Source organism: Aethina tumida, chromosome 3 (genome assembly GCF_024364675.1).
Source record: "Aethina tumida isolate Nest 87 chromosome 3, icAetTumi1.1, whole genome shotgun sequence".
Taxonomy (NCBI): domain Eukaryota; kingdom Metazoa; phylum Arthropoda; class Insecta; order Coleoptera; family Nitidulidae; genus Aethina; species Aethina tumida.
In genome coordinates, this window is record NC_065437.1 from 1,773,437 (window position 1) to 2,671,412 (window position 897,976).

At 30.6% G+C, this 897,976-nt stretch overlaps 79 protein-coding genes, 6 long non-coding RNA genes and 1 other non-coding gene across 149 annotated transcripts; 47 read left to right on the forward strand and 39 right to left on the reverse strand.

Moving 5' to 3' along the window:
* Positions 1 to 20,555: 20,555 nt before the first annotated feature.
* On the reverse strand, positions 20,556 to 24,800 carry LOC126265007 (uncharacterized). Its single transcript, XM_049965066.1, has 2 exons — positions 24,679 to 24,800; positions 20,556 to 21,173 (listed from the first exon to the last, which is right to left on the reverse strand). The coding sequence occupies exons 1-2, from the start codon at positions 24,733 to 24,735 to the stop codon at positions 20,607 to 20,609; spliced, it is 624 nt and encodes a 207-aa protein (XP_049821023.1). The 5' UTR covers positions 24,736 to 24,800; the 3' UTR covers positions 20,556 to 20,606.
* A 168-nt stretch (positions 24,801 to 24,968) lies between these two features.
* On the reverse strand, positions 24,969 to 25,779 carry LOC109599816 (uncharacterized). The gene is made up of 2 exons (XM_020015862.2): positions 25,727 to 25,779; positions 24,969 to 25,676 (listed from the first exon to the last, which is right to left on the reverse strand). The coding sequence occupies exons 1-2, from the start codon at positions 25,772 to 25,774 to the stop codon at positions 24,993 to 24,995; spliced, it is 732 nt and encodes a 243-aa protein (XP_019871421.1). The 5' UTR covers positions 25,775 to 25,779; the 3' UTR covers positions 24,969 to 24,992.
* Positions 25,780 to 30,400: 4,621 nt separating this feature from the next.
* On the forward strand, positions 30,401 to 31,616 carry LOC109599814 (uncharacterized). Its single transcript, XM_020015858.2, has 2 exons — positions 30,401 to 30,489; positions 30,927 to 31,616. Exons 1-2 carry the CDS (start codon positions 30,442 to 30,444, stop codon positions 31,518 to 31,520), a joined length of 642 nt encoding a protein of 213 aa, XP_019871417.2. The 5' UTR covers positions 30,401 to 30,441; the 3' UTR covers positions 31,521 to 31,616.
* A 24-nt stretch (positions 31,617 to 31,640) lies between these two features.
* Positions 31,641 to 34,073, forward strand: LOC126265006 (uncharacterized). Of its 2 annotated transcripts, none has more exons than XM_049965064.1 (2): positions 31,641 to 31,939; positions 33,343 to 34,073. In XM_049965064.1, exons 1-2 carry the CDS (start codon positions 31,898 to 31,900, stop codon positions 33,937 to 33,939), a joined length of 639 nt encoding a protein of 212 aa, XP_049821021.1. In that variant the 5' UTR covers positions 31,641 to 31,897; the 3' UTR covers positions 33,940 to 34,073. The 2 variants fall into 2 exon arrangements, with proteins under 2 accessions (XP_049821021.1, XP_049821022.1); XM_049965065.1 differs by lacking the exon at positions 31,641 to 31,939 and adding an exon at positions 32,451 to 33,206.
* A 206-nt stretch (positions 34,074 to 34,279) lies between these two features.
* Trnar-acg (transfer RNA arginine (anticodon ACG)) lies at positions 34,280 to 34,352 on the reverse strand. Its single transcript has one exon. It is a non-coding gene; the product is annotated as a tRNA-Arg (tRNA).
* A 2,707-nt stretch (positions 34,353 to 37,059) lies between these two features.
* Positions 37,060 to 38,022, forward strand: LOC109599817 (general transcription factor IIF subunit 2-like). Its single transcript, XM_020015864.2, has 2 exons — positions 37,060 to 37,146; positions 37,213 to 38,022. The coding sequence occupies exon 2, from the start codon at positions 37,246 to 37,248 to the stop codon at positions 38,020 to 38,022; it is 777 nt and encodes a 258-aa protein (XP_019871423.1). The 5' UTR covers positions 37,060 to 37,146; positions 37,213 to 37,245.
* Positions 38,023 to 52,799: 14,777 nt separating this feature from the next.
* On the forward strand, positions 52,800 to 70,900 carry LOC109606711 (paired mesoderm homeobox protein 2-like). Its single transcript, XM_049965063.1, has 4 exons — positions 52,800 to 53,000; positions 53,065 to 53,324; positions 70,135 to 70,304; positions 70,362 to 70,900. Exons 2-4 carry the CDS (start codon positions 53,147 to 53,149, stop codon positions 70,734 to 70,736), a joined length of 723 nt encoding a protein of 240 aa, XP_049821020.1. The 5' UTR covers positions 52,800 to 53,000; positions 53,065 to 53,146; the 3' UTR covers positions 70,737 to 70,900.
* LOC109606713 (prolyl endopeptidase-like) lies at positions 65,584 to 68,140 on the reverse strand. Its single transcript, XM_020023248.2, has 7 exons — positions 67,851 to 68,140; positions 67,454 to 67,789; positions 67,177 to 67,398; positions 66,827 to 67,128; positions 66,586 to 66,774; positions 66,076 to 66,532; positions 65,584 to 66,022 (listed from the first exon to the last, which is right to left on the reverse strand). The coding sequence occupies exons 1-7, from the start codon at positions 68,104 to 68,106 to the stop codon at positions 65,664 to 65,666; spliced, it is 2,121 nt and encodes a 706-aa protein (XP_019878807.2). The 5' UTR covers positions 68,107 to 68,140; the 3' UTR covers positions 65,584 to 65,663.
* Positions 70,901 to 74,055: 3,155 nt separating the features above from the next.
* Positions 74,056 to 82,614, reverse strand: LOC109606712 (protein wings apart-like). 5 transcript variants are annotated; one of them, XM_049965051.1, is made up of 14 exons: positions 82,046 to 82,614; positions 81,410 to 81,739; positions 80,908 to 81,212; positions 80,546 to 80,851; positions 78,159 to 78,431; positions 77,811 to 78,107; positions 77,546 to 77,764; positions 76,002 to 76,295; positions 75,690 to 75,946; positions 75,448 to 75,629; positions 75,168 to 75,383; positions 74,946 to 75,113; positions 74,699 to 74,889; positions 74,056 to 74,641 (listed from the first exon to the last, which is right to left on the reverse strand). In XM_049965051.1, exons 1-14 carry the CDS (start codon positions 82,209 to 82,211, stop codon positions 74,483 to 74,485), a joined length of 3,363 nt encoding a protein of 1,120 aa, XP_049821008.1. In that variant the 5' UTR covers positions 82,212 to 82,614; the 3' UTR covers positions 74,056 to 74,482. The 5 variants fall into 5 exon arrangements, with proteins under 5 accessions (XP_049821008.1, XP_049821011.1, XP_049821009.1 ...); XM_049965054.1 differs by having other exon boundaries at positions 80,908 to 81,197; positions 82,046 to 82,613; XM_049965052.1 differs by having other exon boundaries at positions 78,162 to 78,431; positions 82,046 to 82,612.
* A 718-nt stretch (positions 82,615 to 83,332) lies between these two features.
* Positions 83,333 to 85,183, forward strand: LOC109599808 (alpha-2-macroglobulin receptor-associated protein). Its single transcript, XM_020015845.2, has 5 exons — positions 83,333 to 83,586; positions 83,842 to 84,105; positions 84,160 to 84,322; positions 84,375 to 84,628; positions 84,680 to 85,183. Exons 1-5 carry the CDS (start codon positions 83,395 to 83,397, stop codon positions 84,896 to 84,898), a joined length of 1,092 nt encoding a protein of 363 aa, XP_019871404.1. The 5' UTR covers positions 83,333 to 83,394; the 3' UTR covers positions 84,899 to 85,183.
* Positions 85,184 to 85,242: 59 nt separating this feature from the next.
* Positions 85,243 to 87,108, reverse strand: LOC109599823 (uncharacterized). The gene is made up of 3 exons (XM_020015874.2): positions 86,885 to 87,108; positions 86,656 to 86,823; positions 85,243 to 86,605 (listed from the first exon to the last, which is right to left on the reverse strand). The coding sequence occupies exons 1-3, from the start codon at positions 86,926 to 86,928 to the stop codon at positions 85,315 to 85,317; spliced, it is 1,503 nt and encodes a 500-aa protein (XP_019871433.2). The 5' UTR covers positions 86,929 to 87,108; the 3' UTR covers positions 85,243 to 85,314.
* An 82-nt stretch (positions 87,109 to 87,190) lies between these two features.
* LOC109607730 (PH and SEC7 domain-containing protein-like) lies at positions 87,191 to 102,870 on the forward strand. 6 transcript variants are annotated; one of them, XM_049965059.1, is made up of 16 exons: positions 87,191 to 87,450; positions 88,838 to 88,904; positions 89,507 to 89,560; positions 90,627 to 90,873; positions 93,738 to 93,903; positions 94,042 to 94,260; positions 97,013 to 97,391; positions 97,486 to 97,838; positions 97,898 to 98,172; positions 98,235 to 98,413; positions 100,304 to 100,496; positions 100,562 to 100,728; positions 100,866 to 101,115; positions 101,233 to 101,377; positions 101,433 to 101,576; positions 101,634 to 102,870. In XM_049965059.1, the coding sequence occupies exons 1-16, from the start codon at positions 87,310 to 87,312 to the stop codon at positions 101,910 to 101,912; spliced, it is 3,258 nt and encodes a 1,085-aa protein (XP_049821016.1). In that variant the 5' UTR covers positions 87,191 to 87,309; the 3' UTR covers positions 101,913 to 102,870. The 6 variants fall into 6 exon arrangements, with proteins under 6 accessions (XP_049821016.1, XP_049821014.1, XP_049821013.1 ...); XM_049965057.1 differs by having other exon boundaries at positions 87,192 to 87,450; positions 97,016 to 97,391; positions 97,477 to 97,838; XM_049965056.1 differs by having other exon boundaries at positions 87,193 to 87,450; positions 97,477 to 97,838.
* A 6,547-nt stretch (positions 102,871 to 109,417) lies between these two features.
* Positions 109,418 to 138,978, forward strand: LOC109599820 (ankyrin repeat domain-containing protein 17). 4 transcript variants are annotated; one of them, XM_049965044.1, is made up of 23 exons: positions 109,418 to 109,815; positions 116,766 to 116,904; positions 119,947 to 120,344; positions 122,064 to 122,445; positions 122,568 to 122,831; positions 122,889 to 123,179; positions 123,460 to 123,626; positions 124,773 to 125,066; positions 126,309 to 126,629; positions 126,687 to 126,893; positions 127,138 to 127,572; positions 127,740 to 128,156; positions 128,646 to 128,762; positions 128,887 to 129,139; positions 129,225 to 129,752; positions 131,807 to 132,630; positions 133,429 to 134,468; positions 134,583 to 135,132; positions 135,217 to 135,726; positions 135,836 to 136,108; positions 136,171 to 137,307; positions 137,599 to 137,727; positions 137,789 to 138,978. In XM_049965044.1, the coding sequence occupies exons 1-23, from the start codon at positions 109,612 to 109,614 to the stop codon at positions 137,810 to 137,812; spliced, it is 8,904 nt and encodes a 2,967-aa protein (XP_049821001.1). In that variant the 5' UTR covers positions 109,418 to 109,611; the 3' UTR covers positions 137,813 to 138,978. The 4 variants fall into 4 exon arrangements, with proteins under 4 accessions (XP_049821001.1, XP_049821002.1, XP_049821004.1 ...); XM_049965045.1 differs by having other exon boundaries at positions 116,790 to 116,904; XM_049965047.1 differs by lacking the exon at positions 129,225 to 129,752.
* Positions 138,979 to 139,636: 658 nt separating this feature from the next.
* On the forward strand, positions 139,637 to 143,806 carry LOC109599799 (intraflagellar transport protein 122 homolog). Its single transcript, XM_020015835.2, has 9 exons — positions 139,637 to 140,343; positions 140,401 to 140,618; positions 140,671 to 140,851; positions 140,903 to 141,373; positions 141,431 to 141,902; positions 141,953 to 142,253; positions 142,308 to 142,894; positions 142,947 to 143,325; positions 143,382 to 143,806. Exons 1-9 carry the CDS (start codon positions 139,756 to 139,758, stop codon positions 143,773 to 143,775), a joined length of 3,591 nt encoding a protein of 1,196 aa, XP_019871394.2. The 5' UTR covers positions 139,637 to 139,755; the 3' UTR covers positions 143,776 to 143,806.
* Positions 143,807 to 143,949: 143 nt separating this feature from the next.
* LOC109599800 (phenylalanine--tRNA ligase beta subunit) lies at positions 143,950 to 146,472 on the reverse strand. The gene is made up of 9 exons (XM_020015836.2): positions 146,285 to 146,472; positions 146,154 to 146,209; positions 145,871 to 146,031; positions 145,300 to 145,816; positions 145,079 to 145,236; positions 144,721 to 145,027; positions 144,456 to 144,669; positions 144,237 to 144,398; positions 143,950 to 144,183 (listed from the first exon to the last, which is right to left on the reverse strand). Exons 1-9 carry the CDS (start codon positions 146,340 to 146,342, stop codon positions 144,032 to 144,034), a joined length of 1,785 nt encoding a protein of 594 aa, XP_019871395.2. The 5' UTR covers positions 146,343 to 146,472; the 3' UTR covers positions 143,950 to 144,031.
* A 73-nt stretch (positions 146,473 to 146,545) lies between these two features.
* Positions 146,546 to 147,780, forward strand: LOC109599811 (mediator of RNA polymerase II transcription subunit 4). Of its 2 annotated transcripts, none has more exons than XM_020015852.2 (3): positions 146,546 to 146,562; positions 146,743 to 146,822; positions 146,880 to 147,780. In XM_020015852.2, the coding sequence occupies exons 2-3, from the start codon at positions 146,755 to 146,757 to the stop codon at positions 147,619 to 147,621; spliced, it is 810 nt and encodes a 269-aa protein (XP_019871411.1). In that variant the 5' UTR covers positions 146,546 to 146,562; positions 146,743 to 146,754; the 3' UTR covers positions 147,622 to 147,780. The 2 variants fall into 2 exon arrangements, with proteins under 2 accessions (XP_019871411.1, XP_019871412.1); XM_020015853.2 differs by lacking the exon at positions 146,546 to 146,562 and having other exon boundaries at positions 146,585 to 146,822; positions 146,880 to 147,397; positions 147,449 to 147,780.
* A 32-nt stretch (positions 147,781 to 147,812) lies between these two features.
* Positions 147,813 to 151,000, reverse strand: LOC109599824 (engulfment and cell motility protein 2). Its single transcript, XM_020015875.2, has 12 exons — positions 150,802 to 151,000; positions 150,276 to 150,507; positions 149,933 to 150,219; positions 149,619 to 149,872; positions 149,416 to 149,571; positions 149,245 to 149,360; positions 149,104 to 149,194; positions 148,861 to 149,053; positions 148,522 to 148,809; positions 148,303 to 148,466; positions 148,130 to 148,254; positions 147,813 to 148,080 (listed from the first exon to the last, which is right to left on the reverse strand). The coding sequence occupies exons 1-12, from the start codon at positions 150,925 to 150,927 to the stop codon at positions 147,926 to 147,928; spliced, it is 2,187 nt and encodes a 728-aa protein (XP_019871434.2). The 5' UTR covers positions 150,928 to 151,000; the 3' UTR covers positions 147,813 to 147,925.
* Positions 151,001 to 151,233: 233 nt separating this feature from the next.
* LOC109599826 (testis-specific serine/threonine-protein kinase 3) lies at positions 151,234 to 153,219 on the forward strand. Its single transcript, XM_020015878.2, has 2 exons — positions 151,234 to 151,648; positions 152,510 to 153,219. The coding sequence occupies exons 1-2, from the start codon at positions 151,356 to 151,358 to the stop codon at positions 153,153 to 153,155; spliced, it is 939 nt and encodes a 312-aa protein (XP_019871437.1). The 5' UTR covers positions 151,234 to 151,355; the 3' UTR covers positions 153,156 to 153,219.
* Positions 153,220 to 153,263: 44 nt separating this feature from the next.
* Positions 153,264 to 155,568, reverse strand: LOC109599825 (zinc finger protein 558). Its single transcript, XM_020015877.2, has 9 exons — positions 155,292 to 155,568; positions 154,957 to 155,239; positions 154,728 to 154,901; positions 154,559 to 154,677; positions 154,383 to 154,507; positions 153,984 to 154,333; positions 153,750 to 153,934; positions 153,495 to 153,692; positions 153,264 to 153,363 (listed from the first exon to the last, which is right to left on the reverse strand). Exons 1-8 carry the CDS (start codon positions 155,397 to 155,399, stop codon positions 153,537 to 153,539), a joined length of 1,500 nt encoding a protein of 499 aa, XP_019871436.2. The 5' UTR covers positions 155,400 to 155,568; the 3' UTR covers positions 153,264 to 153,363; positions 153,495 to 153,536.
* A 170-nt stretch (positions 155,569 to 155,738) lies between these two features.
* Positions 155,739 to 159,573, forward strand: LOC109599804 (myotubularin-related protein 2). The gene is made up of 11 exons (XM_020015838.2): positions 155,739 to 155,904; positions 155,959 to 156,051; positions 156,107 to 156,307; positions 156,361 to 156,621; positions 156,672 to 156,887; positions 156,945 to 157,081; positions 158,190 to 158,397; positions 158,454 to 158,624; positions 158,683 to 158,890; positions 158,948 to 159,198; positions 159,258 to 159,573. The coding sequence occupies exons 1-11, from the start codon at positions 155,818 to 155,820 to the stop codon at positions 159,318 to 159,320; spliced, it is 1,896 nt and encodes a 631-aa protein (XP_019871397.1). The 5' UTR covers positions 155,739 to 155,817; the 3' UTR covers positions 159,321 to 159,573.
* A 669-nt stretch (positions 159,574 to 160,242) lies between these two features.
* Positions 160,243 to 163,042, reverse strand: LOC109599806 (vacuolar protein sorting-associated protein 33A). Its single transcript, XM_020015843.2, has 8 exons — positions 162,814 to 163,042; positions 162,564 to 162,763; positions 162,310 to 162,501; positions 161,748 to 162,259; positions 161,206 to 161,418; positions 161,052 to 161,150; positions 160,734 to 161,000; positions 160,243 to 160,675 (listed from the first exon to the last, which is right to left on the reverse strand). The coding sequence occupies exons 1-8, from the start codon at positions 163,011 to 163,013 to the stop codon at positions 160,562 to 160,564; spliced, it is 1,797 nt and encodes a 598-aa protein (XP_019871402.2). The 5' UTR covers positions 163,014 to 163,042; the 3' UTR covers positions 160,243 to 160,561.
* A 2,146-nt stretch (positions 163,043 to 165,188) lies between these two features.
* LOC109599818 (U-scoloptoxin(05)-Sm1a) lies at positions 165,189 to 170,651 on the forward strand. 2 transcript variants are annotated; one of them, XM_049964743.1, is made up of 4 exons: positions 165,189 to 165,332; positions 165,431 to 165,716; positions 169,810 to 169,953; positions 170,325 to 170,651. In XM_049964743.1, exons 2-4 carry the CDS (start codon positions 165,668 to 165,670, stop codon positions 170,525 to 170,527), a joined length of 396 nt encoding a protein of 131 aa, XP_049820700.1. In that variant the 5' UTR covers positions 165,189 to 165,332; positions 165,431 to 165,667; the 3' UTR covers positions 170,528 to 170,651. The 2 variants fall into 2 exon arrangements, with proteins under 2 accessions (XP_049820700.1, XP_019871424.1); XM_020015865.2 differs by having other exon boundaries at positions 165,189 to 165,716.
* A 276-nt stretch (positions 170,652 to 170,927) lies between these two features.
* On the forward strand, positions 170,928 to 172,554 carry LOC109607543 (uncharacterized). Of its 2 annotated transcripts, XM_020024018.2 has the most exons (11): positions 170,928 to 171,051; positions 171,115 to 171,616; positions 171,676 to 171,711; positions 171,780 to 171,815; positions 171,881 to 171,916; positions 171,982 to 172,017; positions 172,075 to 172,110; positions 172,194 to 172,229; positions 172,284 to 172,331; positions 172,389 to 172,421; positions 172,479 to 172,554. In XM_020024018.2, the coding sequence occupies exons 2-11, from the start codon at positions 171,115 to 171,117 to the stop codon at positions 172,526 to 172,528; spliced, it is 849 nt and encodes a 282-aa protein (XP_019879577.2). In that variant the 5' UTR covers positions 170,928 to 171,051; the 3' UTR covers positions 172,529 to 172,554. The 2 variants fall into 2 exon arrangements, with proteins under 2 accessions (XP_019879577.2, XP_019879578.2); XM_020024019.2 differs by lacking the exon at positions 171,881 to 171,916.
* Positions 172,555 to 173,146: 592 nt separating this feature from the next.
* LOC109599794 (nematocyst expressed protein 4) lies at positions 173,147 to 175,354 on the forward strand. Of its 8 annotated transcripts, XM_020015825.2 has the most exons (15): positions 173,148 to 173,289; positions 173,340 to 173,970; positions 174,028 to 174,057; positions 174,110 to 174,145; positions 174,203 to 174,238; positions 174,316 to 174,351; positions 174,410 to 174,445; positions 174,513 to 174,548; positions 174,615 to 174,650; positions 174,719 to 174,754; positions 174,820 to 174,855; positions 174,915 to 174,947; positions 175,005 to 175,052; positions 175,110 to 175,142; positions 175,199 to 175,354. In XM_020015825.2, the coding sequence occupies exons 2-15, from the start codon at positions 173,340 to 173,342 to the stop codon at positions 175,246 to 175,248; spliced, it is 1,113 nt and encodes a 370-aa protein (XP_019871384.2). In that variant the 5' UTR covers positions 173,148 to 173,289; the 3' UTR covers positions 175,249 to 175,354. The 8 variants fall into 8 exon arrangements, with proteins under 8 accessions (XP_049820851.1, XP_049820853.1, XP_049820854.1 ...); XM_049964894.1 differs by lacking the exon at positions 174,513 to 174,548 and having other exon boundaries at positions 173,147 to 173,289; XM_049964893.1 differs by lacking the exon at positions 174,719 to 174,754.
* A 610-nt stretch (positions 175,355 to 175,964) lies between these two features.
* LOC126264985 (keratin-associated protein 9-1-like) lies at positions 175,965 to 177,963 on the forward strand. 5 transcript variants are annotated; one of them, XM_049964900.1, is made up of 13 exons: positions 175,965 to 176,054; positions 176,113 to 176,725; positions 176,788 to 176,817; positions 176,881 to 176,916; positions 176,981 to 177,016; positions 177,082 to 177,117; positions 177,183 to 177,218; positions 177,284 to 177,310; positions 177,398 to 177,433; positions 177,501 to 177,533; positions 177,597 to 177,644; positions 177,713 to 177,745; positions 177,799 to 177,963. In XM_049964900.1, the coding sequence occupies exons 2-13, from the start codon at positions 176,113 to 176,115 to the stop codon at positions 177,846 to 177,848; spliced, it is 1,014 nt and encodes a 337-aa protein (XP_049820857.1). In that variant the 5' UTR covers positions 175,965 to 176,054; the 3' UTR covers positions 177,849 to 177,963. The 5 variants fall into 5 exon arrangements, with proteins under 5 accessions (XP_049820857.1, XP_049820860.1, XP_049820861.1 ...); XM_049964903.1 differs by lacking the exons at positions 175,965 to 176,054; positions 176,981 to 177,016 and having other exon boundaries at positions 176,077 to 176,725; XM_049964902.1 differs by lacking the exons at positions 175,965 to 176,054; positions 177,183 to 177,218 and having other exon boundaries at positions 176,078 to 176,725.
* Positions 177,964 to 179,740: 1,777 nt separating this feature from the next.
* Positions 179,741 to 205,640, reverse strand: LOC109599797 (coronin-2B). 4 transcript variants are annotated; one of them, XM_020015829.2, is made up of 9 exons: positions 205,319 to 205,639; positions 192,125 to 192,210; positions 187,743 to 187,940; positions 187,507 to 187,623; positions 187,300 to 187,449; positions 181,944 to 182,108; positions 181,572 to 181,883; positions 180,169 to 180,696; positions 179,741 to 180,093 (listed from the first exon to the last, which is right to left on the reverse strand). In XM_020015829.2, exons 2-9 carry the CDS (start codon positions 192,161 to 192,163, stop codon positions 179,965 to 179,967), a joined length of 1,638 nt encoding a protein of 545 aa, XP_019871388.2. In that variant the 5' UTR covers positions 192,164 to 192,210; positions 205,319 to 205,639; the 3' UTR covers positions 179,741 to 179,964. The 4 variants fall into 4 exon arrangements, with proteins under 4 accessions (XP_019871388.2, XP_019871389.2, XP_019871390.2 ...); XM_020015830.2 differs by lacking the exon at positions 205,319 to 205,639 and adding an exon at positions 192,272 to 192,403; XM_020015831.2 differs by lacking the exon at positions 192,125 to 192,210 and having other exon boundaries at positions 205,319 to 205,640.
* LOC109599798 (uncharacterized) lies at positions 184,241 to 185,316 on the forward strand. The gene is made up of 6 exons (XM_020015833.2): positions 184,241 to 184,635; positions 184,704 to 184,733; positions 184,791 to 184,853; positions 184,905 to 184,937; positions 184,988 to 185,020; positions 185,077 to 185,316. The coding sequence occupies exons 1-6, from the start codon at positions 184,260 to 184,262 to the stop codon at positions 185,121 to 185,123; spliced, it is 582 nt and encodes a 193-aa protein (XP_019871392.1). The 5' UTR covers positions 184,241 to 184,259; the 3' UTR covers positions 185,124 to 185,316.
* A 773-nt stretch (positions 205,641 to 206,413) lies between the features above and the next one.
* LOC109599807 (nedd8-activating enzyme E1 catalytic subunit) lies at positions 206,414 to 207,957 on the forward strand. Its single transcript, XM_020015844.2, has 3 exons — positions 206,414 to 207,024; positions 207,079 to 207,449; positions 207,504 to 207,957. The coding sequence occupies exons 1-3, from the start codon at positions 206,499 to 206,501 to the stop codon at positions 207,936 to 207,938; spliced, it is 1,332 nt and encodes a 443-aa protein (XP_019871403.1). The 5' UTR covers positions 206,414 to 206,498; the 3' UTR covers positions 207,939 to 207,957.
* Positions 207,958 to 208,946: 989 nt separating this feature from the next.
* Positions 208,947 to 211,422, reverse strand: LOC109599801 (proliferation-associated protein 2G4). The gene is made up of 5 exons (XM_020015837.2): positions 211,269 to 211,422; positions 210,783 to 211,017; positions 210,218 to 210,597; positions 209,767 to 209,997; positions 208,947 to 209,576 (listed from the first exon to the last, which is right to left on the reverse strand). Exons 1-5 carry the CDS (start codon positions 211,354 to 211,356, stop codon positions 209,347 to 209,349), a joined length of 1,164 nt encoding a protein of 387 aa, XP_019871396.1. The 5' UTR covers positions 211,357 to 211,422; the 3' UTR covers positions 208,947 to 209,346.
* Positions 211,423 to 213,111: 1,689 nt separating this feature from the next.
* LOC109599796 (peptidyl-prolyl cis-trans isomerase G) lies at positions 213,112 to 216,679 on the forward strand. The gene is made up of 10 exons (XM_020015827.2): positions 213,112 to 213,313; positions 213,377 to 213,482; positions 213,545 to 213,632; positions 213,907 to 213,936; positions 213,992 to 214,131; positions 214,186 to 214,318; positions 214,376 to 214,542; positions 214,606 to 214,724; positions 215,062 to 216,165; positions 216,221 to 216,679. Exons 1-10 carry the CDS (start codon positions 213,128 to 213,130, stop codon positions 216,506 to 216,508), a joined length of 2,361 nt encoding a protein of 786 aa, XP_019871386.2. The 5' UTR covers positions 213,112 to 213,127; the 3' UTR covers positions 216,509 to 216,679.
* A 1,431-nt stretch (positions 216,680 to 218,110) lies between these two features.
* LOC109599821 (immunoglobulin superfamily DCC subclass member 4-like) lies at positions 218,111 to 262,918 on the forward strand. 2 transcript variants are annotated; one of them, XM_049964178.1, is made up of 13 exons: positions 218,111 to 218,257; positions 252,187 to 252,588; positions 253,988 to 254,132; positions 255,124 to 255,192; positions 255,249 to 255,457; positions 255,512 to 256,177; positions 256,771 to 257,263; positions 257,317 to 257,444; positions 257,561 to 257,938; positions 257,988 to 258,274; positions 258,327 to 258,431; positions 259,652 to 259,982; positions 260,046 to 262,918. In XM_049964178.1, exons 1-12 carry the CDS (start codon positions 218,191 to 218,193, stop codon positions 259,976 to 259,978), a joined length of 3,276 nt encoding a protein of 1,091 aa, XP_049820135.1. In that variant the 5' UTR covers positions 218,111 to 218,190; the 3' UTR covers positions 259,979 to 259,982; positions 260,046 to 262,918. The 2 variants fall into 2 exon arrangements, with proteins under 2 accessions (XP_049820135.1, XP_049820134.1); XM_049964177.1 differs by having other exon boundaries at positions 259,652 to 262,918.
* On the reverse strand, positions 262,912 to 264,050 carry LOC126264808 (uncharacterized). The gene is made up of 2 exons (XR_007547437.1): positions 263,936 to 264,050; positions 262,912 to 263,762 (listed from the first exon to the last, which is right to left on the reverse strand). It is a non-coding gene; the product is annotated as an uncharacterized LOC126264808 (long non-coding RNA).
* Positions 264,051 to 264,116: 66 nt separating this feature from the next.
* On the forward strand, positions 264,117 to 264,736 carry LOC109599812 (U6 snRNA-associated Sm-like protein LSm1). The gene is made up of 3 exons (XM_020015855.2): positions 264,117 to 264,232; positions 264,284 to 264,468; positions 264,525 to 264,736. The coding sequence occupies exons 1-3, from the start codon at positions 264,178 to 264,180 to the stop codon at positions 264,696 to 264,698; spliced, it is 414 nt and encodes a 137-aa protein (XP_019871414.1). The 5' UTR covers positions 264,117 to 264,177; the 3' UTR covers positions 264,699 to 264,736.
* Positions 264,737 to 265,486: 750 nt separating this feature from the next.
* Positions 265,487 to 269,309, reverse strand: LOC109607611 (rho GTPase-activating protein 19-like). Of its 4 annotated transcripts, none has more exons than XM_020024086.2 (6): positions 268,131 to 269,309; positions 267,931 to 268,076; positions 267,666 to 267,875; positions 266,900 to 267,606; positions 266,223 to 266,615; positions 265,487 to 266,068 (listed from the first exon to the last, which is right to left on the reverse strand). In XM_020024086.2, exons 1-6 carry the CDS (start codon positions 268,250 to 268,252, stop codon positions 265,595 to 265,597), a joined length of 2,052 nt encoding a protein of 683 aa, XP_019879645.1. In that variant the 5' UTR covers positions 268,253 to 269,309; the 3' UTR covers positions 265,487 to 265,594. The 4 variants fall into 4 exon arrangements, with proteins under 4 accessions (XP_019879645.1, XP_019879644.1, XP_019879646.1 ...); XM_020024085.2 differs by having other exon boundaries at positions 267,931 to 268,079; XM_020024087.2 differs by having other exon boundaries at positions 266,286 to 266,615; positions 267,931 to 268,079; positions 268,131 to 269,307.
* A 737-nt stretch (positions 269,310 to 270,046) lies between these two features.
* On the reverse strand, positions 270,047 to 270,856 carry LOC126264828 (uncharacterized). Its single transcript, XR_007547451.1, has 2 exons — positions 270,722 to 270,856; positions 270,047 to 270,249 (listed from the first exon to the last, which is right to left on the reverse strand). It is a non-coding gene; the product is annotated as an uncharacterized LOC126264828 (long non-coding RNA).
* Positions 270,246 to 271,899, forward strand: LOC109606101 (leucine-rich melanocyte differentiation-associated protein). Of its 5 annotated transcripts, none has more exons than XM_020022672.2 (7): positions 270,246 to 270,597; positions 270,659 to 270,757; positions 270,820 to 270,953; positions 271,006 to 271,150; positions 271,205 to 271,331; positions 271,380 to 271,513; positions 271,565 to 271,899. In XM_020022672.2, exons 2-7 carry the CDS (start codon positions 270,732 to 270,734, stop codon positions 271,794 to 271,796), a joined length of 798 nt encoding a protein of 265 aa, XP_019878231.2. In that variant the 5' UTR covers positions 270,246 to 270,597; positions 270,659 to 270,731; the 3' UTR covers positions 271,797 to 271,899. The 5 variants fall into 5 exon arrangements, with proteins under 5 accessions (XP_019878231.2, XP_019878234.2, XP_019878235.2 ...); XM_020022675.2 differs by having other exon boundaries at positions 271,380 to 271,507; XM_020022676.2 differs by having other exon boundaries at positions 270,820 to 270,935.
* Positions 271,900 to 272,358: 459 nt separating this feature from the next.
* LOC109599819 (odorant receptor 49b-like) lies at positions 272,359 to 273,892 on the reverse strand. Its single transcript, XM_020015866.1, has 5 exons — positions 273,729 to 273,892; positions 273,039 to 273,147; positions 272,883 to 272,984; positions 272,674 to 272,832; positions 272,359 to 272,619 (listed from the first exon to the last, which is right to left on the reverse strand). The coding sequence occupies exons 1-5, from the start codon at positions 273,881 to 273,883 to the stop codon at positions 272,572 to 272,574; spliced, it is 573 nt and encodes a 190-aa protein (XP_019871425.1). The 5' UTR covers positions 273,884 to 273,892; the 3' UTR covers positions 272,359 to 272,571.
* A 1,608-nt stretch (positions 273,893 to 275,500) lies between these two features.
* LOC109599813 (odorant receptor 63a-like) lies at positions 275,501 to 277,933 on the reverse strand. Its single transcript, XM_020015856.2, has 5 exons — positions 277,191 to 277,933; positions 276,190 to 276,298; positions 276,040 to 276,141; positions 275,830 to 275,988; positions 275,501 to 275,774 (listed from the first exon to the last, which is right to left on the reverse strand). Exons 1-5 carry the CDS (start codon positions 277,931 to 277,933, stop codon positions 275,724 to 275,726), a joined length of 1,164 nt encoding a protein of 387 aa, XP_019871415.2. The 3' UTR covers positions 275,501 to 275,723.
* A 773-nt stretch (positions 277,934 to 278,706) lies between these two features.
* Positions 278,707 to 288,798, reverse strand: LOC109606100 (uncharacterized). Of its 2 annotated transcripts, none has more exons than XM_049964560.1 (2): positions 287,764 to 288,798; positions 278,707 to 279,090 (listed from the first exon to the last, which is right to left on the reverse strand). In XM_049964560.1, exons 1-2 carry the CDS (start codon positions 288,694 to 288,696, stop codon positions 278,803 to 278,805), a joined length of 1,221 nt encoding a protein of 406 aa, XP_049820517.1. In that variant the 5' UTR covers positions 288,697 to 288,798; the 3' UTR covers positions 278,707 to 278,802. The 2 variants fall into 2 exon arrangements, with proteins under 2 accessions (XP_049820517.1, XP_019878230.2); XM_020022671.2 differs by lacking the exon at positions 287,764 to 288,798 and adding an exon at positions 283,799 to 284,537.
* Positions 288,799 to 291,204: 2,406 nt separating this feature from the next.
* LOC126264964 (uncharacterized) lies at positions 291,205 to 292,078 on the reverse strand. Its single transcript, XR_007547529.1, has 2 exons — positions 291,633 to 292,078; positions 291,205 to 291,342 (listed from the first exon to the last, which is right to left on the reverse strand). It is a non-coding gene; the product is annotated as an uncharacterized LOC126264964 (long non-coding RNA).
* A 38,722-nt stretch (positions 292,079 to 330,800) lies between these two features.
* On the reverse strand, positions 330,801 to 336,622 carry LOC126265092 (mucin-3A-like). The gene is made up of 3 exons (XM_049965689.1): positions 333,615 to 336,622; positions 331,005 to 331,061; positions 330,801 to 330,912 (listed from the first exon to the last, which is right to left on the reverse strand). Exons 1-3 carry the CDS (start codon positions 336,620 to 336,622, stop codon positions 330,801 to 330,803), a joined length of 3,177 nt encoding a protein of 1,058 aa, XP_049821646.1.
* Positions 336,623 to 340,175: 3,553 nt separating this feature from the next.
* On the reverse strand, positions 340,176 to 348,857 carry LOC126265093 (mucin-17-like). Its single transcript, XM_049965695.1, has one exon. It carries the CDS (start codon positions 348,855 to 348,857, stop codon positions 340,176 to 340,178), a length of 8,682 nt encoding a protein of 2,893 aa, XP_049821652.1.
* A 20,754-nt stretch (positions 348,858 to 369,611) lies between these two features.
* On the forward strand, positions 369,612 to 375,219 carry LOC109605970 (aldehyde dehydrogenase, mitochondrial). The gene is made up of 5 exons (XM_020022565.2): positions 369,612 to 369,818; positions 370,028 to 370,273; positions 373,694 to 374,092; positions 374,276 to 374,761; positions 374,824 to 375,219. The coding sequence occupies exons 1-5, from the start codon at positions 369,714 to 369,716 to the stop codon at positions 375,127 to 375,129; spliced, it is 1,542 nt and encodes a 513-aa protein (XP_019878124.2). The 5' UTR covers positions 369,612 to 369,713; the 3' UTR covers positions 375,130 to 375,219.
* Positions 375,220 to 375,531: 312 nt separating this feature from the next.
* On the reverse strand, positions 375,532 to 377,562 carry LOC109605975 (dolichol kinase). Its single transcript, XM_049965662.1, has 8 exons — positions 377,423 to 377,562; positions 377,117 to 377,367; positions 376,831 to 377,051; positions 376,595 to 376,780; positions 376,335 to 376,544; positions 376,005 to 376,281; positions 375,870 to 375,947; positions 375,532 to 375,807 (listed from the first exon to the last, which is right to left on the reverse strand). The coding sequence occupies exons 1-8, from the start codon at positions 377,467 to 377,469 to the stop codon at positions 375,671 to 375,673; spliced, it is 1,407 nt and encodes a 468-aa protein (XP_049821619.1). The 5' UTR covers positions 377,470 to 377,562; the 3' UTR covers positions 375,532 to 375,670.
* LOC109605978 (myotubularin-related protein 10-A) lies at positions 377,331 to 381,803 on the forward strand. Of its 3 annotated transcripts, none has more exons than XM_049965660.1 (9): positions 377,331 to 377,448; positions 377,710 to 377,838; positions 378,252 to 378,294; positions 378,349 to 378,635; positions 378,690 to 378,814; positions 378,873 to 379,110; positions 379,383 to 379,743; positions 380,233 to 380,573; positions 380,629 to 381,803. In XM_049965660.1, the coding sequence occupies exons 2-9, from the start codon at positions 377,782 to 377,784 to the stop codon at positions 381,079 to 381,081; spliced, it is 1,905 nt and encodes a 634-aa protein (XP_049821617.1). In that variant the 5' UTR covers positions 377,331 to 377,448; positions 377,710 to 377,781; the 3' UTR covers positions 381,082 to 381,803. The 3 variants fall into 3 exon arrangements, with proteins under 3 accessions (XP_049821617.1, XP_049821618.1, XP_019878133.1); XM_049965661.1 differs by having other exon boundaries at positions 377,343 to 377,384; XM_020022574.2 differs by lacking the exon at positions 377,331 to 377,448 and adding an exon at positions 377,523 to 377,649.
* A 31-nt stretch (positions 381,804 to 381,834) lies between these two features.
* LOC109605976 (mitochondrial protein C2orf69 homolog) lies at positions 381,835 to 389,650 on the reverse strand. 4 transcript variants are annotated; one of them, XM_049965663.1, is made up of 6 exons: positions 389,491 to 389,650; positions 382,999 to 383,177; positions 382,814 to 382,941; positions 382,553 to 382,760; positions 382,133 to 382,469; positions 381,835 to 382,081 (listed from the first exon to the last, which is right to left on the reverse strand). In XM_049965663.1, exons 2-6 carry the CDS (start codon positions 383,152 to 383,154, stop codon positions 381,888 to 381,890), a joined length of 1,023 nt encoding a protein of 340 aa, XP_049821620.1. In that variant the 5' UTR covers positions 383,155 to 383,177; positions 389,491 to 389,650; the 3' UTR covers positions 381,835 to 381,887. The 4 variants fall into 4 exon arrangements, with proteins under 4 accessions (XP_049821620.1, XP_049821622.1, XP_049821621.1 ...); XM_049965665.1 differs by lacking the exon at positions 389,491 to 389,650 and adding an exon at positions 388,781 to 388,865; XM_049965664.1 differs by lacking the exon at positions 389,491 to 389,650 and adding an exon at positions 385,250 to 385,387.
* On the forward strand, positions 388,931 to 389,445 carry LOC109605977 (thioredoxin domain-containing protein 17-like). The gene has a single exon (XM_020022573.2). The coding sequence runs from the start codon at positions 388,986 to 388,988 to the stop codon at positions 389,364 to 389,366; it is 381 nt and encodes a 126-aa protein (XP_019878132.1). The 5' UTR covers positions 388,931 to 388,985; the 3' UTR covers positions 389,367 to 389,445.
* Positions 389,651 to 389,996: 346 nt separating the features above from the next.
* On the forward strand, positions 389,997 to 391,722 carry LOC109605973 (pre-mRNA-splicing factor 38B). Its single transcript, XM_020022567.2, has 5 exons — positions 389,997 to 390,145; positions 390,198 to 390,317; positions 390,371 to 390,708; positions 390,919 to 391,062; positions 391,121 to 391,722. Exons 1-5 carry the CDS (start codon positions 390,112 to 390,114, stop codon positions 391,463 to 391,465), a joined length of 981 nt encoding a protein of 326 aa, XP_019878126.2. The 5' UTR covers positions 389,997 to 390,111; the 3' UTR covers positions 391,466 to 391,722.
* Positions 391,723 to 391,837: 115 nt separating this feature from the next.
* Positions 391,838 to 395,219, reverse strand: LOC109605971 (inner centromere protein). The gene is made up of 7 exons (XM_020022566.2): positions 394,909 to 395,219; positions 394,409 to 394,523; positions 394,055 to 394,347; positions 393,807 to 394,002; positions 392,837 to 393,511; positions 392,578 to 392,779; positions 391,838 to 392,525 (listed from the first exon to the last, which is right to left on the reverse strand). Exons 1-7 carry the CDS (start codon positions 394,999 to 395,001, stop codon positions 391,994 to 391,996), a joined length of 2,106 nt encoding a protein of 701 aa, XP_019878125.2. The 5' UTR covers positions 395,002 to 395,219; the 3' UTR covers positions 391,838 to 391,993.
* Positions 395,220 to 400,330: 5,111 nt separating this feature from the next.
* Positions 400,331 to 416,797, forward strand: LOC109603683 (probable E3 ubiquitin-protein ligase HERC1). Its single transcript, XM_049965402.1, has 21 exons — positions 400,331 to 401,646; positions 401,702 to 402,029; positions 403,686 to 404,032; positions 404,089 to 404,362; positions 404,503 to 404,809; positions 405,134 to 405,443; positions 405,499 to 405,970; positions 406,026 to 406,793; positions 406,843 to 408,605; positions 408,669 to 408,945; positions 408,998 to 409,195; positions 409,252 to 410,109; positions 410,179 to 410,528; positions 410,585 to 412,508; positions 412,561 to 413,124; positions 413,186 to 415,228; positions 415,290 to 415,589; positions 415,643 to 415,881; positions 415,942 to 416,183; positions 416,241 to 416,394; positions 416,448 to 416,797. Exons 1-21 carry the CDS (start codon positions 400,489 to 400,491, stop codon positions 416,649 to 416,651), a joined length of 13,080 nt encoding a protein of 4,359 aa, XP_049821359.1. The 5' UTR covers positions 400,331 to 400,488; the 3' UTR covers positions 416,652 to 416,797.
* Positions 416,784 to 419,569, reverse strand: LOC109603692 (alpha-tocopherol transfer protein-like). Its single transcript, XM_049965403.1, has 6 exons — positions 419,554 to 419,569; positions 417,850 to 418,048; positions 417,640 to 417,799; positions 417,329 to 417,584; positions 417,164 to 417,274; positions 416,784 to 417,110 (listed from the first exon to the last, which is right to left on the reverse strand). The coding sequence occupies exons 2-6, from the start codon at positions 417,932 to 417,934 to the stop codon at positions 416,850 to 416,852; spliced, it is 873 nt and encodes a 290-aa protein (XP_049821360.1). The 5' UTR covers positions 417,935 to 418,048; positions 419,554 to 419,569; the 3' UTR covers positions 416,784 to 416,849.
* LOC109603691 (methylmalonic aciduria and homocystinuria type D homolog, mitochondrial-like) lies at positions 418,229 to 419,321 on the forward strand. Its single transcript, XM_020020181.2, has 5 exons — positions 418,229 to 418,391; positions 418,447 to 418,613; positions 418,667 to 418,861; positions 418,913 to 419,132; positions 419,190 to 419,321. Exons 1-5 carry the CDS (start codon positions 418,250 to 418,252, stop codon positions 419,264 to 419,266), a joined length of 801 nt encoding a protein of 266 aa, XP_019875740.2. The 5' UTR covers positions 418,229 to 418,249; the 3' UTR covers positions 419,267 to 419,321.
* A 232-nt stretch (positions 419,570 to 419,801) lies between the features above and the next one.
* On the forward strand, positions 419,802 to 437,050 carry LOC109603693 (protein polybromo-1). Of its 7 annotated transcripts, none has more exons than XM_049964206.1 (21): positions 419,803 to 419,988; positions 420,110 to 420,314; positions 420,370 to 420,680; positions 420,911 to 421,544; positions 421,690 to 421,974; positions 422,031 to 422,126; positions 422,348 to 422,521; positions 423,744 to 424,051; positions 424,108 to 424,620; positions 425,479 to 425,884; positions 425,942 to 426,439; positions 426,931 to 427,097; positions 427,154 to 427,326; positions 427,390 to 427,562; positions 433,192 to 433,335; positions 433,495 to 433,764; positions 433,829 to 434,106; positions 435,652 to 435,722; positions 436,306 to 436,362; positions 436,504 to 436,612; positions 436,679 to 437,050. In XM_049964206.1, the coding sequence occupies exons 2-21, from the start codon at positions 420,189 to 420,191 to the stop codon at positions 436,899 to 436,901; spliced, it is 5,016 nt and encodes a 1,671-aa protein (XP_049820163.1). In that variant the 5' UTR covers positions 419,803 to 419,988; positions 420,110 to 420,188; the 3' UTR covers positions 436,902 to 437,050. The 7 variants fall into 7 exon arrangements, with proteins under 7 accessions (XP_049820166.1, XP_049820168.1, XP_049820163.1 ...); XM_049964207.1 differs by having other exon boundaries at positions 420,116 to 420,314; XM_020020183.2 differs by having other exon boundaries at positions 419,803 to 420,314; positions 422,031 to 422,093.
* A 727-nt stretch (positions 437,051 to 437,777) lies between these two features.
* On the forward strand, positions 437,778 to 439,243 carry LOC109603690 (uncharacterized). Of its 2 annotated transcripts, XM_020020180.2 has the most exons (3): positions 437,778 to 438,309; positions 438,364 to 438,401; positions 439,027 to 439,243. In XM_020020180.2, exons 1-3 carry the CDS (start codon positions 437,948 to 437,950, stop codon positions 439,047 to 439,049), a joined length of 423 nt encoding a protein of 140 aa, XP_019875739.1. In that variant the 5' UTR covers positions 437,778 to 437,947; the 3' UTR covers positions 439,050 to 439,243. The 2 variants fall into 2 exon arrangements, with proteins under 2 accessions (XP_019875739.1, XP_019875738.1); XM_020020179.2 differs by having other exon boundaries at positions 437,781 to 438,309; positions 438,364 to 439,243.
* A 288-nt stretch (positions 439,244 to 439,531) lies between these two features.
* On the forward strand, positions 439,532 to 443,252 carry LOC109603688 (integrator complex subunit 7). Its single transcript, XM_049965305.1, has 12 exons — positions 439,532 to 439,711; positions 439,766 to 440,180; positions 440,241 to 440,487; positions 440,540 to 440,720; positions 440,775 to 440,931; positions 440,991 to 441,199; positions 441,250 to 441,734; positions 441,785 to 442,083; positions 442,133 to 442,334; positions 442,388 to 442,681; positions 442,739 to 442,986; positions 443,044 to 443,252. Exons 1-12 carry the CDS (start codon positions 439,621 to 439,623, stop codon positions 443,093 to 443,095), a joined length of 2,880 nt encoding a protein of 959 aa, XP_049821262.1. The 5' UTR covers positions 439,532 to 439,620; the 3' UTR covers positions 443,096 to 443,252.
* Positions 443,253 to 443,344: 92 nt separating this feature from the next.
* On the reverse strand, positions 443,345 to 446,249 carry LOC109603687 (molybdenum cofactor biosynthesis protein 1). Of its 2 annotated transcripts, XM_049965308.1 has the most exons (8): positions 446,044 to 446,249; positions 445,886 to 445,985; positions 445,660 to 445,827; positions 445,311 to 445,559; positions 445,054 to 445,256; positions 444,657 to 444,888; positions 444,425 to 444,503; positions 444,137 to 444,275 (listed from the first exon to the last, which is right to left on the reverse strand). In XM_049965308.1, exons 1-7 carry the CDS (start codon positions 446,119 to 446,121, stop codon positions 444,448 to 444,450), a joined length of 1,086 nt encoding a protein of 361 aa, XP_049821265.1. In that variant the 5' UTR covers positions 446,122 to 446,249; the 3' UTR covers positions 444,137 to 444,275; positions 444,425 to 444,447. The 2 variants fall into 2 exon arrangements, with proteins under 2 accessions (XP_019875734.2, XP_049821265.1); XM_020020175.2 differs by lacking the exon at positions 444,425 to 444,503 and having other exon boundaries at positions 443,345 to 444,275; positions 446,044 to 446,247.
* Positions 446,250 to 446,386: 137 nt separating this feature from the next.
* Positions 446,387 to 449,894, forward strand: LOC109603689 (nuclear exosome regulator NRDE2). The gene is made up of 3 exons (XM_020020177.2): positions 446,387 to 449,070; positions 449,125 to 449,321; positions 449,374 to 449,894. The coding sequence occupies exons 1-3, from the start codon at positions 446,553 to 446,555 to the stop codon at positions 449,494 to 449,496; spliced, it is 2,838 nt and encodes a 945-aa protein (XP_019875736.1). The 5' UTR covers positions 446,387 to 446,552; the 3' UTR covers positions 449,497 to 449,894.
* LOC109603684 (RING finger protein 17) lies at positions 449,816 to 538,798 on the reverse strand. 2 transcript variants are annotated; one of them, XM_049965304.1, is made up of 17 exons: positions 538,528 to 538,798; positions 538,148 to 538,471; positions 537,805 to 538,094; positions 537,669 to 537,749; positions 458,351 to 458,673; positions 454,705 to 454,853; positions 454,571 to 454,648; positions 454,369 to 454,518; positions 454,167 to 454,317; positions 453,987 to 454,112; positions 453,751 to 453,928; positions 453,595 to 453,702; positions 453,450 to 453,543; positions 452,392 to 452,576; positions 452,108 to 452,337; positions 451,443 to 452,054; positions 449,816 to 451,390 (listed from the first exon to the last, which is right to left on the reverse strand). In XM_049965304.1, the coding sequence occupies exons 1-17, from the start codon at positions 538,712 to 538,714 to the stop codon at positions 449,965 to 449,967; spliced, it is 4,692 nt and encodes a 1,563-aa protein (XP_049821261.1). In that variant the 5' UTR covers positions 538,715 to 538,798; the 3' UTR covers positions 449,816 to 449,964. The 2 variants fall into 2 exon arrangements, with proteins under 2 accessions (XP_049821261.1, XP_049821260.1); XM_049965303.1 differs by having other exon boundaries at positions 453,595 to 453,708.
* On the forward strand, positions 458,974 to 472,320 carry LOC109603685 (uncharacterized). Its single transcript, XM_049965309.1, has 4 exons — positions 458,974 to 459,120; positions 466,175 to 466,351; positions 471,273 to 471,507; positions 471,871 to 472,320. Exons 1-4 carry the CDS (start codon positions 459,057 to 459,059, stop codon positions 471,983 to 471,985), a joined length of 591 nt encoding a protein of 196 aa, XP_049821266.1. The 5' UTR covers positions 458,974 to 459,056; the 3' UTR covers positions 471,986 to 472,320.
* Positions 496,924 to 536,027, forward strand: LOC109601166 (adhesive plaque matrix protein). Its single transcript, XM_049965306.1, has 4 exons — positions 496,924 to 496,969; positions 533,783 to 535,254; positions 535,309 to 535,523; positions 535,579 to 536,027. The coding sequence occupies exons 1-4, from the start codon at positions 496,924 to 496,926 to the stop codon at positions 535,787 to 535,789; spliced, it is 1,944 nt and encodes a 647-aa protein (XP_049821263.1). The 3' UTR covers positions 535,790 to 536,027.
* A 5,731-nt stretch (positions 538,799 to 544,529) lies between the features above and the next one.
* On the forward strand, positions 544,530 to 568,814 carry LOC109601173 (sex determination protein fruitless). 6 transcript variants are annotated; one of them, XM_020017395.2, is made up of 5 exons: positions 544,536 to 544,937; positions 545,734 to 546,233; positions 549,443 to 549,634; positions 557,745 to 557,865; positions 560,289 to 560,587. In XM_020017395.2, the coding sequence occupies exons 2-5, from the start codon at positions 545,748 to 545,750 to the stop codon at positions 560,528 to 560,530; spliced, it is 1,041 nt and encodes a 346-aa protein (XP_019872954.1). In that variant the 5' UTR covers positions 544,536 to 544,937; positions 545,734 to 545,747; the 3' UTR covers positions 560,531 to 560,587. The 6 variants fall into 6 exon arrangements, with proteins under 6 accessions (XP_019872951.2, XP_019872954.1, XP_049821319.1 ...); XM_049965362.1 differs by lacking the exon at positions 560,289 to 560,587 and adding an exon at positions 568,576 to 568,814 and having other exon boundaries at positions 544,538 to 544,937; XM_020017394.2 differs by lacking the exon at positions 560,289 to 560,587 and adding an exon at positions 563,820 to 566,525 and having other exon boundaries at positions 544,541 to 544,937.
* Positions 568,815 to 569,370: 556 nt separating this feature from the next.
* Positions 569,371 to 570,170, reverse strand: LOC109601174 (E3 ubiquitin-protein ligase RNF181). Its single transcript, XM_020017398.2, has 3 exons — positions 569,859 to 570,170; positions 569,701 to 569,810; positions 569,371 to 569,646 (listed from the first exon to the last, which is right to left on the reverse strand). Exons 1-3 carry the CDS (start codon positions 570,046 to 570,048, stop codon positions 569,512 to 569,514), a joined length of 435 nt encoding a protein of 144 aa, XP_019872957.1. The 5' UTR covers positions 570,049 to 570,170; the 3' UTR covers positions 569,371 to 569,511.
* A 131-nt stretch (positions 570,171 to 570,301) lies between these two features.
* LOC109601175 (trans-Golgi network integral membrane protein TGN38) lies at positions 570,302 to 572,036 on the forward strand. Its single transcript, XM_020017399.2, has 5 exons — positions 570,302 to 570,449; positions 570,500 to 571,482; positions 571,543 to 571,566; positions 571,617 to 571,759; positions 571,815 to 572,036. The coding sequence occupies exons 2-5, from the start codon at positions 570,546 to 570,548 to the stop codon at positions 571,962 to 571,964; spliced, it is 1,254 nt and encodes a 417-aa protein (XP_019872958.2). The 5' UTR covers positions 570,302 to 570,449; positions 570,500 to 570,545; the 3' UTR covers positions 571,965 to 572,036.
* A 142-nt stretch (positions 572,037 to 572,178) lies between these two features.
* LOC109601177 (proclotting enzyme-like) lies at positions 572,179 to 573,659 on the reverse strand. Its single transcript, XM_049965363.1, has 7 exons — positions 573,564 to 573,659; positions 573,312 to 573,510; positions 573,051 to 573,259; positions 572,793 to 573,001; positions 572,681 to 572,738; positions 572,482 to 572,631; positions 572,179 to 572,429 (listed from the first exon to the last, which is right to left on the reverse strand). Exons 1-7 carry the CDS (start codon positions 573,631 to 573,633, stop codon positions 572,305 to 572,307), a joined length of 1,020 nt encoding a protein of 339 aa, XP_049821320.1. The 5' UTR covers positions 573,634 to 573,659; the 3' UTR covers positions 572,179 to 572,304.
* A 324-nt stretch (positions 573,660 to 573,983) lies between these two features.
* Positions 573,984 to 575,788, reverse strand: LOC109601164 (proclotting enzyme). Its single transcript, XM_020017386.2, has 6 exons — positions 575,177 to 575,788; positions 574,920 to 575,124; positions 574,661 to 574,869; positions 574,386 to 574,597; positions 574,272 to 574,329; positions 573,984 to 574,219 (listed from the first exon to the last, which is right to left on the reverse strand). The coding sequence occupies exons 1-6, from the start codon at positions 575,226 to 575,228 to the stop codon at positions 574,032 to 574,034; spliced, it is 924 nt and encodes a 307-aa protein (XP_019872945.1). The 5' UTR covers positions 575,229 to 575,788; the 3' UTR covers positions 573,984 to 574,031.
* On the forward strand, positions 575,286 to 576,643 carry LOC126265024 (putative gustatory receptor 28b). The gene is made up of 3 exons (XM_049965224.1): positions 575,286 to 575,320; positions 575,690 to 576,326; positions 576,375 to 576,643. The coding sequence occupies exons 2-3, from the start codon at positions 575,721 to 575,723 to the stop codon at positions 576,639 to 576,641; spliced, it is 873 nt and encodes a 290-aa protein (XP_049821181.1). The 5' UTR covers positions 575,286 to 575,320; positions 575,690 to 575,720; the 3' UTR covers positions 576,642 to 576,643.
* A 286-nt stretch (positions 576,644 to 576,929) lies between these two features.
* On the forward strand, positions 576,930 to 578,140 carry LOC109601163 (uncharacterized). The gene is made up of 2 exons (XM_020017384.2): positions 576,930 to 577,730; positions 577,786 to 578,140. The coding sequence occupies exons 1-2, from the start codon at positions 576,930 to 576,932 to the stop codon at positions 578,056 to 578,058; spliced, it is 1,074 nt and encodes a 357-aa protein (XP_019872943.2). The 3' UTR covers positions 578,059 to 578,140.
* Positions 578,141 to 578,748: 608 nt separating this feature from the next.
* LOC126264902 (uncharacterized) lies at positions 578,749 to 579,921 on the forward strand. Its single transcript, XM_049964593.1, has 2 exons — positions 578,749 to 579,594; positions 579,649 to 579,921. The coding sequence occupies exons 1-2, from the start codon at positions 578,794 to 578,796 to the stop codon at positions 579,919 to 579,921; spliced, it is 1,074 nt and encodes a 357-aa protein (XP_049820550.1). The 5' UTR covers positions 578,749 to 578,793.
* A 38-nt stretch (positions 579,922 to 579,959) lies between these two features.
* On the forward strand, positions 579,960 to 581,445 carry LOC109601162 (putative gustatory receptor 28a). The gene is made up of 2 exons (XM_020017383.2): positions 579,960 to 580,907; positions 580,959 to 581,445. The coding sequence occupies exons 1-2, from the start codon at positions 580,110 to 580,112 to the stop codon at positions 581,223 to 581,225; spliced, it is 1,065 nt and encodes a 354-aa protein (XP_019872942.2). The 5' UTR covers positions 579,960 to 580,109; the 3' UTR covers positions 581,226 to 581,445.
* A 3,597-nt stretch (positions 581,446 to 585,042) lies between these two features.
* Positions 585,043 to 585,805, forward strand: LOC126264971 (uncharacterized). Its single transcript, XM_049964854.1, has 3 exons — positions 585,043 to 585,254; positions 585,311 to 585,496; positions 585,736 to 585,805. Exons 1-3 carry the CDS (start codon positions 585,066 to 585,068, stop codon positions 585,745 to 585,747), a joined length of 387 nt encoding a protein of 128 aa, XP_049820811.1. The 5' UTR covers positions 585,043 to 585,065; the 3' UTR covers positions 585,748 to 585,805.
* Positions 585,806 to 589,351: 3,546 nt separating this feature from the next.
* LOC109601167 (acyl-CoA Delta-9 desaturase) lies at positions 589,352 to 594,671 on the forward strand. The gene is made up of 5 exons (XM_020017389.2): positions 589,352 to 589,393; positions 589,789 to 590,008; positions 593,340 to 593,470; positions 593,741 to 593,946; positions 594,000 to 594,671. Exons 2-5 carry the CDS (start codon positions 589,792 to 589,794, stop codon positions 594,505 to 594,507), a joined length of 1,062 nt encoding a protein of 353 aa, XP_019872948.2. The 5' UTR covers positions 589,352 to 589,393; positions 589,789 to 589,791; the 3' UTR covers positions 594,508 to 594,671.
* A 3,396-nt stretch (positions 594,672 to 598,067) lies between these two features.
* LOC109601171 (L-rhamnose-binding lectin CSL3-like) lies at positions 598,068 to 599,201 on the reverse strand. Its single transcript, XM_049964782.1, has 6 exons — positions 599,111 to 599,201; positions 598,883 to 599,054; positions 598,721 to 598,827; positions 598,639 to 598,659; positions 598,293 to 598,467; positions 598,068 to 598,236 (listed from the first exon to the last, which is right to left on the reverse strand). The coding sequence occupies exons 1-6, from the start codon at positions 599,169 to 599,171 to the stop codon at positions 598,107 to 598,109; spliced, it is 666 nt and encodes a 221-aa protein (XP_049820739.1). The 5' UTR covers positions 599,172 to 599,201; the 3' UTR covers positions 598,068 to 598,106.
* A 4,082-nt stretch (positions 599,202 to 603,283) lies between these two features.
* Positions 603,284 to 604,654, reverse strand: LOC126265019 (uncharacterized). The gene is made up of 2 exons (XR_007547575.1): positions 604,365 to 604,654; positions 603,284 to 604,041 (listed from the first exon to the last, which is right to left on the reverse strand). It is a non-coding gene; the product is annotated as an uncharacterized LOC126265019 (long non-coding RNA).
* Positions 604,655 to 604,748: 94 nt separating this feature from the next.
* LOC109601170 (L-rhamnose-binding lectin CSL3-like) lies at positions 604,749 to 606,855 on the reverse strand. Its single transcript, XM_049965179.1, has 8 exons — positions 606,720 to 606,855; positions 606,643 to 606,663; positions 606,026 to 606,173; positions 605,662 to 605,768; positions 605,576 to 605,596; positions 605,152 to 605,338; positions 604,969 to 605,096; positions 604,749 to 604,909 (listed from the first exon to the last, which is right to left on the reverse strand). The coding sequence occupies exons 1-7, from the start codon at positions 606,754 to 606,756 to the stop codon at positions 604,985 to 604,987; spliced, it is 633 nt and encodes a 210-aa protein (XP_049821136.1). The 5' UTR covers positions 606,757 to 606,855; the 3' UTR covers positions 604,749 to 604,909; positions 604,969 to 604,984.
* A 1,534-nt stretch (positions 606,856 to 608,389) lies between these two features.
* Positions 608,390 to 612,028, reverse strand: LOC109601161 (rhamnose-binding lectin). Of its 2 annotated transcripts, none has more exons than XM_049964571.1 (6): positions 611,922 to 612,028; positions 611,689 to 611,863; positions 609,046 to 609,152; positions 608,965 to 608,985; positions 608,714 to 608,912; positions 608,390 to 608,657 (listed from the first exon to the last, which is right to left on the reverse strand). In XM_049964571.1, the coding sequence occupies exons 1-6, from the start codon at positions 611,980 to 611,982 to the stop codon at positions 608,534 to 608,536; spliced, it is 687 nt and encodes a 228-aa protein (XP_049820528.1). In that variant the 5' UTR covers positions 611,983 to 612,028; the 3' UTR covers positions 608,390 to 608,533. The 2 variants fall into 2 exon arrangements, with proteins under 2 accessions (XP_049820528.1, XP_019872941.1); XM_020017382.2 differs by lacking the exons at positions 611,689 to 611,863; positions 611,922 to 612,028 and adding exons at positions 609,325 to 609,499; positions 609,557 to 609,673.
* LOC126264891 (L-rhamnose-binding lectin SML-like) lies at positions 610,826 to 611,259 on the reverse strand. Its single transcript, XM_049964572.1, has 2 exons — positions 611,065 to 611,259; positions 610,826 to 611,009 (listed from the first exon to the last, which is right to left on the reverse strand). Exons 1-2 carry the CDS (start codon positions 611,232 to 611,234, stop codon positions 610,883 to 610,885), a joined length of 297 nt encoding a protein of 98 aa, XP_049820529.1. The 5' UTR covers positions 611,235 to 611,259; the 3' UTR covers positions 610,826 to 610,882.
* Positions 612,029 to 616,074: 4,046 nt separating the features above from the next.
* Positions 616,075 to 616,778, forward strand: LOC126264987 (uncharacterized). Its single transcript, XM_049964941.1, has 2 exons — positions 616,075 to 616,273; positions 616,343 to 616,778. The coding sequence occupies exons 1-2, from the start codon at positions 616,217 to 616,219 to the stop codon at positions 616,625 to 616,627; spliced, it is 342 nt and encodes a 113-aa protein (XP_049820898.1). The 5' UTR covers positions 616,075 to 616,216; the 3' UTR covers positions 616,628 to 616,778.
* Positions 616,779 to 624,098: 7,320 nt separating this feature from the next.
* LOC126265001 (uncharacterized) lies at positions 624,099 to 624,575 on the forward strand. The gene is made up of 3 exons (XR_007547554.1): positions 624,099 to 624,205; positions 624,277 to 624,416; positions 624,471 to 624,575. It is a non-coding gene; the product is annotated as an uncharacterized LOC126265001 (long non-coding RNA).
* Positions 624,576 to 633,738: 9,163 nt separating this feature from the next.
* LOC109601179 (organic cation transporter protein-like) lies at positions 633,739 to 663,775 on the forward strand. Of its 2 annotated transcripts, none has more exons than XM_049964784.1 (7): positions 633,739 to 634,050; positions 657,946 to 658,302; positions 660,964 to 661,140; positions 661,307 to 661,574; positions 661,626 to 661,935; positions 662,457 to 662,786; positions 662,846 to 663,775. In XM_049964784.1, the coding sequence occupies exons 2-7, from the start codon at positions 657,948 to 657,950 to the stop codon at positions 663,032 to 663,034; spliced, it is 1,629 nt and encodes a 542-aa protein (XP_049820741.1). In that variant the 5' UTR covers positions 633,739 to 634,050; positions 657,946 to 657,947; the 3' UTR covers positions 663,035 to 663,775. The 2 variants fall into 2 exon arrangements, with proteins under 2 accessions (XP_049820741.1, XP_049820740.1); XM_049964783.1 differs by lacking the exon at positions 633,739 to 634,050 and adding an exon at positions 648,389 to 648,573.
* A 2,414-nt stretch (positions 663,776 to 666,189) lies between these two features.
* LOC109601159 (intermembrane lipid transfer protein VPS13C-like) lies at positions 666,190 to 678,117 on the forward strand. Its single transcript, XM_020017381.2, has 31 exons — positions 666,190 to 666,237; positions 666,291 to 666,431; positions 666,869 to 667,269; positions 667,320 to 667,516; positions 667,567 to 668,015; positions 668,064 to 668,184; positions 668,238 to 668,566; positions 668,621 to 668,808; positions 668,868 to 669,149; positions 669,205 to 669,276; positions 669,528 to 669,660; positions 669,711 to 669,950; positions 670,011 to 670,153; positions 670,205 to 670,508; positions 670,557 to 670,730; positions 670,782 to 670,971; positions 671,026 to 671,153; positions 671,206 to 671,720; positions 671,769 to 673,081; positions 673,134 to 673,864; positions 673,919 to 674,121; positions 674,175 to 675,017; positions 675,066 to 675,246; positions 675,299 to 675,573; positions 675,626 to 676,517; positions 676,571 to 676,755; positions 676,809 to 676,968; positions 677,026 to 677,296; positions 677,354 to 677,544; positions 677,601 to 677,743; positions 677,799 to 678,117. The coding sequence occupies exons 2-31, from the start codon at positions 666,291 to 666,293 to the stop codon at positions 678,055 to 678,057; spliced, it is 9,654 nt and encodes a 3,217-aa protein (XP_019872940.2). The 5' UTR covers positions 666,190 to 666,237; the 3' UTR covers positions 678,058 to 678,117.
* A 34-nt stretch (positions 678,118 to 678,151) lies between these two features.
* Positions 678,152 to 679,814, reverse strand: LOC109601168 (transmembrane protein 39A-A). Its single transcript, XM_020017390.2, has 6 exons — positions 679,488 to 679,814; positions 679,292 to 679,431; positions 679,137 to 679,235; positions 678,850 to 679,081; positions 678,489 to 678,794; positions 678,152 to 678,435 (listed from the first exon to the last, which is right to left on the reverse strand). The coding sequence occupies exons 1-6, from the start codon at positions 679,812 to 679,814 to the stop codon at positions 678,199 to 678,201; spliced, it is 1,341 nt and encodes a 446-aa protein (XP_019872949.1). The 3' UTR covers positions 678,152 to 678,198.
* Positions 679,815 to 679,938: 124 nt separating this feature from the next.
* Positions 679,939 to 681,278, forward strand: LOC109601169 (coiled-coil domain-containing protein 130 homolog). The gene is made up of 3 exons (XM_020017391.2): positions 679,939 to 680,345; positions 680,397 to 680,657; positions 680,716 to 681,278. Exons 1-3 carry the CDS (start codon positions 680,034 to 680,036, stop codon positions 681,088 to 681,090), a joined length of 948 nt encoding a protein of 315 aa, XP_019872950.2. The 5' UTR covers positions 679,939 to 680,033; the 3' UTR covers positions 681,091 to 681,278.
* Positions 681,279 to 682,762: 1,484 nt separating this feature from the next.
* On the reverse strand, positions 682,763 to 684,128 carry LOC109601158 (odorant receptor 4). The gene is made up of 6 exons (XM_020017380.2): positions 683,928 to 684,128; positions 683,781 to 683,878; positions 683,301 to 683,702; positions 683,146 to 683,248; positions 682,937 to 683,095; positions 682,763 to 682,890 (listed from the first exon to the last, which is right to left on the reverse strand). The coding sequence occupies exons 1-6, from the start codon at positions 684,126 to 684,128 to the stop codon at positions 682,837 to 682,839; spliced, it is 1,017 nt and encodes a 338-aa protein (XP_019872939.2). The 3' UTR covers positions 682,763 to 682,836.
* Positions 684,129 to 684,746: 618 nt separating this feature from the next.
* LOC109603017 (protein sickie) lies at positions 684,747 to 896,206 on the reverse strand. Of its 4 annotated transcripts, XM_049964721.1 has the most exons (23): positions 895,972 to 896,206; positions 895,501 to 895,731; positions 895,115 to 895,378; positions 894,862 to 895,052; positions 823,313 to 823,430; positions 819,129 to 819,181; positions 777,449 to 777,639; positions 753,756 to 754,862; positions 751,511 to 751,852; positions 733,869 to 734,299; positions 733,280 to 733,423; positions 732,985 to 733,222; positions 732,785 to 732,928; positions 731,577 to 731,603; positions 731,024 to 731,229; positions 730,818 to 730,969; positions 687,638 to 687,721; positions 687,169 to 687,585; positions 686,884 to 687,110; positions 686,647 to 686,822; positions 686,263 to 686,584; positions 685,761 to 686,206; positions 684,747 to 685,699 (listed from the first exon to the last, which is right to left on the reverse strand). In XM_049964721.1, exons 1-23 carry the CDS (start codon positions 896,189 to 896,191, stop codon positions 685,308 to 685,310), a joined length of 6,123 nt encoding a protein of 2,040 aa, XP_049820678.1. In that variant the 5' UTR covers positions 896,192 to 896,206; the 3' UTR covers positions 684,747 to 685,307. The 4 variants fall into 4 exon arrangements, with proteins under 4 accessions (XP_049820678.1, XP_049820679.1, XP_049820680.1 ...); XM_049964722.1 differs by lacking the exon at positions 731,577 to 731,603; XM_049964723.1 differs by lacking the exons at positions 894,862 to 895,052; positions 895,115 to 895,378; positions 895,501 to 895,731; positions 895,972 to 896,206 and adding an exon at positions 847,311 to 847,403.
* On the reverse strand, positions 742,307 to 742,819 carry LOC126264940 (uncharacterized). The gene is made up of 2 exons (XR_007547519.1): positions 742,750 to 742,819; positions 742,307 to 742,692 (listed from the first exon to the last, which is right to left on the reverse strand). It is a non-coding gene; the product is annotated as an uncharacterized LOC126264940 (long non-coding RNA).
* LOC109603018 (leucine-rich repeat-containing protein 15-like) lies at positions 843,744 to 844,953 on the forward strand. Its single transcript, XM_020019471.2, has one exon. It carries the CDS (start codon positions 843,774 to 843,776, stop codon positions 844,923 to 844,925), a length of 1,152 nt encoding a protein of 383 aa, XP_019875030.2. The 5' UTR covers positions 843,744 to 843,773; the 3' UTR covers positions 844,926 to 844,953.
* Positions 896,207 to 897,976: the final 1,770 nt, after the last annotated feature.

Below are 897,976 nucleotides of genomic sequence, written 5' to 3' on the forward strand. Positions count from 1 at the left end.
TTTTTTAATACTTTACATTTCTTAAATTGAAAAATTTTTCCAGATTTACATTTTTTTAGATTTTTAAAGACTCTGTCAGGTTTTTTAAATTGTTTAAGCTCTTTAAACTCTTAAACTTGTTTAGATTCTTTAAATTTTATACATTCTTTACATTATCTGGAATATTTATAAAGGTTATATTAATACTTCAGATGGTACAAATTGAAACATTGTCTCTGATTTACATGTTTTTAGATTTTTAAAGTCTCTGTCAAGTTCTTTAAATTGTTTAAGCTCTTTAAATTCTTAAACTTGTTTATATTCTTTAAATTTTATACATTCTTTACATTATCTGGAATATTTTTAAAGGTTATTTTAATACTTCAGATGGTTCAAATTGAAACATTGTCCCTGATTTACATGTTTTTAGATTTTTAAAGTCTCTGTCAAGTTTTCTAAATTGTTTAGGCTCTTTAAACTCTTTAAATTTTATACATTCTTTACATTATCTGAAATAATTTTAAAGGTTTTTAATACTTTACATTCTTTAAATTGAAAATTTTACCATATTTACATTTTTTTTAACTTTTTATACTCTCTTTCAGGTTCTTTAAATTGTTTAAGGTCTTTAATTTCTTTAACTTGTTTAAATTCTTAAAATTTTATACATTCTTTACATGTTCTGGAATATATTTAAATGTTTTTTTAATACTTTACATTCATTAAATTGATTATTTTTTCCTGATTTACATTTTTTTCAGTTTTTTAAACTCTCCTTCAGGTTCTTTAAATTATTTAAGTTCTTTAAATTCTTTAGATTTTTTAAATTTTATATATTCTCTGTAATACTTTTAAATATTTAGTTACTGTAAATAAATTCTAAAGTAATTCAATATTTTTGAACACCCTAAATCAAATCAGGAATGCACCCCTTAATATTTTAATTAAAGGGTTGTTATGAAAATTTTCGCTCTTAACTATTTAAAATGTATTTTATTATATTGTACATATTTTTATTCATATTTTTTTATACAATATTCTTATTAGACTAATCAAAAATATTTTATATGTTGGTAAACTCTTTACATATATTCTTTAAATTCTAAATATCCTCAGAACCTCCTTAAATTCTTTAAATTAAGTTTTTCAGATTGTTTCGATTTTTTTTAAATTTAATTCATATTTTTTAGATTTTGAACTTTTAGAATTTTTTCAAATTATAGTTTTAGGATTAATTAATAATAAATTTTTTTAAATTTTTCATACTCCTTAAATTTTCTTTAAATTTTTTACTTTTTTTAAATTTTCTTAGATTCTTTAAACCAATTAAATATTTTATGTTTGTTTGTTATCTTTAAATTCTTTAGACTCTCAATTCTTCTTAAACTCTTTAAATAGATTCTTTGAATTCTAAATATTTCTAAAATTCTTTGGGATATCTTTAAATTATTTAGATAGTTATTTTAAACTAAGTATCTGTTATATTCTTTGGAATCTCTTTAAATTCATTATATTATTCAAATTCATAAGTTTTTTCAAATTGTTTTAGGAAGTAATATTAAATCCTTAAATTATTTATATTTTTTATAATCTTTAAATCTTATAATTTGTTTAGATTTAGAGATCTTTACTCATATTTTTAGATTTAAATCTTTATTTTTTAGAATTTTTTTAAATTATATTCTTGTGATTAATTAGTTTCTTTAAATTCTTCATAATCTCTAAATTTTCTTTAAATATTTTAGTTCTTTTAAGTTCCTTAGATTCTTTAGACTCTTTAAATATTTTATATATGATATCTTTAAATTCCTTAGACTCTCAATTCTCTTTAAATTTTTTAAATAGATTCTTTGAATTCTAAATATCTCTTAAATTCTTTGGGATATCTTTAAATTATTTAGATAGATTCATTAAACTAAGATTTTTCAGATTGTTTTAATGTTTTAATTCATTTTATTTAACACCATTGGATTCTAAAAAACTTAAATCTAACCTAAATAGCTTAAAGAATAACGAATTAGTGAATTTGTGCCTCAAAAGTAAAAAAGTAAAAGTAGTTTAACAGTGTCAGAAAATGGGACAGTGGAATTAAATGAGTTGTTACATTTGTTTGTGGTCACAGTAATCTCTTGATCCTCCTTAATATTCGTACAATATTCTATGGTTTCGTACGTGAAAAATCGTTGGACTCCAGTCAAGACCTGTTTTGTGATGGCACTAACAAAAAGTAACAACCGTCCTATGTGTGTGTGTGTGTGTGTGTGTGTGTTTTTTTAGGGGAGGTCTGGTTAAAAAGAAACGCACATTGTACACAGTATCTTACCAACCCCAATACTTAAAAAATCAAAAGATAAAGTTCTAAACCACTGTGTACATATCTCTGCCCCAGTTTTTATATATATATTCGTGCGTACATAATGAATAAGGGCCGCGTTTATTATAATTCCTACTCCCGTTCCTATTGATATCATTTTACACTTGAATAGTTTTACTAGGATCGTGATTAGATTTATCGGATTTTAAAAGATGAGCACGAAAACGTTGATGTTTTTATTGTGTTTTGTGACCATAAATTCCGCGATGTGATTTCCGACTATGGGGTTAAACCGTATATGAAATTTCTTTTAAATTCAACCGACGATGATTATGCATTATCGTATTATATGTTGTTTACCTACTTTTATGGTAGAAGTGCTGAAAGATGACTATTAATCATATTAAGAATTCTAAAATTCGATCTGGAAACGTCGTTATTTTTATTCAAATTGAGGGAAACAACAACAACTGGTGCAAAGAATACAAAACCTAAGAGTCCTGATGACTTCAAAAATTAATGATACCATAGAAAATCTATTAATAATCTTAAGAATAACATCTAAAGAATTGAATTAAAATAAATTATCTAAATAATATAAAGAATCAAAAGGTTCTAAAGAATTTTAAGTGAATATCTAAAGAGTTGGATGATATCTGAATAGACCTAAAAAACATAGAAATACAAAATATTTCAAGAAAACTTAAAAAGGCGAATTTAATATCTTTAAATTTTTAAATATATTTGGTTTTTATATTTTTTAAACTCTCTAAATTGTCTGGATTATCTGCCCTCTTTAAATTTCTAGAAGATTTCTAGAGAATTTTTCTTGAGACTTCTTGATTTTTATAATTTTAAATATCATACATTTTTTAGTAGTTTAGATTGTTTGGTTCTCTAAGGTACTTTAATTTTTTTAAAATATACACACTAAATTATCTATCCTCTTCTTTCTAAGAGTTTCCAGATTGAATAAATTCTTTTTTGTCTTTTTAATTTTATAAACTTATTTCATATTGTTTTATACGTCAGATTTATTGGTTTTTATATTTTTAATCATTTTGGATTATTTAGTTCTTTTAGATACTTCAAATTTTTATGTATATCTTTATATATTTTAGGTTTTTTGTATTCTTTAAAGCCTTCAAATTCGTTAGATTATTTACCCTCTTTAAATTTCCAGTTTGATTTTTTAATTGTCAGATTATTTGGCTTTCATATTTTTAAATTCCACAGATTTTTTAATTTTTTAGATTATACAATTATTTTAGGTTTTTTATCTTTATCTTTAAATATTTTAGGTTCTTTAAATTTAATTTAATTATCTTTAACTATTTTACGTTCTTTATATTATTTAAACCATTTAAATTCATTAGATTATCTACCCTCTTTAAATTTCTAAGAATTTCTAATTTGAATTCATTCTTACTTGACTTAAATTCTTTAAACTTTTTCCAGGTTACCACAGTTTTTTAATTTTTTAGATTATTTAGTTCTCTTAAGTTTTTTAAATTTAATTTAGTTATCTTTAAATATTTTAGCTTCTTTAAATTTAATTTGCATATCTTTAAATATCTTAGGTTCTTTATATTATTTAAATCCTTTAAATACATTAGATTATCTACCCTCTTTAAATTTCTAAGTGTTTCCAGATTGAATTCATTATGAGTTGACTATTTAATCCTATCAACTTTTTCCAGATAATTTTTATATATCAGATATACTGGTTTAATTTTTTTAGATACCACAGATTGTTTAGATTATTTAGTTATCTTAGGTTCTTCAAATTTAATTTATTTATCTTTTAGTATTTTAGGTTTTTTGAATTTAATTTAAATATCTTAGATTCTTTTTATTATTAAAACCATTTAAATTTATTAGATTATCTTTATCACATCTTTAAATTCATAAAAGTCTCCAGATTGAATTAATTCTTAATTGACTTTTTAATTATATAAACTTTTTATAGATAATATTTATATATCAGATATATTGGTTTTTTAAATTTTTTAGATTATTTAGTTCTTTTAGGTTCTTTAAATTTAATTGAGATATCTTTAAATATCTTAGGTTCTTTATATTATTTAAATCTTTTAAATTTATTGGATTTTCTTCCCTCTTCAAATTTCTAAGAGCTTCCATATTGAATTCATTCTTAATTGACTTTTTAATTCTGTAAACTTATACCAGATTATTTTTATTTACCAGATTTTTTGCTTTTTATGTTTATAGATAATTTTTTAGAGTATTCAGTTCTTTTAAGTTCTTTAAATTTAATTTAGTTATCTTTAAATATCTTAGGTTCTTTATATTACATAAACCCTTTAAATTTATTAAAATATCTATACTCTTTCAATTTCTAAAAGTTTCCAGATTGAATTCATTCTTAATTGACTTTTTAATTCAATAAACTTTTTCCAGATTGTTTTATATATCAGATTTTTATTTTTTTAAACACTACATCTTTTAAAAGTTTTAGGTTATTTAGTTCTTTAAGGTTCTTTAAATTTAATTTAGATATATTTAAATATTTCAGGTTGTTAGATTTTCTTCTTTCTTTTGATGTTCTTTATTTTTTAGATTTCTTTATGTAATTTTTTAAATACTTTAAACATTTTTCAGATTAGATTTTTTGGTTTTTATATTTTTAAATATCTTAAATTTATTTTGTTGTTTAAATTATATTGATTTCTTAGGTGTATTAAATTTTTTAGGTTCTTTAAAATATTTAGACTCTTTAAATTAAACATAGATTTTTAAATTTTTTAGATTACTTAGTTTTCTTAGGTTCTTTAAATTTAATTAAGTTATCTTTAAATATTTTAGGTTCTTTAAATTTAATTTAGATATCTTTAAATATCTTAGGCTCTTTATATTACTTAAACCCTTCAAATTTATTAGATTATCTACCCTCTTTAAATTTCTAAGAGTTTCCAGATTGAATTCATTCTTAATTGACTGTTTAATTCTACAAACTTTTTCCAAATTGTTTTATATATCAGATATTTTATTTTTTATATTTTTAAACAGCACAGACTTTTTTAGATCGTTTAGTTCTTTTAGGTTCTTTAAAATTAATTTAGATATCTTTAAATATTTTAGGTTCTTAGATTTTCTTATTTCTTTATTATTTTTTTTAGATCTCTTTATGTAATTTTGATTCTTTATAATCTTTATATTCTTTAAATTCTTTATATATCTCTTTTAAATTACAAGTAGTTTTCAGATTGAATTTATTTTTGTTTTTTTTTTACTTTTTAATTCTTTAAACTCTTTTCATATTAGATTTTGAGGTTTTTATATTTTTAATTATCTTAGATTTATTTTGTTTTTTAGATTATTTAAATTTCTTAGGATTTTTAAATTTTGTAGGTTCTTTAAAATATTTGAGAATCTTTAAATTAATCACAGTTTTTTAATTTTTTTAGATTAGGTTAATTTTATTATCTTTAAATTTAATTTACATACCTTTAAATATCTTAGGTTCTTTATATTACCCTCATTAAATTTCTAATAGTTTCCAGATTGAAATCATTCTTAATTGACTTTTTAATTCTTTAAAATTTTTCCAGATTGTTTTATATATCAAAATTTTTGGTTTTGTTGTTTAAATTATATATATTTCTTAGGTGTATTAAAATTTTTAGGTTCTTTAAAATATTTAGACTCTTTAAATTAAACATAGATTTCTAAATTTTTTAGATTACTTAGTTTTCTTAGGTTCTTTAAATTTAATTAAGTTATCTTTAAATAACTTTTTTATATTACTTAAATCCTTTAAATTTAATAGATTATCTACACTCTTTAAATTTCTAAGAGTTTCCAGATTAAATTCATTCTTAATTAATTTTTTAATTCTATAAACTATTTCTAGATAATTTTTATATATCAGATATATTGTTTTTTTATTTTTTTAGATACCACAGATTTTTAAATTTTTTAGATTATTTAGTTTTCTTAGGTTCTTTAAATTTAATTAATTAATCTTAATGTTTACTTATCAAAATTGAGAAATTGTCAAATATTTTTGTACTAAACTAATTAAATATTTGAGAAAATTGTGCTGAGATATAATTTTTATAGATCAATAAATAATCAAATTTAAAACATATCAACATCAAAATTTTGTTGGAAAATTCATTTTCCATTATTTTATTGAAAGTATTAGTAATTTTTCTTTAATTATTCTTGATGGATATTAAAATATTTTGCTAAACAAAAAAAACGTTACAAACCCAATTAACATGTTTGCTTACTTAAAATTAAACTGTAAAATAAACAACCGTACAAACATAAAAGAAATAAAAGGTGCATATTGAAAACCGTTAGACAGTTTGTATGACTTTTAAATGTGCATAAATTCCTTCCTATTACCAAATCACCCAATACCCAAAACCTTCCGGATTTGCATTTCAAATTCCGCCCTGTCACGATGCAGTGCACACCCCATGTGGTAACTGGAGTATCGTACAGTTTTTTTTTTCTTACTTGACTCCGAATCCATATTCCACGTCCATTCATTCGCTGATGAGAAACTAATTCTCGGTGCAGGTATTGGGTTGGATGTATTTGAATATGTTTGGCGTTAGGGTTGCATTCATCTTCGTCAACGTCGACGGCGAGTTGGCACTTGTGGACCAGTCTCACCACTTCCTCAGTTGCCTCCCTTAATTCACCAAAAGAAACAGAGGAAATTGAGTTTCTAGGCTGAAGCTTCAGCAATAATGGATGATTAAATACAAAAATCAGCATTGGGCACACTTTTAATCCAACATATGTCTTGTAAGGCTCCACGTGAATGCCTTATGTGACGCTCACTTAACCCGACGAGTCAGTTCCGCCATCTGAATTACAGAAGTTGTTGCAAGGAACCACCCTTCGACCACCAACGCAAGATTCGTAAGTAATTGTCCGTAAAAGGACAACCCTAATTTAGTACACTCAAAACCTTATCAACATATGCTGATCAAAACTAACCGAACAACAATAATTGTTCCAAAAACACCCAAGGAATGAATTGTGGACTAGAAACCGTGATTCATTCCCATGACCACCCAATTTTATTAACCGCAAATCTATTTAACTGGCCCCGCCACGTCATAAACTTCGTCCAACCCTTCAAGACGTCTAATTAAACCTACGTTAGAACACAATGATCCAAATTAGCGTTGTTTGGTAAAAAGTACACAGTAAATAGTGGCCGAATGCGTCTTGAGGTGAATCCCCTGCGGTGGTCATCAATTACGCTTATTACTCCCGATTGTGGTGGCACCTCATGCGGTCCAAGACACCCCGCGTCTCGTCTAGGATCTTAAATGCAAACTAGTTTAGGCCGGCCAAGATTTATGGATGCAATAAAGTGGTGTATGTGAATTAAATCAAACGAGGTTCCTATGTATAAAACGGATCTAGTAAGTCATGCGAAGAACTGGTTAACTTAATTCATTACTGATATATAATTAACCAGTTGTATTATCCTCAAGAACCTAAAGAATCTGAGTATTTAAAGGATTTTAAGGACATTTAAGGAATATTAGAAATATAAGGTTGGTAAAGGATGAGAAATACAAAGAAAAAAGGTTAAAAAGATGAAATCTGGAAAATAATAGAATTAATAAATTTTAATTTAAAGAGTCTAAATATTTTAAAGACCCTAAAAGATTTAAAAAAAACCTACGAAATCTATATAATATACACAACAAAATAAATCTATGATGTTTTAAAATATAAAAACCAAAAATTTTGATATATAAAACAATCTGGAAAAAAATTAAAGAATTAAAAAGTCAATTAAGAATGAATTCAATCTGGAAACTTTTAGAAATGTAAAGGGGGTAATATAAAGAACTTTAGATATTTAAAGATATGTAAATTAAATTTAAAGATAATAAAATTAACCTAATCTAAAAAAATTAAAAAACTGTGATTAATTTAAAAATTCTCAAATATTTTAAAGAACCTACAAAATTTAAAAATTTAAATAATCTAAAAAACAAAATAAATCTAAGATATTTAAAAATATAAAAACCTCAAAATCTAATATGAAAAGAGTTTAAAGAATTAAAAAGTAAAAAAAACAAAAATAAATTCAATCTGAAAACTATTTGTAATTTAAAAGAGATATATAAAGAATTTAAAGAATATAAAGATTATAAAGAATCAAAATTACATAAAGAAATCTAAAAAAAAATAATAAAGAAATAAGAAAATCTAAGAACCTAAAATATTTAAAGATATCTAAATTAATTTTAAAGAACCTAAAAGAACTAAACGATCTAAAAAAATCTGTGCTGTTTAAAAATATAAAAAATAAAATATCTGATATATGAAACAATTTGGAAAAAATTTGTAGAATTAAACAGTCAATTAAGAATGAATTCAATCTGGAAACTCTTAGAAATTTAAAGAGGGTAGATAATCTCATAAATTTGAAGGGTTTAAGTAATATAAAGAGCCTAAGATATTTAAAGATATCTAAATTAAATTTAAAGAACCTAAAATATTTAAAGATATCTTAATTAAATTTAAAGAACCTAAGAAAATTAAATAATCTAAAAAATTTAAAAATCTGTGGTTAATTTAAAGATCCTAAATATTTTAAAGAACCTATAAGATTTAAAAAAAAAACTAAGAAATTTAAATAATCTAAACAACAAAATAAATTTGAGATATTTAAAAATATAAAAACCTCAAAATCTTATCTGAAAAGAGTTTAAAGAATTAAAAAGTCAAAAAAATTAAATAAATTTCATCTGAAAATTATTATGAATTTAAAGAAAATAGATAATATGAAGAATTTAAAAAATTACATAAAGAAATCTAAAAAATAAAGAACATAAAAAGAAAGAAGAAAATCACATCATCAACAACCTAAAATATTTAAAGATATCTAAATTAAATTTAAAGAACCTTAAAGAACTAAATAATCTAAAAAATTTAAAATCTATGGTGTTATTATTATATTAATATAAAAACCAAAAAATCTGGAAAAAGTTCATAGAATTAAAATATCAATTAAGAATGAATTCAATCTGGAAATTCTTAGAAATTGAAAGAGTTTAGATATTCTAATAAATTTAAAGGATTTATGTAATATAAAGAACCTAAGATATTTAAAGATATCTAAATTAAATTTAAAGAAACTAAAATATTTAAATATAACTAAATTAAATTTAAAGAACCTTAAAGAACTAAATAATCTAAAGAATTAAAAAATCTGTGATATCTAAAAATATAAAAACCAAAAAATCTGATACAAAAACAATCTTATTGAATTAAAGAGTCAAAAAGAACGAATTCAATCTGGAAATTTATGGAGGGTTTAAAGAACCTAAAATATGTTAAGATATATAAAAAATTAAAAAATCTAAGAAAACTAAATAATCCAAAAATATAAAAAAGAATTTTGAAATTTAAAAAGGGCAGATATTCGAGTCAATTTAAAGGGTTTAAAGAATATAAAGAACAAAAAATATTTAAAAAATAAAATGATAATAAATTGGACATTTTAAGTCCAATAAATGTGATAAAAGTTTATAGAATTAAAAAGACAAGAAAGAATTTATTAAATCTGGAAACTCTTAAATTTAAAGTCATATTATAAAATTTATTATATTCAATAAATTCTAGAAAGATTTTTTTTGGAAAGTATTTAATTTGTATTTTAATATCAATGAATGGACTCTTCAGTTTAACCCCACAGAAGTACCATTATATCATTATGGTTTAATATGTCAGGAATAATAAAAGTCAGCAGACCTTGAATTCATTAAAGATGTCATATTTGATGAAACCAATAATAATATCCAGAACTGAACTCCTTAATGACCTTAAAGGGAACATTGTATCAGATAATCATAAGACTGTGACTAATTAACACTTACATTTAATGCTTCAATTAATAAAAATACTTTTTATTATGATTATTCAATTACAAAATCGTCAAAGCCGTTTCCAACGCGAGTGAAGCTCAGCTGCCCCGCTCGCACGTATAGACATGTCCGTTGCGCATTTCCGAAGACAAATTTCGCATAAAAAAATTTCACGGCAGTCCAAGTGCCGAAGAAATACAGCGGTCAGTCGGTTTACAATGGCAGCAATAAGCAATACATTTATGGACAGATGACTCGTAAATATTCGCAAACCCACTTATATGTGAAAAAGAAAGGCGGCACATCCCATATAAATCAGAAGGTAAAACAGCACCTTCATTGACTTGGCCCGATTCCGTTCTTTTATCCGGATGAAACGGGAGCAGCTTGCTGCCACCCGAAAATGCCCCCTTCGGTGATGTAGGTTACCGGTTTTGTTGTTTTTGCGGAAACCACCACTCCGTGTAGTACTGGGAATAATGTATTTCGTCGGTACTAACAAGACAAGTAAGTAGTGCTGGGAGTACTGTTTTCTGGATTGTCACTCATCTTGAATTGGACTAGTCGTTCGACTAAATGATTTTGAAAGGCCCTTAAAACAGGATTAGTTCGTCAAGAACACCATGAAACCCAAAAGGGTTTACTTGACCTTTTGAACTGGACAACCCATGTCAATCAAAACTATCAGGTATTGTTTTACAGAAGCGTCAACCGTACACAATACAAACTGCCTAAATGTTTCTTTATCGTATGATCTACACCTTTGCCTTACTACTTTCAGTACCATCAAGGTACCACCGTGAGCAACGTTTATTCAAATTATTAAATTCGATACTTTTTTGACTCACCCAAAGTAAAAACATGAGGTAATGGATATTTGGACATAAATTTCAAAGAAATAGGTGGGTTACAATGGAAGTCGTTCGATCAACATGTCCCGGAAGCATCTTTTTGTTGTTAAACGTTGGGGATGCTGTGCCCCATTGTTGGAAGTATCTTTATATGACATTTATCGGTCCCCGACTATTGCCAATATCGAATTAATTTCAAATTTATTGCATCCAACGAATAAACTATCTTGGCTGGCTTATTGATTTTTCAATGGAACTGTAATTTTTGAATTTATGACGTTAACGTTTTCTCACGTAATGCATAAATTTACAAATTTTATATAAATTTTAAAGAAACAGAGACATAAAACATCAAATATTAATAAAATGTGAGGTTATATTCATTAAACATGTTTTTAGGTTAGGTTGATTAAAAGTTTCAACTCAATTTCAATTCAAATCTTTTACATTAAATAAAAAAACAGGAAAACATCAAATATCAATATAAAATATACAAAATTTTGAAAAAATATTATAAAATTTTATATTATTAAAGTGATAATGTGGAAGTAGATATATAGAATGATTAAAAATGGATGAAAAATATTGTTGGACATTTACATGGAGATAATCTCGAATGGTAAAAAGTCGTTAATCACACGGAAATGCAAGGGCGCGTGCCCCTGATTTACCTACCAGTCTGGCTCAACGTCTGTAGTCCGCTTTTATTGTCCTTTTACGTTCAAAGGAACTGGTTCCAAGTGCACACAAGACTATTTCTTTACAATCACGTATAATACTAATTAGATATAAGAAAACTGGTTCAAAAACATTATTTATTAATATTTTTAAATAAATTTATAATAAATATTATTTATTTTACCCACAAACAAATAATATTTATCATATTTTTCTTTTGATAATTAAGATTACTATTATTATCTCAGATATACATAAATTTTTGAGACTCTCACTATCAGTATATTTGAACTGAAAAGACTTCTACAATTATTATCTTCAAAATATGTAAATTTTTGTATAATTAAAATGTAAGTAACAATTTATTGAACAAATATGGAGTCTTATCATCAGTATTTTTGAACTGAGAAGACTTTTATAATTATTATCTTTGAAATATGTAAATTTTTGAGATAATTAAACTGTAAGTAACAATATATTGAACAAATATCGACTCTTACCTTCAGTATCTTTGCACTGAGAAAACTTTTACAATTATTATCTTCGAAATATGTAAATTTTTGAGATAATTAAACTGTAAGTAACAATCTATTGAACAAATAGATACTCTTACCATCAGTATCTTTGAACTGAGAAGGCTTTTACAATTATTATCTTGGAAATATGTAAATTTTTGAGATAATTAAACTGTAAGTAACAATATATTGAACAAATATCGACTCTTACCTTCAGTATCTTTGCACTGAGAAGACTTTTACAATTATTATCTTCGAAATATGTAAATTTTTGAGATAATTAAACTGTAAGTAACAATATATTGAACAAATATCGACTCTTACCATCAGTATCTTTGCACAGAAAAGACTTTTACAATTATTATCTTTGAAATATGTAAATTTTTGAGATAATTAAACTATAAGTAACAATCTATTGAACAAGTATGGACTCTTACCATCAGTATCTTTGAACTGAGAAGGCTTTTACAATTATTATCTTCGAAATATGTAAATTTTTGAGATAATTAAACTGTAAGTAACAATCTATTGAACAAGTATGGACTCTTACCATCAGTATCTTTGAACTGAGAAGGCTTTTACAATTATTATCTTCGAAATATGTAAATTTTTGAGATAACTAAACTGTAAGTAACAATCTATTGAACAAATATGGACTCTTATCATCAGCATCTTTGAACTAAGAAGACTTTTACAATTATTATCTTCGAAATATGTAAATTTTTGAGATAATTAAACTGTAAGTAACAATCTATTGAACAAGTATGGACTCTTACCATCAGTATCTTTAAACTGAGAAGACTTTTACAATTATTTTCTTCGAAATATGTAAATTTTTGAGATATTTATACTGTAAATAACAATCTATTGAACAAATATGGACTCTTGTCATCAGTATCTTTGAACTGAAAAGACTTTTATTATTATTATCTTTGAAACATGTAAATTTTTGAAACATTAGACTGTAAGTAATAATCTATTGAGCAAATATGGACTCTTATCATCAGTATCTTTGAACTGAGAAGACTTTTATAATTATTATCTTCGAAACATGTAAATTTTTGAGATAATCAAACTGTAAGTAACAATCCGTTGAACAAATATGGACTCTTATCATCAGTATCTTTGAACTAAGAAGACTTTTATAATTATTATCTTCGAAATATGTAAATTTTTGAGATAATTAAACTGTAAGTAACAATCTTTTGAACAAATATGGACTCTTACCATCTGTATCTTTGAACTAAGAAGACTTTTACAATTATTATCTTGGAAATATGTAAATTTTTGAGGTAATTAAACTGTAAGTAATAATCTATTGAGCAAATATAGACTCTTACCATCAGTATCTTTGAACTGAGAGGACTTTTACAATTATTATCTTCGAAATATATAAATTTTTGAAATAATTATACTGTAAGTAACAATCTATTGAACAAATATGGATTCTTACCATCAGTGTTTTTGCACTGAATAGACTTTACAATTATTATCTTCGAAATATGTAAATTTCTGAGGTAATTAAACTGTAAGTAACAATCTATTGAACAAATATGGACTCTTATCATCAGTATCTTTGAACTGAGAAGACGTTTACAATTATTACCTTCGAAATATGTAAATTTTTGTAATAATTAAACTGTAAGTAATAATATATTGAACAAATATCGACTCTTTCCATCAGTATCTTTGAACCGAGAAGACTTTTACAATTAATATCTTGGAAATATGTAAGTTTTTGAGATAATTAAAGTGTAAGTAACAATCTATTGAACAAATATAGACTCTTACCATCAGTATCTTTGAACTGAGAAGACTTTTACAATTATTATCTTAGAAATGTGTATTTTTTTGAGATATTAGACAGTCTAATCATCAGTATCTTTGAAATGAGAAAACTTATTATTATTGTCTTTGAAATATGTAAATTTTTGAAACATTAGACTCTCAATAAGTATCTATTGAACAAATATATACTCTAGACATCACTATCTTTGAACTGAGAAGGCTTTTATTATTGTTATCTTTGAAATATGAGACATTAGACTGTAAGTAACAATCTATTGAGCAAATATGGACTTTTGTCATCAGTATCTTTGAGCTGAGAAGACTTATATTATTATTATTTTTTAAATATATTGATATTAGACTGTAAGTAACAATCTGTTGAACAAATATGGACTCTTACCATCAGTATCTTTGAACTGAGAAGACTTTTACAATTATTATCTTTGAAATATGTAAATTTTTAAGATATTAGACTGTAAGTAACAATCTATTGAGCAAATATGGACTCTTACTATCAGTGTTTTTGAACTGAGAAGACTTGTACTATTATTATCTTTGAAATATGTAAATTTTTCAGATATTAGACTGTAAGTAACAATCTATTGAGCAAATATAGGCTCTTGTCACCAATATCTTTGAACTGAGAAGACTTTTATTACTATTATCTTTGAAATATGTAAATTTTTGAGACATTAGACTGTACGTAATAATCTATTGAGCAAATATGGACTCTTGTCATCAGTATTTTTGAACTGAGAAGACTTTTATTACTATTATTATCTTTGAAATATGTAAATTTTTGAAATATTAGACTCTAAGTAAGTGTCTATTGAACAAATATGATCTTTTACCATTACTACTTTCTAAACTAAACCTATAATTGTAATAATTGTATTTTAATTCAATTTGTCATAGTACCGAACTACAACAGTATCAAAAATGTTCCTCTATATTCCCCCAATTAAGTATTGGATAATATAAACAAGTATTATTAATAATAAATTTCTTTATTTAATTATTTTTCATCTTTAGTTTATGAGTATGTGTATTTTATATAAATTGGTACTAATTATTCAAGAAATGAATGAATTAAGACATTGATTTCTTTGACCTAATTGTTTTTATCTTATCCTTTATCAATTTTACCTTGTAACAATTATCTTTTAAAGCAATTTTACCATTTTTATCATTCACAAGATCACAAATATTGATTGTGTAAGTACCGGCGGTGCAAATCACGAGCCATTCGGTAGGCAAACACGCAAAAAGGGCCCCAAGTCCCAGGCCAGGTGGTGGTTTCTTGTGCCGGCAGAACGCGACGCACACACAATGCAGATAAAGAAATTTAGAGCACAACAACCCCGTACGTCGTATCTATTTTGCAGTTCCGTATCGTGGAAACGACAGTTGAACCAACCACCCTATTCATCTCGATTTATATTAAATTTTTCCATGGTTCGTAAGAGATTTTGGGTCAGTTTTTGTGCAAGCTGTTCCACGGTCTTTTTTCTGAGGGATACTCATCCAATTGTGTCCAGTCCATTATGGACTGATTTATATTTTACCTTTTTCGTGTTATTTAAGTAAATTTGATATGCTAATTTGGTCAGCTTCCTTCTGAGTTTACTCCCTCTTCCTCCTTCTGAGCAACACCGAAACAAGACGGGAAAAGATTAGAACGAGGAAAGGAATTGTTTCAGCCATCACTGTACTCATTAAAGACCTTTTTATGAACGGATTTTATTCGCGGCATGTGCCTCAATATGAGGATCCGCCTTTTTACCATTGTGAGTCAAGAACTCATTGTTGCCGCTCTATAATTTCCCCGACATTTAAATCACGTGTTCCGGCTTATGGATTAGCTGTTATGTCTTGAGGAAACAACAGGAAAACAACACTCACAATGAACCTCAAGGTGTGCAGCTGTCAAATGAGCTGACATAATTAGCACTGATTTTTTCTTTGCCCACAAATAATCTGCAACTGTTTTAATTAGGGCTACATTGATAATTAATAGGAAAATCCAATAAAGCTTCCGTTAAATCCTTAAACCGTTGCACCATCCAAGAAACCCCTCATTAACTTCCACACAATACAAAAAAAAAACATGGATGGTACCTACAAATAAAAGACTGACATCCCCGATTAGATTGGGCATGGTCGTAAAATTTTTTGATCGCAGCTTCCGATTTTGGTGGTCGCCAAAAGTTTTACGGCCGTTTGGATTTATGGTCGCAAAACCGCAATCGTAAAACCACAATAAAAATGCGTTTAGAGGATTTTTACGACGCAGTTTAAGATCTTAAGTGAGGGCCATAAAATGTCAATAGATTAACGATAAGCCAACGCCGTAAATGTTCACCACGGATTTACATAAGTCAGAGGTGTTTGCTCATTGTTCCCAAATAAGTTTTGGCTTTGGCAAAGATTTTTTTATTTACTTATTGTTTCCCAAATATGTTTCTGGTTCTTCAAAAGAGTTATCCATATAAATAAACACTTCCTCCCTCTACAAGTTGATATGGAAGTGTTTAAATTAACAACTAATATTATCAAAGACTATTTTATTTACTTATAGTTTCTCAAATAAATAAATAAAAAAGTCTTTGCCGTCACTAATCTTCAATTTAGACTTGACATAATCAATATCCAGAGAGAGGGAGTGTTTATTTCTAAAGAATGTTAAGCCAACCCATATTTAAGAAACAATATGTAAATAAAACAGTCTTTGATAACATTAATTATCAATTTAAACCCTTTTAAATCAACTGATAGAGGGAGGAAATGTTTATTTATATCAACAATTGTTTTGCCAAACCCATATTTTAGAAACAATATGTAAATAAAAAAGTCTTTGCCGTCACTAATTATCAATTTAAGCTTGACCTTATCAATTTCCAGAGAGAGGGAGTGTTTATTTCTAAAGAATGTTAAGCCAAACCATATTTGAGGAACAATATGTAAATAAAACAGTCTTTGATAACATTAATTATCAATTTAAACCCTTTTAAATCAACTGACAGAGGGAGGAAATATTCATTTATATCGATTGTTTTGCTAAATCCATATTTAAGAAACAATATGTAAATAAAAAAGTCTTTGCCGTCACTAATCCTCAATTTAAGCTTGGCCTTATCAATTTCCAGAGAGAGGGAGTGTTTATTTCTAAAGAATGTTAAGCCAAACCGTATTTGAGAAACAATATGTAAATAAAACAGTCTTTGATAACATTAATTATTAACTTAAACCCTTTTAAATCAACTGATAGAGGGAGGAAATGTTTATTTATAGCAACGATTGTTTTGTCAAACCCATATTTAAGAAACAATATGTAAATAAAAGAGTCTTTGCTGTCACTAATCTTCAATTTAAGCTTGACCTAATCAATTTCCAGAGAGAGGGAGTGTTATTTCTAAAGAATGTTAAGCCAAACCATATTTGAGAAACAATATGTAAATAAAACAGTCTTTGATAACATTAATTATCAATTTAAACCCTTTTAAATCAACTTGTAAAGTGAGGAAATGTTTATTTATATCAACGATTGTTTTGCCAAACCCATATTTAAGAAACAATATGTAAATAAAAAAAGTCTTTGCCGTCACTAATCATCAATTTAAGCTTGACCTAATCAATTTCCAGAGAGAGGGAGTGTTTATTTCTACAGAATGTTAAGCCAAACCATATTTGAGGAACAATATGTAAATAAAACAGTCTTTGATAACATTAATTATCAATTTAAACCCTTTTAAATCAACTTATAGAGGGAGGAAATGTTTATTTATATCAACGATTGTTTTGCCAAACCCATATTTAAGAAACAATATGTAAATAAAAAAAAGTCTTTGCCGTCACTAATCATCAATTTAAGCTTGACCTAATCAATTTCCAGAGAGAGGGAGTGTTTATTTCTACAGAATGTTAAGCCAAACCATATTTGAGGAACAATATGTAAATAAAACAGTCTTTGATAACATTAATTATCAATTTAAACCCTTTTAAATCAACTTATAGAGGGAGGAAATGTTTATTTATATCAACGATTGTTTTGCCAAACCCATATTTAAGAAACAATATGTAAATAAAAAAAGTCTTTGCCGTCACTAATCATCAATTTAAGCTTGACCTAATCAATTTCCAGAGAGAGGGAGTGTTTATTTCTAAAGAATGTTAAACCAAACCATATTTGAGAAACAATATGTAAATAAAACAGTCTTTGATAACATTAATTATCAACTTAAACCCTTTTAAATCAACTGATAGAGGGAGGAAATATTCATTTATATCGATTGTTTTGCTAAATCCATATTTAAGAAACAATATGTAAATAAAAAAGTCTTTGCTGTCACTAATCATCAATTTAAGCTTGACCTAATCAATTTCCAGAGAGAGGGAGTGTTATTTCTAAAGAATGTTAAGCCAAACCATATTTGAGAAACAATATGTAAATAAAACAGTCTTTGATAACATTAATTATCAATTTAAACCCTTTTAAATCAACTTATAGAGGGAGGAAATGTTTATTTATATCAACGATTGTTTTGCCAAACCCATATTTAAGAAACAATATGTAAATAAAAAAAGTCTTTGCCGTCACTAATCATCAATTTAAGCTTGACCTAATCAATTTCCAGAGAGAGGGAGTGTTTATTTCTACAGAATGTTAAGCCAAACCATATTTGAGGAACAATATGTAAATAAAACAGTCTTTGATAACATTAATTATCAATTTAAACCCTTTTAAATCAACTGATAGAGGGAGGAAATGTTTATTTATATCAACGATTGTTTTGCCAAACCCATATTTAAGAAACAATATGTAAATAAAAAAAGTCTTTGCCGTCACTAATCATCAATTTAAGCTTGACCTAATCAATTTCCAGAGAGAGGGAGTGTTTATTTCTACAGAATGTTAAGCCAAACCATATTTGAGGAACAATATGTAAATAAAACAGTCTTTGATAACATTAATTATCAATTTAAACCCTTTTAAATCAACTGATAGAGGGAGGAAATGTTTATTTATATCAACGATTGTTTTGCCAAACCCATATTTAAGAAACAATATGTAAATAAAAAAAGTCTTTGCCGTCACTAATCATCATTTTAAGCTTGACCTAATTAATATCCAGAGAGAGGGAGTGTTATTTCTAAAGAATGTTAAGCCAAACCATATTTGAGAAACAATAAGTAAATAAAACAGTCTTTGATAACATTAATTATCAATTGAAACCATTCTAAATCAACTTGTAAAGTGAGGAAATGTTTATTTATATCAACGATTGTTTTGCCAAGCCAATATTTAAGAAACAATATGTAAATAAAAAAGTCTTTGCCGACAATAATCCTCAATTTAAGCTTGACCTAATCAATTTCCAGTAAGAGGGAGTGTTATTCTTCCTCAAAGGAAGCTGGCTTAACATCCTTTAGAAATAAAACTTCCTCTTTCTGGAAATTGAGGCTTAATGATGTCAAAGACTTTTTTATTTATTTATTGTTTCCCAAATTTCCCTCCTCCTGAGGCAGGTTTAAATTGAGAATTAATATTATCAAAGACTCTTTTATATATTCATTACTTTTCAAATATGGTTTGGCTTAACATTCATTATAAAATAAACACTTCCTCTCCCAAGAAACTGATTTAATCTAATTTAAATTGAGGCTTAAATAAATTCCATCATCAATCACGACAGTCACAACATCGCATCTTAACAAATGAACGATTTTTATGCAAAACAAATCCATCGCAGCGGTTAATCCAAATAATAAACCCCATCCGGCGTGTAATCGAATTTCCTTTCGCCACCCTCCATTAAACATCGAAAATCCGAAGACATGCTTCGTCGCACAGTTGAAGGAAGGGGTTGTACATCTCGCCGTGGGGAAAGAACGATCCGAAAAGTACGATTGAAAATTTCCAATACAAAAGGTGCAGATTTCACATCTTTCAATGGTTTGGCCCTCAAATCAAAATTTATGAATCGGTTAACTTGCCCCCGTATCACCTTTCGGTTTGTAAAGAAATGGAGAGGCTTGTGTAAAAATAAATGGGTCGATGCTCAACTAAATTGGTCCTGTTGGGTGTGTGAATGTGGATTAATCAATTATTATCTTGATGAATATTAAATTAGCCACTGTAAACTGTCAAGAAGGTGCATCAAAGACTTTAGAACAAAAGTGTGAGTTGTAAAAAGGGTCACCGAATCATTTACAATGAAAATCTATAAAAGTCTGTGCTGTGATGTGGATTAAATCATTGGAAACCAGTAACTAAAAAGTTGAATTCTTTAGATTTTACCCCAAAATGCAATCTGCAGATCTTCCCCTATAATAATGTGACCTTTTCCCTTTTCACAACAAAAAATCCTTTCTCTTATCTTCTCACATAACAATAGACCGGTACTATTCCGAGTTATTTATTGGGATAAAAGTCTAATAAATATTTGATTCCCATCAAAAAGTCGTTACTGTATTATTCTGTTGATTGTACAAAAACACATTTCATTGACAATTAATAAATCACTCTTTCAACAGGGAAGTTAATTAAATAAGTCACAAGTTAACTACATTTTGGACTCTATTTAAGTACTACCAGCTCTTAAACTCAAGACTAATTAACACAAGACTTCATCACTTCTTCGATGCCATCATCCAACTCCTGAGTGGGGTCGCAGAACCTCAACTTCTTGTGGATGCCGCCCTCCAGAAACTTCAGCCGTTCCACAACGATGGCGTCGACACGTTCCGGAATTAACTCGAGGTCTTCGTCCAGCTGGTGGTTCAGCTGTTCGTAGCACTTCGTCTCCGAGCACTGCTCCAACCGTTCCTCGTCCTTCAGCACTTCGTCCGTCAGCCCCCACATCAGCAGGTCCAAGTCGTTGAAGTAACCGTCCGCTTCGGAGGTGACTTTGGCCAGACACTTCTGGAAGTCGCCCTCTATTTCTTCACTTAAGTTAGCAATTTTGTCTTCTAATTTGCAACGTTTTACTTGCGAAGCTACTTTTTCCATGCCCGTTTTTAGCTTGTTGTGGACGTCGTCTTCGTAGTTTTTAATGATGTCGTGCGACTTGGTGAGCCACACGTTGAGGTTGCTGTAGACTTGGTACTCGTTGTTGCTGAGCAACTTTTTTAGCTCGTTTAATTTGGTGTAGGTCTCATCTGGAACATCGCAGGTGACCTAAAAGGAAAAATTTTATTTTGATCATTATCTATTAATAAATTAAAATTGTTTTTATCTAAAAGTGCTTAAATATTTAAAATATTATCTTTTGTGTTATCACGAAATTATTGAGATGATATTAATGTAATTAGATTAATACATACTTAAATTAAATTAATTAGTATAATTGAAATTTCTTATTATTTTATGTCCATATTTCTAATTAAGTTATTGAGTATTTGAGAATATAACATATATAACAAAATAAGCTTTTTATATGAATATGAATATGTATAAATTTTACTCCAATTAAAACTCAACTTAGTAACTCACCTATAACATATTTCAGAATTTTGGTTATAAAAATATATAACATAAACTAAAAATTAAAAGTTCTTTGTAGATTCAATAATATAATTACTTATTGATTATTAAAGTATATAACATAAATTAAAAATTGTAAGCTAAAACATGAACAACAATTAAAATTTTGTTATATATACTAACTTATTTTTAATGTATTATTAAAGTATTGATTGTAAAGTATATGACATAAATTAAATATTAAATTTCTTGTATAAATTTTAATCTAATTAAAACTCAAGTTAGTAACTTACTTAACATATTTCAGAACTTCTGTTATAAAAATATATAACATAAACTAAAAATTAAAAGTTTCTTGTACATTCAATGGTCTAATTAAAACTCTTCTAACTTTAATATATTATTATCTATTAATTATTAAAGTATATAACATAAATTAAATATTATAAGCTTCTTGTATAAATATTAATTCAATAAAAACTCAATTTAGTAACTTACTTATAACATATTTCAGAAATTTGACCATAAAAGTATATAACATAAACTAAAAATTACAAGTTTCTTGTAATTTTTAGTTTATGTATTAATACATATTTATTATTAAAGTATATAACATAAATTAAATATTATAAGCTTCTTGTATAAATTTTAATCCAAAAAAAATTCGACTTAGTAACTTACTTATAACATATTTAAGAACTTTGACTATAAAAGTATATAACATAATCTAAAAATTAAAAGTTTCTCGAATATTTAATAATCTAATTAAAATTCGATATATTAATTTACTTTTAATATATTATTACATATTTATTATTAAAGTATATAACATAAATTAAATATTATAAGCTTCTTGTATAAATTTTAATTCATTAAAAACTCAACTTAGTAACTTACTTATAACATATTTAAGAACTTTGACTATAAAAGTATATAACATAAACTAAAAATTAAAAGTTTCTCGAATATTTAATAATCTAATTAAAATTCGATATATTAACTTACTTTTAATATATTATTACATATTTATTATTAAAGTATATAACATAAATTAAATATTATAAACTTCTTCTATAAATTTTAATCAAATAAAAATTCACCTTAGTAACTTACTTATAACGTATTTCAGAACTTTGACTATAAAAGTACTAAAGAATATAACATAAACTAAAAATTACAAGTTTCTTGAATATTTAATAATTTAATAGAAATTCGATATATTAATTTACTTTTAATATATAATTTCATTATTATTATTAAAGTATATAACATAAATTAAAAATTATAAGTTTCTTTTGTAAATTTTAATCTAATAAAAATTCAACTTAGCAACTTACTTATAATATATTTAAGAACTTTAAGAAGTATATAACATAAACTAAAAATTACAAGTTTCTTGAATATTTAATAATTTAATAGAAATTCGATATATTAACTTACTTTTAATATATAATTTCATTATTATTATTAAAGTATATAACATAAATTAAAAATTATAAGCTTCTTGTGTAAATTTTAATCTAATAAAAATTCAACTTAGTAACTTACTTATAACGTATTTCAGATCTTTGTCTATAAAAGTACCTATATAACATAAACTAAAAATTACAAGTTTCTGAATATTTAATAATTTAATAAAAATTCGATATATTAACTTACTTTTAATATATAATTTCATTATTATTATTAAAGCATATAACATAAATTAAAAATTATAAACTTCTTGTGTAAATTTTAATCTAATAAAAATTCAACTTAGTAACTTACTCATAACATATTTAAGAACTTTGGCTATGAAAGTATATAACATAAACTAAAAATTACAAGTTTCTTGAATATTTAATAATTTAATAGAAATTCGATATATTAACTTACTTTTAATATATAATTTCATTATTATTATTAAAGTATATAACATAAATTAAAAATTATAAGCTTCTTGTGTAAATTTTAATCTATTAAAAATTCAACTTAGTAACTTACTTATAACATATTTAAGAACTTTGGCTATGAAAGTATATAACATAAACTAAAAATTACAAGTTTCTTGAATATTTAATAATTTAATAAAAATTCGATATATTAACTTACTTTTAATATATAATTTCATTATTATTATTAAAGCATATAACATAAATTAAAAATTATAAGCTTCTTGTGTAAATTTTAATCTAATAAAAATTAAACTTAGTAACTTACTTATAACATATTTAAGAACTTTGACTATAAAAGTATATAACATAAACTAAAAATTAAAAGTTTCTCGTATATTTAATAATCTAGTTAAAATTCGATATATTAACTTATTTTTAATATATTATTACATATTTATTATTAAAGTATATAACATAAATTAAATATTATAAGCTTCTTGTATAAATTTTAATCCAATAAAAATTCGACTTAGTAACTTACTTATAACATATTTAAGAACTTTGACTATAAAAGTATATAACATAAACTAAAAATTAAAAATTTCTCGTAAATTTAATAATCTAATTAAAATTCGATATATTAATTTACTTTTAATATATTATTATATATTTATTATTAAAGTATATAACATAAATTAAATATTATAAGCTTCTTGTATAAATTTTAATCCAATAAAAATTCGACTTAGTAACTTACTTATAACATATTTAAGAACTTTGACTATAAAAGTATATAACATAAACTAAAAATTATATTAATATTATTACATATTTATAATATAAATTAAATATTCTAAGATTCTGGTATATATTAACTTACTTTTAATATATTATCACATATTGATATATTGAAATTATATAACATAAATTAAATATTAAAACTATTTTTTATAAATTTTAATATAATATGACTTAAGTATATAACTGTAAAAGTATAAATTTAAAATAGTAAGCTTTTTATATAAATAACAGTCTAATTAATTCATGTTATATTTATTTATTATTAATATATTATTAAAGTATATAATATAATAGATGTTTCTTATATAAAATATAATTGTAGTATTTCCAAAGTACACTATTTGTATAGAATTTCTTTTGTAACAAATAAGAGTCAAAAATTAAGACATTGAAAAAATTTGATATTATGTTGTATAACATAAATTAAAATACCACAATTTTATTTTAAATTACCAATTCATTAATGTTATTTATAACAATATTACTAAATTTTGAAATTAAAATTATTTTAATTAAAAAATTACCTGAGTCACTATGAGGGTTAAAACAACACCAACAAAAATATTCACCATGTTGAACATAGCAAAATACAATTGTAACAAAAAGTCTGATTTAAAATTGTCTTGACTAAACAATTAGATTTGAGAACTCACGTACAGATAACAAATGAGATTAAGTGTTCTCGAAAAATATTGATTAGCAACATTTTAACTAACAACTTTGTTATTAATTTTATGAACAAAATGTTGTTTTTGTTCAAATAAAATTTAAAATATTTTAAAGGGGAAGTAATTAAAATTACTTTAAACTTTGCTGTGATATATTTTCACTTTACAGATTAAAAATCAACATCATCTTCTTCATATTCATACAATATAATGTTTGATTGTGTTTGAATGCACTCTTTGACTTGTTCAAACAAAGCCTCAGTCTCCGTCCTCAACTGTGCGCATCCACTGCAATACTGCAACCTGAATCCGGAAGATTCAGCAATGTAGGCTTCGGCCTCCGGAATTTTCTTCAGTATCGCCTCCGGAATTTCAGCGAAGGCGTTCTGCAGTACCGGAATCAACTCCTCCAAACAACCCTCGTCTTTGCCACACGCGTTGAACCGTTGCTGATAGTCGAGGATCTTTTGGCTCAGCATGTAGATTTGGTTGTTCAACTCGGCCAAGTAACGGACGACGGCGTTGCCGACCATCATCACGCAGGCCTGGTACTGACCAGCGTAGTTGCGGACGGTGTCCAGGTCCTGGTCCAAAGTGGCGACGCACCCTTCCGCCGATTCGGCTTTGGCCTCAGCTTTCAACTCTTCAGCCACCACCAGGATTGCGTTGTAGGTTTCGGTGAGGCGATTCTCTTCGTCCACGATGTACCTGTTGGCAGCTTCGTCGTACGAGGCCAACCAACCGGAGGACTTTGACGTCACTTCGTATTCGTTCAGGTTTGTGTCGACTTTCAGCTTTCTTAATAGAGTGTAAGCCTTTTGGTACACGTCATCTTTTAGGGGTTCACAGTTTCCCTTTAAGTGTAAATATTTTTTATGGAGTCCAACAAAGGATTACGACTTACCTGGACAATTAAGTTAATGAGAGCAAACAAGGAAAGTATTTTAAACATGATCATCAGTGATTGTCTGTACAACTACATATAGTAATTATAATCTTATTTATTTTATATTTATAGTAAATGATAATTGAGATAATAAAAATCCTTTCCAAGAATAATGAGGTTAATAATATTATTCACTGACTCACTAATTTTTTTTTGCTATTAGTATAATAGTTAATAAATATTTTAAATAGATAAAAATATTTTTAATTGATTTGTTGACTCCTTTGTAAATTGCTAAGAACAAAATGATATAATGAATATGCGGCTTTTTGAAACTGAAGGAAGATCAACCTCTGTTGTGAACTCCGCCTGTTGAAGCTTTCTTTCAGTCTCTAAGACACTATGTGATCTTGTGTTGCCATGAAGAAGCAGAACACCTTTATCCTTGACTTATTGAAGCTTGTCTTTCAAAGAATAGACAGTAATATTGATGATTTACCCTTTTGATAGGTAATCAGCACACCACATCTCAGTTATGACATCTTATACACTATTAAATGTCTCATTGGTGGATGAAGAAGAACTGATTTAGTATTTTGGAGCTTTCTTTCAGTCTCTAACACAATATGTAATCTTGTCTTGACATGACGAAGCAAAACACCTTTATTCTTGACTTATTGAAGCTTGTCTTTGAGTTTTTTATGAAACAATAGACAGTAACATTGATGCTTTGGCCCCTTGGTAGGTTATCAACACATCACATCTCAATTATGACTTCTTCTGCTCTATTAAACAGCTCATTGGTGAATAAAATAGAACTCATTTAGTATTTTGGAGCTTTCTTTCAGTCTCTAAGACAATATGTGATCTTGTCTTGCCATGAAGAAGCAAAACACCTTTGTCCTTGACTTATTGAAGCTTGTCTTTGAGTTTTTTATGAATCAATAGACAGTAACATTGATGCTTTGGCCCCTTGGTAGGTTATCAACACATCACATCTCAATTATGACTTCTTCTGCTCTATTAAACAGCTCATTGGTGAATAAAATAGAACTCATTTAGTATTTTGGAGCTTTCTTTCAGTCTCTAAGACAATATGTGATCTTGTGCTGCCATGAAGAAGCAAAACACCTTTGTCCTTGACTTATTGAAGCTTGTCTTTGAGTTTTTTATGAATCAATAGACAGTAACATTGATGCTTTGGCCCCTTGGTAGATCATCAACACATCACATCTCAATTACGACTTCTTCTGCTCTATTAAACAGCTCATTGGTGAATGAAATAGAACTCATTTAGTATTTTGGAGCTTTCTTTCAGTCTCTAAGACAATATGTGATCTTGTCTTGCCATGAAGAAGCAAAACACCTTTGTCCTTGACTTATTGAAGCTTGTCTTTGAGTTTTTTATGAATCAATATACAGTAACATTGATGCTTTGGCCCCTTGGTAGATCATCAACACATCACATCTCAATTACGACTTCTTCTGCTCTATTAAACAGCTCATTGGTGAATGAAATAGAACTCATTTAGTATTTTGGAGCTTTCTTTCAGTCTCTAAGACAATATGTGATCTTGTCTTGCCATGACGAAGCAAAACACCTTTGTCCTTGACTTATTGAAGCTTGTCTTTCAAAGAATAGACAGTAATATTGATGCTTTGCTCTTTTGATAGGTCATCAGCACACCAAATCTCAGTTATCACATCTTCTACACTATTAAACGACTCATTGGTGGATGAAGAAGAACTCATTTAGTATTTTGTAGCTTTCTTTCAGTCTCTAAGACAATATGTGATCTTGTGTTGCCATGAAGAAGCACAGCACACCACATCTCAGTTATGACTTCTTCTGCACTATTAAACAGCTCATTGGTGAATAAAATAAACCTCATTTAGTATTTTGGAGCTTTCTTTCAGTCTCTAAGACAATATGCTTTATGATTTATTGAAACATTAGGAAATTATTAGAAATGCTAACAGTACTGGTGTGCACCAACCCTTTGTTAAATAAAATAGTACCAATAACAAGAAAGGTAGAGAAGGGTGCACGATCCATGACGATGATTATCAAAATAAACTAATTTCCTATTGAACCATAGTGCATGTTAATGATGAAGTTATGGTTTAAGTTGACATGTTAAATTAATAACATATGCATTGTCAATTAGACACGATCATAGATACAGTATTTATGCATGAACACCCTAATTAATACGAATTTTAGTATCCATATGCGTTAATTGAATAGAAACATGTGCTGGTTTATGGTGGCACGAGTTACAACAATAAATAGTATTGTGTAAACTCTATCAAAAAGTTTAATTTACACATTATAATTTATGGGGGGGATTTAAAACTGAAAATAAAACATTTTATAAATTATCAAATTTATTTAACATTAATAAAGTAATAATTTGCAGTGGAAATAAATTTAATTAAAAACGATTAATAATAAATAAATAAATCAAAAACAAATACTATTTTATAAAATTTTATCATATATACTTTAAAATAAAAAATAATTAATTAACATATTAAACTTAAAATTAATTTATTCCTTAATAATTAACATATTTATTAATTAATTATTTTTTTTAGAAAAATAATTATCAATAAAAAAGTTAAATATAAAAATACTTATTACTCGTACTATAAAATTTTATATTTAGATGATAAAAGAAAATATGTATATATTTAATTTAATCTAAATATTGTAAAAAATAAAAAAATATATTTATTTTTGTACTAAAATTAAACAAATTACATTAATGAAATTACAAAATTATTTAATTTGTACCAATAATTGATAATAAATTATTCCAATATGTCAAAATGAATAAATTTATTTAAAAATTTAAAAAATTATTACCTATTCTATAAAATAAAATATTTAAAATTATTTACTTTTGACAATTGTTTAAACAATGATAAAAGAAAATATGTATATATTTAATTTAATCTAGATATTCTGAAAAATAAAAAAATATATTTATTTTAATTCAACAAATTACATTAATGAAATTACAAAATTATTTAATTTGTACCAATAATTGTTAATAAATTATTCCAATATGTCAGAATGAATAAATACAGACAACTAAGTATAATATTAATTGTTATTAAGTAAATGCTTTATTTAAAAATTTAAAAAATTATTACATATTCTATAAAATAAAATATTTAAAATTATTTACTTTTGACAATTGTTTAAACAATGATAAAAGAAAATATGTATATATTTAATTTAATCTAGATATTCTGAAAAATAAAAAAATATATTTATTTTAATTCAACAAATTACATTAATGAAATTACAAAATTATTTAATTTGTACCAATAATTGTTAATAAATTATTCCAATATGTCAGAATGAATAAATACAGACAACTAAGTATAATATTAATTGTTATTAAGTAAATGCTTTATTTAAAAATTTAAAAAATTATTACATATTCTATAAAATAAAATATTTAAAATTATTTACTTTTGACAATTGTTTAAACAATGATAAATGAAAATATGTATATATTTAATTTAATCTAAATATTCTGAAAAATATAAAAATATATTTATTTATGTACTAAAATTCAACAAATTACATTAATGAAAGTACAAAATCGATTAATTTGTACCAATAATTGTTAATAAATTATTCTAATATGTCAAAATGAATAAATACAGACAACTAAGTATAATATTAATGGTTATTAAGTAAATGCTTTATTTAAAAATTTAAAAAATTATTACATATTCTATAAAATAAAATATTTAAAATTATTTACTTTTGACAATTGTTTAAACAATGATAAAAGAAAATATGTATATATTTAATTTAATCTAAATATTCTGAAAAATAAAAAAATATATTTATTTATGTACTAAAATTCAACAAATTACATTAATGAAATTACAAAATCATTTAATTTGAACCAATAATTGTTAATAAATTATTCCAATATGTCAAAATGAATAAATACAGACAACTATAATAATATTAATTATTATTAAGTAAAAAAAATAAAATTATTAAATATTTTATAAAATAAAATATTTAAAATTATTTGCTTGTGACAATTGTTTAATTAATGAAAAAAGAAATTATGTATAAATAAATAAAGATTATTTAGATTATAAAGATTATTTAGATTAGATTAATTTAATCTAAATATTGCCCAAAATAAAAAAATATGTATATTTGTACTAAAATTCAATAAATTATATTAATGAACATAGAAAATCAATTAATTTTTTTCAATACATCAAAATTAATTCCAACAATTTTAATATTTGTTATATCTGTAAAACTCTGAACAAGATATAATGTAAAACAAAAAACAAAAAATCTTAAAGTTGAAACTTTCTTTATTAATTTTAAAACATTATTCATTAAATGATTCATTTAAAAATTTTAAAAATTATTTAATATTTTATTTAAAAAAAATGTTTAATTGTAACAATTTTTCAATAATTTGATTTAAATAAAGTAATTATTAAGTAAATGAAGTCCAACTTCAATAAATGCATACTTTAATATACTGCTTTGTACTGTCACTAATTTTAGACTTTATTTATAGAATAATAGTTAAAAATATTAATAACTTAGTTGAAATTATAGGCAAATCCCCTGAGGTGATCCACACTTATTATATTAATGACGTAGCAAAATTTCCACTATATTTAAACTTCCTTAATGCTGTTCTAATCAGTTTGAAGACTTCTAACGAATCCTCACAATGCCTCGTTTCTTGTTAATCGTTGTGGTTCTTGTAATTTGTAGCCAAGTAAGTATTTAATTATTTTAATTGTTCTGCATAAGTATAAAATCAAATATTAGAGTATTATTAACAGATACTATCCACTTCTACTTTAATTTTATCAACTATTAATTCAGTAATTACATTCAAACTTTTAAATTAATCAAATTTAAAACAATTAGAGGGTCTTGATTGATTGAAAAATGAAATATATATGTGAATCAAAGGGGAAATTCAATATTTTATATTAGTATTAATTTTCTACTACTAATTTAGTCCCCTAATCAGCAAAATTTAATATTAAACTCTATAAATAAATATGTCGAAGTGTATGAATTTGAATTGCCATTAATGCCAAAGCAAACAACGTAAAATCAAACATTAGGCAATCATATTAATTATATATTCATTGTGTGATATGTACACAATCATCACCAAATTCGTTAAAGGTCAATAACTTTTAGATAAAAGCAGACAACCCGAAACGCAAGACGACCCACGAGCTGAACGAACTGAAGGAGAAAGTCGACGATAAGTACGACAACTTAGAAAAACGACTGAAAAAGGCCGAAGAAGAAATCACCAAAGAGGCCCAAAAACTGATCGACGAAAACAACCAGGATGTCGACAAGGAGTACAAAAATCTAAAGAAAGACCTCGATGAAGTGGCCAGGAAGAACGAAACGTGTGTGGAACCACTAAAGGAACAACTGGAAATGGAGTACATGGAAGCCAAGGAGGCCTCCAACTGCACCGAGCCCATCGTTGAGGACACCAAGATGGAGCTGGAGAAACTAAATAAGACAGCCATGGATGTGAAAAAGGAAGTGGACGGGCTGGAGAAGCAAGTTAAGGACTGTGGAAACAAAGAGGATTGTTTGAAAGGAGCCCTTGATGACATCAAGGAGAGTCGTGCCTCCAAAGACCTCAGCAAAATTAAAAAGAAAGTCAAGGACCTGGTTGAGGACAAGCAGGACCAGCTGAAGAAGTGCAAGACCGTCAGGAGGTTCAAGAACAAAGCCAGACGTGTGTTGGACGAAGCCAAAGACTGTGAATGAAACTAATGACAACCATCAACTTGGAACAAAAACATTTTAATTGTATTAACAAATTCCAATCAAAATAAACTAATAAATATGCACTTAGTAAGAGTATTTCAGGTAGATATTCCGATGCTAATTTGTGCAAATTTACATAAAACCCAGTTTACAGACATTTATTACAAATGGACCAATTGTTTGTTGGGGCCTTACATTAATAACTTCTCGACTTGTTGTTGTGAGAATTATTTAGGGCCGTTGTTATTAATTTCAAGGAAAGCCACTACGTTTATTTAGGTGACACGGTCTCATTCGACAATATAAATTCGTACGTTTATTCAACCTGTTCTTCACTTAAAGAGTAAATCTCGAAAATATTGGTCAGTTGAATCAAAATGATGCGGTTATTTGTGTTGGTTTTATGTTGTTTTGTTGTGGTAAGTAAATTGTAACTTAATTCTCCAAATATTACATGTGTAAATTATTGTTTATTACTAATCTAATACCTATAATTCAAAAGAACCCAACCTAACCTCAAAATTTGCGTTTCCTTCTGCTTCAGTAACTAATTGGACTTAATTTTCTAAGTACTTCATGTGTAAATGATTGTTTTTTACAAATTTATTAAGGATTAGTTGCCTGAATGACTATTCTATGTCCATCAATTCAAAAGAAACAAAAGCTAACCTCAAAATTTGCGTTTCTTCTGTTATGTTAAGTAAACTACAACTAATCAAACTTAATTTTCCAAATATTACATGTGTAAATTATTGTTTATTTCAAATCTAATACCTCTAATTCAAAAGAACCCAACCTAACCTCAAAATTTGCGTTTCCTTATGCTTCAGTAAGTAATTGGACTTAATTTTCTAAGTACTTCATGTGTAAATGATTGTTTTTTACTAATTTCTTAAGGATTAGTTACCTGAATGACTATTCTATGTCCATCAATTCAAAAGAAACAAAAGCTAACCTCAAAATTTGCGTTTCTTCTGTTATGTTAAGTAAACTACAACTAATCAAACTTAATTTTCCAAATATTACATGTGTAAATTATTGTTTATTACTAATCTAATACCTATCATTCAAAAGAACCCAACCTAACCTCAAAATTTGCGTTTTCTTATGCTTTAGTAACTAACGGGACTTAATTTTCTAAGTACTTCGTGTGTAAATGATTATTTTTTACTAATTTCTTAAGGATTAGTTGCCTGAATGACTATTCTATGTCCATCAATTCAAAAGAAACAAAAGCTAACCTCAAAATTTGCGTTTCTTCTGTTATGTTAAGTAAACAACAACTAATCAAACTTAATTTTCCAAATATTACATGTGTAAATTATTGTTTATTACTAATCTAATACCTATCATTCAAAAGAACCCAACCTAACCTCAAAATTTGCGTTTTCTTATGCTTTAGTAACTAACGGGACTTAATTTTCTAAGTACTTCGTGTGTAAATGATTATTTTTTACTAATTTCTTAAGGATTAGTTGCCTGAATGACTATTCTATGTCCATCAATTCAAAAGAAACAAAAGCTAACCTCAAAATTTGCGTTTCTTCTGTTATGTTAAGTAAACAACAACTAATCAAACTTAATTTTCCAAGTATTTCATGTGTAAATTATTGTTTATCACTAATCTAATACCTCTAATTCAAAAGAACCCAACCTAACCTCAAAATTTGCTTTTCTCCTGTTATGGTAAGTCAACTACAACTAATCAAACTCAATTTTTAACTTGTAAATAGTTGTTTATTGCTAATTTTTTGAAGACGAGTTCCCTAAACGACCATTCTAAGCAAAAACAAATAGGGTTAACCTCAAAATTTGTCTCTAGGTTCGTGGCAACACCTTACAAGAGGCGAACAAACAATACAACGACCTAAAAACGAAGGTGAAACAGAAACTGGAGCTGCTGGACATTGCCAGATCTAAATGGGAGAACGACGTGGGCGACGCCATCAAGAAGTTCGACCGCGAGACACCAATAGCCATCGACGAACAGAAACGCAAATTCGACGACATCTTGAAGTCACTGTCGGCGAAAAACTCTAAGTGCGTACAAGATAAACAGAAATCCTTCGCCGACATTTTGCAGTACGCCAAAAACTACGTGACGTGCAGCGGTCCAATCGGCGCCTCCGCCAGCAAGGGGTACGGCCAACTGGCTGGCTATTCCTACGGTGTGCTAGGTCGTGTGGAGGCGTTGGAGGAACAAATTAAGAAGTGCAACGGAGCTGATGGTTGTTTGAAGCTGGTCATAGCCGACATCAAGAAGTCCAGTGCCCTTAAATCGTTGGATGAGTACACACAAGATGCTAAGAAGCTGGCGGAGGACAAGAAGAAGGATTTGAAGACGAACTGCAAAGTGGTGGAGAAGTACAAGACAGACGGGGATAATTTGATCAAACAGATCAAAGCTTGTATTGGTTAGATTTAATGATTATTGTAACTGTTTTTTATAAATATTAATTTTTTGTGCTTGCCTTGGTATTTTGGCGAGTGACAAGAGATCTCACATATTCCAACGTATTAATAAAGTTTAATAAACAAAAACTATTAATTTAATGCCTGTTGCCCTTATAATGAATAATAACGAAAAGTATTTGGCACTAAAACAATTACAATATATAAATTAATATAAAGAAAGGATATAAAAATATTTATAACTATGGAAAAAAATATTTTATTAATTTTTTTTTTTTTCTATTATATTAATTTTTATTTTGAAGAAACAACAAGAAAAAATTTAAAAAAAAAGGCAAAAAACTATGCGATCCTGCCAGGATTCGAACCTGGAATCTTCTGATCCGTAGTCAGACGCGTTATCCGTTGCGCCACAGGACCCGTTGAACAATATTGGTTTCTTACTACATTACAACTGTATCATTTTAACACGTTAATGTAGATTGAATAAAATAAAAAATAAATCAACTTATAATAGACATGAAATTTATATTAAATTATTAAAATATAATAGATAAACATACTATAAATATAAAAAATACACATATTTAAATATAATATACAAATATACTTATATATTTTAAGTAAATAAAAAAAAACATTATAAAAATTGAAAAATTAAAAAATATATCATAAACAAGAGATAAAAAGTATAAAAAAACTATCAAATAAATAATAAAAGAAAGAAGAATATAAATAACTAAACATATTGGATACGTGAAAAATGCATATAAAAAGTAAAATAACTTTGATATCTACAAAAATTAAAAATTTAAATAAATAAAAAATTAAACATTAATATTAAATAATGATTAATATTAAAATATTATTAAAATTATAAATAATTAAATAATATAATTGGAAAATATATCAAAATAAATTAATAATATTAATAAACTAATTAATTATATTATTAACAACTAATAAAGTTTAATTTAAAAAAAAGGTGAAAAATAATTATAAATTTTAAAAATACTTATTAAATTAAAAATATAAAAAAGAAATAAATAAGATAAACAAAAAAAAATTATAAAATAAAAATAAAAATGATAAAAATATAAATTAAAAACAAATACAAAAATATATAAGAAAATAAATGAAGAATTAAATAAAGATATATATATAAACAAACAATTATAAAGTAATATATTTAATAAATAATTAAAAAAATAAAAATAAATAAAATTGAAAACATAAAATGGTAAAAAAATAAGTAAAAATAATAAAATTACATATTAAAATAAAAAATAAGATTAATGCATTAATTAATTACATTATTAATAATTAATTATAGTTAAAATAAAAAAAAATATATAAAATAAAATAAAAAAATGTTAAAAATATAAAATAAAAATCGAAACAAAAAATGGTAAAAAATAAATAAAAATATTAAAATAAAAAATAAAATTAATAAATTAATTATTAATAACTAATAACAGTTAAAATTTAAAAAAAAAATGATAAAATAAAATTAAAAATATAAATTAATATCCAAAACAAAAATAAAAAAAGAATTATATGACGACTTATATAAACAAATAATTACAAATTGTTATATTTAAATAAATCATAAATAACTAAAAAAATAAATAATAAAATTGAAAAAATAAAATGGTAAGAAATAAATGAAAATATTATAATTACATATTAAAATAAACAATAAGATTAATTATTTATTAATAATATAGTTAATTCATTAATTATTCTTATTTTTTAATTTAATATGTAATTGGTATAATAATAAAAAGTGATAAAATTTGAAATGTTAAAAATATATATTAAAAATCAAAACAGAATTAGATAGAAAAAATAACAAAATAATATGTTTAAAAAAAACACAAATAAGTAAAAAAATATAAATAAAAATATTAAAATTACATATTAAAATAAAAATAAGATTAATACATTATTTATTATTAAAATATTATTAATAATTAACTATAGTTAAAATAAAAAAATACAAAATTTTAATTAATTTATTATTCTTATTTTTTATTTTAATATGTAATTGGTAATAATAATAAAATGTGATAAAATTTGAAATGTTAATTATATAAATTAAAAATCAAAACAAAATTAGATATAGAAAATTACGAAGCAATATGTTTAAAAGTCATATCAGTCAAAAAATATAAATAAAAATATTAAAATTAAAAAAATATAATCAAAAATGTTAAAAATCAAAACAAAAAATGATAAAAAAATTAAAACTACATATTATATATACATATATATATATATAAAACAAAAGTATATAACAATGTAATTAAAAAAAAATTACTAAAAAATAAAATAATATAAAGTATTAAAATTTAGATTAACTATTTTTCATATAAATAATGTGTGAATTTGTATTAATTTAGAGGATGTAACAATTAGATGTATTTCCCACAACTACGATGACGACGACAGCAACAAGAAATATTCGATTGTTACACGATTGTAACAAAACAATAATCGCACGTCGTTGTGGGAATTTCGGCAATAACCATTTCGGACTTATCGCAGATAATTGGACGGGACACCTTGAACCAGATTAACTCTTGAATACTTTTCGGCACAACCAATACCTACGCGCACTCATTATTTACGGATTATCTGTCTGGCCGTTAGCAGACTTCTTGTAAACAACGGAACAACACAATATTCGTGCATATGTTCCAGTTTGTACGACTTCTTTTTCTTTTTTCAATACAATGCCTTTCTTATCTGAAAGAAAAAATTGTCTTGTTCATCTGCCATTATTTGACAATACGTTATTTCGGTTGTCCTCCAAACCTGTTCCTCTTTCTGCAAATACTTACTTGAATTTAAGCCTCTGGTCTGTTTTAAAAAATCATGTGTCATGTGTGGCCCAAAATATGTCCCATATGTCACCAGAAAATTTTAATAAACCCATATTGCCTTAAGAGTATGATTATTAGTGGGCAGTGATGAGGAAAAAATTGTCCCATAATAGCCAATTATTCAGATGTGGTCAACGAATTAATATTGAACTTTGTTGTTGTGGTTACTGATGTAAATAATAACCAAATTCATAGAAAACAATCCCCCCAAAGAAAAATTAAGTTAAAATTATTGTTATTAAGTTAGGTCATTAATAAATCCTTTTAACAATGTGGGAGGATTAGTGTATCAATATAAGTAAATCTTCACCTGCCTCTAAACCAATCAGGTATAACATTTTGGTTTAAATTTATGCCCAAACACTCCCTAAACCACAGCACCACCTTTCATCTAGCAAGCAACCATCATCACATCAAACTACATTAAAATGTCTAAAGGAGTACACAAGGATCATGTTCTGGACTTGGCCAATGGAAAACGAGGCGTCTGGCTGGTCAAAGTACCAAAGTACGTGGCCAGCAGATGGGAAAAGGCACCAGGCAACATAGAAGTAGGAAAACTAAGAATCGTAAAGCCCCAAGGTCAAAAAGCACAAGTATCATTAACCCTCTCCGACAACATAATGAAGATGAACGAAGCTGGAGAGGAGAGCATCCCCAGAGATCACACCCTGAATGTCTCCACAGTCACCCAACAAACCTTGGGGGTGTTCTCACACTCAACAGCTAGCTCGGACCTTCCACAATCTTCAACTGAGAAGTTGTACATGGAAGGTAAGATAGTACAGAAACTGGAGTGCAGACCACACGCCGACAACACTTACATGGCGTTGAAGAAGCAGTGCATTAAAGAAGCTTCAATACCAACAAGGCAAGTGGTGCAGCTGGACCGCATTGTCCAGACCTACAAACCAGTGTCTAACCACAAGAACAACATCGAGTACATGGAGAGGAAGAAGGCCGAGGGCAAGAAGTCACGTGAGGATAAGGATGCTGTCATGGAACGGTTGTTTGCTGCATTCGAAAAGCATCAGTACTACAACATTAAGGATCTGGTCAAGCTTACCAACCAACCGGTTACGTATCTGAAGCAGATTCTTAAGGAGGTCTGCAACTACAACATGACCAATCCGCACAAGAACATGTGGGAGTTGAAGCCTGAGTTTAGGCATTATAAAAAGGAAGAGGAAGAGGATGATGAATAGTTTGCTAATAAAAATGGGACAAAAGACATATGTTTTTTATTGTTTACATTATTCTCATGAACTAGAAAATGTGACCATTAACCTCTATAAATTTAAATTTATATATTTAAGTTACCAGAAAGTGTGATCTTAACCTCACAAAATAATAATATATATATTTAATACATATAATAAGTTTAATAAATTTATTGGCAATTAATAAGGAGACCAAAAACATTAAATTTGCTCTTAATAAATACATGTTCGTATATAAAATGTGGCACATAACCTCAAAAAAATAAATATATAAATTAATATGGGCAATAAAGCTGCAGCTGCCTATAATAATTGCAAATGGTATGCAAAACCAGCATGCAAACATCAAATTCGTTAGAAAATTAATAGTTACGCGTGCCATTTGAGTCGCACACGTCCAATAAACAGAAATTTACGATTCTGATTGAAACGGCTGATATGCGGGCTCCACGTTGTGTTGTATGCATCATTAGCGCCGCATCGGAATAAACAAAGTAACGGAATACGTAAATGAAAGTGCACCGGTGCAAGTTCGGGCTTGTGCGGGGCCGGCTGTCGGTGCGGTGGGCCCACACAATAATGATAATAATTGTGTTTGTCGCCGGGCGATTTGGCGGGGGTGCTTTGGCGTCCTGCCATAATGGCAATTAGATGTGGTCCGTTCTGCTGATAGCAATCGAATTGATCACCTATTTGTTTGGGCCGCAATTCTATTTACTCATTATTCAGAGTTTGAAATGTTAGGTTAGATTAGGTATTGGAGGAATTAATTTACTTCTTTGACATTTAACTTTAAAGTATATAATTCTTTAAAGTTTAGTTAATATTTAATAAATATTTTTAAACAGATAAACATATTCTGCATTTATTTATTGACTCCTAAGTAAGTCAATTACTAAAAATACTAAATTTACAACGTTTAACATCTATTGAACAAAATTATCACCATTATAATCAATTTTTGTTAAGGTTTTACAAGTAAAATCATGGCACCAACAAAGGGCTTCTTGGAACTGAAGAAAATGACACAAATAAGTAATAATCACTTAAGGAAATATCTCATTTGACATCAAAATGCTTTTTTTGAGTCTCCAAAACGATTTGGGGTTCTTCTGTGTCCAGGAAGAAGTACCACAACTCCTTCCTTGCCTTAAGAATCTTCTCTTTGAGTCTTTTATGAAACAACAGACAATTGCATTGACTTTTTGACCTCTTAGTAGGTCATCAACACCTTATTTAACTTAAGACTTCTTTTTTATTTTATGAAATTCATTGGATAAAATCTTTTTTAATAGATTTTCTAAACATGTTTCCCAAGAATGTCCCAGATTTTGTTTAATTTCTTCGTTGGTACATGTTTCTGGATGACCTTGACGTTATTCTTCATTATATTACTGACATTTCACAGAAGAAATTTAAGCAAATGTGTTGTCTAATGAGTCTTATTGTCTAGAAAGCCTTCTTTGAGTTTCTATGTGGACATGTGGTCTTAAATCTCCATGAAGAAGCACCACACCTTCTTCTTTGCCTTAAGAAGCTTCTCTTTAAGTTTTTTATGAAACAACAGACAATTGCATTGACTTTTTGACCTCTTAGTAGGTCATCAACACCTTATTTAACTTAAAACTTCTTTTTTATTTTATGAAATTCATTAGATAAAATCTTTTTTAATAGATTTTCTAAACATGTTTCCCAAGAATGTCTCAGATTTTGTTTAATTTCTTCGTTGGTACATGTTTCAGGATGACCTTGACGTTATTCTTCATTATATTACTGACATTTCACAGAAGAAATTTAAGCAAGTGTGTTGTCTAATGAGTCTTATTGTCTAGAAAGCCTTCTTTGAGTTTCTATGTGGACATGTGGTCTTAAATCTCCATGAAGAAGCACCACACCTTCTTCTTTGCCTTAAGAAGCTTCTCTTTAAGTTTTTTATGAAACAACAGACAATTGCATTGACTTTTTGACCTCTTAGTAGGTCATCAACACCTTATTTAACTTAAAACTTCTTTTTTATTTTATGAAATTCATTAGATAAAATCTTTTTTAATAGATTTTCTAAACATGTTTCCCAAGAATGTCTCAGATTTTGTTTAATTTCTTCGTTGGTACATGTTTCAGGATGACCTTGACGTTATTCTTCATTATATTACTGACGTTTCGCAGAAGAAATTTAAGCAAATGTGTTGTCCAATGAGTCTTGAAAGTCTTCTTTGAGTTTCTATGTCGACATGGGGTCTTATGTCTCAATGAAAAAGCCTCACACCGTCTTCTTTGTCTTAAGAAACTTCTCTTGCCAGTTTTAAATGGACTTCATCACTTACAGGATCTTTTTAGGAAGAGTACAGAAAAGTTTTCAACTTATATGTACTGTTTAAATCAAAAACATCATGAGCTGGTGCTTACTAGTTAGTTTTTTCATGACCAACAACCAACCCACATTTTTTCTAGCCTCCAACCAGCTACGAAATGAAAAAAAAAACCTGAAAAACCGTTTTTCGATTGTGATGCAAATATAACAGCCCCATCCTCGCACAGTAAGATAATTTCTGCCTGCCCTGAAAATCTTTTTTGCATTGTTTGTGTGTTTGGGTGAACAAAAGGAAGTAATAGGTAGGACGGAACGTTATTTAAGATCGGGGTTGGCAGGTAAAATGTGTTCCTTAAGTGACGGCACATGAGAAAACACTAATTAGATGAGTGTTTTGCATAATGTGCGTGCATGTAACCTTTTTCCTACTCGTTCCACTTTAACTCGATGTCTTCTTGCTTGTTTTGTATTTACATAGGCAACGATTGTTATGTTAACATAAGGGATTACATTTTTAATTTAGTTGGATTAGTCTATTTGGCAACTAATGAGAAAAGGAAACAGAAATTTATTAACAGAAGCCTTGACATTTAAAAAAAATTATAAACTTTTAGGTTAAGTTAGGTTACCTATGAGTTAATTAATGTAAATTTAAACATTTGGGAAATGCATAAAACATCATCATGCATCAAATTATATACTGTCTATAGAAACTCTTCAATAAATACGACAAATTATTTTTTAATCAAAGAATTTCTCCAGTCCATTTTGACAAGCTTCTCCTTCAGGAGGCAATTTGAATACTTTTAGCATTTATAAGGTCTTCCAAGTTTAGACATTGTCTTTAAAATTTGATAAATGTAGTTCTTTTGTTCTTAATTGATATATTCACAAATAATTAATAAAAACCTAACCTAACTTCATTATATTTTGAAACTTGCTTTGTTTTAAATAATTATGTGCAAAAATGTCTTTTTTGCATGAACTTTTTGTTCAGCAATTTCAACAAGTCATTTAATTTATTGAAGAACATGTCTCTTCATGTTTGGAATTAAAATCAACCATGTCAACCATCTTGTATTTTAAATAATTGAATTTTTATTTTTTTATCAATATTCTGCAATTATCAAAGCCTAATCTAACCTTAGAATTTTGGTTTTAGCATTATGTTTAGTAAGTTCTTCGGTTTGAGACAAATTTTGAAACTCTTTATTGAGGTACTTTGATAATTTGTCTGTGGAAATTCTTTGACAAATGATTTGACAGTGAAAAATGTACTAATTACTTTCGAACATAAGTGCAATTAATAACGCCGTTACTGTTGCTGCCCAATTTAACTAACAGGGAGCTCCGTCGTGACGGAAACTCGCTTCATTTAACGCATCTTATTAAGAGGAACGAGAGGGAGATGACTTTATTTAAGCAGTTCTATCGCACTATGATCTTACTTAAGACTTCCATAGGATTTGCCTTGTAACACAAATCTGATGTGATAAACTAACAAAAGCGTGTCAATGTTGGGGTTAATTATTGAGGTTATGTTGTTTATTCAGTTAATCAATTACCAATTTGTAGGTTAGGTTAGGTTGCTTCGGTGTAAGAGTGGTCTAAAAACAATCGACATAAATCACCGGGTTGGTGACGGGGTGAAAAACGAGGCGAGTCGACCAGACCGACCAATTTGCGCCAATCAGCCCGTCGCTTTGTCTTCCCAACGTCACACATCCATCTTGCCACTTGCCTCCTTCCATCCGTGTAGCCGGATTAATTTTAGTACCGTCATTTTAAAAACTAGGTACTGCGATTAATTAAAAACCATCCGTGGATCTTAATTCGACATGTGCTGGTACGAATCGGATGAAGCCGATAATTAACATGTAAACAGATACTGGAACTAATCCCGCATTTAAACACATCATAAACGTCAATTATGGACCCGTTAAAAGAACCATAATTTAGCAGACCGCAGTCGATTACAGGCGCCCTGTCGTCAACTATGTCGTCTGTGAGCCGTTTCGCTCATGTGGAAACGCTCTTGACAGATGGTGCATCCGAGTTATTATTCTCATCCTGTTTAATCCACGCCAAACTACCCAATATTATTAAATAACGTCGCCGTACATCTACAGTCTCGAATTAACAACAATAAAATAAAAAGTTGTCTATTTTAGGCCTCTTAATTAGTCGTAGTTGTTTTTGAAGTGGTGTGGAGTTTCTTCAGTATAAGAATAATGATTGACGCCTTCGGAGCAGGTGGATTTGTTCACCTGTAGTGAACGCCCGCACGCAACAACGATTACGTGCCCTGGCACGTGTCAAGAAATTATTAAAGACCAATAAAGTATTTAAATTCTTGTAAAATAACCATTAACGGGCCGGTGCAATATTAAATTTATATTGCCGACCTGAAAACAACTGCCTTCAGGTAAAAAGTTATAAATTTCAAGTTGGTTTTTCTAATTTGGCAACATAAGTTAGGTTAGGTTAGATTAGGCTAAGGTTTTTATTAATTTTGTTTGGATGCATCAATTAAAAATAACAGAACTACACTTATCAGATTTCAAAGGCAATGTCTAAACTTGGAAGAAGACCTTGTAAGTGCTAAAATAAAAGTAACATTCGAATTGCCTTCTGAAAGAGAAGGTTGCCAAATAAATTGAAGAAATTCTTTGATAGAAAAACAATGTCAGTTGCTTTTGTTGTGTTCATTGAACAGTTTCTACAGACAGTATATAATTTAATGGTTGTAAAAAGTAAAATAAGTAAGCTAAAGCAAGATAGATGAGAAAATAAGAAACACAAACTAAGTTACACAAGGTAAATAGAAAACATTATCAATCAAGGATTGTCAAGAATTTATTAATAAAGCTTCCAGATCCACTACAATCTGACAAAACTTACAATAAATGAAAGGATTCATCTGTTCAATAACGGAAACAAGACAACTTTAAAAACTCCTCCAAAACTTATAATAAGTAAGGTTAGGTTAGGCTAAAGTTTTTATTAGTTTTGTTCGGATGCATCAATTAAGGTTAAAAGAACTACACTTATCAGATTTTAAAGAATATGTTTAATCTTAGAAGAAGACCTTAAAAATGCTGAAATAAAAGGCATTCGAATTGCCTTCTAAAAGAGAAGCTTGTCAGAATGAATTGAAGAAAGGCTTTGATAGAAAAATAATGTCAGTAGCTTTTGTCGTGTTCACTGAAGAGTTTCTACAGACAGTATATAATTTGATGCCTGTAAAAAGTAAAATAAGTAAACTAAAGGAAGTTAGATTGGATAACAAAAAGAGGAAGAATGTCTTGACAACTTTATACACCACATCAAAAAGTAAAAAACACAAAAAAACTTAAGAAGCCTATAAAGAATACAAACTAAGTTACACAGGGTAAATAGGAAACATTATCAAGAAGGATTGTCAAGAATTTATTATTATTAAGCTTCCAGGTCCACTACAATCTGACAAAACTTACAATAATCAATTCAGTACCAGGAACAAGACAACTTTGAAGACCCCTTATCAAGGACACTCAACAGTCTGTAGACTTTTGGGGTACCAAGGTTAGGTTAGGCATCAATTAAGAATAAAGGAACTACATTTATCAGATTTCAAAGACAATATCTAATCTTGGAAGAAGATTTTATAAATACTAAAACAAAAGAATCATTCGAATTATTTTCTGAAAGAGAAGGTTGTCAAAATAGATTGGAGAAACTCTTTTATAGAAAAATAATGTCAGTAGCTTTTGTTATATTCATTGAAAAGTTTCTACAGACAGTATATTGAAGGGATTCATCAGTTCAATACCAGAAACAAGGCAACTTTAAAGACTCCTTACAATATCAAGGACACTCAGCCATCTGTGGACTTTTGGGGTACCAAAACTTATAATAAGTTAGGTTAGGTTAGGTTAAAGTTTTAATTAATTAAAAATATAAGAACTACGTTTATCAGATCATAAAGACAATGTCTTAAAAAAAGACATTTTAAATACTAAAACAATAGAAGCACTGTAAGTACCTCCTGAAAGAAGAGGTTGCCAAATTGGTTAGGTGGTACTTATTTACCTCATTCAAAACGATTGTTTTAATGTGTCATTTTAGTGTATTTTAAGTGTTTGATGACAATAAATTACCATCACCATTACCAAGAAAGTGAATAAAACTGATCCAGTTTCCCAGAATCTTGATTTTTTTATGTTTGACACGTGTCCTCAGGTAGCGGGCACCGAAATAGACGCGCGAGCGAGGGTGTACCACCTGTCCCATTCCCATCAGCGTCCCAATACAAACAATGCGAAGTCAACAAGATCGGAACCCGCGTCCATTCAAGTTCCAAAGATGTGCTTGTGTGTATGTGGAGCAACAGCTGCCCGGAGGGAGGTCAGCGTCTAAATGCGCTCCTTTGATCGATTGAATCCGTCTTGGGCAAACAAAAAAACCGTTGAAAGGTGAAACTGACGGATGGACGAGATGATCAAACTTTGGGGGCACCTTTCCGAATTGACTCTTTTCTCGTGCTGAAGTGCGGGAACAAAAAAAAATTGAGTGTTTCTAAGATCGATGTGATTTCATTAAAGAGGGCGTACTTTACTCATCTGCTTTTATTAAATCGGGAATGGATTTAAGTACATAAGTTTATTAAGTGTGGTTAAGTGGCGTGAAACGATTTAATAAGTAAATTTGCTTTTCTACAGGTGGTTCTGTAGTGTGCACATTGATTTGTTATCAGCAAACCACCCGCGGAGTTTTGTCAGAGGAATTCGTGTTTATCTTGGTAAACAGCTGCTTCAATTCATTCGGTGATATATTATGGAGAATTAACGTCATTTTAATTAATTATGGTAATATATCTCAAAATATACAAAATTTATTTATTTATTAATGTTTATTAACACTTTAAACATTTAATAATTTTGTAAACCTTTCTAATCTTACATTTTATGAAATAAAACACAGAATAATTATGTTTTTTTATTAGTTCCTTGCTATAATCCCAATTTACTCAAAATTTCTACTTTCTGTACTAAAATCATATAATAAAAAAGTTAATTACTGTAAGTTTGAATGTTTAATAAGTTCCTATTGCTATTGATGTCATAATTTATCAACTAAAACACAGAATAATTAATTAGTAAAATTTATTTTGTGCTAAAATCACAAAGTACACAAAAATTCTTTATTTTATGCTAAAAAAATATATAATAAAGAAGTTTATTAACAGTTTAAACGTTTTTAAACATTTTATGAAATAAAATACAGAATAATTATATGTCTTTTTATTAGTTTCTTGCTAAAATCCCAATTTACCCAAAAATTCTACATTCTGTGCTAAAATCATAGAATAAAAAAGTTAATTAGTGTAAGTTTAAACGTTTAAGAATTTTCTATTATAATTAATATTATAATTTATCAAATAAAACACCGAATAATCAAGCAGTTAAATTTATTTTGTGCTATAATCACAAAATACACAAAGTTTTCTTATATAGTGACAAAAATTATATAATAAAAAAGTTTATTAACAGCTTAAACTTTTTAGAAGTTTTTAAAATTTTCTAGTACAACATTTTATGTAATAAAATACAGAATAATTATATGTTTTCTTATTAGTATCTTGCTAAAATCCTAATTTACCTAAAAATCTTATATTCTGTGCTAAAATCATAGAATAAAAAAGTTAATTAGTGTAAGTTTAAACGTTTAAGAATTTTCTATTACAATTAATATTATAATTTATCAAATAAAACACAGAATAATCATGTAGTTAAATTTATTTTGTGCTAAAATCACAAAGTACATAAAAATTCTTTATTTTGTGCTAAAAAATATATAATAAAGAAGTTTGTAAAACTTTCTAGAACAACATTTTATGTAATAAAATGTAGAATAATTATATGTTTTTTATCAGTTTTTTATTAGCTTGTGCTAAAGTCCCAATTTACCAAAAAATTCTACATTTTGTGCTAAAATCATAGAATAAAAAAGTTAATTTGTACAAGTTTAAACGTTTTAGAATTTTCTATTACAATTAATTTTATAATTTATCAAATAAAACACAGAATAGTCAAGTAGTTAAATTTATTTTGTGCTAAAATCACAAAGTACACACAAATTCTTTATTTTGTGCTAAAAAATATATAATAAAGAAGTTTATTAACAGTTTAAAAGTTTTAGAAGTTTTAAAACTTTCTAGTACAACATTTTATGAAGTAAAATACAAAATATTTATATGTTTTTTATTAGTTTCTTGCTAAAATCCCAATTTACCCAAAAATTCTAAATTCTGTGCTAAAATCATAAAATAAAAAAGTTAATTAGTATAAGTTTAAACATTTATGAATTTTCTATTATAATTAATATTATAATTTATAAAATAAAACACAGAATAGTCAAGTGATTAAATTTATTTTGTGCTAAAATCACAAAGTATACAAAAATTCTTTATTTTATGCTAAAAAATATGTAATAAAGAAGTTTATTAATTATTTATTCTAATACATTTTATGAAATAAAATATAATCTAATTATGTGTTTGTTTATTAGTTTCTTGTTAAAGTTTACCCAAAAATTCAACATTCTGTGATAAAATCATAGAATAAAATACTAAACTACCTAAATCTAATAATTATTATTATTTTGTTATTTTGTGGTCTCCAATTCGAGTTCGTAGAACTAACCGAAGATGTTTTGCCATTAAACAGTTCTAATTTAAGCAGGAAAAATCCATTTACGAACGATACGTGCGATTGAAAATGTCTCTGCCGTAAATCACGGGGGTGGAAATCCAAGTCTGCGGCGTCGGCGACGTGTCGGACGGTCCGGAACGCCTGTTGCGTCCGAGCACTGCCCACTTAACCAGGCCCGCCCGTCCACTTCAAACGGACCTCTACGTTAACCGACGGACGGTGCTCACTTGAAAACATTAATAAACATTAATAAACAAAGTTTTGTTCATTATTTGTTAGTTTTTTTGGTTTAACTTTAAAAAATGACTTAATTAGGGCACATGTAAAGTGACGGAAGGCTTCCTATACAGGGAGGGCGAGATAAATGGCTAATAAACCAACCAAGACGTCTTCCTCAGCACAAGATGTCAACACTATTATTCCCAATTACCGATCCCATAACTCTGCTAATTGATTGCAGACGCCCCCACATTCTCCCTCACTTAAGGTTGTCACTGAAATATGTCACCACCTCAGGGTGGCCTCTAAATTAATGTAATAACATTTACTTTAATTATAGTCATTGTTTTTTAAATGTTTTTAGTTACTTTACTTATTTTTGAACAATTAAATAGTTAGCACCCTTGTTAGCCCTTATTAATTCTTCTGTAGTACCAGAAATCTGATGAATTGACAATAACCATTTGATTTAGAAGATTAATTATGGACACCACCTCAGGGTGACCCTTAAATTAAGTGAATAACATTTACTTTAGTTATAGTAATTAATTTTTAAATGTTTTTAGTTAATATACTTAATTTTGAACGATTAAATACTTAGCACCCTTCCAAGCCTTTCTTCATTCTCTTGTAGTACCCAAAATCTGATGAATTGACAATATTCATTTGATTTAGAAGATTAATTATAGACTTTATGCAAGAATTGCATTCAAATTTAGACCAACACCGTGGTGTATCTGCCCTGAAGAGTATCCACCACATCCTGTCACTGAAATATGTCACCACCTCTGGGTGGCCTCTAAATTAATGTAATAACATTTACTTTAATTATAGTCATTGTTTTTTAAATGTTTTTAGTTACTTTACTTATTTTTGAACAATTAAATAGTTAGCACCCTTGTTAGCCCTTATTAATTCTTCTGTAGTACCAGAAATCTGATGAATTGACAATAACCATTTGATTTAGAAGATTAATTATGGACACCACCTCAGGGTGACCCTTAAATTAAGTGAATAACATTTACTTTAGTTATAGTAATTAATTTTTAAATGTTTTTAGTTAATATACTTAATTTTGAACGATTAAATACTTAGCACCCTTCCAAGCCTTTCTTCATTCTCTTGTAGTACCCAAAATCTGATGAATTGACAATATTCATTTGATTTAGAAGATTAATTATAGACTTTATGCAAGAATTGCATTCAAATTTAGACCAACACCGTGGTGTATCTGCCCTGAAGAGTATCCACCACATCCTGTCACTGAAATATGTCACCACCTCAGGGTGGCCTTTAAATTAAGAGAATAACATTTACTTTAATTATAGTAATTGTTTTTTGAATGTTTTTAGTTAATATACTTAATTTTGAACGATTAAATACTTAGCACCCTTCCAAGCCCTTCTCCATTCTCTTGTAGTACCTCTTGACCATCTTAGGGTGGCCTCTGAATTAATATAATAATATTTACTTGAATTATAGTAATTATTTTTTAAAAGTTTTTAGTTAATATACTTAATTTTGCACGATTAAATATTTAGCACTCTTCCAAGCTCACTTGTAGCACCAGAAATCTGATGAATTGGCAATAACCATTTGATTTAGAAGATTAATTATAGATATTATGCAAGAAATGGATTCAAATTTAGACCAACGTCGTGGCGTGTCCGCCTTGAAGGGTATCCATTTCTTGTGTAGCCGAACTGGCACACATGTTCACAGCCAGTGTAGCATGAAAACAGACACATCCTACGTCTCAGAAATCAGTGGTGCACACACATTCCCCATCCCCGTCGCCATTCGATAATTACAAACGACCAAACTGCAAAAATAAATATTTGCGCATTGATGGCACATCAAAATTGAACGTTGCGGTGGTTATTTCTGCCCCTTGAGTCCGGTTTCGTTACAATTAAAAAGAATTAAACGTTCCCCATAGGAAACCAATGAAAAAAACTTCTTGGCACAATTGCAATCCGAAAATTGTTCCTTTGATCCGTAGTGAAGCTGTCGCGAAACTGAACAGCGCTTTGTGGTCGCAAAAAATATGTCAAATTCAATATTGCAGGCTGCGACCATTGTGAGACACGTCTAAGATGATTGACGTGTGGAATTATGTTCACACGCGGGGCCTTAAGTTATTGTTGTCCTTTGCTTTTGGATAAAACGATTTTTAAATTCTATTTTGATTCGTTTTTAAGCGGTTTTTGATGCTTACAAAAACTGATTCTATTCTACAGTAGTAAATAATTGCCTTTTTTTCTTCTTATTTATTATATTTTACCCATTTTTTGTATTTTTACCACAAAATAAGAAGTGTAACTGTTACTTTTTTATTAGATTTTTAGAAAAATATTAAATATGTGATATAATCACTTCTGTTACTTAATTAACTTCTTTATTCTAAGATTTTAGTTCATAATAAAAAATTTTTGGGATTTTAGCATGAAAATAGACAAAACTATTTGATTATTCTGAGTTTTGTTTTGTAAATTATATTATTATAATATTTCAGGAAACTTTAGCACAGAATGAAGAATTTTTGTGTAAATTGGTATTTTAACAATAAAATAAATAAAATCATATAATTATTCTGGATTTTTTTCATTATATGTAATACTAAAATGTTTTACAAACTTCGAAAACGATTAAACTGTTAATAAACTTTTTTATTATATAATTTTTAGAACAAAATAAAGAATTTTAGTGTATTTTACCACAAAATAAATTTAACTACTTGATTATTATTTGATAAATTATAATATTAACTGTTATAGAAAATTCTTAAACATTTAAACTTGTTCTAATTTAGTTTTTTATTCTATTATTTTAGCACAGAATATAGAATTTTTGGATAAATTGGGATTTTAGCAAGAAACTAAGAAAAAAACATGTTTTAAATACTACTTTTAAAATTAATTATATATATTGTATTGAAATTTAATTTTTTAAATGTAAATATAAAAGAAAATGAAATAAAATTTAAAATAAATACAAAAAGACAAAATAAATAAAATAGTTATTTCATTGAATAATATAACTTTTATTATAATTATATATATATATATATATATATATATATATATATATATATATATATATATATATATATATATATATATAATTGATAATATGTAGTAGAATAAATAAAATCCCGACATTTTTTTATTCTGTGTTAAAATCATAGAATTAAGAATTTAATTAACAGAAGTGATTGACTAAATATTTGTAATATTTTAGAAATATTGATAAAAATTTTGCAATTGCTTTTCTTATTTTATGCAAAAAAAAAAAAAAATTAGTAAAATGTCAAAAGAAAAAGAAGCAATTATTTATTATTTAAATCATCTACAATAAAATAAAATAAATAATAAAGATTGTATTCAACAATTTTATTTACTTCATTGAATAATATAATTTTTATTATAACCATTTATATTATAAATTATATGTAATAGAATAAATAAAATCATAGAACATTCAATAAAAAAAGATAAAGTAGAATAAATAAAATGAAACACACAATATTAAAACATACAAAAATTTTATTTAAGTTTCTTCATTTTATTCTGTTTTATTCAATTTCAATTCAATCAATTATAAAAAGTACATAATAAAATAAAAAATAATATAAAATACATACATATACTACTAATATTTACTGATTTTTATTCTATATATAAAATAAATAAAATAACTAAATAAAATAGATTAAATAGAATAAAAAGAATAAATAAAATAAATATAGAATAAATGGAATAAATAGAATAAATATAGACAAAATAGAAAAAATATAGAATAAATAAAAAATATATAAAATTTGTATGGAATAAATAAAATAAACAGAAAACAGAATAAACAGAATAAACATAAAAAGAATAAATAGAATAAATAAAATAAATGTAGAATAATTAAAATAATTAGAATAAATATAATAAAATAATAAGAGGGAAATAAATAAAATAAATAAATGAAATAAATAAAATTTCTCTAAATAGAAAAATGAAATAAATATAAATGAATTTATGAAGTAAATTAAATAAAACAATAAAATAAAATAAATATTTACATAAATAGTATAGTAAAATATTTTTTTTATATTTAAATAAATATTTTTTTATTCTTAAATGAAATAAAAAACAATAAGATAAAGTATAATATATGAATATTGAATAAAATACAATATAAATCTATGTAAATACTCAAAACAAAATATTATTAAAAATGACATCAATTTTATAATGTTTAATACATTTTGTTATATTTTTTTAAATACAATTAAACCAATAATTAAAATATAATAAATATTATTTTAAAACAAAATAGAAACAAAAGTAAAATATAATAAAATATTGTAAAATATACCAGAATATTAATTTTTATTATATTTACCACATTTTAAATAAAATAAACTAAAAAACATCCAAAATATATAATTTAAACAAACATATTCAATTTTAATATATTTATTAGATTTTGTTCTTAAATCAAATCGAAACAAAATAAGAAATTTATTTTAAAATATTCTAGAATATTAAATTATATTTTATTTACTACATTAATAAAAAAATAGGATAATAAACAATAATCTTTTTAAATAAAATGAAAACATACACAAGAATTTTTATTTTTTATTTGACTTTTATTATATTTTCAATTTAATTGGAGTAATAAATATGAAAATATACAATAAAATAAAGTAAATTCAAGGATATATATTATAGAACAAATTGAGTGCATAGAGTAAAATATAATAAAAAAAATAATTTTCAATTTTATTATGATTTTATTTTTTGAATATTATTTCATATATTGTGTAGTGTGAAAATAAAATGAAATAGAATAAATTATTGTATATAATACTTGAATGTATATTTTTTATTACAAAAAATAAAATAAATAAAACAATGTACAAAAATATAGTTGAATAAAGTGTTTTAAAATATTTTTATTATTTGCAATAAAACAACATAAAAATAAATGGAAAAAATATAGAAAACTATAATATAATAAATAAATTTAAATTAAAATAAAATAAAGTATATAAAAACATATCGCAATTATGTTTTAAATTGAGCCACATTTGTTGGCAACGAGTATTTTCTAAACAATTAAATTTCGTAGTTAATGTTTATATCATTACAACAAATTAATTAGCGACCATAAAAACGTCATCAAAAACACGAATCGGACGAATGTAGATGTAATGGATGCACTCCGCGTCGCCGTTATCCCATAATTTATGCTAACAATAATTTAATTTACGATCCGGAGAATATCAAAGCGTGACTTTTCCAATGCGGTAATTAGACAGCCGAGTGACACGCGAAAAACGCGGCCGACGGAAAAATAAAAGGGCCCCGTCCCCGGTGTCGTGTGCGCCGCACTGAATCAGCTTCGCCGGTCCGGCGAGGCGCCGCCCCCTTTCCCAGCTTAAGCCGACTTACGCCAAGCGCGAGCGGGTGGGGGTAAACAGGAGCAGTGATTTCAGGCGGCCGAAACGATTGCCGGCTTTCAGTTTTGTTCGGAGGTCGCTTATTAAATTAGTTGGGAAAAACGAAAACAACGCATTAATTTCAATTTTCGGTCGTGCGACCACAATAACCGACACCCCGGTTGATTTAATTGAGACGATTCGACGGACAAATTGAGCGGACACTCGGTTTGTTGTTAAATTTATGAGGCGGCCGTGGTCTTTATGCTTTTGTTATTGGGTTAATTGATTACTTTTTGGACGCAAGGTAAGGACTTCGTGTCTTAAAATTGGACTTAACAACTAATTTTCTTTGTATTTTTTCTTTCCAGGATCTCCTTACTGTGATTTATTTGTTCGTGGATGATGATCTAGTCGTTTAAACTAATTTAAATTAGTTTCCAAAAGAACAAGATGTTTGGATTCGAAAGTCAGACAACGAACGATTTTGGAATTTCGTCCAATAACGACTACAACTTGGTGACAGGGAACAGATCACAACATTGTACCACAAATTCCAGACATTTCTCTGTCAGCAATTTGTTAAAACTTGGTACAAAGCGGCGGCTTTCTGATGTTGACTCAAATGAAGGTAAATTAATACCCCATTATTATATAATAACACTAAAACTAAAGGAAAAATTAACTCACAAAATGGAGGACATTAATTAAAATTAGTAAATTTTGTAAAAGTCCGACGGATCAGCCTCATTTTCTAATTCACTTAATGTTTTTCAAAATAGTGTGCTGAATATATTTTAATAGTCAATAAAACATAAAATTATTAAAAGTTATTTAACTAAATACTCCTTACAATTAAACTTCTTTTAAACATAAGTAATTCGTTAAACTAGATTAATTTTAATGAATATTCTTGAAAAACTTACAATTTATCATTAATTTCAATATTTTTTGTAAAGGTGCTAAAAATTATTTTATGAAGTTCAGTTAAGTTTCTTACAATTAATCTTTACTTTTGAAGTAAGTAAGTTAGTTAGATATTAAGTAAGTAAGTTAAATATCTTGTAAATAACGAAGAGTGGCTCAAATACTTCTTTAAACTGGAATAACTTTAATGAATATTGCTTGAACAACTTACAAATCATCATTACTTACAGTATATTTTATAAATTTAGTGAAAAGTAGTTTTTGTAATGAATTTACTAAACAATTAATTGGGTTTAAGTATTTATTTTAATAGAGATAATTCTAATAAGGTTTCTTACAATTTATCTTTACTTTTGAAATTAATTAAAGAAATTAATATCTTGTAAATAACGAAGTGTGGCTCAAATACTTCTTTAAACTAAAATAACTTTAATGAATATTGCTTGAACAACTTACAATTCATTATTACTTACAGTATATTTTATAAAAATAATAAAAGGTGGTTTTTGTAATGATTTTACTAAACATCTAATGAAGTTTAAGTATTTATTTTAAGAAAGATAATTCTAATAAAGTTTCTTACAATTTATCTTTACTTTTGTAATTAATTAAAGAAAGTTTTCTCATTTAATATCTTGTAAATAATGAAGTGTGACTCAAATACTTCTTCAAACTAGAATAACTTTAATGAATATTGCTTGAACAACTTACAATTCATCATTACTTACAGTATATTTTATAAAAATGGTAAAAGGTAGTTTTGTAATGATTTCACTAAACAGTTAATAAAGTTTAAGTATTTATTTTAAGAAAGATAATTCTAATAAAGTTTCTTACAATTTATCTTTACTTTTGTAATTAATTAAAGAAAGTTTTCTCATTTATTATCTTGTAAGTAACGAAGTGTAGCTCAAATACTTCTTTAAACTAGAATAACTTTAATGAATATTGCATAAAAAACTTACATTTCATCATTACTTACAGTATATTTTATAAAAATGGTAAAAGGTAGTTTTGTAATGATTTTACTAAACAGTTAATGAAGTTTAAGTATTTATTTTAAGAAAGATAATTCTAATAAAGTTTCTTACAACTTATCTTTACTTTTGAAATTAATTAAAGAAAGTTTTCTCATTTATTATCTCGTAAGTAACGAAGTGTAGCTCAAATACTTCTTTAAACTAGAAAAACTTTAATGAATATTGCATAAACAACTTACAATTCATCATTACTTACAGTATATTTTATAAAAATGGTAAAAGGTAGTTTTGTAATGATTTTACTAAACAGATAATGAAGTTTAAGTATTTATTTTAAGAAAGATAATTCTAATAAAGTTTCTTACAATTTATCTTTACTTTTGAAATTAATTAAAGAAAGTTTTCTCATTTAATATCTTGTAAATAACGAAATGTGGCTCAAATACTTCTTTAAACTAGATTAACTTTAATGAATATTGCCTGAACAACTTACAATTCATCATTACTTACAGTATATTTTATAAAAATGGTAAAAGGTAGTTTTGTAATGATTTCACTAAACAGTTAATGAAGTTTAAGTGTTTATTTTAAGAAAGATAATTCTAATAAAGTTTCTTACAATTAATCTTTACTTTTGAAGTAAGTAAGTTAGTTAGAGAAAGTTTTCTCATTAAATATCTTGTAAATAACGAAGAGTGGCTCAAATACTTCTTTAAACTGGAATAACTTTAATGAATATTGCTTGAACAACTTACAAATCATCATTACTTACAGTATATTTTATAAATTTAGTGAAAAGTAGTTTTTGTAATGAATTTACTAAACAATTAATTGGGTTTAAGTATTTATTTTAATAGAGATAATTCTAATAAGGTTTCTTACAATTTATCTTTACTTTTGAAATTAATTAAAGAAATTAATATCTTGTAAATAACGAAGTGTGGCTCAAATACTTCTTTAAACTAAAATAACTTTAATGAATATTGCTTGAACAACTTACAATTCATTATTACTTACAGTATATTTTATAAAAATAATAAAAGGTGGTTTTTGTAATGATTTTACTAAACATCTAATGAAGTTTAAGTATTTATTTTAAGAAAGATAATTCTAATAAAGTTTCTTACAATTTATCTTTACTTTTGTAATTAATTAAAGAAAGTTTTCTCATTTAATATCTTGTAAATAATGAAGTGTGACTCAAATACTTCTTCAAACTAGAATAACTTTAATGAATATTGCTTGAACAACTTACAATTCATCATTACTTACAGTATATTTTATAAAAATGGTAAAAGGTAGTTTTGTAATGATTTCACTAAACAGTTAATGAAGTTTAAGTATTTATTTTAAGAAAGATAATTCTAATAAAGTTTCTTACAATTTATCTTTACTTTTGTAATTAATTAAAGAAAGTTTTCTCATTTATTATCTTGTAAGTAACGAAGTGTAGCTCAAATACTTCTTTAAACTAGAATAACTTTAATGAATATTGCATAAAAAACTTACATTTCATCATTACTTACAGTATATTTTATAAAAATGGTAAAAGGTAGTTTTGTAATGATTTTACTAAACAGTTAATGAAGTTTAAGTATTTATTTTAAGAAAGATAATTCTAATAAAGTTTCTTACAACTTATCTTTACTTTTGAAATTAATTAAAGAAAGTTTTCTCATTTATTATCTCGTAAGTAACGAAGTGTAGCTCAAATACTTCTTTAAACTAGAAAAACTTTAATGAATATTGCATAAACAACTTACAATTCATCATTACTTACAGTATATTTTATAAAAATGGTAAAAGGTAGTTTTGTAATGATTTTACTAAACAGATAATGAAGTTTAAGTATTTATTTTAAGAAAGATAATTCTAATAGAGTTTCTTACAATTTATCTTTACTTTTGAAATTAATTAAAGAAAGTTTTCTCATTTAATATCTTGTAAATAACGAAATGTGGCTCAAATACTTCTTTAAACTAGATTAACTTTAATGAATATTGCCTGAACAACTTACAATTCATCATTACTTACAGTATATTTTATAAAAATGGTAAAAGGTAGTTTTGTAATGATTTCACTAAACAGTTAATGAAGTTTAAGTGTTTATTTTAAAAAAGATAATTCTAATAAAGTTTCTTACAATTTATCTTTACTTTTGAAATTAATTAAAGAAAGTTTTCTCATTAAATATCTTGTAAATAATGAATTGTGGCTCAAATACTTCTTTAAACTAAAATAACTTTAATGAATATTGCCTGAACAACTTACAATTCATCATTACTTACAGTATATTTTATAAAAATAATAAAAGGTGGTTTTTGTAATGATTTTACTAAACAGTTAATGAAGTTTAAGTGTTTATTTTAAGAAATATAATTCTAATAAAGTTTCTTACAATTTATCTTTACTTTTGAAATTAATTAAAGAAAGTTTTCTCATTTAATATCTTGTAAATAATGAAGTGTGGCTCAAATACTTCTTTAAACTAGAATAACTTTAATGAATACTGCTTGAACAACTTACAATTCATCATTACTTACAGTATATTTTATAAAAATGATAAAAGGTAGTTTTGTAATGATTTTACTAAACATCTAATGAAGTTTAAGTATTTATTTTAAGAAAGATAATTCTAATAAAGTTTCTTACAATTTATCTTTACTTTTGAAATTAATTAAAGAAAGTTTTCTCATTAAATATCTTGTAAATAACGAAGTGTAGCTCAAATACTTCTTTAAACTAGAATAACTTTAATGAATATTGCTTGAACAACTTACAATTCATCATTACTTACAGTATATTTTATAAAAATGGTAAAAGGTAGTTTTGTAATGATTTCACTAAACAGTTAATGAAGTTTAAGTGTTTATTTTAAGAAAGATAATTCTAATAAAGTTTCTTACAATTTATCTTTACTTTTGAAATTAATTAAAGAAAGTTTTCTCATTTAATATCTTGCAAATAACGAAGTGTGGCTCAAATACTTCTTCAAACTAGAATAACTTTAATGAATATTGCTTGAACAACTTACAATTCATCATTACTTACAGTATATTTTATAAAAATAATAAGAGGTGGTTTTTGTAATGATTTTACAAAACAGTTAATGAAGTTTAAGTATTTATTTTAAGAAAGATAATTCTAATACAGTTTTAAACTAGAATAAAAAATATTTCTTAAACAACTTACAATTTATCATTACATATAGTATATTTTAGGTACTAAAAGCAAGTTTTTGTAACACTATTAAACAACAGTTAAAGTACTTCAAAATAATAAAAAATGATATACTTCAAATAAATTCATTAGTGTGTTAGAACAGGAATATTTCAAAGTGATTAAAGTATTCCTGTAAGCATGATGAAGATCGGAATTGCATAAAATATTTGGCAATAAGTCCGAAGCAAACGTTGCTTTTGATTTCGTAACAGCCCACATTATTTAAACGGCAAGCTAAGCGACAGGCTTAATCACGCACACGAATAAACATCTCCAGCCACTGTTTCTTACCGTATTTTATTTTTTTTTTTTTTTTGGTCGCTTCGGCGAATGACAAATTCTGTTTTTACCACGGGACGTTTCATGTGTCGAGCGAGACGCCGCTGACAAACGACAGTCAACAAATTACTCGATCACGTCAACTCTTTCTCGTTGGGTTTGTTTGAAAGGTGCGCTTCCGATGTTTCGACCAAAAAATCGGAGACGCGTCGGACCGGCGTGAGACGTCGCGCAAATGCGTCGGAATTTCGGACGGATGGTTTTGATGTTTTTAACTGGGTGCGTCCTGATACAGGCGTCGAGATTAGGTTGCGACTAGGTTTGTGATCAACTAAATGTGGTTTTTAACGTGCATCACTTCAAAACAAAATGTGCTACTTAAAACAACATTAATAAGGCACGTCAAATGAGATTTGTCACCACAATTCAAATGTCACACAGACACAATAAGTTCCTTACAAAAAAAAAACAAGCTTAACTATTTATAAAGAAGTTTTTTTGGATAAATGTTTCTTACATTTTGTCTTTGATGTTATTAAAAGCAAATTTTATCATTAAATATAGAAATGAAGCTCAATACTTCTTTAAAGTAGAACAGTTTTAATGAATACTTCTCGAAAAAAGATACTCTTTAAGTAGTTAAAGTATTGAGTTTCTTAATAGTTAACAAAGCTTTAGTATTTCTATAAAAAAAGGTAGTTGTAATAAATGTTTCTTACAACCTATTCTTACATTTTATATTAGTTAAAAAAGCTTTTCGTTAAATTTCTTATAATTTTAGAAATGAAGCTCAATACTTGTTTAAAGTAGGACAATTTTAATGAATATTTCTCGAAATACTTACAATTTATCTGTCCTTACAAGTTTGTAATATGTTTATAAAGATACTCTTTAAGGAGTTACAGTATTGAGTTTCTTAATAGTTAACAAGGCTTTAGTATCTCCATGAAAAAAGGTAGTTGTAATAAATGTTTCTTACAACCTATTCTTACATTTTATATTAGTTAAAGGAAGCCTTTTCATTAAATTTCTTATAAATATAGAAATGAAGCTCATTACTTATTTAAAGTAGGACAATTTTAATGAATTTTTCTCGAAATACTTACAATTTATCTGTCCTTACAAGTTTGTAACATTTTTATAAAGATACCCTTTAAATAGTTACAGTATAGAGTTTCTTAATAGTTAACAAAGCTTTAGTATCTCCATAAAAAAGGGTAGTTGTAATAAATGTTTCTTACAATCTATTCTTACATTATATATTAGTTAAAGGAAGCTTTTTCGTTAAATTTCTTATAAATACAGAAATGAAGCTCAATACTTTTTTAAAGGAGGACAATTTTAATGAATATTTCTCGAAAAACTTACAATTTATCTGTCCTTACAAGTTTGTAATATGTTTATAAAGATACTCTTTAAGGAGTTACAGTAATGAGTTTCTTAATAGTTAAGAAAGCATTAGTATCTCCATAAAAATGGGTAGTTGTAATAAATGTTTCTTACAACCTATTCTTACATTTTATATTAGTTAAAGGAAGCTTTTTCGTTAAATTTCTTATAAATATATAAATGAAGCTCAATACTTGTTTAAAGTAGGACAATTTTAATGAATATTTCTCGAAATACTTACAATTTATCTGTCCTTACAAGTTTGTAATATGTTTATAAAGATACTCTTTAAGGAGTTACAGTATTGAGTTTCTTAATAGTTAACAAAGCTTTAGTATGTTCATAAAAAAGAATAGTTGTAATAAATGTTTCTTACAACCTATTCTTACATTTTATATTAGTTAAAAAAAGCTATTTAGTTAAATTTCTTATAAATATATAAATGAAGCTCAATAATTGTTTAAAGTAGGACAATTTTAATGAATATTTCTCGAAATACTTACAATTTATCTGTCCTTACAAGTTTGTAATATGTTTATAAAGATACTCTTTAAGGAGTTACAGTATTGAGTTTCTTAATAGTTAACAAGGCTTTAGTATCTCCATGAAAAAAGGTAGTTGTAATAAATGTTTCTTACAACCTATTCTTACATTTTATATTAGTTAAAGGAAGCCTTTTCATTAAATTTCTTATAAATATAGAAATGAAGCTCATTACTTATTTAAAGTAGGACAATTTTAATGAATTTTTCTCGAAATACTTACAATTTATCTGTCCTTACAAGTTTGTAACATTTTTATAAAGATACCCTTTAAATAGTTACAGTATAGAGTTTCTTAATAGTTAACAAAGCTTTAGTATCTCCATAAAAAAGGGTAGTTGTAATAAATGTTTCTTACAATCTATTCTTACATTATATATTAGTTAAAGGAAGCTTTTTCGTTAAATTTCTTATAAATACAGAAATGAAGCTCAATACTTTTTTAAAGGAGGACAATTTTAATGAATATTTCTCGAAAAACTTACAATTTATCTGTCCTTACAAGTTTGTAATATGTTTATAAAGATACTCTTTAAGGAGTTACAGTAATGAGTTTCTTAATAGTTAAGAAAGCATTAGTATCTCCATAAAAATGGGTAGTTGTAATAAATGTTTCTTACAACCTATTCTTACATTTTATATTAGTTAAAGGAAGCCTTTTCGTTAAATTTCTTATAAATATAGAAATGAAGCTCAATACTTGTTTAAAGTAGGACAATTTTAATGAATATTTCTCGAAAAACTTACAATTTATCTGTCCTTACAAGTTTGTAATATTTTTATAAAGATACTCTTTAAGTAGTTACAGTATAGAGTTTCTTAATAGTTAGTAAAGCTTTAGTATTTCTTTAAAAACAGGTAGTTGTAATAAATGTTTCTTACAACCTATTCTTACATTTTATATTAGTTAAAGGAAGCTTTTTCGTTAAATTTCTTATAAATATAGAAATGAAGCTCAATACTTCTTTAAAGTAGGACAATTTTAATGAATATTTCTCGAAATACTTACAATTTATCTGTCCTTACAAGTTTGTAATATTTTTATAAAGATACTCTTTAAGGAGTTACAGTATTGAGTTTCTTAATAGTTAACAAATCTTTAGTATTTCCATAAAACAGAATAGTTGTAATAAATGTTTCTTACAACCTATTCTTACATTTTATATCAGTTAAAGGAAGCTTTTTCATTAAATTTCTTATAAATATAAAAATGAAGCTCAATACTGCTTTAAAGAAGAACAATTTTAATGAATATTTCTCGAAAAACTTACAATTTATCTGTCCTTACAAGTTTGTAATATTTTTATAAAGATACTCTTTAAGTAGTTACAGTATAGAGTTTCTTAATAGTTAGTAAAGCTTTAGTATTTCTTTAAAAACAGGTAGTTGTAATAAATGTTTCTTACAACCTATTCTTACATTTTATATTAGTTAAAGGAAGCTTTTTCGTTAAATTTCTTATAAATATAGAAATGAAGCTCAATACTTTTTTAAAGTAGAACAATTTTAATGTATATTTCTCAAAATACTTAAAATTTATTTGTCCTTACAAGTCTGTAATATTTTTATAAAAATACTCTTTAAGAAGTTACAGTATTGAGTTTCTTAATGGTTAACAAAGCTTTAGTATTTCCATAAAACAGAGTAGTTGTAATAAATGTTTCTTACAACCTATTCTTACATTTTATATTAGTTAAAGGAAGCTTTTTCGTTAAATTTCTTATAAATATAGAAATGAAGCTCAATACTTCTTTAAAGAAGAACAGTTTTAATGAATATTTCTCGAAAAACTTACAGTTTATCTGTCCTTACAAGTTTATAATATGTTTATAAAGATACTCTTTACTCTTACTCTTTTATATATTTTTTTAAATATAAAAATGAGGCTCAAATACTTACAAATATAACTTACAATTTAACTTTCCTTACGAGATTGTATTAATATGTGTTTTTTAGAATAATTCAATAAATTATGCTACTTTATCGAAATATTTAATTTTCATTTGAAATATGCGTTGGTTCACATGGTCGGATATAAATTTTACTTGTTCCCTTTTGTTGTTGCGTTCGAACGTTTATTGCACTACTCAGAAATGCCAAGATCCACGAAAATATTTAAAGTGCCACCATTTCTCAGTTTCCATTTGCCAGATTTGAATTATGTAAATGGCCGTACAAATAAATATATAAATTTGAAGATTTTCGTTTCGGCTCCCTCGTGACAGAAACGGTCGCACCATTGTTCTGAGTGTCGTTTGTCCTGTGACAGCTTCTCAAGGGATTTCTAATTAAAAATGCGCTGCCGCTTGCACCGAACCGTCTTTTGTTGTTACAATTATGTGAAAGACTAGTTTTATGTAGCCCACACAAATGAGTGCCAGTGTTCGAATACCGGAACAGGAATTGTTGGGCCTGTGTGACGTTTCAATTGGGGTGACAAATCTTATTTGATATGTCTTATTAAGGTTGTTTTATTTAGCACATTTTGTTTTGAATTAGGCACGTTAAAAATACACGTTTTGTTCATTACAAAGCTTTTTAAATCAAAACATCAAACTTTTAAATGAAAACAAATGAACAAACTTCCTAAAATATCTCTACCTTGTAAATTTCTAGAAATGTTCATTAAATTTGGTCTATTCTAAAGAAGTATTTGAGGTTCTTATATATATTTAAATGAAAATTAATGAAAAAACTTACTTTAAGTAATTTTAAATGTAAGAAACGATTTAAGGAATATTTATTATAATTATTTATCATTAATTTGTAGCACTTTCTAGAAAGTTGACAAAGTCAAAAATTCTTATTGAATCTCTGTTGTAATAATTAATAAAGCTGAAATATTGACATTAATAATAGTAATTTTAATCACCCTTTCTAAAACAACTTACACACATTTTCTAGAAAGTTGACAAAGTCAAAGTTTCTTATTGAATTTGTAATAAATTTTAAATTTTGCCTTTAATAAGTATAATTTTAATCATTTTTTTAAACAACTTACAATTTATCTTTACTTACAAATTAGCGTTTCTATAAAGTTGTGAAAACCTAAATTTCGGATTGAATTTCTTTTGTAATAATTTATAAAAACTTAAATTTTGCCTTAAATAAGAGCAATTTTCTGAAACAACTTACAGTTTATTTTTACTTACAAATTAGCATTATTTTCTAGAAAGCTAATAAAATCTAAATTTCTTATTAAATCTCTTTTGTAATAATTAACAAAGCTAAATTATACCTTAAATAAAAGTAATTTTAATCACTGTTTCTAAAATAACTTACAATTAACTACTTTTTCTGGAAAGTTAACAAAGTTAAAGTTTCTTATTAAATTTGTAATAATTGATATAAGTTTAAATTTTGCCTTTAATAAGAGTAATTTTAATCATTTTTTTTAAAACAACTTACAATTTATCTTTACTTACAAATTAACAACATTTTCTATAATATTATCAGAGTCAAAATTTCGTGTTAAATTTCTTTTGTAATAATTGATAAAAGTTTAAATTTTACTTTAAATTAGAGTAATTTTAATCGTTATTTCCAAAACCACTTACAATTTATCTTTACTTACAAATTAGCATCATTTTCTATAAAGTTGTGAAAGCCTAAATTTCGGATTGAATTTCTTTTGTAATAATTTATAAAAACTTAAATTTTGCCTTAAATGAGAGCAATTTTCTGAAACAACTTACAGTTTATTTTTACTTACAAATTAGCATTATTTTCTAGAAAGCTAATAAAATCTAAATTTCTTATTAAATCTCTTTTGTAATAATTAACAAAGCTAAATTATACCTTAAATAAAAGTAATTTTAATCACTGTTTCTAAAATAACTTACAATTAACTACTTTTTTTGGAAAGTTAACAAAGTTAAAGTTTCTTATTAAATTTGTAATAATTGATATAAGTTTAAATTTTGTCTTTAATAAGAATAATTTTAATCATTTTTTTTAAAACAACTTACAGTTAATCTTTACTTACAAATTAACAACATTTTCTATAATATAATCAGAGTCAAAATTTCGTGTTCAATTTCTTTTGTAATAATTGACAAAAGTTTAAATTTTACTTTAAATTAGAGTAATTTTAATCGTTATTTCTAAAACCACTTACAATTTATCTTTACTTACAAATTAGCATCATTTTCTATAAAGTTGTGAAAACCTAAATTTCGGATTGAATTTCTTTTGTAATAATTTATAAAAACTTAAATTTTGCCTTAAATAAGAGCAATTTTCTGAAACAACTTACAGTTTATTTTTACTTACAAATTAGCAATATTTTCTAGAAAGCTAATAAAATCTAAATTTCTTATTAAATCTCTTTTGTAATAATTAACAAAGCTAAATTATACCTTAAATAAAAGTAATTTTAATCACTGTTTCTAAAATAACTTACAATTAACTACATATTCTGGAAAGTTGACAAAGTTAAAGTTTCTTATTGAATCCCTTTTGTAATAATAAAAGTTTAAACGTTGCCTTGAATAAGGATAATTTTAATCACTCTTTCTAAAAGAACTTACAATTTATCTTATCAAAATTTCTTATTCATTTTCTTTTGGAATAATTAATTAAAACTTAAATTTTGCCTTAAATTAGAGTAATTTTAATTACTCTTTCTAAAATAACTTACAGTTTAATTTTACTTACAAATTAGCAATATTTTCTAGAAAGTTAATAAAGTCTTATTGGATCTTTTTTGTAATAGTATGCCTTAAATAAAAGTCTCTCTTTCTGAAACAACTTTCAACTTATCTTTATATACAAATTAGCAATATTTTCTAGAAAGTTGACAAGTCAAAATTTCTTATTGACTTTATTTTGTAATAATTAATTTAGCTGAAGTATTTCCTTAAATAAGAGTACTTTTAATCACTCTTTCTAGAACAACTTACAGTTTATTTTTACTTATAAATTAGTAATATTTTCTAGAAAATTCATTAAATCAAAATATCTTACTGAATTTCATTTATAATAATTAATAAAGCTGAAGTACATTTATGTCTCTTTTACAAAAAAAGATACTTACAGTCTATCTTTTCTTACAAATTAATATTAATTTCTAGAAAGACGATAAATATAAGTTTTATTATTTTAATAATTAAGAAAGTTCAAACACTTTTTTATTACTTTAATTTAATATCTCATTATATTTTAATTTAAAATTTGACTTGTAACAGTGTATATAAACAAGTATTTTATTTCTAAACTATGGCAAAACAAAAAATAAAATAACTCGGCAATTAATCTTTTGAAGAGGAGTTGTTAAAAAGTCGAAACACGTGTGCGATGGTTACAAACAAACCGTCAAGTGGAGGTGACATGATGGGCAAGTGCAAATGCGAAGTGGCTATAATAATAAAATTGATGCTACACCTAAAATATACGTTCACTTTTAGGCATTTTATTAGCGTTTATTTCACCGAGTTTAACGACTCACCTTCCGAGAAATATCGTTTGCTTAGAAAACCATTAATTTCAATCACTTACGTTTTTCTTTTTTTGGTCTTCGCTCCGCATTGCCCGATTCAAAAGCTAAATCTCTCCGGCTGATTTGAGGATGTTTACAAGGCAGTAAAAAAAATAATTTGTGTCACATACGTTTACGTTTATTTGTGCGTGTGGTTATTCGAAAAACGCCAGATTCAAACTGTTGGCCAGGAAACAGAATATGTCGGTCAACTCTTCGATCTTCTTCGTCGTCGGTTTACCTCCTCCGTGTCCGGCGCTGGTCTCCACCTTGATCAGCAACGGGTTCCTCTGGTTGGGCAAGGCGCCGATCTTGTGCTGCAACTCAGCGATGAACTTCAAGGAGTGCAAGGGCACCACTCGATCGTCGTGGTCTGCTGTGAGCAACAAAGTCGATGGGTACTGAACTCCAAGATCCAAGGGCTTGTTGACGTTGTGCAGGGGTGAATATTTGTAGATGTGAGGGAACATGACTGGGTCTTCTGCTGAGCCATACTCCGTCTTCCAGGCGTAGCCTTCAAAAGAATTAGTCAATTTATTGGGTTCTGGAAGGAAACAACTGATTTACCGATGGTAAACTTGTGGAAACGCAGCATATCCATGACCCCTACGTGAGCCACAGCTGCCCCAAAGAGTTCAGGGGCTTGGTTGATGCAGGCACCCACCAACAACCCTCCATTTGACACTCCTTCAATCGCCAGCTTCGAGGGACAAGTGTAATTGGTGCCAATCAAGTACCTGGCTGCGTACTGGAAGTCGTCGAAGCAGTTTTGCTTGCTCTCAAACCTCCCAGCTCGATGCCACTTATCCCCATACTCCCCTCCACCCCTAATGTTAGCAATAGCAACAACCCCCCGGAAGTTGCGAGCCCACAACAGCCTCGCCAAAGAGAAATTAGACGTTATGCTTATGTTAAAGCCTCCGTACCCGTACAGGAGGCAAGGGTTCTTGCCGTTCAGCTCCAGGGTCTTTTTGTGGATCAAAAACATGGGGATGGTGGTGGCATCCTTGCTCTTGTAAAACACCTACCCAACAACAACAAGTTAATAATCAGTTACAAGCGTTGTGAGTACCGTACTTGTCGGACGGTTATGTCGTCGAAACATTCGTTCCCCAGTTTGGCCTCCTGCACTACTTCATCCTTTATTTGGTCCGACTCGAAGCTGATTCGGTGCACCACTTTGGGCGTGGTGAAGGAGGTGAAGCTGTAGAACATTTGGCTGTCGCTCTTCCTGCCAGTGGCCTTTTCTATCGTGCCCACTTCGTTCTACAAACCATTGTAGTGAGACAAGCTTAATTAGAACTAAATATTATATAACCTCAAACTCGTGCAGCTTTGCACCGGTGTTTAGGTCGTTCAGCTGCAGCACGTGTTTGACGTCCTTCATGTAGCACAACACTAATTTGTCGTTGTGAATGGGTTTGGCCCACACCAACACGTTATCAGTCTCAGGAATTAGGTCCTTCCACTTGGTTTCCTTCGGGTTATTCATGTCGATGGATATTATTTTCTTGTTTGGGGCGTTCTTGTCGGTCAATATAAGTAAGTTAGTACCAACGTTGGTGACGTAGTGGAAGTCAGCAGTGAATTCAGTCACCAGTGGTATTAAATTGAGCATTCCTGAAGTGATTATTCAATAGTTTGTTGATGGAGTACTGAAGGACTTACCGTTTATGTCTTTGGGCAACTGGACATAGTACAACAAGTTCGTTTTACACCCCCTACAGGGCTCAACTATCAAATAATTACCACAGTGAGAAACTTTAGCCCCAATGACGTACTCTGGGTTGTCGAATACGACGACAGCAACGTCTTCAGACTGGCTGGTGTTCAGTTTGTGGTAGTACAACTTCTGGTTGGTCACTTGAGTGGTTTCAGAGCCTTCAGTGCCTAAATTAAAGACTTACCTTAAGTAGTGGTGACATATTGGAGTTAATAAACGCACCGTTATGGTTCAAGTATCCACTGTAGAAGAACCCCACGTTGTCGTGCATCCAGGTCATGGCGGAGAACTTGATTTTGGTAAGGACTTCAGGATAGTCTCGCCCGGTGGTCACATCCTTAAACCTGATCTCAGTCCAGTCCGACCCTTTGGAGGTGCAGCTGTAGGCGCAGGTTTTGTTGTCTTCAGAAATGACCACGTCAGACAAAGCGACGGTACCGTCCTCCGACATGTCGTTAGGGTTGATCAGCAGCGTGCCCTCGCTATTGAGGTCGTCGCTGACGTACAAAGACCCCTGATTCTCCAACCCGGAGTTCCTTACTTGAAAGTACTTTTGTCCTGAAACAATTTGTGGCCTAGTACTACTACTGCTGGTAAATTTTGTGGTCTACGTCCCAACCTCTGAGCAACGGAGTCGAAAATTTGGGGTAGTCCCACAGGTCGATCAGTCTGGAGCGGATTTTGTCCCTGTAAGGGCATTCTTCGAAGTACGGCTCACTGATGGCGTTCTGCTCTTGGATGAACTGCTGGGTGTCCTCGCTTTCCGGATTTTCTAACCATCGGTACGGGTCAAACACTTTGATACCGAAGAAGTCGTCCGTTACTTTTTCTTCTCTCACTGCTTTTGGATATGTAAACGTTTTTGCTTCGGCCATACTGATTTTCCTGGTGTGTTTGACTAGAAATTTTACAAACTGAAACATTTTTCATACATAATACATTCGACTTACTTATGTGAAGTATGACAAGCTCTTAATGTCACAGGCATGTTTTGGTGTCACAAACAAAAGAAAATGTACAAATAAAATAGTTCAATTACTTCAAAATATATTAAATTATGTAAAATATTTTTAGCAACTGGCTTAAGTAATTCTTGTAAATTATTATGTATAATTTAAGTATTTTTATATGAGTTATTCCCATTAAATAGTCTAGTTTCTAGTATTTCTAGAACAAAATAAATTTAAGTATTTTTATATGAGTTATTCTCATTAATTACTCTAGTTTCTAATATAAAACAAATAGACCAATCAATTAGAAAGTATTTCTGGTACAAAATAAATTTAAGAATTTTTATACGAGTTATTCTCATTAATTAGTCCAGTTTCTAATATAAAACAAATAGACCAATCAGTTAGAAACACAATACAAAGCGATTTAAGTATTTTTATATGAGTTATTCTCATTAAATAGTCTAGTTTTTAGTATTTCTAGAACAAAACAAATTTAAGTATTTTTATATGAGTTATTCTCATTAATTAGTCCAGTTTCTAATATAAAACAAATAGACCAATCAGTTAGAAACACAATACAAAGCAATTTAAGTGTTTTTATATGAGTTATTCTCATTAAATAGTCTAGTTTCTAGTATTTCTAAAACAAAATAAATTTAAGTATTTTTATATGAGTTATTCTCATTAATTAGACCAGTTTCTAATATAAAACAAATAGACCAATCAATTAGAAACACAATACAAAGCAATTTAAGTATTTTTATATGAGTTATTCTCATTAAATAGTCTAGTTTTTAGTATTTCTAGAACAAAACAAATTTAAGTATTTTTATACGAGGTATTTTCATTAATTAGTCCAGTTTCTAATATAAAACAAATAGACCAATCACTTAGAAACACAATACAAAGCAATTTAAGTATTTTTATATGAGTTATTCTCATTAAATAACCTAGTTTCTAGTATTTCTATATCAAAATAAATTTAAGTATTTTTCTCATTAATTAGTCCAGTTTCTAATATAAAACAAATAGACCAATCATTATAAACACAATACAAAGTAATTTAAGTATTTTTATATGAGTTATTCTCATTAAATGGTCTAGTTTCTAGTATTTCTAGAACAAAATAAATTTAAGTATTTTTCTCATTAATTAGTCCAGTTTCTAATTTAAAACAAATAGACCAATCATTTAGAAACATAATACAAAGTAATTTAAATATTTTTATATGAGTTATTCTCATTAAATAGTCTAGTTTCTAGTGTTTCAAGTGCAAAATAAATATAACTGTCATTTGAAAGTGTACTGATGAATATTTTTAACTAAATTAGTAACCCAAATATATATTTTTTAAATAGAAAATATTTTAACATTCAGTTTGACATTTACATACATATTAAAATAAAATAGTTCAATTACTTTAATGAAATAAAATAAATTAGGTAAAATATGTTTAATTAATTTTAAAAAATCCATATAAGAAATTAAAAAAAAAATCCAATACATATATACATTGAAACTCTTTTTATCTAAAATATGTGAATAAAACTAATTTGCTAAACATATTTTGTATTTTTGATGACTATACACATTAAAACATTAAATTATTATCGTTCGGGAACAAAGTAAAAGTAGCAGCAGGACTAATTCGCAAAGAATTCATTTAAAACCCGAATAAAAAAACAATGCCAGTATCCGCCAAGTGTCGGATTTCGGCTGTAACAAGTGGTCCATTCATCGACGTCAACGTTTCAATCGTAGGCGCACTTTGAAGTGGTCCGGAGATCAAAGCGCGTCGCTTTTATTTTATTTGAGTGGATGTCGTCTTCGGCGGGCCGCAGCCCCGAAACGGTCGCCGCCTAATTACGTGATGGATGATGTTTAAATCGTCGCCGCCGTCTACAAATAACATCTTAAATAAAACTAATTTATTCGTTGTTATTGTTCAAGACGTTTGTAATGAAGACAAGCACAGCAAGAAGCCGAGGAGGAACCGCACCACCTTCACCACAGCCCAACTGTCAGCCTTGGAGAAGGTGTTCGAGAAGACCCACTACCCCGATGCCTTCGTCAGAGAAGACCTGGCCTCCAAAGTGAGTCTCAGCGAGGCCCGGGTGCAAGTAAGTCTTCACGATACCTCCCCCCAGGTCAATGTGTGACCCCCCGAGTTGTTCCAGGTGTGGTTCCAGAACAGACGTGCCAAGTTCAGGCGTAACGAGCGCAGCAGCACCGTACAGCAACCCAAACTGCCGTGCAAGAGCCCCACGGTGAACCCCATCAACCTGAAAACCGATTGTGCGGACAAACAAATGTTCCCGTACCACAGTCCGCCCGACGTGCAATACATGATGCCCTGGAAGTGCTCCTACACGCAGTACAACCACCACGACCTTTACAGCAATAATTTCAACGGGGGTGGAGGACAGGGGGCGTGCACGTTCCTCTCGTCCAACCCTTTTAATTATTGTCCACCCAATTTGGCCACCAGTGCCGTCTGTTCTAGGTTAGATATGACCTCGTTGAGGTACAGGTCGCAGGATTTTAGTTTATAAGTGATGTTGTAGCTTTAATTAATAAATTATATTTAATTAATGAGTTACAAGTTTCTTAGTGATAGTCCAAAACACTGAGGGCAAGGTCCTCTTCCCCAAGTATTCTCTCAATGCGATTCTGGGCTCTAGCATCTGAGGAATGTTCTGATAACTGTAATATTATAATTGTGTAACCAACTACAGATGCGAATATCTACAATTACACAGAGTTAAGTCTAATTAAAGTGACTTATGCTTACTCACGGTTGACAAGAAAGATGTATCCAGTGGAAAAACATCAAACAGACTAAATTTTAAAGTTAAATTTTGTAAATGAAGGGACTGTGCAATCTAAAAAGGCATAATAATGAAACTTAATCTATTTTAACTTTAGTTGAGGATAAGAAATAGCTTGAAAACCTAACCTTACTTAAGTTATCCTAAACTAACCTAACTTAAGCTAACTTAACCTTATCTAACATTAACCTAACCTAACCTTATAATTATAGTTAAGTTTTGTAAATAAAGGGACTGTGCAATCTAAAAAGGCATAATAATGAAACATAATCTATTTTAACTTTAGTTGAGGATATGAATTAGTTTAAATACCTAACCTTACTTAAGTTATCCCAATCTAACTCAAGCTAACTTAACCTTATCTAACATTAACCTAACCTAACCTTACAATTATAGTTAAGTTTTGTAAATAAAGGGACTGTGCAATCTAAAAAGGAATAATGATTTAAAAACTTAATCTATTTTAACTTTAGTATTAGTTTGAAAACCTAACGTTACTTAAGCTATCCTAATCTGACATAACCTAGTCTAACCTAACTTAACCTAACATAATATAATCTAACCTAACCTAACCTTACCATTTCCCAATTAATTATAGTTGTCGAGAATCCACCATTAAAAAACAATAAATTTTTCATTGCTTTGAGACTCTGTAATCAATTAAACACACTTGATTTATTTATAATCCCAAAATTTTGAATTCTTACCTCACGCTCTGTAAAATAAAATGGCAACACACAAATTAAAATGACCACAACATTGAAACAAACTTTGTTCCAAATGATATAATGATCCAACGATATGTTGGTCACTTTAAATTCGATGTACATTTCGTTTATTAGTTTGGTAAAGTGTATCGAAACTGTGAGCAATATTGGTAATCGAAAACATGTTAACATGTTTTGTGAAGTTGTAACATAATCATGGAACAGGTTTATGTATTTTGAATAGAGTGTGGGCTCTAAGATTAAATTACTGAACGTTTGGTGTCGTTGGTAGAAAACAATCATGGTAATCACACAATTAATTAATTGAACCAAGTTTATTAGTAGGGGTACAAATAGTAAAATCCATGACAACAACTGAGGGTCTAAAGAAAAATAGTTTTGTAAAGTAAAGTCTGACACCGTGTAATACAGAATTATAACCAATATAGTCACAAGTATAATAGTATTATTTTTGTAAGCAATTTGTACTCCCATTGCTTTCAAATTCTGATCCAACTCTAACAATTTATTTATTAGTTTATTATATTTTTTGGTATAGACCAAAGAATTAATTAAGTTTGCATAAAACAAACCTATAGTTAAGTACTCAATTAAACTCACAACGAATCTGTTATTGCTGTAATTTTTATTAAACAGCTCAGATATAGCAAGGCCGCAAGTATAACACAAAGTTAACACGAACATGTACGTTAATAAGATTTTATCACACGTTTGTTTCTGAATGTTTGCAATGGGATTCAGACCCACCAATTTTAAAATTATCGTCGTTCGTTTTATCGCCTTTACCACACACATTTTGACTGAACTTTGTTAATGGATATTTTATTACTTAATGTGTTAAATGAATGAATAAAGTTTCGTGACTGTGGTCATTTTAAATTTTAAATGGAATACGGCGGTCAATTAGCTTTTTTACGTAACTTCCAATAATCTATAAAGTCTGTAAAAAATTAAATTCATTATGGGAGTTATTACAAGTTTTATTGAATATTTCTTAAAACATTTACAATATATCTTCATTTACAAATCAGTAATAAGCTAAGCTCATATATTTCCTAAAATAAGGGTAATAAAAGCTGTGTTTGATTATTTGATTTTTTCTATTAATTAATAAAGAACATTTTAATTTATTATTTATTAAAACACTTACAATATACCTCCATTTTCATATCAGTAATATTTTTTATAAAAATGATAAAAGCAGGTTTGATTATTTAATTCTCTTATTAATTACTGAAGCTTAACTATTTATTGATGGAATTGGTTCATTTTTAAAATGCTTACAATCATCTCCACTTACAAATCAGTTATACTTCTTATCAAAATCAAAGTTTAAATATTTATTGCATGAAGAATGTTATAATTTATTAATTATTAAAATACTTACAGTTTATCTTCACTTACAAATTATTATTGGATTTTTATTAATTAATAAAGTTTACATATCAGAATATTTTATTATTTTTTAAAATACTTACAATTTATATTCACTCACAAACCAATATTTTTTATAAAATCAGTAAGTATGTTTAGGGTATTTTTTTTATTAATTATGAAGTTTGAATATTTAAAGAAGGAAGAATATTATAATTGATTAATTTTTAAAATACTTACAATTTATCATCAATTACAAATATGTATTTTGTATAAAATTGATTAAAACAGGTTTGATTATTGGATTTTCTTATTAATTGATATGATTGAGTTTAAATATTTGTTGAAAGAAAAATATATTGATTTACTAGTTTTAAAATACTTACAATTCATTTTCACTTACAAATCAGTAATATTTCTTATGAAATTATAAAAACAAGTTTAATTAATGTATTTTATTTATGAAGTTTACATAATTATTGAATAAGAATATTATAATATATTATTTTCTTAAATACTTACAATTTATCTTCACTTACAAATCAGTAATACTTCTCATAAAATTAGTAAATGCAGGTTTGATTACTGAATTTCTTGTTAATTAATAGAGTTTAAATATTTATAAAAAGAATTTTATTAATTTTTAAAATACTTACAATTTATCTTCACTTACAAATCAGTAAAATTTCTTATAAAATTGATATTTTTAAATATTTTTTAAAAGAATATTTTAATCGATTATTTTTTAAAATTCTTACAATTTAACTTCACTTACAAATCAATATAATTTTTATAAAATTGATAAAAACAAATAAAAATAACTTTATTCAATATTTCAAAAGAATTTATCTGTAGAAATTTTAGTTTTGAATATTTTAAATGAATAAAAATTATTGAAAAAAACATAAAATTATGTTGGGGGGAAAATGATAAGTCAGATAAAAATGTAATCAGTTTATTTACAGATTTAAACAGTCCAAAGAACAATAAAATATCTTGAACTAAAAATGGAAATAATAAATAAAGCACAAATGTACAATAAACAATGGAGAAAAGTTCTTAAATTACATATTATGTACATAAATAACTCTGAAAAATATGCACTATATATAAAATTAATAATAAAACGTGTCTTAACGAAAGAATGTATCCAACTGACAATGTTCTCCGTTGAGGTTCCATCATTCAAAATTCCCACGAAATAATACTTAACATAGTTACAAAATAAAATTAATCGGAACCACGTAAGAAATCCATTCGATCCGTCCCATAAATTCCATTAAACGATAAGTACCCAAAAATTCGCATCAGTGATCACATTACACCAGTCACTCGTTTACGAGCATCAGTCAGTTTATTGGTGGCGTGCTACTGCGAGTGGGCCATCTTGTAGCTCAGATCCATGCACTCGGCGGACGGGGTGAAGCCCTCCGAGTGCGTCTCGCCTTGTTGCGAACCGTCGCAGTCTTCCAGGTACTTGATCACCTTCTGGGTGGCTTTGATGGCGCACACGCTCGACGCCTCCGTCTGAAATTCAACGAATTAATCAATACAAAACCCTCAATGGTACCACCAAAGACGTACCGAGGACGTAAGATTCATAAAGTTGTAGAACTTCTTAAGCAACTCGACCATGTCGCAGAAGTTGTTGCCCTTGAGGTGCGACCGTACCACCTGTTGGTACTCCGGGTTGTCCATTATTAGGAAGCCCATCAGCATCCCGATGTACGACGCCAGGAATGTGTACTCCATGTGGGTGCCAGCCTTTTGTAGCACTGAAACATTAAGAGGTGTTTTTGGGTTGTTTTACGACATAAATTGGGTTAATTACATTTAGCAACCGTCTCCTCAATGAACTCCTCGTTAGACTTAGCCTGGACTGGGTTGTCGCCGTCCTTTTCCCCGTCCAAAATGGCGTTGGTTTTCTTTTCGGCGATTTTCGCACAGCCCTCCCAGTGGTAGAACTGCACTATTAAGGCTTCGACGGCGCTTTCCTCCCCTATAACAACCACATTTAATTAACCCATAAATATTAACCCAAGTGGGCAAGTACTTGAATAAATGCTTTCCAGTTTGGAGGGTGCTTTGGCTTCCATCAACAATTTTTTATTGTTATTTTGATCCTGTATGAGATTAATGAGTAACATCAACACTAAGACCCCCAACTCGAACTTCTTCTGTTCCGGAATGTAATGGGGCACCTGCAGCAGCAGGTGTAAACTGGTGTCCACGATTCCAGGTCGCGATCCAATGAGGGCGCCTCCTTGAGCTAAAAAAAGTAACCAAAAATATTGATTCGTTGATTTAATTGTGCTTTAGAAGTAAGTACTTACATTGTTTGTTGAAATGGTGGGTGAGATTGATGAGTACCTTAAGTGTTACAAGCAAAGCTTCCCTGATTATGGTCCCCGTGGAGGATTTGTCCTTGATATCGGTCACCGGATACAACGGAATCTCGCCGTCGCATAATTTGTACAAATTCACTAATGTGTCTAGAATAGCTCCATTCTCGTACCTGAAACAAATTTGATTCAATTAGAAACCATTATTTAATAATAATATTGTAGTAATATACCTGAGTATATATTGTTGGTTCTCCTCGTTATTGTGCGTGACGTTCTCGAGGACCCTCAAGCAACGGTCGACCTTGCGCAGCTTGTCCAACAGGACGTCCGTCCACTCGACGACGTAGTCCGACACCTGGCGGCAGCACTCGCTAATCGTCTTCATTATGTGCTCGAGACCGCCCAGTTCCCGTAACTCCTCCTTAAACCACTCCCCCGCCCTCTTCGACGTCAGCGACAGCAACGTTTCCATCGCCAGTTGGCCAACCTAACAACCACAATAAATTAAAATCAAAGGTAAAATTAAAAGTAAATACACATACAGTGATCGCGTCCAGATTGAGATGCATCGCGTGTCCCTGGCTCTGGATTTCAGCGCAGAGTTCCCGCACCTTCTGCTTGTTCTTCTCCAGCTGCTGCGAACTGAGACCGCACACGTCCAACGCCTGCTGATAGCTGACGTCCGACTCCAACAGGTTGAGCATCAGCTCCAGACAGTCGCGGTCCAGGTCCATGTTGAGACGGTCCTGGCTCAGGACGAACATCACCGTGGCCGTGCACAGGCCCAGGCTTTGGTCGCGCGTGGCGTCGTGCAAGGCTTTGAAGAATTTCGCAACCTGGAAATAGATTGCAGATAAAATTTAAAATTAAATTATACGTGAACAAAATTTTAAATTAAAGTTGATATTAAAGTGACATTAAAGGTAAATTTAAAGGTCAAATTAGAGGTAAAATTAAATATTAATTTAAAAGTTAGAGATAAAATTGACATTGAAATTAAAGATAAAACAATGTAAAATCAAGGTAAGTAAAATTAAAGGTGAATTTAAAGATCAAATTAGAGGTAAAATTGACAGTGAAATTAAAGGTGAAATAAAGGTGAAAATAAGTAATTTAAAGATTAAATTAGAGGTAAAATTGAGAGTTTAAAGATTATATGTAAATTTCAAGTATTTTAATTTCAATAATTGGAGAGAAAAGTGAAATTAAAGTGAAATGTTAAATTAAAGATATTAAAAGTGACATTAAGGGAGAATTTAAAGGTCAAGTTAGAGGTAAAATTGACAGTGAAATTAAAGATAAAACAAAAAGTAAAACCCAGATGAAACTAAAAGTGAAATTAAAGGTGAAATATAGGTGATAATAAGTAATTTAAAGATTAAATTAGAGGTAAAATTGATAGTTTAAAGATTATATGTAAATTTCAATTATTTTAGTTTCAATAATTGAAAAAAAATGAAATTAAAATGAAATGTTAAATTAAAGATATTAAAAGTGACATTAAAGGTCAAGTTAGAGGTAAAATTAAGTATTAATTTAAAAGTTAAATTAGATTTAGAAGTTAAGTTAGAGATAAAATTGAGAATAAAATTAAAAATTAAGTTTAAATTTCAATAATTTTAGTTTCTATAATTGATGAAAAATGACATTAAAGTAAAAGAAAACTGAAATTAAAGTGAAATAAAGGTGAAATTAAAAGTAAAATTAAAAATTAAATTGGAGCTAAAATTTAAAGTTAAATTAAATGAAAATTGAAATTAAACATAAGTTTAAAAAAAATCCTGTTAAAAATAATATTATATGTTGGTGATATAAAGGTGAAAATAAGTATTTTAAAAATTAAATTAGGGGAAAAATTGAGACTTTAAAGATTTTCATGTAAATTTCAATTATTTCAGTTTCAATAATTGGTGAAAAATGAAATTAAAGTGAAATAAAGGTGAAACAAAGGGGAAATAAAGGTGAATTAAGTGTGAAATAGAGGTGAATTAAGTGTGAAACAAAGGTGAAATTAAAAAAAGTTCTTTGTTTCTGAGTTGAGTTGAGTAAACTAGTAAAATGTAAAATGTAAACGTCAAATACTTACAGTGCCGTGCGCCCTTACGTGCATCCGGAAGGCGGGAGCCATGCACTTGGACGCGAGCGTGATGGCGGACAGACATCGCGTGCTAATGGGATTGTTATCCTGCAACGCGTCCAAGATATACTCGACGTCGTCGTTGAACTCCTGAAACTCGCCTATCTCCTGTATCTGATGGGCCTTCTTGACGTTCCTCACAACCGTATAGAACTGCGAATCAGATTTCTTTATGCAAAGCCATGAGACTCAAGATACGCCAGACAATATTTACCCCCTTGTCCGAGCGGCTGCACCGCACGCTCGTCACCGACTCGCCGTCGTCGTCGTCGGCCGGCCGCGACACCCGTTCCAGCGGCTCGTCCGAGAAGTCGTAGTCGTTGCCGGCGGAACCGCGATCGGCCAGTCGGACGCCGTCGCCGCCCACTCCGCCCTCGGTGGCGGGCTGCGTGTCCACCCACTTGTGCCGGTAGAGCGCCCGCCGGTTTTTGGTGGCCGTGCCGTCCGCCGCCACCGCCCTGCTCTTGAAAATGCTCCCCTTTTTCTTCGATATCACCAGCTTAACTGGCGCCTAGAATTAAATTAAACATTAAATGTTTAACCTAAGCGATTTTTGTTTAACTACCTGAGGCTGTTGTTGCGTGTCGTGCTCCGGCGACGGCTTCTTGCTCTCGAGTATCTTGTCGAGGATCTGGTCCTTGTGGTCGTCGATCGTGTGCGGTCGGGCGGTCTCGGGTGGCGGCGGTGCGTCCGCCTGAGTGTCGGCGCTGTTGCTGTCGCCGTCGGTCGACCACTCGTGTTCGACGCTCGTGGGCGCTGCGGCGGCGGCCTTGGCTTTCTCCGGTTCGTGCGGCACGGGCGGGGTCTCGGGTACTACCGGTGCCGCATTCATAATCTATAAAAAATTGTAGGTTTCAATTAGATATACACTTAGAAACCAGTTAATTAACTTAAAAACAAAGTTACACAAATCAATTTTTTAAATATTCATTATTCTAACAATTAACTATTAACAATTAATATTAATTTTTAATATAATTTCAGTAAATTCAATTATTTAATTGTAATAGTTTGTATTTATTATTTTAAGTTTATTATCCTATTTTTGTAGATTTTTTATAAATTTTTAACAATATATAAGCTTCTAAAATTGATTATTTTATATTTAATTAATAAATACAGCATAAAATTTTCTTGTTTTTAATAAATTTAATATTAATATGTATAATTTTAAATAAATTTTACTTAAAATTCAAAATTCCATTAAATAAAAATACCAATTCATATGTTTTCAATATAATTTCAGTAAATTTGGTGATTTAATTTAATTTTAATAATTTATATTATTATTTTAAGTTTATTATTCTATTTACATAGTTTTTTCTCAATTTTTAGTCTTTAAACTTCTAAAATTGATTATTTTATATTTAATTAATAAATAAGTCATAAAATTTCTTTGAGTTTAATAAATTTAATATTAATTTGTATAATTTTAAATAAATTTTACTTAAAATTTAAAATTTTATTTAATAAAAATGCCAATTAAAATGTTTTCAATATAATTTCAGTAAGTTTAGTATTTTATTTTAATTTTAATGGTTTATTTTTAATTATTTTAAGTTTATTCTTCTATTTATATAGTTTTTTGTCAATTTTTAAAGTCTGTAAACATTTAAAATTTATTATTTTATATTTCATTAATAAATAAGTTATAAAATTTTCTTGTGTTTAATAAATTTAATATTAATATGTATAATTTTAAATAAATTTTACTTAAAAATTAAAATTTTATTAAAAAAATATACCCATTAAAATGTTCAATATAATTTCAGTAAATTTAGTGATTTAATTTAATTTTAATGATTTATATTTAATTATTTTAAGTTTATTATTCTATTTACGTAGTTTTTTGTCAATTTTTAAAGTCTATAAACTTCTAAAACTGATTATTTTATATTTAATTAATAAATAAGTCACAAAATTTCTTTCAGTGTAATATATTTTAATATTAAATTGTATAATTTTAAAAATATTTTACTTAAAATTTAAAATTTTATTAAATAAAAATGCCAATTAAAATGTTTTCAATATAATTTCAGTGAGTTTAGTGTTTTAATTTAATTTTAATGGTTTATTTTAATTATTTTAAGATTATTCTTCTATTTATATAGTTTTTTGTCAATGTTTAAAGTCTATAAACTTTTAAAGTTGATTATTTTATATTTAATTTATAAATAAGTCTTAAATTTCTTCGTGTTTAATAAATTTAATATTAATTTGTATAATTTTATATAAATTTTACTTAAAATTTTAAATTTTATTAAATAAAAATATCAATTAATAATTTTTCAATATGATTTCAATAAATTTAGTGGTTTAATTTAATTTTAATGGTTTAAATTTATTTATTTTAAGTTTATTATTCTATTTACATAGTTTTTTGTCAATTTTTAAAGCCTATAAACTTCTAAAATTGATTATTTTATATTTAATTAATAAATAAGTCATAAAATTTCCTTGTATTTCAAAAATTGTATATTTTATATTTAATTGATAGTAGTTACTAGTTAAATTTTACTCAAAACAAAGTAATACAAATTATAATAAACCAAAATAATATCATAAAAATGTAATTCCAGAAAAAACTAGACAAATCACTAAAAAAAGACTTATAAATATTGTTTTTTGTTTAATGTTTGTATTTGATATAAATAAATATAAATAAACAACAAAAGCAATATTTTTGTAAATTAAAAACAACATACCATATTTAAATTTAAAATAAATTTAAAAAGCAGCTATATTTTAACAAAAGCTTACTGAAACCATGTGTGTATTGACTTCGATTCATGTCTAAGATAAACCGTTTTATCATTTCTGGTTCGCTGCCTCGATTATGAAATAGATAAGATAATACATCCGTGTGTGACTAAATAAAATAAACAAAAATAAACACACAAACACATTTATGTAAAAGTTTGGTAACACGCTATTAAAATTGTATAATACCTGAGAATGGATCTCCGCCTCGATATTCTCTATGGTCTCCTCCACCTCCATCTCGCTGCCTGCGTCGTCGTTCTCGTGCGACGTGTCTTGCACCGACGGTTCCTCCGGCACACTATCCTCGTCCTCTTCCTGCTTGTCATCAAGAGCGGAGGCTGTTTCACTCGGCGCCTCCTCCACCGGCTTACGGTCATTATCTTTGGTCTCGCCGAAGTCCAGGCTGTCGGTGGCCGACATGTCCTCGTTCTGCGTCGCCGAGGGCGTTGCTGAGGGTGGCACCGGCCCGCCTAACAGTGTCTCATACATTGCCTAACAATTAATAATACGTTAATACGTGTAAATTATAGTTTTATTGTTTTGTATACCTTCCGCTCGAGCTCGTACTTCTCGGCCGGAATGTACTGCGGCGACAGGTCGCTGTCCTGCTCCGGCGACATGAACAGCGACGGGAATTCGGAGGGCGTGTCCGCAGTGGCCGGCGAACTGCTCGGGTCCTGCTGCATGCTGCGCCTCGCGCTCCTGGTGATGCGACAGTTGGCCGGACGCGGCGTCTCCGACGACGCTCTTCGGCCGGGCGACGTCGACGTGGACGGCGTGCTGCTCGGCGTCGGCGTGCTCTCGGACTCGTCCGAGTCGTTCAGCAGCTGCGACTTGCCTGCAAGAGACGGACCTGGTTGTATTACGTGAATGAGGTGGTTCTGAAGAGGGTACGGTCAAGACGCAGTAACTGACGTTACTGTGTCTTGTAAACAGTTGAACTAGTACATGCTTGGCAAAATTGTGTAAAAATTAATTTAGAAAAACTCAAAACTCTAAACAATAGTTGCCAATTATCCACTATTCCTTTAAAATAAAACAAGTAATCACCTCTGCAAATCCTCAATACTATCGGCGGTTTGACCTCCTGCTTCTGCTTTGACGTGTTGACGTTTTGGGTGAGGACGGTGCTCTTGTCAGGTGGTGAGTTGGCCTTGTGTGAGAAGAACTTACGTGGAGACCCACGCGTCGGTTTCTCGTCGTAGGTGATTTTGGCTCTCTTTGAAGCCCTACCGCCCGTTGGAGGCGCCGCCTCCAGGTCGGGGGGCTCCGTGTTGCGACTCTTGAAGAACTTCTTCGGCTTGGGGGTGTTGTCTACTTCAGGTGTCGTCGGTGACGTAGACGCCGTCGACGAGCGTTCGTTCTCTGAACGGGACATACCTGAAACATACCCCGACATGTATCACACCAATATTAATAACAAAAATAAGCAATTAAATTTAAAAACATTATTTGGTGTCAGGTGTAAAAAATTTGGTTAGAAAATTAAGTTTTCCTATGCAACCCAAATTACAAATTTTAAAGTAGGCTGTGGATTTTTGAAGTAATGTTATCAGTCTTATTGAACCGTTAACAGTTTTGGTTTGTATTTTTGGCCTACAAAGGTACGGTACCATGTACTGAAGCATTTATTGTGTAATACTGAGGACAATTTGCGAATTAAGGGGCTGAATTGGCGAGTTTTACCATTCATAGTACGTATGGAGGTGAATGAGGTTATGCCCCATTTCCCGACCGTGGCCGCGGACCTGGCGGCCGAGGGCCTGTTGCTGTTCTCCTTGAACAGATTATCGAACAGAAAGCTCGAATGGGAACTGCCCCCCCGACGATATTTTCCATAGCCCCTCGACATGATCGGCTGCGACGGTTTCAATTAGTTAACATGTCGTTCACCAGCACTGGCCCTTATATTGTTCGCACACACAAACGCACAGTTATAACGCACACATAGTGTCCCGGAATTTCGGTTTTTTAATCAGAATTGATTCGGTCTCGCCATTTTCACCAGCGTATGCACCATCAACGCGTCCAATGGTTTTTGTGGTTGGGCGGACGCATTTTCACACCGTTATTCGGACCGATTGTGTGTGAAGTGTTGCTTTTTTGAGCTGAAATTTGTTGTTTTTTCCTCTTGTCAAATTGTGAGATTTTCACGTTATAAACACGCTAGTAAATAACGCCTACGGAAACGTCTACGACGCTACGAACGGGCCGAAAATTGACAGATGTCGGAATTTTGACGGACACAAACAAGAATTCGATAACCTACAAGTCGGTGTGGACATTCGGCAAATCAACTTCCTGTGGAGTGACTATTTCCGTTAGACACGTTCGGCACCCAAGGCTCGACACTGTTCGGTTTCTGAATCGGAACGGGGCTGACGTGGACGCAGATGTTTATATTAGACACGAACCAAATAAGAGTTTTGTCTATTTGTTTCTATTAATCAGACCTAATTTTAGAGTCTGATCGAATTGTTTGAATTGTTGTTAATAAAAATTATGTCTTAGAACTAATATCCATAAACTTTCATTAATGTGTATGTTAATAATTATATATTTTAAATAAAAATAAAATAAAACACAATGGTACCATTACGTTACCTTAATATATGGATTACATAATTTTTAATTTAAAATTAATTATTTATAGATAAATTTAGTACATATATACAATTTCCAAACCATTTTTGTTACGCCAAATATGACCAAAAGAATCCTTTAAAAACATTGGGAGCTAAATCATGGCTATTCGGCGGATTTTATTATTATTTTAATATCAAAAAAGAGTTCAAATGATGAAGCAGTGGTTCGTATAAAATAAAATTGTTATAATGCAAAGGTCATGAAACAATGCCGACCGCAAATCTTATTTAATGCGCCCCACGACAATCGCGTGCCGATTCGGAAACCGATGGGTGCCGAACGTAGTAAACAAAAACATGCACTTCGAAACTGTCTTAGACCCTTGAAAGTCGGTTTGCCAAATGGTCACAGTGTCTACAAGTCAGCAATAAAGTTCCAATAAAGGCACCATGCCCAAATTGTTTTTATTAGTGCTAGTGTTAAACGCGGCAATTATAATAAATGCCGACCACAATAAATACACCAAAGAATCCAACTTAAGACCCGGTGAGGCCTACGATTTTAGGCCGACAAATTTAAAGCACCTCGACAGGCCGTTTAGGATGGCCAAATTGAATTTATTGTGGAATAAAGCCATCGTAGTACGTAACTAAACAATAAATCGCATTTAAATAACTATTAATTAATTGTTTTAACATTGTATAGTCAAGCCAGCTAACAATGAGCCCAATTTATAATTATCATTTTTGTTTATATTAAGCAATAAAACAGTGTAATTAATTTTCTGATGTGCCACATCACTGAACAAATGAACACATTTAAAAATAGTCTCTATATCCAACATATAACCATTAATTTATACAATAATTTAGTTGATTTATTGATATATTTTTTAGCGTTTGACTGAACCCAAACTAAAATCGTTGTTTGGTGAACTAAAAATACACGACAAAGAGGAATTGACCTGGAAACATTTACGTGCCGAAGGCAAAGACAAGGATGGGCTCAAGGAGGCCGAACTACGTAAAAAGCTCTCCACAATAATGTCCGATTATGGCCTCATGGACACCTTTGATGACGTCCACGATGACAACAAGAACCAAGCACATAAACCCCTAAACGAAGCCACCTATGAGAAACACAGCAAACCAATATTTAAAGTATGTTTTAGGTTGTTATTGTTGCTTATTTATTAAAACGTTAATTAATTGAAGGATAAGAAATTGAACAAGTTGTGGCAAAAGGCGGAGATGGCGGGTTTCACTGCTGAGGAGCTGAGTGCACTGAAAGAGGAGTTCAGCCACCACCAAGACAAGGTCGATCAGTACTTCCAACTCCTCGCCGACGTCAGAACGAACGAAGTAAACCACGACGAAAGTAAACCACCTCAAAAAACCTCCCACGGGAGTTATAAAATGAGTTTTTTTAGATTCAGTCGACGATAAGCTAGACAAATTCAATGAGATCGAGTTCAGGGAGGAGGGCGAGCCCAAGAAGGACTACCTGGATAAAATAAACTTGCTGCGCGACAACCACAGGGAGATCAAGGAGCACTTCGACCACCTGTCACTGTTAGCCGAAAGTGGCCCTGCCAGCAGGGAGTTTGTGGAGCCCCGAGTGAACAGGCTGTGGAGGATCGCGCTGGAGTCTAATTTCTCCAGTAGCGAGCTCGAATCCTTAAAGGTAAAAGCTAATTAAACATCTCTGAGGTACTAATGAGTCGAGTTTGTGCAGGTTGAGCTGAGACACTACGAAAACCGGTTGCTCAAATTCAGACACGTACAGGCGGAGCACGCCCTCAATGAGGAGGAACGCAAGAAGAAGATCCCCCCAGGTGAAAAACATTTTGTTTATTCTACAGTGGAGGAGTCCCTCAAGAAGCAGGCGAGGAAAATTGATAAAATTCATCTAGAATTGGAGTCTAGGATTATGCAAAAACATCAGGAGTTGTAAAATGTTGTAGTGAAGTAGGAAACCAAAGGAGACGCATTTATGTTCTCGTATTGTGTGGATGTGGCATTTATGTTTCGTGTATTGTGTGTCTGTAGCATTTATATCAGTTTTAGTGCCAAAAAATTGTAATTATACTTAAATACGTATTTCAACAACGGTGATGAATCTCTACCTCTACATTGATATTAAATACATGTTCAAATTTTATTAATAATTGGATTTAATTGTCAAATTAATCAAACTTGATCGTAACTAATAAACAGTGTTTGCCAAGGTTTTTGGTAATGGTTGTTTTATTTTTATAATTACCTTTAGATAGACATAACAATTTTAGAGACAGAAAATAAACAGTAGCTAAAACTTTATTAATTTAATTAACAAATACATAACCTAAAATTAAACAGATTATAAAATTATCACAGAAGAGAGTCTTGGGAAGAATTCAAACAGGCGGGCAAAGCTTGCAGTATTTCCAACGTGCCCTTTTTGATGCCCCTTCCAACGATTTTCTGTACGTCTCCTGTCTCAAAGCTCTGATTGGACTGGAATGAACTCATGATACTTTCAAAGGTCTCATTCATGTGTTTTTTTATCAACAAGCCTATATTTTTTTCAGTCACAGGGCTTAGTGACTTAGTTAATTGTAATTTAATAATTTGTTCATTTAATTTATCAATACTGGCAGTGTACTGTTGCTTTTCTGCATCAAATGTGTCACATTTGTGTTGTAAACTCTCCAGTTTTGCTTGGAGATCTTTTATTATTGCTTCTTGACCCGCACAGTGTGATTTTAGTTCAATTTCCTTTTGTACCTTGGCTTCTAATTCAGTTTTTGCCTCTTCAATTAATTTATTTTGGCTGCTAATTGTGTTTTCATGTTTGTTTACTTCTTCTTTTAGTTGGTCCTTTAACAATTTGTTTTCTAGCTGTAATTGTTCACATCTTTTATTAACAACTTGGAAGTCTGACTGTAAATTTTCCAGTTTTAGCTCCATAACTTTTAATTTGGACTGTGAGTTTCCACTGTTTCCAGATTCCGAAGAAATTCCATCAACTTTCGCACTTAATTGAGTTAATGCATATTTCATTTCAATATTTTGGGTCAACAACAGTGTTAGTGGGTCCGAGGAATGTGTTATTATTGCTGGTGTTTGATAATTATTAACTGGCAGTTGATAATTACTGACTGGTGTTAAATTGTTGCTAAGTGCTAAGCTTCTTTCTGTTTCCTTCTGTTCTATTTTTGGTTCAAAATCAGTTACATTATTTACAGTTTGTTTTTCAACAGGTTTAGGCAATAATTGGGTGCCCATTTTAGTTATTCGTTGCAAAATTTCTGCTTTGCTTTGTTCTGTGTCGGACTCAACATCAGGCTTTTGTTTATTCTCTATTGTCTCTGCCTCATCTTTTTTTGTCACATTAATATTTTCATGTTGACTAAAGTGGACATTAAAGTCTGAACACTTTGAACAAAAATCCTTTTTTTCAGCCTCATCCTGGAACTTTATTAACCAAGCCTGACTACTAAAGTCATAGAACATAAAAAAGTGTTCATCCTGAATTGTAATGTTTAAGGGTTTGGACAAATTTATTCGTAGTAGTATATTGTTACGCTCCTTGTAAATAATCATTTCATACTTCCTTAACTCAACTGACCCTATAAAAGCTAAGCCATGTTTTCCTAGGTTGTTATATTTGCCATTTTCTCTAAAAATATGTTTTTTAGTTTATTTATAAATGTGATTAAATGCACCTACGATTTCCATAAATTTACAACTTTGGCTAGTAACACAGATGTTTGTGCTTTGCCGGAGTCTTCGTTGATTTTGCTGGTTGTTTTGGGCGGTTTTTGGGCCGTGTACGTTAAACTCTCATTGGAATCTTGTGAAATTGTGGAAGTTTCAAAGAGGGCGGAAAGTTTTGAACTAAAATCATACACCAATCAATGTACGTGATAGTGCTATATTACAACCAGTGAGTAATTACTTCTGAATGGGGGCGAAGTCGTAGTCGTCCGACTGATCGAGCATTTTAACACAAACAAAACATACAAAACAATGAACACCGGAGGAAAATAATAAGTTTTACCATTCGTAAACATTGATGAGGTGTGTCCTTAGGCAACCCGGATTGCGTGAATAGACAAATTGGGGGAAACGTGTGGTTTTGCCTTTAATCCTCGGCAATATTTCGGTGGGAAACCGTAAAAAATCGCAGGAGGGGTGTACAAATTGCACGCGAAGCCCCAAGGGGGCTTATATTTAACTGCAAAAAGGTTTCCTAGGTCGACGAGGGGGCTGGCGCCACCTGGCGGCGCGACCGTTCCGCTAATGAGCTATGCAGGTTATGTCGTAAAAGGTTGTTAATGTCGTTTATGTGTTGTTTCTTAATAAAATCAATTGTCGCCGAACATGGCTGATGAGTTATCGGTAGTGCTGAACCGTAACGAGAACTCGGGCTCCGGATTCGGTTTCTCGCTGCTGCGTAAGCCCGGGGTGCCGCCAATAATCTACGATATATCGCACGACTCTCCGGCCGCCGCAAGTGGAAAGGTGAGCAAATGTTTTTTTTTGTGCGGCCCACTCGGGGCCGACGGTGTCGGGAAATCCGCTTAGCTGTGTGCAACGATTGTTTGTGGTTAATTGGGGCGCGTTGTGTGACACATCGCCCCGGTTACACCCCTCTGTAATAGCGGTCACTGGTTGTTACTCTTGTTTTTCGGGGCCCCGATTGTTCGTTACGTCAAAAGTGGTGGATTTTTATTTGGTTTTAACGCTGCCGCTGCTGCGTTTTATTTAACGATGATTCAATTTTTTTCGTAACGTAAACAGGACTGTTTAATTATTCATGTTTAATCAGAACCTCACTGGATACATGTTTATAAAGGTCAATGTTATTGTGTCAGTATTTGTTGAAACATGTAGCGTATCTGTTACTAAAATTGTCGGCTTAATCTTTAAAATTATGGGACCGAAATACCCCGTATCGTATTTTTGTTTTATTTTACAAGATGGAAATAGACACACCACTGTCAAATTGATTTTATTATTTACTAGTGTTTACTTATTAACTCACTACTCATATAAATAAGGCACACACAAAGCATAAAAAACATAGTTGTTGTTGTTGTTGTTGTTATTATTATTTGTTGGCACAACATTAAAAACATTGATCAGCTGTGACAGTTGACTTTAATAACAACTAAATAAAACCAGCACGAATAACTAATAGAATAAATGAAATAAACTTGAATTACCTCCAAGCTTACTGGCTTGTTTTAAGGTTCAGTTCAGCCACAAGAGTACATTGGGAAAAAGACTTAGGTTCAGAATTGATTCAAGTTCATGTTTATTGTTTTATTAGGGTTCGGCCATGGATTGGACTCAAGAAACTGCCCCAGAATAATCGGAGATTCGAGCTTTTAAACAATTAAGTGAAAGTAACAAAGGAGAAAAGGATTAAAAACAGTATATTTAAAATAATTTCCGTTCGTAACTAACGTAAGTGGAAAGGAAACGTTGAAGGTAAAATGTGATCGATATCAAAAAACTGGAAACTGAATTTCTAGGAGACAAATAATCTAATTTGTGTAATAAACAATTTGTACTAATTTTGTTCAAATTATATAAAGATATTTTATAGCAATTTAACTGTGGTTTTTATCTGAATTAACTGATTAAAAAAAAATCCCCCAAATTCCACAAATAATCTAATTAATATAGTTCAATTTTTAAGCATAATCGGAGAAAATGGTTGGACAGGTTTAATGAAACAGGTTCACAAAAAAAGTTTTTATTGAAACAAACCGGAAATAAATGGTCACAATGGTTTTGTGGGTATACCCCAAGTTGTGTGATTAATATCTTAATCAACATTCCCTGTTTGTTGTTGATTAGAGAGCCTTACTAATCTGTCCACTTTTACCTTTTTATGTTTTAGGTGGAAGTCGGCGATATAATTTTAAAAGTAAACGAAATCGACGTCAACTTGTTTAACACGAAAGAAGGTAAGATTTTGGGTGGAACTTCGGGTTATGGCACTACATGCTTTTTAATTCATTTTTCTGTAGTTTTTTCATTTTATTAATAGAAACTGTAACTTAGATTAGGTGAGTAATTAATAAAGCCCGAAATTTCAAAGGGAAACAATTGAGCTAGAACAAGGAGTTTCTAAAATTTACCAGCAGGTAGAACAAGTCCATATCTTCTTCATTATTGGACGTGCCCTACCTGCCCTGAAACCAGCTTTGGAAATATTATTTCTACTGTTAAAAGAGAAAATTTTACCTACTTTCATTAGACGCAGACAATTTCAGTCAATACGAAGCACAGTGTTGATGTTTTAAGTATTTAAAAAAGGCTGCCCCAGTGGAATTTCTGTTGTTAACAACGTTGTGTGCTAGATCATGTGCATGCCACTTATTTTGCTTTGTTTTTCATTCATGTGCTGTGAATACTGCTTCATTAACCCAACCTGAAACCTCGAACTGTACTTGTTGTTGTTCTCCGATTTGTTTTACATCCACCACAACCCGTACACTGGTGAATCCTTCCTCTCTGAAGTGTCCGAAACTAATTTTTTTATTAACGAAATATTTTGCTTTTTCAGTTTTAAAATGCCTTCGATTATCGTCGGATCCTGTTACGTTAAAAATAAAGCGCGGTAAGGTTTTTAAACATTAGATCCATGTAGTGTCGTCGGCGAATTTTTAATTTTATTTATTTAATTGTGCAGTGCGAACGTTAATTAACTCCATAAATTCAACCAATAAAAAGACATTGAGTATTTGCGTTCGCATTGTATTATAAATGAGGTTTTAATTGTGTATATTTTTCATGGTGTAGATACAAAATTAAATCGACGTGATTAACATAAATAAACAAATTGCCTTCGCTTGCATGATTCCGGCTCAAAATTTCAGACACGCTCTTTAATAACAATGAAGATAGCGCATTTTTTACTGTAAATTCATCGGTTTTATTCGACTACAATAAAAACAATTAACAAACTCATATTTTTATCATCCTTTTTATAATGCTGATAATTGGACTTTAAATAATGAGATAAGAATTTTATGAATTCAATTCAGAATATGATTAAACTTGAATACAAAAACTATTTAACAGCAAAATTAATTAAACAACTTGTTAAATATTTATTAATTAAATAATTAAAATTAATTTATGGTGTTAATTATTCTATTTATATATTTTTTGAGTAGATAACAAGTTTCTGTCTTGCTTATTATTATTATTAATGTATAAAACAATATATTATTTTTATTATTAATCTTAATTATTAATTTTTTTGAGGAGAAGAAAAGGTTTAAGATAAAAAAGAATAAAACACAATTAATTTTCTTTATTTAAATATTCTTTTTTAGTAAATTATAAAATTTTGTGACTATTGGACTAAATTAATTGAATATTTGTTTTTTTGTACTAAGAAAAAACACAACTAATGACTTCATAATATTACTATTTGTTAATTATTCATAAAATATAAACAAAAGATTCAAAAAGCTTAATTTTTGATAAACTTGAAGGTGAACAAAATATAAAAAATGATAAAAAAAAAATAAAATTGGGACAGCAAATTCAACATTTATGTAAAACAGTAAAAAAGTAATGAGACAGTTTAGCTTTACCGTTAATTATGATTAATGTTATGCCACATAATTGTCACCATTAATTTACTATTGATTCACCCGCTGTAATTGATTCACCAGATCCGAAAAACAAAGAGACAGTGCAACGCCACCTGCTGTCGGCGACGGGTGTGGACGCGCCGGGTGCGAATTGCGGGAACGCCGCCCCCCTGGCGGCCGTGCACGGCACGAAGAGCAATCGGGAGCCGGAAAGCGCTTCGGACGATTCCGGCGACAAGGTCAACGCGAACCGCAGACATGCCGCGCAGGCGAACGGCTCATGCGCAGAACGGGAGCCGCTTCTTGCCGACGACCAAAACGACTTTCAGTAAGTTTATTAGTTTAATACGTAAAATGCGTTATATTAAATAAATATTAAATAAATTAGTTATAATTTATTTAATATAGTAAGCTCTTTAATCAGAAAAACAAATCCAAACTTTCAGCCCTTCAAATTGAATGGAATTAAATTTAAATTATTGAACAATTAATCATTAATTTTTATCGAAACTGTGAATTTACATAGAAAGTTCTCCAATTATAAAAATAAATACAAAGTTTCAGCCCTCCAAAATCGAAAATTATTGAAAGAAATTATGATAAATGACAGTAGAAACAGAAAAAATTAAATTATTGTACAATTAAACATTAATTTTTATCACAACTGTGAATTTACATAGAAAGTTCTCTAATCACAAAAACAAATACGAAGTTCCAGCCCTCCAAATTCGAAAATTATTGAAATAAATTATAATAAATGGCAGAAGAAACTATAAAATTAAATTATTGTACAATTAAACATTAATTTTTATCACAACTGTGAATTTACATAAAAAGTTCTCTAATCAGAAAAACAAAAACTAAGATCCAGTCCTCAAAATTCGAAAATTATTGAAAGAAATTATAATAAATGACAGAAGAAACTATAAAATTAAATTATTGAACAATTAAACATTAATTTTTATCGCAACTGTGAATTTACATAGAAAGTTCTCTTATCAGAAAAACAAATGCAAAGTTCCAACCCTCCAAATTCGAAAATTATTGAAAGAAATTATGATAAATGACAGTAGAAACTATAAAATTAAATTATTGAACAAATAAACATTAATTTTTATAGCAACTGTGAATTTGCATAGAAGGTTCTCTAATCAGAAAAACAAATACAAAGTTCCAACCCTCTAAATTCGAAAATTATTGAATGGAATTATGATAACTGACAGAAAAAAATATAAAATTAAATTATTAAACAATTGAACATTAATTTTTATCGTAATTGTGAATTTACAGAGAAAGTTCTCTAATCAGAAAAACAAATACAAAGTTCCAGCCCTCCAAATTCGAAAATTATTGAAAGAAATTATAATAAATGACAGTAGAAACAATAAAATTAAATTATTGTACAATTAAACATTAATTTTTATCACAACTGTGAATTTACATAGAAAGTTCTCTAATCAGAAAAACAAAAACAAAGTTCCAGCCCTCCAAATTCGAAAATTATTAAAATAAATTATAATAAATGGCAAAAGAAACTATAAAATTAAATTATTGAACAATTAATCATTAATTATTATCGCAACTGTGAATTTACATAGAAAGTTCTCTAATCAAAAAAACAAATACAAAATTCCAGCCCTCCAAATTGGAAAATTATTCAAAGAAATTATAATAAATGACAGTAGAAACAATAAAATTAAATTATTGTACAATTAAACATTAATTTTCATTACAACTGTGAATTTACATAGAAAGTTCTTTAATCAGAAAAACAAATACAAAGTTCTAACCCTCCAAATTCGAAAATTATTGAAAGAAATTATAATAAAGGACAGTAGAAATTATAAAATTAAATTATTGGACAATTAAACATTAATTATCATGGCAACTGTGAATTTACATAGAAAGTTTTCTAATCAGAAAAAGAAATACAAAGTTCTAGCCTTCCAAATTCGAAAATTATTGATAGAAATTATAATAAATGACAGAAAAAACTATAAAATTAAATTATTGTACAATTAAACATTAATTTTTATCACAATTGTGAATTTACATAGAAAGTTCTCTAATCAAAAAAACAAATACAAAATTCCAGCCCTCCAAATTCGAAAATTATTCAAAGAAATTATAATAAATGACAGTAGAAACAATAAAATTAAATTATTGTACAATTAAACATTAATTTTTATCACAACTGTGAATTTACATAGAAAGTTCTCTAATCAGAAAAACAAATACAAAGTTCCAGCCCTCCAAATTCGGAAATTATTGAAAGAAATTATAATAAATGACAGTAGAAACAATAAAATTAAATTATTGTACAATTAAACATTAATTTTTAACACAACTGTGAATTTACATAAAAAGTTCTCTAATCACAAAAACAAATACGAAGTTCCAGCCCTCCAAATTCGAAAATTATTGAAATAAATTATAATAAATGGCAGAAGAAACTATAAAGTTAAATTATTGTACAATTAAACATTAATTATCATCGCAACTGTGAATTTACATAGAAAGTTCTCTAATCAGAAAAAGAAATACAAAGTTCTAGCCCTCCAAATTCGAAAATTATTGAAAGAAATTATAATAAATGACAAAAAAACTATAAAATTAAATTATTGTACAATTAAACATTAATTTTTATCACAACTGTGAAATTATATAGAAAGTTCTCTAATCAGAAAAACAAAAACAAAGTTCCAGCCCTCCAAATTCGAAAATTATTGAAATAAATTATAATAAATGGCAGAAGAAACTATAAAATTAAATTATTGAACAATTAAACATTAATTATTATCGCAACTGTGAATTTACATAAAAAGTTCTCTAAGCAAAAAAACTAATACAAAATTCCAGCTCTCCAAATTCGAAAATTATTCAAAGAAATTATAATAAATGACAGTAGAAACAATAAAATTAAATTATTGTACAATTAAACATTAATTTTTATCACAACTGTGAAATTATATAGAAAGTTTTCTAATCAGAAAAATAAATACAAAGAAAGATATTAGTTGGTATTAATAAATGATACGTAAACAAATACCAATAATATTATTTAATTAGTTTATTAGTGTATATTATTATTGTTATCAGTACAAAAACAAATAATTTTGTTGGTCTATGTTATTATCATTTATATCGTATATTTTTTGGTTTATGGAATGGAGGTATCAATTTTTGTTTAAGGACGAAAGCAGAGAACGAAAGACTACAGTGGCAGCCGCTGGGTTCTGACGTGGGGGACAAGAGCAACCAGCCGAAGTGCGAGGCGTACATGATGACCGGCGAGCACATACTTAAAATATCGAACACGACGCAAACACAGAAGATCATACCGAAAAAACAGAAAAAGGTAATAAACCTCGTGCATCCCCTTATCTAATCGCACAATCGGCTCGTTAGATTTAGATTAATCGACGCCGGGAGCGATCCGATTAGATCAAACACCAGTCGGATCAGTCAGTAAGGTTCGATCGGGATGGTGTTTCAGGTGGAGAACTTGCGGTACCACAACAGCCACACGCACCATCTACGACATCAACCGCAGGTGACGCAGTACAACAGCAACTCGGTGCCCAACAGTCCGAACGAGATGGAGCTGGGACATCACAGGTCGGCCAGCGCCACCGCCGCAACCGGCAACCACTGCGCCAGCGCCGCCAGTTCGGCGGCCAGTTCGCCCGTCAACGCGAACCGAAAGGACTACTCGGTAATTTTCGACTTTGACATTTGTCACATCGTCTCGTTGGTTTTGCTTTTTATTAATTTTTTCGAGTGCATACGAAAATCGTAAACAATTTTTCTCGTTTGGGCCATTCACTTGGACTTAATGAATGAATGGTAAATAAATTAAAGAGGAAACTTTCAGTTCAATGCAATTTTTACGATTTTCAGCAATATTCGTCATTTGAACAACAAATAAGTTATAAATATCAAAATTCTCTTTTTAATAAGTGATTTATTTATTCAATTATGAAAATTTCACGTATTGTTGATGAAATTCATAAAATTATAGTAACTTTCAGATATATTCGTCATTAGAATAATTTATTTTCTAATCACAAATAATGTCCTAATGACTGTGCACCAGTTTATTTAATCAATTACAAATATTTCAGGTTTTGTTATGAAATAGAATTTCAGGAAATTTTTCACAATTTTCAGAAATATTCGTCTATAGAATAATTTTTCCAATAAAGAATAGTTCCTAATAGCCAAATTTCTTTTGTTTAATAATTAGTTTATTCAGTCAATTAAACAAATTTCCAGTCCTGTAAAGAAATTACAATTTCATGACATTTTTCATAATTTTCAGAAATATTCGTCCTTTGAATAATTTATTTTCCAATAACAAATGATAAGATTCTATAGTTTCAACATTAGTCTATTCGTTCAGTTTCCCAAATTTCAACTCTAGTTAAGAAATTATAATTTCAGGAAATTATCCTGATTTTCAGAAATATTCGTTGTTTGAATAATTTATTTTCCAATAACAAATAGTTCCTAAATAATAAGATTCTATTGTTTAAACATTAGTTTATTCATTCAGTTACCTAAATTTCAGGTCTAGTTAAGAAAATACAATTTCAGGAAATTTGTGCTGATTTTCAGAAATACTCGTCGTTTGAATAATTTATTTTCCAATAACAAATAGTTCCTAAATAGCAAGATTCTGTTATTTAAACATTAGTTTATTCATTCAGTTATCCAAATTTCAAGTCTAGTTAAGTAATTACGATTTCAGGAAATTTGTGCTGATTTTCAGAAATATTCGTTGTTTGAATAATTTATTTTCCATTAACAAATAGTTCCTAAATAACAAGATTCTGTTGTATAAACATTAGTTTATTCATTCAGTTACCCAAATTTCAAGTCTAGTTAATAAATTACGATTTCAGGAAATTTGTGCTGATTTTCAGAAATATTCGTCGTTTAAATAATTTATTTTCCAGTAACAAATAGTTCCTAAATAACAAGATTCTATTGTTTAAACATTAGTTTATTCATTCAGTTACCCAAATTTCAAGTCTAGTTAAGAAATTACGATTTCAGGAAATTGTGCTGATTTTCAGAAATATTCGTCGTTTAAATAATTTATTTTCCAGTAACAAATAGTTCCTAAATAACAAGATTCTATTGTTTAAACATTAGTTTATTCATTCAGTTACCCAAATTTCAAGTCTAGTTAAGAAATTATGATTTCAGGAAATTGTGCTGATTTTCAGAAATATTCGTCGTTTAAATAATTTATTTTCCAGTAACAAATAGTTCCTAAATAGCAAGATTCTATTGTTTAAACATTAGTTTATTCATTCAGTTACCCAAATTTCAAGTCTAGTTAATAAATTACGATATCAGGAAATTGTGCTGATTTTCAGAAATATTCGTCGTTTAAATAATTTATTTTCCAGTAACAAATAGTTCTTAAATAACAAGATTCTATTGTTTAAACATTAGTTTATTCATTCAGTTACCCAAATTTCTAGTCTAGTTAAGAAATTACGATTTCAGGAAATTGTGCTGATTTTCAGAAATATTCGTCATTTAAATAATTTATTTTCCAGTAACAAATAGTTCCTAAATAACAAGATTCTATTGTTTAAACATTAGTTTATTCATTCAGTTACCCAAATTTCAAGTCTAATTAAGAAATTACGATTTCAGGAAATTGTGCTGATTTTCAGAAATATTCGTCGTTTAAATAATTTATTTTCCAGTAACAAATAGTTCCTAAATAACAAGATTCTATTGTTTAAACATTAGTTTATTCATTCAGTTACCCAAATTTCAAGTCTAGTTAAGATATTAAGATTTCAGGAAATTTGTGCTGATTTTCAGAAATATTCGTCGTTTAAATAATTTATTTTCCAGTAACAAATAGTTCCTAAATAACAAGATTCTATTGTTTAAACATTAGTTTATTCATTCAGTTACCCAAATTTCTAGTCTAGTTAAGAAATTACGATTTCAGGAAATTGTGCTGATTTTCAGAAATATTCGTCATTTAAATAATTTATTTTCCAGTAACAAATAGTTCCTAAATAACAAGATTCTATTGTTTAAACATTAGTTTATTCATTCAGTTACCCAAATTTGAAGTCTAGTTAAGATATTAAGATTTCAGGAAATTTGTGCTGATTTTCAGAAATATTCGTCGTTTAAATAATTTATTTTCCAATAACAAATAGTTCCTAAATAACAACATTCTATTGTTTAAACATTAGTTTATTTATTCAGTTACCCAAATTCCAAGTGTAGTTAAGAAATTACAATTTCAGGAAATTTTTCATGATTTACAGAAATATTCGTCGATTGAGTAATTTATTTTCTAATTAAAAATAGTTTCTAAACGACAAAATATGTTGTATTTAAATACTGGTTTATTTATTTACAAAGAATAATTTAATATTTATATTTCTGCTAAAACTTCACTTCACTAAACTGTGTCTTCACAATTCCAGCAGCAGCAACAGCAACAACAACAGCAACAGCACACGCCGACGGACCTGTACACGCACGGCGGCTACGTGCGCAACAGCCGCAGCGAGGACCAGCTCCAGGCCACCATCGACCAGGACCGGTGCCTGCCGGGCGGCGCCGTCCACACGGTGGCCGACTGCGACGAGGACGTGGCCAGCTCGTTGAACACGCTGCTCGACACACGGCCCGAGTCGGCCGGCTCGGGCAGTAGCGGCGCCAAAGATCCGAACGGCGACCGGATCGTGTGGACGTACAACGCGCCTCTCGCCGACCAGCACCGCTTCCAGCACGCCCTGTCGAACGGGTCGAGCTCGTCGCACAGCAACACGTCGCCCACGTCGTCTAGTCCCCTGCACTCCGGTGGGTATTCACTCTTGTTTCGTTGCTTATTTAATAAACAAACACAAAACATTTATTAATTGTTAACCCTGACTTTTGGGGGTAGGTTCTCCAGCATCACCGACGTCCGTGTCTTCCTCCGTAATGTCGAGCCAGTCGGGCTCGCGCAGGCTGCCGCTGCCGCTGTCGAACGGTCCGCACAGCAGCGGCAACGCCCACCACGACTACTCGGAGGCGATCTCGAACATCTCGAGTCCCGATTACCACGAGGAGGACAGCAGCGTGGGCATACGCGACTGCGTGATGGAGATAAGCGACCACAGCGACAGCGACAGCACCCTGCTGGTCAGCGAGCCAAGGCAGAGGCCGCAGCAGCAGCAGCAGCAGCAGGGCAACGACCACCGAATCGTCATACAGGTTAAGGGGCCGGAGAAGGACCGGGGACGGGCTGACGTCTACGGATATCAGGTGCGTGGCTTCAACATTTAATAACACCACTCATTACTAACAAATAACTGTCCTGAAAGGTGTCCGAAATCCACCACTACGTGGACAGCTACGGAGGGGAGTGCGACCAGGGTGAGCTGGGGGACGTGTCGGGTTATCGGCAGGAGAGGACGTCGTCGTCGCCTCAGTCGTCGGAAGACGAGAGCGACGTGGACAGCCTGCACAGCTTCCAATACTCGCCGAAGGCGGTGGACATACCGTCCGCCATCCGGCTGGCCAAACGCCTTTACAGTCTCGACGGTTTCAAGAAGTCGGACGTGTCGCGGCACCTCAGCAAGAACAACGACTTCAGCAGGTCCTTACTCTCCACTAACTGCACATAATTTACTATAACTTATAATGCGATGGTTGTTACAGGGCTGTGGCGGAGGAATATGTAAAGTATTTCGAGTTTCAAGACGACACAGTTGACATAGCTTTAAGAAAGTTCCTCAAGCAGTTTTCTCTTACCGGCGAAACGCAAGAGAGGGAAAGGGTTCTGATTCACTTTTCCAAGAGATATTTAGACTGCAATCCAGGTTCTTTCAATTCCCAAGGTACGTTCCTAATTATATCTTTTGAATTTGGTTGATTGGCTCGCGAGTCTTAGTAAAGTTGTGTCTGTTGATCAATTCTAGATCACATAATAATCAGAACATTGTAGTGGAGAAGTGGGCACACACAAATGACAATTGTAAGAAGTTAACGATATTTAGGTAACCGTTAATAACTATAAATCACTATTAACCACAGAACAAAGGTTTTTCAAATTAAAATCATTTTAATTACCTAACTTTGCACATAATAAAATTAAACAATAAACAACTGAAACACTTACATCATACTTATGTAATTTTTATTAAAGTTATTTCCAGCGTAAAAATATAAATGTATAGGTTTTATTTACATTTTTTAATCGCAATAATGCTTCTGCACATTATTATTTAGCCTGCATTAAGTTACATCACGGTTAAAGTATGTATTACAATAAAATACACATTTTTACAAATTATGAACAAAATAAAAATAAACCTGTATCACATTATTGTGCTTTAAATGAATCTTATGGTAAATAAATAAAATTACATACAGTACTTTTTTCAGGCGTTTAATGTTAATAAAACAATTTTTTAGATCATGTTCATGTAAAGTGGTTGAAAAGTTCAAGTTTCCATTGTTGTTTTAATAAAAATTAAGTAAGTCTGTATTAATTTCTCATTAAAATTATACTTTTTGAACGAAATTTATCCTAAAAATCTTCTAGTGTCTTGAATATTCCAAGTTTATTGACATTTGATATAAGAAACTGAGAAATCTTGGCTGAATCTGAACATTTGATGGAAGAATTGAGAAATATTGGCTAAATCTTTTCTTAAAAATGTCATTTTTTTGTAGGAATTTATCTTGAAATTGTCTAATTAAAGGGAAATTTCAAGTTTACGTTATTTTTTAATAAAAATTAAGTAAGTCTGAATTAATTTCTCATTAAAATTATACTTTTTGGACGAAATTTATCCTAAAAATCTTCTAATGTCTCGAATTTTCCAAGTTTATTGACATTTGATAGAAGAAACTGAGAAATATTGGCTGAATCTGAACATTTGAAGGAAGAAACTGAGAAATATTGACTGAATCTTTTCTTAAAAATGTCAGTTTTTGTAGGAATTTATTTTGAAATTGTCTAATTAAAGGGAAATTTCAAGTTTACGTTATTTTTTAATAAAAATTAAGTAAGTCTGTATTAATTTCTCATTAAAATTATACTTTTTAGACGAAATTTATCCTAAAAATCTTCTAGTGTCTTGAATATTCCAAGTTTATTGACATTTGATATAAGAAACAGAAATTTTGGTTGAATCTGAACATTTGATGGAAGAAACTGAGAAATATTGGCTGAATCTTTTCTTAAAAATGTCAGTTTTTGTAGGAATTTATCTTGAAATTGCCTAATTAAAGGAAAATTTCAAGTTTACGTTATTTTTTAATAAAAATGAAGTAAATCTGTATTAATTTCTCATTAAAATTATACTTTTTGGACGAAATTTATCCTAAAAATCTTCTAGTTTCTCGAATTTTTCAAGTTTATTGACATTTGATAGAAGAAACTGAGAAATCTTGGCTGAATCTGAACATTTGATGGAAGAAACTGAAGAATCTTGGCTGAATCTTTCCTTAAAAATGTCAGATTTAGTAGCAAATTATCTTGAAATTGTCTAATTCAATGAAATTTTCAGGTTTTTGCTATTTTTTAATAAAAATTAAGAAAGTCTGGATTAATTCTTCATTAAAATTATATATTTTGGAAAAAAATTACCATAAAATGGTTGTTAAACGCTTGAAAAAACAAAAAAAACTAATTATTCAATTTGCTAGTTGGTTTTCTTTGATCCTGCAACCCTAAACTACTTAAATTAATTGTGATGAATCAACGATTTTAATTTTTACAGATGCTGTGCATACATTAACATGTGCAATTATGCTGCTTAACACCGACCTGCACGGTCAGAACATAAGCAGAAAAATGACAATATCCGAGTTCATTGACAATTTAGTGGGCCTTAACGAAGGTGAGAACTTCCCCAGGGACGTACTGAAAGCCTTGTACCAAGCCATCAAGAATTACCCCCTCGAATGGGCTCTGTGAGTATTCGAAACTTAAGTGGTTAGTTAAGTGGGTTATTTATTGCTGTTGAAATTTTTTGTAGGGACGAGGAGACGGACGACGGTCGTCTACAGTCAGAAATGACCAACTACGAAACAGTTAACATAGGCGGCAACCCATTCTTAAACATTCCAATGCAGGCGAACGCCATCGACTACAAAAAGGGCTACGTGATGAGGAAGTGCTGTTACGAAGCGAACGCCAAGAGAAGTGAGTTATTGTACAGTTATCACTTATTTAATAGAGCTTCGTTAGTATTAACATGTCTTAAGTGACGTTAATTGATTAAGACATGTTGAGAACGTGAGCGATAAAGCATGTTTACAAACCAAATAGCTGTTTCGAAGGCCTCTGCTGCATTTTTCTAGCACCGTTTCACAAGCGAAGCTGGAAGATGTTCTATTGCACGCTGCGCGATCTTGTTCTGTACCTGCACAAGGACGAGAACGGCTTCCGCAAAAACCAGATGGGCGACAGTCTGCACAACGCGATACGGATACACCACGCCCTCGCCACCAAAGCGAACGACTACACGAAGAAGCAGTACGTGTTCAGGGTCCAGACCGCCGATCAGGCCGAGTACCTATTTCAGACAAGGTAATTCGATTGTGGCGAAGGCTTAAGCACATATTTAAGTCAAATATTTAAATAAAAAAGACTTCTTTCTAATAAATTACTAAAACAACCCCGTAATTGAGTTTAATTTGTTTGTAGCGACTCGAAGGAGCTACAGTCGTGGATAGACAACATCAACTTCGTGTGTGCGAGCTACTCAGCACCGCCGTTGGAGGCGGCAGTCGGATCTCAAAAGAAATTCCAAAGGCCACTCTTGCCTTGTAGTCACACTAAGTTAAATCTCGTAAGTTGCTTCTAAATTTTAACGTCTTTGTACTAATGTGGTGATCATTTGGCAGAGAGAACAACTTGCCGATCATGAGGAGAGAGTATGCAGACTGGAAGCGACATTGGAAGAGCACCGTAAATCGCCGCCGGAGAAGGGTACGAAATCTTTGATTGTGCAGAACTACAAAGAAAAGGAAGCGTATTTAACTTATGAGGTAATTTTTATTTAGTTGTTGTGAGTGAATGGTTGATTCAATTAATGTAATTTTCAGATAAAACGCTACAAAACGTACTCGTACATGCTAAGATCAAAAATCTCGCAGCTGCCCGAGTTCGGCGTGAGCCTGGCGGAGAACAGCATCGGCGAGGCGGAGGAGCAGTCCTTGGGTGCGTCCTCCGTGACGCTGATCGAGGGCCCGGCGTCGGGCGGCATCGTGCCGCCGCCGATACCCGACCGCCAGACCCCGCCTACCAACCGGTACAGCTACAGGCAGGCCATCTACAGTCGCAACGCGGCGGCGGAGGGCGGGGCGGACGCGGACATTGGCTGACGCATGATGGGCGTGTTCTATGCGTGCGTGCTATGATGTTTGTGGGGGGGGGCGACGCCTGGTGGCGAGAGTCCGTTTTTCCGTTATTCAAATTGGTTCATATTGTTGGGCGTGGGAGTTGTGGATGGTTTTTATCGATTTGTTTTCCTTTTTTGATTATTATTTTTTGACTACGGTTTTATTCCACACAGTTCCGTTTCGCATTTCAAAATACAGTCTTTCGTATCGAAAGTGAAAGTTTTCGTATGTGCATATCTTTGATCATTTATGTGTTCAGTCTGGATCTAGTCAACTATTTTTATTTTTATTAATATTTATGGAGGTACACAAGAATGTGAATGTGAGTCAAAAATATGCAACATATTCCATTTTAGATGCTATATGAAATTTATAGGTACATATTCTAAATTATTTTGTGGTGCACTTACTAGCTTTTAGTATTTAGATTTGTCTTAACGAATGTGCAAATACATTTCTTTTAGATGTAGTCGTCGTACAATTAATCGATATTATCAAATCATGTTAGAAATGTGAATTAAATATGTTATGTAGGTTTATTAGCGACCACACAGTTGGATTACCTGTTGGAGAAATCGATTTGTACGTTCGTTATTAAGATTAAATTCGAACCCACGCTCAAATCTGAATCGGATTAGTACATAACTACCGAACCGACTCAGCTGGTCTTTTAGGCTATATTTAGAAATTGACTTATTTTTTTCGCGACTGTTATTGAAACCATATTGATGAAAAAATACCCACATATTGTTTATTAATATTTCATTAAACATATGTACATAAACACATGTTATTGTTTTGAGATTATTTTCAATTAGACTTTATAATATTTATTTTTTTTTGTTTTACACAATTTTAAATTACATGTATTATATTAATTAAGAATATACAATTTCTTATATTATTTTAAAGTTTATTTAAATAAATTTAATTAAACAAGTATTGATTGTTTTATTTACCTACCCTTCCTTCTTCAGAACTTTATTTATTAACATATTTAAAAAAAATTAAAGATTTTAACCAAATTAAGTTAAAATGTTGGACAAATTTGTAACTTTTGGTGATAATTTATCTTGAATTCTTAAATTCTTATTAAAGTTTAATTTAAGAAACTATGAAGACTCAACAATATATTTTTTATTAAAATCGTCCAGTTTAGAGGAAAGTCATTCATAAATTATTTGCCTAATTTAAAACAAAAGAAACCTACCCTGAAGACCAGTATTCCATATCGAATAACTAGGGCACCACCGAATTAAATTGAGGTGGAGACGGGGCACCAACAATCTATTTAATTTGTTTAAATAAGTATTTATATTATAAATTAATAAGTATTTATATTATAAAAATTTAAACAACGTATTTATTTTATGTTCAAATGTATGTATTTCCTCATTTTTTCACATACTTGTTAAAATTCTAACGTTTTTTCAAAAGATATTTAAAATTAATCATAATTATTAATCGTTAAAACAATAATTTATTATGTTATGTGATAATTAATATTGATAAAATCGGTGTATTTTAATGTCCCTCACTGTATACCACAGAAGTTTTTAGAAAAAACCAAGTGTTGACCAATCACAGGGCTGAATTCGAATGGGGTGATTCGCCATTGAGCCGCGTCACATAATCAAGTCAGTCTGATATCGACCCGCGTATCGATCGGTCGCGCTGGCAGGTGGTGGTGAGCGTTCGCCACCCCCCTTGTTAATTCGGTGGTGCGGTTCGGTTTAGTGACTCTTGCGGTTGATTAGTGTTGTGATTAGTGCCCTTTTTATTGGATATGGATTATTGCACATCAAGGTAGATTTTTTTAATTATAAATCAATTGTTTATGGAATTTTTAAATTATTTAATTGAATTAAAGTTTATTTTTTATGTTTAAATTATTATTAAATTAAGTATAAAATTAATACATAAATCTTTAAATGTTATTTTTAAATGTTTTTATTTAAATTTATAATAATTATTAAAACATTTTATTAATTATTTATCCTTATTTTTATTTAAATTTTTTCAATTTTTTATATTTTATTTATTAAAGCAGTTATACAATATTATTCAAATATATTAATTATTACAAATTAATTTAAAGTACAACTTTAATATTTAAATATTATTTTTAAATGTTTTTATTTGAATTTAAATTAATTATTAAAACATTTTATTAATTATTTATCATTATTTTTATTTTTTTTTTCAATTTTCTATATTTTATTTATTAAAGCAGTTATATAATATCATTCAATTACATTAATTATTACAAATTAATTTAAAGTACAACTTTAATATTTAAATATTATTTTTAAATGTTTTTATTTGAATTTAAATTAATTAATTAACGTTTCCACTTTTATTAATCACAACTGAATTACTATATTTTTGGTAAATTTTTATATTAAAATTACTCATTATTAATTTAAAAAAATAATTTAATAATTCCATTTTGTTTCTTAGTAATTGTACTCAGTTAAATTTGAGTACAATAATATTTTTATATATTATATATTTATTATTAAATTAAATATTAATTTTGTTTTTACTTTTGGTATTTAAATAACAAATTTGTTTCTACCTTTATCTTCCTGGATATCTAGTTTAGGTTGTGTCTTATTATTACAGGACGTGTCATTCGGACTATAAATAAATAATCATCTCTAAATGTTTTAACCATTGAACGATCATTTTTTTTCAATCAAATGCGTTATTTTGTGAATGAAACAAAAACGATGTTTGGTCTCCAATTCTCAATTTAAGATTTATTACTTTATTTGGATAAGTGGAGAAACGGTGGGTTAATAACAAATAACCATAAAAATTCTAAGGTCAACTTTACTTGGATAAGTAGAGTTAAAAGCAAAGTATTTCATCCTTTACTTGGATAAGTAAAGTCGAGAGTATTTTACAGTAAAAGTATAAAAAAACAATGTTAAAGTAAATTCTCTAAAGTATTTATTACTTTACTTGGATAAGTGGAGTAACGGTGGGTTAATAACAAATAACTATAAAAATTCTAATGATAAGTCAACTTTACTTGGATAAGTAGAGTTAAAAGCAAAGTATTTCATCCTTTACTTGGATAAGTAAAGTAGAGAGTATTTTACAGTAAAAGTATAAAAGAAACAATGTTAAAGTAAATTCTCTAAAGTGTTTATTACTTTACTTGGATAAGTGGAGTAACGGTGGGTTAATAACAAATAACTATAAAAATTCTAAGGATAAGTCAACTTTACTTGGATAAGTAGAGTTAAAAGCAAAGTATTTCATCCTTTACTTGGATAAGTAAAGTCGAGAGTATTTTACAGTAAAAGTATAAAAAAACAATGTTAAAGTAAATTCTCTAAAGTATTTATTACTTTACTTGGATAAGTGGAGTAACGGTGGGTTAATAACAAATAACTATAAAAGTTCCAAGGATAAGTAAACTTTACTTAGATAAGTAGAGTTTAAAGCAAAGTATTTGATTCTTTACTTGGATAAGTAAAGTCGAGAGTATTTTACAGTAATAAATATAAAAGAAACAATGCCAAAGTAAATTCTCTAAAGTATGTCATAATTTACACAAACTTAATAAAAATATTTCAATTTAAATCATCGAGAGTATTTAATACTTTACTTGGATAAGTAAAGTCGGGAGGAGGCGATTTGGGGGAGTCTTGGTCATAGAACCATTAAGCTCTAACAGGCAGGTATTGAGACCTGACGTTGAAGGAGTGATCTGAAACTATTTTACTTTACTTGGATAAGTGAAGTCGCGAGTCGAAAACGTGTGGGTCGGTGTTGAGTTTCGGAAACTGAGTTAGATGCTCATCAAAATTTGCGTTGTTGAACAGTTCTTTCAAGTGTTCCTTCTTTGGTTAAAACATTTGGAGGTGATTTTTTGCTTATTATTTCGTGGATTGAAAGATGGAAAGGAAAGAGAAGAGCAAGGAGTTTTCGTCAAGACCTTGGACACATCTGGACCAACCATTGGAAAGACGATAAGGCAACAGGGAAAGGGCATTAAAGGTAATACATAATAATCGTATTAATGAACTAAACAGTGATATTAATTGAAGGATTTTGGATGATTTCAGGTAGGTCCAGAACGAGACTAGTTAACTGGGCAACTGGCAACGCAAAGTAAGTTTTTGAATATATTATTCGGGTTCTTTTTTTATTGAATTTTTATGATCTCATCACTTGATTGTCTTTTGCTCAGGATGGAACAGAATACTGTTTGTTCCATTAAATTTTATTATGGATACAATTAATTGCATTCTCAGGAAAATTTACCTTAAGCTTCTTGTAGAAAACTTTGTTCGTTTTATTTTTAACCATCATATTTATTCCTTTCCAAGTTTATTACAGTATTATTTTTATGTAGGCAACTACTAGCTATTTAGTTAACGCCTTGTGTGCCCTAATATGTTCATTTGTGATATATTTAAAATGTTTATCACTGTATTATATTTTTAGGGATGTTTAAATTAAGTGAACCCATCAAAACTTATTCCAACTAGTTTGCCATAGTATTGACTAACTAGTTATATATATTTGCTCATCATTTTATTGATCAGCAAACTTCCCTTTTGTTCGTCAAATTATTGACCAACAAAACTCCTTTTTGTTCGTCATATTATTGATCAACAAAAGTCTTTTATTGTTCGTCATATTAATGGCCAACACGTTCTCTTTTTATTCGTCTTAGAAGAGCTCGGAGTGGTGGTTGGGTGGAGAGCTCAACGACTTGGAAGCTCTTGTTATAGTGATTGTTGGCTAGCAAGTCATCACTTTGTTGGCCATATTATTGTCTAATAAACCTCCTTTTTGTTCGTCATATTATTGTCTATTAAACCTCCTTTTTGTTCGTCATATTATTGACCAACATAACTCCATTTCAGTTCGTCATAATAATGACTAACAAACTGCTTTCCTGTTTGTCATATTAATGGCCAACAAGTTCCCTTTTTATTCATCTTAGTTTTGACGATTATAAAAGCTCGGTGTGGTGGTTGGGTGGAGAGCTCAGCGATATTAAAGCTGTTTTACCCCTGATGCTTTTGTTATTATTGACTAACAGACCCCATTTTTTGTTTGTCATATTTATGACCAACAAACTGCTTTCCTGATTGTCATATTAGTTAGTTTTGACGATTAGAAGAGCTCGGTGTGGTGGTTGGGTGTAGAGCTCAGCGATATTAAAGCTGTTTTACCCCTGATGCTATTGTTACTATTGACTAACAAACCCCATTTTTTGTTTGCCATATTAATGACCAACAAACTGCTTTCCTGATTGTCATATTAGTTAGTTTTGACGTTAAAAAGAGCTCGGTGTGGTGGTTGGGTGGAGAGCTCAGTGTCATTAAGACAAATTCACAAACAGTACTTTAAATTAATTAATTAATTATAATAATTTTCGTAGTAAATGAAATATAACATTTTTTGAGATCCTATTTGCAACAAATTAATTTAAAATTTTTGGTGATTATTAATTATAAGTATTTATTAATAAACATAAATTCCAAAAACTTAAGATATATATATATATTTTTTAATTAAAAATATTTTATGAATTATTTAATAGTATTTATTTTAATTTGAATTAAAAATTGTTATAATATTTTATTTATTAATATTATTAAATTATACCTAACCTAACCTTAAATATAAAGTTTAATTTATAATCAAATTAGTTACTAATTATATTATATTCTAATACGAAAAGGGGATTTTTATAAAAAACAAATGTAAGATATAAAATAATAATTTCAAATATGTTTACCATTTTAAAGATTGTTACATTTAGTAAATTTGAAAAAAAAACTAATAACTATTATTACAACTAAAAATCAGTGAAGGTGGAAAAACAAATTCATATTATGATCCATAGTTATTAAATAATTTGTTCATTAATCAATTAATTTTAATTAAATATTCCTGCTCATAATCCACAACTATTTAATAATCTGTCGATTACTCAATGGATGAACTTTATTTAATCAATATGTCAAATACAAATTTAACGAATTGATTTAAATAAAATATATATTTTTTAATAACATATTTGACTATTTTGATATGTGCGTACATTAAAACGTAGTAAAAATTCAAAGAAGAACATCTTTATTATTATCAATCAAGAGAATGTAAATTTAAACAAAATGTATATAGGGAAATCTGTATTGGTTGCTGATTTATGGCTACTCTCTGAGAGATGGCAGTATAAATGCGTCCACGATCACACATTAAACAATGTAATGTTGATAAATTCAGCAACTATATATAATTTATAAATATTAGTGATTAAATTTATTTTAATATATATTATATATTTAAATTTTACACGTCTCTTTTTTTTCATATTTATTTTTTAAATATATAAAATTATACAATTTATTCATTTTTAAATTAAACTAATATTTTTTTATTATTCATATTCTTTAAAATAAAAATTTAATATTTAACTTATTTTTAATTATTTGTTGCTTTATTATATAGTCTAACAGTAAAATTAAATAAATTGTTATTTTTTATATTGAATTGTTAAAAATTTATTATTTATTAATATTTAATTATAATATATAAAGTTTTTTCATACTATTTTGATAAATTCAGCAACTTAATAAATATAGTTAATTGATAATTTGAAATAATTTCTTTGTTTTTATTTATTTTTTAAATATACAAAATTATATATTTTATTCATTTTTAAATTAAACTGATATTTCTTATTATTCATAAAGTTTGTTTAAAAAAAATCTAATATTTATAAATTTTCTAATAATTATTTGTTGTTTTAATATATAGTCTAACAATAAAATTAAATAAATTATTTTTTATATTGAATTGTTAAAAATTTATGTTTTCTAATAATTATTGTGTATATATATATATTATATTATTTATTTAACTAAAATAATATAATTGTTTAAAATATAAATTTAATATTAATTTACTATTATATATTCCATCATTAAAATTAAATAAATTATTATTTAAAATATTGAGCTGTATAAAATTTATAAATTATCTATTAATTATTAATATTTAATTATAATATATTAAGTTTTTTCATACTATTTTTAGTAAAATTTTATTTATTAAATATAATTTGTTAATTTTTAATTTTAACAGATAATCTCAAAATAGTTTATTAAAAATTAAAAAGTAATGAATAAAATTTTTAATAATTATTATTAAATAATATATTTATTTATTTTTTTCATGAAATTTTTAGTAAAATTCCATTAATAATTATTATATTTTATGTTTTATTAATTTTTAATTTTAACTGACATTTATTCTCAAAATAATTTCGTAAATCAACATTAATATTAACAAATTTTGTAATAACTATTGTATAATATAAAAAATATATTAATAAGATTAATTTGTTGCTTTATTATAGAATTTAACAATAAAATATATTATTTATTTAATTATTTGTGATAAAATAAAAACTACCCTTATGAATATTTATTTGTAACATCCCGATCATAGATGGCGGTGCCCGCGGCCGTTCCGAATACCACCGAGAGAGGCCGCCGTTTCCCATGTAGAACACGGAACTCGCCATAGTTAAAATGGCGACGTTGTGATTTTAATGTAGCGAATGTACTTTGAATAGTGCGCGTAGTGAGGTTTAATTCATTATCCATAACTGTTGTATCGTAACGCGTTCGAATGAAATGCCAACATGCAGAATGTATCGAAGGAGTGTGCCGCAGATAATCCGAAAATAGATAAAGTGAACGTTCAGCAGCACGATATAGGGAATTTGCCGTCGACTCCCCAATCAACCTCTAACTCGAGCCCAGCAAAGTCCGAGACGGAGACGTATTCGGAGCATCGCCAGTACATTTCCGATTCGGGGGAGAGTGAGGAGGACAGTGTTTCGGAGGTAGGATTGTGGTTTTTTGTACGTTTTTGAGTTGCGTCCGCCAGTCCCTTGTTTTCCGTGCGATTTCGCCTCGAGGCTCAAGTATCAATGAACTTAATGAGAAGAGACATCTTGTGGCAGTCGGCCGTCCGACCGTTTCGGACACCGCAATTCGGTCCGTTCGCCCTTTTTTCGAACGTGTTCACTTTTCGGGGTTTTCGAGTGAGTGTGTGTGTGTCGCTGTTAAATTATATAAGCCGCCGAAATTTCCATGGCCGGCCGCGTACACGTCGCACCGTCGTTCTTTTGTTTCTTCGGTCGGGGGGCCCCCGCCGAAACTGATTTATTTAGTCGTCGGGGACGACGGTTTTTCGCATTTGCATTTGTAATTGTCAGATGTCATAGTTCGTGCTCCGTGCCCGGAATTCGTACTCGGATGTTGTTGTTGTTGTGCCAGTCGCTTTCCACACTTTACCAGAACGGAACCGTGGGAAAAATCTGGCTGACCAGACCGCCCGGTCTTTAATTCCATTTAATTTTTTTTTTTTTAATTCTAACGTGCACCGTCCTCTTGATAGTTTTCTGTGTGTATCTTCGTCTGTAACGTCGGTGATTTTTTTCCCTTTATTTTCTCGTCTAATCGTTACGTCTTCAATAAGGTTCTTTCATAACGACGATGACTTTCTCCATTGTTCGCGTTAAAACGTCGCTTGCAAAATTATTCGATTTCGTTCAGGTAAAACGTTGAATGTTATACGGGGTGGTTTATTTTGGGTTTTTGTTTTCACTTTCCTGGAAGTTATTAGCACGATTTTATGACCCAGGACGAAGGAATTAGCCAAGTGAATTGTTCTTGTCTTCTTTCAGTAACCTTGTAAACAGTGGGTAGTAACATACAACAATTATCTTGGATTGGTATTATAAAATGTAATAAAATACATTGTTTTGCTTAAGTTTCTCTAATATCTTCGACTTAATACGTCTTTTACGGGGTGAAACACCCCATTATTTTTACAAATCTCAGACAAGCACATTTTAATGTATGTTTAGGACAAGAAATTTGTTACTTGTTAGTGATATTTCACATTATTGACATTAACAATAAATGAAATTGTTGAATATATATTATTGTTTACAAAAACATTAAAGTTACGTTATAAATTTCATATCAAATGTTATTTGAACACAATAAATTCCTCTGTCGTTTATGTTATGATGACTACATTAAATATTTTAAACACTGGATCCTTTAAATATTTAAAGGTAACTGACAATCCCCAAAAAATATCAAAGAAAAATAATATTTATAAAACTGGATCTTTTAAATATCTAAAAAATATTATAAAGATTAATTTTCTTTGAAAATTTCAAGTAAAAATGAGTAATAATCAAATAATTTCAATTGTTAATTAGTATTTTAACAAATCCTCTTGTACTTTACGTTTTGACATTTATTTTAAACATATTAAACAAGTTTTTTTCCAATATTAATTTTGTGTTTAAATAAAAACACTTTGAATTCAATTAAGAGACTGAAGACCTTCAAAAATAGTGCTTTAAAAACAATGTTTTTATACTTTTAATTAATAAGTGTGTACTTATTTTAATAAATTTTAGGTAAAAACTCAAAATTTCACTTGCTAAGTGACATTTTAATAAATTTTCTTGTATTATGTGGTTTGACAGTTATATTAAATACATTAAACATTAGATTTATTCAAATATTAATTTTATATTTAAAAAATAACTTTGAATTAAATAAAGTGACTGGAAATCCCTGAAGAATATTATAAGTATGATTTTCTTTATAAATTTCAAGTAAAAATGACAAATTTATTTTAAATTTTAACAAATTCTCTTATACTTTATGTTTTGACAGTTATTTTAAATATATTAAACAGTAGATTTGTTCAAATATAAATTTTGTATTTAAATAAACACTTTGAATCATATAGAGTGATTGAAGACCTCCAAATATAGTTAAAACTACTTTAAAAACTATGTTTTTATACTTTAATTAATGAATATGTATTTGTTTTAATAAATTTTAGGTAAAAACTCAAAATCTATTAAAAATTTCACTTGTTAAGTGACATTTTAATAAATTTTCTTATACTCTATGTTTTGACAGATGTATTAAATACATTAAACATTAGAATTGTTCAAATATTAATTTTATATTGAAAAAATCAGTTTGAATTAAATAAAATGACTGAAAATCCCTGAAAAATATTATAAATACTATTTATCTTTATTTTTATTATTTTCTTTGTAAATTTCAAGTAAAAATGAAAAATCTACTTTAAATTTCAGTTGTTAAATGGTATTTTAAAAAATTCTCTTATACTTTATGATTTGACAGTTATTTTAAACATATTAAACATTAGATTATTTCAAATGTTAATTTTGTATATAAATAAACACTTTGAATTCAATTAAGTGTAAATTTTAAGTAAAAATGAAAAAAATACTTTAAATTTTAATTGTTAAATGGTGTTTAAACAAATTGTCTTGTACTTTATGTTTTGACAGTTATTTTAAACATATTAATCATTAGATTATATCAAATATTAATTTATTACTTTTAAATAAACACTTTGAATTCAATTAAGTCACTGAAGGCCTCTAAAATCCCTAAAAATTAGTTTAAACTTCATTAAAAACAATGATTTCATACTTTAATCAATTAATATTCATTTGTTTTAGTTTATGTAAAACCTGAAAATGTATTATAAATTTTCAGTAGTTAAATGTTTTTAATAATTTCTGTTAGAAATTAATTTTGTATTAAAAAAACATTTCAAATTAAATGAAGCAAATAAGAATATCAAAAAATTAGTTTTAACTATATTTAAAACAAAGTTTTTATTCTTCAATTAATCAATATCATTTGTTTTAATAAATTCTATTATATTTTGTGTTTTAACAGATTTATTAAATATATTGGACATTATATTCTCTAAAAATTAATTTTGTATTTAAATAAATGTTTTAATAAATTTTAGGTAAAAAATCTATTATAAATATTATTTTAATAATTTCAGTTGTACTTTGTAGTCATTTTACATATATTGAACCTCAAAATTTTTTTATATGTATAATTTCTTAAATATTTGTTAATTTTATGCAATTTTCTTTTTTTTTTCAAGAATACAGTTAAAATTTAATCATCATTCAATAAGGATATGGTATTAATTATTTGTTTAATTCATTTGCTACAAACTACTTATAAATGTTTGTTAAATAATAATAAATATGTAATTCTCCTTATAAATTACAATTATAAATAATGTAATCACCAAAAGACGTCAGTTTTTTAGTTCTCTTTAATTTATTTAGTTTTTTTTTTGTTAATAATTATTTTGTTATGTACAAAAAATGTATGAATTAATTTAATAAACCATTCAATAACTATTTATGATTAATTATATGCTCATTTGATTAGGAATTTTTAATTTACATACATAAATTTAATAAATATTTGTGTTGTGATGATAAAAATTAAGTTTATCATTTGTTTTGTGACATAAATTTTTCTATCTGATAAAGCACTATTAAACTAAAGCTAAATTAAACTTTAAATAAACATGACTTAATAGCAATTAAAATATATATTTTTAACTAATTGTGAATTAAATGCTGAAACAAAAAATTAGAAACTTGAATCATAAAAATACAATTTGAGTTAGTTTGTGAACAAATTTAAATAAAACTGTTTATTACATTCAAATAAATAAATGTTTAAAATTCAGTAGAATGAAATTAAGCATTTATGACATTGTTCAGGTTTTAAAAATAATTACATCATTTTAAACTTAAATAATGGTTTCAGACCATTCCCTGATAAGCAAATTAACATTCAACATTTATTAATCTGGGTAAAAAATAAAAACCTGAACTTTTCGTCAATAACCAATTCTATTTGTGTACATATTTACTTCATTTTCTAAAAGCTTCAGTAAAACTTCCCTGGACTAGATTTTAAGTTTTAAAAATAATGGACTACTTAAATTTTATTACTAGAAACACCCAATTTAATAAAATTAATTAAAACTTTTCGACAGACAGCAAAATAGAATTATGTATGTTAATAGTTTTATTTTTGGCCCTGTTAATAAATAAGTCACCCTGTATAATATTCTTGGCACCTTTCCTCGTATTTTATTAAATATTAATTAAATGGACGACAGATATTATTTATTTACCACAATAAGTGATAATATAAATTTTTGTTCGTCATAATTTTCGAGAAAACATTAACGTTTTTTGGAAAAGTTAATTACGTCGATTTCAGATAGCTTTCGCATGATTCACACAACCAACCGGGTTGGATCGAGTGATTCACTCGAAAATGATTCGAAACTCGACTGCACTTTTATCGTCTTATGCACAATATATTTTATTCGAGAAGAAAAATAAATGGTGGTGACGTAACAGGAGGCGAAAGACCAAACGGAAAATGTACCAGATTGAAACGTTTCCTGGCACCGTGAATGGGGGACGTATCGCCGCATTTCGTGTTGTTTATCAGTCCGACATTATTATAAACAATAAACGCGAATAATAAATATAATAATTCATCACCCACAGCTCTCGATTCGCTTCGTATCGACTTTCCATTGCTAGAAGAAATCTGCTGATTCGGATTAATGTTGTTAATAAATGTGTCATACTGGGAAAAAGTGGCTTTTGTTTTTAATAACCCGGTTTGTCAAAATGGTCGGAACATATCGTGATATTTGTTTAAACTTTTCACTATTTGTTTATGTTATAATTTTGTTGCAACACGAATTATAGTCTATTGATTGTGTAAATTTAATATCTAACTCTTAATAGCTGCTTAAATTTTAAACTGAACTGTTTGAGTTTAATAACTGCCTAAATATTCTAGTCTAAATTTTGTTCACAACTCTTAAGAAGTCTATTGAGGAGTTTAATAACTGTCCAAATATTAAACTGAGCAGTTTAGAGAGTTTAAAATCTATTTATTTTTCTTTAAGAAACTTGTTAACTGTCTAAATTTTGTTCACAACTCTTAAGAAGTCTATTAAGGAGTTTAATAACTGTCCAAATATTAAACTGAGCAGTTTAGAGAGTTTAAAATCTATTTATTTTTCTTTAAGAAACTTGTTAATTGTCTAAATTTTGTTCACAACTCTTAAGAAGTCTATTAAGGAGTTTAATAACTGTCCAAATATTAAACTGAGCAGTTTAGAGAATTTAAAAACTATTAATTTTTCTTTAAGAAACTTGATAACTGTCTAAATTTGGTTCAGAACTCTTAAGAAGTCTATTAAGGAGTTTAATAACTGTCCAAATATTAAACTGAGCAGTTTAGAGGCTTTAAACACTATTTATTTTTCCACATGAGTCTTTAAGAAATTTATAACTGTATAAATTTTGTTTTCAATTCTCAAAAAGTTTATTTAAGAGTTTAATAACTGCTTAAATTTTAAACTAGACTATTTAGGGAGTTTAAAAACTATTTATTTTTCCACATAACTCTTTAAGAAGTTTGATAACTGTCTAAATTTTGTGTACAACTCTCAAGAAGTCTATTTAAGAGTTTAATTTCTGCTTAAATTTTGAACTAGACTGTTTAGGGAGTTGAAAACTATTTATTTTTTCACATAACTGTTTAAGAAGTTTGATAACTGTCTAAATTTTGTGTACAACTCTCAAGAAGTCTATTTAAGAGTTCAATAACTGTTTAAATTTTAAACTAGACTGTTTAGGGAGTTTAAAAACTATTTATTTTTCCACATAACTCTTTAAGAAGCTTAAAAAGTGTCTAAATATTAAACTGAACAGTTTAGAGAGTTTAAAAACTATATATTTTTCTACATAACTCTTTAAGAAGTTTGATAACTATTTAAATTTTGTTTACAACTCTCAAGAAGTCTTTTTAAGAGTTTAATAACTACTTAAATTTTAAACTAGACTGTTTAGAGAGTTTATAAACTATTTATTTTTCCACTGTCTAAATATTGTACTGAAAATTATCCATTTTTCTACAGAGCTCTTTAAGAAGTTTAATAGCTATCTAAATTTTATTCATAACCTTTAATAAGGTTAGAACTGTCTGAATTTTTTATAGAAACCTTAGGAAGTTTAATAACCGTTAAAATTTTACAAATTATTGTTTAAAGTAGTTCACAGCTATCTATTTTTCTGCAGAACTCTTTTAAGAAGTTTAATAGCTATCTAAATTTTACAAACAACTCTTAAGAAGTCTAATTAATATACTGAATGGTTTAAGAGAGTTAAACAACTCTATATTTTATAAATATCCATTTAAGAAGTTTCACAACCATTTTTTTTAATAAAGAAGTGTCTAAATTTCGTGCAGAATTAATTAGAAAGTTTATAGCAGTCAATTTTAATACAAAATTGAATAGAAAGTTTTGCAATTGTCTATTTAAGAGTTTTCTAAGACTGTCTAATTTTAACTTGTAACACTGAGTGGTTCAGCAGTATTTTTGATACAATTTAAGCAGATTTATTAATATTTAAACCTTAAAAATTTATAAAATTAATAATAATATATATAGTATTAATATTTAAATCCAATCTACAGAATTTAACAAATCTTATACGTGGCTATTTGAAATATTTTTATAGCCCACAACTGGTATGACAAAGAACAAATAAATGTTCCCTATCTGGGTGAGGTACAAATTAAAATGTGAGGAAAAGTGGGAGGTGCATTGACCTCCATCATTTGGACCGTCTTGTTAACATAATATTTCCTCTCGGTGCGCGACCGTAATTTTTATTGTCGGCTGTTCTAATTTTCAAGAAGATATACACACACACTTTACTCGCACACACATACGCACAAATTTATCATTAATTAAGCAATTTTTTTTGTGTTAAATTGGATGGTAATGATAAAAATAAATAAATATATTATGAATGAATCGCTGGATGAGTGTGAGAGTCGTTTGGAAAAAAAGGAACCGATGATTTAGGTGGAGTCATTTATGATTGACCAGGAGTTCGAGGAGGATCCACAAGTGGAGGCCGCGAAGTATCTGCTCAATCCGGAGGAGGACAGGGCCGTCGATCCGGAAACTCAAGCCAGACTAGAGGCACTTTTGCAAGCAGCTGGTAAGTTCCAACTCCCTCAGTTCAATCCCAGATCTTTGCCAGAGTATAAATAAACAAAAAAAAAAGAAAAGTTTTGCGGGAATGTATTTATTTTTTGGTTTCAACATTTATGTTGATGGCTATGGACTTCTATCAAACGTACTAGAATTGATCAGTTATTTTATTTTTTGTTTTATCTGTAGGTTTACAGACCGGAAAACATCTTGACAATTGAAATACATGTAGTAAAATTAATGAAATTTTTTTTGGTTGGACGATTAGAAAATTTGCTTATTTATTATAATGCTCATGACAGCAATAAAAATATGTTTGTTTATTTCTCAACAAAAAAAAAGCTTTATTACATTTGAAATAACAATATTTTTTAAACATTAATCATAAATTCAAGTGATATTTGATCACTTTTGTTTGCATTAAATGCATTTATTTGTTCCAATTACACCCTTAGTCAAGTACAAATAATATTTTTTTCATTATTTTGATTGTTCACAGTAAAAAATAATAATAGAAAATTCAATTAAATTTGTTATTTCTCTTGTGTAAGCCAAAACAATTTGCATTATCCAACAATTTTTATACATATTTACGTATATTTGCTCTCAGAGTAGTTGATAAAGGCTAATGGGTATGTACTGCATGTATTTTTAAGCTGGTCTTATATATTACTACATGTTGCATGCTGTTTCTGAAAATTTATCATTTTCTTTATATAAAGAAATTAATTCTTCAGTTAATTTATGGTTTTTTCCTAATTAAATTTCAAGGTTTATTTTTGGGTTTCTTTTACAATTTAAAATATCCACTGTTTTAGTTATTAAATGGCTTAACAAGTTTTATACAGAATTCTATTGAAAACTGTCTAAATTTTATACAGAATTATTTAAAAGGTTCAAAACTGTCTTAGTTTTATGCACAATTGTTTCAGAAGTATCAGAACTATCTAAATTTTATAACAATTGTTTCAGAAGTTTCAGAACTGTCTAAATTTTATATAGAATTATTTAAAATTTCAAAACTGTCTTAGTTTTATGCAAAATTGTTTCAGAAGTTTCAGAACTGTCTAAATTTTATATAGAATTATTTAAAAGTTTCAAAACTGTCTTAATTTTATGCAAAATTGTTTCAGAAGTTTCAGAACTATCTAAATTTTATAACAATTGTTTTAGAAGTTTCAGAACTGCCTAAATTTTATATAGAATTATTTAAAAGTTTCAAAACTGTCTTAATTTTATGCAAAATTGTTTCAAAAGTTTCAGAACTATCTAAATTTTATAACAATTGTTTCAGAAGTTTCAGTACTGCCTAAATTTTATACAGAATTATTTAAATGTTTCAGAACTGACTTAATTTTATTCAAAATTGTTTCAGGATTTTCAGCACTATCAAAATTTTACAACAATTGTTTCAGAAGTTTCAGTACTGTCTAAATTTTATACAGAATTATTTAAATGTTTCAGAACTGACTTAATTTTATTCAAAATTGTTTCAGGATTTTCAACACTATCAAAATTTTACAACAATTGTTTCAGAAGTTTCAGTGCTGTCTAAATTTTATACAGAATTATTTAAATGTTTCAGAACTGACTTAATTTTATTCAAAATTGTTTCAGGATTTTCAACACTATCAAAATTTTACAACAATTGTTTCAGAAATTTCAGTACTTTCTAAATTTTATACAGAATTATTTGAAAGTTTCAGAACGGTCTTAATTTTATTCAAAATTGCTTCAGGATTTTCAGAAGTATATAAATTTTATAACAATTGTTTCAGAAATTTCAATACTATCTACATTTTATACAAAATTATTTGAAAGCTTCAGAACTGTCTTAATTATATGCAAAATTGTTTCACAATTTTCAGAACTATATAAATTTTATGACATTTGGTTTCAGAATTATCATAGCTATCTAAAATTTTATAGGGAATTATTGAAAAGTTTCTTAAACTATCTAAATTTTATAACTATTGTTTCAGAAGTTTCAGTATTGTGTAAATTTTATACAGCTATATTTAAAAGTTTCAGAACTGTCTTAATTTTATTCAAAATTGCTTCAGGATTTTCAGAACTATCTAAATTTTATAACAATTGTTTCAGAATTTTTATAACTGTCTAAATTTAATACACAATTCTTTAAGTAGTTTCAGAACTGTCTTAATTGTATTCAAAATTGTTTCAGAAGTTTCAGTATTGTCCAAATTTTAGACAGAAGTATTTACAAGTAACAGAACTGTATATAACATTTGTTTCAGAATTTTCAGAACTATCTAAATTTTATAAAAATTGTTTCAGATGTTTCAGTATTATCTAAATTTTAGACAGAACTATTTGTTTCAGAACTGTCTAAATTTTATACACAGTTCTTTCAGAAGTTTAAGAACTGTCTAAATTTTACACACATTTGTTAAAAAAGGTTTCTACAGAATTACCTAAATTTTAGACAGAAAGGAAAGAAGTCTCCCAACTGACTTATATTTTGTACAGAATTGTAAATATTTCCCATTTAAAATCATTTCAATTTTATAAACATTAACTTTAAGAAATCTCAGAACTTTGTAAATGTTATACTTAATTGTTTTAGAAGTTTTTTTTAATCGTTTAAGTTGTATACAGAAGTATTCAGTAAGTTTATGATGTTGTTTTAATTGGATTTTAGTATATAAAAATACAAATTTTATCTTGTTAATTTTAGTTTTGTTTCACATTATTTGAAATATATGTAAATGCACTTAAAAATAAGTCGATGTACTTTTGTAAATGTAAATTTTTCCTTATTAATTTATAGTATTTTGATTTTGATACTGTTTTATTATTATCTTCTCTTTTTTGCATTGTGCATAACTAAAGTAAATTAACAATAAACCTTGATACTATTTCTTGATTTTTTATTAATTCAAATCAATAATCGAATGTTGATGTTACCTCTTTGATTGTTCGTATACAGTGGAATAAATAAAAAAGGAAGATTAATTAATTCTTATATTGTTAAAATTAGTTGTAAGTGCACGTATGTCAGCATATTAAATGCGAGGTATTTTTATAGGGATCAGTCAGCTGGCGGCCAAGGATGGCAAACACCTGGGGGATCCCGAGGTGCTGAGACGGCTAACGTCGAGCGTCTCGTGCGCCCTGGACGAGGCGGCGGCCGCGCTCACCCGGATGCGTTCCGACAATCCGCGTGCGGCCGGCGGTGGCGGCGGCGGCACCACGTCGTCGTCGTCGTCGTCGACGGGCGGCGGCGGCGGCGTGGGCGGCGCGTCGTGCCAGCCGCAGCCCGGCCAGCCGGTCGAGAAGACGTCGCTGGTGGAGGCGTGCACGGACGGCGACGTCGGCACCGTGCGCAAGCTGCTCACCGAGGGACGGTCGGTGCACGAGACGTCCGAGGAAGGCGAGAGCCTGCTCTCACTGGCCTGCAGCGCCGGATACTTCGAACTGGCACAGGTGCGAGCGGTACCCTCACTCTCCCTCTCTGTGGTTGAATGCTGGATGTGGATATGATTGAATTGCTTAATTATTATTAATTATTGCAGTACTTTAACTCTTGTTAAGCTAGCCAAGGACATTCTTGAAAGAGCCTATAAAAATTGAGTTGAACTAGATTGGTTCAAAGAGAAGAGAACTCTTTGATTGTCTACGACTTTTCTAAACTAAAACTTATGTTTTAGGAATATTTTTTGTTGAATAGTTTACCACCGTTGGTTCTAATAAGACCCATTAGTTGTGATATTTGTATTTGTTGCTATTTGTATTAATTTTTAAGTGGTTTATTATTTTTTTCTAATATAAACCATACAGGAAGAATATTTATTTTATAAAAATAGTAATTTCAATAAGCTTTAAAAAATTAATTAATATAAGTTTAAGCACTTCTTTTTGCTATCCATAACCCTAAAAAGAATTCATTTATATTAATTTTAAAGTGGTTTATTATAAATTTAAGATTTTCCTAATCTAAACCAAACTTTGTTTAATTACAGGAAGAATTTTTATTTTATTAAAATAGTAATTTGAATAAGTTTTAGGACTCTTCGTTTGGTACACAAAATTCTAAAAAAATAATCCATTTATATTGATTTTTAAATGAGTTACTGCAGATTTTAAGATTTTTCCAATCTAGCTCTTAGCTTATCTAATAACAGGAAGAATAATTTGTTTTATTAAAGAAATAATTAGCATATGTTTTAGTAACTTCTTTTTGCTGTCCATAATCCTAAAAAGAATTCATTTATATTAATTTTAAAGTGGTTTATTATAAATTAAGATTTTTCTAATCTAAACCATATTAAAATAGTAATTTGAATAAGTTTTAGGACTCTTCATTTGGTACACAAAATTCTAAAAAATAATCCATTTATATTGATTTTTAAATGATTTTACGCAGATTTAAAGATTTTTCCAATCTAACCCTTAACTTTTCTAATAACAGGAAGAATAATTTGTTTTATTAAAAAAACAATTAATTTTAGTACTTCTTTTTGGTATCCATAATCCCAAAAAGAATTCATTTATATTAATTAATATAATATATTTAATCTAATCTAAACCATACTTTGTTTAATTACAGGAAGTATGTTTATTTTATAAAAATAGTTATTGGAATAAGTTTTAGGACTCTTTGTTTAGTACCCAGATTCTTAAAAAGAATCCAAGTTAATGTTCAAATTTTCCCAATCCAACCCTTAATTTTTCTAATAAAAGAAAAATATATCATAAAAAATATAATTAAAATAACTTTAAGATTTTTCTAATCTATATAACACTTTTTCTAATTACAGGAAAAATATTTATATAATTAGTATGGAAACTTGTTGTTATTGTTGATTTATTGAATATTTTTCAAATATTAGGAGAAGGATTTGTTTTGCCAAAAAGGTGATTAGAATTCTTCTTTTATTATTTGGAACTTGGTTCAGAAATAATTTTCCTTTTTAGTATTAATAAAAGTTGATTTTATTATTAACAGTGTTCTTTAGCAGTAAAATTTATAATCTAAATCAAAACTATTCAAGTACTGGGCTTGTAACTCCAGAGAACTCTTTCTTTGCTATTCAGAACTCAAATTTTATTAACTTTTTCAACAATTTTCTTTCACCAAACTTAACCAAAATGTATTGTTTCTTGAAATTTACGTAATATATTTATTTTTCGTGATCCACGTAGGTGCTATTAGCGATGCATGCTAACGTGGAGGACCGAGGCATCAAAGGCGAGTGCACACCGTTGATGGAGGCCGCGTCGGCCGGCCACCTGGACATCGTCCGGCTGCTGGTCGCCCACGGGGCCGACGTCAACGCCCAGTCCACATCGGGTAACACGCCGCTGATGTACGGCTGTGCCGGCGGCCACACCGAGGTCGTTAAATACTTGCTGGAGCACAACGCCAACGTGGAGGACCACAACGAGAACGGTCACACGCCGCTGATGGAGGCGGCTAGCGCGGGACACGTGGGCCTCGCCAAGATATTGCTCATGCACGGCGCCGGCATCAACACACACTCAAACGAATTCAAGGAGTCCGCTTTGACGCTCGCCTGTTATAAGGGTACGTTCCCATCGTTCAATATTCAATTTAACTCGATCCAATTAAAGATTAATTAAGCTATAAAGAGTTAAATCCAAATCTTGTAAATTGTTGTAGTTAACATAAAAATTATGTTGCTCCAGGTCACTTGGATATGGTACGGTTTTTGTTGGAGGCCGGCGCCGACCAGGAACACAAGACCGACGAAATGCACACCGCATTGATGGAGGCATCGATGGACGGGCACGTGGAGGTGGCACGATTGCTGCTAGACAGCGGCGCCCAAGTAAACATGCCGACCGACAGTTTCGAGTCGCCGCTCACGTTGGCCGCGTGCGGCGGCCACGTAGATCTGGCCATGCTGCTCATCGAGCGTGGCGCCAACATCGAGGAAGTGAACGACGAAGGTACACGCCACCTTAAACACTCCCGATGAAGACTCTAATTGTGTCTGTTGTTGTTAGGGTATACACCGTTGATGGAGGCGGCGAGGGAAGGACACGAGGAGATGGTACACCTATTGCTGGGTCAGGGCGCCAACATCAACGCCCAGACGGACGAGACGCAGGAGACGGCGCTGACGTTGGCTTGCTGCGGCGGCTTCACGGAAGTGGCCGACATCCTGTTGAAGGGCGGCGCCGACATAGAGCTTGGCGCGTCGACGCCGCTCATGGAGGCGGCCCAGGAGGGCCACCTCGACCTCGTCAAGTTCCTGCTGGAAAACGGTTCCAACGTCCATGCACAGACACAAACAGGTACAATAAACGGACCTTTTGCAGCGTCACGACTTCACAGACAATCAATATAAATGATCAAAGTTACATTAATTGTCTAGATTTGATTATTAAGTCGACGTAAAGACGTAAAGATATCGAATTTTACCGTTTTAATTTCGCTTTTCAAATTTTATAGTTTGCAAATTTAGTAAACGTAAGTATTTACTCCATTCCTTCGACAGTTTTTCTAGTTGTTTCATGGTTTTGTGTCTTGTTGCTTGTTTTATCTGGTCAATACCTGGTGTTGTGTTTCTTCTAGGCGACACAGCATTAACTTATGCCTGCGAGAACGGGCACACCGACGTGGCGGATCTGTTACTGCAGTACGGCGCCGATTTGGAACACGAGTCGGAGGGTGGGCGCACGCCCCTCATGAAGGCTTGCCGGGCCGGTCACCAATGCACCGTGCAATTTCTCATCTCTAAGGTAAGTCCATTTTCTTAATCTTAAAAATAAAGGAACGTCTTTATCAGTAGCAATCAGTTTTGATAAGCAACTGTTTGTTCAATTTTTGACATATGTTGTTGTCAATTAGTATTGACAGTAATTGTGACAGTATTACTTACTGGTTGAATATTGTATTCACCTGTTTATTGTGGTCAATATGTGTGACTCTTTGAAAAAGGTGAGAATCCTTTACTATATTTGGTTTATTATAAACTAAAATACTTCATATATTAATCGAGTTAAATCTGGGATCAATTTTAGTTAAATTATTTAATTCAAATTTAGTTATACACATATTTTATTCATTTCTCAAAAGAATTAAGTTAATATCAGAGAATTTGTCTGATAAATTTAGAAGGATCGTAGAAAATTGTCCATGAGTTTTAATTAGAAATTTTTATTTTCATTATTTTAGAAACAAGTAAACTAATCTGGTAGCGAGTATTTAAGTTAAACATTACTTTAATTTGTGCTAATTTGGTTAATTGAATCCTAATTTTATAATTATTAATAGTTCAATCATTTTTTGGTAAAATTACTGTTATTTACCTCCATGTAATGTTTTTGGTGGATTCAAAAGTTGGTGAGAAACTGAACAAACACAAATAATTGTTTTTTTGTTTATTTAATTATTCAAAACACTGAATAAACTTAATAATAATAATAATAGAAATTTTAAAATAATGACGTCCGTCATCTGTCAAAACATTAAATTTACTGGTTTAAAACAATACTACCAACTTTCAAATATAAAAGCACTAACATTTGTCTCAAGTGATTTGGACTCCTAATGCAATATTACCAACTTCTATAATTAAAAGTAGTTAATGTTTGTTTCTAGTATGGTAATTTGTGGCTGTGATTTTTTGTTTATTTATTAATATAAACGTTAATAAAACTATTGATATTATTGTTTATTCAATGACTTGTATTAGTTGCTCGAATTAGAGCAATAATTTATACGTTAAAAGACAAATTAGGGAGGGAAATCTTTGAAAATCTTTTGGAATTGGGTGGTTCAAACAAAATGGCTGTGGCTTAAAAATGCCTCGTCACAGACGTAAAGAGGTGAAGCACATAAATTGTTATAAGTTATATATTTTATTTATTTATTTTTTTGTTCAGGGTGCAAACGTGCGCAGACAAACGACGAACAATGACCACACGCCGTTGTCGCTGGCCTGCGCCGGCGGCCACCTCTCCGTCGTCGAGCTGCTGCTGAGCCACAATGCCGACCCCAACCACAAGCTGAAGGACAACTCGACGATGCTGATCGAGGCGGCGAAGGGCGGCCACACCAACGTCGTGCAGCTGCTGCTGGACTATCCGCACTCCATGCAGCCCATACTGATGAACCAGCAGCACCAGCAGGCGGCCGCGGCCACCCAGGCCACCAACCTATCCATGCTACCTGGACAGGTAATTAATTATTTCCATTCTTTAATAAAATTTATTTATTAACATAAGGACGAGGGCATAGAATTCTTAAAATATATAATAAATCAGTTGATAAAAAACAAACTTATCTACAATTATTGAGCTTAAAAGTAAATGTATGGAAGTAACAAAGGGAATAACTTGTTTTTTGGACTTGGAAAGGGCACAAAATTCTTAAAATATATAAAAAATAATTGAAATCTGTTGATAAATAAAAAATTTGTCTACAACTATTGAGTTTAAAAGTAAATGTATGGAAGTAACAAAGGAAATAACTTGTTTTTTGGACTTTCAAACGAAAGAACAAGAAAGAAAGGGTACAAAATTCTTAAAATATATAAGAAATAATTGAAATTAGTTTATAAATAACAAATCTATCTACAACTATTGAGTTTAAAAGTAAATGTATGGAAGTAACAAAGGAAATAACTTGTTTTTTGGACTTTCAAACGAAAGAACAAGAAAGAAAGGGTACAAAATTCTTAAAATATATAAGAAATAATTGAAATTAGTGGATAAATAACAAATTTATCTACAACTATTGAGTTTAAAAGTAAATGTATGGAAGTAACAAAGGAAATTACTTGTTTTTTGGACTTTCAAACGAAAGAACAAGAGGGAAAGGGCACAAAATTCTTAAAATACATAAAAAATAATTGAAATCAGTTGATAAATAACAAATTTATCGACAACTATTGAGTTTAAAAGTAAATATATGGAAGGAACAAAGGAAATAACTTGTTTTTTTGGACTTTTAAACAAAAGAACAAGAGGGGAGAGGCACAAAATTCTTAAAATACATAAAAAATAATTGAAATCAGTTGATAAATAACAAATTTATCTACATCTATTGAGTTTAAAAGTAAATGTATGGAAGTAACAAAGAAAATAACTTGTTTTTTTAGTCTTTCAAACTAAAGAACAGGAGGGAAAGGGCACAAAATTCTTAAAATACATAAAAATTAACTGAAATCAGATGATAAATAACAAATTTCTCTACAACTATTGAGTTTAAAAGTAAATGTATGGAAGTAACGAAGGAAATAATTTGATTTTTAGACTTCCAATCGAAAGAACAAGAAGGAAACAGCACAAAAAATACCTAAAATTAATAAAAAATCATTGAAATCTGTTAATAAATAAGTAAAATTCGTAAAAACTCATTGAAATCGAGTAAAATAATAAGAGGGGAATGAAATTACAAAGAAATTTGCTTGTATATAGGTTAGCAGCCGGGAGTCGCCGCTCCCGCCGAACTTGCCGCCCCAGTCGGTCAACTTTTTCCAGCCGCCATCGGCGCCGGTTCTGCAGCAGGTGCCCGAGGCGGTGCGCATCATGCAGCACGAGGACCTGAACATCGCGGCGGGCGGCGGACCGACGATAGAGATAGGTGGCGCCAAACAGCAACAGGCCACCACCAACGGGGCCGCCCGACAGGCGACGGCCGGTGCCGGCGGACGAAAGGCGGCCGGCAACTCGCTGCCCAAGAGCCGGTCCACCGGCGCCGTCTTCGACGGGAATCTCACCTCCGCGGAGGCCCAACAAGTAATTATTCAATTTGTTTCTCCTGGGGGATTTACTAATGTCTTTGCCTCGCAACAGGTACGCAGCCAGCCCCTCGCCGAACTGGCCGACGAGGACGTGTTCTCGCAACTAACCAACGCGAAAGAGTTCTTGAGTAGCGGCGGCAAGGAGGATCCCAACACCCTCATAGATTTTATTAAGAACCGCAAGAAACAGTTCATCGTCTCCGCCGGCGCGTCCGACGAAGGCACCACCCAAAAACAACAAATCCTCGAAGAATTACACGTAGGTTATTTTTTAAAATATTACTCAGGATGTTTCACAATTCTTAAATAACTTCAACCACATCCTTTCTTTTGTTTTCTGGTCTGTTCTCTGTTTCCTAATCTCTATCCTCTGTTCTGTCGTATTCTCCGTTCTGTATTCTTTGACTACATGCTACAGTTGGCCCATTAAGTAGTTCACATTAAGTTTAAGGATTTATCATATTATAATATGTTATAATCATTATAATTTCTATGTTTTGCAGAGAGTGGAACGCGAGCTCCACGGCAAGCAGCAACAGCAACAGCAGCAGCAGCAGGTGCACAATCCCGTGTTCCAGTACCCGATCCCCCAGGACCAGTGTCCCTCGTCGACCGCGTCGTCCAGCCTCTCGCCCATGCTTAACATCGACATCGCCCTCCAGCAGGCGAAACAGGGCCTGGGCCCGGGCAGCGTGTTCCCGGGCGGGCCGCTCCAGGTGCAGAACGCCTTCTATTCGGGCGGGAGCGGGGCGGCGGGCGGCACGGTCGCGCCGCAGCTCCCGCAACAACAGCAACAACAGCCGGCGTTCTTCTTCGCGCCGCTGCAGACCACCAGCAGCGTAGCCGTCTCCACACTGTCCACTGCCACATCAAGTGCCGCCGCCTCCACGCAACCCATCAAGTTCCAAAGCATCGCCTCCCACTCGGAAGTTAGTCAGGTAAATAAACGTCACTTATTTTGATTTCTTGTCAAATCATACAGAGACTACTTCAATTCAAATAAACAATACATTCGTAATTAATTTTATTTTTTGCCCCATGTTCCGTAAATATATAATTTAATGTCGGAATTTTTAAAATTATAAAATGCCCTTTTAACATCCAGAATACCGCTATAAGTGACCGACCGAAAGCCAAACCCGTCTCGAAGAAGGAGGGCAAGTTGATCCGCAAGCAGCAGCAACAACAGCAACAACAGCAGCAGCAGCAACAGCCGTCGCAGCAACAGCAACAAACCACGGCAGGCCAACTGGCGGCGCAGCAACAGTATCCGGCGTACGGGACGCCGCAGCTCATCCAGACGCACGGTCCGATCGCCCAGCAACTGTTCCAGCATCAGTCGAGCATCGCGGAGAAGGTGCTGCACCTGGGCGGTTCCGTGCACACGCTCGACATCGACTCGCTGGACGACAATCCGCAGCTGAAGGATGAAGTGGTCGCGGCCGCCAGCCAGGACCCGATGCTCACCGCCTCGATACTGCAGCAGATCCACAATCCGTCGACCATCAAGACTTTCATGCCAGTGAGTGGTTTTCTTATTTATTTTTAATGTGACTGGTACCAACGATGTTGCTTTCGATGCCTAAGGTGGGGACCGTGCAGGGTGGGCGGAGCTTGGCTGCGACGCTTGCGCACCCGGTGGCAAATTTGGGAGTAGTTCCATTATCAGTTTGAAAACGTAACTCTGGGGAAAATGGGGTGACAATCTATGCAAAAACTTTCATATACTGGAAATCTAAAGTTCCAATTGTAACTTTATCAGAAAATTGTAAGTTACTGAAAGATTTTGTATAAATTTAATCAGTTGTATATTATTTTCCTTTAAAATTTTATGAAATTGGGGTCTTTTGGTGGATAATGGGTTGGTTACTATATATAATTTTTGTTTTTTTATTGTTAGCTCTATTTTTTTAACTATTGATGGAAGCCAAATCAGATATTTATAATATTTTGATTTAATTTTCGCTTTATTATTGATCTATCTATCTGTAACTCTATAATGTTGTTACAGTTCAAACAATTGCGAATGGATAAAGATTTTTCGAGCGTTGAAGATGTGGTTCACACATTAGAATCTTTCAACACCTCAGATATTAGTGACCAAACATTGTCTCAACACAATTTACAGGTGAGTTGAGCACATCACACACAACTCACACTCTCATCACAACTTCATCAATAGTTAAAAAAATACACAAAACACAAAAACAAAGTTTAAGGTATAAATATTCAATGTTTGTTGTGTATTTTAGGTGCAGCCCTATCCAAGTGCTTTAGACGAATCGGTGATAGCGTCGTTGGCGGCCGCCCAACAGGAACTGCCGACGGCGGGCACGACGGCTGAACTGTCACGTGTCGAGTACTTCGCGGTGCCGACACAGGCCGGGCCCGCCGCCGCCGCAGCCACCCAACTGCCCGTCTATCCTCCGTACCAACACTACAAGGAGCAAGTGTACCAAGCCGGCTTCCAGGCCGGCTACAATCTGCTCCAGCAACAGCTCGGAGGTGAGTACCTACCCGTAGTATGTGTGTGTGTGTGTGTGTTCGTTTGAGTTTTTACCATGGACCAAAACCCTAACATTACTTACAGCATGTCCGAGTGCGAGCACTAGCGATACCCTAACGACCACCACTGTGGTGCCAACCACGGTCGGCTCGATGCCGGCCGTGGCTGGCGCCTCCACCCAGCAACAACAGCAACAGCAACCGCCCCAACAACAACAACAACAACAGCAGCAGCAGCAACAGCAGCAGCAGTTCATAAGCGTGGCGGCGGCCGCCCAGCAACAGGCCACCCTCCAGGCCCAGTTGCACTGTCAGCCGTGCGCCCAACACCAGCAGCCGCCGCAACAGGCGCAGCAGGGCGGCGTGCAGCAGACGGGCGGCGGCGCGCAGCAGGTGCAGGCGGCCACCCAGACGCCGCAGACGTGTCCGGGAGCGGCCGCGGCCGCCGCCGCCGCCGCCTCTTCGGCCATCGTCCAGCAGCAGGACGGGAAGAAGTCGAAGATCGCGGGCGACGGCGGCAAGTTCAAGAAGGGACGCGTGATGCGTCACCAGAACCAGCAGCAGCAGATCGCGTTCCCGCAGACGCAGAACTACCTGATCGATCATAATTCAGGTGAGGGAGCCGGTGGCACGTTTAATTGTATGCGAATAACATCTATTAACATGTTTTCCAGGCTTGTAATAATTTTATTTTTTTATTTCAACATTTTTTTATATCTTTTTGTACGTTGTGAAGAGTTCTTTATATAAAGTGATGATATAGTTTAAATTTTAGGGTATTAGCAATCAAATTTTTACGTTTTTAGGATAAATTTATGTAAATAATACTAAATGGTACTATTAAAATTTTTATAATTTAAATTCATTATGTTTAAACAGATCTACTTTCCATACTTTTTTGTATTCTTTAAAAATATTCCCTGTATTAGTTTTCCAGAAATTAATAATATTTCCTTTAAATTTTTTATGTTTCTAAATTTTTTTCAGGAAAAAAGTATAAATCTCTGTTTAAAACATCTTTACTTTCCATTTTTGAGTCTGAAATTCCTTTTTTATGCCTTTGTGTATTTTTTACAAATATTCCCTGTATTAATTCCAAATTGAATAATAGTTCCTTTAAATTTTTTATGTTTCTAAATATATTTCAGAAAAAAAGTATAAATCTCTGTTTAAAACATATTTACTTTCCATTTATGAGTCTGAAATTCCTTTTTTATACCTTTTTGTATTCCTTAAAAATATTCCCTGTATTAGTTTTCCAAAAATTATTTATAAATAGGCCCCAATACTCCAATACAGGTCTAACAATTAGGTTTTTACCATCAATTTATATGTTTTTTTAGTGCCAAATTAAATAATATTTCCTTTGTATTTTTATGTGTCTACATATATATCAGGAAAAAAGTATAAAACTCTGTTTAAAACATCTTTACTTTCCATTTTTGAGTCTGAAATTCCTTTTATGCCTTTTTGTATACTTCAAAAATATTCCCTGCATTGGTTTTCCAAAAATTATTTATAAATTGGCTCCAATACTTCCAATACAGGTCTAATAATTAGGTTTTTACCATAAATTTGTTTTAGTATCAAATTAAATAATATATCCTTTAATTTCTTTATTTTTTTAAATATATTTCAGGAAAAAAAGTATAAAAATCTGTTTAAAACATCTTTACTTTCCATTTTTAAGTCTGAAATTCCTTTTTATGCCTTTTTGTGAAGTTTAAAAATATTCCCTGTATTAGTTTCTAAATATATTTCAGGAAAAAAGGACAAATCTCTGTTTAAAACATCTTTACTTTCCATTTTTGATTCTGAAATTCATTTTTATGCCTTTCTGTAACCTTTAGGAACATTCCTGGTATTAGTTCACCAAAAATTATTTATAAATTGCACCCAAAATATTAAATATGTATTTAATATTCAGATTTTTAGCATAAATTTTAGTTATAAGTAATATTTCCTTTGAAATTTTTGTGTTTTCAGGAAAAAAGTATAAAAATCTAGGTTTTCACAATTGCTTATTTGATTTTTTCATATTTTATACACACCAGCAAATATCATGTCAGAATTTTAAAGAAATTTACTCTTAAACTTTTAAGGTTTGGAGCACCCTGTCATCCAGAATGTCTTAAACATATTATAGTAAACAGTGAATATACATGCTTTATTATTACCTAGCGACGGTTCCACAAATTCGTTTGGTGCTTTCAAAATTTTAAATTTAAATGTCAGTTATATAACTATTAAAATTTCTCCATGTATTGGAAAACATACATTTCTCACCTAGTTACTCTAGCTTCCCAATTATTTATTAAAATACTCAATTACACAACCGTTGATGTGTGCCTGACGTTTTCTCCATTATTCCGCATTTTCAGACGTATTTTTTTCTATGTGTTTTTTAAAATTAATTCGATTAGTATAGACGACAAATCGCATCGAATAATTGTCAGTAAGATGTCAAATTTCCAAAGGAGAAGGAAAAAGAACCGGATCTGTTCGAATTTCATCAGATTGTATGAGACGTTGTCGTGTTTGAACTGTCGTAAATCTCAGTGCAATAGTTGTAAGTAACTGTCAAAATGTGACAACTGGTTTTAATATTGTTGTTGCTGGTGTTGTTGTTGTGTTTTTGGTGGTTAATTGATTATTGTTTGTTTGCAGCTATAACCCAGTACAGCGGAGCAGCCGCCCAGCAGGCCCAGCAACAGCAACTGGTCCCGAACCCTCAGCAGCAGCAGCAACAACAACAGCAACAGCAGCAGCAGCAGCAGCAGCAACAACAGCAGCAGCAGCAGCAACAGCAGCAATGTCCGGCGACGGCGGCCGCGGCCTCATCGGTGATCGCGCCGTGCATGGACGTCGACTCGGAGACGGAGAGCAACCACGACACCGCGCTGACGCTGGCCTGCGCCGGCGGCCACGAGGAGCTGGTCGAGCTGTTGCTCAGTCGCGGCGCCGACATCGAGCACCGCGACAAGAAAGGTTTCACGCCGCTGATCCTGGCCGCCACCGCCGGACACGAGAAGGTGGTCGAGATACTGCTGAACCGCAACGCCGACATCGAGGCGCAGTCGGAACGGACGAAGGACACGCCGCTGAGTTTGGCGTGCTCCGGCGGCCGCTACGAGGTGGTCGAGCTGCTGCTGAACCGCAACGCCAACAAGGAACACCGGAACGTGTCCGACTACACGCCGCTCAGTCTGGCTGCCTCCGGCGGCTACGTGAACATCATCAAGCTGCTGCTCAGCCACGGCGCCGAGATCAACTCGCGCACCGGCAGCAAGCTGGGCATATCGCCGCTGATGCTGGCCGCCATGAACGGGCACACGGCCGCTGTTAAGTTGTTGCTGGACATGGGCAGCGACATCAACGCCCAGATCGAGACTAATCGGAATACCGCCCTCACACTAGCCTGTTTTCAAGGACGTCACGAAGTGGTCAGTCTTTTGTTGGACAGAAAGGCCAACGTGGAACATCGAGCTAAGGTATGGTATTAATTAAACAAACAAATTATATTCTTTTTTATTTTAATTTAAATTCTACAAATTATTGATTATAAAAAATCAGAAATAAATGAATTCATAATTTCCTGTTTGTTTATCCATTTTATAATAAAACTTTGTTTCGTCACAAAATATATAAATATTTCATAAATTATCTCGTTTTAAAACAAAATAAATTAATATAAATTTAATTAAATACAATTTTTAACTAGTGTAACTCAATTTTATAAATAATTTTACGAGTTTTTAACAAAAAATAAATTAATTGAGTATAAAACTATCGAAAAATATTAATTTCTTGAAAATTTTGTTTATTTTTTATTTCCTTTCATTTATTTTAAATTTATTAATTATATAAAATCAACAATAAATGAATTTTAGTTAGTTTGTTTTTTCACAGTATATATACATATTTCACAAATTATCTTGTTTTAAAACAAAATAAATGACTATAAATTGAATTAAATACAATTTTTAACTAATATAACTCAATTTTATAAATAATTTTATGAGTTATGAATTTTTTTAACAAAAAATAAATTAATTGAATATAAAACTATCAAAAAATATTAATTTCTTGAATATTATATACCATTTTATAACAAAACTGTGTTTTGATATATATAAATATTTTGTAAATTATCTTGTTTTCAAATAAAATAACTAAATATACGCCTACATGAGCCGCCATATTCTTTAACAATAAATAAATAAAACAACAATTTAACATAGTTTAAAATTATTGCAACATTTGGAGATAATACTTGATGTATTTTGCAGACTGGACTGACACCACTTATGGAGGCCGCTTCCGGCGGCTACGTGGACGTGGGTCGCGTGCTGCTCGACAAGGGAGCGGACGTGAACGCCACGCCCGTGCCGTCGTCGCGCGATACAGCCCTCACCATCGCCGCCGACAAAGGTCACGTACGTTTCGTCGAGCTTCTGCTGTGCCGCGGCGCACAGGTCGAAGTCAAAAACAAGAAGGGCAACTCACCTCTCTGGCTGGCCGCCAACGGTGGCCACCTGCCCGTCGTCGAGCTCCTCTACAACCTGAACGCTGACATCGACTCGCAGGACAACCGCAAGGTGTCCTGTCTGATGGCCGCCTTCCGCAAGGGACACGTCAAAGTGGTCAAATGGATGGTGCACCACGTGACGCAGTTCCCCAGCGACCAGGAGATGATGCGGTACATAGCGACGGTCAGCGACAAGGAGCTGCTGGACAAATGCCAGGACTGCATCAAGATAATACGGGCGGCCAAGGAGACGCAGGCGGCCAAGGCGAACAAGAACGCCTCCATCCTGCTCGAGGAGCTGGACATGGAGAAGACCAGGGAGGAGTCGAAACGTTTGGCGGCGGCCCGGCGACGCGAGCGCAAGAAAAAGAAGAAGCTGGAGAAGAAGGAGGAGCGACGCAAGCTGCTCGAAGAGAATAAAAAGAACGAGACGTACGATGACAAAGATCCGACTGGGAAGAAGTCGATCGACGACGAAAAAGACGATGATACTGATAATGTTCCTGAAGTAAATCCCTCAATTCGCAACGGCGACAACGCAGACAAGGAAGAAGGGGACAGCGGCATCGATGCCAACAGCCAAGGCAGCTGTTCCAGCAACGACATCAAGTCCAAAGACAAGCGCAAAGACAAGAAGAAGAAAAAATCGAACAGTTCTAACAACAACGGTAGTACGAAGAACGGCGACTCCCGCATCAACGGCACGCCCACCAAACCGGGGTCGAGCAAGAGCGGCGACTCACACAATCAGGACGTCGCCGACAAGTCCGAAAAGCATGACAGCAAAAACTCAAACATTCGGTAAGAACAATCTGTTCTCTTATGTAGTTTCTATTTTTAGATAATTCTTTAGTTTAGTTGAATATTTATAGTATTTTAAGGCACAATTTACTTAGAAAGCTTTTGTATTTTCAGAAGTCCTCCAAATAGGAAGGCAATGGTATTCGAAGCAAGCAAAAATCCGGCGGAACGCGAAGACTTCGAGGCGACCGGCAACGAAAGCTACGTGTCGACAAGCAAGTCGAAGAAAGCCCACAACACGGAATCAGACTACCACCCGCCACCAAAGACCAACACCACCAGCCCCAAGCAGAGCACGAAACGCGACGAAGGTTGGAAGGAAGTCGTGAGAAAATCGTCGGTACAGACCGTCTCGACGAACGAGTCCGGCGTCAAGAAGGTGTCCGTGCCGCACAACGCGATCTCGAGGGTGATCGGCAGGGGTGGCAGTAATATTAATGCTATTCGAGGCGCCACCGGCGCCCACATCGAAGTGGAGAAGCAGAACAAGGGTCAAGGCGAGCGAGTCATCACGATCAAGGGATCGGCCGACGCCACCAAGCAGGCGTACAATCTGATCGCCACCCTGATCAAGGATCCGGACGTGGACATACTGCAGATGCTGCCCAAGGCCAACAAGGCCGCGCCCACCACCACTACGCTGTGGGACAAGACGCAAATTGGGGTAAGTTGTTATTTATTTTATTTACAATCTCCTGAGACCTCATTATATTATTATATGATTTATTAATAACTGTGCTCGTTACAGACGAAGAAGAACGCAGTGAAGGTGTTGATATTGAACCCGACGGTGACGCCGCCGACCAGCGCCCACCCGAAAACGGTCCAGGCGCCCATCACGTCGACGACGACGGCGGCCAGTCGCGCGACCACCGCCACGCTCTCTAAGCCGCGGGCCACCGCACCGGTGGTCAGCACCCGCAGCACCGCCCCCCGTTTAGTCGCGCAGGCCGAGAAGAACGCCGCCGCCGCAGCGGCCCAAACTGGCGCCTCTTCGGCGGCAGTGCGCATGCCCATTCAAAACACGAGCGGCACGTCCACCAGGGCGCCGGTCTCGAAGCCCATCGGCGTGTCCACGGCGAACCAGACGTTCGCCGCCAAGCTGACGGAGATCACGTCCATCAACGGGCTGCCGTCCGGCTTGAGTCAGGTCCATCAGGCGGCTGCGAAGCCGAGGAATGCGCCTGCGTCCGGTTCTATGCAGCCGGCCAGTGTAGCCTCGTCGCAGCCTCCGTCGCACACCGCCAATATGCATACGGTAAGTTATTAATACATGTTAGTATACTCATTTTATAGACTATAAGTATGGCAATAATTGTTATAGTCTCCTATACGTTTAAATGTGATTCGTTTGTTTTCGGTTACAGTCGTCACCCACGAAGACCAGCAGACCTACCCCGACTACGTCGGCGCCACCGCAAATGCAACACTTCGCTAGTCCCGGCAAAGTGCCGCCCGCCTTCGGCGACAACAACAACACGAACACGTCGACCGCCCCGCAGAGTGCCGTTTCCGATGTGACGCCCGTGTCGATGGGCAGGAGCTGCACACCGAACGCGGCCCTTCAGCAACACCAAATCGCCGCGGCGCCCATTGTTGAGGAGCAAGCAACCAGCCACTCTGCCACTAGTATTCCACAGGTAATTAATTGTCCACTAAACAAAATCAATAAGTAATAAATTAATAATTTTTTTAATTACAGGTTTATTCGCTGTTCAACTCGACGGATAAGCCTATGTGGCAACGCGAGCACGAATCTCAGAAGCCGATCAACTTCGCGGCGGTAACCGGAGGTTCGAACGCGCAGTCGCAGGTGGCGCAGAACATGTTCAGCAACGAGCCCCCACCGCAGGTGGACGCGTCCAAGGCGCCGGGCTACAGGGGCGGCGCCGTCTGTTCGCCGGTCTCCTCGAAAACGAGCAGTAATAGTACCACACCGCCGAACATCTCCTCCGCGATTTCCTATCAAACGTTCCCCGACCAGCCGGTCAAGACGCAAAACCTGGCGCCCATCGGCAGTCTGCCGCACGGCAGGCCGCAGGTGTCGTCGCAGAGTGGCGCCAACGACATGCACGACTTCTTCGCCAAGAACAACGGCCCCATCGGCAACGTGCCGCTGCTGAACTCGTCCGGCGGCAACGCCGACCACTTCCAGGCCTACATGCCCCCAATGAACTTCTCGCAGCCGCAGCAACAGTCCAACCTCCAGTCGGTGACCGTTTCGAGGTTGAACCCGAAGGCACCGGACTTCTCTGCCAGCTACAACAGCTCGTTGCCGCCCAACAAGCCCAACAGCAGCCAGCACCTTTTCAACGGCTTCCCCATGAACCAGAGCCAGAACAACAACATGTACCAAATGTCGAAGATATCGCAGGACCAGTACAGCGGTCGCAGTCTGCGTCTGATGCAGCAGGTCCAACAGTCGAACTTCTACCTGCCACCGCCGCCGCCCGACATCATAAGCGGCATGGCCGGCATGACCATCCAGAACTTGGCCCGTGTGGCCGGCAGCGAGATACACATCGAGAACGGCGGCGACATAGGCATGGTGTCGCCCATCATGTCGCCCGGTCTCAACCATCCGACCGTGCTGATGAACGAACCGTCGTTCGTGGAGGATCGCAAGCCGCCGCAGCCCATCGGCACCGAGAGGGCGAGGAAGTCGGCGTACGGTGGGGGCGGCGGCGGCACGGGCGGTGGCATACAGCCGCCTAACTTGGACCATCAGTGGTCGGCTGGAGGTATGCTGAGCGGCGACAACAAGCGGTGGATGCACGACCAGCAGTTCATCAGGCAGGGCATCACTTTCGACGACATGTCGTCCGTTATGGACTTTTCGGTAAGTTGAGGCGTTTGGATGTTAGTTTTAATCCAGCTGGACAGCCTCAATTGGGTATTTATACCTGGGTAGTGTTAATTTCTTGATAAGTGCTGTTTTAATATATGTTAAATTGTATCGTTTAAAGAAATTCACCATCAACATTATTGTTTTCCTTCCGTTTAATGTTTATTTTCGATTATTATTTGTATTAACCTCTGATTTTGTAAATTAACACTTGCAATATCAGGGGTTATTATCAAAATGTACGACTCAAACGATATTTTAAAGTGTCCTTTTTGTGTTCCACAGACCATGAATCAAACTTTCCACACAACTCCATATTATAATCAGCAGCAACCACCGCACATGGGAATGCGTCAGGAGTTTCCTGACTTAAATTGGGACGCATCCAGGCCCAACTTAGACCATCAAGACAAGGTAAAATGTTGATCACTTCAAATACAAACAAGTTAATTAAACATCGATTGTTTTGTTTCAGTCCTGGAACAGTAAATGGCAGTAAAACTAAACTACAAGAAAACTCAGACGCGGGCAGATAAATAGAAGGGTGCAGGGAGACTATAAGCGCAATTTTCTGAATCATCTCCCAATATATGAACGGCGAATTGTAGCTTCAATGTTTGCAATCAACGGACAAAAACTATCTCTTGCATTAGAGAGTCGTCAAAAATAAATAATAGTACATAGTTGTTTAATAAAAAAAAATCAATTGCCACCAGAAAAATAACGGAACAGCGACCGATTTGTTACGGTGTCGCGTTTAAATAGTACTGTTTGTTGTATTCACGCCCCGCATTCGATGATCGTTGTACATAATTATTATTATATTATTATTAAAGACAAAATGATCCTTATCGAATTATTCTACTTGTAGTAAGTTAATTGCATGTCTCATTTGTTTTATAACCGCTTATAGTTTACAATGGAAGACAGAAAAAAAAAATTTAAAGGAAGAACCGTTGTTACTTTTTTCAGTAGCTGACACACTAACACGCATGCGGACAAAATGCCATCCGCTGCGGCCACACCCCCGACCAAGTCTTCTCCCGTCAGAGCGTCCCCCTATTATAATAAATGTATGTGCTTTACGATGATTATTTTGTATGTTTTATAAATTTCCCCTCTCGTCGGGCCGATGGCGTCTTGGCCGGGGGCCAGTCCGAGAGAGAGGGTGCGAGTTTAGCGACTTCGCCCCCCGGGCACCCCGCAGTCGCGGGGTCGACGGTAGGCATTTTCGGATGTGCTGTTTGTAAATAATTAAAATAAAAAGAGATTTTTTGAAAGTGAGGACGGCTTCACATGAAGTTTAGACATAATATTATATCTAAATATACTACTAAAAAAACCATATAATGTATAATGTAGTTGCGCAGTGGTATTGAGGGATTGGCGATAGGAACACAAGTGTATACTTGTCATTTTATTTGTTCTCTATTCGAATATTATATATTTTTGTTTCCTACATATTAATTGCAGCAGGCAGGCGGGTAGGTGACGCGTTCAGTGGGTCTAGACAGCCGAATCGGACGCTGGAGGGTTGCGGTCCGGTTCGTGTCGCTCACCGTCACACACACTCCACTAAACAAACGTGTAGGATTGATTATAATAAACGGAATATTATGTAATATTGCTTGTACATGAAGACTTAATATATCTTTATGCACTGTATCTATATTGTTTATTACCTTTTTCCCTTCTTATCCTTTCATAATATCATAATATGTAACTTTGTAGTTACAAAACATCAGTACTCTTTAGTGGTACGACTCATTATTATTATTTTTAACCATTTTAGTAAAGTTTTACAGTTATTTAGTATTTACTTTTAATTAATTATATGTTAATTTTAACTAAATAATTAATTTATTCCATTTAAAGAATTTTCTTTCAACTCCATCATTGTTTTTAGTCATTTTAACAAAGTTTTATTCAATATTTCTAATTAATTATTTGTTAATTCAAACTGAATATAATTTAATTAACTAAATAGTATCTAATAATTCATCTTGTTTAAATATTTATCAGCTCCATCAATATTTTTTAGCCATTTTAACAAAGTTTTACTCTTATTCAATAGTTATTTATAATTATTTTATTAATAATTCTAACTGATTATAATTTAATTAACTAAATAATATTAATATTATTTCAATTAATAAAGTTTTGCTTTGTTTTACTCCCGTTCCTTAAATTATAAAATTTCCTGAGTCCGACCCTGGCCTGTTCGAAAGTCACGTCTGGTGTCTTTGTTTTACTGCTGTTCCTTAAATTATAAAATTTACCGAGTCCGACCCTGACCAGTTCGAAAGTGACGTCTGGTGTCAGTCACCTAGGCAACCGCTTGCTCCATGTAAACAAACTTCAAATCAAATCAACCAAAAAATGTCTCCTACATCCCGAAACTGACTTACGTTGTTCAATTATAGTTCACGGTTGTGTTAAAAAATGCGTACCCTCCCGAAATGGGTGGACAAACTGCAGGACGGCGACAAAGTGAGCCAGAGCATCTACGACCTGTGCTTCAGCCCGGACGGCACGCAACTGGTGGCCGCCGGCGGTTACAGGGTGCTGATCTACGACACCAACGACGGCCGTCTCGTGCAGGCCCTCAAGGGCCACAAGGACAAGGTGCACTGTGTCAGTTACGCCAGGAACGGCGAGAAATTTGCCAGCGGAAGTGCGGATAAAACCGTCATTATATGGTCCAACAAGCTTGAGGGGCTCTTGAAGTATAGCCATGGGGATTCGGTGCAGTGCATCGCCTTCAATCCGCTGTCGCATCAGTTGGCTTCATGTGCCGTCACTGACTTCGCCTTTTGGAGCACCGAACAGAAAGCGGTGCAGAAGCACAAGATTTCGGGTAGGATTAACTCCTGTTCGTGGACCAATGATGGGCAGTACATAGCTCTGGCTTTGAACAATGGGGTCATATCGATCAGGAACAAAATGGGGGAGGAAAAGAGCCGGATAGAGAGACCCAATGGGATTTCTATTTGGGCTATCGCCTGGAGCACCCTCAAAGACGCCGAACAGGTAACTCAATTTTAATTATTTAATTTAAACCAACTATCAAATTGATAATAATTGCAGACGGACATGTTGTGTGTGGCTGACTGGAATAAAACCTTGTCCTTTTATACCTTGGGTGGTAAATTATCTGGGAAGGAAAGATTTATTGGCTACGAAGCATTACGTATGCGTTATTTCTCCAATGGAGAATATATCCTTGTTAGTGGCATCAATAAAATGAGCACCATGTACACAAGGGACGGCATTAAATTGGGTACCGTTGGTGAGCCACAAAAAGGGTAATAGTAACTAACATTAACATGAAAACTCATTAACATACAACATTTAAAGGTGGGTCTGGTGCTGTGAGCCTCACCCAAGTGGCAATTATGTGGCAATGGGCTCTGAGGATGGCACCATCTCTTACTACCAACTAATATTCAACACAGTCCATGGGCTCTACAAGGAACGTTACGCCTTTAGGGAAAACATGACTGATGTTATCATACAGCATCTAATAACTGAACAAAAGGTAACTTAAGTTAACTTAATTATTGTGGACAATTCTTATATTTTATTTAAGGTACGAATAAAATGCCGGGACTTGATTAAAAAGATAGCAATATACAAAAACAGGCTTGCAGTACAACTGCCGGAACGCGTGGTCATCTACGAGTTGTACTCCAACGACGCCAACGACATGCACTACAGAGCCAAGGAGAAGATCACCCAAAAAATCGACTGTAGCTTGCTGGTGGTTTGCACTGAACACTTGGTGATCTGTCAGGAGAAGACGTTGCAGAGCATGTTCTTCAACGGGGAAAAGGAAAAGACCTGGGACTTTGAAAGCCCCATTCGTTACATTAAAATAATCGGAGGGCCACCCGGCAAGGAGGGGTTAATACTGGGATTGAAAAATGGGCAGGTGTGGGAGGTATACCTCAACAACATACACCCGTTGTTGAAGGTAACTGTGTCGGATGGAATTAGGTGTCTGGACGTCAGCCAGAGGAAGGAAAAGTTGGCGGTGGTGGACGAATCCGGACTCTTACAAGTACGGTACCACTTCCACACTTAATAAATTAATAACATTTATTGTTTATTGTGGCAGGTCTTCGACTCCAAAACAGCCGACTTGTACTTCCAAGAGCCGGCCACCAACAGCGTCGCCTTCAACACCCTGTACGAAGACATGCTGGCCTTTAGCGGCAACAGCAGCCTCTCCATCAAGATCGTGGACTTCCCCGCCTATAGGCAAAAGTTCTCGGGCTTCGTGGTCGGCCTGTCCGGCTCCAAGGTGTTCTGCCTCAACGGCGCGTCCATGAACTCCGTGGAGTTGCCCCTGAGCGCCCCCATGTACCAGTACATCGAAAAGAAGATGTTCGACGAGGCCTACAAGGTGGCCTGTCTGGGCGTCACCGACGGGGACTGGGAGAACCTGGCGCACGCCGCCCTAGAGTCCCTAGACCTGACGGTGGCACGCCTCGCCTTCGTCAAGCTTCAAGACTTCACCTTCCTCGAGCTCATCCAGGACCTTCAAGACCAGCAGAAAAAGGGGGACGTCAACAAAGAGCTACTACTAGGTAAAAACACAACAATTAATCATTAATTTTTGTTAATTAATGTTTTTAAGGCGACATCTACGCCCACAAGGGTAAACTGAAGGAGGCGGCCAAGATGTACTCGAAGTCGGGCCAGGAACACAGAGCCCTGACGATGTACACCGACCTGCGCATGTTCGACGAGGCGCAGGAGTATGCCGGGGCGGCCGGCGACAACAACGTCCTCGTGCGACAGAAGGCGGAGTGGGCGAGAAACATCAACGAGCATCGGGCGGCCGCCGACATGTACCTGTCCATCGGGGACACCCGATCAGCCATCGACATCTACGTGGAACGGGGGTGGTCTGATCAGATGCTGGATTTGGGGAGAAAGTACGTAATATTACAGTAGTGTGTGTGTGTGACACCATGAATGTTGCTTCTTAGGTTGGACCGCACAGAGAGGGCGTCGCTTCTGCAAATTGCGCAGTCGCTGAAACGCCTCGGGAAGTCGGACGGGGCGGCAGAGATGTACAGGAAGCTGGGGGACAGCGAGGCGGTACTACTACTGCACGTGGAAGCTATGGATTGGGCTCAGGCGTTCGCCCTGCTTCAAAACTTGCCTCAATACAAGGCTTTGGTGTACGTACCGTACGCCCACTGGTTGGCGGAAAGTGACCGTTTCGTCGAGGCCCAAAAGGCGTTCCACGCCGCCGGACATCCGGAGGAGGCGTTCAAGGTTTTGCGCCAGCTAACCGACAATGCTGTGTCGGAGCACCGTTTCGAAGACGCCGGGTACTACTACTGGATATTGTCCAGGCAGTGCCTCGACTTGATGAAGGATAAGGAGTATGAAGGGAAGCATGAGGAGTTATTTAAGGACTTTGTGGAGAATGAAAGGCTGGCCGGCATTTACTACGCATACCACGCGTTGTACCGGTACTTGGAGGAGCCGTTCACCTCATTCATGCCTGAAGCCCTGTTTAACATCGCCAGGTTCCTACTAGCTGAAACCCACCAGAACAAACCCAAAGGTACCAATTTACATCACCAACTTGTTCCCTATTAATCTTTTGTTAATTTCAGGTGTGTCCCAGTTCGCCATAATGTATAGTCTGGCTAAACAGGCCAGAAAACTGGGCGCCAACAAGTTGGCCAAGCAGCTGTTCGACAAAATCCAACAGCTGCAGATACCGCAGAAGTTCCAGGAGCAAATCGAGATTGCCAGCATCGCCAGCCGTGCCAGGACCTTCAGTGACCCGGAGGAGCTGTTGCCCATGTGCTACCGTTGCTCCACCTACAACTCGTTGATGGGGGTGGGCAACGAGTGCACCAACTGCGGCCAACGGTTCGTCCATTCGTACGTTAGCTTCGAAATCTTGCCTTTGGTTGAGTTTGTCTTAGACGAGGGCATTTCTGATAATGAAGCTGTGCAGCTAATAGAAACGCCTGTGGCTGAAGCAAAGTAATTAATAATAAATAACTGCATAAAATCTATATATTTAATGTATTCAATTGTAGCAAGGAAGGCTCGTCCTGGAAACAAAACATCTACGACGAAGACCACCAAACCCTCCAACTCGTTGTTAATGAAGAACCAGACTCGGACCCATTCACATCAAGGTTGGGGGCGTTTAAGGATGATGAAGGCAAATTTGCCCCCGTTACTTTGGACAGAACTCACCTGCTGGCTCTGGATGGCACTTCTGTGATGATCTGCAAATATGAGCAGCCACTTAAGTTTAAATACTACAGGAACTTGCTGCCTGATTTGCCTATTACTATGTGCAATTTTTGTTTCAAGGCTTTTCACATGGACGACTTCGAGTTGCACACTTTGCAAAAGGGCTATTGCCCTTTTTGTCGTACCCCACTTGATGGAAACCCCACCAACAATGAAGCTTTTGTTATGTAACCATGTTATATAAACTTACGTCTTGTATTTATTTTATTATTATTTAATTGTTTGGAGATACAAAGTAACTTAGTAATAAACATTAAATCGTTTCTTTTTGTATTAGGATCTAAATTAATTTTATTAATTAGTTATTTGGTGCTGAAAAGTGAGGTTATACTTATGTAAACAAAATTTCGACATTTGCTTTTATTGTGTTTAATTGTTCCGGTGAACATAAAGCAATAATAATTTAATAATAAACATTAAATGCTGTTTAAACAAAAGGTTCAATGGTGATCTCAAGAGCAGAACAAGGATTGTTGAGCTCAAACTTGGACAATGTGTTTGGATGTAACACCCCAATCTTCCCAATAACTTGATTGTTGCACACAACTTCAGCCATTCGTCCAGGGAAGTAAGCTGGGTCTGAAATGAAAACGTATGATTAAATTATTTCAGTAATTGTTGACTTAAGTCACCTTGTCCGGCTCTCAGGTAGTAACCAACATTGGTCCTCTTGGGGGACCACTGAACTTCCAAAAGGAGCATGATTTTGTCCAAAAGGCCGTGCACAACTTCAAAACCGGCGTTCCTGTTGCAGTTTACGGCGCAAATTCGTCGCTCATTCCTGGCCCCAACTTCTGTAATACACAACAAGTACTAAAGGTTATTTTGTGCCTTTATTAATTTGTACCAACCTGAGTTTGAGTCTTTTAGAACAACGTCGGAAATTTCGAAGATTTTAAGAGGTAAAGGCATCTTTTTGTTGGCAGCAATCGTCTTCAGAATGCCTGGTAGTAAAGTTGTACGACATACTTGGAATTCCAAAGTTTTGGGGTTGGAAATGTGCACAGCTGGCACCTCTTCAATGCCTCCAAGGCCTAGCTTAGTAGAAATGTCGTCCCTGGAACACTGAAGGCTACAATAACAACAACAATAAAGTTCTAACAATTTAATACACACCAAAGTGAATGTTAAAGCTTCAGTGAAGCCAGCTTGGGCAATTGGCCCTCTTAACAAATCAGAGAGTTTGTTAACAGGCAACTGGCTGGCAATTGTGTTTGTGTCTGGCACAGTACGCTTAATGTTGTTGTAACCGTAGGCAATGGCCACGTCCTCGTAAATGTCGCAGTCATGCATGATGTCGTGGCGTGTGGGTGGCACATGCACCTTTATGTTGTCCCCATCTGAAGTTAAACTCGGTGACAGCCCCATCTTGTTCAGCAAAGCCTCAATGGTCTCACCATCTGAGTCAATGCCAATCTTTGACCTTTAAATCCCTGTATTAACACCACTAAAGCATTATTATGTGTTTAGTTACCTTATTTTGTCGACGGACACAGTCCGACTGGTGTACTGGAGCTCAGGTGTGGCAAATCTTAAGCCATCGGGGTACACAACTTCACAAATTTCCACTTCAAACTTGTTACTGCAGTATTGACTGAACATCGCCACAATTGTATCCAAGACAACTTTGGCCTTAAATTATACATTAGTTTACAATACACACAACTTTAGTAGTAGTAGTAGTAAGTGAAGTACCTTAGTGACGTCTGTGGCCGTACACTCAATAAATACGTCCTTGGTGTTGAGGGTAATCTTTGAATGGTCCCCATTAATAATCGGTGGCAAAGACAAAACGACCCCGTTGCTGTCCGTTATAACAGGATAAACGGGGCTGTCTTTAATTATGTGCAAATACTGCTTGAGTTGGGCGTGGGTCGAATAAAAAGTCATCAGCTCCTCAGCTGTGTACTCCTTGGTCTGGTTCAAAGGTACGAACTTAATGTCGGTGGGTTTCTTGGCGTCGTAGAAGAATGGGGGCTTTAATGTGCTTAGGTCGTGGGTGCCTATGGCCACGAGGGAACGTTTCCGGCAAATGTTCTGGTGCAGCTTGTCCTGCAGGTCGATGAAGCTGTTGTAGGTGTCTGTGGTGAAGCGGAGGTTCCTCAGCACTGCTGCCACTGCGAAGGGTCTTATTTTGGCGGTGTCCGGCTTAATTATTAGTTTTATTTTGTCGTCCCCTTTGTCGATAGCTTTGAATTGTGGTGGGGACATTCTGTAACATGTCATGGATAATAATTGGTTTTAATAAGTTTTAGTGGGTACTTACTTTCCTTGGAACACCAGTAATCCTGTGACAAGTCCCTCGAGACATAATAAGTCATATCTGTTAGCAGGAATGTCTATACGGTAAATTACATCCTCAGAAGCACCTTGGGATAATTGTGAGTCTTCACCTTGTTCCTTTGATATCATTTGCTTCTCTGTTGTCTGTACAAAAGTATTTAATTGTAAATTATATGTATTTAATGGTAAATTCTCTAATAAAATGATTCAATGTGTTAATCAATTGGATTTTTATTACATGTTCAATTTTTATAGATAATACGTACTACTTCGTCCAATTCCAGCCCAAATTCGAAGCACAACTTTTGAAACTCATCATCAGCTAAAACAATTATTAATTAATTACAATTTTCATTAATTAATTCCAACACATATGTTTAATTATTTATATACTTACTGTACTTTTTTCCCAAAGCTTCAAATAAAAGGTCCCGTTTTACACCGATTGTTGGCATTTTTTAAGTTTGTTTAATAAATTAAATTAAATAATATAGAAAATTAATTTTGTTTAACAATTTGCCGAAGTGTTGCCTCAGCCTGACGTTTCACATAACCTTATTTAACCTAACATAATTATCACACCTTGAATCTTTATTCAAGATAACATTTTATATATATTATTAATTAAACATTTAGCGAATAGTAACGTAATAAATCTTCAAATTTAACCGTATAGTTAGTTAAATAACATTTAATATTAAATTTTTATTATGTAGATAGCTATAATGTACCTTTTATGTAGTTAATTTGTATTGTTTGTGTAGTTGTAATGTACCCTTTGCCATATTTGTTGTTCTATGCGTTTGACAGCTTTTGAATTTTACCCTCAAATTGTTATTAATTCCTATTTTACAGTTGTGAGACAAAATGAGCTCCCAAATAAGTACAAAAGAAAGGCTTTTGTACATAATAGATGATATGGAATTAATATCCAAGTAAGCTTCTGTAATAATTTCTGAGTTAAATGTTATTATTTACTTGTTATTCCTTAGGGAAATCATAGAAAACGCCATAGCACCAAAAACGAACAAGTTATCAGGCCCCGAATACGCCCAACTAACAGACTTACTTGTGGCCAAAGACAATGAGCTCAAAGAAACATTAAAACTGGCAGCCGAACAAGCCCTGATAAACCAGAAAATGGACCTACTTAAAGCTGAGGTTGAAAGGCAAGATCAAGACATAAACCAGCTACAAAAACAGCTCAAAGAGGCGGAACAAATTCTATCGACTGCCATTTACCAGGCCAATCAAAAGTTACAGTCAATAGCCAGGGCAAACAAGAAGCCGGTCTCGTCAGAGGAGCTGATCAAGTTTGCGCACAGGATTAGCGCCTCGAACGCCATTTGCGCCCCGCTGACGTGGCAGCAAGGCGACCCGAGGAGGCCTTACCCCACAGACATTGAAATGAGGCTGGGGCTGTTGGGGCGTCTGGCAGACCCCACTAACGGCCATCTGTTACAGCAACAAAGCAGTATGTCGGACTTGCACCGACCCGGGCACACTGGAGGTATACATTTACTATTAGTTAAACAACCAATTTATATAATGTGTTTTACAGAAATACCAGCTTCGCAACAAAACCAGTTTGCCTGGCATCCCTCAGGTGAAATGCACATAACAATGGGGCAGGGGACAGTGCCAATCGACACCAGGAATCACAAACAGGAAAACGAAGACGTTGAGGTCATGTCGACAGATTCAAGCAGTTCGTCCTCAAGTGATTCTCAATAGTATCACTATGAGTTAATTAAGTTATTGCTTTGTTCGATTTTAATTAAAACATGTAGTTGTTCTACTGATAATTTATTTGTGAGGTACCAATTTAACATATAAATTGTGTAATAATTTTGATTATTAAATTATGTTAAATAAAAACACCTGAATGTGTGATTTGTTTATTTTATAAATTGTACTATTTCTAATAATAATAATAATAATTTTGTTCATGAATATAAAATCACATCTTTAAAAATAATTTGTCAATGTTTTTATGAGTAATTAAATAATTTAAGCCTAACATTAAGGGAACAATGACTCATCCCATTACTGGGAGAAGATCTGGAGGCAAAGGAACCTTTGGTGCCTTTTTGGGAACCATCACGTTCTGTAAATCCATTAAACTCAACTTCAAATCCATTTCCACCAAAGTATCCAAGTCGTTTTGGTAGTAATTACTTTTTATTTCTTCAACTAAAATAATAAACCATTAAAATTAGTTTATACAAAAACAGTACCGTACTATTTTTTAGTAGTGATAGCCCGTCGATCCAGTAACAAGCATCCTTTTCGTTCCCAGCTAGTAGACTGATTCTTTGAGTCTTTTCGACTATTATGCTGAAAGCCCTGAATGGATCAGTTGGAACTCTAAAAGAAGACGTTAAAAAAATACTTTGATGTGTTAGTTATCCATACTCTGAGGCGTGGGGGCAGTTTTTTCCATGAGCCAAATTTGTTATGGACTGGACATCACACGTTATGTCGTCCCCTTTGCTTTTCTTCCCTATTTGTTCCCCCCTAATGTAGATTACTTGTTCATTTTCCGAAAGGAATACGTTAACTGGTATTAAATAAGGCTTCTGCAATAAATAAATAACTAATTAGTTGACGTCTCAGTTTATTTTATTACCCAACCTTTCTCTCGTCTGACTCGACAGCCCTTTTCATTTTAACCGGTGTCCTCATGAAATTTAGGCGTTGCCTCAGTATTTCCTTTTTGTTCTCCTTGGCGAAACGCCTTCTTAGCACGTTGACGCACGGGTGCTCTTTTAAGAGGTACTCCTCTTCTTTTTGGCGTCTCTCCTCCCAAATTTTGGCCACCGTCTCGTAGTTAATCCTCCCCATTTCGTTGGTTAATTGGGCGAAACTGTCCAGCTTCTTTTCTAGTATTATTTTTACTTGCTCATACACCACACGTAGTACCTAAAACAATTATTTAGCTATAAATGTAGTGTTAAAGTATTAGATTTGTACTTTTTCGTAGTCTGACTCATTGAAGCCCTTCATTTCAGTCCTGGTTTTGGACAACAGCCACATGGTTCTTGAAAACAGCTCCAACAGGAATGGTTCCTTCATGTTACAAGAAAATACCAGTGGTTGATAGGTGGTACTGGTTTTGTCGGGAGTTTTACCAATGTGTAGAAGCCTACATAACATCTTAACCACCCTGTAAGGGCCAAAGTGTTAATTATAAACCTTTGATGGGTTCAGTTTTACCTTTCACTTGAAGATATGATTCCTGGCTTGTACGTCTTTTCTTCAATCTGCGACTGGTGGTAAAGTTTTGCGTGTCTTTTACGAAAGTAGGCTGAAAAACAACAGTAACTAAAGAATGCTTATAACGTATAAAATGTTTACAAATGCACTCCGCCGTTAAAATGCTGATGTTGCCCTCCTCAACGTCCAACGTGCAATTGATTGAGCTCCCATAAGAGTTTCTTGAACTCTCAGACAAGATAGATGCCATGGAAAACCTGAAGCACACCCAAAAATGTATGTTTATAATAAATTTTAAATGTTTGGTGGTACCTAGATTTGCTTTTGTCTAAGTTTTCCATCGGGATCTCCTCGTCACTGCACACCGATATTATGCTTCTTCTGTGCATGTCATCAAGCTCCCCCTTTTCGCTCTCTTCTTGAAAGTCTTTGCAGTTTTGAAAGGTGTTCATGGCGTCCGCATACAAGCTGAAACCTTATGGTGAAATAGTGTCCCTCCACAGTGCTTTAGTTACCTTAACAAGAAGGTCTGACACACGTAAAGTTCGTGCTCAATGGAGGCGTCCAACTTCCCCTTTCCGATTACATACTTCAATATTATTTCTTTGTTTTTCTTTTGGTTCAACTCTCTAATCAAGGACGTCCTTTTCTCACCCTTGCACCTCCTTAGAATCATGTTGATCAGCGACAAGGCGCTTGCCCCCACCAACTCGTACTTGGGCTCGTATAAGTAGTACATTAATTGGGTAAAGGGGAGCTCCCGTATTATCTACAACCAATCACAACATTAGTAGTACTAGTGTAACATCTTAAACTGGATGTGGTGTACCGTCTGTTGCCAGTCATAGAAGAACTCACACCTGCTGACCAAAATGTTGCGTAGCACCATGAGGGCACTGCTCACCGCGTCGCCAGCAAACTCGTCGTCCTCCACCAAAACACTTTTGTCGTTCTTAACGATCTGCAGCGTCTTCGTCAGGATGTTCGGGGTCGTGCCCCGTATGCCGTCGATCTTCAACAGGTGGGCGAAGTTGAGGCAGCAAGCCAATATCTCGTTGTTCCTCATTTGGTGCGTCTCGAAGTACTTCATCAGCTTTAGGTGGTTGTTGGTCCTGGCTGTCACACGTGTGTTAACGTTATTAAATTGAGGCCTAAGGAGGGTGGTTCCTTACCTAGTTCCGCCACAAACTCGTCCACCACGCTCAGCTCCCGCAGGTCGTCGAAGACTTTGTCCCTGGCGTCAGTCTCCATGTACTGGAATATGACGTCCATCTGGTAGTCGATGGTGTAAACGATTTTGAGCCTGTCGGCATTTTCGATTGAGCTCACGTCTTTGATGTAGAACTGTTTGCCTGTGTAGTTTTTCCTTTCCTCCAATTTTAAGGTGTACACTCTGGAGTTTGGCTGCAATGATAGTTATTTGTTTAATCTTTGAACCACAATGATATGGGGAGGGGGGCTTCCGTCGTTGACATCACGGAAGTTCCATCGTGGTTTTTTACAGTAAACAATACGTAACATACGAGGTGTTGCTAAAATAAGTAGTTAAAATTCATTGGCTTAAAACACCTCTTTTAATAACTCTTGGTTACTGCTCAACTTCAACAACAACACATTTTTGTGAATTCACAAGGAAACTTTGGGACTTAAGTAAAAAGCAACAGAAATGTTTTGTTTCACCAATAAATTTGAGCTTACCACGCCAATAGTTTTCAGGAGGTCTATCATAATATCATCAAGAGTCATTCTTTTGTCTAAGTCATACAGTACAGCTTCCTGGGAGCCATACTTGACAATAACCACTTTGGCTATATGCTCACACATTTTTTTCAACAATACAATTATGCTACTCTATAAAAATGACTGATTTCCGTCATGGTTGACTAACTGGGAAACGTTCAATATCAACTCCTACTCTTATCACTGATAACACACGCTGGTTTATTTAATTTAGATATTGTTATCATTCGCACAAACAACGTTTATGTGAGGTGCTTTAAAACAGCTTAGACACAATAATAAATAAATAAATAATTGATTGGCCATGTTTTTATTTTCCACCTATATATATATATATATATATATTTAAATTGATTGATATTTATTTACATATATTTGACGTTGCGTCACGTTACTTTCATAAAATTTATAACTTAGTAATTTTTTGTATGAATTTGACCGAAAAAATCCTGCGTATCAGAAGGGAACGATCCAGCCCTGAATGGCTTGTGGCCCAATAGTGCGTATAAAGGATGGCGACTCTGAGTCCCAGAAATACATTGTCGGCATTGCAAGAGCGCGGTTATCACATCGGCAGGATAATCGGTCAGGGTTCTTACGCGACCGTCCACGTGACTGATTATTTCGATGGTTTGAAGAGAGCGCGACTGGCGTGCAAGATATTCGACAAGGAGAAGGCGCCCAAGGAGTTTCTGGAGAAGTTTTATCCCAGGGAGTTGGACATATTGACGCACATTGAGAATCCGCACATAATACAGGTGCACAGCATCCTGCAACGGGGGCACAAGGTGTTCATATTCATGAGGTACGTGGGGTGGCTGGACTGAACCTTCGGTCGAAACTAAGCGTCTTCCCATTAAGTGGTTTAATTAACGCACCAAAAACTATTTATTCATTAATGGGAGAAAAAATATTCTTCTATCTAAGAATAAAAGACAACAGCAATAGGAGAAACAAAACTCTTATTAAAACATTTTTTTTTTATTTTTTATGAATTCTATTTTTTTATTTTATTAGTTTTAGGGTAAAAATGTAATTTTTATTCACAAATTCCAATGACAAAATTTTCTTCTATACTTATTCTTAAGCAAATTACATCAGCACTACGTATTTAGGTTAGATTAGGTTACTGTTTGATAGTTAGGTTAGGTAAGGTTGTTGTTAACATCGTTGCTAATTTGTTTAGGTTAGGTTAGGTAGTTGTTAACATTACACTAAAAGAGTGAGGTGAAATGTGGAAATGTCTGATTTTGAATGAACCCTCCTCATTCATCAAACAGCAAAAGGTTCAAAATATGTAATGATATAAGAAATCTGATGAAATTAATACTAAAAGAATAATTTTAAGGGTAGAAACCTTAAAAACTAAATGGATATGTCTGATTTTGTGTAAACACAAGTTGAATTTGTCTGGTTTTGTAAAGAATAATGATATTATAGTATGATTTTTTTTGTTATTTGATGTCGACACTATAAAAAATACAGTTTTAGTGTAAAAAGGTAATTTTTATCTACAAATTCCCACGATAAAATATTCTTCTACATAAAAATAATGTTGTTGTTAATGTGGAACAACAAGAATATACAATTAAAAATCCTATTAAAACAGTAAAAGAGTCATTCTTCTATCCATTACCAAACAATTAATCCCCCAATAATCAAACAGATACGCTGAAAAGGGTGACCTGTTGGACTACATAAAGGAGAACGGCGCCGTGCCGGAAGGCCAGGCGAAAATCTGGTTCAAACAAATGATCAGCGGGCTGCAGTACCTGCACGGCCTGAACATCGCCCACCGCGACCTCAAGTGCGAGAACATGCTGCTGACGCGCAAGTACAACATCAAAATAGCCGACTTCGGCTTCGCCCGCTACTGCGTCGACTCCAACAACCGGCGCCTGCTCAGCTCGACGTACTGCGGCTCGGCCGCCTACGCCGCCCCCGAAGTCATCCAGGGATCGCCGTACAACCCGAAACTGTCCGACATGTGGTCGCTGGGAATAATAGTGTTCATGATGCTGAACGCCGCCATGCCCTTCGACGACTCGAACGTGTCGAAGCTGTTGCGCGACCAGCTGACCAAGAACTGGGTGTTCAGGACGAAGATCAGGAACAAGATCTCGTTGCCGTCTAAGTCATTGATCCGTTCCCTGTTGGAGCCCGACCTGACGCTCAGACTGAACTTGGACCGGGTCACGCAGCACGAGTGGATACAGGAGAGGCATGCGCAGACGAAGAAGCGGCTCGTACGCTCCGCCCCCTACACACGGCACGTCACCGCGGTACAGGGGAAAATCCACAACGAAATTTGAGTGATATATTCTATGTAATTGTAATCTGTATATTGTATAAATAAAATGGGGTAATTTAAACTGACCACCTGCTTTCAAATTTAATTTAGACATTCATAGTTTTATTGTGTTTATGACATATTTTATACATTTCTATTGTTTTACTCCTTATGAATTTGCGGGCTCCTCAAGGCCCACATTGCTCTTAAAATGGGGTACAAAGTCTTTCCTTCAAGTATTAACATATATATATATATATATATATATATATATATATATATATATATATATATATATATATATATATATATATATATATATATATATATATATATTAGTCTTGTTAACAAATGTACCAACCTGTTGAATATTTCCATAAGACGTGGACGTATAAAAGGAGATTTATAAGTGGTTTAATAAATGACAAGACTCGAACTGGCTGCTTGCACATAAATTACAGTTGCAGTTTGGAGGATGCACCTCATGACCCACTTGGTGCTTATTCAAATCCATTTTTGACTGGTTCTTTTCTTCCATCGTGTGTGACTTCGTGTGTGTCTGTAACAAAACAGTCACCAGATAGTTGTTAAAGGCAAATTCCAACCGTAAACCTACCCGTAAGTGACTTGCTGCAATATACTTTTTGGGGCAGATCGTACAGGCGTAGGGCCGTTGCCCAGTGTGGTACCGTACGTGGGTATCCCTAGTCTCCTTCCTGCTGAACGACTTCCCACAATGCCAACAGGAGTACGGCCTCTCCCCAGTGTGCTTCATACTGTGCTTCTTCAACTCAGTCGCACCTACACACGAAACAGTAAATAAAGGTCAATTAAAGTGTTGAAAACTTACTGGCAAAGCACCTATCGCAGGACTGACACATGTAGGGTTTGATGCCTGTGTGACTGCGCATGTGCACATCCAAGCTGCTGCTGGTGGCGAACCGTTTCTCGCACACTGCGCAGACGTGCCTCTTATCACCGGTATGCGTTTTCATGTGCCCGTTCAGATTGGAGGACTGGCGGAACTTTTTACCACAAACCGGGCACTGGTGACGCTTGTCGTCCATGTGGACGAGCCGGTGCTTGTGCCACGAACTAGCCAGGGCGAAGGTGGCGTCGCACAACGTGCACCGGTAGGGGCGTGCTCCTGCGCCGTGGCTACTGCGCAAGTGCACCGACAGGTTCTTGTTATGTTTGTATCTGAAATCGAATAAATTAATTGTACGTTAATAATTTACTTGTAACTTACTTTCTGCCACAAATGTTGCACGAAAACTTCTTCTCCACATCGTTGACGACTTGGTCTATTATGAAGTGGACTTCCCTCATGTGTTTTTTAAGGTTTTTGTTGTCCATGAAGATGCGGTCGCAGATCTGCAACGTGTATTAATTAAATTATAATCAATTAGTTGAGCTATTACGTACGTTACATAAAAAAGGCTTGTCAAACAACTTGGACGAATCGTCTGGAAAAGGTTTATCCAAGGTGTGGCCCAATAAATCAGTGCTGTGGCTTTTAACATGCTCATCTAAGCTCCAGTTATCTAAAATTATCCAGTTAGGAAATACAACGTGTTAATTAAGTGTACTGTACCCTTAAATGAGTCTCCACAATAGTCACATTTGTACAAGTCAAAATGGAAGGTGTTTTGTGCTGTTGGCATGGAGTTACTGCAGCTGGCAATTTGATCCCCGTCCCAGGACTCAGGGAGGCATTGCTCTGCAATGATCTGCAAGCTTTGTACGGTCTCGGCCAAATCTGAGACCACTAGAATTAATTGCATCATTTTATTAACTCAAGACAAGTCATTAAAGTGTTTTACCTGTGCTGTTGTTTTGTGTGGCAAAATTGTCCACAATTGAGTGGGTTGTATCGTTGAATATGTCTTGAAAAATGGAGGTCTGTTGTAGGTCGTCGCTGGTGTTGAAGAACTGTTCTGTGGTGTTTATTAAGCCTTCAGGGGGTAGTGAGATGTTGCGTATTTGTAAATATTCCCTTAAAGTCATGTCGGACTTCTCACACAGTTGTTTGAAGGTGTAAGCTTTGTTTACGCTTTGCAGGCACTGCGTGCAAATTTGATTGGGCAAGCCATCGTTGATCATTACCTTCAAACAACGAATTTAATCCTGGGTTTCAGTTAATGGCTAAATAATTCACCTGGATTGAGGCGCAAGACATGAGCATGTTTGGCACACATGCCTCGAAGATTGGTTTCAAATTCGCCTTTTCCCGCAAGCAGGTTCGGCATATTTGATCCAGTTTCATGACTTAATAATTAATTATTAATTATTTGGGTATTTTCCTCGCCCTCTTTTAAACGGACGTAATTTAACTTTTAAATTTAAACCTTTGGAAAATTATGAACAACCACACTAATGTTATTATATAATTTAATATTAAGAGCACCAATTTCAACAACATTTGTATAGAAATAAATAAATTATTAAAAATATCAACACCAAGTCCACTTCCAACTACCCGTTTCGTGACTTCTTGACCTACGAAGTAGTTCAAATGTTATAAAATCCTTCAATTTGCATGTCAAAAAACTAAAATCCCCCAAAATTTTTATTATTAAACGTCAAAATTGTCATTAGTTAATGACAACTTATGTGCACTTATAAAATAAGTATACAAATATATGTACTGCATTCGTTGTATAAACTAGTAAACAATTAGAAAAATGATAGAAATGGACGAGAACCACTTCAGCAAGCCGAATTTAAGTTTCGCCGACTCTAAATCGAATACGCTGGGCAAACAAGACAATGTAAGTTACAATGTTTTTAATAACAACGAGCTAATTTAAGTAATATGCCGGCAGGGAACTTGGGGTAAGACTTCACCCAGTAAAAGTTACGGATCTTCAAGTTCCACATCAACTGAAAATGTTGTATCTACATTGGAGAGAAAAAATGTAGTTTTATAATTCATTTACTGTAAAACTGGGCGTCTAATAAGAGTTGTTTTAGGCTTCTTCCAAAGAAGTTAATTGTACTGATGACCCCCCTTTGTTGCCTGGGGAAAAAGTCGTTGGACAATCCAGAGATGTAACCTATTTGTGCCCCTATGATGGGCCCTCACAAGGCATATTAACAGTCACAAATTATAAGCTGTATTTCAGCCCCAAAAACAAGGAAACCCCCAACGTCATCGACGTCCCTCTGGGTGTTGTAAGTCGTGCTTTAACTGCTCACTATAGTATTTTTAATTAATTCGTGCTCAGGTTTCACGTATTGAAAAGGTGGGCGGCGCCTCGTCGCGTGGCGAAAACGCTTACGGCATCGAAATCTTCTGCAAGGATATGCGCAACCTGCGCTTCGCCCACAAGCAAGAGAACCACTCGCGTAGGGACGTCTTCGTCAACTTGCAGCAGTACGCCTTTCCTTTGTCCCATAAACTGAAGCTTTTCGCCTTTGATTACACCGAAACCTTCCCGGAAAACGGGTGGACCGTCTACGAGCCAATAGCTGAACTAAAACGAATGGTAATTGTTTAATTAATTTGTTGCTGTAACCCACATTTTGTTGTGTTTAGGGCGTGAACAACGACATGTGGAAAATATCCAAAATAAACGACACGTATGAGATTTGTGACAGCTATCCGGCGATTTGGGCGGTGCCCGCCCAGGCTAACGACGACGATTTGAGGGCGGTGGCCGGCTTTCGTAGCAGAGGCAGGGTGCCAGTTTTGAGTTGGATACATCCCGAGTCCCAGGCGACGATTACTAGATGTTCTCAACCTCTTGTCGGCGTAATAATGTCTAGTAAAGGCTCTCCAATTTGATTGATAACTTTGTTAATTGTGCAGGTCAGTGGAAAGCGGTGCAGGGAGGATGAAAGGTACATACAGTTGATTATGGACGCCAACGCTCAGTCCCACAAGATGTTCATAATGGATGCGAGGCCAAGTGCGAATGCTATTGCTAACAAGGCAAAAGGTGGAGGGTGAGTGCAACATTTCAAGACTCAAATGTTAAAATATTCATTATTGAACTATTTATGGGGTAAAAATTGTGTGAAAATTATTTATTTTGTATGAAACTCTCTGGATATGATTCAGAACTGCTTAAAAAGGTTAAGTTAGGTCTCAATTTTGTACAAAACTACTCACAACTGTCTTAGTTTTATTCTAGACTGCTTAGGAAGTTTCATAACTCTCTAATTTTATACAGAACTTTCATAAGTCCCTTAATTTCACATAGAATTGATGAGGAAGGTTTACTTCTGTCTTAATGTTATCCAGAACTGCTTAAGAAGGTTAAGTTGGGTCTCAATTTTGTACAAAACTATTTGCTACTGTCAGTTTTATATTGAACTGCTTAGGAAGTTTCACAACTGTCTTTATTTTAGACATAATAGCAGAGGGAATCTTAAAACTATTCAAAAGTAATTAGAAGTCTCCCAACTGACTTAATTATATACAGAATTGCTGAGGAAGTTTTAAAACTGTCTTAATTGTATGAAGGACTGCTTAGGAAGTCTCACAACTGTCTTAATTTTATACAGAACTGCTTATAAAGTCTCACAACTGTCTTAATTTTGTTCAGAACTACTTAGAAAGTCTTCCAACTATCTTAATTATATACAGATTTGCTGAGGAAGTTTTTAAACTGTCTTAATTGCATTCAGGACTGCTTAAGAAGTCTCACAAGTGTCTTCATTTTATACATAATGGCAGAGGAAATCTTAAAACTAGTTAAAACTAATTAGAAGTCTCCCAACTGTCTTAATTATATACAGAATTGCTGAGGAAGTTTTAAAATCATATTTTTATGCAAAATATACTCTTAATTCTATGTAGAATTGCTTAGTAAGTATCATAACTTTCTAATTTTATGCAGAACTTTCACAAGTCTCTTAATTTCATATAGAATTGCTGAGGACTTCTGTCTTAATGTTAACCAGAACTGCTTAAGAAGATCTCAATTTTGTATAAAACTACTCACAACTGTCTTAGTCTTATTAAGAACTGTCACCGTCTTACAGTGGACTCCTTAGGAAGCTGTATCTGATATAATTTAATAGAGTCTACATAATTAAATCTTTGACCTAGGTACGAATCCGAAGACGCGTACCAGAATGCAGAGCTAGTGTTTCTGGACATCCACAACATACACGTCATGCGTGAGTCTTTGAGAAAGTTGAAGGAACTCTGCTATCCCATCATCGACGAAACCAAATGGCTATCCGGAGTGGAGTCGACGTATTGGCTCAAACACATTAAATGTATTTTAACTGGTGCTGTTAGGATAGTTGATAGAGTAAGCCTTGTTGCCTTCTTACTTAAGTTACTGTTATTAAATGTCGGGTTTTATAGGTTGAAAACCACAAAACATCAGTATTAGTTCACTGTTCTGATGGTTGGGACAGAACTGCTCAGTTAACCGCCTTGTCCATGCTAATGTTGGACCCTTATTACAGAACAATTAAAGGTTTCGAAGTATTAATTGAGAAGGAGTGGTTGTCGTTCGGGCACAAGTTCCAACACGTAACTAAGCCGACAAAAACTAAGCTCATTAATCTTACTGATAATTGAATGTTTGCAGAGAATCGGCCACGGAGACGACCACCATTCAGATGCGGATCGTTCACCAGTCTTCCTTCAGTTCATGGACTGCGTGTGGCAAATTACCCAACAGTTCCCCAACGCGTTCGAATTTAATGACTATTTCTTGATAACAATACTGGACCACTTGTATTCCTGTCGTTTCGGCACGTTCCTCTGCAACACCGACAGGGAACGGCTCCAAGAAAGTAAATCAGCAAATTAGTAACCTTAATGTTAATGTGTTAATTAACGTGCCGTTGCAGAAGTGAAGGAGTCAACGGTGTCCTTATGGTCGTACACGAACAGCCAACTGGAGGCCTACAAGAACCCCTTGTATTGGGACGAGTGTGAGAATGGAGGTCGACAAAGAGTTCTGGTACCAGTCGCCAGCATTCGCCACATTAAACTGTGGAAGGCGTATTATTGCCGGTGGAATCTCAGCATGAGGACCCAAGATCCAGTTCATCACAGGATCCGCGAGATGCTGAGGCTTAAACAGCAACTTGAACAAAAAGTAAACTCATCAATTCTTCCCCTACACATCTTATTGATGTTAACAATTGAATATTTCAGGTGGAGAATTCCATTAAGGAGCAACAGTCGAGGATTACCCGCAACAACGTGTCGCCGTCGTGATAGGAACGTTCACTCGAAACAGTTTTTTAATTAATCCAGTGCAGCAGCAAAACTCCATACCTCATCATGCTGGAAGAAAAACATTTTCCGTTAATTTTTTTGTCATGCTTAATTTCCCTCTCATAAAAAATATTATTGGTACACGTGTACAAATACCAAATGCTTTAAAAAAAAGTTATTTTTTATTTATTTTTAGAATTAAAAGTCTTATTTTGTTATATGTAATAAGATTAAAATAAATTTATACCAAAGATTTCACATCTTTTATATCACAAATACACAAATTATATGTTCTAAAATATTATGTATGTTATATATATATAAATAAATTATTTTGGTTGTATTATTATAAAATATCTATAAAAAATAAGTAGGTATTTCTTGATGTTAAACAAAATTCTTCAACAACACTCACTAGATAAATATATTAGAAAGTTCTATTATAATTTATTTAATTTTACACAGAATTGAAGAAGTTTTCAACTCTATTAATGGTTAAAAAGACTCACAACTTCCTTAATTTTATTCAAAACTACTTCAGAAGTCTCTTAACTATTAATTTTATACGCAGATGAAGGTTTTATACTCTTAATTTTAGGTAGAACTGCAACTGTCTTAATTTTATTCACAATTGCTGGGGAAGTCTCAGAACTAGTCGAAACTAATTAGAAGTCTCCCAACTGACTTAATTATATACAGAATTGCTGAGGAAGTTTTAAAACTGTCTTAATTGTATGAAGGACTGTTTAGGAAGTTCCACAACTGTCTTAATTATATACAGAGCTGCTTGGGAAGTCTCACAACTGTCTTAATTTTATACAGAGTTGCTTAGGAAGTCTCACAACTGTCTTTCTTTTATACATAATAGCAGAGGGAATCTTAAAACTAGAAGAAAGAACTAATTAGAAGTCTCACAACAGAATTGCTGAGGAAGTGTTAAAACTTTTTATTCAAAATATCGTAGGAAGTCTCACAACTGCTTTAATTTTATACATATCTTAGGAAGTTTCATCCACCATCAACCATCAAAATTTAATTTAAAACATCTTAGGAAATGGCACTGGTACCTTTATTTATACAATTGTTTTATTTATTTTTAAAATCAGAATTAAATTATAATAAATTTATGCATACATTTCAATCTTAAATATCACAAATACATAAATTACATATTCTGAGATGTTAAATGGAAATTATAACAATTTTATAACAATCAATTAATACAATAATTAAATATAAAACTATTTTTCAATGATAGTGTTCAAAAATGTGTCCCCGTTTATAAGTTTTGTTGTTGCCACCACAAACTCAACGTTGGAGTCTTCTTGCTGCGATAGAAAACGTAACGCCGAAATCTGGAACAATTCCAATCATTTATTATAAAAAAATTGATTTTTTTTTTAAATAATTTACCTCAGCAAAAGTGCACCCGCCAATAAAGAACACAAGAACAACAGAAGGTGAGTCAGACGTGCCATTGGAAGGGTTGACGGGCAATGTTTCGTCCACCGTTGGTCCGGGCAGTAGTCCGAGGACGTCTTGAAGATGGGCACGTCCTCCAGCCCCGGTTCCGGCTGCACGTTCACATATCCGGACGCTCAGGGGGGCGTACACGCTATGCACGTAGCTGATGTCCTTTGGATTTAGCTCTGAGGTGTCTTCCACTGTCAATCGCAAGGCCTAGAACTTACTAAATTAATAAATTGACTTTAGAAGTTTAATGGTACTTGCTTTTCTTAAAACTGTGTACTGCCTGGTGCCTGATTGTAGCTTTAACAAGCCGACTTTTTCTAGTTTAGATATTGCCAGTAAAGCTTCCAAACCATACACCTGTAAGGAAACGAATTACTTTATACAGCCATTAAGTATTGTTGGTCAGTTTTACCTGGACCAAATCTTTCTTGTAACCCTCCAGAACTTTAGGCTTAAGACCAGAACTTGCCACTGATTGCAAACACATCAATCGCAAGACTTTTACCAGTGGCTGCATTTGGGCAATCATGTCTTCTATGTGGCCACAAGGCTTGTCCACTTCTATACAGTTCAAAAACTCTTGCTCCGTTTGTAAAGTCTCCAGAAATTCGTAACTGTCAGTCACCTGTAGTCAATAAATTCTATTCATAGTTTATAAATATTGAATATAAAAGTAGAAATATTAAAATTACAGACTGGTCTTCTGCGCAACCATCTGGGGCAACCTCTGCGCATACAGTAAATTATTATTCAATAAGTAAAAATATAAAAATTACAATTATTTTAATACTGTTTTTTAGCTTTACAAAGAAGAGAACAAGAAGAAAAGGGATGGAGACATAAAATCACTGAATTATAATCAATAAATTAAAAAATTATTTGTAAAAATGATTTTAACATATTTTCTTGATTTAGTCTTAATACCCCCAATAAAAATAATAAAACTCAGTTTACTTCTTTAATGCACTCGGCAATTGCGGTGTGATGTGCCAGGCTGGTCTTCTGCGCAAGCATCTGGGGCAGCCTCTGCACATACAGCTTCATCTCGTGCACCGACTTGTCGTGCGCCATACGTTCCATCTGCGAACTAATAGCTTTCGCCTGCTTCGACAGGTGGCCACCCACCGCATTGAAATTCTTATCCCTCAAGTCGGCAAACAAACGATCGGCGGAGTTCAAAATCAACTGTTTCTTGTCCTCGTTCAGGGACTCGCTGGTGCGCTCTTCGGCGCTCAGGAAGTTTTCTATTGGGAAGTTGGCTGTGGAGTTGTTGATGCCGAATATTTCGTCTATGAGGCCCTCGTATGTTAGCTGGGTGGCCAAAGGAGTGATCAAATCGATGCTTCTGTCTATTAATAGAATTTGGTCTATGCAGCTGGTTATGTTTGTTTTGTTGTCTTCACTCTTCTTGTCGTCCTCTCTTTGTAGTCTGTTGACGAGGTTCCACACCTGTTTGGCTGCTACACCTGAGTAACGAAGGTAAATAATGGGGTAAATTTTTGTGTGGTGCCTTTACCTTTGCCCCAAACTTTTGGAATTGGTCCGTATATCTTTTGCAAAAATATTATAGCTTGGGCAATTTGATATAAATAAGTAGGGTCATTCTCCAATGTGTATTCTCTGAACACTTCGGGAATCTCCATGGACATTACATCACAATCAAAGGGGAATAACTGACAACGAAACTCTTCAATAAGTATCAAATTACCTACAAAATTAATTAATTAATTGTTTTATATAACTCATTAAAATATTAGTAGTGAGTCTCACCAAGGACTCGGTTGTGTTTTAACCGTTCAATACACAAAAGGCTCTTTTTGGGTACAAAAAACAAATGATAAGACTTTTTAGACCCAGACCTCGTCTTACAATCCGCATACACGTTCTGCGATATATAATCCATAAGCTGCAACTTAGGCCTGGATATAAATATGACATGGTCGACATCGGACTCAGGCAGGGGTGTGTCCCTAAAACCTCACAAGCTTAAACCAAGCAAAGACTTAAACATAAGCTTTACCTTAGAGGGTACATTTTAGTAACTGAATGTTCCCTGAGTATTCGATATTGAGCTACCAGTCCAACTGGGCCAGCCAAAGAATTGTCCCATACAATAGCCTTCTTGCCTGGACATTTTTCCAGGAGATTCAACAAGTTTTTCCTGGCGAAAGTCTGTATGAGAGAAACGTCCACTTTTCCGCCTTGCAAGTGGGCGGACATTGTTGCTGTTTTTGATAATTACTTGTTGTGTTTTGGTGTTTATGTCATAACATAACCTTCAACTTTGACAGACAAGGGGATTTACATAAATATATCCAATATTCAAAAGTAATAAATAAAATTGAATTTATAAATTATTATATTGTGTTAATTATTTGAATTTTTTTATTAATAGATACACATATTGGGGGAAAATATATGATAAAATAAACAATTTAAATTTATTAAACACATATTTATTATTGTAATTTATTTTTTATTAAAAGTGTGTAACAATAAATAATTATAATTAATAATTTAATTAATTAATACTATAAAGTTCATATCTTTATTATTATTTATTATAATTTATTTTCTTCAAAAATGTGTGAGAATAAATAATTAATTTGATTAATTAATAATACAAAGTTCATATATTTATTATTATAATTAATTTTTTATTAAAAATCTGTTACAATAAATAATAAATTTAATTAATTAATACTAAAAGTTTATATATTTTTTATTATAATTTATTTTTTATTAAAAATGTGTAACAATAAATAATTAATTTAATTAATTAATACTATAAAATTGATTTGTAATATACTCATTATTTTATGCTAAATAAATAATATTTTTAAAAATATTTGCACACACATTAATGATAAACATATAAAACAATTTAAATGTAAAATAAAAATATGGAATACATATAATAACAATTAACATATTCAGAATAAATTCAGTCATTAAGAAATACAGGAAAATAATTCAGAATATAAAATTGAACAAAATAAAACAGTTTAACAATAATAATTAATATTTTTTTATTTCTCATAAAATTTGGAATTTATTTATTAATACAAATTAGAAGAAAATGTAATTTTAAATCAATAATTAATTGATTAATATTGTAAATTTGATAATTTGTTACATTTATTTATTAATAGTAAACACACATTTTATCCATAAAATAAAATTTAATAATAATTAACATATTAACACTTAATCTGTTTCTTAAGAGACAAATTTAATTAAAACAATTAATAATCATAATTAATAATATAATTAAAATTAATTAAATTATGTGATAAAATTGAAATTGAATTTTAATTTAATAGATTATTATTGGTAAACAAATATTTAAATAAAACAACAGTAATTAATGATGTTTATTTTGTTATAACTTTTAATAATTAAGTAAATTAACATTTTATTTCATGAAAATTGTTTTAATAAGATATTTTAAATAATTATGATCATTTAAAGGTGACAATTGGCAAACACAGACAAATCTTAAAATAATAGGTTAGTAATTATGATCATTTGAAGAATTGGTGACAATTGGCAAATACAGACAAATCTTAAAATGATTTGTAAGTATCTATTATCATTTTAAGAAGATAATTGTTTTCTGTGTGATTTTAGAAGTAATAAATGTATTATAAGTTGGTAATGTTCATGTTTGGCAAATACAGACAAATCTTAACAAAATATTTTGAATAATTATGATCATTTAAAGGTGATAATTTGCAAATACAGACAAATCTTAAAATAATATGTACGTGATTATGATCATTTAAAGGAGATAATTGTTTTCTGTGTGATTTTGGAAGTAATAAATGTGTCAACAGTTGATAATGTCCATGTTAGGCAAATACAGACAAATCTTAATAAGATATTTTAGTAATTATGATCATTTAAAGATCACAATTGACAAATACAGACAAATCTTAAAATAATATGTAAGTAATTATGATCAGTTGAAGAAGATAATTGTTTTCTGTATGATTTCAGAAGTAATAAATGTATTAATAGTTGGTAATGCTCATGTTTGGTAAATACAGACAAATCTTAACAAAATATTTTAAGTAATTATGATCATTTAAAGGTGACAATTGGCAAATACAGACAAATCTTAAAATGATATGTAAGTAATTATGATCATTTGAAGGAGATAATTGTTTTCTGTGTGATTTTAGAAGTAATAAATGTATTATAAGTTGGTAATGTTCGTGTTTGGCAAATACAGACAAAAGTTAACAAAATATTTTAAGTAATTATGATCACTTAAAGGTGACAGTTGGCAAATACAGACAAATTTTAAAATAATATGTAAGTAATTATGATCATTTGAAGGAGATAATTGTTTTCTGTGTGATTTTAGAAGTAATAAATGTATTATAAGTTGATAATGTTCATGTTTAGCCAATACAGATAAATCTTAATAAAATATGTAAATAATTATGATCATTTAAAGGAGACATATTGGACAACAATGATTAATTATTCTTATTATTAAGAAACACTTTAATTCAACTGCCATTTAATAATCAAGTAAGTTAGTGGTTTATTTCATGAAAATTTGATTGAAACAACCCTAAACGCGTCGAAAACATTGTTTAAAATTAAAAATCAATCAACAACCGAAATAGTATTTACAGTTGCTGTAACCAAGGGAACGCCAGTGGTGTAGAATAGGGGCGCGTGCCCCGGAAACATCGCCACCGTCTAGTTTGTGCGGTGTCCGAGCGCGACTCACATGCAGGTGACACCGAATTAGAGCCGCCGCCGACGCGTCCGTGAACGGAAGAGGTTCAACATGTTGTCCGGTGGCACCCCATTTTTTTAACAACATTCGCCCGGTGTGGTTCGGTGAATCAGCGGATACCATGGCCTATTTACTGGTCGTCGCCGGCTTTGTAGCACTTTTTTCAGTCTGTAAGTGTTTTTCAAAAGTGTTTAAGTCATTTTTATAAATTTATTTCTTGGGTCACATTAATAGGCACACATTTTAATAAAATATGTAAGTAATTATGATCATTTTAAGGAGATAATTGGAAAATACAGACAAATCTTAACAAAACATGTAAGTAAATATGATCATTTTAAGGAGATCCTTGTTTTCTGTGTAATTTTATAAATAATAAAAGTGTGATAAAATGGAAACATTAGACAAATACAGACAAATCTTAATAAAATATTTTATGTAATTATGATCATTTAATGGAAATAATTGGCAAATACAGACAATTTTTAATAAAATATGTATGTAATTTATGATCATTTAAAGGATATATTTGTTTTCTGTGTGATTTAAGAAATAATAAATGTGTGATAAATGGGAAATGTCCAAGTTAGACAAATACAGACAAATCTTAATAAACATTTTAAGTAATTATGATCATTTAATAGAAATTATTGGTAAATACAGACAATTTTTAATAAAATATGTAAGTAATTATGATCATTTGAAGGATATAATTGTTTTCTGTGTGATTTTAGAAATAATAAATGTGTGATAAACTGGAAATGTCCAAGTTAGACAAATACAGATAAATCTTAATAAAAATTTTAAATAATTATGATCATTTAATGGAAATAATTGGCAAATACAGACAATTTTTAATAAAATATGTAAGTAATTATGATCATTTGAAGGATATAATTGTTTTCTGTGTGATTTTAGAAATAATAAATGTGTGATAAATTGGAAATGTCGAAGTTAGACAAATACAGACAAATCTTAATAAAAATTTTAAGTAATTATGAATATTTAATAGAAATTATTGGTAAATACAGACAATTTTTAATAAAATATGTAAGTAATTATGATCATTTGAAGAATATAATTGTTTTCTGTGTGATATTAGAAACAATAAATGTGGGATAAATTGAAAATGTCCAAGTTGGACAAATACAGATAAATCTTAATAAAATTTTAAGTAATTATGATCATTTAATGGAAATAATTGGTAAATACTGACAATTTTTAATAAAATATGTAAGTAATTATGATCATTTGAAGGATATAATTGTTTTCTGTGTGATTTTATAAATAATAAATGTGTGATAAAATGGAATTGTCCAAGTTAGACAAATACAGACTAATCTTAATAAAATATTTTAAATAATTATCATCATCTAAGGGAGTTAATTGGCAAATACAGTCAAATCTTAATAAAATATGTAAATTATAATGATCATTTGAAGGAGACAATTATTTTCTATGAGATTTTATAAATAATAAATGTATGATAAATTGTTAATGATCATGTTTGTCAAATACAGACAAATTTAATAAAATATATTAAGTAATTATGATCATTTAAAGGAGATAATAATAAAATATGTAAGTAATTATGATCATTTGAATGAGATAATTGATTTCTGTGTGATTTCAGAAGTAATAAACGTTCATGTTTGATAAATACAAACAATTTAACCCCACTTCATTTCACATGGTTCAGTAAAATTTGATAATAGCCTTGTACATCAAATTGGGCAAATTATCTCGTGTTTAAAAATGTTGCATGACATTCAATTTTAATGGACATCCTATGGACGGTTTTCTTTCTCAACATTAATCATTCCCATGATTTATATAAACTTGTCAGCAAGAAAGATATAAATGAACTTATTTAATAATAAATGTATGTTGTTACAAACTTTTTAGAGGTTCAAAGGGGAATGAAGGCAAAGAAGCCCGGATATAAATTGCTGTGGTGGCAATATTTAATTGCAATATTGATTGAGCACGTCTTAATAAGAGTATTGAGAAGTTAATAAGTCTAATTGTTATGCAAATAAAATCGATAAAATCGCGTAGGGAACTGGCACGTTCGTGAACTGGCGAATCTGAAATACAGAACAGCCCATTGACATTGAATGGGAGGCTCGTCTGTTCGCTAAATTTGAAAGGACAAAATTATTCAAGAGTCCATTAGGCAGTCCGTATCATTTCAAGTGAGAATAGATAACTTTCAGGGCGCTAAAACCATTGTGTCAGACTTTATTCAAAACATTACAATCGCTGACTAACTAATTTTTAACATCTACTTTGATCAATTATTGATGTTGGATCAATTTGATGGGTCTATATATAAACATAGTGGTGTCTGTAACTGGGGCACGGTTTATTTAACTAGAGGTTGGAAGCTGAAGCACTATTTAAGCTTCATTACAAAATTTAATCATTTGTAGAAGATATTTGTTATAATATATATAATTATAATCATTTAAAGAAGATACAGACAAATCTTAATGAAATACTTTAAGTAACATTTAAAGCTGACAATATGTAAATAATTACAAATAATAATAATAATATATATATTATAAGTTGGTAATATTCATGTTTAGTAAATACAGACAAATTTTAACAAAATATTTTAAGTAATTATGATCATTTAAAGGAGATTATGTTTTCTGTGTGATTTTAGAAGTAATAAATGTATAATAAGTTGGTAATGTTCATGTTTGGGAAATACAGACAAATCTTAACAAAAAATTTTGAATAATTATGATCATTTAAAGGTGATAATTTGCAAATACAGACAAATCTTAAAATAATATGTAGGTAATTATGATCATTTGAAGGAGATAATTATTTTCTGTGTGATTTTATAAATAATAAATGTACTCTAAGTTGGTAATGTTCATGTTTGGCAAATACAGACAAATTTTAAAATAATATGTAAGTAATTATGATCAGTTGATGGAGATAATTGTTTTCTGTATGAATTTAGAAATAATAAATGTATTATAAGTTGGTAATGTGCATGTTTGGCAAATACAGACAAATCTTAACAAAATATTTTGAATAATTATGATCATTTAATGATGATAATTTGCAAATACAGACAAATCTTAAAATAATATATAAGTAATTATGATCATTTGAAGAAGATAATTGTTTTCTGTGTGATTTTAGAAATAATGAATGTTTTAAAAGTTGATAATGTTCATGTTTGACAAATACAGACAAATCTTAACAAAATATTTTAAGTAATTATGATCATTTAAAGGTGACAATTGGTAAATACAGACAAATTTTAAAATAATAGGTAAGTAATTATGATCATTTGAAGAAGATAATTGTTTCTGTGTGACATTAGAAATAATAAATGTATTATAAGTTGGTAATGTTCATGTTTAACAAATAAAGACAAATCTTAACAAAATATTTTGAGTAATTATGATCATTTAAAGGTGACAATTTGCAAATACAGACAAATCTTAAAATAATATGTGAGTAATTATGATCATTAGAAGGAGATAATTGTTTTCTGTGTGATTTTAGAAGTAATAAATAAGTTATAAGTTGGTAATGTCCATACAGACAAATCTTAATAAAATATTTTAAGTAATTATGATCATTTAGAAGAGATAATTGGCAATTACTAATAAATCTTATTCAAACATGTAATTAATTATCATCATTTAAAGAAGATAATTTGACAAATACAGATAAATCTTAATAAAACATATAAGTATCATAGTTAATGTTCATGTTTGGCAAATATAGACAAATTCTGAATAAAACAAATAAGTTATTATGATCATTTGAAATCTATAACTGGGACACGGTTTATTTAATTAAAGGTTTAAAAGCTGAAGCATATTTTGAACCTCAAGGGAACAGAATATTTCCATTTCCAGCTTTGTCACACTAATTGATCGATTGGTTGGCTGATCATGCAGCATCACTGCTGTGGATAATTTAAATCTGTATGTGTGTGTGGCATAATTTCAAAAAACTTGCCCATTTATATTTATCACAACTCATGAATTCGTAACATATTCATGAACTAATTCCTCATATTTAAATTAGGGCATTAATATGCATTTTAAAATTGCCTTCATGTACATTTCAGTTTCAATCATGTGTATTTAGTTCCTTTTCCATTCCATTTTTAATTAACTAGAGATTGCTTTTAAAATAAATGTTTAATAATATTTTGTGTATTATCAGTGATAAAATGACGAAATGTCGTCGATTGGCCAACGAACTAACGTTTGTTATTGTTTTCAGCATCCGCAATAGAATGTTATCAATGTTCAGCTGGAAAGTCCATCGATTGTTCCGACGTGATGGTCCACATGGGCGCTCTGGAGCCGCAAAGCTGCGATAACGTCTTCGAGGCCCAATACTGCGTCAAATCCACCAGCCTCGATGGTAAAGAAAGGGAATTTCGTCCCCGCAGCTTTATCGCCTCGAACGGCTCACTGATTTGGAAATAAAAATCGACGAGATAAAAATATTTGTATTGACGTTCCATTGATGGCCACAATATCAGACATTTAAATTCCTCATATTCCTCTAACCTTTGAACCGGTCGTGCTTAAATTTGGCGACCCGAAATTCAATGAACTTTTTCTCTAACGGTGCAGTGGCGTAGGAGCTGGGGGGCTCCCCTTACCTAACCTGACCTAACCTAACCTAACTTAACCTAGCCTAACCTCACATAACCTTACCTAACCTAACTTTTACATATAGTTCTTGATTAAGTTGAACAATTAGTGATTAATAGTTTAATATTGTTACAGAAGGAATTGGCCCCAAACGATTTTGTTCGTCCGTCGACCTGGGTAACTATTGTAACTACGTGCGACAACCTGGAGACATTTTGACGTACAGGAGCTGCGTCTATACATGTTCCACGGATGGCTGCAACTCCTCCTCACCTTTAGTTGCTTGTAGTGTCCTCCATTTTATTATTTTTATGGCTGCTGTGGCCATTTGTAGATAAATTAATCGTAGGAAATGTTTAATTTTTATAATTTCAGGTGATTTATGTATTTATTTATGGGCAATGTGCCAAAGTTTTTGATAATTTTATTGTACTTTAGGTCAGCAATGTAAATATAATTGTAATAAAGAAAATGATTTGTTTTCCTTTGTTTATACCCATTGTATTAATAATAAATATAAATAAATGTCACATTTAAATTTATTCCGTTATTGTTATCGTGAATTTTATTAAAAAAACACACTTTGACCTATTTCATACCCATTTTTAGATACTTGTATGTGTCCTTGATGTGATAACCCTCAAGATTAAATTCTATGAATGTACCAAACATTTTTTAAATTATTTATTAAAAATTGCCACAATTCTATAATTTTGGAGGATTAGTAAAAAATTATCACCAAAATTTGTATCATTAGGTCACCATCGGTGACCTCACATATATAAATACATAAATCAGATATAAGCCCTTAGTAGTATCAATAATAGTTTCCTGGTGTATTGATCTCTTGATTGAGTTTAAGGTAAGTCACCCCAATAGTTTAATAATAATAATAATAATAGTAATGTTTCTGAGTAAATTTCAGATGAGGTGTGGTTTTATTGTTTTGCTGGTGTTGTGCCTTTATTTGGGCATGCAAGTTGAGGCAAACTGCTGTAGGTCTTGTGGCAGCTGCAGATCTAGCTCGTGTGGAAACTGCGGACAATCTTGTGCCACCTGTGAGACATCAGAATGCAGAAGCAGCTGCAGACAATCTTGTGGAGGTGACTGCACCGAAGACATTGATTGTAACGGTGACTGTGACAAAGAATCAGTAGTACCAGTTCCAATTTATAATGAGGGTGAAGGTGTACAAAACACCAACCAACAAAACAACAGTGTTGACTTCACTGCCGACCTGACCATAACTAACACTGTGAACAATGAGAACATCATCCACACTCCAGTGCATGTTAATGCCTCCATGGTGAACAACATTGAAATTAAAGGGGGCAACTCCTCAAGGGCTGCACCTTCTATTATTCCATTCCCATTCCCATTTCCGATGTACATGCCAAGTAGTCAGCCATGTTCAACCCCAGACAGACGTAAGTTTATTAAAATCCTGACGTACCTCAACTTATTGAACGGTTTTGTATGTGTTTAGCCTGTGTTGCACCCAACCCACCTTGCCCTGGACCTGGTGAGTTTAATGAACTGAGTTTAAGACCTGACTGTTCAATAATAAATGGTTTTTTCTTGTTTATTTAGCTTGCCCCACACCACAAACACCCTGCCAAGGACCTGGTGAGTTTTAACACAGCTTAAGACATAATTATAAAGTAGTGAATGATTGTTTTGTGTTCATTTAGTGTGCTCCACACCACAAACACCCTGCCAAGGACCTGGTGAGTTTCAACGCAGCTTAAGACATAATTATAAAGTAGTGAATGATTGTTTTTTGTTCATTTAGTGTGCTCCACACCACAAACTCCCTGCCAAGGACCTAGTAAGTTAAAAATGAAGTTTAAAACCTAATTATCCTATAACAAATGTGTTTATTTAGCTTGCCCTACACAGCAACAACCCTGCTCAGGAGGTGGTGAGTTTAAGACCTTGTTCAATAACAAAAGGTTGTTCGTGTATGTTCAATGACCAATTAACTTGTTTAATGTTTAATTATAGCTTGCCAAACTGCAACCCAAACTTGTACTGGATGGGGTAAGTCTTTGGGACAACAAAAAACATAAATAAATACAACTTTTGGTGTTCTAGGATGCATAAGCCCTTGGATTAACTACAACCAACGTTGTTCTGGAGGTGGTGAGTTATACAAAGTATAAACTCATAGATGAAACTGATGGTTGATTATTTTTTCAGGATGTTATGCTGTAAACCAGTGCCAAAATGGAGGTAACTCTTCTTGGACTTTTTTTACATAAAATGGGGTAATAATGGACCATTTTTCAGGTTGCTACCCTTGGCAGATGCAGTACTCAGGAGGCTATGGAAGAAAATAATAAAAATAAATTAAATTTGACATTAATATTGTGTTGTTATTAGTCATCACACATAGCTGATTATAAATAAAAGTATTTAAACAGATGTGAAATAAAATTAAGTATTTAATATGTATTTGTTTATTTTGTAGTTTAATAGTAGAATCAATTGAGCAACAAAACATTTCTAAATATTTACTTATTATTATTTTATAATGATGTTGGTGTCTTTTACAATTATCTGAGTAATTGGAGCCAACAGAAACTTAAAACAAATAAATTAAAAACTTATATATAAAAACAATAACAAAGCAACGTTTATTAAAGCTGTCAATTAATTAATTACTCATATTTATTAAACTAAGCAACATTAATGTTAATGTACTATAAAAAGATGAATAGTAAATCACACAAGTGCGTTTTTAGATACATGCATGTGTCCTTGATTTGATAACCCTGCAGATTAAATTATTAAAGATGGTGGTACCAATAAAAAAAAAAATTGGCCACATTAAAAATATCCCACTGGATTTAATCAGTAATTCAATCTATTTTGACTCAGACATTATTTTAATTTTGTGACCTAGAAGGATTAGAAAAAAAAATGGTCACCAAAACTTTTATCATGAGGTCACCATTGGTGTGTATAAATGTACGAATATGATAATGCGATGCGATGATGAAATACAAAAATAAGTGCATGTATAAATACATAAACCAAATATTAGCATTAGTAGTATCAAAAACTTTTGGTGTTGAATTAGTCTAGGGTCATCCACAAGGTAAGCCACATCAGCCATCTAAGGCAACGACTAATTTATTTGTCTTTCAGATGAAGTACAGCTTTATAATCTTGTTAGTGTCGTGCCTCTATTTGGCTGCGCAAGTCGAGGCAAGGTGCTGCAGCTCTTGCGCCAGCTGCACTGGTGCCGCGTGCAAGGAGAATTGCACGCAGTCTTGCGCAACCTGCAAGGCCACTTGTCTAGAGACTTGCAGGCCACCTTGTGCCACCTGTGCGACCAACGAGTGCAGAGCAACCTGCAAGGAAACCTGTGAGACCTGTGAAACCACCGAGTGCATAGAAGCTTGCGCCCACTCCTGTGACATTTGCACAGCCAGCACGTGCAAGGAAGTTTGCACTGAAAGTACCACCAGTGAATGTACTGAAAAGTGCGACTGTAATGAAAACTGTGTTGATGATGTTGATGACACGATTATACCTGTACCCATTTATACTGAGACGGGGGGTGAAGAAAGTACCAACGAACAGAACCACGGTACTGATTTTAAGGCTGATTTGAACATAACCAACACTGTGAACAACGAGAACATTATCCACAATCCAGTGAGTGTCAACGCTTCGATGGTGAACAATATTGAAATTAAAGGAGGCTCTGGGGGTTCGTCAGGGGGTGGTTTCGCTGTTATTCCATTCCCTTTCCCATTTCCAATGTATTTTCCACGTAATATAAATTTAACACACTAAAGTGTTCCATAATTTAATGTTTTTTGTATTTCAGCTGGTCACACATGTGAAACTCCAGATAAACGTAAGTTGTCTCTATTTTTTTAAATTAAATCTTAATGTTTTTATTTATTTAGCTTGTCCTACTCCTCCACCAAGACCACCTTGCCCTGGTGAGTTTAAATAGAGTTTAAACATTCAATAATTAATTGTTCTTTGATGTTATTTAGAGTGTCCCACTCAAAAACCACCTTGCACTGGAACTGGTGAGTTTAAAACTTAAATATAACTGTATAACATGTATATATAGAAACAAAATAATTTATTTAATGCTTGATTATAGTGTGTCCTCCACCTCCTCAACCCTGTATAGGAACTGGTGAGTTTTAACCTATATAAATATACAACAAATTAATACTTTTTGTTGTTTATTATAGTGTGCCCTCCACCCCCACAAGTTTGCACGCAAACTGGTGAGTCTCACGCTATTAAAACTTATAAAAACATGATAAATTAATATATTTTTATTGTTTTTTAAAGTGTGTCCTCCACCCCCACAAATTTGCACGCAAACTGGTGAGTTACTGGTGATTAAAACATGTAAAAATATGCTAAATTAATTGTTTTTATTGATTTTTAAAGTGTGCCCTCCACCCCCACAAATTTGCACGCAAACTGGTGAGTTTCAAGGGATTAAAACCTAAATATAAGGACAAATTAATATTTTTTTTTGTTGTTTGTTGTAGTGTGCCCCCAAACCCAACAAGTTTGCACGCAAACTGGTGAGTTTCAAGGAATTATAACCTAATTATAAGACTAATTAATATTTTTTTGTTGTTTGTTGTAGTGTGCCCTCAAACCCAACAAGTTTGCACTGGAACTGGTGAGTTTTTTTGAGACATTACAACCTGGCTAACCATTTATTTTTGATGTTCATTACAGCCTGCCAATCAACTCAGTCATGTTCTGGATGGGGTGAGTCTTTAAGACAATAAAAACCTGACTAAATGTGACTGACTTTTGGTGTTTCAGGATGTATACACCCTTCCTTTAACTACAACCAACGTTGTGTAGGAGGAGGTGAGTTATACAAGGTATAAACTCATAAATGAGACTGGTGGTTGATTATTTTTTCAGGATGCTATGCTGTAAATCAGTGCCAAAATGGAGGTAACTTTTCTTTGACCTTTTCACGTAAAATTTGCTGAAAATGTGCCATTTTTCAGGTTGCTACCCTTGGCAGATGCAGTACTCAGGAGGATATGGGAGAAAATAATAAGAATAAATTAAATTTTACATTAATATTGTGTTATTATTAGTTATCACATAAAGCTGATTATATTATTTAAATAGATGTGAAATAAAACTAAATATTTACTATATGTAGATTTATTTATTTTGTAGTTAAATAGTAAAATCAATTGAGTAACAAAACTTTTTTTTAAATATTTACTGATTCTAATTTTATAATTCTGTTAGAGGAACAATTAAGTCACCAAAAACTTATAACAAACAAAAGTAGCTCAACTTAAGTAACTAAACTTAAATAGCTTAATTTAAGTAGCTTAACTTAAGTATCTAAAGTTTTAACTAATGAATTTATGTTAAGAACAGTACAAAGCAACATTTATTAAACCTATTAAGTAGTTACTCATATTTTTTAAACTAAAGTACCATAAAATTATGAATAGTAAAACAGGCAAGTGCGTTTTTAGATAAATGCATGTGTCCTTGACGTGATAACCCTGCAGATTAAATTCTTGAAGACATATTAAAAAAAAAAAATAGGGTACATGAATATTGAATATAAAAATCTTCTGGAATTAATCAGTAAATCAATATAAATAAAAGTATTTTGGTTCACACTCAAAAATATTAAATTATTTCAGTTTTAAGTCCTGCAAGAATTACAAGAAAATGGTCACCAAAGCTTTTATCATGAGGTCACCATTGGTGTGTATAATTGTATAAATATGATAATGGTGTGATGATGAAATACAAAAATAAGTGCATGTATAAATACATAAATCAAATATTAGCACTAGTAGTATCAAAAAATTTTTATGCTGAGTTAGTCACAAGGTAAGCCAGAGCAGTTACAAAAACAATTCTGTGTCTGAACAAGTTATTTCTATTTCAGATGAGGTGCAGCTTAATTATTTTGCTGGTGATGTGCCTTTACTTGGCCACAGAAGTTGAGGCAAGGTGCTGCAGCTCTTGTGGCAGCTGCAGGACAGCTGCGTGCAGACAAAACTGCATACGAACTTGCTCCCCCTGTAAAACCACTGCGTGCACTGCGTCATGCAGGCAACCCTGCGCCACCTGTACAACTAATCAGTGTATGGCAACTTGCAGGGAGACTTGCGACAACTGTGCAACCACTCTATGTAGGCAAACCTGCGCAAGATCTTGTGAGACTTGCACGCAATGCAGCTCATGTAAAACCAGTGAGTGCAGACAGAAGTGCAATTGTAAAAAAGACTGTGATAAGAAAAAGATAATAGAAGTACCAAATTTTGGTGGGAAGAAGGGTGGAGCAAGTACTAACTCACAGAACCAGACTACTAATTTTAACGCCGACTTGAAGATAACTAATACTATGGACAATGAGAACATTATCCACAGTCCTGTGAGTGTTAATGCTTCCATGGTGAACAACATTAAAATTACAGGAGGTTCGAACGGTTCATCAGGGGGTGGAGTCTCTGTTATTCCATTTACTTTCCCATTTAGTTTTCCAACCCCTACTCCAAGTAATATATATTGTCATTTATACAGTGAAGTATCCTATAATTTTATGTTTTCTGTATTTCAGTGAGTCTACCATCTCCAACCCCAGAAAAACGTAAGTTTTTTTAATAAAATCCAGACATACAACAACATACGAATTGTTTCTTTATTTATTTAGCTTGTCCTACAACTACACCCAGTCCACCTTGCCCTGGTGAGTTTGAGTGAGTTTAAAACCTAATCATTCAATATTAAATGGTGATTTCGTGTTTATTTAGAGTGCACCACACCTAAGCCACCCTGCCCCGGACCTGGTGAGTCTAAATAGAGTTTAAAACCTAAATACACAATAACCAAAGGTTTTTTCGTGTTTATTTAGAGTGCACCACACCTAAGCCACCCTGTCCTGGACCTGGTGAGTCTAAATAGAGTTTAAAACCTAAATACACAATAACCAAAGGTTTTTTTGTGTTAATTTAGAGTGCACCACACCTAAGCCACCATGCTCTGGACCTGGTGAGTTGTAATAGAGTGTAAAACCTAAATATGTAATAATAAATGTGTTTTTCCTGGTTGTTTAGTGTGTCCTACACCTTGCACTGGAACTGGTGAGTTATTAAAGAGTTTAAACCCCAAATATACTACAAGTAATGGTCCTTTGACATATATATAATAACAAATTAATTTATTTACAGTGTGTCCTTCACCCCCACCAACTTGTACAGGAACTGGTGAGTTTTAAGACAATAAAACCTGGATATTGGTTGAGGAATTATTTATTTTTGATGTTTATTGCAGCATGCCAATCAAACCAAACATGTTCTGGATGGGGTGAGTCTTTATCAAGACAATAAAAACATGAATAAAGGTGTAACTACTTGTTTTATGTTTCAGGATGCATAAATCCTTGGTTTAAATACAACCAAGGTTGTGCTGGAGGAGGTGAGTTATAAAATTCCCGTGTTATACAATGTATAAACTCATAAATAAAACTGGTGATTATTTTTTAGGATGCTATAATGTAAATCAGTGCCAAAATGGAGGTAATTGTCTTTCACTTTCTTACTTTAAATATGGTAAAATTACGTTTTTTCAGGTTGCTACCCCTGGCAAATGCAATACTCGGGATTTTACGGGAGAAAATAAAAAGAATTAACTAAATTACACATAAATATTGTGTTGTTCTTATTAATTATCACACATAACTGATTATAAATTAATATATTTTAAACAGAGGTGAAATAAAACAAGATATTTACTATATATGTATTTATTTAAAACCTACATATACTATAATTAATGATTTTTTACATAAAAAATGGTAAAAATATTCATTTTTTCAGGTTGCTACTCCTGGCAAATGTAATACTCAGGATTTTACAGAAGAAAATAATAAAATTACTGATCATTAAATATATAAATATTTTGTTCAATTTTTACTTGTTATTATAAAATATTTGAAATTTTCAATTATTTACTTCTCAATTTTGGCTAAAAAATGAAAAATTTACAAACAAAATCTCAAATTTAATTCAAAAAATGTTTAATTTAGCCTTTTTTCTTATAATTTCATTAAAATTTAGTTAATATTTTATTCTAACTTGTATATTTTTTTCAATTTTTGCTTGTCATTATAAAATATTTGACATTTTCAATTATTTTCTTCCCAATTTTGGTTAAAAAATGAGAAATTTACATACAACATCTCAAATTTAATTCAAAAAATATTTAATTTTGCCTTTTTTCTTATAATATCACTAAAATTTAATGAATATTTTATTATAACTTGTATATTTTTTTTCAATTTTTGCTTGTCATTATAAAATATTTGACATTTTTAATAATTTTCTTCTCAATTTTGGCTAAAAAATGAGAAATTTACATACAAAATCTTAAATTTAATTCAAAAAATGTTTAATTTTGCCTATTTTCTTATAAGATCACTAAAATTTAGTGAATATTTTATTTTAACTTGCATATTTATTTCAATTTTTGCTTATCATTATAAAATATTTGAAATTTTCAATTATTTTCTTCCCAATTTTGGCTAAAAAATTGAGAAATTTAGATACAAAATCTCAAATTTAATTCAAAAAATGTTTAATTTTGCCTTTTTTCTTATAAAATCATTAAAATTTAGTGAATATTTTATTTTAACTTGTATAATTTTTTCAATTTTTACTTGTTATTATAAAATATTTGTAATTTTCAATTACTTACTTTCCAGTTTTGGTTAAAAAATGAGAAATTTACATACAGAATTTTAAATTTAATTAAAAAATACTTAATTTATCTTGTTGGTATCCCACCAATGATTTTATAGAAGAAAGTAATAAGAATAAATTAAATCACTTAAAATTATTGCGTTTTTGTTATCCTTTATCCCACTTAGCTAATGATAAAATAATAATATTTAAATAGGGGTGAAATAAAACAAAATTTACTATATATTTATTTATTTATTTTGTAGTTGAATAGTAAAAGCAATTGAATTACAAAAGCATATAAACAACATATAAAAGGTACAACAACATACGTAAATATTTACTTAATTCTAATTTTATAATACTGTTTGTGCCTTTTAAAAAGAAACAATTATAAGAATAACTGGGAATCACTAGAAACTTATAAACAAATAAATTAGTGACTTAACAAATTAACAAATTAAAGTTTTAACATATGAATTTATGTTAAGAACAATACAAAAAAAAACAAAGCTACATTTACTAAACCTGTCAATTAATTATATTATTGAAACTGAGCAACATTAATTTTGTACCATAAAATGATTTTTTTTGAATGTACTTAAAATTAATTGAGAACACGCACTTAAAGAGTTGTAAAATTAGAATATACATGCATGTGCGTTACATTCAAAAGGCTTGATCTAGATATAGCAAAATATATTTCTTATAAAAGCTAACACCAATATCCAAAAATACTAAATCTGCTGCAAAAATATACTTGAGTAGCAAAAACTCTTTTATATATAATCAATTCGAACAAATTAAACCTAAATTAAAACTAAACACTATAAATAAAACTAATTTAAATGTATTATCACATGAAAAATAAAACTGTAAATGTTACATTTACGTAAATTAACACTAATTAATAAAATGTACAGTGAAGAATTCAATTCAATAAGTGTCCGTTCCGATAAAACAAACAAATTTAACATGACAAACATATAAATACAAATACAGATAAATTAACAAGGAACGGGAATAGGTGACATATTAAAGCACTAGTTGAGGGGGGGTTACTTTCCCAGCATTAGGGTGAGCTTGCGCACCTGCTCCTCCAGCTCCTTAACCCGCTTCTCACTGTTGGCCAGCTGTTTCTTGAGTTTCCTGATTTCGTCCGATTGTAGCTCGTTGGTGAGTCTCAGCTGTAACCAACCGGGGAATCAATTAATAGACAATTAATACGTTTAATTAATTAATTAATTGATTAATTAACTTACGTCACTCTCCGTTAGGTTATTGTCGGTGATATGGTCCTTGATTAAGGGGCTGGACTCCTTGTTGTTGGCCTCGAACTGACTGAAGCGTTGCTGCAGCTGCTGGAACTTTGTACTTTGATTGGTGGACGTCTTCTGGCTCTTCTCGTTGATCATGTCCTTCGGCCTGTAGTCCGGTATGGTCTCCGTCGACAGGAACTGGAACTTCCGCTTGTTGTTGTCGATGGACGGCTGCTCAGCCGGCTTGAAGTTGCGCTGCTTCAGCAGCGGGATGTTGAGCTTGTTCTCGCCGGTTCGCATCGACACCATGACGGGCATGGCGTTGGCGCCTTTGATCCACTCCTGGGCGGACAGGGCGGGCCGGGCGGCCGCCGTGTCCGGGTACAGGTCCTCGTGGAACTGGTCGCTCTTGCGGGGCACGATCATGCTGATGGGTTCGCATATGCCTTTGATGGCGTGCAGCTTGTAGAAGCGGAATATCTCGCACTGCGACGTGTTGAGGCCGCGTTTCGGCATCCAACCCAGTCCCCTCTTAAACACAAAATAATTGTAATGTGTCTATATGTAATATGAATAAAATTGTATTAATTCGATAATGGTTGTTTATCTGAGCTAGTCCCCAACCCCCAATAAGTTACAGATGTGACAATATTTTATTTTAATTTGTGTAATTTATATTATTTTTACGTGTCATTATAAATTATTTGACATTTTCAATTATTTACTTCCCAATTTTGGCAAAAACATGAGAAATTTACTTACAATATATCAAATTTAATTAAAAAAATACTTAATTTAGCTTTTTTACTGATAATATCATTAAAATTTAGTGAATATTTTATTTTAACTTGTATATTTTTTCAATTTTTGCTTGTCATTATAAAATATTTGATATTTTCAATTATATTCTTCCCAATTTTGGCTAAAAAATGAGAAATTTACATACAAAATCTCAAATTTAATTCAAAAAATGTTTAAATTTGCCTTTTTTCTTATAAAATCATTAAAATTTAGTGAATATTTTATTTTAACTCGTATATTTCTTTCAATTTTTGCTTGTCATTATAAAATATTTGACATTTTCATTTATTTTCTTCCAAATTTTGGCTAAAAAATGAGAAATTTACATACAAAATCTTAAATTTAATTCAAAAAATGTTTAATCATTGAAATTTAGTGAATATTTTATTCTAACTTATATTTTTTTTTCAATTTTTACTCGGCATTATAAAATATTTGAATTTTTCAAATATTTTCAGTTTTAACTTTGTCTAAAATATTAGAAATTATCATAAATTACTTTAAATATTATTTAAAACATGGTCAATTTAATTTTTACTTGAAATCATTAAAAAGTTAGTGAATATTTTATTGAAAAAATCAGCCTTCGATGTAAGTTATTTTACCTGGGGATTCCCGGACAGGAACTGGTTGAGGAAGTGTATGTAGGGCGCCTCGTCCGTGATCTCGTAGTACCGGATGTTGCCGTCGCCTTTGCCAGCCAAGAAAACGATGTTCGTGTCCGGATCGTAGAACGGGAACACAATGCCGGACGAGCTGTCGATCGTGTCGGTGAACAAAGCTTTCGACAGATCGTTTTGGTCCCACACCGAGTACTGGCGGTCGGAGTGCCTCGAGAAACCGGTGGTCAACAGCTTGCCGGTGGATCCCAGGAACACCACCTTGCTGGCTTTCGAGCCGGAGTGACATATTCCCTCCTAAAAGATTATTAATTAAAATTAGGTCGATGATTAAGTGATTAATGATTGTTGTCTTACAGATTTGACGATTCCGGTTCTTGGTTCGATAACCCTCAGCTTCTTATCTTTGCATGTGGTGGCAATTAGGCTTCCGTCTCTGTTCAACGACATGGAATGGATGGCGTCTCTGTGACAGTCGATCACGTTCAGTGCCTCACCTTTTTCGATGTCCCAAACGATAACCTACAATCAAAATCATACCATTAAAAAATTTGTCTTTGAACGACCCATTAGTTTCTACAGAATTATATTTTCACTAAAACACGCTTAATTTATATATTTTTTTCTTACAACAACCTTTTAATTTGTTGAAAAATTGCTTGATTTAGTTTTTTACTTAATTTTGTTAAAATTCAGTGAATACTTTATTGAAATTTTTAAGGTTTTATCAAGTTTTCAGTCTTTTACATCCCAATTTTGACTGAAAAATTAAAAATTTGCTTTCAGATTTTGGATGAATAATGAAAAAACTTACAGAATATTAAATTTACTTTAAAACACGCTTAATTTAGTTTTTTTACTTAAAATCATTAAAATTTAAAGAATATTTTATTGAAATTTTTAAGATTTAATCAATTTTTCAGTCTTTTACATTTCAATTTTGACTGAAAAATTAAGAATTAGCTTTCAGACTTTGGTTAAATAATGAAAAATCTTACAGATTATTAAATTTATTTTAAAACACGCTTAATTTAGTTTTTTACTTAAAATCATTAAAATTTAAAGAATATTTTACTGGAATTTTTAAGGTTTAATCAATTTTTCAGTCTTTTACTTCCCAATTTTGACTGAAAAATTAAAAATTAGCTTTCAGACTTTGGCTAAATAATGAAAAATCTTACAGATTATTAAATTTATTTTAAAACACGCTTAATTTAATTTTTTACTTAATATCATTAAAATTTAAAGAATATTTTATTGAAATTTTTAAGATTTAATCAATTTTTCAGTCTTTTACATTTCAATTTTGACTGAAAAATTAAGAATTAGCTTTCAGACTTTGGTTAAATAATGAAAAATCTTACAGATTATTAAATTTATTTTAAAACACGCTTAATTTAGTTTTTTACTTAAAATCATTAAAATTTAAAGAATATTTTACTGAAATTTTTAAGATTTAATCAATTTTTTAGTCTTTTACATTCCAATTTTGACTGAAAAATTAAGAATTAGCTTTCAGACTTTGGTTAAATAATGAAAAATCTTACAGATTATTAAATTTATTTTAAAACACGCTTAATTTAGTTTTTTACTTAAAATCATTAAAATTTAAAGAATATTTTACTGAAATTTTTAAGGTTTAATCAATTTTTCAGTCTTTTACATTCCAATTTTTGACTGAAAAATTAAGAATTAGCTTACAGACTTTGGCTGAATAACGAAAAATCTTACAGAATATTAAATTTATTTTAAAACACGCTTAATTTAATTTTTTTACTTAATATTAAAATTTAAAGATTATTTTATTGAAATTTTTAAGGTTTAATCAATTTTTCAGTCTTTTACGTTCCAATTTTGACAGGAAAATTAAGAATTAGCTTTCAAACTTTGGCTGAATAACGAAAAATCTTACAGAATATTAAATTTATTTTAAAACACGCTTAATTTATTTTTTTTTACTTAATATCATTAAAATTTAAAGATTATTTTATTGAAATTTTTAAGGATTAATCAATTTTTCAGTCTTTCACATTCCAATTTTTGACTGAAAAATTAAAAATTAGATTTCAAATTTTGACTGAATAATGAAAAATCTTATATAATATTAAATTTATTTTAAAACATGCTTAATTTAGTGTTTTTATTCAATATATTTAAACTTTAGTGAATATAGTATTAAAATTTATATATTACTTTTCTTACAAAATTTTATACATATTTAAAACTTGATATACCCATTCTTTTTAAATAATTAAGTATTATTAATCACCGAAAATCAATAAAAATCACCAAAATAAACCAAATAAGACGATTAAGAAATTTATATTTGGATGACCCAATAATCCAAATTGATGGTTTGGTAATACTTTATCGTGGGTCAATGAAAATTACATATAAAAACAAATTTAGGGAAAACCTGACGTTGTAATAATTTGTCAGTTGAAGTGTGTGTTACTAACATTTACTGTAAGTCAATAAAAATGAAACTGTATTTAAAAACAACAGTAAAAGTTAAGAAAGAAGAACAAAAGATGTATATAAAAAATTTAAATACTCAATTTTAACATTTTTAAACTAATTTTGTTAAAAATAGGTCAAGTATAAGTAAACTTTCTTAACTTATGTCTTCATTTTGAGATTCAGTTCAGTTTAATGACATTAATTTTGTTCCAGATGACCCGAATTTTAATACTAATAACAATTTATTGTTATTTGAACGTACACATACAAGCCAGGTGCTTTAATAATTGTAACAGCCCTTGTAAATCTTGTTCAAGGTGCGAAGACAATTGTTGTGACTGTCAGGAAGAACCAGTTAGTGTGGTTCAAAGTGAACCTGTAGTTGTGGAAAATAGCAAGAGTGCTAACTTGGATTTTAATGCTAATTTAACCATAACTAATACTATAAACAATGAGAACATTATCCACAATCCTGTCAGTGTTAATACGTCGTTAATTAACAATATTCAAATAATTCCAGTACATAGAAACAGCAGTTCTGTTACTCCTTATTATCCCATACCTTATACGTATCCAGTTCATGTTCCAGGTAATTTATTGTTGTTATTTATATATATTTTTTGGGGGTTTAAGTGAGTAAAATGATCTTGTTTTTAGAGCAACAGCCTTACCCACAAATTCCAATAGGTAAATTACATAAATAACCAAATAAAACTGATTTAATTACTTATTTTTTTATATCAGTTTATGCACCACCTCCACCACCACCACCACCACCAGTACAACCACCACCATGTCAAACTGGAGGTAAATTTTTATTACTTTTAATAAATTTTGATGTAATAACTTAATCTTCAGGTTGTGGGGTTCAAACTGGCTGCCAATTTCGAGGTAAATACCCTTTTATAGTTAAATAAATTAATTAATGTTGACAATTTTAGGTTGTGGTGCCCAACCAATTTGCCAGTCGGGAGGTAATAGTATGATAAGTATCTAAATTTAGAACGTAATGCGATTTAAAATGTTTTAGGATGTAACGCATGGTATAATCTTTTCTCGGGACAATACGTTGGATAGTTTGGCAATGTTTTATGTAAAGACGAATATGAATAGTAAAATTTTATGAAACCGTAACGAGTTTTGTTGGATTTCCTCTAGAGATGTTGATTTACAGTTACATTTAATAATATATGCTAAATATTTATTGGGTATAATTTATCTTATTAAATTGTAACTATTTGAATTTTTATTGACAAAATATCATTTTCAATATCAATATAGGATAATTTTAATTAATTTTAATGCCATTAATTTTCAAAATATATAAAATTTTTAAAAAGGTGGACAAAATTTTTCATAAAAATAGAAAATTTTGATGATTTTTGTTTGTTAGATGTTTAAATTTTTATTTTAAATTATAATTCGAACAGTTTTCTTATAAAAAAGTTCATTTTAATTTCTTTTAATGTGTTTAAATTTCAAAATGTATAAAATTCTTAAAAAGGTGGACACAATTTTTCATAAAAATAGAAAATTTTGTCAATTTTTGTTTGTTAGAAGTTTAAATTTTTATTTTTAACTATCTTATTTGTTTTAATTTCCTTAATTTTGAAAATATTTCAAATTTTCAATATGGTGGACAAAATTTTTTATGTGTTTTTGTTGTTAGAAGTACACATTTTTATTTTTACCAACAATTTGAACAATTTTCTCATAAAAAGGATAATTTCATTTATTTTAATTCTTTTAATTTTCAAAATATTTGAAATTTTCAAAATGGGGGACAAAATTTTTCATGTGTTTTTATTGTTAGAAGTATAGATTTTTATTTTTACCAACTATTTGGACAATTTTCTCATAAAAAAGATAATTTTATTTACTTTAATTCCCTTAACTTTCAAATTATTTAAAATTTTCAAAATGGTGGACAAAATTTTTCATGTTTTTTGTTGTTAGAAGTACAGATTTTTATTTTTACCAACGATTTGAACAATTTTCTTATAAAAAAATTAATTTTATTCATTTTAATTCTTTTAATTTTCAAAATATTTGAAATTTTCAAAATGGTGGACAAAATTTTTTATGTGTTTTTGTTGTTAGAAGTACATATTTTTATTTTTACCAACGATTTGAACAATTTTCTCATAAAAAGGATAATTTCATTTATTTTAATTCTTTTAATTTTCAAAATATTTGAAATTTTCAAAATGGTGGACAAAATTTTTCATGTGTTTTTATTGTTAGAAGTATAGATTTTTATTTTTACCAACTATTTGGACAATTTTCTCATAAAAAAGATAATTTTATTTACTTTAATTCCCTTAACTTTCAAATTATTTGAAATTTTCAAAATGGTGGACAAAATTTTTCATGTTTTTTGTTGTTAGAAGTACAGATTTTTATTTTTACCAACGATTTGAACAATTTTCTTATAAAAAAATTAATTTTATTCATTTTAATTCTTTTAATTTTCAAAATATTTGAAATTTTCAAAATGGTGGACAAAATTTTTTATGTGTTTTTGTTGTTAGAAGTATACATTTTTATTTTTACCAACGATTTGAACAATTTTCTCATAAAAAGGATAATTTCATTCATTTTAATTCCCTTAATTTTCAAATTATTTGAAATTTTCAAAATGGTGGACAAAATTTTTCATGTGATTTTGTTGTTAGAAGTACAGATTTTTATTTTACCGACGATTTGAACAATTTTCTCATAAAAAAGATAATTTTATTTATTTTAAATCCCTTAATTTTCAAAATATTTGAAATTTTCAAAATGGTGGACTAAATTTTTCATGTGTTTTTGTTGTTAGAAGTATAGAGTTTTATTTTTACCAACGATTTGAACAATTTTCTCATAAAAAAGATAATTTTATTTATTTTAATTCCCTTAATTTTCAAAATATTTGAAATTTTCAAAATGGTGGACAATTTTTTTTTAATTAAATCCCTAAATTTTGATGATTTTTGATGAAAATTTATATTTATTGTACTTGTAATATCAAGGAAAAAATTCAAAAACTCGTAAAAACATGTTAACTTCGACTTGAAATTATAATAAATAAATTTATCTTGAATAATAATAAAAAATGTGTGGTATTTTATTACTGACTAATCTGCAGATTTCTTCTTAAATTGAATAATTTCTAAGCAGATCTTCCAGTAATTTCCAGTTTCTCTTGAAAGTAAGTACTTAAACAAGACTCAAACATGAGTGACCTACTTAACATCTTCGATTTCAATCTTACCAAATGATCAAACCCGGCACTGAACAAAATATTCTCGGCGGTGGGATGCCACTCGATGTAAGCGACCCTCCTCTTGTGTCCCTGCAACTCGACCAACCAATCGGTCAGATGCATCGACAGACCCTCGTCCGGAATGTGCCACAGCTTTATCTGTAAACAGTTTGCGTGAGTCAAACAAAACAAGATAAGATAAGGAGCCACTCTTACGGTGCAATCGTCGGAACAGGAAGCGATAACGTTGTCGTTGAACGGGTTCCACTTGATGTCCAGTATGGGTCCGGTGTGGCCGGTCACCCTGTTGGCGTTGAAGTCCAGCCTTCCGGTCTGCAAAACGCAAATCCGTCCGTTAATTACGTGCAAAGTAACAACCATCATAATTGGATAATTAGCACTTTCTTTTAGCTTTAGAGCTACACTTTCTCGTCGTCGACGATCGTACTTACACAATGGATGGGGATGACGACGAAGGCGCCGCCGCCCGCCACCTCCGTGACGATGGCCACGAACTTCGGGTTGACGGCGCAGAACTGGGAGTCGTGCGCGTTCTTCGTGATCTGCAGGTTGTCGTAGCACTTCTCGCGGCGGGCCGGGTCGCCATAGACGTGCCGGAACTTCGAACTTCTCACGCCACGGAACCATAACTGAAATCAACAATTTTTGGTTAATAAAACAAGTGACAACTGTTTTATCAGTTATTGTTAGTAAAGTCCGTATATCTTTTAAAACTAAGGGGGATATAAAATTCAAAAATTGAAAATTGATGTTCAATTATTCGAATATCCAAATATTTATTCGAATATTCGTATAAATAACTTTTAAAACCATGTTAATACTTGAATAACTGTATAAAATTCATAAATCAAATTATTTAAATATTCAATTATTCGAATATCTGAATAATTATTCGAATATTCATCAATGATTAACTTTTAAAATTATATTGTCACATGAGTAAGAGAATAACTTTCAAAAATTGAATTATTTATACATTTAATTATTTGAATATTTATTCGAATATTCATAAAAATAACCTTTTGAACTATTAACACTTGAATATCAGTATAAAATTCGAAATTCATTCGAATATTCATATGAATAGCTTTTGAAACTATATTAATACATGAATAAAAGAATAAAATTCAAAAAGTGATATATTTATAAATTCAATTATTTGAATATTTATTCGAATATGAATAAAAATAACTTTTGAGACATTAATACTTAAATAACAGTATAAAATTCATAAATTAAATTATTTAAATATTCAATTGTTCAGATATCTGAAAAATTATTCGAATATTCATATGAATAAATCTTGTAATATTCATATTTGATCACAAATAAATTGAGTAATTGAATAAAAATTGAAATATTTTCGTATTCTATTATTCGAATATTTGAAATTATTCAGAATATTCACATAAATAACTCTTGTAATATTCATATTTGATCACTAAAAAATTGAATAAACTTTTCGGTGAATAAAAATTTTTGAAAATTGAAATATTTTCGTATTCTATTATTCGAATATTTGAAATTATTTAGAATATTCATATAAATAACTCTTGTAATATTCATATATGATCACTAAAAATTGAATAAACTTTTCAGTGAATGAAAATTTTTAAAAAATGAAATATTTTCCTATTTTATTATTCGAATATTTGAAATTTATTGGGACTTTCACATAAATAACCCTTTAAATATTCATATTTTGGATAATTCGAATAAATTAATTAATGAATTATTCAAATAAACTCTTCGGTGAATAAAAAATTTTAAAAAATTGAAATTATTTAGAATATTCACACAAAATATCTTTTGTAATATTCATATTTGATCATTAAAAAATTGAATAGTCTCTTCAGTAAAATAAAAATTTTTAAAAATTGAAATATTTTTGTATTTTATTATTCGAATATTTGAAATTTATTAGAATATTCACATAAATAATCCTTTTAATAACCATATTATTATTAATTCGAATTATAAGAACACTGAACTATTCGTATATATTTTTTAAAAAAATAAAAAATCAAAAATTTAAATATATTAAGTATTTCCTTAATTTTTTTAGTTTTGTATTATGAATATGTGAATAATTCAAATTATTAGAACACTAAAATATTCGAATATGTCCTTTAAATGAATAAAAAATCAAAAATTTAAATATATTAAGTGCTTCCTTAATTTTTTTAGTTTTGTATTATGAATACTTGAATAATTCGAATAATTAGAACACTAAAATATTCGAATGTCTTTTAAATGAATAAAAAATCAAAAATTTAAATATATTAATTGTCTACTTAATTTTTTTTAGTTTTGTATTATGAATATTTGAATAATTCGAATTATTAGAACACTAAAATATTCGAATATGTCTTTTAAATGAATAAAAAATCAAAAATATAAATATATTAAGTGTTTCCTTATTTTTTTTTAGTTTTGTATTATGAATATTTGAATAAGTCGAATTATTAGAACCCTAATATATTCGAATATGTCTTTTAAGTGAATAAAATATCAAAAATATAAATAAATTAAGTGCTTCCTTAATTTTTTTAGTTTTATTAGAACACTAAAATATTCGAATACGTCTTTTAAATGAATAAAAAATCAAAAATTTAAATATATTAAGTGTTTCCTTAATTTTTTTTAGTTTTGTATTATGAATATTTGAATAATTCGAATTATTAGAACACTAAAATATTCGAATATGTCTTTTAAATGAATAAAAAATAAACAATTTAAATACATTAAGTGCTTCCTTAATTTTTTTAGTTTTGTATTATGAATATTTGAATAATTCGAATTATTAGAACACTAAAATATTCGAATATGTCTTTTAAATGAATAAAAAATCAAAAATTTAAATACATTAAGTGCTTCCTTAATTTTTTTAGTTTTGTATTATGAATATTTGAATAATTCGAATTATTAGAACACTAAAATATTCGAATATGTCTTTTAAATGATTAAAAAATCAAAAATATAAATATATTAAGTGTTTCCTTATTTTTTTTAGTTTTGTATTATGAATATATGAATAATTCGAATTATTAGAACACTAATATATTCGAATATGTCTTTTAAGTGAATAAAATATCAAAAATATAAATATATTAAGTGCTTCCTTAATTTTTTTAATTTTATTAGAACACTAAAATATTCGAAAATGTCTTTTAAATGAATAAAAAATCAAAAATTTAAATATATTAATTGTTTACTTAATTTTTTTAGTTTTGTATTATGAATATTTGAATAATTTGAATTATTAGAACACTAAAATATTCGAATATGTCTTTTAAATGAATAAAAAATCAAAAATTTAAATATATTAATTGTCTACTTAATTTTTTTAGTTATGTATTATGAATATTTGAATAATTTGAATTATTAGAACACTAAAATATTCGAATATGTCTTTTAAATGAATAAAAAAATCAAAAATTTAAATATATTAATTGTCTACTTAATTTTATTAGTTTTGTATTATGAATATTTGAATAATCCGAATAATTAGAACACTAAAATATTCGAATATGTCTTTTAAATGAATAAAAAATTAAAAATTTAAATATATTAACGGTCTACTTAATTTTTTTAGTTTTGTATTATAAATATTCGAATAATTCGAATTACTAACAAACTAAAATATTCGAATATATTTTTAGTTGAATAAAATAAATTAAATATTTAGAAACAATGGTCACGAAAGCCTCAACCTTTAAAATATTCAGATTGTCAGTTAATAATAAGTTTATTATAAATATTTGAATAATTATTAAATGGATGAAAAATTAAATATTTAAATCAGCATATCATTGAATTTATTTATAACACCATAAACATGAATATTCGAAGCAAATTATGGAAAAGAATGGGATTTTAATTGTTATTTACATTAATATTAAACTAAACTTTACTTAGGTGGCATTTTAAATTCACAACAGTAAAAACACTCAAAAGTTACATAATGCCTCATTAGTATATCTATCTAAACGACACTAATTTAAATAAAGTAAACATCCACATTTAACAACATTCAACTCCAATTACAATTAAATAGAAATTAACTTGTAAACAAAAACGACGTTTTAACCACACCGATGTGCAGGAAAGAAAGTGAGAAGAACCGACCTGATTGTGTGAAAGAAAGAGTCTTAACTTAAACGACGTGAATTAAATAAATGATTTGTAGAAACTTTTTATGGCGAATTTAATAATAATATTAATAATAATAATAATCGTTTTGCCTGGGTGCGAATTAAATTAGATGACATCACTGCCATTATGAGGCACCAAAAATCAACAAATCAAGCTTTGTTTAACAACAACAGCAGCAAAGGTGTCGACGTTACCTTCGTCCCAGACATTGCTTCACACTTCACACCGACACATCACTTCACAAGTTCAGGTGCAGCACTATTTTGTTTTTTTTTTAGTTTTTATCTTATCTTAGCTGAACGGTTGCCTAATTCGCCTCAACTTGAGTGGTACCACAGCTAAGTTGTTAAAAGGACGTGTGGGGGGATTTTCACACATGCACGACGTACTCTGACTCACAATTCACAGTTTCAGGGACGTTATGTTAATCGTTAAATTGTTTACCTTAAGCCACCCGAGGCTGCGGAGCCGCAGCGACGATTAAAACCGACTAAATTGAGGCAATTACATTACAACCGAAGCGATGTGGGCAAAGCTAACGGATGTTTTCGCGAGTCTCGAGGAGGAAAATGGGTCCGAGTTGGTTAATTGAACCCCGAGGTTCAACGATCCCGACAAACTGGGCTGGAAATAGTCCTATTTCGCCGGCAAGTCTTACCTGGTTGTTGGTCATGGCGTTGAACTTGTTGTAGACCATTTGTGCCTGAGTGTGGAAACAATAACTTCATGCAACAGACATCAATTCTGCAACGAAACCAAAATAAATAAAGCTAATACTAAAACTAAGTGATGAACTAAAACTAACATAAAAAGCAACTGAAGTATCCAAAAAGGTTCACTCTAAAGCTGGACCGTGGCACACGCGATCTAAGTATGGATAGAAACGTAAAAGTATCCCCCCGATTAACTGAGACGCATCCCTTTCTCTCTCAGCTTTCGAATAGAAATTGTTTGTGTTAGGCGTACGGTACTGGCGGACCGCATGGGCAGATGGTGACTAGAGTGAGCTAGACGTGAGGTGCAATTAGGGAACAGGTCGTTTCCCGATTTTGCCACCGCCGAGGCCCGACGTCGGGTGGTGGTGGTGGTGGCATGTTCGGGGGGGCGACCGTTCGTTAACGGGGGAGTTCATGCGAATTGCTGATGTCTCAGGTATTTTTTTAATGTACAGGGGATGAATTAAAATTAAATAGAGTAAGAAATTGAGTCAATGGTAAAGTGAAAAACAAAGTAAAATGTAAAAAAGTAGAGTAAATTAAAGTAAAAAATTAAATAAAAAGTAAAATAAAAAGAGAGAAAAAGTAATAGACAAAAGTAAAATAAACGTATAGAAAAAAATTAAGTAAAAGTATAAAATAGAATAAAAAATAAAGAAAAGGTAACGTAAAAAATAGATTAAAATGTAACATAAATAAAGTCAAAAAGTAAAGTAAAAAGTGAAATTAAAAGTCATGTAATAGAAATAAATATTAATATAAAATATTTTTACTTCCACATTTTCAAATTAATTTTGATAAACAATCTATTATTTTATTTGTAACAAATCAGACTAATTCATAGATTAAGTTCAATTTTTTATATTATGCTACAAATAAAATATTTTAAACGTTTATAACTTCTACATTTTTCAACTGATTTTCATCATCATCAATCAATTATTTTAGGCATTAATACCCAGTTAATAAATTCAGCAGAAAAAATGTTTTTCCTACTTTAATTTATAGTTTTAGTTCAATTTTTGATTATATTTTGCTGTAAATAGAGTATTTTTATTTAAACGTTTGTAACTTTTACATTTTTAAACTGATTTTAATCAACAATCAATTATTTTATTTGTAATTAACCTGACATCAATACCCAGTTAATAAATTCAGTAGAAAAAATGTTTTTCCTAGTTTAATTTTTAGTTTTAGTTCAGTTTTTGATTATATTTTGCTGTAAATAAAGTATTTTTACTTAATCGTTTACAACTTCAACATTTTCAACTGATTTTCATCAACAATCAATTATTTTATTTGTAATTAATCAGGCATCAATACCCAGTTAATAAATTCAGTAGAAAAAATGTTTTTCCTAGTTTAATTTTTAGTTTTAGTTCAGTTTTTGATTATATTTTGCTGTAAATAAAGTATTTTTACTTAAATGTTTATAACTTCTACATTTTTAAACTGATTTTCTTCAACAATCAATTATTTTATTTGTAATTAACCAGGCATCAATACCCAGTTAATAAATTCAACAGAAAAAATGTTTTTCCTAGTTTAATTTATAGTTTTAATTCAATTTTTGATTATATTTTGCTGTAAATAAAGTATTTTTACTTAATCGTTTACAACTTCAACATTTTTAAACTGATTTTCATTAACAATCAATTATTTTATTTCTAATTAACCCGACATCAATATCCAGTTAATAAATTAAGTAGAAAAAAGTTTTTCCTAGTTTAATTTATAGATTTAGCTCAATTTTTGATTATATTTTTCTGTAAATAAAATATTTTACTTAAACGTTCATAACTTCAACATTTTTAAACTGATTTTCATCAACAATCTATTATTTTATTTGTAATTAATCAGGCATCAATACCCAGTTAATAAATTCAGTAGAAAAAATGTTTTTCCTATTTTAATTTATAGTTTTAGTTCAATTTTTGATTTTTATATTTTGCTGTAAATAAAATATTTTTTACTTAAACGTTTATAACTTCTATATTTTAAACTAATTTTAACCAACAGTCATTTATTTTATTTGTAATAAATCAGGCATCAATACCTGATTAGAAATTTCAATAGAAAACTTGTTTTTCTTCGTTTAATTTATTTTTATTGTTCAATTTTTATAAATACATCAACATTTTTGGATTATTATTATTTATAAAAATATAAATTCAACAGCTTAAAAACTAAATATTTTTGAAACGCTAGAAATTTATTATTATCACATTTTTTCAAGAATGGAAACATCATGTAATTTTGTTGTGAATAATAAACAAAAACATATTAATTTACTCTTTCTTATAAATAATTAATAAGACAAATTATAATAATAACATATGTCAAGCGTTGAAACCTTTTTTTTGTCGTTTGCATCCAATAAAAACTGAGCTGGGAATTTTTTCCAAAGGATTTAAAAAACAATTTATTAATGAAAATGTGATTTTATTGTGCGGTGTTGTAGAAATCGCATTAGAATGTTAATGATACATGTTAATATTAAAATGAAAAAAAAAAATATATATATAATGTACCAGTATAAAAATGAATAATGGAAAAGAAAGTGAAATTACATCAACACATAGAAGTTTAAGAAGTCAATTACCCCGCATGTTTCTATTACGCCAAACAACAATAAATTTTAATATTTGACGGCTTCACTAAACCATGTCGGTCGGTGGGTTCCATTCATAATTGTTGCTAATAAATGCAAATGTTGCGTGTGTGTCTGTGTGTACTCATGTGGTTTTCTATTGTCGCCAAGTGAATCGGAAAATGGTTGACTGAAACTAAAAATGCTATGTGTGGTTACAAGAAAGTTTTTCGACTTTTTGTTCAAACAAAACAAGATTTATTTTATATTATTTAAATGACTGTTTATCAAAATAAGCTTAAAAATGTATAAGTTATAAACATTTAAGTAAAAATACTTTATTTACAGCAAAATATCAGAAAAAGTTGAACTAAAACTGTAAATTAAACTAGGAAAAACATGATTTCTAGTGATTTTTTTATTTGTATACTGATGTCTGATTTATTACAAATAAAATAAATTACTGTTTATCAAAATGAGCTTAAAAATGTACAAAATATAAACATTTAAGTAAAAATACTTTATTTACAGCAAAATATCAGAAAAAGTTGAACTAAAACTGTAAATTAAATTAGGAAAAACATGTTTTCTACTGATTTTTTTATTTGGATATTGATGTCTGATTTATTACAAATAAAATAAATTACTGTTTATCAAAATGAGCTTAAAAATGTACAAGTTATAAACATTTAAATAAAAATACTTTATTTAGAGCAAAATATCATAAAAAGTTGAACTAAAACTGTAAATTAAACTGGAAAACATGTTTTCTACTGAATTTTTAATTTGGATACTGATGTCTGATTTATTACAAATAAAATAAATTACTGTTTATCAAAATGAGCTTAAAAATGTACAAGTTATAAACATTTAAGTAAAAATACTTTATTTACAGCAAAATATCAGAAAAAGTTGAACTAAAACTGTAAATTAAATTAGGAAAAACATGTTTTCTACTGATTTTTTTATTTGGATATTGATGTCTGATTTATTACAAATAAAATAAATTACTGTTTATCAAAATGAGCTTAAAAATGTACAAAATATAAACATTTAAGTAAAAATACTTTATTTACAGCAAAATATCAGAAAAAGTTGAACTAAAACTGTAAATTAAACTAGGAAAAACATGTTCTCTACTGAATTTTTTATTTAGATATTGATGTCTGATTTATTACAAATAAAATAAATTACTGTTTATCAAAATGAGCTTAAAAATGTACAAGTTATAAACATTTAAGTAAAAATACTTTATTTAGAGCAAAATATCATAAAAAGTTGAACTAAAACTGTAAATTAAACTAGGAAAAACATGTTTTCTACTGAATTTTTTATTTAGATATTGATGTCTGATTTATTACAAATAAAATAAATTACTGTTTATCAAAATGAGCTTAAAAATGTACAAGTTATAAACATTTAAGAAACAATACTTTATTTAGAGCAAAATATCATAAAAAGTTGAACGAAAACTGTAAATTAAACTAGGAAAAACATGTTTTCTACTGAATTTTTTATTTAGATATTGATGTCTGATTTATTACAAATAAAATAAATTACTGTTTATCAAAATGAGCTTAAAAATGTACAAGTTATAAACATTTAAATAAAAATACTTTATTTAGAGCAAAATATCATAAAAAGTTGAACTAAAACTGTAAATTAAACTGGAAAACATGTTTTCTACTGAATTTTTAATTTGGATACTGATGTCTGATTTATTACAAATAAAATAAATTACTGTTTATCAAAATGAGCTTAAAAATGTACAAGTTATAAACATTTAAGTAAAAATACTTTAATTAAAGCAAAATATCATAAAAAATTGAACGAAAACTGTAAATTAAATTAGGAAAAACATGTTTTCTACTGATTTTTTTATTTGGATATTGATGTCTGATTTATTACAAATAAAATAAATTACTGTTTATCAAAATGAGCTTAAAAATGTACAAATTATAAACATTTAAGTAAAAATACTTTATTTACAGCAAAATATCAGAAAAAGTTGAACTAAAACTGTAAATTAAACTAGGAAAAACATGTTCTCTACTGAATTTTTTATTTAGATATTGATGTCTGATTTATTACAAATAAAATAAATTACTGTTTATCAAAATGAGCTTAAAAATGTACAAGTTATAAACATTTAAGTAAAAATACTTTATTTAGAGCAAAATATCATAAAAAGTTGAACTAAAACTGTAAATTAAACTAGGAAAAACATGTTTTCTACTGAATTTTTTATTTAGATATTGATGTCTGATTTATTACAAATAAAATAAATTACTGTTTATCAAAATGAGCTTAAAAATGTACAAGTTATAAACATTTAAGAAACAATACTTTATTTAGAGCAAAATATCATAAAAAGTTGAACTAAAACTGTAAATTAAACTAGGAAAAACATGTTTTCTACTGAATTTTTTATTTAGATATTGATGTCTGATTTATTACAAATAAAATAAATTACTGTTTATCAAAATGAGCTTAAAAATGTACAAGTTATAAACATTTAAATAAAAATACTTTATTTAGAGCAAAATATCATAAAAAGTTGAACTAAAACTGTAAATTAAACTGGAATACATGTTTTCTACTGAATTTTTAATTTGGATACTGATGTCTGATTTATTACAAATAAAATAAATTACTGTTTATCAAAATGAGCTTAAAAATGTACAAGTTATAAACATTTAAGTAAAAATACTTTAATTAAAGCAAAATATCATAAAAAATTGAACGAAAACTGTAAATTAAATTAGGAAAAACATGTTTTCTACTGATTTTTTTATTTGGATATTGATGTCTGATTTATTACAAATAAAATAAATTACTGTTTATCAAAATGAGCTTAAAAATGTACAAATTATAAACATTTAAGTAAAAATACTTTATTTACAGCAAAATATCAGAAAAAGTTGAACTAAAACTGTAAATTAAACTAGGAAAAACATGTTTTCTACTGAATTTTTTATTTAGATATTGATGTCTGATTTATTACAAATAAAATAAATTACTGTTTATCAAAATGAGCTTAAAAATGTACAAGTTATAAACATTTAAGTAAAAATACTTTAATTAAAGCAAAATATCATAAAAAGTTGAACGAAAACTGTAAATTAAATTAGGAAAAACATGTTTTCTACTGATTTTTTTATTTGGATATTGATGTCTGATTTATTACAAATAAAATAAATTACTGTTTATCAAAATGAGCTTAAAAATGTACAAGTTATAAACATTTAAGTAAAAATACTTTAATTAAAGCAAAATATCATAAAAAGTTGAACGAAAACTGTAAATTAAATTAGGAAAAACATGTTTTCTACTGATTTTTTTATTTGGATATTGATGTCTGATTTATTACAAATAAAATAAATTACTGTTTATCAAAATGAGCTTAAAAATCTACAAGTTATAAACATTTAAGTAAAAATACTTTATTTAGAGCAAAATATCATAAAAAGTTGAACTAAAACTGTAAATTAAACTAGGAAAAACATGTTTTCTACTGAATTTTTTATTTGGATATTGATGTCTGATTTATTACAAATAAAATAAATTACTGATTATCAAAATGAGCTTAAAAATGTACAAGTTATAAACATTTAAGTAAAAATACTTTAATTAAAGCAAAATATCATAAAAAGTTGAACGAAAACTGTAAATTAAATTAGGAAAAACATGTTTTCTACTGATTTTTTTATTTGGATATTGATGTCTGATTTATTACAAATAAAATAAATTACTGTTTATCAAAATGAGCTTAAAAATCTACAAGTTATAAACATTTAAGTAAAAATACTTTATTTAGAGCAAAATATCATAAAAAGTTGAACTAAAACTGTAAATTAAACTAGGAAAAACATGTTTTCTACTGAATTTTTTATTTAGATATTGATGTCTGATTTATTACAAATAAAATAAATTACTGTTTATCAAAATGAGCTTAAAAATGTACAAGTTATAAACATTTAAATAAAAATACTTTATTTAGAGCAAAATATCATAAAAAGTTGAACTAAAACTGTAAATTAAACTGGAAAACATGTTTTCTACTGAATTTTTAATTTGGATACTGATGTCTGATTTATTACAAATAAAATAAATTACTGTTTATCAAAATGAGCTTAAAAATGTACAAGTTATAAACATTTAAGTAAAAATACTTTATTTACAGCAAAATATCAGAAAAAGTTGAACTAAAACTGTAAATTAAATTAGGAAAAACATGTTTTCTACTGATTTTTTTATTTGGATATTGATGTCTGATTTATTACAAATAAAATAAATTACTGTTTATCAAAATGAGCTTAAAAATGTACAAAATATAAACATTTAAGTAAAAATACTTTATTTACAGCAAAATATCAGAAAAAGTTGAACTAAAACTGTAAATTAAACTAGGAAAAACATGTTCTCTACTGAATTTTTTATTTAGATATTGATGTCTGATTTATTACAAATAAAATAAATTACTGTTTATCAAAATGAGCTTAAAAATGTACAAGTTATAAACATTTAAGTAAAAATACTTTATTTAGAGCAAAATATCATAAAAAGTTGAACTAAAACTGTAAATTAAACTAGGAAAAACATGTTTTCTACTGAATTTTTTATTTAGATATTGATGTCTGATTTATTACAAATAAAATAAATTACTGTTTATCAAAATGAGCTTAAAAATGTACAAGTTATAAACATTTAAGAAACAATACTTTATTTAGAGCAAAATATCATAAAAGGTTGAACGAAAACTGTAAATTAAACTAGGAAAAACATGTTTTCTACTGAATTTTTTATTTAGATATTGATGTCTGATTTATTACAAATAAAATAAATTACTGTTTATCAAAATGAGCTTAAAAATGTACAAGTTATAAACATTTAAATAAAAATACTTTATTTAGAGCAAAATATCATAAAAAGTTGAACTAAAACTGTAAATTAAACTGGAAAACATGTTTTCTACTGAATTTTTAATTTGGATACTGATGTCTGATTTATTACAAATAAAATAAATTACTGTTTATCAAAATGAGCTTAAAAATGTACAAGTTATAAACATTTAAGTAAAAATACTTTAATTAAAGCAAAATATCATAAAAAATTGAACGAAAACTGTAAATTAAATTAGGAAAAACATGTTTTCTACTGATTTTTTTATTTGGATATTGATGTCTGATTTATTACAAATAAAATAAATTACTGTTTATCAAAATGAGCTTAAAAATGTACAAATTATAAACATTTAAGTAAAAATACTTTATTTACAGCAAAATATCAGAAAAAGTTGAACTAAAACTGTAAATTAAACTAGGAAAAACATGTTCTCTACTGAATTTTTTATTTAGATATTGATGTCTGATTTATTACAAATAAAATAAATTACTGTTTATCAAAATGAGCTTAAAAATGTACAAGTTATAAACATTTAAGTAAAAATACTTTATTTAGAGCAAAATATCATAAAAAGTTGAACTAAAACTGTAAATTAAACTAGGAAAAACATGTTTTCTACTGAATTTTTTATTTAGATATTGATGTCTGATTTATTACAAATAAAATAAATTACTGTTTATCAAAATGAGCTTAAAAATGTACAAGTTATAAACATTTAAGAAACAATACTTTATTTAGAGCAAAATATCATAAAAAGTTGAACTAAAACTGTAAATTAAACTAGGAAAAACATGTTTTCTACTGAATTTTTTATTTAGATATTGATGTCTGATTTATTACAAATAAAATAAATTACTGTTTATCAAAATGAGCTTAAAAATGTACAAGTTATAAACATTTAAATAAAAATACTTTATTTAGAGCAAAATATCATAAAAAGTTGAACTAAAACTGTAAATTAAACTGGAAAACATGTTTTCTACTGAATTTTTAATTTGGATACTGATGTCTGATTTATTACAAATAAAATAAATTACTGTTTATCAAAATGAGCTTAAAAATGTACAAGTTATAAACATTTAAGTAAAAATACTTTAATTAAAGCAAAATATCATAAAAAATTGAACGAAAACTGTAAATTAAATTAGGAAAAACATGTTTTCTACTGATTTTTTTATTTGGATATTGATGTCTGATTTATTACAAATAAAATAAATTACTGTTTATCAAAATGAGCTTAAAAATGTACAAATTATAAACATTTAAGTAAAAATACTTTATTTACAGCAAAATATCAGAAAAAGTTGAACTAAAACTGTAAATTAAACTAGGAAAAACATGTTTTCTACTGAATTTTTTATTTAGATATTGATGTCTGATTTATTACAAATAAAATAAATTACTGTTTATCAAAATGAGCTTAAAAATGTACAAGTTATAAACATTTAAGTAAAAATACTTTAATTAAAGCAAAATATCATAAAAAGTTGAACGAAAACTGTAAATTAAATTAGGAAAAACATGTTTTCTACTGATTTTTTTATTTGGATATTGATGTCTGATTTATTACAAATAAAATAAATTACTGTTTATCAAAATGAGCTTAAAAATGTACAAGTTATAAACATTTAAGTAAAAATACTTTAATTAAAGCAAAATATCATAAAAAGTTGAACGAAAACTGTAAATTAAATTAGGAAAAACATGTTTTCTACTGATTTTTTTATTTGGATATTGATGTCTGATTTATTACAAATAAAATAAATTACTGTTTATCAAAATGAGCTTAAAAATCTACAAGTTATAAACATTTAAGTAAAAATACTTTATTTAGAGCAAAATATCATAAAAAGTTGAACTAAAACTGTAAATTAAACTAGGAAAAACATGTTTTCTACTGAATTTTTTATTTGGATATTGATGTCTGATTTATTACAAATAAAATAAATTACTGATTATCAAAATGAGCTTAAAAATGTACAAGTTATAAACATTTAAGTAAAAATACTTTAATTAAAGCAAAATATCATAAAAAGTTGAACGAAAACTGTAAATTAAATTAGGAAAAACATGTTTTCTACTGATTTTTTTATTTGGATATTGATGTCTGATTTATTACAAATAAAATAAATTACTGTTTATCAAAATGAGCTTAAAAATCTACAAGTTATAAACATTTAAGTAAAAATACTTTATTTAGAGCAAAATATCATAAAAAGTTGAACTAAAACTGTAAATTAAACTAGGAAAAACATGTTTTCTACTGAATTTTTTATTTAGATATTGATGTCTGATTTATTACAAATAAAATAAATTACTGTTTATCAAAATGAGCTTAAAAATGTACAATTTATAAACATTTAAGTAAAAATAGTTTAATTAGAACAAAATATCATAAAATGTTGAACTAAAACTGTAAATTAAACTAAGACAAATATGTTTTCTACTGAATATCTTATTTGGATATTGATGTCTGATTTATTACAAATAAAATAAATTACTGTTCAATCAAAGTAAGCATAAAAAGTTGAACTAAAAATATATATTAAATGAGAACAAATATTTTTCTCATGAATTTATTGAATATAGTTACATGTTTAAACATGTAAACATTAAAGTAAAATACACTTCAGCAAAATATAATAAAAAAACTTAAATTACATTAACAAAACATTTTTTGTATATTTAAATATTGTTTTAGACTTTTTCCTTTAACTTTCAGTATTAAGAAGGTCACAATTTTTTATAGTTTTCGACCTTTTTCACATACTCAATTTATAAGCGTTCACATAAAAGCAAACAGAAAAGGAAAAATCTGAAAATTCGTCATAAAATTGAAATATTTAATAGTTCACAAAGGAGTCTAGTCTAAAGTTGAACCGCCTGTTGTTAAATAATAAAGTTTTAATTACCTGGTCGTCTTAAATCGATTGGTTTGGTTCATAAACATGCACGATTTTAAAGAGTGTAATTTGTTTAACAATGAACCGATTCAGCTAAAAGACCAACACAATATAACAGGTAGATTTGATTTTTATTCTACCAAGAACTCATAAAGTTTTACACCTTATTATTAACCAAAATAGATCCCATTAGAAATAAATTATATAATACAACAGCAAGTTGATTTATTTTGGTGCCATTACAAAGTAATAAAATTATCATTTTCGTTATCACGAAACGTTAGACATGTAATACGAGTGTTGTGCCATTACAGAGCATCTGGCTTTGGTAATTAAAACGTAAGAGCGTCACGGTTAACGGACAATTTCATAGACGGTGGGTGCTTCGCACCGCTCCACCCAATTTGCATTCGTCCGATCATTTTTCTACTTTCGTTTTACGTAATTTTCACCATCCCGAAACGAATTTCGGGGCGTCTGAAGTTCAACGGACAATGATGAGATAATCGAATTGTTTCGCACGGTGAAACTTTTTGAAAATTAATCCTTTGTCACATCAGTGTGTATAAATAACAGTTTTGTACACTTTATGAATAGAAATTGACGCGAGACGTACGTTAAAGTCCAGTTTGACTAAAAACAAACAGCCAACATTGTTAATTGCGTCCTTATAAAGATAGTCTGTCTAGTTTTTCTGAACAACAGGCGAGAGTTGAAAATGAAAACGTTGACTAATCAACGGTAGCAATGATGACATATCATTAACCTTAATAAACATGATTAGATATATTTATAAAAGCTATTTGCATTTTTTTAATTCCAACATGTGGTACATGAAAGTTTTTTTAATTACGTTACTCATTCGATGCGACTAATGGATGATTCGCCAAATTTTACTTCTACACACACACATATGGATGTTGGTAATCAATTTGCAAATGCTTCATCAAAATGCTTGAATAATAATGAGAAACTAAACAAGATAATCAAATCCTTTAGTTTTCTAAATTATGTTTAAATAAAGTAATTTAGTAAAAAATGTATTGGGAGAGTTTTTCAATTGATATATCAATACAAAATTTAATTATGCTAAAACATACATGGTGTTCCTTTGAAAAGTTACTGATGTTTTAAGATGAACAAAATTAAACGTAAATAATAAACACCCTGTATATAATTTGGGGATTCTAATAATGGCTTCTTATAGAACAATTTTTGGTTAACGTATATGTTGAAAATGAACTATCCAGGATCAAAATTGGTCGTTTTAGAGACATCACTAACTGTCAGAATTTTTGGAAAAAATTAATAACTCAAAAACCAGTGGATTTAAGTATAGGACATGTTATATCCAGTTTATTCACAATTACGTGTAGAATTTAAAAATCCAAAAATATATAGGGTTTTTAATAGAAATTAACAAATATACTGATGAAATTTAAAGGTAAATATGAACACCCTGTATAAAATTTGGGAATACTAATAATGGCTCCTTATAGGACGATCCTTGTTTAACGTGTATCTAAGAAATGAACTTTCCAGGATCATAATTAGCGGCTTTAAAGACATTTTAATTAGACCACTGATCTGTCAGAATTTTTGAAAAAAAATTAATAACTCAAAAACTATTGAATTTAAGTATAGGACATGATATATCCACTTTATTGGCAATTACATCTAGAATTTAAAAATTCAAAAAATATGGAGGATATTACGTTTAAAATAACAAAGTTATTGATAATTAATTAGATATACCAATTATAATAATAAATATATAAAAAATACAAATATATATATTTTTTTAATTCAAAATCATTCAATTTGAATGAACGAATCAATCATCATATCAATTAATTTTTACTTTGTAGTATTTCGTGTAATAATTCCAAATTTGGCATATTCTTTAATTAATTTTAAACCAAATATATCATTATTGCCAAATATTTGTACTCATAGCTGTGTTTGACGTAAGTATATAAAATATACTTCTTTTCACACCAATTTTGGTTATTTATTTAGTTAAATTGAGCAATTTTATCTCTACAGACCTCAAATGTATAATATTCTAAAAATATAAATATAATTATTTAAAAATAACGTAATAAAAACGTTTTAAAAAGTATATCCTTGATTTTTATTATTAAAATATATTAAATAAATACATTAAACAATTTTTTTAAACCAGTAAAATTAATATCTAATTATTAAACAGTAATTTAGTTATAAATATGTAGCTAATTGGATAAAAATGTTGGTTTATGAAAAATGAATATAAAGACAAATGGGACAACATCAATACACTTTATTTTAATTAATTCAAACTCAAAGTCATTTAATTTAAATGGCCAATCAATTAAATGTTTTATACTGTATGCAAATAGTACATTTAAAAAACATTCATACCCTGTGACAATCTGTTGTTATGGTATACAATTTTAATATTTATACCGGGTGTTAATGTAAATATTGATAACCTATGTACATAATTAAATTAATTAATTTCCAGATAACAATTATTAATAACAGCTACTTGAAGCTGGGTGGTTGAAAAAGGCTTGAATCGTTAATTAAATGTAAATTTTAAGTGATAACATTAAAGTCTAATTAGAAACATATACGCACAATAAATGTGCAAGGCAAAAACATGATTAAATTACAGAAAATAACGCACGTAAACAATTTTATCAACTCAACAAGAAACGATAAACAAAAAGGGTCAAATCTATGGTAAACCTTACCCGGGTGTTGGGCTTGGTGCAGGACCTGTTGTCGATCGAAACGACCACTTTTTCGTTAATCTTGAAGGGCGATAAGTTCTCCTTGTTGTGCTCTTTTTCAATATTCATAGTAAACGTACGCGGCGGTTTTGTTGTTGTTACCGAGTATTTCGACCTCACCAGCAACAAATGTCAATCTTCTTGTCCGGCTCACAGTTCTGCGCTTCTGTGATCCGGTTCGATATACCGAATGGTGGCTGTGATGACGTCACTAATTTTATTCAAAATTCCCGTCTTCGGTTTGTTTGACGCATTTTAACCGCGATTAATCAACGTAAATTGACCACAACTAGTACAACCCCAATTTTTAATTTAAATTAAAATAGATGGCACCAGTGTGGACGTTCGGTTAATCAACTTTCTGTGTAATGATTATGTTCTTAGACACGTTCGGCACCTTTCGGCTCGTCACGGTTCGGTTCCAGACTTTCAGTCGGAACGGGGCTGCCATTCCACATGTTTATATTATCCACGAAGCGTTTTGTTTTTTCTTATAGTAGTACGAAAAATTGAATACAAATTTGTAATGTAATCTCTCTGTTAATCAATTCTTCTTAATACAAATTGTCTTTTAAGACTAACTAATATCCTTATCGTTAATTTATATACATATTAATTTTATAATATTTGCATAGTAATTTGTTATTAAGAATATTAAATAAAAGTAATATAAAACACAATAGTACCTTAATACTAAAAGTACTACTTTTAAAGAAGTTAATTAATCAGTAAATTATACCTAACAATAATTTAGAATTTAGAGAACAATTTTTACATTGAACATAATTATATAATTTATTTTAAATAAACATTTATTATTTATTATATTATCATCATTGTTTATTTTATAATTGTAGTTGTATTAATAATACATACATCATATAATTATATTGAAACAATAATTTTCTATATTTACACAGATTCAGTGTTAGTCGCGTATCGATTCGGAAACCGATTCGTGCCGAACGTGGTAAGCGGGAACGACCAGAGACGAAATTGTCTCAGACCTCTAAAATTTGGTTTACCAAATGCCCACACTGGATGGCACTAGTGTCGCGTTCTTCTTCTTCGTCCAAGTGACAGTTTTAAATGTAAACAAGGTTATGTCCGCAACTGTCACCGGTCACAATAAAACACAATAATGTCCGACAGTCAGGAAAACAATCAGAAACGATGGGGCCACTTGAGGAAAGTGCTAGAACGGCCCGGGCCCTTTTGCCATCCGGAATTCGAGCCGTCACCCGAAATTTTGGACTTCGTCATGGGGTCGTGCAAGATTTTAGTAATAGGCGCCGGCGGTTTGGGGTGCGAGCTCCTAAAAGACCTGGCTTTGATGGGTTTCAAGCAGATACACATAATAGACATGGACACTATCGATCTGTCCAACTTAAATCGTCAGTTTTTGTTCCGGCACAAAGACATCGGTCTGTCCAAAGCTGAGGTGGCAGCCAAGTTCATAAATAATAAAGTGGCGGGTTGTCAGGTTACGCCGCACTTTTGCAAAATACAAGACTACGACGAGGAGTTTTACAGGCAGTTCCACATCGTTGTGTGTGGCTTAGACTCTATAATAGCCCGGAGGTGGATCAATGGCATGCTTGTCTCTTTATTAAATTACGAGGACGGAGTGCTGGACCAAAGCACCATCATCCCCATGGTGGACGGAGGCAAACACATTGCCCCAAATTAAATGTAACCCAGCTAAATTGTTGTTGTTTTAGGTACGGAAGGCTTTAAGGGTAATGCCCGCGTAGTGCTCCCCGGTATGAGTGCCTGCATCGAGTGCGTACTCGACCTGTACCCCCCGCAGATAACCTACCCCCTGTGCACAATAGCCAACACCCCCCGACTGCCCGAGCACTGCATAGAATACATCAAAGTGATATCATGGCCCAAGGAAAACCCCTTCGGCGTCCCCCTGGACGGCGACGACCCCCAGCACATCGGCTGGATTTACGAAAAGTCCATGGAACGGGCCCTCCAGTTCAACATCACCGGTGTGACCTACAGGCTAGTACAAGGGGTGGTCAAGAACATCATCCCCGCCGTGGCGTCCACCAACGCCATAATCGCCGGCATTTGCGCCACCGAGGTCCTAAACACTTAAACCTTAACCGACATAACTTCTATCCGATTGGTGTTTTAGGTGTTCAAAATCGCCACAAGTTGTTGCGTCTCCATGAACAACTACATGGTGTTCAACGACGTGGACGGCATCTACACGTACACCTACGAGGCGGAAAAGAAGGACGACTGTCTAGTTTGTTCGCAAATACCCCAAGAGTTGCCGATCAAGGACCCCAATTCAATGAAACTGAAAGACATCATTTCGTTGCTCTGTGAGAGCGTGTCGTATCAGATGAAGAGTCCCGGCATCACCACCGTTATAGACGGCAAAAATAAAACTTTGTACATGTCCACCATTAAGAGTATAGAGGAGAAGACGAAAGGGAATCTTAATAAAACTTTAGTAGAATTAGGCTTAAAAGATGGATCGGATATACTGGTGGCGGATGTTACTTCGCCAAGCACGTTAGTTATTAAACTCAAGTATTTAAGTGTTGATGTTGATATGAATTAATATATATTTTTATAAATTATACGATGCATTTTTACTTAGGAGCTAATTTGACATTATTGTGCTTTGGAGCTAAGTAGTTTTACCTTGGTTTGAACAAAAGTGCCTCTTGATTGATTATTTGTTATCTAAATCAAATATTATCCGACGAAATGTTGAAGTGATTTATAATATAAATAAATTAAAATAATTTTTACAATTATTACATTAATAAATAAATGAATTTCATTTAAATAAATAATTTTGTGGTGCTGCTTAATGACGTAAATGTTAGGTTATGACAGAAGTTGGACTTAAATAATTCCCGGGTAAAACTGTACAAATGCGTCCTTGATTTAGGTTGGTAACTCTGGAACTCAAATTTTCAGGGATAAGAAAATTGGATGCAACGTTGCCGATGTGAATATTTTGTCACTTGTTCTTTGCTTTATATTACCAGGTTTTATATGATAATTGTCTTTAGTTTGAAATAATGAAGAAATCTAAGATTAGGATAGTTTATAAACTATCCAAGACTATCCAAGCTAATGTAATAACTATAAAATTTATTATAAAATAACTGTTACTATTTTATAAATTATAATTTTTTGTTAATTTGATTACAGATTATTAAAATATTTATTTTTTATTTCTATTAACATAAGATAAAATACTACAATACAGATTTGTATGGAAAAATAAATGTTTTTAATAATACTTTTTTATTTCTAACAGCTCATGTCTCTGTAAAAAGAATGTAAAATAAACTACACGTTAATTAATAACGGCAACGTTGAATGAGATTTTGTGAACAGTGCTCATGTGCAAAGGGAACTAGGGGTACCAAGATAATTTTAAGCAACATTGCCTTAAATTGTTAGGTTAGGTCAGTACTTGGACTTCTTATTAGACTTAATTTAATTTTAGTTATTTAAAAAAGACTGAGCAATAATCTAAAGGTAAAACTTAATAACTTTTCATCCTTGTAATTTGTTTATGTGTAGTACAGAAGGTGTAAATTAAAACAAACAATTAGACTCAAAATACCAAATATTTTATTTGTCATTTGCTTTTTACAGCAATCTAAAATTTTGTTACAATGTTATTTAGATAAACATTTGAACTATCTATAAAAAATATTTTACAAAAAGAACTGACTTAAGAAACAAAATAATTAAGTTCTGAAAAGTAACTGGATTAATTTAAGCAACATTAAGTGTGGTGTATATGGATAAAGAGTGTCAAATAAAAAATATATATAAAAAACTTGTACTCCTAGATGTAGCACACATTTTCTAATTGCCAATACTCCGATTAATCAATTTAAAATACGTTTCCAGATTTCCCTATGGTTTGATATTTGCGTTCCGGTTTTATCGATCAGAATTGGACAAAGTGGTGTTGAACGTGCGGTTCGGCGTGTCTCCAACGTTTACGCGGCGGCCTCCACTTCCGCCGGCTGTTCGGCGGCACCCTCCGCCTTCTTTTTCTTCTTCTTGGCGGACTTGGGGTTCGCCGAGCTGTTCAGCACCGACTTCAGGTCGGCGTCGGTGATCGAGTACTCGGACGAGTACAGTTCCGGCTCGAAGGGCAGCCCGGTGATTTTGTGGGGGCCGTTCGGCATCAGCAGCACCGTGAACTTGTAGTGGGCCACGAATTCACCTTAAAAAAAAAACCACGTACATCAATCCAACAGGTCTAAATTACCCCTAAAATAGTTTATAGGGGCACCAACTCAGATTAAGTGGTGTCTGATCATTAATATTGTCAGCTGGATCAATTGGAGTTGTGTGCTAAATCATCATTCGAACAATACAACACTAAGTATTGACTAAAATGTAATTGGCCGTACCTTGTTTTTCATACATTACTTGGAAGGGCTCGACCAGCTTATTCTTGACACATTCACCCACTCCCATCTTGGCTTTTGTGGCGTCCTCGAAGGTGCGTAAGTTAAACGGCATATTTCCATGCTTCGTCCTCACTTCAGTGTAAAAGGCTCGTGATGCCTTCAGTTTTAACTGGTAGGTTTCGTCGGTTTTCTTGTACACGGACACCCTGGTATCCGTCTCCTTACCAATACCTTAAAATTAACAATTAAATTATTGTCAACCAACCAACATTAATTACTAGAGAATTTGTTGCAAGTGAATGAGAAGAAATAATAACTGAACGTATTAAACTTCACTCTAGCTTGCCTTACTTTAGCACCGATTCTTATACAGGAATCAAACCAATCTAATTGAAACCTGCTTAGATCACTCGATGCACACCACACACTAAATTTAATTTAATTAAGGTACCTTCTCCAGTACTGATGAGCACATCCATGGCATAAACTTCGTGGGTCTCCAACTCAAACTTCTCGTGCTCCTTCTTCTGGGAGTCGTTGGGGTTCTGGATGATGGTCTTCTCGCCGTCGATCTTGAACTGCTTCAGCTGGTGACTGAGCATGCCCTCGACTGGCTTGCACTTGTAGGACTCGGCCACCTTTTGGATGGCATCGGTGATGGTGTAGGTCTCGTTGCCCGGTTTTAGGAGGCGGAGGGCGACCTGGGAGGCGTAGTGGGCGGCCAGGATGGCGTCCGCACGGCGGCCGGTCACCTTGTTGTCGCTGGACGCTCCCACCACCACCGTGTGGGCCACCACTGCTATGAAACCGTCTATGTGTGCTCCCAAATCCCTGAAAACACCGTTAATTACTTAGTTGTTTGACTTGTGGGGCCCGTAATTGTTGTGTGCTGGCACAAAAGTCAGTTCCCTAGGTTCTCCGATCACAGCTTTCAGTGGGATCAATTGGAATTATTAATAACATCATGTTAATGTTGATAAAGGCCAGTTTTGTGTGTGAAGGGGTCTTAGACTTACACTTTGACGACGTCCTCGTCCTTCAACGTGTAGTCAGGCTCACTGGGAATGGGTGAGAAGTGGCAGATGCAGTTGTTGACGGACACACATGTGGGGAAGGCGATGCCCTTCTTCAGCTCCTTCTCCTTCTTGAACACCTTGCTGGTCTCGTCGGTCAACAGTTTGTCCCCAAACTCGCATATTTCCCTGACCGAGGCGCCGGCCACGCACTTATCAATCACTTGCTTGAGGACCCCTAAAAAGCAATGCACCTTAATAGTTTAAAGTAAACAAAGTGGCGGTTTTTAATAGTAAGTAATGTCTGTACCTTCCCCAATAGAACACAGGAAGGAAAACAATAAAGACCGAACCACATGGTTGGTCGTGCCGGGAGACACGCTCCATATGGCCCGTAACTTCTAGGTCATTTTTTTAAGTTTTAACAAGTCGTACGCCGACAAATTTTACGCGTACGCAAAGTGCGTTCATTAGACTACGAAAACTCACTGTTAACGATCTCCCCAGCCATTTTATACTTGGTGACAACGATGTCTTCGGCGATCGTTTTTTCGGTAACATCTTTGTCGTCCGCCATTTCTTCTTCGACTGTGTGTCACGTGACGGAGACGCGACGGAGGCCGCGGAGGCGCCAAATTTGATTGGGAATCAGTGTGGCCGTTCGGGAAACCAACTTTATGCGGACTGTTTGTTTCCGATAGACAGGTTCGGCACCTTTGGCTCGGCACGGTTCGGCTTCTGTATCGGAACGAGGCTGCAGTGAATTAGCCACGAAGTAAACAAGTTGTTTTAAATAATATTTGTAATGTTGTTATTTATTCCATTATACATATTTATTCTAAATTATTTTCACATAAAATTATAATTTAATAAAGTAAATGTGTCGTGCAGAACATTACACTCCAGAGTTAATATCCTCTTTAGTGACGAAACAGAAATAAATATTTAAATGATATATTTAATTTTAATTATTTATTACATTTATTTATTTATTATATTTAATTTTATATAAATTCATTCGTTTGTTAATTTTTAACATTTACTTCTATAATTGTAAAATTATTTCTAATAATCAAATGAACACAGTAGGTCTAGTTTAAGTTTAAAATTTGCTGTTTAATCTCTATTTTTGTATATTTTATATTTTTAAAATAAATATTTCACATTTTTATTTGACAGTTTATTCATTTACAAACATTTCATGTCATAACAGGTCACGTTTGGATTAAATTTAAAAAAGTTCTAATAGAAAAAAGAAAGACTATCAATAAAATTGCTGCTGAATCTCTATTTTTATATAGTTTATACTTTTATTTGATAGTTTATTTAATTACAGATATTTTGAAGTCACAGCAGGTCAAGTTTGGATTAAATTTAAAAAAGTTTTAATAGGAAAAAGAAAGAATATCATTGAAATTTGCTGTTGAATCTCTATTTTTATATATTTTGTATATTTCACTTTTTTATTTGATACTTTATTCAATTACAAGTATTTCAAGCCAAAATAGGTCAAATTTGGATTAAATTTAAAAGTTTTAACAGAAAAAAGAAAGACTATCAATAAAATTTGCTGTTAATCTCTATTTTAATATATTTTATACGTTTAAAACAAACCTACAAATACATTGGTTTGTTAATTTTTAACCTTTACTAAATTATGTCTAATAATTAAATTAAATATATAATGTAGTTGAAATATGTTGAACATCCACTACATGCGGATCCACGGCAGTCGTGTCTCGATTCGGAAACCGATAGGCACCGAACGTGGTAAACGAAAACTAGCCCTCCAATTCGCCTTAATGTCAGAAAGTCGGTTTGTCAAATGGCCAAACTGCCGGTAATTTTGAAAACTACTTTTATTAAACAAAACGTGTTGACGTAAGAAATGTTGAATTCGTTAATGAGTGGCCGCAACTTGGGCAACAATAAAATGTTGGTGTTTAAGCCGAAATGAGACCAAAAGGCGCATTTTCAAACAACTCAGCCGCAGTAGCTCCAACTGAAAACCTCCAAATTTACATTTTTAAGCCTGTGGTGTATGTTTAAGGTTTTCTAGGCATAAAATTGTCAAAAAAGAACCAAGAGGACAATTTCAATCGAGTAACGAAGGGCCCAATTTGCTAAAAGGTACAAAAATTAATAACCGTTACACAATTTTAACCTGCAAACCTCAGTTGGCAGCATTGTGCCATTAATTCTAGAGCGTCCGTGTCCCTTCGTGTACGCCTCTCCAGGTATTCCAGAACAATTCCCACCAATTTGTGTACATATTATTGTTGTCGTTGGCAAACAAACGATAACAAAGCCAAACACGGCCGTAACTGTGGGAACGGCGCCCCGTAACGATGGAGGAACAACCGGTTGAAAGATATAGATGTTTCTTTGACGTTTCCATCGGCAGTTTGCATTCGGGACGGATTGTCTTTGAATTATTCAACGACGTCGTGCCCAAGACGTGCGAGAACTTCCGCAGTCTGTGCACGGGCGAAAAGGGAATCGGGGAGACCACTAAAAAGTTGCTACACTATAAGGTATTCGATCTACATTATTATCTGAGACAGCCACTTACAAAATTGTGTACGTGTTTTGATCAGGGGGTGATATTCCATAGAGTCGTCAAAGACTTTATCATTCAAGGAGGGGACTTTTCAAATGGGAATGGCACAGGTGGAGAGAGCATCTATGGAGGAACTTTCGAAGGTGCTTTGCCTTAAATTAAACCACATACAAGTACAGTGTTTTACATCAAAATGTGATTTCAGACGAAAACTTCCATTTTAAACACGATAAGCCACTTCTGCTGTCCATGGCCAACAGAGGAAAGGACACAAACGGTTCCCAATTCTTTATGTGAGTTGCACAACATTTACAGGAAAATGTGTTTTAGCTACTACTTATTTCTAATTTATTTTCAGCACAAAATTATTGTCATAATGTAGTAGTTAAATTTCTTAAATTCTTTAGTCATTATTTTTTAAGTATTTAGTCACTTTTACTGACAATTTTGGTCGGTGTTTGATTTTAAACATGTTACAGAACAGTAAAGTGTTGTTCTGTAGCGGTCCATCTGAACCAACTATCCTGGCTCCTCGCTGATCATATCTTGTCATGTTTTGTTTTATAGTACCACACAACCGGCCCCTCATCTTGACAAGTAAGTTATAACACCGTTGTTTTGTATTGGCCTTTATTAAATTCATGGTTTACAGTGTTCATGTGGTCTTTGGACGAGTTGTCGGTGGCGTGGATGTTGTCCGACAAGTGGAAAATTTACCAGTGGATGCCAATAGTAGGCCGCTCCAGGATGCCAAGATTACCAAGTGTGGGGAACTTGTGAAGCAAGTTAAAGGTAACATATTTATGCTGTAACAAAATCTTAATACTAATGACATAATTGTTGTAGCCAAAAAGGAAAAGAAAAGGAAGAAAGATGAACAGGAGTCAGAGGAATCTGATGACTCGGATGCTGAAAGAAAGTCCAAAAAGAAGCACAAAAAAGACAAGAAAAAGGAGAAGAAAGACAAAAAACGCAGGGAGTACGTTTCAATATAAACTTACTTACTTAATTACTAAATATAAGTATATGTTAACAGTAGTGAGCATGATGTAAGTGAAGAAGAAGGTGAGCTGAAGGACCCACATCCTTTGGTCACACTTTCTGACATTAAACCCGAAGACATACCCGACATTCCTACCAATAAGTTCTTAATGAGAGGTGCCCCCAATAAAGAAAACGACGGTAAACATTCTAAAAGGAAAGGTATGGATTTGAAGCCCAATTGGGTATCATTTTGTCAAGTATTTCATTGATTTTTTGTTGCAGACAATGATCGCAGTTATCGGGACAAGGGTAAAAAAGAATGGGACAATAGGGGGTCGTACAGACGTGGACGACCGATGACCACCAAAAGTGGTCGTGTTATCAAAGGACGAGGAAAATTCGTAAGTCGAAAACAATCCCATTGATTTATAAACTGTATATTTTAAAAATATAAACCTTCTTTTATTTATTCTCAAATAATTTGATGAAATTTGATTAAAAATTAATGTTTTAATGAAAAAAGGAAAGAATGTAATTAAAATTTTCTGTTGAATCTCTATTTTTATATATTTTATACATCTAAAATAAATTTAACACATTTATATTGATAAATTATTCAGTTACAAACGTTTTAAACCCTAGAAAGACTAGATTGAATAAGAAAAAAAGGAAATTTTGGCATTTTGTAGTTGTTTTATGTTTACCCCGTAACCAGTGTTAAGAAACGCCCCTTTACAGAGATACAGGACGCCGTCGCGCAGCCGGTCGCGCAGCGCCACGCCTATCCACTGGAAGAAGGAGGAGTCGCGAGTCATAAAACTGTCCGAGTTCGAACGAGCCGAGTCGGATCGAAAGAAACGAGAGGAGAAACGCGAACGCATGCGCCGCGACTCGTTCGTGGAGCGCAACATATCGTCGGACCGCAAGTCGTACACGCCCGAGCCGGCGCACAAGGAGGTCGACTACAACGCCTTGGACTACGAGGACAATCAGAGCGAGGAAGACAGCGAGATACCCAAGAAGCAGGTGCCCAGCTTGGTGCAGTATCCGCTGTTGACGACCTTCAATGCGGACAAACCAAAAGACAAGGTGCCCGGCAAGGAAGCCGAGGCTCCGGAGGAGGAGATGGTGCAGAACAGCAGGTCGGAGGTGTTGGCGCTGGCGTTGGGGGTGCAGATCAAGACGGGCGAGGACCCTCCGCAGCCGGAGCCGGCGGTGCACGATAAGAAAGTTAAACGGCCCGAGGTGAACAGCCAGTTGAACGCCAAGTTGTACAAGCTGGCCGGCCAGGAGAACCCGAAGTTCGAGCCGCAAACTAACGAGAAACAGGAGGATCGTGGTGGGAGGAATAAGTTCGAGAGGGAGAAGCCGGAGGCTGGGTATGAGAAGCGTGTCAGTCGTAACGGGAGGAGCTTCGCTCCGGAGCGTAGGCGTGGGAGGTACGATAGTCGCAGGCCTCCTGCGAGGTCGTCGTTCAGTCGGCGGGATTATAGGAGTGACCGTAGGGACCGGGACAGGGACAGGGATAGGGAACGAAGGAGGCGTTCACCCAGAAGGTCCAGGTCTAGGGATCGGCGCCGTTCTAGGTCCAGGAAATCCCACTCGAACACTGAAAGTAAAAGGAGGACGAGGACCATAAGCAAAGATAAGGTGCGGGACAGGTCCAGGAGCAAAGACAAGGTCAGAAACAGGTCTAAGTCATTGGAGAAGGCCAAGAAGACTGTGGAAGAGAGAGTCCGGGAGTTTGACAAGGCTGAAGCCGAAGAGAAGTACACCAAACTATTAATTCTACGCAAGCAAATGGAACTGCTAGAACTGAAAAAGAAACAAGAAATCGACGAGGTAAGCACCATTACATAAATTCCAACAAACCCATTAAATAATTTATGCATTACAGAGGGAGGAAAAGAAAAAGAAGGCCCGGGAAGAAGCGGAGATGCTGGAAAAGGCTAAGAAGGCCGACAAACTGGCATTGGAAAAGCAGAAGCTTTTACAAACTTACAAAGTCCTTCAAGAGCTCGACAAGAAAGATTTATCTAAGTTTAAACGTGTCCGAAGGTCATCCAGTCGGTCTAAAGATAAGAAGAGGGGTCGCAGTGCGAGGAGTACCAGTTCCAGTTCCACTTCTAGTAGCAGTGATTCCTCCCGGTCTCCCAGCAGGACTCCAGTTAAAAAACGTAGATGAAGTCCTTGTTTTTAGTTGAATGGCTCAAAACGTTTTGTCCATGTAATTATAAAAAATGGATTATGTAATGTAATTACCTGTTTTAATAAATAAATAAATAATGTATAGTATAGGGAAATATTTGACTTGAATTATATTATTGGCCAATATAATATAGAAGATATTACTTAATTTATAGTAAATTAATTTGCTGCACCACAATCATTTATTTGGATTTACTTCATTAATTGATGTTTTTTTCAATTAGAAACGTGTTAAGGCCCAATAAGTCAAAATTGGATACAAATTAAAAGAGTTATAGTGGAATAAAGAAAGATAATCATTGAAATTTGCTGTTAAATTTCTATTTTAATATATTTTTTACATTTAAAATAAATCTAACATTTTTAATTGATTATTTATACAATAATAATGGATAATAATTTGAAGAGTTATAATGGAAGAAGGAAAGTCCATCATTGAAATTTGCTACTAAATCTCTATTTTTGTATATTTTTTAACATTTAAAATAAATCTATCACATTTTTAATTGATGGTTTAATCAATTAGAAATGTGTCAAGCCCCAGTAGATCAAGATTGGATACTAAATAAAAGAGTTTCAGTGGTATAAAGAAAGACAATCATTGAAATTTGCTGTTAAATCTCTATTTTAATATATTTTTTTCAATTTAATATAATTCTGTAACATTTTTAATTGATAATTTATTTAATTACGTATGTGTCAAGTCGTAGTAGGTCAATAATGGATAATAATGGAAGAAGGAAAGTCCATCATTGAAATTTGCTTCTAGATCTCATATTTTATATATTTTTTACATTTAAAATGAATCACAAATAAACACTTCAACATAACTAAAATGTACTGCTAAGTAATAGAGATAAATTGTATATTTTTTACATTTAAACATTTTATCTTTTATATTTTTAATTCAAAGTTTAATCAATTAGAAACAATTCAAGGCTACTAATAGAAAATAGCATGGGGAATTATTTAACTTTTCTACATTATTGAATTTTGATTACTTATTTTAAAAACACCCCGTATATAGGAAACAAGGTGTAAAGGTAGGCAACCCAGATAACACCTTAATTAAGTCGGGTTGCATAACTTAAATAGAATTAAAACTGTTCATTTGAGTAAAATAACAACAATTTAAATGTTTATTGACTAAGATAAGTAACCGCAACGCAATAGAAATACGACACCAAAAGGAAGCGTCGCATAAACAACCCGCGTTATCACGTCCCGATAAACAAACAAGTTGCATCATTGCCATAACTGCACGTTACCTCCTTACTTAACATAGATAATAGACTTGACCTTTCCCACAAGAATTTAACGCGGACAATCCGCGGCGCGTTGATAAGACGAAGATGCGTCCCCGGGCCCGTTATCGCCTCCCATTCACAACTCGCCCGTCCGTCCGTTTTTCGTCCATCCTGCACGATCCTCGTCACCTGCGGGACCCGGCAGGAACGCATCGCCGGACCGTCCATGGATGGGGCGCGCGGTGCGCGTGCGCGCGACGTACACGCCGACCGCTGAATGGTCGCCGAATCCGTCCGCATCGGAAGCCCGGTCGTGCAGTTGTGCGAGCGCGTTCGCAACGAGTCGTGCGTGCGTGTGGTGGTGGTGTCCGAATACGTGTTTGTACAGTGTCCAAATGATCATTCATTATTTATGGCGCTACGACTGCTACAGTTCGGCATTGTGTTCGTCATAGGGTATCGCTTCGGACACGCTCAACGTAAGTTACGGCACGTGTGTGTCGCTTAGAAAAAATCGAAAACATTACTTTCGTTTTGCACGTCAATATGGCGGTGTGTTTTGGTTAGGCCTGGCGGACGGCGAGGTCGGTTTTTCGACCGTTAGGGCGCCGCGTTTGGGTCGTGGACGATTGTTTGACGTTCGGCGTGTGTGCCCCGAACGTTTTCCGGCAGTTTCACGTGCCGCCACGGTGCTGGGTCGGCTGTCAAATTGAAAACATGTCTTATAAGAAATGAGACGTTTTTGTTGTTTCTGGAGGCCAGTTTTTGTCGTCGTTCCCGGTTGGTTGTGAACGGCGACGTTCCTACGTAATGTAATTTCGCTTCCTTAATTGGTTCCTTCTTCTTTATTGACAATAATAGACGTTACGAAATGTGTCCTTATTTTCAGTCATATTGGACTTAATTTATTCCGGGCATAAATCAACGCAGTTTCTAAACAACAAACGTTTGTCAATAATTAATGAAAATTAAACTTGAAAAGCCTACAAATGATGCAACACACACACATACACTTATGTGTGTGTGTTTGTGTGTGCTGCGACAAAACTGAGCCACTGAATTATTGATAAAATTTAAATATTTATTACAAAATATTCCCATCAGTGTTCCAGGGCACAAATCGGTCGTACCTTCCCAATTTACCAGTGTCAAAAACACAATAATAAATCAGAGACCCAAAACAAAAAATTGAACCTAAATTTATAACTAACTAACTAACTAACATAACTAACTAACTAAGATAATGTAAATATTTTCTTTGGGTTTATTGAACCGTTCTTGATGGCGTGTAATTACTTTGATCAAGGATTTTCGATTTACGTCAGTTCGATTCCGTTCAATTATTAGATATTTGTTTATTTCGGCCTCGGCGTTTAAATTCTAAGGTTTGGAAGGTTTCATTTTTTTTGATTTAACGTTTTTAAAATGCTCTCAAATGCTTCAGGAATGTTGTTTTAAAAAATACGTTTTGTTTTTGTTTTTGTACATAAATTTGGGGACCTACTGTGTTATTTTTTTCAGGAAATAATGTTGGAAAATGAAATTATTATTGTATATAAGTTAAATAATTAGTTTTAAAGAGAGGTCATTATAACAAAACAAGATATTAAAATTAATTGTATGAAAAGTTAAATTGAATTTAATTTGAAAAAAAAAAATACATAATCACAAAATTATTAAAGAAAAACTTAAAATTATTAAAAATTAATTTAATAAAATAAAATTTAATTATTTAAAAAAGAATGGTTAAAAATTATTAAATCTAATAAAATTAGAAATAGAAAACAAAATTATTGGAATTTAAATTTATTAAAAAATAAAATTTTAATTAATAAAATTATTAGAAAAAAAACTTGGTAATTTTAACAATAAATATATTAAAATTATTTTAAAAAACTTATTATTAAAAATATATTTTATTAAAAAAAATAATATACTTTTTAAATTAATAAAATTAGAAATAAAAAACAAAATTATCATAATTGAAATTTCTTATTAGATAATAAAAATTATTAAACTAAATTTTGATTAAAAAAACTACATAATTAAAAAAATTAACATAAAATTAATAAAATTAGAAATTACAAAACAAAATTATCATAATTGAAAATAATTATCTAATAATTAAAATTATTAAAAGAAATTTATATAAAAAATAATATAAAATTAGAAATAAAAAACAAAATTATCATAATTAAAATTTATTATTAGATAATACAAATTATTAAAATAAATTATACTTAAAAATAATTATAATAAAAATATTTACAAATTTTAAATTTGCCCATTTTAATAATGATAATGTAAAATTTTAATTAATGTTTTTTATTAAATAAATTAAATAAAAAGTAAAATTTTATTTATTTTTAATTAGAATTAGAAATTAAAATTATTAGAGCAGAAATTTAATAATTATTGTTATTATTTATTAAAATAAAACAATTGGTAAAATTATATATTTTTTTATATAGTAAAAGTTTAAATAATAAATTAAGATTATTAATAGTAAAATTATTATAATTAACAAATTTATAATTAGAAATTAAAATCATTATATCTAAAATTTAGTAAATTATTGTTTTATTAATTTTTATTTATTATTAAGTTTATTTATACTAAAATTAACAAAATTATAATTATAAATTAAAATTATTGTATCAAAAATTTAATAAATTATTGCTTTTATTAATTATAAAATATAAGTAATTAATAAAATTGAAATTTCTGATAAATATTAAAAAAATATGAATAATTAAAATTAAGTTTATTAACACTAAAATTAATAAAATTACCAAAATTAGAATCAGAAATTAAAATTATTACATCTAAAATTTAAAATATTATTGCTTTTATTAATTATTAGAATAAAAGTAGTTAATAAAATTAAAATAAAAGTAATTATTACAATAATTAAAATAAAATTTAAAGAATTATAATTATAAATTAAAATTATTTAGTAAATTATTGTTTTTATTAATTATTAAAATATAAGTAATTAATAAAATTGAAATTTTTGAGTAGTAAAAAAATGAATTCAAATTAGGTTTATTAACAGCAAAATTATTAAAATTAACAAAAATTATAATTAGAAATTTTTACATGTAAAATTTAATAAATTATTATTTTATTAATTATTAAAGTAATCAATAAAATTGAAATATATGACAAATAGTAAAAAAATGAATGAATAAATTTAAGTTCATTAACAGTAATATTATTAAAATAATAAAATTATAATTAAAAATTACAATTATTATATCTAAAATTTAGTAAATTATTGTCTTTATTAGTTATTAAAATTAAGTTTATTGACAAATTATAATTAATAAACTTAATAAAATTATAATTAGAAACCAAAATTATTATTATTAACTAAAATTTAAAAAATTATACTTTTTATCGATTATTAAAATAAAACCAATCAATAAAATTGAAATTTTTTATATATAGTAACAAAATTTAGTAAATTATTGTTTTTATTAAAATAAAAGTAGTAAATAATTAATAAATTATAATAAGAAATATGTAATAATAATAAAATTAATAATGAGAAACTAAAATTATTAGATCTAAAATTGAATAAATTATTCTTTATTTATTGATTATTTTAAAGAAATTAATATAATAAAAAGTAAATTATTAAAATTATTTGAATAAAATTTAAAAATTGATTGAAAATAATAATTAATATAATAAAAAATTGCTAAATAAATAGAAATTAACACCATGTAATTAATTTTTTAATTATTCTTATTTTATTAAAATATAAATAAAATGTTTAGAAATTTTATTTATTAATTAGGAATTAGAATCAAATTATATAAATTTAATAAATCTGAATTTAATTTATGGTAGATTATATTGAGTTTTTGTTTTTAATTTTATAAAACTTTTGAAAGGGAGATAAATTATAAATTTATCTTAGTAACACTTTATGAATGGTTTTGAAAAAATATATAGATAGATGTTGGGCAAAGAAAGTACGGATAGAAAAAGTGAGGATTAAACACTAAAAGTTTTCAAACTGTCATATTTGGCGTTTGTGTCCCATTAATAAAGTAAAATCGATTTCGGTATAATCCTTAATTATGAAACATAAATTTCCTCACCTAATGCTAAATGTCAGAGGCTTTAAAGCCCGGTTATTTGCATAACTGCTCCAGTAAATACGCTTCCATTCGTCCTTAATCGTTTTACTTTTGTCTCTGACCTGAAGCATTGTTCAGCCTCACCGTTTTTTCCCCCTAACTTCCACGAGATGAATTACGATCCGCGATATTATTAATCATCGTTAAATTGTAAATAATAGGTCGACGTTGGAAAATATTGAGACGCCGTACGCGTTTAAAACACCAGATACCCATTAATCTTACTTTAATACTTCCCCGTGCGACCACCGCCACCTTGTTGCCGCCGAACGTATCACGCGTTAGTTTTTATCGAAAACTGCAAACTGCAATCCGCAAACAATAAACGCACAGTGCCGTCCAAGAGTGTTGGTCCACAGTCTAAATCCCCTTTTATCGGCCCGTTGCATAACGCCCCCCCGCGCCAAATCGATGGCGCAACGTGCCAGGTTGAGGCACTTGTGCCGTCGCGTCGCCGTTTGTGCGAAATTGGGGGGTTCGCCCGAGGAAATTGTGCGGCGACGACGACGACGACGGTTAGGTGTGTTAGCGGGTCAGTGAGCTGCGGCGCGGCCGGAAGCCCGGGGTCAAGGACAGGTGGATCGGCAACCCCCCCGGTTCGCCCCTCCACGGTTATACCTGTCGCCCCCGGACGGCGTGGACGCGGTGCACCGGCCTTCCTCCTTTTCGCCGGACCCGAGTGCGGCCAAAACAGATGCGTGCAGCTGGACCCGGCCGTGTTAATGCGGAGATGGAGATTCCATGTGCTAGTCACTTCAGTAAAGAACTACTTGTTGACGTGGAATTTTTATCAATGGCAATACATGAAAACCTAAAAATATTTTACAATAATTTATTTATTTGTTAATAAAATTATTTTATTTCAGTTTTATAATAATAAAAGAATAGTTAAAAAAACTACTGGTGGTTTTATTTTAAATTGAATCAATAATTAATATTGATTTTAACAATTTTAAATATAAAAAATTTTATATATATTATATATTTTTTAATAATCAATTTTAATAAATTATGTTATTATTTATTTTAATTTTAATTATTTTAGATTTTATCAGTTATATTTTAATTTATTTATATATATATATATATATATATATATATATATATATATATATATATATATATATTATATATTTTTTTAATAATCAATTTTAATAAATTATGTTATTATTTATTTTAATTTTAATTATTTTAGATTTTATTAGTTATATTTTAATTTAAGTTATTTAATTATATAAATAATGAAAAAAAAAAAATTATCAACTTAATAATTTAATTTTTATAATATAAACTGTAATACAATTTGTATTCTTTTAATTTTTATAAATACATTATTAATTTATTTTGATTTTTACTATTTAATTTAATAAATAATAAAAAAATATCAATTTTAATAATTTATTTTTTATAATATAAACTGTAACAAAACAAATTTTATATTTTAAATATATTATAAATATATAATTTATTTTAATTTTAAAAGTAAATTTCAACTATTTAATAAAGTAATAAAAAAATAAATAATTAATAAAATTTTATTAATTTAATTTTTAATATTTAATCAATGATTAATTATTAAAAATCATTTAATTTTTATATATAATATAAATTATATATAATATAAAGCATAACACAAGTACATTGTAAATTGATTTTAATTTTTATAATATATTATTATTAATTAATTGATAATTAATTTTATTAATTTATTTTTTGTAATATAATTTTTTTTTTTTTAATTATTTTAATATACCATGTATTTATTCTAATTTTTATTATTTAATTTATAATTTTTTAATAGCCAATTTTAATAAATTATGTTATTATTTATTTTAATTTTATTTATTTTAAATTTTATCAGTTATATTTTATTTATTTTAATTTCAGTTATTTAATTAAATAAATAATTAAAAAGAAAAATTGTCAACTTTAATCATTTAATTTTTATAATATAAACTGTAATACAAATTGTATTTTTTTATTTTTATAATACATTATTAATTCATTTTAATTTTTATTATTTAATTTAATAAATAATAAAAAAAATATCAATTTTAATAATTTATTTTTATAATATAAACTGTAACAAAGCAAATTTTATATTTTAAAATTTTTTAAATATATTATTGATTTATTTTAATTTTGAAAGTAAATTTCAACTATTTAATAAAGTAATAAAAATAAATAATTTATAACATTTTATTAAATTAATTTTTATTATTTAATCAATGATTAATTATTAAAAATTTTATAAATTTTAATCATTTAATTTTTATATATATTATAAATTTTAACACATTATTTTTTAAAAGTACATTGTAAATTTATTTTAATTTTTATAATTTAATTTAATAAATATTTAATAAAAATTTTATTAAATATTAAATTTTTAAATTTTAAGTACATTATAAATTTATTTTATTTATTAATTTAATTAATAAAAATTTTATGTTTTAATCATTTATTTTTTATAACATAAATTATAATACAATTTTGATTTTCCAAATACTTTTTTTTATTCAAAATAAAAAATAAATTTATTTTAATTTTATAAATTCAATTTCATTTATTTAATAAAATAATTTTATTAATATATTTTTATTAAATAAATAATTCGTTTTTTTTATTTTAATGTATTTAATTTTAATAATTTATTCATTATTATTATTATTAAAAAAATAAAAATTATAATATAAATTGTATTTTTTTAATTAATTTAATACACTATACTTATTTTATAAATTTTATTATTTATTTTAAATGTAATATTTTTTTATAATATAAATTGTTTTTTTATTATTTAATTCTTTATTTTATTTTATTTGATTTTAATTTCAATTATTTAATCACATTTTTATATTTTACATATATTACATATTTTACGAATCTTATATACTTTACATAGTTTACATAGTTTACATATTTTACATATTTTACTTATCTTATATACTTTACATAGTTTACATATTTTACATATTTTATATACTTTATTTTATATTATTTATTTTATTTTATTTGATTTTAATTTCAATTATTTAATAACATTTTTATATTTTACATATATTACATATTTTACGTATCTTATATACTTTACATAGTTTACATATTTTATATACTTTACATAGTTTACATATTTTACATATTTTACGTATCTTATATACTTTACATACTTTACATATTTTACATATTTTACATATTTTACATAGCTTACACAGTTTATATATTTTACATATTGTACATATTTTACAAATTTTACGTATGTTACATATTTTAAATAGTTTACATATATTGCATATTTTACATAATTAACATAATTTACATATTTATATATTATATATTTTTTACTTTATATATTATATATGATATTAGGACCGAATTCTATTAAACCGTAGAATGATACAACCACTTTACTGAAACATTGTCGTGTAACTGAGGCTTAAACAAATAAAAACCATTAAAAATTTATGTTGGAAATAAAATTTTCCAAAATCTCTGTGCGTAATCAATTTTCGCCGAACATTAAGGGGTCGAAACGCTGCCACGAACCACCCATTTTGATATTCCGCAATGCATAACATAAAAGTGGAGTTAATTGTTTCCATCCGTTTGACGAAATAAAAAAAAAATAAAAAACGGTCCATTGACAAAGGCAGAGGAGGGATGGATATTGTGTGCTGATCCGGCGTGAATCTCGCATAACGTTCGTGAATACACATCAAAATAAAATGGAATAATCAATGTCGCATTGTTTTCAAACTTGTACTCCGTTTCGCTTCTACGGTAAACATCAAGAGGAAATAAACAAAACGGGATGGCGTTTCGTACGTTTTTTTTTTTTATTGTATTTTATTTTACAAATGCTGGGAGAATGAATTTCGGATTTTACAAAAGCTGCGTTCGTTTTACGTTGGGTAAAATTAGATTTTCCTTTAAGTCGAGTAACACAAATATTTCTGGATTCCGACTTTTTAAATTGGTACGTGCTCTTTCAAAAGAAATCCTTTTGGAAATATTTTTTAATAAGCAAATTACAGTATGCTGCTTAATCAAAATATTTTATATTAACTGTGAATTAATTTAAAAAATTCAAATAATTTTAAAAGCTTTAAACAAATTAAATATAATAATCACTAATCATATACAATATATACAACATACGTACAGTATATATACAATATATACAATATATACAATATATACAACATATACAATATACACAATATATGCAATATCCGCAATATACGCAATATACACAATATACACAATATACACAATATACACAATGTACACAATATACGCAATATACACAATATACACAATATATATACAATATATACAATATACACAATATACACAATATATACAATATACACAATGTACACAATGTACACAATATACGCAATATACACAATATACACAATATATACAATATACACAATATACACAATATACACAATATCCGCAATATACGCAATATACACAATATACACAATATACACAATATACACAATATGCACAATATGCACAATATACACAGTATACACAATATACACAATATGCACAATATGCACAATATGCACAATATACACAATATACACAATGTACACAATATACGCAATATACACAATATACACAATATATACAATATACACAATATACACTATATACGCAATATACACAATACACACAATATGTACAATATACACAATATACACAATATACGCAATATACACAATATACACAATATACACAATATACACAATATACACAATATACACAATATATATAATATACAATACATACAATATATACACAATATGACACAATATATACAACGTAAACATTAAATTCTATAAACCACATAAAAATTTAACAACATAAAAATAAGCAGTATTACGGTAAATATATAAGTTATATACAATATATAAACTATAGAAATAAATTAAATACATAAAAATATACAGTATTAAAAATATTATAAAAATATACAACACAATAAAATATATACAAGGTGTAAAGAATAAAAACTATAGAAAAATACATACAAATATACAGTATATATATTTCAAAAATATTCAACATAAAAATCTCAAAATATATACAATATACTTAGTTATAAATTATATGAAAAATAGATACATTAGAAATGTAAAGTATTAAAGAAATTAAAAGAATATTCCACATAAAAAATATAAGATATATACAATATCTAAAATATATGAACCATATATAAAAAAAATAAATTTATAATGTAAATAAAATATGTACAACATAAATAAATATATAAATTGTATATAATAACCATATAAATAAAATTAAATACATGAAAAATATACAATATTAAAAATATTATAAAAATATACAATAAATAAAATTATACAAGGTGTAAAGAAAAAAACTATACAAAAATACATAAAAAATAAACAGTATGTATATTTCAAAAATATGCAACATAAAAAAACAAAATATACACAATATACGAAGTATATAATTTAGATACATAAAAATATAGAATATTAAAAATATTAAAAGAATATTCAACGTAACAAAGTATAATATATATACAATATAAAGTAGCTATATATAAAAAAATAAATGTATAATGTAAATAATATCTATACAAATACAAAATAAAATGAAATTCATGGAATATATAATATAATTTACTGTATAAATAAATTAAATTTATGCATATAAAATATATACAGTATATACAATATATCTTATATATAATGTATAATGAAAAAATAATTTTTGTTTTTTTTTACAGGTAAGTAGTCACCAAACCTCATCGCCAAGAACAGTGAGTACAAGTAATTATTTTTAACCAATTAATTCCGGAATGTGTGCCGCCTGAATTGGGAACGAATCCCCGTTCGTCGTTACGAAAGTGGCGTTACGCAACGAAACGGATTTTAATTCGATGATCTTATCAAAACGGCGACCGAACGTGGCGGAAAGTGAATTTAATTCGGGCCCCACGGATTCACCTATTTCGCCCAGATTATCGAGATTCTTTCGCGTTTTGGCTTTGTCACTGTTAATTAGTGTTTGGTTGTGACTGGCAATGAGTAATTGGGGCATTAACGAAGGCGATAAACGTCAAAAAAAGGCTGCCAATATCGAAAATCCATTAAGGAAATGGAGTTGTTTAATTAATTAATTAATTAATCCGCATTAGAATGAAAATAGAGGAAATATAACATAGTTTTAGTGTCGTCCTAATAATTTAAATTATTCATTTAACTGTACTAAATTCAAAGTCGGAGTCAAATTCAGGTTAAACATGTCCATAACTTGTTCTTCCTTCTGTTGTCGTTTGAAATTTTAGTTTAATAGTGATCTTATCAGGTTTTTTTCAGTAAAAAAGTCAAAATTAACAATTTATATCAATATATTTAATTTATTTTTAGTTAAAATGATTTGAAAAAATTGATTAATAAATAATAGACCTAAGTCAACACTTTTTAAAATGATATTTATGTAACATAATGGGGTTGTTTCAGGCATAAAAAATGCCCATTTGAATACAAGAAGGCAGTAAAGCCAGATCGATCGTGGTGGTTAGTGAAAACCCTCGAAAACATAATCCCCACAGTCAATTGTAAAAGCAGAAGGCGACCCTCAAAACAGCACGGCACAGCCTAAAACCTATTTATTCCATAATGCTAATTACACGCTAGAGTTATCGCTTGTTAAATTAACAATCGTGTACAGGTTTTATTTATGGATCCTCCTTTGGGAAAGTGAAGCTTGATTGGGATAGTTTCTGTGACAGTTTTCCGGTTTGGCCGCAGGTGACGGGCTTCTACTGAATACTTTAGACTTTACCTCTGAAATAAACAAGAAAGTGTTTATTTATATCTTTGCATTGACTGATTGAATATATAAAATACCTCAAATACAAATATTTTTTATAGAAAATTAATAGTGATGTGTTAAAACATTATTTATTATTAAATAGCAGATTCTCTGTTGAAATTATCAACTGAAAACCAAAGATGATCTTTAAATTGTAACAAGTTTTATACCTCAAAAGTATATTTTTTATAGAAAATTAATAGTATCATATTAGAATCTTATTTATTATTAAATAGAAGTTTCATTATTGAAATTATCAACTGAAAAACTAAGATTATCTTTAAATTGTAACAAGTTTTATACCTCTAAAGTATATTTTTTTTATAGAAAATTAATAGTAACATATTAGAATCTTATTTATTATTAAATAGAAGTTTCATTATTGAAATTATCAACTGAAAAACAAAGATAATCTTTAAATTGTAACAAGTTTTATACCTCAAAGTATATTTTTTATAGAAAATTAATAGTAACATATTAGAATCTTATTTATTATTAAATAGAAGTTTCATTATTGAAATTATCAACTGAAAAACTGAGATTATCTTTAAACTGTAACAAGTTTTATACCTCAAAAGTATATTTTTTTACAGAAAATTAATAGTAACATATTAGAATCTTATTTATTATTAAATAGAAGTTTCATTATTGAAATTAATTATCAACTGAAAAACTAAGATTATCTTTAAATTGTAACAAGTTTTATACCTCAAAAGTATATTTTTTTATAGAAAATTAATAGTAACATATTATAATCTTATTTATTATTAAATAGAAGTTTCATTATTGAAATTATCAACTAAAAACAAAGATTATCTTTAAATTGTAACATGTTTTATACCTCAAAAGTATATTTTTATAGAAAATTAATAGTAACATATTAGAATCTTATTTATTATTAAATAGAAGTTTCATTATTGAAATTATCAACTGAAAAACAAAGATTATCTTTAAATTGTAACAAGATTTATACCTCAAAAGTATATTTTCCATAGGACATTAATAGTAACATATTAGAATCTTATTTATTATTAAATAGAAGTTTCATTATTGAAATTATCAACTGAAAAACTAAAATTATCTTTAAACTGTAACAAGTTTTATACCTCAAAAGTATATTTTTTATAGAAAATTAATAGTAACATATTAGAATCTTATTTATTATTAAATAGAAGTTTCATATTGAAATTATCAACTGAAAAACTAAAATTATCTTTAAATTGTAACAAGTTTTATACCTCAAAAGTATATTTTTTATAGGACATTAATAGTAATATATTAGAATTTTATTTATTATTAAATAGAAGTTTCATTATTGAAATTATCAACTGAAAAACAAAGATTATCTTTAAATTGTAACAAGTTTTATACCTCAAAAGCATATTTTTTTTATAGGAAATTAATAGTAACATATTAGAATCTTATTTATTATTAAATAGAAGTTTCATTATTGAAATTATCAACTGAAAAACTGAGATTATCTTTAAACTGTAACAAGTTTTATACCTCAAAAGTATATTTTTTTACAGAAAATTAATAGTAACATATTAGAATCTTATTTATTATTAAATAGAAGTTTCATTATTGAAATTATCAACTGAAAAACTAAGATTATCTTTAAATTGTAACAAGTTTTATACCTCAAAAGTATATTTTTTTATAGAAAATTAATAGTAACATATTATAATCTTATTTATTATTAAATAGAAGTTTCATTATTGAAATTATCAACTAAAAACAAAGATTATCTTTAAATTGTAACATGTTTTATACCTCAAAAGTATATTTTTATAGAAAATTAATAGTAACATATTAGAATCTTATTTATTATTAAATAGAAGTTTCTTTATTGAAATTATCAACTGAAAAACAAAGATTATCTTTAAATTGTAACAAGATTTATACCTCAAAAGTATATTTTCCATAGGACATTAATAGTAACATATTAGAATCTTATTTATTATTAAATAGAAGTTTCATTATTGAAATTATCAACTGAAAAACTAAAATTATCTTTAAACTGTAACAAGTTTTATACCTCAAAAGTATATTTTTTATAGAAAATTAATAGTAACATATTAGAATCTTATTTATTATTAAATAGAAGTTTCATATTGAAATTATCAACTGAAAAACTAAAATTATCTTTAAATTGTAACAAGTTTTATACCTCAAAAGTATATTTTTTATAGGACATTAATAGTAATATATTAGAATTTTATTTATTATTAAATAGAAGTTTCATTATTGAAATTATCAACTGAAAAACAAAGATTATCTTTAAATTGTAACAAGTTTTATACCTCAAAAGCATATTTTTTTTATAGGAAATTAATAGTAACATATTAGAATCTTATTTATTATTAAATAGAAGTTTCTTTATTGAAATTATCAACTGAAAAACAAAAATTATCTTTAAACTGTAACAAGTTTTATACCTCAAAAGTATATTTTTTATAGAAAATTAATAGTAACATATTAGAATTTTATTTATTATTAAATAGAAGTTTCATTATTGAAATTATCAACTGAAAAACAAAGATTATCTTTAAATTGTAACAAGTTTTATACCTCAAAAGCATATTTTTTTTATAGGAAATTAATAGTAACATATTAGAATCTTATTTATTATTAAATAGAAGTTTCATTATTGAAATTATCAACTGAAAAACTAAGATTATCTTTAAATTGAAACAAGTTTTATATGTCAGAAATATATATTTTTACAGAAAGTCAGTATTACATATTATAATCTTATTTATTATTATATAGTAGTTTCATTATTGAAATTATCAACTGAAAAACTACGATTATCTTTAAATTGAAACAAGTTTTATGTGTCAAATATATATTTTTTTACAGTAAATCATTTCTAATATATTATAATCTTATTTATTTTAATGTCAGAGTGGCAGAATTCTTCATTTGTCATCATAAATAACATTAATTAAACTTTTTTAATAAACCAAGCCCTTAAAAAAGTATCAGGAACTGTAGAAACTGATTTTTGTTTATTAAATATAGTCAAAACTATAGTTTTTTGAGTCATAACGGTGAGTAAAAACACAATAATCGGCCTAAACCATTAAAACATCAAGCTGGGAATCCCAAAACACTTCGTTTTGTTTCCAGAACACCAAATTTCATTCATTTTTTTTTATTGCAACAAGTTCAAGAGCCTCCGTCACAGACACGTTAGATCGCAAACAAGCCGGACGACGTGTCCGGGACAATGGCAACGTATCCGTGCACCGGTTTTGGCAAAAGCGAATTCGCACACGTTCCGGCGATCGGTTTGTTTACCGGCCGCGCCGGGACCCGACCCCCCGAAATCCGAACGGCAGTGTCTGGGTCAGTGACGGAACGCATGCACACACACACACACCAACAACAAACGGAACGCTGAGAGCCGGGCCGGTTATTGCGGGTCGCGCCCAACAGCACTTCTCTCTCTGTATAGTTTATTTTCTGCGCCATTATTGTCGGTGGGTTTCTTGTTTAGGTGCAACTTGATGCTGCTGCTGGCTACACGTTGCGGCCCTCGGTTGGTGGTGGGTCCGTCCCTTTGGGGGCATTTCTATGTATCTTTTGTTAATACATATGCAGCGAAACAAATATAAATTGTAAATAACTGATTAAAATAAAGATATAGGTTATATTTTTAGAGTTTTTGATTAGGAAATTTGAATAAATGCAATTTTGATGTAATGCAAACTACTGTCACCGCTAACATAACCTTAGTTAACCTAACTTAATTATGCACTTGTTATCTGATTTGAGAAATTTTATTTCTGAAGTTTTTATTACTTTTTACATTATAATGAGGACAACATTTACTTGTACAAATATTTACAATTCCCAAGATGAAATTATTGCGTGCTTTGTACCAAAAAAAACTCCAGAGAAAACCAAGTAAATAATAAAAATTATTTTTAAGACAACGTAAGTTAGTTTAAATAATTAAAATTATGCCAACTAGTTCGTCCCCATCTATTTTCAATCTAACACGTTTAATTAATTAAACAACTCCATTTCCTTAATGGATTTTCAATCTTGTACAGGAACTTGTACCATTGAATTAAAGAATGGTTTAATTAAAGGCGAATAAATTTGAAACATTTGCATTAGTCATCTGCTTAATTACCTACTTGTTGTGACCAAATTGATTAATATACAGTGGTGCCCGGTTGAGTAGTACAAAATTTAAAATTAAACGTTTTATATAATGAGTTTTGTTATACAAAACTCTCATTTTATTGTCTTTCCAAGGGTGTCCCCGTTGGCTTAACAACAAGAGTCCCCGTACACGATGTATCAAGTCCGTGACGGACGCTGGCAAAACGGAGAACGGTATCCAGCCAGGCGGACATGTCTTTGGGCCAACTGATAACGTTCAGACGATTTCTTGGCGCTCCGACAGACTGTCAGTTTATTACAGATACTCGCTACATTGCTTTTTGTGCGGATCTATACGAAAATGTGTTCGGGAAGGCTCAGCTCTTGTGACTTACACACACTGGAATCCTTTGAAAACGGGTTTCCACATCAAAGAAGTTGTTTCCGTTCGTGGGCTTTGAATGCAGTTTATACAATTTCCTGAGAATCGCCTATGATAGGCATGAAATCAATGTGGTCAGAAACAAATCGTCTTATTTAGTGATTATATGCATTTTTTATCGTCTAAATTTATCTACCAAAGATCAGCAGAATAAATAATTAAAACTGTAAGAATAAAAGCCTCATTAAAGGCTAATTAGGTGTTCCATTGAGAAATTAAGGGTCCTTATAGATTAAGGCAAAAATCCCAACTAAAAAATTGCTATGTAAATACGAATTTCGACGAAATATTCTGAGGAATTAATTTAAATAATTAAATGCTAATTAGATTCTACGTAATAAATTCTCAAAACTCACTGTATCATTGAAGTTATTGTTAAAAATGGTAATAAATGTTTAATTTATAAAGAAATAATATAAATTTGAGTTTTTCATTACTTTAATTTTATACAACACTATTTCAGAAGGTTCACAACTGCCTTAATTCCCGAAGATCCTTTAATTTTATAGAGGATTGCTGATGAAGAGTTACAATTGTACAGATTCCTGTATAATTGTTCTTAACTGTCTTACTTTTGTACAGACTGAGAAACTGTTATAATTGCCTTAATTTTATATAGAACTGCTGAGAAAGTATTACAGTTATCTTAATTTTGTACAGACTGCTGAATAATTGTTCTTAACTGTCTTACTTTTATATAGACTGAGAAAGTGTTACAATTGTCTTAATTTTATATAGAACTGCTGAGGAAGTTTTAGAATTGTCCTAATTTTATACAGAACTACTTAAGGAGGTTCTCACCTACCTTAATTTAATACAGAATTGCTGAAATAGTTTTACAGTTATCTTAATTTTGTACAGACTGCTGAATAATTGTTCTTAACTGTCTTACTTTTATACAGACTCAGAAAGTGTTATAATTATCTTAATTTTATATAGAACTGCTGGGGAAGTTTTAGAATTGTATCAACTTTGTATAAAACTGCTTAAGAAAGTCCACAACTGTCCTAATTTTATTAGAATCAGTGAGGAAATAAATTGATTTTCGTAGTAGTACATGAATAATCACCTATCAAACTACCCAAACAATAATATTACCCTGTCATTTGTTAAAAAAAATGTCAGTGGTAAAGTTGAATGTTTCGTTGAACAATACCAAAACTAAGTTGGTTAATTAAAACAGTAGCCCGAAAGTGGAAAACAATATTCGGAAACTATCCGAGGGCTTACAAAGCGTTCCATGGCCGCGCCGAACTTTGTCTTAAATTTCAAACCATTGAAACCTCCGCCACCTTCGCGCCGCCCTTCCTCGTTCCATTTCCTCCGTCGACAAATAACTTTGACGCCGTTTGTTCTCTAGGTGCCCATTATCAACTGTTCCAAATCCACCAAATAATTGCGCATTTAATAATTGATGGTGGGCCGCAGCAACGTTTCCACTGATACGAAAATAAAAACTACGACATTATTGTTCTGATTTAATTGGCCTTGGTGAGATAGTGCGTAAAAACTGGCATGGTCCGCGTAACTGCGAAACGAGGCGAAGCCCCCATTGATTTTAATGTTATTAAAGTGTTTTCGGAGGAAGTAAAAACGGTCTGACTAATTTTAAAAGCTAACATCAGTGTAACCACTATCAGTTTACTCAGGTTATCGACCTGTGATATAAATTAACTCTGCAATTTTTCGCAGAATCGTACGTAATTTTGTGAGATAATACGCATAACACTCGAAGCGTCGTTAACTTTTATGTTTATTCATTTAATTCCGGGCAATTTCGTGTTTCATACAAAAATTATATGCTGTTGTGCTCATTGATTTAAATAAATATTACTAAAAACACCGGTTTATGCGTGAACCTGAACTTTTATACTGTAAAATTTTCCACAGAATTCGTAAATATACATGAATGTATAATTTTAGTCTTTATAAATAGTATTTTTATAGGATTTTGCTCTTAACTTGTAGAAAAAAAGGTACACAAGTGTTTTAAAACCTTCTATGACTTTCTTCCTTTGAATTTTTGTCTTATTTTTCATATTTTCTATCTTTCGAGTATTAAAATTTATTTAAAGTAGAGTAAAAATGTTTCTTTTGTACAGAACAGGCTTAATTTTGTAAAAATTACTTAGAGAGTTTCATGCAGGATTGTTTAAAAAGTTTACAAACGTCTTAATTTAAAAACAAATGCTGAGGAACTATTAAAAATATATTAATTTTGTACAGAACTGCTTAATTCTTAATTCTATACAAAATGACTGAGGAAGTTTTAAAACTGTCTTAATTCTATACAAAATGACTGAGGAACTTTTAAAACACTTTCAGTTTTATACTGGACTGTTTAAAAAGATTAAAAGTGACTTAATTTTATAAAGAACTGCTGAGGAACTACTAGAAATATCTTAATTTTGTACAGAACTGCTTAGAAAGTTTTAAAACTGTCTTAATTGTGTACAGAATGACTGAGGAAGTTTAAAACACCTCCAATTATATGCTGGACTGTTTAAAAAGATTAAAAGTGACTTAATTTTATAAAGAACTGCTGAGGAACTACTAGAAATATCTTAATTTTGTACAGAACTGCTTAGAAAGTTTTAAAACTGTCTTAATTGTGTACAGAATGACTGAGGAAGTTTAAAACACCTCCAATTATATGCTGGACTGTTTAAAAAGATTAAAAGTGACTTAATTTTATAAAGAACTGCTGAGGAACTACTAGAAATATCTTAATTTTGTACAGAACTGCTTAGAAAGTTTTAAAACTGTCTTAATTGTGTACAGAATGACTGAGGAAGTTTAAAACACCTCCAATTATATGCTGGACTGTTTAAAAAGATTAAAAGTGACTTAATTTTATAAAGAACTGCTGAGGAACTACTAGAAATATCTTAATTTTGTACAGAACTGCTTAGAAAGTTTTAAAACTGTCTTAATTGTGTACAGAATGACTGAGGAAGTTTAAAACACTTCCAATTTTATGCTGGACTGTTTAAAAGGGTTAAAAGTGACTTAATTTTATAAAGAACTGCTGGAGAACTCTCAGAAATATCTTATTTTTGTGCATAACTGCTTAGAAAGTTTTAAAACTGTTTTAATTCTATAGAGAATGATTGAGGAGTTTATAACACTTTCCATTTTATGTTGAGCTGTTTAAAAGGTTTACGAGTGTCTTAATTTTATAGAGAACTGTTGAAGAACAATCAGAAATTTGTACCAACATGACATTTTGATATGTATTTCAAAGGCGAAAGCTAATTTTACGTTACAGTTAGAAAATATATTTTTCTTACGTTGTATAGTTTAAGTATGTAAACTAGTGAATACAATTTATGTAATACATGTTGCGTAAATGTCTTTAAGTCGATAACACACGTATCTAAATAAATATTGTTAAAAATGGGGTTGTTTACTGTACGAGATAACCAAACTTGGCGAATCTGAATAACAAGGCACCGATATCTATTTATTTTGCATTTTAATAAGGCACGACTAATTTAAATATTCGCGTTTGCCATTGCGAAAAACGCCTTTTTATCACATTCACAAAATTCATTAATATTGTTTATCTTCTCCTTTTTACGCACACCTAATTTACGAACTAAGTAATAAAAAGCTTGACCGTGGCACAGAAATTGTGCAAATTAAAATTCCGCAGAGGTTTCCTCCTCCCAATTTCCATTATATCGAAATAAAATTTCGTCCGTTTTATTTTAAATTTAAGAATAACAAACACCCCCATCCCCGTTCGAATCAACTCGGAGGCTGGGTAAATATTAATTCTGCCCCCGCAATAAAAGAAAAATTAATTGTGGCATAAATCCCGGTTTTTAAAAGTTTATTTTTATATGATACTCGCAATGAAATATACAGTTAACGTTTTAAATTTGACTAACCTCGAATTGTGGAAAAAACAAGTTTCATTACGGTAATAAATCCATAATTAATCTATTTTTGTCCCACGCATTTTACGAAAGAAAATTGATGTGATTAATCTTTCATGGCGATGAATGAATCTGGTTTATTTTTATACATTACTGTTTTTGGAAAATTTCACAATTGTCTTTGTTTTATAAATAACTGCTTAGGAAATTTCATAGTCTTCCTAATTTTATATAGAAGAATTGCCTTATTTTTCTATAAATCTGTTTAGGAATTTTTAGAACTGTCTTACTTTTATATAGAAGCTGTCTGGGAAGTTTTATAACTGTCTTAATTTTATACAGAATTACTGAGAAAGTTTGACAACTGTTTTAATTGTAAACATAACTGCTAAAGAAGTTTTATAACTGTCTTATTTTTATATAAATCTGCTTAGGAAGTTGTAGAACTGTCTTAATTTTATATAGAATCTGCCTGGGAGTTTTATAACTGTCTTAACTTCACACAGAATTACTGAGAAAGTTTCACAACTGTTTTAATTGTGAACAGAACTGCTGAAGAAGTTTTATAACTGTCTTATTTTTATATAAATCTGCTTAGGAAGTTTTAGAACTGTCTTAATTTTTTAAAGAAACTGCCTGGGAAGTTTTATAACTGCCTTAATTTTATATAGAATTACTGAGAAAGTTTGACAACTGTTTTAATTGTGAACAAAACTGCTGAAGAAGTTTTATAACTATCTTATTTTTATATAAATCTGCTTAGGAAGTTTTAGAACTGTCTTAATTTTTTAAAGAAACTGCCTGGGAAGTTTTATAACTGCCTTAATTTTATATAGAATTACTGAGAAAGTTTGACAACTGTTTTAATTGTGAACAAAACTGCTGAAGAAGTTTTATAACTATCTTATTTTTATATAAATCTGCTTAGGAAGTTGTAGAACTGTCTTAATTTTATATAGAATCGGCCTGGGAAGTTTTATAACTGTCTTAACTTCATACAGAATTACTGAGAAAGTTTCACAACTGTTTTAATTGTGAACAGAACTGCTGAAGAAGTTTTATAACTGTCTTATTTTTACATAAATCTGCTTAGGAAGTTTTAGAACTGTCTTAATTTTATATAGAAACTGCCTGGGAAGTTTTATAACTGTCTTAATTTTATACAGAATTACTAAGAAAGTTTGACAACTGTTTTAATTGTGAACAGAACTGCTGAAGAAGTTTTATAACTGTCTTATTGTTATAAAAATTTGCTTAGGAAGTTTTAGAACTGTCTTAATTTTATAAAGAAACTGCCTGGGAAGTTTTATAACTGCCTTAATTTATACAGAATTACTGAGAAAGTTTCACAACTGTTTTAATTGTGAACAGAATGTTGAAGAAGTTTTATAACAGTCTTATTTTTATATAAATCTGCTTAGGAAGTTTTAGAACTGTCTTAATTTTATATAGAAACGGCCTGGGAAGTTTTATAACTGTCTTAATTCCATACAGAATTATTGAGAAAGTTTCACGACTGTTTTAATTGTGAACAGAACTGCTGAAGAAGTTTTATAACTGTCTTATTTTTATATAAATCTGCTTAGGAAGTTTTAGAACTGTCTTAATTTTATATAGAAACTGCCTGGGAAGTTTTATAACTGTCTTAATTTCATACAGAATTATTGAGAAAGTTTCACGACTGTTTTAATTGTGAACAGAACTGCTGAAGAAGTATTATAACTGTCTTATTTTTATATAAATCTGCTTAGGAAGTTTTAGAACTGTCTTAATTTTATAAAGAAACTGTCTGGGATGTTTTATAACTGTCTTAATTTTATACAGAATTACTAAAAAAGTTTGACAACTGTTTTAATTGTGAACAGAACTGCTGAAGAAGTTTTATAACTGTCTTATTGTTATAAAAATTTGCTTAGGAAGTTTTAGAACTGTCTTAATTTTATAAAGAAACTGCCTGGGAAGTTTTATAACTGCCTTAATTTATACAGAATTACTGAGAAAGTTTCACAACTGTTTTAATTGTGAACAGAATGTTGAAGAAGTTTTATAACAGTCTTATTTTTATATAAATCTGCTTAGGAAGTTTTAGAACTGTTTTAATTTTATATAGAAACTGCCTGGGAAGTTTTATAACTGTCTTAATTTCATACAGAATTATTGAGAAAGTTTCACGACTGTTTTAATTGTGAACAGAACTGCTGAAGAAGTTTTATAACTGTCTTATTTTTATATAAATCTGCTTAGGAAGTTTTAGAACTGTCTTAATTTTATAAAGAAACTGTCTGGGAAGTTTTATAACTGTCTTAATTTTATACAGAATTACTAAGAAAGTTTGACAACTGTTTTAATTGTGAACAGAACTGCTGAAGAAGTTTTATAACTGTCTTATTGTTATAAAAATTTGCTTAGGAAGTTTTAGAACTGTCTTAATTTTATAAAGAAACTGCCTGGGAAGTTTTATAACTGCCTTAATTTATACAGAATTACTGAGAAAGTTTCACAACTGTTTTAATTGTGAACAGAATGTTGAAGAAGTTTTATAACAGTCTTATTTTTATATAAATCTGCTTAGGAAGTTTTAGAACTGTTTTAATTTTATATAGAAACTGCCTGGGAAGTTTTATAACTGTCTTAATTTCATACAGAATTATTGAGAAAGTTTCACGACTGTTTTAATTGTGAACAGAACTGCTGAAGAAGTTTTATAACTGTCTTATTTTTATATAAATCTGCTTAGGAAGTTTTAGAACTGTCTTAATTTTATAAAGAAACTGTCTGGGAAGTTTTATAACTGTCTTAATTTTATACAGAATTACTAAGAAAGTTTGACAACTGTTTTAATTGTGAACAGAACTGCTGAAGAAGTTTTATAACTGTCTTATTGTTATAAAAATTTGCTTAGGAAGTTTTAGAACTGTCTTAATTTTATAAAGAAACTGCCTGGGAAGTTTTATAACTGCCTTAATTTATACAGAATTACTGAGAAAGTTTCACAACTGTTTTAATTGTGAACAGAATGTTGAAGAAGTTTTATAACAGTCTTATTTTTATATAAATCTGCTTAGGAAGTTTTAGAACTGTTTTAATTTTATATAGAAACTGCCTGGGAAGTTTTATAACTGTCTTAATTTCATACAGAATTATTGAGAAAGTTTCACGACTGTTTTAATTGTGAACAGAACTGCTGAAGAAGTTTTATAACTGTCTTATTTTTATATAAATCTGCTTAGGAAGTTTTAGAACTGTCTTAATTTTATAAAGAAACTGTCTGGGAAGTTTTATAACTGTCTTAATTTTATACAGAATTACTAAGAAAGTTTGACAACTGTTTTAATTGTGAACAGAACTGCTGAAGAAGTTTTATAACTGTCTTATTGTTATAAAAATTTGCTTAGGAAGTTTTAGAACTGTCTTAATTTTATAAAGAAACTGCCTGGGAAGTTTTATAACTGCCTTAATTTATACAGAATTACTGAGAAAGTTTCACAACTGTTTTAATTGTGAACAGAATGTTGAAGAAGTTTTATAACAGTCTTATTTTTATATAAATCTGCTTAGGAAGTTTTAGAACTGTCTTAATTTTATATAGAAACGGCCTGGGAAGTTTTATAACTGTCTTAATTCCATACAGAATTATTGAGAAAGTTTCACGACTGTTTTAATTGTGAACAGAACTGCTGAAGAAGTTTTATAACTGTCTTATTTTTATAAAGAAACTGCCTGGGAAGTTTTATAACTGCCTTAATTTTATACAGAATTACTGAGAAAGTTTGACAACTGTTTTAATTGTGAACAGAACTGCTGAAGAAGTTTTATAACTGTCTTATTTTTATATAAATCTGCTTAGGAAGTTGTAGAACTGTTTTAATTTTATATAGAATCTGCCTGGGAAGTTTTATAACTGTCTTAACTTCATACAGAATTACTGAGAAAGTTTCACAACTGTTTTAATTGTGAACAGAACTGCTGAAGAAGTTTTATAACTGTCTTATTTTTATATAAATCTGCTTAGGAAGTTTTAAAACTGTCTTAATTTTATAGAGAAACTTTTATAGGGGTACTGCCTAAGAATTTGCTTTATAAAAAAGGTAATTAAAATTAAAGAACTCTTTCATTGTTACCCAGAACTCCGAAAAGAATTCATTTATATTAATATGTAAGTTACAAGTTTAAAATTAAGTAATTAAAAAAGAACTCTGAACTCTATTACCTTGTTACCTGATCAAGAGTAATTAATTTACATAATTTTTATCAGATTCGTGTCTAAACAGTCCGAAAATTACGCGCTGCGGTTTTGGTCTGAATAATCTGGTTATATCATCACCTCCAGGACACTTTGTCTGTGTCCGAAAATCATGCTAAACGGCCCCGTTATTACGATTCAAGGGCGAGGAATTTCAATCGGCAGATGACGACATTGAAATTTATCTCGTCCGAAAATAAACCGCACACCAGGTTTATTTTCCCGCGATTGTTGTTTAAACTGAACGGCCATAGAAAACACTTAAATGTTAATTAATTAGAGTATCCTTAATTTGAATTTAATTTGTATTTTTTCGTATGGATTAAATCTGGATACTGGTGTAATAAATTATGTGTTAAAACGCAATAAATTAAAACGCCGGATTAATATTTGATGGCTTTGTAGCTCCTACAACTGGAACATTTTAATTTGATTAATCAAACAAATTACATAAACAAGACTTTGCGAAATTATAACGAAAACATTTCATTCATTGCTGTGAAACATTTATTGGATCAACTTTTTTTTTTTGTAAAATAGAAGGCAGCTGAAAAACTGCATCAAATCAAATTTTCTGAACAGTTTTGTTTATAGTAAGTTAAAGTAAAACTTCTTCTGTAATTCAGAATCAAATTTAGGTACTTTCTATATTGAAAACTTGCTAAACAGATTTGCATAAAAATAAGACAGTTGTAAAACCTTTTCAGTATTTCTCCTTAATTAATACTGTTGTAAAACTTCTTTAGGAGTTTCTGTACAAAATAAAAACAGTTCTAGAACTTCCTATTAAGCCAATTAAGGATTTAGATTAGCAAAATCGTACATTAATTAATAAATTAATATAAGTAAGTTCTTTTTAGAGTTTTCTATAACAATAAAAGAGAGTTCCATAACTTTATTTTAACTACTTCTTTTATAAAACAAATGATTTTCCTTCTGATAAGACAATTAAGGTTCTAGATTAGAAAAATATTAAATTTTATAATAAATTCGTTAGGAATTAATTTAATGAGTTCTTTTTAGAGTTTTCTGTGACAATGAATAAGTTCCATAACTTTATTTTAATTACTTCTTTTATAAAACAAATGATTTTCCTTTTAATAAGACAATTAAGGTTCTAAGATTAGAAAAATCTTAAATTTTACAATAAATTCGATAAGAATTAATATAAATGAGTTCTTTTTAGAGTTTTCTGTAACAATGAAAGAGTTCCATAACTTTATTTTAATTACTTCTTTTATAAAACGAATGATTTTTCTTTTATTAAGAAAATTAAGGTTCTAGATTAGAAAAATCTTAAATTTTATGATAAATTCATTAAGAATTAATATAAGTGAGTTCTTTTTAGAGTTTTCTGTAACAATGAAAGAGTTCCATAACTTTTTTTTAATTACTTCTTTTATAAAACAAATGATTTTCCTTTTAATAAGACAAATAAGGTTCTATATTAGAAAAATCTTAAATTTTACAATAAATTCGTTAAGAATTAATATAAATGAATTCTTTTTGGAGTTTTCTGTAACAATGAAAGAGTTCCATAACTTTATTTTAATTACGTCTTTTATAAAACAAATGATTTTCGTTTTAATAAGACAATTAAGGTTCTAGATTAGAAAAATCTTAAATTTTATAATAAATTCGTTAAGAATTAATATAAGTGAGTTCTTTTTAGAGTTTTCTGTAACAATGAAAGAGTTCCATAACTTTATTTTAATTACTTATTTTATAAAACAAATGATTTTCCTTTTATTAAGACGATTAAGGTTCTAAATTAGAAAAATCTTAAATTTTACAATAAATTCGATAAGAATTAATATAAATGAGTTCTTTGTAGAGTTTTCTGTAACAATGAAAGAGTTCCATAACTTTATTTTTACTACTTCTTTTATAAACGAATGATTTTCTTTTTATTAAGACAATTAAGGTTCTAAATTAGAATAATCTTAAATTTTACAATAAATTCGTTAAGAATTAATATAAATGAGTTCTTTTTAGAGTTTTCTGTAACAGTGAAAAAGTTCCATAACTGTATTTTAATTAATTCCTTTACAAAACAACGGAGTTTCTTTTTATTAAGACAATTCAGGTTTTAGATTAAAAAATCTTAAATTTTACAATAAATTAGTTAGGAAAGTTAAATTTAAATAGGTTGTTTTAAGAGTTTTGTGTAAAAGTGAAAGAGTTCTCTATCTTTATTTCAATTACTTTAGTTTTAAAACAAATTAATTCCATTCAATTTATCATACATTTTTAGTTTCTTGTAATTTACTATTGGAAAATTTGATTATTTCTGTGTTTTGAATCTTAATCTTGGTTTATAACTACAAATTTAACTAATAAATTTAAATTTATGTTCACTTTTTCAAAAATTACATTCATAATCCGACAAGTTTCGAAGGTTCCCATTTTAACAGTCATTTATAGCCACCGTACCCAAACAATTGATACATATTATGGTTTATTTTCGTTATTTTGCCAACTTCCAAACGGTGTTTTGAACTCGTCTGTTTGTTTATGTTACCAGTGATGATGAAATTTTATTTTTACAAATCCACTTCGCCAGCTTCCTGCTCCCGCTAATTTTAAACACGCATAACAAAAAAATAAAACAATAATAAAACACACATAATTATTTTACCCCCCGAAGACAAACTGTTTAACAACTTGCCATTTACGGGTAACAGTTTTGCAGGAAATTAGAAACGACAATCGTGCAATTTACCGTGCATACAAATATCTCATTTGAGCATGTAGAAAATAATCAATGGTCGAACGTAATCGGTAATACCGTTTTTTTTTTTATTTATGCACCTCCGACCAGTTTCGAAAGTGATTCATTCAGGAATCAAATGAAGTAATTCAATGGGATTCGTTTCGTTTTGTCTTTAACTTTCGACAAAGTGTCCCGGGTGGTTCCCCCGAGTTATAAAACTGTTGCACATTCTAGCAAGTATAGTTTTAGTTAGGCGAGAGCCAGTTTTTTCCACTTGGACTAATGTAAGTATTATGAACGGCTGTTAAGTGTGTTATTTACCGTTTTGCCGCACTGATTGTGCCAAATGCAGCGCCGTTTATTACCTATTTTATTTGAAATTCGCACGTTATTACCAGACTGTGAGACATGCAATTATCGAACGACAATATTTTACAATATTTACATTATTAAACCGGTAATTTACGATTTCAATCACATTTAATAGTGCAGTGATTTTTAATTAAATACGTACGTTTCAAATGTTAAACGTAAACAAACTCTTGTGGCCATTATACGGGGTGATTCACCTGACTGATTCATTATTACAGGTTTTATTGGAGACTATGTTATCAATTTTTCTGAAATGTTTTCAATGCTCCGTCACTTCCGGTGGCATTAGCTTTGTTTTTTCAGATATTAATGCATTTTTGAATTGTACGTAAAAATTCGGGATCTAATGTGTTTTGAATTGTTTGTCTATCTACATTTATTTGATTAAAATATCAACAATTGTTATGTTGGGAAACAAATTAACATGCTCGTTAGAAACAAATTACTAAACTATAATTTACAATGGTTAAATTGAATATAAACAATATACTTTTACTTTTCTTTTTTCACCACTACAAATGCCAATAACTTTCTTATTTCAAAGGGAACCATCATAAAATTTTTATACCAATCGACGCAGAATTTATTGTCTTTTGATACATGTAGTTAAAATGAATATTTACAGAGATACAAAGGTGTTTGTATTTCCTTTTACTTTTTTACTACTATAAATGCCAATAACTTTCTTATTTCAAAGGGAACCACCGTAAAATTTTTATGCCAATCTACGCAGTATTTATTCTCTTTTGACACATTGTAGCATACTCTGTAGTTAAAATGAACATTTACAGAGATACAAAGGGTGTTTGGTATTTCCTTTTACTTTTTTACTACTATAAATGCCAATAACTTTCTTATTTTAAATGGAACCACCATAAAATTGTTATACCAATCGACGCAGGATTTATTCTCTTTTGATACATTGTAGCATACTCTGTAGTTAAAATGAACATTTACAGAGATACAAAGGGTGTTTGATATTTCCTTTTACTTTTTACTGCTATAAATGCCAATAACTTTCTTATTTCAAATGGAACCACCATAAAATTGTTATACCAATCGACGCAGGATTTATTCTCTTTTGATACATTGTAGCACACTCTGTAGTTAAAATGAACATTTACAGAGATACAAAGGGTGTTTGGTATTTCCTTTTACTTTTTACTGCTATAAATGCCAATAACTTTCTTATTTCAAATGGAACCACCATAAAATTTTTATACCAATCGACGCAGGATTTATTCTCTTTTGATACATTGTAGCATACTATGTAGTTAAAATGAATATTTACAGAGATACAAAGGGTGATTGGTATTTCCTTTTACTTTTTTACTACTATAAATGCCAATAACTTTCTTATTTCAAATGGAACCACCATAAAATTTTTATACCAATCGACGCAATATTTATTCTCTTTTGATACATTGTAGCATACTCTGTAGTTAAAATGAACATTTACAGAGATACAAAGGGTGTTTGGTATTTCCTTTTACTTTTTTACTACTATAAATGCCAATAACTTTTTTATTTTAAATGGAACCACCATAATATTTTTAAAATTCGTAAATTCATCACACCTTAAACTATAACTTTTTCCAAATTCAATCCAACCTTATTGTTTTTCGTTACAGAAACATTGTTAAACAATAAATGCGTGCAAATGAAATGGAAAACGTTTGAAAACGAATCGTAAATATGATCCCCGCACCGTTTTGGTAATTTATTTCTGGAAAAGTGATGAATAGCATTTGCCCGGATGATAAAAGACGTCTGCCTACAATACAACTTTTTTAAATGGGTTTCTCTTTATTTTCTTGTATAATATCAAAATAAAGAATTGTCGTGGCTCGCGTGTTGTGCGCCGAGAGGCCCCCGAAAACGAATCCAATAACAATTCATCGAACGAAATCGATTTCGGTTTTTGCGACGCCCATTTTAATTGTAAAAATTTATATTGCCGCTTATAACGGAACAGAACTAGAACATTATTATGTCACAGCTTTCACGTTTCGTATAAGATAAACCGTCCAGTTTTTCCAAGCATTAAAATTAAAACGTTTCACGGTTCGGAATTTATTTCATCTTGATACACATATCGAGGCCCCGATGTGGTGTGGGCGTGTTGTGTTCAAGTTAAGTTTAAAATCCTCATTATTGGGCCGGCCTGACTCGAAAGTGTTTGATCGAAACAGAAATCGCGTTGGGAAATCAGTGTGTTGGTTAATAAACATTAGTGTAAATTAAGCGTTTGATCGTAAAATAAAATGCGAGAGAAATGCTCGGATGGAACAGGTGTTCTGTTAACGTTAAAAGGAGACAAGTGTCGATAAATCCAAAAGTTAAATTTGCATTATGTACAATTATCCCTGACATTTCCGATAACTAATTAGAAAAGAAACTGTTATTTAACATTAATTGATAGCTATACTTAACTTATTTATCGTATAAAATAAAGTATAGAATATATGAAACATAAATTTTGAATTGTGGAATACAAACTATAAAATATTCATACAAAGTTTGAATTATAAAACATACAGTATAAAATTATAAATATAAAATGTGAAAGAGTATGTTACAATGTATCAAAAGAGAATAAATACTGCGTCGATTGGTATAAAAATTTTATGGTGGTTCCTTTTGAAATAAGAAAGTTATTGGCATTTATAGTAGTAAAAAAGTAAAAGGAAATACCAAACACCCTTTGTATCTCTGTAAACGTTCATTTTAACTACAGAGTATGCTACAATGTATCAAAAGAGAATAAATACTGCGTCGATTGGTATAAAAATTTTATGGTGGTTCCATTTGAAATAAGAAAGTTATTGGCATTTATAGTAGTAAAAAAGTAAAAAGAAATACCAAACACCCTTTGTGTCTCTGTAAATATTCATTTTAACTACAGATTATGCTACAATGTATCAAAAGAGAATAAATCCTGCGTAGATTGGTATGAAAATTTTATGGTGGTTCCATTTGAAATAAGAAAGTTATTGGCATTTATTGTACTAGACGAGTAAAAGGAAATACCAAACATACTTTATATCTCTGTAAATATTCATTTTAGCATTAGAGTATGCTACAATGTACCAAAAGAAATTCCCATTTGAAATAATAAAATTATTAACATTTATAGTAGTAAATAATAATAATAAATTTGATGAAATATGAAATGTGAAGTGTAACATGAAATACAAAATGTCGGCACAACCACCAAGCATTAATAAATTAATACAAACAATAAACGAAACAGGATCGATAACAGTTTTGTTATACGACTTGACTTTCGACCGAGAGTTTAAACTTCACGAATTTGCTAACTTAGTTTAATAGGGTAAATTGCTGTCATCGGGAACATGAAGGTTAGACAGATAGAAAGTCTGTTGTTAGCAGTGTAACACCTTCGCTAATTGGAATTTCTGCCGTAGCCACGTTAATTTTTTGATAAACAAAACGACAAGTTACTTAAGCTGTTTATAAACATTCATAAACGTAATTTATTAAACAAGTTTTTCCTATTAAATGTTGATAATAAGTCAAAAAAACCAATTCAAGATAAAAAATATCAATTAAATTTAGACATTTAGTTTTTAACAGAGAATAAATAAGACTTCACGTTTTTAATCAATTAATAATAGAAACAGGACATTATTATTAAGAAAAATGTTGTTGCCACTGTAACTACAATAAAATCCTTTTAACGAAATGGAGGAAAGGCAAAGGCAAATTTCCCCACAACAAAAAACAAACCCATCGAAACAAAAATATTGGGTATTAGCATAAAACTTTGGACCGTCCCTATTAAAATTGATGGATCGTTTCTATTGCTACTTTGATTAATGACGGACGAATACAAATAAAACTCATCGATGAGCACACATCCTTTGCGTAACAGAATGCACCATCTTGAAGCTAAAAAAAAATTAATTATAAATTACACGTGCAATAAATCATTTGGACTTTAAAAGAGAAGTTGTTGTCTCAAAATATTTACATTATCATTTACTATTCGCACATCTGTTGTCGGTTATCGAGGTCAGTGTCTATTATAGATTTTGTGCGTAGATTCGCGTGAATTCATATTCATATATTGTAATCGGTGACGCCTGTGTATCCAGTGGATTATGTTTTGGGAATTTACCCACCATTTTACGCAGCATTTTGTTCTTATTCCTTATCACTTAGGTTAGGTTAGGTTGGGTTAGATAAACAACATCGAACTTTTTGACTTTACCCTTTATTATGAGTCTCAAATTACTTTTTTACAAGTTATTTTTTGATTTAAACAAAACGAATGTTTTGGACGTTGAACCTAACCTAACATAATCAGAAGTCAAAAAGTAAATAGTCTTAAATTTTGTTAATTATAACTACTGCATTGCGTTTTAGTTATTATGCGTCTCAAATTAGTTCTTTACATATTATTTTTTAGTTCAAATAACGAATGTTTTGGACGTGAATTTAACCTCAAAATGTCGCAACTGTCTAAACAGTTACATTTAAACATAAACAATAAGATTTTGTTTTAATATACAATAATTATTAAGACCATTTTGGCACAAATTACTGGGTTAAATAATTTTGTATCCATAACGAACGGATAACGATCCTAAAATGGTTTTGTAGGAGGTATAAAATTGGGTAGAAACATAGAAAACCGTTTGGCAAAGCCGATTCGCCATACAATCGTCGGTGTGTCGGATTAGCCGGACAGGAAACCCATTGCATTCCACGCATTGCGTGCCATTCTCTTCGCAGGTTGGCGAAACGGCGCTCCGCAGGGTTCGTGCACCTCTACGTTCGATTCTTTCACCTCCAGTCTCCCAAAAACTAACCCGACTAAATGTTTTTATTGTATGGATTTTCGTATGGCGGTCGGACGGACAGTGGAGCAGTGTGTGTGCGGAAAGGGTTCCGGGGGTGGCGGAAGGAACGGGGATGTATCGACCGCAATTTCAACTGGGACACGCTGCATCAAGTTCAATGCACCTTTGAATGCATGTAGAACGCCACGAACCATTGGCGTCGTTTCCAACTAGGGGGTGGAAATATTCGCAGGCTTTTTGCTGACTGGGTTTTTATTTATTGAATTTTATTTTTTAAGCCTGAAAGTAGGACTGTTTCCGACATATTCCTAGTATTTTGTCTTATGGACTTGGATTTATTCAGTGGCAAATATCTGGAGTTCTAGTTAGCCAATTCCAAAGTGTTTTTACTCAAATTAAAGCTAATTGATTTCCTATTTACTTTGTCTAGAATATTTTTAGATTAGAGTGTCAGTATGGGAGTTTTTCAAGAATATATCGACAATTTTCTTTTATATTTAGCTGAACTTAAAAAAAATATTGGATATCATTGTAAATTATACCAAAGAAAAAGATTTATTGTCCTGTTCTTTTGTGGGATATTGAAACCTATTCTATTACAAAGAAAATGAATGGTTGTTTATGAGAATATGTTTAAAAATACAAAAGATATGTCCATTTAGACAAAATTTCACTAATTCAACTTCTTACTGCATTATTAATATTAGGCAGTAAGGACAAGATAATAAACTTGAACAGTTTTAATCTAATTTTGATTAGGAGTCATTAATTTCTGTTGCTTAAAATGAAACAAAAAATTCACAAAATGGAACGGTTTTTGAGTTATTTCTGGATTTACCCATTGTGAACTTGGGAAATCGAAGGGTTTACTCAATTGCCAATATTTCAAGTTCTAGTTAGCCAATTCCAAAGATTTTTTACTCAAATTACAACTAATTGATTTCCTATTTAATTTATCTAGAACATTTTTAGAAAGGAGTGTCAGTTTGGGAATTTTTTATTAATATATCGACAATTTTGTTTTGTATTTAGCTAAAAAAAAATATTGGATATCATTGTAAATTATACCAAGGAAAAATGAAAGAAGTTATAGAACTGTTTTAATATTGTACAGTATTGGAAAGGAAGATGTACAATTGTCTTAATTTTATGTAGAATTACTTAGAAAGCTTCACAATTGTCTTAATTTTATACAGAACTGCTGAAAAAGTTGTACAATTGTCTTAATTTTATTCAGAATTATTTAAAAAGTTTCACAACTGTCTTAATTTTTTACAGAACTGCTGAAAAAGTTATAGAACTGTCTTAATATTGAACAGAACTGCTGAGGAAGTTGTACAATTGTCTTAATGTTATACAAAATTACTTAGAAAGTTTCACAACTGTCTTAATTTTATACAGAACTGCTGAGGAAGTTGTATAATTGTCTTAATTTTATGCAGAATTACTTAGAAAGTTTCACAACTGTCTTAATTTTATACAGAACTGCTGAAGAAGTTATAGAACTGTCTTAATATTGTACAGAACTGTTGAGGAAGTTGTACAACTGTCTTAATTTTATGCAGAAATACATAGAAAGTTTCACAACTGCCTTAATTTTATACAGAACTGCTTAATATTGTACAGAAGATTGTAAATTATATCAAGGAAAATTATTCATTGTCCTGTTTTTTATGATTAAAGCTAATTGATTTACTATTTATTTTATCTATAGAAAATTTAGAGATTAGATTTAGGTTTGTAAGCTGAACTTAAAGATATATTTGATTTATATATAAATTATATCAATGAAAAAATATTTATTGACTAGTTATTGAAGATATTACAAACAAAATAAATAATTATTTATGAAAATCTGTTTGAAAATACTACTATTCTAATTGAAAATATAAACATTTACATAAAACTTTAGACATTCAGCATTTTACTACGTTTTTATTATTACACAATAAGAACAAGATAATAAAAAGATAAAAAAATATTATATAAATATAAATATGTATAATTTATACAGTTTTAAACCAATTTTGATAAGCAGTCATTCATTTCTTGTCCTGGAAATGTTATTATTGATAAATTATGTGTTTATAAACTTTAATATCTTATATAATATATTGGGGAATACAAAATAAACATTCATTTATCTTTATATACAACGTTCAATAAAGAAATTGATTCATCAACATTTATTTTTTCTTTTAATTCACAGATAAATCCAATTTGTGTCTATAATTTATTAAAAATAATACATAAATTTCAATGTATTTATTAAGAACATCTAAAGTATTTCTTTTCAAAGATCTTAATAAGATATTTTAGTGATTTATTATTAGGTGATTTAATAAAACATTGAACTGTACATTTTATACTATTAAATTATGAGTTTAAATTGCAAAATACGAAAATCTAGTAATATCTAGATAACTGTTCCACTTTCTTAACTCCTATCTTTAATTTCTGATTCATCGTGTAATTTAACATAAGGATCGAACGTAAAATGTCGTAGGTTGAAATCGTTGTAAACTAGTTCATTGTAAAGTGATATAAAAGTTGTTTATTGTTCGAATTACCGGAAAAATGTGAATGAACCAAAGTGGTTCGATAACAGAGGACGATGTTCTGTTTTGGTTTACCAAAGGGGCCCCGTGACCTTGCCTCAAACACTCGCACCAGTCGAAATTAGTAATGCGTAATTTCTTACCATAACACCGCAGAAAGTACAACATTAGCAACTTGAAAAAAAAAAAAACAAACTGTTTATTGTAGCCATTAGTACGTTTAATAATTAAATTAATTGTCGTTGCAGCCCCGAGAAGACTCGAGAGCCGGGACGCCGGACTGGCGTTGGAGCTGGGCGTGCAGGATGTGACCAGACCGGAACCGCAGAACCCGGCCAGGCTCGAGGTGCCCAACATCGTGCTCTCGATCCGGCTGAGGGACCCGGACGACGTGACCGTGCCCAAGGGCCAGCCGGCCACCCTAAAATGCGCCGCCGAGTCGGCCCACAAGCCGGTGCGGTACGCGTGGCTGAGGAACGGCGTGCCGCTGCCGGCGAACGACACCAGGACGGCGGTGCGGGCCGATGGGTCGCTGCACGTGCCCAAGGTGGTCGGCGGCAAGAAGGCCAACGTCACCGGCGACTACCAGTGCTTGGTGTCCAATCCGGCCGGCGCGGTGCTTTCCAACGTGGCGAAGCTGAGGGTGGCCTGTAAGTAACACCAGACTAACGAGAAAACATAAATAACCGTCAAAGAGTTATACTGATTCGAATTTGGGCACATAAAGGCACATATTAGTCTGTCAGAACAAGATTTTTGTTGGAAATTTGTGACTTTTTAATGCGAATTAAGTTATTTTGTGGCTTTCAAACTTCAAGAAGTACTGAAAATTCTTAATTTTATGGAGAATTACTTTAAAAATTTTGTAACTAACTGAATTTTATAGGGAACTGCTAAAGAATTTATAAAACTATCTAAATTTTATACAGAACTGCTGAAGAAGTTATAGAACTGTCTTAATATTGTGCAGAACTGCTGAGGAAGTTGTACAACTGTCTTAATTTTATACAGAACTACTCAAGAAGTTATGGAACTGTCTTAATATTGTACAGAACTGTTGAGGAAGTTGTACAACTGTCTTAATTTTATACAGAACTACTCAAGAAGTTATGGAACTGTCTTAATATTGTACAGAACTGTTGAGGAAGTTGTACAATTGTCTTAATTTTATGCAGAATTACTTAGAAAGTTTCATAACTGTCTTAATTTTATACAGAACTGCTGAAGAAGTTGTAGAACTATCTTAATATTGTACAGAACTGCTGAGGAAGTTGTACAATTGTCTTAATTTTATACAGAACTGATGAAGAAGTTATACAACTGTTTAAATTTTATTCAGAACTGCTAAGGAAGTTGTACAACTCTCTTAATTTTATACAGAAATGCTGTAGGTTTTTTTTGTCTGTTTTCTGTGATTCTTAATATATGAAAGTTAGAGAATATTGAAAAAAATTGTTCTTTCTATTGTTTCTATTACAATTAAAAAAAGAGCAAGTTCCCATCTATTTTAGTGGTTGATATGTTTCTCCCACAGTGTGCCTAAAATATGTCAAAAGCTGTAGTGAAATAAAACTCAATTTCTTTATTTATTTTGTACAATAAGCCCAAATAAATATATTTTTAATGGGAGTTAGGTGATAGAGGACTAAGCCTTTATTTTATTTACAATAAATATTGAGACGGGCTTATTTTCGGCCCCTAATGCTTATAGACGACGACGGAAAATCGCTTCGAGCTTTCATTTTTATACGTCTCGCACATACTAATTCGCATCCTTTTATAAATCACATGGAACTGTCCCTTTTTTTGTTGTTCACATTACGTCCGACATAATAAAACTCTTTTAAAAAATGAAACGAGTTTCGCCTTAAAATTAATGTTATTACCAGTGTAACGTCCATCACGTTAAAAAGGGACGTGTTAAAAAAAGTAATTGCGGTCGTTTGTACCCTCTGTTTGTCAAAAAATTCTGATTAAAAAAATTAAATGTTCCATCAGAATCCCAGATTAGAATGCACAAAATCGAATTATTTCGTTTTCGTTTTGCAGCGTTCGGCAAGGAATTCACGCTGGAGCCAAATAGTCTGAATGTAACTGAACAGGAAACCGTAGTCCTCCACTGCAAAATACACTCCGTTCCCGCTGCTGAAATTCACTGGGAAGTCGATGATTCATCTCTACCTCACAACACAAGGTATTACATAATATGTGTTTTATGTTTTTCAGCAATCTATAAAAGTGTAAAGGTTGATATAAACGTGATCTGACAATCTATGAATGTTAATATACAGAACTACTGAGGATGCTTCATAACTGTCTCAATTTCATCCAGAACTACTGAAGAAGTGTCACAACTGTCTTAATTTTATACAGAACTGCTTAAAAAGTTGTACAATTGTCTTAATTTTATACAGAACTGCTGAAGAAGTTATACAACTGACTTAATTTTTGCAGAACTGCTGAAGAAGTGTCACAACTGTCTTAATTTCATACAGAATTGCTGAAGAAGTGTCACAACTGTCTTACTTTTATTCAGAACTGCTGAAGAAGTATCACAACTGTCTTAATTTTATACATAACTGCTGAAGAAGTTTCGCAACTGACTTAATTTTATACAAAACTGATGAAGAAACTTCACAACTGTCTTAATTTTATGCAGAACTGTTGAAGAACTGTCTTAATTTTATACAGAAATGCTGAAGAAGTTATACAACTGTCTTAATTTTATACAGAACTGCTGAGGAAGTGTCACAACTGTCTTAATTTTATACAGAACTGCTGGAGAAGTTATACAACAGTCTTAATTTTATACAGAACTGCTGAAGAAGTTTCGCAACTGTTTTAATTTTATACAAAACTGATGAAGCTTCACAACTGTTTTAATTTCATACAGAACTGCTGAGGAAGTTATACAACTGTCTTAGTTTTATACAGAATTGCTGAAGAAATGTCACAACTGTCTTACTTTTATACAAAACTGCTTAAGAAGTGTCACAACTGTCTTAATTTCATACAGAACTGCTGATGAAGTTTGACAATTGCCAAACATGTGTCTTAGTTTTATGTTGGATTACTTGGAAAAGATAAAAAGAGTATCCAAAACTCAATTTTCTTATTATTTATTATCTTATTATAAATAGACAGTTCATAGTCCAGAAAATGAGTGTTGTTATTCTTTGTTTCAGATATGTTCCTCTCTCCTCAGGAGCTCTATTAATAAAAAATATCCAAGTATCTGATTCAGGGTCCTATAGGTTTGTTACAATCAATTTAAAGGTAGTTTTCAGTAATTTATATTGATTTATTTTAGATGTAGAGCCTCAAATGTAATACTTAAAGAGGTTAAATACAGCAACATCGCCAATTTGACAGTTACAGTACCAGAAAGGCGGCAGCCTAAAACTCCAACAATTTTGCCCCTGGACATGAGCCCGAATGTAACTGTCACGTTGGGTGAACCTGTACAACTACACTGTGCCATTTCCGGTTGGCCTATTCCTACTTTTCAATGGCGACATGGTTAGTAGCAATGGTTTTCCTTGACTTGTTATTACTTATTTTGCGTTATTTTAGATGATAAAGTCGTCGGAAACTCGAGCGTGTTGCAGCTGGCGGAGGCGGAAGCGAAGGACGCCGGCAACTACACGTGCACCGGCACCAACGCCGAAGGCCAAGCCACAAGAAGGTACTCGCTGTTGGTGCACCAGAAGCCCTACTTCAAGAGCACACCCATGTCAAAGTCCTACCCCTCTGCCATAGTGATGCGATTGAATTGCACGGCCGACGGTGTGCCGAAGCCGCACATCCACTGGCTCAAGAACGGCAAGCCGCTGGTGATGGAGTCGAGAATGTCGAACGCCTCCGACCAGCTGATATTCAGCCAGACCTTCAAGTACGACTCCGGCATTTATCAGTGTGTGGCGTCCAACGAGGCGGGCCGCTCGTGGAAGGCGGCCGAAATTTTGATCAACGTGCCGGAACTGAGTCCGCCCGAGAACGTGCAATGTCGTCCCTACAACGAAAGCAGCGTCTGCATCACCTGGCAACTGCCCAGCAACGTCAGCGCGAAGGCCTACACGATCGACTCGATCAATCCGGGCCTTAATCACCCCGGTGAACTGACCAACAACACGTTTTTGTTGTGGCAGGGCTTGAATACCAGCACCACGTACAAATTTTATGTGCGGTTGTATTCGAATGTGGCCAGCGATAAGTCTGACATCGTCTCTTGTCAAACAGGTAATTAAATAGCGTCTACAACAAACACGAATGTCTTAATTTCATACAAAACTGCTGTAGAAGTTGTACAACTGTCTTAATTTTATACAGAACTGCTGAAGAAGTTATATAACTGTCTTAATTTTATACAGAACTGCTGAAGAAGTGTCATAACTGTCTTAATTTTATGCAGAACTTCCGAAAAAGTTGTATAACTGTCTCAATTCTAGACAGAATTTGTGAAGAAGTTATACAACCATCTTAATTTTATACAGAACTGCTGAAGAAGTTATACAACTGTCTTAATTTTGTACAGAACTGCTGGAGAACTGTTTAACAACTTAAATCTAATCTTGTTGATACGTCTTCTGAAAGACTATAAATAAAATGATTTGTGTGACATGTAACCTATCCTAACATAACTTTATATATTGAATCTATACACCTCATAATATTTTTGTCTAAAAATGATTCTACGTTCTTCAAATCGTACCAAAATTCACTGTAGATGCAGGAGGAAATTACTACTTAAATCTAATCTCGTTTATTTATCTTAAGAAATCATGTAAATATTAAGGATTAATATAATAATACTCATTGTCTGACGTTCACAGCAAAAGTACCGAGCCGTCAAGTGCAAATCCAGATGCACAACACCAACAACTCCGTGGTCGTGCTCTGGGAGCCACTCATCACGGACACCCCGTGCGGCGGCCAACGAGGCCTCTACAAGGTCCAGTGGCGGCGGGTGGGATCGCCCACCACCAACACCAACAAGACGGAAAAGACCAAGCACATCGTCAAGAACCTGATACCTGGCGCCTCGTACGAGTTCAAAGTCACGTCGTTGCAGTACCCCAACGACAAAGGCCACTGGACGCCGTTCACCTTACCCAACCCAGACGGCGTGCCGGTACCGATGCCGGACGTGTCGGAGAACGCGACGCACGTGACCCAAACGCCTAAGGACTTCGACGCCACTCCCCTGAGTGCCACCTCCCTTAAGCTGACCTGGTCGCTCGACAAGGAGTACTTCAAGTACTACATGGTGTGTTACGTGCCTGTTAACGAGCAGAAGGACTGCAAGGACGGCAAGCTTGTTAAAACGTAAATGTCGTCCCGTTTAGTTGAGAAACCTTTGATTGTCGATTAATTTCCAGTTCGTCTAACACTTTGATGGTGAACAAGTTGAAGCCCAACACCCGATACGAATTCAAAATAAGGCCGCACAACTTGGAGGGCGAGCCAGGCCCCTTTTCTCAAGCTTTGGAGGTTCTCATGCCGGATGGTGAGTCAAAATTGTATCAAATTAAGCCACCAAAGTACCAAAACAAAGTGGTTTAAGCTAACCTAGGTTTTTGCTTCCAGAGTTAGACCTATAACTTAGTTACCCAATAATTTCAGTGCCATCGCCAGTCGTCAACCTAAAGTACAAAATAATAAACGAAACGACTGCCTGCGTGTATTGGCAAGCCCCCGTCAACAAGAACGGCCTGCTCCAGAACTACGTGATCTCCTACACCCCAGACCGCAACTGGCGTCTGGAGGAGTGGATCAACGTGACGGTGCCGTCGAGGCAAAGGAAATCGGCCGCCTGTTGGACCGGATCGGAGGACACGGCCTCCCTGTACCTGCGCAACCTCGATCCGGACAAACACTACACGGTTCTGGTGCGGGCCGAGTCGAACGTGGGCATCGGCAAGCCCACCGTGCCCATCGTGGTCTCCACCAAGTTCGTGCAGCCCGACAAGCAGAACGAGAGCAAAGGCAACGGCACCATAGGTAATAGTCCTCGTAAACCGTGTGTGTTGTTACAACTTGTCGTTCACAGGTGTTTTAGTGGGGATCGTGGTGAGTCTGTTCTGCGTGATATGCTGCGTCTCGATGGTGCTGGTCAGGAGGGGTTGCGTGAAGAGACGGGCCGCGAACAGGGCGCGGCACGCCGCCTCCGGCAACTACTACCCCGCTGCCCGTTACGCCTCACAGAGCAGTTCGGTGCAGGTGCGGTGGGAGGATCCCTGCGTGGCGGAGGCGGACGCCCACGAGGTCGTGCACCTCGTGCGCGAGGAGCACCCGTCCAATATTCCACCCATGATGCCTTCACACCTCGACACGAAGGTGCGTACCAATAAACTGCGTTTGTTTTTGTTTTATTAACGTTTTGTTGTAGGGTCCTGATGAGTTCCCCAATGGGCAAGCCAATGGATGTGTCAAACCGCACATGAACGGTCACCTGTCTGACAACTACATGTGTCACATTACTGAAAATCCTCAGGTAATCACCCTGTATATTAAAATAAATAAGTTTAAACATCATTTTATCGTCTGTCATAAAATCACCTCTTAATATTTTTGTCTATGTTTCACAACTGTCTTAATTTTATATAGAACAGCTGGAGAAGTTGTCAACTGTCTTAATTTTATACAGAACAGCTGGAGAAGTTGTCAACTGTCTCAATTTTATACAGAACTGCTGAAGAAGTTACACAACTGTCTTAATTTTATACAGAACTGCTGAAGAAGTTATAAAACTGTCAATTCATTACAAAATTCACCTTAAATCTGATCTAGTCTTTTGAAAGACTACAAATAAAATCATTTGTTTGACATCTGACATATCCTAACATAACTTTAACCGTTGAATTTATGCACCTCTTAATATTTTTGTTTAAAAATGATTCTACGTTCTTCAAATTGTTCTAAAATTCACCGAAGTGCATTCTAGACGAAAAATACTATTTAAATCTAATCTCGCAGATTTATCTTGTAAAATAAATGCTTAATCAAAAGTTTATCAATTATAATAATCTATTTGTTTATACAATAATTTATAATATATATTCATATTTTTTTCAATTTTCATTTAATTTATAATTATTTTATTATTTATTTTAATTTCAACTGTTCAATTAAATAAATAAATAATAAAAGTTTTAATAATTTATTTTTTATAATTTATTGTATTTATATTATAAAAAATAAATTATTTCAATTTCAACTATTTAATAAATATTAATATTAATTAATTAATACTTTTTTATTTTTATTATTTAATTTATAATTATTTTATTATTTATTTTAATTTCAACTGTTCAATTAAATAAATAATTGATAAAAATTATTATATTATTTATTATCTTATTTAATTATTTTATCAATTTTAAAATGCTTTTTTTATAATATAAATTTCATTTTTAAAATTTTTTAACATATAAATTTATATTAATATTTAATTTAAATTTAATCAATTATATTTTAATTATTTTAATTTTTATTATTTAATTTATAATTATTTTATTATTTATTTTAATTTCAACTATTGAATAAATAATAATTAAATAATTAATGAAAGTTTTTATAAATTCAACATCAAATTATTTAATAAAATAATTTTATTATAATATTTTAATTTTTATTGTTTAATTTATAATTAATTTATTATTTTAACTTTAAATATTGAAGTTGTAGCCTCTTAATATCATTGTCTATTTTCAGTACTACGCATACGAATGCAACCTGCATAACAAACCCGACTCCCGGGACATGGAGGGCGACAGGAACTCGAACGTGCCCACCTCAAAGTTCTACGACCTGTACGCCCTGTTCGAGAACGCCAAAAGGTCAAAAGTGACGTCGACGAAGGAGTGCAGCCCGCACTTCGAGTACAACGTAAGCCGTAACAAGGAGGAGTCGAGCAGCGACCTGAACTCCACAATCGACAACGACGACGCATCGTTGAATGCGACCCAGCTCACCTGTTTAGACTACCCCATCGCGAACAACCACAGGAGAGTGTCCCCGATATTGGGGCCGAACGGTTGACAAAGTATGTCCTTAGTCTAAAATTTAATTAAGCTAATTGTATAAATGTTTCATGACCAAAACGTAGATGCAAACTAACTACATACGTGTAACCAATTTGAGCTGTGTTTTGATGCTGAATGACACCTAAGGAGCGAGTACTTAAAACAATTATTACACGCAGCCGTTCAGTTTCAAAACTGTCCCAGTCCATTTACTGCCCTCGTTCCAAAATTTACAACAAGAGCTTTACAATAACACACATAGAGAACTGATTTTATTTTTATGTAAAAAGGCAATATTATTTTCTACAAATATACAACTAAATAAACCATTATCTTACCCCCCCCTTTATCAGTTAGCTCTCTTACGTACGTACGTGACAACTACATTAATTGATTGATTGATTAATTAGTGAAGTGCAATTCACCAACAAAACCTATTTATTATTAGTGGTTTATCTGTTGTAACTGATTTTAGGCATCTAAAACTGCGTTTATGTATATATCACAATTGCTCAACAAGAAACAATGTTGTTTTGTGTTAAAAAGTCCGACGTTAAAATCAAAACTATTTGAGATTAAATTGGATTTGAAGCAACAGCAGGATTATTTGCAGGAAAGACTTCAGCTACTGCCCCAGTTACAGTTCATCAAATCCAGCTAGTCAAGAGTTGATACTTTAGCTTTAACTGATTTTATTTTAAAAACCTGTTTTTTTTCCTTGGGGGTAAAGGGGTTGTAACTGGGGGGCGTTTTCTGAAAATAACAACATACTAATTATAATAATACTTTTAATTTATTACTGTAGTATAAATGGTACCTGATTCGATTACATATAGTTAAATATAAATAACAAACTAATGTACAGTATATTATTGTGTGTGAATGTGGATGTGTATTATATATGTATAGTTGTTATGATGTTTATATGTTATTAATGGCTACAATGTTAATTGTTCTATATTAACGTTACCTCAGAATATATTTATTATTTTATAATACCCAAAGAATTATTCTGTTGTTTGAATAACGTACAAAATTTATTATGAAATGTTACTCTCTTCAGTCACAGCTACATGTTGTGTGTGTGTGCCTTTATATTGTACAAAAGTAACAACGATTTTTGCCCTTTTTTCAAATACAATTGATTGGATTATCCTGCTTTCCACAAGCAGACTCCTTTTCCGTTATTATTGGTAACTCGTGGACTAAATTACGAGATTGTAACGTTTACTTTCGCCTAGATATTTATTATTGTAACCTTTTAGCATACTAGTTAGTATTTACCTCAACTTGAATATGGTGTCTTTAATGAAAATTAACTGTTATTACTGTTGAAATATGTATGTGAATTACCTCAGTGAATCTGGATATTTTTAGTATGCTTTTCGTTCAATTTGGGCACGGTTCAGGGTGTCTTAAGCGTATACCTCATTCGTTACATTCCTCAGCATTTCGAGTATTAAGGCTCCTGCCAGTTACCTATTCTTTGTTAACCACTTTTTATTATTCTTACAACATTCCAATAGAACTTTAAATGTACAAATATTTTTAAAGCAATATATTATTATATATATTATATATCGACCACACGACCTTTCCATTATTACTTTCCTAACTTATTTCTCTCACCAATTGCAATAGTAGTAGTATTATTATTATTATTAAATAATGTGACAGCTGTTAATAAGTAATTAGTTCGTTGCGTTGATGCAATTAATTAATTAGTATTACTCGCAACAGTTAACTAAAAAAGTCCGTCAGTGCAATTTATTAGCCCCCAGCCCCCCCTAGTTAATGTACAATTCGACACACTTAAATTATTTGCGAGTAATGGTGGCTTTATTTAAATAATTTATTAATATAGTTACCTAAAGTTACAAGTGAAGCATTGTAGTAATAATTTAATAAACCATTTTGGCACTCAGACGTTGAGTTGGTGCACAATTCTCCCTATGCAAGTGAGTGGTTGTGCCCCATCCACAACGTGGGTGCACCTGTTCAAATACTTAGCTGTTGATACAGTATAAATCTACCTCATTAATGTTGTATTGTTCTAATGTTTTGTAATTATTTTTATTTGTGTCTCAGGGCATCGTTTAGGTTTTAGTTAATTAATTAATCGCTTTATTACTCGACGATTGGTGTATCGCACCCCAATTTCCTTCCATCAAGAATACTAATTTAATTTTATTTTACCTAAAAGTCTGATTTGAGAGGCTGCTAGTTGTATGTTGTAGCCAGCAGACTGGTTTATTTGTTATCACATTATAATCTTAAATTTATGAACTCAGAATCTCATCATCTAGGTACTCCTTTTTGGTTTTAATTAATTAATTTTTCGTGCAACGTAGGGCTACTAATTAATTAAGATAATGAATGCACCGGTTATAAATTTAATGTTATATTGTGTTTGTATTATATGAATGAGTTGTTTTACTATTATAAAGTGCGTGAAGAAAATTATTTATGGGATTAACTAGTTTTCTATAAACGTTAGAAATTGTCGGGCTATCAAATGCCATATGTTGCAAATAAAGACTACTTTTTTCAAATAATAATTAGCTGACGAAATAGACTGAAGTAATAATTTATAGACTTACAAGTTTGACAATTTCTAAGTTCCTAGACAAAAAATACAGTGAATATTTTCATAGCTCCTCTTTGTGATGCTCTTACTTAAGTGTGTCATGTTTTAATGTTCCACAGTATACAACACAACATCAAAAATTAAATATATATTTCAGTGTGAAGAATTATATATTTAATCTTTGATGGTACAATAGATCCAGGTTCCATAAATAAATTCTTTAAACTGTTTTTTGCAGTTGAAAATTTGTAAGGTATAATATGTATATTTAATGAGAAGGTGAACACATGTTAATATATTTTTGTACGCTTGAATGAATGAGATATTAAACTGTATTTTAAAAAATAAATAAATTTCCAATGTCAACAACATGTGGTTTTATTTCACTTCGATAATATAGATTATAAATTGAATAGTCTGAGTCCTAATATAGTATTTAAATCACAAGATAAGATTGCCAAAACATACAATAAAAATTAATAAAAGACAACACATATCTTTAAGTGGTTTAGTAAATAAATATGTATGTGAATCACCTCAGATTTTGTGGGTGAATTGTAGATGTTTTTACAGTTCAGGGTGCCTTAAGCCTCATATTACATCCCTCAGCATTCAAGTATTACTGAAAGGCTCCTGTATTTTAAAAAATAAATAAAATATGTGATTTTATTTTAGATTATATAAGAAAAATCTAGATCACAGATTGATTGTATCACCCACATCCCACCATTATATTTAAATCACGAGATAAGATTGGGAAAATATAAAATAAAAATTAAAAAACTAAAACATATATCTTAAGTGACTTAGTAAGTGTGAGTAAGTAAATTTGGAGCATTTTTATCTCTATTATCATACAAAAAAGGTGTTTTAAATTAATTATAACATATTGTTTCTAGATTCCATAAAAATGCTTCTAAAAACTTTATTTGTATTTGTATTTTGCGTACTTTTCGTCGCCTTTTCTAATGCTGATAATGCTTCAACTACAGAGGCTAACCCAGCTGATTTAACAGTATGTTAAGCACAAATGTACAATTTGAAGTTATTAATTAGGTAATTTGCAGTACAAAATTACCAACTACAGTGTTCCTAATGTAGGCTACGTTGCTGACGCCTTGGATATCCTAAAGGAGTCCTATCAAATGGGTGGAAACATCCAAACGAAGGCTACATACTTCCAACAGCTCTACACATTGAAACATAGTGGAAGCTGGAATGTTATTGTAAATTATGAAGTTATAGTCTTGGCTAGTACTCAAAAATATTTTGTTGAGATCGAAGTCTCCGATCAGAGGACCTGGAGAATTTACAGTTAATGACTGATTAAATTGTCATTCAATTAATAAATTTTGTTGTTACATTGATTTTTATTTATGTGATTACCTTAAGTCGATTTTATACTTGTCCACTTATAAAAGTTTAATAAAAGTAAAGATAATTAAACAAAACTTGGTTATTATTTTAAACAACAGTAGAGCACATGTGCGTTAACAGTTACTTAAGAACTACTGTTGGGGCACTTTAGAACTAACCGGAAGAACATTAACCTAAGTTGACAGCTTAACAACAAACTGTCAACTTGTTTCCATGGTTTTCATAAACAAAGACGCATTAATACGCCAACAATGAACAAACTGACAGAACTAGAAGGCACGGCACACTTGCTCGATGAACTGGATAGTAAGTTACACGTTATACCCGTTGAATCTAAATACTAAAACTTTATTTTAGAGAAATTAATGGTGTTACTCCGGGACGGGAGGACTTTAATCGGTTACTTGAGGAGTGTTGATCAATTCGCCAATTTGGTGCTGCACAGAACCATTGAACGGATACACGTGGGCCAGGAATATGGCGACATTCCTAGGGGTGTGTTTATTGTCAGGGGGGAAAATGTGGTGCTTCTTGGTGAAATTGTAATTTGTACATATTAAACAACCTTTCAATAATTGTTTAATAAATTCAATTGTAGGATGCAGAAAAGGAAGCCGAGCTGCCACTGACTGAAGTCTCTGTTGATTACATTCTGGATGCACAAAGAAAGGAGCAGGAATCGAAGCAGGAACAACAGAAATTGGTCTCGAAAGCTTTAAAGGAAAGAGGTTTGCACATGATGGCTGATTTAACACATGATGATTTGTTTTAATTGAGCTGTGAAATTAATTGTAAATATTTTAAAGTTTATTACTAGTGCATTTATTTATTTATTGAATGTTTAAGTGCTGAATATCAATGAAAAACGAACTGCTGTGTTTTTGACTGATTTATTACTTTTTATTTTTATGAAAAATCATTATTAATATTTGTTATAAGAGATGATTTGTCGATTATTAAATGTACATTTTCAAGCTTGCATTATTAACAAACTTTAAAATGTAACTTTATTGTTAATTATAAGTAATTTACTTATAAATTGTAGTTGTTTTATTGTGTCATTGAACAATTACTACAAATAGCTTTTTTAATATATAAACATAGGAGTATTAATTATATCCTTACTTGTATATAAAATTTTGTTTATAATTACATAATTCTAGTAATTATAAATACTTTTGTATCAAGGAAAGTCCCAAAAATTTAAATAAAACATCAGAGAAACAATTACTGAAGATTCTATGGACTACTTACTTCGATGCACAAAGAAAATAGAAATAATAGAAATTGCTCTCTCAACTTTGAATTAAAGAGATTTGCATGTAGCTTTGAAATTGTTGGTAATTGTTTTAAAACTTTTTATTATCCTATTTATTTGTTTATTAACTGTATGGATACAAACGTCATTCAAAAATTTAATAATTTGTTTTTCAATGATATTAGTTATATTATAATTAAATACTTTATACAAATTGTTTTATAGTTATTGTAATTTCTTCAAACTTGTATTATTAATAAACTTTTATTTACTATAAATAATTTATAGGACCGTTTGGGTAATTAAAATTCAATTTGTTGATTTATTGAACAGTTATTACAATAATTTCCTTAATACAAACTAGTATATTAATTTTTTTTATAAATATACAACATAAATCTAGTAGTATATCAAAAAGAGGTCTCAAAAACTATAGGTTTACCATTTTGATCATACTGTTTAGGTTTGAGCACCAATTCTTTCTCGCCCTCCTCATAGTTGTCTTTGGTCTCCGCATCACCGTCTGGTTCGTTACCATTTAAACAAAACAACAGAGAATCAGTCAGCTTACTATCGTTAAGACTTTTAAAATCAGTCGAATTAAAATCGTCAGTTCTGCTTGAAAAACTTTCATCAGCCGCTGGCGACGAAGTTAAAATATCCCTGCTGCTCAAGTACTCCTTAAAAGTGGCAGACAAGGCGTTAGACACAGGAGAGGTGGACTCAGTGTCTTTGCATGGGGCCTCATTTTGAGTCTCGTAGCTTCTTTCCTCCGAAAGTTGGTCCATTTGACACTCGTGCTTGTCAATCTTTGGTAATGCATTGATGTTCGTCCCGGATAACAGGAGAACGGGCTTGCGGCTTCTGGGCGTCATCATCGTTTCCTAAAACAACGTTATTTAGCCACCCAGTTTAACTTGAGGTCAGCAAACAGATTTTAAGTTTAGTATGTTTATTCAAGCACAAAATCTAGACATGCACAAGCCACACAGAAAACATACTGAACCCTGAAACCACCGTGTGTATTATGTGTAATACCTTTTTAGCTATGGCAACAACACCCCGAACACCCAAACAATATATCGTAATGGTCTTGAATACCTGCATCGCCCTAGTCATTCGCTGCGTCGACCTGGTAATGGGCGACATGGACTTACGATCCTGATCCTCCGGCGTGAATATCAAGTCGGGACATGCTCGCAATGGCACACATGCAGGCGTGCTAGTTAGATAATTGTTGCATGCCGTCGCACTCACGCTCAACTCGGGCCCGGACTTGCTCCGGGGCGAGTCGTCCACGTCCAGCAGTTTCTCCGTGCTGGTCGAAGCTTTCAGCTTCTTCGCCGAGGCCTCGTCGTTGCTTAGGTCGGTGCTGGAGTCGCAGTTGCCGCAAAACAGGCGGGCGCGAGCCAGAACTGTTTGCTGGGGACTCTGGGGGGGCAACAGGGTAACAGAAAAACAAAGCATAAGCACTTGTAGTTACTTAATTAATATGTTAAGTTGAAGAAACTTGGCTTTAGTCACAATTAAACATTTTATTTATAGAAATATGTATAGAAAAGATAAGATTAGTGTTAAATGTGTATAGTTTAGTAAACATTTAAGAGTGAGCCGTTACCAATTCCTCCACATTCCCTGTACAATATCAAACAAGTTACTCTTCGACTGAAAAAGAGTAAACTAAAGTACAGTACAAACCCAAATAAGTGCCTTACGTTCAACATTTCTTCACTGGAGGACCGCAGGTTGGTAAAGCCAGCCTTCTTGGCGTTCTTGACCAACCCCTTGTGGAAAATGTGCTTTTTAATGGAATCACCGAAGCTCTTCTTCGTCATGTTGCTCCTGATCACCTGCAACGGGGTCCCGTGCCCGTTCTCCTTGTTAAACTTACTAACCAGCTTCCTCTTCTTCGACGACTCAGGCAAGCTTTGTATGTGGGCGTAGAGCTGCGCCAGGGCCGTTTCGGTGGGGTTCGACTCGTTCTCCTTGGCCGTCCTTTCATGATCCACGAATGTGAACACGGTGTTCGCCGTGTCGGTCACCGATTCGTTCAGGGCTTTGTCTGCACACAGTTTTTTCCTTTCGTATCGAGCCTGAAAGTCCACCTTCAATTTTGGGGGGATCTTGAACAGTTCGTCCGATTTCTTGATCATGAACGATATGAGGCCGAAGTATTTTTGGGTGGCGGTCAGGAGGTCGCTGGGTGTCAATTTCCTGGGGCACAGAAAGTGGGGCGTAAACATTTTGCCCAGGTTGTCTGGTGACATTTTATTGTTTTCCTCGAACGAAGCTGTCAGGTGTAACAGCTCCAGAAGGTCCTTTAACAGTGCCTGATTTTCCACTGGCAGCAGAAGCAATATCAAGTTTAATGCTTCCAGCAGTTTGCCTTCTTGAGTCGGCTGCTCCACAATGCCATACAACTCTGGAATTTACAACAAACAATTTTACCTCCATCATGCACCTTATAAAGCACTAACTTACCTGAGATTTGGCAACATGCTGGGAAATAAGCTTCAGTTAATAGAGGTTCAGGAAGGTCCGACAGAAATCCTTTAAGCACGGAGGCGCAGTCGTGTACAGTGTATTGGCCACCCTCCAAGTCAATGGTGACACCTTGCACCAACAAGTTCCTGAGTTCCTGTTGCCTCTCCAAGGAGCCAGTCCTTCTAAACACACCCTCCACCGTTATATCTGAAATTGTTTAATTGTAAATAGTGGCAACTAGTAATTAATTTATTGTTGGTACTTTCGTCCTTTTTTATGAACTCAATTAACTGATAAACTTGACAAATTCCTTCCTGAGTGAGAGGTGGCCCTTCAGTTAGGTTTTTAGTCTTCCTACTTCTACTGAATGGCCATTTCTTTTGTTTGTTCTTGTCAGTTGGATAATCACTGCTAAAACAACCCCAATAAATACAAGTAGCTTTAGTTGTGACCTAAACATACTCATCTGTGTTTAAGTCGAGCAAAAAGGACAAATGCATCCGTGCCAGTATGAGAAATTGTTCGGTGTTCTCACGCCGAAACTGTTCGACCAGACACTCATCGCTTAAAGTTTGGACACTCATGTTAATGTCACGTTCTTATTTTGTTCGTTTATCGCTAACGACGCCCACTTGTTTTTCGTACGCGGAACGTAACATGTTGCATTTTTTACATGTGCATTACTTAACGAAATGTTAACTTTTATTTACAAGGCACTTGTTCGTTATCATTTGAATTTGATTTTCTTTCATTTTCACTGGATCGAATTTTTGTCGTATAAACATGTCATTGTCACAAAAACGGAGAAAAAGCGGAATATTTGAAATGTTTTCTTTTTGTTAACCTAAACTTTTATATAATTAATTGTTGTCACACGCTTTATTTATTTATTTATTTATAAACTTTTAGCACTTGTGACAAACAATACATATAAACACACGGTTTTAGTGTTCAGTATGTTTTTGGTGGACTGATCATACTTAGATACTGTGCTTGAATAAATATATTGAACTTAGCTGACCTCAAGTTAAACTGGATGGTTAAAATACGTTGTTTTAGGAAACGATAACACCCAGAAGCCGTAAGCCCGTTCTTCTGTTATCTGGGACGAACATCAATACTTTACCACAGATAAAGAAGCATGAATATCAAATGGCTCAACTTTCAGAGGAAAGAAGCTATGAAAATTCAAAATGAGGCCTAAGTAAAGACACTGAGGCCACTTCTCCGGTGTCCTACGCTTTGTCTGCCACATTTAAGGAGTACTTGAGCAGCAGGGATATTTTATGTTTGTGGCCTGCGGCTGATGAAAGTTTTTCAAGCAGAACTGACGATTTTAATTCGACTGATTTTAAAAGTCTTAACAATAGTAAGCTGACTGATTCTCTGTTGTTTTGTTTAAATGGTAACGAACGAGACGGTGATGCTGAGACCAAAGACAACTATGAGGAGGGCGAGAAAGAATTGGTGCTCAAACCTAAACAGTATGATCAAAATGGAAAACCTATAGTTTTTGAGACCTTTTTTTGATATTCTAATAGATTTATGTTGTATATTTATAAAAAAAATTAATATACTAGTTTGTATTAAGGTAATTATTGTAATAACTCTTCAATAAATCAACAAATTGAATTTTAATTACCCAAACGGCCCTATAAATTATTTATAGCACATAAAAGTTTATTAATAATACAGGTTTGAAGAAATTACAATAATTATAAAACAATTTGTATAAAGTATTTAATTATAATATAATTAATATCATTGAAAAACAAATTATTAAATTTTTGAATGACGTTTGTATCCATATAGTTAATAAACAAATAAATAGGATAATAAAAAGTCTTTAAACAATGACCAATAATTTCAAAGCTAAATACAAATCTCTTTAATTCAAAGTTAAGAGAGCAATTTCTATTATTCCTATTTTCTTTGTGCATCTAAGTAAGTAGTCCACAGAATCTTCAGTAATTGTTTCTCTGATGTTTTATTTAAATTTTTAGGACTTCCCTTGATACAAAAGTATTTTTAATTGCTAGAATTATGTAATTATAAACAATATTTAATATTCAAGTATAGATATAATTAATACTCCTATGTTTATGTATTAAAAAAGGTATTTGTAGTAATTGTTCAGTGACATAATAAAACTACAATTTATAAGTAAATCACTTATATTTAATAATAAAGTTACATCTTAAAGTTTGTTAATAATGCAAGCTTGAAAATGTACTTTTAATAATTCACAAATCATCTCTCATAACAAATATTAATGATTTTTTATAAAAACAAATAGTAATATATCAGACAAAAAACACAGCAGTTCGTTTTTCTTTGATATTCAGCTCTTAAAAATAAATAAATAAATGCACTAGTAATAAACTTTAAAATATTTACAATTAATTTCACAGCTCAATAAAAACAAATCATCATGTGTTAAATCAGCCATCATGTGCAAACTTAAAGCTTTTGAGACCAATTTCTGTTGTTCCTGCTTTGATTCCTGCTCCTGTTTTCTTGTATCAAAAATGTAGTCGATAGAAACTTCAGTCAGTGGCAGCTCTGTTCCTTGTTCTGCATACTAAAATAAATTACAATTTACCAATAAATAAATAAATAAATGCACTAGATAGATAAATAATAATTTCCTTTGTTTCTACTTTAATTCACATAAATCAAGGAACGTAAGCCCTTTTCTTTGTACAGCACAATATCACTGAGTAAACAATTTATTTTAGCGACTTAAAACATTAATAAATGTTACAGACTTTTCGGTTGTTAACGTTATTTTTCTATTGTTGTCTGTTGACATAACCTCATTAAAACTTAAAAGGTAAATAAATAAAGCCGATTAGACACCACCTTAGATAAATCACTTAATCTATTAGAAAAAAACATGTACGTGCATTTGGTGATTGGCTGAAAAATGGTAAGTAAATCCTTTACCCCATGTGTTCTTTTTACGTAAATTCACAAAATACCATCAATAGGTTAAAAGTTTATCAGATAGGTTATTATCACCATTCACTTGAGATTAATTGTAAATAATATACCTTAATCAAAATGGAGACTGATGACTGTAATGAAGTGTAAGTCAAACACAATAATCCAACAATATTTGCGGTTATTAAAGTGACAATTTCGGTTTTAGGTTTGAGGGTGACGATGGCGTCCTGGAGATATTTGACATAAACAGGCTGCCACTGATGATTTCCAGTTATGAAGCTGTGGATGAGGAAATAGACATTTACACTATGACTTCTTTAGGTACCATTATGCTCCTGGGTATTAAACAAATCAACAATTAAGGGACACTATAAAAAAGATATTATTTTAGAGGACTCAAGACCAGGCAAAACGAAAGACGACAACTTAAACCGACTCTCCTTGGCCTATGAGGGGCTAAACCGAATGCCCAAACTATTAATCGAAGAACTAGCTGAGAACATTGAAATCTTGGACATAAGTCACAATGAATTTGAGTAAGTTCAGTCTACTTAAGTTGTAACTTTTGTTGAACTGTCTTCTATCTTCAGCAATTTAGATTTCTTAAGCGAATTTAAGCAGGTCACCACATTAATCTGTGACCACAACAAAATAAGTGCCAAAACTACCCTACCTTACATGCCAAAACTCGAGTTGTTGTGGATGAATCACTGCAAGGTACTTAAGAGTTAATCTTACTAGTTTTGTTTGTTAAATTGTTCATAGATTTCAGAATTGTATCCATGGGCAAAGAGACTGCAACAGTCCTGCCCCAATTTAAAATACCTTTCACTAATGGGCAACTCAGTGTCACCATCACATCTAAATGGAGGGACTATTTATGAATATTTACAGTACAGGTAACTTAACCACACTAACCGACATCAGTAAAACACAGTATAAACTTTAAGGTTGTTCCTAATTTCGCTGTTCCCTCAACTGAAGCACCTGGACGATAGGACTGTAACAGCTGACCAAAGGGCTGAGGCTGAGAAGATGTACAAACGACCCTTGCTGGAGAGATTTGTCCACAACAGCCAAAGGAAGTTGCCCAGTTACTTGCAGGCAGTCACATCCAAAGTGTCGAATCTGGTGTGTAGCTCGTCGCCATTCATCGAAAACGAGAAAAATTTTATTGTGTAAGACGTCAATATGTTATTTTGTGATTGTAAACCGAACAAACTATTTTATTTTAACTTTGTAAGATAATTGTTATATATATTTTAATAAACAAATTATTACTTAATTTTGTTTATTTGTCTTATTTAATAATTAATAATCCTATAGTGTTTGGTTATTACAATTGTTGAATACTTAATAAAAAATAAATTAGGGGATTTTCGAGTTTGTTTTATGTACTAGCGACATCTATCAGTAAATAGTTTTAATTCCTTTGTTCAATTTATAGAATTCTATATTTACATTTATTGATTAAGCACAATAATTTAATAAGTTAATTTAATTTTTCTACAAGGTGTTTCTAAAATAGGTGGTCAAAATGAGAGCAAATTAAACACAAAATATATCCTCTTTTTTTCTTTTCTTTTTTTTCTTTTGTTTCAAGTTTCTCTTCATTCTCTTTGAGGGGTTCCCCTCTTTTTCCCGCCATTTTTTGCGCCATTGAATATTTCTTAAAACTATTAAACTTTTCAGTTATATGTAAGTATGCTTAGTTAAGTTCAAGGTAATTATAATTTTGATTGCTTTCAACTTTATTGAGTGTTATTTAAATATTCCAGTGATTCCAGATTTCCAGAAAATTTGTTGCTACAGTGATATATTGTGCTTACAGTGTTACTACAATATTAATAATGATGGAAATACTATTCAAACTATTAGAATACTTTTATAATAACAATTATTGTGCATTTATTAATCGTAAACCTTTTTATTGAAATGCCAGTATTTTAGTATATTATTAAAATGATCTCATAAACGTGAAATACGAAAAAGTAGCCTTACAAATCTGAAACATAAAATGAGTAGATAAATACATACATTTAATATGTAATATTGGTACCTGAACAAAAGCTTCTAATCCAACAATAGCAAATGGTCCAATTTTTAAAGACAAGTCTTTTTGACTTCTTAACATTAATAGTAACAGAGCATCCTTTGATTTTTTATCATAGTCGTACCATGCTGTTTCCGTATATGCTATTATGGAAATATTTCTGCCCTATAAAAACAATATATGTGTTTTCAAATTTTAATTTTAATATTTTATACCTCGTATGTCAATTCACTTCCATAATAATACAATAACCACATGGTTCTGTTTATAATTATTACAATACATAGTGCAGTCACTTTGTCCCAGATAGTTTCATCCTGAAAATGTTACAGATACTCAATTATTTAGTACTTTACTCGTGGAATACTCACTTCAAAACCAGGATATATTTTTAATAAAGTGGCCCCCAATTGTAAAGACGAAAGGAGGAAGTCCAACAGGATAAATGTGCTGCAGCCATCTTTTACGTTAATAATTAAACTAAAAACAATTTAAATTAATAAATAATCTACAAATTTTTTGTGCAAAAGAGAGTTATGGTATGGCACAAAAACTGTAATTAGTTCAGAAGACTTTGAGAAGCTGTTTCGGTACGACAACCCAATCTAACCTAAAAATCGCCATAGAAGACCTATTAAACAACAATTAAAAACCTTTCTAGTGTTATTTCTAGCCAAAATAAGTCACAATACGAATTTTTATAGGGTGCCTCATACAGTTTAAAAAGACAGAAGACTTTGAGAAGCTGTTTTACTACGTAAGACTCGAAAGAAAACGAAGCAATCAAAATTTCTGTTCAAATTTCAAAATCTTTTAATGTAATTTCCAACATTTTCATTTTAATTAGGCTGATGTAATGCTCCGTTCAATCGTTATTGTCAATTCAGTTAGCATTTATGGTATTGCTTAAGAAAAAGATACGACAACCCAATCTAACCTAAAAGTCGTCATAGAAGACTAATTATAAAACAATTAAAAGGCTTTATAATGATATTTCTAGCCAAAATAAGTCACAAAACGAATTTTTATACAGTTTAAAAATATATATAATTATTACTTACTCTATTACTAAACTGTGTTCCTTAATAATACTTTTTATCACACAATATCTGGCATCATCCAATGATATTTTATATTTTTCTTTAAGAACGTTGGATAATTTTTCACTATTTCTTAAAAAGTATTGAATAGACTTCAAACGAAACAAGATATACATAAGTAATGTAGTAACTGATACTTTGGAGAATACAAAATAAATGTCGCAAATTGCCAAGAATATTGACTGCGTTATATATTCTATAATCATAAATCGTTCAGTATCAATTGGATAATACTGATAGTACACTGGTTTATCCGAAAGAAACCGCCTGCTAATCACATAATACAAACAAAAAACAGCCACAATCCAAAAAATTGACCTAGTAAATTGGTTATTTAAGTTGGCATAGTATTTTAATATCTTCAGCACGTCCGAATTGGCGTTCTTCAAAAAAACCAGTTCCTCTTTCTCCATGTTCACAAAAATTCTTGTGACCCTTGAAGACCTCACTTGACTGTTGATCACATATACGATCCAGTAAAGTAGCACGTAACTGGTCGTTTCCGAAAGTATTTGCGTGTTGTCTACGTACTTGCACAAAGCCAAGATCAACATTAACCAATTGAGGGCGAAAAACCCATCAATCCAGTACTTGAACAAAATATACAATATTTGATAACATTTGTTAGTAAGCTTGTCATATTGGTAACATCCAGCTAAAAATATAATGTACTTGATGTAACTTAAATGAATTGCTTCGACCACCATCCTGTTTTAGGACTAAAACAATAAATCATGGTGGAGTCAAACAGTCGCATTTATACCTGGTTGAGCAAGGGTAAGCATATTAAATAACGTCGTCTGGCAAAGAAATGGATATAATTTTGACCTGAATATTTCATTATGTGAATTATTTTCCACACAACTCGTGTCTTGTAGTTTTTAAATTCAATTATAAAATTTAGTTGCAAAATTAATTATTACAATAAATTATATGGGGTAGGTAAGACATGCAATTATTCTTCAGTTATAATATTGATTAAGTTCCACAATAAGATTGAGCTTTATTTATGCTGTATGAAATTTTAAAAAAGGTCATTGTATTGTTTTAATTGTTTTACAGAGAAATAATATCAATATATGCGTAAATTATGACAAAATTAAAAAGTTGCTCACTTTCTTTTATATAAATATGATATTTTTATGTAATTTGTTCACAGTCACTTAGACTTTCTCAAATTTACAACTATAAAATTGTTAACTGACCCAACCTAACCTAACCTAACTCTAGAATTATCAATATTTAAGGATGTAAGTAACTTCTGCCATGGTCTTAATGTAGATCCATGGAGGAAACAATAGGACAAGATGAAAAAAACATACTAATTTATAATTAAGTGTGATTATTTTTATTGGTTAATACTAGGATTCAAAATTTACAGAAAACTGTAAAAGATAATTGTAGTTTTCTGCATGTTTCAATTACTTTTTGTTTTTTATAAATAATAAATTTAAAATATGGGAGATACAAAGAAAATTTAAAAAAATAATATGTTAAAAGTAGAATCAGAACACCGCTAAAAGATTCAGTAAATGTTAATGAAAAAATGTCAAAAATAGTATATTAAATTTCTGATTAATTAACGAACTATGATTAATTTTTCAATTAACAAAACTCCAGCAACTATAAAAGGGTTAACTGACCCAACCCAACCTAACTTAACCATAGATTTGTCAATGTTTAAGGATGCATTTCATTGCAAACTGGGTAAAGGAAGATTGTGGATACAACTCTCAGTTTTGCATTAAAGTTTATTAAGTGTTATTAAGTTATACCAATGTTTGTGCTTCAGTAATATTTTGTGTTAACCTAACCTAACCTAAACATTGATAGTGTTAGTATTAACAATGCTAAAAATTCTATTAAAACCAATACAACAATTTTATAATAACAATTATCATATATTATTAGTTTGCTAGTCCGTTTTGATTAAATGTCAATATTTTACTAATTATATTAGTAAAATGATCTCATAAAAGTGAAGTATGAAAGTGTGGCCTTACAAAGCTAAAATACAAAATGAGAAGGAATATACAATACACTAATTATATAATATTATTACTTGAAGAAAGGCTTCTAATCCAACAATACCAAATGGCCCAATTTTCAAAGACAAATCTTTTTGGCTTCTTAACATTAGGAGCAACAGTGCATCTTTTGATTTTTTGTCATAATCATACCACAATATTTCCATGTATGCCACCATTGAAATATCCCCGCTCTATAAAAATAACATGTGTGTTTTCAAATTTTAATCTCTAATGTTTTATACCTCTTGTATCAATTGGGATCCATAGAAGTAAAATACCCACATGGGTCTGTTAACAATGAAGGCAAAAAATACTGCTACCAATTTGTCCCACAAAGTTTCTTCCTGTAAATGTATAAAGTAACCAGTTATTTAGTATAAAACAATACTTACTTCAAAACCAGGATATATTTTCAATAAAATGGCCCCTAATTGTAACGACGAAAGAAGAAAGTCCAACAGTATAAATGTACTGCAGCAGTCTCTTACGTTAATGATTAAACTAAAAAGAATGATTACTACTTTAGTTGATCAGTGAGACTATTTTTGTGCAAACAGGACAACAACTGAGGTTCATTCATCTTCAACCTAACCTAACCCAATAGAATTATGAATATTTAATATTTTAATCTTATAAATTTTTATTCAGTTTCTGATTTTTTGTACTGTCAAATTTTTACTATATATTATATATTTATTTAATTTATTTAAAATTGCAGTAAATAAAACCATTTTATATTAAATTATTATGTCAAAAGGAATATTTAATATTTGTCTAAAAATATTATTTGGATATCTTTAGTTTTAAATACGGCCCTGTCGACAATCATGTGTACTGGAGACATCTAGCGATGAACCGTTTAAATCTTTTCTGAAATTTATAGAATTCTGTAACTGTTGCATCTATTGGCAAACGACAACTACCATCAGTTTGTTATTGCTATTGATTTCATTTAATTTCATTTTAAATTGTGACTATTATTGCTGTTGCATCAAATCAAATGAAATGAGAAATATAATAATTATCAATTTATACTTCACTTTTTGATTCAATTCTCATCACTGCTGTTATTAGTGAGGTGTACCCAACAAATATTAATAAAAAATGAATAAAAACGAGAATTAAAAGCATTTCTAGTCTTATTTCTACTTGAAACATATAAATAATGACTCAAAAAGGATATTTATAGGGTGCATCATACCCCATATTGGGAATGATTGGTTTAAGGAGAGTCGAAGTAGGTTGATAAAATGATCTGATAAAATCGTCAGACGTTGATCCAGTTTGGCGTTTATGGTGGTGCTTAAGAAGAAGATATGATAACCTAACCTAACACAAAAGTCGCCACAAAAGAACAGGTGGTAATTTAATAAAAGAATGAAAAGGTACTTACTCTATTACCAAACAATGTTCCTTAATAATACTCTTTATAACATGATATCTGGCATCATCCGTTGACATTTTAAATTTTTCTTGGACATGATTAGCAAAATGTTCAATGTTCTTTAAAAAGTACTGAATGGTCTTCAAACGAAACAACATAAACATAAGCATCATAATTAACGACGCCTTTGAAAACACAAAATAAATGTCACAAACTGCTAAAAATACCGACTGCGTTATAAATTCTAGAATAATAAATCGTTCCGTATCAAGAGGATAGTACTGATAGTAGACTGGTTTGTTCGAAAGAAATCGTCTACTGACCACATAGTACGAGCAAAACACTGTGACAATCCAAAAAATTGACTTAGTAACTTGGTTGTTTAAGGTCGCATAGTGAGTTAACATCTTCAACACATCCGAATTGGCAGCCTTTAACAAATCCACTTCTTGCTTTTCCATGTCCAGAAAAACGTTGGTGACTTTCGCAGATCTTACTTGTCTGTTGATGACGTATATGATGCAGTAAAGAAGGGAATAACTGGTCGTTTCTGACAGGATGGGTGTGTTGTCTATGTACTTGTACAGGCCAAAAAACAGTAGGATGCAATTAAAAACGAAAAATCCATCAATGAAGTGTTTGTAGAAAATGTACATGCGTCGATGGCATATGTTAGGGAATTTGTGAATTTGGTAGCAGCCAGCTAAAAACACTAAATGCCTGGAAAAACTCAAATGAATTGCTTCGACCATCTTGTTTTAGGTCTAACACAACAAACTGTGTTAGAAGAAAGCTTTTGCTTTTATACCCTCCTCAGGGAGACATTCCACTTCATGTCTCTCCCAACTCTAGTTTGGAAAGTTGATTTTAGTAGGAGAACAGCAATGGTTTGGTGAAGTGGAATAGCCCAGTTGATCAAGGGTAGGCATGGTAAATTAATGTCCTCTAGGAAAGAAATTATTATAATTTTGATATGAATATTTCATTGTGTGAATTATTTGCTACAAAACTCGTGTCATGCATTTTTTTAAATTCAATTATAAAATTTGTATAATATTGATCAGGTTTCGGAATAAAATATTTTATTTTATTTGTACTGCATTAAATTTTTATATTATTTCCCATTTTACTATAAAGTATAAAGCAATTAAATAAATTTTCACAAATTGGCAATCACTAATTGGCAAATAATTAGTAATTTATCATTACTATTTATTTAAAATTACAGTAATGCCAATTATAATCATTTTTATGTTAAATTATTGAGTCCAAAAGAATATTTATTAACAATTTCTCTAAATGTATTAATTGGATAACTTTAGTTTTAAATACGGCCCTCTCGACAATCACGTGTACTGAGACATCTAGCGGTGAACCATTTAAACATTTTAGGAAATTTATAGAAATCTGTAACTGTTGCATCTGTTATTGTCATCGACGATTACCATCAATTTATTATTGTTATTGATTTGTTTGAAACTTATTAAATTATTACACATTAAGATCAAATTGTAAACAAAAAAGACACTCTGTATATATTTATTATCTAAATAATACAAATTGAAGCTATATTTTTGGGTTAAACACGTGCGTAAACTACTTCTACAACAATAAAACATCACTAATTTTGACCTACAAACTGAATAGTGACAATAATGTAAGAAGTGACACTGGCCAATATGAACCCAAGTATTGAATTGTTGACCACGAAGAAACCAGCAGCTGAAATGCATGGACTTCTGCACGTGGCTTGTTGTGCTATCAAAAGAAGCTCCTCCTTCAGAATTTTATCCTTGTCAGTTTTGGGTATTGTTGGGATGTCGTTCAGGAGGGAGTAGCAGATTTCCGGCGTTCTTTTGGCCTCTCTGGCCACTCCGTCGCAGGCGTACGCCAACATGATGATTTGCACCTGTAAATAAACAATTACTTGTTACTCTGCTCCCAGTTTTGTCTTCTAAAGGCAGCCTCAGTTCTCCATATCCATAAAAAGCATTAATTATGAAAATTGTATTATATTTTCTTGATTCAGTAACCTAACCTATCTTAGAACCCAGAGGTTATTGCAACCTAACCTAACCTATCATTCAGATCAGATGAAAATATAAAATATAAGAAGAAATGTACATGTATATCAAGTCTTTATTTGGTTTAGTGCCAGTTACAGCTTAAAATGACAATAATTTTAACATGTTTTATTTTCAATTCATAGAATAATGTTAGTTTCCTAATCTACCCTAACCTAACTTATCTTTTAGGTCAGTAGTTATCATATGATAATAAAAAATATAAGAACATGGTGATTTTGTTGTTATATTTTGGTACTTACAAGGGAGGAAACTGACCAAAACAGACTAAGAATCAGCAGTCTACCATCAAAGGAGACTGACCCCAATTTTTTCTGTGTAATTGCATAAACGAACAAAAACATTATGTACCTCAGCAACGTTGTTATTGTAACAACAATCACGCAGACTATAATGTACCCAAAAATGTTATTAATTTTAATAATGGCATCACTTAGTACATCGTACATCTTACGAATGTGCTTGACACGACTTTGCACATGAAAAATGTATTTGTCTGTTGTTCTGACATACTCATCCATGGTCTCCAATACATACTCATTTAGGCGTGAGAACTTTAAGTACACGGAAGTTGCCAGACAACTCAGTAAGTATAGAGTGAGGCTGAAGTGAAGGTACTGAAATTCACCAGGTAAATAGTACCGGTAGACGTACCAACTCACTGAGCTGGGCCACACGTAGGCCCCAAAAACTAACGGCCCACCAATTAACAACACATAGACGTAGGTCACCAATGTTGCGTGCTTGGTGATGAAGGAGTGTCTAAGCCTCAAGACTTCTTCGGTGTCTTTCAAAGTGATCAATAGTGTTGTGAACGTGTCGTTGTGCCAAAATGTTGTCATTGTAATTGTTACAACGTTCATTAGGAGCAAAGAAAAGTAATTTACCATGGTGGTGAGCACCACAGGCAACACCAGGTTGGGGTAAACAACCAGGAATCTTTTATATTCGCAATAAATGTACAGAAGTGTGAACGTAGCAATTAAACTTAAAGCGTAATAGTTGTAAAACTTTAATTTACTTTTGTCTTTGTAGTTTTCAAATGGGTTTAATGGAGAAATTGCAGCTGCATTGCACACTTTTAAAAGTGGCTTTAGCAATATTATGCCTTTAGTGTAAGCCATTTTTTTAGCTACAATCTGTACAATTTAATTATGTGTCATTATCGATTCAAATCAGTTTATTAACAATTGTGTTTAATATGGTTAATGGCATTAATGGATTGGTATGATTTTATCAAAAAATTATAGGTTATTGTAATTGAAATTTGCTATTTATTACACTAATGGTTTAGTAAATCATTTAAAAAGCAAATTGTTTATGTTATTTTTAATTATATTCATCAAATCAATAAATGTGGGATTAATGGAACAAATTGTAACCCTGTTTAATATCCTAACCTAACCTAACCTAACCTAATTCTAATCTTTGCTTCAATACTTACAAGGCTGGATGTAATCCACAACAAACTTAAAGTTAAAAGTCCATCGTTATAAGGGCTGTCACTTATGTTATTCTTGTAAACTGTATAAACTATCAGTACCATCATATATCTTAGCAAGTTTGAAATAGTAACTATAACAGTGGAAACAATCACAAAACCAAATATTTTATTTACTTTATTCACTGTGTCGTTCAAAACGTTGTAAAGCATTCGAACGTGTTTCAATTTAAAATACAAAAACTCAACATTTACATCACCACTTTTGGTGAAGCCGTTCGTTGTGATCACCAGGTAGTCATTTACTTGTGAATACTTGTTAAAAATTGAGAACGCCAAACCACACATTAAGAACATGACCAAATTGAAATGTACGTACTCAATTTCACTTGGCAAGAAGCAGAAATAGGTGAAAACTGTCATAGTTTGTAACCAAACGTAAGCTCCGAAGAACATTGGCGAGTTTAATAGTAAAATGCCCACAAAGCAGATGATTGGCAAAGAGCCAACTGTATAGTTTAGCCTTAAATTAAGTCTTAAGTCGTTTTCTATCTTTTGTAAGTTGGTGAACAAAGCCACAAAGGATTTTTTGTGTACAATTGTCACCATTAAAATGGAAACTACAGTCATTACTATTAGAGAGAAATAGTTAACCATGACGGTTATTGCCAGTGGTAGGATTATTCGTGGGTAAACATAAATAATCTTTGCATATTCACTAAATATGTAGCCAGCAATAAATATGATTATAATACAATAGGTGTAAATCTTGTGATAGTTATTTTGTTTCACCTTTAAATCAAACACATTTGATGGTGAAAGACCGAAAAACTTAAATATTTTAATGAAAGGCTTCAAAAATGTTATAGAATATTTTTGAGACATTTTTAACTAAAAAGTGACTTCGATTATTGACATAATGAGTTAGTGTATTGATAACTCATTATGCAGTCACGTGGGAGTTAATTCCATTACAAGAATTAAAAAATATTTTATTTTATTATCGATATGAACTATAAATAAACCTAATTAGGTTAAAGAGACGTTTTTGGTGTTACATTTAGAATATGAATAAAAATATATTTTACTTTCACCCATTCATTCATTTTCTAACAAGCATGAAGCTATTTAAGCTACACAACATATATGCACAACATTATGTCACCAAATAAAAGATTGAAATAAATCTAATTATTTAAAAAAATATATAAGTAAAAAAATCCCTTTCACCAATTCATTTCTTACCAAGAATGAAACCATTCATGTCTAACTCAGTATTTACAGCTTCAGGAAAGTATACTGCAGCTGTGTCACAATATCCTGATAATTAATTATTAAAAATATTACCAAAATTAGAAACTTGAATAAGATAAAAACCGTCTCCAATACATTCACAATATTATGTCACCAAATAAAAGATTTATGTTATATTTTAATAGCTACAGGAAAAATATAAATAAACCCACTTTCACCAATCCATTTCTTGTCAAGGATGAAACTGTCCATGTCCAACTGAGTTTGTATCAGCTTCAGAGAAGTATACTGCAGCTGACTCAGAATATCCTGATAATTAATTATCAAAAATATTACCAAAATTAGAAACTTTAATAAGGTAACGACTGTCACCAAAGATATACACAATATTATGTCACCAAATAAAATATTTAAATATATTATAGATAAATCTAATTGTCTGAAAGATGTTTCAATACTTATGTTACATTTTAATAGCTACAGGAAAAATATAAGTATATAAATCCTTTTCACCAATTCATTTCTTGTCAAGGATGAAACTGTCCATGTCCAACTAAGTGTGTATTAGGTTCAGAGAAGTATACTGCAGCTAACTCAGAATATCCTGATAATTAATTATGAAAAATATTTCCAAAATTAGAGGCTTTAACAAGATAACAATAGTCTCCAAAGATATATACACTATATTATGTCACCAAATAAAATATTGAAATAGATTATAGACAAATCTAAGTGTCTGAAAGATGTTATATTTTCATAGCTTCAGGAAAAGTATAAATGAAAAAATTCTTTCACCAATTCATTTCTTACCAGGTATGAAGCTGTCCACGTTAAACTCAGTATGCTCAGCTTCGGAACAGCATACTGCAGCTGCACGACAATATCTTGATTATCAATTGCCAAAACTATTATCAGAACTAGAAACTTTAACAAGGCAATAATCGTCACCAAAGATATACACAATATTATGCCACCAAATAAATTATTGAATAAATCTATAATATCATACAACATTGAAAATAACCTCCCAAATTGTTTAAGCTCGAGTAATTCGTATTGGTTATTGTTTAAATATTCATGGTTTTTTATGTTCAAATCTATTAAAAGAATACGTTCAACTTCCCTCCGCCTACCGTCTTTAGCAACCCTTTTCATCAGTTGGTTTAGACGAATTATCCTAACTGTAATCAGCCGACTGACACAAAATATGTAATACAAAGTGGCATTAAAGCAGGCACTGTTGAATTCACCCGGAATGTAATACTCATAAAGCTTCCATTTGGATATTTGGGCCCAGATTATCCCGTCAAGTACTATGGGGGTGTGGGTGATGAATATTGTTAAAGTTAGCAGGGCTGTAAAATGTCGTGAGTCAAACGTTTTTCTAAGAGTAACATAGTCTTCAAACTTCAAAAGTTGTATTAGTAACTCATGGAACTTGTCCATTTTGATGAAAATCCAGTAAATTGTGGTGAACACGTTCAAAATCAAGTGGGAGCCATAATGTAAGAAATTCGTTATGATGATAGCTACGTTAAATTTTACATAAATAAGTTTATATTTAATTAATTCGCAGTAAACGCACAAGATCATCATCGCCGTCCACAAAGTACCGGCGTACACTTTGAAGGGTACTCCAGCCTTTTCAGTGGGGTGCTGAAACCTGAAATAAGGTGCCAAACCGAAGAAGTTCACCACTTTTATTGCTGGCTCAATTACTTGCACAACTTTTTTCTCAGACATGGCTTTTGAAGTGAACAAATCAATTTTTATTGAGGCTCTTTCAATTCATTAGCTTTTATTGATTTAGTATTAACAAATTTTAATCTTTGACTCACCATCGATGTAAGCGTCCACGATATTCCCAAATAAATCATTTCGTATCCAAATCCCATGCCATCAATGTTGTTCTGGATTAAATAATAAATCAGGAATATGACTAAGTTGTTGAGTATTATCAAAATGGCTTCCAAAGTGGCGCCCAACAAAATATAACCGAAGGAGCTGTTGATGAGGTCAATGAGCACGTATAAGTTGCCATACCAAATGTACAGGGACTTCAAGTTGCCCTCCTCATTAATATCTGTAAGGCTTGACTGGAAAATCAGCCTCCTGGTTTTGGACAAGGTTTTGTTCAAGTCTCGACAGATTCTTTCAGCGTATTGTAGATAGCAGAACAACATGAAGGCAGCTGCACTGAAGTGGATGTAAAGCATGTCATCACCCAGGTAATACTGGAACAAAACCCAATTGGTGGAGGTGAGCCATACGAAGCAGTCATAGGCGATTGTGTGCACCACCACTAAGAAAAAACCGACGAAGGTGACGTTGAAAACAATTGTGGTCTTCGTCGTTGTTATGTTGAGGCTGCTCTTGGCTTTCAATATGATGTGGATCATGGTCTTGATGTCTTCCTCGCACGAGTATGACCCCATATAGATGGCTATGGTCAAAGGTATGACGACTGAAAAGTAGGCGAGCTGGCTGAAGAGTATCACTGGATACTCCAGCGATTGGTGGACGTAAACGCACTTCCCGTAGAGCCCGAACAGGAACGTGAACAGCACCAGCATTAAAATGCACACTGCGTATATTTTGTGCACCTTGTAGTCACCTGTGGAGTACCTTTTGAGCGAAGAGAAGGGCGGTGCTAGGGCCAATGTTGAAAAGAAATTAAATATTGAGTCTTCTAAAGCCATTTTTATTGGATGACTTCTGGTTATTGTATGTTATGAATGGTGACGTGGATCAATAGTAGAAAAGTGTGCAATTAAAATGATTAGTTATTTGTACAAATTAATTATGCATATTTCTCCGGGATCACGGAATAATTAAAAAGTACACGTACACCTGTTTGCATCTTATAATTTATTAACGCTGCTTAAAAATAAATGATTGTTTCCACTGCATTTTAAATACTAATTGTTTCTAAACTGTTCTAAATCAATAAGTAGGTGTGAATTATTTAATGCAGCAATTTTTCTTTATACAGAGTATATTATATAAAAAAATAAGATATTATTAAGTAAATAGCTTAAAAATTCTACAAACATAACCTCAAAATCTAGGTTTAATGGTTTTGAAAGATAATTGGCACCAAAAAGGGTTGTTGGTCTTTTTAACTGGAAGTAAGAGCCATTATAAATAATAATACCAAATTAATATGATAAATTTAACCTCAAACAAAAATTAAAACAACAAATATAACCTCAAAAACTGGATCTCTATCAATAATTAGTTGTAAATTACTAAAGGCAGCAATTTTTCTTTATACAGAGTGTAACAAATATAAAAATAAGATATTATAAAGCAAATAGCCAAAAAATTCTACAAACATAACCTCAAAAACTAGGTTTGATGGCCTTGAAACACAGTTGGCACCAAAAAAGGGCTGTTGTTCTTTTTAACTGGAAGTAAGAGCCATTATAAATAGTAATACAAAATTAAAATGATAAATTTAACCTCAAACAAAGATTAAAACAACAAATATAACCTCAAAAACTGCATCTGAATCAATAAGTAGTTGTAAATTATTAAATACAGCAATTTTTCTTTATACAGAGTGTAATAAATATAAAAAGAAGATATACATAGATAGATACATAACCTCAAAAACTAAGTTTGATGGCTTTGAAAGATAGTTGGTACCAAAAAAGGGCTGTTGTTCTTTTTAATTGGAAGTAAGAGCCATTATAAATAGTAATACAAAATTAAAATGATAAATTTAAACTCAAACAAAGATTAAAACAACAAATATAACCTCAAAATCTGGATCTGAATCAATAAGAAGTTGCAAATTATTAAATATAGCAATTTTTCTTTATTCAGAGTGTAATAAATATAAAAATAAGATATTATAAAGCAAATAGCTCAAAAATTCTATAAATATAACCTCAAAAACTAGGTTTGATGGCCTTGAAACATAGTTGGCATCAAAAAAGGGCTGTTGTTCCTTTTAACTGGAAGTAAGAGCCATTATAAATATAATACAAAATTAAAATGATAAATTTATCCTCAAACACAAATTAAAACGACAAATATTACCTCAAAAACTGGATCTGAATCAATAAGTAATTGTAAATTATTAAATACAGCAATTTTTCTTTATACAGAGTGTAATAAATATAAGAATAAGATATTATAAAGCAAAGAACTCAAAAATTCTAAAAACATAACCTCAAAAACTAGGTTTGATGGCTTTGAAAGATAGTTGGCACCAAAACAGGGCTGTTGTTATTTTTAACTGGAAGTAAGAGCCATTATACTACAAATATAACCTCAAAAAGTGGATCTGATCATCAAAATGACCGTTTGTAGTAAACTAGTGTTTAGAAATTTGAAAGAAGATCAATAAGTACTTACTACTGAAGTAGTTATCCAAGATGCCCCCATGTATAGTATCATTTTATATCCAAAATGGATGTGTTCCAATTCTTGGGGAGTTATGAAGTAAATCATGAAAATAACCACGTAATTCAACACCAGTATAATGGTTTCCAACGTTGCACACAACAGGACAGTACCGAACGACTTATTGATTAAATCTATTAATCTATAGATGTCTCGGTACCACTTTGATACTATGTTTATCTTATGGGCATTTATGTTGTCATATTTGGTTACCTCTTCAATCTTCAAGTTGCTTTCCTTTACTGTTTTAACTAGAAGCTCATTCAATGAGGCGAATCTTGTAGTGGCACTCTGGGAGAACACAAAGACAATGTAGAGGCAAAGACTAAAATGTACGTACAAGACGTCATTGCCTAAATAATACTTAAACATGTCCCAGTGAGTACCAAACTGCCACACCCAAACATCCAGAGCAACTGTGTGGCAAGTAACAACAACAAACACAACAAAAGTTACATAAAGTGTGGTCCAGCTTTTGTTCCTGCTGATGCTAAAGTTCTTCTGCGTTTCATACAGGATGTCGTACATTTTTACGACGTCGTTTCCATGCGAGAACACTCCGGAGTAAATGGCTATCAGTAATGTTATGAACACGAAATGAGCTGACAGTTGTGTGAACAGTACCATGAGCCCTGGTAGCTGCGAGTGGGCGTAGGCAAACTTTCCGTACTGACCGTGGATGTAAATACCTAAGATAACCAGTACCACACCTCCAGAGTAGAGTTTGTGCATCTTGTAGTTGGTTTTGGTCAATTGGGTTTTGAGTGAATATGGAGGAGCTATGGCAAAAATGGCGAAGATGCCGAGGAAAATGTTGTCGGCCCTGAATGACATTATTACTGGTGGCTTCAGAATTGTCAACATATATATTATATTTCACTGTCTAAAGCTCTGGAGACACAATTAATGTTTTAATTATTAAACCTTTGTAAGCAGTGTTGATAACATCTATGTTGGTGCCAATAATTTTTATTCCTAGGTGATTTTTAGATGCAGAATTCAATAAGGTTATAGATTTGATCTAATAAAGCTACATTGAATGTTATTTCAACAGATTCCTTTGAAATGTTAAGGTTCTTTGAAATATAACACTGAGGAATTGTTAAATCTGGTTGAAAGTCACTGCAGTTTCCTTCTTCCACCTTCCAGCAACTCTGGAAAGCTACTGAAGGATGAAATGGGTACTTCTTGAGTGGATCCATTCTTTCTGTTAATGTTTTTGATATTTACAAGACAAAATTAGCTATAATTGTGATGATTACGTGGTACCATCCAAATTAATGAGCAGGAATTAAGAACAATGAGTTGATACATGAGCAGTACCACATGTATCTGGCTCATTGGGCTTCAAAGTTAGACGATAAAATACAAAATTTAGATTAAATCTACTTACCATTGACATAAATGTCCACATTAAGCACAATATTAACAAATTTATTCCAAATCCGGTACCACCCATATCATTTCCACTCATAATCGAATAATTTATTGCCAAAATAGCATTGTTTAATAAAATTGCTATGGTACACAAGGCAACCGACACGATAATACTCCCGAAAACTTTATTGAATGTGTCCACCATTTCACACAATAGTACATAACACTTCCCAATGTTTTTTAGATCTTGGTACTGGAAGTCTTTGCTGTCGGCGTCGATCAAGGCGGCAAATCCGTATTCCTTCTTGAATCCCGGATTCTGAAGACTATAAACCACTATGGGCAACAACGTGTTCAATGCTGAAAACCTTTTTTCAATGACACGTGCCAAGGTGAACATCAGGAAGTTAATGATACAAAAATGGACGTACTGTATGTCACGTAGAATGTAGCAACGAAAGTTGACCCAGCCCAAGGAGTGCATCCAGATGAAGCCATCCACGAGCATCAGGAATAATACGGCCAAGACGTAAGGTACGAACAGCTTCAAGAACGACCTCCTGGACAACATCCTCATCTTCACGTCGCACTCGACCTTCAACGTCTTCTCGAAGAAGCTGCGGAACTCCTCGTAGTTGAAAAACACCGACTGGACACTGGTTAAGGTGTTGGTTAGAGTCAGCGTGGCGTAGGCGACGTGGTCCACGATTTGTATGGGTATGGCCAACATGGAGAACACCACCATTTGCCTCCCGTACACCGACAGCCCGTACAAACTTAAATAAATCACCAGAACGAAGGCGGTGTACACCTTGTAGGTCTTCGAGCATCTCTTCTTCTTGCTGAACTTGACCAAGTTGAAGGGAGGTATTATGGCCAGGAAGTTCGAGAGCTTCAGCAACGGCTGGATTATACATATGGACGTGCCGTGTGTGTTTGGTGATGTCATATCGATTTACTTTTGTGCCTGGAGTTAATATGTTAATGCACCGCAATACAACAACAACAACTCAACATTGGACACAAGCAAGTGACATGTAACTAATTGATATCTACATAACCATCCAGAGAATTACCTATTAAATTACAACGTATGAGATAAAAATCAAATTACTGTTCGTGCCTCCAAACTAATTGGAATGTAAAAGCAAGTGAACGCAATAAGTAGACATGACTGTAATTAGTATTTAATGTGGAGTTGGATGAAACAAAACACTTAATTTATTTACGAACTTCATTGTTATAACCTTTTAAAGCTCTTTTATATTCGGTGTTGATGTCCTTTGAGTTCTTTGTTAATTAATATTCAGTCTAATTAGAGAAAGAGGTTAGATTAAATACCTTCTTCGTCAAATAAAATTAAGTTTAAATGAAGCTGAAATATAGTTTTAACAAGCAGTAAATAATATTGAAAATAACAAAAATAAATGGTGAATAATCAACTTTTTACTTTCAATTGAATATAAATATGAAGTTATTATTCTTCACCAATTAAAATTAAGTTTAAATGAAGCTGAAATGTAGTTTTTACAACCTTGTTAATACTTTTTATGATTATCTTAAGGAAAGTGATTGAATAAATAATTTCTTTTGACGTTTTCAGTAAATTTTATTGAAATTAGTAAAAGTTAATGGTAAATAATCAACTTCTTACTTTGAATTGAACATAAATCCAAAGTTATTATTCTTCATCAACTAAAATTAAGTTTAAACGAAGCTGAAATGTAGTTTTTACAACCTTGTTAATACTTTTTATGATTATCTTAAGGAAAAGTGATTGAATAAATAATTTCTTTTGTCGATTTCAGTAAATTTTATTAAAAATAACAAAAGTAAATAATAAATAATCAACTTCTTACTTTGAATTGAAGATAAATCTAAAGTTATTATTCTTCATCAATTAAAATTAAAGTTTAAATGAAGCTGAAATGTAGTTTTACAACCTTGTTAATACTTTTTATGATTATCTTAAAGAAAAGTGATTGAATAAATGATTTCTTTTGACGATTTCAGTAAATTTTATTAAAAATAACAAAAGTAAATAATAAATAATCAAAATCTTACTTTGAATAGGAGATAAATCCAAAGTTATCAATTCATCAATTAAAATTAAATTCAAATGAAGCTGAAATGCAGTTTTTACAACCTTGTTAATACTTTTTATGATTATCTTGAGGAAAAGTGATTGAATAAATAATTTCTTTTGACGATTTCAGTAAATTTTATTAAAAATAACAAAAGTAAATAATAAATAATCAACTTCTTACTTTGAATTGAAGATAAATCTAAAGTTATTATTCTTCATCAATTAAAATTAAAGTTTAAATGAAACTGAAATGTAGTTTTACAACCTTGTTAATACTTTTTATGATTATCTTAAGGAAAAGTGATTGAATAAATGATTTCTTTTGACGATTTCAGAAAATTTTATTAAAAATAACAAAAGTAAATAATAAATAATCAAAATCTTACTTTGAATAGGAGATAAATCCAAAGTTATCAATTCATCAATTAAAATTAAATTCAAATGAAGCTGAAATGCAGTTTTTACAACCTTGTTAATACTTTTTATGATTATCTTGAGGAAAAGTGATTGAATAAATAATTTCTTTTGACGATTTCAGTAAATTTTATTAAAAATAACAAAAGTAAATAATAAATAATCAACTTCTTACTTTGAATTGGAGATAAATCCAAAGTTATTATTCTTTATCAATTAAAATTAAAGTTTAAATGAAGCTGAAATGTAGTTTTACAACCTTGTTAATACTTTTTATGATTATCTTAAGGAAAAGTGATTGAATAAATAATTTCTTTTGACGATTTCAGTAAATTTTATTAAAAATAAAAAAATAAATAATAAATAATCAATTTCTTACTTTGAATTGGAGATAAATCTAAAGTTATTATTCTTCACCAATTAAAATTAAGTTTAAATGAAGATTTCAGTAAATTTTATTAAAAATAACAAAAGTAAATAATAAATAATCAACTTCTTACTTTGAATTGGAGATAAATCCAAAGTTATTATTCTTCATCAATTAAAATTAAGTTTAAATGAAGCTTTCAGTAAATTTTATTAAAAATAACAAAAGTAAATAATAAATAATCAACTTCTTACTTTGAATTGGAAATAAATTCAAAGTTATTATTCTTCACCAATTAAAATTAAGTTCACAAAGAATAGTTCAAATGAAGCTGAAATTTAATTTTTACAACCTTGTTAATACTTTTTATGATTATCTTAAGGAAAAGTGATTGAATAAATGATTTCTTTTGACGAATTCAGTAAATTTTATTGAATATAGCAAAAGTAATTACTAAGTAATAATCAATTTCTTACTTTGAATTGGAGATAAATGCAAAGTTATTATGCTTCATTAACTAAAAGCTGAAGCTGAAATGAAAAGCTGAACTTTTTTATGATTATCTTAATGAAAAGTGATTAAATAAATAATTATTTTAGACAACTCAACAAAATTTTATTGATAATAATTAAAATAAATAATAAATAATTAACACATAAATACTTATATTAATTGTCACACTCAGTCACTTAATTTGTACTCCTTGTTTGATTTACAACCTTCCGTTTCTGAAATGAGAAAAGAAATAATATTAATACAGAAAATCCGGCTAAAAATAAATTTGAATAAATTAGCACCAACAAAAATCTCGTTCACCTTCATGGGCAAAATCCAGAAGATCACATATTTTAGGTTTAAGGATAATCTTGAACAACTCATTAATACATTTAAAGTAATAAATCAATAAATAAAATTAAATAAAAAATTAATTAATATTTAACTAACTGTACAATGGTCTAAAAACATCCTTGGCAAAACTTCTTTAAATTAAGTATTGAGGTAATTTGATAAAACTTACATAGATGTTCATGATTCTAATCCAAATGTGTTGTCACTGATTTGAAGTTTTCCTCTTCCAACCGCCAAAACTCTCCTGACTTTTACTCTGCACACTCGAAGTGCTGAACTTTCTCCCATTGTCCTTGTGACCTTTGCCAAAATCCTTGTTGAACAAGTTGTCAATGACATGGCGAATTGTTGAATGCGTCCTCGAGAACGGATTCGTGTACATCTCGCGACGAACGTTTCACTGTCGATGCAGATTTATCAATGGGACTGAAATCCGCAGGTCAGTATTTATAAGAAAGGCAATAAACCGGCTCGTTGTGCTGCAGATCGATTCAATGCCAATGTCGCGTTGCGTACTTTCCGGAGCCTTTGGCCAAACGTAACTCTATATTTAGCACTGCGACGAATATTTTTTTATTTACTAATTTACACATATTTCACGACGATCAGTTTTGTTTTGACTGTTAAGTTAGACGAAATTTCCGGAACGTTTATTCACGGTCAGTTCATGACCCTTAACTTAACTAATTCATACTGTGGGATGTAGTAACTAAAAGATTTTAGTTGTCTCTGTTGCATCTGGACCATATTTCAACTTGGCTTGAATTACAGATGAGACATTGACCAACCAATCATATCTACCAGCCCAGATGTTAACATAATTATAGCTTTTTCTACTTTTTGAATCAGTAAGTTGGCCTTTACCACTATTGGAGCCACATGTCACAAATGAGTACAAGATTAACAGCCAGCAATTATAAATTACATTAATTTTTCTATAAAATTTACTGAAATTGTCAAAAAAAGTTGTAGAAAATACATTTCAGCTTCATTTAAATTTAATTTTAATTGTTAAAGAAAAATAGCTTTGGATTTGTGTCCAATTTCAATGAATTTGCTTCAGTTATTTTCAATGAAATTTACTGAAATCGTCAAAAGAAATTATTTATTCAATCACTTTTCCTTAAGATAATCATAAAAAGTATTAACAAGGTTGTAAAAACTACATTTCAGCATCATTTGAACTTAATTTTAATTGATGAAGAATAATAACTTTGTATTTATGTCCAATTCAAAGTAAGAAGTTGATTATTTATTATTTACTTTTGTTATTTTTAATAAAATTTACTGAAATCGTCAAAGGAAATTATTTATTCAATCACTTTTCCTTAAGATAATCATAAAAAGTATTAACAAGGTTGTAAAAACTACATTTCAGCATCATTTGAACTTAATTTTAATTGATGAAAAATAATAACTTTGGATTTATGTCCAATTCAAAGTAAGAAGTTGATTATTTATTATTTACTTTTGTTATTTTTAATAAAATTTACTGAAATCGTCAAAGGAAATTATTTATTCAATCACTTTTCCTTAAGATAATCATAAAAAGTATTAACAAAATTGTAAAAACTACATTTCAGCTTCTTGTGAACTTAATTTTAATTGATGAAGAATAATATCTTTGTATATAAGTCCAATTCAAAGTAAGAAGTTGATCATTTATTATTTACTTTTGTTATTTTTAACAAAATTTATTGAAATCGTCAAAGGAAATTATTTATTCAATCACTTTTCCTTAAGATAATCATAAAAAGTATTAACAAGGTTGTAAAAACTACATTTCAGCTTCATTTGAACTTAATTTTAATTGATGAAGAATAATAACTTTGGATTTATCTTCAATTCAAAGTAAGAAATTGATTATTTCTTATTTACTTTAGTTATTTTTAATAAAATTCACTGAAATTATCAAAAGATTTTATTTATTCAATCACTCTTCCTTAATATAACTGATTATTTATTGATTTTTTATTTATTATCAGAAAAAATTGTTTATTTAGACTAATTATTCAATTGTATTAACAAAGTTGTAGAACATACATCTAAGTTTCATTTAAACTTAATTTTAATTAATTAATTTATCTATCATATCAATTATGACATTAATAACTTCTTTAAGAAGGACTTACATTGGGCCATCCTACTCGGTACTATTTTTAGTCCTAAAATATACCTTTTTAATAAACATACATTAATTATAATTAAGCATCTACGTAATAGTTAAAGAAACAATAGTTTATTACTAAGAGAGGAAGTAATTTAGTGACGAAACAGGATTTTGTACATTAAAAATAAACCTGTGAAATTTCCATTAGAAAAACAAGTTGAAATATTATTAAGAGTGTATTTATTATAAATATAATAATAATAGAAAATTTCTTATAATGACAAAGAATAAATATATTTTATATTAATAACAATTTAAACGATTAAATAAAGAAATTTAAATATGGTGATGACCCATTCCCTTAACTGTAATAGCTTCGATGCCCTTCACCAATGGTTGTTAACCTGAACTGTTATGAAAAAGGAGTTAATATCGGAAATTGGGATAGTATTAATAAACTTACCAATTGTTAATTGTGAAATGGATGCAAAGAATCAAGCTTACCAGTTGATGGTGTTTCTACCTAAAACAACTGTTGATTCTTTTCAGTGCAGCTTTCAACTTGTAATATAACGTATAAAACAAATGTAACCTGATATCTTGATTGTTATAAAATAAATATATTTATTGTAATATATTATTACCATGTTACCCCTGGATAAATAAAATAATTGTATAGATTAGATACTTAGTTAATAAAGTTATTAAATATTACTGATACAGCTTTATCCAATAGATATGGGTAATGTTGTATCAGTAATATAATAATATTTGTTAGTTCTGATAGAATTGTAATCTATTTCAGATTTGAAATTGTAGTGTTAAAAGTGTACTAAGATCCGTTGTTATGGATACTGTTGTACCAGTTACTCGTGTTGGACCTGTCCTTATAGTGGACATAGTGGATGTGATGGGAGTGGTCACCAACTTCGTGCTTGAAGGTGAAGATGAAGATGAAACCTCTTCCAATTTTGAAGTTGTAGAGAGTGTTGAAGATGTTAATCCATCGTCAGTTGTTGAAGACGAAACTAGAGTTGTTTCTGATGGTGTACTAAGATCCGTTGTTATGGATACTGTTGTACCAGTTACTCGTGTTGGACTTGTGCTTATAGTGGACACAGTGGATGTGATGGAAGTGGTCACCAACATCGTGCTTGAAGGTAAAGATGAAGATGAAACCTCTTCCAATTCTGTGGTTGTAGAGAGTGTTGAAGATGTTAATCCATCGTCAGTTGTTGAAGTCGAAATTAGAGTTGTTTCTGATGGTGTACTAAGATCCGTTGTTATGGATACTGTTGAATCAGTTACTCGTGTTGGACCTGTGCTTATAGTGTACATAGTGGATGTGATGGAAGTGGTCACCAACTTCGTGCTTGAAGGTGAAGATGAAGATGAAACCTCTTCCAATTCTGAAGTTGTAGAGAGTGTTGAAAATGTTAATCCATCGTCAGTTGTTGAAGACGAAACTAGAGTTGTTTCTGATGGTGTACTAAGATCCGTTGTTATGGATACTGTTGTACCAGTTACTCGTGTTGGACTTGTGCTTATAGTGGACACAGTGGATGTGATGGAAGTGGTCACCAACATCGTGCTTGAAGGTAAAGATGAAGATGAAACCTCTTCCAATTCTGTAGTTGTAGAGAGTGTTGAAGATGTTAGTCCATCGTCAGTTGTTGAAGTTGAAACTAGAGTTGTTTCTGATGGTGTACTAAGATCCGTTGTTATGGATACTGTTGTATCAGTTACTCGTGTTGTACCTGAGATTATAGTGGACATAGTGGATGTGATGGAAGTGGTCACCAACTTCGTGCTTGAAGGTGAATATGAAGATGAAACCTCTTCCAATTCTGAAGTTGTAGAGAGTGTTGAAGATGTTAATCCATCGTCAGTTGTTGAAGACGAAACTAGAGTTGTTTCTGATGGTGTACTAAGATCCGTTGTTATGGATACTGTTGTACCAGTTACTCGTGTTGGACTTGTGCTTATAGTGGACACAGTAAATGTGATGGAAGTGGTCACCAACTTCGTGTTTGAAGGTGAAAATGAAGATGAAACCTCTTCCAGTTTTGAAGTTATAGGGAGTGTTGGAGGGGTTAATCCATCGTTAGCTGTTGATGTCGAAACTGGGGTTCTTTCTGATTGTACACTAAGATCCGTTGTTATGGATACTGTTAAGCCAGTTACTCGTGTTGGATCTGTGCTTATAGTAGACACAGTGGATCTTATGGACGTGGACACCAACATAGTGTTTGATGATGAAGCTGGAGTTGAAATATCTTCCAGTTCTGAACTTGTAGGAAGTGTTGAAGGTGTTAATCCATAGTCAGATGATGAAGTCGAACCTAGTGTTTCTGATGGAATACTATTATCCGTTGTTATGGATACTATTGTGCCAGTTACTTGTGTTGGATTTGTGTTTATAGTGGACACAGTGGATCTTAAGGAAGTGGTAAACAAGATCGTGCTTGAAGATGAAGATAGAGTCAAAATCCCTTCTAGTTCTAAAGTTGTAGATATTTTTGGAGATGTTAATTCTTCGCCACTAGTTGCAGCAAATATTAGAGTTGTTTCTTTTGGAGTACTATGTTCAGTTGTTATGAATAATGGTGTGCCAGTTACTCTTGGAGTAGGCACAGTCAATCTGATGGAAGTAGGAACCAACAAAGTGCTTGAAGATGAAGTTGAAATATCTTCAAGTTGTGAAGTTGTAGGGAGAACTGGAGGTGTTAATTCTTCGACTGTGGTTACAGCCGATGTCAGAGTTGGTTCTTTTGGATTACTATGTTCCGTTGATATGGATAATGGGGTGTCTGTTACTTTTGGAGTGGTCACAGTCAATATGATGGAAGTGGGAACCAACGAAGTGCTCGAAAATGATGATTCAGTTGAAATCTCATGGAATTCTGAAGATGTAGAGAGAACTGGAGGCGTTAATTCTTCATCTGTGGCTGCAGCCGATGTTAGAGTGGGTTCTTTTGAAGTACAGTGATCCGTTGTTCTGGATAATGGTATGCCAGTTACTTTTGGAGTAGACACAGTCAATCTGATGGAAGTGGGAACCAACGAAGTGCTCGAAAATGATGATTCAGTTGAAATCTCATGGAATTCTGAAGATGTAGAGAGAACTGGAGGCGTTAATTCTTCATCTGTGGCTGCAGCCGATGTTAGAGTGGGTTCTTTTAAAGTACAGTGATCCGTTGTTCTGGATAATGGTATGCCAGTTACTTTTGGAGTAGACACAGTCAATCTGATGGAAGTGGGAACCAACGAAGTGCTTGAAGATGAAGATTCAGTTGAAATCTCTTCAAGTTCCGAAGTTGTTGGGAGAATTGGAGGTGTTAATTCTTCATCTGTAGTTTCAGTCGATTTTAGAGTTGGTTCTTTTGAAGTACTGTGTTCCGTTGTTGTGGATAATGGTATGCCAGTTACTTTTGGAGTAGACACAGTCAATCTGATGGAAGTGGGAACCAACGAAGTGCTCGAAAATGATGATTCAGTTGAAATCTCATGGAATTCTGAAGATGTAGAGAGAACTGGAGGCGTTAATTCTTCATCTGTGGCTGCAGCCGATGTTAGAGTGGGTTCTTTTGAAGTACAGTGATCCGTTGTTCTGGATAATGGTGTGCCAGTTACTATTGGAGTAGACATAGTCAATCTGATGAAAGTGGGAACCAAAGAAGTGCTTGAAGATGAAGATTCAGTTGAAATCTTTTCAAGTTCTGAAGTTGTAGGGTGAACTGGAAGTGTTAATTCTTCATCTGTGGTCGCAGCCGAAATTAGAGTTGGTTCTTTTGGAGTACTATGTTCCGTTGTTACGGATAATGGTGTGCCTGTTATTCTTGGAGTGGACACAGTTGAACTCATGAAAGAGGAAGTCAAGATAGTGATTGAAGATGAAAATTCAGTTGATATCTCTTCAAGTTCTGAAGTTAGAGGGAGAACTAGAGGTGTTAATTCATCGTCTGTAGATGCAGCCGATATTAGAGTTGGTCCTTTTGGAGTACTATGTTCCGTTGTTATGGATAATGGTGTGCCAGTTGCTTTTGGAATGGACACAGTCAATCTGATAGAAGTGAGAACCAATAAAGTGCTTGAAGATGAAGATTCAGTTGAAATCTTTTCAAGTTCTGAAGTTGTAGGGTGAACTGGAGGTGTTAATTCTTCGTCTGTGGTCGCAGTCGAAATTAGAGTTAGTTCTTTTGGAGTACTAAATTCCGTAGTTATGGATAATGGTGTGCCTGTTACTCTTGGAGTGGACACAGTCGACCAAATGAAAGTGGTCAAGATAGTGCTTGATGATGAAGATTCAGTTGTAATCTCTTCATGTTCTGAAGTTGTAGGGAGAACTGGAGGTTTTAATCCTTCTCCTGTAGCCGATGTTAGAGTTGGTTCTTTAGGAGAACTATGTTCAGTTGTTATGAATAATGGTGTGCCAGTTACTCTTGGAGTAGACACAGTCAATCTGAAGGAAGTGGGAACCAAAGAAGTGCTTGATGATGAAGATTCAGTTGTAATCTCTTCAAATTCTGAAGTTGTTGGAAGAACCGGAGAAGTTAATTCTTCGTCTCTGATTGCAGCCGATGTTAGAGTTGGCTCTTTTGGAGTACTATATTCCGTTGATATGGATAATGGTGTGTCTGTTACTTTTGGAGTTGTCACAGTCAATATGATGGAAGTGGGAACCAACAAAGTGCTTGAAGATGAAGATTCAGTTGAAATCTCTTCAAGTTCTGAAGTTGTTGGGAGAATTGGAGGTGTTAATTCTTCATCTGTGGTCGCAGTCGAAATTAGAGTTGGTTCTTTTGGAGTACTATGTTCCGTAGTTATGGACAATGCTGTGCCTGTTACTCTTGGATTGGACACAGTCGACCTACTGAAAGTGGTCAAGATAGTGCTTGATGATGAAGATTCAGTTGTAATCTCTTCAAATTCTGAAGTTGTTGGAAGAACTGGAGAAGTTAATTCTTCGTCTCTGATTGCAGCCGATGTTAGAGTTGGTTCTTTTGGAGTACTATATTCCGTAGTTATGGATAATGGTGTGCCTGTTACTCTTGGAGTGGACACAGTCGACCTAATGAAAGTGGTCAAGATAGTGCTTGATGATGAAGATTCAGTTGTAATCTCTTCATGTTCTGAAGTTGTAGGGAGAACTGGAGGTGTTAATTCTTCGGCTGTGGTTGCAGCCGATGTTAGAACTGGTTCTTTTGGAGTACTATGTTCAGTTGTAATGAATAATGGTGTGCCAGTTACTCTTGGAGTAGACACAGTCAATCTGATGGAAGTAAGAACCAACAAAGTGCTTGAAGATGAAGACTCAGTTGAAATATCTTCAAGTTGTGAAGTTGTAGGGAGAACTGGAGGTGTTAATTCTTCGACTGTGGTTGCAGCCGATGTTAGAGTTGGTTCTTTTGAAGCATTGTGTTCCGTTGTTGTGGATAATGGTATGCCAGTTACTTTTGGAGTAGACACAGTCAATCTGATAGAAGTGGGAACCAACGAAGTGCTCGAAAATGATGATTTAGTTGAAATCTCATGGAGTTCTGAAGATGTAGAGAGAACTGGAGGCGTTAATTCTTCATCTGTGGCTGCAGCCGATGTTAGAGTTGGTTCTTTTGAAGTACTGTGTTCCGTTGTTCTGGATAATGGAATGCCAGTTACTTTTGGAGTAGACACAGTCAGTCTGATGGAAGTGGGAATCAACAGAGTGCTTGAAGATGAAGACTCAGTTGAAATATCTTCAAGTCGTGAAGTTGTAGGGAGAACTGGAGGTGTTAATTCTTCGATTGTGGTTGCAGCCGACGTCAGAGTTGGTTCTTTTGAAGTACTGTGTTCCGTTGTTGTGGATAATGGTATGCCAGTTAGTTTTGGAGTAGACACAGTCAATCTGATTGAAGTAGGAACAAACAAAGTGGTTGAAGATGTAATCTCTTCAAATTCTGAAGTTGTAGGGAGAACTGGAGACGATAATTCCTCGTCTGTAGTTTCAGCCGATATTAGAGTTGGTTCTTTTGGAGTACTAAATTCCGTTGTTATGGATAATAGTGTGCCTGTTATTCTTGGAGTAGACATAGTCAATCTGATGGAAGTGACAACCAACAAAGTGCTTGAAGATGAAGATTCAGTTGAAATCTCTTCAAGTTCTGAAGTTGTAGGGAGAATTGGAGGTGTTAATTCTTCATCTGTAGTTTCAGTCGATATTAGAGTTGGTTCTTTTGAAGCACTATGTTCCGTTGTTATGGATAATGGTGAGCCAGTTACTTTTGGCGTAGACACAGTAAATCTGATTGAAGTAGGAACAAACAAAGTGGTTGAAGATAAAGACTCAGTTGTAATCTCTACAAATTCTGAAGTTGTAGGGAGAACAGTAGACGATAATTCCTCGTCTGTAGTTTCAGCCGATATTAGAGTTGGTTCTTTTGGAGTACTAAATTCGGTTGTTATGGATAATAGTGTGCCTCTTATTCTTGGAGTAGACATAGTCAATCTGATGGAAGTGACAAACAACAAAGTGCTTGAAGATGAAGATTCAGATGAAATCTCTTCAAGTTCTGAAGTTGTAGGGAGAACTGGAGGTGTTAATTCTTCGACTGTGGTTGCAGCCGATGTCAGAGTTGGTTCTTTTGGAGTACTATGTTCCGTTGATATAGATAATGGTGTGTCTGTTACTTTTGGAGTGGTCACAGTCAATATGATGGAAGTGGGAACCAACAAAGTGCTTGAAGATGAAGATTCAGTTGAAATCTCTTCAAGTTCTGAAGTTGTAGGGAGAACTGGAGGTGTTAATTCTTCGACTGTGGTTGCAGCCGATGTCAGAGTTGGTTCTTTTGGAGTACTATGTTCCGTTGATATGGATAATGGTGTGTCTGTTACTTTTGGAGTGGTCACAGTCAATTTGATGGAAGTGGGAACCAACGAAGTGCTCGAAAATGATAATTCAGTTGAAATCTCATGGAATTCTGAAGATGTAGAGAGAACTGGAGGCGTTAATTCTTCATCTGTGGCTGCAGCCGATGTTAGAGTTGGTTCTTTTGAAGTACTGTGATCCGTTGTTCTGGATAATGGTGTGCCAGTTACTATTGGAGTAGACGCAGTCAATCTGATGGAAGTGAGAACCAATAAAGTGCTTGAAGATGAAGATTCAGTTGAAATCTTTTCAAGTTCTGAAGTTGTAGGGTGAACTGGAGGTGTTAATTCTTCGTCTGTGGTCGCAGTCGAAATTAGAGTTGGTTCTTTTGAAGTACTATGTTCCGTAGTTATGGACAATGCTGTGCCTGTTACTCTTGGATTGGACACAGTCGACCCACTGAAAGTGGTCAAGATAGTGCTTGATGATGAAGATTCAGTTGTAATCTCTTCAAATTCTGAAGTTGTTGGAAGAACTGGAGAAGTTAATTCTTCGTCTCTGATTGCAGCCGATGTTAGAGTTGGTTCTTTTGGAGTACTATATTCCGTAGTTATGGATAATGGTGTGCCTGTTACTCTTGGAGTGGACACAGTCGACCTAATGAAAGTGGTCAAGATAGAGCTTGATGATGAAGATTCAGTTGTAATCTCTTCATGTTCTGAAGTTGTAGGGAGAACTGGAGGTGTTAATTCTTCGGCTGTGGTTGCAGCCGATGTTAGAACTGGTTTTTTTGGAGTACTATGTTCAGTTGTAATGAATAATGGTGTGCCAGTTACTCTTGGAGTAGACACAGTCAATCTGATGGAAGTAAGAACCAACAAAGTGCTTGAAGATGAAGACTCAGTTGAAATATCTTCAAGTTGTGAAGTTGTAGGGAGAACTGGAGGTGTTAATTCTTCGACTGTGGTTGCAGCCGATGTTAGAGTTGGTTCTTTTGAAGCATTGTGTTCCGTTGTTGTGGATAATGGTATGCCAGTTACTTTTGGAGTAGACACAGTCAACCTGATGGAAGTGGGAACCAACGAAGTGCTCGAAAATGATGATTTAGTTGAAATCTCATGGAGTTCTGAAGACGTAGAGAGAACTGGAGGCGTTAATTCTTCATCTGTGGCAGCAGCCGATGTTAGAGTTGGTTCTTTTGAAGTACTGTGTTCCGTTGTTCTGGATAATGGAATGCCAGTTACTTTTGGAGTAGACACAGTCAGTCTGATGGAAGTGGGAATCAACAGAGTGCTTGAAGATGAAGATTCAGTTGAAATCTCTTCAAGTTCTGAAGTTGTAGGGAGAATTGGAGGTGTTAATTCTTCATCTGTAGTTTCAGTCGATATTAGAGTTGGTTCTTTTGAAGCACTATGTTCCGTTGTTATGGATAATGGTGAGCCAGTTACTTTTGGGGTAGACACAGTAAATCTGATTGAAGTAGGAACAAACAAAGTGGTTGAAGATAAAGACTCAGTTGTAATCTCTACAAATTCTGAAGTTGTAGGGAGAACAGGAGACGATAATTCCTCGTCTGTAGTTTCAGCCGATATTAGAGTTGGTTCTTTTGGAGTACTAAATTCCGTTGTTATGGATAATAGTGTGCCTCTTATTCTTGGAGTAGACATAGTCAATCTGATGGAAGTGACAAACAACAAAGTGCTTGAAGATGAAGATTCAGTTGAAATCTCTTCAAGTTCTGAAGTTGTAGGGAGAACTGGAGGTGTTAATTCTTCGACTGTGGTTGCAGCCGATGTCAGAGTTGGTTCTTTTGGAGTACTATGTTCCGTTGATATGGATAATGGTGTGTCTGTTACTTTTGGAGTGGTCACAGTCAATATGATGGAAGTGGGAACAAACGAAGTGCTCGAAAATGATAATTCAGTTGAAATCTCATGGAATTCTGAAGATGTAGAGAGAACTGGAGGCGTTAATTCTTCATCTGTGGCTGCAGCCGATGTTAGAATTGGTTCTTTTGAAGTACTGTGATCCGTTGTTCTGGATAATGGTGTGCCAGTTACTATTGGAGTAGACGCAGTCAATCTGATGGAAGTGAGAACCAATAAAGTGCTTGAAGATGAAGATTCAGTTGAAATCTTTTCAAGTTCTGAAGTTGTAGGGTGAACTGGAGGTGTTAATTCTTCGTCTGTGGTCGCAGTCGAAATTAGAGTTGGTTCTTTTGAAGTACTATGTTCCGTAGTTATGGACAATGCTGTGCCTGTTACTCTTGGATTGGACACAGTCGACCCACTGAAAGTGGTCAAGATAGTGCTTGATGATGAAGATTCAGTTGTAATCTCTTTAAATTCTGAAGTTGTTGGAAGAACTGGAGAAGTTAATTCTTCGTCTCTGATTGCAGCCGATGTTAGAGTTGGTTCTTTTGGAGTACTATATTCCGTAGTTATGGATAATGGTGTGCCTGTTACTCTTGGAGTGGACACAGTCGACCTAATGAAAGTGGTCAAGATAGAGCTTGATGATGAAGATTCAGTTGTAATCTCTTCATGTTCTGAAGTTGTAGGGAGAACTGGAGGTGTTAATTCTTCGGCTGTGGTTGCAGCCGATGTTAGAACTGGTTCTTTTGGAGTACTATGTTCAGTTGTAATGAATAATGGTGTGCCAGTTACTCTTGGAGTTGACACAGTCAATCTGATGGAAGTAAGAACCAACAAAGTGCTTGAAGATGAAGACTCAGTTGAAATATCTTCAAGTTGTGAAGTTGTAGGGAGAACTGGAGGTGTTAATTCTTCGACTGTGGTTGCAGCCGATGTTAGAGTTGGTTCTTTTGAAGCATTGTGTTCCGTTGTTGTGGATAATGGTATGCCAGTTACTTTTGGAGTAGACACAGTCAACCTGATGGAAGTGGGAACCAACGAAGTGCTCGAAAATGATGATTTAGTTGAAATCTCATGGAGTTCTGAAGATGTAGAGAGAACTGGAGGCGTTAATTCTTCATCTGTGGCTGCAGCCGATGTTAGAGTTGGTTCTTTTGAAGTACTGTGTTCCGTTGTTCTGGATAATGGAATGCCAGTTACTTTTGGAGTAGACACAGTCAGTCTGATGGAAGTGGGAATCAACAGAGTGCTTGAAGATGAAGATTCAGTTGAAATCTCTTCAAGTTCTGAAGTTGTAGGGAGAATTGGAGGTGTTAATTCTTCATCTGTAGTTTCAGTCGATATTAGAGTTGGTTCTTTTGAAGCACTATGTTCCGTTGTTATGGATAATGGTGAGCCAGTTACTTTTGGCGTAGACACAGTAAATCTGATTGAAGTAGGAACAAACAAAGTGGTTGAAGATAAAGACTCAGTTGTAATCTCTACAAATTCTGAAGTTGTAGGGAGAACAGGAGACGATAATTCCTCGTCTGTAGTTTCAGCCGATATTAGAGTTGGTTCTTTTGGAGTACTAAATTCCGTTGTTATGGATAATAGTGTGCCTCTTATTCTTGGAGTAGACATAGTCAATCTGATGGAAGTGACAAACAACAAAGTGCTTGAAGATGAAGATTCAGTTGAAATCTCTTCAAGTTCTGAAGTTGTGGGGAGAACTGGAGGTGTTAATTCTTCGACTGTGGTTGCAGCCGATGTCAGAGTTCGTTCTTTTGGAGTACTATGTTCCGTTGATATGGATAATGGTGTGTCTGTTACTTTTGGAGTGGTCACAGTCAATATGATGGAAGTGGGAACAAACGAAGTGCTCGAAAATGATAATTCAGTTGAAATCTCATGGAATTCTGAAGATGTAGAGAGAACTGGAGGCGTTAATTCTTCATCTGTGGCTGCAGCCGATGTTAGAGTTGGTTCTTTTGAAGTACTGTGATCCGTTGTTCTGGATAATGGTGTGCCAGTTACTATTGGAGTAGACGCAGTCAATCTGATGGAAGTGAGAACCAATAAAGTGCTTGAAGATGAAGATTCAGTTGAAATCTTTTCAAGTTCTGAAGTTGTAGGGTGAACTGGAGGTGTTAATTCTTCGTCTGTGGTCGCAGTCGAAATTAGAGTTGGTTCTTTTGGAGTACTATGTTCCGTAGTTATGGACAATGCTGTGCCTGTTACTCTTGGATTGGACACAGTCGACCTACTGAAAGTGGTCAAGATAGTGCTTGATGATGAAGATTCAGTTGTAATCTCTTCAAATTCTGAAGTTGTTGGAAGAACTGGAGAAGTTAATTCTTCGTCTCTGATTGCAGCCGATGTTAGAGTTGGTTCTTTTGGAGTACTATATTCCGTAGTTATGGATAATGGTGTGCCTGTTACTCTTGGAGTGGACACAGTCGACCTAATGAAAGTGGTCAAGATAGTGCTTGATGATGAAGATTCAGTTGTAATCTCTTCATGTTCTGAAGTTGTAGGGAGAACTGGAGGTGTTAATTCTTCGGCTGTGGTTGCAGCCGATGTTAGAACTGGTTCTTTTGGAGTACTATGTTCAGTTGTAATGAATAATGGTGTGCCAGTTACTCTTGGAGTAGACACAGTCAATCTGATGGAAGTAAGAACCAACAAAGTGCTTGAAGATGAAGACTCAGTTGAAATATCTTCAAGTTGTGAAGTTGTAGGGAGAACTGGAGGTGTTAATTCTTCGACTGTGGTTGCAGCCGATGTTAGAGTTGGTTCTTTTGAAGCATTGTGTTCCGTTGTTGTGGATAATGGTATGCCAGTTACTTTTGGAGTAGACACAGTCAATCTGATGGAAGTGGGAACCAACGAAGTGCTCGAAAATGATGATTTAGTTGAAATCTCATGGAGTTCTGAAGATGTAGAGAGAACTGGAGGCGTTAATTCTTCATCTGTGGCTGCAGCCGATGTTAGAGTTGGTTCTTTTGAAGTACTGTGTTCCGTTGTTCTGGATAATGGAATGCCAGTTACTTTTGGAGTAGACACAGTCAGTCTGATGGAAGTGGGAATCAACAGAGTGCTTGAAGATGAAGACTCAGTTGAAATATCTTCAAGTCGTGAAGTTGTAGGGAGAACTGGAGGTGTTAATTCTTCGACTGTGGTTGCAGCCGACGTCAGAGTTGGTTCTTTTGAAGTACTGTGTTCCGTTGTTGTGGATAATGGTATGCCAGTTACTTTTGGAGTAGACACAGTCAATCTGATTGAAGTAGGAACAAACAAAGTGGTTGAAGATGAGGACTCAGTTGTAATCTCTTCAAATTCTGAAGTTGTAGGGAGAACTGGAGACGATAATTCCTCGTCTGTAGTTTCAGCCGATATTAGAGTTGATTCTTTTGGAGTACTAAATTCCGTTGTTATGGATAATAGTGTGCCTGTTATTCTTGGAGTAGACATAGTCAATCTGATGGAAGTGACAACCAACAAAGTGCTTGAAGATGAAGATTCAGTTGAAATCTCTTCAAGTTCTGAAGTTGTAGGGAGAATTGGAGGTGTTAATTCTTCATCTGTAGTTTCAGTCGATATTAGAGTTGGTTCTTTTGAAGCACTATGTTCCGTTGTTATGGATAATGGTGAGCCAGTTACTTTTGGCGTAGACACAGTAAATCTGATTGAAGTAGGAACAAACAAAGTGGTTGAAGATAAAGACTCAGTTGTAATCTCTACAAATTCTGAAGTTGTAGGGAGAACAGGAGACGATAATTCCTCGTCTGTAGTTTCAGCCGATATTAGAGTTGGTTCTTTTGGAGTACTAAATTCCGTTGTTATGGATAATAGTGTGCCTCTTATTCTTGGAGTAGACATAGTCAATCTGATGGAAGTGACAAACAACAAAGTGCTTGAAGATGAAGATTCAGTTGAAATCTCTTCAAGTTCTGAAGTTGTAGGGAGAATTGGAGGTGTTAATTCTTCATCTGTAGTTTCAGTCGATATTAGAGTTGGTTCTTTTGAAGCACTATGTTCCGTTGTTATGGATAATGGTGAGCCAGTTACTTTTGGAGTAGACACAGTCAATCTGATTGAAGTTGGAACAAACAAAGTGGTTGAAGATGAAGATTTAGTTAAAATCTCTTCAAGTTCTGAAGTTGTAGGGAGAACTGGTGGTGTTAATTCTTCGACTGTAGTTGCAGCCGATGGCAGTGTTGGTTCTTTTGGAGTACTATGTTCCGTTGATATGGATAATGGTGTGTCTGTTACTTTTGGAGTGGTCACAGGCAATATGATGGAAGTGGGAACCAACAAAGTGCTTGGAGATGAAGATTCAATTGAAATCTCTTCAAGTTCTGAAGTTGTAGGGACAACCGGAGGTGTTAATTCTTCGTCTTTAGTTGCAGCCGATATTAGAGTTGGTTCTTTTGTAGTACTATGTACCGTTGTTATGGATAAAGGAGCGCCAGTTGCTTTTGGAGTAGACACAGTCAGTCTGATGGAACTGGGAACCAACAAAATGCTTGAAGATGAAGATTCAGTTGATATCTCTTCAAATTCTGAAGTTGTAGGGAGAACTGGAATTATTAATGCTTCATCTGTCGCTGCAGCGAATGTTAGAGTTGGTTCTTTTGGAGTACTATATTCCGTTGTTATTGATGATGGTGTGCCAGTTGCTTTTGGAGTAGACACAGTCAGTCTGATGGAAGTGGGAACCAACAAAATGCTTGAAGATGTAGATTCAGTTGAGATGTCTTCTAAATCTGAAGTTGTAGGGAGAATTGGAGGTGTTAATTCTTCGTCTGTAGTTGCAGTCGACATTAGAGTTGGTTCTTTCGGAGTACTATGTTCCGTTGTTATGGAAAATGGTGCGCCAGTTGCTTTTGAAGTAGACACAGTCAATCTGATTGAAGTGACAACCAACAAAGTGCTTGAAGATGAAGATTCAGTTGAAATCTCTTCAAGTTCTGAAGTTGTACGGAGAACTGGAGGTGTTAATTCTTCGGCTGTGGTTGCAGCCGATGTTAGAGCTGGTTCTTTTGGAGTACTATGTTCAGTTGTTATGAATAATGGTGTGCCAGTTACTCTTAGAGTAGACACAGTCAATCTGATGGAAGTGGGAACCAACAAAATGCTTGAAGATGAAGATTCAATTGAAATCTCTTCAAAATCTGGAGTTGTAGGGAGAACTGGAGATATTAATGCTTCATCTGTGGCTGCAGCCAATGTTAGAGTTGGTTCTTTTGTAGTCCTATATACCCTTGTTATGGATAATGGTGTGCCAGTTGCTTTTGGAGTAGACACAGTCAATCTGATGGAAGTGGGAACCAACCAAATGCTTGAAGATGAAGATTCAGTTGAAATCTCTTCAAGTTCTGAAGTTGTAGGGAGAACTGAAAGTGTTAATACTTCGTCTGTGGCTGCAGCCAATGTTACAGTTGGTTCTTTTGGAGTACTATGTTCCGTTGTTATGTACAATATTGCGCCAGTTGTTCTTGATGTAGACACAGTAAATCTCATGGAGGTGGGAACCAACAAAATGCTTGAAGATGAAGATTCAGTTGAAATATCTTCAAGTTCTGAAGTTGTAGGGAGAACTGGTGGTGTTAATTCTTCGACTGTAGTTGCAGCCGATGGCAGTGTTGGTTCTTTTGGAGTACCATGTTCCGTTGATATGGATAATGGTGTGTCTGTTACTTTTGGAGTGGTCACAGTCAATATGATGGAAGTGGGAACCAACAAAGTGATTGAAAATGAAGATTCAGTTGAAATCTCTTCAAGTTCTGAAGTTGTAGGGTGAACTGGTGGCGTTAATTCTTCATCTGTGGCTGCAGCCGATATTATAGTTGTTTCTCTTGAAGTACTATGTTCCGTTTCTATGGATAATGGTGAGCCAGTTACTTTTGGAGTAGACACAGTCAATCTGATTGAAGTAGGAACAAACAAAGTGGTTGAAGGTGAAGATTTAGTTAAAATCTCTTCAAGTTCTGAAGTTGTAGGGAGAACTGGAGGTGTTAATTCTTCGACTGTAGTTGCAGCCGATGGCAGTGTTGGTTCTTTTGGAGTACTATGTTCCGTTGATATGGATAATGGTGTGTCTGTCACTTTTGGAATGGTCACAGTCAATATGATGGAAGTGGGATCCAACAAAGTGCTTGAAGATGAAGATTCAATTGATATCTCTTCAAGTTCTGAAGTTGTGGGTGCAACCGGAGGTGTTAATTCTTCGTCTCTAGTTGCAGCCGATATTAGAGTTGGTTCTTTTGTAGTACTATGTACCGTTGTTATGGATAATGGTGCGCCAGTTGCTTGTGGAGTAGACACAGTCAGTCTGATGGAACTGGGAACCAACAGAATGCTTGAAGATGAAGATTCAGTTGATATCTCTTCAAATTCTGAAGTAGTAAAGAGAACTGGAGTTATTAATGCTTCATCTGTGGCTGCAGCCAATGTTAGAGTTGGTTCTTTTGGAGTACTATATTCCGTTGTTATGGATAATGGTGCGCCAGTTGCTTTTGGATTAGACACAGTCAGTCTGATGGAAGTGGGAACCAACAAAATGCTTGAAGATGAAGTTTTAATTGATATCTCTTCAAATTCTGAAGTTATAGGGAGAACTGGAGTTATTAAAGCTTCATCTGTGGCTGTAGCCAATGTTAGAGTTGGTTCTTTTGGTGTACTATCTTCCGTTGTTATGGATAATGGTGTGCCAGTTGCTTTTGGAGTAGATACAGTCAATCTGATGGAAGTGACAGCCAACAAAGTGCTTGAAGATGTAGATTTAGTTAAAATCTCTTCAAGTTCTGAAGTTGTAGGGGGATCTGAAAGTGTTAATACTTCATCTGTGGCTGCAGCCGATGTTAGAGTTGGTTCTTTTGGAGTACTATATTCCGTTGTTATGGATAATGGTGAGCCAGTTACTTTTGGCGTAGACACAGTCAATCTGATTGAAGTAGGAACAAACAAAGTGGTTGAAGATGAGGACTCAGTTGTAATCTCTACAAATTCTGAAGTTGTAGGGAGAACAGGAGGTGTTAATTCTTCGACTGTGGTTGCAGCCGATGTCAGAGTTGGTTCTTTTGGAGTACTATGTTCCGTTGATATGTATAATGGTGTGTCTGTTACTCTTGGAGTGATCACAGTCAATTTGATGGAAGTGGGAACCAACAAAGTGCTTGAAGATGAAGATTCAGTTGATATCTCTTCAAGTTCAGAAGTTGTTGGGAGAACTGGAGGTGTTAATTCTTCATCTGTAGTTTCAGTCGATATTAGAGTTGGTTCTTTTGAAGTACTGTGTTCCGTTCTTGTGGATAATGGTATGCCAGTTACTTTTGGAGTGGACTCAGTCAATCTGATGGAAGTGGGAACCAACGAGGTGCTCGAAAATGATGATTCAGTTGAAATCTCATGGAATTCTGAAGATGTAGAGAGAACTGGAGGCGTTAATTCTTCATCTGTGGCTGCAGCCGATGTTAGAGTTGGTTCTTTTGAAGTACTGTGATCCGTTGTTCTGGAAAATGGTGTGCCAGTTACTATTGGAGTAGACACAGTCAATCTGATGGAAGTGAGAACCAATAAAGTGCTTGAAGATGAAGATTCAGTTGAAATCTTTTCAAATTCTGAAGTTGTAGGGTGAACTGGAGGTTTTAATTCTTCGTCTGTGGTCGCAGTCGAAATTAGAGTTGGTTCTTTTGGAGTACTATGTTCCGTAGTTATGGACAATGGTGTGCCTGTTACTCTTGGAGTGGACACAGTCGACCTAATGAAAGTGGTCAAGATAGTGCTTGATGATGAAGATTCAGTTGTAATCTCTTCAAATTCTGAAGTTGGTGGAAGAACTGGAGAAGTTAATTCTTCGTCTCTGATTGTAGCCGATGTTAGAGTTGGTTCTTTTCGAGTACTATGTTCCGTAGTTATGGAAAATGGTTTGCCTGTTACTCTTGGAGTGGACACAGTCGACCTAATGAAAGTGGTCAAGATAGTGCTTGATGATGAAGATTCAGTTGTAATCTCTTCATGTTCTGAAGTTGTAGGGAGAACTGGAGGTTTTAATCCTTCTCCTGTAGCCGATGTTAGAGTTGGTCCTTTAGGAGTACTATGTTCCGTTGTTATGGAAAATGGTGTGCCAGTTGCTTTTGAAGTAGACACAGTCAATCTGATTGAAGTGACAACCAACAAAGTGCTTGAAGATGAAGATTCAGTTGAAACCTCTTCAAGTTCTGAAGTTGTACGGAGAACTGGAGGTGTTAATTCTTCGGCTGTGGTTGCAGCCGATGTTAGAGCTGGTTCTTTTGGAGTACTATGTTCAGTTGTTATGAATAATGGTGTGCCAGTTACTCTTGGAGTAGACACAGTCAATCTGATGGAAGTGGGAACAAACCAAATGCTTGAAGATGAAGATTCAGTTGAAATATCTTCAAGTTCTGAAGTTGTAGGGAGAACTGGTGGTGTTAATTCTTCGACTGTAGTTGCAGCCGATGGCAGTGTTGGTTCTTTTGGAGTACCATGTTCCGTTGATATGGATAATGGTGTGTCTGTTACTTTTGGAGTGGTCACAGTCAATATGATGGAAGTGGGAACCAACAAAGTGATTGAAAATGAAGATTCAGTTGAAATCTCTTCAAGTTCTGAAGTTGTAGGGTGAACTGGTGGCGTTAATTCTTCATCTGTGGCTGCAGCCGATATTATAGTTGTTTCTCTTGAAGTACTATGTTCCGTTTCTATGGATAATGGTGAGCCAGTTACTTTTGGAGTAGACACAGTCAATCTGATTGAAGTAGGAACAAACAAAGTGGTTGAAGGTGAAGATTTAGTTAAAATCTCTTCAAGTTCTGAAGTTGTAGGGAGAACTGGAGGTGTTAATTCTTCGACTGTAGTTGCAGCCGATGGCAGTGTTGGTTCTTTTGGAGTACTATGTTCCGTTGATATGGATAATGGTGTGTCTGTCACTTTTGGAATGGTCACAGTCAATATGATGGAAGTGGGATCCAACAAAGTGCTTGAAGATGAAGATTCAATTGATATCTCTTCAAGTTCTGAAGTTGTGGGTGCAACCGGAGGTGTTAATTCTTCGTCTCTAGTTGCAGCCGATATTAGAGTTGGTTCTTTTGTAGTACTATGTACCGTTGTTATGGATAATGGTGCGCCAGTTGCTTGTGGAGTAGACACAGTCAGTCTGATGGAACTGGGAACCAACAGAATGCTTGAAGATGAAGATTCAGTTGATATCTCTTCAAATTCTGAAGTGGTAAAGAGAACTGGAGTTATTAATGCTTCATCTGTGGCTGCAGCCAATGTTAGAGTTGGTTCTTTTGGAGTACTATATTCCGTTGTTATGGATAATGGTGCGCCAGTTGCTTTTGGATTAGACACAGTCAGTCTGATGGAAGTGGGAACCAACAAAATGCTTGAAGATGAAGTTTTAATTGATATCTCTTCAAATTCTGAAGTTATAGGGAGAACTGGAGTTATTAAAGCTTCATCTGTGGCTGTAGCCAATGTTAGAGTTGGTTCATTTGGTGTACTATCTTCCGTTGTTATGGATAATGGTGTGCCAGTTGCTTTTGGAGTAGATACAGTCAATCTGATGGAAGTGACAGCCAACAAAGTGCTTGAAGATGTAGATTCAGTTGAGATGTCTTCAAAATCTGAAGTTGTAGGGAGAACTGGAGGTGTTAGTTCTCCGTCTGTAGTTGCAGCCGATGTTAGAGTTGGTTCTTTTGGAGTACTATATTCCCTTGTTATGGATAATGGTGTGCCAGTTGCTTCTGGGGTAGACACAGTCTGTCTGATGGAAGTGGCAACCAACAAAATGCTTGAAGATGAAGATTCAATTGAAATCTCTTCAAAATCTGAAGTTGTAGGGAGAACTGGAGATATTAATGCTTCATCTGTGGCTGCAGCCAATGTTAGAGTTGGTTCTTTTGGAGTACTATGTTCCGTTGTTGTGGATAGTGGTGTGCCAGTTACTTTTGGAGTGGACACTGTCAATCTGATGGAAGTGGGAACCAATAAAATGCTTGAAGGTAAAGATTCAGTTGAAACCTCTTCAAGTTCAGAAGTTGTAGAGAGAACTGGTGGTGTTAATTCTTCGTCTGTAGTTGCAGCCGATATTAGAGTTGGGTCTTTAGGAGTACTATGTTCCGTTGTTATGGATAATGGTGTGCCAGTTGCTTTTGGAGTAGACACAGTCAATCTTATTGAAGTGGGAACCAATAAAGTGTTTGAAGATGGAGATTCAATTGAAATCTCTTCATGTTCTGAAGTTGTATGGAGAACAGGAGGTTTTAATCCTTCTTTTGTAGTTGCAGTCGATGTTAGAGTTGGTTCTTTTGGAGTACTATGTTCCGTTGTTATGGATAATAGTGTGCCAGTTACTCTTGGAGTGGTCATAGTCAATCTGATGGAAGTGGGAACTAACAAAGTGCTTGAAGATGGAGATTCAATTGAAATTTCTTCAAGTTCTGAAGTTGTATGGAAAACTGGAGGTGTTAATTCTTCGTCTGTAGTTGCAGCCGATGTTAGAGTTGGTTCTTTTGGAGTACTACGATCCGTTGTTATGGAAAATGGTGTGCCTGTTACTCTTGGAGTGGTCACAGTCAATATGATGGAAGTGGGAACCAATAAAGTGCTTAAAGATGAAGATTCAATTGAAATCTCCTCAAGTTCAGAAGTTGTAGGGAGAACTGGAGATGATAATTCCTCGTCTGTAGTTTCAGCCGATATTAGAGTTGGTTCTTTTGGAGTACTAAATTCCGTTGTTATGGATAATAGTGTGCCTGTTATTCTTAGAGTAGACATAGTCAATCTGATGGAAGTGACAACCAACAGAGTGCTTGAAGATGAAAATTCAATTGAAATCTCTTCAAGTTTTGGAGTTGTAGGTAGAAATGGAGATTTTAATCCTTCTTCTGTAGTTGCAGCCGATGTCAGAGTTGGTTCTTTTGGAGTACTATGTTCCGTTGTTATGGATAATGGTGTGCCAGTTGCTTTTGGAGTAGATACAGTCAATCTGATGGAGGTGACAACCAACAAAGTGCTTGAAGATGAAGATTCAGTTGAAATCTCTTCAAGTTCTGAAGTTGTAGCGGGAACTGGAGGTGTTAATTCTTCGTCTGTAGTTGCAGCCGATATTAGAGTTGGCTCTTTTGGAGTACTATATTCCGTTGTTATGTATAATATTGTGCCAGTGACCCTTGAAGTGGACACAGTAAATCTGATGGAAGTGGGAACCAATAAAATGCTTGAAGATGAAGTTTCAGTTGAAACCTCTTCAAGTTCAGAAGTTGTAGAGAGAACTGGTGGTGTTAATTCTTCGTCTGTAGTTGCAGCCGATATTAGAGTTGGTTCTTTAGGAGTACTATGTTCCGTTGTTATGGATAATGGTGTGCCAGTTGCTTTTGGAGTAGACACAGTCAATCTGATTGAAGTGGGAACTAATAAAGTGCTTGAAGATGGAGATTCAATTGAAATCTCTTCATGTTCTGAAGTTGTATGGAGAACAGGAGGTTTTAATCCTTCTTCTGTAGTTGCAGTCGATGTTAGAGTTGGTTCTTTTGGAGTACTATGTTCCGTTGTTATGGATAATAGTGTGCCAGTTACTCTTGGAGTGGTCATAGTCAATCTGATGGAAGTGGGAACTAACGAAGTGCTTGAAGATGGAGGTTCAATTGAAATTTCTTCAAGTTCTGAAGTTGTAGGGAGAACTGGAGGTGTTAATTCTTCGTCTGTAGATGCAGCCGATATTAGAGTTGGTTCTTTTGGAGTACTATATTCCCTTGTTATGGATAATGGTGTGCCAGTTGCTTTTGGAGTAGATACAGTCAATCTAATGGAAGTGACAACCAACAAAGTGCTTGAAGATGTAGATTCAGTTGAGATGTCTTCAAAATCTGAAGTTGTAGGGAGAACTGGAGGTGTTAATTCTTCGTCTGTAGTTTCAGTCGATATTAGAGTTGTTTCTTTTGGAGTACTGTGTTCCATTGTTATGGATAATGGTGTGCCAGTTACTCTTGGAGTAGACACAGTCAATGAGATGGAAGTGTGAATCAACAAAGTGCCTGAAGATGAAGATTTAGTTGTAATCTCTTCAAGTTCTGAAGTTGTAGGGAGAACTGGAGGTGTTAATTCTTCGTCTGTAGTTGTAGCCGATGCTAGGGTTGGTTTTTTTGGAGTACCATGTTCTGTTGTTATGGATATTGGTGTGCCAATTACTCTTGTAGTAGACACAGTCGATCCAAACAACGTGGAAACCAACACAGTTCTTGATAATGAAGGTACAGTTGAAACCTCTTCCAATTGTGAATGTGTAGAGAGCACAGGAGGTGTTAATTCTTCGTCTGTAGTTGCAGCCGGTATTAGAGTTGGGTCCTTTGGACTACTGTGTTCCGTTGTTATGTATAATGAGCCAGTTACTCTTGGAATAGACACAGTCAGTGTGATGGACGTGGGAATAAACTTTGAAATCTCTTCCAGTTCTGCAGTTGTAGAAATCATTGGAGGAGTTAATCTGTCGTAGGTAGTTGCAGCTGAGATTAGGATTGTTTCTTTTGGTGTAATTATCTCCGATTTTAAAGATGATGGCATGCTAATTACTCTTGGAGTGGACGCAGTCCATGTGATGGTTCTGGGATCATATATAATACTTGTGGAAGAGTATAATGCTGAAATCTCTTCCAGTTCTGAAGTGGTAAAATGTGTTAATACAATGGTTGCAGCAATAATTAGGGATGTGTCCGTGGGTGTTCTACAATCTGTTTTTATGGATGGTGGTGTGCCAGTTACTCTTGGTGTGGACATAGAGGATCTAATGGACACAGGTAAGAACATGGTAATTGAAGATGGTGACAGAGCCGAATCCTCTTCCACATCTGTTGTTGTAGAGAGTTCTGTTGGTGTTAATCCATCTTCAGTTGTAGCAGCGAAAATGGTTAATATATCTGTAATTCTTGTTAATACAATTAAGAATATTACAATTGGTGATTGTGGTAATATACTTACCGGTTGACGTTGAAGACAGAGTTGTTAAGTACTGCAAATCTGTAGTTGTCATTCCATCATCTGAGCTTTCGGTGGAAGTTACAGTTATTTCTGTCGATGTACTAGGAGACCCTGATGTGGATAATATTGTATCAGCTATTGTTAACCCTGTGCTTGAAAAGAAAACAGTGGTTGAAGATGAAGATAGAGTTGTAATATCTTCCAGTTCTGAAGTTGTACTGATTGTTGTTTTTCCTGTTGATGTGCTAGATTCCGTTGTTGTGGATAATGATGTGTCAGTTACCGAAATAAGGGTTGTCTCGGTTGATGTGCTTAATTCCGTTGATGTGGTTAATGGCATATCTGTAATACTTGTTAGCTCAATGTCTGGAATGGCAACAGTAGAACTGATGAATATGCTAAATTACTTACCGGTTGACGTCGAAGACAGAGTTGTTAGATCTGAAGTTGTTGAAAATATTGTAAATGCTATTATTACATCGTCTGTGGTCTCAGTGGAGGTTAGAGTTATTTCAGTTGACGTACTAGGTGTACTTGATGTATCTTCTCTTGTTGACTCTGTGCTTGGAATGGAAACGGTGGATGTGAAGGACGTGGTAACAAACGTAACAGTTGAAGATGAAGATAGAGTTGAAATATCTTCCAATTCTAATGTTGTAGAGAGGGTTGAAAGTGTTAAATCATAGTCAGTAAATGATGCCGAAATTAGGGTGGTCTCGCTAAATTCTGTTGATGTGGGTAATGGGGTATCTTCTCTTGTTGACTCTGTGGTTGGAATGGAAATGGTGGATGTGGTGGAAGTGGCAACAAACGTACTGGAACTTGGAGTCGAAATATCTTTTAGCTCTAAAGTTGTAGAGAGAGTCGAAGGGGTTAAATCATCATCAGTAGTTGCTGCAGAAATTAAGGTTGTGTCTGTAAGTGTGATAAATTCCGTTGGTAAGGCTAAAGGTGTATCTGTAATACAAAATGCATGGAATGGAAACTACGTAACTAATGGATGATCTAAATAACATACCAGTTGACGTTGAAGACAGAGTTGTTTTCTCCTTCTGATCTGAAGTTGTTGAAAATGTTGTAAATGTTATCTTTTCATCTGTGCTCTCAGTAGAGGTTACAGTTATCTCAACTGATGTACTAGGAGTCATTGATGAGTATCTTAGTGTATCTTCTTTTGTTAATTCTGTGCTTGAAATGAAAACGGTGAATCTAATGGACGTGGTAACCGTCATACTGCTTGAAGACGAAGATAGAAGTGAAACCTCTTCCAATTCTGAAGTTGTGGAGAATGTTGGCAGTATTAATTTATCGTCAGTAGGTGCGGCAGAAATTAGGGTTGTTTTTGTTGATGAACTATGTTCCATTGTAATGGATAGAGGAGTGTCCGTTTCTCTTGGAGTAGATACTGTTGGTATAATGGTCATGGATACCGATACAATACTCGAAGTAAAGGATAGAGATGAAACCTCTTCCGGTTCTGAAGTTGTAGAGATTGTTAGACGAGTCAATTCTTCGTCAGTAGTTGAAGCCGAAATTAGTGATGGTTCTTTTGGTGTACTATGTTCCGTTGGTATAACAAAGCTTGGAGATAAAGAGAAAGTTGGAATCTCTCTCAAATGTGAAGTTGTAGAGATTGTTGAAGGTGATAATTCTTCGTCAGTAATTCCAGCCGATATCAGCGTTGGATCTTTTGGTGTACTGTGCTCCATTGTTATAGATAATGGTGTGCCTGTTACTCTTGGAGTGGATACAGCCGATATGATAGTCGTGGAAATAAACACAGTGCGTGAAGCTGAAGTTAGAATTGAAATCTCTTCTAATTCTGCAGTTGTAGGGAGCATTGGAGGTGTTAATTCTTCCTCAGCAGTAGCAGTCAAAATTTGGGTAATTCCTGTAGGTGTACCATGTTCCGTTTTTAAGGATAATGGTGTGTCAGTTACTCTTAGGGTGAACACTGTCGATCTGATAGACGTGGGAACCAACATAATTCTTGAAGATGAAAACTGAGTTGAAATCTCTTTCAGTTGTGTTGTCGAGGTTGGTGGAGGTGTTAGTTCTTCGTCAGTAGATCTGGCTGAAATTAGGGTCAACATAAAGCTTGAAGATAAAGGTGAGGTCGAGAGTTTTTCCAGTTCTGAAGTTGTAGAGACTGATGGAGTTGTTAATTCTTCGTCAGTGGCTGCAGCTGAAATTATCGTTGGTTCTTTAGATGTACCATGTTCCATTGTTACTGACACTGATGTGTCTGTTACTCTCAGGGTGGTCCTAGTTGATCCGATGGACGTAGCAACCAACATAATGTTTGAAGTTGAAGGTTGGGTCGAGAGTTTTCCCAGTTCTGAAGTTGTAGGGATTGATGGAGATGTTAATTCTTCGTCAGTGGTTGCAGCCGAAATTATCGTTGGTTCTTTAGGTGGACTATGTACAATTGTTCTTGACACAGGTGTGTCTGTAACCCTCAGGGTGGACCTAGTTGATCTGATGGGCGTAGGAACCAACATAATGCTTGAAGTTGAAGATATAGTCGAAAGTCCTTCCAGTTCTGACGTTGTAGGGATTGATGGAGATGTTAATTCTTCGTCAGTGGTTGTAACCGAAATTATCGTTGGTTCTTTAGGTGTACTATGTTCCACTGTTCTTGACACTGGTGAGTCTGTTACCCTCAGGGTGGACCCAGTTGATCTGATGGACGTAGGAACCAACATAATGCTTGAAGTTGAAGATAGAGTCGAAAGTTCTTCCAGTTCTGAAGTTGTAGGGATTGATGGAGATGTTAATCCTTCGTCAGTGGTTGCAGCCGAAATTATCGTTGGTTCTTTAGGTGTACTATGTTCAATTGTTCTTGACACTGGTGTGTCTGTAACCCTCAGGGTGGACCTAGTTGATCTTATGGGCGTAGGAACCAACATAATGCTTGAAGTTGAAGATAGAGTCGAAAGTCCTTCCAGTTCTGAAGTTGTAGGGATTGATGGAGATGTTAATTCTTCGTCAGTGGTTGCAACCGAAATTATCGTTGGTTCTTTAGGTGTACTATGTTCCACTGTTCTTGACACTGGTGAGTCTGTTACCCTCAGGGTGGACCCAGTTGATCTGATAGACGTAGGAACAAACATAATGCTTGAAGTTGAAGATAGAGTCGAAAGTTCTTCCAGTTCTGAAGTTGTAGGGATTGATGGAGATGTTAATTCTTCGTCAGTGGTTGCAGCCGAAATTATCGTTGGTTCTTTAGGTGTACTATGTTCAATTGTTCTTGACACTGGTGTGTCTGTAACCCTCAGGGTGGACCTAGTTGATCTTATGGGCGTAGGAACCAACATAATGCTTGAAGTTGAAGATAGAGTCGAAAGTCCTTCCAGTTCTGAAGTTGTAGGGATTGATGGAGATGTTAATTCTTCGTCAGTGGTTGCAACCGAAATTATCGTTGGTTCTTTAGGTGTACTATGTTCCACTGTTCTTGACACTGGTGAGTCTGTTACCCTCAGGGTGGACCCAGTTGATCTGATAGACGTAGGAACCAACATAATGCTTGAAGTTGAAGATAGAGTCGAAAGTTCTTCCAGTTCTGAAGTTGTAGGGATTGATGGAGATGTTAATTCTTCGTCAGTGGTTGCAGCCGAAATTATCGTTGGTTCTTTAGGTGTACTATGTTCAATTGTTCTTGACACTGGTGTGTCTGTAACCCTCAGGGTGGACCTAGTTGATCTTATGGGCGTAGGAACCAACATAATGCTTGAAGTTGAAGATAGAGTCGAAAGTCCTTCCAGTTCTGAAGTTGTAGGGATTGATGGAGATGTTAATTCTTCGTCAGTGGTTGCAACCGAAATTATCGTTGGTTCTTTAGGTGTACTATGTTCCACTGTTCTTGACACTGGTGAGTCTGTTACCCTCAGGGTGGACCCAGTTGATCTGATAGACGTAGGAACCAACATAATGCTTGAAGTTGAAGATAGAGTCGAAAGTTCTTCCAGTTCTGAAGTTGTAGGGATTGATGGAGATGTTAATTCTTCGTCAGTGGTTGCAGCCGAAATTATCGTTGGTTCTTTAGGTGTACTATGTTCAATTGTTCTTGACACTGGTGTGTCTGTAACCCTCAGGGTGGACCTAGTTGATCTTATGGGCGTAGGAACCAACATAATGCTTGAAGTTGAAGATAGAGTCGAAAGTCCTTCCAGTTCTGAAGTTGTAGGGATTGATGGAGATGTTAATTCTTCGTCAGTGGTTGCAACCGAAATTATCGTTGGTTCTTTAGGTGTACTATGTTCCACTGTTCTTGACACTGGTGAGTCTGTTACCCTCAGGGTGGACCCAGTTGATCTGATGGACGTAGGAACCAACATAATGCTTGAAGTTGAAGATAGAGTCGAAAGTTCTTCCAGTTCTGAAGTTGTAGGGATTGATGGAGATGTTAATCCTTCGTCAGTGGTTGCAGCCGAAATTATCGTTGGTTCTTTAGGTGTACTATGTTCAATTGTTCTTGACACTGGTGTGTCTGTAACCCTCAGGGTGGACCTAGTTGATCTTATGGGCGTAGGAACCAACATAATGCTTGAAGTTGAAGATAGAGTCGAAAGTCCTTCTAGTTCTGAAGTTGTAGGGATTGATGGAGATGTTAATTCTTCGTCAGTGGTTGCAACCGAAATTATCGTTGGTTCTTTAGGTGTACTATGTTCCACTGTTCTTGACACTGGTGAGTCTGTTACCCTCAGGGTGGACCCAGTTGATCTGATAGACGTAGGAACCAACATAATGCTTGAAGTTGAAGATAGAGTCGAAAGTTCTTCCAGTTCTGAAGTTGTAGGGATTGATGGAGATGTTAATTCTTCGTCAGTGGTTGCAGCCGAAATTATCGTTGGTTCTTTAGGTGTACTATGTTCAATTGTTCTTGACACTGGTGTGTCTGTAACCCTCAGGGTGGACCTAGTTGATCTTATGGGCGTAGGAACCAACATAATGCTTGAAGTTGAAGATAGAGTCGAAAGTCCTTCCAGTTCTGAAGTTGTAGGGATTGATGGAGATGTTAATTCTTCGTCAGTGGTTGCAACCGAAATTATCGTTGGTTCTTTAGGTGTACTATGTTCCACTGTTCTTGACACTGGTGAGTCTGTTACCCTCAGGGTGGACCCAGTTGATCTGATGGACGTAGGAACCAACATAATGCTTGAAGTTGAAGATAGAGTCGAAAGTTCTTCCAGTTCTGAAGTTGTAGGGATTGATGGAGATGTTAATTCTTCGTCAGTGGTTGCAGCCGAAATTATCGTTGGTTCTTTAGGTGTACTATGTTCAATTGTTCTTGACACTGGTGTGTCTGTAACCCTCAGGGTGGACCTAGTTGATCTTATGGGCGTAGGAACCAACATAATGCTTGAAGTTGAAGATAGAGTCGAAAGTCCTTCTAGTTCTGAAGTTGTAGGGATTGATGGAGATGTTAATTCTTCGTCAGTGGTTGCAACCGAAATTATCGTTGGTTCTTTAGGTGTACTATGTTCCACTGTTCTTGACACTGGTGAGTCTGTTACCCTCAGGGTGGACCCAGTTGATCTGATAGACGTAGGAACCAACATAATGCTTGAAGTTGAAGATAGAGTCGAAAGTTCTTCCAGTTCTGAAGTTGTAGGGATTGATGGAGATGTTAATTCTTCGTCAGTGGTTGCAGCCGAAATTATCGTTGGTTCTTTAGGTGTACTATGTTCAATTGTTCTTGACACTGGTGTGTCTGTAACCCTCAGGGTGGACCTAGTTGATCTTATGGGCGTAGGAACCAACATAATGCTTGAAGTTGAAGATAGAGTCGAAAGTCCTTCCAGTTCTGAAGTTGTAGGGATTGATGGAGATGTTAATTCTTCGTCAGTGGTTGCAACCGAAATTATCGTTGGTTCTTTAGGTGTACTATGTTCCACTGTTCTTGACACTGGTGAGTCTGTTACCCTCAGGGTTGACCCAGTTGATCTGATAGACGTAGGAACCAACATAATGCTTGAAGTTGAAGATAGAGTCGAAAGTTCTTCCAGTTCTGAAGTTGTAGGGATTGATGGAGATGTTAATTCTTCGTCAGTGGTTGCAGCCGAAATTATCGTTGGTTCTTTAGGTGTACTACGTTCAATTGTTCTTGACACTGGTGTGTCTGTAACCCTCAGGGTGGACCTAGTTGATCTTATGGGCGTAGGAACCAACATAATGCTTGAAGTTGAAGATAGAGTCGAAAGTCCTTCCAGTTCTGAAGTTGTAGGGATTGATGGAGATGTTAATTCTTCGTCAGTGGTTGCAACCGAAATTATCGTTGGTTCTTTAGGTGTACTATGTTCCACTGTTCTTGACACTGGTGAGTCTGTTACCCTCAGGGTGGACCCAGTTGATCTGATAGACGTGGGAACCAACATAATGCTTGAAGTTGAAGATAGAGTCAAAAGTTCTTCCAGTTCTGAAGTTGTAGGGATTGATGGAGATGTTAATTCTTCGTCAGTGGTTGCAGCCGAAATTATCGTTGGTTCTTTAGGTGTACTATGTTCAATTGTTCTTGACACTGGTGTGTCTGTAACCCTCAGGGTGGACCTAGTTGATCTTATGGGCGTAGGAACCAACATAATGCTTGAAGTTGAAGATAGAGTCGAAAGTCCTTCCAGTTCTGAAGTTGTAGGGATTGATGGAGATGTTAATTCTTCGTCAGTGGTTGCAACCGAAATTATTGTTGGTTCTTTAGGTGTACTATGTTCCACTGTTCTTGACACTGGTGAGTCTGTTACCCTCAGGGTGGACCCAGTTGATCTGATAGACGTCGGAACCAACATAATGCTTGAAGTTGAAGATAGAGTCGAAAGTTCTTCCAGTTCTGAAGTTGTAGGGATTGATGGAGATGTTAATTCTTCGTCAGTGGTTGCAGCCGAAATTATCGTTGGTTCTTTAGGTGTACTATGTTCAATTGTTCTTGACACTGGTGTGTCTGTAACCCTCAGGGTGGACCTAGTTGATCTTATGGGCGTAGGAACCAACATAATGCTTGAAGTTGAAGATAGAGTCGAAAGTCCTTCCAGTTCTGAAGTTGTAGGGATTGATGGAGATGTTAATTCTTCGTCAGTGGTTGCAACCGAAATTATCGTTGGTTCTTTAGGTGTACTATGTTCCACTGTTCTTGACACTGGTGAGTCTGTTACCCTCAGGGTGGACCCAGTTGATCTGATAGACGTAGGAACCAACATAATGCTTGAAGTTGAAGATAGAGTCGAAAGTTCTTCCAGTTCTGAAGTTGTAGGGATTGATGGAGATGTTAATTCTTCGTCAGTGGTTGCAGCCGAAATTATCGTTGGTTCTTTAGGTGTACTATGTTCAATTGTTCTTGACACTGGTGTGTCTGTAACCCTCAGGGTGGACCTAGTTGATCTTATGGGCGTAGGAACCAACATAATGCTTGAAGTTGAAGATAGAGTCGAAAGTCCTTCCAGTTCTGAAGTTGTAGGGATTGATGGAGATGTTAATTCTTCGTCAGTGGTTGCAACCGAAATTATCGTTGGTTCTTTAGGTGTACTATGTTCCACTGTTCTTGACACTGGTGAGTCTGTTACCCTCAGGGTGGACCCAGTTGATCTGATAGACGTAGGAACCAACATAATGCTTGAAGTTGAAGATAGAGTCGAAAGTTCTTCCAGTTCTGAAGTTGTAGGGATTGATGGAGATGTTAATTCTTCGTCAGTGGTTGCAGCCGAAATTATCGTTGGTTCTTTAGGTGGACTATGTACAATTGTTCTTGACACAGGTGTGTCTGTAACCCTCAGGGTGGACCTAGTTAATCTGATGGACGTAGGAACCAACATAATGCTTGAAGTTGAAGGTTGGGTCGAGAGTTTCTTCAGTTCTGAAGTTGTAGTGATTGATGGAGATGTTAATTCTTCGTCAGTGGTTGCAACCGAAATTATCGTTGGTTCTTTAGGTGTACTATGTCCCACTGTTCTTGACACTGGTGAGTCTGTTACCCTCAGGGTGGACCTAGTTGATCTGATGGACGTAGGAACCAACATAATGCTTGAAGTTGAAGATAGAGTCGAAAGTTCTTCCAGTTCTGAAGTTGTAGGGATTGATGGAGGTGTTAATTCTTCGTCAGTGGTTGCAGCCGAAATTATCGTTGGTTCTGTAGGTGTACTATGTTCAATTGTTCTTGACACTGGTGAGTCTGTTACCCTCAGGGTGGACCTAGTTGATCTGATGGACGTAGGAACCAACATAATGCTTGAAGTTGAAGATAGAGTCGAAAGTTCTTCCAGTTCTGAAGTTGTAGGGATTGATGGAGATGTTAATTCTTCGTCAGTGGTTGCAGCCGAAATTATCGTTGGTTCTTTAGGTGTACTATGTTCAATTGTTCTTGACACTGGTGTGTCTGTAACCCTCAGGGTGGACCTAGTTGATCTGATGGACGTAGGAACCAACATAATGCTTGAAGTTGAAGGTTGCGTCGAGAGTTTCTTCAGTTCTGAAGTTGTAGGGATTGATGGAGATGTTAATTCTTCGTCAGTGGTTGCAACCGAAATTATCGTTGGTTCTTTAGGTGTACTATGTTCCACTGTTCTTGACACTGGTGAGTCTGTTACCCTCAGGGTGGACCTAGTTGATCTGATGGACGTAGGAACCAACATAATGCTTGAAGTTGAAGATAGAGTCGAAAATTCTTCCAGTTCTGAAGTTGTAGGGATTGATGGAGGTGTTAATTCTTCGTCAGTGGTTGCAGCCGAAATTATCGTTGGTTCTGTAGGTGTACTATGTTCAATTGGTCTTGACACTGGTGAGTCTGTTACCCTCAGGGTGGACCTAGTTGATCTGATGGACATAGGAACCAACATAATGCTTGAAGTTGAAGATAGAGTCGAAAGTTCTTCCAGTTCTGAAGTTGTAGGGATTGATGGAGATGTTAATTCTTCGTCAGTGGTTGCAGCCGAAATTATCGTTGGTTCTTTAGGTGTACTATGTTCAATTGTTCTTGACACTGGTGTGTCTGTAACCCTCAGGGTGGACCTAGTTGATCTGATGGACGTTGGAACCAACATAATGCTTGAAGTTGAAGGTTGGGTCGAGAGTTTCTTCAGTTCTGAAGTTGTAGGGATTGATGGAGATGGTAATTCTTCGTCAGTGGTTGCAACCGAAATTATCGTTGGTCCTTTAGGTGTACTATGTTCCACTGTTCTTGACACTGGTGAGTCTGTTACCCTCAGGGTGGACCTAGTTGATCTGATGGACGTAAGAACCAACATAATGCTTGAAGTTGAAGGTTGGGTCGAGAGTTTCTCCAGTTCTGAAGTTGTAGGGATTGATGGAGATGTTAATTCTTCGTCAGTGGTTGCAGCCGAAATTATCGTTGGTTCTGTAGGTGTACTATGTTCCATTGTTTTTGACACTGGTGAGTCTGTTACCCTCAGGGTGGACCTAGTTGATCTGATGGACGTTGGAACCAACATAATGCTTGAAGATGAAGATAGAGTCGAAAGTTCTTCCAGTTCTGAAGTTGTAGGGATTGATGGAGATGTTAATTCTTCGTCAGTGGTTGCAGCCGAAATTATCGTTGGTTCTGTAGGTGTACTATGTTCAATTGTTCTTGACACTGGTGTGTCTGTAACCCTCAGGGTGGACCTAGTTGATCTGATGGACGTAGGAACCAACATAATGCTTGAAGTTGAAGGTTGGGTCGAGGGTTTCTCCAGTTCTGAAGTTGTAGGGATTGATGGAGATGGTAATTCTTCGTCAGTGGTTGCAACCGAAATTATCGTTGGTTCTTTAGGTGTACTATGTTCCACTGTTCTTGACACTGGTGAATCTGTTACCCTCAGGGTGGACCTAGTTGATCTGATGGACGTAGGAACCAACATAATGCTTGAAGTTGAAGATAGAGTCGAAAGTTCTTCCAGTTCTGAAGTTGTAGGGATTGATGGAGATGGTAATTCTTCGTCAGTGGTTGCAACCGAAATTATCGTTGGTTCTTTAGGTGTACTATGTTCCACTGTTCTTGACACTGGTGAGTCTGTTACCCTCAGGGTGGACCTAGTTGATCTGATGGACGTAGGAACCAACATAATGCTTGAAGTTGAAGATAGAGTCGAAAGTTCTTCCAGTTCTGAAGTTGTAGGGATTGATGGAGATGTTAATTCTTCGTCAGTGGTTGCAGCCGAAATTATCGTTGGTTCTGTAGGTGTACTATGTTCCATTGTTTTTGACACTGGTGAGTCTGTTACCCTCAGGGTGGACCTAGTTGATCTGATGGACGTTGGAACCAACATAATGCTTGAAGATGAAGAGACAGTCGAAAGCTCTTCCAGTTCTGAAGTTGTAGGGATTGATGGAGATGTTAATTCTTCGTCAGTGGTTGCAACCGAAATTATCGTTGGTTCTTTAGGTGTACTATGTTCCACTGTTCTTGACACTGGTGAATCTGTTACCCTCAGGGTGGACCTAGTTGATCTGATGGACGTTGGAACCAACATAATGCTTGAAGTTGAAGGTTGGGTCGAGAGTTTCTTCAGTTCTGAAGTTGTAGGGATTGATGGAGATGGTAATTCTTCGTCAGTGGTTGCAACCGAAATTATCGTTGGTTCTTTAGGTGTACTATGTTCCACTGTTCTTGACACTGGTGAGTCTGTTACCCTCAGGGTGGACCTAGTTGATCTGATGGACGTAGGAACCAACATAATGCTTGAAGTTGAAGATAGAGTCGAAAGTTCTTCCAGTTCTGAAGTTGTAGGGATTGATGGAGGTGTTAATTCTTCGTCAGTGATTGCAGCCGAAATTATCGTTGGTTCTTTAGGTGTACTATGTTCCACTGTTCTTGACACTGGTGAATCTGTTACCCTCAGGGTGGACCTAGTTGATCTGATGGACGTATGAACCAACATAATGCTTGAAGTTGAAGATAGAGTCGAAAGTTCTTCCAGTTCTGAAGTTGTAGGGATTGATGGAGGTGTTAATTCTTCGTCAGTGATTGCAGCCGAAATTATCGTTGGTTCTTTAGGTGTACTATGTTCAATTGTTCTTGACACTGGTGTGTCTGTAACCCTCAGGGTGGACCTAGTTGATCTGATGGACGTAGGAACCAACATAATGCTTGAAGTTGAAGGTTGGGTCGAGAGTTTCTCCAGTTCTGAAGTTGTAGGGATTGATGGAGATGGTAATTCTTCGTCAGTGGTTGCAACCGAAATTATCGTTGGTTCTTTAGGTGTACTATGTTCCACTGTTCTTGACACTGGTGAGTCTGTTACCCTCAGGGTGGACCTAGTTGGTCTGATGGACGTAGGAACCAACATAATGCTTGAAGTTAAAGAGAGAGTCGAAAGTTCTTCCAGTTCTGAAGTTGTAGGGATTGATGGAGGTGCTAATTCTTCGTCAGTGGTTGCAACCGAAATTATCGTTGGTTCTGTAGGTGTACTATGTTCCATTGTTCTTGACACTGGTGAGTCTGTTACCCTCAGGGTGGACCTAGTTGATCTGATGGACGTTGGAACCAACATAATGCTTGAAGATGAAGATAGAGTCGAAAGTTCTTCCAGTTCTGAAGTTATAGGGATTGATGGAGATGGTAATTCTTCGTCAGTGGTTGCAACCGAAATTATCGTTGGTTCTTTAGGTGTACTATGTACAATTGTTCTTGACACAGGTGTGTCTGTAACCCTCAGGGTGGACCTAGTTAATCTGATGGACGTAGGAACCAACATAATGCTTGAAGTTGAAGGTTGGGTCGAGAGTTTCTTCAGTTCTGAAGTTGTAGTGATTGATGGAGATGTTAATTCTTCGTCAGTGGTTGCAACCGAAATTATCGTTGGTTCTTTAGGTGTACTATGTTCCACTGTTCTTGACACTGGTGAGTCTGTTACCCTCAGGGTGGACCTAGTTGATCTGATGGACGTAGGAACCAACATAATGCTTGAAGTTGAAGACAGAGTCGAAAGTTCTTCCAGTTCTGAAGTTGTAGGGATTGATGGAGGTGTTAATTCTTCGTCAGTGGTTGCAGCCGAAATTATCGTTGGTTCTGTAGGTGTACTATGTTCAATTGTTCTTGACACTGGTGAGTCTGTTACCCTCAGGGTGGACCTAGTTGATCTGATGGACGTAGGAACCAACATAATGCTTGAAGTTGAAGATAGAGTCGAAAGTTCTTCCAGTTCTGAAGTTGTAGGGATTGATGGAGATGTTAATTCTTCGTCAGTGGTTGCAGCCGAAATTATCGTTGGTTCTTTAGGTGTACTATGTTCAATTGTTCTTGACACTGGTGTGTCTGTAACCCTCAGGGTGGACCTAGTTGATCTGATGGACGTTGGAACCAACATAATGCTTGAAGTTGAAGGTTGGGTCGAGAGTTTCTTCAGTTCTGAAGTTGTAGGGATTGATGGAGATGGTAATTCTTCGTCAGTGGTTGCAACCGAAATTATCGTTGGTTCTTTAGGTGTACTATGTTCCACTGTTCTTGACACTGGTGAGTCTGTTACCCTCAGGGTGGACCTAGTTGATCTGATGGACGTTGGAACCAACATAATGCTTGAAGATGAAGATAGAGACGAAAGTTCTTCCAGTTCTGAAGTTGTAGGGATTGATGGAGATGTTAATTCTTCGTCAGTGGTTGCAGCCGAAATTATCGTTGGTTCTGTAGATGTACTATGTTCAATTGTTCTTGACACTGGTGTGTCTGTAACCCTCAGGGTGGACCTAGTTGATCTGATGGACGTAGGAACCAACATAATGCTTGAAGTTGAAGATAGAGTCGAAAGTTCTTCCAGTTCTGAAGTTGTAGGGATTGATGGAGATGTTAATTCTTCGTCAGTGGTTGCAGCCGAAATTATCGTTGGTTCTGTAGGTGTACTATGTTCCATTGTTCTTGACACTGGTGAGTCTGTTACCCTCAGGGTGGACCTAGTTGATCTGATGGACGTTGGAACCAACATAATGCTTGAAGATGAAGATAGAGTCGAAAGTTCTTCCAGTTCTGAAGTTATAGGGATTGATGGAGATGGTAATTCTTCGTCAGTGGTTGCAACCGAAATTATCGTTGGTTCTTTAGGTGTACTATGTACAATTGTTCTTGACACAGGTGTGTCTGTAACCCTCAGGGTGAACCTAGTTAATCTGATGGACGTAGGAACCAACATAATGCTTGAAGTTGAAGGTTGGGTCGAGAGTTTCTTCAGTTCTGAAGTTGTAGTGATTGATGGAGATGTTAATTCTTCGTCAGTGGTTGCAACCGAAATTATCGTTGGTTCTTTAGGTGTACTATGTTCCACTGTTCTTGACACTGGTGAGTCTGTTACCCTCAGGGTGGACCTAGTTGATCTGATGGACGTAGGAACCAACATAATGCTTGAAGTTGAAGACAGAGTCGAAAATTCTTCCAGTTCTGAAGTTGTAGGGATTGATGGAGGTGTTAATTCTTCGTCAGTGGTTGCAGCCGAAATTATCGTTGGTTCTGTAGGTGTACTATGTTCAATTGTTCTTGACACTGGTGAGTCTGTTACCCTCAGGGTGGACCTAGTTGATCTGATGGACGTAGGAACCAACATAATGCTTGAAGTTGAAGATAGAGTCGAAAGTTCTTCCAGTTCTGAAGTTGTAGGGATTGATGGAGATGTTAATTCTTCGTCAGTGGTTGCAGCCGAAATTATCGTTGGTTCTTTAGGTGTACTATGTTCAATTGTTCTTGACACTGGTGTGTCTGTAACCCTCAGGGTGGACCTAGTTGATCTGATGGACGTTGGAACCAACATAATGCTTGAAGTTGAAGGTTGGGTCGAGAGTTTCTTCAGTTCTGAAGTTGTAGGGATTGATGGAGATGGTAATTCTTCGTCAGTGGTTGCAACCGAAATTATCGTTGGTTCTTTAGGTGTACTATGTTCCACTGTTCTTGACACTGGTGAGTCTGTTACCCTCAGGGTGGACCTAGTTGATCTGATGGACGTTGGAACCAACATAATGCTTGAAGATGAAGATAGAGACGAAAGTTCTTCCAGTTCTGAAGTTGTAGGGATTGATGGAGATGTTAATTCTTCGTCAGTGGTTGCAGCCGAAATTATCGTTGGTTCTGTAGATGTACTATGTTCAATTGTTCTTGACACTGGTGTGTCTGTAACCCTCAGGGTGGACCTAGTTGATCTGATGGACGTAGGAACCAACATAATGCTTGAAGTTGAAGATAGAGTCGAAAGTTCTTCCAGTTCTGAAGTTGTAGGGATTGATGGAGATGTTAATTCTTCGTCAGTGGTTGCAGCCGAAATTATCGTTGGTTCTGTAGGTGTACTATGTTCCATTGTTTTTGACACTGGTGAGTCTGTTGCACTCAGGGTGGACCTAGTTGATCTGATGGACGTAGGAACCAACATAATGCTTGAAGTTGAAGATAGAGTCGAAAGTTCTTCCAGTTCTGAAGTTGTAGGGATTGATGGAGATGTTAATTCTTCGTCAGTGGTTGCAGCCGAAATTATCGTTGGTTCTTTAGGTGTACCATGTTCAATTGTTCTTGACACTGGTGTGTCTGTAACCCTCAGGGTGGACCTAGTTGATCTGATGGACGTAGGAACCAACATAATGCTTGAAGTTGAAGGTTGGGTCGAGAGTTTTTCCAGTTCTGAAGTTGTAGGGATTGATGGAGATGGTAATTCTTCGTCAGTGGTTGCAACCGAAATTATCGTTGGTTCTTTAGGTGTACTATGTTCCACTGTTCTTGACACTGGTGAGTCTGTTACCCTCAGGGTGGACCTAGTTGGTTTGATGGACGTAGGAACCAACATAATGCTTGAAGTTGAAGATAGAGTCGAAAGTTCTTCCAGTTCTGAAGTTGTTGGGATTGATGGAGGTGTTAATTCTTCGTCAGTGGTTGCAGCCGAAATTATCATTGGTTCTGTAGGTGTACTATGTTCCATTGTTCTTGACACTGGTGAGTCTGTTACCCTCAGGGTGGACCTAGTTGATCTGATGGACGTTGGAACCAACATAATGCTTGAAGATGAAGATAGAGTCGAAAGTCCTTCCAGTTCTGAAGTTGTAGGGATTGATGGAGATGTTAATTCTTCGTCAGTGGTTGCAACCGAAATTATCGTTGGTTCTGTAGGTATACTATGTTCAATTGTTCTTGACAATGGTGTGTCTGTAACCCTCAGGGTGGACCTAGTTGATCTGATGGACGTAGGAACCAACATAATGCTTGAAGATGAAGATAGAGTCGAAAGTTCTTCCAGTTCTGAAGTTGTAGGGATTGATGGAGATGTTAATTCTTCGTCAGTGATTGCAGCCGAAATTATCGTTTGTTCTTTAGATGTACTAGGTTCAATTGTTCTTGACACTGGTGTGTCTGTAACCCTCAGGGTGGACCTAGTTGATCCGATGGACGTAGGAACCAACATAATGCTTGAAGTTGAAGATGGAGTCGAAATTTCTTCCAGTTGTGAAGTTATAGAGATTGATGGAGATGTTAATTCTTTGTCTGTAGTTCCAGGGGAAATTATCGTTGGTTCTTTATGTGTACTATGTTCCATTGTTATTGACACTGGTGTCTCTGTTAATCTCAGGGTGGGCCTAGTTGATCCGATGGACGTAGGAACCAACATAATGCTTGAAGTTGAAGATGGAGTCGAAATTTCTTCCAGTTGTGAAGTTATAGAGATTGATGGAGTTGTTAATTCTTCGTCTGTAGTTGCAGCGGAAATTATCGTTGGTTCCTTAGGTGTTCTATGTTCCATTGTTATGGGCACTGGTGTATCTGTTATTCTCAGGGTTGACCTAGTTGATCTGAAGGACGTGGGGACCAACATAATGCTTGAAGGTGAAAGTGGGGTCGTGAGTTCTTTCATTTCCGAAGTTGTAGGGAATGATGGAGTTGTCAATTCTTCGTCAGTGGTTGCAGGCGAAATTATCGTTGGTTCTTTATGTGTACCATGTTCCATTGTTATGGAAAGTGGTGTGTATGTTACTCTTAGGGTGGACCTAGTTGATCCGATGTACGTAGGAACCAAAATAATGCTTGAAGATGAAGATTTGGTTGAAATCTCTTCCAATTCTGATGTTGTGGAGAGTGTTGGTGCTGTCAAACCATCGTCTACAGTTGTAGCCACTGTCAGAGTTAATCCTGATGGTGTACTAACTTCCGTTGTTATGAATAATGGTGCACCTGATGCTCTTGTTAGATCTATGCTTACAGTGGACACAGTCGATTTGATGGACACAGTAAAAATCATAGTATCTGCAGAAGAAGATACAGTTGATATCATTTCCATTTCTGAAGTGGTTGAGAGCAATGGAGGTGTTAATCCATCTTCAGTAGTCGCAGTCAAGATTAATGTTGTTTCTGTTGGGGAACTAAATTCTGTTTTTATAGATAGTGTTGTGTCAGTTACTCTTGGAATGGTCTCGATTGATATGATGGACGTGGGAACAATCATAATGCTTGAAGATGAAGATGGAGTTGAAATCTCTTCCAGTTCTGAAGTGGTTAAGAGCAATGGTGGTATTAATTCATCGTCAGCTGTTACAGTCAAAGTCAGAGTTGTCCCTGATGGTGTACTAAGTTCCCTTGTTATGGATAATGGTACATCTGTTGCTCTTGTTAGATCTGTGCTTAGAGTGGACATAGTGGCTTTGATGGACATGGTAAATAACATAGTGTGTGAAGGTGAAGATAGAGTTAAAATCTTTCCCAGTTCTGAAGTGGTAGAGAGCAATGGAGGTGTTAATCCATCTTTAGCAGTTACAGCCAAAGTCAGACTTGTTCCTAATGGTGTACTAAGTTCCGTTGTTATAGATAATGGTGCACCTGTTATTCTTGTTAGATCTGTGCTTAGAGAGGACATAGTGGATTTGATAGACATGGTAAATAACATGGTGCCTGAAGATGAAGATAGAGTTGAAATCTTTTCCAGTTCTGAAGTGGATGAGGGCATTGGAAGTATTAATCCATCGTCAGTAGTTGCAGCCGAAATTAGTGTTGTTTCTGTTAGTGTACTAAGTTCTATTTTTATGGATAGTGATGTGTCAGTTTCTTCTGGAATGGATTCGGTGGACTTGATGGACGTAGGAACCAACATTGTGCTTGAAGCTGAAGATAGAGTTGATATTTCTTCCAATTCTGATGTTTTAAAGATTGTTGGTAGTGTCAAACCATCGTCTACAGCTGCAGCCAATGTCAGAGTTGTTCCTGATGGTGTACTAAGTTCCGTTGTTATAGATAATGGTGCACCTGTTACTCTTGTTATATCTGTGCTTAGAGAGGACACACTGGATTTGATGGACATGGTAAATAACATAGTGCCTGAAGATGAAGATAGAGTTGAAATCTTTTTTAGTTCTGAAGTGGTTGAGAGCAATGGAGATGTTAATCCATCGTCAGAAGTAGGAGCCGATATTAATGTTGTTTCTGTTGGTGTACTAAGTTCTGTTTTTATGGATAGTGATGTGTCAGTGACTTCTGGAATGGATTCAGTGGACTTGATGAACGTGGGAACAAACGTTGTGCTTGAAGCTGAAGATAGAGTTGATATTTCTTCCAATTCTGATGTTTTTGAGACTGTTGGTGGTGTCACACTATCGTCTAGAGTTGCAGCCAATGTCAGAGTTGTTCCTGATGGTGTACTAAATTCCACTGTTATGGATAATAGTACAATTGTTGGTCTTGTTAAATCTGTGTTTTGAGAGGACACAGTGGATTTGATCGACGTGGTAAATAACATAGTGTCTGAAGATGAAGATAGAGTTGAAATCTTTTCTAGTTCTGAAGTGGTTGAGAGCAATGGAGATGTTAATCCATCGTCAGAAGTAGGAGCCGAAATTAATGTTGTTTCTGTTGATGTCCAAAGTTCTGTTTTTATGGATAGTGATGTGTCAGTTACTTCTGGAATGGATTCGGTGGACTTGATGGACGTGGGAACCAACATTGTGCTTGAAGCTGAAGATAGAGTTGATATTTCTTCCAATTCTGATGTTTTAGAGATTCTTGGTGGCGTCAAGCCATCGTCTACAGTTGCAGCCGATGTCAGAGTTTTTCCTGATGGTGTACTAAGTTCAGTTGTTATGTATAATGGTGCACCTGTTGCCCTTGTTAGTTCTGTGCTTACAGTGGGCACAATAGATTTGATGGACACAGTAAGTAATAAAGTACCAGAAGAAGAAGTTTGAGTTAATATCATTTCCAGTTCTGAAGTGGTTGAAAGCATTGGAGGTGTTAATCCGTCGTCAGTAGTTGCAGCCGAAATTAGTGTTGTTTCTGTTAGTGTACTAAGTTCTATTTTTATGGATAGTGATGTGTCAGTTTCTTCTGGAATGGATTCGGTGGATTTGAGGGACGTGGGAACCAACATAATTCTTGAAGATGAAGATAGAGTTGAAATCTTTTCCAGTTCTGAAGTGGATGAGGGCATTGGAGTTGTTAATCCATCGTCAGTAGTTGCAGTCGAAATTAGTGTTGTTTCTGTTGGTGTACTAAGTTCTGTTTTTATGGATATTGATATGTCAGTTACTTCTGGAATGGATTCGGTGGACTTGATGGACGTGGGAACCAACATTGTGGTTGAAGCTGAAGATAGAGTTGATATTTCTTCCAATTCTGATGTTTTATAGATTGTTGGTGGTGTCAAACCAGCCAGTTGCAGAGTTGTTCCTGATGGTGTACTAAGTTCCGTTGTTATGGATAATGGTGCACCTGTTGCCCTTGTTAATTCTGTGCTTACAGTGGGCACAATAGATTTGATGGACACAGTAAGTAATAAAGTACCAGAAGAAGAAGTTTGAGTTAATATCATTTCCAGTTCTGAAGTGGTTGAAAGCATTGGAGGTGTTAATCCGTCGTCAGTAGTTGCAGCCGAAATTAGTGTTGTTTCTGTTAGTCGACTAAGTTCTGTTTTTATGGATAATAACGTGTCAGTTACTTCTGGAATGGACTCGGTGGACATGATAGACGTGGGAACCAACATTGTGCTTGAAGCTGAAGATAGAGTTGATATTTCTTCCAATTCTGATGTTTTAGAGACTGTTGGTGGTGTCAAACTATCGTCTAGAGTTGCAGCCAGTGTCAGAGTTGTTCCTGATGGTGTACTAAATTCCACTGTTATGGATAATGGTACAATTGTTGGTCTTGTTAAATCTGTGCTTAGAGAGGACACAGTGGATTTGATCGACGTGGTAAATAACATAGTGTCTGAAAATGAAGATAGAGTTGAAATTTTTTTTATTTCTGAAGTGGTTGAGAGCAATGGAGATGTTAATCCATCGTCAGAAGTAGGAGCCGAAATTAATGTTGTTTCTGTTGGTGTACTAAGTTCTGTTTTTATGGATAGTGATGTGTCAGTGACTTCTGGAATGGATTCAGTGGACTTGATGGACGTGGGAACAAACGTTGTGCTTGAAGCTGAAGATAGAGTTGATATTTCTTCCAATTCTGATGTTTTAGAGACTGTTGGTGGTGTCACACTATCGTCTAGAGTTGCAGCCAATGTCAGAGTTGTTCCTGATGGTGTACTAAATTCCACTGTTATGGATAATGGTACAATTGTTGGTCTTGTTAAATCTGTGCTTAGAGAGGACACAGTGGATTTGATCGACGTGGTAAATAACATAGTGTCTGAAAATGAAGATAGAATTGAAATTTTTTTTATTTCTGAAGTGGTTGAGAGCAATGGAGATGTTAATCCATCGTCAGAAGTAGGAGCCGAAATTAATGTTGTTTCTGTTGGTGTACTAAGTTCTGTTTTTATGGATAGTGATGTGTCAGTGACTTCTGGAATGGATTCAGTGGACTTGATGGACGTGGGAACAAACGTTGTGCTTGAAGCTGAAGATAGAGTTGATATTTCTTCCAATTCTGATGTTTTAGAGACTGTTGGTGGTGTCACACTATCGTCTAGAGTTGCAGCCAATGTCAGAGTTGTTCCTGATGGTGTACTAAATTCCACTGTTATGGATAATGGTACAATTGTTGGTCTTGTTAAATCTGTGCTTAGAGAGGACACAGTGGATTTGATCGACGTGGTAAGTAACATAGTATCTGAAGATGAAGATAGAGTTGAAATCTTTTCTAGTTCTGAATTGGTTGAGAGCAATGGAGATGTTAATCCATCGTCAGAAGTAGGAGCCGAAATTAATGTTGTTTCTGTTGATGTCCAAAGTTCTGTTTTTATGGATAGTGATGTGTCAGTTACTTCTGGAATGGATTCGGTGGACTTGATGGACGTGGGAACCAACATTGTGCTTGAAGCTGAAGATAGAGTTGATATTTCTTCCAATTCTGATGTTTTAGAGATTCTTGGTGGCGTCAAGCCATCGTCTACAGTTGCAGCCGATGTCAGAGTTTTTCCTGATTGTGTACTAAGTTCAGTTGTTATGTATAATGGTGCACCTGTTGCCCTTGTTGGTTCTGTGCTTACAGTGGGCTCAGTGGATTTGATGGACACAGTAAATATTAAAATACCGGAAGAAGAAGTTTGAGTTGATATCATTTCCAGTTCTGAAGTGGTTGAAAGCATTGAAAGTGTTAATCCGTCGTCAGTAGTTGCAGCCGAAATTAGTTTTGTTTCTGTTAGTGTACTAAGTTCTATTTTTATGGATAGTGATGTGTCAGTTTCTTCTGGAATGGATTCGGTGGATTTGAGGGACGTGGGAACCAACATAATTCTTGAAGATGAAGATAGAGTTGAAATCTTTTCTAGTTCTGAAGTGGTTGAGGGCATTGGAGTTGTTAATCCATCGTCAGTAGTTGCAGTCGAAATTAGTGTTGTTTCTGTTGGTGTACTAAGTTCTGTTTTTATGGATATTGATGTGTCAGTTACTTCTGGAATGGATTCGGTGGACTTGATGGACGTGGGAACCAACATTGTGGTTGAAGCTGAAGATAGAGTTGATATTTCTTCCAATTCTGATGTTTTATAGATTGTTGGTGGTGTCAACCCAGCCAGTTGCAGAGTTGTTCCTGATGGTGTACTAAGTTCCGTTGTTATGGATAATGGTGCACCTGTTGCCCTTGTTAGTTCTGTGCTTACAGTAGGCACAGTGGATTTGATGGACACAGTATATAATAAAGTACCGGAAGAAGAAGTTTGAGTTGATATCATTTCCAGTTCTGAAGTGGTTGAGGGCATTGGAGGTGTTAATCCATCGTCAGTAGTTGCAGCCGAAATTAGTGTTGTTTTTGTTGGTGTACTAAGTTCTGTTTTTATGGATAGTGATGTGTCAGTTACTTCTGGAATAGACTCGGTGGACTTGATGGACGTGGGAACCAACATTGTGCTTGAAGCTGAAGATAGAGTTGATATTTCTTCCAATTCTGATGTTTTAGAGATTGTTGGTGGTGTCAAACCATCGTCTAGAGTTGCAGCCAATGTCAGAGTTGTTCCTGATGATGTACTCGTTTCCATTGTTATGGATAATGGTGCACCTGTTGCCCTTGTTAGTTCTGTGCTTACAGTGGGCACAGTGGATTTGATGGACACAGTACATAACACAGTACCTGAAGAAGAAAATAGAGTTGATGTCATTTCCAGTTTTGAAGTGGTTGAGAGCATTGCAGATGTTAATCCATCTTTAGTAACAGCAGTCGAAATTAGTGTTGTTTCTGTTTGAGTAGTAAGTTCTGTTTCTATGGATGGTGATGTGTCAGTTACACCTGGAATGAACTCGGTGGATATGATGGACGTGGGAACCAACATAATACTTGAAGATGAAGATGGAGTTGAAATCTTTTCCAATTCTGAAGTGGTTGAGAGCAATGGAAGTGTTAATCCAGCTTCAGAAGTTACAGCCAAAGTCAGAGTTGTTCCTAGTGGTGTACAAAGTTCCGTTGTTATAGATAATGGTGCACCTGTTACTCTTGTTAGATCTGTGCTTAGAGAGGACACAGTGGATTTCATGGACATGGTAAATAACATAGTGCCCGAAGATGAAGATAGAGTTAAAATCTCTTCCAGTTCTGAAGTGGTTGAGGGCATTGGAGGTGTTAATCCATCGTCAGTAGTTGCAGCCGAAATTAGTGTTGTTTTTGTTGGTGTACTAAGTTCTGTTTTTATGGATAGTGATGTGTCAGTTACTTCTGGAATGGACTCGGTGGACTTGATGAACGTGGGAACCAACGTTGTGCTTGAAGCTGAAGATAGAGTTGATATTTCTTCCAATTCTAAAGTTTTAGAGATTGTTGGTTGTGTCAAACCATCGTCTACAGTTGCAACCAATGTCGGAGTTGTTCTTGATGGTGTAATGAGTTCCGTTGTTATGGATAATGGTGCACCTGTTTCCCTTGTTAGTTCTGTGCTTACAGTGGTCAAAGTGGATTTGATGGACACAGTAAATAACATAGTACCTGAAGAAGATGATAGAGTTGATATCATTTCCAGTTCTGAAGTGGTTGAGAGCATTGGAGATGTTAATCCATCGTCAGTAGTTGTAGCCGAAAATAGTGTTGTTTCTGTTGGTGTACTAAGTTCTGTTTTTATGGATAGTGATGTAACAGTTTCTTCTGGAATGGACTCGGTAGATTTGAGAGATGTGGGAACCAACATAATTCTTGAAGATGAAGATGGGGTTGAAATCTTCTCTATTTTTGAAGAGGTTGAAAGCATTGGAGGTGTTAATCCATCTTCAGCAGTTACAGCCAAAGTCAGAGTTGTTCCTAATGGTGTACTAAGTTCCGTTGTTATAGATAATGGTGCACCTGTTACTCTTGTTAGATCTGTGCTTAGAGAGAACACAGTGAATTTGATGGACATAGTAAATAACATAGTGCCTGAAGATGAAAATAGAGTTGAAATCTCTTCCAGTTCTGAAGTGGTTGAGGGCATTGGAGGTGTTAATCTATCGTCAGTAGTTGCAGCCGAAATTGGTGTTGTTTTTGTTGGTGTACTAAGTTCTGTTTTTATGGATAGTGATGTGTCAGTTACTTCTGGAATGGACTCGGTGGACTTGATGGACGTGGGAACCAACATTGTGCTTGAAGCTGAAGATAGAGTTGATATTTCTTCCAATTCTGAAGTTTTAGAGATTGTTGGTGGTGTCAAACCATCGTCTACAGTTGCAGCCAAAGTCGGAGTTATTCCTGATGGTGTAATGAGTTCCGTTTTTATGGATAATGGTGCACCTGTTGCCCATGTTAGTTCTGTGCTTACAGTGAGCACAGTAGATTTGATGGACACGGTACCTGAAGAAGAAGATATAGTTGATATCATTTCCAGTTCTGAAGTGGTTGAGAGCATTGGAGATGTTAATCCATCTTCAGCTGTTACAGCTAATGTCAGAGTTGTTCCTGATGGGGTACTAAGTTCCGTTGTTATGGATAATGGTGCACCTGTTACTCTTGGTAGATCTGTGCTTAGAGAGGACACAGTGGATTTGATAGACATGGTAAATAACGTAGTGGCTGAAGATGAAGATAGAGTTGAAATCTTTTCTAGTTCTGAAGTGGTTGAGGCCATTGGTGGTGTTAATCCATCGTCAGTAGTTTCAGCCGAAATTAGTGTTGTTTCTGTTGGTGTACTAAGTTCTGTTTTTATGGAGAGTGAAGTGTCAGTTACTTCTGGAAAGGACTCGGTGGACTTGATGGACGTGGGAACCAACATAATGCCTGAAGATGAAGATAGAGTTGATATTTCTTCCAATTCTGAAGTAGTTGAGAGTGTTGGATGTTTTAATCCATGATCAGTAGTTGAATGCGAATCTAGGATAGTTTCTGTTGGTGTCCTATATTCCACTTTTGTTATGTCTGTGCTTGAGATGGATACAGTGGGTCTGATGGACGTGGTGATCTTCATAATGCCTGAAGATAAATTAAGAGCTGAAATCTCTTCCAGTTCTGAAGTTGTGAAAATTGTTGGAAGTGTTGATCCATCGTCAGTGGTTGCAGACGAAATTAGGGTTGATTCTAATAGTGTACTAAGTTTTGTTGTTATGGATAGTGGGATGCCAGTCACTCTTGTTATATCTATGCTTGGACTGGACACAGTGGAACTGATTGACGTGGTAACCAACATAATGCTTGAAGATGGGGAAAGAGTTTTAACCTCCTCCAAATCTGAAGATGTTGAAATTATTGTAAATGTTAAGCCTTCATCCGTAGTTTCAGTTGAAGTTAGAATTGGTCCAGTTGGTGCACTAGAAGCCTTTTTGGTGGGAAACGATGAAGACTGAGTTGTAATCTCTGTCACATGTGAAGTTGTTAATATTACCATAGATGTTGAACCATCATCTGCAGTTTTAGACGAAGTTATAATTACACCAGTTGTTGTAGTAGATTCCCTTGTAGTACCTATTGATGAATCACTTGTAACTATTAGTTCTGTGCTTCTGATGGACATGGTAACCAATTTTATTGTTGAGGAAGAAGATGGAGTTGTAATCACTTTATAGTCCGAAGTTGTGGGGATTGTTAAACTATCTTCTTTTGTTGTAAACGAAATGTCTTTTATACTAGTTAGTTGCTTCATTGTTGTGGAAACGGTGGTTCTGATGGTTGTTGATAATTCAATTGAAGTTGTTGTTTCTGCAATTTGAGACCTGGTGGAAATGTGTTGTATTATTCAGTTGTGGTACAAGAGATCTGCCAAAAATTTGAATCATCGGTAACAATTATGTTGGAATTTATTATACTGTTAAGTTGAATGTTTAAATATTAATATTATTTATATTAAATATTATATATTTAAAATAAACGATTTACAAAATAAAATTATTATAATTTTCAAGCCTAATTCTTAATTAAAAAATTCTGAATTTCATTTAATAAAACATATATATTTTTTCAACCACTTTTTTCTATACTTAATTTATTATAATATGTAAATTGGGATAATACCTAAAACTATGTATACTTATAAATTAAAATAATCGAGATAATTAACTGTATAACATATTCTCAATCTGTCAAAATAGATAATTAAAATATTTGGCAGAACACTTGTAACTTAAAGTTATTGTATTTTTATTTTACTCAGTGATTAGTGTACGATTATCTGGTGAATCCGATGTTAGGTGTGTCCCTTTTGCAGTTGATGGAAGCTTCAATGGAGTGACATACATTTGACTCGTTGAAGGCCCAGTTGGTCCAAGTTCGTCCATCACACTTAACACTGTTGCATCCAAAGTGGTTGCTGGAAGGTCCTTTGTAAACTCTATAGTTTTGTCACTTGCCACACCTTCAATGCTTGTTGTGTCAGTTACTTTCTTAGTCTCTTCAGATGTTAGAATCACTTTAAGGGTTGTTGGTGAAACTTCTTCAGATATAGATGTGTCACTAACGACTTCTGTGTGAATGATCTCTTCAGATGTAGGTATCACTTCAGCGGATGTTGGTGTAACTTCTTTAGAACTACTCATGAATGTGAGTTCCGGAATTATTAGAGTTGCTTCTTCTGTAGTTTCTAGTCTTGTGACCTCTGTTATATCCAAAGGTACTGTGCTGGTGGAAATCTCTTCGACGATGGTGGTATGAAATTCTTCAGATTTACTTACTGAAATGATATCCAGAATACTTGCTGTAGTCAACTTCGTAATTTCGATGCCTATTGTATCAGTTACTTCTTCAGTGTGAATGATGTCGCCAGATGTAGAAATCACTTCAGCAGATGTTGGAGTAACTTCTTTAGAAATGGTCACGTATGTGATTTCCGGAGTTATTAGTGTTACTTCTACTCTTGTGGTGTCAGTTACCGTTGTTATATCAATTGGTACTGCGCTTGTGGAAGTCTCTTCGACGATGGTAGTGTAAAGTTCTACAGATTCACCTGCTGAAGTAATTTCCGGAACAATTGCTGTTGTCAACTTCGTAATTTCAACCATTGTCATGTTAGTTACATCTCCAGTGTGAATGGTCCCTTCAGATGTAGGAATCACTTCAGCGGATGTTGATGTAACTTCTTTAGAACTAGTCATGGATGTGATTTCCGGAATTATTAGAGTGGCCTCTTCTGTTGTTTCTAGTCTTGTGATCTCAGTTAACACTGTTATACCCATTGGTACTGAGCTTGTGGAAGTCTTTTCGACGATGGTAGTGTGAAGATCTTCAGATTTACTTACTGAAGTGATTTTTTCAGTGTGAATGATCTCTTCAGATGTAGATATCACTTCCACGGATGTTGGTGTAACTTTTTTAGAACTAGTCATGGATGTGATTTCCGGAATTATTAGTGTTGCTTCTTCTGTTGTTTCTATTTTTGTGGTTTCAGTGACCATTGTAATATCAGTTGGTACTGTGCTTATGTGAAGTTCCTCAGTTATACTTACAGAAGTGATTTCCGGAATAATTTTCGATGTCAACTTCGAAATTTCAACTACTGTAATGTTAGTTACATCTCCAGTGTGAATGATCTCTTCAGATGTAAGAATCACTTCAGCGGATGTTGGTGTAACTTCTTTAGAACTAGTCATGGATGTGACTTCCGGAATTATTAGAGTTGCCTCTTCTGTTGTTTCTAGTCTTGTGATCTCAGTTAACACTGTTATATCAATTGGTACTGAGCTTGTGGAAGTCTCTTCGACGATGGTAGTGTGAAGATCTTCAGATTTACTTACTGAAGTGATTTTTTCAGTGTGAATGGTCTCTTCAGATGTAGATATCACTTCAACGGATGTTGATGTAACTTTTTTAGAACTAGTCATGGATATGATTTCCGGAATTATTAGTGTTGCTTCTTCTGTTGTTTCTACTCTTGTGGTTTCAGTGACCATTGTAATATCAGTTGGTACTGCGCTTATGTGAAGTTCCTCAGTTATACTTACAGAAGTGATTTCCGGAATAATTTCCGATGTCAACTTCGAAATTTCAACTACTGTTATGTTAGTTACATCCCCAGTGTGAATGGTCTCTTCAGACGTAAGAATCACTTCAGCGGATGTTGGTGTAACTTCTTTAGAACTAGTCATGGAAGTGCCTTCCGGAACTATTAGAGTTACCTCTTCTGTTGTTTCTAGTCTTGTGATCTCAGTTAACAATGTCATACCAATTGGTACTGAGCTTGTGGAAGTCTCTTCGACGATGGTAGTGTGAAGATCTTCAGATTTACTTACTGAAGTGATTTTTTCAGTGTGAATGGTCTCTTCAGATGTAGATATCACTTCAACGGATGTTGGTGTAACTTTTTTAGAACTAGTCATGGATGTGATTTCTGGAATTATTAGTGTTGCTTCTTCTGTTGTTTCTACTCTTGAGGTTTCAGTGACCATTGTAATATCAGTTGGTACTGCGCTTATGTGAAGTTCCTCAGTTTTAGTTGCTGAAGTGATTTCCGGAATAATTTCCGATGTCAACTTCGAAATTTCAACGACTGTTATGTTAGTTACATCCCCAGTGTGAATGGTCTCTTCAGACGTAAGAATCACTTCAGAGGATGTTGGTGTAACTTCTTTAGAACTAGTCATGGAAGTGCTTTCCGGAACTATTAGAGTTACCTCTTCTATTGTTTCTAGTCTTGTGATCTCAGTTAACAATGTCATACCAATTGGTACTGAGCTTGTGGAAGTCTCTTCGACGATGGTAGTGCGAAGATCTTTAGATTTACTTACTGAAGTGACTTTTTCAGTGTGTATGGTCTCTTCAGATGTAGATATCACTTCCACGGATGTTGATGTAACTTTTTTAGAACTAGTCATGGATGTGATTTCCGGAATTATTAGTGTTGCTTCTTCTGTTGTTTCTACTTTTGTGGTTTGAGTGACCATTGTAATATCAGTTGGCACTGCGCTTATGTGAAGTTCCTCAGTTATACTTACAGAAGTGATTTCCGGAATAATTTCCGATGTCAACTTCGAAATTTCAACTACCGTAATGTTAGTTACATCCCCAGTGTGAATGGTCTCTTCAGATGTAAGAATCACTTCAGCGGATGTTGCCGTAACTTCTTTAGAACTAGTCATGGAAGTGATTTCCGGAATTATTAGAGTGGCCTCTTCTGTTGTTTCTAGTCTTGTGATCTCAGTTAACACCGTTATACCCATTGGTACTGAGCTTGTGGAAGTCTCTTCGACGATGGTAGTGTGAAGATCTTCAGATTTACTTACTGAAGTGATTTTTTCAGTGTGAATGGTCTCTTCAGATGTAGATATCACTTCAACGGATGTTGAAGTAACTTTTTTAGAACTAGTCATGGATGTGATTTCCGGAATTATTAGTGTTGCTTCTTCTGTTGTTTCTACTTTTGCGGTTTCAGTGACCATTGTAATATCAGTTGGTACTGCACTTATGTGAAGTTCCTCAGTTATACTTACAGAAGTGATTTCCGGAATAATTTCCGATGTCAACTTCGAAATTTCAACTACTGTCATGTTAGTTACATCTTCAGTGTGAATGGTCTCTTCAGATGTAGATATCACTTCAACGGATGTTGATGTAACTTTTTTAGAACTAGTCATGGATGTGATTTCCGAAATTATTAGTGTTGCTTCTTCTGTTGTTTCTACTCTTGTGGTGTCAGTTACCGTTGTTATATCAATTGGTACTACGCTTGTGGAAGTCTCTTCTACGATGGTAGTGTAAAGTTCTTCAGATTTACTTGCTGAAGTGATTTCCGGAATAATTGCCGTTGTCAACTTCGTAATTTCAACCATTGTCATGTTAGTTACATCTTCAGTGTGAATGGTCTCTTCAGATGTAAGAATCACTTCAGCGGATGTTGGTGTAACTTCTTTAGAACTAGTCATGGATGTGACTTCCGGAATTATTAGAGTTGCCTCTTCTGTTGTTTCTAGTCTTGTGATCTCAGTTAACACTGTTATACCAATTGGTACTGAGCTTGTGGAAGTCTCTTCGACGATGGTAGTGTGAAGATCTTCAGATTTACTTACTGAAGTAATTTCCGGAATAATTCTTGTTGTCAACTTCGTAATAACGACACTTACTTCTTCAGTGTGAATGGTTTTTTCAGATGTAAGAATTACTTTAACGGTTGTTGGCGTAACTTCTTTAGAACTACTAAGGGATGTGATTTTCGGAGCTAATTCAGACGTAAATTCTGTATCTTCAACACTTGAGGTGTCATTAAAGACTTCAGTATGAATAATATCTTCAGTTGTATGAATCATTGCAATGCTTGTTGGTGCAGCTTCTTCAGAACTACTTAGGGATGTGATTTCCGGAATTATTAGTGTTGTTTCTACTCTTGTGGTCTCAATTTCCGTTGTTATATCAATTGATACTGTGCATATGGATATCTCTTCAACGATGGTAGTGTGAAGTTCTTCAGATTTACTTACTGGAGTGATTTCTGGAATAATTGCCGTTGTCAACTTCGTAATTTCGACGATTGTTGTATCAGTTACTTCTTCAGTGTGAATGGTAGTGGAAATAGTCCTGATAGTGGATGTATCTATTTCCCCAATTTCAGTAATGGGTGTGAGAACAGTAACTATTGTTGAAATACGATCTGTAAGTTCCATAACAGTAGTATCAGTAATTATGGGTGTATGGACAGAATCTTCACTAGTGGAAATTGTTAAAGTAGTAGATGTTTCAATTTCCTCAATTTCAGTGATGGGTGTGACGTCTGTAATTATTGCTGTAACATTTTCTGTAACTTCAACAGCAGTTGTCTCAATCACAATAGATGTGATAACGGGCTCCTTGATGGTGGAAATAGTCCTGATAGTTGAAGTTTCGATTTCCTCAATTTCAGTGATGGGTGTGACCTCAGTAACTATTGTTGAAATAATATCTGTAACTTCCACGACACTAGTATCAGTAATTATGGGTGTATGGACAGGCTCTACACTAGAGGAAATTGTTAAAGTAATAGATGTTACAATTTCCTCAATTTCAGTGATGGGTGTAACGTCTGTAATTATTGCTGTAATATTTTCTGTAACTTCAACAGCAATTGTGTCAGTCACAACAGATGTGATAACGGGCTCCTCGATGGTGGGAATAGTCCCGATAGTAGAAGTTTCGATTTCCTCAGTTTCAGTGATGGGTGTGAGGTCAGTAACTATTGTTGAAATAATATCTGTAACTTCCACTACACTAGTATGAGTAATTATGGGTGTATGGACAAGCTCTTCACTAGTGGAAATTGTTAAAGTAGTAGATATTTCAATTTCCTCAATTTCAGTGATGGGTGTGACGTCTGTAATTATTGCTGTAACATTTTCTGTAACTTCAACAGCAGTTGTGTCAGTCACAATTGATGTGATAACGGGCTCCTCGAAGGTGAAAATAGTCCTGATAGTAGAAGTTTCGATTTCCTCAATTTCAGTGATGGGTGTGAGGTCAGTAACTATTGTTGAAATCATATGTGTAACTTTCACTACACTAGTATCAGTAATTATGGGTGTATGGACAGGCTCTTCACTAGTGTAAATTGTTAAAGTAGTAGATATTTCAATTCCCTCAATTTCAGTGATGGGTGTGACGTCTGTAATTATTGCTGTAACATTTTCTGTAACTTCAACAGCAGTTGTGTCAGTCACAATAGATGTGATAGCGGGCTCCTCGAAGGTGAAAATAGTCCTGATAGTGGAAGTTTCGATTTCCTCAATTTCAATGGTGAGTGTGAGGTCAGTAACTATTGTTGAAATAATATGAGTAACTTTGACTAAACTAGTGTCAGTAATTATGGGTGTATGGACAGGCTCTTCACTAGAGGAAATTGTTAAGGTAGTAGATGTTTCAGTTTCCTCAATTTCAGTGATGGGTGTGACGTCTGTAATTATTACTGTAACATTTTTTGTAAATTCAACAGCAAAAGTCTCAGTCACAATAGACGTAATAACGGGCTCCTTGATGGTGGAAATAGTCCTGATAGTAGAAGTTTCGATTTCCTCAATTTCAGTGATGGGTGTGACCTCAGTAACTATTGTTGAAATAATATCTGTAACTTCCACGACACTAGTATCAGTAATTATGGGTGTATGGACAGGCTCTACACTAGTGTAAATTGTTAAAGTAGTAGATGTTTCAATTTCCTCAATTTCAGTGATGGGTGTGACGTCTGTAATTATTGCTGTAACATTTTCTGTAACTTCAACAGCAATTGTGTCAGTCACAATAGATGTGATAACGGGCTCCTCGAAGGTGAAAATAGTCCTGATAGTAGAAGTTTTGATTTCCTCAATTTCAGTGATGGGTGTGAGGTCAGTAACTATTGTTGAAATAATATGTGTAACTTTCACTACACTAGTATCAGTAATTATGGGTGTATGGACAGGCTCTTCACTAGTGGAAATTGTTAAAGTAGTAGATGTTTCAATTTTCTCAATTTCAGTAATGGGTGTGACGTCTGTAATTATTGCTGTAATGTTTTCTGTAACTTCAACAGCAATTGTGTCAGTCGCAATAGATGTGATAACGGGCACCTCGATGGTGGAAATAGTCCTGATAGTAGAAGTTTCGATTTCCTCAGTTTCAGTGATGGATGTGAGGTCAGTAACTATTGTTGAAATAATATCTGTAACTTCCACTACACTAGTATGAGTAATTATGGGTGTATGGACAAGCTCTTCACTAGTGGAAATTGTTAAAGTAGTAGATATTTCAATTTCCTCAATTTCAGTGATGGGTGTGACGTCTGTAATTATTGCTGTAACATTTTCTGTAACTTCAACAGCAGTTGTGTCAGTCACAATTGATGTGATAACGGGCTCCTCGAAGGTGAAAATAGTCCTGATAGTAGAAGTTTCGATTTCCTCAATTTCAGTGATGGGTGTGTGGTCAGTAACTATTGTTGAAATCATATGTGTAACTTTCACTACACTAGTATCAGTAATTATGGGTGTATGGACAGGCTCTTCACTAGTGTAAATTGTTAAAGTAGTAGATATTTCAATTCCCTCAATTTCAGTGATGGGTGTGACGTCTGTAATTATTGCTGTAACATTTTCTGTAACTTCAACAGCAGTTGTGTCAGTCACAATAGATGTGATAGCGGGCTCCTCGAAGGTGAAAATAGTCCTGATAGTAGAAGTTTCGATTTCCTCAATTTCAATGGTGAGTGTGAGGTCAGTAACTATTGTTGAAATAATATGAGTAACTTTGACTAAACTAGTGTCAATAATTATGGGTGTATGGACAGGCTCTTCACTAGAGGAAATTGTTAAGGTAGTAGATGTTTCAGTTTCCTCAATTTCAGTGATGGGTGTGACGTCTGTAATTATTACTGTAACATTTTTTGTAAATTCAACAGCAAAAGTCTCAGTCACAATAGACGTAATAACGGGCTCCTTGATGGTGGAAATAGTCCTGATAGTAGAAGTTTCGATTTCCTCAATTTCAGTGATGGGTGTGACCTCAGTAACTATTGTTGAAATAATATCTGTAACTTCCACGACACTAGTATCAGTAATTATGGGTGTATGGACAGGCTCTACACTAGTGTAAATTGTTAAAGTAGTAGATGTTTCAATTTCCTCAATTTCAGTGATGGGTGTGACGTCTGTAATTATTGCTGTAACATTTTCTGTAACTTCAACAGCAATTGTGTCAGTCACAATAGATGTGATAACGGGCTCCTCGAAGGTGAAAATAGTCCTGATAGTAGAAGTTTTGATTTCCTCAATTTCAGTGATGGGTGTGAGGTCAGTAACTATTGTTGAAATAATATGTGTAACTTTCACTACACTAGTATCAGTAATTATGGGTGTATGGACAGGCTCCTCACTAGTGGAAATTGTTAAAGTAGTAGATGTTTCAGTTTCCTCAATTTCAGTGATGGGTGTGACGCCTGTAATTATTGCTGTAATGTTTTCTGTAACTTCAACAGCAATTGTGTCAGTCACAATAGATGTGATAACGGGCTGCTTGATGGTGGAAATAGTCCTGATAGTAGAAGTTTCGATTTCCTCAATTTCAGTGATGGGAGTGAGGTCAGTAACTATTGTTGAAATAATATCTGTAACTTCCACGACACTAGTATCAGTAATTATGGGTATATAGACAGGCTCTTCACTAGTGGAAATTGTTAAAGTAGTAGATGTTTCAATTTTCTCAATTTCAGTAATGGGTGTGACGTCTGTAATTATTGCTGTAATGTTTTCTGTAACTTCAACAGCAATTGTGTCAGTCGCAATAGATGTGATAACGGGCACCTCGATGGTGGAAATAGTCATGATAGTAGCAGTTTCGATTTCCTCAATTTCAGTGATGGGTGTGAGGTCAGTAACTATTGTTGAAATAATATGTGTAACTTCCACTACACTAGTGTCAGTAATTATGGGTATATAGACAGGCTCTTCACTAGTGGAAATTGTTAAGATAGTAGATGTTTCAACCTCCTCAATTTCAGTGATGGGTGTGACGTCCGTAATTATTGCTGTAACATTTTCTGTAATTTCAACAGTAGTTGTCTCAATCACAATAGATGTAATAACGGGCTCCTTGATGGTGGAAATAGTCCTGATAGTAGAAGTTTCGATTTCCTCAATTTCAGTGATGGGTGTGACCTCAGTAACTATTGTTGAAATAATATGTGTAACTTCCACGGCACTAGTATCAGTAATTATGGGTGTATGGGCAGGCTCTACACTAGTGGAAATTGTTAAAGTAATAGAAGTTTCAGTTTCCTCAATTTCAGTAATGGGTGTGACGCCTGTAATTATTGCTGTAACATTTTCTGTAACTTCAACAGCAATTGTGTCAGTCACAATAGATGTGATAACGGGCTCCTTGATGGTGGAAATAGTCCTCATAGTAGAAGTTTCGATTTCCTCAATTTCAGTGATGGGTGTGACCTCAGTAACTATTGTTGAAATAATATGTGTAACTTCCACGACACTAGTATCAGTAATTATGGGTGTATGGACAGGCTCTACACTAGTGTAAATTGTTAAAGTAGTAGATGTTTCAATTTCCTCAATTTCAGTGATGGGTGTGACGTCAGTAATTATTGCTGTAACATTTTCTGTAACTTCAACAGCAATTGTGTCAGTCACAACAGATGTGATAACGGGCTCCTCGATGGTGGGAATAGTCCTGAAGGTAGAAGTTTCGATTTCCTCAATTTCAGTGATGGGTGTGAGGTCAGTAACTATTGTTGAAATAATATGTGTAACTTTCACCACACTAGTGTCAGTAATTATGGGTGTGTGGACAGGCTCTTCACTAGTGGAAATTGTTAAGGTAGTAGATGTTTCAATTTCCTCAATTTCAGTGATGGATGTGACGTCTGTAATTATTGCTGTAACATTTTCTGTAACTTCAACAGCAATTGTGTCAGTCACAATAGATGTGATAACGGGCTCCTTGATGGTGGAAATAGTCCTGATAGTAGAAGTTTCGATTTCCTCAATTTCAGTGATGGGTGTGACCTCAGTAACTATTGTTGAAATAATATCTGTAACTTCCACGACACTAGTATCAGTAATTATGGGTGTATGGACAGGCTCTACACTAGTGGAAATTGTTAAAGTAATAGATGTTTCAATTTCCTCAATTTCAGTGATGGGTGTAACGTCTGTAATTATTGCTGTAATATTTTCTGTAACTTCAACAGCAATTGTGTCAGTCACAACAGATGTGATAACGGGCTCCTCGATGGTGGGAATTGTCCTGAAGGTAGAAGTTTCGATTTCCTCAATTTTAGTGATAGGTGTGACATCAGTAATTATTGTTGAAATAATATCTGTAACTTCCACTACACTAGTATCAGTAATTATGGATGTATGGACAGGCTCCTCACTAGTGGAAATTGTTAAAGTAGTAGATGTTTCAGTTTCCTCAATTTCAGTGATGGGTGTGACGTCTGTAATTATTGCTGTAATATTTTCTGTAATTTCAATAGTAATTGAGTCAGTCACAACAGATGTGATAACGGGCTCCTCGATGGTGGGAATAGTCCTGAAGGTAGAAGTTTCGATTTCCTCAATTTCAGTGATGGGTGTGAGGTCAGTAACTATTGTTGAAATAATATGAGTAACTTTCACCACACTAGTGTCAGTAATTATGGGTGTGTGGACAGGCTCTTCACTAGTGGAAATTGTTAAAGTAGTAGATGTTTCAGTTTCCCCAATTTCAGTGATGGGTGTGACGTCTGTAATTATTGCTGTAATATTTTCTGTAATTTCAATAGTAATTGAGTCAGTCACAACAGATGTGATAACGGGCTCCTCGATGGTGGGAATAGTCCTGAAGGTAGAAGTTTCGATTTCCTCAATTTCAGTGATGGGTGTGAGGTCAGTAACTATTGTTGAAATAATATGAGTAACTTTCACCACACTAGTGTCAGTAATTATGGGTGTGTGGACAGGCTCTTCACTAGTGGAAATTGTTAAAATAGTAGATGTTTCAGTTTCCCCAATTTCAGTGATGGGTGTGACGTCTGTAATTATTGCTGTAATATTTTCTGTTACTTCAATAGTAATTGTGTCAGTCGCAATAGATGTGATAACGGGCTCCTCGATGGTGGACATAGTCCTGATAGTAGAAGTTTCGATTTCCTCAATTTCAGTGATGGGTGTGAGGTCAGTAACTATTGTTGAAATAATATCTGTAACCTCCACGACACTAGTATCAGTAATTACGGGTGAATGGACAGGTTCTTCACTAGTGGAAATTGTTAAAGTAGTAGATGTTTCAGTTTCCTCAATTTCAGTGATGGGTGTGACGTCTGTAATTATTGCTGTAATATTTTCTGTAACTTCAATAGTAATTGTGTCAGTCGCAATAGATGTGATAACGGGCTCCTCGATGGTGGACATAGTCCTGATAGTAGAAGTTTCGATTTCCTCAATTTCAGTGATGGGTGTGAGGTCAGTAACTATTGTTGAAATAATATCTGTAACCTCCACGACACTAGTATCAGTAATTATGGGTGTATGGACAGGCTCTTCACTAGTGGAAATTGTTATAGTTGTAGATGTTTCAGTTTCCTCAATTTCAGTGATGGGTGTGACGTCTGTAATTATTGCTGTAATATTTTCTGTAACTTCAATAGTAATTGTGTCAGTCGCAATAGATGTGATAACGGGCTCCTCGATGGTAGAAATAGTCCTGATAGTAGAAGTTTCGATTTCCTCAATTTCAGTCATGAGTGTGAAGTGTGTAATTGCTGTTGAAATAATTTCTGTGACTTCCACTACACTGATATCAGTCATTGATGTCTGAACAGGCTCTTCACTAGTGGATATGGTTGAAATAGTAGATGTTTCAATTTCATCAATTACAGTGATAGGTGTGACGTCAGTAAACATCGCTGTAACATTTTCTGTAGTTTCAACAGCAATGGTGTCAGTTACTATCGATGTGACAACAGGTTCCTCTGTAGTGGAAATTGTTGGAATGATGATTGTTTCAATTTCTGTAATAGGTGTGGTGTCCAAAACCAGGGTTGTTATAATTATTGCTGTCGTATTTTCTATAACAATGGTGTCTGTTACTGCGGTTGTAACAACGTGTTCCTCGATAATGGAACTGGTTGTATCAGTAGATATTTCAGTTGTCACATCTGTAATTATCTTAGTAGTGCGTCCTGTAGTCTCAGTTACCGTAAAGGTTTCGGTGTGTACTTTGCTAGTGGAAATAGTTGCGCTGGTAGATATTTCAATTTCCTCAATTGTGATGGATACTACGTCCGTAATTATCTTTGTAATATTTTCTGTAATTTCAGAGACGGAGACATCAGTAATTGTGGAAGTGTCAATAATTGTTTCTTCGATGGTGGATTTAGTGGAGAGAGTTTCAGAGATAGTTGTGATATCTGTAATAACCTTGGTAATAGTTTCAGTAATTTCAGCTGCAGTGATGTCAGTTATTTTGGGGGTGGTAATAGGTGGTTCTTCGCTGGTGGTAATAATGACTATTGTGGAAACTTCTGTTTCCTCAATTTCTGTGACAGGTGTAATATCCGTAATAATCTTTGTAACATTTTCAGTAATTTCAGAGACGGTGACACCAGATATTGTGGAAGTGTCAATAATTGTTTCTTCGCTGGTGGATATAGTGGGGATAATAGATAATACAGTTTCTTCAGTTACAGAGATGGGTGTGATTTCTGTAATAAACTTGGTAATAGTTTCGGTAATTTCAGTTACAGTGATGTCAGTTATTTTGGAGGTGGGAATAGGTGGTTCTTCGCTGGTGGTAATAATAACTATTGTAGAAACTTCTATTTCATCAATTTCTGTGATAAGTGTAATATCAGTAATAATCTTTGTAATATTTTCAGTAATTTCAGAGACGGTGACATCAGTTATTGTGGAGGTGCAAATAATTGGTTCTGCGCTGGTGGAAGTAGTGGGGATAATGGATAATTCAGTTTCCTCAATTTCGGTGATGGGTGTAATATCTGTAATTATCTTTGTAACATTTTCAGTAATTTCAGAGACGGTGACACCAGTTATTGTGGAAGTATCAATAATTGTTTCTTCGCTGGTGGATATAGTGGGGATAATAGATAATACAGTTTCTTCAGTTACAGAAATGGGTGTGATATCTGTAACAGCCTTGGTAATAGTTTCAGTAATTTCAGCTACGGTGATGTCAGTTATTTTGGGGGTGGTAATAGGTGGTTCTTCGCTGGTGGTAATAATGACTATTGTAGAAACTTCTGTTTCCTCAATTTCTGTGACAGGTGTAATATCCGTAATAATCTTGGTAACATTTTTAGTAATTTCAGAGACGGTGACACCAGTTATTGTGGAAGTGTCAATAATTGTTTCTTCGCTGGTGGATATAGTGGGGATAATAGATAATACAGTTTCTTCAGTTACAGAAATGGGTGTGATATCTGTAATAAACTTGGTAATAGTTTCAGTAATTTCAGTTACAGTCATGGCAGTTATTTTGTAGGTGGGAATGGGTGGTTCTTCGCTGGTGGTAATAATAACTATTGTAGAAACTTCTATTTCATCAATTTCTGTGATAGGTGTAATATCCGTAATAATCTTTGTAATATTTTCAGTAATTTCAGAGACGGTGGCATCAGTTATTGTGGAGGTGTAAATAATTGGTTCTGCGCTGGTGGAAGTAGTGGGGATAATGGATAATTCAGTTTCCTCAATTTCGGTGATTGGTGTAATATCCGTAATTATCTTTGTAATATTTTCAGTAATTTCAGAGGCGGTGACATCAGTAATTGTGGAAGTGTCAATAATTGTTTCCATACTGGTGGATATAGTGGCGATAATAGATAATACAGTTTCTTCAGTTTCAGAGATGGGCGTGATATCTGTAATAACCTTGGTAATAGTTTCAGTAACTTCAGCAAGAGTGATGTCAGTTAATTTGGAGGTGCCAATAGGTGGTTCTTCGCTGGTGGTAATAATAACTATTGTAGAAACTTCAGTTTCCTCTATTTCTGTGACAGGTGTAATATCTGTAATAATCTTTGTAACATTTTCAGTAATTTCAGAGACGGTGACACCAGTTATTGTGGAAGTGTCAATAATTGTTTCTTCGCTGGTGGATATAGTGGGGATAATAGATAATACAGTTTCTTCAGTTACAGAAATGGGTGTGATATCTGTAATAAACTTGGTAATTGTTTCAGTAATTTCAGTTACAGTCATGTCAGTTATTTTGTAGGTGGGAATGGGTGGCTCTTCGCTGGTGGTAATAATAACTATTGTAGAAACTTCTATTTCATCAATTTCTGTGATAGGTGTAATATCCGTAATAATCTTTGTAACATTTTCAGTAATTTCAGAGACGGTGACATCAGTTATTGTGGAAGTGTCAATAATTGGTTCTCCGCTGGTGGAAGTAGTGGGGATAATGGATGATTCAGTTTTCTCAATTTCAGTGATAGGTGTAATATCCGTAATTATCTTTGTGATATTTTCAGTAAATTCAGAGACGATGATATCAGTTATTGTGGAAGTGTCAATGATTGGTTCTTCGCTGGTGGAACTAGTGCCGAAAATAGAAATTACAGTTTCCTCAGTTTCAGTAATCACTGTGATTTCTGTAATAACCTTGGTAATAGTTTCAGTAATTTCAGCGACAGTGACATCAGTTATTTTAGAAGTGAGAATGTGTGGTTTTTCACTGGTGGAAATAATAACTATTGTAGAAACTTTTGTTTCGGTGATGGGTGTAATTTCCGTGATAATCTTTGTAATATTTTCAGTAATTTCAGAGGCAGTGACATCAGTTAATGTGGTAGAGTCAATGATTGGTTCTTCGCTGGTGGAAGTAGTGGCGATAATAGATAATTCAGTTTCCTCAATTTCAGTGATTGGTGTGATTTCTGTAATAACTTTGGTGACAGTTTCAGTAACTTCAGCGACAGTGATGTCAGTCATTACAGAAGTGACAATGGGTGGTTCTTCGCTTGTGGAAATAATAATTATTGTAGATACTTCAGTTTCCACAATTTCAGTGATGGGTGTAATATCCGTAATTATCTTTGTGATATTTTCAGTTATATCAGAGACGGTGATATCAATTATTGTGGAGGTGTCAATCGGTTGTTCTTCGGTGGTGGAAATAATGGCGATAATAGATGTATCGGTTTCCTCAGTTTCACTAATCGGTGTAATATCCGTTATAATCTTTGTAATATTTTCAGTAATTTCAGAGACAGTAATATCAGTTATTGTAGATGTGTCAATAGATGGTTCTTCGCTGGTGGATATTGAGACGACAATAGATATTTCAGTTTCTTCAATTTCAGTGATTGTTGTTATATCCGTAATAACCTTGGTAATAGTTTCAGTAACTTCAGCGACAGTAATGTCTGTTATTATGGAGGTAACAATAGGTGGTTCTTCACTAGAGGAAATAATAACTATTGTAGATATGTCCGTTTCCACAATTTCAGTGATGGGTGTCATACCCGTAATTATCTTTGTGATATTTTCAGTTATTTCAGAAACGGTGATATCAGTTAATGTGGAGGTGTCAATAAGTGGTTCTTTGCTGGTGGAAATAGTTGCGATAATAGATAATTCAGTTTCCCCAATTTCAGTGATGGGTGTAATATCCGTAATAACTTTCGTAATAGTTTCAGTAACTTCAGCGACAGTGATGTCTGTTATTATGGCGGTAACAATGGATGGTTCTTCGCTGGTGGAAATAATAACTATTGTAGATGCTTCAGTTTCCACAATTTCAGTGATGGGTGTAACATCCGTAACAATTTTTGTAACATTTTCAGTAGTTTCAGAGACGGTGACATCAGTTATTGTGGAGGTGTCAATAATTGGTTCTGCGCTGGTGGAAGTAGTGGGGATAATGGATAATTTAGTTTCCTCAATTTCAGTGATGGGTGTAATATCCGTAATTATCTTTGTAATATTTTCAGTAATTTCAGAGACACTAATATCAGTTATTGTAGATGTGTCAATAGATGGTTCTTCGCTGGTGGATATTGAGACGACAATAGATATTTCAGTTTCTTCAATTTCAGTGATTGTTGTTATATCCGTAATAACCTTGGTAATAGTTTCAGTAACTTCAGCGACAGTAATGTCTGTTATTATGGAGGTAACAATAGGTGGTTCTTCACTAGAGGAAATAATAACTATTGTAGATATGTCCGTTTCCTCAATTTCAGTGATGGGTGTCATACCCGTAATTTTCTTTGTGATATTTTCAGTTATTTCAGAAACGGTGATATCAGTTAATGTGGAGGTGTCAATAAGTGGTTCTTTGCTGGTGGAAATAGTTGCGATAATAGATAATTCAGTTTCCCCAATTTCAGTGATGGGTGTAATATCCGTAATAACTTTCGTAATAGTTTCAGTAACTTCAGCGACAGTGATGTCTGTTATTATGGCGGTAACAATGGCTGGTTCTTCGCTGGTGGAAATAATATCTATTGTAGATGCTTCAGTTTCCACAATTTCAGTGATGGGTGTAACATCCGTAACAATTTTTGTAACATTTTCAGTAGTTTCAGAGACGGTGACATCAGTTATTGTGGAGGTGTCAATAATTGGTTCTGCGCTGGTGGAAGTAGTGGGGATAATGGATAATTTAGTTTCCTCAATTTCAGTGATGGGTGTAATATCCGTAATTATCTTTGTAATATTTTCAGTAATTTCAGAGACAGTGACGTCAGTTAACGTAGAGGTGTCAATAAGTGGTTCTTCACTGGTGGAAATTGTTGCAATAATGGATATTTCAGTTTCCTCAATTTCAGTGATGGGTGTAATATCCGTAATAACCTTCGTAATAGTTTCAGTAACTTCAGCGACAGTGATGTCTGTTATTATGGAGGTAACAATAGGTGGTTCTTCGCTGGTGGAAATAATAACTATTGTAGATACTTCAGTTTCCACAATTTCAGTGACGGGTGTAATATCCGTAATTATCTTTGTAATATTTTCAGTAGTTTCAGAGACAGTGATGTCAGTTAATGTGGAGGTGTCAATAAGTGGTTCTTTGCTGGTGGAAATAGTTGCGATAATAGATAATTCAGTTTCCTCAATTTCAGTGATGGGTGTTATATCCGTAATAACTTTCGTAATAGTTTCAGTAACTTCAGCGTCAGTGATGTCTGTTATTATGGCGGTAACAATAGGTGGTTCTTCGCTGGTGGAAATAATAACTATTGTAGATACTTCAGTTTCCACAATTTCAGTGATGGGTGTAATATCCGTAATTATCTTTGTAATATTTTCAGTAATTTCAGAGACAGTGACATCAGTTATTGTGGAGGAGTCAATAATTGGTTCTGGGCTGGTGGAAGTAGTGGGGATAATGGATAATTTAGTTTCCTCAATTTCAGTGATGGGTGTAATATCCGTAATTATCTTTGTAATATTTTCAGTAATTTCAGAGACAGTGACGTCAGTTAACGTAGAGGTGTCAATAGGTGGTTCTTCACTGGTGGAAATTGTTGCGATAATAGATATTTCAGTTTCCTCAATTTCAGTGATGGGTGTAATATCCGTAATAACCTTCGTAATAGTTTCAGTAACTTCAGCGACAGTGATGTCTGTTATTATGGAGGTAACAATAGGTGGTTCTTCGCTGGTGGAAATAATAACTATTGTAGATACTTCAGTTTCCACAATTTCAGTGACGGGTGTAATATCCGTAATTATCTTTGTAATATTTTCAGTAATTTCAGAGACAGTGACGTCAGTTAACGTAGAGGTGTCAATAAGTGGTTCTTCACTGGTGGAAATTGTTGCAATAATGGATATTTCAGTTTCCTCAATTTCAGTGATGGGTGTAATATCCGTAATAACCTTCGTAATAGTTTCAGTAACTTCAGCGACAGTGATGTCTGTTATTATGGAGGTAACAATAGGTGGTTCTTCGCTGGTGGAAATAATAACTATTGTAGATACTTCAGTTTCCACAATTTCAGTGACGGGTGTAATATCCGTAATTATCTTTGTAATATTTTCAGTAGTTTCAGAGACAGTGATGTCAGTTAATGTGGAGGTGTCAATAAGTGGTTCTTTGCTGGTGGAAATAGTTGCGATAATAGATAATTCAGTTTCCTCAATTTCAGTGATGGGTGTTATATCCGTAATAACTTTCGTAATAGTTTCAGTAACTTCAGCGTCAGTGATGTCTGTTATTATGGCGGTAACAATAGGTGGTTCTTCGCTGGTGGAAATAATAACTATTGTAGATACTTCAGTTTCCACAATTTCAGTGATGGGTGTAATATCCGTAATTATCTTTGTAATATTTTCAGTAATTTCAGAGACAGTGACATCAGTTATTGTGGAGGAGTCAATAATTGGTTCTGGGCTGGTGGAAGTAGTGGGGATAATGGATAATTTAGTTTCCTCAATTTCAGTGATGGGTGTAATATCCGTAATTATCTTTGTAATATTTTCAGTAATTTCAGAGACAGTGACGTCAGTTAACGTAGAGGTGTCAATAGGTGGTTCTTCACTGGTGGAAATTGTTGCGATAATAGATATTTCAGTTTCCTCAATTTCAGTGATGGGTGTAATATCCGTAATAACCTTCGTAATAGTTTCAGTAACTTCAGCGACAGTGATGTCTGTTATTATGGCGGTAACAATAGGTGGTTCTTCGCTGGTGGAAATAATAACTATTGTAGATACTTCAGTTTCCACAATTTCAGTGACGGGTGTAATATCCGTAATTATCTTTGTAATATTTTCAGTAATTTCAGAGACAGTGATGTCAGTTAATGTGGAGGTGTCAATAAGTGGTTCTTTGCTGGTGGAAATAGTTGCGATAATAGATAATTCAGTTTCCTCAATTTCAGTGATGGGTGTTATATCCGTAATAACTTTCGTAATAGTTTCAGTAACTTCAGCGACAGTGATGTCTGTTATTATGGCGGTAACAATAGGTGGTTCTTCGCTGGTGGAAATAATAACTATTGTTGATACTTCAGTTTCCACAATTTCAGTGACGGGTGTAATATCCGTAATTATCTTTGTAATATTTTCAGTAATTTCAGAGACAGTGACATCAGTTATTGTGGAGGAGTCAATAATTGGTTCTGGGCTGGTGGAAGTAGTGGGGATAATGGATAATTTAGTTTCCTCAATTTCAGTGATGGGTGTAATATCTGAAATAACCTTGGTAATAGTTTCAGTTCCTTCAGCGACAGTGATGTCTGTTATTATGGAGGAAACAATAGGTGGTTCTAGACTGGTGGAAATAATAACTATTGTTGATACTTCTGTTTCCTCAATTTTAGTGATGGGTGTAATATCCGTAATTATCTTTGTAATATTTTCAGTAATTTCAGAGACAGTGACGTCAGTTAACGTAGAGGTGTCAATAAGTGGTTCTTCGCTGGTGGAAACAGTTGCGATAATAGTTAATTCAGTTTCCTCAATTTCAGTGATGGGTGTAATATCCGTAATAACCTTCGTAATAGTTTCAGTAACTTCAGCAACAGTAATGTCTGTTATTATTGCGGTAACAATAGGTGGTTCTTCGCTGGTGGAAGTAATAACTATTGTTGATACTTCTGTTTCCTCAATTTCAGTGATGGGTGTAATATCCGTAATTATCTTTGTAATATTTTCAGTAATTTCAGAGACAGTGACCTCAGTTAACATAGAGGTGTCAATAAGTGGTTCTTCGCTGGTGGAAACAGTTGCGATAATAGATAATTCAGTTTCCTCAAGTTCAATGGTGGGTGTAATATCCGTAATAACCTTGGTAATAGTTTCAGTAACTTCAGCGACAGTGATGTCTGTTATTATGGAGGTAACAATAGGTGGTTCTTCGCTGGTGGAAATAATAACTATTGTAGATACTTCAGTTTCCACAATTTCAGTGACGGGTGTAATATCCGTAATTATCTTTGTAATATTTTCAGTAGTTTCAGAGACAGTGATGTCAGTTAATGTGGAGGTGTCAATAAGTGGTTCTTTGCTGGTGGAAATGGTTGCGATAATAGATAATTCAGTTTCCTCAAGTTCAATGGTGGGTGTAATATCCGTAATAACCTTGGTAATAGTTTCAGTAACTTCAGCGACAGTGATGTCTGTTATTATGGAGGTAACAATAGGTGGTTCTTTGCTGGTGGAAGTAATAACTATTGTAGATACTTCAGTTTCCACAATTTCAGTGATGGGTGTAATATCCGTAATAATCTTCGTAATATTTTCAGTAATTTTAGAGACAGAGATGTCAGTTAATGTGGAGGTGTCAATAAGTGGTTCTTCACTGGTGGAAATAGTTGCGATAATAGATAATTCAGTTTCCTCGATTTCAGTGATGGGTGTAATATCCGTAATAACCTTTGTAATAGTTTCAGTAACTTCAGCGACAGTGATGTCTGTTATTATGGAGGTAACAATAGGTGGTTCTTCACTGGTGGAAATAATAACTGTTGTAGATACTTCAGTTTCCACAATTTCAGTGACGTGTGTAATATCCGTAATTATCTTTGTAATATTTTCAGTAATTTCAGAGACAATGACGTCAGTTAACGTAGAGGTGTCAATAAGTGGTTCTTCGCTGGTGGAAATAGTTGCGATAATAGATAATTCAGTTTCCTCAATTTCAGTGATGGGTGTAATGTCCGTAATTATCTTTGTAATTGTGTCAGTAACTTCAGCAACAGTGATGTCCGTAATTATCTTCGTAATTGTGTCAGTAACTTCAGCAACAGTGATGTCAGGTAATGTGGAGGTGCCAATCAGTGGTGCTTCGCTCGATGTAAAAATGACTATTGTAGATATTTCAGTTTCCTCAATTTCAGTGATAGCTGTAATATCCGTAATTATCTTTGTAATATTTTCAGTAATTTCAATGACACTAGTTGTTGTGGAGTCAACATGTGTTTTTTCGCTGGTGGAAATGGTGACTATAGTAGACAATTCAGTCTCCTCAACTTCTGTGATGGGTGTAACGTCCGGAATTATCTTTGTTGTAGCAATAATTGCGGAGGTTGTTGAATCTATTTTTTCAATTTCAATAGTCGTTGGAATGAATGTAATTTTTGTTGTTGGTTCTATTGTTTCAGCTTCAGTAGTCGGTGGAGGGACCGGAACTTTTACTGTTGGTTCTATTTTCTCAGCTTCAGTAGTCGCTGGAGGGACCGGAATTTTTATTGTTGGTTCTACTTTCTCAGCTTCAGTAGTCGGTGGAAGGACCGGAACTTTTATTGTTGGTTCTATTTCCTCAACTTCAGTAGTCGGTGGAGGGACCGGAACTTTTATTGTTGGTTCTATTTTCTCAGCTTCAATAGTCGGTGGAATCACCGGAACTTTAATTGTCGATTCTATTTTCTCAGCTTCAGTGGTCGGAGGAATCACCGGAACTTTAGTTGTTGGTTCTACTTTCTCTGCCTCATCTGTCGGAGGGAGGACTGAAATTTTTGTTGTAGGTTCTATTTTCTCAGCTTCAGTAGTCGGTGGAATCACCGGAACTTTAGTTGTTGGTTCTATTTTCTCAGCTTCAGTAGTCGGAGGAATCACCGGAACTTTAGTTGTTGGTTCTACTTTCTCAGCCTCATCTGTCGGAGGGAGGACCGGAATTTTTGTTGTAGGTTCTATTTTCGCAGCTTCCGTAGTCGGTGGGGGGACGGGAACTATTATTGTTGGTTCTATTTTCTCAGCTTCAGTAGTCGGTGGAATCACCGGTACTTTAGTTGTTATTTCTACTTTCTCAGCCTCATCTGTCGGAGGGAGGACCGGAACTTTAGTTGTTGGTTCTACTTTCTCAGTCTCATCTGTCGGAGGGAGGACCGGAATTTTTGTCGTAGGTTCTATTTTTTCAGCTTCAGTAGTCGGTGGGGGTACGGGAACTTTTATTGTTGGTTCTATTTTCTCAGCTTCAGTAGTCGGAGGAATCACTGGAACTTTAGTTGTTGGTTCTATTTTCTCAGCTTCAGTAGTCGGTGGAATCACCGGAACCTTAGTTGTTGGTTCAACTTTCTCAGCCTCATCTGTCGGAGGGAGGACCGGAATTTTTGTTGTAGGTTCTATTTTTTCAGCTTCAGTAGTCGGAGGAATCACTGGAACTTTAGTTGTTGGTTCTATTTTCTCAGCTTTAGTAGTCGGAGGAATCACTGGAACTTTAGTTGTTGGTTCTATTTTCTCAGCTTCAGTAGTCGGTGGAATAACCGGAACCTTGGTTGTTGGTTCAACTTTCTCAGCCTCATCTGTCAGAGGGAGGACCGGAATTTTTGTTGTAGGTTCTATTTTTTCAGCTTCAGTTGTCGGAGGAATAACTGGAACTTTAGTTGTTGGTTCTATTTTCTCAGCTTCAGTAGTCGGTGGAATCACCGGAACTTTAGTTGTTGGTTCTACTTTCTCAGCTTCAGTAGTCGGTGGAATCACCGGAACCTTAGTTGTTGGTTCTATTTTCTCAGCTTCAGTAGTCGGAGGAATCACTGGAACTTTAGTTGTTGGTTCTACTTTCTCAGCTTCAGTAGTCGGAGGAATCACCGGAACTTTAGTTGTTGGTTCTACTTTCTCAGCCTCATCTGTCGGAGGTAGGACCGGAATTTTTGTTGTAGGTTCTATTTTCTCAGCCTCAGTAGTCGGAGGAATCACTGGAACTTTAGTTGTTGGTTCTATTTTCTCAGCTTCAGTAGTCGGAGGAATCACTGGAACTTTAGTTGTTGGTTCTATTTTCTCAGCTTCAGTAGTCGGTGGAATAACCGGAACCTTAGTTGTTGGTTCAACTTTCTCAGCCTCATCTGTCGGAGGGAGGACCGGAATTTTTGTTGTAGGTTCTATTTTTTCAGCTTCAGTAGTCGGAGGAATCACTGGAACTTTAGTTGATGGTTCTACTTTGTCTGCCTCATCTGTCGGAGGGAGGACTGGTATTTTTGTTGTAGGTTCTATTTTCTCAGCTTCAGTAGTCGGTGGAATCACCGGAACTTTAGTTGTTGGTTCTACTTTCTCAGCTTCAGTAGTCGGAGGAATCACCGGAACTTTAGTTGATGGTTCTACTTTGTCTGCCTCATCTGTCGGAGGGAGGACTGGTATTTTTGTTGTAGGTTCTATTTTCTCAGCCTCAGTAGTCGGAGGAATCACTGGAACTTTAGTTGTTGGTTCTATTTTCTCAGCTTCAGTAGTCGGAGGAATCACTGGAACTTTAGTTGTTGGTTCTATTTTCTCAGCTTCAGTAGTCGGTGGAATCACCGGAACCTTAGTTGTTGGTTCAACTTTCTCAGCCTCTTCTGTCGGAGGGAGGACCGGAATTTTTGTTGTAGGTTCTATTTTTTCAGCTTCAGCAGTCGGAGGAATCACTGGAACTTTAGTTGTTGGTTCTATTTTCTCAGCTTCAGCAGTCGGTGGAATCACCGGAACTTTAGTTGTTGGTTCAACTTTCTCAGCTTCAGTAGTCGGAGGAATCACCGGAACTTTAGTTGATGGTTCTACTTTCTCTGCCTCATCTGTCGGAGGGAGGACTGGTATTTTTGTTGTAGGTTCTATTTTCTCAGCCTCAGTAGTCGGAGGAATCACTGGAACTTTAGTTGTTGGTTCTATTTTCGCAGCTTCAGTAGTCGGAGGAATCACTGGAACTTTAGTTGTTGGTTCTATTTTCTCAGCTTCAGTAGTCGGTGGAATCACCGGAACTTTAGTTGTTGGTTCAACTTTCTCAGCTTCAGTAGTCGGAGGAATCACCGGAACTTTAGTTGATGGTTCTACTTTCTCTGCCTCATCTGTCGGAGGGAGGACTGGTATTTTTGTTGTAGGTTCTATTTTCTCAGCCTCAGTAGTCGGTGGAATCACTGGAACTTTAGTTGTTGGTTCTATTTTCTCAGCTTCAGTAGTCGGTGGAATCACCGGAACCTTAGTTGTTGGTTCTATTTTCTCAGCTTCAGTAGTCGGAGGAATCACTGGAACTTTAGTTGTTGGTTCTATTTTCTCAGCTTCAGTAGTCGGTGGAATCACCGGAACCTTAGTTGTTGGTTCAACTTTCTCAGCCTCTTCTGTCGGAGGGAGGACCGGAATTTTTGTTGTAGGTTCTATTTTTTCAGCTTCAGCAGTCGGAGGAATCACTGGAACTTTAGTTGTTGGTTCTATTTTCTCAGCTTCAGCAGTCGGTGGAATCACCGGAACTTTAGTTGTTGGTTCTACTTTCTCAGCTTCAGTAGTCGGAGGAATCACCGGAACTTTAGTTGATGGTTCTACTTTCTCTGCCTCATCTGTCGGAGGGAGGACTGGTATTTTTGTTGTAGGTTCTATTTTCTCAGCCTCAGTAGTCGGAGGAATCACTGGAACTTTAGTTGTTGGTTCTATTTTCGCAGCTTCAGTAGTCGGAGGAATCACTGGAACTTTAGTTGTTGGTTCTATTTTCTCAGCTTCAGTAGTCGGTGGAATCACCGGAACTTTAGTTGTTGGTTCAACTTTCTCAGCTTCAGTAGTCGGAGGAATCACCGGAACTTTAGTTGATGGTTCTACTTTCTCTGCCTCATCTGTCGGAGGGAGGACTGGTATTTTTGTTGTAGGTTCTATTTTCTCAGCCTCAGTAGTCGGTGGAATCACTGGAACTTTAGTTGTTGGTTCTATTTTCTCAGCTTCAGTAGTCGGTGGAATCACCGGAACCTTAGTTGTTGGTTCTATTTTCTCAGCTTCAGTAGTCGGAGGAATCACTGGAACTTTAGTTGTTGGTTCTACTTTCTCAGCTTCAGTAGTCGGAGGAATCACCGGAACTTTAGTTGTTGGTTCTACTTTCTCAGCCTCATCTGTCGGAGGTAGGACCGGAATTTTTGTTGTAGGTTCTATTTTTTCAGCTTCAGTAGTCGGAGGAATCACTGGAACTTTAGTTGTTGGTTCTATTTTCTCAGGTTCAGTAGTCGGAGGAATCACCGGAACCTTCGTTGTTGGTTCTATTTTCTCAGCTTCAGTAGTCGGTGGAATCACCGGAACTTTAGTTGATGGTTCTACTTTGTCTGCCTCATCTGTCGGAGGGAGGACTGGTATTTTTGTTGTAGGTTCTATTTTTTCAGCTTCAGTAGTCGGTGGGGGTACGGGAACTTTTATTGTTGGTTCTATTTTCTCAGCTTCAGTAGTCGGTGGAATCACCGGAACTTTAGTTGTTGGTTCTACTTTCTCAGCCTCATCTGTCGGAGGGAGGACCGGAATTTTTGTTGTAGGTTCTATTTTCGCAGCTTCCGTAGTCGGTGGGGGGACGGGAACTATTATTGTTGGTTCTATTTTCTCAGCTTCAGTAGTCGGTGGAATCACCGGAACCTTGGTTGTTGGTTCTACTTTCTCAGCCTCATCTGTCGGAGGGAGGACTGGAATTTTTGTTGTAGGTTCTATTTTCTCAGCTTCAGTAGTTGGTGGAATTACCGGAACTTTAGTTGTTGGTTCTAGTTTTTCAGCTTCAGTAATCGGTGGAATCACTGGAACTTTAGTTGTTGTTTCTACTTTCTCAGCTTCAATTGTCGTTGGGATGACCGGAATTTTTGTCATTATTTCTTCTGAAACCGTAGCTTTTGTTGGTATCATTGGTAAGTCATCAGGCTTTTTAGTTGTGGAAATAATTGCCAAGGTAATTTTTTCAATATCAGTTACTGTTGGCATAAAAGTCAATTTAGTAAATTTAGTTACTGTATCTTCTGTTGCACTACCAGATATAGTCATGACAAAAAACCCATTTTTATTTAAGTATAATGTAAAATCTCCAGCCTGATCTTTAAGATTTATGGTAATATTACACAGGGGTACTCTTCGGATCGAAGATTTACATTTACGTTTTATAAAAGTGTCCCAGCGAAGGGCTCTGCTATTATACAGCCATTCGATTAAAGCTATGCAATCGATACGTTTCCGATCATTAAGGCACGTGGCATTATTTTGATCAAATATTACACTTAACGTAGGCACTATTAAACTTGATGACTGAGGAGGATTACTTTCCTTCTGAGCATAGACTATAAACCCATCCTGATTTGTGTACAGCACTTCACCCAAGTTTAATGAATCCAAATTTGCTGCTAAGGTGACGTTGCACGAATATATTTTCCTGGAGGTGCGTATTATTCGGCACTTTTTGTCCTTCCCGAAGGTTCCTTGCAGGCACAGCCATTCGGCTAATAAAGTACAATTGACGCTTCTCCTTCCGTTTAAGACGTATGGTGGATTGTTCAACATGGGGTTGGACCATTTAAGCTTCCGATGGGCGGACTTCTTTAGCTTGGGTATGCGCATCCTCCAACTGTTGTCTCGGCGCACTCTTAGATTGAGTTGGTTCTCTTCGTAAATCACTTGAGTACCCGAATATTTATGGCGGAATAGTTTTTGTTCTTCATTTATCAGTTTACCTTACGAAACAATAGAAATGCTTACTACAAATATGTACAGAGTTAATTAAGCAACTTTATAAATTAATGTTAAGAATAAGAAAGAGTTAATAACTTACGTTTGCCGAAGGGGAAAGCGTTGTAGCACCACATAAGAATCACAAACACAAATGAGCACAACACCACTTTGGGTCGGATCATGGTATGGAATTTACTTCAGAAATGGACCAAAAACTTTAGGTCAACCCAGTTTCATGTACAAAACAGGACAATGTCCATTGTCCTGATACCATTATTTCTAACAACAACATTGTTAGTTCTATGTAACATTTAAAATTATAGCACCATTATGATTATAGTTATTACTTTAACAATAATCCTAAAACAACCATCTTCAGACCATGAAGTTGATGACACCACAAGGAAGAAACTCCTTAGCTTGTAGGAGCTTGGTGAAACCAACTAGAATATATTTAAATGTCCACAGTAATCCTTAATTTGATTTTTTATGGTTATTATAAACACCATTAATAAAAATCACCATTTGTAAGTTTGGTAACAATATGTAATAATCAGTACAACAATTGTACATTGGCACAGTTCCTTGAAATCAACCATGATTTGAAAATTAATAATTTATTCAATGGTTATATACTAATTAATTTTACAATCAAACATTGTTATAAATTCTTGAAGCCAATTGAGAAATTTAGCAATTCAATTATTCGTTCATGTTATTTAAACTTTGCCCAGTAATAAAGTTAATGTTGAGATGTTAAGATGTTTCTTAACCTCAAATATTACCTCTAAAACAGAGATGGTTCTTAACCTCAAATATTGACATTGAATGTTTAAATTTCAATTTTCAATGTTGTTTCAAATTTATTCATCGTTTTTAATGTGTTTTTTATTATCATATTTAGTTTCAGATAAGTTCTCAAGTAAGTCATTGTTGTGTGAAACTTTATTCCTGATAAATACTAGTTGATTGTACCACCAGCTAAGAAAGCTGATTAAATTAACAATGGCGAAGGTCAATTATTCTGAGAAATTCTGTCAGATAAAAATTGTGTACATTACATTAGTTTTAGAATGAATCAACCAAAATTTAACAAAAATTAAATTAAATGAAAATCACTTTTGATATAATTTTTTTAATAACTTAGTTATAAACTGATAAAACTGATTAATTTATGAGTTATATAAGAAATAGGAATTTTTTGCATTTTAAATACTGTTGATAAGTCATATAAATACAAATATATGACTTGGCAAGAATTTATCAACAGGAGAACGGATTTGTATTTATTTATATGAATGAAATTAAGTGAAAAACATTATTTTTATAATGTAAATTTATTATCACAATTTAAACAAAATTAAATCATAATTATTGAGCCCAAGACTTAATAAAATTCTTACCAGTTATCTAAAAAATTTTCATTTAAAAGTGTGACTAATTTAATAGTTTTAGTACTTTTGATAACGATGATAATTAGCCATGTTAATACAAATATATATGACTTGGCAACAATTTATCAATACAAGAAGAAATTATATATTTTTAAAATAAATAATTCAATAATAGAAAAAATAATATTCTCCTAAAGTGTGCCTATAACAATTTAGTTTAATTTAACTTAAAGTAATCAATTCGTAATCCATTTAATTACCTGTTATTCACTATTTTTAGCTCCAACTTTAAAATCCTTGAGGGCTATCTCATTGTAAAATGACATGCATAACTAAATTGGTTCAAATGTCAATGTTTAATAATTGTAAAATATGTCTAGATTTGTAGTTTATGCATTTTGATAACGATTTAAAAACAGGAATAATTTATTATAGTAAAGTTAATTCAAGAGTAATTTATTTATCTTAAATAATGTTACTGACTATTTACTTAAGCCCAAAAGGCAGTCAATTATTTTAAATGGCTAAACTGGCATAAATATCAATATTTCCAGAACAAAAAATAGAAATATAAATGATTTAATCTAATTTTGTTTAAGCTAACCAATTAAATAGTTATTTATATACTTAAAATAATCTTATTGACTATTTACTTAAGCATAAAATCTAGTCACTTGTTCAGAATTGTCAATATTTATTTATTTATATTTCTAGTTTTATAGATTTTATACTTTTGTTTTTGATTTTATTGATAGGCCAAAACAAAATATAAAAATATTAATGATTTAACATTAAATTAATGTAATTAATTCAAAACTTAAGTATTGTTTTGCTCTTAAATTTAATGAAGACAATTAATTTTGTAGTTATTTGTGTTCTCTCCCAAAATTCTTAAGCTTTACTTAAACATAACATTTAACATTTTTGTCAGATTTTGACATAAGTGACTAAACTAATATAAATGTCAAAATTAATAATATAATTAATGTTATAATGTTAATAATTATATTGTCTCTATATTATTTGTGTTTCATATATTTAAATACACATAAATAATCATTGGTTAATAATGACAATTAGTTTTTTAGTTATCTCTCCTAAATTTCAATCCTTAAATAATGACTTCTTCTTCTTAAGCTTCTCTTAAGCCCAACTTATAACATTTTTGTCAGCTTTTTACAATGACATCAGTGACTAAACTAACATAAATGTCAAAATTAATAAATCAATTAATGTAATAATGTTCAGAATCATAGTGCCTATGTATTATTTGATCAATGGTTAATAATGACAACTAGTTTTGTAGTTATTTGAGTCGTTCAAAATTAAAATTCAATCCTTAAATAATGCTACTGACTTCTTCTTCTTCTTAAGCTTCTATTAAGCCCAACTTTTAACATTTTTGTCAGCTTTTTACAACGTCATTAGTGACTAAACTACCATAAATGTCAAAATTAATATAATAATTAATGTAATAATGTTAGGAATTATATTATCTATATGTTATTTGTGTGTCAAATATTTAAATTGACATAAATGATCCTTAGTTAACAATGACAATTAGTTTTGTAGTTATTTGAGTCGTTCTGTTCTAAAATTCAATATTTAAATAATGCTAGTAACTTCTCTTAAGCTCAACTTTTAACATTTTTGTCAGCTTTTTAAAATTACATCAGTGTCTAAACTAACATAAATGTCAAAATTAATAAATTAATTAATGTAATAATGTGGACAATCATATTTAAGTGTATCAGATATTTAAAATGACATAAATGATCATTGCTTAATAATGACATTAGTTTTGTTATTATTTTCTCCTAAAATTCAATCCTCAAATAATGCCACTAACTTTTTCTTCTTAAGCTTCTCTTAAGTCCTACTTTTAATATTTTTGTCAGCTTTTGACAATGACATCAGTGACTAAACTAATATAAATGTCAAAATTAATAAATTAATTAGGGTAATAATGTGGACAATCATATTGTCTATATATTATTTAAGTGTGTCAGATATTTAAAATGACATAAATGATCATTGCTTAATAATGACATTAGTTTTGTAGTTATTTTCTCCTAAAATTCAATCCTTAAATAATTCTACTGACTTCTTCTTCTTAAGCTACTCTTAAGTCCAACTTTTAACATTCTTGTCAGCTTTTTAAAATGACATAAATGACTAAACTAATAAATTAATTAGTATATTAATACTAAGGAAGATATTATTTAAGTGGCAGATTTTTAAAATGACATAAATAATCATTGTTCAATAATGACAATTAGTTTTGTAGTTTTTTTCGTGGTTCTTCTCCAAAACCGAGTTGTTCTAAACCCTTAAATATCCCCAAGTACGCATCTGTGAACTGTTATCATTCGATTTCACCGCTCAGAGACATTTATAAATATCCCCGCTCGCAATTTTAGAGGACACGCGTGTCTCTTCGCATTTAGTATCGTGCGATCCACCGAAGCCGGCCAGTGATCCACGAACGAGCGTCGTCAGCAGTTGGAACGCAGCAAGGGAGCACCGCACAATGTTGAAGCTGGTCAGATCGGCCGTAACCAAGGCCCAAAGGTGCGGCTACGCCTCACAGCCTTTGCCCACACCTAAGCCTAATCCTGAAGTCCTCTACACCGGGGTAAGTACCTGGACTTATCCGTGTTTATATGTTTTATTTAATTTTGTAGTGCACGTGTACGGTTCCAGATCATTCTCTGCTTCATTGAATTAACTTAATTCACGCTAGCAGCTTAAGTTACTTAACTTAAGTAACTTAAATATGATACTCATTTACGAAACGCACCGTTTAGATCCAATTCAAGTGGTAACCTTGGTGTTTTTTTGCAGCTGTTCATCAACAATGAATGGCGCAAATCGTCGGAGGGTCAGACTTTCAAGACAATCAACCCGGCGACCGGTGAGGTGATCGCCGACGTTCAGAGGGGCACCAAGCAGGACATCGACTTGGCCGTGGATGCTGCCGCCAAAGCGTTCAAGTGGGGATCCCCCTGGAGGACAATGGACGCCTCGGAAAGGGGACGTCTCATTTACAAACTGGCCGATTTGATTGAGAGGGACGCCGAGTACATTGCTGTAAGTGACCGATGATTGTTTTGTTCGTATCTGGGTTTGTGCAATGGCAAATTCCATACAAGGATCATTATGTTATGGTTATTCAATGTTATACAATTTTATTGGAACAACAAACCGGTTGCTAAAAATAGAATTAATCGTTAAATGAAACCGTGAAAGGAAAATATATCTTTAACGATTCAAAATTAGATCAAATGGAATCGATAATTTTCAATAAAAACACATTTATTTATCCAGTTAATCGCCAATTTACTTAGACCATATGTTTCAATAATCTCCTTTTTCATTTTTTATTTAATTATTCCATAAGTCGATAAAATGTTCACCTATGTAAATATTAGTTTCAGGGTCTTTTCCATAATGTTTAATAATTAGGTTTTTTCGTAGAGTGATTTGAATTTAAATTATATTAGATATACACATTAATAATTAACTGATTTCTATATTTCACTTACTTTTAGGTATTTGTATTAAAATTTTTATATATTTTTTTTTAATTAACTTTCTTAAAACACTAAACATTTTATTGTTACCCAATAATTATGTTGAAATTTTCTATTATAACTCTATTGATTATTACCTAGTCATGGTAAAATCATTGAAATTCTTTTATTTAATACAGTTTGTTAATTTTTATGGTTTTTGTTTATCTACTTAATGTTTTTAATGATATTTCTAATCAAAATTGTTCAATGTAATGCTTAATTGACATTACCCAGTCATTTCAAGGACAAGAATCTTCACACAAACATGTTTAAATAATAGAAATATTTATTATTATATATTATTTCTAATTAAATTTTTATAACTCTGTATTGATATTACCCAATCATTATAAAAAAATCTTAAAAAAAGGAATTTTATTGAATTGAAATTGTTGATATTTATAATTCCCATACTCCCATATTCTTCTTGTTTCTTTAGGTGTCTCTTTATTTTTTCTGGTGAAAATTGTCAAATATGACACTTTGTTAACATTACCCAATCATTATAAGTATTAAAGTCTTTAATCATTTGTGTTTAAACAATAGAATTGGTTAAATTCGTTTAATATTAATAAATATGTATATTATTAGTGGTATATTTAATCAGAATTTTCTAATTTCACCCTTTATTTATATTACCCAATCATTTTAAAAAATAAATATCTTAAAAATATGAATTTTTATTGAATAGAAACTGTTTATATTTATGATTCTCATATTTTTTTCTTGTTTCTTTATTTTTAATGTTATTTCTATTCAAAATTGATCAATATGACACTTTGTTGACATTACCCAATCATTTTAAGTATAAAAATCTTTAATCAAATGCGTTTAAACAATAGAATTGGTTAAATTTATTTAATATTATTAAATATGTATATTATTAGTGGTATATTTAATCAGAATTTTCTAATTTCACCCTTTACTTATATTACCTAATCGTTTTAAAAATATGAATTTTTATTGTTTATATTTATATTTCTCATACTTTTTTCTTGTTTCTTTATGTGTCTCTTTATTTTTAATGTTATTTCTAATCAAAATTGTCCAATATGACCCTTTGTTAACATTACCCAATCATTTTAAATATAAAAGTCTTTAATCAAATGTGTTTTAACAATAGAATTGGTTAAATTTGTTTAATATTATTAAATATGTATGTTATTAGTATTATTTCTAATAAAAATTTTCTAATATTACCCTTTACTTATATTACCCAATCATTTTAAGTATGAATATCTTAAAACAATGAATTTTTATTGAATGGAAACTGTTTATACTTATAATCTTCATACTTTTTTCTTGTTTCTTTCTGGTTCTCTTTATTTTTAATGTTATTTCTATTCAAAATTGTCCAATATGACACTTTTTTGATATTACCTAATCATTTTAAGGATAAAAATCTTGAATCAAACGTTTTTAAATAATAAAATTGATTAAGTATTATTAAATATGTATATTATTAGTATTATTTCTAATATAAAATTTTTAATATTATCCTTTACTTACATTACCCAATCATTTTAAGTATGAATATATTAAAAAATGAATTTTTATTAAGTAGAAGCTGTTTATATTTATAATTCTCACACTTTTTTCTTGTTTCTTTATGTTTCTTTATTTTTAATGTCATTTCTAATCAACATTATTTTGTATGACACATTAATGATATTACCCAATCATTTTAAGGGTAAGAGTCACATATTTTTAAATAATAGAATTTGTTAAATTCGTTTAATATCTATATTATTAGTATTACTTCTAATTAAAATTTTCTAATATCACTTACCACATCACCATTATTTATATTACCCAATCATTGTAAGTATTAATATCTTTAAAAAAATTTATTGAATAGAAATTGTTTATATGTATAATTCTCAAATTTATTTTTGTTCTTCTTTTATCTGTCTTTTTATTTTTTGTTATATCCCATCAAAATTGTCAACATGAGACTATTGATATTACCCAATCATTTTAAAGATAAGCATCTTCAAACAAACAATTTTAATATCACCGGGCATTTGTGTATCTACGTTTTTATTAATTAAAATACGAAAACATGTTATTAATAAACATTTCTAATATAACACAATAACAAATAATTAATGTTACCAATTATTATGAGGATAAAAATCTTTAAACAAACACCAATAAAATTTTTGTGAGTGTGTGTATTGAATTTAAATTGCATTTTAATAATAAACGCCATAATCTAATTATCATTCTGATCCCATCTCAATTAAAATAGTGATACGTCGACGGAAAATTAAATCATTATCAGCACGACAATTTCCAATTCAACACAGTCATTCTATAAAATGATTCGTTATGTAATTTCATAATTACATATTTTAAATTTAATGATTTTATATTATTACAACGTATCGGTGAATGATTAGCACAAATTCATATTCATGATAAAATTCCACCCATAAACAAACACTAAATTAATTCAGAGTAATCACTCCATGAGTTATCTTAACAACAAAGTATTTGTACTGAATTTTTTTATTAGTATATCTTAGAAGCAACGATAAATGTTCCCTCATCTTATTTAGATATTATAAACACTGTTATCGTCATTGAATACACATGTAGGTCAGTGAACACTTGAAAGTGCAACAGCCTGAATTCTAACAAACAGTTTTTGTTTTATTTTGTCTTTTATTATGTTAAACTGTAGGTTTTATTTTTGGCAGGCTTCTACGTGTATTTACGTTACAACCATTTATTTTTGTTTTGGCTCAATCATGTGGTAATTAATGAGTTCCTGTTGACGTAGAAATTGTATTTATGATACATTAATTCGTTCATTTATTAAATAAACCCCCGATGATTAAAGTTTTAATGCCTTATAATAATTATTAAAATTAAAAAGCACATTAACAACACATATAATAGCCACTAAACTAACAGATATTTTTATGAACAGTCCCTGGAAACATTGGACAATGGCAAACCCTTCAACCTGTCCTACCCCATCGACGTAGCCGGCTCCATCAAGGCCCTGCGCTACATGGCCGGCTGGGCCGACAAGGTGCACGGCAAGACCATCCCCCTCGACGGCAAATTCCTCTGCCAAACACGTCTCGAACCGGTCGGCGTGTGCGGCCAGATCATCCCCTGGAACTTCCCCCTGCTCATGTTCGCCTGGAAAATTGGACCAGCCCTCGCCATGGGTAACACCATCGTCATGAAGCCGGCCGAACAGACCCCCTTAACTGCCCTGTACGTCTCACAGCTGGCCAAGGAGGCCGGATTCCCCGAGGGTGTCCTCAACGTGGTGCCCGGCTTCGGCGACGCCGGAGCGGCCCTAGTAGCCAACCCCAAGGTAACCGACTAACAATTTAAGTACAATTGTTTACATTATTCGTACGATAAGACTCCATAAACGTGCACAATAGCCGAAAGTTATCAAAAGGTTGTTTCGTAACGGTGATAAACATATTTTCGTTACATAACAATTGATAACCGACTCAGGATCAAGGTTATTTATGTGCGTTAATACGTTTAGGTGGAAAAAATCGCCTTCACCGGCTCCACAGAGGTCGGACTGAAGATCCAGCAGGCGTCCGGCGCCACCAACTTGAAGCGCACCACTCTGGAGCTCGGTGGCAAGAGCCCCAACATCATCCTCGCCGACGTGGACATCGAGCATGCCGTCGAGTCCGCTCACTTCGGTCTGTTCTTCAACCAAGGGCAGGTGTGCTGCGCCGGCTCCAGGACTTTCGTCCAAGACAAGATCTACGATGAATTCGTCGAGAGGTCCGTCGAACGTGCCAAGAAACGTAAGACCGGAGACCCCTTCCACCCAGAGACCGAACACGGCCCACAAGTCGACGAGGCTCAAATGAAGAAGATCCTGGGACTCATCAAAGAGGGTGTCAAGGATGGAGCCAAGCTCCTGGTTGGAGGTGAACGCCACGGCGACAAGGGCTACTTCGTGCAACCCACCGTCTTCAGCCACGTCGAGGACCACCACACCATCGCCAAGGAAGAAGTAATAACTAACCCCCAATTGATCCACACCTCAGATATTTAATGTAACTTTCATTTTTAAAGATTTTCGGACCCGTACAACAACTGATGAAGTTCAGCGACTTGGAGGAGATCATCGAACGTGCCAACAACACCAACTACGGCTTGGCCGCCGCCGTCTTCTCCAAGGATTTGGACAAAGTTAACTACTTGACCCAGGGACTCAGGGCTGGTACCGTTTGGGTCAACACCTACAACATTTTGGGTGCCCAGTCGCCGTTCGGTGGCTTCAAAGATTCCGGACACGGCAGAGAAATGGGAGAGTACGGTCTTCAGCAATATTCCGAAGTTAAAAGTATTATCACCGCTGTGCCCGTCAAGAGCTCTTAAGTTTAAGGCAACTTCTCTATGTTCATGTTTTTTGTTATTTGTTTATCTGTATTTTTACTATTATTTCTAATAAAAATAATCTAAGATAGGTCTCCGCCTTTAATATTACCCCTTATTAAAATTTACTCTTAATTGATGGTACCCAATGATAGTAATAAGGAAAAACTTTAAATAAAAAGCATTTTTAATTAGTAAAAAATGTTTAATTTGTTTACACTTACTGAATATTTATATTTTCATTAATTGGAGCCCCAATTTTTAAACAAAAGGCATTTTTAATTAGAAAAATATGTTTAAATTTGCTGAATATTTATATTCAATTATTTAGATATCCAAAAATATATTTCATATTAATATTTTACCTATATAAAAGCTGAGACAAAGGGTGGGTGATAAATAAAATTATTTGTTCAACATTTATTGATAATCTAACATGTATAAAAGTATTAACATAAATAAAATAACTCCCTTAATCACATTAAAGCAGGGCAAAATTAATAGTCATGTATTTGATACACGAAAATTGGTACAGCCTGAAAATTTAAATTAAAATTGTGTACATAACAAGTGGCAGCACTAAATTGTCAACTTGCGTCGTCTTAGCTTCTATTATTGAAGTAGCAACAATAGCCACAGCAATTTTCACATGCTGAACCACTGTAAGGCTCTTAAGCCAACCTAAAACAACAAACCAATTAAATATTATACAACAGGTTACATACATCATTGAACTGTAGTACCAAAGTAAACTAAAATGATCACAAACAAGGCCTGACTGAGGACACAGGCAACAGTTCCTTCAATACTCTTTGGGGAATCTAAAATGCGACTTTAATAGAGCCTGATCAATTCAAATATTAAATCAGGGGGCAGACCTTTCCACTTGTGCTTTCCATAGTTGGAACCAACAACACTGGCGGCCGTATCACCCACCCCAATGGTCAAAAGTCCGCTCAATAGAGGTAACAAGCAGAACATGGCTGAATCGGTCACATCACAAGGGGCAGGGTGCAGCCACATAGGCAACGAGCACCCAGCTAGGAGGTATAGGGGTGTGAACGCCACCACACCTACGTCTTTCTCATCCACGAACACCGCAAAGCCGTTCTCCAGGAACTTATCCAGGGGGGGCATTTTAAGTATACGAATCAGCTAAAACCTAAGGTGAACTAGTTGTACAACTAATTGTAAAACATTGGAGGTACCTCTAGGGCGAAGAATATGCCCAACACTACACCACTTGACAGGTACAGGAAGGAGCACTTAAACAACAGCCCTGGCACAAACACAGACACAGCAAGTAGGTGGAAGACCTTCCTTTGACTTGTTGAGGCTTTTTTGGCATAATAAATCTGATTACTTATTGCCAACACGGCTGTGCCACTGCAGAAGCTCCAGTAGAGCACCAATTTGATCTAAAATGTCTTCATTAGTGCCTTATTTAGGTGTTTATTGTGAGTCTCACCGAAGACATGTCATAGAACATTGTCTGGATGATCCACAAAAGTGGGCTCCTGTTTAACAAAACATGTAATGGCAAGAATATCACCCCACAAACTATTAGTGAAGCCATTGTGTAGAAGGCAACTGGACTCCTTGGCTTCATTAAGTAACAACATCCGGCTATTGTTCCAATTCCAAGTAACCCAACCTAATAAGACACGTTTAAGACACAAAAATCTCCCACAATGTGACCATTACCTGTATAATTAAAGTGGATATTTGCATGTTACTTGTATACATCTTTCCAACAAAATAGAACAAGTTCAGACCCGTGGCATAAAGCAGGATAACTAAGGCCTGAGTAATTAGGGATGCCTCTCCTATTGTGAAGGACTGGGGGAACTTCTTTAACATGAATATTAAGGCACGTCGATAGATTAGGGTGCATGTTAATGTGCTTAAGATGGAGACAATCAGGGCTACAACAAATTTGTTTGATATTACTGTTGTTGTTGTTGTTTTACTAATTACCTGAGTAATTCACCTGTTTTAATATATAAGTGGAAGATGGCGGTTACTGTAAGAATAATGGGTAAATCCCATATGACAGTTTTGCCCAGTTTTTGCCCCCTCAAACACGAATGGATGAAAACAATTGATGAACAAATTAATCCCAAACATGACACCGACACTAATTTGTATGTAGGTGTCAAAACAATTGGGTGGTTAAATGCTGATGTAATTACAGCAGCTGGCAACAAAAACATTAGCCACAGCCCGTCATTAGCGTTCGGCCTAAAAATAACATACACGTAAGCTAATTTATTCCAAAAAACCTGTGTTTATTTACCGTGCGACAATTCCTGCGTTACGAAAGTAAGTCTGTAGGTTACTCATGGTTGGTTTTTCGATTGTGCAGTGTCAAAACCGACTCACGCAGATACAAAAATCCACTTTTATCAGTTTCATAACGAATAATTTGATTATCTTCGAATTAACCTTAACCTCAAACGTCAGGTTGACGTCGCCGAAAGTCAGTGCGTCCAACACAACCCCGCGAAATAACCACCCAACTACGTAAACATAACCTTAAAATGGGCAAGTTTTTAGGTATTTTTTACCAGTTGTAATTTTTAGATAAAACGCAGCATGGGATAAATTAAATTAACGGACGTGCGGTTCCTATGAGGCGATTTGATTTTGATCGAAATGAACGACCACAGGGAATCCGGGTTCAAGAGCTATCTTGATGAAAGTTGCTTGGAAGTAAGTGCCCCTTTTAGCATCAACATTAGTCGAAATTTCACTCTGTTAATACACTTTGTGTGTTCTAGTAACACCCCGGTGTGAGCTAATCGTTTAGTTATTTGGGTGCTCGAATACTGATATGTACCGAGCCCATTTTCGAATATTAATTTTGGTCTTACTAAAATTTATAATCAATTATTATCAATAAAAAATTGGCCTAATAAAAGTTGAATGTGTACATAAACTTATTGTCCACGTCTCAAGGTATTTTTTAAGTAAATACAGCACAAAATAATCAATCAATTGTTGATAAGGGACATAATATATATTGTTAAAACATTTCAACTGATAAAAACACATTTATTTACATTTATTTAATACAATAATACATTTGTTTACTTTCATTGAGTCTAATATGATTAATTTTACAGACAATTAAACTGAATGACGCCCAACAAACCAAACTTCTGGATGGTAAACCAACTAAATCTTCACCTAGAGCAACTTATGACTTATAAAATGTTACAGGAGAGACGACGGTTTACACGGCCACCAACGTGCTGTTGTTCACACCGATCAGTGACAGAAAGAAAGGCATCTACGGCCACCTGACGATCACAACGTTCAAATTGTCGTTCGCTAGCGCCACCGACGAGAACGAAAAGTACCACCAGCACAACCTGCTGTTGGGCAGGAACGAAGTGTGCTTGCAGGCCATAGCTAATGTTTATCAGGTCGGTGAGAGGACCAAAAAGAAACTAATACCAGGGCAAAATGTTACTGGTAAAATTAAGGAACTGTTGATCACATGCAAGGTTTGTTTCTATTAACTTGTTGTTGTTGGGGTTGTTGTGATGTAATTGTTTTAGAACATGAGGAGTTTTGAGTTCAGCTTCAAAGACAGTGAGAAGGACAGTGGTAAGAACATTGCCAATGCTTTGTTACATCATGCCTACCCCAAGCGACACTCACTGTTGTTTGCCTACGAAAACAGGTAAGAATTAAGTAAATTACATTATACAAACCCGTATTAATTGTTTGTGTTAACGTAGGGAGCCATATGTGATGTCACCTCAGGTTACCAAAGAGGTAACCTTTTACAGAACTAAAGCGGACTGGGAGAGGGAGCTGAAACGAAGCAGGTGCAAAAACTGGCGATTGTCAGACGCCAATTTGAACTACGAGTTTTCTCAGTATCTAAACCAAACTATCATAGTGCCTTCATCGGTGGAGGACGTCCTGATTAAGAGGGCAGCTGAACACTTCAACAACAGCTTCTGTCCAGTCTGGGTAATGAGTTTCAACAACCACACACACGATTTGGGGTCTTAAAAGGCCTTTTCCTTGTGTTTTTTTATTTAATTTTGAAGTCTATATGTCTAACCTCATTACTACAGAGGTGCCAATCACCTAGATAAATTATTTCATTCATAAGTTCCCTACAACTATTTTACCTTGTAAATGTTAGTTTTAATTTAATAACGAAAATGGGCTTAAAACTAATAATCCGGGGAAATACCTATTGAGCTACATCTGATCGTTGAATTTTGTTAAAAACATAGGTGTGGGGCACGGCCAGAGGCGCAGCGCTGGTCAGGATGGCCGACCTGATGCCGACAATAACCGAAAGCAGCCACGAGAACCAGCTGCTCGAGCACATCCGCCGGTCGCATCCGGAACTGAGGGCGCCCTCCATCATCAACCTGAACTCCCCCTCGGCCAAGGAGCTGCAGTCGGGGTACGCGAAGCTGCGCGACCTTTGCATTCCCGATAACTCGCGCACCTTTCGCAACCAAGATAGGAAGTTTTATGCGTTGCTGGACAACTCCAAGTGGCTCGCGCACGTTTCGACGTACCTGAGCAAGGCCGAGGAGGCGGCCAGGTTGATTTATAACAACAACACCACGGTGGTTCTGCAGGAAGGTACTTTATTCTTTATCATTGCCATCAGGAATTATTCAGTAATTTTTGTATTATTCAAGATTTTCATATTTTCTCTATATTATACAAAATTATAGTACCTCCAGTACTACTCAAAAAAATTGAGGAATTTTATCAGTTTATCATTCAAGATTTTTATATTTTCTCAATATTCTCTGTAATATATAAAGTTATAGTACCTCCAGTACTACTCAAAAAAATGGAGGGATTTTATCAGTTTATTATTCAAAAATTTCGTATTTTCTCTCTGTTCTCTATATTATATAAAATTATAGTACAGTACTACTAAAGAAAATGGTGCAATTTAATTAGGATTTATTTAAAAAACTGGATAATGGTATACATTTTTTTGTTTCTCCAAGTACTTTTCAGAAAATTGACTTTTTTATCAGAAATCTGGATAATTGTTGGTCTAAATTAATTAATTACACTTGACAACTTGTGTACGAATTATGATGTAATGGATTTTAGGTAACGGCCAGGACGCCAACTGCGTCGTCTCCAGCCTGACCCAGATAATACTGGAGCCGCACTTCCGGCGAAGGCAGGGCTTCCAATCGCTGATCCAGAAGGAGTGGGTGGCGCTGGGACACCCGTTCTCGCACCGCCTGGGCCTGGTCGCCAACAAGGAGGTGGAGCCGGCCCCCTACTTCCTCGTCTTCTTGGACTGCGTGTGGCAGCTGCAGCAACAGCATCCGGCCGCGTTCGACTTCAGCGAGACCTACCTGACGACTCTGTGGGACTCCTGTCACGTCTCTATTTTTGACACGTTCCTCTTCAACAACGAGCACGAGCGCATGATGGCGGAGAGCGTGAGTATTACCTTCTGCACACCTAACTATTGTTACCTCGAACTGTTTTACTTAGGGTACCAACACGGGGGCGTCCAAGCTGGTGTTGCGCAGCACCTGGGACTGGAGGGAGCAATTCCAGGAGCAGGATCTGATGCTGTTTCACAACCCGTTGTACGACGACAGTTACAGACAGGTGTTGAGTATTAAAACGGGACTTTCGGCCTTAGAAATATGGAATCAGTGCTATTTTCGGTGGCTTCCGGAACTGGAGATACGAAACGGGGGCAAACCTGTTGTTGACATGTTCAATAGAGTTTTGGTGTCTAATATATGCATATTACAACAGGGCGAAAAGGATGTGTTTGTTAAAAACAGGGACAATAATTTAGAATTGCTGTCGCAAGTCAACAGCTTCTTTCCGTTTAGCAATAATTTAGAATCGTTGCCAATATCTACTAATAACATATTTTTCACTAACGACGGTTTAGAATCGCAGTCGGTTTATAATATGAATACAACCGAATAATTAGGTAAAAAAATGATTAAATCAAAAGGTATTATCTACTGACTAGCAAAAATATATACTGCTTCCAAGGAAAAATAATTTACATACATAGAAATACATAATCAATCAATTTTTACGTTGATTTCTTTGTTTTTTATATTTTATATTCAACTAGTCTTTTTAGTTCATACTTTGGTACCACTAGAAGTTATTTCGAAAATTAGATTTTATTTAATTTGGCATTGTTCAAGATTTACTAAAAATGTTCATCACAATTTATGAACTTAAGTTTTATTTTTTAACCAAATATTAAGAATATTATTTTTTGATTTAGCCAGTTAAAGTACGTGTTTAATATTTAATTACCAGTGTGATGAGTACCTAGATAAAATTTTAATAATGCCATTTTTTAAAGTAAACAACAATTAAAGAAATGTATCCAGTTAATATTAAGTTTTAAATTTGTACATAGAAGCTATGGAAATGTCTTTTGTTTTGTATGTATCTGTGAGATTAGCATAAGTTAAAACAATTTTGTACTGGTAGCTTTAACACCTAGGAAACTATTTAAATTATAAATTTTGCCCCCTACTAATACAAATTCAGTTATAATTATATTTTTTAATAGGTTTGTGAGTTTCAGTATTTCGAATGTATTTTATTTTATCTACAGTTGTATTATTTTAACAAGCCAAAAAATTAATATTTATTTAAACTTAATAATATATGATCCATGTAAAGTTTAGTGCAGTTTTATTTATGCCAATAACACGCTTTAATAACAAGAAATGCTTTTTATTAACAAAAATACATTTAACTTAATTTCATCACTGTCTGAATAGAGATATCACCTCAAAATGAATATTTATGTTTGGTACGACATTAGGAAAGTGAACGTGTCTGTCTATGCTGGCGCCTTGCCTCTTCAGAATATCATGGAAGGTCTTCTCTTCCTTCTTAATCCAAGGCCTTCGTTCGTCTTCTATTTGATAAGGAGTCACGTGCACGTGGATTTTCACCCCTACAACAATAACTATGGAGGTTAACACTTCGGTAACATGTCCGGCAGTACCTAGCCCAGTAAGAGTTTCAAGCAAGGGCCTGGAGGTGATCCAGGTGTTCTTGCCACCGGAATGTCCTCCGTCCAACCAGTAAATCTCCTTAATCTTGGAAATTATCCTCAACAAATTCGAGTCTTCGGGCGTCAACGTTTTGAAATAGTGAAACTCGTACAGGAATTGATTTAGCACCACGCAACCTTTACTAAAACCTACTAAAATAATGTCATAGTTTTCTAAATATATATTATCACGGTCCCATTTCGCTTCGACAACTTTTACAGGCTCCTTATCGTCGGACTGTTTATCCGTAATTTTGTTGAATGTGGCGTTGTCTGATGATGAATCGCTCTGAAATAATTTTATTTATGGTAGCAACTTAAATATTTACATTTAGCTGGTATTAACTAGGAAAATAATTGATTAATTATTACCAGTATGTCGATTTGTACCAAATCAGGCTTAACTACTGGGGTAGCATCATAAATATCACAATCTTTCATGGTACGTAAACTCTCTGAAATGTTAACCAGCAACTTCTCCAAGTGTTCCAATGCGTTGTGCATTGGGGTGTGCTCCGGGGCACCGCATTTGCTGCTAGGAACGAAGTTTTCGAAACAACTAAACGTCTTGTACTCCATTCTGAAACACACTTTACTTTCAGTACCAAATTAGGATTAATTAAGTTAAGTCACCTTGATGGACGTATGACTACGATGTGATTCTCAGGAAATCCAGTCTGTAGTGTTTTGGCAGTGTCTTCTAAGTTCCATTGGATGTAGTTCTTGTTGTCCCTGTGCACCTGCATGTTTTCGGTGAAGTCCTAGGAAAGGTACTCGGGTTAACCAACAGGATAACATCGCAGAGGAGTGTTTATTACCTGTACGTCTCCTCCGAAGAATACGACGACGGTGTGACTCGGGGACTTGACGGCGGGGTGACAGTACACGACGTCGTTGTGACGGTCATTGTAGCCGTTCACGCGACAAAGCCGGACCGGACGTGGGGGAACGGCGCTGTCTTTGTTAGTTTGCATCCCACGATATGCACGACGCACATCTGAAATTATACATTGTTTTATATAATTGTTGTTTTACAAACTAATAATCATTGTATTTTACCCCTCATTTTCTATTCTCAATTTAAAAAAAAATATATATTTCAGTTAATTAAACAATTTTACAGTGAACTATTAAAAATAATTAATAATAATAATAATAATAAACAATTTATTAGCATAACAATTTTAACCATAAGTATCTGGAAAATATCCAAACATTTCAAAATAAAAAGAGTATAAATTACTAACTTAGTTCAATATCTAAGGTAAAATTTGATATTGTTTTTGATTTATTATTGAATAATTGAAATTTTACCATAATATAAAAATTTAAATAATTAAATCTTATAAAAATAAAATTGATATTTAAATAAATTTCTAGAAAATATGCAAAAATTTCAAAATAAAAAAATATATTTAACTTATTCCAATATTTAAAATATAAGAATAGGGGAAAATATTAAAAAAAAAAAAATAGCAAAAGTTTTTAAATAATTATAAATATCTGAAAAAATTTAAATTTATATCTATTTTAATTAAAAAATAACATTTAAATTAAAAAAAAAAAAACAATAAAATATTTACATTTAATTTAAGATAAAAAACAATAAAATACTTAATTTATATTGATTTTAATTTAGAATTAGAAAAACAACAAAATATTTAATTTAAATTCAATTTAAATCAACATTTAAATAAAAAATAAAAATAAAAAGAACAATAAATGTTTAATTTAAATTGATTTAAAAAGTACAGTAAAATATTTAATTTAAAATGTATTAAATTAAAAAATAAAATATATAATTTAAAATTAAAAAAATAATACAGTGAAAGATTTAATTTAAAATTATTTAAATTAAAAAATAAAATATGTAATTTAAAATTAAAAAAATCAATAAAATATATCATTTATACTTATTTAAATTAAAAAATTTAAACTGATTTAAATTAAAAAAATACAGTAAAATATTTAATTAAAAATGACTAAAATTAAAAAAATATATTTAATTTAAGATTAATAAAAAAACAATAAAATATTTAATTTAAATTGATTGAAATTAAAAAATACAGTAAAATATTTAAATAAATAATTTATATTATATAAAATAAAATATTTAATTTATACTCATTTAATTTAAAAAAAAAACAATAAAATATTTATTTTAAATTGATTTAAATTAGAAAAATACAGTAAAATATTTAATTAAAAATGATTTAAATTAAAAAATAAATTATGTAATTTAAAATTAAAAAAAAAAATAAAATATTTAATTTAAAATATAAAAAAAATCAATAAAATATGTAATTTAAGTTTATATAAATAAAAAAATTATATATTTAATTCAAAATCCATAAAAACAACAAAAATATTTAATTTAAGTTGATTTAATTAAAAAAAAATAATATGTTTAATTTAAAATTAAATAAATAAATAAATAAATAAATAAATAAATAAATAAATAAATAAATAAATAAATTAAATTTAAAAAACTAAAAAAATAATATATTTAATCCAAAATTAAATTAAATATTTAATTTAAAATTAATAAATAAAAATTAATAAAACAATAAATTAATTTAATAAATAAAACTTAAAGAATAATAATAATAATAGTAATAAAAATATTTTGTTATAAATTAAAAATAAGAATAAATATCAAAATTTTAGAAAGTTTATTTAAATTGAATGTTAATAGTAATAATAATAAATTAGTAATATCATAAATTAAAATATGAGAAAACATCACAATAATAATAATAATATTATTTATAAAACTATAGAAATTTCACCAATTCTTATGAAATATACACGAAAAATACAAAAATTCAGACAGTTAAAGATTTTATTTGTCCTTAATTCATAAATTCAATTTAAAAAATAGTATTTTTTAAAATAATAATAATATATAGAGTTTATTAGAATAAACTAAAATTATATTATTTTTTTTTTAAATTAAACTCATCAATATTAAAATTGATTTCAATATTCATGTAATGGGCAAAACATGATATTTCTAAATTCAGACTACGTTTTAAATTAAACAGTCTAAATTTAAAACAAATATCTTACCGAATTAAATATAAACGCTGCATTTTAAACCGGATTACAATTCCGAAGTAACAAAACAAATACAAAATACTAAAACTAATTGTAAGAATGTATTTATATCACAGTTTAATAAGAGTACTCCTCATCGACACGCCGACGACGATAACACTTAATAAACTTAAGTCTGGTGTCTTCCAAACATTGGCTGAAGTCCTCGCGCATCTCCTGCATCTTGACCTTAATATCCTCCCTCATCAAGTTGTAGCACATGGCCACCAGACCCAAACCCAGCAGCATGTAACAGAAGGTAATCAACAGCTTCGTCTGATTACCCTCGAAGGAGTTAATATCGGTGCCTGGCACCAAATCACCCAAGCCCAACTTGCACAAGCTGGTGACGCAGAAATAGGTGCTGTCCAAGTAACTCCACTTCTCCCAGGCGGTGAACATGATGGCCCCGGTGAGCACATAAGCTCCAATCACCCAAAGACAGGCGGTGGAGGGTACGATTATCCTTTTAGGTGGCTCAGTGGGATCGGTTTCGGTGCTACACTTGTACAACCAGCGATAGCCCCACCGGAAGCACCCGGCCATCACCTCCCCCATGTTCAGGAAGTAAAGCACGTACAAGGGTATGCCGAAGATGGCGTAGATCATGGTGGCCACCTTGCCCGACACCGTCTTGGGCACCATGTTCCCGTACCCAATCATCGTTATGATACTCAGCGAGAACATCAAAGAAGCGGGGAAGGTCCACATGTCCTCCGGTTTAAGGTCGTAGCCGTGCCGGAAGATCTCCACCAGCTGCCCCTGGTAACGTCTCAGCTCCTCGTCCGACTGCTGGAAGAACCTGTCCCGCTCCAGGATGTTATTGTTGTAGGCTACTTCGAAGAGGTTGTGCAGGGCCACCGTTCTGAGGCCTCGCACCACCTCCACCTCATCCGTTTCCCCCTTGGCCGTGCCTTCTATGTGCATGAAGCTGACGGCGCCGATGAACGCGTAGCACACCAGCATCGCCCCCACGCCCACCTGCGTGCACATGAACGCCACGAACTTCCTGAGGCAGTCCTTGATGCGTTCGCGGGTGTCGCGCTCGTAGCTGTAGGTGGAGGAGCCGCGGCTACGCGACGAGCCGCGGTTGGACCGGGGACGCACCGAACCGGCCATGGTGCACGACGGAGACTGGAGCGTTGGGTTGTTAACATCGGGACCATGTGGATGGGGTTATTTTGGGAAATGCGATCGGTAATTTGGCAACGGGCCAGACGCGATCCTTCACGACGGGAATGTATTTTAATTGTGCTGTCAGAAGTGGAATGAAACGTTTTCACATTTATCAAAACAACTATCGAGAGATGAGGCGTATTTTTAAATATTTGAAGGCTCATGTGGTACGTGTTTAACGATCGAATCAAAGGCAAACTATAAATTTAGAACTGTGGGATACAATAAATATTATTGTCTTCAAGTCAAATCTTTTGGTAAAGTTTATAAAAGTGTATTTTAATACATTTTCTAATATTTATGTTTCAACAAACCATTTTTGTCAAAACCATAATTATTATATACATTTTAATTAAAAAAATAATATATTTAATTGAAAATGAAAAAAAAAAATCAATAAAATATTTATTTAAACTTGATTTAAATAAAAAAATAATATATTTAATTTAAAATTAATAAAAAAACAATAAAATACTTAATTTAAATTGATTTAAATTAAAAAATAATAATTTTAATTTAAAATATGTAATTTAAAGTTAACTTGATTTAAATAAAAAATATATTTAATTTAAAATTAATAAAGAAAACAACAAAATAGTTAATTTAATTTTATTTAAATTATAAAAGAATAAAATATGTAATTTAAGTTGATTTAAATAAAAAAATATACATATTTAATTTAAATTAAAAAAATAATAATAAAATATAATATGATATATAATAATATTAATTAATTATATTCACTTAAATTCTTTAAAAATATTAATATAATTATTAATAAACTAAAAAAACAATAAAATATTTAATTTAAGTTGATTTAGATAAATAAAAATAATATATTTAATTTAAATATACCAAAAAATATTTAATTTAAATTGATTTAAATTAAAAAAAAAATACAATAAAATATTTAAATTAAGTTGTTAACTTGATTTAAATAAAAGATTAATATATTTAACTTAAAATTAATTTAATAATTAATTTAAATTAAAAAAATAATAAAATATTTAATTTATATTCACTTAAATTCTTTAAAAAATTAATATATTTATTTGGAAATTAAAAAAAAGACAATAAAATATTTAATTTAAGTTGATTTCGATAAAAAAATAATATATTTAATTCAAAATTAAAAAATATAAGTCAAATCTTTTGGAAAAGTTTATAAAAGTGTATTTTAATACATTTTCTAATATTTGTTTTATTAAACCAATTTTGTTGAAACTATAAATATTGAACCAAATTAAATGTTAAATTTATAAGAAAATGTTATTATATGTTATTTTTTCCACAAACTTTAGTAATTTTTAATATTTTTTCATAAACAGTTTTGTAAGATTTATTTTGAAATTACATCTACTGTCAATTAGTTTAAAATCTTAAAAAATGTACAATTTTTTAAGATTTAAAAAAATTGAGATTAATTAAAAATAAATATTATTTAAGTTATTATTAAACAAAATACACTATATAGAAATAATTTTGAAACATAGAGAAACAAAATAAATTTTACAATCCTCCACTTCCTTTCAAAATTAATAAAAATGTTTAATATTAAAATTAGGTTTTAATTAATTTTTAAGCTTGATCCATTTGTGAGATATTAACAACAATAACATTTTTTCAATTCTTAAATACTTAGAAAGTTCAATTATTCTTAATGGGAACCAATTTTTGTTGCTGCATATTTTATAAAAATATGTTACAATTTCACTCCAAATCATCAATCAATATTTGAAGAAATTGAGATTAATTCCAATTAAATATCATTAATTAAAGTAAACCATTCATAAAAATAATTTTAGAACATATAAAAAGATAATTCTACAATCAAAACGTAGATAAATTAAAAGATACTCTATTTTTTTTCTTTCGAAATTAAAAAAATATTTAAAATTAGAAATATAGATTTGAAGTTTTTTACATTTTTTTATTTTTATGTTATACATAAATATTTATTTTTGGTATATACATTAACCAAGGATTATCCTATAAAAAGACAATATTAGTACTCCCAAATTTTATACAGGGTGTTCGTTATGTACACTTAACATTGTGCATCTTGAAACATCATTAACTTGGTTATTTTCAATGGAACATCATGAAAGTTTTGGTATATTTAAATTGAAAATTAACTTTTCGTTGCCCTATACATAAAATGAATATTAACAGAAATTTTACCAAAAATATAATATAATAAATATGAGTATAGAAATAAAATATTTTAAAACATGTACAAAAATTTCTCCTGAAACTAATTTCCGTTATTGAGTAAATAAAACACGATTTTATGGCAGAATTTAGCAAAAGCAGTTTTTGAAAACTTACAAGTTGACCAATTTGGAGTGGAATGCCCCCATGTTACAAGTGATGAAATGGAATACCTCACTTACATTAAATTTAGATGAATTTATAATTGCAAAACTGCGGTAACTAAGAAACAAATAACAGTGACATTTATTTCTACATTAATCTAAATAATTTGGCAATATGACAACTCAAATTTTAAAACAGTAAACCATTATAATCCATCATGGTCATTAAATTTGACATAGTTGGTTATCAAGCATTCGATGAGTTTATATCGAATTTCAACAGCAACCAGAAATTGGTGCACATCTACTTCATTGGTTCGAAATTCCCGAATGGGGAGAGTTGGTGTGATGACTGCAACAAAGCGACAAGCATCATCCATGAACTGGAGGAGCTATGTGACCCCGAATCTTTTTTGATTATCGTCCAAGTGGGCGACCATCTGACGTGGAACGATATGGACAATCCTTTCAGGAAAGATCCTAGAACACAGCTGATTGTTTTGCCCACAATCATCCGATGGAAGTTGAAGAAGAAACTCGAAGGGGATGTCTGTTTGGATAGTGAGGCTTTGAAAATGCTACTAACTGGCCAAGAATAAACTACTCATTGTTTTACCCAATTTGTTATTAAATACAAGTCAAACACAATATTATAATAAACTTGTTGGATTAGTACATGTTTGTCATTCGTTGAAGTTATATGAATAAAGAACCGTTACTCACCAAGAAATAATCGGGCTAATTGTCGTGTTCTCTAAAATAATAAGGTTTCGTTATTTTACTTCGATTTTGCAAGGTTATTTACAAGAATCATCCTCGACTTGGCTGTCAACTGCCTTTTAAATATTGATGTTTCGTTTGCCGAGAATCGGTCATATTGATCAATGTTTCTACTGCTGTAGGTCTATTGTCCCACAACAAAATTCATAATTTTTTTAATTTTTTGTTCATTTTAATTGGTTTTTATAACAAAATTCATCGTTATTTTGTTACACCAACGTTGTTTGGCATTTATTACGACTTGCCTCAAGTACAACCCACTTTGTGTGGACTGATTATTTCTGTTAGGCACGTTCAATCAAATTAGTTTATAAATAATATCAATCATAATACACAAAAATTGTTGTAAATATTTAAGTTTTAACTAAATTCATTTTTTATAACCCTTTTTTTAATTTTTTAATTATAATTAATAAATATAAATTGTATATTTTAATTATGGCGCCATTTTATTTATTACCAACCTTTAAAAATAACTCAAAAAAAGCCATGGAGTATGATTGACAGTAAAAATTTATTAAACCATTGTTTTTGTTCAATCATTGGGGCGAATACAACAATATTATGATGGATTCGAAAAACGCAAACAGTGACGATGGTAAATATTAATAGTTAACGTCTTAGTTTCGCTACTGTGTCCATTATTTCAGAATGTGGGAATTCAAAAACATCCAAGCAAAGCAACATTCTGCCACTGGCTGGAAATGAGCGTACCATGAATTTGAACCCCCTCATTTTAACGAACATCCAGAGCTCACACTACTTCAAAGGTAACCCAGTGTTTAAATTTGTAATACAAGGTGACCCATTAACTTACTCGTAGTGAACCTGTACGAACTCAAAACCTACCACGAAGTCGTGGACGAAATCTACTACAAAGTGGCCCACTTAGAACCATGGGAGAAAGGCTCCAGAAGAACGTCAGGCCAGACCGGCATGTGTGGTGGCGTCCGTGGTGTGGGAGCCGGTGGCATAGTGTCAACGGCTTACTGTCTATTGTACAAGCTCTTCACCCTGAAACTCACAAGGAAACAGCTGAACGGCCTGATAACGCATTGCGACTCGCCGTACATCAGGGCGCTGGGATTCATGTACATTCGATATACCCTGCCTCCGGCACTGCTCCTTGAATGGTATGAATCCTACCTTGAAGATGAGGAGGTGCGTACTCAAAGGTAGAGTGACATCTATCTAAAATTAATGGGTTTTCTTACAGAACGTCGTTGTTGTGTGGTGACTTAGGGCTAGTTTTATGCCAAAAACCATTCATTATCATACATTAGGCATAATACAAGCCCCCCTAATATTAATTATGCAACAAATTGTTTGTTTTTAGTAAAAAATAAATAAATGTGAACAAAAATGTTATAGGAATTAGATGTAAAGGCTGGTGGGGGACAAATAATGACAATCGGTGCAATGTTACGGCAATGGTTGGTTAAACTAGAATGGTTTTCCACATTATTTCCTAGGATTCCGGTCAATATACAGCAAAAAATCCAAAAACATTTAAACGTACGTACTAATTCTCAAACAACAACAACAACAGTTGGTTAATAACAAGGTTTTATAGACACACTTCCCGCCCACCGCAGTGATAGTGGCCAATGAAAGGGCGAGGGAGGAGCGACGAGATAGGCAACCGGTGCGTGAGGACCTGCGCAGAGACTTTCTGCGCGACGACGAGCGTGACCGCGGCCGTGACAGGCGGGACAGGGACCGGCACAGGGACGACCGGGAAGACAGAGACGCCAGGAGGGATCGGGACAGGAAGCACAGGGAACGCAGCCCGTACAAGGAACAGAGGACGAGGGACCGAAGCCCGTACAGGGAACGCAGCCCCTACAGGGAACGTAAACGGGACAGGCACGGAAGCAGGGAGCGAGACCATCGACACAAACGGGACAGATATCATTGACGGGATGGAATTTTAATAAATTAACTTGTATATTTTTTAATCAGGAAAAGACTAAGATTTAACCCGTTTGGTTCTAATTAATTTGGAGTTTGTGTAGCGTAATTTTTTGATTAGTTTTTCATACTATTGTTGTTAAGCTTTTAAGAATTTTTTGTAAGAATTATATTTCTTTAAATATACGTACCTCAATATGTTGAATTTGATGTATTTATCTACATATTTATTAGGGATTTGTTTCCAATACATTTTACACAAATTATTGGTGTTTTATTAAATACATTTAACGTCAGGATTGACATAAAAACAAAGAAAAAATATTAATAACCAACTAAAAGTATTTTAATTAGTATATTAATAAAATCTCTAAAAAAATAAATTATATCCACATTTATTGAGAATTAAGTTTTTAGCTTCTTTCCATAATAATAATTGATACAAATAATACGCATACATAGTATAAACAATAAATTAAATCAATAAAATATAAAACTTAAAAAAGTACATTTGTAAAATAATATATATTTCATTTTAATCTTCCTCATCTTGATCATCTTCTTCATCCTCGACGAACGACGGCTGATCAACAGCGGGCATGAGCGTGTAACGTGGAGGCTTGCGCCAGTGGGCGCTGGACGTCCTCTTCAGCTTCCTCACGTCTATAGACTCGAAAATGTCCCGCAAATCGGGCGTCATCGCCTGCCTACAGTAGAACGTGTTCTTGAGCTTCTCACCGGCCATAATCTGCATCAGCTCCTGCTCCTTAAGATTGGAGTCTGAGCACCAGCTAGGCGGACGGAATCGCCGTCCGTCGGCACGTTCGTCGTCCGAGTCGTAACAGTCGTCGGTCGGCAGCAGGGGCGGCTCCGTGGACATGTAGATCGGCACCTTGGGGGCCTGTTGGTTCTGTTTCTCACGCAGCTTGATCTCCTCCTCCTTCAGTTGCTTGACGGCGGCGGCCTTCTCCTTCGCCTGCAGTCTCTTGCGTTCCATTTCTTCGCGGAGTTTCGCCTGCTTTTCCTCCTTTTCCGCCATTAATTGCTTCGTTCTCTCCTCCTTAGCTCTGAAAATTAGTTTAGTTAAATTAAAGAATGGTTTAGTAACAGTGGGTTTACTTTTGTTGTTCCACGATTCGGGCCCTCTCCTTTTCGATTTGCTCACGCTGTTGCTGGGCTTTGGTCTGCCTTTCCTCGCGCTTCTTCCTCTTCTCTTCAGCTTGTGCTTTAAGCAGTGCCTCACGTTTCTTCAACGCCTCCTCCCTTTGACGTCGCTCCCTTTCCCTGTATTGTTCCTGTGACGCCTTCAAAGCTGACTTGCCTGCAACACTCGTAGATTAATACACGTTAATTTATTAACTAATTGAGCAATTTGTACCTAAGACGGACGACTCAGTGCCCAACCCACTGATAGTCCTTTGAAGCTTGCTGGTGCTGCACACTTTGGGCAAAATCTTTGACGCAGCAGTCGGAGTGTACACCTTAGACTTCTCCTTGACGGTCCCCGCTTCCACGTCCTGCTTGGCAGCCGGTTTAATGGTGCGTGTGGGCAGGGCGGCGCTCTTACCCAACTTTTCGAAGGCCTGCACCTTCTTCTTGACCGGACTGACCTCGAACGGGTTGAACAGCTGCTTCGTCTTGCCGTTCTTCGGCAAGATCTCGTCCTCGGACTCGTCGTCGGTCATCAACGGGTCGTTCTGCGCGACCTTCGGCTTGTGCACCACCATGGTGGCGTTGGCGTTGTCCTGCTGCGGCTGCGTGACGTAGGTGGCGTTGCCGTCCTTGTTGGGCTGCGTAACGTAAGTGACGTTGCCGCCCTTGGGCGACGTGACGAAGGTGGCGTTGTTGGGCGAGACGAGAGTCGAGACTGCGTCCTCGTATTCGGAATTTTTAGTTTCATTCACGTCGTTGCCACGCTTCAGTGGGGAGTGGGAACGGGACTTTTTCATGTCCCGATCGTGGGTGTCCTCGTTGGCGTCTCGGATGCGTTTGCTGGCGTTCTGTTGCGCCTTTGCCTTGGTCTTGGTTCTGGTGCTTCTTGTAACTGTTGTTTCTACGATTAATTAAGATAAATTTACATTATTTACTGTGTCCTTTAAATTTCAGATATAATAAAACAAAATTTGGACTAAAAACTACAGAGTAAATTAGAAATAAATAAATAATTGACCATAAATAAATGTGTAGTGCCTCAAATTTATTTAAGAACACATCCAAACATTAAACTTAAGGAGTTTAGATAACTTTGAACAGAGAGAATTTCATGTTAGTATAAACAGTGTGACAATAAGTTCCTCAATAAGGCAAAATTTTGTCTAAAAACTATAGAATAAATTAATAATACATACCTGCCGCAGAGTTAGACTCGGTGTCACTCTTTTCATCAGCTTGTTTAGCCTTGCGAGTTTTGGTGCGAGTGGACCTGCCCTCTGCCTCCTTTTGTACAGGTTTAGAAGCCACCTCCTCATCAGAACTGTTAAGCAAATCGACGACTGGTATCACAGGATTCTGTATCACTATGTCAGAGTCACGTTTCTGTTCCTCCTAGTACAAAACACCGTTAATAACAAAACTTAACAATTTAGTAAACGCTTACTTTTGTTGTGGCGTTCATCCTGGTCTTTGTACGGGTGGTTCTTGTGGTTGACATCATCGAGTCGTCCTTGGGTTCGGCCTTAATACGTTTACGAGGGGCCGGCTTGGTGGGCGCCGGCATCTGCGTCTTCTCCACGTCTTCGGGGACGGCCGCCAACGATATTTTTTCTTTTTTGACGTTGAACAAATCCACACTGGCTGTTACATCGGCCAGGGGCTTAACAGTTGGTGGCCTGCCCCTCCTTGAACGCTGGGGCGGCTGCTCCGGCGTATCGTTCTCGCTCTCTTCCGGTTCTGATTACACAAAACGTATTACAATCAAGTCATTCACAGAGGAAGGGACTTTTGTACTCACCGTTTCCATTTTGATCTAATGTTTTGAAGGAGGTGTACTTTCCGGTTTTGTTGTATCGGTCCAGTTGGGCTTTCAGAAACACGCATTTTTTTGTAAATTCCTCTATTGAGCACGCCTAAATTAAACAAAAAACAGACAACTAATGACAGTGACCATTTTAGTAAATAAACATAACCCCCAAAAAATAAATGGCGGGAAATACTTATATAATATTCATTCAGTTACAATTACTTGCCTAAATTAACCCTTTTTTTTTTTGTTTAAAATACACTTTTAATAAGTGATATTAATGAAAGAATTCCGTATATTTATAATTTAAAAAGGAAATTCGACCATGACGTTTGACACTTTTTGTTTATGTAAAAAATTAAATGCTTAATATGAAAATGAAACCAAATTTAACAATCTAGAACAGTTTAGGGAAACTATACAAAGAATCGAAACAAAATTGTAACTAATAAGATCTGTTATTTGACTGTGCATTTATGTAGAACCCTCACCTGACTTTCCTTAGGTCTTTTCTTGAGGTCTTCAGTTAACGTGCGTTGTGTTCTATCAGCTAAATCCTCCAGAAACGAAGTTAAATTGATCATTCTCGTCGCCGTTGATTGCACTGACTTATACGCAAATCAAAACTTGACTAAACCAAGACATATAAACTAAACAAAACGTGTTCTATAGTGACCTATTCTAAAACAAAAACGGCATCAAAAATATGCCAAACTGGACCCAACTGATGTTGTTTAAGAGGCTTCGTATAAAACCGTTGTGGATTTAAACTTGTAGATTGCGCATGCGCTTAGCGTCGGAACTAGCGTGGTCAGTGGGCAAACTAATATTCTGTCGATTGATTGTTTTCGTTAGACACGTTCGGCACCTTTGGACTCGGCTCGGTTCGGTTTCTGAATCGGAACGAGGCTGCCGTGAAAAAAATATATATATAAAAAAAATGTGTTTTCATATATATAAGATTTCTTAGAGAAGAATTATTTTGAATTTGAAAGTTGACTTTGGCTACTTTTGCTTGAAATTTTTATTTATTATTTTTTGTTTCTTTATCAAAAAGTTCATCAAAAATAGCACATATAATATCAAAAAAAAAAAAAAAATTGTCCATAACGTAATTTTTCAAGTTTTAAAATATTTTATTGTATTGTAATACCCAAAATTATATTCGCCTTTATGATAAATCAAAGGAAATAGAAATTAAATATATTCTATTACCGCTTGTTTCTGCATTTCGTGCGTCATCAGATAGGACATAATTCAAAATTGTATCTCTGCAGTAGAAGTACAATTTTGAAAATCCTATGACAAGCCTTACAATTTAAAAATACAATTTTGGGTTAGTAGTAATTTTTAGGTGAGCTTGTCGCTGCATTTACGGCGAAAATTATTCAATTCAATTCGCTGAGTAAATGCAGCCCTACACTAAGTTACAATTTACTAAAATCTAAATACTCTATTATCTGTAAATAATTTAAAATTATTAATTATTATGAATTCCTGCAAATAAAAAAATAATAATTAAAAAATGAACAAAAAAGGAAATTTGTTGGCCAATAATTTGACGAACAAAAAGGAAATTTGTTGGCCAATACTTTGGCGAACAAAAGGGAATTTGTTGGTCAATAATATGACGAACAAAGAGGGAATTTGTTGGTCAATAATATGACGAACAAAAAGGAAATTTGTTGGTCAATAATATGACGAACAAAAAGGGAATTTGTTGGTCAATAATATGACGAACAAAGAGGGAATTTGTTGGTCAATAATATGACGAACAAAAAGGAAATTTGTTGGTCAATAATATGACGAACAAAAAGGGAATTTGTTGGTCAATAATATGACGAACAAAAAGGGAATTTGTTGGTCAATAATATGACGAACAAAGAGGGAATTTGTTCAATAAATGTGACGAAAATAAAACAAACTAAATTTTCTTTTATTTATTTAAGCTGAAAGAGAGGGCTTTATTAATATTATTTAAAAGACATATAAATGAATACAATATTCCTGAAAATCATACCAAACAAATATTTTAAAAAACTGTATCATTAATTTATTTGAGCTGAAAAGAATTTCTAATTAGATTGGACAAAGAAAATTAAAATAAATAATTACTGAAAATCATAAAAGATATCTTTCTTACATTTTTCAAAAACATATTTATATATAAATCAAAACTTGAAGATGCAAGAAGATGTGGAATTAAAATGAATATGTTCAAAAACTTACTTTGCGTTGCCAGTTGCCAGGTTAACTAGTCTCGTTCTGGACCTACCTGAAATTAATCAAAAACTTTCAATTAATATCATTGTTTCATTGATAATTAAAATTATCATTTAATACCTTTAATGCCCTTTCCCTGTTGCCTTATCGTCTTTCCAATGGCTGGTTTGATCATCGTGGTCCAGATGTGAGCAGGTCATGACGATCAACGAAGAAATTAACAAAAAATCTTTTCTCAATGTTTTAACCATAGAAAAAACTATTTTAAAATCTAAATATTGATGATACCATGCATTTATTCTTATTAAGTAATGATGCTATGATGCTATACTTGTCCATGCAAAGTTTTATGCATGCATTCATTCTTAACTGATGGATACTTTACTTAATCCAAGTAAAGTTGATTTGTTCTCATTATCTTATCATTTAAAGCATGCATTTATTCTTATAAACTAATCCATGCAAAGTTTTGTGCACGCATTCATTCTTAACTGATGGATACTTTACTTAATCCAAGTAAAGTTGATTTGTTCTCATTATCTTATCATTTAAAGAATGAATTTATTCTTATGAACTAATCCATGCAATGTTTTATGTATGCATTCATTCTTAAATGACGGATACTTTACTTAATCCAAGTAAAGTTGATTTGTTCTCATTATCTTATCATTTAAAACATGCATTTATTCTTATAAACTAATCCATGCAAAGTTTTATTCATGCATTCATGCTTAACTGATGGATACTTTACTTAATCCAAGTAAAGTTGATTTGTTCTCATTATCTTATCATTTAAAGAATGAATTTATTCTTATGAACTAATCCATGCAATGTTTTATGTATGCATTCATTCTTAAATGACGGATACTTTACTTAATCCAAGTAAAGTTGATTTGTTCTCATTATCTTATCATTTAAAACATGCATTTATTCTTATAAACTAATCCATGCAAAGTTTTATTCATGCATTCATGCTTAACTGATGGATACTTTACTTAATCCAAGTAAAGTTGATTTGCTCTCATTATCTTATCATTTAAAGCATGCATTTATTCTTATAAACTAATCCATGCAAAGTTTTATTCATGCATTCATTCTTAACTGATGGATACTTTACTTAATCCAAGTAAAGTTGATTTGTTCTCATTATCTTATCATTTAAAGCATGCATTTATTCTTATGAACTAATCCATGCAAAGTTTTATTCATGCATTCATTCTTAACTCATGGATACTTTACTTAATCCAAGTAAAGTTGATTTGTTCTCATTATCTTATCATTTAAAACATGCATTTATTCTTATAAACTAATCCATGCAAAGTTTTATTCATGCATTCATTCTTAACTGATGGATACTTTACTTAATCCAAGTAAAGTTGATTTGTTCTCATTATCTTATCATTTAAAGAATGCATTTATTCTTATGAACTAATCCATGCAAAGTTTTATTCATGCATTCATTCTTAACTGATGGATACTTTACTTAATCCAAGTAAAGTTGATTTGTTCTCATTATCTTATCATTTAAAACATGCATTTATTCTTATAAACTAATCCATGCAAAGTTTTATGCATGCATTCATTCTTAACTGATGGATACTTTACTTAATCCAAGTAAAGTTGATTTGTTCTCATTATCTTATCATTTAAAACATGCATTTATTCTAATAAACTAATCCATGCAAAGTTTTATTCATGCATTCATTCTTAACTGATGGATACTTTACTTAATCCAAGTAAAGTTGATTTGTTCTCATTATCTTATCATTTAAAACATGCATTTATTCTTATAAACTAATCCATGCAAAGTTTTATTCATGCATTCATTCTTAACTGATGGATACTTTACTTAATCCAAGTAAAGTTGATTTGTTCTCATTATCTTATCATTTAAAACATGCATTTATTCTTATAAACTAATCCATGCAATGTTTTATGTATGCATTCATTCTTAACTGATGGATACTTTACTTAATCCAAGTAAAGTTGATTTGTTCTCATTATCTTATCATTTAAAACATGCATTTATTCTTATAAACTAATCCATGCAATGTTTTATGTATGCATTCATTCTTAACTGATGGATACTTTACTTAATCCAAGTAAAGTTAATTTGTTCTCATTATCTTATCATTTAAAGAATGAATTTATTCTTATGAACTAATCCATGCAAAGTTTTGTGCACGCATTCATTCTTAACTGATGGATACTTTACTTAATCCAAGTAAAGTTGATTTGTTCTCATTATCTTATCATTTAAAGCATGCATTTATTCTTATAAACTAATCCAAGCAAAGATTTATGAATGCGCCTGTTATTTTAATTGTTATTAAAGATTCAATTGTTTTTTCAATAGTTAAAACATTGAGAATTGATTATTTATTTATATTGTTAGAGAATTCTGTAATTATAAAAACATACCATTAATTAGTTACTCTGTATCTTATTCTTAATTATGGTGTGGGTCTGTTTGAATTATTTTCTTAATTGGTAAGCGTTTATTTCCCAATAATTTTAATTAAATTACTTATATAACCGGCATTATAAAGAATATTTATATTGGTTATTGTACTTAAGTTTCAGTAGAATTAACTAAATTTATATTGCTAGTTAGGAATTGGTATAGAATAATTTCTAAATATAATTGTAATAAAAGAACAACATTCATCTGCCGTTCAAATAAAATAATTGAACAATCCCGTAAACAATTGATTTGTAACAAAAAGGCACCTACCTTGTAATCCAGTTGGTTGTATGCAGTATATCCAATAGGGCACCAATCACAACACTAATCGAACACACGAGTCACTACACTAAACCGAACTGCACCACCGAATTAACTTGGAGGGTATGGCGGCGCGGACCACCACCCCACCCCACGCGACCGATCGATACGACGGTCGATAACAGACTGACCGCTCTGACTGACGCGGCGTCGAATGGCGGCAATAATGGCGGCTAATGGCGGCGACTCATCCCTTGCGTCGGATTGGTCGACGTCGAATTTTTTTTATTGCGTGCGTATCGAGAACATTCTCAACCGAATTGAAATTTTTCCTATACTATATTTGAATTCTAAACAAATATCACCTATTGTTTTATAATAAGTAATTGTTTATATGTTATTATAATCATTATAATTAATATAACATATTGTTAAAGTTAAGTTAATTTTATAATTGATCATTTCAAACGAAAGTAAATGGATATTAGTCACTTAAAACAAATTTTTTATTAACAACAATTGAAATAATTCATTCAGAGTTTGAAAATAGGTAAATTTCAAGTTATATATTAACAACAATGTTGGGGATTCTCTGAGAGTTTATTATTTCCAACTTCATGTGGCAGTTGCGTTCCGATTCAGAAACCGAATCGTGCCGAGTCCAAAGGTGTCGAACGTGTCTAAGGAAAATAACCAGTTCACAGAAAGTCGGATTGTCAAAAGGACACTCTGGTGCTTACTGTAGGTAAACAACAACTAGAATTTTTATTTCTGACTCAGATTATTTGTTATTTTTGACAATTATTTAAAGCTTGTTGAAGCGTTTGGCAGATGTTTATGAATATAATTAAATTACTATTTATCCTAAGCAAATTATGAACAATCACTCATGAGATAAATGGACTAACGCTCAACATCCATAATAATCTAATTGGACTAGATCCATAATAACATTACATTTTTGACAAATCTGTTACAACAAAAGCAAAATTTCAGTGCATCAGAAAATTTTCCATGTTAGTCGGGCGTTCATATCATTAAGCTGCAACCTGACGCGGGATTCGTAAATTGTCAGTCTCCAGGCGCTGGTACTATGACGAAATAAGTATTCGTTAATAATATAATGGAAAGTTCTTGCACAAACATCGAATTAGAATGGGTTGAACACACTAATTCAACATGGGCCATGAAAGACTGTGACGGCATAGCGAGCCGTGACCTGGTGCAGTCCATGTATGATATTTTAATTCAAAACAAAGAGGTAAGGTTAATCCCAACTGGCCCGACTTCACACAACGATGCACACATTTTACCCTGCTTCAAATACGAATGTCCTTCCCACAGTGAGCTAAATCATTATATCACAACATTGCTGACATCCCAGTATGACTTGGCTAAAGAGGTGTGCTCTTCTTTGCAATTTCCCATCATTTCGAAACAGAGGCTGTTGATTTTAAAGCGAATGTACCATGCCTTGTTGAGTAAGTACCACGACAAGGAAAAGCAGGAGCCGCCCGAGCCTCCCTTGGCCCCCACTGCTTCAGTTGTGCCAAGGGAGACCCTGTCTGGCTCACAGGCCCTGCTAGAAATCGGTGTCAAAACTGGCCTAAGCCTCCTGTTCTCGCTCCTACAACAAAACTGGCAAGTCAGCGGCATTTTAGGCATATCGTCCCTTTGCAATTCAGTGCTGGAGTCCACCGTCGATTTAATACAAAAGTTGCCACCTCTGTGCTTGTCGAATGACTCCCAACTAACACCGTTGGGCACCAGCAGCTTGGAGCAGGTCTCCAACTTTTTAAAGGATGCGATACTGCACGAGTCCGCCGCCGACTCGCGGGGCAAGCTGCTCTCCTCCGAAATATTGTTGGGTCTGGCCCTGCAGAGGGGCTCACTCAGGTATCTGTTGGAGTGGATCGAGCTGGCGCTTGAGGGGTCGTGCAAGGAGCAGGACACGATTAAAAGCCAGCTGTTCCGTAAGGCGATAACGCAGCTGGAGGGGGGCAAACATAAAATCAGGCCGGAACTGCTTAAGAATGAGGGGGACGAGATTAGCTTGTACAAGGCGGCAATTTGTTTGATGGAGGTGTTGGCGTCGATGGCCATCGACTACGGTGGTGCCTGTTCGGCCGTGGAGTCGTCCACGTCCGACTCTGAGTTGGGGGTGTTCGAGAAGAGTGACGTTTACGTTTGGGGTAGCAACTCCTCGCACCAACTGGCTGAGGGCAGCCACGAAAAAATACTGTTGCCAATCAAGTCGAAAATCTTCAGTCAGGTGCAGCAGGTAACGTTACACCTCACAAACTCGCTAAGAGACGATTTAATGGACGAAATTTCAGATTGAAGCTGGCCAATACTGCACCTTCGCCATCCACTGGGATGGCTACGTGAGCGCCTGCGGGAAGGGCAGCTACGGCAGGCTGGGACTGGGCGAGTCGTCGAACCAGAGCCTCCCCAAGCGTGTGCTGCTCGACAGCGTCGTTAAGAAACTGTCGAGCTCCAAGGGGAGCGACGGTCACACTTTGGCGTTGACGGAAAGTGGCCTCGTCTATAGTTGGGGAGACGGTGATTATGGCAAGCTGGGACACGGGAACTGCGCCACCCACAAACAACCCGAGAGAATTGCCGGCCCTTTCCTGGGCAAGACCATCAAGTTCATCAATGCAGGTTGCCTATGCCTACACTTGAATTAGGCCCATTACTTTTCACATTGGTTGGTCAATTGTGGTCATGGTTTTATATTTTGATGGAACTAAAATATGTTGTTCCATCAACTGAATCACAAATTATAGAATCTCTCGTTTTCAACTCCATAATTTGGAAAATTTGAACTAATTTACAGCTAAAAACTAATTTGCCACATTTTTTAACACAAATTAGTTGTAAAAAGAAAAAATTTGTCTCTGAATATATTTTTTAAATATATTTTTTCATAATTTATATTAATTTGTACTTTTAAAAATATCTAGAACCAAAAACAAATTAATTTATTAATATTTTACTGTATATTAGCTGTGGAAACTAAACATTTGTTCCTTTTCATATATTTTTTTAATGTATTTTCTCATAATTTGTATTATTTTGGAAAACTAAAATTATCCAGAGCCAAAAACTAATTAATTTATTGCTATTTTACCGTTTATTAGCTATGGAAACCAAAGATTTGTCCCTCTTCTTATATTTTTTAAATATATTTTCTCATAATTTATATTATTTTGGAAAACTAAAATTATCCAGAGCCAAAAACTAATTAATTTCTTGCTATTTTTACGCATATTAACTGTGGAAACTATAGATTTGTACCTCTTCATATATTTTTTAAATGTATTTTCTCATAATTTATATTATTTTGGACAACTAAAATTATCCAGAGCCAAAAACTAATTAATTTTACCGTTTATTAGCTGTGGAAACCAAAGATTTGTCCCTCTTCTTATATTTTTTAAATGTATTTTGTCATAATTTATATTATTTTAGAAAACTAAAATTATCCAGAGCCAAAAACTAATTAATTTCTTACTATTTTACCGCATATTAGCTGTGGAAACCAAAGATTTGTCCCTCTTCATATATGTTTTAAATATATTTATATATATAATTTATATTATTTTAGAAAACTAAAATTATCCAGAGGCAAAAACTAATTAATTTATTGATATTTTACCGTTTATTAGCTGTGGAAACCAAAGATTTGTCTCTCTTCTTATATCTTTTAAATATATTTTTTCATAATTTATATTATTTTGGAAAACTAAAATTATCCAGAGGCAAAAACTAATTAATTTATTGCTATTTTACCGCATATTAGCTGTGGAAACTAAAGACCTTTACCTCTTCATATATTTTTTAAATGTATTTTCTTATAATTTATATTATTTTGGAAAACTAAAATTATCCTGAGGCAAAAACTAATTAATTTATTGCTATTTCACCTTATATTGGCTGTGGAAACCAAAGATTTGTCCCTCTGCATATATTTTTTAAATGTATTTTCTCAGAATTTATATTATTTGGGAAAACTAAAATTATCCAGAGCCAAAAACTAATTAATTTCTTGCTATTTTACCACATATTAGCTGTGGAAAACAAAGATTTGTCTTTTGCTATATATATTTCCTAATAATTTATATTATTTTGGAGATTAAGAAGTAACATCTAATTATATATTACCAAATATTAGCTGTGGAAACAAATAATATTTTAAATCCTTTTCTATATATATTAATTAATCAAATAACTACAAATTTCAGTTCTTCTCCATCATGACCAGAATGGACTGATCAATATAAAACTGTATTACTAAATCAATCCTTGTTTTCAAAGGTTACCGCCACAGCGCAGCGATAACGGACGACGGCAAGCTGTACACGTGGGGCGAAGGCGACCACGGCCGCCTCGGGCACGGCGACAACAGCGGCCGTCACCTGCCCACGCTGGTGGCCGACCTGTCCGACGTCGGTTCGGTGGCGTGCGGCAGCTCGCACACGTTGGCCGTGTCGCGCGATGGTAAAACGGTCTGGTCCTTCGGGTCCGGGGAGCACGGCAAGCTGGGACACGGCGAGATCGCCAAGGTGTACAAGCCGAAGGTGATCGAGTACCTGCAGGGGCTGGTGGTGCAGAAGGTGTGTGCCGGCACCACCTTCTCCATGGCTCTCACCTCCATGGGTCAAGTAAATTGTTCACGTGTAACTTAGACTTATAGTTTTAATGAATATTAACGGTTTAGGTGTATACTTGGGGTAGTGGTCCGATTCTTGGTTTGGGTTCTGCTGATGCCATCTGCCTGCAGCCGTTGCTGGTGGAAGATTTAACGCCGTACAGGATTGTGGATATATCGGCTGGTGATACACATTGTCTGGCTTTGACTGATGAACACGTGGTGTTCGCCTGGGGCACAAACAGCATGGGGCAGTGTGGACAAGGGCACATCACCACCCCAGTCTGCAGACCACTGAAAGTTGTCGGACTTAGTGGCGTTAACATACGCCAAATCAGTGCTGGTACTTATATTTATTATTATTATATTTATTATTATTAAAATAAGTATCAATCATTATTACCTTTGCTAAGTCAAGATAAAAGAAAAATTAAACTTATAGAATAATTAAATAAACTTAATTAATGTTATTATAATTTTCAGGTACCTCACACTCAATCGCCTGGACGTCAATACCGATAGAAAACCAGCACGTAACCAAACACAAACCGTTCTGTCTCGATTTACATGAAAAAACCTTCGATTACTTGAAAATCTTCCTGGAAAAGTACACGGTGTCGTTCACGTACGACAAACCACCACCACCTTTCAAAACCCCAGAAGAACATCAACGTTTTGTTCTCTTAAGTTTGAAGTTGCTTTGCACCCATCTTAATTTGTGCATTGGGGGTAATTTGAATAATTCGTTCCTCAGCAAGCACGCCAAGTCGTTGAGGACTGTTTTGTTCAGGTGAGAACTTAACTGTGATGTAATTCTTTCAATTTTCTGTCTGTGTGTGTCTGCAACGTTTAATAATTTAATTAAAACTGTCTTTAATTGTTAAATGAAGATATTAAATTAAATATTTGAAAACATTTTATGTGGCGCCATCTAATAGTGGGTAGCAGTTACTATTACTTTATGGAAGAAGTAGATAACATTTTTTAAATCGTCCATGGTTCATTTGTATGAATCCCTTGATTTTTAGTTATATATTTTCAAATGTTGTTATATATAAAGTATTTTCTCTTTTTATGTTCAAATTTAATGATTATTTCGTTTAAAATGTCACAGATTGGTGGACATAAACGCACCATCCGAAATCCACTCGACGTCCTGCGAGCTGTTGAACATCGGAGCCCCGCTGTTGCTGCCGCAGCTGCACGAGAGGGTGGAGTTTCTGCACGCCCACCTCTCGAGCGGCGCCCAACTGTCCCAAGGTCAACAGATGTTACTCGGCATAATCCTGAACAGCCTCGAAGATCCTGTCCACATAGCCGCACTGCTGGGCTACAGCAGCGTGCCGGAGAAGCTGAGCGCCGACGACTTACAACTGACCGGTACTCTAATGGACACTTTGTTGCAGTCTTTTTGTACCTACACTGTAAGTTGTGTTGTTCTTGTCTGAATTTTAGTTAGTAAATTGGTGATGGCTTCAGATGGAGACGCTGGAGAGCATGGCCGCCTTCATGGAGAGCAAAACTAAGTCCAAGTGGCAAAAGATACAAAACCCGAGGATAGCCAACTTACAGAAACTCCTGTCGTCGCTCCAAAACCACTTGCTGGCACATTTCAGCGTGGCAGACCAAAGCGAGGTCGAAAAATCGACGCTGGACAGTGACATCCTCAACAACCACCTGAAACAACTGTTCACATTGGGAGCTAACATTTTTACCAAGGCGGCGGAGATTGTGGAGACGCACCCCAGCAGTTTGGAGCTTTTGTACAACGTCTTGTTGGATTCCGTGGCCGGCTCCATGTTGTTCAAGATACTGAGCTCGCTGCTTTTAATACCCAGCAGCTTCGCCAAGAACCTCCTCAATTTACTTTTGGAGATGCTGGACCCTTTGGACAGATTCACGCAGCTTCTCCCCATAGAAATATTAATCGATAACGATAAGGATTCATCCAGTAGGTCCACAATCAGTCACAAAATATTGCTGGGATTAAATTAAATCGTTTTCAGGGTCTGAAACGCCTACCCTTGCCCAACTGGCGGAGCAGTCCTGGATTTGGATCATAGACATGCAACGCACCTGTTCTCTACTGATAGGCCAGTGCTTGGGCGGCATGTTGATTGGGGAGCCACCTACGAGGGACGAACTGTACTGTCGCAATTGGTTGACCAACGAGCTGTTCTCGTGCGGCATCGAGAACGATAACATCGAGTTCTTCTCCATGTTCGAGATCTCGTACTTCGTCCTGGCGCCCAAGGGGCTCGACTACATATTCCTGGAGAACCTGCCCGGGCACATACAGACCTACATTAAGTTGGCCTTCAATTTGCCCTTCCAGTACGACGAGGCATGCGCAGTGACTGGCGAAGAGGCAGACGAGAAGAATGACTTCTATAAATCACTCATAGACAACTCCAACATAGAGACGTGGGACTTCGACGACGACGAGGGGAAGCTGCTCGACGTGGTCGTTAGATGCTTCCTTATAACGGCGTTGAAACAAACAGGGTTAATACAAAAAACCCCCGACCATCCGGCCGTCAAGGAGGTCTTCAAATACGTCCTGACGTTGAGACAGAAATTAATCAGCCTGATGTGCAACTCCAAGTACAACGAGGACGAGGAGAAGCCGGAAGTGGAGAAGGAGTACGACCAGTCGAGTGTCATTAGTGATGGCAAGAACTCCAACGGGGCAGCTTCGCCCGAGGAAGAGACGTTCGAGAAGTTGTGCCAAAAGATGCTGCAACGTTGTTTGTTCCTGATTATTTATATTAAAGGTTAGTTACTTAGCTAATTAATTATTTTATTATTAACTATTGTTTTTAGGAATAAACGTGGAAATCCTGCCGGGCAACAGCAGCAACTCAGACGAAGACATTGAAGCCGAAAAAGCCTACGTGGACTTCTATAACAGCGGCAGGGAGTCCTCAAGTTTTGCCAACCTCAGGAGGATTTGCAACTACTGCATAAATTTCGTGCTGAATGAGCCCACCGAAAAACTTCCACTGACCACGACGGGGGACAAGAAGTACGGCTGGAGTACTGATCCTCTGGTGCTCCTCAGGGCCTTCATAGCCCAGAAGCAGCGTGCCAACAGTCGCTACACCAGCTTGGATAAGCTGTTGTTCCTGCTTGTGTCCAAGGATCCCACACCCACAGTCCTAAACTGCATACAACAGCAACTGTTGTCTGGAGTCTTCGGCTTTTGTAACGTCAAAACGGACGACACCAACCAATTGCCCCGCCACTACCTGGACGGCATCCAGGCTTCGCCCTCCGAAATCCAGGACAAGATTTCCAAAGTGGTCCACAACATCTACGAGTTCCTGACCACCTCTTTGAAAGAGCAGATAGCCGCCAAAAGTGACAATAAGCAACTGCTCTTGGTGACCGTCTTTGCTCTCAGCACCCGTTACCAACCCCAGGACTTGGGGCTGATTATCAACAACAACCTGCTGGTGCTCCTAACCCAAATTACTAGCGTCCACTCCGATTACTGCGGCCTGCTAACCAAAAACGACGTCCTAAACATAGCCGCCAACAGGCTCATACACATTATTTCGCTGTCCTGTTGCATCTACTCCAAGAAGCTGGAGTTGCCCATCGTGGAGAACGTGGTTAACATATTGTACGAGCAGTTCCTGAAGACCATGGAGGTGTTCAATGAGAGCTGCAACGCCAGCGCCAGCAACAGCATTTTCAACGAGCAAAACAGCGAACGCCTGCTGGGAGACTTCTTGATCTTCCTCAGGATAATATCCTCCAGTCGTATAATACAAAAAATCCTGGCCAGCAAGAATTGGATAGACGCCCTGCTGGCCATCCTGGACATGTCCAACATGAACGTCACGTACTCCGCCCAACTGAAGGTGTTGAGGCCGAAGCTGTTCATTTTGCAGCTCCTGCAACTGATTTTACCGGGGCTGAAGGCCAATCACATTGACGAAGAGTTGCGGGAGCACATAATCGGCAAGTTGTTCAGTCAAATGGGCAAGGAGGCGTGGAGCATCCCCAAGACACTGCAAGAGCAAACGCAGGAGTCTGAAATCGGCAGCTGTTGCAAAATTAGGGACCTGTACAACAAGGAGTCGGAGGGCAACGTCCCGGTGCACGACATGGGCTTCGACATAGAGAAGTGCTACAACTGCAGCATAGAGAGCAACCTAACTTTAGTGCACGGCTCCGGGGGTAGAGGCTACGGCCTGGGGCTGCAAGCCATCAGGTCGGGCTGTTACCAGTGGAAGATACTGATCGTCAAGGAAAACCGGGGTAACGAGGGCACCTGCATCGGGGTGTCCAAGTATCCGGTCAAGGACTACAGCCACCGCTCCACCAACGACATGTGGCTGTACAGGGCGTACAGCGGCAGCCTGTACCACAACGGCGAGCGCGACATGAGCTTCCAGAGTTACACGCAGGGCGACTACATCACGGTCATCCTGGACATGGACGCCAAGACTCTCAGCTTCGGCAAGAACGGCGAGGAGCCGAGGATTGCCTTTGAGAACATCGACGCCCCCGAGCTGTATCCCTGCGTCATGTTCTACAGCACCAGTCCGGGGGAGAAGGTCAAAATCACCGACATGAAAGTAACCTATTATACTATATTCCAGTTTGAGTTGAGTTAACTAATGCTTTGATTGTTGTTGTAGGTGCACGGCACTCAAAGGGACTTGTTGCCTGGTGAGCCCAATTTGGCGCCCCTAACTGCCGTATTGTTGGAGGCCTACGTGGGACTGGTGAGGAAGCTGCACAGCTCCACCATCTGGACGAAGATTGTGAACAAAACGTTGCTGGCAAAGTTGAACAAAATCACGGAGTTGTTCCCGCAAGGTGGCGCCCACAATGAACTAGCTGAGGCGGAAGAACCGGCCATACAATCCGCCCAACTGTGTGCCGAAGTTTGGCCGGCTTTAATTGTGATTGGAGGTACTGCTCAACGTTTAGTTAATGTCTTGTTACTCATGAATTTATTTGTTAGGTTTGGATCGTGGCTTAAGAATGGGTGGTTATTGTAAACACAAGTCCACCGGCAAGAAGGCCATAGTTTTAGGTATTCTTAAACGTGGTACCACCACAGTGAACGTACAATGGGAAGGAGAGGGTGGAGTTTCAGATATTTCACTCTCCAATTTGGAATATATTGAGCCTAGTCCGTTCGTCATTGCCAAATTTACAGGTAAAACCTCCTTCAACTCATTAATTAATTAAATTATTAATCCATCTTTGTTTTAGGTATAACTCCAGCAATATTGTATCAAATAACCCGTTTAAGCGGCATAACAGATGAAATAACTCTCCCCCGTTACAACCTGTCCCGGGACGAAGAGAATCTCATTAACCCCGACAAAAACACCTGGTGCACCGACAACTTGAGGTCGAACTCCGACTCGTTCTTCAACATGAACAACTCAGACAAGAAAAGCCCGCCACGCACCATGGAATCTCTGACCAACGAAATGGTGTCCAACATCATGGGCGAAGTCAAACGTCTGAGCAAGGAGAAGCTGACCGGAAGCCAAAGCGAGTGCGCCATCAAAGAGAACGTGGACATGGTCAACAGGAGGAGCCCGGACAATTTGGAGGCCAAACTGTTGGAAAAGAAGCTGCTTGACATGGAGGAGAAGTGCCTCCATCTGTCGTTCCTGCAGTTCGCATCTTTGAAAGTACTCGGTCTGTTCCTGACCTACAGCTCGTTCACCAAGTTGTTCCTGATAAACGGCAACCCGGACGACAAGAAGAACATCAAGGAAATCATGACGTGTCTGGTCGACAAAAGCGTGGCCCAGTGCAAGCTGAAGAACATTGTCTCCATTGCTGACATGGAACGAGTGCTCTCAGTCCTGCACCTAAGCTACACCAAAGCTAGGAGTTACGAGGACACAATTGAGGCTGACGTCAGAGACAACGCCGCCTCAGTGGGTTACGAAATATTTCAAAACGCCTCCTCCACGTCGTGGAACAGCGAGGCGAGTTGCAGCTCAAGAAGCTCAGACTTGAACACCCCGAAGGTCACCAAGCCTCGTCTACCTTCGTCTTTGACCATACAAAATCCGTTTCCCTCAGCTGGAAGCATCTATTACAGTTCTTTAGGTATACATTTGTAAATATCTGATTTTAGTCAGGAACAAGTTGTGAAATGTGAATGAAATATATTTCCAGGTAACAGCCCCAACATGCCATCCAGCACCAGGTCACGAAACTTGTTTTCATCAGACTCGGAGGACAACTTGTGGAGGCTGAGGCGCCGGTCCAATTCGCCGCCCCCACCGCCCATTGCGGCACCCCTCCTCGAAATGGGCTTCAACCTGCGACACATACTTAAGGCCGTCACCGAAACAAAGTGCAGCGGCGACGTGAACGCCCAAAACGTCAACGTACTGGCCACCTGGATGTTGGAGAATCCGTTCGTGGAGGGCGCCGAGGAGGATCCGGGCAACCACAACCCCTCCGGCGCCTCCAACATGTTCCGCACCGTTATGGAACGGTCCCAAGAGCTGATACGCCAACAAGTAAGTTAAATTACTGATTTACAAGTTCTTGCCTCAGGATTCATGTAATATTCCAGAGTCTGGACAGCGCCGAAATGGAGGGAGCCCAACGCCGCGGCGGTTTGGGTTCCCGGCGCAGGGGCTGCACGGACCTAACCAACGTCATCGAACGAGTGCGGGAAAGGCAACACGTCCGGGGCGAAGCCCATCCTCTCCTCGTCCATCCAGGGTGCTACGAGTCGCCGATGAACGACGCCTACATAGACGGCGCCACCAACGACGCAGCCGAGTACGTGAACGTCATGAGCCCCAGCGGGCTTTGTCCTTACTGCGACCAGCACGCTCCGTATCTGGTCAAGCATCTGATGCTGCACCACTCCGGATGTAGTGTACCTCTGGGACGCGGCTTTTGTGGCAACCCCATTGATGATCACTACGGCTTGTGCGCCAAGTGTAAGAGTAAAAGCGGCAATAGGAACGTCAGGGAGAACGCCCTGCAGGCTGTGGCACCGGATATAATATTCGATGAGGACGACATGACTGAGGTCGACATTCAACTACTGAAAACTGTGCCGGAAATTGAAGAAACAGAAAAACTTAGGTTGTATTTGGGTTCTACTGACAAAGATTTCAGAGTTGAGACCATAAAATGTGATAAACTAGATGCACTAGGTACTTGTGCCGTACCTAAGGTCACCCAGGAGCAAGAGAAGCAAAATGAAGTGCAGGTTAAGTTCATTGGTAATCAAGCTATGGGTTTAACTTCAGCCATGGATAGAATGGTGGCGTTGCAGCATCTTATACAATCAATTCACATTTTGGTGTCCAGGTCCATTGTGTTAAATATATTGTCACTTCTATCCATCAGTACCAACTATGTTACACTTGTGGACTGCTTAGAAATGATTGGTTTGTCAGACATAACAAAAGTAGTCAGGCTGATGCGTTTGACAGCCATGAATCGTTGCGAAATAAGTAACATACAGAACAACCAGGAGTTCCCCATTTTACAAGTACCTAAAGACTTCTCCCAGTTGGTTACCCACTTGTCCACATCAGCAAATAGTTGCCTGAACTACTTAAGCATCAGCATCGCCGCCCTAGCCCAGAACAAAGTCAAATCATCCAATTTGGTGGTAAAAATGTGCACTAAAGATCTCTTAACTTCCGCCTTCGGCGTCGTAGTACAGAAGTCAAGCTTCGCCGTCACTCAAGCCCTGGTTAATATCCTATCAACCCACGGAGGCTGCTCACTCATGGACCTGCCCAAGGAAGAGGTAACTGCCAGCCCAGTCACCAATCCCAACAACGTCAAACCTCTGGCCCTGGTGAACGCTTTGTCCGCCTACATATTGTCCAAAAGAATGTCCACCGTGGCCGAGAACAAAGAGTGGGCCGCCCAGCAGCTGTACAAGTCGGTGGCGACCAAAATACAAATGCTGTCCGGCGCCTACGAGCAGCTAAACTACGCGGACCTGTCCAACTTCATGCCCCAACAAAACGTCAACTATCTCCGAGGGCACGACAATAGAGTGTCCACTCTGGCCTACCACGACAAAAGCCAACTGTTGGCTACCGCCGGCTGTGACGGCACAGTCCGACTCTGGTCCATGGATAAAAGCCAGCAGAACGTCCAGATAACACCCCTGGTGTTCCACGTGTCCACAGACGTGTTCGGCAACGAGCTACAAGGCAGGCTGATTGGACACCTGACTTGGTCGCCTAACGGCGACTTCATAGCCGCCGCCATGGACAACGTGCTCAACATTTGGACGATAAAGAAGAACGAACAAACCGTCGTGTTCAAAAACATGTTCATCGAAGACCAACGAGACTTCATCACGGCGATGACCTGGCCCAAGTACAAAAACGAGGAGAACGAGGACAAGAACTACCTCCTGGTTGGGAAAATTGACGGGTCGGTGTCTTTGATCACCTTCCACAACGAGGAGAAGCATCTGCAACACCTGGACGTGGTGAAGAACTTCAGTTTGACTCAAGGTAAATGTACTGAACTACAAGAAGGGATAATTTTAAAGTAATTTATTTTTAGCCGTCGTCCACATCGACTGGCACCACGAGGACAAGGCGTTCGCCATCGGCTATCTGGGCGGCATCCTGAAGTTGGGCTGGAAGGAGGCGAACAGCATCACGCTGCGTGCGCACGACTTCACCATCACCGGTCTGCGCTGGGACCCGCGGGGCGCCCTGCTGGCCACCATCTCCACCGACCTGTCCTGCAAGATATGGCGGGAGGAGGAAGGCAAGCTGGTCACGGTGCACACTCTAATGCAACCTTACGAGCCCGTTTCCCTTGCCTGGTCGCCCCTGGTGGGCGAGGGGAAGAGTCCGTTGTTGATTGCGGTGGGCACCAACTTCGGCACGGTGTGCGTGTGGACGTTGCCCGACAAGGAGGGCGAGGACAACGTGCCGCAGATGGTGATGAACTGTCAGGGACATTCGTACAATCCGGTCGTCAGTTTGTCCATAGACGGAAGCGGCACCATGTTGGCCAGTGGCTGTTTGAAGGGTCCGACTGGGGTGGTCAATATTTGGTCCCTGCACGACGGCAGTTTGGTGTACACCCAAACTGGAAGCGGCGGCGTCGACAGTAATGGTATGTCCTTTCATCAGACATACTGAATCATTTTAATGATATTTATTGTTTATCCTCACAGGCATGACTTGGGTGACCGACAACAACGCCTTAGTGATAGCGTTCTCCCGTTCTAAAGACATTTCCATCGTGGACTACAGCCTGGAGGATTTGACCAAAAATCTACCCCTAGCAGCAGCAAGACGTGCCCTAATGCGTAAAGGCATCTGGGGATTCAAGGAGGCTCCATTCTTCAAAACACTCGTATCAATTCTTCCTACCATATTGCTGGACCAATACAACTCGGAGAAGCTGGCGGTTTTGATCGGCAGCAACTTGATGCATTCCATGTACTTGAAAAGCTTGACTTCGTTGTCCTTACTGTTAGACTTAGACAAAGTTATCTGTTACAAACTGAAGCCGTTCAACAACAAGCACGAGTCGGACACCTTGCCCGACTATCACTGGTTGCATACGTTCAGCCTTGCCACGCAAATAGCCGACGGACTGATAAAGCGCACGAACCTCCCCGACGACGTGGTCAACCTCAGCCAAGTGCTCAACGAAGACATCCAACCTTCAGCGGTGCAAAACGTCTACTGGTCCGTAAAGCAGGACGAACAGATCATCCAGTGGGTGACCCAACGCCCCCAGGACTGGCAAATCGGCGGCAAATGCAAGGCGTTCATGTGGGGCTCCGACCGTCACGGCCAACTCGCCGAGCTGGGTTACAGCGCCTCGGTGCCCGCCGCCGTCGAATCCTTCTCGATAGCCAGGAAGATTATCTGCGGCCAGAACTGCACGTTCGTCATCCAGGCGAACGGCACCGTGCTGGCGTGCGGCGAGGGCAGCTACGGACGGCTCGGTCAGGGCAACTCGGACGACCTGCACTCGCTTAGCGTCATATCCAGCCTGCAGGGCTTCGTGATAACCGACCTGGCCACTTCGGTGGGTTCGGACGGGCACAGTCTGGCGTTGGCGGAGAGCGGCGAGGTGTTCTCGTGGGGTGACGGCGACTACGGGAAGCTTGGGCACGGGAACAACGACCGGCAACGCAGGCCGAGGCAAATCGAGGCGCTGCAACACGAGGAGGTGATACAGGTGGCGTGTGGGTTCAAGCACAGCGCCGTCGTCACCAGTGACGGTAAGCTGTACACCTTCGGCAATGGGGACTACGGCAGGCTAGGTCTGGGCTCCACCTCCAACAAAAAGTTGCCTGAACGCGTCACCTACTTGGAGTGTCATAAGATTGGGCAAGTAGCCTGTGGGTTAAATCACACCGCCTGCGTTTCTGCCGACGGTATGACCGTATGGACTTTTGGAGACGGAGACTATGGCAAGCTAGGTCTGGGCCACACCACCACCAAGTCGATACCCCAAAAGGTGGAAAGTATGTGCAATATTGGTATTAAGAAGGTCGGCTGTGCAATACACCTAACTGTCTTCCTGACGAAAACCGGCAAGGTCTTCGTATGTGGAATCGATAGGTTACCTTGGAAGACCCACGCACGTGAAATGTCGGACTACAAACCTCATCAACTGATGTCACTGTCCGAGTACTTCGTTGAGGACTTCGCCATCGGTACTGAACACGTCTTATTCCTGACTTCCTGCAGCAAAGTCTTCGGCTGGGGCATGAACAGCGAGTCCCAACTAGGCCTGCCACACGTGTCCTTGGTCAGGGAGCCTGAAATCATCACAGAACTATCAAACAAAGGCATCAAACAAATATCAACTGGTCGTAGTCACAGTGCAGCCTGGACGGCACTACCTCTTCCTCCGAGGACACCTGGAGTCACCAGGCCTCTTACTTTCGGCATTCCCACTCAAATTCCCACTCAATACGATCACCTCAAGGGACTGTCGATTAAAAGCATTCAAAGCCGCCTTAAGTTCCTTTATAACTTTTCGGATAAGCTGTACTCCTGCTGGACGTTGATGCCTTTGTGCTCACAGCAGAATGACATGCAAATCCCACCGTTGGAAGGCTTAATATCAACGAAACTGAGGACTTTGCTTGCACCTCGTGTCTACACCTTGCCTTTTGTGAGGTGCATTGGTAAAACGATGGTGCAAGGCAAGAATTATGGGCCTCAGATCATAGTCAGACGAATTTCCCAGGAAGGTAAGCCCATTATCTTATCACAGGCTTCGTAAATCATTTATATATAATGTTTTCTTCGTAGGCCGCAAATGCAAGCCAATCTTCATACAAATAGCCAAGCAAGTGGTGGAGATGAAGCCCCAAGACCTACGTCTACCCTCCAGGGCTTGGAAGGTGAAGCTGGTGGGCGAAGGAGCCGACGATGCTGGAGGAGTGTTCGACGACACGATAACCGAAATGTGCCAAGAAATCACCACGGGAGTGGTACCTCTGCTCATTCCAACGCCCAACGCCTTAAACGACGAAGGATTCAACCGCGACAAGTACCTGCTCAATCCCCAGTTGACTTCGTCGCAGCACATACAGTGGTTTAAATTTTTGGGTATCAATTAACAACCAAAACAATTCACCAGTATATTTATTGGATTGTTTCAGGGATACTTTTCGGCGTGGCGATAAGGACGAGGAAGCCTCTGGCGTTGCCGCTGGCGCCGATTATATGGAAACTGGTCATCGGTGAACCGGTCACCATAGAAGACTTGGAAGACGTCGATTGTATGTACGTACAAAGTTTGCGCAGCATAAGGGACATACACCTTTCCGGAGTTACCGCCGAGTGCTTCCATGACGTCATTCCAATTGAGCACTTCGAAGGTACCAGTTGTACCGGCAAGGTACTCTACAGTAAAGTATAGATAATTATTAGAGTTTCAAGTCTGTTTTTTTGGTTACAGATTATGCCTTTAGGACATGGATGTCAGAGCGTCGCCCTAACTTTTGAAAACAGGAGCCAATACTTTGAGCAAGCACTAAAGTTCAGACTGCAGGAGTTCGACCTACAAGTGGCGGCGATTAGGGAAGGCATGGCGGGCATTATACCGGTACCACTGCTGTCTTTGGTGGCTTCCGACCACATGGAACAGTTGGTGTGCGGCATGTCCCACATTTCCATCCCAGTTTTAAAGAAAGTTGTCAGGTTAGTCACTAAGCAAACCTAGTCTAGTTTTTGCCCATTATTTAGTTATAATTTCAGATACCGGGAACTAGACGAAAACCACCAGTTGGTGCAATGGTTGTGGAACATATTGGAGAACTTTTCGGACGCCGAAAGGGTGCTGTTCATGAGATTCGTTTCGGGACGTTCTAGGTTGCCAGCAAACTTAGCCGACTTATCTCAGCGTTTTCAGGTACTCAACGTCCCATGAATTACACAAAACATATCCACAAACGATTGTTGTAGGTGATGAAAGTGGATAAAGCCATGGACGGCTTGCCGACAGCTCAGACCTGCTTCTTCCAGCTACGTTTGCCTCCTTACAGCAGCGAAGAAATAATGGCAGAGAAGCTGCGGTACTCAATCAACAACTGCCGCTCCATCGACATGGATAATTACATGCTGGCTAGGAACACCGAACATGGCGTTGGTTCTGATGATGAGTACTAACCGTTACAACACAAGGCTGATCCGTTTATTGAATTTATTTATAAATTATTGTTTTATTAAATATTTTTATGCATATTATTGAATTGAAGAGTGTGATCTTTGGATAGCAAATAAATTTATTAAATAAATTGATTTTTAATCATGGATTACAATATTGTTTTATTTCCCTCCCCTAATTATCACAATAAAAAAATTAAACTAATCAATGCTGAGGCTCCTAAAGGAGCCCTGAATTCCAAACAGTTGCTTCCCATGGTTGTTATTGTTCGTCGGCCTTTTGTACTCGTCGACCTTCCAGCGACTGGGGTCCATCAAATAGTCCCTGTGGTCCAGCATGTTTTGCTCCCACTGCTTCTTCAAGTCGGCTATTTTACCGACGGTGCCTCCGTACTCCTCCGGCAACAGCTCTTTGGGTATGTAGTCGAAGAGGGTCTCTGAGTTGGGGGCGTGGAAATGGATCTGTAATCATATAAATTAATAACTGTATAAAGTGGTGGCCTAAACTAATTAACCATCTGTAGCACGTCGTGTTTTATGAAAGGTTTAAACAGAGACATTATTTTGTCGTAGTACGATGGAGCGTTCACCACGTGGATTTCCCTTAGCTTAACTGGGTGGGCCTCCTGCAACATTAAATCAATTAATTAATTGTATAAACAACTTAAATACCCACTCACTTGTGTGTACATCATGTACTTTTTAACAATGGGTAATTGGACTTTGGTCATGTGTTTTAGGGTGGTATTACTCATGTCGAATATAGGGACTTCCCCTTCGGGTAGTTCGGGATCTTTGGCCATTCTGGCGTCTGCCATCATGAAGAAGCACTTCACAGCGTTTTGGAAGTTATATTTATCTATGTCGCCGTCAGTCAGGCGATATACAAAGACCTTATATCTTTTGGAAGTTAGTTTGGGCAAAGGAATCATGTCACTAAAAAGAAAACACTCGTTTACATACCCAATTCATTGGAATTAAATAAAATTACGTTATTTTTAACACGTCTTGAATGCCTTTATCGGTTGGATCACGGTCATCGAATATTTCTGGGGCTTGGGACCGAATGGTAAAGAATATGTCTATTAAGGACTTTGCTTGTTCCAAACTGTTGTTGCATGTGTGTAAAAATCTGCGCAATAACGTGTCATCTAAAACTTGTAATAAGAAATTGTGTCAATTAACACAAATAAAGGCTTACCAATGTTTTGTGGCAAGTGAGGATTCTTTTCCAGCCATACTTTGAGCACCTTGATGTCTTCAACATTGTTTTCTGACAGCTCCATTTCGAGGAATTCAACACGTCGCACTTGTAGCTTATAAATAATAATGCGTTTGTGTTATGTGCTGAATTTCTTGGCCACAAAAAGGAGAGATCATCGCCGGACTTTCACTGCTTTCTAAAATATCCACTAAGTATAACCGATTATTCTTGGGTGTATTATTAGGATTAAATATTGTTCTCAAGTGGAGCATCATATTATTTAATTACTAGTTATTATTTTATAAACAATAATTGTTGTTATAAGTGATTAATTTCAAAATTGGCGCCACCTTGTCAAAAATGTTTACGTCAAATCCAATGTCAATATAATAATAACATGTCAATCCGATGTTTGTGTTTCATAACAAAATTACCAAAAACAAATATTAACAAAATCAATGCGTGCAGAAGCTATTCGAAAAAAGTGCAGAATGCTGACAAATCATTCAAACCAGTGAAAAGCAGAAGGCCACAACAAGGTACGATAACCTAAAGATTAAAAAATGATGTAACATCCCAATTGGATTGTTTTAGATGGTAGCAACTTGGTTTGGAGGGACCCCAACTATGAAATCCTAGCCTCCAACGGTTTCCCGTTGTTTTTACCCGGTCACGTTGGATTGGCATGGTATGACACCCAAACAACGATCAAAACCCACCATGAGCTTATCATGGAGCAAATCGATGAAACAAAGCTGGGAGTAAGGACTTACAACCAAACTTAATTAGCTAGTACAGCTCCCTTTTGTTTAAGTCTGGTGAAATCGATGGAGACATAATATGTCGGGTCCAAGCTTGTCCTCAGCTGCTTAGGAAGACCGTCTGTGATTTATTCCCCTACAAGTCTCTAGATGATTCTGAGTTGTCAGTCATTACCATCACACTCAAGCCGGACTTGGTTTTAATGCGCAAGAACAAGGAACAGGAGACTGAACGAATGGCCCAAGCAGTACGTACCACAACTACAACAATTAACTTATTGTTAAAACATGTGTTTCAGTTTTTAATAGCCGCCAAAAATGTCTGTGACAAACTGAAATCTTCGGGTTACTGGGCCGACTTCATAAACCCGTTCTCGGGCCGCCCCTACTTAGTTCCAACAGCAGCCAATGAGCTGTACGAAGCAGACGAGAAGTTCAGGTGTCTGGACTTCCAAATATTTCAAATCAAAAACTGCAAAATAATATCCAACGAGGACACGACCAAAAAGCGGTTTACTGGTTTGTATAAAAAGTTCTTTGGTCGTTCTCAGGACTTAACTGTGTATTGTGTTTTAGGGAGCCTCTTCACTAATGCCCCATGTAAAAAGAATTATTTAAATAATATTTTTACGAAGAAAATATTTACCAGGTAGACGACTTTCAAACTTTGTTCATGTTGTATTTGTTGTATTGTTATGTTGAAATCTTCTTGATAAATATAATTTTGGATTTATAACTTTGTTTTATTGTTGGGGTTAAAACATATTTTCCCGCCAAAATTCACTTTTGAAAATATTAGAGGGCGTATTAATTATTGTAACATTAGGGTCGATATTTAATGTATGTTATTTAATTATTATTATTATTAATTGGGCAACAATTTATCTATTAAATAAAACCAACTTAACGCACCATTAAAAATAACAACAAACAAAATTACCTTCAAGACCTTTCAGATAAATAAAGGTGAAAGAGCTTTTAATAACAATTAGTAAGGCAAAATTAATAAACAATAATTGGATTAAGTTTGGTGTCGTATAAATTTGTAACGTATTTTCTATTCGATGGCAATTCGGTTGGGCGGCAAAAATTTTCAAAATGGTGGTCGGAATTACAAAATGTAGTGTTGCCGTCTCGCTCCGTAACGCGCGCGGCGCATAGCGGCGTCCCTCTCTAAACATCATTAGCCGCCATTGTACATCGAATATTGAGTGGATGAGTCGCTTGTCGCGCCTAATTTACATAATTTGTGTTTTTTTGGAAATGATTAAAACAATATGTTGAATGTGATCTATTCTATGTACGTTACCACGTAGCCGTGTTGGAAAAGTATAGTTCGTTGCGCATTACTAAGCCCATTCTAGATGTATAAAAGGTAACCTCTATAAGCCCAGCCAGTGCTAAGCTTTCAGGTGTTCAGGCGGATTGTTGTTCGTGTTGTTTGTGTTACCCACGTGCACTGAAACATGAGGGAACGTTGACTGAGTGCGTTTAAGTTTTAGTTTCGGCCGAACACGCGGTTTCATGCACAACACCAGCCAGTTAACAATTATGGTTTTGTAAGGTCTGAATAAGATGAGTAAACGCAGAAGGACTAGTTCTATCGCAAGTAGGAACCACGAGGATGATTCATTGGACAGTGTTGAGGCGTCTACTAGCAGTGGACCTACCATGCGGAAGAGGAGGAAACTTCAGGACCCAGTAAGACATTTTACCACCACAAGTTGATGTAACCTTATAACTGTTTGTGTTTTAGGCTGAACTGTGTCATCAGTTGTATGACACAATCAGGAACCACAAGAAAAACGACGGTACTTTACTATGTGATCTGTTTATAAGGGTACCCAAGCGCAGACAAGAACCAGGATATTACGATGTAGTTAGCAATCCCATGGATTTACTCAAGGTTCAGCAGAAATTAAAGACAGATGAATACATTGACTTAGATGACTTACAAAGTGATATAGAGCTTATTGTGAATAACACTAAGGCATTTTACAAACGGAACACACAAGAGTACAAGGATGCCGTCGAGCTTTGGGACCTTTTTATCACGTCAAAATCAAGGTAAATTATACTTGTACCACCTCACATTAAAGGGGGCTTCGTAGAAATCAATTAAAACGTTAAAAGTTAAAGTTAATCCCACTTTAACACCAAAACAGTCCATGAATTAGTTGAGTAAGAGGCCTTTTGTCCAAGTTTCAAGCTTTAAGAATTACAGAACAATAAAATGAAGGCTCCACCTGATTGTACGGAGGGTACAAACTAGATTTTGAACTGTAAATTTGTCGTAGACTACTCAACGGCAAAGACGAGGAGGAAACAAGGTCCACACGCACCCCGAACAACAGGAACAGGCAGCCCAAACGGACGCCGGTGCGCGAGAACCACAGGAACGACGTGAACGATCACAACGACAATTCCCGCGTAAACGACGTCGAACAGGACGAGTTCGAGCAGCTGTACAGGGCGGTCACCACGGCCGTGGACAGCGACAAGAAGCCCCTGCACACGTTCTTTCAAGTGCTGCCGTCGAAGAAACGTTACCCGGACTACTACGAGGTGGTCGAGACGCCCATCGACCTGCGGATGGTGGCCGACAAGATGCACCACAAGAAGTACAATCTGCTGGTCGAGATGGAACGGGACCTGCTGCTGATGACCAAGAACGCCTGCCTGTACAACGAGCCCGGCTCGCAGATTTTCAAGCACGCGAAGGCGCTGAGGAAGGTGATACAGATGAAGAGGATCGAAATTGAGGATCAGCCGAAGGCCACGCCGGCCAAAATGACGGGCAGGCGTTCGGTGAACAGTAACAACGTGACGCCCAAGCTGACACGGTCCAGGGGCAGTACGCCGGTCATCAAGAACGACGACAAGAAGAACGACATTGATCACGACGACCTCGACGATACCATTGACGATGATGTACGTGTTTATTTACATTAACTTCTCCAAGCATGCGCAGTCGTGTCCTAACCCTACTTTTTAACAACAACTAATTTGTTTCAACCACTAATTAAATAGACGTAAACGTTGATAGTAGTTACTTTAAGGTAATGTTAATTTTCAGGGGACGGCGATAGACTCGAGCAACCCCCTGTGGCAACTGTTCGACTCAGTGAAGTCAGTGACAAGCAGCAATGGTGTGCCATTGAGTGAGCCGTTCTGGCGTCTGCCGTCGCGACGCTTTTACCCGGACTACTATCGCGAAATCAAGAACCCGGTGTCGCTCACGCAGATCAAACGAAAACTTGTGAAAAGTGCTTACGGTAACTTGAGTGAGGTGGCCGGTGATCTGACTATTATGTTCGAGAATGCCAAAAAGTACAACATACCCACGTCCAAACTTTATAAGGTACATTTAAACACCCTCCAATTGAGGCACAGTTTAATGGTTTTTGTCTTTTTAAGGATGCTGTTAAATTGCAGAAGATAATGCAATGCAAAGTTCAAGAACTACTTGATATAGATCAGGTAACGCAAAGAAACACTAACAAAAACCGGAAGGTATGCTACTGCACTGCTTTTTACTCTTTATTTTTTCCTATTAACCGTACTCGGAACGTTTTCATGTTCGCCTTTTGTTAGTTTTGGTTGCTTTCGCCCCAGTTTCAATCATTTTTATCTGTACATAACATTCACATTAATTATGGGAAATCATACTAATTTGCTTGGCTATAATTAACTTTAATGTGGCGCAGGATATTGATCACTGAATTTTATTGCAGGGCTCTGATAGTGACCTAGAGGATAAAATAATAGTGCCGGTACGGAAAAAACCGGGACCAAAACCAAAAAATTCGTTCAATCCCAACTCCCCAGGCAGAGGACGTCCGCCCAAGGATTCAATCCCATTGAAAAAGAGGCTACACGCTTTAGGAAAATATATGTTAGAATTTACTGTGAGTTTTTACCATTAATATTAATCATTTAGAACGATTTTTTCCCTTTAATTTATCATTATACATTGATTTTTTCAGTTAAATAGCTTAGTTATGATTTTATATACAAATACTGAATTAAAAGCATTTTTTCAATAAGAAAAATCCAAAAATTTGCCCTTAGTTTGAAAACTGAGCCATTTTCTCAACTTATAACTTCAATTGTGACTTAACAAAAGAATTATTTTGGGTGTAAATCACGTAAACAACACAATAAATAAATTTCCAGTGTGGACAGGGTCAAAAACTGATGTAAAGTACCGAATATTCGGCATAAATGTCAATATTCATCAATAAAACGATTTTTCATCCTTAATTTTTCATTATAAATTAATGTTTTCAGTTAAATAGATTTATTAATAAGATTAGATTTGATTTTATATCCAAATACTGAATTAAAAACCTTTTTTCAATAAGAAAAATCCAAAAATTTTCCCTTTAGTTTGAAAACTGAGCCATTTTCTCAACTTATAACTTCAATTGTGACTTAACAAAAGAATTATTTTGGGTGTAAATTACGTAAACAACGCAATAAATAAATTTACAGTGTGGACAGGGTCGAAAACTGATGTTAAGTACTGAATATTCGGCATAAATGTCAATATTCATCAATAAAACGATTTTCATCCTTAATTTCTCATTATAAATTGATGTTTTTCACTTAAATAGCTTTATTAATAAGATTAGATTTGATTTTATATCCAAATACTGAATTAAAAACCTTTTTTCAATAAGAAAAGTCCAAATATTTGCCTTTAGTTTGAAAACTGAGCCATTTTCTCAACTTATAACTTCAATTGTATCTTAACAAAAGAATTATTTTGGGTGTAAATTACGTAAACAACGCAATAAATAAATTTCCAGTGTGGACAGGGTTGAAAACTGATGTAAAGTGCCGAATATTCGGCATAAATGTCAATATTCATCAATAAAACGATTTTTCATCCTTAATTTCTCATTATAAATTGATGTTTTTCACTTAAATAGATTTATTATTAAGATTAGATTTGATTTTATATCCAAATACTGAATTAGAAACCGTTTTTGAATAAGAAAAATCCAAAAATTTGCCCTTAGTTTGACCACTGAGCCATTTTTTCAACTTATAACTGCAATTGTGACTTAACAAAACAATTATTTTGTGTGTAAATCATGTAAATAATACTGTTAAATAAATTTCTAGTGTGAGGACGGTCGTAAACCGATGTTGGCCTTCATGCAGAAACCGTCGAAGAAGCTGTACTCCGATTACTACGACGTAATCGCCGAACCCATAGACTTTTTAGAAATCGAATCGAAAATCAGGGCGGACCAGTACAGCTGCGAATTGGACCTAGTTAAAGATTTCAAACTGATGTTTTCGAATTGTCGACAATATAACGAGGAGAACTCGACCATCTACGATGACTCTCTGATGCTGGAGAAACATTTAATGGACAAAGTCGGACATTTGTTCACGACGCCGGAAAAGGACCGCAAAGACCGCAGGGTGTAAGTTGATTAACTGATTAACTGTAAGTGGGGGATTAATTTGTGGGTTTGCGCAGGTACAAAGCCCGAACGAAACACCAGATCTCACCGTTGGAGAGGAACATGAAGACTCTGTACGAGTCGATCAGGGATTACAAGGAGCCGAAGAGCAGCCGACAGCTCTCGCAGATATTCATGAAGCTGCCGTCGAAAATCGAATACCCCGACTACTACGAGGTGATCCAGAAGCCCATCGACATGGACCGGATATCCCACAAAATGAAGACGAACCAGTACGAGACGCTCGAGGATCTCGTGGCCGATTTCGTGCTGATGTTCGACAACGCGTGCAAGTACAACGAGCCGGACTCGCAGATCTACAAGGACGCGCTGATGTTGCAGCGTGTCTGCATGCAGACCAAGCTGCTGCTCAAGGAGGAGGATAACACGGTGCCGGACGTGGCCAGCGCCATACAGGACATACTTCTGACGTTGTTCACCACCGTGTACAATCACCAGGACGAGGAGGGACGGTGCTACTCCGACTCGATGGCCGAGCTCCCCGAACACGACGAAATCGAGAACAAGAAGTAAGGATTTTCGATTAATTACCACTTATCTAATTAAAATAAATTTAATTCTTTTTTACTCCTATTTAAAAAATATTTAATCGACTTAATTTACATTATAAATATTACTTTTATTGCTGAATAGTTCTTTATATCAAAAAAGGCCTTTTGATTAAATAATAATTAATTTTTTTATATTATAGAATTTCTCTTTTTTCATTATTTGATTTAACTTTTTATCTGATTTTGATATTTTTATTAATAGAGTTTTTCCTAGAAAATTTAAATATTTAAACACTTTGTTTAAATTAAATGACAATAAATAATGAATTAAATAATCAAAATTAAAAAATCAATTAATATTTTTAATTATTGTTAATTCATGATTTTTAGTTAAATTTTATTAATATTATTTAATATAAACTTTTCAAATTTAAAGGTATCAATTTTTAAGGCATTTAATGTTAATAAAATTATAATTTTTTTATAATATTTTACCCTGTATATTATTTTGTTTCATTTTTTGAATTATAAATTATTATTTTTAGTATTAAATACATATTGAATCATTATATTTTTGAAGCAGGAAGAAAATTGTTGAATTTAAGTGATTATACAGATTCATAAATTATTTATCAATGCATTTTTTACTTAGATTTGAAAAATTAGTTTGTTTAAACGGATTAGTTATATTATAAGGAATTAATTGAACTTATAAATTAGAATTTGGATTTAATTCTTTGAAAAAATCAATTGATTCTCTTCAATTATTGAAAATACATAATTTTTAATTAATAAGAATCTTTTTATTATCTTAACCAATATATCTACAGTAATTAAAATAAAAGAAAAAAAATAAATAATTAACCATGATTTCAGGGTACGCGCCTTGTCTCTGGACCTCCTCAAACGTCGCCTGGACAAGGGTGTCTACCGGCGACTGGACACGTTCCAGGAGGACTTCTTCGCCTGCATGGAACGGGCGCGGCGCCTCTCCCGCACCGACTCCCAGATATTCGAGGACTCGGTCGAGCTGCAAAAGTACTTCATCCACCAGCGCAACGAGATCTGCAAGGGCGGCGAGCTGCTGCTGTCGTCGGCGCTCAGCTACACGCTGAACGACGCCACTGCGGCCATCGAGACCTTGCGCCACAGCAAGCATCTGCAGGAATCGGTGGAGGACGAGACCGAGACGCGTAGCTCGGACGACTCCATCATCAAGGACGGGAACGCCGACGCGTCGGGGCCCAACTCCAGCATGACGTGCAACCAACAGACCTACAAGGTACCCCCAGTACTCCCTCGGGAGGTCGTCCAAAGCTTAAACGTATTAATTTCTTAGGTCGGCGAGTTCGTCTACGTTGATTCGAAGGAGAAGGGCTGCGACCCCCACATCCTGATGATCGAAAGGCTGTGGGAGAATAAGGGGCAACAGATGTTGTACGGCAACTACTACCTGCGACCCGCCGAAACCTACCACGTCACCACCAGGAAGTTCCTCGAGCGCGAGGTGTTCAAGTCCGACTCTCACGTGGCGGTGCCCCTGGAGGAGGTCAAGGACCGGTGCTGTGTGATGAACGTGAAGCACTACTTCACGATGCGGCCCGAGGGCTACGACGAGAAGGACGTGTACGTGTGCGAGTCGAGGTATAGCACGCGGACGCGCAGCTTCAAGAAGATCAAAATCTATCCGGAGAATGCGACGGTGAAGCTGGTGCCGCGTGAGGAGCCGCTGGAGCCGAAGCGGGTGGTTTCGGTGTTCAGGGAACGGGTGGAGAAGCATATGGACGAGCTGGCCGAGCTCGAGGAGCAGGAGCAACTGGTGGAGAAGGAGAAACCGGTACGTACATATATAAAATAAAAATATATATTAATTTACTTAAAAAAACTTAAGTTCTTGAGCCAGATTTATTTATTATACTCCTGAATGTTACAACTAACATAACCATCTAAAAAGTCTTTTTACTGTTGAATAAACTTCCAGTTTATGTACATTCTACAGGAACATTGAAGCTGGTGACAACTCTGAAAAAACATCAGTAATATGCTGTGATTTATGCAGAGATTAATTAGCTAAGATATGTTACCTGAAGACATGACTCTACTTGATTTTAAACGTTCACTGCTTGGGCCAATTTTATTCATTATATTCCTGAACGTTACAACTAACATGACCATCTAAAAAGTCTTTCAATTTTTAATGGAAAAGATTGTTTTTTAATGAATATTTAGTGCAAACTGTGAAGCCTTTTACTGTGTAATAAACTTTCAGTTTATGTATATTGTATAAGAACTTTGGGACTGTATATTAAATATATTTTTTAATTACAGAACGTCGTTGCCTATACCCACATGGAAATCGACGACGGCAACACCTACTACGAACAGTTCAACACGATATGCAGCGGGGTGGTGAAGACCGGTGATTTCGTTTACGTCGCCGCCGACGGCGGTAAACAATTAATAGCGCAAATAGACAGTATTTGGGACACAAAAGAGTAAGTACCCTCCTTTCCTACGCCCCATAAATGTTAACAAACTAATATTGTTACAGTGGGAAAAGTTACTTCCGCGGACCATGGTTTGTGCCCCCTTCGGAACTTCCCCAGTCACAAAACAAGTTGTTTTACAAGCAGGAGATGTTCCTATCGTCACTCGAAGATACCAATCCTGTCGTCAGCATCATGGGTCGATGTGCAGTTTTGGATTATAACGACTACATCTCATGTAGGTTCTATTTAGCACCACAACCAGAAATTTTATTATTTATGTTATTATTTTTATGTACAGGCCGTCCGACGGAGATTGCCGAAGCTGACACGTTTATCTGCACGTCCATGTACGACGAGGTGAACAGGCAGATCAGGAAGTTGCCGAACGACAGCCTGAGAAAGTACTCTCACAGTGGGGAAGTGACGGAAGACGAGATCTACTTCTTCCCCAAGCTGATCAATCCTCCAAAGGTAAGGGCTTTAAACTTAACGCTTAGAATTAATGTTAACAGGTGGATCTAGGTGATTTTACAATCATGGAATAATTTTTATATTTGTTTTGACTTTGGCAGGCATGTCTTGATGTATCTATACATTATTCAGTTGATTTTATTAATCATTGATACTGATAATGTATTTTTACAATCATTCTAAATGAATGAAAACAGTACAAAATATTAAAATTCTGTTGTGAGTAAATGTTTCAATCACATCTTATTTGTAATTGGTTCACTCAGTTGAATTAATTATGCATGATGCTAATTAAAAAAGGTATTTGATGATGCATGAGATTATGAGTGCATGATATTTAGTAGGTAGTTTGTTTGTCTTGAAAGTATAAGTTACACTTATAGGTAAGTTTAATTTGGGATCTGGTTTTAATCGCTAGACGAGTAACGATAAATTATAGTTAAATATTTCTTAATAAATAAAGGAACTAGTAAAATATTTCAAATTTAAAATAAAACAGGGATATCTACTGCCTTAATTAAGTTAAGAAAATGATATTAAGTTATTATTATTAAGTAATTATTAATTTTTACCTGTTTAAAGTATTAAACATTATAAAGTTATAACAATTTTCTTCTGAATATTCCTCAATAAATAGAGGAACTAGGAAAATATGTTAAATAAAAAATAAAATAGCCACATTTCCTATTTTAACTAATAATTTTCTTCTAAATATTCTTTAATAAATAGAAGAACTAGTAAAATATTATAAATATAAAATAAAATAGCTAAATTTACTATTTTAACTGAGTTTTAAAAATGATAATTCGTCATTATTATTAATTAATCATTGATTTTTGTCAGTTTAAAATATTAAACGATAAAATTATAACAATTTTCTTCTAAATATTCTTAAACAAATAGAAGAACCAATAAAATATTATAAATATAAAATAAAATAGCTTAATTTACTATTTTAACTGAGTTTTATAATTGGTAATAGGTCGTTATTATTAATTAATCGTTGATTTTTATCAGTTTAAAATATTAAACCTTAAAGTTACAACAATTTTCTTCTAAATATTCTTTAATAAATAGAAGAACAAGTAAAATATTTTAAATATGAAATAAAATGCCACATTTATTATTTTAACTAACAATTTTCTTCTAAATATTCTTAAACAAAGAGAAGAACCAATAAAATATTATAAATATAAAATAAAATAGCTAAATTTACTATTTTAACGGGGTTTTAAAAATGGTAATAGGTCATTTTTATTAATTAATCGTTGATTTTTATTAGTTTAAAATATTAAATCTTAAAGTTACAATAATTTTCTTCTAAATATTCTTTAATAAATAGAAGTACCAGCAAAATATTTTAAATATAAAATAAAATGCCACATTTATAATTTTAACTAACAATTTTCTTCTAAATGCTCTTTAATAAACAGAAGAAACAATAAAATATTATAAATATAAAATAAAATAGCTAAATTTACTATTTTAACTGGGTTTTAAAATGGTAATGGGTCATTTTTATTAATTGTTGGTTTTTATCAGTTTAAAATATTAAACCTTAAAGTTACAACAATTTTCTTCTAAATATTCTTTAATAAATAGAACAAGCAAAATATTTTAAATATAAAATAAAATAGCCACATTTACTATTTTAACTAACAATTTTCTTCTAAATATTCTTTAATAAATAGAAGAACAAGCAAAATATTTTAAATATAAAATAAAATGACACATTTATTATTTTAACTAACAATTTTCTTCTAAATATTCTTTAATAAATAGAAGAACCAATAAAATATTATAAATATAAAATAAAATAGCTTAATTTACTATTTTAACTGAGTTTTATAAATGGTAATAGGTCATTTTTATTAATTAATCGTTGATTTTTATCAGTTTAAAATATTAAACCTTAAAGTTACAACAATTTTCTTCTAAATATTCTTTAATAAATAGAAGAACAAGCAAAATATTTTAAACATAAAATAAAATGCCCCATTTATTATTTTAACTAACAATTTCCTTCTAAATATTCTTTAATAATTAGAAGAACCAGTAAAATATTATAAATATAAAATAAAATAGCTAAATTTACTTCCAATAGCTTAAAATCTTAATCTTATTGACTTATAATTATCAATTAAGATTTAAATAATAATTAGTCATTTTGCTCGCATTTTTCGACAATTTAATTTGAATTACAAGCACAAGTAATTGTTTATTATCACAAGCAGTGACGCAGTTCAACATATTCGAGTAATTTACTTACCCAGAACGGCTTTGTCTACGTGACAGACGCCCCGATTTGAAAATGGCGCCGTCCGCCATTCGAAACCCGATACGTAAGAGACTAACCTCAACATCTGTCAAAAATCTTTGACTGGTCCGTGATAAAGTGAACGAGTGCTTTTCCCATGGCATTTTGTTGATAATCGCGTCCGTAAGTGCCGTTTACGTGTAAAATGTGAATAAACGAACTGCGGAGATCGAATCAGCGACCATGGAAAACATGATGGATAGTTCTCCGTACCCTGGAAATGTAAACGATTATTTTTACGTCCCCGTATCGCTATCGAAACGACCTAAAATAGAACCCGTAATTTTATTCCCCAACATCCGAATCGTTGCACGCGTAGCAAATGCTCCTAAAACACCTCAGATAGGCTCAAAGTTGGGGTCGTTGTGTGGTTGTGTGCGTGTTGTGGGGCTTCTCCCCCCTTTATGGTGTGTGTGTTTATTTGTTTCGTCCCCGGGCTGGAAAGGCGGTGCCCATTTTAGTTCGTTCCCGTTTGTTTTAATCGACTGGTTTTGGAGCACGTCTACCAATTGCGTTTAATGTGATTTTATGACCGCATAATTATGTTGGCAAAAGCACCTTTTGTACCGCAATTAGGCGACTTTTTGCGTCCACAACTAAAAAAAACGGGCGTCCTAATTAATTGGTGATATGCAAATGAGCCCCCTTAATAAGCGCAATTAAATCCTGATGGCTGGGACGCCATTTTGTTAATAAAAATGTGGAGTCTAATGATTTTTCAAGATCATTAACACCGGTGGGGTACAGTTAGGTTAACAGTTGATTGTTTACCACTTTGTTCGTGCAACATGTTAATTGTTTGTGCATTTGCTACTGCTGTTCATCGATCACCACACTAATGAAATGGAAATCATTGTTTTGTAGACAAAACATAATTACCAAAAATGTGTTCGATTCTTTAATTTGTTTTGTTTTGTTATCATAATGCATTCGGTGACATCATGTTATTATAATTTTTGTCTCTGGAATCGACATAAAAGTTTTGAATAAGTGAGTTGTTTTATTTATTTGTTTATTTATATTGTTGACCCATTAACTGATCAAGTTTCAGTTTGTTACATAAACAATTTTATAACCAAACGTTCTTTTACATTTAGAGGTTAATTAAATAAAAATAACACACCAAGAAATCTGTTTATTAATCAATTACAACTTTAAAATATTTGTTTATGTAATTTTAAAGAGAATGTGTCGAATTTTGGTCTGGTAATTATGTAATTTCGATGAAGATTTCCATTTGTGTAGTTGGGTGACACTTTAAATACATGGAGGTAAATTTTCACCAGTTTATTAGATTTGTTTATTTGAGTAACACTGTTATTTTAACAATTGTTTGATTATTGACAACCTAGACATTGCCACATAATGTTGTTGAATACTAATGACTATAAAATAATTAAAATTATTTTTAAATATTATCTGTCTATCCTATAATTATATTTTTGACGTAAAACTTTCGGTATTTATTAGTTTATCATTAGTATTAAGTAATACATTATGTTAACAATATTGATAATAAGATTTTTGGAATATTCTTAAAGTTCTACTTTAAATGTTATGAATTCTGTTATTTCTAAATATTAAGTAACTTAATAAAATATAATGATTTTTATTTTTTGAGCCTTTTAGAATTTTTTTATGTTAAATTAATGTTAAGTTTTTGAAAATTAGGAAAAAAATATCATTTTTTGTTGATTTATGACATTAAACTTTAATTTTGTTAATAATTAGATTTAATTTTAGTTGTTTAATTATTCTTTAAAATTTTTAAAATATATTTTGCTTTAAATTTCTGTTCAATTTTGGAAAATATGATAAGAATTTTTAATTTTTTTTAATAATTAAACCATATTTCATTTGTGGGATATTTTTTTTATTATAAAAAACACTATTATTATTTATCTTTATATTTCTGAATATTTTTTTCCTTAAATTTCTGTCTAATATTTGAAAATTTGATAAAACAGTCTCTTCTATTAATTCTTATCGTTTAATTTTTGATTTTATCAGTAATTAAAATATATTTCTGTTATTAAATATTCTTTTAAATATTAAAAAACTGATATAGTATAATTATTTATGCTTTTTTTGAGCATTTTGGAATTTTTTTAAATTTCTGTTCAGTTTTTGAAAATTTGGTGAAAATAACAATATTTTATAATTTATGACATTTGAACTTTAATTTTATTAATAATTGGAATTAATTTTTGTTGTTAAATATTCTTTTAATTTTTTAAAATATATTTAGCTTTACATTTCTGTTCAATTTTAGAAAATATGAAAAAAAGACATACTAATTTTTAATTTTCTTTAATAATTAAACCTAATTTCATTTGCGGAATATTTTTTTATTATAAAAAACACTTTTTCCTTAAATTTCAGTCCAATATTTGAAAATTTGATAAAATAGTCTCTTCTATTAATTCTTATCGTTTAATTTTTGATTTTATCAGTAATTAAAATATATTTCTGTTATTAAATATTCTTTTAAAAATTAAAAAAAACTTATAGTTTTTTTGAGCATTTTGGAATTTTTTTATATTAAATTTCTGTTCAGTTTTTGAAAATTTGGAGAAAATAACAATATTTGTTAATTTATGACATTCAAACTTTAATTTTGTTAATAATTAGAATTAGATTTTTGTTGTTAAATATTCTTTAAATTTTTTAAAATATATTTTACTTCAAATTTCTGTTCAATTTTGGAAAATATGATAAAAAGACATACTAATTTTTATTTTTTTTTATAATTAAACCAAATTTCATTTGTGAAATATTTTTTTATTACAAAAAACACTATTTATTATGTATCTTTATATTTTTGAATATTTTTTCTTTAAATTTTTGTCTAATATTTGAAAATTTGATAAAATAGTCTCTTCTATTAATTTTAAAAATGAAAAAACTGTTATAGTATAAATATTTATCTTTTTTTTGAGCATTTTGGAATTTTTTTATATTAAATTTCTGTTCAGTTTTTGAAAATTTGGAGAAAATAACATTTTTTGTTAATTTATGACATTTAAATTTTAATTTTATTAATAATTGGAATTGATTTTTGTTGTTAAATATTTTTTAATTATTTTGAATATATTTTGTTTTAAATTTTTATTCAATTTTGAAAATTCTGAGCCATGGACGAGTCAAATTGATACTATATAATGTCCTATTTTACTATCCTCCATGTACAATTTTTTTCTTTAAGCATAACTAGTTCCTAAACAATATCGTTAAAAATAAATAATTAGGTCGTCCGCGAGATAAAGAAAACCACCCAAATAATGTGCACAAAATGACCGGTATGGTTTTTAGGAGAGTACACACTTGACCAAGATGAACGACATGGACATAATAATGGAAGACTCGATGGACGGGGGTCCCCCGTCGGTCGGTTCGGGTGAAATACCGACGACGGTGATTAGTAATACACCAGTAACACCGGCTGCTTCAAAAAAGGTACGGTGATAGTGGTTTCCGGGCATGATTTTTGTGTTATTTTATTCACCTTATTATACCTTATAAAAATTATTCCATGGGTGTGCCAAATTCTTCCAAATTCCACCTTAATACTACCAGTTTTAATTTGTTTAATTATATGTGGTTGTGTCCCGACAGAAACCCAACAAGAACAAAATCGTCACGGGGTACATACTGTACTCGAGGGAGGTGCGCAAACAGGTCGTTCAGAACAATCCGGAGTCGACGTTCGGCGACATCAGCCGCATAGTGGGCAGCGAATGGAAGTCGTTGCCGGCTAGCGAGAAACAGAGCTGGGAGGAGCGTGCGTCCAAAATCAACGAGGAAACCAAGGCCCAAATGTTGGACGAGCAATGTTCGAGTCCGGCACCGACACCCACATCCCTTGGATCGGGCATGGTCGACCAGGTTTGTACTAAAATAAATCACTAAAAACATGAACAAGAAAATTAATTCGCTGGTGCCTACGTAGATCTTCGAATGCTGCTGGGACAACTGCGATTATCAATTCGAGGAGTGCTCCGACCTGATCGAGCACTGCGTCAAAGACAAGGACACGCAGGGCCACGTGCAGGCGTACTTCCAGGAGAACCCGGGCGCCGACCTGCACTGCCAGTGGCGCAACTGTCTGCGCAACAACAAGAAGGACGTGAAGCCGTTCCCCAACATTGCGAGGCTCATACGACACGTCCGCGACATGCACATCAACAAGGGCAACGGACGGTCGGTGGCGCCGGAGAATAGGAGCAAGTATGTTTGTTTTTTTTATCTTATAAATATGGAAATTAATTAAAACACACAATTGTAGTATAATATACATATACTTTAATATTTATTATCATTAATATTCCATTTTTTGTGATTTTTTAAATATTCTGTGCCTAAATTCTTACTTTTATTAATTTAAATTTAAATATTGTTGAAAATTAAAACTAATTTCTGTAGTTAAATGCCAATTTAATTATTAAAAATACTATTATATAATTATCTATATAAAATATTTTGATTTTTTGAATATTTTCTGCCTGAAATTTCTTCACAGGTCCTAAAAATTGAAAAATTTGCCTTTTCTGTTAATTTTTATCCTTTAAATATTAATTTAGTTTAAAATTAAAACCATTTTTTCTTATTAAATACTTATTTAATTAAAGAAAATAACGTAAAATAATTATATTATTATTAATATTCTATTTTTATCATTTTTTGAGTATTTTCTGTCTTAAATTTCTGTTCAATTTTCGAAATGTTGAAAGAAACACCTCTTTTTAATTTTTATTATCTAAACATAAATACTGATGAAGATTGAAACCAATTTCTGTTGTTAAACACTAATTTAAATATTAAAAATCCTATTATATAATTATTTATATAAAGTATTTTGATTTTCATGAATATTCTCTGCCTGAAATTTCTTCACAGAATCTGAAAATTGAAAAATTCGCCTTTTCTGTTAATTTTTATCCTTTAAATATTAATTTAGTTAAAAATTAAAACCAATTTTTCTTATTAAATACTTATTTAATTAAAGAAAATAACGTAAAATAATTATATTATTATTAATATTCTATTTTTATCATTTTTTGAGTATTTTCTGTCTTAAATTTCTGTTCAATTTTCGAAATGTTGAAAGAAACACCTCTTTTTAATTTTTATTATCTAAACATAAATACTGATGAAGATTGAAACCAATTTCTGTTGTTAAATACTAATTTAACTATTAAAAATTCAATTATATAATTATTTATATAAAATATTTTGATTTTCTTGAATATTTTCTGCCTGAAATATCTTCACAGGTCTTAAAAATTGAAAAATTCAATTTTTCTTATTAAATACTTATTAATTAAAGAAATTAACGTAAAATAAATTATTATTAATATTCGTTTTTATGATTTTTTGAATATTTTGCCTTAAATTTCTGTTCAATTTTCGAAATGTTGAAAGAAACACCTCTTTTCTTAATTTTAATTATTTAAATATAAATATTGATGAAGATTAAAACCAATTTCTGTTGTTAAATACTAATTTAGATATTAATTTCTGCCTGAAATTTGTTCACAAGTCGTGATAATTGAAAAATTCTCCTTCTCCTGTTAAATTTTTATCCTTGAAATTTAAATTTAATTAAAAATTTAAAACCAATGTTTTCTATTAAATACTTATTTAATTATGGAATACATTAAATACTTTATTAAAATTGAAAAAAAAATACATTATTTAATTATTGAAACTATTGGTAATAGTTTCCACCATTGTCCACCAAGAGTGCCGTTATTTAACAAATTATTTATTTAGGAACTACGTAGGAAACAGAGTGATGCCGGTGCTGCAGCCCTGCGTGTCGACCACATCCGAAATACTGAGCGGTTTGTCATCATTATATTTTATTGTTGAGACTTGCATGCGCCTGATTTTTTATAGACTTGTTGTGGACCTCCCTATTTAGGTAGACCGGGCAGCTGGACTTAAATTTTTTGCATCTGTGTTTGATAATTTCATCGTCACCACTCAATACTCACTCACTCACCCAATAAGTTTATATTAAAAACAAATAACAGAGTGTTCAATGGTGTCGATGAAAAGTAAATGTAGTGAATGCGATATTTTATTGTTGATATTATGGTAGGAACTTCAAGCATTCCAGTAAGCCTGGTGCCGTAGCTCGTCCGAGTTCCTCTGCAACCCCTAACCCCCGTGAGTTTTATTTATTTTTAAGTTATCGCTAGTAGATTAATCATTTCATTCATTAACCCTGGCAATGCTTGTTTGTTGTTGTATTAATTTCAGTAGACTTACTATTAATTAGTTGTTGCTTTTGGTGTTGCATGGTAGTTGTGTTTGTTCCCCCTAATACCCGAAGGGAAGTTACTTTACTCCCCTTCATTTTATAAATACGTTGAATGAATGTTCATTAATTTTCATTCGTTTGTTTTTCATTTTTTGGAATAGCTGCTACTAGCACATTTAATACCACTGCTGGAACCTATTCCACCACTACTAATACAGGTAATTTGCTTTTTCGCTTTTTTGTGTTCATTAATACAAGTTGCCTTGCAATAATCCAATCAAATCGATTCAGTTATTCATTAAATTAATGCCGCAAACCTTGAATAATATCGTGTATACTGATACTAGCGACGATTGCAGCTTCTGGAGCAGCTCAGAGTAACCAGACACAGCAACAGAATCAAGAGCCGATGTTCATAACGGTTCCCCCCAGGCCGCAACGTGTTCTGCATTCGGAAGCGTACATCAAGTAAGAACAAATCAATTTTAAACAATCACAAACAAAATTCTAAACGTTTTTTTTTTTAATTTTCAGATACATTGAGGGACTACAGGCTGAAAACAAGTACATAACACAATGGGAGAGGACTTTGAATGCGACCCAGGAAAACAGTCCAGCTCCGGATTTGGAGAAGTTGAACAACGTCACCACGTGGCTGGGGCGCAAGGCCGACCAACACGACAATGTTGTTGCGGCCATTTGGGCATTACGAAATCAGTTGTTACGAGATACGTTAGGTTTACATAAGACTTTGTAATTTAATTTTGAACTAAATTATTTAATTATATAAATATGTTTTGTGTGAAGTACTTTATATAAAGTATTATGATCTGTTTAGAATTAGTGTGTTTATTGATTATTTTATAATTTTATAGATCCAAAATATAAATTTACAATTTATAACAATTTGTTTTATTACAACCTGAGCCAGTATATCTTTCAAATTTAAAAAATAATGGTGCATTTGACACTTTTTATATCTTAAAACTACAAACAATAGTCATTCATTTAATACCACACTGAAACATCAAAGGGATTAATATCTGGTGACATAGGAGGCCAATTTATAACCATTGACAAGATACATTTCTCTAATCTCATTCTATTATTGGTATTGTTAATATGAAATTAGGTGTTTTAAGGGAAGTATAAAGCAGGACAAGTCAAATTCATTAGAAATATAAATAAATAATCAACCTTCATTGTTTTAACTAATGGAATAACAATATTTAACAATATATCAACGAACTAAATGATATAATTGCTTGTTAAGTACTTGAGGCCTTAGTTAATAACGTCCAGTATAAAAAATCCCATCAGTTTGAGGTGCTGCAGACCATCTCCAGCAATCACATCAAGTTACGTGAGGAATGTTGTCGTCCTTTCCTCCAGGAAGTAGAAAATAAAATTTAGTAAATTTAGTCATTTAACATGATTTTTGTATGCTTTGATTTTCTTGTGGATTTTGTTTGAATTTATTGAAAATTGGCCATTTTCGTATTAAATAAAACACCAAAGATTTGTTTAAATCTGTATTTCGACGATGTCCTTGGTATTAAAATTGCTCTACTTCTTTTTAAAGGAACAAAAACTGCCGTTTTTTAGTAGTTCACGTTTAAGAAATTTCACAAAACGTTGGTCAGTATAGATTTGGCCTTTAGGTGTTCCGCGTGTTTCTTTGCAGTTGTATTAACGTTTTCAAAAAGTACATTAAATAAAGCAGCCAACATGCCACGAATTATAATTAACGGAGGTGTTTAGAGGGACACCACAGAAGAGATCCTTCGAAGTGGTCGAAATGGGATGCCGCACAAACTGATGGTCGTAGATTGTCTTTTTATTACACACAAGGTCGACCCGACAATGCAAGGCTTGACGTGGCTCGAACGGTCCGATGCCAACGTTAAAAAGACCGAACGGTGCAGAGAACGGGACGAGAAACTGTTGGTGTGTGGTCAAGCCCAACTCCCGGCCCTCCAGCAGTGCCGCCAGCCCTCATACGGTCTCCAGTTGCATTTCACGGGCTCTCTGTGTCGTCCCTTTCCCGAAGAAAAGAACGACGAACACTCCTTTGGGCCAACTACAGCTGTAAGTCATCAAAAAAGCAAAACGGATAATCCCAGAATGATAAAACATCCCAAACCCGAAACAAAACCGGCTGTAGGGTAAGTAATTTTTATCCCAAGTCGCCACGTCATTAATTTTCCACAAAATTCCAGAGTTCCAGCCAGGACGAAGGAAAAAGACGAGACGGAAGGTGCGTGGAATGCAGTTGGAGACTGCAAGAAGGCAGAGGGCGATGTGCAAGTGCCGGAGGTCGAGTCCGATCAAATGCACCAGTTTTTCGTCCCCTACTTTGGACCATTTTGTCTTTCCAATTTCGGGATCCGGCCGTTCGATCCGCCGAGCTTTGCATTCTTTGGTCGACTGTCTGCGTAACAAGGAGGCGATCAGCGACCATTTACTTCTCCTGCGTTTCATTACTACCGTCCGGAGGGTTTCGTCCTGGTGTTTCCTCTAAACACCTTCTTTAGTAATTCGTGGCATGTTGCTACTTGATTTAATATACTTTTTGCAAACGTTAACACAACGATAAAGAAACCCACGGAACACCTAAAGACCAAACTTATACTGCAACTCGGGTCTGAACAAGAGGAATGTGAAAGACAAACTAAAATTTCCTCAGCAGGAAGTTTTAGTTTTTCCCTGTAGTTTTTTCTTTCGTATTCCTCTTGTTCAGACCCGAGATGCACTTCAAGTTATTGCTGTAACGTTTAAGATGGAAGCAACGATCTCGTTCGACTCCCGGAACTTCTGCAACGTCGTTAGCCTTCTTGCCTCCTCCAACTGCTTCTACGCATTTGTTTTGTTCTTATTTCAAGACAACGTTCCTCACTTAACCTGATGTAATCGCCGGAGATGGTCTGCAGCACCTCAAACTGATGTGATAATCCACTAAATTGAAAAGTGATGGTAGCAATTCATCTTCATACATCTTTGAAGGTGGTGGATATTGGACGTTATTAACTATTTTGTATAATTTGTTATTTTATTGTTTCAATAGTTAAAACAATAAAGTTTGATTATTTATTTATAGTACCAATGACTTTGACTTGTCCTGTTTTGCATTTCCTTTACAACACTTAATTTCACATTAACAAACCTAATAATTCAGTGTTTCTTCATATTTGGACGTGTTCTCTAAATTATAACCACTTATTTTAGTAATACCATGTATTTTTATTTTTAAATTTAATGTGCACCCTCGTAACCCAATATCAAATGTCCCTCGTATTGTAGATAAAAAAGAGATACGAAATATTTGACCTCAAAAGAAGTATGGATTTTAATCATCGGTGTTTGACAACCAACATAACCAAACTTTAATGTTTATTGTTTATAAAACAAAATATAAGAATTAATTGTTACACTTTATGTTATATTCTTAGTTTTAAGAACAAATTTTTGACTACATCATGTTAAGTACAAGAGTTTCATCGTTTTCCGAAAACGGCTTTGGAGAGCCTGATCAGGATGCAAATTCAGCCCTAACAGAACTGGATAAAGGTTTAAAATTATATTAATATATTTATTTAAATAATACACGAAAACATTTTTAAGGACTAAGATCGGGTAAATCCGGAGAACAATGCGAAGCCATAGTTAAGTTCCCTAAGCTGTTCGAGAAGTACCCATTCCCCATTCTAATTAACGCCTCATTGTTGAAACTGGCTGAAATATTCCGTACCGGCACCAACTTTTTACGATTGTGTGTGCTGAGGGTGTGCCAACAGAGTGAAAGGCACCTGGACAAAATTTCAAATGTGGACGAATTTGTGAGGCGAATATACAGTGTCCTCCACAGCAATGACCCCGTGGCCAGGGCCATTACTTTAAGAACGTTTGGAGCTGTGGCTGCCCTTATTCCTGAAAGAAAAGAAGTCCATCACGGAATCAGGCAGAGTTTAGATTCACATGACAATGTTGAAGTTGAGGCTGCCATCTATGCTGCCATTCAGTTTGCAGCTCAATCAAAGTATGTATTAATATAATTTCATAACTAATAAATAATTAAAGAATGTTTTTTTAATTAAAGGACATTCGCAGTCAGTATGTGTAACAAAGTGTCTGATATGATCCAAGGGCAGTCAACACCAGCCAATATGAAGCTGCAACTGATTCCAATTTTACAGTACATGCACCACGACACTAACACAGCAGCAATGGTCAGGTCTCTTTGTATTGACCTGTTGCCCAGTTATCCAGCACAAGATTTTGTTCTGGTTACTTTGAACACCCTCACCAAATTGGCTGCTGCTACTTTGGTTGACATACCTAGTCAGGTAACACTATAAAACAGTGTACAAACAATTTCCCAACAAATATTTTATTTAGGTGAACTTGCTGCTACACTATTTAAGTAAAGATCCAAGGTGGGAGGTGAAACTGAAGTCACTGCACCACTTGTATGAATTAGCCAGGCCTGGGGCACATTTGTGGCCTCCAGGAGCTGTTGACAACCTAATTGACTTTGTATTAAACACCAAACACGTCCAAATATTAACGCCAGCTTTAAGTAAGTTATCAAGGCTGGTTTCAACACGTTATATTTATATAATTTGTGTTTTAGGGGTGATTAATGTGCTGGTGGAGTCACCTGTGATGTGCCATGAACACAGATCACCAAAATCAAAGTTGAAGGAACTGTGTTCGAAGCACTATTATTCACATCTTTCCGGAGTTGCCGTCCAGGCAATTCAAATATCGACTAAAATTTTATGTTACTGGTAATTATATACCGTTTGATTTGTACAATTACTTTGTTATCCTTCAATAAATATTTTAGTTACAACGAGAACGTAGAAACTGACGATGCCAACGAAGTGATTTACGCTTTGGAGGCGTTAATTCTGTCGTTGACGTTCGACTACGAGAAAAAGCATTCAGAACACTTAAAACTGGCGTTAAAATGCGTAATAAAACTGTGTGGAGCCAAACAAGAGCACTGCGAAACCTTCGTCGACTTATTAGGAACAAGATTAGACAACGTGGAAAGTAAGTTTGTTACAACCGAGTAGCCCAAATTGTACCCAAGACATTTTCAGACAACTACACGAACATTATCTGCGAAACATTGGGGGCTATTGGTGGTTTGAAGCCCAACACGTTGTTGCCCCTCTTAGACACGATACGAGGTCTGTTGGCCACCTTGGGGGAGATTGAGCGACCTACGCCGTCACAAACGAGGATGAAAATCATGCTTTGCACCCTAATATTCCAGACAATGTGCGGGTACTTCTGGAACGACGAGACGCAAAACGCCATCTTCAACGTGGTCAACAACAACAACCTGTGGGCCAACTATTGCATAGCCAGGGCTGCCGTCAGATACGGCCACCACCAAATAGCCAACTACATTTTTTCCATGCTCACAGAGCACGTCAGCTCGGAGCATTACCACTTCTGGCTGGTTTGCCTGAAGGAGATGACGGAGGCGGAGGCCCAACTGTACGGCGATGACGTCAGTACACTTGTAAACAGGTTGGACAACGGGATTAAACACTACAACAAAGCCATAGCTGCCCTAAAGGTGCTCAAACTATAACCAAATAGGCAACATGACTTTTACAGTTGTTTTAGGCCGCCAGCACCCCCTCCAACAACCTCCAGTTCCAAGCCGAGTACATGCGAATCAGGTGCGAGTTCCTGCAGTGTCTGGTGCAGCTGATCTACACCTGCAACATCCTGTGCATAGTCCCGCCCCCCGCCATTGCGTCCACGATTGCGCAGAACACCAGGGACGAGTACCAGAAGCACGGCTACATCACCAACCAGCTGAGGAAGTGCGTTAAAGACTTCAAAAACTGCGGGGAGCTCCACTGGAAGCTGTATCAGACCGCTTTTGACGCCGACCCCACCACTTTGGAAAACATGCAAATGTACCTCTGGTGTCTCGAGTCAAATTTGTTCCTAATAATCTTGTTTTAGACTTCAGCAAATGTGCGTACTGGTGGAGCAATGCATTGAGACGATGTGCGTGAGCGGAGCCAAAATTCGGGAAGAACCCATAGGATTCACCTGTAAAAACATGGTGCTCGAGTCCCAACAGCTGGTGAAAGCCTGCGAGAACACCGTGATGATTACCAGGAGTATCGCCGAAGACTTGCACGTCTCAACTTTGTCCCACAAGGTAACCTGAGCTTAAAACTGACTTATTTTATACCTAATTGTTGTTGTTTTTAGCAAATTGAGCTGCTGAAGAAAATAGTGGAAGTCTTAACCAACGCCTCGTTGCCCATTCCGAGGTACTTCTTCCAAGTACTGCAGTCCACCAGCGTGAAACTGGCCATTTCACCCCAGCCTCGAGTGCTGGGCGAGTTTATTAGCGTGCAGGCCGGCTCACAACTTGCCGTTAAAGTCGAAGGCGTCATACAACACGGCATGGAACCAGGTTTGTTCAGGCGCATTGAAGAGGTTGTCATCACCGTCACGTCACAACTCCAAACCAACACCAAAAACAAAGACGTGGAACCGAAGGTTCGACTCCCAAAATTTAAGCATGAATTAACTAACTAATCAAGGTTATTTTATTAGAATTTGGAGACCAGCTCAGTTCTGACGCAGACAGTGTCGCCCCACAAGGACTTTTTCATCGCTCAATTCCTGCTGGCGTTCCCTAAAGGTGGACAATACTTACTGGTGGTTGAGGCTTCAGTGGTTGATGAGCAGAGCAACACCTGGAAAACCGGCCCGAGGTCCACCTTGACCGTTAAAGTTCCCGAGGAAGCGAAGGCGGTCCCTATTGTCATACCTGGAATGGAAATGGCTAATAATCTAAACTTGTAAACTATTCCCCCCTTTAGTTTTGTTTCTGGGCACTCATTTAAGTATTTTTTTAGGATCCAAATGCGGGAAGACAGTCTATTTGCTAGGCCCCATCAGAAGAAATAAAAGACGACGTATTTTATTAAGTTTACACACTTTTAACATTAATTATGTTTGTTATTTTTGTACAAATGTGTCTAGTTTTATAGATTAAGGTCTCAAGTTGTAGTATGCAGTTTTTACAATAAATAGTACCAAAATTGGGTACTTTATTTTTCCCTAATCTAGAGTATCACTTATTACACAAAAATACAATGAAATAGTTTACAATTTTCAGCCTTATAATGACTCCCTCCATTAAATATAAACAGGATATAAGTATGTTACATCTTTATTTAAAAATATTTATAAAAATAGACAATGTACAAATTTCAGTATAATAGAATATAAAAACATTAAACAGGCCAAACAAATAAGCTTCTATAACAATACAATTAGTGAATCTTAAGTATAAATCTGCCACCATCTAAATTACAACAGAATGGTTCCTCAAATCACATTTAAAATTAAACCTCGTCGATTGCACTCATTAAAATATAATAAAAACATTGAGTATTTGTGTAAGAATGCAAGAAAGAAAATTAGACTCCCCCAACAAACACAGAGGGTTGGACAATGGGCTCTTTCTCGTACTCCCTCACGTTGATCTCCGGTCTGGTGTAGTTCCCGGAGGAACCGCCGCTCTTGCTGATCAGGTGAATGTCGCTGATCTGTATGTTCTTACTGACCGCCTTGCACATGTCGTAGACGGTTAGGGCGGCAACGGTGACGGCGGTCAGAGCCTCCATCTCCACGCCAGTCCTGCCTTCGCATTCAATGCTGGATTGTATCATCACTTCCTTGGACACGTTGTCTAGTTGTACGTTGACTTTTATGCTGGTTAGTGGGATGTTATGGCACAAGGGTATGATGTCAGAGGTCTTCTTGGCACCTATTATGCCGGCTATTTGGGCCACACTCAGGACGTCACCCTTTTTCACACTGTTTTCTTTTATGAGCTTAGCTATTTCGTAGCCCACTTTTACTCTAGCCATTGCTGTGGCTTTGCGTACGGTTGTGGACTTCCCAGTTACGTTCACCATTGATACCTTTCCCCGTTCATCCACGTGCGTTAACACCTTGTCGGACTTCGTTGAGTAGTACCTAAGTTGCGTGTTGTACCTTGAAGCTGCCAATAAGTGGGTTGGTGCTGATTTTAGGTCTAGGTGCAGAGGCCAAAGCTTATTTGTTTGAGACGGTGCCTTATCTGTAAATTAAAACGTGTTAACTCAGTTTTAGCACCCTCTATCTTGGTACATGCAGCTTCACTATAAACAAATTTAAGATTATGAGTCAGTACGCAATCATTCAGTTAATTGGAACTACAGCTACAAGAATACTTTTTAAACCAATTACCTGGAAACAAGACTACATAGAAATTAACCCCCTATTAGAATCATGGGGCGGTTTTCCATTTGTGATAGATTCAACATGCCTGTAACAATTGTTAATGGAGCAAACGTATTTTGTGATAAAATACGTTTATTTAACACTCTAAGCAATCTATAATCAACTGTTCGGACACCCACATCTTTCACAAAGCTAGAAAGTAGAAAGAAACAGCTACAACACACTAACTAGCACGTACCTGCGTGTTGCCTCTTCTTCCTCCTAACTGCAGCTTGCACAAGGGCCACCAAATCATCACGGGAACAGTTGTTTCTCAGTGCATCTCTTAGTGACACCTCTGTGTTGCCAAAAAGACAGACTTTTAGATTACCATCGGCGGTGATTCTTAGACGGTTGCAGGTGCCACAGAAGTGTTCACTCATGGACGTAATGAAGCCCACTTGGCCCTCATAATTGGGCACCTTCCAGGCCTGAAAGACACGTTTGTGGCTCAAATAAAATAAAATTTAGCAGTACTACTACTTTAATCTTCCAATATCTTTCATTTTTTATCTGTATAACAGCTTCAAGCCGTCAATTAATGTGGAAGCTTCTAAGTTTCACCTGGAATCAGTGTTCTCAGAGTAACTTTTTACCTTTGACGTGTCGTTGGGGTGGTTCTTAAGGGGGTGGAAGCCAGGCCACTTATCTTTGATGCTCTTAACCATGTCACCATAAGACACCATCTTGTTCACCTCCCATTTGTTGCCACTGAATGGCATGTACTCAATAAATCTGACGTCCACGTTTTTGTCTTTGGTCATTTCTACGAAGTTTACGACTTCATCCTCATTGAAGCCTATAAATAATTACCTCCTAAGTGTTTTAATCTTTTAATTTGTGTTGTATGTACCCTTCATTACGACGCAGTTAATTTTGACGGGGTTGTAGCCAAGTTGGAGGGCCAAGTCGATGCCCATTAACACCTTCTCAAAGCCCCTCCTGCGGGTTATTTTTTCGTAACGGTCTTTTTTGAGGGTGTCCAGACTTATGTTCAGAATGTCCAGGCCGGCTCTTTGTAATGGTACCAGCTGTCTGGTCAGTACCAGACCGTTGGTGGTCATCGCTACTGTTTCTAGTCCCTTGAGTTGTTTCAATTGTGCTGCAACATCATAGAAAACATAAATAACATATAATTATTGACCTGGGTAACCTTGATAATTTTACAAACAGTTGGAGTAACTTTGTTAGTAGTTACTTACTAATTATGTCGACAAGGTCTTTCCTCACGGTGGGTTCACCCCCAGTTAGACGTATTTTTGTAACCCCCTCACTGACAAACAGGTCTGCTATTTTAATTATTTCATCCGTGGTGAGTATTTTGGACTTTTCAGACAGTTTGACCCCCTCCTCAGGCATACAATATTGGCCTACAATTTATAATCAACGAATTACACGTTATTTAATTACTTAAGTTTTAGTTTTTACATCTTAAATTGCACCTTTCGGTTAATGAAATTCTGAGGTAAGTGTGGTGTCTGCCAAAAGTATCAGTTAGAGGACTAGATGCAACATTGTGATTTGTTTTCTAAAAGTAAGGACGTGTTAACAACAACAACTGCTAAAAAATATTAATTTTACTGTACCTGAACTTGATAAGAGACTGCGGACGTGCTCAGTTGTTTTTTAAAGTGGCGATAAGTTTTGGAATAAACTTTAAACATTTTGTCCTGGTGAATTATGTTCAACCTTGTAACACATACAACGGATAAAAATTTAATTAAAACGTACCCACTGGTACCTATCGCAAAAAAACAACACAACAAGTGGCGATTTATTTAATTAGTAACGCAACTTGATATTTAAAATCTGATTTATTAAGGGGGGATGTGACGTAATGAACCACAAAATTACAAAAACACTAATATAGGGACTTAATATTTATTAATGATAGATTATACGTGTTTTTTCTGTAGTAATTAACATCAATATTCCATTTAAACACATCACCCGGAACGATTAATTAAAATTTTAAAGCCTGTGAAATTTTGAAGTCAGCTTCCATGACTGCCTTCATCTCTGATATCCGAGGTTAAGTTATTGTAGGTTATGTTGAACGTCACAAAACAAAAACATTGGATTTTAGCTCAGTAAAATGTCTTTATTTCCTGCTTACTCCAGTGAAACCCAACAAAATGAGCCGCCAAAGCAACACGACGAATGGTTGAACAACTCCAGCTTCCAAGTCGACCCCCAAATTCTCCACAAACTGGTCAACAAGTCCCCGGATGACACCAAAAGTAGCTCCGACTCAGAAACTGGCCAACCTAAGGCTAAAAAGCGCAAGAAAAAGGATCGTAAGCACACGAAAGACATAGATAAACCAGTAGAACAACAAGAGCCACAAAATGTAGATTTTGTCATTGACTCAAAGCCCACCAAAGAGTTCCTAACAGTCCAAACCATTTCCAGGCCTTCAGCCCCTAAATATCGCGTTGCACATTACCTAACGTTAGGTTTTAAGGTCAAAAAGCGCAAACTCAGAAGGTACTACAAGCTAGACTTCGATAAAACCAATTCGGATGAGCAGAAGGTAACCAAATTGGGTGACTCCAATGTTTTACAAGAGGAGGAGAACTTGTCCAAGACCACAGCCAGTTACAACAAATCCCTGGGGGATAACCCTAACGACATCAAAATGTGGATGGAATACATCAAGTTCCAAGACACTTTGTACCAGTTCGAGAAGGTGTACAAAAAGGGGTCAATGGCAAAAGCTCAGAGAGTGCTAGCTGAGCGTAAACTCTCAATAATAGACAAGGCTTTAACCCACAACCCAAACTGCGAGGTATTCCTTAGGGAAAGACTGAATGTGGCTGCCAGTTGTTACCCGGCAGACGAACTGCAGGTGCAACTAAAGAACTTAATCGAAAAGGACCAAGGCAACATAATATTTTGGCAAGGCTACATAGAGGCAACGCAATGTTCCATGTCACACTGCAACACACCAGCCGTACTAAACCTGTACAGCAAATGCCTGGCCGTGCTGCACAAGCTGAGACGCAGCACCAGTGTAGCCAAACCAGTGCTCGAGGAGAGCATATTAAGGATGTTGTACCAGTGTGGGTTGTTCCTGAAGCAAGCCGGACTGTTCGAGCAACTGTGGACGCTACTAAGAATGTACCTGGAACTAAACCTATCACCGGCCAACAAAAACAAGTTCAACATAGCATCCACCTTCAACGAACGCCAACTGGTCGACTTGGAGGAGCTGGTTCTGAGCTCCGAGTTGCCTTTGCACGAGCTGTGGCTCCGCACTGAGAAGCTGAGGGAGTCCTGCCACTGGTTGCCGTACACCGAACAGGCTGAGTGTGAGGACCCACAACGAATAGTGTTCATGGAGGATGTCAATGAGTTGATACATCCTATTACCATGCCGGAGAACACCTTTAAGATGATAGCCACCATTCTGACGCTGTTAAAAATACCCTTGCTGCCCTGCAGCCACATCACAATGCAGGAGCTTGGCCTGGACTACGTACCCTGGGCTTTGGACTCCATTGAGTCACTTTTGCCTTTGTACATGCCCGTGCACAACGTCGCAATTTTCCAGACGGGCTTCCTGAGCGACCACAGGCTCGCCAACGGGCCTCAGTACTTAAAGGTGTTGCCTGGGCAAGAAGATTACCTCGAGTTCATCTTAAGCACCATGAAAAACTGCTTCGAATGCCTACAAGGTGTTGACAAAATTGCTGTCACAGTCTGGTGGATAAGGTTCCAAAGATTATTGGTTATTTTAAACAACATTAACTTGTTCAAGATGACATCGAACTTAAGGAAAAAAATTAAGGGCAACCTTAAGAGCTTGCTCAAAGAGGAGGAGAACAGGACCAACAAAGTATATTTCTGCGAATACGCCTTGCTGGAAGGCGACTTGGAGAGTAAAGCTAAGTCAATTAGTGTCCTCGAGTCAATAAGGGGTGGCAAAGTTGAGTTCAACTTGGATAACCCCCCTACAGATGAAATATTCATACTGCGTAACCTGGTGGAACTGTCAATGAGGGACGACAAGCAGAAAGCTTTGAGTGTTTTGTGCAGTTTTGTGCTTCAAAGGCAGTTAGACGAAGTCAATGAGGCCATAATTCAGGAAGCAAAAACTAAATTTAAGTTGGTCACCTTGCAGCTCATTAACAGGGAGCATAATGTTAAGGAACCAGTACAACACTTCCTTCCCAACTTCTTTATTAACTGGATAATTTGCCAAGGGTGGCTTTGGTACTTAACCGGAGGCATCGTTGAAACTGGCACGTTTCTGGAAGACGTCCTGGAGAAACTCGAGGAAAAGGATGAAAGTCCGTCTTGGTACAAGGAAACTATTTATGAATTCTATGTAGCTACTCTCTACATACATTATTTAGATAATAAAGGGTCTATCACTTGTAAATTACTGGATGACGTTTTAATTAGGGCCTTAGAAAGGTACCCCAATAATCTGAGCATGTTGGGTGTCTTAGCTAAACAGCAAATAACCGCCAACACCTTGGGTTACAAGTGGTGGAAGATTGAGAGCATGCTTCTGAAGACTGGCAGGTCGTTCCCCACGTTGATTGCCATTTTGGTACCTTTACAAATTTACACAGTACTTCAGAACAACATTATCGACACAATAACTGGTAAATAACTCAATAATTTGCAGCTATTTTAATGAACAGTTGGTTTTTCTGTAGGTGAACATGTTGACAACAGCTTCAACTTCAAAAACAGGATGTTGTCCCTGTTCAGGAAGGTCACGAAGTCCGACATGTGCTCAAGAAGGTGTGGATTAGTTTGGAGATTATATTTACAATTTGTACATACATATTTAGACCCCAAATTATGTCGAAATGTCTATTACTGTGCTGTCGAAGAGTGTCCATGGTTAAAGGTAACTTATCTAATATGACCAACTTATAAAAAGTTAATTGGATTATTTTTAGGCCTTGTATATTGATGCGGCAATTTATATCCCCGCAGAGTTACCCCAAATTCAAGATTTGATCATTGAGAAACAACTGCGATTGCACGTTACCCCTGAAGAATTAGATGTGCTAAGAACTTAAATTATGTTTTATAAGTTGTATATATTAATTAAGGATTATTTATTATAAAAGTTGAAAATAAAAACTAAATTGTTAAACATAACCTCTTTAATTCCAAAGACTTCTTTTTAATTTGTGAGGTTAGGTTAGGTATATATATTTTATAAATTGTTTTTTTTAATTAGGGTATAAATAAATTGTATTGTTATGGAAAAACAATTTATTATAACTTGAAAATAAAAATTAAATTATTAAATAACAAATCTTATTTAATCCCAGAAGACTTTTCAATTTGTGAGGTTAGGTTAGGTATATATAAATTAATTAATTAGGGAATAAATAAATTGTAATGCTAGGAAAATTTATTATAAAATAAAAATGGAATTCTTAAAAGTAAACAAGGCAATAATTTTATGAAATTGCGATTCTTAATTATTACAGTCTTACAATTTTAATCACCTGTTCAGACCCATTAAGTTCTTTAAACTCTTATTTAATATTGGCAATAACATTATGGAATATTGAATCACCATTTGAATCAAGTATTTTAATTGTAAGTGGATCCTTTTCTAAAATTTGAATATCCTGCACTGTCATAATCATCTTCTTCAATTTCTGTCCCAAAAGCTTCCTTCGTGCAGGATTTGACACCTCCACATCCAGTTTAGCCTTGCAATTGAAAACGGGTTCTTTCAACCACGCATCGGGGATTTCCCTAACATCATTTACTAAAACACCTTCGGAGTTCCCAAAGTCAACGAAGTAGACTTCGACCATACCAAACTCCAAATTGGTCACGTCCTCAATTCTGCATCTGTAATACAAATTATCTTCGGAAAAGGGACAGACGCAAGGTTTGCCCTTTTGAATGTCGTTCATTACGGGGCAGTCACCCCCGTTCTGCTGTATGAGCTCAATTAGGCCATCGTTCATGAAGTAGTCATCTCCCGAGTAAGTCAAAATGATGGTGTCACAGCTCAAAACGTTTAAGACAGTCATTGGGGTGACTTTAGTATAAACATTCTTCGGCAGCTCAGCTACTACAAAGTCTTTTAGTTCATTAACTTGGTTGGCTGCTTCACATTCCTCATCCGTTGATTGTGTAACAACTTGTTCGTCTTCAACGACAATAAGGCCGTCTGCACCTTCGTCAACACTCACGTTTTTTGCGTAAAGGTTGGAGCTCAGACGTACCAGTTGCTTATTTAATAGTACCCCGCTTGGGTACAAGTATACGTCAGCTTGTGGCACCTCAGTGGAGCCATCCCTGATTACAATTTTGGCCTTGGTTTTGATGATTTCCATCAAGGTGTCGTGGTCGGAGGGCAGCCAGCTGCCGGACTTGGAGTGGACGTTGTAGAGCTCAATTTTATTCGCCATGGCCTGGATGTTTGGATACAATATCTCCACGTAAATGTCGTCCGGGGTCAGGATGTGGGTGCTTCCGAAGTCTATCATTTTAGCTGTGACCGTGGTGGCGTCCTCCACGCTCACTATCTTGCCCCTGTACCAGTAGTCTTGGTAAGCTATGGTGCATATCTGATTGGGTAGCCAGACTTCGGTTTTCCTGCTGGGTTTGTCCTTGTCGAAGTACTCCTTCATTTCTTTTTCCAACGTCTCGTACGCCTCCTGTAGGTCGTCGTCTCTGATGTATAGTAAGCCGGTTATGTCTTCGGCGCAGGTGATCTGTGCATCGAACGAAGACTTGTCAATTGGAAAAGGGGGCAGCCAATCCGCCATTGGGAGCTCCTGTTTGTGGTACGGCGACTCTTTGTTGGTTTCCGGTTTTATTTCTTTCTTACTGCCTTCAGTTACTGTTTTTTTCGCCAGACCTAACTTGACCAATATGTTGCTGACGGACACGTACTTGACGTGCACCGGATCCAAGGGGCCGCTTTCCTTGTAGTGTTTGTACCTTTAAACAATTAAATTGAGGAGTCATTGGGGTTTATAAGGTACTCACTTACCACATATCAACTGGGAATACGTCGTTGATGCCCTCTCCGTTCTTGGTGGCGTACAGCTGGCTGTGACGTTCCACGATCTTTTCTAAAGTTTCTATGGCGGTGCTCGACCATTTGTCCGCCCCGCCTGCAGGGCGGATTCCGGTCAGGCACATTTTATATACGGTATCCAGGTATTTCTTGAAATAGTCGTGGTGGACGTAGATATGGTCCGCCCCCAAGACGTGTTCAGTCACGTAATCCATCACATACACTTTATATCTGTTGTCTGGGAGCACCTCCGTGATTTTACCTCTGCAATACACGGAATTATCCGGGTTACGAACCACGCACCACTCCCCGACGTCCCATTTATGTTTGGTGACCCTGTCGTTCGAGTAGTGGATTTGCAGTTCCTTGTGTAAGGCGTGGGAACTGTCTTGACGTGCGGGGAAACTGACGTATATTAAATCCGGGTCGATCACTTTGACCACTTTGATGAGTTGCGACGTCCCCTTTACTTCCTCCTCCTCATCGTCGTCGTCAACCTTAAGACTATCCAGTAAATTACCGATAAAACTCGAGTCCTTCTGTTCGGGACTCTCCGACGCCTGAGGCCACTTCGAAACCGTCGACCTGTAATTATTAAATTCACAAACTATTCCTTTTTTTACAGAGTAACTACTTACAAATTCCCGGTGGAAGAAGCTATTTTGAGATCGACCAGTTGGGCATTAATGCAGCAGTCGTACGCCCCCATCTTCTCGAACAGCACCACTTCCAACGGATGCTCCTTGCAGATCGTCATTTTCAAAACATTCTTATGTGAAACGTAGTTGTTTAAATATTCGATGGCGTTGCTCTCCCACATTTTACAGCTGCCAACCGGTGCGATGTGGGCCAGTTTCACCTGAATCGCCTGTAAGACAGTCCACTGTGGTAAAAGTACAACAGTTTTTCATGAGGAGGTTACCTGTATTTCTAATTTGGTGAACTGTTCCGCCAGTACTGCAATGGCGGACGTCGGTACGTTAACCGTTTTGCCCCAGTCCACTAAAATAACGTTGACGATGTCGTTGTGGAAGTCGACTGTTTTGATTAGACCTCGGTGGTACCTGTATCTAACATTATCTTGGTATTTGACCACCACGTAAGAACCTGAAGACATTTTTATGTTCATACCTAATTACACGTAAATTATAAACAAAAAAACAAAAAATTATAAATCACTGGAAGTGAATTCAATTTTAATACAAATTGATGATAATTTTATCATAAATAATAATTAAATGCTCAAAGCACATTAAAATTTGAAAACTGAGAGATTTCAACCCAATTACAGGAAAAAATCAACACAAAAATCCAAAAATTAGTCAATTAATATTAATAAAATAAACAATTAATTCAATTCTTATACTCACAGATAACAATAAATTGTAATTTATCATAAAAAGTATTTAAATTCTTAGAATATTCATTAAAATCTTAAAATTCAGAGGTTTACACCTAATTACACGTAAATTATAAGCAAAAATACAAAAAATAATGGAAGTGAAATAATTAATTCACTCAATTTTTATATAAATTGATGATAATTTTACCATAAATAATAATTAAATGCTCAAAGTACATTAAAATTTGAAAACTGAGAGGTTTCAACCCAATTACAGGAAAAAATCAACACAAAAATCCAAAAATTAGTCAATTAATATTAATAAAATAAACAATTAATTCAATTTTTATACTCACAGATAACAATAAATTGTAAATTATCATAAAAAGTATTTAAATTCTTAGAATATTCATTAAAATCTTAAAATTCAGAGGTTTACACCTAATTACACGTAAATTATAAGCAAAAATACAAAAAATAATAGAAGTAAAATAATTAATTAACTTAATTTTTATGCATATTGATGATAATTTTATTATAAATATTAATTAAATTTGCTCAAAGTACATTAAAATTTAAAAACTTGGGAATAATCAACACAAATCCAAAAAATAATATTAATAAAATAAATAATATACCTTCAATAGGAGCACACTCCTTCACCTTCTTATTATTCCCATAGTACCTCTGTAAATCCTCTCTCAGAGTCTGGATGACCCTCTGATTTCTAGCCTGGAATGATCAAAATGTCAACAACTAATTGTGCAACCCAAACTCAATTACCTCTTGCACGAAAACCCGATGAGGATTGGACACAAAAGATAAAACAACAGAAATAGAAAGTTCCTTAGTAAGTCTCACACTGTTAGGATACAGTTTGACATCACAAATCTGAAACTAACCATAATCAGCAAAGATTTAATTAATTACAACGCTCACCTTCAGCCTTTTCCTGGACATTAAGGCGTAACTTTCGTCGGCGCTGCTTAGGACGTTTGAGTAAGTGTTGAGCAGTAGCTCCACGACTGACGTCTGGTTGCCCAGGGTTGTTGAAATCAGCAGGTCAACCTCGTGCATCTGGCCGTGCGTATTTTTGATCAACATGTTAAGTGTCTTACTGAAAAGGACAACGTTTATTTATGCCCATAAGTAAAAGCAACAAAGATAGGTCGTACTTTTCAATAAGTTTGATAAAATACTCATTAGATTCTAGGCTCCAGTTACTGGAGGTTGGGTTGTGCAGCTGACATTGGATAACAAACGGTTTTATTTGAATTATGTGGGACGTAGCTTCAATTAGTCTAAAACAATTAATTAATCAACAATAACTGTGCTGGTACAACCAATCTACTTACGTGTTATCAGGTACTACAACAGTTGACCCACGATCCACTAAAAACAGTTCATAACTAACTTCTTCATCATTGTTCTTCTGAATATCAACCAGTCTGCCCCTCAACCATTTACTATATTTGCCCTTCTTTTCTTCAAAGAGATAAATCTTATCTGCAATCAATATTATTATTATTGTTATTAATGTTAGGAGCTGAGACATACTTATTTCCGGGTTTTGAACAAACTCAAGACTGTTATGGACGTGCTGCTTTATAATTCGCTCCATTTGATTGTACAATCTGGTCAACTTGTTTTGCAAGGCATAAAAGCAGTCCACTGATTCCACATGGGTCACCTGTATGGTTTGGTAATCTACAACAACCAACTAAAACCACCAACAGCAACAACAAATTGATTAACATACGAGGTTTGTTGGTGGATGGATGGACTGACTCAACATCGCTGGACCCACTTGCCGGGTTCAATATGATACCGGCAGCCTCTGTAAACAATTATTTTTGTTGGGGCTTGTTAATTAGTTTGGTTCGTCGTTCTCACCGCTGATTTGGCTTGTCGTATCGCTGTGGACGTCGTCCACGTAATCGGGAGGCAAGTCATCCTCGGTGACCAGCTTGTAGGACATGTCCTCGGGTTTGATGACTTTGAATTTATCGCGGATGTTGTCCATTGAGGGGTCCACGTATAAACTATTCGACATTTTGCTTTGTTATAATAATATAAACCACATACAACTGTTTCAAATTTACATAGAACTACTGATGAAGTTCACAACTGTCATTCACATAGACAGAACTGATGAAGACATTTATAATTGACTTGATTTTATGAACAGAACAGCTTAAGAAGTCTCACAACTCTCTTAGTATTATATAAAACTCTTAAGGGGATTTTTAAACTGTCTTAATTTTATATAGAAGTGTTTAGGAAGTTTCAAAACTGTCATAATTTTAAATAGAACTGCTGAGGAGGTTTATAATTGTCTAAAATTTGTATACAACTTCTTTAGAAGTAATATAATAGTCTTAAGTTTATAGAAAACTTTCAAGGAAGTTTTAGAACCGGTTTCTTTTTATGCAGAACAGCTTCAGAAGTCTCACAACTTTCTTAATATTATATAAAACAGCTGATGGGGTTTTAAAACTGTTTTAGTTTTATATAGAACTGTCTAGGAAGTTTCAAAACTGTTAAAATTTTATATAGAACCGTTGAGGAGACTTATAATTATCTAAAATTAGTCTCACAACTCCCTTAGTATTATATAAAACTCCTAAGGGGATTTTTAAACTGTCTTAATTTTATATAGAACTGATTAGGAAGTTTCAAAAGTGTCATAATTTTAAATAGAACTGCTGAGGAGGTTTATAATGGTCTAAAATTTGTATACAACTTCTTTAAAAGTAATATAATAGTCTTAAGTTTATAGAAAACTGTCAAGGAAGTTTTAGAACCGGTTTCTTTTTATGCAGAACAGCTTCAGAAGTCTCACAACTTTCTTAATATTATATAAAACAGCTGATGGGGTTTTAAAACTGTTTTAATTTTATATAGAACTGTTTAGGAAGTTTCAAAACTGTTAAAATTTTATATAGAACTGTTGAGGAGACTTATAATTATATAAAATTTGCATAGAACTTCTTTAGAAGTAGTAGAACTGCATTAAGTTTATAGAAAACTGCCGAAGAAGTTTTAGAGTCGGTTTCATTTTATGCAGAACAGATTAAGAAGTCTCACAACTTCCTTAGAATTATATAAAACTGATGAGGGGGTTTTAAAGCAGATTAGGAAGTTTCAAAACTGTCATAATTTTATATAGAACTGCTAAGGATATTTATAATTGTCTTAAATTTGTATAGAACTTCTTTAGAAGTAGTATAACTGTCTCAAGTTTATAGAAAACTGACGGTTTCATTTTATGCAGAACAGCTTAAGAAGTCTCACAAGTTCCTTAGTATTATAAAAAATTGCTGAGGGAGTTTTAAAACTGTCATAATTTTATATAGAACTGTTTAGGAAGTTTCAAATCTGTCATAAATTTATATTGAACTGCTGATGAGGTTTACAATTGTCTAAAATTTGCATAGAATTTCTTTAGAAGTACTATAACTGTCTTAAGTTTATAGAAAACTGTCGAGGAAGTTTTGGAACCGGTTTCATTTTAGGCAGAACAGCTTAAGAAGTTTCACAACTTCCTTAGTAGTATATAAAACTCCTGAGGGGGTTTTAAAACTGTCTTAATTTTATGTAGAACTGTTTAGAAAGTTTCAAAACTGTCATAATTTTATATAGAATCGCTGAGGAGGTTTATAAATGTCTAAAATTTGCAAAGAACTTCTTTAGAAGTTGTATAACTGTCTTAAGTTTATAGAAAACTGCCGAGGAAGCTTTAGAACCGGTTTCATTTTATGCAGAACATCTTATGAAGTCACACAACCTCCTTAATATTATATAAAATTGCTGAGGGGGTTTTAAAACTGTCTTAATTTTATATAGAACTGATTAGGAAGTTTCAAAAGTGTCATAATTTTAAATAGAACTGCTGAGGAGGTTTATAATGGTCTAAAATTTGTATACAACTTCTTTAAAAGTAATATAATAGTCTTAAGTTTATAGAAAACTGTCAAGGAAGTTTTAGAACCGGTTTCTTTTTATGCAGAACAGCTTCAGAAGTCTCACAACTTTCTTAATATTATATAAAACAGCTGATGGGGTTTTAAAACTGTTTTAATTTTATATAGAACTGTTTAGGAAGTTTCAAAACTGTTAAAATTTTATATAGAACTGTTGAGGAGACTTATAATTATCTAAAATTTGTATAGAACTTCTTTAGAAGTAGTAGAACTGCATTAAGTTTATAGAAAACTGCCGAAGAAGTTTTAGAGTCGGTTTAATTTTATGCAGAATAGATTAAGAAGTCTCACAACTTCCTTAGAATTATATAAAACTGCTGAGGGGGTTTTAAAGCAGTTTAGGAAGTTTCAAAACTGTCATAATTTTATATAGAACTGCTAAGGAGATTTATAATTGTCTAAAATTTGCATAGAATTTCTTTAGAAGTACAATAACTGTCTTAAGTTTATAGAAAACTGCCGAAGAAGTTTTAGAACCGGTTTCATTTTATGCAGAACAGCTTAAGAAGTCTCACAAGTTCCTTAGTATTATAAAAAATTGCTGAGGGAGTTTTAAAACTGTCATAATTTTATGTAGAACTGTTTAGGAAGTTTCAAATCTGTCATAAATTTATATTAAACTGCTGATGAGGTTTACAATTGTTTAAAATTTGCATAGAATTTCTTTAGAAGTACTGTAACTGTCGAGGAAGTTTTGGAACCGGTTTCATTTTATGCAGAACAGCTTAAGAAGTTTCACAACTTCCTTAGTAGTACATAAAACTCCTGAGGGGGTTTTAAAACTGTCTTAATTTTATGTAGAACTGTTTAGAAAGTTTCAAAACTGTCATAATTTTGTGTAGAATCGCTGAGGAGGTTTATAAATGTCTAAAATTTGCATAGAACTTCTTTAGAAGTAGTATAACTGTCTTAAGTTTATAGAAAACTGCCGAGGAAGCTTTAGAACCGGTTTCATTTTATGCAGAACATCTTATGAAGTCACACAACCTCCTTAATATTATATAAAATTGCTGAGGGGGTTTTAAAACTGTCTTAATTTTATATAGAACTGTTTAGGAAGTTTCAAAACTGTTATAATTTTATATAGAACTGCTGAGGAGGTTTATAATTGTCTAAAATTTGTATAGAAATTGTAAGAAGTCTCACAACTTCCTTAGTATTATATAAAACTACTGAGGGAGTTTTAAAACTGAAAACATTTTTTTTTCTGCTTGAGAAGTTTTAATTTTATACAGAATTATTGCTGGGAAAGTTTGACATTTTGTTTTAATTTCATACAGATTGAGGAAGTTTTTTTAAATTTCCACTCTATTGATTTTTAAATAAAAAAATTGTGAACAATTTCCGATTAATTATAGTTATTTAGTTTTTAATGAAAACGATTTATAATTTTTAAAAACAGAAATGATCTCAATTCTCCGGAAAAAATTCCACGTCTAATGAAATCATTCACGGAACAACGTATCTTGATGAATGATCACAATGAACCTGTACATTTGATGCGGTCATAAAAATAAATTAATTTCTTTTGTCCAGCAACAAATTACTATAATTACCCGAAACTATCCGGAGCGTTGCCCGACACCAAAAACGTAGGCGTGCCCTCCAAGCCCTCCAGACACTTCACCAGCTCCTTGAAGTTGACGTTCTTCGCGTCGGTCTTGCGGGCGGCCGCCACCATGCGTTCCACGTTGCTTACCGACAAGTCGACGACACGCGACAAACTCTCCAGCCCCTTACCGTCCGCCCTCAACAGCCCCGCATCCTCCAGCAGCGCCTTCTCGACGTCGTGCAGGCGGGCGTGCAGGTCGCCGAAGTAGCTCCGGATCTTCAGCTCCACCGACTCCGTCGCGTCGCCGTTGCTCAGCTTTTTAATTTTCTGCAACGAAACGGGACGTGGGTAAACAGCCGTAAAGCGGGATCGTCGCAATTAAAACAGTTTTAATTGATATTATCCCCCAGGGCTAAATGGGGCCGTAAATCAAGTTAAACTAACATTTGAATGTTTGCCGATGCGATGTTTAAACTTTGCCAGTTTACAAATGTAATTTTTGGATTATAATTGCTGCGTTTGAATGATAAATCTAATGGTTGGGAGTGCGGGGAACCCGCTGGTGTTGTTGCCGGTACGAAGGTGGAGTGGTTCGTGGTTTTAGAACCCGGAGAGCAGCGGCAGTTGAACGCGAGATGCCGACACACTAATACGTTGCTGCGTGCGTCTAAGTAACATAAAAGATCACTCTCGAAACTTTCTAATCAAATATGAATTGTACGTTTTACGTTGTGCAAACTGTGATATTTATTTTAGGATACTTAATAATCACCGGTAAGTGCCCCTTAAGACGTCCACCGTGGTTTCCTTGTGGGTTTCCACGGTTTCCAACCTTTCAACACGCTCCTCCGCATTATGTAATTCACACGAGACATCCGCAGCATCTTTAAACGTGCTCACATAACAAACAACATACAAATTTAATAATTTACATTTGTGAAAGTGACTCTAAAACTAAAAATAAACATCTTACTACAACACTCCAAGATGGAAAATAAGTCGGACTTAATTCCCATTTAAAATGAAGAAACACCCCAACAATTAACCCACTGTAGAAATAATAATTGCCTTAATTGTGATTAATTATAAAATTATCTCAAGGTGGTTCATTGAAGAGATTGAGATCGATTTGCATGTTAGGGGGGAACTCGTTCCGTGTGACGAATTTTTATTATTTTTTTTTATTATTGTTCGCATTGCGGAAGGTTGAATTGTTTAATAAATGCGAGAGAACACACAATACCGATAATTAATTTTATCGAGCTCAAGTTGTGCGAATATAGGGTAAGGACGACAACATTATTTTTAGTAAATTTAAATTCCTGCTTGAGGTTTTACGTTGCGAGAATGATCACAAGGAAATTTCAATTGACAGTTGAGTTTAATAACAATGCTCATTGGATAACATTGGTTTACATACATCACATGAAAACTTTTCTAGAGTATAATTTTTCGCAATTGTTTTTTAATGTCTATCAAAATGCTGTTATGTTAATGCTGAAGTAAATTAGAGGAAGAAATTCTGAAGAAATTTTACAAAATACTCGAATTTTAGTTTTTAATTATATGCAGAATTGCTGTAGAACTCTCTTAATTTAATACAGAACTGTTTAGGAAGTCTTAATTTTTTAAAGAAGTGTTGAAGTCTCACAAATGCCTAAATTTTATACAAAACTGCCGATGAAGTTTCAATACTGTCTTAATTTTATAGACAAGCCGCTGAGGAAGTTTTAGAATTGTCTTAATTTTATATAGAACTGCTTAGGAAGTCTTATAACTGCCTTAACTTTATACTGAACTGGTGAAGAAGCTTCACAACTGTCTTAATTCTATACGAAACTAGTTAGGATATTTCTTAGCTGTCTTAATTTTATATAGAACTGCTTAGGGAGTCTTACAACTGTCTTAATTTTATACAAAACTGGTGAAGAAGTTTCACAACTGTCTTAATTCTATATGAAACTAGTTAGAATATATCTCAGTTCTCTTAATTTTGTAGACAAAGTGATGAGGGAGTTTTAGAATTGTCTTAATATTATATAGAACTGCTTAGGAAGTCTTATAACTGTCTTAATTTTTTACAGAACTGGTGAAGAAGGTTCACAACTGTCTTAATTCTATACGAAACTAGTTAGGATATATCTTAGTTCTCTTAATTTTGTAGACAAACTGCTGAGGAAGTTTTAGAATGTCTTAATTTTATATAGAACTGCTTAGGAAGTCCTATAACTGCCTTAACTTTACACTGAATTGGTGAAGAAGTTTCACAACTGTCTTAATTCTATACGAAACTAGATAGGATATATCTCAGATGTCTTAATTTTGTAGAAAAACTGCTGAGGAAGTTTTAAAATTGTCTTAAATTTATATAGAACTGCTTAGGAAGTCTTATAATTATCTTAACTTTATACTGAACTGGTGAAGAAGTTTCACAAGTGTCTTAATTCTATACGAAACTAGTTAGGATATATTTTAGTTGTCTTAATTTTATATAGAAATGCTTAGGGAGTCTTATAACTGTCTTAACTTTATACAGAACTGGTGAAGAATTTTCACAACTGTCTTAATTCTAAACGAAACTAGTCAGGATATATCTCAGCTGTCTTAATTTTGTAGATAAACTGCTGAGGAAGTTTTAGAATTGTCTTAATTTTATATAGAACTGCTTAGGAAGTCTTATAACTGCCTTAACTTTATACTGAACTGGTGAAGAAGCTTCACAACTGTCTTAATTCTATACGAAACTAGTTAGGATATTTCTTAGCTGTCTTAATTTTATATAGAACTGCTTAGGGAGTCTTACAACTGTCTTAATTTTATACAAAACTGGTGAAGAAGTTTCACAACTGTCTTAATTCTATATGAAACTAGTTAGAATATATCTCAGTTCTCTTAATTTTGTAGACAAAGTGATGAGGGAGTTTTAGAATTGTCTTAATATTATATAGAACTGCTTAGGAAGTCTTATAACTGTCTTAATTTTTTACAGAACTGGTGAAGAAGATTCACAACTGTCTTAATTCTATACGAAACTAGTTAGGATATATCTTAGTTCTCTTAATTTTGTAGACAAACTGCTGAGGAAGTTTTAGAATGTCTTAATTTTATATAGAACTGCTTAGGAAGTCTTATAACTGCCTTAACTTTACACTGAATTGGTGAAGAAGTTTCACAACTGTCTTAATTCTATACGAAACTAGATAGGATATATCTCAGATGTCTTAATTTTGTAGAAAAACTGCTGAGGAAGTTTTAAAATTGTCTTAAATTTATATAGAACTGCTTAGGAAGTCTTATAATTATCTTAACTTTATACTGAACTGGTGAAGAAGTTTCACAAGTGTCTTAATTCTATACGAAACTAGTTAGGATATATTTTAGTTGTCTTAATTTTATATAGAAATGCTTAGGGAGTCTTATAACTGTCTTAACTTTATACAGAACTGGTGAAGAATTTTCACAACTGTCTTAATTCTAAACGAAACTAGTCAGGATATATCTCAGCTGTCTTAATTTTGTAGATAAACTGCTGAGGAAGTTTTAGAATTGTCTTAATTTCATATAGAACTGCTTATGGAGTCTTACCATGTCTTAATTTTATACACAACTGGTGTAGAAGTTTCACAACAGTCTTAATTCTATACGAAACTAGTTAAGTGTATCTCAGATAACTTAATTTTATAGACATATTGCTGAGGAAGTTTTAGAATTGTCTTAATTTTATAAAGAACTGGTTTAATTCTATTCAAAACCGGTTAGTTTATTTCATAGCAGTCTTAATTTTATGAAGTACTACAGAGAAAGTTCTCCAAGACGCTTGTAATATTATGACCTATCCATTGACGAATTTAAAAAAAATAGGGGCTAACTTAGAAAGTTCTTTAGAATTCCCAAATTCTACAGAAAACTTTGCATTTGATACCTGTGTTATTGACAAAATCAACTTGTGTAATTCAATATCGGCGTTAACTTTGACAAACCCGAACAAGATTAGTTAGCTAAACAAGTTAGCGACGGCATTCCTGAAACGGCTGAAGTTTAGACGCGCGTGCTCACTTTATTGTGGCGTTTGTGCCAGTTTCACCTTTTCGGAAGAATTTATTGTTCATTTGCAATCGTCTTTAAAGCGTGTCGACCGCCATATAGGGTCGTTATTAGTCGGCGTCTTCGTTGTTTTCAAAATGAAATGACACAAACCGTACATTAATTATTTATTTGCGCCGTTACGGGCACGATATTAATTCATGGCGGGCGTATACAATTACGACGACAAACATATACATATTCGCTGTGCATTAAGCAATCAATTTGTTAGTTCGGAGCGGGCCGGCTAAATTATTCGGGGCACGGATCAACGTTGACAAAATGATAAATTTTAAATCTGAATATTGACGGGTATTCGCATTGGTTCATTAATTTACATTCGGCGGCTGATATAAATATGTTTTTACCGTGTGCAACACAAATAATCCGGTGTCGGTTTCCTACTGGAACAATGCGGACGCGTATCGGTCGCATTCACTGTTTTTTTAAACAAATTGCTGAATTATTTAACTCACCTAACAGGCAATCAAAAATTCTCACCGACAATTGACTTAAGTGCTTTGTAATAAGTAAAACAATTAGTTTTTTCATTTTGAGTAATAATTGGTTGATTTTTCTTGTATATTAACATCATAATTATAATTTAATTACAAATTTAATTACAACAATTTTTGAGGTTAAAGTAAACAAAACACTTTTACAAGGTGCACCAACTTAATTTAAATTTTAGAGTTTATTTATAAACAAAACCGACTGTTAACTGTATATTGTTGGCATAAATATAATTTAATTGCGTGTTAAAAAGTTATGATTATAATCACCATAAATAATTAACTTCTGAGAAAAAACAAACTATTAAATAAAACATTTTGGATTTTTAGGTTGGCACACCTTGAAAAAGTGTGTTTACAAAATACGGGTTTGTTTACTTTAACCTCAAAAATTTTGACAATAATTGTATTTAAATTGTTATTTTGTTGCTTACAGAGAAAACTAATAAACTATACACAAACTGAAAAAGAAATAAGTGTTTCACAGGTTGTAAAATATTTAAAAATATAAATGAGATTTGTTAGATGGTCAGCCCAACATTGGACTGTTAACAGCTACTTTAGATGAATAAATAAATTAAAAAATGGTAAATATTCATGTTTAAACGTACACTAGTGGCCAGAGAAATAGCAATATTTTGTTGGGTACCCTTTGTTAATTGTAATCATATGCAAAAGGTGAGGCAAAGTTTCAATGAAATATCGGCAATGATGGTTTCCATGATTCTTCAATTAATAACCATAATTCACCTAAATTTGAGGCTTTCTGTTGTTTTAATTGAGACTACATGTTCACTCAATTGTATTTAGATCTTAACTTTATGATGATTATTCGAGAATTTTAAGATTTTTGTCTTTTAATCAACTTTGAACTAGTTTGGATGCATAAAAATCCATGTAAAAGGTAAATTATCTTCCATTCCAACTCTCCTGATGACTGGACAAAGTTTGAATTAAATCCTTCAATGAAATATCTTACAAAATGTTTGATTTTCTCTGACCACCGCTGCATATCCGGTTAGTTTTTTTAATACTAAACAAATGATTTCATTAATAAACGGTTAGTTTGATATTGACCGGTTGAATGCAATCATGTATGGAAATTTGCGTTTGCACAAGATCGTAAAATTAATAGGCCGCACTCGTCACGTGCGGACATCTAATCATTTGCCAACATCAACACCTGAATATGCAATAATTACAATCGTTCATTAGAGCCACGGAATACATAACTATTTACAGCCAATTAATGACGTATTTTTGTGCTACTGTAACTTAAAATACGTTTGGATTATTTTGCGTTACGTGGTACGTTCCCACCGATTAATATTGTTCACTTTGATACCTACATACATTGCACACAATCAACCTACATTAAATATAGTAATTAACGTTGTTAAGAATTATATCTTGTCGTTGCTGCGCAACGATTTTCTCCCATTGTTTCGCACTTTTAAGGGATCATTATTAAACGCAATGATATGGGTAATTCATCAGTTTTAATTTGCTATTTTTTAATTAAACTTGAGCTGCCGCATCCAAAATTAATTGACTCATTTATTTAACAATATGATTAAATGATAGTTTTATATTTCCTGCACAATTTAATATTAAAAATAAAATACCAACATATTTCCCATAATTAATAATTGTGTTTAATCGCATTTAACAATCGTGTACTTTCTATAAAATAACGGAGAATGTCAAAAGGAAAGCCTGTAATTTTTTTAAATGAAACAATACAACCAACTGAAACTAATAGTTTTCGTGACGCCTGCGAAAGATAAATCCTTGTGTTTAATATAAAAATGTGTAAAAAATTATGGTGTTGTTTATAAAATTAGCATTATATAACGAAATACACATTACCGATTTAAACATCCTTGAACTTTTTAGCCAAAAAACTGTAATTTACTATTTAAGAAATGTAATGATCAATTTTTTTTTTTATTTAAACGTATTTATCATTTAAAATTTTTCACTTCACATTTTAAAAAAATCATTATATTTTTACATATTTTTAGTTAAATTAATTATTTAATCACTTTACATAATTTAATAAAATTCATTATTTCATAACTATAAAACTTTACATGTTTTTATTAAAATGTATTATTTAAAATTGTGTTCATCACTTCACATTTAAAAAAAATCATTATTTCATACTGTAGTGATACTTTTCATGTTTTTAGTTAAATTTATTATTTAAAATTGTGTTGAGCACTTCACATAATTTAATGAAATTCATTATTTCATATCTGTATTAATAACTTTACATGTTTTTATTAAAATGTATTATTTAAAATTGTGTTCTTCACTTCACATTTATAAAAAATCATTATTTTATACTGTAGTGATACATTTCATGTTTTTAGTTAAATTTATTATTTAAAATTGTGTTGAGCACATCACATAATTTAATGAAATTCATTATTTCATATCTGTATTAATAACTTTACATGTTTTTATTAAAATGTATTATTTAAAATGTGTTCATCACTTCACATTTAAAAAAAATATTTCATATTGTAGTGACACTTCTCAAGTTTTTAGTTAAATTTACTATTTAAAAAATGTGTAGATCAGTGTCGTATTTTTAATATTCATTTATTTTAATTTTATTAAGTCGATTACTTAATTTGCATATTTTAGACCATCTTTTATTTTGTAATATTATTTAACCTTCCGCCAACAAGTATTAATAACAAAACAACAAAAACAAACAAACACAAGTCGGAACGGTACGTAACGAAACTCGACTTCTCATCCACCGTTCAAGTCTCTTGCTTCGAACAACAAACAAATCAAGAGACGCAATTAATTTTACAACAATCGGACATGCGATTGTTTCTATTTAATAAACCTTGAGCGCTCAAACGAAATGACGAAAGACACATTAACTTATCGGAATGGCAATCTTTTTTAAATTTGTTTAATTTATTTTTATCGCCAGATTAATTATTTTGTAGTAAATTAGTCACACGCCCATTTGAGCCGTAATTTTTACCCGGATTTGTCTTGTGCAACCTTAACAGTCATGTCAATATTAAGGGTATAACTTTCACTGCTCGTAAAATAGATAACAATTATTGTGTTACACATAAAATGGCTTTGTTACTTTATAATGTGCCACGAAAATTCTTATCCACGTATCCACATCACTCTCAATCTCGGTCTCGTTCACCTTGAACCCGGCGTCAAACAATACCGTTTACAAATCAAATTTATTACAGAGGGACTGGAACAAAAGTCGAGGACGAAGAGACCGCGGGCGCCGCCGCCCGAACCGGAGAACGACGTCGAGACGGACTTCGACGAGCGCAACAACCCCCTGAGCACCAGCTACGTGCCGCCCGGCTTCCTGAGCCCCTCGGTCATCGAGTACCTCGAATTGGGAAAGTCCATACCTGGTGAGTAAGTATGTGGAATAGTCCGTGGATTTATTATCAGTCGCAAGAACGCTAGAAAGTCAATTGCAACACGGCCAAAGCGTAATAAATATGAAAATATAAATTAGTATTTGCAAAACCGCAGCGAAATGATGCACGACGTGCGCTGAAATTAAATGGGTCAATGTAAAAAGTCGGCTTTGGTGACCCACAGGGAATTACAAAGGCCAACAAAATGAATTTTTCTGGAGGCTGAAAAACAAGCTAATTTAAATATTTGCAATGTGTTGTTTCCAAAAATGTCATCGGATTTTGTCTGAAATAGAGACTGATTTAATTCAGTTCAGATTTGAGGCCAAAATACAACATAACATCTAAAATTCAAAGGTGCCTGAAATATCTAGAAGTGCCTTACTGGACTCAGTATGTTATTGATGGAATAGATAATGTGAAATAATAAGTAAGAAAGACAATTATTAAGTAATAAATTTAATAAAACGTGAAATTATTAAGATAATATGAAATAATAAACTTCATTAAGAAATGTGAAGTGATCAAGACAATTATTAAATAACAAAGTTAAGTGAAACATGTGAAATTATCTAGTTAATGTGAAATAATAAATTTTACTAAACATATGTGAAATAATCAAGACAATTATTTAGTAATAAATTTAATAACACATGCGAAATTATTAAGGTAATATGAAATAATAAACTTCATTAAGAAATATGAAGTGATCGAGACAATTATTAAATAACAAAATTAAGTAAAACAAAATTATCTAGATGATGTGAAATAATAAATTTTATTAAACACATATGAAGTAATCAAGACAATTGTTAAGTAATAAATTTAATACATCATGTGAAATTATTAAGCTAATATGAAATAATGAACTTCATTAAGAAATGTGAAGTGATCAAGACAATTATTAAATAACAAAGTTAAGTGAAACATGTGAAATTATCTAGTTAATGTGAAATAATACATTTTATTAAACATATGTGAAATAATCAAGACAATTATTTAGTAATAAATTTAATAAAACATGTGAAATTATTAAGATAATATGAAATAATAAACTTTATTAAGAAATGTGAAGTGATCGAGACAATTATTAAATAATAAAGTTAAGTAAAACATATGAAATTATCTAGATAATGTGAAATAATAAATTTTATTAAACACATGTGAAGTAATCAAGACAATTATTAACTAATAAATTTAATAAATCCTGTGAAATTATCAAGATAATATGGAATAATAAACTTCACTAAGAAATGTGAAGTGATCAAGACAATTATTAAATAACAAAGTTAAGTAAAACATATGAAATTATCTAGATAATGTGAAATAATAAATTTTATTAAACATATGTGAAGTAATCAAGACAATTATTAACTAATAAATTTAATAAATCTTGTGAAATTATCAAGATAATATGGAATAATAAACTTCATTAAGAAATGTGAAGTGATCAAGACAATTATTAAATAACAAAGTTTAGTAAAACATGTGAAATTATGTAGATAATGTGAAATAATAAATTTTATTAAACACATGTGAAATAATCAAGACAATTATTTAGTAATAAATTTAATAAAACGTGTGAAATTATTAAGGTAAAATGAAATAATCAACTGCATTAAGAAATGTGAAGTGATCAAGACAATTATCAAATAACAAAGTTTTGTAAAACATGTGAAATTATGTAGATAATGTGAAATAATAAATTTTATTAAACATATGTGAAATAATCAAGACAATTATTTAGTAATAAATTTAATAAAACATGTGAAATTATTAAGATAATATGAAATAATAAACTTTATTAAGAAATGTGAAGTGATCGAGACAATTATTAAATAACAAAGTTTAGTAAAACATGTGAAATTATCTAGATAATGTGAAATAATAAATTTTATTAAACACATGTGAAGTAATCACGACAATTATTAACTAATAAATTTAATAAATCATGTGAAATTATTAAGGTAAAATGAAATAATAAACTTCATTAAGAAATGTGAAGTGATCAAGACAATTATTAAATAACAAAGTTAAGTGAAACATGCGAAATTATCTAGTTAATGTGAAATAATAAATTTTATTAAACACATGTGAAATAATCAAGACAATTATTTAGTAATAAATTTAATAAAACATGTGAAATTATTAAGGTAAAATGAAATTATAAACTGCATTAAGAAATGTGAAGTAATCACGACAATTATTAACTAATAAATTTAATAAATCATGTGAAATTATTAAGGTAAAATGAAATAATAAACTTCATTAAGAAATGTGAAGTGATCAAGACAATTATTAAATAACAAAGTTTAGTAAAACATGTGAAATTATGTAGATAATGTGAAATAATAAATCTTATTAAATACATGTGAAGTAATCAAGACAGTTATTAAGTAATAAATTTAATAAATCATGTAAAAATTATTAAGATAATATTGAAATGTGAAGTGATCAAGACAATTACTAAATAAAATATTTAATAAAACAATGTGAAATTATCAAGGCAACTTGAAGTAATAAATATTATTATAACATGTGAAATTATTAAGATTGTTTGAAGTGATAAAATGTATTAAATCATTTTTTTTTTCACAAAAAATTACCCAGAAACAGTTGACACTAAAATGTCCGTTGGCCTGGGCCCCGAATCTAACGTGTAACAATTATTGTTAGCCAACACAATTGTGACATTTTCTATTAATTGTAACAAAACCGAAAACCCGATTCTTCGCCACGACGGTGTCAAGTTTAATTAGGATTGCGACACGCAAGTTGCGAGAGAACGCAACAATTGAATACGCCCATAAATTATTAATCTTATTGGTCATTGTTTGTGCCGCACATAATCGGGCGATCCGACAAATTAACAATTACCAACAGTGCCGTCATAGTGTATAATCGACGTAACTTTTTTAACGTGAAGAAATTTTATTAATAAGTCACGGGTAATTAGTTTATAACAATTTATTAAAAATGAAATCTGTTTTTTCTCCAAATTCTTATCTGTTAATTTACTGATTTTGTGTTTTAAATGGACTTTCAATGTTTTTATACCGGTTTTCACTGTGAATTAGTAAATTAACAAATTTATGCATTTTATGTATAATTTATATATTGTCTTATAGATTTCAATTCATATTCAATTGATAAACTTATATTAATTAAATATTTTAGTTTAATTAAAAATGTAAATAGGGAAGTCAAAAATACTAAAACTTAAGACAAATATTAAAAAACATATTCCTTATAAATGTTGGATAAAGTATAAAAAATATTAAATCAAGTTAAATATATCAATCATGGAGAAGGAAAAGAACAATTAAAAAAAAATTATTAATTATAATATATAAATAAAACAAAAATCTCCAAGATTTACATAATTTATTAATAAATTTAATTTATTGATTATTTGTATAATTATTTATATCAAAAATAAATATAAACTAATTAAAAAATTGTTTTTTATAAATAAATATATATAATGAATAAGAAAATTAATTAAAAATTATTTAAAAATTATGAATATAAAAAGACAAAATTGAAGATTTTTAATATAATGATTATATATAAATATTAATCTTTATAAAAAAATTGTTTATTGTTGTTTAAATATTATTACAAATTATTATAAATTAAGTTAATAATTACGTAATATATAATAATGAACGAGTAAAAATGAAAAATTAAAAATATTATTACTTATTTAAAATTTAATCAATTAAATATTTCTAAAATTCAAATCAAAAATTTTATTTTTATATTTTTAATTTAAACAATTTATAATTTTTTAATATAAATCAAATATTTTATTAATTTTAATTAAATATTTTAATAATTTATCAAATTTAAACTAATATTAGATACATTTTTTTAAACAAATATTATACGTATTTTTTAATTTAAGTATTTTATTATTTATTTAATTTTATTATCATTAATTTTAAATTAAATAATTATTTTTTTTTAAATTATTTTTAAAATTTAAATTAAGTATTTTATAATTTTTTTAAATTTAAATTATATATTTCATTTCTTTTTAAATTAAAAAGTTTGTTTTTTTTTAAATTAATTTAAATATATTTAATTTTTTAATACACTAAAATATTTTATTATTTTTAAAATTTAAATTAAAAATTTTATTAATTTTAATTAAATATTTTAATAATTTATAAAATTTAAACTAATATTATTTATATAAGTTTTTACTCTTTTTTAAATTTAAAATTTAAATTTAATATTTTCTTACTTTTTTAAAATGTAAATTAAATTCTAATTTAAACATCATATTTTTTAAAAATTTTAATTATTTTTAAAATTTAAATTAAATAATTTATATTTTTTTAAAATTAATGTAAATATTTTATAATTTTTGAACGTAAATAAAATATTTTAATAATTTCTAAAATAAATAAACTAATAATTAAACAATATACATTTTCTCTAAATTAATTTAAATATTTTATAGATTTTTTTAACATAAATTAAATAAATTATATTTTATTTATTAATTTTAAAAATTTAAATATACTTTTTATTTTTTTCTAATTTTAATTTAAAGATTATAAGTTTTTAAATTAAATAAGTTATTATTAGCTTTTAAATTTAAATTAAATAGTTTAGGTGATGTTTAAAATTAAATGATAACAATAAAAAATGTTTAAAAAAACATAAAACATTTATAAAATTTAATACAATATTGTTTATAATAATTATACATTATTTAGAAATTGCTAATATTTTTTTTTGTAATATTTGATTTTTTTGTTTTAAAATTTTTATTATTTATTACGTCCAAAATTCTGAAAACAGAATTTTGTTGGATAAAATTAACAATAACATTATAATAATATTAAAAAATCATGAATAAAACTGTAACATATTTTTATTTATTTTTTTTTTATTTTTCCAGGTAGGCCCGGAACCGATTACCCGGTGCTGGGCACGGTGCCCTACACGAACTTCTACTGCGACGAGCAACCGTACCCCGGCTTCTACGCCGACCCGGAAACGCGATGCCAGAGCTGGCACTATTGCGACATAGACGGCAGACAGACGACGTTCCTGTGCCCGAACGGCACGCAATTCAGCCAGGCCGTGTTCGTGTGCGACTGGTGGTTCAACGTGCGTTGCGACCTCAGCGAAAAGTAAGCTGAACAACTTTGATAAACCACCGGAACAACCAACTAATTAAGTCTAACCTCGGAAAGTCAATGACGAAAAAATACACGTCCCTAGTTATTGTAATTACTATTATTGTAGATAGGTAAATAGTAAAATATTCATTCAATATGTCAAAAAGGTAATGGAGTTTATAATTAATGTATGTACAAGAGTTTAACGGTCCAAGGAGCAATTCGTCGGGACATGTTTACCCAAAGCTCTTCCTTCCTTCATTAAATTTGTGTCACAAGTTTACCCCCAATGCATTCGTGAAAGGTATCAAGTTTAAGGCAAAGCTTGTTGTGTAAACTTTGACGTAAACGATTCTAATTATTAATATTTTACAGGTTGTACGTAATCAACAGTAGACTCTACGGAAGACCCAAAGTTGACCCCACAAGACCCCATCGAACAATAACCAAACAGTTGTTGGAGGACATTTTTAACGATGAAAGAAAATAATAGTAATATTTTGTGAGAACCTGTACAAAAAATATTAATGTATTTCTAAGGATAGTTTTATTTTAATAATAATAATAATAATAATAAAAATGATACAAGTATTTTTGTAAATACAGCTTAGTTAGTTCAGTTATTATGCCCTCATTTATAATATAAAACAAGGGTGGTAAAGTATTGTTTTAACTAATTTTAATCTTTGATTATGTATAATTTATTTCTTTTTCTTTATTTTATAATAAAATATGTTAATTATTGAGCAAATGCTCATTTTTACAACCATTAATTAATGTAAAAACAATGTTATGAATAAAGACGTTATTTATTTTTATTGCCAATAGTTTTTTATTGTTATTAGTACTTAAATAATTTTAAATCGTTTTTATTTTATATTCCACATTATGAAAGACAAAATTGCATTGAGAAACAAGATTTTAAAAATTAACATAAATATATGTATTTTCAAATATTTAGGTTAAACATTTAGAAAAATATTTAAATTAATTAACAATTCCCAACACTGATATAAAAATTTTGAAAAATTAAGGAAAATATCCTGAAAAATTTAATATTAATACACGATGATGAAAAATAATAAGAATAAAATATAAAAATGAGTAAATGTGTTTGTTATAAATAAATTCAATTAATTACAATATTTAGTTAAAATACTGAAATTAAAAAAAAAAACTAAAAACATGTTTAATAATTGTTAAAAAGATTGAGCATATAAATATAGAAATTTTATAAACAAAATTTGTATTAAAAATGGTTTTTTGATAGACAGAAATTTCAAAAATAGTGTACATGGTCTAAAAAAATACGATAAAGGTTCATATATTAAAAAATACATTTTAGAAATAAAAAAAAATGTTGAATTTTCTTAAAAATATTGAAAAATGAAGGAAAATATTCTGAAAAATTTGATATTAATTTACAATATCGAAAAATAATAAAAAACATAATAAAAAAGACTAAAATAATGAGTAAATGAATCTGATATAAATGCTTATTTAATTACAATATTTAACTAAAATACTATATTTTAAATTTAATTAAACATTTTAATTATTTTTTAAAATTTAAATTAAATAATATATTATTTTTTAATCAAAATTAATAAAATATTTAATTTATTTTTTAAATTTTAAATTAGATATATATTTTTTAAATAATTCAAATATTTATTAATTTTAATTAAATGTATTTGTACTAAATGTTTAATTTATTAAAATATTTTAATAAAACACTAAAATTAAAAAAAATAATCTTATTATTTTAAAATTTAAATTAAATATTTCATTTTTTTAATTAAAATTAAATATTTTATTTATTTTTTAAATTTTAAATTAAATATCTGATACTAAACGTTTAATTTATTAAAATATTTTAATAAAACACTAAAATTAAAAAAAAAAATGTACTATTTGTTAAAAGGAATAAATAAATAATTATGAATAGAAATTTTATAATTAAAACATATTCGAAATTTAAAAAAAACAAATAAATATGTTTTATAAACAAATTATGTATTAAAAACTGTTTTCTTGATAGATAATCTTTAATAAATAATGTAAATATACAAAAACAAAAATTAATACAAAAGAGATGTTTTAAAAAAAAATAAAATATGTTTGTTAAAACAGTTAAATATAAAAAATCAAATATCTAATATAAAAAAGTGATAATAATAAATAAAATTCTGTAATTAACAGTCGATAATGAACAAAAATAATCTAATAAGATGACATTTCTAACAAAAAGGAACATATTGGAAAACTCTTACGTTTATTATTTACCATAAATGTTTATTATAATATATAAATAAAACATTAAATTACAAAAACAAATAAAAAAGAGTACTAAAACATGTTTAACATTTGTTATAAAACAAATATACATTTCATAAATAAAAACAGTATTAAAATGTTAAACAGATATAAAAAAATTCTTCTAACGATTTAAATTAATGAAAGTTTAGATAATTATACGCAAAAAACTTGTTTGTTGTTTGTTTTTGTATGTTTAAAAACAAAGGATGAAATAATGAAGAGACGTAGTTTCTAATAATTAATTTAATATTTATAAACAACCAAAAAACTACCTAAATTCATTGTTTATAACGTATAATAAAAATATATTTTCTGTTAAAAATATTAAAAAAAATGTGAGAAATTTGTAAAATAAACAATTATATATTGGGAAATATTGTTATAATTTGCTAAAAGAACTAAGAGAGCTAATTGTATTTTCGATTTTAGGCAACCCAGAATACATAAGTAACATATAAATGACTTAAGTAGTATATAAATTAATAAAGTAACTTAATTGTTACTTATGTATTCTGGGTTGCCTAACATGGAGAATACAACTAGAATTAATAAATAAATCATCTGGAATTAATTTGTTCATCAGATTTTATTTTATATAATTAATAAAAATGTTTTCAAAAAAATGTGACAAAAAAAATGAGTCTAGAGATTTAATAAAATTGTTTTCATTAAAACACAACAACTAATTATTGAATAATGTTACTTGTTTAATAATAAATTATCCAAATAAATCAATTTTTTATGTGCACATTTAATTTGTTTAATTAATCACATTCAAAAATAACCTTTCAATCCATTATTATTAATACAAATTAGATAAACCTAAACAAGCCGACTAAAATTTCCTTGTAATTATAAATTAGACGAGCCATAATTTATCTTACGTCGTACCAACAACATTTCGTACCATCGTACTCCGTCATGCGTGAAAAATCCATTCCATTTGTGAACTGCAACTGACCCTCTTACGGACCCGCAGGTTGTGCAATTTTCTCAGGAAAAACTTTCATGTCGAACGAATGCATGGTAATTTTATGGGGAGTTCGAAAAAACGACGACATGATAACAAAACACCGTACCGTTGCTCAATGCAACAACAATAAAAACTAACATAGTTACATGCTAACGAACATGGTGTGCGTAAAGCAAAGTGAACAATCCAATTCTTTTCGGTCTGTGCGGCCAATCGGGTTATTTTCGACTCGATTAAAAAGCGGATGAGTGTAAAACTCTCATCCAACTCCAATACGCCGTTTGGAATTTCACACGCAAATTGTCAAGGGTAAAAAGGCAATTTTTTAAAGTTTTAATATAGGCAAATAATTAAACAATTACGGTTTGCTTTTTTACATTAAAACTGATTTTACTTAACATGGGAAGCATTTATTACAGTTTCCTGTATTTAATACTCTTAATTAAATAGTGTAGACCCGTAACACATTATTAATGTATAATAATAGATTAATTATGGAGAAATGTGATTGATTTTGATATAATTGTCCATTGATAATATTTAGTACAAACTATAAATGAGAATTATCAAAGGATGACCTCTTGTTACTAAGACATGGAAAGCAATCATTACAGTTTCCTGTAAACAATACCCTTAATTATTGAGGGACGTACTAAATTATTAAGTCTTACATTCAAATAAAAATATTTCTTAAATTAAATTTTATTATTTTTTTAATAATTTATTAACTATTGTAATATTAAATTATATTAACTTGTATATTTTTAAGATAAATGAAAATAATTTTCCCTTATACGTTTGTAATTAATTATTAGGAGTATTTAATAAAAATAATAAAAAAAGACATCAAAATCATATTTTATAGACTAATTTTGGAGGAATATAAAAATTCTTGAGGGATTTTGATATAAATGTTAACTAACAATTTTCAATTACAACTATAAATGATATTTTAATTAGTTTTTTAATAATATTATAAAAAATAATTTTCTATTACACTTGTGTTAATTGATAAATAAATTGAATGACCACCGGATATAAAGATATGGGAAGCGTTCGTTACAGTTTCCTGTAATGAAAACCCCCAATCGAATTATGCAAACACGTACCACAAAAGGAAAAACCGCGGCCGTGAGGTTGATTAAATAAGAAGCGTGGGGGCGGAAGTCGCGGTTCGAGAGATCCACCCGTTCGGAAAATAACCCGGGGCGCACGCTTGTCATCAGATTTTAACCGCATCGGGGCGCGCCGCATAATTCCAAAACAATAATCTGATTTCTAATGCAAAACCTGTGTGACATTAAACTTGATGACCCCGGGGAAATTACCGGGCGAGAAAATCTCGATTCGAATTTGTCGCCGGACGGGGGGTGGTTCCCCGCGCCCGCATCACGGACATGCATATTATTGTCGCGATGATGTGGTGATGTCGCACGCGCCGCCGAAACGTATCCGCGTCCCCCGTTCGTACGTCGCGACGCTTTTACGTGTCGTTGCCTCGACGGCGTCCGACGGTGCATAATTTTTATTGTCTAGTTCCCAGGCCGGTATCGATTCTGATTTCGTAATGTATGCACAACTATTCTTCTAAAAATACGATTGTTTGCTCTGGCTACTTCAACTTGTTGTCTTGCACGAATTGATTACATTAGGTTACATAAAAAGTAACACGTGGAAAAGTACATTTCTTTTCTAAAATATTATCTAGAATTATAAAATGTTTCTGGACTTCTTTAGTTATTGTCAAAACTTGATATTTTTTCAAAATAAGTGTATTTTATAGTTGTAGAGAAAACTGAATAATTTAAACCATCAAAAAATATTATAACAATGATACCATAGTTTACAGGAAACTGTAATGAAAGCGTCCCGTGTCTTAACGATATAGAAAATTTACAAATTAATAATATTTTTATTATTTTTATTGAAGAATCTTAATAATTACTTATCAAACGTATAAGTGAAAATTATTTTCAATTATCTTAAAAATATACAAGTCAATATAATTTAATATTATAATACTTGATAAATTATTAAAAAAATAATAAAATTTAATTTAAGAAATTTTTTTATTTGAATGTAAAACTTAATAATTTAGTACGTCTCTGAATAATTCGGTTAAGAATATTGTTTACAGGAAACTGTAATGATTGCTTCCCATGTTTTAGTAACCAGAGGTCGCCTTTTGATAATTATCATTTATAGATGTCACTGAAAATTGTCAGTTAACATTTATATCAAAATCCCTCAAGAATTTTTTTATTCCTCCAAAATTAGTCTATAAAAACTGATTTTGATGTCTTTTTTTATTATTTTTATTAAATACTCTTAATAATTAATTACAAACGTATAAGGAAAAATTATTTTCAATTATCTTAAAAATATACAAGTTAATATAATTTAGTATTATAATACTTACTAAATTATTAAAAAAATAATAAAATTTAATTCAAGAAATATTTTTATTTGAATGTAAAACTTATTAATTTAGTACGTTCCCGAATAATTCGATTAAGAGTATGGTTTACAGGAAACTGTAATGATTGCTTCCCATGTCTTAGTAACCAGAGGTCGTTCTTTGATAATTATCATTTATAGTTGTGACTGAAAATTGTCAATTAACAATTATATCGAAATCCCTCAAGAATTTTTATATTCTTCCAAAAATTAGTCTATAATAACTGATTTTGATATCTTCTTTTATTATTAAAATTATTTTCAATTAACTTAAAAATATACAAGTTAATATAATTTAATAATGTAATACTTAATTGTTTAAGATAATTTTATTATTTTCTTAATATTTTGGAGCAACAGTTTTATTTATTACGCGACATTTTATTTGATTTGCATTTGATGAGCTTGTTGATCGTGGTTCACATAATTTTTATTTACAGGAAACTGTAATAAATGCTTCCCGTGTCTTAGGCGTTATTTATGCCATCAGCAACTTTAGTGCGGTTTTCAAACAAACTTTATCAACATTTTCGACTATTAATTAACTAATTTAAGTTCCCGATGCGAATAAACCGCAAACTGCAAATATAATAACGATAACAATATTATTATATGTCAAACGCAAGACTCAAGCTTAATTATTAGATGCGGTAAATCTTGACAATCCAGTTGGGAACTATTGTTCACATTAACAATATAAGCTTATAAAATGTGAATTTTCGACAGAGTGTAAAAGAAAATTAAATTATCGTGGTGTAATATTTGAAAAAAACGTTATTATACAAACAACCGCATTTGTTTACAAACGTGACAAAAGTCTTGCACAAACATTTTTAATGAAATAATCCAATTTACATCGCGCCAGTCGCAAAATCCATGCTAATGATAAATTTCAATTTCGGTCGCATAATATTTATTAATGGACACGCTGAATGTTATGTGAAGCGAATGTTAATTAAAACTTAATAAAATCACTTGTTTTAGTTAAATTACGGCTAATGAAATATCGGGAGTGCACACTACACTTGTGTTCATTAGCGATTTTGATGGCAAAAATAAATAATTACTTTAGCACACGTGACTTTAAAAAAAATAAATGTGGGGAGATAAATACATCACAAGCTGGAAGATTAATGGTCTGAAAATGTATAAAATAATAAATCCCTCCAGGTGTTATATAAATAAATTCAGTTTCAGAGAATTATTCTTCGTTGAACTTGATTTATTTTCAGGGAGTATCTAAAAGAGTAATAACTATTAAGGATACTATTTACAGGAAACTATAATAAATGCGTCCCATGCTTTGTAAACTTATTTCGCTGATAAATATCATTGGTAATTGACATTAATCATTATTCTGATAATTATACAAAATAAATTGAGTTTAAGCAAAATATTTCTTGCAGGAGTTGATTTATTTTCAGGTCGTGACAAAAAGATCAATACTGAGTAATAACTGTAAAGAATATTGGTTACAGGAAACTGTAATAAATGCTTCCCAGGCCTTGTAAGTATGCTTTACTAAAAATTATCATTGATAATTGACATTGATCATTATTCTGATAATTATATAAAATAAATTCAGTTTCAGCAAAATATTTCTTGCAGGAGTTGATTTATTTTCAGGTCGTGACAAAAGAAGCAACACTGAGTAATAACTGTAAAGAATAATGGTTACAGGAAACTGCAATAAATGCTTCCCAGGACTTGTAAGTATGCTCTGCCAAAAATTATCATTGATAATTGACATTAATCATTATTTTGATAATTATATAAAATAAATTCAGTTTCAGCAAAATATTTCTTGCAGGAGTTGATTTATTTTCAGGTTGTGACAAAAGGAGCAACACTGGGTAATAACTGTAAAGAATATTGGTTACAGGAAACTGCAATAAATGCTTCCCAGGCCTTGTAAGTATACTCTGATGAAAATTATCATTGACAATAGACATTAACCATTATTCTGATAATTATATAAAATAAATTCAGTTTCAGCAAAATATTTCTTGCAGGAGTTGATTTATTTTCAGGTCATGACAAAAGAAGCAACACTGAGTAATAACTGTAAAGAATAATGGTTACAGGAAACTGCAATAAATGCTTCCCAGGACTTGTAAGTATGCTCTGCCAAAAATTATCATTGATAATTGACATTAATCATTATTTTGATAATTATATAAAATAAATTCAGTTTCAGCAAAATATTTCTTACAGGAGTTGATTTATTTTCAGGTTGTGACAAAAGGAGCAACACTGGGTAATAACTGTAAAGAATATTGGTTACAGGAAACTGCAATAAATGCTTCCCAGGCCTTGTAAGTATACTCTGATGAAAATTATCATTGACAATAGACATTAACCATTATTCTGATAATTATATAAAATAAATTCAGTTTCAGCAAAATATTTCTTGCAGGAGTTGATTTATTTTCAGGTCGTGACAAAAGAAGCAACACTGAGTAATAACTGTAAAGAATAATGGTTACAGGAAACTGCAATAAATGCTTCCCAGGACTTGTAAGTATGCTCTGCCAAAAATTATCATTGATAATTGACATTAATCATTATTTTGATAATTATATAAAATAAATTCAGTTTCAGCAAAATATTTCTTGCAGGAGTTGATTTATTTTCAGGTTGTGACAAAAGGAGCAACACTGGGTAATAACTGTAAAGAATATTGGTTACAGGAAACTGCAATAAATGCTTCCCAGGCCTTGTAAATATACTCTGATGAAAATTATCATTGACAATAGACATTAACCATTATTCTGATAATTATATAAAATAAATTCAGTTTCAGCAAAATATTTCTTGCAGGAGTTGATTTATTTTCAGGTCGTGACAAAAGGAGCAACACTGAGTAATAACTGTAAAGGATATTGGTTACAGGAAACTGCAATAAATGCATCCCAGGCCTTGTAAGTATACTCCGCTGAAAATCATCATTGATAATTGTCATTAATCATTATTCTGATAATTGTATAAAATAAATTCAGTATCAGCAAAATATTTCTTGCAGGAGTTGATTTATTTTCAGGTCGTGACAAAAGGAGCAACACTGAGTAATAACTGTAAAGAATATTGGTTACAGGAAACTGCAATAAATGCTTCCCAGGCCTTGTAAGTATGCTCTGCCGAAAATTATCATTGATAATTGACATTAATCATTATTCTGATAATTATATAAAATAAATTCAGTTTCAGCAAAATATTTCTTGCAGGAGTTGATTTATTTTCAGGTTGTGACAAAAGGAGCAACACTGGGTAATAACTGTAAAGAATATTGGTTACAGGAAACTGCAATAAATGGTTCCCAGGCCTTGTAAGTATACTTTGATGAAAATTATCATTGACAATAGACATTAACCATTATTCTGATAATTATATAAAATAAATTCAGTTTCAGCAAAATATTTCTTGCAGGAGTTGATTTATTTTCAGGTCGTGACAAAAGGAGCAACACTGAGTAATAACTGTAAAGGATATTGGTTACAGGAAACTGCAATAAATGCATCCCAGGCCTTGTAAGTATACTCCGCTGAAAATCATCATTGATAATTGTCATTAATCATTATTCTGATAATTGTATAAAATAAGTTCAGTATCAGCAAAATATTTCTTGCAGGAGTTGATTTATTTTCAGGTCGTGACAAAAGGAGCAACACTGAGTAATAACTGTAAAGAATATTGGTTACAGGAAACTGCAATAAATGCTTCCCAGGCCTTGTAAGTATGCTCTGCCGAAAATTATCATTGATAATTGACATTAATCATTATTCTGATAATTATATAAAATAAATTCAGTTTCAGCAAAATATTTCTTGCAGGAGTTGATTTATTTTCAGGTTGTGACAAAAGGAGCAACACTGAGTAATAACTGTAAAGAATATTGGTTACAGGAAACTGCAATAAATGCTTCCCAGGCCTTGTAAGTATGCTCTGCCGAAAATTATCATTGATAATTGACATTAATCATTATTCTGATAATTATATAAAATAAATTCAGTTTCAGCAAAATATTTCTTGCAGGAGTTGATTTATTTTCAGGTCGTGACAAAAGGAGCAACACTGAGTAATAACTGTAAAGAATATTGGTTACAGGAAACTGTAATAAATGCTTCTCAGGCCTTGTAAGTATGCTCTGCTGAAAATTATCATTGACAATAGACATTAATCATTATTCTGATAATTATATAAAATAAATTTAGTTTCAGCAAAATATTTCTTGCAGGAGTTGATTTATTTTCAGGTCGTGACAAAAGGAGCAACACTGAGTAATAACTGTAAAGAATATTGGTTACAGGAAACTGTAATAAATGCTTCCCAGGCTTTGTAAGTATGCCCTGCTGAAAATTATCATTGATAATTGACATTAATCATTATTCTGATAATTATACAAAATAAATTCAGTTTAAGCAAAATATTTCTTGAAGGAGTTGATTTATTTTCAGGTCGTGACAAAAAGAGCAACACTGAGTAATAACTGTAAAGAATATTGGTTACAGGAAACTGTAATAAATGCTTCCCAGGTCTTGTAAGTAGGCTTCGCTGAAAATTATCATTTCAGCAAAATATTTGTTGTAAGGATTGATTTATATTAAGGCCGCAACAAAAAGAAGGCAACAGTAAATATTATTATAAAATAAAGTTAGTGCCCGAAGGATTAAGCGGCGCAAACACGCGGACCAAAGTAATTTACGGACAGATATTGTATTTCAGCCTCGCCGTGCCGAAACTCGACTGAACGGGAACTGTGTTGTTGACCGTTAATTACTAAATACAAACGGATCGAGTTAGGAAGCCGAAACGAATTTATCTCATTACCAACGTAAATTAGTTCTACGGACCACAAATCGAAGAGATGCGGTTTTATTTGTACGGTTTGTTTTTATACTGTGGTACGGTTTCAGGTGTGTGTGTGTGTGGAGGGGTTTTGAGGAATTGTGCTTTAACAAATTTATAACTGACAAAATTAACAAATTTATAACAAAAAATTAATATGAAAATAAAATATTATATTAAAAACTAAAAAATTAAAATTATTGTCAACATGATACAAAATATTAACAATAAAATTAATTACTTACAATAATGTTTGATATAAAAATTAATATTTTATTGTTTTATAGAAGTTTATAGCAATAAATACAAAATTTAATTTATATATTTTTATTTGAATGTAAGACTTAATAATTTAGTACGTCCCTGAATAATTCGATTAAGAGTATTGTTTACAGGAAACTGTAATGATTGCTTCCAATGTCTTAGTAAACTGAGGTTGTCCTTTGATAATTGTATCAAAATCAATCAAGAATTTGTCTTTCTTTAAAGTTAGTCTCTAAAAACTTGTGGTATTAATATAAAAATTAATATTTTATTGTTTTATAGAAATTTAAAGCAATAAATACAAAATTTAATTTATATAAATATATATAAAACATGTCTTTAAATGTCTTAAATCTTAAAAATAAAAAAAAATTAAAAATTTTTATTAAAACGAATATTTTCAAAATAATTTTTTAAAAACTATATTAAAATGTAAATGAAAAAATAAAAAATTAGTAAAATTACTATTGAAAAAATTTAATAAAAGTGTTAAAATTTTAAAATAAAATAAAATTCCAAATTCTTTAAGTAGATAAAAAAGGTTGTTAGAATTAATTGTTTTTAAAAATATTAAATTCTTATTTAATATTTATTAAGAACGAAGATAAATATCGATTAAATTAAATATTTTAAAAATATATTAAATTATATTAAATAATTATATTAAATAGTGGCTGAAAAAATGGTGAAATGTTGAAAAAAATTCATAAAAATGTTTAAATTTAAAAAGATAAATACAATTGGAGAAATTCCAAAATATTTAAATAAATTATTTTAAATAATAATAATATTAATAGTTTTAAAAATAAGTTAAATTTTATTAAATAGTAACTAAAAAAATAAAATAGTAATTGAAAAAATATTATAAAAAAATAATGGACAAATAAATAAAAATATTAAAATTTAAAGATAAATACAAAAATGGCAAAAGTTCCAAAATGTTTAATTAAAAATTCCAAAACGTTTAAAATAAATAAAAAAATTGTCAAAAATTCTCCAAATTAATTGTTTTAAAAATATTATAACTATCTTAAATTATTTATTATTTAAGATAGTTAATATATATATATATATATATATATATATATATATATATATATATAAATTATTCTATTTAAGATAGTTAATATATTTTTAAAACAATTAATTTGGAGAATTTTTGACAAATTTTAATTAATTAAAAAAAGATAAAGTGATAAAAATATTAAAAAACATAGTTTAAATATAAATTTCAAAAAATGGAGAAATATGTATTGAAAAAATTTGCTAAAATTGATAAAATTTAGAATGATAAACAAGAAGAATTCCAAAGAATCCAAAATATTTAAATCAAACTAATTAATTATTTATTACTTAAACATATATTTAACTATTTTATATATAATGAATAAATTCAAAAAAGATAAAGCGATAAATAACTTTTAAAAAAATATTAAAAAAAACTTAATGGAAAAAATGTCAAAAATTTCAAAATGTTTAAATCAGTATTAAAAAATTAGAATTAAACAAAAAACATTCAAAATAAATAAAAAAGAGGTCAGAAATAATTGTTTTTAATAATATTAAAAACTGGTTAATTATTTATTAAGAAAGGACATGTTTAATTAAAAATTCCAAAATTTTCAAAATAAGTAAAAAAAAATTGTCAAAAGAAATTCGTCAAGAAAGAAAATAAATATTCTCCCAACTAATTGTTTTAATCATATATTTAATTATTTTAAATATAATAAATAAATTTCAAAATAATATAAAGAAAGAAATAACTTTTAAATAAATATTAAAAACTTAGTATTAATATAAATTTTAAGAAATGTAGAAATATATGTTGAAAAAATTTGATTAAATGCCAAAAATTCTAAAATGTAATTAAATAAAAAACATTCAAAATAAATATAAAAATTGTCAAAAGTAGTTTTAATTATTATTAAATTTTTCAATTATATTTAACAATATATATATATATATATATATATATATATATATATATTAAAAAAATGAAAAATATATTATGTATTGAAAAAGAATTGTTAAAATTTAAAAACATAAATACAAGAACATTAAAAATTTCAAAATCTTTAAATAAATATTAAAAACTATATAATATATTTTTCTCATATATTATAAAAATTAATAAAAATTCTTTTATACAATAACATTTTTTAAAAATAAATATTAAAAAGTTTAATAATATTTTAATATAATATTTTATTAATTTCTTATAAAAATTAATAAAAATTATTTTTTTAAAAATATATGAATTTAAATGTTGAAAAAAAAAAACAGTTAAGTAACAAGTTAATAAATTTTATTTATTATATTAATTAAATTAAAATTAAAAAATATAATAATTGTTAATTAACTATAATTATAGTCGAAAATAAATTAATTCTATACAAAACAGGTCTATTGTTAATAAAATTTTCATTATTTATAAATAAATATCACTGAGAATTAAATGTTATAAACTTAAGAAACTTAAGTTACTTCATTATATTTTTCTAATAAATAAATATTTAGAAATTAAAAATGTGATTAGAAATACTAAAGACAACTTAATTATGTGGGTGTCAAGTAAAAACTAAAATTTAAGGTTAATAAATATTATTTCCTCACAGAAATTTTTCGTAAATTACCTCATAAATGTACTTTTTAATAAAATATTTCAGTGCAAAACGAAGAACAGCTCTGAGAATCAAACGAACGAGCCACATTTCAACCACCAACTAAAACCCCCAACTAACCTTGGTCTAGAAACAAAATAAAACGTTAATTTTTAAGCAACTCGTCGCATGTAATATTTAAAACAATTACAAGATTATGATGGAATTTTATAACAGACATGAACGAACGTAAGTTAATTGATTTAAAAATCACCATCGTTATATTTTATAGTGGATCAGATCAGAAAATCTATTGCTGTAACAGCCGTAAATTCAGCGACAATTATCTAATTAACTCAGTAAGAGCACTTTCTAATAATAAATGAATATAATGGCCCAATTAAAATTACAGATGAACTGTTATTAAATTTGTAGTTTTCAAGGAAAGTTAGATAATAACACTTTTAATGTTACATTTCTGGTTACTGATAAAAGTATGGTGTAAAGGTAAAACGTTGAATAACTTAATGTGCCATAAAAAATTATTTAAATAATCCACCACCGAATTTCACATTGCATTCATTCAAGACTGCAATAACTAAAAAAATAAAAATGTATCTGTGTCAAATGGTAAGAGGCACCACTTTCTTACGAATCTCACGTTTTCGCCTCGTTTTATATCTTCGAACGTTTCGGGTGTTTTGTAATGCAAATCGTGAAAAAAGGCGCAACAATCGACATGGGACTTTTTATCTAATTAGACGCTATCTTAATTCGATCTTAGGGATTAATTAAACGGAGAAATTTCGGACCGACGAAGAAACAATGTGCGGGACAAAACGTGTGATTAAACATATTTTTACGAAACCGGTGCTGCGCAAATTAATTGGGATTAAAATTTAGCTTCGCACACAATTGTTTCCGACACGTGGAGATTTCCCTCAGGAAACGGCCGAATTATGTTTTAATCGAACGTCCGATATATAATAAAACGATAAATGCAACAATTGTTTGTGTTTTTGTTGGAGTTTCTATTGAAAAATTGATTTTCTTGTTGGCTGATTAAACAATCATTTCATTTCCTTTTTTAATTCTAAACCGACCTCAAGGCAATCGATTTGTTTTCACACTCTAATAAAACTGATTTATTCCAACTTATAAAAAGTGAAATCACAATAAAGTTGAAGTAATGTGCACGAAGGTTGGAATTAATTCATGTCACTTCTGATTTTTATCTACATTTTATTCAAGTAATTTTATTTTCCATTTTTATTTGTTCATCCTTTTTAACAAAAATTAAGAAAGTTTTTATTTATTTATTTATTTATTTTATTTTAAATTTTTAACTTAATTTTGTTTTTTACTGTATTTTTTATTTATTTATTCACTATTTAATTTGACATATACATAACAAAAAATGTTTGGACCATTTATATATACAGTCACAGTCATAAAAAACAGGAATTAAAATTTGCATTGTTATAAAATACCCAAGAAAAAATTTTCATAATTTACAAAAGAATATTTAAAAAAAAAATGTCTGGTGAAAATGTTAAATAAAAATAAAAATTGTAATAAAATACTAAAATAATATTAAAAATAAGATAAAAATTTAAAAATCAACAGAAATTAGAAAATATATTTAAAAAATTTTCATTGAAAATTAATCAAAATTCCTAAAAATTAGTTAAAATAATAATATTAAAAATAAATAAATATTGAAATTAAATATTTTAAAATTTAATTTAAAAATATGCAGAATTATAAATCATCAATCAATTAAAATGTTAATTAAAAAATAATAATTCATGTTAAATATAGAAATACCAAAATATTAAATAAAAAATAAATATTGTAATAAAATATTGTGAAATTAATCAAAAATATTTTTAAAAAATGTTAAATAAAAAAAAAACAAAATTTAATTTAAAAATAGACAGAATTATAAAAATCAATCAATATTAATTAAACAAATAATATTAAATATAAAAATATTAAATAAGAAATAAATATATTATACCAAATATTAAATAAAAAATAAATAAATGTTGTAATAAAATATTCTTAAATTTACAAAAATCTGTTGAAAAAATATTAATTAAAAATTCTAAATAATTAATATTAAGAATAGAAATATCAAAATATTAAATAAAAGTAAATAAAAAAATATTGTAATAAAATATTCTGAAATTTTCCAAAAATTTGTTAAAAAAATACTTATTAATAATTTCTAAATAAAAAAAAATGAAAATAGGACAAATTTTAATTTAAAATAAGCAGAATTATAAAAAACAGTAAAAATATTAATTAAAAAATAAATATTGTAATTAATTATTTTGAACTAATAATATGCTTAAAAAACTGTTTATTCAAAATTTTAAATAAAAAAAATAATAAAAAATAGGCAAAATATTAATAATAAAATATAATTAATATGAAAAATAGAAATAACAAAATATTACATAAAAAAATAAATATTGTAAAAATATATTCAGAAATTTCCAAAAATTGGTTGAAAAAATAACGAAAATAAGACAAATTTTAATTTAAAATAAGCAGAATTATTAAAATCAGTTGAAATATTAAATAAAAAATGTAATTAATTATTAATTTACAAAAAATATGTTTAAAAAAATGTTTATTCAAGATGCTAAATAAAAAAATATAATTAATATTAAAAATTGACAAATCAAAATATTACACAAAAAATAAATAAATATTGTAAAAACATATTCTGAAATTTTCAAAAAATTTGTTTAAAAAATGTTTATTAAAAATTTCTAATTAAAAAAAAATAATAAAAATAAAACAAAATGTTAATAACAAAAAAATAATTAATTTTAAAAATAGAAATATCAAAATATTAAATAAAAAATAAATATTGTAATAAAATATTTTAAAATTTTCCAAAAATTTGTTTAAAAAATGTTTATTAAAAATTCCTAAATAAAAAGAAATAATAAACAGACAAATTTTAATTTAAAAATAAGCAGAATTGTTTAAATCAGTCAAAATATTATTTACGTAGTCAATAATTAATATTAAATATAAAATTATCAAAATATTCTGAAATTTACCAAAATATTTATAAAAAATGTTTATAGAAAATATTAAATAAAATAATAAGCAGAATTATGAAAATCAGTCAAAATATTAATTAAAAAAATAAAATAATCTGAAATTAACCAAAAATATGTTTAAAAAATGACAGTTAAATAAAAAATAACAAAAATATTAAAATAAACAAAAGTTAAAATAAGAAATAGAAATAAAAATTTAATTTAAAAATAGGAATATTATGAAAATTAATCAAAAATGAATATTAAAAAATATAATAAATACTTTCATAATTCTGCAAATTTTTAATTTAAATTTTGCCCAATTTTTATTAATTTTTCATGGAATATCTACAATATGTTTTTATTTTACATTTTAATTTACAACTTCGACTATTTTCAGAACGTTAATCTTCGTGTGCCTTTCAGAAACACATATTTCAGTAATTTGAATGTGTACATAATAATAATTATGTTCAATTAATATGCTAATGAACTACGATTATATATGTACGAGTTGTTTCTTGACTAATGCGCCAGTTTTTTTGACCAACCAACCAACCAACCAAACGTACCAATCGAAAGTAAATGGCTGTTGTAACTTCTGTGTAAACATTCCATAAACCAACAGATGCGATTCCTCAAACCGTTAACTCGCATGTACTTATGTGTGGCACTCACCGAACCGTGCACCAATTCATTACGACATGTGTTATTCACTTTTTATTTCGATTTAATTATTCATTTTACTCATTCCGACCGAGCCAATCAATTAATTGGTGCGGAGTATTCTTTAACGTTGATTTCCCCGAAGACGGATTTAGAGTGCATTTCCAGTCGGAAAGTGGCGACGGAACCGTTTAGAATTGGCAGCAGGACATGTCCGAGTTCCTGCTGAAGCAATCAAGATGAGTGCTTCGTATTTTGTGCATAAATTAGGTTTTATGGGCTTTTACAAAATTATAAATGAATTTTTTTAAAGTTTAAACCACGATTAAAGATTTTACAGGTTAACACCCTGAATGAAAGAATTTAATTTATAAATGAGAAAAATTCAGAGAAATCAGTAATAATAATAATAATAAAAAATAATTAATATGAAAAGTAGACATATTAATTAACATTAAAAATAAAAATATTGGGAAATATCAAAAATATATTTAAAAATTGTTTATTGAAAATGTAAGATAAAAAAATTAGAAAAATTCAGAAAGTCCGTAATATATAGAAATAAATCAAAATTTAATTTAACAATTAGAAAAAAAGTTGAAAATTTTAAAAATATTAATAAAAAATTAAAAATATTTAGAAATGTCAAAAATATATTTAAGCCATGTTTAAAGAGAATGTTAAATAAAAAAAAATATATAAAAATAAGATAAAATATAATTTAATAATAAAAATGATAATTAGTAAAAATATTATAAATTACTATTGAAAACAAATATGATAAAAAAATATCTAAGAAAAAATTTAAAAACGTCAAAAATTTATCTAAAAAAATGTTTATTGGAAAATACAAAATAAAAAAAGAAAAAATTTAATTTAAAAATTAGAAAAATTCAGAAAATTATAAAAACAACATATAATTTAAAAATTCTGATAATTAGTAAAAATATTAATTACCATTAAAAACAAATATGGTAAGAAAATAAAAAAATCAAAAACTTTAAAAATTTATTTAAAAAAAAAAATGTTTATTGGAAAATATAAAATAAAAAAAAATATAAAATTAAGACAAAATTTAATTTAAAAATTAGAAAAATTCAGAAAATCTGTAAAAATAATAATAATAATAAAAAATTAATATGAAAAGATATATACTAAAATATTAATTAAAAAGGGCAGTAAATATTGTAAGAAAATAAAAAATAAAATAAAAAAATCAGGAGTGTAAAAAACATATTTAAAATATATTTATTTATTTATATTTATTTATAAAATGTAAAATAAAAAAATATATAGAAATAAAATAAAATTTTATTTAAGTATTAGGAAAAATCTGAAAAATTAAAAATATATAAAAATAAGACAAAATTTAATTTAAAAATTAGAAAAATTCTGAAAATCAGTAAAAATATTAATTAAAACAATTCAAAAATGTCAAAAATATATTTAAAAAATGCCTATTTGAAAATTAAAAAATTATAAAAATAAAAAAAAATTTAATTTAAAAATTAGAAGTCAGTAAAAATAGTAATTAAAAAAATAAAAATATTAAGGAAATATCCAATAACAAATTCAGAAGTGTCAAAACTATATTTAAAAAAATGTTAATTGAAAATGTAAGATAAAAAAATTAAAAACACGACTAAATTTAATTTAGAAACATTCTGAAAGTATTAATAATGAAAAATAATTAATATGAAAAGCTAAATAGGTATTAAAATAATAATAATAATAATAAAAAAATAAATATAATATATTATAATAATAATTATGAAAATTAGTAATAATAATAATAAATAATTAATATGAAAAGCAGATATATTAAGAAAATAAAATAATTACTACAAAAAATAAAAATAAATATAGTAAATTTTGTTAATTATTAAAAAATTATATAAAACATTGAATGACAAAATTTTATTATAATAAAACAATGATGAAATAATTAAAATTAATACATACTTTTTAATTTATTTACATTTTATTTTAGTTATTCAACCTTATGGATATTTTTTATTGTTTATTAACATCGTTGTAAAATTGTTAATACAATAGAATATTAGAAATATTATAATATTATAAATAAATGGCACAGATTCTAAAAACATCAAGATTAAATAGAATTTTTTAAATAAAATATTAAAAATAAAATTTATGGTTATTGTTAATGGATTCTTAAAACAATTAGAAATTGTTAATTTAAATTTGTATTTTAAGTTAAAATTCCAATAATATTATATAACAAATAATATAAATATAAATATAAATATTATTATAAATAAATAAATACAACAAACCAATATTGAAGTAAAAAATGGTAATTAAAATGAACAATATAATATAAACAAAAATATTTCAAATATTTATTGTCAAATAAATATATTGTATAGAATTTTTCAAAAATACAATTTTTCTCTGTTAGTTAATGTTGATAATGTAAATATTTAAAGTAATTGAAAAAATTACATAAACCCATTATTATTGGTTAAAAGCATATCTTATTATTTAAAACTACACACACATACATTACATAAATAAAATTGTTAAAAGAATAAGAGCGGAACTGGAGTCTATTGAAGCCAAACTGTGCACACGATCCAACAATGTATTTTCTCTTAAAACGTGTTACATAAATAAAAATCTGCCAAACACAGTGAAAATTAAAATTTAACTGTGTAAAATGTGAAATTGTTACGTAAAATTTAAAAAAGCAGCACATTTTGAACTAATTTTTCACTGTTTAAAATTAAGCCTATAAAAGTGGGCAACATTAACCGAAATACAAATAATAAATTTCGTTATTAAATTAATTATGCGATGCATTATGTTAATTTATTGTAATCGTGTTATAAATTTCAGGTGGAATTAGAACTTTACATATATTATCATTTTAAACAGGTGCACGAAAATTACAACAAAAAAAATCAATTACAGATTCACTCATTAATTATTATTATCGAAATAATATAAATTTAAATAATTTCATGCTTGAAATGTGTAAAAAAGTCTCTATTACACCAACAGTCATCAATAATTGAGAATTTAATTTTTTTTTGTTTGTATTCATTCTTAATAGTAATATTATTAAAATATTTGGGTCTAATCTGTGATTTAGAAGTCTTGGGATAACACTTAAATAAGACTTTTTTGGTCAAATTCGGTTTAAGTCGCATAGAAATGTTAATTTAACTATTTAAACAATAATAATTTGATTAAAATATAAAGAAACAATTTATAACAATCTTGGGATACCATTTAAAAAAGTCTTCATTGGTCAAATTTAGTTTCATTTGCACACAAATGTTTATTTAACTACTCAAACAATACAAATAATATTATTAAAATATAAATAATTAATTTTGTGGCCTTAATTTGTGACGTAGTAATCTTGGGATAACATTTAAAAAATATTTTGTTGGTTAAATTTTATTTCACTTGCATACTATTTAAACTATAACAATTTTATTAAAAAATAAATAAACAATTTTGACCCTTAATTTATAACGTAATAATCTTGGGACAACATTTAAATAAGTATTCCTCGGTGGAATTTAGGTTCATTTACAAAGAAATGCTTATTTAACTATCTAAACATTACTAATAATAATAATAAAATATTTTCTGACCCTAATTTGTGATGTAGCTATCTTGGGATAATATTTGAAAAAGATTTTCTTGGTTAAATTTCGTTTCATTGACACAGAAATGTTAAATTAACTATTTAAGCAATAACAATTTAATAAAATATAACTTTTTTGACCCTTAATTTATAATATAATAATCTTGGGATAACACTTAAATAAGTTTTTCTTGGTCAAATTTAGTCTTATTTCACGCAGAATGTTTATTTAACTATTTAAACAATACTAATAATATTAATAAAAGATGAATAAATAATTTTGTGGCCCTAATTTGGTACTTAGTAATCTTGGGATAACATTTAAAAAGTACTTCCTTGTTTAAATTTAGTTTCACATGCACGTAAATGTTAACTTAACTATTTAAATAATAATAATAATAATAATAATAATAAAGTCACTAAAGTTTAAAACAATTGAGAGGTTTGTATCAAACAATGGCCGACACAAAATTATAGTCCGGTGCAGTAATCGCAATAAATTTTTTGTGCACTTAATTTGAATACACTTTCTGATTGTATTTGTATCGTAATTGTCGATAATTATAGAGTTGGAACGTAGCAATTGATTTTAAGTTAGTTCGCAATTAGGTAATGTAAATTGAATAAGATGAAAGTACCGGATCAATTGATTGGTCGTAATTTAACTGATCGATTGTCGTCTAGAAGTTTTGGGAAGTGTGGCTAAAGATCAATGCGATCAGGAACAGCAAGTGTCTTTTATAATTGTTGGAAATGCGGTTATATAATGTAGATGTAACGTTTATTGTTGAAAAATTCACGTTGAAATGAAATTTCTCCTTTAGTTTGTTTATTAATAGAGAATATTCGTCTTTTATTATTATCTAATATTAAAAATTATTTAAATATGATTAATTAAATTTTAGATTTTAATATTAACATATTAATAATTTATCAAATTCATTTAATTACTTTAAATAAAGAAACATTAATTTAATTTAGTAACATTAAAATATTTTCATATTTTTAATAAGTAAAATACCATAAAATCATTTATAAATTTACTGTACAACTTATGGTAAATATGTAGGTATAAATATTATTGAATTTATGAATTTTAATGTAACCTTTAATACAAATCTATCAATCTGAATAATTTGCAATAACAACAAAAGAAAATTATCTTTATTATAGATTTTATAAATAGGATATAAAATAATCTAATTGTATATTTACTTATTTGGTTTTGTAATCTTAGTATAAAACTTAATTTATTTAACATTAAAATAATATTAATTGAGAAACAAAATTGAAACTGAAGTGAAACAAAATTTAAGAAAGAAATACTTATTTAAATGATATCCCAAGATTACTATGTCACTCACTAGGGACCAAAAAATTAATTATTCTTATTTTAATAGTAAATGAAATAGTCAAATAGAGATTTCTGTTCAAATTTAACCAAGAAACTCTTTTTTAAATGTTATCCCAATATTAGTACTGCAAAAATTAAGGTCACAGCATTATTTATTCATATTTTATTATTATTATTAAATAATTAAATAAAAGTTTCTGTGCAAATGAAACTAAATTTGACTAAGGAAGACTTATTTAAAGGTTATCCCAAGATTATTACGTTATAAATTAAGAGAAAAAATTGTTTAATTCAAAATTAAATATCTGTATTTAAATAGTATTATTTATAGATAAACAATTCTGTGCACGTGAAACGAAATTTTACTAAGGAAAACTAATTTAACTATCTATGTATAAATGAAATTAAATTTGAATTTCAAAATTTAAATGTTGTCCCAAGATTTTTGCGTCCAAAATTAATCCGATAAAACTAATTATTTATATTTTTTAATTATATTATTATAGTAAAAATAGTTAAATCAATATTTCTGAGTCAGTGAAACAAATTATGACCAAGGAAATCTTATTTAAATGTTGTCCCAAGATTATTACCTCACAAATTAAGACAATAAAATTATTTATTGATATTTTTTAATTATATTATTATAGTTTAATCAGTTAAATCAATATTTCTGAGTCAGTGAAACGAATTTTGACTAAGGAAATCTTATTTAAACGTTGTCCCAAGATTATTAACTCACAAATTAAGGCAATAAAATTATTTATTGATATTTTTTAAATATATTATTATAGTTTAAACAGTTAAATCAATATTTCTGAGTCAGTGAAACAAATTTTGACCAAGGAAATCTTATTTAAACGTTGTCCCAAGATTATTACCTCACAAATTAAGACAATAAAATTATTTATTGATATTTTTTAATTATATTATTATAGTTTAAACAGTTAAATCAATATTTCTGAATCCGTGAAACGAATTTTAACGAAGGAAATCTTATTTAAACGTTGTCCCAAGATTATTAACTCACAAATTAAGGCAATAAAATTATTTATTGATATTTATTAAATATATTATTATAGTTTAAACAGTTAAATCAATATTTCTGAGCCAGTGTAACGAATTTTCATTAAAGAAATCTTATTTAAACGTTGTCCCAAGATTATTATTATTACCTCACAAATTAAGACAATAAAATTATTTATTGATATTTTTTAATTATATTATTATTGGTTAAACAGTTAAATCAATATTTCTGAGTCAGTGAAACGAATTTTGACTAAGGAAATTTTATTTTAACGTTGTCCCAAGATTATTAACTCACAAATTAAGACAATAAAATTTTTTATTGATATTTTTTAAATATATTATTATAGTTTAAACAGTTAAATCAATATTTCTGAGTCAGTGAAACAAATTTTGACCAAGAAAATCTTATTTAAACGTTGTCCCAAGATTATTACCTCACAAATTAAGACAATAAAATTATTTATTGATATTTTTTAATTATATTATTATAGTTTAAACAGTTAAATCAATATTTCTGAGTCAATGAAACGAATTTTGACTAAGGAAATCTTATTTAAACGTTGTCCCAAGATTATTAACTCACAAATTAAGACGACAAAATTATTTATTGATATTTTTTAATTACATTATTATTGGTTAAACAGTCAAATGCACATTTTTGTGTCAGTGAAACAAATTTTGACCAAGGAAATCTTATTTAAACGTTGTCCCAAGATTATTATTATTACCTCACAAATTAAGACAATAAAATTATTTATTGATATTTTTAATTATATTATTATAGTTTAAACAGTTAAATCAATATGTCTGAGTCAGTGAAACGAATTTTGACTAAGGAAATCTTATTTAAACGTTGTCCCAAGATTATTAACTCACAAATTAAGATGATAAAATTATTTATTGATATTTTTTGACTATATTATTATTGGTTAAACAGTTAAATGCACATTTCTGTGTCAGTGAAATAAATTTCAACCATCGAAATCTTATTTAAACGTTGTCCCAAGATTATTACTTCACAAGTTAAGAGGATTAAATTATTTATTGATATTTTTCAATTACACTATTATTGGTTAAATAGTTAAATCCACATTCTTGTGGCAGTGAAATAAATTTTGACCAAGAAAACCTTATTTATATGTTGTCCCAAGATTAATACGTTTACAAATTAAGTCGATAAAATTATTTATTGATATTTTTTATTTATATTATTATTGTTTAAATGGTTAAATCAACATTTTGTATCAGTGAAACGAATTTTAAGCAAGGAAATCGTATTTAAACGTTGTCCCAAGATTAGTGCTTCACAAATTAAGAAGATAAAATTATTTATTGATATTTTTCAATTACACTATTATTGGTTAAATAGTTAAATCCACATTTTTGTGGCAGTGAAATAAATTTTGACAAAGAAAACCTTATTTATATGTTGTCCCAAGATTAATACGTTTACTGATATTTTTTAATTATATTATTACTGTTTAAATAGTTAAACCAACATTTCTAAATCAGTGAAACGAATTCTGACCAAGGAAATCATATTTAAATGCTGTCCCAAGATTATTTTATGGGCAATTAAGCAATCTTACAGTATGCAAATTGTAATAACGCATTTAAATTACGTTCGCGTGACAATTAAACGAGTACCGAACAAGTCACGAACACCCGGAATATCTCCGCACCATTCATCACATCTAAAAGACATCAGAAAACGGTTGAGTCATACCACACATTGTGCCGCATAACACAAATACTTTTATGTACCGTGCGTCGTACCGGAGGTCGATTAATATCCGCCGTCGCCCATTGTGCCGTCTCCGGTTTCGCGAAAGGATATTTCGCCAGAGCGGTACCATTACCGTTTGCCTTGGGAAGGACGTACCGACCGTCTGCGATTGCGACACCGCGTTATTGCCAAACGAGAGCTTCGGTAAAAATTCGCTCTTGCACCGTTAGTACCTTGAACACGGACCGATACAGTTTTCGGTGGATCGAGAACGAGGAAGGGAAGACTTTCCATCGGCGAAGAAAACGGTCGGCGGCAGCTTCTGCGGCCAGTAGTGTTAGTCGTACGGTACTGAGCGCGTGTCCACTCTAAGTCGAAGCCAGGACGAGTTAAGGACTTTCATTTCGTACCCGTTTTGTGCTACAATTAATAATATTCATCTCGCTTTGGACATGGTAACGGTACCACCGGTGTTTTTGTAGAGCGTAGTAATTTTTTGTAGTAGAAAAGTGAAACCATGACTTCAGCAGGATTAATTACAGGACTTTCAGTACTGATTATAGGTAAGACGAAAGAAATTTAAAATTTCATATTCTATAGAATAAATTAAAAAAAAAACAAAATAAATAAATTTAAATTAATATTAAACATGTTTTCTTGTAAATGAAATTAATTTTTCGTTATCCTTTTGCTCAGGACTCTTAAGCAAGTAGTTTTTTAATTTTTCATTAAATACAAAGCAGCATTTAATTAAAATGGTCTGTTTACATTATGAAATTAATTACAAATTTCTTTATAATATCAAATCCTGCGACGTAAAGTTCGTAAGCTTTGTGATTTATTTTTACACACAAAAATAAGGAATGTTGATTTGAGAAAATACATGTTTAGAACATTGAACCAATCCTCAAAATAGATAAATAAATAAATTTGATTTGATTTTAATTTTTTAATCATATATTTGAATTTTTATAACAATATAATAGAAATAAAATTAAAAAATTTAGTGAAAATTTTATTAAAAGTAAATTTATTTGAATTATTAATTATTAAATTAGTAACAGAAAAATATTTTCTAAAAATTTGGTGTATATTTAAATAAAAGACAATATTTAATTAAATAATGACTCATTTTTATAAATATATAAAATCAAAAATTAATGAAAATTAATAATTAATTATGAAAGTTATAATACTTAAATTCGATTGTAAATATTTTATTATCTTTTAATTTATCCAATTATAAAATAATGAAACAATTATCACTTTCATTTATAATTCTTTTTTATTAAATTTATTATTTTAATAATTTATTTAATTTTTTAAGATGTTCCAATGAATTATTATTGTTCATATATATTTAATACTTATAAGAAATTTTGAATAGTATTTTTATTAAAAGTATTTAATTTATGAATTTTAACATAATTTTATTGTTTTTATAAACATTTTGAATTTTATCAAATTTTAATAATTAAAAAGGTTATTAATTAATAATAAAAAATTGTAAATGTAATTTAAAAAAGATAAGTTTCAATTTTAAAATAAATATATTTATAAAATACAATAATATCCTTAATAATTTGAAACAAATTGTTCATCAATAGTTAAAATATGGGATCCAAAAAAAAAAAGAAAAATAAAAATATTAAAAAATATACATCTTAAATTTATTTATTAGTTAATAATTAAAAACAAACGATGTATTTGTATATATATATATATATATATTAACTATTATTAATAGTTAAAACATGGAATCGAAAAGATATTAAAAAATATACTTAAATTTAATTATTAATTAATAATTGTAATTAATTAATTATTAATTAATAATGTATTTGTTTAAAAAAATGGAAAATGTAATTTAGAAACAAAATGCTTTAATTTTAAAATAAATATGTTTATAAAAAACAACAATATCGTTAACAATTTGAAAGAATTTGTTTAGCAATAATTAAAACGAGATCAATAATAATAATAATAATAAAATATACGAAACATCTTAAACTTAACTTATAATTAAAAATCAAAGGATATATTTGTTTAAAAAAAATAAGAAGGACATTTAGAAATATAATGTTATAATACTAAATTAAATATATTTATAAAAAATAACAATATCCTTAACAATTTGAAAGAATTTGTTTATTAATAATTACAACATGATATTAAACGAAATAAATATTAAAAATTAATATTCAATCAATTTATTTATTAATTAATAATTAAAAAAACAATGTATTTGTTTAAAAAAATTGAAAATGTAGTTTAGAAACAAAATGTGTTTATAAAAAAATAATAATATCCTCAATAGTTTGAAAGAATTTGTTTATCAATAGTTAAAATATAAGATAAATAAATAAATAAAATATTAAAAAATTAATAATAATATTAAAAAATATATCAAAAATCTAAAATTAATTAATAATAAAAATGTTATTATTGTAAATATTGTGAATTTGACAAAAATTATAATAATATTTTAATAAAATTGTAAAATACAGTATTCTTAAAAATTTGAAAAAAAAAATGTTTATCAATAGTCAAAACTAACATAAAAATATTAAAATATTATTAATATTTTAATAATAATTTATATAAATTAATGAAATTTAATTCATTTAATTAATTTTAATTAATGCAATCATAAATTTGATCAATATTTTATTATTTTAAATAATAATTTCACTCTTATATAGTTGAATAAATTAAAATAAAACAATTATAATGTATTTTTATTATAGCTTTTAAAAAATTAAATAAACATTGATAAAAATTTTAATAAACCAAATATTTTATTTATTAAATCTTGTCTAAAAAATATATCACTTAATTTTTCATTTAATTTATAGAAATTTGTATATATATATATTTTTTTAATTAAATCTTTAATTAAATCAAATCTTTAATTTCGAAACATTTTTTAAAAAATAAACAAATTGACATCATTTTATAATATTATAAGAGATCAAAATAACTAATTTCTTGTAAAATTATTTATTTTTCTGATACTTAAATTTCACATTTTTTAATTTAATATTATATTTTATTCTGAACGAGAAATTAAATAAATTTATTATTATTTTATTTGGTGGTTATGGAAAATTTATACAGACTTTCTATTTATTTATTTTATTGATTCAATCATATAAATAAAAAAATTCAATAAATCTTCACAATAAAATCAAAATTTTTGAATTAAATTTTTATCTGCAATTTAATAAAAGTATTAATTTAATATTTAAATTTATAAGAATATTCTTTCCATACTTATTTAATCACCCATATAATTAAAAAATTTCAATAAATTTCCACAATAAAATCTAAATTTTGAACTAAAATTTTATCTGTATTTTAATTATTTATTTTTTATGAAAATATAAAATATTGCAGTATTACAGATTAAATAATTATATAAGGAATTAAATAAATTTATTCTATTTTATTTGATGGATTATGGGATATTTTATATATATATATATATATATATATATATAGATGTTCTATATATTTATTTCATTTATTCAACTATAGAAATAAAAAATTTCTATAAATAAAATCAAAATTTTTGAATTAAAATTTTATCTGTAATTTAATTATTTACATTATTAATTATAGTTGTAAAAATTCTATTAAATATTAATTAATTAATTTTTTTAGTAAATTTGGTAACAAAGTTGTGTTAATTTTCAAAAAGAAAAAAAAATTAATAGAAATAATAATAATTTTTTAAAATTAATGATAAACGTTTTATATATTAATAAATTTTTTGATGAAAATTTAAATTAATAATATGTGATTTTCTCATATTTGGAAAACAAAATGAACCAAAAGAAGTTGTGCATGGAAAAATGCACAATGAAACAAAGCTTTAATAAAATAATAATCGAAGCAAATTGTAAATTTGCATTTCGTGCTCCAAATTGTTATTTAATTTATTCAAATCGACAAACAAACAAACAACCAAACCGAACCGATCGCACCGTCGAATAAATATTCAATTTTAAATATCGCACACATCGATGGCGAAAACTTAAAAATAAAATTATTCTATATTGGTATATATATGTATATATGTACACACACACATAGATATATATGTATACATAAATACAAAACGCCGAACGGACAGTTCACGGTCCGCTAAATGAGGAACAAAAGCTGGTTGCGTAATCGTGCGTGTAATTTATAAAACTATTTACACACACGTTTGTGTGTCCGAATGCAAATTCGGAAAAATCTGTTTAGATGAGTAATTATCGTTCCTCGGGCGACTTGTCCACGTCCGCGTGAATTTTACTAAAATATAAATACGGACGCACACACACACACAAAAAAAAAGAACCAACAATATTAAACTCCATTTGTCGATTTATCGAATGCGAAACGGATCCGTTTCGAAATGCAATTCTGCTCCGATTAAACTTCTGTACGGATAAACGCAAACGGTTCATTTTTATTTTTTATTTTTTTTTGTTGTTGTTATTAATTTAAACGGGTCCGTGATTTACAGTTGTTGCTGTTCCGAAGTGGATTTTATAAAATATTAATCGGGCAGATGCACATTTGAAAGTTTAGTGAAAAAAATATTAACAAAGAGTAATCTGTTATTATTTGTGGAAAAATAATTAAATTCATTCGTTTTAATGAGTCTGAAATTTAGAAATTTTTACAATTGAAAAGGCAAATATTTATAGTACAACTATCATAAATATTTCTTTAAATTTTTGTTTATTTAAGTGAATACTTTAGAGCACAATTATTATTTCTATTAAACCCTCTGTCCATTATATGACATAAATTCTAATAAAATTTTTTATTTAATTTAAATAATTTGTTTTTATTATAATTTTTTTTAATTTGAATTATTTGGGGAGGATGTGGGGGTACTTTAAAACAATTTTTTACATATTTCAAAACATCAATACAGAATAAAATATAAGATAATCTTTTATTCAATTTAAAAATTTTCTTTTCAATATACTTATTTTGTCTGTGTATGATTTGGGGGGATGTGGGGATGCCTTAAATCAAATTGTTTATCTCTTTCAAACCCTCCATCCTTTATATAAAATAAATTACAATAAAACTTTTTATTCAATTTAAATAATTTGTCTGTATTATAATTTTTTTAATTTGAATTATTTGAGGAGAATGTGGGGGGTACTTTAAAACAATTTTTTTCCTATTTCAAAACATCAATACAAAATAAAATATAAGATAATCTTTTATTTAATTTAAAAATTTTCTTTTCAATATACTTATTTTGTCTGTGTTTGATTTGGGGGGATGTGGGGATACCTTAAATCAAATTGTTTATCTCTTTCAAACCCTCCATCCTTTATATAAAATAAATTACAATAAAACTTTTTATTCAATTTAAATAATTTGTCTTTATTATAATTTTTTTAATTTGAATTATTTGAGGAGGATGTGGGGGTACTTTAAAACAATTTTTTACATATTTCAAAACATCAATACAAAATAAAATATAAGATAATCTTTTATTCAATTTAAAAATTTTCTTTTCAATATACTTATTTTGTCTGTGTATGATTTGGGGGGATGTGGGGATATCTTAAATCAAATTGTTTATCTCTTTCAAACCCTCCATCTTTTATATAAAATAAATTATAATAAAACTTTTTATTCAATTTAAATAATTTGTCTTTATTATAATTTTTTAATTTGAATTATTTGAGGAGGATGTGGGGGTACTTTAAAACAATTTTTTACATATTTCAAAACATCAATACAGAATAAAATATAAGATAATCTTTTATTTAATTTAAAAATTTTCTTTTCAATATACTTATTTTGTCTGTGTTTGATTTGGGGGGATGTGGGGATACCTTAAATCAAATTGTTTATCTCTTTCAAACCCTCCATCCTTTATATAAAATAAATTACAATAAAACTTTTTATTCAATTTAAATAATTTGTCTTTATTATAATTTTTTTAATTTGAATTATTTGAGGAGGATGTGGGGGTACTTTAAAACAATTTTTTACATATTTCAAAACATCAATACAAAATAAAATATAATATAATCTTTTATTTAATTTAAAAATTTTCTTTTCAATATACTTATTTTGTCTGTGTATGATTTGGGGGGATGTGGGGATACCTTAAATCAAATTGTTTATCTCTTTCAAACCCTCCATCCTTCATATAAAATAAATTATAATAAAACTTTTTATTCAATTTAAATAATTTGTCTGTATTATAATTTTTTTAATTTGAATTATTTGAGGAGGATGTGGGGGGTACTTTAAAACAATTTTTTACATATTTCAAAACATCAATACAGAATAAAATATAAGATAATCTTTTATTCAATTTAAAAATTTTCTTTTCAATATACTTATTTTGTCTGTGTATGATTTGGGGGGATGTGGGGATACCTTAAATCAAATTGTTTATCTCTTTCAAACCCTCCATCGTTCATATAAAATAAATTATAATAAAACTTTTTATTCAATTTAAATAATTTGTCTTTATTATAATTTTTTTAATTTGAATTATTTGAGAAGGATGTGGGGGGTACTTTAAAACAATTTTTTACATATTTCAAAACATCAGTATAAAATAAAATATAAGATAATCTTTTATTCAATTTAAAAATTTTCTTTTCAATATACTTATTTTGTCTGTGTTTGATTTGGGGGGATGTGGGGATACCTTAAATCAAATTGTTTATCTCTTTCAAACCCTCCATCCTTTATATAAAATAAATTACAATAAAACTTTTTATTCAATTTAAATAATTTGTCTTTATTATAATTTTTTTAATTTGAATTATTTGGGGAGGATATGGGGGTACTTTAAAACAATTTTTTACATATTTCAAAACATCAATACAAAATAAAATATAAGATAATATTTTATTTAATTTAAAAATTTTCTTTTCAATATACTTATTTTGTCTGTGTATGATTTGGGGGGCTGTGGGGATACCTTAAATCAAATTGTTTATCTCTTTCAAACCCACCATCCTTTATATAAAATAAATTACAATAAAACTTTTTATTCAATTTAAATAATTTGTCTTTATTATAATTTTTTTAATTTGAATTATTTGAGGAGGATGTGGGGGTACTTTAAAACAATTTTTTACATATTTCAAAACATCAATATAAAATAAAATATAAGATAATCTTTTATTCAATTTAAAAATTTTCTTTTCAATATACTTATTTTGTCTGTGTATGATTTGGGGGGATGTGGGGATACCTTAAATCAAATTGTTTATCTCTTTCAAACCCTCCATCCTTTATATAAAATAAATTACAATAAAACTTTTTATTCAATTTAAATAATTTGTCTGTATTATAATTTTTTTAATTTGAATTATTTGAGGAGAATGTGGGGGGTACTTTAAAACAATTTTTTTCCTATTTCAAAACATCAATACAAAATAAAATATAAGATAATCTTTTATTCAGTTTAAAAATTTTCTTTTCAATATACTTATTTTGTCTGTGTTTGATTTGGGGGGATGTGGGGATACCTTAAATCAAATTGTTTATCTCTTTCAAACCCTCCATCCTTTATATAAAATAAATTACAATAAAACTTTTTATTCAATTTAAATAATTTGTCTTTATTATAATTTTTTTAATTTGAATTATTTGGGGAGGATATGGGGGTACTTTAAAACAATTTTTTACATATTTCAAAACATCAATACAAAATAAAATATAAGATAATATTTTATTTAATTTAAAAATTTTCTTTTCAATATACTTATTTTGTCTGTGTATGATTTGGGGGGCTGTGGGGATACCTTAAATCAAATTGTTTATCTCTTTCAAACCCACCATCCTTTATATAAAATAAATTACAATAAAACTTTTTATTCAATTTAAATAATTTGTCTTTATTATAATTTTTTTAATTTGAATTATTTGAGGAGGATGTGGGGGTACTTTAAAACAATTTTTTACATATTTCAAAACATCAGTATAAAATAAAATATAAGATAATCTTTTATTCAATTTAAAAATTTTCTTTTCAATATACTTATTTTGTCTGTGTTTGATTTGGGGCGATGTGGGGATACCTTAAATCAAATTGTTTATCTCTTTCAAACCCACCATCCTTTATATAAAATAAATTACAATAAAACTTTTTATTCAATTTAAATAATTTGTCTTTATTATAATTTTTTTAATTTGAATTATTTGAGGAGGATGTGGGGGTACTTTAAAACAATTTTTTACATATTTCAAAACATCAGTATAAAATAAAATATAAGATAATCTTTTATTCAATTTAAAAATTTTCTTTTCAATATACTTATTTTGTCTGTGTTTGATTTGGGGCGATGTGGGGATACCTTAAATCAAATTGTTTATCTCTTTCAAACCCTCCATCCTTTATATAAAATAAATTACAATAAAACTTTTTATTCAATTTAAATAATTTGTCTTTATTATAATTTTTTTAATTTGAATTATTTGAGGAGGATGTGGGGGTACTTTAAAACAATTTTTTACATATTTCAAAACATCAATACAGAATAAAATATAAGATAATCTTTTATTCAATTTAAAAATTTTCTTTTCAATATACTTATTTTGTTTGTGTATGATTTGGGGGGATGTGGGGATACCTTAAATCAAATTGGTTATCTCTTTGAAACCCTCCATCCTTCATATAAAATAAATTATAATAAAAGTTTTTATTCAATTTAAATAATTTTTCTTCACTTATTTATACCTTAAAAAAAATTTATTTTTGTCTCTCAACCTTTATCTAACAATAACTTTTATTTAATTTTAAAATTAATATAAAGATTTATAATATATATATATATTAAATATTAATGAATTCAGTTAATTAAAGAAAAAGGAGAGATTAGCATATAATTAAAAACATAAAAACTCAAACATATGTCCCATTTAGAGCCCAATTAGTCGTAAATATTGAAATGTGACCGTGTTTTTGAATCGGACTACTTATTAGTGGGTCCAGATCAGAAATAAAGGTAATTAGTGCAATTATCATTCGTACAATGGACCGTTGGTCAATCCAGCGCCTTTCAAAAACAGAAAACAATGCCCCATAACCATTTTCCCAGGCTTAAATGTATGTTTATATGATAATTAGCACAAGGACCGAAATTGGTGTATACGCATATCGCGAAAAATGTTTCACAACACGAGTCAATTTCTCCATTCATCCATCCATCCAATTTTTTCCAGATGTGAGGTGTAAAATATCAATCTTCATACGGAATCTTGGACGTCCATTGTGTTGTTTGGCCATTATAATTTATGTAACTCTGTTATGTGTGGATGAAAGTTTGCAAATCAATGATATATTAATTTAATTTAATTTAATTAAGATCTAAGATCACTTCCGTGTACTTCGAAGGCAGCAAAAAAATTGTTAAGAGAAAAGACTGACACGTCACGAAAGGGACTAACGTAGAATGGTAAAATTGTTTTATGTAAGTGGTTGTGTGTTGCAACTTTGAAAGGTAAAAGTAAACAGAATATTAATGAAGATGCAGGAATTAGATTAAACGTTGGGATGGTTTTGGTTAATGTAACGTTTAAACTGAGTCAGGAACTCTTGGGCAGTCACTAAATTTCATTACTTGTTCAAATAGTCTTTATAATAATTTAAATCTGTTAAATTTTAATACTATTGTGAAATAACTATTTTTTTTAAATATTGATATAATTTCAATATTAACATTAAATTATTATATTATTTAAGAATAATAAAAAAGTGTGAAGAAAAGATATACAAAGATATACAAAATTATTTTTTCACACATATCAAAATTAAAAATCTTTAAATAATAATAATAATAATAGTTAAATGATAAAAATGTATTGTGTATAAAAAATAGACATAAATTAATTTTTCATGTATTCATGTATAATTTTTTTCTTCACTTATTTATCCAATTATAAATCAAGATATTTTTTAATTAAATTTTTATTTGCAAATTAATTATTTATATTACTAATTATAAAGCTATTTTAATAACAATATTTTTCTGTTATTTATTTATTCAACTGTAAAAATAAAATTTTATCTGTAATTTAATTATTTATATTATTAATTATAGTTAATTAGTTGTTTGTAAATTTTTAAAGTCCACAATAAAATTAAAATATTTGAATTAAATTTTTATCTGTATTTTAATGTATTTTTTATAATTTTAAAACAATATTTACAATAAGTTTTTTAATTTATTTATTCAACTATACAAATAAAAAAAGGTATTTTTTAATTTTATAACAATATTTATAATAATATTTTTCCTTCCTCTCCACAATAATATATATATATATATATATATATATATATATATATATATATATATATTTAATTAAATTAATATCTATAATTTAAATATTTATTTATTTAAAGTTTATTTATTAATATCATTAATTATAATCTAATTATTGTAAAATACTAATTAATATTATTATTTTCTTTTTATTTTTAAAACAATATTTATAATATTTTAAATATTCCAATAAATTCAACAGTAAAATCATAAATATTTTAAAATTTAGCTGTACTTTAATTATTTACTATTTATTTTATATTTTTATGTATTCAACCAAATATATAAATGAAAAATTTCAATAAACTTTCAATATTTTAAATATTTCAATAAATTCAACAATAAAATCATAAATATTTTAAAATTCAGCTGTAATTTAATTATTTACTATTTATTTTATATTTTTTATGTGTTCATCCAAATATATAAATGAAAAGTTTCAATAAATTTTTACAATAAAATCAAATTTTTTGAATTAAATTTTTATTTGTAGTTTATTTATATTACAATTTTTTATAATTTTAAATCAATATTTACAATATTTTTTTTAAATTTATTTATCGAATTACAAATAAAAAAATCCAATAAAATTAAAATTTATCTATAATTGAATTATTTATATAATTTTTATTATATTTAAATAATATTTAGAATATTATTTTTCCTTTATTTATTTAAATATAAAAATAAAAATTTTTTAATAAATCTTACAATAAAATATATATTTTTTTTAAATTATGATCTTTAATTTAATTACTATTATTATTAATTTAAACAATATTTCTAACAATATTTTCTTTTATTTATTTATTTAAATATGTAAACAAAAAATTTTAATAAATCTCCACAATAAAATATATTTCTTTTTTAAATTGATATCTTTAATTTGATTATTTCTATCATTAATTCTAATCTAATTACAGTAAAATACTAATGTTTATTATTATTATTATTATTATTATTATTATTATTTTATATTTAAACAATATTTATAATATTATTTTTCTTTAATTTATTTAAATATATAAATATTATATATTAAATATTTTTTTAAATTGATATCTCTAATTTAATTATTTATATTATTAATTTTAATCTAATTATTGTAAAATTCTAATGAGTATTATTATTATTAATTTAATTTTAAATAATATTTTTCCTTTATTTATTTATTTAATTATAATCTAATGATTGTAAAATACTAATTAATATTATTATTATAATTTTAATTTTTTAACAATATTTGTAATATATCCTTTATTTGTTTATTTAAATATATAAATAAAAAAAATTAATAAATCTCTACAATAAAATATAATTTATTGATATTTGTAATCTAATTATTATTATTTTTTAATTTTAAAACAATGATTATAATAATATTTTTATTATATTCATTATATTTTAAAAAAATTCAATAAACTCAACAATAAAATCAAATTTGTTAAACTAAATTTTACCTGTTTTTTAATTTTATCATATTGTATATTTCATATTTCATCTTTCATCTTTCATATTTCATATTTCATATTTCATATTTCATATTTCATATTTCATATTTCAAATTTCAAATTTCATATTTCATATTTCATATTTCATATTTCATATTTCATATTTCATATTTCATATTTCATATTTCATATTTCATATTTCATATTTCATATTTCATATTTCATATTTCATATTTCATATTTCATATTTCATATTTCATATTTCATATTTCATATTTGATCTTTCATATTTCATCTTTCATCTTTCATATTTTCATATTTCATATTTCATATTTCATATTTCATATTTCATATTTCATATTTCATATTTCATATTTCATATTTCATATTTCATTCTTCATATTTCATATTTAAATGAGAAAGTAATAAATGAAATTAAATAAAGCAGTTCGAATAGTCATATTAATTACCACTTGTCATACTATCTGCTCATCTTTTGTCGACAAAGATATTTAGAAAGTTACTAAATTATTATCTTATCTCACTTTATAAAAGTACTAAACATTGATTTATATCAAATCTATAAGAATTAATTGTGATTTCATCAACAGGAATATAGTTTAATTGTCGCTTTAATTAGTTACCACACGTTTGACATATGGTAGCTAAATAAATCCATGTAACTCAGCAACAATTGACATGGGCATTATTTTAATTGTGTCCCACTAGTATCTTATGCGTTTTTACTCCAACTTTCCATTTCTCAGGTTATCTAATCAATTGTTGGTTGGTTCATTATCAACACTTTAGTTATGAAAATTAAACTAACTAACTAAGATTTACAAGGAAACTTAAAAGTTATGTCACAGACAAAAGATCACCTAGTTGGAGGAATTCGTAAAGGATATCCGTTGGTACTTCGTAATACAACAAGTACCGAGGCAGTTTCTTGTCGGTTGACTTAATATCCGCTGAAGTGGCTGAATTCAAAAAGGTTAAACAACATAAAAGTCTTCTTTCAATATATAATATTGAGGTCAGTTATTTCCTTAATTATTATGCGGTGAATCGTCCTTTATTTTGGTCTTAGGAGAAAACAGACTCAACTTACAATTTCTCATATCATTATCAGCAATTTAAATAACTGAATTGGGGGAGGAATTAAATTAAACTAAAATTCTGTTAAAAAATAATATTAATTACAAAGAAATTTGATTATTTCCAATATTAAACTACATAAATACGTTCAGAAACTTTAATAAAAACCTATTTTTAACCAATAAAATAATAAGAATAGCTAAAGTAATCTGACTGAGAGTCTTAAACGTTTAATAATGATAACCAGGAAGCGAATTAAAACCGACGAATTGTATTCCGTTTTAAGGAAACTGACAGTTTCGTTTTCATTACGGCCATAAGACATTGATAGTGCACGCACGACCCATCGTCACTTTCACCGAAACATAATCTGCACTTCCGCATCCCCATCGTCATCGTCGCCGTCGTCATTCGATCTAGACGCACTTTTCTACTAATTTTATTCGGCCAAAAAGTGGTCAATCAGAAAGTGATTGATTGCCGTGAAACACGCCAATAAACCATTAATATTTACGTTCAACAGGTTATGTTTGTTTAATGTCTATGAATATCGTAAACTGACATTTTATTTTATTTTCTAGAAATCGTCTTAATAAACAAATACTTGATGAGTTCCTGAGACAATATTCTTTCACTGTTAAATGTTTTAATCTTGCCCTTTTTAAATTTTTTTTATAATTATATTACATTATTATATAATATTTATTAATTTACCAAATGATTTGTATAATTTTTTAGAAATTTGATGTACAAGTATTATTAATAAAACATTTTAATTTATTATTATATGCCCATAAGCTTGAACTAAATAGACTTGAGTAATTTGTCATGAATTAATTATTAGTATATTAACATTAAATTATAGAAATACTTTAGTAAAGTGGTTTTTACTTATTACATTATTCGAGTAACTAACTAATGCTTTATTCATTTATAATAATACCTTTTTATTATTTTATATTATGTTACATTTTAAAACTTTAAAATTAATTAAATTTAGCTTTTACTCATTACTAAGGTGCTTTTGTTATTATTTAAAAATATATATATTGGATACTTTAATGATCTGTCCAATTTTATTCACTTCATAGTTTACTTAGAAATTTGTTTTTTAATTATTTTACTCAGTGATGAATAAAAATTTGTTAAATTAATAATTATTTTCCGGATATTTTAATAAATGATTTAATTTTGTTTAATTCATGATTCACTTAGAAATTTATTTCCTGATTTTTTTTCTCAACGATAAAATTTAGTTTAAATTATCATTTATTTAAAAATTTATTATCTGGATATTGAAACAAACTATATACTTTTATTTAGTTTTTAATTTACTTAGAAATATATTTTCTGGTGACTTTTCCCAACGACAAAATACTAATCAGTCAATAATCTATTTAGAAATTTATATATTGGATGTTTTAATAATCTGTCCAATCTTATTCACTTCATAGTTTACTTAGAAATTTGTTTTTTAATTATTTTACTCAGTGATAAATAAAAATTTGGTAAATTAATAATTTATTTAGAAAATTATTTTCTGGATATTTTAATAAATGATTTAATTTTGTACAATTCATGATTTACTTAGAAATTTATTTCCTGATTATTTTTCTCAACGATAAAATTTAGTCTAAATTATAATTTATTTAAAAATTTATTATCTGGATACTGAAACAAACTATATACTTTTATTTAGTTTCTAATTTACTTAGAAATATATTTTGTGGTGATTTTACCCAACGACAAAATATTGATCAATTTATAATCTATTTAGAAATTTACATATTGGACGTTTTAATAATCTGTCCAATTTTATTCACTTCATAGTTTACTTAGAAATTTGTTTTTTAATTATTTTACTCAGTGATAAATAAAAATTTGTTAAATTAATAATTTATTTAGAAAATTATTTTCTGGATATTTTAATAAATGATTTAATTTTGTTCAATTCATGATTTACTTAGAAATTTATTTCCTGATTATTTTTCTCAACGATAAAATTTAGTTTAAATTATAATTAATTTAAAAATTTATTTTATGGATATTGAAACAAACTATATACTTTTATTTAGTTTTTAATTTACTTAGAAATATATTTTGTGGTGATTTTACCCAACGACAAAATATTGATCAGTCTATAAATCTATTTAGAAATTTATATATTTGATATTTTAATAAACTGTCTAATTTTATTCACTTCATAGTTTACTTAGAAATTTGTTTTTTAATTATTTTACTCAGTAATGAATAAAAATTTGTTAAATTAATAATTTATTTAGAAAATTATTTTCTGGATATCTTAATAAATGATTTAATTTTGTTTAATTCATGATTTACTTAGAAATTTATTTCCTGATTATTTTTCTCAACGATAAAATTTAGTTTAAATTATAATTTATTTAAAAATTTATTATCTGGATATTGAAACAAACTATATACTTTTATTTAGTTTTTAATTTACTTAGAAATATATTTTGCGGTGATTTTACCCAACGACAAAATATTGATCAGTCTATAATCTATTTAGAAATTTATATATTGAATGTTTTAATAATCTGTCCAATTTTATTCACTTCATAGTTTACTTAGAAATTTTTTTTTTATTTATTTTACTCAGTAATGAATGAAAATTTGTTAAATTAATAATTTAATTTTGTTCAATTCAAGATTAACTTAGAAATGTATATCCTGATTATTTTTCTCAACGATAAAATTTAGTTTAAATTATAATTTATTTAAAAATGTATTTTATATTTATTTTATTTAGTTTTTAATTTGCCTAAAAATATATTTTTTGGAGATTTTACTCAACGACAAAATATTTTATTCACTTAATAGTTTAAATTTAGTCTAAATTGTAATTTATTTTCTGTATATTTTAATAAACTATCTACTTTTATTTAGTTTTTAACAATAAAATTTAGTTTCAATTATAATCTATTTAGAAATTTATTTTTTGGTGATTTTACTCAAGGTTGAACTATTGTACAGTTCATAACTAATTAATTGCATTATGAACAGCTTAATTTTTTCCCAACACGAAAAAAACCATAATTTAGCAATGGGTCGTTTACAAAACAAACTCTTGACCCAGATAAATCGGACGGTCAAGTTCGAATTCAAATGCACCGATTTAAATATGGCGAAAATCGCTTTCGTCGGTAAACCGGTAAACCGGTGGAACCGTCATATGGCAAACGGCACGTCCCGGGCACTAACCAACTCAACTAACGGGTAAATATCGAAGAGAAGGCGTGCCGACACACATTTTCCACCCTTCGGCAACAAGATCAAGTTCACAACACGTTTTATTTCCATCGTCCGCGACTCCGATGACATTTCGCTTTCTTCCTTCTCCTTTTTTTATCAGATTTGTGTTAAAACGCTTCGAAAGTTGTTTGCATGCATATTTGTATAAAACGATTCCACCCGGTTGACAGCTGTCACTTGGGAATGTACATTTACTTGATGAGGCTTTAAACAACTAATAATTGACTTGTAAATGAGTTTAATATGTAATTTAGCCCAATAACTATAAAAATTCTTGGAGAGAAGGGAAGAAAAATTATTCAAATAACTAAACTAAGATTTTAAAATCCATTTATTGAGAAAAATAATCACACAATAAATTAAAATGAAAATTTTACAATTAAGTAAATTGAAATGAACGAATATTCAAATATGTCTAAATAGATTGTAAACTAAACAATATTTCTTATTCAGTAAAAACACTTAAACATAATTAAAGAAAACTATAAACTACTTAAAGCAGAATAGTTCATTAAAATAGCCAAAATATAACTTTCTAAATAAGTTAAAAACTATACAAAGTTAAGATTTATACAAAATTTAATTAAAAGTTCATTGAAATAATCAGAAAATCAATTTAAAAGTAGATTATAAACTGAATAATATTTTATTGAATAAAATCATCTTAAAAATCTTGTAAGTAAATTGAGAATTAAATAAAAATGGACAAATTATTAAAATATTCAAAAAATTAATTACTAAACAGTTTGTAAACTGAACAACATTTTATTGCTCAGCAAAATCATCCAAAAAACTTTTAAATAAGCTGTAAAATACTTAAACAAGAAAAGTTTATTAAAATATGCAGAATATAAGTTTCTAAATAAGTTAAAAACTATACAAAGTTGTAAGTAAATTAAGATTTAAATAAAATTTAATGAAAAGTTCATTGAACAGTCAGAAATCAATTTACAAATAGATTATAGACTGAATAATATTTTATTATTGAGTAAAATCATCTTAAAAATCTTGTAAGTAAATTGAGAATTAAATAGAAATGGACAAATTATTAAAATATTCAAAAAATTAATTACTAAACAGTTTGTAAACTGAACAACATTTTATTGCTCAGTAAAATCATCCAAAAAACTTTTAAATAAGCTGTAAACTACTTGAACAAGAAAAGTTTATTAAAATATGCAGAATATAAGTTTCTAAATAAGTTAAAAACTATACAAAGTTGTAAGTAAATTAAGATTTAAATAAAATTTAATGAAAAGTTCATTGAACAGTCAGAAATCAATTTACAAATAGATTATAGACTGAATAATATTTTATTATTGAGTAAAATCATCTTAAAAATCTTGTAAGTAAATTAAGAATTAAATGAAGATGAACAAATTATTAAAATATTCAAAAAATTAATTACTAAATAGTTTGTAAACTGAACGACATTTTATTGTTCAGTACAATTATCAAAAAAACTTTTATGAAAGCTGTAAACTACTTAAAGCAGAATAGTTCATTAAAATAGCCAAAATATAAGTTTCTAAATAAGTTAAAAACTATACAAAGTTGTACATAAGTTAAGTTTTATACAAAATTTAATTAAAAGTTCATTGAAATAATCAGAAAATCAATTTATAATTAAATTATAAACTGAATAATATTTTAATGAATAAAATCATCTTAAAAATCTTGTAAGTAAATTGAGAATTAAATAAAAATGGACAAATTATTAAAATATTCAAAAAATTAATTACTAAACAGTTTGTAAACTGAACAACATTTTATTGCTCAGTAAATTAAGAATTAAATAAAGATGGACAAATTATTAAAATATTCTAAGTACGATTTAAACAAAACAAGTAAGTGAAGTATTTAATTATTTTTCTCTCATCATTTTAATTAATTAATAAAATACGACCATTTTTTTCTGTTTTATGTTTTCAGTATTTATTAAATTTTTTTTTAATATGTTTAATAAACAAATTTTCTCAAAACAGTCAATTTTAATTTTTACAGTAAATTTTACATAATTTAAACATTTTTAAATTTATTAATTTCTTATTTAATTCTATGTTTGAATGTTTAATAAACAAATTTCTTCAAAAGTTCTTTATCTGTCAAAATCTTCAATATTATTTTTTATAGTAAATTTTATAAATTTTAAAAGTAATATTCTAAATTTTACATTTAAATTTTGTTTATTTATTATATTACTTTTTATTAATATTTTAAAATTGTTCAGGTTTTTTGAAGCATTTAATTAATTTACATTTTTTTATAATATATGTAAATTTAATTTTATTAAAAAATATAATTAAACATAATATTTTTTTATGATCTGAAATTGAAATTTAGGTACTAAAAATATATTTGTGTAAAATATTCTAATTAAACAAATTAAAAGTAAAATAATATAAATTTAATAAAGAAGTAATAAAAAATGTGAAAATTATGAAAGGTAATAAAATCTTGTTGTTTTGAAAGTATTTTATTTGTTTAAACAAAATTTAATTTTAGCAATATTTCTGTTACAAAAATTGATCTACATAAAATTGTTGAGTAAAATAAATATTTTGTAAAATCTATATTAATAAAATATTTAATTCGCCACTAAAATGTTTATACTGTCAATAAATAAATTCTTTCATTTAATGTTAACCTCAATATTATCAAAATTAAAAAATTGTTATATATATATATATATATATATATATATATATATATATATGTATAATGCATTAAATATATTATAGTATTATTTTTATTATTAAAGACAAAATAAGATTGAAAATATAAAATTTAATAACAAATTTTATAAAAAATGGTATGAATAATCCGAAAAAATCATTATTGACAAATTTCCATTTAAAAAAATCTATTTAAGTATTGAAAAATATTGAATAAAAGTATAAAACATGAAAATATAATAAATCAAATAATTTTTTTACATTTTGATTATCAAGTAATTATGTTTTACAACTTCCTTTTATTTAGAATATCAATTTAAAATAATTGTTTATTAAATAAAATAAATTAAAAAACATTAGTTTATTAAAGTATATTTGGTATGAAAGTAACAATAATAAAATCTTCTTGATAATGTTAATAAATTAAAATATTTTGTACATTCTAAGTTAATAAAAGTTAATTCTATTTACTTTTATTAAACTAATACCTTATATTAATGTTAATTTTACATAGGTAGTTAAAGCAAAAGAATCCATAGAATTCATCATAAAATAAAAAACTGGCTTAACATTATGAAATTCAATGAACTCGTCGTCGTTTATACTTTTTAAACAACCTCAATACACTTTAAATTGACGCCAGTTCGACCATTTGAGAAAGAAATCCTTAAACGTCGACGCTTTCAAGGATTCCAGTCACCTGCGTTGTCCTTTCGAACAATTACTTCGTTACGGACACAAGAAGGACCTTGGGAACCTAACGCTGCATTTTCGATACGACATGTGTACTGTTTTAATTGCATAACGGCCATAAATTCCTGCTTTTGGTGGACAAAACGTTCCAATTGGCACACAATAAGAGCACATTTTGCAATTGGATTTGGTAACGAGTGCCTTTCATGAATTTAATTAGCAATCGACACTTTTCCCTTCTGAAACTGAAACTGTTTTAACCGGACTAATCACTTCTTGTCTCAGTACTTTAACCGAAAAAAATCAAGATCAAGTTTATTGTTGTTGGGTTAAGACAAAAAACGGCGGTGACCCGATGATAATTTTTCGGTCTGGCATGTTAACAATGAGTGTGGAGAAGAGAAACTGAAATTATTGTATTTTCGTCCGGTCCGAGGATCGGCTTAATGACGATCATTCTTTTATTATCTGCGGCGGCGGATTCGGGACGGTCACGCCGCAAAGAGGGAAGAGGCTTTCACCGAGGTGCGTCATAAAAATGATAAAAATTAAGTTTTCCAATGTACGACGATGTAAAGTACCTATTTAACACGTATCTAAGGATTAGATGCTTTATTAAATTATATTATGTAAGTTATTATTATTATTATTAGTAATTAACAACGAAATAATTGATTAAAAATTACTTTTTTGTTAATATTTAAATATTATAAATGCTCTAGAATATAAATTAATTCTTGTAATTATGTCAAAATTAATAAAAATTAATTGAAAAAAGAGAAAAAACAAAAAAAAAAAAAAAATTAAAAATGTTCAAAATATTAAGATTATTATTATTATTATTATTATTAATAAAATATAGGACAAAAATTTTATAATAATCAAGAAATAAATATCTAAATAAATTAATCACTGAGAAAAATAATTAAAAACCAAAATTTCTAAGTAAACTATGAAGTGAATAAAATTGGACAGATTATTAAAATATCCAATATATAAATTTCTAAATAGATAAATCAATATTTTGTCGTTGGGTAAAATCCCCACAAAATATATTTCTAAGGAAATTAAAAACTAAATAAAAGTATATGGTATGTTTCAGTATCCAGAAAATAAATTTTTAAATAAATTATAATTTAAACTAAATTTTATCGTTGAGAAAAATAATCAGGAAATAAATTTCTAAGTAAATCATGAATTAAACAAAATTAAATCATTTATTAAAATATCCAGAAACTAATTTTCTAAATAAATTATTAATTTAACAAATTTTTATTTATCACTGAGTAAAATAATTAAAAAAACAAATTTCTAAGTAAACTATGAAGTGAATAAAATTGGACAGATTATTAAAATATCAAATATATAAATTTCTAAATAGATTATAGACTGATCAATATTTTGTCGTTGGGTAAAATCACCACAAAATATATTTCTAAGTAAATTAAAAACTAAATAAAAGTATATAGTTTGTTTCAATATCCAGATAATAAATTTTTAAATAAATTATAATTTAAACTAAATTTTATCGTTGAGAAAAATAATCAGGAAATAAATTTCTAAGTAAATCATGAATTGTACAAAATTAAATCATTTATTAAAATATCCAGAAAATAATTTTCTAAATAAATTATTAATTTAACAAATATTTATTTATCACTGAGTAAAATAATTAAAAAAACAAATTTCTAAGTAAATTATGAAGTGAATAAAACGGGACAGATTATTAAAACATCCAATATATAAATTTGTAAATAGATTATAAATTGATCAATATTTTGTCGTTGGGTAAAATCACCACAAAATATATTTCTAAGTAAATTAAAAACTAAATAAAAGTATATAGTTTGTTTCAGTATCCAGATAATAAATTTTTAAATAAATTATAATTTAAACTAAATTTTATCGTTTGGAAAAATAATCAGGAAATAAATTTCTAAGTAAATCATGAATTGAACAAAATTAAATCATTTATTAAATTATCCAGAAAATAATTTTCTAAATAAATTATTAATTTAACAAATTTTTATTTATCACTGAGTAAAATAATTAAAAAACAAATTTCTAAGTAAACTATGGTGTGAATAAAATTGGACAGATTATTAAAACATCCAATATATAAATTTCTAAATAGATTATAAATTGATCAATATTTTGCGTTGGGTAAAATCACCACAAAATATATTTCTAAGTAAATTAAAAACTAAATAAAAGTATATAGTTTGTTTCAATATCCATAAAATGAATTTTTAAATAAATTATAATTTAAACTAAATTTTATAGTTGAGAAAAATAATCAGGAAATAATTTATTAAAATATCCAGAAAATAATTTTCTAAATAAATTATTAATTTAACAAATTTTTATTTATCACTGAGTAAAATAATTAAAAAACAAATTTCTAAGTAAACTATGAAGTGAATAAAATTGGACAGATTATTAAATCATCCAATATATAAATTTCTAAATTGATTATAGATTAATCAATATTTTGTCGTTGGGTAAAATCACCAGAAAATATAATTCTAAGTAAATTAAAAGCTAAATAAAAGTATATAGTTTGTTTCAATATCCAGAAAATAAATTTTTAAATAAATTATAATTTAAACTAAATTTTATCGTTGAGAAAAATAATCAGAAAATAAATTTCTAAGTAAATCATGAATTAAACAAAATTAAATCATTTATTAAAATATCCAGAAAATAATTTTCTAAATAAATTATTAATTTAACAAATTTTTATTCATCACTGAGTAAAATAATTAAAAAACAAATTTCTAAGTAAACTATGGTGTGAATAAAATTGGACAGAGTATTAAAATATTAAATATATAAAGTTCTAAATTGATTATAAATTGATCAACATTTTGTCGTGGAGTATCATCACCAAAAATATATAAATTTGAACAAAATTTAATGGTTGAACTTATGTAAATTATAAATTAAATAAAATATTCTATGAAAAAAAAAAATAAACTAAATAAAATTTATAATAAAAAAGTTAAGAATAGTTAATTGTATTGGTTAATAAATTAACCAGAAAAAATATTTTTAACACGATAAACTACTAAAATGGTAATGATTATTAAAATAGGCAGAAAATTAATACGTGAATAAATTATAAGTTGAACACAAAGTTTTATCGTTCAGTAAAACAAGCACATTACTTATAACAATAAAATTTCACACGCGTATAGTATTTTCCATCAGCAATTACGTAAATTTTATAGAATGTAAAGTAAACCACAACGGTCCATTATCTGTGTCATTGTAACTATAATATTTACACGTCACTAATTGTGATTCAGGAAAGAAAGTGAACAGCAGGCAAATTAAACGCCATTTGATAACAACAATCCCGAAACGCTTCCGATACATTTATCTTCCGACGAGGATCGGAGATCAAACAATTTTTTTCCGGTCCTCTAATAAATTCACAATCACTTTGTTGTTCCTCGATTCAGATTGTGTAACGGTTCCTTTCGAAAGAACGAATAGTTTCCGCTACACAAGATTTTTTACGTGGCAATAAATTTTTATATAGTCTAATTTAACACTTATTCTCACTATTCCGTACGTAGTTTGAATGGAGTATAGATAAAATGATGCTAACATATTTTTACATTATTTATGTAGTTAAAAGACTTTTGTGATTTTATACATAAAAAACATTTTAGGGCATTAAATTTATAATGAAATTTGTTAAAAAATATTGAAGATTAATACCTTAAAAAGCTATTTATGTGTAAAATTACGAAATTTTTTTAACTACATGAAATTAATAATGTAAAAATATGCTGACATCATTTCGACCTCCTAAATTAAGTGGTAAATATTCTATACTCCATTCAAACTACGTAAGGAGGGAGTGGGGAGAATAGTAATCTAAATTAATAATGAAATTTGATAAAAAATATCGAAGATTAATACCTTAAAAAGTTTTTCATGTGTAAAATTACAAATTTATTTAACTATACGAAATTAATAATGTTAAAATATGCTGACATCATTTCGAGCTCCTAAATTACGAGGTAAATATTCTATACTCCATTCAAACTATGTACGGAGGGAGTGGGGAGAATAGTAATCTAAATTAATAATGAAATTTGATAAAAAATACCGAAGATTAATACCTTAAAAAGTTTTTTAAGTGTAAAATTACAAATTTGTTTAACTATACGAAATTAATAATGTTAAAATATGCTGACATCATTTCGAGCTCCTAAATTAAGAGGTAAATATTCTATACTCCATTCAAACTACGTACGGAGGGAGAATAGTAATCTAAATTAATAATGAAATTTGTTAAAAAATATAGAAGATTATTCTTCTATTATTTATTAAATTTTTCTAAAGATATTTTGATATAATTAAAATTTTGTGGGTTTTTATTGGTTTTACGGCAATTTTCGTATTTTTAAAAAATTGTAGAGTACAGTTATCTCATTTTTATTATAATAATTATAAATTTAATTGTTTTGAGGCAGAATTTTCATGATATCTTGTCTGGACAATTTTATTTTTAATTTAATAAGTCAATTTTTAATAATTTTTTTTCATTTTAAATTATAATAAACACTTTCAATTTTGAATATATAATAAATAATATATATTAATATAAATATAATTTGTATAATTTATAAAAGTATCCAGTAAAATTAAAATAGGATATTTGAAAAATATATTTCAATTAATTTAATGGTTTCAATATTTCATAGATCCTTTCAAATTTTACCTTTTATCAAATAATTTAATATTTAATCTAATTTTTTAATATAAAAATTTATATTTAAAAGAATATTTAAACACAGATTTGAAGATAATGATAAAATAATTAATTTTATGTGACTTTAGACAATTTATATATATTTCAAACAAATAATGTCCCTGAAAAAATAGCAGATTTACTACTTATAACTATTTACATTCACCATGAAAACTTATTGACACTTTCAAAGTGTAGGTGAGTATGTAACTCGTATTTTTTTCAGTTATGTCGAGTTAGCAGAGACAACGGTCTCATTATTTATTTAAGCATGTAATTGAACAGGAACGAAGAAAGTAAATGCAGCAATCATTTGTAAAGTGAGCCTTTCTAAACAACCTCAATAATTGAAACTGTCCCGATTCACTTTATGTAACATTTCTAAAGACAAAAACCACGTTTGTTGTTTATTTTCTACATACTATACATACGTACGTTATTACAAATATCTAAATCAAAAGGTTCACTGCGGTATATAAGCTTGAAGCCAAAATTCCGACAATACTCTTTCAACTTGCAATAAGTGTTTGGGGTTTAATTAGCAATTAGACGGATGTGCTTTTATGTTTGGCAACGTCTTGCACTAAGTTTGCCTCACCGTTGTTCGATGCGGAGTCGTCGTCTTTGGATTGTCAACCCCCACAACTTCAGACTAGTTTTAATTATTTCGAATAAACTTCCAAATATTTTCTGTTGTTATGTGCTGCGGTTTAAATAAGCTTTATAACGTATTTCCAACGATTATTTTTAATTATAAAATAGAGGGTGAGTTAAAAATATTCAGGAAAAATGAAAAAAATAATAGAAATATTAAATGAATAAATTTTTTTTTAAAATCAAGAAAATCAGATAATCTGATTTTTTTTCCAAACAAGTTAAATTTAATTGAAATGGTATTATTTTATAAAATATTTGAAAAATCTGAAATAATAAAAACATGGTGACTGATAAAAATCCTACATTTAACAATTTCTTAAAAAAATCTCTATAATTGTTGATAATCTCACAAATTGATAAACCAATTCTTTCACAATTATATGGATATTATTGTTATTTATAATTTTATAATTTTTTTAACACATTTTTTCTTTTCATACTGTATTATTTAAAAATTTAATGTTAACAAATTTTTCTTGTTTTTATAAACATATTCAATTATATTAAGTTAAAATTATTAAAAAAAAAAAACTTATTTACTTATTCTTTACGAAATTTCAATCATTTAAATGTTTTGAATATATCTCTATAATTGTTGTTAATCTCACAAACACATATTTTGGACTATTGATAAACCAAATCTTTCAAAATTATACGGATATTGTTGTTATTTATAATTTTACAATTTTTTTAACATTTTTTTTTGTTTTCTCACTATATTATTTAATAAACTTATTATTTTTTTTTTTAAAAATTTACAAATTTTAAACAAATTTTTCTTGTTTTTATAAACATTTTCAATTTCATTAAATTAATGTTTTTTTTTTATGTAAAATACCATTTTTTATATTTAAATTTCAATTTTTTGCATATATTTTTGTTATAATCTGTTTTGTCATCAATAAAAATTATTTATAATATGTCCAATTTGCCTCTCCGACCCTTACAAAGCTTTAAATGCAATTGTGAACGTTTGCGAATATTTTATTACCCCGTTTTAATTCAGCTAACTACAAAATAAGGAAATAGAGCATTACAGTTGCGATAAACTAACATTACATTAAGATAATTAAAATTTATTATTGCAGTGTTAGTATGGAGACTTTTGGTGATTGGTTAATCTTAAATTATTCATTTAATTCATGTTACCTTCAATAAGGAAACTGTAATTATTGTTTATTGTCGTTTAATGCTCGTTAAAGCATTCAAAACAAAAAAAAGTTGTTCAACTTGACATGACATGAGTGTTTATTTATAATGTTCATAGTTTTTAGCAACTTTTTTATAATATCATAGTCTTAAGTAAGTATATATATATATATATATATATATATATATATATATATATATATATATATTCAATAATTTAGATGATTTGAATATTTTTTTATATCCCTTTAATTGTTGTTAATCACACAAAAACAAATTATAATTATTGATAAACCAATTCGTTAAAAATTTTATAGATATTGTTATTTACAATTATACAATTTTTAAACACATTTATTTTTTTTGTTTTTATGTTCTCTTATTTAATGAACTTATTATTATTATTAGATATTGATAAACTTTAAGATATTTTTCTTGTGTTTATAAATGTGTCCAATTAAACTTAAAAAATAAAAAAATATTTTTAATGTTTTTTATATCTATAATTGTTATTAGTCCCACAACATATTTTTTAATAATTAAAAACTTACTTATTATTTGTACATTTCAAATGACTTTTGGTTAAATTCTTCCTATTTTTTATAGTTACTGACACTGTATAATTTGATAATCAAATTTTCTTTTCCAATTTGAAGTTTATTAAGAATTAAATACCATACACGTATAATATTATAAATTGTGTAATAATTTATTAATTTTATATATGTGTGTATGTAATATTGGATGTGTAAAACACTGTGATATTTTGCATTACTTAATCAATAAACGGATTATTTGATTTGCTTACAAAAACTTATTAATTAGGAATAAACATTTACGCTTTTACTCTTTATGCAATAACGATTATGCAAATACAAAACTTGAACTCCATTCCAATTACTATTTTATTAATAAAAAATTATATTATTTGGCAATTATTTTTCGCCTTGAAGTCCGCAACGTTTTATTTATTATAACTTGACTTAATTTTCTTAATAAACCCGACAAATAAAAATATTTTAAATCACCCTCCCGTCTAATCTAATTTGTTCGGGGATAGAATTGTAATTTGGCACGCTGTCATTTGGCTAAACGAAGCGGTTACATTGCGTTTACAATCGGCGTGTGCGTTTGACGCGTCCGATTAAGGTGCGTTCAGTTTTTACCAATCGGGGTTTTAATTTAGTGCGGTTCGACGGGATTAGATCGGTCGGCTTTAATTTGATGTGGAACCGATGTTTTTTTATTGTTACTAATAGATGTTAATGTATTAATAAATTAGTACCATTAAATAGTCCAATATTTTTAAAATTAAACAAATCAAAGGACTCATTTCAGTTTTATCAGAAACGAATTTTAATAATTTAATTAATACTCTTTTAATTTTTATAATTTTATGGTAATTTATACCTATACATTTTTAGAATATTGATAAAATAGTTATTATTAATTTCCATTATTCTCAACAAATTTTTATTTATTTTTTGGAATTTACTTCTCTCATTATTCTCAACAAATTTCATTAATCCAATACATCCATTATCTACTTTTTATCAATTTTACTTAATTAATTTCATATAGTTAAAATATTTTTGTATTTTTATTCATAGAAAACTTTCTGATAACTTTTTGTAGATACTGTTAGATTTTTTACATCGATTTTTTTTAGAAATTACTTTCCTCATTATTTTGCACCTAGTTTGAATGGAGTATAGATTATTTTCATGCTAAGTTAGGAGCTAAAAATGATGAACAATGTGAACATTTTCACAAAAATTTAATTACTTATTACTATTATTAGTCAGCATATTTTTTATAATTTTGTACATAGAAAACTTTTAAAGATATCCGAAAAATAAATAATTTTAAAATTATTAATATCAATTTTAATAATTTAATTAATCATTTGATAAAGATTAAGTAATATTTTGTAGATTTTTTTGGATTTTTAAAGTCTTATGAAGATTTTTATTTATTTTTTTGAATTTACTTTTTTCATTGCTTCGTCCTTAGTTTGAATAGAGTATAGATTATTTTCTTTCTTAGTTGTGCAAGTTCAAGATTTTATTATAATTTTATTTAACCAATCCAATATTGGTAAAATATTTTTTTATTATTAATTTTCATTATTCTGAACAAATTTCATTAATCCAATACATCCATTATCTACTTTTTATCAATTTTACTTAATTAATTTCATATAGTTAAAATATTTTTGTAATTTTATTCATAGAAAACATTCTGATGACTTTTTGTAGATACTGTTAGATTTTTTACATTGATTTTTTTAGAAATTACTTTCCTCATTATTTTGTACCTAGTTTGAATGGAGTATAGATTATTTTCAACATGATTTATTACTATTATTAATCAGCATAATTTTATTTTTTCTATACATAGAAAACTTTTAAAAATATTCGAAAAATAAATAATTCTAAAATTATTAATATCAATTTTAATAATTTAATTAATAATTTGATAAAGGTTAAATAATATTATTTAAAAATTCAAAAAAATTTACAAAATCTTATAAAGATTTTTATTTATATTTTGGAATTTACTTTTCTCATTGCTTCGTACTTAGTTTGAATGGAGTTTTATAACAATTTTTATATCATTTTTATGTTAATTTCAAAATTTTTGTTAATTTTACTTAATTAATTTCATAAAATTAAAATATTTTTGTAATTTTATTCGTAGAAAACTTTCTAAAAATTTTAAAAATGTTAATATTCAGTATTTTTTAACAAATTTCATTGATTTAAGATTTTTTTTTATTATTATTTATTAAATTTTATGAATATTCTAAAGATATTTAAAATATAAATAATTTCTAAACGTTTAAAATCAATATTTAATTAATTTAATAATAACTTAAAATAAACTGATATTTTGATAAAGGTTAAATGAGCTTTTGTAGATTTTGTTAGATTCTTTACGTCCATTTAAATTTATTTTTTGAAATTACTTTTCTCATTGCTTCGTACTTAGTTTGAATAGAGCATAGATTATTTCCCAACTTAGTTAGGAAAATCATGAACAAGGCGAAAATTTTAACCAGAACTTAATTATTTATTACTATAATTGGTCAGTATATTTTTATAATTTTATACATAGAAAGAAACTTCCATATTTTGTAACAAATTTCGTTAATTTAAGACTTTTCTTTATTAATATTTATTAAATTTTATGGATATTCTAAAGATATTCGAAAAATAAATATTTTTAAAATTATTAAATGACATTTTGTAATTTTTTTGGATTTTAAAAGTTTTATGACGATTTTTATTTTTTTTTTTTTAAATTACTTTTGTCATTGCTTCGTACTTAGTTGAATGGAGTATAGATTATGTTAATCTTCAATATTTTGTAACAAATTTCAGATTTTTCATTATTATTATTATTAAATTTAAAACTAAAGATATTCGAAAAATAAATAATTTCAAATTTATTAATATCAATTTTAATAATTTAGTTAATATTTTGATAAAGGTTAAATGACATTTTGTAGTTTTATTTTTAATTACAACGATTTTTTTAAATTTTTATAATTTTATGATAATTTATACATATATATTAAGTAAATATTCATCTAATTTTTTTTAATTTTCATAGTTTTACAACAATTCTTATATTATTTTTAGTTGTTAATCTCATAATTTTTATCAATTTTAATTAATTAATTTCATATAATTAAAATATTTTTGTAATTTTATTCATAGAAAACTTTCTGATGACTTTTTTTAGATTTTGTTAGATTTTTTACATTGATTTTTATTTATTCATTGGAAATTACTTTCCTCATTATTTTGTACCTAATTTGAATGAAGTATAGATGCTAAGTTAGGAGCTAAAAATGATAAACAATGTGAACATTTTCACAAAAATTTAATTACTTATTACTATTATTAGTTAGCATATTTTTTATAATTTTATACATAGAAAACTTTTAAAGATATTCGAAAAATAAATAATTTTAAAATTATTAACATCAATTTTAATAATTTAGTTAATATTTTGATAAAGGTTAAATAACATTTTGTAGTTTTTTAAATTACAACGATTTTTATACATTTTTTAGAAATTACTTCGTACCTAGTTTGAATGGAGTATAGATCAGCAATTGAAAATAATGAACAAGGCGATCATTTTCACTAAAATTTATTTACTTATTACTATTATTAGTCAGTAAATTATTATTATACGTAAAAACCCTTTAAGAATTTTATTTTATTATTTATTGATATTACTCAGTATAAACCTTATTTTTTTTTTGGGGTAAATTCAAAAATGGGTCAAACATTAAAACATTCTGATTCTAAGAAAACGTGTGTTTCTGAAATTGGACAGAAAGTCTGTAAATGAACGTTACCAATGTTTGTTTGTCAAATATTTCAGATGAATAAATTATTCAGAGGCGTCAGGGTGATTGGTTTTTATTTACACGCCCATCGTGTGTGTGTGTGTAACATAAAATTTTAAATAAATTAAAACCTGATAAATAATAAAATAACATTTTATCGCTTTCCGAAGCGAAATCGAATTAACACAAAAATTACATTCCGTGCCGATGCATTGTAATTATAGTTTTCGATGCGAAATAAATTAATATTAATGAAAGAATAATTCGATAAAATTGTATTTTTCGGCCGAGTCCGTCTAAAAACTACGGCTTTTATAATTGAAGCGTATTAATGTGTTACTCTAAATGAAATTATCTTTTGTTAAACATTAGTTTTTATTATTTTTCATTACGTCCCCCGGAGTTGTTTAATCCATTTCGGCCGTTTCGGCCGTGCCATCAATTTATCGATGGGAAAAATGTGTTTATTTATAATTTAAACAACAACTAGTTAATTTAATTGAAACACAAACAAGTGTAAATTGAATAAGCAGAGTAAATTCGTGTGCACGTGCCGTTTTAAACGGCCATCCGGGCCAAGTGTAATCCGACGGTCCGTAATTATTGTGCGTCCGTCGGTTTGTGTGGGATATTTTACAAATCCGTGGTGCGCAATTTCCGGCACGACAATTTACACTAATAATTGTTATATTAATGTTTATATAAACAATACGGACAGATACAGATACTGATACATGAATTTCGATCAATTTCGATTACGGCGTGTTTTAATTCGCTTGGACAATATGATAAACAATTTTTAAACTTCCTGTATAAAATAAATAAATAAATAAATAAAGAAGAACTTTTATAAAGTAATTTATTAATCAGACAAAAAAATTATTAATTACTAATAAAAAAATTAATTATTTCAATATTTTTCCAAAGATTATTTCTTTTTTTAAATTTGAAGTATTTTAACTAAAATTTTTATTTTATCTTATAATTTAAATGCCTATTAAATATATAAAAAGAAGATTTTAATTATTTTTATAATTTATTTAATTTAACGTAATTTCTTTTCCGTTATATTGAATTGTAATATAAAAAAAATAATTATAAAATTTTATTTTTAAGAATTAAATTATTAAATTAACTTTTAACATTAAAAAATATAAAAATATTAACCATAATATTTTTAACAAAATTTATTTCTATATATTTATTTTTTTATGTTTATTAAACTTTGAGAATCTTTAAAAGATTTATAATAAAAAACAATTAAAATTTTAATTAAATATTTTATTTTTCTTTTAATTAAATTAAATATTTTGTAATTTTTTTAATAATTTTAATTTAAAATTAAAAAATATAAAAATATTAACCATATTTTTAACAAAATTTATTTCTAGATTTTTATTTTTTTATATTTATTAAACTTTGAGAATTTTTAAAAGATTTATAAAACACAATTAAAATTTTAATTAAATATTTTGTAATTTTTTTAATTTTAAATTAGACATTTTATTTTTTTAATTTTTAATTAAAAATCTTATTTTTTGTAATTTAAGTGAAATATTTCATATATTTTTTTATAATTTTTAATTTTTAAATTAAATATTTTATTATTTTTTTATTATTATTTTTAAATTAGATATTTTATTAAATCATTCATTTTAAACAAAATATATTATAATTTTTTTAATTTTAAATTATATATTGTACTATTTTATTAATTTTAAATTAAAAATTTTATGTATTTCTTTATTTTTAATATTAAATTAGATTAAATTCTCTTTTATTGTTCTTTTTTAATTTTTCTTTTAATTAAATTTAATATTTTATTATTATTTTTAAATTTTAAATTAAATATTTTATTAAATTATTCATTTTACACTAAATATATTATTATTTTTTCAAATTTAAATTATATATTGTACTATTTTATTAATTTTAAATTAAAAATTTTATTTTTTTTATATATTTTTAATATTAAATTAGATATTTTATTTTTTTTAATTAAGTATTTTATTTTTCTTTTAATTAATTTTTATTTATTTTATTATTTTTTAAAATTTTAAATTAAATATGTTATTTTATGTTATTTCAAATTGAATATTTCTTATATCTTTTTAATTTTGAATTAGATATTCCATTTTTTTAAATTTTAATAAAAAATTTTATTATTTTATTAATTTATTCCTTTTAAAATAAATATATATATTATTTATTTTTTATATTTTTAATATTAAATTAGATATTTTATTGTTTTTTTTTTTAATTTTTAATTAAGTATTTTATTTTTCTTTTAATTAATTTACATATTTTATTATTTTTTTAAATTTTAAATTAAATATGTTATATTATGTTATTTTAAATTAAATATTTTATATATATTTTTTTTAATTTTGAATTAGATATTCTATTTTTTTAATTTTTAATAAAAAATTTTATTATTTTATTAATTTATTCCTTTTAAAATAAATATATATTATTTATTTAAATTTAAATTATATATTGTACAATTTTATTAATTTTAAGTTACAAATTTTATTTATTTTTTATATTTTTAATATTAAATTAGATATTTTATTTATTTTTAATTAAGTATTTTATTTTCCTTTTAATTAATTTAAATATTTTATTAATGTTTTCATTTTTAATTAAGTATTTTATTTTTCTTTTAATTAATTTATATATTTTATTATTTTTTTAAATTTTATATTAAATATGTTATTTTATGTTATTTTAAATTAAATATTTTATATATTTTTTTTTAATTTTTAATAAAAAAATTTATTATTTTATTAATTTATTCCTTTTAAAATAAATATATATTATTTATTTAAATTTAAATTATATATTGTACTTTTTATTAATTTTAAATTACAAATTTTATTTATTTTTATATTTTATAATATTATTTAGATATTTTATTGTTTTTTTTTTTAATTTTTAATAAAAAATCTTATTATTTATGGTAATTTAAATTAAACATTTTATATATTTTTTAAAATTTAAATATTTCATTAATTTATTCCTTTTAAAATAAATATATATTATTTATTTAAATTTAAATTATATATTGCACTATTTTATTAATTTTAAATTAAAAATTTTATTTATTTTTTATATTTTTAATATTAAATTGGATATTTCATTGTTTTTTTTTTTTTTAATTTTTAATTAAATATTTTATTTTTCTTACAACTAAATTAAATATTTTATTATTTTTTTTTTTAAATTTTAAATTATACATTTTATTATTTATTTAATTAGATATTTTATTAGTTTATTAATTTTAAACCAAATATATTATAATTTAATTTAAATTATATCTTGTACTATTTTATTAATTTTAAATTATTATTTTATTTATTATTTAATTTTCAATTAGTTATTTTGTTTTTTTTTTAATTCTTAATTAAATATTTTATTTTTTTTTTTTAATTAAATTAGATATTTTATTAATTTCTTCTTAATTTTAAATCAGCATTTTATTATTTATGTAATTTTAAATTAAATATGTGATTTTAAATTATTTTAAATTAAATATTTTATTTTTTTAATGTATATGTTTAAAGATTTTATGAAATATGAGACATTAAATTAATTAAAAATGATAATACAAAATAAAAAATTAGGCACATAAAAACAACAATAATAATTGCGAATTTAAAGACAATTTAGTAATAAAATCATTTATTTAATGTTGTAAAAATTGAATTAAACTCATTTAACCACAGTTTTCAAGGCACTATTTCATTATTTTATAATTAACGGGACGATAAAATACCCACAAAACATTCACGAATGAACTAAAAACATTGCAAAGGTCGAAAAGGGCGGCTTACATCAACTACAAATAAATCAAAACGAATTACCCCACAATCGCGTTCGGTACAGTGTGCAAACAGATGCAAGTACCAGATAAACGAGAGGACGTAGAACAATCGCAAAATCCATCACGAACTGTCGAAGGACGCACGTGCACCAAACGGGTGAAAGGTCCTTTCCAATTGCCACCCTCCGTGCGCTTCGGACACGAATATAGGTCAGAATTTGCAAAATCAGTTTTTACACCCAACACCATTTATTTAATCATTGTTGGATCATGAGTCATGGAATTAATAAAAAAAAATCTAACGGAGTGTTTGCCTTAATTTAAATATTGTTAATAAGTTTTTACATGAACAATTAATTAACACATTCAACAACACGTTTCTACAACAAAATAATATATTTTTTTTTGGATTAATAAATTCATAAAACGCATTAAATAACCACGTTTCTAAAAAACATGAGACATTAAATTAATTAACAAAATTATCCTACAAAAATCAGGTCTCGATTAATTTTAAGTGAAAGTACCTTCATGAAAAAACATAAGTACTTGATCATCATCTTGCGTAACCTGACCTAAAGTTAAATATTATTAGATGATCCTATTTTTTACCCACATATAAATTACATTAATTATAAATACATATTTACTTTCACTGTAAGCTTCATTAATTTATCAGGTGATTTATAACATTGATAAAGTATAGATTTATTAAAATGGGAAGTTGTTCCTTTGTCCTTGTTGAACGATTCCTGATATTTCGGTTGCAATGTTAATTACAATGCTGCATAATACGTTAGTTAACATTTAGAAAATCAAAAAAAGTATTAATATAGATCAAGGAATTATTGTTGCACGCAAACTAGGAAATTACCTCACTTTTTTTTCCTTCCATTGATCGCATAATTCTAATAATTAATTAATCGCTGATAAGTTGGATACATTTACATAATGCAGAATTATTTCAATTTAACACACACTGTTAAGTTTGTATTACAAATAGTTATTGAAGGAATGAGTGTTGAAAACAAAGCATTTGTATTATTTGAGTTTAATTAAAATTAGAAAATTTATAAAAGACATAATTAAAACAAAGTAATTGCGTGACTTTGATGTAACACAATTAGGCAAACGTTTCACCACAAACAATACGCAATAAAATATTGTAGTATAATTTATCAAGTAAAATAAAATTAATGTCATTAAAAAAAAGTAAAATTTGATTTTAAATCTGTGTTCATTGATGGAATCACCATCTGTTGTACAAATTAATTTTAAATTGACTAACTAAGGTTAAGGTTAATAATATTGGATGACATTTAACCAGTTATAAAATGGCAACATTTATTAAATCATTAAATAATTTTTTTGGTAATTTCAAAATTTTAATTAATTATAAATTTAAACTTAGAAATTGTTTAAATTTGGTTATATTTAATTTAAAATTAAAAAATTCATAATGAAATATTTAAATTAACTTGAAAAATATTAAAATATTTAATGTAGATTTAAAAAAATCATAAAATATTTAATTGGTTCTGAAATTAAAAGTATATAATTGAAATATTTAATTTATATAAAAAATAAATAAATGAAATTAAAATAAATAAATAAAAAAATAATAAAATATTTCATTTAAGTTAAAAAAAATTTAATGAAAATAAAAAATATTAATTTAAAAATAAATAATATTTTTTAAAAAATAATATATTGAATTTAAATTAATAAATAAAATATTTAATTTTTAAAATTAAATAAATAATAAAATATTTAATTTAAACAAAAAAAAATCATTAAAATATTTCTTTAATAAATATTTGATATTATTTATAAATATTTAATATTATTATTTATTTTATTTATTATTTATTTAATGAAAATTTCAAAAAAAATAAATATTGAAATACATAATCTAAAAATTATAAAATATGTAAAAAATAATAATATAATAAATAAATTAAATTTAAATATACGAATTAAATTTAAAAAATAAGATATTTAATTTAAAATTAACAAAATAATAAATTATAATTAAAATAAATAAAATTAGAATGTATAATTTAAACTAAAAAAATGAAATATTTAATTTAAAGGTAAATAAAATATAAACTACTTAATGTACATTAACGAAATAATAATTAAATTAACAAAACAATAAAATATTTAATTTAAACAAACAGAAAAAAATCATTAAAATATTTTTTTAATAAACATGTAATATTATTATTTATAATTAATTAATATTATTATTTATTTTATTTATTATATATTTAATATTTAATGTAAATTTCAAAGAAATATATATTAAAATATATAATTTAAAAATAATAAAATATTTAATTTCAACCAAAAAAATAATAATAAAATAAATAAATTAAATTTAAATATATAAAGATATTTAATTTGAAATTATAAAAATAAATAAAATATTTAATTTGAACTAAATAAAAATATTTGTTTTATTTAAAATTAACAAAAAATGAAAATTTAATGATAAATTTTATGTAAATTGTTGAAAAATGTTTAATATTGATAAATTGGAACAAAAAAAAATAAATTTCTTTAAATTTTAGTTTTTTATTACTTTAATATCATTAATAATTTAATATTTTTATTATTTTGATTATTGAAAATGATTATTGAGTTGTGTATTTTCTTTGTTTATGAGTATAAAAATTAAATATTTAAAAAAATATTAAATTGTTTCTAATACACTAAACAATTAAAACGTATTTTTCTTAAATCATTTAAATTTTCAATGAAATGAAAGTATCGAAAATAAATTAAATATCTATATTCTTGAATATTATTAAGAAATTAATTAGAAATACATTTAAAACATTCATTTTTCTTAATATATAGTCTAAAAATGATAAAAACTGTTATTTGATCATTAATTCTGGAATTGTAGAATAGTTAAAAATGGTTTATTATGTGATGAAAAATAAATGAAATGAAGTGAATTTAATTTTAAATGTTATTGATAGGTAAAGAAAAACAAAAATTCATTAATTAAACAAATCTATATTTATCTGAAATCATCAAACACACATTAAAAATTTGGAAAAAACAATAAAGGAACAAAATTTTATCACATTGTTTATGTTTATTCATAGGTTTACCAATTTACGTGCAAGGAATAACAACAGTCCACCATGACAAACCGGAGGAATCTCAGATCTCGATGAAATCATCGGATTTGGCCGCACTGAACGTGACTCTGACTCCGTCGGAAAGACAGAAGCGTCTGATGCCCTACGAAAACTACTACACGGCCCAAAGATTTAATCTGCCACACGACCAACAACCGTACACGACTGGAAAACAAAGATATCAAGCCACTGGTCCACCTAAGAAAGGCGCCTACATCGTCCAATATCGGAAAGCTCCCAATGACCAAAACCAAGAAGCTTTGTACCAACAAAAGTTCACCCCGTTTTTGGAAAGTAATGCAATCCCCGGCCCTTTCGTCCCCATGGTTCAACCTCCGGAACAAACGCCACCACCCCCACAAAAAATCAAGGTACAATTCGTCCAAATCCCTCAACAAACCGAGGGTCAGCAGCCCGATTACAGTGCTATCTATGACAAGTTGTCGCAGCTGAAGTTCGTCCAGCAACGCCCCAGGTACTACCAAACTTATCGGATTCAACAACGGCCTACCTACCAGCCACCAGTCAAGACCATGGTGGAGACCTACACGCCCACCAACATTGACATACCGTCTCAAAATGAAGAGTACCAACCCCAACCCCAACAACAACCACAGCAGGAACAGTACCAGACGATTAAAAACTATGATCATGAGGGTAGAAAACCGTATGGACAGCAAGTTATAGTGGTGCCCCAAAGGGGGGTAACTAGAAGGCCTATAATAATCCTTCAGCAAAAACCTGTGGTCAATGAACAGCCCAAAATTTACCATTATCGAGGAGAGAACATCGAAACAGTACCCATAACAAAGCCCATCGTTTACGTGCCCAGAAAACAAACTTACAGGCCCAAAGTGGTGCTGGTTTCCGACAATAATAATCAGGCAAAGTACGCCTCCCCAGTGAAGTACACAGAAAACCCCAGATACGAGACGATGCAGCCACAGCAGTACGTACAAGAACAGACCTACCAGCCCAGCAACGAGTACGCCCCCACAGACACCTACCCAGCATCCGTACAAACCTACGAACCTTACCCCCCACCCCAGAAGTACTACGCCACCGAACCACCCCAAGCCACCACCGAATCCAACAACCTGGCCCTCATACTGAAACAACTACAGGAAACCAACACGCTACCGGAAACCCTCACACCCGAGAACATCGACAACAGCATCAAAACCCTGGTGAAAATCCTGGGAACGTTGCGCAAGCAGCAGAAGCTCACGAAACCCATCGTGGTCGAGGACGAGTACGACGACAGCGAGGCGGACGACGGGATCGTCACCAGCTATCCGGGGCATCACGAGGACGGCGGCACGCCGGGCAAACCCGGCGTGGACTATCCCGCCCTCTCGTCCATACCCCAAACCACGTTCAACTGCAAGACGCAGCGTTATAAGGGCTTCTTCGGCGACCCCGACACCAACTGTCAGGTAATTTCTAAGTCTCTTTGATTTCAGCGTGTGTTTAATTGATTAGAGTTGTAGGTCTGGCATTACTGCGACCTGAACGGCGGCCAGGCCTCGTTCCTTTGTCCCAACGGCACGATTTTCAGTCAGGTGGCTCTGACTTGCGACTGGTGGTACAACGTTAAGTGTGCCACGACCGCACAGCTTTACGTGCTCAACGAACGACTCTACAAGTACATCATACCCCTAACGCCCAAGTTCCCGGAGGACTACAGCGGACCTTTGGTTGACAAGTAAGTGGGCGCATCCTTAAACTTCAATTCTGGGTCACCAACGTTTATTTTACAGGTATCTGGCGCTGAAATTCCAAGAAATGGAGGACAAGATGAAGAAGGAACGGGGAGGTAAGCAGCAACAGGAAAAGGACAAGGAAAAGGAGTCTGAAGAACTGCAGAACATAGAAGAAGAGGCGGAAACAGAAGAGGGTGTTAAGGAGGAACCTAAAGATGCCAATTTGAGCCAGAACACCCTTCAGTCGGTGGAATCCGGCGAAAAATAAACGTTAATGGAAAAGTTACCCACATCCAAGAGTTCCAAGTCAGTCAGAAGGTTGAAAAAATGAGCATCAACGCAATTTTTCAGAATTTTTTATAAAGTATTCAAATTTACGTATGAATTAGAGTAAATATTTATTTTTAATTATCATTTCTTTTGCCTCTAAATCTAAAATAATTAATAGGGATATTTTTACCCTCAGTTTCACCTTTCAAAATAATTATTTAAACCGAAAAATAAAGGGTAAAGATACTTTTAATGACTCTTTATATTATTTTCAAACAAGTAAAGTAAAATACTTGAAGAGAAAATCATCAGTATTTTTTTAAATTATCATTTCTTTTGCCTCTAAATCTAAAATAATTAATAAGAGTATTTTTATTCCCAGTTTCACCTTTCAAAATATTTATTTAAACCTAAAAATAAAGAGTAAAGATACTTTTGATGATTCTATATATTATTTTCAAACAAGTAAAGTAAAATTCTTGAAGAGAAAATCATCAGTATTTTTTTAAATTATCATTTCTTTTGCCTCTAAATCTAAAATAACTAATAAGAGTATTTTTACTCCCAGTTTCACCTTTCAAAATATTTATTTAAACCTAAAAATAAAGAGTAAAGATACTTTTGATGATTCTTTATATTATTTTCAAACAAGTAAAGTAAAATAATTGAAGAGAAAATCATCACTATTTTTTTAAATTATCATTTCTTTTGCCTCTAAATCTAAAATAATTAATAAGAGTATTTTTATTCCCAGTTTCACCTTTCAAAATAATTATTTAAACCTAAAAATAAAGGGTAAAGATACTTTTGATGATCCTTTATATTATTCTCAAACAAGTAAAGTAAAATTCTTGAAGAGAAAATCATCAATATTTTTTTAAATTATCATTTCTTTTGCCTCTAAATCTAAAATAACTAATAAGAGTATTTTTACTCCCAGTTTCACCTTTCAAAATATTTATTTAAACCTAAAAATAAAGAGTAAAGATACTTTTGATGATTCTATATATTATTTTCAAACAAGTAAAGTAAAATTCTTGAAGAGAAAATCATCAGTATTTTTTTAAATTATCATTTCTTTTGCCTCTAAATCTAAAATAACTAATAAGAGTATTTTTACTCCCAGTTTCACCTTTCAAAATAATTATTTAAACCTAAAAATAAAGAGTAAAGATACTTTTGATGATTCTTTATATTATTTTCAAACAAGTAAAGTAAAATAATTGAAGAGAAAATCATTACTATTTTTTTAAATTATCATTTCTTTTGCCTCTAAATCTAAAATAATTAATAAGAATATTTTTGCTCTCAGTTTCACGTTTAGAAATAATTATTTAAACCTAAAAATAAAGAGTAAAGATGCTTTTAATGATTTTTTATATTATTGTCAAATAAGTAAAGTAAAATATTCGAAGAAAAAATCATAAATAATTATATTATAGAAATTCTTGCCTATAAAAACTTCTCTAAATTACTAAGAAGCTTCTAAAAAAAATCAAAAATTTATACACTGTCTGATTTGTGCCCCCAATACATTAGTTGTTTAGTTAATGTAAATAATAATAGTATTATTGTTAACAACTTGATCAATGGAATATTTACCAAATGTTCCGAAATGCCATTATTTTTATTAAATGAACTGATTTTTATCCTAGATCAGAAATGGTATTAACTAGTCTACATTTTTGGGGCGAATTAAGCCCAAAACTAGACTAGACATAATTGATAAACTAATTTATTATCTAGTCACTTAGTTACTGCATTAAAATGTAATTAAAAGTATCATTAAAATTATGTCGACAGTAAACTCCAAGTTAAATTGTTTTATAGTTTATTTATGTTTTGTATGATTTAATAAATAAATAATAAAAACTCACCAATTGTGTTGATTTCAGCTGTTTAAGTGTCACTTTGGCCTTGTCAATCAGTTCATCAAGCTTCAGTTTGTCGGCTTCACTCTGTAAAAATCAAACCCAGTCCCAAACCAATTTAAAATAAAATAACTCAACTTACCAAGATGTTGAGCTGTGTCTTTTTGTGGCCGGTGTGTTCCTCAACAAGGCAGTATACACACACCGGCAAGTCACATTCGTTGCACACATACTCCTTGGCCATTTGCTCGTGTGCCCTGCAGTTCTCCAAGTCGAAGCTCAGGTTGGCACTTTTCAGGGGTTCGTACTTGTGCCCCCACATTGTTTTGGCACTCTTGTGCACGCCGAAGTTGCACTCCCTGCAGTAATTGTCCTTGCAGTCGAGGCAGTAGATTTCAGCTGCCTTGGTGCACCCATGGAAGCAGCACTTTTCTGTGAACGATTAGTTGTTTAGGTATGTGTAGGATGTAATGAATGTCAGTTACCTCTACAGTCTAATGAAGGTGACTCGGGTTGTTGTTGGGTAACTTGGCACCTTAGTGCCAAGCCTACTGGAAGGGAGCACGTGTTTTTCTTGTTGTTTTGCGACTTGTTGTACAACAAGTACCCAAGTATGTACAAGTTAGGGATGAATACGTCTTGTAAGTCATTGCAGCTCGCTATGGTATATCTGGACAAGGTAGAAGATTGTTTGCAAGTTGGACATATGACTTGAGTGCTGTGGGACTGTTTATACACGCAGTCTTGGCACAAAGAGTGCATACAATTCAATACCAGGGGCACATTCCCATACAATTGTCCATTATGATCTGCAATCAAATAACACGTTTAAAATAAATTCTAAAGCAGTGACAACCGCTAATACTTTTAAAGTCGTAATTCTGGTGGCATCCCGGACAAACATACGTTTTGTCCTCGGTGGTTTTCTTGTTCCAAGCGGGACGACTTTGATTTTGTTTTTGTTGTTGGTGGTGGTGAGGTGTTTTTGTCTGTTTACGGCCCGAGTTAGTGAAACACGACGAATTGGGATGCCGATACGGCGCGCCCCACATATTCTTTCGCGATTTCGAACGATTTCAGGCTTAAACAAATGTTAATAAACGAATAATCAGTAAGTAAACTTAAGGTAAGTTCGACCGGCAACACAAACAACCACTGCGCGAAACTGCAGGTTTGCCAATTGGAGAAACATAACCAAAGTTGGCGACAAAATTTCACCAAGTAAGGGCGGGAAAACCTGTAAAAACTAAATCAAATAATATGATTTTCAAAATTACAATTTTATTAAACTTTGTTTTAAATATTTTCTAATTTAAAAATTAAATAAAAAATTCATGTTTATAGATGATGGTAATAAAATACGGTATAAAAATAAACTAGGTAAGAAAATTATTTTAATTATTAATTAATTATTTATTATTAAATATTTTTTATATTTTTACTTGTTGCATGTTTCAAAATTCTGACTGGAAAAAAAATATTTACGACAGCTCTTTGTAGTGTATTATTTACTTATATTGTTATTTAAATATTAAATTTAAATACCAAAATTAAAAAGTATCTCTTTTAATACATCCTGTTAAAATAGTCCTCTTAAATTAGATAAAAAATTCGTAGTGGGCGGTTAAAATTGTGTACCTTTTACTCAGCAGCTGTAAATGTAAAGCTGAAATAATATTTGATGTGTACTTGTGCGTCGAAAAAGTAAAAAATAAGTGCGCTGTCACTAAGCGGCATCAGGATATTTCTGTAACGAATCCACGTCCTTGACCACGATTCACCCCTGCGACTCGTTTAGTCCTTATCGAACGCGAATTTTAAAAACACCACTTGTTGAGGTCATGGCAACAATTTGTGCGTGCTGAAAAAAGTGCACGAGTGGAGTAATGGTGATTACATTGGATAATTTGCCTCCTTGAAACAACTGAAAGGATTGAGGAACAATAATTTTGGAGTTGATGATGTTTTAAGTATTCAGAAATCAAAATAGATTCCGTTTATTAGATCTAGTTTCAAAGATAGTCTATATTTATAGTTTTATTTTATATCTATTCACTTTATTGCCATTTATATTAGCTTCCACTAAGAACAAGTATTGATTGATGCTTTTGTATCATCATCCAACAACTCAGGAAGACTACTGAAGGATGAATTTAGTATTTCTTGAGTGTGTTCATTATTTCTATTAATGTTTTTGATATTTATAAGATTAAAATAGGAGTAATTATAATGATTTCGTGGTACCATCCAAGTTACTGCTCTGCCAAACATTAAGGAATGTCTCCTTTCCACGTTCCATATATGGTTTATGTATGAAATTTATCCTGGCCTTCCAAATGAACATCAAAGTAGGCTAAATATGTCAGACTTCTTTTAGAAGTTAAGGCCTCTTGTTAGACCATATAGTTCTTGATGATTAAAACATTAAGGACTTGTTAAATCTGGTGCAAAGTCACTGCATTTCCCTTCATCTGACGTTGATGCTTTTGTATCATCTTCCAGCAACTCAGAAAGGCTACCGAAGGATGAAATGGGTATTTCTTGAGTGTGTCCATTGTTTCTGTTAATGTTTTTGACATTTACAAGACAAAAATAGCAGTAATTGTGATGATTTCTTAGTACCATTCAAATTATTGTTGTGCCAGTTATTAAGGAATGTCTCTTTTCCATGATCCACACATGGTTTATGTATGAAATTTGTCCTGGTCTTCCAAATGAACAGCAAAGTAGACTAAATAAGTCAGACTCCTTTGGGAAATTAAGGTCTCTTGTTAGACCGTATAGTTCTTGATGATTACAACATTGAGGAATTGTTAAATCTGGTTTAAAGTCACTACAGCTCCCTTCATCTGACATTGATGCTTTTGTATCATCTTCCAGCAACTCAGGAAGGCTACCGAAGGATGAAATGGGTGTTTCTTGAGTGTGTCCATTGTTTCTGTTAATGTTTTTGATATTTACAAGACAAAAATAGCAGTAATTGTGATGATTTCGTAGTACCACTCAAATTATTGTTGTGACAATTATTAAGGGATGTCTCTTTTCCATGATCCACACATGGTTTATGTAAGAAATTTATCCTGGTCTTTCAAATGAACATCAAAGTAGGAACATTGAGGAATTGTTAAATATGGTTCAAAGTCACTGCAGTTCCCTTCATCTGACATTGATGCTTTTGTATCATCTTCCAGCAACTCAGGAAGGCTACCGAAGGATGAAATGGGTGTTTCTTGAGTGTGTCCATTGTTTCTGTTAATGTTTTTGATATTTACAAGACAAAAATAGCAGTAATTGTGATGATTTCGTAGTACCACTCAAATTATTGTTGTGACAATTATTATGGGGATGTCTCTTTTCCATGATCCACACATGGTTTATGTAAGAAATTTATCCTGGTCTTCCAAATGAACATCAAAGTAGGCTAAATATGTCAGACTTCTTTGAGAAGTTAAGGTCTCTTGTTAGATCCTATAGTTCTTGATGATTACAACATTGAGGAATTGTTAAATCTGGTTCAAAGTCACTACAGTTCCCTTCATCTGACATTGATGGTTTTGTATTATCTTCCAGAAACTCAGGAAGACTCCTGAAGGATGAAATGGGTATTTCTTGAGTGTGTCCATTGTTTCCATTAATGTTTTTGACATTTACAAGACAAAATAGCAGTAATTATGATGATTTCGTAGTACCATTCAAATCATTGTTGCGCCAGTTATTAAGGAATGTCTCTTTTACTTGATCCACACATGGTTTATGTATCAAATTTATCCTGGTCTTCCAAATGAACCTCAAAGTAGGTTAAATATGTCAGACTCCTTTGTGAAGTTAAGGTCTCTTGTTAGATCATATGGTTCTTGATGATTAAAACATTGAGGAATTGTTAAATCTGGTTCAAAGTCACTGCAGTTTCCTTCATCTGACATTGATGCTTTTGTATCATCTTCCACCAACTCAGGAAGACTATTGAAGGATGAAATGGGTATATAAAAGAGATGTGAAGCTAAAGATGTCATTAAAATGGTACAAGGAGAGGAATTTCAAGAATGTGTGGCTAATTAGATGTGTATTTTAGGTACAAAATCTGATCACCCAATTAAAAATACTCTAAACCAATTATTTGACATTCTACCACCGTCATTTTGTTGGCCTGCATCATTTTATTCATTATGAAGATGGAACCCCATATATAGGTTTGGAAAGGGCAATAAAAAATTGCATTTAAATTACCGGTCGTGAATAATTCGGTCGACGAATGGGAGATAATTCGGACGCACGGCGTCGCCGGCGCCGACAACCCACCTGTTATATCCAGTAATATCGCACGAGAGAGGGAGGAACAATTCAATTAAACGGGATGCAAGTGCGGCGAACAATATTGCACCGCGCTACCTGCGATAGATACGTCATTGCACATGCTCTAAACCGTTAGGGGATGGCACAATCTAACTTTGCTAAATAATTAGATTAGTATCGTGGTGATTGAGTCGTCGAAAACTCCTCCACACTCCTCACACGACCGATACGAGTACGCGTGTAATAAAAACGGCGCTGCACCGACTAATATCAAAGTTGCCCGGTGAAACTGAATAAAATCAGCCGCAGTTAACCGGTTGCTTAACTGAAAGTTTCCGTGTCCTGGACTCCGCAGCAGTTTATGCCCCGAGAGCTTCGGTGCGCAACAGGTTTTAATCGTTCAGGGGGTGTCAAGTTCAAGGTAAAATGCAATTTGTGGAAATTCACTTAAACCCCAATGCCCTGGACCGGCTAATCGCCACGACGGAATCACGATTAATTAATTGCATGAGTGTCATGTCGCATGTTTTAATTAATTTCAAACGAAGGGGATTTTTTGTAGATGTTGTTGCTGTTGTTTTTGTCAATGTTCACTGATTTAATTGCCATTTTAAGAGCTTATTTGTTTGTTTCTGTTGACGTCCATGAAAACAGAAGAAAGAAGAATGAACAACAAGAAGAAGTGCAGAAGAAAATTGCTTCAGAAACTTGCAGGAATAAAATAAATTGCAGAAATAATATTTGTTGTTTTTTATCACTATATAAATCAAGTTTTGGTTATTATTTTATCATAAAATGAATAATTCAAGATTAAGATTACATGATTATAATGAAAATAATTATTTTTATTTACAAGAAAGTAAAATTATATTTATTTAGTTTAAAGTATGCAGAACAAAAATTTGTTTGTGTCATTTTTTAATTTAATTTACCCAAACATATTTCTGTTTTATTATACATCTTTATTTTAAATAAATATAATCTTATGCCTATTGTCTATAAATTATAATTTTAATTATATTAAAACTTTAAGTTTAATGTAATATATTTAAAATTATAAAATTACAGTATATTAATACATAATTGGTTATTTAATTAATGATAAAAATTAAATAATTATTTTTACTGGGTCATTTATATTAATATTAATAATCATTAAATTTTTATCATTATTTAAATAATCATGTTATATTGAACAACTAAAATATTAATAAGTCATAAATAATATTTGTTATTAACAACTTAATATTTTATTCATTTGAACAAGTTATGAATAAAACCATATAAGAGAGAATTTCTATTTTAAGACATTCATTGAAGTTTTATTGAAAGATTTATGTGTTCTATTAAGAATACACAATATACACTATAATTTATTTCTATTTAATTTTGTTATTTTAATAAATAAAATCTTATTTTTATTATATAATTATATTTTTAATTATAATTTTAAATATTTTTTAGTAGTAAGTTCAAATAAGTGGAGATTGATTGAAAGATTTAAGTAGGATATAAATTTCAGTGATTTATTAAGAATACACAATGTGTACAATAATTTTGTTTTTCAAATTAACTAAATCTAATCTTATTTTCATTGTCCTGTAATTATAGTTTTAATTATTCTCTACTTGAAAGCTCAAATAAGACTTTTAGTGAAGATTGATTGAAATATTTAAATGGGATTTAAATTTTAATATTCTATTAAGATTACACAATATGTACAATAATTTATTTCTATTAAATTTTTCAATTTAACTAAATATAATCTTATCTCTATTGTTTTGTAATTATAATTTTAATTATCCTCTGCTTGTTGGTTCAAATAAGACTTTCATTGAAGTTTGACTGAAAGATTTAAGTGGGATATAAATTTCAATGTACTATTAAGAATACACAATGTGTACAATAATTTATTTCCATTTAATTTTTCGATTTAATTAAATATAATCTTATTTCTATTGTCCTATAATTATAATATTAATTATTCTTTGGTTGTAAGATCAAAAAAGTATTTTTATCAACACAAAATTATATAATTGTAAAATAATTAAGTACATAAATTATTTACATGATTATTTAATTAATGATAAAAATTATCACAATAATATTAAGAATTATTAAAATTTTTTCATTATTCAAAAAAAATTTTGTGCAGAAGAGAAAATTTAATAACAAATTACGCATAAATAATTATTAAATTAATTATTCTATAATTGATATTTTAATTTATAAAATTAAAGGTAAATTCATACAAGAGAGGATCAATATTTTATACTTATGTTTGAATGATTTGTGTGGGACATTAAAAATTCATCAATTTACATAACTAATATGATTATAAAATAAATAATTGAGTGGAAACTTTTAAATTCGTATATGATAAATCAAAATAAATCTGAATGGTTTATTTAATAATTTGTTTATTTTTATTAAAATAATTAATATAATTAATAAAATAATAAAGTGATAGTTAAGGTAAAAAACACTAGTAGGTATAATAAAATAATATTGCCAAAAAAAATTTAATAAAATTTATTATATACAAGTTATTTAATTAATAAAGTGAAAAATAAAGAATTAGTTGCATGCAAAAACGCTCATAGAACATAAATTACGAAACGCAACAATAAGAAAATGGAGAAGACATCAATCAAACGGGGAGTTCACACGCCCGAAGCTATGCAACCCAAACTACGCAGCAGTAATCCACTCCGTCCTGCCGAAAAATCGCCGCTCACTTTCCCAATAAACGCCGTAAAACCGAATTATTCACCAACAAACCGCAAAAACTCGACAACAAACCGAAATCACCGTCCATTTCCATCCATAAAACGGTCGCTTCCGCGATTCCGTTCATAAATGTACTTAATAATCGACATAAAAACAAACATAACAGTATCGGACAGATTGCATGGCACTGGCACCAGTAGTGCAGGAGGTAGATTTTTGGGTGGCGTTGTAATGACAGAAACTGGGCACAAGGTAAGCTTTTCGACGTTTTTTTTCTTTACACACAATCGATTATTTCGGCGTGCCAAAGGCTTTCGAAAGTCGACGTCGCGTATGTGGTGCGGTTTTTCGGCTCCGGTCCGATCGTAAATCGGGATAAATTCGAGAAGAAATCATTACTGCTGAAATTCACAATGGCGGTAAAACGTGACGAATGGACGTGGTTTATAAATATATCTTGAGATAGTTTTTTTTGGTGCATATATACGGTTACTTATGGTCGATAGGTCGAATTTGTGCTTCCAATTGGATTTGTACGTGACATGTAGGTTGAATGGGGTTATGTGATGTGGTGTTAAGGACCTTTAATAAAGGGCACATAAGTACAATGTCGTCAACATTCCATAACCGTCATATCTTGCCCTTTTATACTCGAATAATGGAACGTGACGTTGTTAAAAGTTATTCGGTAAAAATGCCATAATGCATTCTTTAAAGTAATTGTACTGAAGAGTAGGTAACTGTTTATTTTCTACTTGAATACAGTTTTAGGTCAAATAACTTTAATTTTAATAGCAGTTCTAGTAACATAAGTTCCTAATATTCCTGTTACTTTACATTTTTCATACGTTTACTCCGCAAAATTTGTTCTCGCTGAATTGTTGACACTTTAATTTTTTGCTTACTAAGACATGTTGACCATCGGTGAGTGATTAAAAGTGTGCACACTCTGTTTATTTAATTAACAAGACCTGGAACACATAACAGAATTATGTGCCCACCCACCCCGCACCCAAGCAACAGCAGTTAAGTAACTTTTGTTCGACAGGTATATAAATAAAAATGGATCAACAATTCTGTCTCCGGTGGAACAACCATCCAACAAACTTAACAGACGTACTAAGTAGCTTGTTACAACGAGGCGCCCTGTGCGATGTGACCCTGGCGTGTGACGGGGAGACGTTCAAGGCCCACCAGAACATCTTGTCGGCCTGCAGTCCCTATTTCGAGACCATCTTCATACAGAACTCCCACCCGCACCCGATCGTATTCCTAAAAGATGTCAATTACAACGAAATGAGAGCGCTGTTGGATTTCATGTACAAGGGTGAGGTGAACGTGTCGCAGAAGCTGCTACCCATGTTCCTAAAGACGGCCGAGGCCCTGCAGATCAGGGGCCTCACCGACAGCAACTCGCTGACCAAAAACGACGATCTGATCGAGAAGGACCGGCTGATGGAGCGCGATTCGCCGCCTAGTGACAAAAGGAAAAGAAAATCCTCTTCTAACTGTGATAATTCAATCTCCGACAGATACAATGACTCTCTGGTAAGTACTATTCGGTTAACCTTTCATTAGAATTGTTGTGGTCCTGTAGACAGTAGTTTCACATTACATTCTTGTTCATGTGCAAGTATTAATTGTTTTGGTCCTGAAGGACTCTTAATCGAAGTAAATTTTTCATGTACTATCTTAGATTACTCTTAATTGTGCAGAAAACAATGTAAATGTAATTGTGGTCCTGGACAAAGTATTTTTTACATTAAATTCTTTTAATGTGCACAGTACAGTTTAAAAATAATTGTTATGGTCCTCTAGAATACTTATATAAAACAGTTTTCTCCTTGAATTCTTGTACACTCATGTACATTTCTCTTGTAAAACGTTGTAAAAGTAATTGTGATCTTTAAGATACTTATACAAAGTAGTTTTCACATTAAATTCTTTTTTGTGCACAATTCTCTTCCAAATTTAAATGAGGACAATGTAAAAATAATTGGTTTTGTCCTGTAGGATACTTAGAAAAGGTAGTTCTCACATTAAGTTTCTCTTATATATGCACAATTCTTTTATAAAGTTATAAAACACTGGAAAAGTAGTGCTGATCCTGTAAGAAACTTATATGAACCATTTTTCATATTAAATTTCTATTTTTACATATTTCTTCTAAGAAATTCATTGAGAATACCTGTTATGGTCATGTAAGATGAAGCATTTTTTATATTATATTTTTGTTTTTACATAATTTCCATAAGAAATTAATTGGGAACAAGGTATAAATACATGTTCTGGTCTTGTAAGACTCTTAAACGAAGCATTTTTCATATTAAATATCTGTTTTTACATAATTTCTCTAAGACATTAATTGAGAACAATGTAGAAATATTTGTTATGCTCTTGTAAGACCCTTAAACTCTATTTCTACATAATTTCTCTAAGAAATTAATTGAGAACAAAATAGAAATTCTTGTTCTGGTTATGTAAGACTCTTAAACGAAACCTTTTTTATATTAAATTTCTGATTTTTACATAATTTCTCTATGAAATTCATTGAGCACACTTGTTTTGGTCATGTCAGCCTCTTAAACGAAGCATTTCTTATATTATATTTTTGTTTTTACATATTTTCCATAAAAAATTAATTGGGAACAATGTATAAATACTTGTTCTGAACTTGTAAGACTCTTAAACGAAGCATTTTTTATATTAAATTTCTGTTTTTACATAATTTACCAAAGAAATTAATTGAGAACAATATAAAATTACTTGATCTGGTATTGTAAGACTCTTCAACGAAGAATTTTTTATATTAAATTTCTGTTTTTACATAATTTTCCAAAGAAATTAATTGAGAACAATGTAGAAATATTTGTTCTGGTCTTGTAAGACTATTAAACGAAGCATTTTTTATATTAAATATCTGTTTTACATAATTTCCCTAAGAAATTAATTGAAAACAATGTAGCAACACTTGTTATGGTCTTGTAAGACTCTTAAACGAAGCATTTTTTTTATTAAATTTCTGTTTTCACTTAATTTTTTTAAGAAATTAATTGAGAACAAAGTACAAATACTTATTTTGGTTCTGTAAGACTCTTAAACGAAGCATTTTTCATATTAAATTTCAATTTTTGCATAATTTTCTTAAGAAATTAATTAAGAACAATGTAAAATTACTTGATGTGGTATTGTAAGACTCTTCAACGAAGAATTTTTTATATTAAATTTCTGTTTTTACATAATTTTCTAAAGAAATTAATTGAGAACAATGTAGAAATATTTGATCTGGTCTTGTAAGACTATTAAACGAAGCATTTTTTATATTAAATATCTGTTTTTACATAATTTCCCTAAGAAATTAATTGAGAACAATGTAGCAACACTTGTTATGGTCTTGTAAGACTCTTAAACGAAGCATTTTTCTTATTAAATTTCTGTTTTCACATAATTTTTTTTAAGAAATTAATTGAGAACAAAGTACAAATACTTATTTTGGTTCTGTAAGACTCTTAAACGAAGCATTTTTCATATTAAATTTCAATTTTTGCATAATTATCTTAAGAAATTAATTAAGAACAATGTAAAATTACTTGATCTGGTATTGTAAGACTCTTCAACGAAGAATTTTTTGTATTAAATTTCTGTTTTTACATAATTTTCCAAAGAAATTAATTGAGAACAATGTAGAAATATTTGTTCTGGTCTTGTAAGACTCTTAAACGAAGCATTTTTCATATTAAATATCTGTTTTTTCATAATTTTCTTAAGACATTAATGAAGAACAATATATAAATACTTGTTCTGGTCTTATAAGACTTTTAAACGAAGTATTTCTCGTATTAAATATCTGTTTTTACATGATTTTCTTAAGAAATTAATTGAGAACAATGTAGCAATACTTGTTCTGGTCTTGTAAGACTCTTAAACGAAGCATTTTTCATATTAAATATCTGTTTTTACATAATTTGCTTAAGAAATTAATTAAGAACAATGTAAAAATACTTGTTCTGGTTTTGTAAGACTCTTAAACGAAGCATTTTTCATAATAAATTTCAATTTTTACATAATTTTCTTAATAAATTAATTAAGAACAATGTAAAAATACTTGTTCTGGTCTTGTAGGACTCTTAAACGAAGTATTTTTCGTATTAAATATCTGTTTTTACATGATTTTCTTAAGAAATTAATTGAGAACAAAGTACAAATACTTATTTTGGTTCTGTAAGACTCTTAAACGAAGCATTTTTCATATTAAATTTCAATAATTACATAATTTTCTAAAAAAATTAATCGAGAACGGTGCAGAAATGCTTGTTATGGTCTTGTAAGACTGTTTCTACATAATTTCTCTAAAAAATTCATTGAGAATAGTGTAGAAATTCTTGTTCTGGTTATGTAAGACTCTTAAACGAACCATTTTTTCATTAAATTCCTGTTAATACATGTTTATCTTCAGAAATTAGTTGAAAACAGTGTATAAATAATTGTTCTGATCCTGTAAGAAACTTAAATGACACAGATTTCACTTTGAATTCCTGTTTATACACAGTTTCTAATGAAATAAATAGAGTACAATGTTGAAATATTAGTTTTGATTTTGTAAGAATCTTATTCTTCAGTTCTCACATAAATTTTATTGAGGACAGTCTAAAAATAATTGTTGTGGACCTTTAAACACAGTTTTCATATTAAATTGCTACTTGTACTGGGAATAATGTAAAAATACGACTAAACGTGTTTTTTTCTTCCATGTCCAGACTCCATCGCAGGGCAACAACTACAAAGGCAGTCCGACATTGCCCCGATTGAATCCGATATCGCCGGTCGATAGGGAATCGATGGGGGCGGAGGACATGAGAGTCGCGTCGCCGCTGATCAAACAGGAGCCGGGACAGGATCTCAGTCCGCACGTCGATTCGTTCCATTCGATGTCTGAGGCACTGCAAACTGTAAGTAACACATTTTGTTTTACCTGTTCCGACTCGTGATAAACAAATCTATGAGTTTTTATAAATCTTATAAACGTGAATGTGTGATTTGTTTGGTTAGGTTAGGTTACACACATCAAAATCAATTAATATTTATAATGACTCACTAATTAATAGTTATTTCATATATAAAATTGCGTCCTGAATCAGAAAATGAAGATAAAAATAAGAACAGTTGAGATATTGACTTAATAAGTTATATTTAGTTCCAAATATGGCCGTTTATAATTAGGAATCTGTAATTTTTACATCCAACCTTAAAGAAACTTTTACTTCCTGCTAGTTTTATTTACATCATTATTAAATGATGTGCAGTACAGTAATGTTGAATGAGAAGGTTTAATCAGTAATTTACAAATAAATTGCTGTTTATCAAAATCAGTTTAAAAATGTTAGATATAAACATTTAAATAAAAATAGAGGAATATAGTGATTTATCAATTTTTAGTTATCTTGGTTATTATTGCTTAATATTTGAAGTAAATATATTAAAAATGACTTTTATTATCAGTTTATTGAATGGGATTGTTTTATTTTAAATTTTTGTACTAATTCTCTGACCACCATTGTGGGTGGAACTTTTTAAACAAATTTTATTATTTCAGTTTAATAAGGAGGAGTCATTTAATATGTTGTTTGATAAACAAAATTTTATGTTATTGTTAATTTCACACACATAAAATTTAATATGTTTGTTAATAACGACAGTCCACTGCATTTTAAAATTGATTTTGTTTTGATGCAAATTAACCGACACTGTGTGTGTGTGTGTCAAAATTAATAAACACTAATAAATAATTTTTAGTATTTTCTATATTATATAATTAAAATTATTCATAAAATATTATAAGACCCACTTCTAAACTTGGTGTGATTTATGGTAATTTACACATGTTGTACCCAATCCCACAATATTTTGATTTATTAATATTTATGCATTAAATAAATTTTATTACGTACATAATCATAAATGCAAAATGTGAGTGCCTATTATTTATATTAAATCAGCTGTAAAACTAATAAATTTTAAGTTTAAAAGTTTATAAATTTCCTTGATGTCAGTTTCGTACAAAACATAATATTCTACCTAAAATGGTGTTTCTTGAGGAACATCAGACTAATAATTTTACAGACTTAGCTATGTAGGATAGTCATAGTTTATTGGTTAAGATCGATTATACGATTATGATGTGAACCATTTAAATACATTACGGGCAGTTCCCATTTTAGAAAGATGCTTTAATAATAGAGATCGATCAATTGTCTCAAAGGCTGCTAGGCCGGAAATATTGTTTCAGTGATTTTATGTGAAACAGTTGTTGTAAGGCATTTATCACGTAAAAAAAGTTTTATTTACTTTATTTTCTGGGTCCACTTTTTAATAATTTATTATTTATTTATAAAGTTGACTCACAAATATTGATGTATTTTATAAATGAGGCTTAAACTTACTGCTTAATTTGACAGCTATCTTAAAAATATTTATTTTATATTGTTTAGAAAAAGGGAATTATTAAACATTGGCAAACTATAGAATTTTTGAGTTTTTATTTAGTTGTTCATAACTTCTACATTTTTAGACCTATTCTGATTAAATGTCAATTATTTTAATTCCTAACAGAATAGACTTCAATTTCTAGAGAAGAGACTCCAAGTAAAAAATTTCTTCTTGATGTAATTTACAACTGAAACTAAATTGTGTAGTTTTGATAAAAATAACACAAAAATATTCATAAATAATGGTTAATCCTATACGATAAAATGATAAACTGATAATAGGCAAAAGTGGTTAAGCCATTTTCTAAATATTTGTTTTATATTATTTAAAAATAAAAAGGAGATTATTAAACATTGACAAACTACAGAATTTTAGTGTTTTTATTTAGTTGTTCATAATTTCTACATTTTTAGACCCATTTTGATTAACTGTCAATTATTTTAATTACTAACAGATCAGACTTCAACTTCTAGTAAAGAGACTCCAAGTAAAAAATTTCTTCTTGATGTAATTTACAATTGAAACTAAATTGTGTAGTTTTGATAAAAATAAAACAAAAATATCCATAAATAATGGTTAATCCTATATGATAAAATAATGGACTTACAATAGGCAAAAGTGGTTAAGCCATTTTATAAATATTTGTTTCATAGTATTTAAAAGTAAAATGGGGATTATTAAACATTGACAAACCATAGAATTTTTGAGCTTTTATTTAGTTGTTTATATCTTCTACATTTTTAGACCCATTTTGATTAACTGTCAATTATTTTAATTACTAACAGATCAGACTTCAACTTCTAGTAAAGAGACTCCAAGTAAAAAATTTCTTCTTGACGTAATTTACAAGTGAAACTAAATTGTGTAGTTTTGATAAAAATAAAACAAAAATATCCATAAATAATGGTTAATCCTATATGATAAAATAATGGACTTACAATAGGCAAAAGTGGTTAAGCCATTTTATAAATATTTGTTTCATAGTATTTAAAAATAAAAAGAGGATTATTAAACATTGGCAAACCACAGAATTTTTGAGTTTTTGTTTAGTTGTTTATAGTTTCTACATTTTAGACCCATTTTGATTAACTGTTAATTTATTTAATTACTAATATATCAGACTTCAACTTCTAGTAAAGAGACTCCAAGTAAAAAATTTCTTCTTGACGTAATTTACAAGTGAAACTAAATTGTGTAGTTTTGATAAAAATAAAACAAAAATATCCATAAATAATGGTTAATCCTATATGATAAAATAATGGACTTACAATAGGCAAAAGTGGTTAAGCCATTTTATAAATATTTGTTTCATAGTATTTAAAAATAAAAAGGGGATTATTAAACATTGGCAAACCATAGAATTTTTGAGTTTTTGTTTAGTTGTTTATAGTTTCTACATTTTTAGATCCATTTTGATTAACTGTCAATTATTTTAATTACTAACAGATCAGACTTCAACTTCTAGTAAAGAGACTCCAAGTAAAAAATTTCTTCTTGATGTAATTTACAACTGAAACTAAATTGTGTAGTTTTGATAGAAATAACACAAAAATATTCATAAATAATGGTTAAACCTATATGATAAAATGATAAACTGATAATAGGCAAAAGTGGTTAAGCCATTTTATAAATATTTGTTTCATAGTATTTAAAAATAAAAAGGGGATTATTAAACATTGGCAAACCATAGAATTTTTGAGTTTTTATTTAATTGTTTATAACTTCTACAATTTTAGACCCATTAGATCAGGCTTCAACTTCCATTAAAGAGTTCTCCAAGTAAAGTTTGAATAATATTTTCTATGCATTTCAACAAACAATCTATAAAGCTGTTCAACTTATTTCAACTTTTCATTTCATTTTCATATACAGTGCATTATTTTATATAAGAAACTACTAAATTAATGAGCTTAACATAATATTTCCGCGATTTGGGCATTTAATTTAATTAAAATTTAACATTTTATTATAAAAGAAATGTCACACGTACTAAAAAAAAAAATTCGCAAATCGACAATAAAATATAATCTCGTAGTTTAAGTTAATGAGGATATGTGTAAATGCAAAACAGTGATGTGTTGTATAAGTTGTGACATAGTGTACGATTATGTATAAACGCTGCCTCTCCAAAATAACAAAGAAGGAAGGTTATCCAGTGGTTCAAGTCCGTTGAATCGTTCTTTATTCATAAAACCACACGCCAAAAACGTACCGATTTTATGAATGAAGAAACCGACATTCGCCAAAAAAAAAAAAAGACAGAGCATTCATACATATCCTTTCCTTCTTTGTTAACAGAACTTCTCGTTGGGGGAGGTAGTTGTTGAACAAGTGCGAACGAAAGAGGAACCGTCGACGCTGCGCCAGTGCCTCGAGGCGCCGCTGGCCACCCAACGATCGCCGCTGCCGCCCGAGTACGCCACCCTGTCGCAGTCGAGCACCGTGGACAACATTGCGCAGATGCCGTCGCTGTACTCGCGCACGCCGCTCCCGGTGCCGCCCGAGCTGACGCGACACGGGCAGGAGTGCTCGGTGATCAGGACGCCGCAGCAGGCGGCCAAGAAGCGGGGCAAGAGCCGGTTCAATCCGTCGTGGCTGGAGTCGTACATCTGGTTGCAGTACGACGCGGGCCAGAACAGGATGTACTGCAAGTTTTGCAGGAAGTGGAGCGGCTGGATACCGGACATCAGGACGTCGTTCGCCGAGGGCAGCACCAACTTTCGATTGGAGATTGTCAACCACCACGACAAGTGCAAGGCGCACAGGCTGTGCGTGGCTAAGGAGTATCAGTTCGAGAGCAACAGGAACGTTCCGACGACGATGAATTAGGGGGTGCCATAAGTTAATCTTCACTATGTATATTACTTTGTTCGTAGAACAGATAGTTGCTTATTGCCGTTTACTATTATACTTTAATTAATTAATTAATTAAGAATATTATACTGCCTAATTAATTGGTGAGCTACAATTTCTATTGTCTCCTTATTATACTTATTATTCAAATAGTTATTTATTTGAACTTACCATTACACATACTTTTACTTAAATCGTTGTACATATTACATAAAAAATTGCAATATTCTTGTAATATAATAATATTATAATATATTTTGGATATAAATATAAAATATGTATACATAAAAACTTGCTGTGGTAAAAAAGGCTAGTGTCATATTTGATAGTAACAGTTATTTAAATAGTCCTTAAATTTATTGTCTTAAGGAGGACTACTTCTAAATCGACCTATGTATACTTATGTAATATTTTTTTAGTATATATATGGATTGTTCGAATTAATGTTTTTATTGTCTATAGTTTGTAATATTTTGTTATTGTTATCAGGCTTCTTTAGATTTATGTATTTCTTGTACTCAATAAAGAAATATCAAGATGCTTTATTATTTTTATTAAATGTTGATGTTGTTAAATTGTAGATTAATTGATTTTATTTAATCTAATCAATGTTGGATGGCTGTAAAATAATGAACAAGAAGAATGTCTCTTCTTGTTTCCATGATTAATAGTTTAGCCATTCAAAATTGACCAAAAAGTATTTTTATATTAGTTTATATTAAATTAATCTAATATTTAACTGGTTATTTTTGAATATTTACATATATCCTCCATTTTCCCCCTTTCCCAACGTTTATAACATTTTTAAAATTGTGTAAAATATGGATAAAAGTGCCTGGTTGGTTAAATTTTAAATTAAGTGATTAATTTTGTTGAATATTTCTAAAAAATATCGCCCAATTAATCTAATATTTAATTAGTGCTTCCACATTTACTTCGTGTTTGAATTTTTTTTTTAATTTTAGCATAAAAATTGCCAAATTATTTAGTTATTTTTGATAATATATTGAAGAATTTTTAAACCCAATTAATTATAGTGGAATCTATTTGGGATAGCTGTAAAATAATGAATAAGAAGAAGAGATTCCACTTACAATATTTTAATGAAGCCACACTAATACCTCACCATTTATACTAAATGTAAGACGTGTCAATTTGTTGAAGTGAATAGGACAAATATTTCGTTTTATTCACTTTATTGATGTTTATGTTAAAATTAAATTAATCTAATATCTCACCTTTTCAACATCTCTAACACATTTAAACTTGTTTAAAATATTTGATAAAATGCTGAGTTGTTTTGAAATTGATTAAAATATAATTTTTATATAAGTGTAAATTAAATTAATCTAATATTTAACGGCTACTTTTTATTATTTTTACATTTCCTTCATTTTGTACCATTTTCAATATTTCTAACATTTTTAAACAATATCGGTATATATTCTAAGAAACTTTAACTGATATTAATCTAATCTTTTATCTTATTTTTTTTAATTTTTTCAACATTTCCATCAAATTAACATAATACAGAATTAATTAGAAGATTAGTAAAGTAGGTTGAAATTAATTTAATAAGATTTTTTATTGCTACATTTTGTTTATTTTTTTATTTCATTTATTTTCTACTTTTTCCAACATTTCTGACACTAAAATTTAATGCTCAAATACATAATTTCTGTGATATCATCACAAATAAATTAAATTAAACTATTCTTTTATTATTAATATATAGGAACATTCTAAAATTAGTTTCTGTTATTCAATAAGAGACTGAATTACTTAAAATATTTATTAAATAACTAATTAGAGTTGTACATTAATAAAATATACTTTTTTCAAAGTTGAAATTAATTTAATTAGATTTTTTATTGCTATATTTTGTCTATTTTCTTATTTCATTTGTTTTCTACTTTTTCCAACATTTCTGACACTGAAATTTAATGCTCAAATACATAATTTCTGTGTTATCATCACAAATAAATTAAATTAAATTATTATTTTACTATTAATATATAGGAATTAGTTTATGTTATTTAATAAGAGACTAAATTACTTAAAATATATATTAAATAATTACTTACAGTTGTGCATTAATAAAATATACATTCATCTATGTTAAAATTAATTTAATCAGATTTTTTATTACTACATTTTGTCTATTTTCTTATTTCATTTGTTTTCTACTTTTTCCAACATTTCTGACACTGAAATTTAATGCTCAAATACATAATTTCTGTGTTATCATCACAAATAAATTAAATTAAATTATTATTTTACTATTAATATATAGGAACATTTTAAAATTAGTTTCTGTTATTTAATAAGAGACTGAATTAATTAAAATATACATTAAATAATTAATTAGAGTTGTACATTAATAAAATATACTTTTGTCTGGGTTGAAATTAATTTAATCAGATTTTTTATTACTACATTAAGTCTATTTTCTTATTTCATTTGTTTTCAACTTTTTCCAACATTTCTGACACAGAAATTTAATGCTCAAATACATAATTTCTGTGTTATCATCACAAATAAATTAAATTAAATTATTATTTTACAATTAATATATAGGAACATTTTAAAATTAGTTTCTGTTATTTAATAAGAGACTGAATTAATTAAAATATATATTAAATAATTAATTAGAGTTGTACATTAATAAAATATACTTTTGTCTGGGTTGAAATTAATTTAATCAGATTTTTTATTACTACATTAAGTCTATTTTCTTATTTCATTTGTTTTCTACTTTTTCCAACATTTCTGACACTGAAATTTAATGCTCAAATACATAATTTCTGTGTTATCATCACAAATAAATTAAATTAAATTATTATTTTATTATTAATATGTAGAAACATTTTAAAATTAGTTTCTTTTATTTAATAAGAGACTAAATAACTTAAAATATATATTAAATAATTAATTAGAGTTATACATTAATAAAATATACTTTTGTCTGGGTTGAAATTAATTTAATCGGATTTTTTATTGCTTCATTTTGTCTATTTTCTTATTTTATTTGTTTTTCCAACATTTCTGACACTGAAATTTAATGCTCAAATACATAATTTCTATGTTATCATCACAAATAAATTAAATTAAATTATTCTTTTATTATTAATATGTAGAAACATTTTAAAATTAGTTCCTTTTATTTAATAAGAGACTAAATAACTTAAATAATTAATTAGAGTTGAGCATTAATAAATATACTTTTGTCTAGGTTGAAATTATTTAATAAATTTGTTCAAAATACTTTAAACCTTATTAAATTGTAGATTTATTAAAAAAAATTTTTATCTATTCATACATTTTCTTCATATTCCACTATTTCAAACGTTTCCAACATTAAACTTTAATGGTTAAATATTTAAAATTCCGGTGAAATGCATGTAAATTGTTGATTCAACTTTTTTAATTAACATAGAGGAACAATTTGAGTCATAAACCACTAATTAAAATATAATTTTAACGACTAAATTGTAGGTCACACGATGTCCAAGTGCTTTTTACAAATCCAACCAGTTTTGGTGTAACAAAGAGCACAAATCAATACACGGCAAACCATATGGTGTGTTGCCAGGTTCAATGGCACCTCATCCATTCCAACATTTCTTCAACCTCAAACCCACATTTCAGCACATCAGCATATGACGGCACATGCGAAATTACGATTTGAACGAAACGTTAATTATTTTATGTCTTGCGCAGGGGGGAAGCGTCAGCGTCCACCCGGACGACATAAAGATGCTGGGACCGCACGGGATGACCGAGGCGCAGGAGACGGACGCGCCGCCCATACCGCCGCCGGAAATCACCGACACTATTGACGGTGAGTTGGTGAAGACATCCGCTTGCACGTACGACGCTTTATTTATTTCATTTTTCCTGTTGGAGTTACCGAAGGTGCCGATTTTTAATTTGTACAAAGTCCCGTGTGTAAATACATGTACATCCTTGTTGACTTAGTGCTTGATTTGTTGTTGTTGTTGTTGCCTGGATGTTGGATTTTAATAAGGCCACAGCAGGACACTTATTTTTTGCCTTACTAAAGTTTAACTTTGGAGTGTATTTTTGGCATGCCATACGTTCAGCTTGGTTTTTATTAGCTTATTTTCTTATTGTTCTTATTAACATTTACTTGTTCTCATTGTTACAAAACGTTGTTACTGAAATAGTTAAAGAAAACCATTAAGTGCAGGTTAAAAATGTGTTTGGTGACGAAGTGTTCCATTTACAATAAATGTGAGTATAAATATTTACATGACGTACATGAAGTAATTAAAAAATTTTATTTATATGTTTCACTGAATTTTATTTTGTAGATTTTCTAGTCTTCTAAGACGAGAGGGAACCAAACTTGATCAGCAACTAAAAAACAATCATACATACTGACGTGCATTTTCATTTATAACAATAAAACTAGTTTACACGTTTTAAAGGGTAAAAATTACTGTAGAATTCAAAAATGTTTATGGTTTTTTAAAGTTAGCCCCCGTTTTGGAAATATACTCTCAAAAAAACTAATATTTTACCCAAATTATAGTCTGTAAAAGGGATATTATTGAAGGGAATTTGTCCTATATTTTTTTAATCTACAAAAGAGACATTTTAAATTATTGACGACCTCATTGCTACAATAGTTTGGTAACTACGACATACTGAATATAAAAGTACGATTATTTTTCGACTTTTTTAGCATATTACCAAATATTAAGTATCACAAGAAACAACTTGACGGTGTTACATACATTTTGAGCTCATACACCTATATCTAGGAGGAGACATTAAATGCTTACAATTACTTAATTAAAATAGTGTATTAATGTTGTAACTGAAATTATATCAAATAAACCAATTTCACCTTCTTTTTTTTGGGGGTTTTAGGTGTATTTTATTTTCAATATATGGTACAAAATAGTGTCTATTAGTTCACTATTTGTGCTGAATTTTTTTACACCTTCTGCAGTCAGTTTCTTGTACAGCAATAATCACTCAGTATATCTCCATAACAGTTCCACAATATAATAAATAAATTTTTGTGAAGATGTTCACCTTGTCCTTCACATTCAGCTCCTAAATCAAGAGTAAAGTATTCTAGATAAGAATATGGAAATGTATTTGATATCTTATATTTACAGTAATTAAATTGTGGTAAGAATGTTCACCTTGTTCATCATTTTCAGCTCCTAATTTAGGAGGAAAGTATTTTAGATGGGAGTTCAGAAATGTATTTTTAAGGACAAATTGAGAGTTACAGCCATAATGATTTTAAAAGTAATAAATTCTTAACAATTTTACACAATTATCATCCCCTTTATTGCCCATAAGAACATGAATAACAGCCTTAAAAGCCAACCTAGATTGTAGGTCATTTTCATTTAATATCTGGACAAATCATCATTTTTCTGCATCAGATTACTGATCTGAGTGTCTAATTCTATAATTCATATCTTCATTCCAATACATGTTACATTTACAGTAATTAAATTGTGGTATGAATGTCCACCTTGTTCATCATTTTCATCTTCTAAATTAGGAGGAAAGTATTCTAGATGAGAGTACTTTTGAGGACAAATTGTCTTCAGATTTTTAAGACTATAGAGTGGACTACTTGTTTCCATACTAACCTTCCACGAAAATCTATAAAATAGGGAAAAATTGACATGACATACTAATAAGTAATACACGTCACTGTTTCAATAAAATGACAGTATTTACTCAATGAAAAGTTCTACATCCATGTTAATGGGATCAAAATGTTTGCAAAGAAGTCCTCTATAGATTCAAGTTAAGAAAGCATTACTTGTGATGTGTAATCTGTGATTTTTGGTACTTGAAAGTTAAAAAATATTGGGAAAAAACGAAAAAATTCCTTTTTTTTTTTTCGTATTCAGTTAGTCACACTTAACTTAATACCATAATTATGGGTCTATATAATGGTTTAAAATGATTTATATACAATTTTTAAGTAAGTTCAATAAAAAATAATGATTTTATATCCCAGTCAGTGCCACAAAGTGGTCCAAATCTCAATAATATATCAAAATCGAGGCCTAATTTATAAATAAAACCTTTAACATGTTTGAATTCTGCGTAAAATTTCACTATAAAACATTAAATAATTAATGTTTTAACGCCCTCAGCGACGGTTTAAACATGCCCACCTAGCGCTGATTTGCATTGGTAGTTAATTGGTAGTCGTAGACGTGTTGGTGATTGTGGTTGATGACGGGTGATCTCTCTCTGTTCCAGCTGAACAGGAACAGGAGTGCACGCCCGCCACAACCCTAGAGACGCGCACGAACGATCTCTTCGATAAGATCACGAACACACTATTCGGTTGTAGAATATGCGGGAAAAGGGTGACCAACAAGTGGCACCACTCGACCACGCACAGGCGACAGGTGAACAGGTGTCCGTGTTGCCATCAGAACTTCACCAGGAAAGACAATCTGAAGGTGCACATTAAGTTGAAACACGGGAACGTCGCCTGACATATTCGTGATATTGAACTTTTTGTACATATGTAGGAATATACTTTTGGAAAACGACCTGGTTTTATTAATTCGGATCGCCCACTCGGTCGGGCTCGTGGTTCTCTCTGTATCTAGTCGTGGTGGTCGGTCGCTGAAACTGAAATATACACACTTCCTGGATTAATTAATAAAAAAAAGTGCGAACGATTTATTTATTTATTTAAATTTTGTACATACATAAAATTAAGTTTTATTTTTGGTTTGTATATTAACAAATATTTATAAAAATATACTATTTTATTGGTGCAGGGTGTTCCTTATTTTTCTTCCGGATTTCTTCACACGTGCATGTAGTTTATAAATTTTTCTCTCATTTTCCGCAAATAATCTAAAACAAATAACTAAAATGGCTCGGCAGCTTCCTAAAATCTTTATACTACCAGATATTATACAAAACTGTTTTTTTTATTTGTGGCTTAAAAATGAACATTTTGTTTTGACTACCCTAAATTTTTACTTTTTGGCCCAATTAAATCAATCCTTTAAAGAAAATTTATTAATTAAATGAACCTGGTAGTCCATTATCATATTACCCAACTTCACTTCATAGTTTAGTTGTTGGAAAATATCAATCTGAATTCAAAATTTGTGTTTTACTAAAAAAAAATATTCATAAATTTATATTTCATTGATCACCAAATCTCAATCCAATAATTAAATCAGAATAATTGTTTTCGATACTTTAATTTACTGAAAATACTCTTAAAATCTTTATTTTTCTTTAATATGAACATTACTATTTAATCACCAAATTTCAGTCCATATTTTGACTGTTTAATAATTAAATTGTATTAAAATATTTGTCTATATTCGTATTTATTGATTAAAAAATGTTTACTTCTATTTATAATTTATAAAAAATACTCTTAAAATTTTAATATTTCTTTAATACGGACAGTTAATCACCAAATTTAAGTCCTTATTTTAACTATTTAATAATTAAATTGGATTAAAATTTTTGTCTATATTCTTATATATTGATTAAAAAATAATTATTTCTATTTATAATTTATAAAAAATACTCTTAAAATTTTAATATTTCTTTAATATGAACAGTTAACATTTAATCATCAAATTTCAGCCCAGATTTTGACTGTTTAATAATTAAGTTAGACTAAAATTTTTGTCTATATTCTTATTTATAGATTAAAAATGTTTATCTCTATTTATAATTTATAAAAAATACTCTTAAAATCTTCATATTTCTTTAATATGAACAGTTAACATTTAATCACCAAATTTCAGTATATATTTTGACTGTTTAATAATTAAATTTGATTAAATTTTTTTTCTTTATTCTTAGTTATATATTAAAAAATATTCTTAAAGTCTTCATATTTGATTGATATGAATAATTATCATTAAAATCACCAAATTTCAGTCCAAATTTTGATTTGCTAATAATAAAATTATATTAAAAATGTTTGTCTATATTTTAATTTATAAAAAGTATTATTCAAATTTTCAAAAATTTTTTTGATATTAAATTACCATTTAATCACCAAATTTTAGTCCAAATTTTTTGATTGTCTAATAATAAAATTAGTCTAAAAATATTTGTCTATGCTTTAATTTATAAAGAAAACTCTTTAAAACTTCATATTTTAATGATATGAACAATTATCATTTAATCACAAAATTTTAGTCCAATTTTTTTGATTGTCTAATAATAAAATTAGTCTAAAAATATTGGTCTATGCTTTAATTTATAAATAATATTCTTTAAAACTTCATATTTTAATGATATGAACAATTATCATTTAATCACCAAATTTTAGTCCAAATTTTTTGATTATCTAATAATAAAATTAGCCTAAAAATATTTGTATATGCTTTAATTTATAAAGAATACTCTTTAAAACTTCATATTTTAATGATATGAACAATTACCATTTAATCACCAATTTTTAGTGCAATTTTTTTGTTTGTCTAATTATAAAATTAGTTTAAAAATATTTGTATATGCTTTAATTTATAAAGAATACTCTTTAAATCTTCATATTTTAATGATATTATGAACACTTATCATTTAATCACCAAATTTTTGTCCAATTTTTTTGATTGTCTAATAATAAAATTAGTTAAAAATATTTGACTATGCTTTAATTTGTAAAGAATACTCTTAAAATCTTCATATTTTTTATGATATGAACAATTAATTATCATTCAATTACTAAATTTTACTTCAAATTTTGATTCTCTAATAATAAAATTAGATTAAAAATGTTTGTGTATATTTTAATTTATACAAGTATTCTTAAAATCTTAAAAATATTTCATTGATAATGAACAATTACCATTTAATCACCAAATTTCAGTCCAAGTTTTTTGATTGTCTGATAATAAAATTAATTTAAATGTATTTGTCTGTTTTTTAATTTATAAAAACTACTCATGAAATCTTCATATTTCATTGATATGAACCATTTAATCACCAAATTTCAGTACTTATTTAGATTGTTTAATAATAAAATTAGATTAAAGGTTTCTGTCGATATTTTAAAATATAAAAATAGTCTTAAAATATTTATATTTTATTGACATGAATAATTACCATCTTATCACCAAATTTCAGTCTAAATTTTGATTCTTTAATGATAAAATTACATTAAAAATGTTTGTGTATATCTTGATTTATTATAATCATCAAATTTCATTCTAAATATTAATTGTCTAATTATAAAATTATATTAAAAATTCTACATTTTAATTTATAGAAAAATACTTTTAATATCACCAAATTTCAATCCATGTTTTGAATGTTTAATAAGAATATTATAAATAAATAAATAAAATATTAAATTCAATAGAAAAATAAACAATTATACTATAATTGTTGAGCCATTATTATACATAAAACATAGTTTGTAACATACTATTGGGCTTAAAAGAAAATAACAAATAACGACGTAAATATTGAGTTCAGATTATATTTTATCAAATGATCACAACGTTTCTCCCTTATTATTAGGTGAAATTGCATGAAAATAGAATCAAGAATGATACAGTTTAAAAAAAAAATGAATTAAAATTAGAACTGGTGGTGAAAACAATCTGTAACCAGACGAACAAATCTGTACAAAAATAATTAGCTATGATCTGGTAGTAGAAAGGTTAACTTGCTCTGGGGTGCACTGTCACTATACTGCTGTCACTATTAATATTAACACTACCTACTATACTAGTGCATAATTTAAATGATGATGGTGAACGTGTAGAGTTAAAACAGTTGTTTTCGTTTTTGCAGGTTCAAAAACCTGGCACATGCGGCTTACGTTTGACAAACTGCCGGGTGGGTGCAACCTGCACCGGTGCAAGTTGTGCGGGAAAATAGTGACACACATACGCAACCACTACCACGTGCACTTCCCAGGCAGGTTCGAGTGTCCGCTGTGCCGAGCCACGTACACACGCAGCGACAACCTGCGGACCCATTGCAAATTTAAGCATCCGCGCTTCAATCCCGACACCAGGAAGTTCGAGCCGCCCACTCCCCCGCCCCCGCCCCAGATCGCGAACGACTCGCCGGCCGACTGATTCCGGCTGCTGCGCAACCACCAGCACCACCGCCACCGCCACCACCACTACCGCTATTCATGCTGCAGCGGCGGGAACCAGAACGGTCTCGGCGACGACCACTTGTTTTATTATTAGCTAATTCTCCTCCAAATGTACCTTGACACGGAACCACCCCCTCCCCTTTTTTTAACTCGCCCCCCAGGCTCCGGAAGCTGGGCTGCCAACTAATCTACTATTACTAAAGACTTGCACAAATTAAGGAAATGTTTTTGGACCATTCTTTCTACGCTCATCGTCATTGTTACTACTATTATAAATCGAGGACAGGCGGATGTGCTCTGTTGCGACTGAATCGTCATTTTTTTTATTATTATTATTATTACTATTATTATTAGTAGAATGAGAGAAAAATTAATTAATTAATTAATTAAAATTAAGTAGATTATCTGCCCGATTTAATAATATATCTATATAAATATATATATATATTTATAGTCCATTCTAAGTTGGAGGCAGACAACACCCTCCCCAACGCCCTGTGGATAAAAAAAACACCCCCCCAAACAAATGAAATTTCTCTATTCTAGTCTTATATTATACATTACTTCAGTTTCCCTCCTTGACTTGAACTTGTAAACGAGGGTGTGTCCGCCCCCCGACTTCAAACGAATGAGATGATTCTACTACAACCTAAGAATGTAATATCTGTGATGTCGAGTTGAAACACTCAATTAAACCTAATTCTTCTGCTACGAAGGATTTCATCATGGTAGTTTAATAAATAATTATAAAGAAAAAATAGCTTAAAACCCGTCCGATATAATTGATTTTGTTGCACGCTCCCCGGACAACCCCTTTTTTGAGTACTTGTCCGGGTCGCCTGATTAGACGACGATAGTCAACATTTTTTTTTATTATTATATATCTTTATTTATCTTTATTTAAAATATTTGCCAAACTAACTAGTTATACTTATTAAGTGCAATTTATAAATATTATATACTTTATATTACCTCATATTCTCATCTCATTTATTATTATTATTATTATTATTATTATTATTATATAGTTATATATTATATACTAGGGATAATTATTAATTACTAAGAGAATCTCCTTCGAATTTCTTACCTTTGAAAGGTGTTTGCGGCCTTTGGATAGTTTAATTAGTTACTTTAAATAATTAATTTTGGTTAAATTTACGTTTAGGTCACTAGGTTCGAAGAACGCGTGAATTAAATTCACTTTAATTTATTTAAACAAACAAAAAAAATAATAATCTTATTAACTTGCGTGATATGTTTTTCAAATAACGGTACCTTATATTGTACATAACTTGGTTAAATTTGGTGTTACAGGTGTGGTTTTTATATTAAAAATAAAAAGAGGGTTTTGTTTTTAAGAAGATTGCTTTATAATATATTATCAGATGTTAATTTTACAATTATTTCTAGCGCATTAACTCTCGTATAAGTGCATTTTTTACTTTTTAAAATCTTGTTGTTAGTTTTTATATTAATATACTATCTTATACTAAAGATTTCTAATATATACATTTATATTATTGGCATTATAATGGAATAAAAGTGTTTGGGTAAGAGCAACTAAAAAAAAGTAAAAAGTATGTGATAATATAGGAATGGTGCTAAATAACCTTGTATAACTACTTGAGATAATTATGAAATGTGCAATATTTAGTTTTAACTTTTAATTAGTTAAACTGGAGAGGTCTAAATCAGTGCAACTCACCAACGAAATTAAACAAAGTTAAAATCAACGTGTGGTTTACAATGTCCAAAATTGAAATTTTCAGTCTATTAGAGAATGAAATTGTGCCTCTACATCGAAGACTGATCTACTGTAGTAACTGGTTGAGTCCGGTGACAAGTTGACGATTTAGAGCTCCGACGACCTCTCGTTTAAACTTTGTACAGATTGTAAAAATACTGTTAAAAGAAAAAAAACCTATGTATATTTGAAAGAAAGTATGCTGTGGACATGTTTGTTGTTGTTACATTTACTTCAGAAGACGTCATTTAATTTCACATTATGAATATGGTTGCGGTTAACTTAAATAGTTAATTTATATTTTATACTTATATACATACATATTATTAAGTTTTGATGATGATGTGGACCGTCAAATTTATTTGGAAATTTTGATTTAGTGTGCAATAGTGTAATTGCAGGAAATGGAGGTTTTGTTGTACTTTTATTTTGTGCCAATTTACCATAAAATTCATGAAAATGCTCAAAGATCAAATCATTAATAATAAAATAACAATAACTTGTTTGCTTTATTAAATTGTTTTCATTGTTTAATGTTACTTAATTCTTACATTTAGTGTTGAATCATTATATCATTACTTGATATACATTCATTCAAAGCATTTATTATGTATTTTATTAATTTTTATTAAAATGGTGTGTTTTATTAACGACTATTATTTTCTGTTCAGCCCCAACAAACTAAAACTAACGTGCTTTAAGTTGAATTAAACTAAACTAAGGTAAGTAGGATAGTTTGTTTGGTTTTTTGTGGGTAGTTTGTGTGACGTGTAAAATCACACACTCTTGTATCGTGTACCAAAAGGTTTATTTTTGTTAGTTGCGTCCAAACTAGATTTATTGCCATAAAATTGCGCGTGTTACCCAGCGAGGACACTCAAACTGGGTAATATATAAAACAAGCCGGGCCATAAAGTCAGTGAATAAACCTGTTGTCCTTTTGTTCCAGATATGAAGTGCTACAAGGTGTCGCAACTGTTCGAACGCGTGGGCAGCATGGACGAGCGACGCAGATGCGTGCTGTGCGGTAAAATCGTGAGCAACACACGCAACCACTATTACGTGCACTTCCCCGGTCAGTACTCGTGCACGCACTGTCCTGCCGTGTACACGCGCAGCGACACCCTGCTACTGCACATGCGCACCAAGCATCCGACGGTTGCCTAGCTAATGTTCAACGAGTAGGCATGTAGTTCAATTTGTTAATCGACCAAAATCTACAAATTTAACGAGAGACTGAGTAGATTTTTACACGAGACATCATTTATTGGCTGGTGTGCGCTGCTGATGCCAAAACCAAACTAATTTGTTGTATACAACGAACTGAGTTTTGTCAAACTTATACACATAATTCAACTAAATAACTAAATGTTTTACTAGTCATTGTTATTGTATATTATTAAATGAAATGGTAACGAACTGGATCAATTCTACTATATAATGCTCATATTCCTAGTTTAAAAAAAAAAACTAAATGTTGATATCAAATGTGTGCAATATTTTTACAAAAAAGCATATATTGTCTGAAGAGCAGTCTCAATATTTTTTGATGCCTCAATTGTGCTTAGAGAATTTGTAAATACTGAAACTAATTTCGTTCAAATCAAACCACCGTCTAGTCCATTTAAAATTAATCCCACAATAAGGTGCCAATATTTTATTTAAAATAGACTAGTAAATATGACAAATTAATTAATTATTAGTCGACTCCGGCCATCACAAAACGTCTGACTGTGTCAAAACACTGGAAATGCTCAGAGTGGTACCTGAAACTCATTAAAAACTGTTTTAATTTGTGATGGCCTGGCTCAAGCAATTTTTAACTTTTAGTGTTAATATCCACTTTTGTTAATATAAAAATGTTTTTTATTGTAGTGATTTTAATAATATTAATAATATAGAATTTGTGATTATCATTTTAAACTGCAGGTAATTTAGACTTTGTTGTTAGCCATGGTTTATTTACCCCCATTGAGTTTAGTATAAAATATTTTTATATTATACAACTTAGACTTTAGAATTAAGCAATGTACAAACAAAATATTGTAAAAAAAAGGGAAATTACTATAGTTGGTACAAGTTTTTATTAGATTGTGTACTGATATTAGTTTTTAATATTAACTAGTCATAAGTTAGCCAAATGAAATTGCCAAATCATTTTAAATACTAGTCATTTACCACCACCAGGTGATTTATTTTATTCAGACTTGTGACTTTAGTTAACGACTAACTTACTAAAATTAAAACCACAAGGAAAATAGAGTACTTCTCTTGTGAATTAGCGGCCTAGGATTCTATTATAGACGACGATTTATTACTATAATTACGTACTATGATATTTTTTATATGTCTAAAAGATCACTAAAGAAATGTAATGCCAAATTTAGTTTGTAAGGGATAATATATGTTCAATTTTGTAAAGACTAGAACAATTTGTATATTGTAAATGATATATCATAATCAGGGTATGTATTCAAGAATATTTAATTTAATTTATTTAAAATAAATTATTATCTGTATTGATTTATTAATAAATTGTATATTACAATTAACAATTAGTGTTTTGCTTAATTCTCTCTCGTTTTAGATGCCACCGAAACATCCATGGTATGTACCCATTTTAATTAAGCCTGTTATGTGTGTTGTTTACTCGTGAACCAACGCAGGTTTTAACGTAAACAATTGTTTATTACCAGAGCCCAGCATGGGATCGGCCCTATCCTACATAGAAATGTTCAAGCCGTCCCCCACGAACATCCTGTTGTGGAGGTGCAAGGCTTGCAGCAAAGAGGTGTCGAACAGATGGCACCACTTCCACTCGCACACGCCCCAAAGATCTTTGTGCCCGTATTGTCCGGCCACCTACAGTCGCATTGACACACTAAGAAGCCACATGAGGTCCAAGCACATGATACTGATGAAGCAACCTTTGTAAATTTAATTTTACGTAGCTTATACAGTTCCATGTTGTAGTGTGCTTGTGTAAATATTGTAATTAATGTGCGGAATTAACCAATGCAGTAGATAAAATTCTATAATAGTTCAGTTTTATTCATGTAATTGTATAATAGCTGTGATATAAAAAGGACCTAATTGTGTTACTTGTAATCTTGTTCAAGTCAAATTAATGTGATACTTCTACAATTATTAAAAACGACAATTTGTGGCATATAATTGAATCTAAATTGTTCTCCAGTAAGTTATTGTTAACTTAGATATTACAAAATCTAGTAAATTTAGATTCTTTATATACTCCCATAAACATATTATATTAAATGTTTATGCAAATTATATACGTAAGCTTCAAATATTATATTTATAATGGTTGAAGACAATGTGTGATATTTGAGTTGCTAAATTGATGTAATTAATGTGTAGTATTATGGATGTTAACAGTATAAAATTACTATGTAGTTAGTTTATTATTTGAGACTGATATAAATATTGTATGTATTTTTGTAAATAAATTCGAGTAACGTTAAAAAACTGTCTCCTTTCTCCTTACAAAAATTTAATTTATTTAACAACACCACATCTTAATATTTATATAAAAAACCTCGTAACCATTCATATTTATTTGCCCCTAAGACTAGGACTTCAAAACCTTATTAATTAAGTAGGAATGTAGTGTATTAAGAAAACATGGAATTGTGCAATGTTTCTATGTCAGCTTCCCGTTCCTTAGCCCTTAATTTCTCCTTCCTGTAAGCTTCATAATCCTCGTCATCTGTTTTCAACTCGTATCGACAAAGGGGGCAGGAATTGGTCTACAATTAAAACCATAAAATGCTTGACAATAAAGTTTGAGTAGTTAGTCATACTTTCTGCAGCCAAGGCAGGATGCACTCAGAATGATAAACGTGATTGCAGGGCATCTTCCTGGCTACTTCGCCTTTCTCGTGCTCCTTCAAGCAAACAGGGCACTGAGTCCCTGAAACCGATTTATTGTATTATAGCTAATTACGAGGGTGTGGAATACCTGTCTCGGAAATTTCTTGCGTTGGCAAGTTGTCCACCACTTCTTTGGACGCAGGGGGCGGCAATTTGCCCCCCAAAAGCTCGTTGAACATGTTAAAGTCGCGCAACAGGCGGACGAAGTGCAGATAGTTGTCGGGGCGTTCTCCCTCACCCAAAGGGGTCCAACTCATCTCTTGAAAATAGTCTGCCATTCTCGGACTACGGTGTTTACTTGGGTGATGACAAACAAAATTTTAGGTTACACGATTTTGACAGCTGTCAAAGTGGGGAATATATTTTAATTTTTTTCTTATAACTCTCAGTTTCTCTTAAAAATAACTAATACATTTTTCATTACTTAAATGAATTTAAGTTTAATTTTGAGTAATATTTTTGTAATGCCTACTAAACAAGTATTTGGCTGTTAACATTTATAACTGATGGCAATTTTCACCTGTCATAACGATTTACTGTCAAAGTATCCGGAGTATTCACGTTTTTTGGCAACATAAATAATTTAATTTGAATTGTATAATTCATGCTTTAGTCCAAATTTGCAACAACATATCCACCGTAAAAATCACTGTTTTATTCATTGGCAGTAAATAATACAGTAAGTACACTAACATAAACAATAATCTTAACTAATTTATACAATTTTAGGCTGAAGATTATGATATAAACAGGAATAGTTTCGGACTGACGTAAAATGAATACCGTCGCTGTAACCGGTCTACTAATATTAACAGTAAATTTAGCAACAGGAGCCCCACTACAAAATCCATTTTATAAAAATTTAACTTTAAAATGTCAGGGTATTGAAAATTCTCCTGACATCCTAAACTCAAAAATACTTGATCGGTGTAATAATACAAATTTCTCTGAAGACAATGGAAAACTTTCTAATACTGTGGAAAATGCATTTTGCATATTATTCTTTAATAGTTTAGTATCATTTTGTAATAATTCTGCACCACTAGGCAAAGATGTGGTACTACCCAAATTTACATCCATCCCTGTGGATCAGTTGTGTGCAGATTTCAACATCAATGAATTATCCAATGGTGCATTTACTAATCAGGATTGCACAGGTTTTTGTAAAACACAATTCTTTAATGATATTTGTTTGGCGTCTTATTACCTTAGCAAGGTGCACAAGCCACAGAACAAGACATTGGGGGTATCACCGACTAAAAGTGAAAACCTTGAAACTAATGACAACCAATCAGGTATAACAACCACCCAGTTAAGCAACTCGAACAGCATCAAGGAGACCAATACGGGCATCAAATCCGAACCAATCGCTTCTAAGACTGACGTAAAAATAACTGAAGTCCACAACCGAACCTCAGCAGAAAAGACGCCAATAATCAGTGAAGCTATGGCTAAACCAACCCCAGAAATCAAAAGCAAAACTGAAGTTAAAGTGGAGGCACCCCCAGTGGAGCCGGCACTTAAAACCCAAGTGGTACTGGAAGGTAGCACAAAGACCCCCGAAAAACAGGAGTCGAAAAAACCCGAGACAAATGTGCCGTTAATCGACAAGTCCCAAGACATGGTGGAGCCACCCTTGGAAGAGGAGGAGCAGCAAAGCAAAGACCCGGAAGAAGACCTTGATGATAATGAGGACGCCCTACAAGACATTTGTAAGTTAATCAACAATAATTTGGTATTAAATTACAACTAACGCTTATGTCTTGTTTCAGCCTCAAAACAGAGTGACAACAAAGGTATACTACAGTTATTTGTTTAGGTTTAAATCTTACGTTAACAATTTTAGGCCCTCAAAAATCAAAAATCACGGAGCAGGAGTCGATTTATGCAACCGAAGAAATGGATGGGGATTCCTACTTCTTCTCCTATTTCATGGTGATTTGCCTGCTGATTGTTTTAGGATACGTAGGTTATCACAATCGACAAAAGGTACAAGTAAATTGTAATCAATTTATTCGATTTTATGTCACTAATTTATTTGCAGCTGTTCGCTTTAGTCATTGAAGGAAAGAGAGGCAAGAGACAGTACAGAGGTCGAAGACCAAATTCTGCCAATTACCATAAATTGGACAGCAATTTGGAGGAGGCCATCACATCTGATTGCAGCAAGAACACATCACACGTTATATACTGATGTTTTTTCTCTTTTTAAAACACTTTTTGACTGTAAAACACTTTTACATGTTTATTATATCATTTAACTATTTGTGATTAGTTTTATTGTCATATGGCATTTAGGAGGAGTCTAAACACTTTGTAAAAAATGTAAATATTACTTGAACTATTGTCTTGAATAAGATTACATTTATAGATACGTATCTTTTTGATAAATTCGCATAGATTTTATAAGAATATTTAGTATTTATTTATGTACATTTCTATGATTAGCTTCTAAGTTGGCATTGTTTCCTATTGTATTATTTAAACACCATTGTTGTAATAAAATATTTTCTAATAACGTAAGAGTTTATTTATTACAAATTCGTCAAGTGTTGATTAGTGGACACAGGGTAGTGCAGCACTGGTTTTTTAATCACTGTTACCTTCCCATTTTTTATTATTATCACCACCACAAATCTTTTGAAAGGTTTAATCAAACCTACGAAAAAAACTAAAGTTATAAGCCACATAAGTTAAAACCAGGAAAGTACCTGATTGAGACGTTGGAATTTTAATAGGCATCAAAGCAGTCTGCACATCAAGCCCAGACTTTACCTTTATCCATTCCAAATACTTGGAGACGTCCGTGTACATCCCCGGTATATTTGGATTAGCACAATGGTAACCAAACGATACAAGACCTGCAATTCGATCACTTTTAGTGGCACTTAAATAACCCCCCAGTCTTACCCAAGAGTACAAAGTCGCCGTTCTCAGTCATCACTTGCAGGGGACTCCCCGAGTCGCCCTGAAAACAAACCGTGATTAACTAGTTGGTGAAAAAAACCAAAAGCATGAAGACCTGGCAAGTGTCTGCGTTGGCTGTGGTGTACCCGGCGCAAAAGACGTTAATCATGGCACTAGCATTGTTCCCACTCTTAGTTATGATATCCCTACACTTCTCCTCCGGGTATATTAGAAGCCTGGCTTCGTGCAAAGTACAGGGGACCGACCCGTTGAATTTTAAGGCACCCATTCCTAAAACCGTCCCTTCCAGAGGTGTTTTACCACCTAAAATTAACGTAATTAAGTCGATGGAATTTTAGTTGTTGTGCTTTACCCAGAGAAGGTAAACATATAGGCTTGTACGAAGAGGTGCTTCCCATTAAAGTTAGAAGGGCTATGTCATAGAATGGTCTCTTCTTCAAGTACATTTCATGAACGTTAACTTTTTCTATTTGGTACGACCTCCGATGGTCCTCCGCAAGGCAATTATTGTACATTCCCAGAGAAACGTTATAAATGCTCTCGAGCTTTTTGTAAACAGACCTGGAAACAGTTGCTTGTAGTACTCGAGATTAAAATATGTTCGCCAGTGTACCCGTCAGTACTGAGATAATTTTTAAAACAACTGGCTGCTGTCAGGACTGTTTTAGGTGCAACAAGTACTCCTCCACATGCAGATACGTTACCAATCATCAGGGAGCTGTACCAAGAATATCTGTAGTAACCAACGTCGTAACCAGCAACTATTCTTTCCACAGCTAAGTGGAATGGCTTTCCTTGCACCTTTCCACATTCTATAACAATTAAAAAACTTACATACCGTTTGTGTGAGTTTAAATAAACTTACTGTAAGCATGAAGAGGGGTAATATTTAATGATATTAAGCAGACTACGCTTACGATGGTGGTTGGGCTCATGTTTCACCCAGCATGCTTTATATTCATACGACTGGGCAGCAATTTTACTGATAAACTCTAAACAATTTGAATAAGCAGGTTATCTAAAATATTTTGAGCTTGTAAACATTTTCTACAATTTATTGTGTTTTAGTATTTATACAAGGTGTTTCTAAAATTGGGAGTCAATAATGATGAAAGTCAAAATAAATTTATTTTATAAAGCTTCTCCTGAATATGAAGACTTTATGATGACTTAATTTAGTCGTTTATTTGTAGGAATTGGCACAAAAATTAAATGAATTGGTATCTGATTTTGAATAGTTTCAAAGACCTATTAGTGTTAATTAACAATAAGTTAAAGACACAGGTATAATAATTATTATATTTATAACAGGTTTCAAACAAAAAACTAAAGTCTAGCCATAGATAACAATTTTCTGAGGTTTATGATGTGGCCTTAAAGGCTTTGGTCCTTTATAAATATTATTGACAATTTTTGCAGACAATCCTGAATTCTCCTTTATCCATCTTAAGTACTTAGAAACATCTGTGTAAACTCCTAATGTATTTGGAAGGGCACATTTGTATCCATAAGAGACAATACCTGAAATAATTTATGATTATCATCGTTAACACTACAAGCAAGATCTTGTTACCAAGCAACATATAATCTCCATGTCCATTAATAACTTGTAAAGGTCCTCCACTGTCTCCCTTAAAGATTTAATAAATAAGTAATTAAAGTTAATGTGGATGGTTATAATAGTTACTTGACAAGTATCTATACCACCTTGCAAGTACCCTGCACAAAAGGCTTTGTCCAGATTGTTTCCAGTACCTTCTTCTCTGTTCAACATCTTCTTACATTCAGCATCCGGATATATTAAAAGCCTCGCTTCCTTCAAGGTGCAGGGTTCAACTCCTTTGAAACGTACCGTACCCAGGCCAGGAACGACGCCTTCCTTCGGCTTATTTTTTATGGCTAATTAATAAATAATTGATTACATTTGTGAGTGTGTGTGAATATTATAAATAATTGTGGTACCTTTCGGAGGTAGACACAGGGGTGTAAACTCTTTGGCGTCCCCATCCAAAGTCAGCAAACAAACGTCGTAGTAGGGGTCGTGTTTTTGGTACAACTCGTGGATTTTCACCCGGGCAACTTTGAAGCTTCTCACCGTGTCCTCCGTTTTGCAATTGTTATAGACTCCCAGTTTGACGGTGTACAGCGACTCCAGCTTTATTAAGCCCATCCTGAAAGGTTACAAGATTAGTCTAAGATAATGAAGTGGTGGCAAAAGTACTCGGCTTTCTTCATGTCATCCTTGAAGCAATGGGCTGCGGTGATGACGGTCTTGGGGCCGATCAGAGCACCACCACAGGACACCCCCCATTTGTCGATGAGGGCTGCGTACCACGGGTACTTGTGGAAGCCGATGTCGTAGCCCGAAACTATCCGGTTGTGCGGCCTTTGGTATCTTGATGAGTCCGTCTTACCACAACCATAACCTGTCAAATATAAACAACATAAAAAATACCATTACAATAAAAAATCACTTGCCAATTGTTGAGTGTAAAAAATAAAACGAAAGTAATACAATTTTGAGATCCATGGCAACTAACCTTGTGAAAGAAATATTTTAACGACGATTTAGTATAAATATTTTTGGAATTCGAAAGGCATTTTAATAAATATTGGTACGAGGTAAGTCGATAACGAAACAACGTGGTTTAAAATAAGTAAGACTTAAGGTAAGACTTAGGTTAAGGTCATCAAAATTAGTTGATACTATTAAAAGTCACCATATATGTTTGTCCAATTTCTAAATTAATAAATTATTGTTATTGGATACTTTCGTTAATACATTGTAAACATATTAACTAATTTGGGGAACCCATTATTGAACAAAATGCTTTCAAACTTCCACAAAGTAGGTTACTACTTGAGTATGTTCCCTAACTTTGATTGGACAACTCAGAATATCAAAAGATTTAAGTTTGAAAGGACTATTGTCGTCACCATAATAATATTTTACTTATTACTATCAAATATTTTGATGTACTTTCGTTTCAGTTTAATCTATAGGTTGTCCTCAGTATCACACATGACTTTGGAGACTCTGACAACAATTCTTGGTCAATTGATGTGTGTTGGTGCTCTAACATCATTAGTAACTTATGAGAGTTTGTGGATGGATTACTTCAATCAAGTTTGGTTGTTGAAGAGCACCCTTAAGTTAAAATTCGACGTCTATAAGTTTAAATTAATTGTTGTGGCTGTAGCTTTGGATATATTTTGGATTGTGACCAATGCCATTTTTATAAAATACATTTATGGTGCATTTTCACACCTGTTATATGTAGACATCATTGTGCACTCTTTGTATCACTTGACATGTTCTTATTTTATAGTAAACGTTGTCAAATTCACCAGGCAATGTCTGGCCCAAACCAACAAAGTACTACAACAAAGACTTCTGAGTGCAACAAACGATTTGCCAGCAAAAATCAGACACATCACTATAATATACGAGGACATCAGAACCCTGAACAAAATCTTCGAAGACTTGTTTGGTTGGAGGATGTTGCTGATGATTGTAGGTGCAGGTCTGATCATGTTGAACACCTTCAACTTCCTCCTTCAGCTTCTGCTGACATCAGAAAACGTCCTCATCATCGCCACCACCTTACTCATAGGGTTGTTCGGAGTTGTAAGTGCCCACTAGTTAAAAGCCAGCCTTAAAACAAGTTTGTTTTAGTCGTCTTCAGTGTGGGTGATGCAAGAGTGCGACGCCACAGCAAACGAAGGTCAGACCATCGCAACGACGGCGTTAAAATACGAAAAAAACTTTCCGCTGAATTCCGAAGAGAGGAGGGAGCTAATGAGGCTGGCCGGCTGCGTTATGCACAGGAAAATTGCCTTCACAGCCGCAGGATTCTTCGGCGTCAACCGCAGGAACATTTTCGCCCTGTTTGGCACTGCGACCACGTACTTTATTATCTTAATTCAATTAATGAATGTGTAAAAACAATAGTAAACAATGGTTTATTATTTAAGTCGTGTCTACTCATGGTTATAGTCAGTTTCTTCTGATTGGGTGTTTAAAACTGCCTCACTCTTTCAGTTCACAATAATATTTAACAAAAAGGAAGTTGACGAAGTTCCGCAACGTATATATTTAATTACTTAACACTTCAATTAGTAAAATGGTGGTAATGAAAATGATACATTTTCATTACCATCATGTAAACATTTTAACTAAATTGAACGACCTTATTATATTATTTTTTGCACAGTTTGTTAATTGAGCAAAATGCTTTCACGTGTTCACAAAGTGGGTTACTATCTCTGCCTGTTTCCAAAGTTTGACCCAAACTCTCAGAAAGTTCTGAGACTAAAGTATGAGAAAACTGTTGTCTACACCGTAATCATATTTTATTTATTGATGTCGTCTTTGTTGATGTACCTACGTTACAGTTTGGTGTATAATTTGTTCCCAATATCACAAATAATCATTGAGACTTCAACAACAATCCTTGGACAAGTGTTGTGTGTTGGTGCACTAACATCTTTAATAGCTTGTGATGGTTTGTGGACTGATTATTTTAATAGAGTTAGTTCTTTAAAAAATACTCTTAAACTAAACTTTGTAATTTACAAATTTAAAATAATCATTATAGCAGTAAGTTTGGAAACAATTTGGTTTATTGCCAATACAATTTGTACTAAGTACATGTATGGCATAGTTTTACATGCATTTTATGTGGATATTATATGGCATGCAATTTATCAACTGACTTGCTCCTATTTTATTGCAAACGTTGTCAAATTTATCAAACAATGTTTGATCCAAACCAACGAAATGTTGAACCAAACTCTTCGTGGCAAAGCAAACGATTTACCAGAGAAAATTAGACACACAGGCATAATTTACGAGGAGATCAAAACCTTGAATAAAACCTTCGAAGGTTTGTTTGGGTGGAGGGTGTTGCTGATGATCATAGGTGGAGGCTTAATAATGTTGAACACGTTCAACTTCCTGATCCAACTTCTGTTGACCAAACAAAGCATCATCATTATTTCCACGAGCATACTCCTTGGACTGTTTGGAGTTGTAAGTGTACAACTATTACTACACTTAGCTTCAATTACATGTAATTTTTATGCAGATTTCTCCACTGTGGATAATGCAGGAGTGTGACGAAACTGTGAAGGAGTGTGAGAACATTGCAGCAACAGCTTTTAAATACGAAAAGAGCTTCCCCTTGAACTCAGAAGAGAGGAGAGAACTCCTCAATCTGGCCAACTGTGTCTTGCAAAGGAAAATTGGGTTTACAGCTGCAGGATTCTTCGATGTGAATCGCAGGAACATTTTCTCTCTGTTTGGCACCACCACCACCTACTTTATTATTATAATACAATTAATTAATGTTTCCAATTGATATTGGCCAATAAAACTTTCTTTGACTAGTTTTTCCCTTCTTTAAGTCAGTAGCAGATAAAGAAACTACTAATTTAATTAGATTAATTAATTAATTATCAAAATTTTTATTGTATTATAGTTCTAGTTTAGTGTATTGTTTCTCTTCAGTATCATAAATAATTTTAAAAGCTTTAACAATAATTTTCAGGCAATTGTTAGGTTAGGTTAGGTATTTGTAAATTGTTTATTTCAATAAAATTTTTATTTTAGACATCTATTAAATAAATTTCAATGGTTTCCAAATTTTTGTTTGAAAAACATTAAATATACAATTTATTTTCAATTTTAGAAGGAAGTTTTTCAATATTTCTATTTGATTGTGTATAAGTTAGGTTAGGTTAGGTTTGTGAATGGCGTACTTCAATAAAATTTGTATCTTAAACATCATCTTTAACTAAAATCTGAATATTCATTGATGGTTTTTAAATTTTCAGTTGACCCCCATTAAATATATAATATATTTATAAATTAGAAGGAAGTTTTTCAGCATTCAATTTGCCTGTACAATTTTTATTTAGTTGAATAAATAAAGTACTCCTGTTAATATTCAAAAGCCATCATGTGTGTATCTTTAATCACTTAATAGACCAATTAGTCCAATGTTGTTTGTATTTTCATTACCCAATTGTAAACATTTTAGCTAATTTGAGCCAACCCCTTTGATTACACATTAGAACACTGTTATTTGGTCAAAATGCCTTCAAGTGTTCACAAAGTGGGTTATTACCTGTGCCTATTTCCAAAATTTGACTGGAAATCCCAGAAAATTACCAGGCTTAAGTATGAGAAAGCTGTAGTCATCACTTTAATAATATTTTACTCATTAGTGTCAAGTTTTTTAACGTACCTACGTTACAGTGTTGTATATAGTTTGTTCCCAATATCACAAATGATATTGGAGACTGTAACAACAATTCTTGGTCAAGTTTTGTGTGTTGGTGCATTAATATCATTAATTACTTGTGAAAGCTTGTGGACAGATTACTTTAATAAAATTTGTTACTTAAAAAACACCCTTAAATTAAAGTTTAAAGTCTATAAACTTAAACTGATAATTTTAGCAGTATGTTTGGAGATAATTTGGTTTATTGGAAACACAGTTTGTACAAAATACATGTATGGCAAGACTTTACATGTGTTTTACATAGATATTATATGGCATGCAATTTATCACTTGTCCTGCTCGTACTTTATTGTAAACGTTGTTAAGTTTATCAGACAATGTTTGTGTCAAACCAATGAAATACTAAAAGAAACTCTTAGTAACAAATCAAACGATTTGCCTGAAGAAATTAGACATTTAGGAGTAATTTATGAGGACATCAAAACCTTGAATAAAATCTTCGATGACTTGTTTGGTTGGAGGATGTTGCTGATGATCGTTGGTGGAGGTTTAATGATGCTCAACACGTTCAACTTCCTCCTCCAGTTGCTGTTGAAATCACACAACTTCATCATTATTGCCACCACCATACTAATTGGACTGTTTGGAGTCGTAAGTACCTGTTTTAAAACCCCTTTGAGACCAACATGATGTATCCTTTTATAGAGTTCACCCGTCTGGGTAATGCAGGAGTGCAACGAGGCAGCAAAAGAAGGCGAGAACATTGCAATAACGGCCTTCAAACACGAAAAAAGCTTTCCCTTGAACTCCGAAGAGAGGAGGGAACTCCTGAATCTGGCCCACTATGTGGTGCAAAGGAAAATCAGATTTACTGCTGCAGGATTCTTCGAAGTGAATCGCAGGAACATCTTCGCCCTCTTTGGCACCACGACCACTTACTTTATCATCTTAATACAGTTAATCAATGTCTCAAATTAGACTCAGAAGAATGGATGTTAATTGAGCCATTAAATACTATAATTCTGGACTAAACGAGACAATTGGATTGCCTTATTAACATCAATCCTTCATGCTTTAAGGAATTGTTGTAGACAAACAAAATATAAACTTCATCAGGAAATTGGATATCGATTAGTTTAACATTGACTACAAGTGAATTAATTAGGATGGACAAAATGGATAAACTAGGCCATTACTTGTGTATGTATCCAAAATTTGACTGGAAGTCTCAGAACATAACAAGGATTAAGTTTGAAAAAGCCATTGTCATCATCACAATAATATTTTTCTTAACACTATCAACATTTTTAATGTACTATCGCTTTAGTTTGGTGCAACCTTTGTTCCCAGTCTCACAAATCATATTGGAAGCTTTGACAACAATTGTTAGCCAATTGTTGTGTGTGGGGGCACTAACTTCACTAATCACTTATGAAACCTTGTGGATGGATTATTTTGATCAAATTTACATTTTAAGTAACTTCCACAAGTTAAAATGTAGGATGTATAACTTTAAATTGTTTATATTAGTGTTGGGTTTGTATCTTTTTTGGCTAGTAACAAATGCAGTGTTTATTAATTACATTTATGGCCATATTTTACATGTATGTTACATAGATGTTGCTTGGTATGCATTTTACCACTTGATTTGTTCTTATTTCATTGTAAACTTTGTTAAGTATATTAGACAGTGTTTGTCTGTAACCAACAAGTTGCTAAAACAGAAGCTTGTGAATAAGTCAGTGGATTTGCCTAAAGAAATTAGGAATACAATGATAATTTATGAAGAGATTAGAACCCTTAATAAAGCTTTTGAAGACTTGTTTGGTTGGAGGATATTACTAATAATAACAGGAGGATTTCTACTGATGTTGAACACCTTCAATTTCCTCATCCGCCTAATTTTGGCACCAGGAAATTTCATTATCATTACCACGAGCATACTGTTGGGCTTGTATGGAGTTGTAAGTATCCAATAATTGGACCAACGTCCAACTTATTTGTGAATTTTCTAGTTTCCTCCTGTGTGGGTGATGCAGGAGTGCGATGAAACGGTGAAAGAAGGCGAGAATCTTGCTGTTATGGCCTTCAAGTATCAAAACAAGTTTCCACTGAACTCTGAAGCAAGAACGGAACTTCTAAGTCTGGCCAATTGGGTTTTAGATAGGAAAATAGCATTTTCAGCTTTGGGGTTATTCGACATCAATCGCAGGAATATTTTTGCCTTGTTGGGCACCACTACCACGTACTTTATTATATTAATACAACTAATTAATGTTTAGATGTAATGTAATGATCAATTTATTGATTTTGTAAAGTTCACTGAACCTAAAGTTATGAACAACGTCAAGGTTATCCTGAAACCTGTACAAACGAAGATTTTAGGCAAATTTTCAGCAAAATGTTCGTGCAATATGTTTGGAAACTTGATAAATTAACAATTATTATAGATTACTATTATTAAGGGTTTAATTCTGAATAAATGTAAAAAAGTAAGGTTAAGTTTTTTTCAGTTTCATGAACCCAGCTCCTGAATTTATTTGTAGAAGGCTAATTAATGACATTGTTAATATATTATGATATTTGATGTTATGGAACAGATGCATTATGAAATTATATATCGATTAGTGTAATAAACCACTTAATAAAAGTAATAAATGTGTTTGTTTGAGTATTTGAATAATTCCCTCCATTGAATTAAAAGACAAGTAAATTTTATTTGTAATATACAGTTGTAACATGGATTCTGAAACACTAAAAATGGAAAACTTCATCAGTAAGGGTCTAATTCTGAATAAATAGTAAAAAAGTAAGGTTAAGTTTTTTCAGTTTCATGAACCCAACTCCTGAATTTCTTTGTAGAAGGCTGATTAATGATATAGTTAATATATTATGATATTTGATGTTATGGAAAAGATGCATTATGAAATTATATATCGATTAATGTAATAAGTATTAAGTTCCACTTAATAAAAGTAATAAATGTGTTTGTTTAAGTATTTGAATAATTCCCCCCATTGAATTATAAGACAAGTAACCTTTTTTATTAATATACAGTTGTAGCATGGATTCTGAAACATTAAAAATGGGGTACTTTATCCTGTTTCCCAAGTACGACCATTCCTTACAAAAAATCACAAGATTTAAGTACGAAAAGATGCTAATAACATCAGTGGTTACTTTATACTTGTCAATAACCAGTTTGTTAACCTATTTCAGATACACACTGGTTTACCCTCAGTTCCCAACGACTCAAATAGTTTTAGAACTGGCCATGACGTTTGTGAATCAACTCATGTGCATCTTAACATTAACTTCGTTGATTTACTACGATCAAATGTGGCTGGATTATTTTAAAAACATCGACTTGCTGCAAAAAATCTTGAAATTAAAGTTTCAATTTTACAACCATAAATTAATGATTTTGACAATTACTTCTAAACTACTTATGTTCATGATTATAGCAGTGTTTTATAAAATTTTATATGGCAAACTAATTTTCATCTTGTACATTGATGTACTTTTGTCAAGTATCTACGACATGGTTTGTGCCTTTTTAATCGTGAACGTTATAAAATTTGTGTCTCAGTGTTTAAAACAAACTAGGATTGTTTTAGAACAAACCGTCTCCAATAATAATTTAAATAATGTTTCAGCCAATATAAAAAACATTTCTTTATTGTATGACGACATTAAATCACTGAACAAATCGTTTGAATTGATTTTCGGATGGAGGATTCTGCTGTTGTCCATAAACGCTGGAATTATGATACTTGGGTCTTTGAATGCTTTAATTTTAAAAGTTTCTTTGAACTTGGAACAACTAATAATTGATGCAGCTAGTATAATTATTGGGATATTATCAGTTGTAAGATTTAACATTAAATTTAGTATTGTATGGTAGTTTAATGTCTTAATTTAAGGTGGTACCAATTTGGATAATGCAAGCCTGTGATTCGACAGAAATCGAATATGAGTGCTTGGTGGACACTTCATTAAAACTTTCAAAGCAGTTTTCGTTAAATTCAAACGAGAAAAAGGAGCTTTTGGATTTTGGTACTGACATGTTAAATAGGAAAATTCAATTTACAGCTGCAAGATTTTTTAATATCAATAGGCAAAATATATTCATGTTGTTTAGTTCAACAGCAACGTATTTTATAGTACTAGTTCAGTTAAACTGAGATTATGAAAGCAATTATTTTTTAACTAAAATAGTTCTATAGAATAATGTATCTATTACCCAACAGTTTATTATATGATAAGTCAATTCTAGAAATCAAATGATTTCTATTATACAACAGCTAATTGTAAGCTGACTCTTAAATAATGTGTCTATTTTGGTTCAAATTTTAACTTAATTAATTATTATATAATCTATTTATACTACAATAGTCTTAAACAAATTTTAAACTAATTTTAACTTATAAATAATGTATTATAATAATAATTCTACATTAGTTTAAATTTAGCTATTTTGTGATGTATTTCTTATATTACAATTTTAACTAATATATTCTTTTAGGTTATGTATATATTTTAAAATAATCTTTAGGTTAGGATAGGTTACAAAAACTAATTGTCAGCTAATTCTAGCTATTAAATGATGCCTCTCTTACGTTACAATTTTTAACTAATATATAATTTTTAGGTTACGTATTTATTTTACAACAATTTTTAATTGTTACAAATTTAGGTTATGTTAGATTAATTTACAGTTTTTTAAAACAGTTTTATATTAATTGTAAGTTAATTCTAGTTTTATTTAATTTTAATTTTACATATTAAAGTTTAAATAATGTAGTTATGTAAGATGTAATAATATAATATATTCATTTAGGTTATGTATATATTTTGGAATAATCTTTAATTATTACAGTGTAAGGTTAGGTTAGGTTACAAAACAGTATTGTCAGCTAATTCCAGCTATTAAATGATGCATCCCTTACATTACAATTCTAACTAATACATTCTTTTCGGTTATGTATATATTTTGGAATAATCTTTAATTATTGCAGTGTAAGGTTAGGTTAGGTTTAGGTTACAAAATAGTTTTAAACTAATTGTCAGCTAATTCTAGCTATTAAATGATGCATCTCTTACATTACAATGTTTAACTAATATATAATTTTTTATGTTACGTACTTATTTTACTACAATTTTTAACTATTACAATTTTAGGTTATTTTAGGTTAGCTAATAAAACAGTTTTATACTAATTGTAAGCCAACCCTAGTTTTATTTATTTAATTTTAAATGTTACAGTTCCTTTAAATAATGTAGTTATGTAAGGCTATTTAAATGAACTTATGAAAAAGATGCATTAAGAAATTATATATCGATTATTGTAATTAAATTAGTCGTTCCACTTCACATTGTGACTGTTTATTGTAAACAATAAATTCAATTTCATCAAGTTTTTATATATTTTAATAACCTTCTTATTAAATTAATATAAAAGTAAATTTTTTCCACTATATAACACACAGTTATAAAGTAGTTATAAAATGAGTGGTGGAATACATAAATTGGGACACTTTTTCTTTTTCCCAAAATATGACCACACCTTACAAAAAATCGTAAGATTTAAGTACGAAAAGTTTCTGATAACTTTGGTGATTGCTTTATACTTATCAGTGTCGAGTTTGTTAATATATTACAGATACATAATGATTTATCCTCAGTTTCCTTCAACTCAAATAGTTCTAGAACTGTTGTTGGTGTTTGTGAATCAAACTATGTGCATTTTGACGTTAGCCTCGTTGATTTACTACGATCAAATGTGGGTGGATTTCTTCAAAACCATCGATGTGTTAGAAAAAAATTTGAAGTTAAAGTTTCAATTTTACGACTATAAATTGATGGTTTTTCTAATTATTGGGAAATTATTTTTGTTCGTGCTAATAACAGTTTATTTTGATATGATATATGGGGTGTGGGTCATACTTCTGTACATTGATGTATTTTTATCAACTGCCTACGATATGATTTGTGCCTTTTTAATAATAAACGTCATAAAATTTTTGTCCTTATGTTTGGCCCAAACTAAAACTGTTTTAAATCAAACCGTGTCGAATAATAGTTTAAATAACATTGCCGCAAAATTAAAAAGCATTTCGTTCATGTATGATGACATTAAGTCACTGAATAAGTCACTTGAACTGATATTCGGCTGGAGAATACTACTATTGTCCATAAACGCTGGATTTATAATCTTGAGCTGTTCTAACACCATAATTTTAAAAGTTTCCTTGAATCTAGAACAATTGGTAATTGACACATCCAGTGTGATTAACGGGATATTATCTATAGTAAGTTTTAAAGTAAGTAACAATTATTTTGATGTTTTTTCTGTTTTTAATTTTAGGTTGCCCCAATTTGGATAATGCAAGTCTGCGATTCGACAGAAAACGAATGTCAAAACCTGATTGACACTTTGTTGAAGCTTGCAAAGCAATTTCCTCAAAACTCAAACGAGAAAAAGGAACTTCAGGACTTTAGTAATGATGTAGTAAACAGGAAAATTAAATTTACTGCGGCACGATTTTTTAATGTTAGTAGGCAAAATATATTCATGTTGTTTAGTACAAGCACAACCTATTTTATAGTACTAGTTCAGTTAAATAGAAACTGTTAGTAAGTGGTATACACATACAAAAATAGAAAATTATTTTGTTAGTTAAGTGTATTAATATTCGAAATTAAATATATACTTATAGTATAAGCTGTTAGTATTAAATAATAAGTCCCAAAGACATCCCTAACGCTTATTTAGGATTAAATATGTTCTAGGAACGTCCCTGACATATTTTGGATGTTCTGAGGACGTACTAAGGAGGTCCCATGTTACTCAATAGATCAGCCTAGGGACGTCCATAATATATGCCTTAAATAATAAAAAACTCTTAATTTTACCAAAAAATTGTTGTTTAAATATTTAAATAATGAATTTCTTACAATATATTGTCATTATTAATTAAATTAAATCTGACAACAATAATTTTATAATATATAATTCATGCTATTAAACTCTTACTAACCTCTTACAGAACAAATTATATGTATTACAGTCCTTTTTTAATAATATATCAATTATCCAACAGATTTATAATAATTCTTAGCTAATTCTAGATATTAAAATAGTATACGATTTAATTATTACAGTTTTTTATGTAATACATCTATAATAATAATATAATTAGCTAATTAAAACTATTTAAGAATGGAGAAATGTCCACTTCAATTTTTATCTAATATAATATATCTCTTACAGTACACACTTCTTTTTTGTAATACATATATTCGAATAGCTAATTAAAGCTATTAGTTAGTTATTAATTTCTTGTAGTATGTAATATATCTATAATAAAAATAATAATAATAATAATATAATTAGCTAATTAAAACCATTAAATAATGAAGAAATGTTCACTTCAATGTTTAACTAATATAATGTAGTTTTATTATATAATAGAGTTACTATGCAACATTTTAAATTAGCTGTAAGCTAACTAAATTAAAGCTATCAAAAAATTTAAATCTTTACAGTCGAATTTTTAACTAATATATATTTTTTAAATAATTACTTTAGTATTAACAGTGTAAACTATGTGTTGTTAATTAAATGAATTAAACAATATATTTCTTACAGTACACACTTTTTTTTTGTAATACATATACTTGAATAGCTAATTAAAGCTATTAAATAGTTAATTAATTTTTTGTAGAGAAAATTTTAACTAATATAGTTTTATTAGATGTCTTATGTATTAGAAAAATATTTATAATAGCTAGCTGATTTTAGCTATTAAATAAAGTGTGTTTGACAATAAAATTTTTAATAAAATTAGTTCTGTTAAATAATATATCTAGTAATTATGAATAAATTGGTTAAATTAAGTAATATATCAATTATAAAATTAAATAATGTATCTAATAGCCTAAAAAAATAAATTATGAATCTTTTACCATATACGGTTTAATTATTACAGTTTTTTATGTAATATATTTATAATAATAATATAATTAGCTAATTAAAACTATTAAATAATGAAGAAATGTTCATTTCAATGTTTAACTAATATAATGTAGTTTTATTATATAATAGAGTTGTTATACAACATTTTAAATTAGCTGTAAGCTAACTAAATTAAAGCTATTAAATAATTTAAATCTTTACAGTCGATTTTTAACTAAGATATATTTTTTAAATAATTACTCTAGTATTAACAATGTAATACTATGTGTTGCTAATTAAATGAATTAAACAATATATTTCTTACAGTACACACTTCTTTTTTGTAATACATATATTTGAATAGCTAATTACAGATATTAGATAGTTAATTAATTTCTTGTAGAGAAAATTTTAACTAATATGGTTTTATTAAATGTCTCATGTATTAGGAAAATATTTATAATAATTAGCTGATTTTAGCTATTAAATAAAGTGTGTTTGATAATAAAATTTTTAATAAAATTAGTTCTGTTAAGTAATTTTGTATAAAATGGTTTTACTAAGTAATATATCAATTATAAAATTAAATAATGTATCTAATAACCTAAAAGAATTAAATTATTGAATCTTTTACAGTATACGGTTTAATTATTACAGTTTTTTATGTAATACATCTATAACAATAATATTAATAAAAACTATTAAAGAAGGGATAAATGTCCTCTACAATTTTTAACTAATATAACGTAATCGTTTTATTAAATAATCGAGCTATTGTACGACATTTTAAATTAGTTCTTAGCTTTAACTAAATCGAAGCTATTAATATCTCTAGTATTTAATACTGTGCTAGTTAAATGAATTAAATAATATAACTCTTACAGTACACACTTCTTTTTTGTAATATATAAATTTGAATAGCTAATTTAAGCTATTAGTAAGTTTAAGTAATGTGTCTAATTTTATTTTATTTAGTTTTTTATGTAATACATCTATAATAATAATAATAATAATATAATTAGCTAATTAAAATTATTAAAGAATGGAGAAATTTCCACTACAATTTCTAACTAATATAATGTAGCTTTATTAAATAATCCAGCTACTGTACAACATGTTAAATTAGCTGTAAGGTTATTAAATAATTTATATCCTTACAGTAAAACTTTTAACTAAGACATATTTTTTAAATAATATCTATAGTATTAACTGTTTAATACTATGTGTTCACAAGTTAAATGAATTAAACAATATGTTTCTTACAGAACACACTTCTCTTTTGTAATACATATATTTGATGACTTAATTAAAGCTATTAATTAGATAGTTAATTATTATCTCGAAGATAAAATTAATATAGTTTCATTAGATTTATCACAAGTAATGTATCAATTATAAAACAATTTTTATCTAATATTCATATTTCTCTTAAATAATGTAAATATAATAGCCTTAAAATTTAAGTTATAATAATGTAATAACATAATTAGCTTTTGAAGAATGGATAAATTTCCACTACATTTTATAATTAATATAGCTTACTGTACAACATTAAATAATTTATATCTTTAAAGTATAATTTTTAATTAAAATATATTTTTAAATAATATTTCTATTGTTGTTATTATTAGTTTAATACCATACAATGTGTTAGATAGCTAAGTGAATTAATTGTATACACTTATTTTATGTAATATTAATATAATTAGCTAATTAAATGGTGCATCTCTTACAGATAATTCTTGGATAATTTGTGCATTTTAATAAATTTTTAATTAAACAATTTTTTTGTATTTTTGCTTATTGTGCAAGATATTACACCATGTATACATTAAACTACATATTTTAACTAATTAACATGTAAAAATTTTATAACATAAACTGCAGCAATTTTCCCAAAAGTGCGATTAACAATTACTAAATGTCATTTGTTGCAAAAATATCAGAACCTAATTAGTTATACCCTTTTCTTATATATTTATTACTAGAAACTGTGTGAAGGCTGTTAAATAACTATGCGAATGAACCACAGTCGTAAAATTTTCAACAATTTAAATAATAAATACTTACAAGGTTTTAGTTGTTTAATGACTATTTCATACGTGTACGATAAAATAATAAATATTATTGTAAGAAGTGCATTTTTATTTTTAAATTTATTATGATTAATGACTGTCATAGGTCAATACTTAAGTAAGTGCTTAAGTTAAGTAAAATATTAATGGCACAATAAAGTATGGTAAATTGTTAAACTTAAGAAATAAGGTAAAGTTATTTGCAAAATAGAAAATGTAAATATAAAATAAAACAATGGCTAATCAAATATGGTAGCCCCGCACTACTTTCGGATAACAATAAACGATAGACATACAATTGTGGACAATTTGTATCATAAATTTTTCATGTAAATCGTACAGTATAAAATCTATTATCGACACATTTTTGTTATCAGTCTCTGATCACACTTTTAAGCGGGTGCAACAATCAGCTTTGGTGAGTACTTAAGTAAATTAAGGCGGCTTAACTTAAGTAAAGCTTTAAAGATGGCGGATGGATTTCTTCTTAAATCATTATTTTTATATTAGTTTATCTAAGTCAATTAAATTTCGCAAATATTATGTGACCGATTCATTGTTACATGACTTACAATTTGTTCAACAAACTTTTGCCGAGTCCATTGTTTGTGTTGGTCAATAATTCAGCAAAAAATCCGGATTGCATCTTCGTTAAATTTAATTATTGCCGAGTCCATTAAGGACGGACGGACACCCCCCTCCGCGGGCGGGTCCCCCCCGAGTGGGGCGCGATGACACTTTTAAAATTTTCGCCCGGTCCGTAAAACCACTCCGCATTTTAATCAGGAATGACCGGTTTCGTTTCCGTTTAAGACGATGTCGGTGGAAAATGTGCCGAGTGACGGTGCGACGATGAGGGCGGCGGCGGGCGGCGGCTACGCGGGCAAACTACCCTCCGAGATCGGGACGGATTACACGTTCAAGAGGAGGATCGTGTGGAAGAACGCCGTCGGGTTCCTGCTGCTCCACCTGATCGGGTTCTACGGGATCTATCTCGTGTTCACCAGTGCCTATCTCGCCACTTTTATTTTCAGTGAGTATTTTTTCTTATTTTCAGTTTTATGGCTAAATTTACGACCATGTTGCTAACGAGGTTTTTCGGAATTTCTTAATTTAATCACCTTCACCTTTTTGTTGTACTTACCAATAAAAAAATAAATAAAAAAGTCTTAATAAATTTAAGAAAAACGTTGTGAAATGTGTGTGTGTGCAAAAAAGTCAGTAACCTCAATAGTACATTTAGCAAAATTTATGAAACTCTTATATCTTAATTATAAAATTACCTCATTTGCATCGTTGTTAATTGCTTGACATCATAATTTTGTGCAGATTATATTTAATTATATCAGAAATTCGTCTAAAGGAATGAAGTAATGTATTTTATTAATAACAGAAATGACTAAAAATAAAAATTTGGAATTATACTTATAATAATCAATGATTAAACTTTAATCAAACCGTTTTTTTAGTTTAACAATTTGGTTATATTTTTGACTTTGATTAACCATAATTAAAAATACTAAAAATTGGGTATAATATAAATTTATTTAAAACATATATTTTATATTCATTTTCTATAATATTAATTATTTCTTTAATAATATTGAAAATATTTCAGATTCAATAAAAAATTTAATGTATAAAATTATAATAAATAACCAAAAAATTAAAAAAGTTTAAATATTAAAAGCCTAAATTTATTATTAAATTCGAAAATAATTATGTAATTGTAAAAAAATTTGAAAATAAAAAGTATTAAAAAATAAAATAAAAATTCAGAATATTGAAAAAATATTAATAAAAACAAAATTTAAACAAATAAAATTGATAAAAATTTGAATAATTATAAACACATTAAATAAGACATTTTAAAATTAAAAAATAACAAACAATAAAATTAGACTTTTAAAATTTATAATTAAATTTCATTAATTAATGTTAATAATGATTTATTTCTGCCTTGCCTTGCCAATTTAAATTTTATATAGTTATAAACATTTTAAATGATATTTTAATGTCATTAATAATTTATTTTCGTATGTTTATCATTGTTTTATATTTTATATAAACTTAAAATTTTACTAATTTATTAGTGAGGTTTTTATATATTTTATCAATAAATTTCACATTTTATTAACATTTTAGTTCAATTTTGCGAATGTTTATCATCATTTTAATTTTTAAATAAAAATATTTTATTAACATTTACATATATTTCTGAATCTGAATTAATATTCTAAAAAATATAAAATAAATTAGGTTATACATTAATAATGAATATTCAGACATTAAAAGCCTAAAATAAAGATAATCAGTAAATTGTATATTTAAAGAATACAATAATGATAAAAATTGAGAATATTGAAAAAATATTAATAAAAGCTAAATTTAATTAATGAAATTGTTAAAAATTTGAATAATTATAAAAATATTAACTTATTAATTTAATTAATATTCTAAAAAATATAAAAATATCAAAACTTTAAGGTATAAATTAATAATAAATACTCAGAAAATTGTAAAAAAGATTAAAAGCTTAAATTTTTTATAATTTTAATAAAAATGTGAGATTGTAAAAAACTTAACCTAAAAATTAAAGATAACAATAGTGATAAAAATTGAGAATATTGAAAAGATGTTTATAAAAGCTATATTTAATTAAAGAAATTGATAAAAATTTGAATAATTATTAATATATAATATATATAATTAACTTATTAATTTAATTGATATTCTAAAAAATTCAAAATTATCAAAAATTTAAAGTATAAATTAATAATAAATGCTCAGAAAATTGTAAAAAACATTAGAAGCTTAAATTTATTAATAAATTTAATAAAAAATATAATTTATAAAAAACTTAACCTAAAAATTTGAAAATAAGCAGTAAATTGTTTATTTAAAGAATACAACAATTAAAAAATATTAACTTATTTACAATAATTATATATAATTATCAATAATTTTACTGATTTTATTAATAATTTTATCTTTTATTAACATTTTGGTTCAATTTTTTGAATATTTATCATTATTTTATACTTTAAAAAAAACAAATTTTATTAAAATTTCTTTAAATTTAATAATTATTTATAATTTAATTGTTTAGTAACACTTTATGTTTTTTTTATCAAATTTAAAGTTAATTTTAATATGATTATCAACATTTTTACTGATTTAATTAATAATTTTACCTTTTATTAACAATTTAGTTCATTTTTTCGAATGTTTATCATTATATATACTTTAAATAAATTTTATTAAAATTTAATTTATTAATGAGAATTTCAGGAATTTAATTATAATTATTTATAATTTAATTATTTAGTAACATTTTATGTTTTCTTCATCAACTTTTATAGTTAATTTTAATATGATTATCAACATTTTTACTGATTTAATTAATAATTTTTCCTTTTATTAACAATTTAGTTCAGTTTTTTTAAATAATAAAATAATTTTTTTTTAAATTTAATTTATTAGTGAGAATTTTTTTTTAAATTTTAGGATTCTTAATTCTTTACTAACATTTTGTATTTTTTATCAATTTTTATATGATTATCAATATTTTTACTGATTTTATTAATAATTTTACCTTTTATTAACAATTTAATAAATAAATTTGAGAAATTTCAGAAGTTTAATTTTAATTATTTGTAATTTAATTGTTTATTCTGTCTTTATTATCAACTTTTCTGGTTAAATTTTATATAATTATCAACATTTTTAGTGATTTTATTAATAATTTTATTTTTTATTAACATTTTAGTTCAATTTTTCGACTCTTTATCATTATTTTATATATTAAATAAACAAATTTTATTAAAATTTAATTTATTAGTGAGAATTTTATAAATTTTAAATGATTAATTTTAATTCTTTATTGTTTTAGTAATTTTTCAGCTTTCCAAGTTAAGTTTTTTGTAACTATTAATATTTTTACTAACTTTATTAATAAATTTTACCTTTTGTTAATATTTTAGTTCAATTTTAGGAATATTTATCAAAAATTTGTTAAAATAAACAGATTTTATTAATATTTTATTTATTATTAAGAGTTTCACCAAAAAAAAAAAAAAAAAACAAATTTTAGTAATATTAAATTTATTATTAAGATTTAATTCCGTTACTAATTAAAAAAATTATGTTAAAAAAAAATAATAATAATAAAATTTTATGTGTAAAATATTAATGGAAGTTTATCATATTGAAAATAGTTAATAAGAATTTTAAATTAAAAAAATTGTCCTAAAAATTAAAATAGGGAATTAATAATAATAATTTAATAAAATAATAAATTAAAAATTAAATTTATTATTTATGACATTTATGTATAAATTAACAAAATAAACGTTTCCTTTTAGTGTTTACTCTGGTAGCAGTTTCCGGAGAGGGTGTAACAATAGGGGCACACCGTTTATACTCTCACAAGGCATTCAAAGCAACCCGGCTGTTAAAATTCATCTTAATCATAGCACAAACCATCGCCGGAGAGGTAAGCAAAGCAAACTAAACTCCGTTTAAACAATATAATTGTTTACTGTACGAAACATAATGTAAAAAAAATTATATAATTTTATTAACAAAAAAGGTTTTCACAATAATCAGTGGCACTTCCTGCATGTGCACAGCAATATTTGGTAGATTCGCTTGACAAACTTTAATCCACTTAAGGACGCCATTGTTTCCGTTTTGTTCCAATAAGTTTTAATTTGTTCGAGAAACCGACGTTCACAATTGTCCAATTAATTGTAAACGTTTCCAGAATTGTATGTACATATGGGTCAGAGATCACCGGCTGCACCACAAGTACAGCGACACTGATGCTGACCCCCACAACGCACACAGAGGCTTCTTCTTCTCCCACATGGGTTGGTTGATGAGCAAAAAGCACCCCGCCGTAATAGAGAAGGGCAAACTCATCGACATGTCCGACCTGGAGGCCGACGACCTCGTCATGTTCCAAAAGAAGTAACTACTTAAGCCTCCCCAAGGAAGACCGTCTAATGTGAGGGTTGTTTCAGGTATTACAAGCCCCTGTACTTCGTGTTCGCCATGTTCCTGCCCATCGCGACGCCGGTCTGGCTGTGGAACGAGTCCCTGTACAACTCCTTCATCATCAACTTCTTCACCAGGTACGTGCTGATCCTGCACATCACCTGGTCCGTGAACAGCGTGGCCCACTTCTTCGGCACCAAGCCCTTCGACCGGTTCATGCTGCCGGTCGAAAGCTACTTCGTCTCGTTCGTCACCTTCGGCGAGGGCTGGCACAACTACCATCACACCTTCCCCTGGGACTACAGGGCGTCGGAGCTGGGCGCCAGGTTCAGCGTCACCACTCACTTAATCGACATGCTGGCGTGGCTGGGGCTGGCGTACGACCTGAAGACGGCCTTGGAGTCCACCATCGAGAACAGGTGCAGGAGGACGGGCGACGGCAGCCACCCCAAGTACGGGCACCACGTGGAGGAGAAGAAAGAGGGCAAATTGGAGGAGGTTCATTTGCGGCATAGGATGTCCGCCTTAGGTTAACATTAATTAGCAATAACTTAGCCAGAACTGTTGTTTGATACAGTTTTATAATGTTTTTAAATAACTTACTTTCTTTATTTGTGATATACATGGTTATTTTTTGCAATTAGTAAGACTGTAGAATTTTATTCTAATTAAATTATAATAAAAATTATTATACAATACTTCTTTTTATTTATATTTTGTTGCAATCAAAATTACGTTTGATGGTGGAATTATCGATAATAAACATAATTAGGTTAATGGTATACCATGTTGTACTTAACATTCATTAAAAAGTCATATTAAACCTTTTGTTTCCCACAATCTAGTTCAATGACTATAAACAGGTGAAGCATTATAATCGTTACAAAGATCATTAGTTTTCGTGAATAACTTATATCATTCATTCATTATGAAACACAGCAAATTGAATGAATAACTGTGACAGCTCAATTAAATAGTACTATTAACAAATATTCTCCTTTTTATTATTTTAACTAATCTGAGAGGTTACTGTGGTGTAAAATACACTTTGACAGATGACAGATTAATTGAGTTAATAATATAATAATAAATAATTAACTTAATCAATAATTAATTAATTAAACATTAATTAATGACAAATATTCCTCTTACGTTGTACTATATTTATTATTTTAACTAATCTGAGATACACTAAAATACACTTTGATACATGACAGACAGATGACAGATGAGTTGAGTAATGTTATTAAGTTAATTAATAACCTATAAATATTTTATTAACGAAATTAGTGGGATTATTCAAGTTTAATTCATTATTTAACATCACATTTACATATTATTTCCACTACTAATTCCTTAGTGACAATATTTTTGTTAATTAGAATGATAAGATTACAAGAAATAAATATAGAAAACTGTAATTAATGTGCAATTTAATTGTAGTTTTCTGTAAATTTTGAATCTCTACTTGAAATATTGATTATTGTTTGCTTATATATAAAAAATAATTTAAGTTGTATTATTTTTATTATTTTAACTAATCTGGGAGATTACTGTGGTGTAAAATACACTTTGACAGAAGACAGATTAGTTGAGTTAATAATATAATAATAAATAATTAACTTAATCAATAATTAATTAATTAAACATTAATTAATGACAAATATTCCTCTTACGTTGTACTATATTTATTATTTTAACTAATCTGAGATACACTAAAATACACTTTGATACATGACAGATGATAGATGAGTTGAGTAATGTTATTAAGTTAATTAATAACCAATAAATATTTTATTAACGAAATTAGTGAGATTATTCAAGTTTAATTGATTATTTAACATCACATTTACATATTATTTCCACCACTAATTTCTTAGTGATAATATTTTTGTTAATTAGAATAAGATTACAAGTAATAAATACAGAAAACTGTAATTAATGTGCAATTTAATTACAGTTTTCTGTAAATTTTGAATATTTTCACTAGAATATCAATAATTGTTTATAATAATATAAAGTTTAATTGGAAAAATGGGAAAAAATTATCAAATATAAAATCCTGTAATTAGTTTTTTACAGTTTTCTGTAAATATTGTATATTTCAAATATGGTTTAACTAAAGTGTAAAGCAAAAAAATTGAATTTAAAAAGTTTTTTTTTATTATAAATATAGAAAACTATCCTGTGTTTACAATATTTTCTTTTGCATCTATTTATAGGAATTACTAAATGTAGAAAACTGTAATTAGAGTTACAGTTTTCTGTAAATTTTGAATCTCTACTTTTAATATTGATAATTATTTGCTTAATTGTATAAAATAATTTAATTTTATTTAGAAATTAGTGCAGAACTAAATTAATAATTTTAATAAGTTATTAATTATTGTTATTTTATTATTTAATTTTTCTATTAAACATAACATTTACATTTTTAAACTATACAAAAAATCTGACATATTACTTAATTTAATTAGTACATAATTATATTAGGAATGATAATTATTAAAATAACTTTAGATTACTAAATAGTTTATTAATTTTACTTAATCCTTCTGTCAAACATTATACACGTTTTTTATTGTGTTGTAACCTTAAAATAATAATAATTTTAAAAATCTGTCCTTATATTACTTTAAATATTTTTAAAAATTTCATTTGGGAACGGAAATTATTAATTAATATAGTTGTTGAATATTTAATTATTTTATTACATTGCTTAATCTTTCTGTCAAACATCACGTTTATATATTATTTCCAACACTAATTTCTTAGTGATAATATTTTAGTAATTGGAATGATGTTTCCAAAAAAATTATTAAATATAAAATCCTATAATTAGTTTTTACAATTTTCTCTAAATATTCAATATTTCAAATATGATTTGACTAAAGGAGAAAATAAATAAATACATTTTTTATTAATAAATAAGCATAAAAATTAAATTTACACGAATTTTATTATTAAATATAGAAAACTATTCAGTTTTTACATTATTTTCTAAATTTTTAATCTATTCATACTATATTTCATAATTTTTTCATATTATTATAAGTTTATCAGTAATAAATACAGAAACTGTAATTAATGTACAATTTAATTACAGTTTTCTGTAAATTTAGAATCTTTTCATAAGAATATCAACAATTGAGTAATAATATAAATTTAGTTTAGTAGAAAAATGGGAAAAAATTATTAAATATAAAATGCTCCAATTATTATTTACAGTTTTCTGTTTCAATTATGATTTGATTAAAGGGAAAAAATAAATAAATACATTTTTTATTAATAAATAAGTATAAAAATTAAATTTAAAACGTGTTTTGTTATTATTAAATATAGAAAACTAAATATAATATATAAAAACTTGATAGTTATTACAATATTTTCTAAATTTTAAAATTATTCGTATTATATTCCATAAAATTATTAATTGTTTATATGTAATATTCTTAATATATTGTGAAAAAATGGTAAATAAATTTATTTGTTATAAATGAATAAGCATCAAATATAAATTTAAAAAGAACCTTTAGAATTACTAAATGTAGAAAACTGTAATTAGAGTTACAGTTTTCTGTAAATTTTGAATCTTTACTTTGGAATTACTAAATATAAACAACTGTAATTAGAGTTACAGTTTTCTGTAAATTTTGAATCTTTACTTATAATATTGATAACTGTTTGCATAATTATATAAAATAATCTAAGTTTATTTAGAAATTAGTGCAGAATTAAATTAAGAAAGAGAATTATTAGATTACTTAATAGTTTAATAGTATTACTTAATCCCTCTGTAAAACATTACACATACCATTTATTGTATTGTAATTTGTCACATTGTTTCTGTTTTATTTCTAATTTTATTTAAGTTTAGAACGTCTGAAATTTTTGCTACTTATGTTTATATGTCGATGTATCAAATAGATGTGTTGAAATATGAAGAACAAATTTCGTTCACCTTATGTCATAAAATCGTGATTGCAAATTTTCATTAAGTTTTACGACTCCTTAAAACTGAACGAGGCCTCACGCAAGCACCTCCCAATCACGTACATTGGTTAAGGACAAGTTGTAACAGGAGACTGTTGTAATATGCATTCGTTTATTTAAAACTCCAAACAATACACACATTAAAGGGAACAATTATCGGGTTTGACGACACAATAGTACTTCAAAATTAAGTACTCAGTAGCACTGGAGCAAGGGTTTCCCAAAACTGCGGGGGAGCTTCTGATGGAGCACTTGCCCTTGCCATCACACCTGAAAACATCACAACATGAATAAGCACTAATAAACAATAGTTACAACGTATGTACTTTGATTTGATGGTGTTCAAAGCAGTGCCCGACAGACAAACACCGTTCACTGTGGAAGAAGTCGATGGACAAGTGGTTGAATCCGACCTGCCATAAAAGGCGGAAGCCACTGAAATCAAGGCGTCTGGACCGCAGGCTATTTCAAGAGTTTCATTGACGCACGCCCGGATGGTCTCTATAACAAAAATGTTAAGTGATAATGATTCGAGTCGTGTGTGGACGCTCCCTCAGATCAAGTGGTGGGGCGAGTTATTGTGGCGTTGTCTCCCTCACTCACGCGGGCTGTGCCGCACCAAACTACCCCCACCACTTGTTCGCAAACGTTCGCAAACGTTCGCAAACATACCTGCCAACGTTCCGGGACTTTCTGAAACAAAACTTTAACGATAAAATACGTCCGTAACTTCACTGTGCTTTAATAAATTTACCTATACATCTGTAGGTCACGGTGAAATCTTTATTCCTTTGATAACAGGGGTCGCCTCCAATTTCTACTGGTTCTATGGCGAAGGCGCATGCGTTGGCACCCTCACATCTATTACAAAAGTAACACTAGTCTTAAAATAAATTTCCTTTAGACAACGAATTACCTGAATTGTACTGCAGCTGTGGATGTGTTAGAATAACAGTTTCCGGTTGTGTATCCGGGACACGATTGTTGTGGGTTTGTGCCATAATATGTGTCGATTATATGTATAACCTTTCCTGGTCCACATTTCAACGCTAACTTGTCATGCCAACATAGTGGATCCGTTTTTATGTCTGTCACAAATTTATTTGATAATTTCAGCAATTATAATAATATTATAAGGGGTTACCTGCAGCAAAACTAATCGCAAACAAAACCAGTAAAATCAAAACTGTAAAAGATTGTTTCATCGCTGAAAAATAAGTACAAGTTGTAAAGGACAACAGTGAAAACATATTTACACACATATTCACTCTGATATTTATACATCGTCGACAATTAAGTTATATCTATGCAAAAATAAATGTCCGTATGTTTGAACTGATTTATCGTCATTGTTGAATTTATCAAAGGCATATTTCATATTTTTAAATATTTCATCGTTTTTTATTAAGTTAAGGCCAATTGTGTTATTTTTAACACCGAGTCTCCGGACTTATAAATAAAAGAATGCTCACAATTCTAACAAAAATTTAAATGTGATAATTTGTTGTAAATATTTTACTACATTTAGATATCTACAAGTGACGATAAACAAAGTGAAATAATTTTCACCACCCATTTCTTGGTGATAATATTTTTGTTAATTAGAATGACAATTTTATAATAAACATAGAAAACTGTAATTAATGTACAATTTAATTACAGTTTCCTGTAAATTTTGAATCTTTTGACTAAAATATCAATAATTGTTTGCGTACTAATATAAAATCAATACAAATTTATTTAAAAAAATGGGAAAAAATTATCAAATATAAAATCCTATAATTAGTTTTTACAGTTTTCTGTAAATATTTGTATATTTCAAATATGTTTGACTAAAGGAAAAAGCATAAAAATTATTACATATTAAATATAGAAAACTCTCCCGTTTTTAGGATATTTTCTAAATTTTAAATTTATTTATAGTATATTCCATAATAATATTAATTGTTTAGGTTTTAATATATAATATTAAATATTAATATTGATATTGATAACAAATAAATTTGTTATCAATGAATAAGCATGAAATATAAATTGAAAAAGAATATTTGAAATTACTAAACGTAGAAAACTGTAATTAGAGTTACAGTTTTCTGTAAATTTTGAATCTCTACTTGAAATATTGAAAATTGGGGTAAAAATAGTAAATACATTTCTTATTAATAAATAGGAATAAAAATTAAATTTAAAACGATTTTTATCATTATTAAATACAGAAAACTGTCCAGTTTCTACAATATTTTTTAAATTATGAATTTATTCATACTAAATTCCATAATATTATTAATTGTTTAGGTTTTAATATATAATATTCCAAATGTATTGTAAAAAAATAATATATAAATTCATTTTTTCAATGAATAAATATACGTTAAAAAGAATGTTTGGAATTACCAAATGTAGAAAACTGTAATTGGAGTTATAGTTTACTGTAAATTTTGAATCTTTACTTATAAAATTGATAATTGTTTGATTAATTATAATAATAATTGATTTGGAAATATGAGGAAAAATAAATATATACATTCATTATTAATAAACAAACGTCAAAATTTAATTTAATAAGATTTTTTTCATTTTTAAATATATTAGTTTTTACAGTTTTCTTTAAATATTGTATACTTCAAATATAATTTGATAAAAGAATAGGTACATTTTTTATTAATAAATAAGCATAAAAATTAAATTCAAAACAGTTTTTTTTATTATAAAATACAGAAAACTTTCCAGTTTTTACAGTATTCTCTAAATTTTGAATTTGTACATATTATATTCCATAATAATATTAATTGTTGATATATATATATATATATATATATATATATATATATATATATATATACAAATATAAGATTACGTAGAATATTTGTAATTATTAAATACAGAAATCTGTAATTAGTTACAGTTTTCTGTAAATTTTAAATCTCTTCTTATAATATTCCATAAAGTTTATGGAGGTCATAATAATAACAAAAATAATAAATTCTAATTATTAATAAATTAGTATGAATAATTTACTCATTATTAATTATTAAAAAATGCATTTTTCACTAAATTTTTAGTATGTCCATATTAAATTATTAAAATATTATTAATTGTTTCGTTTATAATTTAGAATGGATCAAAAATGTTTTAAAAAATAATAAATAACAATTTATCCTTATGGATAAATATGTATAAAAAATAATTGAAAGAATTTTTTTCATTATTAATCATCTACTTTTCACAGTTTTCTTTAAATTTTGCATCTGTTTATTTTAAATTCTATAATATTAATAGTTCAGTACATTGAAAAAATAAAAAATAATAAATAAATACATTTTTATCAACAAATAATCATCGAATATAAGTTTAAACGGGATTTTTGCGTTAAATGTATATAGAAAACTGTAATTAGTTTTTACAGTTATCTGTAAATTTTGCATCTTTCCATTTAAAATATAATTTTATCAGTTATTTAGATTATGATACAGAATATTAGAAAACCTTTGAAAAAATTTAAAACATATAAATTTTAAACATCTTTTATTAATAAATAATGATAATAATTTGAATGTCAGAAGAAAATGTGAATTAAAAAATGAAATATATACTTACTTTGTGGATGAAGTTAAAAATAAAAATTTGATAATTTAATTATATTTTAATAGAAAGTTGGAAATATTACATAAAGAAAAGGAATCAAACATCGTTGTTTATTTTTTAAAATTGTCACCGGTTGTATAAGATTAGTTGTATAAACAAATTCGCGAATTACGAGACGAAATTAGTCAACTTAACAAGCATATTGTGGTTTGATAGTTGCATCAATAAAAATTTGCGAATTATGAAATAAAATTAGTCAATTGAACAAGAATTTTGTGGTTCAACACAATAATAGTATTTTGTGCTGGACAATTCTAATGATGTCACAATTAAAATCAATTAGTTTAAGATTTTTTTGTATATTAAAGTTATGCACCAAAGTTAAAGCAAATTTATCATGTTCTTGGTTTTATAAACATTAAATATTAAATGACATTCAGGTGTAATCTCTTCACAGAAGGCTACAAAATGTAGTGGAGCATGAAGAGAGGGGCTAGATGACATTGTCAGTGTAAATGATGGTGTTAACCACAGCGTCCTCAAGAAAACAACATTTAATGTTAATAAGTCAGTAAGTAGTGAAGTGAAGATCTCTTCTGAATGGAAAGAAGAGGTTCTTGAGATCAAACTCCAGAAGACTCATAGTACAGAGCTGTTGAGGCTAGAGGACGTTAGTTTTACCAGAAGCTACAATTGAAACTGGAGGACTGAGGTACTTTGATAGATTCTTATTTTAATCACAACTGGGAGAATAAGTGATTTAAAGAGACTGAATGGAACCAAGGAACGAAGTTATCTGAGAGTATGTACCATCATGTCCAGAGATCAGATTTCTGATGACATCCAAGCGTCAGATTCAACACCTCCAGTATAATCATCTTCTCCAAGGAAGGTGTTTGAAATATTTTAATAGTTATACAGGGTAATTTAGATAATATTTCTGTATCTTCGATACAAAAATGGTGTTTTTAATTGTCACATCAAGTTCTGAATTGCAAACATATTCACTGCGAACGTTGCACTGCACAGATATGCATGTTCCTCCACGTAGATATGTAAATTTTTGTTTTTCAGTACATATACACATTTTCATAAATTTAATATATTTAGATACGTATTAAAGTTATAATAGTAATTTTGTTAAATACACAGTGTGGCAACTATGATAAATATTTTTAAGATGAAGTGATTAAGTAAAACATCCAGAAAATGGCAAAATTCTGGACTTCAATATCAAAGAATGATATGAACACAAATCATTTCTCAACAATAATATTCCTTGATATGAAAATATGTGTTTTTGTATGTATGAATGTCATTATCATTAAATTGATAAACAGTTGAAATATGAAATTTGATAAACAAGTGTCGTATTATTGATTTCCATGAACTTGACACTTCAGACCGGAAACAGGAAACTGAGTCTTCCAATTTTTCTTAACTATTATGATCATAATTTGAAAGATAATGTTTTAAAATTTATATTATTTTAGGTAATATTTGCTAATTTATTGAGATTATCACTGTTTTTGTTGAATTTTGACATATCGATGGAGTAATGTGATATTATTTACTAGTTACTATTAAAAATAATTTCTGAATTCATTTATTTCACTTACTTTTTAATTTTGTAACAGTAAATTAGAAATTTTCCAGTTTTATTAACCTTCGTAATAACAAAATATACTTTTTGTAGTACTATCTACTGTACATTTAATAAATAACGTACTGGTTGCCAATTATGATACATTTTTTATTATTAACACATTAACTTGTATAAATAATGATTATTTTGTTGTTTTAAAGGTAATACTTAGTAATTAATACGAATTAATTAAGATTACCTTCCTTTCTGTTGGATTTTGACATTTCGATGGAGTAATGTCACATTATTTAGTAGTTATTGTTAAAAATAATTTCTGAACACATTTATTTCACTTTCTTTTTAATTTTGTAACAGTAAATTAGAAATTTTCCAGTTTTATTAACCTTCGTAATAACAAAATATACTTTTTGTAGTAATATCTACTGTACATTTAATAAATAACGTACTGGTTGCCAATTATGGTACATTTTTCATTATTACCCCATTAACTTGTATAAATAATGATTATTTTATTGCTTTAAAGGTAATACTTAGTAATTAATACGAATTAATTAAGATTACCTTCCTTTCTGTTGGATTTTGACATTTCGATGGAGTAATGTCACATTATTTAGTAGTTATTGTTAAAAATAATTTCTGAACACATTTATTTCACTTTCTTTTTAATTTTGTAACAGTAAATTAGAATTTTTTCAGTTTTATTAACCTTCGTACTAACAAAATATGCTTTTTGTAGTAATATCTACTGTACATTTAATAAATAACGTACTGGTTGCCAATTATGGTACATTTTTCATTATTACCCCATTAACTTGTATAAATAATGATTATTTTATTGCTTTAAAGGTAATACTTAGTAATTAATACGAATTAATTAAGATTACCTTCCTTTCTGTTGGATTTTGATATTTCGATGGAGTAATGTAACATTATTTAGTAGTTACTGTTGAAAATAATTTCTGAACACATTTATTTCACTTTCTTTTTAATTTTGTAACAGTAAATTAGAATTTTTCCAGTTTTATTAACCTTCGTAATAACAAAATATACTTTTTGTAGTACTATCTACTGTACATTTAATAAATAACGTACTGGTTGCCAATTATGATACATTTTTTATTATTAACACATTAACTTGTATAAATAACGATTATTTTGTTGTTTTAAAGGTAATACTTAGTAATTAATAGGAATTAATTAAGATTACCTTCCTTTCTGTTGGATTTTGACATTTCGATGGAGTAATGTGGCATTATTTAGTAGTTACTGTTAAAAATAATTTCTGAACACATTTATTTCACTTTTTTTTAATTTTGTAGCAGTAAATTAGAATTTTTCCAGTTTTATTAACCTTCGTAATAACAAAATATACTTTTTGTAGTATTATCTACTGTATATTTAATAAATAACGTACTGGTGGCCAATTATGGTACATTTTGTATTATTACCCCATTAACTTGTATAAATAATGATTATTTTATTGCTTTAAAGGTAATACTTAATAATTAATACGAATTAAGATTACCTTCCTTTCTGTTGGATTTTGACATTTCGATGGAGTAATGTGACATTATTTACTAGTTGTTAAAAATAATTTCTGAACTCATTTATTTCAGTTTCTTTTTTAATTTTATAACTATAAATATGAGCTTTTCTGGTTTTAATAAATTTTATAATAACAAAATAATTTAGTAGAATTATACAAGAAAAAGTAAAGTAAAAATATTATTAAATTGGGATCAAGTTTGTCACCTGAAACAAATAACAGAAATTAGAAAAAGAGTATAAAATTAATTAATCAGTTAACTTACGACACTTCAGTCAGTTTCAATCGCAATTGCAGGAATATTTAACCTGCAAATACTTCTTCGTCCCTGGACAAGGATCCTTCAAAATATTGGGGGCTGCCTTTATGGAACAGGCACTCTTCCCATCACACCTACAGGCAAAATCATTAAGGAATCATCATTTCACATTAGATAATAAGTCATCACCTATTCCTGACAATGTTGGCAGCCTCACCGGAGACGCACAAGTTGGTGAAGTCCTTTTCCCCATTGGGCAAAGGTGCGGGACAAATGTCGGCACTGAGCCTTCCGAAAAACACCGCAGCTATTTGAATTATAGCCTTGGGTCCGCAGCTGATGTGTACCGACTCATTTTCGCAAACCGGAAGGGTTTCTGTACATGAATTTAATTGAAATTAAACGATAGTTCAATTATTGTAACTGTCGATAACATTTAAATGATAAGTACTGCACCTCCCCCAAAAATTTGCATAAGTATTAATAATTGTTTAATGGCGAGGTCATCGCTTAATAAAACACTTAATAATAATAAATATCTGTGAGATAAGTGCAACAAACAACACTTTTTGTTATTTATTACTTGTTAATTTTGTATTTAACTTAAACTCACCAACCAAATCACCGGAAGTGGCTGAAAATATTAAACAAAAAATAGTTATTAACTTTGGGCAGAGTAAAATCTATTGATGAATGTACCTTTACATTTATATTTCACTCTGAAGTCTTTTCCTGCGTTTAAACAAGGGTCTCCTCCGATAAATTTTGGTTCCACTGAGAAGCTGCATGTTGGAAGGCCGTTACATCTATAGCATAATGATGGTTATTACCCATTATTACATTTTCAGTTAATAATTACTTTAGCCAACAGATATTTGACAGTTCTACTAATTAATTCCTTTCTTGGCATCTAGGTTAGGTTAGGTTAGGTTAGGTTTGGAGCACATGAAAAATACCCTAAATCAGTTTACCCATTTCTGGCACCAAATAATTTTAATTTGTTGGCTTGTTTAATTATTTAACTTATTTTTATTATCAATTATCCATAGACAGGTAAACTTACAGGTATTCAACAGAAGATTGGACAGTTTTGGATATACAATCAGTCTTGTAGGTACCACCATAATATGCGTCCGATATCTCGATAACTCCACCTGGTCCACAACTGAATGTGGCCTTGTCCATCCATCCCATCACCTCCGTCTCGACCTCTGGCAAAAATAAGAAAACAACTTCAAACGAGTCTTCGGTTAATCTTTTATATTGCACTTAAGGTCAACGATTTATCTGCCTTTTTATTTTGTTTCAGAGTCTATCAATATACATTAAATAAATATAATTAACATTTTTTGTTTGTCTTTGTGTTGTAACAGAGTTATGTTGATTTATTACATGTAAGCATTTGGTATTAGTGTAAGAACATTCTATGACTTTTCTATGGAGCTTTTTAAGTGATTAATTTACTTAGTTATATATAAAAATGATATAAAATAGTCTAAATGTTTTATTTTTATAACCATTTATGTTTATCAAGAACTTTTTTTAATGATTTTTAATTTTTAATGGGTATTAAGAATAATTTTTATAACATATTTTTTGTTGTTCATGTAAATTTTCTCTTCCTTCAGTCATTGTTTATTTATTATTGTAGTTTATTATAAAAATATTATGTTAACTTACCCCCATATTCACTAAGTGCAACTAAAATCTAAAAGTATTAGCAATTAAATCAACACAAAAAATAATACAACCATTACCAGATATGAACATAACAACAACAAATAATCGAATCATATTGTTGCTGAGACCATGAATGAAAACAAACTTTAAACTGGTCGTCCTTTTCAGATTCTTACGTTTTATATGATTAACTTACAGTGAGATGTTTAGTGAAGCCAGTGGAGGGAGTGGCTTCATTAATTTCATTAAATTTGTCTCCCTTTATCATAATTTGTTAATTTGCATAATATCAAAACTGTTTATTTAATGAAAAACTGTTTGTTATTTGACATTTTTACAAGTTAATCTTAAAAATATGCAAAAGTATGCAACCTTATTAAGTGTATGACTGATTAACAAACTAATATTATTAGAATTACAATTTAATATTCATTTTATTAAAAATAAATACAGGGATTACATTAAAATGTTAATTAATTTAATTGTATAAATTTACAATTTTTACTGTTAATAATTTATTAATTGTTATTTTGACTAACATGAGAAACTTTGAGGTTAGGTTAGGTTAAGTTTGTTCCATCTCGACCAAAAATATGTATATGCACTTATTGGGATAACCATCTTCTTTTGTGATTCCAGTCAGAGTGGTCCAGAATTTTCTGTATAGAATCTAACCTAGTTGTCTTAACAGAAGTTATTAGAATTACAATTAAATATTCATTTTATTCAACATAAATACAGTTGATTTCATTTTAATTAATTAAATGATATAAGCTAACAATTTTTAGTATTAATGATTAATTAATTATAATTTTGAACTTTGAGGTTAAATTAGGTTAGATTGGGTCCATAATCTGATGTTCTATCCATTTGTGAAGTTTGTTATTAATTCACCAAGACATAATTACATAAATTTTGTCTTGTTGTTTTCTAGCAACGTCTTGACCAAAAATATCTCTGCACTTATTGGGATAACCATCTTCTGTTGAGATTCCAGTCAGGGTCGTTCAGAATTTTCTATTTAAAACCAAAATTATAGAAAAAACAGGTAAAGGACCACAAGAAATACACATGTGTATATTTTGACTAACTTGAACAACTTTGAGGTTAAGTTAGGTTAGGTTGGTTCCATAATCTGATGTCCTATCCATTTGTGAAATTTGTTATTAATTCTCCACGACATAATTACTTAAATTTTGACTTGTTACTGTTTTCTAGCAACGTCTTGATCAAAAATATCTATACACTTATTGGAATAACCATCTTCTGTTGAGATTCCAGTCAGGGCGGTTCAGAATTTTCTATATAAAACCAAAATTATAGAAAAACAGGTAAAGGATCAAAAGAAATACACATATGTATATTTTGATTAACATTAACAACTTTGAGGTTAAGTTAGGTTAGGTTGGTTCCATAATCTGAAGTTCCATCCATTTGTGACATTTGTGATTGATTCATAAAAAGATATTTAGACTGCAGACGAGTTAGCTAAGTCTGGAGTTAAGTAGAATCAATAAGACCACTCTTAGAAGTACATTTTGTGGAGACTATTGATAAGAAAAACATATAAGAAGCTTTATCATTTGCAGAGGAGACCTATATGATAATTTCAGAATCAAAATACACACAGGGACTCACGTTGTACTTAAGAAGATTCCTTCTGGTATATTTCACTGACAATTAGACAGGAAAAACTCTGTTATGAATGTTATTTGGTTAAAATAATTTAAATAAATATTAATTTTATTTTTAAATATTGTATTTATTTATCACAAAAACATGTAAACGTACCAACAATCAGTGCAGTTTAAATATGTACATAATTTATATTATTTTTCTTACTTTTATTATCGTAAAACTTGTAAAAAAAATCATAATAAACTAACATTTATTAAGCTGAACAAGAGGCACGTGGCTCAATGCAGTAGTACTTGGCAATTAAGTACTTTCTGGTACCAACACACGGATCTTCGTTCATGTTTGTGTTCAATTCACACACGTACTTTCCGTCACAACTGAAACAATTAATCACAATTATTTGACCATCCATTTACATGATAAGAATTTGTACTTGGCCTTGAAGTGGTCCAGGGCTGAAATGGAGGTGCACATGTCAGGAAAATCAGCTCCTGCTGGTATGTCGTTCAAAGCGTATGGTCCAGGACAAATGTTCTTGTCCCATTTACCGTACAGCAAAGAACTTATGGAAATTACAGCACGTGGACCACAAGAAATGTACATGTGTTGACCATCGCAAATTGGACTGGTCTCTGTGGAGTCAAAATTTGGTACAAGGAGTTAGGTGATGAAACAAATACGTACCTAGCAAGTTTCCTGGATTATCTACGAACACAAATTGTTGATTATTAACTAAAGTATTTGGAATAACAGTTAAACACTTACTGATACATCTGTATGTAATGTTAAGCTGTTTCAAAGTTCCATAACAAGGATCCATTCCAACGTTTGGTGGGTAAATATAAACGACAGCGTTTGACAGGCCATTATAACTAAAATTTACCAGTTGGGTCATCATGAATAGTAACATAAATTCGGAAATGATTGTTTTTGCACTCAAGTCCTTCAAGCTTCTGGAGAAAGCTTTGCCAATAAGTAGCTAGTCCAAAAACAATCACTCCCCACAACACTCATCATTGTCTAAAAGCTACAAAAGTAATTTACTTGAATTTCATAGACACAGTTGATGTTAATGATGAACAAGAAGTGTTTGTTGCTGGAGGACCACAAACACTAGACTGTCCTCTGCCATAAAACGTTGACACTATGTCGATAACTTTGCCTTTAGGACAGTTCAGGCCCACGTATGACTTGTCACAGGAGCCTGGAGTCTGAACCACTGAAAATGGCTCAAAATAACCAAAGTTTTGTTTAAAACTAACATATTAATAGTCACCAGGAATATCATAAGTGTAAACCTGAAGCACACACACTGAAATCACCAAAAACTTGTTCATTTCGTCTGCCAGTGAACGAATGATATAAAGAGGTGGATAACATGAGTATTTATACATGTTTGTTATGGTAAAATATGGAAAACACCGTATAAAATTATTGTGCCACAAGTCTGACAATTTTATGAGTTGCATTCGACTGATTATAAACAAATTTGCAAGTTATCATAATTTACATAATTAATACGTTTACTTTTTAAACGTTGTGTTTTATATTTGTAATTTATGGTGATTGTTTGGTATGTCACCATTTTATCGAGCTCATAAAAATCTTTCAACAGATACAAATATATATTTAATTAAGGTTATTCAACCTTCAGTAAGAAAAATATAAATTACAATTTTACACTTGATTAAGTTACTTTATTTTGGCCACAATATGTAACTTGGTATTTATTGGTCCCTTTCTGTCATGTTACAAAATCTTAACATATACGAGTTAGTTAAGTCTGGAGTCAAGTAGAACCAGTAAGACTACTTCTAGGAGTATCTTCTATGGAAACTACTAATAACGAAAGAGTTTACATGTGCATAGGGTCCAAAATAAATATTTTAAGGCACTTTGTAATGGATATTCTGAAATTTATAGAAAACTTTAGTAAAATTGACAGCCAAGCTCCCATTAAAGCTCCTCCAAGAACCTAAACTGAGTCGTTAGTTGTATAGAATTCTATGTAAATCTTGGGAGAGCTAGGTGAGTCAATAATCAAAGCAAATGTGATGGCAGATGAGTTAGTTAAGTCTGGAGTCAAGTAGAACCAGTAAGACCACTTCTAGGAGTATCTTCTATGGAAACTACTAATAACGAAAGAGTTTACGTATGTATAGGGTCCAAAACAAATATCTTAAGATACTTTCTAATGGACATTCTGAAATTTATAGAAAACTTTAGTAATATTGACAGCCAAGCTCCCATTAAAGCTCCTCCAAGAATCTAAACTGAGTCGTCAGTTGTATAGAATTCTATGTAAATCTTGGGAGAGCTTGGTGAGTCAATAATCAAAGCAAATGTGATGGCAGATGAGTTAGTTAAGTCTGGAGTCAAGTAGAACCAGTAAGACTACTTATAGGAGTATCTTCTATGGAAACTACTAATAGTGAAGAAGGCAAAAAGCCTGTTCAGCTGCAGCACTGCACCAAGAAGATTTGTTTAGTATCTGGCTTACCTATTCTTCAGGGGTAAGAAAACAACCTTTATTTTATTGCACGTTCCTTTTTAAATGTAATAAAATCAAATTAATTGATTATACAATTAATATTACTAATAATTATTTAGCTGAACAAGAAGGACGTGGCTCAATGCAGTAGTACTTGGCAATTAAGTACTTTCTGGTACCATAACACGGATCTTCGTTCATGTTTGTGTTCAGTTCACACACATTTTTTCCGTCGCAACTGAAACAATTAAACACAATTAATCAATCATCATTACAAGAGATGACTTTCGTACTTGGTCTTGAAGTGGTCAAAGGCCGAATTGGACGTGCACATGTCAGGGAAGCCAGCGTTGGGTGGTATATCATTCAGAGTATATGGCCCAGGACAAATGTTCTTGTCCCATTTCCCATACATAAGAGAATTTATCGAAATTACAGCACGAGGACCGCAAGAAATGTACATGTGATCACCATCACAAATTGGAGTGGTCTCTGTGGAGTCACAATTTGGTACAAGGAGTGAGGTGATGAAACAAATACGTACCTAGCAAATTTCCTGGATTATCTACGAAAACATTATTAATTGATTATTGATAAAAGTGTTCAGGATAACAGCTAAGCACTTACCAATGCATCTGTATTTAATGCGAAGCTCCTTCAAAGTTCCGTAACAAGGATTCATTCCAACTTTTGGTGGGTAAACATAAACGACAGCGTTTGACAGGCCATTATAACTAAAATTTACCAGTTGGGTCATCATAAATAGTAACATAAATTTAGAAATGATTGTTTTTGAACTTAAGTCCTTCAAGCTTCTGGTGAAGGCTTTATCAATTAGTAGCTAGCCCAAAAACAATCACCCCCTCAACAATCATCATTGTCTAAAAGCTACAAAAGTAATTTAAATGGGAATCTACTTGAATTTCATAGACACAGTTGATGTTAATGATGAACAAGAAGTGTTTGTTGCTGGAGGACCACAAACACTAGACTTTCCTCTGCCATAAAACGTTGACACTATATCAATAACTTTGCCTTTGGCACAGTTCAGGCCCAGGTATGACTTGTCGCAAGAAGGTGGAGTCTCAACAACTGAAAATGTTATAAAAATTATTAAAATTTTGCTTAAAATTAACATATTAATAGTCACCAGGAATATCTGCTGAATAAACCTGTAACACACACACTAATATCACCCAAAACCTTTTCATTTCTTATGGTTGTGCATAAATAATGTTAATAACTGGATAACATGGGTTTTTATACTATTTATGTTGCTTGTGACTTAATATGATAAACTGTTCAAGCAAAAGTATGAAAAATATGTGCAAAGTTATTGTGCCACATCCCTGATAATTTTATGACTTACTCTACATGTTTAACATAGCAAATAAAAGTGGACTTTGAAACATTTTGTTTAAAATCTGATTTCATCAAGAATTGGGAAAATTAATATATTATAATTTGTTTCATTTATTTTAATTTTGTCCGCCATTTTATGTGAGAAAACTTACAAGTAAAGTAGTAATGTGTGTCAGTATTGGTGTCTTCATTAGAGTCTCTATTTTATCTGCTCTATTTGTGAATGGTTTACCTTCCCAGTGTGACTAATCTATTAAGTTGACTCCAATACCTTCCAGAATTTAGTGTAGCTTAGCACAATATAACGTTACGAGTAAAATTGTCTATTTTGTTGATGCTATTCTAACGTCAATCATTAGAGTCTCTATGTTATCAGGCCTATTTTTGAATGGTTTACCTTCCCAGTGTGACTAAACTATTAAGTTGGCTCCAATACCTTTCAGAATTTAGTGTAGCTTAGCACAACATAACATTATGAGTAAAATTTTCCATTTTGTTCATGCTGTTCTAACGTCAATCATTAGAGTCTCTACGTTATCTGTCCTATTTTTGAATGGTTCACCTTCCCATTATGACTAAACTATTAAGTTGTTTCCAATACCTTTCAGAATTTAGTGTAGCTTAGCACAATATAACATTATGAGTAAAATTTTCCATTTTGTTCATGCTGTTCTAACGTCAATCATTAGAGTCTCTACGTTATCTGTCCTATTTTTGAATGGTTCACCTTCCCATTGTGACTAAACTATTAAGTTGTTTCCAATACCTTTCAGAATTTAGTGTAGCTTAGCACAATATAACATTATGAGTAAAATTGTCCATTTTGTTCATGCTGTTCTAACGTCAACCATTAGAGTCTCTACTTTATCAGTCCTATTTTTGAATGGTTTATCTTCCTAGTGTGACTAAACTATTAAGTTGATTCCAATACCTTTCAGAATTTAGTGTAGCTTAGCACAATATAACATTACGAGTAAAATTGTCCATTTTGTTCATGCTGTTCTAACGTCAACCATTAGAGTCTCTACGTTATCAGGCCTATTTTTGAATGGTTTACCTTTCCAGTGTGACTAAACTATTAAGTTGGGTCCCATACCTTACAGAATTTTGAGTAGGGTAAATATTTAATACTGTTGTAAACAAGTTATTGATTAAACAATATTATAAATTTGTTTCTACAGAATTATAGAAGTTAATTTTTATATACATATATTATCTACCAAAGTAAACTTGACCCATAAGTAACATAAAAGAATAATCTTTTTATTTTCATTGTAAGGAAATAAATGAGAAAGATGCATTTAATATTTTAAACATGTATTAGAAATTAATTGAGTACAATTGTGTGTATATTTAAAATTAATTACATTATTAATTTACTAAATTCTTATGCACACACCTATAACAACTGATCTTGCGATAAACTTAGCTATAATCAATCCAAAGAGATCACAAACATTCAACATTTCATTGCACATGTCTTCTCCAGGTTGTCCGTATTTTTCACGTACATCCTGTGGTGTTGCATTTGGATTAGCGTCATAAAATACCACTATTGCCAAGTACAGTACGCAATCAGTTTCACAGACTTTTCGTATGCAGTCATCCTCATTTGTGCATTGTAGTTGAGTTGTTTGTGATAGTGTTGGAGTTGGAGTCACTGTATTTGTTGTAACCGTTGTATTTGAAGTACAATTTTGATTGGTTGTTGTTGTAGTACTTATTGTTGAACATGTCGTTGTTACTGCCGACATTCCGCCAGTAATACAAGCCAATAACATTAAAAATCCGAATAACATAGTTGAGAACTAAAATTTATATATAAAATTAAATTGTTTAATACCTAAATTACAACTTAAATTAGATATGAAGATGGTACTTACAGTATTCATGTTAATAACTGAGCTGATGTAGCTATTGGTGGTGGAGGTGTGATTTCAAATTGGATATTTGAGTTTATATACTTATCGAATTATAATTATTATTTATATATTCAATGCTAATGTTCGTTATAAAATGATAAGAAAATTCTGTTTTGCAAATATTATAATTTATTATCATTATCTAGATTGTAATCACTTTTCACTCCTTTTTTCCAATTTGTCTAAGGTGTCATGTTCACAGCCAGTACACTTTTTCCTACGTTAACATAATTTTAAAAATCATCATTTATATTGATAAGGTTAGTAAAATTTGTCATTTGTAATATTAATATTAATATTTTTCATATAATACATAAAAAACATTTTACAAAATTATATTTATATATTATATTATTATTTACATTATATTATATTTTAATTTGAATATTGCACAATAAATTTTATTTAAGACTTTTTTAATTGTAGTGCCTGTTGAATTAAATAAATAAATAAATAATTCTATAACTGTTAGGTAAATGTAAATATATTATATACAATTAAATGTTGTATTATTATTTGATTTTGATCATAAAACATATAAAAAGCACATATCATACACTCACTATTTGTTAATTTACCAAATAACTTATATTTTATATTTCGATATTAATTTATCTTTTGTTTATAACATTAGAATAAAACAAAACATTTTTAAAATTTACAAAATAAAAAGTTACTTAATTTTATTAGTTGTTATTAGTTGTAAATATTAAATTAAGTTCAAACCTAAAAAAAAAATTATATAGTAATCAATTATGTCTAGTTATAAACTCATTTAAATGTTTTATAAAATATGCATAAGCAATGAAAACGTATGAAAACGTAGTCGTACTAATTGTAGTAGTTTTTGGTGCAGTCGTAGTTGCAGTCGTAGTAGTAGTTGTTGTTGGTGTTGTGTGGGTTGCAGGCGTAGTAGTAGTTGTTAGTGTTGTTGTAGAAGTAGTTATTTTTGGTGTAGTAGAAGCGGTACAAGTTGTTGTTGTAATAGTTGTAGGAGTACAAAAAGTGAAAAATCAATACAATTTTAGATATTTAAACAGATAAACTAATTTAATCTACCCCAACAATAAGTTACAAGGAAAAAAAAATAAAACTCTCTTAAAGGTTTATAAACATCAAATTTTTTAAGAAAAAAATAGCAGAGAAAACGTTTGAAAACGTAGTCGTAGAAAGAATACAAGCTGTAGTAGTTTTTGGACTAATGGGAGTTGCAGCCGTAGTAGTAGTTGTTGTTGGTGTTGTGTGGGTTGCAGGCGTAGTAGTAGTTGTTAGTGTTGTAGAAGTAGTTATTTTTGGTGTCGTAGAAACAGTACAAGTAGTTGTTGTAATAGTTGTAGGAGTACAAAAAGTAAAAAATCAATACAATTTTAGATATTTAAACAGATAAACTAATTTAATCTACCCCAACAATAAGTTACAAGAAAAAAAAAACCCTCTTATAGGTTTATAAACATCAAATTTTTTAAGAAAAAAATAGCCGAGAAAATGTTTGAAAACGTAGTCGTAGAAACAATACAAGCTGTAGCAGTTTTTGGACTAACGGGAGTTGTAGCCGTAGTAGTAGTTGTTGTTGGTGTAGTGTTGGTTGTAGGCGTAGTAGTAGTTGTTGGTGTTGTTGTAGTAGTTCTAGATATTTTTGGGGTCGTGGAAGTTGTTGTAATGGTTGTGAGAGTACAAAAAGTAAAAAATGCATCACTGCACCTAATGCCTAATTATTATTAGTTGTAAATATTAATTTAAAGAATTTAAATATTAATCAGTTGTATCTAGTGTTTGTTGTAAACTCATTTAAATTATTATCATGTTTTATAAAATATTCATAAGCAATGAAAACGTTTGATTTGTCAAAATTTTTAATTTAATTTATTTATTTTATACTCAAGATTAAAATTAATTAATAGTTCTTGTAACAATTTTTAATTACTACATGTAAAATATTTATCCAGTACTATTTGCACATATATTTAGATATACTGTAATATTGAGAAGTTGTTCCATTCCCATACCATAAGTATTGCAAATATTCTTCATTCCATTATACATATCAACCCCCTTTTGTCCGCAAAACAGCAACAGGGTTGCCGGTAATGGATATGGATTCAAAAGAAGGCAAGCTTTCACCAACAAGAATACAGTACAGTCGCTACCACAAACTTGTTCAATGCAATCATTTGCGGTTGTACAAGTGCTCACTGATGTAGTTGTTGGTGTACTACAGGTTGTAGTAGTTGTGTTTGGTGTAGTAGTGGTTGTAGGCGTAGTAGTAGTTGTTGTTGGTGTACTACAGGTTGTAGTAGTTGTGTTTGGTGTAGTAGTGGTTTTAGGCGTAGTAGTAGTTGTTGTTGGTGTACTACAGGTTGTAGTAGTTGTGTTTGGTGTAGTGGTGGTTGTAGGCGTAGTAGTAGTTGTTGTTGGTGTGGTAGTCGTGGAAGAAGTACAAGTTGTAGTAGTTCTTGTAGTAGTAGTAGTTTTTGGTGTAGTGGTGCTTGTTGTTGGAGTGGAAGAACAAGTTGTTGTAGTTACCGTAGGACTACAGGTTGTTGGCACTTGCGACATTCCTCCAGTAGTATAGGTTATTATCAATAAAAATTCAAATAAAATGGTCCTTGTCTAATAAAATATCATGCTGTATTATTACACTCAAATAATCTATAAACTTTTATTGACAAATTAAATATACTTACAATGGTCATGTTGGATAATGGTTTCAGTAAGCTACTGGTAGTGGAATTGTGATTTAAATTTGAATGTTAAGGTTTAAATACTTTTCAGATCACTTAATATTTATAAATGCAATGGTAATGTTCGAAATAAAATGTTAAGACAATTTGCGTTTATCTTTTTTGCTTAACATATTTGATAAGTACATGTTCTTTACATAATAAACTTTATAATTTATTTCTAATATCAATATGTTCATTTTGAAACAATTATCATTCAATCTAATCTATTTCACTGAAATGTCTTAGTTGAACACAGTTAAGAGTAAGAAAACTAGTTGAACTTTTATCCTGAGTCTCTGCTTTTTCTGTGATGTCTCCCAAATCTGTTGTAGTGGGAGGCAACAAACACTTTAGGTTCAATCACTAATAATTCTTCCTCATAGTAACTAGATTTTAAATAAAACATAATAAATAATACAAACAATATATTTTTTAATTAATCAATAAAATGTCGCCTGAAAAATTTAAGTAATACAAAAAATATTATTTTAATTAATGTTAGGTGTATCCATTTAGAAAATGAGTGTTAAAAAATACGATAACTGAATTATTTTTATCTTTATGTAATAGTTACCTTTATGTATGCAAATTTATCTAACAAATGACCATAAATAAATATTTAATGTGTTTGAAAGTGAAATATTATAACAAACATAGACTTATCATTTTTGTTAAAAATTTTCACAGAATACATAAATATTAAATGCAATTTTAGATATTTAAACAGATTAATTAATCTAACCCAAACCAACAATTTGAAGGAGAATTAAATAAACTTGTCAAATAAATTTTAAAGAAAAGTGGGATGAGTAAAATTAAATGTTGGTGTTGTCGTCGTCGTCGTTGGTGTGGTAGAAGTGGCTGTAGTTGTTTTCATTGACGATTTTGTATTAGTTGGTGCTCCTGTATATGTTAACTGTGATATTCCCCCAGTAACATACTACATTACATAAAAAATTCTAACAATATCAAATAATAATCATCAAATAGTAATATTACAATATTATAGCAATTGTTAAATATGATTTCACTATATTTCTTATTATTTTTGACAAATACTATTTGACTAAAGTATATATTTTATTTAATTTTCAAAATAAAAATATGCATATTATCAAAACTACTGTTTATTGTTTAGTTTAGAATGTTTCATGCCTATTTTTTATACCTATCATTTACTACAAACATTTAAAGGTTTGAAGATGTGGCAATCTTGGTTGCCTACAATATCAATTCTCAAAGCAACTTTGAAGGATTTCGGATGCATAAAATTACATTAAAATCAGGTGTTGAAATGTCAAATAACATTTTATTATTGTTTGCATAATTAAAATAATAACCAACTATGTCGAATGTTGATTAAAAACATTTAAATATTTATTGTTTTTTATCAGCGATGAGGATTTATGTAAGTTTGCTTAAATATACAATTTTTTCTCATTAATATTAATCAATAATTAAAAACTAATACTCCAGAAGGTTTATTTAAAATCTATCTTAATTGCTCATAATATGTGTTAAAAGATACTTTTAGAACGATTCATTTTGGTTAGATTAGGTTAGAATATTTGGTTAGGTCAGCTTTAGGTTAGGTTAGGTGAGATAAGGTTAAGTTAGGTTAGGTTATTATTGTTTTTTATCAGCATTGGGGATTTATATAAGTTTGCTTATATTTAAATATACAAATACTAAAAAAACTAATACTCAAGGAAGTATATTTAAAACCTATAATTAATGTGTTAAATATTTATAATAAAAATATACTTTTAGAACCTAGAACGATTCATTTTACAAGCATAAAGGCAAGGGAAGACCTAGTATCGTAGGTATGCCAAAGTTGGCACAAATACCCGACATCTGATTGTACATGTTAGCTGCGGCGTCTCCGCAAAGTAGACGTAAGAGTATTAGGGATGGATTTGGATTTACAAGAAGGTATGCTTTCAGCAGTAAGTATGTAGAGTACTCGGAACCACAACACAGTTGGTTAACACAATCATTTGCGGTTGCACATTTGCCTGGCGATGTTGTTGTGGATGGTGGGCATGTAGTGGTTGTTGTTGGAGGAATGGTACAATGTGTTATATTGATTGTAGTTGTGGGAGGAGGACAAGTTGTAGTCGTAGTGGTAGATGGTGTAGTTCTTGTTGTTTTGGTAGAAGTGGGAGTACAAGTAGTTGTTGATGTTGTGTTGGTAGGAGTGAGAGCACAAGTTGTAGTTGATGTTGTCATCATCAACAAAAACCCAAATAAAGTGACCTTTAACTAAAAATATTATTGAGTATTACTAACATAAAATATTCTATAAACTACTAAGGACTAAATAAATATACTTACAAGAATCATGATGAAAACTGTCTTGGTAAAGCTTTTGGCGGTGGACTCACTTTTAGCAATTGGTTGTTAGGGCTTAAATACTCTTCCAATCGCCCAAAATATTTATAAATGCAACGATAATGTTCGAAATAAAATGTTAAGACAATTTGTGATTATCTTTTGTTTGATAAGTACTATCGCTTGCGTAAAGTTGTAGCAGCTTCTGACATATTCTGTAACACCAATGGCAAGTGGGGTGGATGTAGCTACAAGGAAAAGTGTGCCTCAAATGTGACTAGTCAGGATTTGTAACTTAAAGCCTTTAAATTCTCTGCCAAATCAATATTTAGATACAAAATAATGAAAACGAATCTTTTTTGTTGAGGATTATCACTGAATACATACATATTTAATACAACAATAGGTATTATTAAAATGCGTTTTGTGAACTCAAAACCTTCCCAAGGAACACTGAATCAGTAACATCAAAGTAGCTGAGAATTTAATAACTGTTTCACTTGTTTTATTAATTAAATTATTTGTTGAAGTTTAAGGCCACTGTTAAACTAATTTGCTTAATATATTTGGTATATTTGATTTTCTAAAATATTTGATTTTAATTTTTATCGCGTTTTACAAAATATGCATACACAAATTCATTTATCACAGTTTGTTTCCATTTTAATGTACATTAAAATTCATTAGTCTTATAACAACTAATAGACAGTATTTGATGTGCAGAATTAATTAGAATTAGAATGTTTACAACAATAGAGACAAAAAACTTTTCAATGGTATCTAGAATATATAATCCCTTGATACATATCAACCCCTGATTCTTCGTAGGGTTGGAGTTGTTTTCATTGACGATTTTGTATAAGTTGGTACTGCTGTATATGTTAACTGTGGTATTCTCCCAGTAACATAATTCATTACCAACAAAAATTCGAACAATATCAAATAATAATCATCAAATAGTTTAAATATAAAAATAAAATTACAATAGTATAGTATTTTTTAAAAATGATTTCACTATATTCCTTATTATTTTTGACAAATATTATTTGACTAAATTATGTATTTCTTCTCAAGAATTAATTCAATCTTAAAATATATTTTAAAATAAAAGAAATATTTTATTACAAACTATTATTTATTGTGTAGTTTGGAATGTTTTATTTTATATTGCAAACATTTACTTTCAAAGGATTATTGACGATGTGGCAATCGTGGTTGCCTACAACATCAACTCTCAAAGTAACTTTATGAAGGATTTGGAGATAATAAAAATATTAATGAATATCATGCAATAATAATTCTTTATTAATTAAAATTTTAAAAATCAGTTGCTACAATACTCTAAATATTTAGGATCAGTATGTTTTATAAGATGTACATGTAGTATTTTTAATAATAAACTTATATACAAATGACAAGTAATGCTACTAGAAATAAAATAAATTCAATGAATACATTAAACCGGTCGCAAATATACCTCATATTATTATACATATCAACGCCTTGCTGTCCACATTCTGAATCTATTTCTTCGTCCGATGGAAGAGTATTAACAACTAATATGGCTCTTAATTTGACGTAAACGGTGCAATTACTTCCACACACTTTTGTTATGCAGTCGATCAGATCTGAACAGGCTGGAGCTGTGTTGGTGTTGGTTGATAGGGTAGTATTAGAATTAGCTGAGTCGACTCTATGGTTTTGAACCAACAATAACAAAAGGACCAATTGGATAAAACAGATGATCTAAAGAATAAAGCTTATTAAGTACAAAAGCTTAGTTATAAAAGTTTACATACCTTGTTCATGTTGAATGGATGGATGGACTGCAGTATTATGTATTTTAGACAAGAAGTACTGATTGTGAGAACGTGTTCAGCTCTATAAGTACTACAATTTTAATAAGATTTTTGTGTCAATGTACAAAAAGTGTGATAATACGAGTGCAATATTTGAATTAATTGTATTGAAATATGATAATATTTTAATTAACCATTTTTAAATATTTATACCTTTAATCCCATTAAAAATATTAATATGCACGTTTAAACGTAAAACAAGATGTTAAATATTTAAAAATGATTTTACTAATTTTTGTTTTTACTGATTTTAGTACAATGGAATTGATTTACCACATATATATTAAGTTTATATTGCGAAAGTTACAAAGAATATTATTAGGTTAAGTTGGGTTAGGTTAGGTAAGGTTAGGTTGGATTAAGTTAGATTAGGTTGGGAGGGATTTTAGCTAGTTGTAGTTTAGTTTAGGTAAAAGTCTGGTCGTACCCGATAAATCGACACATTGGCATTGAAAAAAAATGTTAGGTTAGGTAAGGTTAGATTAAGTTAAGTTAGGTGATTATTATTTGATAAAAATATTTAGACGATTTTGTAAAACAATTTATACATGTATAGATTTCTAAAGACTTCTTCATTTTTCTTAAATACTATTTATTAAATTAATCAAGAAACAAACATAATATCACCGTAAATAATTTTATATCATTATTATGTGTTTTAGAATGGTTAGGTTAGGTTGGATTAGGTTATATTAGAATGTTAGGTCGGGTCAGTTTAGGTGAGATAAGGTTTAGGTTAAGTTAGGTTAGGTTATTCTTATTTGTAAAAAAATTATTTAGACGATATCTAAAGACTGAATAATACCTCTTGTTTTTTCTTAAATACAAGACACTTTAATTATTAAATTAATCAAGAAACAAACATAATATCACCACAAAGACATTTATATTATTATTATGTGTTTTAGAATGTTTGGTTAGGTTAGGTGAGATAAGGTTAAGTTAGGTTAGGTTATTATTCTTTGATAAAAATATCGTAAAAAAATATTTAGACGATTTTATAAAACAATTTATACATGTATAGATTTCTAAAGACTGAATGATTCTTTTTAAATTTTATTAAATACAATACTATTTATTAAACTAATCAAGAAACAATAATATCACCACAAAGAAATTTATATTATTATTATTATGTGTTTGGATAATTTTAGGTTAGATCAGAATGTTTGGTTAGGTTACGTTAGGTGAGATATGTTAGTTAATAAAGATATTGTAAAAAATTTATTTAGACGATTTTATAAAACAATTTATTCGTATATAGATTTCTGAAGACTAAATAATACCTCTTGTTTTTTCTTAAATACAACACACTTTAATTATTAAACTAATCAAGAAACTAGAATGTGTGGTTAGGTTAGGTTAAGTTACATAAGTTAGGATAAAACACCTTTGTTAATTTTATAGGTTTATTTTTTAATTGAATTGGGTTATTTTATGATTTGAATAATTCATTTATCAAATTTACCGGCGCATCCACCATGTTTTAAACCAGCTAAAAATTATTTAACAATTTTCAGTTAATTACCTCCCGTATAAGTTATATATTATTTCCTCCAAAATAATGTTGTTTTATTAGATGATGATTTGAATTAGTTATTGTTCCGGTACATATTATTAGTATTAGATATTGTAGTCGTTGATAAAGTTGTTTCTGTAGAAGTTGTTACAAATATGTTACCTTTAGAAAATGTACAACCAGTTGTGGACATTGTTATCCCTTGAGTGGTTTTATTTATTGTAGCTACAACACTTAAATATATTGGATGTTGTTAAAGTTGTTCCTGTTTACTATTTTACGTAGATGATAGTTGAGATATTTATTTTTGGTATTAAATTTGTTGTAATGACTATGAAATTGTATTAATTGTTATCCATGTAGTAGCTTCAGTAAACACAGAAGTTTCAGAGAATATTGTAGTCGTTGATAAAATTATTTCTGTAGAGGTTATATCATTACAAATTACATTAGATATTGTAGCACTAGTAATTGATTTGTCTATTTTTAATTAGGTTGTTCATCTTCTTTTAGTAGACTACAAACTTGTATTAGTTGTTGTATCAGTACTTATTATTAGTAGATATTGTAGTGGTTGATAAAGTTGTTTCTGTAGAAGTTGTTACAAATATGCTACCTTTAGAAAATGTACAACTAGTTGTGGACATTGTTATCCCTTGAGTGGTTTTATTTATTGTAGCTACAACACTTAGATATATTAGATGTTGTTAAAGTTCTTCCTGTTTTCTATGTTTGGTAGATGATAGTTGAGATACTTATTTCTGGTATTAAATTTCTTGTAATGACTATGAAATTAATTAATTATTAATTGTTATTGATAAAATTATTTCTGTAGAAGTTATATTTAATAAAGTTGTTTCTGTAGAAGTTGTTATAAAAATCTTATGTTTAAAAGTATACAACTAGTAATCGATGAGGTTGTACCTTGTTTTGTTTTATTTATTGTAGCTAACAACAGGCAGATAATTTAGACATTGTTCTGTAGAAGTTGTTGTATCATTAATATTTTTGTCAGTACTGCGGTTAAATTTGTTTTAGTAGTCGGTATATTACAAGTAGTTGTTAAGATACTACTAGATGTTGTTTTGTTTTGTAGTTTTGTTATTTTAATACTATATATAGTACATAGTTGTAGTTATGTAGTTATGTGTTCAGGACTATTATAATAAAAAGTCTATTTTATTTCCTAGTAAGTTTAAAAACAAATAAACATCAATAAATTACAAAAAAATGAATTATTTACAGCAACAATATCGTGCAATTATTTATTCATTGCAATCATATTGTTGCAACAGTCAACATACTGTACATGTTATAAATAGACATGTTTATGATTCTCTTAATAAATTTCTAATATAGACCTCTCAAACAAGAAAAATGCATTGTTGGGAGTGGTTCTTTGTTACTTCAAAAATAAACGTGATGAAATTCCCTTCCTTAGCAAATCATTTGTAATGTGCATAAAACTAAACTGAACTGAAAATTGACACAATTTAATTTATATAAACATAAAAGAAAAAATCGTGGGAAATAATGAATAAAATTCATTGTTATTAGTTTAATTTTGCATAACAGATGACACAAATATGACATAATGTTTCTATAATATTTCTGTACAGCCTAAGAGAATAATCCATTACATAATACATAATTGTAACATGCAATATTTTAACTATTAGGGTTAATGAACAGTTAACTACATCCTGAGTTTGAAGGTAAATATCACTTGGCAATTTACTTTCTTTATTATTATAATAATAATGCTTAATTTTGTTGTCTGTGTCAGACTCCCTCCCATGTTTATTCATGGCGGTTTTGTGATAAAATTACATTTCCATAGATAATTCTCACTGATACATATAAAATATTATTTGAAATAAACAAAATGTCAAAGTTGCAAGTGTCTGTATTATGATTAGTGTACGAGTAAGTTTTGTTTGTATTTTCAGTACTTATTTAAACTACCAAAACATATTTTAGGCTTTCTTGTTGGTGACCTTTACATTTTTAATCAAATTTAATTTTGTTGTTAACAATTACTGGACAACCACTGACTCTTCAGAAGCATGTTATGAAAAGCTAACACAAGAGTGTGATTAAATGAGAAATAAATATTTTCTATATAAATAGTTGTTTTATTTATTTATACCAAACAATTATGACACATTTTTTTTGTTGTTGTTGTAACCAGTAAGACAAGTGCTAATGGAAACAACTTATTTGATGAAAGGATAAATGTATAATTTATATGTGAGATGTGACTGTGTGACGCAAGTGAATCAGTTCCGTTAAATAAATTGGTTAATTGTATCAAGAGATCTTAATAAATCTACTTAGCATAAATTGCATTATCTACCTTCCCTCTAAACTGTTCAACAATCAGTTGAGAATACTTTATGTTAAAGTACACGTCTACCATATTGTTTTAACATACTCGTATAATCATGAAATTGTAGAAATTTATAAGTATAATGTACATTGTATAATGTATAGTGTATAATGTACAATGTATAATATATTTATACTCTATATACTGAAAAATCTATATATAATGTATAAAGTACAATGTATAATATACATTGTATAATGTCTAATGTCTAATGTACAATATATACTAAAATGTACACTATACAGTATATAATGAACATTGTATAATGAACAATGTATAATGTATAATGAACTATGTAAAATGAATAATGTTAAATGTATGGAGTGTGATTAAAGTGTATAATGAAAAATGTATAATATACAATATAAAATGTACTGTGTATAATATAGAACGTATAATATGTATTGTACAATGTTCAATGTATAATGTATAATACAAAATGTATACTGTACAATATATAATGTACGGTGTATAATGTAAAGTGTATAATGTACATTGTATAATAAACAATGTATAATGAATAATATATAAATCATAATGTATAATGTGCAATATATAATGCATAATGTATGTACATTCTATAATGTATAGTGTATAATGTACAATGAATAGTAAACATTGTATAATGAACAATGTAAAATGCATAATGTACAATGTGTAATGTACACTATATAACGTACAATGTACAATGGTAGTCCATAAATGTGCAATGTAAAATATATAGCATACAGTTTATAATGTACAATATATAATATATAATGTAGAATTTATAACAAACAATACAATTTATTGTTATGTTATATGTATTATGTATGATTACAGTGTATAATGTACAATATATAATATACAGTGTATAATGTAAAGTGTATAATAAACAATGTATAATGAATAATATATAAATAATAATGTATAATGTGCAATATATAATGCATAATGTATTATATAATGTATAGTGTATAATGTACAATGAATAGTAAACATTGTATAATGAACAATGTGTAATGTACACTATATAACGTACAATGTACAATGGTAGTCCATAATGTGCAATGTACAATATATAATATATAATGTACAATTTATAACAAATAATGTATAGTATACAATTTATTATTATATTATATGTATAGTGTATGATTACATGTATAATATATAATGTAGAATATATATTATACAATAAAGAATGTTAAATGTATAGTGTATGATTAAAGTGTATAATGTACAGTGTACAATGTGCTATATATAATGAACAATATATAATGCACAATATATAATGTACAATATATGATGTACAATGTATAATATATGATTAACATTGCACAATGAACAATTTATAATGTACAATATGCAATATACAATGTACAATATAGAATGTATAATAAACAATATATAATATACAATTTATAATAAATAATGTAGACTATGATTACAGTGTATAATGTACAATGTATAATGTAGAATATATAATAAACAATGTACAGTGTAAAATACAATTTATAATAAACTTGATACGTGTATAATGTATGATAACAGTGAATATTGTGCAGTGTATAATGTACAGTGTATTACAACGTATAAAATACAATATATAATGTACAATATGTCATAAACAATGTATACTATACTATTTATAATAAACAATGTTAAAAGTACAGTATATAATGAACAGTATATAATATACGATGTATAATGTACAATATACGATGTACAACGTATGTATAATAAAAATATATAATATACAATACATATTAAATATATAATATAATTTGTAATATATAATATGTTAAATGTACAATATATGATTACAGTGTATAATAAACAATGTATAATGTTCAACGTATAATATACAATGTATAATGTACAATATAAAATGTAAATTGTATAATGTACAATTTGTAGTGTGTAATGTACAATGTATAATATATAATGTACAACATATAAAATACAATATATAATGTACAATGTATAATGAACAATGTATAATATACAATTTATTGTTGTGTGTAATGATTTCAGTGTATAATGTACAACGTACAATATACAATTTATAATCTACAATGTCTCTTAAACAATGTATAATATACAATGTTAAATGTACAATGTATGATTATAGTGTATAATATACAAAGTATAATGTATAATATAAAATGTATATTGTACAATCTTCGTACAATGTAAAACGTATATACGTACAATATATAATGTACAATGTATAATATACAATTTATTGTTGTGTATAATAATTACAGTCAATAATATACAATATATAATGTACAATGTATGGTGTATAATGTATAATATACAACATACAATTTACAAAGTATAATATACAATTTATAATAAATAATGTTAAATGTACAATGTATGATTACAGTGTATAATGTACAATATATAATGTATAATTTTATAAAAAATAAAATGCAATTATAAATTTGTAATTCAGTCTAAAAATGTGTTAAAAGAAATTCCTACATCCTTATGGAATTTTGTAATTTTTCACTCCCATAAATAGAATACCATTAAATCAAAACAAGTATTGTACCATGAATAATTAAAGTAACAATTCCTAATAATCCGTTTAGAGTAAAATCTAGGTACAAGGCGAACGTTGGCGAAAAGGGAATTCCTCCTGCACCAGCCTCGACTTTTCCACGACATTGACCCAGAGACTGGCTAATGTACGAATAACAATATTCGTTCGTCGAGTTTTTTAAACCCGTACACGATTTACATAAAATTATGTGCCTGGTAACTTCCTTATCTCGTACGAAGGTTCCAATGCTTGTCGATTAATACACAGAAAATGGTCCGTGACCATGAAACAAAAACTGGGTTAATGTTATAAACAAAACGATGTTTTTACACCAATTAAATCTGGAACAATTGAGATAATTCGATGGTACTTAAATAATTTACACCTACTTCATTCGATCAGGGAGAAATTTTAGGAATTGTTAGTTTTTAAAACAAATAAATAAAAACTACTCAGAATTTAAATACGTGAATGTTTTCAAAAAAAAAAAAATGTTAGTCATGCGAAATACGAATATCCGGCTAAAATAAACATCATCCTGTATAATAAATTAGTTTGTTCCCAGAATGTTTAGCCGCATTTACGCGTGAAATTGTTTAAACAATGTAAAGTACAATTGTAATTATTATAAAATAATAACTAAATGTGTTTTAATATTCTAATGCAGTAATTAAATGCTCCGGTATTTCCAGTAAATGCAAATGTCAGTCAGTTTAGAGTTTCCGGATGCGATTATTAATAAAAATTAAATATTAAACAATTAAACATCAGTAAAGGTAGTTCTAACCTCACATAACCTAACCTAACCTCTCTTAACCTAACCTAACCTAACAAAGTGCAAAAATGAATGTCATTTCCTGATTTCATTAATTATAGCATATACATTATACACTAAGAACATTCAACATCATCATCGTTAACGTAATTTTGTAAATTTTTTATATCAAGGTTATCGTAGAAATAAAATATAATTGACACGTACTCAATACGTCATTAAGTATTGACCAATTAAGATATGTCGGTCCAAAACACAAAAGACGATAAATAATTTGATGTAACTGTCACTGATTAAATTACTTAAATAATTACGGAAATTATAAATATAGTAAATCATATCTTGTTTGGTTTGTTTAAATTAAACTTAAACCGTCGATAAATAAAATAAAACATTATGCCACTTACTATTTTAATAATCTGTTTTATTAATATTATAAATATTAAGTATTTATGATAATTTATGTCAGTTTAAGATCCATAAACGTCCTTAAAATTCATAAATCACATCCATCATAATTTTATTTTAATTTAAATGTCTCGGAAGTGCATTTTTAAATAAAACCATTCCTGTCGACCTCAATGTTATTGTTCAGGTGGACTTGACATAAACAATTCATGTTTACATTTCTAATAATACATTAAAAAAATTGCTTCAAGAACAATTTTATGTGATTCGTGATAAAACAACTTGTTTCAATGACTTCAATATTCAGTTATGATTAATATCTATTAATTATGATTAAACCGGTGTGAGTTAAATAGAATAAATTGATTGGTTGACACCCCCCAAAAAAAAAAAATACACTCAACGTGTACCTTTAACATAAGATATGAATAGTTTAATTCAGATTGGCACTTCCTTTGTTCATAAATCATCCGAAGGTCTCACTAAAAGTACGTAGATAATATGCGAATTATACGACTACATTTTGTATAATCAGTGAGAATGAGCAATTAATTTTTTTGTTTATATACTTAAAAAATAATTGTTGCATGTTTGTGCATTATTATTACCTATTTGATTTTTCCAACAAATATTTTTGCACCTTACTCATTGTTGTGGGTCAGATATACTTATTTTTTTTTAATTTTATTTACATATTTTATTATTAAATAGAATTTATTAATATTAATGAGCTTTTATCAACACATTTATGTAAATATTTCTAATTTTGATTATTTTTAACAAACTTAATTTAAAATTTAAGGCAAATATTTAGAATTAATTTCTATTATTGATGAAAAAATGATATAAAACTCATTTATAAATGAATTATTTATTCATTATATTATTATAGAGTGTTACAAATATATTTTTTTAATTTTTTTTCGTAACATTAAATTGTATTAAGTTCTACATTTGTGTAAAAATACACTATAAATTCAAAATTAGATTAATCAGTTGATAATTTATGTGATTCTTTAAATAAATTTGTGTAAACTCGTTTTGTAAAAGTAAATAATTATATTTTTAGTAATATTCAGGGAAATAATAAGTTTACAAAAGTTCCACAGAAAAGTCTGTATATTTTTAAAATAAAGATAAAAATGCTAAAAATTATGTTTAAATTAAGTCTTATAAATAATTTTGACCATTTTTCTTAATTAATTTTTATAAATTAAATAGAATTTATTAATATTAATGAATTTTTATCAACACATATATGTAAATATTTCTAATTCTTTGGATTATTTTTAACAAACTTGAGAAAAATAGGTAGAATGAATTTTTATTAATTCAATTTTGATGAAAAAATTATATAAAACTCATTTACACATGAATTATTTATTTTTTAACTTCTTTAAATATTAATAATTTCTATAGAGTGTTACAAATATAATTTTTTGTATACTCCCAAGAAACATTTGTGTAAAAATACAATATATAGGGTGGAACAGAAGAATCTGACAGAATTCTAAGCTAATAATACCTCAAACTTCAATAATTTATGCTGTTATGTATTTTATTTTTTAAATTTAAGTAAAATGAACTCCTGTTCTATCTTACCTTGATTCAAAATTTGCTTCCACTCATTTTCAGTGATTGTTTAAATGTTTTTATAGATATTATGAAGCAAAAATAATATTTATATAAATTAAATTTATGTATATTTTTATCACTTAACAGTAAAATGAACTTCTGATCCATCTTTCCTTGATTCAAACCTTCCTGTTACTCTCATACTCCCATATATTGTGAGGAATCTCTGTAAATTTGTTTCAATTCTAAACTATTGAAAGGACGAGGTGTGTTCACACATTTTTCTTTTAAGGCCAACCCATAACCAGTAATTGAAAACAATTAAATCATGAGGATCAGGATACTTTCTCCATACAGTGAAGCAGCATAAATTCTGTAGGTACTCATAATAGCAACAGATGTGTTAATACCACTAATTACAAAACCAACACCATCGATTTTTGTAACAAACAACACAAAAAGCAAACAATACTTGTAATTCGCCACATATTTTTGCTTCACCCTGTATTTTTTTCATAATATTATTATTATGTTTTTAACTTCAGGGCTCTATTAATTTAGATTATCTTGAAATTAAAATTACATAATGTATTATGTTTGTATGACTTTTATTTTTCATTTTATATTAAAAACATTGAATTAGTTGGGTAACTCTGTTAATTATATACAATTAGTTTTGTCTCTGATAAGGCAACTTAACTTAATTTATAAAAATACCATTTTACTTGGCGTATATTTTAATTTTTCAAAAACTATCTTCCTAAAATATTAAAGGTCGTTTGTTTAAAAAGAAGAATTTGAGCAGAATTTGAATGAAAATGACGCACGTATTTTGTTTGTTATTTAAGGTTGTTGTTCATGGTTTTCTGGAAAGCAAGAAGGTTGATAAATATGTAAAAATTGTTAAGAATTGACTACATTTAAAACTACTATGGTATAGGTGTTAAGTTGTCCTTAAAAATACATTTCCTGTGCTCTTATCTGCATTACCGTCCTTTTAATTTAAATGGTGACAATATTGAACAACAGTGAGCATTTTCACCAAAATTTAATTACTCTGGATGTAAAACATTAGGAGTATTGGAATGAGGGAATGTTGGATAATTATTACTGGACAATTGTAAAGGAAACTGATCCTGACAATCCTGAAAACGACACACTATCTTGGTCGTCATTTACGGTTATTGTTCATGGTTTTTTGGAAAAGAAGGGGGTTGATAATTGAGTAAAAATTGCTAAAAGTTTATTACTTTTAAAATTACTATGTCATAAATGTCAATTTAGTCTTAAAAATTAATTTCCTGTACTCTCATCTAGATTACTGTCCTCCTAATTTAGGAGATGAAAATAATGAACAAAGTGAACATTTTCACCAAAATTTAATTACTCTGGATGTAAAACATTAGGAGTATTGGAATGAGGGAATGTTGGGTGATTTTTACTGGATAATTATAAGGGAAAATGATCCTGACAATCCTGAAAACAACACACTATCTTGGTCGTCATTTAAGGTTATTGTTCATGGTTTTCTGGAAAAGAAGAGGGTTGATAATTGAGTAAAAATTGCTAAAAGTTTATTACTTTTAAAATTACTATGTCATAGATGTCAATTTAGTCTTAAAAATTAATTTCCTCTACTCTCATCTAGATTACTGTCCTCCTAATTTAGGAGATGAAAATAATGAACAAAGTGAACATTTTCACCAAAATTTAATTACTCTGGATGTAAGACATTAGGTGTATTGAAATGAGGGAATGTTGGGTGATTTTTACTGGTTAATTGTAAGGGAAAATGATCCTGACAATCCTGAAAACGACACACTATCTTGATCGTCATTTAAGGTTATTGTTCATGGTTTTCTGGAAAAAAAGAGTGTTGATAATTGAGTAAAAATTGCTAAAAGTTTATTACTTTTAAAATTACTATGTCATAGATGTCAATTTAGTCTTAAAAAGTAATTTCTTGTACTCTCATCTAGATTACTGTCCTCCTAATTTAGGAGATGAAAATAATGAACAAAATGAACATTTTCACCAAAATTTAATTACTCTGGATGTAAGACATTAGGAGTATTGGAATGAGGGAATGTTGGGTGATTTTTACTGGATAATTATAAGGGAAAATGATCCTGACAATCCTGAAAACAACACACTATCTTGGTCGTCATTTAAGGTTATTGTTCATGGTTTTCTGGAAAAGAAGAGGGTTGATAATTGAGTAAAAATTGCTAAAAGTTTATTACTTTTAAAATTACTATGTCATAGATGTCAATTTAGTCTTAAAAATTAATTTCCTCTACTCTCATCTAGATTACTGTCCTCCTAATTTAGGAGATGAAAATAATGAACAAAGTGAACATTTTCACCAAAATTTAATTACTCTGGATGTAAGACATTAGAAGTGTTGGAATGGGGGAATGTTGGGTGATTTTTACTGGATAATTATAAGGGAAAATGATCCTGACAATCCTGAAAACAACACACTATCTTGATCGTCATTTAAGGTTATTGTTCATGGTTTTCTGGAAAAGAAAAGGGTTGATAATTGTGTAAAAATTGATAAGAATTTATTACTTTTAAAATTACTATGTCATAGATGTCAATTTAGTCTTAAAAATTAATTTCCTGTACTCTCATCTAGATTACTGTTCTCCTAATTTAGAAGATGAAAATAATGAACAAAATGAACATTTTCACCAAAATTTAATTACTCTGGATGTAAGACATTAGGAGTATTGGAATGAGGGAGTTCTGGATGATTATTGTTGGACAATTATAAGAGAAACTGTTCCTGAAAATCTTAAAAGGGACACCCTATCTTAGTTGTCATTTAAAGCTGTTGTTTGTGGTTTTCTGGGAAACAAGGCAGTTGATAATTATGTAAAAATTGTTCTCAAGTTACTACTTTGAAAACTACTTTGCTATATGTGACAATTTGTTCTTAAAAAATATATTTCTCATCAAGATTACGTTTCTCCTAATTGAGGAGTTGAAAATGATGAACAAGGTGAACATTTTCACCAAATTTTAATTGTTGTGGATGTGCGAGAACGATTATAGTGGAATGAAGACATGCCAAGTGATTATTACTGGGTCCAAGCAACTGATTCTAAGGAAAATACTCAAATCAGTTAATCTAGAAAGATGAGTAATGAAGGAATGGATTAATATTCATGTTAATAATATTTCTTAAAGTAATGTTTGTTGAAGTAAATAAATATGTGGAAAATAACCAAAAATGTACTATAAATATCATAAATATGTCAACAAACAATATTAAATTGACGGATATTGTGTGGTACGTAAATCCCCAATCAATTATCAGCGACGTGTCGATGTCGAATGATTGTGAGAAAAAAATGCCAGAACCAACAACCAGATAGATAGATACAACATATAGAAAAATCTCCGTAATACATAACGCGTGCAACGTCGGATTAGCCAGATCCATTTTTATATTAATTAGTGTGTCGCATCTCATATCAGGGTCACAACGAGTCTAACCGCCGCGGCCGCTCCGTACTGATAATAAATGACAATTCAGTAAAACCAATCACCATCACTCCGGCCAGTCGCACTCGTCGTTTTTTCCAGTCGCGTTCGCAAGTTTTCCTCTCCATTTTCCCCACGACGTCCGCCTAAGGCGACGGCGACACTGCGGTACCACCGTCGACCCGTCCACGCACCGCACTCGCTCAACTAACCACTTCCGATTCCTGAGTCGGCCGTCCGGCACCGGCGGTTTAAAAAACTCGCCTTCAATTAAACCATCCACCAGTCGGCGGCCGTGATTCGATATCTGCATGCGCCCAGACGCGGTGGCTGTTCCTGTTGCAGTGCTGTTCTTTGTGTGTGATAGGTGCCCGAAGGAAGGACCCAGGTGCGTACCGAAGCTTGCACGTTGGGCGCCAAACGTTGGGCGCCAAAACGTTTTGGTTTATCATTTTATTTTGGCGTTTTATATTTAGACGCCAATTCATATCGTAACTATTTTCAAACGGCGTACTAACTAAATGGATTTCGTTACGTTTGTAGTAGAAAGCGAAATTCTATATATAACAGGTTCTGTTTTGCAGAACAACAATAATGTTTTTGTGATGTGGAGATCATGTTTGTTTTTCTTACTTATATTACAGTGGACTTGTAAAGTGTAAAACCATAAAATAATATAATTTACATTGATACTAACTCATAGTTGGTTATTTTTAATAAAAACAATTTGATTGTTTGAAATTAAGGACCAAATTATTTTCCAGTTTTTCCACTCACACAATTTGTTGTAATACAATAACAATAATTAACGTAATTCAACTGATTTCCATAACAACATAAATTTAAATATTTATCACGTTTTTATCTGTACGTATTTTAAAAATATTTTAAGTTAAAATTTACATTTAAAGAATGAATTCAATAAAGTTAAATTATGTATTAAAATATAATTAAATAAAATATAATAAAAATATATAATAATATAAAATATAATTATAATCAATGATAAAAACTCAACAAAAATTAAAATTAAATATTTATTATATTTAATTAATGGAAATTTAATAACCAACCTATAATCTCATAAAAACATGTTTTATTTAAAAAACCACAAATAAATAAAATCTAATTGCAAACTAATAAAAATTTCTTATATTTAATTAACCAAACTAAAAATATTTAAAGATATTTTTACAGTTTTTTTTCCCCTAATTTCTAAAATATTTTAGATTTAACTATTTAAATATATAGTTAATAAGTTTAAAATGTAATATAAATTAATATTTAATTCTCAATACAGAAATGTAATAAATATACTATTTTTAATATTTAATTAATAAAAATAAAATTATTCAAAGATATTTTTATAATTTGTAATCTCATTTGTTATGTCTAATTCCTAAAATATTTTATGTTAACTATTAATTATTAAAAATAATAAATTTCTTTAAATATTGAATAATATAAATATTTTATATTTAAAATTAATAATTAAATATTTAAAATATAATTAAATAGAATAAATAGATAAATAAATAAAATTTTCAACAAAAATGTAAAGAATAAAATATTTTTATTATTTAATTAATAAAAATAAAAACATTCTAAGGCATTTTTTCAATTAGTAATTTTGTTCGTTATTTCTAATTTCTAAAATATTTTCTTAACTATTAAAAATTAATAATATTGAAAATGTGAATTTTACAATATTAGTTTTATTTCTTCAAAAATAATGATTAAATCTATGAAATATAGATAGAAATAGAATAAATAAATAAATAAATAAAATTCAATATAAAAAATAAAAAATAAAGGATTTTTATTATTTAATTAATTAAAATAAAAATATTCTAAGGTATTTTTACAATTTGTAATCTTGTTTGTTGTTTCTAATTTATAAAATATTTTATGTTAACTATTAAATATTAAGAATAATAAAATTGTTTAAATATTGAATAATGTGAATCTTATAATACAATATTTGTTTTATTAATTCAAAATTAATAATTTAATCTATAAAATATAATTAAATAGAATAAATAAAATTCTCAGAAGAAATAAAAAATAAAGGATTAATTAATATCTAATTAATTAAAATAAAAATATTGTAATATAATAAAATATCTAAAATATTTTATGTTGATTATTAATTATTAAGAATAACACATTTCTTTAAATATTGAATAATATGAATTTTACGATTTAAGTTTTATTTATTTAAAATTAAAGATTAAGTTTATAAAATTTAATTAAGTAGAATAAATTCATAATTAAATAAAACTCAATACAAAAATGTAACTAAATACAGTATTTTTAATATTTAATTAATAAAAATAAAAATATTCAATGTTGTTTATAGTTTATAATTTTTAAAATATTTTATGCTGGTTATTATTATTATAATAAATTAACTAAATATTGAATAATATGAATTTTATAATATTGGTTTTAATTAACTATGTAAAATAATAATTAATATAATAATAATTAAAATAATTGACAAAGAAATTAAATTAAAAATGAATATCCATTTTATACAAAGCAATTTATAAAAATAAATAAAAAATTAAAAAAATATTGATTACAAATTAAATTTTAAAATTCCAAATTTTTCTTATAATTTTAAAAACATAAAAATTTGTAATATTTTGAAAAAAAAATAAATAAATTACATTGTAAAATTCTTCTATTTTTTCAATTTTATTTTAATCTTAATTGTTTTATTTCATAATATTATAAATTTTGAATATTTATTAAAATTTTAAATGAAGAAATATCCTAAAAATAAATAAAAAATAGGAATGAATAAAATGAAGAAGTATTTATAAAATTTTTTTAGAAAGAATATTAAAATAAAAAAGTATAACAAAATTTAAAAATCAAATAAACTTTTGTATATAAGTTAAAATTTCAATGTTTTGAAATTTTTCTTATAATTTTAAAAATATAAAGTTTTTTAATATTTTGAATTTAAAATAATAAATTGCATTGTAAAATTCTTCTATTTTTTCAATTTTATTTTAATCTTAATTATATTATTTCTTAATATTATAAATATTATATTTATTCAAATAAAGGAATATTCAAAAAATAAATAAAAAAATAGGAATAAATAAAATGAATAAAATGAAAAAGTATTTATAAAATTTTTTAGAAGCGATAATAAAATAATAAAACTTAACAAAATTTAAAAATTATATAAAATTAAAATTTAAAATTCCAATTTTTTCAAATCTTTCTTATAATTTTAAAAATATAAAATTTGTAATATTTTGAGATAAATTTAATTTAACCTTAATTATATTATTTTTTAATATTATAAATGTTGAATATTTATTAAAATTTAAATTAAAGGAATATTCAAAAAATAAATAAAAAATAGGAATGAATAAATTGAGTAAAATGAAAAAGTGTATTAATATTATTTCTAAAAAAAAATAAAAAGTATTTCTTTTATTTATTATATTAAATAATATTAGTTATACAATTTATTAATTTCCTATAAGATATAATAATATATCAATTTTATTTTATTTATAATTATAAAAATATAATTATTCTAAATTTTGCTGTTTATTAGAATTTTAAATAAAATATGTATTTTAAAAATATAAATAGTAAAATAATATTTATGATTTTAAAAAATCATTAAAATAATAATGTTTATAATAAAATTCTTCAAAACTAATGCTTAATACATTTTTGAATTTTTTTTTTAATACATTTTATAATTATAAATTTTTTTGAAACTGTTGAAAACATTTCAAATTTAATACAACATATAAAAGAATGTTTATTGTAAACATTTTTTAAAAATAATAATACTAATTAGTAAACAAATTTTCACAAATATATTTTTATTGACATATACATGTTTATCACCTTTTTGTCTAGACATATTTTTAAAATATGACACTTTTATTAGAAATTGTGATAAAAAGCTTTAAATATGCTATGTAATTAACGAAAACCTAATTATAATTATTCTGTTAAAAACTGATAAGTAATTATTAGTATGACATTAAAATTGCTAATTAGATACATATATTATTTGTTTATTATTTTTTTTTAACAATACTACAAAGCAACTGTGATTAAATATTGTTTTTACTTTTATTAATATTAAATTAAATTTATTTTTTAGTATATGTTGACCAAAATATAATTTACATTTTCACGAGAAATCTAATTTAATTTAAAAGCAACATGATGCAAATTGACACTTTGAAGCTTTGCCAAAATATTGTAAACTCATACTTAATTGTTTCCAGTGATCAAGGAAAACATGTTTTTCATTTCAATTAAATATTAGTCAAAATATTTATTTTACACACATTTAATTTTTAGAATTTTGTAAATAAGAATATAAAATTATTTAATTATATCGTAATTGTTAATAATGACAAATTGTTGGGTTATAAATTTTGAGTACAAAAGATGACCAGCCACCATTGTTGCACCAAATAAACGAATCCATTACGTAAGCGCCCCATTGAAGACTTTTGTTAATCCATCAATAGATTTTATCTAATTCACCGATGTACCAACATCAGGAAATCCAATTTAAAACGCATTCATCAGCGTCAACAGAATTGGACTCTTTTGACACGAGGTACCACACGTGGACCCGAAGAAAATGATCGACGGACTAATTTCAAAACGGTGCGGACGCGGTGACACCGATTTTAAAAATAATTTGGCAATATTTGCATAATGTTTTTGCCCGAATGGTGTTTGTGCAATTCGGATTGTTTTGCACCGCATTTGCATCGGTGTTACGGAAATAATTACGCGAAATATTAATGTAATTTCAGTCGTTGTGAAATCGGAATCGCATTCAGTTACGTAAGGCTTAAAATTACCTTTGAAATTGTCCTGAGTGAACTGGTGAAAAATTAGCAGTGACATAGAAAATGGAACATACAGAATCAGTGGTCAAATGACATTATTAATTTTTGGTATACAAATTGAAGCAATTAAAAGTACAAACTAAAACATTCTTTCAATACAATCGATTAGTACCATTTTTTTTACCTAACCTAACCTCCAAGATGGTCTGAGGTAACTTACTTACTTCATTAAGTGCTGCCTTTGACAAATCAAAGGTCCATCAAAGTCTGTGGAGGGAAAGTGTAATAAGTTTAAGTGGCAACAAATTTATTTCGAAACTATCTAAAATAACCCTCACAATATGAGGTTCGTCATTCCACAATTTCCTAAATGGAAGAAGGCTTCCCTCTTGTGTAAACTTCTGGTTGGCAACTTCATGAGTATGAAGATGTTTGTTATTCATCTCTTAGATGTAAAGTCTTCATTCAGGAACCTTCTTCAATCAGTTGTCTCCAATAATTCTTAAGCTAGTGCTTCAGCTCTAGTTCAACCCAATGGCAAGCTCCACAAACGAAAGTCTCACCTCTTTCAAGCCAATAGTTGACTCTTTGTCAAACTCATAGATGAGTAAAATTTGGATGAATGTGTACTATTTTGTATGTCACCGAAAATAGATAGAAAATGTATTGAATAACTAAACGAGGCTGTTTGTTAATCATTTCGTAGATGTAAAGTCTTCATTCAGGAACCTTCTTCAGTCAGCTCTCTCCAATAATTCTTGAGCTAGTGCTTCAGCTCTAGTTCAACCCAATGGCAAGCTCCACAAATGAAAGTCTCACCTCTTTCAAGCCAATAGTTGACTTATTGTCAAACTCATAGATGGTTAAAATTTGGATGAATGTGTACTATTTTGTATGTCACCGAAAATAGATAGAAAATGTATTGAATAACTAAACGAGGCTGTTTGTTAATCATTTCGTAGATGTAAAGTCTTCATTCAGGAACCTTCTTCAGTCAGCTCTCTCCAATAATTCTTGAGCTAGTGCTTCAGCTCTAGTTCAATCCATTGGCAAGCTCCACAAACGAAAGTCTCGCCTCTTTTAAGCCAATAGTTGACTTGTTGTCAAACTCATAGATGATTAAAATTTGGATGTATGTGTACTATTTTGTATGTCACCGAAAATAGATAGAAAAAGTATTGAATAACTAAACGAGGCTGTTTGTTAATCATCTCGTAGATGTAAAGCCTTCATTCAGGAACCTTCTTCAGTCAGCTCTCTCCAATAATTCTTGAGCTAGTGCTTCAGCTCTAGTTCAACCCAATGGCAAGCTCCACAAACGAAAGTCTCGCCTCTTTCAAGTCAATAGTTGACTTTTTGTCAAACTCATAGATGATGAAATTTGGATGTATGTGTACTATTTTGTATGTCACCGAATATAGATAGAAAATGTATTGAATAACTAAACGAGGCTGTTGTTAATCATCTCATAGATGTTAAGTCTTCATTCACGAACCTTCTTCAGTCAGCTCTCTCCAATAATTCTTGAACTAGTGCTTCAGCTCTAGTTCAACCCATTGGCAAGCTCCACGAACGAAAGTCTCACCTCTTTCAAGCCAATAGTTGACTTATTGTCAAACTCATAGATGGTTAAAATTTGGATGTATGTGTACTATTTTGTATGTCACCGAAAATAGATAGAAAATGTATTGAATAACTAAACGAGGCTGTTTGTTAATCATTTCGTAAATGTAAAGTCTTCATTCAGGAACCTTCTTCAGTCAGCTCTCTCCAATAATTCTTGAGCTAGTGCTTCAGCTCTAGTTCAACCCAGTGGCAAGCTCCACAAACGAAAGTCTCACCTCTTTCAAGCCAATAGTTGACTTATTGTCAAACTCATAGATGATTAAAATTTGGATGTATGTGTACTATTTTGTATGTCACCGAAAATAGATAGAAAAAGTATTGGATAACTAAACGAGGCTGTTGTTAATCATCTCGTAGATGTAAAGTCTTCATTCAGGAACCTTCTTCAGTCAGCTCTCTCCAATAATTCTTGAGCTAGTGCTTCAGCTCTAGTTCAACCCATTGGCAAGCTCCACAAACGAAAGTCTCGCCTCTTTTAAGCCAATAGTTGACTTTTTGTCAAACTCATAGATGATTAAAATTTGGATGTATGTGAACTATTTTGTATGTCACTGAATATAGATAGAAAATGTATTGGATAACTAAACGAGGCTGTTTGTTAATCATCTCGTAGATGTAAAGTCTTCATTCAGGAACCTTCTTCAGTCAGCTCTCTCCAATAATTCTTGAGCTAGTGCTTCAGCTCTAGTTCAACCCATTGGCAAGCTCCACAAACGAAAGTCTCGCCTCTTTTAAGCCAATAGTTGACTTGTTGTCAAACTCATAGATGATTAAAATTTGGATGTATGTGTACTATTTTGTATGTCACCGAAAATAGATAGAAAATATATTGAATCTGGATGTTTATTAATCATCTCATTGATTTAAAATCTTCATTCAAGAACCTTCTTCAGTTCACTCTCTCCAATAATTCGTTGAAACCAACGGTTGAAGCTTTATCAAAAACTTACATGATAAAAATATGGTTCAATGTGAACTAAAATAGTTAGAAAATGTATTGAAAAAACAAAACGAGACTGTTGATTAATCGTCGTCTAGAAGGCGAGCTGTTAAAATTATTTAAATGACCAAGAGATGAAAAATTAAAACTGACATAATTGTATAATGCGAGCTTATGACTCATTAATTCATTAACAGTGGCGAAATTTCACTGCTTTGTGTCAATTACAATTGCTACGAATTAACTATTTTATTTTTAAGACGCTACATTTGTGTGTGTTTAGTTCGAAATGATAAGCAGCACAATTATTATTTTAATGGACATCCTAATAGATTTTTTTTTCCATTCATTGATACAGATACGGAAGGATGCGTGGGATAATTTGATAAACACATGCATAAAAGTGTACAATATATTTAATCACAAATATTTCAACAATTAGTTAATAGTTATCGACTTTTACTTGTTGATTGTGGAATAAAATATCTCACTGTGTAATTATGCATTTATGTGATTATTTAAGTAAAAATATAAATTTCTAAAAAACTACATTAATTAACACTTAAGTAAAGTCTTAAATTTATAGTCGTGCAACCAGATAATTATTGTTTATTACTTTTAATGTATGAAATTAAATGTTACTACACACTTTAAGAATTTTCACTTTTATTGATGTAAATTGCTTAAATTTTCAATTAGATTGATTTAATTTTTCATTAGAGTATTATAAATATACAGTGAGGTCTGAAAAAATCCATCAGTCAAACATAACCTACAATTCAAGAGTAAACGAGATACCCACTGTATAATTAACCATTTTGTGATTATTTAAGCAAAAATGTAAATTTATAAAAAGCTATATTAATTAATACTTCATCAATTCATTAATTTGAACATTATTAATATGAAGTGAGGCTTGAAAAAGTTCTTCAGACAAACATAACCAACAATTTAGGAGTAAACGAGGCATTAAAAGCCTTTTGATGTTCAAATATTGCTCTGTAATACTTTTTTTATAGAAATATTAATTTCTATTAGTACTTATGGTAAAATTTAGTTATATTTACAATAGTTATATGACCTCACTGAATAATTAAGTAATTTGTGGTTTTCAAGTTTAATTGACTTACTCTTAACTATAAAATATTTTATTCCTTTATTATATTTGTTCAATTTCTTTAAATATTTTATAAGTAAATGTCATAAAAGTGTTAAAATACATGATTATCAACATTTATAAAATGATGTAATTTATTTGTTAGTACTAATTCTTAAAAGTGACAATTATGGGAATGTTTTTACACCTCAATAAAAACACCAATCAATTCGTTTTGATATAATTTGAATGCAAAATAACTTTTTATAGTAAATGGGGGGAAGTAATAGTCAATTATAAAACAGTATGAAGTAACTTGAACTTTAGATATAAATTATACTGATCATTACTGAAATGTACACTTGACACCAGAAGGAAGGTGGAATTAATAATATTACCTCTGACTGTGTAGTTTCTCTTTTTTTTAATACATCTCAAGTGTAAAGCATATTAATTATAAATCAGATCAAGGTGTTTTCATTTTAGACATTTTAATAAATGCATTTATTAAACTGAGTCACTAAATAAACCATTAAAGTGTTTGCATGTCCTTTTTGTTGAAGTACCACCTACATATTACACCTGAGTACTTTTTCTTTCTCGAAACCCATAAACCATTAATTTACTAGTTGTATTGTTGTAACTAGTTCTGCTTAAACTTGCAAATTTCAATGCCAATATCACTACAATCATTTATTTTATTCATATGTCAAGGGAAATTATTTATCTGAAATTTTTCAAAAATGTGTAATTCCCCAAACTACTCTTGCCAACTTAATTATTTACATCCAAACAGGTGCGAAAGACACCGACGGAAATACACTAAAGTGCTTTGTAACAAGGCTGTCGCACAAATTTAATCAAAATTTATACTTTAATTTTATCAAAATTATTGTTAATTGAATATTAATCCTCACAAACAATATGAAACTTGTTTATTAATACCACTGACACAAACACAATAACATAAATCAAATTGTGATTCAACAATAAAATAATACATTTCGAAATTGTATTTATAAACAACTAACAAAAGCGATAAAATTTATTTAATAAAACAAAGTGTGACCTTGGTTGCCTATATACAGGTGCGGTTGGGTATTTAAATTGATTTTGTTTCAATAAAAGTAATTTTAGTGGTTATTTATTGTTTTTAATTTGAAATTACGGCAATTACATAAATTAAAATATTAACAAATAGGTAATTATAATTTGTTACGTGCAAAATTCTTCACACGACACTATGTAGGTCGAAAATTTCATTACAATAATTATAAAATAATTAAACAAACCACTTAAAAGTTTTATTCTTAATTTCTAAATCGCTGTTAATTGTCCATTAAAAGGTGTTGCCAAACAATAAATAAGTTGATTGCGTAGTTTTTTCCTAATTAAAAAATTCTGAAAAGTTGCTGAAAGTTCCTGAAACATTTCCTGCTGTGCCGTGACCTCAATGTACTTGACATTCAGTTTACAAACGTGCATTTTGTTTAAAGCCTTGTTATTTGAACAAAAGTTATTTGTATTTATTTTAAAAATTCCTGCTTTGATGTAATCTCAAGTGAAGTGTTTAAAATTCAGCCTGCGAACGTTTTTTTCGTTACAAATAATAAACCAACAATTCTGAGAAGCTGAAATTGTAATTTTCGTCTAAATTTAAGTTCCTGCGAAACTGGTGATTGAAAATTATGTTTTAAATGGAAGATATTTCACTTCCTCCCTTCAGACCACGGTTGGGAACTCAGGAAATTAAAAGATATTGAACATTTCTATCCTGATTGAGACGTACAGGACTTTAATTTAACGATAATATTTCAATTAATATTCCTGTTATGATTTTAATATCTCATATGCGTATAAAACGTTGTAAATTTTACGGAAACTATTAATTAATTAATTCATGTGACACATGAGAAGTGTTATTAGAAGACTTGACAGTCCGCATAATATTTATCATGTGTTTAACACAACTGTTATTTATTACAACCCGGCAAAAAACCTAACCGAATTTTTGAGATCAAAGCGGAAAAAATAATTAATGGGTGTCGGTTTTTATTTCCATTTTCGTCGCGGACGATAATTTTTAATTTTTGACGCCATAACCTTAGGAATATTTTCTTGGAGCGGTGACAGTTAAGGACAATCGATTTTGCTAGATATATTTGCAAGTTTAAATGTCAATAACATGTATGAATTTTTCATGTGCAATTTATTTTCTCGTTAGTGAATGACAATGTTCTTTATCTTTACGTAGATCTTGCATCGTTAAATGTAGTTCCTTTGTTTGAAATCTTCATAGAATTATAATGAAATCTTTATTATTACTGGGAAATCATCATCCAATTAAGGAACAAAAAATTTAAAACTATACGCATTACAATTTATTATCATATAATAAAAATAACCATATAAATATATTTTTGTTCATAATATCCAGATAAGATTATTAAAACTAAAATAATCTAATAAATTTATAATATTAAAATTATTTTTCATTTATATAATAAGAACTTAAAAGATTTGTAATAATTTTAATATTAATTTGTTTCAATTTTTTATGAAAATATTATTATATTTTTATTATGCCATTAAAATTAAAATGATATGTTTCTTTTGATTTTTTATTTAATTTAAATGAACTTAAAATAACAATAATAGAATAGAATCTGAATAATCTATTTATATTTTACAATAAAAATAAAAACATATATTTATTTAAGAAATTAATTAATTAATAAGATTTATATATATATATATATATATATATATATATATATATATATATATATATATATATATATATTATATTATATTATATGTTGTTTTAATAACACTTTTAAGTCAATGTTATAAAAATAAAAAATATTTTTAAAATTATAAAATTATTAAATAATTAAATAAGTATGTTTTTATTTCTAGTAACAAAATAAACAACGTTATCTGGATATTATAATTTAAAATTCATTATATACAACGTCACTTAAATTAAAATTACAGTTATACATATGTTATTTTAAAGCCAAATTAGATTAATTAAAAATATACAAATTTTGGGAATTAGACATTAAATTAAAATAATATATTTTATAACTCAATAAATTTATTATATTAAAGACAATTTTTATTTTTATATCATTAATTTTATAATGTTTAATTTCTGGAGTTTGTTTGACTTTTTAATTAATTAAAATAACATTAATTTTAAATTAGAATATCTGAATAAAATAATATTTAATAAATTGAAATATATGTTTTAAAAACACTTTTAAGTCAATGTAAATAAAATAAAAAATATTTTAATATTATAAATTTATTAAATAATTAAATGAGTATGTTTTTATTTTTAGTAATAAAATAGACAACGTAATTTGGATATTTTAATTAATAATTGATTACAACGTCACTTAAATTAAAATAAAAAAGTTCTACATATGTTAAATTAAAGCCAATTTAAATAAATTAAAAATATACAAATTTTATGAATTAGACATTAAATTAAAATAATATGATTGTTTTAAATTTAATGATAAATGATATGTTTGTTTTAAATTAAATTTATTATATTAAAGACACTTTTTATATTTATATCATTAATTTAATAATGTATAATTTCTAAAATTTGTTTAACATTTTGATTAATTAAAATGACCTTTAAAATAACATTAATTTTAAATTAGAATATCTGAATAATATAACTTTTATTTTATAATAAAAATAAAAACATATATTTATTTAATAAATATCAATATATATTTTAAAAACACTTTTAAGTCAATGTAAGAAAAATAATAAGTATGTTTTTATTTTTAGTAATAAAATAAACAACATTATCTGGATATTTTAATTAAAAATTGATTATATACATTTAAATTTGCATAAAAAATTCTACATATGTTATTTTAATATCAATTTAAATAAATTAAATAAATTAAAACAAATTTTAGGAATTAGACATAAAATAATATATTTGTTTTAAACTCAAAAAATTTATTATATTAAAGACACTTTTTATATTTATATCATTAATTTAACAATGTATAATTTCTAAAATTTATTTGACTTCTTAAATAATTAAAATGACATTTAAAATAAATCAAATTAGAAAATTTGAATAATATAACTTTTGTTTTATAAAAAATAAAAACATATTTATTTAATAAATTGAAATATATGTTTTAAAAATACTTTTAAGTCAATGTAAGAAAAATAAAAAAATATTTTTAATATTATAAATATATTAAATAATTAAATAAGTATGTTTTTATTTTAGTATTAAAATAAACAATATTATATGGATATTTTAATTTAAAACTGATTATGCACAACGTCTTTTAAATTAAAATTAAAATTAACATATGATACTTTAAAGACAATTTAGATAAAAATATACCAATTTTAGGAATTGAACAAATAAAATAATATATTTGTTTAATAAATCAATAAACTTATTATATTAATAACACCTTTAATTATTAACTTAATAATGTTTAATTTAAATGAGTTTTTCAATTAAAATATGTGTAAAACATAATTCTATTTTATAATAAAAATAAAAACATATATTATTTGATAAATTATAATATTTATTTTAATAATATTTTTAAGTCATTGTAATAAAAATAAAAAAATAAAATAATATTATAAATTTATTAAATTATTAAATAAGTATGTTTTTATTTTTTACAATAAATTAAAAAATGTTATCTGGATATTTTAATGTAAAATTGATTACATATAACATTTAAATAAATTAAAATTAAAAAATTTACACATATGTTACTTTAAAGCCAATTTAAACTAATTGTAAATATACTAATTATATGAATTAGACATCAAATTAAAATAATATTTTTGTTTAATAACTCAATAAATTTAATGTGTTAAAGACACTATATTTATATCGTTAATTTAATAATGGTGAATGCCTAAAATTTGTTTGACTTTTTAATTGATTTAAATGTGCTTTAAAATAACATTAATTTTAAATTATAAATATCTGATTACTTATTCAATAAAATAAAAAATATATATTAATAATATTTTTAAGTCAATGCTATAAAGATAAAAAATATTTTTTATATTATACATTGGTCAAATTATTGATTATATACAACTTAAGGTTTATGTTTTTTGTGTTTAAATGTTTTTTATTTTTAAATCATTAACAAGCCATTTAAATATATTAAAATTTTATGAATTTTTATTTATAATAATAATAATTAAAATAAACACATATACTCATATTCATAATTAATTAATTTTAAATTAAAAAAAGTAGTTAATATAATGTTTATTGTATTATAAAATATAAAACAATAATTTCATTTTATAGTTCATTAAATTTAAGGTATTTTTAATATTAATTTTAATGGATTTGAACACAATAAATAAAAAATATATATTAACAATATTTTTAAGTCAATGGTATAAAGATAAAAAATATTTTTTATATTATAAATTGATCAAATTATTGATTATATACTACTTAAAGTTTATGTTTTTTATGTTTAAATGTTTTTTATTTTTAAATCATTAACAAGCCATTTAAATATATTAAAATTTTATGAATTTTTATTTATAATAATAATAATTAAAATAAACACATATACTCATATTCATAAGTAATTAATTTTAAATTAAAAAAAGTAGTTAATATAATGTTTATTGTATTATAAAATATAAAACAATAATTTCATTTTATAGTTCATTAAATTTAAGGCATTTTTAATATTAATTTTAATGGATTTACACATATGAATTGTGAATGTCCAGATAATATAATTTTTATGTTACATTTATTACAGTCAACTTATTAACATTTTTGCACTTTTATGCATTAACTTAAATGGACATACGAAAACTGTGGAATCAGTCATTTATAAATAAACATTTTCACTCAATAAAAAAAAATGTGTGACGTTATTTTCGCACAGAAACAATGCATCAATAAAACAGCTAGTTATAAATAGTACTGGAAAACAATTTTTCGATTATGTCGAATAGTTATTAATATTCACATTTGACACGCAGGTTAATTTAATTAAATTAGTTAAAAACAAATCCCCCGTTGCGGGTACCGGGTAATTGGGCCGGAATTCACCCGTACGGGTTCCGTGGTACCGCACCACAAACGGACAAAATAAAAAAAACCACGTCGGATTCAAAGATAAAGGTGTATGCGGTGTACCATTGTGATAGATGATCGCGAAACGCGGACCGGATCGCACACGACGATTCGTCCGGGACGGGACCAGGCGAATTTCTTTCGCACGATAGTACCACAGTGCGGTGTGACCGGCCCAGGCCCGTACCAAATTGTCGGTGATTAGCACCCGTTTACTTGTTACGAAGCGATGGCATTCCAAGATGACGTCGTTGTGGTACAGGAGCGTTTGCTGCGTAAGTATCGATTCGTGTTTGCTGATCTAATATTGATAAGTGACGGGTTTTAATCAACGTTATCGGTTTCATTGCATTAAAAGTGACATAATTGTATTTATATTTCATTGAAAACGGCTAAAATTGACGATATATCTGTGTGTATAAGATAATAAGATGAGTTTTCGAGTGTTTTTTACTATTTGTTTATTGATAAAATCAATAATTTATGGTTTAATTTGTGCGAAACTAATTACAACAATTTTTAAAGTAAATACACAAATTTAAATTTCAGTGAGTTCATGTTTATTTATATTAGAACAAAAAAATAAAATTAAAAAAGAAGGAAACAAAATTTTAGTTCTACAAAAAAAATGTATCAACTATTTAAACATATACATGGTTAATTTAAATAAACATGATAATTGATTGATGACATTTAATAATGCTTATTTTTCAAAACAATACATCAAACCACTTAAAAACGTATATTTATTATTAATTAATAACTCAGTTGTTTTTTATCTACGATATAATTATAAATTACTTAAAAACAACAATAAAATGTATAAATTTTGACAATAAAATGTATGAATTTTGACAATAAAAAATGTATATACAAAAAGTAAGGTTAGTTGATGTAGAAAATGTTTTCACATTCAATTTTGTTTGACAATCCTTATTTTTCATAACAACACTTTAAAACTTATATTTTATGAATTAATAACTCAATTGTTATTTATGTGAAGTATAATTATAGCTTACTCGATAAAGAATAATAACTAGTCAATAAAATGTGTGAGTTTTGGCAATAAAATGTGTATACATAGAAATAAAGGTTAGTTGTTTCAGTAAATGTGACTTTAAAATGTCCTTTTGGATTTAATTCTATTGAACAATTATTATTTCTCAAAGCAATGCATCAACTACTTCAAAAAATATATATTTTATAAATTAATTACACAGTCTTTTTTATCTGAGGTATAATTATAGATTATTTAAAAAGTAATAATAATCCTTTAACAAAATGTATAAGTTTTGACAATAATATATATATGTACACAGAAAGTAAGGTTAGTTAAATTAAAAAAATGTGTTTTTACATTTAATTTTATTTAACAATTACTTTGAATCATATATTTTATGAATTAATAACTTTGTTATTTTTTATGTGAGGTATAATTATATATTATTTAAAGACTCCTCAATATAAAGTACAAATTTTGACAATAAAATGTGTATATCCAAAAAGTAAAGTTAGTTAAACTATAAAATGTCTCTATAAGATGTGCTTTAACTTTTAATTTTATTTGACAACAATAAAATCTATAATTTTTTGGAATAAAATGTATAAATTTTGTCAATAAAATGTATACATTTTGACAATAAAATGTATACATTTTGACAATAAAATGTGTATACACAAAAAGTAAGGTTAGTTGATTTAGAAAGTGTGTCTATAAAATGTTTTTAAATTTAATTTTATTTGACAATTCTTATTTCTCATAACAATGCATCAATATGTATTAAATTAGAAAATCTGTTTTTTTCATTTAATTTTATTTAACAAATACTTTGGAATACATATATTTTATAAATTAATAACTTACTTATTTTTTATGTGAGGTATTATACATTATTTAAAGACTCCTCAATTTTTGACAATAAAATGTGTATACCCAAAAAGTATGGTTATTTAAATTACAAAATGTCTCTATGAGAAGTATTTTAACTTTTAATTTAAAACATGTATTTTTTATGAAATAATAACTCAGTTGTTTTTCATGTGAGATACAATTATAAATTACTCAAAAGAGAATAATATAAATTTTGACAATTAAATGTGATTACATAGGATGAAACGTTAGTTAAACTTGAAAATGTGACTATAAATGTATTTTTACATTTAATTTTATTTGACAATCTGAAAAACTCCTCAATAAAATGTATGAATTTTGACAATAAAATGTGTATCTATAGAAAGAAAGGTTAGTTAAACTAGAAATTTCTCAAAAAAGGATAATAACTCCTCAATAACTCCTCATACATAGAAAAATTTAGTATTTTTACATTTAATTTCATTTGACAATTAACAATGCATTAATTACTTTAAAATATGTTTTTTATGAATGAATAATTCAGGTGTGAGGTATAAATACTCAAAAGGAACAATATCTCCTCAATAAAAGTATAAATTTTGGCAATAAAATGGATATACATTAAAGTAATCAATCAGAAAAAGTTAATAGAATTTAATACGTTTAATTATGTTTAACACAGCTTAATTTTCAAGATAATGTGTTAATCGTTATATGTTAATAATGAAGTTGTTTTTATGCTAATAATAATAGATTACACAAAAAATGATAATTACTTTTAGATAAAATATATTTATTTCGACAGCAAAATAAATACAAAGGGTTAAGGTAATCAAACACAATTTGTCTGTGTCTCTTTTAAGATTAATTTTATTGAACAAAGCTTAATTTCCAAGATAATGCAAAACCACTTAATTAACATATATTTATTACCATTTAATTTCACAATTGTTTTGTAAAATGAATAAATTTTAACAGTAAAATATAAAGTCAACAAAATTATTTATTTTTATGTTTATTTTTGTGTTTATTTAATGCAACAATACATATTTTGTTAAAAAAAAGGGCTATTCAATATAAATTTATTTATCATGATTTAAAAATACGGTTGTACTCGATAAAAAACAATAATTTGACAATAATATGTATAAATTTTGACAATAAAATGTGTATACACAAAAAGTGAGGTTAGATATTGTAATAACTCGACAATAATGTGTAAAAATTTTGACAATTAAATATGTATACACAAAAAGTGAGGTTAGAAATTGTAATACATCTATTGTATGTTCAATTTTATTTAATAATGCTTAATTTTTATAATAATACACAATCATTTATAAAACATATATTTAGTATGAATTAATAATATAGTTGTTTTCTGTATCGAACATAATAATTATGGTTTATTCATAAATAACTCATCAATAAAATATACACAAAAAGTAAAGATATTTAGTCATTTTTTATATGTTTTTCAATTAGTTGAAAATTTTACTTATGAATTATTAATGCTGTTGTTTATTTGAGACATAATTATAGATTACCCATAAAAGAATAATAATAAAATATACACAAAAAATTAAAATATTCAACTCAACTGAATAATTACGTTGTAAAACAAAATAATATTAGTTTAATTATTAATTGATAAATGAATCTATTATTAAATAATTTTCGCCTTGAATTTAATTCTTTATAAACAATTAGGCCAATTCTAAATAGTTGCCTGAAGCATAAAATGATAAAATTACATATCACACATGTCGATTAAACTTTCCATTCAAATTTTAATTGCTCCTATTTTTCATTACAGTTTTGCTCGTAAAAAAATTGTTCAAGATAAAAATTCGTTGTCATGGAAAAAACTCAATGATGAGGAGAAATTTGACGAAGTGATTGTTCTTTGCAAAACCTGACACACTTTAATTTTAATAATATTCAAATGAACGTAAACCAGTTGTTGTTAACAATGGCCATAATTGTTGTGGAATTATAATTTACCTAAGGCCAAATAATCCTGCAATTATTTATCCTCCCATAATTCCCCACGATGGCAGATTAATAAAATTAAAACCCATATTTTATTGCCATCACCATTATTATTGTAATTATCAAACCAACTCAATAAAATTATTACAATCCGTGTAATTTATTTGATAAAAAAATTACGAATTGTTTAACCACGTAAGTCCTGATGATGCGGAAACCGACCTTCAATCGATGATGCAAATTAAGATTTACTACGTTACTCAGTCATTGGGAAAAAAGGCACCTAATTTTAATGTGGAATTAAAACAGTCCAGAACAAAACGTAGTATGAAAATTACTTGTATGAACTTATTAAAATGTCACTTCCTCATTACACTTACTTCAGCGTAAACGAACAAACAAAATATAAATTAGCTCATTAAAATTATTTAAGTCGTTTTGTTTATTTAACACGTTTATTCAATTAAATATTGATCTTATCTGTGCGTATTTGTGGTGGTGACACACACACAAACAATTAACACTTTTTGGAAACACGACTTAAGCCATGAAAGCTTCTGAGAAAGACCCCCCTCAGTACTTTACCTAGGAGCAAGTACCTGCTGCATCCCGGACAATATATGCAACAAACATGGCTCCAAGTGCACAATTGAGACCGACAAAAGCTGCAGTGATGTTCTCCAAAGCTAAAAGATTTGTGTACACCACAGTTTCCGACACCCCTGGACCAGCAGATTATTATATTCCGGCCAAAAAACCCAACCCCTGTTACAGTATAAACAGGACGGAAAGGTTCCCTCAACGTTATGACCAAGGGCAGTGCAGTGCTTGCTGTAGGAACCGTAAATACAAAGACTTCCCCTATGCCAACTACCAGTTATATTTTAGTGATGATGATGATGAGAGTTGTTATTGCTTATCAGAATCAGATGGGGAGTTTCAAATCACAGATGAGTACTTATGGGATGATTTTGACAATTATACCTCACAGAGTGAGCAGAAGAGTCTACAAGAACTAGAAGAAAAAGAGAAAAAGGCCCTCACTGATATACTCTTCAACAAGACCTCCAACAAGGCAAAGGTGGTGAAAGGAGTAGGAGAGTTTGAATTTGATGATGAGTATCTGTGGGACGACTACGACGCCTTGACAACCAAAGAGGAGCAGGAGAGTCTCCGTGACTTGGAAGATTTGGAGAAGAAGGCGCTGTCAAAAATGTTATCCTCTTCCCTTCAATCTTTTGGTACTCATGAGGAAGAAAATTACAGCTTAGAAGCTGTAAATAACAAAACTCCCAAACAAGAAGAACCAAATTCTGATATCCTCTCCAACAAGGCAAAGGCGGTAAAAGGAACAGGAGAGTTTGAATTTGATGATGAATATTTGTGGGATGACTTAGACGCCTTTACAACCAAAGAGGAGCAGAAAAGCCTCCGTGACTTGGAAGACTTAGAGAAGAAGGAGCTGTCAAAAATTTTATCCTCTTCCCTTCAATCTTCTGGAACTCCTGAGGAGGTGCATTACAGCTTAGAAGTTCCCAAACAAGAACAGCCAGAAAGTCAAAGTCCAACTTCTGATGTTGGGCTTAATCTTTCTATTGATGACTTCAAGTTTTCGGAGGAATACTTCGATTGTGACTACGAAAAGGAACGACGCCCTCTTCGTAAACTGGAAGAGTTGGAAAAGATGGAGCTTAGAAAAATCTTGTCTGTTGAAAACATGGAGGAGTATTCGTATAATTTAGATGAATTTAAGGAGGCAAACATAGTCTTTCACAACAAAAAGGTCTCTCCCCATTCATGTGAGCAAAAATCGGGAAAGAAGAAAAGAACAAACCATTCCAAAAGGTCAGGCTTAAAAGACCTGACAGGCGAAGAACGCTTCCTTCGTGAGGAGTTCGAGAGGCGAGAGTTGTCAAAGATTATTCTCTCCAATAGAAAAGTTGCATCATCCAAAGAAATACCTCTTGAGATGAACAATCCTAATGATTATTTGGGTGAGACAGAGAAATTGATGCACATTCTAATAACTGAGCATTTTAAAAACATGCGCAGTGATCCAACGCAGACAATGACCAAAGAAGACTCCACCAAGTTAGTTGGTGGTTTGGCAGACCTTCTAAAGAACTGCTCAATGAACGATTCTTTAGTTAATGAAGCTAAGGAATCATTTGATTTGTTATGTGTGTCCACCGACTCTGGTATTCTCTAATAATACTGTAAATTATATAATTTATTGTTGAATAATAAAGTTATTGTTTTAGAAAGTTTGTGTTTGACTTACTGCTGCAATAAATTAAAAATATCAATATTAAAATTAATGAGCTGGGTTGACAAAATGGAATCATAAAATTGTGGTTCATGACTTTGAACAAACTATTAAATATTTTAAGGCTTTCTTAATGAAAACAAGAACATTAGATGCACGTGCACAAGTAATGGGACTTTTACTTTGTGGATTTAAGTTATTTTTAACTTATAGTTAGTTGCAATTATATTATGGTCTCTAGTTGGCTCAAAATAACTAATTAAAACAAATGTATTATGAAAAATTAATATTAAAGTAAAGATGATGATGATGGTTGACCCAAAATTGAAGTTTAAGATTATCTCAGCGAAAAGAACAAGGTCATCTTCGTAAATTAGCAACAATTGGAAAGATAGCAATTACAATAATCTTGTCACGTTTTCATAAAATGTAAAATTGCATGATTAAGAATAATTATTTGAAGAAAAAATATTGATAGAAAGTAAATGAACTTGAATGAAGTTACATTCTTCTAAAATAACTGAAGAACAAAATCAGAAAATAATCTGTATATTAAGTTCAACAGTTGTCTAAAATCGGTTACAATGTCAAACAAGCTAGAAAAGAGAAAATATTCTTCTAAAATAATTGAAGAACATAAATAAATTGGTGATTTAACTGAAGAACTCTTCTATAAATAATTCTTAAGTTAATGAAACTATGATTGCTCTTCATTCTTCTAAAATAATTGAACAGGATAAGGAAACATTAATTATATCATGTTGAACAATTCTTCCAATATTTCCAAGGCCAAATAAGGAGGAAGAACTGGGATTTCTTTTAAAGTTACCATTCCTTCTTCTGAAATAACTGATTTCAAAAAAATCTACAAAATCCAAAACAGGCAATGATGGAGGACCAAATAAATTGGTGATTTGACTGAAAAACTCTTCCATAAATAATTCTTAAGTGAATGAAACTCTTCATTATTCTAAAATAATTGATGGATAAGATCAGAAAACAAATATTTTATCAAGTTTAACAGTTCTTTTCATATCTATCATTCAAAAGGTCCCAAGTTACCTTTCATTCTATTAAAATAACTGAAGAACAATATCAGAAAACAATCAATATATAGCTTAACAGTTCTTCTAAGATGTATTATTTAAATATTTCCTCCTGAGATGAAAGGTTTAAAAAAATGTAGGAACATCCAACACAATCAACGATGGAGGAAGATTTTGGCAAATAAATTGGTGGTTTGACTGAAGAATTCTTCCATAAATAATTCTTAAGTGAATGAAACTCTTCTTTGTTCTAAAATAATTGAAGAGCAATATCAGAAAACAATAATTATATCAAGTTTGACTGTTCTTCCAATATTTATCATCCAAAAGGTTCTAAGTTGGAAGAACTGGATTTTATTTTAAAGTTACCTTTCATTCTTTTAAAATAACTGAAGAACAAAAGCAGAAAACAATCACTGTATTAAGCTTAACAGTTCTTCTAAGATGTATTATTTACATATTTACTTCTGAGATAAAAGATTTCAAAAAAATGTAGAAACATCCACCACAGGAAATGATGGAGGAAGATTCTGGCAAATAAATTGATGGTTTTACAGAAAAACTCTTCCATAAATAATTCTTAAGTGAATGTAACTATAATTGCCCTTCATTCTTTTAAAATAATAGAAGAACAAGCTCAGAAAATAATCATTAAATCAAGTTTAACAGTTTTTCTTCCTATCTATGTTCAAAAGTTCAAAGTTCTTCTTCTAAATAACTCTAACTAAAATATCATTATCTTAACCTTAACAGTTCTTCTAAAATCCTTTATTTAAAAGTTTCTTCCTAAGATGAAAATTTTAAAAAATGTACAAACTTCCAACTCAGGCAATTGTAGAGAAAGATTCTGTTAAGAAAGTTGGTGGTTTGACTGTAGAACTCTTCCATGAATAATTCTCAAGATTTAAGTCTATAATTGACCTTAATTCTTCTAAAGTAACTGAAGAGAAAGATTATAAAACAATCATTACATCATGTTTAATACTTCTTCTAAAATATATGATTTAAAAGTTTCCTCTTGAGAAGGAAGAAGACAAGCAGTGGTGAAGAAAGATTTTGTCCAATAATTTGAGGGTTAAACTAAAGAACTCTTTCATGAATGATTCTTTCCCTTCATTCTTTTTAATTAACAGAAGAACAAGATGAAAAGACAATTAATTATATTAAGCTTCTCCTGAGGTGATAGAAAACTTCAGAAACATGTTGGAAGATCTAACTCAGGCAATGACAGAGGAAGATTCTTCCAAATTAGTTAGTAATTTAGCTGAAGAACTCTTCCATGAATGAAGAAAGAATTGTAGAGTTTTTGATGACGAATCTCTTCAAAAATTGGCCTATATAATTTTTGACTGATAATGTTTGTTTTAGAATGTGTGTGTTCATAGTAAATATTTTAATTAATATTAAAATTAATTAACAATATTATCACCATAATGATTTATGACTTGAGTTAAACTTTGGACAAACTATTAAATATTTAGAGCCTTTCTCAACGAAAACAAGAACATTAGATGCACGTGGCCTAATGATGAGATTTGTGGATTTATTTTTAACATATTATTAGTTGCAATTACATTTTATAAGTATTTATCATCTCCAGTTGACCCAAATTATATAAACTATTATAAAACAATTATAAAAAAGCACAAAAATTAATATTAAAACCAATTAAAATCAACTCAAAGTCATTATTTATTATCAGCATCTTATCGAACTGAAAAAACACATTAATAATTGTCATTATTATCCTACTAAAGACGTTTTTAAATAAATAAAAGTTTATTTATAATTTTATTTGGCTTGCAAATTGTGAGGTCTGCGATAATGGTTATTATAGTTAAATCAAACAATTCTATTTAAAATTAAGAACTGAACAAATTTTAGCATTGTTCGTTGTTGGTTTGGCTCATTTAAATTGTTAATGTGAGAAAAGTGATACTTTTATGACGTTTTACTAATAAATACCGATAATTATAATGCATTCACACACACACACACACACAAGTTGGTCATTGTTAATTAATGTGAAATTAGCCATCATGATTCAATTAAATAATTTTACATGTAATTAAACTTAGAAGCATGGGATTGGTTTGAGTTACAACATTAAACCATGTGTTTGTGAAAAAACAAATTTCAAATATTGTTATTCCCATGTGACTGACTGCAGATGTCCAAATACTAAAGCGCATATTTAATTTTCCTTGAACTATATTTAAACTATGTTTTTTATAATAAATAAATATATTTGTTTAATATCTAATTGTACCCATGTTCCACAGGCATTTATTTGTGTGTTTCCAACACAGTAATTAGTGTATAATAGAATAATTAATGTACTTCAGTGTAATTATATTGACTACAACTTGTCAACTTGTTAGTGGTACCATTAGTAAGTGATAAATGTTGTAGCTGTCACCTCAAGTGTGTCCAAAAACATGCCCACTTTATCTAGAGAAAAAAAATTAAGTAGTTCCACTTTTTGTTGCAGCAATGCCCGACGAAAAGAAGAAAAAGGTGGAGGAGGAGGAGGAGGACATAATATCGAAGGCCATCGGGGAGTTCGGCCGGTGGCAGCTGCTGCACACCTTCCTGCTGTCCCTCTTCAACATTCCCTGCACGTGGCACATCTTCGCCCCGACGTTCTTCTCGATCAAAAGGAACTACTGGTGCTCGCAGCCGAGTGAGTTCAGTGACGTGCCCGTGTCAGTGTGGCTTAACTGCACCCAATCGTCGGACTCGTGTCTCACCATAGACTTAGCTAATGTTAATCGCGATGACATTTACTCATGCAACTTGGACGAGCTGCAGATGCAGCCCTGTCACAAATGGGATTTCCAAGGACCAGGTACTAATTTTTTTTTCTTCCTGCTATTTATAGGGGTGAATTGGATGACGACGACGTTCTTGATGATGCAAAATTTGAATTCATAAACAGGTGACGCACATTGAAGGTCTATTTTTGGATCACTTCCAAAATCTAATGTGTTTTCCTAATAAGTGCCGGTTGATTGGAAACAGACTCTCGTTATTAAATTAATGATGGCATATTCGAAATTCATTTAAAAACACTTCTATCTTAATTCGTCTAAAAAATCTCAAGTTAGTCCTGGCAACAGTAACCATAGCCACCATATTTATTAATAAATCAAGAGAAAATGGAAAACAACTCAAACTTATCAGTTTTTTCTAAAATCTATTACTTAAAACTATTTATCTCAAGTTTAAAAGCTCTTCCAAAACTTATTATTTAAAATATATAGAGAAATAAAGAAAAAGAAAGAAGTTGAAGCTGTTGAAGTTATTGTCTTCATATGGTAAAGTTTCTTCTTAATATTCTGGTATTAGACAAGTACCAAATACCTCATTGGAAGGGTTGGAAAAGGTAGATCTTCCTCTTGAAGTTTTTCTTCATTTTATTGGAACAAGCTAAGAACCATAATAAACAAATTACATATCTTAAGTTTAACAGTACTTCTAAAATCTACTATTTAAAAAAATCAATGAAATTCAATCATAATGATAATTACATAACTAAAGACGAAGAATCACTTCGAAGTATATAATTAAGGGGAAAACTGAAGCTTTTAACTTATATGTATGGGAAAGCCTCCCTCTTGATTATTTGGAATTAGAAAAGTACCTTCAGATTTAAGGTCAGAATGATGTTATAAAATAGAATAAAAGAGCAGTTGAAGCTTTAACTTAAATGTCAGAGAAATTTTATGATGATTATAGTTATCCAAAATCAAGAATCATCCCAAAAAATAGGAGAAAGGGAGAAGCTCAGTCCTTGGAGCAAGTTTTCTACAAAGTGCCAAATTACTCATTGGAAAAGATGGAACTTCCCCTTCATTCTTCTAAAATATGTAAAATACAAGATTAAAAACAACTGCTTATCTCAAGTTTAATAGTTCTTCTATAAATTACTATTTAAAAGATATATAGAGAAATTTCATGATAATTATAGTCGGCCAAGATCAAGAATCATCTCATAAAATAAGGGAAAAGAAGAAGCTGAGTCCTTGAAGAAGTCTTGAAAGTTTCCTATTGTTGTTTTGGACTTACAAAGTGCCAAATTGCTCATTGGAAGAGTTAGAAAAGATGGAACTTCCATTTAAGTTTCCCTTCGTTCTTCTAAAATATGTAAAATACAAGATTAAAAACAACTGCTTATCTCAAGTTTAATAGTTCTTCTAAAAACTACTATTTAAAAGACATATAGAGAAATTTCATGATGATTATAGTCGGCCAAGATCGAGAATCATCTCATAAAATAAGGGAAAAGAAGAAGCTGAGTCCTTGAAGAAGTCTTGAAAGTTTCCTATTGTTGTTTTGGACTTATAAAGTACCAAATTGCTCATTGGAAGAGTTAGAAAAGATGGAATTTCCATTTAAGTTTCCCTTCGTTCTTCTAAAATATGTAAAATAAAAGATTAAAAACAACTGTTTATCTCAAGTTTAGTAGTTCTTCTAAAAACTACTATTTAAAAGACATAGAGATAAATTTCATGATGATTATAGTTGTCCAAAATCAAGAATCATCTCAAAAAATAAGAGAAAGGGAGAAGCTGAGTACTTGAAGAAGTCTTGAAAGTTTCCTATTGTTGTTTTGGACTTACAAAGTGCCAAATTGCTCATTGGAAGAGTTGGAAAGATGGAACTTCCATTTAAGTTTCCCTTCGTTCTTCTAAAATATGTAAAATACAATATTAAAAACAACTGCTTATCTCAAGTTTAATAGTTCTTCTAAAATCTACTACGAGAAATTTCGTGATGATTATAGATGTCCAAGATCAAGAATCATCTCATAAAATAAGAGAAAGGGAGAAGTTTCCCTTCATTCTTCTAAAATATGTAAAATACATCTTCCTTTGCTTCTCTTCATCCTTCTGAAATAAATGAAAAACAAGGTTAGAAAACAAATGCTTTTTTCAAAGACATAGATATAGTTACATAAAGATTAAGAATCTTCTCACAAAATATAAAGAAGAAGAAGTAAAAGGCTCTTTATGGGAACATTACCTCTTATTCTTTTGGACCGCGACATTTCTGATTCTTTTCATTCATTTGGCATGAAGAATCATCACACAAAATTGAAGAAAGGGGAAGCTGCAGCTTTTGTCTTCGTACGAGGGAGTTTCCTCTTATTCTTCTGTAATTTGAAATGCAAAATTCCTAATTGAAAGAGTTGAACAAGCTGGAACTTCTCTTAATGTTTCACCTACTTCCTCTGGAACAAGTGAAAGATAAGGATATTTAAAACTTTTACAGCATCTTTATAATCTGATGTATAAAAGAAACATATGAATTCCACAATTGTAATAATTAAATAATGAATCAGGATTGCTTTTTAAATCAGAAGCTAAGAAAGGCTGAAGCTTTTCTCTTCATTCTTCTAGTATCAGAAGACTCAGAGAAGCTGGAGCTTATGTCAACGAGTCTTTTAATCAAAGTTTCACAGAAAAGTCTTCTGTCATTGACTTCACAATGGTTTGCTTCATTTCAGGTGAAACTATTATCTCCGAATTCGACCTGCTATGTGATAGAAAATCGCTAATCAATTTAGCCGAAATGACTTTCCTTGCTGGAGTGGCATTCGGTGGTCTGATCTGTGGAATAATGTCAGATAAATTCGGAAGAAAGAAAACCTTGATGTTTTCAGTCCTCATTCAGACTTTAGTTGGTAAGTAACTTAAACTCTTAAACTTCTCCTAGAAGTTCTGTAGAAGATTTGATATAAAATTAGTCCATTGGTTTATGAGTGGTAACCGGCGCATCCGCCAAAGTATATAATATACCTTAATTAAACCATTTAACTGACTTGGTTATCAGTAAAGCTTGTTTCACAGGAACAGCAATCGCCTTCGCCCCTTGGTTTGAGCTGTACTTCATCCTGAGGGCAGCCCTGGGTTTCATATCAGTGTCAGTAGTCTTCAGCGGCTTCGTCCTGTCCATTGAACTTGTTGGAGGCCATTGGCGCACCGTCGCCGGCATATCATACCTCTTCCCAGTCTCCATAAGCTACATGACTATAGCAGGCGTCGCCTACTTGATACAGGACTGGAGGCAGCTGCAGCTAGCAATTTCGTTGCCCGGCTTCATATTCGTTGTGTTGTGGTAGGTCTTCTTAGGTAACTGTTAACGTGGGTTAATTCTGTAGAATTGCAGGTGGGTGTTGCCGGAGTCGCCACGCTGGTTGTTGGCCATGGGACGCACCCATGAGGTCATGAGGATCTTGGAGGGGGCCGCCAAGATGAACCAAAGGGACCTGCCACAAAATTTGGACAAGCAACTGTTGCCCAGCACCATCGACGTCAACGAACCGGAGCCCAACGTTGGTGTCTTGGACTTGTTCAAGACACCATCCATGTGCAAACGCACCATGATCCTCTTCCTGATTTGGTTCAGCGTCTATTTGGTTTACTATGGATTGACGCTCAACATGCAGAATATTGGAGGCAACTTGTACATCAATTCGGTGAGAATATTTATAGTGGCAGGAACCACTGTTTATTTGAACACGTGTAAATCAAATAAATATTAACTTGTAACCAGTTGGACGCCAAGAAAAATGTTGTTTACAGTTTAACACTTTTGGTATTTAGTGTGGCAACGTTTGCCAAAACGCATAAATTTAAATATCGGGCGTAAATCATCAAACGATTTCCCACAATAACTCATTTGTGGCTTGTGTTCATCAGTTATTAATAAACACATAATGGTGCTAGTTAGATGAAGAAATGTGGTGTTAGTACCTTCACCTGATCTCCTGTTATCATTATCATTGTCAATTGATCATGAACACATGCACGAAGAGTCTGGCACACATTTCAAATAATTGCATATTAAATTAAACGTTGCCCAACAATTTACATGTGGATATTATTTACAAATAATACGTTTCCTAGTGACCTTGCCACCGTAACTTAAAACCACAATTAATTAAAACACAACAAACGCCATTTCGTTCCGTCCTAACTCGTTGTTGTTTTGTCTCAGGCTTTGATGGGTGCAGTAGAAATACCGGCCATAGCAGTCAGCATCCTGATCCTGATCAAAGGAGGCAGAAGATGGCCCCTGGCTCTGACCATGATCGTGTCCGGCGTGTGCATCTTCACCATCCCCATCGACATGTACGCCTCCCCCAACCTGCAGTGGCTCAGTACCACCCTGACGTTGAACAGCAAGCTGTGCATCAGCAGCTCCAACGCCATCATGCCCGTGTACACGGCCGAGTTGTACCCCACGACCATCAGGAACATCGGCGTGGGGGCCGCCAACGTTTCGGCCGGCATAGCCCTCATTTTGGTGCCGTACTTGTGGGAGCTGGTACGTCTTATTATTATAAACTCTTCTCGGGCATCATTAATGAAGGTTGGGTTTTACAGGCGACGTTCTTCCCCGGCCTGCCCATGCTCCTGATAGCACTCTTCGGCATCGTCGGTGGAGCTTCCGTGCTGTTTTTGCCGGAAACAGGAAGTGCCCCTCTGGTGGACACCATCAAGGGGGACGAGGAAGTACCAACAGTGCGCAACAGCGACCCAAACGAAACGAAAAGGATTAATAATAACTGTTGAAATTTATCTAATTTGTACACTTAATTTTTATATCTAGTTCCTTTGTATAGAAAACATTAATACTCGTTAATGATGTAACTTTTTTATGTACAACAAAAACTTAATTTAGGACTAAACATGTATTCTCATTAGAGTTAATTAATTAATTTTTTTTTAACCAAATTACTTTTTGTACCTTCAGATGTTAGAACAAAAATTTGAATGTGTTACAGTCGAACTGTAATTATTATTATTAATTAGCTTGTTGCTCAAAAAAAATCAAACAACATTATATGTTTCTTGTCAAAAATTGTTGTGTTAAAACACTATATTAGTGTAAACATATAAACGTTGCAATGTATTAAATCAAAGTGCAAATTAATGTAAAACATTTTGGTTTAATATAAACCACCAATTTCAGCCATGTACAATTTATTTATTTTAATTTAAATTTATAGGGCTAAGTACTTATAGTTAATAGTAATATAAAAATATATAAACAAAGCCACTTAAATTGTTTACTTTTGAGACTGTGAAAATTGTCAAAAAAATTATTTACTCAAATAAGTGTCAAAATCTTGATGTCAATTAGGATCAACTTTTGTAGACTGTAAATTTATTGTTTTATATATTTTTATAATGTTGTCTATTTATTGTAGAGACCTATCGAAACCAAATATGTTTTAGAATATTTTTGTATTATATTAGTGTTGTATACAATGTCTAACTTAATTTTTTTATTATTAAATAATTGTATATAAACTGGTTGTTTTATTTAAATCGTTTTTAATGCAAGAAACTTTGATGGACCCTTTAAAAACAACATTTTTATTAATAGTTTTGGGTATTTTTAAACATTAAAATACCCTTTACACGTGTAAATGGTGTTTTGTCAAATACGTATTTCATTTATTTAAATTGTGTCAAAATCTTGACGTTAATTAGATACATTTTTGTAGGTTATATAAATTTATTGTTTTGTAAACTTTTACATAATTTTTGAAGAGATTTATTTCTCCAAATATGTTTCAGAATATTTTTCTATAAATTATTGTTGTATTTAGTATCTGACTTATTTTTTTAACATTAAATAATTATGTATAAACTGATTATTTTATTGAAATCGTTTTTAATACAAGAAACTTTGGTGGGCCTTTAAAAACAACATTTTTATTAATAGTTTTGGACATTTTTAAACATTAAATGAATGGTTAAACAATATTTTGACAAATATTTATTTTATTTATTCAAATAAATGTCTAATTGTGTCAAAATCTTGACGTTAATTAGATACATTTTTGTAGGTTAAATAAATTTATAGTTTTATAAACTTTTACATCAATTTTGAAGAGATTTATTGACTCCAAATATGTTTTAGAATATTTTTCTATAAATTATTGTTATATTCAGTATCTGACTTATTTTTTAACATTAAATAATTGTGTATAAACTGATTATTTTATTGAAATCGTTTTTAATACAAGAAACTTTCTTGGGCCCTTAAAAACAACATTTTTATCAATATTTTTGGGAATTTTTAAACATTACATGATTGGGTAAAGAATATTTTGACAAATATTTATTGTATTTATCCAAATAAATGTGTAATTGTGTCAAAATCTTGACGTCAATTTGACACATTTTTGTAGGTTAAATAAATTTATTGTTTTGTAAACTTTTATATAATTTTTGAAGAGATTTATTGTCTCTAAATATGTTTTAGAATATTTTTCTATAAATTATTATTGTATTCAACATTAAATAATTGTGTATAAACTGATTATTTTATTGAAATCGTTTTTAATACAAGAAACTTTGGTGGGCCCTTAAAAACAACATTTTTATTAATATTTTTGGGCATTTTTAAACATTAAATGAATGGGTAAAGCATATTTTGTCAAATATTTATTTTATTCACTCAAATAAATGTGTAATTGTGTCAAAATCTTACATCAATTTGACACATTTTTGTAGGTTAAATCAATTTATTGTTTTGTAAACTTTTATATAATATGTTTTAGAATATTTTTCTATAAATTATTGTTGTATACAATATCTGACTTATTTTTTTTTAACATTAAATAATTGGATATAAACTGGTTGTTTTATTTAAATCATTTTTAATACAAAAAACTTTGGTGGATCCCTTAAAAACGACATTTTTACTAATATTTTTGAGTATTTTTAAACATTAAATGAGTGAGTAAAATATACATTGTCAAAAATTTATTTTATTTATTCAAATAAATGAGTAAATTGTGTCAAAATTTTGATGTCAATTAGCTTCATTTTTGTAGGTTAAATAAATTTATTTTTTTGTAAACTTTTATATTATTTTTTAGAGATTTATTGACCAACCAAATATGTTCCTACAAATTACTGTTGTATATACATATTTTTTTTTTTTTCAATTAAAAACTGACTGAATTTTGGCAGTAAATATTACTTTGTCAAGAACTTATTTTATTTACTCAAATTAATGTTCAATTTTGAGGTTAATTGTGAACAATATTCAGTCTTATATATTAGAATAATTTTGAATTATGTTATAATGTGTAATTTATTTTTTTATTAATATTAAATAAATGTATAAAGACTAATTTTATTTAAATTATTTATTATATAAGAAGTTTTACCCCCAAAAATAATGTTTTTATTATTTTTTGTGCATCCCCACGTTTTGTACTGAATTACATCTGTGATAAATAGATAAATTTTAAAATCAATAGGTAGTTATTACATCCAAATGTCATACGCAACCTTCGGATGTTAATTAAACACCCCAGAGTCACGTTGTCGGAGTGCAGCTTGGAACTGCAACTGAAAGTTTTCACGGTCAAACAAACAAATCGTTAAATTCCGCCGTTCAAGCGCAATGCATGACCCAAATACAATCAGCCCACTAATCACCCTCACCTATCGGTAACTCCAAAAACCATTCGAATCTTACCATAAACGACCCCCCGTAAAACCTACCCCCACACACAATGCGTTAAGGGAGCACGGTTCGCGCCAGTTGTTTTTCAAATAAATTCGTCCCAACGTTGGTATCGATTGGGCGACGGGCGCCTGTGTGTCGAGCACGGGGGTAAATTCTCCCCGTCCGTCGGAGCGAATGGGACAGTCTGGATTCGGGAACGTTTACGACAACGTGCCCTCCGAATCAATACCGACAACTCCTTGTCACGATGATGTGCTGAACAAATCGATCACATTTAACGAACGTAAGTCTCAACCCCTTCGCCACCCTTCAATTTTAAGTAAATTCACGTTGTAGATGTTGGAGGGTGCAGTGGCGAGGCTGCTCAACCAGCTCCTCGGCAAATACGTCACCGATCTGGACACCGAGAATTTGAACGTCGGCATCTTCTCGGGCCACGTGCAGCTGACCGACCTGAAGCTGAAGTCCGAAGCTCTGGTAATTCGATTTGAATTTTGCATGCGGCGTTCCCATGAAACCGAAAGTTTTTCCCCATCGGACGACCTGTTGAATAAGTAAAGCAATTTTCGACCCTCAAATGTCAAAGTTCAATGTGTTCAGTTATAGATTATTTATTTTTACTTGACGGCCGCTCTTTCGTATTCATGGGATTCATTCGATCGAGCCTCAACGGTCTATTAATAGATTCTAAATACGTACCCTTTTTTTGTCTTCGTTCATCATGAATGAGCCAATTATGAAGAGATTTACTGAAGCTTTATTGGAAATTGCTGAGGATTTAAGGGTTTTTATTTTAAAATCGTCGACGAGTAGTACAGATTAATCCACTTCTTAACCTACTTTGTACAAAACTCATCAAAACCACCAGCTACATCTGGCCCAATCAGTAGCCAATAATATCATCAAATTTCCAGTACGAATTGAAGCTACCAATAGAAGTGACGGCAGGAACAATAGGCAAGGTATGGCTGCAAATCCCCTGGACCTCCCTGTGGAGCCAACCCATCGTAGTCAACATAGAAGACATCCACCTAGTGGTAGAACCCATAGTGTCCCAAGAAAGAACCTTCGACGCCGAAAAGAACAAACGACTGATACGTGCCATGAAGAAGAAGATCATCTCAGACCTGGACACCGAGTCAGAAATCTTCGGAGGTCCCTCATCGTTCGCTGAACACTTGGTCACCAACATCCTGAACTGCCTTCAGCTGAACATCACGAACGTGCACATCAGATATGAGGACTCCGGGAGTGCGAGGAGGCACGTTGCGGCCGGCCTCACCATTGGAAGCATCACTGCTGAGTCCACCAACAGGTAAAAACACCCAACCAACCTTCAACTTGTACCACACCATTATGTTGTAGCAAGTGGAAGCCGGCACCGTACGAATGTTACTCCGACATGTCCCACTATTTGATCAAGTTCGAAGCTGTTTCCATGTACTGGAACGCCAACGCCAAAAAGAAGCAGTGGAACTTGCCCACGGAGTACTACAACTGGAGGAACGCCATGTCGAGCAGCTTGCAAAACTACTCAATCAACGATGAACAATTTGACTTTTGTAAGACCCCCTCTAGTTTAAAGTTAAAGGTTTAATTGTTTCAATTTTAGTGGTCAAGCCGATGACTTCAAAGATTAAAATAGTGACGAAGAAGTCGAAGCAAGGCTACGTGACGCACCTGAACACCGACATCATCCTCCAAGATTGCAACATTCAAGTATCCAAGGATCAGTACGAGTCAATAGTTGCTGTCTTCGACTCTTTGGAAAGGATGAACATTAGTTGGAGCTTCCTTGCGTTCAGGCCAAAGGAAAGGGTTTTGGAGAACAGGAGGGCTTGGTGGAAGTACTGTTGCTACGCCCTTCTGGAGCAACGTGTCAAACCTTACACCTGGAGCAAAATAAAGGCTGTAAGGGCTCACTACAAGGAGTACATTGATACGTACAAGCAGATAATATTGAACCCGAACGACACTGAGCTGAAATTGGACCTGCAGAAGCACGAGGACAACTTATCGGTCACTAACGTCGTTATAGCCAGGCAATATACAAGATTACTGGTAAGTAGTTACACACAAAGTAGTTTTGGTATTAATGGTGCATTTAAGGTGCAATCAAGGAGCATTGGAGAGAAGAGCTTTTGGTCAATACTGCCAAGTCCTGAAAGGCTGTTGTTGTGCGAAAAAATAGGCTTCTTTGGTAAAAACAACGAAGAACGTCCACCAATTGGTAAACTCCTCCATCTTCAACTCAAGAACACAATTAAACTGTATTTATTTTAGAAAACAACTACAACTTCCGAATTGGCAACATAAGTGCAGCTTTAACAAATCACAACAAGGAAATCCTCATGGTCACCTTGACTCAGATGCAGTTCTCCTTAAGTCCGAAGTACGGCGAAGACACTTACAAAGCAGGTTTGAAAATAGAAGGGTTGATAGTGGAGGGAGCCAGCTCAGAAGATGCGTTACTGCCAATCATTTCGTCGGAGCACCTAAGCGACAGCCCTGCTTATTTTTTTAAGGCTGACATTGAAAAATTGCCAAAGGACTCGTTGCACCCTTACAGGTTGAACGTGGCGTTGCATTCTGTTGAGTGTCTTTACAACAAGGTACTTAACTCATTGTTGAAGAGTACAATCACCAATTTGTTGTTGTTGTTGTAGCAATCATTGGATGAACTGGAAGGCTTCTTTGATAACTTGCTGATATCCAAGTGTCTGTATGACTGCATCAAGAAAGGCCCTCACACCTTATTCAACTTTATGAGTGACAAGTTGGAGCAATGTTGGGACATGAACTTGCACATTAAAATGCCATACATAGTAATACCTGAGTCACGAAGTTTCTTGAAGTAATCACCTTAATAACAACAAGTTAGGCAACTTAGTTAACAATACATCCTTGTTCCAGGACCGAACATATTTTAGTCGTTGATCTGGGCAAATTCACAATAACCAGCGAGATTTGTCAGCAAACTGAGATATCCGAGAACGCCACCCAAATGGAATTGGAGGAACAGCTGTACTCAAAGCTAAACATAGACTGTTCCGACATACAAATATTGTTCTGTGATACTAGTGATAATTGGAAGGATGCTAGGAAGGAGAAGGACACCGAAATGCACATCATACCCAAGACGAATTTCTCATCGGTGTATGCTGTTTCTGTGGCAGATTTAAAGACAATACCATGGTAATGATATGGTCCATGACCATTTCTGTTATTGTCACAACATTTCCTGTTGTAGGTACAAGTTTAACTTGACGTTCCAAAACTTGAAGGTGAATATATCAGAGAGGAAAATAGGAGTGTTCCTAAAGTATTTCAATATTGAAGAGAATAATAATATTTTTGAAAAAGATGATAAAATATTAGATATATTTTTATGCGATAGGATAAAAGAAAATTTAAAATCAAAATATTTATATAAAATACAAGAGAATATTACCATATTAAGTAGTTTTTCTAAAGGGAAAAAGAACAAATCTGACTCCAGTAAACTACTAGAAAACATCAAACAGTAAGTACTCCATTGGTGACATTGAATTTGTCTTCAATTAACATTTACAGAAAAAGCTTGATGATGAGCCATCCTGAAGACATGAACGAAGCTTGGGCCAGGTGCGTCGATTTACCAGGGTTAGAAGACAATATATCTCCAAATAATAACATAGATGTTTTACTAAGAGTCGTGATAAACGAGGTAAATCACAAACTAATTAAACAACAAAGATTTTAAGTGTTGTGTTTCAGTTTTCTGTAGTATTCTCTCGATCAAGCGACAGTACTGATCGACAGTACTTAATGCTGAGGCTAAGCTTGCTCTCAATGGATGTAGCCCTCATGACTTTTGGTCCAGCTTATCAAATTTCAGTCAACAGCATACTGCTCACAGATAAACTGCACACAACCCCAAGTGGGCAGTACCTAGACTTAATTTACAGCCCTTTACCTCCAAATAACACTGATGTGATTACTATTTTATACAGGAAGGTAACCAATCAACAATAAACATTCAACCAACTTGATTTAACTAATTAATTAACTCAATAGGTCAGTGCCAGTTGCCCAGACTTCTGGTCCCACTTTCACGGAGTAGAAACATCCCTAGTAGCCAATTTGGGGACCATCAACTTACTGCTGCACCAAGAAGCAGTGCACACCATCATCAAGTACTCAAAGTACATGGTAAACAAGTAAGTCCCTCCACAACTAACAACAACAGTCCACTAACAAAACACTTTTAGAGTCAAAAGCCAAATATCCCAGTTTTTAAAGGGCACAATTAGCAACGGTGTCAAATTCGTCCTGAGCATCCTGCACAAGAAAACCGACACTCCAGTACCACCGGGTTCGGTGAAGTTCTCGCATTCGGCCCGCTTGGGGGACTTGAATATAATCGTGTGCGATTCGGACTTTGATATTGTGAACATACAAATGTCCGGTTTGGAGATGGACTTTCTTTTTAGGGCCAACGAGCGTTTCGTCTTCAGGTCGTACCTGAGCAACATCAATGTTGAGCACATGAGTGACATAACGTTGTACTCTAAGGTAACTTAGGATGAAGCTGAGAGACACGAATGCAATGTTGGATTTTAGGTGTTGACTACTGATGAAGACAAAGTTTTCGAAGTGAAGTACGTCAGAAATGCTCCACACTTGAAAAGGGGCGACATATCAGGAAGTCAGGATTTTACTGCTGATGGTACCTTTAAGTTCCAACTGGGACGAATACATTGCACTTTTCTTTATAAACTAATTGTGCAATTACAGGTACAAACAAACATAAACCTTAATTTGTTTTGTATATTTGTGTATTTGTAGAGGTTTATAATCAACATGGAGGCACTACCATACTTGGAGGCATCAGTTGCCTTCCTGAACAAAGCAATAAACAAAGCAACAGCCACTTTCACGACCAACACCAAAATTAATCTGGCAATAAACGTGTGTGGTCCAGTTTTGCTGTTCCCTCAAAAGTCATCATCACCAAACGTTATGGTCATTGACACAGGTAGGCAAGTTCTTTATCTCTATAAGCCAAGCTCCATATTGATGTGATTTAAAGGGGAACTCCACGTGGAAAACTTCTTCAAGGATTACCCGACTGAAACCATTGAAAATATCTTGTTGAAGCTGAGCGGTATAACTGTAACAAGAGGCGTTATGACTTTAACATCCACTTTGGAGATGCAGGTAACTAATCACACAAATTAAAACCACCAAAAATACTAACGTGTATCTTTAGGAGAGCTTAATTGAGCCAATTTGTATGAACATGGACATAAAGAGGTACACAAACTCCAAAACCTCACAAAAATCATGGGACATAGACAGTGTGATAGAAACTATCCAAATAACACTGGGACAAAGAGACCTATCGACTTTATTCTCCATTTACACCGATAACATCGGAGAAGGACAAATCCAAGACTTGTTTCCAAACCAGATAAAGTCTCCTTCTGAGTCACTAGAGTCGGATGAAACCGTCAAGACTTTAGAAGCCTTTTTCTGTGAGCCCAAACAGAAGAATATTGTGGCCAAATGTGCAATCGAAGAGATTCAGTTGTTGCTGTTTTTTGATTCTGGGGAGTTGTTGAGTTCTCCAATACGGGACCTCAATCATGGGCTGTGTAAGCTGTCGATTAATGACTTGGACACATCTTTTGTGGTTTACACGGATAAAAGTGTTGATGGTAAACTGTCTATTGATCAAATTGCCATAGAAGAAATTGGACCAGATGCTAACATCTACGACAAAATGTAAGTGACCCTTAAAGTGAGTAACTGTACTAATTGTTAAGCTTTCAGAATCCTTCAGTCACCAACAGAGAACCCCAAAAACAACAACTGCAACATAACAGTGAACAAGCCACCCTTAATCGACATAACCTTCCACCAAAACAAAAGTGGAGACAAATCAGCTGACATGATCATAGGAAGGCTGAGTTTAAGCTTATCAGTACCATTTTGTGAAAAGCTAGCCTTGTTTGCCTTGGAGTGTCTTCCCAAAGACAACGTGGACACAGGCATAATTAATCCAGGATACGAAGCTGACATACACACTGTAGCAATTGAACAGAAGTCATACAACTCAAGCCTCACAGTTTCGTTGCGAATCAACAAGCCAGAACTGATATTTTTGGTCGAAACCACCTCAAACAAAAAGCGGTATTTCATAACAAAGAGTGAAATCCTCCTGGATTATTCGAGGCATGGCAACAGGTTGAACTTGGTCACTTCCTTTTCCGGCCTTCACACTTTGTTTTACGACATAGGGGTGTACTCCTCCGAGCCTTACGTGATTTTGAAGCAGTGCGACGTGGAGTTCTGCAAGTGCTTCACCGAGGAAAAGGGCAACAAAATATCCCTGTCGATATCTTCGATTTACGTCCGGGTTTGCAGTGAAGTCGTCCACTCGCTGAACGACATCCTGAACGACATAGTGGAGCACTTCAGAGTACCCGACAGGGAGCTCAAAAAGGAAACGTGGAAGTCGGAGCAAGGCAAAGTAGAAGACTTGTGGGAGCCGAAGAAGATAACCGAGTTCATTGAGAACGCCGGTACCATCATGGACAATAAAACGAACAACACCATAGTCACCCACGAAATCCTGCTCATTCCCAAGTTTGAAATTATTGTAGTCTTCGAACTGGAACAAGTCCAGGTGCTGCTAATCAAATCAACCATAGAATTAACTTTGTACGACTGGTCTTCTTTGCTCAATTGTACCTGCGAGGTGACCTTGCAAGGGAACTACTTCAATGAAAGCTTACAAACTTGGGAGCCGTTCATAGATCCCATAGTTTTGGACGAAACCGAATACAGACCTTGGGACATTTTGTTTAAAATATATCAGGACAAATCTATGGCAATGTTGGACACCAACGAGCAAAAACCAAAAGGTAATGGCAAAGTTAAGAGGACACCTCACTCCTGTAACACCACCGAAGATGAAGACTCAGGAGAAGACATGATGTATTTGGAGCCCATCAATTCCTTACACAATGGTAACAACAGAAGGGTCAAGACCAGCTTGTCAACCTTCCTAGATGACTCTGACTCAGAAAACGAAGACGAAACTATGGAAAAGCTGGCTGCTGCTATTTCTGACCTTTTTACTGGTATTAACACTACTTATATTGTTGTTTAAATGTTACTAACAGTGTTTTGTAGGTGATTGGAATGAGCACGAAGACAGTGACTGTGACCAATCGAGTGATGGCGAGGAGGACAACGAGGACAGCGTCAAGGAAAAAGCTCAAGAACATTCTGACTTTAACATGAACTTCAAAAAATCTTTGTACATTTTGGTTGATGCCAAAGACACCCTTAACGTCACCATCACTCCGGTGTTTCTGAAAGTATTAAACGAGCTTTACGTCATGTATTCGACGAAGATTTTATCAGTCTTGGACAATCGGAAGTCCATCACCTTAACCAACGATATTGCACCGCAAACCAAGATTGAATTGTATGAAAAAACGTCCAATGACGCAGATGGGAACTATTTAATCAGTGTTAAAACTTACGAAAAGGAAGAGTCAGTACCCAACAGTCCGACCAAAACCGGGTACTTTGTCCCAAGCTTCATTGACAACATGAACGACGACAAAGATAGTGATGACACGATTAAAGAAGAACAAGAATTCCAATATGACTTCGAAACGTTGTCCAGCCTTCAGTTCCCAATAGAGACTACGTCCCAACTCTTTGATAAAATCAACAGACACTTCATGAAAATTTACGTACCCAACTTCCATACAATTCAAACTAACTGCCCGAAACGTAACTGGGAAAAACTTATTAGGTTGCAATCTAACACCACGAATCAAACTTACTATCTGGCAGCAAAGCACACCTTGGGAAAGAATGGAAGAAACGTCGTGATTAGTCCGCCATTACAGGCAAGGCAAATTCTAAAAACAAATTGTTATTTTACTTATAATTGATTGTTTTAGATCAAAAATGAAACTTGCTTTGCCTTAAGTATTCTGTACCAACCTTCTGTACTACAACAACTAGGTCTGGAACCTTTGGGAGACATAACAAATCCCTTTGAAACAACCATGAGGATTGCTGTCTTGGAAGCTTATGAGCAATACAATGTACCCTTACACATTGCATATCATTGTAAGCTTTTCATACAACCAGCTTATGCAGAGTAAGTACTTTGTCATGATTTTTTATGTACCTACTAATAGGTGTGTTTTTTAGAGGCCACTATGCTTCAGAAAATGGTATTTGGTGGAAAGATTTAGCTACAGAATTGGACACAGCCATAAATCTAAGGTGTAAACCAAAGTCTGAGTCAAACCTGGAGGTGTTTTCTCTTAGGGTAATGATGAAACGAAACCTGGAAATGAAGAACTCTCAAGCCCACTCAATACCTAACTATGTTATTCACCTGTTGCCCCCGTTGATCCTCCACAACTATCTGCCCTACTCCTTAGAAGTAGAAAACATACAACTAAAACAGTTGATTAAGGTTGAACCCGGTGAAAAAAATAGTGTGTACTCCTTAGACTTGTCCAGAGACCAAAAGTTGCTGGTTAGAGTTAAGTATAACACAATTTGCTGGACTGGGCACTTGAATTTAACCACACATTTGGACGAAAAAATCATTGTTCTAACCTCAGAGACTACAGACAATTTGAAAACTCTTGGTATTAACGTGAAAAGCGACAGAGAAAACAGCGTGAACATCTTCTTCTACGCGCCATATTGGATCATCAACAAAACGGGCTTGCCTTTGGAAATTAAGGCTTCAGCCACGAATTCAACGTACAAAAGCATAAACGAGGATATTCTGTTGTTCACCTACAAACGGCACGGCAAACAAACGTTGAACGTCAGAGTCTACGAGTCAAACTGGTCCAATGAGTTCGGATTGGAGTGCTCCGGTACCACTGGACTGGTTGTTTGTAAGGATAACACAAGGAAGAAGAAGTACTTGTTCTTCCTCAACACCAAGCTGTCCCAAATCTGCCCGAGGCTTACCAAAATTGTCACCTTGTTGCCCAGTTTTATTGTTACCAACAATACCGATAAAAATTTAAGGTAAGCCACGGTACGGTTGAGGTTAGTATCACAAATTGGTTGCTTTAGGTTCATGGAACACAACGAAAAGACGGACCTGTGGGTGGACTTAAGTCCTTATCAAAATGTAGTGTTCTGGCCTGAGACGTCGTCCATGCAAATGTACGTCAAGTACAGGGACAGCAAATTGATATCTCAGGCCTTTTATATGACCACTCATCACAAAACTGTTCTGAGAATGGACCGGGGGGTAACTATACTTGATAACAACACCTACACATTAATTCTTGAACATTTTTTAGGGGGCACTAACTGTTGAGGTCACTGGAGGCATCAACGAACCCTTCAGAATCTCCTTTCAGGAGTACAAAAGAGGAGATGCTCCGGTACTTGTCAAGAACTATTGTGCTGATGTGTTTCTGAAGATACAACAACAAGACCAAAGCCCTGTGACCTTGGTGAACCCTTATAACTGCCTCATGTATACTTGGGATGACCCAACCAGGTCCAGGCAGTTAGTCTGGAACATCTACAACAATAAAGGCTCGGGATTTTTTATAGACATAACTAAAGATGGGTAAGTGACAGCTCAATCGACTCAATTTACAATAACATCAACATAATTTCAGATACGGTGAAGAAAAGATTAAATTCCATAGTGTAACTCCCAACACAAGCATGCAGGAATCATCCAGCAGTGATGACTCAGACAGCTCCGACAGCATGCAAAGCACCATGAACAAGAAAGTCAGGAAAGATAAAATAATAATATATTGGCTTTGTTACCGAGAAGGACTGCAAAGGATCCTGCTATTTACCCAAGAACTAAGGATCTACAACAACATCTTAAGAAACATCTTCCAAGAGTCATCAAATTTGGACTGCTTAGTGTCTTTATCCGGCGTAGGTTTCTCCATTTTCACCAGTGAAAACGCCAAAAAGGAGCACGTTTACTTGGCACTGACTGACACACCTGCAGTTTGGGAAGTGAACGTGGGCCACAAGTGGAAAACGTTAACCTTAGAGCTGGCGTCTTGGGTCGAGGACAAGTACCGCTTGCACTACAAAAAATGTCAATTAAAGGACTACATCCACATTGATTTCGAGAAGATGTTTATGTTGAAGCCCTTCTTCGCAGAACTCAGGAGGTCCTACAGTCCTGCCGTGTATTTCCACGTCAGGAAGTCAAATTCGTATCAGTATTACAACCTGAAGATCCAAAACGTGCAGGTGGACAATAAGTACTCGAATGCCATTGTGTTACACCCCGTGCCATCGAGTAACATTAAAGAAACAAACCCTTTTGTGGACGTAGGGGTTTCCAAATACATTTCCAAGGATTGTGACGTCTACAGGTACATCAAAGTGAATGTGGGCGACATGTACTTGAACATAGAAAACGACTTGTTCCTTGAGTTGTCGCAGCTGTTCTCAGAAAACAAGAGATTGTGTTCGGAAGTGTCAACCAATTACGTGCACGATATATCGTCAATTCACTCCTCAATTACAATAAAGCAAATTGTATGCCCTTCAATAAATAACCTTTGGTTGTATTAACTTTTTATTGATTGTAGGCCTCAGATCATTCCAGAACTGTGATAGAGAACATAAGCGTGAATAGTTTTTCGGTGCAACTGAACATCATGAATAAAGTTCAAATCAGCCTGACAAACACCAAAATTTTCCCAATCAAATTCTTGGACTATCTGTTTCCCATCAACATATCTCCGTACATGCCCATGGAGGGCGTCCACCACAAGTAAGACAAGTCTATGACGGTTATTATGTTAACTAATTCCTTCCAATTTGCAGAATTTCCTCCATTGAGCTCATAGACCTGAACCAAAGTCTCAGCGAATGCATCTACGACGTTCTTGATCAAATCACCACGCAGTTCCTACAGCAGTACTACTCGCACGTGCTTGGGTTGCAAGTTTTGGTCAATTCTTTCGCAATAACACCATCAATTGAGGTAATTTACACTGTAATAGTCACTAGCTATTTGGTGTGTTAACGTTGGTGTTTACAGTACACCCACGTCGACACGGAGAAGATCGTCAATTTATTGTTGTACGGTTCGAGGTGCCTATTGGGGCACATTAACATGTCACCTGCAGCTTTGGAGCAGTGCATCGTGGACATTTTCATCAACCAAAACATTGAGAACATCCAGCGGATAAGGCGGCACGGCTCTTACTACAAATCAGAGATGTTCCCCAAAGCCATAACAATATCCAGCAGGAACTTCAACACTGGAGTACCGAACGCGTTGAATCAAATCATTGTCAAACACCACAACGGTACCACTACATCCAATCTAAACCATGGGTTATATATATGCAATATGTATGTTTTAGCTGGAATTAACTGTGATGGAGAAATGTTCTTCAAAACTACAGGCAAAGCCTTGTTGTCTTTAATCACGAGGCACCCGGACGAAAAGTCGGACAGCGTGGAGGTGGCCAGGGAAGCACTCAGAAGGGCGTCGATTTTGGGGGAACCGATCAAAATCCACCAAAGATTGGCCCGTTATTGCAATAAATACTTGGTAATTAACTTAATAATAAAACGTGACACAACTATTGATGGAGGTAATTGTTGAAGGGTCTTAAGCCGATGTCCGTGTACGAATCAATGGGGCAACATCTGTTGGAAACGGTGGGCAGCTCCAGGTTCATCAACGACTCGTACTGGAACCACGCAGCCATCGACAAAATTGGAAAGTCCATCATAATTGTGTCATTAGAGTAAGCATAACGATTAATTAAAGACTATAAGTTGGGTTTAATACATTAATTGTAGGCATGTAATCAGAATTAACAAATGTAGATTGTGGGGTCCTTGGGAGGTGGAATGGATAATGGATCTGGACGACATAGTGTCCATGCCTAAGGTCAACTCCGGCGAATTAGTGTTGAATATAAGACCAAATGAAGCCAACGTAGGTGACCAAATCAAAATAAACGGGGAGAAGGAGATGCTTTTGTGGCTTCACGAGAAAATTGAGCAAGCAATCATTGTTAGCATGGAAGATAAATCTTGGGCACTAACTGACAACTAAATGTTTTTATTCATATACTTGTACATGTATTTATTTGAGTAAATAAAATTATATAACGTTTGTCTGCGCTTTACACATTAATAACACACATGGATACAATAAAGACGTTTATTTATTACACATTTACACATCCATACTTGTTTAACGAATCACCGATTTGGCATGCATGATCTTTTCCTCTTTGTAAATCCTAAAACTAATCAAGTAGTCTCGGGCAAGTTTATACAAAACGTAGTAATTAAAAAACAACATAAAAGACAACGAAACTATATTATACCAAAGTGAACAACGAATCAGCAGCAACAGCTGCAAAATAACAATAACCGTCTGGAACGCCAGCAGTATGCTTAAGGAGTAAGATGGGTTAATGAATATGGTCTGAAACAGAAAACACGTTAAGTACCCAACAAAATACAACCACTAAGACATACATAAAACCTTGTGAAGCTGGAGTTTCCAGGTTCACTGGCGTTACACTCCCCCGTCGCCCTGTAAATGTCCCTCATGTGCCGCACCAGGGTGCCACAGGGCCACAACGTCTCCTCCTTCCAGTTGTTGTTCACCAACAACATGTGGCGAGTCTCCAACTTGTCCCAGTTGCCCAGGTGTAGGGCGGAACGGTGCAGGATGTCGCAGTACCTCAGCGACAGTATCTGGATGGTGAAGGCAACGAAACAACTGGCAAATATAAATATGACGTGTTGCGTGGCCCACAGTTTGTCATAATGCAGGGCAGTCTAAATAGCATTAACATTAATTAATAACTATCAATTTTGTTTCATGTGTGAGTACCTGAGCGAAGCAACAGGGGATGAAACCAGCATAATAGGCGTTAATTATGGAGCTGAACAAGATTTGTTTCATTCTGTTGTTGAAGTTTAGCTTAAGGTTCTCAACTTCCTTCCTGACATGTACTGCATTACTGCTACAAGCATGTAGGGGTGGAAAACAGCTTGAGCTCCAATTGGTTAGTTCAAAAATGGGGGTGATGTGATGGCCAAACAAAATGAAGTACACCAACACTCTAAAACATTTTTAACTTGTTAATTATAAACCAGTTTTATAATAAACCCACTTACGGATAGCACAAGTAAAGTATATTAACAAAGGGGTGATTCTTCATAACAAAATAAGCACATATGAACAGCAGCATACAAATTTTAAAAAAGAGGGTTAATCTAAAACATAAAAATGTACAAATCTGTACAGGGGCACAACTTATTAATTAAAATACCTAAACCAAAAGTAGGCAACATCTTGAGACTTAAGTGGTAGGTTATTAATTATTAGTTGGCACCCCAGAACATACAATAACCTTCTGGACAGTATTAAAATTATAAATATCACCAGGTGGACGTCAATCAAATAAAAGTTCTGCAATTTAATCACATTTAAACTTTAGGACCTAGTTTATACAAGTGCAAACTTACGACAGCATGATTGGTGTAGGAATGAGGCAGCCACCATACCGATCGGTACAAATGCAAGTACTGCAGCATCGTGCACACAATGGTGTAGAAGCACATCATTGCTTCGAAAAAGAGATCACTGTCGACTGGGGTGGTGGGAAAGGGTATGTGCTTAGGAGCTGGCGGTTGCTCCATGGGCGGCAACGTGGGGAGGCCGCTGGGCACCGACGAGTACCTGTTGCCCTGCACTTCGTTCGTGTAATTCGACAACATTGTGGGCAATGAGTTCCTCATTGTTCTTGGCAGCCTCCTTCCACCGCTTGGCATGTTGTTCCTTTTGTAAATCATCTATTTGACGTCAATTTTTACATCATTATCGACCTGTTTGAGCTAATTCCGCAACAGTATTTTATATACAAGTACTATTAGTAATTGTGTATACTAAACAACTTTTATTATCAACTGTTTTGACTGTCAACTTGACAGTTGAGGTTAGGAACACAACGTATAACCTACAAATTTTGACAACAGTTTGTTTACATCCAGTTAATTTTGTTGTAGTTAAAAATGGGTGAAAGAAAAGGTGTAAATAAGTACTACCCCCCCGACTACGACCCAAAGGTCGGGGGGCTGAACAAATTCCTCGGGACCCATGCCCTACGTGAAAGGGCCAGAAAGATAGACAAGGGCATTATTATAATCCGTTTTGAGATGCCCTACAACATTTGGTGTGAGGGTTGCAAGAATCACATTGGCATGGGTGTTCGATACAATGCTGAGAAGACCAAAGTTGGGATGTACTATACAACCCCTGTTTATGAGTTCAATATGAAGTGCCATTTGTGTGATAACCATATAATTATGAGGGCTGACCCTGCGGTAAATACAAGACAAGACACTTGAGAGCATTTCTAATAGGTTTGTTTTTAGAACTTGGATTATTTAATTATGTCAGGGGCAAGGCGACAGGAAAACAGATGGGACCCACTTCAGAACGAACAGGTTGTGCCAGAAACCAAAGAGACACAAAAACGACTATTCGATGACCCAATGTACAAATTAGAACACGGGGAAGCAGACAAAAGAACTGCAGAAAGTGCAAAACCAAGGCTAGTTGAGTTATTTAATAAAAATGAGTCACAGTGGGCTGATGACTACACATCAAACAGGAAATTGAGGGCTGACTTCAGAGTAAGATTCACTTAATTAATTTATAAATAATTATGACTAATAAAATTTATTTTTTCAGAAACAAAACACGGCAATCAAAACCCAAAAATCAAAAGATAATGTGCTACTAAAAAAGTCTAGTTTAGATATTCCATTACTGCCAGAAAGAGAAGAAGATAAAAGACTAGCATCACTGTTAAGTGCCAAATTAAAACCTGTGGAAGACGTGGTGAAAACTACAGAACGTGTCCGCAAAAGGATTATATCTCAATCGTCGTTGCCCACCTATAAATTTAATAAGGAAACAGAGAGCAAGGCTCTAAAAGTGTTAAACAGTCCATCCATAGATTTAGGCATAGTCCATAAGAAGCAAAAAACCGAAAGTTCCTCACAAAGCTCAAAAGCAGTCCAATCTTTAGTTGGAGATTATGGATCTAGTACAGATTCTGACTAAAACGCCTTTTAATTTAATAAAAAAATAACAATTCTGTTATTATTATATTTAATTACTAATAGATTAATATAATAATTTGAAAAATATAAATCTATTGGTAAAAGTTATTTTTCACCATTTTTGTATTTTTTGTTGTTTTTAGAAAATTAGGTGATTTGTTATTGTTAATAAATGCAATTTATATTTTATAGTTTGTTGTTTTATTAATCCAATAATCGACAGTATGTAAAAATTTTATAATTCATCAGAAATGACTTATATAAATATTATAACAATAAAGAAAATATTATGTAAAGGCTATTCAAATTATTTAAAGTTATATTCAAGACAAGACACCACCTTAAATAAATAAACTGAACTATTAAAGAAATGTAGTTTCTAGATTATAGATTCCTGTCATTAAAACATCCTATGATAATAATAGTCTAGCATATAAATTATAGATGGCGCTAGTTTGGATACTTCACATAGGTATTAAATACTTTCGTAGAAAAGGAAGCCTTTGGTTTGCTAGACATTTACTTCGAATTTTAAATAATATAGAAAGAAACATCAAAATTCCACAAGTTATAATTTACTGAACTCAAATATCTAATTATGGACACTCAACATATGAATATTATACAAGTTAAATAATTCAATAATCGGTTATAACTAAGCAATCATTGCATAATTCAGTTACAATATGCTTCCATCGATGTTCAAAGATATCAATCAAGAAAATTAATCTACCTTTTAAATTTATATTATATTCCCACCTTAAAAAATAAAAAACACTTTGTTTTAAATGTTTTACATAATTACCACGTATAAACACTTTTAAAACGTTGTGTTAGATATTTATCATGAAAGAGAAGTGAAAAAATACATTTTATTCAGTAAATTGATTAATTAATCACTTTGACAAAAAAAAAAACACGTCCCACCCCCAATATTTGCCTTTAAAATGTTTGATGGGTAACATTTTAAATGCAATATTTCTTTTAAAGTGTATAAGTTTGTATAAAGTATATTTTAATTTAAAATATAGGATATATTTGTCCTTTTTAATCACCTTCTTAGACCACAATGTGACCCAATTATCCACAAGCTTTTCACCACCCACACAGGTTGGTTGCCGCCCATTTTAAGAAAGACCACTCTAGATAATAATTGGATGTGAATAATGAAATTTTACATATAAGTAGATATCTAATTACAGTTTAAAAATGTATGACTGTGCTGTTGTTCAAAATTAAGGGGGCAAAATGTCTGAATAATGCATTTAATGTCAAGGGTTATTGAATTTATATATTTTTAAATGCATAATTGCACTAAAATGGATTGGTGCAGTTTTCGACAAATGATTTTAAATATGTCTTTATACATAAAACAGAAATATGTATTATATACTTATTTAATTTTAAAATGGAAGTTCATTATACTTCTTAGGTCATTCTAGATTCAACTATACTGCAGTATAATATTTTGTTTATTGCTATAAAATGTAAATTATACTTAAATTTTATGTTATATATTGTTTAGTGATCATTAAGTAGAATTATATTTCTTCTATTTCCCAGAAGTAAACATCTTGATACTTCAAGTGTTATGACTTTTTTTATAAGAATATAACATTAAATAAAAATCATTTTATTTGTGAAATAATTTATTTATTAATAGAATTGCAAGTAATAAAGTGTTTTAAAATGCTGTATTTTGTAGAAGTAGTGAATATTAAAAAGAGATCCCATTTAATTTACTTTCTTAAGTATCAATTGCCACCAAGAACGAGTAGAATGAAAGACTCGTCTTGAAAACCTAAAAATCATCATCAGTCAAAGATTTACGAAATCAAACAACCCACCATGACCAAAGCAGCTAAATTGATTTGAACAAAACCAGCAGCACTGAAGTCAATCGGTTCTGAACCTCTCATAATGATCATTTTGAGTAACATCTTCAACGAGTTGTCTTCTAATTCGTACCAGTTAATCGAATACACTTGTATCGCAATTTCCAAACCCTAAAGAACAGCAACAACAAGATGATTTGATTCAAAACGTTGGAACTAACCTGATCCATAACATCCTGACAAGGAGTGCAATAGAAGTAGCAAATTTGAACAAAGACCACCAGAGAATGAAGGCTTCCAATTATGCCTTGTCCTAGGTCAACACTTAAAAACTATACATCAACAACATTTGTGTAACTAATTTGTTTTACATTACTTGTATCTCATTAAGTACATTTCAATGCAAAAGGCAGAAACGGTATTGAACAGCTGAACGAGAAGGGGCAAAGACATGATCCGTTGTAACCTTTTCGTGAACTTCAACATAAAAATGTGGTGTTTAACAAGCTTCACCAGTTGAGTTCTCAATTCCCCATTGTCCTGATGCTCTCCGAAATTTAGTTTCCTAATTGAGGAGTTCGAAAGTTGGAACTGCACTATTGTTAACTGCAGAAAAGTGAATATCAGATAGTCGAAAGCGAATACACTGACAGTTATTAAAGGAATGATTAGGCTTTCAAGTAGCCAAACGAAATTGGTGCCTAAAGCTTCTGGTACATAAACATACATTTGCAAACTTCTGGATGTAACCAGTGGTACGATTGTTATCATTATTATACTAAAAACAAAGTAACTCAAATATATTTTGGCTCCTTTATGAATGCTGATAAGTTTATTATAACAATAGTCCTTTAACTGTTCATCGCTTTCAAAGCTCCAAAAGTGCTCCAAGTCTTTGTGAAGTTGTTGTAGTTCCTTGGAAAAGTAAAAAATGGCTCCAGTTTTGGACATCATCTGAAATAAAACGTTGTGATTTTAGACTAACTAACTAACTAAAACCTACATGGCAGAAGATCACAATAGATTCCACCGTGTGTATGTAATTTGGATCCGGACTGAAGAAGAATTCCGCAAATGTGAGAGCATATAAAATCGTTCCACCTGCCACCATGACGGTGAAGACCCATTTTTTCTGTTTTTCTGGGTTCAAGCCGACGTATTGTAACGATTGGAACCAAAAGTTTACAGTTTGTTGGTACATCATTGTGGTTGGATCGACAATGTTGAGGAGTAGTGGAACAATTTTGACTACCTGAGTTTGGTGAGTGGTGACACCCTCTTTTATTGGTCAGCTTTCTTGGCACAGGGGCCAATAAAAACTTCTGGTTTATGTGGGGGTGGCAACCTCCTACATGTGCGCACAGCTTCTGGTTCTAATATGATCATTATATTGGATAATTAAATATTAATGTTCATTCATGGTTAACTTTCTGTATTATTTCTGTAGACATCTCTTTATCCAGATAAAATATGTTTTAAATTAAAACACACTAAGTAAAAACCATAAATTCATTTATTTGTCATAATTTCTTCATATTTATGTCTTCAGAACAGTTTTAAGATATCTATATTTAAGAAAATATCCAAAATTAAAAAGTGAGTGAGTGTAAGAGTACCAGAAGTGTTCTGTGATTAGTTATTGTCTCCAACTAATTAAAAAAGGAAGATATTGTTTAAATTTTTATTATATTTAGTATGAAACTCAATAATTACAGTTCTGTGGCATAAAATTACAACAAAATAATTATTGTTTACTTTTATTTTGAAAGAATTTAATTTAATAGTAAATGTTATTAAACACTAGGGATAAATAAATAGACAATTGTTCTTTGTAATAATTTATGGCAATTTATACAATTTGTATAAAAGTTATTAAAACATTTTATATGTTAATATAAATATAATAAACATAGGCATAGAAAATTTTATATTTTGTATAAATGTATAATATAAATAACATATTTACATAAATATTGGTTATTTTGACCAGAAATACTCATAAAACACAGACAAACTAGAAAATATACAAAATATTTGTACATTGACGCATGTTTTGTATATTTCCTCACAAAAATAAATAATTACAACAAACAGCGAGCTTATAAACATTATATTACATGTAAAAATTTGAAGCACTTTATTTATAGTCATCTTTGTCACTGAAAACAGTTGTCATTAGTACCTTAATTATAAATTTCGCATTATACTAATAAAAAGAGTTCAAGTTGCTTCGTGTTTATGCACAAATTTGGTTGGAGTTAATTAAGGCTATTTGTACTAAGTTATTGTGGAACAGCAGATTATTAAGCAAATAGCTTCTTTACTCGGTATAAAAAAACATTTTCCAGTAATAATCTATATAATTGTTTAGAATGTTAATAAGTTAGGACACGCTTTCGGTGCCCACGTTGCTGTTGTGTGTCAAATTCGAATCTAAGCTGTTACAATCCGAGTCGTTCGAGTGCGGGCTCGAATAGTTGGCGGCTTCTTGGAGGCGCATGAGCATGTTCAGCAGCGGATCGCCGTCGTTCTCGGCCTGGGCGGCCGGACCGGTCTCAATGCCTACGTCCTTCGCAGGAATAGTCGTCAATCCCTGGGGAGAAGCACCGGGCCACGGGTACGTGTCCAGTATGAACTGCGTGGGGTCTGTCCAGGGCGCTCTCCTACCGTAGAGTTGGAGACCCTCGCGCGCTGCCTCGCGCAAATACGGCGCCAGCGAGTAGTTCCAGACGTCGGCGAACCAGGCTCTGGCTGCGTCCAATTCCAGTGGACAATCTGTTGATGGAGATGCGGACGTATTACTAACTAAACCGTGATAAACCTTTTGGGTACTTACTGAGGAACAGTCTGGGGCCTATGGCCACGTCTCCTGAGCTGTGGGTTTCGAGGAACGCGTTCAGGTGCTGCCACACTCTGGGTAACCAGCCAAGGATGGCGGCCAGCTCCGGTTTGGGTCCCTGTTCCAGCTCCAACGTGGCGAGGCGACGCCTGAGCACCCTGCCCAACAAGCCTCGGGCCGGTTCCATGTGTGGGGCCACTAGCACCCACCTGAAGCCGTGCTGCAGCTGCAAACTTGTTGCTGAACAAGCCGACTGGGCCATCGTTCCTAGGAGGCAAGGCAAATTGCGGGGTAAGGATCCTAGGGCGTCAGCCAAAGGACCGGCCTTGTGGAGGTTGTCCAGGACTACGACGCAGGGTAGGACACTGTTGTCGCCAGCTGCGGCCTGCTCACTCAAATGGGCCAAGTACTGGCGCAGCTCCTTGCCCGATTTGTTATCAACACTGCAAAAACAAAACAATGTAATGCTTGTAATTGTGTATTAATTTAAGTTATTTACTTGAAGGTTGCCACAGCTTCGGCCGGATCCCGTCCCAGACTTTGTGCGTGGAACTCCGCCAACCTGGTGGCGAGGTGTGTCTTCCCAGTTCCTGGCGCCCCGCACAGAACCAACCGTCGGTGCTCAGCCAATAGGGACACTAACCTCTGTGCTACTCCTTTGGGTATTAAAGCTTCAAAAGCTAAGGCCGCCACAGGTTGTAACACGACGTGCAGCGTTGACACTCTGCCAATGGCATAACCTACCGGCAATAGGTCTGGAGGACCTGAATCGGGCTTCCGTTCGGCTTCGCCCAGTTTGTAACTGGCTATGGCGTCGCTCCCTGGAACAACAAAAAGGAAAATGGTTAGGTTTTGTTGGTTGTATTGAATTTTGTTGTGTTACCTAGTCCAAGTCCCCCGCCAGGATCTAGCCTGGCTACGTATTGCTTGAAGGCTCTTCGTACGGCGTTATCTAGTTGGGCCCAAGACGTTGAGGCTCCAATATTCGTGTGGGCTATCGATATTTCAGTAGTAGCGTTATCACATATTCCATCATAAGTATAGTGTTCTATATAGTATCTGAAAGCAACAATAAAAGTGAAACCTCTGTACGTTGGTAAGGAGGTGTTGAGGAGCTTACTTGTCGAAGCTTTGAGGCTGCCCTAGGTAAACGGAAATGGCTATCCTTTTGCCATCTTCAGCGACATCCGGCGCCGGCTCCTCTGTAGGAATCAAATCGCACAGTGCGTCGATGCTGTTGCTGGTTCTGGCAGTCGTTTCCTGATTGATGTCAGTGGGCAAATTGGTGGCGCCACTAACCATACGCTGCAGCCTCTCGTTGTTTTGCTTTAGGCTCAGCATTTCACTCTGTAAAAACGTAAAAACAATATGACTTCAAAGAGTTTGAGTGAGGAGTGGGTCTTACCCTCATCTTCATCACGGTGTCCTTCAGACTCTCCAACTGGTGTGCCGAACTTAGGGCCTCCAACCTGATATCCGTCAACACCAAGTCCTTCTCCCTAAGCTGCTTCTGCAGCTCCGCCACCTCCTGCCCATGGTCCGTGGGTGCTGGAGGTGGAGGAGTGGTGCCACGCTCTTGTTCCCCTTCGTTCTGACACTGCACCTTGGTGACCTTGGCGTTGCGCGAGAAGGCTTTGGTGAACGAGCTGCGCAGCCACCCCTTCTTCTTTTTCTTGTCGTGCTTGTCGAGGCTGCAGGCGGACGACAGGCTGGACACGCTGTCCGAGGACGGTTGGCGGGCCAAACCCGTGCCGATTCCCGCCTGTATGGACTGCGCACGTAGGGACTCCATGGCCGTCCTCAGTTCCGCCAGTTCGCTGTCCTGTAAATAAATCTGATGCATTGGAGGTTCACGCTTGGTTGTTCTAGTTTACCTTCTTTTCCGACGTGGCGGTGAGGTGCTGCAACCTTTGCGTCATCGACGTTAAACTTTGTTCGAAGGCTGAGACGACGTGAGCCTGAAACAAAACAACATTCATAAATATAATCCCTAAAAAAGTACATTTGCATATAACATTTTTATGAGCTGGAGCTGAAATAATTCACCTTCCTGACCCATCAATGTCAAGAACGTTTTATTTCAAGATGATGGGTTTGATATCTTAAAGTGCTCACTTCAGATAATCACCTATTTATAATTCGGGTACATAACTGAACCTTTTTTTTTAATTTATGTTTCGTAATCTCGATTGTTGACCCAATGACTTAACAGAAACAATTCGAGTGCGTGCTAGTATACATAAATTAGCTACTACATCTTACTTAGCTATAATTATAATACAGTTATAATTGAATTAGCCTTTTTAACGACTTAACCCAACTTTTTATGTCCAATGGACCATTAACTGTATCAATCTGAGACTGAAGTTCAATTATTGGACATACAACTGTTGATCCAATGAGTTGATGGAAACAATTCGAATGTGTGTTTATGTTAAATTAGCGATTGCACCATACTTAGCTATAATTAAAATGGAATTACAATTGAATTAGCTTTTTTAACGACATAACCTAACTTTTTACGTCCAATGGACCATTAACTGTATCAATTTGACACTGAAGTTGAATTATTGGGCACACAAATGTTGATCCAATGAGTTGATGGAAACAATTCGAATGTGTGTTTATGTTAAATTAGCTACTGCACCATACTTAGCTATAATTAAAATGGAATTACAATTGAATTAGCTTTTTTAACAACATAACCTAACTTTTTACGTCCAATGGATCAATAACTATATCAATTAGACACTGAAGTTGAATTATTGGGCACACAAATGTTGATCCAATGAGTTGATGGAAACAATTCGAATGTGTGTTTATGTTAAATTAGCTACTGGACCATACTTAGCTATAATTAAAATAGAGTTACAATTGAATTGCCTTTTTTAACAATATAACCTTACTTTTTACGTCCAATGGACCAATAACTGTATCAATTTGACACTGAAGTTGAATTATTGGGCACACAAATGTTGATCCAATGATTCGATGGAAATAATTCGAATGTGTGTGTATGTTAAATTAGCTAATACACCATACTAAGCTATAATTAAAATGCAGTTACAATTGAATTAGCTTTTTGAACAACATAACCTTACTTTTTACGTCCAATGGACCATTAACTGTATCAATTTGACACTGGAGTTGAATTATTGAGCATACGAAATAGCCACACATAAAATTTAAATTTCATCACATCAACCAGAGATGACTGAAACATTAAAAATAATAACGCAATTGTAGATGACCTAGTTTATTTAAATTTAAGTTTCCAATTTTGTTGAGACAACGAATATTCGTAAGACTTATTTTTATTTCGACGTTGTGCATTGTTTACAACTTGCAATAATTTATTCAAATTAAATCCGGATATTGTTTTGATGTCTTATGAATATACATATTATTTGAATATTGCCCAATACGACAACAAATATGCAAGGTTTAAATTTAAATTTAGCTTTGGGTTTTCTAGGAATTGACACCCACCTATGTTAGTACTGTTGTGTCTCTTAATTTTGTTTCTCGAAGCAATTGCTTCAATTTTATTCAAGTACCACGGAAACGTCTTATTATATGACTAGATTTGTTTATTATTATTTTAGGCTGTACAAATTTACAAGTGAGACATAAATAAAAACAGGCTCGTTGACCCTAGATAACAATTTAAATTTAACCCAATTAAGTACTTGAAACTGCTTGTTTGGTGCATCATCTTGAGTGCAACACATGCGTTGGTGGTTCTGTTTAATAATAAACATGTAGTTTTTAAGCTAAACTGGTTAATTAGATGGTGGTGATTTATTTGGGAAGCTGACAAAAAGGTTAACAACAAAACGTTTATTGGCAGGGCATGGAACAGGTGAACAAGCAATTCGTCGGACCTTTGTCAAATTGGCGTAACAACAGCTTAATGGCAGGTTTTATATGTCCATTGTGGTGATTGTAATCTTTGTAAAGATAAATACGTCCACGGTTAACAAACCTGTCTAACATAAGGTTAATTAAAAATGTAAGTGGAAGACCACATTTGGTACCACCTTGTTTAATTAAGGGTACTTTTATTGAACTGTCAAAAACGCTTAGGTAAATATTTCTAAAATAACAACCAAGTGTCAACTTAAGTTAACCCAACACCTCCCAACAGATTATTGCAGATAAAATCGCACAACGTTATTCAATCTACGTCTTAATAAATTTAATTACATAACACCACGAGTATTGTCCGACCTACATACAATGTACCGGTCCATTTTTTACATGCGGATCTACAGATCATTTTATATTTAAATCAGTACCGATTGTCAAACGTGCGTTGTTATTCTTGTGGTGTAGTGTATGGTTAATTAACTGTGTCACCGATGAGAAAAATTTACATCGAAAAACACCTCATTAACATCGACTTTAGGCGTAATTGATTCAATTCAATTTTGTTTACATGCTGGTATTAAGTAACATGTTTTCTAAACAAGAAAACCACCCTTTAAATTGATTGTCTTTATAATGAAGCAGTTTGGAGTAGCATCAAATAAATAGTCTCTTTAAGAAGCCAACTCCAATTAAATATTAATGAAACTTTTATTAAGAAATGGATGAAAAGGAAAGAATTTCAAGAAAGCATTGAATGAAGAAGTTTCTTGAAGAAGCCAGCTCCAATTAAAAATTAAGGAAGCATTTATTAGCAAGTGGATACAAAAGAAGGAATGTCAAAAGAGCATTGAATGAAGAAATTTCTTGGAGAATCTAATCCAATCACAAAGCTATAAAAGAATTATTATGCAGTTGTTACAAAAGAAGCAATTTGGAGTAGCATCGAATAGATGGTCTCTTTAAGAAGTCAACTCCAACTAAAAATTAATGAAACTTTTATTAAGAAATGGATGAAAAAGAAAGAATTTCAAGAAAGCATTGAATGAAGAAGTTTCTTGAAGAAGCCAGCTCCAATTAAAAATTAAGGAAGCATTTATTAGCAAGTGGATACAAAAGAAGGAATGTCAAAAGAGCATTGAATGAAGAAATTTCTTGGAGAATCTAATCCAATCACAAAGCTATTAAAGAATTATTATGCAGTTGTTACAAAAGAAGCAATTTGGAGTAGCATCGAATAGACAGTCTCTTTAAGAAGTCAACTCCAACTAAAAATTAATGAAAATTTTATTGAGAAATGGATGAAAAAGAAAGAATATCAAGGAAGAAGTCAGCTCCAATTAAAAACTAAGAAAGCATTTATTAGGAAATGGATACAAAAGAAGGAATGTCAAAAGAGTATTGAAGGAAGAAGTCAACTCCGATTGAAAACTAATAAAACTATAATATAAATTCAATAGAAAATTTCAATACGAAGTAACATGAATTTAGAATTGTGCTCGACAAGTTTTTATTTCACTGACACTTACAGACACAACATTTATAAGCAAAGTTGGAATTAAATAAAGGAACCTTGAATTGGAAATAATAATATAGGGGTACATGTATAAAAATCATCCCGCATAAGACACAATTACAGCATTTTTTCAATCGTTAAATACATCAGTAATGGCAGGTGTAAAAGATCCCGTTTCACAAATCCTGCAAACATTTCGCTTGTACGACCCGTATAGGCCGCAAAAACTGGACAATTGAACAAACGTCTGCCGTAACGGCCGTGCGGAAAGATGAAAAATGCATAATGCCAAGATGGAACTGGCGTATAAAATTTTATTACTCGTACGTTTTTTTCCTGCTGCCTCCATTGATACATCTTGTCGTCGGAACGTGCCCACATAATTGCAGCTGGCCCGAACAAGGGACAAAAAAAAAAATTATACGAGAAACAGTGAACACACCCCGTCCGTCATCAAGGAAATTATTCCCCCGTTTTTGATGCTAGCGATGATCGTAAATGTAAAACCAGACGGACACACCTTTGTATACCGAGACAACACCCTCGGCACACCCGGTTTTTTAACGGGGGGTTGTTACATTTCACATGGGCATTAGTCCCCAGAAGATTTTCAATGTACGGATCTGTTAATTAACTCTAACTGGAATTAATGGTTTTAAAGGCACGCAACTTAAGGGGTAGTTTTTTACTTGTTGGATTTTTTCCTTTTTAACTATTTGATGAAATAAGTCTCCTTAGTTTTGAATTAGATGTGTCTTCTTCAACAAATAACCACTTCATAATGAAAGTTTTCCACATTTTAATTGAAATTGAGTTCTTCAAGGAACTTCTTTATTGAAAGCTACTCCTGAAGTTCTTTCTCATGTAAACATTTGACTATTAAAGTTTGGAAAGGCACACAACTTAAGGGGTAGTTTTTAACTTGTTGGATTTGTTCCTTTTTAACTATTTGATGAAATAAGCTTCCTTAGTTTTGAATCAGATGTGGCTTCTTCAAGAAATAACCACTTCATAATGAAAGTTTCCTAAATTTTAATTGAAATTGAGGTCTTCAAGGAACTTCTTCATTGAAAGCTACTTCTGAAGTTCCTTCTCATGTAATCATTTGACTATTAAAGTTTGAAAGGGCATGCAACTTAAGGGGTAGTTTTATACTTGTTGGATTTTTTCCTTTTTAACTATTTGATGAAATAAGTCCCCTTAGTTTTGAATCAGACGTGGCTTCTTCAAGAAATAACCACTTCATAATGAAAGTTTCCTAAATTTTAATTGAAATTGAGGTCTTCAAGGAACTTCTTCATTGAAATCTACTTCTGAAGTTCCTTCTCATGTAATCATTTGACTATTAAAGTTTGAAAGGGCATGCAACTTAAGGGGTAGTTTTTTACTTGTTGGATTTTTTCCTTTTTAACTGTTTGATGAAATAAGTTTCCTTAGTTTTGAATCAGATATGGCTTCTTCAAGAAATGACCACTTCATAATTAAAATTTCCCATATTTTAATTGAAATTGAGGTCTTCAAGGATCTTCTTTATTGAAATATACTTCTGAAGTTCCTTCTCATGTAATTATTTGACTATTAAAGTTTGGAAAGGCACACAACTTAAGGGGTAGTTTTTTACTTGTTGGATTTTTTCCTTTTTAACTATTTGATGAAATAAGTCTCCTTAGTTTTGAATTAGATGTGTCTTCTTCAACAAATAACCACTTCATAATGAAAGTTTTCCACATTTTAATTGAAATTGAGTTCTTCAAGGAACTTCTTTATTGAAAGCTACTCCTGAAGTTCTTTCTCATGTAAACATTTGACTATTAAAGTTTGGAAAGGCACACAACTTAAGGGGTAGTTTTTAACTTGTTGGATTTGTTCCTTTTTAACTATTTGATGAAATAAGCTTCCTTAGTTTTGAATCAGATGTGGCTTCTTCAAGAAATAACCACTTCATAATTAAAGTTTCCCATATTTTAATTGAAATTGAGGTCTTCAAGGAACTTCTTCATTGAAATCTACTTCTGAAGTTCCTTCTCATGTAATCATTTGACTGTTAAAGTTTAGAAAGGCACGCAACTTAAGGGGTAGTTTTTTACTTGTTGGATTTTTCCTTTTTAACTATTTGATGAAATAAGTCTCCTTAGTTTTGAATTAGATGTGTCTTCTTCAACAAATAACCACTTCATAATGAAAGTTTTCCACATTTTAATTGAAATTGAGGTCTTCAAGGAACTTCTTTATTGAAAACTACTCCTGAAGTTCCTTCTCATGTAATCATTTGACTATTAAAGTTTGGAGAGGCACGCAACTTAAGGGGTAGCTTTTTACTTGTTGGATTTTTTCCTTTTTAACTATTTGATGAAACAAGTTTCCTTAGTTATGAATCAGATGTGGCTTCTTCATGAAATAACCACTTCACAATAAAAGTTTCTCAGATTTTAATTGAAATTGAGTTCTTCAAGGAACTTCTTTATTGAAAGCTACTCCTGAAGTTCTTTCTAATGTAATCATTTGACAATTAAAGTGTCCAAGATGCTTCTCTTGAGATTTCTTTCTTTCTAATCACCAGATAATCACAGTTCCTGCTTTAAAAGAAAAAATACAAGAACTGTAACATTATTTTTAGTCCACGGTTTCTTTATTTAATTAAAATTCCTCTTTGGATGCGTTCAGGAACGTTATACATGTGTGCCCACTGAAATAATGACACGACGGTCACAGTTCTAAAGAACATTTTTTTCATATTAATTCATAACGTGTCCGTCACGCAAGAGCTTAAGAGCGTAATCAACGGGGTCATTCTTCAGGCATAACAGACATGCCACTGACTACAAAACGTCGTCGAGAAACAATCGTTTTTAACAAACTCCGACGAGTGTTGACCGGAAAGATGAGACAGCATCTTCGGTCTTTATTAGTCAGGTCAACTGTTGGAGAGTTTTAGTAACAAACTGAACATCTCTAACCAGGTACAGATTAATTACTGCGAAGATATGTCTCTGAAATAGTGGTTATTAATAACAACCAGGCATAACTTATCGGCCATTTACGTCGACGATTTCAAATGTATGGCAAAACTGCAGCTTCTTGTTCGGCACACAGTAATTTACTGCGAGGAATCCGTCATAAAAACTCCTTGAATTGCACGGAATTACATGTCCGGATCTTGAAGCAGGAATGTAAGTTATTATGGTGAAACTAATATGAAGGTAAATGGATTAAGCCGTGTGTTGCAAAACATATGGTAGGTGTATGATAATAAGACGTCTCTTGTATAAATCTTTTATAATGGGACACATTAAATCCTGCAAAGTTATAAAATTGTTTGTCCTCCTGAAACAGTCCCACTCAATCTTATCACGAATTTTGACAAAATTTATGAAATATGTCCCAATAAAGACTAAAATTTTAACTCACACCACACAAGGTTAACCTCTTTTTTTATAAATAAAACAGAAAAAATCATGTTACCAATCTGTTAAATTATTTATATTGGACTGGGATAAATTTATGACTATTTTAAAATTCATCTCCGAATAAAACACGATTGGGAATACTAAAAGCTGAGCATAAATATGCATGTTTGTGTAAATTACGTCATTTCGTCATTGTTTATTGAATATTATTATTTAAAGGCAATCGATTATTTGCCTTTTAACGCCATTATATTTTTGGTACGAGGATTAAATGGGTATTTATTAAAATTAATGAGATACGTGTAGCATCAATATAAACAGTCATAAACAAAAAAAAACAACCTTGTTATTTGATATAAAGCTTTCAAGGTTTGTCGCAAGTTAATTGTTGTTGCCAGAATTACAAATAATAAAAATTACTGTTGTTGTAATGTTTTAGTTAGCTGACAAAAATATACTGACAATAATTTTTATTATCAAGTGGTTACACAAGAAGTAATTTAGGTAATTGCAATGAAGAAACTAATTGGCCTAAAAACTGCAAAAATTATTTGAAGAAACTTTTTCATCAAGAGCCTACAAAAGAAGAAAATAAATATATTTTTTGAAGCAATTAATTACTCTAAAAACTGTAGAAATTTTTATTGGGAAGTTGGTATAAAAGAAGAAATTTTGTGAATGTAATTGACTAAAGAAGATTATTGAAGACCCCATTTCCCACAAAAAATCTGTAGAAACTCAATTTTTTCATCAAGAGGCTACAAAAGAAGAAAATAAATATACTTTTTGAAGAAGTTAATTAATCTGGAAACTTTTAGAAACTTTTATTATGAAGTTGGTATAAAAGAAAAAATTTTGTGAATGTAATTGACTAAAGAAGATTATTGAAGACACCATTTCCAATAAAAAATCTGTAGAAACTAAACTTTTTCATCAAGAGGCTACAAAAGAAGAAAATAAATATATTTTTTGAAGAAATTAATTACTCTAAAAACTTTCAGAAACTTTTATTAGAAAGTTGGTATAAAACAAGAAATTTTGCGAATGTAATTGACTAAAAAAGATTATTGAAGACACCATTTCCCACAAAAAATCTGTAGAAACTAAACTTTTTCATCAAGAGGCTACAAAAGAAGAAAATAAATATATTTTTTGAAGAAATTAATTACTCTAAAAACTTTCAGAAACTTTTATTAGAAAGTTGGTATAAAACAAGAAATTTTATGAATGAAATTGACTAAAGAAGATTATTGAAGTCACCATTTCCCACAAAAAATCTGTAGAAACTAAACTTTTTCATCAAGAGGCTACAAAAGAAGAAAATAAATATATTTTTTGAAGAAATTAATTACTCTAAAAACTTTCAGAAACTTTTATTAGAAAGTTGGTATAAAACAAGAAATTTTATGAATGAAATTGACTAAAGAAGATTATTGAAGTCACCATTTCCCACAAAAAATCTGTAGAAACTAAACTTTTTCATCAAGAGGCTACAAAAGAAGAAAATAAATATATTTTTTGAAGAAGTTAATTAATCTGAAAACTTTCAGAAACTTTTATTAGAAAGTTGGTATAAAACAAGAAATTTTGCGAATGTAATTGACTAAAGAAGATTATTGAAGACACCATTTCCCACAAAAAATCTGTAGAAACTAAACTTTTCCATCAAGAGGCTACAAAAGAAGAAAATAAATATATTTTTTGAAGAAGTTAATTAATCTGAAAACTTTCAGAAACTTTTATTAGAAAGTTGGTATAAAACAAGAAATTTTATGAATGAAATTGACTAAAGAAGATTATTGAAGTCACCATTTCCCACAAAAAATCTGTAGAAACTAAACTTTTTCATCAAGAGGCTACAAAAGAAGAAAATAAATATATTTTTTGAAGAAGTTAATTAATCTGAAAACTTTCAGAAACTTTTATTAGAAAGTTGGTATAAAACAAGAAATTTTTCGAATGTAATTGACTAAAGAAGATTATTGAAGACACCATTTCCCACAAAAAATCTGTAGAAACTAAACTTTTCCATCAAGAGGCTACAAAAGAAGAAAATAAATATATTTTTTGAAGAAGTTAATTAATCTGAAAACTTTCAGAAACTTTTATTAGAAAGTTGGTATAAAACAAGAAATTTTGTGAATGTAATTGACTAAAGAAGATTATTGAAGACACCATTTCTCACAAAAAATCTGTAGAAACTAAACTTTTTCATCAAGAGGCTACAAAAGAAGAAAATAAATATATTTTTTGAAGAAGTTAAATAATCAGAAAACTTTCAGAAACTTTTATTAGAAAGTTGGTACAAAATAAGAAATTTTGTGAATGTAATTGACTAAAGAAGATTATTGAAGTCACCATTTCCCACAAAAAATCTGTAGAAACTAAACTTTTTCATCAAGAGGCTACAAAAGAAGAAAATAAATATATTTTTTGAAGAAGTTAAATAATCAGAAAACTTTCAGAAACTTTTATTAGAAAGTTGGTACAAAATAAGAAATTTTGTGAATGTAATTGACTAAAGAAGATTACTGAAGACACCATTTCCCACAAAAAATCTGTAGGAACTAAACTTTTTCATCAAGAGGCTACAAAAGAAGAAAATAAATATATTTTTTGAAGAAATTAATTACTCTAAAAACTTTTAGACATAGAAGTTAGTATAAAATAAGAAGATTATTAAAGACACTGTTTCCCACAAAAAATCTATAGAAACTAAATTTGAAAGTTGGATTAAGTAAAAATATTTTTTGAAGTTGTTCCTGTACAAATCTTTAGATACTTTTATTATGAAATTGGTAAAAAAGAAGAAATTTTTGAGTGTATCATTAAGTAAAGAAGTTTATTGAAGAAATCCAAAAAAGACTTTTCATCAAGAAGAAAGTTTGAAAGTTGAATTAAATATAAACATTTGTAAAAGAAGTCAGTTCCTATAGAAACCTTTAGAAGTTTTTGTTATGAAGTTGATGTAAAAGAAGAAATTTTGAGAGTACCATTGAGTAAAGAAGTCTATTGAAGAAAACTTTTTCATCAAAAGCCTACAAAAGAAGAAAGTTGGATAAAGTAAAGATATTTTTTGAAGAAACTAGATTCTCTAGTAGGCTTTAAAAACTTTTATTATGAAGTAGATACAAAAGAAGAAATATTAAGAGTAATATTGGGAATACAAATTTATTGAAGAAACCAGTTTCCACAAAAAAATACATGAAGCGAAACTTTTTTATCATGAGGCAACAAAAGAAGAAAATGTGAAAGTAGATTTAACTAAATATATCTTTTTGTTCTTCTACAAACCTTTACAACTTTTTATTAAGAAGTAGATATAAAAGAAGAAATGTTGAGAGTAACAGTGAGTAAAGTTTATTGAAGAAACTTTGTGTTTTTATTAAGTGGCAACAAAAGAAGAAATGTTGAGAGTAGTATTAAGAAAAGGAGTTTATTGAAGAATCCAGTTCTGATAAAAACCAATAGAAACTTAACTTTCATCAATAGACTAGAAAAGAAGACAAGCCATGGAGGAAACTTATTTTGTCATGATGATTTTACATCGATAACCAATCCTCGACGAAAGACTCCAAGAAACTAATCGTACAGTCACTCAAATGAGCTACCTCAAGCGAAGGACACGATCTGTATCTGCTCTTCCTGATGGCCAGCTCCCACCACGGCACGATCGGCTTCCCGAACGGCGTCGTCGTGCACGCGATCCTCGGATCCTCGGGCACGCTGGCCAGCGAGGGCGGTCGCGGCGGGTTCCTCGGCGGCCCGATCCGTGGTCGGCGAATGGTCGCGAAGCCGTCGTGCACCGTTGTCGAACACGGCATGGCGCAGTGCAACATTTAAATCACATCACACTGAACAACCTTTATCCAAATCGGGAGGGTGCAGCTTCGTCTGGGGTTACCCTGTTGAGTTGTCCCATCAGATATGCGCCGTTAAACTTGTTTGTTAAACGGAGTAAACAATGTAAGGCTTTGCTTCTGCCTCAATTTATGTGTGTGAGTGTTGAATTAATGGTAATAAACAGTTTCAGTCAAATGGAGTGACCTAATTCCAAAGCAAATCTTTTAATTGCTCTGACTAATCTATTCCTCCTTTTAATTAACTACATTTTTGCTATTTATTGTGCAGTTATGATGTTAATAAATACACTTAGATAAATTTTCAAATACATTCTTCGGAATTAATTGTTTATTACGATATCTCGTTAATTATTTCAACAAAAATATTTGTTGTAAATCATGTCAGAGGAACGATAATTAATTTTTATTAATTAAGTGAATTATAATTGGAACGATACAAAATTAGTTTTTGTATTTCGGACTTGATTAAATAGGGTTAAGTGACTAGTTCCCTACATTACCGACATAAATGTCAAATTTATTATAACATTGATTGAGTACAATTATTGGACTGAATTGTTGAATTATGGTAGAAAAAACACGGTGGTACTTTAATGAAATCCAATAAGTAACCTGATATTGGAGTTAATGGCAAATAAGGAAGACTTTATTAAGTCTAATTTGGCATATATGGAAATGTAATGATTTGCAATTTTTGAGGAATCACACGTGTGTAATAATCAACATTCCGAATGTTCGGGCCCGGAGGCACCGCCGTTCTGAGAACTGGATAGAAAATGTTCAGTGAAGCACCGAGTTACGCGAATTGAACCATTCAGTTGCTCTCAATTAGGAAACGGAACTTCTCGAAATGGCTTTGTACGATTGATAATTTATAAATATTCCTGTCGATGTCGGACACAATTTCAATGGCACGTTTGAATTAACGTTTGTGCGTGGTAATTACTTTCTGATATGGGAAAAATGTGGCTGACTATTCAGGATAATTAAAAACTAATTGGATGGTGCACTTGTGTTGAAATCTTTTCCTGCTAAATGCTTAGTTCGTGACTTCATTTATTTATAATTATCTTTTTAATTATATTAGCTTATAAATTTATACAGTTGCCATTATTTTATTATCATGGACATTTGATAGAATAAGTTCTGAGGGACAATAAGAACTATTATTAAATTTTTCTATGAATAAACTTTTAAGTGTCAGAATTTATTATCTTTATTATTATTATTTTGAAGGATGGTTACAAAGACACAATTTAAGTTATTTTTTAAAAAATTCATTAAATTAAAATTTCTGAGAAACAATAAGGACTCAATGACTAAATTATTTAATAAATGAAGTTTTTGGTAACAGTAATTATTCTTTTTATTATTATTTTGAAGGATCATTCCTATAATACAACTGTCATTATTAAAAAACTCAGTAAATTAAATTTTCTGAGAAGTGATATGAACAAAATAACTAAATTTATCATTAAATGAACTTTTAAATATAAGAATGTATTATTTTTATTATTATTATTTTGAAGAATAATTCCAATGACACAATTGGAATTATTCTTTAAGAAATTCATTAAATTAAAATTTCTGAGAAGCAATAAGAACTCAATGACTAAATTATTTAATAAATGAAGTTTTTGGTAACAATAATTATTGTTTTTATTATTATTTTGAAGGATCATTCCAATGATACAACTGTCATTATTAAAAAAACTCAGTAAATTAAATTTTCTGAGAAGTAATATGAACAAAATAACTAAATTTGTCATTAAATGAACTCTTAAATATAAGAATTTATTATTTTTATTATTATTATTTTGAAGAATAATTCCAATGACACAATTGGAATTATTCTTTAAGAAATTCATTAAATTAAAATTTCTGAGAAGCAATAAGAACTCAATGACTAAATTATTTAATAAATGAAGTTTTTGATAACAATAATTATTGTTTTTATTATTATTTTGAAGAATCATTCCAATGATACAACTGTCACTATTAAAAAAACTCAGTAAATTAAATTTTCTGAGAAGTAATATGAACAAAATAACTAAATTTGTCATTAAATGAACTCTTAAATATAAGAATTTATTATTTTTATTATTATTATTTTGAAGAATAATTCCAATGACACAATTGGAATTATTCTTTAAGAAATTCATTAAATTAAAATTTCTGAGAAGCAATAAGAACTCAATGACTAAATTATTTAATAAATGAAGTTTTTGATAACAATAATTATTGTTTTTATTATTATTTTGAAGGATCATTCCAATGATACAACTATTACTATTAAAAAAAACTCAGTAAATTAAATTTTCTGAGAAGTAATATGAACAAAATAACTAAATTTGTCATTAAATGAACTCTTAAATATAAGAATTTATTATTTTTATTATTATTATTTTGAAGAATAATTCCAATGACACAACTGGAATTATTCTTTAAGAAATTCATTAAATTAAAATTTCTGAGAAGCAATAAGAACTCAATGACTAAATTATTTAATAAATAAAGTTTTGGGTAACAATAATTATTGTTTTTATTATTATTTTGAAGAATCATTCCAATGATACAACTGTCATTATTAAAAAAACTCAGTAAATTAAATTTTCTGAGAAGTGATATGAACAAAATAACTAAATTTATCATTAAATGAACTTTTAAATATAAGAATGTATTATTTTTATTATTATTATTTTGAAGAATAATTCCAATGACACAATTGGAATTATTCTTTAAGAAATTCATTAAATTAAAATTTCTGAGAAACAATAAGAACTCAATGACTAAATTATTTAATAAATGAAATTTTTGGTGACAATAATTATTGTTTTTATTATTATTTTGAAGGATCATTCTAAAGATACAACTGTCACTATTAAAAAGACTCGGTAAATTAAATTTTCTGAGAAGTAATATGAACAAAATAACTAAATTTGTCATTAAATGAACTCTTAAATATAAGAATTTATTATTTTTATTATTATTATTTTGAAGAATAATTCCAATGACACAACTGGAATTATTCTGTAAGAAATTCATTAAATAAATTAAGTTTTTGGTAACAATAATTATTGTTTTTATTGTTATTTTGAAGGATCATTCCAATGATACAACTGTCACTATTAAAAAAACTCAGTAAATTAAATTTTCTGAGAAGTAATAAGAACTCAATGACAAAATTATTTAATAAATGAAGTTTTTGGTGACAATAATTATTGTTTAAAAATTAAATTAAATTAAATTGAATGAAGTTCATTTTTAAGAACTTATTTAAACTAAAATTTCTGAGAAGCAGTAAGAACTAAACGACTTAATTTTGCTGTAACTTTTCGGTGCCATTATCCACTTCATTTTTTATAGGTGAATCTAATGATACAATCGTAATTATTTTATAAGAAATTCAATGCATTCAAATTTCTGAGAAGCAATAAGAACTTAATGATTAATCAGTGGTATTTTCCACAAGCCAAAGTGTGTCCGGCTCTCACACAGAAATCGCCAACATTTCTAACGAATACTTTTGTAATGAGGGCTCAATTGAACTGATCAACAATTGATTCTTTATATTTAATGCATAACCCATATATAATAAACACAATAAAATCCATTGAATCTCATTATTATTAATGTATTAATTAATTAATTAATTAATGGAAAAAAGTGTTTATGAGGGGACTGGGGTGTAACTTGTCATAATTAAAGCCGAGGGTGGAGTTGCACATATCTCAACTAATGAATATTAATTGTGCAGTGTTTACTTAAGCGATGAGTCGGAAACAATAAATTCCTGCATGCATAGTTTCGCACCCACAACGGCCGTACTACACTGCCGAAGCAAAAAAAAAAGGTGATATGTTAATGTCAACGCCATTAATTAAGGAAGTACGCAGCAAGCAATATCCGCAAATTAGAAATTTCCACGGTTCTATATGCAAATCATGGCTCAGAAAGTGGCCCGTGCATAAAAACAAAGAGGACGTCTTTGCGGATCAGAAACCTCTTTAAAAATTATTGAGTTATTCGATGCGGTAATGGTGGAAGAGAAAGAATTTCTTCCTGCATAATGTCATGCATAAAAGCGTCGACGCCGGTGGAATACTGATCCGGTACGACCGTGTCCACCGACTGATCGTACGATAACTTTTATTTAATAACCATAATCCAAACAAACGAGAGGCTCTAATGCTCGTAAGTAAATAGCGTACCGTAATAATTCGACGGTCTGTATCGACCAACCATCAGTACTGGCACTGGTACTTTTACGCTTGATCTGCCATAATTAATTCCGCTTTTGGTTATAATTATGAATAAATCATTATATGAAAACTGTTATTAAACGAACAATTTGTACCTGACGGGATAATTTTAATTGAACTCTTCTGAAAATTCCGGTGGTACTTGAGTAGCAGGGAATTGTATCGTGAGAAAAATTCCCCCCATTGTTCAACGTAATGGAGCACCAAAACAATTAGCAATTGCAGTCGTTGTGGTTTGCTTAAGGAATGCAATTTAATTTGATATTTCTTAAGTTAATTATGTTTAATAAGTTTCTCTTCACCGTTTCCTCATTGGATTGTTCGTAATTAATAATGTGTATTATTTCTATAAACTAAAAGGAGGCTAACTTAACTATTACTTGGTACTTTTAATAGTAATTAATCTTAATCCACGACATTTTTACATGTTATCATCAGACATTAGAACAAATTATAACGAAAGTTGCACAACTTAAGATAAACGATTTTAAGAATTTATCTCAATTTTTATTAATTTAACACTAATTATCAACAAATGCATAGTCAAAAAAATAAATTAATGATCAAATTATTTCGTCTTTAAAACCAAAGTAAACAACTCGATAATGGGACCAATGCATTTATCTTTTAGACGAAATTGTTTGGCCCATTTCACAAACAAAAATGTTTTTTTGCGTCACAGATAATAAACGAAAGTTATTTACGATAAAGGCTATTTTAACTGGTTATTTTATGTACTACTAGTAGTAAATTTGTTCTTGAGAGATAAATACACCAAAACAAATTGGTTTTAAGTAGCTGAGAGCTTAAATGATACGTGTTTGTTTGCAGGAAAACATTTTATGCTATTTGTAAGGCACAATTTGGATAATTTTAAAAGCTAGACAAAGTCATAAAATGATAAAATAGTCATCGGACTCAGAACTTTTTGTGGTAGTTCAAGAAAAAGCCCCATTGGGTTTAATTAATTGTATCCCAAGCAAATAAATTTATTTTTTCATATGTTGAGAGAAGATATTTAAGGGTAAAGACCATTTTAACTGGTTATTTTATATACTACTTATTGTAAATTTGTTCTTGATATATTAATACACTAAAATAAATTGATTTTTAGTAGTTAAAAACTTAAATGATAAATACTTGTTTGCAGGAAAACATTTTATACTATTTGTAAGACACAATTAGGATAATTTTAAAAGCTAGACAAAGTCATAAAATGATAAAATGGTCATCTTGACTCAGAACTTTTTGTGGTAGTTCAAGAAAAAGCTCCCCTGGGTTTAATTAATTGTATCCCAAGCAAATAAATTTATTTTTTCATGTGTTGCGAGAGGATATTTAAGGGTAAAGACTATTTCAACTGGTTATTTTATGTACTACTTGTTGTAAATTTGTTTTTGATATGTAAATACACTAAAATAAATTGATTTTTAGTAGTTAAAAACTTAAATGATAAATACTTGTTTGCAGGAAAACATTTTATACTATTTGTAAGACACAATTAGGATAATTTTAAAAGATAGACAAAGTCATAAAATGATAAAATGGTCATCTTGACTCAGAACTTTTTGTGGTAGTTCAAGAAAAAGCTCCCCTGGGTTTAATTAATTGTATCCCAAGCAAATAAATTTATTTTTTCATATGTTGGGAGAAGATATTTAAGGGTAAAGACCATTTCAACTGGTTATTTTATGTACTACTTGTTGTAAATTTGTTCTTGATATGTTAATACACTAAAATAAATTGATTTTTAGTAGTTAAAAACTTAAATAATACACACTTGTTTGCAGTAAAACATTTTATATTATTTGTAAGACACAATTAGGATAATTTTAAAAGCTAGACAAAGTCATAAAATGATAAAATAGTCATCTTGTCTCAGAACTTTTTGTGGTAGTTCAAGAGAAAGCTCCCTTGGGTTTAATTAATTGTATCCCAAGCAAATAAATTTACTTTTTCATATGTTGGGAGAAGATATTTCAGGATAAAAACCATTTTAATGGGTAATTTTGTGTACTACTTGTTGTAAATTTGTTCTTGAGATGTAAATACACCAAAACAAATTGATTTTAATAGATAAAAACTTAAATAATACCCACTTGTTCGCAGGAAAAGATTTTATACTATTTGTAAGACGCAATTAAGATCCTTTTAAAAGCTACACAATGTCATAAAATGATAAAATAGTCATTTTGACATGGAACTTTTTGTGATAGTTCAAGAAAAAGCTCCTTTGGGTTTAATTAATTGTATCCCAAGCAAATAAATTTATTTTTTCATATGTTGAGAGAAGATATTTAAGGGTAAAGACCATTTTAACTGGTTATTTTATATACTACTTATTGTAAATTTGTTCTTGATATATTAATACACTAAAATAAATTGATTTTTAGTAGTTAAAAACTTAAATGATAAATACTTGTTTGCAGGAAAACATTTTATACTATTTGTAAGACACAATTAGGATAATTTTAAAAGCTAGACAAAGTCATAAAATGATAAAATGGTCATCTTGACTCACAACTTTTTGTGGTAGTTCAAGAAAAAGCTCCCCTGGGTTTAATTAATTGTATCCCAAGCAAATAAATTTATTTTTTCATGTGTTGGGAGAGGATATTTAAGGGTAAAGACTATTTCAACTGGTTATTTTATGTACTACTTGTTGTAAATTTGTTTTTGATATGTAAATACACTAAAATAAATTGATTTTTAGTAGTTAAAAACTTAAATGATAAATACTTGTTTGCAGAAAAACATTTTATACTATTTGTAAGACACAATTAGGATAATTTTAAAAGATAGACAAAGTCATAAAATGATAAAATGGTCATCTTGACTCAGAACTTTTTGTGGTAGTTCAAGAAAAAGCTCCCTTGGGTTTAATTAATTGTATCCCAAGCAAATAAATTTATTTTTTCATATGTTGGGAGAAGATATTTAAGGGTAAAGACCATTTCAACTGGTTATTTTATGTACTACTTGTTGTAAATTTGTTCTTGATATGTTAATACACTAAAATAAACTGATTTTTAGTAGTTAAAAACTTAAATGATACACACTTGTTTGCAGGAAAATATTTTATACTATTTGTAAGACACAATTAGGATAATTTTAAAAGCTAGACAAAGTCATAAAATGATAAAATAGTCATCCTGTCTCAGAACTTTTTGTGGTAGTTCAAGAGAAAGCTGCCTTGGGTTTAATTAATTGTATCCCAAGCAAATAAATTTACTTTTTCATGTGTTGGGAGAAGATATTTCAGGATAAAAACCATTTTAATGGGTAATTTTGTGTACTACTTGTTGTAAATTTGTTCTTGAGATGTAAATACACCAAAACAAATTGATTTTAATAGATAAAAACTTAAATAATACCCACTTGTTCGCAGGAAAAGATTTTATACTATTTGTAAGACGCAATTAAGATCCTTTTAAAAGCTACACAATGTCATAAAATGATAAAATAGTCATTTTGACTTGGAACTTTTTGTGGTAGTTCAAGAAAAAGCTCCCTCAGGTTTAATTAATTGTATCCCAAGCAAATAAATTTACTTTTTCATGTGTTGGGAGAAGATATTTAAGGGTAAAGACCATTTTAACTGGTTATTTTATGTACTACTTATTGTAAATTTGTTCTTAATATGTTAATACACTAAAACAAATTGATTTTTAATAGTTAAAAACTTAATTGATACACACTTGCTTGCAGGAAAACATTTTATATTATTTGTAAGACACAATTAGGATAATTTTAAAAGCTAGACAAAGTCATAAAATGATAAAATAGTCATCCTGACTCAGAACTTTTTGTGGTAGTTCAAGAAAAATCTCCCTTGGGTTTAATTAATTCTATCCCAAGCAAATAAATTAGTTTTTTCATGTGTTGGGAGAAGATATTTAAGGGTAAAGACCATTTCAACTGGTTATTTTATGTACTACTTGTTGTAAATTTGTTCTTGATATGTTAATACACTAAAATAAACTGATTTTTAGTAGTTAAAAACTTAAATGATACACACTTGTTTGCAGGAAAATATTTTATACTATTTGTAAGACACAATTAGGATAATTTTAAAAGCTAGACAAAGTCATAAAATGATAAAATAGTCATCCTGTCTCAGAACTTTTTGTGGTAGTTCAAGAGAAAGCTGCCTTGGGTTTAATTAATTGTATCCCAAGCAAATAAATTTACTTTTTCATGTGTTGGGAGAAGATATTTCAGGATAAAAACCATTTTAATGGGTAATTTTGTGTACTACTTGTTGTAAATTTGTTCTTGAGATGTAAATACACCAAAACAAATTGATTTTAATAGATAAAAACTTAAATAATACCCACTTGTTCGCAGGAAAAGATTTTATACTATTTGTAAGACGCAATTAAGATCCTTTTAAAAGCTACACAATGTCATAAAATGATAAAATAGTCATTTTGACTTGGAACTTTTTGTGGTAGTTCAAGAAAAAGCTCCCTCAGGTTTAATTAATTGTATCCCAAGCAAATAAATTTACTTTTTCATGTGTTGGGAGAAGATATTTAAGGGTAAAGACCATTTTAACTGGTTATTTTATGTACTACTTATTGTAAATTTGTTCTTAATATGTTAATACACTAAAACAAATTGATTTTTAATAGTTAAAAACTTAATTGATACACACTTGCTTGCAGGAAAACATTTTATATTATTTGTAAGACACAATTAGGATAATTTTAAAAGCTAGACAAAGTCATAAAATGATAAAATAGTCATCCTGACTCAGAACTTTTTGTGGTAGTTCAAGAAAAATCTCCCTTGGGTTTAATTAATTCTATCCCAAGCAAATAAATTAGTTTTTTCATGTGTTGGGAGAAGATATTTAAGGGTAAAGACCATTTCAACTGGTTATTTTATGTACTACTTGTTGTAAATTTGTTCTTGATATGTTAATACACTAAAATAAACTGATTTTTAGTAGTTAAAAACTTAAATGATACACACTTGTTTGCAGGAAAATATTTTATACTATTTGTAAGACACAATTAGGATAATTTTAAAAACTAGACAAAGTCATAAAATGATAAAATAGTCATCCTGTCTCAGAACTTTTTGTGGTAGTTCAAGAAAAAGCTCCCTTGGGTTTAATTAATTCTATCCCAAGCAAATAAATTAATTTTTTTATGTGTTGGGAGAAGATATTTAAGGGTAAAGACCATTTCAACTGGTTATTTTATGTACTACTTGTTGTAAATTTGTTCTTGATATGTTAATACACTAAAATAAACTGATTTTTAGTAGTTAAAAACTTAAATGATACACACTTGTTTGCAGGAAAATATTTTATACTATTTGTAAGACACAATTAGGATAATTTTAAAAGCTAGACAAAGTCATAAAATGATAAAATAGTCATCCTGTCTCAGAACTTTTTGTGGTAGTTCAAGAAAAAGCTCCCTTGGGTTTAATTAATTCTATCTATAATTTTAGTTGTTAAGAACTTAAAATGTTTGCAGGAAAACATTTTACACAATCTGTAAGACACAATTTGAATAATGTCACTTTAAAATAAAAATAAAATTGTTTCACAACGTTTACATATTTTTAATGCTTCAAATTAATTTAAGTAATATAAATGTTGATTTAATTAAAGACAAATAATTCCTCAACAATTGCTTCAGACCACCTTACATTGTTTACTCTTGTTTATACACCAAAAACAAACATCAATTACCCTTTATTCCAAACCAAACAACAAAACGAAACCACGAACAGCACTCAACCCACAAAATCAATCTCTTCCGCACCGAAACCAACGAAAAGTAAAAAAAAAGCACAACACACGTAACTTCCGAATAACTTAAAAGCTCCGCAGAGGCAAGCCGGGCAAGCGCACTCGTCCAAAGTGCGACGCAGACTGACTGGCTGTTCGTTAGAAGTGACCCCAAGAGCCCCATCAAGTGCGGAGCAGCTGATCCGATCTACAACAGCACTGGCCGCACTAGTAAACAACGCGACGACGTCGTCGACGAGATGTTCCGCAAGGCGATCGAGTGTTTCGGGGAACGCACCACGTCTGGCGCCTCGCCGACACCGTATCGGGGGGTAGGTCATGATTAAAGGCGGCACCGAACGGGGAAACGAGGCAAATCGGTTCCGGACACTGACCAGAAGGCACTGTCTGTGTTGCCAACTGGGAAAACCTCAAAACTAACCCGATTTCCCTCATTTTGACCCTCCATTTGTTCGAATTTATGATTTAAACCGAGAATTTCGACTAAAAAACCACTTAACTGTATTAATTAAATGGAAATCCTAAATTGAATAAAAAACAGTGAAAGTCCATCGACATTTTAAGGCAATAAATACTTAATTAACTAACAGGAGTTTCTATTAAAAAATTTACAACATATGCGATCATAAACCGAAAATAATTAATTAATTAAAAAATATATATTGTGCGTGATCAAATTTAATGCATGTTAATGATTATTAAACTAAAGTGAAGACAAAAAACTGACGACCATCTTGTTTAGCTGATGTTATTATAATTAATTAACAATTTTTTACGAGACGTTGATCTAAATTAGGAGACAATGAATTAATATATAGTTTAAGTGAGGTTTGAAGAATGTGTTCGATTCTATATAAAGAAAATTAATACGAGTTGAATTTATGTGGAATTTAGCTTAAGGAACAAAGTTACAAGTTTTTATTTTTAGCATTTATTAATCATTAAAAACATTATTGTCAATTTAGAAAGTATTATTTAATGGCCATGTAAATTATGTACAAATTAATGGTTATAAAATTTTACTTAAACACAACGTAAGACGTAATTATTACTAATATCTGATATCATTTGAACACATGTGTAATTATTTTCAGTTTAAGAATTAGTAAAATACCAGAAAATCTTGCAAAATCCAACAAATCATTAGTACATAATTATTTTTAACTTCATTACATGTTATTAAATAAGACGTATGAAGGTGAATTGATATTTTGCAACGATATAATTATTGTTTTCGCCTATAATTGTTTAAAAAATTAAGTAGATGCTGCTGTATAATATTAAAATGAATGGAACATAATCTCAAAGTTTATTGAACTCTTTGAATATAAATAAAACAGTTATAAAACTTATTAAACAATTTTCTGTACAATTAAAATACTTTCAAACTTCTTAAGGAGTTTAATAAGACAACTGTGAAACTTCCTAAGTTATTTTTAGACAATTTAAACAATGGAGTATACAATTAATTTAATTGTGAAGTTGTCCAAGCTCTTCTCTATACAATTAAAGCAACTGTGAAGCTTCTTGAATAGTTATGGAGGTAACTGAAACAGTTGGGACACTATCAACATTTTTGTATACAATTAATTGTGTTGAGAACCTTTATAGGCAATTTTTATACGTTAAAGGCATTAATGAAACTTTCAAATCAGTTTTGTATATAATTACCATATCTCAGGTAATTTTTGATACACTTAGTTTAGAATTGAGATTTCTTGAATAATTTAGACTATTGAAATACTTTCAAACTTCTCAAGGAGTTTAATAAGACAACTGTGAAACTTCCTAAGTTATTTTTAGACAATTTAAACAATGGAGTATACAATTAATTTAATTGTGAAGTTGTCCAAGCTCTTCTCTATACAATTAAAGCAACTGTGAAGCTTCTTGAATAGTTATGGAGGTAACTGAAACAGTTGGGACACTATCAACATTTTTGTATACAATTAATTGTGTTGAGAACCTTTATAGGAAATTTTTATACGTTTAAGGCATTAATGAAACTTTCAAATCATTTTTGTATATAATTATCATATCTCAGGTAATTTTTGACTCACTTAGTTCAGAGTTGAGATTTCTTAAATAATTTAGACTATTGAAATACTTTCAAACTTCTCAAGGAGTTTAATAAGACAACTGTGAAACTTCCTAAGTTATTTTTAGGCAATTTAAACAATGGAGTACACAATTAATTTAATTGTGAGTTGTCCAAGCTCTTCTCTATACAATTAAAGCAACTGTGAAACTTCTTGAATAGTTATGGAGGTAACTGAAACAGTTGGGACACTATCAACATTTTTGTATACAATTAATTGTGTTGAGAACCTTTATAGGCAATTTTTATACGTTTAAGGCATTAATGAAACTTTCAAATTATTTTTGTATATAATTACCATATCTCAGGTAATTTTTGATACACTTAGTTTAGAGTTGAGATTTCTTGAATAATTTAGACTATTGAAATACTTTCAAACTTCTCAAGAAGTTTAATAAGACAACTGTGAAACTTCCTAAGTTATTTTTAGACAATTTAAACATTGGAGTATACAATTAATTTAATTGTGAAGTTGTCCAAGTTCTTCTCTATACAATTAAAGCAACTGTGAAGCTTCTTGAATAGTTATGGAGGTAACTGAAACAGTTGGGACACTATCAACATTTTTGTATACAATTAATTGTGTTGAGAACCTTTATAGGCAATTTTTATACGTTTAAGGCATTAATGAAACTTTTAAATCATTTTTGTATATAATTACCATATCTCAGGTAATTTTTGATACACTTAGTTTAGAGTTGAGATTTCTTGGATAATTTAGATTATTGAAATACTTTCAAACTTTTCAAGGAGTTTAATAAGACAACTGTGAAACTTCCTAAGATATTTTTAGGCAATTTAAACAATAGAGTACACAATTAATTTAATTGCGAAGTTGTCCAAGCTCTTCTCTATACAATTAAAGCAACTGTGAAACTTCTTGAATAGTTATGGAGGTAACTGAATCAGTTGGGACACTATCAACATTTTTGTATACAATTAATTGTGTTGAGAACCTTTATAGGAAATTTTTATACGTTTAAGGCATTAATGAAACCTTCAAATCATTTTTGTATATAATTATCATATCTCAGTTAATTTTTGATACACTTAGTTCAGAGTTGAGATTTCTTGGATAATTTAGACTATTGAAATACTTTCAAACTTCTCAAGGAGTTTAATAAGACAACTGTGAAACTTCCTAAGTTATTTTTAGACAATTTAAACAATGGAGTCTACAATTAATTTAATTGTGAAGTTGTCCAAGCTCTTCTCTATACAATTAAAGCAACTGTGAAACTTCTTGAATAGTTATGGAGGTAACTGAAACAGTTGGGACACTATCAACATTTTTGTATACAATTAATTGTGTTGAGAACCTTTATAGGCAATTTTTATACGTTTAAGGCATTAATGAAACATTCAAATCAGTTTTGTATATAATTACCATATCTCAGGTAATTTTTGATACACTTAGTTTAGAGTTGAGATTTCTTGAATAATTTAGACTATTGAAATACTTTCAAACTTCTCAAGGAGTTTAATAAGACAACTGTGAAACTTCCTAAGTTATTTTTAGGCAATTTAAACAATGGAGTACACAATTAATTTAATTGTGAAGTTGTCCAAGCTCTTCTCTATACAATTAAAGCAACTGTGAAACTTCTTGAATTGTTATGGAGGTAACTGAAACAGTTTGGATACTATCAACATTTTTGTATACAATTAATTGTGTTGAGAACCTTTATAGGCAATTTTTATACGTTTAAGGCATTAATGAAACCTTCAAATCATTTTTGTATATAATTATCATATCTCAGTTAATTTTTATACACTTAGTTCAGAGTTGAGATTTCTTGGATAATTTAGACTATTGAAATACTTTCAAACTTCTCAAGGAGTTTAATAAGACAACTGTGAAACTTCCTAAGTTATTTTTAGGCAATTTAAACAATGGAGTACACAATTAATTTAATTGTGAAGTTGTCCAAGCTCTTCTCTATACAATTAAAGCAACTGTGAAACTTCTTGAATAGTTATGGAGGTAACTGAAACAGTTGGGACACTATCAACATTTTTGTATACAGTTAATTGTGTTGAGAACCTTTATAGGCAATTTTTATACGTTTAAGGCATTAATGAAACTTTCAAATCATTTTTATATATAATTACCATATCTCAGGTAATTTTTGATACACTTAGTTTAGAGTTGAGATCTCTTGGATAATTTAGACTATTGAAATACTTTCAAACTTCTCAAGGAGTTTCATAAGACAACTGTGAAACTTCCTAAGTTATTTTTAGGCAATTTATACAATGGATTACACAATTAATTTAATTGTTAAGTTGTCCAAGCTCTTCTCTATACAATTAAAGCAACTGTGAAACTTCTTGAATAGTTATGGAGGTAACTGAAACAGTTGGGACACTATCAACATTTTTGTATACAATTAATTGTGTTGAGAACCTTTATAGGCAATTTTTATACGTTTAAGGCATTAATGAAACCTTCAAATCATTTTTGTATATAATTATCATATCTCAGGTAATTTTTGATACAGAAGCAAGTTTCCAGATTGAGGATGTATGTGATAAGAATAAGTTTTATTACCTAAAGTTATCGTTACTAGTGAAGTTACCATGTAATGTGTAAGAACTGTTGTCTTCACAATAGTCACGTGACAGGTGTTGGTACCATCCTTATAATTATTAGTTGTTAGGCAAAATAAAATGCCCACTAAATTTAACAGTTACTCAGAATATTGACAAATATTTTGTTAATTAATTTTTGCTTGCAAATGTTTGAAACACCATATTGACTCCAAATACACATATAGTTTATTATGTATGCAAAATAATTATCCATTTACGGGCCTCAAATCACTAACGATAATTGATTCAATTTTATCGTCGTTTAAAAACAATTAACTTGTGAACCTTATTAGTGTTTTGATTGATTTCCTCAACATTACACGTCTCCAAATAAGCAGTGATTTATGATGTCCCCAAGACTTAAATATTGAAAAGATGACAATGTTAACTTTGTGTTTTATTGTATGTCATAAAGATATTGGAACACGCCCGTAAAATATAATAAAAACATACCAATAGATCACCGCTCCCAATTGATACCGAACGTCAGTTCCAGGCGATTAGTAAAAATGTAACACGGTAACATGATACAAGCCATACACACTCCATTTGTCATTTCGCAGTGTAAACAACGGGCATTTTATTACGTACCAGTGTAGGTCTAGGTCGATGTGTTGACTAACGTTAGAAAGGAAGTTTAGTTTACCTACCCAATTCGAACATTTTCACAAATGGATTATTATAGTTATAGTTAGATGGTTTACAAATTATACATTGGTGTTTGAGTGTTCACTTACAGTAACAAGATCCAAATATTTTGTGTTTACTTTTAGTACGTCACAGCTACACAAAAAAATTAACACATCTGTGTTTAGACCACTTGCTAAGTTTGATTTGTATTCATTACAAAATTTTAGAGCTTGAAAGTGCTCGATGAAATTGCTTAAAAGTTTCAGTAACATTGCATATAAAATAGCTTTTATTATATACATAATTATTTAAGAAGTTTCAGAATACTACAAAGAACTTAAATTATATAATCATTTCGGTATAAACTTCCACAACTATGTTAATTGTAGACAGAATTATATAAAAAGTTGAATAACATGTATAAAAATTTGTTTAAGAACTTTATATACTCCCTTAATTGTTAAAACAAAATAGCTTAGGGAGTTTGAAACTCTCTAAATTGGTAAACAAATTGCCTGAGAAGTTTCATAAATGTTTTTATTATGTACATAATTATTTAAGAAGTTTCAGAATAATACAAAGAACTCTTTTAATTTTCACAATGGTCTAAATTATACAATTATTTGGATATAAAGTTTAAGAATTCTGTTAATTGTACTCAGAACTATTTAAAAAGTTGAATAACATATATAAAAATGTGTTTAAGAACTTTATAGACTCCCTTAATTGCATATAAAATAGCTCAGGAAGTATGAAACACTCTAAATTGGTTAACAAATTGTCTGAAACGTTTTGTAAATGTTTTTATTACGTACATAATTATTTAAGAAGTTTCAGAATAATACAAAGAACTCTTTTAATTTTCACAATTGTCTAATTATACAATTATTTGGATATAAAGTTTAACAACTATGTTAATTGTATTCAGAACCATTTAAAAATTTGAATAACATGTATAAAAATTTGTTTAAGAACTTTATATTCTCTCTTAATTGTATATACAATAGTTTAGGAAGTGTGAAACTCTCTAAATTAGTTAACAAATTGGCTGAGAAGTTTCATAAATGTTTTTATTATGTACATAATTATTTAAAAAGTTTCAGAATAATACAAAGAACTCTTTTAATTTTCACAATGGTCTAAATTATACAATTATTTGGATATAAAGTTTAAGAATTCTGTTAATTGTACTCAGAACTATTTAAAAAGTTGAATAACATATATAAAAATGTGTTTAAGAACTTTATAGTCTCCCTTAATTGCATATAAAATAGCTCAGGAAGTATGAAACACTCTAAATTGGTTAAAAAATTGTCTGAAACGTTTTGTAAATGTTTTTATTACGTACATAATTATTTAAGAAGTTTCAGAATAATACAAAGAACTCTTTTAATTTTCACAATTGTCTAATTATACAATTATTTGGATATAAAGTTTAACAACTATGTTAATTGTATTCAGAACCATTTAAAAATTTGAATAACATGTATAAAAATTTGTTTAAGAACTTTATATACTCTCTTAATTGTATGTACAATAGTTTAGGAAGTGTGAAACTCTCTAAATTAGTTAACAAATTGGCTAAGAAGTTTCATAAATGTTTTTATTATGTACATAATTATTTAAGAAGTTTCAGAATAATACAAAGAACTCTTTTAATTTTCACAATGGTCTAAATTATACAATTATTTGGATATAAAGTTTAAGAATTCTGTTAATTGTACTCAGAACTATTTAAAAAGTTGAATAACATATATAAAAATGTGTTTAAGAACTTTATAGACTCCCTTAATTGCATATAAAATAGCTCAGGAAGTATGAAACACTCTAAATTGGTTAACAAATTGTCTGAAACGTTTTGTAAATGTTTTTATTACGTACATAATTATTTAAGAAGTTTCAGAATAATACAAAGAACTCTTTTAATTTTCACAATTGTCTAATTATACAATTATTCGGATATAAAGTTTAACAACTATGTTAATTGTATTCAGAACCATTTAAAAATTTGAATAACATGTATAAAAATTTGTTTAAGAACTTTATATACTCTCTTAATTGTATGTACAATAGTTTAGGAAGTGTGAAACTCTCTAAATTAGTTAACAAATTGGATGAGAAGATTCATAAATGTTTTTATTATATACATAATTATTTAAGAAGTTTCAGAATAATACAAAGAACTCTTTTAATTTTCACAATGGTCTAAATTATACAATTATTTGGATATAAAGTTTAAGAATTCTGTTAATTGTACTCAGAACTATTTAAAAAGTTGAATAACATATATAAAAATGTGTTTAAGAACTTTATAGACTCCCTTAATTGCATATAAAATAGCTCAGGAAGTATGAAACACTCTAAATTGGTTAACAAATTGTCTGAAACGTTTTGTAAATGTTTTTATTACGTACATAATTATTTAAGAAGTTTCAGAATAATACAAAGAACTCTTTTAATTTTCACAATTGTCTAATTATACAATTATTCGGATATAAAGTTTAACAACTATGTTAATTGTATTCAGAACCATTTAAAAATTTGAATAACATGTATAAAAATTTGTTTAAGAACTTTATATACTCTCTTAATTGTATGTACAATAGTTTAGGAAGTGTGAAACTCTCTAAATTAGTTAACAAATTGGATGAGAAGATTCATAAATGTTTTTATTATATACATAATTATTTAAGAAGTTTCAGAATAATACAAAGAACTCTTTTAATTTTCACAATGGTCTAAATTATACAATTATTTGGATATAAAGTTTAAGAATTCTGTTAATTGTACTCAGAACTATTTAAAAAGTTGAATAACATATATAAAAATGTGTTTAAGAACTTTATAGACTCCCTTAATTGCATATAAAATAGCTCAGGAAGTATGAAACACTCTAAATTGGTTAACAAATTGTCTGAAACGTTTTGTAAATGTTTTTATTACGTACATAATTATTTAAGAAGTTTCAGAATAATACAAAGAACTCTTTTAATTTTCACAATTGTCTAATTATACAATTATTTGGATATAAAGTTTAACAACTATGTTAATTGTATTCAGAACCATTTAAAAATTTGAATAACATGTATAAAAATTTGTTTAAGAACTTTATTTTCTCTCTTAATTGTATATACAATAGTTTAGGAAGTGTGAAACTCTCTAAATTAGTTAACAAATTGGCTGAGAAGTTTCATAAATGTTTTTATTATGTACATAATTATTTAAGAAGTTTCAGAATAATACAAAGAACTCTTTTAATTTTCACAATGGTCTAAATTATACAATTATTTGGATATAAAGTTTAAGAATTCTGTTAATTGTACTCAGAACTATTTAAAAAGTTGAATAACATATATAAAAATGTGTTTAAGAACTTTATAGACTCCCTTAATTGCATATAAAATAGCTCAGCAAGTATGAAACTCTCTAAATTGGTTAACAAATTGCCTGAGAAGTTTCATAAATGCTTTTATTATGTACATAATTATTTAAAAAGCTTCAGAATAATACAAAGAACTCTTTTAATTTTCACAATGATCTAAATTATACAATTATTTGGATATAAAGTTTAAGATCTATGTTAATTGTATTCAGAACCATTTAAAAATTTGTTAACATGTACAAAAATTTACTTAATGTTTGAATTGGTTAAAAGATCAGTTAAGAAGTTTCACATCTGTCTCTAACTTATATACATGTACTGTAGAAGTGTAGAGCTCTTTTAATTGTATAAAAATTGCTGGAAAAGTATTACAACAGTGTACATTGCTTTGGAAGTTTCACAATTCTCTTTATTTTATATCCAATTGTCTTAGAAGTTTTATCTTAAGTCTTAAGAATATGTATTATAATTGTCTTAACTGACAACTGTAAATATTTAAGTAGATTAACATAAAAAACTACTAAATTGTTTATAAAATTATTAAAATAATTCAAGAGTGTTATTTTGGAGTGTAATTTGGTCACTTTTTTGTCAAATAACGAAACAATTTACATATCATAATGGAAAGAGTACAGAAAATAATCATATTTAAGTATTCAGTTGAATAAGAAATAATTTGTCAACACCAGTTATTGAATACAAATCATTTATTTAAGCCTACTCACAATCTGTTCCTGTCGAATCGATAGCCATACATTCATGAAATCCAAAAAGCATTCTTGAATTCAACGCCAACGATTCTTGGAAACAATAATTTTGTGACCCAAAACTTAGTATCAAGATCATTAAATCAATTTATGCCATTGATGACCATTTAACACACACATATAGGATGAACTTGTCATTTAATTAAATGTTCTTAGGGGCAAGCTCAATCTTACAAGGCGGTAATTGGATAAAAATGCACAAATAATTTATGGCCGTCTTATGTGAGGTGTCCATTGTATGACCAATTATTATATTGACGCTTATGACCCCAGTTAAATTGGCCGCATAGTGCCTTAATATATTTCAATAAGCATCAATTATTGAAGACCACGAACAATTTTTTGTACCATTCACCGAGTTATAATTAGAAAACAGGTTGGACGTCCATGTCACAATATATTACCTAATCCGCTATTTTAATATGAGCCCGCTTTGATGTTCTTTTGATTATGCAAATGATACATCAGTAAAAATACTAAGCACAAACCCAAATACGTCGCAGCACCATATTATTATTTTAACTCCGATGGTAATTGTGGTACAGTTCCTGAACAAGGAAAGCCATCCATCCAGTTACCATTTATAATCGTTTCTGCTTCTCCAAATCGCACACAATTATTTGCCTTTCTGACGTCCAGAAACCAAAACACCACGAACAAAGAACAACGAGGCGAAGAAGTAAGTTTCGACTATGAGTTTCATTAACATAATCATAACATTACATGTTCACAACGACCGCCGTAAGTCTCCAAATTAGAGGGAAATGATGATGTTTGAGTAATATTTTTCGATTTTTTGATTCGTTCTGTGATGTTAATGAGAGGGAGAGTTCAATAAACTGACAAGCTATTCTTTTGAGATTATGTTCCATTCATATTAATATTATACAGCAGCATCCATTTAATTTTTTAAATCAACTTACTAATTTAAATAAAGGCGGAAACAATGATTATATAATTGCACATTATCAATTCTTCCTCATTCGTTTTCGTTTAATACTATGTAATAAAAAGAATAACAGCTAATTTTAACATGGGTGTTTTACAACTGATTTGAAATGAACACAAAATAACCTAAGAAGTTTCACAGCTAATTGAAATTTCATAAGTTTCTTAATGGGCCTAGAAACTATCGTATTTATGAACAGAATTAGTTAGAAAGCTTTACAATTACTTTATTTATGTCCAGAACTATTTAAGAAGTTTCACACATATAAACAAAATTACTTAAAAAGGTTCACAGTAGTCTTAATTAAATTAAACTGTCTAGGAAGCTTCAATACTGGATTAAGTTTATAAAAAGTTTCCCAACTCAGTTAATTATATACAGAAACGCTTTGAAAGCTTTACGACTCTTCTAAGTATGTCCAGAACTATTTAAGAAGTTTCACATCTCTCCTAATTGCATTCAAAACATCTTAAGAAGTTTCACAGTTGTCTTAATTGTATAGAAAACTGTCAAATAATTGTATACTCCACTGTTTAAATTGTATAGAAAGTTTCAATACTGTCTTATGTATATACAAAAATATTTAAGAAGTTTCAGATCTGTCTTAATTATATACAAAATTATTTAATTTGTTCTGCAGTACCAGTGATTCCTTCATCAGGAACACCTTTAGTCTGGGAACTTGCTTTCAACTTAATAAACCAAACACAGCTCCTGGAATTATCTTCTTAAGAGACTTCAATTTTGTTCCATAGATGTAGCTAGCTTGTACTGATGTCTCGCTTAATTTGATTCCAGACTAAGTATCAACATTGTAGAGGAAGAGAGTGGAGTAAGTGAGTGAGAAACTCAAGTAAACTTTTCAAGTCCTTAACTGATGTTCAGGGTTACACATTTATGATCTAAATCAATTGGGTACCTTCACAATTCTTTATTTCATAGATTAATATTGCATCTAACAGATGAGTAGTAGCTTAAACACTACTGAGTTGGTACTTAACAACACCACTCAGACTGAGAATCATCTAATGTGGATGTTTACAAGATTTGCTCAGCAGTACCATTGATTCCTTCATCACGAACACCTTTAGTCTGGGAAGTTGCTTTCAACTTAATAAACCAAACACAGCTCCTGGAATTATCTTCTTAAGAGACTTCAATTTTGTTCCATAGATGTAGCTAGCTTGTACTGATGTCTCGCTTAATTTGATTCCAGACTAAGTATCAACATTGTAGAGGAAGAGAGTGGAGTAAGTGAGTGAGAAACTCAAGTAAACTTTTCAAGTCCTTAACTGATGTTCAGGGTTACACATTTATGATCTAAATCAATTGGGTACCTTCACAATTCTTTATTTCATAGATTAATATTGCATCTAACAGATGAGTAGTAGCTTAAACACTACTGAGTTGGTACTTAACAACACCACTCAGACTGAGAATCATCTAATGTGGATGTTTACAAGATTTGCTCAGCAGTACCATTGATTCCTTCATCACGAACACCTTTAGTCTGGGAAGTTGCTTTCAACTTAATAAACCAAACACAGCTCCTGGAATTATCTTCTTAAGAGACTTCAATTTTGTTCCATAGATGTAGCTAGCTTGTACTGATGTCTCGCTTAATTTGATTCCAGACTAAGTATCAACATTGTAGAGGAAGAGAGTGGAGTAAATGAGTGAGAAACTCAAGTAAACTTTTCAAGTCCTTAACTGATGTTCAGGGTTATACATTTATGATCTAAATCAATTGGGTACCTTCACAATTCTTTATTTCATAGATTAATATTTCATCTAACAGATGAGTAGTAGCTTAAACACTACTGAGTTGGTACTTAACAACACCACTCAGACTGAGAATCATCTAATGTGTATGTTTACAAGATTTGATCAGCAGTACCATTGATTCCTTCATCATGAACACCTTTAGTCTGGGAACTTGCTTTCAACTTAATAAACCAAACACAGCTCCTGGAATTATCTTCTTAAGAGACTTCAATTTTGTTCCATAGATGTAGCTTGTACTGATGTCTCGCTTAATTTGATTCCAGACTAAGTATCAACATTGTAGAGGAAGAGAGTGGAGCAAGTGAGTGAGAAACTCAAGTAAACTTTTCAAGTCTTTAACTGATGTTCAGGGTTACACATTTATGATCTAAATCAATTGGGTACCTTCACAATTCTTTACTTCATAGATTAATATTGCATCTAACAGATGAGTAGTAGCTTAAACACTACTGAGTTGGTACTTAACAACACCACTCAGACTGAGAATCATCTAATGTGGATGTTTACAAGATTTGCTCAGCAGTACCATTGATTCCTTCATCACGAACACCTTTAGTCTGGGAACTTGCTTTCAACTTAATAAACCAAACACAGCTCCTGGAATTATCTTCTAAAGAGACTTCAATTTTGTTCCATAGATGTAGCTAGCTTGTACTGATGTCTCGCTTAATTTGATTCCAGACTAAGTATCAACATTGTAGAGGAAGAGAGTGGAGTAAATGAGTGAGAAACTCAAGTAAACTTTTCAAGTCCTTAACTGATGTTCTGGGTTACACATTTATGATCTAAATCAATTGGGTACCTTCACAATTCTTTATTTCATAGATTAATATTGCATCTAACAGATGAGTAGTAGCTTAAACACTACTGAGTTGGTACCTAACAACACCACTCAGACTGAGAATCATCTAATGTGGATGTTTAGAAGATTTGCTCAGCAGTACCATTGATTCCTTCATCACGAACACCTTTAGTCTGGGAACTTGCTTTCAACTTAATAAACCAACCACAGCTCCTGGAATTATCTTCTGAAGAAACTTCAATTTTGTTCCATAGATGTAGCTAGCTTGTACTGATGTCTCGCTTAATTTGATTCCAGACTAAGTATCAACATTGTAGAGGAAGAGAGTGGAGTAAATGAGTGAGAAACTCAAGTAAACTTTTCAAGTCCTTAACTGATGTTCAGGGTTACACATTTATGATCTAAATCAATTGGGTACCTTCACAATTCTTTATTTCATAGATTAATATTGCATCTAACAGATGAGTAGTAGCTTAAACACTACTGAGTTGCTACCTAACAACACCACTCAGACTGAGAATCATCTAATGTGGATGTTTACAAGATTTGCTCAGCAGTACCATTGATTCCTTCATCACGAACACCTTTAGTCTGGGAACTTGCTTTCAACTTAATAAACCAAACACAGCTCCTGGAATTATCTTCTGAAGAGACTTCAATTTTGTTCCATAGACGTAGCTAGCTTGTACTGATGTCTCGCTTAATTTGATTCCAGACTAAGTATCAACATTGTAGAGGAAGAGAGTGGAGTAAGTGAGTGAGAAACTCAAGTAAACTTTTCAAGTCTTTAACTAATGTTCAGGGTTACACATTTATGATCTAAATCAATTGGGTACCTTCACAATTCTTTACTTCATAGATTAATATTGCATTTAACAGATGAGTAGTAGCTTAAACACTACTGAGTTGGTACCTAACAACACAACTCAGACTGAGAATCATCTAATGTGGATGTTTACAAGATTTGCTCAGCAGTACCATTGATTCCTTCATCACGAACACCTTTAGTCTGGGAACTTGCTTTCAACTTAATAAACCAAACACAGCTCCTGGAATTATCTTCTGAAGAGACTTCAATTTTGTTCCATAGATGTAGCTAGCTTGTACTGATGTCTCGCTTAATTTGATTCCAGACTAAGTATCAACATTGCAGAGGAAGAGAGTGGAGTAAGTGAGTAGAGAAACTCAAGTAAACTTTTCAAGTCCTTAACTGATGTTCAGGGTTACACATTTATGATCTAAATCAATTGGGTACCTTCACAATTCTTTACTTCATAGATTAATATTGCATCTAACAGATGAATAGTAGCTTAAACACTACTGAGTTGGTACCTAACAACACCACTCAGACTGAGAATCATCTAATGTGGATGTTTGCAAGATTTACTCAGCAGTACCATTGATTCCTTCATCACGAACACCTTTAGTCTGGGAACTTGCTTTCAACTTAATATACCAAACACAGCTCCTGGAATTATTTTCTAAAGAGACTTCAATTTTGTTCCATAGATGTAGCTAGCTTGTACTGATGTCTCGCTTAATTTGATTACAGACTAAGTATCAACATTGTAGAGGAAGAGAGTGGATTAAGTGAGTGAGAAGTCCAAGTAAACGTGTCATATCTTTAACAGGTGTTCAGGGTTAACAATTATGATCCAAATCTAGTACCTTCACAATTCTTTATTTCATAGCTTAAGTTGGTACCTAACAGATTTTCTATTGGTTCCCTTTCCTGAGTTAAATGTTTCCATCAAACTAAAGAGTGATCAAGGTGGACTGACTAATTTAAAATCCTAAAGACCCTAATGATTGAGTTCTTTTACATTAGTTCAAAAAATACTTGAAATGAAAACTAACAAAGGCATAACATTATGCGCAGTGGTCACAGTTAATGAGGACACGTGCAGAGGAAACAGCAACTGAACTCGTGGAAGAAACAACGACGAATATCTAATGGTACTATCGTTTCTAGAGATGTTCAAATCATCTCGGCGTCGAGATAAAACAATAAACCCTCCTACCGGACAACGGGCATCAACCGGCATCCGTCCATTCCAGTTTCTGTTTAAGGCCCGGACAATCGCTTTGGTAAATTCCAATCAGTGAGTTGGATTTTTGCGGCAAAAACCCGTCGGACGTCTAACTGTCCGGACGGAACGGACCGAGGATGTACGGGTTTTTCTAGGTGCGCTATTACCGGGCGTATTCGAAAATTATACGGCACCCAGTTTATTGGAAATTCTAAGTGAATCGAGGTGGCGGCGACATACCAATAAAAATGCTAAAACGTCGCCGGGGACAGCACAATAAAAGGATTTACGATTTGCCAATTTATACTGTACACTCTGTAAAAATATACTTTATTTTTACGTTTGTTCAAAAACACGCCTTATATTATTAAATATGTTGTTTACTCGGTCGATGTAAATGACAACTTGTGCGGATAACTTGAGATTAAAAATAAGATATTGCGGCACATTTAAAAAAGCAAGTGGAACATGTGTTATTTCCGAATCTGCATAATGCCATATTAAATGACTTGGCACATGTTGCTTTCAATGCCACAAAATTTTACCACCACTAAAAAGTACCATTAAATTAAATTAACTATATTCCATATAAAAGAAATTAATTACTGTTGGGGGATAACAAATCTGTTTATAATCAATTATTAGAAGTATATTTCGAACATAAGAATCGATTATGAGATATATCATTCATTATCAATTACTTAAATGATATTCCAATTATAAGAAACAATTATGAGACATATCATTCATAAAACTAAATTTTGATTATATGAAACGATTATGAGAAATATCATTTATAAAAATAGACAATTCTAAATAAATTTGGATTATTCGAATCGATTATGAGGTACATCACTCATAATCTATTATTTCCCTTATGAATGTAAAATATATCATTTTATAACTGATATTTGGAAATATATCTCAACTATAAGAATCGATTACGGAATATATCATTCAATATCAATTATACAAATGATATTTCGGTTGAATGAATCGAGTATGAGACATATCATTCATAAAAATAGATAATTCTAAATAAATTTTGACTATACGAATCGATTATGAGAAATATCATTTATAAAAATAGACAATTCTAAATAAATTTGGATTATTCGAATCGATTATGAGGTACATCACTCATAATCTATTATTTCCCTTATGAATATAAAATATATCATTTTGTAACTGATATTTGGAAATATATCTCAACTATAAGAATCGATTATGGGATATATTATTCATATTGATTATATTATACAAATGATATTTCGACTGAAAGAATTGATTATGAGACATATCATTCATAAAAATAGATAATTCTAAATAAATTTTGACTATAAGAATCGATTATGAGAAATATCATTTATAAAAATAGACAATTCTAAATAAATTTGGATTATTCGAATCGATTATGAGGTACATCACTCATAATCTATTATTTCCCTTATGAATGTAAAATATATCATTTTATAACTGATATTTGGAAGTATATCTCAACTATAAGAATCGATTATGGGATATATCATTCAATATCAATTATACACATGATATTTCGATTGAAAGAATCAATTATGTGACATATCATTCATAAAAATAGATAATTCTAAATAAATTTTGACTATACGAATCGATTATGAGAAACATCATTTATAAAAATAGACAATTCTTAATAAATTTGGATTATTCGAATCGATTATGAGGTACATCACTCATAATCTATTATTTCCTTTATGAATGTAAAATATATCATTTTATAACTGATATTTGGAAATATATCTCAACTATAAGAATAGATTATGGGATATATCATTCAATATCAATTATACAAATGATATTTCGATTGAAAGAATCGATTCTGAGACATATCATTCATAAAAATAGATAATTCTAAATAAATTTTGACTATACGAATCGATTATGAGAAATATCATTCATAAAAATAGACAATTCTAAATAAATTTGGATTATCCGAATCGATTATGAGGTGCATCACTCATAATCTATTATTTCCCTTATGAATGTAAAATATATCATTTTATAACTGATATTTGGAGATATATCTCAACTATAAGAATCGATTATGGGATACATCATTCAATATCAAGTATACAAATGATATTTCGGTTGAATGAATCGATTATGAGACATATCATTCATAAAAATAGATAAGTCTAAATAAATTTTGACTATACGAATCGATTATGAGAAATATCATTCATAAAAATAGACAATTCTAAATAAATTTGGATTATCCGAATCGATTATGAGGTGCATCACTCATAATCTATTATTTCCCTTATGAATGTAAAATATATCATTTTATAACTGATATTTGGAAATATATCTCAACTATAAGAATCGATTATGGGATACATCATTCAATATCAATTATACAAATGATATTTCGATTGAAAGAATCGATTATGAGACATATCATTCATAAAAATAGATAATTCTAAATAAATTTTGACTATACGAATCGATTATGAGAAACATCATTTATAAAAATAGACAATTCTTAATAAATTTGTATTATTCGAATCGATTATGAGGTACATCACTCTTAATCTATTTTTTCCCTTATGAATGTAAAATATATCATTTTATAACTGATATTTGGAAATATATCTCAACTATAAGAATCGATTACGGAATATATCATTCAATATCAATTATACAAATGATATTTCGATTGAAAGAATCGATAATTAGACATATCATTCATAAAAATAGATAATTCTAAATAAATTTTGACTATACGAAACGATTATGAGAAATATCATTTATAAAAATAGACAATTCTAAACAAATTTGGATTATACGAATCGATTATGAGGTCATCACTCATAATCTATTATTTCCCCTATGAATGTAAAATATATCATTTTATAACTGATATTTGGAAATATATCTCAACTATAAGAATCGATTATGGGATATATCATTCAATATCAATTATGCAAATGATATTTCGATTGAAAGAATCGATTATGAGACATATCATTCATAAAAATAGTTAATTCTAAATAAATTTTGACTATACGGATCGATTATGAGAAATATCATTTATAGAAATAGATAATTCTAAATAAATATGGATTATACGAATCGATTATGAGGTACATCATTCATAATCTATTATTTCCATTATGAATGTAAAGTAACTCATTTTATAACAATTTTTCATCACTGAATAAGTAGTACTGCAATTAGTCATTTTAGAACATTTAAATCACCGAGTGGAACGTTTTATTACCGACAATAAACTTTTATTTATGTCGTTGCAGTTAGAATGTTTTTGTAGTGCGATGCTCAAAACTGGAGTTCCTTAATTGTAACAGATCTCAGGCGTAGATTAGACTAGAATAATTGAAGTGTAGAACCTTTCTACACGCAGTCAGTTACGTTCTTGTGCTTGATGCCACGCTTAACCGGACATGATGCATCTGAGACTGCCCAACGTTCAACTTTCCCGGGGTACACACTAACTGTGTTAGTTCTTCGAGTACCATCACTGAACAAAACATTTGATCAGCCTCAAAAATCCGAATTACCTTGGCTGATGGTACTAAGTACAAGACAAACCATAAGGTTGACTTTAAAAATGTTTATTCCTCTCATCAGTGTCGCATTGGTCTAATGGTCAGTTAAAATTTATATCGATTTGTTTCTACGTTTATTCCGCACAATTTACTGCGATCCTGAACAATACTAACAATCCGGATCAACGGTTTTGTTACAAAACTTTTGTTAAATAAGCAACCGTATCTGATGTGGAGTCGTTTGTTCTGTTTTCAATGGGGGGAGGGGAGGACAACAACGAATGGTATGTTATTCATTCTCAATTTATGTTAATTAGTTAAAATTAGCATAAATGCCCATTAAATTTAAAATAATTACTCATTATTGTTGTATAATAATATTATGACAGAAGTCAGTTAGTACTTTTTAGATTAAAATGACTTATTAACAAGTTAGTTTGACATTAGAGTAGGTAAAGTAGACATCTAACATATATCTTTATATTTATAAGGTTATGTTTTCATTTAAATACATTTTAAAACGACGAAAGTATCATGTTACCAGTTTAAGTACTTGTTTCGGACTTAATTGACAGAACAAAGGAGAGTTTAGTAATTAATTGGTATTTGTATTGTATATGACAAAATTTATCTGACACTTTTTAGTTTAAAGTGACTTAGAAGATTACTAACAAGTTAGTTTGACATTAAGGTAGGTAAAGTAGATATCTAACACATATTCTTATATTTATAAGGTTATGTTTTCCTTTAAATACATTTTAAAAGGCTGAAAGTATCACGTTACCAATTTAATCATAATTTAGACGTCAAAACTTACTTGTTTCGGACTTGATGGACAGAACAAAGGAGAGTTTAGTAATTAATTTGTATCTGTATTGTATATGACAAAATTTATCTGACATTTTTTAGGTAAAAGTGATTAACAAGTTAGTTTGACATTAGGGTAGGTAAAGTAGACATCTAACACGTACGTTAGAAGATTACTAATAAGATAGTAAAGACATTAGAATAGGTAAAGTAGATATCTATCGAATATTTTTATAATTATAAGGTTATGTTTTCATTTAAATGCGTTATAAAAGGCCGAAAGTATCATGTTACTATTTAAATTATAATTTGAACGTCAGAACTTATTTGTTGGATTAAATTATGTCGGTTTATGTTACATCTTTCGGTCCTGATAGACAGAACAAAAGACGACTTCAGTAATTAATTTTTATTTCAGTCACAGAACAATATGTCTGTTATTTTTTATTCATGTATCAAATTAAAATCGATAGCATCTACAAATAAATATCATGTTATGTAATATTGTTACATTAGTTGTCAATAAAGATGTATCACGATCAATTGCCTTAAATTGGCATTAAGTGTTGGTCGTTTATAAATGAACGACGACGTATAGAATTATTTTGTCGCAATTAATCGATGTGATCTAATGCCGATAAATAATATTGGTTGTCCACGTGTTGCCTTCAGTAATAAATGAACCTGTTAGCAAATTACCTTAATTATAAGTTATGGTGAATTTATGACCTATACAATTGCCAATCACGAAGGTGTAGGACTTTATATTGTGCCACAACGTGGAATAAGTCGTGGGAGTGATATTGTTGTTACACTGGACATGATAATTCAATTAAAATGTGTCAAATTAATTTAGAAACACCCTCACAATGTGGACAATTAATTAAATTATGTTAAAGGTGAAAACAATTTTGTTGGGAATGTAATAGCCACTTAATTTATTTATACAGATCTAAAAACATTAATGACAATGTTGAGCATTTATGCTAATTTTTAATTTACATTCATTTATTCACGCTTTACGGGCTTGGACGTGTGATAAAATAGTACGAAAGTGGCAAAATTGAAGTTTATATCACACCTGAAGATTCCCATTTATTTAATTATTCATAGATGTGACTAATGAATATAATTGACATATTCCCTTTTAATAACATCTCCGCAGTACTTCAACGTAATTAAACGAAGTCTCTCCCGCAGTAAAACGAAGCCAGGCGCATTATTTTTGTTAAAACACGATGCCGGCCTGTAACTTCGAGTAATGAGATCTAGAAAAACTGAAATAAAACCAGCATTTCAGCGCCGAGGGCCCCGAGTGAAACTAATGGTTTGTTTTGTTATTTTTGTGGCCGTGGAATGTGCTTAGTACAAAACGGTGGTACGGATTAGAAAGGCGCATAATTTTTTGAAAACTCAGCCGAATTTACGGTGGAAATGTGATTAGGTGATCTTTGGCCGGTCTGGCGAGATAACGTGGGCGTTGGTGCCTCATTAAATTGGGCCTCCGATATTTCCGAAGCAGTCTGATGAAGGGCGTAACAAAGTTATACGGGATTATCGGAGGCAACGATTTAAAAGGTTAAACTACCAGTGGGTGTCTTAAGTTGTGTTCAACACTTGGAAGCTCCTACTTATGTCTTTATTTATCGAATATTATAATCTTTTATAGTACCAGAGTGGGTTACATAACTTAAACAACGTCCACTTACTTGGTGGATAATTTATTATTGAATAAATGGGTTACAGACTATGTTTTTATTTAACCTTAGATTAGATGTCTCTCCCTGGTCTCTCCCGGTTGTAAATTATCCAAGAAAGCCACGATTGGAGTGAAGTAGCAGAAAAAGTACTGCTTACACATGTGCCTTGATATGTAAATCAGCAACGGAAGAATTATAGAACATCTTCTTCACGAAATCTAGTATAAATCACCATGATTAGGCATGTAAAAACAAAAGCACGACGAAAGCCGGTCACGACACGTCAGTCTCGGCCTTACAGGCACTAACGTACACCGCTGAAGTTAATAATATGAAATTATATACATCGGATTCATTGTACGTACTACAACGGGAAACACAATCCCCAATATGGTCGTCGTAGACGGAATTTTATCGACGGATAATTGAAATCGATTCCGTACATTTTTGACCCCGGCCAGTTTCATATCTGTTTAGTATTGACAATGTATCGGTTGTTGTACGTACTGACGGGAGATTAATGTGCTCAAACTGATTTGTGGAATAGAATTCATCGCCGGAAGCCACGATGTTTCCTGGTAATTATTTATTCTGTACTGGTACCGTCATTTACTAAGATGCGTCGTACTCTCAGTAAACAAATTGCATCACGAACCAACCCAAAACATTCAATAAATATAATAAAATCCATCAAAATATTATTGGTAAACATTTTATGAATAGATAATAAGAAACAACTTCAAAGACACACCGAAACCTTTGAGCAGTCGGCTCATATGTCTGAAGAAAACAGTAGTTTTGATTTATTGATGGACTCTTTAATTTAAGCACCGACAAATAAACCTATAATTGTGTTCCCAATATAACTTCTTGTTAATAAATAGAAAAAATTATTAACAATTTAAGCATAATCACCTTTTTAGAATATTAATTTTAATGAACTAAGTAATTACTGGTATAAGTACAGTTATTAATTAAAACCAAGTATTTTATTATCTATTTTTTCTATAGCTTGGATGCAGCAGCAGATCAAACAATAATTCGTCTTCAGTGACAAGACAAAGAAGAGATGACGACAATATTTTATATGCATGTCCGTGCTTAATCCTCTTAAGCCCGACATTAAATGATAATTCACCGTCCCTTCCGACTCACACACTAACGTGATTATGTTCAGGAAGGATTTGTAATGTCCACTGAAGCCACACATTAAGGACTTTCTCCGCCAGTGGTGTTGGTTAATAGAACATGATTGTTAATCTTTAATTGGGTAATCAAAACTTACGTTTGTGCTTAACTGGGACGTCAGCGTGTGCACCTTTTCCTGGGCTTCGATCAGCTCTCTTCTGAGCTTCCGTATTTCGTGGGCTTGCTTCTCTTCAGCTGACGAGTACAAGCTGGACGCTGTGGACACCAAACTGATCGAGGAGCCGTGCACTGAAAACCCCGCAACAATTATCCTAGTAACTTAATTTGTTTCCAAATAGTTACCTTCATCGTTTTTGGGTATGCTGTGCCTGGGGGTGTTGGAAAGTGTCGGTGACAAGGGGAAGCTCCGGCCGTTTCCGGGCGCCGGACTGGTGGGCTGAGACCAATGGCTTATTGCTCCGATCGGAAGGCAATAGTACGGTTCCGTTTCCGGTTCCGTGTTGTTCCTGTGCAACATTGACGGGTACAACTTTTCACTTTTAGTCGACCTGTAACAATCGATCAGTTAATGAAGGTACCAAGTTAATTGAACGTTGTCACAATACTCAATAAAGCGGATGTATTGATCAGATGTGTGTCTGGTGTGTTGGTTGTGCGAAATTATGAAAACACAAATAAAGCGGACATTACATAGTGCGAAGCAACTGATACGTTCTTGAAAAAATATCCATAAACCTTTTAAAATATTCTTTGTTCATGATCAGGAGTGCACTGTATGCAACCAAGATTACACCAAGCATAGTGTCAAATTCGAAGTTATGGTTGAGTATGGATATTTGTACAAGTTTTAAATGCTCAAATTGAATTAATAAAAGCTGTTCCGCACACTCTATACCTTGGAAAAGTCCGTTCTCGGAGGTAGCTGTGGTAAATAAGTAAGATATTAACACTATTTGGTTCTTCATTGTTTATACATAGGTTAAGTGTTTGTCACAACTATTGTGTTTGTAAACTTTTTTGTAAAGTGAAATAATGAAACATTGGTTGAAAATATGTAAATTATCATTAATTTTATCGAAATTGTAGAGTATAACATTGTTTAGGTTAATCTAACCTCAAATTTGAGTATTTTCTTTCTTTAACTGATAAATAATAATCTAATAACATTTTCCAGTCATTAAAAGAAAATTTATGTCAACTGTTATGTTATCAACACTATTTAGCTCATATTTGATTAATATTATAGTACAGTATAACATGTTTTAGATTAATCTAACCTCAAATTTGAGTATTTTCTTATTTTAACTGATAAATAATGATATAATAACAATTTTCAGTTATTAAAAGAAAGTTTATGTCAATTGTTATGTTACCAATAGTATTTAGCTCATAATTGATTAATGTTATAGTATAGTATAACATTTTGTAGGTTAATTTAACCTCAAATTTGTGTATTTTCTTTTTTAACTGATAAATAATAGTCTAATAACATTTTCCATTCATTAAAAGAAAGTTTATGTCAACTGTTATGTTACCAACAATATTTAGCTCATGTTTGATTAATATATAGTATAGTATAACATTTTTTAGGTTAATCTAACCTCAAATTTGAGTATTTTCTTTTTTTAACTGATAAATAATTATCTAATAACATTTTCCAGTCATTAAAAGAAAGTTTATGTCAACTGTTATGTTACCAACACTATTTAGCTCATATTGAATTAATATTTTAGTATACTATAACATTTTTTAGGTTAATCTAAGTTAAAATTTGAATATTTTCTTTTCTAATAACAATTTCCAGTTATTAAAAGAAAGTTTATGTCAACTGTTATGTTACCAACAGTGTTTAGCTCATATTTGATTAATATTATAGTATAGTATAAATTTTTTAAGTTAATCTAACCTCAAATTTGAGTATTTTCTTTTTTTAAACTGATAAATAATAATATAATAACAATTTCCATATATTAAAAGAAAGTTTATGTTAAATGTTGTGTTACCAACAATATTTAGCTCATATTTGATTAATGTTATAGTAACAATAAGAATAATTATGATAATTCCAATATGAAGTATTGTAATTCGACCCATAAAACATACCTGATACTGTTACTTCGACTAAGTCGAGACGGGGAATCCCTCAACAGCCTGGCGTGTGTCAGGCTGCTTCTGTGACCCGGCAAACTCGTCAGACTTTCCATACTATCAGTTTCCGACAACCTCGGAGCAACCGAATATGTATTACTGGAAACATCAATGTTTATTAACGTCATATCAATACAAAGTAAGCATCAATTTACCTGTGCCTCAACCAAGGGGCGTAAGGACTGCTGTTATCGATGGCTTGGGTGTCGGACAAGGAACCGTCGCTGGCCTTAGGTCTGGCCTGGTGCCGGAGAATGAGGCCGTAGTCGTGTTGTCCGGCACCCTTCGGTAAGCTTTGCGACCCCATCATCAGTCGTTCCCTAACCGACTGGCTTAGCTGTGAAGCCGCATTCCCTGTCAAGCTGTAGCTCTTGAATTGCGGAGGATTGGCTTCTAAAATAACAAGGTAAGTAGCACCAACTGACAATGGACGGAAATAAGTGAACTCACTGTGTGATTGCTGTTGTTGTTGTTGCTGCTGCTGCTGCTGTTGTTGAAGATCGCTGGAGCAGGTTTGCGTGCCCCCAGAAACTTTGACTTTGGTCCTCGGCACCGCCGATACGGACGCTGTTTTTCCGGACTGGTTCTGTATCACTGAAAAAGGACAACATTAGGAATGCTAGTCCATAAACGACTACTGGGAATCACTTTGTTTTATTGTCGTTTCACGTTTGTCGGCGGCTTTTCAGAATTCAACTATTTAACAATATGGAGAGCACTCATTGAATTCTATTGTTTAAGGTATTTTATTCACAGACTTTTTGTGCAAATAAACAATGAATCACTGTATAAGGAATAGGAGATTAAATGAAAAGGTTTGTGTACACCCACACCCGGCAGTTCAACGGGCGGGTGCTAAAACGATAAATAAAACAGGATTATAGGTGGGTCTATAATCATCTAACTAAAGTCGGAAGCCATAAAACGCTTCACACCAGGAGGATCCATAATTAAATATTCAGGATATTCATTCTTAATGGCTTTCCCATACGATATTGAGTAATGGATTCTTCCAAGTGAACAATAAGAGGATATTTACCTTGAACGGGAACCGACCCGTTGGCGGTGCCGTTAACCCCGTTGGCGCTCCTCTTCACGTAGCCGAAACTCTGCGGCACCCCCCTCACACCCTTACTGGACTTGTCCTTGCCGCCGTGCGGACTGGAACGGCGTTCACGTCGCGACGCCGTCGGACTGGCCGGTGCCGGCGCCGGAGGCGCTTGCTGCGGCGGCGGCGGCGGGCTGCCCACCCCCGGCGAGTCGGTGTAACGCTTCCACTGGTGGCCGCCGTGGCCGTGGTGCTTCGACTCCTGGAGCGGGAGGGCGCCGTTGACACTGCGGCTCGACGACTTGGAGGCGGCCCGCGGTGCCGGAGGCGGCGGCGGCGATTCGCGCGATCCGCCCCTCCGTCCGCCGCCGCCCGACGTCTGCTCCGTCAACACGGTGAGGCCGGAGTTGAGACGGGGTGCTCTGCAACCACAAAAACAATGGATTAGCACCAGTTTCCTAGAAGATATCTTGACTATACTTCTGCGAAGCCATAGAATGCACATGAATATGCAATCATCATTAAAATTTAATTCACGTCTGAATTTCTTATTCGAGTCGTCTAGCTCAAAGAATAATTAAAGCGTTATGAGAACTGAAATACATCAAGGAGCACTGACATCTCATTTCGTTTAGTCACAACTGAAGTACCTTGACTTCAGCTGCCACATGCCTTGGCACTAAATTCTTATTAGTTTTTTTTTCCTAGCTTTCTCCACAGTTTAATAATTCATAATCATAAAATATCTAATTAAGTTTGACCCACAGAGGAAATACATAAAATGTTTATTTATTTCCTCTATTCGTTTTAAGTGTTAATATTAATTATTTTTATAACTCATTATGTTAAAAAAAAGTTTCCGTGATAAAGTACATTAAAATAGTTACATAACCCCCCCTTTGCAAAAGGTGGTAAGCATGTTAATGATCTTATTAAACTCGACACCACTTCCGTCCGTTAAAGCCGCAGAGCAGGAAAAAAGGCGACAACTGTTTCCAGATAGACGCAGTCACTGGGACAGTAGGTGTGGTTTACACAAGAAGCGTTGCCAAGAAAGTTTAAATGTCCTTTCATTCGTGTCTAAATGCTTTATCGCACTTGGATCTGTGTTGATGTACCATAAAAGCCTCCAAGTTAAGTCTATACTGTCAAGAGAAGTTTTACAACTAGTAAAGTACTAAGTTGAGATCCTAATTAACTACCCAATACTCCTTGAACCACAAAGGTTTCTCCTCTATTGAATGACAAGGGGTATATTAATATAATTCTTTCGTATCAAGATAGATGTGGTTACTACAATGTTTAACCTAACGTAAATCTCCCTTTGTTATGTAGACAGGCAAAGTGATGCATTATCACACTCCATCACACAGCTCTGACATCCAAAAGTTCAGTTTCTTTACCAACGATTAGATAAAGCACACCCGAGCAAACAAGACGTTGAATTTTTAACAGAAAAAGGGGCAACGTTATTTACAGACGTCAATATCCCGAGATCGAGGCGTCCCAAAAACAAATACGATAAAGTTTTACGTCGAACGAACCAGATTGAATTACATGTGTCATTTGCATTTTACATCGAGGCGACGCTCAATCGAATTACCGACGTTAAATCCACTTAAATGAAACTGAATGTTCAGCAGAATGATAATTTGCAATTGTTTGCGACATCACTGTTTCGATCATGTCTCATTAAGACGACCCTTTGTTTCGTTCGGTTTGAATTGAAACCGTGTTTTGGTGGCATGAATGCACGTTCGTTTAGCTGAAATGTAAAAGACACTCAAATGAATCCCTTTTATGTAATCGGGAGTAGTCCACGTTGTGTTTGCCTTTTTTGAGTGTCTGTTAAGACATCATTTATTAAAATTTATTCATAAACTGAAGAGTTCGCAGAGGTTACTCTAGTCTGAATAAGTTAAAAAGCTTTTAAGGCATAGTTCCCAAATACTTCAGCAGAAGGACAGTTGTGAGGATATTCAAATACGAACGCAATTAACAATTTATGGTGTGAATCAAGAGTGACTCACGTCGACTGTGTTTGTATAAGGAAATGCATGACCTATACGCATTTCATTAACCAAGTATGTAATGAAAAGCGTACGAAGGGGTGAATAGTGGACTATATTTTAAAATTCAATACAAGCACGCACTCGTTTGCTTTAGTTAAGTGTGTTTTGATTTTAAATGAATCATCCCGCAGACACTTGATATTCTGCTTTTAATTGAAAAGGTTAGGGTTTCATTGAAAAAAAGATTGAATACAAAACTTTCCAGGTGGTAGTGCCTGAAGGATAAAGGAGAATGTATATTTAAAAGAAAATCGATTTTGTCTTGCTGTTTTCAAGCAAAAAAAAGTTAACGGTCGATGGGCTGGATGTACCATTTAAAAAGAGCAATCCCTCATTTACCATCAAATGGTTCCTTTGTTTAAAATGAATTTTATGATTTATACAATATTTACGACGATGCAAGATTAAATTACAAAAATTACATTTAGTATGTGTATAGGTATAGGATATATAAGCATAAGATATATATATATATATATATATATATATATATATATATATATACCCTATATGAGATATGGGGTATATAACGACGGTGGAGGATTTAATTATAAAAAAATACACATATGGGGTATATAGACATATACAGAAGATATCCATATATGAGATATAGGGTATATGTGTATACGTAAGGTATACAAGGGTAATATTAAAACATTAATTAAAAGAAAGAACAATATTTACGATGATGGAGGATTTAATTTTAAAAAATACACATACGGGATATATAGACATATACAGAAGATATCCATATATGAGATATATAGGGTATAAGTGTATACATAAGGTATACACGGGTAATATTAAAACAATAATTAAAAGAAAGAATAATATTTAAGACGATGCAGGATTTAATTATAAAAAATACACATATGGGATACATAAACATATACAGAAGATATGCATATATGAGATATAAGGTATATATGTATACATAAGGTATACGAGGGTAATATTAAAACATTAACTGAAAGAAAGAACAATATTTACGACGATGGATGATTTAATTATAAAAAATACACATATGGAATATATAGACATATACAGAAGATATCCATATATGAGATATAGGGTATATGTGTATACATAAGGTATACAAGGGTAATATTGAAACATTAATTAAAAGAACAATATTTACGACGATGGAGGATTTAATTATAAAAAAATACACATATGGGATATATAGACATATACAGAAGATACCCATATATGAGATATATAGGGTATAATTGTATACATAAGGTATACACGGGTAATATTAAAACAATAATTAAAAGAAAGAATAATATTTAAGACGATGCAGGATTTAATTATAAAAAATACACATATGGGATACATATACAGAAGATATGCATATATGAGATATAAGGTATATATGTATACATAAGGTATACGAGGGTAATATTAAAACATTAACTGAAAGAAAGAACAATATTTACGACGATGGATGATTTAATTATAAAAAATACACATATGGAATATATAGACATATACAGAAGATATCCATATATGAGATATAGGGTATATGTGTATACATAAGGTATACAAGGGTAATATTAAAACATTAAGTAAGAGAAAGAACAATATTTACGACGATGGAGAATTTAATTATAAAAAAATACACATATGGGATATATAGACATATATAGAAGATATCCATATATAAGATATAAGGTATATGTGTATACATAAGGTATACAAGGGTAATATTAAAACATTAATTAAAAGAAAGAACAATATTTACGACGATGGAGGATTTAATTATAAAAATACACATATGGAATATATAGACATATACAGAAAATATCCATATATGAGATATAGGGTATATGTATATACATAAGGTGTACAAGGGTAATATTAAAACATTAATTGAAAGAAAGAACAATATTTACGACGATGGAGGATATAATTATATAAAATACACATATGGGATATATAGACATATACAGAAGATATCCATATATGAAATATAGGGTATATATGCATACATAAGGTATACAAGGATAATATTAAAACATTAATTAAAAGAAAGAAAAATATTTACGACGGTGGAGGATTTAATTATAAAAAATACACATATGAGATATATAGACATATACAGAAGATATCCATATATGAGATATAGGGTATATGTGTATACAAGGGTAATATTAAAACATTAATTAAAAGAAAGTACAATATTTACGACGATGGAGGATTCAATTATAAAAAATACACATATGGGATATACAGATATATACAGAAGGTATACATATATGAGATATAGGTTATATGTGTATACATAAGGTATACAAGGGTAATATTAAAACAATAATTAAAAGAAAGAACAATATTTACGACGTCGGAGAATTTAATTACAAAAAAAGTATATTTAGGTAGTACTCACCATATACACATAATAGATATAGAGTATACTAAGATATATAAGGGCAATATTGAACAAAATAATAAGTATTTATATATTTCTTATTCATTCTTGCTTCATTTTTGTAATATGAAAGTATTAAATTACTTATATCAACAGTAAAAACAAAAAGGATTTAGCATAAACGAATTAGCATAGCCAAGATCAAGCTTCAGTTGATGCGTTTCTCGTCGAAAAGTTGCTTGAACCACGAGCAGCAAGGTTTCGCGAGGTGACAAACGACGCTGGCGGCGAGGCAGCCCATGAATAAATTAAAACAATAGATTACAAGCATAAACAAATGAAACGAAACCAAACAAAAGACGTACCGACTACTTCCCGCCTCGTCTCGTCCTGCGGCACCTCGCTATCCTTTATCCCGACTCTCATCACACCATCCGCGTCCCGTACGTCATTCAACAATCATCTATCCGGACACCGTCACCCGTTAAACAACAGTTCGTCAATCGTACGCAATTCAAATGGGCCTGCCGACCGTGTGCATCGATAACAACAATATTTCAGTTAGGCCCAGTGACCATGTCTGTCTAGTGTCTGAACGGCCGTGCAATCGATGCCGGGGCGCATGTTCACTGCGTCAGCCCCCTTCGGCGTGTTGTACCGCCGACGGGGCGAAACAGATGATTCCTCGCGACCCCCACACCCTCCGCCACCCCGTCCGCGGGATGCCATGTGCGTGGCTGCCGAAGGCAGGACCGTGCTTGCTTTGCTAACCCCCCCAGTTGATACAGTTTTGGTCAACTGTTATTGTTTTTTGATTGGCACCAATGTCTTCATCATTAAATTGAAAAATTAGGACAAAAGATAGAAAATATCAAGGTCAGACATTGCTTGGGTGGTACTCGTGGTTGTTCCTTGTCAGATTTTTATTACTTTTTCAGTAAATTCCAATGAGTTATGTTAAAAAAAACTTCCCACAATACTTTGGAGATATATTTGTTTGTTTGTGGCACTCTGACAACTCTATATAGGGAAGTTTCTAGATAAATCATAACACAACAAAAGAAGGGAGCATTAGTTTTAGCCAGGAAGGCAGAAGGACTCTTTATATATTTTATTATAGATGTTAGAGCCAAACATAAAAAGATTTCTTCTCTTCCAATCCTGATATGTGTGCCTACCCATCATTAAAGTTAAAACTCATCCAACTTTAAAGGCACCAAATCAGATAATCCAAGACTCTGACAATTAGCCCAACTCCTCCGAAGCCAATTAGCCCCATCTCACTTAAAACTCCACTAAAACCGCCGTCACATCGCCGACGATTAGCCGGAAAAGCATCAGAACGTGTGGTAAATTGCTCGTGGTGCAATAGTACACGACCGTAGGAGTCTTGGGTTGCACCTCCCGATTCGAGTTAACGAGGAAATCCTAGATGGCCCGGGGACAGGAAGGGGAGGGGAATGTGGAGAAGGCGTCGGTGGCGCGAGGCGAAGGGATCTCGGTTCGCCCTCCTGTTGCTCCTGTCCTGCGTCGCGGGCGTCGCTTTCGACGCCGCCGGTGTCGGATTACAATGGACCGGATTCTCAGAGAATTAACTCGCTTGACGCACGGCAGCGAAAGTGTTTACTGATTTATATTTTTTAAAGTTCATTCAGTTCGTTCTTCTATGTCTCTTGTTGATAAAATAAAATTTCAGTGGTCAAATATCTTAAAAACTTGAAGATTTAACAAAAATGACAGGAACAGCAGTCATTTCAAAATGCACCAAATAGATATATCACTCACAAATGATAGAATAGAAGATATGAAGATAAAATATGGAGATTCCATTCACTTTTCAATCTATTTTGTTTTTAAAATAATATTTCAATGTGTGACATGTGGTCAAATATCTTCAAAACTGGAATATTTATCAAAATTGACAGGAACAGCAGTAATTACAAAATGCACCAAATAGATATATAACTCACAAAAGATAGAATAGAATAGAAGATATGGAGATTCCATTCACTCTTCAATCTATTTTGTTTTTAAAATAACATTTCAATGAGTGTCATGTTGTCAAATATCTTAAAAACTTGAAGGCTTATCAAAATTATCAGGAGCAGCAGTAATTTCAAAATGCACCAAATAGATATATCACTTACAAATGATAGAATAGAAGATATGAAGATAAAATATGGAGATTCCATTCACTTTTCAATCTATTTTGTTTTTAAAATAACATTTCAATGAGTGTCATGTGGTCAAATATCTTCAAAACTTGAAGACTTATCAAAATTGGCAGGAGCAGCAGTAATTTCAAAATGCACCAAATAGATATATCACTTACAAATGATAGAATAGAAGATATGAAGATAAAATATGGAGATTCCATTCACTTTTCAATCTATTTTGTTTTTAAAATAACATTTCAATGAGTGACTTGTGGTCAAATATCTTCAAAACTTGAAGACTTATCAAAATTGGCAGGAACAGCAGTAATTTCAAAATGCACCAAATAGATATATCCCTCACAAAAGATAGAATAGAAGATATGAAGATAAAATATGGAGATTTCATTCACTTTTCAATCTATTTTGTTTTTAAAATAACATTTCAATGAGTGTCATGTGGTCAAATATATTCAAAACTTGAAGACTTATCAAAATTGACAGGAGCAGCAGTAATTTCAAAATGCACCAAATAGATATATCACTTACAAATGATTGAATAGAAGATATGAAGATAAAATATGGAGATTTCATTCACTCTTCAATCAATCTTGTTTTTTAAAAAAAAATTCAATGAATAACATGTGGATAAATTGACCAAATAGCTTCAAAGTTTGGTTTATCAAATTTGGCAGGTGCAGCAATAATCCCAAAATGCACCAAATGGGCATATCACTTACAAATGATAAATATAGCTTTTAATCCAATAATTTTCTACTACATGTGTCAAGTCTTGACAGCATATACAATTTATAATGTATATTATCAGTTGAAAAGTAATTATTGTTTGCAATAATTTAGACAAGTGGATTACTCTCCTGTTTGGCAAATAATCAGTAAAATTGGAAACGAGTTTATTGCCATTTACACAACTTGATGGGATTTTAATCAAGTAAATTAAATTAAAACTGAACTATTGGGATAATTTCGATTATACCAATTGTATTATGGCCAATGGAATTATGTGAAATTCCCCACATGTTTACAATAATCGCGTTGGCCACTTGCCACCCTTAATTCGTCTAACGGTAATCACATTCAAATCGTGTATGTGGCTTTCGATTCAATAATCAGTGATCTGTCGGGGAATGTGTTACAAATTTAGTACTTCCCATAATTTAATGTAACAGAAGGGAACCTTCACTGCAAGAAACTTTCAGTAGCTCAACTTGGGACTAAGAATATTCATTAAAAATCTTTTCACCTTTAAATTATTTATTAGGTTTTTATGAGCACATAAAATTTTACTACGTAGATAAAGTTCAGACCTCTAATAATATAGTAATTAATATATTCATTAAGTTTTTATGATCATTATAATCTTATTCTGGCCCAGATTGATTGGTGGTCATGCTTTTGGAATGCACCAATTTCTCTGAGGAGTACTTCATCCAAATTTTCAATTTCTGTTACTATCTTGAATGGGAACAACCTTTCTTCTTAAGACTCACTACTTAAAATGATGCAGCCTCAAAAGTCTTGGAGGAGCATTTGGCTTTCTGATCATGAGAAGTGTCTTTAAAATTGCTCCAGTTGCTTTGATTGCTCCATTTAGGTAATCTTGGCAACCTTCTTAAGATTCACTTCAAGTCTTGTACCAAATTCTATGAATCTAAGGGGGCTTTTGGCTCTCTGATCATGAGAAATGGTACTTTAACATACCTCCTTTATAACTAACCTTTATGAAAGACAAGATTACTTAAACCGTACCCTTTTAAGTAATTATTGCTGCAACCTCCATTTTTTTAGAAATTGAAGATGGCGTACAAAGTACTTCCAGTTCCGCAGTACCTCCAGCAAAAAGTCACGATCTAGGTGAACTTACCCAGCACAAATGTTAACAGTAACTGGGATCTAGTTTCAAAAAATTAAATTTTATTTTCATAGAAGTGGTACCACAAATTATTAAATGAAAAGGCAATTTAATTTTGAGAACCAGGACCCCCGTTATTATTAATTTTTATGCTGTGTAAGTTACTTAAATCATAATTTTTTGTTGCTGGTCATGATTTGGTTCTTGAAATCCTCAGTTCTTTGATGGGGTATGCTGTGTCTGGACCAATATATCTCATTTGAAGGTGCACACTCATAAATTTCATACATAAAATTGAAGCTGTGGGATACCTTTTGGTTCAGTTCTTTAATATTTCAACATGTCCCTGGGACAGGAAGGCAAACGTTGTGGATTTGTATTAATAATGGAATATGTGTAGTACCTTTAGAGTAAATCTTTGTGCTTGAGTAAGCCAGCTTCTCTCTTCATGGAGTTCACAAATAATACTTTAGCTGCTCTTGAGAGCATCGACTGGCTTCTGAGCTGCTCAGAACTACACTGACCATCTAGCTGAATGAATATTGCTACATTACTTTAGTTTCTATGGTTACCCCATTGTCTTTCCAGCCTCCTAAAATTAAAGTTTAACGTTATAGCCTACTATGAGTAGCCGAAGACAAAAATTGAGGTTTCTATGGGTACTACTTTAGTCCACATCATCCAAGGTAGTTCCATTATTAGCTTTAGAGCCAATACTATGTGTAAACCTGTAAGTTAACGTGGCAGAGAAGTGTGTTGACGGTTGGCCGACGGTTCAGAATGAATCATCCACAAGAGGGGTGGTGACCGACGCTAGGAACGGACGCGCTTCCTCCCACGATCCAGCCCCACCAGCTGCCTCGTTACACAACCGTTTCATTTATCGGCATGCTTTTGCCAGTCTTTTTTTCTTATTCCCACTTGAGTGCTGGACTTAAAATAGCCGGAATTTTTTGGGAAAACTTAAAACTGTCAACAGTTAATCATTTCCTTTATTTCAGGCCCAATTAGTTCTTTGTTCGATAATTAATTGCGCCGTGTCTCCCCAGATATACCGCAGCTAAATGGTGAACAATTCCTCGGGTGTTATTATTAGAGTTACTCGTGTCAGATAAATCACGTTTGTTTGGCCTCCGCCTTTGTGTGCCACATTTTAGTCTTGTCGTACACAAACAACATCCTAGTAGTTATTTATAATGACTCCGGTACTAACATAACTGTACCAACTAGTTTTTTCATTTATATCTAATAAACCCCAAAACAATTACTTTATATAAAGAACACTCACATCTGCAGTAATCGAGTTACCCTCCATCAATCTGTTTCCATCTCGGCATTGTCTACATAATAAGTGGGCGGATGATCAAACGTAACACGTACAACAGACAAAGTGGAAAGTGCGAGTGTTTATTCTCTGGTGGCGGGAGTGTGGGATCCGGTTGTTTGTTCGGTGCATCGGGACCTGAATTTCATTTAGGGGGAAGGGAAGCGCCATTTTCCGATACAATGCGACGTTTAAGATGTCCATTGCATTGCACGCATTATGTAAAAGGGACTTGTTTAGTTAAGGCTGACGAGTTTGGGGGATTTTGGGTCGTTGACGATTTGTTGGCGCAGTTTAAGGGTGATTCAAAGGCAAATTGAGCATGAGCTGGCTCAATTCGATTTTAATTACTACATGAACAAATTATCATCACAATAATTTCCGGGGACCTTCGTTATACAATTGTATATTTACATTTGGTAGTACTAGAGCAGTATAAATAAAAACCTTTTAATATATAAATTTTCATATCATATTCTTAAAAATGGTAAGTAAATTGATTAATTTTGATTATAATTGTCAAATTATTATTTTCACATCTTTTAGAAATCTTCGTTTTCAATGATAATATTTACAAACGGCAGTACTGGAGCAGTACAAGTAAAATAATTTCAATTTTTATAAATTAATGGTTTCTTTGATATCTTTAGAAACAATTAAACATGTTGCCAAGATTGGTTTTTAACCTTTAAGTAATATTTAATATTTTCTCTATAATTTATTGATCAAATTGAAACAAAGTTCATTAAATTCAATTATAATGTTAAATTAATAAATTTTTATCATCACAATCTCCAAAAAATTTCCTTATTCAAAACGAAATACAAAATAAATGGTAGTACCGGAGCAATATAAGTAAATAGACTGGTTAATTTTTTTAACAAAATTCTTATTAATTTTACAACAATTTATTATCCAAATTAAGTTTAAATTGATTAAATTCGATTACAAAAATTAAATGAATAAATTATTATCACCATAATCATTCATTTCTTCATTTCGCTATACAATTTTAATATTTATATATGGTGGTACCGGAACAGAATAATTAAAATCATTCCAATATTTAGAAATGAATGTGTTCTTTCATATTTTCAGAGTCAATTGACTATATTCTTAAGACTGGTTATTATTTTTTTAATAATTATTAATTTCACTACAATTTATTGTACAAAAAGTTTAAATTCGATTATATTCGTTAAATGAATAAATTATTATCACCACAATCTTCAGAAACGTTTGTTGCATAATTATAATATTTAGATATGGTGGTACCGGAGCAGTATAATTATAATCGTTCCAATATTTAGAAATGAATGTGTTTTTTCATATTTTCAGAGACAATTGACTATATTCTTAAGACTGGTTTTTATTTTTAAATAATTCTTATTAATTTCACAACAATTTATTGTCCACATTAAGTTTAAATTGATTAAATTCGATTATAACCGTTAAATGAATAAATTATTATCAACACAATCTTCAGAAACGTTTGTTACACAATTATAATATTTACATATGGTAGTACCGGAGCAGTATAATTATAATCGTTCCAATATTTAGAAATGAATGTGTTCTTTCATATTTTCAGAGACAATTGACTATATTCTTAAGACTGGTTCTTATTTTTAAATAATTCTTATTAATTTCACAACAATTTATTGTCCACATTAAGTTTAAATTGATTAAATTCGATTATAACCGTTGAATGAATAAATTATTATCAACACAATCTTCAGAAACGTTTGTTACACAATTATAATATTTACATATGGTAGTACCGGAGCAGTATAATTATAATCGTTCCAATATTTAGAAATGAATGTGTTCTTTCATATTTTCAGAGACAATTGACTATATTCTTAAGACTGGTTCTTATTTTTAAATAATTCTTATTAATTTCACAACAATTTATTGTCCACATTAAGTTTAAATTGATTAAATTCGATTATAACCGTTGAATGAATAAATTATTATCACCACAATCTTCAGACACATTTGTTACACAATTAAAATATTTACATATGGTAGTACCGGAGCAGTATAATTGTAATCGTTCCAATATTTAGAAATGAATGTGTTTTTTCATATTTTCAGAGACAATTGACTATATTCTTAAGACTGGTTCTTATTTTTAAGTAATTCTTATTAATTTTACAGCAATTTATTGTCCAAATTAAGTTTAAATTGATTACATTCGATTATGACCGTTAAATGAATAAATTATTATCACCACAATCTTCAGACATATTTGTTATACAATTAAAATATTTACATATGGTAGTACCGGAGCAGTATAATTGTAATCGTTCCAATATTTAGAAATGAATGTGTTTTTTCATATTTTCAGAGACAATTGACTATATTCTTAAGACTGGTTCTTATTTTTAAATAATTCTTATTAATTTCACAACAATTTATTGTCCAAATTAAGTTTAAATTGATTAAATTCGATTATAACCGTTAAATGAATAAATTATTATCACCACAATCTTCAGAAACGTTTGTTGCACAATTATAATATTTACATATGGTGGTACCGGAGCAGTATAATTATAATCGTTCCAATATTTAAAAATGAATGAATTCTTTCATATTTTCAGAGACATTTGACTATATTCTTAAGACTGGTTCTTATTTTTAAAAAATTCTTGTTAATTTCACAACAATTTATTGCCAAAATTAAGTTTAAATTGATTAAATTCGATTATAATCATTAAATGAATAAATTATTACCACCACAATCTTCAGAAACGTTTGTTACACAATTATAATATTTACATATAGTAGTACCGGAGCAGTATAATTATAATCGTTCCAATATTTTGAAATGAATGTGTTCTTTCATATTTTCAGAGACAATTGACTATATTCTTAAGACTGGTTCTTATTTTTAAATAATTCTTATTAATTTCACAACAATTTATTGTCCAAATTAAGTTTAAATTGATTAAGTTCGATTATAATGGTCAAATGAATAAATTATTATCACCACAATCTTCAGAAACGTTTGTTACACAATTATATTATCTACATTTGGTAGTACCGGAGCATTATAATTATAATCGTTCCAATATTTAGAAATGAATGTGTTTTTTCATATTTTCAGAGACAATTGACTATATTCTTAAGACTGGTTCTTATTTTTTAAATAATTCTTATTAATTTCACAACAATTTATTGTCCAAATTATGGTTAAATTGAGTAAATTCGATTATAGCCGTTAAATGAATAAATTATTATCACCACAATCTTCAGAAACGTTTGTTACACAATTATATTATCTACATATGGTAGTACCGGAGCATTATAATTATAATCGTTCCAATATTTAGAAATGAATGTGTTTTTTCATATTTTCAGAGACAATTGATTATATTCTTAAGACTGGTTCTTATTTTTTAAATAATTCTTATTAATTTCACAACAATTTATTGTCCAAATTAAGTTTAAATTGATTAAATTCGATTATAACCGTTAAATGAATAAATTATTATCACCACAATCTTCAAAAACATTTGTTACTCAATTAAAATATTTACATATGGTAGTACCGGAGCAGTATAATTATAATCGTTCCAATATTTAGAAATGAATGCGTTCTTTCATATTTTCAGAGACAATTGACTATATTCTTAAGACTGGTTCTTATTTTTAAATAATTCTTATTAATTTCACAACAATTTATTGTCCAAATTAAGTTTAAATTGATTAAATTCGATTATAACCGTTAAATGAATAAATTATTATCACCACAATCTTCAAAAACATTTGTTACTCAATTAAAATATTTACATATGGCAGTACCGGAGCAGTATAATTATAATCGTGCCAATATTTAGAAATGAATGCGTTCTTTCATATTTTCAGAGACAATTGACTATATTCTTAAGACTGGTTCTTATTTTTAAATAATTCTTATTAATTTCACAACAATTTATTGTCCAAATTAATTTTAAATTGATTAAATTCGATTACAATCAACAAATGAATAAATTATTATCACCACAATCTCAGGAAACGTTCGTATAATATTTATATATGGTAGTACCGGAGCAATATTTGTAAAATTGTTTCAATATTTAGAAAGGTGTTATATTCTCAGTAACAATTAACCATGTTCTAAACCTTTAGGTAATTCCTATTCATTTCTCTACAATTTATTAATCATATTGTACTTTTATAAAATATCAAATTGTAGAAATTAGCATACTTTCACTTAATAAAGGCTACACACATAAACAACTCATCGAATGCAGTTTCAAAATGAAAGGTACTAATTAGTAAATGTTAAACTTAATTTATTAAATAAGTAAATCAAACCGTTATAAATACTTTAGATTTATTAAAACCATGTGTACCACCAAAGAAGGAGCATTTTTATTCCGCCCTGTCAACCGTGAAGTCGCATGCCTACCAACTATAAATTAAACTGCACGATTTCCTCGTCTGATTGATGTCAACCCTAAAGAGCACTCAGCCGAGTTTTAAGGCTCATAATTTTGGTTTTATCGAATTAATAAATATAATATTCATCGCGTAAACCTCATAGGAAATCATGAGGTCTCAATATTCCCCAACGATTTGAAATTCACCCCCGCAGTTTTTGTACTGCCGTCAGTGCACTTGATTTAGGGCTCATGTGTGTGCAATGATTCCGCAGAAAGTGCGGCCATTAATAATCGTTACGGTGCCAAATATGGGCATGGTTACTTCCACCTTGCCAATTGGATTAATAGCAAAATCACCGAAACATCTAAATTTATTCGCAGCAAAGTCCATTCATACATTTTCCAAACCATTCAACCCGACGCAAACCAAAATAAAAAAGTCTTCAGCACCGCAGACATGCACGGACTGTTTTCGTTCGAATGTCGCGTTATAAATAAATAGTTGCCGGTGTTCATTCGGGCATGTATTTATTAAACACCGCCATAAATCTCGCTCTTGGCCGTTCCAGCTTGTGCGTGACAACGCGGGTCCTTTTATCTTTGGAGGATTTGCGAAAAACGTCAGTCATAAGGAGGACGCGTCATTAATCTAACGGGAACACCCGGAGGTGATTTACTCGAATTCGGGAACGATGTTTGAAACGCCGTTATAGGAGGGAGATCTCATTTATAACAATAAACCTATTGCAGGGATTCTGTACGTCATCCTGGTTAGACACTCTGTTACATTTTCATACTGTGTTCATGGTACACTTTGGTGGGAGGTTTTTAACCATTAACATTTATTGTTTGCCTTTGTGTGCACGTTAATAAATTGATCTCATGAGCACAGACAAATTATTCAGAGGAGTGTGTCATAAATTTATGTATCAGGGTGATAAAGCACCATCTAAGTCTAAAGGAGGAAAGTAAAGGAGTGAATATCTAGTCACTTCCTTCTAAAGACGACCAAAAAAGGAAGGAAGAGTTCATTTAAAGGTGCACAAATCACTCCTGAATCTTTTATAATGTTGCTGCTTCACACCAAGAGACAAAACTTCAAGTAAAGCTCCAGTGAGTATTGACTATGAATTACTTCCATCATATTCATATTAATATTTATTGTTTGCTGTTGTGTGCACGTTAATAAATTGATCTCATGAGCACAGATAAATTATTCAGAGGAGTGTGTCATAAATTTATGTATCAGGGTGATAAAGCACCATCTAAGTCTAAAGGAGGAAAGTAAAGGAGTGAATATTTAGTCACTTCCTTCCAAAGATGACCAAAAAAGGAAGGAAGAGTTCATTTAAAGGTGCACAAATCACTCCTGAATCTTTTATAATGTTGCTGCTTCACACCAAGAGACAAAACTTCAAGCAAAGCTCCAGTGAGTACTGATTATGCTTTACATCCATCATATTCATATTAATATTTATTGTTTGCTGTTGTGTGCACGTTAATAAATTGATCTCATGAGCACAGACAAATTATTCAGAGGAGTGTGTCATAAATTTATGTATCAGGGTGATAAAGCACCATCTAAGTCTAAAGGAGGAAAGTAAAGGAGTGAATATTTAGTCACTTCCTTCCAAAGATGACCAAAAAAGGAAGGAAGAGTTCATTTAAAGGTGCACAAATCACTCCTGAATCTTTTATAATGTTGCTGCTTCACACCAAGAGACAAAACTTCAAGCAAAGCTCCAGTGAGTACTGATTATGCTTTACATCCATCATATTCATATTAATATTTATTGTTTGCTGTTGTGTGCACGTTAATAAATTGATCTCATGAGCATAGACAAATTATTCAGAGGAGTGTGTCATAAATTTATGTATCAGGGTGATAAAGCACCATCTAAGTATAAAGGAGGAAAGTAAAGGAGTGAATATCTAGTCACTTCCTTCTAAAGACGACCAAAAAAGGAAGGAAGAGTTCATTTAAAGGTGCACAAATCACTCCTGAATCTTTTATAATGTTGTTGCTTCCCACCAAGAGACAAAACTTCAAGTAAAGCTCCAGTGAGTATTGACTATGAATTACTTCCATCATATTCATATTAATATTTATTGTTTGCTGTTGTGTGCACGTTAATAAATTGATCTCATGAGCACAGATAAATTATTCAGAGGAGTGTGTCATAAATTTATGTATCAGGGTGATAAAGCACCATCTAAGTCTAAAGGAGGAAAGTAAAGGAGTGAATATCTAGTCACTTTCTTCCAAGGATGACCAAAAAGGAAGGAAGTGTTCATTTAAAGGTGCACAAATAATTCCTGAATCTTTTATAATGTTGTTGCTTCCCACCAAGAGACAAAACTTCAAGTAAAGCTCCAGTGAGTATTGACTATGAATTACTTCCATCATATTCATATTAATATTTATTGTTTGCTGTTGTGTGCACGTTAATAAATTGATCTCATGAGCACAGACAAATTATTCAGAGGAGTGTGTCATAAATTTATGTATCAGGGTGATAAAGCACCATCTAAGTCTAAAGGAGGAAAGTAAAGGAGTGAATATTTAGTCACTTCCTTCCAAAGATGACCAAAAAAGGAAGGAAGAGTTCATTTAAAGGTGCACAAATCACTCCTGAATCTTTTATAATGTTGCTGCTTCACACCAAGAGACAAAACTTCAAGCAAAGCTCCAGTGAGTACTGATTATGCTTTACATCCATCATATTCATATTAATATTTATTGTTTGCTGTTGTGTGCACGTTAATAAATTGATCTCATGAGCATAGACAAATTATTCAGAGGAGTGTGTCATAAATTTATGTATCAGGGTGATAAAGCACCATCTAAGTATAAAGGAGGAAAGTAAAGGAGTGAATATCTAGTCACTTCCTTCTAAAGACGACCAAAAAAGGAAGGAAGAGTTCATTTAAAGGTGCACAAATCACTCCTGAATCTTTTATAATGTTGCTGCTTCCCACCAAGAGACAAAACTTCAAGTAAAGCTCCAGTGAGTATTGACTATGAATTACTTCCATCATATTCATATTAATATTTATTGTTTGCTGTTGTGTGCACGTTAATAAATTGATCTCATGAGCACAGACAAATTATTCAGAGGAGTGTGTCATAAATTTATGTATCAGGGTGATAAAGCACCATCTAAGTCTAAAGGAGGAAAGTAAAGGAGTGAATATCTAATCACTTCCTTTCAAAGATGGCCAAAAAAGGAAGGAAGAGTTCATTTAAAGGTGCACAAATCACTCCTGAATCTTTTATAATGTTGCTGCTTCCCACCAAGAGACAAAACTTGTTCAAGTAAAGCTCCAGTGAGTATTGATTATGCATTACATCCATCATATTCCGGGGTTAACTAATGCCTACTGCATTTACTCCACAGCCACTTAATTACAGTACATTCCCCCCTCTTAACACAACTAAAATCACTCACCCATTAGGGATGTGAGCCGGCATGGTTTGCAGCCTCCTGGCGTACAAAACTGAGCCACCTTCCGACATGTACCCATCGCAAATGTCCAGACCGTTGGTCGTCCGCAGGACCTCACCGTCGGACAAATAGCCATTAGCCAGGGAGATTTCGCAGTAATCCGACCCGACGTCCGGCTGCACCCTTTGATAGTGTCGCGGTCTAGATGGCAGGGTTAGAGTGCTGCAGTAGCCCCTCAGGAGGGGACGCATCGGTTCGATGCTAATCGGCGCGTTGTCGTCCTCGGCCTGGGGACCCTCCTGGATGTTGTTTAGCACCTTACGCGTTGCGTCTATGTGGTCGAATCTGGAAGCAACTTGGTTAGATGAGTCTAAGATGATTAAATTTAATTATAATTGTTAAAATAATAAATTATTATCTCCACAATCTCCAAAAACTTTCATTATTTAACGATAATATTTAGAAATGGTAGTACTGGAGCAGTATAAGTATAAGATAATATTTAGAAATGGTAGTACTAGAGCAGGGTAAGTAAAATAGTTCCAATATTTATAAATTAATGTGTTCTTTCATATCTTCAGTAACAATTAACTATGTTCTCAAGACTGGTTCTTAACCTTTAAGTAATTTTTATTCATTTTGTCTCTAATTTATTGTTCAAATTGAGTCTGAGTTGATTAAATCAATTATAATTCTTATATTAGTAAATTATAATCACCACAATCTCCAAAATATTTCATTATTTAACGATAATATTTGTAAATGGTAGTACTAGATCAGTATAAGTAAAATAGTTCCAATATTTATAAATTAATGTGTTCTTTCATATCTTCAGTAACAATTAACTATGTTCTCAAGACTGGTTCTTAACCTTTAAGTAATTTTTATTCATTTCTCTATAATTTATTGTTCAAATTAAGTCTGAGTTTATTAAATACAATTATAATTGTTATATTAATAAATTATCATCATAATTTTAAAAATCTTTCATTATTTAACGATAGTATTTAAAAATGGTAGTACTGGTGCAGTATAAGTATAAGATAATATTTAGAAATGGTAATACTTAAGCAGGGTAAGTAAAATAGTTCCAATATTTATAAATTAATGTGTTCTTTCATATCTTCAGTAACAATTAACTATGTTCTCAAGACTGGTTCTTAACCTTTAAGTAATTTTTATTCATTTTGTCTCTAATTTATTGTTCAAATTGAGTCTGAGTTGATTAAATTAATTATAATTGTTATATTAATAAATTACTATCATAACAATCTTCAAAATCTTTCATTTTTTAACAATAGTATTTAGAAATGGTAGTACTGGAGCAGTATAAGTATAAGATAATATTTAGAAATGGTAGTACTAGACCAGTATAAGTAAAATAGCTCCAATATTTATAAATTAACGTGTTTTTTCATATCTTCAGTAACAATTAACTATGTTCTCAAGACTGGTTCTTAACCTTTAAGTAATTTTTATTCATTTTGTCTCTAATTTATTGTTCAAATTGAGTCTGAGTTAATTAAATCAATTATAATTGTTATATTAATAAATTATTATCATAACAATCTTCAAAATCTTTCATTATTTAACAATAGTATTTAGAAATGGTAGTACTGGAGCAGTATAAGTATAAGATAATAATTAGAAATGGTAGTACTAGAGCAGTATAAGTAAAATAGTTTCAATATTTATAAAATAATGAGTTCTTTCATATCTTCAGTAACAACTAACGATGTTCTCAAGACTGGTTCTTAACCTTAAAGTAATTTTTATTCATTTCTCTATAATTTATTGTTCAAATTGAGTCTGAGTTTATTAAATACAATTATAATTGTTATATTAATAAATTATTATCATTAATTTTTCCAAAATCTTTCATTATTCTACGATAATATATATAAATGGTAGTACTGGATGGAAGGATAATATATATGTATGGTAGTACTGGAGCATAAGTAAAATTTTTCCAATATTTAAAAATGAATGTTTTTCATACTTTCAGAAACAATTAACCATATTCTTAAGACAGGTTATTATTTTTTAAATGATTTTTATTAATTTTATTGCCTAAATTAAGTTTAAATTGATTAAATTAGATTATACTTGTTAAATGAATAAATTATTATGACTACAGTCTTCAGAAATGTTCCTTATACAAGTATAATATTTATTCATATATGGTAGTACCAGAGCAATATCTAAAAAATTGTAAACTAGGTTAGTTGGTTACAAAGGGGTAACGTACCGTTTGGGTGATATGTTTTTGTTGTCGTCACTCGGGGACAGCTTCTCGTGCTCCTGCTTCTCCGGAGTGTCAGGCTTCTCCTTCACCGGGTCCGAGGTGATGGGTTGAGGAGGTGGTGGAGTCTGCTCCGCATCTGATATGTATTGCAAGGGCTCCTTGCGATTGGGGATGATGTTGTGGTGTTCGGAGCCACTTTCACTCGAAGGCTTGTAAATGACGCTGCTCTCGCTGGAGTTGCTGTGGTGTCCCGTGGAGGCGCTGTGGCTGCTCTCGGACAGCTGGTTCTCCTTGTCATTTTTCATCGGCGACACTAAGGCAACGGCTGGCTTGTGTGATATGTTGTTCTGGGAGCTCTCCCGGGAGAGCCCGGACGGCGGCGACTTGATCGCCGCAACGCACTTGTCCTCGCTACGCGCCACCTTGCTGGTACCCTTGATGGCCGCGGTCGGTTTCGGAATACCCGTGCCAGGTGCATGTTGCACGTTGTGCGTGGGTATGTTGCTCGGTGGGTGGTGATTTTTAACACCCACCTCCGACGGCTTACCAGAAGACACGCGTACCTTGGGCTCGGCCAGCTTGGTTGCCGGAAGGTTGGCCACTTTGTGAGCGTGCTTCTCCACGTCGGACGCCGTTTTCGACGGCTTGGCCTGCCCGTTGGCGATCTCCTTCTTGCCGCTGCTCGGGCTGTTCTTCGACGGTGTGGCCTTCTTCGGTCTGGCTTGCTGGAGCCTGGAGGTGTTGCGTACCGGCTTTAGGTCCACCGAGGGCTCGATGCTGGCGCTGCTGTCGCTGCGTTCGCTTCGAGCTGACGACACACCACTGCTTGAGCTGGTGCGTTTACCGTTGGTGGAGCTCACCGGCTTTTCGTTGCTTTTAAAGAGCTTCAGCTTGTCCAACATCGAATTCTTTTGTTGCCCGTTAGTTTGGTACGGGCTTGATATTTGAGTACCAGCAGGTGATCCTCTTGGTATCATGGACATGGCGGGGCTGCCAGCCCTGCTGGAGCTGGCCACTGGCCTTACTTTATCCGGAGGACATCTCCTAGCTGGTATTGCTGATCCTGGCAATGGTATTGCACTTCCTCCCTTGTGAGGAATTGCTGAAGACCTAAAACAACAAATCAACATTAAATATTTATAAACCAGACTGAAAGTCATTGTTGTCCTCAGATGCTCCCAACTTTGGTTTGTTTATTTTATACTGAAGCACAAAAACATTGAACACAACCAACACAATTATTTATAAAACTAATCGTTTATTTATGTGTTGCCCAAATCAAACAACTGTATGACCCTTAAGTGGTTTCAGCGGTTAATCACGATTGAGGTTAATTTTAAACGTGCTGTAATTAAACTCTCTGCCTTTTTCCCTCTGTTTAGCTTACTGAAGTGGTCTGGACCAGCAGTGACATTTAATGTACGTTAATTTAATTGAATTTTAGAGAGAGGTAATTCATTTGCATGGAGATGATGCTGATAAATTATAAGGCAAATATAGATGAGCTCATAAACACAGTTACGACCATCTACATTTAATCTAAACAACAATATTTACGTTATGGAATTATTTAGGTTGTTGATTTTATTCAAAAAGGCAAACGGTGTTAATTTGATTGCTCCTTAAAAAAAATGTAAGTCATTAACACTGTGACTTGTTTACTCTATCTGGAGTTTCAACATAATTAAATAATCCTTTTACATTCTCCAGTCTGAAGATGCCAAGATGTTAATGCTGTTGTTGTGACAGTTGTAATTATAAATGTAAAAAAACTACATGTATGTTATAGTACGGAGCATGCTGTTTGCTTTATTAACCGAAATATCGGTTAAGAAGATACAGTTATATGGTAGTACTGGTTTATAATTTATCGATGAACATGCACATGCAAATAGTGAACCTCACTCAAGGTTAAAGATTTCTTGGATGATAACCAGCTGTATTATTGGCATATTTATAAATAATCTTTATCAGTTATTGAAAGTAAGCCAAACAATGAATCATGTTTAACATGTCACAAGCATATTGAGTTAATTAAACTAACTAGCCTGAGTTTATCTTCTTACATTGACATACTTGTGTATTATATTATTACTAAAATACACCTCCAAGAAGTACTTATAACTTTATAATTTGAATTTTATTATATTACAGTTGTCCTTGAAGATAAGCTGGAGACAAAATTGTAATTTTATTCATGTCTTTGTTATAAAATAAGTCACATGTATACCTCAGGGATAAATCTCAGGTTATAAAAATAGATTATTCATTGCACAACTCGAAGTGATTCGCCCTCAACCCCCCAAATCCTTTAATAGCTTACATATTTTAAAGATAATAAAGCTGGGGTAAAATCGCCTAAGGGAAGTTATAAGTATAATTTTTATTCGGGTAGTTTATCTGAGTTTCTATCTTCCAATCTTATAGGATTGAGTTCTTATATGCTTCTATTGATAGAAGGACTAAATTAAATAGATTTTTGTCTTAATATTAGTATTTTTGTGTATACTTTAAGGCAGATGCCACAGACAATTTTGTTATCAACTATGTTGCTTCACCAGAAGTCAATTATCAGAGTTTCTATCTTCCAAATTTATAAGATTGAGTTATTAAATGTTTCTATTGATAAGAGGACTAAATTAAATAAGATTTTTGTATTAATATTCCATCTACAAGTATTTTTTGTGTATACTTTCAGGCAGATGCCACAGACAATTTTGTTATCAACTCTGTTGCTTCACCAGAAGTCAATTATCAGAGTTTCTATCTTCCAAATTTATAAGATTGAGTTATTAGATGTTTCTATTGATAAGAGGACTAAATTAAATAAGATTTTTGTATTAATATTCCATCTAAAAGTATTTTTTGTGTATACTTTCAGGCAGATGCCACAGACAATTTTGTTATCAACTCTGATGCTTCACCTGAAGTCAATTGTCAGAGTTTCTATCTTCCAAATTTATAAGATTGAGTTATTAGATGTTTCTATTGATAAGAGGACTAAATTAAATAAGATTTTTGTATTAATATTCCATCTACAAGTATTTTTTGTGTATACTTTCAGGCAGATGCCACAGACAATTTTGTTATCAACTCTGATGCCTCACCAAAAGTCAATTATCAGAGTTTCTATCTTCCAAATTTATAAGATTGAGTTATTATATGTTTCTATTGATAAGAGAACTAAATTAAATAAGATTTTTGTATTAATATTCCATCTAAAAGTATTTTTTGTGTATACTTTCAGGCAGATGCCACAGACAATTTTGTTATCAACTCTGATGCTTCACCTGAAGTCAATTGTCAGAGTTTCTATCTTCCAAATTTATAAGATTGAGTTATTAGATGTTTCTATTGATAAGAGGACTAAATTAAATAAGATTTTTGTATTAATATTCCATCTACAAGTATTTTTTGTGTATACTTTCAGGCAGATGCCACAGACAATTTTGTTATCAACTCTGTTGCTTCACCAGAAGTCAATTATCAGAGTTTCTATCTTCCAAATTTATAAGATTGAGTTATTAGATGTTTCTATTGATAAGAGGACTAAATTAAATAAGATTTTTGTATTAATATTCCATCTAAAAGTATTTTTTGTGTATACTTTCAGACAGATGCCACAGACAATTTTATTATCAACTCTGATGCTTCACCTGAAGTCAATTGTCAGAGTTTCTATCTTCCAAATTTATAAGATTGAGTTATTAGATGTTTCTATTGATAAGAGAACTAAATTAAATAAGATTTTTGTATTAATATTCCATCTAAAAGTATTTTTTTGTATACTTTCAGGCAGATGCCACAGACAATTTTGTTATCAACTCTGTTGCTTCACCAGAAGTCAATTATCAGAGTTTCTATCTTCCAATCTTATAAGATTGAGTTGTTAGATGTTTCTATTGATAGAAGGACCAAATTAAATAAGATTTTTGTATTAATATTCCATCTAAAAGTATTTTTTGTGTATACTTTCAGGCAGATGCCACAGACAATTTTGTTATCAACTCTGTTGCTTCACCAGAAGTCAATTATCAGAGTTTCTATCTTCCAATCTTATAAGATTGAGTTGTTAGATGTTTCTATTGATAGAAGGACCAAATTAAATAAGATTTTTGTATTAATATTCCATCTAAAAGTATTTTTTGTGTATACTTTCAGGCAGATGCCACAGACAATTTTGTTATCAACTCTGTTGCTTCACCAGAAGTCAATTATCAGAGTTTCTATCTTCCAATCTTATAAGATTGAGTTGTTAGATGTTTCTATTGATAGAAGGACCAAATTAAATAAGATTTTTGTATTAATATTCCATCTAAAAGTATTTTTGTGTATACTTTCAAGCAGATGTTACAGACAATTTTGTTAATAAGTCAAATTATGTTAATTAGCTAATTGGAAACCATCAAAAATTTTAAATTAACATTAAAGTCACAAAAATAAACTACATTAAGTATAAATTATTACATATATCTTATAAATCCAATTAATACAACAAAAAAATGGTGGTAGTTACATTTGAGTGGTGTTAAGGACCATAAATTTAATTAATTTGCTCATAAATATTATAATTAGTGTCTAACGAAGCATTACAATTGAAATACAAATGCATAGTATTGGTGAAATCCTTTTAAAACATTTCCCAGCGACACTGAAACTTGTGATATACCTCCTAACTTCCGGCGAAGTTGGCAAACTTCTCGACTTCCTCGTGCCCGAGTTGGCGTTCCCCATTTTGCTCCCAAAAAAAAACTAACCCAACGTGTCAACAAACAACCACTACACGATCACATCGTCGAACCAAAAAACTAAAAAGAAAAACAAACAACCCGCACCGCAACAAACTTTCGATACATATCACAGCGAGACGATCGCGTCGCGGTGCACCGAGAACCGACACGCGTCCGTGCACGTCGCCCAGCCACCCTAACAATGAGAAAACTGCATCTGCCACTCTGACATTGGGCCTTCGGTTCCCTGCCTCCGGTTCGGGGCTCCCCTAAATCTATATTAGCATCAGAATGGATATCGCACCGGCGGTGAGAGGCGACGTAGACCCGGCTTGCACACATGCGACGTGCGGCGGCCGTACTACGCGTACTTCTGGAAGTGTGGAAGTGTGGAAGTGTGTCCGAGCGAGCTTTTGGCCGACGGAAGAGATGGCTAGGTGGACAGGTGCGAGTGATGTCTTCGGAGAAATGAATTTGTACGGTATTAAAGGGGGAATATTGATTTACAAGAATCTTCCTGGAGTTAGTCATCAATCCATTATACCATTATAGATAATTTAACCTCATTTAAAAATGAAACAACGACCAAATAGAATTTTTAAAGAAAGACAGTCCACAATAGGATATTCTAGACTAATTCTATTGTAAACAATTTAACACTTGGAGGGGTTAAACAAATGGATCAAACTTCGAAGGTCACACATCAATCATTGTTCTTCTTTTCCTTTCATTTCTTTTTTTAATAACTGCTTAAAAGGATTTCCGAAAAATATATTTGTTCAGTATTTCCAGACAATATTGGTTTACCTCAATTTTTCTGGAAGTCAGTTATTAATCAAATTCAGAATGGTCAAGAATTGAACCATTATAGATAATTTATCTCTATATAAAAAATGAAACAAATGCACCAAACAACAAAAATTACTTATGAATTATTGTTCTTCTTCTAAATGTATCCTTTGAAACATTAATTTAAATAGTATTACCACTTTTTTGACATAAATCAGTCAATAATCAACAATAGGCTATTCTAGATTAAATCTTTTGTGAACAATTTAACTCTTAGAGGGGTTAAACAAATGGATCAATCTTCAAAGGTTACACATCAATCACTGTTCTTCTTTTCCATTCATTTCTTTTTTTATTAACTTCTTAAAAGGATCTCCGAAGAATATATTAATTCAGTATTTCCAGACAATATTGATTTACCTCAATTTTTCTGGAAGTCAGTTATTAATCAAATACAGAATGTTCAAGAATTGAATCATTATAGATAATTTATCTCTATATAAAAATGAAACAAATGCACCAAACAACAAAAATTACTTATGAATTATTGTTCTTCTTCTAAATGTATCCTTTGAAACATTAATTTAAATAGTATTACCAATTTTGACATAAATCAGTCAATAATCAACAATAGGCTATTCTAGATTAAATCTTTTGTGAACAATTTAACTCTTAGAGGGGTTAAACAAATGGATCAATCTTCAAAGGTTACACATCAATCACTGTTCTTCTTTTCCATTCATTTCTTTTTTTATTAACTTCTTAAAAGGATCTCCGAAGAATATATTGGTTCAGTATTTCCAGACAATATTGATTTACCTCAATTTTTCTGGAAGTCAGTTATTAATCAAATACAGAATGTTCAAGAATTGAACCATTATAGATAATTTATCTCTATATAAAAATTAAACAAATGCACCAAACAACAAAAATTACTTATGAATTATTGTTCTTCTTCTAAATGTATCCTTTGAAACATTAATTTAAATAGTATTACCACTTTTTTGACATAAATCAGTCAATAGTCAACAATAGGCTATTCTAGATTAAATCTTTTATGAACAATTTAACTCTTAGAGGGGTTAAACAAATGGATCAAACTTCAAAGGTTATACATCTATCACTGTTCTTCTTTTCCATTCATTTCTTTTTTTATTAACTTCTTAAAAGGATCTCTGAAGAATAAATTGGTTCAGTATTTCCAGACAATATTGATTTACCTCAATTTTTCTGGAAGTCAGTTATTAATCAAATACAGAATGTTCAAGAATTGAACCATTATAGATAATTTATCTCTATATAAAAATTAAACAAATGCACCAAACAACAAAAATTACTTATGAATTATTGTTCTTCTTCTAAATGTATCCTTTGAAACATTAATTTAAATAGTATTACCACTTTTTTGACATAAATCAGTCAATAATCAACAATAGGCTATTCTAGATTAAATCTTTTGTGAACAATTTAACTCTTAGAGGGGTTAAACAAATGGATCAATCTTCAAAGGTTACACATCAATCACTGTTCTTCTTTTCCATTCATTTCTTTTTTTATTAACTTCTTAAAAGGATCTCCGAAGAATATATTGGTTCAGTATTTCCAGACAATATTGATTTACCTCAATTTTTCTGGAAGTCAGTTATTAATCAAATACAGAATGTTCAAGAATTGAATCATTATAGATAATTTATCTCTATATAAAAATGAAACAAATGCACCAAACAACAAAAATTACTTATGAATTATTGTTCTTCTTCTAAATGTATCCTTTGAAACATTAATTTAAATAGTATTACCACTTTTTTGACATAAATCAGTCAATAATCAACAATAGGCTATTCTAGATTAAATCTTTTGTGAACAATTTAACTCTTAGAGGGGTTAAACAAATGGATCAATCTTCAAAGGTTACACATCAATCACTGTTCTTCTTTTCCATTCATTTCTTTTTTTATTAACTTCTTAAAAGGATCTCCGAAGAATATATTGGTTCAGTATTTCCAGACAATATTGATTTACCTCAATTTTTCTGGAAGTCAGTTATTAATCAAATACAGAATGTTCAAGAATTGAATCATTATAGATAATTTATCTCTATATAAAAATGAAACAAATGCACCAAACAACAAAAATTACTTATGAATTATTGTTCTTCTTCTAAATGTATCCTTTGAAACATTAATTTGAATGGTATGACCACTTTTTTGATATAAATCAGGCAATAATCAACAATAGGCTATTCTAGATTAAATCTTTTTTGAACAGTTTATCTCTTAGAGGGGTTAAACAAATGGATCAAACTTCGAAAGTCACACATCAAACATTGTCCTTCTTTTCCATTCATTTCTTTTTTTATTAACTTCTTAAAAGGATCTCCGAAGAACAAATTGGTTCAGAATTTCCAGACAATATTGATTTACCTCAATTTTTCTGGAAGTCAGTTATTAATCAAATTCAGAATGGTCAAGAATTGAACCATTATAGATAATTTATCTCTATATAAAAATGAAACAAATGCACCAAACAACAAAAATTACTTATGAATTATTGTTCTTCTTCTAAATGTATCCTTTGAAACATTAATTTGAATGGTATTACCACTTTTTTGACATAAATCAGTCAATAATCAACAATAGGCTATTTTAGATTAAATCTTTTGTGAACAATTTAACTCTTAGAGGGGTTAAACAAATGGATCAAACTTCGAAAGTCACACATCAAACATTGTCCTTCTTTTCCATTCATTTCTTTTTTTATTAACTTCTTAAAAGGATCTCCGAAGAACAAATTGGTTCAGAATTTCCAGACAATATTGATTTACCTCAATTTTTCTGGAAGTCAGTTATTAATCAAATTCAGAATGGTCAAGAATTGAACCATTATAGAATTTATCTCTATATAAAAATGAAACAAATGCACCAAACAACAAAAATTACTTATGAATTATTGTTCTTCTTCTAAATGTATCCTTTGAAACATTAATTTAAATAGTATTACCACTTTTTTGACATAAATCAGTCAATAATCAACAATAGGCTATTCTAGATTAAATCTTTTGTGAACAATTTAACTCTTAGGGGGGTTAAACAAATGGATCAAACTTCGAAGGTCACACATCAATCATTGTTCTTCTTTTTCATTCATTTCATTTTTTATTAACTTCTTAAAAGGATCTCCGAAGAACAAATTGGTTCAGAATTTCCAGACAATATTGATTTACCTCAACTTTTCTGGAAGTCAGTCAAGAATCAAATATACAATGTTTAAGAATTGAACCATTACAGATAATTTAACTCTATATAAAAATGAAACAAATGCACTAAACATGAAAAATTACTCACCAATTATTGTTCTTCTTCTAAATGTAACCTCAGAAGCATTAATTTGAAAGGTATTACCATTTTTTTGTTAGAAATCATTGAAGAATCAACAATAGGATATTTTAGAGTAAATCTGTTGTACTGTTGAATTATGTAGCAATTAAACTGTTAATAGTACTTAGATTTAAAGCTAATCTTAATAACTTAATTATGGAGGTTAAACAAAAATCTTTCACCTTTGTTCTTTTATTATTTAATAATCCAGAATCCAATATGGCGCCATTATAGACAACTTAAGCCTTATGGGGGTTAAACAAATGGGCTGTAAAGTTAGTCACACAATCAATTAGTTCTTTGCCCATCGTTAGCATCAATTTTTCCTTTATTAACTTCTGAAAGAGGCCTCCGCAGGTGCAATGTGGTTTATTACAGCAGGAAAGTCAACAGGCGAGTGCTAAAGCGTTTTATGGCAGAGTTTTGTGGTGTGTAATTTAATTTATCGATAATTTATAGTCTTTAATGTCTGCTTTCTGTCTGACGACTAATTAGTAATTTAGATAACTGTACAACATTTAACAGGATTCCTGACACACCTGCAGGCAATAATTAGCACTGACATAACAATTAAGACGATTACGTTATTTTTATTTGAGACTTAAGGCAATTAATTAGTTCTTGTAAACAATACTGGAGGAATCAGGAAGTTTCCTGATTCAATAAACTTTGATCTCGTCGAAATTAAAACCCTCCCCTCGATACGATGTTTGGACACTACCAATGCAGGGCATTGCATATTTTGCTCGGGGTGCGACATCGGGAGCAAGGTATTTTTAATTTAAAACTCTTCTTTTGACGATATCAATTCGTGACGGCACAAAGCCCCGCCTGGGGGGTGTGAAACAGTTTACGCTCACGGAACGTGAAGGGGAGAATGTTGTTTTCTTATTTGCAGACCCGTTAATATGCTGGAATTTATGCAAACACTTCAAGATTTTAATCCGCGATAGTTGGCGACACTTCGGAGTGTTTGCGATGCTTAAATGAATTTCTAAAGCGGTCTGGGAAAAATTTAGGCGGCATGAAAAATATCTGGACGGAATGTAGATAAACATTTTCCTGGAAAGATATTCGCTGAGGAGATTCGCAATTAAGATAAGTGTCGCAGGAGTTTTTCTTAATGAATGTTGGAATGGGTACATCATAATTAAACTTAAAGAGAAGTTTATGCAAACAGAAGTCAGCTGAATGGTGTAATTTATACTTGTACACATAAAAGGTACAAAAACGTAAAGAAATTATAAAAATGAACATGAAAAATGTAACAGCCATACACAAATAAACAAAAATGAAGAGTTTTGATAATCTGAAATAAGAATTTTAATAGTAATGTTCAGCAGAATGATGTAATTTATCCTTGCACAGCATTTTGTAAACATAAAATGTATAAAAATATAAAATAATTGTAAAAATGGACATAAAACATGTATCGAGTATGACCAGTATATATCCACAGAAAGATAATCAAAGATGAAGTGTTTTGATTGTAGTGTCCAACAAAATGATGTAATTGATCTTTGCACAGCATTTTGTAAACATAAAATGTATAAAAATATAAAATATTTATAAAAAAGGATATGAAAACATGTATCGAGTATGACCAGTATATATCTACAGAAAGATAACCAAAGATGAAGAGTTTTGATAGTATTGTCCTGTAAAATGATGTAATTTATCCTTGCACAGCATTTAGTAAACATAAAATGTATAAAAATATAAAATAATTGTAAAAATGGACATAAAAACATGTATCGAGTATGACCAGTGTTTATCCACAGAAAGATAATCAAAGATGAAGTATATTGATAGTAGTGTCCAGTTAAATGATGTGATTTATCCTTGCACAGCATTTTGTAAACATAAAATGTATAAAAATATTAAATAATTGTAAAAATGGACTTGAAAAGGTGTATCGAGTATGACCAGTATATATCCACAGAAAGATAATCAAAGATGAAGTGTTTTGATAGTATTGTCCTGTAAAATGATGTAATTTATCCTTGCACAGCATTTAGTAAACATAAAATGTATAAAAATGTAAAATAATTGTAAAAATGGACATGAAAACATGTATGGAGTATGACCAGTATATATTTACATAAAAATAATCAAAGATAAAGTGTTCTGATAGTATTGTCCTGTAAAATGATGTAATTTATCCTTGCACAGCATTTAGTAAACATAAAATGTATAAAAATGTAAAATAATTGTAAAAATGGACATGAAAACATGTATCGAGTATGACCAATATATATCCACAGAAAGATAATCAAAGATGAAGTGTTTTAATAGTATTGTTCATTAAATTATGTATTTTATTCTTGCACAGCATTTTGTAAACATAAAATGTATAAATATATGTTTTTTTATATCTACAAGAAACTGAGCAAATAAGCTCTGTAGAGTAAAAAATATGTTATCTAAAAATAATTTTCTTTCTATTATTAAAATTAGTTTTAAATCTTGAAGATAATTAAAGATTACCTAAATTACTTTAATAAAGTTACTCGTATCAATATTATTCGTGAGATAATTCAATATTAGGTAGATTTCAACCTGTGCCAAGTAATCCTGAAGATGGGGAGAAGTTCCTTGAGTTTACCTAGACACCTTTAAATACTGCATTTGTTCTATCAATTGATGTATTCTTTCGCAACACACAAACCAAGTGCAACATTGTCTACCTTTAATTCATAAAGTGACTTTGTATATTGCTTTATACAATACCATACAAACAAATCAAATTCATCATGGCCCCTGTAAAAAACAGCCAGTTTACCAACAACACCTCCAGTGACATAGAGAGGACCATTCCTCTGGTTGAGGTTCCATCATTTACTGACAATCCATCACACTGGATTGCTAACTTAGAAGCAGTTTTCCGAAGGTCTTTTGTCCGCGACTACGAAAGATTTTATTTCCTCGTGTCATCCTTGCCAACGGAAGTCAATTGGGATGTGAGTGACATCTTCAAGAGGCCCGTCGAAGACATAACTTACGAATTGTTAAAAGATAGGATAAGTAATTGCACTATGTGGAGCTCTACACAATCTCTGGAGCAAGAGGAGGTATTGGAACACACGCCAAGCCGCTTCCTTGAACATCTGCGCCATCTTTCGGATGGAGCAATGTCGGAGAGCTTGCTGGAAACGTTGTGGCTTAATGGGTTGCCATGTGACATTAAAGACAAGGTGGTTAATTACTATGTGCCTTTGTACCTCAAGGCGGACATCGCTGATTCCATCAGGGAACTTCGTAGGATGAAAGTACATAGGTTTGGCATGCTTGGTCTTCTTATAGCATTGGCGGATCATGACGACGATGTCAGAAACGAAGAGGGTCGTAGACTTGGGCAACGTCCCAGAGGTCCTCCCAGTGGACAGAATGAAAGGGTGTGTTGGTACCATACGAGGTTTGGCGTCGAATCAAGAAGGTGTACCCCACCATGTAGTTTCCGCAACAATGTAGATCAATAAATTGTTATAAATTGTATATCAACTTGTCAATAAAAGATATAAATATTAATATTTGTTATTACCTCACCGAAATAATATTCGAAACAAGTATTGAATGCTTCTTCCATAAGTATCACCCTCAAATTCGAATGGAAATAGAGAAAGGGAGAAGCTGGAGGTACCAAATACCTCATTGAAAGTTGGAAAAGAGTTTCCTTATTTTGTTGAAGAACATTAGTATTAACAATACTACAATACGATACTGTTCAATGAAACTCCATGATTACATAAGATCAAGAATCACTTCGAAGTATACATTAAATGGAAAAATTGAAGCTTTTGACTTCGTATGAACAATCAATTGTCATAAATTAAATAAATACTTCACCTATATATTTGTCGTATATATCACCCCATTTCAATAATTATCAAATTGAAGCTTTGTGACAGCTGATGTGTCCGGGAAGCCGACTTTCAATTAGCAGATTCGGATTTTTCTACGGGAATTAACGTTTTCTGAAGGGCTGTCCCGTTTCATATTGCCACGCCACACACGCAGTCCTCCATTACGTTTATTGAAAAAAGGGGGACCCGGTGGCACTTGGAGAGCCACCGTTTGCCATCATCCGTACGACGGCAGACGGCTTTAAGGGGTTTTATCTGGAGAGAAATATTGGAAAGTTTCGCCATAAAGCCCAACGTTCATCTAATGATATTTTCACGCACATACGTCTTTATGCTTTGTATTGTGTTGACTCCGCCACTTTCTTTCCGTGTGTGTCGGATTTATGGGCAACAATTTGCTTTGAACTTTTATTCCTACGTATGATATGCAGTGGTTATGTGCTGTATGAAGATTTTTATGGCCTGCTTAAAATACTTTTTACCATTTAAGGATGAGAGGTTTAGATGATCCAATATCAAAACACTTCATCTTTATTTGGATGTATATTGGTCATACTCGTCAGTTTTCATTTTCATTTTTACTATTATTTTATGTTATTTTAGTATTTATATTTACAAAATGATGTACAAGAATGAATTACATCAGTTTACTGGACACTACTATCAAAACACTTCATCTTTGATTATCTTTCTGTGGATATATACTGGTCATACTCGATACATGTTTCCATGTCCATTTTTACAATTATTTTATATTTTTATTCATTTTATGTTTACAAAATGTTGTGCAAGGATAAATTACATTATTTTACTCTACAATACTATTAAAACACTTCATCTTTGATAATCTTTCTGGGGATATGTACTGGACATACTCGATACATGTTTTCATGTCCATTTTTAGAATTATATTATATTTTTATAAATACAACATTTTGTAAATATAAAAAGCAGCAGAGTGATGTGATTTATCCTTGTACAGCATTTTAAAAATATAGAAAGTAGAAAAAACTTAAAATAATTGTAAAAATGGACATGAAAACATGAATGACCAACACACTTCCACAATGAGATTATTAAAGATGAAGTATTTTTAGAGTAGTGTAATTTATTCTTGTACAACATTTTGTAAATATAAAAAGTATAAAAACATAAAATAATTGTAAAAATGGACATAAATTTAATGTAATTTTAATTTAATGTAGGAGTATACATCCATAGAAAAATAAAAGAAAAAGATGAAATGTTTCGATAGTAATGTTCAGTAAAATGATTTTGAATAATGATGAATAATTTATCTTTGTACATCATTTTCTAAATATATACTAATAGTAGAAGAACAAGAGGAAACTATGAAGACAATAGTTTCAGCTTCTCCCTCTCTCTATTTCTGTTTAACTTATTCAAGGAGAATAAAGAGAAACATAAAGGGAAGTTTCAGTTTTTTAAAAACATCCAAAATGGACTTTTCTATTTTGTAACAACATTCTTGTTGTTGTGTAGTATTTTCCTAATTCCAGATAAATAAAATAAAAAATTCCCTTTAATGTATACTTCGAAGTCTTATGTAATTCATTTTCATTTCATTAAACAGTTTATTAAATCTGTTCTGAGCTTCAGGAAACTCTTTTCCAACTTTCGATGAGGTATTTGGTACCTCCAGCTTCTCCCTTTCTCTATTTCCATTCGAATTTGAGGGTGATACTTATGGAAGAAGCATTCAGTACTTCTTTCGAATATTATTTCGGTGAGGTAATAACAAATATTAATACTTATATCTTTTATTGACAAGTTGATATACAATTGATAATAATTTATTGATCTACATCGTTGCGGAAACTACATGGTGGGGTACACCTTCTTGATTCGACGCCAAACCTCGTATGGTACCAACACATCCTTTCATTCTGTCCACTGGGAGGACTTCTGGGGCGCTTCCCAAGCCTACGACGCTCTTCGTTTCTGACATCGTCGTCATGATCCGCCAATGCTATAAGAAGACCAAGCATGCCAAACCTATGTACTTTCATCCTACGAACTTCTCCGATGGAATCAGCGATGTCCGCCTTGAGGTACAAAGGAACATAGTAATTAACCACCTTGTCTTTAATGTCACATGGCAACCCATTAAGCCACAAAGTTTCCAGCAAGCTCTCCGACATTGCTCCATCCGAAAGATGGCGCAGATGTTCAAGGAAGCGGCTTGGCGTGTGTTCCAATACCTCCTCTTGCTCCAGAGATTGTGTGGAGCTCCACATAGGGCAATTACTTATCCTATCTTTTAACAATTCGTAAGTTATGTCTTCGACGGGCCTCTTGAAGATGTCACTCACATCCCAATTGACTTCCGTCGGCAAGGATGACACGAGGAAATAAAATCTTTCGTAGTCGCGGACAAAAGACCTTCGGAAAACTGCTTCTAAGTTAGCAATCCAGTGTGATGGGTTGTCAGTAAATGATGGAACCTCAACCAGAGGAATGGTCCTCTCTATGTCACTGGAGGTGTTGTTGGTAAACTGGCTGTTTTTTACAGGGGCCATGATGAATTTGATTTGTTTGTATGGTATTGTATAAAGCAATATCACGTCAAAGTCACTTTATGAATTAAAGGTAGACAATGTTGCTCTTGGTTTGTGTGTTGCGAAAGAATACATCGATTGATAGAACAAATGCAGTATTTAAAGGTATCTAGGTAAACTCAAGGAACTTCTCCCCATCTTCAGGATTACTTGAAATCTACCTAATATTGAATTATCTCACGAATAATATTGATATGAGTAACTTTATTAAAGTAATTTAGGTAATCTTTAATTATCTTCAAGATTTAAAACTAATTTTAATACTAGAAAGAAAATTATTTTTAGACGACATATATTTTTTACTCTACAGAGCTTATTTGCTTAGTTTCTTGTAAATATAAGAAAAACATATATTTATACATTTTATGTTTACAAAATGCTGTGCAAGGATAAATTACATCATTTTACTGGACAATACTATCAAAACACTTCATCTTTGATTTTCTTTCTGTGGATATATACTGGTCATACTCGATACATGTTTTCATGTCCATTTTTACAATTATTTCATATTTTTATACATTTTATGTTTACTAAATGCTGTGCAAGGATAAATTACATCATTTTACAGGACAATACTATTAGAACACTTCATCTTTGATTATTTTTATGTAAATATATACTGGTCATACTCCATACATGTTTTCATGTCCATTTTTACAATTATTTTATATTTTTATACATTTTATGTTTACTAAATGCTGTGCAAGGATAAATTACATAATTTTGCTGGATAATACTATCAAAACCCTTCATCTTTGATTATCTTTCTGTGGATATATACTGGTCAGACACGATACATGTTTTCATGTCCATCTTTATAATTATTTTATATTTTTATATATTTTATGTTTACAAAATGCTGTGCAAAGATAATTTACATCTTTTTGCTGGACAATACTATCAAAACACTTCATCTTTGATAATCTTTCTGTCGATATATACTGGTCATACTCGATGTATGTTTTCTTGTCCATTTTTACATTTATTTTATGTTTACAAAATGCTGTGCAACGATAATTTACATAATTTTACTGGACAATACCATCAAAACACTTCATCTTTGATTATCTTTCTGTGGATAAACACTGGTCATACTCGATACATGTTTTCATGTCCATTTTTAGAATTATTTTATATTTTTATAAATACAACATTTTGTAAATATAAAAAGCCGTGATTTATCCTTGTACAACATTTTACAAATATAGAAAGTAGAAAAAACTTAAAATAATTGTAAAAATGGACATGAAAACATGAATGACCAACATACTTCCACAATGAGATTATTAAAGATGAAGTATTTTTAGAGTAGTGTTCAACAAAATGTTGTAATTTATTCTTGTACAACATTTTGTAAATATAAAAAGTATAAAAACATAAAATAATTGTAAAAATGGACATAAATTTAATGTAAGAGTGTACATCCATAGAAAAATAAGCAAAGATGAAATGTTTCGATAGTAATGTTCAGTAAAATGATATAATTTATCTTTGTACAGCATTTTCTAAATATATACTAATACTAGAAGAACAAGAGGAAACTATGAAGACAATAGTTTCAGCTTCTCCCTTTCTCTATTTCTGTTTAACTTATTCAAGGAGAATAAAGAGAAACATAAAGGGAAGTTTCAGTTTTTTTAAACACATCCAAAATGGACTAAGTTAAAAGCTTCAACTTCCCTTTTCTTCTATTTTGTAACAACATTCTGTCTGAAGGTATTTTCTTAATTCCAGATAAATAAAATGATACTTTTTCATACGAAGTCAAAAGCTTCAATTTTTCCATTTAATGTATACTTCGAAGTGATTCTTTATCTTATGTAATCATGGAGTTTCATTGAACAGTTTTGTATTGTAGTATTGTTAATACTAATGTTCTTAGCTTCATTCAACAAAATAAGGAAACTCTTTTCCAACTTTCAATGAGGTATTTGGTACCTCCAGCTTCTCCCTTTCTCTATTTCCATTCGAATTTGAGGGTGATACTTATGGAAGAAGCATTCAGTACTTCTTTCGAATATTATTTCGGTGAGGTAATAACAAATATTAATATTTATATCTTTTATTGACAAGTTGATATACAATTTATTGATTTACATTGTTGAGGAAACTACATGGTGGGGTACACCTTCTTGATTCGACCCCAAACCTCGTATGGTACCAACACATCCTTTCATTCTGTCCACTGGGAGGACTCCTGGGACGTTGCCTAAGTCTACGACGCTCTTCGTTTCTGACATCGTCGTCATGATCCGCCAATGCTATAAGAAGACCAAGCATGCCAAACCTATGTACTTTCATCCTACGAACTTCTCCGATGGAATCAGCGATGTCCGCCTTGAGATACAAAGGCACATAGTAATTAACCACCTTGTCTTTAATGTCACATGGCAACCCATTAAGCCACAAAGTTTCCAGCAAGCTCTCCGACATTGCTCCATCCGAAAGATGGCGCAGATGTTCAAGGAAGCGGCTTGGCGTGTGTTCCAATACCTCCTCTTGCACCAGGTATTGTGTCGCCCTCCACATGGTGCAATTACTTATTGTTTCTTTTAATAACTCGTAAGTTATGTCTTCGACGGGCCTCTCGAATATGTCACTTACTTCCCAATTGACTTCCGTTGGCAAGGATGACACGAGGAAATAAAACCTTTCGTAATCACGGACAAAAGACCTTCGGAAAGTGGCTTCCAAATTAGCAAACCAGGCTAAAGGATTGGCTTTAAATGATGGAACCTTAACCAGAGGAATGGTCCTCTCTATGTCACTGGAGAGGTTGTTGGTGAACTTGCTATTTTGTACCTGGGCCATGGTGAATTTGATTTGTTTGTAAAGCAAGATGTAAGACAATGTTGCACTTGGTTTATGTGTTGCAGGAGAATACATCGATTCTATGAATAAATGCAGTATTTAAAGGTGTCTAGGTAAACTCATGGAACTTCACCCCTTCTTCAGAATTACTTTGCTCAGGTTGAAATGTACCTAGTTTTGAATTATCTCTGAATAATATTGCCACGAGTAAATTTATTACAGACATTTAGGAAATCTTTAATTACCTAATTTAATAATAGAAAGAAAAATATTTTTGAATGATAAAGATTTTTATTCAATAAAACATCCACAGAAAGATGTTTCATTTGAAATGGAACAGGCCAGTTGTTTTTACCCTAGATGTTCCATAAGATAATTCTTTATCAGACTCCACCATTTTAATGCCTCTTCCACATAAATATGAACCACAAATAAACCCATCACACCATTCAGATTGTACACATTTAGACGCCGTCCAAAAGTAGAAAGAATAAAATTTTATTATAATGATTTCATGCCATCAAAAATGCCCTGTAAAATTTTACGAACACGTGTTTCACACGTCGTAAAATTTAAAAACCTATCCGCACGGTGTGCAATAAAAAAATGGTCGGGAACGAAGTGTCGACATCGGTAACGGTCCCGCTGAACAACGAGAGTGTTCAGCAACCTTATCTGGTAACATTACGACTACAAAAAGCGTATTGTGGATTAGATTTGTAAGGGTGCAGGAGTTAATTGCCAAAGCACTTGGCTTGGTCTGAGTGCTTTCGTTGACGTTTGTTGCGATAGATAGACAGCAACAGCACAGCTATTTTGAAGCCAGCCAAAAAGGGCACGTTTATGTTGCTTTTTTATATAGACAAACGTGAGAGAAGAACAATTACAATACGTTTAATCCCGTTTTAATAAAATTCAACCCTCTACAAAGTACTCCCTGATTAAAAATGTACAATAGGGCATATTTCCTCCAGTGTTAGTAAATCCTGTGAGTGAGCAGGTGTGCCACGTTTCCAGCCATGAGTTTTTAATCTTCTATATGCAGGACGTCGACTGCACCGCGACAAAAGCACTGCATCAACCGCACAGAGATAAATTGGCACTTTCTTAGATGAGCTCTATCAGCTAAACATTAATAATAAGGGAGGCGGCTTAATAAAGCCCTCGTCCCAACTACTTTATGGAAGCCATAAAAGATAATCGCACTTTAGCAACAATATCCAGGAGATAGTTGTACTAATTGGATACGTACAAACAAAGAAACATTCCCTCTCACAGTTGTAGTGATTAGAACATATATTTAGGGATGTGAGGTTAACGAAGAGCTGTAACTTTAAAACTTATTAATATCTGCAGCTACTAAAATAATTTAACTGAAGTTAAAGTTTTAGTGAAGAAGAATAATTAATCAATAACTTTTAAATGAAAAAATATGTAAGGTTAAATAGAACAATAAGTAAAAGATTTCTTATGAACTATTAAGAAATAATGCATTATTAATATTCAACTTCAAATTTGATTGATATTTATAGGTTATGTAGTAATCACTTCACATTGAATTCAAATATCTTTTAACATAATAAAGAGTCATCAAGAAGTAAATAATAACATATTTCTTGTGAAGGAAAATAATTTTAATTAAGTGAAGTCAAGAATGATAAATATGTACATATTTATATTTTCCTTAAATTCAATAACTTTTAAGTGAATTGAGGAGTTACAAAAATATGTAAGATTAAATAGAAAAATAAGTAAACATTTCTTATGAACTATTGAGTAATTATACATTATTAATATTCAACTTCAAATTCGATTGATATTTATAGGTTATGTAGTAATCACTTCACTTTGAATTCAAATATCTTTTAATATATTAAAGGGTCATCAAGAAATTAATAATAAAATATTTTTTGTGAAGGAAAATAATTTTAATTAAGTGAAGTCAAGAATGATAAAGTAAATATGTACATATTTATATTTTCCTTAAATTCAATAACTTTTAAGTGAATTGAAGAATTACAAAAAATATGTAAGATTAAATAGAAATATAAGTAAAAAATTTCTTATGAACTATTAAGAAATAATGCATTATTAATATTCAACTTCAAATTTGATTGATATTTACAGGTTATGTAGTAATCACTTCACATTGAATTCAAATATCTTTTAACATAATAAAGAGTCATCAAGAAGTAAATAATAACATATTTCTTGTGAAGGAAAATAATTTTAATTAAGTGAAGTCAAGAATGATAAATATGTACATATTTATATTTTCCTTAAATTCAATAACTTTTAAGTGAATTGAGGAGTTACAAAAATATGTAAGATTAAATAGAAAAATAAGTAAACATTTCTTATGAACTATTGAGTAATTATGCATTATTAATATTCAACTTCAAATTCGATTGATATTTATAGGTTATGTAGTAATCACTACACTTTGAATTCAAATATCTTTTAACATAATAAAGAGTCATCACGTAAATAATAACATATTTCTTGTGAAGGAAAATAATTTTAATTAAGTGAAGTCAAGAATGATAAATATGTACATATTTATATTTTCCTTAAATTCAATAACTTTTAAGTGATGAGGAGTTACAAAAATATGTAAGATTAAATAGAAAAATAAGTAAACATTTCTTATGAACTATTGAGAAATTATGCATTATTAATATTCAACTTCAAATTCGATTGATATTTATAGGTTATGTAGTAATCGCTTCACTTTGAATTCAAATATCTTTTAACATATTAAAGAGTCATGAAGAGTAAATAATAAAATATTTTTTGTGAAGGAAAATAATTTTAATTAAGTGAAGTCAAGAATGATAAAGTAAATATGTACATATTTATATTTTCCTTAAATTCAATAACTTTTAAGTGAATTGAGGAGTTACAAAAATATGTAATATTAAATAGAAAAATAAGTAAACATTTCTTATGAACTACTAAGTAATTATGCATTATTCATATTCAACTTCAAATTCGATTGATATTTATAGGTTATATAGTAATCATTACACTTTGAATTCAAATATCTTTTAACATAATAAAGAGTCATCAAGAAGTAAATAATAACATATTTCTTGTGAAGGAAAATAATTTTAATTAAGTGAAGTCGAGAATGATAAAGTAAACATGTACATATTTATATTTGAGTGAATTGAGGAGTTACAAACAGTATGTGACATTAAAGTAAAGTAAAAATTTCTTATGAAATATTAAGTAATTATACATTATTATATTCAAACTTCAAATATGATGTATATTTATAGCTTTTATAGTAATCAGTCCATTTTAAATTCAATTATCATTAAATGTATTGAAGGGTCATCAAGAAATAAATAGTAAAACATGTCTTCTGAAGTATTTTAATGGGGTGAAGTGAAAAGTAATAAAGCAATTATGTATTTATATTCGACTACAGTTGATCAATGAACTTTGAATCTCCAAATAGCGAATCGTCTAAAAAATACAATACATTGTTCAAATCATTCCGCATATCTTTCTCGAGTACCCAATTAAATTTCCTCCTTAGTCAACAAATTGTATCCGAATATAATCTGGAAGCGGCACGCGATTATTTTCAATTAAATTTTGACAGGCACAACCGTCCTCCTTTATAATTAAATTCGCATCGATTCGGAAGGAGCGCTGAGAACCAAGAGGCTAATAATCGTGGCCGAGGATTTAGGCCCATAATTTACAACAGATGCTGCGCCCGTCGTGTCAACGCGCTCCTCTTTTTTTTTATTCGTTGCCGTTTCTCCGGGAGGGGATTAAATAATTTGACTGGGATAAAGTGTATTGTGGAGATTGTTGCCAAAGCCGATTACTCCGAGTTCGAGAAGTGTAAGGCTACAATGGGCATTATCATTAGTAGTGCCTCATTAATTTATACACATTAATCACCTTAATTAATGAAATAATAAGTATTAAACGTGTATTCTTCAATGGTCCTCAATTTTAGGTACAAAAACAAATAAACTCAATTTATTAAGGTAAAACTCCCCAAAACAGCCTGAAAACCTTTGTAAATGGTTTAAATAACTACATTAAGTTTTTCCAAAGTTGTGGAAAATTTAAATGCGCCCCCCACATAAACGTAAACCGTTAAAATTATTTATTTATCCCTCGGGAGAACAAATTACGATTATGCAGACTGTTGTTCGGGAGTTTCTCTATTGCGTTCCGCACGTAAATATCAGCCCTTCTGCAAATTAAATCGCCCTTTGCCAGAAGTTCCAAAACAACGTTCAAACGACCTGTAAACACCCCTAGGTCACTAACGTTTAACTTTTTATTTCCGCCATTTTATTAACTTGTACTGGTTACTTTTATATTTGATTTAATATTAATAAAGTAAATTAAAGTGTTAATTAACAATAATAATATGTTTTAATTATTGCTAAATTTAGCCAATTTATTTATAAAGTTACATAAAAACAAAGAATTTTAAAATAACAGTAATAAATCAAGTTAATTGGGTGAAACCCCGGCCCAACATTTTGAGCGTCACCGACGCACGGCCGCACACCGGGTTGCCTACGGTGCCGGCGCGAGCTAATCCCGCCGGCGAATATCCGGAAGGAATACGGAATCGTTTCACGTTTTCAGTACGTTTCCAGAGCCTTTCGATCATTTATCACGTCGTATGTGTTCTGCTCGCATTATATACGGACGTCACTTCGTGACAGATGCTCGTTTGTCCGTGTGGCACGCACTTAAATCTCTTGTTACTCCGCCGTGAGCAATGGCGCCGCTGCTCTGGGGGATTTACAGCAAAAATAATGCGAAAAAACCAAAAAGAAATTTCAGAAAATAAAACGTTATTACCAGAGACTTATTGTGTTTTATTTATTTAATTTTATTTACTTAATAAAAACAAAAGAAATGATTAAATTTGAGAATTTAAAGTAAAATAATAATTAACACCTTAATTTTTCTATTAATTTTGATTAAAAGTAGATAAATTATCAGTTTTTCTTTACTTAGATTAATTTATTAACATTTTAATATAATAAAAACGTGTAATTTGTTTAAAAAATTAATAATAATCGCCCGACTGAGTTTTCAATTATTTTCTTCCCGTTAACAAGTACGAGTGAGCATTTTTAAACGCCCATTAAATTTCACGATACGCCCGATCGAATCGTGAAATCAACTTAAACCGTGGATAATGGCGTTTAATAAGATTTACTAGAACGACTTACGTAAACTGGGGAACACAGTAATTAAAACTAACGTCGTAAAGTTTATCTTAATTTCTTGTTTCTCCAGATTACACCCGAGTTTATGCAACATATCAACGGAGGTTGCCTTTTACAATTCCGTTTTCTGGCGTTTTTGTTTTAGTTTAATTGCGGCCGTAAAAGTTTTACTCTATGTTTTTGTGCGCCGGCTCTTTTACACTCTACAATTTTATTATCTGTTGGAAAACATTCCTTAGTAAGGATGCGTTATAAAAATAGTATAAGAGATGGAGCCTGTATGCGATTGGGGGAACTACAAGTAAGTAGTGTATTGAGGGTGGCCTACCTGTTAGGCGTCATGTCCTGCTGTATGTGGTGTTGGGCCCTGACTTTAGCGTGCCGGTGTCGAGATAGAGCGTAGAATAGAGCGAGGATCGCCTTCAGCTTCCCATCTCTCAGTTCCTGGGCTGAGACGCTCTCCACGCCGGACACATGTTGGCTTTTCAGTACGTTCAAACATAAATTGATGTTGTCCAACTGGAAACAACGAGGAAAAATAAGATACAATTGTATAATATTATTCATTTTAGTACAAATAATAAAATCTAACATTTCTGTGGAAATGTAAAGCAAACATACACGTAAAACAAATTAATTCAGGAAACGGAAATACAGTAAATACACATGGATGATTCTCGTCCCAGAGTTATTTTTAACATTATATGCAATGTTATGAACTCGGAAATATTATATGGCATATTTGAAATGTAATAAAATAGTGCTTGTTCCTTCCTTTTGATGTGGAATACATTTTCACAGTACCTAAACTAATTTCTTAGATATACTAAGGCATAATTATTAATCAAAATATTGATTTTCTTAAGCTTTGACGTAAAACCCATCAATCCAAACCTTTAATAAGGGGAACACCTAAACTAATTTAACTCTAATCAGATCAGCATTTGTCTAGGTGGGCATAAATTGAGTATATCAAATCCACTTGATCCTTCCATATACCATGAAATGGGGTGACACAGAAAGGCGTAGATAATTTCGTACCCAACCGACCTAATCCACGCATTATTCGGTGACTCTCGCTTCGATTTTGTTCTCTGGTGGATTCCTGACGTGATTACTTTTTATCTCGAATTTTTCCGGACGAGAAAATTGGTTTTTTGGTCACTATTTGCAGTGTAAATGTTTAAAATTAATATTTTATATGTGAATCAGTGTATTTTAAATAGAATTTATTTAAATACATTAGCAAAATTTATGAGGCTTTTACATTTAATTAGAAAAGTAAGCTGTTGGTCATTTTTAATTGGTTGACCTAATAAGTAGTGTAAATTATGTCAAAAGTACTTAATGATGTATATTTTATTAATAAGAGTACAAAATATATGTTTTTAATATGATTTTATCATATAAGAGGGTACAATTTAAGATTTTAATGGTTTATGCCTCCCCATTTATTAAATATTCACCAATAAGTCTTATTTTGTCAAACTAGAGCCATATTTTCGATGGGAATTTAATCTGAGCCTTCTTAAATTGTAGAATTGTTTTAACTTTTGCTACTCCCTTACTGAGATCTTCCTTTCCATGTTTGTGACATCTTCTTTCATCTACAATGGAAAAAATTGCTCAATCAAGAACATTGGTCTACAGATTTTGACAGATTTAAGGCACATTGTGGAGTTTCCAAAGGAAAATTTAGAGTATAATAAGAAAGGTTAATGATTAGTGCCTTCCCATGCTTTAAATATACGTCAAAATGGCATATTCATGCTAACTGGAGCACATGGAGGCACATATTAGCCTATAAAAACAGTAATTTCTATGGAAATTTGTTCTGAGTTTTCTCAAATTGTAGAAGAATGCTAAACGAACATTTTAACTTTTACTACTCCCTTACTGAGATCTTCTTTTCCATATTTGTGACATCTTCTTTCATCTACAATGGAAATAATTGCTCAATCAAGAACATTGGTCTACAGATTTTGACAGATTTAAGGCACATTGTGGAGTTTCCAAAGGAAAATTTAGAGTATAATAAGAAAGGTTAATGATTAGTGCCTTCCCATGCTTTAAATATACGTCAAAATGGCATATTCATGCTAACTGGAGCACATGGAGGCACATATTAGCCTATAAAAACAGTAATTTCGATGGGAATTTGATCTGAGCATTTTTAAATTGTAGAAGAGGGTTGGATGAACATTTTAACCTTTACTACTCCCTAACTGTGGTCTTTTTTCCATATTTGTGACATCTTGATCATCTAGAATGGAAAAAATTGCTCAATCAAATAAAAATGTTAATGGTAAATGTTTGTTCAAAAGTCATATTTAGGCAACTCTGTGTACGGGGAATCACCAGGAACATTAAAAACTATTATACGACTTAATAATCATCAAAAATTGTTTATATGTAGCACATTCAACAACATTTACTTTGGTCTTGAATTTAATAATTATTTACTGGTAATATTGTGCCGGTTAATTGCTCGAAACAAACACGGATAAAAGCAAACGGCAAATTAAATTCGTCCGTGGCAATAACTCATATTAAATTCGGTCCGGAATCACCGCAACATCATTACATCCGAGTCCCGTAAATTAACCCGTAACGGCGATTTATCATGATTTCAAATTTCACAGTCAATTGGCGAAATTATCGCGATAAGTTACGTCAAAAGTGTAAAAATAGCGGTAATTTGACTGGATACGGCGAGAACCGGGGCCGGCAATAAATTCGGGGGCGTCCGCCCATTCGGACGTCGGATCGTTTCTAATTCATTATGCCCCTACGCCGACGAAACTAAACCGGCCGGCAAAACGATGCACTTGTACAGCCGTTTCAATTCTCCTGGTCAGTGATAATTATGTCACGGCCGTGATATATGACGGACATTAACGGGCAACCTAACCTAACCTCAAAAAACTAACACCATTTTAATTGTGTATTTTCAGGTATGAATTTAATTATTTATAAAAACTGAAGTTGCATGTTCAACTTAAACACTGAACAATGTTGTTCCAGCCCTTCATAAATGTAGATGACATATCGATAATTGTATGTATAATCGTTCCCGTTTTCCTGCCGGGACAAATTACATTTCTATAGACGAAATAGAAATAATTGCCGAGATAACAAAACGGCGCATTGTGAAATACTACAAGGGTGTGTCTGTCTAGACGTAGTCTACGTTATTGAAAAATTAAGTGCACTTTATCTTTTGCATCAATGAGGTTGAGTGGGCTAAAGGATGGTAATTGTTCGTCAAAACGATGAAAAGTTGTGTTTCCAACCTACTTACGGATTTGACGTGTGAATGAGCCACATGCAATTTCTCACTTGTCTTATTTATGAGCTCCACTCTCATGCATATGAATTTAAATGGAAATTTGGACGAATATTTAAATAATGGGAAGGAACTAACCATTAACAATTTGAATTATACTCTGAAAACTTCAGGATGTATCTAAAATCTGCCAAAATCTGTGTAGACCATTGTACTTGATTGAGCAATTATTTCCATTTTAGGTGAAAAAAGATGTCACAAATATGTAAAAGAAGACCTCAGTTAGGGAGAAGTAAAAATTAAAATGTTCTTCTATCTTTCTCCTACAATTTAAGATGCTCAGATTAAATTCCCATCGAAAATATGGTTTTTATGGACCAATATGTGACTCAATGTGCTCTACTTTGCATGAAGATGACTTTCTGGGCAATATTTAAGGAATGAGGAGACACTGACTATTAACATTTAAAATTATACTCTAAATTTTTCTCAGGAAGCTCCACTAGCTCCAAATTTCCTTCTGAAAATTCCACAACAAGCCTTAAACCTGTTAAAATGTGTAGACAAATGTTCTTGATTGAGCAATTCTTTCCATTGTAGATGAAAGAAGAAGACACAAATATGGAAAAGAAGAAGAGATAAATACATCAGTTTGTAAACTTGTGTTATTCATTTCCTTCATTGAGACCAGAGGGGTACTTTAAAATAAACTCTAAACTCTTTCTAATGAACACACAATTATTGATTGACACGTGTTGAAAAATATCATAACTCCATGGCGCCGTTTAGCTGGATCGTTAGCCATATTGTTTGGATCACAATATACACTCATATCGAATGGTCCTCATCAAATCGACAACTCGAATCGCCATTGTCCACGGCTAACAACAATGTACTAGCGGATAATGCAGTGGAATTGATGAATTGCTTAGTGCGGGGTAATTTTGGTTGGCGGGATCGTGTCCCTGATGCATCCGCAACCCTCTATTAACTGCGAAAGGATCACGGGGAATTATCACCTAATAAGACACATGCAGTTATTGTCGGATGTATCTAACGCAGACAAACATAAATTAAGCCACATCAAACAAGTGTTAAACATGTTGTTAGACTGTCAAATCCTCCTGACACGTCCATTATTATGTTAAGATTAACGAAGAGCATTGTAGTCGTGTCTTGTGTGCGCACACCAAAAACTTGCAGACCGTTCGACAACAAAACTAAACGATTCAAAACTAAACGAGGCACGGCATGTTATTGCCGTCTGGTTACGGGGCATTGTGAAGGGGAACCGAGCCGCGGGCATATATGGACATGGCATACGCAATGGCGTCTACTTAGTACTTTGCCTACCATATTTGGCACGATTTCAGTGCACACAATCGGCCTGCATCTTGACATCTTAAATGCCGGACCCGTTGTTTCAGATAACAAACATGTTCGATTTAATGAAATCGACATCGTGTTTTGCGTGTGGAGTTTTAAAGAAATGTCAATGTTGTTACTATGTTCTGTTTACCTAATGTTAGCAAAATAAATATATAAAAGGAAAATAAAATTTTACATTAAAAAGAGTTTTTGTCTTTTAAGTATTAAGTAGAATATTTTATTTGCTTTCTAATAAGCTGGTCCATAATAAGCAAACCCAAATTAGACGTGACCGAAATAAGCTAATCCAAAATAGGTGTGTCCATAATAAGCAAATCCAAAATAGGTGTGTCCATTATAAGCAAGATTTATTAGAGGTCCGTTTTACTGTAATTTATAAGATATAAAATTTGATTCAATATAAGTGTGTCCATAATAAGCAAGTCAACCATAGATATGTCTATTTTAAGTAAGATTCAAGGCGTGTCCATTATAAGTAAAATTGATTACTGTATTTTCTTTTAAAAATGGACATTGATGCATTATAAGCACATCCACAATAAGCAAATACACTATAAGTGACTTCATTATAAGCAAGATTTATTATAAACAAAGTGTATCTTACAAAGTCACATGCTATATTATATTTGATTCAATATAAGTATGTCCATAATAAGCAAAATCACAATGGGTGTGTCCATTATAAGCAAGATTCAGTATAAGTCTGTTTTATTGTATTTTCTTGTCTTAAAATTTTATAAATTAAAAATGGATGTTGGTATGGATGTGCTTATAATGGTATAAGCACATCCATAATAAGCAAATATACTATAAGTATATACTCACTATAAGCGAGTTTCATTATAAACAAATTTTATTATATAAGTTATAAGTTCTACTATTTTTTTCGTTTTAAAATTTTAAAAATTAAATATGGTCGTCAGACCATTATAAGAATATTCACAATAAGCCAATCCACAATAATTTCATTATAAGCAAGATCTATTATTAGCGAGTTCTATTTTATATTTTCTTTTAAAATTATAAGATTTAATATTTGGTTCAATATAAGTGTGTCAACAATAAGTGTCTATACTACGCAAGATTCATTATAAGCCTGTTTTACAGTATTTTCTCGTCTTAAAATTTTACATACAAATGTGTCCATAATAAGCAAGTCAACAATAGGTATGTCTATTCTAAGCAAGATTTATTAAAAGCCTGTTTTACTGTATTTTCTTGTCTTAAAACTTTACATATTAAAAACTGGACATTGGTCCTTTATCAGCATATCCATAATAAGCAAATACACTATAAGTGAGTTCATTATAAACGAGTTTCATTATAAACAAAGTTTATTATAAATAAATTTTACTTTTCATTGTAATTCTTTAAATAAAAAATATGGACATTATAAGATATAAAATTTAGTTTAATATAAGTATATTCATAATAAGCAAATCCAGGTGTGTCCATTATAAGCAATATTCATTATAAGCCTGTCTTAATGTATTTTCTCAACTTAAAACTTTACATATTAAAAAATGGGCGATAGTCCATTATAATCACATCTATAATAAGCAAATACACTGTAAGCGAGTTCATTATAAGTGAGTTTCATTATAAACAATGTTTATTATAAACAAATTTTAGTCTATTTTTCATTTTAATATTTTATATAAAAAATATGGACATTCGTCCACTATAAGCATATTTATAATAAGCTAATACACAATAGGTGAGTTCATTATTAGCAAAGTCTATTATTAGTGAGTTCTATTGTAAATTTTGTGTACATAATAAGCAAATCAACAATAGATGAGTCCATTATAAGCAAGATTCATTATAAGTCTGTTTAATTATATTTTCTTGTATTTATTAAATAGACATTAAATGGACGTTGGTGCATTATAAATATATTCATAATAAGTCAATTCCCAATAAGTATGTTTATTATAAACAATGTCCATTATAAGTCACATTCATGGACGTTGGTCCATTAAAAGCACATCCATAATAAGCAAATACACTATAAGTAAGTACATTATAAGCAAATTTCATTATAAATAAAGTTTATTATAAATAAATTTTACTATATTTTTCATCTCAATATTTTAAAATAAAAAATATGGACATTGGTCCACTATAAGCATATTCTTAATAAGCCAATCTACAGTTTTATTGTATATAATTTGTTTTATAATTATAAGATATAAAGTTTACTTTAATATAAGTGTGTCCATAATAAGCAAATCAACAATAGGTGTGTCCATTATAAGCCTATATTACTGTAATTTGTTGTCTTAAAGTTTTAAAGATTAAAAAATAGAGTTTAATCTTATAAACATATCTATAATAAGCCAATCAACCACAAGAGTGTTTATTATAAGTGAGGTTCATTATAAATAAAGTTTATTATAAGCAAATCCACAATTGGTGTGTCCATTATAAGCCTGTCTTACTGTATTTTGTTGTCTTAAAGTTTTAAAGATTAAAAAATGGGGATTGATCTTATAAACATATTTATGTTGTCCATAATAAGCAAATCAACAATAGGTGTCCATTATAAGCAATGTCCATTATAAGTCACATCTATTATAAACGAATTCACTGCGTTTTTAACTTAAAATTTTAAACATTGTACAAAAGATTTTGATAGATTGTAAGGTAGTCCATAATAAGCCAATTTATTATAAGCAAATTCTAATAACATATATGTACTTTGCAATTAATAAGTACTATTGAAGTGAATTAGTTAGTTTTGTAGAAATTTATTCAAAATTATTTCTGTACACCAAATTTTCGGTATTATTTTGTTTGTGTTTCTAATATTTGGGATGTAATTGGGTCTGTGCAACACTATTTTAACAATGACAAGTTTATGAGCAACAACAAACAATAACTCATGCCCAAATGCCATTATTGTTTGTATTGCATTACCAAATAAATGTGGATAAAATCCCAATAGAAAATATAAATTTATCCAAAACACACATTAATCACAATCCAAATACACAGTTACGTTACACACGTTGAATATTGCAAAAGTACGTAAATCTCAATTGTCTGGGCTGTTAAAATGAAATGTTACTTATTGTGTCTGCAATAATTACGAACCGTTCTGTTCCAGGTGAAATTCAACAGGACCCAGACAATCCATTACCAGAAACAGTGGAACGTATTTCAGCATAAGTGTCAGAATGCGCAACAGTAAATCCCGATTATGTTACTTTCATAAGTCGCGTTAAATGCAACGTAAACATTACAACACCGTATGAATCGATGCAAAACAGTCAGCACTGAAAAATTTAACCTACTTTATGTTTTATATCAATTTTAAGCCAAGCTGACGAAATTACCAGGAACAATGGAAAGGTTATCTACTTTATCGACATCAATGTCAAACTTAATTGTCGCAGAATGCGACGTAAATTTGAACATGGGATGGTTGCGGAAACTGTGAAAGTTGTCCTGCAGTATGTGTTATTGCCTGTCCTACTCGCAGGATACACCGACGCTTGTCAAAGAGGCAATTGAAGTTTATTGCGGCACAACACGCAACGGCAACAATACCCGACCGCCTTTCATGAACTTGGATTCACCAGGAGTGGCACGTAATGGTCCTGCTGCTCCTGCAGGTGGTGCCCCACATCTACGGATGGAATCAGTGCCTTGAATGTTTTAGAACTAAGTCCCTGCTTGCACCAGACGCAGCCTTCCTCATGAACAAGTCGTAACACGCATTAGAATGCACCGTATTCCATCCGCAACGTAGACATTGTTCTTTTAACCAACCGCACGCACCCCCCGACTCATTTAAATCACCCGGACGACCGACACGAGGAGCAAAAGATCATCTAGGTCCCATAAAGTGGGTCTAATGGAAACGGGACACGCGATCCCAGCCGGTGCATTGCATAAGCTCCGACGGCGCGACGACAAAACGGTGGCGGCTCCTCTCCGATTGTTTTATTTGCGTAATTCATGAATATGAAGGAGGCGCACCGTAAAACCGAACCGTAAACTTTAATGTCGACGGACATGTGCTCAAACATAAAAATATGAACGTCGTTGTTCTGTGTCTTATGGGTCTTCCGACAGTAAACTCAAAACGCAAATTATTTTCGTTTTTATTGTTCGACTTGTGGAGGGAGGAGATTCAGAAAATTGAGTACCAAACTGAATTTAAATAAGATTATATCTACCTCCTTTTTATGAAGCTTCTTCGTAGTCATCAAAAACTATGTAATAATGAAGAAAAAAGAAGAAATTAAGAAGTACTTAGGTTGATGCTTTCAGAGAAATTACAAAGAGATCAAAATTGAATCCAGAAAGAGAAGATTACGTCTCGTTTTCATTAAAATTCTTCGGTATTATCAATAATTATATTATAGTGGAGAATAAGGAAGATATTAAGAAGTACTCAGGTAGATCAGTTTAAAGGAGGAACTAATAAGAGCTCAAAATTGAATTTATGTATGAGAAACCTCAGGAAATATTGGAAGCACCTACTTTTTAATGAAGGTTGGTTCCAGCAACCAATAATTATACAATAACCAAAAAAAATAATATGTTAACAAGTCTTCAGGTTGATACCTTCAGAAGAGAAGCTTCAAAGTGATCAAAATTGAATGCAGAAAGAGAAGATTACGTCTCTCTTTCATTAAAATTCTTCGGTGTTATCAATAATTATATTATAACAGAAAATAAGGAAGATATTAAGAAGTACTCAGGTTGATCAGTTCAAAGGAGGAACTAACAAGAGCTCAAAATTGAATTTATGTATGAGAAACCTCAGGAAATATTGGGAGCACCTACTTTTTAATGAAGGTTGGTTCCAGCAACCAATAATCATACAATAACCAAAAGAAAAGACATTGTTAATAAGTCTCCAGGTTGATGCTTTCAGAAGAGAAGATACAAAGAGATCAAAATTGAATCCAGAAAGAGAAGATTATGTATCTTTTTCATTAAAATTCTTCGGTGTTATCAATAATTATATTATAATGGAGAATAAAGAAGATATTAAGAAGTACTCAGGTTGATCAGTTCAAAGGAGGAACTAACAAGAGCTCAAAATTGAATTTATGTATGAGAAACCTCAGGAAATATTGGAAGCACCTACTTTTTAATGAAGGTTGGTTCCAGCAACCAATAATTATACAATAACCAAAAGAAAAGAAATTGTTAATAAGTCTTCAGGTTGTTGCTTTAAGAAGAGAAGCCACAAAGAGATCAAAATTGAATCCAGAAAGAGAAGATTACTTCTCTTTTTAATGAAAGTTCTTCGGTGTTATCAATAATTATATTATAATGGAGAATAAGGAAGATATTAAGGAGTACTCAGGTTGATCAGTTCAAAGGAGGAACTAACAAGAGCTCAAAATTGAACTTATGTATGAGAAACGTCAGGAAATATTGGAAGCACCTACTTTTTAATGAAGGTTGGTTCCAACAACCAATAATCATACAATAACCAAAAGAAAAGACATTGTTAATAAGTCCTCAGGTTGATGCTTTAAGAAGAGAAGCTACAAAGTGAAAATTATATTTCTTTTTCATGAAAGTTCTTCGTGGTTATAAATAATTATATTATAATGGACAATAAAGAAGATATTAAGAAGTACTCAGGTTGATAAGTTCAAAATAAGTGTTCAAAATTGAATTTTTGAAGAAGAAATCTCAGGAAAATATTAGAACTACCTACTTTTGATGAAAGTTCGTTTTAACAACTAACAATAACTAAAAGAAACGAGGAGACAAAAAGATATTAAAAATTTACATAGTGAGAGAAATTTTCGGTAAATAAAGCAATAATAGGTAGTTTTTCCGAAGGTTATTTCTAGTTACCCATAATTACAGAATAATTATCGTAAAACGTATACAAAATACTTTAATAATTTTCCTTGAACATATTTATAACCATTACATACTTATTTAAACAAATTGCTTGAAACTGCGCTTCGAATGTTAATTTACAAAGATAAACGCTTTCGTTAAACGTCAATGTGACGATGACATAAATTCTACACATCGAAATCATATAAACATCAATCATTCCAGACATTACCCCAGATATAATCTATAAGACAATGTCACCTTGATCAGTTAACAATCTCATAAATAATCAAACTTAAACAAATTGTTTCCTTTGTTCCAAAAGTCTTGATTCACAATGTCATCAATTGCACAGTGTGTTTATATAACAACATGTACGTCATGTGTATCAATTTCAAATCACTGAAGCAGATTAATAATTAACCGGAGCCCTTTATTAAAATGACATAATGGCAATTACTTGTAACATTTCCGGTGTGTTTTGTATTGAAATATTTTTATATATATAACCTATGGTACGTAAGGAGGTGCCAAAAATTTTGACATTTGCGAGGGTAAAGTAGATACCTAACCTAACCTAAAACCAGTTTATAAATGTTGTACAACTCATGTTGATACAAATAGACTCTGATTAACTGTGGATGATGAACAGATATGTAAATAATAATTGAGATTAATTACAGTTGTATAATCAAACGATCTGTTACAAAGTCTTGATGGTTCTTGTTTCTGTCGGTAACGATTTACAAGTAATTATGTTATTTTATGCGGAACGATTACATGACGCGGGTTATTAATTTCACACAACGAACTAACAAAGTAATTATAGAGGTTTATTGTTTTCAAATGAGGTATAAATTGAAATTATCGTATTACTTGTTCAACGAGATTGAAGAAAATATTTCCATCTAAGTATTTATTTTTCTCTGTGTACTTTAATTAGTATTCATAAAATTCTATGTATTCTTAAGTGGCCTTTTGCTACCAGTTATTCGTTTGGGACAAGCTCATAAATTAGTCATAAATGGTTATTTTTAAACAATCACAGATTTGGTTGTTCATAAGTTCTTCCACTTCAGCATTTTTATATTTCTCAGAAACATATATTCCACTAAACCACTTACTTGAAACACAGTTGATAATAAAATTGGAGCAATTATTAATTTCAGAAGAAAAAAGCGTGGTCACTTAGTTGTTGCTCATTGTCTATATTTACTGAATTTGATTGCAGTTCGTAGAACAACCGCTTCCCAAATATCTAATTGTAAATTGTAAGTGGAAGTCAACAAATATAACCTTGCACTTGTGTTAAACCAGCGAAGTAAACGCAAGGTTAACAAAATTGCGGTTGTAATTTACTTTCAGGAACAACTTCCAAGAAACAATGACGAATTTGTGTTGTTCAAACTAGTGCTCCAGTTTATTGTACCAAAAACAGAATGTTGACAAGTCCAGAAGAGAATAATGCACATCTTTCAAGAAATAAAGACAAATTTATATTTTTTAAATAAATTATTCAGTTTATTTGGTCAAAAATAGAATATTACCCAAATACAGAGCCTTCATCATCAAGAATAATGCCCATTTTTCAAGAAACAATGACAAATTTTTGTTTTTTAAATAAATGATCCAGTTTATTTGGTAAAAATAAAATATTACTCAAGTCCAGAGCCTTTATCATCAAGAATAATGCCTATCTTTCAAGAAACAATGACAAATTTATATTTTTTAAATAAATAATCCAGTTTATTTGGTTAAAAATAGAATATTACCCAAGTTCAGAGTCTTCATCATAAAGAATAATGCCCATCTTTCAAGAAACAATGACAAATTTTTATTTTTTAAATAGATAATCCAGTTTATTTGGTTAAAAATAAATTGAATATTACCCAAGTCCAGAGCCTTCATCATCAAGAATAATGTCCATCCTTCAAGAAACAATGACAAATTTTTATTTTTTTAATAAATGATCCAGTTTATTTGGTTAAAAATAGAATATTACCCATGTCCAGAACCTTCATCATCAAGAGTAATGACCATCTTTCAAGAAACAATGACAAATTTTGATTTTTTAAATAAATGATCCAGTTTAATTGTCAAAAATAGAATATTACTCAAGCCCAGAGCCTTCTTCATCAAGAATAATAACCATCTTTAAAGAAACAATGACAAATTTTTATTTTTTAAAATTTATTTGTTCAAAAATAGAATATTACTCAAGTCCAGAGACCTTCATCATCAAGAATAATGTCCATCTTTCAAGAAACAATGACAAATTTTTATTTTTTAAAGTTTATTTGGCCACAATTGAATATTACCCAAGTCCAGAGCCTTCATCATCAAGAATAATGTCCATCCTTCAAGAAACAATGACAAATTTTTATTTTTTAAATAAATGATCCAGTTTATTTGGTTAAAAATAAAATATTACCCATGTCCAAAGCCTTCATCATCAAGAATAATGACCATCTTTCAAGAAAACATGACAAATTTTTATTTTTTAAATAAATGATCCAGTTTATTTGGTTAAAAATAAAATATTACCCATGTCCAAAGCCTTCATCATCAAGAATAATGACCATCTTTCAAGAAAACATGACAAATTTTTATTTTTTAAATAAATGATCCGGTTTATTTGGTCAAAAAAAGAATATTACCCAAGTCTAGAGCCATTATCATCAAGAATAATGCCCATCTTTCAAGAAACAATGACAAATTTTTATTTTTTAAATAAATGATCCAGTTTATTTGGTCTAAAATAGAATATTACCCATGTTCAGAGCCTTCATCATCAAGAATAATGACCATCTTTCAAGAAACAATGACAAATTTTTATTTTTTAAATAGATGATCCAGTTTTTTTGGTCAAAAATAGAATATTACCCAAGTTCAAAGCCTTCTTCATCAAAAATAATGCCCATCTTTTAAGAAATAATGACAAATTTTTATTTTTTAAATAGATAATCCAGTTTTTTTGGTCAAAAAATGAATATAACCCAAGTCCAGAGCCTTCTTCATCAAGAATAATACCCATCTTTCAAGAGGCAATGACAAATTTTTATTTTTTAAATAAATGATCCAGTTTATTTGGTCAAAAATTTAATATTACCCAAGTCCAGAGACTTCTTCATCAAGAATAATACCCATCTTTCAAGAAACAATGACAAATTTTTATTTTTTAAATTTTATTTGACCAAAATTGAATATTACCCAAGTCCAGAGCCTTCCTCATCAAGTAATATCTTTTAATTTCTTATATCTTTAAGTAATAATCCAAAATTTATTGACTTATAAAGATGATTATTACCAAAGCCTCCATCCTTTTAGTTAAATATTGAATTAATTCAAAAAATTAAGTATTCCACTGCTGTCAGCTTGCCATTACTTCATCAAGAGCTGTTGGAAATCCCGCCACCGATGGCCTTCACAGATCAACGGTTTGTTTTGACGAAGACCCTATTATAAAATTTGGCCCGGACTGCAAATGCATTTACTTAAAACCAAAACGTCCGTTTCGGTCTAGACGGCATTACAAAGACTCAAAACGCAAATTGATTGAAACGTTCAGTGGTTTTATTCACCTCAGGTACATTCAAATGCAAACAAATTTTGCCATTCATTATTATGTCTACGTGACTCTTTCATTTGTTCGGCGTCCATTGAAACAAATAATGGGTTATTAACCGATAGATCGTTACACACTGAGCAGTTATTCGGTTGCCCCAAATTCGAAGCTATTGCCTTTATTTAATATTGATAACGGCAATAATTTGCTCCCCTTTTATTTAATTTAATATTCCTCCATAATCAGTTAGAAGGAATTTAGTTGTAAATAATTATTTTATGTTGGTTGTGTGGTGAGTAATTTTAAATTTGGACCCATTGCACACGCTCCGGCAAGTAATTACATTGTTGCGACATGTGAACATTGACTATTCAGACAATTACGGTTCAAAACGGCACGACTAAAAATCGGAATTGGCTAATGAACCGCGACTTGTGTTTTCTCGTTCCGGCATGTACGCATTGTTTTTGCGGAGGAACGGAAAACACGACGGAACAAATGGGGAGACGGGAAGCGATTGATTTTTCTCAAAATACTCGACTAATTGCTCTTGTTTGGTAAACTCTAACTGTAATTGGGTAATTGATGATTTAAATATGTCGACGGTTGACTTTCGATTCATCATGTAATTAGACCAAATTGGCTCTTTAAATGAATTATCACGTCATCATTTTGATGTTAATTAGTCGCCTCTATTAGGTTACTATAACAGATGTATCAGCTTTTTTTCTCATTAATTGTACTTTAATTAAAGCCACAATTTCCCCTTGCATGGGCAAAACATGATTAATACCTTTTTTGTGTTGGTCAAATTTTAATAAAAAACAGAATCAAGGTTATAATCAAATTTTTAAGGAGAATTAAATTAACTGTAAAAATGTGTTTGTATAGTTGGAAGAAATAAATTATAAACATGCAAAAGATTTTTTGGTAATTATATCATGACTGTGCATTTTTATTTAGGAACCATGATTTGCAAATACTCCACAAAGAATTGGGATTATTCCTGAAATCTTTATAAATCAATAAATTTTTGATTATTAGTTAAAGATTAATCTTTTTATAAAAGTTAGATTAAATTTTAATTTAGGACTTCAAAGCATAACAGATAAAAAGAAAAATTATTTGATGTCAAAAAAAAATTAAAAGGTGACACGTGATGATGAAGCCTGAGGAGTTTGGTAACATTCTATTCTTGTTGAAATAAACTGGATCATTTATTTAAAAAATAAAAACTTGTCAATGTTTCTTGGGAGGTGAACATTATTCTTAGAAAATTTGTTACTACTCTAATAGGTTAAGTTGACCTGATACTCAGAAACCTAATTAACAACCTCATCTTTATTTTTTTTTAAATTTATCTCTTGTCAGCAGGTTTTTCTTGAATACACGTTTATATTTGTTGTAAGTTACAAAGATTTTAGAAAATTTGTTATCACTGAAATGAGTTAACCTAACTAGATGCTCAGAAAGCTAATTAACAACATCATCCTAGCTTATTGAAGGAGCAGTTGTTTATTGTTCCTTAAATCTAAGATCTTTAATGTCCTTCAATTAGAAAGATAAAGTATATTGCCAACTAGACTCAAATGATGGCTCAAATCGACTTAGATCTCAGAAAGTTGTGCCATACGAAGATCAGCATTAGGCTGAGCCTAAAGTTATAAATAGGATCTTTATTAAAACAACCTGGTGATCTGTGAATATCAATGATGATGGGATTTCCAAGAGTTTTTGATAAAATAATCACAAACTGACAGCAATGACAAAGTTCAATTTATAAATTAATTCAATATTCAAAAATCCAAGAGTATATAAATTGTCAGGAGGTTTCTCTTAAAGATAAAACCTTAAATGCACGTTTATATTTGTTGTAAGTAACAAAATTTTAAGTAAATTTTAAGATTTTAGAAGATTTGTTATCACTGAAGTGAGTTAATCTAACCAGATGCTCAGAAAGCTAATTAATAACCTCATCCTAACTTATTGAAGGATCAGTTGTTTATTGTTCCTTAAATATGAGCTCTCTAATGTCCTTCAATTAGAAAGATAAAGTATATTGCCAACTAGACTCAAATGATGGCTCAAATCGACTTAGATCTGAGAAAGTTGTGCCATACGAAAATCAGCATTAGGCTGAGCCTAAAGTTATAAATAGGATCTTTATTAAAACAACCTGGTGATCTGTGAATATCAATGATGATGGGATTTCCAAGAGTTTTTGATAAAATAATCACAAACTGACAGCAATGACAAAGTTCAATTTATAAATTAATTCAATATTCAAAAATCCAAGACGATATAAATTCTCAGGAGGTTTCTCTTAAAGATAAAACCTTAAATGCACGTTTATATTTGTTGTAAGTAACAAAATTTTAAGTAAATTTTAAGATTTTAGAAGATTTGTTATCACTGAAGTGAGTTAATCTAACCAGATGCTCAGAAAGCTAATTAGAAAGATAAAGTATATTGCCAACTAGACTCTAATGATGGCTCAAATCGACTTAGATCTGAGAAAGTTGTGCCATACGAAAATCAGCATTAGGCTGAGCCTAAAGTTATAAATAGGATCTTTATTAAAACAACCTGGTGATCTGTGAATATCAATGATGATGGGATTTCTAAGAGTTTTTGATGAAATAATCACAAACTGACAGCAATGACAAAGTTCAATTTGTAAATTAATTCAATATTCAAAAATCCAAGAGGATATAAATTGTCAGGAGGTTTCTCTTAAAGATAAAACCTTGAATGCACGTTTATATTTATTGTAAGTAACAAAATTTTAAGTAAATTTTAAGATTTTAGAAGATTTGTTATCACTGAAGTGAGTTAATCTAACCAGATGCACAGAAAGCTAATTAATAACCTCATCCTAACTTATTGAAGGATCAGTTGTTTATTGTTCCTTAAATATGAGCTCTCTAATGTCCTTCAATTAGAAAGATAAAGTATATTGCCAACTAGACTCAAATGATGGCTCAAATCGACTTAGATCTCAGAAAGTTATGCCCTACGAAGATCAGCATTAGGCTGAGCCTAAAGTTATAAATAGGATCTTCATTAAAACAAGCTGATGATATGTGAAGGTCATTGATGATGGGATTTCCAAGAGCTCTTGATGAAATAATCACAAACAATATTCAAAAATCCAAGACGATATAAATTCTCAGGAGGTTTCTCTTAAAGATAAAACCTTGAATGCACGTTTATATTTGTTGTAAGTAACAAAATTATAAATAAATTTTAATATTTTGGAAGTTCTGTTATCACTAAAGTGAGTTAATCTAACCAGATGCTCAGAAAGCTAATTAACAACCTCATCCTAACTTATTGAAGGAGCTGTTGTTTATTGTTCCTTAAATTTGAACTCTCTAATGTCCTTCAATTAGAAAGATAAAGTATATTGCTGACTAGACTCAAATGATTGCTCAAATCGACTTAGATCTGAGAAAGTTGTACCATACGAAGATCAGCATTAGGCTGAGCCTAAAGTTATAAATGGATCTTCGTTAAAAGAACATGGTGATCTGTAAAGGTCATTGATAATGGGATTTCCAAGAACTCTTGATGAAATAATCACAAACTGACAGCAATAACAGAGTTCAATCTATAAATTAATTCAATATGCAAAAATCCAAGAGGATATAAATTGTCAGGAGGTTTCTCTTAAAGATAAAACCTTGAATACACCTTTATATTTGTTGTAGTAACAAAATTATAAATAAATTTTAATATTTTGGAAGTTTTGTTATCACTGAAGTGAGTTAATCTAACCAGATGCTCAGAAAGCTAATTAATAACCTCATCCTAACTTATTGAAGGATCAGTTGTTTATTGTTCCTTAAATATGAGCTCTCTAATGTCCTTCAATTAGAAAGATAAAGTATATTGCCAACTAGACTCAAATGATGGCTCAAATCAACTTAGATCTCAGAAAGTTGTGCCATACGAAGATCAGCATTAGGCTGAGCCTAAAGTTATAAATAGGATCTTCGTTAAAACAAGCTGATGAAATGTGAAGGTCATTGATGATGGGATTTCCAAGAGCTCTTGATGAAATAATCACAAACTGACAGCAATGACAAAGTTCAATTTATAAATTAATTCAATATTCAAAAATCCAAGAGGATATAAATTGTCAGGAGGTTTCTCTTAAAGATAAAACATTAAATGCACGTTTATACGTGTTGTAGTAACAAAATTATAAATAAATTTTAATATTTTGGAAGTTTTGTTATCACTGAACTGAGTTAATTTAACCAGATGCTCAGAAAGCTAATTAACAACCTGATCCTAACTTATTGAAGGAGCTGTTGTTTATTGTTCCTTAAATTTGAACTCTCTAATGTCCTTCAATTAGAAAGATAAAGTATATTGCTGACTAGACTCAAATGATTGCTCAAATCGACTTAGATCTGAGAAAGTTGTGCCATACGAAGATCAGCATTAGGCTGAGCCTAAAGTTATAAATAGGATCTTCGTTAAAACAAGCTGATATGTGAAGGTCATTGATGATGGGATTTCCAAGAGCTCTTGATGAAATAATCACAAACAATATTCAAAAATCCAAGACGATATAAATTCTCAGGAGGTTTCTCTTAAAGATAAAACCTTGAATGCACGTTTATATTTGTTGTAAGTAACAAAATTATAAATAAATTTTAATATTTTGGAAGTTTTGTTATTACTGAAGTGAGTTAATCTAACCAGATGCTCAGAAAGCTAATTAACAACCTCATCCTAACTTATTGAAGGAGCTGTTGTTTATTGTTCCTTAAATTTGAACTCTCTAATGTCCTTCAATTAGAAAGATAAAGTATATTGCTGACTAGACTCAAATGATTGCTCAAATCAACTTAGATCTGAGAAAGTTGTGCCATACGAAGATCAGCATTAGGCTGAGCCTAAAGTTATAAATAGGATCTTCATTAAAATAAGCTGATGATATGTGAAGGTCATTGATGATGGGATTTCCAAGAGCTCTTGATGAAATAATGACAAACTGACAGCAATGACAAAGTTCAATTTATAAATTAATTCAATATTCAAAAATCCAAGAGGATATAAATTGTCAGGAGATTTCTCTTAAAGATAAAACCTTGAATGCACCTTTATATTTATTGTAGTAACAAAATTATAAATAAATTTTAATATTTTGGAAGTTTTGTTATCACTGAAGTGAGTTAATTTAACCAAATGCTCAGACAGCTAATTAACAACCTCATCTTAACTTATTGAAGGAGCTGTTGTTCATAGTTCCTTAAATTAGAACTCTCTAATGTCTTTGAATTAAAAAGTTCGGTTTTTATATGAATTCAATATTCAAAAATCTAAGAGGATATAAAATGTTAGGGAGATAAGACCTTAAATGCACGTTTATACTTGCTGTAAAGAACATGACTATAAATAAATTTTACGATCTTAGAAGATTTGTTACTACTGCAAATAAGTTAATCTAACCAGAAAACTAATTAACAACTTCATGGTAATTTATTTAAGTAGGTGTTGTTTAATTAAATTCCTTAAATTTAACTTTCTAATCTCTACCAACTAAAAATAATAAAAGATTTAGTCCTCAAAATCATCCTAGAAGATTTATTAAAGGTTTCTTAAGATAAAACCTTGAATGCACGTGTTTATTTGTTGTAAACATCAAGACTATTAATAAATTTTATGATTTCAGAACACACCAATTAATTAAGTACCTCATCTTAATTTATTTAAGAACCAGTTGTTTAATTAAGCCCGTTAATTTTGAACTCTCTAACGTCGCTCCATTAGGAACACTAAAAAAGCGAATTAGATAAAAAATTATTGCTCAAAACCGTTCCCAACTTCAGCGTATTACGATGATCAGCATCGGCCGGTCCGAACCCAATTCGGAGTTACAAACCGTTTTACGGCCGTTTCCAAACTTTGACCTTCGTTAGCCACCGGTGTTCGTTGCCCGTTAGCCGCATAATGAGCCGGGAGACGCGAGAGGAGCGAGATTAAACAAATCCCGTGATATTGTCTGCACACCCACTAAACGATCCGTTCATCCAACCGGTTATGTATTGGTGTACGCACCGAATGTTACGTCAGTTTTGTAGTAGTAAATGATCTACTGGCTCATTGATAACCCTTTTTAACACCACCACTCAACTGTTGGAGGCCCCGGGGGTGTATTTATCCGGTGACACCGTCAAAAAGCTTCGTGTGAAACCCCTTCCTTCAGGAACGAACCAAAGGTTGGCTCATTTAAAATGCAAATCTCACGATGAATGTGTACATACATACTAATAGACACCTTCGTGTAGTTAAATCATTTAATTAGACTTATTACCCGGCATTGTTCTCTCAGGCACGTGGGCGTGCTTAAATCATCTTACGATTGTCTTAGGAACTGAACATATGGAAGACCTCCCATGCACAACAAACTGAATCATCACCCACTTACTGGAAAAACGCCGTAACACGTTCACACATAAATAAATAATTTTTAGTTCCAGACCATGTCCCGGTATGGAAGGTTAAAACGAAATAAAAAAGGATGTGCAAGTATTACGGATTCGGTCTTGAAAGTGAGATTGTGCCTTGTATGGTGGTGTCGACCTTGATAATGATGTTCGAGACGGAATCCGTCGGTTTGTTTGGATGGTGCCTCATTGGTATGCGATTTTTTTGGTTCAAAAGTCGCATGGGTAGAGTTCAAGTAACGTTCGACAATTTGGTTATCCATTAATATGCATATTAATTTGAGTTTCTCATAATAGAAACTTATTTAAGTATGGATGAATAACTCTCAATAACAGATAAAATACTGAGATTAAGTTTGGCAAGACTGGAATAGGTTAATTGGGATCAGTTTAAGTTAGGTTAGATCCAATTATGTTAGGCTAGGTTATATTATATTAGGTTAGGTTAGGTTAGATTAAACAGATTTAAAACTACAGTTTCTTTTGTATATTCAATACATATAGACAACATTAATATAAAAAAATAATTATAAATCTTGAAAAATCAGTTTAATAATAGAAAATATGCTTATATAAATTATAATACATATTAGTTAGGTTAAGAACTCTTCATTATACTCTTATGTCAAAGTATTGAGGTTAAGTTAAACAAAATTTAAATTAAACATAACCTATATGTATAAAATTACATTATATTATTATAAACAATTTTATTTAGAACTTTATTGTTAAAAATTGAGCTTTTAATTTAAATATATAATTTAAATCTAAAAAATAATAAGATAATTGAATAAAAAAAATAGTAAAATATTTAATTTAAATTAAAAAAAAAAACAATAAAATATTAAATTTAAATAAAAAATAATTACTTTAAAATTTAAAAAATATAACATTTAATTTAAATTAGAAAAAAACAATAAAATATTAAATTTAAATAAAAATAAAAATTAAATTATTTAATTTAAAATTTAAAAAATATAACATTTATCTCGAATTAAAAAATAAAATATTTGATTTAAATTTTAATAAACTTAAATAATTAATTAATAATTTTAAATTATTTACAATTAAAAAAATAATAATAGAATATTTAATTTAAATTATTAAAAATTTAAAATATTTAATGTTAATTAATTAAAAAAATAATCAATATTAAATTTAAATTAAAATAAATACATTAAAATTAAAAAAATAATAAAATATTTAATAAAAACAAAATAATTAATTTATATAAAAAATTAAAATATTTAATTTGAATTAAAAAATAAAAATAAATATTTGTCTTAAATTAAAAAAAAATAAAATAAAATAAAATATGTAATTTAATATAAAAATAATTATAAATTATTTGAATTAATAACAAATTAAAATATTAAAAAATAAATAATTAAAATATATAAAAAAACAAATTTTTTAATGAAAAATATAGAACATTTAATTAAAAAAAATATATATATATTAAAATATATAATATAAATTAAAAAAAAATAATAATAAAACATTAAATTTGAAATTAATAAAATAAATTAAATAATACCAACAAATGAAATATGTAATTATAAATTAAAAATAAATATATTAAAATAGTTAACTCAAATTTAATAAATAACAATAATAAAATATATAATTTATTAATAAAAAATAATAAAATATTTGAAAAGAAAATTAAAATATTTCATATATATTAAAAAAATTAAATTTATAGTCACAAAAAAAATAAAATACTTAATTTAAATTAAAAATTAAAATGTTTATTAATATTAAAAAAAAAATAAATTAAATTAAAATAAAGAAATTAAAGAAAAGATATGTAATTTAAGTTAATAAAAAATTAATAAATAAATAATATATGATTTAAATTTAAAAAAATAAAAATAATAAAATATTTAGTTTGAAAATACAAAAAAAAATAAAATATGCAATTTCAAATAAAAAATAATGATAATAAAAAATAGTATATAGTTTATAACTAAAAAAAAAATAAATAAAATATTTACTTTAAATTACAAAAGAAAGTTAAAATATTTCATATATATTAAAAAAATTAAATTGCTTAATTTAAAGTCACAAAAAAAAAAATAAAATACTTAATTTAAATTAAAAAATAAAATGTTTATTAATATTTTTAAAAAAATTTAAAATAAAATAAAGAAATTAAAACAAAGATATGTAATTTGAGTTAATAAAAAATTAATAAATAAATAATTTAAAAAAATAATAAAATATTTAATTTAAAAATACAAAAAAAAAACATAAAATATGTAATTTCAAATAAAAAATAATATGTAGTTTATAACTAAAAGAAATAAATAAAATATTTAATTTAAATTACAAAAGAAAATTAAAATATTTAATTTTAATAAAATTAAAAAAATAATAGAATATTTAATTAATTTAACTAAAAAAGTAAATAAATAAAATTCTTAATTTATATTTACAATAAAAATTAAAATATTTATTATTAATTAATATTTTTAAAAATTAAAAAGTATGCAAATTTAAATTAAGAAATAATAAAATAATTCATTTGAATTAAAAAAGATATATTTTATTTAATTAGAGAAAATATATCAAAATAGGGCGGATCATGTTAAGTTAGGTTAGATTAGCTTAGACTTGGGTGGGTTAGGTCGGATTAGGTTAGGTTAGGTTAATATTTATTTAGTTATTCTGTATATTCCTGTATGTATGTTCTTCAGGTAAAAACATAATTTATTCATTTATTTACTGAATTTAAATCTTAACGACACAATTAAATATTTTCATAAGCTGAAGAAATATAAATCAATGAATAAACTACTCGATAAAAACTGTTCCTTATTTATTGAGTACTTTAATCATAAATTATACGTAATTATACATGTAAATTGCTTTATTTCAATATAAATTACACTTCTAATTATATACAATTATATATATCCATTTGCTATTTTCTAAGAAATTAATTTTATCACATCGTTTTAAAATCAACAGGTTTAAATTATAAACTCATAGAGTCATTTATAATAAATTTAAATTAAACCGGAATAATTAATATAAAATAATTGACATAATTAAGTAAATAAGTGATTGTATTAATTAAATTAAAAATTATTATATTATAAAGTAGAATTTTTTATGGGGAAATAAATGAAATAAAATATTTTTCAGTGTGCAATTTATTGCCTAATAAATATTGCAAATATCCAGCCACACCAACTTTTTATCTGAAGTATAAACAATTAATCACAAGGCGTAACTAGGACAAATTAGCAAATTTATTTTGCAGTTTTGTTCCAATTAATTGTAATAATTGTTATTTATTTAATATAATTAGAATTTTGAGGTGAACAAACTAACTGGAGTTTATCAAATAATAGTTTACTAACAAACAGTCAAACATAAATATTAACTCTAAACCCAATAAATTGTGTGACAGACAAATTAACATAAAACATAATCCTTCAAACAAAGCATAAATTCACCTATTTAACTACACATTTCCACGATTTCGCAGTTGGTGAATGATCCACGGAATAAAATACAATTCTATTTTATTATCCCCATAAAGCACGTCTGTTTTCTGCCGTACGTGAATCAAATCAAAAGCAGACTGATTAACAAACATAAAACAAAAATAAACCGAAACCAACACGGAAGCATATGAAACAAACACACCTATATATATATTTTTAAAAACGCATCCAGACCTGTCGTAAAATAGGTCACTGTACATGGGAAGAAATAGCACAGATCACGTAAGTATTGTGCAATTTTACTGCGGAAGCTGGCGCCGTGTCTAAATATATAAATTATGGCGTAAATACTTTAGTTAATAAACAATGAGGCAGTGCTGTTGCTAATTTTTTGGGCTGGACAATTTACAAGTCCCTGATTGATTGATTCGTCATCAGCCAGACGTCAATTGTGGGCACAGAATCCGCAACAAATCGATTGTGGTTCAAGGCTGGTTCGTTAATAATGTGAATCAGACAAATCTCATTTTGTAAATCCAATTGGGGACTTATACGTTTATTGTCATAACGTTTGTTAAACATTTCTAAAAATATGAAATGGGTTCTTGGACCTCCTTATCTTGAAAACTACTTAAGTGAGACACGGAACAGTAAAAAACTAATTTTTATATTCATGTACATGAATATTCATTTTGTTATGATAAATAACGTACTTTCAGATAATTTAAATGCATATTTAATTGATGTTTTATCATACATCCTTTTAATATCCTTCATATTAATAAGCATTAACATGTTTTTTGAATTAGACTATAGTTATTGTGCTTCAACAAAGCCAGAAACAAAAGAAGTGTTTTCTAAACAAATTCTTATAATTGTTTTAGTTGTCTCAATGACAATCCTTAAAAATAATGTAATCATCTTGTTGATACTAACCATTAATGTAATAAAATTAATGTAACCTAACCTAACTTAAACTAACCTAACCTAACCTAATCTAACCTAACATAAGACTGGAATAGGAAAATTGGGATCAGTTTAAGTTAGGTTAGGTCCAGTTATGTTTGGTTAGGTTACATTAATTTTATTACATTTTTAAGGATATGTAACTAAAAAGTATATAATAAATTGACATAATATCCTCCATGTCATAAGAATAGAAAAAGACAAGGAAAAAGTATTGAAGAAATAACAGGGTAATTCCTTAATCAAATTCTTACCCTGAAACTAATTCAATTTTCTCAACTATAACATAATGATGTTGAGGAAAATGTTGTATTCATTTAGTTGGTAATAGTACTTCCTGTACTGTCCCAGCAGGTTTGCCAACTTAATATATTCAAATATGACTGATGGGTGAAATAATCACCATTAGTATTATTATTGTCGTTAATAATTGTATTCTAATTTCTTTATAAAATGTCACTATTTATAGTAACTTTAATGAATAATTGAACACAAAAATATAATAAAATAATGGAGTTTTAAGCATTAACATGTTTATTGAATAAGACTTTAGTTATTGTGCCTCAACAAAGCCAGAAACAAGAGAGGTGTTTTCTAAACAAATTCTTATCATTGTTTTAGTTGTCTCAGTAAGTGTACAACGACAATCCTTAAAAACAATGTAATCATCTTGTTGTTACAAGCCATTATTTAAATATTTAAATTTATTTTAACTTAATATTTTTAAACTTAACTAAAAAACTTGATTGTCTAATACCAATAAATTGACATAATATTCTCCATATTATAAGGATAAAAATGGACAAGGAAAAAAGTATTAAAGAAAAAACAGGGTAGTTCCTTAAACAAATTCTTACCCCGAAACTATGTACTATACCAGCAGGTTTGCCAACTTAATATATTCGAATATAACTGATGGGTTAAACACTAGAGTCATTATTATTATTATTATCATTAATAATTGTTTTCTTAATACCACTATTTACAGTTGAAGATTAATATATACAATATAATAATTGAATCTTAAGCATTAAAATGTTTTTGAATAAAAATTTAGTTATAATCTAGTTGGTAATAGCCCTTCAAGTACTGTCCCAGCAGAATTACCAACTTCATATATTCGAATTTAACTGATGGAAAAAATAATATTATATAACACTATTGTTATTAGTATAATTGTCATTAATAATCGTATTTATTGTTTCTTTATAAAATATCAGTATTTATAGTAACATTAATTAACAGTTGTAGACAAAAATAAATAATATAATAAAATTGTAAGATGATATACATATATTTGTTTACTTTAAAAACAATTTTAGTAGCAATAAAACTACAAAATATAAACATTGCTAATCTCCACATTATTTTTTTCTTAGATTTTATGTCCTTCCCTTATCCACTTTTATTGAGTTTTTAGAATTTTTAGGTTAGGTTTAGGTTGGGTTATGAATAGATAAAAATATTATTACTACGTAATTAGATTACATTTTGGTATAATTTAAATTAAAATAAAATAGAAAAAAATTAATAATTCATATATTATTATTCAAATTTCAATATTTGATTTAAATTCATCAAAAACCCAAAAATTATATTTTACATAAATTTGTTTTCTTTTTACTTTACTTGTATTAATAGTATAAATATACGGTGTGTTAATAATTTGCCTTTTAATTAAAAAAAAGACCTACCTAAAAAAACACAACACTGAACAAAACTAAACCAACAACCAAACAAGCGAAACTAGAATAGTTTGCGGTCAAAAACAAAATCGCATTTTCACATCACGATCCGGTCAGGAACCTAGCGGACCCGCGATCCTTTTTCGTAATTTATTTATTATTATTATTATTATATCAGCACGGCACGCGTGAACTGCTTTTCGCCCGCGCACGGACAGTTTCGTAGTATCGTGGCTCGACGGCGTTCGCGTTGTCCGTGGGACTGCACCGGGCCGCCGTGGAGCCGTCGGACACGAGGTTTTCGGGTCCCCACCTTCGCGGCTCCCGTTTATCTCGACGCCTCTTCGATTCGAGACGGACGGTTCGGTGTACGGGACGTCTTGCTGGCTGGGGTTTTCTTTATTTTGTCGAGTGCTTGGGGATGGGGTCGAGAACGTTTTAAATAACAACCCCGCGGTTAAATCTTGCACAAGAATTTGTTATCCACCTTATTGAGCATTTTATTATCCGAATTAATGACAGCAATTTGTTTACAAACACCAGTGTGACCAACATGTTTATTTTTATGCTAGGTTATACTATCACGCGTTACTTAGATACGTTTGTAAACAAATCTTGTTTATAAGTTGGTAGCATCAAAATTTACAAATTGACATTTCTCCGCCAAAACTAATGTTATTAATTAAACAGGTAAAATCACATTAAATTATTGGTAGTGCCTATTTTGTACATTTACACACATTACTATTCATTGTAATAACCCATTTCTAACGAAACAAGTTGCCCGCGAAAAATCTTGTTGGTTGTGATTTAGATTATTTCGTCGAACACCTGACACGTGATGGGGGCGAGGAGGTTTCAATAACAACTCTGCGATTAAATCTTGAACTGCTATTAAAACTAACACAACACAACAATTTGTTATACACCTATTTATTGCCCAAATTATTGACTCCGATTTGTTTACAAACACCAGTGCAGCCAACATATTTATGTTTAAGTTAGGTTATCGTAATACACGTAACCTGGATACGGTTGTAAACAAATCTGTTTTATAAGTTGGCAGCATTGAAAGTTACAAAGTGATCAACCAAACTAGTTGTTATTAATTAAACTGGTAATCTCACATTAAATTATTGCTAGCATTTATTTTGTACAGTTACACACATTGTTATTCATTATAGTGACCCATTTCCAACGAAACGAGTCGCTTGCGAAAAGTCATGCATGCATCAATGTTTGCAGTAAAAGTCACATTAATTATTTAAAATATTATGGTGCAAAAGATAAATTACGCGGTCACGTATAACCTGCTGATGGTCAATTTGTAATTCCTAGATGTATTTACTTGCCAGAGATCGACGAACAGATAGGTGAACGTTGCATAAATATTAAACAGTTATTACTCTGAGAAGTTAAGTCTGGCTAAAATAATATGCGATTTTTTTACCTTAATTCGCCGTTAGGATCCACTTTATTATTACATTATTAGTCTACATTAGTGATTAGTTTAAAAAAAAAGTCATTATTTTAAACCGGTATGATTTCCAACAGTGTAATTTTTTAAGAAAATTGGACTATTATCCAATTTACTGTTGTTTAAGCCTTGAAAAAATACAATGTTTGAAGAATAAAGCAAATATTAATAGATAACAAACTTAATTTGACCAAAATACCGTCTTATCAATATAAAATCTTTGTCCAAAGATGAAATATGTATGAAAATACAAATAATAAATGATTAAATTCACCAATACAGTAACTTATATTTAATTTAAGGATGATACAGCCAAAAAAGTGAGTCCACTAATCACTTATCTATATAAAATCTCGGTTTAAAATTTCCCAACTCTGAAATATTTACCTGCTCCTATAATATTTATTGTGCTCTCCATTGTGTTTACTTTATCGAACTGTCTGTAATATTTCGTCATGGCTCATTGTTTGGCAAAAAAAAAATAGAATGAGTACAATGAAAGAATGTACCTTCGTACAAAGGAAGAATGTAGAAATGATTTATTTTCTCTTATTGTATCAAAGGTTTTTATTAGTCATTAGTTAACTGAATCACTTGTGGAAGTGGTTTTGCTTTAAAACTTAAGTTATTGTTTAAATATTTAAAATTATTAATAGAACATAATATTCTTTTATTAGATTAATTAGAAAAATGAAGACAAAATAATGAAAATTAATATTTATATAAAATATTTAGGAATATTAATAGGAGAAAATTATTAAATTATCTGATAATAATAATATATCAGTATTGGGGCAAAAATATGTAGTTGAAACTTGTTAAGGTGATGGAAATTCAGTAACACTTATTGAATTACCTGATAATCATGTTTAACTAAAAATTCAAAAGGTGTTTGAATAAATTCCTTTGAAACGAATAGAAAATACTGTCTTCCTTATTAAGCGTTTTGTCTCTCCTAATATCGGATCAGGTGTTCCAAATCTGATTAGCATATTATGCAAATGACCGGATAGAGAAGAGATACATCTCGTTTAATGTGTCGTAAAGTACAATAGCTTAATTCCGAGAATGCTGGACGGTCTCTCCTTTCGGTAGTGGCTTGGGAACGACTTTTTTGAATTTTATTTTCGGTACTTGGAAATAATTACGTATATGGTATAAGCCAATGACCGAAACGTAACAGTCGATTTTGGTGATGCAGTTCGGGCACTACTCACACATACATACCATGTACATGTCCACGTTAATTAATTTTGATTTTATAATTATCGCCAATATAAACCCTTATAAGTTAGAGTTTAGTCCATAAATTTGACTCGGGACAACAACAAATTTAATTACGGTAATCCGTACCAAGAAGAATATAATTTAACCGTGCATGTAATTTCGGGTTACGAAATTTCTGATTTTATCCGTCCCATTTGCATAATTGCGTATCAGGCCGGTAATTTGCAATTATTGCGCAAGAATGATAAAACGACAATGAAGAAATTTATAATAAAATTGACTTTATTAAATATTTTATGGGCAGAGACAACGTCCACAGGCTGATGCCATGAAATATTTACATACTTCATCATTCCTTTAACTCTTTCAAGACTTTAATTTGCGTTTTAATCAGTTTTTTTTTTAATTGACATAATAAAAAAGTATTTAGCCTTTTAATAATATTAAACATTTTTTAAGATTAATAAGTTTTTATTCAATAAAAATATAATTACACCATTTACTATTAAATAACTTATTTAATCATTGTTTAATTCATACTATTCTTAATAATTTTATATAATTTATAAAGTCAATAACTTTTACTCTTTGTCTTCGAAGTCTTTAGTTTGTGGTTAAATAATTTTTTATTAATAATTAATTATAATAAAATAAATTTATTTCTCTTATTATTAATTTTGAATATTTTATAAAAATACTTTAAATTATTTATATATTAGTAATACTTTTATTATTAATTTTAAATAATTTATAAAGATATTAATTTTTATTCTTTAAGCCTAATAATTTTAATAAAATTTCTGCTAATAATAATTTTAAATATTTTGCATAAATTTTAATTTTCATTATTTTAATGATTATTAATATAATATTAAATAATATTTAAAGATATTAACATTCATTATAACTTGGTGGTTGAATAATTGTTTTAATAAATAAAAATTTCTCTTCTTAATAATTTTAAACATTTATATAAATTTTTTAAGTAGTTTTATATTAATATTGTTATTATTTTAATTTTATTAAATTTCATTCTTTTAAGGCTTCAAAGATTTTAATTTGTAAAGTTTTTATTAGTATTTATATTAAAAAACATTTCTTCTATTAAATATTTAATATAAATATCATAAAATTAATTTGAGGTCAAATAATTTTTAATTATTAATTTTAATAAAAAATAAGTCTTCTATTAATAATTTTAAACATATTATATAAATAATAATATTCGTTATTTAAGTCAGTTTTTAAGTAATTCTGGATATTAATAATATTAAATAATATATAAGAATATTAAAGTCTTTAAAGACTTAATATTTTATGTAATTATTTTTTATATTAATTTATTACATTATTATTAACTGTACATAATTTTCAAAAGTATTAATTTAATTATCATCAATCTTTAAAGACTGTAATTCATGATTGAATGATTTTATTAATAATTTTAATAAAAAAACATTTCTCCTATTAACAACTTTAAATATATCATATAAATACTAATTTTCATTATTTTACCAATTTTTTACGTAATAATAATATTTAAAGATATTAACATTCATTATAACTTGGTGGTTGAATAATATTTGATTAATTGTTTTAATAAATAAACATTTCTCTTCTTAATAATTTTAAATATTTATATAAATTTTTTAAGTTGTTATTTTTTATATTAACATTGTTATTATTTTAAATTTATTAAATTTCATTCTTTTAAGACTTTAAAGATTTTAATTTGTGATTAAATAAGATTTTATTAATATTTATATTAAAAAATATTTCTTCTATTAAATATATTAAATATTTAATATAAATATTAATTTTCATCATTTTAAATAATTATTTTTAATTAATACTATTATTATTCATTTTTAACATTAAAATATTAACTTTCATTCTTTTAAGACTTTGAAAATTAATTTTTGGTCAAATAATTTTTAATTATTAATTTTAATAAAAAATATGTCTTCTATTAATAATTTTAAACATATTATATAAATATTAATATTCGTTATTTAAGTAATTCTGGTTATTAATAATATTAAATAATATATAAGAATATTAAAATCTTTAAAGACTTAATATTTTATGTAATTATTTTTTATATTAATTTATTATTAACTGTACATAATTTAGAAAAATATTAATTTAAATATCATAAGTCTTCAAAGACTGAGAATTCATGATTCAATGACTTTTATTAACAATTTTAATAAAAAAATATTTCTCTTATTAACAATTTTAAATATTTCATATAAATACTAATTTTCATTATTTTACTAATTTTTTAATTAATACTGTTATTAATAATATTAAATAATATAAAAAAATATTAACATTTATTCTTTTTAGCCTTAAAAGACTTTAATTTGTATTTATATAATTTTAATAAAATAACATTATCTTTAAATATTTTATATAAATATTAATTTTCATGATTTTAATTATTTTTCAATTAATACTGTTATTAATAATTTTAAATAATATATAAACTGTATAAAATATCAATTTTCATTCTTTTTTTTTTAAAGACTTTAATTTGTGGTCAAATAATTTTTGATTATTTGTGGTAATAAAAAACATTTCTCTTTTTAATAATTAATAATTTTCATTATTTTAATTATTTTTTAAGTTTTTTACTTTTATTAATAATATTAAATAATATAAAAAATATTTTTAGTCTAATTTGTGGATAAATAATATTTATAATTATTTCCTATTAATAATCCTAATAATATTTTTAAATAATTTATAAGTATATTAACTTTCATTCTTTAAAGACTTGAAGACTTTAATTTGTGGTTAAATAAACTTTGACTCATAATTTTAAATTATTTATGTAAATATTTAAGTAATTATTTTTTATAATAATGTTTAAATATTGTCATTTTTATAGAAACTAGTTTATTTTGATCCCTTTAGATTTTTACTATTTAAGTAATTTATTCCTACAATAATTGCCATAATTGAATTAAATTTGTGTTTTGATATTTCTATTAACAAGAACAGTAAATCTCTTTGTGCTATAAATAAATCGTATACAATATTTAGTACATTTACATAGTTATAATTTGTATCTGTTTAATTGAAAGTGATGAGAATATTTCCTATTTGATCCTTAAATTAGGGTTAATTGCCACTGAAATGTCTTAAAACAGTAAATCAAGACATTTGTGACTGTCATCATCACATTTTTTAGAAAAATGTGGAATAGTAATAAAGACCTACTTAACTTAATCATTAAATTTATTAATACTATGTTTTATAAAATGAATTATATAAATTTTAATACAATTTCACTGACAAATTTAGGTTCATTAACTCTTCACCTGTTAAAAATATCGTATCAACTCGAAAAACACCCTGTCTGTTTCACTGTTACAATAAAAAACTAATTAAACTCATTGAGAATTAAATTGGGCCCATATTATAACAAGTGGGCGATTGTGAATTAGGTAAAAGCGTCTCTAAAAGGGTTTAAATTAATTTCAAGGTACGTTCAAATTAACACCTTGAATTAATGGTTTAAACTTAACGATCACGATAAAGGAACGTCAGAGGATTAATCACAGAGGGGACAATAACCAACCTTTATAAAAGCTTCAAACTATCATACTCAGTTGTCGATGTGAGATTTTTTTAAATTTTCACACCCAGAACGGATATATTATGTATAAAAGATGCTTGACCCTCGACAAACACACGGCGACGATCATCCCCATCTTATTGACACACAAAGGCAAACATACCCCCGCATCCCTCGCGTCCGAAACAAAAACGGCCCGACAATTACGAGCGGGTCAATTACATTGAAATAATGTCGGCGCAAATGTCGTTTTCAGCGAATTAACAAACCAAACAGTGGTTTATTTGGAGAGCATCCCTCTCGTCACGATAATGCCAATCTGTATGCACAATACATGTGAGGCATTTTCAGTTAATTTTTTTTTCCTCCTACTGGGATAAAATTTATGGCGAGCAACTGGGAAAACGTAAACACGGACTGCCTGACTGGAATATATTGGACCGGGGGGCTGAACGAGAGAAAAAGGGTTGCCGCTGCGTTTTTATTGACGTTTGACTTTTATTAACCTTGTTTTACGTTATTACACGTTTACTGGAATTGTCTAAGCGTGCTGAAATTCCGGAACAAAAGTGTGGAGTATGTTAGACAAGTTGGATATCTACTTTACCGACTCTTACGTCAATTTATTAGCCTTCGTTAAAAATCTTCTGAAAACTTACTGTTGTTATCATGTTTTTGTAGCATTTTGCTTATTACACACTAAAGTGTACTTTAAATTTGAATATATTGTATAATTAATTAAAATAATTTTTTTATAATTTTAAAAGTTGAAAGATAAATTCCTGAAATTGTATTGAAAATGTTCATTGCCTTCATAAAGTTATAGGTTATGTAGATTTTAAAGCTTTACTCTACCTAAACTATAAATCATAATTTAAATATGAATATATAAATAATAATATAGTTATATAACTTTTTTGTAATAATTGTAGTAATTAAAATAAATTATTTTATAATATTAGATGTTGAAAGATTAATTCCTGAAGATGTACTGAAAATGTTCATAACCTTGATGAAGTTATAGGGTATGTAGGTTTTAATGTTTTATTAAGATCAGTGAAATGGTCGTTAACATAAGTTACTTTACCCAAACTTTAAATGACACTTTAAATATGAATATATAAATAATGAACTAAATTATTTTATAAGTTTAATAATAAGAAAACATATCCTCAAATTTAAGTTGATAATTTAGAATATTTTTCAACTTATTTTTAATAATTTTTCTATTTTTATCTTTTTAAATGTATATCTTTGAAAGTTCTCTTAATTATCATGTTTTTCAAAGTAATTTAGTGGTTTTCAATAAATCTTCTGATTTATAACAAATATAATATGAATCATCATGTATTTCCTAAAGATACTTTGAATTAACTCTAAAGTTTACTTTAAATTTGAATATATAAGTAATTAAAATAAATTATTTTATAATTTTAGATGTTGAACTATAAATCCCTGAAAATGTACTGAAAATGTTCATGACCTTGATGAAGTTATAGGTTATGTAGGTTTTAAAGTTTTATTAAGATCAGTGAAATGGTCGTTAACATAAGTTACTTTACCCAAACTTTAAATGACACTTTAAATATGAATATATAAATAATGAACTAAATTATTTTATAAGTTTAATAATAAGAAAACATATCCTCAAATTTAAGTTGATAATTTAGAATATTTTTCAACTTATTTTTAATAATTTTTCTATTTTTATCTTTTTAAATGTATATCTTTGAAAGTCCTCTTAATTATCATGTTTTTCAAAGTAATTTACTGGTTTTCAATAAATCTTCTGGTTTATAACAAATATAATATGAATCATCATGTATTTCCTAAAGATACTTTGAATTAACTCGAAAGTTTACATTAAATATGAATATATAAGTAATTAAAATAAATTATTTTATAATTTTAGATGTGGAACTATAAATCCCTGAAAATGTACTGAAAATGTTCATGACCTTGATGAAGTTATAGGTTATGTAGGTTTTAAAGTTTTATTAAGATCAGTGAAATGGTCGTTAACATAAGTTACTTTACCCAAACTATAAATCACACTTTAAATATGAATATATAAATAATAAACTAAATTATTTTATAAGCTTAATAATAAGAAAACATAACCTCAACTCTTAGTTGATAATTTAGAATATTTTTCAACTTATTTTTAATAATTCTACTATTTTTATCTTTTTAAATGTACATCTTTGAAAGTCCTCTTAATTATCATGTTTTTCAAAGTAATTTACTGGTTTTCAATAAATCTTCTGATTTTTAACAAATATAATATGAATCATCATGTATTTCCTAAAGATACTTTGAATTAACTCGAAAGTTTACATTAAATATGAATATATAAGTAATTAAAATAAATTATTTTATAATTTTAGATGTTGAACTATAAATCCCTGAAAATGTACTGAAAATGTTCATGACCTTGATGAAGTTATAGGTTATGTAGGTTTTAAAGTTTTATTAAGATCAGTGAAATGGTCGTTAACATAAGTTACTTTACCCAAACTTTAAATGACACTTTAAATATGAATATATAAATAATGAACTAAATTATTTTATAAGTTTAATAATAAGAAAACATATCCTCAAATTTAAGTTGATAATTTAGAATATTTTTCAACTTATTTTTAATAATTTTTCTATTTTTATCTTTTTAAATGTATATCTTTGAAAGTCCTCTTAATTATCATGTTTTTCAAAGTAATTTAGTGGTTTTCAATAAATCTTCTGATTTATAACAAATATAATATGAATCATCATGTATTTCCTAAAGATACTTTGAATTAACTCTAAAGTTTACTTTAAATTTGAATATATAAGTAATTAAAATAAATTATTTTATAATTTTAGATATTGAACTATAAATCCCTGAAAATGTACTGAAAATGTTCATGACCTTGATGAAGTTATAGGTTATGTAGGTTTTAAAGTTTTATTAAGATCAGTGAAATGGTCGTTAACATAAGTTACTTTACCCAAACTATAAATCACACTTTAAATATGAATATATAAATAATAAACTAAATTATTTTATAAGCTTAATAATAAGAAAACATAACCTCAACTCTTAGTTGATAATTTAGAATATTTTTCAACTTATTTTTAATAATTCTACTATTTTTATCTTTTTAAATGTACATCTTTGAAAGTCCTCTTAATTATCATGTTTTTCAAAGTAATTTACTGGTTTTCAATAAATCTTCTGGTTTATAACAAATATAATATGAATCATCATGTATTTCCTAAAGATACTTTGAATTAACTCTACAGTTTACTTTAAATTTGAATATATAAGTAATTAAAATAAATTATTTTATAATTTTAGATGTTGAACTATAAATCCCTGAAAATGTACTGAAAATGTTCATGACCTTGATGAAGTTATAGGTTATGTAGGTTTTAAAGTTTTATTAAGATCAGTGAAATGGTCGTTAACATAAGTTACTTTACCCAAACTATAAATCACACTTTAAATATGAATATATAAATAATAAACTAAATTATTTTATAAGCTTAATAATAAGAAAACATAACCTCAACTCTTAGTTGATAATTTAGAATATTTTTCAACTTATTTTTAATAATTCTACTATTTTTATCTTTTTAAATGTACATCTTTGAAAGTCCTCTTAATTATCATGTTTTTCAAAGTAATTTACTGGTTTTCAATAAATCTACTGATTTTTAACAAATATAATATGAATCATCATGTATTTCCTAAAGATACTTTGAATTAACTCGAAAGTTTACATTAAATATGAATATATAAGTAATTAAAATAAATTATTTTATAATTTTAGATGTTGAACTATAAATCCCTGAAAATGTACTGAAAATGTTCATGACCTTGATGAAGTTATAGGTTATGTAGGTTTTAAAGTTTTATTAAGATCAGTGAAATGGTCGTTAACATAAGTTACTTTACCCAAACTATAAATCACACTTTAAATATGAATATATAAATAATAAACTAAATTATTTTATAAGCTTAATAATAAGAAAACATAACCTCAACTTTTAGTTGATAATTTAGAATATTTTTCAACTTATTTTTAATAATTCTACTATTTTTATCTTTTTAAATGTACATCTTTGAAAGTCCTCTTAATTATCATGTTTTTCAAAGTAATTTACTGGTTTTCAATAAATCTTCTGGTTTATAACAAATATAATATGAATCATCATGTATTTCCTAAAGATACTTTGAATTAACTCGAAAGTTTACATTAAATATGAATATATAAGTAATTAAAATAAATTATTTTATAATTTTAGATGTGGAACTATAAATCCCTGAAAATGTACTGAAAATGTTCATGACCTTGATGAAGTTATAGGTTATGTAGGTTTTAAAGTTTTATTAAGATCAGTGAAATGGTCGTTAACATAAGTTACTTTACCCAAACTATAAATCACACTTTAAATATGAATATATAAATAATAAACTAAATTATTTTATAAGCTTAATAATAAGAAAACATAACCTCAACTCTTAGTTGATAATTTAGAATATTTTTCAACTTATTTTTAATAATTCTACTATTTTTATCTTTTTAAATGTACATCTTTGAAAGTCCTCTTAATTATCATGTTTTTCAAAGTAATTTACTGGTTTTCAATAAATCTTCTGATTTTTAACAAATATAATATGAATCATCATGTATTTCCTAAAGATACTTTGAATTAACTCGAAAGTTTACATTAAATATGAATATATAAGTAATTAAAATAAATTATTTTATAATTTTAGATGTTGAACTATAAATCCCTGAAAATGTACTGAAAATGTTCATGACCTTGATGAAGTTATAGGTTATGTAGGTTAGTTTCATGTGTTCAGTGATCATACTTGAAATATGAATATAAAAATAATAAACTAAATTATTTTATAAGTAGTAGGACAACATATCCTTAATTTAAAATAATTTTCAACCTTTTTATATAAAATAAATTCAAATTTTGTTTTTGAATCTTTGAAAAGTTAATCAAACTATAAGAACTACTTTAAATATAATAATACAAATAATAAAAGTATTTAATACTAAATAATGGAGTGTACTTTAAAAGTTAGACATCTACTTTATCGACGCTTATGTCAATTACTCACTCTTCATTAAAAGGCAATATATTGCCTGAAAGAGAGCTTATTTCGTAATGCCACCTCCACGAAACGGTTAACAGTAACTATTCGCTCATCGCAGTTCTATAATTAAGCATTCTTGTACGTTACAAAGACATTCGTAGTTAATTAAAGGCCCGCGTCTCTCAAACAAAAGCGATCGCAACAAATAGAATTACCGTTAAATACGAAATACGTCTTGGATAGTGTACGTCGTAAGTACCCAACGTAGAACGTTTAATCTTCGTTCCGATCTGCCATTTAAAGCCAATTAAAAAGGACCGTCGTTATTTTTCGCCTCACTCCATTATTGTTCAAAGCACAGACACCGGGTTAACTGAGCAAAGCTTTGTTATGGTTTTTTTGCCTTAAATTATGACACTTAAAGAGCCACAACAAACCCCGGGGGTAACGTTAATCCCCCTGAAACATTAAAATCAGCCCGAAACACGGAAAGGTCCTTAAAATCAACAAACGATAAATCATTAGCTTAAATTTAATGAGCTTTTTGGTGACGATATAAATACACATATTTATATGTATTTTTTTTTTCCTTGCAGGTACCATTTATCCTCGTTGGGCCGTAATCCTATTCCCGGCCGAGATAAACGGGACATAAATCTGCCGGCCTGAGGAACACCCACGTATTTTTTTATATCACACGTCAGATAAAATCTCGATTATAATGGTCGGATCGTACGCTGGTCAAACGAATCTCCGTCTTTTATTCAATTCATGCATGTGACATTTTAATTTTATTATTATTTTTGTTTGTTCGTGACGCGTGATTACAATATTAAATGTTGGATGGATTCCTCTTCTTTTATCTGGTTGTGTAAGAAATTAATATGAATGAATATAAATAGGTATGAACTAATATCAATAATATGTGAACAGGGTAAGTGAACTTTAGCTAAAGTAGTCTTTAGGTTTTTAAACAACTCCAAACTCTTATGTCTTTCAGGGTACTATAGTTCTGTACATCCTGTAAATTTAATTTAAAAGGAGTCCTTAAATGTGTAAGTAAGTTATTGGAATGTATATCCTTAACATTGAGTTGATAATTTGGTATTATCTCAGTTTCTTGTATTAACTCTAGAATTGACATCTTTTATATTTAAATCTTCCAAAAATCAATTAGAAATTATCAGTCTCTTCAAATAAATTTATTAATTTTCTTGAGACTTAACAGTGATATAAATTCATCATCATTGACTCTTTAAAGGCAGTTTAAATTCATTCTTAAGTATACTTTAAATTTGACTTAAGTAAGTAAGTAATTGAAAAGCATATCCGTAACTTTGAGTTGGTTATTTGGCATAATTCTTTTTCTTTAATATTAACTCTAGAATTGATGTCTAGAAGTATAAATTTTCCAAAAAGTTAAAACAAATTATCAGATTATTCAAAGCAATTTATTGAGATACAATTTCTTCTTCAAATTATCTTATTATTTCTATAATCATTGTATCTTATTCATTCATTTAAACACTAAATGATTATTAACTAAACATTTCATTGTTTGCACAATAATGTGAAAAGAAATTTATTTATTAACCTTTTAATACTTTACTTTAGTTAAATAATTTCAATATTTTTTATATTTTCATTTTCCTCAATATATTCCTTAATGGTACATAAAATTCACTTATATTCACTATAATTTTAATTTTCTTTGTAATAATTTTATAATATTTTTATTCTTAAATTTAAATTTTAAAATATGAATACCATAAAATTGTTAAACTGTATCAATAATCAATAATTTCATTAATTTTAATAACTTGCATAACTTCAATATCTAACTTCAACTACTTCAATAACTTTAATAACGTCAATAACTTCAACAGCTTCAATTATTTCAATAAGTTCAATATCTTTAATAAGTTCAATTGTTTAATTTCAGTAATTTCAATAATTTCAGTAATTTCAATAATTTCAGTAATTTCAATAATTTCAATAATTTCAATAATTTCAGTAAGTTCAGTAATTTCAATAATTTCAGTAATTTCAGTAATAATTTTATAATATTTTTATTTTCAAATCTAAATTTTAAAATATGAATACCATAAAATTGTAAAACAGTATCAATAATCAATAATTTCATTAATTTTAATAACTTCCATAACTTCAATATCTAACTTTAACAACTTCAATAACTCAGTAACGTCAATAACTTCAATAGCTTCAATTATTTCAATAAGTTCAGTAACTTTAATAAGTTCATTCAATTGTTTAATTTCAGTAATTTCAGTAATTTCATTAATTTCATTAATTTTAATAATTTCAATAATTTCAATAATTTCAATCATTTCAATAATTTCAGTAAATTCAGTAATTTCATTAATTTCAATAATTTCAATAATTTTAATAATTTCAGTAATTTAAGTAATTTAAGTAATTTCAATAATTTCAATAATGTCAGTAATCTAAGTAATTTAAGTAATTTCGGTTATTTCAGTAATTTCAATATTTTCAATAATTCCAATAATTTCAATAATTTCAATAATTTCAATAATTTCAATAATTTCAATAATTTCAATAATTTCAATAATTTCAATAATTTCAATAATTTCAATAATTTCAATAATTTCAATCATTTCAATAATTTCAGTAAATTCAATAATTTCAGTAATTTCAGTAATTTCAATAATTTTAATAATTTCAGTAATTTAAGTAATTTCAATAATTTCAGTAATTTCAGTAATTTCAGTAATTTCAATAATTTCTATAATTTCAATAATTTCAATAATTTCAATAATTTCAATAATTTCAGTAATTTCAATAATTTCAGTAATTTCAATAATTTCAATGGTTTCAATAATTTCAATAATTTTAATAATTTTAATAATTTCATTAATTTCATTAATTTCAGTAATTTCAATAACTTCAATAACTCAATAACGTCAATAACTTCAATAACTTTAATAAGTCAGTAATTTCAGTAATTTCAATATTTTCAATAATTCCAATGATTCCAATAATTTCAATAATTTCAATAATTTCAATAATTTCAATAATTTCAATAATTTCAATAATTTCAATAATTTCAATAATTTCAATAATTTCAATAATTTCAATAATTTCAATAATTTCAATAATTTCAATAATTTCAATAATTTCAATAATTTCAATAATTTCAATAATTTTAATAATTTCAATAATTTCAATAGTTTCAATAAATTCAATAATTTCAGTAATTTCAATAATTTCAGTAATTTCAATAATTTCAATGGTTTCAATAATTTCAATAATTTTAATAATTTTAATAATTTCATTAATTTCATTAATTTCAGTAATTTCAATAACTTCAATAACTCAATAACGTCAATAACTTCAATAACTTTAATAAGTCAGTAATTTCAGTAATTTCAATATTTTCAATAATTCCAATGATTCCAATAATTTCAATAATTTCAATAATTTCAATAATTTCAATAATTTCAATAATTTCAATAATTTCAATAATTTCAATAATTTCAATAATTTCAATAATTTCAATAATTTTAATAATTTCAATAGTTTCAATAAATTCAATAATTTTAATAATTTCAATAATTTCAATAATTTCAATAATTTTAATAATTTCATTAATTTCAATAATTTCAATAAATTCAATAATTTCAATAATTTCAATAATTAATTACAATAATTTCAGTAATTTCAGTAATTTCAAAAATTTCACTAATTCCAATAATTTCAATAATTTCAGTAATTTCAGTAATTTCAGTAATTTCAATAATTTCAATAATTTCAGTAAATTCAGTAATTTCAGTAATTTCATTAACTCCAATTTAAATTTGTTAATATAGTAAAAGTGTTCCAAAAATATTCATTGTATAAATGTGTATAAAAATGCGAAAAAAACTTATTCGTTAATCTCATAATACTTTAATAATAAAAATGTTATAAATTAATTAAGTTATCAATTTAAGAAATAATTACAGTGTATAAAAGTCGACTTACCATTTGAGAAGGCGTTTTGGGCTTCCTATTGATGTCCGGAATTTTCTGGCAAGCTGCAAATTCAAATCACAAACATTAACAGCAATTTCAGCATAAATTTATATAAACACGTGCCGTACATTCGGCATTCCCGTCCGCAATCTTATTTCGGAGATTAGCCCCCTTAACAATTTCGCCACTTTATTAGCTGCGCCATCGCACCAATCTCGAATCTAAACCGCCCGACTGGCGCCGCAATGTTGAACAAAATAGTTACAATTTTTTCCATATTTATGAACATTATGTTAATTCCACGTTACGAAACGGCGTCCGCCGTTTTGCGTGGCACCACGGCCTAAGTCGCGTTCATTTTTACGAATGATCAATTTCAATGTTACAACACAACATTACAATTTGCATCACAATGACGTTCAACAGTTCCATAGTTTGTGTATGTGTGGAGTGTATCGGGGCATCGAATTCGTTTTTTGTGTGGACGGAAGAAGGCCCACGGAACGGGCATGTATATTCATCGGGCGGGGTTGGTTGCGTCTAATGCACGTCGCCTAACGCCACCCAGTCGGACGTTTAATTCTATTTAAATTAGTGTCGCACAAAGAACTCTAATGCCCACTCGTTTATATTGGGAGGAGATAAAAAAAACACCTCAACAGGGGATAATACAATTTAGTAAATGGCTTTTTTTATTTGTATTTTTTATGTGGGATGAATATTGATCTGTATAATAATCTGGAGACATTAATTTATTTTTAATTAGTTCATTTATCACTCGGTTGAATTTGGTGTGATAATCTTTGTTAAAAGTAAATAAATTTGTACTTATTTTTTTTTTAATATTTAATTACTTCAATTAAAAATAATTTTTAATTTATTTAACAAATAATTTTTTTAAATTCTAAATTTTAAATAATATTTAGCTATTAATAAACTCTTTAAATATAAATTACTAATTATTATTTAACTTTAATGTTTTTAATAATTTTGACGCAGTCTTCAGTAATTTATTTATTTATTTTAATATTTAATTATTTTTTATATTAAATAGTTATCAATTATAAATAATTTTTAATCTTATTTAATAAATAATTGTTTTAAATAATAATATCTAGCAATTTATTTATTTATTTTAATATTTAATTATTTTTTATGTTAAATGATTTTAAGTTGACAATTATAAATAATTGTTAATTTTATTTAAGATATAATTGTTTTAAATTCTAAATTTTAAATAGTCTATATTTAATTTTAATGCTTTTAATAATTTTAATAATTTCAATAACTTCAATAACTTCACTAACGTGATTAACCTCAATTACTTCAATAACTCTAATAATTTTCAATAATTTCAAAAAATTTATTAATTTGAATAACTTCAATAAAATATTCGATAATTTCATAACTTCAAATAATAATTCAAATAACTTCAAAAATTTCAAAAACACCAGTAACTTCAATAATAAGTTTAATAATTTTAATGGTTTAGATAATTTCAATAATTTTAATAATTTCTATATATTCAAAAATTATAACAACTTCAATAACTCAAATTACTTCAATAATTCAATAACTTCAATAACACTAATAACTTCAGTAACTTCAACAATTTCAAAGTTTAATAATTTCAAATAAATTATTTTCAATTAAATTTTCAATAATTTCATAACTTCAGTGAAATTTAAAATATTTGAAAAACTTCAGTAACCTTAATTATTTCACGAAGTTCAATAATTATGAAAACTTCAATAATTTCAATTGTTTCTGTAATTTCATTAATTAAGATAATTTCAATTATTCCAATAATTTCATAATTTCAGTGAAGTTTAAAATATTTCAAAAACATCAATAACCTTAATTATTACAAGAAGTGCAACAATTTTAAAAATTTCAATAATTTCAATTGCTTCAATAATTTCTTTAATTAAGATAATTTCAATAATTTCAACAATTTCAATAAATCCAGTAATTTCAGTAATTTCAGTAATTTCAGTAATTTCAACAATTTCAATAATATAAATAATTTCAATAATTTTTTAATAATTCCATTAATTTCATTAAATTCAAAAAATAATTAATTAGTACAATTTCAATAAAATTTTCAATAATTTCAAATATTTTAATAATTTCATATCTTTAATAAAATTACTATTTAAAATAACTTCAATAATTTCATTAATTTCAAAAAATTTATTAATATCAATAAAATTTTCAATAATTTTAATAAAATTAATTAATAATTCTAACAACTTCAATAACTTCATTAATTTCAATAAAAATTTCAATAATTTGACATCTTCTATAAAATTAATAATTCAAATAACTTTAATAATTTCATGTCTTAAATAAAATTTGTAATTCAAATATCTCATAACATCAATAATTTTATTAATTTTAATAATGTTGATAATATTAATAATTTTAATAATTTTAATAATTTTAATAATTTTAATAATTTTAATAATTTTAATAATTTTAATAATTTTAATAATTTTAATAATTTTAATAATTTTAATAATTTTAATAATTTTAATAATTTTAATAATTTTAATAATTTTAATAATTTTAATAATTTTAATAATTTTAATAATTTTAATGATTTTATTAATTTTAAAATCTTAATAAATTTCGTAATTTTATTAATTAACTAATTCATTTAATGTTTAATTATTGTTTTAATTAGCTGTAAATTATTATTCATTTCTAATTTTTACAAATTACAAATTTTCAATAATTTTTAATAATTTTACTCTTTAATAACCCAAAATCTTTTTAAATATTTTAATTAATATTACTATATTTTCAGTACATAATGTTCAATATTTAAGCTTATTGTAATAAATTCTTATAATTTTGAGTAACTTTAATATTTTTTTAATTTTTTTTATTAATTAATTATAAATTACTAATCATTTCTAATAATTATACTTTTCAATAAATTTTAATTTTTATTAATAACTTAATAACCAGTTTAATTATATTGTTAATAATATTGATTATTTACTTTATATTTTTCTATTATTAATTATTAACCATCAACTGTTATTAATTATAAATCTATATATTTAATAATTTTTAATAAATAATTCTTTTTTCTTCGAAATCCATCATATCTAATTACCATACACATACACATTGAATTTCTTATTATTTTTTAATAATCATCAATTATAAATTATTAATCATAATTCATCATAATAACTCTATAATATATATTTTTAATAATTCTTTTTTAAATAATTAATATTTTTAGTGTATTTTTTATTATAATAAATTTTAATTTTTATTCATATTTTTATTATTTTTTAATGAATTGCCGTAATTTTTAATAATTATCAACTGCAAATTATTAATATTGGTTAATAATTTTAGATACACATTTTTAATAATTGCCTTAGTTTTAATAATTTTTCATAATTTTACAAATTTTGAATAATTATCTTGAGTATTTGTAATATTTTTAACTACACTTGACTATTTGCCATATTATTTATTGTTTTCCAAGTATAAATTATTAATCATTTTTAATAATTATCTTATTTTTTAATAGTTGTCCAAATATAATTGTCCAAATATAATTGAAATTTTTAATATGTAATTATAATTTTTACACAGCTAAAGTTTAAGTGAAAGCATAATAAACTTAATGATTAATAATACTCAATTCCGTAACATATAATCACATTTATCACTCTTTAGTGCGTGTTGCATACGTTTACATTAAAAAGCTTATCGTCAAATTAAAACACGTTGTTAATGTAATTTTTTCATCGCACATTAAACTAGCCAGTTAATAAAATGTGTCACATAAATAATATAAATCACACTTAATTCGCTCCGCAGTAAAGCCCCACAGTCAGGCATTTTCGATTCACCATTTTCCCGTGAAAATATGCAATTTACACCCACACACAAAATATATACACATATATATATTATTTTTTTGTTGTTGCAAAAGCTCCAGGCCATCAATTTTATATTTCAATTTTTATTTATGCATTTAAATTTGACAATCACCGGGTACGTCCGTTTACATAACCCACCCCCGGACCTACCCCCGGTTAATGCACGTTTTTTCGGCGGCCGCGACACACCGTCCGCGGTTTGTTTCCAACATTCCACGGGGCGGGGGTGGACGGCACCATCTGCGGCCAAACGCCGAACGATTTATGACGATTTTAAATACTCACTGGCGGACTCGATGACTTCGGCCAGCAGGACTCCGTCGCTGCAGTCTGTCGCCAGGGAATTGACGCGCTTTTTGCTCCGGGCCTTCTCCAAGTAGTGATTCGCCCAGTCCGTGTAGATCTGGAAGGGAACAAGACCAACAATTTTATTTACAGACGTGGCGGTTTCGGTTTTAATCACGTTGATACAACGTTCGAGTAATTTTAGTAAATAAATAAAACTTCAATAACTATATTAACTTCAATATATTTATTAGTTCTAATAGCTTCAATAAAATTTTCGATATTTTCAACAATTTCAATAATTCCAATAATATTAATAAATTCATTAATTTCAATAATTTCAATAAAATTAATACTTCAAATAACTTCAATAATTTCAATAACTTCATCAACTTCAATAACTGCAATAACTTCAGTAACATCAATAACAGCAATAACAACTTCAATAATAGTGATGTTATTCCATTAATTTCAATAAATTTATTAATTTCAATATCTTCAATTAATTAATTACAATAATTTCAATAAAATTAATAATTCAAATAACTTCAATAATTTCAGTAAATTTATTAATTTCTATAAATTCATTGACTTCAATGAATTTATTAATTTCAATAACTATTAATTTTTACAAAATCAATAATTACATTAAATTTGTTAATTTAAATATATTTATTAATTAAATTGACTTTGAAAAAATTTTCAAAAATTAATTACAATAATTCGAATAATTTCAGTAATTTCAGTAATTTCAAAGTCAACAAATTCAATAATATCAATAATTACAATATTTTCAATAATCTCAATAATTTCAGTAACTTCAGTAACATCAATAATTTCAATAGTTTCGATAATTTCGATAATTTCAATAAATTTATTAATTTCATAAGAATTTCCAATCATTTCATTTGTTTCAATAATTTCATATCTACAATAAAATTAATAATTCAAATAACTTCAATAATTTCATTAATTTCAATGATTTATTAATTAGAATAAATTTATTGATTTTAATAAATTTATGTATTTCTATAACTTCAATAAAATTTTCAATAATTTCAATAATTTCAATAATTTCAATAATTTCAATAATTTCAATAATTTCAATAATTTCAATAATTTCAATAATTTTAATAATTTCAATAATTTCAATAATTTCAATAATTTCAATAACTTCAATAATTTCAATAACTTCAATAATTTCAATAATTTCAATAATTTCAATAATTTCAATAATTTCATTAATTTCAATAATTTCAATACTTTCAAAAATTTCAATAATTTCAATAATCTCAATTTTTTAATTTGACAATTATAAAAAATTGTTAATCTTATTTATCATATAATTGTTTAAAATTTTAAATAAAATCTATCTAGTTATTATTAATTTCTTATAAATATAAATTGATATTTAATTCAATAATTTCAAAAATATTAATTAATTATTTTTAATTTTAAATTCAGTAAAATTAATAATTCAAGTAACTTCAAAAATTTCAAAAACAACAATAACTTCAAAAATAAGTTCAATAATTTTATTAATTCCAATAATTTCAGCAATTAACTACAATGACTAACTTCAATAACTCAAATAACTTCAATAACTCTAATAACTTCAATAAATTCAATAATGTCAATAACATCAATATCTTCAAAGTTCAATAATTTTAAGTAATTTATTAAGTTGATTAATTTTAATTAAATTTTCAATAATTTCAATTATTCCAATAATTTTACAACTTCAGTGAAATTAATAATCCAAATAATTTCAATAATTTTAATAATTTCAGTAATTTCAATAATTTCAATAATTTTAATTAATTTCATTAATTTCAATAATTTTAATTAATTTCATTAATTTCAATAATATCAATAATTAATTTCAATACTTTATTTCGATAATTTCAATAAACTCATTAAATTTATTAATTTCTATAAAATTTTCAATAATTTCATTTATTTCAATAATTTCATCTTCAATAAAATTAATAATCCAAATAATTTTAATAACTCTAACTTCAATAACTACAATAGCTTCAGTAATTTCAATAAATTTATTGATTTCAATAAATTTATTATTTTCAATAACTTCAATAAAATTTCAATAAATTTATTAATTTCCATAATTTGAATAAAATTTTTAATAATTTCAATAATTTCAATAATTTCAATAATTTCAATAATTTCAATAATTTCAATAATTTCAATAATTTCAATAATTTCAATAATTTCAATAATTTCAATAATTTCAATAATTTCAATAATTTTAATAATTTCATTAATTTCAATAATATCAATAATTAATTTCAATACTTTATTTCGATAATTTCAATAAACTCATTAAATTTATTAATTTCAATAAAATTTTCAATAATTTCATATCTTCAATAAAATTAATAATCCAAATAATTTCAATAACTACAATAGCTTCAGTAATTTCAATAAATTTATTGATTTTAATAAATTTATTATTTTCAATAACTTCAACAAATTTATTAATTTCCATAATTTGAATAAAATTTTCAATAATTTCAATTATTTTAATAACTTCATATCTTCAATAAAATTGATTATCCGAATAACTTAAATAATAAAAGCCAAAAACATTGAACAAGTAACTTACTAAAGTAGATTCTGTTTTTTTCCAAAACAAGAGCACTTTTTTTAATTTCATGGCTTTTTAAATTATCTGTCAATTCTAATGTTATATAATTTCAATAAATATAAGGAAAACTATTATAATAATTCTCGTGGTAAAACCTGTTTTTCCAAATTTGTTACGGAATATACATACATTGCTTTCCATTTTGAAAGGCCTACAGTTAAAAATATTAAACAAGTGACACAGTAAATTAGATACCTACTTTACCTTTGCAAATGTCAAATGATTCAAACTGATAGTTTGAATTAGTCAAATATTACAAAACTGAACATCTGTTTCGCATAAATTTACTCACTGATACACATTAATAATATAAATTGTGATTTACTAAGTAATAAACAAGATCATCCTTGTAAATAAATTGCTTTTTATTGTCCGCTTAAATCCGCAATTTGGGTTATGCATATTTAATTAGGGTCAAGTTATGCAATGTACGCAGACTTCAGTCCAGTTCATTACCATGTATGGTCTTAAAAACTCCCATTTGCATACATGAAAACGTCGTCCGTTGATTACGGAGCATTGTGTAACTCTTTTTTTATTTATAATCGTCTTAAGTCTTAAGTTTTTGTTGTATTAACCGACAATAATTAAGTGGATTGTTAGTTTTTAGTTTAGTCATTAAATTCCTGCTGATGGGTGAGTTAATAAATCCATTAGGAAGGTTTTTCCAAGATCCGGAACGACGAAGCGAAGATGTATGTCCTGCTGTGGTGCTCCCAGTTAATTTTAACCTACATTCATCCGGCACTTGGGCAGCATGCAAAGCAGTTACTTCACTAATGACACAGTACGGATTACCGACTATTTACGGCCCCGTCCTGCTGCTGGAAGCCGCCCCATTTCCTGCTGAATATGCTTAAGGTCCTGCAAGGCACGTCAGGAGTTTAACTCTTCGGAATATTGTCTTGTCGAGGATTTATTTAAAACTTCCAGAGCAAACAAATTAATCAAAGTTATCAAGACCCCCATAAAACATAAAGGCGAAGATTCAACGCCCCCAACATCAACTCGGACAGTCGTGCTCATCCCCGCAACGCATCTCGAGCATGTAATAACCCTCCGCACCATTGCGTCCCGGAGGGGAGGCAACTGGGCACACACCGCAGCCGAAACTCCCGAAATGAGAAATTCTACTTCGGCTGCGACGGTTATTAAACTTATAATCGCCGCGCCCAAGAATTAGCTTCAGCTATCTTGATGGAAATGTGCCGACGTCGTCGTAAAAATTTCGTGGCGGAGTTGGCGATTGAGAGTTGAGGGAAATGGAACATATAATTGTGTGATTTCGGCCCCCTTCAATCGTTGTTTATTGTTATGAACCGTTTTACGCCACATTTATTTAATTGCGTTGACTTAACGAAATTTCCTGCGATTGATGGAACATTTTTGGCTTTTGTGGCTGTGTAAAGAAGGTTTTTGACTATCAAAGTAGTTCAAAAATCGATGATGTTGATGATGATGACTATTTTAATTAATGATTCCACAAACGACTGATGGTTAGTTATTAGTCGACTAAATAAAATATAAATTAATGTATCCACCACTTAGTGAAAACAATTAATTTGTCGTTTCATCCAGGGAGTGTAATTTGTGAACAATTGGTTTCTAATTAGCAACCTTATTCGATGAATGCACCTCCTGAATATGTAAGCCATTGATTAATCTGTAAATGCAACATGTTAGCTTTAATTAAATTGAACGACGTGTCTGCTCATATCTGTATCTGACAACAACCGGTAACCAAATCGACAAATTGATCAGGAACTATTTATGGCCTCAACTGAACATATATATAGTATAGGGTATACATTCCATTAGCTTCAAGAATAAAGTTAAAAGTGGATTTAAAGAAAAAAGTATTAATATATTTGTATTATCATTTGTACAAATTTTACTTTCAATAAAATTGTGTAATATATTAATTAAGCTTCAATTTTTATTAATTCTCAAAATTTTTATAATAATTATTTAGAACACTTAACTTTTAAGTTTTAGTATTAATAATTAGTAATTCTGATACCATTTTAATAATATTTAATTTAATTTTAAAATTTTAATTTCAATTTGACAATAATTTCTAATAATTTTTAGTTATTTTCAATAATTAAATGTTGAATTAATTAATAAAAAATTAAAATTAAACTAAATTATGATGTAATTTTAATTATTTTATACATTAAATTAGGTATTACTTAATTTAAAATTACAATAAAATTTTAAAATTAAATTAAATATAATTTTTAATTAATTAATTCAAAACATTTAATAATTCTTGATCAATTTGGCTAAAATTATACGAATTTTTTAAATATTTAGTAATTTATATTAATCCTTATGAATTTTTAATAAAATATAACATAAAACATGTTAAATAACTCTTATTTATTCAATATTTTTTTGTACTGTAGTTCTAAGTTTTAAGTAATATCTAATATGATTTATTATATTTTATAATTTTTCAGTAATTCTCTTAATTCTCTTAATTTGAATAATACTTTTTGATTTAATATTCTTTTTATAATAATTTTTATTAATTAAAAAACATTTTTAGTACTTTTTAAAATAATTAAAATCCATAAATTATCAATAATCCTTATTCTTATTTACTTTTAAATATTTTTAATTGTAATTCTAAATTTTAAAAAAATAATATATAATTCTAAATTGATTTATTATATTTTATGATTTTAATTATTTTAAATTTAATATTGTTTAAATTAAATTTTGTTCTATAAATTATCAATAATCCTTAATCTTATTTATTTTTTAAATATTTTTAATTGTAATTTCAAATTTTATAATATATAATTTAAATTATATAAATAATTCGATATTAAATTAAATTAATTTTAAACAAAAATAACACTTAATATTTTGTATAATAAATGTTCAATAATCTTGTTTATTTTTTATAAATACAATGTTTTTTTATTCAAATTATATAAAGTTTTTAATAGTAATATTTTCAAACTATTAAATTTTTAATAATTATTACTTTTTAAACTTAAATTATGAAATAATTTCGTATTAAATATTTTTTTACTATTATAATTATAATTTTTTATGTCTTTTATTTATCTTTAATTGTGCTAAATTTAAAATACTTAATTTTTATTTTACAATTTTAATAATATTAGTTAATTAAGTTATAGAATTTTATTAATTTTTCAGTACAAAACTCTTAATATTTTTTTAAATAATTATAATCTATAAATGTTCAGTAATAATCTTTTTATTTTTTATATTTAAAATATTTTTTAATTTTAATTCTAAGTTTTAACAAATTAATAAAACTTAACCTAATTTGATTATAAATAATTTGGGTTATTATATAATATTTTTCAATTATAATTATGTTTTTTTATTATTTATTTCTTTAAATTTTTAATTTAATTATTACAAGTATTACATTTTTAATAATTCTTTTTTTTTATTAATTTTAATTTTTTTTAATTATAAATTTTAAGACATTAATATATAATTTAAATTATTAAATAATTTGATATTAAATATTTTTTTTTTTTACAATTATAATTAATTTTTTTTTACTTATTTTATTTTAAATGTATAATCCTTAATTTTTATTATAAAATTCTAATAATATTAATTAATTAAGTTATACATTTTTATTAATTTTTAATTTGAATATTTCTAAATATTTAATTATTTTTAATCATTTTTAATATTTTATAAAATAATTTTAATATATAATTTTTCAGTAATCCTCAATCAATTTATTTTTTCCTATATTAAAATTTAATCGAATTTGATTATAAAATAATTTGAATTATTATATAATATTTCCAATAATTTCCAATTATTATTATGATGTATTAAGATTTTAAATAATTAATTTTTATATTATTATTCTGTAAATGTAAAAAATAAAGCTAAAAAATTTGAATTATAAATTAAATGTAAAAAAATTAATATTAGCAATTTACATTTATGTATTTTAAAAATATTAATAAAAAAATCAAAACAAATATTTAAATAAAAAATATATATTAAATTTATAAAATTTAAAAACTAAACTTAAAAAATAATGTAGAATAGAGGGAGATTTTTAATTAAATAAATTAAATAATTTTTTTTCTTACATCATTTTTGTTTATAATTCTAATAATCCTCAATCTTTTCTTTTTATATTTAAAATACTTTTTTAAATTTATTTAAGTAATTTTCTTTTTTTTCTTTTTTATTATTACGTTATTTTTTTTGGTTAATTAAGTTATAAAATTTTATTAACACTTTTAATATTTTTTAAAATAATTATTTTCTATAAATTTTCAGTAATCCTCAATCTTTTTATTTTTTTGTATATATAAAATACATTTTTATTCTAAATTTTAAGAATATTTTTTTTCCTTTTTTTTCTTACATTATTATTTTTTTTTTTTTAAATTATTTAAGTTATAAAATTTTATTAATTTTTAATAAAATAACACACAAATTTAATATTTTTTAAAATAATTAATTTCTTTAAATTTTCAGTAGTCCTATATTTTTGTATTTTTCATATTTAAAATATTTTTTACTTTTATTTCTAAATTTTAAAAAAAATTTTTTCCTTTTTTTCTTCTTACATTATTTTTTTAGTATTCTTTTACCACCAATTGTGATATCATTCCGTAACAACCAAATAAAACACTCTTATCCATCTTAATCCGGCATAAAATATTCGTCTCATCAATTTCGCCGCCGAAGATTCCGCCAATCAGTCCGCGCCCAGTGGGCAAAGGGTCTGATCCGTGTGCGACACCACCTATGGGGACCGGGTCCTTGCCCCCGTGTCGACTTTTGATGAGCGAAGTTTTTGCCCCGGCCGAATTTAGATTCCTGCTGCACACGCACACCAAATGACACAAGAGCCGACGCTGACGCGAATGTTAATTGCGAATCCTGCTGCGGCCCGTTTTTTTTTTTATAATAGTTTGTCGAGGCTTAATGTTTATAACAAACGATGCCCCTTAAAAAGATTAAGTTCTCGGTGAAAAGTGGAGGAACGGCGTCTGTGATTAATTAGTTAGAATCATCGAAGGCATTAAAATGGTTCAGTCGTCCGAAATCCGGACGATTATCCTAAAAATTTATGGGCCGAATTTCAATTAACTAATGAAAAGAGTAAAACCAGCCCCCCTTATGTTTTTCGGGGGTGGAGGGGTGGTGTATGGTCATAATTTCATGCACTGTCAGATGTCGTTTTGGGGCGTTCAACTTGTTTCTAAATTTGGATAACAACAACGTCAGAAAGTCACCCCCGTTGAAAGGGATAATAAGCTTTCTTCAATCCAATTAGGATAATTTAGGAAACTCTGTAGTGTACTGTACTGATCACCATAAAATAAAATGAAATGATGATTTTAATATTAATTAATATTAATTAATATCTGCAGATGTGCACAAATCATTCGATGTGATTTATAATTCGTACAATTTATTTTAAAATATTTATGCGTAATTGATTGCGGCATAAAACGTAAATGAATTCGTACTGAATAATTGAGGTTTAAAATGAAATGTATGTGGATTTTATGTTTCCGGTTACGAAGGAAATATCCAATATCCGAAATACCATCGTAACGCCGAACCAATTTGCAATTTCCCATGATAAATTACGGATAATCGCGTTTCGGTCGTATTATCGACTTAATAAAATTTAATTTTTCAATCAGGGATACGTCGCGTTTCTGTTGTTTTAAAATTTAAATTAAAATTTGTCGATTATACGTTTTCTAGAATTGAAAAGAATTTCTAAATTACTTAAGTTTCTTCTTCTGAATATTCATTTTGACTAAAAAAGATATTAAAAATATAATTAATATCATGTTAATTTGAGAAAAAATTACCATACCGTATTGAAGACAAAATTAAAAAACAATAAAGTGATGTAAAAGATTGAATTAGCTTAATTTCCTTCTTCCGAGTATTCATTTTGACTAAGGAAGATGTTATAAATATAATTAATGTCATGTTAATTTGAGAAAAAATTACAAAATAATGTTTATTTAAGGCTTACCATGTGTGGAGACAAAATTAAAAAACAATAAAGTGATGTAAAAGATTGAATTAGCTTAATTTCCTTCTTTCGAGTATTCATTTTAACTAAGGAAGATGTTATAAATATAATTAATGTCATGTTAATTTGAGAAAAAATTACAAAATAATGTTTATTTAAGGCTTACCATGTGTGGAGACAAAATTAAAAAACAATAAAGTGATGTAAAAGATTGAATTAGCTTAATTTCCTTCTTTCGAGTATTCATTTTAACTAAGGAAGATGTTATAAATATAATTAATGTCATGTTAATTTGTAAAAAAATTACAAAATAATGTTTATTTAAGGCTTACCATATTGGAGACAAAATTAAAAAACAATAAAATGATGTAAAAGATTGAATTAGCTTAATATCCTTCTTCCGAGTATTCATTTTGACTAAGGAAGATGTTATAAATATAATTAATGTCATGTTAATTTGAGAAAAAAATACAAAATAATGTTTATTTAAGGCTTACCATATTGGAGACAAAATTAAAAAACAATAAAGTGATGTAAAAGATTAAATTAGCTTAATTTCTTTCTTCCGAATATTCATTTTAACTAAGGAAGATGTTATAAATATAATTAATGTCATGTTTATTTGAGAAAAAATTACAAATTAATGTTTATTTAAGGCTTATAATATTGGAGACAAAATTAAACAACAATAAAGTGATGTAAAAGATTGAATTAGCTTAATATTCTTCTTCCGAGTATTCATTTTGACTAAGGAAGATGTTATAAATATAATTAATGTCATGTTAATTTGAGAAAAAATTACAAAATAATGTTTATTTAAGTCTTACCATGTTGGAGACAAAATTAAAAAAACAATAAAGTGACGTAAAAGATTGAATTAGCTTAATTTCCTTCTTCCGAGTTTCATCTTGACTAAGGAAGATGTTATAAATATAATTAATGTCATGTTAATTTGAGAAAAAACTACAAAATAATGTTTATTTAAGGCTTACCATATTGGAGACAAAATTAAAAAACAATAAAGTGATGTAAAAGATTGAATTAGCTTAATATCCTTCTTCCGAGTATTCATTTTGACTAAGGAAGATGTTATAAATATAATTAATGTCATGTTTATTTGAGAAAAAATTACAAAATAATGTTTATTTAAGGCTTATAATATTGGAGACAAAATTAAAAAACAATAAAGTGATGTAAAAGATTGAATTAGCTTAATATCCTTCTTCCGAGTATTCATTTTGACTAAGGAAGATGTTATAAATATAATTAATGTCATGTTTATTTGAGAAAAAATTACAAAATAATGTTTATTTAAGGCTTATAATATTGGAGACAAAATTAAAAAACAATAAAGTGATGTAAAAGATTGAATTAGCTTAATTTCCTTCTTTCGAGTATTCATTTTGACTAAGGAAGATGTTATAAATATAATTAATGTCATGTTAATTTGTAAAAAAATTACAAAATAATGTTTATTTAAGGCTTACCATATTGGAGACAAAATTAAAAAACAATAAAGTGATGTAAAAGATTGAATTAGCTTAATTTCCTTCTTTCGAGTATTCATTTTGACTAAGGAAGATGTTATAAATATAATTAATGTCATGTTAATTTGAGAAAAAATTACAAAATAATGTTTATTTAAGGCTTTCCATATTGGAGACAAAATTAAAAAACAATAAAGTGATGTAAAAAATTAAATTAGCTTAATTTCCTTCTTCCGAGTATTCATTTTGACTAAGGAAGATGTTATAAATATAATTTATATCATGTTAATTTGAGAAAAAATTACAAAATAATGTTTATTTAAGGCTTACCATATTGGAGAGAAAATTAAAAAACAATAAAGTGATGTAAAAGATTGAATTAGCTTAATTTCCTTCTTCCGAGTATTCATTTTGACTAAGGAAGATGTTATAAATATAATTAATGTCATGTTAATTTGAGAAAAAATTACAAAATAATGTTTATTTAAGGCTTACCATATTGGAGACAAAATTAAAAAACAATAAAGTGATGTAAAAGATTGAATTAGCTTAATTTCCTTCTTTCGAGTATTCATTTTGACTAAGGAAGATGTTATAAATATAATTAATGTCATGTTAATTTGAGAAAAAAATACAAAATAATGTGTATTTAAGGCTTACCATGTTGGAGACCAAATTAAAAAAAACAATAAAGTGATATAAAAGATTGAATTTGCTTAATTTCCTTCTTTCGAGTATTCATTTTGACTAAGGAAGATGTTATAAATATAATTAATGTCATGTTAATTTGAGAAAAAACTACAAAATAATGTTTATTTAAGGCTTACCATATTGGAGACAAAATTAAAAAACAATAAAGTGATGTAAAAGATTGAATTAGCTTAATTTCCTTCTTTCGAGTATTCATTTTGACTAAGGAAGATGTTATAAATATAATTAATGTCATGTTAATTTGAGAAAAAAATGCAAAATAATGTTTATTTAAGGCTTACCATATTGGAGACAAAATTAAAAAACAATAAAGTGATGTAAAAGATTGAATTAGCTTAATATTCTTCTTCCGAGTATTCATTTTGACTAAGGAAGATGTTATAAATATAATTAATGTCATGTTAATTTGAAAAAAAAATTACAAAATAATGTTTATTTAAGGCTTATAATATTGGAGACAAAATTAAACAACAATAAAGTGATGTAAAAGATTGAATTAGCTTAATTTCCTTCTTTCGAGTATTCATTTTGACTAAGGAAGATGTTATAAATATAATTAATGTCATGTTAATTTGAAAAAAAATTACAAAGTAATGTTTATTTATGGTATAAAATACTGAAGACGAGAATAAAGTGTTGTGAAACATTGGATTAGCTTAATTTCTTTCTTCTTAATGTTCATTTTGACTAAAGACGATGTTAAAAATATACTTAATGTCATGTTAAATTGAAAAAAAAAATGTGTATTTAAGGTGTAAAATGTTGTGGAGAAAATTACAAAATAAAAAAGTATTGTAAAACAATTCGTCCCCGACATTTTTTCATAAATTTTCATTAAAGAAAAAAATACAATTAGCGTCATTAATTGAAAGCACACAACAAACTCGAATCAACATTCACGTTTAGAAAAACAAATAGCACATCGAAAACAAACTGTTATGGCATGTGTGCATTAACATTAAAACCAATTTCGACGGCCGTCCAAACTGCACCAATATTTACACGACGTTCCTTCGTTACCTACGGCCATGGTTTCGATGGGCCGACTGCGACTGGGTCTATTAATAAATCATAACGCCCGGCATCCAACCCCGCCGTTGACCCTTCTGTTTACGGAACCAGAAAAGGGGGACGAAGGTGTCGCCGAACAGGACGTCCGACTTACTTTAAAGCCCATATTGGAAGGCTTAATTGAGAGGGTCACCGGCAATTTAAGGGCTGATTAAAACCATATCAATCAGTTATTTATTTTTGCTTCACTGTTCGAGCTGGGTTATGGTTAATTTCTTCGTTTATTGGTCTTAAGGCCTCATAAACATCCCTCCGTGCACTCCTTGTTTATATTTATCACAAAAGTTTCCATCCCCCTGTGCCGATGCTATTTCGGAGCCGGGACACGACACGTCTACGTGCCCTGCATTATTCACGTCATCTTTATCTCGCGTCTTAGCCCCCGAAAATCTATACTTTGTGAGCAGTTTTAAAAGGGACTGTGGAAAAAAAGTTGGAGACCGGTCGTATATCTTGTAACGTATTGCTTTTTGCTTAGCAGGAATCGTTAGGAGGAATTTTTGAAAAGTTTTATACATTTCTGATGGTCGTAAATCTTAAGACGAGGCGGTAATGGGAAGATTTATTGGTGATAATTACAAATTCCTGTTACGTGCTTCGATAATTAACGTTGTAAGGTTTTTGGAAATATTGAAAAAATACGTAACTGTTCTCCTTTAATGATGGCTTAACTAATTGCACAGACCAACAGCCATAACAGTTTGGTACCAACTGTTCTTGGATAAATTTTTGATTTGTCCAAAATGTCAGTGTCATCAATTTCGTCTATCACACATAGTTTTTGGGATAGAAAAAAAAACAAGAGACATTTAGGGTATTTATTTTAAAAACTTAGTTATACACAAAATTGTGCCATCAGCACACCTTTGTTACGTTCAAGGAAGGCTCTTATTATACAAAATTATTGATTTAAATTAAAAATTTACCTTTTAGATTATAAAAAAATAATCTTAATAAATAAAAAGTATTATATAACAAATTAAATGTAAATTTAAAAATATAAATTTAAAATTATAAAAATAATTAGTTAAATTCTATATATTTTTGTGTGTTGTTAATTAAATTAAATTAAACAAATTAAATGAAATAAAGCTTATTCTATTAAATTTAAAAATAGTTAAAATGCTTAATTTAAATTAAAAAAAAAATTAAACTTAAAAAATTAAAATTTACCAATTAAATTGAAAAAAAAAATAAAATTTTAACTTAAATTTATAAAATTATTAAATTAATATTATTATAATTAATAAACTAAAAGAAAAAAATTAAAATTAGCACTGTACATTTAAGTATTTTAAAAAATTAAGCTTAATACAATAAAAATAACTAATTAAATTAAAGAAAAAATAAAAATTATTAATTTAAATTTATAAAATTAAAAGAATTCAGCCTAGTATTAAAATTAAAAATCATACATTTTAAAAAATTAAATTAAAAATAAATTTATCAATTAAAATAAAATAAATAAATACATTTAATATTTAACTTACGAATTAAATTAAAATTCTAATTTAAATTTAGAAAATTAAATCATTAATTTTTATATAAATTAAATGTAAACAATACAATCCACAATGTAAATTTATATTTTAAATAGTCAAGCATAAAATATAAAAAGTAATTAGTTTAAAAAAAAAATAAAAGTGTTAATTTAAATTGATGAGATTAAAAAAATTAACCTTAAAAAATTATAATTTATCAATAAAATACAAAAAAAAAAATTAACAAATTAAATATTAAAAAATTAAAATTAACAATTTTAATGTACATATTTTTAAAGATTAAGCTTATAATATAAAAAATCACCATTAAAATTAAAGAATTAAAACTATTTATTTAAATTTATAAAATTTAAAAAAGTAAGTTTGGAAATTAAAATTTCAACAATCCTATAATATATTATAATAAATATTTTTATTTTTGAAATAATTTCCAGAAATCTTCAAACTTGTTTATTTATTTAATTTTTATTATATGTTTTTAATATTTTTATATTAATAAATATGACATTTTAATATATTTTTGAAACAATAAATTTATAAATGTTCAGTAATCCTCAATCGTTTTATTTATTTATTTATTTTTTATCCTATATTTTTAATAATAATTCTAAATTTTATTATAAGAAAATAACTTAAATTATGAATTATATTAATTTTTTTACAATTATAATTTTTGATACCTTATTTAGTTTTAAATATTTTTATTTGTAATGCTTAGTTTTTATTTTATATTTCCAAATTTTTAATAATTCAACAACAACAAATTTTGGACAATTTTAATATTTTTGCATTCAATTATTTACTTATTTTTAATTATTTTTATAATTTTTTAATAAATTACAATAATTTTAATATTTTTTTAAATATTTATAATCCATAAATGTTCAATTATAATTCTAATTTATTCTAATAAGTAATTTTTTATTCATTTCATCTTTAATAATTATTAATAAAACAAGACTTTAAATATATTTTAACATTTATCTTTTTATTTTTATATTTTTTATTAATATATTATTTATTTAATTATTTAATAATGTCTAATTATGAACTTGAAATTATATTATTTATAGTTAATAATTATTTTAATTTTCTATTTTATTATTTATGAATATAAATGTTTAGTATATATGATAATTATTGATAAAATACCATATCTAATAATTATAGATTATAAACTTTAAATAATTTTTGGAAAATAAATTAACATGACATTAATTATATTTTTAACATGTTTCTTAGTCAAAATGAATATTCAGAAGAAGGAAATTAAGCTAATTCAATCTTTTACAACACTTTATTCTGTTTTAATTTAAGACAAAAATTGTTCAACTGATAAAATAATTTAATGGAAGATTATAAAAAATAATACAGTGCGTGAGTAAACTGGTGTCAAATTGTGTAAATCAATTATAAGTAAAAGCTTGCTTTTAGTAAGTCCATTAGCGCCACATTTATGAAGTTTTAATGCACTTTTAGGCAAAAATAATTTTATGTCACCATTTTCCGTCCCAAAATTCCAAGTAAAACAAAATTTTTAATATTAAACTAAAGTAAATAAAGATTTTATTATGAGAACATAAACCTTTATCATCTTGATAAATAAAACACCACAAAATAAAAACTTAAAAGAATATTTCTGAGGCTTATTATCTATATTTATTATAATTATTTAATTGTTTTATAAATATGATTTAATTAGTGAGTTATCTTATTTTATTCTATAACTTAAAACTTCTCTTTGTATTTTGAGTTAGTTTCAAAAATGGCTGATGATGTAAATTCCTTCATATCAAGTTCTCGTTTAGCTTTTATTTCTGAACAATTCTTTTCAGGCTGTATCAAATTGTTTCCAACTTTAGTCGAAGTTTGTCTTATTGTTCCATCTAACTCTGTTGTAACTCGAGTAATGTTCAAGAAAGTATGTTTCACAATTTATACATAAATAAAATTAATTGTAAATTAATTATATAAATCAGATAACACCTTTGTAAACAGTTAAAATACCTGAATGCGTCCCTGAAACATTCATTTAGGATCGGTTTCATCTTTAATTGACTGTGAAAAATGGGGCCCTTCATCGGACACCACTCGATAATAAATTTCAATTTCAGACCAACACGAATTATATTGAAGATAAATTTATCATTGCATTCGATTACAAAAGGGTTAAGGGGCAAAATAATTGTTTTTTAATAAATCGTTCGTACGTTCAAAATTGATTTAATTAATTGGTATTGTGAATGTTTTATTCATTTAAAGGCTTTTATTACTGTTTCATGTTAATTGAAATTGTGTGAAAATAATGGGTGTTTTGTTTTATTCACAAAAATACGTTAAATCAATCGGAATGTATTTAAATTTTAATTGTATATTATCATCAATCGATTTCTACAAAAAAAAAAATAACATACACAATTGTTATGTAATAAATTTAAGTTAAAACTATTCTTTAGTCTCATTTTATTTCTTAAATTGATATGGTACTTTGTTAAAAGTACTCCTTAGTCAAAATATATAAGAAGTAAAAGGAGAGATGTTGGAACATTTCTTTCTTAAATTGAGGAGAAGGAGCTAATTCAATCTTTTACAACTCTAATTTATTTTTTAAAAGTGTTTCTAATATTCTTAAAGAATGAAAGCTTCAGCATAAATTTGGATTCAATTCAATTACCTAATTTTTATATAATAAACTTTAATTGTTTTAATGGTATAAGATATCTATTCTTATTTCTCACAGCTAACCCTACAAAAGTGGTCAATTAATCTTGATACCGGCATAAGTTTGAGTGCTTTCAATTTGGTTAGTTAAAACTAATGTGATTAATGGATCAACACAATCAAATTTAACTTAATTATAGTTAATTCAATACAAATACGACCGCAGTTTAATCCACCCCACATATATTATTTTACGACCGTTTTAATTTTACCAGAAACAAAGCGAAATTATCGAATGTTTCGAATAAGATCGTGATTCGCTGTAAGTAAAATAATGGCAATAAATGACTGTCAAACAGAAAGCACTATCTACCAAAGAGATTAAACGAAGGCGCCTCGTGAAATATAGGTCATCGTCACGTCACGAAGACATTAAAATCAAATGCAAATTACCTGAAGCAATCCCATGATCCGGAAATTATTAAATCAACTAGGGACAAAACTATCCAACAAAGAAATAACGTTAAAGAATTGTTTCGTCAATTAAACGACGACTAAAATCTGTTAAAAAAGCATTAGTGATGTTTTATATGGTCCAAATTGTCCTTCAGGATATCTTTGGAGATAATGGACCGGTTAAAAATTTAGTGAAAGGGTCCGAAAAGGTCAAACGCGTTTTTAAGTTATTAGATTAGGATCTACCCGTTGCCCTAAAATGTTTTCGAGGGGGTGCCCACCCCTCTTGAACTATAAATGTTACTGGAATTTGAAATAAAATAAATGTCCCACCAGCTGACACAATAATTGAACTTTTCTATTTATTATTAATAATATTGGTACAATTATTTCCATATTATGGTTCCTGTTAATGGCCCTAATTTATAATTTACCACACCAACAATGGTGTAATAAAAGGTAACGATAACACAAATAAAGTAAATTGCATTATCCGAGTTCATTACAACTATAATTACAATGTAATTAAAATTACACGTGAACAACTAAACGCCGTATTATTTATTTTAAAGTTTCAATGCATGCACCAGCAGGACCGTATCCTTGCTCAGGAATATTGTTTTTTCTAAAAATTACTTACTGGGAACACCTTCTTGCTTGAATATTTCAGGACCTCCACGCACTACTTGTGTTGTTTTTGACGCATTAGGGATAGAGAACGTGGAAATTATTAATAAGATTAGTGGTGATCGAAAAAGGGGGGTGGATACAACCCTGCAAGTTGGTAAAGTGTTGTGCGTGTGACGGAGGTGATTTTTTTTATAAATGTTTCGTCTGGCGGTAAATTTTATCGTGACCTGTACACTCACTTTTAGATACAACTGTCAGATTGATGTTAAAACTATCATTAATTTCATACGTGGTGATCGATGGCATGTTTGTTCTTTGAGCAGGATTAAATATTGAAGGAGTTAAGCACGTTTTGCTGCGTGCAGTAATTTTAAAGCTGCATCTACTGTTAATACTTTAAATTTACCTTTAATTTCTTTCCAAATAGTGTCTTGTTGTTAGTCCATCATCAGGAACTCTTAAGAAATCAGTCCATAATCATCATGCACTCTTGAAAGTGTTGCCAGTAAAATGTTAATCTCCATACTTGATCTCCATCTTCAAGAAGAACTCTTTGGCGATTTAATTATGATCATCATCAAGTTAAAAATACATAAATATAAAATTAGTGAGGAAGTGTTTTTTTAAAGTGACAATAAGTGAAAAAATATGGTATTTAAAGGATGCAGGACTCTTTTACAACATTGGGGCCAGTACAAAACTGTTTAGAAAGGAATTAAACGAATATCTAATGTATTGACAGTAGTTGTTCCTATGGTATTACTTAAAACTGAAGACTGTAAAGCCAACAACATACACTCTTCTAAAATTTAATCCATCACCTTCAGGAATTCTCAACAAATCAGTCCATAATCATCATGCACTCTTGAAAGTGTTGCCAGTAAAATATTAATCTCCATACTCGATCTTCATCTTCAAGAAGAACTCTTTGGTGATTCAATTATGATCATCATCAAGTTAAAAATACATAAATATAAAATTAGTGAGGAAGTGTTTCTTTAAAGTGACAATAAGTGAAAAAATATGGTATTTAAAGGATGCAGGACTCTTTTACAACATTGGTGCCAGTACAAAACTGTTTAGAAAGAAATTAAACGAATATCTAATGCATTGACAGTAGTTGTTCCTATGGTATGACTTAAAACTGAAGACTGTAATGCCAACAACATACGCTCTTCTAAAATTTAATCCATCACCTTCAGGAATTCTCAAGAAATTAGTCCATAATCATCATGCACTCTTGAGAGTGTTGCCAGTAAAATATTAATCTCCATACTCGATCTTCATCTTCAAGAAGAACTCTTTGGTGATTCAATTGTGATCATCATCAAGTTAAAAATATATAAATATAAAATTAGTGAGGAAGTGTTTCTTTAAAGTGACAATAAGTGAAAAAATATGGTATTTAAAGGATGCAGGACTCTTTTACAACATTGGTGCCAGTACAAAACTGTTTAGAAAGAAATTAAACGAAAATCTAATGTATTGACAGTAGTTGTTCCTGTGGTATTACTTAAAACTGAAGACTGTAAAGCCAACAACATACACTCTTCTAAAATCTAATCCATCACCATGTTAATCTCCATACTTGATCTCCATCTCCAAAGAGAACTCGTTGCTGATCCAACTGTAATCGTCATCAAGTTAAAAATACATAAATATAGAATTAGTGAAGAAGTGTTTCAAGAAAAATAACAATAAGGGAAGAAACAAGGAATTTAAAGATAACAAGACACTTTTTCAACATTGATGCCAATACAAAACTATTTAGAAGGAAATTAAACAAAAATATAATTTATTAAAAATCATCATTTATGTACCACTATCATAGACTCTTCAAAAATTAGTCCATCATCATCAGGAATTCTTATGATAATAATCTTTAATCATTCATATTCTACAGTTAAGTCTTTTAAGAGAGTAATATTTGATGATCTGATGTAAATCTATGTTTATGACAGGCAATGTTCTAAATTCTGTCGATAAACTCTTTATAAGATGTAGAACCAATATTAATTGTATAAACAAAATCCAACTGAGTTACAACAAAAGATTTAATAAGACAAAACCTGATTAAATATTAACTCAACTACGCCAATCTGATGACAAATCCGTTGTTGTCGGAAACAGATCAAGCCGTTCAATGGAAACAAATCCGATTGCGGAACGGCACAAGAAGATTTTAATTAAAGCCCACCGACATTAAATATAAATCGCAAGACATAATTGATCTTACAGAGGGATTAATTAGGGTTTTATAAGGGCGCCAACCAATCTGAGGGAACAATTCAATATTTAACCACTTTTTACAACTACAGAAAAATTAGGGGAGGAAAGTTTTACTGTTTTAAATCCTGTTTTTGAGTAACTCAAGTAGGAGCGCCACCTGTTCCGTCCTCCCCGTCTGTAATTAGAGTGAGGCGAGGCGGATTCCCACGTGGCGTGAGGATCGAATTAAAGGGATTTCTATTCCGCCAATTTGGCTTATCCTCGTGGCGGCGCCGTTATTATTCTTCCGTCCGGACACGTTAGGATTCGTGCTCCATTTACTCCTTTTGTTAGTCACCTCCTGATTGGGTTATTTGGTGCCACGTCGAAGGTACATAAAGACATTATTTTTGGCACAATGGTGTCGATACTTTTAATCAACACCTCATCAATAAACCTGGTTATGATTGACGTGTGGGGGGTTGCCTGCTACATGATATTTCAAAGCCCTTTAATGGTGGGTTGGTGATTGATGGCACCAGAAGACTTCCACATCTCTTGAAGCTATTAAAATAGATGCTGTTGGACTCACTGATGATGCTTTCAATAAAAATGGACATTTTATTATTATTACCCACATTCTGTGAAGTGATTGTGGCCATAAACTCAGTTAATAATACAATATAGGTCAATTGGATTGTAAATCTTTAATAAAGTCTAAATAGTCTAAACATTGTAAGTGAATTATTCCATACACTTCTTTGTTTATTCCTATTTGTAACATAAATATAATTCGTTTGTCGTTTGAATTGCTGCCATAAATATTATATAGCACATAAAGATATGACCATGCCACAAAATATTTATGACCAATCCAGCAAAAAGAATTAAAACAAAATTGATATGACAATATTAAAATCAGTGGGAGGATTACGTAAATATTAACAATTAAAAATCCCCTTGTAAATTACCAATATGAATCTCAGACATAAAACCATACGTCGAAGGTCAGTGACTGACCGTCAGTCAAGTTTATCGCCACAGTCTCGCAATGAAATTCAAAACGCGAGTACGTCTGTTTATGTTGTTGTGTTTGGTTAAAGTTGCAGAACAATCGTGCAAATCAATAATTAAAAACAAACCCCAATGTGACTCCTTCGGCGACATCAACCTTGGACAAACTGACTGGGTGGGCATCACCACCAACAATTTGGAACCTTTAGATGTAATTGAGAACGGTAACAACATAAAAAGGCTTCAAATCGATGGGTCAATCAACGGTATTAAAGAGGGGGCCTTCACCAAAATGCCCAAGCTGGAACAACTGGTACTATCATCCAACAAACTGGAAGTTATACCTCAAGGGGTGTTCAACAATTTAAACCTCAAACAAATATATTTGAACGAAAACCGAATAGCCAAAATCGAGGCTGGAGCCTTTGAAAACGATAACAACTTAAGGAAACTAAGCTTCAGGTACAACAACATAAAAAGGCTTCAGCCGGAGACGTTCAACAACTTAAACTTGGAACAACTAACTTTGTCCCACAATAAGATATCCACCCTAAACAAAAACGACCTGGGTGTACTACCAGCCCTGACGGTACTCCACCTGGACAACAACCGACTGACAACCTTCTTAAGTGACTCCCTAAGCCACCCCCAACGACTGGAAATCCTGTGGCTGCACAACAACTCCATAAACGTCCTCTTCAGCTACATGTTCCAAGAGTTGAAGTCCCTCAAGCTACTCAACTTAGGTTCCAACGGCATAACCATGATCGAACCAAGGACTTTCGAAAAAATACCCCTGATTAACAACTTAATTTTGTTCAACAACAGCATCACTCACTTAACTGGGGCCGAATTCACTAACACAGGCATGCACCACCTGGAGAAGCTGTACATAAACTACAACAAACTAATGTACCTGTCCTCGGATATGTTGGTGAGGTTGCCCAGGCTGAAGCTGGTGACCATCGGGGGAAACCCGTGGGAGTGTTCGTGTTTGGACTTGCTGCTGAAGATTTTTAAGCAACATAAGGTAACTGTTAAGTGTGATGACGTGTATTTTGAGGGAATGAGGCCTGTTTGTATTGGTAATTCGACCCATTGTGATTATAATTATGATCGGAACTTGTCTGATTTGTTCGTGAAGTCCTTGAGGGAATATCCGAGGGATAAAAAATGGTGTTTATTGTAAAATTTGTTATAATAAATGTGAGTAAAATTATTTTTGTCTTACTAATAGTTATTTTATACTACTTATTTAGTTTTTTTTTGGAAATACAGTAAGATTAAAGTACCTAACGACGATTTAAATATAATATTAAGAACTTGACTTACTTAAAATGTGTCGTTTGACTAAAAGTTCAGTTAACTGACAATTTTAAGCTGTTTGAGGCATAAAGCCTGAGTAGTTACATAGAAGTTATGCCTGTTTTAAAATTTTAGTAACTGAGCAATATATCATTAACTGAATATCATTCTCAGCTTAGGGAAATAATTCTGAGAAGCTTTCTTTTAAAACCAGACATATTTTGTAGCTTAATGTTACAGTACAAATAAGATTAAAGTATTCTTTATCTAACGACGATTTAAACATAATTTTAATAACTTGACTAACTTGAAATGTGACGTTTGACTAAAAGTTCAGTTAGCTGACAATTTTAAGTTGTTTGAGGCATAAAGCCTGAACAGTTACATGGAAGTTATGCCTGTTTTAAAATTTTAGTAACTGAGCAATATATCACTAACTGAATATCATTCTTAGCTTAGGAAAATAATTTTGACAAGCTTTCTTTTAAAACCAGACATATTTTGTAGCTTAAAGTTACAGTACAAGTAAGATTAAAGTATTCTTTATCTAACGTCGATTTAAACATAATTCTAAGAACTTGATTAACTTGTGACGTTTGACCAAAGTTCAGTTAGCTGACAATTTTAAATTGTTTGAGGCATAAAGCCTGAACAGTTACATGGAAGTTATGCCTATTTTAAAATTTTAGTAACTGAGCAATATATCACTAACTGAATATCATTCTTAGCTTAGGAAAATAATTTTGACAAGCTTTCTTTTAAAACCAGACATATTTTGTAGCTTAAAGTTACAGTACAAGTAAGATTAAAGTATTCTTTATCTAACGTCGATTTAAACATAATTTTAAGAACTTGATTAACTTGTGACGTTTGACCAAAGTTCAGTTAGCTGACAATTTTAAGCTGTTTGAGGCATAAAGCCTGAGCAGTTACATAGAAGTTATGCCTGTTTTAAAATTTTAGTAACTGAGCAATATATCATTAACTGAATATCATTCTCAGCTTAGGGAAATAATTCTGAGAAGCTTTCTTTTAAAACCAGACATATTTTGTAGCTTAATGTTACAGTACAAATAAGATTAAAGTATTCTTTATCTAATGACGATTTAAACATAATTCTAAGAACTTGATTAACTTGTGACGTTTGACTAAAAGTTCAGTTAGCTGACAATTTTAAGCTGTTTGAGGAATAAAGCCTGAGCAGTTACATCTAAGCTATGCCTGTTTTAAAATTTTAGTAACTGAGCAATATATTATTAACTGAATATCATTCTCAGCTTAGGGAAATAATTCTGAGAAGCTTTCTTTTAAAACCAGACATATTTTGTAGCTTAATGTTACAGTACAAATAAGATTAAAGTATTCTTTATCTAACGACGATTTAAACATAATTCTAAGAACTTGATTAACTTGAAATGTGACGTTTGACTAAAAGTTCAGTTAGCTGACAATTTTAAGTTGTTTGAGGCATAAAGCCTGAGAAGTTACATGGAAGTTATGCCTGTTTTAAAATTTTAGTAACTGAGCAATATATCATTAACTGAATATCATTCTCAGCTTAGGGAAATAATTCTGAGGAGCTTTCTTTTAAAACCAGACATATTTTGTAGCTTAAAGTTACAGTACAAGTAAGATTATTATTGTATTATATATTTCAGAAGATTCACTCAGAACTATAAAATCACTTATTAAAATCACCTTGTTAAAGTATTTGTACATAAATATTTTTCTTCAATCTGGAAAATTGAGTATTTTCAATTAAGTAGAAAATACCCCAACATCCCCTTTGTAATTGCCGCTCAAAAGGCGTTAAAATCCGTATTTATTATACCATTTCCACTGAAGTAACTTATTGAATTCCATAAAATACCTTTGACATTTTCATTGCATTACCTCGCCTTTTTTAATACACGAGCTGTTTGTTTATGTTGTTGACTTCCCCGTCGGAATCCGCCAAGTCGAATAAAAAAAATAAGAAAATGGAACTGAGCAACATGAAAGGCCCAACATCAAAGCGAAATGAAACTCCATTTGATTTAATTATGTCACGGCGGGCAACGTTTCAACTTAAGTCGCACGAAACGTGCACGATGGAGTAAAATAAAAGTGAATCAATCTTTGGCTAGGTGCACGTGGAAGGACTCCTCTCGGGAAGTTAGTTTGGCCTCCCCCAGCCAGACTGAGGTGGTGAAATAAAAGCCGGTTATCTCGTCGGACACAATAGTTAACTTAGGACGTCATCATCAGTAATTAAAGCGTTAGAACTAACCTGGACAAAGGCCTGCTTGGTGATATCATCGGTGGAGCCCTGAGCGGATCTAGGGCCCCTTATGCAACCCGGAAACATTGCCTCGGGCACTTCACCCCATCCACGACCGCCGATTGTGCCCGTTGCCGGGCTTCATGCCTAAATGTGTGTCCCTCATTATTCTTTATTTGTCGCTGGTGCTGAGGCTCCACTTCCAAGACTGGGTTAAGTCGTTGAGGACTCTAGTGTGGCCCCCCGGGGGGTCATCCTCCTCCTGACAAACACGTCCACTAATCACAGCAAAAATAGGAAGCGTACATTCATAATTTGCCTTTTTCCAAGTAAATAAGGGAAGGTGATAATTAAATCATTCAGGGGCCATTATTGATGGCCACCCTGATTTTATGGCGTGACAACGCAAGGGCTGGCTAATTAATTGACTTCATTTTTATGCTAACGTATTCAAATTCACTTTTATTAATGCCCCTGTGTGGGTAAAAGATTCGTCTCTTGTTTTCCGACTCACAAACTCAAGTACAATATTTATTTATGGGCACACCATGTTTATTTTTTATTTCGGTTTGTTATGAATAGTGTGAAGGTATACCGAAGAAGCACAGTAATGGTGAATTCGTGTCAAGAACCATATGTTCCGTTCTATAAAAAGCCCCAACCCCCATATCTGGTTTACGCTTCATTTGCGGATGTATTAAATGCTACTTAACACCTCACGGACTGATGCGGCGAAAAAGTATCGATACAGGGGGGGTGAAAAAATTATGCACTAAGGGTACAATGTAGTAAATTAGTCCAAACATTAAACATAAAGGCGGAAGATGTGCTGGAGCAGAAACACCTTGTGTAATAAGTGGTCAGATCGTTTTCGTTTTATTCGGTCGGCTCCTTTGTAACAGATGTAAAACGTAATCGGAGTCGTAAAAATAAAGTTCTTTGAGCTGCTGCTGATGCTGTTGCTGCATCTGTCTCGCAATATTCATATTGTGAAGTGATTTATTTCGGGAGACCTCTTAATTTCGTACGCTACTGTTGATGTTCTGTTTTTTATGTCGGTTTATCTTTTTAGATGCCGTTAAGTGGAAATGTCAAATCTGTTTTTTACATGCTTAGTATTTTTAGTGCTTTGTTTTTTGTGTTTCGTATAAGTGGCGGAAACATTGAGGTTAAGTCGGACAAATTTGCAATAAGTTAGGTTAGGTAATTTGTTCTCACAATGTGACATGAAGGTAAAATTAATCAAATATTATAATTAGTTAAAATTTATACAAAATAAATGCACAAATTTCTTAAATATTTAGGTCAAATTAGGAAGTCACAAGAAGTTAGGTTAGATAATTTAATCACAAAATGAATTCAAAATGGCAATAAAAATGAACTAGTAAAAAATTAAACAAAATTAATTCCAATTCATTAATATTTGGTTACCTTAGATTAAAATGTAAGGTTAAGTCATAATAAATTAGGTTAGGTTACCCAACATATTAATGGGTATACCGCAATTGAGAAGACAAAACATATCTTAAATCAATATGAAAGAATAAAAGTATATTATGTATAAATATTTTCAAGTTGATTGTTTTTAACATTAAGTAAGGCAAATTTCCAATAAGCTAGGTTAAGTAATTTGTACTCACAATGTGACACGAAGGTGAGATTAGTCAAACATTTCAAATAGTAAAAATTTATACAACATAAAGGCACAAAATTCTTAATAATTTAGGTCAAATTAGGAAGTCACAAGAAGTTAGGTTAGATAATTTAATCACAAAATGAAATCAAAATGGAAATAAAAATGAACTAGTAAAAAATTAAACAAAATTAATTCCTATTCATTAATATTCGGTTACCTTAGATTAAAATGTAAGGTTAAGTCATAATAAATTAGGTTAGGTTACCCAACATATTAATGGGTATACCGCAATTGAGAAGATAAAACATATTTTAAATCAATATGAAAGAATAAAAGTATATTATGTATAAATATTTTCAAGTTGATTGTTTTTAACATTAAGTAAGGCGAATTTTCTTAAGTTAGGTTAAGTAATTTGTACTCACAATGTGACACGAAGGTGAAATTAGTCAAACATTTCAAATAGTAAAAATTTATACAACATAAAGGCACAAAATTCTTAATAATTTAGGTCAAATTAGAAAGTCACAAAAAGTTAGGTTAGATAATTTAACAAAATGAAATCAAAATGGAAAAAAAATGAACTAGTAAAAAATTAAACAAAATTAATTCCTATTCATTAATATTCGGTTACCTTAGATTAAAATGTAAGGTTAAGTCATAATAAATTAGGTTAGGTTACCCAACATATTAATGGGTATACCGCAATTGAGAAGACAAAACATATTTTAAATCAATATGAAAGAATAAAAGTATATTATGTATAAATATTTTCAAGTTGATTGTTTTTAACATTAAGTAAGGCAAATTTCCAATAAGTTAGGTTAAGTAATTTGTACTCACAATGTGACACGAAGGTGAGATTAGTCAAACATTTCAAATAGTAAAAATTTATACAACATAAAGGCACAAAATTCTTAATAATTTAGGTCAAATTAGGAAGTCACAAGAAGTTAGGTTAGATAATTTAATCACAAAATGAAATCAAAATGGAAATAAAAATGAACTAGTAAAAAATTAAACAAAATTAATTCCTATTCATTAATATTCGGTTACCTTAGATTAAAATGTAAGGTTAAGTCAGAATAAATTAGGTTAGGTTCCCCAACATATTAATGGATATACCAAAACTGAGAAAATAAAACATATTTTAAGGCAATATGAAAGAGTAAAAGTGTATTAAGTATAAATATTTTCAAGTTGACTGTTTTGAATATAAATTAAAATTTGAATGTGTTTACAATTATTGTTGTTTGAGCAAATGTCACGGCAACTTTCTATTTATAAATTTCGACCAATTAAGAGCGGTTTTGTCCATGTGCATCTTCGAAATACTCTCTCGTACATGTATAAATTCAGAGAACTTTATGGTCCATTAAGATGTGTGCTTTTCTATTTTTAACACTCCGCATATCTCTCATATATTTCCATAACGTCATTCCGCACTGTCTGTGCTCTAATTAAAAACAATTTCTGGAGCATTCTTTTCTGCGGCGTGACTAATTGTTACACTAAATTTAAATTAGTTGAATTTACTACACGTTAATGTGTGTAAATTTGTTTAAATGACTTTTAAATCATAATCAGACATGTATACGTGTGGCTTATTGTGATTAGACTTTAAATTTTAATGCCATTTTTTATATTCAACAGTTAGTTGTTCATTAATAATAACTACACTAACTGTATAAGGAATTATTATAGGACTAAGCAGCAATTATTCACAGAATTAATAAGTTTGCATCTAAATCTTTGTGTGTGCTAAAACATTACAAAATAATGTGGAGGGATCATTTCTGGAGCCACAATTTTGTCATTTGAACTGCCATTTTTTATATTCAACAGTTGTTCATTAATAATAGCTATGTACAAGGAATTATTAAAGTACTAAGCAGCAATTATTCACAGAATTAATAAGCTTGCATCTAAATCTTTGTGTGTGCTAAAACATTACAAAATACTGTGGAGGGATCATTTCTGGAGCCACAATTTTGTCATTTGAACTGCCATTTTTTATATTCAACAGTTGTTCATTAATAATAACTATATACAAGGAATTATTAAAGGACTAAGCAGCAATTATTCACAGAATTAATAAGCTTGCATCTAAATCTTTGTGTGTGCTTAAACATTACAAAATAATGTGGAGGGATCATTTCTGGAGCCACAATTTTGTCATTTGAACTGCCATTATTTATATTCAACAGTTGTTCATTAATAATAACTATGTGCAAGGAATTATTAAAGGACTAAGCAGCAGTTATTCACAGAATTAATAAGCTTGCATCTAAATCTTTGTGTGTGCTAAAACATTACAAAATAATGTGGAGGGATCATTTATGGAGCCACAATTTTGTTATTTGAACTGCCATTTTTTATATTCAACAGTTGTTCATTAATAATAACTACGTACAAGGAATTATTAAAGGACTAAGCAGCAATTATTCACAGAATTAATAAGCTTGCATCTAAATCTTTGTGTGTGCCAAAACATTACAAAATAATGTGGAGGGATCATTTCTGGAGCCACAATTTTGTCATTTGAACTGCCATTTTTTATATTCAACAGTTGTTCAGTAATAATAACTATGTACAAGGAATTATTAAAGGACTAAGCAGCAATTATTCACAGAATTAATAAGGTTGCATCTAAATCTTTGTGTGTGCTAAAACATTACAAAATAATGTGGAGGGATCATTTCTGGAGCCACAATTTTGTCATTTGAACTGCCATTTTTTATATTCAACAGTTGTTCATTAATAATAGCTATGTACAAGGAATTATTAAAGGACTAAGCAGCAATTATTTACTGAATTAATAAGTTTGTATCTAAATCTTTGTGTGTGCTAAAACATTACAAAATACTGTGGAGGGATCATTTCTGGAGCCACAATTTTGTCATTTGAACTGCCATTTTTTATATTCAACAGTTGTTCATTAATAATAACTACGTACAAGGAATTATTAAAGGACTAAGCAGCAGTTATTCACAGAATTAATAAGCTTGCATCTAAATCTTTGTGTGTGCTAAAACATTACAAAATAATGTGGAGGTATCATTTCTGGAGCCACAATTTTGTCATTTGAACTGCCATTTTTTATATTCAACAGTTGTTCATTAATAATAACTATGTACAAGGAATTATTAAAGGACTAAGCAGCAGTTATTCACAGAATTAATAAGCTTGCATCTAAATCTTTGTGTGTGCTAAAACATTACAAAATAATGTGGAGGTATCATTTCTGGAGCCACAATTTTGTCATTTGAACTGCCATTTTTTATATTCAACAGTTGTTCATTAATAATAACTATGTACAAGGAATTATTAAAGGACTAAGCAGCAATTATTCACAGAATTAATAAGCTTGCATCTAAATCTTTGTGTGTGCTTAAACATTACAAAATAATGTGGAGGGATCATTTCTGGAGCCACAATTTTGTCATTTGAACTGCCATTTTTTATATTCAACAGTTGTTCATTAATAATAGCTGTGTACAAGGAATTATTAAAGGACTAAGCAGCAATTATTCACAGAATTAATAAGCTTGCATCTAAATCTTTGTGGGTGCTAAAACATTACAAAATAATGTGGAGAGATCATTTCTGGAGCCACAATTTTGTCATTTGAACTGCCATTTTTTATATTCAACAGTTGTTCATTAATAATAGCTATGTACAAGGAATTATTAAAGGACTAAGCAGCAATTATTCACAGAATTAATAAGCTTGCATCTAAATCTTTGTGTGTGCTAAAACATTACAAAATAATGTGGAGGGATCATTTCTGGAGCCACAATTTTGTCATTTAAACTGCCTTTTATTATATTCAACAGTTGTTCACTAATAATAGCTATGTACAAGGAATTATTAAAGGACTAAGCAGCAATTATTTACTGAATTAATAAGTTTGTATCTAAATCTTTGTGTGTGCTAAAACATTACAAAATAATATGGAGGGATCATTTCTGGAGCCACAATTTTGCCATTTCAACTGTCATTTTTTATATTCAACAGTTGTTCATTAATAATAGCTATGTACAAGGAATTATTAAAAGACTAAGCAGCAATTATTCATAGAAATTAATAAGCTTGAATATAAATCTAAACATTAAAAAATAATGGAAGCACAATTTTATCATTTAAACTGCCAATTTTAATATACAATATTAAATAAGTATAAAGAACTTTGGAAAGATTAAGTTGATCCGTAAAACAACAAATTTTGAAGGGTGATAATTCTTGTCATCACCACTTTGTCATCCATACTTTACTTCAACACATTTAAAGGAAACCTTGTTTAGAAATATTAAATGTGTAGTTTTAAAATTACACCACTTTTATGTGGCAGTAAAACGAAAATAGATATTTTCCTCCGTTACGTGAATTTCTTCAGAGTTTCCGTTGTCACCTGCGACGCTCGTTGCGAAGCTATTATTGTCACAATCACATACGACGGTGCGAAATCTCTTGGCTTGGCTCTTTAGAACTTTATTCATTTGAATTTCGTTACGAGTGGATTTCCCCATACATCATCACCACCTCACAACTTTTTCGTGGGTCGTAAAACTTGAATTGTTTAAGTATTTATTGATTTCAGTGAAGGTTGCAGCTAATTACCGGAACAAAAATAGTTAACTTATTGGTACGTGTAACGTGTTTGTTGTTGCAAAGGTGTGATGAACTTTCAAAGGCAAATTACGAACGTACACAACGGGCAGTGTGAGAATCACCTGGCGCAGATAAAATTTGTTTTCGTTCAATTAGCACGTCGCCACCAAAAGCTCACTGACCGCATTCGGACACCTCACCAAACAACGCACTGTGTATGAGTCGGCGAAAGCGCGCGCGAAACACGTCGCAACGTGCCCGTCCTGAAATGCGGCGGTGCGGACGCTCTCGCGCGTCGTCGTCGCGAGCCACTGAAACGTTTCAGGCGGCGACGGCGGAGCTTTCAGGCGACGAGACGCAAGCGCGTGTCGCCGGAACGCGTGCGACAAACGCACGCTGGGTGTCCTCGCACCTGGACGCATCCGGTTGTGACCGTCAGCCTCAATAATCGATTCAATATTGTTTAAATCTACTTATAAATTATTAATTTATTAATTTAAAATGACACCAGAGTGGGTAATTAAGCTCAAAGCTTAAAACTAAATAAAATATAAATAAAAACCAACAAAACCAATTAACAAAGGGATTAAACATAAACAAAACAGCACTTCAATTTCAATTAGTTGATAACAAACCGAAAAACAACGTTACACACACCAAAAACAAAGGGAGGAAAGGATCGAAATTAATTAAACTCGAAATCTTTTATTATTAATTAGATGGTTTATCATCAAAAAAAGGTCCTGCGGCAATCGATCCTGTGAAAAGGCTGAAAAAAACAAACACAAACACAAACAGATCGAGTGACGCTTTCAAGTTTACCTGTGTCGGGATGGCGGTGGAATAAATGGAAAGTGGGGTGATTCGATTGTAAGTTGACGTTGTGAAAAAGGCGAATTATGTTCAGCTTCTGGTTGAAAATGTTTCTGGGTCTTTTGAATGCTTCACGTTCAAGTAGTTGTAAAAAGTTTTCAGTTTTATGCTCTGCGAAAAGCTTGTTTCTGGAAGTTCTCGACTTGATAAATATTTGAATGCATTTAATATTTTTCCAGCGTCATCAATTTTAATAGTATCAGAAACATCAGAGAATCCAGATAAAAAATTCAAATATATACTGATCAGAGGGTGTGTACTTTTCAAATTCGATTGTAGCTTGACGTTGTGAAAAAGGCAAATTATTTTCGAGTTCAGGCTGATAATGTTTTGAGTCCCTTGAATGTCCCACAGATAAAATTCAAATATATATTGGTCAGGGAGTGTACACTTTTCAGATTTTATTATAAGTTGATGTTATGAAAAAGACTAATTATTTTCAGTCTCAGGTTGAAAATGTTTCGAGTCTCTTAAATATATTTCCTACCTAAGTAATTGTACAACGTTTTCATATTACTGTAAAAAGATTATTCTCTAAAACTTCTCGACCTGAAAAGTATTTGAATATATTTAATATATTTTCAGCCCCATCAAATATACAGTTGTAGTAATATTAGAATAATGAGAGAATCCACATATAAAATTCAAATATATATTGGTCAGGGAAGTATACACTTTTCAGATTTTATTGTAAGTTGATGTTATGAAAAAGACTAATTATTTTCAGTTTCAGGTTGAAAATGTTTCGAGTCTCTTAAATATATTTCCCACCTAAGTAGTTGTACAACGTTTTCATATTACTGTAAAAAGATTATTCTCTTAAACTTCTCGACCTGAAAAGTATTTGAATATATTTAATATATTTTCAGCCCCATCAAATATACAGTTATAGTAATATTAGAATAATCAGAGAATCCACAGATAAAATTCAAATATATATTGGTCAGGGAAGTGTACACTTTTCAGATTTTATTATAAGTTGATGTTATGAAAAAGACTAATTATTTTCAGTCTCAGGTTGAAATGTTTCGAGTCTCTTAAATATATTTCCTACCTAAGTAATTGTACAACGTTTTCATATTACTGTAAAAAGATTATTCTCTAAAACTTCTCGACCTGAAAAGTATTTGAATATATTTAATACATTTTCAGCCCCATCAAATATACAGTTGTAGTAATATTAGAATAATGAGAGAATCCACAGATAAAATTCAAATATATATTGGTCAGGGAAGTGTACACTTTTCAGATTTTAATGTAAGTTGATGTTATGAAAAAGACTAATTATTTTCAATCTCAGGTTGAAAATGTTTCGAGTCTCTTAAATATATTTCCTACCTTAGTAGCTGTACAACGTTTTCATATTACTGTAAAAAGATTATTCTCTTAAACTTCACGACCTGAAAAGTATTTGAATATATTTAATACATTTTCAGCCCCATCAAATATACAGTTGTAGTAATATTAGAATAATGAGAGAATCCACATATAAAATTCAAATATATATTGGTCAGGGAAGTGTACACTTTTCAGATTTTATTGTAAATTGATGTTATGAAAGAGAATAATTACTTTCAGTCACAGGTTGAAAATGTTTCGAGTCTCTTAAATATATTTCCTACCTGAGTAGTTGTACAACGTTTTCATATTACTGTAAATAGATTATTCTCTTAAACTTCTCGACCTGAAATGTATTTGAATATATTGAATACATTTTCAGCCCCATCAAATATACAGTTGTAGTAATATTAGAATAATAAGAGAATCCACATATAAAATTCAAATATATATATATGGGTCAGGGAAGTTTACACTTTTCAGATTTTAATGTAAGTTGATGTTATGAATAAGACTAATTATTTTCAGTCTCAGGTTGAAAATGTTTCGAGTCTCTTAAATATATTTCCTACCTGAGTAGTTGTACAACGTTTTCATATTACTGTAAATAGATTATTCTCTTAAACTTCTCGACCTGAAATGTATTTGAATATATTTAATATATTTTCAGCCCCATCAAATATACAGTTGTAGTAATATTAAAATAATGAGAGAATCCACATATAAAATTCAAATATATATTGGTCAGGGAAGTGTACACTTTTCAGATTTTAATGTAAGTTGATGTTATGAATAAGACTAATTATTTTCAGTCTCAGGTTGAAAATGTTTCGAGTCTCTTAAATATATTTCCTACCTGAGTAGTTGTACAACGTTTTCATATTACTGTAAATAGATTATTCTCTTAAACTTCTCGACCTGAAATGTATTTGAATATATTGAAAACATTTTCAGCCCCATCAAATATACAGTTGTAGTAATATTAGAATAATAAGAGAATCCACAGATAAAATTCAAATATATATTGGTCAGAGACGTGTACACTTTTCAGATTTTATTGTAAATTGATGTTATGAAAAAGACTAATTATTTTCAGTCTCAGGTTGAAAATGTTTCGAGTCTCTTAAATATATTTCCCACCTGAGTGGTTGTGCAACGTTTTCATATTACTGTAAAAAGATTATTCTCTTAAACTTCTCGACCTGAAAAGTATTTGAATATATTTAATATATTTTCAACCCCATCAAATATACAGTTGTAGTAATATTAGAATAATCAGAGAATCCACAGATAAAATTCAAATATATATTGGTCAGGGAAGCGTACACTTTTCAGATTTTATTGTAAATTGATGTTATGAAAAAGACTAATTATTTTCAGTCTCAGGTTGAAAATGTTTCGAGTCTCTTAAATATATTTCCTACCTAAGTAATTGTACAACGTTTTCATATTACTGTAAAAAGATTATTCTCTAAAACTTCTCGACCTGAAAAGTATTTGAATATATTTAATATTTTTTCAGCCCCATCAAATATACAGTTGTAGTAATATTAGAATAATCAGAGAATCCACAGATAAAATTCAAATATATATTGGTCAGGGAAGCGTACACTTTTCAGATTTTATTGTAAATTGATGTTATGAAAAAGACTAATTATTTTCAGCCTCAGGTTGAAAATGTTTCGAGTCTCTTAAATATATTTCCTACCTAAGTAATTGTACAACGTTTTCATATTACTGTAAAAAGATTATTCTCTAAAACTTCTCGACCTGAAAAGTATTTGAATATATCTAATATTTTTTCAGCCCCATCAAATATACAGTTGTAGTAATATTAGAATAATCAGAGAATCCACAGATAAAATTCAAATATATATTGGTCAGGGAAATGTACACTTTTCAGATTTTATTGTAAATTGATGTTATGAAAAAGACTAATTATTTTCAGTCTCAGGTTGAAAATGTTTCGAGTCTCTTAAATATATTTCCTACCTTAGTAGTTGTACAACGTTTTCATATTACTGTAAAAAGATTATTCTCTTAAACTTCACGACCTGAAAAGTATTTGAATATATTTAATATATTTTCAGCCCCATCAAATATACAGTTGTAGTAATATTAGAATAATCAGAGAATCCACAGATAAAATTCAAATATATATTGGTCAGGGAAGTGTACACTTTTCAGATTTTATTATAAGTTGATGTTATGAAAAAGACTAATTATTTTCAGTCTCAGGTTGAAATGTTTCGAGTCTCTTAAATATATTTCCTACCTAAGTAATTGTACAACGTTTTCATATTACTGTAAAAAGATTATTCTCTAAAACTTCTCGACCTGAAAAGTATTTGAATATATTTAATACATTTTCAGCCCCATCAAATATACAGTTGTAGTAATATTAGAATAATGAGAGAATCCACAGATAAAATTCAAATATATATTGGTCAGGGAAGTGTACACTTTTCAGATTTTAATGTAAGTTGATGTTATGAAAAAGACTAATTATTTTCAATCTCAGGTTGAAAATGTTTCGAGTCTCTTAAATATATTTCCTACCTTAGTAGCTGTACAACGTTTTCATATTACTGTAAAAAGATTATTCTCTTAAACTTCACGACCTGAAAAGTATTTGAATATATTTAATATATTTTCAGCCCCATCAAATATACAGTTGTAGTAATATTAGAATAATGAGAGAATCCACATATAAAATTCAAATATATATTGGTCAGGGAAGTATACACTTTTCAGATTTTAATGTAAGTTGATGTTATGAATAAGACTAATTATTTTCAGTCTCAGGTTGAAAATGTTTCGAGACTCTTAAATATATTTCCTACCTGAGTAGTTGTACAACGTTTTCATATTACTGTAAATAGATTATTCTCTTAAACTTCTCGACCTGAAATGTATTTGAATATATTGAATACATTTTCAGTCCCATCAAATATACAGTTGTAGTAATATTAGAATAATAAGAGAATCCACAGATAAAATTCAAATATATATTGGTCAGGGAAGCGTACACTTTTCAGATTTTATTGTAAATTGATGTTATGAAAAAGACTAATTATTTTCAGTCTCAGGTTGAAAATGTTTCGAGTCTCTTAAATATATTTCCTACCTGAGTAGTTGTACTACAACGTTTTCATATTACTGTAAAAAGATTATTCTCTTAAACTTCTCGACCTGAAAAGTATTTGAATATATTTAATATATTTTCAGCCCCATCAAATATACAGTTGTAGTAATATTAGAATAATCAGAGAATCCACAGATAAAATTCAAATATATATTGGTCAGGGAAGCGTACACTTTTCAGATTTTATTGTAAATTGATGTTATGAAAAAGACTAATTATTTTCAGTCTCAGGTTGAAAATGTTTCGAGTCTCTTAAATATATTTCCCACCTAAGTAGTTGTACAACGTTTTCATATTACTGTAAAAAGATTATTCTCTTAAACTTCTCGACCTGAAAAGTATTTGAATATATTTAATATATTTTCAGCCCCATCAAATATACAGTTGTAGTAATATTAAAATAATGAGAGAATCCACATATAAAATTCAAATATATATTGGTCAGGGAAGTGTACACTTTTCAGATTTTAATGTAAGTTGATGTTATGAATAAGACTAATTATTTTCAGTCTCAGGTTGAAAATGTTTCGAGTCTCTTAAATATATTTCCTACCTGAGTAGTTGTACAACGTTTTCATATTACTGTAAAAAGATTATTCTCTTAAACTTCTCGACCTGAAAAGTATTTGAATATATTTAATATATTTTCAGCCCCATCAAATATACAGTTGTAGTAATATTAGAATAATGAGAGAATCTACATATAAAATTCAAATATATATTGGTCAGGGAAGTGTACACTTTTCAGATTTTATTGTAAGTTGATGTTATGAAAAAGACTAATTATTTTCAGTCTCAGGTTGAAAATGTTTCGAGTCTCTTAAATATATTTCCCACCTAAGTAGTTGTACAACGTTTTCATATTACTGTAAAAAGATTATTCTCTTAAACTTCTCGACCTGAAAAGTATTTGAATATATTTAATACATTTTCAGCCCCATCAAATATACAGTTGTAGTAATATTAGAATAATGAGAGAATCCACATATAAAATTCAAATATATATATGGGTCAGGGAAGTTTACACTTTTCAGATTTTAATGTAAGTTGATGTTATGAATAAGACTAATTATTTTCAGTCTCAGGTTGAAAATGTTTCGAGTCTCTTAAATATATTTCCTACCTGAGTAGTTGTACAACGTTTTCATATTACTGTAAATAGATTATTCTCTTAAACTTCTCGACCTGAAAAGTATTTGAATATATTTAATATATTTTCAACCCCATCAAATATACAGTTATAGTAATATTAGAATAATGAGAGAATCCACATATAAAATTCAAATATATATTGGTCAGGGAAGTATACACTTTTCAGATTTTAATGTAAGTTGATGTTATGAATAAGACTAATTATTTTCAGTCTCAGGTTGAAAATGTTTCGAGTCTCTCAAATATATTTCCTACCTGAGTAATTGTACAACGTTTTCATATTACTGTAAATAGATTATTCTCTTAAACTTCTCGACCTGAAATGTATTTGAATATATTGAAAACATTTTCAGCCCCATCAAATATACAGTTGTAGTAATATTAGAATAATAAGAGAATCCACAGATAAAATTCAAATATATATTGGTCAGAGACGTGTACACTTTTCAGATTTTATTGTAAATTGATGTTATGAAAAAGACTAATTATTTTCAGTCTCAGGTTGAAAATGTTTCGAGTCTCTTAAATATATTTCCCACCTGAGTGGTTGTACAACGTTTTCATATTACTGTAAAAAGATTATTCTCTTAAACTTCTCGACCTGAAAAGTATTTGAATATATTTAATATATTTTCAACCCCATCAAATATACAGTTATAGTAATATTAGAATAATGAGAGAATCCACATATAAAATTCAAATATATATTGGTCAGGGAAGTATACACTTTTCAGATTTTAATGTAAGTTGATGTTATGAATAAGACTAATTATTTTCAGTCTCAGGTTGAAAATGTTTCGAGTCTCTCAAATATATTTCCTACCTGAGTAATTGTACAACGTTTTCATATTACTGTAAATAGATTATTCTCTTAAACTTCTCGACCTGAAATGTATTTGAATATATTGAATACATTTTCAGCCCCATCAAATATACAGTTGTAGTAATATTAGAATAATAAGAGAATCCACAGATAAAATTCAAATATATATTGGTCAGAGACGTGTACACTTTTCAGATTTTATTGTAAATTGATGTTATGAAAAAGACTAATTATTTTCAGTCTCAGGTTGAAAATGTTTCGAGTCTCTTAAATATATTTCCCACCTGAGTGGTTGTACAACGTTTTCATATTACTGTAAAAAGATTATTCTCTTAAACTTCTCGACCTGAAAAGTATTTGAATATATTTAATATATTTTCAACCCCATCAAATATACAGTTATAGTAATATTAGAATAATGAGAGAATCCACATATAAAATTCAAATATATATTGGTCAGGGAAGTATACACTTTTCAGATTTTAATGTAAGTTGATGTTATGAATAAGACTAATTATTTTCAGTCTCAGGTTGAAAATGTTTCGAGTCTCCCAAATATATTTCCTACCTGAGTAATTGTACAACGTTTTCATATTACTGTAAATAGATTATTCTCTTAAACTTCTCGACCTGAAATGTATTTGAATATATTGAATACATTTTCAGCCCCATCAAATATACAGTTGTAGTAATATTAGAATAATAAGAGAATCCACAGATAAAATTCAAATATATATTGGTCAGAGACGTGTACACTTTTCAGATTTTATTGTAAATTGATGTTATGAAAAAGACTAATTATTTTCAGTCTCAGGTTGAAAATGTTTCGAGTCTCTTAAATATATTTCCCACCTAAGTAGTTGTACAACGTTTTCATATTACTGTAAAAAGATTATTCTCTTAAACTTCTCGACCTGAAAAGTATTTGAATATATTTAATTACATATTGTATATTATATATTATATATTATATATTATATATTATATATTATATATTATATATTATATATTATATATTATATATTATATATTATATATTATATATTATATATTATATATTATATATTATATATTATATATTATATATTATATATTATATATTATATATTATATATTATATATTATATATTATATATTATATATTATATATTATATATTATATATTATATATTATATATTATATATTATATATTATATATTATATATTATATATTATATATTATATATTATATATTATATATTATATATTATATATTATATATTATATATTATATATTATATATTATATATTATATATTATATATTATATATTATATATTATATATTATATATTATATATTATATATTATATATTATATATTATATATTATATATTATATATTATATATTATATATTATATATTATATATTATATATTATATATTATATATTATATATTATATATTATATATTATATATTATATATTATATATTATATATTATATATTATATATTATATATTATATATTATATATTATATATTATATATTATATATTATATATTATATATTATATATTATATATTATATATTATATATTATATATTATATATTATATATTATATATTATATATTATATATTATATATTATATATTATATATTATATATTATATATTATATATTATATATTAATCATTTTTTTATTTTAAGAATAATTTATAGTGTCATAATTACCGTGTTTTGACAGCAGTATTTTTCACATTAGTATATAAATACATCCAATGACATATGAATCTGTAGGAAACGCTAAGCATTTCCTCTAAAAGGCTGTATATTATTCCTACGTCGAATAAACCAGATGTTCTTACATTCTCGAACGATATTGAGTCAGTCGAATAGTTTACACATAAAAACAATGATTTCCATAACCTAGATATCCGAGTTTCATTGAGTAAACCATGAAATATGTAAGATAAACATAGCGGTTGTAAATATAGTCACGATGTACAGAAGTACTTTTACTGTTTGTTTGGGCTGGCTGGCCACAAATATGTTTAGCACGATCCACTGGAAATTTAGATAAAACAAATATTTACCAACATATTCGAAACTGAAAGCCGCCACTTTATAAATAATTTTGATTGTTTAAAATAAACTAGTTTGATGTGGGGCGGAATGTATAAATAAAACGTCATCGTGTGTTTCATATTGGGTTAATAACAATAAACCGGTGGTGTTTATTAATTCCCCCTTTTATTCAGTTCCAAAAATGCGATATTAATATAATTTTTACGTTTTATTCACCGCCTCTTGTCATTCGGAATCCCGAAACGACACATTACCAACCGTAAGCCAATATTAAAATCCATTTCACGCATTATTTAATACGCGTCCCTTTGTGACACCCTTTTTGACGTGCCAACCTTCGTTGGCAACCGTTCGATTTCACCTCCTCGTAGCATCCCGGCGAAAATGCGGGGGATTTCGGTAATATGCCTTCTACATGACTGGGGATTTTTTGAAACGTCGACGGAAAGGACAAATACGAAGCCTGAGCCCGGAGATAAAATTCAAATTTTATAGATGTCGGTCAAGTGAAGTATTTAGTTAACATCCATTTTGGGTACGATATGATTTTTTTAAAAAATTGAGGCTTGGCAGTGATGTTTACTATAGTATGATGAAAGCCATGTTTTATGTATGTATACGGTAGGTCTCTATGGGATTAGATTTTATCCCTTGGAGCACACAATGGAAACGGTGAACAGAAAAGTACACACTCCTCTGGTCAATACATATTTGAATTTTATCTCCGGATTCTCTGACATTTTCCACGCTGCTACAATCATATAATTGATGGTGCTGGAAAAATAATAGTTCTGTTCAAATATTTATCAAGTTGAAAAGTCAATTTTTACATAACTACTTAGTCAAGAACTGTTCAAAAGACGTAACTGTATAAATTGTATAAAAATTTAATTTAACTTTTTTGATAGTTTATATTTAAATGTTTTAAAAATATAAGCAAATTAATTCAATCTAAAATAATTCTGTATATACACCCCTAAAAAAATTTTAAACTGTATAAATTGTATAAAAAATTAATTTAACTTTTTTGATAGTTTATATTTAAATGTTTTAAAATTATAATTAAATTTATTTAGTTTGAAATAGCTCTGTATATACAAACTAAAAAGAAAAATTTTAAACTGTATAAATTGTATAAAAATTTTAATCTAATTATTTTATAGTTTATATTTACATGTTTTAAAAGCTTAATAATAATTTAATTTAGTTTAATATAGTTCTGTATATACAGACCTAAAAGGAAAATGTCACACTGTATAAATTGTATAAAAAATTTTAGTTGAAAGGTCAATTTTTACATAACTACTTAGTCAAGAACTGTTCATGAGACGTAACTGTATAAATTGTATAAAAATTTTATTTTAATTTATTTGTTAGTGTATCTTTAAATGTTTTAAAAATATAAGCAAATTAATTCAATCTAAAATAATTCTGTATATACAGACCTAAAAAAATTTTAAACTGTGTAAATTGTATAAAAATTTAATTTAACTTTTTTGATAGTTTATATTTAAATGTTTTAAAATTATAATTAAATTTATTTAGTTTGAAATAGCTCTGTATATACAAACTAAAAAGAAAAATTTTAAACTGTATAAATTGTATAAAAATTTTAATCTAATTATTTTATAGTTTATATTTACATGTTTTAAAAGTTTAATAATAATTTAATTTAGTTTAAAATAGTTCTGTATATACAGACCTAAAAGGAAAATGTCACACTGTATAAATTGTATAAAAAATTTTAGTTGAAAAGTCAATTTTTACATAACTATTTAGTCAAGAACTGTTCATGAGACGTAACTGTATAAATTGTATAAAAATTTTATTTTAATTTATTTGTTAGTGTATCTTTAAATGTTTTAAAAATATAAGCAAATTAATTCAATCTAAAATAATTCTGTATATACACCCCTAAAAAAATTTTAAACTGTATAAATTGTATAAAAATTTAATTTAACTTTTTTGATAGTTTATATTTAAATGTTTTAAAATTATAATTAAATTTATTTAGTTTGAAATAGCTCTGTATATACAAACTAAAAAGAAAAATTTTAAACTGTATAAATTGTATAAAAATTTTAATCTAATTATTTTATAGTTTATATTTTCATGTTTTAAAAGTTTAATAATAATTTAATTTAGTTTAAAATAGTTCTGTATATACAGACCTAAAAGGAAAATGTCACACTGTATAAATTGTATAAAAAATTTTAGTTGAAAAGTCAATTTTTACATAACTACTTAGTCAAGAACTGTTCATGAGACGTAACTGTATAAATTGTATAAAAATTTTATTTTAATTTATTTGTTAGTGTATCTTTAAATGTTTTAAAAATATAAGCAAATTAATTCAATCTAAAATAATTCTGTATATACACCCCTAAAAAAATTTTAAACTGTATAAATTGTATAAAAATTTAATTTAACTTTTTTGATAGTTTATATTTAAATGTTTTAAAATTATAATTAAATTTATTTAGTTTGAAATAGCTCTGTATATACAAACTAAAAAGAAAAATTTTAAACTGTATAAATTGTATAAAAATTTTAATCTAATTATTTTATAGTTTATATTTTCATGTTTTAAAAGTTTAATAATAATTTAATTTAGTTTAAAATAGTTCTGTATATACAGACCTAAAAGGAAAATGTCACACTGTATAAATTGTATAAAAAATTTTAGTTGAAAAGTCAATTTTTACATAACTACTTAGTCAAGAACTGTTCAAAAGACGTAACTGTATAAATTGTATAAAAATTTTATTTTAATTTATTTGTTAGTGTATCTTTAAATGTTTTAAAAATATAAGCAAATTAATTCAATCTAAAATAATTCTGTATATACACCCCTAAAAAAATTTTAAACTGTATAAATTGTATAAAAATTTAATTTAACTTTTTTGATAGTTTATATTTAAATGTTTTAAAATTATAATTAAATTTATTTAGTTTGAAATAGCTCTGTATATACAAACTAAAAAGAAAAATTTTAAACTGTATAAATTGTATAAAAATTTTAATCTAATTATTTTATAGTTTATATTTACATGTTTTAAAAGTTTAATAATAATTTAATTTAATTTAAAATAGTTCTGTATATACAGACCTAAAAGGAAAATGTCACACTGTATAAATTGTATAAAAAATTTTATTTTAATTTTCTAATAGTTTTTATTTAAATTTTTAAAAAATATAATAAAATTCATTTAGTTTAAAATACTTCTGTATAAATCTGACCTATAATGAAAATGTTAAACTGTATAAATATTTTATTTTATTTTTTATAGTTTAAATGTTTTAAAAATGTAATTAAATTATTTTAGTTTGAAATACTTTTGTATATACAGACCTAAAAGTAAAATGTTAAACTGTATAAATTGTATAAAAAAATTGTTTTAAATTTTTTATAGTTTATATTTAAATGTTTTAAAAATCTAAATGAATTAATTTAGTTTAAAATAGTTCTGTACATACAGACCAAAAAGGAAAATGTTACACTGTATAAATTGTATAAACATCTCATTTTAATTTTTTAATAGTTTTTAATTAAATTTTTGAAAAATGTATTTAAATTAATTTATTTTATAATAAATCTATAAGAAAAATGTAAAACTGTATAAATTGTACAAAAATTTTAATTTATTTTTTTTTTTAAGTTTATATTTACATATTTTAAAAATCCAAATAAATTAATTTAGTTTAAAATAGTTCTGTATACACAATCCTAAAAGGAAAATGTCACACTGTATAAATTGTATAAAAAATTTTATTTTAATTTTTTAACAGATTTATTTAAATTTTTAAAAAATATAATAAAATTCATTTAGTTTAAAATACTTCTGTATAAATCTGACCTATAATGAAAATGTTAAACTATATAAATATTTTATTTTAGTTTTTATAGTTTATATTTAAATATTTTAAAAGTATAATTAAATTATTTTAGTTTAAAATAGTTATGTGTATACAGACCTAAAAGTAAAATGTTAAACTGTATAAATTGTATAAACATTTCATTTTAATTTTTTAATAGTTTTTATTTAAGTCTTAAAAAAATGTATTTAAATTAATTTATTTTAAAAGGAAAATGTTAAACAGTATAAATTATATACAAATTTTATTTTAAATTTTTGATGGTATATATTAAAATGATTGAAAAAATATAATTAAATTAATTTAACATTAAATAGTTCCGGATATACAGACCTAAAAAACTTTAAACTGTATAAAAATTACATAAATTAATTTATTTTAAAGTAATTCTATATATTCAAACCTAGAAAGAAAATTTTATACTGTATAAATTGTATTCAAATTTAAATTAATTAAATTTAAAATATTTCTGTATATACAGACACAAAAAGAAAAAATTTTAAACTGTTATAAATTTGTATAAAATTTGCTTCAAATATTTCACAGTTCAAAACAAATATTGAATAAATAAATTTTCATAGAAATATATATTAAGTTAATTTGATTATTTTAACTATATAAATTGTATAAATAGCAAAAACTGCATAAATTAGATAAAAGATTAATAGATTATATTAAAAATGTATATTTAAATATATAATGATAATTCCATTATATATGAACTATATTCTAACTATTTAAATTTAATAAAGATCTCAACCTATAAATTTTACACAAAATTGACTGTAAAAATGTTAAAGAAAATTTTGAACTGGGATATAAAATTTTATATGAAGTTTTAAACAGTATAATTTTAATAAAAATTTCACAATATTATTAATTGTATAATATAGCAATATTTATAAAGTTCTGAAAGTTTTAAACTGTATAAATTATATTAAAAATTCTTTACAAAAAATGTTTAGTAAGTTTCACCAAAGTAATATTTGTGTACAGAATTAATTATCTTGTTTTAAAGTGTATAAATTTTATACAAACTGTATAAATAATACCAAAAAGTATTTATTAACTTTCACAAATGTATTATTTATATACATAACCAATTGGGAAGTTTTAAACTGTATTAAATTTACACAAATTAAGTACACTTAAGTACTTTAGGAAAGTTTTAATACTAGAAACAAAATTTTGTATGATGTTTTAAACTGTATAATTTAACAAAAAATGTTTAATAAGTTTTAAATTAGAAAATTTTAAACTGTTTAAAAACTACCTAAATTATAAAATATTGTAGTAACTATATCTGTAATATTCTAAAATTATATTATATTTCAATAAACAAGAATATTATTTCGTATCGAATATTGGATGACAAATAGATTCAATATACATCTAATGACGTTCAAACTAGTCATGGTATACAAATACACAAAAATAGATATAATATTAATTTCTTAATGAAAAAATCAATTTAAGGAGAAGATAATGTCACTATAATTAAATTTATTGTCCATTTGTTTATATAATAACAAAACAAAGCACATTAGATAATTTATTTACATTTAATATGACGTACGTTGCTGCTTATTTTGATAAGCATATTTTACTGTGTCTGCAGATTTTAATAAATCTGTTTATAATTTTTAATTTAAAAACAAATTTAGATAATTCATTAATAATTATTTTCATTCACCAAGTTACTCGAGTCCTCAGTTTCAGTACTAAAACGAAAGTTTCGAGAAATTACGAAACTGGCAAAGCTGCGTCGTGTGTGCACGTCCTCCTTCAAGACACCACTTCGCACGTGCTACCCAGAAATAAAACATCCCGTCGAAACGATTCCTGACGCCTTCTTGCCGTTATGCTCCCCCCGTGTTTGTTTACTCCCGCACGCCACCCCAGACTTTCACCTTCCCCAGTTACTTTTACGTATTCCCACTCATTTTTCAACCTCTTGAGCCATCGAGAGGTTTTATTGTGAATAATAGATTGTTGCTACGGTAAATATGTTGGGAATGATATTATTGGTGCTGTGTTTTATGGATACGATTATAGTTTTTGGCATTAAAGATAATATAGGCGACTGGCTTTGTACCAAGGTTCTACAGATATTATATTTTATGGCCGATTTTGTTAAAAACCTCTCCAGATCCTGAAATTTAGAGTCGTTATAGCCAGCTGAGGGGGATAAGAAATGTTGGAGGCAGTGGACAAAATCGTAAAACTTTTAAAAACCAATTACTCAGCTAGTTAAGTTAAAAATTGTTTTTAAAAAACTTAAAATCAAAGTCTACAGTGTTTCGTTCAAAGATGGGAGAAACAAATACAAATATTTTTACAGATATATCCACAAATTCGTTTTAAAACTAAAAACTAAGAGTAGTTGGCAATGGTGGTTCATTAGCTCCGTTATATTTATACCTACACATCCTGCAGCAGCTAAATCTGTTTGTTGTTTTGATGCATCATTTTCGATGTCTCCTCACGTTAGTTATATGAATCATCTATAATGAATGGTCCCCAAGAATTGAAACGTTTTGATGTTCTCACCGTTCAAATATTTTACAGAGAGAGAATTAATAACAACTTAAATCTATTTAAGTTTTATAGTTTCCAGTTAGTTATTAATTAACGACGGCAAATTTAGGTCTTCAGAATCATTTTCATTAAAGTAAATGATTCTGAATGGCGTTTATACATTTGATGAACTATGTGAAACAAGTGTATTTATAAAGAAGAATTTTTGTACTTCATTAGCAATAAAACAATAATTTTGTCAAAAATTTACTTACTAATTTATTATTGACTTAGCATACCTGAAAAAAATAAAATTAATTAATTTATTAATTAACAAAACATTTAAATTGTATATTTATACAATTATTCTGATAAAACCATGTTTAAAAAATTCAGTTATAGTCAAAATAGTCGTATCATATTTAAAACAGTATATAAAAATTATACAAAGAATATAAATATATTATCTAATGTATAATTATTAAATAATACTAATTGTGTCTGTTTTTTATATTTTTAAAATAATTGCCTATATTTAATTACGATCCACAAATATATTTATTAATAGATTATATAAAAAGTACATATTTAAATAAATAATCATAATTTATAAATAAAATATAATATAAATTATATTTTAACATATAAATTTAATAAAAATCTATAAATTGTATGTATAATACAACAATATACAATACAATTTTAAACTGTATAAATTATATTAAAAATTTTTTACAAAATATGTTTGGTAAGTTTATTATTTATATATAGAACTAATTATTTTGTTTTAAACTGTATAAATTTTATACAAACTATATAAATAATACCAAACATTCTTTATACAGTTTCACAAATTTTACAAAAAGTATTTATTAAGATTCACAAATGTATTAATTATTTACGTAACTAATTAGAAACTGTGTAAAGTTTACACAAATATTATTATTTAGAGTATTACTTACATTAAGTATTTATAGACTTATTTATAGAAGAAGAAGAATTTATAGAATTATTTATAGAATTTATAGAATTTATAGAATTTATAGAATTTATAGAATTTATAGAATTTATAGAATTTATAGAATTTATAGAATTTATAGAATTTATAGAATTTATAGAATTTATAGAATTTATAGAATTTATAGAATTTATAGAATTTATAGAATTTATAGAATTTATAGAATTTATAGAATTTATAGAATTTATAGAATTTATAGAATTTATAGAATTTATAGAATTTATAGAATTTATAGAATTTATAGAATTTATAGAATTTATAGAATTTATAGAATTTATAGAATTTATAGAATTTATAGAATTTATAGAATTTATAGAATTTATAGAATTTATAGAATTTATAGAATTTATAGAATTTATAGAATTTATAGAATTTATAGAATTTATAGAATTTATAGAATTTATAGAATTTATAGAATTTATAGAATTTATAGAATTTATAGAATTTATAGAATTTATAGAATTTATAGAATTTATAGAATTTATAGAATTTATAGAATTTATAGAATTTATAGAATTTATAGAATTTATAGAATGAGTTTATAGAGTTTATAGAGTTTATAGAATTTATAGAATTTATAGAATTTATAGAATTTATAGAATTTATAGAATTTATAGAATTTATAGAATTTATAGAATTTATAGAATTTATAGAATTTATAGAATTTATAGAATTTATAGAATTTATAGAATTTATAGAATTTATAGAATTTATAGAATTTATAGAATTTAGAGAATTTATAGAATTTATAGAGTTTATAGAGTTTATAGAATTTATAGAATTTATAGAATTTATAGAATTTATAGAATTTATAGAATTTATAGAATTCATAGAATTCATAGAATTCATAGAATTTATAGAATTTATAGAATTTATAGAATTTATAGAATTTATAGAATTTATAGAATTTATAGAATTTATAGAATTTATAGAATTTATACAATATTTTAATTATATATCATCATACCATATAAAAAATTCTGGAAGTTTTAAACTGTATAGATTATACTAAAAAATGTTTATTTATATTCACATAAAAGTGTACAAATTAAATTCTATAGTACCATATTATTTATAAAGTTTTGGGAGTTTTCAACTGTATAAATAATACCTAAATTTCTTTATACATTTTTACAATTATATATATATATTATTTGTATACATAACTACGTTATAAAATATAAAATTTTGTATGAAGTTTTAAACTGTATAACTTTAACAAAAAGTGTTTAAATTTATAAAGTTGTGGAAGTTTTAAACTGTATAAATTATAACAAAAATTCTTTTTTCAGTTTCACAGTTATATGAAATATACAAAAAGTGTTAGAATATTTTAAATTGTATAAATATTATACAAATTAACTGTAGCATTGTTTAAAAAAGTTTTAAACTGACTAATTGTGAAAATAAAAATTATTTTTTTTAGTTTCACAATTATATAAAATGTACAAAAACTGTTTATACAGTTTCACAAAGGTATTAATTGTATACAGAAGTAATTAGAAAGTTTCAAATTGTATAAATATTATACAAAATTAACTGTAGCATTGTTTAAGAAAATTTTAAACTGAAGTTTTAAACTGTATAACTTTAACACAAAGTATTTAATAAGTTTCATATATTTTTTTAATTGTATTACGTCACATTATTTATAAAACTCTGCAAATTTTAAACTGTTTAAATTACGCCAAAAATTCTTCTGCTAATTTAAATTTTAAATTAACCTGAATAAATAAATAAATAAAAGTATAATATGTATTAAAAATATTATTTTATAAATAATAATAAACAAGGAATATTCATTGTTGGTCTTTTATATTTCAGTAATTATAAGTCGATTCACGGGACAAAATCCAGCACAGCCCAAAGAATCGAAAGCAATTATCGCAATCTGTATCGTATTCGCAGTAAATCTCCGGTTTCCGTCTCCCCGAGCCATCAAAGAAATTAAACGGAAAATCCAAAAGCCATACAGATGGGCGCTTCCCGTCTTTGCACTGAATAAGCCGCAATTCACAATTCGAGCCGGATTACGTAATGTGAACAACGGGGAATGACAGAATAAATTTCGGAAAATTGGCAGGAAGTCGGTAATATAATTGGTAAAGTTATGAAATGTAAAAGCCGCTGGGTCCCACTTCACCTAGTCCCAAATATTAAACATTGCTTGGGCCCAATGAAAACGCCATTAATCAGATATTTTAGTGGTTGACAACATCAATTTAATTATTATTAAGGAATATACAATTTTGTATGGAGTTTTAAACTATATAACTTTAATTAAAAGGATGTAAGAACTTTCACAAATATTTTATTTGTATAACATCACATTATTTATAAAATTCTGGAAGTTATAAACTGTATAAATTATAACAAAAATTTTTTATACAGTTTTACAATTTTATAAATTGTACAAAAAGTGTTTAGTAAGTCTCATAAACGAATTAATTGTATACAGAACTAATTAGAAAGTTTTAAACTGTATAAATTTCACAAAAAATAACTAGAGAAAAGTTTAAGAAAGTTTTAAACTGTATAATTTTTACAAAAAATGGCTGGAGAACTCTATAAAAATTTTTAAACTGAAATATAAATTTTGGATATAATTTTAAACTGTACAACTTTAATAAGAAGTATTTAATAACTTTCACAAATATTTTATTTGTGTAACATCACATTATTTATAAAGTTCTGGAAGTTATAATCTGTATAAATTATAACAAAAATTCTTTATGCAGTTTTACAATTATATAAATTGTACAAAAAGTGTTTAGTAAGTCTCACAAACGAATTAATTATATACAGAACTAATTAGAAAGTATTAAACTGTATAAATTTCACAAAAAATAACTAGAGAAAAGTTTAAGAAAGTTTTAAACTGTATAATTTTTACAAAAAATGGCTGGAAAACTCTATAAAAATTTTTAAACTGAAATATAAATTTTTGATATAATTTTAAACTGTACAACTTTAATAAAAAGTATTTAATAACTTTCACAAATATTTTATTTGTGTAACATCACATTATTTATAAAGTTCTGGAAGTTATAAACTGTATAAATTATAACAAAAATTCTTTATGCAGTTTTACAATTATATAAATTGTACAAAAAGTGTTTAGTAAGTCTCACAAACGAATTAATTATATACAGAACTAATTAGAAAGTTTTAAACTGTATAAATTTCACAAAAAATAACTAGAGAAAAGTTTAAGAAAGTTTTAAACTGTATAATTTTTACAAAAAGTGGCTGGAGAACTCTATAAAAATTTTTAAACTGAAATATAAATTTTTGATATAATTTTAAACTGTACAACTTTAATAAAAAGTATTTAATAACTTTCACAAATATTTTATTTGTGTAACATCACATTATTTATAAAGTTCTGGAAGTTATAAACTGTATAAATTATAACAAAAATTCTTTATGCAGTTTTACAATTTTATAAATTGTACAAAAAGTGTTTAGTAAGTCTCATAAACGAATTAATTAGAGAAAAGTTTAAGAAAGTTTTAAACTGAAATATACAATTTTGTATGAAGTTCTAAACTGTATAACATTAATAAAAATTGTTTACTAACTTCCATATTTTTTTTAATTTTATAACATCAAATTATTTATAAAGTTCTAAAAGTTACAAACTGTATAAATTAATAAAAAAAATGTTTATGTAGGTTTACAATAATATAAATTGTAAGAAGAGTGATCAGTAAGTTTCACAAACGAATTAATTATATACAGAACTAATTAAAAAGTTTTAAACTGTATGAATTTTACAAAAAATGACTGGAGAAAAGTTTAAGAAAGTTTTAAACTGAAATATACAATTTTGTATGAAGTTTTAAACTGTATAACAGTAATAAAAATTGTTTATTAATTTCCACAAATATTTTATTTGTATAACATCACATTATTCTGGAAGTTATAAAGTAAAGTATATCGAAAATTCTTATACAATTTTACAATTATATACATTGAACAAAAATAGTACGACTTTGTCCTAAGGAAGTTTCAAATGAATGAAGGAATCCTTTAAAAACTAAATTATGTCTTGAGTATTCTGTAACATCAAAAATATACTCAAAAAGTCCTCAAGATCAAGTTCTATGATAACTTCATAAGGCAAGGAAGGTCCTAAAAGGATCTCGAAGAGTTCCAAAAAATGTTTTTCAATTACTTTTTCAATGCCAATCAGACTCACTTACTTGACCCAAATTTGTACTAAGGATACTTAATTAAGGAATCCCTTAAATACTAAATTGTGCCCATGTTATTATTATTATTATAAATAGAAACAAGAAGTGTTTTCTGCCACATTGATATTCCACAAACGAGAAACACATTCCGCGGTCCACTCCACACGCAGACCAATTCATCTTTTGTCGCAGCTGATAATCGAAATTGGCTTTTTTCGCCGGCACAATAACTCACCGAAATGAAGTTGGAAACTCCGTAACTCATTCGAAATTTATGTCTATTATTTCAGAAGCATGTTCCCCGAAAAGGGAAACTGTAGCAGCTAATGCACGATCCAATTTCAGCATTTTAATTTATGAACCCATTATTAAATCCTAAAACTACACAACTGAAATTAATTTAAATCAGACACACACACACAAATAAACTAACTCGGCCACAAAACACAAAGGCGCTTATTATAATCCGTCCGCAATCTTGTCTTTAATTAAATAAAGCCCGAAGTTTTGAATGTGCAAAGTTGCATGCATATTCGAAGGCAACACGGGGATTGAGTCCTCACCTTAATTAAAGCCTCGCCTCTCTATTAACTCGTGCACTTGAAAAGAGAGAAACCGCTTTTGTTGGTGGTAAAAATGCCTGCCAAACAATGACGAATTGTTTCCTGCTACCAGGAGGCAATAAAATTTACAGGTTACTATTTTGTTAACTACATAACCTCAATGTTTTATTATACAAGGTAAATCCCCGGTTAAAACGTCATCGCCAGCGACACACCGGCAGCAGGGGGTGATTACGACATCGTTAAATTTAAAAGCGCATTTAAAATAACACCTTAGCAATTTACATGACGATTAAAGACCGAGTAAGGGGTTGATCTGAAAGACGCACTTGTTCCCGGCAGTTTATTGAATGTAATGACGTGCATATCGTGTCAAGAACGCCGCACTCGAGATCACTGCACCCCAATATTGTGTTTCCCACCTTGGTGCATGTCGATGCAGGTTCCGGAAGGGGAGAAACGCTTTTTTATGGCGTGTTGGAAGATCTTGATATTACATGCGTTTAAACGATCATAAAGGGGATGGGCTGGTGATAATTTTACCTACCGATTTTTGGACGGAATGTTTCGGTAATTACTAGTAAATTGAGTTCATAGCCAGTGACACTTGAAGTGGAAGCGTTGGGGGGTGCGAGAGTGTGGCGGATCCCGCACCGTTCCGAGGACCGTTAACTTCAAGATATATGTTTTGACTTTGATTTGGAGTGCATTAGAGTCACTAATAACGTTACACTTTGAACATGCGAACTTTTAAAAGCAATCCGTTTAAGATTTTAGGGGGAAATCGATTGAGGTTGTTCATCATCGTGCTTAAAAGTTTTCCTACACTTACAGTTTAATGAATGACACATGTTAGCATGGCTTAACTTGCACAACGCTGTATTGATGTGAATTTCTAACTCTAGACTTCTTCTTGCAAATGCCACCAAGTATTTTTCAGAAGAAGGAAGGCCTCTTGCCTTGTGAAGTGATTATAGTATAATTTGACCTTAGGGACTTCTTGAGTATGTTTTGCTATTTTAAAAAATAAGCTAATTTGATCTTGAAGTAAGTTTAATAGAGGGTGATTAATTGACTTCGAAGAAGTAAGACTTTCGTTTGTGAAAATCTTCTAAGTATTATCTGGAATTGTTGAAGAGCTTTATCTGAAGAAATGATTGAACTCTTTGAGGTTCTTTTAAGACCTTTCTCTACATTGTCAATAAGTATTTAACAGAAGAAAAAAGGCTTCTTGCCTTATGAAGTGATTATCATAAAATTTGATCTTGAGGACTTTACTTCCATTTAAAGTAATAATATCACATTATACTCAATAACTTAGACACAATTTAGTATTTGAAGAATTCTTTCATTCATTTAAAATGTCCTTAGTACTAAGTCATACAAATTTTAGTCATCGAAGTGACTCTGATAGAGACAGAATTATTGATTTTGAAGAAGTAGGAGATTCGTTTGTGAAAATCGTTGAAGTATTGTCTGGAATTGTTGGAGAGTTTTATCTGAAGAAGGTATTGAACGATGTGTGAAAGTATCAACTCTTTCTATCCATTGTCAATCTGTATTTAACAGAAGAGAGAAGGCTTCTTGTCTTAAGAAATGATTATCGTAGAATTTAAACTTGAGGACTTGAACATTGTCTGGAATTGTTGAAGAACTTGATCTGAAGAAGGTATTTACTGACATATGAAAGTATTAACTATTTGAGATATCTTTAAGACCTTTCTAGCAATTGCCAACCAATATTTAACAGAAGAAGGAAGGTTTCTTGCCTTATTTGATCTTAAGGACTTCTAGGATATATTTTTAATTTATTATTATTGATCATTATTTTAAATAGAAGCAAATTTGATGTTAAGGACTTGACTTTGACCTTATTTCTATTTAAAATGATGAAACAATAATAATTTTATAAGAATACTCAATAACATAGACACAATTAAGTATTCATTTCACTTTTATTGTATTTAAACCATTCTTCCATTAATTTCAAATGCCCTTAGTACAATACATTTTAGTCCTCTTAATATATAATAACTTTCTGTGCCTCTTACTAAAAAGAAATTGAATAAAAAGATTAAAAAATTAAAATTACAACAACGTTTATAGAACCTCATTTATTTAGAAATTTCAAGGATGTCCACTAAAAAATGAGTTTCTCCTCTCATTTCCTCCATTATGATAGACAGTCCAAAACGTAAAATAACGAAAGAACAAAATTAATTAACAAAATGTTAAGATTAATTACGAAGCGAAACTTCTTTTAAACGCACCCCGTTAATAAACCATAAATAACAAAGCCAACGTTATTGATTAACACTTTATCAGCGAATCAAGTTCCTTGGTGAAGTCCGAAAAGGCCGAAAAGAAAAATGACAAACCGGCTGTCTAGCCGAGACTATGATTTACTGCGGACGAATTTCCTGCACGGGAATCAATTAAAAACCAATAAATCACCGAAAATAACCACTTAAAGGGGCAACACCACCCTCCAAATAACACGTACTGACTAGGTAGGCAAATTGAAGCTGGCGTCAGTGCAATAAACGAGGTTTATCACTTTGCAGGCAACGTATGTGGGCAATAAAGCAGCAGACTGCGGTTGTTGGATTTATTTTCAATTTTGAGGCGGAAGCTGTTAAGAGTTACGTCTTCTTTATACCCTTCTGCTTTGGTTTAATCTATTTGCTCAGCCATAACCTAATTTTTCGAACGTGTTTCATAAGCGTCACAATTTTAGCTTAAGGTGGATCAACTGGTGAATAATTGTGTGCCCGCAAATCCCTTTCAAAGCGCCGCCAACAATCTTAAACCGCATCTACGGCCGTTCGTTTATTTTGAGTGACGGATCACGTTGCATTCGTGATTGTATCTGTCGGGGTGCCCTTTCGACTTGCCTTGTGTGAGTCATTAGAAGTTCCTGTTGTGTTAAATCATAACATGCATATAAAATGTGTTTTATTTCTCCATTCCTTTTTACTATAGAGTCTAATTTACCCCAAACATTTTGCTGAGCTTTCAATATTCAGTGGTGTGGAGTTACTGCAATACACACACATTCACAGACGTCCGCAAATGTGTATGGCAATCGATGTTAATGGAAGTTTCTTTCATGCCGGGAATGATATTTTGTATCCTGGCTTTCATCCGCCCACTTAATTCTCCTTTATTACCTATACTTGTTGAATTTTATGGAGCATTAGGGTTTATTACTCGGACGAAGAATGGTCAATTTATCAGATTTCCAGAGGCTCACAAAAGGAACGTATTAGGTTAAGTGAATTTAGGTTGGAATATGAGCTTTCAGGATTTTCAGGACAAACATTACTTAAATTTTACAGTAAATTTGACAAAAATGTTGAATATATTGATCAGTATTGTTTTTTAAAAGTAGTAACCTACGATAATGTTGGACAGCTGAAGTTCCGACAAAGATTGTGAAGAGAGGGATAAATTTTGTCCTACATATGTCTCACATGTATTCAGTAAATGATAAGTCAGGAGATCTTCTTGGCCAAACCAAAAAATTTATAGAGTGTTGGAAACACTCCAAAGTCATCCTCACAATATGAAGCTGGGCATTATCCTGTGGAAAACCAATACTTGAAGGGTTCTCAGTTAAGAGAGCAAATAAGTTAAAAAATGGTTTATTAAAAACTAATACACAGCTTATAATGATGGATCTATGATAAAGTTGAAAATGGATGATAAAGACATGTATCAAAATGAGAAGTTGGCAATACAGAAGATGGAAGACAAATGAGAAATGCATTTTTCTTTGTTAATTGAATTGTCTTTAGATCTTAAGAGCTTCTAATAATAAGTACCCACTTCTAAGAAGAGGAAATAATCAATAACATTAAATTTTAAGACAAATTTCTCTCAAATTCTTTTATTCAAATCTACAGTCAAAAAGATTTACTGATACTTTATAGAGTTGTTTATATATTTTATATCTTTTTGAACACTATTTAGCTTATTAAAAAATAATACGTTGCTTGAAATGATGAATTTATGATGATGCTGAAAATGAATGATAAAAATATCTATCAAAATGAGAAATTGGCGATAGAAAAGATGGAAGACAAATGAGAAATGCATTTTTCTTTGTTAATTGAATTGTCTTTAGCTCTTAAGAGCCTCTAATAATAAGTACCCACTTCTAAGAAAAAGAAATAATCAATAACATTAAATTTTAAGACAAATTTCTCTCAAATTCTTTTATTTAAATCTACAGTCGAGAAGATTTACTGACACTTTATAGAGTTGTTTATATATTTTATATCTTTTTGAATACTATTTAACTTATTGAAAAATAATTCTTAGCTTGAAATGATGAATTTATGATGATGCTGAAAATGGATGATAAAGATATCTATCAAAATGAGAAGTTGGCGATAGAAAAGATGGAAGACAAATGAGAAATGCATTTTTCTTTCTTAATTGAATTGTCTTTAGCTCTTAAGAGCCTCTAATAATAAGTACCCACTTCTAAGAAGAGAAAATAATCAATAACATTAAATTTTAAAACAAATTTCTCTCAAATTCTTTCATTCAAATCTACAGTCAAGAAGATTTACTGATACTTTATAGAGTTGTTTATATATTTTATATCTTTTTGAACACTATTTAGCTTATTGAAAAATAATACGTAGCTTGAAATGATGAATTTATGATGATGCTGAAAATGGATGATAAAAATATCTGTCAAAATGAGAAGTTGGCGATAGAGTAGATGGAAGGCAACTGAGAAATGCATTTTTCTTTGTTAATTAAATTGTCGTTAGCTCCTAAGAGCCTCTAATAATAAGTACCCACTTCTAAGAAGAGGAAATAATCAATAACATTTAATTTAAGACAAATTTCTTTCAAATTCTTTTATTCAAATCTACAGTCAAGAAGATTTACTGATACTTTATAGAGTTGTTTATATATTTTATATCTTTTTGAACACTATTTAGCTTATTGAAAAATAATACGTAGCTTGAAATGATGAATTTATGATGATCCTGAAAATGGATGATAAAGGTACCTATGAAAATGACAAGTTGGCGATAGAGAAGATGGAAGACAAATGAGAAATGCATTTTTCTTTGTTAATTGAATTGTCTTTAGCTCTTAAGAGCCTCTAATAATAAGTACCATCTTCCAGGAAGAAGAAATAATCAATAATCTCAAGACAATTTCTCTCAAATCTTCAATCTAGAAGATTCACTAACAAACGCATTTTTCTTTATTAATTGGATTGTTTTAACTTTTAAAATCTTCTAATAATAGTTTATATTATAATTGACAAATTAACAAAATAAGAGAAAGTAAGTAACCCCAACACTGATTACTTCTAAATTATACACCTCAAAGAAACAGAGAACTTAGATTTAATTATGATTTTTTTACGATGTTTAAACCTTTTATTTATTTTATTTGACACTCTTTACCATATTAGAGCTGTTTGGGTTCCACGACACAGCCTGATTATACAGAAAAATGCTGAATCACTGGGCGTAATGCCAATTCCGGCTCGACAATGTCTGGTCCCCCGTTCAATCAAATAAAATTCCCATTCGGAGAAAACTGAACGCGTAGGAGACACCTTAACTCCGTTATATGGGGCACTACGTGCATTTGACGAGAGGGTGAGTCATTGACACTGCAGGGGGTTCGAATTAGATTCCGATGGCGGAGACTTAGATCACTGTCTACTTCCATTTGCTTACCGATGAACTCTCCAAGACTGAGGTGAAGTGGGGGCAATTCTATTAATGGACACTGTGGTCTTTATTAGATTAATGAGTTTCTGTGAGAGACAATTATTGGAAACGAAGGCTAGATAACTAATTAACCTTGTGTTTTTTTCTAATGAACACCTCACAAGGAATAAATAAATGTGAACATCATCAAATGAGCTGGAAATACACTGACGATGGAAACGTATCGATTACCTCCGTGGGGAAGAAAATGAGACCGATAAAATTTATTGCATTTAAACATTATGCTAAAAGGCAATGAATTTCAAATCGTTCGACGTACCTATGCAAACTTTCAAGTGAAATAATAACGCGACCCCTGTTCGATGTTTCTTGAGGTGTCTGTGCCATTTCGTTTTCCTGCAACGAGGCAATCAGCGTCGGGAACTCCGTGCCTGCGGCCAGATTTTATGCAGGAGGAATATTGCAATCTTGTGGAAGCTGGGGGGATGCTTTCAAACCTCCGGTGTTTGACTACAGAATGTTTTATTAATTTTACATCAACACAACTACAGTCTTGTGTTAAATTACTTAAAAATATCATCTAATATATAATATTATTAAATGTTATTTTCGTTGGGTTCGTCCAATCGATGGATCCAACAAGTATTGACGACGAAGGGTGTGTTATTGCAAATATGAAATCTGGTTAGTTAGGCCGGGGCATATTGATTTTGGAAAACCTCTGCCCGAGTAAATAGAATCAAAGAGGGAAAAATATAATATCGAACGCCCCAGGTCGAAAAACTTCTTTGTGGCCTAAGTCCTGTCGAAGACAGCTTTGTTTGCTTTTGCAGGACGATAATGAAACGGGGGTGGTGGTGGATTTTATTAATAATTTTGTTTTGTTATAGTTGTCACCTAGAAAATTGATGAAGGATTTATAACCACCAACATCTGAAGCTAAAGTCTAAAAGATATTAAATACATGATAAAGGAGTAAATATCTCCATTCATACTCTTTTTATTACACAAATGAGTATATCCTTTCTTATTTTTATGAGCTATATAGTGTAAATTAACAAAGTATTGGTGAATCTTCTAAACTATTGAGTTGAATAAAAGAATTTAAGAGAATTTTGTCTTAAGATTCAAGATTATTAATTATTTTCTCTTCCTGGAGTTGGTACTTATTATTAGAGGCTCTTAAGAGCTAAAGACAATTCAATTAACAAAGAAAAATGCATTTTCATTTATCTTCCATCTTCTCTATTGTCAACATTCCATTTTGATAGATTCTTTATCTTTCAGCCTCATCATCATTATAGATTTACTGTGTACAATTTATCAATAAGTCAAATAATGTTCAAAAATTTATATATGAAGAAGAATTAATATTTTTGGAACACACAAAATACATTAAAAAATTGATATTACTGAATTTTGTGTGAAAGATTAAAGAAGATATGAGTTAAATCATCAAATATTAAGAAAGTAATTATACTATTATTATACCAATAAATTTAACATATCAAAAATCTACGCCACACACAAGATTATATTATTAGATATAATGTTTCTAATAATGAATACAACACACCAACGAATACTTAAAAAGATTAATTACATTCACAGTCTTGTACAAACTTTAACGAAGCTAATCATGTTAATTAACGTTTCTTGAAACTTAAATTCCAATCTTGCTTACAATGGGGCATATAATATTTCACAGTGGTGTCTAAACGAGATAATATCGACAGAATATATAAATATTTCATATCTTGACATACGCACGGAAAGTTAGAGAAACAGAATGAAAGATATTATGCATTAGTTCCATTATTACCAGATATTTATCGTTGTCGCGTCGCGGAGCCCACATTTAGTGGCACGCCACCATTAACCGACTTGTCGGTGTATTAATTTTAATTTTTTTAAAGGTATTTTAAATATCCAAATATATTTTTAAAGTATAAATCTTTTAACCAATGATTTTTTGTGTGTCTAGCTTCAGATTTCAGGAAGATTCAATTTTGGAAGTTTAAATAATTCTTAAGAGAATTTAATTGTCTTCTATTTAATATCTAATTGGAAAGTAATCATTGATGTTAAACATTATTAGCTATTTAAAAAAGAAGTTGCTAGAACAGCTTCAGTAAAATAGTTTTTAAATATCCAAATATACTTTTAATATACAAATCTTTTAACCAATGATTTTTTAAGTGTCTAGCTTCAGATTTCAGAAAGATTCAATTTTGGAAGATAAAATAATTCTTAAGAGAATTTAATTGTCTTCTATTTAATATCTAATTGGAAAATAATCATTGATGTTAAAAATGATTAGCTATTTAAAGAAGAAGTTGCTGGAACAACTTCAGTAAAATAGTTTTTAAATATCCAAATATATTTTTAAAACACAAATTTTTTAACTAATGATTTTTTAAGTGTCTAGCTTCAGATTTCAGGACTATTCAATTTTTGAAGTTAAAATAATTCTTAAGAGAATTTAATTGTCTTCTAGTTAATATCTAATTGAAAAATAATCATTGATGTTAAAAATTTTTAGCTATTTAAAAAAGAAGTTGCTAGAACAACTTCAGTAAAATAGTTTTTAAATGTCCAAATATATTTTTAAAATACAAATCTTTTAACCAATGATTTTTTGTGTGTCTCTTCAGATTTCAGAAAGATTCAATTTTGGAAGATAAAATAATTCTTAAGAGAATTTAATTGTCTTCTATTTAATATCTAATTGAAAAATAATCATTGATGTTAAAAATGATTAGCTATTTAAAAAAGAAGTTGCTAGAACAACTTCAGTAGAATAGTTTTTAAATATCTAAATATACTTTTAAACTACAAATCCTTTAACCAATGATTTTTTATGTGTTTAGCTTCAGATTTCAGAAATATTTAATTTTGGAAGTTAAAATACTTTTTAAGAGAATTTAATTGTCTTCTATTTAATATCTAATTGGAAAATAATCATTGATGTTAAAAATTATTAACTATTTAAAGAAGAAGTTGCTAGAACAACTTCAGTAGAATAGTTTTTAAATATCCAAATATACTTTTAAAATACAAATATTTTAACCAATGATTTTTTAAGTATCTAGCTTCAGATTTCAGGAAGATTGAATTTTGGAAGTTAATATAATCCTTAAGAGAATTTAATTGTCTTCTATTTAATATCTAAATGGAAAATAATCATTGATGTTAAAAATTATTAGCTATTTAAAAAAGAAGTTGCTAGAACCACTTCAGTAAAATAGTTTTTAAATATCCAAATATGTTTTTAAAATATAAATCTTTTAATCAATGATTTTTTAAGTGTCTAGCTTCAGATTTCAGAAAGATTCAATTTTGGAAGATAAAATAATTCTTAAGAGAATTTAATTGTCTTCTATTTAATATCTAATTGGAAAATAATCATTGATGTTAAAAATTATTACTTATTTAAAGAAGAAGTTGCTTGAACAACTTCAGTAAAATAGTTTTTAAATATCCAAATGTATTTTTAAAATACAAATCTTTTAACCAATGATTTTTTATGTGTCTAGCTTCAGATTTCAGGAAGATTCAATTTTGGTAGTTAAAATAACTCTTAAGAAAATTTAATTGTCTTATATTTACTATCTAATTGGAAAATAATTATTGATGTTAAAAATTATTAGTTATTTAAAAAAGAAATTGCTAGAACCACTTCAGTAGAATAGTTTTTAAATATCCAAATATGTTTTTAAAATATAAATCTTTTAATCAATGATTTTTTATGTGTCTAGCTTCAGATTTCAGGAAGATTCAATTTTGGAAGTTTAAATAATTCTTAAGAGAATTTAATTGTTTTCTATTTAATATCTATGTGGAAAGTAATCATTGATGTTAAAAATTATTAGCTATTTAAAAAAGAAGTTGCTAGAACAGCTTCAGTAAAATAGTTTTTAAATATCCAAATATATTTTTAAAATACAAATCTTTTAACCAATGATTTTTTATGTGTTTAGCTTCAGATTTTTAGAAGATTATTTGTTTGAAGTTAGTGATTTTGAATAATAATTGTCTTCTTTTTAAAATAATTTTTAAATTATCAAATATACTTTTAAAACACAAATCTTTTAACCAAAGATTATTATTTATAACTAGCTTCAGATTTCTAGGTGATTCATTTTAGGAAGTTATTGTAGGAATTGCTTTAGTAAATAGTTTAGTAAATTTTCAAATAAAATACAAATCGATGCATAGCCTCAAGTGTTTTGAGTTGTTGAGTTTTACATCAAACTTGTTGTCTTTTGGGATACCATTGTTTAAGTGTCCAGCTTTAAGTTTCTGGAAAGTTATTCAATTGTCCTTGATTTAATAGTGAGCTGAAAAGTATGCACAGACATTAAAAAACTTTTAGTAAACAGTTTTCAAATATACTTTTAAAACGCAAGTCGATACTTAGCCTCAAGTATTCATAAATAAGTTTAAAGTGCTTTTAGAGTTGAATTTACATGATACTTTAAACTTTATTCGCTTGTATACATGAAATTTAATTTGAATATAGCTGCAGGAAGATAACTTCTGCTGAAGCGTTGAAATGCATAAAACATATTGAATTTATCGTTTGTCGACGACACATTTTACTTTGTAGACACTCTTGATAAAATGAATCTTCTTGTATTACCCAACTGTTGAAGGTACTTCTTCCACCATTAAATATTAACGTTAAGAACTTCAGTTCAGTTCAGTAAAATTTCAATAAATGCAATAGAGGAAATCAAATATTATCACTAAACGATCGAACGTGTATGGCGTAAAATAATCCGGACCGTATAAAACTAATCCGGACAATAACCGGATACATTTTACGACCCCTCCAATATTTGTAAGCCGCCCGAAACACGATCTGCATTAAGCGTTTCCGAGCCGGTACACATCGGCCATCAATACGAAAAGTTTTCGACGTTGATCTTGCATAACGGCACCAATAAGTCCGGGATAACGGTACGGACGATCGAGGAGCTCCGCCACGCGACATTAACAAGATATATCGGGGGTTCGCCGCCCCCGTTTGTGTATTTTACAATTCGCTGGGTTTTTTCATTCGAAACTGATTGCGAATTTCATTATGGCCGATGCTTTCGCAACAAGCCGGATGAAGGTAGCAAAGGTACGAGGGACAAACTTTTAAAAGTCAGGTTTAAAACATCTCATGACTCAACCTTCTTGTCCAGCCCTTGATGGTTATTTGAATTGGTGGATGAAATGAAAGGAAGAAGAAAATTGACCCAAATTGGTGTTTCTTCATGAATATGTTATCGTTGTCTCAGACATCAGTAAATAGATTAAGTAAAACTTGAGGTGATAAAAGTTATACCCTCTTTTGTGTAGAATCAACTCCTCCACCTTTCCTGTCAGTTGAGAATCATTTAAACTATATAAAATTGTTAGCTCAGTAACGCAGTAATGCTTGAAAGACTCAATTTGCTAACCTTGAAAGAGTTAGGATGTGCTACTTCGTATGACAGTTAATTCGACCTTAAATAGCTTGATTTTGACACCATCATTAACATCAATAATTTTTTTGCAATTATATATTAAATAGAAGTCAATTGAATTCTTTTAAAAACTATTTTAACTTCCAAAATTGAATCTTCCTGAAATCTGAAGCTAGACACATAAAAAATTATTGGTTAAAGGATTTGTATTTTAAAAGTATATTTAGATATTTAAAAACTATTTTACTGAAGTTGTTCTAGCAACTTCTTCTTTAAATAGCTAATAATTCTTAACATCAATGATTATTTTCCAATTAAATATTAAATAGAAGACAATTAAATTCTCTTAAGAATTATTTTAACTTCCAAAATTGAATCTTCCTGAAATCTGAAGCTAGACACTTAAAAAATCGTTGGTTAAAAGATTTGTATTTTAAAAGTATATATGGATATTTAAAAGCTATTTTACTGAAGTTGTTCTAGCAACTTCTTCTTTAAATAGCTAATAATTCTTAATATCAATGATTATTTTCCAATTAAATATTAAATAGAAGACAATTAAATTCTCTTAAGAATTATTTTAACTTCCAAAATTGAATCTTCCTGAAATCTGAAGCTAGACACATAAAAAATTATTGGTTAAAGGATTTGTATTTTAAAAGTATATTTAGATATTTAAAAACTATTTTACTGAAGTTGTTCTAGCAACTTCTTCTTTAAATAACTAATAATTCTTAATATCAATGATTATTTTCCAATTAAATATTAAATAGAAGACAATTAAATTCTCTTAAGAATTATTTTAACTTCCAAAATTGAATCTTCCTGAAATCTGAAGCTAGACACATAAAAAATTATTGGTTAAAGGATTTGTATTTTAAAAGTATATTTAGATATTTAAAAACTATTTTACTGAAGTTGTTCTAGCAACTTCTTCTTTAAATAACTAATAATTCTTAACATCAATGATTATTTTCCAATTAAATATTAAATAGAAGACAATTAAATTCTCTTAAGAATTATTTTAACTTCAAAAATTGAATCTTCCTGAAATCTGAAGCTATACACATAAAAAATTATTGGTTAAAGGATTTGTATTTTAAAAGTATATTTAGATATTTAAAAACTATTTTACTGAAGTTGTTCTAGCAACTTCTTCTTTAAGTAGCTAATAATTCTTAACATCAATGATTATTTTCCAATTAAATATTAAATAGAAGATAATTAAATTCTCTTAAGAATTATTTTAACTTCCAAAATTGAATCTTCCTGAAATCTGAAGCTAGACACTTAAAAAATTATTGGTTAAAAGATTTGTATTTTAAAAGTATATTTGGATATTTAAAAACTATTTTACTGAAGTTGTTCTAGCAACTTCTTCTTTAAATAGCTAATAATTCTTAACATCAATGATTATTTTCCAATTAAATATTAAATAGAAGACAATTAATTTCTCTTAAGAATTATTTTACTTCCAAAATTGAATCTTCCTGAAATCTGAAGCTACACACTTAAAAAATCATTGGTTAAAAGATTTGTATTTTAAAAATATATTTGGATATTAAAAAACTATTTTACTGAAGTTGTTCTAGCAACTTCTTCTTTACATAGCTAATAATTCTTAACATCAATGATTATTTTCCAATTAAATATTAAATACAAGACAATTAAATTCTCTTAAGAATTATTTTAACTTCCAAAATTGAATCTTCCTGAAATCTGAAGCTAGACACTTAAAAAATCATTGGTTAAAAGATTTGTATTTTAAAAATATATTTGGATATTAAGAAACTATTTTACTGAAGTTGTTCTAGCAACTTCTTCTTTAAATAGCTAATAATTCTTAACATCAATGATTATTTTCCAATTAAATATTAAATAGAAGACAATTAATTTCTCTTAAGAATTATTTTACTTCCAAAATTGAATCTTCCTGAAATCTGAAGCTACACACTTAAAAAATCATTGGTTAAAAGATTTGTATTTTAAAAGTATATTTAGATATTTAAAAACTATTTTACTGAAGTTGTTCTAGCAACTTCTTCTTTAAATAACTAATAATTCTTAACATCAATGATTATTTTCCAATTAAATATTAAATAGAAGACAATTAAATTCTCTTAAGAATTATTTTAACTTCAAAAATTGAATCTTCCTGAAATCTGAAGCTATACACATAAAAATTTATTGGTTAAAGGATTTGTATTTTAAAAGTATATTTAGATATTTAAAAACTATTTTACTGAAGTTGTTCTAGCAACTTCTTCTTTAAGTAGCTAATAATTCTTAACATCAATGATTATTTTCCAATTAAATATTAAATAGAAGATAATTAAATTCTCTTAAGAATTATTTTAACTTCCAAAATTGAATCTTCCTGAAATCTGAAGCTAGACACTTAAAAAATAATTGGTTAAAAGATTTGTATTTTAAAAATGTATTTGGATATTTAAAAACTATTTTACTGAAGTTGTTCTAGCAACTTCTTCTTTAAATAGTTTATAATTTTTAACATCAATGATTACTTTCCAATAAGCTATTAAATAGAAGACAATTAAATTCTCTTAAGAATTATTTTAACTTCCAAAATTGAATCTTCTTGAAATCTGAAGCTGGACACGTAAAAAATCATTGGTTAAAAGATTTGTATTTTAAAAGCATATTTGGATATTTAAAAACTATTTTACTGAAGTTGTTCTAGCAACTTCTTCTTTAAATAGTTAATAATTTTTAACATCAATGATTATTTTCCAATTAAATATTAAATAGAAGAGAATTAAATTCTCTTAAGAATTATTTTAACTTCCAAAATTGAATCTTCCTGAAATCTGAAGCTAGACACTTAAAAAATCATTGGTTAAAAGATTTGTATTTTAAAAATATATTTGGATATTTAAAAACTATTTTACTGAAGTTGTTCTAGCAACTTCTTCTTTAAATAGCTAATAATTTTTAACATCAATGATTATTTTCCAATTAAATATTAAATAGAAGAGAATTAAATTCTCTTAAGAATTATTTTAACTTCCAAAATTGAATCTTCCTGAAATCTGAAGCTAGACACTTAAAAAATCATTGGTTAAAAGATTTGTATTTTAAAAATATATTTGGATATTTAAAAACTATTTTACTGAAGTTGTTCTAGCAACTTCTTCTTTAAATAGCTAATAATTTTTAACATCAATGATTATTTTCCAATTAAATATTAAATAGAAGACAATTAAATACTCTTAAGAATTATATTAGCTTCCAAAATAGAATCTTCCTGAAATCTGAAGCTAGACACATAAAAAATAATTGGTTAAAAGATTTATTTGTTTTTTAAAAGTATATTTGAATATTTAAAAACTGTTTTACTGAAGTTGTTTAAGCAACTTCTTCTTTAAATAGTTATTTTAACTTCCAATAATGAATCTTCCTGAAATCTGAAGCTAGACACATAAAAAATAAATTGTTAAATAATTTAAAAATTATTTTAATGTAAAAAATCTTCCAGAAACATAAATTTAGACACAAAAATCTTTTGTAAAAAGTACACGAAAGTGAACCAAAATGTCGCAGACCTCGTTTACCCGATATAAATAATCGATTCGGCATAATGTCCCTTTGACGTAGACAAAAGAGGCCTAATGTAGAGCCGGAGGGGGACCCCAACTTTCTCAAGACTTTTCGCCCTCGTCTCGCCTACATATGTCAGCTTTCTTTTCGGGTCCGAGTTGACAAAGATAGGGACCAGCTCCGGCTCATTTCTTGGGGGGTAAATAGAGTCATTTGCATTTCGCAGCTAAGTAGTTTACGGTGTTGGGCCGCTTTGTTCCCCGCTCAAAACGACAAAGCGGAGAACTAGTCTCGGGACACTCAGAGGTAATGGAATTTTTTAAGTGTTTTTTAAATTAGCTTTTATTTTGCATTCGAATTGCCTCCTTCAATTATTAGGAAGTGACTAATTGAGACGACTCAATTGGTTTTTCTGTGGATTATTAATATGAAGTTTTTAAGGCTCACCCCATCCAGGAACGGAAACCTTATAAATTGAAAGGAGATACATCAAAGGAGCAGCCCAAAAGTGCTGATTGATATTTTATTATATCGCCCAACAATAAAACCAACTGGACCGGCCATCGAACTATCCAAAACGGCCGACTTCCGAATCGTGGGGTCGACTCGAAGTGGCCAAGGAACGGATCAAACAAATCAGATTGGCCAGTGGACCGTGGCATAATTGAAGTCGCCCTTATCCACACTGCAGTTATGTCCCTGAGGGTGGACCGGACTGGTGTTTTTTCATTTCGATGCAAATTTCCAAAAGGGTGCCGTACCAACGGTGATTCTGAATTTAGATAAACATGTTTATTCGGTATTATCTCTTCATCCTCATTTTCGAACTGCGATGCATTGATGAGGCTGAATTTACGTCAATGGTTATCGGGGTTGATGGAGTTATTAGAGGCAACTCTTCCTCTCACTCTCACTCACTCTAAAGATAAAACACTGAGCCTTCGAAGTTGTCAGTCAGTATTCAATCATTTCACTTAATTAGTGGAGTATTATTATTACAAGTTATGAAACATCAAATAACCTCCATTGTTTTGGGGGTTACAAGTGCTGCGTCGTATTACAAGAAGCTTTAATAAAGGGATAAAACAAATATTTTCTTTTATTACACCTCCCTCTTCCCTCTTCCCAAAAACCAACAACGTCGACGATATTGCAGACCTCAAATAAATAAAATTTTGTGGCGAGAATTTTACCCATGCTGATCGATATCATAAGGCCCCCCCACGTAAATATGCCATGTCTATCTATAGTATTGTACGTATAGGATTTACTAAACTGTGTAATTCGTCGTCGAGTCTCCATATTTTACCCTTACACAAAGCCGTTCTGGCGGAAGTACATCTTTTTATACCCACACATAAATAAAGTATGAATTTGGAAAGTATTTAATAAGTTTTCGGATTTAATTTTAAAATACGACATAAAACAAATTTATTCTAGCATCCCTATGAGTGAGAATATCTCGTGCATGTGAAAAGGAAGGTTCGAGAGCGTAAAAATGAAACATAGGCACGAACTCATAAACATGTCCGAAATTTATTAGGTTCCCTGTCAGACTGATTATAAACCATTGAATTTTATAGGCCTTATATTTTGCTGGTGGATTGGGGTGCTTCCCATGCATACGGGGTATGTACAGAAAATTTGGTCGCCTGCCGACCATAAAGGCCGAAATATGCGACTAATAAAAAATTTATGGCGTAGTGTTTCAACTTTTTTAAACATATTAGGTGAAAGAAGCAACAATAATGATGATTATATTTCTTTAAGTTACCACGTATAATGTGGGACCTACATCGACTTCATCTATAGATTCAATTGTAATGTCCAACTTCATAGAGAAAAGAGCAAAGACACAAATGTTATTATATATTTAAAAAAATAAACTGTAATTGAAGGCATGACATCATTATCTACAGATGACTTCAATCAGTGACTTCATAATAAAGAAAACAACAAAGATAATGACTATATTCCTTTAAGGAAGTAAACCACACATTATGTAAAGACGACAGGCCCCCATCTACTTCATCTGTAGATTCAATTATAATGTCCAACTTCATAGAGAAAAGAGCAAAGACACAAATGTTATTATATATTTAAAAAAATAAACTGACTGTAATTGAAGGCATGACATCTTCATCTACAGATGACTTCAATCTGTGACTTCATAATAAAGAAAACAGCAAAGATGATGACTATAAGGAAGTAAACCACACATTATGTGAAGACGAAAGGCCTTCATCTACTTCATCTATAGATTCAATTGTAATGTCCAACTTCATAGAGAAAAGAGCAAAGACACAAATGTTATTAAATATTTAAAAAAATAAACTGTAATTGAAGGCATGACATCTTCATCTACAGATGACTTCAATCTGCGACTTTATAATAAAGGAAACAACAAAGATGATGGCTATATTCCTTTAAGGAAGTAAACCACACATTATGTGAAGACGAAAGACCTTCATCTACTTCATCTATAGATTCAATTGTAATGTCCTACTTCATAGAGAAAAGAGCAGAGACACAAATGTTATTAAATATTTAAAAAAAATAAACTGTAATTGAAGGTATGACATCTTTATCTACAGATGACTTTAATCTGTGACTTCATAATAAAGAAAACAACAAAGATGATGACTATATTCCTTTAAGGAAGTAAACCACACATTATGTGATGACGACAGACCTTCATCTACTTCATCTATAGATTCAATTGTAACGTCCTACTTCATAGAGAAAAGAGCAAAGACACAAATGTTATTATATATTTAAAAAAATAAACTGTAATTGAAGGTATGACATCTTCATCTACAGATGACTTCAATCAGTGACTTCATAATAAAAAAAACAACAAAGATGATGACTATATTAATTTAGAAATAAACCACACATTATGTGATGACGACAGACCTTCATCTACTTCATCTATAGATTCAATTGTAACGTCCTACTTCATAGAGAAAAGAGCAAAGACACAAATGTTATTATATATTTAAAAAAATAAACTGTAATTGAAGGCATGACATCTTCATCTACAAATGACTTCAATCTGTGACTTCATAATAAAGAAAACAACAAAGATGATGACTATATTCCTTTAAGGAAGTAAACCACACTTTATGTAAAGACGAAAGACCTTCATCTACTTCATCTATAGATTCAATTGTAATGTCCTACTTCATAGAGAAAAGAGCAAAGACACAAATGTTATTAAATATTTAAAAAAATAAACTGTAATTGAAGGTATGACATCTTCATCTACAGATGACTTTAATCTGTGACTTCATAATAAAGAAAACAACAAAGATGATGACTATATTCCTTTAAGGAAGTAAACCACACATTATGTGAAGACGAAAGGCCTTCATCTACTTCATCTATAGATTCAATTGTAATGTCCAACTTCATAGAGAAAAGAGCAAAGACACAAATGTTATTGTATATTTAAAAAAGTAAACAGTAATTGAAGGTGTGACATCTTCATCTACAGATGACTTCAATCTGCGACTTCATAATAAAGAAGACATCAAAGATGATGTCTATATTCCTTTAAGGAAGTAAACCACACGTTATGTGAAGACGACAGACCTTCATCTACTTCATCTATAGATTCAATTGTAACGTCCTACTTCATAGAGAAAAGAGCAAAGACACAAATGTTATTATATATTTAAAAAAAATAAACTGTAATTGAAGGCATGACATCTTCATCTACAAATGACTTCAATCAGTGACTTCATAATAAAGAAAACAACAAAGATGATGACTATATTCCTTTAGAAGTAAACCACACATTATGTGATGACGAAAGACCTTCATCTACTTCATCTATAGATTCAATTGTAATGTCCTACTTCATAGAGAAAAGAGCAAAGACACAAATGTTATTATATATTTAAAAAATAAACTATAATTGAAGGTATGACATCTTCATCTACAGATGACTTCAATTTGCGACTTCATTATCATGAAAACAGCAAAGATGATGTCTATATTCCTTTAAGGAAGTAAACCACTCATTATGTAAAAATGAAGGAGCTTCATCTACTTCATCTATAGATTCAATTGTAATGTCCAACTTTATAGAGAAAAGAGCAAAGACTCAAATGTTATTATGTATTTAAAAAAATAAACTGTAATTGAAGGCATGACATCTTCATTTACAGATGACTTCAATCTGCGACTTCATAATAAAGAAAACAACAACTTCATGTGTAGATTCAATTGTAATGTCCAACTACATAGAGAAAAAAGCAAAGACACAAATGTTATTATATATTTTTAAGAAAGTAGATAATATTTGAATGTATAACATCCTCCTCCATTGATAAGCTCAATTTGCGACTTCATAATATAGACATTTTATTGGTGATTTTATAAAAATCCTTAACACAAATGTTATTATATATTTTCAAAAAAAAACTGTAATTGAAGGCATAACATCTTCATCTATAGATGACTTTAATCTGCGACTTCATCATCATGAAAACAGCAAAGATGATGTCTATATTCCTTTAAGGAAGTAAACCACTCATTATGTAAAAATGAAGGAGCTTCATCTACTTCATCTATAGATTCAATTGTAATGTCCAACTTCATACAGAAAAGAGGAAAGACTCAAATGTTATTATGTATTTAAAAAAATAAACTGTAATTGAAGGCATGACATCTTCATTTACAGATGACTTCAATCTGCGACTTCATAATAAAGAAAACAATAACTTCATCTGTAGATTCAATTGTAATGATCAACTTCATAGAGAAAAAAGCAAAGACACAAATATTATTATATATTTTTAAGAAAGTAGATAATATTTGAATGTATAACATCCTCCTCCATTGATAAGCTCAATTTGCGACTTCATAATATAGACATTTTATTGGTGATTTTATAAAAATCCTTAATCATAAATATTTTACAAAGTTCCTCGAAGCCAATTACTATAAAATTCCAGTCCAGCCAAAGCAAAGCCGTAAAAACTCCCGGAAACTACAAGTAGAAAAAACTCCCTCCTACCTGCACTTGTTCGGGAAGGAACAGACATTCCTGGCGACTTTCCAATCTGCCGTATGTCTCGACGTCTTTCCTGAACGAACAACAGTTGTTCCTGTCCGGGTAGCCCAGGAAACCGTAAACCGAACCAGGTGACAAAGGTGAGGCAATCCCGGAATCCGAATCAGACACTTTGCCAGTTTTATAGATGCCCTCTGACAAAACACAACGAATCAATATGTAGTCTTTAACATGTTATCGAAGATAATGGACTTACCCCTTTTGATGGTCGGCCCATTTCCCTCTATGCTCCTCGCATCGTCTAAATTTTCAACTTTGGAAGTGCCGATCTGATACGCGTCCCGTTCGTTAAACGAGAGCCATTTCAGGCCGTCCCTCGCGTTCTTCGCCTTACCGGAAACGTCCCCGTGTTCCGGTCCGGTCCGTTCACAAAGCGACTGTCTGGAGAGACGGTGGCTCCGTTCGTGGTACGGCACGTATCCGGGTATTTTTGTGCGACGTTGCACTGCTATCTTATCGCCTGGTTTGGTCATAAAACAAAATAAAACACTTTCTGTGTAGTCTTCCTTAAAATTGAGCCTTTAGTCCCAAATAGTTGGGTGATCAACTGATTGATTGGCAATAAGTTATGGGTTTGCTTACCATTTTTTTCAAGTGGTGACATTGGCTCATATATTGTTCTGTCACTGTACTTCCCACACTTTTCAGCAAACTCATCCACTATATTGTTAGTTTCACTAGTCACTAGGTCACTTTGAGTTTTGAGTGCTAAATCTGGTAGGTGAAGGTTTGATTTCAGTGGCTCATAATAATGTTCAGGTGGCAAAGGTCTTTCGAAGCTTTTCAAGGCTTGAAGAGGAACTTTTTTGTCACCTTTAAAGAAAATACAAGATGTATAATAGTAAAACCAGTTAGTTAGTCCGGATGTTCCGGTGTAGTGTTGGGTCGGACCCACGAAGGAACGATTTGAGTTTCAGCTCTTCCTCATAATTCATCCCCAAGTTCCCAACAGCAACATTTGTCGCTGTCACTTGAAACCGGACCTTTTCCAGAGCCCGCACCCAATCCCCCATCGCATCCGGACCAAAAATCCATCAAGCGACCGGTACAAACCGTTTTTCTCTAGAGGCGACATCGGCTCATAGATCGACCTGTCGCCGTATTTGCCGTCCATGTCGGCGAACTCGTCGCATTCGCCGGACGGCGGACGCCGCTTGACGGTGCCCGTCTTCGTGGACGGCGAGTCCCAGTCCAGCGAGTTGGTCGCGGACGTTTTGCCCGTTGCGACGCTAACGACGCCCCTGCGCCTGTCGCCCTTCCTCTTCGGCGACATCGCGAAGTCCGCATTATAATTGGTCGTGTGGCCCGAGCACATCGGACCCTATTTGGGTGAATCGCACCTGTGGGATTTCGTATGCTTGCGCTTTATTGTTTTATGGCCAACCGTTGGGTTTTAAACAAAAACAACATTTACTTGACGACTACTAATAAAATAAAACATAAATTACTTTAAAATAGTTATTTCTTTGATTACATACTACAAAGTAGATCATTTAAATGTTCCATGCAATCTACTTTACCGACTTAAACGTCAAATAATTTTTAATACATCTCAGGATAGTTCTGTAATTTAAAAATTAAAACAATTCTTAAAAAAATCTTACCATGTGGCTATACAGATAACCTGAGAAGATAATTAACTTTACCAACCCAAATGTCATTTTTTAATCATATAATGTAAAAAAGTTTTAAAAGAGTTATGTGATTTAAAAATTGGTGAAGTCTATAATTTTTGAAAATAATTGAGTAACTACATAGATAATCAGAGAAGTTAAATATCTACTGTACCGACTCAAATGTCAAAATATTTTAAAATATGTATAAAAACATTTTAAAATAGTCCTGTTCTTTAAAAATTATAGCAATCCATAAAAATATTAGTTCTGTGACTGTATATATATAACTTGAAAAGGTAGATATCTACTTTACCAACCCAATTGTCATTTTTTAACTATATATTGTAAAAAAAGTTTTATAGGAATTCTGTGATTTAAAAATTGGTAAAGTCTATAATTTTTAAAATTAACTCTGCAACTGCATAGATAATTTAAGAAGTTAAATATCTACTTTACTCACTCAAACGTCAAATTATTTTAAAAACATATAGTATATAAACGTTTTAAAATAGTTTTATAGCTTAAACATTAAAGCAATTCGTAAAAAATATTAGTTTTGTGGCTGTATAGATAACCTGAAAAGTTAGTTATCTACTTTACCAACCCAAATGTCACTTTTTAAATATATATTGTAAAAAAGTTTTATAGGAATTGTGTGGTTTAAAAATTGATGAAGTCTATAATTTTTAAAATTAACTCTGCAACTGCATAGATAATTTGAGAAGTTAAATATCTACTTTGCCCACTCAAACGTCAAATTATTTTAAAAAGGTATAGTATAAGAACGTTTTAAAATAGTTTTATAGCTTAAACATTAAAACAATTCGTAAAAAAATATTAGTTGTGGCTGTATAGATAACCTGAAAAGTTAGTTATCTACTTTACCAACCCATATGTCATTTTTTAACCATATATTGTAAGAAAGTTTTATAGGAATTGTGTGATTTAAAAAGTCTATAATTCTTAAAATTGACTATAACTGCATAGATAATTTGAGAAGTTAAATATCTACTTTACTCACTCAAATGCCTAATTATTTTAAAAATATATAGTATAAGAACGTTTTAAAATAGTTCTATAGTTTAAAAATTAAAGCAATTCGTAAAAAAATATTAGTTTTGTGGCTGTATAGATAACCTGAAAAGTTAGTTATCTACTTTACCAACCTAAATGTCATTTTTTAACCATGTGTTGTAAAAAAGTTTTATAGGAATTGTGTGGTTTAAAAATTGGTGAAGTATATAATTTTTAAAATTATTTCTGCAACTGCATAGATAATTTGAGAAGTTAAATATCTACTTTACCCACTCAAACGGCAAATTATTTTAAAAACATATAGTATATAAACGTTTTAAAATAGTTTTATAGCTTAAACATTAAAGCAATTCGTAAAAAAATATTAGTTTTGTGGCTGTATAGATAACCTGAAAAGTTAGTTGTCT

Excerpts from the sequence above, each read along its gene's own strand:
- LOC109603017 (XM_049964721.1), bottom strand. The coding sequence starts at position 896,191 with ATGTCGCCGAAGAGGAAGGGCGACAGGCGCAGGGGCGTCGTTAGCGTC. Across the intron at positions 732,929-732,984 it reads GCCCCTTGGTTGAGGCACAG|TAATACATATTCGGTTGCTC; the intron begins GTAAATTGATGC and ends TGATGTTTCCAG. Across the intron at positions 685,700-685,760 it reads AGGCCCCAGACTGTTCCTCA|ATTGTCCACTGGAATTGGAC; the intron begins GTAAGTACCCAA and ends CTCCATCAACAG.
- LOC109603687 (XM_020020175.2), bottom strand. The coding sequence starts at position 446,121 with ATGTTTAAAGTTTATTCCAAAACTTATCGCCACTTTAAAAAACAACTG. Across the intron at positions 445,560-445,659 it reads AGACCTTGTCGACATAATTA|CACAATTGAAACAACTCAAG; the intron begins GTAAGTAACTAC and ends ATGATGTTGCAG. Across the intron at positions 444,276-444,656 it reads GAAGAAGAGGCAACACGCAG|ATAAGGCACCGTCTCAAACA; the intron begins GTACGTGCTAGT and ends TTTAATTTACAG.
- LOC109601174 (XM_020017398.2), bottom strand. The coding sequence starts at position 570,048 with ATGGCAGACTATTTTCAAGAGATGAGTTGGACCCCTTTGGGTGAGGGA. Across the intron at positions 569,811-569,858 it reads GCAAGAAATTTCCGAGACAG|GGACTCAGTGCCCTGTTTGC; the intron begins GTATTCCACACC and ends AATCGGTTTCAG. Across the intron at positions 569,647-569,700 it reads TCCTGCCTTGGCTGCAGAAA|ACCAATTCCTGCCCCCTTTG; the intron begins GTATGACTAACT and ends TTTTAATTGTAG.
- LOC109601164 (XM_020017386.2), bottom strand. The coding sequence starts at position 575,228 with ATGGATCTCAAAATTGTATTACTTTCGTTTTATTTTTTACACTCAACA. Across the intron at positions 574,598-574,660 it reads CCTGTGTCTACCTCCGAAAG|CCATAAAAAATAAGCCGAAG; the intron begins GTACCACAATTA and ends TTTATTAATTAG. Across the intron at positions 574,330-574,385 it reads GTGGTATAGATACTTGTCAA|GGAGACAGTGGAGGACCTTT; the intron begins GTAACTATTATA and ends TAAATCTTTAAG.
- LOC126264985 (XM_049964900.1), top strand. The coding sequence starts at position 176,113 with ATGAGGTGCAGCTTAATTATTTTGCTGGTGATGTGCCTTTACTTGGCC. Across the intron at positions 177,118-177,182 it reads GCCACCCTGTCCTGGACCTG|AGTGCACCACACCTAAGCCA; the intron begins GTGAGTCTAAAT and ends GTGTTAATTTAG. Across the intron at positions 177,434-177,500 it reads ACCAACTTGTACAGGAACTG|CATGCCAATCAAACCAAACA; the intron begins GTGAGTTTTAAG and ends TGTTTATTGCAG.
- LOC109599818 (XM_020015865.2), top strand. The coding sequence starts at position 165,668 with ATGGCCTATTTACTGGTCGTCGCCGGCTTTGTAGCACTTTTTTCAGTC. Across the intron at positions 165,717-169,809 it reads TGTAGCACTTTTTTCAGTCT|CATCCGCAATAGAATGTTAT; the intron begins GTAAGTGTTTTT and ends TATTGTTTTCAG. Across the intron at positions 169,954-170,324 it reads CAAATCCACCAGCCTCGATG|AAGGAATTGGCCCCAAACGA; the intron begins GTAAAGAAAGGG and ends ATATTGTTACAG.
- LOC109599800 (XM_020015836.2), bottom strand. The coding sequence starts at position 146,342 with ATGCCAACAATCGGTGTAAAACGGGACCTTTTATTTGAAGCTTTGGGA. Across the intron at positions 146,032-146,153 it reads GGCTGGAATTGGACGAAGTA|ACAACAGAGAAGCAAATGAT; the intron begins GTACGTATTATC and ends ACTTTTGTACAG. Across the intron at positions 145,237-145,299 it reads CGGCCACAGACGTCACTAAG|GCCAAAGTTGTCTTGGATAC; the intron begins GTACTTCACTTA and ends GTATAATTTAAG.
- LOC109599796 (XM_020015827.2), top strand. The coding sequence starts at position 213,128 with ATGGAGGAACAACCGGTTGAAAGATATAGATGTTTCTTTGACGTTTCC. Across the intron at positions 214,543-214,605 it reads TAAACATTCTAAAAGGAAAG|ACAATGATCGCAGTTATCGG; the intron begins GTATGGATTTGA and ends TTTTTGTTGCAG. Across the intron at positions 216,166-216,220 it reads AGAAACAAGAAATCGACGAG|AGGGAGGAAAAGAAAAAGAA; the intron begins GTAAGCACCATT and ends TATGCATTACAG.
- LOC109601169 (XM_020017391.2), top strand. The coding sequence starts at position 680,034 with ATGGGTGAAAGAAAAGGTGTAAATAAGTACTACCCCCCCGACTACGAC. Across the intron at positions 680,346-680,396 it reads TTATGAGGGCTGACCCTGCG|AACTTGGATTATTTAATTAT; the intron begins GTAAATACAAGA and ends GTTTGTTTTTAG. Across the intron at positions 680,658-680,715 it reads AATTGAGGGCTGACTTCAGA|AAACAAAACACGGCAATCAA; the intron begins GTAAGATTCACT and ends TTATTTTTTCAG.
- LOC109599808 (XM_020015845.2), top strand. The coding sequence starts at position 83,395 with ATGCCCAAATTGTTTTTATTAGTGCTAGTGTTAAACGCGGCAATTATA. Across the intron at positions 83,587-83,841 it reads TGTGGAATAAAGCCATCGTA|CGTTTGACTGAACCCAAACT; the intron begins GTACGTAACTAA and ends TATATTTTTTAG. Across the intron at positions 84,629-84,679 it reads GCGAGCTCGAATCCTTAAAG|GTTGAGCTGAGACACTACGA; the intron begins GTAAAAGCTAAT and ends GAGTTTGTGCAG.
- LOC109605975 (XM_049965662.1), bottom strand. The coding sequence starts at position 377,469 with ATGAGTAACCTACAGACTTACTTTCGTAACGCAGGAATTGTCGCACG. Across the intron at positions 377,052-377,116 it reads CCACTTATATATTAAAACAG|CCCTGATTGTCTCCATCTTA; the intron begins GTGAATTACTCA and ends AATTTGTTGTAG. Across the intron at positions 375,948-376,004 it reads TGGAAAGCACAAGTGGAAAG|ATTCCCCAAAGAGTATTGAA; the intron begins GTCTGCCCCCTG and ends GTCGCATTTTAG.
- LOC109599823 (XM_020015874.2), bottom strand. The coding sequence starts at position 86,928 with ATGCTCGATCAGTCGGACGACTACGACTTCGCCCCCATTCAGAA. Across the intron at positions 86,824-86,884 it reads GACTTCGCCCCCATTCAGAA|TTCAAAACTTTCCGCCCTCT; the intron begins GTAATTACTCAC and ends GTATGATTTTAG. Across the intron at positions 86,606-86,655 it reads GTTGTAAATTTATGGAAATC|AGAAAATGGCAAATATAACA; the intron begins GTAGGTGCATTT and ends ACATATTTTTAG.
- LOC109599816 (XM_020015862.2), bottom strand. The coding sequence starts at position 25,774 with ATGTTTAAAATACTTTCCTTGTTTGCTCTCATTAACTTAATTGTCCAG. Across the intron at positions 25,677-25,726 it reads TCATTAACTTAATTGTCCAG|GGAAACTGTGAACCCCTAAA; the intron begins GTAAGTCGTAAT and ends TTACACTTAAAG.
- LOC109599794 (XM_020015825.2), top strand. The coding sequence starts at position 173,340 with ATGAAGTACAGCTTTATAATCTTGTTAGTGTCGTGCCTCTATTTGGCT. Across the intron at positions 173,971-174,027 it reads ATTTCCAATGTATTTTCCAC|CTGGTCACACATGTGAAACT; the intron begins GTAATATAAATT and ends TTTGTATTTCAG. Across the intron at positions 174,651-174,718 it reads ACAAATTTGCACGCAAACTG|TGTGCCCCCAAACCCAACAA; the intron begins GTGAGTTTCAAG and ends TGTTTGTTGTAG.
- LOC109601163 (XM_020017384.2), top strand. The coding sequence starts at position 576,930 with ATGCTTTCACGTGTTCACAAAGTGGGTTACTATCTCTGCCTGTTTCCA. Across the intron at positions 577,731-577,785 it reads TCCTTGGACTGTTTGGAGTT|ATTTCTCCACTGTGGATAAT; the intron begins GTAAGTGTACAA and ends ATTTTTATGCAG.
- LOC109601171 (XM_049964782.1), bottom strand. The coding sequence starts at position 599,171 with ATGAAACAATCTTTTACAGTTTTGATTTTACTGGTTTTGTTTGCGATT. Across the intron at positions 598,468-598,638 it reads AAGTCCCGGAACGTTGGCAG|AGACCATCCGGGCGTGCGTC; the intron begins GTATGTTTGCGA and ends TTTTTGTTATAG. Across the intron at positions 598,237-598,292 it reads TTGAACACCATCAAATCAAA|GTGTGATGGCAAGGGCAAGT; the intron begins GTACATACGTTG and ends TGATGTTTTCAG.
- LOC109601162 (XM_020017383.2), top strand. The coding sequence starts at position 580,110 with ATGGACAAAATGGATAAACTAGGCCATTACTTGTGTATGTATCCAAAA. Across the intron at positions 580,908-580,958 it reads TGTTGGGCTTGTATGGAGTT|TTTCCTCCTGTGTGGGTGAT; the intron begins GTAAGTATCCAA and ends TGAATTTTCTAG.
- LOC109605977 (XM_020022573.2), top strand. The coding sequence starts at position 388,986 with ATGGTCATTAAATTTGACATAGTTGGTTATCAAGCATTCGATGAGTTT.
- LOC126265006 (XM_049965064.1), top strand. The coding sequence starts at position 31,898 with ATGATGCGGTTATTTGTGTTGGTTTTATGTTGTTTTGTTGTG. Across the intron at positions 31,940-33,342 it reads TTTTATGTTGTTTTGTTGTG|GTTCGTGGCAACACCTTACA; the intron begins GTAAGTAAATTG and ends ATTTGTCTCTAG.
- LOC126264971 (XM_049964854.1), top strand. The coding sequence starts at position 585,066 with ATGTATGATGACATTAAGTCACTGAATAAGTCACTTGAACTGATATTC. Across the intron at positions 585,255-585,310 it reads TTAACGGGATATTATCTATA|GTTGCCCCAATTTGGATAAT; the intron begins GTAAGTTTTAAA and ends TTTTAATTTTAG.
- LOC109601168 (XM_020017390.2), bottom strand. The coding sequence starts at position 679,814 with ATGATTTACAAAAGGAACAACATGCCAAGCGGTGGAAGGAGGCTGCCA. Across the intron at positions 679,236-679,291 it reads GTTGCCTACTTTTGGTTTAG|ATTAACCCTCTTTTTTAAAA; the intron begins GTATTTTAATTA and ends TTTATGTTTTAG. Across the intron at positions 679,082-679,136 it reads ATACTTTACTTGTGCTATCC|AGTGTTGGTGTACTTCATTT; the intron begins GTAAGTGGGTTT and ends AAAATGTTTTAG.
- LOC109601166 (XM_049965306.1), top strand. The coding sequence starts at position 496,924 with ATGACTTCAGCAGGATTAATTACAGGACTTTCAGTACTGATTATAG. Across the intron at positions 496,970-533,782 it reads ACTTTCAGTACTGATTATAG|GTTTACCAATTTACGTGCAA; the intron begins GTAAGACGAAAG and ends GTTTATTCATAG. Across the intron at positions 535,255-535,308 it reads ACCCCGACACCAACTGTCAG|GTCTGGCATTACTGCGACCT; the intron begins GTAATTTCTAAG and ends TTAGAGTTGTAG.
- LOC109601158 (XM_020017380.2), bottom strand. The coding sequence starts at position 684,128 with ATGATGTACCAACAAACTGTAAACTTTTGGTTCCAATCGTTACAATAC. Across the intron at positions 683,249-683,300 it reads ATGTACTTAATGAGATACAA|TGTTGACCTAGGACAAGGCA; the intron begins GTAATGTAAAAC and ends ATAGTTTTTAAG. Across the intron at positions 682,891-682,936 it reads ATTTAGCTGCTTTGGTCATG|GTTTTCAAGACGAGTCTTTC; the intron begins GTGGGTTGTTTG and ends GATGATTTTTAG.
- LOC109599825 (XM_020015877.2), bottom strand. The coding sequence starts at position 155,399 with ATGAAACTGGATCAAATATGCCGAACCTGCTTGCGGGAAAAGGCGAAT. Across the intron at positions 155,240-155,291 it reads TGTCTTGCGCCTCAATCCAG|GTAATGATCAACGATGGCTT; the intron begins GTGAATTATTTA and ends CGTTGTTTGAAG. Across the intron at positions 153,693-153,749 it reads TTGCAGCAAGTCACTTACGG|ACACACACGAAGTCACACAC; the intron begins GTAGGTTTACGG and ends GTTTTGTTACAG.
- LOC109603685 (XM_049965309.1), top strand. The coding sequence starts at position 459,057 with ATGAATTGTACGTTTTACGTTGTGCAAACTGTGATATTTATTTTAGGA. Across the intron at positions 459,121-466,174 it reads AGGATACTTAATAATCACCG|AGGGACTGGAACAAAAGTCG; the intron begins GTAAGTGCCCCT and ends AATTTATTACAG. Across the intron at positions 471,508-471,870 it reads CGTTGCGACCTCAGCGAAAA|GTTGTACGTAATCAACAGTA; the intron begins GTAAGCTGAACA and ends AATATTTTACAG.
- LOC109601161 (XM_049964571.1), bottom strand. The coding sequence starts at position 611,982 with ATGAAAAGGTTTTGGGTGATATTAGTGTGTGTGTTACAGGTTTATTCA. Across the intron at positions 611,864-611,921 it reads TTATTCAGCAGATATTCCTG|TTGTTGAGACTCCACCTTCT; the intron begins GTGACTATTAAT and ends TAACATTTTCAG. Across the intron at positions 609,153-611,688 it reads ACTGTGTCTATGAAATTCAA|TTATAATGGCCTGTCAAACG; the intron begins GTAGATTCCCAT and ends GGTAAATTTTAG.
- LOC109603683 (XM_049965402.1), top strand. The coding sequence starts at position 400,489 with ATGGAAAGTTCTTGCACAAACATCGAATTAGAATGGGTTGAACACACT. Across the intron at positions 401,647-401,701 it reads TCTTCAGTCAGGTGCAGCAG|ATTGAAGCTGGCCAATACTG; the intron begins GTAACGTTACAC and ends ACGAAATTTCAG. Across the intron at positions 405,444-405,498 it reads AGTCTTTTTGTACCTACACT|ATGGAGACGCTGGAGAGCAT; the intron begins GTAAGTTGTGTT and ends TGATGGCTTCAG.
- LOC109599807 (XM_020015844.2), top strand. The coding sequence starts at position 206,499 with ATGTCCGACAGTCAGGAAAACAATCAGAAACGATGGGGCCACTTGAGG. Across the intron at positions 207,025-207,078 it reads CATCCCCATGGTGGACGGAG|GTACGGAAGGCTTTAAGGGT; the intron begins GCAAACACATTG and ends TTGTTGTTTTAG. Across the intron at positions 207,450-207,503 it reads CCGGCATTTGCGCCACCGAG|GTGTTCAAAATCGCCACAAG; the intron begins GTCCTAAACACT and ends TTGGTGTTTTAG.
- LOC109603690 (XM_020020179.2), top strand. The coding sequence starts at position 437,948 with ATGCCGCACAAACTGATGGTCGTAGATTGTCTTTTTATTACACACAAG. Across the intron at positions 438,310-438,363 it reads GAAACAAAACCGGCTGTAGG|AGTTCCAGCCAGGACGAAGG; the intron begins GTAAGTAATTTT and ends ACAAAATTCCAG.
- LOC109599820 (XM_049965044.1), top strand. The coding sequence starts at position 109,612 with ATGCAGAATGTATCGAAGGAGTGTGCCGCAGATAATCCGAAAATAGAT. Across the intron at positions 122,832-122,888 it reads CGAGGAAGTGAACGACGAAG|GGTATACACCGTTGATGGAG; the intron begins GTACACGCCACC and ends TGTTGTTGTTAG. Across the intron at positions 136,109-136,170 it reads CTGCCACTAGTATTCCACAG|GTTTATTCGCTGTTCAACTC; the intron begins GTAATTAATTGT and ends TTTTAATTACAG.
- LOC109599798 (XM_020015833.2), top strand. The coding sequence starts at position 184,260 with ATGACCCGAATTTTAATACTAATAACAATTTATTGTTATTTGAACGTA. Across the intron at positions 184,854-184,904 it reads ACCACCATGTCAAACTGGAG|GTTGTGGGGTTCAAACTGGC; the intron begins GTAAATTTTTAT and ends CTTAATCTTCAG. Across the intron at positions 184,938-184,987 it reads AACTGGCTGCCAATTTCGAG|GTTGTGGTGCCCAACCAATT; the intron begins GTAAATACCCTT and ends TGACAATTTTAG.
- LOC109606712 (XM_049965051.1), bottom strand. The coding sequence starts at position 82,211 with ATGTCGAGGGGCTATGGAAAATATCGTCGGGGGGGCAGTTCCCATTCG. Across the intron at positions 78,432-80,545 it reads AGGCGGAGATCCATTCTCAG|ATTATGAATGCGGCACCGGT; the intron begins GTATTATACAAT and ends AATTTTTTATAG. Across the intron at positions 77,765-77,810 it reads GCAGCCGCTCGGACAAGGGG|AAATCTGATTCGCAGTTCTA; the intron begins GTAAATATTGTC and ends CTTTGCATAAAG.
- LOC109605973 (XM_020022567.2), top strand. The coding sequence starts at position 390,112 with ATGATGGATTCGAAAAACGCAAACAGTGACGATG. Across the intron at positions 390,146-390,197 it reads AAACGCAAACAGTGACGATG|AATGTGGGAATTCAAAAACA; the intron begins GTAAATATTAAT and ends CCATTATTTCAG. Across the intron at positions 390,318-390,370 it reads GAGCTCACACTACTTCAAAG|TGAACCTGTACGAACTCAAA; the intron begins GTAACCCAGTGT and ends ACTTACTCGTAG.
- LOC109599804 (XM_020015838.2), top strand. The coding sequence starts at position 155,818 with ATGATAGAAATGGACGAGAACCACTTCAGCAAGCCGAATTTAAGTTTC. Across the intron at positions 156,888-156,944 it reads GTTCTCAACCTCTTGTCGGC|GTCAGTGGAAAGCGGTGCAG; the intron begins GTAATAATGTCT and ends TTAATTGTGCAG. Across the intron at positions 157,082-158,189 it reads AACAAGGCAAAAGGTGGAGG|GTACGAATCCGAAGACGCGT; the intron begins GTGAGTGCAACA and ends TCTTTGACCTAG.
- LOC109605976 (XM_020022572.2), bottom strand. The coding sequence starts at position 386,395 with ATGGCCGGTTCGGTGCGTCCCCGGTCCAACCGCGGCTCGTCGCGTAGC.
- LOC126265092 (XM_049965689.1), bottom strand. The coding sequence starts at position 336,622 with ATGGAAACGAGTACATCATCAGGAACAACTCTGACATTGGCTGCAACT. Across the intron at positions 331,062-333,614 it reads ATGCCCTCATCCACTTCAGA|GACCCCACTTTCACCTTCAA; the intron begins ACTGGAAAAGAT and ends GAAAGAACTCAC. Across the intron at positions 330,913-331,004 it reads ACGTCCTTCAGATCAACTAG|ACGAAGAATTAACAACTCCA; the intron begins GTCAACCCTGAG and ends CTGCAACTACAG.
- LOC109599821 (XM_049964177.1), top strand. The coding sequence starts at position 218,191 with ATGGCGCTACGACTGCTACAGTTCGGCATTGTGTTCGTCATAGGGTAT. Across the intron at positions 256,178-256,770 it reads CATCGTCTCTTGTCAAACAG|CAAAAGTACCGAGCCGTCAA; the intron begins GTAATTAAATAG and ends TGACGTTCACAG. Across the intron at positions 257,445-257,560 it reads GGAGGTTCTCATGCCGGATG|TGCCATCGCCAGTCGTCAAC; the intron begins GTGAGTCAAAAT and ends CAATAATTTCAG.
- LOC109599814 (XM_020015858.2), top strand. The coding sequence starts at position 30,442 with ATGCCTCGTTTCTTGTTAATCGTTGTGGTTCTTGTAATTTGTAGCCAA. Across the intron at positions 30,490-30,926 it reads TTCTTGTAATTTGTAGCCAA|ATAAAAGCAGACAACCCGAA; the intron begins GTAAGTATTTAA and ends AATAACTTTTAG.
- LOC109607611 (XM_020024085.2), bottom strand. The coding sequence starts at position 268,252 with ATGAGTGTCCAAACTTTAAGCGATGAGTGTCTGGTCGAACAGTTTCGG. Across the intron at positions 268,080-268,130 it reads CTCGACTTAAACACAGATGA|CAGTGATTATCCAACTGACA; the intron begins GTATGTTTAGGT and ends GGGTTGTTTTAG. Across the intron at positions 266,616-266,899 it reads CCAGTGAAGAAATGTTGAAC|AGTCCCCAGCAAACAGTTCT; the intron begins GTAAGGCACTTA and ends TTGCCCCCCCAG.
- LOC109607543 (XM_020024018.2), top strand. The coding sequence starts at position 171,115 with ATGAGGTGTGGTTTTATTGTTTTGCTGGTGTTGTGCCTTTATTTGGGC. Across the intron at positions 171,712-171,779 it reads CCCACCTTGCCCTGGACCTG|CTTGCCCCACACCACAAACA; the intron begins GTGAGTTTAATG and ends TTGTTTATTTAG. Across the intron at positions 171,816-171,880 it reads AACACCCTGCCAAGGACCTG|TGTGCTCCACACCACAAACA; the intron begins GTGAGTTTTAAC and ends GTGTTCATTTAG.
- LOC109599797 (XM_020015831.2), bottom strand. The coding sequence starts at position 205,426 with ATGAATATTGAAAAAGAGCACAACAAGGAGAACTTATCGCCCTTCAAG. Across the intron at positions 187,624-187,742 it reads TCGTCATCCCCATCCATTGT|ACCGGAAGGCTGGACTTCAA; the intron begins GTAAGTACGATC and ends TGCGTTTTGCAG. Across the intron at positions 182,109-187,299 it reads GTGCCGGGTTTGATCATTTG|GTTATCGTTTGGGACATCGA; the intron begins GTAAGATTGAAA and ends TTTTGATTGTAG.
- LOC109599801 (XM_020015837.2), bottom strand. The coding sequence starts at position 211,356 with ATGGCGGACGACAAAGATGTTACCGAAAAAACGATCGCCGAAGACATC. Across the intron at positions 209,998-210,217 it reads GCTCATCAGTACTGGAGAAG|GTATTGGTAAGGAGACGGAT; the intron begins GTACCTTAATTA and ends GTTAATTTTAAG. Across the intron at positions 209,577-209,766 it reads AGTAATGTATGAAAAACAAG|GTGAATTCGTGGCCCACTAC; the intron begins GTACGGCCAATT and ends TTTTTTTTTAAG.
- LOC109603689 (XM_020020177.2), top strand. The coding sequence starts at position 446,553 with ATGTCTTTATTTCCTGCTTACTCCAGTGAAACCCAACAAAATGAGCCG. Across the intron at positions 449,071-449,124 it reads CATTATCGACACAATAACTG|GTGAACATGTTGACAACAGC; the intron begins GTAAATAACTCA and ends GTTTTTCTGTAG. Across the intron at positions 449,322-449,373 it reads AAGAGTGTCCATGGTTAAAG|GCCTTGTATATTGATGCGGC; the intron begins GTAACTTATCTA and ends GATTATTTTTAG.
- LOC109599799 (XM_020015835.2), top strand. The coding sequence starts at position 139,756 with ATGCGTACCCTCCCGAAATGGGTGGACAAACTGCAGGACGGCGACAAA. Across the intron at positions 140,852-140,902 it reads ATCTAATAACTGAACAAAAG|GTACGAATAAAATGCCGGGA; the intron begins GTAACTTAAGTT and ends ATTTTATTTAAG. Across the intron at positions 143,326-143,381 it reads ACGCCTGTGGCTGAAGCAAA|CAAGGAAGGCTCGTCCTGGA; the intron begins GTAATTAATAAT and ends ATTCAATTGTAG.
- LOC109601177 (XM_049965363.1), bottom strand. The coding sequence starts at position 573,633 with ATGAGCCCAACCACCATCGTAAGCGTAGTCTGCTTAATATCATTAAAT. Across the intron at positions 573,511-573,563 it reads TACCCCTCTTCATGCTTACA|AATGTGGAAAGGTGCAAGGA; the intron begins GTAAGTTTATTT and ends TAATTGTTATAG. Across the intron at positions 572,430-572,481 it reads AATTCCAACGTCTCAATCAG|GTTTGATTAAACCTTTCAAA; the intron begins GTACTTTCCTGG and ends TTTTTTTCGTAG.
- LOC109605971 (XM_020022566.2), bottom strand. The coding sequence starts at position 395,001 with ATGATCAATTTAACTTCGTTTCTGGAGGATTTAGCTGATAGAACACAA. Across the intron at positions 394,348-394,408 it reads ATTAGATCAAAATGGAAACG|AACCGGAAGAGAGCGAGAAC; the intron begins GTGAGTACAAAA and ends TTGTGTAATCAG. Across the intron at positions 392,780-392,836 it reads CACTGAGTCGTCCGTCTTAG|GCAAGTCAGCTTTGAAGGCG; the intron begins GTACAAATTGCT and ends CGAGTGTTGCAG.
- LOC126265093 (XM_049965695.1), bottom strand. The coding sequence starts at position 348,857 with ATGAGGACTATTTCCACCATCAAGGAGCCCGTTATCACATCTATTGTG.
- LOC109601170 (XM_049965179.1), bottom strand. The coding sequence starts at position 606,756 with ATGATTCGATTATTTGTTGTTGTTATGTTCATATCTG. Across the intron at positions 606,664-606,719 it reads TGTTGTTATGTTCATATCTG|TTGCACTTAGTGAATATGGG; the intron begins GTAATGGTTGTA and ends TTTAGATTTTAG. Across the intron at positions 605,339-605,575 it reads CACTTCCGGTGATTTGGTTG|AAACCCTTCCGGTTTGCGAA; the intron begins GTGAGTTTAAGT and ends ATTCATGTACAG.
- LOC109603692 (XM_049965403.1), bottom strand. The coding sequence starts at position 417,934 with ATGGAGCTGTCAGAAAACAATGTTGAAGACATCAAGGTGCTCAAAGTA. Across the intron at positions 417,800-417,849 it reads TCACTTGCCACAAAACATTG|ATGACACGTTATTGCGCAGA; the intron begins GTAAGCCTTTAT and ends TACAAGTTTTAG. Across the intron at positions 417,275-417,328 it reads AGTACATGATGTACACACAA|GAGGCCCACCCAGTTAAGCT; the intron begins GTGAGTGGGTAT and ends TTAATGTTGCAG.
- LOC126265007 (XM_049965066.1), bottom strand. The coding sequence starts at position 24,735 with ATGTTCAACATGGTGAATATTTTTGTTGGTGTTGTTTTAACCCTCATA. Across the intron at positions 21,174-24,678 it reads TAACCCTCATAGTGACTCAG|GTCACCTGCGATGTTCCAGA; the intron begins GTAATTTTTTAA and ends TTTTCCTTTTAG.
- LOC109599819 (XM_020015866.1), bottom strand. The coding sequence starts at position 273,883 with ATGTATATCTTGTTTCGTTTGAAGTCTATTCAATACTTTTTAAGAAAT. Across the intron at positions 272,985-273,038 it reads AAATATATCCTGGTTTTGAA|GATGAAACTATCTGGGACAA; the intron begins GTGAGTATTCCA and ends TAACATTTTCAG. Across the intron at positions 272,833-272,882 it reads GAAGTGAATTGACATACGAG|GGCAGAAATATTTCCATAAT; the intron begins GTATAAAATATT and ends TTGTTTTTATAG.
- LOC109601159 (XM_020017381.2), top strand. The coding sequence starts at position 666,291 with ATGTTGGAGGGTGCAGTGGCGAGGCTGCTCAACCAGCTCCTCGGCAAA. Across the intron at positions 668,185-668,237 it reads CGAAGAACGTCCACCAATTG|AAAACAACTACAACTTCCGA; the intron begins GTAAACTCCTCC and ends TATTTATTTTAG. Across the intron at positions 676,969-677,025 it reads CAATAACACCATCAATTGAG|TACACCCACGTCGACACGGA; the intron begins GTAATTTACACT and ends TGGTGTTTACAG.
- LOC109603684 (XM_049965303.1), bottom strand. The coding sequence starts at position 538,714 with ATGTGGGGCGCGCCGTATCGGCATCCCAATTCGTCGTGTTTCACTAAC. Across the intron at positions 454,318-454,368 it reads TGTTCAAAACCCGGAAATAA|ATAAGATTTATCTCTTTGAA; the intron begins GTATGTCTCAGC and ends TATTGATTGCAG. Across the intron at positions 452,055-452,107 it reads GCTTCTTCCACCGGGAATTT|GTCGACGGTTTCGAAGTGGC; the intron begins GTAAGTAGTTAC and ends TAATAATTACAG.
- LOC126264891 (XM_049964572.1), bottom strand. The coding sequence starts at position 611,234 with ATGTACATTTCTTGCGGTCCTCGTGCTGTAATTTCGATAAATTCTCTT. Across the intron at positions 611,010-611,064 it reads TTTGACCACTTCAAGACCAA|TTGCGACGGAAAAAATGTGT; the intron begins GTACGAAAGTCA and ends TAATTGTTTCAG.
- LOC109606101 (XM_020022672.2), top strand. The coding sequence starts at position 270,732 with ATGGAGACTGATGACTGTAATGAAGT. Across the intron at positions 270,758-270,819 it reads ACTGATGACTGTAATGAAGT|GTTTGAGGGTGACGATGGCG; the intron begins GTAAGTCAAACA and ends TTTCGGTTTTAG. Across the intron at positions 271,514-271,564 it reads TATGAATATTTACAGTACAG|GTTGTTCCTAATTTCGCTGT; the intron begins GTAACTTAACCA and ends ATAAACTTTAAG.
- LOC109599811 (XM_020015852.2), top strand. The coding sequence starts at position 146,755 with ATGAGCTCCCAAATAAGTACAAAAGAAAGGCTTTTGTACATAATAGAT. Across the intron at positions 146,823-146,879 it reads GATATGGAATTAATATCCAA|GGAAATCATAGAAAACGCCA; the intron begins GTAAGCTTCTGT and ends GTTATTCCTTAG.
- LOC126264987 (XM_049964941.1), top strand. The coding sequence starts at position 616,217 with ATGCAATCATTTGCGGTTGTACAAGTGCTCACTGATGTAGTTGTTGGT. Across the intron at positions 616,274-616,342 it reads TAGTTGTTGGTGTACTACAG|GTTGTAGTAGTTGTGTTTGG; the intron begins GTTGTAGTAGTT and ends GGTGTACTACAG.
- LOC109599813 (XM_020015856.2), bottom strand. The coding sequence starts at position 277,933 with ATGGTCGAAGCAATTCATTTGAGTTTTTCCAGGCATTTAGTGTTTTTA. Across the intron at positions 276,299-277,190 it reads GAACATTGTTTGGTAATAGA|TTTAATCATTAACGTAAGAG; the intron begins GTAAGTACCTTT and ends CATTCTTTTTAG. Across the intron at positions 275,775-275,829 it reads GATTAGAAGCCTTTCTTCAA|CTTTGTAAGGCCACACTTTC; the intron begins GTAATAATATTA and ends TTTGTATTTTAG.
- LOC109599806 (XM_020015843.2), bottom strand. The coding sequence starts at position 163,013 with ATGTCCGCCCACTTGCAAGGCGGAAAAGTGGACGTTTCTCTCATACAG. Across the intron at positions 161,001-161,051 it reads AGTACACAGTTTTAAGAAAA|GCCTTGCGATTGACAGTGGA; the intron begins GCAAGTACCATT and ends AGTAAGTTCTAG. Across the intron at positions 160,676-160,733 it reads GCGGGTGCACTTTTGCTGAG|ATTTCGGCGTTACGTTTTCT; the intron begins GTAAATTATTTA and ends GAATTGTTCCAG.
- LOC109603691 (XM_020020181.2), top strand. The coding sequence starts at position 418,250 with ATGTCAATCCGATGTTTGTGTTTCATAACAAAATTACCAAAAACAAAT. Across the intron at positions 418,614-418,666 it reads TCGATGAAACAAAGCTGGGA|TCTGGTGAAATCGATGGAGA; the intron begins GTAAGGACTTAC and ends CTTTTGTTTAAG. Across the intron at positions 418,862-418,912 it reads CTGAACGAATGGCCCAAGCA|TTTTTAATAGCCGCCAAAAA; the intron begins GTACGTACCACA and ends CATGTGTTTCAG.
- LOC109601179 (XM_049964783.1), top strand. The coding sequence starts at position 648,528 with ATGGCATTCCAAGATGACGTCGTTGTGGTACAGGAGCGTTTGCTGC. Across the intron at positions 661,575-661,625 it reads TTCATATTCGTTGTGTTGTG|GTGGGTGTTGCCGGAGTCGC; the intron begins GTAGGTCTTCTT and ends GTAGAATTGCAG. Across the intron at positions 661,936-662,456 it reads GCAACTTGTACATCAATTCG|GCTTTGATGGGTGCAGTAGA; the intron begins GTGAGAATATTT and ends GTTTTGTCTCAG.
- LOC109606100 (XM_049964560.1), bottom strand. The coding sequence starts at position 288,696 with ATGACATCACCAAACACACACGGCACGTCCATATGTATAATCCAGCCG. Across the intron at positions 279,091-287,763 it reads TGTGGACATTTATGTCAATG|GTGCAAATCATCATGTTGGC; the intron begins GTAAGTAGATTT and ends GTTTATTTACAG.
- LOC126265024 (XM_049965224.1), top strand. The coding sequence starts at position 575,721 with ATGACTTTGGAGACTCTGACAACAATTCTTGGTCAATTGATGTGTGTT. Across the intron at positions 576,327-576,374 it reads TCATAGGGTTGTTCGGAGTT|TCGTCTTCAGTGTGGGTGAT; the intron begins GTAAGTGCCCAC and ends AGTTTGTTTTAG.
- LOC109601167 (XM_020017389.2), top strand. The coding sequence starts at position 589,792 with ATGTCGGTGGAAAATGTGCCGAGTGACGGTGCGACGATGAGGGCGGCG. Across the intron at positions 590,009-593,339 it reads TCTCGCCACTTTTATTTTCA|TGTTTACTCTGGTAGCAGTT; the intron begins GTGAGTATTTTT and ends GTTTCCTTTTAG. Across the intron at positions 593,947-593,999 it reads CTCGTCATGTTCCAAAAGAA|GTATTACAAGCCCCTGTACT; the intron begins GTAACTACTTAA and ends GGGTTGTTTCAG.
- LOC109605978 (XM_049965660.1), top strand. The coding sequence starts at position 377,782 with ATGAACGACCACAGGGAATCCGGGTTCAAGAGCTATCTTGATGAAAGT. Across the intron at positions 378,636-378,689 it reads AACTGTTGATCACATGCAAG|AACATGAGGAGTTTTGAGTT; the intron begins GTTTGTTTCTAT and ends TAATTGTTTTAG. Across the intron at positions 379,111-379,382 it reads ACAGCTTCTGTCCAGTCTGG|GTGTGGGGCACGGCCAGAGG; the intron begins GTAATGAGTTTC and ends TTAAAAACATAG.
- LOC109599826 (XM_020015878.2), top strand. The coding sequence starts at position 151,356 with ATGGCGACTCTGAGTCCCAGAAATACATTGTCGGCATTGCAAGAGCGC. Across the intron at positions 151,649-152,509 it reads AAGGTGTTCATATTCATGAG|ATACGCTGAAAAGGGTGACC; the intron begins GTACGTGGGGTG and ends ATAATCAAACAG.
- LOC109607730 (XM_049965056.1), top strand. The coding sequence starts at position 87,310 with ATGGCTGATGAGTTATCGGTAGTGCTGAACCGTAACGAGAACTCGGGC. Across the intron at positions 98,414-100,303 it reads AGGTTCTTTCAATTCCCAAG|ATGCTGTGCATACATTAACA; the intron begins GTACGTTCCTAA and ends TAATTTTTACAG. Across the intron at positions 101,116-101,232 it reads GAGTACCTATTTCAGACAAG|CGACTCGAAGGAGCTACAGT; the intron begins GTAATTCGATTG and ends ATTTGTTTGTAG.
- LOC109603693 (XM_049964206.1), top strand. The coding sequence starts at position 420,189 with ATGAGTAAACGCAGAAGGACTAGTTCTATCGCAAGTAGGAACCACGAG. Across the intron at positions 422,127-422,347 it reads ACACTAACAAAAACCGGAAG|GGCTCTGATAGTGACCTAGA; the intron begins GTATGCTACTGC and ends ATTTTATTGCAG. Across the intron at positions 436,613-436,678 it reads CATTCGGAAGCGTACATCAA|ATACATTGAGGGACTACAGG; the intron begins GTAAGAACAAAT and ends TTTAATTTTCAG.
- LOC109606711 (XM_049965063.1), top strand. The coding sequence starts at position 53,147 with ATGTTTGGATTCGAAAGTCAGACAACGAACGATTTTGGAATTTCGTCC. Across the intron at positions 53,325-70,134 it reads TGATGTTGACTCAAATGAAG|ACGTTTGTAATGAAGACAAG; the intron begins GTAAATTAATAC and ends TTATTGTTCAAG. Across the intron at positions 70,305-70,361 it reads TCAGCGAGGCCCGGGTGCAA|GTGTGGTTCCAGAACAGACG; the intron begins GTAAGTCTTCAC and ends GAGTTGTTCCAG.
- LOC109601173 (XM_020017392.2), top strand. The coding sequence starts at position 545,748 with ATGGATCAACAATTCTGTCTCCGGTGGAACAACCATCCAACAAACTTA. Across the intron at positions 546,234-549,442 it reads ACAGATACAATGACTCTCTG|ACTCCATCGCAGGGCAACAA; the intron begins GTAAGTACTATT and ends TTCCATGTCCAG. Across the intron at positions 549,635-553,469 it reads TGTCTGAGGCACTGCAAACT|AACTTCTCGTTGGGGGAGGT; the intron begins GTAAGTAACACA and ends CTTTGTTAACAG.
- LOC109599824 (XM_020015875.2), bottom strand. The coding sequence starts at position 150,927 with ATGTGTGAGCATATAGCCAAAGTGGTTATTGTCAAGTATGGCTCCCAG. Across the intron at positions 149,361-149,415 it reads TTAGACAAAAGCAAATCTAG|GTTTTCCATGGCATCTATCT; the intron begins GTACCACCAAAC and ends GGTGTGCTTCAG. Across the intron at positions 149,195-149,244 it reads TTTAACGGCGGAGTGCATTT|CCTACTTTCGTAAAAGACAC; the intron begins GTAAACATTTTA and ends GTTGTTTTTCAG.
- LOC109605970 (XM_020022565.2), top strand. The coding sequence starts at position 369,714 with ATGTTGAAGCTGGTCAGATCGGCCGTAACCAAGGCCCAAAGGTGCGGC. Across the intron at positions 374,093-374,275 it reads CCCTAGTAGCCAACCCCAAG|GTGGAAAAAATCGCCTTCAC; the intron begins GTAACCGACTAA and ends TAATACGTTTAG. Across the intron at positions 374,762-374,823 it reads ACACCATCGCCAAGGAAGAA|ATTTTCGGACCCGTACAACA; the intron begins GTAATAACTAAC and ends TCATTTTTAAAG.
- LOC109603688 (XM_049965305.1), top strand. The coding sequence starts at position 439,621 with ATGTTAAGTACAAGAGTTTCATCGTTTTCCGAAAACGGCTTTGGAGAG. Across the intron at positions 440,932-440,990 it reads ACTAAAATTTTATGTTACTG|TTACAACGAGAACGTAGAAA; the intron begins GTAATTATATAC and ends TAAATATTTTAG. Across the intron at positions 442,335-442,387 it reads TCTCAACTTTGTCCCACAAG|CAAATTGAGCTGCTGAAGAA; the intron begins GTAACCTGAGCT and ends TGTTGTTTTTAG.
- LOC109599812 (XM_020015855.2), top strand. The coding sequence starts at position 264,178 with ATGAACAAACTGACAGAACTAGAAGGCACGGCACACTTGCTCGATGAA. Across the intron at positions 264,233-264,283 it reads CTTGCTCGATGAACTGGATA|AGAAATTAATGGTGTTACTC; the intron begins GTAAGTTACACG and ends ACTTTATTTTAG. Across the intron at positions 264,469-264,524 it reads TGGTGCTTCTTGGTGAAATT|GATGCAGAAAAGGAAGCCGA; the intron begins GTAATTTGTACA and ends ATTCAATTGTAG.
- LOC109606713 (XM_020023248.2), bottom strand. The coding sequence starts at position 68,106 with ATGGCCGAAGCAAAAACGTTTACATATCCAAAAGCAGTGAGAGAAGAA. Across the intron at positions 67,129-67,176 it reads GTTGCCCAAAGACATAAACG|GAATGCTCAATTTAATACCA; the intron begins GTAAGTCCTTCA and ends TAATCACTTCAG. Across the intron at positions 66,023-66,075 it reads TTTCCACAAGTTTACCATCG|GCTACGCCTGGAAGACGGAG; the intron begins GTAAATCAGTTG and ends ATTCTTTTGAAG.
- LOC126264902 (XM_049964593.1), top strand. The coding sequence starts at position 578,794 with ATGCCTTCAAGTGTTCACAAAGTGGGTTATTACCTGTGCCTATTTCCA. Across the intron at positions 579,595-579,648 it reads TAATTGGACTGTTTGGAGTC|AGTTCACCCGTCTGGGTAAT; the intron begins GTAAGTACCTGT and ends ATCCTTTTATAG.
- LOC109601175 (XM_020017399.2), top strand. The coding sequence starts at position 570,546 with ATGAATACCGTCGCTGTAACCGGTCTACTAATATTAACAGTAAATTTA. Across the intron at positions 571,483-571,542 it reads GGACGCCCTACAAGACATTT|CCTCAAAACAGAGTGACAAC; the intron begins GTAAGTTAATCA and ends GTCTTGTTTCAG. Across the intron at positions 571,567-571,616 it reads AAAACAGAGTGACAACAAAG|GCCCTCAAAAATCAAAAATC; the intron begins GTATACTACAGT and ends TAACAATTTTAG.
- LOC109603018 (XM_020019471.2), top strand. The coding sequence starts at position 843,774 with ATGAAATTCAAAACGCGAGTACGTCTGTTTATGTTGTTGTGTTTGGTT.
- LOC109599817 (XM_020015864.2), top strand. The coding sequence starts at position 37,246 with ATGTCTAAAGGAGTACACAAGGATCATGTTCTGGACTTGGCCAATGGA.